We start from the raw sequence: 1,153,433 nt of genomic DNA on the forward strand, positions 1-1,153,433 counted from the left end.
TCCTCTCCTCATGACCATGACAGGCCAATGAATCTAATATGCAATGGGAAATTGGATATATAGTTAAAAGCACTGTTACAGATCCCATTTTATTTATTTAGTGCAAACTGACTATCTTCTCTTCTCAGGTTTCCAGATTCAAAGCCATATTGTTCAATCAGTGCCTCTTACCTAATGAGGCAATGAAATCTCCCATAACCACTAATTAAGCGTGACTGTCTTCATTTATTTCCAGCATCTATTATATCAGAGAAGTCATCAATATCTGTATTACAATGATAGTTGTTAGTGCATAGACTAGATTATGGTTCTAGATAAAATAGCTAAATAAGTAAGCTCTGTAATAATTAGAAATATTGCCAATTAACAAAAGATATGTTTTTATTGGTCTTTTACAAACTTATGATGTATTCAAAATTAATAATTTGTACTTAATTCGTTTTACAAAAGTATACTCGTAAAAAAAGTATACATGTAAAAGACATCTTTTTGTCATTCTGAATATAAATATCTACTAAAGCTTCTTTTTCAAAACTCTTGCTAAATTCAACTGAATAACAGTTCATCTGAAAAACAAAATTTCCATGATTGCAGGGAGATTTCAAATTAAGTTAGGCACCATATTTAAGACAATTTCATATTTAGTTTAGAAAAGTCTCTTAATTTTTTTATATGTTACAAGTCTGTCACTGATAATACGGTTAACTCTCTCTGTAACAAATACTATTATAACAAATTATTAAAAATCCTGACCAAGGCTCTAAATAGCATAAGTATTTTGATATAGTGAGAATTAACTATAATAGTAATTGTGTTAAGAATATATATTATTTATAAGCTCTGTATTACTTAAACCTTGGTATTTCTAAGCCTGGATCCCACTGATGAGACCTCAATAAAAGTATCGAAATCGGTATGGGTAGTGGCCCCTTGCCTTTAATGCATAGCATCATACATCTCCTCAAGAAGATGTGCTTTGCATTAAGGATAACTATTAAGAATAGTGATCAGAGCTTATTTCACCTTTACCACAAGTTGCCTAAGACTTGCACTACGTGTAGATCACCCAGACTTTCACTACCTGCAGGAGCAAACTTGACTTTCTTGTCTGTTTGCTTACTTGGAAAATGGATTAAAACCAGGTTTATATTTAAAATAGCTTGGTATCTTTAATGTATATTAACGTATATCTTTAACTTTCTACATTTCTACTTAATATTTACCCTTAATGCAAAGCACATCTCCTGGAGGAGATGTATGATGCTATGTATCAAAGGCAAGGGGCCACTACCCAGACCGGTTTCGACCTTTATTGAGGTCTCGTCAGTGGGAGCCAGGCTAAGAAATACTAAGTTTTAAGTAATACAGAGCTTATAAATATTTATAATTCACCAATTTTCTGGCAACAGATGGTCTGGCATCTCCTTTGGTCTGGACAAAATTAAAAGTGCACTTGAAATTCCTGGGACCACCTGACTAGTTCAATAGGATGCCACAGGCTGTTACTAATTAAGTAAGCCAACACAAGCGGATGTAAATATTAAACACATACTCAATTAATTAGTGTGAGTGTGAATGTAGTGAAGAGAAAATTCAAAGGTTTAAGAATTATCATGGAATTTCTATCAGCAAAAGTCTGTGCCAAAAATGGTCTGCAATTCATGAAGAAGCCATCTAGTATGTGGACAAATTTGCTAAACTTATAGCTGACAAGCACCTCATCCTGAACAGGTGTGTAATGCTGATGAAACTGCATTATATTGGCAATTCACACCATGATGGACCTTAACAGCAGAGGACAAAGAATGTCTCATGGAATTTTGACAATCTAAGGATAAAGTTACTGTCCTAGGGTGTTCAAACACAGCAGGCATACACAGATGTAAGCCGTTGGTGACAGGACCTTCAAAGCATTAAAATTTACACTAACATACCATGAAAATAAAAATGCCTGGATTAGCACAGAGCTTATGTTAGAATGGTTTGAAAAATCTGAAGCATGACATATCTGTAGGCCTAACAAAAGATTGCTGATATCTTCTCATTCTGGACAACTGTTTGACTTACTCCAGAGCTGAACTCCTGTGTAAGAAAAATGTTTATACAGTCTATTTACCACTAAATTGTACATTTTTTATCTAAGCAAAAATATTATGCTTTCTGAAGGCTAAGTATTGCTCACTTTCATGAATCATTTATTAGATGTAAATACTGGCAAGCCTGTAGAGATATTTATTATAGAATTAACATGAAAGAAGTGCTTTGGTTTCTTGCTAGAGACTGGAAGAAGGTATAGGATTCAAACTTAAAGAAATGCAGGCATAACTTGTGGCTCATCTTGGTGTTTGATAATTCTCCTAAGACAATGTTGGCAATGACTTTACAGGATTTAATGTATCACAAGACAGGAAAAAGCAGTTGCTCTTGAGTATGCATAGAAGTGTTATGGAACGTGCTTCCAAGTATATATAGCAAGCAAACTTAAAGAAGAAAATCTGGCTGAGTAAATGAACATTGATGAAGAAACAGAAATACGTGTTGTTCATCACTCTACCAGCTATACAGTATAATTATAGATATTGTTCTGAACCCTAAGAAAAATAATGAAATAATTACATTGTATCATTTATATTAATATATTTCATTTAAGTGTTTGGTCCATGTGTTTCAGAGCCATAGGAAAGGTATAATTAGTGGGTCAAATGTGTGCTGAAGAATTATCATTACATAACCTTGGTTGGTCTGGCAAAAGGCTGATCTGTGGAACTAAGGGTGCCAAAAATCGGTGGTGTACCTGTATGTATAAAGTAAAACCATTTGGATTTGATAGTTTGAGATGGATGTGATGTCATGAATCTCAGATAATATATCTGGTTTAGTATGCATGAAGGGGATGAGGAACTGGCAGCTTTGAGCATGCTGAAACATAGCTCTCGTTTTGTAGGCTGAGTAAAAGATGAGGGGGGGGATCAAATATTTGCTTTTAATGTTGATTATACTGTATCTCTCCATTACCCAATCTTCAAATAACCAAATTTTCAATTAGTTGACTGTTGAATAGGTTAGTTTGTTAACTGAGTCTAGGTATGGTACCATGTAACTACCATAATTTAACTGTCCCTTCAATTATCTGACCATGGTATCAATTTTCCACGGTAGTTAGATAATAGAGGAACTATTGTATTTACATAAATAAAGACAAATCTTCCTTTATTTTTAATAAGGTTTTATATTTTTCCACATGAAAAAAAATAGCAAAGAAAAGTAAAATACGAACTAATGTGCAAAATGACTTGACATAAAATCTTGCTATGTACTGCTTCATTTTTATCCTTTACTCAAGCATGAGTATGCAAAATAACATGCTGATTAACTATATATCTGTCCTCATATGTGTGGAGTCAGATAATGTCTCATGAAATTGCCCTAGTATCCCATAATGCACAGCACAATTCCATTTGGATGTGTATAGTGCAATGCATTATATATTGGGGAAACTCCGATGAATTAGCAATCCATCGTCTTAATCACTCAGCCACCTCGTCTCAAATTGTAACTGAAAAAATAAAATAATGTCCTAACAAGGTGCTCTCTAGGGCTGGATAACAATCAAGTTATTCTGGAGAACATCTGCTATATTTGATCTCAGAATGACTATCTCTCATTATCTTTGGCAAATAATGCAGTCATATTTGTTGATGTTTGGAGGGGGGGGGGGTTGATAGCCGATACTGATTCTAAAAATAGTCTCTTAGCCTATAGTAGTGACTTTTATACTTTTATATAGAACATATGTCTTTTCCCACTTAATCTTGTGTGAAAAAATATCAAGCGTATGGTCTGCAAATTCTGATTTGTTATATAGATCAATCACAGATGTAATTTTTGTGTCCTTCAAGGCGGATGCTAACTGATCTCAGTCTATCCAAAAATAAGCTAAACTGCAGGCATGAAAAACTTTATAAATTCGGGATTTACAGGAGTATGAAGATGATCCTTAGATGAATGAATGAAGTTAGCTAGCTGAATGAGTGGTTTAGCATGGAGATTATATGTGTTCACAAATATAATAAATGAATGTTTGTGTCAGCATTTACACTTGCATCCAATGCCCCAGTTTGTTCCACATTACTGTTTTATTCTGTCAAGGTGAGATTGAGATCATATTTTATTAATATCAACAGACCTCTATGGAGCCAAGAGACTCATCAAGCTGTGCATATCCAACTCACATGCACAGCTCTTCATCCTATCCTTCTCATCCATCCCTTAGGACTGGTTGAGTCCTCCCCCCGCTCCCCCCAACAAGGAACTTATGACAAATTAATGCAGCCAGCTCGTCATTCCTCTGCTGCATCCCCCTAAGGGAAATACAGTCATGGCAAGTATTCATGACTGTAGATCCATGTGTGCATTCACCATACCTCAACTTAAATGCATTTATGATCCTGCACTAACCACACTTGCAGGCAATGCATTCCAATCACACACCAATCTCCATGCAAAAAATCTACTCCTCGCCCACTTGCTCACACCTACCTTATACAGCTTCCAGGGATGGCCTCTCATTCTCCTCATTTCCTGATATTTTTTGAAAAATCTCATCCATGTTAATCTGGTAATTACCCCTTACCAACTTATATGTCTCGATCATGTCTCCCCTTTTCCTTCAATCTATTTGGCACTATAATTTGCATTCTCTCAATCTGTCCTCATATTCCACACTCCAGAGACCAGAAACCAACTTACTCAATTGTCTCTCTGCACCCTCTAAAACATCTCATTATCCTTTTGAAAGTCTGGTGACCAAAACAAAATCGAAACAGTCTTACTTCTACAGGTCAGTGTTCTTTCCATCATGCCCATAATTCACTGTGTCGTCCTCACAATTTTAGCAAAACGTCTATGAAATTTCAAGTTTCTATTCACCACAATCCCCAAATCCTTCATCTCCTCCAAAATATCACCACCAATCCTATACTCTACATCCCATCTTTGCTTCCCAAATTTTAAAACCTTACACTTTGTAACATTAAATTGACTCCACACACTCATCCATTCAGACGGTCTATTTAGGTCCTCTTGCAAAGCTACATCTGCTCTACATCTCATAATTCTTCAACTTTTCATCTTCTGCAAACAACTGTATATATCACCATTTAAGCCCTTCTCAATGTCATTTACATACAAATTAAACAACAACTGCCCCAAAACAGATCCCTGGGGCATGCCACTAGTGACTCTCCTCTTCCAGGATATCACTCCCCCAATACACAACCTGTTGATACCTATCAGACAGCCAATCTCCAATCCAAAACACTAATCTCTATCCAATCCCATCTGTTCCAATTTAACTACTAGTTTGTCATGTGGTAATCTATTGAAAGCCTTTGCAAAATCTAAATATACCACTGTATATATACATCCCCCCTTGTCCAATGTATTTGTCACCTTGTTATAATAAGTAAACAGAAGGCTAAAACACGATATCCCTTTAGCAAACCCATGCTGTCCATTAAAGAGAATTCTACTGCTATCTACTCAGTTCTGAATACTTGTCATCACTAGCTTCTCCAACACCTTGACCACAACTCCAGAAAAGCAGATTGGCCATTAATTTGAAGCCATAGTCTTATCACCTCCTTTATGAAGTGGAACAATTTTGCTGTCTTTCCATTCCTTTGGGACCGGGGGTAATCTAAGACTCATGTTGAAAATGTACATTAAAGGTGTTGTTAACTCCCTGGAACATGCCACCTTGACCCATGGCCTTGTTGACATCCAATTTACTCAATTCCTCATATTCCTCCCCCATTCCCTTTGCTCTCAAGTTCTGCATTATGTTACAATCACAAGGATGGAATACTTTAATGAACGGCTAATTTAACATTTCTACTATATCCTCCTCAGTTTATCATTCTATCATTATCACTGACCAGATCATCCTTACATAATTATTCTTCATTCTACTGGCCACATATCAAAAATACTTCCTAGGATTTCTTTTAGCATCATTTGCTAACTGCTGCTCAGACTGCACTTTTACTACCCTTACTGAGTGAGTCACCTTTCTTATTTGCTCTTTGAACTCCTCACATAACTGATTATCTCCACTCATCTTGTGCCACCTCCACAGATTGCATGCTTCACCTCTTCAGTCATTCATTTTACACCTACTTCATTTAATCTCCTGATCGTCAGAATACACTCAGTCATTGCCTCTGCCAGATAATTCCTGAGTAGAGACCAATATGTAGACCAGTAAACTTTTTTTCACATCACTTTCCTCAAAGATGTGCAACAGCATGGTGCATGATCAATGCAATGGATCAGTTTTGTAAAACTGCCACTGTATATCTATTTGCATTTATCTTACCAGGCACTACCAGTCAATTATAGGCAAAACTGCTCTAGATCATTACATCTCCATCACCAAACTTCACCATTGTGATGAATCACTTAGGCATATGGCATTCTCAAAACTACCATTCACATCAGCCCATCTAATTTGGATCCATAGATCATCTGTGATGTTCTTACCAATGTACTCTGTACTGTTGATTGGCATAACTGATTTTCAGCTTATGTAGCTGCCCCTCCAGAGATATCAAGATTGTGCATTTTGGTTTAAGGTTGGTAGTAGAATCTGAACTCATGCCAATTCTTCGAACACCTGGCTTATCATTCTATCTTTAAGAGTACACTTTGGTCCTTGGTGTTAACTTTCTTTGTCTTGGTGTTTTCAGGCTAAGAAAACACTCACACATTAACAGAGTGAAGGTACCCCATCATTTATTATACGTAAACAACATTGTTGGCTGATAATGTTGCTTACAGTTGATTTTGGGTGATGCAGTCTTTTTAACAATGTCACAAATGGATGGACCATTTGTAAAACAACTATGACACTTGTTTTAAAGTCCATAAGTTCTCATGTGCCATTTACAGTCAACTCCAAGAGTATATCTGTTGTCTTACATAGTAGCAGAGGAGACCTTTGATAATGACAGATGCATATTGTATGTTTCATTGTAAAACAGAAGGAGAGTGTCCCAATATTTATTTCAACATAGTGTATAAGTATGTGAAGGACATAGAAAGTAAATGTATCCATGTATTAAATACACAAGAACTGTTATGCTTTCTAATCCAAGAAATGGACACTCACACACATTCACATGGAGAGAAGAGGCAAAGAATAAGAAAAGTCTCATTGACTATGGATCCAAATTATTGTTGATAGTGATCTTTTCTCACTGGTGCAGGACACTACAGTGTATAGAGAATTTGAAATTGGAAGTGCTCACCATTTAGTCTTGAGCATGATAAAATTGAATTTCATATGGAAAAGAAGAACATGTAAGAAAGTTTTAAAGTGAATAAAAGTTGAGCAGCTCTGAGATGCAAACTGTAGACTAAAATACACAAACATCAAGAAAAAAATGAAAGTTTGAGAACAGGAACCAAACTTTGATGATTCAGTGGCAAGCCCTGAAGAAAACATTGATCGATTCAGCCAGAGAGGCATGTGGTGAGGTTGTCTGCAAGGATAGAAAAATCAGAATTCCATGGTGGACACAGGAAGTTAAAGAGGCAGTGAAGGAAAAGAAGAAAGCATATCAAAAGTTCCTGGCAAAACAAGTCACCTTGTGCTCTCAGAGAATACAGAGACAAATGTAAGAAAGCTAAACACCGTGTAAAACTAGCTAAACAAAAGTCGTGATAAGACTTTGGTAAGAACATAGAAAATAAATATCAAGAAGCTGGTAAGGTATTCTGTAAGATGATGAAAAAGCTCAGAAATGGAGGAAACAGTGCTATAAAAGGAAAATTAGATATGATAAAGGTGACATGAAAACTGGAGAAGAAAAGATATCCTTGATGTCTGGAGTAATTACTTTGAAAAATTGCTAAATGAAACAAGAAGTGATGACAGCACAGTGGTAAAAAAACACTCAACACACATGCAGTCAGGAATACATATCCATACTTGAAGGAAGAAAGCCATCAAAAGCATGAAATATAGAAAGGCAGTGGGAGTAGATGATATTCAACCAGAAATGCCCAAGTATAGAGGTATAAAAGTATTGCAGTGGCTGCACTGTATAGTTCAGAAAGCTGGGACAGAGGGATGAATTCCAGATGATTGGAATAGAGCTCTCATTGTATCCATATACTTCCTTACTGAGCATTCCTAGTAAGATTTATGCAAGTATACTTGAGAAATGGCTAAGAAAAATTGTGGAAGAGAAGCTTAGTGAAGAACAAGCCAGATTCAGGCCAAATAGAGGCTGTCAGGATCAGATTTTCACTTGATGATAAACAGTTGTGAAATTGTGGGAATATAACAAAGATCTGTATTTAAGTTTTGTTGATTGAAGTTTTGTCAAAATGCATATGACAAGAATGCCAAGAGAAAAGCTATTCAAAACGCTACAGTTATGTGATGTGAATGGGGCATTATATCAAGCAATACTTAGTCTTTATTTCAGTTGTAAGTCAGCAGTTAGAATTGAAGGAAGTACAGGAAGATGGTTTGATGTTAAATCTGGTGTAAGACAAGATTATCCCCTCTGTTATTCATTATCTATAATGGATCACATTATGAAGGTCAGTGGTAAAAAAAAAAAAAATCAGCTAACGCCTTTTTATTCCTGTATACGGGAGTAGGCGAGGCCATTTAGCCCTATCTAACTTTTGGAGACTGAGTGGACAGTTCAATCTCCACTGGTACCAATCAGAGATAGATGGCCCAAGGCTATCACTAATTAAGTGGTACACAGTGAAGAGAGACAGCTCAAATGTGCCACCATCTCGTGGTCCCTAACCCTAACACAATATATTTAATGTCTGAAATAATGTGGGTTCTACAGTCGATTTTCTTGAGTTTACGGGACAAAAAACCCGCTTGCCCATGCCAGAGATCGACTAACCCGGGAACCGGTCAAAAAAAGGCTTAGAAAAATTTTCTCTAGTCGCTGACTAGACTCGAAACCAAGTCTTCCTTCGTGCGGCCAAGCACCGTGGTGTGCAAATGCTACATCCACTGAGCTACACAGGCTCTGGTAAGTGGTATTAAACCTGATATCAAAATAGGAGATGTTAATCACAGCTCTTTACATTATGCAGATGATGTTTTACTTTTAAATAAATACAGTATGAGTCTGCAAGAACTCGCTGACTAAACTGAATAACTGTTGTAATAAATTTGGCATGAAAATCAGCAATAACAAGACAAAGACAATGAAAATAGGTAGAAACATTGAAAATATCAACTGCATCGTGACTGGAGAACCTATAGAACAAGTAAAACATTTCAGCTACTTAGGCATGATTTTTAGTACTGGTAAATTAAATATGGGAATAGACAGCAGAAACAACAAAGCCGGTATGGTAGGAAGTCAACTGAATAAATTTATATGGAATAAGAGAGAAATTAGTCAAAACACTAAATTATCTGTATAGATGACAGTGGATCTGAGATCTGGGTTAGAAATAAAACACCTGACCAAAGACTAGAGGCCACAGATATGAGAGTCCTGAGAAAGATTAGTAGCATGAACAGATGACATTAATGGCAATATCATATTAAAAATGAGGATATTAGGAAATAACTTGACATTGTTAGCATCCAGGAATGTGTTAGCAGAGCTAATCTCAGGTGGGTGGTGTGGTAAACAGAATCTGAGAGGAAAGATTAGCAAAACAAGTGTTCTCTGCCAGGTTGGCAGGAAAAAGACACAGGCGAAGACAAGACCAAGATATTGGTGAATTGAATTGGTAAAAAGTGCCTCAGAAGACAGAAATATAAGATCTGATAATATTGGAGTCTTAACAGATAACTGATTGATTTAGAGGAAAATTGTTGATAGGAAGTTAGTAATGATGTAAGTTTTTTATGTAGTACTATCATAATATCCTGGGGTGTACCCTTGAGGGTACATGTCAGGAATTTGATGATGATGAAATGGACACTAATCTGTTTACTTTACTCAGCAAGAAGAAATGTATATGTATGTATACATGCATTACATATGATTGTGAATAATTTCTTCATAACTGAGGACTCCATACGAATTCATGCTGAATCTGTCAGATGTTAATGAGTTATGTCATTACTTTTCTAGTTTTTTATTGAGTGATCAGCATACATACATACATATATATATATACCCATATGTATACTGATTTCTTATTAAAGATCTGTAAGAAATCTTAATTAAAAGTCTGTATCTCCAAAATACATACCTTTCTTAAGAATTCTTTTTGAGGTGTCTAGAAGGCTGTTCATTTATTTCCAGGTCATATGTGACATCTATTGTCTGAAAAAATAAATACTGTTAACATTATTATTTTATTTAATAATGCTAACATTGTATACATTATCAAAAGATTCAGAATTCTGAGAAGAGTATATCATAACTGAATAGAAGCATAAGGGATTTAATGAAGATGGTTTAGTTTCATAAAAAGGTGACAGGGTTTTTTCATCCCACAAGATAGATGAACTGTCCAGAGAATATACACAACTGTCAAACATAGTAGATTATGCAGATAGGATTGACTGCCCTGTCAGAGCATTAATTAGATTACTATGATGCCAAGTTACTTGGCTTGACAGGCCATTGGGCCTAGCATGGCAGGGGAAAGAGAAAATGAGATGACAAAATACTTTTGTACTGCATCTCATGAATTACTCATTCCACTTCAGGCTTACTGAAGTGGAATGAGTATATATACTGTATATAAATGTATATATAACAGATAACAAAAGACAATGCTAAAACAATTAAATAATGCAAATGCACAAATTCTTTAACAACTTTCATTAACCAACCATATAATCCTAAGTGAAATCCTAATTCTTTTTATTGTCCAGTGCATTAAGTAGCAGATAATTATAAAACAGAAATATATTACAAAACATCTAAAATATAAACTTGACACACACACACACTAATCCACGTACCTCTACAGGAACCAACCAAGTAAAAAATAGCATTAAAAGATGCTCAATGACTGCTAGTAGCATGAAAAAAGGACCTGCTATGGAGCCGCAGTGCTTGAACCTACACAACAAATTTAAGAAAATGCAAATAAAATGCAAATAAAACGAAATACATAAGTAAATAAAATAAAATAACAAAAATAAATATAATAATTTTCTATACATGTTAAGGTAGACAAAAGTTTATGGAATTTCAATGTTTTAATTTTAGCACTTCGTAAATTATAAGTGAAAACATTATTCAACAAATAAATTAATCCAAGCTTCTCCACGCAATTTACCTTTAAGATATCAGGTTCAGTACTTAGAGGTGAAAAATTTGACACCCATTTTCAACTTCGTCAATGCTGGCAAAGCTCGTTTTTTTTTTTTTTTCATCCTGTGTGTTGTTTGGACTGACACTGTCTCTTGAGATATATCCACTTCTAACTCACCAGCATTACTGCATACAGAACGCATGCATTCACTCTAGTTGAGAATAAAGGTTTAGACATGATGGTATGTTCTTTTGGATCCATCACAAGGCCACACCCTGAAAATGCTACTACCATACATACATACATACATCATTCCCAAACCAATCTATTTAATGGCATGCTACTTCAGTTGGAATGATTCACTGATTTTTGTGTATTCTGATTGTTGAAGCAGATCAACTTTTCATTGCAGTTAACCATCCATTTGATGAAGCATATGTTCCAAAGAATATGGATAATTTTACTTGATGCTGAGCTGTCTAGTGTCAATTTGTCTAGAACATTGTGACAGTTGTTGCTGTTGTTGATGAACTTGTAAAGCTGATGACAAGACATCAAATAATTTTACTTAAAAGTACTAAATCTGAGTAAAATTTTGTTGTGCTTGTGGTTGGATTGGCTTTACAGGTTAAGAAGTATCTTGGGATCAACTGAAAACAGGCAAAAAAAAAAAAAAAAAAAACGAAATCAACATCAGGAGTGATATAGCTAACTATAAAATTTTGAAACTGGTCAAATTTTGGAACTTCACAGCATCCTAGCATTGCAATATACCATGTTGAAACTCATAAGGTGAAAGTTCTTAAATTAGATGATTTTGGTCCCTCATTCTAAACAGTAAAAAAGAGCATTAATTGTATTATTATTCTGTTCACAAGAATAAGTTTACTTTGGTAATATAGATATAACTTTTTATGAGCAAGAGAATTAATATTAGTTGTGGGAACAAATGATTTAATTGGACATAAGGAGAATGTAAGGAAAGATATCGTGGGGGAGTGAAAGGTAACAGTATAGTAGAAAAGGTTGTCAGTGTGTTGACGAGGTATTACAATGATGAATTCAGACGGAGAGGATGAATCATGAATGGTCTGCTGGCAGAACTGTGTGAAGAGAAGGGAATGCAGTTTGTAGATGTGTGGCATGTATTTGAGGAAAGAATGGATTTATACAAAATTGATGGATTGCATTTGAATGGAGTAAGTGAAATGAAGAAACTGTTGCTAGAAGGAACACTCTCCTGAAGGATCGGGAGAGCAGAATGAATGAGACTGAAGCACTTTGTAATGGTAATAGTAGTAGTGTGTGAGAGATGAAGAGAATGGGAATGCAAGAGGAACAGAGAAATGGTGGAAGGGCAGTTGGGGGTGGAAAGGGAGACATGGCATAGGGAGGGTGGATGTTTGAAGTAATAGTGAATGTACATATGGATCAGTGCAGAAACAGAATGGAACAGGATGTGAGGTGTGTGTGTGGGAGGGGGATCACAACCAACAAGCGGCTCTTGTAGGACTGGTTATAGACCTAAAGGTAAACTGCTATGTTTATTTACAAATGTCAGGAACATCAGAAATAAGAGAGGCTAAATTCTTTCACTGATTGAGTTTATTTCCCCAAAAATTGGAATAAGTGAAACATGCTTGAATGAGGATGATATCCTGCTGAGAATAGAAATAGATGTGAGGATTGAAAGAACAAGAAAGAAGGGGAAGTGAGTGCTATTGATAATAGCATGGGAAATTATGTTCACATAAGGTAGATGAAAGAGGGAAGTAGTGGCAAAGGGCAAAGGTTTTGAGGCAGAGTGTGTGAGAGTGGTAATGAAGAAATGTATAAGCAACTTGTGTTAGTGAACAAGGGAAGGGTGATTATTATGGGTGATTTAGTTGTGGCAGTATAGATTGAAATGAAGAGATAGCATTGAGGAATAAGGAAAACGAATTTCTTGAGAGACAACTATCTTAGTCAGTATATAAAGGGGGGGGGCACACGAGGATTGAGAGCTTTTAGATCTGATCATTTCATTTCTTCAGAGGATATGATTGTGAATGCTTTGCACTTCCCTCTAGTTGGTGAGAGAGTGATGAAGTGAAGTGATTACCTGAGTTGTGGCTAGCCACATAAAGACTTCTATGAGGAAAGGATTGTGAAATTACAATACTGGTGATTATGAAAAGCTTAGGAGAAAGCTTAACCTGCTTAACACCTCATTCCACAACATGGAATGAGGTGTTAAGCAGGAGAGAGATAAATGCTTCATGTGAACTGACCAAAAGATATTTAACAACATCAGCGTGTGAATGTATTCTGAAAGTCAAAAGGCTGAATAAAGTATATGTCAAATGGATGAATGAGAGGAATAAGCATGAAATCTGGAAGAAAAAGAAGAAGAAGGCACAATGGAGGCAGCACAAGATGAATAAAGGTAATAATCAGCTGCATGGAGAGTATAAAGAGCAGGCTAGGAGAGTAACTCAGTTGGACAACAAAAGTGGACAACAAAAGTGCAGTACCTAAGGAGTGTTTTGATATGTGACAAGCAAAAAGAAGAACGATTATGGCAAGATGATGTTAATGGATGAAAGTGGTAGACTGGTAACTTCTGCAGAGGACATGCTGAGGTATTCATTGGACAGTTGATCAAGGTGATTCATCCTCAGTGTGAAATTAAAAACTCAAGTGTAGAGAATGAAATGAGAGAAGACTGAATGGTGAGCAAGCCAAAGGTATATGAGCAGTTAAGCATGCTAGATGTCAATAAGGCAACAGGACTTAATGACATATCACCACATGCCTTAAGGGAATGTTCCATGGAGTCAGCATCAGCCTTGGCCTACCTGTTTAATAAGTCTTACAACAGCACAATTTTACCTTCCTTCCACTCTTTTGGGAGTAAAAAGAAGGTAAAATCGTTCCACTTCACAAAGGTGGTGATAAGGCTACAAATTATAGGCCGATCTGTCTACAGGAAAACCTCACTTAATGCGATTAATTAATCCATTAATTACTGCGCTAAGCGAATTGTCGTCAAGCAAATACAATAAAAACAATAGGAATAATTATAATTCATCCATCAGTTAGCGTAAATTTGAAAAAAAATTATAAGCTATGTTAAGAAATAAAATCATCAGTTAATAAAAATCAATTGCTTAAATTTTTATTTGATGTCTAAACATTTGAATCATGCTCAACTTTTTCATCTTATCATGCAATTTGCGATAGCTTTACCAAGATTTCAGCGGACTTCGAAGCTTCATTCCATATCAGGATCAACATCAAACAAAATTTCCTTAGCATGCTCAATGTGATTGAAAACTAGCTCAAGTTCTTTTATAGTTAGCTTCTTAGTTCTAACATTCTCTTCTTTTTCACACTCCTCCTCATCATCTTATTCTTTATATGCATGCTGCTCTTCTACTTGAAGGAGATCATTCTTGCTGAACTGTTCTGAATGGGAAATCAAGCAAGTTTTTCAGCTTTTCTTCTAATGTAATTACTTTTCTTCTCTTTTTATTACTGCTGCTTTCTTTATCAGTCTTTCTCTTTTCCATATCAGGGGGCTAAATATAATAAAGCCTTATAGGCAGTGGTGAGCTATGAAATTTTAACAAAGGGCTCGCATCGTCCAGCAAAAAAAAAAAAAAAAAAAGGCCTAACTTAGCTCTTATAATACTTATATTGCGACTTTGTAGAGCTTCTGACAGATATGATAATTCCTGTAGGATATCAATCGTTAATGCTAGATCTTTTAAAAATGCCATAGAATAGATGATCTTATGTATGTCCTTGATTGAAGAATGTAAGGTAAAGATTGTGAAAGCCCATCTTAGTGCCAAAAGAACTTAGGAGTGATAAGTTATAGAAGAGTTAGTCCTAGGAAGGTACGAAAATCAGAAAAAGGTGGAGACCGGTGTAGAAGACCCAAGTCATAAAGGTACTGTAAAATCTTGTGTCAATTCAAATAATATGTAACTGTAATCATTGCTCAATTACTGAACAGTTGAAGGGATTAATGAGAATTATACTAGGACTTTAGTACATGTCAGACTAGAATAAGAATGAGCTTGTTACTATACATTAATAAGTATTCATGTGCCTAGAGATTTATGCATGTACATTGTATTTTATTTAAGAGAGTTTCAAAGGTCAAAAGTGTGTATTAACTCAGCGAAAGGATAAATTTAATCCATGTTGTCTTAGTAAGAAAATTAGAGTAACTGAATATATATGTCCTAGAAAATACAGAATTATAGCGTGATCAGATCAGTAAGGGGTTAAAAAAAAAGGTCAACTAGTTCTAGAATTATACATGTTTGTATGTATAGAATCTATTATGGCAATATGATCACAATTCTTATATAGGATCTTAACCTAATACTTGTGTTTAGCTAGTGTTAATTTGTATTATATATTCTTAGTATTGAATTGAGTTTTATTTGATAAAGAATGAATTGTACCATGTTTAAGAGTTCAATAAACTTTTGTTCCTTGAAAATACAGTTGTCTGAGATTGCCGCTCAATGCACCACTTGTAACAACATACGAACCTAATCACGTAGGGGCGGGATTTTGTTGAGTTACGAGATAAAGGTCATGACTGCACACTCAGACATATTTTGGTAATTGCTCCTTGTTTTTGAATTAAACTAAATGTCCTGAAAGGCGCAGTATAAAATAAATATTTAGGGATACTAAGAGGAGAAGAAGCTTGAATATTTGTATTTGGGTGATATCTCGTATATAGATAAGATTTGGATAAAGACAAGCAAATGGGGATGTGAGTTCAATGTTGCAAAATGTAAAGTTTTAAAATTTGGAAAACAAAGATGGGATGCAGAATTTATGCTTGGTGAGAATATATTGTTGGAAGTAGAGGAAATAAGAGATCTGGGGGTGATAGTGGATAAGGATCTAAAATTTAGGGGACACATCGCCAAAATTGTGAAGACAACACAAAGACTTCTGGGAATGATGCGGAGGACACCGACATGTAGAAGTAGGGAGATACTTGTTCCAATATATAAGGCTTTGATTAGGCCACACTTGGACTATTGTGCCCAGATTTGGTCACTGGGTTTTCAGAAGGATGAAGAGATGTTGGAAAGGGTCCAAAGGCGACTGACTAAGGTAGTTTCTGACCTCTGGAATGTTGAGTATGAGGAAAGATTGAAAAGATGTAATTTGCAGAGTCTCGTGGAGAGAAGGAAGAGGGGAGATATGATAGAGACCTACAAGTTGGTAAGGGGTTGTTATAGGATCAATGGTGGAGAAGTTCTACAGAGAATAGTGGGAGATCAGGGGAGAACCAGAGGTCATCCCTGGAAACTGTATAAGGAGGGTGTGAGTAAGGGAGTGAGAGGCAGGTTTTTTTCGTGCAGAGTTGTGAGTGATTGGAATGCCTTGCCTGAGAGCGTGGTGTCTGCAAGTAGTTTGAATGTGTTTAAGACACGGTATGATGAGATGTGTGTGTAAGATAAAAGGACCTCCTAGATGAGTCTTTGACTCCATGAGGTCTTGTTTAATAATAATAATAATAATAATAATAAGACAAGTATAGTTTCACATGTAAGGATAGTTGAAAGCCTAATAATCGTAAATTGGGACACAACAATATGAATTATAAGATTTTCATAACCTATTGAGAATACTTTGAACTTTTGGATGTTGATTTACATACCAATAAGTTTAGCCTGTTCTTCTAGTAGTTGTGCATTTATTGGTTATGTATTAATAAGTACAACATCATCAGCAAAGCTAAGATCAGTTATTTGCATGGTGTGGGCAGATGTTCTAATAGTAAAACCAAGATCTTCTGTATTGATGGTCCAGAAGATGTAGTTCAAGCATACCAAAAACAAATAAGGTACTAGTACAGCACCTTGCAGGACTCCTGTTGTCACCTGAAAGATTCAGATGTTTCTGTTTTAAAGATTACTGTAGCATTGTAATCTTTATAAGGTGCTGAGATTGCTTGTATGATTTTTGAGGGCAGACCATAGAAGCTGAATATTTTAAACATTGCTTCTCTATTAATTGAGTCAAAGGCTTTTTTTAAGTCTATAAAGGTTGAAATGAATGGTAGGTTTTAATAATGTGAACCTTGTATGATTCTTGTGATGCAATGTATCTGTTCCATTGTACATTGTTTTTTCAGAAATCCAGCTTGGTTTTTTTCTTAAAAGTGGTGTTAAGTGAGGTTCTGTTCTATCGAGTATCATCCTGTTGTAGATTTTAACTGTGGTTGATAGCAAAGTAATATCTCCATAGTTATCCATTCTATTAAGATTGTCCTTTCTGATATATGTACAGTTATTATATTATGTACAGGTATTATAATTACTTGTAATTATTTATAAGAATTGCTGAGGACATTCATTTTTTTAAATATACATAATTATAATAATAGTAAGTATATTTGTTATTTTGTTCACATCTTTTGAAGCTGATGTATGGCTTATGTGAAAATGAATAAGTATATAATTAAGCTACAAATAGATTTTTTTTTTTCCATGTGGCTACTTTAATATCAGACATTGTTATTATTGCATGTTGGGTATAGAGACCAGAAAGTTATCTTTAGGACAGCATATGAAGTTAGGTTCTTTATATTGTATGGAATCTTATTTAATAGGTCTGATACATAGAATTCATGGGTTGCTTTTCATATGCATCATTATGATTACTTGTAACATATATTATATGCTGAGGTTTGATTTGTTTTGTTTTGGAATTGCTATTGTTGTTCAGTAATATATAGTATACAAGGTGTGGCTATTAAATAACAAGACAAAGCGAATTGTGTACTCGTAGCAGTGGGATGTGCTTGCACCATGAATGACCTTTGAAGGTTCTAGAAGCAGTTGAGATAAGCATCGTTTGCTGTCACTCATAGTTAGTCTGTAGGCAGTTATAAAAGAAACATGTGTGAAGTTGCTTTGCCAGAAACAAATTTGCACTGAAATCATGGAACGGCTAACAGTAGAGCCAGACTTGCAGGAGAAGATCATCACATGTGATGAGACATGGATTTTCCAGTACAATCCAGAAACAAAGAGACAATCGATGCACTGGAAAACTCCCATGTCACCAAGAAAGAAAAAAGCAAGAATAAGCAAGTCAAAACTGAAGGCAATGCTGATCGTTTTTTTTATATCAATGGTGTGGTGGGTGAATGGGTACCAGAGGGTCGGACAGTTAACTAACATTATTACCTTGAGGTTCTGGCCAAGCTGAGAAAACGAGTGAGGAAGAAACCTGATCTGTGGAAGAAGAATGCTTGGATTCTCCATCAGGACAATGCTCTAGTCCACAGTTCACTGTCTATAAAGCAGTATCTGGCTGATAAGACGATGCCAGTATTGGACCATCCACCTTACTCACCAGACTTAGCTCCATGCGACTTTTACCTTTTTCCAAAGTTGAAATCCGCATTGAAGGGCACCCATTTTCAGTCAGTGGATGAAGTATAGGAGAAAACGACAGCACTACTGAAACAGATAACACCTGATGACTTGCAGCACTGCTTCCAACAATGAAAATTCGTATGCAACGGTGTATAGATAGAGGAGGGGAGTATGTTGGAGGAGGATAACAATTAAGTTGTACAATTGTAATAATAAACCACATTTTTGCAACCAGTCTCATTATTTAATAGCCACACCTCGTATGGTAATAATAATAATAATAATATGCATCTCCATTGTCCAATGTATTCATCACCTTGTTAGAGTACATAAGCAAGTCAGTAAAGCATTTTCTCTTGCTGTCAAGCATAGAGAATATTGCTGTTATCAACCCACTTGTGTATTTTAGCTCTCACTAACCTCTCCAATACTTTAACTACAACAACTCTAGATACGGGAAAATCTCGCTTTATGCAAATTTGATATGCACGATAATCAGTTAGCGCAGTTGAGTGAAATGATACTATTTCCCTTTAAGCGAGTGAGTAATCAGTTAACACAATTTTTTTATGTTATGTGAAAGTTTTTGTCGCCAATCTGCAGTGAGCAGTGGCACTTGTAGTGTAGCAGCCAGTGGGCAGCAGCAGTAGGTGCCGGCCACTGCCAGCAACATTTGGCAGTTGACTCAAAGCTACCATCGCAAGCACGTGCAAACTCTGTTCTCTTGCTCAATCACTTTTCCTTCATTTTGCTTTAATTTAGATACCTATAAGCAGTGGTGAGCTACAAGGGACTCGTGCAAGCCCTTTGTTAAATTTTTCTCAAATTTGCGAGCCCCTTGTTCTACTTGTTAAATAATCTTGTAGAACTAGAAAATACCACCATGGAATGTATACATGCTACTTTTTTCAGTATCTTCCATATGTTAGGAAAACAAATCAGGTGTTGCAATCAAACTTCTACAAAAATTTCCCAACGTTGTAATTTGGCATTGTGCTCATCTTTTACACTTAGCATTAAACGATTCAATAAAAAATATTAAAGAAATAAATCAATTTGAAATATTTATGGATAAATTATATGCATTTCATCATCAATCACCAAAAAATCAACGATAATTAAATACGATTGCAAAAGACCTTGGCATCGAAATTTTAAAGATCGGCTGTGTGTTTGGATCATGATGGGCAGCTTGCAGTTTATGAATGGCTCTTGCTTTATTGAGAAATTACCTGGTTTTATGCAAGCATTTTGCATTGAACGATAAATATAAGGGCTTTTTAAACCGACTTCTCAATTAAATGGGAAGGGCCACTACCCAGACTAGTTTTGACCTTTATTGAGGTCTCTTCAGTGGGAGCCAGGTTCAAGTGGAGATACCAAGGCAGAAGCATTAGCAAGGTCATCTCCTCCTATAGGAGCTGCCAAACGGTGTGCCACCTTTTTAAATTACTCTGGATTTAGAGAAAGATGTTCAAAGTTTATTTTTCACTTGGTCAGACTATAATAAATTTAGTTTAATCCTTTATCCAAGTGTGTGCAAACAAAGTTTGCGCCTGAAAGTATCTTTAGGACTGAAGTAAGGTGGTACAACACCGGACGACTCCTTGAAAAGGTGGAGCAAGCTACCAACACTTCTATCTCAGTATCTTCCATAATGCAAAAACACATCTCCTTGTGGATATGTATAATGTTATGCATTATATGGGAAAGGCCACTGCCCAGACTAGTTTCGACCTTTATTGAGGTCTCTTCAGTGGGACCCAGGCTCAAGTGGAGAGACCAAGGCGGAAGCATTAGCAAGGTCATCTTCTTTCTTTTAACTAAACGGCATCCCTCATTTCTTACAATAGGAACACGGAATCGAAATCCCGCACACTTTGTTTCCTTATTGTGTCGGACGGAGAAAACTCCTAACCCGTCACTCAGGAAAACCGAGCGAGACCTATACGAAGACTCGTGAAGAAAACCTTGAGGAAAAAAAGCCTCTTGGGGGGGGGTTCCTAACCCTTTTATATGATGACCCCTACTGGCACCTTCTTCAATTTCTTTTCTTCCCACCTTACCGGTCGATTTCACTGACCAATTAGAGTGGCATTTTTCTGCCAAAACATCATGCGGTCCGTGTGCACACAACTGACATGTGACGAAGTCTCAATTCGAGAATTATGACCATGAGGTTTGGTTTTTGTTTAAGCTAACCTCTATGTCATCTATACTAAATTAATCCCCTTTCCAAAATTTTATAAGAATTAACTCGAATCTTTAATCTCTTATTTCAAGTGTAAAAACTAGCCTCTCACATACAAAATCCTATGACTAATCTTCTTTACTTTACTTAACCTTATTTTATCATATCACAACTGTAATAAAATTCCCTTCTTTTTTTTATTTAGTTCAACAAACAATTTCAGCTATATTTTTCACTTGGATGCAAGCATATTTTTCTTTCTTTTAATTTTTTGTATTCGTTACTTTCAAAGGCTCTTAACGATATCTGCTTAGGAACAAGCTTGCTTACTTAGTTATCTATACAGGGTTTTTAATTCTTCTCCTATTACATCATGATAACTGAAATTTTCACATTCTTAAGTTATCAGGGTGTAACAATATCAACAATAGACCCTTAGAAAGAGTAATGGACTTTCAGTATCTTGGATTGTACATTAGCAATACAGAAAATGACATTAGAAAACATAAATGGCTGGCTCTAGTCTTCCATAACAAACTCGGCCCCATCTGGAAATCATCATTAATATCATTAAAGACAAAATTAAGACTATACCATGCAACCAGCAGATCCATCTTCTTGTATGGTTCTCAAACTTGGACAATAAGTACTAAAAAAAAACAACAGAACTAATTAACTCCTTCGGAACTACATGTCTCAGACTGACCCTTGGATATACTTAGATTTACTGTGCTAGAATTCTTAGAATACACTGGCTAAGTAAGTGGCTAACTTAGACAGCAACTCGGATATCCTGAGGTATCACCCTTTTTGGAATCCCTCATCCTGTACAAACCAGAAGATGGCAACTGCCGTAGAGGAAGACCATGCAAACAATTTTGGCAATAAATCTGTGAAACCATCAATACTGAACTGTAAAACTCCATCTGATATCTACGAATTAGCTCAAGATGGAGAGACCTGGAAGACCATAATTTGCAATCTTTAATTTTTTATGTAAATCTCTTATCCCTTTTCACATTGTATCATATTGTGAATAAACTATGATGATGATGATATCAAAACTCTGTACACATGAGATCAATAATTAATAATAGTATTAAGCATATAAACTAAAGTGTATCTACTATAAAACTATCAGTAGTTTTATAGTAGATACACTCATGTTGGAGGTTTAATGGAATATTATCAGCACTGAGAAAGGATTAAAACTAATTTTAATGCTTCCAATATTTCGTCTGTCACAGAGACATCTTCAGGGATTACAAAAAACTTTTTGTAACAACACACACAAATAAGGATAATGCCACGGTTGTTCTTAACGCCTCAGAATATAATCAAAAAATGAATATTATTCTCCGGGATCGCTCTACCTACATACCACTTGAACACGATCCCACAAAAACTAAGTTAAAAAATTAAAAAACCGGCTCCCTTTTCCCATAAACCTTTCCCCTTCCTCTAAAAAACAGTTTCTATTTTCAGCCCCCTTTTTCATCTTTTTCCCACCCACTCTTAAAAATAATATATGTATATATTATAAAAAATTAAAAAAATAAACAAAAACAGGTTTTTTTCAAATTAATTCTCCCACACTGCCTAAGTCCCCCCACTCCCCCTTTCAACACCATAACAGCAGAAGTATGCATACCGCAGAAAGAAGACAGGAAACAACATCCAAGAAAAGGTATGTGCGAATTTTCTTCTATTATGCTACATATATTTGTCTCTAAAATACATCTGCACTGCCCTAAGAATTCTTGAGTAAAAAGCCATTGACATTAAAACAGGGGGACTCCTAAACAAAAGCAGGCAAAATAGCTGTAAAATTAATAGTTTTTAAGAGGAGTAACGTAAAATTAATAGCTTTTAAGAGGAGTAACATAAAATTAATAGTTTTTAAGAGTAGTAACATAAAATTAATAGTTTTTAAGAGGAATAATATGGGAGTTTTCTCAGAAATAATACCTGAATAAATAATTTGTAATGTCAGGAGTCCTCCTGACATTACAAAAAACTCAAACCTTTCGATTCTCATCTCCCCCCCCCCCTGTATATACGGTTTACCTAAAATCCACAAACCTAATTCTCTAGACTTATAGTAAATACCACTAATGCTCCTTGCTACAAACTGTCAAAGCAGCTAGCTAACTCTCTGATCCCCTCCCCCACTGGTCTTACCACATCTTATGTAAAAAACTCTACCCATTTTAAAAACTTAATTGAAAATCTTACTTTAAATAATACAGACATATTGGTCAGCTTTAACATCATCTCATTGTTTACTAATATTCCCCTAATTGACACCTTAACACTCTTAAAAACGTTTTTCCTTCTGATATCTTAGAGCTCTTTTCCTTTGTCATCAATTCTGGTTTTTTTCTTGGAAGAACAAAATCTACAAACAGATAGAGGGAACTGCCATGGGTTCCCCCTCCCCCTTTACTAAGTTTTACATGGAAAATTTTGAAAAATGAGGCATAGACTCTTCCCCTCTAAAACCTTCTATCTGGATAAGATATGTAGATGTGTTCTCTATTTGGCCTAATGGCCTAGACATTAGATTCCTTCCTCAGTCATCTCAATAGTCTACATCCAAGAATCCAGTTTACGATGAAAAAGGAAAATAACAATAGTTTAACCTTCCTAGACACCTTAGTAACATGCCTTCCTAATGGTAACCTTTCTTTCTCTGTATATAGAAACCCTACTCATACAGGCGGATACATTCACAAACTCTCCCACCACCATCCCTCTCAGCAATATGGCATTATTAAAACTCTAACCAATAGAGCCCACAATCTTTGTTCCAGTGAAACTGCCCTTTCAACCGAACTCAAACACATACACAACACCTTCCTTTCCAATGGCTACAGAATTAAAAAAAGAATCAAGTCCTTCTCTATTCCCTGACCATCTCTTCAGAAGGACTTCAGAAATGCCATCACCATACCTTACATCCGTGGCACATCAGAAAAAATAGCCAGATCATTAAAAAAGTATAACCTCCATACACCTTTTAAGCCCCACCATAAACTTGCTATCCTTATCTGTTCCACCAAAGATCAGCTCCCTCCTCTCTCAGTGCCTGGAGTATATAGAGTACCTTGTTCCTGTAAACTGGCTTACTTTGGACAGACAGGCAGATCAGCAACTATCCAATTAGAAGAACACAAGTCATACATCTGCAATCATGATTATGGTCAATCTGGTTTTGCAGACCATGTTTTGGATACAACCCACAGGATCTCCTGAAAAAAACCACCATAGTAAATTCGAAAAAAGAAAGACTGTTCTTTGAATCTGCATCTGCACTCAGGAATCAACCTAATTTAAACAAATACAGTTGCATAAAACCTCCCAAAATTTGGGAAACATTAATTATCAGAGATCCCTATTCACATCCTAGGCCACCTGCAAACGCCCATAGAGGGTGCACCACCTAGATAGGACTTTAGTTTCACTCACTGTTTTATATTTTTTGTGTGTGTTGTTACAAAAAGCTTTTTGTAATCTCTGAAGATGTCTCTTCGACTGAGACGAAATATTGGAAGCATTGAAATTAGTTTTAATCCTTTCCATTAAACCTCCAACATGAATTCTTCACAACGCTTAAGCCTCAACACACGTAGTCTATGTACTCTAATGGCATCTAAAATATCTTCATAAAAGCCAAACATTAGTTTTGAAAGATGTGAACAAAGTGATAAGTGTGCTACTATTATTATTGTATACTATATGTGTATGTGTATATATATATTAGGATAACCAAGTTATTTTATAAACTTGGTTATTTTAACTCCTAATCCCAAGTATGCAAACAATTAAGTTTGCGCCTGAAACAAAGTTCAAGTCTGCATACTTGTTTGCATACTTGGGATTAGGAGTTAAAATAACCAAGTTTATAAAATAACTTGGTTATCCTAATATACAATATCCCCAAGTTAAAAAATTTATTGTATATATATATATATATATATATATATATATATGTATATATATATATATATATACATATATATATATATATACATATATCAATTTGTAGTATTAACTCGGTATTGGGATATGTTCATATTTATATTTACTGACTATAAACGAGACTAGAATAACAATTAAATTTATTCAAAACGCAACATATTTCATCGGATTGTCCGACTTCTTCAGGCGTGGGAACATAGAAAGCCAATAAACACTATAAGAAACATCGTATCACTATACAAACGACTATTATAAAATTCAATTAGTTTTGAACTGTAGCTACAGTCCATGTTGAAGTTCTATTGTTAAGCAGCTGCATGCGTCTGATTTCACGAGTGTGCCAATATCGGATAGCAGAGCTGAAAGAGTCCGGTAGATTATAGCTGAGGTTATTATTTATGTGATGAGGGTCCATAACAATTTCCTTAGACTCGACTATGCAGCGCTACACCTCGTCACAGCATATATGAAGGTTTGAGGTTGTTGTCCAGTTTATCTCATGTTGACGGCCTTCATCATTTTTGTTTACTGAAAACAGTACTGCTTCCCACAGTCACGTGATTTTATACACTCCTGGGAATTGTAGATGGTTGTGAGCTTGTTTGTATTTGCTTAAAATCGATCTTAGTTTAGGTAGAGAAACAGGTTTTTATGTTGAACTTTCGTAAAATTCTTCTTAGTTTCGTGGAGAGCGAGCTGATATATGATAAGGAGATATAACCTTTGGGATTTTCTTGTGTTTCTGAGTTGTTTTTATGGTGGCAGTATAGATGCTTATTAATAGTTTTTGACGAGTAGCCACTACTTGTGGAGGTTCTTTGTAGATGTTGTAGTTCATTTTTTAGCTCTTCATCATCTGACAGTACAGATCTGGCACAATGTGCTAGGGTTGAGATGATGCCCACTTTCTGTGCAGGATAGTGATGTGAGGACACATGCAGGTATCTATCTGTGTGTGTAGATTTTCTAAAGATTGAGATTTTAATAGAATCAGATGACTTAGTAAGTCTTACATCCAGGAAGGGAAGAGATCCATTTTGTTCAACCTCCATTGTTAATTTGATATCTTGGTGGAAGTTGTTTAAATGATTTAAAAAAGACTGAAGGTTATCAGTGCCATGTTCCCAGAATAAGAAATATGTCATCTACAAATCTCAGCCAAATTTTTGGTTTAAGAGTAGCTGAGGAGATTGCCTTTTGTTCGAAATCTTCAAAAAAGATGTTAGCTAATATAGGAAACAGGGGGCTTCCCATTGCCAATCCCTTATTTTGTTTGTAGATTTTCTTCTCATATTGAAAGTAGCCGGAGTGAATGCAATGTGAAAGAATGGAAAACATCTTTTTTGAAATCTTGTTCTTTAAACTATCGAGAACCTCTTGAGTTGGTACGTTTGTAAAGAGAGCCACCACGTCAAAGCTCACCATGATATCTGAAGGCTGGAGTTTGAAATTTTTTATTTTCGAGACGAAATCTGTTGAGTTTTTTATATATGAAGAAGAATTTCCTGTAAAACCTTTTAAAGAAGAAGCCAGAAACTTAGATAAGCTGTAGGTAGGCGAGTCAATACTATCTACAATTGGTCTCAGTGGGCAGTTTTCCTTGTGTATCTTTGGGAGACCATATAATCTTGGGATGAGTGGATGTAAAGAGCGAGTGGCAAGGCATATGTTTCGTAGAAGTTCTGTGGCTTTTTGTAAGAGGTTGTTTGTTTTGTTATGTATCTCCCTCGTTGAATCTCTCCAACGAGGGAGATACATTTCCAAGTATGTATCTGACTCTAATAATGCCAAGATTTTTTCATGGTAATCTGTTTTATTTAGCACTACAGTTGCGTTGCCCTTGTCAGCTTGTATGATTATGATATCTTTGTTATTCTTAAGACTTTTTATGGCTAGCCTTTCGCCAAGGGAGATGTTGTCAGATGGAGGTCTTGCATTATTTATCGCAATTTGCTTCCATGCGAAGTAAACTGGCGTCTGCGGCAGGAAGTAGTGATGCAGCTTTCTCCATTTTAGTTAAAAACATTTCCTTGGAAATAGTTTTAGGCGCAAGGACAAAATTGAGACCTTTTTTAAGAATTTGTTCTTCGTTATGATTTAGAACATATGACGATTGGTTTATCACTAATTTTTTAGTTCTTCCATGAAGATTATTAGGGGTTGGTTGTTCTTGTGTTGTCTTTACTGAATTAAACTTTCTGATAAGCTTATGTTTGTTTAAGTTTTAAGATGCTAATGCCCGACGTGTACTTATTTCTTGAACGTGATTCCATGACACGAAGTCTAAGGAGGTCGCTAAATGGTTTTCTAAGGATGATTTTTGAGAAAAGAGAATTCAGAGAAGCCATTACCAGTGAAAAAGCGTAATTTAGCTCTTCTCTTTTATATCTCCTTACCATATATCAGCTCGCTCTCCACGAAACTAAGAAGAATTTTACGAAAGTTCAACATAAAAACCTGTTTCTCTACTCATCCTAAACTAAGATCGATTTTAAGCAAATACAAACAAGCTCACAACCATCTACAATTCCCAGGAGTGTACAAAATCATATGTGACTGTGGGAAGCAATACTATGGCCAAACTGAAAAATCCATCCTCCTACATCTGGAAGAACACCAGAAGGGCATAGCCTACAAAAGAACTAGAGAAAGTGCTCTATCAAGCCATGTACTGTTTTCAGTAAACACAAATGATGAAGGCCGTCAACATGAGATAAACTAGACAACAACCTCAAACTTTCATATATGCTGTGACGAGGTGGAGCGTCGCATAGTCGAGTCTAAGGAAATTGTTATGGACCCTCATCACATAAATAATAACCTCAGCTATAATCTACCGGACTCTTTCAGCTCCGCTATCCGATATTGGCACACTCGTGAAATCAGACGCACGCAGCTGCTTAACAATAGAACTTCAACACGGACTGCAGCTACAGTTCAAAACTAATTGAGTTTTATAATAGTCGTTTGTATAGTGATACGATGTTTCTTATAGTGTTTATTGGCTTTCTATGTTCCCACTCCTGAAGAAGTCGGACAATCTGATGAAACATGTTGCGTTTTGAATAAATTTAATTGTTATTCTAGTCTCGGTTATAGTCAGTAAATATAAATATATATGTGTGTGTGTAATGTATTATAACATACAAGTACATATATATGTACTTGTATGTAAAAATACATATATTATTATTATTTTTAAAAAATATGAACATGTAAGTACCTGTATGCATATTTTTGTGCATGTATATATTATTATTATTATTACTACTATTTAAAGACACCTGCATGGACTTGGGGACTCATCAAAGGAGGCCACATACTACCTACACCAGCTGTCAATACTTCTGCTTGAATTGATTTTCACTACTTGCACACACAACATCCAATGGCAATCCATTTCAATCACACATCTCTCTAATTCATTTCATTTCGATCACACATCTAAGAGAAAAATCTAGCTCTCTTCCCCTTCTTGATGATTGACATTCATTCTCAACTTGCAAGGATGCTCTCTTGTCCTTTCTCTACCCTCCATCAAGTGAAAATTTCCATCTACTGATATCCTGTCTGACCCTTTCAGACATCTGTAAGTTTCAATCATATCAACTGTCTTTCTCTTGTTTGCTAATGTTTGCAGTTTGCAAATTCTCAGTCTTCTTCATAATTAGTATTGACAATCCTGTTATCATTTTTAACACTTTCCTTTGCACTCTCTCCACTGTATCAGAATCACTATGGAAATCAGGAGACCATATAGAAACAATAGTTCCAAGTGGGGTCTTATCAAGGTCTTGTAAGGAGTCAAAATGACTTTCTTATGATGTCAGGGTTTGTTTGAAGATTACACCTCAAACTTTGAAGATTACACTTCTCATCTAAAATTTATTTACAGAAAACTAAATATGAAGATATCTTAATTTCAGTAATTATATCACCACAGACTTCAAAAGGTTAAAAAAAGTTAAAACTACTAGCTTACTTGTGTAATCTTCTTCCAAGGCTTTCAACAGGATCACTGTTGACTAAGTTGTAAACTGTCTCTGTTCTGTAAGCAATATCTTCCCAATGGTACATAGCACACACTCTAGAATGAGCTTCATAAGGTGGAACTACCTTTCCAGCATTTCGATCTGATAATGCTTGTTCAACACCACCCAGCAAACCTAAATTTAATATTAAATTAAGAAAAAAAATCATTATTATTCTTATACATAACAACTTAAAAGAGACAACCACTGGTACTGGTATTATTTAAATACATCAAATTAAAAATGCATTAAGTGAAATAACTATCATCATCATCATCATCAACAACTTTCTTCAGTCCACTGCTGAACAAATGCCTTTCCATGCTTTTTCCATTTTGGACAATCTTGTGAATCTCTCCACCATAAATGTCTACAACATTTTGTTATCTTATCATCCCTTCTTACTACCTGTCTACTTGGTTTCTATAAACAAGTGTTTTTTTTGCCCATCTGTTGTCAGATATTCTCAGCACATGTCCTGCCTAGCATCATTTGTTGCCTTTTATTATTACTAATGCAATGTCCATTACCTTTGATTGGTTCCTTATCCAAATATTAATCTTTTTATCTAACTGGGATATTCCCAAAATGGCTCTTTCCAATGTTTTTTGTTGTTTTCAAATTCTCTAGGTGTTTTTTAGTCAAACTTTCACTTGTGGTTTCACTACCACAAGTCATTGTTGGGAGTACACTCTGGTCGTAAATTATTCTTTTTAGACAGTTTGGTAAATTGCTTTTAACTATACATCCATATATAGTTAAAAACTTCTGATCCTGCTGTTATTATTATTTATATGGGTACTCCATGGAGTCAAAAAACTCATCACAGGAGATCCACTTTACCCATTAACACAATACCTATCATACATCTCCTTAAGAACACTTTCTTGTTACGACAGAGATCAATAAAGACATCAATAACTTGAAAATGTAGCATTGTGTGTGTGTGTCTCATTAAAAGGAAGAATGTTTGATAACAATTAACTTTTACTGATCATTTCTTCACAACATCATCATGAGACCAATGACTGTTGGTGTCTGATGCAGTTTTCACTATTGATGTCTTTATTGATTTTATTAAACAAATTTTTTTATTTCTTTATTTTATGCATTAGATTCATTATCCAACCTTTCTGTCCTAAAGGATCCTACCTGGGGCTAAGCCGAAAAATAATATCATTTAATACTGAAGGTTTCTCCAGTATCAAGCAAGATCTCATTGCAAATATTTGCAGAGATAATGACTGCGATGTGCTCTGCCTGCAAGAAACTCACAGAGGAGAAGGTGCTGCAAGACCTTACATCCATGGCATGAAACTGATCAAAGAAATACCCCACGATAAATATGGCAGTGCAATATTTACGAAAGAGAACTTGATCCCATCGTCCATTGACTCAATGAACAACAGAAACATTGAGATTATTAGGATCACATTTAAAAATATCTCAATAACCTCAGTCTATAAACCACCAGAAGAAGCTTTTGGTGGTTTATAGACTGATGTTTATATGATTTTTCTCCTTCCCTGACATCCTCCTCAATAATAATGCATACATGACTAATGTTGTATTAGGTGACTTTAACAGTCATAGTGTTAACTGGGGTTACACAAAGTCCAACTAAGATAGAGAACTTGTTGAAAAATGGGCTGAAAACCTTTCTCTAAACCTGATACATAATCCAAAACTCCCTGCATCTTTCAACAGTGGCAGATGGAAGCGAGGCTATAACCCTGACCTCATATTTGTTAGCTGAAAAATATCCAACATCTGCGTTAAAAAGGTTTTAAATCCGATTCCACATACTCAACATAGACCTATGATGCTTCAATTCAACCCAGCAATTATGCCTAACACCGTCCCTTACAGACGACGATTAAATTTCCAAAAAAGGCAAGGAACTATATCAACAGAATTAGGAAGGATTTCACTAAGCCATATGAGTATCCGCAGGTAACAGCTAATCAAATTGCTCACCAGCTGCTGCTGAAAGGAAAATTCACTAAAAAACACACAAAAAATAAGATACTTAGAACCCCAAGTGAGGAAACAAAATATGATTAACTCAGATTTCACCATCACTGAACTGCCATAAATTTAATAGGTTTATGACTATAAACCTATTAAAACCTAGAAAATCTGCAGGCCTTGATGATGTCTGTAATGAACAGATTAAACATTTTGGAACCAGGACTAAAGAGTGGTTATTAAACCTATACAACACTTGCCTCAGAACCCTAAGGATACCAACTATCTGGAGGCATGCCAAAGTGGTGGCCTTTCTGAAACCAGGGAAACCCCCAACCGAAGCAAAAAATTACAGACCTATATCACTACTCAGCAACCTCTTTAAACTCTATGAACGATTAATTTTGAATAGGCTACAACCCCTAATCGAACCCCATCTTATTGCTGAGCAGGCTGGCTTTAGACCAGGCAAATCCTGCACATCACAAATTCTCAACCTCACTTAATATATAGAAAATGGTTATGAGCAAAAACTAGCCACAGGAGTAGTCTTTGTAGACCTAGCTGCAGCATATGATACCGTAAACCATCTCACACTCAGAAATAAAATATAAAGAATAACTAGAGACTATCGCCTTGCCCTCCTGATCCAATCACTCTTGGAAAATAGGCACTTTTACGTGGACCTTGAGGGTAGGAAGAGCCGCTGGCACCACCAAAAAAATGGCCTCCCCCAGGGAAGTGTGTTATCACCATTACTTTTCAACATCTACGTCAATGATCTCCCCATCTTTTCAGGAACTAGAAATTTTATCTATGCTGATGACCTTGCCATAGCTACTCAGTCAAAAAATTTCAAGTCCATTGAACCTACTCTATCACTTGCCTTAAATAGTCTAACCACATACTATATCAGCAATCAACTAAAACCAAACCGCTTGAAAACCCAGACTGGCCTTTTCCACCTTAACAATAAGGAAGCCAACAGGAAGCTACAGATTTCTTGGGAAGGCTCTAATATAGAACATTCCTGAAAACCAATCTACCTCAGTGTAACTCTCAATCGCATCCTCTCATATAAAGCCCACAGAAAAAACAAAGGCAAAAGTGAATGCAAGAAATAACATACTAAGAAAGCTCACTTCCTCCAAATGGGGTGCAGACTCTAGCACACTGAGATCTTCCACCTTGGCTCTTTGCTATTCTTCTGCTGAATATGCCTACCCAGTATGGTCCATGATCCTTCCATGCTGAAAAACTTGACCCAGCATTGAATGAAAGCTGCCGCTTAATTACAGGATGCCTGAAACCAACACCACTAAAAAGACCTGTATACTTTGGCTGGTATTGCACACCCTTCTATTCGAAGATCTGCATTCTCAGCTGATGAAAGAAGCAGACAAATGAATGATGAACGCCACCCACTGTTCGGCCAGACCTCAGTGCCCCAAAGACTAAGATCCCGACATAGCTTCCTGACAACTGTTGAACTACCTAAAAACCTCCCAGAGACAAGACTTCAACAATGGCTTGCACTATATCCTGAAAATAATACTGGTATTCCAACAGCCGAACATCTTCCACGTGGTGCCCACTTGGACTGGAATACTTGAAAAAGCCTAAACAGACTCCGGACGACAGGACGCTGCAAACAAAACCTCATCAAATGGGGCTACCTCACTGGCCCAGACAATTGTGTGTGTGGGACAACCAGTCCATGGAACACCTTCTTTCTTGTCCCTTTCTTCCATTGCCTTGTGCAAAAGAGGACCTTATATTCTGCATAGAAAGAGCAGTTGATTGTGCAAGATAATGGAGGAACATCTGATCATGTTTATTGTATATAAGTTATGTATAGTTTCCTTTTTTTCATATTTAATTATTATTCCCTGTATAATTCACCTACCAAATCTAAGCTAATCTCATTGTAATGTATCCTAATTTGTTGTAAATCATGTTGTACCGCTTACTTACTACTGTACTACTTGTGTTTGGATACAAAATAAATAAATAAATTAGATTATTTTTCCAATTAATTTTTTGTATAATTCTTCAGTTCATAGAACTTTCCTATAGTATTCTTTCAAATGTCATTTACCTTACAGTCATTAACCATGCATCACACAGAACCGCTTATGAATACACACAATTCCAGTATTCTCAACTTTGTTAAGAATACTGGAATTGTATCATAAACTTATTCACTATTTGGGTGCTCACAACCACCTCTAGCAAGCCATTCCACTCATTTACTACTCTCACATAAAAGACCTAGTCTGAACATCCTAACTAACCACATTCTTAGATAACTTCTAAGAGTGACTACTTGTTTTCACCCAACTCCTCATGTATTTAAAATTTTCTTCCATCTTATAGAATCCCTTTAATAACTTATAAGTTTCTATCATATCTCCTGTCTGTTCTCTGCCTGTCAGCTAAACTCTGCAGCCCCACTCCTTCAATCTATCCTAATAGGGAACATTCCACAGGCCTCTCACGACTTTAGTCACTCATCTCTGAATCTTCTCCACCCCCATCCTGATCCCAAGAAATGCAGGTGAGCAAATATACACACAGTAGTCAACATGTGGCCGAATCATAGCCTTATAACAAGGGATAATAACCTCCCTATCTTTACTTGTCAATGTGTTCTTTAGCATCCAAGTGATCTGAGTTATTTTGCCAACTCTTGCAATATGTCTTCTGAATTTCAATTCTCTATTCACCATCACCCCCAGATCCCTAGCTTCATCTATTTTCTGTAAACTAGTATCATCAATATGATACGAAATGTGTAATCTTTTCTTCCTAAAGTGCATTACCTTAACATTTTAAAACATTGAATTGACAGCCACTGTCCTCTGTCCACATTGCCAATTTATTTAAATCATTCTGTAAGATATTTACATCAACTTTTAGTCTTCCAAGTTCTACATCATTGGCAAACAACTGGATATCCCTCTTAAAATCTGCTATATCATTAATGTACAAATTAAAGCATAGCGATCCTAGTACAGAGCTCTGGGGCATATCCCCCAATCACCCTCATTTGCCTTGATTTCACTCCACCATCCTCTGATGTCTGTCTCTCTCAGCCAGCCTGATATCCATGCTACTAGCTTCATATCCATTCCCATTTGCTCCAACGTATGTAGTAGTTTTCCATGTGGTATTTTGTCAAATGCCTTTACAAAGTCCAGCAGTATCATGGTGTGGCCATTTCCTTTATCCAATTCTGCTGTCACCTTATTATAAAAAAATGTGAATAAATTATTGAGGCAGGACCTACCTTTTAAAAAGCCATGCTAATCCCTATAGAGTATCATATTCCTCTCCACCCATTCCTGAATTTACTTTTAACCAACTTTTCCAACACTTTAACCACCACTCCAGAGATACTAACTGGTTTGTTATTTATTACTTCTGTGTTGGAGCCACCTTTACATAATGGAACTATCTTACTTTCTTTCCACTCCCTTGGAATCTTGTCTGATCTGAGACTTAGATTAAACAGAGAAGTGAACAGAGAAGTGAACTGGCACTGCCAGTTCACTTTGTCAGAGGCACTGCCAGTTCACTTGCACATTCTCATAGCACACAAGCAGACACATGCTGTATTCACATTGATATTTTTCAATATACTGAGAACCACCAGTTCATCTATCTCAATGGTTACATCAGTCTCTGTCATCTCAGTAACTGCAAAGTCACCACATGAATGATATATATACTTGCAAAGTGATCACTCAGTAACTGAACTATTTCCTCTGCTTCGGTCACTTTCCTACCATTAGTACTGAGTAAAGTTACCTTTCCATAATCATTCTTTCTCTTACTTGCTACATAGTAAAAAAAAAAAAAAAAACTCTTTTATTACTTCGGCCTGCTTAGCTAATTTTCTCTCAAAATCTGATTTAGCTTTTCTTACCATACTAGTTACCCTTCTTGCTTGTGCTTTATATTGCTCATGGGCATGCTGATCACTTTGTTCTTTATGTTCCTTCAACAATGCTTTCTTTTTTTTGCAGCACCTGCTTTATATTGATACTCAATATAATGCACTTAATCCCTACTTAGTTTATCCTCTTGACCCTGGGTATGCACTCTGATACAGCTTTGCTTAAATAATCTGACCGCTTCCCATGAACTAATGACATCCATTCCATGCAGTTTCTTATGCCATGACACTGGTCCAAGTTACCTCCTAAGTTTGTCGTAATCGCAGCATGCTTTGTAGTTCTGCATAAATCGTTTCTTAACTGAAATTTCCAATTTCAGTTAAGAAACGATTGAGCTTAACGATTTCAGTTAAGAAACGTTGAGCAACCTTCCAGAATAAGAAAGTTGCTGCATGGTCATTTTCCCTGATCGGAGGTAGAGTTGCTACTGTAGTTATAGATAGATCTTCTGATGCCATTAACAGATTCAACACTCTCAAACCAACTACTGGTCCCCTCTATCATGTGCTATTCCAGATAATTATCCCTAAGTAACTATAAATTCCATTTCCATTTTGCCATGTGTACTTTCCCACTTCCAATCTACAAAGGGTTTCCAAAAAGTAAGGTAACACATTTTTTACTTAATCGTGAATGGGAATGAGAAAAACATGGTTGACAGATAAACCTGTTAATAGCCTTCAAAAAGGCCACCACTGCAGTCTTGCACTACTGTCGTCTTACAGCTAATTCTGGTTACAAGATGGCAGCTACCACGAGAGTGGTCCAAAACCAATATCCATGAAATTATTCGTTTTTGGCAAGCAAAAGGGGCTCCACCTAGTGACGTTCACTGTGAACTGGTTGCTGTTTATGGCAAAAAGGTGATGTCAAAGAGGCAGGCATGTTTCTGGTGCAATTAATTTAGAGTTATCCATGGTGACATCAGGCTGGCAGGCCTTCATTGAGCAAGACAGAAGACAACATTTTCACATTAAAAAAGACCAGTGAATGAAATTGCACAAGTGGTGTACCTTAAATAAGTCCACTGTCTACAAAATTGTTCCGTAATGTCCCTGGCTTTTGAAAGGTGTGCTCCCACTTGGTGCTCCAATATGTGAGTGGTTGCACTGCAATTGTTGAGAAACTGCCACAGACCACATTTCATGCCTTCAGACTTCAGCCATCTGTTTGGCTCCTCAAGAAACAACTTTCTGGAAGGCATTTCACTACAGATGAGGAATTTCATCAGGTGGTGTGATGTTGGTTACTGAGTATGGTCATGGACATTTCAGTACTGGTATTGATAAACTGATCTATCGCCAGGACGAGCACTGCAATAAATTTGGAAACTGCAGAAAAGTAACACATGTTCACTTATTTCTTGGCATATAGTTTCAACTTCCTGTTACTTTCCTCAAGGGGAAAAAGTATTACCTTGCTTTTCAGAAACCTCTCGTATATCCCCATAGTTGAAGCTTCCAATGATAATTGCTTGGCCTGCATCATTATGCTAATCTGCCGATGTATGTCATCAAATCTTGTTTTTAAACCCAAGGTCTATGGCAGCAACCAACAATACATTTTGCCCTATTGGCCTCTATCTTGCAACAAACAGCCTCAAATGAACCATTTTTCCTCATATCTTTAATCTTCCTTAACTTCTATTTTTTTCTGGTTGAAATTCTTCAGCTATCATTAATAATAGCCCTCCTCCTGTCCTATTTCTTCTATCTTCCCTGAAAATACAATATCCGTTACATTCTATCCCTGCAACTACATCATTTTCGGACAATCGGGTCTTACTGATGCCAATAACTTTTGGCCAAATTAAGCTGACCAATACCATAAACTCATCTCATTTATTTCTAATACTTTGGACATTCCTGTACATACCTTTCAACCTCCCCTTGGGCCTACAGTTACCTTACATAATATCATTACCTACTCATTCAGATTTGAAACCTGAGAAACTGTACCCAGCTCTTCACAATCATTCCTGCACTCATGCCCATCTATCCTTGAGGTGGTTTCCAGTCATTCCTGCACTCACACTCATTTTTTCCCATGGGTGGCTAGACACATGCTTGATTGCTTCCCTCATCTGTAGTTTCCCTGGTTTTGCACTTCCAAATTCTCACTGAACAACACTTTCTCCAAGTACCGAACTCCCAAACCATTCAAGTGCAGTCCATAAGACATACAGAGGTCCTTACTTCCATCAAAATCACTCCACACATCTATAACCTACACACCATTCCTCTTGCACATTCTTTTCAATTCTATTCTGTCATACCGAGGTAGCAGACTCACAGTTTTTCTTACTCTTCATTTTTGCTTCTTCCAATAACTCTTTCATATCCTTTCTCATTGCATATTTCTCACCTTTCAAATCATTTCTTCCTGCCATAACAATGAGGTTTTTTATCTGTTAAGATAAAAAAAAAACTCATTGTGTTGCCAGTATGTTGGGAAAGCACTTTGGCAAAGCATTTCATTAATTTGTAGGCAGGTAATCAATGCCATCCACTACTTGGCATAATGCCATATTTTGCTTATAGTGACTACCAGATTTCTGGTAGTCACTATATCTGAGGGAGGGAGGAAGGGCTGGAAGAGCAATTATTTATATTAACTGTAATTTCTACAATCCAGTAGGTGACATCTTTGAAGGAATCTGTCAAAGATTTTGATCTGCATGCTGATTGGATCATAGTTCAAAGGACAGTAGGTGGAACAATCCTTAAATAGAGAGATTAGTTTATGTGTATAATCAAGGTGGTTTAGAACTACAGTGGCACTACCTTCTCTAATTTTTTAACTATTATTCTTTTGTTGCTCTTCAGTTCTAGTTGACTATATTCAGTTTGATACTGTCTGCAACATGGGTAGGAAGGCTGCAGGATTCCTCACTCAATATGAATCATAATTTCATTTATTGGTATACAGTTCTAGGTGCAAGTATATAGTTATGGCCATGACTGAGAGCACTAATGGCTTCTGGTTTGAAGGCTATACAGGTTGACTGTGGTTTTCTTATTGTTGTGAAGGCATAAAAATAGTGCTTCTTAACAGATGGATAAATTTACTAATGGGTTGACTTTAATTTTTTGGAGTTCTTTGGCTGCTGAAGCACCAAAGATGTTGTGAGAGAATAGATGAAAGGTTCTCATTTAGTATACAAATAGCTTCATTGGTGTGTCAGTCAGTAGAGGGTGAATGATTCCTATTGTTTATGTAGAAAGTGAAGTAATTGTATAATCAGAGGGCTTTGAGTAAACTAAAATAAGTGAGGCTTTAATTTTACACAATTTGGAATGTTGTATTCCAACAGTGTTTTAAAAAGGCTACTTAGCTCAACAGTCAAGAGACCAGATCAATCTTCTTACACTGACATTTACCTCTAGCCTCTCCTGATACAAACACATCACTTCTATAGAATCCAGCAGGCTCCAAAAAACTTGGCATCCATTTTTTTTTCACTCCAAATCACTTTCCAATTGGTCAGATATGAATCCCAAATCTGCCCAAACTTAGAATACTTCTCTTTCATTTGGAACATTGCACCAAAACTGCTCTAAAAATCTCTCTAAATTCTTGAGGTTGTCCAAAAGAGGACAATTCTGCTGAACATCAATTTCTCTGAGACAGCTGATTTTTCTGCTGAATATCATGAATAAGAATGAAAATGATATTCAGCAGAAAATCAGATGAATAAGAATCCATTAACTCTTTCCCCATTTCTGATAAACTACAGCAACACAAGCTGCTCCGTATCCATTTACAGTTTCAAATTAACAAGAATGTAAATTTACCAGGCCAGCATTTACAAGAATGTGTAAATGCTGGCCTGGCTGGCTGAGTGATTAGTGCACCTGCTCTCCAACTAACAGGCTGTGGGTTCAAATCCCACAGTGGGCATGGATGTGTATGATTGTCTTTAGGTGGGAGATAAATTTCATTGCCTGATGTGAGACCACCATCCTGCTTATTGGAGGCATGAAGTGGCATGAAAAAGTTCAATGTTTGGTCTCTGGAGCAAGGTTTCCAGACTATGTAAAAAACAGATTTAAAAAATACAAATATATATATATATATAAAATTGATAAAAAATAGAAAAAAATTCCACCCATAGTACCAAACATTCTATAGGTTTGCAAATAACCTTTTGTAGGTGGAATCAACATAAATCAACCTACTAAACCTGTTACCCCCCCCATGCCACACACACACACTCATCTTTCATCCAGTCTATTTTTATTATCTGGAACAGCTTTCTACATGAAGTATTCCCCAAAGACTATAACTTCCAGAGCTTTAAAAAGAACTTCAACAGATTTCTTCCTTTTAACTCTTGCTGAAAGAATCAGTTTGCTACAAGTTCTGAAACCTCTCATTATGTGTGGGGGTGATATAAAAAGTAACAGAATTTGATTATACAGTAAAGTTATAAAAAACATATAAAAATATTAAAAAAAATAACAAAATGGTATCATCATCATCATCAAATTCCTGACATATATCTTCAAAGGGATGTACAGGATATGATAGTACTACATGTAAAACTTACATCACCACTAACTTCTTATCTACAATTTTCCTCCAAATCAATTCTGTCTTCTAAGGCACTTTTTACTGTATGAATCCACCTAAACGAGGGTGGTTTGAAAAGTTCTCGGCCTAACAATGAAAAAACGAATTTATAATTTCAAAAATATTTTTATTTTTCCACATAATCTCCCTTAAGACTAATACATTTATTCCAGCGATGCTCCAGCACCATTATTATCCCATTACTGTAGTGGTTCTCAGTAAGACCTGCAAAATACCCCTCTACAGCTGCAATCACCTCTTGATTCGAAGAAAAACGCTGATCAGCGAGGAAGAGACTGTTGGAACGCTGGCACTTCCTGGTTTTGAATCTGCCATCCTGATGTAAAGTTGTTCTTAATAAAATCAATTAATTGCTAGTTGATTACTAATCAAAATATAGGGAAATTTATGTTTATACTGCGCCACCCTATATTTAGAATAGTCTATGCAGAATAGTAAAATCAATCTTGAATTAATCTAGCAGTCTCATTAATCATATAGGCTGAATTTAATATTTTACACTTAAGGCTCCCGCAAGATCTGAACTTTTTATGAACGGTGCAATGAAAAAGAATCAGGCACACACAATATTGAAATCAATAAAACAAAACATTTAATACAAGGTTATATGACAAGTACATAAAATTATAACTCCCAAAATAAGATAATACAATTAACTTAGTTCTTCAGGTTAGAACATTCACATAGAATCAAACATCAGATTTTCAGACACTAAATTCATAGTTCTTCTAATAATAAAATTGTTCGTACATTTCAAAACTTCAGAATCTCTTAGTAAATAAATTTACTAGTATTACTTAGCTGCACTCTATAATTTAACACTTAGTCAGCAAGCACTTATAAATTTATTAATGACGGCAGCTATTACTTCAAGGAGAAATACTTCCAGGTCTCAAACTTGGCTAAACTCAGCAAAACGCCACTGTGAATGTTAGGATATTACAGATGGAGCTATCACCTAAATCTTCACACTGAAATAAAATATAGTAGGACTGTTCTTACTGGAATTAATCCTTAGCACATCAGACTCAATGCGAGCACATATCAAAACTATATTCACTTATTCAAAAGAATTCTTCATGGAGATAACTGAATTAATATTTATTACACTACTCAAATCTTGACGGACTTGCTATAAGGCAGAATAATTGTTCCATGTTTACTACTGCATAACAAATTGAGCTTTGAATAATTCTTTTTCTAAGCGATATAGGAATACACAGTAATTCTAGAACTTAGTGAAATTATTCTGGATTTCCTATTAATCTTCTGGTCTTTTGTTAATCTTATTAAGGCACTAAAATTCCTATTAGTGCCACCCTAACCTCACTCTCAGCCGTCTATAAGTTTTTCTCCTCGTCTCCGTAGTGTTCTGAATGCTCCTGCCCCTGAATGTCCTGGCCCTCGAGTCTCCTTGTTTACTTTCCTCTCCTGTTTATCTACCTTCCTCCTTTTTCGCCTAAACTTCTTCACTCCTCCAACTCATATTAATTCCTTACTCCCAATTACCGCAGCTCATGCCCTAAGCTCGCACGTTCTATTTTATTTCTGTCTCCATGGCAACGATCAAAACAAAAACGTAAACATAAGCATTATATAAGATTATACCTTTACACTCAGTAATGAAAAATAATAACGAAAAATATTACAGTTACTTAATTTTTCCTTCACTTTCATTTACAAATATAATAAATAAAACATATGTTACAGTTCCCATAAGGCACATAAAAGTCACATTCATAGAATATCTCATAATATTACTGAAGGAATATTATTATTATTATTATTATTATTATTAAACAAGACCTCATGGAGTCAAAGACTCATCTAGGAGGTCCTTTTATCTTACACACACATCTCATCATACCGTGTCTTAAACACATTCAAACTACTTGCAGACACCACGCTCTCAGGCAAGGCATTCCAATCACTCACAACTCTGCACGAAAAAAACCTGCCTCTCACTCCCTTACTCACACCCTCCTTATACAGTTTCCAGGGATGACCCCTGGTTCTCCCCTGATCTCCCACTATTCTCTGTAGAACTTCTCCACCATTGATCCTATAACAACCCCTTACCAACTTGTAGGTCTCTATCATATCTCCCCTCTTCCTTCTCTCCACGAGACTCTGCAAATTACATCTTTTCAATCTTTCCTCATACTCAACATTCCAGAGGTCAGAAACTACCTTAGTCAGTCGCCTTTGGACCCTTTCCAACATCTCTTCATCCTTCTGAAAACCCGGTGACCAAATCTGGGCACAATAGTCCAAGTGTGGCCTAATCAAAGCCTTATACATTGGAACAAGTATCTCCCTACTTCTACATGTCAGTGTCCTCCGCATCATTCCCAGAAGTCTTTGTGTTGTCTTCACAATTTTGGCGATGTGTCCCCTAAATTTTAGATCCTTATCCACTATCACCCCCAGATCTCTTATTTCCTCTACTTCCAACAATATATTCTCACCAAGCATAAATTCTGCATCCCATCTTTGTTTTCCAAATTTTAAAACTTTACATTTTGCAACATTGAACTCACATCCCCATTTGCTTGCCCAATCACTCAATTTATTCAAGTCTTCTTGCAAGGCCACAACATCTTCACTACTCTTTATGGTTCGCCCCAACTTTGCATCATCTGCAAACAACTGAATATCTCCATCCAAATCTTCACCAATATCATTAATATATAAGTTAAATAGTAATGGCCCTAAAACAGACCCCTGAGGCACTCCACTAGTGACTTTCCTTTTCCTGGATATTGCACCCCCATACACAACTTGTTGATACCTATCAGATAGCCAGTCTCCAATCCAATGCATTAATCTAATATCCAACCCCATCTGCTCTAGTTTGACTGTCAACTTATCATGAGGTACTCTATCAAAAGCCTTTGTGAAATCCAAGTATATTACTGTGTATCCTTCTCCTCTGTCCAAGGAAGCAGTCACTTTATTGTAATAAGTAAGTAGATCACTAAAACATGACCTCCCTTTAGCAAATCCATGCTGTCCATCAAAGATTATACCATTGTTGTCAACCCAACTCTGGATCCTAGTTCTCACAAGCTTCTCCAACAACTTAACCACAACACCTGACACACAGATAGGCCTATAGTTTGATGCTTGAGTTCGATCACCTCCTTTATGAAGTGGCACAATCTTGCCCTCCTTCCACTCTTTAGGAACTTGACCAAGTGCAAGACTCGTATTAAAAAAATATGTCAAGGCAGGTGTCAACTCTCTGGCACACTCCTTCAGAATACGTGGTGATATATTATCAAGTCCCACAGCCTTATTTACATCTAGTTTACTCAACTCCCCAAACACCTCTTGCTCACTTACAGTCAGTCTCTCCTCCCCATCATCAACTGCTCTTAATCTCTCCATGAAGTCACATTCACAAGATTGAAAGATCTTTATGAATTGCTCATTAAGTATCTCCACAACACATTCTGCAACAGCTGTCTTTATACCATTTCCTCCAATCAATGTCATCCTTCCATAATCATTCTTTCTTTTGCTGGCTACATATCGAAAGAACTCCCTAGGATTCTTTTTGGCTTCATTAGCTAACTGCTGTTCATACCTCTCTTTAGCTACTCTCACCAACCAAGTCACCCTCCTTGCCTGGTCTTCGTAGACCTCATGAAATTGGTTACTTCCACTTCTCTTATGCTGTCTCCACAATGCCTTTTTTTTCTGTATTGCATGCTTAATCTCTTTATTCATCCATCTCACACCTACCTTATTTAATCTTCTCACCCGTGGTATACATTTAGACATTGCATCTACTAAATAGTTTTTGAAAATCCCCCAAGCTGCATTGATCTCTTTTCCAGCTAACTCCTCATTCCATGCTACATCTGCAAGCTGTCTCCTGAGCTCTTCATAATCACCCCCCTTGTAGTTCCACATATACCCTTTTTTCACAGGGGTCCTTGCACTGCTGGCAACCACCCAGGTAATCACCTCATGGTCACTTTCACCAATTGGTGGATGATTTAGAAATAAAACAAATGGTATTTTCCACGGAGTCCTTTCATTAACATAACATATATTAAAATTATATAATTACATAATAACTGATAAAAATTCAAGGAAAATACATGAATAATAAATCTTATGCAAATGACTAACAAATAATACATAACAAGTCTTGCTTAGGATATGGTAGATTATGTTAAATGTGAATGAAGAATAAAACATACAAAACAATTTCATTCATAGTTTAACAAGACAGAAATCAGAGGGAGCCACATCTGGGGAATAGGGTGGATGTTCCAACAATTCATAGTTCAGATCCCTTAATTTTCCCATTGCCAAAATACCTTTGTGGGCAGGTGCATTGTACTGATTAAAGCTGATTTTTATTCTTCTGCAAACCAGGTCTTTTCTCATGAATTTTTTTGCCTAGTCTGGTTAAAAGATTGGAATAACATTCCCCAGTTATTGTTTTAATCTTTTCAAGACAATAAAGAAAATGCCTTTAGCATCTCAAAAACACTGACGCCATGACCTTTCGATGGAACCGACTTTGTCTTCTTTTGGCGCTGAACAACTGGCTTCTGTCCACTCTTTTGACTGCTGTTTGGATTCTGGTGTGTAATAGTGAATCCAAGTCAAATCCATAGTGATAAATTGATGCACAAAATCAGTTTTATTCTTGTTAAAATGCTCCAAGCACTGTTCAGAGATTTCATGCAAGTGCGTTTTTGATCTTATATGAGCAAGTGTGGCACCCATCTTATGCAAAGCTTTTTCATTTGCAATTCTTCGTGCAAAATATATCCTACATGTTCTTTTGAAATGCCTATAGTCATCAATTTCATGCACTCTGACTCGCCAGTTTTATTCATCCAATACCATATTGTGCACTTGATCAATGATTTGTAGTGTTGTTACACTTTTTGGACATCCTTCATGTGGATCATCTTCAAGGCTGGTACGGCCACATTTAAACTCGGCAGCCCATTTCTTAATTGTCTAAAATGAAGGAGAAGAGTGCCCATAAACTTTCATGAACTTTGAATGAATTTCTTTTGCCGTTAAACCTTCCTTTACAAAGAATTTTATGACCGCATGATACTCAATTTTATCCATTTCAAGGGATAGAGACAACACTTTTGCTTCGTACAAAAGTGTTTTATACAAAACAATTTTGTTTTGTATAAAACAAACTACTTGATAGAATGACTTGCAATTTCACATGGAAGCTTACAACTTAGAAAAAAAAATCTTCCCGATAGTGTTGCCATTTGTGGTCAAGGCCGACAACTTTTCACATCACCCTCGTATCTTGGTTTTCCTCTGGGTCTTTTTCCTACCAACCTGACAAAGAACACTTGTTTTGCTAATCTTTCCTCTCCCATTCTGTTTAAGTGACCATACCACCTGAGATTAGCAGAGTTAATCTTTAGGTGATAAAAAGATATAATAATAATAATCCACTAATCCCTTTTATTCCCTTATAGGGAGTAGGCAAGGCCATTTTAGCCATATCTAACTTCTGGAGACTGAGTGGGCAGTTCAATCTTCACCGGTAGCCAATCAGAGATAGCTTTATTGAAGACTATCACTAATTTTAGGTAGCATCCAGTGAAGAGACTGGCAAACAAATGCTGCCATCTCATAGTCTCTAATCCTAACATGATATGTTATTGTCTGAAACAGTGTGGGTTCTATAGTCATTTTTTTTGGTTTACATGAAGAAAAACCAGAGTTTCTGGGAGAAAAAAAGCCTGTTTTCCCCTACCAGAAATCAACTAACTCAAGAACCAGTCAAAAAAAAATGCTAAGAAAAAAAAAACGTTTGTCTACTCAATGACAAAAATCAAACCCAGGTCTTTCTTCAAGTGGCTTAGTGCTATGGAAGCAAACACCACTTCCACTATGTTACACAAGTCTTCTAAAATGATATAAAATAATAATATAAAAAAACAATAATAATAAAATTTCATTATAGCATAAAGTCAGAAAAAATAATTTATGCATGCAAAATAAATTAATCCATTATTTAGCTCTTCAGATATATTGCTTGGCTATTAAAGATTAAACCATACCTTTAACACTTGGCTCTGTCAACCATATAAGATCAGGAGGCAAAACTTCAGGCACCCCACCAACTCGAGTGCTTACAACTTGTAGTCTATATAAATTCCAAAATGCAATTATATTAAGAACTTTTTCTATACTGAAAAGTTTAAAATAGTTTATTATGAAAGCAGAAGTAAACAAAATACTAAAGTACTACTACTACTGACTGATTTTCCCTTTTGGTTGTTTCAGACAGTAAGTGACGTTATATGCATTGCCCACAAAGTATTCCTGGTGAGATTTTTACAGGGTAGCTCACCACTGCTCCCCCCCCCAATTTTATTCGGGCTTGGGACCGGCATATGGCTGGTCATATTCATGACTGTAATCCATGTGCGTTCAAGGGGCAGGTTTGCCTGTTTGCAGGAGGAAAAACCTCAGCTAAACTAACTGGCGAGAAAAAGTCTGCAGTCCATGCCCAAGACCGGCTAATTTGGCTATGTCTGAGAAAGATCCTTAAGCTCCTCACATCAGTGATGGGAATCGAACCCAGGACACTCCTTTCCCAGGCATATGGTTGCATAGCGCATGGACACTAGGCTAACCACGCTCAAGAATATGCAAAAAAAGGTGCAGATGATGAAAGAAGGTTCAAAGTTGAGTACCGTGTGTCCAGCTTTGAAAAAAGCTTTATTACAAAATAACATCATCTGCAAAATATTTAAAATGAAAAGATTACCATCTGTGTACCATACTGATGGAATTGTGCTCCAAGAACTTCATGAAGCCAGGGATTTGGGGGTGGTGTTGGTGGATAGAGAGCTGAAATTCAGAAGGCATATTACAAAAGTGGCTAAAACAGCTCATAGGATTACCTGGTCATTGAAGAAATATAGAGATAAGGTTATTATTTCACTTTATAAGACTTTGATAAGGCATCATCTGGATGACTGCACAGAGATCTGGTCACCTGGATTTCTTGATGTGGATGAGGCAGAGCAGATTCAGAAGACAGTAACTAAGATAGTGGCAGGACTGTGTGATGCATAAAATGAAGAGAGGTTGAACATTTGTGTACAGAAGCCAGATGATCAGCAGATAAGGCAGGATATGATAAAAACATATAAGTTGCTTAGGGGGAGGTTATTATTATTACTATTATACTGACACCTGCATGGAGTCCAAAGACTCACTGCAGGAGACCCAATCTATTATACCTCTCCTTGAACCCATTAAACAGACAAAGCACTCCCAATTGACTCTGACAACCCATTCCACTCATTCACAACTCTCCAAGCAAAAAATCTCGTCCTCACACCCGTGCTAACTACACTTTATTCAACTTCCAGGAATGATTCCTTGTTCTGGTCCCTCTAGCCAAGTGCTGAAACATTCCCCTGCATCTATCTTATAAAACTCTTTAAACAACTTAAATGCTTCTATCATATCCCCTCTTTTTCTTCTATCAACTAACTTCTGCGATCCCAAACCTTCAATCTATCCTCATAGGGAACATTCCACAGGTCGCTCATCATCTTGGCCACTTGCCTCTGAATCCTTTCCACAACTTCCCCATCCCAAAAAATCAGGATACCAGACTTGAGCACAATAATCCAGATGTGGGCATATCAAAGCCTTGTAAAGAGGAATAAACAACTTCCTTATCTCTACTTGTTAATGTGTTCTTCAATAGTCAAGTAATCTTATGGGCTACTTTAGCAATATTTCCTCTAAATATTAACTCTCTGTCTACTACCACCACCACCACTCCTAAATCTCTAGCTTCATCTATTTCCTGGAGTGCAGTGCCATCAATGTGATACACAACTTGCAATCTATTTATCCAAAAACGCATAACTTCACAGTTCTCCACATTAAACTGACATTCATTAACTTTTGCCCATACGGACAGCTTATTTAAATTATCCTGCAAGTTTTCCACATAACCTTGATTAACAATTACTCTACCTATTTTGCATCATCAGCAAACAACTGAATATCTAATTTCAGGTTATTTCCTAAATCATTTATGTACAAATTAAACAGCAATGGTCCCAGCACTGAACCATGCGGCACATAACTAGTCACTTGTTTTTGCCTCGATTCTGTCCCTCCACATACTACTTTTTGATATGTCCAGAGGCATCCAGATGTCCAGAGGCATCTGGACAGATGCCTCTTATGGCTGCCAGCTGTCCAGCTGCCATCCTCTTATCCACTTAACCACTGTCATATCCATCCCCATTTGTTCTAGTTTGCATAAAAGAGTTCCATGTGGTATTCTGTCAAATGCTTTTGCAAAATCCAGAAAAATCATCGTGTAGCCATTTCCTTTATCCAACTCAGCTGTTACTTTATTATAAAAAGTTAGTAAATTACTAAGGCATGTCCGACTCTTCACAAAGATATGTTGATCCTCATACAGTATCATATTTTTATCTATAGGATAAATATTTTTATTTATACGACTGCCATGCAGGAAATATTTCACTACATAAATGTGATGAAGACTAAAGATCATCCATGGAAACTGAGTAGGAATGTGGTTAGGAAGGGAGTGACGACTAGATTTTTTGCTTGAAAAGTGGTGAATGAGTGGAATAGATTGCCAGAGTCAGTTGGTTAATTTACTCTAAATCCAAAAAACTGACTTTTGTGTGTGTGGACAAACAAAATGGCACTGTTGTCACTTAGCCACTTCTGTGTCTTCTCCCAATTCCTTATTCTAAATACTGTAGTGTATTTCAGCATTCTATGCTGCACTGAGTAAAGAAAAAAAAAGTGTTTAAATTTTGTCATGTGCACACCATGTCACATGCTCCTTGTGAAAATGCAAAGTTGGTTTAACTATGGCTAGGGACTGTCTCGAAAGATGTAGATGGATTAAGGGCCTGGTTCCCTGAGAGTGATAGGAATTGAATGATGGGGATTTTAATGAGTTCTTAAGCATGCCTGTTAAGATGTATGATAAATTTGCAAACTGCTGTGAGATTGGAATGCAAAGACAGAGAAACTAGAGCTATTATGAAGGATGTAGATGGGAGCATGTGGATACCAATAAAGCAAACGAGTGTATAGGTGGATGGGAAAAGTTGGATTTAGTTCAAGAGGTAGAAAGTCAGAATTTTCCACAACTACCTCTACAAAGTGTAGAGGTAGTTGTGGGAAAAGGATACAGCTCAGTTTTATGTATACTAATACTTGAAATAGAAGTCATCAAAAACTAGAAATGTGGAAAGGCAGCTGGAGTAGATGAAACCGAACCAGAAATGCTCAACTATGGAGGTATTAAAGTTTTAAAGTGGCTGCACTGCATAATTCAGAAGGCCTGGTCAGAGGGTCGAATTCTAGATGATCGGAGCCGAGCTCTCATAGCTTCCATAAAATGACAAATAAAACTGAATGTGAGAATTATAGAAGTATTTCCCTGCTGAGTGTTCCTAGTAAGTATTATTATTATTATTATATGACACCTCGAGGGAGTCCAAAGACTCATCGAGGGAGGGCACCTACTCTACAGCTCTGTCTCCACCACCCAATTCACCAACTACACTGAACCGCAACCATCATCTACACCAACACCATCTACCACCCACCACAACCACTAGTGTTTTCACAGACAATCATAAACATCCATGCCCATGGAAGGATTCGAGCCCACAGCCTTCTGGCTGGAGAGTAGTGTTAGATCGTGAATGAGGCCTGCCTTTACTAGACAGACACTCATTCGTGATCTAACAATGAAAGGAGCTTTAAACCAGAGAAAATACCTGTACTGCTGGTCAAAATTGTATTGGAAAGAAATAAGGAGGGGGGGGGTAAAGTAAAGTGTATTATATAATTGTATATTGAGTGTAAAGTGTATCATGTAATTGTGGATTGAGTATCTAATTATTAAGTGTATATCTATTTACTTATTGAAAGGGAAAGATTGTGAAATATTTAATATGTGTAATTTTAATGAAGGAAAATAATGTGAATAAATCGAAATAAAGGAATGGTGTGTAAGCTATGGCAAACAAAGAAAACGTGATGACTAAGAGTGTAAAGGGCATGACCTTGACAAGCCCATATTGGAACCTTACATGCAAGGATTAGATAATTCTCTGAGAGGAGCTCTGTCATGAGTTTTGATGCGACCGTGAATGTAAGCTCCTTGGAAGAAAAAGGTAGATGATCGAAAGAAAGAGAAAAAGTGGGAGACAGAGAGTGAGGGACACGGTGTGGGAAAACAATGAAAGAAAAGGAAGTAGGAAGGAGGATGATCTCTGACTAGAAAGGGAAAGCTCGGGTCTAAGTGAAACCCAAACCGTGATGTTTCCCCTTGAAGGATCCAGAAATCCCAGACAAGCACATCAGATGTTCCCAGCTAACGGCAAAATTTCAGTGCGCGTGAATCCAAGAGACAGGAAGGAAAAAAATCTGCAGTGTGAACAAGGATCCAACAAGGATGCACACGTGACTCGCACGTGGTGATTCAGTGAAACAGTGAGCAGCCAGAAACGGTAAGGCAATTTTGTCCTGTCTAAAGTTAAGTGAGAGTGCTGAAGGAAAACACATTAAGCAGTGTCGCTAAAAAGAAAACTGAAACTAATTTATTTGTTAGAGTAACTTTAGGAACATTGGACTAGTAGTCCGAAGTTTAAAGGTAAAAGATAAAGATAAAAGGCATTGCCCAAGTGCATGCCTTTCTTAGAGAATGATGAATGTGTTAATTTGTGAGATTTTCATGTGATATTGTTTGAATGTGGTTTAATCTAATTAAGATAACAGAAGAATTGATTATTTCATATTTTATGTAATTTTATTAGTGTAAAATAAAACTTTATGTTTTGTCATTTGAAATCCTGGCATTGAATGTGTGTTTGAAACCGACATTTGCCAATCACTAAACTACGAACCATGATAAAGGGGAAAGAAAGATATAACCAAATAAGAAAGAGAAGGGGCCACGACTGCAACATTTTTGAGAGCCCCGAACATATCTAAGGTATAATAACTCTAACTGGTGCAGTATAAATATAAATTTGTTAGGATTTGTTACCCAGGGAAAACCTTACAATCCCTGACCACAGAGAAAGTAGTTATAAGACACATTAAGAATTGAGTAATATTAACACCCCAAAGTACGATCTAACAGTAGATATGCTAGCCTCTCGGCCAAGCACACCAGCAAAAATTATTATTATTATGTGACACCTCCAGGGAGTCCAAAGACTCATGAAAGGAGGGCACCTGCTCTACAGCTCTCTGTCTCCATCAACCACAACTAACCGCAACTACACCAACACCATCTGCTGCCCACCACCAGTCTCTTCACAGACAATCACAAACATCCTTGCCCATGGCAGGATTCGAACCTGCAGCCTTTGGCTGGAGAGCAGATACACTAACCACTCAGCCAACCAGGCCAGCATTATGCAAGTATACTTGAGAAATGGTTAACAAAAATTGTGGAAGGGAAGCTTAGTGAAGAACAAGCTGGAATCAGGCCAAACAGAGGTGGTCAGGATCAGATTTTCACTTTAAGACAAATAGTTGAGAAATCTTGGGAATATAACAAGAATTTCAATTTAAGTTTTATTGATCTATAAAAGGCATATGAAAAGGTGTCAGGAAGAAAGCTCTTCAAAACACTATCGATATATGGTGTAAATAGAACATTATATCAACCAATACGAGGGAAGGGGGGGATCTGAAAAATTCTGATAAACACCTAGAACAAAAATTAATTAATTTTTTGTCTTCTTATATATCCTAACAGAAAAAGAACAAATTATTACATGGGGATTAAAGAGTTTTAAGATATATTCTTTCTTGTGGTTATATCAGTTCCTTTAATATCATTTTTGTTCATGGCACTTATCAGAACTTTCCAGACCCCCCTCCTCCCATTCATAGTCTTTATTCAAGCTGTAAGTAAGCAGTTAAAATTGAAGGAGATATAGGAAGATGGTTTGACGTTAAATCAGGTGTGACAAGGATGCACAATTATCTCCACTGTTATTCATTATCTATGGATTACATTATGAAGGAAAGTGGTATTAAATCTTATATCAAAATTGGTGATGTTAATCTTAGCTCTTTAATGCAAATGATGTTATACTTCTGAATAAATCCAGTACAAGTCTGCAAGATTCCCTGACTAAATTGAATAACTGTTGTAATAAATTTGGTATGAAAATCAACAATAAAACAACAAAAATAATGAAAATAGGCAGAAACATTGAAAGCATCAACTGTATCCTGAATGATGAATCTAAAGAACAAGTAAAACATTCAAGCTATTTAGGCACAATTGTTAATGCAAATAGACAACATAATTGGTAAAGCTGGTAGAGTAGGAAGTCAGCTGAATAAATTTATATGGAAGAAAGAAATTAATCTAAATGCTAAATTAGATGTATACAAGACAGTGTTCAAATCAATTTTAACTTATGGATTTGAGAGCTCAGTTAGAAATAAAACACTTGATCAAAGACTGGAGATCTCTGATATGAGAGTTCTGAGAAAGATTACTGGAGAGAACAGATGGCATCATTGGCAGAATTACATTAAAATAAGGATATTAGGAAAAAACTTGCCATTGTTAGCATTCACGAATGTGTTAGTAGAGCTAATATCAAGTGGTATGGTCACTTAAGAATGGGGAGGAAAGATTAGCAAAGCAAGTGTTCTTTGCCAAGTGGCAGGAAAAAGACCCAGAGGAAGTCCAAGATGTAGGTGGAATGATATAGTAAAAAGTGCCTAAAATGACAGAAATAAAGATTTGATAATGTTGGAGTCTTGATAGATAACAGATTAATTTGAAGGAAAATTGTTGATCAGAAGTAAGTTAGTAGTGGTGTTACTTTTTTTCATGTAGTACTATCATAATTATCCTGTACACCCCCTAGAGGATACATCACGAATTTGATGATGATGATGATGAGAGAAACATTCAGAACAAGTAAGAGTTTTGGCATTAGTCTGCTCTTCCCTTGCTAATACCAAAAGTTATTGGTATTAGCAAGATGTACCTAATAGAAGATGATAGAGTAATTGGTATTGAATGTGAAGGCTATAATACTTTCAGGACAGATAAAGCAAACAAAATTGGGAGAGGGGTATTACTGATAATAGCAGACGATTTGTAGCCAAAAAGAATAACAGCTCAACAGGGTGATCAGTGAAATGGAAAGCAACATAACTGAGGCCACATGGTGTGAGACAGAAGATAACAGGACAAAATATATAGCTGGTTGCTGCTATAGGTCAGGGAAGTAAGAGAGATGATACAAATGATATGCATTCGGAAATAAACTTTCATAGACTGGAAGGAGGAAAGGTCACATGGGAGAAATTAAATGGAATTTATGTAGTTACTAAGAAATAATTACTTAAGACAGCATGTGATGGAAGGTACTAGGGGATTGAGAATGTTGGACATTGTGATTACATTAGATTATCAGCTATGGAACTGCAACACACTAACAAGCACAATAAAGACATCATCTCTTGATACAGCCCCATCTTGATTATTGTGCACAAATCTCATCACTTGGGTTCCTTGGAGATACAGAAGAGGTGGAAAGGATCCAGAGGTGGGTGACCAAGATGGTGGCAGTTCTATGAGATGTTCCTTATGAGTATAGATTGAAGATTTGTGGGTTACAGAAATTGGTGGATAGAAGAAAAAAGGGGTGATATGATAGAGACCCTCGGATATTAAGAAAGAGTTTAGTTAGCAAGGGTGTGAGGGCTAGTGTTTCACTTGAAGAGTGGTGAATGAGTGGAATGGGTTGCCAGTCAGTTGTGAGTGCTGTGTCAGTAAATGAATTCAAAGCAAATTATAACAACTATTGTGCAAATTGTTGTTCCATGTCTTCAGTCCAAATTGCCATTAATTTGTTCGATTAATATACCACTTTTCTAGGAAATGATCGTGGACTGCATTGGTTGCATATGCAAACTTTATGTTTTATGATAGTTCTAACAGCCAATTCATTTACTTTGTAAACTTATGCGACTTTCTATGAACTTATTACATTTTTTTATGCTGTTTAATAATATCTACTTCATTCTCCACAGTTATAATAATGTGCCGCTTCTTACAACTGTGAATACCTGTATTTATTCTAATCACTTTTATGTTTCTCAGATATATTTAGGGTTTATATTTTGTTTTCAATAAGTACATGGGGGTTACTAACAAGAAACAACTTGCATTTTCCTTGCATTCAAAGTAGAAACAAACAAAATGGCAATAAAGCTATGAGGTGTACATCAATTTACTAAAGTCATCTCTTATGTTCAAAGTGGCACTCGATACACTAGCTGGATGTTTATCATTTGATGCATTCTTCTCTTATACTATACATAATAAAATTATGCATCTAAAATATTTTGTTTTCATTAGGAAAGGAATTAAAGTTTGTGTGATTATTATAAAATAACAGTTTAGAATTTTTCACCTTATGGATAAGTTTTCAAGACAATATGAGTTGTAACTCATGCACACTTCATTGACTTAAATTTCTATTTAAAGAAATACTGTGTTTAATAGCATATTTATTTAATGTATAGTTTTAAAAGAAATCAACTTATTTTGGTATGCATCACTAGGTCTCTCTTATCTGCATGATTCAATCTACCAATTGGAAAGCAGCTGATTTTGCACACCTATCACTTTTTTTTTCTTTTCTTGTGTAACCGAGAAAATTTAAGCATTAGCTATTTATCACTTGTATCCTGTATATATGTTGGATTCTGAATACATAGAGATTTGAGTAATTAATATTTGCTTCAGAATCCAACATGATCTTCCATCACATAAGCCAAACTTGTAATTATTATTTAATGTAAATCACTTGTTTATAAATTAATATTCATATAACTACCTTTAAGTTTATTTGATATTTAATTATTTAATCAATGATATGTATTAATAGTGAAAAGACTCTGTATTAAAATATTATTAAGTTTATTTTATTTATTTCTATGTTAATATTGTAAGAATTTGTATCCAACATTTTAACTGCGTATTAATTGAAGTGTAAATATTCTTTATTTGTTCCTGTATGTAGAGGTATAACGTTTTGCAATACCTCAGTTTTGTTATATTTTGTTTTGGTTGTCATGGAGATGTATGTAAGATAGCTATCACGAGTTTAGAACAGTGCGTTACAGATTAGTATTGAAGGGCTGGAAAGGATTTTAGTTGAAGAGAGCATGAGAATAATTTCGGCAGGAAGAAGGGATATATAAGCTAAGAACGTGGAGAAAGCTATTCATTCGGGGAATCAGAGTACGATAACAGCGAGTCACTCAAGTAGCTAATTAAAGTTTACTAGTCGAGGAGCGAGTTAGCTAGTAAGTTGTAGAACAACAATAAAGCAACGGAAGATAGCAAAGTGACAACTGGATGACTAGCTATACTTTATTATTAGTTGGCATTTAAATTCAGGACCGACTTTTCAGGGACACACGGAAACTTGAAGCTTAGCACGGAGTAACTAAGAGAATAAGTAGAGGCAGCAAGGTTGAATTTAAACGATAGCTGTGTTAAGAGATATAGTGCCTAAAAGATTAATTAAATGCCGGAAGTATAGGCAATTGTGCGTAAAAACTTCAAGTTAAAGAATTACTGTGTTATCTTAGTTCAAGAGTTATTGGTAGAATACTAAATTAGTCAAGTGATGTCAAAGATAGTACAAGCCTTTTGATCTGAGCAAGAACGTTTTAACTATGTGAATTGCGACCATTAATTTATTCAGTTATTACTAAGAAGATTTGTTTTAATGAGTGTTGTTAATTGTTTTAAGTGTATGCAGTTATAAGAAATGTTCATATATAAGTAGATGAACAAGGAAGATTACTGGTAAGAATTATCCAACTATTGATATTCCTATGCGGGGATATGTGTGTGTTTCTTCCTAGAATATCCCTATATTAACAGTAACTATTGCAGAGATTAGCTGGAGTATGGATTTAAGAGTGTATACTTGTGAAGAAGTGTTACTGCCCTTTTATTGTATTTGGAACTTAAGTAACTATGAGATATTAATGTAATTGGTTACTAAGGAACTTACGACATTGAACTTTTTCAAATGGTTAATTGAATTTTGTGAAAGCTGTATTTCAGACAACAGATTAACCATTGCTTGAAATTATATGACTAAATTACCAGATGAGCTAAAATGTTTATAATAGCTTATTCAGTGATTTAAACTAAAGTGTATAAATTGTGAGCCTAAATTAAATATTTGTTTTGTTGATCTAAAGTTGTATTTTACCTGAATCTCTTTTACTGCATCGTTCATAAAATATTCGAACCAAAGTGGGTGAATTACATAAGTTAAATAAACTCGGCCTGTATACATAATAATAACATATTAAGGGGAAATAGTTGAGAGTTGGTTTTACTTCAATTCTTGGACTAATTTAGATATAGAGTGGCGCAGTCAATAAATACAAATTTTCTCTATATTTGGATTAGAAATCAACTAGCAACTTATTTTTTGTTTAAGAACATCGTAGTGACAAACATGTCGGATCCAAAGATGGGTTAAGACGAATTAGGATCCAACATCCTCCCTTGGGTATTGAGCAGAGGTGACCAATTACAAAGTTGAATGACTATCAAACTTTTCAGGTTGTTTTAGATTTTAATGGTACAGACCACACATTTTGTTTATTATGATTTCAGGTAATCAACATTAATTTCTGGATACACTTGGATAAAGGATGAAACCAAGAATATAACTTCTTTAATTTATAGTAAAACCAAGTAAAAAATTTAAAGCCAAACACGTGTTTTACTAAACTTTCTTCTCCCATTTTCATGGGAGATCTATCCTCTGGTTCCCTGTGAGGACAGATTGAAGATGTGTGGGTTGCAGAGTTTAACTGACCGATGAAGGAGAGGGGATATCAGAGAAACTTGTAAGTTGCTAAAGGGATTCCATAAGATTGACACAAAAGAAATTTTTCAATACATAGGGAATAGGAGGGGGGATCACACTTGGAAGTTATCTAAGAGTGTGTACACTAGGTTCTTTAGTTGGAGAGTGGTGAATGAGTGGAATGGATTGCCATAGGTGGTTGTGAGCACCCCAACAGTGAATAAGTTTAAGGAAATGTAGGATTAGGTATTGTTCTAATGGATAGTGGGTCTCCTGTGATGAGTCTTTTGACTCCATGGGGTGCCCGTATAAATAATAATAATTCTGTTTAAGTGACCACTACCTCAGATTAGCTCTGTTAACCCATTCTTGAATACTAACAATGTCAAGTTAATTCTTAAACTTCTTAATATCTTCATTTTTAATATGATTCTGCTACTGATGCCATCTGTTAACTCTATTAATTTTTCTCAGAATTCTCACATCCAGTCTTTCATCAAACATTTTATTTCTCACCCTCTTCTCAGATCCCAAACCAGTCAAGTTAAAACTAGTTTCAGTGCTGTCTTGTATACAGTGCTTTAACTGATTTCTCTCTTATCCTATATAAATTTAATTGGTTGACTCTCTACTATCAGCTTTGCTAATTCCGTTATCTTTTTCCATATTTAATATAATATAATATAAATTTTCAACAGTTTTCCATATTTAATTTGCCATCTTCAATAAAAATTGTACCTAAATAGCTGAAATATTTCATTTGTTCAATAGGTTTCCCATTTAGGATGCAACTGATGTCTTCAGTGTTCCTGACTATTTTCAGTCTTCTTTGTCTTTTTATTATTGGTTTTCATGCCAAATCTGTTACAGCAATTATTCAATTTAGCCAGGAAATTCTGCAGACATATACTGCATTTATTTAGAAATATAACATTATCTGCATAAAGTAAAGAGCTGAAATTAACATCTCCAATTTTGATATCAGACCTAATGCCACTTTCCTACATAATGTAATCCATATAGATGATGAATAACAGTGGAGATAATGAGCATCCTTGTCATATACCTGACTTAACATCAAACCATCTTCTTATATCTCATTCAATTCTAAATGCTGACTTACAGCTCAAATATATATTAAGTATTGCTTGATATAATGTCCCATTTACCCATATAACTGTAGCATTTTGAGCTGTTTTTCTCTTGGCAGCATATCACATGACTTTTCCAGATCTACAAAACTTAAATACAGATCTTTGTTATCTTCTCATGATTTCTCAACTATTTGTCTTAAAGTTAAAATCTGATCCTGACAACCTCTATTTGGCATGAACCCAGCTTGTTCTTCTCTAAGTTTCTTTGACAATTTTTCTTACTCTTTCTGAAGTATGCTTGTAAAACACTGATTAGGGCAATTCCTCTGTCATTTGCACATTCAGTTTTATTTTAATTTTTTGTAGACAGGCATTATGAGAGCCCAACTCTAATCATATGAAATTTGACCCTTTGACCAGGCTTTCTGAATTATGCAGTGCAAACACTGTGAAACTTTCATCATCATCATCATGTGTCATCTCCATCTAGGAGGTTGACTACAGGGTATAAGGATAATGTGGTGAGGACCTTATTTCTTCCACATTGTTGTAAGTATTCATGGCTCTGAGAGATGAAAAACCTGAGTTTCCAGGTGAAAAAAACCCTCTACCTCTGTATGAGACTGGCTAACTCACCTTTAGTTGAAAGAGACCAGATTTCTCATGGATGAGAATTGAACCCAGGTCTTTCTGACCAAAGCTTTGTCTATACTGACTGAGCTATGGAGGCGCTAAAATTTTTAAAAACTTTTATACTACCATATATTTTAGCATTTCTGGGCAAATATCATCTACTCCAGATGACTTTCCACATTTCAAGTTGTTGATTGCACTTTCTATTTCAAGTATTGATTTTTACTAATGACTGCACTCCACTTCAATATTTTTTGCCACATGAAAACGGTAGCAAATGATATGAGAGTTGCACTACATGAAGATTCAATTATTAGACGCATATGCAAAGATGCATGAGATTTGTTTTACTGAAGGTAGAATGAGCACGGTGACTGAAGCAATGGATATGAGGAGGAAATGAGCAAATGATTTGGTTGGGAACAACAAGAATGCAAAAAATGGATATTAGGAGGTTGTTGAAGAGAATGAAAAATAATGGTGGTGGTGGTGGTGGAAAAGATGTGTGTATGTGTGTGTGTGTATTTCCCAAGTATGACCATGAACTGACTCAGCAAAGTTCATGAAATAGTTTGCAAGTGGAGCTGTGTGCAAAGAGAAACGAATGTAGTTTGTGAATGGTATGATTTTGGGAAACAGATGGAACTGTATAAGAGAGAGAGATGGCCTACAATGGTTTTTTGTTTGCAAGTCAAGTGAAGAGATTGTTGTTGGAATGAAAAGGAATAACTGCATTGAGCAGAAGATCTAAAGCAGGAAGTACTGATGTGGAGAAGTAGGAAAGTTGAATGGAGATGTGAGTAGTATGAGTAAAGGAAATGAGACAGCAGGAAAGACAAACAGTGAAATAAGGGAGGGGAACATCAGAGCAGACAGGGAGACTGCAGCTGTGAATGCAGAAGTGAATCTGTGAGTAGGCCAAAAAAGGAATGGATGGGATTTACTTGGGGGGGACAGGAGTGAGTGAGTCTAGGGGAAGGTAGTAGGATGGTTTAATGATGGAATGGCCAGGGGGGGGTATAGAAGAGTCACACCAGATAAGTAGTGTCAGTGGGACATGTTATAGACCTAGAAATGAACTATTATGTTTGTTTATGACTGCTAGAGTATCCAAAATATAGGAACAAAATTGTTGCACCAATTGAGTTATTATTATTATTATTATTAAACAAGACCTCATTGAGTCAAAGACTCATCTAGGAGGTCCTTTTATCTTACACACACATCTCATCATACCGTGTCTTAAACACATTCAAACTACTTGCAGACACCACGCTCTCAGGCAAGGCATTCCAATCACTCACAACTCTGCACGAAAAAAACCTGCCTCTCACTCCCTTACTCACACCCTCCTTATACAGTTTCCAGGGATGACCCCTGGTTCTCCCCTGATCTCCCACTATTCTCTGTAGAACTTCTCCACCATTGATCCTATAACAACCCCTTACCAACTTGTAGGTCTCTATCATATCTCCCCTCTTCCTTCTCTCCACGAGACTCTGCAAATTAGGGGAAGTTCTTTCCTCATACTCAACATTCCAGAGGTCAGAAACTACCTTAGTCAGTCGCCTTTGGACCCTTTCCAACATCTCTTCATCCTTCTGAAAACCCGGTGACCAAATCTGGGCACAATAGTCCAAGTGTGGCCTAATCAAAGCCTTATACATTGGAACAAGTATCTCCCTACTTCTACATGTCAGTGTCCTCCGCATCATTCCCAGAAGTCTTTGTGTTGTCTTCACAATTTTGGCGATGTGTCCCCTAAATTTTAGATCCTTATCCACTATCACCCCCAGATCTCTTATTTCCTCTACTTCCAACAATATATTCTCACCAAGCATAAATTCTGCATCCCATCTTTGTTTTCCAAATTTTAAAACTTTACATTTTGCAACATTGAACTCACATCCCCATTTGCTTGCCCAATCACTCAATTTATTCAAGTCTTCTTGCAAGGCCACAACATCTTCACTACTCTTTATGGTTCGTCCCAACTTTGCATCATCTGCAAACAACTGAATATCTCCATCCAAATCTTCACCAATATCATTAATATATAAGTTAAATAGTAATGGCCCTAAAACAGACCCCTGAGGCACTCCACTAGTGACTTTCCTTTTCCTGGATATTGCACCCCCATACACAACTTGTTGATACCTATCAGATAGCCAGTCTCCAATCCAATGCACTAATCTAATATCCAACCCCATCTGCTCTAGTTTGACTGTCAACTTATCATGAGGTACTCTATCAAAAGCCTTTGCGAAATCCAAGTATATTACTGTGTATCCTTCTCCTCTGTCCAAGGAAGCAGTCACTTTATTGTAATAAGTAAGTAGATTACTAAAACATGACCTCCCTTTAGCAAATCCATGCTGTCCATCAAAGATTATACCATTGTTGTCAACCCAACTCTGGATCCTAGTTCTCACAAGCTTCTCCAACAACTTAACCACAACACCTGACACACAGATAGGCCTATAGTTTGATGCTTGAGTTCGATCACCTCCTTTATGAAGTGGCACAATCTTGCCCTCCTTCCACTCTTTAGGAACTTGACCAAGTGCAAGACTCGTATTAAAAAAATATGTCAAGGCAGGTGTCAACTCTCTGGCACACTCCTTCAGAATACGTGGTGATATATTATCAAGTCCCACAGCCTTATTTACATCTAGTTTACTCAACTCCCCAAACACCTCTTGCTCACTTACAGTCAGTCTCTCCTCCCCATCATCAACTGCTCTTAATCTCTCCATGAAGTCACATTCACAAGATTGAAAGATCTTTATGAATTGCTCATTAAGTATCTCCACAACACATTCTGCAACAGCTGTCTTTATACCATTTCCTCCAATCAATGTCATCCTTCCATAATCATTCTTTCTTTTGCTGGCTACATATCGAAAGAACTCTCTAGGATTCTTTTTGGCTTCATTAGCTAACTGCTGTTCATACCTCTCTTTAGCTACTCTCACCAACCAAGTCACCCTCCTTGCCTGGTCTTTGTAGACCTCATGAAATTGGTTACTTCCACTTCTCTTATGCTGTCTCCACAATGCCTTTTTTTTCTGTATTGCATGCTTAATCTCTTTATTCATCCATCTCACACCTACCTTATTCAACCTTCTCACCCGTGGTATACATTTAGACATTGCATCTACTAAATAGTTTTTGAAAATCCCCCAAGCTGCATTGATCTCTTTTCCAGCTAACTCCTCATTCCATGCTACATCTGCAAGCTGTCTCCTGAGCTCTTCATAATCACCCCCCTTGTAGTTCCACATATACCCTTTTTTCACAGGGGTCCTTGCACTGCTGGAAACCACCCAGGTAATCACCTCATGGTCACTTTCACCAATTGGTGGATGATTTGACACCTCATTTATAATTACATCCTCCGATGAGATGACCAAATCCAAGACCCTTAATCCTCGTGTGCCCTCTGTTACATACTGTCTGAGGTAGTTATCCCTCAAAAACTCAAGAAACTCATTTTCTTTACTTCCAGTCGCTATCTCTTCAATCCAGTCTATATCGCCATAATTAAAATCACCCATAATGATCACCCTTTTCTTATTTGCTTGGCTTATTTGACTATACATTTCACTATCACCACCATCCACATTACCAGGTCTATAACAACATCCCACCAAGTATTTGATTCTATTCACCTCTATCTCACACCATACTGCCTCAAAACCACTGGCCCTATTTCCCTCTTGCATCTCTACCTTGTATGGACATAACTCTTTCTCTATCATCAATAGCACTCCCCCTCCCTTTTTATCCCTTCTATCCTCACGAAACACATCATACCTTTCCATCTCTATTCCTGTCAGGATGTCGTCTTCATCTAACCATGTCTCACTTATTCCAACAATCTCTGGGTACACAGACACAATTAGTGCAACCATTTCATCCGCCTTGTTTCTTATGCTTCTAGCATTGGTATACAAACACAACAACTCATTTCTGGATCTACAGCTAGTTCCACTGATACCATTCACTCGATGTGCTCTCTCCATGCTGGACTGGGGCCATTTCTCTTTCTGCTTCTTCATTTTAGAACCCTTTGCAACAACATCTGTTTCCTCTTGATCCCTGGTCATCCCATTACTTTCCTGCCTACACATGCTTTCACCTCCTCTTGGAGCATCCACCTTTCTCACACTGTGTATCCCTGTCCACCCTGGGCCTCCTCGTTTCCCTGCTCCTCTTGCACACCCATTCTCTCATTTTCTATACTCATACCACTCACCTCTCCATTCATTTCCACTTCTTCAATCTCTCCTGTCTTACTCTCCTGCTCTTCCACATCACTCCCCTCTCGATCTGATTCATTTTCTCTATTCACTTCTCTACCTTCCAGTAGCAGTCTCTCCAAGCGACTCACACCATAACCACTCAAATGCAGTCCATCGCTCCCATACAGCTCACTTCGTCCCTCAAACTCATTCCACACATTAACAAACTGTACACCCATCTCCTCACACATTTCAGCCAGAATACCATTCATAATCCTTGCTCTCCGCCTCATTTCACCACAATCATACCTAGGTAACACACTGACCACCCTTCCTGTCACACTATTCTCTTTTATCTTTCCAAGCAGTCTCTTGACATTCATTTTGACATGCTCTTTGTTCTCTCTCAAATCATTTGTACCAATTAATACAATTAACTCTTTTGCTCGCTCCCGCCTCACATCCAATGCCTCAATCACTCTACTTATTTTACCGCCTGGAAAACATACTTGTGCATTTTATCCTCTAGCACACCTTTAATAATGGAGTCGCCATACAACGCCACTCGCTCATCTTTCGTTAACTCTTTCATGCCATCATGATTTATTTTAATAGTTTTGACCTGAATTCTCTTAATTTCATTCCGCATCCATTTCATTTCTTGCCTCATCCAATCTAATTCACTTTCCGAACCTCGCGACACATTCTCTCTATCATTAAATCTTTCTAACTTTCTAACTCTCGACCCCCTCTTCTCACATTTCCTCTCATTCATCCTTCTTTGTTTCCGTACTTTCGGTCCAACATACGTCCAACTTTCACTATCATTCTTCTCACTTTCACTCTCATTTATCTTTCTTTGTTTCCGTACTTTTGGACTAACATGCATCCAACTTTCGCTATCATTCTTCTCACTTTTACTGTCATTCATCTTTCTTTGTTTCAGTACTTTCGGTCCAACATGCGTCGAACTTTCGCCATCATTTATTCTTTCGATTTTTTTTACTTGCGATTTCTGCATTACGCAAGTTCTACTTTCATTCGTTCTCTCAATTTCGTTTCTTTCCACCTCACTTTCGTCCCTTTTAACATCCGTTACGGTTGTCAAATCGCTCTTTTTCTTTTTTCCTTATTTTTTAACATTTTTTCGCTTCTCTTGCTCACCATCCATTTCTTTCAAACGTGCAATCGCAACACAATCAGTACTAGCACTTTCTGTCATCAATTTCATATTCGCATTCATTAGTTCTTCGTTCAGGTCACACTTCGCACACACCCTTCTTCCATCCGCACTAAACATCCACAAATCATTTATGTAATCGAAGGAATACATATAACAGACCTCACACTTAACGAAACGACTGAAATCTACATTCAAATCATGGAATGACAATGCCGCCGCCATTTTTTTTTTTTTCTCTCTGCCGGTTACTAGGTCTAATAATAACGATTTCGTAATTTAGTTTAGACAAGAAAAAAAAACCCACACTAATAATACCGGTAGCGTACAACGTTTACAGCCACTCTTACTCAAACAATTACGCATATATACTTTATTATTCCTAGTAAAAACTTATCTGAATCAGGAGCTCTTCAAAACACGTCCGCAGTACTTGGCCCACTAGCGCCCCCTCAATTCAGTCATCAAAAAATTGTTGGAATAAGTGAGATGTGGTTGGATGAAGTTGAAAACCTAATAGGAATAGAGATGGAGGGATATGTTTTTTATGAAGATAGACAGAACAGAAAGGAAAGCAGAATGCTGTTTGACGATAGCAGAGGATTTATGCCTATCCAAGGTGGAGAGTCCTCAGGGACTCACACCTGATGAGTATGGGAATGGCAATACCAAGGAACCTGACGTTCATCATCATCATCATCATTGGCTCGACAGTCCACGTGGACTGTCGAGCTCATTTATTGCAGAGGAGGAATCTGTAGTTCCTCCACTGCAATAAATTTCTGCCTTCTTCAGAAACTTCTGCCAGTCTTCCTTATTCAATGCCAAACTCCTCCAATTTTTGACTCCTAAAACCTTAATATCTTGCATCACTCCATCTTCCCATCTTAATTTAGGTCTTCCAATTTTTCTTTTCCCTTCCGGTTTAGCATTAAACATCTTAACTATTCTATTACTATCCATGCGTATAATGTGTCCAGCCTAACTTAATCTATTTATTTTTATGTGCTTAATAATAAAGTCTGGCTCATTAAATAATCTGTATAGCTCATAGTTATATCTTTTCCTCCACACACACACACCATTCTCTTGTACTGCTCCAAAAATATATCTCAGAACTCTTCTTTCAAACAGATCTAGCAATCTTTCATCTGCCATTGATAAAGTTTTTGGAAGCATAAGTTAACACTCGTCTTACAGGTACTTTGTACATTGCTATCTTTGTTTTTCTTGAGATCAGATGTGACTTTAGGTGTTTCCTAAGAGTCCACAAAAGCATCTATTCGTGGAAAGAATACGTCTCTAAATCTCAGTACTGATATCATTTTTACAATTAAATTCTGACCCCAAGCATATAAAACCATGTATCACAAATCTTTCTAGTTACTGGCAATTACTTTGTTTTTTCTTGGTTAATCTGCAAATTCATCTTCTTTGCTGCCTTTTCTAAACTGATGAAAGTTTCTTCCATTATTTTTCATGCCCTTTCTATAATATCGATATTGTCTACATATGCCATAATTTGTACTGACTTGTAGAAATAGTTCCCCTTGTATTAATACCAAAATCTCTGAAAACGTTTTCAAGTGTTATGTTAAACAGTAAAAAAGCTAAGCCATCCCCTTGTCAAACACCATTTTATATATATATTGAATCAGACAATATGTTCTGAATTTTGATCTGACAACGAGTATTTCTCATTGTAGCTTTAACTAAAGCAATAAGCTTTCACAGAATCTGTAGTTCCTCCACTGCAATAAATAAGTTAGATCTATCTATGCTATCATATGCGGCTCAAAAGGTGGTGTGTTTCAATTCCAAATTCATTACATTTCTCAAGTAATTGGCATATATTAAAAATCTGATCATTTGTAGATATTCTTTGATAGAATCCACACTGATAATTGCCAGTAGCATTCTCTACATAGGGATTAAGTCTCTGAAATAGAATGTTAGAGAAAATTTTATAAGTTGTACATAGTAAATTAATTCCTCTATAGTTAGAACATAGTTACATCACTTTCTTATGGATAGGACATATGATGCTCAGATTCCATTCATCTGGAATTGTTTCATTAATTCAGATTTTGTTGAAAAGTTAACACATCTGCTTGAAGTATTTTGTATCAGGACTTCTTCTGCTTGTATCCTATCCATTCCTTGGGCTTATTGTTCTTAAGTTTTTTAATAGCTGCCTCCACTTCTACATTGGTTGGTACTGGTTACAACTGCTTCTAGATCTTGGCTCTGTTCCATATCATCTAATTAACCAAATATATTTATTATTATTATTATTATTATTATTATTATCCAGGCCTCCATGGAGTCAAAAGATTCCTTGTGGGAGGTCGTTTTTAGGAAATACAAAGTTTATCATACCACTCATTGAATCCATTGACCGTTCCCACTCCAACCACTCTCTCAGGCAATGCATCCCAAAGTTCAACCACCCTCCTTGCAAAGAAACCACTCCTCACCCTCTTGCACACAGCCTCCTTTTGTAACTTCCAGGGATTGTACCCTTGTCATTGCTCCTTCCCACCATTCCACAAAGCAAAAGAACTCCCCAGTGTCAACCCTATAACCACCTCTCAACAGTTTAAAAGTCTAGATCATATCACCTCTCCTCCTTCTTCTATCCACCAAACTCTGCAGTCCACATTCCCTCAGTCGATCCTCATAATTTATATTGTACAGTCCTGAAACCATCTTTGTTATCTGCCTCCGTACCCTTTCCACAGTCAATTTATCCCCTTCAAATCCTGGGGACCAAATCTGAGAACAATAGTCTAGGTATAGTCTGATCAGGGCCTTATACAACAGAATGATAACTCTTTTATCTCTGCAGGTCAGCGTCCTTCTCAGTATTGCAGCATTTGAATTCAATAGTTCATCGAAATGCTCTGCCCATCTTTCTAGTATCATTTCATTCCCACTAAAAATTACCCTCCATAATGTTGTTCTAGGCTGAAAATCTTTCCGACTACTATTTAACTTTTGATAGAAAAATGTGCTTTCATTCATACTTTTGAGATTTCCAATTCCTTAAGTTCATCCTCATAGAATTTCTTCTTTCTATTCTTATGCACTCTTTTTTCTTCTTTTTTAGCCAAATGATATTCTGCCACAGCTTTACGAGTGTGGTTCCTCTGCTGCATTTGTTTACATGCCTCATTTTTAATACAGTCATACGTTCACATTCTGCATCAAACCAATGGCTATACTTAACTCTACTGACTTTTCCTAATATTATGTCTGCTGTTGTCACTATGACATCCCTAAGAACATCCCAAGCTTCATTAACACTCTCACCAATGGTTAGACCAGATAGGTTTTCAATGATTCTCTCACCATATTTGGATTTAACTTCTAATTCCTTCTCAATCTTTCCTTATTAAACTTTTAGCATGGGACCCATATATCTTCCTTGCATTAGAGATTCTGCTTCTAATCTTTCATATAATCAAATAGTGATCAGAATCAATATTTGCTCCACTGTAGATTCTAACATCCATCAAATTGGATAGGTGTCTTGCATCTAGTAAAAGATGATCAATTTAGTTAAAGGTGTCTCCATCGGGAGACTTCCAGGTCATTTTATGAATATCTTTATGATTAAACATTGTATACTACCAATAATCACATTTCTTGAAGAAGTAAAGTTGATCAATCTAGTCCCATTATTGTTAGTCTCCAGAGATATCGTGAGGAATTTTGGCGCCTATGGCCAGGAAAGAAAATTGCACGATTGGCGTTTATGGCAATTTTGATGCCTATGGCCAGGAAAGAAAATTGCAGTGGTCTAAAAAAAAAAAAAAAACCTTTAAAAATCTCAATTTCTGCGCCTATGGCCAGGGCCACATTGTCCATAGCCTCACTATGCCTCTGTTAGTCTCATTATGTAAACTATATTTCCCAATGGTTGGCCTGTGTGTATCCTCTTTGCCTATCTTGGAATTCAAATCACCTATAATAATTTTTACATCCCTCTTTGGACATTCCCCATAGATCTTATTTAATTCATCATAAACAACTCTTTTTCGGCATAATTTTTTTTCTTCATTTGGAGCATGTATACAGATAAAACTGTGTAACTGTAGTTAAAAAAACTGTCCTTAAATTCGTAATCTACACATTCACCGAGTGCTGACTACACATACACATTCGTGTATGTGTAGTCACTGATCTGATCCACAGTCAGCTGAGTGCTGACTGTGGATCAGACCACAGACTTGTTTGAATTACAATAAATATGAAGCTAAAAAAGCCTCCTGTATCTTTGCTCCTAAGTTCATAACATTCACCATCCCCCTTACATAATCATTTCTCAGACAATCCTTTCTGGTCACACACCACATCCACCTAAGCATTCACATCTCCACTATCTCCATCCTGCTGATATTATTTTTCCTCAGGGCCACAGTTTCCATAGTACTAATAGATTTAGAACATTAATGTGAAATACAGATAAATTAAATAATAGTAACACCAAGACTGTTTCAGAATAATATAGCACAGTATATTGAAAAAAAAGAAGACCCCACAAATGGATCAAGATAAAAGAAGTAATACTGACTGCAGCAGAAAAATGTACTGCAAAAACAAAGAGTAAATTTAAAAAAATATGGATGACTGAAGAGATACTAGAACGAATAGATAAAAGAAGATCCTAAAAATAACCCAAATGGAGATGAAGAATATAAAAGTTATACAGACAAATAAAAAATAAATGTAGGGAAGAAAAACATATATGGATCAATAATAATTGCTTAGAAGTAGAGAAATTAGATAAAGAAAATAAAATTGTAGAGTTACATTCAAAAATAAAATTTATTAATAACCAAAAGAAAAGAACAAGCCAACAGTTAAAAGATAAGAATAAGAATGTTATTATAAATCCAGAAGACAAGATACAAAGATGAAAAGAATATCCAACAAAACTGTATAATGACCATAGGCCTGGTCATTATACAGTTCTGTTAAGTTCTGTTCTATTGTAGGTTTGCAATAAACAGTTCTGTTTATTGCAAACCTACAATCAATGTTCATTCAAAAAATCCAGGTATACTTAAAGACAGAGGCATAGCTAGGGAGGAGCAGAGGGGGCAGTCTACCCTGGATGACACTTTGATCCTTTTCGAACTTTTGCAGTTATTTCTAAAATACAGTCTTGAGAACTCATTTCCAATTATTGTAATACTAATGTGAATTTTCCTCAGAATTGCTGTAGGTGTTGCTAGATGTGAGAGGAGTTTTTCTAAATAAAATAGGTTAAGAGTTACCTACATTATTATGAAATAGACTTTGCCAATGTCATCGACGATTTTACAGGAAAGCAAGAAAAATAACATTTTAGAATGTTGAAATTAAAGTTTTATTTAAAAAATAAACATAGTGTTTTAATTTATTTCCCTATACATTGTTTTGACTTTTTGTAGTATTTTTGGTGTGTATTGAGAGGGGAGGCAAACTCAGGGACCGCCCCGGGCAGCAAAAGCTCTAGCTACACCACTGCTTAAAGAAGAAATAGTAAGTGCAATAAAATAATAATTAGAATTAGCAATATTAGATTTGCTGACGATTTGGTGTTCATAGCGAAATCAAAAATAGAGTTACAAAATATGGTTAAAATATTAATCAAAAAGAGTCAGAATTATGGCTTAATATTAAATACAGCAAAAAAAGTATATGGTAATAAGTAAAAAACAGCAACAAAACACAAATTTAAGAGTATCAACAGGATTGATTCAAAATGTAAAGGCTCATAATTATTTAGATGGAAAAAAAGAAGCACTGTGGAATAATAAATTACTAATGATCCTATGGAATAAATAAACAGACTAAAATAAGAATAATAAAATCCTATATATGGTCCACATTGAATTCTGGACGTGAGACATGGTCATATAGAAAATCCATAATCAGGAAATTGCAGGTCTTTGAGATGTGGTGCTATAGGAGAGCACTGAAGATTTCTTAGAACAAGAAAAAAAAACTAATGAAGAGGTATTGAAGTTAATGAGAACCAATAGAGAGCACTCGTGGAAGACCTTATAAAGAGAAAGTGCAAGATGACATATATTAAGAGGATCAGCAAGGAAAAACGTCTCTGGGAGTACTGGAGGGAAAATAAGAGGGAAAGATCTAGCAGACCAAGAACTTCTTGGGTTGCTGATGATGTAAAGAAACAAATGGGTAACAAGAGCTATTATGAGATCAAAAGATTGGCAGAGGATCAGGCACTCTGGCATAACATGATTGTAACCTCCAAATTGGAGAAGCTATTTAAGAAGAAGGTGGAGGTGGCAGTGGTTTTGACATGGCAGAGTATGCAGTAGAGGTATACAAGATAAAATATTTAGTTCAATGTTGCTATAGACCTGGAAAATTGGAGGGAGGGCAGTGAGAAGGAAATGTATAGGCAAATTAACCTAGTAAATTCAAAAAGGACAATCGTTGTGGTTTTAATTAATGGTAATATAGAATAGAATAATATAGATGGCATCTGGGAGCAAAGAGAATGAAAGTTTTTGAAAGACCCTAGGCAGTACATAACAGAGGGAATGTGAAGATCATGGTTAATAGTTTTAATCATCTTATCAGAGGATATCTTATGGTCACTTCATGAAGTGATCCCTGGGTGGTCACCAACCGTATGAAGACTTCTGTTAGAAACAATATCATTAATAGTATTACTAGTATTATCCCAAGCCCCCATGGAGTCAAAGAGTCATCTAGGAAGTCTTTTGTCATACACACAACTCATCATACCGAGCCTTAAACACACTCAAATTCTCTGCAGACACCACACGCTCAGGCAAAGTATTCCAATCATTCACAAATCTGCATCCAAAAAAAACCTGCTTCTCACTCCCCTGCTCAACTCCCCCCCCCCCTTTGTACAGCTTTCAGGGGATGTTCTCTACTGATATCTCACCATTTGGTGTAAAACCTCTCCAACATTGATCCTATAACAACCCCTTACTAACTTGTAGGTCTCTATCATATCACCCCCTCTCCCTTCTATCCATTAGACTCTGTAAATTGCATCTTCTCAAACTTTCCTCATATTCTACATTCCAGAGATCAGACACTACCTTTGTAAGTCACCTCTGGATCCTTTCCGACATCTCTTCATCCTTTTGAAAACCAGGTGACCAAATCTGTGCACAGAAGTCCATGTGTGGCCTAATCAAAGCCTTACACAATCGAACAAGAATCTCCTTACTTCTACAAGTCAGTGTCCTCCATATCATTCCCAGAATTCTTTGTGTTGTCCTCACAATTTTGGCAATATGTCTCCTAAATTTCAGATCCTTATCCACTATCATCCCAAGATCTCTTATTTCCTCCACCTCCAACAATATGTCCCCACCAAGCATAAATTCTACATCCCATCTTCGTTTCCCAAATTTTAAAACTGGATATTGCTCTCCAATATATGTGGAACTACAGCAGCCAATCACTATAATGAACCCCTAGGGACCAGAGACATTGTTTGTTATACTGCAAGGTTCACTATAGTGAATTATGTACTTATGATCCCATACTTCATTTTCATGAAACAAAAGAAATTGTGAGAAATAAAATCAGTCATTGGAAATAACACAATAGAAATTGCCAGAAATCATTTTGTTTGTTCATGAAACAAACAAAATTACAGGATTCAGAACAAAGGAAATTGCAAGAAACAGAACAAAAGAAATAGTGAAAAACATAACAAAGGAAACTGCAAGAAATAAGATAATGGAAATCACCAGAAATATAACAAAACAAATCATGAAAAATAAAAGAAATCACTAGAAACAGAACAAAGGAAATTGTGGAAAATGAAAAAAGGAAATGACAGGAAACCATATATTATCAACAAAACACAAAGGACTGGCAGGAAACATAAATTAAGCATGGCAAATGACAACATGAAAAAAGTACAAAATACAAAGAATCATGGCAGACAAAGAAAGCAACTAGAACAGCATGAAATTATAAAAATGCAAAGCCACAATTAATGAAATCTTCATAATAAATTAAATAGATTATGTTCAGTCTGTACCATTAAAATCAAAAATAACCCGAAAATCAGCAGTCAGTCAACCTCAATTACAAAGAAGAACAGAAGTGTTGAACATTAGTCATCCTGCGTTATTCAGCATGAGAGGGAAGGATTCACACCAAATGTCAGTTTCATCATTGGCTCACTATCCAACAGAAAGCTGACATTCACACATTTGGTGCACCCAGTGCTAATGATAAGTTGAGAAGGCAAGTGAGAATTATGAATTGTATGCTAGAAGAGCTGTGTGAGGAGAAGGGAGTTCATTTGGTGAATGTGTGGGATGAGTTTGAGGGACAGATATAAAAGAGATGGGCTACATTTGAATGGATTTGTGTGAGTCAGTTGGACAGACTGTTGCTGCGAGAGAATAACTGAAGTGAATGCAAGACCTGAGGAAGCAAGTGGTGTTTTGGAAAAGCAGGAGAGTAAGGTAGGCAAGTCTGTGAATGGAGAAGTAAGCGGTGTGAGTGAAGAGAATAAAAGAGAAGGAACACAGAGCAGACAAGGAAACGGGGGGGGGGGGCAGGGTGGACAGGGGACACTATGCAAAAAGTGTGGATAATGGCTTCAGGAGTAGATGTGCAAATGTGCAAAAAAGGATTAAGACAATCAAGGATGTGGGGGTGATATTTAGGTCTGGGGAGAGGTGTGATATCAGTGACAATAGACAGGAATAGATAGGGGAGAGTGTGTAGAGTCATGTCTGAGAAGTGGGGGGTTAGTGGGACTTGTTAGAAACAGAAATGAACCAGTCTGTATGTTTACAAATGCTAGAAGTATTCAAAACAAAGAGAATGCAATTATAGCATTGATAGAGTTTATTAGCCCAAAAATTGATGGTATAAGTGAGAAGTGAGACATCGTTGAAAGAGGATGACATTCTGACAGGAATAGAGATGGAGAGATATGTAGTCTTTTGTAAAAACAGACAAAGCAAAAAGGGAGGAGATGCAAGGAGCAAATACTGACAATGGTTTTGAAGCAGTATGGTGTGAAGTGGATAGGATGAAATATTTAGTAGGGTTCTGCTATACACCTGATAATGTGGAAGGCAGAGAGAAGGAAATGTTTAGACAAATTGGTATGGCTAATACCAATTTGTCTAAATTGGTATTAGCCATAATACCAATGCTGGAATGAAGAAACTGATGAGACCTCAATAAAGGTCAAAACCAGTCTGGGTAGTGACCCTTCCCATAATGCATAGCATTATACATGTCCGTAAGGATATGTACTTTGCATTATGGGATACTAAGGCAAGTTAGCCTCTACATATGAGTTGCCCAGTCCTGAAGTTACTTCAGGTGCAAACTTTGTTTGCTTACACTTGGATAAAGGATTAAACTAAAAATATAATTTCTTGGCATATTTAATTTATAGTATAACCAAGTGGAAAAACTTCCAACAATAACTTTGTAGTTATCTGATCCATAGAGAGCAGCACATAAGGACATTAGATGTCCGTTACAATTTAAATTGTTTCTACAATTACTTGGTTTAGTGCTGTGTGCCTCTCATAGTTTCAATGTGCTCTGATGATGCTGGATAGAAAACCAGCCAAATATTAGCAAGTTTAATAAATAAGTTTTTTCCTCTTCATGTTAGTTATACTGTTAAGTTTTTTATGGATAACGAACAAACTCTAAGCCTTTCTGTATGAATTGATAGTGCCTATCTTGAATTTTGGCAATGCTAAATTTATTCTAGTAGCTGACCTTTCACTGTTTGCTCTGGTTCCCTGATGAAAACAGCAGTGGCTTGTTTAACTGGACGATTCACCTGGCCAAGAATTTCATCACGTTGCACAATCATTTTGTTTTGGTTTATGCCAATGCAGGATATAATTTAGCCAGCTAAATCTCAAATTGCCAGCCCATTTCCATTTGTTTCATATTCAGGTAGATATCTACTAATGGAATGCACTATGAGAAGGGTTGAATATTATGTCAGAAGACTGGTCAGTTCTTCACATGACTTAAAAGGCTATGTGGAGGTCTTCTCCTGATTATCTAGCTTTGTGACTCTTAAGCAATCCCATAATATCATATTTATCAAACATATTAAAATATTCAATATTTACAGGTTCTTAAATTTTTATGCAGTTCTACTAATCAATACTAAAATACCTAAAAGTTACATTTAAAAGAAAATAGAGGGAGAGGACAACAGCCTTTGTTTTTTATGAGTATCTTTTCTAACCTATTTAAGCTTCTAATTATTTTATCAGGTTTTTTTTTTTTTTGATAACTGGAAGGATTATACTAATGTTTTTTTTTCCCCTCCAGAAATGAAAAATATATCTCCTGTGTCCTGCTTTCCAATTCAACTTCTGCAAATAATTAGAAATAACTATATTTACTCACCCACATGCTGCTGCTTCTACGATAGCCATACAGAATGCTTCTGTCAGTGATGCATTCAAAAATATGTCCCCTTGAACTAAAACCTATAAATAAAATATATACATTAATCGTATTTATGATTGATTGATGATTGTTTATTTGCTGAAGAATTCAGTCCATGCTTAAAAATAAACCAAGTGAAGAGAAGTATTAAAAATTGTTTACAACAGTAGCTTCCAAGTTGTAAAATTTTTAATTCAAAAAATTCAAATTTTTATTAAACCAACAAATTTTTTTTTTAATTTTTGGTTGGAGAGTGGATAATGCTGTCCACTCAATCAATCAGGCTGGCCAAAAAGAAGTAGGAGTCCACTACTGTACATGATTTCATTCAAATTTAATACTGTTCCTGTTTCACCTGAATAAAAAACCAAGGGGCATGACTTCTTTGAATAGTGAGACCCAGCATGAGCCCCACCCCAACCCAGAAAAAATATCTTTTGTAAACCTGTAGCCTAAACAATCCAGGATATTTGCACTAGAGACTAAACATGGAAAACGTTTTTCAAACATCACCTTATTAGAGTCATCTATTTAAGGTGACTCTAATAAGGTGATGTAAAGCATCTGTCACCAGAAGACATTCACAAATATTTATGCCACAGCCAACTGGTTGCAGACAAGAGATGCAATTCACTTGATTAATCAGGCATTTGGTAAAGACAAGTGGCATTAAGTTAAATTAAAAATGCCAAGAAATTATATTCTTGTTTAATCCTTTATCCAAGTGCAAAGTTTGCTCACAATAGACACCTAATACACATCTGAAAGGATGTGTGCTTTGCATTATGGGACTAAGGCAGTTAATATGAAGTCATTAGCCTCTATATATAGGTAGCTTAGTTGTACAGAAACTTTGTGCACAAGCCTTGTTTGCTTACACTTGGATAAAGAATTAAACAAGAATATAATTTCTGGGCATCTTTTAATTTAATTTATAACCACACCAGTTAAATAAATATTTTTTATCTATACTTTATGCAACATTTATTTTGTTGAATGAAATTTACCAAATTATATCCAATCAGTTGTAATTATTTCAATATAATAACTTATATAATTTAATATAATCAAGTGAACATAAAATTTCACAAATATAAGACGGTCTGGTTGGCTGAGTGGTTAGCATATCCACTCTCCAGCCAATAGGCTGTGGGTTCAAATCCCACCGTGGCCATGGATGTTTGTGATTGTGTATGAAAATAGTAGTGGTAGTAATGGTTGGCAGTAGATTAGCTGGCCTGGTTGGCCGAGTGGATAGTGTGTCTATTCTCCAGCCAAGCAGCTACAGGTTCGAATCCTGCCATGGGTATGGAAGTTTGTGATTGTCTGTGGAAAAACCAGTGGTGGTTGGCGGTAGGTAGCGTTGGTGTAGTTGCGGTCAGTTGGTGATTGAATGGTGGAGACGGAGTTGTAGAGCAGGTGCCCTCCCTCGATGAGTCCATGGACTCCCTGGAGGTGTCAAATAATAATAATAATAATTAATCCAATCTTGCAATAATTACAATATTTTGATATATTTTATTCAGATTTATTTGTTAATAAAAACAAAATATCATTTTTTTTAACAAATTTAATAATTTGAACACAGTCGTCTGTGAATTTAAAATACTTTGTATCTAAAAAAAAACATGTTTTTATATATGTTATGTAAATAATGTTACTGCCAATTGTCATGCCATTATGAATTAGGCAAAGTTTTGCTAACCAGCCTACCAGCCATGATGTGCATTTCTGTCATGTAAACCATGGATGAGAGTTGTATCATTAAAACTGAAATACCATTGAAAGTAACATGGATACAAAGTTTAAGGCTTTTGAAAAATTTCATCCACCATGCCCGGATTTGTGTGATTAAAGGTGCTGAACAAAGGATTACTGAATTACTAATTAGAAGAATGAAAATATAAAAATATATTAAATAGGTGAAGGATAACTTTGTGTGAAGGTATTGGTGATGTGTGTTTGTTTTTAAGTGTACCTCAAAAAGTGACTGTGGAATTTAACCAGGGGAAAAATCACAATGTTTCTCAGACTACAATCCAATGTACTCTCTTCTGTATCAGCCTCCCAAGTAAGGCATCCAGAGATCACTGGACCATTGAAGATTATAAAAAAGTTGCCTTTTCAAATGAGTCTCGTTTCATCCACCATGCCCGGATTTGTGTGATTAAAGGTGCTCAACAAAGGATTACTGAATTACTAATTAGAAGAATGAAAATATAAAAATATATTAAATAGGTGAAGGACCTCAAAAAGTGACTGTGGAATTTAACCAGGGGAAAAATCACAATGTTTCTCAGACTACAATCCAATGTACTCTCTTCTGTATCAGCCTCCCAAGTAGGGCATCCAGAGATCACTGGACCATTGAAGATTGTAAAAAAGTTGCCTTTTCAAATGAGTCTCATTTCCATCTATGCTGTGTGGATGATAGGCAGAGGGTTAGGTGAAAACTTGAGAAGAGAAGAATCATCCCTACCATAATCATAATGCAGCCACCTGTCCTGTTTCTGTGGACCATGAAGTCAGAGAGATTCTTCTCCTCATGACAAGAAAATTTACCAATACAACATCAATTGCTTCAGTATGGCAAACAATGATCAATTAATCCATCAAACCTGTTGAGACTGGAGCAAAGTAATACTTCACAACATTCCTTATATAGTTATATCATTCCTTATATCATTCCATAAGGAATGTGCTCTGGTGTAAGACCTTTGTTTTCTTTTGAAGAACTCTGTGTTTAGAGGAGATAGCATGTTCCACAAGGTCAGATGCTCACAAATCTCCTGGAAACCATACCATAAAGTACCTATCCAGCGTAACTGATCAGGTACACCTCTTTATAGGGACCGTCTTCCCAATTGGCACAATTTGCAAAAGATAATGCACCATGACATGTTGTCACTATCATTTGAGAGTGCTTCACCAAATGCAACAGTGATTTCCAGGTATTGCCATGGTCAAATGTACCAGATTTGAATCCCAAAGATATCTCTGGGATTACATGGATCGAGAGATCTGGCATTTGAATTCCATATTTAAATATTATGTCATGGCATACCTCTTGCACCATTCAAAGGTGTGATAGAGTTGAATACCATGTCATGTAGAAGCAGATGTGACAGCAAGAAGGAACATATAAACTATTAAGCCAGTGGTTATAATATTTGAACTGGACTGTGTATATTATTATTATTATTATTATTATTATTATTCAGGCCTCCAAGGAGTCAAAAGACTCATCGAGGGAGGTCCTTTCTAAGACAAAGTCTGTCAAGACTCATCGAGGGGAAGTCCCCCTCTGAGAAACACAAAGTTTATCATACCACTCCTTAAACCCACTGACCGTTCTCGCTCCCACCACTCCATCAGGCAATGCATTCCACGGCTCAACCACCCTCCACACAAAGAAACCACTCCTTACCCTCTTGCTCACAGTTTCCTTTCGTAACTTCCAGGGATGGCCTCTTGTCATCACTCCTTCCCGCTGATCAACCAAGCGAAAGAACTCCCCAGTGTCAACCCTGTAACCACCTCTCAACAGTTTAAAAGTCTCAATCATATCACCTCTCCTTCTTCTATCCACCAAACTCTGCAGTCCACATTCTCTCAGCCGATCCTCATAACTATCCTTGTACAGTCCTGAAACCATCTTTGTCATCCGTCTTTGTATCCTTTCCACGGTTAATTTATCCCCTTCAAATCCTGGGGACCAAATCTGAGAACAATAGTCCAAGTGTGGTCTGATCAGAGACTTATACAACGGAATGATAACCCTCTTATCTCTGCAGGTCAGTGTCCTTCTCATAATAGCAGCAATCCTCTGTGTTACCTTCACCACCTTTGCAATATGTCCCCTAAACTTCAGGTTTCTATCAATCATCAACCCCAGATCTCTTGTCTCCCCTACTTCCTCCAGTATAACTCCTCCCATAGAGTATGCAGCATCCCATCGATGTTTCCCAAACCTCAAGACCTTGCATTTTGCTGCATTAAACTGACACCCCCATTCATTTGCCCATCTATCTAGCTTATTTAAATCCTCTTGCAGGGCTACCACATCTGCACTATTACTAATAATCCTTCCAAGCTTCGCATCATCCGCAAACAACTGAATATCCCCCTGCAATCCACTGGCTATGTCATTGATATAAAGGTTAAACAATATAGGTCCTAGTACTGAGCCCTGTGGGACCCCACTTGTAACCCTCTGCCTCCTGGAAACTGCTCCACTAAAAGGCTTAGAAAAATTTCCTCTAGTCGCCGACTAGACTCGAAACCAAGACTTCCTTCATGCGGCCAAGCGCGGTGGTATGCAAACGGCACATCCACTGAGCTACACAGGCTCTTCATATTTTTTGTGATATTCATTTGGTGATATTCATATTTTTTCATGAAAAAAAAGTGAAGAGACTTATTATTGATATTAGATCTGAAAAACCTTATTCCAGGAGAAAAAATCAGGTGATTTTTTACTCAATAAGAAGACAATATTCCATAGCTTTATTAGAGTTAAAAATATATAGGGAAGTGGAATCACAAAAAGTTCTTTGGTTTTAAATATTCAAAAGCATAATTTTGCAAAAGTTCTCTTTCTTTCTTTCCATATAATAAGGATATTTTATCCACTTTTATTTCATGAATATGTTCATTAAGGATTCAGAGACTGCATTCCATTTATTAGAAAATAAATTAATATAGATCATCATCATCATCATGTGTATTCAAGGATTTAGGCCTAGCATGGCCTGTTCCACCATGCTAGGCCTAAATCTTTTTAATGATTCAACGATGACTTCTATGCCTTAGAAGTCATCGTTGAATCATTTAAGAGGACATCCTGGTTTTCTTTTTCCTAATGGCTTGTACTTTAAGGCTTGTTTTGGTAATTTTTCTGTTTTCATTCTTTGAATGTGTTCCATTCATTTATGTTTATATTTTTTAATTATTTCTATTACTGGTTCTTGGTTTAATTCTTTCATAATTTCTTTGTTTTTTTTGTGATCAAATAGGGTATACTTTGCAGTTTTTCTCATAAACTTCATTTCTGCTGTTATTTATCTTTGTTTGTCTTTTTGTTTTATTGTCCAGATTTCACTTCCATACTGGGAGAGTTAATGTATTGTATACTTTTAGTCTGGTTTTTTTCGAACTAGGTTTGGTTTAAATATAGAGTTAATTACACCTGTTATTTTTAGATATTTTGCAATTTTTACGTTTATATCTTTTTCATTTTCACATCTGATCATACATCCTAAGTAGTTAAATGAATTCACCTGTTCTAAGATCTTGTTATCTATTAATATTTCAGTTCTTGCTGGATCTTGTCCTTTAAAGGCCATAGTTTTTGATTTTTCTGTTGATATCATCATGCCAAAATCTTTGGCTATCTCATTTAGATCTAAAATAGCTTTCTGTAAGTTATCTTCAGAATTTGTAATTATTATTTTGTCGTCGGCAAAAAGGAGAATGTTTAAGTTCATTGCAGGAGAAAGTTTAATACCTTGATGTAAATTTTTTTTCCATTTTATTATTATTTCATTTAAGTAAATATTATTTACTTAAATGAAAGAGTTAAGAGTTAAGTAAAAGAGTTGCTGAGAGGGATACATCCCTGTAGGACCTCTTGGTTTATCTCTCTCGTATATGATAGCTCGTGATTTAATCTTATTTGTATTCGATTCTTTTCATATATACTGGTGATACTTTTTAAGATATTATTTGGTATTTGTCTTTCTTTTAATATGTTAAATAATATTTCTTTTAAGGTTACACGGTGATCAGCACTAATATTTGTAAATTTAGGGACACAAAAAAACACACGTGTTGAACAGATTATTTTGTTAATTACTAATAAAATAAAACTTGACTTTTCGACCCCTGTATCAAGGTCATCATCGAAAGAATACAAGTGTATAAGGAACCAAGCTGTATACCAGTAAACTAAATCTATGTAGTTAATTAATCTTTTTCCATAGCTTGACCTCCACTGATAAAAAAAAATTATAAATAAATAAAATATAATTAAAAAAAATAATAAATAAATAAATACCACTACAATAAACTGCTCAAGTCCTCATGTATTAATATTCTTCTGGATAGTTCTGATTGTTATAATATGATTTCTTTCAGTTGCTGTTGAAACACTTCACCAGGTTATCTTCTTGTAGTGGGATTTTTCTATGGCTAGTTTACGTTGTTATACAGGTTGTAGATGGGTCCTCCACATTCATGAAATGGTTAGGCCATCATTTTTGTTGAGATTTGAGTTGTGTTTGAGCATTTCACATGACTCTTTAAATTTTCTCTCAAACCAGGTTTTGGTGCAGTGTAGGGACTTGGTATTTTTCCAATCAATTCTGTGATATGGTTGGAGTGCGTGGTCAAAAAGGCCGGTTTTTACAAAATGGAGGTATTTAATGTGTCTTTTGTGTTCGTCTTGTCTGATTGTGATAGATCACCCTGTTTTCCCTATATATATGGTATGTTACATGTGCATTGTATTTTGTATACCCCTGGGTGGGCTAGGTGTGGAAGTGGATCTTTAGAAGAACTGAGTAGGTATCTTAATTTATTTGGGGGTTTAAAGGGTGGTTTTAATGTTGTATTTGCGTAGTGTTCTGTCTATTTTTTCAGAAATGCCTCTAACATAAGGAATGGCAGTAGCATTCCTGAAATCATTTTTGTTCTTACTGGTATCTTTATGGAAGATCTTGTGAATAGTTCTTTTACTGTATCCATTTTTTATAAATGTTTGGTTGATGATCTTGTATTCCTGGTTTAGAGCATGTTCATTACAACAAATAGTTAGAGCTCTGTGTTTAAGGGTGCTTATGACACCTAGTTTTTGTGTTGGGTGGTAGTAAGAATTTTTGTGTATGTATTGGCCTGTGTGTGTGTAGGTTTGCGGTAACCTGAGAAGGAGAGACAGCCAGAGGGAAGACGTGTGACAAGTGTGTCTAGGAAAGGAAGAGAGTTGTTTTTTTCCATTTCAATGGTGAATTGGATACGTTTGTGTTGTTTGTTTAGGTGGCTAAGGAATGTATTTAGAGCTTCGCAGCCGTGGGGCCAAATGGCGAAAATATCATCGATGTATCTGAGCCAAATTTTGGACTTTAGACATGCTGTCTCTAGAGCACATTGCTCAAAGTCTTCCATATAAAAGTTAGCTATTGGGGGGGGGGGGGAAGTGATGACCCCCTGTACCTTCTTTTTGAAGGTAAAAATTGTTTTGCCACACGAAATATCCGGAGCGGAATACGTGGGCAAAGAGGGCCGTGATGTCATGTGGAAATATGTTCTGTAGGAGCAAGATAGTGTCATTGATTGGGACATTGGTGAAAAGGGAAGTTATGTCAAAGCTGACTAATAAATCTTGGTCATTGGGTGTAATGTTTATAATTTTATTAATGAAATGTTGTGTATTTTTTATGTAGGAAGGGGACTGACCTACCAATTCCTTGAGTGTGGCCGCTAATTTTTTAGCTAAGTGATAATTTGGGCTGTCAATTCCTTCAACAATCGGATGTAGCGGTGTGCCTGGTATGTGTATTTTTGGCAGGCCATAAATTCTGGGTGCATGGGCATAATGAGGAATTAATTTTTTTGTTGTTTCTTTGGGCCATGTGTGGACGGATTTGATTAATTCAGTTGTTTTCTTTTTGTAACGTTTTGTGAGGTTGAAGTTTACCATTTGGTAGAGTGTTGTGGTCCGATATTAAATAGTTCATTTTTTCAATGTATGTTGTACAGTCTAAAAGAACAGTGGCATTGCCTTTATCTGCTTTCATGATTATAATGTCTTGGTTATTTTTTAAGGATTTAAGGGCTAGATTTTCGATTTTGTTTAAGTTGGTGCATAGTTTTTTGTCTGAATTTAGTATATACGATGTTTCCATTCGTATTTTATCAGCCAAAATGGTGGGGAGGGATCTTAAACCTCTCTCGATATGATACACGATATCAAGTTTGTTCACTGACCTTGGAGCAATGGCGTAGTTCAAACCTTTCTTTAGCAGCTAGAGTTCACCTTGGGTGAGATGGTGGTTTGATTGGTTGATAACCAAGCGGTGCTCTGATGGATAAAAAATGGATACAGTAAAAAAACTATTCACAAGATCCTCCACAAAGATACCAGTAAGAACAAAAAAGATTTCAGGAATGCTACTGCCATTCCTTATGTTAGAGGCATTTCTGAAAAAATAGACAAAACACTAAGCAAATACAATATTAAAACCACCTTTAAACCCACAAATAAGTTAAGACACCCACTCAGTTCTTCTAAAAATTCTCTTCCACACCTAGCCCACCCAGGGGTATACAAAATACAATGCACATGTAACATACTATACATAGGGAAAACAGGGCGAACTATCCCAATCAGACAAGACGAACACAAACGACACATTAAATACCTCCATTTTGGAAAAACCGGCCTTTCTGACCACGCACTCCAAACATATCACAGAATTGATTGGAAAAATACCAAGTCCCTACACTGCACCAAAACCTGGTTTGAGAGAAAATTTAAAGAGTCATGTGAAATGCTCAAACACAACTCAAATCTCAACAAAAATGATGGCCTAACCATGTCAAGAATGTGGAGGACCCATCTACAACCTGTATAACAACGTAAACTAGCCATAGAAAAATCCCACTACAAGAAGACAACCTGGTGAAGTGTTTCAACAGCAACTGAAAGAAATCATATTATATTATACTACATTATACTATTATATATTATACATTATATTATATTATATTATATACATTATACATTATATTATATTCATTATTTTCATTATATTTTATTCTTCATTATTTCATTATTCATTATATTATATACATTATATTATACGTTACACATTATATATTATACTACAATCAGAACTATCCAGAAGAATATTAATACATGAGGACTTTCGCAGTTTATTATAGTTGTATTTATTTTTATTTTTTTTTAATTATTTATTTTTTATTTATTTATTTATTTATTATTATTTTTTTTATCACTAGACGTCAGGCTAGGGAAAAGGATTAATTAACTACGTAGATTTAGTTTACTGGTATACTGGGCATGAGTATGTAGCTTGGTTCCTTATACACTTGTATTCTTCCGATGATGACCTCGATACAGGGGTTGAAACGTCAAGTTTTATTTTATTAGTAATTAATAAAATAATCTGTTAAACACATGAGTTTTTTTGTGTCCCTAAATTTATAAATATGAGTAGAAGTGAAGAAACAGTAGAAGAGAGGGAATGAGAGAGAGGTATGGGAATGCTAGCAGACGAGAGGATGGAAACAGTAGGAGAGACGGAATGAGAGAGAGATATGGAAGTGCTAGAAGACGAGAGAATGGAAACGGCAGGAGAGAGAGGGAATGAGAGAGATGTATGGGAGTGCTAGAAGAGGAGAGAATGGAAACAGTAGAAGAGAGAGGTATGGGAGTGCTAGAAGAGGAGAGAATGGAAACAGTAGAAGAGAGAGGTATGGGAATGAAAGAAGAGGAGAGAATGGAAACAATAGGAGCGAGGGAATGGTAAGAGGTATAATGTATGGCGACTCAATGATCCGTGGTGTTCAAGATAGGATGTGTGAGGAGTGTTTGCCAGGAGGAACAATAGAAAGGGTGGCTATGGCAATTAAGAGAGGTGAAAGGGTGGATGAGATGATTGTGATGGTAGGAACGAATGACTTGAGTGGTAATGTAAGTCGGGCAGCGAGAGATATGCGATTTTTGCTTGAGACTGTACGGAAGAAGACAGAGAGAGGAAAAATAGTGTGCATGTTGCCTAGGTATGATAATGATGAGCTGAGCAGAAGAGCGATGATACTGAATGGCATAATAGCGAGAATGTGTGACAAGAGAGGACTGGTATATGTGGATGCTTGGAGTGCGTTTGAGGAAAGAGAGGAATTGTATGCGAGAGACCGTTTACATTTGAATGAGGAAGGACGTAGGCATCTGGAGAGATTGCTGTTCTGAACGAGTCAGTGTGTCCCAGGGAGGATGATAGCAGGGGTGGTCTTTTGTGGGAATGGATACTTGGGAGAAGGGAGACAATGTCAGGTAACACTGAGCCCAGTGGAGTCTAGAAGGGATAATGCTGGGTATAGAAACAATGGCATTTATATGCTTTATACTAATGCCAGGAGTATCCGGAATAAGGGAGAGGAATTGGTGGCGCAGATAGCATCAGCCTGGCCAAAAATTATTGCGATCACTGAGACGTGGTTGACAGAAGGGGATATAACAATAGGAATAGAAGTCGCTGGGTATAGCATTTTTCGTCAGGATAGGAGGGGAAAGCGTGGTGGTGGGGTACTGCTTATGATAAGTGATGACCTATGTCCTCTAAGAGTGGAGAATTTAGAAGGAAGTGAGACAAATGATTTTGTGAGCGTATGGTGTGAGGTAGAGGTAGGCAAGACAGGATATTTAGTGGGGTGTTGCTACAGACCCAGGAGCACAGAGGATGGGGACCAGGAGATGTTTAGACAGCTAAGTTTGGCAAGTGCAAGAAGAATGATTGTTATGGGAGATTTTAACTTCAGTAGTATAAATTGGAGAGAGGAAGATGCATGTAGTAATAGGGGAATGGAATTTCTAGAATTCTTGAGGGACAAATGTCTTAGGCAACATGTAACAGAGGGAACAAGAGGTTCAAAAGTTTTGGATTTGGTTATAGCATCAGAAGAGTTGATAATAACTGAGTTGACGTCTCTCCCACCAGTTGGAGAGTGTGACCATATGGTGTTGACTTGGAAAATGAATAGACATGCAGGAGTATCAAAGAGACGGGAACTTATGTGGAATTATAAGGCAGGTGATTATAATAGTCTTAGACGTCAACTTCGGGAAGTTTCATGGAGGGAGGAATTGGAAGGCCGGGATATCACTAGTGCGTGGGAAATTGTGAAAGAATATTTGTTATCAGCAATGGTAAGTTGTATACCACGAGTGAAGAAGAGGACGCAATTTGGAGTAAAGTGGATGACAAACAATATTAAACAGGAATTGCATGCGAAAAAGAGGCTATGGAAGAGATATAAGGAGACAGGTGAAGAGATGCATGAGGAATATAAGACACAGGCCAGAAGAGTGACTAGTGTGGTAAGGAAAGCGAAACTGGAATATGAGAGGAGATTGGCCCTAAGATCCAAAGAAAATCCTAGGGAATTTTTTAGCTATGTGGCCAGTAGGAGGAGAAATGACTGTGGAAGAATGATATTGTGGGATAAAAATGGGAATAGAGTGACTGATGCAGAGGACATAGTGGAATTGTTCAATGAACACTTTATTAGAGTATTTCATCCTAGAGGAGTCAGTTTTAATGCTAGAGGAATAGGACTGGTTCATGGTCTGGAGGTACAGGAGGAGAGTGTGTTTCAGATACTGAGTACTCTGGATGTCAGTAAAGCTGTGGGACTGGATGGTATTTCACCACGAGTTTTGAGAGAATGTGCTAGGGAATTGACAGTGCCTTTAACGTGGCTTTTCAATGAAAGTCTGGCTTTGGCAAAGGTGCCCAGGGAATGGAAGGAAGGTAAGATAGTGCCATTGCACAAGTCTGTTACCACAGACTGGAAGTGTCTAATTATAGGCCAGTCTGTGTGTGTCATCAGTAGTTGTTAAGATCTTGGAGAAAGTAGTGAGGGACTGTATACAGCATTGGGCAGATGAGGGTAATGTTATCTGTGAGAATCAACATGGATTTGTGAAAGGATGCTCTTGTTTTAGCAATATGCTAGCCTTTTATAATAAAGTTACAAGAACATTAGATGAGGGAAAGGCATATACTGCAATTTTCTTAGACTTGGCTAAGGCATTTGACAGGGTGCCACATGATAAGCTGATATTTAAGTTGCAGCACATGGGTCTGGATGTCAGATTGGTCAACTGGATTCAGGATTGGCTGTCTGATAGGTATCAGAGAGTTGTGTATGGTGGAGCAGTTTCCAGGAGGCAGAGGGTTACAAGTGGGGTCCCACAGGGCTCAGTACTAGGACCTATATTGTTTAACCTTTATATCAATGACATAGCCAGTGGATTGCAGGGGGATATTCAGTTGTTTGCAGATGATGTGAAGCTGGGAAGGTTTTTGTTTGATTTAAAGAAGTTTAAATCAGCCAAAGCACTCTGTATTTATGCCTGGTTGGAAAAAGCCTTCTTACGAGAACAAATCCACGATGCATGTAAAAATCTAGCATCAACCCAAGCCAAAGTTCTAAAACTTAAATTAGAGCTATCCGACTACGTTATTCCAGAAATTTGGGAGATTTTAGACAAGATCACAGATGACTCGGCCAAGCACTCATTACTGAAAAACAAAGAAAAATTAGTAATGAAATTTCAAGCCCTACAACAACAGAAAAGCAGAAGACTATCAAGATGCCATAACGAAAGGAACAGCCAATCACAAACTGACATCATAAGGAGCAGCCAATCGCCCACAAACAAAGTTAGGAGCAACCAACCACCATCGGACTACTGCTTGGTTATCAACCAATCAAACCACCATTTCACCCAAGGTGAACTCTTGCTGCTAAAGAAAGGTTTGAACTATGCCATTGCTCCGAGGTCAGTGAACAAACTTGATATCGTGTATCATATCGAAAGAGAGAGAGAGAGAGAGAGGTTTAAGATCCCTCCCCACCATTTTGGCTGATAAAATACGAATGGAAACATCCTGTATGCTAAATTCAAACAAAAAACTGAGCACCAACTTAAACAATGAAAATCTAACCCTTAAAAAATAACCAAGACATTATAATCACGAAAGTAGATAAAGGCAATGCCACTCTCCTTTTAGACCGTACAACATACATTGAAAAAATGAACCGTTTAATATCAGACCACAATACCTACCAAATGGTAAACTACAACCTCACAAAACGTTACAAAAAGAAAACAACTGAATTAATCAAATCCGTCCACACATGGCCCAAAGAAACAACAAAAAAATTAATTCCTCATTATGCCCATGCACCCAGAATTTATGGCCTGCCAAAAATACACATACCAGGCACACCGCTACGTCCGATTGTTGAAGGAATTGACAGCCCAAATTATCACTTAGCTAAAAAATTAGCGGCCACACTCAAGGAATTGGTAGGTCAGTCCCCTTCCTACATAAAAAATACACAACATTTCATTAATAAAATTATAAACATTACACCCAATGACCAAGATTTATTAGTCAGCTTTGACATAACTTCCCTTTTCACCAATGTCCCAATCAATGACACTATCTTGCTCCTACAGAACATATTTCCACATGACATCACGGCCCTCTTTGCCCACGTATTCCGCTCCGGATATTTCGTGTGGCAAAACAATTTTTACCTTCAAAAAGAAGGTACAGGGGGTCATCACTTCCCCCCCCCCAATAGCTAACTTTTATATGGAAGACTTTGAGCAATGTGCTCTAGAGACAGCATGTCTAAAGTCCAAAATTTGGCTCAGATACATCGATGATATTTTCGCCATTTGGCCCCCACGGCTGCGAAGCTCTAAATACATTCCTTAGCCACCTAAACAAACAAAACAAACGTATCCAATTCACCATTGAAATGGAAAAAAACAACTCTCTTCCTTTCCTAGACACACTTGTCACACGTCTTCTCTCTGGCTGTCTCTCCTTCTCAGTTTACCGCAAACCTACACACACAGGCCAATACATACACAAAAATTCTTACTACCACCCAACACAAAAACTAGGTGTCATAAGCTCCCTTAAACACAGGGCTCTAACTATTTGTTCTAATGAACAGGCTCTAAACCAGGAATACAAGATCATCAACCAAACATTTATAAAAAATGGATACAGAAAAGAACTATTCACAAGATCCTCCTCAAAGATACCAGTAAGAACAAAAAAGATTTCAGGAATGCTACTGCCATTCCTTATGTTAGAGGCATTTCTGAAAAAATAGACAGAACACTACGCAAATACAACATTAAAACCACCTTTAAACCCCCAAATAAATTAAGACACCTACTCAGTTCTTCTAAAGATCCACTTCCACACCTAGCCCACCCAGGGGTATACAAAATACAATGCACACGTGTAACATACTATACATAGGGAAAACAGGGCGAACTATCCCAATCAGACAAGACGAACACAAACGACACATTAAATACCTCCATTTTGGAAAAACCGGCCTTTCTGACCACGCACTCCAAACATATCACAGAATTGATTGGAAAAATACCAAGTCCCTACACTGCACCAAAACCTGGTTTGAGAGAAAATTTAAAGAGTCATGTGAAATGCTCAAACACAACTCAAATCTCAACAAAAATGATGGCCTAACCATTTCAAGAATGTGGAGGACCCATCTACAACCTGTATAACAACCTAAACTAGCCATAGAAAAATCCCACTACAAAAGACAACCTGGTGAAGTGTTTCGACAGCAACTGAAAGAAATCATATTATAAAAATCAGAACTATCCAGAAGAATATTAATACATGAGGACTTTAGCAGTTTATTGTAGTTGTATTTATTTTTTTTTTTTTTAAATTATTTATTTTTTATTTATTATTTTTTTTTTTATCACTAGAGGTCAGGCTAGGGAAAAGGATTAATTAACTACGTAGATTTAGTTTACCGGTATACAGGGCATGAGCATGTAGCTTGGTTCCTTATACACTTGTATTCTTCCGATGGTGACCTCGATACAGGGGTTGAAACATCAAGTTTTATTTTATTAGTAATTAATAAAGTAATCTGTTCAACATATGTGTTTTTTTGTGTCACTAAATTTACAAATATGAATGTTAAATAATATGTTTCTTTTAACTTTGTCAAATGCTTTTTCAAAGTCAATAAATGCAATATGTGTTTCTAAATAGTATTCTCTTCTTTTCTCTATTATTAATTTTAGGCAAAAGGCTGGGTCTATACATGATCGTCCTTTTCTAAATCCATTCTGTACTTCTAAAATAAAGTTTTCGGAATATTTCATTAGTTTGCTATTTAAGATTCTGCTATATATTTTGTAACAGGAATTTAGTATACTGATACCTCTATAGTTTTTAGGGTCATCTCTATTACCTTTTTTAAAGATAGGAATCACAATTGCTTTTTTCCATTCTGTTGGGGGGATACCAGTTGAATAAATTTTATATAAAAATAATAAGAGTCTTTCTTTGAGTCTTGTTCCTGCGTATTTATATAGTTCTGAACCTAGCTTATCTTCTCCAGGTGATTTTCCGTTTCTTGTTTCTTTCAGGCTGATTTCTAAATCTTCTTTGTTTATTTCTTTTTCATTTTTGTTAATTGTTTGCCAGTTGTCTTTTCTAAAATATTTGTCTGTCCACAATTCTGTGTAGTAATTTAGAAATTCTTCTAATTTCAATTCAGTGTTTAATTTTATGTTTTCTTTGGTATCTCCCTTTAAGTGTTTCAAAATCTTATATACATTGGGTCTTATATTATATAAATCATGTTCTAAATTAGAAACAAATTTGTTCTATGATTCTCTATGTCTTTTTCTGACTTCTCTTTTAGCTATGGCTCTTATTCTTTTATATTCTATTTCATCTTCTAATCTTTTATTGGTTAACCATTTGTGATAGGCTACTTTTTTCTTTTTGATTATTTCTTTGATTGTATCATCCCAGATACAATCATCATCAGTTTTTTTCCTTTTATTGAATTTTTTGGTCTTTCCTAAGCTTTCATTTGCTGCTGCATTTAGTATCGTTTTTATGTTAAGCCATTCTATTTCTATTTCCTCATTTTGTTTTATTTTATCTAGATATTGGTTAATTCTTTGTTCATATAGCCATTGTACATTTTTGTCATTCAATAGTCTAGTTTTATAAACAAATGTTTCAAATTTTCTTTCTGTTCTTGTTACTTGTAGCCATTTAGGTGGTAATCTTAATTTTATTTTAACAAGGAAGTGGTCACTGCTTATTTCACATCTTCTGTGAACTCTACATCTAGTGAAAATTTTGATGTCTTTCCATTTAATATAAAATAAATTAATATTTTATAGTAATATATATAAATTAATATAGGTAATATTATATTAATATAGATAATAATTTTATTCAATAATGTAGAATTTTAGTCCATTTTTCATATATACTCAACATGAAATGACTGACACCTATGTGCATGCACACATAAAGAAAATTTACCAATGCAATAGCAATTGCTTCAGTATGGCAAATAATGATCAATTAATCCATTAGACCTGTTGAGATTGGAGCAAGATAATAATGCTTCGCAACATTCCTTGTATAGTCTTTCGTGCTCTTGTACAAGAACTTTGTTTTCTTTTGAAGAAAAATCTAGCTCTCAATCCTTTCTTAACCACACACACACACACACACACACACACACACAAACAACTTCCACAGATGCCCCCTTTCTTCTCCCCACTTTCCATATAATGAAAAATTTCACTGACCAATATCACCCTTCCAGAAGTTTATACGTCTCTATCATATCACTCCCTCTTTCTCCTGTTTACCACTATCAGTAGTCCACATTCTTAACAACTATCTTCATAATCTACATTCCATAATCCAATATTATTATTATGTGACACCTCCAAGGAGTCCCAAGATCCATCGAGGGAGGGCACCTAAATCTACAAATCTCTGTCTCTGCCACTAAATCCACCAACTACAGCAAACAGCATCATCTACACCAACGTTATCTACTGCCCACCACCACCACCACTAGTATTTTCACAGACAATGACAAACATCATTGCCCAAGGTGGGGTTCAAACCCACAGCCTTTTGACTGGAGAGCAAATATGCTAACCACTCGGCCAGCTAGGCTGCCATTGTCCCTTTCAAACCCAGGAGACCAAATCTGCACACAGTATTCCAGGTGTAGTCATATCAAGGCCTTGTAAAGAAGCAAAACGAGTTCCTAATCCTTATTCAATGTTTGTTTCAACATTGCAACCTATGAGTTGTATTTGCAATTTTTGCTATGTGACCTTTGAATTCCAAGATCCCTATCTTCATCAGTTTCTTATAGCATCATCCCACCAACATTAATACATTGTTGGAAATCTCAATGTAAATGACATTGTAAAAAAAGGGGCACTCCTAAACGAAAGTAGGATATATCAGCCATTAAAATAATATATGTATTTATATTTATTTTCCAATAAGTTAACATAACTAATTGGAAACTTACATTTCTAACATTATCAGGTTCTACATGTCCCAATAAAGTTACTCTCTCCTGCAACTGATGATGTTCTCTAACTTCTTCTAAAACAATTCTCTTGGGGCCATCCCCACCTGAAACGAGCATGACATCACATCATATTAGAGATTACAACAAAATTTCATTATGCATTATATATTGTTCTGGCATATTTACATTACTATTTTTAAATCTGCTCTTTGATCTGCAGGTCAGCACAATTTCAATTGCTTTGTGTAATTAATTCATTTTGAAAACATATTGATGCTGTGCAAAGGAGTGAATATGGTTTTGCTTCTGTTGCACTGCTAACTTTTTTAGGTCACAAAATTTGGTTTTTCTAATTATTCCTGGGTTATGTTGCTTATTTTTGTAAATGCTATTTAATGGAATGATTAATACATGGTACAACTTCAACTGCTCTCCTGTAACTGAGAAATCTAAGAAACCATGTGACCTATATGACTCACATCTGGTGACATGAATCACACAACAATATGCAAAGCACATGATGAAACACTATGCAAATAAAACGACTTATAGGAAAAAAAAGAGCAAAAAAACCTAAAAAAAAAAAGACACCAAAAATCACACAATTCATCATTATCATCATCATCATGCTTATCAAGGATTTAGGCCCAGAGTGGCCTGTTCCAGCCTTAGAAGTCATCGTGAATCTTTTAAGAGGACATCCTGGTTTTCTTTTTCTTAATGGCTTGTATGTATGTATTTTATGTATTAGGTATTATACAATACATAAAATAAAATGATAATAATAATAAAAACATTATTAAAAGAAAACATTTAAGAAAAATAAATACAGCATAATAAATCACACAAGGTGAACACCTTCATCTATGTAAACAACCTAATTTCTTGTGAATTTCATAAATTTCATTTTATACTGCAATTACTACAAATAGCTCGACAAAATGCAAATCAACATATAAAACATTTATTTCTATATATTAGTTTGACTGATTACTTCCAATCTTCTATGCCACAGAACTTAACACCGGTAGTGATAACAATGTTATTAAAAGTATTCCTTCACCTCTAAGTATACATTCGAATAAGAATGTATTCTAAGTATACATTCCTCTCAATAGTGAAAATATTAGCCACTGTTAATTAACTAGAAACCATCACATTTTCTTTCCAGTGTTCTATACAGAAACTAATACATGAGAAACTAATACATTCAACAACAAAAACATTGAGAGCATTTTCAGTGGAATAAAATTCATCATACAATTCCCCCTTATGCAAAACAAAAACACATCACCAAACATTCTGTAATGTGTTTTGGTAATGTGGATTGCAGCCTTCCAAAGTTAAAAATGAATGAAGTCAACATATCACCTCTTCAGAAACAGATACAGACACACCAATATAACCACTAGTATAAAGAACCAAACACTACTGCCTCTGTCACTGGAAACCCAAACTCACCTTAAAAAAATCAATAAAAATTAGAAAACCGTGATTGATAATAAAAAAAAGCAACTTTACAAAAATAAACACAATAAAACAAGTTATAACATTATTCCTTGAAAAACAAAATCATCCACATAAAATAGATAACCATTATATGAACACTACAAATGCTAAACATATACATGACAACAACCATATTAAAAAAAAACAACAGATATAAACCAACATATAAACCATTGGTACAGACAAAACAAAAGTCATGGCCTTCAAAGGTGCTAATCCAATAAGATACAAAGTAGTAATAAACAACAAAATAATAGAGCAAGTAAATACATTCAAATATTTAGGTTGCACAATGTCATATGAAAATGAAGCTGATATAGAACCAAAGATATCGAACTTTTTAAAAGTAACAGGTATTATAAATAAAATTTTAAACCCAATTATGTACAAAAACACACATGAAGAATTTACAATGCAGTAGCTAAACCAACCTTACTTTATGGCAGTGAGATATGGACAATAAAAAAAAGCAGATGAAAGAAAAATTGAACCATCCGAAATAAAATTTCTGCGCAGAACTGAAGGAGTCACAATAATGATCAAAACGAAAAGTAGCAAAATCAGGAAAAAACTTGGAATTACAACCTTCCTAAATGAAACAGATATTTGCTATAGAGAAAAATTGAAAGAACACATACTGAGAATGAATAGAAACAGAATACCTAAACAAATTCTAAATTACCACCCAAAAGGTACTCGATGCAGACCCTTAAAAAGATGGAATTGAGTCCGGAACAGGCCACTTGGCCTATAAGCCTGGAAAGGAAGAAGAAGAAGAAGATGAACCATTGCAAACACATAATCATAAGACAATAGTCATATTAACAGAAACAGATTTTAAAAAAATAAAAAACATCACTGTCACATAAAAAATTAAGAAAGTACAATTCTGAAGATAAACAACAAACACTTCGATAAAGGAGGTGATAGAACTCAAGCATCAAACTATAGGCCTATCTGTGTGTCAGATGTTGTAGTTAAGTTGTTGGAGAAGCTTGTGAGAACTAGGATCCAGAACTGGGTTGACAACAATGGTATTATCTTTGATGGACAGCATGGATTTGCTAAAGGGAGGTCATGTTTTAGTAATCTACTTACTTATTACAATAAGGTGATCGATTCCATCCATGGATTCAGTCACCTTTGGATGGAAATATTCAGCTGTTTGCAGATAATGCAAAGTTGGGATGGACAATGAAGAGTAGAGAAGATGTTGTGGTCTTACAAGAAGACTAGGATAAACTGAGTAACTGGGTACGGGAATGGGGATGTGAGTTCAATGTTGCAAAATGTAAGGTTTTAAAATTTGGAAAACAAAAATTATTATTATTATTATTATTTAGGCCTCCAAGGAGTCAAAAGACTAATCATGGGAGGTCCTTCCCAGAAAACACAAGTTTAATCAAGACTCATAGTGGGAGGTCCCTCCTAGGAAACACAAAGTCTATCATACCACTCCTTAACCTCATTGACCATTCTCGCTCTTACCACTCTATCAGGCAACGCATTCCACAGTTCAACCACCCTCCATGCAAAGAAACCACTCCTCACCCTCTTGCTCACAGTTTATTTCGTAACTTCCAGGGATGGGCCCCTTGTCATCACTCCTTCCTGCTGTTCCACTAAGCGAAAGAACTCCCAGTGTCAACCCTGTAACCACCTCTCAACAGTTTAAAAGTCTCAATCATATCACCTCTCTTTCTTCTATTCACCAAACCTCTGCAGTCCACATTCCCTCAGCCGATCCTCATAACTAACATTGTACAGTCCTGAAACTGTCTTTGTTATCTGCCACTGTACCCTTTCCATAGTTAATTTATCCCCTTCAAAATCCTGGGGACCAAATCTGAGAACAATAGTCTAAGTGTGGTCTGATCAGGGTCTTATACAACGAAATGATAACTGTTTTATTTCTGCAGATCAGCATTCTTCTTATTATTGTAGCAATCCTTTGTATTACCGTCACCACCTTTACAATATGTGCCTTGAATTTCAGGTTTCTATCAAACCCAGATCTCTTGTCTCCTCTACTTCCTCCAGTATATCTCCTCTAATAGATTATGCAGCGTCCCATTGATGTGTCCCAAACCTGAAGACCTTACATTTTGCTGCATTAAACCGACACCCCCATTCATTTGCCCATCCGTCTAGCTTATTCAAATCCTCTTGCATGACTACCACATCTGCACTATTACTAATAACCCATCCCAGCTTCACATCATCTGCAAACAACTGAACATCCCCCTGCAATCCACTGACAATGTCATTGATATAAAGGTTAAACAATATAGGTCCCAGAACTGAGCCCTGTGGGACCCCACTTGTAACCCTCTGCCTCCTTGAAACTGCCCCACCATACACAACTCTCTGATACCTATCATACAGCCAATCCTGAATCCAGTTAACCACCTGACATCCAAATCCATGTGCTGCAACATTAAATATCAGCTTATCATATGGTACCCTGTCAAATGACTTCACTAAATCCAAGAAATGGCAGTATATGCCTTTCCCTCATCTACTGCTCTTGTAACTTTATTATAAAAGGCTAGTATATTACTAAAACAAGAGCACCCCCTCACAAATCCATGTTGACTCTCACAGATAACATTACTCTCATCTGTGCAATGTTGTAAATACCATCCCTAACTAATTTTTCCAAGATCTTAACAACTACTGATGACACACAAACTGGCCTATAATTAGACACTTCCAATCTGCTACTACCCTTATGCAATGGCACTATCTTACCTTCCTTACATTCCCTGGGCATCTTTCATGTATCCAGACTTTCATTGAAAAGCCAGGTCAAAGGAGCTGTCAGTTCCTTAGGACATTCTCTCAAAACTCGTGGTGAAATACCATCCAGTCCCACAGCTTTACTGACATCCAGTGTACTCAGTATTTGGAACACGTTCTTCCCCTGCACCTCTAAACCTGCCCTATCTCTCTAGTATTAAAATTTACTCCTCCAGGATGAAATACATCAATAAAGTGTTCATTAAACAATTCCACTATGTCCTCTGCATCAGTCACTCTATTCCTATTTTTATCTCACAATGTCATTTTTCCACAATCATTTCTCCTCCTACTGGCCACATAGCTAAAAAATTCCCTAGGATTTTCTTTGGATCTTGGGCTAATCTCTTCTCATATTCCTGTTTCGCCTTCCTTACCATACTAGTCACTCTCCTGTGTCTTATATTCTTCATGCATCTGCTCTTCACCTGTCTCCTTATAACTCTTCCATAGCCTCTTTTTCACATGCAGCTCTTGTTTAACATTGTCTGTCATCCACTTTACACCAAATTGTGTCCTCTTCTTCACTTGTGGAATACAGCTTACTATTGCTGCTAACAAATATTCCTTCACAATTTCCCAAGCACTAATGATATCCCGGACTTCCAATTCCTCCCTCCATGAAACTTCCTAAAGTTGATGTTTAAGACTATTGTAATCACCTGACTTATAATTCCACATACATTCCCATCTCTTTGACACTCCTGCATGTCTATTCATCTTCCAAGTCAAAACCACATGGTCACTCTCTCCAACTGGTGGGAGAGATGTCATCTCACTTATTATCAGCTCTTCCGATGCTATGACCAAATCCAAAACTCTTGAACCTCTTGTTCCCTCTATTACATCTTGCCTAGGACATTTGTCCCTCAAGAATTCTAGAAATTCCATCCCCTTTTTACTACATGCATTTTCCTCTTCCCAGCTTATATTGCTGTAGTCAAAATCTCCCATAACAATCATTCTTCTTGCACTTGCCAAGCTCAACTGTCTAAACATCTCCTGGCCCCCACCCTCTGTGCTCCTTGGTTTGTAGCAACACCCTACTAAATATCCCGTCTTGCCTATCTCTACCTCACACCATATGCTTTCAAAATCATTAGTGTCACTGCCTTCCAAAGCCTCCACTCTTAGAGGACATAAATCATCACTTATCATAAGCAGTACTCCACCACCATGCTTTCCCTTTCGATCCTGCCAAAAACTGCTGGCTGTACCCTGCTACTTCTATTCCTGTTATTATATCCTCTTCTGTCAACCACGTCTCAGTGATTCCAATAATCTTTGGCCAGGCTGATGCTATCAGCACCAATTCCTCTCCTTTATTCCGGATACTCCTGGCATTAGTATAAAGCATAAAAATGCCACTATTTCTATACCCAGCATTATCTCCTCAAGACTTAATTGGGCTCAGCGCTACCTGATGTTGTCCCCTTCTCCCAAGTATCCTTTCCCACAAGAGGCCACCCCACCATCCACCTTGGGCATTCTAGTTTCCTGCATTGACACACACTGACTCCTTCAAAACAGCAATCTCTCCAGATGCCTATGTCCTTCCTCATTCAAATGCAAGTGGTCTCTTGCATGCAATTCCTCTCTGTTCTCAAACGCTGTCCAAGCATCCACATATTCCAATCCTCTCTTCTGACACATTCTAGCTATTATGTTATTCAATACGACTGCTCTTCTGCTCAGGTCGTCACAATCATACCTATTCAACATGCACACTATCTTTCTTCTATGCGTCTTCTTTCGTACTACCTCAAGCAAGAATCTCATATCTCTCGCTGTCCAATTTACATTATGTCTCACGTCATTTGTTCCTACCATCACAATCATCTCATTCACCCTTTCACCCCCTTTTAATTGCCATAGCCACACTTTCTATTGTTCCTCCAGGCAAACACTCCTCACGCATCCTATCTTGCACACCACGGATCATTGAGTCACCGTACATTACACCTCTTACCATTCCCTCTCTCCTACTGTTTCCATTCTCTTCTCTTCTATCATTCCCATAACTCTCTCTCTCTCATTCCCTCTCTTCTACTGTTCCCATCCCATTCTCTCCTCTTCTATTATTTCCATAACTCTCTCTCATTCTCTCTCTTCTACTGTTCCCATTCTCTCCTCCTCTATCATTCCCATACTTCTCTCTCTCATTTCCTCTCTTCTACTGTTCCCATTCTCTCCTCTTCTATCATTCCCATAACTCTCTCTCTCTCATTCCCTCTCTTCTACTGTTCCCATTCTCTCCTCTTCTATCATTCCCATACTTCTCTCTCTCATTTCCTCTCTTCTACTGTTCCCATTCTCTCCTCTTCTATCATTCTCATAACTCTCTCTCTCATTCCCTCTCTTCTACTGTTCCCATTCCCTCCTCTTCTATCCTTCCCATACCTCTCTCTCTCATTTCCTCTCTTCTACTGTTTCCATTCTCTCCTCTTCTATCATTCCCATACCTCTCTGTCATTCCCTGTCTTCTACTAAGTTTTAAAAGAGGTAAACCGCGAGTAGACATAACTATACATAATAAATAACGGAAAAACTCACGTAGAAATATTATTTAATAGTAAATATTAAATAATATTTACTATTAAATATTAAATAATATTAAATAATTAAATATTTACTATTAAATAATATTTCTACGTGAGTTTTTCCGTTATTTATTATGTATAGTCCTGTCTTCTACTGTTTCTATACTCTCCTCTTCTATCATTCCCCAAACTTTCTCTCACTCCTACTCTGATTTGCCTTGCATACATCTCTTCCATTCACCTAATCTCATCTTTCATACTTCTCATCTTGTTCACAAGATATTTCACCTCCCCTTTCAGCTCATCTATCCCTTTCTGCAAGTTAATCACTCTTACTCACCATTCTTTTGCCCAATCAAAACCATCTCCATAAACTTCACAGTCATTCAAGCCTTCCACACTCCCGACTCTTATTTTCTCATTCATACTTTGCTCATCATTCTCTCCCATCACACTACTTGTCTCCCAACATTCATTTCCCATCCCTGAAGCAACTAGGTCAGTTATCGATATATCCAATTCATTAATTTCCTTCCACTGTCTGCATTTTGCGCATATATGCACTCCCCTTCTCTCACCCACCACATATCCAACTCCCAGGAAGCATACATGCTGCAACCACTGCATGCCACAAAATCCTTTATTATATTACATATAATAGAGTTCTTAAATGGAATGCAGAATTTATGCTTGGTGAGGATATATTGTCGGAGGTGGAGGAAATAAGAGATCTGGGGGTGATAGTGGATAAGGATCTGAAATTTAGGGGACACATAGCCAAAATTGTGAAGACAACACAAAGGCTTCTGGGAATGATGTGGAGGACACTGACGTGTAGAAGTAGGGAGATTCTTGTTCCGTTGTATAAGGCTTTGATTAGGCCACACGGACTATTGTGCCCAGATTTGATCACCTAGTTTTCAGAAGGATGAAGAGATGTTGGAGAGGGTCCAGAGGCGACTGACTAAGGTAGTTTCTAATTTCTGGAATGTCGGGTATGAGGAAAGATTGAGAAGATGCAACTTGCAGAGTCTTTCAATCTATAAATATTCTGTAGATATGTTGTTGAGGGGTTGTTATAAGATCAATGCTGGAGAGGTTCTACAGAAAATAGTGGGAGATCAGGGGAGAACCAGAGGTCATCCCTGGAAGCTGAATAAGGAGGGTGTGAGAAGCAGGTATTTTTTCATGCAGAGTTGTGAATGATTGGAATGCCTTGCCTGAGAGTGTGGTGTCTCCAGAGAATTTGAGTGTGTTTAAAGCACGGTATGATGAGCTGTGTTTGATAAAAGGACCTCCTAGATGAGTCTTGGACTCCATGGGGGTCTTGGGTAATAATAATAATAATAAAGATAATTGAAACCAACCAACACCACCACTTCTGATGGTGTCAGGCAGATGATATGCTGCTTTTTCAGTTATTGGAGAACAATATCTTTTCTGAGCTAATACCTAATATGATTATAAAATTATCAGCTATAATGATTAGTATCAGATCAAAATAATAAACATGTACTAACACTAGCCATATCAATAATGTGCAGTCAACTTTTGAGCAGCTACCCAGCCAAAACACTTAATGCAGTGTGAGAAATAGTCATTCTATAAAAAGTGATTACGAAAAACTAATCCAAATTGGAAATTTACTGACACTTTCGGGGAAAATCTATATGTTGCAGAGAAATAATACAAATTCAAACAGCAAAACAAAGGGTATCACATATTCAAAGTAAACCGTTCATAGGATTTTTTACATTTAAAGTAAAATAAAAAAGAAAGTGATTTAAGTCATTTATGTGCTGGGCATATTGCACCTGCTTGATGGAATACAAATAAAAAACACTGCATAAAGGAGAGAATGATTATATATTTTACTGGGATGTTGGAAATAATAATTCAAAGTAATATGCAAGAATTAGTATTTCTTACCAATCAGAAAGCGCACATCAGGATGGTCTGCACAAATTATGGGAATAACTCCAGCCAACAAGTCAACTCCTTTACGATATACTAATCGACTAACCACAACTATTGTCACTGTAACATCAGATTTAAGTTTTAACTGTTAGAAATTCTTTATGATAGAAATAATTTTTTAAAAAATAATTGCATTTATTTTAAATAAAGCTAATAAAAGATAAGTAACAAATTTCACTATCTCAAAATCTGGGAGCTTTGTTAATGAGATATACTAACATAACGATTAACAATATAAACTATGGAAATTTCAAGCCTCGTGTTCAAATGTGTTTGCTATTAGCTTTCATGCATTGCTTTCTTGGGATTGTTAGAATAACTGTCCCCAGAAACTGAATAACTTCACATTAATCTGGTAACAACTGCTCACCAACTTATATGTCTCAATCATATCCCCTCTTCTTAATCTTCTTCTATTCACAAGGCTTTGTAAGTTGCATTCCATCAATCTCTCCTCGTATCTGACATTCCATAGACCTGACATTAGTTTAGTAAGCCTTCTCTGAACCCTCTCCAATACATCCAGTATATCCCCTTGAAAACCAGATGACAAAATCTGTACAAATTAGTCCATTTGTGGCTGGATCAAAGCCTTATACAAGGGAACCATAACCTTTTTGCTTCTGCATGTCAATGTCCTCGCCATAATCCACTGGTATGTTCTTACAATTTCAGCATTGTGACACCTCCCCCCCTAAATGGTGGACAGAGACATGAAATATCTCAGTCCACCATCACTCTCAGATTTCTAACCCCCTTCCACCTCCATAGTGTAGTTTACAGACATAATGATGGTTAAGTCCCTTTCCCTTTTATGATCAACATTGCTATGATAGACATCTTTCAAATCTCATAGCCTTCTTTTGTAATGACCGAAATAAGGCTTTCTCAAGGTATAGTGAATTTTATAGATGTATAGATATTTCTAGAAAGACTTATTATCTTCACCAAATGTCAGGAAATAGTAGTTTTTGGACTGGTTTAAGAAATGAGGTGATGATATGTGATTTCTCTCTTATTCCATATAAATTTATTCAGCTGACTTCCTACCATACCAGCTTTGTTGACTCTGTTGTTTATTTCCATATTTAATTTACCATTTTCACTAAAAATCGTGCCTAAGTAGCTGAAATGTTTTACTTGTTCTATAGGTTCTCCATTCACAATGCAGTTGATATTTTCAATGTTTCTGCCTATTTTCATTGTCTTTTTTTTTAATGCTGACCTTCATACCATATCTATTACAACAGTTATTCAATTTAGTCAGGGAATTTTGCAGACTTGTAGCAGATTTATTTAGAAGTATAACATCATCTGCATAAAGCACATAGCTGAGATTAACATCTCCAATTTTGATATCAGGTTTAATATCACTTTCCTTCATAACGCGATCCATATAGATAATGAATAACAGATGGGATAATGTACATCCTTGTCTGACACCAGATTTAACATTAAACCACCTTCCTGTATTTACTTCAATTCTAACTGTTGACTTGCAACTCAAATAAAGACTAAGTATTGCTTGATATCTTCCTCTCTTGGCACCTTGTCATATACCTTTTCCAGATCTACAAAACTTAAATATCAATTTCTCAACTATCTGTTGTAAAATGAAAATCTGATCCTGACAGCCTCTATTTTTGCTGAATCCAGCTTGTTCTTCACCAAGCTTCTCTTCCACAATCCTTCTCGACCATATCATATCAGCAACACTCAGTAATGAAATACCTCTGTAATTCTCACATTCAGTTTTATTTCCCTTTCTATATATGGGTACTATTAGAGCTCTACTGAAATCATCTGGAATTCATCCCTCTGTCCAGGCCTTCTGAACTATGCAGTGCAGCCACTATAAGACTTTCATACCTCCATACTTGAGCATTTCTGGTCGAATATCATCTACTCCTGCTGCCTTTCCACATTTCAGGTTTTTGATGGCTTTTTCTACTATCAATACATGTTATATGTATTCCTGACTGCATGCCTGGTCAGTATTTTTTACCACTATGCTGTCATCACTGCTTGTTTTATTTAGCAATTTTTCGAAGTGATTACTCCATACTTTAAGGATATCTTTTTCTCCTGTTTTCATGTCACCTTTTTCATTTCCAATTCCTTTTACAGCACTCTTTCTTCCATTTCTGAGCTTCTTCAACGACCTCCAGAATATCTTGCCACCTTCTTGATATTTATTTTCTATGTTCTCACCAAAGTCCTCCCATGACTTTTGTTTTACACAATGTTTAGCTTTCTTACATTTGTCTCTGTATTCTCTAAGAGCACAAGCTGACTTATCTGCCAGGAATTTTGATATGCACTCTTCTTTTCTTTCACTGCCTCTTTAACTTCCTGTGTCCACCATGGAGTTCTGATTTTTCTATCTTTGCAGACATCCTCACCACAAGCCTGGCTGAATCAATGTTGTTTTCAGAATTTGCCACTGAATCTCCAAGGTTTGGTTCCTGTTCTCAAACTCTCATTTTTTTCTTGAATAATGTTTGTGTATTTTAGTCTACAGTTCACAACTGAGAGCTGCTCAACTTTTATTCGCTTTAAAACTTTCTTACATGTTATTCTTTTCAATATGAAATTCAATTTTATCCTGCTCAGGACTAAATGGTGATCACTTCCAATTTCAAATCCTCTGTACACTCTGATGTCCTGCACCATGGAGAAAACATCACTATCAATGATAACATAGTGAATGAGACTTTTCTTATTCCTTGCCTCTTCTGTCCATGTGAATTTGTGCACATTTCATGTATTGTGTTAGTAATAACCAATCCATATCCTGAGCAGATATCCAACAGGTATTTGCCATTATTATTAAGTTTGTTCTTTTCTCCAAATTTTCCCAATATATTTTTGTATGTCTGACAATCATTTCCTACTCTGCTATTTAGATCCCCAAGAAGGACCAACTTTTCCTTTTTCATTGTGTCAGTTGGTTTCTCTAGAGCCTAAAAAAATTCCTCCACTTCTACCTTAGTAGAACCTTCTGTGGGACCATAAACACAAATAAGTCTCATTGTCCAGTTCCCCATTCTCATATTTTCCCAATTCAAGAAAATTAACCTCGTATTTAGTGTTGAATACTTATGGCTACTCCTTTTCCTTGATTGTCATTGCTTGAATATAACATTTCTTCATTAATTTCCTAATGTGTACCCTCCTGAAGTGTTCAGGTTATTATGACAGCACTACATGATTAAGTTTACATTATTATTAATTTCCTATCAACAATTTTCCTCCTGTTACTTGTCAGCACTCCAATACTGTCATATCTAACATTTTGCTTCTAAGGCACTTCTGTCTGAATCAATCCACCTAGACCTAAGTCTTCCTCTGGATCTCTTTCCTGTCATCTTGACATCAAACACCTGTTTTGCCAACCTTTCCTTACCCATTCTATTTAAGTGGCCATACTATCTTAGATTAGCTCTGCTGACACATTCTTGAATGCTAATATTGTAAGTTCTTTTCTAATATATTCATTTTTAATATGTTTCTGCTAGTGATGCAGAAACCATTGGTTCACTCCCATAATTCTTCTCAGAACCCTCATATCTGTGGTCTCTAGTTTTGATCAAATGCTTTATTTCTAACCCAACTCTCAGATCCATAACTTAAAATGGGTTTGAACACTGTCTTGTATACTGCTAGTTTGGTGTTTTGGCTAATTTCTCTCTTATTCCATATAAATTTATTCAGCTGACTACCCACTATTCCAACTTTGCTTATTCTGTTGTTTATTTTAACTTGCCAGCTTCACTAAAAACTGTGCCTAAATAGCTCAAATATTTTACTTGTTCTATATGATCTACATTCAGAATGCAGTAGAAGTTTTCTATATATTTTCATGCCGATTTTCATGCCAAATTTGTTACAGCTGTTATTCAAATTAGTTAGAGAATCCTGGAGACTTCCATTTGATGTCTTCAGGAGTACATCATCTGCATAAATCAAAGAACTAATCTGACAAGTCAAATTCTAACATCAAGCCTAACGCCATTTTCTTTCATAATGTAATCCATATAGATGATGAATAAGAGTGGAGATAATGTTCATCCTTGTCTTACCCTTGATTTTACATAAAACCATCTTCCTGTATTTCCTTCATTTCTAACTTCTGATTGATAACTTAAATATAGGCTATATATTGTTCTGTATAAAGTCATAAAGTGAAAATCTGAATTTGACAACCTCTATTTTACCTGAAACCAGCTTTTTCTTCTCCAAGTTTCTCTTCCATCATTTTTCTCAACCTCTTTTTAAGTATGTTTGCATAAATCTTACCTTTAACACTTAGCAGAGAAATTCCTCTATAATTCTCACATTTAGCTTTATTTTCTTTTTTATAGATGAGAACAATGAGAGCTCTATTCCAATCATCTGGAATTCAACCTTCTGACCAGGCTCTCTGAATTATGCAGTGTAGCTGCAAAACTTTTATAACTCCATACTTAAGCATTTCTGGTTGAATGCTTAAGTATATATTCTACTCCAACTGCCTTTCCACATTTCAAGTTTTTGATGGCTTTTTCTACCTCAAGTGTTGATATGTATTCCTTGTCGATATTCCTCTTTGCATTCTCTTGAAATTTTTCTAGTATGGTTCTGGTCTGTTAAACAAAAACTGCTTGTCAGTCTTTCAAAGTAATTACTCCAGACATCTAGGATTATCCTTATCTCCAGTTTTCATTTAAGCTTTATCATCGTTAATTCCTTTTACAGCACTCTTTCCTCCATTTCTGAGCTTTTTCATTAGCCTCCAGAATATTTTGCCATCTTTCTTATATTTATTTTCTATTTTCTTACCAAAGTCTTCCCATGACTTTTGTTTAGCTACTTTTACACATAGGTTAGCTCACATTTTTCTTTGTACTCTTTTAAGACATCTACTGACTTATTTGCTAGGAACTTTTGGTATGGTTTCTTCTTTTTTTCATCATTGCTTCTCTAAGTTCTCATGTCCACCATGGTATTCTAATTTTTCTATCCTTGCAGACAGCTTCACCACATACCTCCCTTGCTGAATTAATCAGTTTCTTTTTCAGAGTTTGCCACTAAGACTCCAAGGTTTGGTTTGTGTTTTCAATCTGTTTCATTTTTTCTTCAATAACATTTGTATGGTCAAGTCTACAGTTTATCTGTAAAAGCTGCTTAACTTTAATTCTTTTTAAAACTTTTTTACGTACTGCTTTTTTTTCACCTGAAGGTGAGGTTAATCTGTCTCATACAGAAGTGGAAGGGCTTTTCCTCCCAGAAACTCTAGTTTCTTTTCCCACAAAATAGGAACTGGCCTCCCACAATTAACATATATAATAAATACACTGCCCACATAGATTGGCCATAATTAAAAACACATCCATTGAGTCCAAAGAAGGCTAATCATGGAAGCAACACACTAATCACAATGCTTATCATTTTGGACTGAACTATTTGAGACTTTGACAGGGAAAGAAGTCTGGTTTTTTTTCTTCTTCCTTATCAGTCCCATATGACAGCTTTTAAAACCTATAGCAATTCAGTGCAATTTGTGAAAATAATTGAATTCATGTGTGTGTGTGTGTGTGTGTGTGTGTGTATACACACAGGCAACATATTAATTATAATATATTGCCTGTTTACAATTAAAAAAAAAACTCTGAAACTGAACTATGAAAAAGTAAAACTGCACAAGTTTTGCAATCAGAACTTGAACAAATGTGCACATTTAGAGAAAATAAAGCTGAAGAAACATAAAATTAGTTATAATTTAACTTTATTCTCATTTGTAACTAGGAGCATACTTAAGTTCATAATATTTGAAAAAATGTAAAATTCAAGAATATAAAATCAAAGTTGCTGTGTAAATAAATTTTTAAGTCAGAATTTTTGCCCATTTGTTTCAGAACAATATCAGAAATAAACACACATGCACATGCACACCACACATTTTATATTTTATTTTTATTTTTTTGCACAACCAAGTTAATTTGGTTAACTCTGATTACAATGAATCCATAAAGACCACAAGAATACTTTGCTAAAAAATATTATATTTTTGAAGTAAGAAAAACAGCTTTATTATATAGTTGCAGTCTATTAAAACAAGGATGACAAGTTCTTGATATCTGATGAAATAAAATAAGTGTAATTCTTGAACTGGAGAACTGCCATGATTTATGGCTATGTTACTATTATGAAATATTGCAAAAAACTTTATGACAAACTTTATTAAAAAATTAGTTTAAACAAATTTTTTAATAAAGTTCCAATAAAATAATTGGAACTCTAAATGATGCTACAAAAAACAATTTTATGAAGATAATTGAATTTATTTATTTATTATGAGAAATTCCAAAATTCTAAAATTATGAATTTAAAAATTCATAATTTGTGAATTGTAGCTTGGGGAAAAATTAATTATTAAATTATATCTTAAAATATCTTTTAAAATTTAATTAATTTATAACAGTTTAAATTTGATGTTGGATTTCTGCTCAGGACATGGACTGGTTATTACTAACACCATGTTCCAACATAAAAATGTGCACAAATTCACATGGAGAGAAGAGGCTAGGAATAAGAAAAGTCTCATTGACTATGTTATTGTTGATAGCGATGTTTTCTCCCTGGTGCAGGACACCAGAGTGTACAGAGGATTTGAAATTGGAAGTGATCACTATTTAGTCTTGAGCATGATAAAATTGAATTTCATATTGAAAAGAATAACATGTAAGAAAGTTTTAAAGCGAATAAAGGGACTAGGGGCGCTAGTGGGTCAAGCGCTACGAACGTCTTTTGAAGAGCTCCTGATTCAGATAAGTTTTACTAGGAATAATTAAGTATATATGCGTAATTGTTTAAGTAAGAGCGGCTGTAAACGTTGTACGCTACCGATATTATTAGTGTGGGTTTTTTCCTTGCTTAAACTAAATACGAAAACGTTAATATTAGACCTAGTAACCTGCAGAGAAAAAAAAAAAAAAAAAAAATGGCGGCGGCATTGTCATTCCATGATTTTAATTTGGATTTCAGTCGGTTCGTTAAGTGTGAGGTCTGTTATATGTATTCCTTCGACTACATAAATGATTTGTGGATGTTTAGTGCGGATGGAAGAAGGGTGTGTGCGAAATGTGACCTGAACGAGGAATTGATGAATGTGAATATGAAGTTGATGACAGAAAGTGCTAGTACCGATAGTGTCGTGAGTGCATGTTTGAAAGAGACGGATGGCGGGAAAGACAGGCGAAAAAATGTTAAAAAATCAGGAAAAAAGAAAAAGAGCGATTTGACAACCGTAACGGATGTTAAAAGGGACGAAAGTAAGGCAGAAAGAAACGAAATTGAGAGAACGAATGAAAGTAGAAATGGCGTGGTGCAGAAATCGCAAGTAAAAAAAATCGAAAGAATGAATGATAGCGAAAAATGAATGACTGATGGCGAAAGTTGGACGCACGTTGGAACGAAAGTACTGAACCAAAGAAAGATGAATGACAGTAAAAGTGAGAAGAATGATAGCGAAAGTTGGACGCATGTTAGTCCGAAAGTACGGAAACAAAGAAAGATATGTGAGAGTGAGAAGAATGATAGTGAAAGTTGGACGTATGCTGGACCGAAAGTACGGAAACAAAGAAGGATGAATGAGAGGGAAAGTGAGAAGAGGGGGTCGAGAGTTAGAAAGTTAGAAAGATTTAATGATAGAGTGAATGTGTCGCGAGGTTCAGAAGGTGAATTGGATTGGATGAAGCAAGAAATGAAATGGATGCGGAATGAAATTGAGAGAATTCAGGTCAAAACTATTAAAATAAATCATGATGGCATGAAAGAGATAACAAAAGATGAGCGAGTGGCGTTGTATGGCGACTCCATTATTAAAGGTGTGCTAGAGGATAAAATGCACAAGGTATGTTTTCCAGGCGGAAAAATGAGTAGAGTGATTGAGGCATTGAATATGAGGCGGGAACGAGCATAAGAGTTAATTGTATTAATTGGTACGAATGATTTGAGAGAGAACAAAGAGCATGTCAAAATGAATGTCAGGAGACTGCTTGGAAAGATAAAGGAGAATAGTGTGACAGGAAGGGTGGTCAGTGTGTTGCCTAGGTATGATTGTGGTGAAATGAGGCGGAGAGCAAGGATTATGAATGATATTCTGGCTGAAATGTGTGAGGAGATGGGAGTAGAGTTTGTTAATGTGTGGAATGAGTTTGAGGGACGAAGTGAGCTGTATGGGAGTGATGGACTGCATTTGAGTGGTTATGGTGTGAGTCGCTTGGAGAGACTGCTGCTGGAAGGTAGAGAAGTGAATAGAGAGAATGAATCAGATCGAGAGGGGAGTGATGTGGAAGAGCAGGAGAGTAAGACAGGAGAGATTGAAGGAGTGCAAATGAATGTGGAAGTGAGTGGTATGAGTATAGAAAATGAGAGAATGGGTGTGCAAGTGGAGCAGGGAAACGGCGAGGCTCAGGGTGGACAGGGATACACAGCGTGAGAAAGGTGGATGCTCCAAGAGGAGGTGAGAGAATGTGTAGGCAGGAAAGTAATGCGGATGATCAGGGATCAAAAGGAAACAGATGGAATTGCAAAGGGTTCTAAAATGAAGAAGCAGAAAGGGAAATGGCCCCAGTCCAGCATGGAGAGATCACATCGAGTGAGTGGTATCAGTGGAACTAGCTGTAGATCCAGAAATGAGTTGTTGTGTTTGTATACCAATGCTAGAAGTATAAGAAACAAGGCAGATGAAATGGTTGCACTAATTGCGTCTGTGCACCCAGAGATTGTCGGAATAAGTGAGACATGGTTAGATGAGGATGACATCCTGACAGGAATAGAGATGGAAAGGTATGATGTGTTTCGTGAGGATAGAAGGGGTAAAAAGGGAGGGGGAGTGCTATTGATGATAGAGAAAGAGTTATGTCCATACAAGGTAGAGATGCAAGAGGGAAATGGGGCCAGTGGTTTTGAGGCAGTATGGTGTGAGATAGAGGTGAATAGAATCAAATACTTGGTGGGATGTTGTTATAGACCTGGTAATGTGGATGGTGGTGATAGTGAAATGTATAGTCAAATAAGCCAAGCAAATAAGAAAAGGGTGATCATTATGGGTGATTTTAATTATGGCAATATAGACTGGAATGAAGAGATAGCAACTGGAAGTAAAGAAAATGAGTTTCTTGAGTTTTTGAGGGATAACTACCTCAGACAGTATGTAACAGAGGGCACAAGAGGATTAAGGGTTTGGATTTGGTCATCTCATCGGAGGATGTAATTATCAATGAGGTATCAAATCATCCACCAATTGGCGAAAGTGACCATGAGGTGATTACTTGGGTGGTTGCCAGCAGTGCAAGGACCCCTGTGAAAAAAGGGTATATGTGGAACTACAAGGGGGGTGATTATGAAGAGCTCAGGAGACAGCTTGCAGGTGTAGCATGGAATGAGGAGTTAGCTGGAAAAGAGATCAATGCAGCTTGGGGGATTTTCAAAAAATATTTAGTGGATGCAATGTCTAAATGTATACCACGGGTGAGAAGGTTAAATAAGTTAGGTGTGAGATGGATAAATAAAGAGATTAAGCATGCAATACAGAGAAAAAGGGCATTGTGGAGGCAGCATAAGAGAAGTGGAAGTAACCAATTTCATGAGTTCTACAAAGACCAGGCAAGGAGAGTGACTTGGTTGGTGAGAGTAGCTAAAGAGAGGTATGAACAGCAGTTATCTAATGAAGCTAAAAAGAATCCCAGGGAGTTCTTTCGATATGTAGCCAGAAAAGAAAGAATGATTATGGAAGGATGACATTGATTGGAGGAAATGGTATAAAGACAGCTGTTGCAGAATGTGTGGTGGAGATACTTAATGAACAGTTCATAAAGATCTTTCAATCTTGTGAATGTGACTTCATGGAGAGATTAAGAGCAGTTGATGATGGGGAGGAGAGACTGACTGTAAGTGAGGAAGAGGTGTTTGGGGAGTTGAGTAAACTAGATGTAAATAAGGCTGTGGGACTTGATAATATATCACCGCGTATTCTGAAGGAATGTGCCAGAGAGTTGACACCTGCCTTGACATATTTTTTTAATACGAGTCTTGCACTTGGTCAAATCCCTAAAGAGTGGAAGGAGGGCAAGATTGTGCCACTTCATAAAGGAGGTGATCAAACTCAAGCATCAAACTATAGGCCTATCTGTGTGTCAGGTGTTGTGGTTAAGTTGTTGGAGAAGCTTGTGAGAACTAGGATCCAGAGTTGGGTTGACAACAATGGTATAATCTTTGATGGACAGCATGGATTTGCTAAAGGGAGGTCGTGTTTTAGTAATCTACTTACTTATTACAATAAAGTGACTGCTTCCTTGGACAGAGGAGAAGGATACACAGTAATATATTTGGATTTTGCAAAAGCTTTTGATAGAGTACCTCATGATAAGTTGACAGTCAAACTAGAGCAGATGGGGTTGGATATTAGATTAGTGCATTGGATTGGAGACTGGCTATCTGATAGGTATCAACAAGTTGTGTATGGGGGTGCAATATCCAGGAAAAGGAAAGTCACTAGTGGAGTGCCTCAGGGATCTGTTTTAGGGCCATTACTATTTAACTTGTATATTAATGATATTGGCAAAGATTTGGATGGAGATATTCAGTTGTTTCCAGATGATGCAAAGTTGGGACGAATCATAAAGAGTAGTGAAGATGTTGTGGTCTTGCAAGAAGACTTGAATAAATTGAGTGATTGGGCAAGCAAATGGAGATGTGAGTTCAATGTTGCAAAATGTAAGGTTTTAAAATTTGGAAAACAAAGATGGGATGCAGAATTTATGCTTGGTAAGAATATATTGTTGGAAGTAGAGGAAATAAGAGATCTCGGAGTGATAGTGGATAAGGATCTAAAATTTAGGGGACACATCGCCAAAATTGTGAAGACAACACAAAGACTTCTGGGAATGATGAGGAGGACACTGACGTGTAGAAATAGGGAGATTCTTGTTCCATTGCATAAGGCTTTGATTAGGCCACACATGGACTATTGTGCCCAGATTTGGTCACCTGGTTTTCAGAAGGATGAAGAGATGTTGGAAAGGGTCCAAAGGCGACTGACTAAGGTAGTTTCTGACCTCTGGAATGTTGAGTATGAGGAAAGATTGAAAAGATGTAATTTGCAGAGTCTAGTGGAGAGAAGGAAGAAGGGAGATATGATAGAGACCTACAAGTTGGTAAGGGGTTGTTATAGGATCAATGGTGGAGAAGTTCTACAGAGAATAGTGGGAGATCAGGGGAGAACCAGAGGTCATTCCTGGAAACTGTATAAAGAGGGTGTGAGTAGGGGAGTGAGAGGCAGGTTTTTTTCGTGCAGAGTTGTGAATGATTGGAATGCCTTGCCTGAGAGTGTGGTGTCTGCAAGGAGTTTGAATGTGTTTAAGACCCGGTATGATGAGATGTGTGTGAGATAAAAGGACCTCCTAGATGAGTCTTTGACTCCATGAGGTCTTGTATAATAATAATAATAATAATAATAAAAGTTGAGCAGCTCTCAGATGTAAACTGTAGACTAAAATACAGAAATATTATTGAAAAGAAAATGAAAGAGTTTGAGAACAGGAATCAAACCTTGGAGATTCAGTGGCAAACTCTGAAGGAAACATTGATTGATTCTGCCAGAGAGGCATGTGGTGAGGTTGTGTGCAAAGATAAAAAAATCAGAACTCCCTGGTGGACACAGGAAGTTAAAGAGGCAGTGAAGGAAAAGAAGAAAGCATATCAAAAGTTCCTGGCAAATAAGTCAGCTTTTACTCTTACAGAATACAGAGACAAATGTAAGAAAGCTAAACAGTGTGTAAAACTAGCTAAACAAAAGTCATGGGAGGACTTTGGCAAGAATATAGAAAATAAATATCAAGAAGGTGGCAAAATATTCTGGAGGTTGTTGAAGAAGCTTAGGAATGGAGGAAAGAGTGCTGTAAAAGGAATTAGAGATGATAAAGGTGAAATGAAAACAGGAGAAAAAGATATCCTTGAAGTATGGAATAATTACTTTGAAAAACTGCTAAATGAAACAAGCAGTGATGACAGCACAGTGATAAAAAACACTGACCAGGCATGCAGTCAGGAATACATATCCATACTTGAAGTAGAAAAAGCCATCAAAGGCTTGAAATGTGGAAAGGCAGCAGGAGTAGATGATATTCGACCAGAAACGCTGAAGTATGGTGGTATAAGAGTCTTACAGTGGCTGCACTGCATAGTTCAGAAAGCCTGGACAGAGGGACGAATTCCCGATGATTGGAGTAGAGCTCTCATAGTAACCATATATAAAAAGGGAAATAAAACTGAATGTGAGAATTACAGAGGTATTTCCCTACTGAGTGTTCCTGGCAAGATCTATGCAAGTATACTTGAGAATCGGTTGAGAAGAATTGTGGAAGAAAAGCTAGGTGAAGAACAAGCTGGATTCAGGCCAAATAGAGGCTGTCAGGATCAAATCTTCACTTTACGACAAATAGTCGAGAAAGCATGGGAATATAACAAAGATCTGTATTTAAGTTTTGTCGATTTGGAAAAGGCATATGACAAGGTGCCAAGAGAGAAGCTATTCAATACGCTGCAGTTATATGGTGTCAATGGGGCATTATATCAAGCAATACTTAGTCTTTATTTGAGTTGTGAGTCAGCAGTTAGAATTGAAGGAAGTACAGGAAGATGGTTTAATGTTAAATCTGGTGTGAGACAAGGATGTACATTATCCCCTCTGTTATTCATTATCTATATGGATCACATTATGAAGGAATGTGGTATTAAACCTGATATCAAAATTGGAGATGTTAATGTCAGCTCTTTGCTTTATGCGGATGATGTTATACTTGTAAATAAATCCGCTACAAGTCTGCAAGATTCTCTGACTAAATTGAATAGCTGTTGTAATAGATATGGTATGAAGGTCAGCAATAAAAAGACAAAGACAATGAAAATAGGCAGAATCATTGAAAATGTCAACTGTGTTGTGAATGGAGACCCTGTGGAACAAGTAAAACATTTCAGCTACTTAGGCACAATTTTTACTGAAGATGGTAAACTAAATATAGAAATAGACAACAGAATCAGCAAAGCTGGTATCGTGGGAAGTCAATTGAATAAATTCATATGGAATAAGAAAGAAATTAGTCGGAACACTAAATTAGCTGTATACAAGACTGTGTTCAAACCAATTTTAACTTATGGATCTGAGAGCTGGGTCAGAAGTAAAACACTTGACCAAAAGACTAGAGACCGCAGATATGAGAGTCCTGAGAAAGATTAGAGGCGTAAACAGATGGCATCAATGGCAATATCATATTAAAAATGAGGATATTAGGAAAGAACTTGACATTGTCAGCATCCAGGAATGCGTTAGCAGAGCTAATCTCAGATGGCATGGTCACTTAAATAGAATGGGAGAGGAAAGATTAGCAAAACAAGTGTTCTCTGCCTGGTTGGCAGGAAAACGACCCAGAGGAAGACCAAGATATAGGTGGATTGATACAGTACAAAGTGCCTTAGACGATAGAAATATAAGATCTGATAATGTTGGAGTCTTGACAAGTAACAGACTGATTTGGAGGAAAATTGTAGATAGGAAGTTAGTAATGATGTAATTTTTTCATGTAGTACTGTCATATCCTGTACACCCCTTGAGGGTACATGGCAGGAATTTGATGATGATGATGTTCCAAAACAAAAATGTGCACAAATTCACATGGAGAGAAGAGACAAGGAATAAGAAAAGTCTCATTGACTATATTATTGTTGATAGTGATGTTTTCTCTTTGGTGCAGGACACCAGAGTGTACAGAGGATTTGAAATTGGAAGTGATCACCATTTAGTCTTAAGCAGGATAAAATTGAATTTCATATTGAAAAGAAGAACATGAAAGAAAGTTTTAAAAACGAATAAAAGTTGAGTAGCTCTCATATGTGAACTGTAGACTAAAATATACAAACATTATTCACGAAAAAATGAAAGAGTTCGAGAACAGGAATTAAACCTTGGAGATTCAGTGGCAAACTCTGAAGAAAACATTGATTGATTCTGCCAGAGAGGCATGTGGTGAGGTTGTCTGCAAGGATAGAAAAATCAGAACTCCCTGGTGGACACAGGAAGTTAAAGAGGCAGTGAAGGAAAAGAAGAAAGCATATCAAAAGTTCCCGGCAAATAAGTCAGCTTTTGCTCTTAGAAAATACAGAGACAAATGTAAGAAAGCTAAGCACTGTGTAAAACCAGCTAAACAAAAGTCATGGGAAAAATTTGGTAAGAACATAAAAAATAAATATCAAGGTGGCAAGATATTCTGGATGTTGTTGTTGAAGAAGCTCAGAAATGGTGGAAAGAGTGCTATAAAAGGAATTAGAGATGACAAAGGTAAAATGAAAACTGAAGAAAAAGATATCCTTGAAGTATGGAGTAATTAAAAATCAGAATTTTTAATTACTAATTAATTTTAATTACTATAAAAAACACTGACCAGGCATGAAATCAGGAATACATATCCATGCTTGAAGTAGAAAAAGCCATCAAAAGTCTGAAATGTGGAAAGGCAGCTGGAGTAGATGATATTAGACAAGAAATGCTCAAATATGGAGGTATAAAAGTATTACAGTGGCTACACTGCATAGTTCAGAGGGCCTGGACAGAAGGACGAATTACAGATGATTGGAGTAGAGATCTCATATTACCCATATATAAAGGAGTGTGAAAGAGAAGCTTGGTGAAGAACAAGCTGGATTCAGGCCAAATAGAGGCTGTCAGGATCAGATCTTCACTTTATGAGAAATAGTTGAGAAATCATGGGAATATAACAAAGTCTGTATTTAAGTTTTGTAGATCGAGAAAAAGCATATGACAAGGTGGCAAGAGAAAAGCTATTCAAAACGCTACAGTTGTATGGTGTCAGTGGATCATTATGTCAAGCAATACTTAGTCTTTATTTGAGTTGTAAGTAAGCAGTTAGAATTGAAGGAAGTACAGGGAGATGGTTTAATGTTAAATCTGGTGTCAGACTAGGATGTACATTATCACCTGTTATTCATTATCTATATGGATTACATTATGAAGGAAAGTGGTATTAAACCTGATATCAAAATTGGAGATGTTAATGTCAGCTCCTTGCTTTATGCAGATAATGTTATACTTCTAAATAAATCCGCTACAAGTCTGCAAGATTCCCTGACTAAATTGAATAACTGTTGTGATAGATATGGTATGAAAGTTTATTTTTCACTTGGTTAGAGTATAATAAATTTAGTTTAATCCTTTATCCAAGTGTGAGCAAACAAAGTTTGCACCTGAAAGTATCTTCAGGACTGGGGTAAGGTGGTACAACACCAGGCAACTTGTTGCAAAGGTGGAGCAAGCTACCAATACTCCTGTCTCAGGACCTCCTATAATGCAAAACACATCTCCTTGCAGATATGTCTAATGTTATGCATTAAGGGAAGGGCCACTACCCAGACTAGTTTCGACCTTTATTGAGGTCTCTTCAGTGGGAGCCAGGCCCAAGCTGAGATACCAGGCAGAAGCATTCGCAGGTCATCTATACCTATAGGAGTTGCCAAATGGTGTGCCACCCTTTTTTAATAAATTACTCTGGATTTAGCGAAAGATGTTGAAAGTTTATTTGTTGCCCTGGTGTTGTACCACCTTACCCCAGTCCTGAAGATACTTTCAGGTGCAAATTTTGTTTGCTCACACTTGGATAAAGGATTAAACTAAACTTATTATACTCTAACCAAGTGAAAAATAAACTTTCAACATCTTTCTCTAAATCCAGAGTAATTTTTAAAAAGGGTGGCACACCATTTGGCAACTCCTATAGGTAGAGATGACCTGCAAATGCTTCTGCCTGGTATCTCAGCTTGGGCCTGGCTCCCACTGAAGAGACCTCAATAAAGGTCGAAACTAGTCTGGGTAGTGGCCCTTCCCTTAATGCATAACATTAGACATATCCGCAAGGAGATGTGTTTTGCATTATAGGAGGTCCTGAGACAGGAGTATTGGTAGCTTGCTCCACCTTTGCAACGAGTTGTCCTGGTGTTGTACCACCTTACCCCAGTCCTGAAGATACTTTCAGGCGCAAACTTTGCTCACACTTGGATAAAGGATTAAACTAAACTTATTATGATATGGTATGAAGGTCAGCAATAACAAGACAAAAATAATGAAAATAGGCAGAAGTATTGAAAATATCAGCTGCATTGTGAATGGAGAACCTATAGAACTAGTAAAACATTTCAGCTACTTAGGTACAATTTTTAGTGAAGATGGTAAATTAAATACGAAAATAGACAGCAGAATCAACAACGCTGGTATGGTAGGAAGTCAACTGAATAAATTTATATGGAATAAGAGAGAAATTAGTCAAAACTAAATTAGCTGTATACAAGACAGTGTTCAAACCAATTTTAACTTATGGATCTGAGAGCTGGGTTAGAAATAAAACACTTGACCAAAAACTAGACCACAGATATGAGGGTCCTGAGAAAGATTACGGGCGTGAACAGATGTCATCAATGGTAACATATTAAAAACGAGGATATTAGAAAAGAACTTGACATTGTCAGCATCCAGGAATGAATTAGCAGAGCTAATCTCAGGATTGATACAGTAAAAAGTGCCTTAGAAGATAGATATATAAATATAAGATATGACAATGTTGTAGCTTTGACAGGTAACAGATTGATTTGGCAGAAAATTGTAGGTAGGAAGTTAGTGATGATGTAAATTTTTCATGTAGTACTATCATATCCTGTACACCCATTGAGGGTAAATGTCAGGAATTTGATGATGATGATTAAATTTGAAAGACAGCTATTAGCAAAACATAATATGCCTGAATGACAAGCATTACTCCACTATGGCAATATTTGCTTGCCACGGTCCCCAGAATTTCATTTCTTGAAACAAACAAACAACAGGGGAAGATGGGAGTTGGTATAGAAAATTCAAATAAGTCTAAATAAATATCAGTCTCTTTTTCAATTAATGTAACTATCTGAAAAATAGCTTTTCACATTTTTTTTTTTTTTAAATATAACCATAGAAAACTTTTAGTGATTACATTTTATTAACAATAATTCATTAACAAATGCTATCTTTGGTAAATTTTCTTCTACATTTGATGCCTTTTTATTTATTTATTTTTCTCATCCTATTTATGGTCTTAGGGAGGGAAAAATAAGTCATGTACTTCACGATATTTCCAATATAACATTACTTTAGAATGCTGTACTGTCATGTTTCTATATACGTACCTTTGGATGGATTCCTTTTGCTAGGGTTAGGAACAAAACTTGCAGTGTCAACTGCATTGGGAATTACGGATACTAGATCAGGTCTGACTCCAGCCCTTAAAACTGTATTTTCTTTTCTGAAATTAGACATTTTTTTCCCTATTAGAAGTTAATTATATCAACCACAACATCATTTTTTAGTATTTATCAATATGAAATTCATACTTAATTAATAAGAAGTGTTTATGAACTCTAGATATGATAGAAATCAATAGAAATCAAAACCTAACAAGAAAGAGCAATCCTGCAATTAATCATTAGAGGGATTACTTGCATTATCATGCAACCGGATTTATAATTAATTGATAAATCCCAGATAAATTTTAAATTAATTGACTGAAAATATTTTTTTGGAAAAATATTTTCAGTCAATTAATTTAAAACTAAAAACTTTTTTGTGGAAAAAAACAGTTTTAGTATATATAACTTTATTGCTAATTTCACCAGTTTAAACTACTTATCTCAGAATCTTTTTTTTTTTTTTCATCAATCCACATATGAAAGGTTGCAAAACATATAGCATATTAGGTTAAGGGGAAAGTAGGAATCTATTGATATGTTGCAGGTTGCAATCTTCAATGAGGAAGCCCATTTTAAAGAACAAAAATAAATGTTGTTGTCGAGTCCACTGAAGAGCTTCTAGATATGACCATGGGCCTGTAGAACTGCTTTGGCAATCTCTTGAACTCTGATGGAGTAGAGCTTTTCTGTAGGGTTATTGTCAATTTTCTGTAGAGCAGCAGCAATTGCTGGACAAGAGTAGATATGGGCAGTTGTTAGTTCAACCCCTGGACAGTTCTTGCATGTTTCATAACTTCTAGTACCATCCGGATGAATTTTCATGCCTTTAAAGTGTTCCATCCTTAGCATGGTGATGATTGTGGTTATTTCTTTATTTTCATTTATTTCACAGATTTCATTCTTCTTCTTGATAGTTTGTTTTACCAATCTTATTTTTGTGACAGAGTTTGCATCAGTTAGTGATGCCATGAAGAGCATCTGTTTTTATCAGAAACATACAAAAATAAATGAAAATAAAATAAGAGAAGTCAGACAGGAAATGGATACTGACTATCAGCTGTTAGCAATCATACAAGAAAGGTGTGTGTGTGTGTGAGAGAGAGAGAGAGAAAGAGAGAGAGAATCCCAATCATGAAAATCTGTAATCAAATATTTTCAAGCTCCTTTGGGCATCATCACAAATATCCATGACACAGTGGGATTAATCCACAGCCACTGGTTGGAGAGTAGGTACACCATATACGTGGACAATCAGGTTGGCAACTGGAGAAATGATGATGGCCAATTCAGTGTCGTCAATCAAATGCATTGTCCTCTTCTGGATAGTATCAAGCATTCCATGTTTGGTAGCATTTAGTATTTTTAGAGGCTTTAGGTGCACTACCTGAAATAAGCGAGCAGTATTATGAAACTAGGTGGATTTGGGATATATTTAGTGTTAGCACTGTACAGGTGAGAAGGTATGGAAGCAATAAATGCATGAATAGAAACTCAGCCCAAAAAATAAAAATCTGATTTTGTTTCAATATCAAAGAAATAAGGAAGTGTCATAAGATCTGTTTTCTGAGATAGGACTATATTTTGGTAATACCGAAGCATATGAGGTTATTCTTGGAAAACTCACACACAACCTAATCATTAAAGGTACCTGTGGCATGATTACAAAACAACAAAAATAACACTATTAACTCTGAACCTATTGGCAGAATTTTTAAGATGTTTCATCTTAATCCAACATATTTTCCTATCCAAAATTTCATATCTGTTACATCTACAAACGACAAACTGTCACCTCTATCTTCAGCTGGCATTTTCCAGATCTCTTGTGATGTAATCTGACATACTTTGGGCAGACAGGTCGTTCTGTGGAAAAAAGAATTAATGAACATCAGTACCACGATGAATACCTGAAACCTCAAAGTCTGGTCTGGCACAGCGCAGTTTTGATGCTAAACACAGTTTCCAGTGGGATAAAGTTTGACTTCTTCCGAGAAGCAGTTTTAAATATGAACATGTTTTCAAAAAAGTTGTGAAGCCCTTTTACACTGCCCTAACCTGAAATGGAATGATTTTCTCTTTCTCCCAAAAGTTTGAGAGATTCTCACCTTATGTAAATATCAAAAATGTTGCTTTTTGATATTAATGTCATTTTTCTAGCAAGTGGCAACTCTTTTTAATTGGTAAACCATTGTATCTTTGCTTTTATCATTGTATTTACCTTGTATTCCTAGTCTCTGAATTGCTTGTTGTTTCCACACACTGATGACATACTCATTTTCAATACGAATTATTTGTGCTTTTCATTAAAGTTATTTTCATTGTTTTATCTCACATAAGTGTTTTACTTATTATGTTTGTTTGATTTTTAAAGTATTATGTAAACTGAGTGAAAATTTCATAAATAAGATTTATGAAATTTTCATTATATATGATACAATAATCTAAATATATAAATGCATTTGCTCATATTTATAAATGTAGTTGCATGCTTAGTATTACTGCAACCATGTAGTTATGCTGTGGCAATAGAAGGGAGACTTAAATGTATTTTAGAGTCAACTTGCTAACATAGTATAGCAATCCTTAGGGAATTATATAGAAATGAAAATGCATGTACAGGATGATCAAAATTAAAGTATTTCTGTTTAAGGCCTTGTGGAACACCATCCAGTGATCCAAATGCCGCAAAACTTTGCAGGAATGCATTGTGCATCATGTGGAACCGATATGTGAGGAAAAAAAAAAGTAGTTACAAAATTACCCATCAGGGGCATTGTAAACAAATGCATGGAATTTGCACATCAAAAACTTCTCACAGGAAGATGCAGCACAGTGTGTTCACTAGCAAAACGCAACTAGCCAGGACAATGTTGCATAGATGATGCATTATGCTAACTTTTAGCACTGGCAAGTTATCAGGATGATCCTGATAAACCTTGTCTTTGAGAAATCCCCAGAGCCAGAAGTCACAGAGGGTCAAGATCAGGTGAAGAAGTGGCCATGCAGTGCGAAATGCACAGCTGACACTCTGGCTTCCTTGAAATGCTCTCAAAGAACATCCTGTATGGATCAACCGATGTGTAGAGGGACCCAGTCCTGCATGAAAATGACTGAATCCATGCACAGGTGCTGTTGTAGCTGTAGCACAACAGAATTGTTTATCATATCTCAATACCTCTTGCAGTAACTGAGCGAGAACCAGGATCTTATAAATGAAGCTGTAAGCTCGGACGAGGCAGTAACTTTGGATAAATGCAAAGGAATTTATTGGATTGCATGTGAGTTTAGTGTAGTCCATACCTGGCAATTGTAGATATTTACAGCTCCATTCAGATGAAAGTGAGCCTCCTCTCCCCACAAAATCATCCCTAGCCACACAGCATCTACACTCCACTCAAGCAGGGAATGTTAAAGTGAATGTCAGTCAACTTCCAAAGTCCTTCAAGTGCAACTCCCATGTCAGGGTTATCCTGAATTTTCTAGGTAGTTGTGTAAAGCCATGCCCTGCAGGAACCAATGCTGTTATTCATGATCTGATCCACAACAGCAATAATAGCAACTTCATTTGTTGTGAATTGATTGGTTTGTGACCTCTGCAGAATCTAAATCTTAACGATCCTGTTTCTTCAAATAATCATTTATCGCAGAGCACATGGAAATAGTGAACCTCGCTGACATTTGTTCAGGCGATGAAATGCGTGGTACACAGAAACAGCATTGCAATTGTTCAAGTAGTACAGCATCACAAGCAAAACACATTGGGGAAAGGTTACCATCACTATGGGCGATATTAACAACCAGAATGAAGGGAAAAATGCTGTGTCCATTTTTTAAAACCCTCCTAGCACCTTCGAGAAGTTTTTTTTTTTTGATATGCGAATTCACCATCCCTGATGGTGAATTTTTTTAACTACACCCCCTCAGATACTGCTTCCACATTGTGCACAATGTATTCCTGCAAAGTTTTGCAGCATTTGGATCACTGGATGGTGCTCCACAAGGCCTTAAACAGGAATAATTTTGATCAACCAGTATATTATTGCATGTTTGTTTATAATAGTGTTCTTATGCCTCTATTACAATGAGCAAGCACTGTAATAATGGCATCCATTTTGTCATAATAAAAACACTAGCAAGCAAGCAGGAAGAAGAAGAGTTGGAAAGGAGGAAAAAAACTAACAAGTTATGTTCTATGATCTCAGAAAAGTTTTTATATGTATCTTTATCTACTATCAAATGAAGAACCGAGAAGTTAATAACTGAAGGACAGTATAATCAAACCTTTATATATTAGTGAGAATGTTATGTGCTTAATGAGAAATGGTATATGTTCCATGGAGCAAGATAGAATCTGCAGTAAAGTTCTTTTTATTGAAAGTGCCTTTGGAGAAAAGTTCTGTTTTTATTGAAAGTGCATGATTATTCTTTATGCCTACTTCAGCAAAATGAAGTAAAAATATTATTATTATCCAGGCCTCCGTGGAGTCAAAAGACTCATTGTGGGAGGTCGTTTTTAGGAAACACAAAGTTTATCATACCACTCCTTGAACCCATTGACTGTTCCTGCTCTAAACACTCTTTCTCAGGCAATGCATTCCATGATTCAACCACCCTCCATGCAAAGAAACCACCCCTCACTCTCTTGCTCACAGCCTCCTTTCGTAACTTCCAGGGATGGCCCCTCCTTGTCATCACTCCTTCCCGCTGTTTGACCAAGTGAAAGAATTCCCCAATGTCTAACCTGTAACCGCTCTCAACAGTTTAAAAGTCTCGATCATATCATCTCTCCTCCTTCTATCCACCAATCTCTACAGTCCACATTCCCTCAGTTGATCCTCGTAACTTACATTATACAGTCCAAACCATCTTTGTTATCTGCCTCTGTACCCTTTCCAAAGTTAATTTATCCCCTTCAAATCCTGGGGACCAAACCTGAGAACAATAGTCTAATTGTGTCTGATCAGGGTCTTATACAATGGAATGATAACTCTTTTATCTCTGCAGGTCAGCATCCTTCTCAGTGTTGCAGCAATCCTCTGGGTTACCTTCACCACCTTTGCAATATGCTCCCTGAATTTCAGTTTTCTATCAGTCATCACCCCCAGATCTCTTGTCTCTTCCTACTTCCTACTTCCCAAACTTCAAGACTTTACATTTTGCTGCATTAAACAGCCATCCCCCCATCTATCTAGTTTATTCAAATCCTCCTGCAGGGCTGCCAATCTGCACTATTACTGACAATGTCATTGATATAAAGGTTGAACAATACAGGTCCCAGTACTGAGCCCTGTGGAACACCACTTGTAACCTTCTGCCTCCTTGATATTGCCCCACCGTACACAACTCTCTGATACCTATCAGACAGCCAATCCTGAATCCAGTTGACTAACTCGACATCTAAACCCATGTGCTGCAACTTAAATATCAGCTTATCATGTGGCACCCTGTCAAACACCTTTGCAAAATCTAAAAAAATGGCAGTATATGCCTTTCTTTTATCAACTGCTCTTGTCACTTTATTATAAAAGGCAATCATATTACTAAAGCAAGAGCGCCCCTTAACAAATCCATGTTGATTCTCACAAATAACATTACCCTCATCTGCCCAACGCTGTATATAGTCCCTCACTAATTTCTCCAAGACCTTAACAACTACTGATGACACACAAATTGGCCTATAATGTCAAGGATGGTTGCAGACACTTCCAGTCTGCTACCATCCTTGTGCAGCAGCAGCAGCAGCAGCAGCGCTATCTTACCTTCCTTCCATTCCCCGGGTACCTTTCCTACAGCCAGACTTTTATTGAAGAGCCAAGTCAACGGACCTGTCAGTTCTTTAGCACATTCTCTCAAAACCCGTGGTGAAATACCATCCAATCTCTGGATACCAATTTTACTGGAATCCAGAGTACTCAGGAACACACTCACCTCTAAACCCTGAACTTGTCCTATCCCTCTAGTATTAAAACCTTCTTCTCCAGGATGAAATACTCCAATACAGTGCTCATTGAACAACTCCACTATGTCCTCTGCATCAGTCACTCTATTCCTATTTTTATCCTGCAGTGTCATTCTTACACAATCATTTCTCCTCCTGCTGGCCACATAGCTAAAAAATTCCCTAGGATTTTCTTTGGATCTTAGTGCCAATCTCTTCTCATATTCCAGTTTCGCCTTCCTCACCATACTGGTCACTCTCCTGGCCTGAACCTTATATTCTTCGTGTCTTTGTCCTCCACCTCTTCTCTCCTTATATCTCATCCATAATCTCTTTTTCAACTGCAGTTGCTGTTTGATATTGTTTGTCATCCACTTTACACCAAATTGTGTCCACTTCTTCACTCGTGGAATACAGCTTACTATTGCTGCTAACAAATATCCTTTCACAATTTCCCAAACACTAATGATATCCTGGCCTTCCATGGAACTTCCCCTAGTTGATACCTAAGACTATTATAATCACCTGCCTTATAATTCCACATACGTTCCCTTTTCTTTGATACACCTACATGTCTATTCATCTTCCAAGTCAAAACCACATGGTCACTCTCTCCAACTGGTGGGAGAGATGTCATCTCACTTATTATCAGCTCTTCCGATGCTATGACCAAATCCAAAACTCTTGAACCTCTTGTTCCCTCTATTACATGTTGCATAAGACATTTGTCTCTCAAGAATTCTAGAAATTCCATCCCCTTATTACTACATGCAGTTTCCTCTTCCCAGCTTATATTGCTGTAGTCAAAATCTCCCATAACAATCATTCTTCTTGCACTCAACTGCCTAAACATCTCCTACTCCCCACCCTCTGTGCTCTCTGGTTTATAACAACACCCCACTAAATATCCTGTCTTGGCCACTTCTACCTCACACCATATGCTTTCAAAACCATTAGTGTCACTGCCTTCCAAAGCCTCCATTCTTGTAAGACATAAGTCATCACTTATCATAAGCAGTACTCCACCACCATGGGTTCCTTTCCTATCCTGCTGAAAAAATGCTGTACTCTGCCACTTCAATTCCTGTTATTATATCATCCTCCGTCAGCCAGGTTTCAGAGATCCCAATAATAGGAAGGCCAGGCTGACGCTATCAGCGCCATCAATTCATCTCCTTTATTTCGGATACTCCTGGCATTAGTATAGAGCATAAAAATGTCACTGCTTCTATACCTATCATTGTCCCCCTCTCGACCCCAATGGATTCAGTGTTACTTGAAGTCGTCCCCTTACCCCCAAGCACCCATTCCCACAAGAGGCCACCCCCCAGCTACCATCCACCCTGGGAATTCTAGTTTCCCTGCATTGACACACTGACTCGTTCAGAAAACAGCAGTCTCTCCAGATGCCTTCGTCCTTCCTCATTCAAATGCAAGTGTCTCTCGCATACAGTTCCCCTCTGTCCTCAAACGTCCTCCAAGCATCCACATATTCCAATCCTCTCTTCTCACACATTCTGGCTATTATGCTATTCAGTGTTACTGCTCTTCTGCTCAACTCATCACTATCATACCTGGGCAACACACACACACACACACAATCTTTCCTCTCTGTGTTTTCTTTTGCACAACCTCAAGCAAGAATCTCAGATCTATCGCCGCCTGATTTACATTGCCTCTCAAGTCAACAGTTTAAAAGTCTCGATCATATCACCTTTCCTTCTTCTATCTACCAACCTCTGCAGTCCACATTCCCTCAATCAATCCTTGTAACTGACATTGTACAGTCCTGAAACTATCTTTGTTATCTGCCTCTATACCCTTTCCACAGTTAATTTATCCCCTTCACATCCTGGGGACCAAACCTGAGAACATTAGTCTAAGTGTGGTCTGATCAGTGTCTTATACATGGAATGATAACTCTTTTAGGAAGCTTGCTTACCTGAAGGCATATGCAAGTACATTAATTAATCAAGTGAGTTTTTTTAACTTTTACTGTATTCTAAAGAATGCTGAATGCATGAGTTAAAATAATGGAATAAAGAAATAAATAAAGGAAGATAAAGACTGGATGTTCCCATACAGTCAAGAAAAACTAATGAACTTTTACCTGAATGCTATATAAACGCTTTTGTATGGTATTTAATATTTAATAAATTTAATTGCTCTCTCAGAATTGCATTTAACTATGAGAATCAGAGTGATTTTTTTTCTTTCAGCTCATATTAAGTCCAGAATGGCCATATATGAGGATTGGGGGAGGGGGAGTCTGGAAAGTTCTGATAAACACCTAGAACAAAAATTATATTAAAGCAACTGATATAAGCAGAAGAAAGAACACATCTTAAAACCCTTTAATCCCCATGTTTCATCAAATTGTAATAATTTGTTCTCTTTCTTTTAGAACATATAGGAAGGCATAAAATTAATTTTTTTTGTTCTAGAAGGTTATCAGAACTTACCAGACCCCTTCCTCGTAGTTGCTGTCTGTATTTTATCTGAATTTAAGAAGCAGACAGACAGGATATTTAGAAATTAATTTTTTTTTTAAATTGACATTCTACAGAAAATATGAATGTCGGATCTCCTTAGAGAGATAAAGAGTTACTTAATATACAGAATTGAATTTATTATACTATATTATATTATTATTATTACGTGACACCTCCAGGGAGGCCAAAGATTATTGAGGGAGGCCACCTACTCTACAATTCTGTCTCTCTACCACTCAATCCACCAGCTACAACACCAATGCCGTCTGCCCACCACCACCACCACCACTAGTATTTTCACAAACAATCACAAACATCCATGCTCACGGCAGGATCCGAACCTGCAGCTTTTTTGACTGGAGAGTAGATACGCTAACCACTCAGCCAATTTGTTTCCAGTATACTGAGCTTCATTCTTTGGAGAAAAAAAATAATATATATATATATATATATATATATATATATATTATATTATATTTGTTTCCAGTAAATAGTAAATAGTAAAATATTGAGTTTCATTCTTTGAAATACACATGCTGATCTTTGAAGTCAATATACCATCATGGGTACGAATCTGACACATTATAACCAAACACTAAATAAAAATAAATTTTTATATAAATACTGTTATCGTGCTCTCCATGAATGAATAAAACTAAAGGGTTGGATTACTAAATTACTTAAGAAATTGACAACGTATATAAGAATATAAATTAAATAACACTTTTATTTCCGAGATTTCAGCAATGTCATGTTGCCATCTTCCAAAGGAACTTACTAAAAAGGCACGTGCACGTAGGCACTACAACACAGTAACTGAGAATGAAGTGAGGAAGAATAGCTCCTTCACTTCATTCTCAGTCACTGTGTTGTAGTGACTACGTGCCTTCTGGCAACGTGACGTTGCCGAAACATTGGAAATATTTATTAAAGCGTTATTTAATTTATATTTAGTGATTTAGTGATTTAGTAATTCATAACCAACGTATAAGCTTGTCTATGAGAATTAAAGGTTGGATATAGAACAAGTAGGGGTATAACAATCGTCATCCCACTGAAGAATAGTAGGAAGATCAGCATTTAAGGCATTAATTACTGAAGATCTTGAAACTTGAAATAACTGTGTACTGCAATATTTGCCAAATTGGTGGGGGGGGGGGGATAATGTCATCAACAAAACTATGGACTGGATTTATGAGAGATAATTTATGTTCAGAAGGAAGATAGTAGGTGTAAGTACATGGCCATGGGGTATTCTAGTATTCTATGTATTATACTAGTCATCTAGTATAATACACAGTGGATAACCAGAGAGGAAGTGGGCAACTGCAATGTATAACAGAATATAAGACGGTAGTTTTGTGAGCAATGATCAAGTACCTTATAAAGTCAAGAATGATCAAAGTTTTCCAAAACCTTTTCATAGATAAGAGATACCAAGAAGAGAACTGAAATCCTTCCAGTATAGCTGGAAGGAGAAGTTGTCAAAAAAAATTAAAAAAAAAGTCAAGGATTGGTAGCATGGTGGATAGATGGACAATTTGTGTTAGGTTATTGTTAACCCCAATACTTCAATGACTAGTGAAAATGAAAAAAAGAAGCTACTTCGAGTTCTGAATAATGGAATCTCCAATAAAGATGAACCTATTTGTGCTGTAGAAAGTCAAGCTTCAAAGATAACTGAAGAGGTCAGAGTATTTATCCAAATTAGGAGAGTGAAAAGAAACCGATGAATGCTATAAAATGTGGTAAAGAAATTTTTGAGAAAACTAGAAAAGATTCCTTGGCATTGTATGACATGGGATACCAAATCTGACAAATTTATATAGGCTGCCTTTGTGAAGAATGAAGCAGTATAAAGTTCAGTTTGGACAGCTGAGACAAATGAGGTCACTAGTTGAAGTGTTGTTTGGTATGACCCAGATGGGTCTGAATGAGAGTAAAATAGTGGTGCACATTACTTACATTAGTAATAATACCACAGATGTTAATGAAGTGCATGGAGAAATTTTTTTTTTTCATGTATTATTGATGTTTCTGTGGTTTTTTGATTCATTTTTTGCTGATTTGATTTTTTATTTTTTGGAACTTCATTTTTCGGTTAGAATGTTGTTGTTCACTATGATTTTCTGGTATTATTTTTTGTAGCAGATTTTTTTTCTGACCAATAGAATGACTGTATTTCCTTATGTTGTCTTTCATGGTTAATGAAGAAGAAGAGTTAAATAAAGAGTTGAGGTAAACAGGAGAAGATGAAAGAGTAGTGAACCTGCTACTCATACAGAAGGAAAGGCATCTAATCCATAATACCTTGAGAATATCCCTGTTTCACCCCCACACCATGCTCAGATCTTCCGAGGCATGATCTACTAAGCGGAAGCAGGAATATTCCCCAGCTGCTTGAAAAAACCTTCTGATTTTCTGGCATCAGATTCAGTTCCATGCTATTTGGTGGTGTTGAGTTACTAAGAGGTAACAGGACATAAGACCTAATACATAAAGAAAAGAGGAAGGGACAAGAAAAAGGTAAGGAAAATTTTACCTAGATAATCAAAAAGAGACAAATAGGTCTCCCCCCCACCCCACAAAAAAAGGAATCATGTTAATTATATGAAGAGCCAAGGCTTCAATTCAGTGACGTGAAATTATTTAAGTTAAGGGATATTACGTCCCATATCGTTTCATAGCTGAATAAGAAACTCAAAGAGTTTCATGCCGAATATAGAAACTATATAAAGTTCGGCGAGTCCAAGCATAAGCAAATACCTGGATATATCTGGATAGTCCATATGGTAGTGCAACATGGGGCAACCCATAGTAAGGGTGGAGCAAGTTCCGTTCACTGTTCTTGGTCATGTCGCCGAATTGAAGCCTTGGCTCTTCATAGAATTAGTAATTTATTAGGACACCTTCTTGGCAATTTTTATAGTAGGGTATGTAAGTTCTGTTCGCTACAACTTGGTATTAACCAGGTCTACCTACTCAATGATGAGACCTCGATAAAGGTTGAAACCGGTCTGGGTAGTGACCTTCTCTCATAATGTAGAACAACATACAGCTCCTAGGAGCTGGGTTTCACATTATGAGTAAATACCAAGAACAGTGATCAGAGCTTCTCCACCCTTACTATGAGTTGCCCCATGTTGCACTACCATATGGACTATCCAGGTATTTGCTTATGCATGGACTCGCTGAACTTTATATAGTTTCTATATATTCAGCATGAAACTCTTTGAGTTTCTTATTTGGCTAAACAATATGGGATGTAATATCCCTTAACTTAAATAAAATGGAATCATGCTTATTTCCATAAAGTAGTGGTAGGAAGATAATGCAAACATTTTTTATTTATGAAAAGTTTACAATATTTGGCTTACAAACTAATAATATGAAAGAGTGTGTGACTTAAATCTTGTAAATATGCTTAATAAAAATATTGATGAACTTACCCTGTATGTGAAACACAGATGACATGATTGCAGATGGTTAATGACATCTGAAGGAACTTATTTGTAATAATTGCACTAGCATCAGCAAATCCAAAAAGAGAGTGATCAGTAAAGACAGTTTTGATGCCTAATGTTTTAGCATGAAACATAGCTTCATGTGCCAGTGCTGAAAATGCCTATTAAAAACGTAAGCAGTTTACAAAAACATTTATTAATACAATAAAAAATTTTATTTTCTTTACAAGATATTTTGATGTAACAATGAGTTGTTTACAAAGACACTACATAATGGCATTTACAGAAAAATTTGCATTTGGAATACAATCAAAAATATCATGCTTATAATTGTATTTATATTTTCAAAATGCTGAAAACAAAAAGATTTATATGCTGTTAAAATGTAACATTAATAGAGAAAACTTATAAAATAATTTTCTATTGTGATCAGTGAAACAAAAATGTAATTCCACATCATTACAGAATGCCTTCATGGTTCAGTAAGGATGATTCATCTACCTACTATTTTGGAGAGATCTCTATTCATATCCTTACTATAGCCGAAGCAGTAAATATTTTCTAGTTTTGCTGAAGCTTTTTTTTTACTATTAAAGATCATAGGAGATTAATGGCATGACAGAGATATTTACCTGAAATCTATTAAACTGAAAACATATTTAATAATTTAACTAATACAAATTTGCATATAACAATACTGTAAAAGATAGATTTTTTTTGTAAAGTAATTGGAATAATAATGAATTTCAAGTCGGGTCACTGCCCCATTCCTAATCTAGGATAGAAATGTGACCAGATAATGCATGTGCAACTATTTCAAAATAATCTGACTGATTTTTAATGCTTACATCTCTAAAGTTACTTCAAGAATAGTGCACAAACAAATAACAATTTTTAATTCAAGGTGTCACAAATCACAAGGATTTAGGATGTACACCTTCGCAAACATAACAAATATTCAACCTGCATGATTGGTTCAGGTCCTGACAGTACAAGTATCCCTTGCTTAATGCCATTTTGCTTAACATGGGATTTGATTAACGCGGCAAAATTAATTGCAGCAATCCCTTGATATACACGGCAAGAGTTTTGATTAACGCGCCTTTAACCCTGCAGAGCTCGCAGCTGATCTGACAGATACATGCAAAATGTTTAATATAAATATTCTTACACAATTCAGTGTATAGCTTGGAGGTAGTAGTAGTAGTAGCTGTGCATTCATATGTTATGAGTGATATTCCACACTTTTTTTGCTGTCAGTTTGGTTTAACACATGTTATGTAAAGGTTTGTGATATTTGACAGTAAATTGTATCTGAGAGATACCGCGACCTCCGATGTCAGTATAGTATGGGTTAGTTTTTTTTTTTTTTTTTAATTCTTTGTTCAATAATTTCTAGATTGTAACTGAAAATAAATAAACCATCATGTATTACTGAAATAGAGAGCCAAAGGCTTATTATCATACATGTCCTCTAGGAGATGTGCTTTACATTATGGAAAATACTAAGGAAAGTGATCTGGAGTTTACTTCACCTTTACTATGAATTGCCCATAAAGTTGCTTATGCTTGCATCCGCCGAAACTTTAAGTTTCTATATATCCAGCACGAAACTCTTGTAGTTTCTATATATCCGGCATGAAACTCTTGCAGTTTCTATATTCAGCTATGAAATAATGCTGGATTCAATATCCATTATATTTGCAATGTTTTTTCTTTATGTCTTATTGCATTTTTGCACATACTAGTAATGAATGTATCTCTCAGATATACCGCGACCTATGCTGAAATTTTTACCACTGCGAGCTCCGCAAGGTTACATTTACCACGCAAAAACATGCCAGCCTCGTGGCATGAGCACGATGACTTTATTCCTCCTACGCAGCCTCCTACGAATTATTAATACAGTAATCGATCATGGACAAATTGTAATTTTTACCATTGATTATTAGATTTGATTAACGCGATTTCGATATATGCGGTAACATCGAGGGATTAATTAATTAATCGAGGGATACCTGTACTAAATAATATTTCAATGAAATGAAATGTAAGTAGACATTTAAAGAAAAATTAATATAATAACCAACCATCGAGGGTATCTTCAGTATGAATTGAAAATTAAACAAGTCACAAGTGATGTAACTGAAGAATCAATAATGAGAACATATATTACACTTAACAAGAAATTATATTCTTGTTTTAACCTGATACCAAAACATAAATATAAATTTCAAGTAACTTCATGCAATTATTAATAGAATTAATAATTCTATTTTTATAATTCTGATTCTTCACAATTATTAATAGAAAAGAAAAGAGAATTTCAAAATGAAACACACGTGGCCTTTATTGATTATGAAAAAGACTTTGACAAAATTAGTAGACAAAAATTGTTTAAAATACTAACTGATTTAAATATACCAAACCAACTTTTAAAATCCATTTAAGAAATATATACAGGAAATAAAATAGCAGTTAAATTGGAACACATCTCAGAATGGAAAGATATATCAAGAGGAATACGACAAGGATGTATCCTCTCACCTCTGTAATAAATCCTATTATTAGGATTTATTACAGTTTAATCCTATAACCAAGTATAAGCAAACAAAGTTTGCACCTGAAGTATCTTCAGGATAATTCAGGATCAAGTATCTTGATCTTGAAGTGGTAAAGGTGGACCAAGCTATCATTACTACTTGTCTTAGTATCTCCCATAATGCAAAGAACATCTCCTTGCAGACATGTATAATGCTATGCATTAAGGGAAGGGCCACTACCCAGACTGGTTTTGACCTTTATTGAGGTCTCGTCAGTGGGAGCCAGACCCAGAGGTGATGATACTAAGGTGGAAATAATGGAGAAGTCATATTAACCTATACGAGTTGCCAAAAGGTGTCTCACCTTATTATTAAATTACTCTGAATCTAGAGAAAAATGCTGGAAGTTTTTTTTTCCACTTGGTTAGACTATAACAAATTTAGTTTAATCCTATATCCAAGTGTAAGCAAACAAAGTTTGCGCCTGAAGTATCTTCAGGACTGAGGCAACTCATGGTAAAGGTGGACCAAGTTCTCATCACTACTTGTCTTAGTATCTCCCATAATGCATGGAAGAAAACTTCCAACATCTTTCTCTCACCTCTGCTTTTCAATATACGAGGGTGGTCTGAAATGTTCTCAGCCTTGACCATAGACGGCAACACTATCGGCAAGATTTCTTTTTCTAAGTTGGTACATCTGTCATATGTGAAATTTCAAGTCATTCTATCAAGTAGTTTGTTTTATATAGCTGTCTAAAGCAAAAGTGTTGTCTGTATCCCTTGAAATGGATAAAATTGAGTATCGTGTGGTTATAAAATTCTTTGTAAAAGAAGATTTAACGCAAATGAAATTCATTCAAAGTTAATAAAAGTTTATGGGCACTCTTCTCCTTTGTTTTTCGACAATTAAGAAATGGGCTGCTGAGTTTAAATGTGGCCATAACAGCCTTGAAGATGATCCACGTGAAGGACATCCAAAAAGTTTAACAACACCAGAAATCATTGATCAAGTGCACGATATGGTATTGGATGACCGGTGAGTCAAAGTGGGTGAAATTGTTGAGACTATAAGCATTTCAAAAGAACGTGTAGAATATATTTTGCACGAAGAACTGCAAATGAAAAAGCTTTGCGAAGATGGGTGCCGCGCTTGCTTACAGCAGATCAAAAATGCGCTTGCATGAAAATCTCTGAACAGTGCTTGGAGCGTTTTAACAAGAATAAAACTGATTTTTTGCATCGATTTATTACTATGGATGAGACTTGGATTCACTATTACACATCAGAATCGAAACAGCAGTCAAAACAGTGGACAGAAGTCGGCTGTTTAGCACCAAAGAAGACTAAGTCGGTTCCATCAGCAGGAAAGGTCATGGCATCAATGTTTTCAGATGCTAAAGGCATTTTGTTTATTAATTATCTTGAAAAAGGTAAAACAATAACCAGGGAATATTATTCCGATCTTTTAACCAGACTAGACGAAAAAATTCGTGAGAAAAGACCCAGTTTGGAGAAGAAAAAAAATCATCTTTCATCAGGACAATGCACCTGCCCACAAAGGTGTTTTGGCAATGGGAAAATTAAGGGATCTGCCCTATGAATTGTTGGAACATCCACCCTATTCTCCAGATTTGGCTTCCTCTGACTTCTATTTCTTCCCAAAACTAAAAACTCTTCCTCGCTGGTCAGCGTTTTGCTTCGAATCAATGCAGCTGTAGAGAGAGGTATTTTGCCGATCTTACTGAGAACAACTACAGGAACGGGATAATGGTGCTGGAATAAATGTACTAGTCTTAAGGGAGATTATGTTGAAAAATAAAAATAATGTTGAAATTATAAATTTATTTTTTCATTGTTAGGCCGAGAACTTTTCAGACTACCCTCATATATCATCTTATACTTATTATTCAGTAAGGTCGCACTTGTTTTTATCTTCTTTGTTTCCTAAGTAACATTAGTCTCCTTGTTTAATCAAGCAATGTCCAAGTCGGCATGAAATTTCATTATCTTGTACCATTATATTTATTTCTGGTTTAAGCGAATAGAGAGTGCTTGGTCAGCTAAGTTCCAAATTGTCAGCACATCCTCATTTGTTTAGTGCCCAGTGGATACCTATTAATGTGGTATAACCACATAAAGATGAGGATTGGACGTTAGCCCAGTCAGTTCTCCACATTCCTTAAAGGTGATATTGAGATCTCCTCCCACATCTTTGAATCCACACAAGGGATCACTTAAGGTTTTGAACCTTAAGTGATCCCTTGTGTTATAGATGAAATGCAAAATATAAAAATTAAAAACAATTATATTGTAATCAGTCAGAATCTTGAAATCTTGCCTAGTTAGCTACGAGGTATATAGATAACTATGCAAGATTTTGAGAAATTGGAATTTATAATTTATACATATGCCTTGTTTTTATATAAAGATATGCTTTTTTTTATATAGCTTAGAACTGTAAAAAAAAAAAAAAAGTGATTATCTTATCTCAATACTTAAGAAAATGCTACTTACTGAATGTCCATGGACGATAGTAATCCTTTCTCGAAGCAAAATAAATCGTATTAAGGGAAATGTCGTAAAGAGAGTTGGCAGGGTGCACTGGTTATACACCACACATACAGGAATATAATATGCCTGAAAATATTAAATGTGTTAAAAAACAGTGCAGTTTTATTTATTCACAATTAGAACTCCAACAAATATACCCATCTGCTTGTCTCTCTAATAAGTGACAGTTTGCAACCATACGTGTAAACACATTTGCATAACACACCCACACAAGTAAAATCCACATTAACTGAGTAAAATCCATATTTACTCAGTTATGTTCTAATTCATCAAGTTATATATAACAGCACCCATCAAATAATATATATATATATATATATATATATACAGGGTGTTCGGGATAAATTTGACAGTTTCGTAAGGAAAAAGAAAATCTTCTTTGTGTCTATTAAATTTAATGAATTGACAAAAAAACATTACAGCCAGAGTTAATTACAATACTATCAACAAGATTTACTCAAAATAACCACCATTGGCATCGATCACAGCTTCAATTCTGCTTCGGAACCTCGAACAAGCTGATGCTACAGTCTCCCTGGGAAGGGCCGCAAAAACTGTTTTAATTTTATCCATTAACTGGGCTTTTGTATTACTGGAAGTGCGATTGGTGTCTTTTTCAACTGCGCCCCATACAAAATAATCCATGGGGTTAAGGTCTGGGGAGTTTGGAGGTCAAACATTTGGACTGGTGAAGTCGTAGAAATTTTCAGACAACCATTTTTGACTTTTCCCAGAGGTGTGGCAAGGGGACGAATCCTGCTGCCATACATACGGCCTACCATTGGCTACCCTTGTTATCCAGGGCTTGACTACAGTTAGCAACTCCACGAACAAAGCCCGAATTCCAATGCCAGGGTTCTTCAACACCTGTTCCTGCAGATTTGCGAGGAATTCTGCTGTACGAACGCAATCAGATCGTCTGCTAGGGATCTTTCTTCTTGCTACATCCTCGTAGTCACCATTGCAAGTCTCTAGTTCATGCCTGATTGTTTTTACTGTATTCAGGGAGCATTGGGCAGCAGTCGTAATATCCTTATTTTGATGGCGGGCACGAATCATCATGATACAAGTTATTCTCTTCCATGATTCAGGTGGGTTCCAGCTATCCATCCTTTCTGACATCTTGTATATGAATGAAGAAGGGTCCAAACTTTTAAATGAAGAGAAGTGTGTGTTAATACATGTAACTTACGGAAAAATATAATTAATTATAAATATGTCAAATTTATCCCGAACACCCTGTATATATACAGCAGTACCTAAAAACTGTATTCATCCTTTATATTACTATAATCATACAGGGAATTTAACTCTGTATACAATCATTCATCATTTGGGTTGTTCTAGACTGAATCTTCTAGCATTCAAACAATGCAACAGTGTTTTTGGAAGTTTTTTCACTTGGTTATGCTATAAATTAAAGATACCAAAAAAATTATATACTTGGTTTAATCCTTTATCCAAGTGTAAGCAAACAAAGTTTGTGCCTGGGGCAATTCGTGGTAAATGTGGTATGACTTCACATCACTTGCCTTAGTATCCCATAATGCAAAGCACATCTCCTTGCAGATGTGTATAATGCTATGCATTGTGGGAAGGGTAGGGTCACTACCCAGACTGATTTCGACCTTTATTGAGGTCACTTCTGTGGGAACCAGACCTTACTTCAACCTTACTATCACCTCTGGGTCTGGCTCTGACTGAAGAGACCTCAATAAAGGTCGAAACCGGTCTGGGTAGTGACCCTTCCCACAATGCACAGCATTATACATAACACACACAATAATTCAGCTAGTCAAATTATCCAATGGAGCCTTCTTAGCTCAGTCAGTAATGATGACTTCCTTTGAATGGAAAGACCTGGGTTAGAATCTCGCCTAGCATTTGTGTGTGTGTGTGTGTGTGTGTGTGTGTGTGTGTGTGTGTGTGTGTGTGTGTGTGTGTGTGTGTGTGTGTGTGTGTGTACAATGTGCATGTGTGAGTGCACATGCTTGAATGCAGCTTTACAACAACACACCACAGAAATATAGAGCATTATTTGGAATGCTCTAAAATTGAGCAAACTTTTAGATGAGGTTTCCACATGACAACATTAAAGATTCCCTTGTTAGACTAGTTTGTCTATACTGTAGAAGAAAAATTTAATTTTCAGGAGAAAAACCCTGAGACAACCAGTTGTAACTACAAACTACTTATATATTTGTGTTTGTATGAGACTTGAAAAAAAAAAGAAAAGAAAAAATTGAAAAAAAAAAAAAAACATCAGCAGTGATATGTGAATTATTTTTTAATTTATTACTGATCATGATCGTTTTCATGCTTTCAGTTCTAATATTTATAGTCTATCTTGAATCATTCTTTTATGGGAAAAGTCAATTTCTTTTGTGCCATTATAAACAAATGCTGATGGTGAAAAATGTTCAAATTCATCAAATTTTTTGATAAAAAAATATCATTAGGACTACATATGCAACTACATTAGTTTTCTGAATTCGTATTGTTTCCAAAACATTTGTGGACAGACAGATCAGTGATGTCATATGACAGCAGCAACCGAGAAAACAATCGCAAAACATCTATGTCACATTTAAATCAGTATAAAGAAATTATATATTTTGGGAAAATAAAGAAAAGCTACAATAATTTCTCAACTTTCCAATTGCCTGCACATTCAATCATTAGATGCAAAATAATTTAATTATTGCTATCCACAGCACATCTATTTTAGTTACATTGTCATGTTAGTTAATTACTTCATAGTAAGGCTAAGCCCTTTACAGATAAAATAATGCAACCTATCCTATTTTATTCTCTTATTGGTTGTCTTCCCTTACAATAAAATGAAGGATAACTGACAAAACAGGCGTTTTTAATGAAGACGTGCCCCAACAAGTGCAATTAGTAAGGTAAAAATAAAGTTAAAAAAAAAAAAATTTATTTCCCTTCATGTGTCATCTCCTATCTAGGAGGTTGGTTATCATAATGTGACTCATGGCTGACTACAGGCATAATATCTTTTCCACATATTGCTGTAATCTCTGTGTGTGTGTGTGTGTGTGTGTGAGAGAGAGAGAGAATGTATATAATACTGGAAGCACTTGATGATCTTAATCAACTTTTGGTTTATGGGCACGAAGTCAACTTGATGTTTATTGATATAATTGCAGTCCTCAAAGACACCTTGACCATCTACGAGAAGGTGACTGCTTCCCATATTCCTGTATTCATTGTTACAAAGAAGATGTAGGTAGTATAACATGCTAAAGTGTTTTCTTGTATAATTATTCCAAAAAAAGTCTACAGGATGATGGGGCCTAATATAACTGACATAGCATAATGCTTTATTATTTCTATGATGCCTGATTTTTTTTCCTAAGAGTGATTAGAAATAGCATTGTTTGGTATGACAATGGGATCAAAGGAGACCTCATCCATACCGAAGACTGTGGAGAGTTGATCTTTCTGTTTAAAAGCAGTGAATTTTTGAAATGATGAAATAAATAATCATGTCAGGAGAAAACAGGTTTATGAGAATTTTCACTTATTCTTCCATGAGTGAATAAAGAAATCATATCTAAGCTGTTCAAAATTATACTTGTGAGTATGCACTTTTAAAGTTTGCTTACTAGGATTTAGTATTTGGCAAAATGTTTAATAAGATATATGTTGGTCTGTTGATTTCATCCACAACCAAAAGCACAATGGAGTGCCTGGCTTATGTATTTTAGTGGATCCAGATATTCTTAGAATAACTAATGCTTGACTTCAGTCTGTTTTCTGATCTACTATCTAAAGAAACATTCCACTAATTCATCATCCTGAGTGTGATTTAATCCATCTAGACATATTCTGGTGACTTAGAATCAAAGATCTTTACTGATCTGAGAACTATTATGTCTTTCTCTCTCTAACTTTTCTAGTGTCTAATGCTCTGCCTTGATTAAATTCAGAGATATAAGCATGCTGTAGATGAATATGTACATTAGCTTCAATTCAAGGTAAAAAAAAGAAAAAGGAAATTTTAAAAAAATATAATATAGAATAAAGTGAGAAAGATGAGACTGGTTTATCACAATATACAACTAAAAAGAAACATAATAGCAAACACACAACACATTTCTAGCTCAGTCAAATCAAAAAGACAAAATATCACAGAGTAATCTGAAGAGAGCAAAGGATCTTTTTAGATGACACATGAGTTTCTCAAAATAGTAATAGTTTTTGAAATCCTGATGGCAAATTTTTTTGGAACAGTTGTCCACTTTGAGAAAGGCTGAAACCGATCTGGATAGTGACTCACACCATAATGCTAGACAGCATATATGCCTGAGAAGGAAGAGATCTGTGCATTGTGAGATATAAAACTGAAAGTGAACTGCTTTTCTTCTTTCCTTTATGTGTTAGGCTCAATAGCCTATAACAGCCAAGTGTTAAATTGTGAATGAAGCTATGTTATGTAATTTATTATTTTTCATTCACATTTAACATGGCTTATTAAATATTAATCATGGTTTATATAAAATTGTTTATTATTCCTTAATTAAGAATTACTAATTAAATATTTACTCAAAATCTGACCTGCTATTAACTTATAAAATAATAATATGTTTAGAATTTTGTGTAACTAAATATATGTGGTGTAACGTAAAGTGTTAATTTATATTTAACTGTATACGTAATCAAAAAGTTAAAGAAGTAGCTTAAATATTCTGTTGTTTTTATTTGTGAAATATTTAATGTTATGTAATCACTCATGAATAATAATAGACCATACATTACATTAGAGAAATGTTTACGTGCAGTCTGTTGTCATGGAGATGCACGCGTAAACAACCACGAGTGGAGTAGAGCGTGGCGTTCGAACGTAAGGTGGGAGTAAAGGTCATATAGAGAGGAAGATAGAGAAGAATTATTATTAAGGAGTGAGGAGAGAGTTTTGCGGAACCAAGATTATATAATCCTCAGGGCAGAGATTTATGAATATAGTGTTCGGAAGTGAACCTATAAGTAGTGAAACATAAAGTTTAATGTTATAAGCGAAAACTGCTGTTGTTATGAAGAAAGGTTGATGCCGTAATCAGATAAAAGGAAACTGGACAGTCAATGCGAAAATTCTGATTAGTTCTAGTTAATCTGGATTACGATTAAATTCTATGTTGCCCTAGGAAAAGGTTATATTGATTACTTGGAGAAAAGTGAACAGGAAAAGATATTAGTACCTAATCACTGTTGTTTGGAATAGTGAAGTGCGACTTGCAGTAATACAGTTTAAACTATGGAGAATATTTGTTATGTGTGTTCCACTAATGTTAATTAAGTTAATTCATAAGTGCTCTCTCAATAATTTGATGTATTGAAGAATTTGTCTGGTAAGAGTAGTTGTATAAGTTTCTCTATTCTAGCATTAACTGTAATATACCTCCGATGCTCAAGGTCCGGGAATATATTTGCTTGGAATATAGCTTACGTAGTTTATTGCCTGCTGTGAATATAAACATTGAGCTGAAAGATTTGTGAAGACTGAATAAAATGTGAAATTGTTATATTAACTTGAGATAAGAAGATTTGTGTTTTTGGGACTGTGAATAGTATATGAAAGTTAGAACATTGAATTAGCATCAGTGACCTAAGAAGAAGTGTTAAGTTAATTGTATAGTTCCATTTTAAAATAGAGTTCTTGTATTTGTTAACCATATCATATATTAAATGTTTTATTTTGTTGATCTAAATATTGTGTTTGCCTGAATTCCTTATTATTGCACCGTTCATAAATATTCGAATCTTGCGGGAATCCCAAGTAAAAATGATAATAGATGATTCGGCCTAATGAGATGACTGCTAACTTAATTTAGAACTGATCCTACTATTTATATAGACTAATCTAAGAATAGGGTGGCGCAGTATAAATATAAATTTCCCTACTTTTGGATCGGTGATCATTTCGTAATTAGTTGTATTATTCATAAAAGTGACTTGAAACTAGATAGATTTAGAACACGACAGAAAAGAGTCGTCACGACACAAGTAATGTGATTTCTTAGAAATGTAATTAATACTTTGATAGAGCTATTAACATATTTGTGACAGGCTGTGTCTTGCACATTGTGCACCAGGTAGGAAGCTCACCTAACCATATATCATGTCCCTTCCACATCAGATATGTATATTTTTACAAATTTTTCAATATATTTATATATAGCATCTCATTTTCAGGTTTTTGGTAGAATTTTATACAATTTGTAATTAGAGTAAAATGTCAAAACACAAAGAGATGTAACGAGCAATGATGTCATAAATAAACAGAATTCATGCAAACTGTGCATCAGTACATTCATGGCAGTGTCATGTCACTAAAATTGTTGAATGAGCAAATGCAACATTGCATAAATAGACACTGGTCATTAATAAAAAGCATTATATATGAGCAAATGCAGAATTGTATTAATGTGCATTGATCATAATTGAAATTTATGAGCAGACTCTCATAAAGTAAAGCATCATAATGTGAGGTATTACTGTATATGAATGTCCAGCAATATTTTGATTTTATGATTACATCATCCTACATTATCTAGAAAAATAACAAAAGAAACAAAAGGTAATGATTAAAATCAGTATCGACCCTACCAACAGCTCAAGCAATATCAAGGTTCCATTGCATATACTAGCATTATGAACCATGTGTTCACACATTTTTTCCATGTTTACAAAAATTAATCAAACAATTGCTTCTCTGAGAAAAAGGGAGGAAGATGAAAGTCCTTGGGAAGAAAAATTTACATTTATTTCTGATTATCAGTTCAGTGCACTGCAATGACTTTAGTCATTGACTGGTAACTGCGATGAATTCAAAATACAGCTGAACATACAATCAAACATTATGCAAACATGAAAAAAGTTGTTACTTTTATAAAAACATTCATATACTTTATTGATGATAGAGAAAGAGTTATGATAGATATAAAGAGTTATCAAATTGATGATAGAGAAAGAGTTATGTCCATACAAGGTAGAGATGCAAGAGGGAAATGGGGCCAGTGGTTTTGAGGCAGTATGGTGTGAGATAGAGGTGAATAGAATCAAATACTTGGTGGGATGTTGTTATAGACCTGGTAATGTGGATGGTGGTGATAGTGAAATGTATAGTCAAATAAGCCAAGCAAATAAGAAAAGGGTGATTATTATGGGTGATTTTAATTATGGCAATATTGACTGGAATGAAGAGATAGCAACTGGAAGTAAAGAAAATGAGTTTCTTGAGTTTTTGAGGGATAACTACCTCAGACAGTATGTAACAGAGGGCACAAGAGGATTAAGGGTCTTGGATTTGGTCATCTCATCGGAGGATGTAATTATCAATGAGGTATCAAATCATCCACCAATTGGCGAAAGTGACCATGAGGTGATTACTTGGGTGGTTGCCAGCAGTGCAAGGACCCCTGTGAAAAAAGGGTATATGTGGAACTACAAGGGGGGTGATTATGAAGAGCTCAGGAGACAGCTTGCAGGTGTAGCATGGAATGAGGAGTTAGCTGGAAAAGAGATCAATGCAGCTTGGGGGATTTTCAAAAAATATTTAGTGGATGCAATGTCTAAATGTATACCACGGGTGAGAAGGTTAAATAAGTTAGGTGTGAGATGGATGAATAAAGAGATTAAGCATGCAATACAGAGAAAAAGGGCATTGTGGAGGCAGCATAAGAGAAGTGGAAGTAACCAATTTCATGAGTTCTACAAAGACCAGGCAAGGAGAGTGACTTGGTTGGTGAGAGTAGCTAAAGAGAGGTATGAACAGCAGTTAGCTAATGAAGCTAAAAAGAATCCTAGGGAGTTCTTTCGATATGTAGCCAGCAAAAGAAAGAATGATTATGGAAGGATGACATTGATTGGAGGAAATGGTATAAAGACAGCTGTTGCAGAATGTGTGGTGGAGATACTTAATGAGCAGTTCATAAAGATCTTTCAATCTTGTGAATGTGACTTCATGGAGAGATTAAGAGCAGTTGATGATGGGGAGGAGAGACTGACTGTAAGTGAGCAAGAGGCGTTTGGGGAGTTGAGTAAACTAGATGTAAATAAGGCTGTGGGACTTGATAATATATCACCGCGTATTCTGAAGGAATGTGCCAGAGAGTTGACACCTGCCTTGACATATTTTTTTAATACGAGTCTTGCGCTTGGTCAAGCCCTAAAGAGTGGAAGGAGGGCAAGATTGTGCCACTTCATAAAGGAGGTGATCGAACTCAAGCATCAAACTATAGGCCTATCTGTGTGTCAGGTGTTGTGGTTAAGTTGTTGGAGAAGCTTGTGAGAACTAGGATCCAGAGTTGGGTTGACAACAATGGTATAATCTTTGATGGACAGCATGGATTTGCTAAAGGGAGGTCGTGTTTTAGTAATCTACTTACTTATTACAATAAAGTGACTGCTTCCTTGGACAGAGGAGAAGGATACACAGTAATATACTTGGATTTCGCAAAGGCTTTTGATAGAGTACCTCATGATAAGTTGACAGTCAAACTAGAGCAGATGGGGTTGGATATTAGATTAGTGCATTGGATTGGAGACTGGCTATCTGATAGGTATCAACAAGTTGTGTATGGGGGTGCAATATCCAGGAAAAGGAAAGTCACTAGTGGAGTGCCTCAGGGATCTGTTTTAGGGCCATTACTATTTAACTTGTATATTAATGATATTGGCGAAGATTTGGATGGAGATATTCAGTTGTTTGCAGATGATGCAAAGTTGGGGCGAACCATAAAGAGTAGTGAAGATGTTGTGGCCTTGCAAGAAGACTTGAATAAATTGAGTGATTGGGCAAGCAAATGGGGATGTGAGTTCATGTTGCAAAATGTAAGGTTTTAAAATTTGGAAAACAAAGATGGGATGCAGAATTTATGCTTGGTGAGAATATATTGTTGGAAGTAGAGGAAATAAGAGATCTGGGAGTGATAGTGGATAAGGATCTAAAATTTAGGGGACACATCGCCAAAATTGTGAAGACAACACAAAGACTTCTGGGAATGATGAGGAGGACACTGACGTGTAGAAGTAGGGAGATTCTTGTTCCATTGTATAAGGCTTTGATTAGGCCACACATGGACTATTGTGCCCAGATTTGGTCACCTGGTTTTCAGAAGGATGAAGAGATGTTGGAAAGGGTCCAAAGGCGACTGACTAAGGTAGTCTCTGACCTCTGGAATGTCGAGTATGAGGAAAGATTGAAAAGATGTAATTTGCAGAGTCTAGTGGAGAGAAGGAAGAGGGGAGATATGGTAGAGACCTACAAGTTGGTAAGGGATTGTTTTAGGATCAATGGTGGAGAAGTTCTACAAAGAATAGTGGGAGATCAGGGGAGAACCAGAGGTCATACCTGGAAACTGTATAAAGAGGGTGTGAGTGGGGGAGTGAGAGGCAGGTTTTTTTCGTGCAGAGTTGTGAATGATTGGAATGCCTTGCCTGAGAGTGTGGTGTCTGCAGGGAGTTTGAATGTGTTTAAGACCCGGTATGATGAGATGTGTGTGAGATAAAAGGACCTCCTAGATGAGTCTTTGACTCCATGAGGTCTTGTTTAATAATAATAATAATAATAATATTTTTTACCTTCATTTATGAAAGAAAATTCAAAATCCTACAATATGACATCTAACATGCGATGTTTGTAGCCAGTATAAATTGGAGGAATATGATGCTCCCAAGTCAGTGCAACTGTATCCAGGTGAAATGGCTGTGAGAAGGGAGATGATGAAGTTTGAGAGCCATTGTGATAGTGTACCATGTTGCAGGCCTATCTGTTCAGCAAACTGTTGACAAATTGGGCAATCCCAGTGATACCATATCAAGATGGAATCACAGGGAGTCAACTGCAAGTGCTACCCACAGTGGACACCCCACCACACTCCCTGCATGTGACAGTAATGCTATGAAGGATAATATGTAAAAACTGCCATTCGTCAGCCAATACATTGAATGCAGAGTTTCCAAGCATCAACTGGAACACAAATCTGCACAAAAACATTCAGAACTGAGGTTCACAACATGGGTTTCCATGGTAGGACCACAATATGCAAGCCCCACCAAGTGCTAAACCTGTTGCACAAACTGAATAAGAAATCGCAATAGGGGCATAGGATATTAGCACAGATGCTAAGCATTCAGCTGAACTGCCTGTTCTTTTGACCAAGTTATACAATTTGAGCCTCAGAACAGGGAAGATTCCACAAGAGTGGAAATAATGTATGATAATCTCATTGCAAAAGGATGGTGCAAAGACTAATTGACCAATCAATATCTCTGGAGTGGTGGTGGTGGTGAAGATTTAATAGTAACAGCTTGTATACAGAGGAATCTATACTTTGCAATGAACAGCATTTTATAATAATGTTACTGTTGAGTTACATAGGGGGACAAGTACACTATGATACTTTTAGACTTTGCTAAACCTTTTGACAGAATACAGCATGAAATTTACTATAGCACCACTATAGTAAATTCACTCCCTATAACAGATAATGGTTCTCCCAAATTTGCTGTAGGTAATAGTTAAGTGCAATAAACTAAGCTTTCTAGTTTACACAAATAACCTTAGCACAAGTCTTCATGACTCTTTAACTTGAATAAATGTCATCAAGTTTGGGATGAAAATTGGCATAAAAAGATAAAAAAAGGTTTAAATAGGTAGGACCATGAAAAATATCAAACATATATATACATACATACAAAATTTCAGCTATTTAGGTAAAATTTTTAGTGAAGGTAATAAATTAATTATGAACATAGATAATAGAGCAAAAGAGCTTACATGCATTATTATTATTTTTATGTGAATTGTACTTACCACTTACAAAAATGTGCTTAAGCAAATAATATATTAGCATATAATACATGCCTAAATGGGGTAATTTCTCAATTGGAATACTCCTCGAAGGAGTCCAACTTGGAGGAGTATCCATAATAATAATAATACTATTCAATCTCTGGCACAGGCAAGTGGGTTTTTCCTCCCAGAAACTCAGGTTTTTTTCATCCCGTAAACTCAAGAAAATTGACTGTAGTACCCACATTATTTCAGACAGTAACATATCTTGTTAGGGTTTATTATTATTATTATTATTATTCCTGATACCTCCAAGGAGTCCGAAGAATCATCGCGGGAGGACACCTACAACTGTCTCAACCACTACACCGAACCTCTACTACGAATCATCTCCATCAACGCCATCAACCGCCCACCTCCCCTACCACCACCACAACTAGTATTTTTTGTCTGTAAATTGTGTGTGTTCTTAAGGGCCAATTTGTCTGTATGTGGGATGAAAAACCCAAGTTTCCGGGGAGAAAAAACCCTGCTACCTCCGTATGAGATTTGCTAACTACCAAGAGATGGCAGCACTTGTTTGCCGCCTCTTCGCCAGTGGCTGCTATAATTAGTGATAGACATGGGCCAGCTATCTCTGATTGGCTACTGGTGAAGACTGAATCGCCCACTCAGTCTCCAAAAGCTAGATAGGGTATAAAGGGCCTCGCCTATTCTCTATAGGGAATAAAAGGCGTTAGCTTATTTATTTTTTTATTATAATAATAATAATAATAATAATAATAATAATAATAATGAATATATTAAAAAAGAACAGAAGGATTTATTCTAGCAGCTCAAGAACAGGCATTACAAACTAATGCAATGAAAACAAAAATTTTGAACATCAATAATAACAGCAAATGCAGATTATGCGATCAGAAAGATGAGACTGTAGAACATCTAATCAGTGCCTGAAGCAAGATAGCTCAAACTGATTATAAATACCACTCTGATCAAGTGGCCAAAATAATTCATTTTCATATATGCAAAATATATGGATTTCCCACTTCTAATAACTGGTGGCAGCATAAAATAGAGACAGTATTGGAAAACGAAACAGCAAAAATTCTGTGAGATTTTAGAATAAAAACTGATCGGCATTTGGAGCACAATAGACCTGACATCACAATTATCGAACATTGACAGGTTTGGATTATTGATATCGCAGTACCAGTGATAACAACATTAACAACAAAGAACTGGAAAAAATTACTAAATATAGAGATCTGGCAATCGAAGTTGGCCGGCTATGGCTTAAACACACCAAAGTCATCCCAATAGTTATAGGTGCACTTGGTGCAACTTGAGAGTCCAAATGTTTACAGCAATTAAACATCAATGAAGTGACCCCATATGATACAAAAAACAGCATTTCTTGGAACAGTTCATATTTTATGATGCTACCTGACTGACTATTCTTAGATTCCTGGGTAGAATCTGAATTGTTCTGTATCACCAGTCAAATTCTTGTTTAATTGATATCTTGTTTTGACTCTGTATCAATTATGTGAATACAATAATAATAATAATGTATACAGTGGATTCGAAGGCTGGTGCTATCCAATCAGCCAACCAGACAAACTGAATATATTTATATGCAGTAAGAGATAAATTAGCCAAACCTAGCTATACGTAACAGAGTGTCCAAACCAGTTTTAACTTATGGATCTAAAAGTTAGATTAGAAATATAGCAACAGACTGAAGACTAGACAACAAATAATAAACTTACCTTTAGTCCCAGAGTCATATAACGAACACCAGTTCTCTCACCATAAGCATGAGTTATAACAATGACTTTGTGTCCATGTCCCAACAAACATTGTGAGAGCTGATAAATATGACTTTCGACTCCTCCAGTATTGGGATAAAAGAAATCTGATACCATACTGCAAAATTGAATTTTAAAGAGTTAAATATCATTTAGTGGACTTCACAGGAATGCATAAAAGTTAGCAAAAAATAATAAAAAAATAAATAAAATACAAACATTTAAAATATATAAATAATATATAAATATAAAAATAATATATAATATATAAATATAAAAAATATAAATACAAATCTGAAAACAAACCCCAACTCAACATCACCAGAGTTAAAGATCGGTACTATCAACGTAAGAAGCCTGAATGGCAAAGAAATGGAGCTAGCTGAGGAATTAGATAAGTACCAGATCGACATAATAGGGGTGACTGAAACAAAAAAGACCAAAACTGGTGAGATCATTCTGAGCAATAAATACAAAATGTTATATTCAGGCAATGACAATCAAGGAAAAGAAGGAGTAGCCATAGTATTCAACACAAAATACGAAGCTAATCTTCTTGAATGGCAGTCAGTCTCAAGTAGAGTAATGTGGGCAAATATGAGAATGGGGAACTGGACAATGAGACTTATTTGTGCCTATAGTCCCACAGAAGGTTCTACTAAGGTAGAAGTGGAGGAGATTTTGAGGCTTTAGAAAAAGCAACAGACACAATGAAAAATGAAAAGTTGGTCTTTGTTGGGGACCTAAATAGCAGCGTAGGAAATGATTGTGAGACATACAAAAATATTTTGGGAAAATTTGGAGAAAAGAGCAAAGCTAATAATAATGGAAAATATCTGTTGGATTTCTGCTCAGGACATGGACTGGTTATTACTAACACCATGTTCCAACATAAAAATGTGCACAAATTCACATGGAGAGAAGAGGCTAGGAATAAGAAAAGTCTCATTGACTATGTCATTGTTGATAGTGATGTTTTCTCCCTGGTGCAGGACACCAGAGTGTACAGAGGATTTGAAATTGGAAGTGATCACTATTTAGTCTTGAGCAGGATAAAATTGAATTTAATATTGAAAAGAATAACATGTAAGAAAGTTTTAAAGCGAATAAAAGTTGAGCAGCTCTCAGATGTGAACTGTAGACTAAAATACACAAAGATTATTGAAGAAAAAATGAAAGAGTTTGAGAACAGGAATCAAACCTTGGAGATTTAGTGGCAAACTCTGAAGAAAACATTGATTGATTCTGCCAAAGAGGCATGTGGTGAGGTTGTGTGCAAGGGAAAAAAAATGAGAACTCCCTGGTGGACACAGGAAGTTAAAGAGGCAGTGAAGGAAAGAGAAGAAAGCATATCAAAAGTTCCTGTCAAATAAGTCAGCTTGTGCTCTTAGAGAATATAGAGACAAATGCAAGAATGCTAAACACTGTGTAAAACTAGCTAAACAAAAGTCATGTGAGGACTTTGGCAAGAATATAGAAAATAAATATCAAGAAGGTGGCAAAATATTCTGGAGGTTGTTGAAGAAGCTTAAGAATGGAGGAAAGAGTGCTGTAAAAGGAATTAGAAATGATAAAGGTGACATGAAAATGGGAGAAAAAGATATCCTTGAAGTATGGAGTAATTACTTTGAAAAACTGCTAAATGAAACAAGCAGTGATGACAGCACAGTGGTAAAAAACACTGACCAGGCATGCAGTCAGGAATACATATCCATACTTGAAGTAGAAAAAGCCATCAAAGGCTTGAAATGTGGAAAGGCAGCAGGAGTAGATGATATTCGACCAGAAATGCTGAAGTATGGTGGTATAAGAGTCTTACAGTGGCTGCACTGCATAGTTCAGAAAGCCTGGACAGAGGGACGAATTCCCGATGATTGGGGTAGAGCTCTCATAGTACCCATATATAAAAAGGGAAATAAAACTGCATGTGAGAATTACAGAGGTATTTCCCTACTGAGTGTTCCTGGCAAGATCTATGCAAGTATACTTGAGAAACGGTTGAGAAGAATTGTGGAAGAAAAGCTTGGTGAAGAACAAGCTGGATTCAGGCCAAATAGAGGCTGTCAGGATCAGATCTTCACTTTACGACAAATAGTCGAGAAAGCATGGGAATATAACAAAGATCTGTATTTAAGTTTTGTCGATTTGGAAAAGGCATATGACAAGGTGCCAAGAGAGAAGTTATTCAATACGCTGCAGTTATATGGTGTTATTATATCATTATGGGGGCATTATATCAAGCAATACTTAGTCTTTATTTGAGTTGTAAGTCAGCAGTTAGAATTGAAGGAAGTACAGGAAGATGGTTTAATGTTAAATCTAGTGTGAGACAAGGATGTACATTATCCCCTCTGTTATTCATTATCTATATGGATCACATTATGAAGGAAAGTGGTATTAAACATGATATCAAAATTGGATATGTTAATGTCAGCTCTTTGCTTTATGCAGACGATGTTATACTTCTAAATAAATCCGCTACAAGTCTGCAAGATTCTCTGACTAAATTGAATAGCTGTTGTAATAGATATGGTATGAAGGTCAGCAATAAAAAGACAAAGACAATGAAAATAGGCAGAATCATTGAAAATGTCAACTGTGTTGTGAATGGAGAACCTGTGGAACAAGTAAAACATTTCAGCAATTTAGGCACGATTTTTACTGAAGATGGTAAATTAAATATAGAAATAGACAACAGAATCAGCAAAGCTGGTATGGTGGGAAGTCAATTGAATAAATTCATATGGAATAAGAGAGAAATTAGTCGGAACACTAAATTAGCTGTATACAAGACAGTGTTCAAACCAGTTTTAACTTATGGATCTGAGAGCTGGGTCAGAAGTAAAACACTTGACCAAAGACTAGAGACCACAGATATGAGAGTCCTGAGAAAGATTATAGGCATGAACAGATGGCATCAATGGCAATATCATATTAAAAATGAGGATATTAGGAAAGAGCTTGACATTGTCAGCATCCAGGAATGTGTTAGCCGAGCTAATCTCAGGTGGTATGGTCACTTAAACAAAATGGGCGAGAAAAGATTAGCAAAACAAGTGTTCTCTGCCAGGTTGGCAGCAAAACGACCCAGAGGAAGACCAAGATATAGGTGGATTGATACGGTACAAAGTGCTTTAGATGATAGAAATATAAGATCTGATAATGTTGGAGTCTTGACAAGTAACAGACTGATTTGGAGGAAAATTGTAGATAGGAAATTAATAATAATGTAATTTTTTTCATGTAGTACTATCATATCCTGTACACCCCTTGAGGGTACATGGCAGGAATTTGATGATGATGATGATGATGACATTTAAAAAAAAAAAATCTTTAAACTAAAAATTTTTGTAATTATTAGAACTTAATTTTTAAATTAAGGGGATATAAAATCCACATTGTTTTAAAACCGAATAAGAAACTCAAAGATTGGAATCAGAGAGTTTCATGCCAAATATAGTAAACTATATTCGGCATGAAAGTATCGGCGATCACTAGCGTGAGCTAATGCAAGTGACCCTAGTACGTAGTACAATATCGGACAACTCGCTGCAAAGGTGGGGAAAGTTCAGATCGCTATTGTTAGGTATTTTCCATAATGTAAAAACACATTTCCTAGGAAATGTATGCTGTTATTACATTATGGAAGGAGGTCACTACCCAGACCGGTTTCAGCCTTTTTTGAGGCTTCATCAGTGAGTAGCTAGACCATAATACCAAAGTGTATAGCGAAAAGAACTTATATACTCTGCTAAACGAGTTTCCGAAGAGGTGCAACCATTAAGTTACTTAAATATAAAGAGCTAATAAGCTTCATTTCGGCGATATAAACAATATTTTAAATTAAGGGGATATAAAATCCACATTGTTTTAAAACCGAATAAGAAACTCAAAGATTGGAATCAGAGAGTTTCATGCCGAATATAGTAAACTATAAAGTATTGCCGATCACTAGCATGAGCTAGTTTTTACATTATGGAAAATACCTAAGAATAGCGATCTGAACTTTCCCCACCTTTGCAACGAGTTGTCCGATATTGTAATACGTACTAGGGTCACTTTCATTAGCTCACGCTAGTGATTGCCGATACTTTATAGTTTACTATATTCGGCATGAAACTCTCTGATTCCAATCTTTGAGTTTCTTATTCGGTTTTAAAACAATGTGGATTTTATATCCCCTTAATTTAAAATATTGTTTATATCGCTGAAATGAAGCTTATTAGCTCTTTATATTTAAGTATTAGAACTTAGTTTTTAAATTAAAATTCAAATACAAAAAAATCTTCTCAAGGTAACTAAAATACACTGTAAATGGGCTAAACCTCAGAAATCTAAAACACTGATAGAACTAATGTTGTGGTCACCACAATGTGGGAAAATGATGTACTTTGATGAGGTCCAGTAGATATGCAGCGAATCCTCCTTCATACTTGTGTGACTGTTAGTAGTACTGGATATATCCCCCAGCCAACAGGAATTAACTATTAACAAATGAATTAACATATACAAGGATTGAGGTGTGGCAAACTATACTCCTCAGATGAACAGTGCAACTACTTTAGGACTAAGCACTACTGGAGGCAGATGAGTTTCATCACCGGGTGAAATACCATCATTTTGGTTACTGGATGTTCGAAGTGGTCAGAAATCATGCTTGGACCAAATAGCAGAGATGGTGGATAGTGTACTGGACTGAACCTAAATAATAATACTTTATGATGATTCCAATAAGGCTAGTGAATAGTCTTGCTGCCCCCTATTCTGCCAGCTGTGAGATGAAGGAAGTTGAATAACAGTATATTATTATTATTATGATTCGTGACACCTCCAAGGAGTCCGAAGACTCATTGCGGGAGGACACCTACTGTACAACTCTCTGTCTCCACTACTACACAGAACCTCTACTACCAATCACCTGCATCAACGCCATCTACTGCCCACAACCACCACCACAGCTAGTATTTTTTTGTCTGTAAATTGCGTGTGTTCTGAAGGGCCGATTTGTCTGTATGCGGGATGAAAAACCCAAGTTTACGGGAGAAAAAACCCTGCTACCTCTGTATGAGATCGGCTAACTCACCTTCAATTGAAAAAGTCCATATAAAGATTCCTCCTGCCACTGTTGCGACGAGAATCGAACTTAGGACTTTTCCAATCGAAGGCCGCAACGTACCGTCATTCTTCCAATTGTGCTATGGAGGCGTATATGGGAGGCAGTGGTGAGACCACAATGTGCAGAGGAGCTGAGCAAGATTCCCACACATAGGGCTAATAAAGAATCTATTACCGTATATTGCATGTCTTTATCAACCACAACTCAAACTCATACACAACAACCATAAGAGTTAAGCAACCAGAAACAACATATGGATAAAAGCAAACCTCCCAAAACCTTAAAGATTCACTTTACAAATACATATGGTCTTAGTTTCTTATTTTCTGTGATGTTCATTTCCATCTCCAGTTTGCAAAACTATACCTACTTTTCCTAACAGGAACTTAAATTTTGGTTTCTTCAAGCACATCTCATATCAGTTTTCCATATTATACACTTTAAAAAAAAAAAAAAAAAAAAAAATGTTTGTCTTGGCATCCATGAGTCTTCAACTTAGAATGTTCTTTTTTGATTTTGTTTGTCTAAAAAATCTCTTTTCCCCAATCTATCAAATTCATTTGCTGTCTCCATTTCTCTTTCTTTCTCGACTTTTTTTATGTTGATTTTTTTCAGTCCAACTTTTTTTTTTGTACAAAGGTGCATATCAAACATACGTTGTAAGGTATCCCAAGGTGCTGTCAGTCTGTAGAGGGGGGGGAAGAATAGATCTGACTAAAATCAAGTCTAAAAGAAACAACACGGTCACATTCAACAAGAAAATTTTAATAATTGTTGCTAAATATAGTGATTATTTGTCTCTTGGTTGTACTTATACTGACTCTGTTGATAACAAAAATCCACAATGTATTGTCAAATAACACAGTCAGTCAGCCAGAGAATTCAAGAAATGGCACAAAATATGAAACAACTAATTATCAGAGTACATAATGGTCAATATGGATCTCTACAATTGGACAAAAGTGTAGATATTGCAAACTGCATCATTTGTACAACTGCATAATTTAAGATAAAATTAGTCAACTTCAATCCCCTCAACAGGGGATTCTTCCATAAGGGGTCTACCATATTTTCAAATTAAAATAGGGATCCTTTGCTTTCAAAAGGTTGAGAACCACTGTTCTAGATTTCTTCTTAACTGGCAACCCTACTAAGTGCATACTGTGGATCTTCTTTATGATTTGGGCAGTTCAGATCACAATTTAATACTGATTTCTTCTACCAAGGGGTAACACTCACACAGCCACTCTCACAATTATAAAACTGCCAAGTAGGATATCTTTGCGACTTCTATTAGTTTTCAGTCTTCTGATCCAAAACAGTATTAGTCTGATAGTTTGTTGTAAACAATGGCAAAATCTGGTACTCTACAGTTAGGAGAACTATTCTATTAATAAAAATCTCAGGATGAGAGATAGATGTAGAAAGTTCACTGAAAGAATTCATACTTATATGGAAACATTCATTTCTCGTTTCACTTTAAATTCTCATCCCTTATCTAAACCCTAGCTCTCAAAGAAATGTCCAGGAAAGGAAGATTGTATAAGAAAATAACCAAGCATACTGCAATTGACTTTCAACAAAATACCATTTTACTAGTTCCACTGAATAAAGGAGAATCCAAGACTGCTGTTGCAAATTACCGAACCGATCAGCATATCAGGAGTCGTTGTCAAGGTCTTGGAAAAAGTAGTCAAGAGAAAAATACAGGAATGGATTGATGAAAATGAGATACTGTATGGGGGACAGCATGGTTTTGTGAAGGGTAGACCTTGCCTCAGTAACTTGCTCAAGTTTTATAACACAGTGACGGCTGAACTGGATAGCGGGTAATGGGTTTACAGTGATACTGCTGGACCTGGCTAAGGCCTTTGACAGGATACCGCATGGAATTCTAATCCATAAACTGCAACATATGGGGATGGATATAGGGTTGGTGAGATGGATAGGTGGGTGGTTGATGGAGAGATATCAGAGAGTAGTTTATTCACGAGTAGAGTCCAAAAGATGGCCTGTGACTAGTTGCGTGCCGCAAGATTCTATTCTTGGACCACTACTATTTAATTTGTTCATTAACGATAAGGAAAAGATCTGAGAGTTCATTTGTTTGCTGATGATGCAAAGTTGGGTAGGAGACACTAGTGAATGCAGATGATGTCAACATTTTGCAGGATGATTTGGATAGATTGAAGGCCTGGGCTAAGGAGAATGGATGTCAATTTAATGTGGCAAAATGTAAGGTTATGCATTTTGGGGTGAAAAGATTAGCAGCAGTATACCTTGGTAGAACTGTACTCCAGGAGATTGATGAGGCCAGGGATTTGGGAGTGATGGTGGATAGGGAGTTGAAGTTTAAGGGGCACATTGCAAAAGTGGCTAAATCAGCTCATCAAATCACTTGGTTGCTGAAGGATACACTGATGAGCAGAGACAAGCAAGTTATTGTTCCTCTGTATCGAGCCGAGCCTTGATAAGACCCCATCTCGACTACTATGTCCAGATTTGGTCACCTGGATTTCTTCTAGATGGGGAGGAGATGGAGAGGATCCAGAGGCGAGTGAACTAGATGATAACAAGTCTATGGAATGAACTGTATGAGAACAGGTTGAAGATTTGTGGGTTGCAGAAATTGGTTGATAGGTGGAAAAGGGGGGATATGATTGAGACATTCAAATTAATGAAGGATTTCTACAAGACTAATTCAGAGGATATTTTTGAGAACAGGACTGGTGGTGGGAGAATAGGGGCCATCCATGGAAGCTGGGCAAGAGTGTGGTTAGTAAGGGAGTTAGAGCTGGGTTTTTTACTTTTAGAGTGGTAAATGAGTGGAATAAGCTGCCAGAGTCTGTTGTGGGTACTGTGACTGTGAATGAGTTCAAAGCAAAGTATGATAGATACTGTGTAAATGTCAAATAGTTGTGATGGACATGATGTTCTCAGGGCCTCCCTCGATGAGTCTAAGGACTCTTTGGAGTTGCCCATGGTAATAATAATAATAACCACTTTCACTGTTGTTTATTCTTTCTTTTTTTTTTTTATCGAATTACCTCCACAAAACGTTTAGACCCATTCATATATTTAATACTGAGGATAGGCTAAAGGTTAAATAATTCATCATCATCTATTTCTGATATGTACCCTCAAGGAGTGTGTTCAGGCTACTATGACAGCACTGCATGATTAAGTTTACATTATTATTAATCTCATTTCAACAATTTTCCTCCAAATTAGTCTATTACTTGTCAGTGCTGAAATACTGTTGTATTTAACCTTCTTTCTGTTGTATCTAACATTCATTCTTTTAAGGCACTTCTGACTTATCAATCTACCTAGACCTTGGTCTTCCTCTGGATATTTTCCTGCCATCTTGGCATCAAACACTTGTTTTGCTTTGGATCCTCTATTTGAAACACCAAAGATGAATAGGTTAAATATTTCACATTCAGTATTAATTATATCTGCATAAATCATTTCACAGTTTTTCCTTATTTAGTTAAAGTATACTTAAGTGTTTATCACTGAAAGCAAAAAGAGTATTATTTATCATAAACTTCGAATAAATAAAGAAAGAAAATCCTACTACCTGTTTTGATATCTTCTTGGAATAAGAAAAGATTTGTAAAATTTTGTGAGACTGAGAAAAAACATAACAAGATAGAGAGAACTGAAATGTTTTGGTTGCAAAGTATACATAATTGCCAACAAACGTGTGAACTACATTTGAATGTAAAGTAGAACAAATGGGGATGGATATGACACTGGTTAAGTGGATAAGAGGGTGGCTGCTGGACAGATATCAAAAGGTGGTATATGGAAGGGCAGAATTAAGATGAAAACAGGTGACTAGTGGTGTACCGTAACATTTAGTGCTGGGACCACTGTTGCTTAATTTGTACATAAATGATATAGGAAATATGGATAAAGGAGAGTTTGCAGGACAATTTAAATAGACAGTCAGTATAGACAAAAATTAATGGGTGTCAGTTTAATGTTGAGAAATGTAAAGTTATGCATTTTGGGATAAATAGATTACAAGCCATGTATTACATTGATGGCACTGTACTTCAGGAAATAGATGAAGCTAGATATTTAGGGGTAGTGGTAGACAGCGAGTTAAAGTTTAGAGGACATATTTTACTAAGGTAGCCCATAAGATTTGAAGAACACATTAACAAGTAGAGATAAGGAAGTTGTTATTCCTCTTTACAAGGCCTTGATACGCCCACATCTGAATTACTGTGTTCAAGTCTGGTACCCTAGGTTTCTCGGGGATTATGAAGCGGTGGAGAGGATTCAGAGGTGAGTGGCCTATGGAATGTTCCCTATCAGGATAGATTGAAGATGTGTGGATTGCAGAAGTTGGCAGATAGGAGAAAAAGAGGGAATATGATAGAAACATTTAAGTTGCTTAAAGGGCTTTATAGGATAGATGCAGTGGAATGTTTCAGCACTTGGCTAGAGGGACCAGAACAAGGGGGGGGGGTCATCCCTGGAAGTTGAATAATGGTGCGGTTAGTAGAGGCGTGAGGATAGATTTTTTGCTTGGAGAGTTGTGAATGAGTGGAATGGGTTGTCAGAGTCAGTTGTGAGTGCTTTTTTCTGTTAATGGGTTCAAGGAGAGGTCCCAATCAAATCAAATTGGGTCACAATCAAAATCAATGAGTTTTCAGACTACATGGAGGTGCCTGTATAATAATAATAACTACTATAGAAAGATTGGTGACTTGGATTTGAAACATGAGACAACACTAGAAAAGTATAGAATAAATATTAAAATAATAATATCAATAATATAGTATATTTGCCATCAGAAAAGACTAAAAGAATATGACTTGCACTGCTTGGTAAACAGAAGAGAAGGTGATATGATTAATCATAAATTGGTTACAAGAGTTTACAACTGATATTGCAGAGCTTGTTCACAGAGCAGGAGGAGGAAGGGAAACACAGAGCTATTATTCTTAGAAGTTGAATACATGTGAGATCAAAACAACTGGAAGTGAAGGGAATGTTTGTGATTTACATGAAGTAGCAAAAATTCATCACAAGAGTGAACCTCTTTTGATGAGTTTTGTAACACGTGGAAGTATTATTATGATTAATTATGAGAAGCATGGATCCAAACTGGATTTAAAGAATTTATTTATTTTCCAATCTAGTCCAATCAATAGGCTCTAAGTTTGGCAAAGTGGGGGGGGGGGAGAACACAGGGAAACAAGCCATTATTCTTAGAAGTTGTATAATGAGTTGAACAGTAGATTTAGTGAAATTCATTACGTAATGAAAGATTTTCATTTCTGTGAGAATACTCTGCTTTCTCGAGGCCTGAAGTGACTTAAAAAAGGTTCATGTTTGGTCTCTAGAGCAAGGTTACCAGATTAGCTAACCAATAAGTCCATGTCCATTAAAAATGTGGTACAAGATTCTAGCCTTTCATGAGTGGAATTAACAGATTAAAAAATAAAACTAGCTTTAACCACTCAGTCACAGTGGGAGGGCCTATGTCTTAAATCCTACTCACCACACAAAAAAATGCACTTCCCAAGATTCCCCCCACCCACTGCATTTTTTTAATATCCCAATGAGTGAACAGGAGTTCCATAAAATGATTAGTGGTGCCATATCATGGTTGGAGATTTCTTCAGGGGTGTAGTCCTAAAAGAAATAGTGCCAGGGGAAACAAAAATCCAGAGCACGAAGTGCGGCATTATTATTATTATTATTACGGCAGCCATATGGTAGAGAGATTGCTTTTTTTCTGAAACGAAAATGACAAGAGCGGAAAGCACTGCTATATTTTGACCCGAAAGCTGAAAATGCATTATAAGTCTCATTATTATAATTCTTATAATTTATTATAATGAATTTAAAAAATCTGATAGTTTTAAAAAAGTACCAGGGCGTCACCCTGGCATGCCCTGCCCTGACTACACCCCTGGATTTCTTTTGTATGAAAATAATTCACAGAAGGAAAAAATAAATAAAAACAATAAGAAACGCAACAATAATTCTAATTTTTTTTTAAGCAATGACAACATAAACTCAATTATTAATTATAAAAACTTTAATTAATAACCCCTATATTTCATCAATGTTACATTGCTGTAACATTGATCTTCAGGGATCACAAAACAATGATATGTGCATGAAGGCACTCACACCAAGCAAATGAGGATGAAGAAAGGCAACTGAAGTCAGTCCTAGAGTCCTAAAAGGTGTCCCTCTAGCAGTATAAATTGGGTTGTCTGGGTGGTTGGGCTGACAATCTTAGAATGTATGCTCCCCAAATTTGGGACAGTCTCATGCACCCAAATTTGATGAAGTTTGGAAAGTGTTTCAGAGCTGAGGCTGATTCAAGGAATAATTTTTTTGTACTTGTACTTGCTGCAGTATAATAAAGTGGCCTTCTTCCAACGTATTTTGTGGTGGGTATCCAATGAATGGTCAGCAAGTCCTGAGTGGCTGTGTTGGTGGAACCAGATGTAGTCCTTGTGTTCAGATATCCTGGTATTGGCTATCCTGTCTGTTTGGCTGCAGACAGGATAGTAGGACAGTTTGCAACTACAACTTCCTCTAGACCTGTCTGGTATACTCCAGGCAGGTCTAGGGGAAGTGGCTGGTCTTTGGTGGAACAGATAAGCGATGCTAATTTCATATGTGGTTTGTAACTAGTTGTAAGGTCATATTTTTTTAGGATTTTTGTTAATTTTTTGGATGTACCTTGGATATATGAAATGGAGATAGATTTAGAGTGATCTCTGCTATGAATGGGGGGAGGGGGGGTTGTGGTTAACTGGTTTTAATATTTCTTGGATTTTTTGGGGGTTGTCCTTAACACCTTCTTAGCCATTGGCTAAGAAGGTGTTAGGATATGGTTAAGTTCAGTAGTTAGATTTTGCCATGTTATATAGGGTTTTTATAATCCCATATTGTTGAGGGTGGTGTGACTGCTGATGAATGTATCTACTTGTATGTGTACGTTTTCTGTAAACAGAGAAAGCCAGAGATCCACCAGGCTAGCATGTAATCAGAGTGTCTAGGAAAGGGAGGAGACTGTTGTTGTTTTCTTTTTCCAAGGTAAACTAGATCCTGGAGTGTTGATTGTTTAAGTGTGTTGAGAAATTGTGGAGCGTATCCAGACCATGCAGCAAAATGGCAAACACATCATCCACATAGCATAGCCAAAGAGTGGGTTTATGTGGGGCAGGGTTGAAGGCTTTTTCTTCAAAGGTCACCATAAAGAAGTTGGCCAGGGTGGAGAGAGTGGAAAATCAATGGCTGTCCCCCTCTATCTGTTTGTAGAATTTTCCTTGCCAAACAAAATAGCCTAAGTTGATGGTGAACTGAAATATGGCTGAGATATCAGGAGGAAATTTGGCTTGGATGAGGTCTAAGGTATCTTTGAGTGGGATGTTGGTGAATAAGGAAGAGACATCAAAGCTGACCATTATGTCAGTGTGTTGGAATGAGAGGTTTTCTATACTGGCTTTAAAGTGGACTGAGTTTTTTATGTGTGAAGGTGTGTTGCCGATATATTGTGTGAGCATTGTGTTTACATTGTCATTTCCTAAAAAAAATTAGAAGTGTGTCTAACTAATGTATAAGCTCATCCACAACAATAATTGTATGGAAAATGCAATTAATTTTTGTTACTAAATGGCCCTTTATATGATGTATATTCTTCTGTTTTCTTAACATGTTCATTCATGCTGGGCCAAGCTTCCCAAGTGTCTTGCATCCAGTAGTAGCTCACTTGACCATAACATGGTAAAGTGAGCCAAACCAGAAAGAACAGGCAGATTTTCATACATTCATCAATATATATGGCATTATTAATTTCGATTTTTTTCAGTAGAATTTCTTCTAGGTTTCTCTAGAAAGTACATGTAATTATTTTCTCTGTTCTTGACAGATGTCCAACTACAATTGCAAGACAACTGCGTCCCGCCCTATAGGTGAATACAACAATCCGATTTGTACAGCACCTGTCAGGCACATGTTAAAGTTAAAAACATTTAATTTAGAAGTTTTTATTAAATAAAAAGGTATTTGATTTTGTCCAGTCTGAAGCTACTCACTTGTTGACAAAATCTACTATGTGTGAGCATATCTGTCAAGCGCTGGCTAACTTCCAGGAATACCTTGTGTTCTCACTTCTGTAGCTCAAAAAGATTAGTTATTATTATTATCATTATTATATTCATCCTTTCTTTTAATGTTACATGGCAATCAACATTCATTTTGATAAAATTATGAAGACTACTACCATGTAAAGAATAATTACTTAATTTCCTGACATTTCAGCCTTCAAGATAATCATCTGAAGTATACACAGATAAGCTACATTACAATTCAAACAGCATGGCTAAGTGACACTAAGATCAACTGTTATTCTACTGGCTGACTTCTAATGAACAAAAATAAATAAATAAATAAAAAACTACATCAAAGCTATATCCTATTTTTTGCATGGCCAGAGAACAAATTCATAGTATATTTTAATATAGTAATAATGGTGGGCATATTAAGTAAGCCTGTGAAATTCTAATCAACCACCCTAATCTCAACAATGATGGTCTAAAAATCCCAAGAATATGGATGGCACCATTTTACCCACATAATCTTTTGTTCTAAGAGGTTATTATAAATTATGCTTAGGACCATAGTACTCCAGGATCTTAGCTTTAATATAACAAACCCTCCTCCTTCTCCTCCGTCTAGGACGAGTTGAGTCCCCTCCTAATGAGGGGGGGGGGGTACTAGCATATTAATGCAGCGGGTTCGTCACTCCTCTGCTGCATCCCCTAAGGGTGATATTCATGACTGTATCCCTGTGTGTTCATGGGGCCGGTTTGCCCCCGTGAACACACAGGGTTTTTCATCCTGCTTGCAGGATGAAAAACCCTGCTGTCCACGCCCAAGACCGGCTAACTTGGCTATGGCTGAGGAAGATCCTTAAGCATATAACAAACACTTATGTTAAATTATTGATCAGGCCACCACTACTGCTATATTAAAAGATAATATGAATTTGTTCTCTGCCCATGTAAAAAATAGAATATAGAATGACTACTAGAGGTCAGGCCAGTAGAATAATGGTTGATCAAATCAGTGTCAATTTTGCAAATTGTTTGAATTGTAATGTAACTTGTTGTCAGTGTATACTTCAGATGATGACATTAATATAATGGTTGAAAAGTTAGGGAAATTAAAGTTATTATTCTTAACACAATAGTAGTTTCCATAATTTTATCAAAATGAATTATTATCTTCACACCTCCATGAAGTCAAAGACTTATAGTGAGAGGTCTCCCTCTGTTATACACACAGATCATCACACCATGCCTTAAATACATTCACATTCTCTGCAGACACCACACTTTCAGGCAATGCACTCCAATCATGCAAAAAATTTGCTTCTCACTCCTCTGCTCACACCCTTCCCATACAGCCTCGAGAGATGATCTCCTGTTCTCTCCCCCCATTCTGTGAAAAGCCTCTTCAACATTAATCTGATAAGAACAATTTATCAATTTATACATCTTCATCGTATCCCTCCCCTCTCCTCCTCCGATCCACTAGACCCTGCACATTGCATCTTCTCAACCTTTCTAACACACAACATTCCAGATACCAGAAACTACTTTATCACCTCTGAGCCCTTTTCAATATCTCTTCATCCCCCCCCCTTGAAAACCAGGTGACCAAATCTGTTCATAGTAGTCCATATGTTGCCTAATAAGGCCCAATACAATGGAACCATGATCTCCTCACTTCAACAAGTCAGTGTCCTCTTCATCACTGACAGAATTAATTGTGCAAAAAACTGTCCTCACAATTCTAGCAATGTGTCCTCTAAATTTTATGTGTCCCTTAAATAATCCTTATCCAAAATCACCCTAAGATCTCTTATTTCCTCCACCTCCTCCAATATGTCCTCACCAACTGTGTACTCAACATCCTATCTTTGTTTACCAAATTCTAAAACCTTACAACTTGCAACACTAAGCCAGCAATCAAAACCACATTCATTCAGTCAATCTATTCCAGCTCTCTTGTAAAGCCACAACATCTGCTCTATTCCTCATGGTTCTTTCTAACCTTGCAACATCTGCAAACAACCAAATATCCCAATTCAAACCTTCTTCAACATCATTAACATACAGGTTAATCAATAATGGTCCAAAAGCAGATCCCCGAGGCACACCACTAGTGACTTTCCTCTTCCAGGATATTGCTCCATCCATTCTGTTTAACTGCCAACTTATCATGTTGCAATCTATCAAAATCTCCTGCAAAATCCAAGTATACTACCATGTATCTATCTCCCTTGTCCAATGCACTTCTCACTTTATTATAATCAGTAAGCAGATTACTAAAACATGGCCTTTCTTTAGCAAATCCATGATGTCCATCAAAAAGAATGTCACTATTGTCAGCCCAATTCTGGATCTTGGTTCCCACTAACCTCTCCAACACTTTAACCACAACACCTAACACAAAGATTGGCCTATAATTTAAAACACGAGTTCTGTCTCTTCCTTTATGAAGTGGCTTACTGTTTAAATTATGGCAAAAAAACTCAGGGTATGAGGTTAATGTATTCTCGTGTGTAATCTATATATGTTTTCTGGGTAGTATGCATGTTCTGTGCCCCTCACTTGTGAGGATTTGAGATTGAATCCTATCAAGAATGTAGAGAAGATTTTGTAGGCAGGCTTTATATACCTGAAAATGCAATCTCTCCTTTCTCTTCCTCCAACAAAACTGATAAATCAGCCAATGGAATCATGGAAAGATAGACATAATACACCACCCTATATCTAGTCTATGTTAATCTAGACAACTCTACATTAACTCTTGTTCATGATCCCTGCCCTCTCCCACTTCTTTATTCTCTGAATAATCTCCTTATATGATATGATATGATATGATATGATAAATGTATCTCACTAACATATATGTATTAAATATATTACATTTTTTTCTTTTTATGTGCTAAGCTCTGCAAATCGCATTCTCTCATCTAATCCTCCTCCTTACAGGTTAATATTTCAGAGTCCTCATAATTGCTTCAGTGAGTCATTTCTGTTGCAATATTTCCTAATCTCCTCCATCAAAGTGAACAAATGTATGCACATTAATCCAGATGTGGTCACATCAAAGTCATATATAAAAAGTAAAATATGGAGGCAAAATATTCTTACCAAATTCTGTGTTTTTTGTTAGCCATATCCCCACAGCTTTCATCTGTATTAGAATAAACATAAAAAAAATTTTTTTATTTATATATATATATATATATATATATATATATATATAAATAAATATATATATATATCCTATTCAAATATGACTGTTACTATTCTACTTCTTTTTATTAAGCTGGAAAGTCCATGTTTTTTACCTTGTTATTTTTATGTCTTATGTTTTTTCTTTCTCACCTGAAGAAGTCAGAGCACTGATGAAACTAGTCGTGATTTATTAAAGGTTTTTGTTATACTTTCTCGGGTTCTAGTCAGTTAAATTAATTTTATAAATGTATACATCCCGAGTAAATCCTAATTTCAATAATGTGTGTGTGTGTGTGTGTGTGTGTGTGTGTGTGTGTGTGTGTGTGTGTGTGTGTGTGTGTGTGTGTGTGTGTGTGTGTGTGTGCATTGCATTATGGGATACTAAAGCAATTGATGTGAAGTCATTAACTTCAATATACAAGTAGCCCGGAACTGTCATGAAGTGACTTCATGCAAACTTTGTTTGCTTACTTTATTTGGATAAAAGATTATCTTTTAAAGATTTACTTTATTTGGATAAAAGATTAAACCAAGAATTAACTTCTTGGCATCTTTAATTTATAGATGTACCAGAAATCTTAAGGATTTTTCGATATAAGTTTTCATAACATTCTAGGTTTTGTTAGTTGAAGAAATGAAATTAATTTCTGAAAATTAATCTGTAAAAATCATATTTCAAATTTCAATTTATTAATCAAATGTGAACAGAAATTTCATTTACTTTTGAGCTTTTAATTGAAAGCATAAAACAAATTTTAAAAAATAAACTTTTCAGTACAAAATAAACTCCTTTTATAATTTATTATACTTTATTTATTCTATTTACTTATATATTTATTATTTAATATTAATTTACTATTCATATATTAAATATAAAATAAATTTCAAGTAATTTTTAAGAGAACTGATTTTATTGCTATTTATTTTACATTTATTCTTAAATTAAACTAAATATTTCTCATTACATTATATTTCATTAGAAATGTAGCCTAGAACAAAATGAACAAACTGAATATTTCCCTTCAAATCATTTCCTATATTATTTAAATACAAATTAAACAGTAAATTGTCCAAGCATAGAGCCTTGTGGCATACCACTAGTCACCTGCTTTTCCAAGTATGTATGTATTTAGCTTATGATTGTAGATCCATGTGTGTTCATGGGCCGGTTTGCCTGTTCTGTGGGATGAAAAACCCAAGTTTCCAGGTGAAAAAACCCTCTACCTCCGTATGAGACAGCTAACTCACCTTTAGTCAAAAGAGACCAGATAAAGGTTCCCCACGTCATGGACAGGAATCAAACCCAGGTCTTTCTGACAAGGGCTTTGTCTATACCAACTGAGTTACGAAGGCTCACACCACAGTAATAAACTTTAATGAAAGTACAGATATTTCATACTGAAAATAACAGTATGTTATTTTCAGTATGAAATATCTGTACTTTCATTAAAGTTCATTACTGTGGTTATTGTGTAATTTTGTTATTTATAGTTATGACACAGGTACCTTTAAAGATTAGACTTAATCATACTGTTTTGTATAATATTCCATTTATACCATATAATTGTAATATCCTGAAAAGCTTTCTCTTAGTATCATATTATTGTGGAGAGAGAGAGAGAGAATGAACGAGAGACAATTGATTTGTCAGGAGTGCAATATATTGTTGGACCATTAAGCAAAGAATGCAAAACTGACTGAAAAGATAGAAGATGGTGTACATGAAAGAAATGGAAATGAAACAAAAGCTACAGAAACTGAGCGAGTGAAAGAATGCAAAGATGTAGAAGTGAAAGTTAGTGATAAAGGAGCAAAAGAAAGTATGACTGAGGAAATGGAAGTAAGGTGCAGCAGAATAAGAGATAGCAAGATTGCAGGAGTGATAGAGAGTGAAATTGTCAGAATGCAAGATTTAATGAAACAGTTATTGAAATTATTGAAATGAAATGAGGAATATTAGACACCTCCAGAGAGTCCAAAGACTCATCGAGGGAGGGTACCTGTTCTTCAACTCTGTCTCCGCCACTCAATCCACCAACTGACTACAACTACACCAATACCATCTACCGCCGACCATCACCACCACTAATATTTCCACAGACAATCACACACATCCACGCCCATGGCGGGATTTGAACCCGCAGCCTTTTGGCTGGAGAGCGGATAAGCTAACCACTCGGCCAGCCAGAAAAGAAAAAAAAGAGCAAAAAAGGTGACAAGTGATTACAGGATAGCAGTATATGGAAACTCCATAATTAGAGGACTAGTTACTGAGAGAGTCCATAAGGTCTGCTGTCCAGGTGGATGAATGAATAGGATATTTAAGGTATTGGACATGAGGAAGAAATGAGCAAGAGAGTTAGTCTTGATTGTAGGGATGAAGGATGTGAGGACAAATATCAGGAGACTATTCAGAAGAGTGAAAGATAACAGTGTGGTAGGAAAAGTTTCAGTGTGTTGCTGAGGTATGACGATGATGAGTTGCAACAGAGAGCCAAAATCATGAATGGTATGCTAGTGGAGCTGTGTGAGGAAAAGGAAGTACAGTTTTGGGATGTATAGCATGCGTTTGAGGGAAGAATGAAATTATACGGGCGTGATGGATTACATTTAAATGGGTTTGTGGTGAGTGTACCAGAAAAAGTGTTGCTGGAAGGAAGTACAGTGTGTGATGCGGGCAAGAGATCAGAAGGAAGAGATGAGGGGAAAAATCAGTAGAGTGGTATTGAAGAGACAGAAGTGCTTGGCAGTGGAAACAGTAGTAGTGTGAGAGATGAAGAACGGGAATGTAAAAGGAATAGGGTAAATGGGGGGGGGAGCTCGGGTGGACAGGGAGACATGGCATAGGGAGAGTGGATGTTGAAAGTAGCAGCGCATGTGTGTATGAAGATGGAGTATATTGCGATGTGGATGGGGAAGTTGAGACTGAGAAGATATATGTGGTAAGTGGTGATAAAGGTGATTGAGAAGGTGTGTTGGGGAAATCACAACCAACACATGGCTTGGATAGCACTGGATTGAATGAATTGTTAAAAATGCCAGAAGTATCAGAAATAAGGGGGATGAAATGGTTTCAGTGATTGAGTTTATTCCCCCCAAAATCATTGGAATAAGTGGAACATGGTTGAATGAAGATGATATCGTAACGGGAATAGAAATGGAAGGATACAATATTTTCTACAAGGATAAAAAGGGTAAGGGAGGAGGAGTGCTGCTGATGATAGCAGTGGAACTGAGTCCACATAAGGTAGACATGAAAGGGGAGAAACAGTGGCGATGGTTATGAGGCAGTGTGGTGTAACGTGAAGGTTGAGAGGAAGACATATTTATTTTGATGTTGCTATAGGCCTGGGAATGTGGAGAGTGGTGATGAAGAAATGTATAAACAACTTGGATTAGTGAACAAAGGAAAGGTAATTATTATGGGTTTTTAATTATGGCGGTACAGACTGGAATGAAGAGATAGCATTTGGGAATAAAGAAAATTAATTTCTCGAGTTCTTGAGAGATAACTATATCAGGCAGCATGTAAAGGAGGGCACATGAGGATCAAGAGTTCTAGATCTGATCATTTCATCAGAGGATGTAATTGTGAGTGGGGTTTTACATTTTCCTCCAGTTGGTGAAAGTGATCATGAAGTGATCGCCTGTGTTGTGGCTAGTCATATGCAGACTTTTGTGAGGAAAGGATATATGCGAAATTATAAGGCTGGTGATTATGACAAGCACTTAGGAGATAGCTTGGAGCTATAAGATGAAATGAGGAGTCGGGTGGTAAAGAAATAAATGCTGCTTGGGAACTGACATAGAAATACATAACAACATCAATGTGTGAATATATTCTGAAGGCCAAAAGGCTAAATAAAGTAGGTGTAAAATGGATGAATGTGGAGCTTAAGCATGAAATCTGGAAACAGAAAGTACTTTGGAGGAAGTATAAGATGAATAATGGTAATAATCATTCACATGAACAGTATAAAGAACAAGCCAGGAGAGTGACTCAGTTAGTAAGGAAAACAAAAGTAAAGTATAAGCAGAAATTGGCAAATCAGGCAAAGAAAAAACCCTACAGAGTTTTTTAGATAGTGGCAAGTAGAAGGAAGAATTATCATGGTAAGATGAAGTTAATGGATAAAAGTGGTAGACTGGTAACTGCAGCAGAAGGCATTGATGAGGTATTCAGTGACCAATTTATAAAGGTGTTTCATCCTGATCAGGGAGGAATCATGAGGAACTTAAGTGTAGAGGACATAGGAGGATGGCTTAATTGTGAGTGAGCAGGAGGTATTTGAGGAAATAAATAAACTTGATGTCAATAAGGTGATAGAATTTGATGACATATCACTATGCATTTTAAGGGAATGTTTCACTGAATTGGCATGACTGTTTAATAAAAGTCTTGCAACAGCACAGGTTCCAAGGGAGTGGAAGGAGGGTAAAACTGTTCCACTGCATAAAGATGGTGATAAGACTGTAGCTTCAAATTATAGGCTGGTCTGTATATCTGGAGTTGTGGTGAAGGTACTTGTGAGATTGGTGAGAAGTAGGATACAGAAATGGATTGATAACAGCAGTATTCTCTGTGGTTATTATGTTTCACTAACTTACTTATATGCATCTCCCCTGTCCAAGGTGACAAATACTTTGGACAGGAGAGATGTATATACAGTGGTGTATTTAGATTCTGCAAAGACTTTTGATAGACTGCCACATGATAAGCTCTTAAATAAACTGAAACAGATGGGATTGGATAATAGACTTCTGAGTTGGATCAGCGACTGGTTGTCAGATGGGTTTAACTAGTGATATGTAGCTGTTTGCAGATGATGTAAAACTGGGAGGAGCAATGCAGAGTCAAGCAGATGTTATGGCCTTACAAGAGGATTTGAATAGATTGCATGAATGGGCAAGTAAGTGGAACTATCAGTTCAATGTTGCAAAGTATATGGTTTTGAGATTTGGTAAGCAACTAGGGCATAGATGGCGAACCTATCGCATGCATGCCAGAGGTGGCACGTCCCAGAATTTTTCTGGCACGTCAACAATTTACAGGTAATATCCTTTTATATGCTTATAAATTATTCAACTTTATTTTTTTTTAAATTATTACAATATGTACAAGTCAAATTTTATTTTACATGAGAGAGCAGCTATGAAGACGTGGATACGATTGGTGCAGTATTAACAAAAAATCACGCTACCCAAAGACAAAGGCAACCGACAAGTGTTGAGTTGAAATGCTAATTCTCTTCAACCGAATTCAATAACATCTGAAACTGTCATAACAACATTCAACTATTGGAAGTTTATTTTGCACTTGGTTAAGACTATAATAAATTTAGTTTAATCCTTTATCCAAGTGTAAGCAAACAAAGTTTGCACCTGAAAATATCTTCAGGACTGAGGTAAGGTGATGCAATACCAGGCAACTCCGAGCAAAGGTGGACCAAGCTCTCATCACTCCTTGTCTCAGTATCTCCCATAATGCAAAGCACATCTCCTTGCAGACATGTATACAGAGTAATTCAATAATAAGGTGGTACACCTGTTGGCAACTTGTATAGGTAAATATGACCTCTCCTATTGCTTCTGCCTTAGTATATTCATATATGCAGTATACATATCATGTCAAAGTTGCATTTGGTATAAACGAATGCTTTCAATGTTTCAATTTTTTCTCACAGGTCCACATATTGTTCACTAATGAAAATACTCATTCAGTGGGGACATTAGATCCAGGGAGACATAAGCAAAATTCAATGATTTTTAAAATGTTTTTAAAAGTGTATCTGCAAAATATTTAAAAATTCAACCCATCTACATCGGCAGGACTCGTCATTTTGTCGCCATTCTTCGATCTTTTAACTGGTGACATAACTTTTAATAGATGAAACGTCATCAAATAGTTCGCTGTCATTTATATTTAAGTTCCAGTGACTGGAAATGAACAAAACACTTTCCTCGATCTTTGTCCGCATAGGGATTTCTTGTAGTAGGACTCATTCAAATACTTCCATTTCCATGAAACAGCTGTTCCAGTTACAGTGGTACCTCAACTTATGAACCGCTCAACATACAAACTTTTCGAGATACGAACTTTTTTCATTTCCCATTTTGACCTCTACATACGAACCTAGACTCAAGATACAAACCGTGATGCTCTTCTTTTCAAATGAACTAAAGCCTGTTTTACATATACTTTTTATGCACGTTTAACTGCGCGTGCGCTGAACTGTCTCTAGTGTAATGATTGTCGTTACTACGTCATATTTATCTGAAATACGACAAACGCTGAACGTATTTGCTTTTTTGTGTATCTATTTCGGTATTTGTGTAAACAATACACTTCGTGAAGATTTTTTATGTTTGTATTTATGATGTGTACTGTATGTATTTGTTTTTATAAGTGACGCATTTTATTGTAGCTTCACGTTTATTTTCTGAATAATCTACCAGATAAGCGTAATTTCACTGATCAGCATATTATTTTCAACATAGGGCCAAAGAAAACTAAGAAAGAAGAGAAGAAGAAAATCACAATAGAAATTAAGAAAGAGATTGTGGAAAAATATGAGAAAGGAGTCAGACAAGGTGATCTATGCAAGCAGTATGACGTGTCCAAATCCTCCATAGCTACAATTGTGAAGAAAGCAGATTTTTATAAGGAACTGGATGTGGGCAAAGGAGTATCTATCGTGTCATCTCAAAGAAATAAAGTTATGGAAGAAATGGAAACTTTACTACTCGTTTGGATTAATGACATGCAACTGAAAGGAGATAGTGTATCTAAACATGATCTGTTTACAAGCTCAAACTATTTACAAAGATCTTTCGCAGAACTTGTCATCCATTAGCAGTAGCAAAGACATCGGTGAAGAGTTTAAAGCTAGCAAAGGATAGTTTGAGAAATTCAAGAATAAAACCGGTATCCATAGTGTTGTTAGATATGGAGGAGGTGCTAGTGTTGACAAATAAGCCACTGAAAGGTTCATGAAGGAATTTCAGAAACTGATGGAGTCAGAAGGTTACAGATCAGAACAAGTTTTCAACTGCGATGAAACTGGGCTTTTCTGGAAGAAAATGCCTAAGAGAAAGTTCATCACTAAGGAGGAAATGGCATTGCCAGGATACAAGCCAATGAAAGACAGACTAACTTTGCTTTTTTGTGCCAATGCCAGTGGCAACCTGAAGATAAAACCTCTGTTGGTTTACCACTTTCTGAAAAGCCTAGAGTTTTCAAAAAGCAGAAAGTTAACAGGCACAAACTCAGCGTTATGTGGAGAGGTAACAGCAGAGCCTGGGTAACCAGGCAATTCTCTGAGTGGATGATGGAGGTCTTTGCTCCCACAATGAAACGGTATCTACAAGAAAAGGTTCTGCTGAGAAAGTTCTTCTTATAATGGACAATGCTCCAGCACATCCACCACAGTTGGAAGAAGATTTGGATGAAGAGTTTAATTTCATCAATACCACGCCACTCCTACAACCAATGGATCAATATATTATTTCCAGGGGCGAATGCTGGTCTTGAAATTCATGCTTGCTCGTTATCATTCAGGGAGTGAGAGGTGTGATTGAAATCTGATTAGTGGAATAATGAATTACTGACCATTTAAAATTATATATTTAGAAATTGATGTACATTTAATCATACAAATACATTTATTTTACGAATGATATTCTATCTTTTCAATTTAGCTACTTGAATATAAATTCTACCCTACGGTTCTTCTTTATGAACTGGTCAATAACATCGTAATAAAAAGTTGGTTGTAACTTAATTTTCCCAATCAACACACACACACACACACACACACTTGCAAAGGCTGGTTGAAGCTCACTGGCTAGAGCTACTTTGACTGCGTATGGCCTGTTTAAGCAACAGAGTCAGACGACGTGAAATGGCTATGTGCACGCATGAAATCACAGTGCTGCTGTGAGGACCTGGAAGCTCCAACAACCAAGCAAGCCAAGGTAGCTTTGACTAGACGAGCAAGCATTGACCTTCGATACATAATGCAAAGCTCAATTATTGCCACGCAAGCTTAAGACGTCTTCTGTCTACAAAAATAAAAGCCGAAATGAATGCTTATAAATGCATGCATTTATTAACAAATAAATATTACTTCTTTCTCAATTAATGAGCTTGCGCAGCAAGCATAACAAGCATGGAGAATTCACCCCTGGTTATTTCCAACTTCAAAAAGCTTTATACCAAGCTCTTTTCCAAAGATGTTGTGAAGTTATCACCGACACAGAATTAACCCTCAAGGCTGGAAGAATCATTCCAATATTCTTCATTGTTTGCATCTTATTAGTCAGGCATGAGAAGATGTTTTTGTGAGAACTCTAAAATCAGCCTGGAAAAAAAATTGACATTTTAGATAGAGTTGTCTCCCTGGGCAAGACCATACATTTGGAAGTTAATGAAGCAGACATCGAGCTGACCACTGAAGAGCTACAGGAGTTAAGAAGAGAGCAGGAAAAAGAAAGGGATGAGGAGGAAAAGCAAATGTTTTCAGAGGACAAAGAAGACAGCAACAAAAAGGGAGCAGTTCCAATAAGTGATGTGAAAAAAATCTTACAGCACTAGGGCAAATTGCAAGAATTGGTTATTAACAAGTGGCATCCAAATCAAGGTTTCTAGAGCCACCAATATCTTCAATGACAATGTTATTAATCACTTTTACAGGGTGTTAAGGAAACGACATTCAGTCAACGTTGGATAGGTTTTTTAAACCTCCCTCACCTAAGAGACAAAAAGAAGCAACTAATGACAACAAATTGAAAATTCCTGAACCAAAAAACCAGCCACAAGAAAAGGGATTTTTTTTTACAGTTTAATGGAAGATGATTTTCATACTAATCATGTAAAACCAAAGATTTCATAAATAAAAATTAATATGGTATACAAAATGCACATTTATAAGTGTAAAAATTCTCCTTCTCACTCCTCCATTTCTTGGCATTTTCTTCATTTAGTTGAGAATAGTTTTTTGGGGGGATTTTTTTTTTAATTTTTGAATCTGGGAATGGATTAATTGATTTCCCATAAGATATAATGGAAAATTGGGTTTCGAGATACAAATCGCGAGCAGGAATGAATTCAGTTCCTAAGTCGAGGTACCACTGTATTTAAATAATCAATACAGGTTTGGTAAAATTTATGAATTGCATCTTTAAATAAGTTGGCATCAATATTCAATTTACTATTTCAATTCATAAAATAAAGGACAAAATGGCCATTTTAGAAAAAAAATAAATCTAAAGGACAGAGCAGTGAAATAAAGGACTGTCCTCTTAAATAAAGGATGTATAGTCACTCTAATATATGGCATGTTTCGATTCATGGTAGAATTTTATTTGAAGTTAGCCTTTGTGATCTGTCATAATGACATCAAGAATTTCAAATGCAATAAAACAAACACTTATTTCATGTAATTGAAAAATTGGACAATAGTTTTTAGTTATATATTGTGTTTCAGTGCAACATATGGTTTTGCTCGAGTCTATACAGCATAGTTTCTATAGGAGAAATATATTACACAGACTGCAAAAGCCTCTGTACTTTATTCAGGGATACAAAAAATTCTACTTGTTTTTCTTGCATCTGCAGTATAATGGCTGTTGGGGAGGGCGTGTTGTTACCGCGGGGAGCGAGTTACTATCGCCTCAATATGAACACGTTTAAACATTTTTTGTGTGCAAGATATATGCAAAACTTTTTAATGTATTTTTTCGTAAAGTAAAATCAGGGGTGCAAGTTTAGGGCAAGTTATATTCAAGTAAATACAGTAAGCATTTCACCGACAAGTTGACATCCTTCTGCTGCTTCCCCTGCTCAGATGACTTGTATGGTGAGTTACAATGCATAAATATTTTTCTCACTACCGTTTTTTTTTCTTCTTCAAACCAACATCATTAAAATCAGTTTAATAATACAATAATCGATTTTACACTGAATAATATTATAAATTTATATATAAATAAATATTATAAATTAAATAAAATATTATTTATAAAATTATAAATAATTATTTATAAAATATTATATAATATTATAAATTAATTAATTAATTAATTTTCTATTAATTTTTCCCCCTACTAAAAACTGCCTGGCATGTCAGCAACTTGATTTGTAAATTTTTGGCACGTGCACATAAAAAGGTTCGCCACCACTGAACTAGGGAATGCAAAGTATATACTTGGTGGGGAAACTTTAAAGGAAGTAGAGGAGATGAGAGATCTAGGAGTGATGGTGGACAAGGAACTGAAATTCAAGGGCCACATTGCACAAGTTGTAAAGACATCACATCAGATAATGGCAATGATCGGAGGACCCTTACATGCAGAAATAGAGAGGTTATGATGCCATTATATAAGGCCTTGATTAGGCCTCATATGGATTATTGTGCACAGATATGGTCACCAGTTTTTCATGCTGACGAGGAAATGTTGGAAAGGGTCCAGAGAAGATTTACAAAGGTGATCATCAGTGGTCTTTGGAATGTGCAGTACGAGGACAGGTTGAGAGAATGTAAGTTGCGCAGCCTCATGAATAGGAGTAAGAGGAGGGATATGATTGAGATATATAATCCAGTCAGTAGTTGTTATCAGGTTGACATGGAGGAGATTTTTCATAGAATGGGAAAGGGGGGGGGGGCAGAACAAGAGGCCATTGCTGGAAACTGTATAAAGAAGGTGTGAGCAGAGGAGTGAGGAATAGGTTCTTTGCATGGAGAGTGGTTGGTGAGTGGAATGCATGGCCTGAGTGTGTTGTGAATGTAGACACATTGAATCAGTTTAAAGCATGGTTGGATGAGCATTGTGTGCATACTCCACTGAGGTCAGATGTTAATATTATTATTATATTCTCTTTGCAGGACTGACAAATACTTATCCTTGTTGTGTTCCTATGACTATCTATTGAAAAGTAAAAATCTGATCCAACAACTCCTATGTCCTGAACCCAGTCAACAATAAATTATTTCTCTACAATTCTCACGTTCAGTTTCATGTCCCTTTTTCTATTCTAATCATCTGGTTGACAATACTGCACGTAATCACAGTAAAACTTTTATGCTGCTATATTTGGGTATTTCTGGTTGAATGCCATATCTTTCAGCTACTGCTACCTTTCCATGTTTCTGGTTTCTAATTATATTTTTGCAACTGCCTCAAGTACTGAATATTGATACACACTCCTAATTACATTCCTCTTGAATACAGTACTATTCTGTGGTAGAAAAAATTCAAGAAGAATGCAATCAGGAGTGTGTGTATCAATTCTCATATTCTATATGTAAAATATACCTAGAAACCATAAAAAAGGGGGAGGAGTATGAGATGTTTATCCAATACATGTGCTACCTACATTTTAAAACCTTCTACAAACTGCTCTATCACATCCCCTTAAAGGAATCATTACTTCCATTAGCATGCCATGCAGATGTAACATTCCATGTTATTGACAGACAGATCACAGAATATCCATAAGACTGGACAGCACTGAAGATACATCAGATGCCTATATAACAAGTAACCTAGCATTAGTACATTCTATAGAAAATTTCATCATAGAATCAGTTGAAAAAAGCATGCTATTAAAAAAGGTCAAAGTTTAAGCTGAAGAAATCTTTTAGAAGTTAAAGTTTTGACTTCTTAAAGTGGCTTAAGTTATTATAAATGTTTCTAATTTTAACAATAATGTTTACATCCTTAGAATTTAATATATCTGTTGTAATTAATGTAGGAATTGACTGCTCAGTTATTTGATTATTACCTAACACCTTTACACTTCTAGGAATTTAAACCAATACTGTTTTTTTCTAGGATTAACAAATGTACCATGAAACTTTCTGTGTATGTCAAGAAGTTTCGGATCTCAATTCGAATCGAAAATGTTCAAAAAGTATGATGGGTGGTAGCAAGTTTTTTCCAATTGGGTGTAAATATATGGGTTGCTTAAGGGTCAAAGCCAAATACTTGGAGACCTCCACATCACCTTTCAGGAATGTGGAGAACCAAATGGGGCTTCTGACCTAATGTCCAATCCTTATCTTCACATGATGCACCCCATTAATAGGTATTTACCGGGTACTGAACAAATGAGGATGGGCCAAACTGTACTATTTAGTGGCTTAAACCACAAATGCATATGATGGTACAACATGATAAGATTTCATGTCAGCTGGGGTGTCACCCAGTTAAACAAGGGCCTCCCCCCAACTGTTTTCATCAGGGAAACCAGGGTGAACAGTGAAAAGTCAGTGACTGGAACAAACTCCAACTCGACATCTAAAAGAAGAAGAAGAATAAACCCAACACCAAAAGAACTGAAGATAGGAACCATCAATATAAGAAGTATTAATGGAAAGGAAACTGAACATGCAAAAGAAATGGAAACGTAACCACGTGGACATAATTGGCATTACTGACACAAAAACAGGTGAGATATTACTAAATAATAAATACAGGATGCTATTTTCAGGCAATAATGATCAAGGAAAGGAAGGAGTAGTGATAGCATTCAATGAAATGGAAGGCACTTTAAGTAGAGTTATGTGGACAAACTTCAAAAATCGGGAAATGGACAACAAAATTTATTTGTGCCTAAGGACTCAACAGAAAGTTCTTCTAAGGAAGAAGTGGAGTAATTTTTTTTTTTTTGAGTCATTAGAACAGGCAGCTAACATAAAGAAAATGATAAAAGTGATACTTGTTGGAGACCTGCACAGCAGAGTAGAAAATGAATTTTACCAGGCATATTAGGAATATTTTGAGATAATTTGGAGAAAAGTGCAAAGCTAATAATAATGGTAAGTATTTACTGAACTTCTGATCAGGATTTTTCAACATAAAGATGAGCACAAGCTCACATGGAGAGAAGACAAAAGAAATAAGAAAAGCCTCATTGACAAGAGTGTACAGAGGATTTGAAATTGGAAGAATTATAAGTGACCACTATTTAGTACTAAGCAGGATAAAAATGGATATCACATTGAAAAGAACAATGTGGAAGAAAGTTTTAAAAAGAATTAAAGTTGAGCAGCCTTTACAGGTAAATTGTAGATTCAACTATGCAAACAATATTGAAGAAAATTTGCAGCAATTTGAAAACAAGAACCAAACCTTGGGATCTGAGTGGCAAACTCTAACGAAAACACTGATTGATTCAGCTGCAGAGGTATGCAGTGATGCTGTCTGTAAGGATAGAAAAATAAGAACACTATAATGGACACAAGAAGGTAAAGAAGCAGCCTGGAAAAGAAGAAGAAAGCAAACAAAAAGTTCCTAGCAAATAAGTCAGCAGAAGCCCTAAAATAATACAGAGAAAAATGTAAGTGAGCTAAGCTATGTGCAAGTAGCTAAACAAAAGTCATGGGAGAATTTGTATGGAAAATGAAGTGTGGGGTATGGAAAATAAATATCAGGAAGGTGGCAAAATGTTCTGACGGCTATTGAAGAAGCTTAGAAATGCAGCAAAGATTACTGTAAATGGAATGAAAGATGATAAAGGTGACATAAAAACTGAAGATAACGGTTACTAGATGTCTGGAGTAATTACTTTGAAAGACTGATAAACGAACCAAGAAGTGACAGAACTGTACTAGAAAATTTTCAAGAGAAATGCAAAGAGGAGTACATATCAATACTAGAGGTAGAAAAAGGGGTCAAAAACTTGAAATATGGAAAGGCAGCTGGAGTAGATGATGTACGACCAAAAATGCTTCAGTATGGAAGTATAAAAGTTTTGCAGTGGCTTCACTGCATAATTCAGATGGCCTAGACAGAAGGTCGAATTCCCAATGATTGGAGTAAAGTACTCATAGTACCCATCCATAAAAAAAGAAAATAAAGCTGAATGTGAGAATTTGAGAGGAATTTCTCCATTAAGTGTTAAGGATAAGATTTATGTGCAAGCATACTTGAAAAGAGGTTGAGAAATATTGTGGAAGAGAAACTTGGAGAACAAGAAGTTGGGTCCAGGACAAATACAGGTTGTCAAGATCAGATGTTGTTGAGATGCTGAATAATATGACAAGGATCTGTACTTAATTTTTGTAGATCTGTAAAAGGTATATGACAAGGTGCCCAGAGAAAAGCTTTTCAAAACACTACAATTATACAGGATGTATGGAACATTATATAGAGCAATATGTAGTCTATATTTAAGTTGTCAGTCAGCAGTTAGATTTGAAGGAAATACAGTTAGATGGTTTGATGTAAAATCAGGGGTAAGACAGGGATGCACATTATCTTCGCTCTTAATCATCATCTATACGGATTACGTTATCAAAGAAAGCGGCATTAGGCATGATATTAGAATTGGAGATGTCAAACTTAGTTCTTTGATTTATGCAGATGATGTACTCCTAAAGACATCAAATGCAAGTTTCTCCAGGATTCTCTAACTAATTTGAATAATAGCTATAACAAATTTGGCATGAAAATCAGCAATAAAAAGACCAAAACTATGAAAAGAGGCAGGTACATAGAAAATCTCAGCTGTATTCCAAATGGAGATCATACAGAACAAGTAAAATATTTCAGCTATTTAGTTTTTAGTGAACATAGCAGGTTAAATCTGGAATTAGACAACAGAATAAGCAAAGCTGATATGGTGGATAGCCAGCTGAATAAATTTATGTTGAATAAATTTAAACATGATGTTCATATTAAAAATGAAGACATTAGAAAGCAACTTGACATTATTAGCATTCAAGACTGTGTCAGCAGAACTAATCTAAGGTAGTATGACCACTCACTTAAATTGAATGGGTGAGGAAAGGTTAGCAAAACAGGTGTTTGATGCCAAGATGGCAGGAAAGAGACCCAGAGGAAGACCAAGGTCTGGGTGGATTGATTCAGTCAGAAGTGCCTTAGAAGCACAAAATGTTAGATATGACAATATCAGAGTGTCACAATAGATTGATTTGGAGGAAAACTGTTGACAGGAGATTAATAATAATGTAAACTCAATCATGCAATGCTGTCTTAGTAACCTGTAAATATCAGGAAACTGATGATGATGAAGATGATGTGTAAATATATTATTATTATCAGGGCCACCCCTAGGAATTTTGCTTCCCTGTGCAGTAGCATATTTTGCCACCCCTTCTCCCTTATTTTTCATATAATTTATGCCAACTTTGCCACCCCCAAAAAACTGGCCGCCCTATGTGAATGCACGTCATCCACCGTCGGTAGAACTGGCCCTGATTATTATGGATATTTCCATGGTGTTTAAAGACTCACTGTAGGAGACCAATGTTGACCATGATTCACACAATATCTGTCTGATGCTTCCTTAACCTCATTCAATGTAAAAGCACTCACAGCAAACTCTGTCAGCTAATTACACTTATTCACTACTTTCTAAGCAAAAAATGCAATTTTCATGCAATTGCTAACCACACTCTTACATCATTTCTGAGGGGATTATCCCTGGTTTCTCTCTCTCTCTCTCTCTCTCTCCCCTTGTGATATATTGAAAAATTTCTTCTCTATCACTCCTATAAAATCCTTTTAGTAATTTCATCATCATCATTAAATTCTTGATATATGGTTGGTCAATTGGTAGCACCTCTGCTACTAATGGCTTAGTTAAGCAAGTTTGAGTGCGGTTAGTAGTTGGAAGGGGTCCAATCGTTCGATGCTGTTGGCACACTCTCCCTCGATAAGTCTTTGGACTCCCTGGAGGTATCAAATAATAATAGTAATAATATGCCTTCAGTAGATGTACAGGATATTATAATAGTACTACATGATAAAGTTACATCATTACCAACCTCCAATCAACAATTTTCTTCCAAATTAATCTGTTATCTGTCAAGACTCCAACATTATCAGATCTTTCTGTCTTTTAAGGCACTTTTTTCTGTATCAATCCACCTACATCTTGGTCTTTTTTCCTGCTAACCTAGCAAAGAACACTTGTTTTGCTAATCATTCCTCTCATTCTATTCAAGTGATCATGCCATCTGAGATTAGCTCTGCAAACACCTGGATGCTAACAATGGCAAGTTCTTTCCTAATTTTTAATATGATACTGCTATCGATGCTATCTGTTCACTCCACAATCTTTTTCAGAACTCTCATATCTGTGGTCACAAGTCTTTGGTCAAATGCTTTATTTCTAACCCAGCTTTCAAATTAATAAGTTAAAATTGGTTTAACACTGTCTTGTACACAGCTAATTTAGTGTTATGACTAATTTTTCTCTTATTCCATATAAATTTATCAACTAACTTTCTACCATACAGCTTTACTAATTCTGTTGTGTATTTCCATATTTAATTTGCCATCTTCACTAAACATTGTGCCTCAAATATGCCAGCCTGGCTGGCTGAGTGGTTAGCATATCTGCTCTCCAGCCAAAAGGCTGTGGGTTCGAATCCCACCATGGGCATGGATGTTTGTGATTGTCTTTGGAAATACTAGTGGTGGTCAGTGGTAGATGGCATTGGTGTAGTTGTGGATTGAGTTATGGAGACAGTTGTAGAGCAGGTACTCTCCCTCGATGAGTCTTTGGCCTCCATGGAGGTGTCAAATAATAATAATAATAATAATAATAACGAATAGTGTAATAGCCAGAATGGAGGGCAATGGCACTAATGGTTTTGAAATCATATGGTGTGAGGTAGAAGTGGGTAGTATAGGATATTTAGTGAGATGTTGCTATAAGCCAGCTGGAGAGAGAGAGAGAGGAAACCATGTGGTTTTCACTTGGAAGATGAACAAACATGTAGGAGTATCAAAGAGGAAGGAACATAAATGGAATTATAAGGCAGGTGATTATAACAGTCTTAGATATCATCAGCTTGGGGCAGTTTCATGGATGGAGGAATTGGAAGGACAGGACATCATTAGTGCTTGAGAACTTGTGAAGGAATATTGATTAGCAGTATACCACAAGTGAAGCAGAGAACACAATTTAGTGTGAAGTTGATGACAAACAATATCAAATGGGAACTGCAGGTAAAAATGAGATTAAGGAAGAGATATAAGGGGAGAGAGAGAGAGAGCAGATGTATGAAGAATATAAGACTCAAGCCAGGAGAGAGTGGCTAGTACGGTAAGGAAGGCAAAACTAGAATATGAGAAGAGATTAGCCCTGAGATCCAAAGAAAATCCTAAGGAATTATTTTGTGTTGTGGCCAGTAGGAGGAAAAATGATTGTAGAAGAATGACATTGTTGGATAAAAACTGGAACAACTATGATGCAAAGGACATAGTGGTGTTGTTCAATGAACATTTTATTTAGTATTTCATCCTGGAGAAGTAGGTTTTAATATTAGAGAGATAGGACACATTTGAGGTTTAGAAGTGCAAAAAGAGTGTTTCAAACATTGAGTGCTCTGGATGTCAATAAAGCAATGGGACTGAATGGGATTTTGAGAGAATGTGCTAAAGAACTGACCTGGCTTTTCAATCCAAGTCTGGCCATGGAAAAGGTGTGCAAGGAGCGTAAGATAGTGCCATTGCATAAGGATGGTTGCAGACTTGAAGTGTCAAACTATAGACCAGTTTACGTTAAAGATAATAAATAAATAAATCAGCCAACAACTCTTATTCCCTAATAAGGAGTAGGCGAGGCCTTTATACCCTATCTAGCTTTTGGAGATTGAGCGGGCAATTCAATCTCCACCAGTAGCCAATCAGAGATAGCTGGCCCATGTCAATCCCTAATTATAGGCGGCTACTGATGAAGAGACCATCAAACAAGTGCTGCCATCTTTTGGTGCCTAACCCTAACAGGATATGTTATTGTCTGAAATAACATGGGTATTACGGTCTATTTTCTTGAGTTTACGGGACAAAAAACCAGAGTTTCTGGAAGGAAAAACCCACTTGCTAATGCCAAACATTGACTAACTCAGGAACCAATCAAAGATAGGCTTAGAAAAAGTTCCTCTAGTCGCCAACTATACTTCAACCTAGGTCTAACTTCGAGTGGCCAAGCACAGAGGATGCAAACGCCACTTCCACTGAGCTACAAAGGCCTTTACGTTAAAGATACCAAGCAATTTTATAAACTTTGTTTTAATCCTTTATCCCAAGCAAGCAAACAAGCAATTAAGTCAAGTTTGCACCGTAAGTAATTTCGGGTCTGAGGCAACTCATGATAAAGGTGGAGTAAGCTCTGATCACTTTCCTTAGTATCTCCCATAATGCAAAGCACATCTCCTTGCAGACAAGTATGATGCTATGCATTAAGGGTCACCACCCAGACTGGTTTCGACCTTTATTGAGCATTGGGAGCCAGACCCTGAGATGCCAAGGTTGAAGTAATGCAAAACTTATAAATTTTACCTATACAAGTTGCCACAAGGTGCTTTGACCTTATTAACTTGGGTATATTGACCTTGGGTATACTACATGTTAAAGTTACTAAGCAATTTTATAAACTTGGTTTTAATCTTTTTTCCTAAGTAAGCAAACAAGCAGATAAGTCAAGTTTCGGCCTGAAATATTTTCAGGTCTGAGGCAACGCGTGGTAAAGGTGGAGTAAGCTCTGATCACTTATCGAAACCAGTCTGGGTTAGTGGCCCTTCCCTTAATGCATAGCATCATACATGTCTGCAAGAATGGCAATGCTGTATCCAGGGTCATCACCAGATTAGATCACACCCTGAAGCAAACCATTAAACATTACCCCTGATGGATTATAAGACAAAAATATAAGATCTCCAATTGCTATTTTGTTTTTATTACAAGAGTAACATAAATGCAAAACGATTACATAATAATATTAATTGTTTGCTCTACAGGGATATCGCACAATAAAACTGTTTATAAGCTCTTCTAAATTTAAATTATAAGCTATGTCCGCCTTTCAATATAGTTGCTAGACCAACCAATCTTTCTTGGGTCATTGCTGTTTACAAATAATTTTTAATCAGTTTAAGCTTGGAAAAACTTCTTTCTGCTCTTGACACGCAACAGGAATTGGTAGCGTTGCAATGGCGCCTACCACAATATGGCTGAAAGAGCACCTTTATTAAGTCTTGCTGTGAGGCTGGCTGCCTCTATGCTACACCCTATCAACGGTACTGGCTGTAGCCCATTAAGTTTTAACTGAGGTGCAGCTGTTGCTGTCACCCAGGTCCTGGGGGGGGGGGGGGGTAATGAATGGCAATGCTGTAGCCCATGAGGTTAACTGAGCTACAGCTGTTGCTGTTACCCCTCAGATGACATATGAGCAAATGAGCGGCTCTGCTCAGTGGCAGGGTAAGCCTGCCATGGAGTAGAGCCAACGTTGAGAGTTCTTCTCAGTGGCATGGTGAGCCTGTTACTGAGGGGGGACAATGCTGAGTTTTTGGAGTTTGACCTGTATTCAACATTCAATAAAGGTCGAAACCAGTCTGGGTAGTGGCCCTTCCCTTAATGCGTAGCATCATACATGTCCACAAGGAAATGCGCTTTGCATTATGGGAGATACTAAAGAAAGTGTTCAGAGCTTACTCCAACTTTACCACGGGTTGCCTCAGAGACCTGAAAATACTTCAGGCACAAACTTGACTTACCTGCTTGTTTGCTTACTTGGGAAAAAAGATTAAAACCAAGTTTATAAAATTGCTTGGTATCTTTAATGTATAGTATACCCAAGATAAAAAAAATTTCTACATATAGACCAGTTTGTATTTATTTCATCAATAGTTGTTAAGATTTTGGAGAAATTAGTGAGGGATCATTTACAGCATGGGCAGACGAGGGTAATGTTATCTGTGAGAGTCAGCATGGATTTGTTAAGGGGGGGGGTGCTCTTGTTTTAGTAATATGATTGCCTTTTATAATACTTGTCACTTTATTAAGTGACAAGAGCAGCTGATGGGGAAAAGGCATATTCTGCCATTTTTTTTATTTTTATTTTGATAGAGTACCACATAATAAGCTGATAATCAAGTTGCAGTACATGGGTTTAGATGACATGTTTCTGAACAGGATTTGGGATTGGCTATCTGACAGATATCAGAGAGTTGTATATGGGGGAGGGGGGGGTATCAAGGAAGCAGATATAGAAACAGGGATATATTCAGTTGTTTGCAGATGATGTGAAGCAGGGAACGGTGATTATTAATTGTGCAGATGTACACTGTTAGTGCCAGGTTATTTTGAGCCCTAGGCAAAGTTTACAAGTGCACCCCTTATTTCATAAACTAAATTGTTTCTAATTGACATTAAACAAAATAAAATTGTCTTTCAGGTTAAATTAATAGGTAAATTAATAGGGCTTTTTTTTATTTATTTTTAATTAATTTGAAAATTGTCTGTTATAATTCATTTACAAACAAAAAGTTATAAAATAAAGAAATTTAATATTTTAAAATGTTAACATTTTAAAATATTTATCTTAACTGAATTTTAAACAGCAGTAAGTTCAAATCATTTAGGTAAGGAACAAAAAAGAACCAAGAGTTAAATAGTAAAATAGTGTGATGTGTGAGGCATAAGGAAAAAGAATCGATACCTAAATCATATATCATTATTTAATTTTGATATTTTAGTAAAGTATGAATAAAGCACAGCTTGAAGTTTTGCGCCCCTTCATGGCTTGAACCCTAGGTGTTTGCCTAGTTTGCCTAAATGGTAACACCGGCTCTGCAGATGTGGTAGCCCTAAAAGAGGATTTGAATAAACTGGACAGATGGGCAAATGAATGGAAGTATCAGTTTAACTTAGCTAAATGTAAAGTCTTGAAGGTTGGGATACGTTGATGGCAGGTTACATACTGAGTTGGAGGAACTGTACTGGAGAAAGTGGGAAAGGCAAAGGACTGTACAATGTTAGTTATGACGATAGGCTGAGGGAATGTGGACTACAGAGTTGGGTAGTTCGAACAAGGAGAGGTGACCATGTTGCCACCACTGTTGGTGAGAGTGATCGTATTGACCTGGGAGGTGGCTAAATGTGTAAAATTTTCAGTTAAGATGAGGCAGATGTATTAGGAGATTGTTTGGATCGGTGCCATGGCACATCAAACTGCAAGGGCTGGAGTTGGTAGTGCATGGGAAGTGGTAAAGGAGTATTTGAGAGAGGTAATGGCAGACTGCATACCTAGTCAGAAGAGTCGAGTGGGAGTTAAATGGATGAATATCATCATTAAGCAGGAGCTGCAAAAAAAGAAACAACTGTGGAGGGAATTTAAGGAGAAAAGTGACCTGCAGGGACAGGCCAGAAGGGTAACTAGTGGGGTAAGAAAGGCAAAAGCAGATTATAAAAGGAAGTTAGCACAGACTAAAGAGAATCCCAGACAGTTCTTTCGATATGCTGCAAGTAAAAGAAAGAATATATATGGAAGAATGATTTCAAAATGCTGATGGTAGGGAGATAACTGAATCAGTCAAAATAGTTGAATTACTGAGTGAACACTTTGCAAGAGTATATCGTTCAGGTGGTAATACTGCAGGAACGAGAGAGAGAGAACCCAAAGGCTTATATGGAAACTGAGGTAAATGAAACGGAGGTGCATAGCATATTATAGGACCTTAATGAGAATACAGTTGTGGGATGGATGGTATAACAGCTTGAGTTTTATGTGGAGCAGCAAGGGAATTGTCAGTGCCCATGACCATATTGTTTAATCTAAGTCTCAGCTCTAGATTGGTACCTGGGAGGAAGAGGGGGGGGGGTGAACAGTTTCATTGCATAAAGGAGGCTCCAAGACTGATGTTAGCAAATTACCGACTGATCAGCATATCAGGAGTTGTCGTCAGGGTATTGGAGAAGTTGGTCAAGAGCAAAATACTGGAATGGATAAATGGAAATGGGATACCATAAAGGGGAAGGGGGTAGAACGGCTTTGTGAAGGGTAGGTCATGCCTCAGTAACTTTCCCACATTTTATAATTCAATGATAATAATCATTTAAATTACATGCTTTATAATACAGTGACATCTGAGTTGGATAAGGGTAATGGGTTTCTAGTGATACTGCTGGACTTTGCAAAGGCCTTTGACAGGATACCACATGGAATTCTAATCAGTATACTGCAGCACATGGGGATTAATATAGGATTGGTGAGATGGATAGAAGGGTGGTTGATGGAGAGATATCAGAGAATAGTTTATTCAAGAGTAGAGTCCAAAAGAAGGCATGTGACTAGTGGCGTGTTGCTGGGTTCTGTTCTTGGACCGCTACTGTTTAATTTGTTCATTAATAATATAGGAAAGGATCCGAGAGGAACTGTTCAGTTATTTTGCTGATGATGCAAAGTTGGGTAGAGTAATAGTTAATACAGATAATGTCAAAATTTTGCAGGATGATTTGGATAGATTGGACAAAGGAGAATGGATGTCAGTTAAATGTGGCAAAGTGTAAGGTTATGCATTTAGGGGTGAAAAGATTACCAGCTGTATACCACATTGGTGAACTGTATTCCAGGAAACTGACAAAGTCTTTATTCAAGCCTTTATTCTCCATTTCTTCTTTAGTAGAACTGTCTATGGGACTCTAGGCACAAATAAGTTTGTGTCCAGTTCCCCATTCTGATATTTGCCCACATCACTCTACTTGATATTGCCTGCCATTCAAGATTAACCTCATATTTAAATTACAGATTGAGGTCTCATCGGTGACATGGGAAATATATGATTCCTGCATGAGTTTTCAACCTTGGTACTCTTTTGGGTCAGGCTTCCACTAATGAGAACTCGTCAAAACTGGTATGGGTAGTGATCCTTCCCACAATGCATAGCATTATACATGTATGCAAAGGGAAACGCTGATTTCCTGATTATGTAACTATAAATAAATTACCTACCTATAGTGTGGATGTGCAATAAGTTTGAGACCATCCACCATTCTAACTGGAGGCCTAAAATAACTCGAAAAAATTAGATGTTTGGTATCTACTGCAATGTTTCCTGTTTATGTAAAAATAAATAAAAATAAAATAAAACCGTTAGCCCATCTACGGTACTGATGTGCAATAAGTTTACAATATTTTTACAATATATGGGTGAGAAGCACATGGCGAAAAAAGCGGATTGCGAAGTTAATGGATTTCAGGAAACGATACATATTACCTACTACTAGTCTCATTTTCAGTTAGTTTGAGGGTAACTGGTGTTAGATGGGTATCAATCTCGGAGACGGGCTTCTCTCCGATACCTGAGAATTGGGGATATGCGCGACACTCGGATCATCCCAAGAAATTTTGACCGTGTTACATATATTTCAAAGTCGATAAATTTGCTTTAATCCTTTTCTTGAAAGACTAAGTTACTCCTCTGAATGTTTCATAAACTAGGATTCAAGTACATCGGAAAAAAAAAAAAAACAGAGTGGAATTTCTTGTAGTATATGTATTTATTCCCCTCCACACATACATTCTCCTACTTATAAGAGAGCAGTAAATAACTATAAAAATTAACCAACTCTCTCCCAAAACGCGAAATGCTAACAGTGATAATTAACTTAACTTACCAGTATTTAATGACAAATGATTTCGTTACCTGGTGATAAAAAAAAAAAAAAAAGTTATTCGATATTAAAAGATAATTTTGCTCTTGAAGATATTATATATATATATATATATATATATATATATATATATATATATATATATATATATATATATATATATATATATATATATATATATATATATATATATATATATAATTTATATATATATATATATATATATATATATATATAATTTATATATATATATATATAATTTATATATACATATATATATATATATATATATATATATATATATATATATATATATATATATATATAAATTACGAACGGTAAAATTCCAGAAAAATTTGATACTGAATAATATTTACTATTTATTGATTTATCACTTATTAATCATACATTAAACTATTTAAATATATGCATATACTGTGATACCTGCTCCTTTTGGTTGATTTTTTTTTTAAAGAAATTTACTAAGTTACAATAGTAATGGATAGTATTTATTTATTTATTTATTTATTTTGTATAAGGAAATTAACCAATAAATGGAGCTACAAACCTTTTATGATGTTCTCCAACTATTGTGAACACGACACATATATTAAAGATATCTTCTAACTATTTTTATTTCCTAAAAGGAGGCTGCTCTGGTAACGCTCCTCCAGCCTAACTAACGTTTTTGAAGATAAATGGCAGCCAGTTTGCTTCATTCAAACCTTCACAGACAGTGCGCTCAAGCTGTCAATAAATTCAGGCTTTCAGGAGAAAGAGAGAATTTACCGCAATCTCGTGGATGTAATGCTTAGCGGAAATCACTGACTGTAAAGGTGAGTTATATAAAACACACTAGTATATTTTCCGTGTTGGCGTTTCAGTTAGGAAAATCTACTCCACCATATCTGATATCCACTAACTCCAAAACCCGACGAAGAAAGCTCAGAAAATGTCCTCTAATGAGGAACTAGGTTGTGCTGTGGATACAAGCGAGATTTTTGCCATGCCACATAGGCGCTACGACACATACAAGTAATGTCGAACAAGTAATATAACCCAAAGCTTAATCTCATCACGCAAACGCTTTTTAGAAATCAGTCTAAATTTTATTTTTAATTTTTAAAAAAATATTAATAACAAATGAAATTGATAGAATGATGATGGATGGAAGTATAACGTTTAGTTTATAATTTAATAGGGATAATAATAGCTTGCACTAATTAAAATTAACTCTTGAAAGGTGACTCTGTAACCTTGTGGAAATGCTTCTGGTTTCATTATGCTAAACCTTTAGGGGGGGAAAGACCATTAAAGTTTCGATTCTAGTTGCTTAGTAAAAAAAAAAAAATTTTAGATCTTTTTTTCCAGCCATTCCCCAAATTAGTAGCTGCTTGGAGCAAGCTGTTGTTCTTGTTCTTGCTTTAGAAATATGGCCAAAGTACTGACGCTGTGAGAAAAATGCATTACATCTTAAATTTTGCGTGGTGTTCTCCTGACTGGTTTGCCTATATTTGCAGGATCAAAATCCTGAGTTTCCAGGAAGAAAACCCATTCTCCTCCACATGAAACTGGCTAACTTGCCTTCATGTGAAAAGACATTCTTCAAGTCCTGGATGACATTTAACCTGTTGGTGCAGAGAAATAGGATTTTTCTTCTGAAAGCAGTAGTTTTTAAATCTCAACTCATAAGTTACACTATGTGGGATTTCCTTGGGGGACATAAATGTCCACAACTAAAATTGGTTTCCCTTTTCCGGTTACAATGATAAAGCAGCAGCAAGGTTACAGGGATATTTGCTATTAACAACGATCGAACAGAGATAATCTATCTTCTTACCAAAACAACAGACAACAGTACCATCCTGACAACACCTTTGACCTCCTGCTATCAAGCTTCCATTTCAAATACACGGTGGATACTGATTCTCCTCTTAGTAAATCAGACCACAGTCTGATCCAAGTTTCCTGCACTTTAACACAACCTATACTAGCCTTCTCAGACTACTCTCCTTTGCCATTATGCCAAATAAGACAGCCTCCTTGAATTCTACTCCTACTTCTTTCCAGTTGTCTGACAACTACATCAGTCCTCCTGATCCGAACACTGCTTAGAAAGAAAAAACAGAAATAGTTATAACGGGAATAAAAGCATTCGGCCTTGTCAAAAATCTACACTGGTTTGGTTCTCCTACAAGTGTTCTAAGGCAATCCAAAAAAATTTTCAGCATATCATTAATAGCTTGAAACTAAAACTTCACCATAACACTCATCAAACGTTACATCTCGAAACAACTGCAACAAACAACCAATAAGTCTGAATAGGGTTTTAAAAGGGGCCAAACACAATAGACTTGCTTCTTGCTCTAATGGCAGATGAGCCTTCTAGTCTCTAGCCAAGGCGATGGAGTACAGCTACTTCACACCCACACTTACACCGCATTCACATCCAAATGGTACTGTTGCAACATCGCCACATCATATGTAAAGACAAAGCTAATCTAGTGGCATTAATTTTCTATTCAAGTTCCTGTATTGATTATCATGGCACAGAACCCATCCCTCTACTAAAATACTGACTTTATGCTGCCTCTAATTTTCTACCAGAAAGAAATCAGAAGAATCTTGAATAACTCGGATACGAAGATGGCATCTGGTACCAATGTTTTCTTTTCGATGGGCTAAAAACTTGTGCATCAGGATTGACACCTATCCGATATCGCTTTTTCAATCTTTTCTACATGATTGGTATACAGCATGAAAACAAGCCTACATTCAGTACCTTTCAAAGAAAGGTGATAAGAGTCGACCAGTAAACTACAGTCCAATGGCTCTCACTTCTGGTTTTTCAAAAACTACGGAGAAGTTAGCAGCAACCAACTTCTACACCTGGAGGCCTATCACCTAATTGATGACCAACAAAACGGATTTGGCCGCTCCGGATTCTGGAAAAGTTCGAAGAAAATCATGTAATCAATCTTAATATTTCTAAGAAATTTGATCTGTTCTGGCTTATGAGTAAGCTTAGCAAATTGCTTATAACCTTTTGGATATGGATTTCCAGCTTCTTCTTATGGTGCTGAATACATGTCATGATAAATAGTTTCCTCGCCTAAGATTTCCTCACCAATGCGAGAGTACCCCGGGATCTGTACTTTTAACCACCTTCTTCTTCCAGTTCATAAATGAATTGGATGAAGTGAATCAAATGCTATCCATAGCTATTCTAATGAAAGTAGCTGCCGCTCTTCTCGTTTGAAAAACTTCATAGTGCCCAATCATTAAAAATCTCAAGATCCTCTATAACAAATGCTTTAAATCAGTTAAAAATGATCTGGTGAACTTCAACGCTATAACACAAAGCCGGTATACCTTCCTGTAGGAAACATCTCGTATAACTTCCCCTTATTTTCTATAACACTTAGATATCAAAATGTGATCAAATATCTTCTCTTGGACTGATCTGCACTTCTGGCCTTTTTAGGAACGAACACAGAGTCATTTCTGCCGCTGCCAAAAAAAAAAACAAAAAAAAACACGATGTATCTCTTCACATAAGGCACTACTTTTCACTTAGACTACTTACACTACCATTAACACTGTATAAATTCCAAGTTTGTTCAAACAATGAATACAGCTCGCTTCGAGTGGAAAAACCAAAAGCCTCACATTAGCATTCATTCATGCTATTCACAAGAGGGCTACCAGATAAATTGATGACTAATTCTCTCAAAGAGACGTTCAGTTTGTGCTTTGTATCTTTCGAAGATCTTAATTAGCCACAATTGTTCCTCTATTTAACATGAGCAGCTGCTCGTCAGCTTCCATTCACCATTCACTTTTCAACTCATCCAACCAACTAGCCTCATATTTCATTCCATCTGCGTCTGATTTCTGGAAGAGTGTTCCTCACTCTGTCTTTTCCAGCAACCACAACCTTCAACTATTCAAGAAACATATCAGCTATTTCTTCCTTTTTTTTTTTTTAATTCCCCTCTTACCTACACTCGGTAATACACAATGATACCCACTACAGTTTAGAATCAGCAAGAACTCTCTGTAGTATTCTGGCTAGTCGTGATAATAGCTTCAGAATGATCGGTAGCTATTAACACGGTTATGCGTATAAACTGATATCTAAAAGCTAGCGCTAAAAAGAGGTTCTGACAACCCTCTTTAGGAAATAAAGTTCGTCCTAGAATTTATTTAATACAGAAATGAAAAAATGTTTCCCATATTTAAGAATAGGTCATACCATGGCATGATATATAAATTGCATATTTACCATTATATTACCACCATCATTTATTATTATTATTGCCAATTTCTTTCTAGAAACATGTCTATTCCGCCGTGCTGCATGACACAGAACAGTGAGTTCCATGTTCTCCACATGTCAATGTCTTTTGCATTTTTTTAAATTCAGAAATGCAATTTATGCTTTTTATTTCTCATTTCCCTTCTTCTTCTTCATCTTCTGGGATCCATATCAAAGTTACCCTTTGAATTTTCGCTCTATCTATTCTGACTACTAGTCAGTCCATTGCCTTCGCGTCTTTTTATTTCACGGACAATATTTTTTTCGCTTTGTCCGTATATAAAACGAATCGTTTGTTATACGCTGTCGACAATAGATTTCAATCATTCTGTTTGAAAACTAATTTGGCTCAGAGGCATAGAAACAGACAAACAAATCCTCTCTTCCTGTTTCTTAGTCAATTCTCATTCCTCTGAACAGTATAATAGCAAAATGCAAAATCATCACATAGCTATTCTCATCTTTATTTTAGTTTTTTTTTTTTTTTTTTTTTAGGACAGTTTAATTATTTCCATGTACTATTCAATTTTCTGAAAGCATTTTTTTTTTTTTTTTTTTTGGCTTTAGTTGTATTATATCCTGGAAGAATCAGCTTTCACTATCAACATTGATCTCCGAGCAAGTAAAATTCGTTACTTCGTCTACTGTGAAATAAATAAATAAAATAAACAACGATGAATAAATAAAAAACAGTGATCTCGGAACTTACTTTGAATGAAGTCATTCTGGGAAGAGATTACAGCAGACATGTCCCACCTAACAGGTCACCATTATGTCTGAAATATTATAGTATTGAGATTTTGGTATAATCTAATAGGTATTGGGACTTTAGGAAAGTCTCAAAAATTATTCTTTTACAAGAATCGGGTCAGTTGTGTTTGTTCGTGAAGGTCTAACACTGTGCAAGCAAACGTAGTTTCCGTGTTACTGTACAGACATTTCTTTATTGCAATGTACGTTATTAAATTTTTAAGTCGTAACTTAAATTTTCACTTAAGTTATGAGAATTTAAAGAAGTTCTTATTTTATTTGTATATAAGTCCACCTTTTCAGCTGTCTTATTTGCTTGGATATCAGTGTGTTTTGATATCGGAACTATATAATTTGAATAACCTAGACAGTACAATTTGTTATGGTCGATTCCATTTTATTCCTTTCTTTACCTTATACTTGTAATATTTTTCATAATCCAATCAATGACTATGTTAAAATGTAGTCTAGTTGTTATGAAACCCTGTCATTTTTTTTTTCAAAATATAATATTATATCAGAAGCCTAGTAATCCTGTGGAAATTCCGTTTAGATCCCTATCATAGAATCAATACAATTTGTATCCATCAGCCGCGTAAAGAAAGATCATCCTAAATTCGTTCTGCATACGGACGACGGTTATTTTCCTAAAACTCTCTTCGACAAGTTCCCGTGTTAGTCGATCTCTGGTAAGGAAAAGCTGGATTTTTTTCTCCTGGAAACTCAGGCATTAATTCAAGAAAATCTATCGTAAAACCCACACTATTTGCGTTAGCGACCATAAGATGGAGGCACTTGCGTGCTTCTCGTCAACATGTGTCGTTCAGAATTAATGAGAGGTAATTGGGTATCAGTGGAGATTGAACTGCCCACTCAGTCTCCAAAAGTTATATAGCGCTAAATGGCCTCGCCTACTCCCTATATAAGGGAATAAAAAGGTGTTAGCTGATTTTTTTTTTTTTTTGTATTCAAGTTCACAGTTGAATTGCCTTTTCAGCCTTAAGCCATCCTAAAAAAGAATATCAGCTCCTTAAAAAAACAGCTGTGTAATTTAAAGAAGAATAAAGATATTATAACACTTATGTCCAAAATTTCAATTTCACTTTCTGATAACTCTTCTTACTCTCTATTAGATTACGACTCTACTTGGACAGGTCACGTAGAAACGAATACGTTTTACGTAACAGGACTACATGGCCCAAGGATCTTAAGAAAAAAATCGATATCAATGCATCCCTTAACTCCACGTTTATATGGATCGCCAAAAGTACACAAGATTAATGTTCCTCTTTGACTAGGTTGACCATATTTCCTTGAGACAAAAACGGGACATTGGGATTGCAAAAATGGGACGGGGTTATGTAATATTCTGTATTCGTGAAAAAGTAGAACGGTAAAAAAAAGTTTTATTACATAAACATATTCAGCTTACCATTATTCTTTACAAACATTTAGGTAGACATAGAGGGGGATGTGTTTCACCACGATCGTACCATGAATATTTCTCCAATGAAGTGATCTTACGCTGCAAATTTCGGTCTTTCAACACATTATCATAAAACTTTTTACACTCCATGACACAATTTGTCTTACAACTAACATAGCCCTCATTGTCTCAACACTTAATCCAGATTTCTCCTTTTACTACATACTGTTTAGAACAGAAAATATTCTCTCAACAGGTGCTATACTTCCTGGAAGACAAAGAATATACTCTACAATATTACAAGTCTTGAAAATCTAGGCGTTTTTCGCTCATTTCATAAAAAATCTGTACCCATCTATCAGATACAAGAATGTTTTCTTTATTCCAGGTGACCAATTGCCTCACAATTATAGATTTTATGAGGGTCACTAATCGAATACAATTTCCAAAAAGCATAACGATTGGAAAAGTTTGGTGTATTTTTTTAATGCATCTAAACTGACTGTAATGCTTTTGTTTTATTCAAATTCTCTATTTCTTCGCCCAATATGTATGGTGATAAAACGTTGGTAATTATTGCTTCTGATTTGGTAAATGCTGAAGAAAATGTTTGTTCATAAATTTTATTTATCAATGCCGACAAGCAGTCATTTGCGCGAAAACTTTGGCCGCACAGAATGATAACCAACAAAAGCTTCACTTGCTGCAATTTTATCGCTTTCACTATCACCCTCATGTCTCACCATAAACGAGCTGATGTTTTTAAATGAAGCCAAAGTCTTTTCAGCATCCTTTTGTATCTGGCTATGTAGATGTTGGTTAGTGTGACTTCTGCCTCCATGAGCAACTGAAAAATGGACATTACAGTTTGACATGCCACTTTTGTTCCATCAAGATACAGCTTGTCCAGTTTCATAAATTTGGATTCTTTCAGGAGATCGTCATTAAAACTGCAGTTTCACCTCTTTGACATTGCAAGGATGGACGTCAAGCTCTAAAAATAAGACTTAAAACTTTTAAAAATATGAAATTTAAATCACCAGCATTGAATAAAAAAATCCACCGGTTAGCATACAGGCAAAACAAACACTAACGCTACAGCAGAACAGACGACGGGGTCTGAGACGCGCAACTGTTGCCGACATGTATTTTTTATGTTCTCTGAATGAATCACTGCATTTAGTATCTAACATTGCGACTGCATGGTTATACAAATTACTGGTATCCATGATATTGATATACGATTATAGGTTATTACGAATAATTTATGATTGACCAATATTAAATGATTTTATTGTTTTAATTAAAAACGGGACAAAATTGACATTTTTATTAAAACGATGGGACAGCCGGGAAATATGAAAAAACGGTACTGTCCCCTTCAAAACGGTACATATGGTAAGCCTATCTTTGACCTATCGTAGATGGTATTAGTTCACCGACTTATTTATTATCAAAGCATCATGCTAATCTTCTTAAGGAATACATTAGACACACGGACACCTATACCAAAAATATACAACACTTTGTAGAGTAATTAGGAGAAATTTCTATCTCACAAACACGCATTCTAGCTGGTCTGGATATTGTATCGTTATTTACGAATGTTCCTGTCGGCGAAAGTATGGTACTTATGTATAATCTGTTCCCTCAAGACATCTCTCAACTCTATAAACATTGTCTCAACTCAAATTTTTGTCCGATGTAATGGAAAAATCTACACTCAAATTTCGGGGCTTGCAATGGGAAACTCTCTATCCCCTGCCTGCAGTCTTTTTCGAACTTTTCTATGAATAAGTCTGCAGGCAGGGGATATGTTATCCACATATTCTAAACAGTTGATTTGGTGGAGATATGTAGATGACATCTTCATCATATGGAAACAAGGTGTAGAGGATTTATATGATTTTCTGGCATCTATCAATTCCTTCCACCATAAAATCAAATTAGAACTTGAAAATAAAGGAAAATTACCTTTTCTAGATGATTTGATTACGAAACAAGCAGACGGGACATTTTTCTTATTGTGTATCGTAAGCCGCACAGGTCGTTATCTACATGTCTCCTAGTTGCACCATAATTTCAAAAAATTGGTCATTGTACATATGCTGAAAAAGCGGGCAATTTCTATTATAAGAGATGAAGAAACATTAACAGAAGAACTACATTCTATCGAGTATTGATCAACAATGGATACCCTAAAAAATAGCAAAAAAGATTACTGGTCTCTAATCCCTCTCTACGAGAGATCCATGACGTTAATCGCACAACTTCAATTTCCATACATTTTGTGGGCGAACTTTCCAAAATGTTGTTAATCTCCTGAAATCTCATGACATTAGAATAGCCTTCAAATCCATCATGACAGTACGAAATGTGTTACACTCACCCAAGAATCACAACTCTTTCAACAAACATCCTGGAGTTTACAATGTTCCATGTTCTTGTGTCCCTAATTACATTGGGTAAACTTCGAGAAGTTTAGAAATGAGAGAAAAGGAACATATCGGAGAAGTCAATAACAACAGAGAGAAGAGTTCAGGCTTGGCATTCCATTTCTCCCATACCCACCACAGCATTGAATGAGATAAGAGCTCTATGCCATATATTATTATTATTATTATTATTATTATTATTATTATTATTATTATTATTATTATTATTATTATTATTATTATCACATTATTATTATCATGGAGTCAAAAGGCTCATTGCGGGAGACCCGACATTGACATACCAACCGTTATTCACACGATACCTGTTATACTTCCCCTTAAACTCATTCACAGATGAAGCATTCACAACCACCTCTGGCAACGCATTCCACCCATATACAACCCTCCAAGCAAAAAATCTAGTCCTCACACCCTTGTTAACCACACTCTTACACAATCTCCAGGGATGATCCCTCATTCTCTCCCATCCTTCACTGCTCTTAAAAAGGTTATCAGTATCAATCCCATAAAATCCTTTTAATAATTTACATGCCTCTATCATATCTCCTCTCATATGTCTATCAACTAGTTTTTGAAGCCCACAGACTTTCAATCTATCCTCTTAGGAGACATCCCACGGGCCTGCAACAATTTTTGTAACCTGCCTCTGAATCCTCTCCACCATTTCCACATGACCAAGAAATCGAGGTGACCAGATCTGTTCACAATAGTCCAAATGGGGTCTTATTAATGCTTTATAAAGTGGGACAATCACTTCTTTATCTCTGCTTGTCAGTGTGTTCCTTAATGACCATGTAATCTGATGTGAAGTTATATAGAAGACTACAACTCCCACAATATCAAAGAGGCTAAAGTGGAAATCCACTCACAAGGTACTCCAAACAGAAACCAATGACTGATTCTGCGTGACATTTGGAAATCACTCATTAAATCTCTAAATACAACAGAGTTTAATTTCTGTGCTAACTATTGGATCCACCTACTAAACAATGAATGCCTATGTGCAGCATCCACACTCCACACGTTTCTGTTGTATTTGTGTAACGGTTCCCACACATTCGGTTTTTTTAATGATGTATTGATTCATAATTAACGTGTTGCATATTCATATTTTTATGTCCATCAAAACCCAGGTGAAGCTACTAGGTTATGTGGCGAAACTAGTAGGTGGCTAGTGGTGTTAAATCTTAACGACAAATAAATCCAGTGTTTAGTTATTTTAATTTATGAACTATTATTATTCCATAGTCCAGGCCTGTGTAGCTCAGTGGAAGTGGCGCTTGCGTCCTCTGTGCTTGATCGCTCGAAGTCAGACTTAAGTTCAAGTCTAGTTGTCGACTGAAGGAACTTTTTTCTAACCCTTTCTTCGACCGATTCCCGAGTTAGTCGATCTCTGGCACGGGCAAGCGGGTTTTTTTATCCCGTAAACTCAAGAAAATCGACCGTGGTACCCACATTATTTCAGACAGTAACAAATCTTATTAGGGTTAGGTACTAAGAGATGGCAGCACTTGTTTGCCGGACTCTTCAGCGGTGGCTGCTATAATTAGTGATAGACATGGGCCAGCTATCACTGATTGGCTACTGGTGGAGATTGAACTGCCCACTCAGTCTCCAAAAGCTAGATAGGGTATAAAGGACTCGCCTACCCCTATAAGGGAATAAAAGACGTTAGCTGATTTTTTTTTTATTATTCCATAAAGATTTATGGAATCTTTATGGAATTTCCTTCATAAATTCCCTTTAAATAACTTAACACTGGTGTAGAAAATGGCGATGCGTTCTTGAGCAAACACAATGGTTATCTGATTAAATGGATAGTTCTATCATTTGATATAGATGTCGCTACTATATAAACTCAATGGTTATCTGATTAAATGCATAGTTCTATCATTTGATATAGATGTCGCTACTATATATAGAGACGTATTTGAGTGAGTTATGTGCTTGCGCGTGCGTTCTTAAATGTTTTGATATGTACTGTGAAGGTTAAAGAAGGACGTTTGTTAGCTTCATAGAAGTATTATTCGCGACTCTCGTTGGTCGTGTTTATTCTAAGTTAAAATGAGCGTTTGTTTAATAGTGATCGATGGATGGGGAATTTCTAGTGTTGACAATGGCTTCGATGCAATTCGACGTGCCAAAACACCAGTTATGGATCACCTTTCGCAAATATCCGATCAGTATATCACGTTGGATGCCTCCGGTCTCTCTGTAGGGTTACCTGATGGCCTTATGGGCAATAGCGAAGTTGGTCATATGAATATTGGAGCAGGTCGAGTGATGTATCAGGATATTGTACGTATTAATCTAGATGTCCAAAGTAAGGCAGTTTATCATAACGAATATTTTGTTGAAGCTTGTAAACACGCAAAGGCTAACTCCGGTCGATTGCATTTCCTGGGCTTGGTTAGTGATGGTGGAGTTCATTCACACATCAATCATTTATTTGCCTTAATAGAAGGTGCGAAACTTCAGGGAGTGCCCAAAGTATTTATTCATTTCTTTTCAGATGGACGAGACACAAGTCCAACTAGTGGAGTGAGGTATGTACAACAAGTATTGGACAAATTGAAAGAATTGCAGTGTGGCTCAATTGCTACTATAACAGGTCGATATTATGCAATGGATAGAGACAAGAGATATGAACGAATAAAAATTGCATATGAAGGTATGGTGAAAGGGAATGGCACAAAAGTTTCTGCAGATGATGTCGTTGATTTCATTCAGCAGAAGTACGATGCCTCAGAAGATCAGAGGGAAACAGATGAATTTTTAAAGCCTATTATTATAGATGAGACTGGTCTTATAGAAGATAATGATGTCCTAATTTTTATTGATTTTCGTTCTGATCGAATGAGGCAGATTGTTGAAGCATTTGGTCTCCAGCAGCACTTTGAAACTGACAAAATACCCAAAAATTTGAAGATTTATACAATGACACAATATAAGAAGGAATTTCCTTTTAGTATTTTGTATCCTCCAACTGTTCCAAGAAATGTTTTATCTGAATGGATCTCTTCCAAAAGCCTTCCCCAGTTTCACTGTGCTGAAACAGAAAAGTATGCACATGTAACCTTTTTCTTCAATGGTGGAAGAGAAATGGCATTTCCATTAGAAGAAAGATTAATGGTACCATCACCAAAAGTAGCTACATATGATTTGAAACCTGAGATGAGTTGCCATGAGGTTGCAGTAGAAATGGTCAAAGCTATTGAAACTGGCAAGTATCCATTTGTTATGTGCAACTTTGCACCTCCAGATATGGTTGGTCATACTGGAGTAGCAGAAGCGACAGTTAAAGGTGTGGAAGCAACAGACTCAGCTATTGGAATGATTGCAGAAGTTTGTGAGAAATGTGGATATACCTTACTAGTGACTGCTGATCATGGCAATGCAGAAAAGATGGTTGATGAAAAAGGTGGGCCCCATACTGCTCATACTACTAATAGAGTGCCTTTTTGCATGGTAGGCTTTAGAAAATTTAAGGATATTACTCATAATGCAGCACTTTGTGATGTTGCGCCAACAGTATTAGATCTTATGGGATTTGATATTCCACCAGAAATGACTGGCCAGTCTCTGCTTGCTCCTCCATGAGCACCAGTTGTGAACATCTGGTGCTAATAGAAGAGAAAAATCACTTTGAATTAATTGCCACTCCATCTTGTGATGTAAAATGGTTTCTTGTAGTTTGAAAATGGGTTTCACATATGTGAAATGAAAAGTTTTTCTATAGTGAGTCATTCTATGGGAAAGCAGTTGCTTTATGTTACTTCAGATGCTATTCCAAAAGATCTAGGCTACATATTTCCACAACCCAGACCAAAAGAAATCATTCCATTTGATTTAAAACTTGAATAGAACATTGTTGAAAGCTTGTAATGTGTTTTTGAGAAAGCATCAGTTTTTTTCTGTTATTGTGTACTGAATTTACTTATCTTTATTATTATTTTTTCTAGCAAGTCATTTTATGGAAAGAAGTTGTTTTTATTTCAGGTGCTATTTCCAGCAGATTTACTATTTTTACAGCCCAGACCAAAAGAAATCATTCCACTTGATTCAAATCATAAACAGAACATTGTTGAAAGCTTGTAATGTTATTTTGGAGACATCACTTGTTGTTCACTGAGCTTAGTTGTCTTTATTTTATTTAAAAATATTCACGAATTATGTTTTGTTGCCATGTTTCTAATGAAAATTGCAATTGGATAGTCTTATACACATCCCCCCCCCCTCCCCACCAAGTATAAATGCTACAACTCTATCAATTCTTGAAAGTTGGAATACCAAATTTAACCCTGTAAGTTAGAATACTTTTCTTCATGGTCATAATTAGTTCACCTAGAGTTTTTAACAAAGTAATTATGAGATCATGCATAACATTTTTTGCATAGTAGTTTCCATTTTTACACAGTAAAATTTAGTAGGAAGCTTACATTCAACTGCATTAATGTGATTTATCACTTTAATTTATTCCATAAAGTAATGTGAACATATAATGCATTACTTAACTAATGAATTATGCAAAAAAGTTTACACTGTAGTATTTTTCAGTTATATTGGGCTGTCACTGTTTAAATGAGTCTTTTGTAGCTGTTTTAGAAAATGTATTTTTTTTTAACTGTTTAGTAGTTTTTGTTTATATACATCTGATTGATTTGTTTTGGTAGTAATTTAATTATTTTATAAATTATTATTGTCATATTTTTATAATTGTTTTTTGACTTGCCATGATAGTCACAAAATGGGGCTGTTTTCATTGTATTTACTTGTAAAATTAATATATTTTCTTACATCTTGTATATTCAAGATATTAATTAGGTGAACAGAGTAATAGTTAAACAACGTGGAATTTACTTTCCACTCAGTATGAAAGGATGAAACACATCTTTTGGAGTCACTTAGTAAAACATATTACTTGCTAATTTGTAAATTCTTTTTTTTTTTTTTTTTTTTTAAGTTATTAAATGTAGTTAATACTGGTGAAATAGCTATATATTCACACAAACAAATTTGTTTTGATACATTATAATTTGAGTTATTTAATATGAGAATGATTTGCATCATTTGTAACAATTTATTGTAATTAAAATTTTTTTTTTTTGCATTAGCCAGTGGAAAAGTTTGTTTTCTAAAACTTTGGAATACATCATTAACTTGGCATTCATTTAGAAGAGTATTCCATTTTAGTTTAAAAAATTATTTGTAAGAGTGTTGCAAAAAAGAAAAAAATGGCATGTTATACTTAAAAAAAAAATTTTTTTTTTTCTTAAAAATTTCATTGTTTTTTTTTTTTGCTCTGTTTTTAACTGATACACAAAGCTTTAACTGTAACGATATTCTTTTCTGTTGTGTTTTGCTCATCCATAATAAAACCAATTTTTAAGGGAATAGAAGGAAATTATAGGTTTGTGTAGTCCAATTAAATTACATCAAAGAAATTATAATATCAAATTAAATTAAGCTGTTTCTTTATGAATGAGAGAGAGAGAGAGAGAGAAAACGATGTTTGCCATTTGAGGAATTATTTTCTTAGATAACCTAAATAATCTTTTGCTTCTATGCCTGAAATTTTATATGCATTTTCATATTCATGTAAAATGGCATTATATATTTTTTTGTTAATATCATGGATACTGGTGAGGCTTCCATTAATTCGTAAAACATACAAGACTTTGAATTAATAGTGTTAACTTATTTAACTCCATTTTAGGGTGGTGGGTATAATAAAAGTAACCTACTCCCTTTTGTTGGTGGAAGTACCATAAAATGTGTGTGTTCCTCTCGCGATGAGTCTTTGGACTCCTTGGAGGTGTCATGAATAATAATAATACTATGTGCATTTTGTTGCCTAGAGCAGAATCAGAAGTTACACATGCAGATGAAAAATTTGCATCTATCATGCAATGGTTCTACATTGAAACATATTTCATGTAAACCATGTACAGCATTATAATCAAATTTTAATTTTGATACATAAGTGCTCTTTCCTTTTAAAATGTATTCAGACCAAAGCCTATATTCCATTATCACCTAAATGCCAAACACTTAAGACAGTCTTAAATATTACTATGCATTATGATTGAAATCATATGCTGCTGCCTTCCACCTGCATATGCACAATTGTAGTATTGTTGAACTATAAAATGAAGCGACCATCATAGATAGAACTTGCATTAAGTAGCTGAAAGAAGTAAATTATTTCCATTCGAATTTCTTGTTCCAATTTTTTGTGTTGTTTTTGGAATAATGATCCTAGCATTAGTTTTGGTGCATTCGATATACAGCTTTGTCAGTAAAAGCAAATATAGCTTATAAATTTGTTTCGCTCTATCCCTCCCCTCCCAATTTATAAGTTTATACAGCTCCAACCATTGACCATTCAAACTTATCACAGTATGCTGATACAATAAAGAGTTCATAGTCATAGTTGTTCATATGTCATTTCAGTGTTGATAGTGTATTAATAAGTTTTACCAGATTAAAAAAAAATAATGAACTTTTTATCAACCTAGAATGGAACACAGATATTTAAGATATCTTAAATTCTTAAAATATGTTCCTTTGGGAGAGGGGGGAGGAGGCAGTGCAGGATAGTATGAGTAGTATTATACAAACAGCTTATATTATCACTAACTTTGTGTTGACAGTTTTCCCTCCAAAATAAGCATATCTGTTAAGGCTCCAATATTTCCTTCTAAGATGTTCTTACTGTATCATTCCACCTGGGTCTTTTTCCTGCCTTTCTGGCAAAGAACACTTGTTTCGCTAACCTTTCTATTATGTTTATTAGATTAGCTCTCCTTATATTCCTGTGCTAACGTTTGTCAAGGTCAGTGGCACACCCAGGGAGGGAGCCAAGGGGTCCTGGTCCCCCCAAAAGAAAAAGGAAAAAACACTAGAAAAATTTCCAAAAATCTTTTTCTAATTAAAATTCATTTTTTTAAAATTTATGTTGTGTCTTCTATTTCTAAACTACTTATGAATTAGCGGCCACATAAGGTGGGAATACCCTATAGCTCTTGGGAATCCAGGCCACTGTGAACGCAAGGCAAACAAAGTAGTGCTCTTGCAGACCGAGCGCTACTTCGTTTGCCCGAGCCAGGCCACAGGAGATCACGGGTATCGTAGTGGCGATTGCTGCAGATGCTCAGTCACAGGTTGTATGCAATGTATGCAGTCTCAAATTGTCTACTCAACTGGGCCCCCACCAAGTTTAAATCCTGAGTGCACTACTGGTCAAGTTCTTAGTATCTTCATTTATGAAATGATTATGCCATGTATTCACTCTTTTGACCCCCCCCCCCATTTGAACTTTCATATTTGTGGTCTCCATCCTTTGTTCAAGTGTTTTATTTCTAACCCATCTCTCAGATTCATAAATTAAAATTGGGTTGAACACTGTATACAGTGTTGGATCCTACTTCTCAATCTATACTTTGGTTCCGATATTTAATTATTACGATGTTCTTAACTAGTTGATAGGTTGCAAGTTGATTTCTAATTCAATTATAGAGAAAATTTATATTTAAAGACTGCGCCACTCTATATCTGAATTAGTTCAAGAATTGAAGAAAAACCAACTTTCAACTACCTCTCCTTTATAATTGTTATTATATATACTGGCCGAGTATATTTAACTTATTTATCTCTCCCGCTTTGTTTCGAATATTTTATGAATGGTGCACTAAAAGAGATTCAGGCAAAACACAACTTTAGATTAACAAAACAAACATTTAATTTAGAATCACAATTTACACTTAAGTTCAAATCACTAAGCAAGATATTATAAACATTTTAGCTCTCACAAAATTCAATTAACTACTTGGTAAAGCTCAAAGTCACAAAGTTCCTCAGTAACTGATTGCACAAATATCTCACAGTTTCTTAAGTTTCAAATACAATAAAAATTCAGTAACACCTCTTCACAAGCATACACTTTTAAATCTACACTTCAGCTAATCTCAACAATAGTTACTGTTAATATAAGGATATTCTAGGATGAAACTCGCACATATCTCCGTATAGGAATATTAATAGTTGGAATATTCTTACCGATAATCTTCCTTCATCTACTTATATGCAAACACTTTTTGTAACTTTAAACACTTTAAACAATAAAAGGCACTCATTAAGACAAATCTTCTTAGAAATAACTGAATTAATTAACGGTTACAATACATATAATCAGACGTTCTTGCATGAAGTACTACTGATCACTCATGAATTAAGGTAACACACAATTCCTTAACTTGAAATTTTATATGCACAGTTGTCCATTCCTCCGGCATTCAATTAATCCTTTAGGCACTATAATTCTAAACACAGCTATCGTTTAACTTCAACTTTACAGCCTCTAGTTACTCTGTGCTATGCTTCAAGTTTCTGTGTGCCCTTGAAAGGTCGGCCCAGAAATCAAATCTCAACTATAGTATCGCTAGTCATTCAGTAGTCACTCAACTGTCTTCCGTAGCTATAATTGTTATTCTACAACTTATTAGCTAACTGCTTCTCGACTACTGGACTTTAATTAGCTACTTGAGTGACTCGCTGACTCACTATTATCGCATTCTGATTCCCTGAATCAATCTCCTTTTAGATTCCTTCTCCGAATGCTGAATTAGAATATCCTCCGATTCCAACCCAATGCCTTTTTTTTTTTTTTTTTTTTAGCGTTCCTCCTTTTATATCCATTCTTCCCGCCTAAATTGTTCTCGTGCTCTCTTTAACTAAAATTCTTTTCAGTCAACTTTCAGCTTTCTCCCTCATGCACTGTTCCAAACTCGTGCTCGCTCTCTTACATACGTCTCCATGACAACAAAACAAAATATAATAAAATTGAGCTATTGCATAACGTTAAACTTCTACAAACAGGAATAAAATAAGAATATTTACATTTCAATTAATACGCAGTTAAAATGTTGAATACAAATTCTTATATTAATATAGCAATAAATAAAATAAATCAATAATATTTAAATACAGAGTTGTATTACTATTAATATATATATCCTTGATTAAATAATTAAATACTAAATAAAGTTAAAGGTAGTTATATGAATATTAATTTATAAATAAGTGATTTACATTAATTATTAATTACAAGTCTAGCCTTTGTGATGGAAGAGCATGTTGGATTCTGAAGCAAATAATTACTTAAATCTCTATATATTCAGAATCCAACAACAGCTACTTTAGTGTTTTGACTGATTTCTCTTATTTCATATAAATGTATCAAGTTGACTCCCAATCATACCAGCTCTGCTAATTTTGTTGGTTAAATAGCAAATCCAATTTTATTGGATTTGCTATTTTCACTTAGAATTATGCGTAAATACTGAAATTCTATAAGTTTTTCATTCAAAATCACTGTTCTAGCCTATTTTTATAGTGTCTTTTTATTGCATATTTTCATACAAAATTTATTATATCATTTATTTAGTTTAGTTAGGAAATACTGCAGACTTCTATTAGATATATTTAGCAGTACATCATCAACATGAAGAGCTGAGTTTGAATATTTCCAATTTTGATATTATGCCTAATGCCAACTCTTTCATAATTGGAATTTCGTGTGGTGGCCAAATTTTCTTTATTTAGTTAGCGACGTCCACGCGATAACGCGTGATCGGCCGTTTGATGAGAACTCGCATCACGTGATTGGCAATGAACGTGTTAAATGATGAATGACTGGAGATAATGTGTACCCTTGTTTCACATCTGATTTAACATCTTTCCATACCTCATTCCATTCTAACTGCTTTTAATTAAAATACAGATTATGTATTGCTCAAAACTGATGCCCAGTTTACACCATATGATTGCAGTATTTTGAACAGCTTTTCTCTTGGCATCTTGTCATGTTAGAGATCTACAAAACTTAAATACTGATTCTCCATGATTTTTCAACATTTTGGTCATAAAATTAAAATTTGATTCCAACCTCTATTTGTCCTGAACTCCAATTGTTTCCTCTCCAGGTTTCCCTTCCACAATTTTTCTGAGTCTCTTCTCAGGTATGCTTGCATAAATCTTACCTAAACACTCAAGAAATTCTTATGTTATTTTTCACATTCAGTTTTATTTCCTTAGATGGATGTTATGAGAGCTCTACTGCAATCATCTGGAATTTGATCCTCTGACCAGTCCTTCTGAATTTTGCAGTGTGGGAACTGTAAAACTATTTCCATATCTGACATTTCTGATCAGATAACTACTGCCTTTCCACAATTTGAGGTGTTTGCCTTTTTTTTTTTTTATTAACCTCTATCTATTATTGATATGATATATACTCCTGATTACATGTCAATTGAATGTTTTCTGTCATTCCATCACACTATTTCATTTAGCACTCTTTAATCGTAATTATTTTAGACACCTAGAATGTCTATCTTCAGTTTTCATGTCATTATCATCTACAATTCCTTTTACAGTACTCGTTATTCCATATTTTTAGAAAGTCTTTCTCTGTGACATTTGTTTAGTTACTTTTATGCATACCTTTTGCTTTCTTTTACATTTTTCTTTGTTTTCTCAGAGCACATGCTGACTTCATTTAGATAAAAATTAATTGCAGATCTTCAGTTTTTGCTGATGATGCAAAGCTGGGGAGGAGAATTATAAGTAGCCCTGCTGATGTTAATTCTATTCAGAAAGATTTCAATAGACTTTTGACTTGGACAAAGGAGTGGAGTTGTAGTTTTAATATTAATAAGTGCAAGGTGCTGAAATTTTGGAGTGCAGAAATATAAGGCTGTGTACTATATTGATGGTTGGCAGTAGACTGAAGTTTAGAGGGCATATTGCAAGTGTTGCAAAGACTGCACATTGTAATGCTGCTATTATAAGAAGTACACTAACATATAGGGATAAGGAAGTGGTTGTGTTACTGTATAAAGCACTGTTCAGGCCACACTTGGACTATTGTATCGAGATTTAATCACCTGGATTTCATTGTGATGTGAAAACATTGGAGAGGATCCAGAAACAATATCACGCTTGGAATGTTGGCTATGAAGAGAGAGAGAAGTTGAAGGAATGTGGATTGCAGAGTTTGGTGAATAGGAAGAAAAGAGGTGATATGATAGAGATGTTTTAAGTTAGTGAGGGGATTTTGTCAAATTAATCATGGGCAAGGGGGGGAAGTATAAAAAGAGTAGAATGCGAGACTGGAAAAACCAGAGTCTCTGTTATGTAAGGGTGTGAGGAGTAGATTTTTTCATGGAGAATTGTAAGTGAATAGATTGCATTACCGGAATATGTTGTTAATGCAGGGATGGTTAAGAATTTTAAGATTTGGTACAATAAATTTGTTGTCAGTTGAATGAACTCCCATGATGTGTCTGCCTACTCCATGGATAATTGCTGGGAACTTTTGAGTTCTGCTTTTTCTGTCCGTGTAAACAACTTCACCACATGCTTCTCTAGCTGAATTTTCATTCAGCTTCCCTAGCACAGTGCAAAAGCTAAATTTTTATTCAGTTTGCATTAAGTCTTCATGATTTGATTATTGTCTTTCGAATTTTTTTTTTTAGTAATATTTGTGTATTTGTCTACATACAGGTCACCTCTGAAAGCCTGCTCAACTTTGATTCTTTATAAAACTTTCATACACATTTTTCTTTTTGTATGATACTCAATTTTATCCTGCTCAAAACATAGTGAATGGTTTTTATTTTTTATTATTATTTTTTATGACACTCCTATCACAAAAGTGTAGACCTATAACACATTAATCTTGTTGAACTAATTTTGGATTATCTAGACAATGTTTGTAATGACAAATTATGGTCTGTTTTAAATCAGTTTAGGCTTCAAATAAACTTGATAATGGTAGTTTTCTCACAATTGGCAATATCAATCATCTACAATAAGATAAGATATTCATATAGTGATTATTCATTAGGAACCTCAAGATCCTCCATAATTAATGCCTAAATTCTGATCTCACTATACTTCAATGGGTTGAAGATAATCTTGAGAACTTCAATGCTATGAAAACACAATCCTGTATAGTTTCCTTCAAGAATGATTTCATGTTACTTCTTACTTTTGATAACACTCAGATATCAACACACTATCAGGTTTGTCTTCTTGGGCTGACCTGCACATATGGCTTTTCTAGCACAATCATCTCAACTCCACACTCCAGGCAAGGCATTTCAATCATTCATGACTTTCCATGCAAAAAAAAAAAAAAAAACTGTTCACACCTTCCTTATACAGCATCCAGGGATGACCTTTTATTCTTCTCTAATCTCCCACCATTTTACAAAAAAAAAAAATCTTCAACATTAATCCTATAGCAACCCCTTACCAACTCTGTCATATTATCCCCTCTTCCTCCCATCCACTAGACTGTAAATTGCATATTCTCAACCTTTCTTCATATTCAACATTCCAGAGATCAGAAACTACCTTAGTCAATCACCTCTGGACCCTTTCCAACATCTCTTTGGCTTTTGAAAACCAGGTGACCAAATCTGTGCACAGTAATCCATATGTGACCTAATCAAGGCCTTATATATAATGCAACCAGAATTTCCCTACTTCTACAAGTTCCCATCCTCTGCATCATCCCCCAGAATTCGTTGTGTTGTTCCTACAGTTTTGGCAATGTGTACTCTAAATCTTAGATCCTCATCCACCATCACCTTAAGATTTCTTATGTCCTCCAACAAAATATATCCTCACCAAGCATAAATTTTATGTTCCAAATATAATTACAGTCAATGCTTGCTATAGCAAACTTGTAACAAACTAGTAGATAGTTTGTCAATTTCATTTAGCATACATAGTGCCTATTATTATTGTTCCGAGTAACTCCAAGGAGTCGACAGACTCATCGAGGGAGGCCCTAACATCATGTCTGGAACAACTATTCAACATTCACACAGTATCTATCATATCTTGCCTTGAACTCATTCATGGTCGTAGCGCCCACAACAGACTCTGGAAGCTTATTCCACTCATTCACCACTCTCCAAGTAAAAAACCTAGCTCTAACACCCTTGTCAACCACGCTCTTGCCCAGCTTCCATGCATGGTCCCTAGTCCTCCCACCACCAGTCATATCTTCTGGATCAATCTTATAAAAACCCTTCAGTAATTTGAATGTCTCAATCATATCACCCCTCTTTCGCCTATCGTCCAATTTCTGCAACCCACAAATCCTCAACCTATTCTCATAAGGTTCATTCCACAGTCCTGCTATCATCTTGGTCACTCGTCTCTGGACCCTCTCTACTTCCTCCCCATCATGAAGAAACCCTGGTGCCCATAACTGTGCACAGAAGTCCAGATGGGATCTTATCAAGGCTCGATACAGAGGAACAACTTGTTTGTCTCTGCATGTTAAAGTATTTTTCATAAGCCAAGTGATTTGGTGAGCTGTGTTAGTCACTTTTGCAATGTGCCCCCTAAACTTCAACTCCCTATCCACCAGCACTCCCAAATCCCTGGCCTCATCAATCTCCTGGAGTATGGTTCCACCAATGCGATATACTGCTGCTGTTCTTTTCACCCCAAAGTGCATAACCTTACACTTTGCCACATTAAACTGACATCCATTTTTCCTATCCCAGTCCTCCAAACTATCCAAATCATCCTGTAAAATTTTGACATCCTGTGCACTCACAATTGCTCTACCCAACTTTGCATCATCAGCAAACAAGTGAACACTTCCTCTCAAATCTTTTCCAATATCATTGATGAACAAATTGAAAAGCAGTGGTCCAAGAACAGAGCCCTGCGGCACTCCACTAGTCACAAGACGTCTTTTTGACTCCACTCCTGAATAAACCACTCTCTGGTATCTCTCCTTCAACCACCCTCCTATCCATCTTACCATTCCTATATCTATCCCCATCTGCTCCAGTTTACTGATTAGGGTTCTATGTGGTATCCTGTCAAAGGCCTTGGCAAGGTCCAGTAGTATCACTGTAAACCCATTACCCCTATCCAGTTCAGCCATCACTGTGTTATAAAACATGAGCAAGTTACTGAGGCATGATCTACCCTTCACAAAACCATGTTGTCCCCCATACAATATCCCATTTTCATCTATCCAATCCTGTATTCTTTTCTTGACTAATTTCTCTAAGACCTTGACAATGATTCCTGATATGCTAATCGGTCGGTAATTTACAACAGCAGTCTTGGAACCACCTTTATGCAGTGGAACTATTTTCCCCTCCTTCCACCCACTCGGGACTAACCCGGACCCGAGACTCAAATTAAACAAAATGGTCAAGGGTACTGACAATTCTTTAGCTGCTTCTCGTACTACATGAGCTGGTATACCATCCAATCCCACAGATGTATTGACATTGAGGTTATGCAATAGTCTACTCACCTCCACTTCATTCACCACAATTCCCGTATAATCTACTGGTTTATTCGTTTCTGCAATGTCACCACCTGGATGATATATTCTTGCAAAGTGCTCACTCAGCTATCTCAACTGATTCAGTTACCTCCCTACCATCGGCATTCTTTAAAATCATTCTGCCATGTACATTTTTCCTTTTTACTTGCTACATATCTAAAAAACTGTTTAGGATTCTCTTTAGCCTGCATGGCCAATGTTCTTTCGTAATCCTTTTTTTGCTTTTCTTACCACACTCGTCACCCTTCTGGCCTGCGCTTTATACCGTTCATGTGCCTGCCGGTCACCTTTCTCCTTAAATTCCCTCCATAGTTGTTTCTTTTTTTGCAGCTCAAGCTTAATGGTGTTATTCATCCATTTAACTCCTACTTGATTTATTATTCGGACTCTGGGTATACAATCAGCCATTGCTTCATGCAAGCACTTCCTAACTACCTCCCATGCACTATCAACTTCTAGTCCTTGCAGTTGTACATGCCATGGCACTGTGCCAATCAAACTCCTAAGCTTGTCATACTTTCCCGCCCGATAATTCCACATGTACCCTGTCTTAATTGAAAATTCTACACCTTTAGCCACCTCCCAAGTCAAGACCCTATGATCACTCTCACCAATTGGTGGCAATGTGGTCATATTTGTTACAGCCAAATCCTCAGATGTAATTACTAGGTCAAGCACTCTCTGACCCCTAGTATTTTCCATTACATGCTGTCGCAGATAGTTATCCCTTAATAACCGCATAAAATCCAATTCCTTCCTCCCGTGTGTCCTCTCCTCACTCCAATCAATGCGACCATAGTTGAAATCTCCCATAATAATCACCCTCCTTCCACTCATTTCTTCCATTTGCTTGTGCATACTGTCACCACCATCTTTTCCATCACCTGGTCTATAGCAGCACCCAATTGTATATTTAGTTCTGCTAGCCACAATTTCACACCAAATGGCCTCAAATGTGCTCTTTTCTCTATCCTGCAATTCAACTTCTATTCTCTATCCTGCAATTAAACTTCTATTCTCCTTGGCTGTAGCTCATCAGCTATCATCAACAATACTCCTCCCCCCATTTTATTCTCTGTCATTCCTGAACACACTATACCCATCACATTCAATTCCACTAGCTATATCATCTACAGTCAGCCATGTTTCACTAATACCAATAACCTGTGGTCTGGAAGTGCCAACCATGGCCAAAAACTCTTCCTTCTTGTTCCTAATACTCCTAGTATTAGTGTACATGAATTTAAGACCCCCATTAGCCCCAACCCTACCTCGATGCCTTATATTAACTATCCCACTCTGGTTTGTTGTCCTTATTTGCTCTAGCATATTATATTCATTCTTACATTCAACTGCCTCCCTAAGGACTGTATATCTACCCCCCCCCCCCCTTAACAAATCTAGTTTCCCTGAATTTGCACATCCACTACATTCAGCAACACTCTCAAGTCTTCTTACACCATAACCATTCAAATGCAGGCCATCCATCTTATATAGATCCTTTCGCCCATCAAACTCACTCCACACGTCCACAAATTCCACACCACTCGTCATACATAACCCACGCAGAAAGTCATTCACAATTATGGCCCTCCTTTTAAACATTTCACTGTCATACTGTGGCAAAAGACTAATCATTCTAACTCTCTCACTCTTTTCTTTTGCTACCTCAAACAATTCATTCAGGTCTTCTATCATTTCCATTTTGTCTCCTTTCAAATCATTCGTACCTGAATTACTATGTATTACTAGAACTTTTTATTCATTTGTTATAGCAGTGTTTATAGTGAGAGCCAACTGGACATAATATGAAGTTTTCAGTTTTTATCTTTATATATTTATGGACTATGTACATTTTCCCCCATATTTATAACTACAGTTGTATGGCTTTCTTTATCATTTGTATTATCCACTCTTATATAGGCTGTGGTTCTGAATTCCATTACAAATGTGGATGTTTTATGAATGTCTATGTGGCAGATGAATTTCTTGCATGGTTTGAGACCAATACCCTTAGAAGCTTTAAGTGGTTTGAAAAATTCAATGTTTGGTCTTGAAAACAAAATTTCTGAGCTATCTAATCCTTAGTGTCAACCTGTTGCATTAATGTACGATAGGTTTATGATCTTTTGTGAGTGTATCATGAGCTCATGGTTGCACTACATTTAAGTACTTTCCAAATTTACATTTTCATTATGTGAACTTATATGTCACAGGCAATAGACCTTTCTGATTTAGAAATGTTATGGTCTAAAATGTGGAATTAACTGAATTTCATATTTATTTGAATATATGCTGTTGTACTAGTATTTGGAGAGTAATTCCTAAGAGTAATTGATTATCCCAAAACTGATAACTGCTTTTGCATCACTTGTAATATTACACAAACCACACCTAGTTTAGCTGAAATGTGTGATGTAAGAACAAATATTTATTGATATAGATTATATATATATATATATATATATATATATATATATACTATGTGATGTATTTTCATACACAGAAATTTTCAGGTAAATATTTTTCTGTGATACAATGTTATATAATATTCAGATAATGTTATTAAACTATGTACTAGAAAACTGAAAAATAAATATAAAGATTGCACATTTTCTCCTGTCAGTTATTTAGTGTAAAGTAGTAGCTCAATCTGTAAATGTTATACCTAAAATGTAATGCATGTGCTCTCTGGCTTGAATTGATGTTACTAGGATTAAGTATATTTTCTAAAACTTGGATCTGGATCTCTAAATATGGTATTGGAGAAGGATTTGAAAACTACATCAGAATATGAGGAATAAACTGTAAAGTCCATATCAGGGATTATGTATTTCCATTCGCATAGACTTGTTTGAATTGCATGCATGTAGTGTACACTTTGAGGACCTGCAGTCATTTTTTTTTTCTCCACAAAATAAAAAATCATCATTCATTGAGGTATAAACATAACTCTGGACAAAGTACTATTTTTTGAGAGGTGGAATGCTAGTTACTTATTTAAAGAATATAAGCAACATCTGATAAACTATTTTTTGCTGCAATTTGCTAATGTATTTTTTTGTACAAATGAAATAGGGCATTGGTCAACATTGTTTATCTAGTTTATTAAACATTCGACTGTGAGTGAGCTATAAGAATGCTACATAGATATAACAAACAAAATAACATGGGAATGCAAATGTAGATTATGATAAAGTAATATAAATTCATGCATACCTAAACCGTATTGTAAGACTTAAAATTCTAGCGAGCTTTAAAATCGTGTGGAATTTTAGGCAAATTTCAGGATAAGGAGAAGTATTTTATAATATCAGTTCCACTGAAAGATGGAACCTATAATACATCAACACCATAGCTAAAGATCTCATAAAATTTGGAATTCATTTGCCAAAATTTTAATCACATTAGTATAAAATGTTGGTAAAATAAAATATACAGGAACATTGAAAACAACTGCATTCTGAAAGGGAAACCAGTAGAACAAGTAAAACACTTAGCTATTTTAGGAACAATTTTTAGTGACAGTGGCAAGTTAAATATGGAAATAGAAACCAGAAGCAAACCCCCGTGTGTGTGAGGGGGGGGTGCAACAGAATAAATTTGTGTGATCTACCGTACACAAATTTATTCATTCAAATTGCTAGAAATCAGATACAAGATAGTATATGCAAGACAAGCTTCAAATCAATTTTAACTTGTGAATGTTAATTCTTTACAGAAATATTAGAACCTTTACATTAGACTCCTTAACTTGTACAAATGAGTGTGGATTGCAGTTTTAATATTATTAATTCCATGTGGATTGAGTGGAGATCTAGATCTTCAAATATTTGCAACTGATGAAAAGTTATGTAAAATTAATTTATGTTCAAATCTACAGGAAGATTTGAACCTTTCCATTAGGCCCTTAGCTTGAACAAATGAGTGGAGGTTGAGTTTTAATTTAATATTATTAAGAGCGACGGACTCATTGAAGGAGGTCACATACCACATGCATCGACTATATACTTATTCTTGAATTCATTCACACTGCTTGCACACACATCCAATGGCAATCCATTCCAATCACCACCACATTATGAGAGAAAAATCTATCCCTCACCCACCTCAGTAGCATTCATTCTCAGCTTCCAATGATGAAGGGCCGCGCCGTGCGGATGTGCAGAATTGTACCCCGCACAAGGGCGTTTGAAGATGAAAAATAAAAAATCAGCTAACGCCTTTTTTTTTTTTTTTTTTTTTTTTTTTTTTTTTTTTTTTTTTTTTTTTTTTTTTATTCCCGTATACGGGAGTAGGCGAGGCCATTTAGCCCTATCTAACTTTTGGAGACTGAGTGGGCAATAAAAAATATATTGATATATTTTAATAAAAAATATTATTCTTGAATTATATCGTACTATATAAATTACACAATTACAAATTATTGTTCATGCAATAAAAATGAAATTTAAAATCAAATTCTTATGACTTCTTAATAATCTAACAATATTTTAACTTTATACATCACCAGTTTTATTATAATTTGTTTGAAGTGAAACGTTATCAATATTACCACAGATTATATTTCATAGAGTAAGCATCGACTCAGCGAAAATTATATAAATATTCTCGATTGTTTATAATTTTTGTGGAAATTATTCATTCTTACGCTGTTCTTTGCCCTTTGTGGATGTGTGACTGTGACTGAAACAGTGACATTGTTCTGCGAAATTGGAAGGTAAGAAACTATAACATAAAATAAAAGTAATTTTTGTTTATATATATATATTCTGTTGTATTTGTATAATAACGAAATAAACATTTTTGAAAATTTTTATTAAAAATTTCTTAATGAAGTTTATTGATTACAATGTTCTACTATTGTTAAATAAAATTTATTTTTATGTATGCGTATAAACTGTTTTGTACTTTTAACAACGTAAAATTTTTCGTGGAAATTTATTTTATGGGTGCGCTGAAAAGGTTTTGCACAAGAGCGCCTCCTACCCACTGCGCGGAACTGCAATGGTGCCCTCTTGTCCTTTCCCCATCCTCCATAAATTGAAAAATTCCATCAACTGAAATCCTGTATGACTCTTTCAGAAGTTCGTAAGTCTCAATCATATCACCCCTCTTTTTCCTGTTTGCTAGTGTCTGCAGTCTACAAATTCTCAATTTCTCTTCATAATCAGTATTCCACAATCCTGATATCATTTTTAACACTCCCTTTGCACTCTCTCTCCATTCTATCAGAGTCACAATGGAAAGCAGGAGACCAGACATACGCACAATAGTTCAAGTGAGGTCTTATCAAGACCTCGTAAAGAGGCAAAATGACATCCTTATCTTTACATGGGAACGTTCGTTTCAGTATTGCAATTATCTTTTGAGTTGTATTTGCAATCTTTGCTATGTGGCCCCTGAACTTCAACTTCCTATCTACTAACACTCCAACATCTCTAGCCTCATGAATTTCTTCAAGCATAATGTCACCAATATATAATACGACATGGATATCTAATCATGCTGAAGTGAATGACAACATTTATTGATATCCACTTTCCCATGCCCACAATTCCAGCCTATTCAAATCATTCTGCAAGTATTGCATATCAGCAGCATTCCTACCTGTCTTTGCATCATCAACAGCAAATAACTATGTCACTTGTCAGATCCTTCCCAATCTCATTAATGTATAGATTGAATAACAGTGGACCAAGCACTGATCCTTGTGGTACACCACTGGTTATCTTCCCCATATATATATATATATTTATTTATAAAAATAAATTTAACTGACTAGAACCCGAGAAAGTATAACAAAAACCTTTTAATACATCACAACTAGTTTCATCGGTGCTCCGACTTCTTCAGGTGAGAAATAAAAACATAAGATATAAAATAACACGGTAAAAAATGAACTTTACAGCTTAATAAAAAGCAGAATAGTAACAGTCATATTTGAATAGGTGACCGCGTGCTACCGTTGGCATGAGTAGAATGTGTGCGACACCTAATTTTTGAGCGCCAGTACTGGATTACTACGCTATGGGAATCAGGCAAATTGTAGCTAAGATTATTGTTTAAATGTGAAGGGTCCAGAACTATTTCTTTTGATTCGATAATTCTTCTTTCGAATTCATCCTTGCAAATATATAAATTAGTAGTGCGTTCCCAATCAACTTGATGTGGCTGTTCTTCAAGGTTAAAGTTTGCCGAGAAAAGGACATGACTGGAAAGGGCGCTCGCTCGTGCTCTACTGTAGGAGATGTCACGTCTATGTTCCTCAAGACGAAGTGAAACAGATTTGTCTGTCTGGCCAAAATAAGGTCGACCACAGTTGCACACAACTTTATAAACACCAGGAAAATGCAGATGGTTGTGTTTTGGTTTTGGTCGACTCAGAAAAGAACGAAGTTTTGGCAGCGTAGTATAGTCGGTCTTTATGTTGAATTTTTTCAGAATCTTAGCTAGTTTTGGGGTAAGAGTGCTGATAAAAAGTAACTGTATATGAGTGAAAGGGTTGGAGTCATCTTCTTGTCGAGGATGTTGGCGTGGTCTCAAACGTTTAGTGATGTTACGAGACGAATATCCATTATTTAAGAAGGTGTTTTTCAGGAAGTTAAGCTCTGTTTGAAGGTCTTCTGTGGAATTGAGACATCTTGCTCGATGGGCGAGGGTGGAGATGATGCCCAGTTTCTGAGGTGGGAAGTGATGAGAAGAACCATGTAAATATCTATCAGTGTGGGTAGTTTTTCGAAAAATTGAAAATTTAAGACAGTCAGGAAATCTACTGATCTTTAGATCCAAGAAGGGGAGAACGCCGTTAATCTCTAGTTCAGATGTGAATTTAATGTTTTGATGTTGGTTATTTAAATGGTTTAGGAAGTTTTGCAGTTCCTCTAAACTATGTCCCCAAATAAGGAAGACGTCATCAATGTAACGTAACCACAGTTTAGGTTTCAAAGTAGCTGAGGAAATAGCTTTCTCTTCAAAATCTTCTAGAAAAAAGTTAGCTAAGACTGGAGATAGAGGGCTGCCCATAGCTAAACCGTTAGTTTGTTTGTATATTTTATCTTCGTAGCAGAAATAGCCGGAATTGATGCAGTGAGTTAGAAAAGCGAACACTTTTTTAGAAACCTTGTCCTTAAGAAGACTCAGAACTTCATCTGTAGGAACATTCGTAAACAGAGATACGATGTCAAAACTCACCATTCTGTCCGAGTCTAAAAGATTCAAATTTTTCATTTTTGAGATGAAATCTTCAGAGTTTTTGATGAAGGAAGAAGAATTGCCAACTAAATGTTTTAAAGAAGCTGCAAGATATTTAGACAGATTGTACGTAGGTGAGTCAATCCCTTCCACAATAGGTCTTAAAGGGGTGTCAACCTTATGGATCTTAGGCAAGCCGTACAACCGAGGAATGAGGGGATGGAGAGAGCGGAGAGATAGTCTTGTATGTCTAGGAAGTTCAGAAGTTGATTTCAGAAGATTGTTTGTACGGTTATGAAGTTCTCTTGTGGGATCACTTTCTAGCATAGAATACGTATTAGAACTTAACAAGTTGTTCATCTTACAACAATAGTCAGCTTTGTCTAAGATTACAGTTGCATTCCCTTTATCAGCAGGTAAGATAATAATGTCATTGTTGTTACGAAGTTGGTGTATTGCTTTCCTTTCTGTCGGCGATAGATTATCTGTAGGACGACGACTGTTGTTAATGGTAAAGATGGCATCGATCCTACGTAGATTCGCAGTTTGTTTTGGTAATTGTCCAGCTGCCTTCTCAACTTTCGTAAGAAAGAGTTCTTTAGGAATGAAGGTCGGAGAAGGAACGAAGTTAAGGCCCTTTGAGAGCACACTAAGTTCTGCAGGAGAAAGTGTGTGAGAGGATTTGTTAATCACAACATTTTTTAAATTTTGTGAGCTGATATTGGATTGGCGAGTTTGTTCCTGTTTGAGTTGGTTGAATTTTCTGATAAGAATTAATTTGTTGGAGAGTTGCGATCTAGAAGCACGGAGAGAGCTCGTGTTTTTAATATCAATCCAGAACCTGTTATCTAAAGATGAATTTAAGTTATTTTCTAAAGAATCTCTTTTGCGGAACAAAGAAGCTAATGTGTGGACTTGGTATCTGCGATTCTTTCATATAATAAATCAAGTTTAGCCTTGTGATAGATATTATGAGCACGTTTAGTGCGAATCGATTCTTTGAAATCTAAAAACTTTGGGATGACAGAGTGAAATTTGCATCTTTTCATAAAAACTAACCTATTAATCAAATTAATCAAATCCTCTCACACACTTTCTCCTGCAGAACTTAGTGTGCTCTCAAAGGGCCTTAATTTCGTTCCTTCTCCGACCTTCATTCCTAAAGAACTCTTTCTTGCGAAAGTTGAGAAGGCAGCTGGACAATTACCAAAACAAACTGCGAATCTACTTAGGATCGATGCCATCTTTACCATTAACAACAGTCGTCGTCCTATAGATAATCTATCGCCGACAGAAAGGAAAGCAATACACCAACTTCGTAACAACAATGACTTTATTATCTTACCTGCTGATAAAGGGAATGCAACTGTAATCTTAGACAAAGCTGACTACCGTTGTAAGATGAACAACTTGTTAAGTTCTAATACGTATTCTATGCTAGAAAGTGATCCCACAAGAGAACTTCATAACCGTACAAACAATCTTCTGAAATCAACTTCTGAACTTCCTAGACATACAAGACTATCTCTCCGCTCTCTCCATCCCCTCATTCCTCGGTTGAACGGCTTGACTAAGATCCATAAGGTTGACACCCCTATAAGACCTATTGTGGAAGGGATTGACTAACCTACGTACAATCTGTCTAAATATCTTGCAGCTTCTTTAAAACATTTAGATGGCAATTCTTCTTCCTTCATCAAAAACTCTGAAGATTTCATCTCAAACATAAAAAATTTGAATCTTTTAGACTCGGACAGAATGGTGAGTTTTGACATCGTATCTCTGTTTACGAATGTTCCTACAGATGAAGTTCTGAGTCTTCTTAAGGACAAGGTTTCTAAAAAAGTGTTTGCTCTTCTAACTCACTGCATCAATTCCGGCTATTTCTGCTACGAAGATAAAATATACAAACAAACTAGCGGTTTAGCTATGGGCAGCCCTCTATCTCCAGTCTTAGCTAACTTTTTTCTAGAAGATTTTGAAGAGAAAGCTATTTCCTCAGCTACTTTGAAACCTAAACTGTGGTTACGTTACATTGATGACGTCTTCCTTATTTGGGGACATAGTTTAGAGGAACTGCAAAACTTCCTAAACCATTTAAATAACCAACATCAAAACATTAAATTCACATCTGAACTAGAGATTAACGGCGTTCTCCCCTTCTTGGATCTAAAGATCAGTAGATTTCCTGACTGTCTTAAATTTTCAATTTTTCGAAAAACCACCCACACTGATAGATATTTACATGGTTCTTCTCATCACTTCCCACCTCAGAAACTAGGCATCATCTCCACCCTCTCCCATCGAGCAAGATGTCTCATTTCCACAGAAGAAGACCTTCAAACAGAGCTTAACTTCCTGAAAAACACCTTCTTAAATAATGGATATTCGTCTCGTAACATCACTAAACGTTTGAGACCACGCCAACATCCTCGACAAGAAGATGACTCCAACCCTTTCACTCATATAGTTACCTTTTATCAGCACTCTTACCCCAAAACTAGCTAAGATTCTGAAAAAATTCAACATAAAGACCGACTATACTACGCTGCCAAAACTTCGTTCTTTTCTGAGTCGACCAAAACCAAAACACAACCATCTGCATTTTCCTGGTGTTTATAAAGTTGTGTGCAACTGTGGTCGACCTTATTTTGGCCAGACAGACAAATCTGTTTCACTTCGTCTTGAGGAACATAGACGTGACATCTCCTACAGTAGAGCACGAGCGAGCGCCCTTTCCAGTCATGTCCTTTTCTCGGCAAACTTTAACCTTGAAGAACAGCCACATCAAGTTGATTGGGAACGCACTACTAATTTATATATTTGCAAGGATGAATTCGAAAGAAGAATTATCGAATCAAAAGAAATAGTTCTGGACCCTTCACATTTAAACAATAATCTTAGCTACAATTTGCCTGATTCCCATAGCGCAGTAATCCAGTACTGGCGCTCAAAAATTAGGTGTCGCACACATTCTACTCATGCCAACGGTAGCACGCGGTCACCTATTCAAATATGACTGTTACTATTCTGCTTTTTATTAAGCTGTAAAGTTCATTTTTTACCGTGTTATTTTATATCTTATGTTTTTATTTCTCACCTGAAGAAGTCGGAGCACCGATGAAACTAGTTGTGATGTATTAAAGGTTTTTGTTATACTTTCTCGGGTTCTAGTCAGTTAAATTTATTTTTATAAATGTATACATCCCGAGTAAATCCTAATTTCAACAATATATATATATATATATATATATATTCCACTTTTTGATATTTGTTAGTCAGCCATCCTCTTATATTCTATAATCCAAATCCATATTCTCCAATTTATGCAACAGTCTGCTATGCTGTATTCTGTCAAAAGCCTTAGCAAAATCCAGACGTATCATGGTGTATCCATTCCCCTTGTCTAGTTCAATGGTAACATTGTTATAGAATGTGAGCAAGTTACTAAAACATGACCCCCCCCCCCCCCTTAACCAAACCCATGTTGCTCGTTGCAAAGTAGAGATTCACCGCCAACCAGTGGTGAGATATGGAAATTTTAACAAAGGGCTCGCATCGGCGAGCAAAAAAAAAAAAAAAAAAAAAAAAAAAAAAAAAAAAAAAAAAAAGCTAACTTAGCCCTTATGCTTATATTGCGACTCTCTAGAGCTTCTGATAGATATGATAATTTAATTCCTGTAGGATATCAATCATTAATGATGGATCTTTTAAAAATTCCAAATTGAGATGGCAGTTTAAAAAGCCCTTATATATATTTATCGTTCAATGCTAAATGCTTGCGAGAGCCAGTGTAGCTCAGTGCAGATGCGATAAAGTTTATGGCAGAAAAGCAGGCCCAGATATAATTACAAAGCGTCTACTAAATAACTACTTAAAACAAATCATTACTGACACTATACGCAGAAAAAGATTACAAGAAACCAATGACGCAGAACAGGTCTCATAACAGAAGGTGTGGATGAACAAATACTTATTCAAGAAATAAAAGACCCACCGTAAAACAACAAATCAAGCCCATCCCCTATATACGCATACATACAAGAGATAATGATGTAGCAATAACCCAATTAATGATATACAGCCAAAAATATATGAAAGAAACTATATGTATAGAACATGTATAATAGGTAAAATAATTATATCTATAGAATATGAATGATCATATGTAGAGAATTTGTATTATATGTAAAGTAGTAATAGGTATGTATGTGTATGTAAATGTGTTTATATGTATATAAATATGGTATATGGAAATAGAATTCAGTTGTCAGATTAATTCACAATGTAAAATCCGAACCTGTATATCTTAAAACAAACCTTACATAGGCTTGTTTTTTGTTAAGTGTCTCCTAACAAGAGATACTAAGGTAAATCGAATCCCATGTGTAAGTGGAAATATACAACAAAAATATATGAATATCATATAATAGAAGGAAATATGATTTATGAAAATAGATATGTGACTGTTAACTTAAATTCATAATATAGAATTGAATGGATACAAAAGATATGTTATATTAAAAGGAAAAAAAAATATTACTCAGCTCATGTTTAAAAGGACTTTAGGAAGAAGCAGACACTGAGCAGATTATGATGTTAAAAAATCCGGAAGAATAAATTGTAAAAATATACATATTGCTAAGATATGAAAAAATGTAAATCAAAATGCCCAATAGAATAAGCATTCTATGTACATGTGTATATATATTGTAAATAGTTGTACATATATTTATTTTGAATGTACTTAGATGCTTTGGTGTAAATAAAATATAGTGGAAGTGGATGTGGCGTTTGCACACCACAGCCCTTGACCACACAAAGAAAGACTTTTTCGAATCTAGTCGGCGACTAGAAGAAATTCTGAAAATTATTCTAAGCAGTTAGTCGATTGCTGGCACGGGCAAGCGAGTTTTTTCTCCCGGAAACTCGGGATTATCGTCTCGTTAACTCAAGAAGATCGACCGAAGAACCAACATTATTTCAGACATTAAATATATTGTGTTAGGGTTAGGGACCGCGAGATGACAGTACTTGTTAAGCCGTCTTTCTTCACTGCGTGCCACTTAATTAGTGATAGCTTTGAGCCAGCTATCTCTGATTAGGTACCAGTGGAGATTGAACTGCCCACTCAGTCTCCAAAAGTTAGATAGGGGTGAAACGGCCTCGCCTACTCCCTATATGGCAGTAAAAAAGGCGTGAGCTGATTTTTAAATTTTTTTTTTTTTTTTTGCTAAATGCTTGCATAAGGCTTCCAAACACACGGCCGATCTTTAAAATTTCGATACGAAGGTCTTTTGAAATCGTATTTAATTCTCGATGATTTTTTGGTGATTGATGATAAAAAGCATATGATTTATCCATAAATATTTCAGTGATTTATTTCTTTAATGTTTTTATCGAATCGTCTAATTGTAGACAACGAGCAACGCAACGACAAATCACAACTTTGGGAAATTTTTGTAGAAGTTTGATTATGACACCTGATTTGTCTCCAAACATTACACTAGCTCCATCAGAACAAAATGCAATGAGATGATTTTATAAATAGTTATCAGAAAATCCATATGAATTTAAAGTAGCAATTATAATAGTGTGTATACATTCCGTGGTGGTATTTTCTAGTTCTACAAGATTATTAAACAAGAAGAACAAGGGGCTCGCAAATTTGAGAAAAAATTAACAAAGGGCTTGTGTGAGCCCTTTATAGATCATCACTGCCATGAACTCATTTCTGAAGCCCTAAAATTTTTTTTCCAAAATCTTCACCACCACATTTGAGATACTAATTGGGTGATAGTTGGATACATCGGTCCTTGCGTAATGGAATTGCCATACATTCCTTCCATTCCTGTGGAACTCCCCTGTTCTGATTAATAAATGCAATGTGCTATACTTTGTGATACAGAGATATAAGGCTTTGTACTGTATTGGGGGAGCTGTACTTCAGGAATTGGATGAGATTCGAGATCATGGAGTGATAGTAGATAGTGGGCTGAAGTTCTGAGGACACAGTGCAAGAGTTGCTAAGATTGTACATCGTATCGCTGCTACGATAAGAAGTACATTAACGTGAAAGATAAAGAGGTAGTCGTGCCTCTATATATAAGATATTGGTCAGACCACATATGGACTATTGTGTTCACATTTAGTCGCCTGGTTTTCATTGCGATATGGCACTAGAGAGGGGGTCCAAAACAAATGACCAAAATGATATCTGTTGCAAGTTTATTTTTCACTTGGTTAGAATATAATAAAATTAGTTTAATCCTTTATCCAAGTGTGAGCAAACAAAGTTTGCACCTGAAAGTATCTTCAGGACTGGAGTAAGGTGGTACAACACCAGGGCAACTCGTTGCAATGGTGGAGCAAGCTACCAACACTCCTATCTCAGTATCTCCTATAATACAAAACACACTGTTGGTAGCTTGCTCCACCTTTGCAACGAGTTGCCCTGGTGTTGTACCACCTTACTCCAGTCCTGAAGATACTTTCAGGCGCAAACAAACTTTGTTTGCTCACACTTGGATAAAGGATTAAACTAATTTTATTATAAAATGATATCTGGACTGTTAGTTTTGAAGAATGTTTGAGGGAATGTGGATTACTGAGTTTGGTGGATAGGAGGTAAAGCGGAGATATGATAGAGACCTTCAAGTTATTTAAGGGATTCTATCAGATTAATACAGGAGTTATAAAATGACTGGATGTTATCGTAGGAAAAATAAGAGGCAATCTCATGGAACTTGTATAAAGATGTGGTGAAGAAGGGTGTGATGAGTAGATTTTTTGAATGGAGAGTTGGTGAGTGAAATGCATTGCTGGAGTGCATTGTGGATGCAGGTAGTGTAAACATCTTCAAAGCTTATTATGATAGACATGTTGCTGGTTGATTCCACCTCCCATGATGAGTGTTGACTCCATGGATGTTACAAAAGATGACAATTTCAAAATATGAGAAATTATAGGATCACAACAGTTAGTAATATAAGCATTTCATGATTTTATTAGAAATCCCATTTGGCCCTAGTTCTTCCCTTTTCTAAAGTTTTGTTGTGATTTTGTATGCCTCAACGGGAGATAAAGTACACACCTATGCAAGTATGTATTTTACTAATGAAGTCAGGAACTGCAGGAGTGTAGTTTGGACTAAACTGCTTTTCTAGGTTGTCAGCAGAACACTTCCACTTTGTCTTGGTTATGGTAAACCATGACCACATTCACTATGAATTACTGAGAAGGATTTATGGTCTGTTCATAGAGTGGAGCTTTGCTCGTTTTCAAGGGCTTCCATTCCTATGTGCTTCAGTACTAAAGTTTCGTTTCCCTTTTGTTGATTTCGATAGTTTTTAGTGCATGGAGAACTTCCTGCATAGCCCTGTTGTACTTCTTTTGGTCTTTTGACGGATTAGGTTTTTAATCTCGTCCATAAGTCGGTTGGAGTTTGTGCTTGGCACATTTGTGGTAACAGCTGTTAATACAGTTATCTGGTTTTCCAAATTCGAAATTGAATCATCGATTTATTTTATTCGAGTCAGTGTTGGAACTAACAATAGATTCACGTAAGCAGTCGGTACGTTTGCCCAGTTGACAGTTTAACTGGGATCTTTTTGTTCTTTGAGCTCAGTTAGAGCAATAAAGGGGTGTGGGAAGGACAGAGGTCATCCAGTGCAATTATTTGGAATTGGTGCGTGATATTTTGTAGTATCACTATTTGGAAAATATTAAGAATTTCTGTTACGTTGTAGTATATGGGTTCTGAAGGTTCTAGAATCATGGCGTTCACGTCTGCTGTAAAAGGGTTAGGTTCTACCGTTGTATCTTGTATTGCTTGCTCGCTCTTATCTGCTGCAAGGTGCTTAGTGACAAGTTCTCCTGATAGCAGCATTTGGTTTGTATCTAGAATTTCAGTTGAGTCTGCCTACATGAACTTTTTTTAGGCTACAGTGTATATTTTCAGGGGAGCCTGCATTTGTGGTCTGGACCTTTACTTCCATTAGTTCCATGTTGGTAACAGAATTTACGGTTTAATTGTCATCTATATTATGATTGACCAAGATGGCAGTGTTCCCTTTGGGGAGTAGGCAAGCTAAAAATAAATAAATATAAACCATCTAACGCCTTTTATTCTTCAGTAGGATGTAGGTGAGGTTGTTTTAGACCTATCTAACATTTGGAGACTGAAGGAGAAGTTCGGTCTCCACCGGTAGCCACTTGGAAATAGCTGTTCCAAGACTATGACTAATCCTAACACTATATACTTGAATTCATTAGCACTACCTGCACTCACCATCTACAAATTCAAGCCATTCCAATCACACACAGCTCTATGAGAAAAAATCGAGCTCTGATTTCCTTTCTTGAATACAATCATTCTCAACTTGTAGTTCTTTGGGTTCTAAACTTTTCCAAGGGAATGAATACCTATCAGTTACTAGATTTATGCTATTTCTGTTTTCCTTTTGTTTATGTTTTTACAATCAGTAACTGTATTTGCTCTTCTTAACTAAGAATTCACGATTGCATCACAAACTCCAAGGTAGCGATCCCCAGTGGGGAAGCCAAAACTTTGAGCAAGCATTCGGGCAGTTCAGAAGTCAACGAATTCTTGCAGAAGAAATGGCTCAACTGGGTGTTCTTGAGTTTGAGAAGCTAACAGCCACCGATAACAGAGTCCAAGATTGTATATTTACAGGCCAGCTCCAATTTGACCCGCTCCATGACGTCAGCAGGAAGAAATGACACAAGGAACCAACATCTATCGAAAGTACAAGGAAGCAATCCCCAAGGAAGCAGAAATAAAGGACAATAAGGAAAGAGTTCCTCTGGTTAACTTGCAAGTTAAGGAACAAAGAAACCAGTTCTCAAAAGCCGTAAAATAATTTTTCTAAAAGCCAGGAATATGATAGAAGACACATATAGCTCCATGGAAGTGGCGCTTGGTCTCTCGAAGTTAGAGTTCAGTTCAAGTCGAGTCGCCGACTGGAGGAACTTTTCTAAGCCTTTCTTCGACCGGTTCCCAAGTTAGTCAATCTCTGGCACGAGCAAGCAGGTTTTTCCTCCCGGAAACCCGGGTTTTTCATCCCGTAAACTCAAGAAAATCGACCGGAGTACCCACATTATTTCAGACATTAACATATCTTGTTACAGTTAGGTACCAAGAGATGGCAGCACTTGTTTGCCAGCCTCTTCATCGGTGGCTGCTATAATTAGTGATAGACATGGGCCTACCCCTTATAAGGGAATAAAAGGCGTTAGCTGATTTATTTATTATTATTTTTATTTTATATTTTAGGAATATGGACGAGGGGGTTCAGATACAACCAGAGATGGTAGCCCACTTCCAAGTAATGACTAAATTTCTACTCTTCGCTTTACGACGATCCGCTCATACAACGCTTTTCAATTATGATTATGACCATCCATCCATCCATATGTTCACTGGGCATTCCAGGCATCCACAGATGTCGTATGGTCACTCCGATGCCCGGTGATGTGACAAACACCAGGCCTCACCATGTACTTCTGTTGTGCTTTTCTGCAGGCTTCAACTCTCTAAAGTTCGGTCACACCATAATTATAAACAATGCTCGTTTATACGACACTGCATTCAGGGGCGCACCCAGAGGGGGGTGGGGGGCCAGGGGACCTGGATCCCCCAAAGAAAAAGGAAAAAACACTAGAAAATTTTCCAAAAATCTTTTCCTAATTAAAATTCATTTTTTTTATTTATGTTGTGTCGTGTCTTCCATTTCTATATACTACTTATCAATTAGCGATCATTGCAGTTGCTCAGTCATAGGTCGTATGTGATGCGTAGTGTGCATTCTCAATTCGTCTACTCATCTCCCCCCCCCCAAGTTTAAATCCTGAGTGCGCTACTGACTGCATTTATTCATATAACGGTTTTAGCAACATTACTCTGTGAATCAACCGATCTGCAATTTTCGTGAACTGTTTGTTTATAACGTTGATCGCTTCTTTGTGTATGAAGTGAGTATAAATTGTTTCTAACCATTCTTTCTATAGTAAAGCATGAAAAAAGTGACTGTGATAGCAAGGAGTGAAATAGCGAGCTCATGTGGCATTTTCTCAGGAAAAACATGAGCCAGAGTGACTGGAGCGGTTGATACATGAGAAGGGAGAATAAAAGAAAAAAAGGAAAAGGAAAAATATAAAAGTGAGAGAAACTGGAGATAAGGAGAATGTATTGTAAGGAGATTGGAATAAGAGGTACACGAGAAAGTAACAAAAGCATGTTTCCCAAGTGCAAAGTTCAACGATCTCAGGGAAGCTGTTAGTTGGTAAAGGGATATGAAAGAATTATTTTGGTTTGCATGAACCATTTGAAAGGTGAGACATACAATAAGAGAAGATATGAAAGACAAGCTGACAGAAGTAAAAAATAAGGGTGAGAAAGAAAAAAAAGATAAGGATAAAAAAAGGATAAATCGCTCTACGATCTACCTAGACTGTCAAGGTGTGTGGGTAACCAAATTCATTTTACTTGATAGGAGGAAAAGAGAGAACATGATAGAAACTTACACTAGAAACTCGTATTTCAAGTTATTAAATGGATTCTATAAGTTTGACACGAAGGAAATTTTTCAATATATTACTAATAGAGAGAGAGAGAGAGAGAGAGAGAGAGAGAGATAACTGGAAATGAAACCTGGAAGTTGTGTAAGAGTGTGATTAGTAAGATTGAGAACTAGTTTTCTGCTTGAAGGGTGAGGAGAGCTAGAATTAGTTGTGAGTGCCTTCACAGTGAATGAGTTTAAGGAGAGGAATGATAAGCATTGTGTGTATGAAGGTTAGTGAGAGTCCCATGATGAGTCTTTTGACTCCATGGAGACACCAGAAAAATATTTGTTGTTGTATTGCGTCCATTGAAGAGCTTCTAAATATGACCGTGGAACTGTAGAACTGCTTCTGCAGGTCTGTTGAAATCCATCAAAGTTCAACAGAACTTTGATGGAGTAAAGCTTTTCTGTAGGGTTATTGCCAATTTTCCATGGTAAACTTAATACGAGGGTGTAAAGAATTGATTTTGGCTAAAAAGGAAGGTAAGAAATCTCTGTTGTGAGGCCACACTGAAAAAATGTCATCTATATATCTAACCCAAAAGGGTGGTTGATGGTATATAGATGAAAAAATGAATGTCTTCTAGATGTTCCAAATAAAAGTTGGCTAGGGCAGGTGAAAGTGGACTTCCCATGGCCGTTCCTTCCACTTGGTTGTAGAATTTGTTTTGACACAAGAAATATCCAGAGTGCATCACGAAATCGAATAATTTTATGATATCTCGTGGAAAGATGTCAGCCAGTAAATGTAAGATCTCTTTGAGAGGTACATTGGTAAATAGAGATTCTACATCGAAGCTCACCATAAGATCAGTAGTTGTAATGAGATACTTTTTAATTTGTTTTAAACAAATTAAAAGTAACATATCTTGTTAGGGTTAATTTACCAAGAGATGGCAGCATTTGTTTGCCATCCTCTTCATCGGTGGCTGCTATAATTAGTGATAGATATGGGCCAGCTATCTCTGGTTGGCTCCCGGTCGAGATTGACCTGCTCACTCAGCCTCCAAAAGCTTCATACCCTATCTTCAATAGGGTTTAAAGGCCTCACCTACTCCAAATAAGGAAATAAAAGGCATTAGCTGATTTTTTTAAAATTGATAGAGACATGGAAAAACTAAGAGACGAGAAAAAATACGAGGACGTTTATCGAGAATTTATCCGCTTGGGTGACGTGCTTAGTAGTAGGTGGCCAGGAAAAGTAAAACTATACATGACACGTTTCTCCCCACAATTGTCACAGACGACAGTCTGAAAAACGTGACGGCATTGGACATCTGACAGCGAAGCTCGGGGAAGATGTCCAATTTCCGTTACTAGAGAATCACCCAAAACAGTAGAAATGGATTATTAGACATATGAAGAGCCAAAGGCATCAATTCGGCGACACATAACTTGTTTAAGTTAAGGGATATATATATCCCATATATTAGGACACCTCTCGGCAATACACATAGAAGGGTGGTAAGTTCTGTTCGCTACAAACTTGATATTAACTAGGTCTACCTACTCACTGATGAGACCTCAATAAAGGTTGAAACCGGTCTGGGTAGTGACCTTCTCTCATAATGTAGAACAGTAATACAGCTCCTAGGAGCTAAGTTCACGTTATGGGTAAATATCAAGAATAGTGATCGGAGCTTGCTCCACCTTAGACATGAGTTGCCTCAGCTTGCACTACCTTAAGGGTCAGTTGCTGCAGTATCCAGGTATTTGCTTACGCTTGGAATCGCCGAACTTTATATAGTTTCTACTATATTCGGCATGAAACTCTTTGAGTTTCTTATTCGGCAAAGAAACGATATGGGATATATATCCCTTAACTTAAACAAGTAGAAATGGAGACTGATATTAATACAAATTCAAAAGAAAGAATACCCACAGTCATCCTAAGGGATAAAAACCATTGGACATCAGTTGTTACTTCACTCTGAACTCTAGAAATACCATTTACGAAAGCCACTAATACAGAAGGTATTCGCATCCAGCCAAAAACTTCTACCGATTACAGACAACTAACAAAATTTCTGGATAATAGAAACCTACCCTATCACACATTTATACTTAACAGTGAAAGGAACCTTAAATTTTTGCTCAGAGGGGTAACAGAGTCCGTTACAACAGAAAGTACAAGCAGATCTCCAAAACAAAGGCTTCAGACCTACAAAAGTCAGCCGTATGCATAGAGCTGATAAAACCCCATATTTTCTAATATTGGTAGAGATCAGCAAAGACCAGAAACACATATATGATCTTCAAACTATTTGTGATTTAGTCATAAATACTGAATCGCTAAAACATAAACCAACGACGATGCAATGTCATCGCTGTCAAAAGTAAGGCCACTCACAATGCTGCTGCAAAGCAGATTACAGATGTGTTAAATGCAGTGGCAAACATGCAACAAATGAATTTCAAAAACCCTGCACACAACCAGTAAAGTGTGCAAATTGCAGATGCCCACACCCCCGCATCTTAATGGATAAGTCTAATAGAAAACCGAAATCATTACAGATTGTCAGCTGGAACGCAAACGGAATATCCAACAAGATACGGGAACTACAGGAGTTTGCAGCAGAAACCTTATAAATGAATCACACCTTCGTCCAAGTGACAAGGTTAGAATTAACAATTATAGAACTTACCACACAGACAGATCCTATGCAAGAGAGGGCACCGCCATCTTCGTCAAAAGAAACATGAAGCATAATACAATACCCGAACCATAAACAGAACACATGGAAACCACAGGAATAGAAATACATATGGAAAATACAAGCAGTATCAGGATATTCGCAGCCTACAATCCCCCAAATAGATTCAGATCTGGATGAAATACTAAACGCAGGTAGAACAGTAATCGTAGCTGGCGACCATAATGCCAAACATTCCACATGGAATAGCAGAAACTGAAATATCAACGGTAGACTACAGAATTCTTATACCACTACAAGAAACATGACAGTAATAGGACCCACAGAAGCCACACACTACGGAGCAACCTGCCGTCCAGATGTATTTGATATAGCAATACTAAAAAACATTGCTCACAGCTATCAAATACAAGCAGTTAACGACTTAAGTTCTGATCACAACCCCATCATCACAGAACAATGGATCCTGCAGATAAGCAGACAGTTAACAGAGCAACAAACCAGGTTCAGTATGCTCTAAAGGACCACTGAAACCAACTTTGGAATAACAAAATACATCACCTAAACACAGAGGATCAGTCATTGTGGAGAATGATCAGATCACTTCGTTCGAAGCGTTACACACTTCCTCCAATCCAAGGTGAATATAGAGTCGCCTACAATGATGAGGAAAAAGCAGAAGCATTTGCAGACAGCTTAGAAAGACAATGCAGCCCCAAATATATCAATATAGATATAAACTTCATAAGAAAAATCCACACACAAGTGCGTAAAATTACTCAAAACGCCTCATTCCAATCCAACAACAAATCCATGTCACCAACAGAAATATATGAGATCACAAGAAAACTAAAAAACAAAAAGGCTCCAGGTTCGGATAGAATAACGAACAAGGCGCTCAAGCTACTCCCCCGTCAAGGGGTTATGCATCTGGTAGGCATCACTAATGCCATCCTTCGGCTAAATAATTTTCCAGAGCGATGGAAGCTTGCAGATGTCTTCCTAATTCCAAAAGCTGGAAAAAATACACAATTTCATCAGAATTATAGACCGATCAGCCTATTATGTGTAGGCAAGATAGCCGAACGCGCTATACTCACATAGATTCAAGAAGCAACAGATATCAATCATGTCATACAAAACGAGCAATTCGGCTTTAGGAAATATCACTCTACAACCCTTCAAATTACAGTCATTAAATACATCACACAAGCGTTCGAACGGCACCAACATTTTGGTGCAGTCTTCCTGGACATAACACAAGCATTTGATAGAATATGGCATTATGGTCTAATTTTTAAACTACACAAAGACTACCAGTTCTACTTATCAAATCATATCTGAATAACAGAGAATTTAAAATAAAATTCAATGAAATCAGATCCACAGAGAGGAGAGTCACGGCTGGAGTCCCTCAAGAAGACCTACATGACAGTATCAAGACCTATATGACAGGCATTGCAGAAAAATTCTTCACAATCAGAGATAATCATCCAAATCAACTAATTCGACTGGCAGAGGACTACAAACCCTCAGATCGTTTCAAATATAAAAAAAACCGAAATCCGCCATCGCAAGAGAAAGCTAATACGGCTTACAATGCTCACAATGAGTGGGTAAATTACCTATAACTATCCCCTCATACACAAGCTAAAATCAGATGAAGAGTCAAGGACTCGGTCCATCTCCCAAAGAAGTTCCAAGTTTCAAATGTACAATGAAGAACTGCTAAATCACAAACATCACAAACACGTAACTATGATAAATATAATTTTTTTTTTAAATTTTAGAACACGTGTCATGTCTTAACATAACTTAATATACATTTTCACTGCTAAAATGTAAATCTACTGTTTAAAACGAAACTTTTCTTGCTTTCATATTCGCAAAATCACAAATAAGGCCAGTGTAGTCTAATTTCTGACCAATTTCATGTTCAATTGAAATCATGGCAAGACCTTCCAATGAAGTTTCGCCTATTATAGAACGTAAATAAGCTGTAGTTTTGAAAGACTACGCTCGCCGCTTGACAGCGTCTGCAGTTAAAGTATTGTTGAAGATTACTTCAGGATCTCCTGCATTCCCTGGGCTCATCACAATGTAAAACACGAAAAGACACACTCATCACATCAATGTTAACACTGCAAACTTGTCGGATTCTCGTTTACAAATAAGAAACAACGGAAATCGCACATGGAAGACAGAATAACAAACATTGTCACGTCGTTCAAAATTTCAAATTAATTCAATCATTCTGAAATTTTATATATAATCTAATCTTGCAATTCTATATTCAATATGTTACTGCACTTTCATTAAGCAAATTTGATACATATGCATGTATTTAACCTCAGGTCAAGGTCAACTCACGGCCAACAATGGAATCGGAAATAAATGCAATATAGAATGCGTTCTGATATTGACAATGACAGTGCGATATTCAACGCAACATAATACTACATTATTTTAAATTATTATGATTTTTAAAAAAATATGCAGTATAATGAAGTTTTATTATGTAAAAATTTAACTAACGATCCTGAAGTCTGATTTCAACAGAGAGGAATGAATGACTTATTTTTCGTATAGTTTAGGCCAGTTTTGTCGCCCCGTGCAAATGCAAGTGTTACAACATCGGTAGAGCCGGCATTGTCTATAAGTAGTCTAGCCGTGAAGATACATGCAACTTCATACTCTTGTTTGCTGAGTGCTGAATTTTGTTTTCCATTGGTTTAGGTCTCACTGACGAGATATGAAACGTCTGAAGTGATCCTTCCTATAATGCAGACCAATATATCACTGCTTAGAAAGAGGTCAACAGACACCATAGTGTAAGGAATAAGCAGCCATGGTGCCAACCTTAATAAGATCTAGGACCTCCTTTCACTGCAACGATTGCACCACTCCTATGGGGCATACTTTCCACAAGCGTACAATAACGATCAATGGGATTTTTGGACCATTATCCCTGTAGGCATGTAATGATGTTCTGAACTGCTGTGAGGCAGATGTCCCTTGACCGCACTTGCCAATCCAGTTCTTCCCACAGATGTTATAGGGTGGAGATCAGGGCTCTGTGGAGACCAGTTAAGTGTAGTGACATTCATGTCCACAAACCAAGCAGTTGCAGCAGCCTTATGACATGGTCAGGACCGGCCTTCTCTATAAAGGAGCTTGGGTGCAAGAAACCTTTTGGGGCCCTAAAATATTTTTCAAAGGTAAAAATTATAGGATTCGAAATAAACGTATTGTAAAACCTCTTACCTGCAAATGATTTTGGCACAGGAAAACAAAACAAAACAACAACAAAAAAAACACACATCCGAAATATAATACGTTTCCGCAAATGTGTACCGACTGTGCCCACCAGATCGTCGGGCCCGGGTGCCTTGCACCCACACCCCCGAGATGGCCGGTTCTGGACAATGCAATGTTTCCTATTTTCTCTTTCAGCAAGACAATGTACCATGTCCAGTTTGAACTCCCAGAGGTATCTGAAAGTTCGTGGCACCACAGAGATCCGAGGCCAAACCAGGAAAAACATGACCATACCATCACATTGCCATCTCCGAATTTCATAGTTGGGGTTACATATTCTGGTAAGAGGCATTCACCAGGCATCTGCCACTCCCATCCATCTCCTTGGTAGAGGCTTCCACATCTCACTGTACATGCTCTTTTCACCACTGAAGACAACACTGCATGTTGTTTTTGGCTAATATAGGACTTGCATATTGCAGTCCTATCATGGAAACCCATGTGAGCCTCGATTCTGAATGTTTTTATGCAAATTCGTGTTCCAATCAATGCTCAGAACTCCGCAATCAACGTGTCGGCCGACAAATGGCGGTATATATTTACATATTATCTTTCGTAGCACCCTAAGGTCTCATTCGGTGAGTTGTCTTCATCTCAGCATGGCTTCAGATTGTTGACCTAAGATGGCCCAAACAGTGTGCTGAACAGATAAGCCTGCAATGACATCCTATCATGCCTCTTTCAAACTCCGTCAGTTCCCTTCTCGCAGCCATTCACCCAAACTCAGTTGCACTGACTTGAGAGCATCATATTCCTGCCTTTTATACCACAAACACAGGACTCGTTACATGGCACGATGCACCCTGCCTATGTCTGTTGACGTCTTTCCAAGCTGCAAGATATATGGTGATCAAAATTAGAGTATCCCTATTTAAAGCCCTGTGGAGCACAACACTGTAAAACTTTGCAGGAATACGTTGTGCATCATGTGGAAGCGATTTCTGAGAAAAAAGTAGTTACAAAATTCACATAAGTGCCACTGTACGATGTACCGAATATAGTAAATATTCGGTACATCATACAGTGAATATAGTAAGTTAGTAAATATATAGAAAATAGTAAATTTTCTGTGTAAGGAGAAAAGCAACACAAGTAAATTACATTTTTATTCCCAGGCTGTACTACTGTTTAATGTGCTGCCCTTCCCAATATATAGAAAATAGTAAATTTTCTGTGTAAGGAGAAAAGCAACACAAGTAAATTACATTTTTATTCCCAGGCTGTACTACTGTTTAATGTGCTGCCCTTCCCAATATGCCCCAAACTGCAACTTTCCAACTGATCCTGATAAGCTCTGTCTGAAAATTCCAAAGCAAGAAGTGGCAAGGGTAAGATTAGGTGAATGAGGTGGTCATGCAGTGTGAAACACATGGCTGATCACCCTGGCTTCTGTGAAATGTGAAACCTCCTGTACAGATTGACTGATGTGTGGTGGGTTTCCTTCCTGCATTAAAACAACTGAATCCATGCACAGGCATTGTTGTAGCTGTGGCACGGCAAAATTGTTCAGCATATCACAATATCTCTCGGCAAGAACTGAGCAGGTCACGGAAATCCACATCAGACAGTAACTTTGGGTGAATGCAAAGGAATTTCTTGGATTGCATAGCCCATACATAGCAATTGTGGGTATTCACAGCTCCTTTCAGGTGTGAGTCTCATCTCCCAACAAAATCATCCATGGCCACACAGCATCCGCACTCCACTCAAGCAAGGAATGTGAATATCAGTCGACATCCAAAGTCCTGCAGGTGAAACTCATATCAGGGTTGCCTTAAATGGGTAGAAATGCAGAATCTTCAGTAGAATTTTCGTTGTGTAAGGCTATATCCACATCTTGATACAGCATGTGCACTGTAGGAATCAATGCTGTTATTCATGGCCTGCTCTCCAATGGCAGTTGCAACTTCATTCACTTGTGAACTGATTGGTTTGTGACCTCTGCCAGGTGTAATTCCCAATAATCTCATTTCTTCAAAACGACTAATCATTTTACTATTTGACACCTCCAGGGAGTCCAAAGACTCAACGAGGGAGAGTGTGCCAACAGCATCGAACGATTGTCCCCTTCCAACTACTAACCACGCTCAAACTTACTTAACTGAGCCATTAGAAGCAGAGGCTCTACCAATCGATCAACCTTTGCCTTGGAGTACATAGATAGTGGCCTCTGTTGACATTTGTTCAGGTGACAAAATTGTGTGTGCAGCAACAGTATTGCAATTGTTTATGTAGTACAGCTTTATGAGGAAAGTCTGTTGGGACAAGGTTAGTGCCATCACTGTGGATAGTATTAATGAACAGAATGAAGGGAAAAATCCATGTTGACCTTTTAAATCCCTCCTGGCACCTGCCAAGTTGCATATATAAATTCCATGCATTTGTTCTTTACACCTCTTAGTGGTAAATTTTGGAACTATTTTTCTCAGATATCGTTTCTACATAACGTGCAATGCATTCCTGCATTTGGATGATCACTGGATGGTACTCTACAATGCCTTGAACAGGGATACTTTAATTTTGATCGCTCTGTACATAAGACATGACCTCTCAACATGTATAATGTATACATCATATTGAGAGGTCACACTACTCCATTGTTAATCTGCACCTGTGTAACATCAAACTTAGTTTCATGAATTTTTGGTCTTAAAAGTAGACTGACTACAGGTGGCTTAGGATAAACCTTTGACTTTTTACACTATTAGACATTGTCCTTATCAGAAGTTTCTTTAAACTTGTGAATATGGCTATTAAATTCACTGTGTGTGTGTATATATATATACACACACTAGGGGACTCCACTCCCTATCCCCCCCCTCCCCCGAGTTCCAGGCTGGTAAGACAAAAAACGTTTCAAATTTCAGCTTATCTTTACACACACACACACACACACACACACACACACACAGCATTCTTGTTGGTTCCTAATTTACGAGATTTTTTCCTTCATAAGATAAGTCAGGCTTGATCGTTTTTCCTCAACATCCTTAACGTGTTCTTTCATACAAATTTCTGTTAAAAATTCTGTCCCACAATATAATACACAGACCTGAACATTTTATAAACACCCATCTTCTTGAGAAACAGATGAGGTTGTTTTGGCTACCTAAACATGGAGTTTTTTTCACAGATTGTGAAGACAGTTTTATTACACTAGCTGTTTTATCTGTCACATTCTTGACAGTTAAGTTGTTTCGTGCATATATATGTGGTGAATAGTTTTCAGACTGCAGTCATTCATTACAAACACTTCTCTGAGATAATCTATTTACATTCTACTTCTTATGAAAAGTAAGTAAATATTTACCAGCGTTGAATTTTTTCTTTCACCTGTATAGCTTAAACCCTAAAATGGATTTTGGAGTTTAAGCTATTCAGGATGTTGTTGAACCTATATAACTACAGTACTATGTTTCATTCTGCTGTTGTTACTGTATGTTTTCAAATCGAAAACAGTAACTTTATTTCTGACGAAGAATACCATAGTGCATAGGAAAGTAGTTTGAATGAATAAGCAATATTTACTTCAGTAGTTATATTATGGTTATACTAGAATACAATGGATAACAGAAATAATGGAAGCTTGATGTCAGTAGTATGTACTCACAGTAATTCACTGATTTCTATCATATGCAAATTTGAAAACGTCATATATCAAGCAAGAAAGATTCTTAAACAGACTATATTTCCTGAAACTGTGTAGAGGTAATATTATACTCAAGTTCCTAAGAATGAGAATCTAATACCAGATTGAAATTATCTGAAATAGATAAAAGTTTGTATTCTTATGTTTCACAACTGGCTGCTGCTGAACTAGTCAATACTTTGGGACTTGGAGGACAGACTGACTTCAGCCAAAGCACGTAGAATTGTGGATGAAAACCTATTCAACTTGAAAAAGGAATTTATCAATTTAATGAATGAGAAAATGAACTACCAAGCAAGCCTACCCACTGATGAAGTTACTGTCAACCTATCTTCACATACACTCTCAAAACCATACTGAATATAGAAAAGGTCTACAAAGAATGTAGTTAAACACACTAAACATATAAAGGACAGCAATATTAGTTAATTCCCAACTACCCAAGAAATATCTCTAAAGCAGAAGTCGAGACTCAATGACAATTGTAACAATGATAGTTTAGTATTGAAGGCTGACAAAGGCAATGCAACTAATTCTAGATTTAAAAGACGTTTACAAGATGATCCTACTTGGAGCTCATAATAAAACAAATAATTTGATCCAGCACCTTTGCCAATAGTCTAAAAAATATTAAATATTAAAAAAAAAAAAAATACAACATCTCATTCTCTCTCTCTGACTTATGGCATACCTAAAATCCATAAAGATGGCAGAAAGAAGTTGGACATATATTAAAAAATGTATTTTGAATACTGCAGATGAAACTCTGGGATACGAAAATAAACAAAAGGAAAGATTGGTTTGATGACGAATGTGTTCAGGCACTAATAAAAAAGAAATAAAGCATATAAGAATTTATCGCAAGACCAACTAGGATTAAAAATTGAAAAGAGAGGCAGATAAAATCTGTCAAAGGAAGAAAAAACTAGCCCTTAATGAAATGATATGGACAACAGAAAGGATGAATAAGAGTAATCTTGGACAAGCATATAACGTGCACGTAGGTTTCTGTGGTTAAGCAGTTCCGTGGGAAGTTTTCAGCATTGAGATCACATTATAAGATGTCATAAGACTTGCATCATCAGGGGTAGTGATCACTATCCCTGAGGATGCAAATCTTATGATGCATGAAACTTGTCAGGTTTTAATTGCTTATTTTTAATAAACTCCTTATTTATATTACAATGTGGTCTCAATACCGAAAACTTCCCACAGATGCATATAACATACTTGAGCAAATTAGAGGATTTAAGCCTGGACTAGATATGCAGAAATGGACAAGAAAACATGTTAACAAAGAAGAAATAAAAAACAGAATATTTCCATGAATTATTGAATAGGAACATTACGTCTGCAACTCAAAACTATATACCAGCTACTACTAAAGAACTATCAAGGCAAGAACTTAGTGATATAGTGCATTCATTCAGGAACAACAAATCCCCAGGAACAGAAAAAATTCCTCCAGAGTTACTGAAAGCAGGAGAAAAGAAATCAGAATACAAAATATATTAATTTATTTTGACCATACACAATAGAACAAACAGCAAATGCCAAAAGAATGGAGAGTCTGATCTACACAATACATAAAAAGAACACCAAAACAGTTTGTGGAAATTACAGATGAATTTTTCTGTTATGTACAACCAGGGGCGGCTCGTGCATAGGCACTGCGGAACTGTAGCACCCCCAATTTTTCTCAATATATAAATCTGTTTATTAATTTATTTATATTTGCTTGTAATATTTAATTTTATCATCAACAATCCTATACAATTCTCTTATATTGTATAAAAAATAATAAAAATCCATCTTGTAGCACGAAAGACGCTAGCAGCACTGTGTTCACCACAGTGTCATATTGCTACGCGTGCAAGCACATGCACGTCATAGTGAGATGCGAGCTATTAGCATAATGCAACACTGTCCGTCGCACAGCTGTTGTTGATGTGCAGTTTGCGCCAGTAGTAGAGTGCTCGTAGTGCTTATCGTGTTTACTCCGTCTCTTAAATTATTTGGACATTACAATTAAAGACATAACATTTGTTATAGTTTTTATTTTAGAACATTACTGAGGTTATGATAATGGATTTTATTTTTAAGTAATTTTGAATTATACCAAACTGTATAATTTTATCAAAAATAAACAATATTTTTTCATGTTTAATTTTTTTTAAAATTTTTACCATAATTTTGGTATTTTATCCAAACACGTATACACTGTACTTGCAGTGTGTTTCGAAAGTTGCAGCACCCCCACGATTTCAAACCACGAGCCACCACTGCATACAACATATAGTATTTACTTCTATTTTGAAAAACAGATTAAACCTACTTACAGAGAAATAACTAGTGTCTACCAAGCAGGTTTCAGGTCAGGAATATCTATAACAGATCAGATACATATAGTTAACCAATCATTAGAGAAATTTTGGGAATTTGATATAAATATTCAGAATTTTGTTGATTTTCAACAAAAATTATATGAGATCATGATACACTTCAGAATACCTGATAAGTTAGTCAGACTTCAGGTTAAGATACTAAATGATTAAACAGGTCTTTTTCAAATAACTCAAGGATTAAAACAAGGAGATAGTCTAACGCCAATATTTTTTAACTTAGCTCTGGAATACATTATCTGTCCATTGCCAGCAGATACTCAAGACGCTTTAATAAACAAATCAGTGCAGACTGCAGTATACGTAGATGGTATTAAGATCATGTCAAGAACCAAACAGAAAGCAGAAGAAACATATGAGATGGGACTAAAAATCAACAGAAAACTAAAATAATGATTAATACCAGGCAGAATCAGTTAACTGATACCAGTGTGAAAACTAGGAATGTTGAAGTAGAAAAAGTGGAATAATTCAAATATTAAAGAGTAATGATCACAAGCCAACCAAATGAGACTGTAGAATCAGATAAAAAGTAGTAATGAGGCTTTTTACTCTCTCTCTCTCTCTGTGTATTCAGCTCAAAGTTATTCATTAGATATTTTTCAGTTGAAAATACTGTATATCTAATTGTTACCTATGGATAAGAAACCTGGATATTTACAGCAAGGATAGAAAATCTGATTTCAGATTTTGAAAGGAAAACCCTCAGAAAAATATTTGGCCCATTGAATTATAATGTCTTTGCAGGATCAGATGCAACCATGAGTTATACCAGAATCTATAACATCTAGTATAAACAAGTTTAAAAAGTTGTAGTGAACATGACATGTCTTTTGTATGGAAAATTACAATATTTTAAAGAAGAAATAAACTATAAAATTCTTGGTAAAAGTCCAAGAGGAAAACCAAGAATAAGATGAATACCATTAGTCAAGATAATATCATATTGCAATGTCCATAATGAAGAAGTAAGGTCTCAGACATACAGGGTTGGAAGCAATTTTCCAACAATTTTCTTTGGGCTGTACAACCCAAAGCTCAATTTGGGTTGTACAGCCATTGGAAGAAAAGATATAGATGGTATTTCAATATGATCAATTGTGGATGTAAGACATTCTCCAACATACAACCTTGCCAAATACTTAATGTCTAACCAATCATATCAGTAAAACAACTTCATCAGCAAGATAATGGATACCACTATGGTTCCTACAGATATAGTATTGAGTTTAGACATAATGAGTCTTTTTTATTATAGTGCTCAGAAAATAAATGATATTGATATTAGAAGAAGAAACAGTGTTTCTCAAAGTTTGATCTGCAGATCCCTGGGGTCCCAGAGACTCCTTAGGGGGGGGGGGGTCTGTGAGTCAAAACTCTTGATACATTATTTGCCCTTTTTCACTATCATTCTCTCATGAGTGTATAGTGGAGTTTTCTTCATATATTTTGACCAAAATGACATACTGAAACAGGTCGATTAAAGAAACAGATGTTAGAACCCAGCAATCTTCCATTAAGACAAATATTAAAGAGCTTTAGAAATGTAAAACAATGCCATTCTTCTATTTTTTTCCGTTTTTGTTGTTATTTGGAAACTAAAGTTATTTTTCACAAAAAAACATGTTATTTATGTAAACATGTAATGAGTTAATTATTATTTTTAAATGGATTAATAAATAAATATTTTAAAAAAAATATTGGTTTTAATTTCTAATGTGGTAAATACTGACAGATATAACCCATATAAATAAGCTTTTTTTTTTGGCTGGCGGTGGTGGGGGGGTTTCCTTAATAATTTTTAAAGAGCATAAAGAGATTCTGAGACCAAAAAGTTTAAGAACTACTGGTCTAGACAACTTTCAAATTTGCAGACGATACTAAGAAAGTCTAGACTCAGGCTTGTCAATTTCACCTCTCCTAGTTATTAGGCATATGGAATCTTTTAGTATATGGAAACGACCTTGTTCTGCTTAATATGGAAAAATACCACACTAAGGCAGAAATGTGGCTACATTATATTGAGATTTTATTCATCAGGCTAGGATCAACAAACATTTAACAGTTTAACTTCCTTAAATCCTAAAATCCATTTTACACCAAACACTGATGAAAACAGAATACTTCTTTTCTTTGCTCATCTCAGTCACTAACTGTATGGTTTTTTTCATACAACGTAAGTAAATCAGCCATAAGAACACGTGCAAAACTGTTGTTGGTGGTGGTGGACAGCAGATGGCATTGTGTTGCTGGTTTAGAGGTTAGATAGCAGAGATGGCGAGATGTATGTAGTGGAGTAGAGTGCCCTCCCATGATGAGTCCTTGGAGGTACCATATAATAATAATAATTATCAGAAAGAAGTGCTTGTAAAGAATAACTACCATCTGAAAACTATTAATGACATCCTGCAGAAAGTATCAAAATGCTACTGCAAACATGCAAGTAAACACAGACTGCAAAAAAGTGCAGTCATTTTCTATATATTCAGAAAATCACAGATAAAACAGCTAACGTACTAAAACAGTACAACCTCATAGATGACTTTGCATCCATGAAAAAAAACTTCACGAAGCTTAGGTCACTCAAACTACCTCATCTGCCTCTCAATAAAGCCAAATGTATGAAATATTTTGTACATATGATATACAATTATATTGACTGCAGAGAGAAATTTGTATGAAAGAATATTAAGAAAGTAAATTCCATAAAATTTTTAAAATGAATATTAAGAAAAAAAAATAAAAAAGACACTACAAAGGAAATCATCAAGTAATCTGGGAAATAACAAGAATGCCATATATTGCTTAAAAAGTATATTCACACTTAAAGAACTTCTGAAATGATATGTGTAACAAACATTCAGGCATTATTCTAAGCCAACTACATAAAGGACCTAAAATTTGCAGAACTAGGTTATGACAGCATTACAAGAGATAGGACATACTGACAATGAAGCACATGTGGGATGTCACAACACTATGTGCACTATCAGGTTAACAATTATTATTATTATTATTATTATATGGCACTTCAGGGATTCCAAAGACTCACCGAGGGAGGGCACCTACTCTACAGCCCATTCTAACTGCAACTACACCAACGGCATATACCGCCCACCATCACCACTAGTATTTCTGCAGACAATCACAAACATCCATGCCCACAGCCTTTTGGCTGGAGAGCAGATACGCTAACCACTCAGCTTAACAATGATTCCATTAAAATTAATTTGTGTATTAAAATTTGTCCTATTACTATTATATACTTTCAAATTGAAAAGTAACTTTATTCCTGATGAAGTATACCATAAAGAGTGTAAAATTAGTGAATGAATAAATAATTTTTACTATAATAGTTATACCATTGTCATACTGAAATTATTACCTTACTGCTAACTTCTTTTATGTTTTAACTTTGTGAATTTTTTTAATGAATAGTAATGTGAGTGATCTAAGGAATTTTATCTATTTTTATTACCTTTTATATAGAATTTTGTATTTTTATTTATTTACTTACTTTGTATAATCCAGAAAGCCTACTGTGGAGATCAAACACCAAATTTTTCAAGGCACTTCAGGCCTCCAATAAGCAAAATGGTGGTCTCACACAAAGTGATGAAATCCATCTCCCACCCAAAAGCAATCAAATGCCAAAGGTAGAATTCAAACCTGCAGTCTGTTGGCTGGAGAGAAAATATACTAACCATTTGGTTAACGAGGTCAGCATATTAATAATGAATGTATACTATTTTTGTCTAGTAACTCTGTCCTTTATTTTCTACAGAATGAGTCTTGTCAACCTCATTAATAATTTTGAAGAATGCAACCTGAGGTTAGCAAGAGGTTTACAGCATATTATGAAACCAGCTATATAAATAAAACTGTATTTTGTATCTGTTCAAGTTTTCTGGTTTATATCTCATAACAAAATCAACATTCTGAAAACTTTTATTTTTCTCTACTCATTTATACATTTTTATGAGCAAATTAAAGTAGAGAAATCAATTCCTATAATAAATTACAAAAGTGTCTCTTTCACACTAACAGCTAAAATTGTATAAAGAATAGTAAATAAAAGATACCTTCATGAATATCTGTACAAATATGTTTTACTGGTCACAGGTTACACTTATGTTTATAAAGTTGTTTCCAAACAAAGAAAAAAAAAGTGACTTATACAATTTAATTCAGCCTCATTTCAAATTTTAACATTTTTTAAACTTAATTAGATCAGATGATAGTCAAATGCATTTATAAACAATTATTGGTCAGAGAGAAGCAAAAAAAAAAAAAAAAAAAAAAAAAAAAAAAAAAAAAAAAAATTCATTTTTAAATTACAGTATAACATCATTTGTGATAAGTTAAGAGAACATCTCCTTAAAAGCAATGATTAAAGTTAACATTGCATTACAACTTAACTGGACATAACACAACTTTTTCCATTACAAACAGACAATAGATCAATATATAACAAGTATTCTGTACAAATATCAGCATTAGTATTATTTACACAATGTGAAGTTTCACCCCCCCCCTTTTTTTTTTTTTACTAAAGTATCACAATTCATCAATTAAAGGAGTTGCATCTGCAGGAGTGGATTCAATCATTGGGCTAGGAGATGCCCTTATGCTAGACATTGGAGTTCTTGGAGTCATTCCTCCTGGAGTTCGAGATACAACTAATGTTTCCTGTTGTCGTTTCTTTGCCCACTGTTCAGCCATACGCTTCCAATCTGCAGCTGATGGATTGGCATTTCTGAAAGCATTAATCCATCACAACAGTAAATATCAGGATTCTTTATGTATTATGTTATCAATAATTTTCACATTTTAAAAATTATAAATTAAATTTGAATTTAAAACCATAATGATTAAACTACAAGTTCACCAGCACAACACCCCTTTTTTTTTTTTTTTTTTTACTATTGATCTAAAAGATGTGTCACAAGCCATCATCATGGCCTGTAACAGCCAAGTAATCTCCTTCATATTAATCTAATAAAGTCTAGGATAGAGCAATAGATCTCATCTACATAATCTGCTATACCTGTCAACTGCATGTGTTTAGTGGAATAATGTTTATATATCAATAGCAGCTTGAAGTGGAATTCCTACATCACCTCTTAAGAAATATTGTCAACAGAAGCTATTATGTTAAAAGATCTGTCAGTTCTAGATGCCTATACTACTTGTGGATAAATTTCTTTCTTCAGTATGACATCACTTACTGGAGTGGAGATTATTATGGGAAACACAGGTATACTCAGTAAAGACATATGAAATGTCTTTACATTGAGTACATCTGTGTTTCATACGTCCTGTAATAGTGATAACAGTGAGCATCACTAGGTCACAACACTGTTGTACAAAAAAGCAATACTCACTTCCTATGCAGCATCTTATTGAACTGGAGAATTACCATATTTTTTTGTGTATAACACATCCCCATTTATAAGAGAAACCCTACTTTTTCGAACCTAAAATTAAGAAATCAATATTTTAAACATTTCCACTGTCTAATCATAAACTTAGTGGGAGGAGGTCCAAACTGTCTCTCTGAAGCTTTATTTCCATGTTCTTTTGCATAATTGATGACTTTTAACTTGAATTTTGAAGAATATGACAATTGTTTTTTTATTTTCGGACATTTTTATAGGCTAGTGCTCAAAATATTGTTAATGCATTAACTTACCCTGCCAACAAATTGCAGACATATGAATGCTTTCAGAGTTCTGATTGGTTTATTCAGAATCAGCTGTTAATGATGTCAATCGACAAAGTTAACAAAGGCTAGTGATTGGTGGAAGCCAGTTTGCGGAGACAAGGTATCGACAGTTTTGCCATGGCAACTGCGGATCTCTCACCCCCCCCCCATGTATAAGACGACCCCCAATTTTCGGTCTAAAAATTTTAGGGAAAAACATCGGCTTATACATAGAAAAATACGGTATATACCATCCTTGATATCTTACCATGACAAAAACTTTACACCTATACTGCTGTTCACTTTATGTCAGCAAAAACATTAAAAAAAATTCCAACATATATTGTTATCTAACATGGATCATGATCTGCACTTGATCTTTCTGATAGTACAAAAAGCAAAACCAGAGAGATATTCCACAAATCTTTTCAACATTATATCTATCAATAGCTATAAGAAATTACCTAGCAACATTAAATATGTATCTTCAGATCATATACAGACATACCCCGACTTACGCGAATCGGAGTTACGCAGTTTCTTGTATGTACGTATTCCCATCCCGTTTCACCAGTAGTTGTATCTTTCTGGCGCCGGCCGCATTCGCCATTGTCACACATGCTGCAAACAAGCACTGACGTGTTTCACACGGTCTCTATTCATACACGAATTTTAATCTACAAACCTTGTGACTGTTTAATGTTATGTTCTCGATAAAAATTTTATCACATAAAAAAATAATAATGTCGTCCAAAAGAATCAAGTCTGATTCTTCTACAGCTAGCAAGAAAAGGTAAAAAAAAATTAACTTTGGAAACAAAACAACATTATTAAGGATTTTGAAGGCGGAATGAAAATTTGTGAGCTAGCAAAGAAGTTCGATCTACAGGAATCCACAGTAAGAACAATCATGAAAGATAAAGAAAGAATTCTCTCTGCTGTCAAATGCCCAATCATTGAATTCAAGCATAATTCGTAAACGTCATGGGATTATTGGTGAGATGGAAACAATGCTTAAATTATGGTGTGATAATCAAGTGAGAGTAAAAAATTGTTCAGTTGATCAAACGACAATATGTAGCCAAGCCAAGCTGATTTTTGAGAGGCTAAAAGTAGAAGCTTGGGAAGCGGCCAAAGAAGAAAATTCTGTGGCCAGTAATGGTTGGTTCAATTGATTTTAAAATTGTTGTAACTGGCACAGCATCACGGAGATACGACAAGCGCTGATAAAGAGGCTTCGTCTGCTTTTCCTGAGACACTTAAGGCTATCATCGAGGAAGGTAGCTATAGCAGTCAAACCATATTTAATGCAGACGAGACCGGCTTGTTCTCGAAAAAGATGCCTAAGAGAACTTTCATCGCACGTGAAGAAAAAACGTTTCCTGGCTTCCAAAGACTGGTTGACAGTAATGCTTGGTGGAAATGCAGCTGGTGATTGCAAGTTAAAACCTCTCTTAATTTATCGCTCTGAAAAATAAATCTAAAGCTGGCTTGCCAGTGATTTGGAAGTCAAATTCTAAAGTTTGGGTGACAGCTTCTATTTTTGAAGACTGGTTTGGTCACCACTTCATACCTGAAGTTGAACGTTATTGCCAGTTTAAAAAAATTCATTTAAAGTTATGTTCATTATTGATAATGCACCTGGTCACCCTCCTGCAACTTTAATTGATTTTGATCCATGTGTAAAAGTTTCTTGCCTCCAAATACAACCAGCTTGCTTCAACCAATGGACTAAGGAGTTATCAAAACATTCAAAGCGTACTACACACAGCGTTCGTTTGCAAGTCTGAATGAAGCTATGAGGCAAAATGAGCACCTGTCTGTTAAAGAATTTTGGAAACAGTTTAATGTTTTAGATGCTGTAAGGATTATTGGAGATTCTTGGGGTGAATCCCAAAAAACCTTGAATGGTGTCTGAAAAAAACTTTGTCTATCCTTTTTTAAATGCGAAACGGAAATGTTGCAAGAAACTGATCAAGTTGCTGAGGCAATAGAAGAAGTTGTCAACCTTGCCAGGCAATTAGATTTAGAAGTCGACAGTGAAGACGTCAGTGAGCTGTTAGACTCACATAACAAGGAGCTTACAATCAACGAACTCATAGAAATGCATGAGCAAAGCGCTACTGATGAGACTGAAACCTCAGATCCAGTTCAACCAGAAAAGCACATGACAATTGCAAAATTAACAAAGGTCTCAGCTTAATTAAGAAAGGTTTACAGATTTTGGAGGACACAGATTCTAACGAGGAACGAATTGTAGCCACAAGGCAAGGAATAAAAAAATCATTGGCATGCTATGAAGAAATTTTGCGTGACAAGAAAAAGACCTCATGCCGTCAGACGAATCTATTAGATTTTATGAAACCATCGACATAGAAATAACTTTCTTTTTTTTATGTATGAAAAACTACAATTATGTTTATATTTCTTAAAAAAAAAAAAAAAGTGTTTTTGTAAACCTTTGGTCCCAATTAACTAATATTTTGTATGTTTGTATATATAAATTACATGCAAAATTATACCCCGAGTTACGCGAATTCGACTTACGTGCTTTTTGTTGGTCTCACCTACCGCGTAACTTCAGAGTATGACTGTATATTCAAAAAAAGACTGAAGAATTGTGTTATGAAATTAAATAACATTTATTTATACTTCAAATGTGCAATATAAATCAGCAGATAGATAAACAATTATCTATTAGAAATAATTTATGCAAATGAAATGTTTTAACACAAATGAATAATAATCATACTGTCTACATATAAATACATGTGTAACCAGAAGTTACACATGTATTTATATTTATTCTTTTAACAGTTGTAATTGGGTGATATATATATATATATATATATATCACCCAAGTATTTTCTTGTGCTACTGTAGTACACCTCATGTTGTCTTATCTCTTAAAATTACCTTCATTCTTCTATGTATGATGGAAAATTAAGAAGGCAAGACAATTTTGTAACAGCTTTCTGTTCTCCTTTACCATGCATAAATGAGCTGCTCACAATGGTGATGTTACCAACTATAAGATATATGCCAGCTACAAACATTAAAGACTTTCAAAGCTCTGATGCACACCATCGTGACTAGTCATATCAATAATATGAACAACTTGTGTTTTGTGTACTAAAAATTTCAGCTCAGTATGATGACAGCTATGTGACAAAAAAGTTTAACAAGAATCACTAGGTCACGATACTGTTGGTGTTTTAAATTACTAATTATCACAGCTAAACATTTTTGGCTGTTGCATTACAATATAGATAAGAATACTTATCCTACAAAAGTAACACTCTTTTAAATGGTTAGATACAGTACTTACATGATATAGCAAATTGTCATCAGAACAGACCTACTCAGTATAATAAACTGCTGAAAATTCTCACCCAAAGCCTAACAGCATTTGTGTTGGGCTTTGGTTTAGAGAATGGCATTCTAAAAAGAAATTCTCTATAGCATACCTTTCACTCTGATCAGCTATTCCTTTGGTCACCACAGTGACTGGTGACTATTTTATTAGTTTTCTTAGTTCACGTACTAAAAACTGCTAGTTTTCCATCAACAATCAAGTAATTATTTTGTAGACATGACCAATTTGGAGGAGTTGGGGAATGTGCAAGCTAGATATAACATGAGTTACTGTACCCAGTTTTAAACAAAAAAAAGAACCTCTCCTTTCTCTTAATGTGTAAGCAAAACAGTACAGCAAAAATATCATATCACACTAGGCTCAACTATGCCTTTTATGTAAGATAAAAAGCTGAAGTTTTCAGGAGGAAAACCCCTGTCACATGTATAAGAGAATGGCTTCTGTATCTTGAGTTTCAAATAAAGCTCCCTGAGGCCCCACAGACAGGACTCAAATCCAATCTTTATGACCAAAGGTTGGAGATCCTCTTCTGAATTATAGAAGCACTCAAAACTGAATCTAGTCAATAAATTTTAGAATCAAAACCTGTTTGGCAAGGATGACATTAATACCAACATTTAGAGAATGGAGCCATCACGCTATAATAGATATTATGTATTGTGAAATGTTATTAAAATGTCACTGATGTTGCCAAAGGTAGAAGTAATGTTCATAACATCAGACAAGGGAAAAATCAGGTGTTGCAGCCAGACTGATAACTGGATACAGACGAGTGCATTCTATAATTCACAACCATCTGAATACCAAAGCAACTGAACAGAAAATCACAAAATACCGGTAACCCTCATATAATGCGGTACTTATACAACGCAGTTTTGATATAACACGGTCTACAAATTGTAGTAACCCTTTATCTTTTCATATATTTTCACTGTGTGACTTAAAATCAAATTTTATCTTCATTATTGTGTCTGCCCGTATTGCTCATTAGCAAATTTATATTAGGAGAAATACCCTTTAGCATGCATGTACATATTTTCTTCGTGTCAATTGGTTACCGTATAAAGTGTTTACTGTTGAAAATTGTCTTCGTTTTTTGCCAGGAAAGTGAATTAAAAATCATAAGTGTCTTAATCTCAAGCTGAGCACTTTATTTTCTGGTGAGTTACATACATAATTAATATGTAATGCTTTTTTATGTAAAAAAATAATTTTTATAGTAATGGCCACTAAAACTGCAATGAAAGGGGAAAAAAAAACATTGAAAAGAAAATTCATCGCTCTCAAAAAAAAAAAAAAATTAAAATCTTGGATTGGTTGAAAAATGAAAAAAAAAACAGTTGTTGCAAGGCCTTTGAATTTAAATGAATCAACAATTCAACAATCAAACAAAATGAACATAATATCTGAGAAAGTGTTACTGCTGAGTCAATGGTAAGTGCAAATAAGTGATGCGACATTCTAATGGAAAAAAATGGAGAAATCTCTAATGATTTGGATAAAAGATTGCACTCAAAAGAAAATTCCTTTGGATGGAAATCTCATTAAACAAAAAGCTCTCCAAGTTTATAAACATTTAAAAGAACTTGATCAAGATTCTTCAGAAGATGGCTCTCAGCATGGAATTTTGTGACAGTAAGGGTTGGTTCGAAAACTTTAAAAAGCCTTTTTCTTTGCATAATCTTAAAATCCAGGGAGATTCAGCATCAGCAGATGTAGAAGCTGCCCAAAAATACCCAAGAGAACTTTTAAAAATCATTGAAGAAGGTGGTTATAGTGCAGACCAGGTGCTCAATGCGGATGACTCTAGGTTATATTGGAAAAAAAATGCCAAAACGCACCTATATTTTGAAAAATGAAAGATCAGCTCGTGGAAAGAGATTACATGGCAAAAACAATGTTTAGTAACCGATCCTCAAATCCTTGTGCTGTGAAAGGGCTCGACAAGTCCACCCCTACCTGTTTATTGGCAGGCAAAAAACATGGGTTACAGCTAGAATGGTTGAAAATTGGTTTTTCAAGTGTTTTGTACCCGATAGAAAGTTACACAAAGAAAAAAATTATCGACTTCAAAATTCTACTAATTTTAGATAACATACCAGGCCACCCAACAAATTTAATCCGAATATTAAAATAACTTTCTTCTGCCTAATACTACTTCATTTATTCAACCGCTCAACCAAGGAATAATATCAACATTTAAGTCATATTACATTTGTCGAACATTCCAATTAATTTTGAAAAAATTGAATCTTATCCAAACATGACACTGCCTCAAGCGTGGAAAGAGATTTCAATGTTGAATTGTGTGAAAATTATTTCTCTGTCCATTAAGGAATTACAACTCTCTACACTGAATACTTGCTGGAAAAAAATATGGCCTTTCACTCATAAATAAAAAACATCTACGAAATGTTAATTTGAAGACAGTGATGATGATTAAAATATGCACTTTATTTTATTTTGCTTGAAACATTTATGCATTATGAGCAATGAAGTTTATGTATGATTTGTCATTTTTATAATTTCATACTATGTATTTGTTTCATAGTTTATATGTTTACTTAACTTACATGAATTACCCGAATTAAATAAAAATATATTTTTGTTGGATGTCGTTGTTTATATAATTAAAAAAAAAAAAAAAAAACTGAACATAACTACTTTTTTCTATGTGATCTGAGTTTCACATAATGCAATTTATATAATGCAGCATTTCTATGGAACCTAATATCCGTGTCATACAAGATTACCTGTATTTGGAAATTGTATCTATCATGGCTTTCTAGACCAGCGCTTCCCAATCTGTGGGCTGTGATCCCCCCTGCCCCCCAGCCTTTAGTTTTGTTGAGGGGGGTGTAATAATGAAAACAAATTAAAAATGTTTTAAGACTAAGTGTTGCATGTCAAATGTGTATGTAAGATGCTAATAATGTAATATTTGCATTTGATTTTTGCAATATTCGCTGTGTATGTTTTGTAATTGAATATAAATATAATAAATATTATAATAGTATGTATGTATTACAATTTTTTTTTCGATGGGTGGGCATGAAATATTTACATTTTTCCAAGGGGGGGGGGGGAGACTGAGGGCCTTTATATCCATAAGTTTGGGAAGCACTGTTCTAGACAATATATTCACAAGGAATGAAATAAAATATATCTTGATAAACATTGAAGTAAACCTTTTGTAGCAATCCCAACACTTTCCTCTATTTTGTAAAAGATTCAAGTTCAGTTTCCAGTAGTAAACTGACAAAAATCATCTGTGCCCTCTTTCTCCCTCAATTCTCATCATAATCAAATTCCTGACATGTACCCTCAAGGAGTATACAGGACCTTAACAAGGACCAACTTTTTCCTTTTTCATTGTGTTAGCTGCTTCCTCTAAAGTCTCAAAAAATTCCTCCACTTCTACCTTCGTAGAACCTTCTGTGGGACCATAGGCACAAATGAATCTCATTGTCCAGTTCCCCATTCGAATATTTCCCCACATCAATCTACTTAATATTGCCCGCCATTCAAGAAGATTAGTCTTGTATTTAGTGTTGAATACTATAGGTACTCCTTCTTTTCCTGGAATATACCATTTTGTATTTATTGCTCAGAAAGATCTTAACCAGTTTTTGTCTTTCAGTCACCTTTATCATGTCAATTTGGTACTTATACAATTTCTCAGCTAGCTCCATTTCTTTGCCGTTCAGGCTTCTTATGTTGAGAGAACCAATCATGAACCCTGAAGATGTTGAGTTGGGGTGTGTTTCAGGATTTGTTGCAGTAGCTGACTGCAAAAACAATGGGGCCTTGTTTAACTGAGTGATGATCCATCCGGCATGAAATTCTGTCATGTTGTACCATCATTTTATATTGCAGTTTAAGCCAAAGCGACTAAGAAGTCAGATAAATCCGAAATTGCCAGTCCATCCTCATTCAATCAGTATTCAGGTAGATACCTAACAGGGTGTACCACGAGAAGGTGAGGATTGGACATTAGGTCAGAAGCCCTGATCGGTTCTCTGCATTCCCTTTAAAGACTATGTGGAGGTCTCCTCTCAATTATACAGCTTTGATCCTTAAGCACCCCTATTAAAATTATTAATAGTAATAATTTTAGATGACACTAATTTAATCTTTGCCAGTATGTTTCTTCTTTTTTTTCTTATTATTATTAAGTGAGACTTCCAGAGAGTCAGGGACTCATCATGGGAGGGTACATACTATCTGCACCAGCTGTCATACATATTCTTGAATTCATTCATACTACTTGCACACAACATCCACTTGCAATCGATTCTAATCATTCACCACTATATGAGAGAAAAATCTAGCTTCCACCCTCTTCTTGACAACCTTCATTCTCAACTTCCAAGGATGCCTTTTCATTTGCTTTCCCCATCCTCTATAAAATGAAAAATTCCATGTATTGGTATCCTGTATAACCCTTTCAGAAGTTTGTAAATATGAATCACATCACCCCTCTTTCTCCTCTTTGCTAGTGTCTGCAGGCTACAAATTCTCAATGTCTTCATAATCAGTACTCCACAATCTTGATATCATTTTTAACACTTTCTCCATTATAATAAGAATCAGCATGGAAACCAGGAGACCATACTGGTTTCCATGCTGATTCTTATTACAATACTTCACTTGGACTGTATAAGTCCAAGTGAAGTCTTATTAAGGCCTCATAAAGAGACAAAATAGCTTCTTTTTCAGTGCCAAGGTTCATTTCAGCATTGCAATTATCTTCTGAGTTGAATTTGCAATCTTTGCTATATGGCTTTTGAACTTCAACTTCCTGTCTACTAAAACTTCAAGATCCTTGGCCTGATCAATTTCCTTCTAGTATAATCCCACCAATATAATATGGCACTGGATATTCAATCTGCATGACTTTACATTTACTAACATTGAACTGAGAGTCATTTTTAAATGCCCACAATTCCAGCTCCATTCTTGATTACCCTGCCTATTTTTGCATCATCAGCAAACAACACTGTGTCACATGTCAAATACTTCCTAATGTCATTAATGTATAGAGTGAGCAACAATGGATCAAGAACTGATCCTTGTGATACACCACTGGTTACCTAAAATCTTGCAGACCCAGATCCTTCATATACCACTTTTCTGATATGTCAGTCAGCCTTCTTATTCACACCAATATTTTATAATCCAATCCTATATCCTTCAATTTATAGAACAGTCCTCCATGATGTATTCTGTCAAATGCCTTAGCAAAGTCCAAAAGTATGACAGTATATCCATTCCCCTTGTCTAACTCAACTGTACCATTATTACAGAATGTGAGCAAGTTGTTCAAACATCACTTACCTTTAGTAAACCCATGCTGTTCATTGCTGATGAACAGCATGGGTTTAATGTTGGTGATGTAAACCTCCCAAATTTGGGAGGCTTACATCAGCAGACCTTCAGCCCAACAGCCAAGAACACCTACATAGCCTGCTAAGGGGACACCATCAAGACTTTTAGGATAACAATAGCTTCATCACTTCATTCTCAGTTGTAGTGCTTACGTGCACGTGTCTTTTTTGCAAGTTCCTTTTGAAGATGGCAACGTGATGTTGCCAAAATATTGGAAATATTTATTGAAGTGTAATTTAATTTATATTCTTATCTACATTGTCAACCTCAGGGGCTCACTTTAGTGAGTATGGGTGTGGCAAACCCGAGGTACCTGATGCTGGACCATGCCTTACTTCATGTAATATACATCTGTTATATTATCTGTAGACTGGTCCCTCCTCTTCCTCCCTTGCTTCTTTCTTTCTTCTCTTCTTGCTCCTTCCCCCAAATGCTATTAGAGTATTCGAGGGGAATCTTTCCTATCTTTCTATGTCATTTCGTCTTGTGCTAACAGGACATTATCAAACACTGTAACACGATCAGGCCATCAAAAAAAATGTTCATACCGCATCGTCCGTCGTGCGGGTTACCAAGGGACACGTTTGGGTTTTAGGCAGAGGGACCCATTCGAAAAACTCTCCTCAGCACTCTGCTAGAGGAAACTTCATCAATGGGCCTGATACCCGTTTGGGGAGGTGTTTAGGGACAGTGCAAAGAAATGGTTCTGCAAAAGGACGGAAATGGCAACGACAACGGCACCAGACTATGGCTTTAGGCAACTGGAACATCTTCTCTCTCTGACAGGGAAGGAGTTGGAACTGGTTGAGGAAGCCAAGTGCTACTGGCTAGACTTAGTCGGGCTTTCTTCAACCAAGAGGAGAGGCTCTGGAACTGTCGACCTGGATAAGGGGTGGAAGCTCTACCACTGGTGTGAGCCTGACAATGTCTGCTCAGGCGAGTGTGGGGATACTCACAAGCCCCCAGCTGCCAGACTGTGTTGCTGAGTGGATCCCATTGGGGGAACAGGTATGTGTGTTAAGGCTTCAGATGAAAAACTATGATTTGGCTGTGGTGCAAGTCTATGCACCTAATCTGGAGTCAGAATACTCTGTCTTCCTAGAGGAAGTGGATGCTGTTTTTGACAGGGTGGCAGACATGGAATCAGTCCTGCTAATGGGTAACTTCAATGCACATGTTGGAACAGATGACCAGACATGGAGGGGTGTGGTAGGGAGGAACGGTGCCCCTGACCTTAACGCGAATGGGTTGAAATTATTGGACTTCTGCTGTATTAACAGCTGGTCCATAATGAATACCTTCTTCCAGCACCGAGAAGTCCATAAATATATCTGGTACAGGGATACACTAGAACAAAGGTCTCTGATTGACTTCTTTATAGTCTCAGCAGACTTATTTTCCTCAGTGTTGGATGTTCGTGTGAGAAGAGGAGCAGAACTGTCAACTGACCACCACCTTGTGTGCACTCTATGGCTTCAGAAACCAGATGCTACCATCAACGCTGGTAGGCCTGAGCAGCTATACCGCGTGAAATGGGAGACATTGGAAAATGAGGCTGAGGAAGAATTTTGCAGATGACATTTCCTCCAGGTTCAAAGAGATTCCCAAGCATACTGCAGATGTTGAGGAGGAATGGAAGCTGTTCAGAACAGCTGTCACTGCCTCTGCACTCTCATGGTGTGGCAATGAGCAGTGAGAAAAGGACACCTTGGTGGAACCAAGAAGTCCGAAAAACTGTCCGGGCAAAAAAGGAGTCCTACCTAACATGGCTTAGAGTCAGGTCACCTGAGATGCGTTTGCGGTATACTGAGGCACGAAAATCTGCTGCTAAGGCAGTAAAGACAGCAAAGCAGAAGGCTTGGGAATCCTTTGGAGAAAGATTAGACTCATCCTATGCAAATGCAAACAAAGTATTCTGGCAGACCATCTGCCGCCTTCGAGGGAGGAAATCGTGCACAGCAAGGGCAATTAAAGCCTCTGATGGTGCACTTTTAACAACCGAAAAGGATATCCTCCACAGATGGAGGGAATACTTTGAGAGCCTTCTTAACTTGGGTGGCCCAGCAGTTGTGGATGGACATCCAAGAGGTGCAGATCGGGGCAATGACTAGTCTCACAGCAGAAGAGGTCCATTTAAGCAATAAAATCGCTAAAATCGGGCAAGGCTGCTGGTAATGATGAAATTCGGCCCAAAATGCTAAAAGTCTTAAATCGAGACGTTGTTCTCTGGCTGATTCGAGTGTGTCAGGCTGCTTGGATATCTGGGAGAGCACCAAAGCAATGGCAGACAGGCATAATAATACTAGTCTTTAAGAAGGGTGACCAAAAGGATTGCAGTAACTATCGTGGCATCTCTCCGCTCAGCCTGCCTGAGAAAGTGTATGCTTGGAAAGGCGGTGCAGGAGCATAGTTGAGTCAAAGTTCCAGGAAGAACAATGTGGCTTTCATCCTGGTAGAAGCACAACTGACCAAATCTTCACTTTAAGGCAAGTCTTTGAGAAATCTTGGGAATATGCCAAGAATGTCTACACATGTTTTGTGGACTTGGAGAAGGCATATGACCGGGTTCCTTGGGATAAGCTTTGGCAAGCAGTACAGGAGTATGGAGTGGATGGTCAACTATTAGCTGCCATCAAGTCCCTGTATGAATGCCCTGAGTTTTGTGTCAGGGTAAACAGCAAAGTCTGAACCTTTTATAGTCTCTGTTGGCCTCTGCCAAGGGTGTGTTCTGTCACCCCTCCTTTTCATAATATTTATGGACTGGATTGATAGGCACAGCCAAGGCAGTGAGTGTGTCAGAATTGGAAAATGTAGCATTGGACGTCTGCTTTTTGCAGATGACCTCCAGCAGACCCCGGATAGGTTTGTAGCTGTTTGTGCAGATGCCGGAATGAAGATCAGTGTGGCCAAAATTGAAACATTTGTGGTCTCAAGACAACCATCCCAGTGCACTCTAAATGTAAGTGGAGTCCCAATGAGGCAGGTGGAGAAGTTTAAATACCTTGGGTCCATATTCACGAATGATGGAAAATGGGACGTAGAGCTAGATACTCGAATTGGCTTAGCAAGCTCAATATTGCGGGAGCTTGGCCGTTCGGTAGTATTGAAGCGGGGGTTAAGCCAGAAGGCAAAGCTGGCTGTCTTCAATACAGTTTATGTCCCCATCCTCACCTATGGTCACGAGAGTTGGGTAATGACCCGAAAGAATGCAGACACGAATCCAAGCGGCTGAAATGAGGTTCCTTCGAGGGGTTGCGGGGCTGACAAAACTCAAACAGAGTCAGAAGCTCTGCAATTCAGGAAACCCTCAATACTCAACCGCTGCTTCTCCGTGTTGAGAGATCACAGTTATGTTGGTACGGGCACCTGGTCAGAATGCCTCGAGAGGCTCCCTCATTGCCAAGCCAGAGGGTGGAAGGCCAAGGACTCGCCGGATAGATTATATCCGAATGGGTGGACACGTTTGGGAATCCCACCAGAACACCTGAGCTTGGTGACAGAGGATCATGACCATTGGAAGTTCCTCTTGCAGCTGTTGCCCTCACAACCCAATTAGGAAGAGTGGGCCTTGAAGATGTATGTATCTACATTGTCAATTCCTTAAATGAGTTAGTAATGCATAACCAATGCATAAGCTTGTCTACGAGAATATGGTTAATATAATGACTGCACTCATTAACAAAATGAAGACAGTTGGTTAAAATATGACTGATGGTTAGCCCAGCGCAACAGAACTCACACACATCACCTTCAATAGGAAGCAGTGTGTAAAATGACTATGACTTATGCACAGCTGAACAAGAAAAACTTCCTCATTGCATTCCTTGCACTCATCAACAAAATGAAGACAGTTGGTTAAAATATGACTGATGGTTACATCAATACAAAACACATGCATGTCATCACCCTTCAATAGGAAGCAGTGTGTAAAATGACTATGACTTATGCATAGCTGAACAAGAAAAACTTCCTCTTTGCATTCCTTGTGTAGAGTGCCACAATTTAATTTCAGGCATGCTTTGATAGAGTATTATTAGTCTCTCTGTTCAATGATGACTGTCACTGGGATAAAAGCTTGTGCTTGATGATCTACTAGTAATCAGTGTATGGAACAGGCAGATGGTGGAAGCTCAAGAAATGAGCTGACCTAGCTCAGTATTTGCAGCCTCATTTCCTTTATCCCAGTGTGGCTTGGAATCCAACAGAAGCATACATACAAGTGTAGCTCCATAAATGAGAAAGGGCATGTTGGATTTGAGAGAGAGCAGTGGATTTCTGTAGTTGTAGTCTCATCCCTTATAAGGAACTCTGTATATAGTATACTATTGATAGTGGTACAATCTTATGTAGTTTAATCAAGTTCTGTAGCATAGAACTTGCATTAAACAACTTTACTCAGCAGTAAAGTTGTTACATTCTAGTGGGATCCAAAAGGATATCGTGAGAAGACAACAGAAGATTCCACTAATCCTCTGATTTTGAACAAGCACAAAATTAGAGTATTTGATTCTATAAGCTTGAAAGAGCTGCTGGTAGACAACAGAAAGTTGGAAAATTTGTATGGTCTGCAGAAAGAAAAGCTACAGGGTGGAAATGTATTTAGTAGTGTATGTGCTGTGTTGTCTATTCCAATGAGCATCTGTCTGCAAAAAAAAAAAAAAAAAAAAAAGGACTGTATGGCAATCTGACAGGCGTTGCATAGATTCTCCCACAGTGAGCAAAAATAATTGGCCACAAGAGATGTCCTGGCAGGGAATTTATTTTTAGCATATAATAGACAGCTGTTGCCATCAAAGTGACAAAGGTGTTTCATTTGGCCCAATGAACAGACTGGGAAGTTCGAAATGCTTCAGTTGCTATTCTTAGCTTAATGGTGAATAGAGTCTAGCTTCACATGGTACTCTTTGTGTGGCAAGAGCATACATCTGGGAGTCAATGAAGTTTGGATCTAATCAGTGCTCTGCACAAATGAACCAAAGAACACCTGTCAACACTCCAAGAGGTGGAAAACAGGGTGTGAAGGATGTTCATCGCTTTGCTCACTTATCTCGCAACTGATGTCTATGAGGGAGGAAAGCGAGTTGTCAAATATGAGTTCAGAGAACTTGGCTTCTAGTGCAACTGGGATTAAAGTTTGTCTTAGTATAAGTTCAGGGTCAGGATGATCACATTTGCAGCAAAAGCACACAAATTTTCTGCTATGAAAATCTAAGCCCATTTGCAAGTGATCATTTTTGAAATATGTTTAATGGTTTGATGCAGCTATCTTACTATGATCCTCATATTACATGAATGACAGAAGATGGTGAAGCCACCCATAGAGGGCATCACTTATAGATGGAAGAAGTTGTTCGGTTACTGAAGTAACTTTGCAAGTGATCTTTGATTGCAAAAACAATGACACTAGAAACTAAACCTTGTGGGACCCCCCCCCCCTTGGGTAAATGGTTGTGTGAGAGTTGTTCCTACGTGTATGGGAGTGAACATTTCCTGTGATACCGTTTTACATATCCAACCATGTACTGCATCATGGATATCACAATGGAGCAAGCTGACTAGCCCACCATCTTTACTTTAACAGAATTCGATTCTGTGACAGCTCATTTATCAGTGATGCAGTGAACCACTTGATAGAGAGTGTATTATGTAAGCTGCAACAACTGTGATTCCTAAAACATCTAGTTGGTTTCCACATTTCCCTAAGCCACATTTGAGTGATGATTGCACGGTGGCCAGGGAAGCTCAGAACTTTCCTGGCCATTGTGCAATCAGTGAAAGATACTCATTGAGTATCTTTCACTGATAACCCACAACAACAAACCTCATTGCTTTCAAGCATGCTCAAGCCTGAACAAGACACATCTGTTGTCAAAGCAAGAAGGAATCTCGGATCCAATATATATCTTCTATGACAAGAGTGTATTGCAAAAATTAGATTTAGAAAAATATTTTAAAATCTTTTCTAAATTTAAAAAGTTAAAAATATTAAAGGCAGATATACCATCCACCAGACTTTATTCTTGAACATAATGGATACACAGTTGCCAACCCGACAGCAATTGTCAGCACACTCGGGAAGCAGTATCTACTTAACTCCACTGAGTTCCTTACCCATAAAGACAATATAGGGAGAGAAAATAAAAATCAGTTTTCTTAGCATGATACTGAAGAATACAATAGGCTATTCACAAAAGAAGAAATGAAAGCTGCTTTGCTTAAATATCTCGCGACTGCTATGATTTTGGTCTGAGAAGGAAATTTTCCTCCTTTTATCAAAAATTTTTTATTCATCTGAATCTTCCAAGTCGGAGTAGGAACAACTCTCACACAACCATTTACCCAGGGGGGGGGTCCCACAAGGTTTAGTTTCTAGTGTCATTGTTTTTGCAATCAAAGATCACTTGCAAAGTTACCTCAGTAACCGAACAACTTCTTCCATCTATAAGTGATGCCCTCTATGGGTGGCTTCACCATCTTCTGTCATTCATGTAATATGAGGATCATAGTAAGATAGCTGCATCAAACCATTAAACATATTTCAAAAATGATCACTTGCAAATGGGCTTAGATTTTCATAGCAGAAAATATGTATGCTTTTGCTGCAAATGTGATCATCCTGACCCTGAACTTATACTAAGACAAACTTTAATCCCAGTTGCACTAGAAGCCAAGTTCTCTGAACTCATATTTGACAACTCGCTTTCCTCCCTCATAGACATCAGTTGCGAGATAAGTGAGCAAAGCGATGAACATCCTTCACACCCTGTTTTCCACCTCTTGGAGTGTTGACAGGTGTTCTTTGGTTCATTTGTGCAGAGCACTGATTAGATCCAAACTTCATTGACTCCCAGATGTATGCTCTTGCCACACAAAGAGTACCATGTGAAGCTAGACTCTATTCACCATTAAGCTAAGAATAGCAACTGAAGCATTTCGAACTTCCCAGTCTGTTCATTGGGCCAAATGAAACACCTTTGTCACTTTGATGGCAACAGCTGTCTATTATATGCTAAAAATAAATTCCCTGCCAGGACATCTCTTGTGGCCAATTATTTTTGCTCACTGTGGGAGAATCTATGCAACACCTGTCAGATTGCCATACAGTCCTTTTTTTTTTTTTTTTGCAGACAGATGCTCATTGGAATAGACAACACAGCACATACACTACTAAATACATTTCCACCGTGTAGCTTTTCTTTCTGCAGACCATACAAATTTTCCAACTTTCTGTTGTCTACCAGCAGCTCTTTCAAGCTTATAGAATAAAATACTCTAATTTTGTGCTTGTTCAAAATCAGAGGCCTAGTGGAATCTTCTGTTGTCTTCTCACGATATCCTTTTGGATCCCACTAGAATGTAACAACTTTACTGCTGAGTAAAGTTGTTTAATGCAAGTTCTATGCTACAGAACTTGATTAAACTACATAAGATTGTACCACTATCAATAGTATACTATATACAGAGTTCCTTATAAGGGATGAGACTACAACTACAGAAATCCACTGCTCTCTCTCAAATCCAACATGCCCTTTCTCATTTATGGAGCTACACTTGTATGTATGCTTCTGTTGGATTCCAAGCCACACTGGGATAAAGGAAATGAGGCTGCAAATACTGAGCTAGGTCAGCTCATTTCTTGAGCTTCCACCATCTGCCTGTTCCATACACTGATTACTAGTAGATCATCAAGCACAAGCTTTTATCCCAGTGACAGTCATCATTGAACAGAGAGACTAATAATACTCTATCAAAGCATGCCTGAAATTAAATTGTGGCACTCTACACAAGGAATGCAAAGAGGAAGTTTTTCTTGTTCAGCTGTGCATAAGTCATAGTCATTTTACACACTGCTTCCTATTGAAGGGTGATGACATGCATGTGTTTTGTATTGATATAACCATCAGTCATATTTTAACCAACTGTCTTCATTTTGTTGATGAGTGCAAGGAATGCAATGAGGAAGTTTTTCTTGTTCAGCTGTGCATAAGTCATAGTCATTTTACACACTGCTTCCTATTGAAGGGTGATGTGTGTGAGTTCTGTTGCGCTGGGCTAACCATCAGTCATATTTTAACCAACTGTCTTCATTTTGTTAATGAGTGCAGTCATTATATTAACCATATTCTCGTAGACAAGCTTATGCATTGGTTATGCATTACTAACTCATTTAAGGAATTGACAATGTAGATACATACATCTTCAAGGCCCACTCTTCCTAATTGGGTTGTGAGGGCAACAGCTGCAAGAGGAACTTCCAATGGTCATGATCCTCTGTCACCAAGCTCAGGTGTTCTGGTGGGATTCCCAAACGTGTCCACCCATTCGGATATAATCTATCCGGCGAGTCCTTGGCCTTCCACCCTCTGGCTTGGCAATGAGGGAGCCTCTCGAGGCATTCTGACCGGGTGCCCGTACCAACATAACTGTGATCTCTCAACACGGAGAAGCAGCGGTTGAGTATTGAGGGTTTCCTGAATTGCAGAGCTTCTGACTCTGTTTGAGTTTTGTCAGCCCCGCAACCCCTCGAAGGAACCTCATTTCAGCCGCTTGGATTCGTGTCTGCATTCTTTCGGGTCATTACCCAACTCTCGTGACCATAGGTGAGGATGGGGACATAAACTGTATTGAAGACAGCCAGCTTTGCCTTCTGGCTTAACTCCCGCTTCAATACTACCGAACGGCCAAGCTCCCGCAATATTGAGCTTGCTAAGCCAATTCGAGTATCTAGCTCTACGTCCCATTTTCCATCATTCGTGAATATGGACCCAAGGTATTTAAACTTCTCCACCTGCCTCATTGGGACTCCACTTACATTTAGAGTGCACTGGGATGGTTGTCTTGAGACCACAAATGTTTCAATTTTGGCCACACTGATCTTCATTCCGGCATCTGCACAAACAGCTACAAACCTATCCGGGGTCTGCTGGAGGTCATCTGTGGAAGAGCTAAGCAGAACTGGGTCATCTGCAAAAAGCAGACGTCCTAGGAAAAAAGGAATTATATGGGCAAACTTCGAAATGGGGACATGGACAATGAAACTCATTTGTGACTATGGTCCCCCACAGAAGGTTCTTCTAAGGAAGAAGTGGATGAATTTTTTGAGTCATTAGAACAGGCAGCTGACATAAAGAAAAGGAAAAAATGGGCCTTGCTGAAGATCTGAACAGTAGTGGGAAATGAATCCTGGAAGACATATAGGAACATTTTGGGAAAATTCGGAGAAAAGGGCCAAGCTAATAATAATGGTAAATACTTACTGGACTTTGGATCATGACACAGACTAGTCATTATTAACACCAGGTTTCAACATAAAGATGTGCACAGTTCACATGGAGAGAAGACACAAGAAATAAGAAAAGTCTCATTGACTATGTCAATGTTGATAGTGATATCATAAGGCTGGTTCAGGATACAAGAGCATACTGAGGATTTGAAATTAAACGTGACCATTACTTAGTACTAAGCAGGATAAAAATGGATATCAGATTGAAAAAAACAGTATATAAAGTTTTAAAAAGAATTAAAGTTGAGCAACTTTTACAAGCAGATTGTAGACTTGACTATACAAACATTATTGGAAAAAAAAAAATTAAGCAAATTGAAAACAATTTGTTTCCCTCCACTCTTATTCATCATTTATATGTATTATATGATGGAAGAAAGTGGTATCAGACCTGATATTAGGATTGGAGATGTGAAACTTAGCTCTCTGATTTATGTAGATGATGTCATACTCCTAAACAAATATAGTGCAAGTCTCAAGGATTCACTAACTAAATTGAATAACAGTTGCAACAAATTTGGCATGAAAATCAGCAATAAAAAGAAGAAAACTATGAAAATAAGCAGTAGCATAGAAAACTTCAACATGAATTCTTGATCCTATAGAACAGTGTTTCTCAACCTTCAGATATCCGTGTGTGCCCATTCTTAAATTTATTATTACCAAGTACCCCTTATTATCATCATCATCAAATTCCTGTACACCCTCAAGGGGTGTACAGGATATGATAGTACTACATAAAAAATTTACATCATTACTAACTTCCTATCTACAATTTTCCTCCAAATCAGTCTGTTACTTGTCAAGACTCCAACATTATCACACCTTATATTTCTATCGTCTAAGGCACTTTGTACCGTATCAATCCACCAATATCTTGGTCTTCCTCTGGGTCGTTTTCCTGCCAACCTGGCAGAGAACACTTATTTTGCTAATCTTTCCTCACCTATTCTGTTTAAGAATGGGCGAGGAAATCTCATACCACCTGAGATTAGCTCTGCTAACGCATTCCTGGATGCCGACAATGTCAAGTTCTTTCCTAATATCCTCGTTTGTAATATGATATTGCCATTGATGCCTGGTCTTTGGTCAAGTGTTTTACTTCTGACCCAGCTCTCAGATCCATAAGTTAAAACTGTCTTGTACACAGCTAATTTAGCATTCCGACTAATTTCTCTCTTATTCCATATGAATTTATTCAATTGACTTCCTACCATACCAGCTATGTTGATTCTGTTGTCTATTTCCATATATAATTTACCATCTTCACTAAAAATTGTGCCTAAGTAGCTGAAATGTTTTGCTTGTTCCACAGGTTCTCCATTCACAATGCAGTTGATATTTTCAATGTTTCTGCCTATTTTCATTGTCTTTGTCTTTTTATTGCTGACCTTCATGCCATATCTATAACAACAGTTATTCAATTTAGTCAGGGAATCTTCAAACTTGTAGCGGATTTATTTAGAAGTATAACATCGTCCACAAAGAGCTGACATTAACATTTCCAATTTTGATATCATGTTTAATACCACTTTCCTTCATAATGTGATCCATATAGATAATGAATAACAGAGGGGATAATGGACATCCTTGTCTCACACCAGATTTAATATTAAACCATCTTCCTGCACTTTCTTCAATTCTGACTGCTGATTTACAACTCAAATAAAGAATAAGTATTGCTTGATATAATGCCCCATTGACACCATATAACAGTAGTGTTTTGAATAGCTTCTATCTTGGCACCTTGTCATATGCCTTTTCCAGATCGACAAAACTTAAATACAGATCTTTGTTATATTCCCATGCTTTTTTAACTAATTGTAAAGTGAAGATCTGATCCTGACAGCCTCTATTTGACCTGAAACCAGCTTGTTCTTCACCAAGCTTTTCTTCCACAATTTTTCTCAACCGTTTCTCAAGTTAATGGCATAAATCTTGCCCGGAACACTCAGTAGGGAAATACCTCTGTAATTCTCACATTCAGTTTTATTTCCCTTTTTATATATGGGTACTATTACAACTCTAATCCAATCATCAGGAATTTGTCCCTCTGTCCAGGCCTTCTGAACTATGCAGTGCAGCCACTGTAAGACTTTTATACCACCGTACTTCAGCATTTCTAGTCGAGTATCATCTACTCTTGCTGCCCTTCCACAATTCCAGCCTTTGATGGCTTTTTCTAAAGTATGGATATGTATTCCTGACTGTATGCGTGGTGAGTGTTTTTTTATCACTGCTTGTTTCATTCAACAATTTTTCAAAGTAATTACTCCATACTTCAAGGATATCTTTTTCTCCTGTTTTCATGTCACTTTATCATCTCTAACTCCTTTTACAGCACTCTTTCCTCCATTTCTAAGCTTCTTCAACAACCACCAATATCTTACCACCTTCTTGATATTTATTTTTTATGTTCTTGTCAAAGTCCTCCCATGACTTCTTGTTTTAGTTTTACACAGTGTTTAGCTTTCTTACATTTGTCTCTGTATTCTCTAGCTGCCAGGAACTTTTGATATGCTTTCTTCTTTTCCTTCACTGCCTCTTTAACTTCCTGTTTCCACCATGGAGTTCTGATTTTTCTATCCTTTCTGACAATCTCACCACATACCTCTCTGGCTGAATCAATCAGGGTTTTCTTCAAGGTTTGGTTCTTGTTCTCAAACTCTTTCATTTTTTTCCCAATAATCTTTGTGTATTTTAGTCTACACTTCACATCCAATCACTAGCCTTTGTTAATTCTATCGATTGATGTCATTAACAGCTGATTCTGAATAAACCAATCAGAACTCTGAAAGCATTCATACGCCTGCAAGTCGTTGGCGGGGAAAGTTAATGCATTACCAATATTTTGAGCTTTAGCCCATAAAAATGTCTGGGAAAAAAAAAAAGATTGTCATATTCTTCAAAATTCAAGTTAACAGTCATCAATTTCAAAAAAGAACATGGAAATAAAGCTTCAGAGAGACAGTTTGGAACTCCTACCACTGAACATATTAGGCAGTAAAGATGTTTAAAATATTGATCTTAATTTTGGGTTCGAAAAAGTAGGGTTAGTCTTATACATGAAAAAAACGGCAATTCTTTTTTTCTTAATAATGATTCCATGCACTAATAATGCATAGCTGAAAATTGCCATGAACCCCCCCCCCAAAGATCTTTCATGTACCCCAGGGTGCACGTACCACACTTTGAGAAACACTGCTATAGAACAAATAAAATATTTCAGCTATTTAGGCATAGATTTTAGTGAAGATGGCAGGTTAAATCTGGAAATAGACAACAGAATAAGCAAAGCTGGCATGAAATATCCAGCTTTGCTTATTCAGCTGAATAGATTTATATGAAATAAGAGAGAAATTAGCCAAAACATCAAACTCGCAGCATACAAGATGGTGTTCAACCCAGTTTTAAGTTATTATCTGAGAGCTGGGTTAGCACTTGATAAAGCACTTGATCAGAGACTGGGGACCACAGATATGAGGACAAGGAGAAGAATTAAGGGAGTGAACTGATGGCATCAATGGTAGAAACATTAAAATGAAGATATTAGAAAGGAACTTTCATTATTAGCATTTCAAGAATATGTTAACAGAGCTAATCAAGTTGGTATGGCCACTTAAATAGAATGAGTGAAGAAAGGTTAGTAAAACAGGTGTTTGATGCCAAGAATGCTGAAAAAAGATCCAGAGAAAGACTGAGGTGGATTGATTCAGTCAAAAGTGCCTTAGAAGAATGAAATGTTAGATGCAACAGTATTTGAGTGCTGACAAATAATACACTAATTTGGAGGAAAATTGTTCAAATGAGATTAATAATATTGTAAACTTAATAATGCAGTGCTGTCGTAGTAACCTGAATGCCCCTTTGTGGTACACGTATCAGGAAACTGATGATGATGCTAATGATAATAACTGGTTGGCATATTTAAACTATAATAAACATCATCTGTATATATTGGCAGCTTAGTACTAGAATGAACATCATACCACACAGTTGCAAGTCAAACAAAGTGCAGAAGTTATTGCAGTACTAAATACAGTGTAAACATGTTAATGGTTTTTATTTTAACAACAGGATGCTTGTCATAAGTACAAGTGGTAGTAAGTCAAAAACTGAGTGTATAGAAAAAATTCCAATTCTAAAAAAGAATTCAGAAATCACTATTAGTTTTGATACTGCTTCTCTCTCTCTTTTTCTTTCTTTCTTTCTTTTCTTTTTTTACTAACATATCACTGAAAGAAACTCTGAATCTCATCAAGCCCCACTTTCCTGCTGATATTTTAGATTAAAATTCACTGTTTATGCTGGTTATTATGGAGGGATGCTGCTATTTATTTGTTTTGAGATGTGCTTATCCCCTCTCTTTTCCTATGAACCAGTTTCTAAACTAAATACCCAGAAATCAAAATCATTAATGTACATGCATGCACAAACACACAGTGTGGCTATGTATTGTTTAAGTGTTTGTTATTTGGTCTTGTGGCCTAGCACAGATATATTTTTGATGTATTTAAACAGCTAACATCTGATAATACATTTTATGACAATAAAAGAATCAAATAACAATTTGCTCTTCTTACACATCTCACCCATAGTCAGCAAATTTATTTCCATATATCTAGGATGCCTGAAAAGTAGTACCCTAGATACACGGGAGGGAAGATCTGCTGGCATATCTTGGAATACACAAATCTGCAAATTAGCCTATTTTAGACAAATTGGGTGAATCATTAATATCCAAGAATATTAGAAAATACACATGCTAACAACTAGTATGGCATGTCAAAATAGAAGACCATGCTTGCTTTGGACACTTATTCTTACAAAATCAAATAGAAGTACAATCCTATACACAACATGAAAGATTATTTTTCAGAGTGGCAGCAATATAGAAGCTCTTTTCGATTTTTTTTTTTTTTTTTTTTTTTTTGTAATGCTATGTCTTTAGTGAATACTATGGATAGAATAGAAAAAAAAAGTCAACTTGAAACATCAGCCAGTAATGATGCAGTAAGTAATACAATCCTACATCTGTACTTCAAATACCTTATTTCAGATGATACTTACTTTCCTATTGGTTGTCTGGAAGGGGTTTGTGGAGGCTGAGCCCAATTTGTCTGAGGGGTTTGAGGATACCTTGGAGTTGTTACAGAATGAGCAGGTGTAGCAACGGCATGATATGATGGTGTTACCATAGGTGTAGCAATAGGCTGGGAAGGTGTGTAAGGCTGAAAAAAATAATAACAAAATAAAAAAAAAAGCAAAAATTAGTTTAAAAATAAAAAGTTAAATTCACTTATTTTTGTATCAAAGCACAAACCTACTTAACTGTTATGTTTTTGTATATGGCTTAATAATAAAAGTCATATACAAATTTGTACAATTCAAATGCTATCAACATGTAATTTTCATAATTTGTATGTTTTTAAGCATTCAAATTAAGTATGCATTTAAAGAATTATTTCTTCTTTGTAACAAATTAAGAAGTTACAAGGATATAATTTTTATATGTCCAAAACTTTCTGATAGTGTTGCAATAAAAACATCAAAAAGAATTCAAAATTTAACAATGATATCCCTGAATCTTTTACTTTTAAGAGAAGATTCAGAGGGATATTATTATTTTGAGAATACTAAAAAGCTACAGAGGTCACTTTAAGTTCCAAAGATTTAGCTGAAGCTAGATAACTGGAATGATACCTTTAATGATTACTAGGTATTCATATGGATGCTAAATAAATGAAGATGAGCTGACAATGCACACTAAATTGCACTTGACATTGGCCCAGACTATATATAGACTTTTTTACTGTCCTTCCTGGTTCTAACTTGTGACCAGGAGGAATAGTGAAAAAAAGCCAGTTAATGGAAAAATATATACTATGTTGAAAAATAATGTTTTTGTAATAATGAAGTATGAAAGATTAGCTCTTGAGTCTTATTTATTCAGATAATCAGGAAGAAGAGCATAGCTATAGTAATCATCAATAAATATGAAGATAAAATTTTTGCAAATGGGAATCAATTTTAAGTAAAGTGATGAGGGAAAACAGGATATTGAAAAACTTATTTGTGCCTATGGTCTCAAAAAAAGGTTCTAGGGAAGAATTAAAAAATTTTTGAGTCATTTAGAGAATGCAACTAAAGAAATGGAAAATAATTCTTATTAGACACTTAAACAATACAGCAGCAGGAAATGAAGTCCAAAAAAGAAATGGTTTAGACAAACTCAGAGAAAAGAGCATGGTTAATAATAATGACAAGTTATCTCTTAGGCTTTTGCAATTTGAATTCATGTCAAAGGTGTAATAGAATTAGCCACACAAAAACAATAAAAAACTACTATTTATTAAACCTAGCATCTTTGGCATTCCTTGTGGAATTCTCTTGTTCAGGAAAAAAAAAACAAGTACATTAATGATGTCAAAATCAGAACCAACTACAGCATTTAAACAATGGTAATAAAATTGGCAGATGCTCAGTTTTTAAGGGAAAGATGTGGTAGACATAAAAATACAGAGATACCTTGCTTGAACAGGGAAAGTCTACATTTCTTCTTGATGTTTCAAGTATCGCTGCAGTTATATCTGTCACATGATGGATACATGACAGAGTTACCTAATCTTGTAATTCCATTTTTCTTGATTGCTCAAGATGTCCCTGGGAGGTAGGATGTTTTTATCATTTTGTATTCATAACTATATTGTGATAGGGTTACTGTGAGGAGTTCTAGTGAAACAAACTGAAATCAAGAATTAAAAAAAAAAAACCCGTGGAACACTGAGAGAGTGGGTTGTTGCTGTTAGAAGTTGTTTAGAATATCAAAATGTGAGGGGGTGATCAGAAATATGACAAATCATAATATCTAATAGCCACCTGTGAGAGCCAACTGATACGATCACCTCTTACTCTAGCAAATACATAAGAACTATTGAAATAGTTTGCTATGCTACTATAGTTAATCACATACTCATTGAGGGCATACACCAGCAATATGATGAGAATTACTGATATACTAATGCCACAAATTAACAATGTTATGAATTTATCACTTTCATATACAGTCATACCCCGAAGTTACGCGGTAGGTGGGACCTACAAAAAGCATGTAAGTCGAATTCACGTAACTCGGAGTATAATTTTGCATGTAATTTATATATACAAACATACAAAATATTAGGTTTACAAAAACACCTATTTTTTTAAAGAAATATAATTGTAATTGTAGTTTTTCGTACATAAAAAAAAGAAAGTTATTTCTATGTCGATCGTTTCATAAAATCTAATGGATTCGTCTGACAGCATAATGTCTTTTTCTTGTCACGCAAAATTTCTTCATAGCAAGCCAATGATTTTTTTATTCCTTGCCTTGTGGCTACAATTAGTTCCCTGTTAGAATCTATGTCCTCCAAAATCTGTAAACCTTTCTTTTATGATTGTTCTTACTGTGGATTTGTGTAGACCGAACTTCTCTGCAAGCTCACAACTTTTCATTCTGCCTTCAAAATCCTTAATAATGTTGAGTTTTGTTTCCAAAGTCGATGTTTTTCTTTTCTTGCTAGCTATATCACAGAATCGGACTTGCTTCTTCTGGACGACATTATTATATTTTATGTGATAAAATTTGTATCAAGAACATAACATTAAACAATCGCAAGGTTTGTAGACTATAAAAATCGTGTATGAATGGAGAACGTGCGAAACACATCAGTGCTTGTTCACAGCATGTGCAACACTGGCAAATGTGGCCGGCGCTGGAAACATACAACTAGTGGTGAAGCGGAATGGGAATATGTACATATAAGAAACCACGTAACTCTGGATTTGCGTAAGTCGGGGTATGACTGTACTAATATTAGTATGCCAGCAGCTGAAAGTTATATATTTTATTTTTCTCTGTTGAGTGCTTATGCTATGTTCAATCACAACATCATGACTATTAGAAATCTAATAAACTTATATTATAATATACTTTTTTTTATTAGTTTTAGGAACCTATTAATTAAACTGAATAACTACTATAATAAATGATAAGAAAATCAGCAATAAAAAATTATGAAAACAGGAAGGAATGTATTTTTATTATTAAAGACATAGCATAGTCCATATGCAAAATTTCTGGATATGCCACTAGTTGTGATATTAGCTGGCAGCTAAACTTTAGTCAAAATCAAAGATGTTTAAATATACTACTAGATACTAAAGATCATTCTCGTTTGCATTACAGCATCTAGAAATACACAGATTGGTTACTGTATAATATTTCTTTATGTCTAAACCTTTATTTATAATAATGTTTATATTATTATATCAAAATTTATCTCTACCAGGTTAGTAATGAAACAAAAGTAATTTGCATTTTGTATACAAAATGTTAGTTGTGTGTGTGTTTCTTTCAGCAAATGCATTTATGTGTATAAAATTCTTGGTCAATTGAGTGAATGACAGGAATGAACTGTTTTTCATGTGACACTTTCTGCTTATAGGATACTTATTATCATCATTATTCTTAAAAAAAAAAAAAAAAAAGTAAACAAACCTGATAGCCATAAGTACCACTGTAACTGGCACCAAAACTGGGTGCTGAAGCTTGAAAAGAAGGAGTTTGGTGACCAGCTACTTGAGAAAGAGCATTGAAAACATGATTGGGCATATTTGCTGCTGCACGTTGAACAGCTTGGGGATCAACATCTACAAAGAAAAATTGAATCTTTATATGTAAAATATTCAAAAACAATAAACTGAAAAATGACTTCCACTGCTTACATTATACATATATACTCAATTTTTTTAAAACACTTTCTAAGTATTTGATTTCCATGACATCTGTGGTAGGAGGGCAAGATATTTAACCTGGTATGCATACCACACAGAACTAATTGATAGATCTGGGTGCATTTCGTGAACAACCATTATTTACTTTGTCAGGTAAATATAGTAAATAAATAAACCTTTAAAGGGGTGCTTAAGAGGCAAAGCTGTATAATTGAGAGGAGACCTCCACATAGCCTTTAAAGGATTGCAGAGAGCTGACCAGTGCTTCTGACCTGATGTCCAATCCTTACCTGCTTGTGGTGCGCCCTATTAGGCATCTACCTAATAGTTCAACATCGGTATTATCAACATAAGAAGCCTGAATGGCAAAGAAATGGAGGAATTGGATAAGTACCAGATCGACATAATATAGGTGACCAAAACTAAAAAGACAAAACTGGTGAGATCTTTCTGAGTAATAAATACAAAATGCTATTACATGTATTATTTCTAGGATAATTCCCATGTTACTCCTCTAAGAAAATATTATTTCTGTGACTATTAAGCCTATTTTGGTTTAGGAGTGCTCCTAAACAAAAATAGACTAAAAAAACATAAAAATAACAAAATGTTATATTCAGGTAATAACAATCAGGGACAAGAAGGAGTAGCTATATAAATACTAAATATGAGGCTAATCTTCTTGACTGGCAGGCAATATCAAGTAGAGTGATGTGGGCAAATATTAAAATGGGGAACTGGACAATGAGACTTATTTGTGCTTATGGCCCCACAGAAGGTTCTACTAAGGCAGAAGTGGTGGAATTTTTTGAGGCTTTAGAGAAAGCAACTGACACAATGAAAAAGGAAAAGTTGGTCCTTGTTGAGGATCTAAATAGCATAGCAGGAAATGATTATCAGATAAACAGAAATATTTTGGGAAAATTTGGAGAAAAAGCAAAGCTAATAATAATGGCATATACCTGTTGGATTTCTGCTCAGGACATGGATTGATAGTTGCTAACACAATGTTTCAACATAAAAATGTGCACAAATTCACATGGAGAGAAGAGGCAAAGAATAAGAAAAGTCTCATTGACTATGTTATTGTTGATAGTGATGTTTTCTCCCTGGTGCAGGACACCAGAGTGTACAGAGGATTTGAAATTGGAAGTGATCACTATTTAGTCTTGAGCAGGATAAAATTGAATTTCATATTGAAAAGAATAACTTGTAAGAAAGTTTTAAAGTGAATAAAAGCTGAGCAGCTCTCAGATGTGAACTGTAGACTAAAATACACAAACATTATTCAAGAAAAAAAATGAGTGCTTGAAAACAGGAACCAAACCTTGGAGATTCAATGGCAAATTCTGAAGAAAACATTGATTTAGGCAGGGAGGCTTGTGTTAAGGATGTCTGCAGAGATAGAAAAATCAGAATTTCACAGTGGACACAGGAAGTTAAAGAGGCAGTGAAGGAAATGAAGAAAGCATATCAAAAGTTCCTGGCAAATAAGTCGGCTTGTGTTCTTAGAAAATACAGAGACAAATGTAAGAAAGCTAAACACTGTGTAAAACTAAACAAAAGTCATGGGAAGACTTTGATAAGAACATAGAAAATAAATATGAAGAAGGTGGCAAAATATTCCAGAGGATGTTGAAAAAGCTCAGAAATGGAAGAAAAATTGCTATAAAAGGAATTAGAGATGATAAAGGTGACATGAAAAGTGGAGAAAAAGATATTCTTGATGTATGGAGTAATTACTTTGAAAAATTCCTAAACGAAATAAGCAGTGATAGCACAGTGGTAAAAAAACTGAACATGCATGCAATCAGGACTACATATCCATACTTGAAGTAGAAAAAGCCATCAAAAACCTGAAATGTGGCAAGCCAGCTGGAGGTATAAAAGTCAGTGGCTGCACTGCATAATTCAGAAGGACTGGACAGAAGGATGAATTCCAGATGATTGAAGTAGAGCTCTCATAGTACCCATATATAAAAAAGGGAAATAAATCAATGCAAGAATTACAGAGGTATTTCCCTACTGAGTTGTCCTGGCAAGTATACTTAAGAAACAGATGAGAAGGATTGTGGAAGAGAGGTTTGGTCAAGAACAAGCTGGATTCAGGCCAAATAGAGGCAGTCAGAATCAAATTTTCACATTATGACAAATAGTTGAGAAATCATGGAAATATATCAGAGATCTGTAATTAAGATCTGGAAAAGGCAAGTGACAAGGTGCCAAGAGAAAAGCTATTGAAAACACTAGTTATATACTGTGAATTGTTAATTTAATGTTAAATCGGATAATGTTGGTGACAAAGAAAAATGTACATTATCTCCTGTGTTATTCATTATCTATATAGATCACATTATGAAGGAAAGCGATATTAATCCTGATATCAAATTTGGAAATGTAAGTCTCAGCTCTTTACTTTATGTGGATGATGTTATACTTCTAAATAAAATCTGGCACAATTTTACAAGATTCCCTGACTAGATTGAATAACTGTTGTAATAGATTTGGTATGAAGGTCAGCAATAACAAGACAAGACAAAGAAAGTAGGCAGAAATATTGAAAATATCAACTGCAGTGTGAATGGAGAACCCATAGAACAAGTAAAACATTTCAGCTACTTAGGCACAATTTTTAGTGAAGATTGTAAATTAAATATGGAAATAGACAACAGAATCAATAAGCTGGTATGGTAGAAAGTCAACTGAATAAATATATATGGAATAATAAAAGAGAATTCACCCAAAACATTAAATTAGCTGTATACAAGACAGTGTTCAAACCAATTTTAACTTATGGATCTGAGAGATGGGTTAGAAATAAAACACTTGACCAAAGACTAGAGACCACAGATAGGAATCCTGAAAAAGATTAGGAATATGAACAGATGGCATCAATGGCAATATTATATTAAAAAAAATGAGGATATTAGGAAAGGACTTGACATTGTCAGTATTCAGGAATGTGTTAGCAGAGCTAATCTCAGGCAGTATGGTCACTTAAACAGAATGGGAGAGGAAAGATTAGCAAAGCAAATGTTCTCTGCCAGGTTGGCAGGAAAAAGATCCAGAGGAAGACCAAGATATAGGTAGATCGATACAGTAAAAAGTGCATTAGAAGACAGAAAGATAAGATCGGATAATGTTGGAGCCTTGACAGGTAGCATATTGATTTGGAGGAAAATTGCACATAGGAAGTTAGTAATGATATAAGTTTTTCATGTAGTACTATCATATCCTGTACAACCCTTGAGGGTATGTCTAGCTCAGTGGAAGTGGCGCTTGTGTCCTCTGAGCTTGGCCGCTTGAAGTTAGACTTAGGTTCTAGTCTAGTCGCTGACTGGAGGAACTTTTTCTAAGTCTATCTTCGACTGGTTCCCGAGTTAGTCGATCTCTGGCACAGGCGAGCGGGTTTTTCCTCCCGGAAACTCAAGAAAATCGACCGTAGTACCCACATTATTTCAGACAGTGACATATCTTGTTAGGGTTAGGTACCAAGAGATGGCAGCACTTGTTTGCCAGCCTCTTCATCGGTGGCTGCTATAATTAGTGATAGACATGGGCCAGCTATCTCTGATTGGCTACCGGTGGAGATTGAACTGCCCATTCAGTCTCCAAAAGCTAGATAGGGTATAAAGGCCTCGCCTACTCCCTATTAGGGAATAAAAAGCGTTAGTTGTGAGTTGAGTTGATGAAACCAGTTAAACTACAAGCAGGAAAGCGATAACCTTATTTAAATGTTTGAAAGTGAAATGTTGCATCTTGATTGTTGGTGACATGGTGTGCACCACAAAGGTCTGCATGTATCAGATTTTTACAAGTCTAGACTTCTCTGGAGTAGAGCCCATTTAGATTATTTCAATCATTACCACATTACTTGGTGTGTGGACTCTGTTGTGTGTGATGTTAATCCTGATTCATGTTTTCTTTTTTTCTTTACATCATTAAAATGTTTTGACATGCATATCTTATCTGAGTCACCTGTCTGCACTAGACAACATATTTTACAAGTAATCTTGTAAACTGTAAGTGGTAGGTGGAGATATTTTGGAGGTCTAAGGAGACTTGAAATCTTGTTTAGCAGAAGGAAGGCAATGGAAAATAATAAATACTTACATTTGGTCAATAATGACAAAGATATGAAACATGCTTTGTCAGTAAGGAATTGTGTTCTATCTACTAAACAAGATTTCAAGTCTGTTAGACCTCCTAAACCACTCCACCCACTATTTAATAAACCTGGAATTTACACGATTACTTCTGCTTGTGGAATGTGTTACTTACGTATAGAATAGACAGGCAAGTTAAGCGAGATATATGGCAGAACATTTTAAGGACAGAGAAAAAAAGGAAACATAAATCAGGATTAGCAGCCCACACAACAGAATCCAAACACCAAGTAATGTAGTAATGAACTGAAATGATCTACATTGACTATAATTTATACTCCAGGGCTTTTAAAGAGTAGTCTGAAATATTAAAAAATCACATCAATGCAACAAAAAACAAGGAATGATCTTATGTGCTCCTCTGTTCCTATTAAGTTCATTAATTCACTTTGGCATGAATTCTACCAACATAGAACACATTTTTCTTATTTCTGCATCTCAAAACCATACTTTTATAATGGTTTGTATTAAGTTATTCTTTGTATCACAATTTTTCCAAGTCTCTTTTTTCACTATGACCCACAAATTCTACTGGGTAAATGTCAGGAGAGTTCCCTGGCCACTGAAGCAATTGGATGTCATGATTTTTGAGAAACTCATTCACCTTTTAAACTGTGTCATGCAGTGAAATCCTATTGGAAGATGAGTTCTTTGTCTTTCTAGATCTGTGGGACCACTCATTCCTCCAATATTTTTATGCATTGGCCACTTTTCATCATACTGTCAACAGGCACAAGCGATCCTGGACTATCACATGTAAAGCAACCTCAGAACATCTTTTTATCTGGGTGATTAAAAACATGTTGAAGGTGGGTAGGAAGACTTCTCAGCCACTGATTTGCTCTCCTTGGACAAAGAAATGATTCTCATCTGAGAATATGACCTATCATTTCTCAACAGTCCAATATTTGTACACTTTTACCATTGGAGCCTCTTTTTCTGCATAGTCTTTTTTAACAGTTGATTCTTTTTCAATCTGCAGCAGTTCTCCTTGTAATCAACAATGTTCCATGGGCTATCATGTCAGAAACATTAATCCCACTAGTTGCCAAGTCTCTATTTAAGTGTACAGAAGACAAAGTTAGGTTCGTTTTGCTTTTCCTAACTAGAAAATGATCTTGAGTAAGTGTAGTTTTCTTTTTTTTGCCCAAATTATCCTTTTCTGTCAGAAGAAAAGGTACCTGTAGAATCGTATTCATCATCATCAAATTCCTACCATGTACCCTCAAGGGTTATACAGGATATGATAGTACTACATGAAAAATTTACATCATTGACTAACTAACTTCCTATCTACAATTTTCCTCCAAATCAGTCTGTTACCTGTCAAGACTGCAACATTATCAGATCTTATATTTCATTCTTCTAAGACACTTTTTACCATATCAATCCACCTATATCTTGGTCTCCCTCTAGGTCTTTTTCCTGCCAACCAGGTAGAGAACACTAATTTTGCTTTCCCAGCCCATTCTGTTTAAGTGACCACCTAAGATTAGCTCTGCTAAAGCACTCCTGGATGCTGACCATGTCAAGTTCTTTCCTAATATCCTCGTTTTTAATATGATATTGCCATTCATGCCATCTGTTCATGCTCCTATGTTTCTCAGGACTCTCATATCTGCAGTTTCTAGTCTTTGGTAAAGTGTTTTACTTCTGACCAAGCTCTCAGATCCACCAGTTAAAACTGGTTTGAACACTGTCTTGTATACAGCTAATTTAGTGTTTTGACTAATTTCTTTCTTATTCCATATGCATGTATTCAGTTGACTTCCTCAATACCAGATTTGTTGATTCTGTTGTCTACTTCCATATTTAATTTACCATCTTCAGTAAAAATCGTGCCTAAGTAGCTGAAATGTTTTACTTGTTCTATAGGTTCTCCATTCACAATGCAGTTGATATTTTGAATGCTTCTGCCTATTTTCATTGTTTTTGTCTTGTTATTGCTGACCTTCATACCAATCTATTACAACAGTTATTCAATTTAGTCAGGGAATCTTGCAGACTTGTAGTGGATTTATTTAGAAGTATAACATCGTCCATATAAAGCAAAGAGCTGACATTAACATCTCCAATTTTGATATCATGTTTAATACCAATTTCCTTCATAATGTGATCCATATAGATCATGAATAACAGAGGAGATAATGTAGATCTTTTATCTGACACCAGATTTAACGTCAAACCATCTTCCTGTAGTTTCTTCAATTCTAACTGCTGACTTACAACTCAAATAAAGACTAAATAAGTATTGCTTGATATAATGCCCGATTGACACCATATAACTGTAGCATTTCGAATAGCATCTCTCTTGGCACCTTTTCATATGCCTTTTCCAGATCAACAAAACTTAAATACAGATCTTTGTTATATTCCCATGATTTCTCGACTATTTGTCATAAAGTGAAGATCTGATCCTGACAGCCTCTATTTGGCCTGAATCCAGCTTGTTCTTCACCAAAAACAAGGTGAACAATCCTTCTCAAGCTTTTCTCAAGTATACTTGCATAAATCTTACCAGGAATACTCAGTAGAGAAATATCTCTGTAATTCTCAAATTCAGTTTTATCTCCCTTTTTATATATTGGTACTTTGAGAGCTCTACTCCAATCATCCAAAATATAAAATGATGGTACAACATGATAGAATCGTATTGACGTACCCAGACCAACACCACACTCATTGGCAATTGTCTTTAAGTCATGGATGTGTTGAGAAAGAGTACATATTGTTGAACACTTTCTTGGAGATGTATCCATTTTATAGCTACAAAAAATGAATAAAACACTACAAATGTTAACTTGTTTACACTATTAAAAATGCACAACACTATTAATAACCATTGTAGAAACAGTTAAAACACGCAGCACTCAACCAATATAGCTAACTAAAATCAAAACTGAAAATAGTAAACCGAAACTAAAACTACTGTGCACTGAAACAAAACCAACCCAAAATCACAAACTTGATCAAATTTCGGCTTGTTTGGATTAATTTGTTTGCTACTGTAACTCAGGGAGATATCTAACTAGTGACATATTTGCCTGACTGGTGATCTTGCACATATTTTTTCAAGTCCTGTTTTAACATTCATATAAAAAATTTATTTTGCATACCCATCCCTCTGAGCCTATACAACAATCTTGCATGTGGAATTCTGTCAAATACCTTGGCATCATCCGGGGGAATCTATTATAGAACATGAAGCGATTGATAAAAGCAAGATCTACCTTTAACAAGCCTATGCTCTCTCTCTCTCTCTATATATATAGATCCCAGTGCTGTCCATCCACCTTTGGATCCAATTCCTAATCACTTCTCCAAAACCTTGATCATCAGATTCTAACTGGTCTAAAATTTGCTCCACTGGCTCTAACTCCATCCTTTTATACTAGATTTGTCCAAGTGTTGCTTAGCAATTATACATTAGTTGAGACTCAAACAAGAGGTTCAGAGACATTGCTAACTCTCTTGCATATTTCTCTTTCAGCATCCTTGCTGATATTTCCTCCAACCTGACTGCTCTATTTGAATCAAGCTGTTGTAACATCTGTAATACTTCTACTCCCTCTAATTTTTTCATACCCTATCACTTCAGCATCCAGGGAGATAATGAATCTACCCAGAATGCATACCTTACTAAAGTGAACATAATTCAGTTATATCCTGTGGATCAGTCAATTCCTACCACTTGTATTCACTAAAGGTTCTTCCTTTTTTAATTGCTATATTGCAATAAAATTCTCTTGGATTTCTTTGGTATTTTCAGTTAACTTCTTTTCATAACTAATTTGACCTTCCTCATCGTGAACATTACTTTCCTGGCCTGGTCTCTTTACTGCTCTGAGCATCATCACTCTTTTCACAATATCAGATCCATAATCTTTCTTTGTGTTTTGTAATACAGCTTTAAAGTATTATTCATCCATTAATTTCTATGCAATCTATTCTCCTAATTATGAGATACAGCCAGATCTTGCTTCCTTCAATTATCCTTTGACTTTCTTTATCCTTTAAGAAGGTGCATATGTAGTAGTCAAAAGACTACTATATAAGCACTTTCTTAGAGCTCTCATATGCATTTGTTTTACAGATCAAGATCTTCATGATCACTCTCACTAAATGGAGGTTATGCCAGATGTTATTACCAGATATAGTGTTCTTGTACTATGAGCTCCTTCCATTACAATGTTGCCTAGGGCAGTTATTCCTGGGTTCAAGAAATTCTGCTTTTCCCTTCCTTCAGTCGATATCTTTTTTGTTGTTGCTCACACTTGCAAAAAGTTATTTGCAAACTTACAGTACATTTTGTACCATAGGTGGGCTAAGGATATTTCTCCCACTATGATCAATTTTTAATTTTTTTTTGTATTTTTACTTTATTTTTACATAGTCTGAAAACCTTGCTCCAGAGACCAAACATGAAAATTTTTCAAGCCACTTCAGGCCTCCTTTAAGCAGGGTGATGGCGATGAAATTCATTTCCCACTCAAAGACAATCACAAACATCCATGCCCAAGGTGGGATTTGAACCTACAGGCTGTTGGTTGGAGAGCTTGAACTAACCATTCCAGTCTTCTATAGCTGAAATTGACCATAACGATAGTTCTGTTTGTATCTACAGGTCACAGTCCTCTTCAGGATCTGTAGCAGCAACACTGTGTATTTTGTCTTGTTAATTTTTATACAACACCAGTCCTAAGTCTACTGCTTGTTTTACTCATGTTCCACTACTACTGGAGATTTCTACATAGGTTGGATATAAGGCCTATGCAAATCATCAGCAAAACTCCCTCACTACTTATCTGTCATTCTTGAATGCATGAAATCTGTCACAATTCTATTCCTGTAATGATCTCCTTTGTTAGGCAGGCATCACTAAAGCCAAAATTTCTGGTCTCACTACCTCTCCTGTCCTGTCAGGTGTTTTCTCTCTCCAGGAGATTGACTACAATGCGTCTCCACCATGTCCTATTCTGCACCTCTTTGCCACATTCCTCATATGAGAGAGAGAATGAGTAATGTGAATTATCAGGGAAGCTAGGTCCAGTCTTCTATATTTTTCATCCACTCCAGTCTTTGTCTACCTCTACCAATGCTATTAACTCTTTATATTTCTTCCTGATGTTTCAACATTAGGAATAAAGGCAAAGTAAGGAACAAAGGTAAACAAGATCAAGCAAATTAATGTACAGTCATGCAAGTCAATCACTGGAGATGTGTTTAGGTAACTCATCAAACATGTCAAAGTTCAAACATGTAGCTAGAGTTGATTCCTCAATCAAATCCTGCATTCTATTTCCACAGTATAACTTTCATTTCTCAAAATGATTATCCTTGGCAATCTCTCTTTCTCTGTCATTACCCTAAGAATTTCTACCACTCAATTTAATGCACACATCCATGTTTTCATGCAACCAGACATATCTAGCTTCCCTGATAATTCACATTACTCATTTGCTGAACAACAATTTCTCAAAACACCTGACACCAAAACCACTCAAGTGCATTCCATCTTATAAATATAAACCTTTTGACCATTAGTCTACTCATACATCACCATATTATACACTATTTCTCCTACACAATCTACTTATTAATTTGCAATCACTCCTCCTCAGCTCATCAAGTCATACCAAAACAGCAAATACAATCTTTACTCTTGCACCCCACTTAGCTCCTTCGTATCTTCTCTCATATAGTACACTTCTATTTTCAAATCATTCATTCTAACCAGCATAATCATATGATCCACACATCTTACTTACATATTGCTTCAGTCATGTTAGGAATCTTTACACCTGGGAAACAAACTTTCATTGCTAACATATCTAGTATGTACCTAACCATAGAATCACCATATATCACTATATATATCTTTTTACATCTGTTTTGGTTTTCTTACACCTTCATTTACTTTTTCTTTGCATGTTTCATTTCCTTTGGTATCTTTCCTGCTGTTTGCTGAGCACTTTTTTAACAATGGCAAAGGCCTTGTCAAAGTCTAGAAATTTCTAACATCATGACACATTCTTAAATTTTTATTTTCTTCATATCACCTTTCTCATGCTGCCACAGCTTTCATACCACAATCACCAACTTGTACTCTAACGCCTCCTTTGGACAGAAGGGAGGCCATTCTGTGGGAAAAAAAGGATTAGTGAACATCAGTACTACGTTGACTACTTTAAAATTCAAAAGTTAGGTCTTGCACAACATGGCGGTGAGATAATACAGTATCCATTGGAGAGAGGCTTGCCTTCTTCATAGACGTAGTTTTAAATATGAATATCTTTTCGAACAAAGCTTTGAAGCCTTTAAGCTAGCCTAATTTCAATAAGATGATGCTTTCTCTCCTGAAAGGTTGGAAGGGCATCATCCTGTGTAAATATGAGAAATGATTTATTAAATATTTGATATGATTCTTCTAGCATGTAGATTTACTCTTATTAATTAACCAACTGTAACTCCCCGCATTCTGTTTCTTTGAATTATTAGTGTGTTCCACACTAATGAATGTACTTTTAGATTTGAATTTACAATACAAACAAGAAATATTTGTGCTACTTTCATTCAACTTATTTAACATGTTTCACTCACTAGCTTACTGCTGGTCCCATTAAACTACTCATTATCCTTCATGGGGAAGAATTTATTAAATTAACAGTCAAAATTAAGAAAATTATCAGTTTTATAAGGTAAAGTTTCTTCTGGGTCAGATTTAATGAGGTTATTAAACTGCCAGGAGCTCATGAGATTTATATTTGCAGAAGCTATTTCTTGATATAGAACCAACTTTGAGTGAAAAAAAAAAAAAAAAATTGCATCTAATATACAATCTGTTGTCGTATTCAATGGATAACAGAGTCCTCTACTCAGGAATACTGCAAGAGAATGCAGAGTTCTGATCCCATACATTTCTGACACTTCTGAATCAACAGGCAGAATCCTTTTCTAAAAATTTCTCTAATTTAAAAGTTTTTAATCTCATTATATGATCTGTAAACAACTGAGGCAGAACATCAAAAATGACTATAATATACATAGAATGACGAAATTGGCAGAAGCAGCTAAGCTCCATAGTAGCCTAAAAAAAGTAGAAAAAAGAAATAAGTCTAAAGCAACCACTACCATCAGCCTTCATAGACAATCAAGGAAACAGACATACAAACACAGGTGAGATAGAAAAAAATAATAAAATCATTTTATGAGAACCTTTACTCATCTAAACAGGTAGTCACAGTGCCAGTACCAGATGAAAATTTGGAAATACCATCTATCCTAAATGAAGAAGTAAAAATGGCTATCCACCATATCAAAAATGACTGATCACTAGAAATTCATCATCATCATCATCAAATTCCTGCCATGTACCGTCAAGGGGGTGTACAGGATATGACAGTACTACATGAAAAATTTACATCATTACTAACTTCCTATCTAGAATTTTCCTCCAAATCAGTCTGTTACTTGTCAAGACTCCAACATTATCAGATCTTATATTTCTATTGTCTAAGGCACTTTGCACCGTATCAATCCACCTATATCTTGGTCTTCCTCTGGGTCATTTTCCTGCCAAACTGGCAGAGAACACTTGTTTTGCTAATCTTTCCTCTCCCATTCTATTTAAGTGACCATACCACCTGAGATTAGCTCTGCTAACGCATTGATGGATGCTGACAATGTCAAGTTCTTTCCTAATATCCTCATTTTTATTATGATATTGCCATTGATGCCATCTGTTCACGCCTCTAATCTTTCTCAGGATTCTCATATCTGCGGTCTCTAGTCTTTGGTCAAGTGTTTTACTTCTGACCCAGCTCTCAGATCCATAAGTTAAAACTGGTTTGAACACTGTCTTGTATACAGCTAATTTAGTGTTCCGACTAATTTCTCTCTTATTCCATATGAATTTATTCAATTGACTTCCCACCATACCAGCTTTGCTGATTCTGTTGTCTATTTCTATATTTAATTTACTATCTTCAGTAAAAATCGTGCCTAAGTAGCTGAAATGTTTTACTTGTTCCACAGGTTCTCCATTCACAACACAGTTGACATTTTCAATGATTCTGCCTATTTTCATTGTCTTTGTCTTTTTATTGCTGACCTTCATACCATATCTATTACAACAGCTATTCAATTTAGTCAGAGAATCTTGCAGACTTGTAGCGGATTTATTTAGAAGAATAACATCATCCGCATAAAGCAAAGAGCTGACATTAACATCTCCAATTTTGATATCAGGTTTAATACCACTTTCCTTCATAATGTGATCCATATAGATAATGAATAACAGAGGGGATAATGTACATCCTTGTCTCACACCAGATTTAACATTAAACCATCTTCCTGTACTTCCTTCAATTCTAACTGCTGACTTACAACTCAAATAAAGACTAAGTATTGCTTGATATAATGCCCCATTGACACCATATAACTGCAGCGTATTGAATAGCTTCTCTCTTGGCACCTTGTCATATGCCTTTTCCAAATCGACAAAACTTAAATACAGATCTTTGTTATATTCCCATGCTTTCTCGACTATTTGTCGTAAAGTGAAGATCTGATCCTGACAGCCTCTATTTGGCCTGAATCCAGCTTGTTCTTCACCAAGCTTTTCTTCCATAATTCTTCTCAACCGTTTCTCAAGTATATTTGCATAGATCTTGCCAGGAACACTCAGTAGGGAAATACCTCTGTGATTCTCACATGCAGTTTTATTTCCCTTTTTATATATGGGTACTATGAGAGCTCTACTCCAATCATCGGGAATTCGTCCCTCTGTCCAGGCCTTCTGAACTATGCAGTGGAGCCACTGTAAGACCACTGACGGCATAAAATCCGATGAATTAAAAATGGGTGGACAAGTACTCTTTAAAGCTCTAACAGAAAGATTTACTTGATATATAAAATTAAGGAAAGCATCTGCTGAATGGAAAACATCAAAGACCATAATTCTGCATAAAAAAGGTAATAAAGAAGACAACAGTAATTACAGACCCATCTGTCTATTATCTCTCTCTCTCTCTCTCTCTCTCTCTCACACACACACACACACAAAATATTCACCAGAGTCATCCTAAACAGAATACAAACCTCCATAAACGAAAATAGCTGTAAAGAACAGGCCGGTTTCAAAAAAGCTTTTCGACAATAGATCACATTCAAACTATTACTCAGCTAACAGAAAGATGCAGAGAATACCAGATTCCACTTTGTTTTCTTTTTATAGATTTTAAAAAGTCATTTGACACTGTTCTGTTGAACATAATGCAGTATTCCAAGCTTTAATAGAACAAGGAGTAGAAATAGCATATATCCAGCTCATAAGATATCTACAAAGAAGGCACAACAAATATCATTCTTTTCAATCACCCGATTAAAATTAACTTAAGAAGAGGAGTACATACATCAGGGCAATGGCTTATCACATAACCTCTTCACATCTACACTGGACAGAATCATTCGAAAAACTGACATGAAAGGTGGAATAAACATTGATGGTGAAATGTTAAATATCCTATTATTTGCTGACGATGTGGTATTAATATCTCACTCCCCCAAACTATTAGAATCAATGCTGAATGACATAAACCAAAACTGCCAAAAAACTGGATTGGAAATACATCCAGACAAAATAAGATGGATGAAAAACGAATACTGTAAAGATTATACAATCACTCTAGAATCCCACACCATTGAAAAAGTTGAAGATTACATCTACCTTGAACAGTCCATAAAAATGAATAACGACATATCAAATGAAATAGCAAGGAGAAAAAAGAGCTGCTTGGATAGCCTTCAACAAAAAATCGACAATCACCAACCAAAACATAGATATAGAAATAAGAGCCCACCTTTTCAATAGTTACATCCTACCAGCATTAACTTATGGCAGTGAAACACAACTTTAAAAGAAGAACAAAGCTTAATAACGACTCAACGTGCAATAGAAAGAATAATGTGCAATATAAATAAAATAGACCACGTAAGACACACAGAAATCTGAAAGAAGTCTGGACTCAAAGATGTAATAAAAGCAATCTACAATAGCAAAAGTAGATGGGCAGGACATCTCACCAGAATGAGAGACAACAGATGGACAGTCAGAGTAACAAACTGGTATCCAAGAGATACCAAAAGGAAACCTGGAAGACTAGCCTTTTGGTCTACTTTGGAAGAAAATGGAGAAGAAAGGTCCAAGACAGGAATAGCTGGGCTTTTTACAACCCGCAGTCATAGAGAAATCCTGACTGAAATCACAGGTCCATCAAGGTAATCTCATTACAAAAGAAAACTTTTGTCTCTAGCTGGTTTTTACATTCCTTGTGAGCATAATCTAACACAGTATAGACAGAAAGGCTTCTGTGGAAAAAAAAAAAAAAAGATCAGCAAACATCAATACTACACTGAATATCTTAGACATCAAAAGTTGGGTCTCAGGTCTCACAACATGATACTGAGACCACAGTATCCTTTAAAACAAGGTTTGCCTTCTCCATAATATGAATATCCTTTCAAAGAAAGATTGAAACCCTGTTACACTGACCTAATTCCAATCAGAATGATTGTCCCCTTTCACTCTTCCCAGAAAGTTTGGGATATTTTCATATTAATAAATATCAGTAATTATTTAAAATATATTTCATATGATCATTCTAGAACATTATTTGCTGTTATTGCTTAAACCAATTACTTGTTTGTTTTACTCTTGATTACTGTCACAGGTTTCATTAAAATTGAGTGCCAAGTGTATGGAATGGACTACTGTTAGATATTGTGCATGTATCTTCGTGACTGTGTTCCCTTGGGCTCCCTAGAAAAGCACACATAATAATAGTAATAAAACTTGAATTTCGTTTCTTGCAAAGTAATAGCAGCTTATTTATAAGTGAAGAATGGATACTCACTGGTTAAACTGATGCTAGGAGTCGTTGCAATATAGGAAGATTGTCCAACTGGTGTAGGAGCAGATGCATTTACAGGGGTGGTACTTGAAGCTGAATCTCTAAAATGCTCCTTAAACCAGCGAATCATAGAATTTACTGTTGTAAAGGATTTATATCTTAAATGAAATCCATTGTGATCTACAGTGATGTATTCGTGAAATGCCTATATAATTGTTAAGGCAGGGGAAGAGAGATGAAAATCAGTATTTTAAGTAATTTAAGACAATAAACATTAACTTATGAAATATTAATCTTTCAAGAGAAATTCAACAATCATAAAATTATTATGGATTTATGCAGACAATTGATATTGACAAAAAAGCAATTCTATTTCAAGTGCTTTTTATCATTGTAAATATTAAGAGTTCTATATACTGTTAAAAAAAAAAAAATCAGGAAATTCATAATATAAAAATGTAGTGACTTTACTGTTCTTTGAAATATGCAATAAGTACTAAATTATGGCTGCACATTTTACATGACAACCATTTCAGAAACACCTCAACAATGCAAAGTTAATAAAGATCAGTTATGAGTAAATTTCCAGCCTCATCAACTACTGTGAAGAAGTGGACTTTGTTAAGGTTAGTAATTTTAACTGAATTTTTGAATCCCTACACATAATCAACCTTGTCCCAATATAAACCTAGATATGCATAATTATATCAAATTTATAGCTTTATGAGAACTAAAAAAAAATAAATAAATAAAATAAATAAAAAATAATAATATTCATCGTCAAGTGGCATAGTGCTAGTAATTCACTTCAACCTCTGTCTCACAGGTGTAGTGTTTCAGCACTACGTCACTTCTACAGGTACTTACTTCCATGGGCATTGGTGCAGTGAATTGGCAACCATCATTACCCCACTTAATGATGCACCTGTTAATACAAGAGCAGTAGCTGTCCAACATACCTTTACTCTGCAACTGCAAACACACCAAACCTGCTTCTATTCTTCCTCCTTTATTTTATTAAGTTTGCCTCTGGAACAGACTTCCTCATGAAGTATTCCCAAATTACAACCTGCAACTCTTAAATAAATATATATATATATATATATATATATATATATATATATATATATATATATATATATAAACTGTCTGCACCCCCACACATTGATGGCACTGATGTATTTATAGGTCCCTTGGCCTGTCGTGTATGGATTAGTATAAAAGGAAATTAGCTTGAAACCACTATAAAAAATATATATTATCATCATCATCATCAAATTCCTGCAATGTACCCTCAAGGGGTGTACAGGATATGATAGTACTACATTAAAAAACTTACATCATTATTAATTTCCTATCTACAATTTTCCTCCACATCAGTCTGTTACTTGTCAATACTCCAACATTATCAGATCATATATTTCTATCGTCTAAGGCACTTTGTACCATATCAATCCACGTATATCTTGGTCTTCCTCTGGATCGTTTTGCTGCCAACCTGGCAGAGAACACTTGTTTTGCTAATCTTTCCTCCCCCATTCTGTTTAAGTGACCATACCACCTGAGATTAGCTCTGCTAATGCATTCCTGGATGCTGACATGTCAAGTTCTTTCCTAATATCCTCGTTTTTAATATGATATTGCCATTGATGCCATCTGTTCATGCCTATAATCTTTCTCAGGACTCTCACATCTGTGGTCTCTAGTCTTTGATCAAGTGTTTTACTTCTGACCCAGCTCTCAGATCTATAAGTTAAAACTGGTTTGAACACTGTCTTGTATACAGCTAATTTAGTGTTCCGACTAATTTCTCTCTTATTCCATATGAATTTATTCAACTGACTTCCCACCATACCAGCTTTGCTGATTCTGTTGTCTATTTCTACATTTAATTTACCATCTTCAGTAAAAATCGTGCCTAAATAGCTGAAATGTTTTACTTGTTCCACAGGTTCTCCATTCACAACACAGTAGACATTTTCAATGATTCTGCCTATTTTCATTGTCTTTGTCTTTTTATTGCTGACCTTCATACCATATCTATTACAACAGCTATTCAATTTAGTCAGAGAATCTTGCAGACTTGTAGCACATTTATTTAGAAGTATAACATCATCCGCATAAAGCAAAGAGCTGACATTAGCATCTCCAATTTTGATATCATGTTTAATACCACTTTCCTTCATAATGTGATCCATATAGATAATGAATAACAGAGGGGATAATGTACATCCTTGTCTCACACCAGATTTAACATTAAACCATCTTCCTGTACTTCCTTCAATTCTAACTGCTGAGACTAAGTATTGCTTGATATAATGTCCCATTGACACCATATAACTGCAGCGTATTGAATAGCTTCTCTCTTGGCACCTTGTGCCTTTTCCAGATCGACAAAACTTAAATACAGATCTTTGTTATATTCCCATGCTTTCTCGACTATTTGTCGTAAAGTGAAGATCTGATCCTGACAGCCTCTATTTGGCCTGAATCCAGCTTGTTCTTCATCAAGCTTTTCTTCCACAATTCTTCTCAACCGTTTCTCAAGTATACTTGCATAGATCTTGCCAGGAACACTCAGTAGGGAAATACCTCTGTAATTCTCACATGCAGTTTTATTTCCCTTTTTATATATGGGTACTATGAGAGCTCTACTCCAATCATCTGGAATTCGTCCCTCTGTCCAGAGCTTTCTGACCTATGCAGTGCAGCCACTGTAAGACTTTTATACCACCATACTTCAGCATTTCTGGTCGAATATCATCTACTCCTGCTGCCTTTCCACATTTCAAGCCTTTGATGGCTTTTTCTACTTCAAGTATGGATATGTATTCCTGACTGCATGCCTGGTCAGTGTTTTTTTACCACTGTGCTGTCATCACTGCTTGTTTCATTTAGCAGTTTTTCAAAGTAATTACTCCATACTTCAAGGATATCTTTTTCTCCCATTTTTCATGTCACCTTTATCATCTCTAATTCCTTTTACAGCACTCTTTCCTCCATTCCTAAGCTTCTTCAACAACCTCCAGAATATTTTGCCACCTTCTTGATATTTATTTTCTATATTCTTGCCAAAGTCCTCCCATGACTTTTGTTTAGCTAGTTTTACACAGTGTTTAGCATTCTTGCATTTGTCTCTATATTCTCTAAGAGCACAAGATGACTTATTTGACAGGAACTTTTGATATGCTTTCTTCTTTTCCTTCACTGCCTCTTTAACTTCCTGTGTCCACCAGGGAGTTCTGATTTTTTTATCCTTACAACCTCACCACATGCCTCTCTAGCAGAATCAATCAATGTTTTCTTCAGAGTTTGCCACTGAATCTCCAAGGTTTGATTCCTGTTCTCAAACTCTTTCATTTTTTCTTCAATAATCTTTGTGTATTTTAGTCTACAGTTCACATCTGAGAGCTGCTCAACTTTTATTCGCTTTAAAACTTTCTTACATGTTATTCTTTTCAATGTGAAATTCAATTTTATCCTGCTCAAGACTAAATAGTGATCATTTCCAATTTCAAATCCTCTGTACACTCTGGTGTCCTGCACCAGGGAGAAAACATTACTATCAACAATAACACAGTCAATGAGACTTTTCTTATTCCTAGCCTCTTCTATCCATGTGAATTTGTGCACATTTTTATGTTGGAACATGGTGTTAGTAATAACCAGTCCATGTCCTGAGCAGAAATCCAACAGATATTTGCCATTATTATTAGCTTTGTGCTTTTCTCCAAATTTTCCCAAAATATTTTTGTACGTCTCACAATCATTTCCTACTCTACTATTTAGATCCCCAACAAGGACCAACTTTTCATTTTTTTTTTTGTGTCAGTTGCTTTTTCTAAAGCCTCAAAAAATTCCTCCACTTCTACCTTAGTAGAACCTTCTGTGGGACCATAGGCACAAATAAGTCTCATTGTCCAGTTCCCCATTCTCATATTTGCCCACATTACTCTACTTGAGACTGACTGCCATTCAAGAAGATTAGCCTCATATTTTGTGTTGAATACTATGGCTACTCCTTCTTTTCCTTGACTGTCATTGCCTGAATATAACATTTTGTATTTATTGCTCAGAATGATCTCACCAGTTTTGGTCTTTTTTGTTTCAGTCACCCCTATTATGTCGATCTGATACTTATCTAATTCCTCAGCTAGCTCCATTTCTTTGCCATTCAGGCTTCTTACGTTGATAGTACCGATCTTTAACTGTGGTGATGTTGAGTTGGGGTTATTAAATATTAGGATATTCTAAACTTTCTTTGCTTCCCTTCAGAACTCTTTTAAAAAAGAGTGCTGAATGAATGTGATGTATTTAAAGTTAAATGTATTTTATTTTGCACAGAAATAAATAAAGCAAGTATAGTGACAAAAGCAATCACCAATATGAAGATGCAGTTTTGAATACATTACCTTGAAATTGTCAATCATTCCTAACAATTCTTATCTAACTAAATGTGGTATAAAGAGAGGTTGAGGGCTGATAGATTATATAAAGCTTATATTGCATTTGTTAGGGAACCAGGAATAACTCCCAAAGAGAACTGGATGAAAGAACATTATTAATGCTTAACATATTAGAGAAAAATAGAGAAGCTAGCAGAGAAACCAAACCTGGTTTGTGATAGTTACTGTGATATAACTGATGTCACAGAGAAAAGAAGACCAAAAAAAAAGGTGATCTTTCTAATAATTGTTGTGATGATTAATCTTAAATAAATCTGTTACAAATATTCACAAATCTTTAACCAAATTATATAACTGCTGCAGCAAAGTTGGTATGAAATGAAAAATAAAAAAATAAAATAAAATAAAAAAATAGGAAGATAGGCAGGCTAACAGAAAAATTAATATTCTCAATAGTAGTAAACCTATAAAACAGGTTCACTATTGTAGCAATGCTTATTTAGCTTTAGTCATGATGGCAAACTAAATATGAAAGTAAATAAGAGAATAAAAATACTCGTATAGTGGGGAGCCAAATACATTTACTGAGAGAGAGAGAGTAAATTATACTTGAAATTATATTCTTGTTTAATTCTTTATCCAAGTGCAAGCAAACAAAGTTTGCATGTGAACTTGATGAGTAGGCTCCTTGTACATAGATGCTATTGGCTTCGTATCAACTGTCTTAGTATCCCATAGTGCAAAGCATGTCCCTTTGAATGTGTGTATTGATATGCATTATGGCAAGAGATCACTATCCAGACAGGTTTCACAAACTTTCATTGAGGTCTTGTCAGTGGGAGCCAGGCAGAGGAAGATACCAAGGTTGAATTAATGCAAATATCATATATTTTCCACATTAAAAAAAAAGAAAAAAAGTATCACATTATTAAATGTCTTGGGGTTAGTGACCTTACTATAATGCATAGCAATACACACTTCTGAAATCGAATACACTTTACATTATGGGATACTGGAGAACTGATGTGAAGTCAACAGCCTCTATATACAAATAGTTTAGTTGTGAAAATACTTAACGAGTAAACTCTCATGGTTTACATGCGAGTTAAGGATTAAACAAGAATATAATTTACTCTGTGACAAGTGTAGAAAAACTTTCTACAGAAGAAGAATCTATCAAAACACTAAGCTATGCAATATAAGATTGTGTTCAGACAAAACAAGTAATCAAAAACTAGAGATCACACATATCAGAGTGCTACAAATTATGAAAAATCCTTCTCACCAGGCACAAAAAGAGATCCACTCCCTTTTAAGGGGAAATTAGATAATTGAGCAAACACATCTGTGATAATTACCACTAAAAGGGTGGGACAGCATAATTGTTTTTAATCATGGAGATAAGAACATAGTACACTGGTAATGGTGATATGTCATATCTTTTAAAGAAGTTATCACAAACAGAAGTGTTGTTTGTCATTCTTTCTAAAGAAAAACCTTCTATGTTTTCTTAAAGTTAAAAATATTTTGTCTGGAATGTTATATATACATTCATTTATTTTTGTTAAATAATAAACATTGTATTTTGTTCAGTCTACAGCTCACCATATGCAAGTGGACAACTTTTCAGAGAGTGAGGCGGCATTAAAAATTTCAATGAAACCTGCAGGCCACTAAGCTATACTGCAGTATTTAGAATTGTAAGATGCTTTCCAGATTCACAAGGAACGCTGTGCATTTGATAATTTACATAAAATCCTATAAAAATAAACAAACTCAGCTTTAAGAGCGTAGGTAGGAGTTGGGTTCATGATAAGTAAATACAATCAATACTTGAAAAAAGATAATTTAATGAAGAAAACATTCATTTTTTTTACAATGTCAATGGACAACTTGGCAAAGTTTTTCCTTGACAGCTTGTCGATGTTGGTTGCCAACATTGATGCCAATGTTGGAAGTTGCTATGTGCAGAGTATTCTCGAGATATTGGTCCGTAATCAGAGTTTTGTCTTGGACTTCACATGCTTCATTCTGGAGAACTGCTCGCATAAGTATGTGCTTCCTAACAAAGCACACATCTTCAAAGCATGCCGTCGAAGATTAGGAAATGCATCCTCAGAAATGTAGTCTCTGTAAAATGTAAGCAAGGGCACATTGAATAATTTTTCTCTCAAAGAAAAGTTATTTTGGAGTTCAAGCAGCTCCACCATTTGTAGTGAGCCTGGCATTTCAGCAGCATTGACACTGAATGGCATTGAAAATAAATCTAAAAAAGACCATTGGTTACAAAAATCAGTAAATCTCTCTTCGAACTCACTTCGCAACATGGCTCATTTTGAAGCATATTCATCAAGAGATGAACAGTTGGACTCGGTGAGAAGCTGAAAATGAGTTATCTTTTTTTGTGAGTTGTGCCTCCCAAAGTTTGAGCACGGCCACAAAAGCTTTGATGTGATCAAAAATGGAGTGTGCACCAGTTGATCTTTGGATTGTAGCCGCATATTTAGGTCATTCATGTGCAACTAGATGTCGGTCACAAAGGAAAAGTCTGTCATCCACTTCGGATCGTTAAATTCCACAATCGGATTCCCATTGGTTTGCATGAACTGCTGTATTTCGCTCCTTAAGTCAAAGACTCTTTTACCCAACGCACGTCACTATAATAAACCACATCGCTGTGATCTGCTTCGCACTCTTGGATCAAAAACTCTTGGAACTGATGATGATTCAATCCTCTTGTCCTAATAATGTTGACGACAGTCAAAATAACTTTCATGACATTCTCAAATCCAATAGTTTTTGCGCACAAATTCTCCTGGTGGATTAAACAGTGGTAATGGACGAAAAATTTTCCTTCTAGTTTCGGTTCTTTCCATGGCAGCACAACAAACCCTTCCTTTTTTCTCACCATAGCAGGGGCACCATCAGTTACCACACCCTCGAGGTTGGTTAAGCTGAGGTTGAAACACTGGAGTGTTTTCTTGGCGGCTTCAAGAATATCAGTGTCTTTCGTAGTTCACTTCATAAGTACGAGCGCTAGCGTTCTTCTGTCACATTGAATTGTTGATCACTGCCACAGACAAAGATAGCCAGTTGTGCTGTATCCTTCACATCTCTGTGCTCTCATCTAAAGCAAGTGAATATGACGTAAATTTAGACGAACATTTTTTTAAAGTTCCTTCAATGTCATTGGCAAGTTCTTCGACACGTCGTGCTACAGTTACCCCAGACAAACTTGGTTTTTTAAACACTTCCTTATTATCTGGGCAAAGAATATCCCCAGCAGCAATGAGACACTCTTTCACAAACTCACCGTCCAAGAAGACTTTTGATTTTTTTTACCAATTTTTTCAGCTATTACATAACTTATTTTGACGCAAGCTTCGCTCTCTTCCCTCTGCCATTTAAACATATTTTAAATCAATTTGCTGGTCAAAAACTCTTGGAATTGATGGCAGTCACAATAACTTTCATGACATTCTCAAATCCAACAGTTTTGATACTGACTCACGACAAATTAAACACATTGGCTTATCTTAAAAAACGAGACTTTTTTGTGGTTATGAGACCATAGGTTCTTTAATTAATATATATATTAGTATAATCCTGCCTACTAATTTTGCTAGTGACTGTCTAGCTTTGTCAAGGCTCAAACGGTATATACAAAAAAATATGAGAGAATACAGAAACATTGCTAACTGTTAGGCAGTTAAGTTTGAATGTATGCATGAATGTGTTGAGAAGCTTCAGTCAGTATCATGGATACGTGTTGTATGCACACGCGTTACATGATTTTTCGCGTATTGCAGTTCCATTAAACTGAGTGAGTTGATTAAGTTTTTCCATATATCTTTCAGTATTGCGCCCTGATTTCCGTTGAGGTTGTTATCCGTTCTTAATACCACTGCCGCTTCCTTGAAAATTCTGTAACTGTAATCATCATCTAAATACGGCATAGAGCTATTTTCCCAGTCAATTGCATGGTTGGAAGTAGAAAAGTGATGTGCTAAGCCTGAGGAGACTGTGCTGTTGTGCTTGACATCCCCAACATGCTCTTTCTGTCTGATTTCCAGGCTTCTTGAAGTTTGCTCAATATATGAACGACTGCACGTACATGGAATTCTATAAACATCTGGATATTTGAAAAATGGTACACTGTCTTTAGGAGATCTTAATAATTGTCTGATGGTAGTAGTTGGCTTAAATACCACTCTGATGTTGTGAGATTTTAACATTCTCGCTAATCTTGAAGAGACTGAATCAACATAAGGGATGACTACCATTGAAGCGTACTGGGTAACTGTTCCTTGTTGTTGGAGGTTGTCTTTATAAAGGAATTTGTTCATGATGTTTGTAGGAAAACCATTCTGCGATAGTGTTATAGCAATTTGAGAAAGTTTATTTCAGACGAAGAAGAGGTACAGACAGAACTACGAGCTAGAATATCTTTTTTAAAAAAGTGCAGACGTGATAATCTTATTCCAACCTTTGCAAAACTGAAAGAAACCATCAAATCTCCAGGCGCCCATAAAATCTATCAAAAAGCAAGTCATTCCTTACTACTCAATCAGTTACGAGTGTCCAAGCATGAACTAGCAACAAACAACTTATATATTACAGAACTAGAAACAGATTTGTCAAATACGTTAAATCAAGAATTGCTACAATTAATTATAACTGTCTGAAAGAATTCGGGAAAAAAAGCTTTTGATAAAAGCAATAGTGCTCTACATATTAAATACCTTAATCTATTAAATCGATCAAAAAAGATCACTAACAAATTACCAACGGAAAAATGGGTAGTCAATTTATCTAACCGTCAACTAACAAAAGATGAATTAAATGTTCTAGCAAGAGGCCATAAATTTGTGATTTCACCAAAGTGTTTCTCATATTTAGACTTTATACATAATATAGAAAGAAACATCAAGCATCTCTCCAGTATTGAAGCCAACAAACTTCGTTTCGAAGTAGCTAAAGTGATCTACAATGCCAAACCTTCAGAATTAAATATCCCACCGTCGGAATTGAAAGCTATTATTTCCTTAAAACGTAACAAAAATTTAATCATTACTAGAGCTGATAAAGGAAATACCACTGTGGTTCTTGATACCAATTCATATGACCGAAAAATTAATTTACTTCTTCAAGATCGTAATACTTACTCCAAATTGGATTTTGATTCTACAAATCGTCAACTCAGAAAATTAAATACGCTACTTAATGAAACTTCCTCCTTAGATGAAGAAACAATCAAAAAACTTAAAGACATACCATGCAAGACCTCCTAGAATTTATGGCTTACCTAAGCTACACAAAACTAATGTTCCACTTAGACCTGTCGTAGACTGTATCGGCTGTCCAACGTACAAGTTATCAAGATTCTCCGCCCTCACATAGGCCACTCAGTCTCTTCAATCAAAAATTCTACTGAGTTTCACACAAAAATTAAAGACATTCAACTATCAAAAACTGACTTGTTAATCAGCTTCGACATTGTCTCCCTCTTCACTAACATTCCCCATAAAGAAACAATAGAATTACTAACTCAAAAATTTCCGTCTGATATAGTTGAATTGTTCAAGTTTGTTATTGCATCAGGTTACTTCACCTGGAAAGGTCAAATTTACAAGCAAGAGGAAGGAACAGCAATGGGATCTCCTTTATCACTAAACCTAGCAAATTTGCTTCTAGAACACCTTAAGGAAAAAATATTCACTTTTGAACCCAAACCAAAAATTTGGCTAAGATATGTCGATGACGTATTTGCAGTATGGAATCATCCCGAACCTGAATTACAACTGTTTCTAGATAAAATTAACCTTCTTCATCATCGCATCAACTTTACGTTAGAAAAAGAATCTCCACAGGGTATCTCTTTTTTGGATTTACACATCAAAAGAAAAGAAGATGGTTCCATCGCCACTTCCGTCTTTCGCAAGCCTACATTCTCAGGTCGCTACATTCACAATTCTTCTGCTCATCATCCATCTCAGAAATCTGGCATTATTAAATCATTAGTTTCCAGAGCACACAAATTCTGCTCCTCTGAAGAATCTTTAAACCAGGAATTAGAAGTTATCAAAAATACAGCCATCCTAAATGGATATAATCCCAAAACAACTCAAAAATCATCAATCACTTCTGCATACATCAAACCAGACAGGAAGAAGTGCATAGGATTCCCATACCTTACGTTAAAGGCATCTCAGAACGTCTTTCTAAAATTATGAAGAAATACAATTTTGCCACTACTTACAAACCTATCAACCAAATTTACAACTTATTACCTTCTCCTAAGGACAAATTCTCACCCTTGATGTTACCTGGTGTTTATGAGATTCCATGCTCATGCAAATTATCTTACTTTGGACAGACAGGTAGGTATGTTCAGAAACGCATCTCGGAACATCAAGACCACATTCGTCTTCTTAAACCACAGAAATCTGGTCTCTCTCAACACGGAATTGAAAATCCAAACCATAGGATCCATTGGGAAAAGGCTAAACTTTTACATAGATCTTTATTTAAACATGAATGTTTATACAAAGAAAGTTCTGAAGCCCCACTACACAGGCCAAACCTAAACCGCAACAACATTCTTACTATTCCTAAAGTATGGGAAATTATCATACAAAACTGTGTTAAATAATTAACGTTTTTTTTTTTTTTTTTTTGTACTACTTTAGCACGTTATGCATGTTTTCATGAGATTCTATTGTAATCATGCGTCCTAACTGTATGTTATTCCTAATTTTTGTTTAAATACTGTACTGATGATGTCCTAAGATACTTAGGATGATATTTACAATTAAATAATTTTGACTGTGGTTTATACGTGTGTTTCTTCTAATTAAAGAACCTATGGTCTCATAACCACAAAAAATCTTGTTTTTTAAGTATTTTATGACCAAATATGTATAATTTAAATACATTGGCTTATCGATCGGCACAAAAAAGTACAAATTGGTCCACTTTTCATTAAAAACCCGACAAGAATCACTTGATTTACGCTTTCTGCTCGTAGATGCCATAGTGATGGAAGGTGAACCCAAAAAATTATCCAAAATGGCCGTATAACAGTTATTATCCACTGAATATGCCTCACTAATGAAAAAAGTCTGGCAATATAAAACCACAATAGGCTATGGCAGACATGACGAACCTGCGTGTCTGCCATAGCCCGTGTGATATTCATATGCTTATACATGAATATCACACAGTTCACGACTGACTGACTGTGGATGATATCCTCTTGTATTTATATGAAAATAACGAAGTATCGAGAACCTTCGAGATGTATCTGGAAGGCACTAGACAGCGCACTCGAACGAACTACTGCTTCAGCCATTTACCTGCGACGTTAGTACTTAAGTACTGCTTAGTGCCGGTAGCTGACTGAAGAAGCATGTCTATTTAATATTTATTTTTATAGGATTTTATGTAAAGTATCAAATGCACAGCGTTCCTTGTGAATCCGGAAAGCATCTTACAATTCTAAATACCGCAGTATAGCTTAGTGGTCCATGGGCTTCATTGAAGTTATTTTTTATTTAATCACGTTTTAATGTTAAGTAGTTATTTTTTCAAAATGGTTGGTGGGCCACGGCAAAGAGCTCCGCGGGCCATAGGTTGAAGCCCTCCTGATATACAGTATAGCGATATCATGTTAGACACATGTACGGTGTTCCAATAAGCGTTTTCTCTTATGTTCATTAGCATATTAATGTACTGATATATTAGTATATTTTGTATATAAATATTTGTATTGAATAAATACATTCAATTGGATAAAGTAAGCATTTTTTTTTAAAACCCTAATAACACTTTACTGGTATGATGATCATATGAATTACAATATACAAAAACCAAAGACCCAGTATGAACATAACAAACAATTTTAGTGATTGCCTTCTACTGGAAGACATTGTTCATAAATTACAGTAAAGAAAATAACTGCTGTGATTTTCTATGCTTACATTATATTAAAATCACTGTAATATATAAGAAGCTGCAGTAAGTTTAAAGTTTCTGGTTATCTGATGTGGTGAGTATAGCACAAAATAAATATTTTGAAAAGAAATTTTGGGGGTCATTTTATATGTCCAGTTGCCTTATATGCTAGCATATATGGTATTTCTGTTTGTGGTCCCAACGAACACACCCATAATGAAATGGTCAAAGAATTCTAAACTTACGGAAATGTTTAGGGAAAACTAGAAAATTGCAAGGTTAATAATAATGATAAATATCTGTTGATTTAAAAACAAACAAACAAACATAAAAATCAGCAGAGTTCCGAGTTGGTTTTAGTTATTCACCTTTGTATTTTCTACAAAGTTTGCTTATCACCTAAATATGGCCAGATCAATAACTTACAGAGGGGAACTATCACCTCCTTATCTCTACTTGTTAGTCTTCCCCATTACAGCAGCAATTTTCTGGATAAACTTTGCTTTTACATTGTTTTCTGAACTTCAGCTCTCTATTCACCAAAATCCTCAGATCTTTTACTTCCTGGAGCAAAGTTCTACTAATGCAATACATCCCATTCCATCTTCTCTGGCAAAAAGTTCATCATTTTACTTAGGAGTACTGAACACATTCCAGTTCACTTACCCACTCTTCAAATCCTCTTGTAACAATGTCACATCAGCACTTCCTGACATTACACTCCTCAGTTTAGCGTCATCAGCTAATAAGTGATTAAGGAACCAGAAACAACTCAAAGAGAACTGAATGCAAAAATACTATTCATGTATAACATATTATAGCAGAATGAGGTGAAACTAGCAAAGGAACCAAACCAAATGGTTTGTGGTGGTAGTTTCTGTGATATAACTGACTAATCAAGAAAAGAAGACCAAAAACATGATCTTTTTAAATAATAATTATAGGAATTTATCTTAAATAAATTTGTTTAGTCTTCAAGAAACTTTAAGTTATACAACTGTTGCAACAAAGTTGATTGAAATCACAAATAAAAAGACAAATGAGATAGTAGGTAAAGAGAAAAATCACCATTCTCAGTAGAGAACCTATAAAAGAGGTTCACTATAGTGGGATAGTGGGATGCTGATTTAACTGTAGCTGTGCCTTTTAGTGATGATGGCAAACTAAATACCTTAAACAATTTCACTGACATATATGTTAAACAACAGTGTCTCTACAACAGAACCTCATAATAACTGCTTATTACCTTTTTTTTTTTAAAGACATTACAACTCCATATCTCTATCTATTATCAGTCAATGAACTCTGTAAGGCTACTACCTATCCCATCCTCAATTTCTACAATAGTTTTTCATGCAGTATTCTAATTTCTAATTCTATTCTAATTCAAATGGCATTGGAAAATATAGAAAAATTAATGTATAAGAATCTCTGTGCTATATACTCGTCACCCTATTATAAAATGTAACTATGCTATGAAAGCAAGACCTTCCTCTCAATTCTTGAACAAGCCAACTCTGCTCTCTGGAAAGATTTCATCCTCATACCCAAGTTTGTATTCTGTTTTTAATATCTTTATTGCCAATAGTTTGCCACCATTAATTTGGACTCTCCTTTATACAGTGACACTATTTTCCCCTCCTACTTTTCAGGAGCTGTTCCTGTTGCCAGACTTGGTGAACAACAAAGGTAAGGAGACTATCAACTCCTTTGCACATTTCCTTAATAAGCAAGGAAATATCACAGCCAGTATAACAGTCTTATTAACAAACTTATGTAAAATTCCAAACACTTAATATTCCAGACCTACCAAATACTTTCTTCTTTCTTCTTAATGTTATTCCACACTAGTGTCAACCTCCCAGCAGAAAAGACACTGACAAAATGCTCAGTGAATTTTTTGCTTTAACTTCAGCAGATATGACGTGCGCCACTGCTAGCAACTAAAGTCACTATACCCTTTCCTCAGTTAATCACATAACTTGTAGAATTTTCTAGGATTTTGCTTTGTTGCCTCAGCCAATCTCATTTCATATGCCAAATTCCACTTCCTTACTATATCCATCACATTACTATCCTGTGCTGTTGATTCTAATTAATTACACACATTTCTTTCATTCAGTGATACTTGCACCTCTCCTGTTAGCTGCCATGTCAAAAGCACATAATTACTCTTGCTGACTGATGACTTCTATTATCTCTATGTGATATTATTAAATTCAACAGTTTTGTCTTCCTGTGCTGCTTTTGCCACATATTGGGCAAGGTTGTCATTCCAAAAGCAGCTCAAGGTATTCATTCTCCATACTCGTATGCTATTCTCACTTTCAATTAATGCTTCTGTAGTTAAAGTTACCATTATTATTGTGTGCCTAATACTTACCAGTATAATTTCTACCTGAACATTTCAGAAACACCTCCCTCTAAATTTCCCGGCCCAAAAATTATCTAAAATTCCTACTCACTTAACCTCATACCATACGGTATCAAAGAACTACCTCCTTGAAGTTATATATGGAGGGAACACAACTATGCTAAGATCAACAATGCTCCCCCTTTTATCTCTTCTCTTCTAGAAAATTGCTATATCCATTATACTCTATATATCTATAACAGCTTAGTCCCATTATCCCTTCTTTCACCAATTCCTCACCTTATCATGTCCTCTCATTAAAGCCTGCGGCTCTATCTCTCACCACCGTTCATTTCCCACCTATTCTAGTAGCTTATACTCACAGCCCCACTGTCTGACTTTTGTTTAATCTATACACACACACACACACACACACTTTTCTCATCTCAACAGCAAATGTAGACTATTTCCAGCCGAGAGCCCACCTCTACCTTTAAATTTATCTCACACATCCATTTACTCAAGGCTTCTCTTCCTACACATGATAATTATCACAGCGTCCATAATCGAATGCTGTCCTTCTCAGTTCCTTGCTATGATATCTCAGCAACACTCTCAAATCATGCTTCCTTATTCATACTTCAAATCTTATTCATACAAATACTGTGCAAATCATTCATTCCAACTAGCACAATCGATTCTGCTGCACTTACTCACCTCTCCAAGGTCTAAGTTACTAATCTATCTGTCCCTCTAAAACACATCTTCAATACCTGTTGAAGATCTAACCTTTAAAGGTACCTGTGGCATAACTATAAATAATAAATTACATGATAACCACAGTAATTAACTTTAACGAAATAAAAGTACATATATTTCATACTGAAACTAACAGTACATCATCAGTGCAGACAACAAGCAAATCAAAGGCACAGAATACAAAGTACATACAGAAGTCGATGGTTTACCAATTAAAAACTGCTGCCGCGTGTTAGAAATTAATCTTTCTTCTTTCACTACGCATTATTCCCGCTTCTTATGCAGGGTCTGCATGTTACTTAGATGCGACTTCTTGTTAGTACCACTCCCAACCGACATGTCACCTAGTCTGCCGCTGGGGGATATATTTATGACTGTAGCAACGTATGTTCACAGGGCCAGTTTGCCTGCTTTGTGGAATGAAAAACGCCAGATAAACTGGCAAAAAAAAAAACCCTACTGCCCGTGCCCAAGACCGGCTAACTTGGCTATGGCTGAGGAAGATCCTCAAGTTCCTCACGTCTTCGACGGGAATCGAACCTGGGACACTCCTTCTCCAGGCATATGGCTGCGAAGTGCAAAGCCACTAGGCTAACTGCACGGACCACATGTTAGAAATTAATATTAATAATTATTATAAATATTATTAAAAACAATTTTTTTGATAGTTACATAAAATAAGAATCTCCCAAACTTTTGGGAGAGACAACTGCTCCTCAGATTTGACCGATGTAAAAGGGCCTCGCAACTTTCTTTGAAAAGCATTCATATTTGAACTTGCATCTATGAAGAAGACGAACTTTATCCCAACTGTTGAAGATGTGTTTGAATATTCTTCACAGCATGGAGTCCTTACTGAGCACTACTTTCCAATATTCTGCTGGCATTATTCATCTTCAACACCTCTTTTGCTGGCCCACTCCTACTTTCAATAGCCCATCTCACTCTGCACTCACCTTAACTGATTTCTTAACCACATCACTTTTCCTTCATCTTTGCATCTTTCATACCAACTTCATTATAGTACACCCACACTTTAGAGAGCTGTCGTTGGCTCGGTGCCAAGAAGAGTCAATTCATGTTGAAGGGGAGAAAGAAATAACGAGATGTATGAATTGGTCACCAACACGCGAAATCACGTGCTTTATACATAAAATTTTCCAACTGTTATACAAGCAAAATAGTTACCACTTTAAAAATTACAATGATCATAAAAGAGAAGTTAATTTTCCGACATGTAATAATAAACAACTCATCCCACAATAAGGTTTGATTACCCTATTATCAGAATGGATTCTCCATGCACAGAAGTGTCGAAGGGTCTCGTATCTGTGGGTGTACTATACCACTCATCATTTGTCTCTCTATCATTCCACTTTCTTTCCCTATTTCCTTTTTCTCACTTCTTAACTCTACTATATTATTCACCATTACCATACTGCATTTGTTCTCCATGTTCATTCCACTTTTGTCACTTACAAAGGTGGAAATGAATTAACATCATTTGTGCTATTTTCAACGACTTCTTTCACAAGAAGATTATTCATTCCATTGCTTTTTTTTTGTAACTTTTTTTTTTTAGCATAAGCACACATTAACTTTCTTACCTATGAGAAGAGCACTTTTTCTTGTTATATTTTCAATCAGTGCAACTGTTCTCTATCTTTATTCTCTATCAATGATAGATCACATTTAATTGACTAATGTCAAAATTCAATACTTGAGAGATAAAGCAGTTGCCATCTTGATTCACATGCCAATCTATATGTGTCATTCTATCCTTGAATATTGACAAAAATTGAAACCAACATAAGCTACAAGCACACAATTCCTACAAAAACTCTCATATATAAACATTTCAAACCTTACAGATAATTAACTAAAATCTTCTTAGAACAACAAACTTCAGGAACATACTCCTAAGCACTTTTCATGGCTTCCTGAAAATGTACCTTAACTGTTACATTCCCCCCCCCCCTAATCTGGTCTGTTATAAATGAAAATAGAAGGGGAATTTCATTTCACAGTACAAGAGTTAATAATTTTAAGATTTGCAGATGACAGTCATTACTGAAGAACTAGAAAGAACAGTGCTGAAGTGAAGAAAGAGATAAACAATTGATAAAAAAAAAAAAAAAAAAGTGATGAAATTTGGAAAGAAGAGGTTAGGAGTGTCACATGCCTAGGAAACAACACTACATGTGTGAACATAAAAAATGAGATAAGATCTCAGGATAACAAGTAAGCAACCTAGGCAAAGGGTAATATATGGAAAAGTAAAGCAGCGAGTCTTGACCCACTAAGATGAGCATACTGGAAACTCCATATTCATGAGAACTCTATGAATGTAAGACACAGGTTACAGTCAATGGCATTTGAAAGAACATGCTATAGAAAGGTTCTATGAATTGGAATAATGCAAAAATTATGAATGAAGAACTCTCTCTATTTACAGAAAAGTAAATTAGAAAGAGAATCTAATGCAGAAAATAATTAGAAGGAAACTTTATCTGCAGTATGGATGACAGCAGGAAGATCAAAATCTTGATATTCAGTAGAATGAACAGCATAACAAAAGAGGGAAAAGATGAGAGAGTGGGTAGATGATGTAAAGGAATGGTATGGAAAGAGTATGCAAGAGTTGAACCACCTGGCAATGGACAGAAGGGAATGGCAGAAAATGGTGAAAAATGCAGTGGACACCAATAGGCACCTGGTGTAACTGTGAACAGCCATACATTATTCAAAGAGAACTGCTAGTTGTATCAAACAAGAGTAAGCTAATTTTGCACATGGGTTATCTTGAATGTTAAGCTTGTGCATGCCATTAATACTTATTAAGTCACAAATTGATGTTAAACACATTAAATCCATTGTTATTTATAATCTGTATAATTAAAAAAATAATAATAAAAAAATCCATTTCACCTCTTCAGGACTCTTTAACCAAACTGAATAATTACTTTAAGAACTGTGGTATAAAAGTCAAAAAAAAAAAAAAAAAAAAAAAAAAAAAAAAAAAAAAAATCAATCTACAAAAATGCACAAGGGTAAACATTTACTTAGGCAGAATTTTTAGTGAAGAGAACACTTAACCATGGAAAGCATATGAAGTCAAGAGAAGAAAGAGACCAAGTTAATGGGCATCTGATTTAAATGGATTTCAACAAATCCATTCATGGTCTTCCATATAAGAACCTCTACTGATTAAAATATGCCAAAAATTATCAAATGATCACAGAATGAGATGGGTAGGAAACTGGCTGACAGATAAAAGAAAGCAGCGTTTAAGGATGAGTCTTCAAAGAGTCAAGTTGGAATGGGATATCTCAAGAGTTGGTGTCAGGACTAGGCAGAAACTTACATGACTGCATATCACATAGCTACCACATTTTATACAAATTTGTCAAAATAATAAATGGCATGCAAGTTTTTTTTTTTTTTAATAGACTTTCTATTGAAAACTAGCACTGGTCAGCTGCCTTAATGGTACGGACAATCTGTATGTTATCTTATTTCAAGTCATAACAAAAAATTATTATGCACTACAAATCAGCTAATTTCTGCACCTAGTGAAGTATACATCGAGCAATATTTCAATATTTATGATTATATCAACCTATATTACCTACAGAAACAATAAGAGAAAAAGACATTCATTATTTTTTATTAGAAATATTGAAGTTGCACTGCATATATTAGTATTTTTTCCATCATCATCATCAAATTCCTGATACATACAGTATGATTTCACTTTGTGATCACAGATAATTGTTTGGCATATTTTAATCAGTAGAGGTTCTTATATGGAAGACCATCAAGACATACTCGATCTTGCCAATAAACTGTACTGATTGTCTATTTTAGCAATGTTGTATATGCAGCATCATTGTGTGTTTATGTATAAATGAATGTGTAAAAAAAATAAGAACAATAAATAAAAAAATTAGAAAAAGAATGCTAGATTTTTAGGTAGTGAACTTTGAGTTATGTTAGGCAAGTCTCAGAGTGAGGAGACCTTCACATAGCCTTAAAAGAAATGTGGAGAACGGACCAGGGCTTCTGACCTAATCTCCAATCTTATCTTCCCGTGGTGCACCCTGTTAGGTATCTACCTGGATAATGAACGGACAAGGATGGGCTGGCAATTTGGGATTTAGCCAAAATTGTATTCTTATTGACTTAAACCAAAATTTCAAATGATGGTACGACACGACAGAATTTCATGCAGCTTGGGGTGTTGCCCGGTTAAACAAGGCCCCTGTTGTTTTTGCCAGGGAACCAGGGCATACAGCGAAAAGTCAGGAACTGGAACAAATCTCAAAACACACCCCAACTCAACATCACCAGAGTTAAAGATCGGTACTATCAATATAAGAAGCCTGAATGGCAAAGAAATGGAGCTAGCTGAGGAATTAGATAAGTACTAGATCGACATAATAGGGGTGAACGAAACAAAAAAGACAAAAAAACTGGTGAGATCTTGCTGAGCAATAAATACAAAATGTTATATTCAGGCAATGACAATCAAGGAAAAGAAGGAGTAGCCATAGTATTCAACACTAAATACGAGGCTAATCTTTTTTGAATGGCAGGTAGTCTCAAGAAGAGTGATGTGGGCAAATATCAGAATGGCGGAACTGGACAATGAGACTTATTCATGCCTATGGTCCCACAGAAGGTTCTACTAAGGTAGAAGTAGAGGAATTTTTTCAGGCTTTAGAGAAAGCAACTGACACAATGAAAAAGGAAAAGTTGGTTCTTGTTGGGGATCTAAATAGCAGAGTAGGAAATGACTGTCAGACATACAAAAATATTTCTGGAAAATTTGCAGAAAAGAGCAAAGCTAATAATAATGGCAAATATCTGTTGGATTTCTGCTCAGGACATGGACTGGTTATTACTAACACCATGTTCCAACATAAAAATGTGCACAAATTCACATGGAGAGAAGAGGCTAGGAATAAGAAAAGTCTCATTGACTATGTTATTGTTGATAGTCATGTTTTCTCCCTGGTGCAGGACACCAGAGTGTACAGAGGATTTGAAATTGGAAGTGATCACTATTTAGTCTTGAGCAGGATAAAATTGAATTTCACATTGAAAAGAATAACATGTAAGAAAGTTTTAAAGCAAATAAAAGTTGAGCAGCTCTCAGATGTGAACTGTAGACTAAAATACACAAAGATTATTGAAGAAAAAATGAAAGAGTTTGAGAACAGGAACCAAACCTTCGAGATGCAGTGGCAAGCCTTGAATAAAACCCTGATTGATTCAGCCAGAGAGGCATGTAGTGAGGTTGTCTGCAAGGATAGAAAAATCAGAACTCCATGGTGGACACAGGAAGTAAAAGAGACAGTGAAAGACAAGAAGAAAGCATATCAAAAGTTCCTGGCAAATAAGTCAGCTTGTGCTCTTAGAGAATACAGAGACAAATGTAAGAAAGCTAAACACAGTGTAAATCTGGCTAGACAAAAGTCATGGGAGGACTTTGGTAAGAACATAAAAAATATATATCAAGTTGGCAAGATATTCTGGATGTTGTTGTTGTTGAAGAAGCTCAGAAATGGTGGAAAGAGTGCTATAAAAGGAATTAGAGATGATAAAGGTGACGTGAAAACAGGAGAGAAAGATATCATTGAAGTATCGAGTAATTATTTTGAAAAATTGCTAAATGAAACAAGCAGTGATGGCAGTACAGCAGCAAAAACACTAACCAGGCATGCAATCAGGAATACATATCAATACTTGAAGTAGAAAAAGCCATCAAAAGCCTGAAATGTGGAAAGGCAACAGGAGTAGATGATATTCGACCAAAAATGCTCAAGTATGGAGGTATAAAAGTCTTACAGTGGCTGCACTGCATAGCTCAGAAGACCTGGACAGAGGGGCGAATTCCAGATGATTGGAGTAGAGCTCTCATAGTACCCATACATAAAAAAGGAAAATAAAACTGAATGTGTGAATTACAGAGGTATTTCATTATTGAGTGTTTCTTGTAAGATATATGCAAGTATACTTGAGAAATTGTTGAGAAGGATTGTGGAAGAGAAGCTTGGTGAAGAACAAGCTGGATTCAGCACAAATGTCAGGATCAGATTTTCACTTTACGACAGATAGTTGAGAAATCATGGCAATATAACAAAGATCTGTATTTAAGTTTTGTAGATCTAGAAAAGGCATGTGACAAGGCACCAAGAGAAAAGCTATTCAAAACACTATAGTTATATGGTGTCACATTATATCAAGCAATACTTAGTCTTTATTTAAGTTGTAAGTCAGCAGTTAGAAATGAAGGAAGTACAGCAAGATGGTTCAATGTTAAATCTGGTGTGAGACAAGGATGTACATTATCCCCTCTGCTATTCATTATCTACATAGATCACATTATAAAGGAAAGTAGTATTAAACCTGATATCAAAGCTGGAGATGTTAATCTCAGCTCTTTGCTTTATGCAGCTGATGTTATGCTTCTAAATGAATCCGCTACAAGATTACTTAACTAAATCGAGTAATTGTTGTCATAGACAACATGTTGTTGTCTATGACAACAACATGTTGTCATAGACAATATGAAGTAATTGTTGTCATAGACAATATGAAGATCAGCATTAAAAAGACAAAGACAATGAAAATAGGCAGAAACATTGAAAATATCAACTGCATTGTGGATGGAGAACCTATAGAACAAGTAAAACATTTCAGCCTCTTAAGCACGATTTTTAGTGAAGATGGTAAATTATATATGGAAATAGACAACAGAATCCACAAAGCTGGTATGATAGGATGTGAACTGAATAAATTTATATGGAATAAGAGAGAAATTAGCCAAAACACTTAATTAGCTGTATACAAGACAGTGTTCGACCCAATTTTAACTAATGGATCTGATAGCTGGTCAGAAGTAAAATACTTGACCAAAGACTAGAGACCACAGATATGAGAGTCCTGAGAAAGATTATGGGCATGAACAGATGGCATCAATGGCAATATCATATTAAAAACAAGGATATTAGGAAAGAACTAGACATTGTCAGCATCCAGGAATGTGTTAGCAGAGCTAATCTCAGGTGATATGGTCACTTAAACAGAATGGGAGAGGAAAAATTAGCAAAAGAAGTGTTCTCTGCCAGGTTGGTAGGAAAAAGACCCAGAGGAACACCAAGATATAGGTGGATTGATACAGTAAAAAGTGCCTTAGAAGACAGAAATATAAGCTCTGATAATGTTGGTGTCTTGACAGGTAACAGACTGATTTGGAGAAAACTGTAGATAGGAAGTTAGTAATGATGTAAAATTTTCATGTAGTACTATAAAAATATGACAGTAAATACACCCCTTGAGGGTATATATCAGAAATTTGATGATGAAGTCTCACAGTGAAGCAGAGCTGACTTTCCATCAGGTGCAGTGGTTTTTTCTTCTTACAAACATAAAACTAGTCACGAACATTGTAGTTACATACTGTCCAGGTATAAATGTGAACGTGTATAATTGCAAAGCCCATGCTGTTTGCCACCCGAAGCTGATATGGTGATAAGACGGCTGAATAAATTTATATGAAAAGCAGTCAAAACATAGAGTTAGTATTATATCAATGCTTTACTCTCGAAACTCAATAATATTTAGTGAAAATTATGAATACTTTCAGATTTACTGCAAGATTTTTATTATTTATAAAAGGATCAAAGAACTTTTTTTATATCATTCTCACATATGAGAGACTTCAAAACAATAAGCACATTTCTGTTGAGAGAGAGAGAGAGAGTGTGTGTGTGTGTGTGTGTGTGTACATGACCAATTAAAAATGAAGAAATAAAAAGCTTACCTTATTGCGAGGAAGATATGACAGTAAAAACTTTCCAGGATATTCTTTGAGTGCAGAAATAAAATATGGAATTTTTGAAGGTGCCTTTTTTTTTTCTTCAAATAATATTCGTTCCATTGCATCACGCCTACCACCTTCTGCTTCAACAAAGTATTTAAAGTTGATTAAATCACGAGCAAAGCTAGCCATCGGCTGGATGAGACGAGCAATTATTTCATCCAGATCTTCAAATTCCTAAATAAAGTATCATAAAGCATTTTTGAAAATTATGGAGACAACTACCGTGTTTGAAGTATCATAAAGTTGAATTAGTTGTAACATATCAACATTTAAAATAAAACTCTTTTCCATCAGTAAGTTATTGTTAATTTTTAAATCACAGTGCTTTCACTAACTAAAAATATAACCAGCATTTGAATATTGATTTTTAAGTCTTTTGGAGTGAGGGTATAGTAGATGATCATCATGTGAAACTAAACCCTAAAAGGTATTACTATCTGAAACAATGCAAGTTCCACAGTCAAGTTTCCTGAGACGTGGATTAAAACTTGGAGTTTCTAAGAAGAAAAAAAAAAAAACTATATGCCTATGCCAGAGATTAACTAACTTAGGAACTAGGTAAGGATGGTAAGAAAAAAAAACTTGGTAAACCTGTAATGGTCTTTCTGCTGACATTATGCCTGTAGTACACTTCCTAACAATGTCTCTAGGTGTACTGCAGAGACAATTTCGTTTTGCCCAACTCTACCATTAAAATGGACCAAAAGAAACCAAAACTGAAATGACTCTAAATTTGAAGATATTCTAAATATCAAATTTTATTAGTCTATTAAGATAGAGAGGAATAAATTAGCATTTCAAAATGTTTCACCAATCCTTTAATAACTTTCACAATCAATCCTGAGCCCAAGAAAATTACAGTATGGTTAAGCCTAACATTCACCACATTAGCAGGCTCTTATAATTGTTTGCATACAATATGGTTTGAAACCATTCAGAGTTGAATTTTCAATTGCTTATATTTTCATCATTTATGTACAAACTACCAATGTCTGTGACAAATTTCCAGTATTCAAAACAGTTATACTGAATAGCAGTACTTTTATGAAAGAACAACTTATTTTTGACTTATGCACCATAAACAAACAAATTTTGTCTAACTTTGCCACAATGAATGGTTTAATTGAAAGCAAAAAAATCAAATTAAAATGACAACAAATGTTAATAAAAATGCTTTAGCTAGCAATGAATTTTGTTGACTAGTGTGAGATTATTTCCCAGATTGCTGGAGGCCTAAAGTGGCTTTGGAAAAAAAAAAATAAATAAAAATAAATTTAGATCAGGGCTTTCTGATTATCTAATTATTCACCTATCCCCCAAAAAGTATTAATATAAACTTTTATATTCAACTCTATCAAGATAACATATCAGTGCAAATTGGTTCAGTCAAATTTCACCAATAAAAATGATTTATTAACTCGACATAGGCATGCATCTAGTCAAAGTATGGCCTCAATAATGTCAGCCACATGTGTGCAGTGATAGAGTCTGACACTTCGCTAACACTAGGTGAGGGGCTGCTGTAGATTTAATCAAATGCATGGTCACTGATCCCTTCTTGACCTAACTTATTCTAACTTATATACTACCTTATAACTAACTTAAACCATTTCTTATTTCTAATACTATGTCTAATTAATTTCTAATATCAATGTCTAATTTCTAATACTATGATAATAATAATATCTAATTCTATTACCAAACAGACTAGTATGATCCCAGACTAGTCTGTTTGGGATCTTCTTTGCAATGTATTACTGTTAGAGTCTATTATTATGGCCATTCGTACTATCAAATCCACACCAATTTAATCCGAGTCCACCACGTTATAGAGCAAAGAGTCAGAAAGTAAATCTCCACAACTGCATGCATAGAGGCATGGTGAGAGCCTTTATAAGCATTCTCAAGATGTCATCAATATTATTATTATTAAACAAAACCTCATGGAGTCAAAGACTCATCTAGGAGGTCCTTTTATCTCACACACATCTCATCATACCGGGTCTTAAACACATTCAAACTCCTTGCAGACACCACACTCTCAGGCAAGGCATTCCAATCATTCACAACTCTGCACGAAAAAAACCTGCCTCTCACTCCCCTACTCACACCCTCTTTATACAGTTTCCAGGGATGACCTCTGGTTCTCCCCTGATCTCCCACTATTCTCTGTAGAACTTCTCCACCATTGATCCTATAACAACCCCTTACCAACTTGTAGGTCTCTATCATATCTCCCCTCTTCCTTCTCTCCACTAGACTCTGCAAATTACATCTTTTCAATCTTTCCTCATACTCGACATTCCAGAGGTCAGAAACTACCTTAGTCAGTCGCCTTTGGACCCTTTCCAACATCTCTTCATCCTTCTGAAAACCAGGTGACCAAATCTGGGCACAATAGTCCATGTGTGGCCTAATCAAAGCCTTATACAATGGAACAAGAATCTCCCTACTTCTACACGTCAGTGTCCTCCTCATCATTCCCAGAAGTCTTTGTGTTGTCTTCACAATTTTGGCGATGTGTCCCCTAAATTTTAGATCCTTATCCACTATCACCGCCAGATCTCTTATTTCCTCTACTTCCAACAATATATTCTCACCAAGCATAAATTCTGCATCCCATCTTTGTTTTCCAAATTTTAAAACCTTACATTTTGCAACATTGAACTCACATCCCCATTTGCTTGCCCAATCACTCAATTTATTCAAGTCTTCTTGCAAGGCCACAACATCTTCACTACTCTTTATGGTTCGCCCCAACTTTGCATCATCTGCAAACAACTGAATATCTCTATCCAAATCTTCGCCAATATCATTAATATACAAGTTAAATAGTAATGGCCCTAAAACAGATCCCTGAGGCACTCCACTAGTGACTTTCCTTTTCCTGGATATTGCACCCCCATATACAACTTGTTGATACCTATCAGATAGCCAGTCTCCAATCCAATGCACTAATCTAATATCCAACCCCATTTGCTCTAGTTTGACTGTCAACTTATCATGAGGTACTCAATCAAAAGCTTTTGCGAAATCCAAGTATATTACTGTGTATCCTTCTCCTCTGTCCAAGGAAGCAGTCACTTTATTGTAATAAGTAAGTAGATTACTAAAACACGACCTCCCTTTAGCAAATCCATGCTGTCCATCAAAGATTATACCATTGTTGTCAACCCAACTCTGGATCCTAGTTCTCGCAAGCTTCTCCAACAACTTAACCACAACACCTGACACACAGATAGGCCTATAGTTTGATGCTTGAGTTCGATCACCTCCTTTATGAAGTGGCACAATCTTGCCCTCCTTCCACTCTTTAGGGACTTGACCAAGTGCAAGACTCGTATTAAAAAAATATGTCAAGGCAGGTGTCAACTCTTTGGCACATTCCTTCAGAATACGCGGTGATATATTATCAAGTCCCACAGCCTTATTTACATCTAGTTTACTCAACTCCCCAAACACCTCTTGCTCACTTACAGTCAGTCTCTCCTCCCCATCATCAACTGCTCTTAATCTCTCCATGAAGTCACATTCACAAGATTGAAAGATCTTTATGAACTGCTCATTAAGTATCTCCACCACACATTCTGCAACAGCTGTCTTTATACCATTTCCTCTAATCAATGTCATCCTTCCATAATTATTCTTTCTTTTGCTGGCTACATATCGAAAGAACTCCCTAGGATTCTTTTTAGCTTCATTAGCTAACTGCCTAATGAGGTATGAATTAGTTCATACCTCTCTTTAGCTACTCTAATCAACCATCATCCTCCTTGCCTGGTCTTTGTAGACCTCATGAAATTGGTTACTTCCACTTCTCTTATGCTGCCTCCACAATGCCCTTTTTCTCTGTATTGCATGCTTAATCTCTTTATTCATCCATCTCACACCTACCTTATTTAACCTTCTAACCCGTGGTATACATTCAGACATTGCATCCACTAAATATTTTTTGAAAATCCCCCAAGCTGCATTGATCTCTTTTCCAGCTAACTCCTCATTCCATGCTACACCTGCAAGCTGTCTCCTGAGCTCTTCATAATCACCCCCCTTGTAGTTCCACATATACCCTTTTTTTCACAGGGGTCCTTGCACTGCTGGCAACCACCCAAGTAATCACCTCATGGTCACTTTCACCAATTGGTGGATGATTTGATACCTCATTAATAATTACATCCTCCAATGAGATGACCAAATCCAAGACCCTTAATCCTCTTGTGCCCTCTGTTACATACTGTCTGAGGTAGTTATCCCTCAAAAACTCAAGAAACTCATTTTCTTTACTTCCAGTTGCTATCTCTTCATTCCAGTCTATATTGCCATAATTAAAATCACCCATAATGATCACCCTTTTCTTATTTGCTTGGCTTATTGGACTATACATTTCACTATCACCACCATCCACATTACCAGGTCTATAACAACATCCCACCAAGTATTTGATTCTATTCACCTCTATCTCACACCATACTGCCTGAAAACCACTGGCCCCATTTCCCTCTTGCATCTCTACCTTGTATGGACATAACTCTTTCTCTATCATCAATAGTGGTCTTAGTTGCATGTGATGGACACACCAGTATGTCAAGGTGAGCGACTATCTCCACATTTCTAAGAGAAGCACTCTGCATTCTCTCTATGGGATCCTTTATAAAAAGAGGCATGCTGGACCTGCACTTCTGATAGGAGTTTTAAACACATGCTATCTTATTTGACCGTCAGTACCAGAGCTCCATCCAATGTCTCTTGCATGTTTGGCACAATGAGAATCATGTTCACTCCTGCCATTGACCCACAATTTTTACTGTTATTCTTTCATTTAAACATTCACAACAATGGGCAGGGATCACATGGTGGCAACAGCTCTTAATGGCCGTTGTAATGCTCTGTTTTTTTAGCCAGCCAGATTCCCCTGGTTTGTGCCAATTCTGAGTCAGTTGAAATGGTCATGCCAAATGGGCTTATCTGGAACACCACACAGCAGGGGCACTCCACAAGAATGCCTCAATGCTGGTTCAGGTCAACCATTCCATCACTGGACAGTTTTGCCCGGTCCTGGTGTAGTGCCATACCTGCTTCAGATTCCAACATGGCCTATCTAGTCCCTCTCCCAAGGTTACAGATAAATTTTGCCGATTTCCTTTACCTACATTAATCTATCAACTAGCAGCCATTCATCTTGGAGACTCCATTCCAATATGACCAGCTTAATACTGCTCTGGAAGTAGAAACAATTTGCATATTTGTGGAATTTCTTATTACAGTAGATTCCATTTATTTACCACCAAGTGAGTTAAATGAGATTGAACTTGATAATCTTATATTGCAACTGCCTCAGTCAATACTTCTCATGGGTGACTTCAATGGACATAACACACTGTGGGAATAGCACCAAAACAAAGGATGAGGCTGTATCAATGACTGGATGCTCAACAATCATGATCTATGCATTCTTAATAGTAATAAAAACTAAAAATACAGGCATATGTCTACCTGCCTGTATTCTGCATCAGATCTTATAATCTGCTTCCCTACCATTATTACCATTTTTTCACTGCTTATTTGGGATGTTGAAGAGAACATCTATGGAAGTGATTATTTTCTTGTTATTTTCACTATGTCTGCATAGGAGCCATGTTTTTCTACACAGATGCTCATGTGGAAAATGAACCAGACTAACTGACTGGAATACTTTCCCTATCTTGCAAAATTTAATGCTGAAGGAGTCAGTCAACAGCTGCTGCAATTCCAAAAACATCATCCCAATTCTCATTCCACCAAAAGCCATGGTGGAATCTAGAGGGTCAAGCAGCCAAAAAAAGATCTAGACAGGGCATGGGATATATTTTGTAGATAGTCCACCACACCAAACTTAATAGCATCTAAATGTGCTTGGGTGAAAGCACATTTTGTGAGAAAACAGAGTCAAAAACAACCTTGGATCCAATTTACATAATTGATTAATCAAACAACCAGTGCAAAAAATTGCATAGGAAAAAAAAAAAAAGGAAAGGTGATACAGAACACACTGTTGTCTACCTTGAACCAGAATGTATGTATCGTTGCTGATGCAGATGCACAAGAAAATTCTGCTAGAATCTCAGCAACAGCTTCATGTCGTCCTGAACTTTTAATATTGAAAGAGCAACAAGCAACAAGAGAAAAAGCAAGCAAAGTTTCCTAACAGTGTGCTAGATCTGTACAATCAGTCACTAAGGAGGAACTAAAAAAAAGAGCTTTTCTACTGTCATGCCAGTGCAGTAGGTCTTCATGACATCCATTATGAAATGATAAAACATCCTCAATGGATCTCTTACCATACAAAGAATACTTTTAGTGGAAGACTTTCCAGATTCTTGGCGTAAGTCAATTGTCACTGCCATCCCAAAACCAGGAAAGGATCTAAATAAAGTGAACAACTACTGACATATTGCTCTGACCAGCTGTCTATGTAAGATATTGGAGAAAATGGTTAATGCCAACCTTCTCTGGCATTTAGAATACAATGATCTTTTTCTCCAACACACAGTATGCCTTTTGCAGACATCGTTCAATGTTGAACTATTTGGTTCATTTAGAAACATGTATTAGAAATGCATTTCTGAAATGAGAACGTCTGTTTCAATGTTCTTTGACATGAAAGAAAAAACTTATGACACAACCTGGAGATAATGACATTAAAAGACCTCTATAATGTACATCTCAGAGGATAAATTTATGTATTTATTAAAAACTTTCTGTCTAGTTGAGTCTTCCAAGTCTGAGTGGGAAGTACACTGTCCCAGCCATATCATCATGAAGATATTGGTGTTCCCCAATGCTCAGTCTTAAGTGTAACACTCTTTGCTGTCAAAGTTAATTCAATCACTGACTGAATGTCATTCCTGAATAACTGAAAGACAACTTCAACAATCAACTCACTATAACTTCATCAGCTCTTAGCAATGGATCAGGCTTTCAGCAGAAAAAAAAAAGTGACTGTGTACACTTCTGCCGAAAACTCAACTCACTCTTCGTCCAGATCTTAAGTTAAGAATTGGACAAAGTTTTAATCCATTAGAATCAGAAGCCAATTTCTTGGGACTCATCTTTGACAGAAAGCTCACTTTTTTGCACACATTTGTCACCTTAGGGAAAAATGCAAGAGCAGTGAATCTCCTTCACACTAATCTGCTAGTGAATTGATGCAAACTGATCTTCACCTTTATCATCACTTTTGATTATGGATCCTATTATCAGGGAAAGATAGTTACTGGTGCTTTTTGCACATCACCCATTCAAAGTCTTTATGTTGAAGCAAATGAACTTGATCTGTCAATCATATGGAAACATTTGTCTCTTAACTATGTCCTAAAAATAAAGTCTCTTCCAGAGCACTGCACATCAGCTAGTATCTTTTCTCTGCTTTGGGAGGCTCAATATCACACACACACATCAGACTGCTGTATATCCTTCTGGTATCCATGCTAAAGAGACTGCAAACTATTGGCATGAATGTTGGTAACATTACCTATACTGAACATACCATCTGGTATGTTCAGGAACATACTGGTGCATTCCTTGATCGCAGGTCTGCACTCAATCATGAAACCTCTCCCCGTGACAACAAAAGAAACCTGACACTCCATTGCCTGTCTACATGCAGTTATTTAATGCACAATAGAGTAGAACATTGGTTTCCGTCCTACTGACAGTTCAAAATCTGAGACCTCTGTTGTGCTGCTCCATTTCCTGACCTCATCATATCTGATCAGATTCCACTTCATTGCATTAATTATACAGCAGAGTTTAGTTGCTTGCAATTCAGCTTGTACATACAAAAGAAAACCACTACCAAAAGAGTATAATTTATACAGACTCACCAAGTTCTTTACAGGCCATCTCCTCTCTTGTATATAATCATCCAGCACTTTGCTGAGTTCTACTGCTGATGTACAAATTGAAGATCTTTAATTTTGAAATTCAGTTGTGCTGCATTCAGATCAACTCATATATTTTCTAGGCACTGTCTTTCAATCTTGTATACAGACTAAAGACTGTTTATAATATCAAAGTTAATAATCCAACGGCAGTCATCATGGCAGGAAGCACGGATGAATAAATTGTAAGATTAAGCCTGATATTCTTTGAATAAATTGTAAGATTAAGCCCGATATTCTGTTTCTTTGTTGACAGTCAAGTCAACAGAGAAACAGAAGAAAGGAAGTTGTTTTTGCTAGGCTTCGCATAGATTACAGTCATCTTACGCGTTTGTATTTACTGAGGACTGATGATCCTCACATGCGAACAGTGCAACATGCGTCTCACCATCTGTCATGTTCTGGTGGAGTGCCAGTGCTCCACTTGAGAAATGAATACATTTTTTACTAAAGAATTTTTTATTAATTAATTTATACAAAAGCATTTCATTATAAATTCTATTTATAAGCAGATACCGCTTTGCTTTACTAAAATTTACTGTTTTTACACAATATTCCATTTACTAGATAGTGTACTTATGTGGAGGGGCTTAAGGGTCAAAGCTGTATGACAGAGGAGACCTCCACATAGCCTTTAAAGGAATGCGGAGAACTGACCAGGGCTTCTGACCTAATGTCCAATATGTCCAATCCTCACCTTTCCATGGTGCACCCTGTTGGGCATCTACCTGGATACTGAATAAACAAGGATGGGCTGGCAATTTGGGATTCAGCTGACCAAATTGTATTCTTATTCGCTTAAACCAAAATTTCAAACAATGGTACAACATGACAGAATTTCATGCAGCTTGGGGTGTCGCCCGGTTAAACAAGACCCCTGTCGTTTTTGCCAGGGAACCAGGACAAACAGCGAAAAGTCAGGTGCTGGAACAAATCTGAAAACACACCCCAACTTAAGATCACCAGAGTTAAAGATCAGTACTATCAACATCAGATGCTTAAATGGCAAAGAAATGGAACAAGCTGAGGAATTAGATAAGTACCAGATTGACATAACAGGGGTGAATGAAAAAAAAGACCAAAACTGGTGAGATCTTTCCGAGCAATAAATACAAAATGTTATATTCAGGCAATGACAATCAAGGACAAGAAGGAGTAGCCATAGTATTCAACACTAAATAAGAGGCTAATGTGCTTGAATGGCAGGCAGTCTCAAGTAGAGTGATGTGAGCAAATATCAGAATGGAGAACTGGACAATGAGACTTATTTGTACCTATGGTCCCACAGAAGGTTCTACTAAGATGGAAGTGATAACTAGTAATTAAGGAATTGACAGCATACATTAGAAATATAAATTAAATAAACTTTAATATATACTTGTCAATATTTCGACAAATGTCACGTTGCCATCTTCTTGGGAACTTAATACAAAGACAAGTGCACGCAAGTACTATACTGTCAATTCCTTAATTATTAGTTATCATGTTTAACCAGCGTATAAGACTCTCTACAAGAATTAAGATAGAAGTGGAGGAATTTTTTGAGGCTCTAGAGAAACCAACTGACACAATGAAAAAGGAAAAGTTGGTCCTTCTTGGGGATCTAAATAGCAGAGTAGGAAATGATTGTTAGATATACAAAAATATTTTGGGAAAATTTGGAGAAAAGAGCAAAGCTAATAATAATGGCAAATACCTGTTGAATTTCTGCTCAGGACATTGACTGGTTATTACTAACACCATGTTCCAACATAAAATGTGGAACATGGTGTTACAACACAAATTCACATGGAGAGAAGAGGCTAGGAATAAGAAAAGTCTCATTGACTGTTATTGTTGATAGTGATGTTTTCTCCCTGGTGCAGGACACCAGAGTGTACAGAGGATTTGAAATTGGAAGTGATCACCATTTACTCTTGAGCAGGATAAAATTGAATTTCATATTGAAAAGAATAACATGTAAGAAAGTTTTAAAGCGAATAAAAGTTGAGCAGCTCTAAGATGTTAACTGTAGACTAAATTATGCAAAGATTATTGAAAAAAAAATGAGTTTCAGAACAAGAACCAAGCCTTGGAGATTCAGTGGCAAAGGTTGAAGAAAACACTGATTGATTCAGTGAGAGAGAGGCATGTGGTGAAGTTGTCTGCAAGGATAGAAAAATCAAAACTCCATGGGGGACACAGGAAGTTAAAGATGCAATGAAAGAAAAGAGGAAAGCATATCAAAAGTTCCTGGCAAATAAGTCAGCTTGTGCTCTTAGAGAATAGAGAGACACATGTAAGAAAGCTAAACACCATGTAAAACTAGCTAAACAAAAGTCATGGGGGAAATTTGGCAAGAACATAGAAAATAAATATCAAGCAGGTAGCAAAATATTGTGGAGGTTGTTGAAGAAGTTAGAAATGGAGGAAAGAGTGCTGTAAAAGGAGTTAGAGATGATAAAGGTGACATGAAAATGGGAGAAAAAGATATCATTGAAGTATGGAGTAATTACTTTTGAAAAAATTGCTAAATGAAACAAGCAGTGATAGCACAGTGGTAAAAAAAAAACACTCAACAGTCAGGAATACATATCCATACTTGAAGTATAAAAAGCAATCAAGAAAAGGCAGCTAGAGTAGATGATATTCGGCCAGTAATGCCGAAGTATGGTGGTATAAAAGTCTTACAGTGGTTGTACTGCATAGTTCAGAAGGTCTGGACAGAGGGACGAATTCCAGATGATTGGAGTAGAGCTCTCATAGTACCTATATATAAAAAGGGAAATAAAACTGAATGTGAGAATTACAGAGGTATTTCCCTACTGAGTGCTCCTGGTAAGATTTATGCAAGTATACTTAAGAGACGGCTGAGAAGGATTGTGGAAGAGAAGCTTGGTGAAGAACAAGCTGGATTCAGGCCAAATAGAGGCTGTCAGGATCAGATCTTCACTTTACAACAAATAGTTGAGAAATCTTGGGAATATAACAAAGATCTGTATTTAAGTTTTGTAGATGTAGAAAAGGCATGTGACAAGGTGCCAAGAGAGAGAGAGAAGCTATTCAATACGCTATAGTTATGTGTGTCAATTGGGCATTATATCAAGCATTACAGGTATCCCTTGCTTAACACAGGATTTGATTAATGTGGCGAAATTAATTTTGGTAATCACTTGATATATGCAGCAAGAGTTTTGATTAACGCGCCTTAACCCTGCGGAACTAGCAGCTGATCTGGCAGATACATGCAAAATGTTTAATATAAATATTCTTACACAATTCCGTGTATAGTTTGGAGTAGCCGTGCATTCATGTGTTACGTGTCAGTTTGGTTTAACACATTATGTAAAAGTTTGTGATATTTGACAATAAATTCTATCTGAGCGATACCGCCAACTCTAATGTCAGTATAGTATGGTTTAGTTTTTCTTTTTCTTTATTCTTTGTTCAATAATTTCTAGATTGTAACAAAATAAATAAACCATCATGTATTACTAAAATAGAGAGCCAAAGGCTTATCATACTTGTCCTCTAGGAGATGTGCTTTACATTATGGAAAATACCAAGGAAAGTGATCTGGAGCTAACTTCACCTTTACTACGAGTTGCCCATAAGGTTGCTTGTGCTTGCATCTGCTGAAACTTTTTGTTTCTATATATTTGGCATGAAACTCTTGTAGTTTCTATATTCAGCTATGAAATAATGTTGGATTCAATATCCACTTAATTTGTACCATCATGTATTATATTTGCAGTGTTTTTTCGTTATGTTTTATTGCATTTTAGCATATACTAGTAATGAATGTATCTCTCAGATATACTGCGACATACACTGCAATTTTTAAAGCAGCGAGTTCCACAGGGTTATATTTACCACGCAAAAACATGCAAGCCTCGTGGCGTGAGCATAATGATGTCATTCCTCCTACGTAGCCTCCTACGAATTATTAATACAGTAATCGATCATGGATGAATTGTAATTTTTACTATTGATTATTAGATTTGATTAACGCAATTTTGATATACACGGTAACATCGAGGGATTAATTAACCACATTAATTGTGGGATACCTGTACTTAGTTTTTATTTGAGTTATAAGTCAAAGATAGAATTGAAGGAAGTAAGGAAGATGGTTTAATGTTAAATCTGGTGTGAGACAAGGATGTACATTATCTCCTCTGTTAGTCATTATCTATATGGATCACATTATGAAGGAAAGTGGTATTAAACATGATATCAAAATTGGAGATGGTTAATGTCAGCTCTTTGCTTTATGCGGACGATGTTATACTTCTAAATAAATCCGCTATAAGTCTGCAAGATTCCCTGACTAAATTGAATAACTGTTGTAATAGATATGGCATGAAGGTCAGCAATAAAAAGACAATGAAAATAGGCAGAATCATTGAAAATGTCAATTGCGTCGGCATGAGGATGCCAGGTTGGCAGGAAAATGACCCAGAGGAAGACCAAGATATAGGTGGATTGATACGGTACAAAGTGCCTTAGACGATAGAAATATAAGATCTGATAATGTTGGAGTCTTGACAAGTAACAGACTGATTTGGAGGAAATTGTAGATAGGAAGTTCGTAATGATGTAAATTTTTCATGTAGTACTATCATATCCTGTACACCCCTTGAGGGTACATGGCAGGAATTTGATGATGATGATGTACTTATGTGGAGTTCTTCACAGAACAAATCATGAGAGTGAGTGGTTGGAGAAATGCCTGGTTGATGGTATGACTCAGATGCAAAAGAAAGGAGAGAGAAAAAGCAGAGCATAAAAGAGTCAAAGTGTGAAAATAAGAATTAGATTTTGTATGGAGATTCAATATGAGGAGTCTTGATTGAGAAGAGTGTGATGAAATTGTATTTTCCTGGAGCTAAGATAAAGGATATCAGTTCAGTTATGCTGTGAGGATGCAGCGAGTTAAGGTGAAAGGGATGTTTATTTTGGCTGGTATAAATGATTTAGCAGATGACAAGTGTGGTATGCAAGAAGACAGGAAAGAGTTGCTAGTGTATGTGAAAAAGAGTGAAAAGTAAAATTTGTGAATCTGTTGCCACGATATAACAGACTAGCTGAGATGGAACTATGATCATGAATGAGTCAGTGTGCAGTTTGTGCAGGAGGAATGGTGTGGAGTTTGTGGACTTGTGGAGTGATTTTGATGGAAGGATGGCGTGCATGTAAATGAATTTGGTGTCAGGAGTCTTGAGAAAGTGTTGTTCAGTGACAGATTGGAACAAAATTAGGGAAACTAGAATGTTTAGGTGAACATGGGTTCAGGCAATCTAGAAGTCAGTAAGCGGGAGAGTGATCACATAATGCAAAATGTAGCACCTCAGGTTAACTTTAGTGGGCTAAGTAACACAAGGTGTAAGGGAGTATGTGGGATGAAGGGGGTATTATAGTTTATGTGTACTAATACAAGTAGTATTCAAAATAAGGTTGAGGAGTTTTTGGCACTGGTTAGCACAACTTGGCCAAAAGTTATACGGCCATTAGTGAGATGTCACTGACTGAGGGTGATATGGTCATAGGAATAAAATGCAAGGATGGATACAATGTCTTCAGAGGGGAGAAGGAAGAGGACAGGGATAGGGTTTTGCTAACAACAGCAAAGGAATTAAAGCCAAAAAAGAGTAGAAATACATCCTGCTATAATCCACGGGGGGGGGGGGGTATAAGGAAAAATGTAGACAACATGAAGTCACAAATTATCATGTACAGGTTAAGTAATTATTCTGAGGATTCCAACTATGGGGAGTATAGATTGGGAGACGGAATGGTCACTGGCAAGGGAGGAAATGGAATTCATACAGCTAGTGAGGGATAATTACCTGATACACCATGTAATGGAGGAGGATGAAGGCACGAGGTTCAAGAGTGCTAGATCTGATCACAGCACCATAGAACTTAACACTTACAAAGCAGGTGATTATGACAAGTTGAGGAGAGGAGAGATGTTGGCGGTGCATGGGAGGTGGTCAAGGGGTATTTAAAGGAAGTAGTATCTGAATGTATAGCTAAAGTCAGAAGGATAAATCAGATAGGAGTTAGATGGATGGATGAATAGCTTTATTAAGCAGTAATTGAACACAAAGAAAAGGTTGTGAAGAGATTATAAAGAAAAAGGCAAACAGCATGTCCATGAGCAGTATAAGATGCAGGCAAGAAGGGTGACCAGTACGATAAGGAAGGCTAAAGCTAATTATGACAAAAAGCTAGCTGATGAGGCCAAAAGAAATCCTAAAGAGTTATTTTGCTATGTGGCAAGTAAAAGGAGGAATGACTATTGAAGGATGACCTTACAAAGTGCTGATGGTGAGGAGGTAATAGAAGCAAACCAAATAGTTGAATTACTGAGTGAGCATTTTGTAGGAGTGTATCATCTAGGTCAGCGGTGTTCAACCTTTTTTACTATCCAAGCTACTTTTCTATAAAAAGTTATTCGTTTTGAGGCCAAAAGAAATCCTAAAGTGTTATTTTCTATGTGGCAAGTAAAAAGAGGAATGACTATTGAAGGATGACCTTAAAAAGTGCTGATGGTGAGGAGGTAATAGAAGCAACCAAATAGTTGAATTACTGAGTGAGCAATTTGTAGGAGTGTATCGTCTAGGTCAGTGATGTTCAACTTTTTTTACTACGCAAGCTACTTTTCTATAAAAAGTTATTCGGCGATCTACTCTCTTATACAGATCACATTCCCTCAACCTGATATCTGATTATGCACAAATAAACAACTAAAAACTTTGTGTATTTAAAAATTTATTTATCACTTTTAATTATTTTAATACAACAAAAAAAAAAATATATATATCATCATCATCATCAAATTCCTGCCATGTACCCTCAAGGGGGGTGTACAGGATATGACAGTACTACATGAAAAAATTACATCATTAATAACTTCCTATCTACAATTTTCCTCCAAATCAGTCTGTTACTTGTCAAAACTCCAACATTATCAGATATTATATTTCTATCATCTAAAGCACTTTGTACCGTATCAATCCACCTATATCTTGGTCTTCCTCTCGGTCGTTTTCCTGCCAACCTGGCAAAGAACACTTGTTTTGCTAATCTTTCCTCTCCCATTCTATTTAAGTGACCATACCATCTGAGATTAGCTCTGCGAACGCATTCCTGGATGCTGCCAATGTCAAGTTCTTTCCTAATAATCTCATTTTTAATATGATATTGCCATTGATGCCATCTGTTCATGCCTCTAATCTTTTTCAGGACTCTCATATCTGCAGTCTCTAGTCTTTGGTCAAGTGTTTTACTTCTGACCCAGCTCTCAGATCCATAAGTTAAAACTGGTTTGAACACTGTCTTGTATACAGCTAATTTAGTGTTCCGACTAATTTCTCTCTTATTCCATATGAATTTATTCAATTGACTTCCCACCATACCAGCTTTGCTGATTCTGTTGTCTATTTCTATATTTAATTTACCATCTTCAGTAAAAATCGTGCCTAAATAGCTGAAATGTTTTACTTGTTCCACAGGTTCTCCATTCACAACACAGTTGACATTTTCAATGATTCTGCCTATTTTCATTGCCTTTGTCTTTTTATTGCTGAACTTCATACCATATCTATTACAACAGTTATTCAATTTAGTCAGAGAATCTTGCAGACTTGTAGCGGATTTATTTAGAAGTATAACATCATCCGCATAAAGCAAAGAGCTGACATTAACATCTCCAATTTTGATATCAGGTTTAATACCACTTTCCTTCATAATGTGATCCATATAGATAATGAATAACAGAGGGGATAATGTACATCCTTATCTCACACCAGATTTAACATTAAACCATCTTCTTGTACTTCCTTCAATTCTAACTGCTGACTTACAACTCAAATAAAGACTAAGTATTGCTAATAATGCTCCAGTGACACCATATAACTGTAACGTATTGAAAAGCTTCTCTCTTGGCACCTTGTCATATGCCTTTTCCAAATCGACAAAACTTAAATACAGATCTTTGTTATATTCCCATGCTTTCTCGACTATTTATCGTAAAGTGAAGATCTGATCCTGACAGCCTCTATTTGGCCTGAATCCAGCTTGTTCTTCACCAAGCTTTTCTTCCACAATTCTTCTCAACCGTTTCTCAAGTATACTTGCATAGATCTTGCCAGGAACACTCAGTAGGGAAATACCTCTGTAATTCTCACATTCAGTTTTATTTCCCTTTTTATATATGGGTACTATGAGAGCTCTACTCCAATCATCGGGAATTCGTCCCTCTGTCCAGGCTTTCTGAACTATGCAGTGCAGCCACTGTAACACTTTTATACCACCATACTTCAGCATTTCTGGTCGAATATCATCTACTCCTGCTGCCTTTCCACATTTCAAGCCTTTGATGGCTTTTTCTACTTCAAGTATGGATATGTATTCCTGACTGCATGCCTGGTCAGTGTTTTTTATCACTGTGCTGTCATCACTGCTTGTTTCATTTAGCAGTTTTTCAAAGTAATTACTCCATACTTCAAGGATATCTTTTTCTCCCGCTTTCATGTCACCTTTATCATCTCTAACTCCTTTTACAGCACTCTTTCCTCCATTCCTAAGCTTCTTCAACAACCTCCAGAATATTTTGCCACCTTCTTGATATTTATTTTCTATATTCTTGCCAAAGTCCTCCCGTGACTTTTGTTTAGCTAGTTTTACACACTGTTTAGCTTTCTTACATTTGTCTCTGTATTCTGTAAGAGTAAAAGCTGACTTATTTGCCAGGAATTTTGATAAGCTTTCTTCTTTTCCTTCACTGCCTCTTTAACTTCCTGTGTCCACCAGGGAGTTCTGATTTTTTTTATCCTTGCACACAACCTCACCACATGCCTCTCTGGCAGAATCAATCAATGTTTTCTTCAGAGTTTGCCACTGAATCTCCAAGGTTTGATTCCTGTTCTCAAACTCTTTCATTTTCTTTTCAATAATCTTTCTGTATTTTAGTCTACAGTTCATATCTGAGAGCTGCTCAACTTTTATTCGCTTTAAAACTTTCTTACATGTTATTCTTTTCAATATGAAATTCAATTTTATCCTGCTCAAGACTAAATAGTGATCACTTCCAATTTCAAATCCTCTGTACACTCTGGTGTCCTGCACCAGGGAGAAAACATCACTATCAACAATAACATAGTCAATGAGACTTTTCTTATTCCTAGCCTCTTCTCTCCATGTGAATTTGTACACATTTTTATGTTGGAACATGGTGTTAGTAATAACCAGTCCATGTCCTGAGCAGAAAGCCAACAGATATTTGCCATTATTATTAGCTTTGCTCTTTTCTCCAAATTTTCCCAAAATATTTTTATATGTCTCACAATCATTTCCTACTCTGCTATTTAGATCCCCAACAAGAACCAACTTTTCCTTTTTCATTGTGTCAGTTGCTTTTTCTAAAGCGTCAAAAAATTCCTCCACTTCTACCTTATTAGAACCTTCTGTGGGACCATAGGCACAAATAAGTCTCATTGTCCAGTTCCCCATTCTCATATTTGCCCACATTACTCTACTTGAGACTGACTGCCATTCAAGAAGATTAGCCTCGTATTTTGTGTTGAATACTATGGCTACTCCTTCTTTTCCTTGATTGTCATTGCCTGAATATAACATTTTGTATTTATTGCTCAGAAAGATCTCACCAGTTTTGGTCTTTTTTGTTTCAGTCACCCCTATTATGTCGATCTGGTACTTATCTAATTCCTCAGCTAGCTCCATTTCTTTGCCATTCAGGCTTCTTACATTGATAGTACCGATCTTTAACTCTGGTGATGTTGAGTTGGGGTTTGTTTTCAGATTTGTTCCAGTAGCTGACTTTTCGCTGTTCGCCCTGGTTCCCTGGCGAAAACAACGGGGGCCTTGTTTAACCAGGCAACGCCCCAGCCGGCATGAAATTTTGTCATGTTGTACCATCATTTTTTATTTTGGTTTAACCAATAAGAATACAATTTGGTCGGCTAAATCCCAAATTGCCAGCCCATCCTCGTTCGTTCAGTATCAAAGTAAATACCCAACAGGGTGCACCACGAGAAGGTGATGATTGGACATTAGGTCAGAAGCCCTGGTCGGTTCTCCGCATTCCTTTAAAGGCTATGTGGAGGTCTCCTCTCAGTCATACAGCTTTGACCCTTAAGCACCCCAAAATATATATATATATATATATATAGGAATAAAATATTTATTTCTCTATTTTGTAAAACCAAAGTTAGAAAAAAAAACAACAGATTGATTACAAACTCACAAGTTACAGGAAATGCTAGTTGATTAAAAAAAAAAAGTTAATGTGAAATTTGGCATTGTTTGGACCTCGCAATATTTTCATAGTCAAGAGGTATGAAGAAGTGACCAATCGCAGACAATCATCCAAATGATCATTTGTAATTTGGTTTCTTAATTGATTTTTTATGATGGTCATATTTGAAAAATCAGATTCTGACAAGTATGTCGATTCAATTTTTTGTGCAATTTCAGTTAATATTGGGAATTTTTCATGTGCATACTTCCAAATGACTTCATTGTTTACTGATTTTAAATGTAACCTATTCTGAATGTTTATTATCTCAAGTATTACTTCAGCTTGGTTTATATCAAAGAGCCCACTAATTTTATTTAAAATTTCTGTGATGTTCGAGTTTTCTTGAAATGGATTATTGATAAAAGATACAATCATTTCAATTTTACTAAAATCTTTAAATCTTGAATTTATTTCTTCCTCAACTAATTCTATTTCACGAATAATTTCTTTTAAATCATAGCGAAGCATTTCTTGATTTTTAGTAATAATATTTTTGGTTGACAGATCAAGTGTTGATCAATGTAATGATGTTCAAGTTTTCTTGAAATGAATTACTGATAAAAGATGCGATCATTTCAATTTTATTAAAATCTTTAAATCTTGAATTTATTTCTTCCTCAACTAATTCTATTTCACGAATAAATTTTTAAATCATAGCAAAGCATTTCTTGATTTTTAGTAATAATATTTTTGGTTGACAGATCAAGATGTCTAAAAACTACCGTTTTTAGACATCTTAATCAAAAAAAATTGATGGCAGTATAGATTTATCGGTGTACAGAAAACCGACCAATACAGGTCGCTACCTTCATTTCAGGTCCTCTCACCACATCTCACATTAACTCAGCATTGTACACATGTTAAAGAAGAGAGTGATTCGCATCACAACAGACAACGAGATCCTTCAAGATGAGTTAACATTAATTTCCAACAATCTGTACTTGATCGGCTATCCAAGAAGACTAGTCAATAAAGTCCTTTTCTCTGAACCACTACAAAAAGAACAAGAAGATATTCAATATATAAAAACTATCGCAATTTCGTTTGTAAGTGGCATCTCCTACAAGCTCGCCAGCCTCCTCAAACAACATAAAATAAGAGTAACATTTAAACTAATAGAATCTATTCGTAAACTACTAAGATCTCCAAAAGACAACCACCCTTTCTATAAATATAATGGAGTTTATAATATTCCATGCTTGTGTGGCTCTAGTTACATCGGACAGACTTCGAGAAGCCTTGAAATCAGGCAAAAAGAGCACATTGGCTATGTCAAAAACAACAGACAGGACATTTCTGGCCTATCGTCTCATTTCTCTACAACTAACCATGTCATCGAGTAGGACAAAAGTTGTTTCACTTACTTAGAGGAAGATTACCATTCAAGAATTTTCAAAGAAGCAGCCACAGTCGCCCATTCTACTGTCAACCTTAACAGAAATCAAGGCCTAATACTCCCAGAGATATGGAAAACCCTAATCAAATCTTTAAAAACAAAAGAAATGAACTTCAGTACAAACAACAGAAAGTTCCTTAGCAACACCTAGCTAATCTTGTACACGTGATACATGTTTCACGCACGTTCGATACTATTTTATTTGTAATTAGTCTAGTCAGTTTTTTACAGTTATTCTTGTCAGTTTTATAGTTACACATAATTATGAGATTGTTTCAGCCTATATGTAAGTGCCCTGAAGACGCCAACAGTTAAAGTTTGGCAAAACTAGTTGGTTAAGTTAATAAAATTGATCGACACTTGATCTGTCAACCAAAAATATTATTACTAATTCTCAGGATCAAGAAAATAACCTTCATTATTTCTTGATTTTGTTCAAAAAATTTTAATAAATATGGGAGATGTCTAAATTCGCAGTCATTTATATTTTTCTTTAATAAAAGCAAGTATTGTTGGAAAGTTTTTATTGAACTTAACATGTCAATTAAATTTTTATCTCTACCTGGTAACTCTAAATTTAAATTGCTTAATTTCATACAGAAATCTACTAAAAATGATAAGTGTAACAACCATCTTTTATCACTCAATTGTGGATAAATATCTCCTTTTTGATCAAGAAAATTTTTTATATCATTAATTAATACAAGAAATCTTTCTAAAAATTGACTTCTGCTGAGCCAGCGAACATTATTGTACAACAGAAGTTCCCTATCATCATCTGCCTGTAATCTGAATAACTGCCATTGCAGGACTTTGCCTGGAACAGAATTTACAATTTTAAATGTAATATCCAAAACAACTTTTGCATTTAATCTTTTACTACACAGTACTTGTTGGTGAATAATACAGTGGTACATTAAAAAATCTGGATATTTGTCATCGTTTTTACATAATGAAATGAAGCCTGATTTATTACCTATCATTGCAGGAGCACCATCAGTAGTAATAGACACAAGTTTAAAAAGCAGAAGTTTGTGTTGTTTCACAAATTCATCAAATGCCAAAAAAATGCTTCTCTCCTAGTCCTTCCCAATAATGGTATAATTTTCAAAAGTTCTTCTTTACTTGAATAATCTTGAAATACCATGCGAATAAATACCATTAACTGAGCAATATCAGTGAAGTCGTTTGATTCATCAAATTGTAATGAAAACGCAACACACTGGTGAATGTCTGACATTAACTTGGCCTGGAAACTTTTCTCTGGCAATTGGAACTCTTCCTTTCGGCAATTTGAAACCTTGTCTGCAGCCTAGAAGTAGTCTCTCTCTAGCGATGTCTTGAATTGAGAAGCTCCTTTCTGGAAGTGGGAAACTCCTCTCTCAAGCAACGTGGATCCGGGCAGTCTCTCAGTTCAACCCGTCGATCGCGATCGACGGATTGAACACCCCTGATCTAGGTAGTGACATTGACTGATAGGAGAATAGAGGTTGAAGAAATGGAGGTGCTTAAAATATTGCAGGACCTCAATACGAACACAGCCATGGGATTAGATGGCATATCAGCCTGTGTATTACGAGAATGTGCAAGGGAATTATCAGCTCCTCTGAACAAGCTGTTTAATTTCAGTACTGCAAAGATGCCAATGATAAAGAGGACAAAATAGTCTCACTGCATAAGGGAGGCTCCAAAAAAAGAAGGAACAAATTATAGGAGTGGTAGTTAAGGTATTGTAGAGATTGGTGAAAGACAGAATTCAGGACTTGGTGGATAGGAATAGGACACTCTATAAGGGACAACATGGTTTTGTGAAGGGCAGGCCTTGCCTTAGTAATCTGCTTACTTTTTATAATCAAATGATAATGGAGTTAGATAAGGGAAATGGCTACTCAGTGATATTGCTAGACTTTGCAAAAGCATTTGACAAGATTCCACGTATAACTCTATTGCATATATTGGAGCAAATGGGTAAGGAAAATAAGAATCTGGTGATTTGGATTTAGAAGGTGGCTGATGGACAGATATCATAGAGTGGTTTATAAAGGTGTTGAGTTCATAAGAAGAAGGCAAGTGATCCTCTGTTGTTTAATTTGTATATCAATGATACAGATGCTAAACTGGGAAGAGCAATGGTAAATGAGGGTGATGCAGAGATCCTGCAGGAAGACTAGCAGTATGGACAAAGATAAAGGGCTGTCAGTTTAATTGGGGCCAAATGTAAGATGCACTCTGGAAAGAGATCAGAAGCTGTGTACTATACTGATGGAATTGAACTACAGACAACCGATCAAGCCAGGGACTTGGGTGTGATTGTAGACAAAGAGTTGAAATTTAGAGGAAATATTGTGAAGGTAACCAAAAGAGCACATCAGATTACGTGGTTGTTGAAGAACATACTAACAAGCAGTGATAGAGAGGTTATATTGTTTCTCTATATAAGGCTTTAATAGGGCCACATCTGTACTACTGCCCTCCCACACACGGATCTTGACTTCCAGATTCTGTGAGGATGAAGAAGTTATGGAGAGGATACAGAGGTGAGTGACAAAGATTGTGGCAGGTCTGTGGATTGCTCCCTATGAGAATAGATTGACAGTCAGTTTGTAGGCTTCAAAAATTAGCTGATAACCAAAAAAGGGAAGATCCGATAGAAGCATTTAAGTTATTAAAGGGATTTTGTATGATTGATGCCAAAGACTTTTTTTTTTTTTTAGTATATGGAAAGAAGGAAGAGAACGAGGGATCACCAGTGCAAGTTGTGTAAGTGTGGTAAGGGTGTGAGCAGTAGAATTTTTGCTTGGAGGGTAGTGAATGAGTTGCCAGAGATGGTTGTAGGGGGCTTCATCAGTGAATGAGTTTAAGGAGAAGTATGATAGGTATTGTGTAAATAATGGATCTCCCACGATGAGTCTTCTGACTTCATGGAGATACCAGTATAATAATAATATTTTTATCAATTTATTACTGCTTATTATTACCTTGCGTACAGCTGTAGCCTTAGGTCTGGTGCAGTATGATCCTTGTACCAATAAACTCCTAATCAACCAACCAACTTACACAATTACTGGAAACGCCAACTTTTTTTCGACTCTCTCTACTGGAAAGTAGAGTTCATATCTGCATTTAGCAGGTAAGCTAGAATCGGATGGCTATGTTACACATCAAGATGTGTAACATAGCTGTCCAAAGATATATACTGCATATCTTTAAAAGGTGCAGTATGTAAGGTCCATGACCACCACTTGAGAAACAAGCAGCACCAGTTAAAAATCACAAACATACAGAACTAACTTGCATCTGAGTAGTATGCTTCAAGAAAGTGACAATATTTCACACTGTATTAGATGGGCTCAACATCACGAACCAGAAATAAAATATCAAAAGCACATCAGCTAAGAGTTATTTCCGAAAAAAGTTAACATATTTTTTTTCTTGAGGGTGTTTAATAATAGGCTGATGAAATTATACACCAAGACATAAGTGAACATGCACTACTTATCCACAGTCTTCCAATTTATTGGGAGATTTTGCAGAGAATTGATGCACTTAAACTAATGATAGATCAGTTTATCAACACCAGTACTGAAAAAATCCATGCCCACACCCAGTAATCAACACCACAATGCCTGATGAACTTTCTCATCTGTAGAGAAATGACTTCCGGAAGGGTATTTCTTGAGGGAGGGGGGGGGGGACAAATAAATGGAAGTCTGATGGCACTAAGTCTGAGCCAGGTGGTGGTGGTGGTGGGGGAGGGGGATGTGACAAAGTTTCCCAATCATTACAGTGCAACCACTCACGAGTGAGGTGTGTGCAGGTATGGAGTAGCATTGTTATGCAGGAAAATCATGCCACCTGTCAGGAGTCCTGGTCATTTGCATCAAACGTCGACTTTCATTTGTCCAATATTGCACAGTAAACCTCTACATTGATTGTTCCTCCCTTTGGCTAGATGTCCACCAACAGAATACATTGCTGATCCCAGGGGGGGGGACAGTTTTGAAATTTTTTGCACACAGGAGATTGTGGATGTTTCCAGATCGCAGAGTTTTGTTTTCTATCCAGAACAAAGTGACGAACCCACGTTTCGTCTCCTGTGACTAGGTGAGTGAGAAAATCCTCACCTTTGTCACTGTATTGCAACAGATTCTCCAGATGCATCCCTATGCATGTTGCCTTGCCCCTGTGATAACTGTCAGGGCATCCAGCAAGAGTACACCGTTCAAAAGCCAAGACATTATGAACAATTTTGTAAATAGTGGACTTACTCAGTTCATCACTTGTGCAATTTCACTTAAGGGCATCAAGGATGATGCCCTTAATCCATGAAAAGTTGTCTACTGTCTTACTCGATGAAGGCACATCTGCCTGATGGTCAATCTTCAATATCACCATGACTTGTTTTAAATTCATTGCACCAAAAAAATGGATCTGGTTCTTTGCCATACATCAACCAGTTCACAGCGAATGTCACTTGGTGAAGCCCCTTTAGCTTACAAAAAAATGAATAACTTCACAGACACCTGTTTTAGAACACACTCACATAGCAGCTACGATGTTGTAACTGGAATTTGCTGTGAGGCGACAGCAGTGCAAGCGTGCAATGGCAGTCTTTTTGAACATTATTAATTTTTAACATAATTTATGTGTCAATTGTGTTTTCTCATTCCCCTTGGCCATTATTAAGAAAAAAAATGTGTTACCTTATTTTTTGGTAATTCCTTGTATATGATGTGAATGGTACAATCACAGGTCTACAAAATTAAACCCTGGCAAGAACTAAGTAATACGAAGGGACAGTGATTATTATTGTTTATGTGATGAAGTTAGTGTATTGCACAGGTATGACAGTAATGAGTAGAAAAGGAGTGAATTTCCACATTCAGATTTCTGTAACTATTGTTGATGATTCATGTTGAAGTTCCTGGAATAAAAACTATGTGAAAGTGGAATGAAAATAATTTACTAACTAAATTAAATATTTACATGCTGATGTTTTGTCAGCTACTAATATTATCAAAAGCACTTTATGCATAAGCTCAGTGAAGAGTGGGAATGAAATGAGTCAGGTATGATGGGAGATAGTTTTTTCTCCCATCCCAGACAGTAGGGTTTTTTCCGCCAGTTTATCTGGTGTTTTTCATCCCGCAAGCAGGCAAACCGGCCCCTTGAACACACACAGGGATACAGCCAAGAATACCTTGAGGCATAGGAGTGACCATTCTATCCTCGTATTTCGGTTACGAAATCCAAGCATGCTTGGAAGGTTGTGGGCCTTAAAGGCCTGTTAAAGCCATTGAGATAGATAGATAGATGATGGGAGATAGTTGCGTTCTTCACATCAATCTTCTGTCATTAATTGGACATTTTGCATAAATTGGAAAATATGGGATTAGATTATAAAATATTGGCACGAATAAGGGATGGCTGACTGACAGATATCAAAAAGTGGTATGTGGAGAGATTTGAGTTTGCAAGATTTAAAGTGCCACAGTGATGGATTTTACAGGAAGAGTTGTTTGCTGATGATGCAAAGATCATCATCATACATATCAAGGATTTAGGCCTACATTGGCCTGTTCTGGCCTTAGAAGTCATCGTTGAATCGTTTAAGAGGACATCCTAATGGCTTGTACTTTAAGGCTTGTTTTGGTAATCTTTCTGTGATGGGCAGCGTAATAAAGAATGCAGCTGATATACAGTACTTGCAGAATGATTTGAACAAGCTGCAATTGTGGGCATGTGAAAATGACTACAGTTCAATGTTAGTAAATGTAAAGTCATGCACTCTGGTGTAATGAGATATCCAAGGTTGTATTATATTGGTGGGATTATGAGAGAAGAAATTGAAGTTCAAGGATCATATAGCAAATGACTTCCTTATCTTTACATGTCAAGGTTCAACTCAGAGGATAATTACAATGCTGAAATGAACCTTGACATGTAAAGATAAGGAAGTCGTTTTGACTCTTTACAAGGTTTTGGTAAAACCTCACTTGGAGAATGGTGCACTGGTCTGGTCTCCTGGTTTCTGTGGTGATTCCAATACAGTGGAGAGAGTGCAAAGGAGAATGTTAAAGATGATATCAGGATTGTGAAATATTGATTATGAAGACAGATTGAGAATTTGTGGACTGCAGACACTAGCAAACAGGCAAAAGAGAGATGATATTATTGATACTTACAGACATCTGAAAGGATCGTATAGGATATCATACATGGAATTTTTAATTTTATGGTGGGTGAGGAAAGGACATCCTCGGAAGTTGAGAATGAATGCCATAAAGAAGGGATGAGAGCTAGATTTTTCTCTTATAGAGTGGTGTGTGACTGGAATTTTTAACTAAACAAAGCATTTAACAAAACCAAAGCTGTTAAAGATTCTAGCATACACCTTGCTGGAACTTTCATATCTTTACTGGGAACTTTTTCATAAAAGAGCTGTATTTCAATATTCAGATTTCAGTAGCTAATGGATTCCTTGTGTGTTCACAGTCTATCGTAAGTCCAGATATACACATACAATGGCTGATACACTGAATTCAGTCCCTATCAAGCCCAAAGTATTATTGTAATTATTAGGTGATACCTCAAAGGAGTCTAAGGACTCATCACAGAGACATTCCACACAGCTCACAGTATTCACTACTTAAATCTCTATCTATGCACACACAATCTCCCACTATTTGCTGATTTGTCTGTATGCAGGATGAAATTGAGTTTCTGGGAGAAAAACTCTGCTACCTCCATATGAGATTAGCTAATTTACTTTCAGTGTATCTGAGATACATAGACAATGTCTTTGCCATTTGGTTGCATGGCCCACAGGTTCTTTCTAGCTTTTTGCAGTCCCTTATTAATATCCACCCTCCACAAATTACTTTTACTGTTGAGGGAAAAGAAGGGTCACTAGTCTTCTTTTCCCTCAACAGTATACCTTAGAAGGCAGTCGGATGAATCTACACACACCTACAAGCAAATACTTACATGCCATTTCACATCACTATCTTGCTCAAAAACTTGGAATTTTCAAAACTTTAGTCTTGAGGGCAGAGCAAATTTCATCCTCAGGACCTGTACTGCAACTGGAACAACATGCTCTACTTACATCGTTTCAACAAAAGCTACAAACCCTTGCTAAACTCCTTAAAAAGAACAATCCCCCCCCTCCAACCATACTATAGGAAAACCTCGCTTAACGCGAATTCGATATGCGTGATTGAGCAAAATGATACTATTTTTGCTTTAAGCGAGTAATTAGTCAGTTAACGTGATTATTTTATGCTATGCAAAATTTTACATTACACAAAATGTTTTGTCGCCAACCTGCACGAAGCGGTAGCACTTTTCAATGTAGCAGCCAGCGGGCAGTGGCCAGCAACACTCGGCAGTTGACTCAAAAGCTATCAGCGCAAGTGCAAACTCTGTTTTCTTGCTCAATCACTTTTCCTTCATTCTGCTTTAATTTAGATAACTATAAGGCTTTATTATATTCAACCCCTGATATGGAAAGACTGATAAACAGCACTAATAAAAAGAAGAGAAAAGTAATTACGTTAGAGGAAAAGCTGAAAAACTTGCTCAATTCCCATTCAGAACAGTTAAGCGAGAATGATCTCCTTCAACTAGAAGAACAGCGTGCATATGAAGAAGATAATGAGTGTGAACAAGAAGAGAATGTTATGACTAAGAAGCTAACTGCAAAAGAACCTGAACTAGTTTTCAATCACATTGAGCATGCTAAGGAAATTTTGTTTGATGCTGATCCTGATATGGAACAAAGCTTCTAAGTCTGCTGAAATCTTGATAAAGTGATCGCCAGCTATCACAAATTGCATGACAAGATGAAAAAGTCAAACACTATTCAAACATCTTTACTTGATTTTTTTGTAAAATAAGTAACTTATTCAAATGTTTAGACATTAAATAAAAATTTAAGCAATTGATTTTTATTAACTTTGATGATTTTATCCTCTAATATAGCTTATATTCCCCTCCCCCAAAATTTCGGCTAACTAATGGATGAATTATAATTATTTTTATTGTTTATTGTATTCGCTTAGTGAGCATTACTTAATGGATTAATTAAACGTGTTAAGCGAGTTTTCCTGTATATATAAACACAATATCCTACTCTACAATAAAGGCACAACAGACAGAATTTACTTGGATATCCTTGTTAATTTCCTTTAAAAGAACAACCTCCCCCCCCCCCCCGCCAAAAAAAGACTATACAACAGATTATTCCTAACCTACATTAAAGGTACAAGAGATAGACTGAGCTCACCCCTCAAACAACAGAAAATTAGAACAGTTTATAAACATCTGGTCAAAGCATCTCCTTCCTGAAACAAATCAAAAGACAGCCAGGATCCTCTCACTCCTTCACAGATGTCTGAAATATCCCCTGTCAATGTGGGATCCAGTATTTCAGACAGACAAGCGTCTGTCTGAAATACTGGAGATTTGATTTCGTTTATTTTAAAATAAACATTAATTTAAAAAATTCAATTAGTTTGCATTTTATCTGTCAGCTGGCAAAATTAACTCTGGTTCTGGAATTAAATGCAGTCAAGTGTGTGTGTGTGTTTTCTCACATATTTTAGCAATTTGTCAACTCTTATGGATAAATTTTTACTAAATTCACAAATGTCCCACTCAAAGAATCCTTAGAGCTAATCCAAGCTAAATTTCCTCCTGATATCACAGCCCTATTTCAGTTCAAATGAACTCAGGCTATTTTGTTTGGCAAGGAAAATTGTACAAACAAAGAGGGGACAGCCACGGGTTCTCCACTCTCCCCGAACTTGGCCAACTTTTATATGTAGACTTTTGAAGAGAAAGCCTTAAACTCTGCCATACAAAAACCAACCATATGGTGGCTTTGCTATGTTGATGTGTTCGCTATTTGGCCACATGGCTCTGATGCACTCCTCTCCTTCCTAACACACTTAAACAACCAACATTCCAGAATCAACCACAAGTATCCTAGTATACATTGTAATTTCCTTAAGCTATTTAGTAAAAATGTATAACCAACGTCTAAGCCTTTCCATGAGACTTATGGATAAAGAAGAGGTGACATTTTCTCAACTGGATGTTCACCTTTTGAATGAATAACGAGAAAATATGGAATATATGCATATCTCTCTCTCTCTCTTTTTGTGTGCGTGTGTGTGTGTGACTTGAGGTGTAAATGGTTTCTGTACTGTGTTGAGTTTCTTGAGGGCCTCGAAAAACTTGAGGATAGGATGAAAGACATTCCCAAAAGATGGAAGAATTCAGTGCCAGAGCTCTATCTATGACAGAGCTACATATGGACACACAATCTAGGAAGCGATGACTGTGCTCAGAAAATGTCAGGGCTACTGGATGCCATACAGGCACCACAGCAAGCCTTGGAACCTGCACCCAAACCTTGTGGAAAGGAGACTTAGTGCAACCCTTGTGAAGTCCACCGGACAACTCATTCAGGAAGTCTGGTTGGTGCAGGCAGTGCCATTTCAACTACCTTTTTCGAATGCCCATGGATCAATACTGCATAAGAAACAGGTTGGCAGGGGCAGCAGATCCCAATGATAGTAGTCTGGAAAAAGGACAGTAAAAAGACAAACATGAAAAATGAAAAGGGGTAGTACCATCACTGGAATTTCCCCTTCACTACAAACAGGTGCCCAACATTTCGGAGACGATGTATATACTTTTATACATCCATATCTGTAATCCTGACAACTCTATTTGACCTGAACTCAATTTGTTCTCCAAGTTCCTCTTCCATAATTTTTTCTTTGCTGCTTCTCAAATATGCTTACATAAATCATACAGGGAATAACTGAGTCAGGAGATTTCTTTCTCAGTAATTCTCAGCTTCAGTTTTATTTTCCTTTTTACAGAAGAGAGCTGTAATCCAATTATGTGAAATTTAACCTCTGAACTATGCAGTGCAGCCATAATAATACTTTTATACATCCATATCTGAGAATTTCTGGTTAAACATTGTATTTAGCTGGTTTTCACATTTCAGATTCCTGACAGCTTTCTATTTCCGATATTGAAATTGTAGAAGTTTAAAAAAAAAAAAAACACGATTATTTTATTAGTAATTATGCTAAAAATGTTTCCCTGTTGTGACAGTTTTGTAAGAGCACATGTAAATAAAGAAAATGACATGGCTATTGGTTAGGTTACACATATCTCCATGGAGATGTCTATAATAATAGACCTCCACATGGTGAATGATGGTGAGCATGGACATGGTGAATCCACATGGACATGGTGGATTCACCATGTCCATGCTCACCATCATTCACACAATGGCAATTATACTTTCACAATAATTACACAATGGCAATTCCTTAAACTAATAAAGCACTCTAAGTGCTTTATTAGTTTAAGGAGTGAGTGGAAGCCCAATCCATGCATGCATGCATTCACCACTCTCTAAGCAAACCTGCTTATCAAGTTCTTACATAATTTCCAGGGGCAACTTTTTTCTTCCATTCTGTTATGTATTTACAAATTTCTTCAACCTCTTTAGCAACTTATATGTTTTCTATAATAAACCCTCTTTTTCACCTATCAACTAAAATTTAACACACAAGAGCCTTCAGTATATCATCATCATTATCTTCACAGACCATTCACCATTTTAGTCACATGCCTCTGAATCACTTTGATATGATAACTTCCTTATCCCTGCATGACAGTGAGTTTCTTAACATCCAAGTGATTCTTTTAGCTATTTCTCACTATGAACATTAACTCTCTCTATACTATCTTTTCCAAATCCATATTCTCAAGAACAGTACCATGTATATAATACCAAGGTTGCAAGTTTTTCATACCAGAGCCAAACCTTACTCATTACCAGATTAACCAGGCAGCCATTATCCTTTACTCAAACTGCCAATCTAAGATCCTGCAGGATCTCTACATCACCTATTATTAACTATTGCCCTTTTTTAAATGATTTTTTTTTTAAAATTTGGCATCTTAAGAAAAATAAATAAATAAAATAAAATCCACTATATTTGCTAACATCTTTTATTTCCCACTGTCAACTGGCAAGAACATTTGGCCCTTACTAACTTTTAAAAATGGAAGCAGTCAATCACAGATAGCTAGCCCAAGACTATCAATGATTTCAACTGGCATTTGGAGAAGAGGAAATGGCAGCCAACTACCATCAACTCATAGTCCCTAATACATCATCATCAAATTCTTGACATGTACCCTTGAGGTTGTACAGGATATTATGATAGTACTAGATGAAAAAATTACATCATTACTAACTTCCTATTGAAAACTGGATAAATGGGAGGAAACCTCTATATAACATTTTAAGGATTGTAGAGAAGTGGAGATGTCTAACCTAATCTCCATTCCTCACCTTCTCTTGGTGCACTCTATTAGTATCTACCTAGAAACTGAACAAATGAGGATGGACTGGACTAGCAATTTGGGATTTATGACTAAATTGCATTCTTACTGGTTTAAATCATAATATAAAATACTGTATATTATTGTCTGAAACAATCCAAGTTCTATGGTTGATTTTCTTGAGTTGCATGAATAAAAATCCAAGTTGCCAGTAGAAAAAACCCACTTGTCTGAATGAGATTGACTAATAGAAGAATAAGTCAAAGAAAGGCTTAGAAAAAGTTCCTCTACTCAGCAATTATAATCAAACTTAAAATTATTTTTTAAGGTGGCTAAGTGCTGTGAATGCAAATGCCATTTCCAAAGGGTTACATGACCCTTCAAATATCAAAATCAATATAAAAAAATAATAAACTCTCACTTTCATGGGTGAGAGTCAAAAACATATTTTCTCTCATATCATTCCCAATCTCATTAATATACTGTACATAAACAATGGCAGTCCAACTGTAGAGCAATCTGGTATACTGCTGGTCAACTGCTTTCTCCTGTATTCTACTGTGAAACATACTACTCTTTAATTTCAGTCCATCAGCTCTGCCATTATGCATGTCACCAGTTTCATTCCATCTCCATTTTCTCTAATATCTGAGACTGCATGTAACTGCTGCTGCAAAATCATGCTTAGCCATTTTTCCTTATCAAACATGAATGCCACTTTACAGTAGTGAGAGTGAGTAAATGACTAAAGTGCTAAATAAATTACTAACAACTACCCCCCTGACACAAATCCTGCCTCCCCACAACAATAACACACACACACACACACACACACACACACACACACACACACACACACACACACACACACACACACATTCACCCATTCTTCAATTCGGTCTTTAACCAAATTTTACAAAACCCTAACCACCACTTGAGATAGAACAGTTCTATAATTTGCTATATCTGGGGACTCTCATGTTATGGAACTATCTTTCCCTCTGTCCATTCTATTGGGAATCTGTCAGTGCTGAAACTGAAACAACCTAATTATGGCATTCACGTTGCACTCTCAAACACACGAGCTAATTAATACATTCAATCTCATGGCTGTATATATAATGAGTTTCCTTAATATCCTAAATACACATGCATGCATGCACGCGCTTGTGCACACACACGAGTGGTCTCAAGACATGACAGTGTCACATATGGACAAGTTAGAGAGAGAAAAAAGAAATCTGTCAAGGTGTTTCTTGAAGAATTGGAGGTTTTATTGAATGGGGAAGTGGATCAGAAATGGGCTTCTTGTGTGTTTGGAGCTGAACCATATATGGAGGTTGATTAGCACTGCTATGTACAGATATGGGAGGCCGTTGCCAGTTGGAGGTTTTAGAAGAAAGCAGAATACAGACAGGTCTGATGGAACAGAGTCAATGGAAATACCAGATAACTGGAGGGAATAAGTAAGGGGGCATCTATTAAATGAATAGCTCTCTTCCATACAATCAAGCATACTGAGGAAGTTTTAGGTGCACTATCCCAAATCTGATAGGATTCTAAGGTTGGACAGATTTGGGATTTATGAAATGTAGGAGTTGAGCTGAAGAGAAGTAATGCTCAGAGTGAAAAAGAATACCAAGCTTTTTGGAGGCTGAAGAGAATGTGATGTATTTTTGCCAGAACAGGCTACACATGAAAGTCAACCCAATATGAGAAAACTGATCTTGGTGAATATTATCAAAATGAATGCTAGCATTGCCGACCTGTTGGCTGAGTGATTAGTTTATCTGCTCTCCAGCCAAAAGGCTGCAGGTTCAAATCTCGCTGTGGGCATGGATATTTGTGATTGTCTGTGAAAGTGGTGGTGGGCGATAGATAGCGGTGGTGTAGTTGCAGTTCATTGTAGTTCATGGATTGAGCGAGTGGTGGAGAGAGAGTTGTAGAGTATGTCTTCCCCCAATGAGTCTTTGGACTCCCTGGAGGTGTCACAATAACAATAATAATAATAAAATCGGCTAAATTATCTTCACTGCACTTGAGAAAATAGTCAGAAGATTAGAGTTTAAGGCATCGGCCACAGAAAATCTTGATGCTGAGTCATCTGAACACTTCATGGTTTTGTAAATGACAAAGAGGAATGGAGTGTACTGTCATCAGCTAAGCTATTAATGAAAAAATATCACTGATCTACAGAAGAAAGACTCTAGGTGAAAGCAGAGAGCCTTGCCATGCAATGAAAATTGCATGATGCAAAAGAAACCACCTTTATTTTCGTATCGGTACCTGCATTATGTAGACATATATCCTTGCAAACTGATACTTAGTAATGTCAATTATTTCTTCTGCTTCTGTCAACTCTCTGCAATCAGCATTCATTCAAGTTCCATAATCCTTTTTCATTTTATTCATAGCAAAATAACTCTTTAGGATTTCTTTGGCTTGTTCAGCTACATTTCCTCCAAAGTGATTTATATTCCTGATTCTGCATATGCAATGTGATATGATTTCCTTAAATACCTATTTGCTATTTCCTACATGCAACATCCTTTCAATAGTGTTTCTTATATCATGGCACTGCTCCATACTACTTTTTGAGTTTGTCCCAATAACCCATTGTCTAGTTCCACATAAACCACTTCTTTCTGAAAATTCAATATGCTTAATCACCTCAGCAGAGGTCATGATGTCAAAGATTATATCATCTCTCTTCCTGACCAGAAGAAAAGTAGTTACTCTGATTATGAACAAATTCTCTGTTAGATTCAACAACTCTTTAGGATTTCTTTGGCTTGTTCAGCTACATTTCCTCCAAAGTGATTTATATTCCTGATTCTGCATATGCAATGTGATATGATTTCCTTAAATACCTATTTGCTATTTCCTACATGCAACATCCTTTCAATAGTGTTTCTTATATCATGGCACTGCTCCATACTACTTTTTGAGTTTGTCCCAATAACCCATTGTCTAGTTCCACATAAACCACTTCTTTCTGAAAATTCAATATGCTTAATCACCTCAGCAGAGGTCATGATGTCAAAGATTATATCATCTCTCTTCCTGACCAGAAGAAAAGTAGTTACTCTGATTATGAACAAATTCTCTGTTAGATTCAACAACTCTTTAGGATTTCTTTGGCTTGTTCAGCTACATTTCCTCCAAAGTGATTTATATTCCTGATTCTGCATATGCAATGTGATATGATTTCCTTAAATACCTATTTGCTATTTCCTACATGCAACATCCTTTCAATAGTGTTTCTTATATCATGGCACTGCTCCATACTACTTTTTGAGTTTGTCCCAATAACCCATTGTCTAGTTCCACATAAACCACTTCTTTCTGAAAATTCAATATGCTTAATCACCTCAGCAGAGGTCATGATGTCAAAGATTATATCATCTCTCTTCCTGACCAGAAGAAAAGTAGTTACTCTGATTATGAACAAATTCTCTGTTAGATTCAACAACTCTTTAGGATTTCTTTGGCTTGTTCAGCTACATTTCCTCCAAAGTGATTTATATTCCTGATTCTGCATATGCAATGTGATATGATTTCCTTAAATACCTATTTGCTATTTCCTACATGCAACATCCTTTCAATAGTGTTTCTTATATCATGGCACTGCTCCATACTACTTTTTGAGTTTGTCCCAATAACCCATTGTCTAGTTCCACATAAACCACTTCTTTCTGAAAATTCAATATGCTTAATCACCTCAGCAGAGGTCATGATGTCAAAGATTATATCATCTCTCTTCCTGACCAGAAGAAAAGTAGTTACTCTGATTATGAACAAATTCTCTGTTAGATTCAACAATCAAATTTGAGATCTGAGAAACTGGATTCAGCATTCTTTGATGTTTCTCATTAAGGATGACAGCATGAAGATGCACTTGCATCATCCTTAATAGCTTTAGTTTTCCTGATTTTGTACTTCCTTTCTCTTGCTGAACAAAGCTGTTCAAGACACTTAACTCTGAATCTATTCAAGAGCAATCCATCAGTTCTATGTGCCCCCCCCCCCCATATTATGTACTGATTCATCTGCAATCATGCTTTTTTCGATTTACTGCTATCATCCTCACACTTGTAAATTAATAGTCTTATAAATTTTACTCTCTCACTCTTCTTTGTCACTTTCAGTATCCTTTCACACCTTCTCAAATTCCATCTGCCATTCTTTAAATCACATGTAACATTCAAACTTATTCTTTCACTTTACCTTTTTAAATTAAATAAGCATACCAGAATCATGGATTTGCCATACAATAGTTTCCTTACATTTCCTCTTGTTTGTACTTTTCATATACAGGTAGTCCTCGTATAACAGTCTACAAATTGTAGTAACCCTTGTCGAATGCGGTTTCGATATAAGATGGTCTACAAACTGTATTAACCCTTTATCTTTTCATATATTTTTCAACGCATGACTTAAAAATCAAATTTTATCTTCATTAAATTTGCGCCTGCCATTATTGTGCATGAAGTTATAAGTAGTGAATTTATATTAGGGGAAATAACCTTTAACACACATGTGAGTCAATTGTTTACCGTACAAAGTATTTATTGTTGAAAATTGTCTTCGTTTTCTGCCAGGAAAGAGCATTAAAAATCATAAGTGTGTTAATCTCAAGCCGAGCACTTTATTTTTTGATGAGTTATATACAACATGTAATGTTTTTTTATGTAAAAAAATTTTTTTATAATAATTAGAGTGCTTTTGCGATATATGAGTTTGTTAATAGGGATAAACCCACCCACTGTAAACTGCCAAGGTAACAATTGAACAAGACTGAAGATACATTCGGTTGCGGTCAACACATGAGACACAACCTTCGCGAACTTCTTCATAAGTGCTTCAATCTCTTCAACAGTGAATTAATTGATGGGGAAATAGATTCAAATGAGGAGGAAGTGGTACATTTAATAGATGACGTCAAACTAAATGGTGGGGAAAGTTCTGCCGAAGATTCTGATTGTGATGAATCCGTTAAAGAATTCAGTTTAAAGAAATTAGCAGAAGGATTAAACTTGGCAAGAAAGTTATTTTATGGATAATGACCTCTCAATGGAGTGCTCCGGAAAATTCACAAGACAATTGGATATTTGTTTAGCTCCATATTATGAACTTAATAAAAAATTGCAGCATAATGGTAAGCAAGGTCTTATTACTGATTCTTGATAACTAAACCAGCCGAGTATGCAATGAGAATTATACTAACGATGTCCGAGAGATTTCAAGTGATGACGACGTCCGGCCAATCCTAAATAAAGAACACACTCACGAAATGTCTGTTTTGAAGATAGTGATGACGATTAAAATATACAGTTTATTTTATTTTGCCTAAAACGTTGTATTATGTGCAATGAAGTTTACATATAATTTATAATTTTTTATAATTTTATAGTATGTATTTGTTTCATAGTTTATATGTTTTCTTAACTTACACAAATTACCTGAATTAAATAGAAATATATTTTTGTTGGATATGCCATTGTTTATATAATCTTTAAAAAAAAAAAAAAAAAAAACGATTTCGGAACCTAGCCTTACTTTTTCTATGTGATCCAAGTCTCGCATAACACAATTTATATAATGCGCCATTTTTTTGGAATCTAACATCCGTGTTATACAAGGATTACCTGTACTTCCTTCTCTGTTACCACCCTTTACTTACTTTTATTTGCTGTACAATTTGCCAAATGGAGATTGCATCATATTTCGTAAAACTTCCAATGCATTCTTACTTATTAACCACAAACCTCTCACTTTTGAAAACAAATATATTGCAGAAACACTGCACAACACAAAATTCCTCATATTAAATTTCCTGAATAAGACTAATTGCAATCCCATGAATTCAATAATGGCATGAAATTTTTCAGCTCATTAATAATTATGGCAGTGTTATCGTTGGATTTCCTACTTGTTCTTGTGACACAGCTGTTGAAACAGTTACTATGGTTCTTTCACACAGTCTTTTGACACTTGATCTCAAAACTAAAGCTTAGTTTTCTTTTAAGCATGTGTAGTGCCAAGGTCATCTACCATGGAAGCATTACAGGACTATAATAGGCAATGCTGTGCACTCTTAATTTTCATCATAATTAGTCATACTGAGAAATCAACCCATTTAAAATTTACTCATTGCTTAACACTGGACCGAAGGATTAGTGTACTCTTTTTATTGTGAAATAATGCATAAGATGAATAACATCCAGCACTTTTTTTTTTTTTTTGTTGTTATACAATAGGTGCCAGTACATTCTTTGCCAGCAGGAAAAAGTTGAAAATTAAAACGAATACCACATCTCTATGTCGTGTGTCACTGTTAATAAAGGTTCTGATACTGCCCCCCCCCCCCAAAGTAACTGATCACTTTAGATCGGTATATTCAAAGTGCACAAACTATTACATCATTTAAAAATTATTGCTCAAAGTAATTTTTCATCATCATCATCATCATCAAATTCCTGTCATGTACCCTCAAGGGGTGTACAGGATATGACAGTACTACATGAAAAAAATTACATCATTACTAACTTCCTATCTAGAATTTTCGTCCAAATCAGTCTGTTACTTGTCAAGACTCCAACATTATCAGATCTTATATTTCTATCGTCTAAGGCACTTTGTACCGTAGCAATCCACCTATATCTTGGTCTTCCTCTGGGTCGTTTTCCTGCCAACCTGGCAGAGAACACTTGTTTTGCTAATCTTTCCTCTCCCATTCTATTTAAGTGACCATACCATCTGAGATTAGCTCTGCTAACGCATTCCTGGATGCTGACAATGTCAAGTTCTTTCCTAATATCCTCATTTTTAATATGATATTGCCATTGATGCCATCTGTTCACGCCTATAATCTTTCTCAGGACTCTCATATCTGTGGTCTCTAGTCTTTGGTCAAGTGTTTTACTTCTGACCCAGCTCTCAGATCCATAAGTTAAAATTGGTTTGAACACAGTCTTGTATACAGCTAATTTAGTGTTCCGACTAATTTCTTTCTTATTCCATATGAATTTATTCAATTGACTTCCCACGATACCAGCTTTGCTGATTCTGTTGTCTATTTCTATATTTAGTTTACCATCTTCAGTAAAAATTGTGCCTAAGTAGCTGAAATGTTTTACTTGTTCCACAGGTTCTCCATTCACAACACAGTTGACATTTTCAATGATTCTGCCTATTTTCATTGTCTTTATCTTTTTATTGCTGACCTTCATACCATATCTATTACAACAGCTATTCAATTTAGTCAGAGAATCTTCCAGACTTGTAGCGGATTTATTTAGAAGTATAACATCATCCGCATAAAGCAAAGAGCTGACATTAACATCTCCAATTTTGATATCAGGTTTAATACCACATTCCTTCATAATGTGATCCATATAGATAATGAATAACAGAGGGGATAATGTACATCCTTGTCTCACACCAGTTTTAACATTAAACCATCTTCCTGTACTTCCTTCAATTCTAACTGCTGACTTGCAACTCAAATAAAGACTAAGTATTGCTTGATATAATGCCCCATTGACACCATATAACTGCAGCGTATTGAATAGCTTCTCTCTTGGCACCTTGTCATATGCCTTTTCCAAATCGACAAAACTTAAATACAGATCTTTGTTATATTCCCATGCTTTCTCGACTATTTGTCGTAAAGTGAAGATCTGATCCTGACAGCCTCTATTTGGCCTGAATCCAGCTTGTTCTTCACCAAGCTTTTCTTCCACAATTTTTCTCAACCGTTTCTCAAGTATACTTGCATAGATCTTGCCAGGAACACTCAGTAGGGAAATACCTCTGTAATTCTCACATTCAGTTTTATTTCCCTTTTTATATATGGGTACTATGAGAGCTCTACTCCAATCATCGGGAATTCGTCCCTCTGTCCAGGCTTTCTGAACTATGCAGTGCAGCCACTGTAAGACTCTTATACCACCATACTTCAGCATTTCTGGTCGAATATCATCTACTCCTGCTGCCTTTCCACATTTCAAGCCTTTGATGGCTTTTTCTACTTCAAGTATGGATATGTATTCCTGACTGCATGCCTGGTCAGTGTTTTTTACCACTGTGCTGTCATCACTGCTTGTTTCATTTAGCAGTTTTTCAAAGTAATTACTCCATACTTCAAGGATATCTTTTCTCCTGTTTTCATTTCACCTTTATCATCTCTAATTCCTTTTACAGCACTCTTTCCTCCATTCCTAAGCTTCTTCAACAACCTCCAGAATATTTTGCCACCTTCTTGATATTTATTTTCTATATTCTTGCCAAAGTCCTCCCATGACTTTTGTTTAGCTAGTTTTACACACTGTTTAGCTTTCTTACATTTGTCTCTGTATTCTGTAAGAGTAAAAGCTGACTTATTTGCCAGGAACTTTTGATATGCTTTCTTCTTTTCCTTCACTGCCTCTTTGACTTCCTGTGTCCACCAGGGAGTTCTAATTTTTTTATCCTTGCACACAACCTCACCACATGCCTCTCTGGCAGAATCAATCAATGTTTCCTTCAGAGTTTGCCACTGAATCTCCAAGGTTTGATTCCTGTTCTCAAACTCTTTCATTTTCTTTTCAATAATATTTCTGTATTTTAGTCTACAGTTCACATCTGAGAGCTGCTCAACTTTTATTCGCTTTAAAACTTTCTTACATGTTATTCTTTTCAATATGAAATTCAATTTTATCCTGCTCAAGACTAAATAGTGATCACTTCCAATTTCAAATCCTCTGTACACTCTGGTGTCCTGCACCAGGGAGAAAACATCACTATCAACAATAACATAGTCAATGAGACTTTTCTTATTCCTAGCCTCTTCTCTCCATGTGAATTTGTGCACATTTTTATGTTGGAACATGGTGTTAGTAATAACCAGTCCATGTCCAGAGCAGAAATCCAACAGATATTTGCCATTATTATTAGCTTTGCTCTTTTCTCCAAATTTTCCCAAAATATTTTTGTACGTCTCACAATCATTTCCTACTCTACTATTTAGATCCCCAACAAGGACCAACTTTTCCTTTTTCATTGTGTCAGTTGCTTTTTCTAAAGCCTCAAAAAATTCCTCCACTTCTACCTTAGTAGAACCTTCTGTGGGACCATAGGCACAAATAAGTCTCATTGTCCAGTTCCCCATTCTCATATTTGCCCACATTACTCTACTTGAGACTGACTGCCATTCAAGAAGATTAGCCTCGTATTTTGTGTTGAATACTATGGCTACTCCTTCTTTTCCTTGATTGTCATTGCCTGAATATAACATTTTGTATTTATTGCTCAGAAAGATCTCACCAGTTTGGTCTTTTTTGTTTCAGTCACCCCTATTATGTCGATCTGGTACTTATCTAATTCCTCAGCTAGCTCCATTTCTTTGCCATTCAGGCTTCTTACGTTGATAGTACCGATCTTTAACTCTGGTGATGTTGAGTTGGGGTTTGTTTTCAGATTTGTTCCAGTAGCTGACTTTTCGCTGTTCGCCCTGGTTCCCTGGCGAAAACAACGGGGGCCTTGTTTAACCGGGCGACGCCCCAGCCAGCAGGAAATTTTGTCATGTTGTACCATCATTTTTTATTTTGGTTTAACCAATAAGAATACAATTTGGTCGGCTAAATCCCAAATTGCCAGCCCATCCTCGTTCGTTCAGTATCAAAGTAGATACCCAACAGGGTGCACCACGAGAAGGTGAGGATTGGACATTAGGTCAGAAGCCCTGGTCGGTTCTCCGCATTCCTTTAAAGGCTATGTGGAGGTCTCCTCTCAGTTATACAGCTTTGACCCTTAAGCACCCCTACATAAATGACTTTATGTATGTTCACTGATAATTTCGAACAAAATAACTTATAAACCTATTTAAGTTTCTGTCTGTATGAGATACCAGAAAAATTGACACACAGACTATTTTGTGTTGCTTAGCAGATACATGCTCTTTCACAATGTTTCTTATTCATAAATATAAAGTGTTAGACTTCTGTACAATACTTTTTTTTTTTTTAATGTTGAGTCCATACACGAGAGGTTGGTAGATCAACTTATATTACATTTGCACCGTGTATGGGTTCGAATTAGTGTTTATTTGAATAAACAGTAAAAAACAGGCTTAACCTTAAATGAAACTTGCATTTTTCATACCTCAGTTTTAATCCAGAGTGACTGACCCAAACTAAATGCATTTTCCTTTCCCTCCTCTCTGACATCTATATGCTGATTAATAGCATCATGAACTTTCCACGTTACTGTCAGATGATCTGCTCCCTAAAGAGATAGCAACATTTATTATTTGAGAATTTGGCAAACAAATCTAAAATAATAAATAAATAAAATCAATAAATAACAACAAAAAAAAGTATATCCAATTCTTTAGATTCCTTCAAAATTAGTGAAATTCTATGCCTGAAAGACACATCTGTTAGTCTTTTGTTAAAATTCTATTGTTAACTGTCCACAACTGTAAAAGTATAAATCTTGTAATAGTCTGTGTCAAACTTTTCTCTCCTGACCTTTATCACAGAAATGTTTGTGAAGAAGGAAACTTTTAAATAATTAACTTCCTCACTGTTTTTTATAATCTAAAAGTTCTTATCTCCAGGCTTTCAAGAACCTAAAAAAATGCTGAGATTCTTTTTTACCATTTTATTATCAAAGCACCGTGTGTGTGTGTGAAAATTTAGTATAAAAAAGGTATATAAATTAATGAATTGCTACACACTTTTCCATACTTTACAAAAGAAAAATAATAAAAATTATGAGGCCAAAATTCTTTTTCTAATACTTATTAAAAAAAAAACTGGAGTGACAAAAAATATAAACATTAAACTCCAAGAAAAAAGTACAAAAATATTTGCATATGTAGACCAATCATATCCTTTAGTGTGAGCTGCATATAGGCATAAGTGAAATAAATTTAATAAAAATGGTAACAGAAGGTATACAGTAACACCAAGTAGAATTAAAATTTACACTTCAGACAATGAATATTTCAAAATCAAAGTTGACCATCACATTCCTGATATGTACCCTCAGGGGTGTATTTCAATCCACCTACATCTTGGTCTTCCTCTGGGTCTTTTTCCTGCCAACCTGGCAAAGAACACTTGTTTAGCTAATCTTTCTTCTTCCATTCTGTTTAAGTGGCCATATCACTTGAGATTAGCTCTGCTAATACATTGCTGAATGCTAACAATAGCAAGTTCTTTCCCAATATGCTCATTTTTAATAATCCTGACATTGATGTCATCTGCTCAGTCCCCAAATCTTTCTCAGGGCAACTTATATTTGATCAACCTGATCTCATACCTGTGGTCTCCAGTCCATCTGATCAAGAGCTTTATTTCTAATCCAGCTCTAAGATTCATAAGTTAAAGGTTGGAAGACTGTCTTGTATACAACTAGTTTAGTGTTTTGACTAATCTATCTCTTTCTCATTCCATATAAATTTATTCAGTTGACTTCTTATCACACCAACCTTGCTAATTTTGCCGTCTATTTCCAAATTTAATTTTCCATCTTCACTAAAAATTGTGTCTAAACAGCTGAAATGTTTTACTTGTTCTATAGGTTCTCCATTCAGGATGCAATTGATGTTTTCAATGTTTCTGCCTATTTTCAATGTTTTTTTTTTGTTGCTGATTTTGATACCAAATTTATTGCAACAGTTATTCAATTTGGTCAAGGAAAACTGCAGACTTGTCCTGGATTTATTTAGGAGTATAACATCATCCATATAAAACAAAGAGCTGAGATTAACATTTCCAATTTTGATATCAGGATTAATATCACTTTCCTTCATAATGTGATCTATATAGATGATGAATAACAGTGGAGATAATGTATACCCTTGTCGCACACCTGACTTAACATCAAACCATCTTCCTGTATCCCCTTCAAATCTTAATTCAAATATTATTGCTTGATATGTCCCATTTACACCATATAACTGGAGCATTTTGAACAGCTTTTCCTCTTAGCACCTTGTCATACACAGTGTGCTGGTTAAGTAATGAGATTGATATGTTACATTATTCACAGGACAGCTTTGTGAATAAAAGTAACAAATGTGTTTATAAGAACTTTACTCACCTTTGCAACGAGTTGCCTGGTATTGTACTACGTACGTACTAGGACTACTTGCATTAGCTCATGCTAGTATTCACCGATATTTTTATAGTTTACTATATTCGGCATGAAACTCTTTGATTCCAATCTCTGAGTTTCTTATTCGGTTTTAAAACAATGTGGGATTTAATATCCCCTTAATTGAAATGTGTTTATAGTTTTGACCACTAGAGTGTATTATAATCAGAGGTGCAACTTTTGAGTTGGGTGAAGCAGCAGTTTTGTGTGGCAACCATTGAAGTAAGAGTGTGTGTGTGTGAGTAGAGTATCAGAAATTGCATCATGGAGCAAAGAGCTGTGATAAAATTTTACTGAAAATTAGGAAAACTGCCACAGAAGAGTATCAAGAACCTAAAAAAAAAGTTTATGGTGATGACTGTCTGAGCCATGCATAGGTGTTCTGGAATTTAAAGAGGGGAAGGGAGTCAATGAAGGATGAACCATGCTGTAAGAGGCCAGTTTCAACACTGCTGGAATTATCCACCACAAATTTGTTCCTGAGGGCACCACAGTGAATGGTCAATATTATTTAGGAGTAATGTATGTCTGTATGCCCACATGTGACATGTCAGGAAAGAATTGTTCCACAACAAGCGCACTGACTGTGAAACGGTTTCTGTCTTCAAGGTTAATCTGTGTGATCGAAGCCCCCCCCGATTTGGTCCCTGCAGACTTTTTCCTTTTCCCAAAGATGAAGTGTGCCTTGAAAGAGGAGCATTTCAGCAAACATTGAAGAGATTCAATGCAGGTGTGACCCAAAGACCATAGGAGGGTCCTGATCAGGATTCCACTGAGCCTTCGAACAACTGTATGACAGATGTAAACGTTTTTGTGGAGTTGGAGGAGATTCTGTGTATTTGACAATCCCAAATATAGTTCTTTGTTTTGATATAATAATTGTTGTTTCTTAATAGGCACACTCATCTCATCTTCCTTTTACCCTGCGGTGTCGAGGGTTTATTAATCATCGGATCTCAAACCGTTCACAGGATAAGGTGGTCAGCCCTACGACCCGATGTATCCCATGTCTGTACTGTTGAGTTCTCAAGGCCGGTTTGCCTGCCTTGCGGGATGAAAAACTCCAGGATAAACTGGGGGAATAACCCCATAGGCACACTGTGTATGCCTTTTCCAGATCTACAAAACAGATCCTCGTTATATTCCCATGATTTCTCAACTATCTGTCTTAAAGCGAAAATCTGATCCTGACAACCCCTGTTACACATGAACCCAGCTTCTCCTCCAGAATTCTTCTTAGCAGTTTCTCAAGAACATTTGTATAAATCTTACCAGGAACACCCAGCAGAGAAATCCCTCTGCAATTCTCATATTCAGCTTTATTTCCTTTTTTGCATGAATACTATGAGTACTTTACTCGAATCACCTGGAATTTGACCCTCTGACCAGGCCTTATGAATTATGCAGTGTAGTCACTGCGAAACTTTTATACTTCTATATTTTAGCATTTCTGGTCAAATATCATCTACTCAAGCTGCCTTTCCACATTTCAGGTTTGTGATAGCTTTTTCTACTTCAAGTACAGATATATATTCCAGATGACATTCCTGTGTTTTCTAACACTATGCTGTCACTGCTTGTATCATTTAGCAATCTTTCAAAGTAATTACTCCATGCATCGAGAATATCTTTACCTCCAGTTTTCATATACCTGTTATCATCTCTAATTCCTTTTAAAGCACTCTTTCCTCCATTTTTGAGCTTTTTCAATATCCTTTAGAATATTTTACCACCTTCCTGATATTATTTTCAATGTTCTTACCAAAGTCTTACCATGAAATAAGGAAAAAGTTTTATTTAGCTAATTTTACACAATGCTTTGCTTTCTTACATTTTGCTCTGTTTCTCTAAGAGCACAAGTTAACTTACTTGCCACGAACTTTCAATATGCTTTCTTCTTTTCCTTGACTGCCTCTTTAATTTCCTGAGTCCCCTATGGAATTCTGATTTTTCTATCCTTGCAGATTACCTCGCCACATGTCTCTCTGGCTGAATCAATCAATGTTTTCTTCAGGATATGTCACTGAATCTCCAAGGTTTGGTTCTCGTTTGCAAACTCTTTTATTTTTTTCTTGAATGATTTTTGTGTATTTCAGTCTACAGTTCATTCTGAAAGCTCCTCAACTTTGATTCATATTAAAACTTCTTTATATATCTTTTTTTTTTTTTTTCCAATATGAAATTCAATTTTCTCCTGCTCTTGACTAAATAACGATCACTTTCTATTTCAAATCCTCTGTATACCCGTGTTCGTTAAGTAGTGGGAAAACACTACTATCAACTACAACATAGTCAGTGAGCTTTTCTTATTCCTTGCATCTTCTCTCCATGTGAATTTGTGCACATTTTTATGTTGTAACATGGTGTTAGCAAAAACTAGTCCATGTCCTGAGCAGAAATCTAGTAGATACTTATTATTATTATTATTATTAGCATTGCTCTTTTCTCTGAATTTTTCCAAAACATCTTATACGTCTAGTAATCATTTCCTACTCTGCTGTTTATATCTCCAACAAGGGCCAACTTTTTCTTTTTTGTGGTGCATGTGTCAGCTACCTTCTCTAATGAATGGAATTCCAAGCCAAATTAAATAATGGAATTCAGTCCAAATTAAAAGAATTAGCTTAGAACTTAGCTTCATTAATAATTTCTGTATCTACTTTGCCACTTTCTAGAATCTTTTTCAGGATTCTACAAATCTTTACACAAACACAGCAATGACTGTTTAAACATTGACCATTCAATGATAGAATAGTTTATTTTTGGAATATTTTGCTTTTTTGACCATAGATCAATAAAACAGTACCTTGTGGTTTTCTATTTTTCAGGTCATCAATCCAAATCTCCATATGTTACTAATGATCAAGTAAACTAATTTTAGAGAAAATTAAACTAATATCATTCTTTGCATAACAGGATTTTACAAGGACTTCCTTGTATCTTTCATCAATCTTTCTTGCTTTCCTATTTAACCTTTCTTCTTTTTCATATACTCCACAAATGGTTTTTCTAATATCCAGACATATACTATCTAATCATAATCAGTGAGAATGCATGGTAAGATGTTACAACACGAGTATTGTAAATAGCTAGTGGAGAGCACATATAGAGCATAGCAGTTCACTCATAGTGGGCTAAGGGCATTCATTGATGATATGAGAAAGATTCTCATTAATCTGATTCCTTTTAATAATTACTGCAGTTAACAAGTGTTTAAGTTTCAATGATGTAAAGAGGTGGGTACAAACATGTTTCAGTTTGTAATAAGAAAAAATGATTTTTCTTATTACAAACTGAAATGTTTCCATCAGTGACTACTAGGAACAGTGATTAAACTTAACATCCTCACTGACTGTTTACAGTGAAACTAAAAATAATGCTGATATCAGTGAGATATATTATTAAATTAAACATAACAACCTTTGTGTACAGATTTCTATTCCAAATTAATAATTTAATCTGGCAGTGAAATTTTTCACTGACAAATTATGTAAAGGTATTTAAATGAATTTATAAATCTTTAAACATCACCTATATCAATATGACTAAGATGTACCTATGCCATACCTCCTCATGATTTATTCATTATGCATGAGAAAAAGGAATATAAGAAAAATAATTGTTTCAATAAATTATGAAAAGCATTTGTCAAAAAATACTAATGAAATTACTTTCATCAGATTGCTAATTGTTGAAATTATTATTAAATTAATTTAAAGATGCCAAGAAATAATATTCTTGTTTAATCCTCTATCCAAGTACAAGCAAACAAAGTTTGCATGTGAAGTATTTTAATGACTAGGCTGGCTCCCACTGATGACATCAATAAAGGTCAAAACCAGTTTGGGTAGTGGCTCTTCCCCCATAATGCATTGCATTATACACATATTCAAAAGGATGTGTGCTTTGCATTATGGAATACTAAGGAATTTAATGAGAAGTCATCAGTCCTCTATATACAAGTAACCTAGTCGTGAAAATTCCTCATGCACAAACTTTGCCACTTGAATAAAGGATTAAACAAGAATATTATTTCTTGGCATCTTTAATTCATTACATTGCTGCACTTCTTTTTTCATATCTTGTCTTTTGCACATAATGCTTTTCTGTGAATTGTCTTTCAAAGAATATTTTGGGAACCTGCATTTAGAACTTACATGCTTATATGCATATCACCAAATCATAATCAATACACATTATAGTAAGATATTTTATGATTTCAAGAAATTTTATATACAATCAACCTCTTGCTAATATAATAGCATTATAATGATCTCATCTATCATAGAACTACTACAAAGTCTTATAGCATCAAACCATTACTATGGTAAAGAAAATGAACCATAGCAATCTTTTTATTACAACAGCTACCATATTTTTTTGATCCCTCCACAGTCATTATACAGTGAGAGTTGAATTTACTACTTGCCAACATAGAAAAGTTCTATTTAGTAATAAAACTGAACTGCTAAGTCCATTATCAGTAAAAAAAAAAAAAAAACTCCTGGGAGCAGTTTGTTTTATTGGATGGGGTAAATAAAACCTTTTCATCTGAAAGAATGTTGTGCATGGAATAAATGTGAAATAGCAATATACTCCCCCACCTCTTAAAAAAAACTTTATTCGCAATTAATATTAAAATTTAAGTAACACTGACTTACAGAATCAGGAATAGTGTTTTGTTTGTGCAACCAAAGTAATTCTTTCCAGAATGGATAGAAACTAATGATTTTGTTTCCATTTTAAAAATAAGCATATCATATTTTGTATTGCAATCTTAAAAAAACTTAATTCTAGTTAGATAGGGTGTTAGTGTCCACAGCCTGCATATGTCAGTTAGTGTGTGGAAAGCAAAACCTGGGTTTCTTGGATGGAAAACCCTGCTATCTCCGTAAGAGAATGGGTATCCAAACTACACTTGAAAATTCCATATGAATATTTCTCAAATCCCAGATGGTATTAGAAACTAGATCTTTCGAATAAAAGAGTGTTATTAGATGTTTTAAAGGAATAAGTGGTAGATATACTCCATATTTAATAACAGCTGAGATATGTACAGAAAAATAGAATTTATTAACTCCAATATATTTCATCCTATGCTACAAGGATATCATCAAAGAGAGAAGACTGGTTGACAGCATTCTCAGCCGAATAAACAGGAGAATACTCTATTAGAGTTCAAAGAGAAACAATTGTTAGCATTTGTAATTCAAATACAATGTTACATACAAAAAAAAAAAAAAACTGTTGATACTTAAATATAAAGATCCAATAGGCTTCATTTCGGCGATATAAACATTATTCAAATTAAGGGAATATTAAATCCCACATTCTTTTAAACCGAATAAGAAACTCAAAGATTGGAATCAGAGTTTCATGCAGAATATAGTAAACTATAAAAGTATCGGCGGTTACTAGCGTGAGCTAATGCAAGTAGTCCTAGTATGTAGTAAATCTCAGGCAACTCGTTGCAAAGGTGGGGAAAGTTCTGAGCACTAATCTTGGTATTTTCCATAATGTAAAAACACATTTCCTAGGAAATGTATGCTGTTATTACATTATGGTGGGAGGTCACTACCCAGACCAGTTTCAGCCTTTTTTGAGGCTGAAATATAAGCATATGAAATATGAAATGAAATATGAGGCAGATATAGTATATGAAATGAAATATGAGGCAGATATAGTATATGAAATGAAATATAAGGCAGAGTATATAAGTTCTTTTCGCTATACCCTTTGGTATCTATTTGGTCTAGCTACTCACTGATGAAGCCTCAAAAAAGGCTGAAACCGGTCTGAGTAGTGACCTCCCACCATAATGTAATAACAGCATACATTTCCTAGGAAATGTGTTTTTACATTATGGAAAATACCAAGATTAGCGATCAGAACTTTCCCCACCTTTGCAACAAGTTGCCTGAGATTGTACTACATACTAGGACTACTTGCATCAGCTCACGGTAGTAACCGCTGATACTTTTATAGTTTACTATATTCGACATGAAACTCTCTGATTCCAATCTTTGAGTTTCTTATTCGGTTTTAAAACAATGTGGGATTTAATATCCCCTTAATTTAAATAACTGTTGATAATTTTAATTACAAAAGCTATTTGTTTTCCTTTGAATTCTAGTAGTGTAGTCTCCTGTTTATTCAGCTATGACCGAGAAATAAACAAGAAAGTATGTGGTATGTCTTGTGACCCATGTTTTGAATGTTGCCAATAGATCTTTTCTTCACTCCCTGATGATGTCCTTGCAACATGCTGAAATATAGTGGAGTTAATAAATCCTATTTCACTATACACTTGTCAGTCATTATTAAAAATAGAGTATGCAAGGGGGGGGGGTATTGTCACCAGCGAATGCACTAAGACAATGGTTTTCAAACTTTTTAAAGAGAACTCCCCCCCACACTTTTCATAAAATAGTGACACTTATAGTTTTCTTAATATGATTTTCTAGTAAAACTAAGATGTTCTTACAGTTTTTTGATAGTACACAATTATGCTTCAAACCTAACTTGGTATCTTAATGACAATAAAAAAAATTTCATAAAAATAAACACTAATAGTGACAATTGGTTGCATCCCCCCCCCCAGAAAGGGCCTTGCACCCCTGAATAGCTGAATACCTGTTTGAAAACTGTACTACGGCGATACCATCTATTATGAAAAGATTTGAAAATTGAGACATGAGCAGAAACATTAGAATAACAATAAATAAATATGGATGCCAATTATGTTAATTTAGTTTTGTAGAATTTTTGTTTCATGTCCATTTTCAATACTGCAGGAAGAGATAAACATAAAAATAAACAATTAAATTAAAAGCATGTGATATTAAATGTGCTATCAACTACAGGAGTATAACCCCATCTACATTATTAGATTTCAAGGAATAAAATAAAAATAAAATTTCAAATGTAAATAATTTTAATTGCAATTTTTATGAAAGAATATTACCTAGGATAATTTCCCAAAGTTCAGAAAGTTTAAGACAATCGTTTTTGTTGAGGTTAGGATTGTGAATGTGTGCTTTGTAGCTTTCTTTATATAATCTTTCCAAAAGAAAATAACTTTTGTGTAGAACTTTAGTATTATTCCATTGAATTCTATGCTTAGTAGAGAAGGTGTGGCTAGTTAAACTAGATTTATTGGGCTCTTCAAGTAAAATACCGTATAAGACGACTCTCGAATACCACAGAAAACCCCCTCGAAATCATGGGTCGTCTTATACGCCGAGTATAAAAAAGGGAAGCTTAATTTCTTGGATGAACATTTAGGTAGTTACATCATTATATAAGAAAATAGGCAGTGTTTATAAACAAATCAGATTAATTTTTTTGTTACATAAATTTATTTAAAATATTACAATAGATGTAAGTCTTAAAAAACAGATAATAATTATTAATATCAATTTTCATGTTAATTTTCTTCATCATCTGTTGAAAACAGTTCTTCAGATTCATTGTTTAAATCAGGGGTCAGCAACCTTTTCAGATTCGCAGGCCACATTCAACTTTATTTTTAACATCCGCAAGCGCAGCAGGATTGGTTTTCATGTTCATTCTCGTAATGACGTCTAATATTATATTCCTTCATAACAGCAACACTATTATGACAAATAAGGCAAAGGGGCTCACCCCCATTTTCAATAAAGTAATTGAATTTTTCAATAATTAAATCTGCTGTTCCATTTATCATTAAACCTTCTCCTTCATCTACAATTGCACGTTTTCTTGAACCCATTTTTTGAAATTATTTTTAACATACATCCTCTGAAAATAATAGTTGATTGAATTATATTAAAAGTCAGACCAGAGGTACACGACTGCAAAAGTGTACCAAAATCTCGGTTGTCATCGGATGAAGTCGCCTTTGTTATCCCCACTCATGATGTCTCAGACTGTTGACTCGTGGCAAGTTGCACGGCGATATCACGAAGTATAGGTATAAAATTATTTTTAATTTATTATTTAAATAATTCGACATGTGGGCCACATACCATGTAAATATGGTCAACCCTTTATGAGCCACCAAAAATTCACGTTTAAGCTGCATATGGCCAGCGGGCTGCCAGTTGCCGACCCCTGGTTTAAATGATCGTCATATGGATCCCAGTTCGAATCTGGTGAATTTATTTCATTTTCATCATCATCATCAGTGTCCCACAACAGATCATCTTCCGTACCTTCCATAAGATTAGAGATACCACACTTTTTAAAGTGTGGTATCTCTAATCTTATGAATTAGATTTTATTACAATGATTTTATTACGGTCTCTACTTTTACTTTATTCCATGCTTCGATCACAAAATTGCACAACATATCAAGTGATGCAGTGTGCATAGATCCACCGTTTGTAAATGATTTTTTACCAATCAACATCTAATTATTCCACTCTTCTTGCATGTGATCTTTAAATGGTTTGTTCAAGCAGACATCTAGTGGTTGCAATATAGAAGTTAAACCACCTGGTATAACAGCAATTTTGGCTATTTTTTTCTAGAAGACTTTTAGTATTCTCAGTTAAATGACTACGAAACATATCCCATACTAATAAACTGCGTTTCTTCATTATACTGCCTGGTCACATGTTCCACACATTATTTATCCATAATTTCACACCATTTTCATCCATCCATCCTTTTTTGTGAAAATGCACAAAAACACCTGAAGGAAATTTTATCTTAGGTTTAGTTTTATGTTTGAAGATAATCATTGGTTTTAACTTGGTTCCATCAGCCAAACATGACAACACAACTGTAAACTTTGTTTTTTCATTACCTGTACTTTGAACAAGCACACTCTTACCACCTTTAGACTCCACTGTTTTATTGCTTATCATATCAAAGCTCATAGGAGCATCCATATTTCCAATATTTGACAATAGAAATTTATGTTTTTGTCTCAACTGAATAATAAATTTATGGAAACTGGTAAGTTTGTGGTCAAGATCTGCTGGTAGTTTTTGAGCAATTTTCGTTTTTTGTCGTATTACCAGATTTGTCTGTTCATAAAACGATTACACCATTCTGAAGTAGCTTGAAATTCTATACTTCATCCAGAGATTCAATCTTGACCATTTTACTGCATATGCTCTGATCATATTTCTTGTAACAAGATAACCATTCTGCACCGTGATTTTCCAGTTGCAGCCACCAGGTGATCCCAGTTCTCATTGCACATTTTTTCTTTGGCAATTTTTTAAAAATATCTTCTTTCTTCCTCCATTCGCTTACCATCTTCTCAGTTATGTCAAACTTTCTTGCAGCAGCACAGTTATTAGTTTGCTTTGCCATTTCAATTACCCTTATTTTAAATCGAGCTTCATACTTTCTTCGTTTTGTCGCTTTTTCCATGAGTTTCAATGATAACAATTTTAATAATCATAAAACTTAAAAATAAAATGCAAAATTGATAATTAATTAAAATTGGGGCTAATCACTTTTAATTAGAGCAATTTGCATAAATACTAAATCTATGCTATGCAAATAAATAAAAATTGATATGCATAGATATAAAAATAATGGATATAACAACAATACCTAACGTTGCATTAATACAAGAAAGAAGAAATTGGGTGTCGTCTTATACAACCGACATAATCTTAACACCTAAAAATAGCATGAAATTTAGGCCTCGTCTTATATGCCAGTTGTCCTATACTTCAACATATATGGCATATTCTCGATGTTCCTGAAGACAAATTTGAGCAGAACAACCAGTTTGTTCATAATAACACAAGATGTTTACAAGGGATTCTGTAAACAGAGAAAAAGGATACAGTAAAACTCCGAAGTTACGTGGTAGGTGGGACTAACAAAAAGCGCGTAAGTCGAATTCGCTTAACTCGGGGTATAATTTTGCATGCAATTTATATATACAAACATACAATTGGGACCGAAGGTTTACAAAAACACCTATATTTTTTAAGAAATATAATCATAATTGTAGTTTTTCGTACATAAAAAAAAAAAAGAAAGTTATTTCGATGTTGATGGTTTCATAAAATCTAATAGATTCGTCTAACAGCATAATGTCTTTTTCTTATCACGCAAAGTTTGTTCATAGCAAGCAAGCTAATGATTTTTTAATTCCTTACCTTGTGGCTACAATTCGTTCCTCATTAGACTCTATGTCCTCCAAAATCTGTAAACCTTTCTTTTATGGTTGTTCTTACTGTGGATTCCAGGAGATCGAACTTCTTTGCTAGCTCACAAATTTTCATTCCGCCTTCAAAATCCTTAATAATGTTGAGTTTTGTTTCCAAAGTCAATGTTTTTCTTTTCTTGCTAGCTGTAGAAGAATCAGACTTGCTTCTTTTGGATGACATTATTATTTTTTATGTGATAAAATTTTTTATCAAGAACATAACATTAAACAATCGCAAGGTTGGTAGACTAAAAATCGTGTATGAATGGAGACCACGAAAACATGTCAGTGCTTGTTCACAATATGTGTAACACTGGTGAATGTGGCCGGCACCCGAAAGATAAGACCAGTGGTGAGGCGTGAAGTGGGATGGGAATACGTACATATAAGAAACCGTGTAACTCCAGATTCGCATAAGTCGGGGTATGACTGTATTTGTCTTTTGGAGAGATGAGGAAGGTATTTAGTTTTTGAGCTGGACAGAAAGAGACTTATAGATCAATCTGGCGAAGAAGTCTTGCAATTTGTTCTGATAGTCCTTTAATATATGGAATAGAAATTCTAGAAACTCCTTCTAAAGGAGGATTAAGATGATGGCCATGATTGTTAATTATTATATTGATTGTTTTTACATTATAACCACTGGAGATGAAGGTAGCTTTCATAACAGACAGTTCAATGTTTAAAAGAAAATAAGTTGAACAAATTTTATGACTTTTTATGTTTATCTCTTCCTACTGTAATGAAAATGGTTATGAAACATACCCAAAAATTCTACAAAACTAAATAATAAGTTTACCATTATAAAAATCAAAGGAAAAATCTGAGGATAAAAACAAACAATTCACAAGAAAACTGTAGTGCTTATAAATATTTTCAAATTATTTTCAAAGTGACAACAAACATATTAATAATTTGCATGCTTAACTCTGTAATGATGTTCAAGTCCCTCTCTTAAAAATGCTTGAAGACAGGAAACGTTAACTCTCAGAAAGAGTACTATAATCTGAAAAACTTACTTTGCTGCTTGGCCTGATTACAACCTCTCCCTGATCCATATTCTCCAGTAATTTTTCTGCTTCTTTGAAGCCAATATTATGAAAAGAAGGATGTACTATTACTCTCTTGATATAAGCTAAAAAAAAAAAAAAAAACGTGTAAAATGTATTTCTTTTACCAATCATGCACTGTGCTACTATACAATATATACAACTGAATGTACACTATATTTTATAAAAGCATTTACATATCATTAGTTGCCAATCAACATGTATTTGCTCAGAAAATTAAAACTGGCTAACTTTCAACATGGATGCCTCTGTAGCTCAGTCGGTATAGATGAGCCCTTTGGCAGAACACACCTGGGTTTGAATCCTGTCTACGATGTAAGGAACCTTTATCAGGTCATTTCTCCTGGAAACTCAGGTTTTTTGTTCCTCATAACAGGCAAACCAGTCCTGTGAATAAAATACTTATCCCTAGAGGGACCCAGCAGAGGAATGGCCAATTGCCTGCATTAAATTGCTTAATCTGCTAATCGGGGGACATAACCTGCCTTGGATGGATGAAGCTTTCAACTTGAACAAGAATTAAAATCCATTTAGGAACATTCCCACCAATTTATGATAGTACATATACTGGTTGGTGTTTTCTCCAATCATTTCTAAAGCTGGGGATATCTGAACTATACTGAAGTTAGGACTATGTCAAAAATGCTGTTATTTTGAAATTTTGTTTAGTACAAAATTGCTTCAGTTCTGTGCATTATTCTACTAGTATATGAAAGGATCAGCTCAAAATATCAATTTAAGAAAAGCGCTACAATTAATAAACCATCTGACAAAGTTTATTGGGATGATATACACAGATAACATTCCTCACATATTTTCAAATCCAAATAAGCAAGTAGACCAACTCATCAATTCATAGAACCTCCTTAATATAACTGTTATGAAATCAAATTATGCTGGAATATACACCATTTTGTGGTAGTTGGCATTATGTGAGGCTTGTACCATTAAAATTGTGTTGCGGAATATACACAATTATAATTGTGTATATTCCACATATAGCAGAATATACACAACTTCCTATGGATTATATAAGTGTTTATGGAAATGTGAAGGCCAATTCTATGAATTCTGAGCTGCTAATGTGAGCATTTGAAGAGAAAAATATCATGACAATATTATTATTTTGTAAGTGTTCACCAGCTAAATCGATAAATTTCTTTGGTCTAATGCATTATTTTTTGCCATTATCATCAATCACTCATCTTTTCAAAACAACACTAAACTGACAGAGACAGTCCAATCATTCTGCAAGAGCACATACTGATATCTGACTGAAATATCAGCTAACCCAAAAGCAACCCCACCCAAAATCACTTTTCAGAGTATCATACATTTCTATATATTAATTTATTGATGCTGAATGTTAAATAACTTAAAGAACACTGGAAAAATAATGAAACAAAAATCCTGAACTAAATTTTGTTTGAAAACCATAGCATACTGCAGTTCTATGTTTTATAATTGGTTACATATAAAATAAATTATTCATTTATCTTTTATGTAAAGGAAATGTAGAGTAGCAGAAATGTAAATGCTGGGTCAGTTGAATAGTACCCTACAGAATGTCTGGAGAAGAGGCAGAGAAAGACTTTTCTTTATTGTAAAGAGTGTAGTAATAAAACTGACCTCTTCTGTTAAGAATAAATAATTTTTAAGGGTTTTTGGTATGTAAATGAATGTATATATGTACACACAGTCGTACAATAATTAATTGAAAAAAACAACTATTTTACAGCCTGTGAGCAATGGAGACCAGTTCCTTTCATCCTTCTCAAATAAAATTATATAAATGTTGACTAATAAAATTATTTTCATTAAAAAATTTTTTAATGAAAATAACTAAAAAACATTTTTTGAAAACCTGCTGCTCAAAAACAATATAATTAGCACAAACAAAACTAATTGCATTTTAATAATTATAAATTTGAAAATAAAAAAAAATTTTGGTAACTTGTAAAACAAACATGATCCCATCTATAACACCATTAGATCAGTGAATAGTGCTGCACCTTCAATGAGGAAGGGAGAGAGAGAGAGAGATCAAGGATATTCCTATAAATTTTATATAAATGAGGTTTTTCAGTCATTTTCATAGTTGTGTGGTGCTCGGCTTATTTTTGGAGAGAGAAATCCAAGCGATTTACCTGCTGTCGAGATGTTGGTAAGCGATAAAGAAAAAATTTTTAGATGCTTGATTTGGATGGAATGGATTCTTGGCATATTTCATAACATAGAGAGTGAGTCATGTTATTCTTAAAGAATCAATATCTGCTGGTTTGTTATTACATTTTACTACCTATGCATATGGATCAATCTGAGAATCAATTCCTAAACACACCTTGAAACAATCTAGCCAAGGTCATATGAAGACAAACAAACAAACAAAAAAGCAATAGCATCAAGGTTGTGTGCATCACCAGCAATTTCCGTCAGATTTATTTTGCATTGTTTATTAAGATTTATTAAGCTCTTTTTATTCTTCAGATTACATCAGAAGGGAGAATGAAAAAAAAAGTACTGAAAGATAATTCAATGATGAGAGGTGTACTTAATGAGAAAGTGATGTTTCCCAGGTGCAAAAATCAAGGATGTTAGTGAAGCTGTTAGTTTGCAGACATGAGAAAATGAAATAATTGTATAAAAATTTGATGAAGCTTAATGATGCCAGAAAGCTTTACATCAGTTTTTATAGAAATCAAGCCCTGTAAGGCTGTTATAAAAATAACCTGTATATCTGTATATAGTTAAAACAGTTTGTTAACGTAAATAATCCCATAGGGACTGTCTGTACTTACTGCCCTAAAAAAGAAAATTCTAAAACGTATTACACAAAGGCAATACCTTGCCACCAGAAAACTTTGTATGTTAGCTCCTTATAAGGATATATGAAAGTTGTTTGTGAATTCCAATTGTAAACACTCAAGATCAAAATCAGACGGACCGACAAACTTCAGACATACTTCTGCTGCCCGAACAAATAGGATTAAAGGAGTGTAGTAGAAGATCAAAGAAAGGGTCAGTGTCAAGGAAAGAACAAGGGATCGTACCAAAATATTCGGGGTCCCATATCTTCGTGCAGGGATCCGAAAGAAGGTTAATAAAAGGCGTTGGCTGGGAGATCGCGTATTGGTTATCCATAGGTCGTCATTGGTACTACAGCGGTTGTCCGTTGGATGAAAGCCATCGAGGACGCGACTTCAGGAGAAGTCATACCCATGGTATGAAAGAAAGATGACAGGAGCTGGTCCACCAGGCAAAGCATTGATCTGATGACAAACCTTCGCCGGGAACCAGCGGGAAAGAATTGCTCCGTTAATTTTAACGCACACGCAAGTACTCCTCAAGTCGAAAATCTTCATCTGAGTGCTGGGAGGACAGCATCACAGAAGCCGTCAGTAAATCTATCGGCGGTGTAAGAAGGGAGAGAAAACCTGATACGGGAGGAAAAGGTCAGGACTCCAATCTGAAGCCAGGGAATAAGAACACAGAATGGGTAGCAGCCCTAAAGTGAGTTAAATTTTTTTCTTCAATTTTGTGAATTATAGGAGAATTTTAATAGTGGACTGCTAAGATTAAACTGCTGAATTTGAGCAAAGTTAATGGTTGAATTTAAAATGTTTAATAAGTAATAGAAGATTATGTCAGAGAGTAACAGTTTGTTAATGGTGCATTTTTGCCTAGAGTATTATCTTAGTATCAGAAGGATCGAACTTTTATGTGTAATGATATTCTTATGTGTAGAACAGTTAAGGAGTAAAAGTTTGTTAATAGTTTAAGTTGCTTAGGATAGAGACTTGATATTGGAAAGGAGTGGATATTTATGTGACATGATTATCATGAATTGAAAGGGCATCTTAACATAATTGTGCTATTTAGAGTTAAACTAAGCAAATTTTTTCTTTCATGGAATAATAGTGTAAATTGTTTTATGGTAAATAAATGTGTTGTTTAAATGTTAATAGAGTGTCACCTGATATTTAATTTTTCGATGCACTATTCCAAAAAAAAATATTAGAGCCTATTAGCGGGAACTCAGGAGAAAGGATAGTAAAGAATAGATAGTAGACCAAGACTGCAGGTATTAATTAATCAGGGGTAATTTGAATATAATGGGAAGACTACTGGATGCACTTACCACTTCTTATTACTAGAAAACGGATGTCACTGGCACAGCTTATCAAATAAATTTTCTGGTGTTCGAGGAATAAGAAGGCAAGTGCGGAAGGCAGTTAGAATAAGTAGAAAAGGAGATATACAAAAGTTTACAATAGCGCATGTAAGAGATAGATAAAATAAGAGGTAAATATAAAGATAATAGTGTAATAATATAAAAGACAGAGACCCCCCCCGTTAGCAGGCATAAATGATTTGAAAGGTGAGAAGGCATGAAATAGTTATTGATAGAAATGAAAAAGAAGAGTGAGTCTGCTGCCTCTGTCTTGGTATGACAGGAATGAAATGAGAAGGGCAATGAATGTGAATGAGTCAATGAGAAGATAGTGCAGGAGGAATGGTGTGCAATTTATAGATGTATTGAGTGAATTTGATAGACAAAAGGACTTGTATATGCCTGATTGACTGTACTCTTTAATGATTTTGAGGTTAGATGTTTGGAGAGTGCTGTTGTTCAGCGAGGAATCCAAATTTAAACTCAGGGAAACTAGAAGTATCAGGGAAGGGGGGAGGGGAGAGACAGTCAAGTATAGGTTCAGCTACCCCTGAGACAAATTTCCATTTGTCTCAGGGGTAGCTGCACAAGTTTGAAATTCAAATAGGTTGGTAATGACATTACACAAATGCCAGAAGTAACAGAAATCAAGGGAAGGAGTTTTTGCCATTGGTTAGCTTGACTTGGCCAAAATTTTAGTGAGATCTGGCTGACAGAAAATATAGTTATGAGGATAGAATATGTAAAGGATGTTGTATTTTTAGGGAGGGTAGGGGGAATAGGACAGGATACTGCTGATGATAGCAGAAGAAGTACAACCAAAAAAAAAAAAAATAGCAGTTCAAGATTTTAGGTCTAGGGAGATGGTACATTTGAGGCTATCTGGCGTGAGATAGAAGTCAACAGGATAAAATATACTGTTGGATGCTGCTATACGCCACTGGGTCCACCGGAAGATGTGGATGCATGGATGGGAATATTAGCACGAGTGCAGGTCAAGCAATTAATGAGAATTAACAATCTGAGATTTGCAGATGACATTGTTATTATGGAAGAAGAAGAAGAAAGAGAACTACAAAAAAACATTAAAACTATTAAATGAGGAAGGAAAGAGATTTGGACTTGTTATGAACTTGGAAAAAACAAAGACAATGGTATTTGGTGAGAAGAACATGAAACAAAAGTTACAAGTGGATGAATTGATAGAGAAAATGTAGAACAGTTCACATACTTGGGAAGTAAAATGACATATGATTTAGACTGTAAAAAAGAAATAAAGATCAGGATTGCAAAGGGAAGAGCAAATCTGAAGGCCATGGATAACATGGCCTTCAGATTTGGAAAAGTAAAGTGATCAGCCTGCAAACAAAACTAAGAGTGCTGGAAACATGCATCTTTGGCGGTGTACTGTATGGATCTGAAACGTGGGTAATAAATAAAGAATCAAGAAAACGAATTTTGGCATTTGAAAGAACTTGTTACAGGAAGATTCTAAGAATAGGATGGGTACAGAAAATCACAAATGAAGAGCTCTATCGGAAGACACAACCAAAGGAGAATCTAATGCAGAAGATTATAAAACGGAAGATGCAATTATTTGGACACATCTGCAGAATGAGTGAGGACTGGAAGATAAAGGCATTCATGTTTGGTATTATGGATGGTGTAAACAGAAGGGGTAGACCATACAGAGAATGGATAGACGACATAAAGGACTGGTGTGGAATGGATGTACAGAAACTGCAACACTGTGCATGGACAAAGAAAGGTGGAAGAAGATAGTGTAGGAGGCAGTGATCATCACGAACCACTGACATGGTTCATGATGATCACGGTTCTATACTAGAACTGCTACTCTTTAATTTGTATGTTAATGATATGGAGAAAGATTTAAGGGTGGGGGATATGCAGCGGTTTTCTGATGATGGAAAACTGGGAACAGATGATAAAGGCAATGTAGATATCCTGTAGGATAATTTAAATAAATTGGCACTGTGGGTGAAGGATAATGATTTCAATGTAATGTTGCAAAATGTAAGGTTATGCACTTTGGGTTGAAAAGGTTACATACTGTGTATCACACTGATAGTTACTAGATTGCAGGATAACAGTGACAGAGATTTAAAGTTCAGAGGATACATCACAAAAGTTGGGAAAATAGCTCAAAGGATTATTCCTCTTTATAAGGCTATGATTTGGCCACATCTTGACTACTGCACACAGATTTGATCACCCAGGTTTCTTGGTAATCAGGAGACAGTGGAGAGGATTCAGAGATGAGTGACCAAGCTGGTGACAGGTCAGTGAATGAAGATAAGTTGAATGCGAAAAAGAGAGAACATGATAGAAACTTATACATTATTAAAGGGATTCTATAAGATTGACACAAACAAAATTTTTCAATACATGGCTAATAGCAAGAGATATAACTAGAGGTCACTGCTGGAAGTTGTGCAAGAGTGTCATTAATAGGATGTGCAGACTATATTTTTTTGCGTGGAGAGTGAATGAGTGGAATGGATTGCCAGAATTAGTCATGAGTACCCAGACAGTGAATGTGTTTAAGAAGAGATATCATAGGTATTATGAGAACAAAGGTTAGTTTAAGTTAGCCACAATAAGTCTTTTGACTCGATAGAGATACCTATACACATCTTCTGTCCAAAAAAGAAACCGAACTTTTCAAAAAAAGAAGAAACTAGTGCCACCACCACCACCTGTTGTATCTTTTTGTTATCAAAAGCAGCAACCTTCTTAGTGTTGTGTCAACTGTTTATGACATTTGTTTCATTAGAAGCCAATTTTAGTGACAGTGTTTTGATAAACGGTTGGAAAATGAGTTTCAAACAAGAGAGCTGCGATTGACTTTTGTGTTAAAGTTGGTAAAAGTCTTACCAAAACGCATCAAATGCTTCAAAAAGCATACGGTGATGAATGCTTATCCCATACTCAAGTTTACGAGTGTTTTAAGGTATTTCAAAGTGGTTGTGAGATGCTTGAGGACGACGAAAAGCCAGGAATTCCAAAAACTGGACTGAGCAAAGTTAACATCCAAAAAGTGCACGATTTCATCAAAGAAAACCCGAAATTGTCCATGAGATTAAGTGAAGATGAATTGGGGATTCCAAAATCAACTATGCACAACATTTTGACTGAGAGTTTTGGCCTTCATAAATTGACATTCGATTTGTTCCTGAAAACGTATCGAATTGAACACTGCAAGGACCTCATCAAAACTGCTCGTAAGGACTCAAAAATCCTTGAAACGATCGTTAATGGTGACAAAATGTGGTGCTTTGAGTATGAGCCCAAAACAAAGAGGCAGAGTGCTGAGTGGAGACCACCAGAAGAGGGGCATATGAAAAAAAGTCGCTTGGAAAAGTCAAAAGTAAAGACAATGCCGATTTGTTTCTACGATTCCAAGGGCATTATCTACAAAGAATTTGTTCTGCCTGGCCAAACAGTCATGGAAGTTTTGAAGCGATTGATAGTGAGAATTCGTTACGTACAGCATGAATTTCAAATGCAGGCAGCTGGTCACTTTTGAATGATAATGCACCATCTCATCATTCGAACATTGTGAGACAGTTTTTGAGCAAAAACGAAGTTTGTGTGTTGGATCACTCACCGTATTCACCTGATTAAGCACCCTGTGACTTCTTTCTCCCCCCCCAACTTCATTTGCCAATGAAAGTAAAGCGATATGACACCACTGAAAACGTTCACGTGGCAGTAACCACGACCCTCAACAGTATCCCAAAAACCGATATAAAAAACTCATTTAACGAATTAATTGACTGTGCCAAACACTGTATCGAAGCTGAGGGACAGTATATTGATTGAAATAAATGATTTGAATAATTATAATTGGCCCGTGTTTTATTTTCTATCAAAAGTTCAGTTTCTTTTTGGACAGAGGGTGTAATGCTAATAATGATAATATGACCTTGGAAAGAAAGTGGAATAGCTCATCAAAAATCTTTCATTGTTACTTTAAGGCAGAGATGGCGTAAAGTAACAATGGAAGATTTTTTGGGTGCCCAAAAATATTCTATGCCACTGACAATCATTTCAGGGTCACATTCTCTCAGACTTTGGCAATGTTATCTATAGCATCTCTGTTATAACTCTTTCAGAATTATTTTAATCTCAGCTCACCTTCTATGTTTAAAGATGAATATAGAACTTCATCTTAAAGTTTGTGATGATGTGGTGATCCACTGGATCAGCATGTCAGTACATTGAATCAATGAAGTAGTGTTTTGGGGAAAGGCAAAAATATCATGTTTATAAATATGGGGGAATACTCAAAGATCTAAGCTATGAGTTTATGCATTATAGACAAACAAGAAAGCCTTCTTTGTTAAGGAAGACGTAGCTATAATATGCACCACTAAACACAAGGCTAATCTTTTTGAAGGGAAAGCAATATCAAATAGAGTGATGTGGGGAAAACCAAAATGGGAAATTAGGCAACAAGACATGTAACCTATGGTCAGTAGTTTCCTCGCTTCGACCTCATTTGCTGTTTCTAGTGCCTGCATGCACATGTCTTAATCTTATGTTCCCATGAAGATGGCAATGTGATGTTGCAGAAATATAGGAAATATATATTAAAGTTTATTTTAATTTATATTCCAGTATATGTTATGAATTCCTTAAGTATTTAGTAACAAATAAGACTGTGGACATTCATCTCCAAGTGTGAGACTATGATCTTGCTTATTTGAGAACTGAAGTGGCTTGAAGTTCCATGCTTGATCTCTAAGAGCAGGGTTGGTAGATTATGTAACCTTCAGCCCACCCACAGTACAAAGATGACTAATGTACTGTAGGCTTACATTTCATGGGGTGAGATTTAACACACACAAAATAATAACTTGTGGCAAAGTTGCTGCTTCAGCTACAAAAAAATATGTTAAGTTCATTTAAAAACAAAGCAGCATGACTTAATTACACTTACGGTGTTTAGAATATACAACACTATATTTCTGAGTATGATCATGTATAGTACACCAAGCTAAAAATGTTTTCTCAAAGCAAAATCAAATGCTAATCTAAACTTTCAAGGATGCAACATGCACCTCATGAATGAATATCTTATCTATAATCAGCAAAAATGAAAGTGTTGGCCTTCTGCTTCATCACTCTCCAATTCTCAGCATAAAATTCAAAATGTTTGCTAAATGAATGTGGTATTCATTTAGCAAACATTTTAATTTTTAATTTGATTATTAATTAATTTACTTCAACTCAGAATGCACCGAAGGATTGGTGATATCGCTTATGCTTCCTAGAACAAAAATGAATCTTACTCTGTCTATTTTGCTTTTTCCTTTGGTCTTCTTCAATCTTTTTATCTTTATCTTCTTCATCATAATCATAATATACGTCCTTGGGAAGCCTGAAAAAAATAGTATAATAATGTAAAAGCTTGAAATATAAGATTATTAGAAGTATGGCCACTGATTTCAATGGGCTTTCTGTAAACAATTGTATTTTAGCTGTAAAATTCATGATAATGTATGTAAAATTACTTTACATACATTACAGTGTCATTAATTGAGAATATGAGTGCTAAGTATGCCAGTCTGTATGCTTTTGTAAGCAGTTTTTATAACAATCAGTTTGCTCTTGCTCATTTGCTCTATTAATTCACTTCCTCAGATAAGTATCTCTTTAGTGACAATACCTACTTTGCACGCCATCATCAAATTCCTGACACGTACCCTCAAGAGATGTACAGGAAATGATAGTACTACATCATTACTAACTTCCTATCTACAATTTTCCTCCAAATCAGTCTGTTACTTGTCAAGACTCCAACATTATCAGACCTTATATTTCTATCGTCTAAGGCACTTTGTACCGTATCAATCCACCTATATCTTGGTCTTCCTCTGGGTCGTTTTCCTGCCAACCTGGCATAGAACACTTGTTTTGTTAATCTTTCCTCGCCCATTCTGTTTAAGTGACCATACCTCCTGAGATTAGCTCTGCTAATGCATTACTGGATGCAAAATGTCAAGTTCTTTCCTAATATCCTCGTTTTTAATATGATATTGCCATTGATGCCATCTGTTCATGCCTCTAATCTTTCTCAAGACTCTCATATCTGCGGTCTCTAGTCTTTGGTCAAGTGTTTTACTTCTGACCCAGCTCTCAGATCCATAAGTTAAAACTGGTTTGAACACTGTCTTGTATACAGCTAATTTAGTGTTCCGACTAATTTCTCTTTTATTCCATATGAATTTATTCAATTGACTTCCTACCATACCAGCTTTGTTGATTCTGTTGTCTATTTCCATATTTAATTTACCATCTTCACTAAAAATCGTACCTAAGTAGCTGAACTGTTTTACTTGTTCTATAGGTTCTCCATCCACAATGCAGTTGATATTTTCAATGTTTCTGCCTATTTTCACTGTCTTTGTCTTTTTAATGCTGACCTTCATTCTATATCTATTACAACAGTTATTCAATTTAGTCAGAGAATCTTGCAAACTTGTAGCGGATTTATTTAGAAGTATAATATCGTCCACATAAAGCAAAGAGCTGACATTAACATCTGCAATTCTGATATCATGTTTAATACCACTTTCCCTCAGAATGTGATTCATATAGATTTAACATTAAACTATCTTCCTGTACTTCCTTCAATTCTAACTGCTGACTTACAACTGAAATAAAGACTAAGTATTGCTTGATATAATGTCCCATTGACACCATATAACTGTAGCGTAATGAATAGCTTCTCTCTTGGCACCTTGTCATATGCTTTTTCCAGATCGACAAAACTTAAATACAGATCTTTGTTATATTCCCATGCTTTCTCAACTATTTGTTGTAAAGTGAAGATCTGATCCTAACAGCCTCTATTTGGCCCGAATCCAGCTTGTTCTTCACCAAGCTTTTCTTTCACAATTCTTCTCAAACGTTTCTCAAGTATACTTGCAAGTATCTCTTCAGTGACATATATATTAATACCTACTTTGCACACTTAAACTTTAAAATAACTACAGATAAATATACAACTTTCAAAACAAGAATCAAAGCTGAGAAACTTCAAGATGAACTGTAGATGCAAATACATAAGTATTGCTCAAGAAAAAATAAAACAGTTTGAAAACAAGAATCAAAGCTTTGAGAGTCAGTGGCAGACCAGAAGAAAATGTCTGATTCAGGCAGAGAGGCATTTGGTGAAGTTGTCTGCAAGGATAGAAAAATCAGAATTCCACAGTGACCTTAGGATATTAAAGAGCTAGTCAAGAAAAAGAAGAAATCATATTGAAAGTTCCTGGCAATTAAGTCAGTGTATGATATTAGAGAATACAGACAAAAGTTTAATAATGCAAAGCAGTAAAACTAGCTAAACAAAAAGTCATAGGAAGACTTTGGTAGGAACATGGAAAATAAATATCAGGAATGCGGCAAAATATTCTGGAGGCTATTGAAAAAAGCTTAGAAAGGAAGGAAAGAGTGCTGTAAAAGGAATTAAAGGTGATACGCAAACTGAAGATAAGGATATCTTAGATGTCTGGAGTAATTACTTTGAAAGATTGTTCAATGAAGCAAGCAGCGACTGCATGTGGGTTAGAAAAAAAACACTTGAGCTAAGACCGAAAATGATAGATATAAGAGTCCTGAGAAAGATCAGCAGAGTGAACCTATGGCATCAATGGCAGAGTCACATTAAAAAAAATGAGGATATTAGGAACTTGACATTGTTAGCATTCAGGAATGTGTGAGCAGAATTAATCTTAGGTTTTATCATCACATAAACAGAATGGGAGAGCAAAGATTAGCAAAACACTGTTTTCTGCCTAGATGGCAGTAAAAAGACCGAGAGGAAAATCTAGGATTGATACAGTAAGAAATGATTTAGAAGACTGAAATATATCTGACAATATTAAGTTTCTTACAGATAACAGATTAAGAAAATTGTTGATAGAAAGTTGGTAATGATGTAACTTTTTCATTTAGTACTATCATAATATTCTGTAATATCCCTGTGGGTACATATGACCAAAAGACACTGCAATCTGTATAAGAGATGACGTTTTATAAATCCGGCCATTTAAAAGTCAATTTTAATTGATTTTTTGTAGCTACTATGGGATTTGATGTAAGCTTAGATCGACACTTTTGGAATGGAGTTTGGATGGGAGCTGAAAGTATCCAAATTCTTATTCATTCCAATAAGAATTATTTCTGTAACTCAACCAGAGAAAGTGTCTGCTGACCATGGAAAAGAAGAATAGAAGTCAGAATGTATCTTCTTGGCGGGACAATTTTTAAAGTCATTTCCTAAATTACCTACAGGGGAACTGATTGTTCTAGTACAGTGGCTTTACTTCCTCAATTCTTTAACTAAATGTGTGTGTCAAGAAATTTTTTTTAAAACTTTCATTTTCTGTTTTATCATGGGATTAGAAATTAAATGTTAGTTTTAACGGTATTGATTACAACACATAATGATATGAAAATAATTGATATTTATTAACTTATCAGCTGATATTTTGCTGGTATTATATCCAACACCTTCAGAGCACAAGAACAGTTTGTCACAGTATACGAAACAACAAACAACAATTTGGTATAACAGTGGAACTAGTTTAAAAAAAAAACATTGTAACATACATCACAAGGAACTAAAGTCCCATTTGGTGTCATCTATGTTGGAAAAAGAGAGAAAACAAGTATTACTTGGATCTTAAAATGACTAAGTTTTAAAAGAGGTATACCGTGAGTAGACATATCGATACAAAATTAATAACGGAAAAACTCGCGTACAAAGATTATGTTGGATTCTGATTATGTAGAGATTAGAGTAATTATTATTTGGTTCAGAATCCAACATGATCTTCTATCATATAGGCTAGACTTGTAAATATTATTTAATGTAAATCATTTATTTATAATTTAATATTCATATAACTACCTTTAATTTTATCTAATATTTAATTATTTATTCAAAGATATATATATTAATGATGAAAAGACTGTTTTAAATATTATTAAGCTATTTTATTTATTATTATGTTAATATTATAAGAACTTGTATTTGATAATTTAACTGCGCATTATTTGAAATGTAAATATTCTCTATTTATTCCTGTTTGTGAAAGTTTAACGTTATGTAATAGCTCAATTTTATTTATGTTTTGTTTGTTCTCATGGAGACGCATGTAAGTAAGCGAGCGCGAGAATTGGAACAGAACGTGAAGAGGAGGTTTATTGAAAATGCTGAAAGTTTACTGGAAAGTTAAAGAGATCTCGAGAAGAATTTAGGCGGGAAAAATGGATATAAAAAGGAGGAACGCTGGAAAAAAAAAGCATTAGGAGATTAGAGCATTAGAGATTTATTAGAGAGAGAGAAGGATTGGCATTAAGTTGGAATCGGGCATTCAGCATGTCACTCAAGCAACTAAATAAAGTCTACAAGTTGAGAAGCAGTTAGCTAATAAGTTTCTGAATAACAAATAAAGCAACGGAAGATAGCTGAGTGACTACTGAATGACTAGCGATATTTTAGTTGAGATTTATTTTCAGGGCCGACCTTTCAAGGACACACTGAAACGTGAAGCATAGTAAGAAGTAACTAAAGAATAAATAGAGGCAACAGGGTTGCGTTTAATAATAGCGGTGTTTAGAATTATAGTGCCTAAAGAATTATTTGAATGCCGGAGGAATGAACATCTGTACATATTAAACCCCAAGTTAAAGAATTATTGTGTATTGCCCTAATTCAAGAGTAATCAGTAGTGCTTCATACAAGAACATCTGATTATATGTATTGTGCCCGTAAATTAATTCAGTTAATGCTAGAAGATTTATTTTAATGAGTGCTGTTTATTGTTAAAAGTGTTTGTGTGTATGTTGATGAAGGAAGAAGATTAACGGTAAGATTATTCCAACTTTAATATTTCTGTTCAGAGAAGTGTGTGAATTTCATCTTAGAATTCCCTGATGTTAACAGTAACTATCGCGGAGAATTAAAAGAAGCGTAAAATTAAAAGTGTCTGTTTATGAAGAGGTATTACTGCAATTTTTATTGTATTTGGAACTTAAGGAACTATGAAAAGACTGTGATATAGAGATAACAGATTTATCTTATCAGAGTTTGATTGTACTTATCGGAGAAGCTGAAGTGATTGCAATATCTTTACTGATTTGAAGTTAAGTGTAAAATTTATGATTTTAAAATTAAATGGTTCCTTTTGTTAATGAAAAGTTGTATTTTGCCTGAATCTCTTTTACTGCACCATTCATAAAATATTCGAACCAAAGCGGGAAAATTAAGTAAGTTAAATATACTCGGCCAGTATATATAATAACATCATATAAAAGAGGATAGTTGTGAGTTGATTTTTCTTCAATTCTTGAACTAATTCAGATATAGTGGCGCAGTCTATAAATATAAATTTTCTCTATATTGAATTAGAAATCAACTAGCAACTTATAATTTTGTTTAAGAACATCATAGTGACTAACATGTCGGATCCAAAGTATAAATTAAGAAGTAGGATCCAACAAAATTATAAGTTGCTAGTTGATTTCTAATTCAATATAGAAAAATTGCTAGTTCTTCTTTGTCCTGACAAACAACAATTATTTAAAAATATTACTTTGTCAGCCAACACGGTAGCGGAACGTATTAACAAAATCACTAGCGATTTACGATGTCAGTTAAAAGAAAAAAGTTGTGCTATATCTGACATCACAGATATAGCACAACTTGCCGTTTTCGTACGAGGTGTTACTGATGAAATTGAAGTAATTGAGGAATTATTGGAAATAATTCCTATGAAAGGAAACACTGGTGAACAGGATATTTTTTCTGCAATAAAAACTGTAACAGATAAATATAAATTAAGTTGGGATAAAATGGTTGGATTTGCAAGTGATGGTGCAGCTGCTATGGTTGGTAAAAAAAAAATGGAGTAGCGGTAAAATTAAGAAAAATTTCAGAATAAATTTTGCACTATACATTGCATTATTCATCAAGAAGCACTTTGTGCCAAAAGTTTGCAGATGGATAATGTTATGGAAACAGTAAACTTTATTCGTGGACGAACTCCGAATCATCGAGAATTTGTTGCATTACTTGAAGAAATTGAAAGTGAGTATGGAAAAATGATTTATTATAACAACGTGAGGAGTGGTTAAGTCAAGGAGCTGTATTAAAACAGTTTTTTGATTTAATAAATCAAATCAAAATTTTCATGACAAAAAATAAAACCATTAACGAGCTACATAATGATCTAAATCTGGATAACAGATTTAGCATTTCTTGTTGACTTAACCGGCCATTTAAATATTCTCAATAAAGAGCTGCAAGGAAAGAATAAACTTATCACTAACATGTATGCTTGTATTAAAGCTTTTAAAGTTAAATTGCAATTATGGGAAACACAACTGGAATCAAAAAATTTCGTACATTTCCTACATCTTAAATCCTGCCTTATTATTTCAAAAAAAATCTCAAGAATATGCAAGAAAAATAGCATTATTACGACAAGAATTTGAAGAAAGATTTAAAGATTTTAATGATTTGGAGTCCGATTTTACATTATTTTCATTACCATTAAAAACGAACGTGAATAACGCACCAGAAAATCTACAAATGGAGCTAATTAATTTACTAGTTACATTTATATCACACTAATTAATTAGTGTGATATAAATCTTATTCAAAGATTTGAAGATATAGATTTGATTAACTTTTATTCGTACTTGTCAAAAGATAAATACCCTCAGTTACGAATTTTTGCAATAAGAATAATCGCTTTGTTTGGGAGTACATTTATATGTGAACAGTCTTTTTTGCAGTTGGAAATTAATAAGTCTAAGAAAAGAACCCGATTGACCAATGAGCATCTACAATCCGTGATGAAGATAGTTTCTAGTAATTTTTCTCCAAGGCTACAAACTTTATCAGAATCGAAAACACCATCAAGTGTCAAGTTGCAGTAAGAAATAAAGAAGTTTATAATTATTTACATACAAACATATGTATTTTTTCTGTATGTGTCGAAGAAAAATTTAATAAATAAAAGAAAGAGAATAGGTTGTCATTATTTATTCTCAAGTTATAAAGGTTATAAAAGGGTTTCATAATTATAAAGGTTATAAAAGGGTTTCGTAATTATAAAGGTTATAAAGAGGTGGTATCCATACATTAGGGGTAAGTATGGTTCAATATATATATATATATTCACTCTCATTTTGTTAAAAAAAAAAAATTCTGGCCCGTCAGCTGCTTTCACATTGTGCATTTGGCCCACATGCAATTTGAGTTTGAGACCTGCCATATTTATTTTTGTTTTTTACATCTTTAACTAAAATAGTGTTTTCCACTGAATAAATTTTGAGGATCAATGTCAGACTTAATGACTGTTCTAGTTTTCTACTGATAAACAAAATTACATGTACTGCTGGATTTACTTTACAAAACAATAAAGAGATAATCATTATGACAAGACAGTTTAAAATATAGCAAGTATAACTATTTAATATAGACTTCTCCTTTTCCATATGAATAATTAATATAACATAAAATTTATTTGTAGACAAATTAGATAAAGATGTTCATATACTAAGATGAAAAGCCAAACGGCTATTTTTTTCTGGCGAGGTTGATAAGTTAAGGGGGATAAAAATCCCTTATAAGGGATTTTTATCCCCCTTAACTTATGTTCATATACTAGTCAAGAAATGAAAAAATATCAAGATTACATGGCAATTTAGTGGACAAATGGGCAATATGCATTAATCATTGCTTAGGACAAATATTTCAGCATCTCTCAATTAGAGGAATGGGGAAAAAAAGGACACCAGATGGAGTTATAAACATTAATGCCATTAAAAAGATGACTTGATTATTTGAATAGGTAGACTGCAGAATATCACACTTGAAGAAATTAGAATAAGTTTCAGAATTTGGAGAGTGGCAGAGACAGCAAATAAATGTTATAGAATGGGGTAAGAAAATGTTGTCAATAAAGGCCAAAAAAAAACCAAAAAAAAAAAAAAACATGCAATTCTAAATTTGGCATTCTCTGGTATGGAATATTAGCTCACTGGAATGTAGCACCACCTTTCTAGCTGAAGGATTGATTTCGATTTACTTTTAAAGAACAATAAAAGAGCAAATTATACTTGCCAAGAAATTATATTCTTGTTTAATCCTTTACTCAAGTGTAAGCAAACAAAGTTTGCATGCGAAGTATCCTTGTGACTAGGCTACTTGTATATAGAGGTTGTTGACTTCACATCAACTGTGTCAGTATCAATAGATGTTCAAAAGGAAGTGTTTTGCATTATGGAATACTGAGGCAAATGATGTGAAGTCAATGGCCCCTATATACAAGTAGACTAGTTGTGAAGATACTTCAAATACAAAATTTGTTTGCTTACACTTGGATTAAACAAGAATAATATTTCTTGGTAAGTATAATTCACTTTGTAACAAAGTGAAAAAACATTTCGACAGTAAACTATTTCAAATGCCAGCAAATATCACTTAATGTTTCATATTTTTTTAAAATAAGCCTATTCAGATAAATTACATTTATCTTGAATTTCTCATATGATCAGTGGATGGAAACAACAGAATGCTGCACTAATGGTGCTGAAACCAAATGGCTCAATTGGTTTCAATAAATTCAAAAACAAACCTTTTCCATTTTCTTCTCACAACCTACAGCATTTCACACAATTTGTTTTTAAGTAGTTAAAAGCTGATCTGGCAAAAATACTTTGAGAGTTAATTGTTAGTTGATTATGTGCACAAAGTACAATTAGTGCTGATGATGAATTAGTCATTTTAATAAATTTTAAAATTAGTGAAGAAATTTTTTTTTTTTTGAAAGGCTTACCTCCATTCATTATTTTTATCTGCTAAGTCCGAGCTTCGACAAGTTAGATCAACAGCAAATCTCTCAATATCAATTTTGGTTATTCGAGAATTCACTGTCATCCCATGCTAAAATTAAAACAGTTATATTATAAGGAAGTATCAAGTAATGTCTATGCTTCAAAAATACAAACTTTATCACAAGAATATCTTATCAATTCATACCATCTTTTTTGCAGTATATTATAAGTAAGAGCATGATCCAAGACATTTTTGGAATTCATGTTTTTGTGCACCTCATAATACATAATCAAACTAGTTTTCATTTCAGCTCACAAAAATAAGCTTTTTAATTTGGCATATCAAAACCATATTAAAACACTCTGCTTATAAATTTTATGTCAGTCCTGCATACTGCAATACTCTTTAACTTGGAAAACTATAATAAAAAAAAACAATGAAATAAAATTATGCATCATCCAAGCACAAATACAAATAGATATGGAAATAATAATAAAGCTTATCTTAGCCAGGGCTTCAGAGACAAAATGCCATAAGGAACCAAATGCTGATTCCTCATGGAATTTTTTATTTTTTAATTCAATTAAGGCTTGCATTAATGTCATCCATATATTTATAACATGCTTTAATTGCTATGAAATGTTACCGTGAGATGTTTCATTTTGGCTAAACAATGCACAATAGTTCTTCTATACTGGCATCACTTAATAATCATAGCAGTTAAACCCAGAGTCCTTTCTGGACTATGTACAATATGGTTCACAGTCTATTTATTGTCATCTATAACCAGATACCTTTTTTTATTGTTGTTTTCCATATTTTAATAATCTGATCAATATATATATATATATATATATATATATATATACACACACACACACAATAAAATACAATAATATATATATAATAAAATGGGGGAGGAGTGTTATTGATTATAGCTGATGAGCTCCAGCCAAGGAGAACAGAAGTGGAACTGTAGGATAGAGAAAAGAGCACATTTGAGGCCATTTGATGTGAGATTGAGGTTAGCAGAACAAAATACACAGTTGGGTGCTGATACAGACCAAGTGATGGAATAGATGGTGGAGACAGTATACATAAGCAAACAGAAGAAATGAGTGGAAGGAAGGTAATTATTATGGGAGATTTCAACTATGGTAACATTGATTGGAAGGAGGAGAGGACACATTGGAGAAAGGAATTGGATTTTATGCAGTTATTAAGGGATAACTATCTGTGACAGCATGTAATGGAAAATACTAGGGGTCAGAGAGTGCTTGACCTAGTAACTGCATCTGAGAATTTGGCTGTAAAGAATATGACCACATTGCCACCAATTGGTGAGAGTGATCATAGGGTCTTGACTTGGGAGGTGGCTAAAGGTGTGGAATTTACAATTAAGACAGTGTACATATGGAATTATAGGGCTGGTAAGTATGACAAGCTTAGGAGTTTGATTGGTTCAATGCCATGGCATGTAAAACTGCAAGGGCTGGATGTTGATAGTGCATGGGAGGCAGTTAAGAAGTGTTTGCAGGAGGCAATGGCTGACTGTATACCTAGAGTCCAAATAATAAATCAAGTAGGGGTTAAATGGATGAATAACACCCTTAAGCTTGAGCTGCAAAAAAAGAAAAAACTGTAGAGGGAATTTAAGGAGAAAGTTGACGCAGGCACATGAACGGTATAAAGCACAGGCCAGAAGGGTAACGAGTGTGGTAAGAAAAGCAAAAGCGGATTATGAAAGAACATTAGCCATGCAGGCTAAAGAGAATCCCAAACAGTTTTTTCGATATGTTGCACGTAAAACAAAAAATGTATATGGCAGAATGATTTTAAGAATGCTGATGGTAAGGAGATGACCGAATCCAGTGGCACACCCAGAGGGGGGCCAAGGGGCCCGGGCACCCCCCAAAGAAAAGGAAAAAACAATAGAAAAATTTCCAAAATCTTTTCCTAATTAAAATTCATTTTTTTTATTTATGTTGTGTGCTACTTATGAATTAGTGATCACTGCAGATGCTCAGTTATAGGTCGTATGCAATGTGTGGTGTGTATTCGCAAAACGTCTACTCAACTCCCCCCCCCCCCCCAACCCCAAAGGTTAAATCCTTAAAATATACTTTATATGCGTTGTTAATTCTGTAAACTAATTACCAGTTATATATACAGTCAACTTAGAATAGGAGTCATTTCTGGTGCAAAAATTTTCATGACAATCTCCAGTTGTCCTGAAAATTTATGCATGTATTGGAAGCAAAGTGTGAAGCCAGGAGATTGGCTTTTTCTGTGGGTGATGATGGGGATGGGAATTGTGTTGGGCAGAAGTTATGGCCAATTGCTTTGGCGAGAGACCAAAAGGATCAGCTAACGTTTGGAGAGGGTGCTAGTTTCCTGCTTTTTGCTCTTTCAAACTCTGTTTTGGAAGCATTAATTTTTTTTTTTTTTTTTTTTTGCATCTATTTCGGGTTGAGTATAAGCTCTAAAGAAGGATGGAGTACTTGATTTGAGCCAGTTGTGGTATGTTTGGTTTTTCGTTTGTATAGCCTTGGCACATCTTTTGGAGAATCACGGTTTAGTTAGGGAATGGCAGTTCAGAGTAGTGTTCATCCATCTATTTTAAGTCATTCATTACCATATTGCTATTTCTGCAGGTCTTTGCTTATCGTTTTATAAGTACTTGTTTGATCAGTTAGTCATCTGCCTTCCAAACATGGCCCAAACCATTCAATTCTCTCACTTCTTAAAAAATGATAGAATGTTAGACCTTTGAAACAGGTTTTGTAGCATCATTCATATAATCCAATATTTTGATTATAAGATGGTTCAAAAATATAAGTTTTCTATTATTGTCCTTTCTTGTTGATCATTTTTCACAGTCATAGGTTAACAATGGGCATAGATAACTCTTTGGATTTGCTTGATAATATTCTGGATTTTAGGAGTTGTAAGAATGCAAAATATTCACCATTGGCCCTCTCATATCTCGTCCCTTATCTCTTGATGCATATTACTGTAACTGTTAATGTTGACTCCTAGTATCCACTTGTCCAAATTCAACTTTCAAAACAATGAACCATGCATGTCAATCAACATCTGGTACAGCACCATGTAAATGTACTTCAATTATTAGAATGGCAAATTTTCTTCCTAATGTGGTTAGGTAAATGGTAGAATACTGTATTTAGTCTTTTCTAGTTTATGACATGATCCATAGATTTACTTGTATAATTAAATTAGAGCATGTATAACATCCTGACAAGTGTCTCTAAGGGTAGCAACGTCATCAGCATAAGCTGATAAAATGTTTGAAATACAATTCTACATTGTTCCTTAGGTGTTTAATGACTTCTTTTGATGCAAGGTTGAATGAGGTCAGGGAGAGAAAGCACTCACTTGGAGTCCAGATACAGATTCATGTCATATATTTACATACTTTTCTGGTAGTCTAAAAAAAAAAGTCTCCATACATCCCACAGTATGGTCTGATGTAGAGACTGTTATATGCTTATGGTCCACATAAACCACACACACACACACACACACACATTTTATATCAAACTCATATTGTTTTCTAACAATTATTGGAGCATGAAAATAGCATCAATGGGTGACTTTCCCTTGCAGAAGCCCTGCTGACAGTATCTAGTAACTTGACACATACACATTAATTCTTTTCTAGATCAGCATAAACAATAGTTTGTGGCAAGTGTCCAAGAGAGGGAGAGGATACCTCTATATTTACTGGTAATTATGAGATCTCCTTTTTTAAAAATAAAAGATGATATGGTTGTAAATTTCAATCCAGTGAGACATCTTTTTACTACATTAGTTTGATAAGTTTAAAATTTCAGTTGTCAAGGATACTCTTAATTTTTAGAAGTTCTGCTGCAATTTCCTTACTGCCTTTTTATTTTTTAATTACATTTCTGACCTCAGCCACAGATAGTTACTCAATCATTGGTTCTTTAACATTTCCTTCTATACCCTATACTCAGGTGTAAGGTTTTGATCTAGTGGTAATGCTTCATTTAGTTGTTTCCCCAGATACTGTCTTAATTCCTCAACAATTCCTTTTTCTTGGGCAGTATTTGAGTTTTGTAATTTATATCCTCTTATGTATCCCACTACATCATAAGAACCTCCCTTCAGTTATCTGTATTATTTTCAATTTCGTCAATTAACCCCTCCCTCCCCTACACACACACACACCACCAGGTCTTTTCTCCTGATACAATATTTTACTAGTTAAATTTTTGCAGCACCTACAGTTCTCAGTATTCCTGGTGATGTGTCCTGTAGCATTTTAACCTTATCGCTTCTTTATACAGGGTGGCCCATAAGTGCATGCCATAGAAAAGGTCCATCTTTGTGAAGCAACTGCACATTCATAAAGACAGGCCCTTTCTATGGAATGTTCCATGACTTATGGGAAACCCCGTATAAAGCCTCTTCATATACATTACTGAACCATTGGTTTTTCTTTCTGCTGATAGTGAACTGAAGTTTCTTCTGCACAACAAGAAATAATATTTTTGATCTAGGTCCGTTTGTTTATGTTTCTCTCAGTTATAAGAGGAAATGAATATTGTATTTCCAGCTTTATCTTTTCTGCACATGACCTTTGTATGTTCATATCACATATTTTGATATTATAACAATTATATATCTTTCCTGTTAACATTTCTCCATCTGATAGAAAGTCTTAGATTGCAACATGCTATTACTACACTTACTGGCCACTGAATTAGAAACCTTTATGCAGATGTACATAAACGGCATTCACTATGTGTTCTAGCAACCATTTAAGAATGCTGCTGGTCAATAATCATCAATAGTGTTGATCACAATGGGAAAAACAAAGATCTTTTGGAATTTAATAAAGGGACCACAATTATGTCTAAGAGGCATAATTGTGGTCGTAAGACAGTCTGTCAGGAATGAAATCACTGTTGTCTCCTTTGTCCAATAGTTGGCAGCCTAGACAGCCTACCTACAAACTGGCCAAATATTTATCCAATTCACTTCCTCACCCCCCAAACACAAAGGCAACTCTCTCCTTATTTTATTAAAAATTTCCTGCACTTTAAAACATTAATAAAAAATTTAACCTCGACAGAATCGGACATCATTGTCAGCCTTGACATAACTTCAATTCACTAATGTACCTTGGGCAGATACCTTGACTCATTAAGCCATATTTCCTTTCTGACATAACTGAAAATTCACTATTTATTCAGGTTTTTTTTCTTATGGAAAGGAAAATATACAAACAGCTGGATGGGACTGCTATGGCCCCCCCCCCCCAACTAACATCTACATGAACATTTTGAAAACTAAGCACTCAACACAGCTAAACTTAAACTAATGGTCTGGCTGCACTATGCTAATCATGTGTTTGCTATTTGGCCTCATGGCCCAGACACACTGGGCACATTTTTAGTGCATCTAAGCAGCGAGCATCCTAAAATAAACCTCATGATAGAAGAAGAAAGTTACAATTGTCCCCCTTTTCTAGATACACTGGTGACAACTTCCTAATGGCTCATCATCCTTTCACATTTAAAGAAAGCCACACATACGTGAATGTATTTATATAAGCAATCACACCACCATTCATCCCAACAGTACATTTTTAAGTCCTATTTGTTCAAGCAACACAGTTCTTGAAACTAAGTTCAGGGGCCTTTTAGCCAATTGTTACAACTCATATAAAATAGATAAAAAACTTATTGCACTCCTCTCCCATACTTCTTACAATCAACACATGGGATTACAGCAAAACTATTCCCATCACATATATTAAGGGTACATTAGATAATATAAGTTAATATAAATAAGTTCTCTGCAAATATGATTCTCCATACCACTTTCAAACCGCTCATTCAGCTGGCTTCATCCATTCTCCTAGAGATCAACTTCATCCTCTTACAATTCCTGGAGTGTATAAAGTTCCTTGCTCCTGCAGTTTAGCCTACTTTGTATAGATAGATCAGTTAACATCTGCCTTGAATTTTGTTTCTAATGATTTAGTGATTGCCACAGTTATAATTTCTCTGAAGATGCTGGGTAGAAAACCAGTTAAATATTAATCAGTTCAATAAATTATTTTGTCTCGGCATTGTTTATATTGTGAAGTACTATTACGAATCTCGAGTTAGTTTTGATCTCAAAATGGAAGTGAACCACTTGATTCTAACTCATAGGTAAATTTTATGTTGAGACAGAATTTCATTTCCTTGGCCACCTGTTAAGGTGGCCAAGGAAATGAAAAAATGAAGGCTGCCCATGGTTCCAGATTAAGATGCCATCGACGTGCATTTTAGGTTTGGAATGGTGTGTGTGTGTGTGTGTGTGTGTGTGTGAACTGCTAATAGCAGAAAGGTAATTTCTGCTATTAGCAGTTCATACATGATAATTTTTGCCAACTTTACAGGAACAACCAAAAACTGTATATCAGTTGATTTGTTGGAAATTTTTCATTTTTGAACTACTTCAGTCATTTACTAGAGTCCTAATAACTTTATAATTGATTACAAAACAAAATCTATGGTCTGTTCAAATTTAATCAGAAGTAATAGATCTCAATTAAGCCAATTTTTTTTCCAAAAATGACTTTGAGATCTGCAGCTAGCAATTCGTATATGATCCTAATGGTTCACTCCCCCCACCCACCAGAACTACCACGCAGAAAGCATGGCACAGACATTATAAGACCTCTGAATGTTGAAGGAAGTATGCTGTACCATGCTGTGATTCAGGATTGTTTCCAGCAGATCTGCAAGTGTTCAGGGTGGGGGAATTTAAATGCCTCATCTTTTGACCCACATAATTCTAGAGATTTCTATATCAGTGTTTCTCAACTTGTGGTCTGCAATGATGGGACAGGTGGTCTGCAGGCAGACTTAAATTAATTAAATAAATATATATATTTTAATTATCCAAACAAAACAAATTAAAATTGAATAAGTAAAAATTATTGAAATCAAATGGAGACTTAAAAAACAAACAACAACAAATAGCATCAGAATGTTCAAAGGCGGAAGCAATAAAACTATATTGTTGTTCACTTCACCCCTCTTTTATTATTCATCATTCTGCCACTACAAATTTAGCAGCAGAATGAAGAATAATAAGACGGAAGCAACATAGTTTTATTGCTTCCGTCTTCCCTTGCTGTTTTGTCAGATTTGAAGTGAACATGTGTCATCCACATTTCAACCAATTGTATGTTGTTTATTGATTTTTATTATTGAAGGTTTCCCTCCTTCAACCAAGGCTCAGTATATATATCTTCAGAAGTGCTAAGTGATACTTGGACAAAGTGTGTCCTGAGTTAACCCCAGTATTTATATTTTTTTCGGAAATGTTTTTTAATAATAGAAAAGTGGCTTAGAAAGAGGACTTTGAAAAGAAGAGCAAATGAAACAGGTGATGCTAACCTTAATTGTGATACAAGTGTTGTAACGGTGAGTAAATCTGATACTATTGAAGTAGAAGAAACAAGCAGTTCAAAGAAAACTACAATAGGAAATATAACAGTTTATATTTGGAATTAGGATTTACTTGGTGTGGAGATGACAGTGAACAGAAACCTCAGTGTGTTTTTGTGTTATCGAATGTGTTGTCAAACAAGTGCATGAAACTGCAAAACTCCGACGACATTTAGAAACTAAACATTGTGATGTGAAAAATAAGCCAATTGAATTTTTTCAGCGACGCTTAGGGACATTAATTCATGGGAAAGATATAGTTTCAGCCATGGGTTCCATTAATAGGAAGGCAATGGAAGCATCCTATCTCTTAAGTTTGCACACAGCGAAAACAGGGAAACCCCATTCTATCGGGAAAAATTTGCTACTTCTAGCTATAAAAGATGTGATCAAAACTGTTTGGAAACAAGTTACTAAAAGATGTTGATTTGATTCCTCTTTCAAATGCCACTGTTGGTCGCAGAATTAATGATATTGCAGGTGACATAGAATCTCAGTTAATCAAAAGAGTTAAGAAGAGCTCTTATTATGCGTGACAAATAGATGAGACTACTGATGTTACAAATGATGCGCAGTTAATATGTTACATAAGATATGCACATGATAACAACATTCACGATGATATTCTCTTTTGCAGAACTTTGCCATCCCGAACAACAGGAGAAGAAATATTTCATACTCTCAATAATTACATAATACACAAAGAGATCCAGCGGGAAAAATGTATAGGCTTCTGTTTGGATGGAGCTCACACCCTTACAGACAGGCATAGTGGGGTTGTTTCTATGGTCATATATAATAAATTTAGTTTAATCCTTTATCCAAGTGTGAGCAAACAAAGTTTGCACCTGAAAGTATCTTCAGGACTGGGGTAAGGTGGTACAACACCAGGGCGACTCGTTGCAAAGGTGGAGCAAGTACCAACACTCCTGCCTCAATATCTCCTATAATGCAAAACACATCTCCTTGCGGATATGTCTAATGTTATGCATTAAGGGAAGGGCCACTATCCAGACTAGTTTTGACCTTTATTGAGGTCTCTTCAGTGGGAGCCAGGCCCAAGCTGAGATACCAGGCAGAAGCATTCGTAGGGCATCTCTACCTATAGGAGTTGCCAAATGGTGTTCCACCCTTTTTTAATAAATTACTCTGGATTTAGAGAAAGATGTTGAAAGTTTATTTTTCACTTGTTTAGAGTATATATAATAAATTTAGTTTAATCCTTTATCCAAGTGTGAGCAAACAAAGTTTGCACCTGAAGGTATCTTCAGGACTGGGGTAAGGTGGTACAACACCAGGGCAACTCGTTGCAAAGGTGGAGCAAGCTACCAACTTTATTGAGGAAGAGACCTCAATAAAGGTCGAAACTAGTCTGGGTAGTGGCCCTTCCCTTAATGCATAACATTAGACATATCCGCAAGGAGATGTGTTTTGCATTATAGGAGATATTGAGGCAGGAGTGTTGGTAGCTTGCTCCACCTTTGCAACGAGTCGCCCTGGTGTTGTACCTCCTTACCCCAGTCCTGAAGATACTTTCAGGTGCAAACTTTGTTTGCTCACACTTGGATAAAGGATTAAACTAAAAATGTATTATATATACTCTAACCAAGTGAAAAATAAACTTTCAAAATCAGTTTCTATGGTCAAGGAAATAGCTCCAGATATGAATAAGGTACATTGTTTCATAAATAGGAAGTGTTAGCCTTCAAAGGAATGCCACCAGAATTTAGAACTGTGCTAGACAACACTGTAAAGCTAGTTAATTTTATTAAAGTTCAACCGTTAAATAACAGGTTATTTTCAGTACTCTGCGATGAAATGGGCAGTGAATATATATATATATACAACTTTTGCTTTATTCTGAAATTTGCTGGCTTTCCGGGGGGGGGGGGGGGGGGGGCAAAGTACTAACAAGGTTATTTCAATTAAGGCACGAAGTTTTATTATTTGTAAATGAACGTAATTCTGATTTTGCATCACTCCTTGTTGACGAAGCATGGTTATCAACACTATGCTTCTTTCAGCATTTTAAATTAAATGAACTAAATTTCTCCCTTCAGGGAAATTCTTTAACTGTTCTTGATGCCTACGACAAAATAAAGGTATTTGAGAAAAAAACTAGTTTTATGGATTAATTATGTAAAAGACAGGCAGTTTGCACCTTTTCCAACATTGGAATCTTTTTTAGTGGAAAATGATATTTTTGTTGATTCCGAGTTACTGGAAAGGGTTTGTGACCACCTCAAAAATCTGAAACGGAATTTCGAAACATATTTTCCAAATAACATTTATAAGAAATTTCTGTGGGTCGCGATCCATTTGACTTGCAGTCAAGAGAACGACTTTTCATTATCTAAAAAGGAACAGTTCATTTAATTGAGCTTTCACGTGACAGTGGACTTAAAATGCAATTCTATGATCTTGGATTGGCTCGATTTTGGATCTCGCCTTCGGTAAGAAGTGAATTTCCCGAATTATCTGAAGAAGCACTGAAAAATCGTCATTCAGTTTTCTACAACCTATCTTTGTGAGAAAGGATTTTCATCGCTCCTTCAAATAAAAACAAAATACTGAAATCGTCTTAGTGTGTGTGTGTGTGCCGATCTTTGACTGAAGTTGACCAATATTGAGCCAAATATCCAGCAACTCCGCAAGGGCCGAGAAGCTCGACCATTTTATTAAAAGTAAGTAGTAACAAATTATATCATATTATTTATTTGTTTAATAAAAATTAAAACTTTGTTCAATGATGATACATTTTTAATCGTTTACTTCCAATTTAATTATGTTTCCATATGTATTCAAAACACTCTTTTAGATTTATTATGTTATAAATGGCACAATTTTTCAGAAATGTTGATAATTCCTGCATAGGTTTTTTAAAAAAAATTTCAAAAAGTCAAAACGATGTATTGGGAAATAAATTAAAAACACTATATTTATTTTATAGATTTTAATTCCAACATTCTAAAATGTTATTTTTCTTGTTTTTCTGTTCGCGAAATCATCAAAGTCTATTTCATCACTCAGTTGCTGTTTTATAGACAGTATGGCAAGATTTCTAAAACGTCAAAAAAGTGCTACCTGAGGCAGATCCCCCCCCCCCCCCCCCAGCTACGCCTCCATAAGTTAGTGGTCCGTAGAATTGTTTTAGGCATTTTACTGGTCCTTGGGCTTAGAAACACTGTTCTATATAATTCAAATTCACAGATATGATAACATAGTTCCTGTCATGTTTGATGAATAGCACTCAAATGATTTTATGGGAGTTTTTTCACCGTGGCTATGCTACTAATTATATATTGGGTTTTATCCTTTATCCAAGTGTTAGTAAACAAAGTTTGCACCTGAAGTACTTTCAGGACTGAGGAAACTCGTGGTAAAGGTGGTATAAGTTCACACTTGCCTTAGTATCTCCTATAATGCAAAGCACATCTCCTTGCAGACATGTATAATGCTATGCATTAAGGGAAATGCCACTACCCAGACTGGTTTTGACCTTTATTGAGGTCTCATCGATGGGAGCCAGACCCAGAGGTGGTGATACTAAGGTGGAAGTAATGGAGAAGTCATATTTACCTATACAAGTTGCCAAAGGGTGTCACACCCTATTATTAAAATTCTCTGGATTAAAGATAAGTTTATGGAAGTTTATTAACTTGGCCATGCTACTAATTATATATTGGGTTTTATCCTTTATCCAAGTGTTAGCAAACAAAATTTGCACCTGAAGTATTTTCAGGACCACGGCATCTCGTGGTAAAGATAGTACAAGTTCTCATCACTTGCCTTAGTATTTCCCATGATGCCAAGCTAATCTCCTTGTAGACATGTATAATACTATGCATTAAGGAAGTACTTCAGGTGAAAACTTTGTTTGCTAACACTTGGATAAAGGATAAATCGCAATATATAATTAGTAGCACTCAAATGACATTGATAATGTGCAATAGTGCATTACCTGATGTAAGACATCTGTGAAAACAATTACCATAAAGGGGTATACCTGATTAAGACAGGCACTTTGCAGCATAGTACAATCTGTTTGTATCAGGGCTACAAGAGATTCCAGAGAAAATATCCTCATGCCATAGCACTGCACCTCCTGTCAGTTTCTGGCTGGACTATATCACTGATTCCTCTTCCCATGTTTTTGCCTGACCCTCCACCTACTACTGCTCAAAAAAGGAAAGTTTTTTCCAGTCTTCCAGAGCCTAATGAAATCTCTAGGATGCAAACTCTGATGTAGTTGTTCATGATTAGATGTAAGCATGAGTACCTTGAGCACTCATGTTGGAGGTATACATGGAGAAGAATACATTGGATTATGGTCCAGGAAACACTGCCATTTGCCTCCATGGTTCTATTTCAAGGTCAGTTGTTCAATGGTTTTCATCTATGGGTTTACACAAGGTGGGGTAATGTGCATTAACCATGAACAATGAGGCGTGGATGCCCATCATAAGCCTGGCTCGTTCTGCTCAGCACCTTTCCACTCTTAAAACACCCTAAATGCAACACTATGCAAACAGCCTACAATATTGGCAGTTTCCTGGATATGGCCAACCTTTAAAAGTACCATACAATCATACCTTTTTCAAAGTTCTTCAGATCACATCTCTTATCCATGCCGATCAGCAACTTCAAATGAACCATCCTCCTCACTCCGGTAACACGTATCCCGCTTTCATTATGATGTGATATGCATCCTGTGGAGTGGAATAACTGATTATGAATTAACTGGAAGCGAAGGAGCAAAATATTTTGACCGGACTGTGTATCTACAGGTGTGTGTGTGTCCACTGATCTCCAGCTTCCTAAATTTCACACATTACACTAATATAATGTACATTTATGTCCCCCTCCCCTTCAAAATGGTGCCACTATTACTGAAGCCCAACAATGTTTTCCAAATTAAAGAATTCAGTGTATTAAGATGTTAGCAGACTTCTCCAAAAATTACAAGAGGACAGAAAATTTTCTGGCATCTATATTTCAACTGAATGTGCAGTGAACAATGTGTGTGTTGGCACATATACGAGGATGGTCTGAAAACTTCTCGGCCTAACAATGAAAAAAAGAATTTATAATTTCAAAATTATTTTTATTTTTCAATATAATCTCCCTTAAGACTAATACATTTATTCCAGCAATGCTCCAGCACCATTATCCCATCCCTGTAGTGGTTCTCAGTAACATCTGAAAAATACCCCTCTACAGTTGCAATCACCTCTTGATACGAAGAAAAATGCTGAACCAGCAAGGAACAGTTTTAGTTTTGGGAAGAGATAGAAGTCAGAGGAGCCAAATCTGGGGAATAGGATGAATGTTCCAACAATTCATAGTGCAGATCCCTTAATTTTCCCATTGCCAAAACACCTTTGTGGGCAGGTGCATTGTCCTGATGAAAGATGAATTTTTTCATCTAGTCTGGTTAAAAGATCGGAATAATATTCCTAGGTTATTGTTTTACCCTTTTCAAGATAATTAATAAAAAAATGCCTTTAGCATCCGAAAACACTGATGCCTTTCCTGCTGAACAACTAGCTTCTGTTCACTGTTTTGACTGCTGTTTGGATTCTGGTGTATAATGGTGAATCCAAGTCTCATCCATAGCAATAAACTGACACACAAAATCAGTTTTATTTTTTTTAAACGCTCCAAGCACTGTTCAGAGATTTTCATTTTCATGAGAGGGCATTTTTGATCTGCTGTTAGCAAGCGCGGCACCCATCTTGTGCAAAGCTCTTTCGTTTACAATTCTTCATGAAATGAAATGAACTTTTGAAATGCCTATAGTCTCAGCAATTTCATGCACTCTGACTCGCCAGTCATCCAATATGTTGTTACACATTTTGGACATCCTTCACATGGATCATCTGTAAGACCCATTTAAACTTGGCAGTGCATTTCTTAATTGTCGAAAATGAAGGAGAAGAGTGCCCATAAACTTTTAAGAACTTCAAATGAATTTCTTTTGCCATTAAGCCTTCTTTTACAAAGAATTTTATAACCATACAATACTGAATTTTATCCATTTCAAGGTATACAGACACCACTTTTGCTTCAGATAGCTGTATAAAACAAACTACTTGATAGAATGACTTGCAATTTCACATGGATGCTTATGACAGGTGTACTAACTTAGAAAAATGAAAAATATTGCCGATGGTGTTGCCATCTATGGTCGAGAACGTTTCAGACCACCCTTGTATATATAGAGCATAAAATATATATTAATATACTAATGTTTCCACAGAAAGTTTTAGCAAGGCATCAATACACATGCACATATTAGCAGAGTAATAATAATAATAATAACAAGAAAAATGCAATATAAATATAGCTTAAAGTTCACATCTGTTTGCAACACAGAGAAACCTGTGCTTATTATTAAAATGTTATAAAATATCTGCCATATAACGTATAATGAAAAAAATGTTGCTTCAGTTAATATACATTTTCCTTACTTTAACTCTCTCCTCAGGATTTGTAACATGTTTGTCACTAATCATTTTGGTCGGAATAAATCCAGATACACCATTGTCTAATCTTACTCTGACACCCATTGCCTGACCAGGACAACTTCCAGCATCAAAATGATTCCATACCTGAAGATGAAAACAAACATACAAATACTGTTGTATAGATAACAAGATTGTAGTATTAATGTCAACTTAGAAATTTTAAACAGATATTAACTATGCATGAAATAATACTGGCACATGTTAACTGAAAATACTTTACAACATACAACAAAAATACAAGTGGTCTAGTAAATGATGACAATGTTACATGAGATATTAGCACACATTTTATTATTACACATACAAAAATTAAAATAAAAAAATAATCCTAATTTTTCTGTTATTTTCAACTAATATAAAAGGATGACTCCAGAAAGGCAAGGAATCATCAAGGGAGGCCACATATATCCAACACTAGCTGTCATACCTTCTCTTAAACCCATTCACACTAGACACAACTGGCAAATTGTTCCACTCATTAACATAAAAAAATATAGCTCTCACCCCTTTTTAATTACACACAAATTTAACTCCCACAGATGTCCCCTTATCCTCTCTCCACCATCCATATAATGAGTAAATTTTATCAACTGACATCCTATAATGTCAACTCACAAGTTTATAGACCTCTATCACATCACTCACTCTTTCTCCTGTCTATCAGTGTTGATAGTCAACATAATCTTCATCAATTCTTGTAATCCACATTTCATAATCCTGATATCATTGTGGTAAATATTCTTTGCAGCTTCTTTATCCCTTTGGAACCCAAGACACAAAATTTACAGACAGCAGTCCAGATGAAATCATATGAAAACCTTGTAAACAGAAAAAAAATAACTTCCATATCCTTGCATGTCAATTTGCACTTCAACATTGCAATTATCCTCTGAGTTGTAATTGGAATATTTTTGTTGTGATTCTTGAACTTTGACTTTCTATCTACCATAACTCCAAAAACTCTAGCCTCAGCGGTTAATCCAAGCATAATCCTACGAATGCAATATGCAGTTAGATATCTCACCATGCCAAAGTGCATAACTTTATACTTACTAACAGTGAATTACAACCACCATTATCCTTTGCCCACACTTCCAGCCAATTCAAATCATCTTGTAAATGCTGAATATCAGTAGCATCTCTGATTTCCCTGCCTATCTTTCAATCATTGGCAAACAACTGAACATCTGTCAGGTCCTTCCTGATATCATTTAATGTATAGAATGAACAACAATGGTCCAAGGACTGCCTGAAATCTGACAGATTCACATCCACCATATACCATTTTCTGATACCTGTCCATCCGTTGCCCACTTATTATCCAAGCCAATAATTTATATTTCAATCACATATTCTCCAGTTTCTGCAAAAATCTTTCACGTGATATTCTATCAAATGCCTTAGCAAAGTCCAACAGTATCATAGGGTATATCTATTCCTTTTATCCAATTCAGCTGTAACATTATTATAAATATGAGCAAATTGCTCAGATATGACCTTCCCTTAGTAAACCAATGCCATTCCTTACTTGTTTGTCCACCCATTTCTGTACGTGAATTCTTACTAACTAATCTAAAATTTTCCCAATCATTCCAGAGACACTGATAGGTCAATAGTCAGACACATCAGTCTTTGAATCACCCTCGTGCAATGGGATTATCATAGTCTTTCCACTACTGCGAATCTTTCCTGAGCTAAGAATAAAATTATACAAACACATAAAGGGCATAGCCAATTTGGCCAAACATTCCTTTAATATGCGTGCTGATATCCTATTTGTCCCTACTGCCAAATTCTTATTCAGGTTATGCAACAGTGGTTGAACTCATTTTTATGCAGTCTAATGTGGTGATTGCATTTCGCACTATCTTACATACACCAGGTTGATATAGATCTCGTTGAAGTGGGCACACGCATTATCTGAACTAATACATCTGCTTCTGATACAAGGGTATCTTCTGCATTCATTCATTTTTTTAATTGCAGGATAACAATAAAATGTGCTTAGGGGCTGCCTTAGTCTTTGAAGCTAATTTCTTTTCATACCCCAACTTAGCTTTCTGTACAACACTCATAAATCTTCTGGCCTACTATTTATATATTTCCTAATTCTTATCACTCTTATTCCCACAATATTCCTTCCATTTCACTATCATACTATTATTTCTTTGAACTTCAGGGACCCATTCAGATACCATATCATCTAAGCATCTTTTCAAAGCATCTGTGTACTGATGATATCCTTTCCATTCAGTAACTGATATCATGGAACCAACAATACTATTCTCCTGAGTTTGTCATAATTTCAGGCTTTGTAGTTCAGCATGTAATCTGCCCTAATTGGGACATTCATATGGTTGGCTACTAGGTCAGTATAGCATGATCACTGTCACCAACTGGTGACAAAATAATTACAACCTTAACTGAGATATCCTCAAGTTGCTTCTATTACATGATGCTTGAGAAAGTTGCTTGCAACAGCTCAATAAATTCTTATTCGCTTTTATCATAATTATTGTCTACTACCCAATCCATATTCAGATAATTTAAGTCACACATAGCAATTATTCATTTACTATCCATCAAGGTAAATTGGTAACACATTTCATTGTCAAATGCATCATATGAATCACATGTTCAAATGCATTTCATTTGAAGGTACTATTTAGCATTTGGCTTAGCTTTAACATTCGTGCCAGATGCAAAGTGAATATTCACATTTACAAGTGAATTCAATAGTTGATAATTATGATTTTTATGATGAAAAGTTTACGTACACCCATAAGCATCAAGAGCAAAAGAAGGAGAGCATAAGGAGGAAAGATGTAATAATTCTATGAGAAGAGGAGCATTTGACGAGTGTGTGATGAAAACACGTTTTTGTTGGTGCAAATTTAATTTACATTAAAAAAGTAAAGAGTCGATTGTTTTGGCAAGCAGAAAGGAATGAAAAGTGATGGCAAGCATGATATAGGAGACTGGAGAAGTACAAAAGAAGAGAGGCAAAAATTTTAAGTTTGCTGCCATGGTATGATACGACTGAAATGAAAATGTGGGTTATGATAGCAAATGAATCAATGTTTAGGAGGAATGATGAATGAAATAGTTACAGGAACAGAATGTAAAGGGAGGGTGTAGTATTTTTAGGGAGGTTAGAGGAGAACAAGATGGTAGGAGGAGTTCTGCTAATCATAGCAGAAGAAGCCAAAAAGAGCAGGAAATCATCATGAAGACAGTGATATAGAAGGCAGTGCATTTGTAGCTATATGGTGAGAGGTAGAGAACAGGATAAAATATATAGGGTGGTTACCTATAGACCAGGGAGTGTAAAGTGGACTTCAACTATGGAGAAATAAATAGGAAGAAGGAAAGATGACAGGGAGAGAAAGAAATGAAATTCTTTCTCTTCATGTGCAAAATAATTACCAGAGATAGTATGTAATGGAGATGGCTAGAAACCTAGGTTCCTTCTAAGTTATGCATATGTGCACCAATCAAAAAAGAGAGCACACAACTGGTAACTGTGTACACAAAATTTATGCTTTCAGACTTTTTTTTTTTTAGTTACAGCCAGTAATCTTTGAATACACTATAAAACAAATTAGGTGTACAAGTATGATTTATCACTTATTTTATTTAGTACTTTCTCCAAATGTCTCCACTCCAATATTACTCTAACTCGTTCCAACTTAATATTAAAATTAATTGCCTGCCTGGTTGGCAAGTGGTTAGCGTATCTGCTCTGCAGCCAAAAGGCTGCAGGTTTGAATCCTGCCGTGGGCATGGATGTTTGTGATTGTGGCTGAAAATACTAGTGGTAGTGGTGGTGGGCAGTATATTGCATTGGTGTAGTTGGTGGATTGAGTGGTGGGGACAGAGTTGTAAAGTAGATACCCCTCCCTCAATGAGTCTTTTGACTTCCCAGAGGTGTTAAATAATAATAATATATTCTTAGTTACTTTTAGTCTACACTGTGTGGATAAACTGGAACTGTGAGGAGGCCTTAAAATAATTTTAAGATTTCAGGGAACTCCACCATAAAAATTCACTTGAACTCATGCAAATGGCGATGGACTTTTGTAGCTACACAGATTTAAGCCAATTAATTTAGTGCATGTAATTATATCAGGTTATAGCCAGAAGAAAAAGGACAACAGTACTATGAGAAATATTACATTATTATATACACAGTCTGGAAACTTGTACACAAAATGTTATTCATGCACACACATGGGCAGGCAAAAATTACAGAGGACATTGTTAGTAACCATGGGATCCATTATGTCTCTAACCGGAGAGTGATCATGCAGTCTTGACCTGGGAGGTTGCCATAAATGAGAGTCATTATAACATATTTAGGAGGCAACCTGAGCAGCACCATGGCATAAGAATTTGCAAGGAAAGATGGTAGCAGTGCCTAGGATGTTTGTAGGGAATAGTATCAAACTGCATATCCAGGACAGTGGATAAATCAGGTAGGGGATTGAATGAATGAATAGTTCCATTAAGCAGGAGCAGCAAAACATATTGTGAAGGGAATATAAAGAGAAGGGTGATCAAGCAGGCTCATGAGCAGTATAAAGCACAGGCAAAAAATTAACAGCAGGGTAAAGATGGCATAATCAAATAAGAAATTAGTCGAGCAAGACAAAGTCAAGTAAGGATATGCACTTTGGGATGAAAAGAGAACAAGTTCTGTATACTAACAAAAATGGACTGTAGGAAATTTCATCAAGTTGGGATTTTTAGAGTGATGATGGATAGCAAGTTGAAGTTCAGAGAGCATATAACAAAAATGGAAAAAATAGCTCACAGGATCACTTACAGTGATAAGAACACAAAGGCTTTGATACAGCCACATCTGGACTAGTGTGCACAGATCTGGTTATATCTGTTTATTGGAACTGAAGTGTGGAAAGGATTCATATGTGAGTGAGTGAGCAAGATGCTAACAGGTCTGATGAATGGTCACTACTACAAGGGGAGATTGAAGATTTGTGAGTTACAAATATTAGCTGAAAGGCAGAAAAAGAGGGGGTAATGAGAGAAAGAAACATAAGGTACTAAAATGGTTCCTACAGAACTGATGCAAATGAAATTTATCTATACATGACAGGAATGAGAAATCAAGGGAAGATATGTGAGTTACAACAAATAAAGATTTATGAGTTAGAAAGTTGTTTATGAAAGTGATTAGCAAGGGCATGAAAATTAGTATTTCTACTTGGAGAGTGGTGAATGAGAGGAGTGGGACGTTTCATGATGAATCTTTAGACTCTCTGGGGATACCTGTATAATAATAATAAAGGATACTGAATTTGGTCCGGTTTGAGGCTATTTTGTGTGTGTTTTAGGAAATGCCTGTTAAATTAGCGATTTTTTTTTCTGATTAACTGAGTTTTCATAAATTAATTGGTGTATTTTAGTATATTATTAAGTCTAGTAACATAATTATAGATATACTGTTAAATTTAGGTTGTTTTTAAAATGGCTCCACAAGTTAATCAAGCTGCTGGAGATGGAAACCTTGATACAGTTGAATAGAAACATTGCAACACTGCTGTAAGTGAGGATAACTTAGTGCTCAAAATATCCCAATTACAACAAATTATCAGACAATCAACAAGAGAATTAGGAAAAAGTTGAGAAACAATTAAAGAAACTCAGATAGGACCAAAAAAAAAAAACTGCACAAGAAGATCCAGGTAAGATAACAATGAATGATTATACTAATAATAAGTCAGAACATAAGGAAAAAAAGTAACATGGTATAGTAAATCTATCATGAAGTCGAGACTAACAGGATGGAATATATAGTGGGATGTTGCTATAAACTTGGTGGTTCAGCTGCTGCAGATGATGAAATGAATCTCCAAATTACCATGATGAGTAATAAGCGAGCAATTGTCATGGTCATCATCATCATGCACATTAAGGATTTAGGCCTAGTGTGGCCTGTTCCGACCTTAGAAGTCATCGTTGAATCTTTTAAGAGGACATCCTGGTTTTCTTTTTTCTAATGGCTTGTACTTTAAGGCTTGTTTTGGTAATCTTTCTATTTTCATTCTTTGAATGTGTTCCATCCATTTATGTTTATATTTTTTAATTTTTTCTATTACTGATTCTTGGTTTCTTTTGTGATCAAATAGAGCAGGCCTGCACAACTTGATTGTCTTTGAGGGCCAAATCCAACTGGACCACCTGACCAAGGGCCAGACCACTTCGGACCTTGAATCTTAGACTAGTCTATTGCAGCTAAACTTAAGTAAATTTGTTAGTAGGTCAACAGTAAATACTAATTAATATGCATATTTAAATTTTTTAGAGAGTTACAATTAAAATTATAATCAAAATTATTTACAAACAGATATAGCTACAAAATTTCTAAATAAAAATAACTTAAACATAAACACAAAGTTTACTAATAATTTCCCTGAAAATATCACGCTTATTCTCAGTGAAATATTCTTAGTGTATGTCTACTCAGGGTTAAATGCTTGATGTTCCGAATCTATTTTACGCTTTTTACTTAAGCTCATTGTGTCGAGATTGACAATATTAATTACAAAAAACTAATGATGAAAAACTCACAATAATGCAGGTCATGATAACAGTTATGTAATGTATTGCTCCAGCTACAACCAACTACTACACTGCCAAAGCCAGTCAAGGCATGGCCAACTTTTGTAATACAATTCGTTTTCGTTCTTAGACATCAAGTCGTTATCACGAAGATGTAACTTTGAATTTCCCTGCAGTGACACCAGCGCTAACAAAACCCCCAAATGATTGTAATAATTTGCTATTAAATACGACAGTGGGAATAACTCCAAATGCAATTTATTGTCAAGTTGAAAGAAAAATGATTGTGACATTAATCGCATGAACATAAACATGCAGAGTCTTAGTAAAAATTTAATTCCAATAGTCTAATTTCATATTCCCCAGTATGATTAATTAATTTCAATCAGGCAGATGAGCCAAAATAAATATCATTATGGGACATATGTGTGCAGGCCTAAAATAGAATATACTTTGCAGTTTTCCTCATAAATTTCATTTCTGCTGTTATTAATCTTTGTCTTTTTGTTTTATTGTCCAGATTTCACTTCCATACAATAAGACTGGTAGGGCTAATGTATTGTATACTTTTAGTCTGGTTTGTTTTTGAACTAGGTTTGGTTTAAATATAGAGTTAATTACACTTGTTATTTTTAAATATTTTGCAATTTTTATATCTTTTATATTTATATCTTTTTCATATGTGATCATACATCCTAGGTAGTTAAATGAATTCACCTGTTTTAAGATCTTGTTATCTTAGTTCTTGCTGGATCTTGTCCTTTAAAGGCCATAGTTTTTGATTTTTCTGTTGATATTATCATACCATAATCTTTGGCTATTTCATTTAGATCTAAAATTGTAATGTGAGCAATTGTAATGTGATAAATTATCCAACCACTGATTGGGCAAAAAAGAAATCTCATGATAAGAATGAAGGAGAATTTATTTAGCTGTTGTGAGACAACTTTCTCAAAAAAAACAGCATGTGAAAGAAGGAACTTTGGTCAGAGTGTTAGATTTGATCATGGCACCAGAAGAGGATCTCAGTTAAGAATGTGAATGGTTTGCCATCAGTTGGTGAAAGTGATCATGCTGTACTGTCCTGGGAGGTAACTAACTATATCAATGTTTCAATTAGGTGGTTATATGCTAAACTACAAAGCTGGAAACTATGACAAACTGAAAGATTACTATCATTAGTCCACTGGCATCAGTTATGAATGGGAAATATATCAGCAATTCATGGGAAGATTTGAAAAAGATGCTTAAACGAAGCAGTATCTGAATGTGTCCATAGAATTCTAGAAACAAATAGGATTGGAGTAAAACGGATGTTGAAACTTAATAAGAAAGAGATTCATAAAAAGAAGTTGTCATGGAAGGAATATCATAAGAATAAGAGAAGAATGATAGGGGTTATGAAATATATAATGTGCAGGTATAAAATTCGATGCAGCAGAAGTTCCTTTAATTTATCATTGATTTTTACAGAGGTTGTTCATACGGTAAATAACTCTAGACTACTCATTGCTGAAAATTTTTGTAAACCCACAGCAGGAATTCATCGCATCAAATCATCGCAGCAGGAATTTCTGTGATGATTGTGTTTGATGGTTTCGAAATAGTCTAGATCTTCAGTGATCATTGATCCTAGGTAATTGAACTGCTTTACTTGTTCTATATTACTGTTTCCTATTTTCATTTACCAGATACCCATGTGGGTATCTGGTAAATGAAAATGAAAAAATGTAAATGAAAAGGAAAATGAAAATGCTTGTAAATTGTATGATAAAATAGTCGTTAAGATTGTGCACTTTATTTAATTCTTGGAGCGAAATTGTAGAGATGACCTATTTTTGAAGTGTTTATGCTCCAAGCAAAAGGAATTACAGAGGATTATGTATGTGAAAGTGATGGCTGCTGACGCCAGAACATTCGCAGGATATTCGGGGGGTCTCCGACCCTGAAACAAGGAACTCTTGCTGGCCTGCAATGGTCATGACGACTGACATTAGCATGCACGTGGGACATTCGGGGGTCTCCAACCCTAAAACAGGGACCTGAAAAAAAAAGAGTATATAGGGGACCTTAGTAGGAAGGCTCTCCCTCTCACATTCTTTTTGCAACAGTTTGCAGACCTGTCTAGAGTTTGTCAGAACGCACTCGTGGTTACAGGAAGTGATGGAGGAGCAGCAGATGTAATGAAACAGGACAAAAAAAAAAGACAGAAGGACAAGAAAGTGTCTTGCTTTGGATTAAAAGGATTGTGGTGCTTGTTGGTGAAATTGGAAAGTATGATAGATTTATATTTATTTAGAACATCTCTAGAAACGAAATTAGCTAAATAAATAGTTAGTGATAATAAATGATACCAGATTACATGCCATGAGAATACAAGAAACCTCACTTAACATGATTAATTAATCTATCAATTAATGCATGCTAAGTGAATACAACAAACAATAGGAATAATTATAATTCATCCATCAGTTAGCATAAATTTGAAAAAAAAAAAAAAAAAATACAGTATAAGCTATATTAGAGGCTAAAATCATCAAAGTTAAAAATCGTTTGCTTAAATTTTTATTTAATGTCTAAACATTTGATTAAGCTACTTTTCTACAAAAAAAAAATAATAAAGATGTTTGAATAATGCTAAGCTTTCTCATTTTGTCATGCAATTTGCGATAGCTAGCGACTGCTTTATCAAGATTTCAGCACATTTTGAAGCTTCACTCTATATCATGATCAGTATCAAACAAAATTTCCTTAGCATGCTCAATGTGATTGAAAACTAGCTCAAGTTCTATTGCAGTTAGCTTCTTAGTCGTAACATTCTCTTCTTGTTCGAACTCTTATCTTCACATGCACACTGTTCTTATTTTGCACACAATAAACTAACATAGGCTTGAGTTTAAAGTTGTCTTCAGCATTGGCTCCTAATAAAAGCATAAGACAATCTTTAGATACGTTATATCCTAGTTGAGATGTTTCCGTTTTACCTAGGAGAGCTTTTATCAGTATACGCTTCCAAAAGAGACCAGTTTCATCACCATCCTGAATTATTCATTGCAATTCTTCAGGAAACTTGGCCACAGAATCTTTATTAGCACTAGCAGATTGCCCAGTTATTCTTATGTTATGCAGTTCAGCTCGATTTTAAAATGGTCAATATCCTAAACTCGCAGTAAAGCTTTCACATTCCTCTTGAAATCTGGTCTCTTTCATGAGGTAAAAATATTGAGAGCTTTTGTCTGAATATTCCTTGTACTAAGAGGCATTCTTTTTTGGTTACAATCATCAATCTAGAGTGATAGAAGACATTCCATCTCGATAATTAAATGGCTTCTATTTTGGGTGATCTGCATGCTTAAAGAAGCAGTAGCAACTTTTCCTTGTTCTTTGTATTCTTTGTTCTTATTTAATATAGTCCAAACTGTAGACTAGTTGTGTCCCAAGTCTAGAACAATCATTGTATTACTAGCGCCACTTTCATGTCTCTTAATGACTTCCAGTTTTACCTCTAACTGTCACTCTCTTTATCAGTCTTTCTCTTTTCCATACTGGGGGGGGGGGGGGTTGAATATAAAGCCTTATAAGTATCCAAATTAAAGCAAAATGAAGGAAAAGATTGAGCAAGAGAACAGAGTTTGCACATGCCATTGCGATGAGAGCGTTGAGTCAACTGCCGAGTGTTGCTGGCACTGCCCTGCAACACTGACAAGTACCGCTGCAGCTCAGCAACAAAAAATTTTGCGTAATGTAAAATTTCGTACAATGCAAAAAAATCATGTTAACTGATTAATCACTCGCTTATCTGCAAAAGCACAATATTAACACTTGGTCATTCTCTCTCTTCCATATCACGCAAAACACAGAAAACACATGACCCAATCCTCTACATCTATTTATCCCCAATATGGACAGTGCTATGGAATGAAATGAAGTTATTTTCCGTAACAATTCCACTACTTTTAACCTGGCATCTTGCATTATCCCTACCTTCTTCCTTTCTTCACTTCATTCTCCATTTAGTCATTGTTCTCCTTTCTTTCAGAAATCCTTTGATAATTAATATAGACTCCATCAAGCTTCCCAGATCCCAATTTCATCAGGGAGCACCATGATCTTTGTAATCCAAGGAAAGAAAAAAAAAATTACAATTTTCTACCTGTTTAGCAGAAACTGGCTGTTTCGGTAGATGCTGCGCATGCTATAGCAGATTTAGCAGAAATAGGAAGAATGATATACATCAATTCAGTGGAGCAGATTTAGCAGAAATAGGAAGAATGATATACATCAATTCAGTGGAACAGCACTCATGAAAGAATCTAGAAAAGGCACAATGCAGAAACCAACTAATGTACAAGACAGTGGCTGGGGAGGTTGAGAAATGGGGAAAATCAATTATCTGAACTGTTTTCTTTTGAATGGCATCAGGAATTTTTAAAGGGACTGTGGCTTTTTGATACACCACCCCAAACATGAAAGCAACATTCTAAGTGGATCTTCAATTAGGGAAAAGTAACATCATCATAATCACATTCCTGATATATACCCTCAAGGGTGTACAGGATATGATAATACTATTATACATGAAAAATTACATCATTACCAACTTCCTAACTACAATTTCCCTCCAAATCAGTCTGTTACCTGTCAAGACTCCAACATTATCAGATCTTATATTTCTTTCTTCTAAGGCACTTTGTACCGTATCAATCCACCTATATCTTGGTATTCCTCTGGGTCTTTTTCCTGCCAACCCAGCATAGAACACTTGTTTTGCTAATCTTTCCTCGCTTATTCTGTTTAAGTGACTATACCACCTAAGATTAGCTCTGCTAACACACTCCTGGATGCTGACAATGTCAAGTTCTTTCCTAATATCCTCATTTTTAATATGATATTGCCATTCATGCCACCTGTTCATTCTCATAATCTTTCTCAGGACTCTCATATCTGCAGTCTCTAGTCTTTGGTAAAGTGTTTTACTTCTGACTCAGCTCTCAGATCCATAAGTTAAAACTGGTTTGAACACTGTTTTGTATACAGCTAATTTAGTGTTGCGACTAATTTCTCTCTTATTCCATATGAATTTATTCAATTGACTTCCCACCATACCAGCTTTGCTGATTCTGTTGTCTATTTCCATATTTAATTTACTATTTTCACTAAAAATTGTGCCTAAGTAGCTGAAATGTTTTACTTGTTCTATAGGTTCTCCAATCACAATGCAGTTGATATTTTCAATGTTTCTGCCTATTTTCATTGTCTTTGTCTTTTGAATGCTGACCTTCATACCATATCTATTACAACAGTTATTCACTTTGGTCAGGAAATCTTGCAGATTTGTAGCGGATTTATTTAGAAGTATAACAACATGTGCATAAAGCAAATAGCTGACATTAACATGTCCAATTTTGATATCATGTTCAATACCACTTTCCTTCATAATGTGATCCATATAGATAACGAATAACAGAAGGGATAATGTACATCCTTGTCTGACACCAAATTTAACATTAAACCACCTTCATGTATTTCCTTCAATTTTAACTGCTAACTTACAACTCAAATAAAGCCTAAGTATTGCTTGATATAATGCCCCATTGACACCATATAACTGTAGCATTTCGAACAGCATCTCTCTTGGCACATTGACATATGCCTTTTCCAGATCTACAAAACTTAAAAAATACAGATCTTTGTTATATTCGCATGATTTCTCAACTATGTGTCATAAAGTGAAAATCTAATCCCGACAGTCTCTACTTGGCCTGCAACCAGCTTGTTCTTCTCCAAACTTCTCTTCCACAATCCTTATCAACCGTTTCTCAAGTATACTTGCATAGATCTTGCCAGGAACACTCAGTAGAGAAATACCTCTGTGATTCTCACATTCAGTTTTATTTCCCTTTTTTATATATGGGTACTATGAGAGCTCTACTCCAATCATCTGGAATTTGTCCCTCTGTCCAGGCCTTCTGAACTATGCAATGCAGACATTGTAAGACTTTTATACCTCCATACTTGAGCATTTCTGGTCGAATATCATCTACTCCTGCTGCCTTTCCACATTTCAGGCTTTTGATGGCTTTTTCTACTTCAATATTGATATGTATTCCTGATTGCATGCCTGGTGAGTGTTTTTTACTGCTGTACTGCCAACACTGCTTGTTTCATTTAGGAAATTTTCAAAGTAATTACTCCATACTTCAAGGATATCTTTTTCTCCTGTTTTCATGTCACCTTTGTCACCTCTAATTCCATTTACAGCACTCTTTCCTCCATTTCTGAGCTTTTTCAACAACCTTCAGAATATCTTGTCACCTTCATCATATTTATTTTCTATGTTCTTACCAAAGTCCTCCAATGAATTTTGTTTAGCTAGTTTAACACAGTGTTTAGCTTTCTTACATTTGTCTCTGTACACTCTAAGAGCACAAGCTACCTTATTTGCCAGGAACTTTAGATATGCTTTCTTTTTTTTCTTTCACTGCCTCTTTAACTTCCTGTGTCCACCATGGAGTTCTGATTTTTCTATCCTTGCAGACAACCTCAACACATGCCTCTCTGGCTGAATCAGTCAATGATTTCTTCAGAGCTTGCCATTGAATCTGCAAGGTTAATTCCTGTTCTTGAACTCTTTCATTTTTTCTTGAATAATGTTTGCATATTTTAGTCCAGATATTTTAGATGTACATTTCACATCTGAGAGCTGCTCAACTTTTATTCACTTTAAAACTTATTTGTCAGGAACGTTTGATATGCCTTCTTCTTTTCCTTCACTGCTTCTTAACTTCCTGTGTCCACCATGGAGTTCTGATTTTTCTATCCTTACAGACAACCTCACCACATGCCTCTCTCTCTCTCTCTCACTGAACCAATCAGTGTTTTCTTCAGGGATTGCCACTGAATTTCCGAGGTTTGGTTGCTGTTCTCAAAATCTTTCATTTTTTCTTCAATCATGTTTGTGCATTTTAGTCTACAGCAGTGGTCTCTAAACTTTTTTGATCGCGTACCCCAAATTAATTGAGCCTTGTATCATCATATAATAATTAAAAACGCTAGGTATTTTTACACATTATTTTTATTATTAACAGCTTACAAACATATTTATTACAATATTTAATGTGAACAATAGCCTTGCATTTCTTTCATAATTTCTTGAAATTCTGGTTTGATAGCTTCTGATACTGCGATATGAAGGTCTGGTTCCAAGTTTAATTTATTTCGATATTTGGTTTTAATACCTGTCATTGCAGAAAATGATACCTCACATAAATAAGTAGAACCAAAAGGGAATAGTGCATCATTTGCTGTGTTTAGTAAATTGCTATACTCGGACTTCAGTCCCATCCACCAATTGTAAAGAGATTTCTGTTGAAATTCGTTTTTCAAAGTTGTGTTGTATCTAATGTCAATTAATTGCTCTTGAAAAATAATCGGAAGGTGGTCAAGTTTTACATTTTCTGCAAATGGATATAAAATCCATTGAAATTCTTCACCAGGAAGATCTGTGAATAAGTTACAAAAACATGTCTCAAAACTTTTTAAATGTGCAGATATTATATTTTTTGTTTGTTTTACATTTACATTATTTTCTGCAACGAAATCGGAGATGGAAACATTTCTAAACATTCCTTTTCAAATTTCTCTCTCCACAGCACCATTTTCTTTCGAAATGCAGTTATTTTCTCATTCATTGTTAAAATGTTACTTTTTCCTTGAAGAGACAAATTAAGCATTTTTACTTTTTCAAAAATATCAGCTAGGTAGCATAGTATTAATAACTACTCATCATCATTGAAAAGATCTGCAAATTTCTTATCTTTATCCAGTAGGAAAATGCGTAACTCATCTTTTAGTTCTACAACTCTCTCTTAAGCACTTTTCCTCGAGTAACCAACGAACCTCATTGTGGTATAGAAGATTTTCACGGATACTGCCCATCTCTTGACATAGTACTATAAATATTTTACTATTCAAAGGCCTCGTTTTTATAAAATTAACTATATTGATAACATTCTGCAGTGTTTTATGTATATCAGGCTGCATTTTTTTTTGCCGTAATAGCTTGCCTGTGGATAATACAATGAATGAATTTGACATGTGATGCTATTTCGGTTACTTTTCCTTTGAATCCTTTCTTTGTACCAATTAAAGCAGCTGCTCCATCACTAGTTATGCTTAAACAGTTTTTTCACAAAATATTGTTTTTAACAAAGAAGTTATTTACTGTTGAGAAGATATCTTCCCCTGTACATCTTTCCTGAAGTGAATCACAAAAAAGTAGTTCTTTGTGTAATTCATTATTAAAATAATATCTAGTAAATACCAATAACTGAGACATGTCGGGAACATCTGTGCTTCCATCAAGCTGTATAGCAAATTTTCCACATTGAGTCATTTGTTTTAACAGTTGCTTCTTTAAATTATCTGCAATGATTTCTATACGCCTACCAATAGTATTTGCTGATAAGGGAATACATTTTAGTTTATCTGCATATTCTTTTCCCTGGATTATTTCTACCATTTTTATGGCGGTTGGGAATATAAGTGTTTCTCCAATGGTATGTGGCTTTTGGTCTTTTGCAATTAAGAATGTAAACTCAAGAGATGCCTCCAAATATTTATTGTTAATTTTAGTGAATTTTTTTTAAGTTGTTGGATTGAGAATTACATGTCTTCAAACATTGTTTAAAGAATTGCAAAGATTTGTGTTCATGTTCAGGATGTTTAGTTTTTAAGTGTCTTACTAATAATGATGGTTTCATACTTCCATTACATAGCATCTCATGATACAATACACATGTAGGACGAGGTTCACTGTTGACTATCGTCGATGTAAATCCCCATTTCAAGTAGTCTTCTTGATAATTTCGAACTTTCTTGGGCAAGGTTTTGTTAAGTTTCAGATTAATGTTTTCATCACTTACTTTGACTGATAATGAACTTGTTTGAATAGAAGAATCAATCCTATCTTTTCCGTCTGACGTAGAAGTACTATCATAATTATCTTCAATTCGCGGTTTCTTTGGAGCAATTTTTTTTAATCATTTATCCATTTTGTGAGGGTTAATTTGTAAAATTTAAATATAATTCATTTACTATTGATAATATCAAACACTTTAAAAAAATGTAAGCAATTTTGATAATATCAATTCACTATTTCTAGTGTAAACATAAAAGTAAGCACAAAAAGGCGGCGCTGGAATTGCACAGAAACAATATATACTAAAAAATCGTTAAACTTACTATTAATAGTCAAATAATTAATACAACTGTGGTGTCATCTGTAGATAGCAGGATAACTAAGCAATTTTCCTTCTCTAGTTGAGATTGTCAACACCAGGATGCTCTACAAACAATGGCAATGATAAGAAGTAAGAGAGGTTTACTCCCTAGTTTTAAAAAACATGACAGCTTTGCCACAGATGATTATGTGTGCACAGTCGCCCAATGTGCGCTACTTGCAAATTTAAGTTTACAGGATCTTTATAACATCTGTCTATATTAGATATATGTTTAATTGATGAAAGAAAGTAATATTCTTTATCTTTAATTAATTACTTAATTTTTTTCCTATCAATATAAAACTTTTTTTTGATGTACCTATACGTATCGACTCGCATACCCCCTGGGGTATGCGTACCGCACTTTGGAGACCACTGGTCTACAATTCGCATCTGAGAACTGCTCAACTTTTATTCGCTTTAAAACTTTCTTACATGTTCTTCTTTTCAATATGAAATTCAATTTTATTCTGCTCAAAATTAATTTGAAATCCTCTGTACACTCTAGTGTCCTGCACCAGAGAGAAAACATCACTATCAACAATAACAGTCAATGAGACTTTTCTTATTATTTGCCTTTTTTCTCCATGTGAATTTGTGCACATTTTTATGTTGGAACATGGTGTTAGTAATAACCAGTCCATGTCCTGAGCAGAAAACCAACAGATATTTGCCATTATTATTAGCTTTGCTCTTTTCTCCAAATTTTCCCAAAATATTTTTGTATGTCTCACAATCATTTCCTACTCTGCTATTTAGATCCCCAACAAGGACCAACTTTTCCTTTTTCATTGTGTCAGTTGCTTTTTCTAAAGCGTCAAAAAATTCCTCCACTTCTACCTTATTAGAACCTTCTGTGGGACCATAGGCACAAATAAGTCTCATTGTCCAGTTCCCCATTCTCATATTTGCCCACATTTCTCTACTTGAGACTACCTGCCATTCAAGAAGATTAGTCTTGTATTTAGTGTTGAATACTATGGCTACTCCTTTTCCTTGATTGTCATTGCCCGAATATAACATTTTGTATCTCGAAAAGATCTCACCAATTTTTGTCTTTTTTGTTTTGGTCACCCCTATTACGTTGATCTAGTACTTATCTAATTCCTCAGCTAGCTCCATTTCTTTGCCATTCCGGCTTCTTATGTTTATAGTACCAATCTTTAACTCTGGTGATGTTGAGTTGGGTTGTTTTCAGATTTTTTCCAGTAGCTGACTTTTTGCTGTTCGCCCTGGTTCCCTGGCAAAAACAACAAGGGCCTTGTTTAACCGGGTGATGTTTCAGCTGGCATGAAAGTTTGTCATGTTGTACCATCATTTGTATTTTGGTTTAAGCCAATAAGAATACAATTTGGTCTGCTAAATCCCAAATTGCCAGCTCATTCTTGTTCACTCAGTAGGGTGCACCACGAGAGGGTGAGGACTGGACATTAGGTCAGAAGCCCTGATCAGTTCTCCACATTCCTTTAAAGGCTATGTAGAGGTCTCCTCTTAGTTATATAGCTTTGACCCTTAAGCACCCCGAAAAAAGTAACATCTTGGATGAAAAAAGCAATGTGGTGTCTGTGTCAGGAAAGGATAGGGGTATTAGATGTTATACAAGAAGAAAAATCTGGTCTTGACTGCAGAGCTGAATGTTACTGATAATACGTGAAGAAATATTTTATTTATTTATTTTTTTCGGGGGTGGGGTGGGGGGGGTAGCCAAAAATCTGTATTTTGGAAGTATTGAAGATAACTAAGTTGCCATCATCCTATTGAAAGATGATATGGAGAATATTTAGGGTACTATTCATGTATTCATGTCTTACATATTAAGGCATTCTGTAATAACACGAAGTGAGACAAAGTTCTTGTTTGCACTCTCTGAGAGTGCTTTTTTATATGTATGATTTGTTTGCAAGTGATAAGCAGCAACACTTTTCTCATAGTAAGGACTGAATATATTCAATCCTTTAGGTATAGATTTATGCAAATCCAAAAAATAAGTTAAACCTGCAGAACATTAGCACTGCTGATTAGCTACATTTCAGAGCAGTAGTTTCATAACAAGCAATGAAATTTATCTACGACCTGACATTTACAAACACACATGCCCATAGTTAGATTTGAACCTCTAGTGCACTGGTTCGAGGACAGTGATACTATTAACTTTGTCAACTAGGCTAAAAGTGGTGAACTGAGATTAAAAATCAGGCTTTTCATTTATTATTGTGGCACATTTTATAAAATTAATCAGACTCAATCAGGTAAAATTTTGAGGTGCAATGATTTGAGAGTATTATGAGATATGTAACAGATTATTAATTCTGTTTAGCAAATGTATCTAAATTTTCTATGAAAAATTCAATCTTGAATTCAATTGGCATCAGGAGCATTGGAAATTTATTTATTGGGATGAGACCTGATGCAGAGTCAGGGAAACTAGATCATCAATCTAGTTTGGGAAAAACATGCGAAAGTTCAGATATAGTATGCAAACATATAAAGATATCAATGGGTTCGAAATATACACTTTGGGTTCAGACCTTTTGAATATGTGTCTTGGGAGAGGGGGGGGGGGGGGTTCTACAATAAGGACAAATGGATTGCATATCTAATTATAAGAATAGGCCAGGTGGTAATTTGTTATGTCTATACACAAATGCCAGGAACTTCAGAAACAAAGGGTTGAGTCCATTGCTTTGTTGAATACGATGTAGCCTAAGATTGTTGGTTAGTGAAACCTGACTATCAGAATTAAATATGATAACTGGGATCGAGTGTAATGGGTATACTGTTTTTAGGAATAACAGGAGAGGAGGTGGTGTACTACTAATGATATCACATGACTTAGGTCTAGTTAGAGTAGAAACACAAGAAAACAATGATGGGAACAATGTCCCATATAGCAGTGAGTTTGAGACTATCTGGTGTAAAGTGGAGGCTAACAGAATGAAATATATGGTCGGGTGTTGATACAGAGCTGGCAGTTCAGTTGCAGGGGATGAAGAAATGCACCACCAATTTAGCCTTATGGGTACTAAACGAGTAATCATTACGGGTGACTTTAATTATTTAAACATGATTGGGGAGAAGAGAAATCTCATGATAAGAATGAAGAGGAATTTCTGAATTGTTGTGAGACAACTTTCTCAAGCAGCATGTGAAAGAAGGAACTTGTGGACAAAGAGTGTTAGATTTATTCATAGCATCAGAAGGGATCTCTGTTAAGAATATGACTATTTTACCACCAGTTGGTGACAGTGATGATGCTGTGTTTTCTTAGGATATAACTAATCATATTGATGTTCCCATCAGAACAGGTTACATGCTGAACTACAAAGCTAGAAATTATTATCAACTTAGGAGAATACTATCTTTCATCTCATGGCATCAGTTACTGAATGGCAAAAATATTAGCAGTGCATGGGAATAATTGAAAAAGTGCTTAAATGAGGCAGTATACGAATGTATCCCCAGTGTTTGAAGAATTAATAGTTGGGAGTGAAATGGATGTGCAACCTTATTAAGCAAGAGATCCACAAGAAGAAGATAATGTGGAAAGAATATCGTGAGAATAAGAGAGGAGTTATGAAATATATAAAGTGCAGGCCAGAAAAGTAAGGAGAGGAGTGTTGTGTAGAAAGCTAAATTGGAGTATGAAAAGAAATTGGCTATGCAAGTTAAAGACAATTGAAACTAATTTTATCATTGTGCTGCAAGCAAAAGAAAGAATGAATGTGGAAGAATAACTTTATTGAATGCGGGTGGTACTGTAGTGTTAGAAGCTAATGAGATTGTTCAATTAAACAGCACCCACTTTCCTAAGATATATCAACCAGGTGTATGTAACAAGGTGCACATTGGATGAAGTGTTAAGAGGTGCATGAAAATGAGGTTAAAGAGCTGTTGCATAACCTGGATAAGAATTTGTCAATAGGGACAGATGGAATATCAGCACATTTGCTAAACGAATGTTCAACTGAAATGGCTAGGCGTTTCACATGTTTGTATAACTTGAGTCTCAGTACAGGAATGATACCACAGGAGTGTATGATAGTTCCATTGTATAAGGGTGGTGTAAAAACAGATACGTCTAACGACTGACCTATCAGTATCTCTGGTGTGGTAGTGAAGATTTTAGAGAAGTTGGTAAGAACTCACAAACAGAAATGGGTAGACAAACAAAACTCTGCAAGGAGCAACATGGGTTTACCAAAGGAAGATTATATTTGAGCAATTTGCCCATATTTATAATGTTATGGCCAAGTTGGATAAAGGGAATGGATACAATATGATAATGTTGGATTTTGTTCAGGAATTTCATAGGATACCCTACAAAAAGCTGCTGCATAAACTGGAGAATACAGGATTGGAATATAAACTCTTGACTCAGATCAGTGGATAGTTGACAGACAGACATCAAAAAGTGGTTTACAGTGGATGTGGATCTGCCAGATTTATGGTGACCAGTGCTGTACTTCACCTCAGGGTTCAGTCCTTGGGTCACTGTCATTCAACCTATACATTAATGACATTAGGAAGGATCTAACAGGAGATGTGCAATTGTTTGCCGATGATGTGAAGATAGGCAGGGCAATAAGGGATGTTATTGATATACATAATTTACAAAATGATTTGAATAGCTGGAAATTCGGGGGAAATGAAAATGGCTGTCAGTTTAATGTTAGTAAGCGTAAAGTAATGCACTTTGGCAAGATGAGATTTCCAGCAGCATATTATATTAGCACGGTTATGCTACAAGAAACTGATGATGCAAGGGATTTTGGCATAATGGTGGAGCAGAATTTGAAGTTCAAAGGTCACATACAAAAGTCACAACTACAACTCAGAGGATAACTGCGATGTTGAAGCGAATCTTGACATGTAAGGATAAGGAAGTCAGTTTGCCTCTTTATAAGGTCTTGATAAGATCATGCTGGTTTATTGTGCACAAATTTGGTCTTCCAGGTTCCATGGGAATAAAGAAGCGATGGAAAAGGTGCAAAGAAGAGTTACAAAGATTATATCCAGATTATGGGATTTAGATTATGAGGACAGATTGCGAGTATGTGGATTACAGACTCTGGTTAACAGGAGAAAGAGAGGCGATATGACAGAAGTATATATAAACTCTTGAATGAGTGTTATAGGATATCATTTGATGAAATTTTTCATTATATGGCAGGTGGGGAGAGAACATGGCAGCCTCCATGGAAATTAAGTTTGTTCGCAGTCAAGAAATGGATAAGAGCTAGGTTCTTTTCCTCTTAAAGAGAAGTGAGTGCATCTAGTATGAATGAATTTAAGGGAAGGTATGACAGCTGGTTTGAGTGATTTATGGCTTCTCTCGATGAGCCTTTGACTCCCTGGGGGTCTCAGATGATAACATGATATCATACCCAAATCGAAAATTGGCCACAGGACCCTATGCCTAACTCTTTAGCTATTCTGGCATCTGCTCTACCATCAATCCAGTGCTCATCTCTTCTCCCATGGGACAATGCTCAAACAGCGACTCTCAAACAAGAGTAGTTTGGCATTATAACACTGCCAAGTAGGATGGTCCCCATAACTTCTATTCATCATTCCATAGATTTTTTATTCCCTCCCCCCTCAACTCAAACATCTGCACTGAAATAATCCTTATTAGGATGAAAGCATATTTATCACAAGTCCAAAGAGCCAGAAGAAAACTATCAATGCTTCCAAAACAGAGCTTGAAAGAGAAAAAAACAGGAAACTGGCATCATGTCCAAATAGCATTCAAGCCTTTTGGTTTCTTGCCAAAGCAATTAATCCTAACTTTTGCCCAACACTATTCTCACAATGATCACACCCAGGTGACTGTATCGCATCATCATCTACAGAAAAAGCCAATCTCCTGGCTTCAAAGTTTGCCTCCAATGCACACATAACTGACCACGGTACCCCACCAACCATTCCAGAAGCCCAAAACTCAATATCGCCTCTGTTCTTTCACCAGAAAGAAATCCAAAGAATATTGTTCAAATTAGATACTAAAGTTTCCTGGCCCTGGTGGCATTTCTCCAACTGTCCTGAAGTTTTGTGCGCCAGAATTGACTCCTGTCTTATGTCACCTGTTTATGCTTTCTTCTTCAACTTGTATCTGGAAACTGGCATTAAACCTTTCCTGGCATAAGCACATCACAACCGTTGCCTCTCCAGCTTCCAAGAAACTCTCTTTAGGATTATTCTTTCACTCAAGGAGTTACATCACCTTTGAACAGCTGTTAACTTTATACAAATTACACATCTACCCAGCTACTGAATACTGCTCTCATATTTGGGGTGGGACCCTTAAGAGCTTCCTTAAAATACCTGATTGAATACAGAAGAGGGCAATCAGATTGATTAACAATGCATCTCTATCCAAATCATTCCATCCATGTTCACATAGGCATTTAGTTTCCGAAATATGTGCGTTCTATAAATATTTCCATGGCAAATGTTCATATAAAATAGTATCAATAATTCCTCCACTCTGTACTAAATCCATTGAAACATGTGTAATTGCAACAAACATCTCTTCACAATACAACTCGAAGCCCATAAAACCAGTTTCTTTTCTTTCTCCTTCATCCCTGATACTGCTGTACTGTGAAAGTCTCTCTTTTATTTTTTCTCAGGGAATACAATATACAGGACTTCAAATCAAATGTAAAAAGGTTTCTCCTTTCCCAATCTGCTATCCATACATGGTATTGACATAATATAAGTTGATCAACCAACCATTCATGTATGGGCTCAACATAAAAAGAAGAATATTAAACCATTTGTTTTTAGCCTGCATAAGAAATCAATCTCATCTGACTGAATATAAGGTATTAAATGATCCTTTTAGAGATTTAAATTTATCTGTTTAGATAAATTAAAATCTTATCTGAACTACTTAGATCTTGGATCTTCAAGAGTGGAGCGAATTAATAAGTTCCATTCTTGTGTTACTGAAGGAATTAAAATTTAATTTTAGAAATAAAAACACAATTCTAGTTTCATATTTTGAGACAACGAATTAAATTTTTTTACTGTAGTGATGCAGATGGACTTCTTAGAGAAATGAATAAAGTTCCTAAGTCCAAAAAAATAGGTACTTGTTTGAGAATGCTTCTAAAACAAACTTAGAAGCAGTTTTGTTGCAGAATAGTAATGACTATCTATATCTGCTATACATGCAGTAAGCACAAAGGAGACTTGAAAATATGTCCAAGTTAATAGCAGTAATCATGCATGAGGATTACTATTGGAATATATGTGATTTAAAAATAATTGCATTAGTGATGGGTACACAAAAGAGGATACAAAATAACTGTTTTTTTGTGATTAGAGAGGCCAGCAGGATGGCAGACCATTTGTCAAGAAATATGGCCTTTCTGCTCCCAAAATGAAAAGAACACAAAACACAAGCCCCCCCCCCCCCCACACACACACAGATCTTAAAAAAATATTTCCATCACTACATATTAAAGTGGATCTCAGGAAAAAATCTGTTTAAAACATTATACAAAAACGGACCTGCATTCCAACTTAACTACACCATTTGAAAATCAATATTTCTCATTAAAATAGAACTAGGGGAATTGTTCAGTTATTGAAGAGCTTTTGGGCAACAATATAACAAAAAGTATAAAGAATTCCAATTAATTTAATTCATTATCATAAGATGGGGTTCAGGATGTCACTAAAGATAACACTTCCTAGTGAGCAATCTGAATGGTTCCACTACGACAGGGGTGTTCAACACGTCGATCGCAGAGCAATTTTTGGTCGATCTCTTGTGTATTTCTCCTTACTTACAAATTTAATTAAAACTGAAAACATAATATTTTCTTTATCATTATTTTGTATTATTATTAATTCGCTTAATGTATATTGCTATTGTTTATTTATTTTTCGTTAAAATTGTCAAATCAGTAATTTTCTTATTATAAGTCGGGGTAAATAAATTAATTTGGATCAGTGGGAGTCAAACATCAAGCCGAGTGAATACGATTATAAGAAAAGTGTAAAAACTCGATTGTAGCTTAAATATTCCAAAGCACATTACATCAATTTTTTACTTAGGTTAAGTCCCATGTGAATATTGTAAAAAAATAAACTTTGTTTGGCTCAGTATAGTTTGTATTAGATGTTTTTGTAAATAACTCTTTTGAAGCTAACTGAATATACTGCTTTAATAAGAATATGTTAGAGTGTTAAAAACAAAGGCAATATTTTTGTCGCTGAAGCTGTACATGTGGGCATTAGAAAGATTGTTATTGAAACTTGTATGTATGAGAAAGGCTTGCAGGCTCTAAGTGTAAACATCTCTGAAGTCAGTCAGAAAGAGTTCAAACAACTTTCCGATGGCAGGCAACTTACAATCAAAAGAAAGCGGAGGAGAACAAAAGGCGTGCCGAACTTGAAATTTAAGATGAAAGACTCATACCGATTCTTTGGGGGGTTGCCAAACTTCATGGGAGGTCTCAGAGGAGGCCTAATAAAAAGGGACTGAAGCAAGCAGAAAGGGTCCCGGTTCCAGAATTGCAGTCAGAGAGGAGGCTGCCGGGTCCAGAGTTGCAGTCAGAGAGACTGCCCGAATCCACATTGCTTGAGAGGATTTTCCCACTTCCAGAAAGGAGCTTCTCGGTTTGAGACATCACTAGAGAGAGACTATTTCTAGGCCGCATATAAGGTTTCAAATTGCCGAAAGGAAGAGTTCCAATTGCCAGAGAAAAGTTTCCAGGCAAGGTTAATGTCAGACATTCACCAGTGTGTTGCGTTTTCATTACAAGTTTCATTACATGACAATTTTAAATTTCATTGCTCAGTTAATGGTATTTATTCGCATGGTATTTCAAGATTATTCAAGTAAAGAAGAACTTTTGAAAATTATATCATTATTGGGAAGGACTAGAGGAGAAGACATTTTTGATGGTGCTCCTGCAATGATAGGTAATAAATCAGGCTTCATTTCATTACGTAAAAACGATGACAAATATCCAGATTTTTTAACATACCACTGTATTATTCACAACAAGTACTGTGTAGTAAAAGATTAAACACAAAAGATGTTTTGGATATTACCTTTAAAACTGAAAATTCTGTTCGAGGAAAAGCCATGCAACGGCAGCTTTTTTAAATTACAGGCAGATGATGATAGGGAACTTCTGTTGTACAATAATGTTCGCTGGCTCAGCAAAAGTCAATTTTTAGAAAGATTTCTTGTATTAATTAACTATATAAAAATTTTTCTTAATGAAAAAGGAGATATTTATCCACAATTGAGTGATAAAAGATGGTTGTTACATTTATCATTTTTAGTAGATTTCTATACGAAATCAAGCAGTTTAAATTTAGAGTTACAAGGTAGAGATAAAAATTTAATTGACATTTTAAGTTCAATAAAAAGTTTCCAACAATACTTACTTTTATTAAAGAAAATATAAATGACTGCGAATTTAGACGTCTCCCATATTTATTAAAATTTTTTGAACAAAATCAAGAAATGCTTCGCTATGATTTAAAAGAATTTATTTGTGAAATAGAATTAGTTGAGGAAGAAATAAATTCAAGATTTAAAGATTTTAATAAAACTGAAATGATTGTATCTTTTATCAATAATCCATTTCAAGAAAACTTGAACATCACAGAAATTTCTAATAAAATTAGTGGGCTGTTTGATATAAACCAAGCTGAAGAAGAACTTGAGATAATAAACATTCAGAATAGTTTACATTTAAAATCAATAAACAATGAAGTCATTTGGAAGTATGCACATGAAAAATTCCCAATATTAACTGATGTTGCGCGAAAAATTCAGTTGTGTTTCGGATCGACATACATGTCAGAACCCGCTTTTTCAAATATGACCGTCATAAAAAATCAATTAAGAAACCAAATTACAAATGATCATTTGGATGATTGTCTGCGATTGGCCACTTCTTCATACCAACTTGACTATGAAAATATTGTGAGGTCCAAACAATGCCAAATTTCACATTAACTTTTTTTTTTTTTAATCAATCAGCATTTCCTGTAACTTGTGAGTTTGTAATCAATCTGTTGTTTTTTCTAACTTTGGTTTTCCAAAATAGAGAAATAAATATTTTATTCCAATATATATATATATATATATATATATTTTTTTTTTGTTGTATTAAAATAATTAAAAAAGTGATAAATAAATTTTTAAATACACAAAGTTTTTAGTTGTGTATTTTTTTAGTTGTTTATTTGTGCGTAATCAGATATCAGGTTGAGGGAATGTGATCTATATAAGAGAGTAGATCACCAAATAACTTTTTATAGAAAAGTAGCTCACGTAGTAAAAAAGGTTGAACACCACTGCACTAGGACATTGTGGTAACAATCAAAAGGAAAATCAAATGCCAGTGTGATGAAGAACTAATGCTGGTTTCTTCAGAAAGATGGAAAGCTACTTATAATAGGAAACAATAATTCAAAAGTTGTGTTTAACCATGTTTTATTTATTTATTTATTTTCATACTTATTTTAAAAAGTAAAATGTCTCATGGAGGTAGCAAGATTTTCCCTCCAAAAAACTTAGATTTTTCATTCTGCAAACAGGCAAATCAGTCCTGTGAACCCATATCTACAGACATTAAATACTTATCCTTATAAGGATGTAGCAGAGGAATGGCAAGCCAGCTGCATTAAATTGCCTAAAACCTCTAAATGAATGGATGGAAAATATGTAAGTATACTTGAATTCTAGCTGTTTATATTTATTCTACAAAATACAATTTTTTTATTGACAATTTTCCCTCCTACTAAAAATATTTAGTTAATATGTTTAAGATTATTTTTTTTTAAAAAAGAACTCCGATTTGCTAGAAAACAAGTTCCATTTTTAAATTTCACAATTTTAAATATTAGAATACACTCATAACAAAATCCATGTTGCTAAAAGATGTTAAGGTGTAATCATATTTGTTGGACGGTTATCCACTTGGTTATACTATAAATTAAAGATACCAAAAAATTATATACTTGGTTTAATCCTTTTTCTCTTTTTTTTCTATTATGGGTAGTGACCCATCCCATAATGCATAGCATTATATATGTCCGTAAGGATATGTGCTTTGCATCATGGGATGCTAAGACTAAGGCATGTGATCTGAAGTCATTAGCTTCTATATACGAGTTGCCCTGGTCCTGAAAATACTTCAAGTGCAAACTTTATTTGCTTACACTGGGATAAAGGATTAAACCAATCCTTTATCCAAGTGTAAGTATCTTTATAAATTAAATGCAAGTATGCTATATATGATTATGCTATATTATTATAGCATAATCATATTAAACCAAATGTTTCTGCAAAACATAGCTTTCGCTATTATATTGATTAATATTAAAAGTATATAGATCCTGGATCTGTCTGAAAGTCAAAGGATTTACATAAACTGACCTCACTCAATTCAGGAAAATCATTCTTCATACAAAATGGACATTGCCATAAACCTGATTCATCATTCCTGATTGGATTTGCTTGATCCAGTTGTTCACCCTGGGGCTTTTTCCTTGCAATTCCAATGACACGGGCCAAAACCAGTTTACCTGCAAGAAACGATGTTTTCTTCAGAGATTACCATCAATAAAAAAAAAAAAAAAACAACTAACAACAACAATTATTTTTGGAAAAATAAATGAGATAAATTCAATTTTGCTGGACAAGACAGCTCACTCTCAATATAAGCAAATAGTATTATAACAAACTGAAAAGAATACAATTTGGTCGAAAAGCTATGACCGAGGTCCACAGGGACAATGCTAAGAAAATTCACTATAGAAAACTATCCCCCCTATAACAAACTATTCCTGTGGTGACCACAAGTTTTCTACAGTCATCTTCTCGCAAGTGAGAAGATGACTGTTGAAAACTAAACTAGGTTCTAATCAAAAGCAGTTTTGAGCATAGGAAATAAAGTTATTTAACATTTATTTAGCATGACACTACATAGATTATAGTATATTTTAACAAATAAAATATTTGTATAAGAGCTAAATAAGTAGTTTACATGAATAACTTGAATTAGGATATAAAAATGGATTTGGAATGGAAGAATAAATGAATGATGAGGGGTGCTTAAGGGTCAAAGCTGTATAACTGTGAGGAGACCTCCACATAGCCTTTAAAGGAATGCAGAAAACCGACCAGGGATTCTGACCTAATGTTCGATCATCACCTTCTCGTGGTGCACCCTGTTGGGCATCTACTTGGATACTGAACGAACGAGGATGGGCTGGCAATTTGGGATTTAGCAGACCAAATTGTATTCTTATAGGTTAAACCAGAATAACCAGAAAAATGATGGTACAACATGACAAAATTTCATGCGGGCTGGGGCGTCGCCCGGTTAAACAAGACCCCATTGTTTTCGCCAGGAAACCAGGGCGAACAGCGAAAAGTCAGCTACTGGAACAAATCTGAAAACAAACCCCCAACTCAACATCACCAGACTTATAGATCGTTACTATCAATGTAAGAAGCCTAAATGGCAAAGAAATGGAGCTAGCTGAGGAATTAGATAAGTACCAGATCGACATAATAGGGGTGACTGAAACAAAAAAGACAAAAACTGGTGAGATCATTCTGAGCAATAAATACAAAATGTTATATTCAGGCAATGACAATCAAGGAAAAGAAGGAGTAACCATAATATTCAACACAAAACACGAGGCTAATCTTCTTGAATGGCTGTCAGTCTCAAGTAGAGTAATGTGGGCAAATATGAGAATGGGGAACTGGACAATGAGACTTATTTGTGCCTATGGTCACACAGAAGGTTCTACTAAGGTAGAAGTGAAGGAATTTTTTGACGCTTTAGAAAAATCAACTGACACAATGAAAAAGGAAAAGTTGGTCCTTGTTGGGGATCTAACTAGTAGAGTAGCAAATGATTGTGAGACATACAAAAATATTTTGGGAAAATTTGGAGAAAAGAGCAAAGCTAATAATAATGGCAAATATCTATTGGATTTCTGCTCAGGACATGGACTGGTTATTACTAACACCATGTTCCAACATAAAAATGTGCACAAATGCACATGGAGAGAAAAGGCTAGGAATAAGAAAAGTCTCATTGACTATTGTTATTGTTGATAGTGATGTTTTCTCCCTGGTGCAGGACACCAGAGTGTACAGAGGGTTTGAAATTGGAAGTGATCACTATTTAGTCTTGAGCAGGATAAAATTGAATTTCATATTGAAAAGAATAACATGTAAGAAAGTTTTAAAGCGAATAAAAATTGAGCAGCTCTCCGATGTGAACTGTAGAAGAAAATACAGAAAGATTATTGAAAAGAAAATGAAAGCGTTTGAGAACAGGAATCAAACCTTGGAGATTCAGTGGCAAACTCTGAAGAAAACATTGATTGATTCTGCCAGAAAGGCATGTGGTGAGGTTGTGTGCAAGGATAAAAAAATCAGAACTCCCTGGTGGACACAAGAAGTTAAAGAGGCAGTGAAGGAAAAGAAGAAAGCATATCAAAAGTTCCTGGCAAATAAGTCAGCTTTTACTCTTACAGAATACAGAGACAGATGTAAGAAAGCTAAATAGTGTGTAAAACTAGCTAAACAAAAGTCATGGGAGGACTTGGGCAAGAATATAGAAAATAAACATGAAGAAGGTGGCAAAATATTCTGGAAGTTGTTGAAGAAACTTAGGAATGGAGGAAAGAATGCTGTAAAAGGAGTTAGAGATGATAAAGGTGACATGAAAACAGGAGAAAAAGATATCCTTGAAGTATGGAGTAATTACTTTGAAAAACTGCTAAATGAAACAAGCAGTGATGACAGCAAGTGATAAAAAACACTGACCAGGCATGCATGCATGCAGTCAGAAATACATATCCATACTTGAAGTAGAAAAAGTCATCAAAGGCTTGAAATGTGGAAAGGCAGCAGGAGTAGATGATATTCGACCAGAAATGCTGAAGTATGATGGTATAAAAGTCTTACAGTGGCTGCACTGCACAGTTCAGAAAGCCTGGACAGAGGGACGAATTCCCGATGATTGGAGTAGAGCTCTCATAATACCCATATATAAAAAGGGAAATAAAACTGAATGTGAGAATTACAGAGGTATTTCCCTACTGAATGTTCCTGGTAAGATCTATGCAAGTATACTTGAGAAACGGTTGAGAAGAATTGTGGAAGAAAAGCTTGGTGAAGAACAAGCTGGATTCAGGCCAAATAGAGGCTGTCAGGATCAGATCTTCACTTTACGACAAATAGTCGAGAAAGCATGAGAATATAACAAAGATCTGTATTTAAGCTTTGTCGATTTGGAAAAGGCATATGACAAGGTGCCAAGAGAGACGCTATTCAATACGCTGTAGTTATATGGTGTCAATGGGGCATTATATCGAGCTAGACATAGTCTTTATTTGAGTTGTAAGTCAGCAGTTAGAATTGAAGGAAGTACAGGAAGATGGTTTAATGTTAAATCTGGTGTGAGACAAGGATGTACATTATCCCCTCTGTTATTCATTATCTATATGGATCACATTACGAAGGAAAGTGGTATTAATCCTGATATCAAAATTGGAGATGTTAATGTCAGCTCTTTGCTTTATGCAGATGATGTTATACTTCTAAATAAATCCTCTACAAGTCTGCAAGATTCTCTGACTAAATTGAATAGCTGTTGTAATAGATATGGTATGAAGGTCAGCAATAAAAAAACAAAGACAATGAAAATAGGCAGAATCATTTAAAATGTTATCTGTGTTGTGAATGGAGAACCTGTGGAACAAGTAAAACATTTCAGCTACTTAGGCACGATTTTTACTGAAGATGGTAAATTAAATATAGAAATAGACAACAGAATCAGCAAAGCTGGTATGGTGGGAAGTCAATTGAATAAATTCATATGGAATAAGAGAGAGATTAGTTGGAACACTAAATTAGCTGTATACAAGACAGTGTTCAAACCAGTTTTAACTTATGGATCTGAGAGCTGGGTCAGAAGTAAAACACTTGACCAAAGACTACAGACCACAGATATGAGTCCTGAGAAAGATTAGAGGCATGAACAGATGGCATCAATGGCAATATCATATTAAAAATGAGGATATTCGCAAAGAACTTGACATTGTCAGCATCCAGGAATGCATTAACAGAGCTAATCTCAGGTGGTATGGTCACTTAAATAGAATGGGAGAGGAAAGATTAGCAAAACAAATGTTCTCTGCCAGGTTGGCAGGAAAACGACCCAGAGGAAGACCAAGATATAGGTGGATTGATACAGTACAAAGAGGCTTAGACGATAGAAATATAAGATCTGATAATGTTGGAGTCTTGAGAAGTAACAGACTGATTTGGAGGAAAATTGTAGATAGGAAGTTAGTAATGATGTAATTTTTTCATTTAGTACTGTCATATCCTGTACACCCCTTGAGGGTACATGGCAGGAATTTGATGATGATGATGATGAATGGTGAGAATAGAAGTAGAAGAAGAAGAAAACAGAGGATGCCTCAGAAGCAAAACATGAGAAGAGAAATCGTAAGATAAGTCTAAGAAAGAATAATGATTATGAAAGGATAATTATAAATTATATATTTAGTTTAATCCTTTATCCAAGTGTAAGCAAACAAAGTTTGCATCTGAAGTATCTTCAGGAATGGGGGTAACTCGTGGCAAAGGGGGGGGGGGGGGCTAAGTTCTCATCACTTTCCTTAGAGTCCCATAATGCAAAGCAAATCTCCTTGCGGACATGTATAATGCTATGCATTATGGGAGCTGCAATGCATTATAATGAGAACTTAGTCCCCCTTTGTCACAAGTTGCCCCAGTCCTGAGGATACTGGTGCAAACTTTGTTTGCTTACACTTGGATAAAGGATTAAACTAAATATATAATTTATAGTCTAACCAAGTGGAAAAAAACTTCCAACATCTTTCTCTAATCCAGAGTAATTTAACGATAAGGTGTGAAATCTTTTGGCAACTGGCAGATGAAGATATGAGTTCTGAATTGCTTCAACCTTGGTATCACCTCTGGGTCTGGCTCCCACTGAAGAGACCTCAATAAAGGTCAAAACTGGTCTGGGTAGTGACCCTTTCCATAATGCATAGCATTATACATGTTCGCAAGATGTGCTTTGCATTATGTGATACTAAGGAAAGTGATGAAAACTTAGTCCACCTTTGCCACGAGTTGCCCTAGTCATGAAGATACTTTGGGAGCAAACTTTGTTTGCTTACACTTGGATAAAGGATTAAACTAAATATATAATTTATAGTCTAACCAAGCAGAAAAAATAACTATGGAATGGTAAGAAGGCAACTACGGAAGAAATAGTTGTCTCCGAATACCTATTCTGTCAAAGTATATCATAGAGTTGAATAGATATGACCCTTGATGTTGAAAGAGAGAAAGGGTGATGGGGATGCACAAAATGTTAGAGACACAACAATATTGGTGTGCTGACAAGTAATAGACCAATTTGGAGAAAAATTGTTGGTCGGAGATTACTAATAACGTAAACTTAATCATGTAGTGTTGTCACAGCAGCCTGAACATCCCTTGACTGAAATTGTTATTAGGAAATTGTTGATGATAGATAAAGCATGTTTCAATTTCAGTCCACTGAAACTTTCTGTAAACTTGTTATGCAATACCTTTAAACTAAACATACAAACTTATTGTTTTAATACTGACCATAATTGTAATGTGTACAAACATCTTACATTCTTTGTTTCGCTAGCAAACTGTCTAGCTCTTTCAAGGTGTTGATGGAAAAGCATAAAAAAAATAGTAAATGCAAATTGAAAGGAACATAAAAACATTGTAAACAATCTAGTAGCTGAGGTTAACGTTCGCATGACAGAGACTGAAAGGACTTATTGTTCTTATTCATTACCACGCATGCGTGTTTGTTGTAAACGCGTAATGTGATTACTGGCTAGCTGTAGTTCAGATGGATTTAGAGAGAGGATCAAGTTTTTCCACGAACTGTTCAGAATAGTACCCTGATTTCTGTTGAGGTTTCTGCAGGTTATTAACACTATTGTGGCTTCCTTGAATAAACGATGTCTGTAGTCGTCATCTAAATATGGCATGGAGCTGTTTTGCCACTCTATCGTGTGGTTAGACATACAGAAATGATGTGCTAAGTCGGAAGAAATACTTCTGTTCTGGAAGCCACAATAGTGTTAATAACCGGTGGAAACCTCAACAGAAATCAGGGTCTATTCTAAACAGTTCGTGGAAAAACCTGATCCTCTCTCTAAATCCATCTGAACTACAGCTAGCAAGTAATCACATTACGCATTTACAACAAACATGCATGCGTGAAAATGAATAAGAACAATAAGTCCTTTCAGTCTCTGTCACGCGAATATGTAACCTTAGCTACTACATTGTTTACAACGTTTTTATGTTCCTTTCAATTTGCATTTACTAGTTTTTTATGCTTTTCTGTCAACGCCTTGAAAAAGCTAGACAGTTTGCTAGCGAAACTGGTAGGCAAAGAATGTAAGATGTTTGTACGCATTACAATATGGTCAGTATTAAAACAATAAGTTTGTATGTTTAATTATCAAACGACCAAATATGTTTAATTTAAACCTTTAAACAATATTTATTGGAAAACAAAGCAAAGTTTTTCTATTATGTTAATATTTCCTGGTAATGTATAAACATTGTAATTTGTATAATAAATTTAGTTTAATCCTTTATCCAAGTGTGAGCAAACAAAGTTTGCACCTGAAAGTATCTTCAGGACTAGGGTAAGGTGATACAACACCAGGGCAACTCGTTGCAAACAGAACGTTGAGACAGGAGAGTTGATAGCTTGCTACACCTTTGCAAAGAGTTGCCCTGGTGTTGTATCACCTTACCCTAGTCCTGAAGATACTTTCAGGCGCAAACTTTGTTTGCTCACACTTGGATAAAGGATTAAACTAAATTTATTATAGTCTAACCAAGTGAAAAATAAACTTTCAACATCTTTCTCTAAATCCAGAGTAATTTATTAAAAAAGGGTGGCACACCATTTGGCAACTCCTATGGGTAGAGATGACCTGCGAATGCTTCTGCCTGGTATCTCAGCTTGGGCCTGGCTCCCACTGAAGAGACCTCAATAAAGGTCGAAACTAGTCTGGGTAGTGGCCCTTCCCTTAATGCATAACATTAGACATATCCGCAAGGAGATGGGTTTTGCATTAAAGGAGATACTGAGACAGGAGTGTTGGTAGCTTGCTACACCTTTGCAACGAGTTGCCCTGGTGTTGTATCACCTTACCCTAGTCCTGAAGATACTTTCAGGCGCAAACTTTGTTTGCTCACACTTGGATAAAGGATTAAACTAAATTTATTATACTTTAACCAAGTGAAAAATAAACTTTCAACATTGTAATTTGTGGAATACATAAGTATGATGAAAATAAAAATTTCACATAAAAATTGGGAGCATAAATCTGAAAAGAAAGAAATTGCTTAACCTATTCATGACAGGATGTATATCATGTTGTCTATTATAAATTGACAGACACAGCTTGGTGTGAATGTTTTAAATTATGTAATGTAATATTCTTCAGGTATTTCCAGTCACAACATTTATACAAAAAATAAAGTCAAAGAAGGTCAAGGAATTTGCATCAAAAGATTTCTGAATATTTTTTATTGCAAACTGGATTAAAAAAAAAAAAGAAAGAAGAAGAGCTTTTTGGGCCATCTATATTTATTACTAATAACAAATGCCACACCGTGAAGAAAACAGCATTTATTTAATTCCATTATTCATCCATTTTACAAGGACGTTGTCAGACAGAGAAGATCAGTTGGTAATATTCGAGTCATACTATATTTAAATTTGATTGACTGTTCTTTGAAACTTAACGAAATTCACAACACTGTCTGAATCTTAAGTGCTTTGAATTGCATGCATGTCATGAAGTTTTGGGAAATAATCTCACTAAATGTAGTTACCAAAATTAAGTGTAGTTATCAAATTGGATTTAGAGATCTCCCTGTCTAAATCCAATTTAACAATTGGATTTAGACAGGGAGATGCCATCCCATCTAAATTATTTACAGCAGCTCTAGAAGAAAATTTCATCTGGAATGAAAAAACAGACGAATTATAGTAAATGGGAAAGAATTAAATAACTTACAATTTGTTGATGACAATGTTCTTTTAGGAAGCTGCAGAACTTCATCAAATGATCAAAGAACTGTATGCAGAAAGTAAGAAGAAAGGATTAAATAAAAAGAAAGATAAAACAAAAATATCATCCTTATCATCATGAAATTCCTGACATTAACCCTCAAGGGGAGTACAGGATATGATAGTACTACATGAAAAATGTACATCATTACTAACATCCTATCTACAATTTTTCTCCAAATCAATCTGTTACATGTCAAGACGCCAACAGTCAGATCTTATATTTCTATCCTCTAAGGAACTTTTTACTGCATCAATCCACCTACATCTTGGTCTTCCTATGGGTCTTTTTCCTGCCAACCTAACAAAGAACATTGTTTTGCTAATCTTTCCTCTCCCATTCTATTTAAGTCACCATACCACCTGAGATAAGCTTTGTTAATGCATTCCTGGATGCTGACAATGACAAGTTCTTTCCTAATATCCTGTTTTTAATATGATATTGCTATTGATACTATCTGTTCATGTCACTAATCTTTCTCAGGACTCTCACATCTGCAGTTTCTATGCTTTGGTCAAGTGTTTTACTTCACCCAGCTTTCAGATCCATAAATTAAAATTGGTTTGAACACTGTCTTGTATACAGCTAATTTAGTGTTTTGACTAATTTCTCTTATTCCATATAAATTTATTCACTTGACTTCCTACCATACCAGAATTTCATGATTCTGTGGTATACTTCCATGTTTAATTTACCATCTTCACTAAAAATCGTGAAGTTGAAAAAACCTTTGAGGGCTTTTTCTGCTTCAAGTATGGATATGTATTCCTGGCTGCATCCCTACTGAGTGTTTTTTTTACCACTGTGCTATCACTGCTTATTTCATTTAGCAATTTTTTGAAGTAATTTCTCCATACTTCAAGGATATCTTTGTCTCCTATTTTCATGTCACCTTTATCATCTCTAACTCCTTTTACGGGGTGCTTAAGGGTCAAAGCTGTATAACTGAGAGGGGACCTCCACATAGCCTTTAAAGGAATGCGAAGAACCGACCAGGGCTTCTGACCTAATACTCACCTTCTCGTGGTGCACACTGTTGGGTATCTACTTGGATACTGAACGAACGAGGATGGGCTGGAAATTTGGGATTTAGCCGACCAAATTGTATTCTTATTGGTTAAACCACAATAAAAAATGATGGTACAACATTACAAAATTTCATGCCGGCTGGGGAGTCACCTGGTTAAACAAGGCCCCCCCCCCGTTGTTTTCCCCAGGGAACCAGGGTGAACAGCGAAAAGTCAGCTACTGGAACAAATCTGAAAACAAACCCCAACTCAACATCACCAGACTTAAAGATCGGTACTATCAATTTAAGAAGCCTGAATGGCAAAGAAATGGAGCTAGCTGAGGAATTAGATAAGTACCAGATCGACATAAAAGGGGTGACTGAAACAAAAAAGACAAAAACTGGTGAGATCTTTCTGAGCAATAAATACAAAATGTTATATTCAGGCAATGACAATCAAGGAAAAGAAGGAGTAGTCATAGTATTCAACACAAAATACGAGGCTAATCTTCTTGAATGGCAGTCAGTCTCAAGTAGAGAAATGTGGGCAAATATGAGAATGGGGAACTGGACAATGAGACTTATTTGTGCCTATGGTCCCACAGAAGGTTCTAATAAGGTAGAAGTGGAGGAATTTTTTGACGCTTTAGAAAAAGCAACTGACACAATGAAAAAGGAAAAGTTGGTCCTTGTTGGGGATCTAAATAGCAGAGTAGGAAATGATTGTGAGACATACAAAAATATTTTGGGAAAATTTGGAGAAAAGAGCAAAGCTAATAATAATGGCAAATATCTGTTGGTTTTCTGCTCAGGACATGGACTGGTTATTACTAACACCATGTTCCAACATAAAAATGTGCACAAATTCACATGGAGAGAAGAGGCTAGGAATAACAAAAGTCTCATTGACTATGTTATTGTTGATAGTGATGTTTTCTCCCTGGTGCAGGACACCAGAGTGTACAGAGGATTTGAAATTGGAAGTGATCACTATTTAGTCTTGAGCAGGATAAAATTGAATTTCCTATTGAAAAGAATAACATGTAAGAAAGTTTTAAAGTGAATAAAAGTTGAGCAGCTCTCAGATATGAACTGTAGACTAAAATACACAAAGATTATTGAAGAAAAAATGAAAGAGTTCGAGAACAGCAACCAAACCTTGGAGATGCAGTGGCAAGCCTTGAAGAAAACACTGATTGATTCAGCCACAGAGGCATGTGGTGAGGTTGTCTGCAAGGATAAAAAAATCAGAACTCCCTGGTGGACACAGGAAGTTAAAGAGGCAGTGAAGGAAAAGAAGAAAGCATATCAAAAGTTCCTGTCAAATAAGTCAGCTTGTGCTCTTAGAGAATATAGAGACAAATGCAAGAATGCTCAACAGTGTGTAAAACTAGCTAAACAAAAGTCATGGGAGGACTTTGGCAAGAATATAGAAAATAAATATCAAGAAGATGGTAAGATATTCTGGAGGTTGTTGAAGAAGCTTAAAAATGGAGGAAAGAGTGCAGTAAAAGGAGTTAGAGATGATAAAGGTGACATGAAAACAGGAGAAAAAGATATCCTTGAAGTATGGAGTAATTACTTTGAAAAAACTGCTAAATGAAACAAGCAGTGATGACAGCACAGTGGTTAAAAAACACTGACCAGGCGTGCAGGCAGGAATACATATCCATACTTGAAGTAGAAAAAGCCATCAAAGGCTTGAAATGTGGAAAGGCAGCTGGAGTAGATGATATTCGACCAGAAATGCTGAAGTATGGTGGTATAAGAGTGTTACAGTGGCTGCACTGCATAGTTCAGAAAGCCTGGACAGAGGGACGAATTCCCGATGATTGGAGTAGAGCTCTCATAGTACCCATATATAAAAAGGGAAATAAAACTGAATGTGAGAATTACAGAGGTATTTCCCTACTGAGTGTTCCTGGCAAGATCTATGCAAGTATACTTGAGAAACGTTTGAGAAGAATTGTGGAAGAAAAGCTTGGTGAAGAACAAGATGGATTCAGGCCAAATAGAGACTGTCAGAATCAGATCTTCACTTTACGACAAATAATTGAGAAAGCATGGGAATGTAACAGAGATCTGTATTTAAGTTTTGTCGATTTGGAAAAGGCATATGACAAGGTGCCAAGAGAGAAGCTATTCAATACGCTGCAGTTATATGGTGTCAACGGGGCAATATATCGAGCTAGACTTAGTCTTTATTTGAGCTGTAAGTCAGCAGTTAGAATTGAAGGAAGTACAGGAAGATGGTTTAATGTTAAATCTGGTGTGAGACAAGGATGTACATTATCCCCTCTGTTATTCATTATCTATATGGATCACATTATGAAGGAAAGTGGTATTAAACATGATATCAAAATTGGAGATGTTAATGTCAGCTCTTTGCTTTATGCGGATGATGTTATACTTCTAAATAAATCCGCTACAAGTCTGCAAGATTCTCTGACTAAATTGAATAACTGTTGTAAAAGATATGGTATGAAGGTCAGCAATAAAAAGACAAAGACAATGAAAACAGGCAGAATCATTGAAAATGTCAACTGTGTTGTGAATGGAGAACCTGTGGAACAAGTAAAACATTTCAGCTACTTAGGCATGATTTTTACTGAAGATGGTAAATTAAATATAGAAATAGACAACAGAATCAGCTTTGCTGATTCTGTTGTCTATTTCTCTATTTCTATTGTGGTGGGAAGTCAATTGAATAAATTCATATGGAATAAGAGAGAAATTAGTTGGAACACTAAATTAGCTGTATATAAGACAGTGTTCAAACCAGTTTTAACTTATGGATCTGAGAGCTGGGTCAGAAGTAAAACACTTGACCAAAGACTAGAGACCGCAGATATGAGAGTCCTGAGAAAGATAATAGGCGTGAACAGATGGCATCAATGGCAATAACATATTAAAAACGAGGATATTAGGAAAGAACTTGACATTGTCACCATTCAGGAATGTGTTAGCAGAGCTAATCTCAGGTGGTATGGTCACTTAAACAGAATCTGCGAGGAAAGATTAGCAAAACAAGTGTTCTCTGCTAGGTTGGCAGCAAAATGACCCAGAGGAAAACCAAGATATAGGTGAATTGATACGGTACAAAGTGCCTTAGACGATAGAAATATAAGATCTGATAATGTTGGAGTCTTGACAAATAATAAACTGATTTGGAGGAAAATTGTAGATAGGAAGTTAACAATGATGTAGTTTTTTTCATGTAGTACTATCATATCCTGTACACCCCTTGAGGGTACATGGCTGGAATTTGATGATGATGAACTCCTTTTACAACACTCTTTCCTCCATTTCTGAGCTTTTTCAACAACTTCCAGAATATCTTGCCACCTCTTGATATTTATTTTCCATGTTCTTACTAAAATTTTCCCATGACTTTTGTTTAGCTACTTTTACACAGTGTTTATCTTTCTTACACTTGTCTCTGTATTCTCTAAGAGCACAAGGTGACTTATTTGCCAAGAACCCTGGATATGCTTTCTTCTTTTTCTTCACTGCCTCTTTAACTTCCTGTGTCCACAGGAAGTTAAAGAGGAGTTCTGATTTTTCCATCTCCGCCATGGAGTTCTGATTTTTCTATTCTTGTAGACAACCTTACCACATGCCTCCCTGTCTGAATCAATCAGGGTTTTTTCCAAGGCTTGCCACTGAATCTCCAAGGTTTGGTTCCTGTTCTCAAACTCTTTTATTTTTTCTTGAATAATGTTTATATATTTTAATTTATAGTTCACATCTGAGAGCTACTCAACTTTTATTCGCCTTTAAAACTTTTTTAAAATGTTTCTTAATGTTTTTCTTTTCAATATGAAATTCAATTTTATCCAGCTCTAGATTAAATGGTGGTGATCACTTCTAATTTGAAATCCTCTGCACACTCTAGTGTCCTGCATCAGAGATCAAACCAGACACACCCATAAAACAATGTAATCTTTGCAGATCGAATAACAGTTCACTAGTCATTCTTAAGATGAACATGTCTGAATGGCCTGCAAACTGAAAGAATAATATTTATCAATAATCAAAACAGTGAGTTTATATAACATACCAATATAAAATGTCTGTGGTGTTTCTTTGGTAAGCATGTTGAATGTTTCTTCAGCATTAGGTACTCTATATGGTGTACGAAGATCTTTATATCTGTGATTCAGCTCTGCTCTGATGTCATACAATGTGATACTTTTGTTGCCAAATCCCTGTCGTTCCAACTCATCTGCAAATGCATCTAGATCCAAATCCTACAGAATTAAACACAATCACAATAATAATGAAATAAGGAAGGGTTAAATATAATCAATACTAAGAATAAGAATATGATCAATCTTTCATTTCTATAAAATTCCACAAACTTCTATTGCATTTATATGGGAAAGTGCCTACATTTGACTCTTTAAGCATTAACAAGCTACTACTACTACCACTGAAGGAAAGCAGCAGAATAAAATGACTAATATGAAATAAGATACACTGCATCATCATTTTCACATTTCCTTATTTAAAGACATTAGAATAACTGACCACTCTTATTAAAAGAATTCTTAAGTTCCAAATTTGACCTAATATAAATTATTTCATGCAAAATAATTACTGATTAACAATTTTTATTAGCAAAGGAACTGAACACACACACACACACAATTTGAAATTTCAGTTAATAGAACCAGAGAAATTTAAAAATAGCAAAAATTATACTGCGTTCTTTTCCTCATCAGAAAGAGGTTGTTCAGCTGCATTTGACCAAATTTGGAATATAATAGTTCCATACATTGCTCAAGGCCCTGAAAATTCCAGCAAAAATAAACCAACTTGTATGGAGGAGGAGGAGGAGGAGGAGGGGGGGGGGTTATGAGGAGAATGTATGAAGTAAATTTCCCAGAAAAAATTTGTAATACAGATGATTAGTACATCCTAAGAATTTCATCTTGGCCAGAAGGTTGCAGTCAACCTTTTGTTCATAAATCAATTTCATCTTTAAGGTGTACACATGATACTCTGATAGTACTATACAGTTAAGTTCATTTTATGCCTTCCTATAAATAATTTGAACAGGAATTGTTAGCATCCAGGAATATGTTAACAGAGTTAATATCGGCAATACGATTACTTAAATAGAATGGGAGAGGAAAGATTAGCAAAAGTGTTTTTTCCAGGTTGGCAGGAAAAAGACCCAAAGGAAGACCAAGATATAGGTGAATTGATACAGTAAAAAGTGCCTTAGAAGATAGAAATATAAGATCTGATAGAGTCTTGGCAGGTAACAGATTGATTTGGAGGAAAATTGTAGATAGGAAGTTAGTAATGATGTAAGTTTTTCTTGTAGTACTATCATATCCTGTACACCCCCCTCAGGAATTTGAGGTGGTAATTCCAGATGAGAGGAATAGATCTCTCATAGTACCCATTAATAAAAGTTACATTATAAGTTACAGAGGAATTTCACTGCTGAGTATACTATGATTTATGCAAGAATACTAGGGAAGTAGCTAAAAAAATTGTGGAAGAAAAACTTTATGAAGATTACATCATAAAATATTAATACTAGAATCACTTATGCTTAATATTTTTATTTGTAAAATTTTTGGCTAAGTTTCATAGCCATTGTCAATACAATTATAGGAAAACTCATACTGCATTGCATACTGCAGAGGAAAACTCATACTGCTTCACATGTTTCACTTTTCACAAGAACAACAATTTAATTGAAGCATGTGATATTATGTGCACTATAGGCTGCAGGAGAATAGCTCCATCTGCATTAATAGATATTCAAAATAAATTACAATAAATTCATTTAATTAATTATTTTTAAATATAAGAAAAATTTAAATTAAAATTAAAAATTTTTGGCTGTTTCATAGCCACTATCAATACAATTATAGGAAAACTCTAAAAAGAAGAACAATTTAACAAAAGCACATGATATTACTTGCACTATACGTGCAAGATGACTCCAAAACTATCTGTTCATGGTTCTCCTTTCCCATGTCACTCCTGCAAATCTGATGATCATCAGTTCAATGTGATTTAGGTCAGTGTCATGGTTGTTCTTCCTCTTGTGGAATCCAATCCAGTAATTATTTTGTCCATCATTAATCTTGTCTTCGAGCAATATGCCCAGCCAACTACCACTTCACATATTTTACTTTTCCTATGATGTCAGAGACTTTGGATTAATTTCTTATCCACATATTCCTTTTGTGATTCCTTTAAAAATGTGGTGAAATATGCTAAGTGGAACATTAGAAGCATAGCACATAAAGAAGAATTAGATAAAATTTTAAATGACAAAAATATAGAAATTGCAATTCTTACAGAAACTTAAAGGAACAAAAGAAACAGCTAATGACAATATTGTATATAGTGGAGTGGACAAACAAATACAAGCAAAAGCTGGTGCAATGATTTGGATCCATAAATCAATTAAAGCAAAAATAATTCATTATGTATACTGGAATGAAAGAATATTAGAAGTGCCATTAAAATTAAATAAAAAAAAAATGTAACAGTTGTTGGAGTGTGCCCCTGAAGAAGGAAAAGAAGAAGAAAATGATTACTTTTACAAAGAGTTACAAGGAATATATGAAAAATTAAATAAAACAGACCATATAATCATGCTATAGCCAGAGATCTTAATGCCAGAATAGGAATGAAAGTAATTAACAATAATATACAAAAATTTGGAGAACCAACAGTAAACAAAAATGGAAAAATTTCAAAATAATGAATACATTTTACAAACATAAAAATATACATAAATATACATGGTGTGCAAGAGAATAAAAATCAATAATACACTACTTTATAGCAAATGAAAAAGCAGCAAACCTCTTCCTAGATGTTAAAGTTAGAAGAGGGCTAGAAATTGACACAGATCACTATTTAATAAAGGCAAAACTAAGGTTTTCACCAAACTGGTTACAAAAAATACAAAAAAATTAAACAAACCAGAGAAACAAAATCTAATTACAAAGTATAAGAAATTTATACCAACAGAGGGCTAATAACTAGTTAGAAAAAATACAAGAAAATGAAGACATTGTGAAAGAATGGAATAATATAAAAGAAATTATTGCATCAGCAGCATATGAAAGTCTAGGAACACACAAAAAATATCATATAAATAAAAAATTACATATATGGGAAAATAAATAGAAACAATAATTGAAAATAAAAAGCTGAGTTTTGAAAGATGGTTAAGTAGCAAAAAAACAAGAAGATGAAATTGAATATTAAAAAGATGAGCAATAGTCAAAAGAGAAACCAGGGAAAAATTTGTATATCTAGAAAATGACATATATAAAATAAGACCCAATGCATATAAAATATTAAAACACATGAATGCAGATATAAAAGAAACTGCAAATATAAATTGTGAAATTGACGTAAAAGAATTCTTGGATTACTTTAGAGATCTTTGGATGGATAATACTGGCATAAAAAAAAAAATTACACCACAAACTTACAAAATACTTTAAATGATATAAATAATAACAATGAAAGAATTAAAGGACAACCTAAATAAAATAAAAAATGGTAAATCAGCAAAAGATAGAATAAACTCTGAACTGTATAAATTTGCTGGAAAAAAATTTCATCTAAGAGTATTAAAATTTTTAAATAAAATATATACAAATGGACAAATACCAATAGAATAGAATACAATATAGTAATACCGATATTTAAAAAAAAGGTGATAAAACAAAACCTGCTAATTACAGAGGTATTAGTTTATTGAATACATGCTACAAAATATATAGTAGAATACTTAATGATCAATCCAAATAACCAATCCAAAACAACACAGATTCAATACGTCCAGTTCCAATTCCTTATATTTCCAGGATTTCAGAACCACTTTCAAGAATTCTGAAGAAATATGATTTAACAGCCACTTATATACCTATTAACAAAATATCCACCTATTTCCCCTCTTCTAAAGATAAACGTTCAACTATGTCTCTACCTAGTGTGTATCAAATTCCTTGTAACTGCAATCTGTCCTACTTTGGACAAACAGGATGCTCTACAGAAAAAAGAATTCAGGAACACCAATCATACATTCAGCACGACAAATCTGATAAGTCTGGACTGGCTCAGCATGGAATAGAGACAAGCCACAACATCCTCTGGTCCAAGACTCGCCTCCTACACAGATGTTGCTATAAATTTGAACGTTTATTTAAAGAAAGTGCCGAGGGTTTACTTCAATGCCCCAACTTGAATCAAAATGACTGTATATCTTTATCAAAAATATCATCATCATCATCAAATTCCTGCCATGTACCCTCAAGGGGTTTACAGGATATGATAGTACCACATGAAAAATTTACATCATTACTAACTTCCTATCTACAATTTTCCTCCAAATCGGTCTGTTACTTGTCAAGACTCCAACATTATCAGATCTTATATTTCTATCGTCTAAGGTACTTTGTACCATATCAATTCCCCTATATCTTGGTCTTCCTCTGGGTTGTTTTCCTGCCAACCTGGCAGAGAACACTTGTTTTGCTAATCTTTCCTCGCCCATTCTGTTTAAGTGACCATACCACCTGAGATTAGCTCTGCTAACGCATTCCTGGATGCTGACAACATCAAGTTATCAAAAATATGGGAAAGTTTAATCAGGATAACACATTAATATATAATTTTTTTTTTAAATTTAGATTTTAATTCTTACATTAGTATATTATTTATAAATTAAGATTATTATATGAATTTGTGAATTAATATTTTTAATTTAATCATTACTCTGATAAAAAATGTTTTCCTCTCTTTAGTACTTAGCGATATAACATCATGCGCCTCGTTCTACTTTTGAATTATCAATTGTTGGTATTCCACCTTGTTAAAAAACTGTTCCTATGTAGCCACTGAAGATAGTCTGTTATTTTCAGATTGAAATATTTGGCAAATTAATATATAATATTCTTGTGTAAACATGTCTACATATTATAATCTTAATGTCACAAGTTTTTCTAAAGAATCAAATCCTTAAACTATATGTATTATATCATCAATGTATGACTGTTTCCCATTCCAAGGGAAAAAAAAACAGCATGCCTGCAAGTAGTCCAGAATTCTATATGATCTATTGACACTGCATTACCATGAATTGTGCAACAATGATTTTTTGGAGGAGACCTTTTTAATCAAACTGTAAGCAGTGATTTCTATACAAACATGGGTTTGAGAAAATTGTAGGTCACTTGACATTTTGATGAAATACCCCCTTTTCTGGGATTTTCAGCCTGCTTTTTTTTTTTACTGAATTTGTGTTTATAATTATACCAAGGGGGAGGAGGGGAGACTATTTCAGTCTAGATAGACATGAGTAAAGTATGAAAATGTTTACGTCCTTCAAAGATGATAACCATCTCTTGAGATTTTGATTTAACTAAAATTTACTACATCCTGCTTTTCCAAAGCTATAGTATAGACAAGGGTTGTCTTAAGGAATAGATTTTATGCTTCTTTCTCAACCTATATTTCTGTTTTGTTGGTTACAGACATGCAGATGAAGTATGAGTTTCACATGCTTACTGCTTGAAGAGAGTGAATCTGAATATATACTCAGAATCTTTGGGATTGATGCAATCTCATGTATTTTAATGCAACTGTTTTTATTGATTATCCACATTGTTTTCACAATGTGGATAAGCAATAAAAACACAGTTTCCCCTTGACAAAAACCACTTGCACATCATTCTAATATGTATGCCAGTCCAAGGGGGCCATTAATACAGACAAGCAACTAATGCATACAAGTCATTAACAACTGTGCCATTACAACAGCCAACAATCAACCCGCACATACTGGGGAGGGATAGTTAGTTATTTATGATTTTTATAGCTCAAAGATCATATTATGCAAGGATGCAGGTTACAGCAGTACATATGGTAAATGGTTAGTAGGAAAATTACAAACATCTATGCCCCTGGAGGGATTCGAACCTGCAGCCTCTTGGCTGGAGAGCAGATACGATAACCACTCAGCCAAATACTGTCTTTCAGGAAGGGAAGAGAAATTAATAAAGATGAGGTAAAAAAAATAAATGTAGAATTATTTAAGTATGATGTTATGAATTTATGTGTTTATAATTATACAAGGGGGGAGGAGGAGGAACTATTTTAATTTGGCTATTTCATGATTACTATTATTACAAATCTTCAGGCACTCTTTCACACCAAGAATATAAAAAAGCTCTGTTTTTTTTTTTTTTTACTCCTTTTTAGTATGTGCAAGAGTGTGTATGTGTAATATATAAATGCATTAAGACAACATACTTTTAACTTTTCTGGATTTTCCAAAATTTCTTCAAGAGCACCAGCTGGATTGATATCTTCTGAAGTGTCATCATATTCTAAAGCATCCACTGCCATTTTTCGTGCCCATTCATAAGCTTCAGGATGAACGCGAGATCCATCAAGCACTTCAACATAAGCATCTGTGCTAAAATAAAAATTGAACACAATCTTTACAATTATGAAACAAGACAGAATAACAGACAACCAAACAAACCAAATAATAATTTTCATGGAATGAAATTCAAATTGTTGAAATTTTATCACAATGTGGATAAGTTCAGAGCAATGACAAACAGTTTCCCTTACCAAATAAAAGTAACATACACCAATCATTTTTTTCTTCATATGTATATCTCAGATTATTACAGAGTATCTATTTATTTTAATTCAAGGGAAATTATTCAATATAACAAAATGCCACATAACACAATTTCTATTCAGCAACACATTTCAGTATTTTGCAGTTTTGTTTTGTGAGGGTTTTTTAATACTAGGGGTTCTAGACTACAATTTTTCTGTTCCTGGAGGGTTCCACACATTCCTCAGTACTTCTTTTAAAATGTGATTCATGTACATGCTCAAAATATTTCATTTGTCCACTATACAATTTCATTTATAAAATTTATCTTAAATACATTTAAGATAATTTTTAAAGGGAAGGCCTGTGTAGCTCAGTAGAAGTGGCGTTTGTACTCTACAGATCTTGATCACACAACGAAAGGCATTCGAACCTAGTCGCCGACTAGAGGAACTTTTTCTAAGCCTTTTCTCAACCGGTTCCAGAGTTAGTCGATCTCTGGCATGAGCTAGTGGGTTTTTCTTCCTAGAAACTCGGTTTTTTTTGTCCCGTAAACTCAAGAAAATCGGCTGTCGACCCCCACACTATTTTCAGACATTAAATATACTGTGATAGGGTTAGGGACCACCAGATGGCAGCACTTACTAGCTGCCTTCTTCACTGTGTGCCGATTAATTAGTGATAGCCTTCGGCCAGATATCTCTGATTGGCTACCAGTGGAGATTGAACTGCCCACTCAGTCTCCAAAAGTTAGATAAGGCTTAAAAACGGTCTCGCCTACTCCCTATATGGGAACAAAAAGGTGTTAGCTGATTTTTTTTTAAATTTAACTTAATTAATACATTTACAATAAACCCAGTGTTCAGTTATTTTAATTACATTAGCTTTGTGGTCGAAAATAACATACTTATCATTTTGAATATCAATTGATGAACATTTTCTGGGTATATGATCTAATCCTTAATTAAACATTTTTGCATCATCTGAATGAAAATCAATTCTGAAATATCTTTTATTTCCAATACTGGTTCACTCATCCAAACTAAAACTGTTACCTGATTCTGTTAATTCTTTAATTTTTAATATGTTTTTCTTTTTTACATTAATAGAATGTTCAAAGTTAACTTTAAGATATTTGACAATTCTTTGAAACTAATTCATGTATAAAAGAACTATTGACAACTGTTCGAATTAAGATTACATCTGCTGCCAATCTACACACAATCTCAGTTAATTTTCTTGTTTTACAAAAAATTTAAAATTGACTGATCAACCTTAATTCTTTTTGAGCTATTTGAAGGTTCCACACATTCCTCAGTACTTCTTTTAAAATGTGATTCATGTACATGCTCAAAATATTTCATTTGTCCACTAGTAGACAAGATTAGGTGCTGAAAGTATAACTTATTTTAATGGGATTACAACACCAAACATTAAATTTTTTTTCTTTTTTTTAAATGATAAAAAAGTTTATTAACTGGCTTATATTTTGCTGAATTTCAAACTAGCATCTTCAGAGCACACTACATGTTACAGTTAACATGCAACAACGAGAAGATGAAGCAATTCAAATTGTGACAGACAAAGATCCAAATGTCCTAATTTTGTCAACCTGCACTGCACTGTTTCCTCAAAGTGAAAATATTAAAATTATAGCATTAAGATGACTTAAAATAATTTTTATCACACCAACAAATTATTAAATGTGATTTAAAAAAAAAAATCACACATTACAGCATGAAAATCCACTGATTGCTGTCACCTGGTTAGCAAAATGTATAGCATACCTGCTTTCCAACTAACAAGTTGTGGGTTTGAATCCAACCATGGACAAACAAGTTTGTGATCATCTTACTAATTCTATGTGGAAAGGCTGCTGCGACCTTCCCACATTTAGCAGAAACTCCCAAAATTCTATGAGATACTTGAGTGACTATAGGGCATGAAATCAGATATATCAAAATGTGATAAACAGTATAAGAGGTTTGAGAATCAATGTAATTCTGTGAATGAACCAACACGAAGCAGTAAGGTGTTATAAAAATGTGTATTACATGTCTGTTTCATCGCACTTGGTTTATAGTCATGTGATTGTATTATATTTAAAAGAAACAAAAACTATCATATAAAATAACATATATATACTGCCGTAGTGAAATAGTTTCATTAATTCATAATAAAATTTTAATCATTGTCTATAATGTATGATACAATATTCATTTTACTATATGAATTGTTTTTCTCATGACAGAAACCCTATATGACACACTTTCTTTCTTTTCATGCTATTTCATTCAATAAAAATCGATTGAACTTGAAACTTGTAATTAAATTAAATTACAGAGGGTAAATTATTATTGATGTTTTGCAATTAAAGTTATACCAAGAAGTTAGAGAATAGTTATTCATACCTTCAACTTACAGAATAAGCACTGTAAAAAGATTACATATCTGCAGAGATTTATGATCATATCAGTTCCTGGGAGCCTCCATAACTCAGTTGGTACAGACAAGTTGGAAAGACCCAGGTTTGAACCCTGTAAATGGTGAGTTAGTTGTCTTATACAGAGGAGGGTCTTTCTCCTGGAAACTTGGGGATTTTATCGTCATTCAAAACAGGCATACAGGCACCACGAACACAGCAGAAGAATGGCAAGCAGGCTGCATTAATTGCCTAAAACCTCTAATTAGAGAACTTAGCATGTCTTGGACAGACGAGAATTGGATCGACGGCACCACTTCTTGATATAGCATTAATTATTATTTATTTTTTTATTATTATTGTTCCGGGCAACTCCAAGGAGTCGACAGACTCATCGAGGGAGGCCCTAACATCATGTCAAGAACAACTATTCGACATTGACACAGTATCTATCATACCTTGCCTTGAACTCATTCACGGTCGTAGCACCCACAACAGACTCTGGAAGCTTATTCCACTCATTCACCACTATCCAAGTAAAAAACCTAGCTCTAACACCCTTGTCAACCACGCTCTTGCCCAGCTTCCATGCATGGACCCTAGTCCTCCCACCACAAGTCATATTTTCAAAAATATCTTCTGGATCAATCTTATAGAAACCCTTCAGTAATTTGAATGTCTCAATCATATCACCCCTCCGCCTATCGTCCAATCTCTGCAACCCACAAATCTTCAACCTATTCTCATAAGGTTCATTCCACAGACCTGCTATCATCTTGGTCACTCGTCTCTGGATCCTCTCCACTTCCTCCCCATCATGAAGAAACCCTGGTGCCCATAACTGGGCAGAGTAGTCCAGATGGGGTCTTATCGAGGCTCGATACAGAGGAACAATAACTTGTTTATCTCTGCATGTTAAAGTATTTTTCAGAAGAAGACAAGTGATTTGATGAGCTGATTTAGTCACTTTTGCTATGTGCCCCCTAAACTTCAATTCCCTATCCACCAACACTCCCAAATCCCTGGCCTCATCAATCTCCTGGAGTACGGTTCTACCAATGCGATATACTGCTGCTATTCTTAATACCCCAAAGTACATAACCTTACACTTCATCATCATCATCAAATTCCTGCCATGTACCCTCAAGGGGTGTACAGGATATGATAGTACTACATGAAAAATTTACATCATTATTAACTTCCTATCTACAATTTTACTCCAAATCAGTCTGTTACTTGTCAAGACTCCAACATTAACAGATCTTATATTTCTATCGTCTAAGGCACTTTGTACCGTATCAATCCACCTATATCTTGGTCTTCCTCTGGGTCGTTTTGCTGCCAACCTGGTAGTGAGCACTTGTTTTGCTAATCTTTCCTCGCCCATTCTGTTTAAGTGACCATACCACCTGAGATTAGCTCTGCTAACGCATTCCTGGATGCTGACATGTCAAGTTCTTTCCTAATATCCTCGTTTTTAATATGATATTGCCATTGATGCCATCTGTTCACGCCTATAATCTTTCTCAGGACTCTCATATCTGTGGTCTCTAGTCTTTGGTCAAGTGTTTTACTTCTGACCCAGCTCTCAGATCCATAAGTTAAAACTGGTTTGAACACTGTCTTGTATACAGCTAATTTAGTGTATACAAGATTCAGTTGACTTCCCACCATACCAGCTTTGCTGATTCTGTTGTCTATTTCTATATTTAATTTACTATCTTCAGTAAAAATCGTGCCTAAATAGCTGAAATGTTTTACTTGTTCCACAGGTTCCCCATCCACAACACAGTTGACATTTTCAATGATTCTGCCTGTTACACTTAATCTTATAACTTTACACTTTGCCACATTAAATTGACATCCATTTTTCCTAGCCCAGTCTTCCAAACTATCCAAATCATGCTGTAAAATTTTGACATCCTGTGCACTCACAATTGCTCTACCCAACTTTGCATCATCAGCAAACAAGTGAACACTTCCTCTCAAATCCTTTCCTATATCATTGATGAACAAACTGAAAAGCAGTGGTCCAGGTATTTCATGATTTAATTTTTTTTTAAATTTTTTAATGTTTAAAATGATCATGGTTTTCTCATGGTTGTTTGTTATGTTTCTGTCACAATGATTTCTGAGAAAAAAACTCTTATGTTTGTAGTTTCATATTATCTAGAGACTACAGATGCCTATAAAATTTGAGCATCTATTAGCAGCAACATGAAGATGTCCCTGGTTCGAGGATACACAGTGGTTGGTTGGCAAATTTAGTGTTCCTGTACATTCGATGATTTTTGTCTGTTTTTATTGTGTTTTCCCCTTAGAAAATTAGCGTTTTGTAGTATACTACTGTAGATATTTATTTAGTATAAGTTTAAAATGGCATCAAAAAAAGGGCAAAAAATGTAATGCTAAAAAATGCACTGCAGGTGAGAACAAGAAGGTTAGCGCTATTCACGAGGTTATTGTACACATGGAGATGGAGGAGGTTAATGAAAATGAATTAACCACCAAAATAGTGAAGTTGAAGCAGATCATCAGAGAAACGATGAGGAATTGCAAAAAGTTGAGAGAAGTTTAAATGAGCATAGGGCGAAAAAGAAAAATGAACAGGAAATATGAAACAACAAAGCAAGGAAATAGGTAAGTCAGGAAATAATGGAAATCAGGTAAGTGACGTTGTTAGTAAAAAGAAGGAAGTTATTTGGTATGGTGACTCTATAATAAAACATGCTACAGATGAGTTGGAAGGGGACCAATCGCTCGATGCTGTTGGCACACTCTCCCTCGATGAGTCTTTGGACTCCCTGGAGGTTTCAAATAATAATAATAATAATAATAATATCGAGTTTCCTGGAACAAAAATTAAAAATATCATGCAAGCAATTCAAAAACAGAAAAGAAAAGTAAATGAAATCGTAGTTTTAGTAGGTACAAATGACTTAACTGGCGATAAATTCAGTATGAGAGAGGACATGAAAGGATTATTAGAAGAAGCGAGAGTAAAGAGTAAGAAATTGAAAATCATGAGTATTTTACCTCACTATGATAAAAATGAATTAAGAAGAAGGGCTATGAATTCAAATGATTTGAAGCATAGGGTGTGAAGGAATGGATGCAAGTTTCTGGATGTGTGGAATGAGTTTGAGGGAAGACTGAATTTGCATAAGAGGGACGGCCTACACCTGAATGCATTTGGTATTAGGAGTCTAGGAAAAACTAATAACTGGTATGAGACCTAAAACAGAGAGTCAGGGAAACTAAATTATAAAGGGAGGAATGGTGTGAATGCGAGTGCAAGAGCGACAATGTTATATAACCGTGTTAATGATGCAAATGGGCTTTGTCATGGAAATGTTGACGAGGAGAGAACGATTTCGGGTTTGTGTTCATCCAGTTCAGGCCCATCAAATAGATGTCTACATGTGTAAGGCATTAGAGGATAGAGATCTGCAAAGTTGTCCAACTGTATCAGGCAGACTGCAGACAAGACAATACAAAAGAACAAACAGGTAGATTATTATGTCTGTATGCGAATGCTAAGAGTATCAGAAACAAAGGGACAGAGTTTCTTGCCTTAGTCAATATGTTGCGACCTCAGTTTACGTTTCAGTTAAAGATGTAACTATTCTGCCTCCGGTTGGTGACAGTGATCATGCGGTACTCACTTGGGAAGTGACTAAGTTTGTGAGACCTGGCTATCAGAATCAGACCTATTAACTGGTGTCAAGTGCCAAGGGTACAGTATTTTTAGGAAGGATAGAGAGGAGGGTGTGTGTGCTGCTAATGATATCAGATGACTTAATACTACTCCTAATAGTATTTTGTGTGGCAATGAGTTTGAAGTGACAGAAGGAACTCAAGAGCAAAGAGTGTTAGATTTTATTCTAGTGTCAGAGGGCATTTCAGTTTCAAGATGTAACTATTCTGCCTCCAGTTGGTGACAGTGATCATACGGTACTCACTTGGGAAGTGACTAAGTTTATGAATGTTCCATTCAGAAAAGGTTACATGCTGAACTACAAAGGATTTTAGAATAAAATTTCTTCTATACCGATTTTACTTGGGAAATAAAATTCATTTAATATACTGGTAATTTGATTAATATTTAACTCAATTTTTCTGTAATAAACCTAAAAAAAAAATGTTAGAATAAATTGTAATAAGAAATTGTACAGACAAAGAATAACACAAATGGGATTAAAAATGTAAGATATGAGGCTATCGCAACTTGCGAAGGCCAACGATGTAAGGGGGATCCCAACTTGACTCAGCAACCACCAGGTGGCTGAGAAGACCCCTCCAAGAAAATCTGGGAGATTGAATCTGTAAGAGTTCCAAGGTTGGGTGAGCAGAATAAAAGGGGAAAGAATCAAGGGAAAAGAGGCTTTTTCGGAAGCTAGGCTTACTGTTCCGGTTTTCTGTTCCTGCTCTCGCTGAGAGGAGTTTCCAGATGTATCCTGCCATTCCAAGGACTGGGATCCACGTCCCACCAGCCGATGATAGAGGTTTCGTAATAGCAGTGATGGCATATTCTAGAGTTCCAACAGCTAAATTCCTTGGCGATCTCTGGTGTGAAGTATCATCGATATTGTAAAAAGTGCCCATTTGTGAAATTCACCGGAAAGTAGAAGGTGTCAACGATTTCTAGGATCCTGTGTAATGAACTGGATGACAAAGTAGCAAGTAAGACTTTTGTTTAGGACTTTCCTAGATGTGAAATTTATAGCAAGGATTGCTGAATTTTTTTTGCTTGTTAGCTTAAAGAACAGTAGTAAAGATGGAAAGCCTGTTTTTGTAAAATTTATTGTGAAGTAGTTTGCAGAGTTATAAGGAATTAGATATTGTTATGTATTGAAGAAGGAATAGTATGTGAAAATTTTAGTTAAGCCTAATAATAATTATAGTCTGAGTTAAATTAATGTAAAGTGTGTAAGTCTGCTCTCATGTTTGAATTATGTGCGAGTGTATTTATTACATTAGTCATTAAGCTTAAGAGAGAATTGTTCAATTAACCAAGTGGAGAACCAGACATGAGAATTTTATATTATTTCCATGTCATTTTAGTTAGTGAATTTGAGTTGGATTAATTTAGTATGCGTAGTGCTACCTTTATGTATCTTGATTTAGCATGAATAAATTGTTTTGTTTGTCAAATAACTTGCCTGATTCTGCCTGACCAATGCACTTCTCATAAAAAGACAGAACCTGTGTGACCTTAAGAGTAAAGTAGCCACGACTGACGAATAGTAGATTTAAACGTTGCTTGGCTTGAATATTAGAGATATGTCTGTGTTGTGCTGGGCATTTTTTTTGCATGTATAGGAAAAATATACAATTCCTCAGTCACAATTACAAATAAATATACAAGTCATAATTACAAATAAATTTTTAGAGATTAGTGCAAGAAAAAGCCAGCCATTTAGACAAATAATTGGCTCCAGCCAGAGGCAATTCCCAAATTCTAAAATACATACATGTGAAGTAGCATGGTCACGACCTTGAGAGTGGGGAGGGGGGTTAAATTGATAGACGAAAGGAATATATATAATAGTCTACTTCAAGCGCAACGACGAGATTACGACTGTTAAGTTTTATAAGTTAAGTCAAGTTAAAGAAACAATATTGTAGAGATTACGAATAAAAGTATACAATAAAGTAAATTAAAGAATAAATAAAAATCTAATATTTTAACAGGAAATGACCAACTGATGAGTATATGGAGTTCAGTGGTCACTGGAATGGGATCGGTTACTGGATGGAAAGAATATCGACAGTGTATGGGAAGTATTTAAAGAACACTTAAATGATGTGATATCAGAATGTGTGTGCCGAGAGTTCGAAGAATAAATAGAGTAGGAGTCAAATGGATATGTAATCTTATTAAGCAAGATATTCTTAAGAAAAGGACGATGTGGAAGGAATACAGTTTGCAAAAGGATGACATCCGTTATGAACTTCATAAACAGCAGGCTAGAATAGTCACAACCGTTGTACGGATAGCAAAATCTGAGTATGAAAAGAAACCGACTCTGCGTGCTAAAAACAACCCACAAGAATTCTGTTGATATACTGCAAGTAAAAGAAAGAATGAATATGAAAGAATAAATTGTTTAAATCCAGATTGCCTGAGGTTACAGATGCAGAAGAGATTGTTCAGTAAATGAGTGCCCATTTTGTTAAAAGCTATCAACCTGGTGAACACAATATTGAGTTCACTGTTATCTCTTCACTAGATGAAGAAAAGCAGGTGTATGAGGCCCAAGGTATTAGAGCTGTTGCACAAATTGAATAAGAATTCAGCAATTGGAACTGATGGAATATCAGCATGGCTAAAACAGTGTTCAGCTGAACTGGCCATTCCCTTGACCAGGAAGTTTAATATGAGTCACAGAACAGGGAAGATTCTGCAGGAATAGAAGGAATGTATGGTAATTCCATTGTACAAGGGTGGTGCAAAGACCAACGTATCCAACTATCGACCAATTAGCATCTCAAGAGTGGTGGTGAAGATTTTGGAAAAATTGGCTAAGGCCTGCATTCAGAAATGGGTTTACTAAGGGAAGATCATGTTTTAGCAACTTGCTCACATTCTATAACAATGTTACCTTGAACTTGAAAGGGGAATGGATACACCATGATACTTTTGGATTTTGCTAAGACTTTTGACAGAATACAGCATGGTAGACTGTTGCATAAATTGAAGAATATGGATTTGGATTATAGAATATTAGCATGGATAAGAGGATGACTGACTGACAGATATCAAAAAGTGGTATACGGGGGGATCTGAGTCTGCAAGGTTGAAGTAGCTATATAGGCTACTCTCTAGGCACTTCTTCCTTTAATGCTATGGTCTTTGCGGACGATCTTATTCTTGTAGCCTCTACTAAGAGAGGCTTGCAGGAACTCCTTAACCGGGCAGTTGACTTCTTCTCTATTCGAGGCCTTTCTATTAATGTAGAGAAGGTCCTGCTCTTAAGCTCTTGTCCCCCCTCTGGTCGTGACAAGAAGCTTAAGGTTGAGACTATAGAGTTTTCCCTGCACAGGAGGCCGTGTGCAGGGAAAACTTTTCATGCTTTGACCATCCTAGAAGAGTGGAGATACCTCGGTATCATGTTCACCCCAAAGGAAAGGTCTTCTGTTCCTTCTATCCAAGAAGCTGGGATCGCTTCTTTGAGGAAAGCTCCTCTCAAGCCCCCCCCCCCCCCCCCCAGCAAAGACTGTTTCTCCTTTCCTACTATCTCCTATCTTGCTTTTACCATAAGTTAATGCTTGGTAGGACATATATCTCGGTACTGTCCCGAATGGACAGGGCTATTTGTTCAGTCGTGAGATCATGGCTCTGACTTACACTCCTACTGCATATTTCCATGCGAGGGTGAATGATGGTGGGCTTGGGGTTCCATCACTTAGATGGCTGATCCCACGCCTGCGGCTGTCAAGAATCGTGCAGTTAGAACTATCTTTTTCCCCCATCTGCAGAGAGGCTATCTATAGTGCATTAATACAAGAAGACTTTAGGCGGGCTAAAGGCTGGTCCCATTATCAAGGTACTTCAATCAAGTCAGCACCTGCAGAACACAAGAGATGCGCATCTCTCTTGCACTGTTCTGTAGATGGTGCTCCTTTAAGAGTCATATCTGGTGCCTCCCCAGCATGACTGGGTAAGGAATGGCACCAGACTCCTCCCTGGGTTTGAGTATATATTGACCTTATCAGGACGAGGATCAATGCCCACACAGCTCGATGGGGTAGTGACAACTCCAAATGTAGGGCTGGTTGCCACTACAGTGAGACATTGTCTCATATAGCCCAGTGTTGCTTTTGCACACATGGAGTCTGCGCGAGGAGGCATGATGCAGTGGTCTCCATTCTGAACAACCGCTTTAAGAACAAAGGTTGGGAAACTGCAGTGGAACCACATTATAGGACCATGGTGTATAGAGTGCAGGTATGCGTAAGCCAGACTTAGTGATTAAAAGAGATGGTGACGTTTGGGTAGTTGATGCCCACGTAGTGGGAAAAGGGTACCCACTAGCCATAATAATAAAGTAAATTATTATAAAAATAACCAAGATCTAGTTAGTAAGATATGGGAGGAGCATGGGGCAATTCCGAGGTTTACCAGTGCCACCATCTCTTTACATGGTGTATAGAGTGCAGATAGTTATAAGGACTTAAAACAGCTTGGGCTTACGCAGAAGGATATAAAAGTTTTTTCCTTGAGGGCCCTACAGGGCACAGTGGTGGCATGGCATTGACACCAGAGAATGACTACAATCATAACTAGAACAGGCATAGGGTAAAACACTCGTAAAGGCTTAGGCTTATATCAAGTCTGGATGAAATGTCTGGACATGATGTAAGAGTAGCACTGCCCATAACCAGTACAAAGATTAAAAAAAAAAAAATTTAAAAAAAATTGGTGTACCACAAGGATTAGTGCTTGGCTCATCGTTATTCAATCTGTACATTAATGATATTGGGAAGGATTTGACAAGTGACATACACTATTTGCTGATGATGCAAAGATAAGTAGGGTAATCAGGAATGCTGCTGATATGTAGTACTTGCAGAATGATTTTGAATAGGCTGGAATTGTGGGCATGGGAAAATGGGTGTCAGTTCAATGTAAGTAAATGTAGTCATTCACTTCAGCATGATTAAATATCCAATGTTGTATTATATTGGTGGGATTAGGTTAGAAGAAATAAGGATATTATTTTGCCTCTTTACAATGCCTTGATAAGACCTCACTTGGACTACTGTGCGCAGGTCTGGTCTCCTGGTTTCCATTGTGATTCTGATATACTGGAGAGAGTACAAAGGAGAGTGCTAAAAATGATATCAGGATTGTGGAATACTGATTATGAAGACAAATTGAGAATTTGTAGACTGCAGACACTAGGAAACCAGAGAAGGAGGGGTGATATGATTAAGACTTACAAATGTCTGAAAGGGTTTCAATTGATGGAAAATTTTCAATTTATGGGAGGGAGGGGTGGGGAAAAGATGAGAGGACATCCTTGGAAGCTGAGAATGAAGGCCATCAAGAAAAGTGGAGGGTTAGATTTTTCATCAGAGGGTGGTGCATGATTGGAATGGATTGCCTTTGGATGTTGTGAGTGCAAGAAGTGTGAATGAATTCAAGAATAAGTATGATAAATGGTGTGTGTGTGTAGTACTGACTCCCTCGATGAGTCTCTGACGCTCTGGAGGTCAATCCTAATAATAATAATGTCCTCAAAATGTTTTGTGGTGGAAGACTGTCAAGGTTACAATAATGACAACTCCATAGCTTAAAGATTTCATGATTCAGGGAGGTGAACAGAGGATAATGGCAAATGTATATTCCACGAGAAATATTTTCTAGTGTCAATTTTGTCCTGACAATCTAATACATGGATTACTCAATATGACTGATGTAGATATATTAATTGCCCAAGTTTTCATTACAATGCTAGTCACTTCCATAGTAAAATGACCAGTATATTGTGTTTAGTGAAGTGCTTGAAGGAATAGACATTGAATATAAAACTAAACCATTAGAAGTACTGTTCATCATCATCATCATCATCAAATTCCTGCCATGTACCCTCAAGGGGTGTACAGGATATGACAGTACTACATGAAAAAATTACATCACTACTAACTTCCTATCTACAATTTCCCTCCAAATCAGTCTGTTACTTGTCAAGACTCCAACATTATCAGATCTTATATTTCTATCGTCTAAGGCACTTTGTACCGTATCAATCCACCTATATCTTGGTCTTCCTCTGGGTCGTTTTCCTGCCAACCTGGCAGAGAACACTTGTTTTGCTAATCTTTCCTCTCCCATTCTATTTAAGTGACCATACCATCTGAGATTAGCTCTGCTAACACATTCCTGGATGCTGACAATGTCAAGTTCTTTCCTAATATCCTCATTTTTAATATGATATTGCCATTGATGCCATCTGTTCACGCCTCGAATCTTTCTCAGGACTCTCATATCTGCGGTCTCTAGTCTTTGGTCAAGTGTTTTACTTCTGACCCAGCTCTCAGATCCATAAGTTAAAATTGGTTTGAACACAGTCTTGTATATGTATACAGCTAATTTAGTGTTCCGACTAATTTCTTTCTTATTCCATATGAATTCATTCAGTTGACTTCCCACGATACCAGCTTTGCTGATTCTGTTGTCTATTTCTATATTTAGTTTACCATCTTCAGTAAAAATTGTGCCTAAGTAGCTGAAATGTTTTACTTGTTCCACAGGTTCTCCATTCACAACACAGTTTGACATTTTCAATGATTCTGCCTATTTTCATTGTCTTTGTCTTTTTATTGCTGACCTTCATACCATATCTATTACAACAGCTATTCAATTTAGTCAAAGACTCTTGCAGACTTGTAGCGGATTTATTTAGAAGTATAACATCATCCGCATAAAGCAAAGAGCTGACATTAACATCTCCAATTTTGATATCAGGTTTAATACCACATTCCTTCATAATGTGATCCATATAGATAATGAATAACAGAGGGGATAATGTACATCCTTGTCTCACACCAGATTTAACATTAAACCATCTTCCTGTACTTCCTTCAATTCTAACTGCTGACTCACAACTCAAATAAAGACTAAGTATTGCTTGATATAATGCCCCATTGACACCATATAACTGCAGCGTATTGAATAGCTTCTCTCTTGGCACCTTGTCATATGCCTTTTCCAAATCGACAAAACTTAAATACAGATCTTTGTTATATTCCCATGCTTTCTCGACTATTTGTCGTAAAGTGAAGATCTGATCCTGACAGCCTCTATTTGGCCTGAATCCAGCTTGTTCTTCACCAAGCTTGTCTTCCACAATTCTTCTCAACCGTTTCTCAAGTATACTTGCATAGATCTTGCCAGGAACACTCAGTAGGGAAATACCTCTGTAATTCTCACATTCAGTTTTATTTCCCTTTTTATATATGGGTACTATGAGAGCTCTACTCCAATCATCGGGAATTCGTCCCTCTGTCCAGGCTTTCTGAACTATGCAGTGCAGCCACTGTAAGACTCTTATACCACCATACTTCAGCATTTCTGGTCGAATATCATCTACTCCTGCTTAATAAAAAAAGTCGCCAAAATAAAAAAAAAAAAAGTACTGTTGATTGAAAATCAAATATTAGGAAGTTACAATTCCATTTGAAGTCCCCATCCCCACCATGAAATCTTTGACAGGGATATAAATGCATATGTTGTGTGCGTGTGTACACATTAACATGTATGTTTTCCATCTTCTTATTTAACTTAGAATCTAGTTTTACTATTTCTATCAATGAAAATACTGAAATCACTACCACTGTTTTTGTCACTGGTTGTTTAATTTAACCATCTTTCAAAGTTATATATATATATATATATATATATATATATATATCCTATCTTCTCTTTCATGTTAAGCTCAATGGCTTGCAGCAGCCAATTCATTTTAGAAACTAAGCTATTGCATATCATACAGTGGTTAATCCTATCTACATTTTAAATTAAGCAGAATATCCTAGAGCCTCCATAGCTCAGCCAGTATAGACGAAGCCCTTTGGTCGGAAAGACCCGAGTTCGATTCCCGTCATTGACACAAGGAACCTTTATCTGGTCTCTTTCAACCAAAGGTGAGTTAGCTGGTCTCATACGGAGGTAGGGTTTTTTTTCACCCAGAAACTTTGGTTTTTCATCCCCCAGAGCAGGCAAACTGGCCCAATGAACACATGGATTACAGTCATGAATATATCCCAGCCATATGCTGGTCCTCAGCCCGGATAAAATAGAAGGGTTGGGGGAAAGCAATGGCAAACTATCCCGTAAAAATCTCACCAGGAATACTTTTGGGCAATGCCTACAAAGTCACATATGGTCTGAAACAACTGAATGGGAAAATCAGTATTGGTATCAGTTCATCTATACATTCTTTATATAATATAATCCATCAATAATTCCTCTGATGTTGTTATGATATCGAAGATCCAATTAGTGAGTTCAAGTGTATGCTGCTTCAGATAACTATGAAATTCTTCCAAAATTTACAACATGCCATATTATCATCTATTCATTTTCAAAATCAAAGTCCTACCATATTAAAATTTTCCCATTAATGATAATTTTCATTTTCTGTCTATTATCACCGATTCTTCCATAGTCACACCATCAAATATATAGCTTCCATGCTTATAAAGTAAAACACTTTCTCACCCCCCTCCAACCCACCAACTAGAAATTTAACCTATCAGTCTCATAGTTCTAAATCTCTGCTGATAAGCAATACTCACCACTCATTTTTCCATTCATTCTTTTTTGAATACTACAATTATCACTATGAAGTTTGACATTAAAAATCATTGTGAAGCAACAATTAAGAAATTCCATAGAGTGGAAATTTCTCTACTAGGTCACAGTTTAAATTAATTACATTGTAAACTTCATGTATTATGTCAGAACGTGATCCCACTGAAATAAACTGAACTCACCTTTACATTAATCCTTCCCCTTTTCTATATGAACATTTGCTATGTTTTAAAAACAGTACCGATTTTAAGGCTTCTCAAACTCACAGATTCATTAGTATTTTTTGATAGGCATTACATTTGTCAACACATGTTTTCAACTGAAATGTAATTTAAACTAAGAAAAGAATTCAGTTCTGAAGTTCAAAACTGAATTCACCGTAAGAAATACATATATGGTGGCATTTTGGCTAAAGAACCTGATTAAAAGAATAACTTGTCCACTTTTCAATGATTCTAGTGATGCGATTATATCTGAAATGTTGTAATAAAAGTATTAAAGTATGCTTTTAACACCTTTATGGTACATAATAATGGCATTTATTATGAATATAGTCATGTGAGTACATATACCTGCTTCCATCACACAATTCAAAAATACAATGATACAGAAAATAAACACAACTTCGCTATTACAATGCAGCAGGTTCTTATTCAGTTATTAAACTAAATTGCAGATTTGGTTTTTGAAGTGAGTGGCATGCCTGTTCGTCAACCAAAATTTGTGGTTTCAAATCTTGCTTCTCAACAAAAGAGCCTATACATTTGGTCTCTAGATATAGCAGGGTTTCCATGATTATGTAAAAAAATAAATAAATAGAAATGCAAAAATATATATGTATATATAAAAATAATAATAAAAAAAACTCTAGTCCATTGGTACTAATGTTTTACAAATTTTATTGGGCAAATGCTTTAATACAGAAGACAACATCTTCAGTAAATGCAAAGGAGTGGCATCTTGATTAGACATGGAGGACTGACTCATTTAAATATAATGCAATTTTAAATCTGTATGCCACAAAATTAAGAGAGAACTAAATTTTCAGCTCTTCAATGCATTCTTTGCCCACAACCTAAATTGAAGTTTAACAGCTCACTTTTACCAAGCATATAAACAATTCAGATAAAGTGTATGAAATGACTGTTGCCTGTTTATCAAGTGTATTCATAAAAGAGATGGAGCACATACACAAGTTAGCTGCTCTGGGAATACAATTATTAGTTTTAGTTCATGCTCATATCAAAATAAACAAACAAGGAAAATATATCTTGGCTAACTATACTTAAAGAAACATAACTTACCTATCACCTAGAGAACTAGTATCAATTTTGATGAAACCTGCACAGTTAATAAAAACCTTTGGTCCCATGTGACACACAGTAACTAACTGAGTTCTACTTTCTAATCTGTGATGTGTCTGTTTCAGCGTCTAAGAAAGAAATTTCATAAAATATAACCTAAGAATGCTGAAATTAACAGCAGAATTACTTAAAATTTACAGTAATATTAATGTATTATATTTCAAAAAGCAGTCATTAAGACATTAGGATAGAATAACTGAATCTGCAAGGTGATAAACAACTAAATCTCGTACCATTAAAGTTTACTGCTATTTCAATAATGACTTTAGGAAGATACTACTGTTTTGTATACAAAACTGTTATTAGTGATAATAATTTTTTACAATGGAATTTCAACTTTACAAAAAAAGCTGAATGTAAAATTAAAAAATTCTTGTACCCATAAATCTTAAAGAAGGTCTCAAATACTAAATTTCACTAAAAACAAACCAAATCAATAGCAATAAGTTTTTATGCATTATTCAACATTACCATGATTCACTTCTTTAAGGATGTAGACTATAATGGCTGCTCCAGCCTTACAGATGCTATTAACAAGTCTCTTTTGGATGACCTGGTCTTTTTTCCTGAATTTGTTTTTTTTTTTTATATTGAAGTACAGGAATACCCTGATTTATGTGAATCCGGAGTTACATGGTTTCTTATATGTAATTACAGTGGTATCTCGCTAATCTGAACTAATAAAAACCGTACTTGTTTGGATTAGCGAGTTTTCCTCCGAGAGACAACAATAACAGCCTTTAAGACAAAAATAATCAGATTCTAATGGCACATCAATTTAATTCTGTAAATAAATTAACTGATAGAAAAAGGCTACTGTACTGTAATGTAAAACAAAAAAAAAATACAGTACACAAGTTTATTTTAGGAAATAATTTAATTTGTTATGTACCTGTATTTTAAGGATTCTGATTTAATAAAATTGCATAGTTCAGTACATAACTTAATTTGCGTAAAAAATATCACTTTCTTGTACACAACACAAAAAAAGTTTCACAAAATAACACAGAAAAAAAAGTTTTTTTATTTCTTTGTAAAAAACTCACTGATTTTCTTTTGCTTCTTGGAAGTTGAACTTTTTTCGAATGCTTCTTCTCGAAGCTGCATTAGCAATGAAATTTTGTGGAATAGCGTATCATTCTGCTTAGCCCATTCTATACACATATTAAAACTGTCAACTGCCTCTTCATGTTTTACTTTTTTTTCTTTGAGTTCTTTATTGTCATCATCATGATCTTCTAATTCATTCTGCAACATTATATTTATAATTTCAGCATCCGATTTGATTTCGAATTCACTTTCGGTTCTATCTGTAATCCATTCCATAAACAGCTGTTTATGAAATTTCAACATCTGGATTTATATTTTTAACCAAATTATGCACGTTTTGAATTTCCTCTTTTTGTATATATTTGTGATTCATACTGACAATACAGTACGTACTGTGCAGTATAAAAAAAGCAAACGTGAACAGAATAAATCAAAATAGGCCTCCATTATAACCGTACAATCGACAGTATGGAAAAAAAAAATTCTCTGTAATAATAATAAAATAAATAATAATTATTAAATAAAAATAATAGTACACAAAATAATAATACATAATAAATAAAACTTTTTTTTCTTTCAAACCGCAGTTCGGATTACTGGAGGGTTCGGACTAACGAGATACCACTGTATTCCCATCCCGCTTCATGCTTCACTACTAGTCGTATCTTTCCGGCACCAGTTGCATTCGCCACTGTTGCACATGCTGCGAACAAGCACTGACATGTTTCGTGCAGTCTCCATTCATACACGATTTTTATAGTCTACAAACCTTGCGATTGTTTAATGTTATGTTCTTAATAAAAATTTTATCACATAAAAAAAATAATAATGTCGTCCAAAAGAAGCAAGTCCGATTCTTCTACAGCTAGAAAGAAAAGAAAAACATTGACTTTGGAAATAAACTCAACATTATTAAGGATTTTGAAGGCGGAATGAAAATTTGTGAGCTAGCAAAGAAGTTCGATCTACAGGAATCCACAGTAAGACCAATCATAAAAGAGAAAGAAAGAATTCTTGCTGCTGTGAAAAATACCTAATCACTGAATTCAAGCATAATTCGTAAACGTCATGGGATTATTGGTGAGATGAAACAATGCTTAAATTATGGTGTGATAATCAAGTGAGAGTAAAAAATTGTCCAGTTGATCAAATGACAATATGTAGCCAAGCCAAGCTGATTTTTGAGAGGCTAAAAGTAGAAGCTGGAGAAGCGGCCAAAGAAGAAAATTTCGTGGCCAGTAATGGTTGGTTCAACCAATTTAAAAATCACTGTAACTGGCACAGCATCGTGGAGAGTGGAGAAGCGGCAAGCGCTGATAAAGAGGCTACATCTTCTTTTCCTGAGACACTTCAAGCTATCATCGAGGAAGGTAGCTATAGCAGTCAAACCATATTTAATGTAGACGAGACCGGCTTGTTCTGGAAAAATATGCCTAAGAGAACTTTCATCGCATGTGAAGAAAAAACGTTTCCTGGCTTTAAGGCTTCCAAAGACCGGTTGACAGTAATACTTGGTGGAAATGCAGATGGTGATTGCAAGTTAAAACCTCTCTTAATTTATCGCTCCGAAAATCCAACAGCTCTGAAAAAAAAAATCTAAAGCTGGCTTGCCAGTGATTTGGAAGTCAAATTCTAAAGTTTGGGTGACAACTTTTATTTTTGAAGACTGGTTTGGTCACCATTTCATACTTAAGTTGAATATTATTGCCAGTTTAAAAAAATTCTGCTTAAAGTTATGCTCATTATTGATAATGCACCTGGTCACCCCCCTGCAACTTTAATTGATTTTGACCCATGTGTAAAAGTCATTTTCTTGACTCCAAACACAACCAGCTTACTTCAACCAATGGACCAAGGAGTTATCAAAACATTCAAAGCATACTACACATGGCGTTCATTTGCAAGTCTGAATGAAGCTATGAGGCAAAATGAGCAACTGTCTGTTAAAGAGTTTTGGAAACAGTTTAATGTTTTAGATGCCGTAAGGATTGTCGGAGATTCTTGGGGTGAAATTTCCCAAAAAACCTTGAATGGTGTCTGGAAAAAACTTTGTCCATCCTTTTTTAAATGCGAAACGGAAATGTTGCCAGAAACTGATCAAGTTGCTAAGGCAATAGAAGAAGTTGTCAACCTTGCAAGGCAATTAGATTTAGAAATTGATAGTGAAGATGTCAGCGAGCTGTTTGACTCGCATAATAAGGAGCTTACAATCGACGAGCTCATAGAAATGCATGAGCAAAGCACTACTGAAGAGACTGAAACCTCAGATCCAGTTCAACCAGAAAAGCACATGACAATTGCAAAATTAACAAAGGTCTCAGCTTAATTAAGAAAGGTTTACAGATTTTGGAACATAGATTCTAACGAGGAACGAATTGTAGCCACAAGGCAAGGAATAAAAAAAAAAATCATTGGCTTGCTATGAAGAAATTTTGTGTGACAAGAAAAAAACATTATGCCATCAGACGAGTCTATTAGATTTTATGAACCCATCGACATTGAAATAACTTTTTTTTTTATGTACGAAAAACTAAAATCATGATTATATTTCTTAAAAAATATAGGTGTTTTTGTAAATCTTTGGTCCCAATTAACTAATATTTTGTATGTTTGTATTATAAATTACATGCAAAATTATAAATTATTATAATTTATATCTCAAAATTATACCCCGAGTTACATGAATTCGACTCACGCACTTTTAAAGGTAGGCTCTATTTGGACTTTAACATGCTCCATCAAATAGCAGTTACATTTATTTCTCTATTGCTAGATCTGGTTTACATTTTTTTTTCATTATCTTCATTCTTACAATCAAATAGGATATATATATATATATATATATATATATTGACCCTTGAACAACATGGGAGTTAGGGGTGCAGACCCCCCACCACCACCAGTCAAGTGTGGTGACGTACATGTCAAAAAACCAAACAGAGCAGCACAGTGACAGTTATGACATAGTGCATTGTCTTGCTGAAAGAGACAATGGTCATTTCTGTAGAAACACCACAAAGTAGGAAACATTGCATTCTCCAGAATGTTCAGATACTTCTCGGAGTATGTGAACATTCTGAACAATGGATGTTCATGGCATCACAAACAGGGATCCAAGGCCAAACCAAGAAAAACAGGACTATACCATCACATTGCCACCTCCAAATTTCATAGTTGGAGTTATGCACTCTAGTAAGAGACTTTCACCAGGTATCTGCTCCATGCATTCAACAAACCATGCTGCACATATTGCTCACTAGTATGTGTAGCATGGTTTGTTGCTTCATAACTCCATAATCCCGAAACTCTGCATTCAGCATGTCAGCCGACGAATGCCAGTTTTAACATATTATCCTTCATAACACCATATGGTCACTTTTGGTGAGTGTGGTGGTTGTCCACTGCAGGTAGCAGATGCAGTTGACTCCCTGTGCTTCCATCTCAATATGGTATCATTGACTGTTGACCTGGGATGGCTCAATTTGTCACAACAATTTGCAACAGATAGGCATGTTGTAAAATCTTGTATAGACAGAAATTTAAATTAAATTCTTTCTATACTGATTTTGCTTAGGAATTTAAATTAGACTGATTTACTTGTAATTTTTTGTAAATATCTGACTGTTGAATTACTGTACAACAACAACAAAGAACAAAGAAAAACATGTACAAAAGAATTGTAATAAGAGAATGTTTAAGACAAAGAAATATTCAAGACGGATTAAAATAAGACCTAAGGCTATCACTATTACGAAGGTCAAGACTGTATGAGGTTTCCCGCCTTAACACAGCGACGAAAAAAGGTGGTGGGTGCAGACCCATGTGAATACCCAAGGGAATGAAAGGGTAGCAAAATCCAAGGTCAATGGAGCAGCTTTAAAAAAAAAAAAAAAAAAAAAAAAAAAAAAAAAAAAAAAAAAAAAAAAAAAAAGGGGGGGGAGAGCAGGTCACGTTTTTGTCAGAGAAGGTCAGTCGTCATAGCGGGAATTCGTCAGGGAAACATTTGTTGCAGGTAGCCAGAGGACCAATAGAGAGGAGAGGCTGTTATTGATGGTCGTCGCTGGATAAGCAGGCTTTTGCCCAGTTTTTTTGTTCCGGCTCCCGGTTCGTGTATGTCTCGCTGATTCTAGGTCAAGGGACTCGTTCCAGTCAACAGATACCCGAAGAAATTAGATGGGTCAATTAAGCAGTGAAAGAAGAAGTTCCGGACTTCCAGCAGCCAGTATAAGTGCCCCATTGATGTTTAAAAAAAATGCCCGTGTGTGAAAAGAAACATTGGAATGAAATAGATGGTAACGATCTCAAGGATCCACCGACGTGGACCTAGATGATTTAATACCAAGCAAGGTCTTCTATATATATTCTATATTCTGATTAACTAAAGGCAAGAATTGCTTTAGCATATTTATTTGTTAGTATTACTAAGGACTGAAGGCTATTAGCTAAACATTGAGAATTTACCTGCATACTTGTGAGATAAGATAGCATTTATTGTTACCTATTGTTTAAACTTGCCTGTTCTATAGCATAGTAGGTCATTTCTAATATATGAATTAAGTGTAGGAGCAATTATTACCTTAGTCTGTGTACGTAGTGAGAATTTGTTGAACTAAGTTGAATAGTTAAAGATCCAAGCTAATGTTAATGAGAAGATAGAGTCAGAATTATTTTTGTGTGCTTAGTATTAACCTTTACTGTAACTTGATTTGTATGAATAAACTGTTTTCTTTGTCAAATAATTTGCCTGATTCCTGCATACCAATGCACTGCTCATAAAGATTGAACCTATATGATCTAAGGGGATAGTTTGCCACAACTGTAGAATAGAGTTTTACGTTGCTTGATAGAGTGTTGAGATTTAGGAGTATTTCCATGCTAAGAGAAGTGTTTTTTTTTATAGAAAGATATTTAAACCTTATCTGCGATTTCTGATGGCGCAGGAGAAATAAAAAATAAATTTTCAGAAATCAATATTGAAGAAATATATGATATGACACACAGCACAAATATATTAATGGTATTTATACCTTAAGAAAAGCGCCTCCTTTCCTTGGTCCTAATCCACAAATAAATTGAATCAGATGAGCAGTGTGAGGATGTGTAATAGCTTTGTTAAAATCCACACCTACTTCATTGGTCCTATTGACAAACTCCAAATATAATGCATTAAGAAGCTCCTCTTTATTAATTTGATCCTAAAAAGTGAGGAGGAAATTGAATGCAATAAAGAAATCATATTTAGTTTATTACAAAATTCATAATAAAATATTATCAGATAATGCAGTAATCATATGCTACAATATATTTTTTGAAAAGCTATAATGAAAAAAACTTGATTTTTTTATTTTTTTAAAAAAATTTAAATTAAGTTTCATATATAAATTTTGGACATTGAATCAGGGAACTGACAATGAAACTTGTGCATATGGTCCCAGAAAGTTCTATTAAGGAAAAGGTGGAGTAATTTTTCAAGTCACTACAGAAGAAAGCTATACATAAAAGAAAAATGAAATGCTGATGCTAATTGGAGAACTAAACAGCAGGATAGGAAATGAATCCCAGGTGTACAGAAATGTTTAGCGAAAATTTGGAGAAAGGGGGAACCTCACATTAATGGTAAGTGCTTGCTGGATTTCTGTTCAGGACATCGAGAGTGGTGCTAGTAATCACTAGTACCATATTTCATATTTCAACATAAAGATGTGAACAAATTCACATGGAGAGAAGATATAAGAAAAAAAAAAAAAAGAAATCTTACTGACCATATTCTCATTGATAGTGAAATCTTCAGAGGTTCAGGATAAATGAGCGGAGATGCGAAACTGGACGTCACTTAGTTTTACGTGGATTAAAAATTACCGTATTTTCCCGTGTATAAGATGAACCCTACTTTTTTGAAACCAAAATTAAAAAATCAATATTTTAAACATAAAACAGAACACATTTGATATTTTTTTTAAATATAAAGTATATTTGTTAATTGGGTAATATTTTTAAGATAAATACTAAGAAATTATGCATCACTCTCAGTTCCAGGCATATCATTTTCTTCATTTTTTTTTTTTTTTTTTTTTTATTATTTTCGGACTTTTATATGGGCTAGTGCTCAAAATATTGTTAATGCATTAACTTTATCCCGTCAACGAGTTGCAGACGCATGAATGCTTTCAGAGTTCTAATTGGTTTATTCAGAATCAGCCGTTAATGAAGTCAATCGATAGAGTTAACAAAAGCCAGTGATTGGCGGAAGCCTATTCACAAAGAATAGCACTGACAGCTTTGCTACAGCAACTCTGGGTCTCTCAACCGGTTACCCCCCCCCCAACGTGTATAAAAAGACCCCCAAATTTTGGTCTAAAAATTTTTGAGAAAAAGTATCGTCTTATACATGGAAAAATACGGTAATATCATACTAAAAAAATGTATGTATAAAAATATTAAAAAAAGAACTAAAGTCATGCAGCTTTTACAGGTGAACTGCAGACCAACATATTAAAGAAAAAAAAATGAAAGAGTTTACAATTAAAAACCAAACTTTAGAGTCTCGGTGGAAAACTGAAGAAAATAATGGCTGATTCAGCTAGAGAGACATGTGGTGGGAATTATCTGCAAGGATATGAAAATAGAATTTTCATACCCTTGCAGAAAAATATTGAAAAAAAAAAGAAAAAAAGAATTCCATGGCAGACTCTAAAGAATCAATCCTGAAAAAAGAAGGAAGCATACTGAAAGTTTGCAGAAAGTAAGTCAGCAAATATCCTGAAAGAATATAGAGAAAAATGTAAGAGAACTAAGATATATGCAAAAGGCATGGGAAGATATTAAAAATATAGAAGATAATAAAAACACACTTATGGGGAAAAAAAAAGCAAAGATTACTGATTAAAGAGAGGTAAAAGTGACATGAAAAGCAAAGCTAAAGATGTTCTTGATATCTGGAGTAATTATTCTGAAAGACCATTAAATGACTTAGAATAGAAGTGGAACAGTAAGAATTTTAAAATGTAAAACCAGAAACAAACAAAATTCTATAAAGTAATGTATGGATAAAAAAAAAAGTAATGTATGGACTCTAAACAACAAGGATCTTATTAGAATAAAAACTACTACATAAATGAAATTCCAAGACTAGATCATAAGATTAGATTACATCAGAAATGAAGAAATATTAGAAAAGTTGAATATACACTGGTGTCCAAAAGCTAAGGATAAACTACATTCTTACCTGTATATGAAAAATTTTCATGACTACAGCCAAATGTGGACATAAATTTATTGCAAGCATATAAATTATATTACACAAAAAATGTGTTATAAATTTTGTACAAATTAAATTGCAAAACGTTTTTAGCAAAGGTTACAAATTTCCTAAGGATGTAGTTGGAATCGATGTACAGTGTTTACAGAAAAGTATGTGGAGAGACATTTCAATATGGAATATATCCACCAAAACTGCGATGCAGCTCTCACAACATAGTACCATGCTTAGCACCAAGTGATTCAGGAAGTATTGAAGCAAACTGGCCCGCTCCTCTTTCAGAGCAAGGATAAGGGCTTGTTTGTTTTCTGGAGGGGAATTTCAAGCAGCAATGCATCTCCCTATTGCGTTTTAAATGTGTTCTATGGAGTTGAGATCTGAGATCTGGGGAGCATGCTGGGCACTCAATTCAATTAATATCTTTGGCCTCCAGAAGTATCATTGTAGCATTGTCATCCATAAAAATGGATTCTTTGCCTACAGCACCACAGGAACAATCGAACAGGAGGTTGAAGTACTTCATTGCAATATCGTTCATAGTCCCTTTTACCAATTGTAACTCATTGGTGCCTTGTCCAATTTTTATGGATACAACACCACTGAAAACGTGCTCTACAATGAGCTGTGGATAAAAGGACACAGACAAAAGACCTTGGGATAAGCCTACTTGTTGCAGACATCTTGTCACAGTTTGTAAAGATATCTGCATACTTGTGCTTGAATAGAGCTGGCATGTGCAGCAATGCAATTATATTTTGCTGTTATAACCGAAAATCTGTCTTCATGCTCCATGGTAGAGTAAGGGCAACATCTCAGCAAAAGTCTGGAACACATTCCATTGGTTTTAAATGCTGCCAGGAGCCTGGATATAGCACTATGTGAGATTCCAAGCTCTCTGGCAATATCAGTAATTCTGCGGCCTTCTTCCCTGCGTGAAATTGTTTAGATGATGTCTTAGAGACATTACAAGACATCCAAGTTTGTAACTCTATCCCTTCACAAGTTATAACCGAAAATCTGTCTTCATGCTCCATGGTAGAGTAAGGGCAAACATCTTAGCAAATGTCTGGAACACATTCCATTGGTTTTAAATGCTGCCAGGAGCCTGGATACAGCACTATGTGAGATTCCAAGCTCTCTGGCAATATCAGTAATTCTGCGGCCTTCTTCCCTGCGTGAAATTGTTTAGATGATGTCTTTGAGACATTACAAGACATCCAAGTTTGTAACTCTATTCCTTCACCAAAAGGGCTTCCTTTAAACACAATTTGCTTAGCGCAGCATTTTGACTTTTATCCTGTTAAATGGTATCACGTGACCCCCTTTGCCAGAATTCAAAAATTTGAATGCGTACCTGCTTTCTACCTGAAATCATCACAAGCTAATTCACCTGAATTTGCAGATGTAATCTTCATAAATACTGTTCATCCTTATGTTTCTTACATCAGCGTATATATTCTAAATGACAAAACAGATGAATACAGAAAAATATGGAAAGACCATGCACTAAACAAATGAGAGAAGAAACATCTTTTACCATCCCATCTTTTTACATTAACATTAATTTTACACAACCATCCTAGAAGAAAGCCAGACTGTGGAGGATTGAAGAGATGATGGAAAGATCAATAGACATACTACTTATTCCTGAATGAAGAAGATTGCTGAATTTCATAGTAAATTTGTTGAAGTATATTGAATTTATTTAGGTGTATGATATTATCTGCATAAAGTAAAGAATTGAGGTAAATATATCAGATAGGAAAATTATGCAAAATTTGTTAGTCACAGGATCAATGATGCAAATTTGTAGGGTGAACAAAATTCACTCTACAGTTTTTTAAGTTTTAGGTGATTGTTTAGTTGATGCAGGATACTGCAAAAGGCAATCAATTTTATTATATTTTAGCAAATTACTATAAACACATCTTAATTTTAATCTATGAATGTAGCCTTGAAATATCTTACAATATATTAAAATTGTAAAATTTCTTTCAGGCAGTTATTTTTCCACAATGCTTGAACTCAGATCTAACAATAAGTGCTAGACGATGCCTGTCAGTGGGAATGCTTATTAAATCAACTCTCTCTTATCAAATTATATTTTAGCAAATTACTATAAACACATCTTAATTTTAATCTATGAATGTAGCCTTGAAATATCTTACAATATATTAAAATTGTAAAATTTCTTTCAGGCAGTTATTTTTCCACAATGCTTGAACTCAGATCTAACAATAAGTGCTAGACGATGCCTGTCAGTGGGAATGCTTATTAAATCAACTCTCTCTTATCAAATTATATTTTAGCAAATTACCATAAACACATCTTATTTTTAATCTATGAATGTAGCCTTGAAATATCTTACAATATATTAAAATTGTAAAATTTCTTTCAGGCAGTTATTCTTCCACAATGCATGAACTCGGATCTAACAATAAGTGTTAGACGATGCCTGTCAGTGGGAATGCTTATTAAATCAACTCTCTCCTATCCAACTATTTTAATTGAACAGTGCATTTATACTTTTATGAGAGAAAACTGTTTTCTCTCATATAAAATGATAAGATATCACCATGTCTTACACCACTGATGTTTACAACAAAACTACAAAATCTTACTACTATCACTCCATCATCTTGACAAATTTGGTCACTTTATTTGAAGTTTTTAAGTTTTAGGTGATTGTTTAGTTGATGCAGGAAAAGATCTCTTAAAATTACGTCACCTTTTCACATGACAAGTAAATTAATAAGTATTAACTGAGAGACATGCTTAGATAATGATAATAATGCAGGCCATACATAATTTAATGACCAGGTTTATTGCTAGAAGATGATCCCTAAATTTTGTAAGAACCCTTCAGCTGGATAATTAATCAAATTCATTCTGATAAAATATATGGTAAGAAAAAGCAACTAAAAGAGATTAGATCTCATAAATCAGCTATTAAGTATGATATGAACAATAACAAACTAACAAAACAGTTCCTTAAAGACTGTGAAGCAAAATTTGAATTTTTGCCTAGCTAGGATTCTTCTTCTTCTGCAGCTTTTCCCACTTAAGTAGGATCGCTGTTTGTGGTGAGTCTCCTCCACAACCTCCTGTCTTGGGCTGTAGACACATCCAAGTTCTTCATCCTCAAATACTCCTCCATCATCTCCCTCCTCCCCTGCACATCCATTTGCATGACCTTTCTTCCCACATACTCTTCCTCCCTCCTCATTACATGACCAAACCATTTCAATGTTGCCTGCTGTATCTTTGCTCCTAAGTTTGTAACTTTCACCGTTCCCATTATATAGTCATTTCTCAGACGATCCTTTCTGGTCACACTGCCATTCCACTTAAGCATTCTCATCTCCGCTAACTCCATCCTGTTGATGCTATTTTAACTCAGGGCCACAGTTTCCATAGCATACGTCATAGCTGGTCTCACTACTGTCCTGGAGATTTTGCCTTTTAGATTGATCAGCACTCTCTTATCGCATAGTACTACAGCCATCTCTCTCCAGTTCCTCCATTCTGCTCTTGTATCCTGCATCCCACTTCCTTCTCAGCCTCACCATCCTCTTTCATTGTTGAACCTAAATATCTAAAGTCACTGACCTTCCTGATGACATTTCCTTCCAGACCTGTTTCCTGGGTGCCATCCACTTTGCAACACATATACTCTGTCACACTTCTGCTCGGTCTCACACCTCTCTTCCAGTACTTTCCAGTTTAGCTGCTGCCACTTCTCTTGATTCTGCATACAATATGATGTCATCTGCATACAACATAGTCCAAGGCACGTCTTCTCTCACCTTCTCTGTCACCACCTCCATCACAATATTAAACAGGAACAGACTTAATGCTGACCCTTGATGCAAGCCAACTGTCACTGGAAAACTTTCTGTCTCTCCCAGGCAGGTTCAAACTCCTGTCTTCACATTTCTGTACATCTCCTGCACCAACCTGACATATTTTTCAGGTACCTTCTTCTCCCTCAGACACCTCCAGACTTCTTGCCTTGGCACTCTATCATACGCTTTTTCCAGATCAATAAATACCAGATGTAGCTCCCGTTGCTTCTCTCGAAACTTTCCCATCATCTGTCACCAATCAACCAGGCATTCCCTCCATTCCTCAGGTATATTTTCCTGTTGACAAACTTTTATTAACAGGTCCAACAGCAGGTCAATTCCCTCTTCCCCCAGTGCCTTCCATGTCTCCACTGGGATCCTGTCAGGGGCCCACTGATTTTCCATTCTTTATCCTCTTTATGGCTTCCTTCACTTCCACTGTACTAATGTTCTGCACCATCCCCTCATAAGGCTCCCCATCTTCTCTGTAAGTCCTTGCATTTTCTTCATTCAAAGCCCTTCAAAGTATATTCTCCATCTGTTTCTTATATCCACATCCCTCCTTAATACCCTTCCTCCAGAGTCTTTGATCTGCCTCACATGTACAATGTCCTTTGATGCCTTATTTCTACATTTTGCCAATTGATATATCTTTTTCTGTCCTTTGTTCTAATTGATCATAAAGGTCTTGATAAGCCATGGCCTTCGTCCGTGCAACAGCTCTCTTGGCTTCTCACTTTTTCTCTCTATACTCCTCTCTGCCCTCTTCCACTCGACTCGTCCCACTTCTGCTTTGCCTTCCTCTTAGCTGTCACTGCTTCTTGTACATTATTATTCCACCACCAACCCTCCTTCTGCTCTCTAAACTTTCTGGATGTTTCACCAAACACCTCAATTGTACAGCTTAGAATTACTTTTGAATTATGTCTCCACCAGTCTTGTACACTTTCTAGTCCATCCGAAATCCTCTCTAACACCTTCTCCCTAAAACGGTTCCTCACACTCTTCTTTTAAGCGAAACCACTTAATTTTCTTCCTCCCATGGCTTGCAAAAGTTCTTATCTTCGACTTTATTTTAAAGTCTGCACACAGCAGCCGGTGTTGCTGTGTCACTTGATCTGTTGGGATCACCTTACAATTTGTTACTACTTCACGATGTTTTCTTCTAGTCAAAATGTAGTCAATCTGTGAACTATTATTGCCACTTCTATATGTTATCAAATGCTCTTCCGTCTTACAGAAAAAAGGAGTTCACAATTGTCAGATCAAATGCTACTGCAAAGTCCAAAATCCTCTCTCCCTCCTGGTTCATCATTTCCACTCCATGGCCACCATGCACCCTTTCACAGTCCCTATTCTGTCTCCCTATGTGTTTGTTCAAGTCTCCTCCAACAATCACCATCTCGTTTTCTTCAAGTTGCCCCATTTCTTCATCTAGCACGTTCCGGAATTCATTTTTCTCTTCTGCTGTATGCAGCCAACTTGTGGGGCATATACACATAAGACAACCAGTTGCTCTTCTCCAAGACCCAGCTTCATTTGCATGATCCTGTCGTTCCTCCTACCCACTTCCAGTACTTTGCCCTTCCTTCTGCCACACACCACAATTCCAACACCATTTCTTCCCTCCTTATTCGCTCCAGAGTAGAACAATTTATACCTGTCTCCTAGTTCCTTTGCCTTTTCCCCTTTCCACCTTGTCTCCTGCACGCATCAAATGTCCAACTTCCTCATCATGTCTGCCACCTGTCTTCCCCTTCCAGTCATTCTTCCAACATTCAATGTTCCCACTCGCAGGGCTCGCTTTAACCGTACCCGCCCTTATCCACTTTTCGCAGCTGTAGGGCGATGTGGCTGCGCGTCGCTTAAGGGGTATGCCCTAGTCCTTGTATCACTTTCTTTTCGATTCATTTCATCATAGCCAGAGCTGGCAGTGAAGTTTTATGACCGGATGCCTTTCCTGACATCAACCCTCGCCATTTATCCGGGCTTGGGACCGGCACCTATTGGGGCTAGCTCCCCCCCCCCCTTCGGTGGATGCAAGACAGGAAAGATTCACCCCTAGACCTCGAATACTCTAATAGCATTGGGGGTAAGGAGCAAGAAGAGAAGAAAAATGGGGAGAGGACCAGTCTACAGATAATATAACAGATGTATATTACATGAAGTAAAGCATGGTCCAGCATCAGGTACCTCAGGTTGTCATACCCGTACTCACTAAAGTGAGCCCATGAGGATTGCTAATAGTAATCCACAAAACATTTAGATATTTGTAATAAAAAAAAATAAAAAGGTGGGAGGGAGGATAACAGAAACAAATTATGCATAACAAGCTCCTCTTGGACAATTCTGACTGATCCAGTTATGGAACATTCAGACAGATTAAGAACATTTTCATAGGTGAAGACATAAACTTGCAAACTAGCTCAAGCATTTTGTCTTCTGAATGATGAGGAAACATTGTTTCAGTTAGAAGAGGAGATGCTGTTTGAGGAGGGCAAGATACATCTAATTACAAGATGAAAAAAAAAAAAAAAAAAAGAAAGAAAGAAAGTGGAGGTAGCATGATATATCCTTTGGTGGTAAACAGATATATGTTAATCCACGTGTTGAAAAGATTATTTTACTGATTATTAATAAAATAATAACGATGTTTCGACCCCTGTATTGAGGTCATCATCAGAAAGATGCATGTGTAGAAGAACCAAGCTACATGCTGTTGCACTCTATACAGGTAAATTAAATCTACTTTGTTAATTAATCTTTTTCTTAGCCTGCCCTCTAGTGATAAGAAAAAAAAAATTATCAATAAAAACTACAATAAACTCTGCTAAAGTCCTCATGTACTCAGATTCTTCTGGAATTATAGAGATCATATTGTTATATTATGATTATCTTCTGGATTTGTACAGTACAGGTTGCTATTGAATGTTCAGGAAAAAAAAAAAAAAAACACTTCACCAAGTCTTCTTGTATTGAGATTTTTCTTTGTGATTGCTATGAAGGTTGCAGAGGGGTCCTCCACATTCTTGGAGTGGTTAGACCATCATTTTTATTCAGATTCGTATCATGTTTGACATTTCACATGAGTCCTTGAATTTCCGCTTGAACCAGGTTTTGGTGCGAAGTAGGGACTTGGTACCTTTCCAATCAATTCTGTGGTATGTTTGGAGTGCATGGTCAGAAAGGCCGTTTTTTTCCAAAATGGTGGTATTTTATGTGAACGTTTGTGTTCCTCCTTCCTGATTGGGATGGTTCGACCTGTTTCCCCCTATGTATGGTACATGTGCATTGTATTTTGTAAACCCCTTGGTGGGCTAGGTGTGGCAGAGGATCCTTGGAAGAACAGAGCAGGTGTCTTAATTTTGTCGGGGGTTTAAAGGTGGTTTTGATGTTGTATTTGTGTAGTGTTCTGTCTATTTTTTCGGAAATGCCTCTAACATATGGTATGGCAATAGCATTCTTGAAATCTTTTTTGTTATTAGTGGTATCTTTGTGGAAAATCTTGTGAATGATTTTTATACTGTATCCATTTTTTATAACTGTTTGGTTGATGATCTTGTATTTCTGGTCTAGAGCTTGTTCATTTGAACAAATAGTTCGAGCTCTGTGTTTAAAGGTGCTTATGACCCCTAGTTTTTGTGTTGGGTGGTGATAAGAAGTTTTGTGTATGTACTGGCCTGTGTGTGTAGGTTTGTGGTAAACTGGGAAGGGGAGACAGCCCGAAGGAAGACGTGATGAGTGTGTGTGTGTCTAGGAATGGAAGAGAGTTGTTTTTTTTTCTATTTCAATGGTGAATTGGATGCGTTTGTGTTGTTTGTTCAGGTGGCTAAGGAATGTATTTAGTGCTTTGCAGCCATGGGGCCATGACGAAAATATCGTCGATGTATCTGAGCCACATTTTGGGCTTTAGGCACGGCAACTCTAGAGCTCATTGCTCAAAGTCTTCCACATAAAAGTTCGCTATTGGGGGAAGAAAGTGGTGAGCGCATGGCTGTATCTTCTTTTTGAAGGTAAAAATTGTTTTGCCACACGAAATATCCGGAGCGGAGTACGTGGGCAAAGAGGGCCATGATGTCTTGTGGAAATATGTTCTGTAAGAGCAAGATAGTATCATTGATTGGGACATTGGTGAAAATGGAAGTTATGTCAAAGCTGACTAATAGATCTTAGTCATTGGGTGTAATCTTTTTTAATTTTGTTTATGAAATGTGTATTTTTTATGTAGGAAGGAGACTGACCTACCAATTCCTTGTGGCTGCTAATTTTTTGGCTAAGAGATACTTTGGGCTGTCAATTCCTTCAACAATCGGACGTAATGGTGTGTCTGGTTTGTGTATTTTTGGCCTTAAATTCTGGGTGTGCAGGCATAATGAGATATTAATTTTTTAATTGTTTCTTCCGGCCACGTGTTAACTGATTTAAGTAGTTCAGTTGTTTTCTTTTTGTTGCGTTGCGTGGGGTTGCAATTTACCATTGGTAGGTGTTGTGGTCCGATACCAAATGGTACATTTTTTCTATATAGGTTGTCCGATTTAAAATAACAGTGGCATTCCCTTTATCTGCTTTTGTGATAATAATGTCACGGTTATTTTTTAGGGATTTGAGGGCCAGTTTTTCCGCTTTGTTTAGGTTGCTGCTTAATTTTTTGGTTGAAATTAGTAAAAAGGCAGTTTCCATCTGTATTTTGCAGCTAAATTAGTGGGAAGGGATCTTAAACCTCTCTTGATAGGATAAATTATATCTAGTTTATTTACTGACCTCGGCGCAATGTCGTAATTTAAACCTTTCTCCAGTAGTGAGGGTTCCCTTGGGTGAGATTGTAATCCGAATGGTTGATAACCAGACAGTGGTTATCAACGATGGTGGTTGGTTGCTCCTAACTGCGTTTGTGGGTGATTGGAAGCTCCTTTCGTTATGGCGTCGTAATTGTCTTGTGCTTTCATGTTTTAATGCTTGAAACTTCGTTCTTTGTGTTTGAGTAATAGGTGCTTGGCCGAGTCGTCTGTGATCTTGCCCAAAGTATCCCAAATTTTTGGATTAACATAACTGGATAGCTCAAATTTTAGTTGTAACACTTTGGCTTAGGTAGATGCTAAGTTTTAAGTTTTGTGTCCCTAAATTCATAAATATGAATGCTAATCACCGTGTAACCTTAAAATAAAGAGATATATGTTAAGGTACAGCTTTTACATCAATACATCTTTTTGATCGTCCTGTTGAGTGGAAATTTACCTGTGAGCATTATACGCAAAGTAATAAAAAATTGATTAGGACTAATCCAGGATATTCTTGAAAGAGATGAGCTGTGACAAATCTGCTGGCTTTTAGCACACTTTTCTTATACTCATGAGCCAAAACATTATGACCACCTACCTAGTGGTACGTTGGGTTTCCTTTGGTCAAGACTCTACTATATTAGACCATTGAAGGTGTTCTAGTCAGAATAACATCCTGGAGGTCAGTAACTGAGCAAGATACTGGCATCGACTGACTGGCAGATGTTGCATTCCACATGATCCCACAAATGTTTGATGGGATTCAAAATCAGGTGGCCAGGAAAGCGCACACATGGAATGCATGGATTTCGAACCATGTTTGCTCAACATAAGCCTTGCAAAACAAGCAAGACACTTTCATGTAGGAAAAGTCCAGATCTACCAGACCACATCATCACCACATAGGACAAGACTTAGTCTGAAACAATATCAGGGTAAGAATTAGCAGTCAACGGCATGTTAATTGGAAATTGAGAGGCCTCAGTACGTCCATGAGAAGAATGTTGCTTCAGCCAATCATGCAGTCTAGTTGGCAGGAAATATGTAAGGGGGTCATAATGTTTTATCCATGCTGAAATTTTTGGAACAAAAAATTATGTAGACGATAGAATGTAGATAAATAATTTGCTAGTTAAAATTAATTATTTATAACTGACATTTTCATTATAGCATTATCAAAGGGATTCTTTCTTTTAAGGTTACACGGTGATCAGCATTCATATTTATAAATTTAGGGACATAAAAACACGTGTTGAAAAGATTATTTTATTAATTATTAATAAAATACTATTTGATGTTTCAACCCCTGTATCGAGGTCATCATCAGAAAGATACATGATATAGACCTGTATACCGATGAACTAAATCTACGTAGTTAATTAATCCTTTTTCCTAGCCTGACCTCTAGAGAAAAAAAAATTAAATAAAAAAAATACAACTACAATAAACTGCTCAAGTCCTCATGTATTAATATTCTTCTGGATTTGTGCAGTTCTGATTGTTATAATATGATTTCCTTCAGTTGCTGTTGAATGTCACAAACACTTCACCAGGTTGTCTTCTTGTGGTGGGATTTTTCTTCAGCTTGTTTAGGTTGTTATACAGGTTGTAGATGGGCCCTCCACATTCTTGGAATGGTTAGGCCATCATTTTTGTTGAGATTTGGGTTATGTTTGAGCATTTCACATGACTCTTTAAATTTCCTCTCAAACCAGGTTTTGGTGCGGTGTAGGGACTTGGTATTTTTCCAATCAATTCTGTGGTATGTTTGGAGTGCATGGTCAGAAAGGCCGGTTTTACCAAAATGGAGGTATTTAATGTGTCATTTGTGTTCGTCTTGTCTAATTGGGATAGTTAGCCCTGTTTCCCCTATGTATGGTACATGTGCATTGCATTTTGTATACCTCTAGGTGGGCTAGGTGTGGAAGAGGATCTTTAGAAGAACTGAGTAGGTGTCTTAACTTATTTGGAGGTTTAAAGGTGGTTTTAATGTTGTATTTGTGTAGTGTTCTACTTTGTCAGAAATGCCTCTAACATAAGGAATGGCAATAGCATTCCTGAAATCTTTTTTGTTCTTACTAGTATCTTTGTGGAGAATCTTGTGAATAGTTTTTTTACTGTATCCATTTTTTATAAATGTTTGGTTGATGACCTTGTATTCCTGGTCTAGAGCTTGTTCATTAGAACAAATAGTTTGGGCTCGAGCTCTGTGTTTAAGGGTGCTTATGACACCTAGTTAGTTAAGACACCTACTCAGTTCTTCTAAAGATCCTCTTCCACACCTAGCCCACCTAGAGGTATACAAAATACAATGCACATGTAACATACCATACATAGGGGAAACAGGGCGAACTATCCCAATTAGACAAAACACAAATGACACATTAATACCTCCATTTTGGAAAAACCGGCCTTTCTGACCACGCACTCCAAACATACCACAGAATTGATTGGAAAAATACCAAGTCCCTACACCGCACCAAAACCTGGTTTGAGAGGAAATTTAAAGAGTCATGTGAAATAGTCAAACATAACCCAAATCTCAACAAAAATGATGGCCTAACCATTCCAAGAATGTGGAGGGCCCATCTACAACCTAAACAACCCGAAGAAAAATCCCACCACAAGAAGACAACCTGGTGAAGTGTTTGTGACATTCAACAGCAACTGAAGGAAATCATATTATAACAATCAGAACTGTACAAATTCAGAAGAATATTAATACATGAGGACTTGAGCAGTTTATTGTAGTTGTATTTTTTATTTATTTTTTTTTTCTCTAGAGGTCACGCTAGGAAAAAGGATTAATTAACGTAGATTTAGTTCATCGGTATACAGGTCTATATCATGTAGCTTGTTCCTTATTCACATGTATCCTCCTGATGATGACCTTGATACAGGGGTTGAAACGTCAAATAGTATTTTATTAATAATTAATAACATAATCTTTTCAACACGTGTGTTTTTGTGTCTCTAATAAATTTATAAATATGAATTATCAAAGGGAATTTAACACTACATACTCAGGGAAGACACAAGCCAAAATTATCTGATTAAACAGAACAGTGACAAGCATGGAGGGTAACAGTGGTGCACTTTGAGGTGATTCCTGTTGTTAATGCTGATGGATAGAAAGTGCAGTGTACCAAGTTCTGTAGAACTTGTGCTACTTCCAGAAACAGTCTCTCTGATTTTAATTGGGATTTGTGAAGTAGCCTGCCTTTCTTCCATCTTAAGAAGTGGTCGTTCTCTAAAGCATTTTGGGTAGTCTGCTTTTTGGTTCTTTTTTTCCTGACCAAAAAAGTTCATCCTGTCTGTCTGAAATATTGAGTTCCACACAGGCAGAGAATGATGCTGTAGACACCTGAGAAGGAGAGAGAGTTTAGACAACCCTTGGTATGTGTTAGGCAGGTAGATATTTTGTTTAGAGGTTTGTATATTGTTCTGATTCTGTGTTGTTTCAGGAGGGAGCTCCATTTATATGGTATGCCTTTGATGTAGTTTCTAGAATAGAAACTATATGAATATAGTTTCTGTTCTAGATATTCAGTTGTTGGCTGATGATGCTATTAATCCTTAATGTATGAGCCATTTGTATTTTTCCTTTTAGAAACTGTTCTAGAAATTTCGACATGAATAACGGCAACAGCCATGGAAATTTAAACAGAGAAATACAATGTCATAATATTTGGCTCATGAGGATGTGTGTTTATATGTATATGAATTAGGAGTTACCCAAAATATTAGCCTTAAAAATTTAGTATATGGAGAAGCAAAATCCAGGAGCAGGCAGGTGACTAGTGGAGTGCCACAGGACTCTGCACTTGGACCACTGATGTTTAATTTGTACAATAAATGATATAGGAAATAATTTGAAGGCAGATATTCAGTTGTTTGCTGACATTAGGAATTGATAGCATCATCAGCAAACAACTGAATACAAGCCTTCAAATTATTTCCTATATCATTTATGTACAAATTAAACAGCAGTGGTCCAAGTGCAGAGCCCTGTGGCACTCCACTGGTCACCTGCCTTCTCCTGGATTTTGCTCCTCCATATACTAATTTTTTGGTAGCTGTCCATCAGCCACCCTTTTATCCATATCACCAGTTTCATAAACATCCCAATTTATTGCAGTTTACGTAACAGAGTTCCATGTGGTATTCTGTCAAATGCCTTTGCAAAAATCCAGTATAGCCATTCTCTTTATCCAACTCAGCTTTCTGTGTATTATAAAAAGTAGATTACTAAGGCCTTTCACAAAGCCATGCTGCCTCTCATATAGTATCATATTATCCACCCATTCCTGAATTCTCTTTTTTGACCAACTTTTCCAGTACTTTTACTATTCCTGTATACTGATTGGTATATAATTTGCTACCACAGATTCAGATCCCTGTTTATCAAAGGAATTCCACTCTTGGGACTTTGCCAGGGCTGAGGCTTAAAATAACCAGCCCAGTCAAAGGCATTGCAGTTCCTTTGCACATTCTTAAAAGCAAACTGATATCCTATCCAATCCCATTGTATTGTGAGATTGGATGGGATTCACATATTGCAATATTCTAAATATCTCTAATTCCTCAACTCTTGTTACCTCTGTCATAAAGGCTGCTGGATCGAATCCCGCGGCATGGATGTCTGTGACTGTCTGTGGAAATACCAGTGGTGGTGGTCAGCAGTAGATGGCATTGGTGTACCTGTGGTCCGTTGGTGGAGACAGAGTTGTAGAGCAGGTGCTCTCCATCAATGAGTCTATGGACTCCCTGGAGGTAGCAAATAATAATAATATCTTCACTTGGATAATATATGCTTGCAAAATGGTCACTCAGTATCTCAACAATTTTGTGTGCTTTTGTTACCTCTCTACCATCTGAACTCATTAAAATTATCTTTCCAGACATTCTTTGTCTTCTTCCTACTTGCTATATAACAAAAAACTCTTTGGGATGGATTCCCTTTGGAAAGCTCAGCTACCACCTCTCATAATATGGTTTTGCCTTCCTTACCATGCTGGTCACCTTTCTCCATATCCTCCACAACATCTACCTCCTACCTGATTTATTCTCCTGACCTTGGACACAAATTATTAATAAATAATTGAAGTATAACTAATAAATTATTATTATTATTCTCCAGCCTGGATAAGCAACTGGTTAGTGTACCTGTTCTCCAAGGCTGCGGTTTGAATCATGTCACAGACATAGATGTTAGCAAATGTCATTAGGTGCAACATGAATTTCATTGCCTAGTGTGAAACTGCCCTGGTCACTGAATACTTGACAAAGTTTCATGTTTGGTCTCTTGAGCATAGTTTTAGGATAATGCAAAACTGATAATAAATAATAGAAAAAATTTATTTCTGCACACAGCAATAATGTACTGTATGTTCACGACCTCTCATGGGTGGGAGTTACAAAAAAAAAGTCATTTTATTTAGATCATTCTGCAAGCTCGCTATAATCACTTTTATTGAATGAGAGGAATATGTTAACAAGTATCATATTCCTCTCTATCCATTTTTCAATTCTAGTCCCTAAATTTTCTCAAGAGGTGCTTAAGGGTCAAAGCTGTATAAATGAGAGGAGACCTCCACATAGACTTTAAAGGAATGCAGAGAATCGACCAGGGCTTCTGACCTAATGTCCAATCCTCGCCTTCTCGTGGTGCATCCTGTTGAGTATCTACCTGGATACTGAACAAACGAGGATGGGCTGGCAATTTGGGATTCAGCTGACCAAATTGTATTCTTATTGGCTTAAACCAATATAGAAAATGATGGTACAACATGACAAAATTTCATGCCGGCTGGGGAATCGCCCAGTTAAACAAGCCCCCCCCCCCGTTGTTTTCGCCAGGGAACTAGGGCGAACAATGAAAAGTCAGCTACTGGAACAAATCTGAAAGCACACGCCCAACTCAACATCACCAGAGTTAAAAATCAGTACTATCAACATAAGAAGCCTGAATAGCAAAGAAATGGAGCTAGCTGAAGAATTAGATAAGTACCAGATCAAATAATAGGGGTGACTGAAACAAAAAAGACAAAAACTGGAGAGATCTTTCTGAACAATAAATACAAAATGTTATATTCAAAAAATGACAATCAAGGAAAAGAAGGAGTAGCCATAGTATTCAACACAAAATATGAGGCTAATCTTCTTGAATGGCAGGCAGTCACAAGTAGAGTAATGTGGGGAAATATGAGAATGGGGAATTGGACAATGAGAACTTATTTGTGCCTATGGTCCCACAGAAGGTTCTACTATGGTAGAGGTGGAGGAATTTTTTGAGGTTTTAGCGAAAGCAACTGACACAATGAACAAGGAACAGTTAGTCCTTGTTGGGGGATCTAAATAGCAGAGTAGGAAATGACTGTCAGACATACAAAAATATTTTGGGAAAATTTGGAGAAAAGAGCAAAGCCAATAATAATGACAAATACCTGTTGGATTTCTGCTTAGGACATGGACTGGTTATTACTAACACCATGTTCCAACATAAAAACGTGCACAAATTCACATGGAGAGAAGAGGCAAGGAATAAGAAAAGTCTCATTGACTATGTTATTGTTGATAGCAATGTTTTCTCCCTGGTAAGGACACCAGAGTGTACAGAGGGTTTGAAATTAGAAGTGATCACTATTTAGTCTTGAGCAGGATAAAAGTGAATTTCACACTGAAAAGAATAACATGTAAGAAAGTTTTAAAGCGAATAAAAGTCGAGCTGCTCTCAGATGTGAACTGTAGACTAAAATACACAAAGATTATTGAAGAAAAAATGAAAGAGTTTGAGAACAGGAACCAAATCTTGGAGATTCATTGGCAAGCCTTGAAGAAATCCCTGATTGATTCCGCCATAGAGGCATGTGGTGAGGTTGTCTGCAAGCATAGAAAAATCAGAACTCCATGGTGGACACAGGAAGTCCCAAATATTCGGAAGTTTAATACAACCATATTTATTAAGATTTGGTTGGTTACTGAGATGGGAAACACTCATCACCAGAGGTCCCACCTTACATTCCAGGCCACCTACTACCGCCCTTAGAGGGCGCTCCACCTAGAAAGGACTTTAGTGTCACCCACGTGGTTGGGCTTAGTATTGTAAGTTTTTGTGTGCATGTTACATTAGACAATGAAAATAGGTAGAATTGTTGAAAATGTCAATTGTGTTGTGAACGGGGAACCTGTGGAACAAGTAAAACATTTCAGCTACTTAGGCACGATTTTTACTGAAGATGATAAATTAAATATGGAAATAGACAACAGAATCTTAATAAATATGGTTGTATTAAACTTCCGAAGATTTGGGAAACACTCATCACCAGAGGTCCCACCTTACATTCCAGGCCACCTACTACGGCCCTTAGAGGGCGCTCCACCTAGATAGGACTTTAGTGTCACCCACGTGGCTGGGATTAGTATTGTAAGTTTTTGTGTGCATGTTACATTAATTGTTTTTGTAATCCCCGTAGATGTCCTAGTGACTAGGACGAAATATAGGAAGTATTAAATTCTATTTTAATTCTTTTTGAGTGTTGTAAAAAATCCATTAAACCTCCAACATAATGTCCTCACAGCACTTAAGCCTCCACACAAGAACTGCATAGTTCAGAAAGCCTGGACAGAGGGACGAATTCCTGATGATTGGAATAGACCTCTAATAGTACCCATATATCTTCTTATTGTACTATCTTCTATCGAAGGTGAGCGACCATTACCCATATATAAAAAGGGAAATAAAACTGAATGTGAGAATTACAGAGGTATTTCCCTACTGAGTGTTCCTGGCAAGATCTATGCAAGCATACTTGAGAAACAGTTGAGAAGAAATGTGGAAGAAAAGCTTGGTGAAGAACAAGCTGGATTCAGGCCAAATAGAGGCAAATGAGATCTTGACTTTACGACAAACAGTTGAGAAAGCATGGGAATATAACAAAGATCTGTATTTAAGTTTTGTTGATCTGGAAAAGGCATATGACAAGGTGCCAAGAGAGAAGCTATTCAATACACTACAGTTATATGGTGTCAATGGGGCGTTATATCAATCAATACTTAGTCTTTATTTGAGTTGTAAGTCAGCAGTTAGATTTGAAGGAAGTACAGGAAGATGGTTTAATGTTAAATCTGGTGTGAGACAAGGATGTACATTATAACCTCTGTTATTCATTATCTATATGGATCACATTACGAGGGAAAGTGGTATTAAACATGATATCAGAATTGGAGATGTTTATGTCAGCTCTTTGCTTTACGCAGACCATGTTATACTTCTAAATAAATCCGCTACAAGTTTGCAAGAGTCCATGACTAAATTGAATAACTGTTGTAATAGATATGGTATGAAGGTCAGCATTAAAAAGACAAAGACAATGAAAATAGGTAGAATTGTTGAAAATGTCAAATTGTGTTGTGAACGGGGAACCTGTGGAACAAGTAAAACATTTCAGCTACTTAGGCACGATTTTTACTGAAGATGGTAAATTAAATATGGAAATAGACAACAGAATCAACAAAGCTGGTATGGTAGGAAGAATCAATTGAATAAATTCATATGGAATAAGAGAGAAATTAGTCAGAACACTAAATTAGCTGTATACAAGACAGTGTTCGAACCAATTTTAACTTATGGATATGAGAACTGGGTCAGAAGTAAAACACTTGACCAAAGACTAGAGACCGCAGATATGAGAGTCCTGAGAAAGATTAGAGGCGTGAACAGATGGCATCAATGGCAATATAATTTAAAAAACGGGGATATTAGGAAAGAACTTGACATTGTCGGCATCCAGGAATGCATTAGCAGAGCTAATCTCAGGCGGTATGGTCACTTAAACAGAATGGGCAAGGAAAGATTCGCAAAACAAGTGTTCTCTGCCAGGTTGGCAGGAAAACGACCCAGAGGAAGACCAAGACATAGGTGGATTGATATGGTACAAAGTGCCTTAGACGATAGAAATATAAGATCTGATAATGTTGGAGTCTTGACAAGTAATAAACTGATTTGGAGGAAAATTGTAGATAGGAAGTTAATAATGTGTAAATTTTTCATTTAGTACTATCATATCCTATACACCGCTTGAGGGGTACATGTCAGGAATTTGATGATGATGATGAAGTTTTCTCAATATTTTGATCTCTAGACTACAGTTGAACTTGGTTATAACGAGTACTACAGGACCAACAAAATTTTCTCATTATCATACTCACTATATCAGTGATGAATTAAACTACCTCTTTTTTTTTTTTTTTTTTTAAATTCTTAGTAACTAAATAGAAAAACAAATGTATTAGAGAGAAAAATAATATACGAGGGTGGTCTATAAAGTTCTCTGCCTAAATGAAAAAAACAAATTTATAATTTCAAAATTATTTTTATTTTTCAATATAATCTCCCTTAAGACTAATACATTTATTCCAGCGATGCTCCTGTCCCTGCAGTGGTTCTCAGTAAGATCTGCAAAATACCCCTCTAAGCTCCAATCATCTCTTGATTCGAAGAAAAATGCTGACCAGTGAGGAAGATTTTTAGTTTTCGGAAGAGATAGAAGTCAGAGGGAGCCAAATCTGGGGAAAAGGGTGGATGTTCCAACAATTCGTAGTGCAGGTCCCTTAATTTTCCCATTGCCGAAACACCTTTGTGGGCAGGTGCATTGTCCTGATGAAAGATGATTTTTTTCTTCTGCAAACTGAGTCTTTTCTCATGAATGTTTTCGTCTAGTCTGGTTAAAAGATTGGAATAACATTCCCTGGTTATTGTTTTTACCCTTTTCAAGATAATTAACAAACAAAATACCTTTAGCATCCCAAAACACTGATGCCATGACCTTTCCTGCTGATGGAATCAACTTTGTCTTCTTTGGAACTTAACAACCAGTTTCCATCCGCTGTTTTTGAATTTTGTGTGTGTATTGGTGAATCCAAGTCTCATCCATAGTAATAAATGCACAAAATCAGTTTTATCTTGTTTAAAACGCTCCAAGCACTGTTCAGAGATTTTCATGTGAGCATATTTTTGACCTGTGGTAAGCAAGCTCGGCACCCATCTTGTGCAAAGCTTTTTCACTTGCAATTCTTCATGCAAAATATATCCAACACATTCCTTTGAAATGCCTATAGTCTCAGCAATTTCACACACTTTGACTCGCCAGTCATCCAATTCCATATCGTGCACTTGATAAATTATTTCTGATGTGGTTACAATTTTTGGAAGTCCTTCACGTGGATCATCTTCAAGGCTGGCACAGCCACGTTTAAACTCAGCAGCCCATTTCTTAATTGTCAAAAACGAAGTAGAAGAGTGCCCATAAACCTTTATGATTTTCTTTTGGCATTAAATCTTCTTTTACAAAGAATTTTATAACCGCACAATACTCAATTTTATCCATTTCAAGGGACAACCTTTTGCTTCAGACAGCTCTATAAAACAAACTGCTTGAGAGAATGACTTGCAATTTCACATAGATGCTTATGACAGATGTACCAACTTAGAAAAAAAAAAAATCTTGCTGATAGTGTTGCCATCTGTAGTCTAGGACGAGAACTTTTCAGACCAACCTCGTATATATTTTTATATATTGATCAAATACATGAGAGATGGAAAGACATATAAGCACGTCAGTGTCATGTTTGGGGTGCAGTTGAGGACTGAGATAGAAGTTTATATATTCCTTTTGAAGAGCTGCAGGCTCTTCAAAAGGAATATCAAGTGAATCTGTAAGAGAGAGAGAGAGAGAGTGTTCATCTATGACTCTAATTGTCTTGCCTCTGAATAGCATCAAGGATTTTAAGAAAAGTTTTAGATGCACCACCCCAAACATGTGAGCAGTAGTCGTATTTGCAGATTTGGGGTTTATATATAGTTAAGAGTTGATTGAGTGCAAAATAGCCTCTTGAATAAAACAGAATGCCTCATTTTTTGGATGCTGAGGAGGCAATTGGTGTGATGTGTTTATGCCAGGAGGGGGAGAGAGAGAGAGAGAGTGTAGATGTAATGTTAGTGTAAGCAGAGAGATCTGATCTTGTTTGTTGATTTTGTGCATTACCGAGGGTCAAGGTAGGATGAGCTGAGATCTCTTTTGTGAGAGAAAATGCAAGACTGTGCTTTGATGGCATTGAACATGACAATGTTGTCCAAGCCCCACTGAAGGATAGCATGGAGATCAATTTTTAAGGCATTGGTTGTAGAGGATCTTGTAGCCTGGAATGTCAGTGTACTGCATGGTTTGTCAAATGAGTAGCATGAATCTAGAGAACTACTGTCTGCAAAGCTGCAGATGGGATTAGTGGTCATTTATGAACAGGAGAAAGAGAGAAGATAATAGGACAGAGACCTGAGGCACTCCAGCATTGATGATGAAGCTTAAACAGAAGGAGCCATGATTCGCAGTGAATGACCAGACAGAAAGCTGACTACTCAGAGGATGGTAGGGAGACCAAAGGATGGTAATTTTTGAAGCAGGCCATGATGGCACACAAGGTCAAAAGCTTTGGAAATCTCAAGGACAACAGCATGAGTTTCTCTGAACATTTCCATAGCATGTATCCAGTGGTGACCTAAGCTATGAGGTCAGCTGTATATCTTGACGGGTCTCTATGTAGTGGAGGAGTTGGTTATTGATGGCCTTTTTCACTGAGGTGATGGCAATTGGTTGATGACGGTAGACTTTTACTGCCCCTTTTTTCCCCCCTTTTTTTTTGGAACAGGATATGAGATTGCTTCAATGCATTAGGATTAAGTATCACATATGTATAATGGATTGCAGAGACAATGCAGGAAGGGCATTTGTTATCAGGACCAGAAGACTTTTTTAGTATTCAAATTAGTTATTTAGTAGATTTTTAATTTCTTTTTGTTTCAAAACTACAGTAGGCATATGGTGCTTGAATTCCAGCATGGCAGGCATGATTTCCCATAGTAGTTTAAGCAGGAGTTGAAGTAAAAGAGATGCCAGGAGGTCAGCTTTATCTCTGGGTGAAGTAATAGATGCTACCAGGATGAGAGAGAGGGGTGGAAGTGCAGGAGAGAAGAAGTTGCATGCAACTTCTTCTTAGCAAGGACCAGAAGTCACAACTTCCATTTAGACAGGAGGCAAGTTTTTGCTGTTGGTGTTTGTGAAATCAGATTTGGATCTGCTGATGATTGATTTGCATATGTTGAATGCTTTGGTATAGGCAGAATACAAAGTTAGAGTTCTTGGTTCGAGCCACATAAGTTAAATTTGTTTTCTTCGATACACTTTTGTTGAAATAGGGCTTGGAAAATGGATGAGGATTATGGGTTGAATAGGTGGATGAAGGTCTTCATGCTAGTGAGAATAATTTCTGTAACTGCTTTGTAGTTACAGAAATTATAAAACCTGCTGTAGTTACAGAAATTATTCTGTAACTACAGCAGGTTTTAAGGTCCAATGAATGGAAACAAGTCACACTAAGGAAAGGAGGAATAAAAATTTTGGAGGTAATCTCAACTCATTCCTTTATAGTGCCAGAGGATGCGATGTCTGGAGTGGTTGGAGTAGGAGCATTCGGTGAAAGGGAGACCAATACAAGATTGTGGTCTGAGTTGCCAAGAGGAGAGGTGACCGCAATGGTGTATCTGGATGGAGAACTTGTCAAAAAAGAGAACCAGAGTATTTGGAAAGAGTGAAGCAGGTTAGGAATTCGAGTAGGTAGATGTACAATTTCTGTTAGGTCATTACTTATAGCAAAGACTTCTGCTTCTGACCCAGCTTGGTCAGTGGTGTTGGAATAGGAGAGCCAGTTGGAAGCATGGACATTGGATTGCAGATGGTCATGTTTCAAGGTAAGTAATGTGAAGAGGTCTGAGCCATTATCAGTGTTTGGAGACTGCTAAATGCAGCAAATGAATGACATTAAATGGGTCAAGGAAGCCTTGAGCCAGAGAAGGTCAAAAACAGGGTTCTAAATTAGCCATTCCCTGGCGGGGCGTGTAGGATTTCACAAAGGCACAGGTGTCACCCTTATCACGAAAAGAATCATGAAGTGTGTAGTTTGGGTATTGGAGGTGGACAGTAGTAGATGTAAGGTGAACGGCATTTATGAAGAGATTCTGGCGTGATTTGTATGTTGTGTCTGTTGGTCATGCAATGCATTTGATGGAATTAGTTTATAAGGGATATTCATTTTTGTAGCAGTGTTACTGTCATTGTTTGTAGGAGTCTTCATAAGTATAATTGTGATTAGATGGAAGGATAAAGTGAGGGGAATGAGAGAAGATACTCTTAGACATAACTTCCATACAGAGAGAAACCAGTCTCCATACCTGAAGTGGCCTCAACAGTGCCTGCCCATATACCACTGCTCAGACTTCCTCTCCAAGCACAACCTGGCAGAGGGATTATGTATCAGTTGATCAGAAAGCCTCCTGAAGTTTGAGTCCATGCATTAACTAGCGGCTGGCCTGCGATACCACTGTATTAACTGACGTACCACAAGTGGAGGAGGTTATGGGTCTCTTAATATGTTTGTCATGGCCTTGATGGGTATCACGTGCACTGCACAGAGAGGGGGGGGGGGGGGGTAGAAACCAGAATCCCTGTTGTGGAAACCAAACATTATATTTGCCACTTCAGATCTCCAATAAGCCCAGTGGTGGTATTTTATGGGTGATTTAAAAACCGACATAACATAACCATTACGTCAAAAAAAATTAGCAAACTTTTCTGCCTGATTCTCAATAGACAATCAGATCCTTCAAGATCTAATTGTCTATTGAGAATCCAGCATTGGTTCATTTGTAGCGAACCAATGCTTCGTCAACGTATGTAATCTCACATTTCTTAACTTTTTTTTTTTTTGGTCATGTGGTTTTCCAATGCCAAATGTAAATATCTTTATTCTTTCACAATTTTGATACTGTTGAAGAGGCAAAGAAATCTTACTTCAGCATTTTTTACACCATGTTCTAAATCCTGAATAATTTTGACTTTTGTGCAAACTGAGAGGCACTTTCTTTTAGTTGACATGTTTCAGGTGGAAAGGTTTGTTTTTACATTCATGGCAGTGTTTGGGTAAAGTGAGGGGGGGAAGAGTTGCAGGCAGAGAGGGAATGGTCCTCAAGGATCAGATCAGGTTATAAATGAGCCCGTAATCCAATAAAGTGGTCATAAAAGTCTCTCCTTTCATTTTTGTCTATTCCAAGAACTACCCAAGCAATTAAAAATGTTTGCATAGTTACCAAAATTTCTCTGGCATATCCGTGAAGTACACTTGTTATAAAAGTGAGCAACTTTATGCAAATATGCATAAATTAAAAATTATGACTTTTTGCTCATTACAGCCATGATTTCATTATTTCCATGATTAACAAAGTTCGATTATATTCTGATCCCTTTCTATTCCATTGGGAATGTGCCCACACTAAGACTTGAATAGCGTGGTAAGATGTAATATCATTTATCTTACACCTTCTCGTGATAGAAATTGATATTCCATAATATTTTCAGCACCTCAAGTTCACCTACCTCTATTCTCATATCAGTCTTTTCCACACAGTTACAATATTATCTCCAGCTGGACGATATACCTTCACAAAGTGATCATTCAGTAATTCAACTATTTCTTCTGTTTGAATGTAATTTTCCAAATGCTTTCCACTCAACTATTGTGTGTCTTTTAATTTCATCCATGATATTTTGTTATCCTAAGTATATGTATGATCTACCTGTTTAATTTCCTCATTATTGATTTTTATTATTTCTGGTTGGATATAGCTATTGACATAACTTGGGTCTTCTTTAGTTTTATCTTTAGACCAGCTGTTTTGCTAGCAATTTGGAGTTCGTGGATATGCGTCTGTAATTCATGTGTAGTTGAAGTAAAGATAACTATGTCACCTGCAAAGCATAAATGGCTTTAATATCTTCCATTTATCTTCATGACTTTCCCTTCCCAATCAAGAAGTTTGAATATTTCTTCTAGGCACACTGTGAATAATTTTGGAGATATTGTGTCACCCTGTCTTATACTTCTACAGTAGAGATGTTTCCATTGAAACGAATTGCTGCTGTGGAATTGGTGTATGCTGATTTGATGGTCCTAATGTTATGGCTCCTCCACTTGTTGGTTTCGTAATGTTTCATAAGTATTGCAAGAGTTTTTACTGAATCAAAGGCTTTCCTCGTAATCAATAAAACGAAGACATAATGGTAACTGATATTCATTACACTGTTCAATAATCTGCTGTACAACTTGAATATGGGCTATTGTACTAAAGCCACTTAGAAAGTCTGCCTGTTCTTTTGGGTGGTGCTAGGTCATACAAAGCCTGAGCTAAGACTTTTGTAAACATTTTGTAAACACTTTGTAAACCATTGATAGTAAGCTGATGGTGTCAGTAGTTCGTCAAGTCTTCTGCCTCACCTTTTTTATGTAGCAGAATTAGCATAGCCTTCTTCCATGTTCTTGGTACGTCATTTTTCTTCAGACATAAAGTAAATAGTTTGGTTAAGAGTTTGTCGATCATTTCTCTACCTGCTTTTAGCAATTCAGCTATAACTCAAATGTCACTTGCAGCTCTTCCATTTTGCAGGCTTTGGATGCTCCATATAACTTCTTCTGGTAGAATCAGCTATTTCGTAGTTTCTTCTTTTTTCTTCTTCATTTAATTCATCATTCTGATATAATACTGAGCAAAATTCTTCAATTCGTTTTGCTATAGCATATCTATCTCTGGTTATGATGTCATCTTGTAGTTTGACTGCAGCCATCTGTTTATTGCTGTTTGGCTTTTTTGAGAGTACAGTTGTTTTCAATTGTTTGTTGTATGAATTTACAATTGATTTTTCATATTTCTTCTGTGATACGTTTTCTGATCGTTTCATTTTTCTTCGTTTCTTCATATGCTGTTTTGTTTCTGTTTTGTTGTATCAGTTATTTCAAGTGAGCATTGTAAAAGGTTTTGGGTAATAATGTCATTACTTTCTGATGGATCAGCATTGTCATCTATAATAAGATGTTTAAATCTGTTGTTTAGTTCATATTGGAATATATCTTTTTTTTTTAATGTTGAGTTTGTGTACATCTATGTTTTGCTTTGATCTTCAAAACATTTTTCTTTTTTTTGTTGGCAGTTTATTTGGATTTTACATATGATAGTCACTTCCAATGTTGAAAGTGTTCATAACAGAGCAGTCTTGACAGATGAATCTCTCTCTCTCTCTCTCTCTCTCTCACACACACACACACACACACACACACACACACACACACACACACACACACACACACACACACACACACACACACACACACACAGCCTGAAATTGGTCTGAACTGTTTTTATATTTTCGATATCATTAAGACAGTTCACAAATGCTAATTATACAAATAAAATTCTACTGAAAAATTTGCAACTAACATGATGCCATATAAGCTGTGTGAGAATGTACTGCCCAAAGTAGAAGTGACATACATAGGCTGAAAGGAGTTCCTGTGAACAGTGTTGGCATGTGCAGATACTACCTGACATCAACATATTAAACTGTTAACAGCTACAAATACTAATCAACATGACTGGCAGCACAGCACTTAATAGCAACTCTGGTTACATAACTTACAATGCGCTAGTGCTCAGATAGGTTTAAGACTGGGTAAAACAAAGAAATTTATTAACATTGACATTTAAAATAGGTGCAATACATTGAAGGTTTCTAAGAAAAATATGTAATGAAGAACAAATTGCAAGAACTTAAGATTAATTTAATTAATAAACCCAATCATTAATTCAAGTACTGGATGAATTCTGAGGTTGATTTAGCTGCTGATATCAAAATTGAGATGCAAGTGGTAGCAATTATAATAATAATGATTAATGACAGAATACATTTACGTAAAAGAGGTTTTTTTTTTTTTTTTGTAGTTTTTGGCTGTTTCATAGCCATTTTCAATACAGAAAGATAAAAAAAAAAATGATTAAATTGAAAGTGTGTGATATTATATGCACTAGGAGAATAACTATTTGCATTGACAGATATCAGGAAATAAATAAAAATGATCAATAAAATATTTTTAAATTTGAAAAATTAATTACAATTTATAAAACACATGAATGGTGAATATTAGTTGTATAGCTTCCCAAAATTGAGAAAGTTTAAAGTAATCATATTTCTCAAGGCTGGGATTGTGAATATGTGCTTTGCAGTTTTCATTGTACAGTCTTTCCAGAAAAAAATAGCTTTTGTGCAGAACTTTGGTATTACTTCACTGAATTCTGTATATAATACCTTATCTCTCCAAAAGATGACTTTGGAGAGATAAGGAAGATATTTAGTTTACGAACTGGATGGAAAGAGACTTGTAGGTCAATCTGGCAAAGTACTCTTATAATTCTTTATGAAAGTTCTTTCACTCATGGAAGACAAATCTGCGAAACTTCTTGGAGGATTAAGATTATGGCCGTAATTATCGATCCTTTTATATAATTTTTGTATTATAACCATTAGAAATGTAGCTCTTTATTGTGGTTATCTTCCTGTATTGAAAATAGCTATGAAACATAGCAAAAAAAAAAAAAAAAATGTGACTTCTATCACTAATTAGTATTATAGCAATTTAGCTCTTGAAACAGCAGCAGTTGCTGCTTCAACCACAACAAAAATACCACTTTCTTTGTTGATCATATAAAAAAACGAAGTGAGAAAAAAAATTACAGATAAATTACCTGAAGAGGATGGTATTTGAGACAGATTATTTCTTCATCTGGGGTACACAGCTGGGAAAATTCTACAAGAGGATCTTGTAACCTACGAGCTAATGATATAGCCTGACGTAAAAGTGGAGGATAGTCTCTAAAATCAGTCTAGAGGAAATATTTAATGAAAGATTAATATCTTAAATAGGATCAATAACATGAATCAGAAATTAATGTGGCTAAAATAAGTAAATTTTGAATTCTCAAGAATTTTGGCATCAAGATTACATAAATTGCATAAATGCACACTGAATGTCCGAGTGGTACCTTAAAATGTCCTAGAAATCCCACATAAATTCTGGTTAAGCAGCAATGATGACAGGCAAAATATATTCTACATCTAGAAGTAAGATGTATTTTAAAATGATTGGATGGTTTAATCATATGTATTCTGTCTATAGATAGATATAAAGACCAGGATAATGTAAAGTTAAGGTATACCAATATGCTAAGTTGCAGAAACATATTATGCAAATTAAACTAGCCAAGAAATTACATTCTTGTTTTATCCTTTATTCAAGTGTAAGAAAATGAACTTTGTGCATGAAGCACATTCACAACTAGGTTACTTGTATATAGAGGCTAATGACTTTACATTAATTGCCTTTGTACCACATATGCAAAGCGCACACACACACACACACACACACACCCTTTCAGGTGTGTATAATATGTGCACTGTGGGAAAGGTCACTACCTAGAATGTTTCAACCTTCATTGAGGTCACATCAGTAGGAGCCAGACTTAGAAGACATATGGTGGTTGAATTAATGCAGAAAATCATATATATTTCCTATATACCAGTAGTAAAAAGGTGTATTACTTATTATTAAAATTTTCTGGATAAGAGATTAAGTGAAGAAAGTTTCTTTCACTTGGTTGCAAATTAAATTAGACTTGCTAAGAAATTATATTCTTTCGGGCATTACTAATCTGAAAATAGATTATTTTCAGAATATAAGAAATTATATTCTGAAAATAATCTATGAACTAAAGATTTACAAACATCCATGCCTCAGTGGATATCAAACCTACTGCCTGCAGTTTAAAAAGTATACCCATATTACCCACTCAGCCAACCAAACTGGCTTCAGTTTTTGGAATTGAAGTTTTGCTAATATTTGGATAAGAGCTGGAATAACAATCATGTAAAGTTTAGTAAATTATTATTATTATTAAGAGATACCTCCAGAGAGTCAGGGGAGCCATATTATTTGCAGCAGTTGTCATACCTGTTATTGAATTCATTCATGCCACTTGCACACACAACATCCAACGGCAATCCATTCCAATCACGCACTAGTCAGAGAAAAAAATCTAACCCTAATCCCATCTTGATAGCATTCATTCTCAACTTCTATGGATGCTCTGACATCCTTTCCCCCAACCTCCATAAAGTGAAAAATTCCATCTACTCAAATTCTGTAGAACCCTTTCAGAAGTTTGTGAGTCTCAATCATATCACTCCTCTTTTGCCTGCTGCCTACAAATTCTCAATCTATCTTCATAATCTGTATTCCACAATTCTGATATCATTTTTGACATTTTCTCCTTTGCACACTTTCTCTTTCTCTCTCCACTGTATCAGAATCACCACGGAAAATAAGAGACTAGACCTGTGCACAGTAGTCCAAGTGAGGTCTTATCAAGGCCTTCTAAAGAAATAAAAATGACTTCCTTATATGTCAAGGTTTGTTTCAGCATTGCCATTATTCTCTGAGTTGTATTTACAATTTTTGCATTATGACCCTTGAACTTCAAGTTTCTGTCTACTAAAACTCCAAGATCCCTAGCCTGATCAGTTTCTTTTAGCATAATCCCATCAATATAATACGACACTGGATATCTAATCACACCATAGTGCATGACCTTACATTTATTACCATTGAACTGATAGCCATCTTCACATGTTCACAATTCCAGTCTATTCAAAATCATTCTGCAAGTACTGCATATCAGCAGCACTACTGATCGCTTTGCATCATCAGCCTATCCCTCCAGTATTAAAATCTACTCCTCCAGGATGAAATACTCCAATAAAGTGTTCATTGAACAATTCCACTATGTCCTCTGCATCAGTCACTCTATTTCCATTTTTATCCGACAATGTCATTCTTCCACAATCATTTCTCCTCCTAGTGGCCACATAGCTAAAAAAATTGCTTAGGATTTTCTTTGGATCTTAGGGCCAATCTCTTCTCATATTCCAGTTTTGCCTTCTTGGAAAGCCATCCTGTTGAGTTTTAGCATGTGACACCTTCGTGTGTGCAATTAGAAAATTTGAAAGTGTAACCACTTTCTACTTAAAATTGTCAGTTATACAAATTGTAACAAGATGATTCGCCTGAATTTGCAGTTGTAATCTTCATAAATAGTGAAGGTTTTGGATTGTGTGCGAGCTATATTTCACATGTCAAATCCTTCCTAATGCCAGTAATGTACAGATTGCATAACAATGGACCAAGGTCTCATCCTTGAGGCACACCATTGGTTCCCTTGAATCTTGCAGATTCACCCCCCCCCATATACCACTTTTTGATATCTGTCAGTCAGCCATCCTCTTATCCATGCCAACAGTTTATAATCCAATCCCATATTCTCCAAATTATGCAACAGTCTTCCATGGTGTATTCTGTTAAAAGTCTTACCAAATCCAAAAGTATCATGATTTATCCATTCCCCTTGTCTAACTCAGTGGTAACATTATCATATTATAGAAAGTGAGCAAGTTGCTAAAACATGACCTCCCCTTAGTAAACCCATGTTGTTCATTGCAAAGTAGAGATTCTCTGTCAACCTATTTCAGAATGTGAGTGTTAACTAACCTTCCCAAAATCTTCACCACCACTCCTGATATACTGATTAGTCGATAGTTGGATACATCAGTCTTTTGCACTACCCTTGTACAATGGGTGGCGCAAAGCCTTAGCAAACATTCTTTCCACTCCTGTGGAATCTTTCCTGTTCTGAAACTTAAATTATACAGTTTGATCAAGGAAATAGCCAGTTCAGCTGAACAGCTTTTAGCATCTGTGCTCATATCCCATCACTTCATATTGCAGTATTCTTATTCAGTTTGTGCAACAACTCTAGTACTTCCTTATCATCCACATGAGTTATCTCATATGATGAAGATGTAGTGGTGAGTTCAATGTTACATAGACCAGTTGATAGCCTTTAGCAAAATGGATGCTTATTAGTTGAACAATCACCCGTATACCATTTGCATTCAATAGAGTTATTCTTTCTTTTACTTGCAGCAGAATGACAGAATTCTTTTGGGTTGTTGGCAAAAATTGCATAAAATAATGGTAAACATAAACTAATATTAAAGCATTCTGAACTGGCAGCATGTCATAGGACATATGGCAAGAAGGTTAAGTGTCATTAACTAAATTAATGTACTTGAGCATATAGTCTTTTTAAAAAAAAAAACTAAAAATTCAACTAAATTGTTATTATTCCCATACTAAGATTTCACAGTGATTTTATACTTGTTGCAGCAATATGCAATATATTACATCACAGCAGAAAACTGGTATGAAATTTTCCATTAATTAATGTACTTCAAAAGCAGATGTAGTCATAGTAGGCAGCAGCAATCAAAATCAAAATTTTAGTTCTAATTACCATCTTGCATGAATTTTTGTATGGTAATAGCTGCTAGACCAAGCACATAATATAGTAGATTTTTACTCACTTCAGATCAGCAGCAAAGTATTGTTGTGAATTTTCATGGAAAATTTACTGTGAAGGTAGAGAAGGTGTAATTAAAATATAATACCATAATTATAATATGCATTCTTTAGGAAAAACTGGAAATCTCAAAAAAGAGAAATCCATCATCATCAAATTCCTGATATGTACCCTCAAGGGGTGTACAGGATATGACAGTAATCCTGTAAATTTTTCATGTAACAATAACTTCCTATCTAAATTTTCCTTCAAATAAATCTGTTACTTGTCAAGACTCCAACATTACCAGCTCTTATATTTATATCTTCTAAGGCACTTTTTCCCCTGTATCAATCCACCTATATCTTCTCTTACTATGGGTCTTTTTCCTGCCAACCGGGCAGAGAACACTCGTTTTGCTAACCTTTCCTCTCCCATTCTGTTGATGACAATACCACCACAGATTAGCTATGTTAACCCACCTGGATGCTGACAATGTCAAGTTCTTTCCTAATTTCCTCGTTTTAAATATGATATTGCCATTGATGCCATCTGTTAATGACACCAATCTTTCTCAGGACTCTCATATCTGCAGTCACTAGTCTTTGGTCAAGTGTTTTACTTTTGACCTGGCTCTCAGATCCATAAGTTAAAACTGGTTTGAACACTGTCTTGTATACTGCTAATTTAGTGTTGCGACTAATCTCTCTCTTATTCCATATAAATTTATTCAGTTGACTACCTATCATACCGGCTTTGTTGATTCTGTTGTCTATTTCCATATTTAAATTACCATCTTCACTAAATATTGTGCCCAAGTAGCTGAAATTTTTTACTTGTTCTATAGGTTCTCCATTCACAATGCAGTAGATATTTTCAATGCTTCTGCCTATTTTCATTTTGTTATTGCTGACCTTCATACCATATCTATTACAACAGTTATTCAATTTAGTCAGGAAATCTTGCAGACTAGTAGTGGATTTATTTAGAAGTATAACATCATCTGCATAAAGCAAAGAGCTGACATTAACATCTCCAATTTTGATATCAGGTTTAATACCGCTATCCTTCATAATGTGATAAATATAGATAATGAATAACAGCGTGAATAATGTACATTCTTGTCTGACACCAAATTTAACATTAAACCATCTTCCTGTACTTACTTCAATTCAAACTGCTGACTTGCAACTCAAATAAAGCCTAACTATTGCTTGATATAATGCCCCATTGACACCACATAACTGTAGCGTTTTGAATAGCTTCTCTCTTGGCACTTTCACATATGCCTTTTCCAGATCTACAAAACTTAAATACAGAAAAACTTAAATGTTTGTTATGTTCCCATGATTCCTCAACTATTTGTTGTAAAGTGAAAATCTAATCCTGACAGTCTCTATTTGGCCTGAATTCTTCATCTTCACCAAGTTTTTCTTCCATTATCCTTCTCAACCATTTCTCAAGTATACTTGTGTAAATCTTGCCAGGAACAGTCAGTTGAGAAATACCTCTATAATTCTCACATTCAGTTTTATTTCCTTTTTTATATATGGGTACTATGAGAGCTCTACTCCAATCATCTGGAATTCATCCCTCTGTCCAGGCCTTCTGAACTATGCAGTGAAGCCATTGTAAGGCTTTTATACCATCATACTTGAGCATTTCTGGTCGAATATCATCTACTCCTGCTGCCTTTCCACATTTCAGGCTTTTGATGGCTTTTTCTACTTCAAGTATGGATATGTATTCCTGACTGCATCTCTGTTGAGTGTTTTTTTTAACCACTGTGCTATCACTGCTTGTTTCATTTAGCCATTTTTTGAAGTATTGTATTTGCCGGATATAAGACGCAACCCTTTTTTTGCACATATTTTTTAGGAAAAAAACGTTATCACTGAATATAATGAATTTACAGTATTTAAAATATAAAGTAATAAGTAGCAGTTATTATTTTCTCAGTTGGGAATCGCCCAAAATGCATCTCTGCAGTCCTGTTTCCATGTTCTTTAGCATAAGCAATCACACGTAGTTTGTATGCAATATTGTAGCAATGCCGATGTTTTTCAGCCATAATTCGTCAAGAAATTTAGAGAAAATTTCTCTAAATTTATTGGAACAGAGAAAATTTCCAGAAATGAAAGTAATAAACAACTGAGTATCGGCATATAGGACGCACTCTGTTTTTCAGACCTATTTTCAAAGAAAAAAAAGTGTCTTATACGCTGGCAAATACGGTAATTACTCCATACTTCAAGTATATCTTTTTTCTCCTGTTTTCATGTCACCTTTATCATCTCTAACTCCTTTTACAGTATTCTTTCCCCCATTTCTGAGCTTCTTCAACAACCTCCAGAATATCTTCCTACCTTCTTGATATTTATTTTTCTATGTTCTTACCAAAGTCTTCCCATGACTTTTGTTTAGCTAATTTTACACAGTGTTTAGCTTTCTTACATTTGCCTCTGTATTCTCTAAGAGCACAAGCTGACTTAGTTGCCAGGAACTTTTTGATATGCCTTCTTCTGTTCCTTCACTGCCTCTTTAACTTCCTGTGTCCACCATAGAGTTCTGATTTTTCTATCCTTGCAGACAACCTTACCACATGCCTCTCTGGCTGAATCAATGAATGTTTTCTTCAGAGCTTGCCATTGAATCTCCAAGGTTTGATTCCTGTTCTTGAACTCTTTCATTTTTTCTTGAATAATGTTTGCATATTTTAGTCCAGATATTTTAGATGTACACTTCACATCTGAGAGCTGCTCAACTTTTATTCACTTTAAAACTTATTTGCCAGGAACTTTTGATATGGTTTCTTCTTTTCCTTCACTGCCTCTTAACTTCCTGTGTCCACAATGGAGTTCTGATTTTTCTATCCTTGCAGACAACTTCACCACATGCCTCTTTGGCTGAAAGGGAAATTCAGTAACTGAAAAAGCCAGGAGAATAGGCAAAAATATTAAGTCTCCAACCAATTTGGAAAGTGATTGGAGACTCCATATTTCAGATGTGTATAATATACATGATTACATGATATTTTCAGCATATACAACCAAATTATAATCCTTTATGATGTTATTATTATCCTTATATTCTATTACTAGTACAGGAAGCTTCCCTTCGCAATGAGGTAATGATTTCAGGAAAGAGTTGCTACCATCAATGCATGATCGAGAAGACTATCACAATTTTAGAACAGTTTCACAAATATCAGTACAGTAATGTGTGAAATGAAATATCACCCAATGCCAGGCTATAAACACTTGGCATATACAGAAAGTATCCAACAAATATTTTAACGACCTATAACTGAATTATGCGAAGAAATTAATGTATTAACATCAGTATTACTAAGGTTTTTTTCTCTTACTACAACAATATGACTAGTTTAAGATCCAGATATGAAGTATATTTTAATCACTAATTTAAGTTCATGTGTGTTCAGTAACAGTTTTAGATTCTCCTCAGGCAAATTAATGCATAGTGTGAAATGGTATATTTTTAGAGTAATATATCAACAAAAGATCATTAATTTTCTAATATGTATCCTAAAGGGATGATACATGCCACTGTGACACTACTAAATTAACATTATTATTACTCTCCTATCGACAACTTTTTCCCAAATTATTCTATTACCTGTCTGCATCCCAATACTGTCATATCCAATATTTCAATCTTCTAGGGCACTTCTGATTGTCTAATTCTGTTTAAGTGACATACCACCTTAGATTAGCTCTGTTAGCATATGCTAACAATGCCAAGTTCTTTTCTAATATCTTCATTTTTAACATGATTCTGCAACTAATGCCATTTATTTACTTTCCCCATTTTCCTCAGAACTCTCATATCTGTGGTCTCACATCTTTGATCTAGTGCTTTATTTCTAATCCAAGTCTCAGAATCATAACTTAAATATCATCTTGTATGCAGCAACTTTAATGTTGTGGCCAATTTCTCTCTGATTCCATATAAATTTATTCAACTGGATCCCCCCACCTTACCAGTTTCACTTATTTTGTTGTCTATTGCCAAATTTAACTGCCATCTTTACTAAAAAAAAAAAAAACTGTGCCTGTATAGCTGATTATTTTATTTCTTCTATAGATTTTTCACTGAACAAGCAGTTGAAGTTCCTGCCCATTTTCATAGTTTTAGTCTTTTTTATTGCTGATTTTCATGTCAATTAGAGAATCCTAAAGACTTGGGCTGGATTTGTTCAGGAGTACATCATCTGCATAAAGCAAAGAGCTACGTTTAATTACTCCAATTCTAATATCAGGTCTGATATCACTTTCATTCATAATGAAGATAGTGTGCACCCTTGTCTTCAACCTGATTTTACATCAAAGCACCTTCATACTATTTCCTTCAATTCAGGTGGCAGCTGACTTTCAAACTTAAATATAGATGTATTGCTCAGTATAATTTGTAGTGTTTTGAAAAACTTTTCTCTGGACACCATGTCATAAGCTTTTTCCATTTCTACAAAACTTAAGTACTGATTCCTCTTATATTCTCATGATTCTCAACTATCTGTTGTAAAGTGAAAATTTAATTTTGACACCCTCTATGTGGCCTGAACTTAAGTTTTTCTTCTCCAAGTATTTTTCCTAGAACTCTTTTTTTAGCCTCAAGTATGCTTGCATAAATCTCACTATAGAAACTTTGACCTTCTGAAAAAGCATTCGAAATTATGCATTCTGTCCAACAGAAAACTTTCATAACCTCAATATTTGAGCATTTCTGGTTAAATATTATCTACTCCAATTGCCTTTCCATATTTTGGGCTTTTGATGGCTTATTTATTGCCTGTCTGCATTGCTATTGAATATTTTCACTGCTTGTTTCATTATCAGTCTTTCAAATTACTTCAGACAACGAGAATATCTGTATCATCAGTTGTCATGTCTGTTTATCATCTGTGATTCCTTTTAGAGTACTCCTTTCTGAATTTCTAAGTTTATCATTAGCCCCCAGAACATTTTGTAACTTTCCTGATATTCATCTTCCATATTCTTATTGCAGTTTTCCCATAACTTTTGTTTAGCTACTTTAACACGTAGCTTTGCTCTCTTAAAATTTTCTCCATATTATTTTACGGAATCTGCTGATTTATTTGCTAATAACTTCCAATATGATTTCTTCTTTTTTAGGACTGTTTCTTTAACTTTTTGTGTCAACATAATGTTTTTATTTTTCTTTCATTGCAGATGATCTCAACCAGATGCCTTCCTAGCTAAATCAATCAATGCTTTTGTAAATACTTGCCAGTGAGACTCCAAGTTTTGGTTCTTGTTTTCAAATTGTTATATTTTCTTAAATAATGTTTGCATAGCCGAGTTTACAGTTTACCTGTAAAAGCTGATGCTCAACTTGAGTTTTTTTTCGTACATATAGCGCATTTAAATGTGATATTAATTTTTATCCTACTTAAAATTAAGTGATGGTAACTGTAAAATTCCTTTTTTTTGCATAGACTTTTACAGAGGTCACTACTTGTAAACAAGGCAAATATTTTCTGTATTAACATTGTAAGCTTCATGAAAACCCACGTAGCAAACTCTGAGAAATTTAACATGCAAGTTTGTGCTGAAACTGTAAATATCAAACAAATGTTTAAGTTGTATGATTCAAGAACAAAGCCATAGAAATCGGCAGGGATGGTATTGATGTAGTTCAGTTTTAAAAGAAACAATATAGGAATTGTATATACAAAATAAATGCTTTTAATTGTGCTCAGTGTCAGCCAGTTGCAAGTTTCAAGGACAGTGTCATAAAAGTCAGTTAGGATCTTAAGCAGTTCCACTTTTTTGTAAACAAGATTATGTGTGTGTTCAGTGAGAGTCAGAAGTGAACAGTAACGTTGAAGGTCAAGACCGTTTTGTGCGGGAATATTCGGGGGCCTCGACCCTTAACCCAGGGACCTGAGGAGCCGTATATAGGAGGTCCTCTAAGTTACAACAAGAGGTAGAGAACTCCGGATCCAGTCCTTTTGCAGTGCGTCGAGTTGGTTGGTCTGTTTGAAGTCGGGAGAATGTAGCCGTGGGTACTGTGAAGCCTTTGAAGGAGCAAGAGAGACGGACCAGCATACCTTGCAAGTGAGAGAGCCTGCAATATGCATCGGACGTCTTCAGCTGACCCAGAAATGTTGGCAAAAGTGTGCTTTGAGCCCCCAGAAGTCATCTACGTGAGACGAAAGTAAAGACAGGATCCCTGTATGGAAGTCAAAGCCTGAAATGGATAGGCAACCAACGGAACCTGCGAAGGAACTAGGAACTGGAACAGAGTTGTGTGTTAACGAAGATACATGAGCACATTTTGTTGTGCTTATCCAAGATATGGAAAATTGACTGAAAGTACATGAGACATTTTGTTTTTTTTGTCTAAACATAGTTCATTGTTCTGGACTGAGAAGCAAAACTAAAGACCAATTGTACAAAAAAAATAGAATAACAGATATTCTGCAATAGAATTTATAGAGCATGATAATCTTAGTATTGAAGGGCTGACAGTTTTCTTTATGTGTTGCAACATTGCATGACTCAGTGTATATACTAATGTTGATATGTTACAATTATTGGCTTAGAATAGAGCTAAAGGAACCCTTTTATTAGTGTATGATCTTGTATATTTGCCTTTTAATTTGAAATAAACATGCTTGTTTTGTTAAAGAAACGTACCACCTGATCTTTATGCAATGCACTGTTTCCAAAAACATTATGAACCTGTGAATGTAAATATTAAATATTAGCCATGACTGATAAATAAACTTTTTGGATAATCTCAGAGTAAACTCTACAGGAAGTTTTGAATATATTAATACCACAAAGAGAACCCTGGTGGCACAGTTGTTAACTCTAAATAAATTTTCCACAGTTCTTCTGGTAACAGAAATAGCTAACCCATAGAAAAGAGTAAGAAAAAATAAACACACACATAAGGGGAATATTACAGTCACTTCCAATTTCAAATTTTCTGTATACTCTTATATCCTGAATCAGCATGGAGATATAATACTAGTGACAAAAACATATTCAATGAAGCTTTTTTTTTTATTTTTTGAGTCTCCTCTCCATGCAAGTTTGTGCTCATCTTTATGTTGGAACACAGTGTTAGTAATGACTAATCTGTATCCAGAGCAGAAATTCAGCAGGTACCAATATTATTTATTAGCCTTGCCCTTTTCTCCAAATTGTCCAAAAGCATTTCTATATACATGGTGAGATTCATTTTTAACTCTGCTGTTTAGATTTTCATTTTTTTTCCTTTTATGTCAACTGCCGGCTCTAATGCCTCAAAAAATTCTCCACTTCTTTCTTAGGAGAACCTTCTGCAGGACCATAGGCTTAAGTAAGTTTCATTCCATTTCCTCATTTCCATTTTCCCAATTGTCCAAAATCATTTCTATATGCATGGTGAGTTTCATTTTCAACTCTGCTGTTTAGATTTTCATTTTTTTTTTCTTTTATGTCAGCTGCCAGCTCTAATGGCTCAAAAAAATTCTCCACTTCTTCCTTAGGAGAATCTTCTGCAGGACCATAGGCTGAAGTAAGTTTCGTTCCATTTCCATTTTCCCAATTGTCCAAAATCATTTCTATATGCATGGTGAGTTTAATTTTCAACTCTGCTGTTTAGATCTTCATTTCTTTTTTTTTCTTTCTGCCAGCTCTAATGGCTCAAAAAAATTCTCCACTTCTTCCTTAGGAGAACCTTCTGCAGGACTGGCTCAAGTAAGTTTCATTCCATTTCCCCATTCTTGGAGTAGAGGGGTCCTGTCTCTACTCCCATTCTGAAATTTGCCTACATGACTGTTGAAATTGCATTTCAATCAAGAAGTTTGACATTGAATGCTATCACTCTATGATCATTATTGTTGGAATATAACATTGTATATTTATTATTTAGTAGGAGCTTACCTGTTTTAGTCTTGTTTGTTTCAGTAACACCAATTTTGTCCATGTAGTACTTTTCCCATTTCTTTTGCAAGTTTGATTTCCCTTTCATTGTTGCTCCTTATGCTGATGGTACCTAACTTCAGTTCTTCTGACATTCAGTTTGTTCCAGTAGCTGAATCTTCACTGTTACCCTGTTCTCTGACAAAACAACGAGGGGGAGGGGGCATTGTTTAACAAGGTGATGCCCCAGTTGGAATGAAATCTCATCATGTTGTACCATCATTTTTATTTCTGGTTTTAAGCTAAGAGAAAGTACAATTTGGTCAGTTAAATCTCAAACTGCCAGTCCATAATCATTCATTTAGTACCCACTAAATATCTACTAAAGAGATACACCATGTGAAGGTGAGGATTGAACATTAGGTCAAAAGTTTCAGCCAGTTCTCTGCATTCCTTGAAGGAGATGTGGAGGTTCTCCTCCTTTATATAGATCTTACTGATCCTTAAGTGATCCCAAAAAGATAATAATAAAAAAAAAAAATAAAAAAAATTACTGCACAATTAAGCTCTCACTCTCTTTTTAAAAGTGACTGCCCACCAAAGAAAGACTGTAAACCTATAGTACATTACACCATGGATGGGCTAAACATTAACTTTTTTTTATTTTAAATTTAATGTACTTTATCATATTTTCATGTATTATTTTTTTTTTTTAGCCTTGCTCTAGAGATCAAATATGAAACTTTTTCAAAGTCGCTTCAGACCTTCAAATCAAGCCTTGGACTCCTGGATTTTTTGCTTTCAACCCTGGTATTTCTAATTTCTAAAAACTAAAATCGAAATCGTTATTTCGATTTTAGTTTTCCTTTTGATCTTTTACCAAGATTTTACTATTGATTGTCTTCTTAAGAAAACTAATTTTCCTCATGAAAAGCACACTACAACTTTTTGAAACTGATTATACTAGATATTGTGGGTTCTTTATAAAGATGATATAACTGATAGTTGTATCTAATCCTCCAGAGGCCATTATTCATTGGACCAAATATTTTCCCAACTGATCTAATAAGTGGGTCAGTGGTGATGAAATTTTTCCCACCTAAAGACAAACATCCATGCCCATAGTGGGATTCAAACTCACAGCCTGGTGATTGGAGAGTAGGTATGTTATCCACTAAATCAACAGGCCAGCTTGTCACATACTTCAAAAACACTTCTCAGAATAATACAATACAGATCACCTAAGTGAAGATCCATCTGAACATTCAGAGAAAAAAGTTGAACAAGGGAAGCAATAATGCCCTAAAACACATTATTGAAAAAAAAAAAAAGAAAAAAAAGAAAAGAAAAAAAGTGTAAAGGGATGTTAAGCATTGCTAGTTCAGTGGAACAGCACCAAGTCTTTTCAGATTTGAAGAAAACCCTTGAGAGTTTATTTGGAAAAGATGTTTAAAAGTAAGAACTTGCATTAAATGGGGGGATGGGAAGCATATATATGCAATATGTACATAGAACAAACAGTTAAATTTGGAAAAGATAAAAATTCTGAACTAGGTAAAACAAAGAGTAGAATAGACATGCATAACATTGCAGTTTGCTAGTTCTGGAACTGTAAAATGTTTTGGAGGTTATAGACAGAATTAATAATAATAATAATAATATATATATGAACTGCTCCTACTACAAACAGGTTGCCAAACTTAAAGCATACCAGTGTCATGTGTAAGAAGAAAGGACATACTGATTTTTTTTTGCAGAACTGGGGGCAGTAGTTGTTGAGGACTATTTCACAAGAAAGGTTTGTTCTGCAAACTACAGGCAAATGGAAAGAAGCAAGTGGAGAAGCAAATTCCATATGTTTGAATATGAACTGTAAAGGGATGTTAAACAGCTGCTCTGCTCATGTTTTAACAGTCTTGGTGGAAAGTGGAGAAATGGTAGATGCTAGTTCAGTGGAGCAGTACCCAAGGAAGTGCAGAAAAGACATCAGGCTGAAACAGACTACACCTGTGTGGCACTAGTTGAAGTGAGTCAGTGAGAAGGAGACAGAGAAAACTGTTCAGCCAGCCTGTCTTCCTCTGCATACCACCAAGAATTTTTAAGGAGATCTGAAGTTGTAAACAGTGGCATTTTTGAGAAGTAGAATCCATAACCAGTGGTTGATGATTAACTAGTGGATTTCCAGTTAATGAGGAAGTTGACTTTCTTCGTTATTTTAGAGAGGAATGGTGAAGACAGTGGGTCAGTAGTTTTGACAGCAGACTATCTTCTTTTTTTTAGAATGAGTTGAATACAGGCTTGATTTCATGCTGTTGGGATATAGGAGGTATTAGTTCTGAGTGCAACTTCTGAGTTGCACCTGACTTAACTGGTTTTATATTTTTTGAGAGAGAGAGAGAGATTGTTTATAACTGCAATGATACCTATTTTTGTTTATGTTCATTTTAGCGATTAGTTAGGTGAAAAGAAGCAGGTAGGTGCAGAAGAAAGAAATAGCCTCTTGAACATGTCACACAGAGAGTATCCAATCTTCATACCATTTGAATTATGGTACTAGAAAGGAATTATGGAAACAAACCAGATGGAGAAAGTGACCAAAAAGAAAGTACTCAGATAATAAGAGGAGAATATTAAAATAGAAGAAAATGAATAGGACATCTCCTGAAATGATTTTTGGCAACAACAAATCATTTACAAGAAATTAGTTGAGCGATGGATATGAGACAACAGCATGTGCAGTCAAAGCAGACATTTATGGAGTAAATAATTAGGATATCAAAAGACTACAACTACACTGAAATGAAGAGAATAGCAAATGGCAGCAAATGTTTTTTTTTTTTTTCCCATGACTACAAAGACAAGGAGAAATCCTTTACTTACTGCTACTATTATCAAATATTTCCATTGAGACATTTAAGAGTTAATTAACATAGGACCAAAGGTTAGATTAGTAGCCAGATTATGAACTAGATGTAGAATCTTGAATTACTTATGATTAGCAAAATTTATATAGGTATTAAAGATGAACATAACTAGCATTTGCAGCTGGTGGTTGTGTTTTGAAGCAATAATGCCAATTAAATTATTAATTTTAGTTCTTTTGTGTGTTAGCAGACAATACAAAATTTTTTTTATATATATATATAATGGGTGTCCCAAAATTCACGCAAGAAGTAATTGTGATAGAAAACACAGGTTTTTAATTAAAAATTGTAATTTCTTATTGATTCATAACGTATACAGTATAGGGTTATGCATGGAATAGCATATAGGGTAAATTGCCTCCACGGCTTTGCTGGCACATACGCACTCTTTTGTCGAAATTTTCCATGACCGTTTTGCATAAATGTGGCAGAATTTCGTTGATACAGCACTCAATTTCCTCCTTCAAGGCATGGGTGGTCGTGGGCTTATTGGCATAAACCTTAGACTTTAAAAAATCCCAAAGAAAAAAGTCCGACGGCGTTAAGTCACATGATCTGGGCGGCCAATTCTGATCACCAAAACGGAAAATTACACGACCAGGAAATGACTCATGCAGTAACTGAATTGTTTCTCGGGCTGTATGGCATGTGGCACCATCTTGTTGAAACCACATGTCGTCCACATCAATATCTTGCAATTTAGGCACAAAAAACTGGATTATAATGTTGCGATAGTGAGCACCATTAACTGTTATTGCCTTACCAGCCGCATTTTCGAAGAAGAATGGACCGATGATGCCTCCAGCCCAAAATCCGCACCAAACATTGACACGTTGTGGATGCATTTGTTTCTCAACAATCACTCGTGGATTTTCTGAACCCCAAATGCGACAATTTTGTCGATTAACGAAGCCATCAAGATGAAAATAAGCCTCGTCGCTGAAGATGATTTTGTTTGAAAAATAAGCATCCACTTGTTGTTGTTCCATAATCCATTCAACGAACTCTCTTCGCTGTGTGTGGTCAGTAGGCTTCAGTTCTTGAGTCAATTGAACTTTGTAAGCATAAAGATGCAAATCTTTCGTGAGAATAGGCTGTAGAGAGCTTCTCGAAATGCCCAATTCAAGACCACGGTGCCGAATTGATGTTCCTGGACTCTCAGCAACATTCTCACGAACTGCTTCGATGTTTTCTGTTGAACAACTTGTTGAAGGACAGCCAGAGTGTATAAGATCACTAATTGATCCAGTTTCCTTGAATTTTTTAATTAATCTTTTCACAGTTGATGAAGTTAAATCACTATTCCGACCATATTTTGTACGAAAATTGCAAACTGTAGCTGCCAAACCTTTATTATTTTTAAAATATTGCTCAACAATGAAAATGCGTTGTTTTTCTTGTAGCGCTCCATTTTTAATAACCCTGAATTGTCTGCTGTCACACTGTCTTTTTTTTCTCATTGGCAACAGTTTACTGCACAAATGGCGCTAAATTTAGGACACCCTTTATTTATATATATATATATATATATATATATATATATAAATTTAATCTACTTGTTATTTTGGATTTAATTATTAGCAATTTTAATTCATTTTTAATCTGTTTCAAAATGAGCAACCAAAAGTTTCTAAGTAATTTTCTGTTTAATCATCCATCTCTTTCTTTCTCATCCTGACTGATGCGAGAAAGAAAGAGATACATGATTCATAAGAAAAATGACATAGAAATTTACAGTTCTTTGAATTTCAAAGGACTGATCAACAAACATGAAACAAAAAAAAATCATGCACTGCTTTCATAAAGGAAACATTCTGTTGTTGATGTCCATCTGAGCTTTTAAGAACTTCTCAGCATGGCAATACCTATCCCAAAAATACTGTATTTTCAAAATTTTATAAGAGCCCTTTCAATTTTGAATTTCAATGCAATCAAACTTCTAATTCTGCACAAATTCACATGGAGAGAAGAGGCTAGGAATAAGAAAAGTCTCATTGACTGTGTTATTGTTGATAGTAATGTGTTTCTCCCTGGTGCAGGGCACCAGAGTGTACAGAGGATTTGAAATTGGAAGTGATCACTATTTAGTCTTGAGCAGGATAAAATTGAATTTCATATTGAAAAGAATAACATGTAAGAAAGTTTTAAAGCGAATAAAAGTTGAGCAGCTCTCAGATATGAACTGTAGACTAAAATACACAAAGATTATTGAAGAAAAAATGAAAGAGTTCGAGAACAGCAACCAAACCTTGGAGATGCAGTGGCAAGCCTTGAAGAAAACACTGATTGATTCAGCCACAGAGGCATGTGGTGAGGTTGTCTGCAAGGATAAAAAAATGAGAACTCCATGGTGGACACAGGAAGTTAAAGAGGCAGTGAAGGAAAAGAAGAAAGCATATCAAAAGTTCCTGTCAAATAAGTCACCTTGTGCTCTTAGAGAATATAGAGACAAATGCAAGTATGCTAAACACTGTGTAAAACTAGCTAAACAAAAGTCATGGGAGGCCTTTGGCAAGAATATAGAAAATAAATATCAAGGTGGCGGCAAAATATTCTGGAGGTTGTTGAAGAAGCTTAAGAATGGAGGAAAGAGTGCTGTAAAAGAAATTAGAGATGATAAAGGTGACATGAAAACGGGAGAAAAAGATATCCTTGAGGTATGGAGTAATTACTTTGAAAAACTGCTAAATGAAACAAGCAGTGATGACAGCACAGTGGTAAAAAACACTGACCAGGCATGCAGTCAGGAATACATATCCATACTAGAAGTAGAAAAAGCCATCAAAGGCTTGAAATGTGGAAAGGCAGCAGGAGTAGATGATATTCGACCAGAAATGCTGAAGTATCCAGGCTTTCTGCACTGCATAGTTCAGAAAGCTTGGACAGAGGGACGAATTCCCGATGACTGGAGCAGAGCTCTCATAGTACCCATATATAAAAAGGGAAATAAAACTGCATGTGAGAATTACAGAGGTATTTCCCTACTGAGTGTTCCTGGCAAGATCTATGCAAGTATACTTGAGAAACAGTTGAGAAGAATTGTGGAAGAAAAGCTTGGTGAAGAACAAGCTGGATTCAGGCCAAATAGAGGCTGTCAGGATCAGATCTTCACTTTACGACAAATAGTCGAGAAAGCATGAGAATATAACAAAGATCTGTATTTAAGTTTTGTCGATCTGGAAAAGGCATTTGACAAGGTGCCAAGAGAGAAGCTATTCAATACGCTGCAGTTATACGGTATCAATGGGGCATTATATCAAGCAATGCTTAGTCTTTATTTGAGTTGTAAGTCAGCAGTTAGAATTGAAGGAAGTACAGGAAGATGGTTTAATGTTAAATCTGGTGTGAGACAAGGATGTACATTATCCTGTCTGTAATTCATTATCTATATGGATCACATTATGAAGGAAAGTGGTATTAAACATGATATCAAAATTGGAGATGTTAATGTCAGCTCTTTGCTTTATGCAGATGATGTTATACTTCTAAATAAATCCGCTACAAGTCTGCAAGATTCTCTGACTAAATTTAATAGCTGTTGTAATAGATATGGTATGAAGGTCAGCAATAAAAAGACAAAGACAATGAAAATAGGCAGAATCATTGAAAATGTCAACTGTGTTGTGAATGGAGAACCTGTGGAACAAGTAAAACATTTCAGCTACTTAGGCACAATTTTTACTGAAGATGGTAAACTAAATATAGAAATAGACAATAGAATCAGCAAAGCTGGTATCGTGGGAAGTGAATTGAATAAATTCATATGGAATAAGAGAGAAATTAGTCAGAACACTAAATTAGCTGTATACAAGACAGTGTTCAAACCAGTTTTAACTTATGGATCTGAGAGCTGGGTCAGAAGTAAAACACTTGACCAAAGACTAGAGACCACAGATATGAGAGTCCTGAGAAAGATTATAGGCGTGAACAGATGGCATCAATGGCAATATCATATTAAAAATGAGGATATTAAGAAAGAACTTGACATTGTCAGCATCCAGGAATGCGTCAGCAGAGCTAATCTCAGGTGGTATGGTCACTTAAACAGAATGGGCGAGGAAAGATTAGCAAAACAAGTGTTCTCTGCCAGGTTGGCAGCAAAACTACCCAGAGGAAGACCAAGATGTAGGTGGATTGATACAGTACAAAGTGCTTTAGACGATAGAAGTATAAGATCTGATAATGTTGGAGTCTTGACAAGTAACAGACTGATTTGGAGGAAAATTGTAGATAGGAAATTAATAATGATGTAGTTTTTTTCATGTAGTACTATCATATCCTGTACACCCCTTGAGGGTACATGGCAGGAATTTGATGATGAACTCTGGATGCATTACTGATATAATCAAATCAACAGTTGAAAAGAACAAATAGGTATAGAAATGATATGTTTAGAAAAAAAATAATAAATCAGTGATGAAAGTGAATATCAATCATATTTCATTTTACAGAATATCATCATCATCAAATTCCTGCCGTGTACCCTCAAGGGGTGTACAGGATATGATAGTACTACATGAAAAAATTACATGTTTACTAATTTCCTATCCACAATTTTCCTCAAAATCAGTCTGTTACTTGTCAAGACTCCACCATTATCAGATCTTATATTTCTATCATCTAAGGCACTTGGTACCGTATCAATCCACCTATATCTTGGTCTTCCTCTGGGTTGTGTTTCTGCCAACCTGGCAGAGAACACTTGTTTTGCTAATCTTTCCTCTCCCATTCTATTTAAGTGACCATACCACCTGAGATTAGCTCTGCTAACGCATTCCTGGATGCTGACAATGTCAAGTTCTTTCTTAATATCCTCATTTTTAATATGATATTGCCATTGATGCCATCTGTTCACGCCTCTAATCTTTCTCAGGACTCTCATATCTGCGGTCTCTAGTCTTTGGTCAAGTGTTTTACTTCTGACCCAGCTCTCAGATCCATAAGTTAAAACTGGTTTGAACACTGTCTTGTATATAGCTAATTTAGTGTTCCGACTAATTACTCTCTTATTCCATATGAATTTATTCAATTGACTTCCCACCATACCAGCTTTGCTGATTCTGTTGTCTATTTCTATATTTAATTTACCATCTTCAGTAAAAATCGTGCCTAAGTAGCTGAAATGTTTTACTTGTTCCACAGGTTCTCCATTCACAACACAGTTGACATTTTCAATGATTCTGCCTATTTTCATTGTCTTTGTCTTTTTATTGCTGACCTTCATACCATATCTATTACAACAGCTATTCAATTTAGTCAGAGAATCTTTCAGACTTGTAGCGGATTTATTTAGAAGTATAACATCATCTGCATAAAGTAAAGAGCTGACATTAACATCTCCAATTTTGATATCATATTTAATACCACTTTCCTTCATAATGTGATCCATATAGATAATGAATAACAGATGGGATAATGTACATCCTTGTCTCACACCAGATTTAACATTAAACCATCTTTCTGTACTTCCTTCAATTCTAACTGCTGACTTACAACTCAAATAAAGACTAACTATTGCTTGATATAGTGCCCTATTGATACCATATAACTGCAGCGTATTGAATAGCTTCTCTCTTGACACCTTGTTATATGCCTTTTCCAAATCGACAAAACTTAAATACAGATCTTTGTTATATTCCCATGCTTTCTCGACTATTTGTCATAAAGTGAAGATCTGATCCTGACAGCCTCTATTTGGCCTGAATCCAGCTTGTTCTTCACCAAGCTTTTCTTCCACAATTCTTCTCAACCGTTTCTCAAGTATACTTGCATAGATGTTGCCAGGAACACTCAGTAGGGAAATACCTCTGTAATTCTCACATTCAGTTTTATTTCCCTTTTTATACATGGGTACTATGAAAGCTCTACTCCAATCATTGGGAATTCGTCCCTCTGTCCAGGCTTTCTGAACCATGTAGTGCAGCCACTGTAAGACTTTTATAACACCACATTTCAGCATTTCTGGTCAAATATCATCTACTCCTGCTGCCTTTCCACATTTCAAGCCTTTGATGGCTTTTTCTACTTCAAGTATGGATATGTATTCTTGACTACATGCCTAGTCAGTGTTTTTTTATCAATGTGCTGTCATCACTGCTTGTTTCATTTAGCAGTTTTTGAAAGTAATTACTTCATACTTCAAGGATATCTTTTTCTCCTGTTTTCATGCCACATTTATCATCTCTAACTCCTTTTACAGCACTCTTTCCTCCATTCCTAAGCTTCTTCAACAACCTCCAGAATATTTTGCCACCTTCTTGATATTTATTTTCTGTATTCTCGCCAAAGTCCTCCCATGACTTTTGTTTAGCTAGTTTTACACACTGTTTAGCTTTCTTACATTTGTCTCTGTATTCTGTAAGAGTAAAAGCTGACTTATTTGCCAGGAACTTTTGATATACTTTCTTCTTTTCCTTCACTGCCTCTTTAACTTCCTGTGTCCACCAGGGAGTTCTGATTTTTTTATCCTTGCACACAACCTCACCACATGCCTCTCTGGCAGAATCATTCAATGTTTTCTTCAGAGTTTGCCACTGAATCTCCAAGGTTTGATTCCTGTTCTCAAACGCTTTCATTTTCTTTTCAATAATCTTTCTGTATTTTAGTCTACAGTTCACATCGGAGAGCTGCTCAACTTTTATTCGCTTTAAAACTTTCTTACATGTTATTCTTTTCAATATGAAATTCAATTTTATCCTGCTCAAGACTAAATAGTGATCACTTCCAATTTCAAGCCCTCTGTACACTCTGGTGTCCTGCACACCAGGGAGAAAACATCACTATCAACAATAACATAGTCAATGAGACTTTTCTTATTCCTTGCCTCTTCTCTCCATGTGAATTTGTGCACATTTTTATGTTGGAACATGGTGTTAGTAATAACCAGTCCATGTCCTGAGCAGAACTTTAACAGGTATTTGCATTATTATTAGCTTTGATCTTTTCTCCAAATTTTCCTGAAATATTTTTGTATGTCTGACAGTCATTTCCTACTCTGCTATTTAGATCCCCAACAAGGACCAACTTTTCCTTTTTCATTGTGTCAGTTGCTTTTTCTAAAGCGTCAAAAAATTCCTCCACTTCTACCTTAGTAGAACCTTCTGTGGGACCATAGGCACAAATAAGTCTCATTGTCCAGTTCCCCATTCTCATATCTGCCCACATTACTCTACTTGTGTGTGACTGCCATTCAAGAAGATTAGCCTCGTATTTTGTGTTGAATACTATGGCTACTCCTTTTCCTTGATTGTCATTGCCTGAATATAACATTTTGTATTTATTGCTCAGAAAGATCTCGCCAGTTTTTGTCTTTTTTGTTTCAGTCACCCCTATTATGTCGATCTGGTACTTATCTAATTCCTCAGCTAGCTCCGTTTCTTTGCCATTCAGGATTCTTACGTTGATAGTACCGATCTTTAACTCTGGTGATGTTGAGTTGGGGTTGTTTTCAGATTTGTTTCAGTAGCTGACTTTTCGCTGTTCACCCTGGTTCCCTGGCGAAAACAACGGGGGTCTTGTTTAACCGGACGACGCACCAGCCGGCATGAAATTTTGTCATGTTGTACCATCATTTTTTATTTTGATTTAACCAATAAAAATACAATTTGGTCGGCTAAATCCCAAATTGCCAGTCCATCCTCGTTCGTTCAGTATCAAAGTAGATACCCAACAGGGTGCACCACGAGAAGGTGAGGATTGGACATTAGGTCAGAAGCCCTGGTCGGTTCTCCTCTCAGTTATACAGCTTTGACCCTTAAGCACCCCTTTACAGAATATGTGATCGGAAAATAAATTTATAATGAGAAAATCTCAAAATCATATCACTCTGCTTGTACATCCTTACGAACTGTACTAGATATGACAGTGTACATTTAAGATTTCATGACTAGTTTCTAATGAGCAACCTTCTTCTAAATCACTCTTATATTATGGTCTACTAAAGCACTTTTAACTAGAGTCTTCTGTAGTCTTTCTTTGGGTATTCTTCTTGTCATTTTCTTCAAATACTAATTTTATTAATCTTTAGTTTCCTATTCTGTTTATATGTCAACTTGCATGACCAAGTGGTAATGGTCCCCCCAGAAACCAACAGAGTGTGGATCTGAATAAATTGTAGCCATGGAAACAGATTGAAAACAAGAACTAAACCTTGGAGTCTTGGTGACAAACTCTAAAGAAGATATTATTATAGTCTGCAAGGATAGAAAAATAAAAACAAATAAGTTAGCAGATGCCCTAAAAGAATACTGAGAGAAATGCAAGAGAGCTAAACCATGTATAAAAGTAGCTAAATAAAACTCATGGGAACACTTTGGTAAGAGTACTGAAACTAAATATCAGGAAAGTGGCAAAATGTTCTGGATGCTTTTGAGGAAGCTTAGAAATGAAATGCTAAAAAAAGAATCAAAGATGATAAATGTGACATGAAAACTGAAGATAAGAATATCCTAAATGTCTGGCGCAACTACTTTGAAAGATTATTAAAGAAATCAAGCAGTGACACAACCGCACTAAAAATTTTCAAGAGGAATGCCTATCAATACTTGAGGTAAATGCTGAGAGGCAGTTTGAGTAGATGATAACTGACCAGAAATGCTTAGGTATAGAGGTTATAAAAGTTTTGCAGTGGCTACACTGCATAATTCAGAAGGCCTGGCCAGGAGATCGAATTCCAGACTGGAGTAGAGCTCTCATAGTCTTGTCAGATGTCATCTCCTTCCAGGAGGTTGATTACCATGAGCTTTCACCATGTACGGTTTTGTACTTATTCTTCATAGGACAAAAAGGTCCAGTCCTTAATATTTCCCATCCAATCTGTTCTTTGTCTTCCATTTCTTTTTCCTTGTATCATTTCTCCTAGAAGTGTTTTTTGCAGGGATTCAAGCCTTAGTATGTGACCAAGGTAGGTGGTTTTCCTTTTCTTAATGGTTTTCAACAGATTCCTATCTTCTCCAATCACCTCTAATATTTCTAAATTAGTTTTTTTGGCAGTCCATGGGACTCTAAGAATTCTTCTGAGGATCCACATCTCAAAGGGCTTTTAGTCTATTTTCACAATATTTTGATATTGTCCAGGTTTCTGCTCCATATAGCAGTGTTGACCATACGTAGCATTTGAATAGCCTAATTCTTGTTTTTGTGTGAATTTCCCTTGAGGTCAGAATGTTTTTCATGCTAATGAAGATCTAGCAATTTCTATTCTTCTTAATATTTCCTTATCACACTTTCCATTCTCTGTAATTAGTTGACCCAAATATATATAACTCTCTACTTGATCTAAAGTATTTTCTCTGATCTTAATATTTATATCAGGTATTTTCGTATTTTCTCTTGTTACCTGCATGGTTTTGGTTTTTTTAAAGTTGAAATTAACCATATTTTTCACTTAGCTTCAGCATCTCTTCTAGTAGGTTTTGAAGATTTTTTTTTTTTATTTTCAGCTAGCAGTACTGTATCATCTGCATATCTTAAGTTGTTTATATTCCTGCCTCCTATGCCGACTCCTTTAAATTCTTCTACTTGCTGGAAGATATTTTCAGTATAGAGGTTAAACAATATAAGAGAAAGAACACAGCCTTGTCTGACACCTTTCTTTACTGGGAATTCCTCCTAGATTTCTCCTGATATTTTTATTGAGGCAGTTTGCCCCCAATATAGATTTATCAGCAATCTGGTATCTTTATCATCTACTCCTAAATTTCTGATGCATTTGATTAGTTGTTCATGTTGTATATTGTCAAAGGCCTTTGTATACTCAATAACACATAAGTAGACTTCTTTCTGCTTCTCCAGATATCTTTCTATAATAGTTCTAATGTTGAAGAGTCCTCCTCTAGTTCTTTTATTTTCCTGGAAACCAGATTATGTTTCATTAATTTCCATTTTGATTTTATGTTTATTTCTTTCTAGGATGAATAGCATAACTTTTGCTATCTGACTATTGTTCTGTTTTCTTCATATTTGATTGTCTTTGATTTTTTAGGTATTGGTAGGAAGATTGAGTGCTTAAAAATCTTTTGGCAGGTGTCCAGTTTCGTATATTTTGTTACATATGTCAGTCGGTGATCTTATAGCCTTATCATCTATTTAGATATTCTGCCATAATTCCATCCATTCCTGGAGCTTTTCCTAGTTTCAGTTTCCTAATGGCATTTGTTACTTCCCAGGTAAGAATAGTAGGCCCCTCCAAATCTTCTTGCATTGGCTTATCTATTCTATCATGATTGTAGAGTTCCTTTGAATACTCTACTCATCTATCCCTAATTTTGTCTTTCTCCATTAGGATGTTTCCACTGGTATCTTCAATGCAATGAGAGCCTACCCTTTTTCAAGATTTGTTAGTTAGCTCCCTAACTTTTTCATGAAGTTTTCTGGTTTTGTGCTTTTTGTCCAGAAGTTAAATTTCCTTGCATTTGTTATTGAGCCATAGTTCTTTTGCAATCCTACATTTTTTACTGATATCCTTGTTTAAGTTCTTTGTATTCAGGACAATTTTTGTGTTTCATTCTTTCCTCCATCATTTTCAGTATCTTGTCATTCATCCAGGGTTTACTCATTTTCTTCTCAAATTTGGGAATTTTTTTTTGTTTTACTGCCTTTTTTATGCCCTCTTTAAATTTCTGCCATCTATCCTCAATCTCATCTTTAGGGTAAGGATACTTGGTGGAATAAGGAACATTAACAGCAGTGGATTGTGCCAGTTCCTTTAAAAATTTATCTTGTATTTCTTGATTTTTAAGGGAGCTAAGAGATCATATTTTTTATGTTTAGAGGTTTAATTGTTTTCATAGTATCATAGCTCTCATAGTATTCATGTATAAAAAGGGAATTAAAGTTCAATGTGAGAATTACAGAGGAATTTCTCTATGAAGTGTTCCAGGTAAGATTTATGCAAGTATTCTTGAAAAGAGGTTGAGAAAGATTGTGAGAGAGAAACTTAGATAAGAACAAGCTGGGTTCAGGCCAAACAGAGATTGTCAAGATCAGATTTTCACTTTAAGACAAATAGTTGAGAATTCATGAGAATATGATGATAATCTGTACTTAATTTTAGTAGTTTTGGAAAATGCAATGGCAAGGTAACTACAGAAAATCTTTACAAACACTACAAGTACATAGGATGAATGGAACATTATACAGAGCAATACATAGTCTATATTTAAGTTGTCAGTCAGAGTATAATTGAAGGCAATACAAGGAGATGGCTTGATGAAAAATCAGGAGTAAGACAAGGATGCACATTATGAAAGAAAATGGCAATAGGCCTTATATTAGAATTGGAGATGTTAAACTTCAAACAACATCACTGGAAAATGCCATTCCAGTAGATGCACACTATAATGAAATGAAGTACTATAATGGACTGTAGAAAAGTCTTGGCCTTAGTCTCATAAAAACAATGCCATTTTAAGCTCACTATTGCAAATAGTAAAAGCTGAAATGAACAGAGTTTCCTAGTAAATGATGTCACAATTGCGAGACAAAGAAAATAGCAGGAAATAAAACAAATCAAAATCACAGGAAAGGAAAGGACAAGAACTATACTTATAAAACACACAAAATGAAAACATGGAAAAGTATAAATGCAAACAATAACAGGAGACATAAGAACGAAACAGAAGAGTATGAATAACAATCAAAGTAAAAATAAAAATCAAGAATTAACATCTAAATCATGCATGAAGTAAGTTTGAATTGCTAAAATTTAATATAAAAAAAAGAAGCTACATCAGGTTATAGTTATTAAGCTGATGGTGACATCTCATGTTTGATATGATATTAATTCTCATTAACTACTATAGTTAACAAATATAGCATGGTGTCAACAAAATGCCTACCATTAATGAGACCCAAATGATGCCTATGAAAAGCATTACTTGAACTATTAATTTTCACTCACACCCACCCACCCAATAAAAGAGACAGTTTTGTCTTTTTGTCCTCAAAATTTAAATAAAAACAGTCGTTCTTCATAAAATGACACAAAGATATGGAAGTCTATTAAGTGCTTAATCTTTAAAGATGCCTGTGGCTTAACTATAAACAACAAATTACACAAATACCATAGTAACTTGAATGAAAGCAGGTATTTCATACTGAAAATAACAGTACATCATCAGTGTGCAGAAATAAGCAAATCAAAGAATAGGGATACAAGGCACAAAAAACAATCAGTTTACCAATTAAAATTGGTTGCTGTAAGTTTGGTAAACCAATTGTTGTATCTACCTTGTATTCCTATTCTTTGATTTGTTTTAAATTAAATTAAAGGTACCAAGAAATTATATACTTGGTTTAATCCTTTATCGAAGTGTAAGCAAATGATAATGTCATGATGTACTGTTGTTTTAATGATGATGGCACTGATGATGTACTGTTATTGTCAGTATGAAATATCTGTACTTTCATTAAAGTTAATTACTGTAGTTATTGCGTAATTTGTTGTTTATTAGATGCTTGCTAAGTTTAATGCTGAGACTTTTTTTTAATAATAAAAAAATTGCTTGTGACATATTTTAGGATAAACAGATTGTCAATCCTTTAAATTAAATGCCAAAAGCTTTAGATATTTTATTTAAAAAAGTGCAAATATTATTGACTGAGTAAATCTCATCACGTAACATTAGTTGGCAGTATTAATAACTGTTTTGGTTTGGTGATATGATTAATAATAATCATTAAGACACTGATTTTTAAATAATTGCATATCCAACCAAGTACATACAGAAAAAAAAAACTGTATAAATCCAATGGGGGGGGGGGGTTTATAATAACTTACTTCTCCTTTCCTTGAATTCATATACACAGCAGCTAGTTCATTGTCAACTAATTCAACTCCAACTGCTGGCATTTGTTCAGTTTCCACTAAGTCATTCACTACAGATTTCACATCTTCAATAATCATCAAAGCTTCCCTGACAAGGAGAAAAATTTACAGCCATTTATAAAAATCCAACAGTTAAGATATGCATAATACATTTTATGTGTTATCTGTAGAATTTATTATTATTTTTTTTTATACATATTTAACAAAATTATTTTCAATAGCGTGAAATTAATTTCGGCAACATTTTCATAAAAATTAAAAAACTTCAATAAAACTGTTTTGTCCACTGATTTGAAGAAGAACAGATTGCAAATATTTCTTTCTAGTAATAAATTTATTGCCAGGATTGATTTCACATTATAATCTGAACAGATGTAATTTATTTTTTTTCATGCATATGAAATTCATGTTTATATCTCGTGTGAACAAAAAAAATAAAAATAAAATAAAAACATAAATTCAAATGTTAACATATTAAAAAAAATATTTCATAAGTGAAATTCCAAGCAAAACAGTTCACTTTAAGTCAAGTGGTCTCCAAGGTTTCAATTCTGTTAATTGGTTAATGGTATGATGAGATTAATGGCAGAGTAGGGTAATTGCAAGATAAAAGACAGAAAGGCACTCATGTTTTCATTACTGAAAATTTGCAAAACAGTTCATTTGTGTGACCTAATTGTACAGGTTACAGGTTTAAAGCATTCTTTTAACCTCTTCATTTAGATGAAATTAAGGAATTTTTAGGCTTGGAAATATGTCTTAAGTTTTTTTTTTTTTTTTTTGAGAAAAAGCAAGACTGTTTTTCTGGAATGAAATCAACTTGGTTGTCCCCCCCCCCCCACTAGAGATGAAATAAAGACATATGAAGTTACGACACAACTTTAAAAGATCACAAAGTTTTGAGTATTTGTAACACATTTTTTTTTTTATTTTATGCAGAGGAGCACTTCATTAATTGAGGTATCCATATAAAAAACTAAGGAAAAGAGATGTATTCCTAACTGCTCTTGATTTTGACCTGTTTCACTAGTAAAGGGAGCCAGTGTCATTCTAAAGTAGTAATGATTGATATGTAGAAAGTTTTTTCACTTGGTTATAAATTAAATTTACTAAGAACTTATATTCTTGTTTAACCCTTTAAGACTAGGCACTTGTGCATATAGGCTAATGACTACTAAGAAATTAATGTGAAATTTGGATAAAGGGTGAAACAAGAATATAATTTCTTGGAAAGTTTAATTAAATGATTGCTATGTGATTAACAAACATAAGATGGATGTAAGTAAGAGGCATGTCCGGAATACTTTCTGAGGTCCAAGAATTTAAAAAACTGAAAGAGAAGAAAAAAAGTTTTATTATACGATAAAATACCTACATATATTATTAGATATATGAAGAGCCAAAAGGCTTCAATTACTTTATTTTTCCATAGTTGCCATTGACTTTCAGGCATTTTTCGCATCATAGCAAAACTTCTTCATACCTGCATCAAAAAGTTTGCTGCCAGTTAGTTCAACCACTGAGTTACGCTGTTCCTCAGTTCCTCATCTTGTTCCAAAGTGCTGAGATGGAAGGTCAAAAAAAAGTTCCCACCCAAACTTCTGAATTTGTTAGAGTTTTCAAGCTGCAGTGTGAACTTGCATGTTATCATGGAAAAGCATGATCCTTGATGACAGCATTCCTCATCTTTTGTTCTGAATTGCTTGTCTGAATTTCTTCAGCATTTCACAATGCAAATCAGCATTAATTGTGGTTCCTTGCTGAAGAAAACAGACAAGCAAGATCCCTTTTCAGTCCTGGAAGACAGTGGCAATAATTTTTGTTTGACCAACAGTGCCTGTTTAAATTTTTTTTTGCTGTCAGAGATGATGAATGGTGTCACTATATTGATTGCTGTTTTGACTCAATGTTTGTGTACAAAATCCACATTTTGTCAGCAATCACAATATAAAAAAAAAGTTAATTTCCTTCATTTTTTTTGTAAAGCTCTTACAATTTTTTTTAGCTGATTCCACTCACTGCTGTTTATGCACAATTGTCAGCATTCTTAGGACCCATCCGACACACAATTTCTTATATCCTAGCTTTTCTGTCATAATTTCCTGAGTGAGTGAAATTTCTGGGAATTCAAAAGAAAGTTCCATAATTGTGAAAAACGATTCTATTGAATTTTCATGTTCACTCTTTCCACAAAAATCATGTCAGACACTCGGCTGGCCACTGCACTTTTCACCATGAACAAACGACACCAATGCCTAACCTTACTGTCACTTATTATGTTGGGCCCACAGTTGTTGAATTTCTTCAGCACTATTGTTTTCTGCCAACAAAAACCATATTGCACCATGAACTTCGCAACTGCTGTATTTTTTTTTTTTTTTAATCATAGCACTCATTATAAATTATTTGTAGAAGACAACAAATGATGCAATGAAAGTAAAATGGTCAACAACTAGCTAATGAGTCACTCTATGCTACTACGCATGTGCAACCCCCCCCCCCTCCATCCCATATCTTATTTGGTGGTAAATGCTGAATGGACCTTACTTTCTAGATAAGCCTCATATAATCCCCATCTGTCATACCTCTGTAGTGTGGGAGTGGGTGAAGTGTTAAAAAAATCAAAGAGCTATGCTCAAGAAGATCAAGTAGTTTCTTTTCATGCTGCTTCAAGTACTGCCAATGAGAAAGTTAATGTCTCACAATGAGTAATAAAACTCATCTACCACTTACATTTAAACAAGCATTCATGTCACATTGGTATCTGAGCCATAGCCTGTTGGCAATAAAGCACAGATTCTAGCAGCTATCAAAACCTACCTTTAGCTTAAGCATTTTTTGCTGTCATGTGGGGGGGGGGCAGCATTCATATAGAAGATAGTGCTAGTTTTAAAAGATACATGTGTTTGAAAGCTGACATCACAAGATTAACTTAGCAGAATCATATTCCTTTCTGCCCCCCCCCCCCTCTTTAAATGCAAATCCCATCCAAAAAAAGTTGTTTGCTTATACCAGATTAGTATCAGTATTGTGGCATTGACTATGGGATAGATAATCTGAAACACTGCTCTAGAGATCAAAAATATTTCAGGCTACTTCAGGTTCCTCCAAGGATAGTGATTGCATGCTTAGTGATGAAATCCATCTTGCACCTAAAGACATTCACAAAACATCCATGTCCCTGGTGAGATTCAAATTCCACAGTCTGCTGGTTTTGTGAGTGGATATGCCTACCCCCCCACTCAGTCAACAAGGCCAGAAATATCCATCTAACTATTAAAAATTTAAAAGTGATAAGCTTATTAATGTACTTCATTCATAAGAAATGACTGATAAAACATTATGTTATCAATAAATCTATACCTTGATTCAGCACCAACTGTTATAACATGTGGTTTTTTATTGGCAATGAGACGTTTCAGAGCTTGAAGATCAGCTTCCTATAGTTATAAAAAAACAAATAACAAAGTATGTTAATAATTAATATAAGGTGAATATTTTCAAATAACACAAAAGTCTTCATTTAAATTAAGGGGATATTAAATCCCACATTGTTTCAAAACCGAATAAGAAACTCAAAGATCGGAATCAAAGAGTTCCATGCCGAATATAGTAAACTATAAAAGTATCGGCGAATATTAGCGTAAACCAAAGCATGTAGTACAAACAAGGGCAACTTGTAGCAAAGGTGGGTAAAGCTCTGATCACTATTCTTAGTATTTCCCCTAATGTAAAACACATCTCCTAGGAGATGTATGCTGTTATACATTACAGTGGGAGGTCACTACCCAGACCAGTTTCGACCTTTATTGAGGTCTCATCAGTGAGTAGGTAGACCAACAAATTAATACTAAGGGTATAGCGAAAAGAACTTATATACTTTGCTATACGAGTTGTCAAAAAGGTGCGCCCATTAAATTACTTAAATATAAAGAGCAAGTAGGCTTCACTTCGGTGATGTAACATTATTCAAATTAAGGGGGTATTAAATCCCACATTGTTTCAAAACCGAATAAGAAACTCAAAGCGTTTCATGCCGAATATAGTAAACTATAAAAGTATCGGTTGCATAAGGGTCAAAGCTGTATAACTGAGGAGACCTCCACATAGCCTTTAAAGGAATGCGGAGAACCGACCAGGGCTTCTGACCTAATACTCACCTTCTCGTGGTACACCCTGTTGGGTATCTACCTGGATACTGAAAGAACGAGGATGGGCTGGCAATTTGGGATTTAGCTGACCAAACTGTATTCTTATTGGCTTAAACCAATATAGAAAATGATGGTACAACATGCCAAAAATTCATGCTGGCTGGGGCATCGCCCGGTTAAACAAGGCCCCCATTGTTTTCGCCAGGGAACCAGGGCGAACAGCGAAAAGTCAGCTACTGGAACAAATCTGAAAACAAACCCCAACTCAACATCGCCAGAGTTAAAGATTGGTACTATCAACGTAAGAATCCTGAATGGCACAGAAATGGAGCTAGCTGAGGAATTAGATAAGTACCAGATCGACATAATAGGGGTGACTGAAACAAAAAAGACAAAAACTGGTGAGATCTTTCTGAGCAATAAATACAAAATGTTATATTCAGGAAATGACAATCAAGGAAAAGAACGAGTAGCTATAGTATTCAACACTAAATACGAGGCTAATCTTCTTGAATGACAGTCAGTCTCAAGACGATTGATGTGGGCAAATAACAGAATGGGGAACTGGACAATGAGACTTATTTATGCCTATGGTCCCCCAGAAGGTTCTACTAAGGTAGAAGTGGAGGAATTTTTTGACGCTTTAGAAAAAGCAACTGACGCAATGAAAAAGGAAAAGTTGGTCCTTGTTGAGGATCTAAATAGCAGAGTAGGAAATGACTGTCAGACATACAAAAATATTTCAGGAAAATTTGGAGAAAAGATCAAAGCTAATAATAATGCAAATACCTGTTAAAGTTCTGCTCAGGACATGGACTGGTTATTACTAACACCATGTTCCAACATAAAAATGTGCACAAATTCACATGGAGAGAAGAGGCAAGAAATAAGAAACGTCTCATTGACTATGTTATTGTTGATAGTGATGTTTTCTCCCTGGTAAGGACACCAGAGTGTACAGAGGGTTTGAAATTGGAAGTGATCACTATTTAGTCTTGAGCAGAATAAAAGTGAATTTCACACTGAAAAGAATAACATGTAAGAAAGTTTTAAAGCGAATAAAAGTCGAGCTGCTCTCAGATGTGAACTGTAGACTAAAATACACAAAGATTATTGAAGAAAAAATGAAAGAGTTTGAGAACAGGAACCAAACCTTGGAGATTCAGTGGCAAGCCTTGAAGAAAACACTGATTGATTCAGCCATAGAGGCATGTGGTGAGGTTGTCTGCAAGGATAGAAAAATCAGAACTCCATGGTAGACACAGGAAGTTAAAGAGGCAGTGAAGGAAAAGAAGAAAGCATATCAAAAGTTCCTGGCAAATAAGTTAGCTTGTGCTCTCAGAGAATATAGAGACAAATGTAAGAAAGCTCAACACTGTGTAAAACTAGCTAAACAAGTCATGGGTGGACTTTGGCAACAACATAGAAAATAAATATCAAGAAGGTGGTAAGATATTCTGGAGGTTGTTGAAGAAGGTTAGAAATGGAGGAAAGAGTGTTGTAAAAGGAGTTACAGATGATAAAGGTGACATGAAAATGGGAGACAAAGATATCCTTGAAGTATGGAGTAATTACTTAGAAAAATTGCTAAATGAAACAAGCAGTGATAGCACAGTGGTAAAAAACACTCAACAGGCATATATATCCATACTTGAAGTAGAAAAAGCCATCAAAGGCTTGAAATGGGGAAAGGCAGCAGGAGTAGATGATATTTGACCAGAAATGCTGGAGTATGGTGGTATAAAAGTCTTACAGTGGCTGCACTGCATAGTTCAGAAAGCCTGGACAGAGGGACGAATTCCTGATGATTGGAGTAGAGCTCTAATAGCACCCATATATAAAAAGGGAAATAAAACTGAATGTGAGAATTACAGAGGTATTTCCCTACTGAGTGTTCCTGGCAAGATTTGTGCCATTATACTTGAGAAACGGTTGAGAAGAATTGTGGAAGAAAAGCTTGGTGAAGAACAAGCTGAATTCAGGCCACATAGAGGCTGCCAGGATCAGATCTTTACTTTACGACAAATAGTTGAGAAAGCATGGGAATATAACAAAGATCTGTATTTAAGTTTTGTCGATCTGGAAAAGGAATATGACAAGGCGCCAAGATAGATGCAATTCAAAACACTCTGTTATATGGTGTCAATGGGGCATTATATCAAACAATACTTATTCATTATTTGAGTTGTAAATCAGCAGTCAGAATTGAAGAAAGTACAGGAAGATGGTTTAATGTTAAATCTGGTGTGAGACAAGGATGTACATTATCCCCTCTGTTATTCATTATCTATATGGATCACATTATGAAGTAAAGTGGTATTAAACATGATATCAGAATTGGAGATGTTAATGTCAGCTCTCTGTTTTATAAGGACAATGTCATACTTCTAAATAAATCCGCTACAAATTTGAAGATTCCCTGACTAAATTGAATAACTGTTGTTATAAATATGGTATGTAGGTCAGCAATAAAAAGACAAAGACAATGAAAATAGGCAGAAACACTGAAAATATCAACTACATTGTGAATGGAGAATCTATAGAACAAGTAAAATATTTCAGCTACTTAGGCACGATTTTTAGTGAAGATGGTAAATTATATATGGAAATAGACAACAGAATCAGCAAAGCTAGTATGGTAGGAAATCAATTGAAAAATTGATATAGATAAGAGAGAAATTAGTTGCAACACTAAATTAGCTGTATACAAGACAGTGTTCAAACCAGTTTTAACTTATGGATCTGAGAGCTGGGTCAGAAGTAAAACACTTTACCAAAGACTAGAGACCGAAGATATGAGAGTCTTGAGAAAGATTAGAGGCATGAACAGATGGCATCAATGGCAATATCATATTAAAAACGAGGATATTAGGAAAGAACTTGACATTGTTAGCATCCAGGAATGCGTTAGCAGAGCTAATCTCAGGAGGTATGGTCACTTAAACAGAATGGGCGAGGAAAGATTACCAAAACAAGTGTTCTCTGCCATGTTGGCAGCAAAACGACCCATAGGAAGACCAAGATATAGGTGGATTGATACGGTACAAAGTTCCTTAGACGATAGAAATATAAGATCTGATAATGTTAGAGTCTTGACAAGTAACAGACTGATTTGGAGGAAAATTATAGATAGGAAGTTAGTAATGATGTAAATTTTTCATGTAGTACTACCATATCCTGTACATCCCTTGAATGTACATGCCAGGAATTTGATGATGACGATGATAAAAGTAGCGGCGAATACTAGCATAAGCCAAAGCACATAGTACAAACTAGGGCAACCTCCCTTAATTTAAATAATGTTACATCGCCGAAGTGAAGCCTATTGGCTCTTTATATTTAAGTTAAACAAAAGTTTAACTTAAATATAGTTATTCTTTATTCTTTGTTTGAGAGAATAAAATTTTGAAATAGCCAAAAGAATTTTGAAAGCCGAAAGAAATTTTGAAAGAATGCAAGAGGCCTGAAGTTGGAACTTAACAGGGCACTACCGCCAAGTTGTGGCTTATGCTAAGGACAAAGGACACGTGAGAAAAAGATTGTTGTAGATTGGCATATCTTTTGATACATTTTCCCTTTATTATTTGAAATTCTTTATGTGCAAATTTATCTGAAATATCAGAGAGAATACTAAACTTTTCAGTATTCTCTCTGATATTTCAGATAAATTTGCACATAAAGAATTTCAAATAATAAAGGGAAAATGTATCAAAAGATATGCCAATCTACAACAATCTTTTTCTCGCGTGTCCTTTGTCCTTAGCATAAGCCACAACTTGGCGGTAGTGCCCTGTTTAGTTCCAACTTCAGGCCTCTTGCTGTGTGTAAAACACTACATTCACATTGAGGCAACAATGTTATGATGCCTCAAAATATTGTCAAAATAAGGATCAATGTGGTTAAAATCCTTACATAAGCTTCATTGCCTAAAAGAAATCTCTCTCTCTCTCTCTCTCTCTCTCTCCAAAATCAACTATATGCTCTCTATAAATTAACAAAGACAAAAATATAATAATTACAGAACCAATAAAGATAATGTTAATTTGGTTCTCAATGCTAGTGAATACATGTGTCCCAGAATTAGCTATCTATTTCTATGAAATCAGACAAATCTATTAAAAACTTACACAATTTCATGTTTATTACCTAATAAGATACAAAAACAGATAGATTTATAAATCATAAGTCAAATCTTTGAGAACTTTCAACATGTGCTCCGTCTGTATCCCTGCAAATTTCAAATCTATCCTTAGCATTGCAAAACACATTTTGAAGCATTTGAGGAATTGTGTCCTGCACTGCCAACTGAATGCGTTCTTTAAGTTGGCAGTGCAGGACACAATATGCATATTTATCTTAAACATGCAGGTTTAAGACATGGATGCACACTGTCTCCACTGTCATGCTTCATCTATCTGGATGACATTATGAAGGAAAGTAGCGTTGAACCTGATCCACTAACACTCTGCAGAATTCTTGTAAATTAAATAACTGCCGTAATAAATTTAGCATGACTATCATAATAAAAAAACAGAAATATGGAAAATTCATCTGCATTCCGAATGGCGATAAATCTTTGTTTTTATGAAGCCTCATGCAAAGAAATCCAGGGGCGTCAAAGCTGGAGAACATGGAGGCCAAAGTTGAGGTCCTCCACTTCCAATTCACCAATTCGAAAAGTGTCTGTTGAGGTATTCTCTCTGAGAATACCTCAACTGATTTAGTATTTAATTAAAAAAAACAAAACAGAAGTAACTGGAGAAAAATACACAAACCTAGGATAATTTGGCACTGGAAGGGAAATCTGAAGGGAGGAAACTGATAACTCAACTATAAGAAGAGGAAATAGATCTAAAGATGAAATATAAGTGGGTCTCTATATCACACTTCAACAAATATGCTAAATGTCAAGAGCAACATATTTTTTCAATCCACTTCATGAATTGTATCCATAGATAGGTGAAGTTGGCTAGATCTGCTTTGAAAAAGGAAGAACTCATACTAGTTGCTAATTAATTCATGGGTCTCCAAAGCAGTTGGTGACTTTCTCCATTATTATCAAGAAGACTTGTGTGTTGAGGGCAAAAAGATTATACTTTTTCCATGTTTAATTTATCATTTTTAATAGATACTGTTCCTATCTCGATGAACTATTTTAATTGTTTGGTTCTCCATTCGGAATGCAGATGAATTTTCCATATTTCTGTTTTTTTATTATGATAGTCATGTTAAATTTATTATGGCAGTTATTTAATTTACAAGAATTCTGCAGAGTGTTAGTGGATCAGGTTCAACGCTACTTTCCTTCATAATGTTATCCAGATAGATGAAGCATGACAGTGGAGACAGTGTGCATCCATGTCTTAAACCTGCATGTTTAAGACAAATATGCATGTTTTACATAAACCATCTTCCTGGAGCTCCTTCAGTAGTAATTATTGACTTACATAAGCACAATGAAGCGTTCTCCATCATGTTCCATTTACAGCATAGAATTTAAGCATTTTGAGCACTTTGTTAATGACTTTTACCTATCTACAGAACTTCAGTTCTGTAGATAGGTAATCATGGAAATATCACAATTCTTGTGATATTTCCATGATTTTGCAACTATTTGTCTTAAAGTGAACATCTGATCCTGACAACCCCTATTTGGCCTGAACAAGCTGTTCTTTTCCAACTTTCTCTTCGAATTTTCATTAGTCTTTTCGAGCATGCCTTGTATAAATCTTACACAGAAACCTTAGCAAGGAAAGTCTTCTGTAATTCTCACATTGTTTAATTTCCATTTTTTATAGATGAGTACTATGAAATCTACTCTAATAATCCAGAATCTTTTTTCAGAACCTCGAGTTCTGAAAAAAAGTACAAAACTTGTACAGAAAAGTACAGAAAAAAAAAAAAAGTTAGCACAGAGTAAGGCCTCTATGCTTTCTTTGAATAAACGTTCAAATTTATAGCGGGATCTATGTAAGAGGCGAGTTTTTGACCAAAGGATGTTGTGGTTAGTTTCTATCCCGTGCTGAGCCAATCCAGATTTTTTGGGTTTGTTGTGATGAATGGAGGATTGATGTTCTTGGATTCTTTTTTCTAGAGAGCATCCAGTTTGTCCAAAATAGGAGAGATCACAGTTGCAGGGAATTTGATAAACTCCAGGAAGAGACATAATTGAGCGTTTGTCTTTAGAAGAAGGAAAATGGGAAGATAATTTGTTAATCGGTGAATAAGTAGCTGTTAACTCAACTGAACGTTTATTCAAAGAAAGCATAGAGGCCTTACTCCATCGTCCTAATCTGAATCGGAATGACTGTATATCTGTATCAAAAATCTGGGAAAGTCTAATCAGGATAAGTCATTAATTTATATTAATTTTATGTTATTTAAAATTATTGAAATTATTAATATTTTTAATTCAATCATGTCTCTGATTAAAAATATTTCTCTTTAATACTTAGTGATATAACATCACGCGACCTGTTCTATTTATAAATGATCTATTGTTAGTATTCTACCTTGTATTTTAAAACTGTTCTTGTATTGCCACTGAAGATGATCTGCAATTTTCAGACCGAAATATTTGGCTAATTAAATATCTTTCTTGTGTGTACGTGCTTATATTATACAGCCTTCATAATTGTTATTTTGTTTTATATACTATGGCATTATGGGTAGAGATCACAAAACTACACTTTGGGCCCCCGTAAACTACATTGTGAGGACTAAAAAAAAAAGTGCTAAAAAAAGTGAAAGTTTTACTAATAATATTGGTATTTAAACAATAAATTAAAAATGTCATCTAAATATAGATCTGATTTAATGACTTTCTCAGCTAAAAAAAAAAAAGAAAAGAAAAGCAGAATATCACATGAAGGTAAAAAATGGAAGCGATTTGATGCATCAAATCAGGTAAGTTTCATTCTGATGTGTGAAAAGCAATAAAATTATTACCTTAAACATTTTCAACAACAGTAACCAATTCAGATAAGATAAAGCTTTCACACACAGGAGGGAACTAAGGGGAAAACATGAACAAATTATTATTGCTATGGATTAACAATATAAATCAAAACATTCCTGTAACTCAAGCAGTGGTCATGGACAAGACCAAGTCTTGTTTAATGAAATAAATGAAGCTGATGGAAAAGTCAGCTGGGGAAGCCATTCATACTGAAGGAACCAATTTCATTTAAATACATTAAACTTTTACTTCAATTTACAAATGATTCATTTTATGAACAGTGGGCTGGGAACATGATCCCTTCTTAAATGAGGCTTTCTGTACTCCCAAATGCATTCCTTTTGAATATTAACACCATTCTATTACTTCTTGTTTCATTTAACATCAAAGCAATTCACTCCAGATACCTAGAATATTTTCATGTCAATTTTATCATCAAATGAAAGAAATACAGAAAGAGTAACATAAAAATAGTACTCTTTCTTTTATTTAAGCTTTTCATTTTCCCACATCAATAATATTTATCTTCCACCTTCTTAAAGTCTTTCCATGACTTTTGTTTAACTACTTATACACACCATTTTCTTTTCCATTTTTTTCTGATTTTTTTTTCTTTTCCAAAACTGTCTCTAACTTCCAAAGTTCACTATAAGTTTCAGTAAGGAAATACCATGAGTAGACATATTACTAGCTATTATAATAACAGAATTAACTCATGTAAATCATTCTTTATTCGTAGAATTTTCATCTGAGTATCACAGGCATCATCAGTACAGGTACAAGGCTAATTAAACAATAACTGTTATATTCACAAAGTGCCACCTAAGTAGCTATGGTTAAATTTCCTAAATTTATTTAATTATTAAATATATACATGTGTGTATACAATTATATGTTAAGAAAGATTTGCTGCTTTATAAAGTACTATCTCCCACAAGGGGGAAAGACGTAGACCATCAGATCTGTATAGGTTAGGGGAGCGAAGTAATGTTTCTTTGCATAATCGTTCCATTAGGAACCGACTTTTGTGAATGACTTTTGTCTTGTTCCACTTAACTGTATGTCTGGTGTTGATGGCATGTTCTGCAATTCCAGACTGTTCGGGTTCAAGGTACCAGATATATTACTGGTGTTCTTCTAACCGGACCTGAGCAGATCTTCCTGTTTGTCCGAAATATGATAACCCACACAAGCAGGGAATCTGGTAGACACCTGGATAGCTGAGATGTAGGAGCTTGTCCTTTGGAGACATTAGGAATGTGGAGATTTTTTTAATGGGTCGAATCACATCACCATCCCAGTCAAAAGACAGGTACTATAAAAACACTAGTTCATAGAGCCCACTCCTTTTGTTCTTCAGAAGAACTTTTACAAAAAGAATTACAGTATATTAATTCCTCCTTCATATCCAATGACTATAAGTCCTTCATAAAAAGAGCTTTAAGTGGTCGTGCTCCAGCATCCTCTTCAAATACAGAAGAACCTACATGTATACCTATCCCCTATGTACAAGGGATTAGTGAACGCATAGCTAAGGTGCTAAAACCACTAAATATCTGTGTGGCTTTTTGACCCGTCAGAAAAATCTCTACATTCCTAATGTCTCCAAAGGACAAGCTCCCACATCTCAGCTATCCAGGTGTCTACCAGATTCCCTGCTCGTGTGGGCTATCATATTTTGGACAAACAGGAAGATCTGCTCAGGTTCATTAGAAGAACACCAGTCATATATCCAGTACCTTGAACCCGAACAGTCTGGAATTGCAGAACATGCCATCAACACCAGACATAGAGTTCAATGGAACAAGACAAAAGTCAAGTCATTCACAAAAGTCAGTTCCTAATAGAATGGCTATACAAAGAAACATTACTTCACTCCCCTAACCTAAACAGATCCAATGGTCTACGTCTTTCCCCCTGTGGAAGATAGTACTTTATAAAGCAGCAAATCTTTCCTAACATATAATTGTATAAATATAACCCTCGTATAACGTGGATGTTAGGTTCCATAGAAATGCCGCGTTATACAAGACATAGATCACATAGAAAAAGTAAGGTTAGGTTCCGAAATCGTTTTTTTTTTTTAATTATATAAACAACAATGACATATCCAACAAAAACAATATTTTTATTTAATTCAGATTCATGTAAGTTAAGAAAACAAACTATAACAAATACGTAGCATAAAATTATAAAAATTACAAATTGTACATAAATTTCATTGCACATAATGCATAAATGTTTTAGACACAATAAAATAAAGCGCATATTTTAATCGTCATCCTGTCCTCAGAAATAACATTTCATAGATGTTCTTTAAGTGGCCGGAGGTCATCACCACTTGAAATCTCTTGGACATCATTTGTATAATTCTCATTGCATACTTCGGCTGGTTTAGTCATCAAGAAGTCAGTAATAAGACTTTGCTTTCCACTATGTTGCAATTTTTTATTAAGTTCATAATATGGCGCTAAACAAATATCCAATTGTCTCGTGAATTTTCCCGAGCATTCCATTGAGGGATCATTATCCGTAAAATAACTTCCTAACTTTCTTGCCAAGTCCAATCCTTCTGCTAATTTCTTTAAACTGAATTCTTTAAAGGATTCATTACAATCAGAATCTTCGGCAGAACTTTCCCCACCATCTATTAATTGTACCAGTTCCTCCTCATTTAAATCTGTTTCTCCATCAATTAATTCACTAATTTCATTTTCAACCATATCGCAAAAGCCCTTCCCACCAAAAATGTGTGCGACGTTTATTATACGACGTGGCTCGGCATCCACTGGGGGTACGAAATTTTGTTCCATTACGGCTTCAGGCCATATTTTTTTCCAGCCAGCATTCAGCATAGAGGGTTGTAATTCCTTAATGGACAGAGAAACAATTTTTACACAATTCAATATTGAAAACTCTTTCCACGCTTGAGGCAGTGTCATGTTTGGATTAGATTCCATTTTTTCCAAAATTAATTGAAATATTCACTGAATATAATATGACTTAAATGTTGATATTACTCCTTGGTCAAGTGGTTGAATAAGTGAAGTAGTATTAGGCGGAAAAAAAGTTATTTTAATATTCGGATGGCTTAAATCTATTGGGTGGCCTGGTGCGTTACCTAAAATTAGTAGAATTTTGAAGTCCATATTCTTTTTTCTTTGTGTAACTTTCTACATCGGGGTACAAAACACCTGAAAAACCAATTTTCAAACATGCTAGCTGTAACCTAACCCATGCCTTTTTGTTGGCCCGCCAATAAACAGGTAGGATGGACTACTCGAGCCCTTTCATCGCACGAGGATTTGCAGATCGGTTAATAAAAATTGGTTTTGTCAGGTAATCACTTGATGCATTACTACAAAACAGTAGAGTAATTCTATCTTTGGAAACTTTGAATCCAGGAGCTGATCTTTCATTTTTTGAAATATAGGTGCATTTTCGCATTTTTTTCCAATATAATTCAGATTCATCTGCATTGAACACCTTGTCTGCACTGTAACCACCTTCTTTAATGATTTTTAAAAGTTCTGCTGGGTATTTACGGGCAGCTTCAACATCTGCTGATGCTGAATCTCCCTGGATTTTAAGATTATACAAAGAAAACCACTTTTTAAAGTTTTCAAACCAACCCTTACTGGCAGAAAATCCATGCTGAGAGATTTCTTCTGAAGAATCTTGATCAAGTTCTTTTAAATGTTTATAAACTTTGAGAGCTTTTTGTTTAATAAGGTGTCCATCCAAAGGAATTTTCTTTTGAGTGCAATCTTCTATCCAAATCATTAGAGATTTCTACATTTTTTCTATTAGAACATCGCGAACATGAGCAATGTGCTTTGCACTTAGTGTTGACCCAGCAATAACACTTTCTCGGATTTTATGTTCATTTTGTTGATTCATTTAAATTCAGAGTCCTTGCAACAACTCCTGGTTTTTCTCCAATTTTCAACCGATCCAAGATTTTAATTTTTTCTTCGAGAGAAATGAATTTCCTCTTCAATGTTTTTCAATGGTTTTCCCCCTTTCGTTGCAGTTTTAGTGGCCGTTACAATAAAAATAAACTTTTACATTAAAAAAAAAAGCATTACAAATCTATGTAACTCACCAGAAAATAAACTGCTCAGCTTGAGAATAACACACTTATGATTTTAAATGCGCTTTCCTGGCAGAAACGAAGACAATTTTCAACAATAAACACTTTATACAGTAAATCCTAGATGGCGAACATATGGCACTCGTACCAGAGGTGGCACGTCTGAGAATTTTGCTGGCACGTCAACGATTTACAGGTGATATCCTTTTATATTCTTATAAATTATTCAAGTTCTTTTTTAATTGTTACAATACGCACAAGCTGAATTTTGTTTTACACAAGACAGCAGCTATAAAGACGTTTTGGTGTGGTATTAACAAAAGATTGCGTGCCCGATTTACAGGTGATATCCTTTTATACGCTTTTATAAATTATTCAAGTTTTTTTTTTAATTGTTACAATACGTACAAGTTGAATTTTGTTTTACACAAGACAGCAGCTATAAAGACGTTTTGGTGCGGTATTAACAAAAGATCGCACAACCCAAAGACAAAAGCAACCGACAAGTGTTGGGTCGAAAAGCTAATTCTCTTCAATCAAATTCCATAACATCTGAAACTGTCATAAAAACATTCACTATTAGTTTTAACACATTCACAACAGGATGTCATTTATCGTTCCGATGGAACTTCTCAAAACTGACTGGCTCAACTAACACAAACGTTTCAACCCTTGGTTGAATTTTATGACTTCTTATTTGCGTTTGAGGTGGCAGGCAAACAAATGACATCGAGAATTTCAAATGCAATAAAAAAACACTTATTTCATAACTGAAAAATTGGACAATAGTTTTTAGTTAGATACTGTGTTTCGGTGCAACATATGGTTTTGCTTAAGTCTATACAGCTTAGTTTCTGTGAGAGAGGACATGTAATTTATTAGTTTGTGCAGTTTTTATTCCATCTGTCTCTAATTGCACTATTTGTTGAGAATGACACAGACTACAAAAGCCTTCTGTACAGTACCTTATTCAGTGATACAATAAAACTAAATTCGATACTTATACTATTGCACGATACGGGCAGACACAAATTTAACGAAGATAAAATTTGATTTTTAAGTCCCGCGGTGAAAAATATGAAAAAAAAAAAAAAATAAATAAAGGGTCACTAGAAATTGTAGAACGCATTATATCGAAACCGCATTATACGAGGGTTACCTGTATATATTTAATTATATAATTGGATAATTAATAATTAAATAACTAAATAATTTAAAATAATAATAATTAAATAAATTTAGGAAATATAACCTTAGCTACTTAGGTGGCACTTTGTGAATATAACAGTTATTGTTTAATTAGACTTGTACTGATGATGCCTGTGATACTCAGGTGAAAATTCTATGAATAAAAAACAATTTACGTGAGTTAATTCCGTTATTATAATAGTTAGTAACTTCACCGTGTACCTCTCCCTGGTTGAATGAGTCTATGTTTCCTTCTGAGTTAACAAAGGAGTTTCAAAGTTTAGGTCTTGATTTCAAATGACTTCATTTTGTCTAAAAGAATTGAATTTACATTTAAAATGTAAATTCGATTTCAGGGTTCTTTTGGTTCTGATGACTTAAAATGTATTATGTGTGAGCACTTTTTCAAGCAATTAAATTCTGTGGTGAGGTATCTGTGGAAAATGCCCAAGTTTTATATTGAGCTACCTTGGCTGCTGTCAATTCACAATTTTACTATGGTTGGAAGCAAGGTGAAAACCAACTTGAGTACCTACTATAGTTGTGGCAGGTTGTATTATACACTTTGTAACATGAGTCACTGCTTCAAATGCATAGTTTAAGCCACTGAATTCTCCTATGGATGAGAATTAATTTCAGCCAGTCTAATCCATTTTCCCAATATGATATGCATGATAGAGTATGCAATTAATCAAGAGGTAGAAAAATGATTGCTGCCATATTATTTCCTGCTTCCCACTTAAACAGTATGAAAATGAATGATACAATAATTGAACAAGGGATACCTTGTTCAATTATTGTGGGAATCACAAAATCACTAGTGGGGAATGTTTAAGAAAGCATATGAAATGTGTTACTTCCTAAGAGGGAGAGGTTATTGTGGTGGAGTATGTGTTCAAACAACCCTTCCTTAATATTAGTATATGCACTATCATAGTGTTATGGCCATTTAAACCCACAAAGAGAATGAGGGATTGTAATTGCAAAATAAGATCATCAGTGCTGTCCTGGATAATGTTAGCACAAGGTAGTAAACACTGTAACAAGAGGTCGTGCTGAGAAACAGATGGTAACTATCTCTATGATGGTATTGAAGGGGATTTGTTATTTTGGTACATAGTTGGAGAGAATGATCTAAAAACTAAATAGGCAACAGAAAATTTAGGCCTCCAATAAGTAAGTTAGGTGTTTTAATAAGCAATGAAATCATCCACCATCACCTAGGGGATCTAACTAGTATTTTTTCCAATTAGGGAAAATGTTTTTGAGAATAGGCAACAGAAAATTTAGGCCTCCAATAAGTAAGTTAGGTGTTTTAATAAGCAATGAAAGTCATCCACCATCACCTAGGGGATCTAACTAGTATTTTTTCCAATTAGGGAAAATGTTTTTGGGAAGCAATTAAAGTTGAGATAACTAGGTTTTTATCATTTATGATTTCCAGCTGCAAATACTGCAGAGCGTAAATAATATATTTGGAAATAAGCACTGTAGGTTTGTATAAAGGAAGAGACAGAAAGAAATTCAGTGAGAATACGGAGCTTTTATTTTAGAATTAAAGAACAATAGCTTCTTCAGTCATAATAAAACAATTAAGATTTGCAAGAAAAATCAAAAAATACACAAGCAGAAGAATACTAAAAATGCAGTAAGGCAGTAGAGGCAACGAACCGCTTGACTCCCCTCCCCTTCTCTAGAAGATCCTAAGTTACTATAAATTCCCCACCAGGCTGTAGACCACTATCAGAATGCAAATCATGTGCAACATAAAAAAAAAGTGGTTACAATTTCCTCCAGGATAGTGCAGAAGGTGTAACAACAAAAAAGCTTTCCTTAACACATTTACCAAAAATTGTTCATTTAAAAAAGATAACAAAAATTTTTTTAAATATTTATGACTTTTTTGATAAATATTTTCAAATTTCTTCTCAGTCCAAGCAGTTTATTTTGGAAATCAAGCCTCCTATAGTGTTATGCGATAACAGATGCTGGCTCCATGAGCAATCATTCCCATGCATATTTAGGCAGAGGAACAAAAGTGTATAACGATGAACTGTGAAATGTAATTTTTACATCAAGGCATGATTTACTGCTTAGCTGACTACTGCAAAATTACATTCTACTAAGGATGAAAATAAATATAAGTCAGCCTGATCTATTTTCCATTGTGACCTGTGATGAAGCACATGTGAAAGAATGGTGTCACTGGATAATGATCCATCTCATAGGATTTTTTCTATTCCCTACTTAAACAATGGAATGGAGAATAAATTCTTAAATCAATACCATGAATGATCGTAATTCTTGTAGATAAACTTATACGTTGGTTACACATGACTTTATATTTTTTAGAAAATGACAACATACTAAAATATTAATTAAAAAACTTTATAAACTATAATACCTTATTACAGCTCTTGGCCGACACCAAGGAGGCTATTCCTGCGTTAGAGGAAGAGCTTAATACCACTGAACGACGACCTTTCGACAATCCTCTCCGACCTCTCGAGTGCTTCAGCAGAGAAAGAATTTAATAAAATACGATGTCTGCACATTAAAAAATTTGAAAGTCTAAAAAAGAACTCTGCCTCCGAACCTCAACTACTGCTCAACATGGTAATAAACTCGTCTTCCCTTATCCTGAAGCACTCAACCACAACTTCACCTTAACACTGAAAATACCTTCTGAAGAAATAATGATACAGGTATGTAAAAATAATCATAATTTAAAATTCTGAATATTTTTACGTATTGTTTATGTTAGTATGTTTATTAGTTTTAGTTTCATAACATGCATTGTTGGCACTTGTGATGTGCCCGTTATTGAAATTATTTTGTCAAAGTGATATGTAAAACAGTTAAAAAATTTGATGTATTACTGGATTTGATATCTGCATTACTTTAAAAAATTTTATAGTATTATAAAATATCAAGTGTTGTGTTTTATGAAGACATTCTCTTGTCGCTAACGGAGACAACATGGTACAACATGCACGCCACTTTCATGGAGCGTGCATGCTCGCTGAGAAGTTTGATGTGTGATTGATAGCTGACAAGGAAAGCGTTCAGTATCACAGTAACGGGAATAAACAAGATAGCGTTCGGAAGGAAAATTAGAACACAGGCCAGCAGACATTTAGATTCAGAGGAAATTAGGTTTTTTTATGTGAGAGTTGGAGGAAAATTGATAGTATATTAAGAAAAAGGAATTGCGGAACTATGAAGTTTTAATGTGGAATAAGTATTGGCAAATAAAAGGGAAATATTGCTATAGACGTTTTAAAAGGAATATTGGAGGAAATGCTAATATTGGAAGATTAGTAGTAGATTCCAAAAAGGGAATCATAGAACTGTAAGTTTTTTTAAAGTGAAAGATAAGACTTTCTTTTTTTAAAGATAAGACTGTCAATAAGCATTAGTGAATAAAAGAAGAAATTGCTATTTACGTTCTAAAGGAATGTTTGAGAAAACTCTGATTAGGAAGTTTCATCTGTATTAAGGATGCCGAATCTAACTGTTATTTCTACTAAAAAGAAGACAGAATTAAGTCAGGAAGAATTAATGTGCACCACATGAGTGATGAGAAAGGATCATATGAATATGAAGAATAAAGTCATATATCTTTGGAAAAGGGCCTTGACAGAGAGAGAGAAACTGACTATGAACATTTTGTCATTGTGCAAAGAAAGTGTTTAGTCTAGTCTTAAGTGTAAGTTTATTTTTAAAAAGGCCTTGGATCCAATTAATTCTATAGTTAGTTGTAGTTATGTAAAGTTTGTTTGAAGTGTATATATATTGTTTTTGTTTTATTAAATGTGTTTATTTTGTATTTTGGTCTTGAGTCAGTGATTTATTTGGATTCTGAAAGCAATAGTAAAAAAGAGGTCACTGCACCAATCGGAGTGAACCCTTGTGCAATAATATAGGGACACTCGGAAAATATAAAAATAATTGTTAGAAACAGAGATTAATTAAAATAAATAAAAATCCTATATATTAACAATGGCGCAGAAAGGTAGGATTAATATTATGAAAATATCCTGTATATAAACATACATCTTTCAATTAACAGGTAGAACATGGTATCCACAACCTTCCCAACAATATCAGACTGGATGTAACCAGTGTTCTTCCCAAAGCTAAACCACCAAAAACCAACCTATCTAAAGAAGAATTAAAAGCTCTACAAGAAATGAAAAACAACAGCAAAATAATAATCACCAAAGTGGATAAGGGAAATGCCACTGTGGTTCTCAGCCAAACTGACTACAATGGGTAAGCTTACCTCTTTATTTTTAGATCAGTCTATCTACCTCCCAAATCAGAACACTCCAAAGGCTCCTTAAAAATGTTACTTTTGGCTTGTGCAAATGACTAGCAGACTATACAGTGTTCTCCCCAGAAATTTTTACCAGTCAGGTGGAATGAAATTAGCCGGGTGTACAAAAATTTTGAATGAGTTAAGAATGACACTTTTTCATAACAAATTAAAATAGTAATTTTATTAGAAATTACTTCAAACAAGGATAATATTTTATATAGTAATTATAACAAACAAGACTAGGATTTTTCTTATTTTCCCATTAAGTAATGAAAAACCTTGTAATGCCCACATCTTAAAAATCTATACATTAATTCTTCTCAGAAGCCCAGTTGTCAACAGCTTTTTCGTAATTAAAATCTGTTGGTTCTGGTCCCTCCAGTGAAATCAGCATCAGATTATTTAGAGTGTTCTGACTGATGTGATTCCTCATATAGGTTTTTAGCCTTTTTAATGCAGAGCAACCCCTTTCACATTCAGCTGTGCTCACAGGTATGGCCAGTCCAACAGCAGCTAGTTTTGCTAAATTTGGAAAAGACTCTTTGAGCTCAGATGTTGTTGCTAATTTCAGCAGTATTTGTCTTGGATCTAGATTTTTGTATGACTGTCCATTGATCATTTTTGATGCAACTGCCCATTCTAGTTTAGTACGTTCATAGTTTAAAACTGCAGGACTTCTATTTCTAGAATAATAATCAAAAAGAATATCAGAAGCCTCACGTTGATCATGACTTTCTGCATTGAAAAATCTTGAAAAGCAGGAAATGACTGGCATATCTGGAAATCTTGCTTCTAAGTGTTTAATAACTGTGCCTATGTATTTATCATATATTATAGTCTCAAACGTAATAACAATAGAATCTAAATAATCAATGTGAAGGTCTGACCATTCACCTGAAAGATGTTGATAAAGATTTTGAAAATGACTGCCAGGAGTGTCTTTCAATTCCATGGTGGATAGTTTTCTGGCATCTGAGACTGGCTCTATTTCAGTTAAATCAACATCTTGTCTCTGCCATGATCTAGACAAGTTAGATAAATGCTGTAACACATCTGAGAGCATTATTAGTGAAGCTACAAAATTGTATGTTCTGATATATTTACTTAAACCTACAGCTGTGATATCATTTCGTCTGGTGGCCTCTCTTTCCAACGCAGCTATAACACTCACCATGCATTCTCCTAGAGACTGTATTGCAGAATCATGAGACAGCCATCTAGTGTTACTAGCCATTTTAAGTTTAATCTGAGGACTGTTCAGTATATTTTGGATTTGGGTTAAACCAGCCATCCTGACTGAGGAATTTTGGAAGAAGAAAAACAATTGCCTTAAGATATCATTAAACATGACTAAATAAGCACTTCATTGTCAACCAAGCTTTCTTTTCGAAGTCTTGTGCATGGCTCAGTTACCCAGGTCACTTCCTTGTTTGTGGGTCATCCCTTTCTGCATTTCATACAAGTGGAACACATCATTCCATTATCTTTCACCACTAACCAATGGAATTTTTTAAACCACTCACTGTTAATACCCAATAAGTGGTGTTTAGATGCACGTTTTACATTTGAAAGAGACTCTGCAGAAATTGCCGATTCTGTTGTTGGTTTGGTGTCTTCACTACTACGCTTACTGGTTTCATCTTTCATTCAAGTTTTGTGGTTTTCATTCAAGTCAGAAAACCACAAGAGTGTGGTTTTCTGACTCGACTTTACTCATTAGGGGGTAATTTAATAAATACAAAATATCATTGTTATTAAATTAATCAGAACAAATCACAGAATTGTGCACTGACAGTAATATCCGAGACACATAACACGTGTTATGTCACAATTTTACTATTTATGAGTATTAATTACTAGGAATGGGAATTGGTATCACTCGAGACTGACATAGTCCTCGAGAGTTTCGAGAATTCCCTGAGATCACAACTATATTTGAAGTGCAGTCCTATTTTCTTTTACAAAATAAATATTAAATACTTGACTCATGATCTCTGGACAAAAACTATTATTAAGAAAAATAAATGTAGATTTTTAACATCGATTTTTGCCTTCGATTTGAATCCGCTCAATTTTCACAATTTATTTCTTTCAAACATCAAAATTATGTCTCTTTCATAAAAGATCTTCTTTGCAACCGATACTGTTGTATTTGAGATCCCGATTTTTGTCTTCTTCTGCGTACAGATTGGTATGCATCAAAGTGAATATTCAAAGCTCTCGAGATTGGTTTGCAATGCAAGAAATTGAGCTGGGCTCACGAGTATCGAGACTCTCCAGTTCGATTTCGCATCACTATTAATTAAAAAATGTCTTTATTTTTCCATTCTTGCTCATTATTTAGCCATGTCAATTCACAACATTAATTAGCCGGGTGGTCAGTAAAACCAGCCAGACGGTTTGCCCATTCAAAAGGTCCTGGGGAGAACATAGCTAAAACCTTTCAACTCTAGACCCCCCCCCCCCACCGAATATATGCACTACCAAAAATCCATAAGCAGAATGTGCCATTACGTCCCATTGTGGATAGCATTGATTCCCCCACATACAAATTAGCCAAACATTTAGCCAAAGTGTTCACACATTATACTGGCAACACACCATCACACATTAAAAACTCTGCCCACTTTAAAGCCAGTAGAGAAAACCTCTTGCTCCAACACACTGACATAATGGTCAGTTTTGATGTCTCCTCCATATTCACAAATGTCCCACTCAAAGATACCTTAGATCTCATCCAAACCAAATTTCCTCCAGATATCTCAACCCTATTTCAGTTCACCATGAACTCAGGCTGTTTCGTTTGGCAAGGAAAAGTCTACAAACAGACAGAGGGAGACAGCCATGGGTTCTCCACTCTCTAAACTCCTGGCCAACTTCTTTATGGAGACCTTTGAAGAAAAAGCCTTAAACTCAGCCCCAAAAAAACCTGTTTGGCTATGCTATGTGGATTATGTGTTCCCTATTTCACCACATGGCTTAGATACACTGCACAACGTCTTAACACACTTAAACAATCAACATTCCAGAATCCAGTTCACCTTGGAGAAGGAAAACAACATTCTCTCTTTCCTAGACACTCTGATTACATGCCAGCCTGATGGATCCCTGGCTTTCTCTGTTTACAGGAAACCAACCCATACAGATAGATACATTCACCAGCAATTATACCCACTCCCCTGACAACAATACGGGATTATAAAAACCCTATATAACAGGGCTAAATTAATCTATTCAGATAACAATGCCCTAACTACTGAATTTAACCATATCCTTAACACCTTCTTAGACGATGGCTACAACCCCCAAAAAAATTCAAAAAATATTAAAACGAGTTACCCCCCCTTCATAACTGGAATTACACTAAATCTATCACCATTTCTTATATCTAGAGCATGTCTGAAAAGCTAACAAAAATCCTTAAAAAATATGATCTAGCTACCTGTTACAAACCATATAAGAAATTGGCATTCCTTATCTGCTCTACCAAAGATCAGCCACTTCCCCTAGACCTACCTGGAGTCTACCAGGTCCCTTGCAGTTGTAAATTGTCCTACTACGGCCAAACAGGCAGGACAGCTAACATGAGGATATTCGAACACAAAGACTACATCTGGTTTCACCAATGCAGCCACTCAGGACTTGCTGACCATGCACTAGATACCCACCACAGAAAGAAAGCCACTTTACTACACTGCAGCAAGTATAAGTATGAAAGATTATTCTTGGAATCCACCTCAGCTCTAAAAAAACTTCCCAAACCTCAACATATTTGGGTGCATGAAACTGCCCAAAATTTGGGAAGCTTCCATCCTAAGAACACCAGCCCAATAGCCAAGATAACCCACATTTAGCCCACTGGGGGGGGGGGGGGGGCACCTTTAGGACTCTAAGACTAACTTCAGTTACCTTCTTCAGCCTCATTTGCTTGATGTTAGTACCTGTGTGCACATATCATAGTTTTATGTTCCCAGAAGATGGCAATGTAACATTGCCGAAATATAGGAAGGTATTGAATTAAAGTTTACTGTGGTGTGTGGCAGAATGAAGGGTGAAGTACTGGACGTAGGTAGAAGGAATGACAGGATCATGCGAATGAAACTGGGTCTTGGAGAAGAGCGGGTGGTCGTATTATGTGTATATGCCCCGCAAGTTGGTTGTACAGCAGAGGAAAAAGATAAGTTCTGGAACATGTTAGATGAAGAAATGAGGGAATTGGAAGAAAATGAGATGGTGATTGTCAGAGGAGACTTGAACGGACATATAGGAAGACAGAATAGAGACTGTGAAAGGGTGCATGGTGGCCACGGAGTGGGAATGATGAACCAGGAAGGAGAGAGGGTTGTGGACTTTGCAGTAGCGTTTGATCTGGCAATTGTGAACTCGTTTTTCTACAAGAGGGAAGAACATTTGATAACATTTAGGAGTGGTAACAACAGCTCACAAATTGACTACATTTTGACTAGAAGAAAACAGCTTAAGGTTGTGACAAATTGTAAAGTAATTCCAACAGATCGAGTAGCACAACAACACTGACTGCTGTGCGCAGACTTTAAAATAAGATCGAAGATAAGAACTTCTGGATGCCGTGGGATGAAGACAATTAAGTGGTTTCGCTTAAAAGAGGAGAGTGTGAGGAATCGTTTTAGGGAGAGGGTGTTAGAGAGGATTTCGGATGGACTGGAAAGTGTACAGGATTGGTGGAAACATAATTCAAAAGTAATCCTGAGCTGTGCAATCGAGATGCTTGGTGAGACATCTGGAAAGTTTAGAGAGCAGAAGGAGGGTTGGTGGTGGAATAATGATGTACAAGTGGCAGTGACAGCTAAGAGGAAGGCAAGGCAGAAGTGGGATGAGTCAAGAGTTGAAGAGGACAGAGAGGTGTACAAAGAGAGAAAGCAAGAAGCCAAAAGAGTTGTAGCACAGGCGAAGGCCATGGCATATCAAGATCTGTATGATCAATTAGAAACAAAGGAAGGACAGAGAAAAATTTACCAACTAGCGAAATGTAGAAATAAAGCAGCAAAGGACATCTTACATGTGAGGCAGATCAAAGTTGCTGAAGGAAGAGTATTATGGAGGGATGTGGACATAAGAAACAGATGGAAAATATACTTTGAGGGACTTTTGAATGAGGAAAATGCAAGGGCTCTCAGAGGAGATGGGCAGCCTTCTGAGGGGATGGTGCAGAACATCAGTAGAGTGGAAGTGACGGAGGCCATGAAGAGGATGAGGAATGGAAAATCGGTGGGCCCCCGACAGAATTCCAGTGGAGGCATGGAAGGCACTGGGGAAAGAGGGAATTGACCTGCTGTGGGACCTGTTCATGAAAGTTTGCCAACAGGAAAATATACCCGAGGAATGGAGGGAGAGTACTCTTGTCCCCATCTACAAGGGTAAAGGGGATGCACAAGACTGTAAAAATTACAGAGGAATAAAGTTGATGTCCCACACAATGAAGATCCTAGAAAGGGTTCTTGATGGTAGATTGAGGAAGGAGGTGGAGATTGCAAAGGAACAATTTGGATTCATGCCTGGTAGATCAACAACAGATGCTATCTTTGGGTTACGGCAGATGATGGAAAAATATCGAGAGAAACAAAGGGAGCTACATCTGGTATTTATTGATCTGGAGAAAGCATACAATAGAGTGCCAAGGCAAGAAGTCTGGAGGTGTCTGTGGGAGAAGAAGGTGCCAGAGAAATGTCAGGTTGGTGCGGGAAATGTACAGAAATATGAAGACAAGTGTTCGGACCTGTTTGGGACAGACAGAAAGTTTTCAAGTAACAGTTGGCTTGCATCAAGGGTCAGCATTAAGTCCGTTTCTGTTTAATATTGTGATGGAGGTGGTAACAGAGGAGGCGAGAGAAGATGCGCCTTGGACAATGTTGTATGCAGATGACATCTTGTTGTGTGTAGATTCAAGAGAAGAAGTGGGAACTAAACTGGAAAGATGGAGAAAAGTACTGGAAGAGAGAGGTGTGAGACTGAGCAGAAGTAAGACAGAGTATATGTGTTGCGCAGTTGACGGCAGCCAGGAGACAGATCTGGAGCTGGAAGGAAATGTCATCAGGAAGGTGAGAGACTAGATACTTAGGTTCAACAGTGGAAGAAGATGGAGGAGCTGAGAAGGAAGTGGGATGCAGGATACAAGCAGGTTGGAGGAACTGGAGGGAGATGGCTGGAGTGTTATGCGATAAGAGGGTGCCGATCAATCTGAAAGGCAAAATTTATAGGACAGTAGTGAGGCCAGCTATGACATATGCTATAGAAACTGTAGCCCTGAGGAAAAATAACATCAGCAGGATGGAAGTAGCAGAGATGAGAATGCTTAGGTGGATGTGCGGTGTGACCAGAAAGGATCGTCTGAGAAATGACTATGTCAGGGGAACAGTGAAAGTTACGAACTTAGGAGCAAAAATACAGGAGGCAAGGTTGAGATGGTTTGGTCATGTGATGAGGAGGGAGGACGAATATGTGGGAAGAAGGGTCATGCAGATGGATGTGCAAGGAAGGTGGAAGCGTGGGCAGCCAAAGAAGAGATGGAGGGAGCTGGTAGAAGAGGACTTGAAAATGAAGAACTTGGATGTGGTGACAGCCCAAGACAGGAAGGTGTGGAGGAGACTCATTACAAACAGTGACCCCACATAAGTGGGAGAAGCTGCAGAAGAAGAAGAAGAAGAATTGATTAAAGTTTATTAATTAATATTTTAGCATACGTTGTCATTTCCTGAAAAATTTAAAGTCATGTTAAATCAATACCATTAAATGTTCAAAGCAGACAGAAAGTATTATTTACTGTAGTTAAGGTTAAGAAGGAAAGGGGGATTGTTCAGGATTTGCTCAACAACTCTCACTATGATGTTAATGTGTGTGCACACTATGTTCCAGAATTCTGTGACAATAATACTTCCAATTAGAATAATGGGGAATGGTAAATACAAAACGAGATCAATGCAATCTTGGTAGATATCTGCACCAAGTGGTAAAGAAATGCAGAAACCATAATAAGAGCTCCTGCTGAGAGGTAGATGGCTAATACTAGGTTTGAGTTGGTGGTCTTTTGGAATGGGATATAGAGACGCCTGTGTGAGCAGGTCCATTTGCTATCATTCCTTTATAGAAAATAATGGCATACCATAAATGTATGATTCTCACTAAGTTTCAAATAAGTTTCCTGCAGGGACAAGTACAACTTATGCTTCTGAAAGAGGACCCTTAATATCGCTGATGTTTTGGGGGAATTCACAACAATTCCATTGTAGAAATTGTTCTGGATTAATTAAGTTTAATTGATAACTTCTGATTTTCATACTGAAGGGTCTAGCTTAAACAGTCTTGGATTTTTATTAATTATTTTTTTTGGGGGGAAGAAATATCCTCCCTCAGGAAGAACATCTAAGACATTGACGAATTGTACTATGCTGAGGATACGAGGAATTTCAATAATTTTGGATTATCTATAAATACTTAGATATCTATTTTTTATATAAATTTTTTACCTGTTTACAGAAGTAAATTTACTTGCCAGATAGGAAGTTAGTAATAATGTAAATTTTTCATGTAGTACTAACCTATCCTGTACACTCCTTGAGGGTACATGGCAGGAAGATGATGATGACAAATTCTATCCTTTACTCAAGTGTAGGCAAACAACACATGTGAAGTATTTTCATGAGGATACCTGTATATAAAGGATGAAGACTTTGTATCATTTGCCTCAGTATCCCATAATGCAAAGCATACTGCCAGTATGTCTGCACACTCTTTCTTTGGATGCCATCCTGCTATTGTTATTATTATTTTTCATCTAAATTTTCAAAGTTTCTACATATATTCGGCTGTGAAATAAGGTTGGATCTTTAATATCCCTATTTATATATATATTTTTTTATTTTTCTAAAGGAATTCTTTTTCAGTGTAGACTAAATTATAGATAACCAGGAGAAAACCAATGTGAAAAAGTGGGACAGTCGTGTGAGCTATAGTCTCCTTTACATAATTTTTTTTTACTATCTTCTTGGTAAGAGAGTTTTTCACTAGTTGTGGAAACTTCCTCTTTGCCTTCTGATGCAAAATATTCTGCTCTATTCTCATCTTTTGAGCTCTTATTTTCATGCTTTTGCCTTTAACCAGGGCAGGAGTAAGCTGGATATTTGCTTACAGTTCTTATATTTAGCTGCTGTGCACTTGCATTCTTTGGTTTTGCTTTCTTTAGTGACACATCTGTTGCAGATGGTAGAGGTATGACAAGAAAGATGAGCATGGTTGTATTTATGGCACTTGAATAATTATGAATGATTTAGGATATAGAATCTTATAGGGCAGGTGAGATAGCCCACTTTCACAGGAGTCTTTTTTTAGATGGGGTGGGGTGTAGTCAAAGAATACTATTTTTGACTGATACAAGATTACTGTGTAAGAGGATACTTCTTATGAATTTTGGATCTTTTCATTCAGAGAAAATCTCCTTATCTGAAATGCTGAGGACATCCAATTCTGATATTACACCTCTAAGAAAATAGTTTTATATTTTATTGGGGACTAACTGTAATCAGTATTCTAAATGAGTCTTTGAAGTTGCTAGTGAACATTCTTTTCACTGATTTTTTTTTTTTTGGGGGGGGGGGGGGGAACTAGCCAATCCTTCCAAACTTTTCTAGATAAAAAAAGAGTGATATATTCCCAACAGGATGTTCAGCTGTTGAGTATATCAGAAGAAAAGTTGGAACACGTGTATAAATGTCAGTAGTTTTCAATTTCTTCGTGTTTTTGTTGGTTGATTCATCAATAATTTCTGCATAGCTGAACTTTGAGAAAGCCCTTGGTAAATTTGAAAAGGGATCAATAATCAGTTCACTCTATGCAGTTCAACACATGGACATCTGAACTAGTGGTCTTACACATCAGTGGTGTCACCCTAAATATTCTTCCCAAGAATTGGGGGGGGGGGGGGGGGGTTTAAGGTTGGAATACAAAACAAATGTGGTGGAGAGTAAGAGTGATACCAAAAGAGGTGGTCCCATTTCTCAGGTTATGTAGATGAATAGTCATAATAATGAAAATCACCAAAGGTCAAATTCAGCCTGAAGATGGAAGCCTCCCTCCATCCACACAATAGGATGTCCTTCTCCAGTAACTAACAGAGCTATACATCCATTGTCAACTGTAACATAGGAAGTGGCCATGAGGTTTGAGAGTTATATCTAGATCAAAAATATGTTCAAAGATATGTTTGCACAATATGATAAACAATATCCAAAGCAGCTATTAACAAATATTATATTCCTAAATAAAAGTTTCAAAAATTACCTTCAAAGTTCTGTCTCTTTCTCGCCATGAATTTTTCCTCTTCAACAAATGAGGTAAACGAAGAAATTCAGTTACTTCACCATTTCCATCTACTAAAGCAGCAAAAGCTGGTGTATCCCTGTAGAGAGAAAAAATACATTAAACTACAAGGACACAGTTTATATAAATTGATTAGCATAAAATGAAAGATGTTCTTGATTTCATATGTGCAGAAAATACACAGCCACATCAAGTATGAAAATGATTTGGAAGAATAAGGTGCATGTATTTAGGCTTAGGTTCTGGTTTATATTCATGATACCATTTAACAGAATAACTACAGCTGAAATAGTAAGAGGAAGAAATGAAATTTCTCCCACTTACTGTTTGAAATGTAATGAAAGTCTGCCCAATGGCACCCTTACTTTTGCAGTTTACAGAAAACCCTCACACAGGTAGATACATACATATATTTCTTTCAAAAATCCTTGTCCAGAATAAGGTGCATGTATTTAGACTTAGATGCTGGTTTATATTCATGATACCATTTAATAGAATAACTACAGCTGAAATAGTAAGGTGGAAGAAATGAAATTTCTTCCACTTACTGTTTGAAATGAAATGAAAGTCTGCCCAATGGCACCTTTTCTTTTGCAGTTTACAGAAAACCCTCACACAGGTAAATATATACATATATTTTTTTCAAAAATCCTTGTCCACAAAGCCTCTAACTTCTGTTCCACCCAAGTTTTCCTTACAGTTGAACTCGTCTTTATTTGCCAAACCTTCAAGTTCAAAAAGATATACAAATTATCTGTCCCTTCCACCTCATATCCCTCACAACAAGGAGAGTAGTAATGCTATTAGTATTTCTTATGTCTGGCACTTCAGAAAAAAATAACCAGAACTTTAAAGATATATAATCTTTGTGCTGCTTTCAAGTCTCATTTGAAGCTAGTTTCCCTTCTTCACTCTCCCAATGATCCACTTCTTCCCTCCTCTCTGTTCCAAGTGTTTACAAAGCTCCTTGTTTTTGCAACTTATCATATTATGGTCAGATCGGGAGATTTGCTAACATCTGCCTAGATGAAAACAAAAAATAGATCACTGCAACAACTATGGTCAGTGAGGTCTAGATGACCATGCACTGGATACCTTGCACAGAATTAGATGGAAGAAAACTATCATGCTCCATCAATACAAAGCTGAAAGGTTTTTCAGAATGAGTAGCAGATTTTTTAAAAAAAAACAGCCTAATAAATATAGTTAAGTTTCCCAAGATTTGGGAAACTTTAAGCCTCCACCCAATAACATTAGAAGAAATGAATATAGGAATCATCAACATATGGATTGTCAATGGAAAGGAAATTAAACATGCAGAAAGAGAAATGGCAAAGTATCACATAGACATAATTAGTGTTTACTGAGACAAAGTTTATACGTTGGTTTCACATAGCTTTTAATTTTTCAGGAAATAACAATGTATACTAGAATATTAATTATAAAAAATTTTAATTAATACTTTCCTATATTTCAGCAATGTTATATTACCATCATCAGGGATCAAAAAAACAATATGTGCACACAGGCACTAACAATCTTAAAATGTATGCTTCCCAAATTTGGGCAGTTTCATGCACCTAAATTTGTTGAGGTCTGGACAGAGCTGAGGTAGATTTGAGGAATAGTCTTTCATACTTGTATTTGTTGTGGTGTAATAGAGTGGTCTTCTTCCATCATATCCGAACCATGATCAGCAAGTCCAAAGTGGCTGTATTGGTAGAATTGGATATAGTCCTCGTGTTCAGATATCCTGTTATTGGCTGTCCTGCCTGTTTGGTCATAGCTGCACAGTTTGCAACTGCAAGGAACCTGGTATAATCCTGGTAGGTCTAGGGGATGTGGCTGGTCTTTGGTGGAGCAGATAAGAGATGCCAATTTCCTAGGGGCCTGTAATTGGTTGTAGGGTCATCTTTCTTAAGGTTTTTGTTAATTTTTTGGATGTGCCCCAGATGGAGGGGGGGGAGGGGAGTTGTGGTTACACTATTTTTTGGGTTTGGGGGTTGTAGCCATTGGCCATATATCAAGGACAGGAAAGAATAATGACAGCATTCAACACCAAACATGAATATAAACTTTTTGATTGGCTAGTTATGTGGACAAACTTCAAAATGAGGAAATGGTCAATGAAATTTATTTGTTCTTATGGTCCTGCAGAAGGTTCCCCTAGGGGAGAAAAGAATTTTTCGAGTCATCAGAGAAGGAAGCTGACAAAAGGAAACAAATTCCAGGCATAAAGAAATGTTTGGGAAAATTTTAAAAAAATGAGCAAGGCTAACAATAATAATACTGATGATTTTATGTTCAGGATATGCACTAGTTCACATGGAAAGAAAAATCACAAGAAATACAAGCTTCACTGACTGTGATTATTGATAGTGATATCTTCATGATGGTTCAGGATATAAGAGTATAGAGAGGATTTTGTGTGTGTGTGTGTGTGTGTGTGTGTGTGTGTACACAAAAGAGACAAGCTACATTAAAATACACATAGTATTCGAAAGTATCATTAATTTAATTTGGTCAATCATTAACATTGCTGGAAATGAAATAAGGAATTATTGCTTAGCAACCTGCAGTTAAGGGTTTTCTGGGAAACCTGGAACAAAAATTATGTGGGTTGAATGTGTGCCACCCATATTCTTGGGCTTTTTATACTACCATTACTGTTTAGATTAAGGTGGTTGATCAAAATTTCACAAGCTTCCTTAAATTTGTATTGGTACCATGTTTTGATAGTGATATCTTCATGTTCCTGCAACGTCAGGAACATGTTCATTTCCAATCAGTTTGGTCTAGAGCATAGGTGGCCAACAGCAGGCCCCAATGTGATTTTGTGCAGCCTGCAGCAGGATAAAAACTATTAAATTATATGTATTATCAATTTAGCTATTAGTTTCGACCGCAGATTTTCTGATTGATATACTAGTTATATTCATTATCTCTGATGATGGAAACAATTTATATTCTCGACATGGAATCAAAATTGTTTTAAAAAGATTACTCAATTTATAAAATCTGCTGCTTCTCTGTGTGAGTTGCAGTAGTGGGAGTGGTAGATTTCTATGCATTCCAGAGTAACGAATCACTGACAGTCACTTGCTCTGCTTTGGTTACAGTGATCAGTTTCAGAGACTCAGTTTCACTGTTAACAGTGTTATTGTTGCAGTTTGTGTCCCCTGGTCATTTACTTCAGCCTTTGTGTACTATGAGTAAGAAACTCAAAATCTGTGAAGAAAACAGATCATTTCAGGAGAAATGGGAAAATGAATTTCTGTTTATAAACAATAACGACAACAAACCACAGTGCCTTGTGTGTTTGCAAGTATTGTCTGTGTACAAGGAATATAACCTCAAATGCCAGTACATACAGCACCATGCTGCTAAATACCAAGAATACTTTGGACAAGTATGTACTAAAATTGTACATAATTTGAGGAGAAAGGTTACTGCTCAGAAATCTATTTTTACTAAACCAACATCAATACAAAAAAGCTCACTCTTGGCATCGTTTGTTGTAAGTGCAGAGATAGCAAAAGTAAAAAAATCATTATCTGATGATGAATTTGTAAAACACTGTTCTGTGAAAATGGCACGTGCATTTGGGGAAGATAAAATTGCCAGTGAGTTTGAAAGTGTCCCACTATCAAAACAAACTGTAACAAAAAGAGTCGAGGAAATAGGTCCTCACATATTAAATAAATTAAAAAGTGTTATTACAGATTCAGCTTACTTCTCATTGGCTCTGGATGAATCAACTGACATAACAAATACAGCTCAACTTCTAATTTTAATATGAAAGTTGTGGATTAAAAAAAAAAAGAGGGGAGGGGATGCAGTAATATTAATGACAGTATAACATGAAAAACGAGACAATAGAAGGTAACTTGATATTGTTAGCATTCAAAAATGTCTATGTATAACTAACCTAAATAGAATGGGAGAGAAAGGTTTAAGAAAACAGTTGTTTGATGCCAGATTATCAACATCTATGTGAATTATTGCACTTAGAAGTAAGTTTGAAATCTGAAGTTCTGACAAATAACTATTTTGAAGAAAAACTGTTGACAGGAAGTTAGTTTTAATGTAAATTTAATCATGATTTTCAAATAACAGATAAGAACTAATATTTGCTATTGTCATTAAATAACTGGCCAACATTTTAGCCACTGCTTTTGTATGCTTACCAACTATCTACATATGCAATTCCTAAAACTCTAATGCCATCCCTTGTGTCATAATCTTCATCTTCCTCCATAGTCTGATCTATCTGATATGGTGCAACTTTTAGCCAATTGTACAATTTGCGGCAACAAGCCTAAAATATTATAAAAAAAATAAGTTTCCTTAAAGGAAGAATAAACAAAGATATAAAAACTACATTACAATTATTTTAACAAAAATTAATATATATCCATATAATTAGTTAAAAACAGTAACCGAAATATGAACAGGAATTATTTATATTACACTTAACAAAAATTATATTCTTGTTTTAATCCAAAACTAAGCATGAGCATGAATAACTTTGACTAGTCTACTTATATAAGTGTTGACTTCATATCAATTCCCTTAGTATCCCATAAAGTAAAAATAGGGACGGGTTTTACCTAGACTCAAGAAAACAATTAAGGTTGAATTAATGCAGAAGTCATATATTTTCCATAATGTACAAAAGGGGTGTATCACATTATTATTATTTTCCTGACCATGGAGTCATAAGACTCATCACAGGGGGTCAACACTAGTGAACAGAAAATTTATCATACCACTTCTTAAAATCATCCACAATCTGCATGTTCGCCACCCTCTCGAGCAATGCATTTCATGTTCCTACCACTCACCATGTAATAAAATTTGCTTCTTACTCTTTTACTCACTGCCTCCTTTTTCAACTCTTCCAAGAATGGCCTCTTGTCCATGTTCCTTTCCCTCATTTTGCCATATGAAAAATCTCTTCAGTATTAATATGATAATAATCCTTCAACAGCTTAAATGTCTCGATCATATCCCCCCCCCTTTGCCTTTATTCACCAAATTCTGCAGTCTGCATGCAATCAGTCTATCCCCATAATCAATGTTTTACAGTTTTGACATCGTTTTTGTTATCCATCTCTGCATCCTCTCCAAGGATACGTCATCCCCCTTCAAATCACGGTGATAATTTCTGAGCACAGAAATCCAGATGTGGTCTGATCAAAGCTTTATACAATGGGACCAGCACACTTTTATATTTAGTGGTCAATGTTCTCCTTAACATTGCTGCAATTCTTTGAGATGTCTTCACAACCTTTGCAATGCGTCCTCAGAACTTTAAATCTCTAGCCCTAAGATCTCTGCTTTCTCCACTTCCAGTAGAGCTCCACCAAGCGAGTATGAAGCATCCCTTCTGTGGATCCCAAATTTTTAAACCTTATATCGAGTTCCATTAAACTGATATTCCCATTCATTTACCCACCTTTCCAGCTTATTCAAATCCTCTTGAAGAGCCAAAACACAGCACTATTACTAATAACCCTCCCAAGCTTCACATGATCGGCAAACAACAGAACATTTTCCTGTAGTCCTGTGACAATATCGTTGAGAAAGACTGAACAGCAATGGTCACAGGACAACCATGTGGAACTCCACGTAACCTTGCTACCTCTGATACAGCTCCCCAATATACATCTCTCTGATATCTATTAGAAAACAATCACCAACAATTTTTAAGTTGCCAAATCCATATCATGCAACTTAAAAATCAACTTGTCATGTGGCACCTTGTCAAATGCCTTGGAAAAATCCAAAGAAAATTGACAGCATATGCCTTACCTTCATCTACTGCTCTTCTAACTCTATTGTAAAAGGGATTAAAAAGTATGTAAAAAATATATAAAAGAGATATAAAAAAAAACAAACAGATTACTAAAACAAGAGTGTCCTTTAACAAATTTATGCTGGCCTGCATAAATAATGTTGCTCTCATCTGCATAATTCTGTACATGAGTTATTACCAATTTTTCCAAAATGTTAACTATAGAAGAAACACAAACAGGCCTATAGTTTGATACCTCCATCCTACCACCACCCTTATGCAATAGTATTATCTTCTCCTTCCACTCTCTAGGAACCTACCCCACTGGAAGACTTTCATTAAACAGGCAAGTTAATGACACAGTCAGTTCCATAGTACATTGTTTAAAAAAAAAAAAAAAAAAGTGACAAAATTCCATCTAGTCCTCCTGCCTTATCAGTATTCAGAATATGTAACCTTCATTCACTTCTAACACTTCGCACTCATTATCCTTCTAGGAATAAAGCCTTCAGTACCAGCATAGAACATTCTAATAAAGTGATCATTAAATAGCTCAACTATGTCATCTACTTTGAACACCCAATTTCCAACATCATCCTGCAAGATAATACACCCACTATCATTTTTCCTCCTGCTCACCACACAGTAAAAAAAATTCCTTGGATTGCAGTCCCAGACTCTCATATTCTAATTTTTCTCTCCTTACAATACTAGTCACTTTCCTAGCCTGAGCCTTATATTCCTCATGCAACTGTTCTCCACCTCTTTCTAATTTATATGCCTTCCATAACCTCTTCTACAATTCTCCTTTTATTCCTTTGTCATCCATCTGACTCCAAATTGCTTTATCTTCTTCACTATACAATCTGTCACTGCTGTCAAATTTTTTCTTAAGTATCTCCCATGCACTAATGATCCCTCTTCCTTCAAATTCTTTCATCCACTGCACTGCTGCAAGCTAGTTTCTAAGTCGATGATAATCACCAGCCTAATAATTCCACATAACCTTCTTCTGTTTTGATACCTTCTCATGCATATTCATCCGCCAAGTCAGGATTGCATGTTCACTGTCATCAATGGGGAGCAATCAGATCCTCTGATGCTATGACCAAATCCAGAACTCTCCATTCTCAAGTCCCCCCCCCCCCCCCCACACACACGCTACCATTTTCATTATCATCATCATGCATATCAAGGATTTAGGACTAGCATGGCCTGTTCCGGCCTTAGAAGTCATCGTTGAATCGTTTAAGAGGACGACCTGGTTTCTTTTTCCAAATGGCTTGTACTTTAAGATTACTTGTTTTGGTAATTTTTCTGTTTTCATTCTTTGAACGTGTTCCATCCATTTATGTTTATATTTTTTAATTTTTTCTATTATTGGTTCTTGGTTTAATTCTTTCATAATTTCTTCGTTTCTTTTGTTGTAATCAAATAGGGTATACTTTGCAGTTTTTCTCATAAACTTAATTTCTGCTGTTGTTAATCTTTGTTTGACTTTTTGCTTTATTGTCCAGATTTCGCTTCCATACGTTAAGACTGGTAGGGCTAATGTATTGTATACTTTTTGTCTGGTTTGTTTTTGAACTAGGTTTGGTTTAAATATGGAGTTAATTACACCTTTCAAATATTTTGCAATTTTTACGTTTATATCTTTTTCATTTTCATATGTCATCTTGAATTCACCTGTTCTAAGAACTTGTCATCTATTACTATTTTTGTTCTTGATGGATCTTGTCCTTTAAAGGCCATAGTTTTTGATTTTTCTGTTGATATTATCATACCATAATCTTTGGATATCTCATTTAGATCTAAAATAGCTTTCTGTAGTTTATCGTCAGAATTTGTAATTATTATTTGGTCATCGGCAAAGAGGAGAGTGTTTAAGTTTACTGTAGAAGAAAGTTTAATTCCTTGATGTAAATTTTTATTCCATTTTATTATTATTTCATTTAAGTAGATATTAAAAAGAGTTGCTGAGAGGGGACATCCCTGTCAGACCCCTTGGTTTATCTCTCTCGTATATGATAGCTCGTGATTTAATCTTATCTGTATTTGATTATTTTCATATATACTTGTGATAGCGTTTAGGATATTATTTGGTATTTGTCTTTCTTTTAATACTAAAATATTATAAAAAATAAGTCAATAAATGCAATATGTGTTTCTAAATTGTATTCTCTTCTTTTCTCTATTATTAATTTTAGGCAAAAGGCCAGGTCTATAAATGATCGTCCTTTTCTAAATCCATTCTGTATTTCTAAAATAAAGTTTTCGGAATATTTCATTAGTTTGTTATTTAAGATTCTGCTATATATTTTGTAACAGGAATTTAGTATACTGATACCTCTATAGTTTTTAGGGTCATCTCTACCTTTTTTAAAGATAGGAATCACAATTGCTTTTTTCCATTCTATTGGGGGGATACCAGTTGAATAAATTTTATTTAAAAATAACAAGAGTCTTTCTTTGAATCTAGTTCCTGCATATTTATATAGTTCTGAACCAAGTTTATCTTCTCCAGGTGATTTTCCGTTTCTTGTTTCTTTCAGGCTGATTTCTAATTCTTCTTTAGTTTCATTTTCATTAATTGTTTGCCTATTGTCTTTTTTAAAATATTTGTCTGTCCACAATTCTGTGTAGTAATTTAGAAATTCTTCTAATTTCAATTCAGTGTTTAATTTTATATTTTCTTTGGTATCTGCATTTAAGTGTTTCAAAATTTTATATACATTGGGTCTTATTTTATATAAATCATGTTCTAAATTAGAAACAAATTTGTTCCATGATTCTCTATGTCTTTTTCTGACTTCTCTTTTAGCTATAGCTCTTATTCTTTTATATTCTATTCCATCTTCTAATCTTTTACTGCTTAACCATTTGTGATACGCTTCTTTTTTCTTTTTGATTATTTATTTCATTGTATCATCCCAGATCTTCGGTTTTTCCCTTTTATTGAATTTTTTGGTCTTTCCTAAGCTTTCATTTGCTGCTGTATTTAGTATCATTTTTATATTAAGCCATTCTATTTCTATTTCTTCATTTTGTTTATTGTACATTTGTGTCATTCAACAGTCTAGTTTTATAAACAAATGTGTCAATTTTTCTTTCTGTTCTTGTTACTTAGCCATTTAGGTGGTAATCTTAATTTTATTTTAACAAGGAAGTGGTCACTGCTTATTTCATATCCTCTCTGAACTCTAACATCTAGTGAAAATTTTGATGTTTTTTCATTTAGTAATCTAATATTGATTTCCATCCTCTCTGCCCAAGTATATTTATGTATGTCTTCATGTTTATAGAAGGAATTCATTATTTTTAGGTTATTATAAACTACAAAGTCAATCAATTTTTTACCATTCCTGTTTAGAGTATGTTCTCCACGTATTCCTATATTATTATTAATTTTTGTGTTTCCAATTCTTGCATTTAAGTCTCCTGCTAAAATTATGTAATAATTTTTATTTGTTTTATTATATATGTTTTGTAGCTGATTATAAAAATCAATATTATCTTGTTCTTTTTCCTCTTCTGGGGCATATAAACCAATTATTGTTAAATAGCATCTATCTATTTTTATTCTAGCTTCTATTATTCTTTCATTCTATTTATAATGTTTTAACTGTTTTGAAAGGGAGTTATGAATCCAAATCATGACTCCTGCTTGTGCTCTTTGGTCTCTGTCAACTCCACTGTATATAACATTAAAATTTTCAGTTCTCATGGTTCCTTTTAATTTCTTTTTTTGTTTCAGCAGTTACTGCTATTTTAAAATTTCTTTCATTTAATAATTGGTCTAATTCTATTTCTTTATATGCTATTCCTCTTACATTCCAGTTTGCTGTGTGTATTATATTTTGTCATTTCCATTCCAGGGTCGTTTCCTATAGATTCAATACGATTATCTTTTTTTGTCAGCTTACTAGTAGAATTATGTTCTCCATGTCAGGGGACTAGCCTGACGATGGAATAGTTCAGTGGTAGGGCTTTTTATACTATACCCTCAAGGCTTCTGAACTAGCCTTCTTCCAAATTTAAACCCATAGGAGGAATAGGGTATATTGAAGGGGGGGGGAGTAGATTATAGAGGAATTATAGTAAGATTTATAGCGAGGGCATAGTTTGTAAGGCCAGAAATGAAAAAACCCACTACCATGTTGCCTAAGACAATTGTCCTTCAAGATATTCAAAAATTCAGTTTCCTTATTACCGCATGCTGTCTCCTCTACCCAGTTTATATCACTATAGTTGAAGTCCCCCATAACGATCTCTCACTTTGCACTGCTCATCACCATCTATATTCCCTGGTCTGTAGAAACATCCCACTAAATATCTTGTCCTATAAACATCCATCTCACAGCATACACTCTCAAAGCCTTTAGTGTTATTTCCACTAAAATTCTGAACCTTGTGGGTATACAACACGAGTAACCCTCCACCACCATATTTACCTTCCCTGTCTGCCAAAGTATACTATACCCTTTGATTTCTATCCCTGTTAGAATATCTTCCTCGGATAATCAAGCTTCAATGATACCAGCAACCTTTGGAGAGACTGAGTCAATCAATGCCACAAGCTCATTCCCTTAATGCTCCTCAACTTTGCATAATCATTCAGGGGCAACACATTCACTATCTTTCCTCAGACACATTTCTCCTGCACTATGTCTAACATCAACCTCAAATCTGCACAATTTGAGTGCTATATGATTCTCACTACCTCTCATTAATCCCAACCATTACTATCATCTCCACACTTTCTTTCCCTCCTCTTCACTGCCATTGCAACACCATATCGTTTCACCAGGCAAGCACTCTTCTGGCATTCTGTATCCCCTCCATACATGAAACTCCAAATAGTTTCATCTTCCTCACACTGGCATCCCTGACTCCTACTGCTTGCAATCTCACTCTCCTTCTCGACTTCCTCCCTCACACCTCTCTATCCCTTGCTTCCACACTTTCTCACCTTTCTGCAATTTCCTCTCTTCTACTGTCTCTCCAATGTCTGATATCAGGTTTAATGCCACTTTCTTTCATATTGCAATCCATTTTATATCAAAGCGCCTTGCCATACTTCCTTCAATTCTAACTACTGACTTACAAATTAAATACATTATATTTTGTCTTGTATAATAATGTTCAATTTACACAACAAAACAACAGTTTTCTCTGATTCTGCAACTTGCAGAAGTGTATTAATATTTGTTATTTTTTTATGTCAGTTTTTGTAGAAAGAATAGTGAGAAGAATCATAGTAGGTTCATTTCAAATTTATGTACTTTAAGCATTCCCTGAGCAAATGAGAATACGAAATACTTGAAATTTTCAAATCTTCAAAGGAAGAACGAAATATTAGTTTATCTCAAGACAGTTACGTGTGTAGAGGCTTAAGTGCTGTGAGGACATCATGTTGGAGGCTTAATGGATTTTTTACAACACTCAAAAAGAATTAAAATATAATTTAATACTTCCTATATTTCGTCCTAGTCACTGGGACATCTACGGGGATTACAAAAACAATTAATGTAACAAATACACAAATAACAAACAATACTAAGCCCAACCACGTGGGTGACACTAAAGTCCTATCTAGGTAGAGCGCCCTCTAAGGGCAGTAGTAGGCGGCCTGGAATGTAAGGTGGGAACTCTGGTGATGAGTGTTCATCACCAGAGTTCCCACCTTACATTCCAGGCCGCCTACTACTGCCCTTAGAGGGCGCTCTACCTAGATAGGACTTTAGTGTCACCCACGTGGTTGGGCTTAGTATTGTTTGTTATTTGTGTATTTGTTACATTAATTGTTTTTGTAATCCCCGTAGATGTCCCAGTGACTAGGACGAAATATAGGAAGTATTAAATTATATTTTAATTCTTTTTGAGTGTTGTAAAAAATCCATATGGGATCAAGACATAATTGTGCAACATTTTCCACAAGGAAGAAATTTACGTATAATTTTGCTTCTCCGTGATGTGATTAGAATGCAAGTACAAAGAATAATATGGGAATGTTTTGATAAAGTTTTAAACAACAGTCATATTCAATTATGCATGGTGTCCATAGTGAATATACATAGAAAGTTCATTCTATTTGGGGGGGGGGGGACAAAAAAGGCATTTCTAAAACTAACAAAAATCCTAAAAAAATATGACTTAGAACTAACCACATAAGACATTGGCATCTCTTATCCGATCTACCAAAGATCAGCCACTTCCCCAAGACCTACCCTGGAGTATACCAGTTCCCTTGCAGTTGCAAATTGTCCTACTACAGCCAAACAGGCAGGACAGCTAATATCAGGATATCCGAACACAAAGATTACATCCAGTTTCACCAATACAGCCACTTAGGACTTGATGACCATGCATTGGATACCCACTACAGAATATGCTGCAAGAAAGCCACTTCACTGCACTGCAGCAAGTACAAGTATGAAAGATTATTCTTTGAATCAGCTCTGAAAAACTTCCCAAACCTCAACAAATTTGGGTGCATGAGACTGTCCCAAATTTGGGACAGTCTCATCATCAGCCCCCAACAGCCAAGATCACCCAATTTAGCCCACTAGAGGGCACCTTTAGGACTCTAGCACTACTTCAGTTGCCTTTCTTCAGCCTCATTTGCTTAGTGTGAGTGCCTGCATGCATATATCATTGTTTTGTGATTGCAGAAGATGGGAATGTAACATTCCCAAAATATAAATAGTTATTAATTAATTATATATATATATATATATATATATATATATACAGGGTTTCCTCGAGTTACGTCGGAGATCCATTCCTACGGACCGACGTAAGGCGATTTTCAATGCAAGTCGGAATTACCATAGCCTAAGTTACTTACCTAACCTAAAACACCCTAAAGTCATACGTATATATCAAGAAACAGAACTAGGCCATAGGAAAATGAAAGGGAGAACATAATTACTGTATAGTACAGTATAGAACAAGAAGCCTTTCCATCTCAATCACGAGCATACTGTGTTTTTTTGTAATCACAGTCTATTTCATGGGCAGCAATCCTTTCACGTGTTCAAGGATGCGAACTTTATCCTTGATAATAGTCCCGACTGTGGTACGACTTAAGTTCAACGTGCAGCCGATATTCATTGGCATTTCTCCCTTTTTTGCCCTTTTAATAATGTCTAATTTCACTTCTAATGTAATGGTTTTCCTTTTCTTCGACACACTGCCATCGGAACAGTCTGCCTTATGTTTGGGAGCCATATTGAAGGGTAAAAAGTCACAAAAAAAAACACAAAGTGAGAGAGCAGATGTAAACAAAGCACGCGGTACCCAAAGAGTGTATGCTGGGAACCAAGCAACGCCACCTCTCCCAAACAAATGCAGTGTAATACCGTATTCTTCCGCTGCGCTCACAAACAATTTCGCCCGCGACGTTTGAATTTTACATCGCGCTGCTTCAAGTAGAAATTTATTTTTTAAATTATTTATGGGATTGCCACCGTAAAGTCGAAACGACACATGTCGAGGACCCTCTGTGTATATATAGATATATATAATATTCATCCAAGCTTGATTGGCTTCCTCAGTCTTAAGTAAAACGCTGGATATATTCCACTAATTTGAGCCCTACCCAAGGGCCTATGAGTTGTGGAAATACTTTCTGAAAATGAATGCTGTGCCTAACAAAGCAGCCAATTGCAGCTGCCCGATTTTTAATCACTCTAACTTGAGTGCTTCTAGATGTTTTTTCAATATTTTAGGGATGCGCCTAAAGAACCTATTATTATGGGAACAACTTTCGTTTTCTTTTGCCAGATTCGTTCAACTTCGACTTGCAACTTGCGATACTTTGTAATTTTTTCAGTTTCTTTGTCATCTATCCAACTATCTCCTGGTATTGATATTTCAATAAACTGAACACCCTTGTTTTCACTTTTTTCAATCACTGTTATATCAAGTGTATTACATTCCAAGCTTTTGTCACTGGATTTTGAAATCCCAGAGTATTTTGGCTTTTTTATTCTCAATCACTTTCTGGTGAACTTTATGCTTCCAATAGTCTTTAGATACTTTAAACCCGTACTTTTTACATAAATGCCAGCGTATTATCTTAGCTACGTTATCATGCCTTTTATGGGTACTCGATTTGTGCAATTTTGCTGCACCAACTTATAATGTAGTCTACCGTTTCTTCTTTGCACAATCTACATTTACTGTCTTCTTGATATTTTTTATTTTTGCCTTCATAACATTGGTTTTAATGGCATGTTCTTGTGCCCCAAAAATTACCATTTCTGTTTCTTTCTTTAGTGCTCCATTTCTGTACTATTGCAAGGTCAAGTTGCTGTTAGCACTGTCCTCTGTGCTGTGAAGGTATTTTCCATGCAATGCCCTATTTTTCCATCACTCACTTTTACTTGGTTGGTTCTGTATTTCAATTTTGTCTCCATGGGTTTAAATAAACCCTTTTTCCTTAACCCAATTAGAAATTTTTCAGTTGTTTGTGCAGATAAATCTTTGATTTCATTTTCTTCTTCAATAACTTGCTTTACTTGTAATAATCCTCTGCCTCCTTTTTTGTGTGATAGATAGAGCCTATGAATGTCACTATGAGGATTGAGGGCATGGTGCATTGTCATTAATTTTTGAGTTTTTCGGTCTAAATCCTCCACCTTTAGCTGGGTCCATTCAACAATGCCTGCTGAATATCAAATTTCCAGCATTAAACATTGACTTAAAGAGTTTCCTTAGTCACCTTATGTATTCTGCTCTAGTTTTTTCTTTGATCTTATTATGTAGAATTTCTAATGCTTCTAAAATTCCCAAATATTTATAGCTATCGTCGAATTTTATTGCCTTAATATTTTCACCATTGAGTAGCTCTATTTCGTTCAAATCTTCAAACTTTCCTCTTGTTATTCCAGTAATTGTGCATTTGTCTGAGCCAAAATCCGTTGATATATCTTGACATTGCTTAATATGTGCACAATATTAAGCAATGATCCGAGTTCATTCTCTGATTTTGCATACAACTTCAGATTGTCCATGTATAAAAGTTGAGATATCTTTGCACTTTTTTGTGCAGTTTGATAACCATGAGCAGTTTTATTTAAAATTCTAGTTAAGGGGATCAACGACAAGATAAACAATAGAGGAGATATGAGTCTTCTTGAAAGATACCCCTTTTTATGTTTACCTCTCCAATTTCTTCTCTATTCAAAACCAAAGTTGTTTTCCAATTTTTCATACTGGATTGCAAAACTTTTTGTACATTTTCACTAATCCCAAATAGTTCTGTGCATTTTAAAATCCAACTATGAAGCACTGAATCAAATGCTTTTTTATAATCTATCCAAGCCATATAAAGATTGGTTTTTCTACGTTTGCTTTTCAGATTCATTTTATCAATCAGCAATTGGTCTTTTGTGCCTCTTGAATTTTTGCTGCTACTTTTTTATTCAATTGGAAAAAGAGAATTTGCTTTCAGATAGCTGTATATTTTGGCAGCTAGTATGCCTGTGAGTAGTTGTTGGCAAGCAGGTTATTGATCGGAAGTTTTCTGGCTTTGGGTCTTTTTCTTTATCCTTTATGATCAAAAACGTTTCCCATGTTGTGAGCCACTTTTCTTTGCTTTGTCCTTCTAAAACATCATTAAATTAGTTAGCAAGTCTTTCGCGTAAGCCTGTCAGATATTTCAACCAGTAACCATGTAATTCATCCTTCCCGGGTGTTGACCAATTTTTTATCCTTTTAGCTTTCTTTTGAACCATACCAGTTGTTATTTTCAGCTGGTTCATTTTTCGTTCTTGAGATTCGTTCATAATTTGTTCAATCCACTTTGCTTTGTTATTGTGCCTCTTAGGGTTGTCCCATAGGTTTTGCCAAAATTTAAGTGTATTTTCTTTGTCTGTGGTATTTATATTTATATTTTCTTTAAGATTATCATTCCTGCGAAACATCAAATTTTGCTTGTACTGTTCAATGTGTGCACTGTATCTTCTTATTTCAGATGCAACCACAACTATTTTTTGTGTTTTTCAGCTTCTTTTCCTTAAGGTTTTTCAAATTGCTCACTTCTGCTCTGAGTTTAAGAATTTTATTCTCCAGTCGATACTTCCATTTTGGTTCCTGAGCCTTACTGCTTTTTGGTTCACTAATCTTATAGCCTAATTCAGATGTTACAACGTAGGCTATTGAATACATAAGTTGATTTGTTTGTCATAGTTCCTGTAGGGATAGCCCTTGCAGCTTTATTGGCTTCTTGTAGGAGTTCCTTCAGTTTTTGTTGAGGTACTTGTCTCAATACTGGAATATATATATATAATCAAATCCTGATATGTCACCTCAAAAGATGCATAAGATACGATGACAGTACATACTGTCACATATTTTAGTCCTCTATGCCACTTCTAATTCACCAAGATTTTTTTTCCCATTCTTTGATCCTTTTTTGCTGATATCCTTGCATCAAACACCTGTTTTGTTAATTTTTCCTCTCCCATTCTATTTAAACAATCATATAACCTCACATTAGCTATACTCACACATTCTTGAATGTTAACAAAGTCCCTTTGTAATATTATCTTAATTTTTAATATCAGTCTGCCATTGAATGCCATCTGTTTGCTCCTCTGATTTTTCTCAGAACTTTTTGAGAAAAATGTAACTTCCATAGTCTTTGATTATCAATTTTATTTCTAACCAAACTCTCACATTCAAAAATTAAAATTGCTTTGAGTGCACTGTATATGGATAGTTTAATGCATGGGCCATTTTTTTTCTTATTCGATATAAATTTATACAATTGTCTCTCCATCATACCATCTTTCCTTATTCTAATGTCTATTTCCATATTTAATTTGCCATCTTCACTACAGATTATAAGTAATAGATTGAAATATTTTGCTTATTTCATCTGCTGTCCCCTGAGAATGCAGTGGAGAGCCTATGTAATAAGGTATTCCTGCCTATTTTCAAAGTTTTGTTTTTTGTATTGCTGATTTTCATGAATGAATCTGTTATAGAAGTTATTCAATTCAGTTAAAGAATCCTGAAGAGGAATAACAGACCAAACTATTTTACAAATGAACAAACTTACAACTTAAATACAGTACTGTACTGTACTGTACTGAACAATGCCCCCCCCCCCCCCATATAACTGTAGCTTTTTAAACAGCTTTTGTAATGGCATGTTACTATATATGCTTTTTCCTGATCTCACCATCATCAAATTCCTGACATGTACCCTCAAGGGGTGTACAGGATATGATAGTACTACATGAAAAATTTACATCATTACTAACTTCCTATCTACAATTTTCCACCAAATCAATCTGTTACTTATCAAGACTCCAACATTGTCAGATCTTATATTTCTATCTTCTAAGCAGTGTTGCCAATTTAGCTCTTTTGGAGCTAGATCTAGCTTTTTTTTCTTCTTTCCTAGCTCCAAAAATTTCAATCTAGCACCTAGCTCCAAATCTAGCTCCTTAGAACTAGTTTCAGCTCTTTTTAGTTGTTTTTATAACTTATTGTTAAAGATATTGTTTTAAAAGTTTTCCAGATGCTAAGGAAAACTTGATAAGGAATTGTATTGTACATTTGGTGCAAGCATCGTATACGTTTCAAATGCATGATGACGCCAGTCAGTCATGCGGCCCAACAGTCTGCCATTTTGTCGCCTTAAAGTTGATAGTACCTCTACAAGTCAGTCTTTGCACAGTGTTCTGGTTGGTAGTTACGATAGCGAGTGGGAAGTTTTTAAAGACTGATCATAATTCATTGCAGTAAAGAGTTGAATCCTTCTTCAAAAATGAGCAAAGAGAAATATAAAGCTTACAAGCAAATATTTAGGAGGGAGTGGTTGCAAATGGAATGTTTAGTAAATGGTTGTGTGAAGTTCCTGGTGACGCTACAAAAGGCCACTGTAAGTTATGCAGATGAGATATAGCTGCTAAAATATTATCAGCTTGTAAAGCATAGCGAAACTAAGAAACATCTTGCTGCAGTTCCATATAAGGCTGTTCCTATTACAAATAAGCTTTTAAACATTAAAACATTCATCATTAAACAGTTGCAATCATCTAGTAGATCTTTGCAAAAATATCATCCCAGTCAAATTATGCCAAAGATACAAATGCACCGAACTAAGTGCTCTGCACTTGTAAAGAATATTCTAAATGAGAAGAGGATCTAATTGTGGACATAGGAGATGAAAATTTCAGCTTGCTAATAGACGAATCGAATGATATCATAGTGAATAAGATTTTAGGAATGGCCATCATTTATTATAGCAAGAAATTCAACACAATTATGCATACATTTCTGAGCATAGTGGTTCAAGAAAAGTGTGACGGTGGTTGTACTGAAAAAAGAGCTCTTGACTGAGAAACTGGACATTAAAAATCTCATTGCAATTGGTACAGACAACACCAGTGTTATGGTTGGTGCCAATAATGGCATTTATGAACAACTGAAGGCATATATTCCCTCCTTAATTTTAATTAGATGTGTATGCCATTCATTACAACTGGCAATGTCTCACACTTGTGCAGAATCTCTCCCAAGAAAATTCTAATTTTCTTGGGAGAGATTCTGCACAAGGTGCTGAAACATATAAGTGGTTTTCACATTCTTCTTCAAGACAAGGCATACAAAGAGCTCTATCAAACTATCAACAAAAATGATGCACCTCTAAAAATTGTTAGCAATTGTGCAACACGATGGCTCTCCACTGAACCTGCAGTAGACAGAATTCTCAGCCAGTGGTCAGAATTAAAACTCACTTCGAAGTTGTCAGTGTGACTGAGAAATGTTACAAAGTTCAAATTTTGTGGGAGATGTACAAAGATGAAAGGAATCTGTTGTACCTCTTATTTTTGCATGCTGTTCTAGTTCAAGTTCAGCAAGTTAACAAAGTTTTCAAATCTAACAGTGCGGATAAGATGAGATTATTTGAAGACCTTTCTCGTTTGATTCGCTTTATTGCTATTTGATGTTAGTGCTATCATCATCCACAGTCGACCCTCTAGAGTCAGATTGATGACTATTTGGATCCCAATCCAAATCTTGGTTACAGGTTTGAAAGAAAAATTTCAGAGTTGATGATACAAAAGAAAATAATGTAAAATGATGAGCAAAATCTTAGAAGTAGAGCAAAACAGTTTCTTCTTGGTCTCTTTAAACAGCTTAAGCAAAGGTTGCCTGAAAACTTGAATATTTTAAGAATGATGTCTTCTTTTTCGGTTGACAATACCCTAAAACATTTCAGTCATATAAAAGAACCTGCTACTCCCATCTTATAAATAATGCTGAAAACAGAAAAAGATGTTGCCTGCTGAATACCAGTACAATATTATCCATTTAAATAGAATGGATATAGAAAACACTGAGCTATTCTGGACTGAAGTACGAGAATATAAAGATGAATCTGGAATGAATCCATTTAAAGAAATTGCTGAGTGTGCAATAAATTAGTTAATACTGCCAAATTCTAAAGCGGAAATTGAACGAATTTTTAGCTCATTAAAGGTAGTTGAAACTAAATTAAGAAACAAAATGGAATTGCTAATGCTGTCAGCTATTTTGTCAATCAAGTATGCATCAAGCGTAACAACAAGTGCTGTACAGACTATCATTTACCAGCATCTACACTGAGTAATACTGGAACAATGGCCACATATAATAAAGCTGAAAATCTAAGTGAAAATGTGGGTGAATTAAGTGCAGAAGACCACATGGAAGATGTATTTAGTCACTTATATGCAAGTATCTTCAACTTGAATAAAGTAACTTAAAAGTATCAGCTACTACTTTTAAAATTTCAGCTTCAAATTTTTATTTTTAACTCCTTTTTTAGCTCTTTCTAGCTCATTCTTTTTTTTTTTAAGATTTAGCTGGTTTTAGTCATTTTTCATTTGGCAACACTACTTCTAAGGCACTTTTTACTGTATCAATCCACCTATATCTTGGTCTTCCTCTGGGTCTTTTTTCCTGCCAACCTAGCAGAGAACACTTGTTTTGCTAATCTTTCCTCTCCCATTCTGCTTAAGTGACCATACCACCTGAGATTAGTTCTGCTAACAATGTCAAGTTCTTTCCTAATATTCTCGTTTTAAATATGATATTGCCATTGATGCCATCTATTCATGCCCCCTAATCATTCTCAGGATTCTCATATCTGCGGTCTTTGGTCAACTGTTTTACTTCTAACCAGCTCTCAGATCCATAAGTTAAAACTGGTTTGAACACTGTCTTGTATACTGCTAATTTAATGTTTTGACTAATTTCTCTCTTATTCCATATAAATTTATTCAGTTGACTTCCTACCATACTAGCTTTGTTGTGTTGATTCTGTTGTCTATTTCCATACTTAATTTACTATCTTCACTAAAAATCGTGCCTAAGGAGCTGAAATGTTTTGCTTATTCTATAGGTTCTCCCTTCGCAATGCAGTTTTCATGCTTCTGCCTATTTTCATTGCCTTTGTCTTGTTATTGCTGACCTTCATACGATATCTATTACAACAGTTATTCAATATTGTCAGGAAATCTTGCAGACTTGTAGCAGATTTATTTAGAAGTAAAATTTTCTTGAGGTATAAATCTCAAATACATATCATGTTATATTTCTATGATTTCTCAACTCACGAAACTTAAAGTGAAAACATGATCATGACATCCCTTATGCGGCTAAAACTCAGCACATTCTTCAAGTTACTCTTAGTTTCTCTATTTTTCTTATTCCCCCCCCCCCTCATGCATGCCAGTAAGTAGGGAAATCTCTCCAATTCTCACATTTTATTTTATTATTATTATTTTTTTTTTTTTTTTTTACAGACTGGTACAATGATACAGACTAGTCCGAGTAATCTCTACACCAGTGATGAGAAACCCATGGCCCACATGCGGCCCTCCAACAACTAACCTGCAGCCCACCAAATGTTCCACTTCATTTAGATGAAGTGTAAAAATTTTAGCAAAATGCACAATGTGTTATCAATATGAAGCATGTATTAAGAGGTCACGTGAAAAATGTTTACTCGTGATGATAGTTCCCACAATTTGCATTTTCAGTCATGGACGAGCAGTCATACTTTAATGATATATTAAAGTAGTTGCATTATTCTTGAATAAACTTATTGAAACAAGTTCTTTCAAAACCTAAGCAAATTATAAATTTATAATGGTAATATAATTTTTTCTTTTAAAAAAATTGTGTCTTTACAATTTTTTTTTCTTTTTCTTTTTTTTTACAAACAGAATCCTGTGTTTAATCAATGAGTTCAAAATCTAGATAAGGCAAAGTTGAGGATGAAAATTGTCAATTTAACGAAAGATGGACACGAAATTATTTTTTTACTTGCATAAAAGACAATGCTGTTTGCTTGATATGTTCTGAAAAGATATCTGTTCTCAAGGAATATAACATCAAGAGGCATTATAAAACTAAACATTCTTCAAAATTTGAGAATTTCCATGAGCAGTTGTGCAAAGACAAAGTGAATCAACTGCAAAAGAAACTTAAACAATGGCAAAATGTATTTAGAGCTGCTTCATTAACCACATATACTGCAGTTCGTGTAAGCTACATTGTTAGTCAAATTTTGGCAAAAAGAATGAAATCATTCTCTGATGGAGAAATAGTAAAAGAATGCTTACTAGCAGCAGCAAATGTCGCTTTCCCTGATAAAAAAAATATATAATTTTGAAAATCAGCTTGTTGTGATTTACAATCGCAAGAAGGATTGACGATCTTATGTGAAATGTTGAAATTTTGCAGGGACATATTTCTAAGTTAGAATGGATTTCTTTGGCTTTGGATGAAAGTTGATATTAGTGATAGGCACAACTTGCTGTCTTTTTTGAGAGGAACAGGTTCTAGTTTTAACATCACTGAAGAATTTGCATCTTTAATTCCACTAAAAGGAATTACTAACGTAAAAAATATATAAAGGGAACTGAAAACTGTTCTTAATCAATTAAATATCCCAAAATAGAAAAGATCGTTGATATAACAACAGATGGAGCTCGAGCCATGTCTAGTATAAATGTTGGTCTGTAGAGATTATTATCCAGAGACATAAAAAGATTACCAGGACTCGAAATAATTATTTCTCACCGCATTTTGCACCAAGAAAATTTGAGTGCAAAAGTTTTGAAAATGTCTCCAATGTTGTTCCACCAATCATTAAAACTGTAAATTTTATTAGATCTCAAGGACTGAATCATCTAGAATGTAAGAGAGACATGGAAAGTGAATATGACGATATCCTTTTTTAACACTGAGGTTCAATGGTTAAGTTGGGACACAATGCTTAAGCATGATTACGATTTGAAGAGCGAAATTCAGTTATTCTTGGAGATGAAAGACAACCTGTTTCCAGAATTTAATGACAAGGACTGGATTTGTGACTTTGCATTTTGCACTGACATTACTCAACATTGGAATGAATTAAATGTAAATCTTCAAGGCCAGAACAAATTTATTAATGAAATGTTCATTAAAATAAAAGCCTTTGAAAATAAACTAAAAATATGGAATTACCAACTGGAATCTAATAATATGGCTCATTTTCCAATTTTGAGAAAACAAAATCCACGTGAAAAGAAAAAAATATGCAAAGGAAATACAGACTACAAGAAGAATTTAGTTCAAGGTCCAAAATCGTATGCGAAAATGAAACTAATTTTGATATTTTCTCATCACCCTTTAATATAGACACTGAAAGGGTTCCCAAAGAATTTCAAATGGAAATAATTGATTTGCAAAGCAACACTGAGCTAAGAAATAAGTTTCAAAATGTTAGTCTTATTGAAACTATATAAGAGTTACTTTCCAACTGATAAATGTCCATTGCTGGCTACCTATTCCGGGCAAATAATGAATTTATATTTGGTAGTATACTTATCTGTGTGAACAGTTCTTTTCCAAAATGAAAATTGTAAAAAATGTTCGTCAAAATTGCCTTGATGATGAAAGACTAAAAATTGTATTAGAGCTGCAATTTCAAACATACCTCCCAATATTGAAAAGCTTGTTGATGAGAAACAGAGCCAAATATCTCATTAATTAAATTTCAGCAGCTATGTAATTTCTTTTGATTAAAAAATTATGGACGTATACCTGTGTATATATTAAAAGTATTATTAATAAACAGTAAATCAAATTAAAAAAAACTTTTCATTGTAAATTGATGTTGAAAATAACAAATTCCACCACATAAATGAAAACTTTTTGATTAATATATTAAAGTATTTAATATTGTGTTCGTTGCGGCCAGTATGGAATATTAGGTTTTCAATTGTTGCCAAATGAAGATTAAAGGTTGCTCATCACTGTCTACACGAATCATCTGGAATTCAAAATTCTAACCAGCATTCTGTATTATGCAATGTAGCCACTGTAAAACTTTTAGGCCTTCATATTTCCAGTCATCACCTAATCAAGAGCATTTTAGGCTTTTGGTGTCTTTTTTCTGTACTGGTTAACATAAATTAAGGAACAAAGAGAAAAATCACAACTGAAAATCTGCATTATGAATTTTTAAGCAATTTGGTGAAAAGCAGTATGATATGAGATGTGAAAGAAATACCCACAAAAAAATGTAAATAAATAGTTTATTTACAACTATAAATTGTAAATAAACAGCTGACAGTGCAGTTCATTTGTATGCAATAACCAGATTCAGAATCACTTTTTACATAATGAGCTTTCATGTTTTCATGCCCCCCCCCCCCCCTCCTCCTCTCCCTGAGTTGTCACAATTTTTTTCTTTCTATCTTAATTTAAGGGAAGAATGTATCTGATATATTGCTATATACTCCTGATTTTAGTCATCCTGAATATTTTCTACTAGTGTTCATGTGTTTATTCATTTAATAACCTTCAGACTAAGTACTCCAGACAACCAGAACACTTTACATAATTTTCTTATCAGTTTTCCCAAGAATTTTATTTTGGTACTTTAACATTTAGCTTGTTTTCTTACATTTTTAAGAAGTTATATGCATGCTGACTTAATTACTCATCAGGTATTTTTTGCAAACAGCATCACAAGTGCTGATAACTTCCTATTCAATTTCACTGCATACTCATATTCTGAATCAGAGTGAAGATAAACAGCAATCAATAAGACGTTTCTTATTTCTTGTGTCTTCTTCTATCAGAGTGAAGATAAACAGCAATCAATAAGACGTTTCTTATTTCTTGTGTCTTCTTCTATGTGAATTTGTGCATGTCTTTGTTCTAACATGTCATTTCCTGAATAGAAATCCAATAGGCTTTAACATAATTCATTATTATTAGCTTTGCACTTTTCTTCAAAATTTCCCAAAAACATTTGTCTAATACTTACTTCTTACTATTCTATTTATATCTTCAATAAAGTAAAGACCATCTTTTCCTTGTTATTTATGTTATGTTTTTTTTTTTTTTTAATGATTATAGAAATTCCTGCATTTCTTTACTGCAGCCACTGTTGGACCATATGGACAAATAAGATGAACTATTCAATTTTCTATTTAAAAATTTTCTGACATTATTTTACCTGAAATTGCTTGCTGTTCTATACAGAATTAAATTAGTAATGTGTGGTGTCACAACGGTATGAAAAATGTTACTTGCAATCACAATGTGATCCATGTAACGAATAGCAGTAGAGATAATGTGCACCCTTGTTTTACACCTAATTTAACATCAAACTACCTTCCTGAATCTCCTTCAATTCTAACTGCTGTTCTTCTGAATGAAATATAGACCTAGTTCTCGATATAATGTCCCAATTACATCATATAATTGTAGCATTTTAACCAGCTTTTCTTTTGACACCTTGTCATATTATCATGATTTCTCAAATACAGCAGAATCCACTTATTGTGATCGCAGATAACATTATCAATCGGCTATTATTATCAAAATCAGTCGGTCCGAAAACACACCATTTAAAATGAATTAAAAATAATCTGTGTCTTATAATCAAAGTTTCGGTTATTATTATCAAAATCCTCAAAGGTTTAGCCTTTTGTGTCTCAGAATTCTAAGAAATATCAGATAATCAGGAGAAAATTTGACATTTGTCAAAATCTGACTTTTTTTTTAATCTTCCTTTAATCTTATTCTTCCAGGCAAATGCAGGTGGGGTATAAATAGTCTAATTGTGACTAAGATTATTTTTATCTTCTCTATCAGTAAGTGAATTTGACTTTAAGTGCTCGTTAAAACAGCCCTTAGCATTATGACAGAAGCAAGTAAAACATGTAAAGATTTATCTTTTTGAGAAAAGCAAAAAATTTTGAGTGCTATGATAAGTTGCTCAAAATGAGTCAGCGTAGTTCAACTGTACCTTTAAAAATTTCACCACTCTTGTGCAAGTTCTTAAAAAGCAGATCAAACATTGAAACTTCAGCTCTTACTAATGTAAACATAGATCGGAAGAGAGCCTGATCTGGTAAAAATACTCGGGTTTAATCAGCATTAAAAATTTGGTTTAGTAATGTTCGTGAAAAGAATGCTTCGATTAATGGGCCTTCGATGCGTCAAAAAGCAGAAGAACCTTTCAAAAACAATGGGCAAAGAAAATTTCACTGCAACTAATGGATGGTTTAACAGGTGGAAAAAGTGAGAGAATATTGTGTACAAGCATATTCAATGTGAAAAAAAGTGCTGATTTTTTTATCAGCTGATGTGTGGATTAAGACTGAGTGGCCAAAATTATTGCTGAATAATATTCTCCCGGGGATATTTACAATGCAGACGAAACAGGACTCTATTTTAGTGCAATGCCTGAGCATGCTTATTTGTTTAAAAATGAAAGTACTACAAGTATTTAAATCTTCAAGAGTGAGTGACAGTTCTTGTTGTGCTAATATGAAAGGTGAGAAACAAGAGCTCCTAGTGATTGGAAAAAGTAAAAATCCTCGGTGTTTTAAAGTTGTCAAAAGTTTGCCTGTTGACTACTGTCCTAGTGCAAATGCTTGGATGACTAATGACATTTTCGGCAATTGGTTAGTTAAGTGGGATCTTAAATTAAAGCGAAAAATTGTCATGTTAGTACACAACTGCACTGCACACACAAACAATTTATCGTTAAAGAACATCAAAGTAATTTTCTTGCCTTCAAACACTACATCGTTAATTCAGCCATGTGACCAAGGATCATACAAGATTTTAAAGCTTATTATCACAGGGAAGTTTGTGTGAGAATTAGAGCTGAACTTGATTATATAAAAGACCAATCTGATGAAAGTGCAATTGCAAAAAAGATTTCCCTTCTTGATGCATTGCATTTGGTAGCAATGTCGTGGAAGCAAGTCTCAGAGAAGACTATTGAAAACTGCTTCCAAAAACAGGTGGATTTTTTAAGACAAACTCTGAAACTCCTTCTTCCGAAGAACTTGAATTTCTTGCAAATGAAATTTTTGATAAAACCCCCAGACAGTATGTCAAAAGAAGAATTTGAAAACTGGTTGGATATACAACGTTGAAGTGATGGCTACAATGTCAGTGATGGAAATATGTCAAGATGCTTCCGATGAGAACTTTAAACTAATAGAAGAATGTGAACCTAATACAAGTATAGAAGAAGAAGAACAAATTTTAGAAGCTCCTCCAACCAATGCCTAGATGCAAGAAGCTCTACAAATACTTTATTATGGTGTGTAACATAGAGTGACAAACTTCGAAAGGCATTATGAGTATGAACAATTTATTCATGAACTACTATATTCAAAGACATGACAGACAGCACTAGGTAATTTTTTAAAATAAATTATATGTTGTTAATTATTAAAACATTGTTTCTAACAATAGGTTAAATTAAATCATGTTCATAACAATAAATTGAAATAAATGATGCAATTTTTTATATCCTTTGCTTAATGTTATCAGGTGGTTATAGTTATCAAAAAGTGACTGTCACAAAGCGATCACAATAAGCACAGTCTACTGTATTTGTCTTATAGTGAAATTCTAATCTTGGCAACCTCTATCTGGTGTGAATCTAGATTATTTTTCTCCAAGTTTCTCTTTCCACAATTTTTCTGGGCCTTTTAACAATTATGCTTGCAGAAATCTTACTAGGAAAACTTGGTGGGAAAATTCCTCTATAATTCTCATATTCCATTTTAATTCTCTTTTTATAGATGTGTACTATGATAGCTCTACTCCAATCATCTGTAATTTGACCCCATGACTAAACTTTCTGAATTATGCAGTACAAAACTTAACCATTGCAAAACTTTAATACCTCCATATTTGAGCCTTTCTGGTTGAGTATCATCTATATCAGCTGCTTTTCCACATTTCAGGTTTTTGACCCTGAACTAGTAAATAAGGAACTAGCAATTAAGATAATTTCTAAAAACATTCCTTTCCTGGGAAACATAGGATTCATTTTTATGCACTGTGAAATAAACTAAAGGATTTATATGACAACATGACATTGAATGCCGGCTGGGGCGTTGCTCAGTTAGACAAGCCCCCCCCCCCCCCCCCCCCCCCCCCCCCCGTTATTTTCACAGGGAACCAAGGCAAACAGCAAAAAAGCCAGCTACTGGATCAAATCTTGACACACATCCCCAACTCAACATCACCAGAGTTCAAGTTTGGTACTATCAACATAAGAAGCCTGAATGGAAAAGAAATGGAGCTATCTGAGGAATTGGATAAGTACCATGTCGACAAAATAGGGGTTGCTGAAACAAAAAAGGCGAAAACTGGTGAGATCTTTCTGAGCAATAAATACAATATGCTATATTCAGACAATGACAATCAACGAAAAGAAAGAGTAGACACAGTATTCAACACTAAATACAAGACTAATCTTCTTGAATGCAAGCAATATCAAGTAGAGTGATTCAGACAAATAAAATGGCAAAATGGACAACAAGACTTATTTGTACCTATGGTCCCACAGAAGGTTCTACTAAAGTAGAAGTGGAGGAATTTCTTGAGACTTTAGAGAAAGCAACTGACACAATGAAAAAAAGGAAAAGTTGGTCCTTGTTGGGGATCTAAATAGCAGAGTAGGAAATGATTGTCAGACATACAAAAATATTATGGGAAAATTTGGAGAAAAGAGCAAAGCTAATAATAATGGCAAATACCTGTTGGATTTCTGTTCAGGACACGGGCTGGTTATTACTAACACAATGCTCCAACATAAAAATGTGCACAAATTCACATGGAGAGAATAGGCAAGGAACAAGAAAAGTCTCATTGACTATGTTATTGTTGATAGATTTTCTTCCTGGTGCAGGACACCAGAATGTACAGAGGATTTGAAATTGGAAATGATCACCATTTAATCTTCAGCAGGATAAAACTGAATTTCACATCGAAAAGAAGAGCATGCAAGAAAGTTTTAAAGCGAATAAAAGTCGAGCAGCTCTCAGATATAAACTGTAGACTAAAATACACAAATATTATTCAAGAAAAAATGAAAGATTTTGAGAACAGCAACAAAACCTTGGAGATTCGGTGGCAAGTCCTGAAGAAAACACTGATTGATTCAGCCAGAGAGGCATGTGGTGAGGTTGTCTGTAAGGATAGAAAAATCAGAACTCTATGATGGACACTGGAAGTTAAAGAGGCATTGAAGGAAAAGAAGAAAGCACAGCAAAAATTCCTGGCAAATAAGTGAGCTTGTGCTCTTAGAGAATATAGAGAAAAATGTAAGAAAGCTGAACTCTGTGTAAAACTAGCTAAACAAAAAAGTCATGGGAGGACTTTGGTAAGAATAGAGAAAATAAATAACAAGAAGGCAGCAAGATATTCTGGAGGTTGTTGAAGAAGCTCAGAAATGGAGGAAAGAGTGCTGTAAAAGTAATTAGAGATGATAAAGGTGACATGAAAACAGGAGAAAAAGACATCCTTGAAGTATAGAGTAATTACTTCGAAAAATTGCTAAATGAAACAAGCAGTAATGACAGCACAGTGGTAAAAAGCACTGACCAGGCATGCAGTCAAGAATACATATCCATACTTGAAGTAGAAAAGCCATCACGAGCCTGAAATGCGTAAACGCAGCAGGAATAGATGATATTCGACCAGAAACTCAAGTATGGAGGTATAAACATTTTGCACTGGCTGCACTGCATAGTTCAGAAGGCCTGGACAGAGTGACGAATTCAAGATGATTGGAGTAGAGCTCTCATAGTATCCATATATAAAAAGGGGAATAGAACTGAATGTGAGAATTATGCAAGTATACTTGAGAAACGATTAAGAAGGATTGTGGAAGAGAAGCTTGGTAAAGAACAAGCTGGATTCAGGCCAAATAGACGCTGTCAGGATCAGATTTTCACTTTACGGCAGAGAATTGAGAAATCATGGGAATATAACAAAGATCTGAATTTAAGTTTTGTAGATCAGGAAAAGTCATATGACAATGTGCCAAGAGAGGATCTATTCAAAATGCTACAGTTATATGGTGTCAATAGTTCATTATATCAAGCAATACTTAGTCTTTATTTGAGTTGTAAGTCAGCAGTTAGAACTGAAGTACAGCAAGGTGGTTTAATGTTAAATCTGGTGTGAGATAAGGATGTACATTATTCGCTCTGTTATTCATTATCTATATGGATCACATTGTGAAGGAAAGTGATATTAAACCTGATATAAAAATTGGAGATGTTAATATCAGCTCTTTGCTTTATGCAGATGATGTTATACTTCTAAACAAATCCACTACAAGTCTGCAAGATTCCTTGACTAAATTGAATAACTGTTGTAATAGATATGGTATGAAGGTCAGCAATAACAAGACAAAGACAATGAAAATAGGCAGAAGCACTGAAAATGTCAACTGTGTTGTGAATGGAGAACCTGTGGAACAAGTAAAACATTTCAGCTACTTAGGGACGATATTTAGTGAAGATGGTAAATTAAATATGGAAACAGATAACAGAATCAACAAAGCTAGTATGGTAGGAAGTCAACTGAATAAATTGATATTGAATAAGAGAGAAATTAGCCAAAACACTAAATTAGCTGTATACAAGACAGTGTTCAAACCAATTTTAACTTATGGATCTGAGAACTAGGGCCAGAATTAAAACACTTGACTAAAGACTAGAGACCACAGATATGTGAGTCCTGAGAAAGATTAGGGGCATGAACAGATGGCATCAAAGGCAATATCATATTAAAAACGAGGATATTAGGAAAGAACTTGACATTGTCAGCATCCAGGAATGCATTAGCAGAGCTAATCTCAGGTGGTATGGTCACTTAAAACAGAATGGGAGAGGAAAGATTAGCAAAACAAGTGTTCTCTGCCAGGTTGGCAGGAAAAAGATCTAGAGGAAGACAAAGATATAGGTGGATTGATACAGCAAAAAGTTTCTTAGAAGACAGAAATATAAGATCTGATAATATTGGAGTCTTGACGGGTAACAGACTGATTTGGAGGAAAATTATAGATAGGAAGTTAGTAATGATATAAATTTTTCATGTAGTACTATCACATCCTGTACACCCCTTGAGGGTGTATATCAGGAATTTGATGATGATGATGAAATAATGATAAATAATAAAATGAATAAAATAAAATTAAACACTTAATAAAATTTTTCTGAACCATATAATAGAGGAAGAGTGGCCATTATTTTTTAAAATTTTACTCGAATTTACTTTTTATAATTCTAGAAAACTCTGGGGAGCAGATTACATGCACAAACTTTATGGAAACATTCATATAATTCAGACTTGTTTAAAAGCTAATTATTTTTTTCCCACTAAAATTGGAATTAACTAACATCTACTGTTTATTTGTGTTAATCGTTTCTCAGAAATGATTTCTGCAAAGTAAAAATGGATATTTTGAATGTGGTGAGCATGTTGATTTATGGCAGCCACTTTTTTTGTTTCACCATATCACTTGCCAAGAAATGACACTGATACCTAAGCTCAAATTGCCTGTGGTAATGGAATGATTTTTAATGGGCCTTTTACAGGTTATGACTTGGTTAGTCTTTACATGGTGATGGCAGAAAGAATGTGTTTTGTGGATGAACACTTTCCATGAATACATGCACACCAAAAAAAACTGTGATGTACGGCTGTTCTGATAAGATGAGAGTGATTGGCAAGGAATTTTTATCATCATCATAGCAGCAGCCATTTTCTGTCCATGAAGACCTCCATTCCATCCTACGTTGAGCTATTCTATGCTACTGAATCCCAGCCATCTTTGTAATCTCATCTTCCTGCCATCTATTTGATCTATTCAGATATTAGCTTTGTCTATTTTTGAGTGTTATTTCTTGTAATATGACCAGGCAAATGCCATTTGGATTTTTAATAGCTATTACAATGTCTCTCACCCTGGTCTGAGTGTATTTCACTTTGTATCTTGGTCAATTTTTTTAGTCTAAGTCCATGTCTCACTTCCATGTCTTTGTTTATATTTAACCCTTTCTTTTTTACTTTCTGCATTCAATTCACTGTTCATTTGATGCAGCTCTTCTGCAGTTTCTTAAAAGAACAATGTCATCAGCAAATCATAGATAATTTAGTTCTTTCTCATTTACTAAAATTGCTTTCTTTTTCCATTCCAGATTTTTGATTTATAGGAAATATGAATTTTATAAGAAATTTCATATTTGTTCTCGATCGTATACATGCATTTGAACTTTAATATATATGAGTAAGTATATCAATATAAGGTTTTTAAAATCCTTGAATTGGATTCTTATCTTAAATAAATGAATTACATGAATTTAACTAAGAATGTAATATTTTATTTTATACTAAAGAAGCAAAAAGATAAAATTTATTATGTACATTACCTTACATAATCTTACCTTAATAATACCATCTTTTGTTTCTTGCAAAAGGTGAGTCCTTAGTTCTTTCTCAAAATGAGGATATAGCATGTTGTTTAGAGCAAGTTCTAAGGCCTTCTGACGCTGATCATTCCACTCTTGTACATTCATGCTATATTCATCCTGAAATAATAAAAGAGAAAAATACAGTAGGTGGAACTGTTAATAAGTATCATAAGACTACAAATAGGTGAGGTATAACAAATCTTGGGACAAAATCAGTGGCTTGGTTGGCCAAGTGGATAGTGTGTTCATTCTCGTTGGAGACTGAACGTCATGAGTCCAAAGTTCCATATTTGGACTCCAACTTTGATCTACAATTGAAAATCTAAAATTTTCAATTGTATGCTGATGATGCAGAAATATGCAAGGCGATCAGGGATGCTATTGATATACAGCACTTACAGAATGGAGGGAATAGGTTGGAACTGTAAGCAAATGATAATGATTATCAATTCGATGTTAGTAAGGATAAAATTACACAATTTGGCATGGTGAGATATCCAACGGCATATTAGATTGGTGGATTATGCTCGGAAAAACTGTTGAAACTAGGGATCTTAAGTTATGGTGGGTAGGAATTTGGAGTTCAAAGGTCACATAGCAGAAGTTACAAATATAATTCAGAGGACAATTATAATACTGAAATGAATACTGCCAAGTAAGGAAGTTTTTTTGCCTGTTTACAAGGCCTTGATCTCATACATGGACTACTGTGCACAGATTTACTGTCTGGGGGGGGGGGGGGTTCTGATAGAATAAAGGGGCTGTGGAAGGCCGCAAAGAAGAGTTACAAAGATGATATGGGATTATTACATGGACAGACTCAGAGTATGTGGACTGCATACATTGGTAGACAAGTGATATGATAGAAGCCTATAAAGTTCTGAAAGGGTGTTATAGATAGTGGTTTGATAGAAATTTTCATTATATGGAAGGTGGGGAAGTTGACAAAGCACTCATGGAAGTTTATAAGTAGTTAAGAAAAAGGTAAGAGCTAAATTTTGCTCTAATAGAGAAGTGAGTGCATCTAGTGTGAATGAGTTTAAGATAAGGTACAACAGCTAGTGTGGGTGATTAATGGCCTACCTCAATGAGTATACGACTTCCTGGAGGTCTCTGATAACCATAATAAGATATCTAATTAATAACATAAAAGATCAGGCTCTTAGCATTAACCATAGTTAATACTATTACCTAAGCACCTCTCCTGTGATTAAGGAAAGTTTCCATGCAGTCTTGTTCTGGATGGATTGCTAAACATGTGGAATTCTCAGTCTAATAAAGGTTTATGTTGAACTACAAAGCTGCTAATTATGACAGGCTTAGAAGGTAGATTGGAGCAGTGCTGAAGAAGCTACAAGGAAAGAATGTCAATAGCAAATGAATAGTGGTCAGGAATTGTGTGAGGGAAGTAGTATTAGACTGCATACTCATGGTCATGAAGATAAACCAAGTTGACATTAAGTGAATGAATAGCAATATAAAGAAGAGAAGATGCAAAAAAGAAAATATTATGCATGGAATATAGAGAAACAGGTGGTGAGCATACACATGAGCAGAACAGTACAATGTGCAAACAAGAAGGGAGTTTAGTATGGTAAGACCTGCTTAATCTTCAGATGATTACTTAGATGCTAAATCAGATAATGAAAGAAAATTAGCTAAGCAGGCAAAGTAAATCCAAAAGTATTTTTGCTATGTTGCAAGTAAGAAGAAGAATGATTATGAAAGGATAACCTTAATTCAATGCCAATGGTAGGAAGGTGACAGGAGCAGAAGAAATATTTAAGTTACTAAGTGATCATTTTGTAAGTGTGCACCTTCTATTAGATTTGCAGCTGTCACTTTTGCAGGTTAAGTCACCCCTATTATGTCCATCTGGTACTTACAAATTCCCCAGCTAGCTCCATTTTTTTGCCATTCGGGTTCTTATGTTGATAGTGCCGATCTTGAACTCTGGTGATGTTGAGTTGGGGTGGGTTTTAGGATTTGTTCTAGTAGCTGGCTTTTTGCTGTTTGCCCTGTTTCCCTGGCTAAAACAATAGGGACCTAAATCCCAAATTGCCAGCCCATCCTCGTTCATTCAGTATCCCTACCGGGATACTGAATGAACTGGATATTAGGTCAGAAGCCCTGGTTGGTTCTCTGCATTCCTTTAAAGACTATGTGGAGGTCTCCTCTCAGTTATACAGCTCAACATTTACTATATACAGTTTTAATTAAAAACATTCACTTTATATGTACATAATTTGTAACTGCTTATTCTCCCACTCAATTCAATTCTAAACATATTTCTTTGTATTGAAAAATATGAATGTCTTAAAAAAAAATTGAAATACTCTTTTCTTTGCAGAGCTTCTATTTGCTGAAGATTAAAAAAATTTTTAAGTAATTGTATTATATTTAAAACATCTTCAGTTTGCTTATTTATGTTTTAAGACATTTAAGATTTTTGTTTTATATGGTAATATAAAAACTTGAAGCATATTTCAGAATTTCTTTAAATATTAATTCAATAAACTAAAGAATCAAATTTATTCTGGAAGTAGAAAAACAACATTTGTCTTCCTTATCTGGATGTTCTCATTCTACTTCAACCAAATGGTCCTTAACAGTTCTCAGTATACAGAAAACCAACTCATACTGGTTAATACATTAATTCGAAGTTTCATCATCACCCTTGTCAGAAATAAGGAGTAATCAAATCCTTAGTTGACAGAGCTCATAAAATTTTTCTGCAGATTCTCTTCTAAACAAAGAACTGTCTATTATCAGAACTACCTTTATTGCTAATGGTTATAAGGAAAAAACTATCAAAAAAAAAATAAAATAATCAACAATTATGGCCATCTTCCTAACCCTCCCTCCTCAAGAAGAAATCACCAAAATTTGTGTTCCATATGTTAAGGGAGTTTCAGTAACAATGGCAAGATTACTTCGACAGATTAATGTACAAGTCCCTTTCCATCCAGTTCACAAACTTAATACATTCCTTATCACACCAAAAGACAAATATCCTCCTCCTCCTGTATCTTATTCTGGAGTCTACAGAATCCCCTGCTTTTGTGGCTTATGGAAAAACTGGTCAATCTGCACAAATTCGTCTTGAAGAACATCAAGAATACATTTCTCTTAAAGAACCAACAAATCCGGCTTAGCAAGCGATGCTTTATCCACAAAACACAGGATTCAGTGGAACAAACCAAAATGTCACACAACAATTACTTTCTTCTGGAAAGACTCTACAAAGAAAGCTGTGAAGCACACATTCACAACCCAAACCTGAACAAAATGCCTAAAATTTTCTCAATTTTGGGAAGTTATATTAACTAATCACCATTCATGTTCCTTAATTGTAATTAAATTTTGCTTATATTTAAAAATAATTAACTAAATTAATTTATTGTAATTTATTTTGAATATATATTAATGCAGATGGAGCTATTCTCCTGCAGCCTATAGTGCACATAATATCATGTGCTTTCAATTAAATGGTTGTTCTTTTTAGTTTTCCTATAACTGTATTGACAATGGGTATGAAATTTAGATGAAAAATTTTACAAATTAAAATCTTAAATGTAAATGAATCTGGTATTAATATTTTATCATGAATTCTGCTTATGTCTCGATTTTAAGACAAATATATTTTCCCATTACTAAAATTACAACATAAAAGCATCTACAAATGTTTAAGCACTCATTTCAGAGTTTGCATTGTCTCGTTGTCAGAAATATAAAAGTTTAATCTGAAATTTCTCATTACTTGTATAAACAACATAAAAAAATAATGACTTAATGGGCAATCTATTAACACGTTCGCTGCCAACTACGAGTATACTCGTAGTGGGTAATCCTGCTTCACAAGCCAGCTACGAGTATACTCGTAGGACGCTTACCGCCTGGAACGAGATTATTGTAGTGACCTTGAAGAAGTGAAAATGCTTGGCTTGTGGGGCTAGCTTCAAAACTGTGTATTCTCATAGACCGTATATGCTCTGTACAAGCCAACTACAAGTATACTCGTAGGTCGTTTACCTCCAGTAACGAGATTATCGTACTGACCTTGAAGAAGTAAAACAGCTCGGCGTAGGGGAACAGACCATGCCAAAGTAGCGTGGCAGCGAACGTGTTAATAATACTGATGACTTATCCAAACAAGGTAGAGAAGACTTGTCTAGCAGTGAATTTAGAATTAATACCCTATCCACACCACCACCGAATAACTTGCATTCATGAAGATTACCTGGTACAATGTTTACTAAGCTGCATACAGTATAAACATACAAGGACATCTACATAAACATGGCAGATTGTATAATGTGATTGTCTTGGGCAGGAAGGGGAAAAAAACAACAAATAGTGCAATATATTTAAAGCCAAATTGGTAGTCAACGAAAAAAATGTTTTCCATAGGAATAAGGATCTTGCAAATGAACTGAGCAGTGACAATCTCTTCAACTTCAAAGCAAAGGATGCTGCTGCTGGATTTTAATTTTTACTGCCAACATGATTTTGTGGCATAAATAATAATAATAAGCTGAGAATTTTTTTTTTTAAAATTAGAAATACACATAATGGTACATGATGATATACTGAAAATTTCAAAAGTAAATGGAACTGTTCAGTGTATTTAAAAATACGAGCATAATTACAATGAAATTTTACATTAATGCATTTTTAGCATAGGAGCAGTTGCCACTAGAAGCCTCTACAAAATTCAGAATGAAATGTTGAACCTACTGAACTGGTGCCAGATAAGATCTGGATGCAATGTGCACTATTGTAGAGATATCTAAACTTAGTAGTTCTTCTGTTGTCCCAAATGGTTCTATTGATTCATAAATAACTGACCTATACTTAAATTAAATAAGTAAATGTGATAATTACACGTTATTGAGCAAAACTGTAGATGTTGGTGAGATTGTAAGAATCTCCCTATAATAACATATTCATTAAGAGGTTTTAAATTAATGAACTGAATGAGTAAAATAGCATTATGTTTTTGTATAAATGATATAAATGAAAAAAACTTACCCTGTAAAAGAGCAATTTGATTTCATCTAGATAGAGCTGAAGACCTGAACTGCGACTATCGTGTCTATCCATTGTTATCTTTATATTTAATAAGCCTTCTTCTTCTGCCTAAACCAAAGCAATTTTTTATTTAATGAAGTTTAAATGAACTTAAAAAAATATGAAACATTGTTATTTAGATGAAATGACCCTATGAATAAGACCCATTACAGAGTGGGATCCCAAGGAGGGCCAGTAAATTCTCTAAGTTCAGTGAATTCTATTCTAAAACTCAGCTTTTTATTTTTTTATTTTATTTTATTTTTTTTTGGGGGGGGTAGACAAATTAAGTTCACAAATCTGATTCTAAAGTCAGTTATGACAATATGGATAATCCATTCCACAGTTTTATATCTATCAAATGCATGTATTAATGGGCAGATATGATATTTCTGTAGGGAAGGGAGGGTCTTAAAAATACATCAAAATTCCTTTTCAAGGAAAGGAAATCTTTATCAGGCTTTGAAAATTGTTCTCAAAATCTTTTCATTATTGAAATAATTTTTTACTAGATACAGCAATTCCATATTCTCTCAAAACATCAAATTACTGCTCTTCTCTGTCAATTTCTTAAAAACTCTTCATTTTTATTCATAACGAATATGCAGGAAGGTTACTGGGCACCATTAAAAATTATACTGTTTAAGGGCTTCTGCATAAATTATATTTGTTAATAAGTTTTCTTACAAACAATATGCTTCATCTGTATTGCTGAAAAGCTATATGCGATTTCCTGAAATTAACCTCAAAAATAAAGATAATATATTGATATGAGAAAAGAAATTCTATTAATTATTGCTCATAAGGAAAATTAAGTTTTCTTCATGAGAAATATCACAAGATGATAAATGATGAGCTGGATGCTAACTTTCCAGCATGCTCTTTCACACTGTAGAATTCTGAGGATAGATAATCAGATAAGAAAGGACAAAAAAATAAATAAATAAAGTATTAGAGTACACATAAAGAAGTCTGTTTTTTCTCAAAATCTTTATATTTACAGGTTATATTTATACTATAACCTGTCACAAATTGTGAAATTCGTTGAAGGAAGAAAGAGAATCCACAGTCTAGGAAATCGATGAAAGATATGCAATGGGATTTTTTCCCAAAAGATTTAACTTGAATTGAAGATGCTAAGAAATCATATTTTTGATTTAATCCTTATCAAGTGTAAGCAAACAAAGTTTGCACGTGAAGTATCTTCACAACTAGGCTACTTGTATATAGAGACCTTCACATATATTGCCTTAATATTGGTCAGTGAAACATGGCTGACGGAAGAAGATATAGTTAGTGGGATAGAATGTGTAGGTTATAGTGTGTTTAGGAGGGACAGAGAGAATAAAATGGGGGGAGGGGTATTATTGATGATAGCTGATGAACTGCAGCCAAGGAGAATTGAAGTTGTATCGCAGGATAGTGAAAGGAGCTCATTTGAGGCTATTTGGTGTGAGATTGAGACTGGCAGAATAAAATATACAGTTGGGTGCTGCTACAGACCAGGTGATGAAATAGATGGTGGAGATAGTATGCATAGGGAAATTGATGAAATGAGTGGAAGGAGGGTAATTATTATGGGGGATTTCAACTATGGTAACATTGATTGGAAGGAGGAGAGGACACATGTGAGGAAGGAAAAGGATTTTATTCAATTATTAAGGGATAACTATCTGAGACAGCATGTAATTGAAAATACTAGGGGTGTGAGAGTGCTTGACCTGGTAATAGCATCTGAGAATTTGACTGTAATGAATATGACCATGTTGCCACCTATTGGTGAGAGTGATCATAAGGTCTTGACCTGGGAGGCGGCTAAAGGTGTGGAAATTTCGATTAAGACAGGGTATATGTGGAATTACCGTGCTGGCAAGTATGACAAACTTAGCAGATTGTTTGGATCAGTACCATGGCATGTACAACTGCAAGGACTAGACGTCGATAAAGCATGGGAAGTGATCAAGGAGCATTTACAGGAGGTAATGGCTGATTGTATACCTAGGGTACGAATAGTAAAACAAGTAGGGGTTAAATGGATGAATAACACCATTAGCTTGAGCTGCAAAAAAAGAAACAACTGTGGAGGGAAATTAAAGAAAGGGGTGACCTGCAGGCACACGAACGGTATAAAGTGCAGGCCAGAAAGGTAACGAGTGTGGTAAAAAAAGCAAAAGCGGATTATGAAAGGAAACTAGCTTTGCAAGCAAAGGAGAATCCAAAACAGTTCTTTCAATATGCTGCAAGTAAGAAAAAAACTGTACACGGTAAAATGATTTTAAGGAATGACGATGGTAAGGAGGTCACTCAATCAGTCGATATAGTGGAGTTACTGAGCGCGCACTTTGCAAAAGCATATCATCCAGGTGGTGACATTGAAAAAATGAAGGAACCATTAGTTTATATGGGAATAGTGATGAATGAAGTGGAGGTGACTAGTCTATTACAGAACCTTAATGTGAACACATCTGTGGGATTGGATGGTATACCGGCACAGGTCTTGCGTGAAGCGGCTAAAGAATTATCAGTGCCCTTGACCATGTTGTTTAATCTGAGTCTCAGGTCTGGCTTAGTCCCGAAGGTGTATAAAGAGGGGAAAATAGTTTCACTGCATAAAGGAGGATCCAAGACTACGGTTGCAAATTACCGACCGATCAGCATATCAGGAGTCGTTGTCAAGGTCTTAGAGAAAGTAGTCAAGGGAAAAATACAGTAATGGATTGATGAAAACGAGATACTGTAAACAGGGGACAGCATGGCTTTGTGAAGGGTAGATCATGCTTCAGTAACTTGCTCAAGTTTTATAACAAAGTGACGGCTGAACTGGATAAGGGAAATGGGTTTACAGTGATACTGCTGGACCTGGCGAAGGCATTTGACAGGATACCACATGGAATACTAATCCATAAACTACAACATATGGGAATGGATATAGGGTTGGTTGATGGAGAGATATCAAAGAATAGTTTATTCAGGAGTAGAGTCCAAAAGACTTGATAAGACCTGTGACTAGTGGTGTGCCGCAGGGTTCTGTTCTTGGACCACTGCTGTTTAATCTGTTCATTAACGATATAGGGAAGGATCTAAGTGGAACAATTCATTTGTTCACTGATGATGCAAAGTTGGGTAGGGCAATAGTGAATGCAGAAGATGTCAAAGTCTTGCAGGATGACTTAGATAGATTGGAGTCCTGGGCTAAGGAGAATGGATGTCAATTTAATGTGACAAAATGTAAGGTTATGCATTTTGGGGTGAAAAGATTAGCAGCAGTATACCACATTGGTGGAACTGTACTCCAAGAGATTGATGAGGCCAGGGACTTGGGAGTATTGATGGATAGGGAGATGAAGTTTAGGGGGCACACTGCAAAAGTAGCTAAATCAGCTCATCAACTCACTTGGTTGTTGAAAAATACCTTGACGAGCAGAGACAAGCAAGTTATTGTACCTCTGTACCGAGCCTTGATAAGACCTCATCTCGACTACTGTGCCCAGATTTGGTCACCTCGGTTCCTTCTTGATGGGGAGGAGGTGGAGAGGATCCAGAGGCAAGTGACTAAGATAACAGGTCTATGGAATGAACCATATGAGAACAGGTTGAAGATTTGTGGGTTGCAGAAACTAGTTGATAGGTGGAGGAGGGGAGATATGATTGAGACATTCAAATTGCTAAAGGGATTCTATAGGATTAATTCAGAGGATATTTTTGAGATCAGAACTGGTGGTGGGAGAACTAGGGGACACCTGTGGAAGCTGGGCAAGAGTGTGGTTAGCAGGGGTGTTAGAGCTGGGTTCTTTACTTTTAGAGTGGTAAATGAGTAGAATAAGCTGCCAGAGTCTGTTGTGGGTGCTATGACGGTGAAAGAGTTCAAGACAAGGTATGATAGATACTGTGAGAATGTAATCGCATAGCTGGGTGGACATGATGTTTAGGGCCTCCCTTGATGAGTCTAAGGACTCCTGGAGTCGCCCGAAATAATAATAATAATATCCCATAATGCAAAGCACATCCATTTGGGTGTGTATAATGCTATGCATTATAGGAAGGGCCACTATCGAGTTGGTTTCAACCTTTATTGAGGTCTCATCAGTGGGAGTCAGATCCAGAATCTTTATATCTCCTCTGGGTCTGGCTTCCACTGATGGAAACTTTCCTCCTGGGGAGGAGAGAGGTTTTGCTCAGTGGCTAGTCTCTGCCTGTCACAAAATCTCTGAGCGATCCTAAAGGATCACTCAGAGATTTTGTACAGATATCCTTTTACTTAAACATACTTTAATAAAGGTTGAAACTGGTCTGGGCCATGGCCATTCCTGTAAAGCACAGCATTTTACACACCCAAATGGATCTGTGCTTTGCATTATGGGATACCAAAGCAACTGATGTGAAGTCATTAGCCTCTATTTACAAGTAGCCCATTCGTGAAGATCAAGTGCAAACTTTGTTTGCTTACACTTGGATAAAGGATGAAACCAAGAATATAATTTCTTGGCATCTTTCATTTATAATATAACCAAATGGAAAAACTTCCTACAATAAAAACCAATAACGAAAAATTGCTGAAAAGATGAATTACATAAATCCAAAATTTATGTATTTTGGATATAGTATAACAAAGTGAAAAAACTTTCAACAAGATTTAACACTGAAGTTCCCATTGTAATATTTTACAGGAGCTTTATGCACAATACGTGATGGAATTATGACTGAAGCAAATAGACTATAGAAGGCCAATGTATTAGTTGTCAATTGCATGTGTTCTACTGGCTAGTTTGTCTCTTTTCCAGAAGAGGAAAAAAGCCTTGTCACTTCTAAATGAGATCCAAAAAATCAGAAAAATAATGCTATGTAATTTATGAATAACTTAGTCAATCCTCTGAAAGTCATTTTTACCCCACATTTTTCTTTGAAGTAATAATTTCATTAATTAAATATCATTAATGGGAAAGGCATAGAATAATAAATTCTTCATTTCAGATGGCTAACACAAACATCGAATTCTAGTGGAAAGGCTTAGACGTTGGTTATGTATTATTACTAAATAGTTTAGGGAAATAACAACGTAGGCTAGATTATAATTTAGATTACTCTAAATCCATCACCATACCCTATATCAGAGGTACCACAGAAAAAATTACAAAAATCCTAAAAAAACACGGCTTAACTTCTTGTTACAGACCATATAAGAAATTGGCATCCTTTATGCCCCCCCCCCCCCCCCCCCCGACCTACCTGGTATATACCAGGTCCCTTGCAGCCGTAAGCTGTCCTAATTTGACCAAACAGGTAGGACAGCCAATATCAGAATTACAGAACACAAGGACTACATCTGGTTCCACCAATACATCCACTCTGGTCTTGCAGACCATGCTCTGGATATCCGCCATAAGATACGGTGGAAGAAAGCCATGATCATTCACCTTAGTAAATACAAGTATGAAAGGCTTTTCATGGAATCAGCCTCAGCACTAAGAAACAATCCAAACTTCAACAAATTTGGCTGCATGAGACTGCCTCAAATTTGGGAAACCTACATCAGAAGACCTCAGTCCAATCGCCCAAGAATACCAACATTGCCTGCTAGGGGGCACCAGTAGGACTTTAGGAGAAAGAATAGCTTCCTGCTTCGTCCTCATTTACTCTTTGCTGTGCCTGCGTGCATGTGTCTTGCTCACAAGTTCCTGTTGAAAATGGCAACGTGACGTTGCCGAAATATTGGATTTGTATTAAAAAGTTATTTTAATGTATATCCTAGTCTACGTTGTTATTTCCCTAAACTATTTAGTAATAATGCATAACCAACGTCTAAGCCTTTCCACAAGAATTACGCGTTGCTCAGGGAACAAATCGCTACTACTCGCCGTTTCCTGAGCGATGCTAACTTAGCTATCCAGGCACTCGAAGATGACCTTTCAAGCACCATAAGCCACAAAATGTGGTCTAGTTTGCACGACATCTCGTGCACTGCAGTGGAGAAAGAATTTAAAAAAGTACGAGATCGACACATCAAAAAATTTGAAAATTTAATAAAGAAGAACGCGATCTCGAAACTGCAACTTCCTACTGAAACGGTAGTCGACCTTTCGTCGTCTATTGTGAAACCTGAAGCACTCGACGCCTTCTCACGTGGCCACAACTTCACCATTGCGCCCAGAAGAATACCTGCAGAGGATATTATGATACAAGTTGAACACAGGATACGACACCTTCCTAACCACGTCGCCAATGATATCAGACTGGATGTGGCTTGTGTTCTGACCAAAGCAAAACCACCTAAAGCCAACATGCCCATTAAAGAAATTAAATCTCTACTGGAATTAAAGAAAAACAAGGAAATAATAATCACCAAAGCTGATAAAGGTAATGCCACAGTATTGCTTAACCAAAAGGATTATACAGGTAAGCTGAAAGCTCTATTGTTAGATCGGGCTACTTACCTCCCTATCGAGTACAATCCCAGCAACTCACAAATTAGAAAACTTCACAGGCTCCTTAAGAAGGTCACTTCTTGGCCTGTGGAAGTCACTAACAAATTAAAACCATTTAACTCCGCACCCCCCCCCCCGTATTTATGGACTCCCAAAAATACATAAGGAAAATGTGCCATTACGTCCCATAGTGGATGGCATTGATTCTCCCACATACAAACTAGCTAAACATTTGGCCAAAGCTCTCACACACACTATACTGGCAATACACCTTCATACATAAAAAACTCTGCCCACTTCAAAGCCAGCATAGAAAACCTTACACTCAAACACACTGACGTAATGGTCAGCTTTGATGTCCCCTCATTCACAAATGTCCCACTCAAAGAATCCTTAGAGCTAATCCAAGCTAAATTTCCTCCCGATATCACAGCCTTATTTCAGTTCACAATGAACTCAGGCTATTTTGTTTGGCAAGGAAAATTCTACAAACAGAGGGGACAGCCATGGGTTCTCCGCTCTCCCCATCCTTGGCCAACTTTTATATGGAGACTTTTGAAGAGAAAGCCTTAAACTCTGCCCCACAAAAACCAACCATTTGGCTTCGATATGTAGATGATGTGTTCACTATTTGGCCACATGGCTCCGATGCACTCCTCTCCTTCCTAACACACTTAAACAACGAACACCCCAGAATCAAATTCACCTTAGAAGAAGAAAAAAACAACTGCCTTTCTTTCTTAGACACACTAGTCACCCGCCAGCCTGACGGAACCTTGGTTTTCTCAGTCTATAGAAAATCCACCCATACAGGCAGATATATTCACCAACAATCCCACCACCCTTCCTCACAACAATATGGTGTCATTAAGACACTACACAACAGGGCTAAACTTATCTGTTCAAATGACAATGCCCTAACCACAGAACTAAACCACATTCTCGACACTTTCTCAGCTAATGGCTACCCTCCCAAAACAATCCAAAAAATATTGAAACCAATAAACCACAACCCCCTCCCCCCTCACAACAAGGATTACTCTAAATCCATCACCATACCCTATATCAGAGGCAACTCGGAAAAAATTACAAAAATCCTAAAAAACACTGCTTAACTTCTTGCTACAGACCATATAAGAAATTGCATCCCTTATCCGTTCCACTAAAGACCTACCCGGTGTATACCAGGTCCCTTGCAGCTATAAGCTGTCCTACTTTGGCCAAACAGGCAGGACAGCCAATATCAGAATTACAGAACACAAGGACTACATCTGGTTCCACCAATACAGCCACTCTGGTCTTGCAGACCATGCTCTGGATACCCGCCATAGACTACGGTGGAAGAAAGAGAAAACCACGATCATTCACCATAGTAAATACAAGTACGAAAGGCTTTTCATGGAATCAGCCTCAGCCCTAAGAAACAATCCAAACCTCAACAAATTTGGCTGCATGAGACTGCCTCAAATTTGGGAAACCTACATCAGAAAACCTCAGTCAAATCGCCCAAGAATACCAACATTGCCCACTAGGGGGAACCAGTAGGACTTTAGGAGAAAGAATAGCTTCATGCTTCGTTCTCATTTACTGTTTGCTGTGCCTGCGTGCACGTGCCTTGCTCACAAGTTCCTGTTGAAAATGGCAACGTGATGTTACCGAAATATTGGATTTGTATTAAAAAGTTAATACAAATGTATATAATAATCAATATCCTAGTCTACGTTGTTATTTCCCTAAACTGTTTAGTAACAAACATCTAATGTGGAACAATCACTTGCTATGAGCGTGTACTAGCTTCATCATAAGAAAATAACTTTTGCAAAAGTATTCTTGTATAATAATTTTGTTATTAACTACTCAGAATCATGAAAGATAAACTACCCAGAGGTATTTTTGGAAGAGGTGTTCTAAAAAAGTTTATTTATTGTTATGTGTAACTAATTGTATTTCGTACTCATCTATCCCACAACATAGAAGAAAGAATATATTCCATTCTGATAAGGAGAAATATAATACTGATGACAATCTACAGTAATCCCTCCCCCCATCCACAGTTTCGCTTTCCATGTTTTTAGTTATCCGCGGTCAACCCCAGTCAGAAAATATTAAATGGAAAATTGCATAAACAATTAATGTTTTAAATTTGCGTGCTGTTCTGAGTAGCTTGATGAAATCTTGTGCTGCCACGCCCATGATGCGAATCATCCCTTTGTGCAGTGAACCCCCTATACACTACCCACCTGATAGTCACTTAGTAGCTGTCCTGGTCATCAGATCGACCGCCACGGTATCTCAGTGTGCTGTGTTGCATTAACCCTTACAGTGTTTTACTACTTAATGGCCCAAAGCATAAGACTGCTGGCAATTCAGATAAGCCAAAGGAGTTGTAAAGTGTTGTAAGCCCGAGGAGTCATAAAGTGCTTCTTTTAACTGATAAGGTAAAAGTTCTTGACTTAATAAGAAAAGGAAAAAAAATTTTATGGTGAGGTTGCAAGATCTACAGTAAGAATGATCTTCTATCCATGAAATTGTGAAGAAAGATAAAGAAATTTGTGATAGTTTTGCTGTCACAGCTCAAACTGCAAAAGTTATGGCCACATTACATAATAAGTACTTAGTTAAAATGGAAAAGTCATTAAATTTGTGGATGAAAGATCATCATCATTTATTCACAACATGACATAGTGTGAAAAGGGAAAAAAGATTGACATCAAAAATTAAAGATTGCAAATGATGGTCTTCCGAGTCTCTCTCTATCTTGAACTAACTGGTATATGTCAGATGGAGTTTTACAGTTCACTCTATTAATGGTTTCACAGATGAGGAAGACCGTGCAAACAATTTTGCACGGTCTTCCTCTACGACAATTGCCTACTTCTGGTTTGTACAGGATGAGGGATTCCAAAAAGGGTGAGACTTCAGGCAGCCTGAGTTGATATCCAAGCCGTCTGAGTTTTAATTTTTTTGACTAAACTGACAAGTGGTTCTTGCTTAGCCAGATTTAGTACAGTAGAGTTAGTGACAAGGTCCATCCAAGTGTATCCAAGTATCAGTCTGAGACATGTAGTTCTGAAGGAGTTAATTACATCTGTAGTTTTTTTTTGTTACTTGTTGTCCAGGTTTGAGAACAATACAAGAAGATGGATCTACTGGTTGCATGGTATATACAGGAATACCTCGATTATCACGGTTATTGTTGCCACGAAAAATACAGCAATAATCGAATCCAGGATAATCGTGATAAATAATGCGTGTAAAATGGATGATCATTGCCAAGGATTTTTCAAATCTATTAATTAAATTTTATATATGAAGCAAAAAAGAAATGTGTTAATCGTGTTAAGAAAAAAAATGAAGGTTCATTTAGAAAACCAAGATTATTCTTTAATCTTTATTTATATATGAGGAGTACATACAATTATTCTTTCTTGGATAAAAATTTGTGTAGAGTTGTCTGGTGGAATTTTTTCTTTCTCTTTTCTTCGTATAAAACTCGGTAGTAATGATGGAATTTTCAATTTCCTGACGAACTTTCATTGATCGCTCGAGATTAGGATCGGCGTTCAAGATTTTTTCTTTAAAATTTTCGGCAATTCTAAACATTTCGCCCATTTCTTTGAAAGTAAATTCCTTCGGTGGCACGTCAACTTGTTCATCATTATCATTAATTTGAGCCTCGTAAGCACATTCTCTCTCTCTCTCTCTCTCGAGGTTAATTAGATCTTCAACATCCAGCTCCTTATCATGTGATTAAAGCAGGTTCTGAACATCACCTTTTTCAATTTCTTTTAGTTCTAGATCGAAGCCAAGCTTAGTTAAGTTATTGATAACACAGGTTACTTCATTTTCAAATCCTTTAAAATCATTTGCACAATGAGGAATAATCTTTTGCCATGCCGCTCTCAGATTGCTAGACGTTACTTCACTCCATGCTTCCTTGACATTCTCAATGCAATTTTTTATACTGAATGGCTTCCAGAATTCTGTCAAAGTCATAGCTTCATCTCCTGTAGTCTTTTCTAAAGTAGTCTTTTCTTTGCTTGTGAAAAAGTTCTTCGTAGGTAATATGCCTTAAAGGATGAGTTACACCTTGATCCATTGGCTGGATGATGGAAGTGGTATAAAAAAAAAAAAAAAAATCAGCTAACGCCTTTTTATTCCCATATACGGGAGTAGGTGAGGCCATTTAGCCCTATCTAACTTTTTGGAGATGGAGTGGGCAGTTCAATCTCCACTGGTACCAATCAGAGATAGATGGCCCAAGGCTATCACTAATTAAGCGGTACACAGTGAAGAGAGACGGCTCAAATGTGCCGCCATCTCGTGGTCCCTAACCCTAGCACAATGTATTTAATGTCTGAAATAATGTGGGTTCTACGGTCGATTTTCTTGACTTTATGGGACGAAAAACCCGCTTGCCCGTGCCAGAGATCGACTAAATCGGGAACCAGTCAAAAAAGGCTTAGAAAAATTTCCTCTAGTCGACGACTAGATTCGAAACAAAGTCTCCCTTCGTGCGGCCAAGCGCCATGGTGTGCAAATGCCACATCCACTGAGCTACACAGGCTCTGGAAGTCGTATTAGGTGGTAAATAAATAACTTTTACATTTTCGCACAAATCATTCAGTGCTGTTGGATGACTAGGTGCATTATCTAATATCAACAAGATTTTAAAATCAAGATTTAATGACTTGCAGTACTTTTCAGCTTCAGGAGACAAAAACAGTTTTTAAACCAACCCTCAAAAACAGTTTTTGTCATCCAAGCTTTTCTATTGAATCTCCAATGAACAGGGAGAAAATTTTTATCTAAACTTCTAAGCGGGTGAGGATTTTAAGAACGATAAATAAAGAGAGGCTTCATCTTGTAATCTCCAGAAGCATTGCCACATAGTAAAAGTGTTACACGCTCCTTTGAAATCTTGTAGCCAGGCCATTTTTCATTTTTTGCTAAAAATGTTTTAGTGGGCATTTTTTTTTGCATAAGAAGCCTGTTTCGTCAGCATTAAAAATCTGATCATCGGTATAATTTTCTTCTTCAATGATCTGTTGCAATTCACCAGGAAAACTAGCTGCTGCGTTTTCATTGGCACTTGCATTTTCACCTTGTACACGAACACTATGAATGCTCGATCGCTTTTTGAACCGATCAAACCACCCTGAACTTGCAGAGAAAGTTTCTTCCACTACTGACGCCGAATCATTTTCACTTTCTAATTGTTTTCTTTTTAAAGTTTCAAACAAATTCAATGCTTTTGTTTTTACAGTCATTTGACTAAGAGGAATTCTCTTTTGGTTACAATCTTCTATCCACACTGACAATAGCATTTCCATTTCAATCATAAGATGGCTTCTGTTTGTTGTAGTTTGGGACCCAGACGAGGTCGATGCACTTCGTCCTAGTTGCTTATAGTTTGCAGCGTGGTCTAAAATATGGCAAACAGTTGATTCATTTAGACTGTACTCTCTTGCAATTTTGGCTTTGGTTATACCTGATTCATACTTACTTATCATATGCAACTTGTCTTCTAAGCTGATCACTCTTCATTTCTTCTTGACAGCTGTAGACTTGATATTATCCTCGTTTCTTTTAGCATTCATTGTAGGGGTAAATAAGAAGAAAAATAAATATCCACATGTACTTCAGGCAAAGGTAGACAGTTACTGGTGAGCAGGTGCCGTCAGATAAAATGAAGCACTACAAGAGAACGATACCTGGAGAGTGGCAACCTGAACTGGTTGCATATGCAATGGGCTACATCTTGCAGCCGCGATAATTCGAATTTGGAATGCAATAATTGGAATTTTGGTATCAAATTATAAACCACGATAAATCGAGAATTGCGATAATCAAGGTATTCCTGTAGTCTTAATTTTGTCTTTAATGATATTAATGATTTTCAGATGGGGCTGAGTTTGTTATGGAAGACTAGAGTCAGCCGTTTATGTTGCCTAATGTCATTTTCTGTATTGCTGATGCATGATTCAAGACATTGAAAGTCCTTTACTCTTTTTAAGGGTCTTTTGTTGATGAAGTATAAGGTTTCATAACCTATTGCGAACACTTTGGACTTTTGGATGTTGATATGCAGACCAATAAGTTTAGCCTGTGCCTCTAGTAGACTAAGATGTTTTTGTGCATTTGTTGGTCCTGTATCAATAAGTACAATCCTTGTCAGCAAAGCTAAGATCAGTTATTTGCATGGTGTGGGTGGATGTTCTAACAGTAAAACCAAGATCTTCTGTGTTGATGGTACAGAAGATGTAGTCCAAGCATACCAAGAACAAATAAGGTGCTAGTACATGACCGTGCAGGACTTCTCTTGTCACAGAAGTTTCTGTTTTAGAGATTACTGTAGCATTGTTTGCTTGTATGATTTTTGAGGGTAGACCATAGAAGCTGAGTATTTTAAACATTGCTTCTCTATTAATGGAGTCAAAGACTTTTTTGAAGTGTAACTTATAAAGGTTAAAATGAGTGGTAGGTTTTCATGTGAATCATCTATGATCCTTCTGATGCAATGTATCTGTTCTACTATACATTGTTTTTCAGAAATCCAGCTTGTTTTTTTCTTAAAAGTGGTGTTAAGTAAGGTTCTATTCTATTGAATATCACCATATTATAGATTTTAACTGTGGTTTAAAGGAAAAGTTGGTCCTTGTTGGGGATCTAAATAGCAGAGTAGGAAATGATTGTGAGACATACAAAAATATTTTGGGAAAATTTGGAGAAAAGAGCAAAGCTAATAATAATGGCAAATATCTGTTGGATTTCTGCTCAGGACATGGACTGGTTATTACTAACACCATGTTCCAACATAAAAATGTGCACAAATTCACATGGAGAGAAGAGGCTAGGAATAAGAAAAGTCTCATTGACTATGTTATTGTTGATAGTGATGTTTTCTCCTTGGTGCAGGACACCAGAGTGTACAGAGGATTTGAAATTGGAAGTGATCACTATTTAGTCTTGAGCAGGATAAAATTGAATTTCATATTGAAAAGAATAACATGTAAGAAAGTTTTAAAGCGAATAAAAGTTGAGCAGCTCTCAGATGTGAACTGTAGACTAAAATACAGAAATATTATTGAAAAGAAAATGAAAGAGTTTGAGAACAGGAATCAAACCTTGGAGATTCATTGGCAAACTCTGAAGGAAATATTGATTGATTCTGCCAGAGAGGCATGTGGTGAGGTTGTGTGCAAGGATAAAAAAATCAGAACTCCCTGGTGGACACAGGAAGTTAAAGAGGCAGTGAAGGAAAAGAAGAAAGCATATCAAAAGTTCCTGGCAAATAAGTCAGCTTTTACTCTTACAGAATACAGAGACAAATGTAAGAAAGCTAAACAGTGTGTAAAACTAGCTAAACAAAAGTCATGGGAGGACTTTGGCAAGAATATAGAAAATAAATATCAAGAAGGTGTCAAAATATTCTGGAGGTTGTTAAAGAAGCTTAGGAATGGAGGAAAGAGTGCTGTAAAAGGAATTAGAGATGATAAAATAAAAAGGTGAAATGAAAACAGGAGAAAAAGATATCCTTGAAGTATGGAGTAATTACTTTGAAAAACTGCTAAATGAAACAAGCAGTGATGACAGCACAGTGATAAAAAACACTGACCAGGCATGCAGTCAGGAATACATATCCATACTTGAAGTAGAAAAAGCCATCAAAGGCTTGAAATGTGGAAAGGCAGCAGGAGTAGATGATATTCGACCAGAAATGCTGAAGTATGGTGGTATAAGAGTCTTACAGTGGCTGCACTGCATAGTTCAGAAAGCCTGGACAGAGGGACGAATTCCCGATGATTGGAGTAGAGCTCTCATAGTACCCATATATAAAAAGGGAAATAAAACTGAATGTAAGAATTACAGAGGTATTTCCCTACTGAGTGTTCCTGGCAAGATCTATGCAAGTATACTTGAGAAACGGTTGAGAAGAATTGTGGAAGAAAAGCTTGGTGAAGAACAAACTGGATTCAGGCCAAATAGAGGCTGTCAGGATCAGATCTTCACTTTACGACAAATAGTCGAGAAAGCATGGGAATATAACAAAGATCTGTATTTAAGTTTTGTCGATTTGGAAAAGGCATATGACAAGGTGCCAAGAGAGAAGCTATTCAATACGCTGCAGTTATATGGTGTCAATGGGGCATTATATCAAGCAATACTTAGTCTTTATTTGAGTTGTGAGTCAGCAGTTAGAATTGAAGGAAGTACAGGAAGATGGTTTAATGTTAAATCTGGTGTGAGACAAGGATGTACATTATCCCCTCTGTTATTCATTATCTATATGGATCACATTATGAAGGAAAGTGGTATTAAACATGATATCAAAATTGGAGATGTTAATGTCAGCTCTTTGCTTTATGCGGATGATGTTATACTTCTAAATAAATCCGCTACAAGTCTGCAAGATTCTCTGACTAAATTGAATAGCTGTTGTAATAGATATGGTATGAAGGTCAGCAATAAAAAGACAATGAAAATAGGCAGAATCATTGAAAATGTCAACTGTGTTGTGAATGGAGAACCTGTGGAACAAGTAAAACATTTCAGCTACTTAGGCACAATTTTTACTGAAGATGGTAAACTAAATATAGAAATAGACAACAGAATCAGCAAAGCTGGTATCGTGGGAAGTGAATTGAATAAATTCATATGGAATAAGAGAGAAATTAGTCAGAACACTAAATTAGCTGTATACAAGACAGTGTTCAAACCAGTTTTAACTTATGGATCTGAGAGCTGGGTCAGAAGTAAAACACTTGACCAAAGACTAGAGACCACAGATATGAGAGTCCTGAGAAAGATTAGAGGCGTGAACAGATGGCATCAATGGCAATATCATATTAAAAATGAGGATATTAGGAAAGAACTTGACATTGTCAGCATCCAGGAATGCGTTAGCAGAGCTAATTTCAGATGGTATGGTCACTTAAATAGAATGGGAGAGGAAAGATTAGCAAAACAAGTGTTCTCTGCCAGGTTGGCAGGAAAACGACCCAGAGGAAGACCAAGATATAGGTGGAGTCTTGACAAGTAACAGACTGATTTGGAGGAAAATTGTAGATAGGAAGTTAGTAATGATGTAATTTTTTCATGTAGTACTGTCATATCCTGTACACCCCTTGAGGGTACATGGCAGGAATTTGATGATGATGATTGATGATGAACTGTGGTTTATAGCAAAATAATATCTCTGTGGTTATCCATTCTATTAAGATTGCCCTTTTTGAGTATAGGGACAATAAGGCCTTGTTTCCATTGTTGAGGTATTATTCCAGTGTTTAAACTTGATTCGTGAAGGTAAGGAAATTGGAATATGTGTTATACCCAGCATTTTGAAAGATTCTACTCTGATTCCCTGGAGAAAATCCTTGCAGATTTTCCTGCTTTTGTTTGTGAAGTCTTCACAATTTATTGGTAGAGTAGTGGTTAGATGCAGGTCTGCTATCTGGCTTGAATGCTGGGGATTATCAACATTCAGTAATTCTTGAAAGTAGTTTCTCCATTCTTTCATCAAGTTTGAATTTACTGAAAGCTGTCTACCATTTTCATCATGTGTGACAATAATTTCACTTCTTTTTGTAATAACAGATATGGTTTATCATTTGAAAAGTGTTTCTAGTATCTCTAATTTTATTATAATGTTCACATTCCTCGCAGTATTTATTTATTTGATTCTCTTTGTCTCTGATCATTAGTTCATTGATCTTGTTATTTAAAATGTCTAGTTTATCTTTTTCCCCCGTGTGGTAACCGGGGTTAAAGAATAGTCCCAATGTAGCCCATGCATGTCGTAAGAGGCGACTAAAATGGGTATCCAGTGTCTGGGAGTATAGCTGGGCCACCCTGCCTCCAGGGGACAAACATTTCCAGGCTTGGTCCTCTAGGTTGGGGTTTTGGCAATGGGCTAACAACCCATTCCTGTAAAAAAAAATCTCTTGTTAAGAAAGCTAAACAATTGCTTTGCAAGCTAAAATTCATAAAGAGTTGTAAAGCTAGAAGAAGTTCATCTTTTATTATTATTACCATGGACAACTCCAACGAGCCCTTACACTCATCGAGGGAGGCCCTAAACATCATGTCAAGAACAACTATTCAACATCCACACAGTATCTATCATACTTTGTCCTGAATTCATTTACAGTCATGGCACCAACAACAGACTCTGGCAACTTATTCTACTCATTCACCACTCTCCAAGTAAAAAACCTAGTTCTAACACCCTTGCTAACCACACTCTTGCCAAGTTTCCATGGATGGCCTCTAGTCCTCCCACCACCACCACTCTTGTTCTGAAAAACATCCTCTGAATTAATCTTATTAATTCAGAGGATGAAAACCCCTTCAGTAATTTGAATGTCTTAATCATATCACCCCTTTTCTGCCTATCAACCAATTACTGCAACCCACAAATCTTCAACCTGTTCTCATAAGGTTCATTCCATAGACCTGCTATCATCTTGGTCACTCCCCTCTGGATCCTCTCCACCTCCTCCCCATCAATAAGAAACCCTGGCACCCAGGTCTGGGCACAGTAGTCAAGATGGGGTCTTATCATGGTTCGATACAGAGGAATAATAACTCGCTTGTCTCAGCTCGTCAAAGTATTCTTCAGTAACCAAGTGATTTGATGAGCTGATTTACCCACTTTTGCAATGTGCTCCCTAAACTTCAACTCCCTATCCACCAATACTCCCAAATCCCTGGCCTCACCAATCTCCTGGAGTGTTCTTCACCAATGTGGTATACTGCTGCTAATCTTTTCACCCCAAAATGCATAACCTTACACTTTGCCACATTAAATTGACACCCATTCTCCTTAGTACAGTCCTGAAATCTATCTAAAATCCTGCTAAATTTTCACATCATGTGCATTCACCATTGTTCTACCCAACTTTGCATCATCAGCAAACAAATGAACAGTTCCTCTCAGATTAAAATAAAATAAATTTCCTATATCATTAATGAACAAATTGAATAGTAGTGGTCCAAGAACAGAACCCTGCGGCACACCACTAGTCACAGGTTGTCTTTTGGATTCTACCCCCGAATAAACTACTCTCTGATCTCTCTCCATCAACAGTCAAAGGCCTTAGCAAGGTCCAACAGTATCATTGTATACTCATTACCCTTAACCAGTTCAGCCGTCACTTGTTATAAAACGTAAGCAAGTTAGTGAGCATGATCTACCCTTCACAAAACCATGCTGTCCCCCATACAGTATCCCATTTTCATCTATCCATTCCTGTATTTTCCTCTTGACTACTTTCTCCAAGACCTTGATAATGACTCCTGATTTGCTGATTGGTCGGTAATTTGCAACAGCAGTCTTGGAAGCTCCTTTATCCAGTGGAATTATTTTCCCCTCTTTCCATCCCCTCGGGACTAACCCAGACCCAAGACTCATATTAAACAAAATGGTCAAGGGCCCTGACAATTCTTTAGCCGCTTCACTTATGACAAGAGCTGGTATACCATCCAATCCCACAGATGTATTCACATTAAGGTTTTGTAATATGCTATTCACCTCAATACCCGTATAAGCTATTGGTTCCTTTTCTTGCAATATCACCACCTGGATGATATACTCTTGCAAAGTGCTCGCTCAGTAATTCCACTATATCAACTGATTCAGTTACCTCCCTACCATTGGCATTCCTTAAAATCATTCTGCCATATACATTTTTTCTTTTACTTGCAGCATATCGAAAAAACTGTTTGGGATTCTCTTTAGCTTGCGTGGTTTATTTCCTTTCATAATCCACTTTTGCTTTTCTTACCACACTCGTATCCATTCTGGTCTGTGCTTTATACTGTTCATGGGCCTGCAGGTCACCTTTCTCCTTAAATTCCCTCCACAGTTGTTCCTTTTTTTGCAGCTCAAGTTTAATGGTGTTATTCATCCATTTAATCCCTACTTGATTTACTATTCGGACTCTAGGTATACAGTCAGCCATTACCTCCTTAAAAACTTTCCTTTACTGCTTCCCATGCACTATCAACCTCCAGCCCTTGCAGTTTTATATGCCATGGCACTGAATCAAGCAATCTTCTAAGCTTGTCATACTTACCAGCCCGGTAATTCCACATGTACCCTTTCTTAATTGAAAATTCCACACATTCAGCCAACTCCCAGGTCAAGACCTTATGATCACTCTCACCAATTGGTGGCAACGTGGTCATATTCAGCAATTACTAGGTCAAGCACTCTTGAACCCCTAGTATATTCCATTACATTCTGTCTTAGGTAGTTATTCCTTAACTGCATAAAATCCAATTCCTTCCTCCCAATCAATGTTACCATAGTTAAAATCCCCCCATAATAATTACCCTCTTTCCACTCATTGTGTCTATTTGTCTATGCATACTATCTCCACCATCTATTCCATCACCTGGTCTATAGCAGCACCCAACTGCATATTTTGTTCTGCTAGTCTCAATCTCACACCAAATAGCCTCAAATGTGCTCTCTTCACTATCCTGCAGTTCAACTTCAGTTCTCATTGGCAGTTCATCTGCTATCATCAATAACACTCCTCCTCCCATTCTTTTCTCTCTGTCCCTCTTAAACACACTATACCCTTCACATTCTATCCCACTAGCTATATCATCTTCTGTCAGCCATGTCTCACTAATGCCAATAACCTGTGGCCAGGAAGAGCCAATCAAGGCCAAAAATTCTTCCTTCTTGTTCCTAATACCCCTGACACTAGTATACATGAAGTGCAGAAGCCTGTTAGTCCCACTCCTATCTTGATGCCTTATACTAACTATCCCATTCTGATTTATTGTCCTTTGTACTAGCTCAGGCATATTATACACATTCTTACACTTAACTGCCTCCCTCATGTCTGCATATCCACTCCCCCCCCACCCCTAACAGTTCGAGTTAGGGATGTGTGTGTTGGGGGGGGGGGGGGGGTATGATTCTGTACAACCACTTTCACTTCATTCAGCAACACTTTTTCCAGTCTCTGCACACCAAATCCATTCAGATACAAACCATCCATCTTGTATAAGTCCTTTCACCCATCAAACTCACTCCACACCACTCCTCCTGCATAATCTGCGCATAAAGTCATTTGCAATTATGGCCCTTCTTCTCAACTCTTCTCTGTCATACCGCAGCAACAGATTCACTATCTTAACTCTCTCACTCTTTTCTTTTGCTACCTCTAGTAATTCCTTCAGGTCCTCTCTCTCAGCAAATTTATCACCTTTTAAATCATTTGTTCCTGCCACTACTATCATTTCTTTCACCCTCTGCTTTTGCGCTCTAATTGCCTCATTTACATCCTTAATTTTCGCACCCAGTAAGTACGATTTTATCAAACTCTCATCTATTACGCCTTACACCTCTTACTAGTGAATCACTGTACAACACTCGCTCCTTCATTTTCCTTTCACTCCTGATCATGCTCTCATTTTTCTTATCACACATTCACTTCTTTCCGTTAGCTGATGCACTTGGTAAACAATTTTGTAATCGTTCTAGCTGCCACTTCGCCCTATGTATCACTCCATGCAACCATGCGATCTCCCTCATTGCAACTAATGATCTCCCACATCTTTATTTATTTCAGTTTCAGGAGTAATCCATTTTTTCCCCGAGTCTTTTTCATTGCTTCAATGATACTATTATACTTTTCATTAACTGGATCTTTAAGAATGTTTTCCATATTGTCTTCTAATGTGCTGCAATTTCTGAGTTATTTAGTTTGCCCCTGTTGCATTGTTTCTTTCTAGGCTTGTTATTTTTAGAGGATTTTAGTGAAAGTTTAATGTGGGCACTGATTATTCTGTGGTCAGAGTTTAGTTCAACAGTATTATGTGCTTGACAGTTCTTGATTGATTTGATCCACTTTCCATCGATTAGGATGTGGTCTATTTGAGAATGACATCCATTTGGATGTTCCCAGGTCCATAGCCTTCTTTTTGGATGTGGAAATTTGGTTTGGGTGATTACCATGTTATGGCTATTGCTTCAGAAAGGTCTTCACGTAATAAGTGTCTTTATCTCTTCTAGTGAAGCATATTCTGTAGAAGCATATGTGAATATTATTGTCAGCTTTAGGTTGGTGGTTATGGTTATGAGAAGAATTCTTTCGGAGACTTTTTCATCTGATGTTATTTTTTCTGCTAGTTCCTTCTTGAGTATTATTCCAATTCCTCCAATTCCAACATTGTTTGCCGAGTTATAAATAAATTTCTATTTTTTGTCAGCTGATGAAGTTTCATTCACTTCATAATTGTCAGTTTTCCATCTATGTTCTTGTATACATATGCCTATGTTGACTTTTTCTGCTCCTCTAAGTAGGTGAAAAAATTTTCCAATTTTCTTGAGTGTCCGTAAGTTATATGTTGAGAAGATGAGATTAGATTTCCATAATTTAATTTGATCACACTTTCTTATACCTTTATTCAACCAAGAACTTCCTGGAAGGCTTTGATCCTTGGTCTTCATAGTAACTATCAAGAGTTGAGGCACAGGTCTGTGTGGAAATAACTGATATTTTCACATTTCCTTTTGTAATCATTTAATATTCATATATTGGGTGATTGGTCCTAATATGTTTTACCAGTCACATTAGCCTGCTGGTAATTTACCCAGTGTTTCCCGAGAGGCACCACGAGGCCGCGGGACTTGAATTTTACCCCCCCACACACTTCCCAGATGGAAGATATGAACAGAAAACATGTTCAATTGATGGCAACATGTTGCGCCAGAAAGCACTGAGCAATGCGAAGACTTGAGCAAAGGAACCCCCTGAAATGAGTGGCACACCAAGCCATTTATTGCAAGTAATGGATGGTTATACAGATTCAGGAATAGGTTTGGACTGAAAAATTAATGGAGAGGCTGAGTCTGCTGATGAAGAAGCTGCTGCCACATTTCTGGCAGAGTTCAAGAAGTAGACTAAAGAGAAATGATACCATCCAAAACAAGTCTTCAAACTGCCATGAAACTGGGCTATTCTGGAAAGAAGATGCCCAATAGAATTTACATTCATAAAAATGCAAAGGAGGCACCAGGGCATAAAACATGGAAGGACCGATTAACTTTGGTACTATGTGGCGATGCTGCAGGGCACATAATAAAGTCAGGTGTAGTGTACAGAGCGAAGAACTCAGCACTCTCAATAACAATCTGCCCGTGTTCTGGTAACATAATTAGAAAACATGGATGACAGCCATCTTGTTTATAGAATGGTTCCACCAATGCTTCATCTCAGAAGTGAAAAAATATTTGGAAGATGAAGAGTTGGAATTTAAAGTCTTATTAATAATAGACAGTGCACATCGCCATCCTGAATTTGTTTGCTATGCAAATGAAAATGTTGAAATTATATTTTTACCCCCAAATACAACCTCATTGCTTCAGCCCCTTGACCAGGGTATTATTCGGTTTATCAAGGTCACATGCATACACCTTGTATTTAATCGCATTCAATCAGCAGCTGATGCAGATTTTAATCTGAACATAATACAGTGCATGAAATCGCTTACTACTGCTGAATCAATAACATTCATCAAAGCTGCAACGGATGAATTAACCAGAAACTGTAAATGCCAGCTGAAAGAACTAATGGGGTGAAGTCATGAATGATTTTAAAGGCTTTCCAGGGATCGAATCAATAGAGAAATTAAGAAAATCACTCACACAGCAAGAAAAATTGGTGGAGAAGGATTTGTCAACATGCTCGATAAGTGAAAGAACATATTGAAGGCCATCAAGGATGGGTAACAAACAAGGAATTTGAAGAACTTGTTGAGTCATCTACAGAGGAAGATGAAGAAGAAAAAAACTAAAGCAGAACCATTACCGAAATGTTTTGACTTGCACAGACATTAAAGGACAAAATCATGAAATACGACCCCAGATGGAATGCAGCATTAAAGGTTCCCGCATGATCACCAAAGGATTACAACCTCTGCAGCAACACTTTGATGAGCTAAAAAGAAAGAAACAACTTCTGTTTACAATGTTCTTCCAAAAGGTTTCAGCAAAAAAACTTTCGTCTACCTTTGACATCCACCCATCGACATCATCTGCCTTTGACATCCACCTATCGACAATGTCATGGCTGGTTTTCCTCCTTCTGACGTCAATAGTAGCCTAATGCTATGTCACAATGACTAATTCATTCATCTCATCACTTAGGCATTGTATCATCTCACATCATCACAACAAAAAGAGTGAGTAGAATACAATACGATACCATATTCTGTTTTATTAGTGTAGTTATTGTTGTTAATCTCTTACTGTGATTAATTTATAAATTAAACTCTATCATAGGTATGTATGTATTGGAAAAGGCCTAGCATATATTAGGGTTTGGTACTACTATCCACAATTTATTCATTACTTTTGCATAATGCACAGCATTATACATATCCATTAGGATATGTGCTTTACATTATGGGATACTTATGGCTAGATGGGCAAAGCAAGAATGCTTTTCATATTCTCTGTTATCTGAAGAGGACAGTGAACAATAAGGTGTTATTGAGCTATATATAAATAAAGCTCTGATTATGGCAGGAGGGTAACAGCAATAGCCAAGCCTCAGTTAGAACTTCATTAGCTAAGGCATTGCCATCCATTATCCTCCAAGGATACCCAATTTAGTCGCCTCATACGACATGCATGAGCTACACTGGGACTATTCTTATCCCGGCCACCACACAGGAAATTATGGAATACTAAGGCAGGTAATGTAGGAGTTATATTTTCATATATGAGTAGTAAAAAGGTGTCCCACCTTATTATTGAAATACTCTAGATTAGAGATAGTTGTTGGAAGTTTTTCCACTTGATTATACTATAAATTAAAGATGCCAAGAAATTTCTTGGCATCTTTAATTTATAGTATAACGAAGTGGAAAAACTTCCAACAAGTCTGAAAGCATTTGGTCGGTACCATAGTCACCCCCCTTATTTGTGGGGGGGGGGGGGAGCGACTTTATCCAAGTTTAAGCAAACTTTGTTTGCTTACACTTGGATAAAGGATTAAACCAAGAATAAAATTTCTTAGCATCTTTAATTTATAGCTTTCAGACTTGTTATTTCAAAAAATAAAATATTTCCAAAAAATAATAATAAATTCATTAATTTAAATAAATAAATAAAATTTAAATCATTAATACTCTGGGTGTCTGCATACTATAATGTCCACATTATCTTTATGTATTTTGTTTTCATACACTTCACAAAAATTTCAGTCGAATATGCTTGATCGTGATTATCTGAGTCACACAGAACTATTTTTCACTATTTCAAATAAGTGAAATAATACTGCCATTTAACAATAAGTACATACTTGGCAGTAAAGCACTGAACCCACAAGATACCTAATACATGCAACATTGTGTTGGCAATACTAGCTGCTTATCAACATGGCAGAGAAAAGGTATTAAACAGAACACGCACCCAATGTGTTTTTCTTTTCTTTTTTTGACCATATCAAACTGTAAAAAGAAATGTAAGGAACATTCTATAGTCTGTTGTACGTGATACCCAGTCAATAGGCTACACTCAGAGTGTATATATATATATATATATATATATATACAGGGTGTTCGGGATAAATTTGACATATTTATAATTAATTATATTTTTCCGTAAGTTACATGTATTAACACACACTTCTCTTCATTTAAAAGTTTGGACCCTTCTTCATTCATATACAAGATGTCAGAAAGGATGGATAGCTGGAACCCACCTGAATCATGGAAGAGAATAACTTGTATCATGATGATTCGTGCCCGCCATCAAAATAAGGATATTACGACTGCTGCCCAATGCTCCCTGAATACAGTAAAAAACAATCAGGCATGAACTAGAGACTTGCAATGGTGACTACGAGGATGTAGCAAGAAGAAAGATCCCTAGCAGACGATCTGATTGCGTTCGTACAGCAGAATTCCTCGCAAATCTGCAGGAACAGGTGTTGAAGAACCCTGGCATTGGAATTCGGGCTTTGTTCGTGGAGTTGCTAACTGTAGTCAAGCCCTGGATAACAAGGGTAGCCAATGGTAGGCCGTATGTATGGCAGCAGGATTCGGCCCCTTGCCACACCTCTGGGAAAAGTCAAAAATGGTTGTCTGAAAATTTCTACGACTTCACCAGTCCAAATGTTTGGCCTCCAAACTCCCCAGACCTTAACCCCATGGATTATTTTGTATGGGGCGCAGTTGAAAAAGACACCAATCGCACTTCCAGTAATACAAAAGCCCAGTTAATGGATAAAATTAAAACAGTTTTTGCGGCCCTTCCCAGGGAGACTGTAGCATCAGCTTGTTCGAGGTTCCGAAGCAGAATTGAAGCTGTGATCGATGCTAATGGTGGTTATTTTGAGTAAATCTTGTTGATAGTATTGTAATTAACTCTGCCTGTAATGTTTTTTTGTCAATTCATTAAATTTAATAGATACAAAGAAGATTTTCTTTTTCCTTACGAAACTGTCAAATTTATCCCGAACACCCTGTATATATATATGAGTAGAAGTGCCTTTTTGAACATTTGGATAATTTTTATTATTAAAAATGAATTTTAGGAATTCAATTTGTTTTCAGTTGATGAACTGTTTACTTAATTATTGGAGGCACAAAAAAAAAAAAAACAATAAAAAAGCATCTAAAAGGTTCAGATTTCAAATTAAAACTGTATCACTGAACAAGCTCAAAAAGAGGTGAACATGTTTTGAATGCTGGGGTTTTTTCGTATAAGCTTATAACTTTTAAGTTGTTTTTAAATTAAGATGCACTATTTAAGTTTTTTTTGTTTTGCTTTCTTAACAGGTTTCCAAAAAATCCATTTTTCATTTAAATTTTTGTTGAAATTTTCATTTTTAACTTAATTTACAGTTATGTTTATTTTAACATATATAGTTTCTTGAAAAAGAAATGTTATGAACATATTTCTTACATATTCATTATTAAAATACTTTCTTTATATTATTACATTAATAGTTTAGGGGAAACAGAAAAAACAAATTAAAAGAAAATTAACAGGGAAAAAAAAAAAAACACTCCAATGTTTGCCATTTGTGAAATTGCTTATTGAAATATTTTTTTGTCCCAATTAATCACGATTAAGTGGATAAGTGCTAACCTTCACTTCTTCAGCAAGAACTGACAGTTAGATCAATGCCCAGTGTGGATTCCGCCACTCAAACTCTAAGGTGGTAGACAAATCACATGCATGTATTCCATTTACAAGGATCATGTTCATGAAGTGAGTCAAAGTGGCTTGGTAACTCTGACTAATAAGGATAAAACTTTTAGATTCTGCAAATAATAACTGATTTAATTACTTCTGGTAGATAGAGCATGGGAAGTGGTCCAGGAGCATTTACAGGAGGTTATGGCTGATTGTATACCCAGGGTCCGAATAGTAAAACAAGTAGGGGTTAAATGGATGAATAACACCATTAAGCTTGAGCTGCAAAAAAAGAAACAACTGTGGGGGGAATTTAAAGAGAAAGGTGACCTGCAGGCACACAAATGGTATAAAGCGCAGGCCAGAAGGGTAACGAGTGTGGTAAAAAAAGCAAAAGTGGATTATGAAAGGAAACTAGCTATGCAAGTTAAAGAGAATCCCAAACAGTTCTTTCAATATGCTGCAGGCAAAAAAAAAAAAAAAAAAAAACTGTACACGGCAGAATGATTTTTAAGGAATGCCGATGGTAAGGAGGTCACAGAATCAGTCGATATAGTGGAATTACTGAGAAAGCACTTTGCAAGAGTATATCATCCAGGTGGGTGACATTGAAAAAATGAAGGAACCATTAGTTTATAATGGGAATTGTGATGAATGAAGTGAAGGTGAATAGTCCATTACAGAACCTTAATGTGAATACATCTGTGGGATTGGAATACATGTGTGGGATAGTATACCGGCACGGGTCTTACGTGAAGCGGCTAAAGAATTATCAGTGCCCTTGGCCATGTTGTTTAATCTGAGTCTCGGGTCTGGTTTAGTCCCGAAGGTGTGGAAAGAGGGGAAAATAGTTCCACTGCATAAAGGAGGATCCAAGTCTACTGTTGCAAATTACAGACCAATCAGCATATCAGGAGTTGTTGTCAAGGTCTAGGAGAAAGTAGTCAAGGGAAAAATACAGGAATGGATTGATGAAAATTAGATACTGTAAGGGGGACGGCATGACTTCGTGAAGGGTAGATCATTACTCAGTAACTTGCTCAAGTTTTATAACACAGTGACGGTGAACTGGATAAGGGTAATGGGTTTACAGTGATACTGCTGGACCTGGCTAAGGCATTTGACAGGATACCACATGGAATTCTAATCCGTAAACTGCAACATATGGGAATGGATATAGGGTTGGTGAGATGGGGTTGGGTGGTTGATGGAGAGATATCAGAGAGTAGAGTCCAAAAGACGGCCTGTGACTAGTGGTGTGCCGCAGGGTTCTGTTCTTGGACCACTGCCATTTAATTTGTTCATTAATGATATAGGGAAGAATCTAAGAGGAACAGTTCATTTGTTCACTGATGATGCAAAGTTGGGTAGGGCAATAGTGAATGCAGAAGATGTCAAAATCTTGCAGGACGATTTGGATAGATTGGAGTTCTGGGCTAAGGAGAATAGATGTCAATTTAATGTGACAAAACGTAAGGTTATGCAATTTGGGGTGAAAAGATTAGCAGCAGTATACCACATTGGTGGAACTGTACTCCAGGAGATTGATGAGGCCAGGGGTTCATCAATCTCCTGGAGATGAGTCTCTAATATGATAGATACTGTGAGAATGTCGTATAGTTGTGTTTTGATATGATATTTAGGGCCTCCATCGATGAGTCTACGGACTTCCTGGAGTCGCCCGTAATAATAATGATTATTTCTATACATGAACATTAATATATTTCTAAATAACTACAGAAGAGATCTAAGTGTTGGTGGATATGGAGATGAAGTTTAGGGGAACATATTGCAAAAGTGGCTAAATCAGCTCTTCAACGCACTTGGTTGTTGAAAAATACTTTGACGAGCAGAGACAAGCAAGTTATTGTTCCTCTGTACCGAGCCTTGATAAGACCTCATCTCGACTTCTGTGCCCAGATTTGGTCATCTTGGTTTCTTCTTGATGGGGAGGTGGAGAGGATCCAGAGGCGAGTGACCAAGATGATAGCAGGTCTATGGAATGAACCTCATGAGAACAAGTTGAAGATTTGTGGGTTGCAGAAATTGGTTGATATGCGGAAAAGGGGAGATATGATTGAGACATTCAAATTGCTAAAATGTTTCTATAGGATTAATTCAGAGGATATTTTTGAGGTCAGGACTGGTGGTGGGAGAACTAGGGGACATCTATGGAAGCTGGGCAAGAGTGTGGTTAGCAAGAATGTTAGAGCTGGGTTCTTTACTTATAGATTGATAAATGAGTGGAATAAGCTGCTAGAGTCTGTTGTGGGTACTATGACAGTGAGTGAGTCCAAGGCAAGGTATGATAGATACTGTGAGAATGCTGTATAGTTGTGTGGACATGATGTTTAGGGCCTCCCTCAATGAGTCTAAGGACTCCCTGGAGTCGCCCGTAATAATAATAATAATGATAATGATTATTTCTATACATGAACATTAATATATTTCTAAATAACTACAAAAGAGATCTAAGAGAATCATAATTATTTCACTTCCTTGAAATCTCAATGGAGTTCATCTAAAAATCATTTTGAGGGCTGAAATTTAAATTATAACTAAAATTTTGGTTCTGAAAATTTTCTATTATCTGTATTCATGAAAAATATAATAAAAATTTTTAATTCTGATAATAAAAAATGCTTAAAACAAATTACTTACAGAAACAAGTTTCAGAAACTGATCACCACGTAGAGTTTTCACAGGCTTATTTTTAAGATACTTCAATGAATAGCATGGATGATTTTCATCAATTTCCTAGCATATAAATTTAACAAATTTTTATGTGCTGAATCATTACATTTATTTATAATAAGAAAAGTCAATATAACAAGAATAATGATCTGCATAAATTTTTTTTTTTAATACTGATTTTGTATTAAAACTGTTGGTGGGGAAAAAAAAAACAGCACTGATCTTCAAGAATCCCTTCACTATGCCTGGTATGAAATATGCCATTCAACTGCATAAAAATTAATAGAAGGCCATGTGTAGAGTCTACGCCATTACATTTAGCTGTAGCAGCATTGACATTGGAAGAAAAGGTGTTTATTGTTCTGCATTATTTTCATTCATACAGAGTTAGAAGAGCAAATGGTTCAAAAAACATTCCATTTCATGAACAAGTATTCCAACAGGATGGAGCAACCTGTCATACATCACGTGATTCTAGAGCTTACTTATTAAAACACTTCCCACAGGAGACTAATTTTGAGTTTCACAGAATTCCCATATCCTTTGCATTCTCCTGATTGCACATCGCTTGATGCTTTCATTTGGGGTATGTTGAAAGAATGGGTATTCTACCATGACCCACCTTCTAACCCTGATGAACTAAGGGATAAAATTACATATGCCCAGCAGATGTCCCAACCCTTGTTCTCCAAGATGAGAGAGAACCTTCAAATATGCTACAAAACCTGTCTTGAAAGACAAGATGCCTATTTCAAGCATCTTGAAATTAAATTAAATGCACATAATCTACTGTCATTAATGCTTTATTCAACCAAGATTTCATTGAGAGTTGTGGATGCACATATCAGGTATAAACATATATTTCTTATTAACAAACCTGCTTATGCCATAATATATATTGTTAGTTATTCAGTACTTTTTTTTGTGCCACACTGTGCAACACTATAATTCCAAAACTGTAGCTTTGGAATTATGGTATTGTATATGAGATTATCAGTTGAGAGATCAAAATCCCTTCAATGAGGACACTAGTTCGAACATTAGGATTTACCACTTTGAATCCATTTGGTGAGCCTAGAGTATGCTTAAGTGCATGAGTATACCATATCCTCGTATTTATGAAAATGCTTTGTTGACCAAAGCAAAACATCAGTAATAGTGTAATAAAGTTATTTAATTATTACCCCAAAATATGTTCTTCCTTGAATCAAAAACATGAGTGCAAATCTACTTTTAAGCATCTTAAAACTTGTATAGTATTACTAATGCATGAATCTTAAAGAATAATTCATGGAGTTTAAATTATTAACTAGCAAAAATGTAAACTTATGCTATTGGTTATTAATGAAGATTTAGACCATCTAATCAATGACATACTGAATTCCTATTTGGGACAGAAATATGAAACAGTCTGGTGCATTATCAGCATGCAGTCTGCACAGCTGGTGATGACAGTATAGCATCATACTGAAGGAGGTGATATTATGAATCAGTCACTTAAAGATAAACAAAAGTAAAGTAATCTTAATGGGGTATTTTAATATGGCAGATACTGGGTGGAAAAACTAAAGAGCTGATAATACAACCAGTAATAAATTTCTGAAGGAAATTCATGATAGTTATGTAAGGAAACATAAGAACAGACTAAAGAAATAAGTAATAAATTACACGGTATAAAGATTCATATTTTTGCATCAGTTTGCAGGAATGTCTTTCATAAGAATGGATTAAAGATTACAGGGAATAAGAATAGGATCTTGGATTTGATGACAACATCAGAGGAATTAGAGGACATATTAATTACTTCGAACTAATCTGTGATCATTTGATCTTGGAAGGGGGAACAAAGACTAAGGAGAAGGAAATAATTAGAAAGCATCTAATAAATTTCTATAAATAAGAGTATTAACTGGGAAAGATTATTTAATGGAAGAATCATTAATGCAAAATATATGGGGCTAAGGGACATCTTGCATAATTTAATCTTTAAGTTTATCCTTGCAAAATAAACCTGAGTCAGCTGGATGATTGATGGAAAGAGTATCAATCTAATAAATCAGTTACTAAGTAGCATTAACTAAACTGTAATTAAACATTGTGAAACAAAATTTGAATTGCAACTGGCCAAGAATCTAAGATTAATATGATAAGCTTTTATAGATATGTTAAAAAAAAAGAAAAAAAGATGAAGATAACAGAAATGAATTATGTATATGTATTGAATTCATGCTGGCCTGGTTAGCCAAGTAGTTAGTGTTTCTGCTCCCCAGCCAAGAGGGTATGTGTTCGAATCCAGCCATTAGATGTTAGTGATTGCCTACTAACTCTATGTGGAAACGAAATCAGTGATCCTACTACTTCTAGCAAACGGCTTCACTCCCAAAATTCTAAGAGGTATGGGAGTGACCATATGGCACCAGTGATACCAAACGTGAATATCTAACTAGTGAATTCATTTGGAACAATTTTGAAAGATAAAAGTTGAAATCCGTTGTAAGATAAAATACTGCTTGAAGAAAAAGATTTACCTAATAAGATAATGCAGAAAGAAGAGACAGCTGATATCATAAATCACCTGCAAATGAAAAGGTTGAAGGTAAGGGTTTCTCTTGGTAATACAGAGATGTATGTTATGGTTAAATAATCTACTTCTGATCATTATCAATGAACTGTTGAGATTAGGAATAGTCCTCCTGAATGGAAGTCTACAAAGGTTATTCCAATTCAGAGCATGGTTCAAATAAACTGGAAAATTATAGGCCAGTCAGTCTTCTTAATTTTTTAAACGAAGAAGGAAAAATTAATTAGGAATCATATCCCGAATACTGTTGACAGGAATCACTTAACAAGCACAGTACAGCATGGAAAACTAGATCACGACAAATCTGCTTACTTTTTATAATGAAATCACAAAGGAGAAGCAAAGGTAGTGATTACAAAGTGATTTATTTGGATTTTAGAAAAGTGTTTGATAGCATTCCACAGAGAGACTATTGGTCAAAATGTACTAAATAGGTATTGAAGATCATTTAGTGAGACGGGTAAGAAACTGGTTCATTGATTGATGACTGGAAGTAGCGTTCACTAGATAATCATCAAAAAGCTAGGTTGTTAGCGTTGTTTAATATATTCATAAATCATTTTAGGTTCAAAGATTAAAATTTTTCTCTTTGTTGATGATATAAGGTTGGGAAAAGTAGTCAACTGTTTGGATAACCTAAGTTCTTTACAGGATGACTGTAAAATATTAAAACAGTGGAGAAGTAATGTTAAAAATTTAATGTGAATAAATGCAGGCACATCAGCTTAGTAAGAAAACAATATAAGTTGAAAGAACAAGCTTTCAAAAAAGCAAATGAATACAAGGATTTGAGTATGTGGGATGACAGGGAATTTATGAGAGTGGTCTGAAAAGTTCTCAGCCTAACAATGAAAAAATAAATTTATAATTTCAAAATTATTTTTATTTTTCAACGTAATCTCCCTTAAGACTAATACATTTATTCCAGTGATGCTCCAGTGCCATTATCCCTGTCCCTGTAGTGGTTCGCAGTAAGATCTGCAAAATACTCCTCAACAGCTGAATCCCCTCTCGATTCGAAGAAAAATGCTGACCAGCGAAGAAGAGTTTCAGTTTTGGGAAGAAACAGAAGTCAGAGGTGGCCAAATCCCAAATTCTGTCTGTCTGAAGCAAAAGTGTTGTCTATATCCCTTGAAATAGATAAAATTGAGTATCATGCAGTTATAAAATTTTTAGTAAAAGAAGGTTTAACACCAAAAGAAATTCGAGGTTCATAAAAGTTGTTTATTTCTTAATGGTATATATTAGAACACAGAAAAATAAGTAAATAATTAATTTATTAACTTATTGCTGATATTTCGCTTGTGATATAACCAGCATCTTCAGAGCACAAAACACAGTTTGTCATGATACGTGAGACTATAACAACATGGTGTAATCAACGGACTAGTTATACAAAATTGTAGCAGCAACACAAAGACTAGAGTCCTGATTTTGGCACCCTCTATCTGAAAGAAGAAAAAAAAAAAAAAAAATTGCAGCTATCACATAAGACTAGAGTCCTAAATAGAGAAAAAACCAGTACTAGTTTTTTCTTAAGATGACTGTCTCCCAGATTTTAGGAAAATTTATACAGCCATATTTGTTGAGATTTGGAGTGTGTTCAGGGCTTCTGCTGCCTCTAAGAACAATCTCTCTGACTTGTAAGAGCTTCTGTGCAGTACTTTTGTGTTCTTCCAGTTGATCCTGTGTGCAGGGGTATCCAGAGCATGGTCTGCTAGGATATTATTTCTCTCAAAAATAATATCCCGCATAAGGAAATCATTGCTTAAAAGGGCTACAGAATAATAGCCAGATTATCATAACAAAAGCAGACAAAGAGAATGCAACCGTGGTGATGGACACAACAGAATATGAAAACAAAATGCACACACTGTTACAAGATCAGTCAACATACAAAATTATAGATCGCAATCCCACCAACACACAAAAGAATAAGGCATGCAAATTATTGAAAAAAGTCACTTCCTGGCCCAAAAACACAGTAAACAAACTCAAGCCCTTCCATGTTAAAACACCTAGGATTTATGGAGCACCAAAAATTCACAAACAAGGTACACCCTTATGCCCAATTGTGGACAGTATAAATAGTCCCACATACAAACTGGTTAGACATTTAGCTAAGCTACTAGCCACTCTCACAAACAATTCTCCCTCCTATGTCAAAAATTCAGCCCACCTAAAAAGAATCTTATGACACCATACCCTAAAAAGTTCACTTAACAGTAAGCTTTGATATCACCTCACTATTCACAAATGTACCACTAATAGAACCCCTCAATCTACTGAAGTCACACTTCCTCCCTGATATATTTGAACTATTCAAATTCATAATACATGCAGGATATTTCACATTGAAAGGAAAAATATACAACCAAATAGATGGGACAGCCATGGGCAATCCCCCCAGTCAACTTTTACATAGAACACCTGGAAAAACTAGCAATCAATACAGCCGCTCTCAAACTAACACTTTGGCTACGCTATGTTGACAATTTGCTTGCTATTTGGCCACATGGCCTAGAGACATTGGAAACATTCTTAGCGCATTTAAATAGCCAACATCCAAAAATCCATTTTACAATGGAACTGGAAGCAAATAACTATCTGACCTTCCTGGATACACTTATCACACATCTTCCAGATGGTTCCTTATCATTTTCAGTTTTTAGAAAACCCACACATACAGGAAGATATTTACACAAACAATCACACTTCTCAACAATATGGCATTTTAAAAACGCTAACACACAGAGCGAGAGCAATCTGTTCCAATGACAATGCTCTTGCTACTGAACTGGCTCACTTATGCCATATCTTCTTGGCCAATGGCTATAATCCCCATAAGATAAACAAAATACTAAATGCCTCTAAGAAACCACTCCCACTATCCACCACAGAGAACTACAACAAAACAGTCACCATCCCATACATTAAAGGCACATCTGAAAAGATTGCAAGAATTCTTAATAAACATGAACTACGCAGCACATTCAGACTGTGTGGCAAATTAGTAACCCGTTCACCCAAGGATAGCATTCCTCCTCTAGCACATCCAGGAGTCTACGAAGTACCCTGCTCATGTAATCAAGCCTACTACGGTCAAACAGGAAGAACTGTGAACATCCGCATCAGCGAACACAAAAGATACGTCCAGCATTATCACTATGGCAAGTCGGGCCTAGCAGACCATTCTCTGGATACCCCTGCACACAAGATCAACTGGAAGAACACAAAAGTACTGCACAGAAGCTCTTACAAGTCGGATAGATTATTCTTAGAGGCAACAGAAGCCCTGAACACACTCCAAATCTCAACAAATATGGCTGTATAAATTTTCCTGAAATCTAGGAGACAGTCATCTTAAGAAAAAACTAGTACCGGTTTTTTGTCTATTTAGGACTCTAGTCTTATGTGATAGCTGCAATTTTTTTTTTTTTTTTTTCTTTCAGATAGAGGGTGCCAAAATCAGGACTCTAGTCTTTGTGTTGCTGCTACAATTTTGTATAACTAGTCCGTTGATTACACCATGTTGTTATAGTCTCGCGTATTGTGACAAACTGTGTTTTGTGCTCTGAAGATGCTGGTTATATCACCAGCGAAATATCAGCAATAAGTTAATAAATTAATTATTTACTTATTTTTCTGTGTTCTAATATATACCGCTAAGAAATAAACAACATGTACGACGAACACATAAGTCTGTCCACTCGTTTGAGGTTTATACAAGTTTATGGGAACTCTTCTCCTTTGTTTTCGACAATTAAGAAATGGGCTGCCGAGTTTAAACATGGCCATACCAGCCTTGAAGATGATCCACTTGAAGGACGTCCAAAAAGTGTAACAACACCAGAAATCATTGATCAAGTGCACAATATGGTATTGGATGACTGGCGAGTTAAAGTGCATGAAAGTGCTGAGACTATAGGCATTTGAAAAGAAACTGTGATCTCCCTTAAGACATACATTTATTCCAGCAATGCTCCAGCACCATTATCCCGTCCCTATAGTGATTCTCAGTAAGATCTGCAAAATACCCCTCTACAGCTGCAATCATTCGAAGAAAAATGCTGACCAGCGAGGAAGAGTTTTAGTTTTGAGAAGAGATAGAAATTAGGAGTCAAATCTGGGGAATAGGGTGGATGTTCCAACAATTCATAGTGCAGATCCATCAATTTTCCCATTGCCAAAACACCTTTGTGGGCAGGTGCATTGTCCTGATGAAAGATGATTTTCTCTTCTGCAAAGTGGTCTTTTCTCATGAATTTTTCGTCTAGTCTGGTTAAAAGATTGGAATAACATTTCGCGGTTATTGTTTTACCCTCTTCAAGATAATTAATGTTTTGACTGCTGTTTGGATTCTGGTGTGTATCTTAAAGTATGTTAAATCTTAAAATAAATAAAAAAAAAATTTTTTTTTTTTTTAAATTGAAGACTTCTATCAAGATGTATCACAACTTTATCATAAAGGGAAAAAATGTTTAAATTGTCATGGGAGGCTTTAAATGATGTTTCATATCCAAGAGTCGATAAAAGCCCAGTGGGAAAATTTGGATATGGCACGCGAGATGATAACAGAGCAAGTCATAAAATTTGTGGAGAAGACAACCCCCCTATATAATAATTTAAAAAAAAAAATTAAGTTAATAGAAAGTGGATGTGGAAAGTCCAAATGAAAGAATTAGTGAAATGACTATCATCAGGTAACAGAAAAAACATATTTCAAGACTGTTCTATTATCAGCAACTACAACATTCTATGCAATTACTATATGGCATTGGTGTTCAACCTTTTTTACTACACGAGCTATAAAAAGTTATTCGGCAATCTACTCTCTTATATAGATCACATTCCCCCAACCTGATATCTGATTATGCATAAATAAACAACTAAAAACTTTATTTGTGTATTTAAAAATTTAATTTATATATTGGAATAAAATATTTATTTCTCTATTTTGGAAAACCAAAGTTAGAAAAAACAACAGACTGATTACAAACTTACAGGTTACAGGAAATGCTGGCTGATTAAAAAAAAAAGTTAATGTGAAATTTGGCATTCTTTGGACCTCGCAATATTTTCATAGTCAAGTCGATATGAAGAAGTGGCCAATTGCAGACAATCATCCAAATGATCATTTGTAATTTGGTGTTTCTTAATTGATTTTTTATGACGGTCATATTTGAAAAAGCAGATTCTGACAAGTATGTCGATCCGAAACATGACAGAATTTTTCACACAACATCAGTTAATATTGCGAATTTTTCATGTGCATACTTCCAAATGACTTCATTGTTTATTGATTTTAAATGTAAACTATTCTGAATGTTTATTATCTGAAGTTCTACTTCAGCTTGGTTTATATCAAACAGCCCACTAATTTTATTTGATTTTTCTGTGATGTTCAAGTTTTCTTGAAATGGATTATCGATAAAAGATGCAATCATTTCAGTTTTATTAAAATCTTTAAATCTTGAATTTATTTCTTCCTCAACTAATTCTATTTCACGAATAAATTCTTTTAAATCACAGTGAAGCATTTCTTGATTTTGTTTAAAAAATTTTAATAAATAAGGGAGATGTCTAAATTCGGAGTCATTTATATTTTTCTTTAATAAAAGTAAGTATTGTTGGAAAGTTTTTATTGAACTTAACATGTCAATTAAATTTTTATCTCTACCTTGTAACTCTAAATTTAAATTGCTTAATTTTGTACAGAAATCTACTAAAAATGATAAGTGTAACAACCATCTTTATAACTCAGTTGTAAATAATATCTCCTTATTCATCAAGAAAAATTTTTATATTGTTAATTAATACAAGAAATCTTTCTAAAAATTGACTTCTGCTGAGCCAGCGAACATTATTGTACAACAGAAGTTCCCTATCATCATCTGCCTGTAATTTGAATAACCGCCGTTGCAGAGCTTTTCCTCGAACAGAATTTACAATTTTAAATGTAATATCCAAAACATCTTTTGTGTTTAATCTTTTACTACACAGTACTTGTTGGTGAATAATACAGTGGTACGTCAAAAATCTGGATATTTGTCATCGATTTTACATAATGAAATGAAGCCTGATTTATTACCTATCATTGCAGGAGCACCATCAGTAGTAATAGACACAAGTTTAAAAAAGCGGAAGTTTGTGTTGTTTCACAAATTCATCAAATGCCGAAAAAATGTCTTCTCCCCTACTCCTAACCAATAATGGTATAATTTTCAAAAGTTCTTCTTTACTTGAATAATCTTGAAATACCATGCAAATAAATACCATTAACTGAGCAATATCAGTGAAGTCGTTTGATTCATCAAATTGTAATGAAAATGCAACACACTGGTGAATGTCTGACATTAACCTTGCCTGGAAACTTTTCTCTGGCAATTGGAACTCTTCCTTTTGGGAAGTTAAAACCTTGTCTGCGGCCTAGAAGTAGCCTGTCTCTAGCGACATCTCGAACCGAGAAGCTCCTTCATCAAGAAAATTTTTTATATTGTTAATTAATACAAGAAATCTTTCTAAAAATTGACTTCTGCTGAGCCAGCAAACATTATTGTACAACAGACGTTCCCTATCATCATCTGCCTGTAATTTGAATAACCGCCGTTGCAGAGCTTTTCCTCGAACAGAATTTACAATTTTAAATGTAATTTCCATTTAGCGGGAACTCCACTCTCAAGCAACATGGATCCGGGCAGTCTCTCTGACGGCGACTCTGGACCGGGTGGCCTCCTCTGACAGCAATTCTGGAGCAGGGATACCTTCTGCTTGCTTCAGTCCCTTTTTATTACGCCTCCTCTGAGACCTCGCATGAAGTTTGGCAACCCCCAAAGAATCAGTAGATTCTTTCATCTTAAGTTTCAAGTTTGGCACGCCTTTTATTCTCCTCCGCTTTCTTTTCATTGTAAGTTGCCAGCCATTGAAAAGTTGTTTGAACTCTTTCTCACTGACTTTGGAGATGTTTACACTTAGAGCCTGCAAGCGTTTCTCATACATACAAGTTTCAATAACAATCTTTCTAATGCTACCATGTACAGCTTTGGCGACAAAAACATTGCCTTTGTTTTTAGCACTCCAACATATTCTTATTAAAGCAGTATATACAGTTAGCTTCAAAAGAGTTATTTACAAAAACATCTAATACAAACTATACCGAGACAAACAAAGTTTAATTTTTTACAATATTCACATGGGACTTAACCTAAGTAAAAAACCGATGTAATGTTAGATTATTAGTGCTGCAGTATCCAGGTATTTGCTTACGCTTGGAATCGCCGAACTTTATATAGTTTCTACTATATTCGGCACAAAACTCTTCGAGTTTCTTATTCGGCTAAGAAACTATATGGGATGTAATATCCCTTAACTTAAACAAGTTATATGTCGCCGAATTGAAGCCTTTGGCTCTTCACATATCTAATAATTTATTAGAGCACCTCACGGCAATACTCGTAGAAGGGGTACAAGTTCTGTTCGCTACAAACTTGATATTAACTAGGTCTGGCTACTCACTGATGAGACCTCAATAAAGGTCGAAACCGGTCTGGGTAGTGACCTTCTCTCATAATGTGAACAAAAATACAGTTCCTAGGAGCTGAGTTCACATTATGGGCAAATATCAAGAATAGTGATCGGAGCTTGCTCCACTTCTACCACGAGTTGCCCCAGCTTGCACTACCCTTGGGGATCAGTGCTGCAGTATCCAGGTATTTGCTTACGCTTGGAATCGCGAACTTTATATAGTTTCTACTATATTCGGCATGAAACTCTTTGAGTTTCTTATTCGGCTAAGAAACTATATGGGATGTAATATCCCTTAACTTAAACAAATCGATGTAATGTGCTTTGGAATATTTAATATTTAAGCTACAATTGAGTTTTTACACTTTGCTTATAATCGTATTCATTAGGCTCGCTGTTTGACTTCCACTGATCCAAATTAATTCATTTACCCAGACTTATAAGAAAATTACTGATTTGACAATTTTAACGAAAATTAAATAAACAATGGCAATACACTTAAAGTGAATTAAAAATAATACAAAATAACGATAAAGAAAATATTATGTTTTCAGTTTTAATTAAATTTTTAAGTGAGGAGGAATACACAAGAGATCGACCAAAAATTGCTCCGCGATCGATGGGTTGAACACCCCTGCTATATGTTATGTAAAATTCAAATTAACTGCCAAAAAGAAAGAAGAAAATGTTTCATGAATCAAAACGAAACAAATTTACACAAAGTGTTCATTTAAAGAAATATATATTTCAACATGAATTAAACGAGATAAAAATCTTAATATAGATGATAATACTGATCTATTACAAAGTAATGCAAGTAATTATCCAGAACCGTTTGCAATGCTTACTTGAAATATGTGTTGTTTCAAGCCAAACAATGTCTGAAGAAAACGACAGCTTATGAAGAAACAAAGAGAAATGAAACAAACTTGAAGTATACTGATTAAAAAATAAATATAATGAGCTTCTGCCAAAACAATGAGAAAATGTATGAGTAAGAAAGATGAAAATTCAACTGGAAACTCATACAACAAATGAAGACAACCAACCATAGCCTTAAAGAGCAACTGATGAACAGCACTAAAGAAATAGCTGCAGTCAAACTATAAGATGGAAACATAACCAGAGATAGATATGATACTGCAAAAAGAATTAAAGCATTTTACTCAATATTATATCATGATTACAAGGTAAATAACTAAAAAGACAACTATGAAAGAGCTGAAATTTAGGTCTGTTATTGTCGGAGACCTGTTGAGACAACATTCATTACAGTCCATCTTTCCATTTTTATTCTGTTTAAATGTGCATGTTACTTTTTTTTTTTTTTTCTTGGAGTTGTAATTTTCCATTATTTAATGCATGTGAATTTCTATATCAGCTGATGCTAGAACATGAATATCAATTATTTCTGAGCACCTAATATTTCTGTAATTATAATAAAGTCCACTGTGGATAAGTTTCCTTAGGTATTTTTCCATATTTCTTTACATTAACAGAATTTTTAACACAGTGTCCATATAAAACTATAATAATTCAATACCAGTTTTATTTTGCACTGGCTCATTAAATCTTTGTTCAGTGATCACAATTTTACATCTTGGAGACAGGTTGTTAACCTAGTCTCTTGACACCTTCCATCCCCGTTGTTAGTTTATAACGGAAAGGGTGGGGGGTGTCAAGAGACTAATTCATCTACATTTCTGGTCCACTGTTATAAATTTCTTCTAGATCCATCAATATTTCAGTGGATAACACTGTCACCAAATGACTATTGCAGTGTAAAAATTACCTGTTCTTAACCATGATTCCTCACTGTCACTTACATATCATATTAATATGAAAAACATTAACCAAAGAGATAAATGCTACCTTACTTTTTCTTAAGTATTATTAATATAATATTTAAGTCAGAATATGGTCCATGTTTATCACTTAAGTGTGCTAACTTTTGATTCAGCAGCTAATATGGGTAATAAATCAAAAAGAATGTGTAGTGGAAGTACTTCAGAACAAAATCAAATTGAAATAAACTAAAGACATATTGAAATAGTTCATACAAATATCTTGGACACAAATTATTACAAGCAACCATAAATTTCATAAGGAAATTTCAGCTAGAATAACAGCAGGATGGAAAGTTTTTAACCATTATAGAGAGATGTTTAAAAGCAATTTACCAAACTGCTTAAAAAGAAAGATCTACAATTAGCATGCACTCCCAACAATGACCTATGGTAGTGAAACCTGGAATCTGACTAAAAAACAAAGATAAAAAGAATAATACTTGGACAAGAAACCAAACAAAGGTAATGGAATTGCCTTAATAATAAAAGGCAGTAAATAGTGTTGGGCAGAACTCGCCTATTCCCATATAGGGAGTAGGCGAGTGGCATGCAATGAAGAGATGGCTCAACAAGTGCCAACATCTCATGGTCCCTAACACAATATATTTTTAATGTCTGAAATAGTGTGGGTTCTAAGGTCAATTTTCTTGAATTTACGGGATGAAAAACCTGAGTTTCCAGGGGGAAAAACCCGCTTGCCCATGCCAGAGATCGATTAAATTTGGGAAACCAGTCTAAAAAAGGCTTAGAAGAATTTCCTCTAGTCGCTGACTAGATTTGAAACCAAGTCTTCCTTCGTGCGGTCAAATGCCGTGGTGTGCAAATACCACACCCACTGTGCTACACAGGCTAAACATGACATCTCCAAATATAATCTCATTTTTATAATGACCTCTTATGTTTTGGTAGCACTTTTCTATGTCCCCAATTACTAAGAAAGGTAATACAAAATATATTAATGACATATATAAAAATTTAATATAAATACATACCTTGATGCCTTTCTTTGTGGTTATGACTGATATTTTTGCTCTTTCAAAGTATATCTGTCTTATACATCTCCTAACTAGAGGATCTCTAGATACCTGTGTATCTAGATATACAGTCTCTCTAATATAATCTCATTTTTATAATGACCTCTTATGTTTTGGTAGCACTTTTCTATGTCCCCAATTACTAAGAAAGGTAATACAAAATATATTAATGACATATATAAAAATTTAATATAAATACATACCTTGACGCCTTTCTTTGTGGTTATGACTGATATTTTTGCTCTTTCAAAGTATATCTGTCTTATACATCTCCTAACTAGAGGATCTCTAGATACCTGTGTTGCCACCATAAATCTGGCACCTCTTAATGCTTCCTCTGGAGTACCGAATCGTCTAAAAAATAGTTAATACAACAAAAACAAATGTAGACTAGACTGTTCTCAATTATGGTTAAAGCAACTAAGACTATTAGGGCCAGTATATCATGTTCATTTAAGTCATGTAAATCTTTGCCTGTTTTGTAGGATGATAAAGCAGAATTTCTGCAAACCCTAACTCCCAATGAGGCCAGATAATTTGCTTTTATTGAATATCCCTCATAAAAGTCCTTCACATTCCCAAACAGGATGTCAATCCAGGTCTTTCCAACCAAGTGGCACTGTCAATATAGACTGAGTTTGGAAGAGACTAAATGCATAGTAAAATGTCATTTTAATTAAGTATAAGTATATATACAAACAACCAGACGAACCTGTGTAAAATCATCTGAACATTAACTCAAAGCAAGGCTAAGATCTAGATGGAATGATGCAGTTAGTAGTAGCTTACAAAAACCAAAATATAATATCTGATATCAGAGCCAAATAACAGATTAATTTGAAAAACAATTGTTGCATAGAAGTTAGTAATAAGGTAAACTTGATTATATAGTATCATCACAGTATCTTGATATGCATACTTCATGTAATGAATAGGATCATCACTTGAAATGTACCCTACTTCCACAAACCAGCTGAATATTGTTTGCTATATGCTTCCAAGTTTATTTATTTTGAAATAATTTTAATTTTGATATTTTTCTACCTTTATTCAAAAGGAACAGATGTAAATATTCAAAATCTAACAATCACTTATGTAATATCATTTCTTGCAAAAGTTTTGACCATCTTTCAGACATATTTAGTTCAAATTAAAACTATAACGATTATGGTTATTACAATCAAATGCATAACAAGGTAAATAATTGCCAAAAAGAAAAATGTGCACACTGCAAAGCCAAAAGAGAGTTAGAGTCCAAAGAAATAAATTAAGTAATTTTGATATATATATATGAGGTCAGTTAAGCATCAAAGTTAAATAGCTGGGAGGAGACCTATATATGGGCCTAAGGAAGGTGGATAACTGACCTAAGAAAATATAACATTTTTAAACACACTTCGTAATGAAAAATATAAGATACTTCAATTGATTATAAAAGGGAAGATAAATGGAAGAAGAGGACAAGGAAGACGAAGAAAATCTTGGCTGGCAGATATCAGACAGTGGACTGGTATGAACTCTGAGAGACTGCTCAGAATAGCTGAGAATCGCTCAAAATTTGGCAAGGTGGTCGCCGATCTCCTATAGGAGATGGCACTCAAAGAAGAAGAAACACACAAAGATAACTTTACTGATTAACAGGCAATTTCAAGGAATAACATAGCAGATTTCAAACTGCGGGAACCGAACAATCAAATATCTTTAGTGCCTATGTGACATAGAAGATTCTAGAAAAGAAGATGTGAAGTAAATTTTTTGAATCATTAGAAAGTGCAGCTGACATAAACAAGAGCTGGTCATTGGAGATTTAAACAGCAATGTACAAAATGAATCTCAGGCATATACATGACTGAACAACACAAAATTCTGAAAAAAGTTGGGGGAAAAAAGAGTAAGGCTAATAATAACATTAAATGCCTGCTGGATTTCTGTTCAGGAGATGGATTAATCACAAACACAATATTTCAACATAAAACCTTCACTATTGCAAGCTAAATTTCCTGGCAAATGATATCACGATCAGGAGAAAAAGGAAATAACAGTAAATATAAGAAAATAAATGTATGGGAAATAAAACAAAAGAAATCAGGGAGAAATAAGACAAAAGAAAATTGTCAGAAACAAACAAAAAAAAAGTAATAAATAGGAAACAGTAGAAAGGAAAGGTCGAAAATCATACACTGAGAATAGAATACAAAGGATGAGAGGGAACCATACATAAATCCCATAAAATGATAACATTCAAAATTTAAACATTAATTTTGAAAGGTTTTAACCTTTCAAAATTAATGTTTAAATTTTGAAAGGTTAAATTAGCTTGTATTAATGTTGGTTATCGACATTAATACAAGCTAATATAATACCAACTCTGATTCCTTTTATAGCACTCGCTCCCTCCCTATTTCTAAGCTTTTCAAATAGTCTCCACAATATTTTGCTACCTTCCTTATATTTATTTTCTATATTTTAACCATGACTATTGTTTAGACAGTGCTTTGCTTTCTTACATTTTTTTTCCTGAAATCTTCATAATAAATTACTGTAAATGTGCAGACTGTAAAAACTTGGGTTTTAACAAATAAAACTGAAAATTTTAAACTCAAAATTTTTAATTAGAAATTTAGACTTTTTATTATTTTTTTTTTTACATTATAAATAAACTGTCTTTCACACAAAATGAGCTGCTATCCAAACAAATTTCATAATTTTTAACTCTGAATTAAAGAAACTCTCTATATTGTGCAATTTTTATTTACAGTTCTAAGAGAAAAGTATCAATTTATGCCAGCTGTACTGCATTAGTCATGCCTGCCCAATCAGGCTGACTAATGCAGACTAATAATCATTTCTGTTCCATTCCTCTTTGTAATCAGAGGTAACTAAGTTGACTAACTACTGATATTTTCAGGATATTTTTGATTTCAAATACAGACTGCACATATTTAGTTTATTACAAAGATTTCAGGTAAGTGACTAATTTAAGCTAATATAAAATTTCAAAATTTAAACATTAATTCTTGATTTTCACTTTTATAATTTCATGTGTTCCTTTTAGTTCCTTTTTCATGTTTTATGTATGTTCCTGCAAATCTTTAGTGTTCTGTCATCAATGTACCATTTCCTCTGTTCTATCTCCTGTGATTTCTTTTGTTTTACTTCTCATAATATCCCCTCCCCTCAATTTTCTCTGTTATGTTTTGGTGTTTCTTTTGTGTTATTTCCATAATTCATTTTGTTTCATAGGAATGGTGGGGGGGAGGGGGGAGGAGATTAGTGTTTTGATTTTAAATTCACTATAACGAACATTATGTTATAATGAATGATATCTCTGGTTTCTAGGAATTTGATGTAGTGATCATCTGCTATACAAGTGTACACTATACAGTCAAAAATATTAAGAAGTCTGCTCATCCCAACTCTCACTCCAATGTGAAATGCATTAATATGAAGTTGGTTGACCCTCTGATGCTATAATAGCCTTCTATCTTCTGGGTATACTTTCTATTAGGTATATCATTGATGCAGTAATTCCTATCCATTCTTTCAGAAAAGCATAGTGAGGTCCAATGCTGATTGTCAGGTGATCTGGCCTGGTTCACAATAGGCATTCTAATTCATCCCAATAGTGTTTAACAGATCAGGACTCCTTACAGACCAGTCAAGTTCTTAAACACTTATCTCATTAATCCATTTCTGCAAAGACCTGACTTTGTGATCGGGATATTGTTGTGTTGATACAAGAACAAGCCTTCATTGAACTCTTGCCATAAAATCAGAAGTGTAGAATTGTCTACAATGTCATTATAGGCTGTCATGTAATTTATGTACCCACATTACAAAATTCACGTCAATATGACTATATATTGACGTGAATTTTAGTTGCATTTTTATGTAATGATGCAATGTTCAGTATAGTTGCATTTTTATTGATGTACGAAAGGTTTTAAGCGTGCACAGTGCATCAGCACTCATCTTAATTGGTTCAATGCAATTAAACTTTGAATACTTTAACTTATCAATTAATATAATTTTAAATATAGAAAGCATAAAGGTCAAATGAACAATATCTATGCTTCATGGTGAGGTTAGATTATCATTGGCAAATACTAGAGTGAGACATGGATAATTTGAATTCTGATACTTTTTTTTTTTTTTAAATACAGCTATATAATATGCACAGAACACTTAGGAAATTATTATTTTTCTGGACTGGACTAAAAAAAGCTGAAATAACTCATTTTTCTTATTTCCACACAAGATCCAACCTCCCTCAACTATAATCATACAATCTGCAAAAGCTCTGGCAGAAAACAGACATTCAGTAGACTGTCAACCTTCTGGGTGATTTAACACCACTGGAATACTAAGAATCAGACCATCTGTATGTCTGATCCAAGGTGTATGCATTTGTGACTGCACACCCGGGCTATTAACGTGAATGTGATGCAATGTTTAAGCATCGAAAAGTGTCATCTTCATGAAGCATTAGCATATTAGGAATCACGCAAAGTCAGGAAATCCTTTAATTAGGAGATCCTTTAATGAGAATAAATGCAAAAATATATTGGTGATATTGTTATTTCGTGCATGTGCACTGCACACCCTGAATATTTTCCCGATATACATATAAAGACAAAAACATCCTTACTTGCAAACATATTCCCTTGCTGCATCAAGTGGTTCAACAGGATACTGGTCTACTTCATGCCGCTGATAATTATCCCGTAAATTTTCTCCAAACTCTTCTGGTGTAAGACCAAACTTTTTTGCTAAACCACCTATGAAAATTCAAAAGCATGTTAGATTGAATTAAGAATTTTATTTCAAATCATAATTTAAAAAAAAAAAAAAAAAAATTGTAATGCATAAAATACAAATATTCAAGATTAACAAGTCTATTCTCACAGGGAAATAAAAAATAAATAAATAAAAGGGGGCAAATTTTAATATTTGACCATGACAAGCTTTGATTTATTATGCAGCAACACGGCTACATTATTTGCTTGCAATAACTACCATACAATCAACTTCAAACCAACAGGTTGTTTCAATTGCAAAGTAATGTTTAAAGTGATTCTGTTTGAGTTTACCTAAAGCAGCACACACAGCAACAGAACTATTACTATTCAGTAAGGAATAATATTTATTTATTCAAATCAACTTGATAGTGATGCTGAAGACAAAAGATGGGTAGCAATATGAGATTCAGTTGACCAAACTATTCTGTGTTGGCTTAAACCAAAAGATAACAATGGTCAACAGTATGAAATGTCATGTCAGTTCTGATGTTGCACAGCTAAAGAAAGACAGAGTTGTTTTCATCAGGAGAACCAGATGCTGTCCTTCAATGCTGCCCTTCTAAACAACAGATTATCTATATCCAAAATTTGGGATATAGTTATCAATAACGGCAATGTAAAATGTAAAATAACTGACATTATATTTAGGCGGTAATAGTACGGATGATAATACTGACTAATTTTGCCACATGTCAGTTTTTTTTTTTTTAATAGTTACACACACACACACACACCTATTTTGAATTCTAATAGTATTTTATTTACCAGACTTCCTCATGAATGCATATGAAAAACACACCAGCCTACATGTGCCTACATTACTGCTGCTTGAAATTCCCATTTTTAATTGTTACACTGATGATGGTTGAAAATACTTATACTGAAATATTTGTATAATATAGTATGGTTAATTAAAATATCTTTCCACTGTGTTTACATATATTTTGTTTCTTTATAGATTTCACAGTTACTTCTCTATCAAATATTTCATGATATTTGAGCAAAGTTGCTAAAAAAAGTGTTTTTAATTAGTATATAGGTGGCTTTTTGTAGCAATTGTACTGCATTTTTTTTTCAGTCTGGATAAAAGTGTCCTTCAGTGGTGTCGTTGTGTTCTGCTACTTGTTTCTTGTACAGCTTCTAAAGGTGGCATCCATAAAGAAACATATGTCAGCAGCATGGAAGGCTTCTGTATGAAAGTCTGACTCTGATTTTGGATTTTTCGCAGTGGATGTGTTGCGAAACACTGCCAAAAAATGTGACAGATTTGTGGACTGTTTGGGTAAATGAGAAGAAGGAAAGAATTAACATATGTGAAAAGTATCTGGACAGATTAGAGCAATTAGAAATGGGAACAAACATCGGGACCATAGTGATTTCGGGAATCTGTTGTAGCATAGCAGTTTGTGGTTGAAGTAGACCATGAGTTCTTTGTTAGCTTGGTTGAAGCATGAAAGTCAAATGAAACATATGGAAGACGATATTAGCATCAAAAGGAGAGATTGGTTGATGATAAGGAGAAGAAGCAAGTTAATAATATGAAGAAAAAGTCAAAGCATACTTGCATATCACTGTATGGGGGGACTCGATCATTTGAGGTGTGATTACTAAGAAAGTGCACAAAACATGCTTTCCTGTTGGAACAATGAAGCAAATAACCCAATGTGTTGTAGAAAAGGAAATACCTGTCATCAAAATTAGTGGTAGTCGTGGGCACAAATGACTTAGTTGGGAGAGGGAAAAATGTTGACAGAAACTTGAGGAAGTTGTTGCAGCAGGTAAAGAAGAATAGTGTTGTTGGGAAAGTCATAGGCATGTTGCCTAGATATGACAACTGTGAATTGAGAAGGAGAACGGAGATAATGAATAGTAAGATGGCTGAGTTGTGTGAGGCAAAGGAGGTTCAATTTGTAAATCTGTGGAGAGAATTTGAAATGGTATAAAGTTCATGGATTATATTTGAATGGATTTGGTGTTGGGCATTTAGAAAGGCTATTGTTTTCTGAGAAGGCACAGAGTCAAGAAGTTGATGTAGTAAATGATCAGAGTCTATCTGTGAAGTAGGATAGCACAAATCAAGAGATTGTAAGGCAGGAGGAAGATGGATATGAAGTTGAAGATGTAATTGCAGCAGAACAAGATGACGGAATGCATAAAGGTGAGAATGAGACAGGTAGGAATGGAAATCAGAGTCGGAATCAGGGAAACAGGAGTGGTCAGACCGAAGAGAGAGGTGAGCAGCTAGAATAGAGAATGTTGGTGCTAGCAGAATGGCCTCAAACACACAGTGATTCTTATGTTTATATGCAAATATAAGGAGCATTCGAAAGAGCAGAGTTTGTTGAATTGATTGAGACGGTATGCCCAAAAATAACTGGAATAAGCAAAACTTGTTTGTCTGAGGAGGATGTGATTTCGGGAATAGAACAAGAAGGATATATAATTTTCCGGAAGGATAGAAATGTGAAAAGAGGAAGGCAAGTGCTGTTAATGATTGCAGAGGAATTGTGTCCACGGAGTGCGAAAGTTGATAGTGTATGCACAGATTTTGAATCTGTGTTGAAATAAATAGGTTAGTATATCTAATAGGATGCTGTTATAGGCCAGGGAATTTGGAATGCTGGCTATGGAGAGAGGTTGAAGAAATGTCAATTGCAGAGTTGGGTGGATAGGAGGAAGAGAGGTGATATGATAGAGACATTTAAGTTAGTGAGAGGATTTTATCAGATTAATCCAGAGGGGATTATAAAAAAGAGTAGATGATGAGAGGGGAAGAACCAGAGGTCATTTCTGGATATTGTGTCAACGTGTGGTGAGGAGGGGTGTGAGGAGCAGAATTTTTACATGGAGAATTGTCAGTGAATGGAATGCATTACTAGAACGTGTTGTTAATTCAAGGAGCGTTAAGGATTTTAAGATTCTATATGATAAATATGTTGTCAGTTGAATGAACTTCCCATGATGATAATAATAATAACAATAACATTTATCTTGTCATCTTTAAAAGACTCATTGTTTAACTACATTTACATACCACATATTGACTTTCTTAAATCTTTCTGATCTATTAGTAAAGACTTATGACTTATTTTCATGTGTGTGTGTATAAGCAAAGGGTAAAATAATCCAGAATCTCTGCTTTGCAGCTTTAATACAGAACATTTTTAAGCCACTTCAGGGTCAGCAATTAACTATTTTTAGTCTATCACATGACTCCATCACATGCTTTTCTAACTAATTTTAATGATGATCTCTGCAGATTTTCGAAGTGATCTTATAGTTTTGTTCTCATTTCCAAAACTCTTTCATCTTTTTTTCCCCAATAATATTTGTATATATGAGTCTGCAGATCACATCTAAAAGCTGCTGAACTGTGATTCATTTCTAAAAACTTTATTTGACATTTTTCTTTTCACTAAGAAATTCTTTTTTTTTTTTAATGCTAAATATCCTATTTTGAATTCTCTATGCAATTCTGTACCAGTCTGAAGACATCATTATCAATAATAATGTAATTAATAGGACTTGTCTTTTTTCATTTATATTATCTTCATATGAATTTATGCACATATTTATATGAACATCACAGGAACAGATAGTAATGCAGAGAACAGAAATTTAATAATAAGAAATCCGATACTTATCAACTCTCAAAAATGAGAAAATGGGTGACAGACTTCAAATCTGAATCCCCCCTCCCCCCAGCTAGATTAATTTTCCAGATATGTTTGTCAATGACTAAACAATTAAGCACTGATCTTTTAAAGTAACAATAGGCTATGTTAACTTTTGTAATAATTGCAACGTAAGTCCATCAGTCCTCCCGACAGATACAAAGAACAATCATAAACACAAGTAAGTAAGCCTCTTAATTATGGAGTAAATTTGAGAGGCTTATTTACTTGTAAGCCTCTCAAATTCACTGAAATTTGGAGTTAGATGCTTGGAGAAAGTGTCATTTGGTGAGAGTTTGTACAAAAAGTGCAAAACCAGGGAAACAAGAGATATGGGGGGGGGACAATTAAGCATGTCTAGCCACCCCCTGAGGAAAATGAGTGTGAGTGCAGAATTAGCTACCCCTGGGATAGATAAGTACGAGTGTAGGAATGATTGTAAAGAGCTGGATGCAGTTTCCCAGGTTTTGAATATGAATGGGCAGGTAACGACATCATGTAAGGCTAACTGTGGACACAAGTGGATGTTGAAATGCATGCACACAAATCCCTGAAGTATCAGAAATAAATAAAGGAGAGGAGTTTTTCACATTGGTCAGCTCGACTTGGCCAAAAATTATTGGCATCAATGAGACCTGATTGCCAGAGAATGATGTAGTTACATGGATAGAATGTAATGGATATTGTATTTTCAGAGAAGATAGAGGAAATAGGCCAGGAGGAGGGATATTGTTAATGATAGCTGAAGCACTTCAACCAGCAAGAAGAAGATGTGGACGCAACGTATCAGCAGATTAGCACAATGAGTGCAGGCCATTATCAATCATGGTAATTATCATGGTAGATTTCAACTATGTGATATAGATTCGAAGGAGAAAATGGCACATGGCAAAATGGAAAGGAATTTATACAGTTACTAAGGGATAATTATTTGAAACAGCATGTGACAGAAGGGACTAGGAGTTTGAGAGTTTTGGATCTGGTAACATCATCAGAAGATCTATCTATAACTACAGCAGCAACTCTACCTCCAAATGAGGAAAGACCATACAGTCTTGTCCTCGGAAGTTGCTCATCATGTGGAAATTGCGGTCAAGAAAGGGGTTTATGCAGAACTCCAAAGCTGGCAATTATGACAAGCTTAGGAGGCAACTTGGATGTCATGGCATAAGAAACTACGAGCCTGTGTAGCTCAGTGGATGTGGTGTTTGCCGTACTAAGAAAGACTTCTTGGTTTCGAATCTGGTCGGCAACTCGAAGAAATTTTTTAAAGCCTTTTTTCGACAGGTTCCCAAGTCAGTCAATCTCTGGCATGGGCAAATGGTTTTTTATCCCCAAAACTCAAGTTTTTTTCGTCCCGTAAACTCAAGAAAATTGACCGTAGAACCCACATTATTTCAGACATTAAATACGAGTGTTAGGGACGAAATGCATGAGATGGCAGCACTTGTTGAGCAGTCTCTCTTCACTGCATGCCGCTTAATTAGTGATAGCCTTGGGACAGCTCTCTCTGATTAGGTACCAGTAGAGATTGAACTGTCCACTCAGTCTCCAAAAGTTAGATAGGGCTAGGGCTAAATGGCCTCGCCTACTCCCTATATACAGGAATAAAAAGGCATTAGCTGTTTTTTTTTTTTTTTTTTGATGAAATGAATGTTATTAGTACATGGGAAGTGGTCAAGGGTTGTTTGAGCAATCAGAGTGCATACCCAGGGGCAGGAGGATAAACTGAGTAGGGATTAAGTAGATGATTAGCAATATATAAAGCAAGAGCTTAAAAAAAAAGCACTATGGAAGGAATAATAAAGCACAAGCAACAAGGGTAACTAGTATGGTAAGGAAGACTAACTCCAATTTTGAGAGAAAGTTAGCTAAGCAGACCAAAATAAATCCAAAAGAGTTTTATCACTATATCAAGTAAGAGAAAGAATGATTATGAAAAATAACTTTACTCAGTGCTGATGTAAATTCTGTCACCTTCCTTAAATTAGGAAGGTGACAGAAGCAGAAAAAAATAGTTGTCACTAAGTGATCAGTAATTACTTACTAAGAAATTTTCGAACGTAAAATCCCCCCCCCGTAAAATTTCTCAGTAATTACTTACTAAGAAATTTTCGAACGTAAAATCCCCCCCCCCCGCATGGGGAGTGGGGGGAAAACAAGTTGTTTTCCCCCACTTTCAAATACACTCCCCATGTATTTGAAATTTCTGTCACCAAGCAGTTGAAAACTGCTGGTGACAGAAATTTCAACACCTGGCCCATTTGGCAGTGCAAATTGAGGCATAGTTCACATTATGGGTAAATACCAAGAATAGTGATCAGAGCTTGCTCCACCTTTACTATGAGTTGCCTCAATCTGCACTGCAAAATGGGTCAGGTGTTGCACTATCCAGGTATTTGCTTACGCTTGGAATCGCCGAACTTTATAGTTTCTATATTCGGCATGAAACTTTTTGAGTTTCTTATTCGGCTAAGAAACAATATGGGATGTAATGTCCCTTAACTTAAATTAATTAATTAAATGAACTGGTAGACAGTTGAATTACTATAGCAAACCAAGCTATAGCGAATTAACAATAACAAATATACTATTCCAAAACCAAATATAGTTTCACATGGTATCAATTCTGTTCTATTTTCACTATAATAAACTAATTCAATCCCTGCAAGTTGGCTATAGCAAGTGCTGAATCACCTGCATTCATTAAAAACTCATTCCATATGTACTCACCACATCCACCCATACATCCTATTCAAAAAAATTTGATGTTACATATTTTATAAGAAAGGCATTAATTTTTTAACATAAAAGATGCACAATTTGCTGCAGGAAATAATTTTTGCAATAATTCTTTCTGTAATAAAAAAGATAACTTTAAATTGTCTAGTATTATACTAAAAGCATTCAATTTATATGGTAATTATCACAAAATATAACTTTTCCAAGTGAATTTAAATATCAAAAAACAAGATTTTGCTTCTTGTTTTGAGAGAGAATACCACGGAAAAACTGAGTGTGAAGAATCAGAAATAAAAGTACTTACTCAGACCAGCATCTTTACAAACTATATATGCATCTCTACGTTTTGCTAACTTTATTCTTGTAGCCTCCGCTTCTGCTTCGGCCTCTTCATCATCTTTCTCAGCATTCCCTAGCTCGGCCTCTTTTTTCTTTTTCTGCATAATAGCTTCATTCATAACAGGCACATCACGAGAATAATAAAGAATAAAATTAAGAAACATATCTCTCATTTCTTCTGGAGTCTGAACTTCTTTCACCCTGAAATGCATACATTAAAAACAATAAATAAATAATAAGAAAAAAGTTACTAAACCACAAAGTATGCAAAAGCAATAAACAAATTTTAAAGCAAAATTCACTAGCAGTAAATGATAAGCAGAAGAAAGTGAAACAGCAAAAATTATAAATTAGTAATGGTAGAAGTTTGCTATTATGATATTTTTGCATATTATAATTAAGCTCATATGTTTGTCAAAATGTGTTCTATGTAACCAATTAACAGGATTTTGCATACAGGATATATGCAAAAATTTGGCATATAATGCTGCTTCTCTATAAAGCCAAATAACAAAGTTTAAGCATGAGACAACTCTCTGTCTCTGAATGAAAACAACCTCAATTCAATGAAACTGAAGAGGTAAAGACAATGGAAGATATTAATGAAATACTGTGTCACTTAAATAGTGTTAACATAAAGCAAAAAAAGTGGCATGCAATAAACAAATTACATGATAACTACAGTAATTAAATTTAATGAAATGGAAGTACTGAATTTCATACTGAAAATAACAGTACACTATCATCAGTGTGTAGAAACAAGCAAATCAAAGAAACAGGAATACATACAACAATCGGTTTACCAATTAAAAAAAAAAAGGTCAATCTTCAATACATGCCAGGGGTTTCCAATCCCTTATATTTCTGGTATCTCTGAACCTATTGGTAGAATTTTGGAGAAGTATCACCTTATTTCCGCATATTTTCCTATCAACAAAATTTGTTGGAAGTTTATTTTGCACTTGGTTAGAATATAATAAATTTAGTTTAATCCTTTATCCAAGTGTAAGCAAACAAAGTTTGCGCCTGAAAATAACTTCAGGACTGAGGTAAGATGGTACATCCTTTGGCAACTCGTAGCAAAGGTGGAAAAGCTCTCATCACTCCTTGTCTCAGTATCTCCCATAATGCAAAGCACATCTCCTTGTGGACATGCATACTGCTATGCATTAAGGGAAGCAAGGGATGTACCACCTTACCTCAGTCCTGACAATATTTTCAGGCACAAACTTTGTTTGCTTACACTTGGATAAAGAATTAAACTAAATTTATTATAGTCTAACCAAGTGAAAAATAAACTTCCAACATCTTTCTCTAAATCCAGAGTAATTTAATAATAAGGTGGTACACCGGTTGTTAACTCGTATACGTAAATATGACCTCTCTATTTTGCTTTTGGCTTAGTATTGCCACTCTGGGTCTGCCTCTGACTGACGAGACCTCATTAAAGGTCGAAATCAGTGGGAATCTTGGTAGTGGCCCTTCCCTTAATGCAGTAGTTCTTAACCAGTGTTCCCTGGAACACTTGTGTTCTGCGAACTAGTTACCAGTGTCACTTCGGTGAAAGATGTCACATAACACAGTTCTGAGTGCAATTGGCTACTCTGATCCTAACAACTGAAGACTGCTATGAGCGTTGATTTTTAAACCAACAAAACATCGTTTATAGGTTATGTGTTTGCAGGATGTATTATATCTACGCACCGTTTTTTGCACAGAGAATCCCTAGTTTGAAAAACATTACCAGCAATATTAAAAACCTGTACTAGACCAAGTTGTAAATATGGTAAATTTTTCACCTGCTTTGTTTTCATTCAACTAGGCCAGTGGTTCTTAACCGGTGTTCCGGGGAACACCGGTTAAGAACACCAAGTCAAGACCTTTAAAAGAAAGCCTTTCTTTAAAAAAAACTTTGCACGTCTATGGAAGCCACGTACGAATCCTTGCTTTTGCACACTGAAATAAGATGGATAACCATCTTATTTCAGTGTGGATTACCTCTGGATAAGATGGATAACCATCTTATCCAGAGGTAATCCACATAATATGGATAACTGTATAGATAAGATGGTGTTACATCCTGAATGAAGCACTTTATTAAAGAAACACTTCATTCAGGATTTAACAAGTCCAAAAAATCAGCTGAGAGAAAAAACTTGTACTCGAGCAGAAGAAATAAAGTACTAACTGTAAACAGAAACAGAATTACCTTCTTTTAATAGAATTGTAAGACCGTGTAAAGAATTTTGTGTATAAATTAGTATTATATGAATGCATCATGTATACAATGAATGGGTAAATTACATGTAAACAATAGTCCAAAGGTCACAGGCGGGCCTGAGGCATTGGCAGTATCGGAAAGCAACGCACGTTCATTTCCTGGAAGACGCTGCTATGATCTCGCAATGTGCCGAAGTTGCCGCGGACGAAGAACGTAGCGGGCAGGAAAAGATCGCAGAAAGTAGTAAGAGGGCGCTATCGCAGCTAGTAAGAGGGGGAAAGGAAAGGAGAATAAAAAGGGTTTGCACCCCTTTCTCAGGGCTTTTTCCGCCTGCTTTGCTGGATGATGATTTGACTTCTCTCGTGGACCGGTGGTTCCTGATGGTGTTCCTTGGCGATAGTTCAATATCGGAGGGTGCGCCTTTCCCTTCGATGTCGGAATTTCTGCCGGTAAAAAAAGCGTGAGATATCAGCATATCTGTCTTCGCTCCTTCGCTGAAAGTTCCGACGGAATAATATCACAGATGTATACCAGAACCGGCAGTAGAAATGAGGATGGTCCGAAACAGATTGAGAATAGATGAGGGAAAAAACGCCAGGTGCAGAGCACAGCTTAATCTAATGACCATAGTGACCCACCACATGGACGCAGGCTTATGGAAGTATTGACAAGGTAATTCAAACAAAGGACAGTTCAGACAGACCTGGAGATTCTGCCCCAAGAAATGGTAAAGTACAGATTTTGTTGCATAATTACCCAGTTGGAAAAAAGGAAAGATCATTGTAGTGTATTAATCGAGTATGGACAGTATTTAAGATCTTTAAGTGATTATTTAGCAGTGGCTAATGTTCATAAGACAAATTGTTTGGAATGATTATAAAAGATTGTGACTCGTTTAATATGCAAGACAAACATAGTAGGTAGAATATAGATTAGAAGTGTATAATGTGTATATTATGTGTGTTTAATCTTTAACTTAAGAGAAGGATTTATTGTTCATGTATTAGAGTATTAATCAGTTTGAAAAGGTTTGATTTAGCATGTCATTGAACTAATTGAAAGTGAGATTGGTCTTAAGTGTATATTATGTCTTTGGATTCCAATAAATATGTTTTTTCTTTTATACCTGAGATTTGCCTGTGATATGAACCAAAACTACCGCTCATTAATCTGAACCATAGTGGGGGGGGGGGGGGGAATTGAAAGAAAGGTATAACATGTTGTTATAGAGGTTACGACTGCAAACCAGAATTTACTTAGCCATAGTAGAGCATTTGATTTATGAGTATAAGCACTAAATTTATTCTCCTATGGGCACCAAAGGTCTGGAAAAGTCTCCCTGAATAAGAGTCCCCTCTATTCTAAGATACTGGCATTAAAAAATAAATTTGTCAATATCTGAAGAGGAGAAGGCCCCAGACAGAAATTAGAGGATTCGTTTCTTATAGCAAGGAATAACCTTTAACAGTCAGGGTAAGTACGTGAGTAAAATTAGGAATCAGCCAGAGATATAGAATTTGCCTTCCTTATAGAATGAACATGTAAGAAGTGATACAGATGTTAGAGTCAAGGAAATTTTGTAAGTCTTGTAGTTAAAGAAGAGAGGTTAAATACATAAGGTAAATAAAATATATTAAGGAAGAGCAAATATAACAATGGATAACCATCTTATCCAGAGGTAAAGTGCTATTCTGAATTTTAGAACTTAAGAATGAATTATTGGCCTTTTTTCATAATGAAGGTAATTTTGATGCTTTAATAAAATGTCTTGAGATGCTTTTGTAAAATGTCTTCAAAATGATATTTGGTGTGCTAAAATGGCATATTTAGCCAATATTTTTATTTTCTTAAATAGCATTAATACAAGCATCCAAGGGAAAATTTAAATATTTTGACATCCATAGTCAGTTTTTCAGAAAAAAAGTATCGCTTTGAAAAACCACATATCAGGAAAAAGGAAAAAAAAAAAAAAAACAGTAGATATATTTCCTTCGCTCCATAATAAAAATGTCGAGGGAATTATTTCCATTATAACAGAATATTTAACGATACTCGAAGAAAAGATTTTAAGTTGTTTTTCTTCCTTAAATACACACAATTATGACTGGATAAGAAATCCATTTGGCACAGTTAATACATCGAGTGGTGAATTTTCGTTACAAGAAGAATTAGTTACCTTCTCAACGAATTGTACTCTAAAAATGAAATTCTCTGAAATAGTTCTTGAGGAATTTTGGATTTTTGTCCAAGCTGAATATCCAGATCTCTCCACAAGGGCACTGAAAATTTTGGTACAATTTTCAACGTCATATTTACGTGAGCTTGGTTTCTCAATATTAACCAAGATAAAAACTGAAAAGCATGAAAGACTTCCTAATATAGACAAAGAGATTACGGTAGCTATATTACATATTAGACCTGATAATGCTGAAATCTGCAAAAGACGACAACCTCAAGTATCACATTAAATAAGTTCCATTTTTATAAAAGGCAACTCCATGCATATTTTAATTGTTAGTTTTATGACCCTGAAGCTTTTGGTGTTCCTTGCATTTTTCTTATAATCAAATGTGTTCCGTGACTTCGAAAAAGTTAAGAACCACTGCCTTAATGCATAGCAGTATACATGTTCGCAAGGAGATGTGCTTTGCATTATGGAAGATACTGACACAAGGAGTGATGAGAACTTGATCCACCTTTGCTACGAGTTTCCAAGGGATGTACCACCTTACCTCAGCCCTGAAGATATTTTCAGGTGCAAACTTTGTTTGCTTACACTTGGATAAAGGATTAAACTAAATTTATTATAGTCTAACCAAGTGCAAAATAAACTTCCAACATCTTTCTCTAAATCCAGAGTAATTTAATAATAAGGTGGTACACCGGTTGTTAACTCATATAGGTAAATATGACCTCTCTATTGCTTCTGGCTTAGTATCACCACTCTGGGTCTGCCTCCCACTGACGAGACCTCCATAAAGGTCGAAAATGGGTAGTGGTCTTTTCCTTAATGCATAGCAGTACACATGTCCGCAAGGTGATGTGCTTTGCATTATGGGAGATACTGAGACAAGGAGTGATGAGAGCTTGTTCCACCTTTGCTACGAGTTGCCAAGGGATGTACCATCTTACCTCAGTCCTGACGATATTTTCAGGTGCAAACTTTGTTTGCTTACACTTGGATAAAGGATTAAACTAAATTTATTACAACAAAATTTCTCATCTATTGCCATCTACAAAAGACAAACTGTCACCTCTATCATTAGCTGGCATTTACCAGATACCTTGTGAATGTAATCTGACATACTTTGGGCATATAGGCCATTCTGTGGAAAAAAGAATTAATGAACATCAGTATTACATTGAATAATTATGAAACCTCAAACGTCTGGTCTGGTACAACATAGTATTGACACCAAACACAGTATCCAGTGGGATGAAGCTTGTCTTCTCCACAATTTTTAATATTTTAATAAGCAGTTTTAAATATAAATGCCTTTTCAAAGAAAGTTGTGAAGCCCTTTTACATCAGCCAAATCTGAATCGGAGCGATTGTCTCTCTCTCTCTCCCAAAAGTTTGAAAGGTTCTAATTTTATGTAACAATTAAAAATAGTTTTAATAATATTTATTAATTTATATTAATTTCTAGCACACAGCATCAGTACAATCGGTTTACCACCGTTTTTAAACGATGGTAAACCGATTGTACTGATGATGTACTGTTATTTTCAGTACAACATATCTGTACTTTCATTTCATTAAAGTTAATTACTGTGGTTATCGTGTAATTTCTTGTTTATAGTCATGCCACAGGTACCTTTAAAGATTAAACAAGATGTAATATGTTATTTTAGGAAAATAGTAATTAGAGAAGGCAGGAGAGCGCACGCACACAGAGAAGGGGGGGGGGGGATTTGACACTGCACACAAAGATTTTTGAATGGCGGGCAATTCATTTTCAAGTGAGCAAATTTCAAAATGGAAAACCTGGACAATGACTTATTTCTGTCTATTCTACTGAAGGTATGGGTAGGAGAGAATGAAAGGATTTCCCCTACACCAGTTATTAGAGAGGAGAGCCTATTTCATATAAAATATTTCAGCTATTTAGGCACAGTTTTTAGAGAAAATGGCAGGTTAAATCTGGAAATAGACAACAGAATAAGCAAAGCTCGTATGGTGGGTAGCTAGCTGAATAAATTGATATGGAATAAGAGAGAAATTAGCCAAAATACCATGTTATGGATGTGAGAGTTTGGCTAGAAATAAAGCACTTGATCAAAGACTAGAGACCATAGATATGAGGGTTCTAAGAAAAATTAGGGAGGTGAATCGATGGCATCAATGATAGAATCATATTAAAATGAAGATATTAGAAAGGAACCTAACATTGTTAGCATTCAAGAATGTGTCAGCAGAACTAATCTAAGGTGGCATGCCACTTAAATAGAATGGGTGAAGAAAGTTTAGCAAAACAGATGTTTGATGCCAAGATGACAGGAAAGAGACAAAGGTCAAGATAGATTGATTCAATCAGAAGCACCTTAGAAGCAGCAAATGTTAGATATGACAATATTGGAGTGCTCACAAGTAATACATTGATTTGGAGAAAAATTGTTGATAGGAGATTAATAATAATATAAACTTAATCATGCAATGCTGTCATTGTAACCTGAACGCCCCTTGAGAGTACATGTCAGGAAACTGATGATGATGATGATAGATATATAGGGTAATAAAAACACGAAAATCTAAAATAGTGATAACTCGCATGCAATTTTTTTTCATGATGTAACTTACTTTGTGCTAGTAACTCCAGGTGAACATGAAAAATGCCAAAAATGTCAAGTGATACACACAATTTGTCCTTTGTGAATACGTATCGTGCTGTTTTCCTGAGTTTGTGTACTTTTCTTGATAAAAGCATTTAATACGGCCAAACATAAGTAAGTGCCTTGATTATAGAAATCCAAGTAGTAGATGAGAAGGAAAGCTTTGAGATTAAGAAGAAGCTCATCTCATCTCATATTCCTTTTTCCCTCTTTTACCTTGCGGTGTCAAGGGTTTATTAATCATCGGACCTCAAACCATTCACAGGATAAGGTGGTCAAGCCCTACACCACAGTGTATCCTATGTCAGTAGTGTTGAGTTCTCAAGGCCAGTTTGCCTGCTTTACGGGATGAAAAATCCTACTGTCCACATCCAAGACTGGCTAACTTGGCTACAGCTGAGGAAGATCCTTCAGCTCCTCATGTCACCGACGGAATCGAATCTAGGACACTCCTTCCCAAGGCATATGGTTGCGAAGCACACAGCCACTAGGCTAACCGCACTGACAAAGTTATTTTCTGGCACCAGGAATCAAACCCGGGCCTCCTCGGATCCTAACCACTAGACCACGGCAGAATACATTAAGAAGCTTGAAATAGTAAAATATTAGAAACTAGAGGACATGTGGTATCACCACAGCAACAGGCTTAAAGGATTCATGATTGCATACCATCAGAAGCTTGGAAAGATAAATAAAAAACTCAGATTGGATCTTTAATATTCCCTATTTTTGTATAATAAAACTTGTTTGGCAAGAACAACCGCATGTGCTGCAAAGTTGATCACAACCAGGCCTATATCATTTAATACATCCCCCCACCCCCCCCCCCCCCCACCCCCCCCCCCCCCCACCCCCCCCCCCCCCCACCCCCCCCCCCCCCCACCCCCCCCCCCCCCCACCCCCCCCCCCCCCCACCCCCCCCCCCCCCCACCCCCCCCCCCCCCCACCCCCCCCCCCCCCCACCCCCCCCCCCCCCCACCCCCCCCCCCCCCCACCCCCCCCCCCCCCCACCCCCCCCCCCCCCCACCCCCCCCCCCCCCCACCCCCCCCCCCCCCCACCCCCCCCCCCCCCCACCCCCCCCCCCCCCCACCCCCCCCCCCCCCCACCCCCCCCCCCCCCCACCCCCCCCCCCCCCCACCCCCCCCCCCCCCCACCCCCCCCCCCCCCCACCCCCCCCCCCCCCCACCCCCCCCCCCCCCCACCCCCCCCCCCCCCCACCCCCCCCCCCCCCCACCCCCCCCCCCCCCCACCCCCCCCCCCCCCCACCCCCCCCCCCCCCCACCCCCCCCCCCCCCCACCCCCCCCCCCCATGGGGAATTGGACAATGAGACTTATTTGTGCCTATAGTCCCACAGAAGGTTCTACTAAGGTAGAAGTGGAGAAATTTTTTGATGCTTTAGAAAAAGCAACTGACACAATGAAAAATGAAAAGTTGGTCCTTGTTTGGGATCTAAATAGCATAGTAGGAAATGATTGTCAGACATACAAAAATATTTTGGGAAAATTTGGAGAAAAGAGCCAAGCTAATAATAATGGCAAATACTTGTTGGATTTCTGCTCAGGACATGGATTGGTTATTACTAACACCATGTTCCAAACATAAAAATTTGCACAAATTCACATGGAGAGAAGAGGCAAGTAAGAAAGTCTCATTAACTATGTTACTGTTGATAATGATGTTTTCTCCCTGGTGCAGGACACCAGAGTGTACAGAGGATTTGAAATTGGAAGTGATTACTATTTAGTCTTGAGCAGGATAAAATTGAATTTCATATTGAAAAGAATAACATGTAAGAAAGTTTTAAAGCGAATAAAAGTTGAGCAGCTCTCAGCTGTAAACTGTAGAATAAAATACACAAAGATTATTGAAGAAAAAATGAAAGAGTTGAGAACAGGAACCAAACCTTGGAGATTCAGTGGCAAGCCTTGAAGAAAACCCTGATTAATTCAGCCAGAAAATAATGTGGTGAGTTTTTTGCAAGGATAGAAAAATCAGAACTCCATGGTGGACACGGGAAGTTAAAGAGGCATGAAGGAAAAGAAGAAAGCACATCAAAAGTTCCTGGCAAATAAGTCAGCTTTTGCTCTTAGAGAATACAAAGACAGATGTAAGAAAGCGAAACACTGTGTAAAACTAGCCAAACAAAAGTCATGGGAGGACTTTGGCAACAACATAGAAAATAAATATCAAGAAGGTGGTAAGATATTCTGGAGGTTGTTGAAGAAGCTTAGAAATGGAGGAAAGAGTGCTATAAAAGGAGTTGCAGATGATAAAGGTGACATAAAAACAGGAGAAAAAGATATCCTTGAAGTATGGAGTAATTACTTCGAAAAATTGCTACATGTAACAAGCAGTGAAAGCACAGTGGTAATAAAAAGCACTCAACAGGCATACAGTCAGGAATACATATCCATACTTGAAGTAGAAAAAGCCATCAAAGGCTTGAAATGTGCAAAGGCAGCAGGAGTAGATTATATTCGACCAGAAATGTTGAAGTATGGTGGTATAAAAGACTTACAGTGGCTGCACTGCATAGTTCAGAAAGCCTGGACAGAGGGACGAATTCCCGATGATTGGAGTAGAGCTCTAATAGTACCCATATATAAAAATGGATATAAAACTGAATGTGAGAATTACAGAGGTATTTCCCTACTAAGTGTTCCTGGCAAGATCTATGCAAGTATACTTGAGAAACGAGAAATGATTGAGAAGAATTGTAGAAGAAAAGCCGGGTGAAGAACAAGCTGGATTCAGGCCAAATAGAGGCTGTTAGGATCAGATCTTCACTTTACAACAAACAGTTGAGAAAGCATGGGAATATAACAAAGATCTGTATTTAAGTTTTGTCAATCTGGAAAAGGCATAAGACAAGGTACCAAGTGAGAAGCTATTCAATATGCTACAATTATATGGTGTCAATGGGGCATTATATCAAGCAAAACGTAGTCTGTATTTGAGTTGTAAGTCAGCAGTTAGTCAGCAGTTAGAATTGAAGAAAGCACAGGAAGATGGTTTAATGTTAAATCTGGTGTGAGACAAGGATGTACATTATCCCTTCTGTTATTCATTATCTATATGGATCAGATTACGAGGGAAAGTGGTATTAAACATGATATCAGATTTGGAGATGTCATTGCTTTATGCAGACGATGTTATACTTCTAAATAAATCCGCTACAAGCTTGCAAGATTCCCTAACTAAATTGAATAACTGTTGTAATAGATATGGTATGAAGGTCAGCATTAAAAAGACAAAGACAATGAAAATAGGTAGAACTGTTGCAAATGTCACCTGTGTTGTGAATGGGGAACCTGTGGAACAAGTAAAACATTTCAGCTACTTAGGCACGATTTTTACTGAAGATGGTAAATTAAATATGGAAATAGACAACAGAATCAACAAAGCTGGTATGGTAGGAAGTCAACTGAATAAATTGATATGGAATAAGAGAGAAATTAGTCAGAACACTAAATTAGCTGTATACAAGACAGTGTTCAAACCAGTTTAAACTTATGGATCTGAGAGTTGGGTCAGAAGTAAAACACTTGATCAAAGACTAGAGACCGCAGATATGAGAGTCCTGAGAAAGATTACAGGCATGAACAGATGGCATCAATGGCAGTATCATATTAAAAACGAGGATATTAGGATAGAACTTGACATTGTCGGCATCCAGGAATGCGTTAGCCGAGCTAATCTCAGGTGGTATGGTCATTCAAACAGAATGGACGAAGAAAGATTAGCAAAACAAGTGTTCTTTGCCAGGTTTGCAGGAAAACGACCCAGAGGAAGGTATAGGTGGATTGATACGGTACAAATTGCCTTAGACGATAGAAATATAAGATCTCATAATGTTGGATTTTTGACAAGTAACAGACTGATTTGGGGAAAATTGTAGATAGGAAGTTGGTAATGATGTAAATTTTTCATGTAGTACTATCATATCCTGTACATCCTTTGAGTGTACATGTCAGGAATTTGATGATGATGATGATGATTCTACTTTTAGAAATTAATGATGATAACATAAAAACTTTCAACATGTAAGTTTCTTACATCACGCCACTCATTGGGTGGTTCTAAAAAATTATGTCCTGATAAAGTGGATATACAAAAATATGCTGAAAGGTGCAACAAAATGTGCTTTTCTTCATTTTCAAATGGCTGTCTAAGCTGATCTGATGGGATGAATAAAGATGGGACCAATTTTACTTTATAGCCACCACAAAAGTGTCTCTCATAAAATTTCAAATTTTTACTTGGTCTTCCAAACTTTTTTGGACTTTTAATTTAATTAAAAACAGTTAATTTTGGACAAAATTGTTTTTTTTTTTTTTTTTTTTTTTTTTTTTTTTTTTTTTTTTGCAAACTTTAAGGTATTTCTTTAAGAGAAAAAAAGTCTTTAATCAAGGTGAATTTTGGGCATATATATATATATATCCCAATACATGTATATATAAACATACAAAAAAATGACACTTCTGGATTCAACCAAGGTATGCAGTACAATATGGGGAAAAGAGCACTCAAAACATCTACAGCAGGTGCATACCATCTTCAAAAAAATTTGTTTGAAAATGCAAATAAGATATCAAAATAATATCAACCATGAGCATTACAATGGTAGTAAATCAGCAACTGAAAAATCTGGAAATAAGCTGTGATTAATTTTAAAATTCTTTGAAACTGAAAATCTTATGAATCCACAAAATAAAAATGGTCGTAATTAATGGAATGCTGAGAAGGAGGGATGAGGATAGGTTGACAAAATTAGTTACTTTCATCAAAAAGTATGCAGCTTTAGCTCCTTGATGATTTAACTTGGAATGACAGATTACAAGAATAAGTAAAGCTGAAGATGGTATGGTGGGAAGGCAGTTAAATAAATTTATATGGAATAAAATTAGAAATTAGCAATAATAAAAAAAAAAAGTTAACACGTTCGCTGCCAACTACGAGTATACTCGTAGTGGGTAATCCTGCTTCACAAGCCAGCTACGAGTATACTCGTAGGACGCTTACCGCCGGGAACGAGATTATTGTAGTGACCTTGAAGAAATGAAAATGCTTGGCTTGTGGGGCTAGCTTCAAAACTGTGTATTCTCATAGACCGTATATGCTCTGTACAAGCCAACTACGAGTATACTCGTAGGTCGTTTACCTCCGGTAACGTGATTATCGTACTGACCTTGAAGAAGTAAAACAGCTCGGCGTAGGGGAACAGACCATGCCAAAGTAGCGTGGCAGCGAACGTGTTAAACTAGCAGTCGACAATGCAGTGTTTAAAATGATTTCAATTTATGGATCTGAGAGATTAATTTGAAATAGTTGGTCAGAAATAGAATCCACAGATATGAGAGTCTGGCATTAACGCCAAATTCATGTTAAATATGGAAATATTATAATGTCATTGTAATTGTTAACATTTGAGCATGCATGTGAGCAGAATTAAACAGAATAGAAGATCAAATGTTAGCAACACGGGCATTTGTTGTGAGGATAGCAGCAACTGCCTAGAACCTTCAGATGTTCTAGGACACTGCATACTTAACTGCAAACTGAATGAAACTAATAGTATTACATGACAATGTAAACAATCTTGCAGTACTATCATGGATCCTCAACACTCCCTGAGGGTACATATCAGAAATTTAACCTTTAGTTAATAAATTTATATGAACTAAATAGAAAAATACACAAACTAGCCAGTTTGTGTATTTTTTTCAACAACCTGATAATGATGTTTATATAAAGCATTAAGCCTAACACTTTAAGAAGATTAGAAAAAGTGTAGGAAAAAAAAACAGGCAAAACACACCTGCTTATTGACTAACTTCAATGTGTTATTATAGATTTTGTACATCACTAATAGAAAGATTTAAACATATGGCAATTCATAACTACCTACCATTTCTGCTATTTTAATTGTAGTACAAAAATAATTTGGTGCTTTATCACTTCTTGACTACCTTTAGCAAAATGAATATGTTCATGGGATAATCCCAATACTACTTCTCAAATTACTCACCATTATTTCACTTTCTGACATATTTATATTCCAATTAGAATATATATAGATTTTTTTAACAGCTATAAAAATATTTAAAGAAATCCATACCTTTTCATCCCATCTATAGACTGTCCACAGATCATTAATGTTCAAATCAGGCTCTACATATTCTTTTCTATAAAATGCTATAAATGGAACCTGAAATAATGAAAATGAATATATATAGATATTAAAAATTACTTCATGTATCAGTCTAAATAAATAAAAAATAATTCAATTTAAGTAACATATATTAGAGACTGACTCACAACAAAGGCAACTGAAATAGAAAAGATATTTTGTCACTGAGGGTAGCTTAAAGAGGAGAACAGAAAATGCTACATGAAATTATGAAGTACAGAATTAATAAAATGTCAAATTCTGTTTACCTTCTAAAATATTCGTAATAACGTGCTGACATTCTGTGAAAAAGAACTGCTAGAAGGAAGTCTCACTGTTCCAATTTCTCAGGCCACAAAACGTGCAAGTGAGATTGCCGTCCTATTGGAGTTGACTGTTAAAAGAATTCGCACAGAATTAAAAGGTGAAGATAAACTAAATTTAAATCTCCTAGAAATCCAGACCTGTGCAGCTCAGTGGATGTGGTGTTTGCACATCATGGTGATCGGCCACACGAAGGAAGCCTTGGTTTCAAATCTAGTCGGCGACTACAGGAAATTTTTCTAAGCGTCCTGGAAACTCAAGAAAATCGACCGTAGAACCCATGCTATTTCAGGCATTAAATATATTGTGTTAGGGAACACAAGATGACAGCACCTGTTGAGCCATCTCTTCACTGCGTGCCGCTTAATTAGCGATAGCCTTGGGCCAGCTATCTCTGATTGGGTACTAGTGGAGACTGAACTGCCCATTTAGTCTCCAAAAGTTAGATAGTGCTAAAACGGCCTCGCCTATTCCCTATACGGGAATAAAAAGGTGTTAGCTGATTTTTTTTTTTATTTTATTTATGAACTTTATTTATAAGTTGACTTCAAGTGTTCAAGTAGCAGCAAGTCGTGAAGGCACTTCATTCACGAACTGTTTTTGTTTGGGTCAAGAATTAAAACAAGAATATACTTGTTTATTATAATTTACTTTGGAACCAAGTGAAAAAATCTTCTTACATACAGCCATTATAAAAGTTTTTCACATCCTACGTGGGATTCAAATCCACTTCTTTCCGATCAAAGGACATCATCGATATTGAGAGAGCTATGAAGGTTGTACTTTGAAAATATCAAATGTAGAAAACTTGCATCCTGGCCAAACAATATCTAAGTCTTCTGGTCCCAAAGGCTAGATATTGAGTTCAACTTCTGCCCTTCCATGCTTCCACCTCTCTTGTATAAAGATGTTGGTGCTATGCCAACATCATCCAAAGATAAGGCATGTCTTTTCTTTTCCACCAACTCCTGTACAGATGACCAAGATAAATCTTTGCTCACTATACAAGATCAGCTTACTACATGCCTATGCTGAATACTTAACAGCTTAAATATTACAAGTTTCGTGATTCAGATGCTACTCCCCAAATTGAGTTCAAAATATCTAATCCAAAATTAACACCCATCCTATATTATTTCACAATCTTTTACACTCACAAGGCAGCATGGAGTTGAGCACATATATATAAATAGCCTGTCCCAAAAGAGAAATTGAGAGATAAGACAAACATCAGTTATCATCAGGCAGCTTTCATTCCATTGCCCTCAATCGCAATCTTCTTACAAGCATCTTGGATCTTCAATAAAGGGGAGTATGCAGGAATGTCATAAGCATATCCACACACTCCATTTCTCTTTTTCATTTAACAAACCTTGTAGTGTTAAAATGATTCATTCCTCAAAATCTTTCATAACCAATATCTTAAACACTGATCTCCTTACACGTGAAGCTGGCAACCTAGTGAACTTCACTGCTACAAAAATATCATCTTAACTGCTCATAAGAAAAGATCACACTTAACTTTCCTCTTACCTCTTATAATACTCAGATCTCTAATCAAAATCAGATTTCTTTTCTTGGCGTGATTCACACTTGTAGTTTTTCCTAACACAACTATATATCCATAGCTTTCTCACCCTCCAAAAAATTTGGTATCCTCTTCCATTCAGGACTATTTGTCTGTGCATATCTAATGCTAAATAAATTCTCAATTTATCTTACTGCAGAATAATGTTCTCTTGTTTGGGATGGTGAATCAAAAACTTCCCTAAAAATACCTGATAGTATCTGGAAAAGAGTTAAAAACACTTAACAGATAATTTCTCTCCTTCTCAGACTCACCTCAATAACTTTCTCATAAACATTAATTTTCCACCTTATAGAATTTCTGCATATGTATTTTCATGGACACTGCTCCATTGGACTAGTTACTCATTCCTCTACTTCAGACATGTAAAACATGGATTGCTGGTCAACATCCATATACAGTTCAACTTCAAATTTCCTGGGCCAACTTCTCATCCATTTCTTTCATTCCATCTATTGCTCCATCCAAGTTCTTTGGAATAGCATTACTAGTTTTATCCCAAAGGACTAAAACCTCCAATGGTTCAAGACACATCAACCAATTTAGAGAAACTAATTTACTTATTTGAAAGAGGATGTTCTATTATATAGTCAACGCGATTAATTCGTACCGCGTTATATGAAAACCGTGTTATAAGAAACTCAGATTTAACGTGCAAACCAGGTTAATTCGGGTCCCGCGTTATATGGAAACCGCGCTATAAGAAACTCAGAATTAGTACGAATCAGATTGATTCGTACCACGTTATATGGGAACCACCCTTTAAATGATTTAAAATTTGAATTTTGTCCTCAAGAGATATAAGCTTTCTTTTTAACTGTTTTCTTGTTTCTTTTGTGTCTGACATTATGCAAACCTGGGGTTAACAATTATTTTATTATTATTATATTACAACAAATAAAAAATATTACCTACAGTATTGTGTAATGTTGTCCAATTACGATAACACAAATTAAGCGAGCAAAAGGCACTTTATTGAACACTAATCGTGATATGTACGTCTGCACGGATTTACAGACAGTTTCCTACTAAGTTGCACTTAAAATTGATGACAAAGTGGGTGGTTGCAACAGCGAAAGTTCGGCAGCACTATTGGATAAAAAAATTCACGCAAAAAAATTCACGCAACAGCCAATCATACGGTCTATTTTAAGCATTAAAACAGAGCACTGTGAACAATCTCACATCATTTCTTCGCTTATAGGGGAATTCTCTGATAACTGAAATTGGAAAATGGTGATGTACCTTCACCAAAAAGAAGGGAATTCCCCGTTAATTTCAACTGTAAAAATTTAACACATAGATAAATTCATGCTATACAGAATCTTCTTAAACCAATTAAGTTGATGGAATGTTGTTGAACGGAAACCGTGTTATAGGAGGGCTGTCGCAATTTTGACTCTGCGTTATATGGAAACCGTGTTATAAGAGTACTGCGTTATAGGAGGGTTGACTGTATATAAAAGTTAAAAAGGACTGGTGGGGAAAATATATATAAGACAGTCCTTAAAATAAGAATGAAATTTGAAAATTATGCAGTCATGGCAAACTATTCAAATATTGTCTGCGCGGTTAGCCTAGTGGCTGTTCGCTTTGCAACCATATGACTGGGGAAGGAGTGTCCCAGGTTCGATTCCCGTCGAAGACGTGAGGAATCTGAAGATCTTCCTCAGCCATAGCCAAGTTAGTCGATCTTGGACGCGGGCAGTAGGGTTTTTCCGCCAGTTTATCTGGCATTTTTCATCCCGCAAGCAGGCAAACCTGCCCCGTGAACACACACGGATCTACAGCCATAAATACTTAACCCCCCCCCCATGACAATAGGGACAGGGGAGAAAAAGGGAGGAAACTCCATATGAATAAATAAATTCCAATATTTACATAAAAATACATCCTTTAATGCGCCCAGTAGTGCCAGATTAGATGTAAAGCAGGATCTGATAATCTTGGAGATCTGACAAATAACAGATTAATTTAGAAGAAAGCTGTTGATAAGAAGGTAATAATAATAATAATAACTTAAAAAGGTGGTATTATCCTAGTATTCTATATACTCTGAGAGGAGGGCAAATATCAGGACCTTGAAGTTCCTTTAATACTTTTTTATTAACAAAAAGGAGTAGGCAGTATACATGCTTTTAGTCCAAACTTTTAGAAATTGGTAGGAAGCCAGTTATTTTTTTCTTCATTACTTATTCATCACTGGTGGGTGAGTTCACTTCTGCCAGATATGCATAACCTTATGGATGACGATGATAGAGACTATCACCATCATCCATAATCAGTTAGTGAGTGAAATGATACTATTTCCTGGTTTAAGCAAGTGATTAATCAGTTAACGTGATTTTTTTTATGTTATGCGAAATTTTTTGTCGCCACTCTGCAGTGAGCGGTAGCACTTTTCAATGTGGTGCAGTGGGTGGTGGCTGGTGATACTCGGCAGTTGACTCAAAGCTGTCATCGCAAGCGCACGTGCAAGTTCTCTTGCTCAATTGCTTTTCCTTCATTTTGTTTTAATTTAGATACCTATATATAAAGCTTTATTATATTCAACTCCTGATATGGAAAAGAGAAAGACTGATAAAGAAAGCTGCAGTAATAAAGGAGCCGTGTGGCAGTGCTTACCTCACTGTGCAAATGATTTCATTGGTTTTAAAAACCCAGCTGATAACATTATTAAATAATCAGCACAATTGGAAAAGAACTTGGATAATAAAGATGTGAGAAACATGCTTGATTCCCATTCAGGACAGTTAAGCAAGAATGATCTCCTTCAGCTAGAAGAACAGAATGCATGTGAAGAAGATAAGGAGAGTGTGAACAAGAAGAGAATGTTATGACTAAGAAGCTAACTGCAAAAGAACTTGAGCTAGTTTTCGGTCATACTGAGCATGCTAAGGAAATTTTGTTCGATGATGATCCTAATATGGAAGGGAGTCTCTGAAAGCTTCGAAGAAATTCTCTGAAATCTCTGAAGACTTCGAAGTCTGCTGAAATCTTGATAAAGTGATCACCTGCTATCGCAAATTGCATGACAAGATGAAAAAGTCGAGCACTATTCAAACATCTTTACTTAATTTTTTTTGTAAAAAAAGTAGTTCAATCAAATGTTTAGACATTAAATAAAAATTTAAGCAACTGATTTTTATTAACTTTGATGATTTATCCTCTAATATAGATTACACATAATTTTGTTTTTCAAATTTACACTAATTGATGAATTAATTATAATTATTCCTATTGTTTATTGTATTTGCTTAACACGATTTCGCTTAGCACACTTTAATTGATGGATTAATTAATCACTTTAAGCAAGGTTTTCCTTTATTATTTGAAGTGTGAAGTTTTCTGTGGTTGATTATTTTTGTTTTGTGCAGTGTTATAATCTTAGTTTTTTCTAGAATGAGAAAAAAGCCTAAATTTAGAGGATTTAGAGAATGAATAACAAAATTAAAACACAATGAGGGAAATGTGATCAAGATATACAAAACAGTGAGTAAAATATCATCATTATAGAGAATGTAATGGCTCATCATGCTATACAGGTGAAAGAAGCAAATACTTTTATTTCCAATATTTCCTTTCCGGGGGTGCTTAAGGGTCAAAGCTGTATAACTGAGAGGAGACCTCCACATAGCCTTTAAAGGAATGCAGAGAACCGACCAGGGCTTCTGACCTAATGTCCAATCCTCACCTTCTCGTGGTGCACCCTGTTGGGTATCTACTTTGATACTGAACGAACGAGGATGGGCTGGCAATTTGGGATTTAGCCGACCAAATTGTATTCTTATTGGTTAAACCAAAATAAAAAATGATGGTACAACATGACAAAATTTCATGCCGGCTGGGGTGTCGCCCGGTTAAACAAGGCCCCCGTTGTTTTCGCCAGGGAACAAGGGCGAACAGCGAAAAGTCAGCTACTGGAACAAATCTGAAAACAAACCCCAACTCAACATCACCAGAGTTAAAGATCGGTACTATCAACGTAAGAAGCCTGAATGGCAAAGAAATGGAGCTAGCTGAGGAATTAGATAAGTACCAGATCGACATAATAGGGGTGACTGAAACAAAAAAGACCAAAACTGGTGAGATCTTTCTGAGCAATAAATACAAAATGTTATATTCAGGCAATAACAATCAAGGAAAAGAAGGAGTAGCCATAGTATTCAACACAAAATACGAGGCTAATCTTCTTGAATGGCAGTCAGTCTCAAGTAGAGTAATGTGGGCAAATATGAGAATAGGGAACTGGACAATGAGACTTATTTGTGCCTATGGTCCCACAGAAGGTTCTACTAAGGTAGAAGTGGAGAAATTTTTTGAGGCTTTAGAAAAAGCAACTGACACAATGAAAAAGGAAAAGTTGGTCCTTGTTGGGGATCTAAATAGTAGAGTAGGAAATGATTGTGAGACATACAAAAATATTTTGGGAAAATTTGGAGAAAAGAGCCAAGCTAATAATAATGGCAAATACTTGTTGGATTTCTGCTCAGGACATGGACTGGTTATTACTAACACCATGTTCCAACATAAAAATGTGCACAAATTCACATGGAGAGAAGAGGCTAGGAATAAGAAAAGTCTCATTGACTATGTTATTGTTGATAGTGATGTTTTCTCCCTGGTGCAGGACACCAGAGTGTACAGAGGATTTGAAATTGGAAGCGATCACTATTTAGTCTTGAGCAGGATAAAATTGAATTTCATATTGAAAAGAATAACATGTAAGAAAGTTTTAAAGCGAATAAAAGTTGAGCAGCTCTCAGATGTAAACTGTAGACTAAAATACAGAAATATTATTGAAAAGAAAATGAAAGAGTTTGAGAACAGGAATCAAACCTTGGAGATTCAGTGGCAAACTCTGAAGGAAACATTGATTGATTCTGCCAGAGAGGCATGTGGTGAGGTTGTGTGCAAAGATAAAAAAAATCAGAACTCCCTGGTGGACACAGGAAGTTAAAGAGGCAGTGAAGGAAAAGAAGAAAGCATATCAAAAGTTCCTGGCAAATAAGTCAGCTTTTACTCTTACAGAATACAGAGACAAATGTAAGAAAGCTAAACAGTGTGTAAAACTAGCTAAACAAAAGTCATGGGAGGACTTTGGCAAGAATATAGAAAATAAATATCAAGAAGGTGGCAAAATATTCTGGAGGTTGTTGAAGAAGCTTAGGAATGGAGGAAAGAGTGCTGTAAAAGATATTAGAGATGATAAAGGTGAAATGAAAACAGGAGAAAAAGATATCCTTGAAGTATGGAGTAATTACTTTGAAAAACTGCTAAATGAAACAAGCAGTGATGACAGCACAGTGATAAAAAACACTGACCAGGCATGCAGTCAGGAATACATATCCATACTTGAAGTAGAAAAAGCCATCAAAGGCATGAAATGTGGAAAGGCAGCAGGAGTAGATGATATTCCACCAGAAATGCTGAAGTATGGTGGTATAAGAGTCTTACAGTGGCTGCACTGCATAGTTCAGAAAGCCTGGACAGAGGGACGAATTCCCGATGATTGGAGTAGAGCTCTCATAGTACCCATATATAAAAAGGGAAATAAAACTGAATGTGAGAATTACAGAGGTATTTCCCTACTGAGTGTTCCTGGCAAGATCTATGCAAGTATACTTGAGAAACGGTTGAGAAGAATTGTGGAAGAAAAGCTTGGTGAAGAACAAGCTGGATTCAGGCCAAATAGAGGCTGTCAGGATCAGATCTTCACTTTACGACAAATAGACGAGAAAGCATGGGAATATAACAAAGATCTGTATTTAAGTTTTGTCGATTTGGAAAAGGCATATGACAAGGTGCCAAGAGAGAAGCTATTCAATACGCTGCAGTTATATGGTGTCAGTGGGGCATTATATCAAGCAATACTTAGTCTTTATTTGAGTTGTGAGTCAGCAGTTAGAACTGAAGGAAGTACAGGAAGATGGTTTAATGTTAAATCTGGTGTGAGACAAGGATGTACATTATCCCCTCTGTTATTCATTATCTACAGGGTGTTCGGGATAAATTTGACAGTTTCGTAAGGAAAAAGAAAATCTTCTTTGTATCTATTAAATTTAATGAATTGACAAAAAAACATTACAGGCAGAGTTAATTACAATACTATCAACAAGATTTACTTAAAATAACCACCATTAGCATCGATCACAGCTTCAATTCTGCTTCGGAACCTCGAACAAGCTGATGCTACAGTCTCCCTGGGAAGGGCCGCAAAAACTGTTTTAATTTTATCCATTAACTGGGCTTTTGTATTACTGGAAGTGCGATTGGTGTCTTTTTCAACTGCGCCCCATACAAAATAATCCATGGGGTTAAGGTCTGGGGAGTTTGGAGGCCAAACATTTGGACTGGTGAAGTCGTAGAAATTTTCAGACAACCATTTTTGACTTTTCCCAGAGGTGTGGCAAGGGGCCGAATCCTGCTGCCATACATACGGCCTACCATTGGCTACCCTTGTTATCCAGGGCTTGACTACAGTTAGCAACTCCACAAACAAAGCCCGAATTCCAATGCCAGGGTTCTTCAACACCTGTTCCTGCAGATTTGCGAGGAATTCTGCTGTACGAACGCAATCAGATCGTCTGCTAGGGATCTTTCTTCTTGCTACATCCTCGTAGTCACCATTGCAAGTCTCTAGTTCATGCCTGATTGTTTTTACTGTATTCAGGGAGCATTGGGCAGCAGTCGTAATATCCTTATTTTGATGGCGGGCACGAATCATCATGATACAAGTTATTCTCTTCCATGATTCAGGTGGGTTCCAGCTATCCATCCTTTCTGACATCTTGTATATGAATGAAGAAGGGTCCAAACTTTTAAATGAAGAGAAGTGTGTGTTAATACATGTAACTTACGGAAAAATATAATTAATTATAAATATGTCAAATTTATCCCGAACACCCTGTATATGGATCACATTATGAAGGAATGTGGTATTAAACCTGATATCAAAATTGGAGATGTTAATGTCAGCTCTTTGCTTTATGCGGATGATGTTATACTTCTAAATAAATCTGCTACAAGTCTGCAAGATTCTCTGACTAAATTGAATAGCTGTTGTAATAGATATTGTATGAAGGTCAGCAATAAAAAGACAAAGACAATGAAAATAAGCAGAATCATTGAAAATGTCAACTGTGTTGTGAATGGAGAACCTGTGGAACAAGTAAAACATTTCAGCTACTTAGGCACAATTTTTACTGAAGATGGTAAACTAAATATAGAAATAGACAACAGAATCAGCAAAGCTGGTATCGTGGGAAGTCAATTGAATAAATTCATATGGAATAAGAAAGAAATTAGTCGGAACACTAAATTAGCTGTATACAAGACTGTGTTCAAACCAATTTTAACTTATGGATCTGAGAGCTGGGTCAGAAGTAAAACACTTGACCAAAGACTAGAGACCGCAGATATGAGAGTCCTGAGAAAGATTAGAGGCGTGAACAGATGGCATCAATGGCAATATCATATTAAAAATGAGGATATTAGGAAAGAACTTGACATTGTCAGCATCCAGGAATGCGTTAGCAGAGCTAATCTCAGATGGTATGGTCACTTAAATAGAATGGGAGAGGAAAGATTAGCAAAACAAGTGTTCTCTGCCAGATTGGCAGGAAAACGACCCAGAGGAAGACCAAGATATAGGTGGATTGATACGGTACAAAGTGCCTTAGACGATAGAAATATAAGATCTGATAATGTTGGAGTCTTGACAAGTAACAGACTGATTTGGAGGAAAATTGTAGATAGGAAGTTAGTAATGATGTAATTTTTTCATGTAGTATTGTCATATCCTGTACACCCCTTGAGGGTACATGGCAGGAATTTGATGATGATGATGATGATATTTCCTTTCCAGCTACTTGGGCATTCTTGAAGTAAAAGCAATCACAAAAGCAAATAAAATGCAGAAATGAAATAAGATAGTGAAACATTTGTGCTAGTGTCCTAATATTCTGACTGCCCTCTGAGTGTATGCAATTAAAGATTTTTTGCAGTTTTTTGTCCAGTCTTACTACAAGAAGAGTGTTAACACAATGTTTGCAAATCTGCTTTTTCCATGCTTATCCATAAATGTGTATTTTTGGAATATTTCTTTAGATGAAAATTTAACAGACTGACCATAACAGGTAAGCATGCATTGGTAGTACAAACTGTATACTCCAAGTACTGATAGTAGATGGATTTCATCTTCAGGAAAGCAGATAAAGGAGACTAGTTTGAATTACTTCAAGTGCAAACACTGACTATTCTTTTGGAGTTCCTTGTTAGTCTGTATATTATTAGGAACAGGAGTCAATAACTTTTAATTTTTATTTTGGTAGGATTGTAACCACTGCAAGTATTGTTTTGTAATTTTCACAGTTATCCAACTAAACTATAGATTTATGAATAGGTACAGAAAAAAGTACATGACAGACTGTGTTAGACACCTTTCATGCAGATCCTCCATTACGAAAACAGGGCACTAAAAAGAAGAATAAAAAGCGAGTTCACTCGGGTTTGAACCCCCCTGTTTTTTCTGTTCCTGTTTTCTCGTGTGGACAAGCAGAGCACTGACCGATTGACGGCGCCGGAAGTAATCTCCTTCCCGGTTGCTAGCTGAAGGAGTTGGGCATGCTATACGTGAGCTGACGGCAGACACCAACTAAGGTCATCGGTAAAATTTTACCGATGCGAAACAGCGGAATAAGTTCCTCAAAAAGGACGGCCGAGATGACGATATCGATCCAGTAGGTGAGCATATATACGGCAAAGTGCAAGGAATGTCGATTTGCGTCGATCAGCGCAATCTCCACGTGGACGCGACTTGATAAAGCAGAAAGACATCTGACAACAAAGGACGGACGAAAAGAAGCGTGATATCCTCTCAGGACACTGAGAGGTACAGTAAATTCCTTATTCTTGTAACGATTAGTATTGGGGCAAAGAGAGAACAGATTTCTGATTTGAGAAGAAAGAGAACTTTTAAGTGACTTTTGTGCTCAGTAACGTGTTAATCTAATTATATTGGACTAGTAGTCTGAAAGCCTGAGAGTATGCAACACTTAGTTGAATGTGAATTGACCTTTGTTAGCAAGTTTTGCTTAGAATTCTGAATTACTATTTCATGATAAATATGTGCTTACTTAATCTATAGGTGTAAAATTAGAGTGTTTAGTAATTAATGTGTTCCTTATAGCTCAGCTAATGAATTAGAATTCTGATATGACATACCTTGATATGTATAATTTTTGATAATTAATAAACATGTTTTTTCTATGTAAGTCTGAGTTTTGTCTGAGCATGAGATTGAAATTACCGCTCATTAAAGTTCGAACCTGTGAATAAGGGGAAATAAAAGAAAGTTTAGGCCATGACTACAATGTTGAAGTTTCTATAGGCACTTAATTGTTTAATAAGATTAGGTAATACTTAAACTCTGGGAAAGTTTCTTTGTACAAGAATTCTTCTGTACTAGGACTCTGGCTGGCACAGCTAAAATAAATAAATTTTGTCAGAGTTCCGAATAGAGAAGCAGCCCCAGAGAGATAAGTTAGAGATTTCAGGCTTGGTTGGTAAGACAAGGATTTAAGATAGAAAATAAAGAAACACGAACTATAACAATGGGAATGTCTTGATAAATTCAAGAAATAATGGAAGACATCAAGCAGATTCCATCTTTCTTCTTACTCCCTGCCCATACTCAACACTGATGGGCTATAAATTTTATTATTATTATATCCCTCCAGGACCCATCACATACTCCTGTGCACTCCACACAACCACTATCTGTTTTTCTTAATCCTCTATTTACACACAATGGCAATACCACATTCTGCACACTATGCTTTGTACCACCCATAAATTGATTTTTGTCCATGAATTGTGTTCTATGGTTGATCTTCTTGTATGCGACTACAATGATGGATGTAATTTAAGTAGTATAAAAGACAATCAACGTTGGATATAATAAGAGAACAAATGCATTGCTGTGCTGAAGTAGTCACCTAAGCAATATTATAAAAGAAAGAGAAGAACAGTATATCTAACAAGTAGCTATAAACCATGGTTGGCATTTCAAAGTCTCTCTCTCTCTTTCACACACACACACACACACACACACACACAGTTTAATTTCTGTAGATCATTATACAGAAAGCCTTTGTGAGAGGCATTGCAATCACAACAAAGATATAATTTTGTATCATTATGTCCAGTTTAAGTTGTTTAAATAAAACAAAACATGAAATTGGATGAATTTTAAATGTGATATATTCATTCACTAAAACTTGTTCAATTAGCATCACTCCAATCTGTTATGAACACTGACAAAATTACTCAGATAAACATAGTTTTCCTTTAGGCTAATTCTGTTTTTTTTAAGCTCTAAAAAACAAAAATATAAAAAGATGTAATCAATCACTGTTTTTTTTTTAAATCAGTAATAATTTGTTTTTATAATAGTCACAAAACTGTTATAAAAACAGGTCACTGGTTTAAAAAAAATTAATTGGATATTTATTTGAAATAAAAATATAAACATCATACTCACCTCAAAATGTTGATTCCTCATAAATTTTAAAGCCTCTCTTATCTTACCAACTGCAGTAGGGCCTTTCCGCCCTGCAAGTGGTTGATGACCTTCTTCAACCTGATCCAAAATATCCTGAACTGATAATGTAGGAGTACTAAATGCTTGTTTGTAAATCCACTCAGCTTCTTCTTCTATTTCTTCATCATCAGCCTGAGTCACAGGTATAACTCTAAGCTGCAAAGGAATTCATTTATAACATGTAATTACTTATACCTTACAATTTTAAATTACTCCATCAGGTTGTAAGGAATGGCATGTAATGTAAAAAGTGATAACATTTTGGAGAAAACTTCCTTATCAATCATCCCTTAAATGTTTTAAGCTCAATCATACTATTACTGCTAACTAATTAGCTTTACACAAGTTGATTAATCTTGACAGTATATATATTAGAACACAGACTGATAAGTAAATAATTAATTTATTAACTTATTGCTGATATTTCGCTGGTATTCAAACCAGCATCTTCAGAGCACAAAAAACAGTTTGTCAGTGTGTATGAGACAACAACAATCTGGTGTAACGGTGGGACTAGTTAGAACAATTGTAGCTACAACACAAAGACTAAAGTCCTAATTAGGCGCCCTCTATGTTAAAAAAAATGCGAGAGATAACAGGTATTAGTTATGTCTTAAGATGACTGTCTCCCAAATCTTAGGCAAATTTATATAGCCATACTTGTTGAGGTTTGGAGTATGTTTCAAGGCTTCTGTTGATTCTAAGAACAATCTCTCTGACTTGTAAAAGCTTCTGTGCAGTACTTTAATTTACTTCCAGTTGATCCTGTGTGTAGGGATATCCAAAGCATGGTCTGCTAGACATGACTTCCCATAGTGATAGTGCCGGATGTATTTTCTATGTTCACAGAGGCGGACGTCCAGGGTTCTTCCTGTTTGACCGTAGTAAGCTTGATCACATGAACAGGGTACCTTGTAGACTCCTGGATGTGATAAGGAAGAGATTCTGTCCTTGGATGAATGGATGAGAGTAGCCAATTTGACATATGGTCTAAATACAGTACATAGTTGATGTTCATCAAGCACTCTAGATATCTTTTCCGACGTGCCTTTAATGTTATGGGATGGTGACTGTTTTGCTGTAGTTCTCCGTGGTGGACAGCAGATGGGTGTGTGTGTAGGATTCTGGGAAGCAGTTAGTATTTTGTCTATCTTATGGGGGTTACAGCCATTTGCTAAGAAGATGTGGTGTAAGTGAGTGAGTTCAGCAGTAAGAGCATCGTCAATGGAACAAATTGCTCTTGCTCTGTGGGTTGGTGTTTTTAGGATACCATACTGTTGGGATGAGTGATGATGTGATTGTTTGTGTAAATATATTCCTGTTTGTATGGGTTTTTCTATAAACTGAGAATGACAAGGAACCATCTGGAAGACATGTGATTCATGTATCCAGGAAGGGCAGACAGTTATTTGCTTCCAGTTCCATTGTAAAATGGATTTTCGGGCGTTGGCTATTTAAATGCGCTAAGAATGTATCCAATGTGCCTGAGCCATGTGGCCAAATAGCAAGCACATTGTCAAACATAGCGTAGTCAAAGTGTTGGTTTGAGAGTGGCTATATTGATAGCTAGCTTTTCCAGGTGTTCTATGTAGAACGTGGCTAAGGGGAAGCCCACAGCAGTCCCATCTGTCTGTATATTTTCCCTCTCCATGTAAAATATCCTGCATGTTTTTGATCTATTGTGAATTTAAATAGATCAAATATATCAGGGGGAAAGTGTGACTTTAACAGATCAAGGGTTTCAATTAGCGGTACATTTGTGAATAGTGTGGTGATATCAAAAGTCACCATTATGTCTGAACTTTTTAAGGTATGGTTTTCTAAAATACTTTTTAGGAGGGTAGAATTTCTGACAAAGGAGGGAGAATTGTTTGTGAGAATGACCAGTTGCTTAGCTAAATGTCTAGCCAGTTTGTATGTGGGACTATTTATACTATCCACAATAGGGCATAAAGGTACCTTGTTTGTGAATTTTTGGTGCTCCATATATCCTGGGTGTTTTAACGTAGAAGGGATTGAGTTTGTTAACTGTTTCTTTAGACCAGGAAGTGCATTTTTTCAATAATTTGCACATCTTATTCTTTTGTGAGTTGGTGGGAACTCGATCTATAATTTTGTATGTTGACTGATTTTGTAGAAGTGTGTGCATTTTGTTTTCATATTCTGTTGTATCCATCACCATGGGTACATAGCTCTTTTAAAGCAATGATTTCCTTATGCGGGATATTATTTTTGGGAGGTTTAGAATGGATTAGAATGTTGGCCACATTCTAATTAGCTGTTGCTGGAGGCAGGTCATGTATTCTCCGTTCAATGGACGCCATTATTTTAGCTTTTGGAACTTCCTTGGGAGCAATGGCAAAATTGTGCCCTTGACTTAATGCACTAATGTCTTTGGTTAAGGTTAACAATGATAAATTCACAAAGATGTGATCTTGTTATAATTGCAGTTGTTGTGTAGCACTGCATTGTTGGAGACTTTCAAATTTTCTCTGGTGCTGGTTTTTGACTTTGGTGAATTCTTTTTTAGCTGTTGCGTCGGAGATGCTATCTAGGATTTCCCACAGTTCCGTGTTTAAAATATTAAATAGTTGGTCAAGGGTGCTTAAGAGTCAAAGCTGTACAACTGAGAGGAGACCTCTACATAGCCTTTAAAGGAATGCAGAGAACCGACCAGGGCCCTCTGACCTAATGTCCAATCCTCACCTTCTCATGGTGCACCCTGTTGGGTATCTACCTGGGTACTGAACGAACAAGGATGGGCTGGCAATTTGGGATTTAGCTGACCAAATTGTATTCTTATTGGCTTAAACCAATATACAAAATGATGGTACAACATGACAAAATTTTATGCCGGCTGGGGCATCGCCCGGTTAAACAAGGCCCCCGTTGTTTTCGCCAGGGAACCAGGGCGAACAGCGAAAAGTCAGCTACTGGAACAAATCTGAAAACACACCCCAACTCAACATCACCAGAGTTAAAGATCGGTACTATCAACATAAGAAGCCTGAATGGCAACACCAAACGAGCTTGGTTACCAAAATTTAAAAAATAAAAAAATAAACAAAAGTATATTAACAGATCCTTCCTTCCTGATTTACACTTACACGTGGATCCATACTTTAATGTAGGTGTTCAAAACCAAATCCAATGGTACAGGGTGATTAATATTTATTCTTGAAGTGCTCTATGTCTATATATAACATGTTGTAAAACTCGATGTAGCTTGGAAATACCCAAGCGCTTTACGTCGATTTTTACAGAGGTCAAGTCTCATGAGATTGTTACAAAAATAACCTTGTATATCTCTATGTATTTTATGCTAAATATTAATGTAATAACCCTATAGGAATTGACTGTACTTACTGCTTTAACAAAAATTCTAGAATGTCAAAAACAAAGGCAATGCTTTGCCACCGGAACTTTGTATAATAGCTCTACATAAGGAAGAAAGTTGTTTACGATTCAAGTGTATGAGAAAGTTGTTTGCGAGCTCTGCTTATAAACACCTTCTAGGTCAGTGTCGCAGAGATTGGCAAGTTTTAGACAAATTTCCGCTGCCTGACAAGATAGGATTAAAGGAGTGCACGGAGAAGAAAGAACGGATCGATCTTAACAAAAGATCAAGGAATCGTGCCAAATTCTTCGGGGGTTACAACTCTTCGTTAAAGGTTCCAGAGAACGTGAAATAAAAAGGGATTGAGCCAAACATCGGGAGTTATCGGAGTCGGCAGTTAGTGGCAGAAATACCGGGAATAGGATCCAGAGGACAGGACGTTACGGCGAGGCCAAGCCAGAGGATAAGCCAGATGGGAATGTTGAGAGAAATGCCAATGTAAATACCCGAGCCAAGTGTCGGTCGGATGTCTTTTTGCCACGGGAGGACAACCAAAGCCAAAAACTGCAGAGCGATCTTCAAGCCCATATGCTGAAACCTCTTGCCTTGAGCTTTTCAAGTAGCAGAAAATTGCAGTCCAAAGCCCGCCAGTATCCTGACGAAATGCCCCCTGAAGCAAGACTCTCCAGGCGTAAGTCTAAGGCCCAAGATGAAAGGAAAAGCATAGGGACTTTAGTGCAGGACCTTTGGAGGAGTGTGCGACACAGAGTCTCTGTAAGTTTGTTCCATCTTTTGTGGTACATTCCTTTTGTAATCTAGGAGAAACTTTATAGATGGACTGATAAGAAATAGTAATAAGAAGTGTCTATAAGAGAGTCCTCTGATTGGTTATTAATTGGCATAAGATTTGTGAAATGACTTAGCATAGCTAGCTAACCTCTTTGTGAGTAAATATAGAGTTTCAATAATCTGATTTAATAATCGGAGAAGTAACTGAGTAATTATTGTAGTTATTTAGTATTGAAAAGGGAAAGTTTGTTTCTTTATGCTAAAAGTCTAACGGACAGGCAGAGAGAGTAACCTCCCTATTGTTTAATTAATGTACTTTGTTATTAATGTAAATAAATGTGTTTTATTTATATAGAGTACTGTCTGATCTTTTAATTTACAATGCACTGTTCCTAAATAAACTCGGACTTGTGAGCAGGAAACAACCTAAGGCATTAAAAGTGTAGTTTAAGTATTTCAGAACCACGACTCTTTTATGTAAACTTCATTGAAGGAATTTATGCTGGTAAGAGAGAAAGAGAGAGAGAGAGATCTACTGGACGTATTACTGAGTCTTATGCCAATATAGAAATACTGGTGGCGCAGTCTTAACAAAAAAATGTTCATAGGCATACGACTAGTAAATACGAAAGATGGATAAACATAGTATGCAACAGAATAAGTAAGAAAGGTTAGGAAAGCAAACGTGCACTGCTAATTAGAATAAAGATATTACAATGGTGCATTAGATTTCATTCGTTACATTGTGTTTCTCTGATGAGTTTGCATGTTTTGAGGGGGGGGGGGAATAACAAGTTTCTGGGAGAGAAAACCCTCCAACTCCATGTGAGATTGTCGAACTCATCATTTGACTGAAAAACCCCAACAAATTGGCCCTAATATATTGCAATATTTATTTAAATTAATATTGCGCCACAACCTGGTGAAGGCTGCTCACATCATAAATGGGATTAGAACCTAGGTTTTTCTTACCAGGGCTAATCTACAACAACTGAGTGGAGACTCTATATCAAAAGATAATATAACAAAAGTAAAACCTGAAATGTCTTCTTCTTCTTATGTATTCTGCAATTGAGCAGGTTCTTCTTTTAGTAGAAAAAACTTTCTTTCCACTTTCTTCTGTTCTGAGCATTCAGCATGTCATCTAGCATTGTTTTCCTCACTCTTCCTCTAGGTCTTTTTCCCTTCTATTTTTCTTTCAATGGCATTTCTGCTTATTCCACTTCCTCTCAGGATATGTCAATCCAATTTCCCCTTCTTCTTTCTATCCTTTTTAACAGATTCCTTTCTTCCTCTACTCTTTTCATTATTATTTTTTTTTATCTGTCCATTTTTTTTCATCCTTCTCCAAATCCACATCTTGAAGCTTTCCAAAATTTTAATTTCTTTTTTCCTCAATGTCCAGGTTTTTTTTTATTATTATTATTACATAGCACTTCCAGGGAGTCCAAGGACTTATCAAGGGAGGGCACCCACTCCACAACTCTCCATCACCACCACTCAACTACATTCATCATCTACACCAACGCCATCTACTACCGACCACCACCACTACTACTAGTACTGTTCACAAACATCCATACCCACAGCAGGATTCGAACTCGTAGCCTTTTGCCTGGAGGGCAGATACACTAACCACTCAGCCAACCAGGCTGGCTGCATAAAAGATAACACTCCACACATAACATTTTATTAGTCTTTCCTTTAAATTTCTATCCATTTAACTTCTGAATAAATTCCATTTTCTATTAAAGGCATCTATTCCCATCACAATAATTCTTGCTCTTGTGTCACTTGTACATCTTCTATCACTGCTGATCACACTTCCTAGGTATTTAAATGTCCTTACCTGATTCAATTTTACTCCATTTATTCTTACATCCATAGTTGTATCTTTCCTTGTTATTTTCATTACTTCTGTTCACCAGATGTTGTAATCCTTCCTCAGTGTTTGATAATAATGCCTTTTCATCTGCATATCGCATATGAAATATAATTTGCTAATTTTTTTATAAAAATAAATCTTATATTTAATAAATTTATTAACAAAATTAAATACAGTCGAAACTCTTTTTATGCGGTAGATACGTTCCACAGAAAACACTGTTAAACTGTGAATGAAACTATGTTGTGTATTTTGTTTTTTTTTATTCACATTTAACATTGCTTATTATATGTTAATCATGACTTGTATAAAAGTTATTTATTACTCCTTATTTAAGAATTATTATTTAAGTATTTATTCTGAACTTAATCAGCTATTAATTTATTAAACAATAATATGTGTATTATTATTTTTTATTAAAATTTATTATAATTTATATATATATTATAACGTGAATATTATTATAGTTATCTGTATACGAAATGAAAGAGTTGATTAAGTAGCTCTAATATTCTATTTATTGTGTTTTTATTAACTCAATGTAGTGGTATAGCCTTATGTAACATTAACGAAAATGTTTACGTTTATTTGTTGTCATGGAAACGCATGAAGTAAACGAGCGCGAGTGGAACAGAGCGTGAGCTGGGAGAAGGATAATAAAAAAAAAGGAAAAAAAAGGGTAACGGGAGAGTTGAGACGGAATTTTGAAGTGAAAGGAAGCAAGGGTATAAACTACAGAAGTGGAAGTAAATGAAAGGTTCTCAAGGGCAGAAGTTAAAAGGGATAATATTTATATGCGAGCAAAGATGAAGTGAATCTTATAGTTAGCTGCAGGTGAAGTCAGCAGTAATAATAAAAAGAAATTAATGCCGTAATCGGATGATATAAAATGCTGGACGTTCAGTGAAGAATTCCGAATAAACCCAGTCGGTCTAGAATTGCGACTTATTTCTAATTTGCCCTAAGGAGAACTGCACAGTGTTTAATTGGTTAATGAGTGATAACAAGGATAATTCAAGTGCCCTACAGTTAATGTCTAGAGATCTGAAGTGCGATTAATAGTGTTTTAGTTATAACTGTGGATAAGTCTTATAGATGTGTTCTTAAGCGAAATAAATATATTTTGAAGGTATATTCACAACGTATTTGATGTACTAGGAACTAATTCTGGTAAGGACTATCATATAGAATTATTTCAATGCATGAAGAATTGAGTGTTAATTACGCTACGTTTAACCTAACTTTAACTGTGAAAATTCTTCGAAATTGAGAATTGAAGATAAGAATTGCTTGAGAGATATTTACAGCTATTAGTGCCAGCGATATTTTTTGTGCTTATAGCATGGCTGAGAAATATGTGGAAACTGATTAGATGGGAAGTTCTGTTATGTTTAATTAAGTGTAGGAACTTCGTGACTCAGAAACTGAGAAAGTGCATGTGAAAGTTTGGAAGATTGAACTAATGTGATTGAATTGACCTAATGTTTAACTTGATTCTAATGTTTAAAATTAGAAGTAAAATTTATGTATGTGTTATATAGCTTATATTAAATGTTTCATTTTGTTAATCTAATTATTGTGTTTGCCTGAATTCCTTTTTATTGCACCGTTCACAAAAATTCGAATCTTGCGGGAATCCCAAGTAGAAAACAAATACTTCGGCCAGAATGAATGAGGAGACTGCTAACTAACTTTGAATTGATCCTGCTATTTTATATAGACTTATCTAAGGATAGAGTGGCACAGTATAATAGAAATTTCTCTACCCTTGGATTGGTGATCAGTTTACAATTAGTTGAATTTTATTTTATGAAAGTGACTTAAACAAGATGGCGGATTCGAACATAAAGAGAACAACGTCACGACAACACCATATAAAAAATCGCAAAAAAAAGACTTAACTTACGTTGAAAAATTAGGGATACGTTCCATAATTTTCTAAAACCGCAATAAAACTGAAGCAATGAATTAAAATAAACCTAAAATCGCATAAAACAGTTTATAAAAATTCAGGAAAATAAGAATGCCTAAGTTTGTTTTAAAGCTTTATTCATTTAATTTTATTGAAAAGTAAAAATTTTTTTTACATTTTTTCATCAGAATTATCGTCACTATTAGACAATATTTGCCACTTTATTTGACAATGTTTGCGAACTGGTGTGAAATCACTTTCATCACCAGAAGAGATAGTCAGCGAATCAGATCTGTATGGTAAAGGCAATGGTTCTTCACAAACAGAATTAGCTTCACCCTTGTTCTGTGCTGATTTTTTTCTTCTGACAATGTAATCAGTGATTAAACTTTTGTGATGATGATGATTTTACTAATTTTTTATACAGCTCGCAATATCCAGACATACAGTTCTTCAGCTTACATTGGAATTTAAAGGCTCGTTAAGAATTTGTGTCATTAACAAGAAAATGATTTTCCAATTTATTGCACAGTTCAAGACCTTCTCGAATTATATTTGCAGTGAGTGGCACAGGTTTTTCTTCTGCTTCACTATCATTTTCTGGATCTTCGACGATATCTAAAGTTAATCGATATCCAATAATATCATCGTCACTTAAGGCATTATCCACAAGCAAATCGTCCACATTATGCTGGCTAGATGTATCAAAACCTACTCCACCAATTTTATGTGCCAAAGTAATGATTTCAGCTGATAATGTAGATGTTTAAATGGTTGCACTGTTTGCAACACATGCAGGCCAAGCTGCTTTCCAGCAGGCATTTAAAGTGTGTGGTCTTATTTCAGAGATAGCAGATGCAACGCGATTTAAACAGTGCAAAATAGATTTTTTGCTCCAAACATCAGTTACTGTTAATGATTCATTTTCTAGTTTATCCAATATAAATTGAAAACTGTGCTTAACGTAATATTTTTTGAAAGTAGCAATTATGCCTTGATATAATGGCTGAATAATGTTGTTGTATTGGGTGGAATAACACTACCTGACATTTGGATGTTCTAAATATGGATGACTTGGTGCATTGTCAACAATTATAAAACTTTAAAATCGAGAGCTTTTTGCTTCATATATGTTTCCACTGCTTGTATAAAAGCAATTATTGAACCATTCAGTAAATACAGCAGTTGTTTCCCAGGCCTTTGTATTAGTCATCCAAAGTACTGGCAGCTGTTTTAGATCTTTGCCTTTTAGAGCATTATTTTCTTGGGGAAAGTCCACAGACTTCCCCCAAGAAAATAATAGTCAATTCAAGATCCCTGCAATTGTCTTTTGGTTGAAATAGTTGCACCTGGCTCTTGGCAAAGGCAATCATCTTGCCAGAAATGTCAGCAAGAGCTGCTGTGGTTTTTACATCCATCCTACAAGTTTGGAAGAAAGGACAGTAAAAGGCTGTCTGTAATTTTTGTAACCTCTTGAACACAAGTATTTCTGGGTCATTCAATTCACGATCAGTTTTATTTCCTTTTTTATAAGTACCATGAAAGTGCTGTTCCAATCTTCTGGAATTCAACCCTCTGAATTAAGGAATTGTGGAATTCGGCCTTCTGAATTATGCAATGTAGCCATTGTAAAACTTTCCGGTCTTTCTTAAAAAAAAATGGTAAAAATGGTTTCAACAAGTCCTTTATTGCCAAAGCAGTTAAAAAGGTGTTGCATTTTTAGGTTCCCAGTCTCTGTCTCAGTAAAAAAATCTTCAGATTCCTAGATTCCTCTTCCATTATAAGAATAGCTGAAAGTATTGCTAAAGTTCTAAATCCTCTCAACATCTTGAACCACATTCTTTTCTCCTAAAGCTTCTGTCCAATTTTGACTGATCAGGTAGATCCACTGTCCATCATGAAGAGCATAAATTTCAAGTTCATCACCATAAACCTGATCAATCTGGTTTAACATGCCAATCCTAATAAGGAAGAAAATTAAGCTCTTACACAAGAGTAGATTCCTTATGGAACATTTATATAAAGAGAACTGCAACACCTTTTTACATTGTCCAAATTCATCTATATGGATCACATTATGAAGGAAAGTAGTATTAAACCTGATATCAAATTTGGAGATGTTAATGTCAGCTCTTTGCTTTATGCGGATGATGTTATACTTCTAAATAAATCCGCTACAAGTCTGCAAGATTTTCTGACTAAATTGAATAGCTGTTGTAATAGATATGGTATGAAGGTCAGCAATAAAAAGACAAAGACAATGAAAATAGGCAGAATCATTGAAAATGTCAACTGTGTTGTGAATGGAGAACCTGTGGAGCAAGTAAAACATTTCAGTTACTTAGGCATGATTTTTACTGAAGATGGTAAATTAAATATGGAAATAGACAACAGAATCAACAAAGCTGGTATGGTGGGAAGTCAATTGAATAAATTCATATGGAATAAGAGAGAAATTAGTCAGAACACTAACTAGTTTGAACACTGTATAACAAGACAGTGTTCAAACCAGTTTTAACTTATGGATCTGAGAGCTGGGTCAGAAGTAAAACACTTGACCAAAGACTAGAGACTGCAGATATGAGAGTCCTGAGAAAGATTAGAGGCATGAACAGATGGCATCAATGGCAGTATCATATTAAAAATGAGGATATTAGGAAAGAACTTGACATTGTCAGCATCCAGGAATGCGTTAGCAGAGCTAATCTCAGGTGGTATGGTCACTTAAATAGAATGGGAGAGGAAAGATTAGCAAAACAAGTGTTCTCTGCCAGGTTGGCAGGAAAATGACCCAGAGGAAGACCAAGATATAGGTGGATTGATACGGTACAAAGTGCCTTAGACGATAGAAATATAAGATCTGATAATGTTGGAGTCTTGATAAGTAACAGAGTGATTTGGAGGAAAATTGTAGATAGGAAGTTAGTAATGATGTAAATTTTTCATGTAGTACTGTCATATCCTGTACACCCCTTGAGGGTACATGGCAGGAATTTGATGATGATGAAATTTAAACAGATCTAATGGTCTTTAGTTATCTCCTCTATGGGAAATACTATTATATCAATCTTCTATCAGTTATAATAATAACAACTGATACTGGGAGTGGCAATACCTTATCTGTCAATCCATTTCTGCATGTAAGTTCTTACTAGCTTCTCTAAAATCTTCACTATCAGTTTTTGCACCACCTAAAGGAATGTTCAGCTTAACATGTTATACAAACATGCCAAGAGCATGTTTGTATAATAACTTGTTAAGCTGAACATTCCTTTAGCATACATGTTGATATCCCATCTGTTCCTACTACCAAATTCTCATCCAGGGTAGGCAATAATCAGCACCTTTATCTCTTCATCAAATGTAGTAGTAATTGTAATATTGTAGATATGTTACATACACCAGATTAAGTGAAGTGAGCACTCATTAAACATACAACTACATATTCTTTTGGCAAAAAGGTACCATCTGTATTCAATAAGTTATTCTGCCAGATTCTTTTTTTTTTTCTCTTTTACTTGCAGCATAAAAATAAATTCTTTTGGGTTGCCTGCACAACCAATTTCTTTTCATACTCTAACAGCTTTCTATACAATACTATTTCCTTTTTGGTCTCCACTTTATATATTTGACTCCTCTTACTCTTAATCTTACGATATTAATTTCACATCATCCTTTTTTTATGGATCTCTTACTTAATACAACTGCACATCCATTTCATCCCCACCATATTTGTTCTTCGAAATCTAAGGATACATTCAGATACAGCATCATGTAAACATCATTTCAAAGCTTCCCACATAATACATGAAGAGTTAGATAGGAAGTTTACTCACCGTTTCTTATGCTTTGATGCTGCTTTTAAAATGCCTCTGTATTTTAAAAGCATATCAGGTAACCAAAAAAGTTTGTGCAGTTTTTCATAATAATAATTAAACAACTGAAAATTTTCATAAAATGTTTTATTCATTAAAATAAGCACCTTCACAATCTACAACTCTTTCCCAACAAGATACAAGTTTCTAAATTCCACTTTTAGAAAACGTTTTGTCTTTAGAAGTAATAAACCTGACAACCTCTGCTTCAATCTCTGTTTTAGTGGAACTGTCTATTTCACATGTAATTGTCTAATACCAAAAAAAGATGATAATTGCATGGAGAAATGTCAAGAGAATATGGAGAATGAGGGAGCCCATCCTAAAGCACAAATTTACTCACGGGTAAATAAGTAAATGAGGTTTTAATAGCACTTTCTTGTGATTAACTAGTCCTGTTTCTGAAATATTGCATCCTGCACACGCTCGAGTTGCATCGAGTAGATCTAGGCCATAATTGTATGGCCTGCAGCGAGAAACTCGTAGTGGACAATACCGGCTCTAGTCCACTACACACACAAGGTATTAACTGTGGGATGAAGCAGTGCCTTTGAAGTGTGCAGTACTGGATCATTTGATAACAACTAATGATAAGTTCGCTTCCTGTTAGGGTACAAGACCCATTTTTCACCACAAGTGAGCAAGTAATCCAAAAACAGCTCAATTTTATGACATGAAAAAAGTGATGAACAAATTGATAGTGAAGTTTGTCATCATCTGATAATGCATGTGGGACCCATTTGCTTCCATGATTTTCCCAGTTGATGCAAGTGTAAACGAATTGTTTTGCCACTCACATTAAACATTAAATATTGACATGTTAATATAGAATTATTTTCAACAGCAGCATGTAATTCTTCCTGAATGTGGTGCATCTTCAAGTGATTCATCATCAGAAACAAATTTTTTAAACCATTTCTGCACATTCTACTACTGCTTCTTTTCCAAATGCCACACATCTTATGGAATGCTTCTGAAGCCTTTTATCTGAGTTTAAATTCATAAAGCAAACAAGGCCAAATTACACCAGGTTCAACTGACATTTTAAAAATGTTCAAAGTCACAGAAAAGGAGTACACACCAAGATAAAGCACACTGATTGACCGATGTGTATCTGTGCTTTATGACACACATAAAAAAATTGTGCTCTGCAAACAACAACAAAATAAAACAAGTCATTGCAGTGAACTCTACCAAAAACCACACGAACGTTTTTGGTTACCTGACAATTGTATTCCACTACCATTGTACTGAAGATGTCTTCAATACTAAGGTAATAATTTGGCATCAATAAAATAGTTTACATACACCTATCCATCAGCCTTCCCATTTTTCTTCTCTTTCTAATTTTATATATAGAGAGAGAAGAAAACTAGTAGCACACAAGATAGTGTTCAGAACATTTTTATTTTATGGATCTCAAATTTTGGCTAAAAAGAAAACAGTTGACCAAGGAACTTGGCCACAGATGTGAGAGTTCTGAAAAAAAATTACAGGAGTGAATGGGGAACATTTATGGCAGAAATATAAAAAAATGAAGATAATAGATTATAATATTAATAATCTATTTATTAATAAATAGATTATTAATATTATAATCTATTTATTAATAATAGAGATATTTGTTAATAATAGAGAGTGTGAGAGCAGAGCTAAGCTCAGGTAGTATGGTTATTTAAACAGAATGCAAGAGGAAACTTTGGCAAAACAGGTGTTTTCTGTCAGGAGAAAGACTAGGGGGAAGGCCAAGATCTAGTTGGTTTAATGCAGTAAGAAGGGTCTTAAGAGAGAGAAGGACAATATTTGAGCCCTGACAGATATGCTAATTTAGAGAAAAAATTATCAATGAGTAATAATGCTAACTTGCAAGCAGTACTAGGATAAATATCCTGTATACTATACTTCTTAAGAGCATATCAGGAATTTGAGTAATCTTCATACCAAATTTGTTATTTAATTATTTATTTCCTCAAGGGCTCACTTTAGTGAGTACAGCAGCAAACCTGAGATATCTAATGCCGGACCATGCCTTACTTCATATAATATACATCAGCACTTTTCATTCTTCTTTTTTTATCCTTGTTCCTTTCCCCAATGATACCATAGTATTCAAGAGTTAAGGGGTGAATCTTCATTTTAGTATACTTTCACATTAAGCAGTGGGAGTGGGCTTCCTTTTCCAGGTTTTCATTTACCTAGCAAGCTGAATGTATCAGAGGAATAGCAGGCCAGCTATATTAAACTCAACTGCCTCAGTGGGAGTGAGCTTTCTTTTCCAGGTTTTCATTTACCTAGCAAGCTGAATGTATCAGAGGAATAGCAGGCCAGCTATATTAAACTCAACTGCCTCAGTGGGAGTGAGCTTTCTTTTCTAGGTTTTCATTTACCTAGCAAGCTGAATGTATCAGAGGAATAGCAGGCCAGCTATATTAAACTCAACTGCCTCAGTGGGAGTGGGCTTCCTTTTCCAGGTTTTCATTTACCTAGCAAGCTGAATGTATCAAAGGAATAGCAGGCCAGCTATATTAAACTCAACTGCCTCAAACCCATATGGATTCTATTGCCAAGTGCAGAAGATGCTATTGCATATGGAGGAGCTGATGCACTGAATCTTACACTACAGAGATATGGTAAAAAAACTGGTTGTGTAAACACTAAAGATTCAAACGTTTCATAAGGGAGAAAAAGCTAGAAAGATTTAAATGGACTGTTGTGGATCTTTCTGAAACACTCTGGAGTGGACAAGGCCATATAAATTTAAAACAGTCAACATTATATTATACAGGTGGTAACGATTTGGCAACAAAGGAGTAGCTGTCATGGTCCATAGATCACTTTTGCACAGTGTTACAGAAGTTAAACTACAAGGAAAAAGAAAAGAAAACTCTTTTAAGAAATAAATAAATAATATAAATATATGCTAGGGATTGTTCACACTCAGAAGAAGAAGACTACATTTCTATCAAGAACTACAAGAGGAAATTAACAGATGACATAAAACACATCTGCTGATAATTATGATGATTTTAATGTCAAAGTTGGAATAGATGCAAGAAATGAAAGAGGGGAGCATTTACTTGACATCTGTAGGTGAAATAATATCATAGTAGCAAAAACCATGTTTTATCAAGACCTGCCCACAAATCAGTGTTTCTCAACTGCCAGACCATGGTCCAGTACTGAGCCCTGGCATCAATTATACTGGGCTGCGTGAGGGTCTCCTGGAATTTGTCATTTCATTTTTTATGAATAAATATTTTATAGTGTAAATATTTGAGGAGAATAATAATCGTGAATGTATTGAAAAGCTCAGACTCAGAACACCTAAATAACATCCAAGCCATGTATTTTTAAACATGGAAGCATTCATGAATAATCATAATTTTCAGACACTGAAATCTTTCAATATTCAGGAAAGGGAATACAGTTGTTTATGAAAATTGCCTGCAAGCTAATTACAATGGGCATCATATCCTCTGATCTCAAAAATGAAAAAAATAACATTTGTGTTGCAAACATCAGGGACCAATCAGCAAGGAAGTATAAAGAAAATTTTTCCAGTGAAAGTGAAGATCAAGGCAGTCTATATCTGGTTCTCAAATCTAGTAATACTGTTTCTTCGCAAGTTTGCATTACAGTGTGTAAATACTTGTTTTGAAACCAGAGTGCCGTGATTTTTTAAAAGTAATAGGCCTACAGATTTAATTTTTTTTAAATTCAAAACATTAATTAGTGCCGGAACTAGTGTTTAGAATTGAAAGATTCATACATTTTTATTTATTAAATTACATACTTTGCATATATAAATATTTGGCATGCATATGTGATAATGTAAAATTCGATGCGGTGAAAATCTGTATGAATATTTTCCGACATCGACTTTTACTGAGGTCACAAATCATGTGGAAAGAACAAGATTGTAAATTATTGCCTTTAAATTTTAAAGGAGAAGTGCTTATTGTAAACTTGTAAAACTAGTTAACAAAAAGAATGGTAGAGAAATTATTCGTAAATTATTAAAAAAAATATTGTAAAGGTTAAAATTGTGAAGTATATTGGTTTGATGTAACAGAATGCTAGAAGTAATTCTTTAAGTTAAGGGGATTAGACAGGATTATGTTGGCGACTTAAAAGTAAACAAAAATATTGAAAGTCGTTCAGATGTAGATTGTTGCTGCCAACTCTGAAGGTCAAAACATCAGTGATGTCATTTATTTACAGAAGAATTGGGGACCTCCAACACTAAAAACAAGGAGCTTCTGAATCATATAAAAGAGGCTGTTCAAGGTCTGTTAGGCTGGCTGTTCGGAAGTTTAGGTTGGAGGCTGTTCTAGGAGTTTGTTCATCTTGAGAAAGAGAAAGCACAGGAGAAGAAGGTCATTCTAAGGAGATGTATTTCCAATAGCGGGACGTGCCACGTGCGACCAGATATATAAATTATCCAAACCAGCTATCATACCTTCACTTAAATTTATTCACACTAGAAGAACTCACTCCTAAAAGTAAACTATTCCACTTATTTACTACTCTGTGAAAGGAAAAAGCTAGCTCTTACCCCTTTCTTGACTGTGAACAAACTTAACTTCCATGGATGCTCCCATCCATGCTGCTACACTAACTCCCCATTTATGGGGAGCTTAATGTAGAAGTTTCAACTCTCTACCTGTGTCATTCAGTTGGAGGCACTCATCTGACAAACACATGACACATTAAGTGGCTGTAATGTTAAAAATTGAGTTCTGCACAGTAAAAAAAAGTTTTTCACCAAAGAAGGGCTTTCTCCAAGTGCTATCAAACAGCGATTGGACGGTGTTTATGGGGAAGCTTCTCCTTCATATTCCACCATGAAGGAATGGGCTAAACAGTTTTGCCTAGGAAGAAAGAGCATCGAAGATGATCCTTGTGATGGTCGGCTGTGGAAGTGATGACTGAGGAAAATGTCTCTATTGTTGAGGAGGAACTGCTCAATGACAGACAGCTGAAGCTTAGAGAAATCTCAGCAAGGTTGGGGATTTCTATAACAACCAACTTTCACATCATTCACAAGAAGCTTCACATCACGAAGGTCAGTGCAAGGTGGGCGCCCCAACTTCTTTTTTCAATTCAGAAGGAGCATCGTGTGATCTGTTTTCACAAGTTTTTAGAGAGAGATATTGTGATACTCTTTTCAAAAGCGAATTCACAAAGTGGTGCAAACCAGGCAAAGCATTGTCAAGAAAAGCCAAAATCACTCAGTCCACCATGATCATGGCAACAATCTTTTGGGACTGCCAGGGCATTCTCTTCATTGACTTCAAGGAAATGAATACCACCGTGAATGCAGAATATTATGCTTCACTCTGGCACAACTGTGCGATGCCATAAAGGAGAATAGATGAGGATGCCGAGTCATGGTGTTTGCCTGCTGCACGACAATGCCCCAGTCCATAGCGCTATTGCTGTGAAGGACTGCATGCTGAAAGCTTCCAGGAGATTGAACACCAACCTTACAGCCCCAATCTAGAACCTAGTGACTACTAACTCTTCTTGAAACTGAAGACCTTCAAGGAAGAAAATTTGCAGAACACAATGAGGTTAAAGATACAGTTTTAGGCCATTTTGCAGACAAAACTACAGACTATTTTTTCAAGGGCATAGAAATATTAATTCAAAGATGTGAAAAGTGTGCTAAAGTAAAGGGAGATTATGTTGAAAAGTGACACAGTTGTTTTCTTTCTATCACCTGTAAAAGTTAGTCAGGCCACAAGCTTATGGAACTACTCTTGCACATACCCTTCCCCATTCACTATAAAAGATTCTAAAATTAATGTAACTGGAAATATTGAAGAAACAGAACACATCTGGTACAATTACGTCTCTAATATATCTCTAAGGAAGATAGCTTTCACCCATATATATATATATCTACCAGTGAGGAAAGACATAGCACTGATAATTCTAGAGGAAGACATAATCCTTTCACTTTAACAAAATGAAATCATTTGGAATTGACAAAATGCTCAGAGCTTTATAGCAATGGTGAACCTGGTCTAATTAAACAATTAACTAAACTTTTCAACAATATTATTTTCAGTGAAATAATCCCAAACGACGGAAAATAAGCAAACTTCTGCCTATACATGAAAAAGATGATGTTCAAAAATGTAATAATTATAGACTGATCACTCTCCTCTGATATTCCTACAAACTCTTTGTAAAAAACAATACAGAACCATCTAAATAACATTTATTAACAGTCAATAGAGAAAGAACATGCTGGCTTCAGGAAAAATAAATCAACAATTGACCATATATTTACCCTTCATAGCTGGGCTGAAATCGTATGGTACAAAGGGAGAGACCTCTATTGTTGTTTTGTAGACTATAAACAAGCATTCGATTCTGTCAATAGAGAAAAACTTATTCAAATGTTAACTGAGAAAAAACAGACTTTGAAACATTAAGATTTACTACTATCAGAATACAAGTACGATAATTCAACATAAAAATATCACAAAAAAAAAAAAAACAACTAAAAATCAAATGTGGAGTTATGCTGGGATGACCACCCTCCCCATGCTTTAATATTTTAATCTAAGAACTCACTAAAGAAGTACTGTCCTCAACTAAAAGAATAAGTCAACAGTAAAGTAATCAGACCCATCAAATATGAAAACAATATAGTAATATAAACCAGGGCTCAACAAATATGCTCACCCATGATGAGTAGCTGCAGCAGAATGGACAAAACCGAATCTTTTATTTAACTTTAAGAAAACAGAGAAGAATATCGTAATATAAAGGATCATTCTAGTAACAAAATTTAATGCAACAAATTATATTTTCAAAAAAACATTGTTGTTTTTACTGTTCTTCCTATTCTTATTATTTATTGACTTTTTCTTCTTGGAATCTCACACAAAAATGTTCTCCAAATAATGCCATAAATCACTATGGAACTCTTATTGACTTATTTCTAAATCACTTAAGGAATTGAACAATGTAGATCCCAATATAAATTAAATTACACTTTAATATTTCCGATATTTCGGCAACGTCACGTTGCCATTTTCAAAAGGAACTTACAAAAAGGCACGTGCATGCAGGCACTATAACACAGTAACTGAGAATGAAGAGATGAAGCTATTGTTCTCCTAGATGTCCTGATGGTGCCCTCTAGCAGGCTAAGTAGGTGTTCTTGGTCATTGGGCTGAAGGTCTGCTGATGTAAGCCTCCCAAATTTGGGACGGTCTCATACAAACAAATTTGCTAAGATTTGGAGAGTTTCTTAGGGCTGAGGCTGATTCCATAAATAGTCTTTCGAATTTGTATTTGCTACGGTGTATTACTACTGTAGCTTTCTTCCACCGTATTCTACTCCCCCCCCCCCCCCCCCAAAAAAATTAAAACCTACAAACCACAGCCCCCCCCCACACACACACAACAAAGATTACTCTAAATCCATCACCATTCCCTACATCCGAGGCACCTCGGAAAAAATTACCAAAATTTTAAAAAAACATGACCTCACCTCCTGTTACAGACCTTACAGAAAATTAGCATCCCTTATCCGTTCCACCAAAGACCAAGCACTTCCCCTAGACCTACCTAGTGTATACCAGGTCCTTTGCAGCTGTAAACTGTCTTACTTTGGCCAAACAGGCAGGACAGCGAATATCAGAATTCTGAACACAAGGACTACATCCGGTTTCACAAGTACAGACATTCTGGTCTTGCAGACCATGCTTTGGATACACACCACAGAATACGGTGGAAGAAAGCTACAGTAACACACTGTAGCAAATACAAATTCGAAAGACTATTTATGGAATCAGCCTCAGCCCTTAGAAACTCTCCAAACCTCAACAAATTTGGTTGTATGCGACTGCCCCAAATTTGGGAGGCATACATCAGCAGACCTTCAGCCCAACGGCCAAGAACACCTACTTAGCCCGCTAGAGGGTACCATCAGGACTTCTTGGAGAACAATAGCTTCATCTCTTCATTCTCAGTTACTGTGTTGTAGTGCCTGCATACACGTGCCTTTTTTGTAAGTTCCTTTTGAAAATGGCAACGTGACTTTACCGAAATATCGGAAATATTCATTAAAGTATAATTTAATTTATATTCGGATCTACGTTGTTCAATTCCTTAAGCGATTTAGAAATGCATAATGAACGTATAAGCCTGTTCACGAGAATCTTATCGACTTATTGTGAAACATCATTAAAAAAAAGGGAGGTAAGTACTTTTTTCTTTTGAGTAGGATTTTGCAGAAGTTGTTGAACCCTGATTATGGCTAATAATGTACACAATCTTCAACAGCAGCTTGCAAAACTACAAAATTATCATTAATTTACACAAAACAAAGATAATGAAAATAGAAAATATCTGGAAGATATACAGTTTTAATGGTTTTAACTAGGGACATACTTGACTTTAAACTTAAATGACATCAGTAACATTGCCAGTCATTTTCTTGGATGAAATTCCCCCCCTTCCAAAGGGGGAAAAATGATCTATCCTGAGCTTTTTTATTTTAAGATAGTTGGAAATGAGTGTAGGTCACTCGGTTCCAACTATCTCTTTAATCTCATCCTCCTATTATCTCTTCCTGTTGCTCTTTCTATATATGGGATACCAGATATCTGTGAGTGCAACATGACATACCCGTTGCCATTTGGATCTTTTAATGACCATTACAATATCTACCACTCTAGACTGGGCTCTGACCCAAGTACTGAGCTTCCTATTCTTAAACAGCACAGCTACAATAAAACACAGAATCTCCACAGCATGGACAGTGATGAATTAAGCTTAATAAAATTAAAAAAAAAAAAAAAAAAAAATCCTATAATTCTAGAAAGATAAATTTTATGAAAATATAATAATATCAATAGCTCTCTATGAGACAAAAACCTGGCCTTTAAAAAAGAAGCAGAGGAGATTGCTGGTTTTTGAAAAATGAAATGCTTCACAAAAATTGGTTATTGGACAGAACATAAGACAATGCACAAGATTTGTTGCAAGATTTGAATATCCCCAATTTAATGTCTAACACTGTAAAAAAGCATCAACTCCACTGGTTGGCCACATCGTGCAAATGGAACTGCACAGACTTCTTTGCTGAGTTTGAGGGTACTATGGAAGGTACAAGACAGTGGGGAAGAAGATTGACATGGCATGAAACCCTTAGAATTGCATTGTACTTTCAAAGCTGTTGGCATATGAAAGAGCTTGCTCTGGATAGAGAAAGGTGGATAGCTCTTATTCATAAGGGATAAGGAGCTTCTATACTCAACCCACTTGAGTACAGAAGAGACAAAAAAGAAGAAAGTAGACTGACAGCTTGTAATCTATTTATTGAGGAATATATAGAATGCATTATGAAAGAAATAGATTTCATCTATTTCTTTCATAATGAATTCCAAAAGGATAACTACCACTGGAGATGGTGCAGCCTTGTCTTATATCTGATTTTGCATCAAATCATCTTCCTGTATCTCCTTCAATTCTGACTGCTAACTTAATATAAAATAGGCTATATATTACTCTGTATGATGTCCCATTTACACTACACACTGTACATTTTCAACAGCTTTCATCTTGGAACCTTAAAAATTCTTTTTCTTCTTGTATTTAAAGCCAGTCATATTTTAACTAGTGTAATACTTAAGCTACTCTAATGATTGTACTCTCATAAGCTCTATAACTTTTGAAACTTTATAGTTTCAATATATTTAGCAGGATGGTAAAAAATTGATATTTAACATCTCAATTAAGCTATATTCAGATTTACATACATAATGCATGGAAATTATTGTTATGAGTACATTCAGATTTATGTTTCTCATGTAGGTGGTGGGTTTTCATCAGCCAGTAAATCACCACCACATTGCTTAGTGGACATCTCAAATGCTTGTTTGATCTCCAGAATAGTGCCAAAGGATTTTTTGTTATATGCCCATGATTTCTCAACTGTCTGATAGTAAAAATCTGATCCTGACAATTCCTACTTGTTCTCCAAGTTTTTCTACCACATTTTTTCTTAGTCTCTTCCCAACCATGCTTGCATAAAACTTGCTTAGAACACTTCAGCTAGGAAATTTCTCTGTAATTCTCACATTTTCTTTTCTTTTAATTTCATTTTCTACATGTAGGTACTATGAGAAGCTTACTCCATTCATTTAGAATTAGACCTTCTTAGCAGGGCCATTTGCATTATTCACCGTAGCTAGCCACTATAAAACTTTTATATCTCCATTTTGGGCATTTCTGGGTAAATATTATGATATGATGATATATTTCCAAATTTCCAGCTGCTTTCCAAATACCAGGACTCTGATAGCTTTTTCTATCTCAAGTAGGGTTTCAAATTCCAAACATTTTTTTTTTTAATCTACAAGAAACGGGAATGAGAAATTGCAGTTCTCAAGAATTCTAGAAAATTTTATTTTATTGATTTAATATTCACAATTTCTCTTAATAAGACTTCCTGTGTAGGAAGGTTTCAGTATTGAGACCACATTATAATATAAATAAGAGTTTAATAAAAATAAGCAATTAAAACCAGACACTTTTATTAAACTCCTTATTTATATTATAATGTAGTCTCAATACTGAAAACTTCCCACAGAAACTTATGTATACATAAGACTTTTTGTTGCCATGGCATGAACACAAAGCTAGAGAGGTTTACAAACTTATAAGAAATGTCAACAGGAAGTGGTAAACGAGATCAGTAGCAGTCAAAGATGAAACTGGTAAAGTATTGATGGACAAGACAGAAATCATACACAGATGGACAAGATATTGCAGTGAACAATATAAAAATCAACTAAATGATACTGCAACAGAAGTAATCAAAGAACTAAAAGCAATCTCTCCACCAGCAGAGATCTTTGAAAATGACATCTTGGAAAAGGAGGTGAATAAGGCTATAAAACATCTCAAGAATAACAAGAGTCCTGGAAATGGCAACATGATAGGCGAGATGCTAAAATATGGGGGAGAATCAGTTGCAAAAGAAATACATAAGCTATGTAATGAAATATGGAGATCAGGGTATGCCCCCCGAAGAGTGGAAAAAATCAGTCTTGGTTGTTCTTCATAAGAAAGGCAGTGCTTTAGAATGCACCAATTACAGAACTATTGCATTAATGAGTCACCGTGGCAAAGTGCTAATGAAAATACTAACAGAGCGCCTGAAGGGGCATATGGAGGCACATCTTCCGGATGAGCAAGTCGGATTTCAACAAGATCAAAGTACAGTGCAACAAACATTTGCACTAAGACTAATAGCAGAGAAAGCTCGAAGAAAGAACAAAAAGATATATTGCTGTTTCATGGACTTCCAAAAAGCATTTGATAATATTGACCAAAATATAACATGGGCTGTCTTGGAGTCCTATGGTGTGGACAATAAATTGATCCACCTGCTGAAAGATATAAACAGCCAAGCACAAACTAGTGCTTGGCTGTTTATATCTTTTTTGTTTGCCAAGGTTTATACCTTGGCAAACAAGGGGACCCAATATCACCAATCATCTTCATCACACACCTGGGAAGGACACTAGATAAGATTAAAGAAGAAGGTGGAGGCATTTCAATAAATGGCATAAGAATAAACTACCTCTGCTTTGCAGATGACATCGTCGTGATTGAAGAAGATGCAGCAAGGCTGAAACAGACATTGCAAACACTATACACAGAATAAAATAAATTTAGTTTAATCCTTTATCCAAGTGTGAGCAAACAAAGTTTGCACCTGAAAGTATCTTCAGGACCGGAGTAAGGTGGTACAATACCAGGCAACTCGTTGCAAAGGTGGAGGAAGCTAACATCACTCCTACCTCTGTATCTCCCATAATGCAAAACACATCTCCTTGCGGATACGTATAATGTTATGCATTAAGGGAAGGGCCACTACCGAGACTAGTTTTGACCTTTATTGAGGTATCTTCAGTGGGAGCCAGGCCCAAGCTGAGATACCAGGCAGAAGCCTTAGCAAGGTCATCTCTACCTATAGCAGTTGCCAAACGGTGTGCCACCTTTTTATTAAATTACTCTGGATTTGGAGAAAGCTGTTGAAAGTTTATTTTTCACTTGGTTAGACTATAATAAATTTAGTTTAATCCTTTATCCAAGTGTGAGCAAACAAAGTTTGCGACTGAAAGTATCTTCAAGACTGGGGTAAGGTGGTACAACATTGGGCAACTCGTTGCAAAGGTGGAGGAAACTAACATCACTCCTATCTCAGTATCTCCCATAATGCAAAACACATCTCTTGCGGATATGTATAATCAGGACATCACTGTGACACCACAATGATGTCCTGATAATTTTTACTTCTCACTAAGAGCAAAATTCCACGATTGTGAACATATTATGTACCTGCATAATATGAAATTCTCAAATTTACAACTATGGAAGGAAATAAAATACTAAAGTAATGAATTTATATGAATATGTTAAAAGTATGATGTTTTGTGAAGAATCTGCTTGTAAAAGATAAAAAAAAATAAAATAAATAAAATCCTTTTTTTTTTGTTGTTTGTTTGTTTCATGTGCTCAGCATACTTGAATTAATTCATGATAGATATACCTTTCCTGAAATTCTCAAATTTACCACTATGGAAGGAAATAACATACTAAAGTAATGAATTTATATGAATATGTTAAAAGTTTGATGTTTTGTGAAGAATCTGCTTGTAAAAGATTAAAAAAAAAAATCTTTTTTTTTGTTGTTTGTTTGTTTTATGTGCTCAGCATACTTCAATTAATACATGATAGATATACCTTTCCTGACCTAATAAATAATGTAAGATTGTGTTAACAATTTGTTTACATCTGGGCAACTGTGAAGTTCAATTCTTAATGCCACAAGTATATATCTTTAGTATTATTCACACAGACATGAACATAATTCTTCATTTTTCAATAACTGTCATTAACTAGAGTACAAGAATTTTATTTTTGTGTTTTTTGTTATGTTTTCTGTTATTTTCCTGTCTTTTATCATGGTTCTTAATTTTTTTATTTTTTTTTTAATATTGAAAATGTATCATATGTGCTGGTTCATTAAATGCACTAACCAATTTAATGGACCTCTCACAATACATAGTTACTTATTCTGAGTACTGCATTTATGATATCTATTTTGAGGAGGTACAGCAGATATATATGTATGAAACTTTTGGAATAATTCTTCGTCTTCACAAACTAACACATACTAAAATATTGTGTGTGCGCGCATGCATGCATGCATACAAGCATGCATTATTACATTCAATAATATAACTCCTTTATCATGAACTTAATACACGTCATCCTGTGCATTTTAATTTGAGTAAACAAAATTCTATTACTAGTGAATTTTTAATGTAAATGAGAGAACTTAAAAAAAAAAAAAATTCTGAATGAAAAAAAAATTTCAATCAATAAAGAAACTCAAATTAGTTCACAATCCAATATGAAATAAAGAGTACAAGGATTGTGTTTTTCATAATACTTGTACTTTATATACTTATACAAGGATTTCATAATCCTTGTGCATTAATTCTTGCAGGAAAAAATCTGCAAGAATAAAAAAAAAAAAAAAAAAAAAAAAAAAAAAAAAAAAAAAAACTGATGAAGATTGCAATTGCAAATACATATTAAAATCATATAAATTACCTACTTGAAATCTTTCTGGAATATCTGTTGCTCTAATTTCATTATCCAAGTCTGTAAAATGACCTCGTTCAAGTTCACTTGGTTCAAATACCTATTATATAAAGAGATGAAATATTTAACAACACTACATCAGATATTTTATATAAAACTAATTCAAATTTTAGGTATTAAATTCTTGTAACTTTCCAAAATAAAATGTGCACAAATTCATATAGAGAGAAGATGAGAGAAATAAGAAATCTTATTGACTATGTTATTGTTCACAGCGATGCCACAGGATTCTATAAGACAACTTGACTGAGTTTTGAATATTATTAACATATGCCATTTTCCTCAAAATTAATTTATTTAACAGGAATCCAATATTGTCAAATCTTAAATTTCAATTTTCTAGGACACTGTTAACTGCATCAATCCACCCAGATCCTCCCCTGGATCTTTTTCCACACATTATGGAATCAAACAACTGTTCTAACTTTTCTTCTCCCATTATGTTTAAGTGACAATACCACATTAGATTAACTCTGTTTTCACACATTCAGGAATATTAACAATGGCAAGTTCCCTCCTAATATTTTCATTTTTAATATGACGCTGCCATCTGTTCACTCTTCTATCTAATAAGTTAAAACTGGTTTGAACACTGCCCTGTATACTATACTGCTAGTATACAGTATATAGTTAAGTGTTTGGACTAATGTCTCTTATTCAATATAAATTTATTTGACTGGTTTATTTGATCTAGACATATGAAATGTTGTACTTGTTCTATAAGTTCGCCATTCGGGATATAGTTGATATTTTCTGTGTTTTCCAGTCTATTTTCATGGTTCTTGTCTTTTTATTGCTTACTTTCATGAAAAAATTTGTTCAAGCAGCTGTTCAATCTAGTTAAAGAATCCTGCAAACTTGCATTGCAATACAGAAATGCTGACAGTAATAAGAGAGATTTTAATTTAAAAATGGGTAGTGTTATGGGGACATGGAAAGAGTAATGGGAAAATTTGGGAATCATGAAAGAAACAATAGAAGCAATAGAGTCCATGAATTTTGCAAGACAGCAAGATTAGTAGTTACCAGCACTGACTTGATGAGGATGAAGAGATGCATGAATGAGCTGTTGTTTAAGAAACATCCATGAAACAAAATTAAAATTTTCTTATTTTTATTAATTTTTTAAATTTCTATTGTGGTTTCATTTAATTTTCTGGTAATACTGATTTTGCTTAGCATACTTGGTTATCTTGTAGCTAGGGTTTATACAAAAACCGACTTTTGGAAAAACCAGTTTTCAAATTCCATTATTTCCAAAAAACGATTAAATCAGTTTTCGAATTTTTACAAAAAATATATATATAATTAAAACAGTAAAAAATATTTATACTTATTTTAAAATTTTTCAGTTTATTTAATATTCATGGAACTACAAAAATATAACAAAATAAAATATGCTCCACACAAAACCAAATTAAAACAAAACTATAATAACTAAAAGCCATACAAAATATAAATTTTTATTTCATTTAGTATTTTCTTCAGGAAATATGATTTCAAAAAACACAAAATGTCCACTGAACAATTACTTAATCTTGTTCTTATTCTAGACTCAAAATAGAAATACCTAAAATAAAATAAATAAAACTTAAAATAGAAAACTCTCTCACTGGCTACTGAACTTGGTTTTGTTTTCAGGGGGCATCAGATAATAAATCTAAATTCTTTGTTCTTTTATTGGTTGCCTCAAATAGTGAAAATTCGGCCTTCAGTGTTTTCAGATTTGATATTATTTCTTCAGGATCCTCAACAAACCTATGAAATGATTTTTCCGTGGCTTCTTTTAGAATATTGCCCTGATTAATTTCTCCATCTCTGATATATTCATCATCGAAATCTGTTTACATACAAGAATTTGAATATATTCTAGACAATATTTCACATAACTTAATGATATCGAGTTTTGAAGCTAATGGAAATACACCAAATTTCTTTGTTGAAATGTTTTGTGGATTTTGCAAATATAGTAAAAGGCTACCAATCCAATTTGTACTTCTAAAGCATTTAATAATTTGGAAACTAATTTCAATCTTTAAATATTTTAGTTCATTTAACAGAAATTCCAATATGCCTTCACTTGTTAATAAATTGCCACCTTGTCACCCTAAGGCCTCAGCTACTACACGTACTGGTCCCTACACTTTAAGAAGCGCCATGATTTTATTATATTGAGTTTCATTCCACATATGAGAAGCATCAATATCATTCAAAGCTAAAATAGCACATTCTTTTAATGTATAAATCTTTCAATCATAGCCTCTAAACTATTCCATCTTGTTTGGCAATCAAGAATTAGACTCAATACGTTTCCTTTTTCTTGTTTTACATAATTTTGAAGGATGCTATCTCTTACGGGAGATTTTTTAAAAAATTTGCATATTTTTTTAATTTGGGAAATTGATTGTTTGTAATTGTCAGACAACATAGGGAATCCACAGTAGTTATCTAGATCGAGAATTTAAAAAATCCTCACCATAGTCATCATAAGTGTTGACTCTATGTCAATTTCCGATTCCTCCCTTGTAACATATACATCGGTTTCAAGTCAAAATGCTAACATTTTTAATTAAATAATTAATTTTCCATATTAATTCTAGTATCTTAAACCGGTTTGTAAAATCGAATTTCACAAATTTATCCGAAAAACAGGTTTTAAAACCGACAAACCCTACTTGTAGCTATTCATAATAATTTTTACCAAAACTTCTACTGTTTTTACTAAAAATTTCAGTTCTTTTCTAGAAATTGCTGTTTCCACTGACTGATTTTCCCTTTAAGTCCTCTCGTGACTGTAGGTAACTTTGTAGCTTTGCTCACAAAGTACTCCTGATGAGATTTTTACATGCAGTTCATCATTACTTTCTCCAATCCCCGAATTTATCCAGGCTCGGAACTGGCATGTGGCTGGAACGTATTCATGATTGTAATGATTGTAATCCATGTGTGTTCATGGCGCCAGTTTGCCTGTTTTGAGGGATGAAACACCAGTTTCCAGGTGAAAAATCCCCCTACTCCGTATGAGACCGGGTAACTCACCGTTAGTCGAAAAAGACCAGATAAGAGTTTCTCACGTCATGGACTGGAATTGAACCCAGGTCTTTCCGACCAAAGGGCTTCGTCTATACTGACTGAGCCATGGAGGCTCCACTGTTTCCACTAATAACCAGAAGAGTTATTTCAAAGGAAATCTAAAAACTGAAATATGCATAAATCAAGCAGCCATAATGAACTATGAGGGTGGTCTCAAAAGTTCTCGGCTTAACAATGGAAAAATGAATTTATAATTTCAAAACTACTTTTATTTTTCACCATAATCTCCTTAAGACTAATACATTTATTCCAGCAATGCTCCAGTGCCATTATCCCATCCCTGTAGTGGCTCTCAGTAAAATCTGCAAATTACCCCTCTACAGCCACAATCACCTCTTGATTCGAAGAAAAATGCTGACCAGCGAGGAACAGTTTTAGTTTTGGGAAGAGATAGAAGTCAGAGGCAGCCAAATCTGGAGAATAAAGTGTGTTCCAACAATTCATGGGCAAATCACTTAATTTTCACATTGCCAAACCGGGTCTTTTCTCACGAATTTTTTTGTCGTCTGGTTAAAAGATCGGTATAATAATATTCCTTGATTATTGTTTTAACCTTTTCAAGATAATTAATAAACAAAATGCCTTGAGCATCCCACTGATGCCAAGACCTTGTCTTCTTTGGTGTGCTGAACAATGGCTTCTGTCCACTGTTTTGACTGCTGTTTGGATTCTGGTGTGTAATGATGAATCCAAGTCTCATCCATAGTAAAAAATCGATGCACAAAATCAGTTTTATTCTTGTTAAAAATAAAACTGATTTTGTGCATCGATTTTTGATCTGCGAGTGCGTTTTTGATCTGCTGTGAGCAAGCATGGCACCAATCTTGCTCAAAGCTCTTTCATTTGCAATTCTTCTTCATGCAAAATGTATCCCACAAGTTCTATTGAAAGGCCTATAGTCTCAGCGATTTCATGCACTTTGACTCACCGGTCATCCAATACCATATCATGCACTTGATCAATGATTACTGGTGTTGTTACACTTTTTGGATGTCCTTCACGTGGATCAAGGCTGGTACTACCATGTTTAAACTCGGCAGCTCATTTCTTAATTGTCAAAAATGAAGGAGAAGAGTGCCTACAAACTTTTATGAACTTCCAATGAATTTCTTTTGCCGTTAAACCTTCTTATACAAAGAATATTATATCCATACGATACTCAATTTTATCCATTTCAAGGGATACAGACAACATTTTGCTGTATAAAACAAACTACTTGATAGAATGACTTGCAATTTCACGTGGATGCTTATGACAGATGTACCAACTTAGAAAAAATAATCTTGCTGATAGTATTACCATCTGTGGTCGAGACCGAGAAGTTTTCAGACCACCCTCGTATGGTAAAGTCCCAACATAAAACCAATGTTAGTTTAAGCCAACCATTAGAAACGGTACCAGCTGAAACCTTTGCTATAGCAAACTGAATCCAAATGACATTTCACCCAAACATATTATTATTTTTACTTTCAATATGCATTGAAAAGTATCACTTATGCATGTTACTCGCATGGAAAAATACATGCCCCACACTACTCTAAACTGCCGTCCTCTAACTAAACTCTAATTCTCCAAAAGATGTGCCAAGGTTGTACAATAAAAAAAGCAAGCATACCATAACTGGCTTATATCAAGGCCTCCAAATAGCTGCAAGAAAATTATGAATGCTTCCAAAACACAGTTTGAAGGAGCAAAAAAGCATGAACCTTGAAGGCTGTCCAAATGGCAACCAAGCCTTTTGGTCTCTTGCCAAAAGCAATTATCATAACTTTTGGCCAACACTATTTCCACCCCCTTTCATACCCAGATTACTATTGGATCATCATCCACAGAAAAAGCCAATCTCCTGTCTTCATACTTTGTCTCCAATACACATGTAACTGACAATGATAAATGCTCCCTCCCCCAACCATTCCAGATTCCCAGTATACAATGCCCCTATATCCTTTTGCCAGAAAGAGATCAGAAAAAGACTTCCAAATTAGATACAAAAAAGTCTCTCTGATTGACGACTGGAGGAACTGTCTTCAGGACAATTCCTCCAATTGTCCTGAAGGTTTGTGCACCAGAACTGACACCTATCCTATGTCACCTGTATATACTCTGTTACTCCACTAGTATCTATCCCACAGTCTGGAAATTGGCCTATATTCAACCCATCCGAAGAAGGGCAACAAATCACTGTCGTCAACCAAATACCCTATCTCACTCACTTCAGGCATATCTAAGCTAATGGAGAGAACCATCAATTCCCAACTCCTACTACCTCGAAGGCACCCAGCTAATCAATGACCACCAGTTGCTGCCAATTAACAGGAGATCTACTCACATATATCATCCATCTCTGAACAAATACCATGGAGAAATCTGGTGAATCTCAAGTGGTTGCACTTGATAGCTCCAGAGCGTTTGACGATGTATGGCACAAAGGCTTACTAAACAAACTCCCATCATTTGGTCTGTCTCAGGACTTCTGCAGTTGGATTGCCAGCTTTCTGTCTAGACACACACTATGTGCGATAGTGGATGGTTCCTTGTCCTTTCATCATTCAACTAATGCCAGGGCTCCACAATGTTCTGTCCTTCTGCCAACCCTCTTCCTACTATATCAATGACCTACTTCAATTGACTTCCAACCCAACACACAGTTTTGCAGATGAAAAGGAAGAGTGTAATGTGCTGTCATTTAATAAACCTTACTCTACACAATTCACCTCAACCTACAGAACATTAACCCCTACTCTCCTCAATTCTGATCTCCAAGCCATCCTCCAATGGGATTAGATAACCTTGTCAATTTCAATGTCAATAAAACCCAGTTCTGTCTTATTTCTCACAAAAAATAACCATTTTCTCCTGGTATCATTTTTGACAACACTCAAATTGCTAGACAAGATAAGATTTCTCTTGTTGGAATTGCCCAAACATCATGCCTCTCCTGGCACAAACACATAACAACCATTGCATCCTCAGCTTCTAAAAAAACTAGGATTTCTCGTTCGCTCAAGATGTTACTTCACCTCTGAACAGCTGTTATAGAAATCACAAATTTGCCCAGCTACCGAATACTGTTCTCACATTTGGATGGGAGCCCCTAACAGCTCACTCAAAATGATTGACTCGATACAGAGGAGGGCAATTAGATTGATTAATAACTCATCTCTTACCAACTAATTCCTCCCACTTTCACACAGGAATTTGGTTTCTGCATTATGTGTATTCTATAAATATTTCCATGGCAAATGTTCATCTGAAATAGCATCAATAATTGACCAGCTCAGTACTAAATCTGTTGGAACACATGCAGCTGCCGTCCAACATTCCTTCACGGTACACCCTTGAAACCCACAGAACAAGTTTCTTTTCCTCTTCCTTCATCCCTGCTACTGCTGTATTGTGAAACAGACTTTCCCCTGATGTGTGTGTCCCAAGGAATACAATATCCAGGCTTTTAAAGTAAACAAGTTTCCCCTTTCCCAACCAACGACTCATACACAGTACTAATGTACTATAGGTTGATTAACCAATCTCTCGTGTATGGGCTCAACATAAAAAATTAGGAGACAAAGGAAATAGCTGTAAATATAACAAAAAAAAAAAACTATGGAAAATGTAACAAAAGAAAATTGCACAAAACAGAACAAAGGAAATGTCAAAAAATTGCACACTGAGGAGAGAACACAAAGAATTGGCATGAATCGTACATAAACTGCCCAAAATGACAACCTGAAAAAGTATAAAAGCAAACAATAATAGAAAAAAGAAAAGAACTAGTAGAGCATGAAATTATAAAAATCAGGTAAAAAAAATATGTCTGTCTGTCTGTCTCTGTGTGTGTGTGTGTGCGCGCACGCGCACCCATGCGTATCAGATGAAGCATTATTTTCTGAGAGTGAACTTTTTGCTTCAAACTGGAATGATTACCACAGCTAACAGAAAAATTTTGCATAACACCGGATTAAATCCTCAAAGACAGTTATCCTAGAACCTAAACATCATCTGTTTCATTCAGTAGGATAGAAATATATTTATAAAAAATATATCATTCCACTCTGAAATAATTGTCTGAGGATCATAAAGAACAGACTGCAATTGTTTAATTTATTAGGAAGATTTCAAGTAAGTGTCATTGATTTAAGCTAATAAAATGACATTACAATCAGGATACAAAGGAAATGACAGGAAATATAACAAAAAAAAATCACAAGAAACATGACAAAAGAAAATTGCAGAAATAAAAGAAAATCATAGAAAATAAAATATTTCAGTTAAGTGACATTATGCTAAATGTAACCTTTCAAGGTATAAAAGCTTTCACATTTTTATAATTTAATGCTCTTCTAGTTCTTTCCTTTGTCTCCCATGACTGTTTGCATTTGTACTTTTTCATTTTGCATGCTTTACTCAGCTAAAAATGATAAAGCCTTAGGCCCGGATAGAATATCAGCAGAAATGGTAAAGTTATTAGAAGGTGACAACATTAATATATTAGTAAAGCTATTTAATAAGATCTACGATACAGGCATAATCCCTAAAGACTGGTTACATTCGAACTTCATCATGCTAACTAAAAAAGCAAATGCGAAAACTTGTAATGACTATAGAATGATCAGCCTAATCCAGTGGTGATCAACCCGTTGATCGAAGAGCGATTTTTTGTCGATCTCTTGTTTATTCCTCCTTACTTACAAATTTAATTAAAACGGAAACTCATTATTTTGTATTATTTTTTAATTCTCTAAGTGTATTGCTATTGTTTATTTATTTTTTGTTAAAATTGTCAAATCAGCAATTTTCTTATAAGTTCGGGTAAATGAATTAATTTGGATCAGTGGAAGTCAATACGATTGACTTCCACTGATCCAAAGTATAGCCTAGTGAATACGATTATAAGCAAAGCACATCGTATGCGTTTCGTTTATAATCGTGTTTACTCATAACTACATCACACACTTCCCACTGTTATGAATTTCAGTTGAGTTTCAGTTGCTCTAAATTTATCGTTGGATTTACCATTATTTTATTCGCTAATTGATAAGTTATAAACAATTTTTATTTTAATAAAATATTTACAGATATATATTACTGTATATAAAATATTACAGAGGTAATATTCCTGGCAAGATCTAGGCAAGTATACTTGAGAAATGGTTGAGAAGAATTGTGGAAGAAAAGGCTTAGTGAAGAACAAGCTGGATTTAGGCCAGGATAGAGGCTGTCAGGATCAGATCTTCACTTTTTTCTCAATTATTTTGACAAATAGTTGAGAAAGCATGGGAATATAACAAAGATCTATATTTAAGTTCTGTTGATCTGGAAAAGGCATATGACAAGGTGCCAAGAGAGAAGCTATTCATTACGCTACAGTTATAAGGTGTCAATGGGGCATTATATCAAACAATACTTAAGTCTTTATTTGAGTTGTAAGTCAGCAGTTAGAATTGAAGGAAGTGCAGGAAGATGGTTTAATGTTAAATCCGTGTCAGACAAGGATGTACATTATCCCCTCTGTTATCCATTATCTATATGGATCACAATATGAAGGAAAGTGGTATTAAACATGATATCAAAATCGGAGATGTTAATGTCAGTTCTTTGCTTTATGCAGACGATGTTATACTTCGAAATAAATTCACTACAAATCTGCAAGATTCCCTGACTAAATTGAATAACTATTGTAATAGATTATGGTATGAAAGTCAGCAATAAAAAGACAAAGATAATAAAAATAGGCAGAATTGCTGAAAATGTCAACTGCGTTGTAAATGGAGAACCTGTGGAACAAGTAAAACATTTCAGCTACTTAGGCACGATTTTTAGTGAAGACAGTAAATTAAATATGGAAATAGACAACAGAATCAACAAAGCCGGTATGGTAGGAAGTCAATTGAATAAATTCATATGGAATAAGAGAGAAATTAGTCGGAACACTAAATTAGCTGTATACAAGACAGTGTTGCAACCGGTTTTAACTTATGGATCTGAGAGCTGGGTCAGAAGTAAAACACTTGACCACAGACTAGAGACCGCAGATATGACAGTCCTGAGAAAGATTAGAGACGTGAACAGATGGCATCAATGGCAATATCATATTAAAAACGAGGATATTAGGAAAGAACTTGACATTGTCAGCATCCAGGAATGCGTTAGCAGAGCTAATCTCAGGTGGTACAGTCACTTAAATAGAATGGGCGAGGAAAGATTAGCAAAACAAGTGTTCCTGTCAGGTTGGCAGGAAAATTGACCCAGAGGAAGACCAAGATATAGGTGGATTGATACTCTACAAAGTGCCTTAGACGATAGAAATATAAGATCTGATAATGTTGGAGACTGTTTAAATCATACATGTTTTTTGGTCATAAAATGTTACAAAATATAAGACTTGTTATTAAACTGACCACAGATTTTTAATTCGTATGTATGTTCGTACAATATTGCCTAACGGTTTCGCTAGTAACTGACTAGCTTTTTCAAGGCTTGCACATTACAAAAAAATGATAAATGCAAAAAAGGTTTAAGAATACAAAAAACGTCAGTACCTGTTAGGTAGTTAAGGTAACACTTTGTGTGACATTTTTACTCAGTATCATGAACACACGTTACACACAAACGTGTAATATGATTATTCGCGTACTGTAGTTCTGTTGAACTGAGGGAATTAATTAGATTTTTCCAAATGGCACCTTGATTTCTGTTTAGGTTGCAGCCTGTACGTAGCACTACTGCTGCTTCTTTAAATAATCGATGTCTGTAATCTTTGTCTATGCAGGGCATAGAGCTGTTATACCAGACTATAGTGTGGTTTGAAGTTGAAAAGTGATGTGCTAACCCGGAGGTGATCGTTCTGTTGGGATTTGCATCGCCAACATGTTCTTTCTGTCTTATTTCCAGGATTCTCGAAGTTTGTCCAATGTAGGAAAGACCGCAAGTGCATGGAATATTATATATACCTGGATATTTATAAAATGGAACACTATCTTTAGGAGATCTTAGAACCTGTCTGATGCTAGTAGTTGGTTTAAATACAACCCTAATGTTATAGGCCTTTAACAATCTTGCAATTTTGGTTGAAATTGAACCCATAAAGGGGATGACTGCTGTTGAAATTTGCTGGGAGACTGTTCTTTCTTGTTGGTTATCTTTGTATAGAAATTTGTTGATGTTTTGAGGATAACCATTTTGCAATAGTGTTATAGCGATTTGGGACAGTTCTGTTTGAACTTCTTCATTGTCGGAGATAAAGTTTCTAGCTCGATTTCTCAACATTTGGATGATGCTCTGTTTAGGTGACCTATGATGTTTTGAAGAGTAATGCAGATATCGTCCAGTGTCCGTAGGTTTTTTGTAAATGGACAGTTTGAAATTGTTAAAAGACAAGGTAACAGCTACACTTCTGTCCAAGAAGTGTAGCTGTTCATTGTTTTCTACTTCTAGAGTAAATTTGATTTTATTGTTGAGCACGTTGATTCTATTGACAAAGATATGTAGGTTTTCCATGTTGTCTTTCCATATCATGAAGATCTATCTACATATCTCCACCTTACTGAAGGTTTAGGAGTAATGCTGGTGAAGATTTCATTTTCAAATTTCTCCATGAAAAGGTCTGCACACGACAGAGGGCTGCCCATGGCTAGGTCTTCTAATTGTTTGTATACCTTGTTGTTAACTTTGAAGAAATTTGATTGTAGGCAATGCTTGAACATCTCTGTAATATCAGCAGGAAAGAGATATTTGATTATGTTCATGACTTCTTCTACTGGTACATTCGTGAACAAGGATACTACGTCTAGACTGGCCATTATGTCTGTTTGTGTTATCTTCACGTTTTTGAGTTTGTCAAAGTGTTGAGAATTTTTTATGTAGGATTCTGTTTGTCTAATTTTTCCCTTAAGTAAGTTCGCTAGGTGCTTAGCCAGTAGGTAAGTGGGGGAGCCTGCCATCCACAATTGGACGAAGTGGCACTTCTTCCTTATGCACTTTAGGCGCCCCATACAGTCTAGGAGTAGTGGGATGTGAGGATTTAAGCTTTCTTTTTAGTTCTTCAAGCCAAGTATTCATGTTACGGATCAGGAAGTTTGTCTCATTATGGTAGGATCTCTGCTGAGGATTTTGTACGTGGAATTGTCTGATAGTAAGTTGTTCATCTTCTTGAAATAGTCTTTTGAGTTTAGGATGTTGGTGGCATTCCCCCTGTCTGCTTTAGTTATTATTATTTCTTTGTTCTTCTTCAAGTTCTGAATAGCTTTCCTATCATGTGAAGTGGTATTCAGTTTTGGTTGTTTTGCTGTTGATCGTGCTTTGAAATCTAATATCGTTGGCTACAACTTGTGGTAGTGGGTAGAGACTTTTTTCAGTTCCACACATAAAGTCCATTTTAGGAATGTAATTTGGAGTATTGAAAAGTTAAAACCTTTCTTTAGTATATCTGATTCGTGTTTCAAAAGGCAGTGATTCGACATGTTGAAAATCAGTTTGTTATCTGGGAGGCCTTTGAATGTCTGGTATTTTTTCTTGTAAAGTTCTTCAAATTAAAAAGGTGTATGGATTTCTCTATCATCCCTAAATTCCTTATCATCAAAGGACATATTCAGTCCATACAAGCCAAAAGAATTTACCCAAGGACTTCATTGGCACTACTCAGAGAAAGAATCCAACACATCAGGTACGAATTGAATATAAGTGATGTTAATTACCCCAACTATTTTGATGACATTTCTAATAGTCTAAATTACACGACCTGGAATAATATAGACCACATGATAGAACAGAGCTACGAAAAAACTTTCCAGTTAAATAAAGCCAAACAAATTGGAAGTATCCAGAGCATGGTCTGCAAGACCAGAATGGCTGTACTTGTGAAAACGGATGTAGTCCTTGTGTTCCAAAATTCTGATATTCACTGTCCTGCCTGTTTGGCCAAAGAAAGACAGTTTACAGCTGCAAGGGACCTGGTATACACCAGGTAGGTCTAGGGGAAGTAGTTAGTCTTTAGTGGAGCGGATAAGGGATGCCAATTTTCTGTATGGGCTGTAGCAGAAGGTCAAGTCATGTTTTTTTAAGATTTTGGTAATTTTTTCCAAGGTGCCTCGGATTTAGGGGAATGGTGATGGATTTAGAGTAATCCTTGATGTGGAGGGGGGGGGTTTGTAGGTTTCAATATTTTTTGGATTTTTTTGCAGGGGTAGCCCCCCAAAAAATATTGGACGAATATCAGAATTTCGGAACACAAGGACTATATCCGTTTTCACAAGTACAGCCATTCTGGTCTTGCAGACCATGCTCTGGATACACGCCACAGAATACAGTGGAAGAAAGCTACAGTAATACACCGTAGCAAATACAAATTCGAAAGACTATTTATGGAATCAGCCTCAGCCCTAAGAAACTCTTCAAACCTCAACAAATTTGGTTGTATGAGACTGTCCCAAATTTGGGAGGCTTACATCAGCAGACCTTCAGCCTAACGGCCAAGAACACCTACTTAGCCCGCTAGGGGGCACCATCCGGGCTTTTAGGAGAACAATAGCTTCATCACTTCATTCTCAGTTACTGTGTTGTACTGCCTACGTGCATGTGCCTTTTTGTAAGTTCCTTTTGAAGATGGTACGTGACATTACCGAAATATCGGAAATATTTATTAAAGTGTAATTTAATTTATATTTGTATCTACATGGTCAATTTCTTAACTTTATCTCTCATGATTTTTGCTGTTCTATTTTTAGGAATTTTCTTTGTTACATTTTTCATTATTTCTTTTGTTCTGATTCTGATGATTCCATTTATTCTCTAAATTTTGTTCTCGTTCCTTTGTTTGCTATAGCAAACCCTGTGTTATAAATGTACTGTACCCTAGTAAGTTGATATATATAGCAATCATGTGACTGACTATGAGGTTTTCTTATACACACTTTATAATTACTGCAATTAAGAGAAATACTGAGTAACATATCAAACTATGTTATAGGAGGGCTATAATTGCAATGTTGTGCACACATGTATATTTCACAGAAAATGCTAATAAGGATTTATTTTTATGTTCTTATTTTTTCAGTTATTACACATATCTCCTAGCCTGTTCTTGTGATTTTTGCTGAGGAGAAGGGAAGGTCTTTCTGTGAGAAATTTAAATAACTCACCATTGTATAAGAACAAAAAATAATCATCCTCAGCACTCCCACGATATGCATGCATATTATTCCATACATTAGTTTTGGGAAGGTAGGACTAAAACCTTGTTATATTTTTAATTTTGTCTTTTCCAAAGCCTTATAAGGTTGAAATGTTAGTTCAGCACACAAGTTAATAATATTCACTCACCAGCCTGGTTCATAATGGCAAGTAATACATATTATTATATAGGTGTTGTTTTGGCCACTTTCTAGGACACAAAACCTAAGTTACTAAGAGAAAGAAATTATTACATCTGTATGACTAACTCCTACAGAAGCCAAGTCCTTTTATACTGATACAGTAATACCCTGCCTTACAATGCTTCATTTCACAATGATCCACTCATGTGACACTTTTCATTTATGACTAATGCCATTTATCTGACACCATGCTTGCTCATATGATGGTTTAAGTGACATGACATGATATTTAACTCACCAATGCATTTTTGTGGAATGTTTGTTTCCAACATAGATTGCTTCTGTGTTTTGGTGTTTCACTGTAAACTATAAACTATTCATAGCTGATAAAATTCAAAGTAAGGATGCTATAGCTTCCAGTGAAAAAGAAGAAGCCTTGTAAACCTATTACATTACATACTGAGATTAAAATGATTAAATTTAATGATAATGGTGTATGGAACACTGAAATAGGCAGCAATTCTTAGTGAAGCGAAAAGTTCCATAATAGTTAATACTATAGTTATCTGTAAACATGACACTCTTATTGCTGAAATGGAAAAACGTTTAGTGGTGTAGATCGATGACCAAACTGGTTGGTACCCTTAAGCCAAGCTATACAAGAATTAGTTTTCTGTTTGCAAAAATTATTCACATTTTTTTGTTTGTGTATATCATGTAAATGCTTTATTTAAGTCATTTATGCTTACATATGATTGCTTATAAAATGTTATTTAAACCATTACATACATCTACTAGTGAAAAAAAAACAAATAAATAAAAGGCAGCAATTCACAATACAACAAAATTCATCACACAATAGTGGTCTGGAACCTAATGTATTGTATGACTGGGGGTATGACTGTATATTCTGTTTAACAGATGATTCCTCCCCACACACCCATAAAGAATACATAATATTAAACAGAAGTAGGGGATATTTTCAGTCACAAGCTGCTGATTAAGAAACAGCACACAAAAATCATAACTCAAGTCTTATTTTAAAAATTTGGTCTCTGCCAACAAGACAAGATTAAACTTACTTTATATTTCTTCATAATAAAGAAAGAAACACAGAAATAGAAAAGTTAAAAGTGTAAAATAACCACTTATTACACTTGTTTCATTACTTTCTTGAGAAAAGAATCACAAAAATATTAATTACTTACATCAAAAATACTTTTTTTTGTTGGCCTTTTGCGTGTGCTCTTTTTTGGTCTTGGCCGTGCTTCGCCTTCTTCATCTTCCTCTTCATACTGCACAAATTAAAACAGCTATAATTTATACATTTAGAAATTACAAATCAACAGTTTCAATGGAACATGTGTACGAGATATAATAAAATAACTTTCACGGCTTACACATGTAAGTTCAAATCCGATTGTCTTTTCCTTGAAACATATGATATGCTAAGAAATTGTCTGAACCTGAACTAATCAGATTGTATCCCAATATCCAAGTTTTGGGAAGTGATCCAGTTAATTGATAAGTTTCTTTTTTATTATTAATAATTATTTTAAATAATTTTTATCTATGAAACTTACAATTGTACTTTGAACTATAATAGTGTAATATCATATACTTCAGCTGTGACCGAGACATTAGCTAATATACGCATAATTTAACTCATTATTTTGATTCATCTTTTAAATCTGATAACGGCCTCTCTCCCTGATGATATTAACGTAATGTTGGAAAAAATATATTGGAGTTTTTGAATAAATTCTATATAATTTTTTTACATTGTGAAAGTTATTTTAAAAATTACTAATCAAATTTTAAAAAATGTTAATATATGAGCACAGTTCATCATCATCATCAAATTCCTACCATGTACTCTCAAGGGTGAACAGGATAAGACAGTACTACATGAAAAATTCACATCATTACTAACTTCCTATCTACAATTTTACTCTAAATCAGTCTGTTACCTGTCAAGACTCCAACATTATCAGATCTTATATTTCTATCGTCTAAGGCAATTTGTACCGTATCAATCCACCTATATCTCGGTCTTCCTCTGGGTCGTTTTCCTGCCAACCTGACAGAGAACATTTGTTTTGCTAATTTTCCCTCTCCCATTCTGCTTAAGTGACAATACCACCTGAGATTAGCTCTGCTAACACATTGCTGGATGCTAACAATGTCAAGTTCTTTCCTAATTTCCTCGTTTTTAATATGATATTGCCATTGATGCCATCAATGGCAATATCATATTTCTCAGGACTCCTATCTGTGGTCTCTAGTCTTTGGTCAAGTGTTTTACTCCCGACTCAGCTCTCACATCCATAAGTTAAAATTGTTTTGAACATTGTCTTGTATACAGCTAATTTAGTGTTTTGATTAATTTCTCTCTTATTCCATATAATAAATTTATTCAATTGACTGCCAGCAAAGATTGGTCAATTGGTAGGGCCTCTGCTACTAATGGCTAGTAAAAGGTTAAGCAAGTTTGATTGCGGTTAGTAGTTGGAAGGAGATCAATTGTTCGATGCTGTTGGCACACTCTCTCTCGATGAGTCTTTGGACTCCCTGGAGGTGTCACAAAATAATAATAATAATAATTCCTACCATACCAGCTTTGTTGATTCTGTTGTCTATTTCCATATTTAATTTACCATCTTCACTAAAAAGCATGCTTAAGTAGCTGAAATGTTTACTTGTTCTACAGGTTCTCCATTCACAATGCAGTTGATATTCCACTGCTTCTGCCTATTTTCATAGTCTTTGTTTTGTTATTGCTGACCTTCATAATATATCTATTACAACAGTTATTCAATTTAGTCAAGGGAATCTTGCAGACATCTAGTGGACTTATTTAAAGTATAACATCGTCCGCATAAAGCAAAAGAGCTGAGATTAAATCTCAAATTTTCATATCGGGTTTAATACTACTTTCCTTCATAATGTGATCCACATTATGAATAACAGAGGGGATAATATACATTCCTTTCTGACACCAGATTTAACATTAAACCATTTTCCAGTACTTTCTTCAATTCTAACTGCTGACTTACAACTCACATAAAGACTAAGTACTGCTTGATATAATGCTCCATTGACACCATATAACTGGCCTGAATCCAATTTGCTCTTCACCAACCTTTTCTTCAACAATCCTTCTCAACCATTTCTTAAGTATACTTGAGTAGTTCTTACCAGGAACACTTAGTTGAAAAATACCCCTGTAATGCTCACATTCAGCTTTATTTCCCTTTTTATATATGGATACTAAGAGAGCTCTACTCCAATCATCCAAAATTGGTCCCTCTGTCCAGGTCTTCTGAACTATGGCGTGCAGCCACTGTAAGACTTTTATACCTCTCTATTTAAGCATTTCTGGTCAAATATCACCTACTCCAGCTGCCTTTCCACATTTCAGGCTTTTGGTGTTTTTTTTCTACTTTAAGTATGCATAAGTATTACTGATTGCATGCCTAATCAGTGTTTTTTACCACTGTGCTGTCACAGATTGTTCCATTTAGCAATTTTTTGAAGTAGTCATCTCCAATTCATTTTACAGCACTCTTTCCTCCATTTCTGAGCTTCTTCAACAACCTCCAGAATATCTTGAATGTCTGTGTTCTAACCAAAGTCTTCACATGACTTTTGTTTAGCTAATTTTACACAGTGTTTAGCTTTCTTACATTTGCCTCTGTATTCTCTAAGAGCACAAGCTGACTTATTTGCCACGAACATTTCATATGCTTTCTTCTTTTCTTTCACTTCTCTTTAACTTCCTGTGTCCATCATGGAGTTCTGATTTTTCTATCCTTGCAGACAACCTCACCACATGCTCTCTGGCTGAATCAATCAGTGCTTTCTTCAGGACTTGCCACTGAACTACAAGGTTCGGTTCTGTTCTCAAACTCTTTCATTTTTTCTTCAATAATCTTTGTGTATTTTAGTCTACAGTTCACATATAAGAGTGGTTAAACTTTCTTACATTTTCTTCTTTTCAATATGAAATTCAATTTTATCCTGCTCAAGACTAAATGGTGATCACTTACAATTTCAAATCCTTTGTACATTTTAGTGCCCTGCATTAGTGAGAAAACATCACTATCGACAATAACATAGTTAATGAGACTTTCTTATTCCTTGCCTCTTCTCTCCATGTGAATTTGTGCACATTTTTATGTTAGAATATTGTGTTAGTAATAACCAGTCCATGTCCTGAGCAGAAATCCAACAGGTATTTGCCATTATTATTAGCTTTGCTCTTTTCTCCAAATTTTCCTAAATTACTTTCGTATGTCTGACAATCATTTCCTACTCTGCTATTTAGATCCCTAACAATGACCAACTTTTCCTTTCTCATTATTTCAGACACTTTCTGTAAAGCCTCAAAAAATTCCTCCACTTCTACCTTAGTAGAACCTTCTGTGGGATCATAGGCACAAATAATTCTCATTGTCCAGTTCCTCATTCTGATATTTGCCCACATCACTCTACTTGGGCCTGCCTGCCATTCAAGAAGATTACCCTCGCATTTAGTGTTGAATACTATAGCTACTCCTTCTTTTCCTTGATTGTCATTGACTGAATATAACATTTTGCATTTATCGATTAGGAAGATCTCACCAGTTTTTGTCTCCTTTTTTTGTTTGTCAGTGCTATTTTGTCGATCTGGTAGTTATCCAATTCCTCAGCTAGCTCCATTTCTTTGCCATTCAGGCTTCTTATGTTGACAGTACTGATCTTGAACTCTGGTGATGGTGAGTTGGAGTGTGTGTGTTTTAGGATTTGTTCCAGATGCCGACTTTTCGCTGTTTGCCCTGGTGAAAACAATGGGGACCCTTGTTTAACCAGGTGACAACTCACCTGGCAATGTCAAAGCTGAAATTCTGTCATGTTGTACCATCATTTTATATGTGGTTTAAGCCAATAAGAATATAATTTGGTCGACTAAATCCCAAATTGCCAGCCTATTCTCATTCGTTTAGTATCCAGGTAGATGCCTAACATGGTGCACCACAAGAAGGTGAGGATTGGACATTAAATCTGAAGCCCTTTGTTGGTTATCCACATTCCTTTAAAGGCTATGTATAGGTCAAAGCACTCAGTCATAGAGCTTTGACTCTTAAGCACCCCATAAGCAAAATTTATAATGCAAAATACAATACAAAAATTAAGAAATACTGATTTCTTTTCATTTATTTTAGTTTACTTTATTTTAAATAATTCCAAATATAGTAATTTAACCAATAGTACACTAGTACCGTGTATGGCTGGCAAGAGTTTAAGTGTTTCAGCTGCCAAGAAACTTAAATAGAAACTGTATTTGCATTTTTTAACTCATACATGTAGAGTGTTTGAATTTTTTATTATGTTCTCAAGTATGTTTATCTTTCTAAGTAAACTGAGGAAAGAAGCTGTAGTACAAAAAATATAGAAGCTTGTTTATTATAATAAATCTATGACAAAAACCTCACAATATAGTTTAATTATTGTCCTTGTAGTTTCAGTTGACAAGAAACTTGTTTGAAAATGTGCATCGTATGTTTTCAAAATTACAAAGGGATACTTTTAGAAGAACAAAAACAAAGGAAATAAAGGGGAAAAAATTTCTTCAATGATGTGAAACTATCAATATGAGTGGTGGCTAGTCACTGCACACTTAATATGTGATTTTTAACAAATTTAGAAGAGAGAGAGAGAAGGCAAAACATCGCCTCTGATGAACAGTGAACCACTGAGACCAGAAGACTTTAGTATCCAATTTGTTTAGCATTTTTCTGATGTTTTACCAAAAAACCACAGGAGGAGGCATATTGTGGTCAGTTACTGGTATTGTATGAGGCAATTTACTTTGGTCGTTTATGCAGGAGTTGAAGAAAAACAATGCTGTTAGAAGATCAGTTTTATCTTTAGGTGCTATAACAGTGGTGCCGTGTGTGTGAGAGAGAGAGAGAGAGAAATGGGGTACAGTTGAGCAAAAGTTGTGTTTGATGGCCTTTGCAAGTAACCAGAGAAGCATAGTTTCCATTTGAATGAGAGATGAATTTTCTTCTCTCATTCAAGTGACCTTTTATGAAAAAAGTCAGATATGGATTTGGTGATGGTCAATTTTGCATTCACTATGTGCTTCAGTATAGGCCAAGAATGAAGCTGAGATTCTTGTTGAAAGCTTACTGTTTCTCAGTTTACTGCAGTAAACTGAGATTTTTTTCTTCAACTGTTTTAGTACATCTTCTGCTGAAACAGGACTTGGAAAGTGGATAAGAATTTTGGGCAGAAAGAGGGTAATGGTGAAATGCAAGTGCAGATAATTTCAGTGGCTCACTCAAAACAAGTTTGGACCAGAAGTATGAAAGCAATCATAAGACCATGGAAAGGAGTAGAAGTTCTGGAGGTCATCCTAATTGGTAATATCACAGTGCCAAAGGACAAGAGGATGGCAGTGGCTGCAGAGAGGGTGTTCTGTGTAGAAGGAAACTTGCACAAGATTATGATCTAGTTATCAAGAGAAGAGGTGATCTCGTCTGAAGAAGAATTGGTTAAAAAAATCAAGGATATTGAAAGAGCGGACAGAGCTATTCAGGGATTTGGTTAGACACATGATTTGTGCTAGTTTACTGCTTTAAAAAAAAAAAAAATTAATTAAATTTAACCTATCGCATGGTCCAACTTGGTCAGTAGTGTTTGAAAAAGAGAACATGTTGGAGCTAAGGTCAACTAGGAAGAATTCACTATTTGGATAGCTCGAATGCAAAAAGCCAAGTTACATGGATATTAAGGTGATGAGGTCAGAGTGGTTTCAGAATTTGAAGAGTAGTAAATATAGCAGATCAATGTTGCTGAATGGGGACAAGGAAACTTTGAGTCAGGGATTCTAAATTAGATATTTTTTTGGCAGATGCTGGATCTCACACAGTAAAAGTTGGCACTCTTGTGGCAAAAAGAATCATGAAGTATATATGTTCTCAAAACAATAATGAATAGTTTATTTTATTTACTAGAATTCAAAGACAGGATGACAAGAAGTATATTACGGTCAGTTTCCATTAATGTGGTCGGAAGATGTCAGGTAATTTTTGGAATCATAACACCCAAATGTAAAGGCACATAAGTAATGATTTCAAAAATAACATCACTATATTGCCAACAGAATGTAGATTGATATCAGTTTCTAGACTTATGATTTCTAATGATTTTATGTGTAACAGTGCAGTAATAATTGAACATTCATTTGGGATTTGTACAGATATTGATAATTTTTTGAGATACAAAATGATGCATGCTGAGGTTTCTTTTTCAAGTCTAGTAATTTGTATGTTTAATGACAAAGTCAGCAGGAATTTTCTATGCAGTGTTTTTTTTTTTTTTTTGGTAGTACCTTTTTCTCTTGAAAAGTCAGTTTATTATACAATGGTTTCTGTTGGATAGTGAGATGATAAGTATCACAGATTTGTTTCTGCCACAAGCATTGTTGCATATTATAGAATTAGAGTCAATTTAACTGAACAAACGGATTTTATATATATTACATTATGATGATGTTATCTTTCCAATAAAGTTATAACTAAGGAAACAGTTAATCATAACTGTAAAAAAAAAAAAAATATATATATATATACAGGGTGTTCGGGATAAATTTGACATATTTATAATTAATTATATTTTTCCGTAAGTTACATGTATTAACACACACTTCTCTTCATTTAAAAGTTTGGACCCTTCTTCATTCATATACAAGATGTCAGAAAGGATGGATAGCTGGAACCCACCTGAATCATGGAAGAGAATAACTTGTATCATGATGATTCGTGCCCGCCATCAAAATAAGGATATTACGACTGCTGCCCAATGCTCCCTGAATACAGTAAAATCAATCAGGCATGAACTAGAGACTTGCAATGGTGACTACGAGGATGTAGCAAGAAGAAAGATCCCTAGCAGACGATCTGATTGCGTTCGTACAGCAGAATTCCTCGCAAATCTGCAGGAACAGGTGTTGAAGAACCCTGGCATTGGAATTCGGGCTTTGTTCGTGGAGTTGCTAACTGTAGTCAAGCCCTGGATAACAAGGGTAGGCAATGGTAGGCCGTATGTATGGCAGCAGGATTCGGCCCCTTGCCACACCTCTGGGAAAAGTCAAAAATGGTTGTCTGAAAATTTCTACGACTTCACCAGTCCAAATGTTTGGCCTCCAAACTCCCCAGACCTTAACCCCATGGATTATTTTGTATGGGGCGCAGTTGAAAAAGACACCAATCGCACTTCCAGTAATACAAAAGCCCAGTTAATGGATAAAATTAAAACAGTTTTTGCGGCCCTTCCCAGGGAGACTGTAGCATCAGCTTGTTCGAGGTTCCGAAGCAGAATTGAAGCTGTGATCGATGCTAATGGTGGTTATTTTGAGTAAATCTTGTTGATAGTATTGTAATTAACTCTGCCTGTAATGTTTTTTTGTCAATTCATTAAATTTAATAGATACAAAGAAGATTTTCTTTTTCCTTACGAAACTGTCAAATTTATCCCGAACACCCTGTATATATATATATACACGCATATTTAGCACCAATTGTGTGGTAAAGTGTTGCCAACAAGAAAAAAAAGACAGTGTGACAGCAGAAAGTTCAGGGTTATTAAAAATGGGGCGCTACACGAAAGAACAACGCATTTTCATTGTTGAGCAATATTTTAAAAATAATGAAGGTTTGTCAGCTACAGTTCGCAATTTTTGTACAAAATGTGGTCGGAATAGTGATTTAACTTCATCACCTGTGAAAATATTAATTAAAAAATTCAAGGAAACTGGATCAATTAGTGATCTTATACACTCTGGCTGTCCTTCAACAAGTCGTTCAACAGAAAACATCGAAGCAGTTCGTGAGAGTGTTGCTGAGAGTCCAGAAATATCAATTCGGCACCGTGGTCTTGAATTGGGCATTTCGAGAAGCTCTCTACAGCGTATTCTCATGAAAGATTTGCATCTTTATGCTTACAAAGTTCAATTGACTCAAGAACTGAAGCCTACTGACCACACACAGCGAAGAGAGTTCGTTGAATGGATAATGGAACAACAACAACTGGATGCTTATTTTTCGAACAAAATCATCTTCAGCGATGAGGCTCATTTTCATCTTGATGGCTTCGTTAATCGACAAAATTGTCGCATTTGGGGTTCAGAAAATCCACGAGTGATTGTTGAGAAACAAATGCATCCACAAAGTGTCACTGTTTGGTGTGGATTTTGGGCTGGAGGCATCATCGGTCCATTCTTCTTCAAAAATGCGGCTGGTAAGGCAGTAACAGTTAATGGTGCTCGCTATTGTGACATGATAATCCAGTTTTTTGTGCCTAAATTGCAAGATATGGATGTGGACGACATGTGGTTTTCAACGAGACGGTGCCACATGCCATACAGCCCGAGAAACAATTCAATTACTGCATGAGTCATTTCCTGGTCATGTAATTTCCCGTTTTGGTGATCAGAATTGGCCGCCCAGATCATGTGACTTAACGCCGTTGGACTTTTTTCTTTAGGGTTTTTTGAAGTCTAAGGTTTATGCCAACAAGCCCATGGCCACCCATGCCTTGAAGGAGGAAATTGAGCGCTGTATCACAGAAATTCAGTCACATTTATGCAAAACAGTCATGGAAAATTTTGACAAAAGAGTGCGTATGTGCCAGCAAAGCCATGGAGGCCATTTACCCGCTATGCTATATCATGCATAATCCTATACTGTATACTTTATGAATCAATAAGAAATTACAATTTTTAATTAAAAACCTGTGTTTTCTATCAAAATTACTTCCTGCGTGAATTTTGGGACACCCTGTACACACGCACACACACACACACACAGTCGGGTCTCTCTTTATGCGGTAGACAAGTTCCACAGAAAATTGCATATAAAAAATCGCACAAAAAAGACCTAACTTACTTTGCAAAATTAGGGATATGTTCCATAATTTTCTAAAACCCCATAAAACTGAAGCAATGAATTAAAATAAACCTAAAATAGCATGAAAAAAGTTTATAAAATTTCAGGAAAATAAGAATGCCTAAGTTTGTTTTAAAGCTTTATTCATTTAATTTTATTGAAAAGTAACAATTTTTTTTACATTTTGTCATTAGTATCGTTGCTAAGTCTATTGCTATTAGACAAGATTCAGCAATGTTTGGGAACTGGTGCAAAATCACTTTCATTACCTTTATTTCATTACAGATCTGATGCGATAGTCAGTGCATCAGATCTGTATGGTAAACAATGATTCTTCACAAACAGAATTAGCTCCGCCCTCCTTCTGTGCTGATTTTTTTCCTTCGGACAATGTAATCAGTGATTAAACTTTGCAATGATGATTTTACTAATTTTTTATACAGTTCGCGATATCCAGAAATACAGTTCTTCAGCTTACGTTGGAATTTAAAGGCTTGTTCAGAATTTGTGTCATTAACAAGAAAATGACTTTCCAATTTATTGCACAGTTCAAGACCTCCTCAAATTATATTTGCAGTGAGTGGCACAGGTTTTTCTTCCGCTTGACTATCGTTTTCTCGATATCCAATAATATCATCGTCACTTAAGGCATTATCCACAAGCAATTCGTCCACATCATGCTGGCTAAATGTATCAAAACCTTCTCCACCAATTCCATGTGCCAAAGTAACGATTTCAGCTGATAATGTAGATGTTTGAATGGTTGCACTGTTTGCAACACATCCAGGCCAAGCCACTTTCTAGCAGGTATTTAAAGTGTGTGGTCTTATTTCAGCAATAGCAGATACAACAATGATTTAAACAGTGCAAAATAGATTTTTTTTTTCAAACATCAGTTACTGTTAATAATTAATTTTTTAGTTTATCCAATATAAATTGAAAACTGTGCTTAACGTAATATTTTTTGAAAGTAGCAATTATGCCTTGATCTAATGGCTGAATAATGCTTGTTGTATTGGGTGGAAAAACACTACCTGCACATTTGGATGTTCTAAATGCAGATGACTTGGTGCATTGTCAACAATTAATAAAACTTTAAAATCAAGAGCTTTTTGCTTCATATATGTTTCCACTTCTGGTACAAAGCAATTATTGAATCATTCAGTAAATACAGCAGTTGTTGCCCAGTACTTTGTATTAGCCATCCAATGTACTGCAGCTGTTTTAGATCTTTGCCTTTTAGAGCACATGGTCTTAGAGATTGATTTACTAGGAGGGGTTTCAACATTCGATCCCCTGATGCATTGCTACAAAGTAACTATGTTACTCGATCTTTGCTTGCTTTAAATCCGCCGTTTTTCTCAGACTTTGCAATGTAAGTTCAACTAGCCATTTTCTTCGAAAACAATCCTGTTTTGTCAGCATTAAACACTTGATCGGGACAATATCCATCATCTTCAATAATTTTGGCTAACTTCTCTTGAAAATTTTTGGCTGCTTCTTCATCTGCTGCGGCAACCTCGCCTGTAATCTTCACATTATGAAGTGATTTCCTTTTTAAAAACCCAGTTATCCATCCTTCACTAGCCAAAAATTCTTTATCAGCCTGGGAACCGGAAGTAGATGGCTCCAATTGCTTCGTCTGTTCATAAAACCGAAGAGCTTTTTATTTAATTAAATAACCACATATAGAATTCTCCTTTGAGTTAATTCTTCAATCCAAATTACTAACACTCGTTCCATTTTTCCTAATAAAGCATCTCTTGAGTACGATGATAGTTTGGCACCAGAAATGATAGATTTTCTTATTGCAATTTCATTCTTCTTAATTGCTCTTGTAGTAGATTTGCCTAAATCAAAATGTTTACCAATCACCGTAGATCCCTCTCCTTTTCCTAAGTGATCGAAAATTGCAATTTTCATTTCTGATGAAATTGCTTTTATTTGGTATTTTTTTTCTCCATTGGGCCAAATTAAGTCTTTAAAATAAAAATTAGCAAAATTTAGACTTAAGATAATGAAAAGACAAACATCTACTCACATATAAAATTAAACTTCACAGACACTCACTGCTTACACGTTACTCACGTTACGCCAGAATGTGCTGCAACACATTGTTCATTATGTACAATGGGAAAATCCTGACTTTGCATGAAATATGCACCGCATAACTTCAAAACTGCATAAAAAGTGACCTGAGCGTGCGTGCGTGCGTGTGTGTGTGTGTGTGTGTGTGTGTGTGTGTGTGTGTGTGTGTGTGTGTGTGTGTATATTTTAAAAGAATTATGATTAACTTTTTCCTTAAAACATTATGGAAATATAACACCACATAGCTCATTCTATTTCAAATAAATCCATTGTTTGCGTTCTACCTGTATCAACTGTTTTTCCCACTGAAGATGGTCTGAAAGTTCATCATCATCATCATCAAATTCCTGCCATGTACCCTCAAGGGGTGTACAGGATATGACAGTACTACATGAAAAAATTACATCATCACTAACTTCCTATCTACAATTTTCCTCCAAATCAGTCTGTTACTTGTCAAAACTCCAACATTATCAGATCTTATATTTCTATCGTCTAAGGCACTTTGTACCGTATCAATCCACCTATATCTTGGTCTTCCTCTGGGTCGTTTTCCTGCCAACCTGGCAGAGAACACTTGTTTTGCTAATCTTTCCTCTCCCATTCTATTTAAGTGACCATACCATCTGAGATTAGTGCTAACGCATTCCTGGATGCTGACAATGTCAAGTTCTTTCCTAATATCCTCATTTTTAATATGATATTGCCATTGATGCCATCTGTTCACGCCTCTAATCTTTCTCAGGACTCTCATATCTGCGGTCTCTAGTCTTTGGTCAAGTGTTTTTCTTCTGACCCAGCTCTCAGATCCATAAGTTAAAATTGGTTTGAACACAGTCTTGTATACAGCTAATTTAGTGTTCCGACTAATTTCTTTCTTATTCCATATGAATTTATTCAATTGACTTCCCACAATACCAGCTTTGCTGATTCTGTTGTCTATTTCTATATTTAGTTTACCATCTTCAGTAAAAATTGTGCCTAAGTAGCTGAAATGTTTTACTTGTTCCACCGGTTCTCCATTCACAACACAGTTGACATTTTCAATGATTCTGCCTATTTTCATTGTCTTTGTCTTTTTATTGCTGACCTTCATACCATATCTATTACAACAGCTATTCAATTTAGTCAGAGAATCTTGCAGACTTGTAGCCGATTTATTTAGAAGTATAACATCATCCGCATAAAGCAAAGAGCTGACATTAACATCTCCAATTTTGATATCAGGTTTAATACCACATTCCTTCATAATGTGATCCATATAGATAATGAATAACAGAGGGGATAATGTACATCCTTGTCTCACACCAGATTTAATATTAAACCATCTTCCTGTACTTCCTTCAATTCTAACTGCTGACTCACAACTCAAATAAAGACTAAGTATTGCTTGATATAATGCCCCATTGACACCATATAACTGCAGCGTATTGAATAGCTTCTCTCTTGGCACCTTGTCATATGCCTTTTCCAAATCGACAAAACTTAAATACAGATCTTTGTTATATTCCCATGCTTTCTCGACTATTTGTCGTAAAGTGAAGATCTGATTCTGACAGCCTCTATTTGGCCTGAATCCAGCTTGTTCTTCACCAAGCTTTTCTTCCACAATTCTTCTCAACCGTTTCTCAAGTATACTTGCATAGATCTTGCCAGGAACACTCAGTAGGGAAATACCTCTGTAATTCTCACATTCAGTTTTATTTCCCTTTTTATATATGGGTATTATGAGAGCTCTACTCCAATCATCGGGAATTCGTCCCTCTGTCCAGGCTTTCTGAACTATGCAGTGCAGCCACTGTAAGACTCTTATACCACCATACTTCAGCATTTCTGGTCGAATATCATCTACTCCTGCTGCCTTTCCACATTTCAAGCCTTTGATGGCTTTTTCTACTTCAAGTATGGATATGTATTCCTGACTGCATGCCTGGTCAGTGTTTTTTATCACTGTGCTGTCATCACTACTTGTTTCATTTAGCAGTTTTTCAAAGTAATTACTCCATACTTCAAGGATATCTTATTCTCCTGTTTTCATTTCACCTTTATCATCTCTAATTCCTTTTACAGCACTCTTTCCTCCATTCCTAAGCTTCTTCAACAACCTCCAGAATATTTTGCCACCTTCTTGATATTTATTTTCTATATTCTTGCCAAAGTCCTCCCATGACTTTTGTTTAGCTAGCTTTACACACTGTTTAGCTTTCTTACATTTGTCTCTGTATTCTGTAAGAGTAAAAGCTGACTTATTTGCCAGGAACTTTTGATATGCTTTCTTCTTTTCCTTCACTGCCTCTTTAACTTCCTGTGTCCACCAGGGAGTTCTGATTTTTTTATCCTTGCACACAACCTCACCACATGCCTCTCTGGCAGAATCAATCAATGTTTCCTTCAGAGTTTGCCACTGAATCTCCAGGGCTTGATTCCTGTTCTCAAACTCTTTCATTTTCTTTTCAATAATATTTCTGTATTTTAGTCTACAGTTCACATCTGAGAGCTGCTCAACTTTTATTCGCTTTAAAACTTTCTTACATGTTATTCTTTTCAATATGAAATTCAATTTTATCCTGCTCAAGACTAAATAGTGATCACTTCCAATTTCAAATCCTCTGTACGCTCTGGTGTCCTGCACCAGGGAGAAAACATCACTATCAACAATAACATAGTCAATGAGACTTTTCTTATTCCTAGCCTCTTCTCTCCATGTGAATTTGTGCACATTTTTATGTTGGAACCTGGTGTTAGTAATAACCAGTCCATGTCCTGAGCAGAAATCCAACAGATATTTGCCATTATTATTAGCTTTGCTCTTTTCTCCAAATTTTCCCAAAATATTTTTGTATGTCTCACAATCATTTCCTACTCTACTATTTAGATCCCCAACAAGGACCAACTTTTCCTTTTTCATTGTGTTAGTTGCTTTTTCTAAAGCCTCAAAAAATTCCTCCACTTCTACCTTAGTAGAACCTTCTGTGGGACCATAGGCACAAATAAGTCTCATTGTCCAGTTCCCCATTCTCATATTTGCCCACATTACTCTACTTGAGACTGACTGCCATTCAAGAAGATTAGCCTCGTATTTTGTGTTGAATACTATGGCTACTCCTTCTTTTCCTTGATTGTCATTGCCTGAATATAACATTTTGTATTTATTGCTCAGTAAGATCTCACCAGTTTTGGTCTTTTTTGTTTCAGTCACCCCTATTATGTCGATCTGGTACTTATCTAATTCCTCAGCTAGCTCCATTTCTTTGCCATTCAGGCTTCTTACATTGAGAGTACCGATCTTTAACTCTGGTGATGTTGAGTTGGGGTTTGTTTTCAGATTTGTTCCAGTAGCTGACTTTTCGCTGTTCGCCCTGGTTCCCTGGCGAAAACAACGGGGGCCTTGTTTAACCGGGCGACGCCCCAGCCGGCATGAAATTTTGTCATGTTGTACCATCATTTTTTATTTTGGTTTAACCAATAAGAATACAATTTGGTCGGCTAAATCCCAAATTGCCAGCCCATCCTCGTTCGTTCAGTATCAAAGTAGATACCCAACAGGGTGCACCACGAGAAGGTGAGGATTGGACATTAGGTCAGAAGCCCTGGTCGGTTCTCCGCATTCCTCTAAAGGCTATGTGGAGGTCTCCTCTCAGTTATACAGCTTTGACCCTTAAGCACGGTCTGAAAGTTTCAGATTGAAATATATGGCCTTATAATCAAATAAATATTACCTTTATCTTGTGTTTTCATGTAAATAATTCATAAAGCTCAACAATGGCATCTGTACAGACACTTCATGTTCTTGACATGTACTTCCACATATACTAATTTTTCTATCAAAAGTTTTCTTTGAAATCAGTAGGCTATTTGTTAAGTTTCATATGACATGCTTTGAGACATTTCTGTCTTCTAAATGCAAATCCATATATACATTTAAATCTTTAAGTTTATTTTTTCCTGACAGTTTTGTTTCAAATATCAATTTTGCCAATCTTTTATCTCTTATTCTGATAAATGGACAATAATGTCATGTTATTTTCTAATATGTCATCTTTATTACCGTCCCTTCCAGTGATACGATCTTATCCCACCCCTAATTTTTCTAACAAGTCTCTCATCTGATTATCAGTCAATTCTGTTATTTCTAACTGAACTCTCAAACTGTTTCTATACACTCATTTTGAATAAGATGTTTCTTAAATTACATTATGATATCTAATGTGCTTGCATAGTGTTTATCATGAAAAATATTTATATACACTTACATGAAACTTATCACAAAAAAAAAAATAAATAAATAAATTTACCTACCCTATTATGGTTAAATAATAGTAGAATAATAATCCAGTAACTTTTTTATCACTTAGTGCTGTTCAGAGAAAAATGTAACTATTCCCCTTATTCAACTATGTCAGCAAAGAAATTATATTTCACATATTCATTTCATTCATGCACATATCAGATTAGTTCACAAAAGAAAAATAAGACTACCTCTTCTTCTTCCATTTCTTCTTCAAAATCATCTCGGTATTGTTCAAACTCATCATAATCAAAATCAACTCCAAAGATGTCCTGGGCCTCTTGAAGAGCACTAAAAATAAATTGCAAATTTATTATTATTATTATTATTATTATTATTATTTCGCGCAACTCCAAGCAGTCGACAGACTCATCGAGGGAGGCCCTAACATCTTGTCAAGAACAACTATTCAACATTCACACAGTATCTATCATACCTCGCCTTGAACTCATTCATGGTCACAGCACCCGCAACAGACTCTGGCAGCTTATTCCACTCATTCACCACTCTCCAAATAATAAACCTAGCTCTAACACACCCTGCTAACCACATTCTTGCCCAGCTTCCAGGTATGGCCCCTAGTCCTATTCTCAAAAACATTTTCTTGATTAATCCTATAGAAGCCCTTCAGTAATTTGAATTTCTCAATCATACCACCCCTTTTCCGCCTATCAACTAATTTTTACAACCTACAAATCTTCAACCTGTTCTCATAAGGTTCATTCCACAGACCTACTCCCATCTTGGTCACTCATCTCTGGATCCTCTCCACCTCCTCCCCATCAAGAAGAAACCCTGGCGCCCATATCTGGGCACAGCTAGATGGGGTCTTATCAAGACTCGATATAGTCTTGATAAGACCCTATTCTGCTTGATAATACTTTATCAAGCAGAGACAAACAATAACTGTTTGTCTCTGCTTGTTAAAGTATTTTTCAGAAACCGAGTGATTCGATGAGCTGTTTTGGCCACTTTTGCAATGTGCCCCCTAAACTTCAACTCCCTATCCACCAACACTCCCAAATCCCTGGCCTCATCAATCTCCTGGAGTACGGTCCCACCGTGATATACTGCTGCTAATCTTTTCACTCCAAAATGCATAACCTTACACTTTGCTACATTAAATTGACATCCATTTTCCCTAGTCCAGTCCTAAACTATCCACATCATCATGCAAAATTTTGACATCCTGTGCACTCACAATTGATCTACCCAACTTTGCATCATCAGCAAACAAGTGAACACTTCCTCTCAGATCCTTTCCTATATCGTTAATAAACAAATTAAAAAGTAGTGGTCCAAGAACAGAACCCTGCGGCACACCACTCGACACAAGCCATCTTTTGGACTCCACTCCTGAATAAACCACTCTCTGGTATCTCTCCATCAACTACCCTCCTATTCATCTCACCATCCCCATCTGCTCCAGTTTACTGATTAGCATTCCATGTGGTATTCTGTCAAAGGCCTTGGAAAGGTCCAGTAGAATCACTGTAAGCCAATTACCCTTATCCAGTTCAGTCGTCACTGTGTTATAAAACGTGAGCAAGTTACTGAGGCATGATCTACCCTTTACAAAACCATGTTGCCCCCCATACAGTATCCCATTTTCATCTATCCAATTCTGTATTCTTCTCTTGCCTAATTTCTCTAAGACCTTGACAACGATTCCTGATATGCTAATCGGTCGATAATTTACAACAGCAGTCTTGGAACCTCCTTTATGCGGTGGAACTATTTTCCCCTCTTTCCACACCCTCGGGACTAACCCAGACTTGTGACTCAAATTAAACAAAATGGTCAAGGGTACTGACAATTCTTTAGCCGCTTCACATACGACACGAGCTGGTATACCATCCAATCCCACAGATGTATTGACATTGAACTTTTGCAATAGACTACTCTACTCACCTCCACTTCATTCACCACAATTCCCATATAATCTATTGGTTCATTCATTTCTGCAATGTCACAACCTGGAAGATATATTCTTGCAAAGTGCTCGCTCAGTAATTCAACTATATCAACTGATTCGGTTACCTCCCTACCATCGACATTCTTTAAAATCATTCTGCCATATACATTTTTTCTTTTACTTGCAACATATTGATAAAACTGTTTAGAATTCTCTTTAGCCTGCATGGCTAATGTTCTTTCATAATCCATTTTTGCTTTTCTTACCACACTCATTACCCTTCTGGCCTGCGCTTTATACTGTTCATGTGCCTGCCGGTCACCTTTCTCCTTAAATTCCCTCCATAGTTGTTTCTTTTTTTGCAGCTCAAACTTAATGGTGTTATTCATCCATTTAACCCCTACTTGATTTATTATTCGGACTCTAGGTATACAGTCAGCGATTGCTTCATGCAAACATTTCTTGACCGCCTCCCATGCACTATCAACTTCTAGCCCCTGCAGTTGCACATGCCATGGCATTGACCTAATCAATCTCCTAAGCTTGTCATATTTACCAGCCCGATAATTCCACATGTACCCTGTCTTAATTGTAAATTCCACACCGTTAGCCACCTCCCAAGTCAAGACCCTATGATCACTCTCACCAATTGGTGGCAACGTGGTCATATTCGTTACAGCAAAATTCTCAGATGCAATTACCAGGTCAAGCACTCTCTGACCCCTAGTATTTTCCATTACATGCTGTAGCAGATAGTTATCCCTTAATAACCGCATAAAATCCAATTCCTTCCTCCCATGTGTCCTCTCCTCCTTCCAATCAATGTTACCATAGTTGAAATCTCCCATAATAATTACCCTCCTTCCACTCATTTGTTCTATTTGCTTATGCATACTATCTCCACCATCTATTTCATCACCTGGTCTATAGCAGCACCCAACTGTATGTTTAGTTCTGCTAGTTTCAATCTCACACCAAATAGCCTCAAATGTGCTCTTTTCTCTATCCTGCAGTTCCACTTCTATTCTTCTTGGCTGTAGCTCATCAGCTATCATCAGTAACACTCCCCCCCCCCCCCCATTCAATCCCACTAGCTGTGTCATCTTCTGTCAGCCATGTTTCACTAATGCCAATAATCTGTGGTCTGGAAGTGCCAACCAAGGCCAAAAATTCTTCTTTCTTGTTCCTAATTTTAATTAATAAACATTATGCAATTATACATGTTGGCATTTTCAAAAGCAGATGGTAATTTATACACACACACAAATAAATAAGTAAAAAATTAATTTCCAATATTTGTGCAAAGTCAAACTGGCATTATCAGGAGAACAACACACTAGCATACACATCTTATCCACATTATATAAGCAGGCATAGTGTGGTTAGGCATTTTTGGCAGATGGTTGATTATATCTTCCAAATTTATGAGAGTTTTATGCATTCATCATTTTTGAGTGCAAGGGCTGATTTATGAAAGAGTATCATGTTTGTATGCTTCTATAAAGTAAGATAGTTTTTATCCCAATGAATCATATAAGGTGAATCCAAGGCATAGCAAGACCTGATATTGATGGAACTGAATGTAATCATCATGCTCTAAATAACGGGTGGAAGAATGAATCATTACAAAACCTTTTTTGAAATTAATTATTAATCTATAAAGGTACCTTTTGCAGAACTATAAACAACAAATCACAATAACCACAGTAACTTTAATAAATGTTTTAACAAACATATATAATAAAATAAATAAAAATGATTACATAATTTTAGCAGGAGACTTAAATGCAAGAATTGGAAACACGAAAATTAATAATAATATAGGAATACATGGAGAACACACTCTAAACAAAAATGGTAAAAAATTAATTGACTTTGTAGTTTATAATAACCTAAAAATAATGAATTCCTTCTATAAACAAAAAGATAAACATACATAAATATATTTGGGCAGCAAGAGGATGGAAATCAATATTAGATTACTTCATATTAAATGAAAAGACATCAAAATTTTCACTAGATGTTAGAGTTCACAGAGGATATGAAATAAGCAGTGACCACTTCCTTGTTAAAATAAAATTAAGATTACCACCTAAATGGCTACAAGTAACAAGAACAGAAAGAAAAATTGAAACATTTGTTTATAAAACTAGACTATTGAATGACACAAATGTACAATGGCAACATGAACAAAGAATTAACCAGTATCTAGATAAAATAAAACAAAATGAAGAAATAGAAATAGAATGGCTTAATATAAAAACGATACTAAATGCAGAAGCAAATGAAAGCTTAGGAAAGACCAAAAAATTCAATAAAAGAAAAAAACTGAAGATCTGGGATGATACAATCAAAGAAATAATCAAAAAGAAAAAAGAAGCCCACAAATAGTTAAGCAGTAAAAGATTAGAAGATGAAATAGAATATAAAAGAATAAGAGCCATAGCTAAAAGAGAAGTCAGAAAAAGACAGAGAATCATGGAATAAATTTGTTTCTAATTTAGAACATGATTTATATAAAATAAGACCCAATGTATATAAGATTTTGAAACACCTAAATGCAGATACCAAAGAAAACATAAAATTAAACACTGAATTGAAATTAGAAGAATTTCTAAATTACTACACAGAACTGTGGACAGACAAATATTTTAAAAAAGACAACTGGCAAACAATTAACGAAAATGAAAAGGAAATAACTGAAGAAGAATTAGAAATCAGCCTGAAAGAAACAAGAAACGGAAAATCACCTGGAGAAGATAAGCTAGGTTCAGAACTATATAAATACGCAGGAACAAGATTCAAAGGAAGACTCTTATTATTTTTAAATAAAATTTACTCAACTGGTATCCCCCCAATAGAATGGAAAAAAGCAATTGTGATTCCTATCTTTAAGAAAGGCAATAGAGATGACCCTAAAAACTATAGAGGTATCAGTATACTAAATTCGTGTTACAAAATATACAGCAGAATCTTAAATAACAAACTAATGAAATATTCCGAAAACTTTATTCTAGAGGTACAAAATGGATTTAGAAAAGGACGATCATGTATAGACCCAGCCTTCTGCCTAAAATTAATAATAGAGAAAAGAAGAGAATATAATTTAGAAACACATGTTGCATTTATTGACTTTGAAAAAGCATTTGACAAAGTTAAAAGAAACATATTATTTAACATATTAAAAGAAAGAAATACCAAATAATATCCTAAAAGCTATCACAAGTATATATGAAAATAATCAAATACAAATAAGATTAAATCATGAGCTATCATATACAAGAGAGATAAACCAAGGGGTCCGACAGGGATGTCCCCTCTCAGCAACTCTTTTTAATATCTACTTAAATGAAATAATAATAAAATGGAGTAAAAATTTACATCAAGGAATTAAACTTTCACCTACAGTTAACTTAAACACTCTCCTCTTTGCAGACGACCAAATAATAATTACAAATTCTGAAGATAACTTACAGAAAGCTATTTTAAATCTAAATGAGATATCCAAAGATTATGGTATGATAATATCAACGGAAAAATCAAAAACTATGGCCTTTAAAGGACAAGATCCAGCAAGAACTAAAATAGTATTAGATAACAAGATCTTAGAACAGGTGAATTCATTTAACTACCTAGGATGTATGATCACTTATGAAAATGAAAAAGACATAAACATAAAAATTGCAAAATATTTAAAAATAACAGGAGTAATTAACTCTATATTTAAACCAAACCTAGTTCAAAAACAAACCACGCTAAAAGAATACAATACATTAGCCCTAACGGTCTTAATGTATGGAAGCGAAATCTGGACAATAAAACAAAAAGACAAACAAAGATTAACAACAGCAGAAATGAAGTTTATGAGAAAAACTGCAAAGTATACCCTATTTGATCACAAAAGAAACGAAGATATTATGAAAGAATTAAACCAAGAACCAGTAATTGAAAAAATTAAAAAATATAAACATAGATGGATGGAACACGTTTAAAGAATGAAAACAGAAAGATTACCAAAACAAGCCTTAAAGTACAAGCCATTAGGAAAAAGAAAACCAGGACGTCCTCTTAAACGATGACTTCTAAGGCCGGAACAGGCCATACTAGGCCTAAATCCTTGATACGTATGATAATGACTTTAATAAATGAAAGTACAGATATTTCATACTGTAAATAATAATACATATCAGTGTGTAGAAACAAGCAAATCAAAGAAACGGGAATACAAGATACATACAACAATCATTTTTACCAATTAAAAATGGTTACTGGAATAACATCTTACAAGCCAAAACACCCAGGGGCTGATATTGGATCAGACCATAACCCCGTGGTCATTGAAGCAGCAATAAAATTAAACAAAATAATGAAATCTCTAAACATAGAAAAATATGATCTTGACTCACTTAAAAATCAAGAACTACAAGATAAATTTTTAAAAGAACTGGCACAATCCACTGCTGTTAATGTTCCTGATTCCACCAAGTATCCTTACCCTAAAGATGACATTGAGGATAGATGGCAGAAAAACGGCAGTAAAACAAACAATTCCCAAATTTGAGAAGAAAATGAGTAAACCTTGGATGAATGGTAAGATACTGAAAATGATGAAGGAAAGAAGGAAACACATCGAAAAAAAATTGGAAAAAAGAAACACAGAAATTAATATATTAATAAATAATATTAAAACAATTCTATGTTGTTGGAAATTTCATCAAAGAACTTGCGACAATTAATATCACTTTTATTAAGTTCGTATCTCGTGTGTTGGATCCTTTCTCTAACAAGCGACAATGAAGTGCGTAGATACATGTTTTTTAGCTGATATAGAGTTGATATGACCTCTGACTATAAGGAACTTAGGAATGATGGAGAATTCCCTGCAACGTTTAAGGAACGTTAAGTGGTTCAAAAGTTTGGCCTATCTGCATTTTTCTCTTTCCATGCACCGAACTTTGTGTTTCATTAAACTATTTAAATTATACATTTTTGGTCGTTTTATGATAGAAATACAATTTTATTAATACAGACCAGTTTACAATAAAAACATTTATTCAAACCTACCAGTTTCGCCAGCAAACTGTCTGGCTTTTTCAAGGCATTACGAAGATATGAAAGTTAGTAAATGCAAATTAAAAGGAACATAAAAAACGTTGTAAACCAAACTAGTATCTATGGTTACACGTTTCGCGTGACAGAGATGACTTATTGTTCTTATTCATTATCACGCATGCGTGTTTGTTGTACGGTTATTAGTACTATTGTGGCTTCCTTAAATACACGATGCCTGTAGTCGTCATCGAGATATGGCATGGAGCTGTTTTGCCAATCTATTGTGTGGTTAGATGTGCAGAAATGATGTGCTAAGCCGGAAGAGATGCTTCTGTTGTGGTTTCATCACCAACATGTTATTTTTGTCTAATTTCTAAACTTCGTGAAGTTTGTCCGATGTAGGCAAGACCACAGGAGCAGGGAATGTAATATACTCCTGGATATTTGTAGAACGGAACTTTATCTTTTGGAGATCCTAAAACTTGTCTGATGTTGGTGGTTGGTTTGAAGACCACTCTGATGTTGTGGGCTCTTAGTATTCTTGCTATTTGATAAGAAATTGACTTGATGAAAGGGATCACTACAGTAGAAATGTGCTGGCGGTGGGATTCTTCTTGTCTGGGGTTGTCATTGTATAGATATTTTTTGATGATGTTTTGAGGATATCCATTTTGTGATAATGTGTTGGCTATTAGTGTGAGTTCATTCTGTGTATCCTCCTCTTCTGATAGAAACTTTTTGGCTCTATGTTTCAACATGTGGATAATACTCAGTTTGTGTGTCTTGTGATGGTTCAAAGTATAATGAAGATATCTTCCAGTATCTGTGGGGTTTCTGTAAATGGATAATTTGACACTGTTAGGATGTTTTTTAATTTTTTATTTATTTATTTTTTTTTTTGAGCCTGTGTAGCTCAGTAGACGTGGCATTTGCACACCACGGCGCTTAGCCGCACGAAGGAAGACTTGGTTTCGAGTCTAGTCAGCGACCAGAAGAAATTTTTCTAAGCCTTTTTTCGATCGGTTCCCGAGTTAGTCGATCTCTGGCACGGGCAAGCAGGTTTTTCCTCCCGGAAACTCGGGTTTTTCGTCCTGTAAACTCAAGAAAATCGACCGTAGAACCCACATTATTTTCAGACATTAAATATATTGTGTTAGGGTTAGGGACTACGAGAATGCGGCACATTTGAGCCGTCTCTCTTCACTGCGTACCGCTTAATTAGTGATAGCCTTGGGCCATCTGTCTCTGATTGGGTACCAGTGGAGATTGAACTGCCCACTCAGTCTCCAAAAGTTAGATAGGGCTAAATGGCCTCGCCTACTCCCGTTTACGGGAATAAAAAGGCGTTAGCTGGAAAACAAAAAAAAACAAACAAAAAAAAAGGTTGTTTTTTTATCAAGATATCTAAAAAATGCAGTTGGTTGTTGTTTTCTACTTCCAGAGTGAATTTTATCTTGCTATGTATTGAGTTGATTTTATCCACAAACGATTTTAGGTTGTCTAAGCTGTCTTGCCATATGATGAATATATCATCCACATATCTCCACCATGTAGATGGTCTCGGAGAGATTGTGGAGAGAATTTCTTTTTCGAGTTTTTCCATGAAAAGGTCTGCACAAGATGGTGATAGTGGGCTTCCCATTGTTGGTATATGGTGTTGTTAACCTTGAAGAAATTAGATTGAAGGCAGTGTCTAAACATCTGTGTGATGTCTAGAGGAAAGAGGTCTTGGATGATGTTTATTACCTTTTCTACTGGAACATTGGTGAAAAGGGATACAACATCTAGACTGGCTAGCATGTCTGTTGGTGCAGTCTTAATGGCTTGGAGTTTATTTACGAAATGTTGACTATTCTTGATATAGGATTCTGTTGATCTTATTTTATTATTTAATAAGGTTGCAAGATGCTTTGCCAAAAAAGTAGGTTGGTGATGATCTTCCATCAACTATTGGAAGGAGAGGTATATCCTGTTTATGTATTTTAGGTGTCCCGTATAGTCTTGGAGTGATAGGATGTGAGGATTTTAGTGTTCTCTTCACTTCTTCTGGTCAATTGTTACAATTTCTGATTAGTTGGTTTGTTTCATTATGATTTTTTATTGTGGGGTCTCTGTCTAGGATTTTATAAGTTGAGGTGTCTGATAGTAATACGTTTAACCTATCATAATAATCTTTAGAGTTGAGGATAACTGTAGAATTTCCTTTATCAGCTTTTGTAATAATGATGTCTTTATTTTTCTTCAAATTGAGAATTGCCTTTCTATCATAAGGAGAGATGTTGAGAACAGGTTGTTTGGCTTTGGCTAGGATTATTGTACTTTTGAATCTAATAGTGTCGGCTACATTTTTTGGTAGTGGATATAGGCCTTTTTCAATTCCACACATGAAATCCATTTTAAGGAATGTGTTTGGGAGTAATCGTGAAATTAAAACCTTTTTTGAGAATATAGATTCATTTTTTGTGAGGCTATGATTTGATACTCTGAAAATCACTTTGTCATCCGGGAGGTTGTTCTGTGTCCGATATTTTTTCTTGTAAAGTTCTTTGAATTTCCTAATTTGTTTGTCCTTATAAAGTTTGAAAGTTTTCTCGTAACTGCGTTGTATCATTTGATCTAATTGATTCCATAGGTTGTATTCTATGTTGTTGGAAATTTCATCAAAGAACTTGCGGCAATTAATATCACTTTTATTAAGTTCGTATCTCATGTGTTGGATCTTTTCTCTAACAAGCGCCAATGAAGTGCGTAGATAAATTTTTTTTGCTGATATAGAGTTGATATGACCTTTGACTATAAGGAACTTTGAAATGATGGAGAATTCCCTGCAACGTTTAAGGAACGGTAAGTGGTTCAAAATCATAATGAAACAAACCAACTAATCAGAAAGTGTAACAATTGACCAGAAGAAGTGAAGAGAACACTAAAATCCTCACATCCTATCACTCCAAGACTATATGGGACACCTAAAATACATAAACAGGATATACCTCTCCGTCCAATAGTTGATGGAAGAACATCACCAACCTACTTTTTGGCAAAGCATCTAGCAAACTTATTAAATAATAAAATAAGATCAACAGAATCCTATATCAAGAATAGTCAACATTTTGTAAATAAACTCCAAGCCATTAAGACTGCACCAACAGACATGCTAGCCAGTCTAGATGTTGTATCCCTTTTCACCAATGTTCCAGTAGAAAAGGTAATAAACATCATCCAAGACCTCTTTCCTCTAGACATCACACAGATGTTTAGACTCTGCCTTCAATCTAATTTCTTCAAGGTTAACAACACCATATACCAACAATGGGAAGCCCACTATCACCATCTTGTGCAGACCTTTTCATGGAAAAACTTGAAAAAGAAATTCTCTCCACAATCTCTCCGAGACCATCTACATGGTGGAGATATGTTGATGATATATTCATCATATGGCAAGACAGCTTAGACAACCTAAATCCGTTTGTGAATAAAATCAACTCAATACATAGCAAGATAAATCAATACATATCTTGATAAATAGATATCTTGATAAAAAAACAACCTAACAGTGTCAAATTATCCATTTACAGAAAGCCCACAGATACTGGAAGATATCTTCACTATACTTCAATCCATCACAAGACACACAAACTGAGTATTATCCACATGTTGAAACATAGAGCCAAAAAGTTTCTATCAGAAGAGGAGGATACACAGAATGAACTCACACTAATAGCCAACACATTATCACAAAATGGATATCCTCAAAACATCATCAAAAAATATCTATACAATGACAACCCCAGACAAGAAGAATCCCACCGCCAGCACATTTCTACTGTAGTGATACCTTTCATCAAGTCAATTTCTTATCAAATAGCAAGAATACTAAGAGCCCACAACATCAGAGTGGTCTTCAAACCAACCACCAACATCAGACAAGTTTTAGGATCTCCAAAAGATAAAGTTCCGTTCTACAAATATCCAGGAGTATATTACATTCCCTGCTCCTGTGGTCTTGCCTACATCGGACAAACCTCACGAAGTTCAGAAATTAGACAAAAAGAACATGTTGATGATGTAAACCACAACAGAAGCATCTCTTCCAGCTTAGCACATCATTTCTGCACGTCTAACCACGCGATAGATTGGCAAAACAGCTCCATGCCATATCTCGATGACGACTACAGGCATCTATGTATTTAAGGAAGCCACAATAGTACTAATAACCGGCGGAAACCTCAACAGAAATCAGGGTGTAATTCTAAACAGTTCGTTGAAAAACTTGATCCTCTCTCTCAATTAATCTGAACTACAGCTAGCCAGTAATCACATTACAAGTCTACAACAAACACGCATGCGTGATAATGAATAAGAACAATAAGTCATCTCTGTCACGCGAAACGTGTAACCATAGATACTAGTTTGGTTTACAACGTTTTTTTATGTTCCTTTTAATTTGCATTTACTAACTTTCATATCTCCGTAATGCCTTGAAAAAGCCAGACAGTTTGCTGGCGAAACTGGTAGGTTTGAATAAATGTTTTTATTGTAAACTGGTCTGTATTAATAAAATTGTATTTCTATTATAAAACGACCAAAAATGTATAATTTAAATAGTTTAATGAAACACAAAGTTCGGTGCATGGAAAGAGAAAAATGCAGAAAGGACACTTTTGAACCACTTAACGTTCCTTAAACATTGCAGAGAATTCTCCATCATTCCTAAGTTCCTTATGGTGAGAGGTCATATCAACTCTATATCAGCTAAAAAAATTTATCTACGCACTTCATTGGCGCTTGTTAGAGAAAGGATCCAACACACGAGATATGAACTTAATAAAAGTGAATATTAATTGCCGCAAGTTCTTTGATGAAATTTCCAACAACGTAGAATACACCATATGGAATCAATTAGATCAAATGATACAATGCAGTTATGAAAAAACTTTCAAATATTAAAACAATTTTTGATGTTTACATAAAATGAGAATCTCGCAAACGTTTTTTTGAGGGAGGGAGGGGGGGGGACAATTGTTCCGATTCAGGTTTTTCCAATGAAAAGGGCTTTGCTACTTTCTTTGAAAAGGCATTCATATTTAAAACGGCTTCTATGGAGAAAACGAGATTTATCCCACCGGATACTGTGTTTATTTAGTGTCAATACTATGTTGTGCCAGACCAGACTTTTGAGATTTCATATATTCAATATAATACTGATGTTCATTGTTTTTCACAGAACGGCTGTCTACCTTAAGTATGTCAAATTATATTCACAAGGTATCTGGTAATCACCAGCTAATGATAGAGGTGACAGTTTGTCTTTTATAGATGGTAAGAGATGAGAAATTTTGTTTACAGGGAGTCAGGTGATACTTTTTCAGAATTCTAACAATATGTTCAGAGATACTAGAAATATAAGGGATTGGAACCCTGCAGTCTATTGAAGAATCCTTAGCTGTTGGAACATAGGAGTCAATTATCTGTTGGATTTGATAAGGGTTGTAACCATTAAATTCCTTTAGGGGTGACTGAAACAAAAAAGACAAAAACTGGTGAGATCTTTCTGAGCAATAAATACAAAATGTTATATTCAGGCAATAACAATCAAGGAAAAGAAGGAGTAGCCATAGTATTCAACACTAAATACGAGGCTAATCTTCTTGAATGGCAGGCAGTCTCAGAGTGATGTGGGCAAATATGAGAATGGGGAACCGGACAATGAGACTTATTTGTGCTTATGGTCCCACAGAAGGTTCTACTAAGGTAGAAGTGGAGGAATTTTTTAATGCTTTAGAGAAAGCAACTGACACAATGAAAAAGGAAAAATTGGCCCTTGTTGGGGATCTAAATAGCAGAGTAGGAAATGATTGTGAGACATACAAAAATATTTTGGGGAAAATTTGGAGAAAAGAGCAAAGCTAATAATAATGGCAAATACCTGTTGGATTTCTGCTCAGGACATGCACATTTTTATGTTCCAACATAAAAATGTGCACAAATTCACATGGAGAGAAGAGGCAAGGAATAAGAAAAGTCTCATTGACTTTATTATTGTTGATAGTGATGTTTTCTCCCTGGTGCAGGACGCCAGAGTGTACAGAGGATTTGCAATTGGAAGTGATCACTATTTAGTCTTGAGCAGGATAAAATTGAATTTCATATTGAAAAGAATAACATGTAAGAAAGTTTTAAAGCGAACGAAAGTTGAGCAGCTCTCAGGTGTGAACTGTAGACTAAAATACACAAAGATTATTGAAGAAAAAATGAAAGAGTGTGAGAACAGAAACCAAACCTTGGAGATTCAGTGGCAAGCCTTGAAGAAAACATTGATTGATTCAGCCAGTAAGGCAAGTGGTCAGGTTGTCTGCGAGGATAGAAAAATATGAACTCCATGGTGGACCCAGGAAGTTAAAGAAGAAAGCATATCTAAAGTTCCTGGCAAATAAGTCAGCTTGTGCTCTTAGAGAATACAGAGACAAATGTAATAAAGCTAAATACTGTGTAAAACTAGCTAAACAAAAGTCATGGGAGGACTTTGGCAAGAACACAGAAAATAAATATCAAGAAGGTGGTAAGATATTCTGGAAGTTGTTGAAGAAGCTTAGGAATGGATGAAAGAGTGCTGTAAAAGGAGTTAGAGAAGATAAAGGTGACATGAAAACGGAAGGAAAAAGATATCCTTGAAGTATGGAATAATTACTTTGAAAAACTGCTAAATGAAACAAGCAGTGATGACAGCACAGTGGTAAAAAACACCGACCTTGGATGCAGTTAGGAATACATATCCATACTTGAAGTAGAAAAAGCCATCAAAGGCTTGAAATGTGGAAAGGCAGCAGGAGTAGATGATATTCGACCAGAAATGCTAAAGTAACGTGGTATAAAAGTCTTACAGTGGCTGCACCGCATAGTTCAAAATGCCTGGACAGAGGGACGAATTCCCGATGATTGGAGTAGAGCTCTCATAATACCCATATATAAAAAGGGAAATAAAACTGAATGTGAGAATTACAGAGGTGTTTCCCTACTAAGATTAGAGGTGTGAACAGATGGCATCAATGGCAATATCATATTAAAAACAAGGATATTAGGAAAGAACTTGATATTGTCAGTATCCAGGAATGCGTTAGCAGATAATCTCAGGTACTATGGTCACTTAAACAGAATGGGTGAGGAAAGATTAGCAAAACCAGTGTTCTCTGGCAGGTTGGCAGGAAAACGACCCAGAGGAATACCAAGATATAGGTGGATTGATACTGTACAAAGTGCCTTAGATGATAGAAATATAAGGTCTGATAATATTGGAGTCCTGATAAGCAACAGACTGATTTGGAGGAAAATTGTAGATAGGAAGTTAGTAATGATGTAAATTTTTCATAAAATACTATCATATCCTGTACACCCCTTGAGGGTGCATGGCAGGAATTTGATGATGATTTTATTTATACTGAAAATAATTACTTAAAAATGTATATGAAAATAATTAGTTAAAAATAAAATATACGCGGTAATCAAAATTAAAGTATCCCTGTATAAGGCCTCGTGAAGTGCCACCAAAATAATGATCCAAATGCTGTGAAACTAAGGAATATATTACGCATCATGCAGAAGCGATATCCGAGTGGAAAAAAGTATATCCACAATTCACCACCAGGGTGCTGTATAATGTACTGAATGTATATTGTAGTAATTTTTCTGTGTGTCTAAAAAGGAGAAAAGTGACACAAACATAAATAAAACTTTTTATTCACTTATATAATGCATTCTTGGCTGTACTGTTCATTGTGCTGTCCTTCCTGTAATGCCACAAACTCCATCCTTTGCACAGTGTATTCAATGGCAGAATGTAGCTAGAACATGATTTGCACATGCTGAGTAATGCTGTCTTTCAGCACTGACAAGATATTGATATGATCCTGATAAACCCAGTCTTTGAGAAATTCCTGGAGCCCGAATTCAAATCAGGTGAATGAGGCAACCATGCAGTGGGAAATGCATGGCTGATCATTCTGGCTTCCGTGAAATGTTCTTAAAGAACCTCCTGTACAGATCAAATGATATGTGGAGGGGCCTCATCCAGCATGCACATCCATGCACAAACACTGCTGTAGCTGTGGCACAACAACATTGTTTATCATATCATATCATGATACCTCTCAGCAGTAACTGAGCAGGTCACAGGATCCAACTGGCAAATGTCGTCAAGGAAGAATGGTCCAGTGATAAACGAATCTGTAAATCCTCACCAGATAGTAACTATGAGTGAATGTAAAGGAATTTGTTGGATTGCATGCAGATTTTGTGTAGCCCATACCTGGAAATTGTGGACATTCACAGCTCGGATCAGGTAAAAGTAGGCCTGATCTCCACACAAAATCATCTAGAGCCATGTAGCATCCAACTCCACTTGAGCAAAGAATGTTAAAGCAAATGTCAGTCAACTTTCAAAGTCCTGTGGGTGCAACTCGTGTGTTAATATAGCACATGCACTGCAGGAACCAACACTGTTATTCATAGCCTGCTCCACAATGGCAGTAGCAACTTCATTCACTGATTGGTTTGTGCCCTTTGTCAGGTCTAACTCTCAATGATCCCATTTCTTCAAAATGACTAATCATTTATCTCAGAGGATATGGAGATAGTGGGCCACATTGACATCTGGTTCATGAGTGCAGCAACAGCATTGCAATTGTTTAGCTAGCACAGCTTCATAAGCAAAGCACATTGGGGCTAAGTTAGTGTCATCATTGTGGGCAGTATTAACAACCAGAATGAAGAAAAAACTCACATCCATCTTTTTAAACCCTCCTGGCAATTGCTGAGTTGCATGATATGCAAATTCAATGCATTTGGTGTTTACAATGCCCCTGATGGTGAATTTTTGGAACTACTTTTTTTTTTCTTCTCTCAGATATTGCTTCAGCATGACACACAATATATTGTGCAAAGTTTCACAGCATTTGGATCACTAGATTGCACATCACAAGGCCTGAAACAGGGATACTTTAATCACCCTGTATATAAGTGATTACACAACTTATTTAATATAAAACTGAGGAGAACAATTTTGCACACTTTTGAAACAGTGAGGCAGTCATTATGATTCAGGTTAGATCTATGAAGTAGGGCTTCAGCACTTTCTTTGACAATTGACATTAATGTCTTTAGGGGTGAAGCAAGATGCTTTGCATATTCCCTGCTGTTACAGCTATAGTGAGGGTAGAATTTTATGAGCAGTTTGCTCACCCAGGATGGACATGGAGATTATGCATCGCTACAGGAAGTTAAAATGGCTTTTGGTCTTTTATATTTTAATATATGCATTGCCTCGTATACTACAGCTTGCTGCTGAACTAGGTCATTGGGGTGTATGGATGTCTTTAGGAAGAACTTTGTAGCTAAAGATTGTAGGAAAGAGAAGATCTAAGGAATATTTGTATCTCGATGAAGTTGATTTCTGACGAACCATGGGACATTCAGAATCATTCGCAAGCACTTGTTTTGTACACGTTGCAGTTTGATAATATTTGTAGTGAAGGTATGGCTCCAGGCTGGAGAAGCATAAGTGACAATGGGACAAATCATCAGCTGGTATAAAAGCAATTTGATTCTGATGTTTAGCTTGCTGTTCCTGTTAATTAGAGGGTAGATCTAGGTGATGGCTTTAGATGCCTTTGCACATGTAGCTTTGATGTGTTGGTTAAAAGTTAATTTTTAACCAATACAGAGGACTACACCAAGGTATTTTGTTTCTGTCTCCCAGGGAATTTTGGTATTGAATAGTAAGAAGTCTCCTGTAGGAAATATTGACCTTTTTGTGAAGAGAATGGCTGGGCTTTTTGGGGGATTTTACTTGCGGTCTCCATTTGGAAAACCATCTCTCTAACTTTAGAAGGTTTTCTTGAAGCTTTCTAATAATGAAGTGTGGTCGGAGAGATCTGGCTAATAATGCTGTATCATCTGCATATAGGTCATGATGGATGACATCGGGTTGTGCAGGGTATCTGACATGTATATAGAGAACAACAATGGAGCCAGTAGGAATCCCTGCAGTACTCTGGCCAAAATACGGTGCTGAGACGAGGTAATACCATTGATCTTGACTTGCATGGTTTTGTTCTGTAGATATGATCTAACTAAATGTACCATTTTCAGTGAAATACCAGCTGAGATAAGTTTATCTAGCAATCCAAAGCCATATTTTGTCAAATGCTTTGGATAGATCAAGAAAAACAGCTCCCGTGTATTGACGCCAGTTGTAGTTGGTGGTAATGTCATGAGAGTCATGAGAGGATGACTTTCTCTGCAATCTTACCCAAGTTGGAGATGAGGCTGATAGGACGATAACTGTAGGGCAGGTGCGGGTTCTTGCCTGGCTTATGAATTGGGATTACATCAGCCTGTTTCCAAGTGGAAGGAAAATAGTGAAATCTTAAGATTGCATTTATTATTATGGTCAGGTGCACTACAGCTTTTTGGGGCAGCAGCTTGATCACCCTATTTGTGATGCCATCTGGCCCAGGAGCTTTTTTGTTCTTTAAATTTTTAATATCATATATTTCAGCAGGTGATGTGGGTGCAATATGGTCAGCACTGGTATCAGGAAGTTTTAATGAGTGTTGTCTGACCTGTCTGTGGATTTTATACAAGTGATCGGAATCTAAGTTTTCATGTGAAGGTTTGCACTGCTCTTCTAAATTTTTTGCTATGGCTTCTGCCTTGTCTACATCTGTGTGAATAAGGCCCTGGTCAGAAGATATAGAAGGAAGGGATCTGTCTTTCTGATATTTCTCGGTAGTCCCCAGATAGAGTGATCGGTAAGTGAGATAGAGGCTAACTTTTCTTCCCATACTTGGTCTCTGCAAGCTTTGAGTGCATCTCTCACTGCTCCATTTAGTCTATTAAGAACTGTTTTGTCTTGTGGTGCATGAGTGTTGCAAAATCTTTTCCTAGCTCTGTTTTTTTCTCCGATCAAGTTCTTTGGGCTAACGACTAGGCTTGCGGACAGATTTGTAGGAAGTGGCTACCGTCATAACGGAGTTAATTTGTTGGGTGAGACTTGTAACTGCAGATGCTACATCTTCTTTTGTACATATCTGAGGAACAGGTCCAATATAATCCCTGAATACTTTTGACAATCTTTCCCACAATATACATGAGTGAGAGGGAAGAGACAGGTATTCTTGTTTTCCCAGCTGTAATAGAATTGGGTTGTGATCTAACTATATCCAGGATGTCAGCAGTGCCAAACGTACTAAGATGAGTTGGTTTGGTGGGGCGTGCCACAACAGCATAGTTTGATCCTATGTAGTTGGAAAGGATGCAGCCATTCCTGTTGGTGGTTCTACAATTCCAGGCAGGGTGCTTGGAGTTTAAATCCCTGACAATAATGATGGACTCTCTAACACCTAAGATGGCATTTAGATCACAGTGCAGTAGAGTTTTTAAGGGCGGGTTGTAAGCTGAGTAGATTTTCAGTCTGCAGCCGAGCTAGTGAATACTTCCATGCCTGTGATCTCCAGGTTAGTAGTTGGAGGGTTGTTTACAGAATGGTGTTTGATATAATTTTTAATGAATATGGCAGTGCCGCTGCCACTGTAATTTAACCTGTTATTTCTATATATGAGATTACCCCTTATTTTAGGGTTGTCTGAGGGTCTTAGATGTGTCTCGCTAACTAGTATAACATCTGGTTGATATCTATAGGTGAAATCTTGGAGCTCCAGAATTTAGTTCCTGAGGCCATTTGCATTCCATGCAACGATCTGAAGAGAGGCTGTAAAAAGTTTGTTTCTATTTATTTATGAGTGTAGTGAGGATGGCCTGTGTTTCGCATAGCAATCTTTTAGTGGAGATTGCTGAAGGGTTTGACAGGCTGAAGTCTCATAGCATGTTTGCTAGAGAAGCCGTAATAACAGCTGCCAGGTTTGTAGGTGCTGTTGGCTGATTCTGTTCTGGTGTTCACATGATTGTATGGGCCACATCAGAATAACTTCTTGTTTGCCTTTGGGTTCCTCTATCTTTGAATGCCTCCTTCAAAGATAGAGTGTTCTATCTATCCACTTCTATTGACTGTGGCCACAGAGCCTCTGGCCGTAGGGTAGGGGCCTCTGATGTTCTTGGACTAGAGCAGGAGGACTGTTTAGCTGTCTCCATCCATTTGTTCTTTGGGTGCTGAATACATCCCTTATAATTGGCAGGATGAGGGCCACCACAGTTGGCACACTTAGCCGAGGTGGTTTTTGGCTTTGTGCAGATATTGGTTGGGTGTATATCTCCACATTTCAGACATTTAAACTCAGCTTTACATAGTTTCTGGGCATGGTCAAACTTTTGCACCTGTGGCACTGCCCGGAAGATGCCCTTTTCCGGAGTGGTCCTGGTGTGACGATGAGCCCGCAGATTATTTTTAAGTTGCAGATATTTTTGTAGATGTTATGGATCTCTACAAAGACTAACAGCATGAGAGTCTTGTCGGATCTGTACATTCTGCTGACCTTAACAGGAGGCAGATCCTGCAAGTTAAGATCAGCAGCTATTTCTACGGCATCAATGTCTACAAAGATGCCATGGAGAACCACTTTTAAATTTTTTTTCGAACCGAGAGAGACGGTATGATACTGAAAACCTCTGTCGTCCATTTCTTTAGTCAACCTTCTGTAATCTGTCACTGTTGTAGATTCTATCTTTATACCCTCATCCACGTTTTTTGCCTTTATATAGCCAATGCGCAAACCGGACATTGTAGATCTTAGAGCTGCCCATCTGTGTTTTTTTCTCAATATGATCGGAGGTACCTGTTCTTTCAAAGAAGCAGCGGAATCCGAAATTTGACTGTCATGTTCCATTTCGTTGTCTTTGAGTAGTTCTACTGTTGTTCTGCACTTCTTGTGTGCGCAAATCTCTTCACAATGTGAGGTAGTGGAGATCACCGATTCCAACTGATCCTTCAATTTCTTGGCATCAAACATCTGTGACACTTGCAGGGGGAAAAATATCATAAAGTTTCACCTTTCCCAGTAGCTCGCCAAGTATAATAAATTCATGATATACTTCCTCAAAAATCGTCTTGTTTAACTGTTTTTCCATGTCTAATTTTGTGAAGTGTCTGAAGCTGAGAAAAAAAAAAAAAAAATTATATAAATATCATCATCATCAAATTCCTGCCATGTACCCTCAAGTGTTGTACAGGATATGATAGTATTGCATGAAAAAAATTACATCATCACTAACTTCCTATCTACAATTTTTCTATAAATCAATCTGTTAACTATCAAGACTCCAACATTATCAGAACTTATATTTCTGTCTTCTAAGACATTTTTTACTGTATTAATCCACCTATATCTTCGTCTACCTCTGGATCTTTTTCCTGCCAAGCTGCCAGATAACACTTTTTTTGCTAATCTTTCCTCTCCAATTGTTTAAGTGACCATACCACCTGAGATTAGCTCTGATAACACATTCCTGGATGCTGACAATGTCAAGTTCTTTCCTAATATCATCGTTTTTAATATGATATTGCCATTGATGCCATCTGTTCACGTCTCTAATATTTCTCAGGACTCTCATATCTGTGGTCTCTAGTCTTTGGTCAAGTGTATGACCCAACTCTCAGATCCATAAGATAAAACTGGTTTGAACACTGTTTTGTATACAGCTAATTTAGTGTCCCGACTAATTTCCCTCTCATTCCATATGAATTTATTCAATTGACTTCCTACCATACCGGCTTTGTTGATTCTGTTGTCTATTTCTATATTTAATTTACCATCTTCACTAAAAATCGTGACTAAGTAGCTGAAATGTGTTACTTGTTCCACAGGTTCTCCATTCACAACACAGTTGACATTTTCAATGATTCTGCCTATTTTCATTGTCTTTGACTTTTTATTGCTGACCTTCATAATATATCTATTACAACAGTTATTTAATTTAGTCAGAGAATCTTGCAGACTTGTAACAGATTTATTTCGAAGCATAACATCGTCTGCATAAAGCAAAGAACTGACATTAACATCTCCAATTTTGATATCATGTTTAATACCACTTTCCTTCATAATGTGATCCATATAGATAATGAATAACAGAGGGGATAATGTACATCGTTGTCTCACACTAGATTTAACATTAAACAATCTTCCTGTGTTTCCTTCAATACTAACTGCTGACTTACAACTCAAATAAAGACTAAGTATTGCTAATAATGCTCCAGTGACACCATATAACTGTAGCGTATTGAAAAGCTTCTCTCTTGGCACCTTGTCATATGCCTTTTCCAAATCAACAAAACTTAAATCCAGATCTTTGTTATATTCCATGCTTTCTCAACTATTTGTCGTAAAGTGAAGATATGATCCTGACAGCTTCTATTTGGCCTGAATCCAGCTTGTTCTTCACCAAGCTTTTCTTCCACAATTATTCTCAACTGTTTCTCAAGTATACTTGCATAGATCTTGCCAGAAACACTCAGTAAGGAAATATCTCTATAATTCCACATTCGGTTTTATTTCCCTTTTTATATATGGGTACTATGAGAGCTCTACTCCAATCATTGGGAATTCATTCCTCTGTTCAGGCTTTCTGCACTATGCAGTGCAGCCACTGCAAGACTTTTATACCACCACCATACTTCAGCATTTCTGGTCGAATATCATCTACTCCTGCTGCCTTTCCACATTTCAAGCCTCTGATGGCTTTTTCTACTTCAAGTATGGATATGTATTCCTGACTGCATGCCTGGTCAGTGTTTTTTACCACTGTGCTAAATAAATACTGCTTGTTTCATTTAGCAGTTTTTCAAAGCAATTACTCTTTCAAGGATATCTTTTTCTCCCGTTTTCATGTCACCTTTATCATCTCTAACTCTTTTTACAGCACTCTTTCCTCCATTCCTAAGCTTCTTCAACAACCTCCAGAATATTTTGATATTTATTTCCTATATTCTTGCAAAAGTCCCCCAATGACTTTTGTTTAGATAGGTTTACGCAGTGTTTAGCATTCTTGCATTTGTCTCTGTATTCTCTAAGAGCACAAGCTGACTTATTTGCCAGGAACTTTTGATATGCTTTCTTCTTTTCCTTCACTGCCTGTTTAACTTCCTGTGTCCACCATGGAGTTCTAATTTTTCTATCCTTGCAGACAACTTCACCACATGCCTCTCTAGCTGAATCAACCAGGGCTTTCTTCAAGGCTTGCCACTGAATCTCCAAGGTTTTGATTCCTGTTCTCAAACTCTTTCATTTTTTCTTCAACAATCTTTGTGTATTTTAGTCTACAGTTCACATCTGAGAGCTGCTCAACTTTTATTCACTTTAAAACTTTCTTTAATTCTTACATTATTCTTTTCAATATGAAATTCAATTTTATTCTGCTCAACACTAAATAGTGATCACTTCTAATTTCAAATCCTCTGTACACTCTGGTGTCCTGCACCAGGGAGAAAACATCACTATCAACAATAACATAGTCAATGAGACTTTTCTTATTCCTTGCCTCTTCTCTCCATGTGAATTTGTGCACATTTTTATGTTGGAACATGGTATTAGTAATAACCAGTCCATGTCTTGAGCAGAAATGCAACAGATATTCCATTATTATTATCTTTGCTCTTTTCTCCAAATTTTCACAAAATATTTTTGTATGTCTCACAATCATTTCCTACTCTGCTATTTAGATCCACAACAAGGATCAACTTTTCCTTTTCATTGTGTCAGTTGCTTTTTCTAAAGCCGCAAAAAAATTCCTCCACTTCTACCTTAGTAGAACCTTCTGTGGGACCATAGGCACAAATAAGTCTCATTGTCCAGTTCCCCATTCTTGTATTTGCCCATATTACTCTACTTGAGACTGACTGTCATTCAAGAAGATTAGCCTCGTATTTTGTGTTCAATACTATGGTTACCCCTTCTTTTCCTTGATTGTCATTGCCTGAATATAACATTTTGTATTTAGCGCTCAGAAAGATCTCACCAGTTTTTGTCTTTTTTTGTTTCAGTCACCCCCTATCATGTCGATCTAGTACTTATCTAATTCCTCAAGCTCCATTTCTTTGCCATTCAGGCTTCTTATGTTGATAGTACCAATCTTTAACTCAGGTGATGTTGAGATGGGGGGTGTGTACTCAGATTTGTTCCAGTAGCTGACTTTTCGCTGTTCGCCCTGGTTCCCTGGCGAAAACAACGGGGGTCTTGTTTAACCGGGCGACGCCCCAGCCGGCATGAAATTTTGTCATGTTGTACCATCATTTTTTATTTTGGTTTAACCAATAAGAATACAATTTGGTCGGCTAAATACCAAATTATCAGCCCATTCTCGTTCGTTCAGTATCCAGGTAGATACCCAACAGGGTGCACTACGAGAAGGTGAGGATTGGACATTAGGTCAGAAGCCCTGGTCGGTTCTCTGCATTCCTTTAAAGGCTAAGTGGAGGTCTCCTCTCAGTTATACAGCTTTGACCTTTAAGCACCCCTTATATAAATGTTCATGTTTATATATGGATCTATCTAGCAGCTTGGTATTTTCCCATCAGATCCTGTGGTTAGTGTTTTCAATTCCATATTGTGCTGGGTCAGCATCACTGGACATGGTCTTGATGCTCAGAGATATATGTTTATTTACAGATCTTCCTGTCGGTCCATAGTAAGACAAGTTGCACAGGCGTGGCACTTGGTACACACCGGGTAGCATCAATGATGAGAGCTGTCTTTTGGAGAAGGTAGCAGGTTATGAATTTGATTGATGAGTTTATAGGTAGCAATGAGTTGATATTTTCCCATTATTTTTGCCACACGTTTAGAGATGCCTTTAATATATGGTATAGGAGTCCTGTGGGCTTCTTGTGTGGATTGCTAAATAAGAGAGTGATTACTTATTTTTTGGGGATTATTCTTGGATTATATCCATTTAGTAAGTCAGTTTCTTTGACAATTTTCAGTTCTTGTTTTAGAGATTCTTCAGAAGAACAAGTCTTGTGTGTGCTCTTGATACTAGGGATTTTATGATGTCATATTTTAAAACTTGCGCTTGCCGAGGGAGTCACCACTTCTAGTTTCCCGGGAGCAAAAATTAATCTGGTGTCGAGGCTAGCAGGTGAAAAGAAGTACTGTCAGAGAGCTCCTGAAAGATTTGTGACTTTTGTTGATTTATTAAGTGTTTTCTTAGTAATTGTGTATTTTTAGTATATTATTGTAGTTTCATTAGTGTAGTTATTGTACTAAAGGTCCGCGCGGTTAGCCTAGTGGCTTTGCGCTTCGCAACCATATGCCTGGAGAAGGAGTGTCCTAGGTTCGATTCCCGTCAAAGACGTGAGGAGCTGAAGGATCTTCCTCAGCCATAGCCAAGTTAGCCGGTCTTGGGCGCGGGCAGTAAGGTTTTTTTCCGCCAGTTTATCTGGTGTTTTTCATCCTGCAAGCAGGCAAGCCAGCCCCATGAACACACAGGGATACAGCCAAGAATACCTTGAGGCATAGGAATGACCATTCTATCCTCGTATTTCGGTTACGAAATCCAAGCATGCTTGGAAGGTTGTGGGCCTTAAAGGCCTGTTAAAGCCATTGGGATAGACAGATTGTACTAAAGTGTTTTATAACATAATTTCAGAGATATTGTTAGTTTTTACTACTCTTGAAAATGGCACCAAAAACCCGTCACAACAAAGCAAATGAGGAAGAAAGTAAGAAACTACTTTTGTTCCTAAAGTCCTAATGGTGCCCTCTTGCGGGCTAATTTGGTAGTCTTGGCAGTTGGGCTGAAGTTCTCATAATGAAAGTCTCCCATATTTGGGGCAGTTTCATGCACCCAAATTTAACTAAAGTAAACGTTGCTACTGAGGAGAACATTTGTCCTGAACAAACACACTGCTGCAGTGATGATAATAATTTATCTGAGGATATGCTGACATTAAAAATAGCTCAGTTAAAAGAAATTATTAAATCGACCAGGGAATTGGAAAAGGTGGAAAAACGTTTGTTTAAACTTAAACAGGATAAGACAAAGGATAAGAACAACAACAGGCAGGAAAATACTGAACTTGATAATCAAAACATTAATAACAACAAGGTAAGTCAGTTAATATCTAAGAAAAAGGAGGTAATATGGTATGGTGACTCAATTTTAAAACTTGCGAAAGCGAAAGTTAAAAATATGACAAAAGTAATTGAAAACAAAAAAGAAATGTAAAAGAAATAGTAGTGCTGGTAGGTACAAATAATTTAAGTGGTGACAAACACAGTATGAGAGAAGATATGAAAGGTCTGTTGGGAGAAGCGAGAAAGAAATGTGAAAGAGTAAAAATTGTAGGATTACTACCTAGATATGATAGTACTGAGTTAAGAAGGAGGGCAATGATAGCAAATGATTTCAAGCACAGGCTATGTAGAAGATATGGATATGAGTTTTTAGACATGTGGGGTGTGTTTGATGGCAGAAAAGATTTGTATAAGAATGATTGCCTGCACTTGAATTCATTTGGCATCAGAAGCCTGGAGAAATTACTTCTTGTTATGAGACTTAATGCAGAGAGTCAGGGAAAGTAAATCATCAAGAGAGGAATGGGGAAAATGTGTGTGAAAGTTCAGCTAGGTATACATATGTGATAAAGATATAAATGCCTTTGAACATGGTTATTAGATATTAGAACATGATATTAGACCAGAAATGCTCAAGTATGAAGATATAAAAGTTTTACTGTGGCTACATTGCATAGTTCAGAGGGCCTGGAAGAATTCCAGATGATTGAAGTAGAACTCTCATAGTACCCATAAATAAAAAGGGATATAAAACTGATTGTGAGAATTACAGAGATATTTCTCTACTGAGTGTTCCTGGTAAGATTTATGCCAGTATACTTGAGAAACGGTTGAGAAGGATTGTGGAAGAGAAGCTTGGTGAGGAACAAGCTGGATTTAGGCCAAATAGAGGCTGTGAGGATCAGATATTCACTTTACGACAAATAGTTGAAAAGTCATGGGAATATAACAAAGATCTGTATTTAAGTTTTGTAGATCTGGAAAAAGCATATGACAAGGTGCCAATAGAGAGAGAGAGAGAGAAGACATTCAAAATGCTACAATTGTATGGTGTAACTGGATCATTATATCAAGCAATACTTATTTGATTTGTATCAAGCAAGTCTTTATTTGAGTTGTAAGTCAGCAGTTAGAATTGAAGGAAGTACAGGGAGATGGTTTAATGTTAAATCTGGTGTGAGACAAGGATGTACATTATCCCCTCTGTTATTCATTATCTATATGGATTACATTATGAAGGAAAGTGGTATTAAATCTGATATCAAAATTGGAGATGTTAACGTCAGCTCCTTGCTTTATGCAGATGATGTTATACTTCTAAATAAATCTGCTACAAGTCTGCAAGATTCCCTGACTAACTTGAATAACTGTTGTAATGGATATGGTATGAAGGTCAACAATAACAAGACAAAGATAATGAAAATAGGCAGAAGCACTGAGAATGGAGAACCTATAGAACAAGTAAAACATTTCAGCTACTTAGGCATGATTTTTAGTGAAGATGGTAAAATATATATAGAAATAGATAACAGATTCAACAAAGCTGGTAAGTTGGGAAGTCAACACTAAATTAGCTCAATACAAGACAGTGTCTCTCAGGGGACCCTGTAACCCCTAGAGAGTGTGTCCCCAGATAGGGAAGCCCACCATGTGTGTGTGTATGCGCGTGCATATGTACACACACACACCCCACCATATATATATATATGGTGGGGTGGTCCGATTATACTGAATAAGGACTCGTGGACCAACAGGGCCATAAGGGGCAATCATCTTGATTGTAAGGGAAGCAGCACTCCCATGGACCCCTAGCTGGATCTATCCTCTCCTTCTACTTTGAGGAAGATCCACTTACTTTAATCTTTCCTATAAGGCCTTATCAGCCAACTCTTCTTATTTTATGACCCTTATGCTATTAGAGTACTCGAGGGCCATGGGGTCTTTTCATTTCTGGCATTACAACTATTCCCTCTCTATAAACTTTCTATATTTCTTCTATAATCTACTCTTTCCCTTTCAATATACCCTATTCCTCCTATGAGATTAAATTCGGAAGAAGGCTAGTTCAGAAGCCTTAACGTAGCAGCCCTACCAGTGAACTATTCCATCGTCAGGCTAGTCCCCTGACATGGAGAACATAATCCTACTTGTAAGCTGACAGAAAAAGATAATCGGATTGAATCTATGGGAAACGACCCTGGAATGGAAAAGGTAAAACGAAAATGGAAATGACAAAATATAATGCACATAGCAGACTGGAACGTAAGAGGAATAGCATATAAAGAAATAGAATTAAACCAGTTATTAAATGAAAGAAATTTTAAAATAGCAGTAATCACTAATTATTGTTCAATAGCCTCTATCTATTTTTATTCTAGCTTCTATTATTCTTTCATTCCATAATTTATAATGTTTTAACTGTTTTAAAAGGAACTATGAGAACTGAAAATTTTAATATGATATACAGTGGAGTTGACAGAGACCAAAGAGCACAAGCAGGAGTCATGATTTGGACTCATAACTCCCTTTCAAAACAGTTAAAACATTATAAATTATGGAATGAAAGAATAATAGAAGCTAGAATAAAAACGATAGAGGCTATTTAACAATAATTGGTTTATATGCCATTGAAGAAGGAAGAGAACATGATAATATTGATTTTTATAATCAGCTACAACACATATATAATAAAATAAATAAAAATGATTACATAATTTTAGCAGGAGACTTAAATGCAAGAATTGGAAACACGAAAATTAATAATAATATAGGAATACATGGAGAACACACTCTAAACAGAAATGGTAAAAAATTGATTGACTTTGTAGTTTATAATAACCTAAAAATAATGAATTCCTTCTATAAACATAAAGACATACATAAATATACTTGGGCAGCAAGAGGATGGAAATCAATATTAGATTACTTCATATTAAATGAAAAGACATTAAAATTTTCACTAGATCTTAGAGTTCACAGAGAATATGAAATAAGCAGTGACCACTTCCTCGTTAAAATAAAATTAAGATTACCACCTAAATGGCTACAAGTAACAAGAACAGAAAGAAAAATTGAAACATTTGTTTATATAACTAGACTATTGAATGACACAAATGTACAATGGCTATATGAACAAAGAATTAACCAATATCTAGATAAAATAAAACAAAATGAAGAAATAGAAATAGAATGGCTTAATATAAAAACGATACTAAATGCAGAAGCAAATGAAAGCTTAGGAAAGACCAAAAAATTCAATAAAAGGAAAAAACTGAAGATCTGGGATGATACAATCAAAGAAATAATCAAAAAGAAAAAAGAAGCCTATCACAAATGGTTAAGCAGTAAAAGATTAGAAGATGAAATAGAATATAAAAGAATAAGAGCCACAGCTAAAAGAGAAGTCAGAAAAAGACAGAGAATCATGGAATAAATTTGTTTCTAATTTAGAACATGATTTATATAAAATAAGACCCAATGTATATAAGACTTTGAAACACCTAAATGCAGATACCAAAGAAAACATAATATTAAACACTGAATTGAAATTAGAAGAATTTCTAAATTACTACACAGAACTGTGGACAGACAAATCTTTTAAAAAAGACAACTGGCAAACAATTAACGAAAATGAAAAGGAAATAACTGAAGAAGAATTAGAAATCAGCCTGAGGGTGCTTAAGGGTCAAAGCTGTATAACTGAGAGGAGACTTCCACATAGCCTTTAACGGAATGTGGAGAACCGACCAGGGCTTCTGACCTAATGTCCAATCCTCACCTTCTCGTGGTGCACCCTGTTGGGTATCTACTTGGATACTGAACGAACGAGGATTGGCTGGCAATTTGGGATTTAGCTGACCAAATTGTATTCTTATTGGTTAAACCAAAATAAAAAATGATGGTACAACATGACAGAATTTCATGCCGGCTGGGGCGTCGCCCGGTTAAACAAGGCCCCCGTTGTTTTCGCCAGGGAACCAGGGTGAACAGCGAAAAGTCAGCTACTGGAACAAATCTGAAAACAAACCCCAACTAAACATCACCAGAGTTAAAGATCGGTACTATCAACGTAAGAAGCCTGAATGGCAAAGAAATGGAGCTAGCTGAGGAATTAGATAAGTACCAGATTGACATAATAGGGGTGACCTCTATTATGTCAATCTGGTACTTATGTCAATCTGAAACAAAAAAGACCAAAATTGGTGAGATTTTTCTGAGCAATAAATACAAAATGTTATATTCAGGCAATGACAATCAAGGAAAAGAAGGAGTAGCCATAGTATTCAACACAAAATACGAGGCTAATCTTCTTGAATGGCAGTCAGTCTCAAGTAAAGTAATGTGGGCAAATATGAGAATGGGGAATTGGACAATGAGACTTATTTGTGCCTATGGTCCCACAGAAGGTTCTACTAAGGTAGAAGTGGAGGAGTTTTTTGAGGCTTTAGAAAAAGCAACAGACACAATGAAAAATGAAAAGTTGGTCCTTATTGGGGATCTAAATAGCAGAGTAGGAAATGATTGTGAGACATACAAAAATATTTTGTGAAAATTTGGAGAAAAGAGCAAAGCTAATAATAATGGCAAATATCTGTTGGATTTCTGCTCAGGACATGGACTGGTTATTACTAACACCATGTTCCAACATAAAAATGTGCACAAATTCACATGGAGAGAAGAGGCAAGGAATAAGAAAAGTCTCATTGACTATGTTATTGTTGATAGTGATGTTTTCTCTCTGGTGCAGGACACCACCAGAGTGTACAGAGGATTTGAAATTGGAAGTGATCACTATTTAGTCTTGAGCAGGATAAAATTGAATTTCATATTGAAAAGAATAACATGTAAGAAAGTTTTAAAGCGAATAAAAGTTGAGCAGCTCTCAGATGTGAACTGTAGACTAAAATACACAAAGATTATTGAAGAAAAAATGAAAGAGTTTGAGAACAGGAATCAAACCTTGGAGATTCAGTGGCAAACTCTGAAGAAAACATTGATTGATTCTGCCAGAGAGGCATGTGGTGAGGTTGTCTGTAAGGATAAAAAAATCAGAACTCCCTGGTGGACACAGGAAGTTAAAGAGGCAGTGAAGGAAAAGAGGAAAGCATATCAAAAGTTCCTGTCAAATAAGTCAGCTTGTGCTCTTAGAGAATATAGAGACAAATGTAAGAATGCTAAACACTGTGTAAAACTAGCTAAACAAAAGTCATGGGAGGACTTTGGCAAGAATATAGAAAATAAATATCAAGAAGGTGGCAAAATATTCTGGAGGTTGTTGAAGAAGCTTAAGAATGGAGGAAAGAGTGCTGTAAAAGGAATTAGAGATGATATAGGTGACCTGATTACTGGAGGAAAAGATATCATTGAAGTATGGAGTAATTACTTTGAAAAACTGCTAAATGAAACAAGCAGTGATGACAGCACAGTGGTAAAAAACACTGACCAGGCATGCAGTCAGGAATACATATCCACACTTGAAGTAGAAAAAGCCATCAAAGGCTTGAAATGTGGAAAGGCAGCAGGAGTAGATGATATTCGACCAGAAATGCTTAAGTATGGTGGTATAAGAGTGTTACAGTGGCTGCACTGCATAGTTCAGAAAGCCTGGACAGAGGGACGATTTCCCGATGATTGGAGTAGAGCTCTCATAATACCCATATATAAAAAGGGAAATAAAACTGAATGTGAGAATTACAGAGGTATTTCCCTACTGAGTGTTCCTGGCAAGATCTATGCAAGTATACTTGAGAAACGGTTGAGAAGAATTGTGGAAGAAAAGCTTGGTGAAGAACAAGCTGGATTCAGGCCAAATAGAGGCTGTCAGGATCAGATCTTCACTTTACGACAAATAGTCGAGAAAGCATGGGAATATAACAAAGATCTGTATTTAAGTTTTGTCGATTTGGAAAAGGCATATGACAAGGTGCCAAGAGAGAAGCTATTCAATACGCTGCAGTTATATGGTGTCAATGGGGCATTATATCAAGCAATACTTAGTCTTTATTTAAGTTGTAAGTCAGCAGTTAGAATTGAAGGAAGTACAGGAAGATGGTTTAATGTTAGATCTGGTGTGAGACAGGGATGTACATTATCCCCTCTGTTATTCATTATCTATATGGATCACATTATGAAGGAAAGTGGTATTAAACCTGATATCAAAATTGGAGATGTTAATGTCAGCTCTTTGCTTTATGCGGATGATGTTATACTTCTAAATAAATCCGCTACAACTCTGCAAGATTCTCTGACTAAATTGAATAGCTGTTGTAGGTGGATTGATACAGTACAAAGTGCTTTAGACGATAGAAATATAAGATCTGATAATGTTGGAGTCTTGACAAGTAAAAGACTGATTTGGAGGAAAATTGTAGATAGGAAATTAATAATGATGTAATTTTTTTCATGTAGTACTATCATATCCTGTACACAGCTTGAGGGTACATGGCAGGAATTTGATGATGATGAGAAACAAGAAAAGGAAAATCACCTGGAGAAGATAAGCTAGGTTCAGAACTATATAAATACGCAGGAACAAGATTCAAAGGAAGACTCTTATTATTTTTAAATAAAATTTACTCAACTGGTATCCCACTAATAGAATGGAAAAAAGCAATTGTGATTTCTATCTTTAAGAAAGGTAATAGAGATGACCCTAAAAACTATAGAGGTATCAGTATACTAAATTCCTTTTACAAAATATATAGTAGAATCTTAAATAACAAACTAATGAAATATTCCAAAAACTTTATTCTAGAAGTACAGAATGGATTTAGAAAAGGACGATCATGTATAGACCCAGCCTTTTGCCTAAAATTAATAATAGAGAAAAGAAGAGAATATAATTTAGAAACACATATTGCATTTATTGACTTTGAAAAAGAATTTGACAAAGTTAAAAGAAACATATTATTTAACATATTAAAAGAAAGACAAATACCAAATAATATCCTAAAAGCTATCACAAGTATATATGAAAATAATCAAATACAAATAAGATTAAATCACGAGCTATCACATACAAGAGAGATAAACCAAGGGGTCTGACAGGAATGTCCCCTCTCAGCAACTCTTTTTAATATCTACTTAAATAAAATAATAATAAAATGGAGTAAAAATTTACATCAAGGAATTAAACTTTCACCTACAGTTAACTTAAACACTCTCCTCTTTGCAGACAACCAAATAATAATTACAAATTCTGAAGATAACTTACAGAAAACTATTTTAATTCTAAATGAGATATCCAAAGATTATGGTATGATAATATCAACAGAAAAATCAAAAACTATGGCCTTTAAAGGGAGAACTAAAATAGTAATAGATAACAAGATCTTAGAACAGGTGAATTCATTTAACTACGTAGGATGTATGATCACTTATGAAAATGAAAAAAGATATAAACGTAAAAATTGCAAAATATTTAAAAATAACAGGTGTAATTAACTCTATATTTAAATCAAACCTAGTTCAAAAACAAACCACGATAAAAGTATACAATACATTAGCCCTACTAGTCTTAATGTATGGAAGCGAAATCTGGACAATAAAACAAAAAGACAAACAAAGATTAACAACAGCAGAAATGAAGTTTATGAGAAAAACTGCAAAGTATACCCTGTTTGATCACAAAAGAAACGAAGATATTATGAAAGAATTAAACCAAGAACCAGTAATAGAAAAAATTAAAAAATATAAACATAAATGGATGGAACACGTTCAAAGAATGAAAACAGAAAGATTACCAAAACAAGCCTTTAAAGTACAAGCCATTAGGAAAAAGAAAACCAGGACGTCCTCTTAAACGATGACTTCTAAGGCAATGCTAGGCCTAAATCCTTGATACGTATGATGATGATGACAAGACAGTGTTCAAACCAATTTTAACTTATGGATCTGAGAGCTGGGGGCAGAAGTAAAACACTTGACCAAAGACTGGAGACCGCAGATATGAGAGTTCTGAGAAAGATTAGGTGCGTGAACAGATGGCATCAATGGCAATATCATATTAAAAATAAGGATATTAGGAAAGAACTTGACATTGTCAGCATCAAGGAATGCATTAGCAGAGCTAATCTAAGGTGGTATGATCACTTAAACAGAATGGAAAGATTAAAGATTAGCCAAACAAGTTTTCTCTGCCCGGTTGGCAGGAAAAAGACCCAGAGGAAGACCAAGATATAGGTGGATGGATACGGTAAAAAGTGCCTTAGAAGATAAATATATAAATATAAGATCTGACAATGTTGTAGCTTTGACAGGTAACAGATTGATTTGGCAGAAAATTTAGATATGAAGTTAGTAATGATGTAAATTTTTCATGTAGTAGTATCATATCCTGTACACCCCTTGAGGGTAAATGTCAGGAATTTGATGATGATGATGAATATGGTTATGCATGTGGCAAAAGAGTGGAAAAATATGCTTTGAGTTCGGAACTTTTAAATATGTCTGGGGAGGGAAAAGAGAAAATTCTAGAAAACAAGACCAAATACATTGCATATCATAGGCTAGGTTGTTTATTATGTGTATACACAAATGCTAGGAGCATTAGAAACAAAGGGGTTGAGTTTGTTGCTTTATTGAATATGATGTGGCCTAAGATTGTTGGCATTAGTGAAACCTGGCTATCAGAATCAGATATGGTAAGTGGGATCGAGTGTAACGGATATACTATTTTTAGGAATGACAGAAGAGATAGGAGAGGAGGAGGAGTGCTACTAATGATATCAGATGACTTAAGTCCAGTTAGGGTAGAAATACAAGAAAACAATGATGGTAACAATGTCCCATGTAGTGATGAGTTTGAGTTTATTTGGTGTGAAGTGGAGGTTAACAGAATGAAATATATGGTGTTGCTACAGACCTGGCAGCTCAGTTGTAGGGGAAGAAGAAATGCATGACCAATTTAGTCTTATAGGTACCAAGCAAATGATCATTATGGGCAACTTTAATTTTCCAAACATTGATTCGGTAGAAGAGAAATCTCATGATCAGAAAGAACAGGAATTTACTGAATTGTTGCGAGATAACTTTCTCAAGCAGCATGTGAAAGAAGGAACTCGAGGTCAAAGAGTGTTGGATTTGCTCATAGCATCAGAAAGGATCTCTGTCAAGAATATGACTATTTTACCACCAATTGGTGACAATGATCATGCTGTTCTTTCTTGGGAAGTATCTACTTGTGAAGCTCCGATTAAATCAGGCTACATGCTGAATTATAAAGCTGGAAATTATGGTCAACTTAGAAGAACAATATCTTTGGTCCCATGGTATCAGTTACTGAATGGAAGAAATGTCAGCAATGCATGGGAATGTTTGAAAAAGTACTTGAATGAGGCGGTATCTGAATGCATCCCTAGTGTTCGAAGAATAAATAGGTTGGGAGTGAAATGGATGTGCAGCCTTATTAAGCAAGAGATCCACAAGATGATGATGCGGAAAGAATATCGTGAGAATAAGAGGAGTTATGAGATATATAAAGCTGAGGCCAGAAAAATAACAAGTATTGTGAGAAAAGCTAAAACGGAGTATGAAAAGAAATTGGCCACGCAAGCTAAAGGCAATCCAAAAGAATTTTATCGTTATGTCACAAGCAAAAGAAAGAATGAATGTGGAAGAATAACTTTATTGAATGCAGATGGTACACAGGTGTCGGAAGCTAAGGAGATTGTTCAGTTAATGAGTGCTCACTTTGCTAAGATATATCAACCAGGTGTATGTAGCATGGCGCTACTGCAATTTTGGATGAAGAGTTAGAGGTTCATGAAAATGAGGTTGAAGAGCTCTTGCATAATCTGGATAAGAATTTGTCAATAGGGACAGATGGAATATCTGCTCATTTGTTAAAGGAATGTTTAGCTGAATTGGCCAGGCCTTTCACACATTTGTATAACTTGAGTCTCAGCTCCGGAATGATACCACAGGAATGGAAGGAATGTATATGATAGTTCCACTGCACAAGGGTGGTGCAAAAACGGATGTGACTACCAACCTATTAGTATCTCTGGTGTGGTAGTGAAGATTTTAGAGAAGTTGGTAAGAATTCGCATACAGAAATAGATAGACTAGAAATATATAGAATAAATAGATATCTATACTCTGCAGGAAACAGCATGGGTTTACTAAAGGAAGGTCATGTTTTAGCAATTTGCTCATATTTTATAACAATGTTACAGCCGAGTTGGATAAAGGGAATGGATACACTATGATAATGTTGGATTTTTCTAAGGTATTTGATAGGATACCACACGATAGGCTGTTGTGTAAACTGGATAATATGGGATTGGAACATCATCTATTGATTTGGATCAGGGGATGGTTGACAGACAGATATCAAAAAGTGGTATACAGTGGGTGTGAATCTGCCAGATTTAAGGTAACCAGTGGTGTACCTCAGGGTCCAGTCCTTGGGCCATTATTGTTCAATCTACACATTAATGACATCAAGCAGGGTCTATCATCAGATTTGCAATTGTTTGCTGATGATGCAAAGATAGGCAGGGCAATCAGGGATGCTACTGATATTCAGCAATTACAAAATGATCTGAATAGACTGCAAATCTGGGCAAAAGAAAATGGCTGTCAGTTTAATGTTAGTAAGTGTAAAGTTATGCACTTTGGCGTGATTAGAGTTCCAACAGCATATTATATTAGCGGGGGTTATGCTACAGGAAACTGAAGAGGCAAGGGATCTTGGTGTATTGGTAGATAAGAATTTAGAGTTCAAAGGTCACATAGCAAAAGTTGCAAATACAACTCAGAGGATAATTGCTATGTTGAAGCAAACCTTGACATGTAAGGATAAGGAAGTAATTTTCCCTCTTTATAAGGCTTTGATAAGACCACAGTCAGATTACTGTGAGCAGATTTGGTCTCCCGGGTTCCAATGGGATAAAGAAGCTGTGGAAAGGGTGCAAAGAAGAGTTACAAAGATTATATCCGGATTGTGGGATTTAGATTATGAGGACAGATTGTGAGTACCTGGATTGCAGACTCTGGTTAACAGGAGAAAGAGGGGTGATATGATAGAGGTCTATAAACTTTTGAATCGGTGTTATAGCATTTCAACTGATGAAATTTTTCGTTATATGGAAAGTGGGGAGAGAACACGGGGGCATCCATGGAAGTTAAATTTATTTGCAGGCAAGAAAGGGATAAGGGCTAGATTTTTCTCCCAGAGAGCAGTGAGTGGAATAATTTGCCTTTACAGGTAGTGGGTGCATCTAGTGTGAATGAATTCAAGGGTAGGTATGATAGATGGGTTGGGTAATTTACAGCCTCCCTTGATGAGTCCTTGACTCCCTGGAGGTCTCAGATAATAATAATAATAATATTTTTTGAGATGGATGGTGGACTGATGTGTGGATATAATGACCTGAAAAAGTTGGTTTTTGGTAGGCAGAAATGGAAATGGATCCATCTTGCTTATGCTGTGTGTACAGGCTTCTGTTTTTCATCCTTTTTGAGTGCTGTATACAATCCATTAAGCCTCCAACATGATGTTGCTTATGCTGGATGTGCACATCTGGAAAGACAATGCCTTTCGATGATTATTTTTCTAGTGTGAACTTAATACAAGGATATAGGTTGTTGATTTTGATGGTTAGGCCGATGTGTGGATATAATGACCTGAAAAAGTTGGTTTTTGGTAGGCAGAAATGGAAATGGATCCATCTTGTTTATGCTGGATGTTCACATCTAGAAAGGCAATGCCTTTTGATGATTATTCTTCTTGCATGAACTTAATACAAGGATGTAGGTTGTTGATTTTTTGTAAAAATTAGTGGAGTTATGGTTTTGATCAACACCAAACTGCAAAGTTGTCATAAATGTACTGCAGCCGAATTGTTGGTTTTGGGTCAAGAGAAAATTCTTTCTTACAGGTGTTCAAGATAAAAGTTGGCTAGGCCAGGTGATGAGGGTGAGCCCATTGCAGTTCCTTTCTTCTGTTTATATATTTTATCTTTCCATGTGAAGTAACCAGATGTCACTGTATATTTGAATAAGTCCACTATGTCTCATGGAAAATTTAGAGCTAGAAATTCTGTGTTGGTAAGCTTTGAGAGACAATCTCAAAGCTTACCAACATATGGAATCTGCTAGTTTAATGTCTTTTATTCTTGTAAAAAATTTTATGGATTTTTTTTTTTTTTTTTTTTAATCAAGCAAGCTGGCAAATGAGGGAATGGAGGTTAGACAGAAATATCTTGATATTTTTTACATAAAACTGTCAACAGAATCCACAATAATTCTAAGTGGACAGTTACTTTTATGTAATTTTGATAAGCCATATATTCTGGTAAGGGGGGTGGGTGGGTCTTACATGGTATGTTCTGAGTCTTTTGATGGTTTCTTGATCTACTGACATTATTGTAACCAATTACTTGAGTTTTTTTAAGTTGACTTTTGGTATGATCAGTATTAAGCTGGGAGTATGTATTGTGATCACAAAGAAGTTATTGTTATTCTATAGTTAACATATGCAATGTTGATATAGGATTTAATGCTACTTTCCTTCATAATCGAATCCATATAGATGAACAACAGGGGAGATAGTGTGCACTCATGTCTTGCATCTGATTTTTCATGAAACCATCTTCCTATAACACTCCTTCAAGTACTAACTGCCAACTTACTTAAAATTTAAATACAGACTGTGTTTACTGCATGGTACAATGTCCTATTTACGATATATGTGTTTTCAACAGCTTTTCTCTTGGAACCTTATCATATGTTTTTTTCCTAGATCTAAACTTAAATACAGATCTTTGTTATATTTCCATGTTTAATCAATTGTTTGTCTGTCTTTTGTCCCGAACTTGGCTTGTTCTTCTCCAAATTTCTCTTTAACATTTTTTAGTCTCTTTTCAAGCATGTTTGCAGAAATCTTTCATGGAACATTTAGTAGAGAAATTCCACTGTAATTACTACAGTCAGTTTTATTTCTGTTTTTTTTAAAGGTGGGCACAGCACTATGAGAACTCTACTCCAATCATTTAGATTTTACTTTCTGACAATGCCTTCTGAATTATAGTGCAACCACTGTAAAAACCTTCATACATCCACACTTGAACATTTCTAATTGAATATCATATACTCCAGGATTCCCCTATTTCAAGTTTTCAATGGCTTTTTCTACCTCAAGTATTAATATGTATTCGTGATGCATTCCTCTTGAATATTTTCTACCACTGTTCTGTCACTTCATATATTTCATTGAACAGTCATTGGAAGCAATTACTCAAACCATCCAGGATATCTTATCTTCAGTTTTTCATTTTGCCTTTATCATCTGATTCCTTTTATATCAATCTATCTTTCATTTCCAAGCTTTTGAAAATTCTCCAGAACATTTTTTATCTTCCTGATATTTATCTTCTGTGATTTTACTAGTCTTCCCATGACTTTTGTTTACTTTTACTCAATACTATTTTTCCTCACATTTTTCTCTGTACACTCTCAGATCACATAATGATTTAACTGCTGCAAACTTTCAATGATTCTTCTTTTCCATGAGTGCTTCTTTAACTTCTCAAGAACACTATGGAGTTCTGATTTTTCTATCACTGTAGACACTTCCCCCATATGACTTGCTAGTTGAATCGATAAATCTTTTCTTCAGTCTGTCACTGAGTCTCCAACATTTGATTGTTTTTTAACTCATTCATTTTTCCTCAATATTTGTATACCTACAGTTCACTTCTAAAAGCTGCTTAATGTTGATCCCTTTAAAAACTTTCTTACATTTTTCTTTTCAATATGATATTCAATTTTATTCTGCTCAAAACTAAATAACTACTTCCTATTTCAAATCTTCTGTATACTCTCGTGTCCTGAACTTGTAATAATGTAAACTGTTTCTTGTACTACTAATGTCTTTCAAATTAGATTTGCCAGGACTCCAACATTATCAGAGGAAGACTACCAGTTTGATTGATGTGGTTAGAAGAGATGTAAAAGACCAATCAACCTGGATCTTGGTCTTCCTATTGATTTTTTTCCCCTGCTATTTTGGTATCACACACCTGCTTGTAATCTTCATTATATCTTCTTTCCATGTAAATTTGTACACATCTTTTTCACACAGAACACGGTGTTTGTGATGACTAAACAGAAATCCAGCAGGTATTTAACATCATTACCTTTGTGCATTTCTTCAAATTTTTCTCAATACATTTCTGTATGTCTGGTATTAATTTTGACCTCTGCTGTTTAGATCACCAACAAGGACCAGCTTTTTCTTTTAAATTAACTACCTTCTCTAATGAATTGGAAAAATCTTCTTTAGTAGTGCCTTCTGATGGGTTGCAGGCACTAAATGTCTCATTGTTCAATTTCCAATTTTGATGTTAGCATGCATCACTGTACTTGATATTTAAATTTAAGAAGATTCAAGATTATATTTGTATTTGGTGTCAATGGTCTATAGCTACTCCTTCCTTCCTTTCCCTTATCATTATTGCCTGAATATACCATATTGTAGTTATTATTTAGAAGAATTTGTCAATAAGGTGGTACTTTTAACTCTTCTGTCAGTTCTATTTTTCCACCGACTTCAAACATTTAGTGTGCCTATCTTCATTTCAGTCACCACTGCTGAGTTTTAAATTTAAATAATTTAAATAAGTTAAAATTAAAAATATTACATAATTTTTGAGACATTAAAAAATGCAATTATGAAAATATGAAGAAAAATCTTCCAACTGGGGAGATAACAAAAATGGTTTATTTCAAAATATTAATATTATAAACCAATTTCATATCAACAACTGTAAAAGAAGATAAAAAATAAAAATAAAATTAACTCACGCATCTGTATATCTCACATGTCGCTTTTTTTTCCCTTTAGCAATAGGCTGCCCATCATCACCTACTATAAAATCATCTTCTTCTATAAAGAAAATGAAATTGTTGAAAAACATTCATTTTTTTTTATGGGTTGCTTTCAAATTTGCATATTATTTTCTTGTCATATAAGATCTGTAAGGGTTAAGAAAAGCAAAATGACCATATTAAACAAACTATTCTGATGTTATATATAATTTTTTTATATTATGAATTATATTTACACATGCCTTTTCTATGAATTCGTGTGGTAGAGAAACCTTGGTTTGGTAGAGAAGCTTGCATTTCCTATGATGCCTGAGAATGATGCTGTCAGGTCTTGTATGCTGGTAGTGCGACCCAGGCAGCAAGGTTGAGTAGAATCCCAAGACTAAGCAAGAATACAAAAGACCTCAAAATCAGATCAGACAGCACATACTCTACATTTCAATGACCAGAATAGTAGAAGGCTTTTGCAGAATGGAAATTCCTAATTGTTTTGGTTTCCACTGGAATTAGATCTCTGAGTCAAGTACTATATACACTATCTACCAATAATTGTCTGAACATCTCTGTTATTTGAAGTTATGGAACATTACAGGTTTGTTAATAACATATAAGTCGGTGTACAGATAGTAGGAAGCAGTATTTTAATGTACCAGTTGAATACAGGTGGTATTGGAAACACGACATGAACTCAGTGACTTCGAGAGAGGTGTCATCATGGGCTGTCACATTGGTGGTATGTCCATATATGATGCCGCTCAACTGGGGCATCTAAAATCAACAGTTGGCAGTGTGATCAACAAACGGAGATGTTCTGGCATCACTAGTGTAGGAAAACACCCAGGGCAGCTGCTGAAAATGATTGCCAGGGACAGGAGGGTGTTAAAACGGGTGGCACACAAAAAACTGGCTACAATCGGCACAGACCTTCTGTGAGTTCCAGAGAACCAGAAACACTATGGTAAGCACTAATACTGTATGAAAAGAAGTCCATTTACTGGGTTTCCATGGAAGAGCAGCAGCTCACAAGCCAACCATTACAACAACAAACAAGGCAGCTCTTGTCTGGCCTAGTGCAAAGAGAGTGTGAACTGGACAATTGACCAGTAGAAAACAGTACTCTGGAGCGATGAATCAAGGTTCGCCTGTTTCAAGTCTAATGGCAGGGTGTGAAGGCAGCCAGGTGAATGCTTGTTACCACAGTGTGTTGTATCCACAGTCAGTGGATACAACACACTGTGGTACATTCAGCACAGGGTGCATTCAGCTGGTTTGGAGTGGGACCACTGGTTGTCCATGGTTCCATGAAAGCAGCTCAGTACCTTGATATTCTGAATAATCATGTGCTGCCTACACCGTTGTAGGCAGCACCTACAACAGGGTTTTTGTTTTGTTTTTCCAAAAGTTTTTATTGAATAAACCAGTGTTACTATCAAGATGGCAATTCCCCATGCCACAAAGCTGCAGCTGTTATGGAACGGTATGAAGAGATGGGTGTTAAATGACTACCCTGGCATGTGCAGAGTCCTAACCTTAACTCCATCGAATACCTATGGGATGAATTAGAGCAGCAGTTGATGTTCAGAGCACATCTGTGATCTGTCACTGAACTCAGTGGTGCTTTGATGAAGGGATGGAGACAAATTCCACCATGCCATGCATTCGTACAAAGCCTCCCTCAAAGGGTGCAGGAAGTAATTAAAGCCAAAGATGAACTTACCTGATAGTAGGGGTTCACCTGCTTGTGTCAACTGTAAATTGCTAAAATGTCTGGACAATAATTAGTAGATAGTGTATCTGTTGTAGTGTACCAATGTTTTCACATTAAATATGTCACACAAAAATTTTCCAAACAGGAACTAACATCATCCCTGAACAATATCTACTCACTTCCAGTGAAAATTCCAAGTCATGAATCGGCATGTAGATGTGGATGTTTGATTCAACGAGGATTTTGAGGATTGAGGCAGCCAAGCATTTCAATTCCCCATGTAGCTGCATTCTTGAACAAACCTTTTTCAGGATTTCACTCTACTATTCATATGCAGAGAAGAACACAAAAGGTGTTCTAAAAATAGTCTGCCTCTAACTCCTGACTATATAATCAAGGTTCTTGAGGCAGATGGTCCAGAACATTGAGACTTTTATGGATAATCATACTGCTGATCACTCTGAGAGAGAGAATGGTTTTGTCCATAGTGAACTTAAGATACTTAACATTAATACAGCTTCCTTCCCAAAGCTTACTGTCCTGGAGATGGATAGGTAAGAGAGCATGGAGGACAGTATGTTTTCTTTTGGAAAGGGAAAACAAAAGAAAAATAATTCATGGATTGGTTTTGCTATCATCAGAAGTGAACTAACAAATTTTTGTGAGGTACCAAGTGGAATCAATGGACATAATTAACTTTAAGCAGACCAAGAATCAGCAGGCTACAGTTATCAGCACCTATACCCCAATCCTGAATGCTGATAACTGAAGAGTTGAGCATGACTAAACACACTTTGGCAGAGAATTAATGGGAAGGAAGCATTGGAAAATCAAACTCAAATAGAAATCTCCTATTGATGTAGTGGGCTGAACATAATTTAGTCATTACAATGCACTTTTTTTGGTGAAAATAGCAAATTCAAGATAGTGGAAACAAATGCTAAGTGACTGGTACTTCACCGATATCACTTCAGTGCTTGTAATGATGTCCTTCTCACATAAGACATAACTAGTGCTGAGGATTAGTGAAATAGTCACTATCTTATTTATTCTGCTATGGTCAAGACTGTAACCAAAGGTGAAGGGGAAGTTTGAGATGCAAACCACACAGTTGAAGATGACCAAACAGCTTTTCCAACACCAAATTACATGCCATTGCAAGTAACATTTGTTACTTGGAAAGAAATTAATGGCTCCAGACTAAAAAAACAGCAACACTGATGGAAATTCAGCTGATTAATAAATAACAGTAAAACTTTCCATGCAACACCACTGTCACTGTGATGTAGATAATGTCTATTCACCTGTAATTTCGTCTTACATGTTAGGTCCTATGGCCTATCACAACTAAGTAACCTGGCTTTGCAGAAACTAATTAATGTGATGATAGGATAGTCTAATCTGTGTTTTCGTATGTCTATAAATTGTGTGCATTCTCTCTCTCTCTCTCGCCATGTATAATGAAAAATCCACCTCTGTATGAGAATCTAACATGTGCTTGAAAAGTCCTTATAAAGGTTCTTTAAATCCTAATGAAATATTAACCCAGATCTTTCCAACCAAAGGGCATTACTGACTAAGCTACAGAGGTTCATTTAACTTTAAGTTTGAATGCACGTTACATTAAATGTTGTTGCCAATATCAACATAAGCAATAATTATTTAGAATCAAAGACCAAGTATATTGTTAAATGGTCATTGCAGAAAAGTTTCTAGGAGGGAAAATGGTGCTACCTCCACAGCCAATCTCATATAGAAATACTCCCCCCCCATCCTGCACCTCAAACAGAATACAAGCAATGACAAACAAAACAGTAGAATATGTAGATAAGATTAGTTGCCTTAACACAGTTAATCAGATTTAATGACCACAAAAGGCTATTATACCTAAGATATTAAGGGGAAGATGCGAAACCATGTTTATTAATATGAAATATCACATTGCATTAAAATTATGTTATATAATTTTAGCTTTGGTAATTGTAAATAAAGAGAAATGCTCAAAACTGGGAACACTGCTGTATTTCAATTCAAATGATATTTAATTAATCAATGAAAACAGACAATGTGGATGCCCTTTCTCCATGAACCTTTTACTATTAATACATTAAATATATTGAGTTTTTGCTGAGAGCTTCTGTAGATCAATCAGCATCAAAGATGCCCTCTCAAAGATGGTTTGAAAGAACTGTTTTAAATCTGTTTACAATGGATTTTCAAAAGAAAGTCAGTTAGCCAGTCACATATGAAGGTGGAAAGGATTCTTCCTCCTGGAAAGTAAGGTTTTTCATTTCACAACACAAACAGGCCAGAGAATATACATGCATGACAGACAGAGTAGACTGAAATAGATAGGGCTAAGTGTCCTCTCATGACCACAATAAGGTTTATATAAAGTGAAGTAGTTGGCCATGACAGGCTACTGAGTAACATACAAAGGAGAGGGTTAGTTACCACCAAGATAAAATTTTAAATCTCTGATCAATATATATTTGAAATTTATTCAGCATTTGAACTTTTTAAAATTTACACTTTCAAAACATACCAGATTCTAATTCTGATTCTTCCAGGCTTTTAAAATGATCTTCTTCTTCTGGAGGTTTTGTGACTTCAGGTTCAACTTCCTAAACATAAAAATAAATAAAGATTTTTTAAAAATACATTATGTTTGTTTTTTTGTTTTTTTTTGCAATTCTATAAATCATTGCAGCTTTAAAAAAAAATATTTTAATAAGCATTAACTTTTTTAATTAACAAAAAAAAAATATTTTTTTTTAGTGCTAAATACACAATTGGTAAATTATAGGGAACCTACTGTAATTCACGGGAATGAACAAGTGTAATTTGAAGGAATTTATCCAAATAAGAAAATTCAAAAGAGCTACTGTGCATCATGAGCAGCAAAACTTAAAACTATAAACCTGAAGAAGAGCAAGTTTATGACAGGTCCTCATGCTTTATGAAATGGAATTATTAATTTCCTAACCTAACCATGAAAACCTGGTGACCAAATCTGTGCATAATAATCCATGAGGCCTTATAAAATGACATCAAAACTGCTTTATTTCTGCATGTCAGTGTCCTCTGCATCATTGCTATTATCTGATGTGATGTCTTCACAACTTGTGCAATGTGGCCCCTGAATTTCAGGTCCTTGTTCGCCACCACTCCTAGAACTCCCATCTCCTCAACCTCCTTTAAAGTTTCTGAACCAAGTATATACTTTACATCCCACCATTGCTTACAAATTTCAAAACCTTACGCTTTATAACACTGAACTGATAGTCTCCACTTATCTGCCCATTCATGCAATCTATTCAACTCTTCCTGTAAGGTCATAATAACATTTACTCAACACTGCACACTCTCCACCACAATTTTGCATCAGTTGCAAACAGCTGCATATCATCAGTTAAACACATCCTAATATCATTAATATACAAACTGAACAACAATGGTCCCAAACCTAACCTCTGCAGCATACTACTATGGGATACTGCACCCCCATATATAATTTTCTGATACCTATCTGACAGCTAGTGACCGATCCAACTCAGAAGTCTGTTGGAATTATTATAATTCTTGACCACAGAGATTAATGAATAACTAACTCTTATTTAGAAGTATTGGTCAAGTGTTAATAAACTATTTAATAACCAACTAGTTTCACCGGCTATTGCTTTTGGCATCTTCAGGGTACAAATAAGGTAGGCAAAGTAAATTACAAGCTAGATGTTAATTGACAATTCTAATTCAATAACAAAATTGAACTGAGCATGAAACAATACACGTGTTGCAGATACATGATTTACTTGTTGAGAAACATTTTGTAGTTGGCGCTGAAGTTCATTTCATGTGTGTTTAGTGATCTGATTAAGGTCTTCCATATATCAGGTAGGATTAAACCTTGATTCCTGTTGAGGTTTTTTGTGGAACAGGCGACTGTAGCTGCCTCTTTGAAGATTCTGGAACGGTAGTTTTCTTCTATATAAGGCATATAACTTTTATTCCATTCAATAATGTGGTTGGTTGTAGAGAAGTGGGAAGAAAGGCCAGATATATCTTGTCTGTTATTTCTGGAGAGTTAGATGTTATGTTATGTTGTTATTTTATTGTATGTTATTTCAGGAGAGTGGAAACAGTAGTTTCCACTCTCCTGATCTTTCACTTCATCTCTTACTTCTGATCTCTTGCTTGCATCACATACACTGCACTTCCATGTAGCAACACTTCCTCCACATCACTCACTTCAAAGCCATTCCAATTCAATCCATCATGCTGTATAATTCCATTCTTCCCTTAAATACGTGTCATACATCCACAAACTGCACTCCCTTCTCATCACACAGCTCTGCCTAGCATGCCATTCATAATTCTAGCTCTCCATCTCAATTCATCACTGTGATACCTCGGCAACACATGACAACCTTTCCCTCTATACTGTTCTCGTTCACTCTCCTCAATAACTTCCTGATATTTGTCCTTACATTCTCTTTATATCCACTTAAATCATTTGTTCCCACAACCACCACTAATTCTAATTCTTGTTTCCTCCTCATGTCCAAAGCATGAATTATTTTGCTCATTCTCCCTCCTGTATAGCAGATCTTATGGACTCTCTCACTGACTAATCCTCTAACAATGGAATCTCTACACTGCTATTTTTGAATCACTAATCACCTATTTTACTCTTTTTTTCTTTCATTCTATTCTTTTGCAAACTTTCGTTTCCACTAAATGAGTAATATCACACTGCATATTCTTCATTTCATTTTTCATTTTGAATAACCGTTTCATCAAATCTTGCATTCTGACAATTTCATTCTGTCACTCTCATAGTTTTGCTACCTGTGGTTCTGATACCCCTTACTTCTCTTTCCTCATTTATACTTCCTTTTACTCCCTTATCACTTACTTTTGCTTCTACATTCATGAGTGCTTTCACTCCCTCAGTCTTGCTAACTTTCATTCCTTCAGTTTGTTTTACATATGTTAACTTATAGTCTAACAAAATATCACCAGTCCAACAAATCCATACTTTCTCTAGTCTCCTGCTCAGTCTCTCCAAAAACACATTTCTCACATATTGCCATGGACACATATTACACTCATGCCAAAGAACCATTTTTGAAAAATCTACATCATTACCAGCACTTGATTTTCAGGACGAATGCCTAGTTGCACCAGTCGACACCTGCATAGTTAACCTCAGAGTACAACCATCATGTTCCATTCAAAGAAGGCAAGATTCAAATTTTCAATTAATAAAGTTAGTAACAATTTCCCTAAGGCCAAACATAATGCAGACACACTAAGTTATCAGAAATAAAAAGTAGTATACTAAAATTCAAGTAATATTGCCAATTATTATGCAAAATAGCACTTATCTATTCCAGAGCTCTTTACTATCACTGCACGTTACACCTCTCTAATGAGAGAGTAATGACTATTTATAACTTATTCATCAAAGCTTGCATTCTGACAATTTCACTCTGCCACTCTCGTAGTTTTGCTACCTTAATGCATATTCATAACTTACAAAAAAAAAAAAAAAAAAAAAAAAAAAAAAACAGTGAAATACATCAGTTTTAAAATGAGATACAGTCATACCCCAACTTACGCGAATCTGGAGTTACGCGGTTTCTTATATGTACGTATTCCCATCCCACTTCATGCCTCACCACTAGGCGTATCTTTCAGGCACCGGCTGCATTCGCCAGTGTCGCACATGCTGTGAACAAGTACTGAAGTGTTTCGTGCGATCTCAATTCATAGACGATTTTTATAGTCTACAACCTTGCAATTGTTAATGCTATGTTTTTGATAAAAATTTTATCACGTAAAAATAATAATGTCATCCAAAAAGAAGCAAGTCCGATTCTTGCTACAGCTAGCAAGAAAATAAAAACATTGACTTTGGAAACAAAACTCAACATTATTAAGGATTTTGAAGGCTGAATGAAAATTTGTGAGCTAGCAAAGAAATTCGATCTACAGGAATCCACAGTAAGAACAATCATAAAAGAAGGGTTTACAGATTTTGGAGGACACAGATTCTAACGAGGAACGAATTGTAGCCACAAGGCAAGGAATAAAAAAATCATTAGCTTGCTATGAAGAAATTTTGCATGACAAGAAAAAGACATTATGCCATCAGACGAATCTATTAGATTTTATGAAACCATCGACATCGAAGTAACTTCCTTTTTTCTATGTACGAAAAACTACAATTATGATTATATTTCTTAAAAAATATAGGTGTTTTTGTAAACCTTTGGTCCCAATTGTTTGTATATATAAATTACATGCAAAATTATACCCAGAGTTACGCGAATTCGACTTACACACTTTTTGTTGGTCCCACCTGCCGCGTAACTTTTGGGTTTTACTGTACTCATAAACATAAGCCTCATTATTTATTCAATTATGTTAACATATAACTGTTATGCAGATATACACTGCTTGGAAAGAGGTCAACAGAGATCCCCCCCCGTGGGCAAGATACATTATGCCATGTAACAAGTCATGTATTTGTAGCTGGTATAATTTGGAAGAATATGATGCTCCCAAGTCAGTGCAACTGTGTCCGGGTGAAATGGCTGCGAGAAGGGAACTGACAGAGTTTGAAATGCCATGTTGCAGGCTTATCTGTTTGGCAAATTGTTGACATCCTAGGTCAACCACCAGTCATACCATACCATACTGAGATGGAAGTGCAGGAAGTCAACTGCAAGTGCTACCTGCAGCGGACGGCCAACCCACACTCACTGAACATGCCTGTAGGGTGTTACAAAGGATGATATATAAAAACTGCCATTCATCGTCCAACATGTTGAATGCAGAGTATCAGGCATCGATTGGAACACAAATCTACTCAAAAACATTCAGAACTGAGGCTCGCAACATGTGTTTCCATAATAATGTGGGGCTTGCATATTATGCAAGTCCCACATTACCTGAATCAACATGCAGTGCTGTCTTCAGTGGTGCAAACAGCAAGTGCAGTGGGATGTGGAAGCTTGGAAAACTGTGTTATGGAGCAACAAATCACCCTATTTTCTTACAAAATATTATCCCCCCCCCCACCACACACACACAAGAGACTGCAAATCTCACAGCAAATAATGCCATGTGTGAGCAAGCAGGTAAGAAGAAAAATGGAATCTAGTTTACTAATATTAAGTAGCTGAAGCTGTAAACAAATATACAAATATTATTGGAAACAAATCAAAGACTCAGTGGCAAATGATAGGAGAAAAAAAAATGATGTGGTGAAATTGTCTGCAATAACAGTAGAATCAGAACTCCATGGTGATCTAAGGAAGTTAAATACATGGCTCTGGAAAAGAAAATATCAAAAGATCCTAGCAAGTAGGAAGCATGTGCCATGAGATAATACAGTAAAAAAACTCTAACAAAGTAACATGTAAAAATAGCAAAACAAAGGTCATGATCATGAGAAGACTGGTAAGAATGCAGAACATAAATGAGAATGATGGAAAAATGTTCTGAAGGTTATTCAAATATATTAGAACCAAAGCAAAAGTTACATAAATAAAAGTAATCAGAGATAAGAAAATTGAACACAAAGATATTCTGAATTTCAGAAAGATTAATAGAATGAGTGACACAACAATGGCAGGAAATATTCAGAAGGAATTTTCTGAACCTGTAGTTCATGTAGCTGCTTAAGTTTAACTATAAAAATGAATAAGCAAGCTTTTATCACTATAAATTGCCCAATAATAATGAACTTGGGGGGAGGGGATCTACAACTGCTTTAAATTAAGTTACTGAAAAAAGGCATTATTCTGTTATTTAATAAGAATAATCATGAAATGATCAGTAGTGTTGATTCTTCTTCAATGGAATCATTTGAAGTAAATTAAATTGCAGTCATGTCCTTTAAGATTAAGATCAACTGTTTGAAGAACGTCATCAAAAATGTGAGATTTAAAATTATGTTAAAACCATAGAATAAAATATTAAAAATTAAAAGTAACAAGAAAACACAAGTCCAAATGTATTAAAATCAATGAGATGAGATAGTGAATGAAGTCAGAATATAGAAACAATAATAAATAAATAAAACTAATGTAGAAATTATATAAAACCCCAGCTGAAACAAGAAATAAAAAATGGGACTAATATAGAGAAATCATGAAACTAAAATTAAAGTGTTAATTGGAGTAAAATCAAGATTTATTTAAAAACAAAGAAAACCTAAAGAGGGGAGAAAAAATACTGAAGTTACTTTACAGAATGAGACACCATTTTAGGTACGGCTGTCTTCAGAAATGTGGAAAGAGTCTGGTGATATACCTTATATAGGCTACATGATTCAGAGTTCTGCATGCATTTTACACAGCGGAGTTGCCAAACCACCGAGATGATTACAGGGACAATGTAAGTTAACTGTATGATAATATGTTTATATTCCTTTTGATTCAGATTTTCTTAGTCTAGTTTCATTTTAAAGAATACCTACTTTCCCAATTTGTGGTTATGTTTGATAGAATAGGCAGCTTTTCTGTGGTTGTAGATTTGAGAATTTTTAGTTTGGTTTCTTTAGTTTTTGTTTTTCTTGGAGAGTGTCAGGAGTGGGGGCTAGGCAATTATGATGTGTTCATATAACGGTGAACTTAAAGATCTGATGCTTGACCCAATATAAACAGAGCCACAGTTTGGTTGACAAGGAAAACAATAAACCACATTGTAACACTGGAGAAGCTAGCAATCTCTTTTATTTTTCTGCAAATTTTAGAAGGTTTGATACTCTCTTTTAATAGTTTAATAAAAAAATTTTAAAAATTGATTTCACAACAAATTCCTGACAAGTACCTTCAGCGGTGCATATAGAGGATGTGATAGTGTTATGTGAAAAAGTGTTATATCATTATATACTTCATATCAACAATTTTCCTGCAAATTAATCTGTTATCTATCAAAATTCCAATATTATCAGCCCTTATATTTCTGTTTCCAGGCACTTCTTATTGTATCAACCCACCTAGAACTTGGCCTTCCTCTCGATCTTTTTCCTATCATCCTGGCAAAGAACACTTGTTTTGCTAAATCTATCACCCTCCCCCATCTCCAATTCTGATTAAGTGAGCATACAATGGAAAGTTCTTTTCTAATATCCTCATTTTTAATACGATATTGCCATTAATGCCATGTGTTCACTCCACTAATCTTTCTAATATCTGTGGTCTCCAGTCTTTGATTTTGTTTTTATTTCAAGTGTGTTTTATTTCTAACCCAGCTCTCAGATCTATAAGTCAAAATTGGTTTGAATACTGTCTTGAATACAGTTGATTTAGTATTCTGACTAATTTCTGTGTTATTCCATATAAATTTATTCAGTTGACTTCTTACCATACCATACAGCTTTGCTAATTCTGCCATATATTTCCATATGTAATTTGACATCTTCACTAAAAATCATGCCTAAATAACTGAAATATTTTACATGTTCTATACATTCTCCATTCAGGATGCAGTTGACATTTCCAATGTGTCTATCTATTTTCAATGTTGATCTTTTGATTGTTGATTTCATGCCAAATTTATTACAGCAGTTATTCAGTTTAGTCAAGAAATTCTTACAATTTGTATTGGATTTATTTAGAAAAATGACATCAACCTGCATAAAGTAAAGGGCTGAGGTTAACATCTCTAATTCTGATATGAGGTTATACATGAATGAATAACAGTAAAGATAATGCACACCCTAGTCGCACACCTGATTTAACATCAAACCATCTTTCTGTACCTCCTTCAACTCTAATTGCTGATTTACAATTCAAATATAGGCTGTATTTATTGATATCTCATTTACACTACATGACACTGTAGTGTTTTGAACAGTTTTTTTCCTAGGCACCTTCTCATGTGCCTTTTTCAAATCTACAAAACTTAAATACGAATCCTTGTGATATTCCAATGATTTCTCAACTATTTTTTTAAAAGTGAAGACCTAATCCTGACAACCTCTATTTGGCCTGAATCCAGCATGCTCTTCTCCAAGCTTCCCTTTACAAGTTTTCTTAGCCTTTTCTCTTGCATAAATCTTACCAGAACATTCAGTAGGGAAATTTCACTGTAATTCTCATATTCAGTATTATTTCCCTTTATATAGAAGGGCACTCTGAGAGCTCAACTGCACTTATCAGAAATTCAATCCTTTACTAGGCCTTCTGAATTATGCAGTGGAGCCACTGTAAAACTTTTATATCTCCATTTTTGAGCATTTCTGGTTGAATATAATGTTTCCTTACTTAAGGTTTTTAATGGCTTTTTTTTTTTTTACTTCAAATATTGATATGTATTCCTGATTGCATTCATACCGAGTGTTTTCTACCATTATGCTGTCACATCCTGTGTTTTCATTTAGCAACCTTTCAAATTACTCCATACGTGGATGGTCTGAAAAGTTCTCGGCCTAACAATGAAAAAATACGAATTTACATTTTCAATTTTTTTTTTTTTCAACATAATCTCTCTTAAGAATAATACATTTATTCCAGCAATGCTCCAGTGCCATTATCCCATCTCTGTAGTGGTTCTCAGTAAGATCTGCAAAATACCCCTCTACAGCTGCAATCACCTCTTGATTCGAAGAAAAACGCTGACCAGCGAGGAACAGTTTTAATTTTGGAAAGAGATAGAGGTGTCAGAGGAGTTTCCCAAATCTGGGGAAAATGGTAGATGTTCCAACAGTTCATAGTGCAGATCCTTTAATTTTCCCATTGCCAAAACACATTTGTGGGCAGGTGCATTGTCTTGATGAAAGATGATTTTTTCTTCTGCAAACCGGATCTTTTCTCAGGAATTTTTTCGTCTAGTTTGGTTAAAAGATCGGAATAATATTCCCCGATTATTGTTTTACCCTTTTCAAGATAATTAATAAACAAAATGCCTTGAGCATCCCAAAAACACCGATGCCATGACCTTGTCTTCTTTGGCACTGAACAATGGCTTCTGTCCACTGTTGTGACTGCTGTTTGGATTCTGGTGTGTAATGATGAATCCAAGTCTCATCCATAGTAAAAAATCAATGCACAAAATCAGTTTTATTCTTGTTAAAATGCTCCAAGCACTGTTCAGAGATTTTCATGCGAGTGCATTTTTGATCTGCTGTGAGCAAGCGTGGCACCCATCTTGCGCAAAGCTTTTTAATTTGCAATTCTTCATGGAAAATGTATCCTACACGTTCTTTTGAAATGCCCACAGACTCAGCAATTTCACGCACTTTGACTCACCGGTCATCCAATACCATATTGTGCACTGATCAATGACTTCTGTTGTTGTTACACTTTTTGGACGTCCTTCACATGGATCATCTTCAAGGCTGATACGGCTGCATTTAAACTCAGCAACCCATTTCTTAATTGTCAAAAATGAAGAAGAAGAGTGCTCATTTTCATGTCGATGTTTATGACAGATGTACCAACTTAGAAAAAAAAAATCTTGCCAATAGTGTTGCCATTTATGGTTGAGGACGAGAACTTTTCAGACCCCCCACGTACATAAAAAAATTTTTCTTCAGTTTTCATGCCAAGTTTATCATATCTTTTGCCACCTTTCTAATATTAATTTTCTATGATCTTACCAAAGTTCTCCCATAACTTCTGTTCAGCTAGTTTTAAACAGAGTTTCACTCACTTAAATTTTACTCCAATTTACACTTTAATTCTGGTCTCATGATATTCTATATGCTATACCCATATTTTATTTCTTGTCTATATTTTTTATATATTATTTCTAGATTGGTTTTATTTATTTAGGATTATATTATAGCTGGGAATATTTTGCCACCAAATGGGACACTCCTAAACAAATGCAATTTATTTAGAAGTGTCCCTTATTTAAAATAAGGGACACTCCTAAACAAAAACAGGCTATAATAGCCGTAATAATAATAATTTTTCCATAATTGGTGTCGAGGCTAGCTGGTGAACGGATGTGCTATCGGAGAGCTCCTGAGAGATTTGTGTTTTTTGTTGATTTATTGGTGTTTTGGATTCAATTTAATGGACTTAAGTGTGTAATTTTGGTATATTATTGGAGCTTTATTAGCGTGGTTAGTGTACTAAAGTGTTTTATAACATAATCTATGTCAGGAAGTCGCCGCTAGATGAATTCGTAATGTGCAGTGTTCGTGCAAGCTGCAGATAAGATAAGTATCATTTTCAGTTATCGATACAAATTACTTAATATTGTGTAGTTTTGTTTTGTTTGCCTTGCGTATTTTAGTGCGTCTATTTTTGGTGTGTTATAACGTATAATTTGACAAAACACGTTGCAAATAAGAATGGCACCTGTGCGAAGGAAAATGGCGGCCAGTAATGAAGGTTCGCCATCGTTATCAAAGAACGGTAGCATAAAAGAAATGAGTCAGTGTACTAGCTGTGAAATGTACGCTTTGAGGAGTGCGGTCGGAGTGTGGTTAGATGATAATAAAGGATTGAATGTATGTAGAAAATGTAGGGAGAATGAGGAATTGAAGTGTATTTCGGATCGTGAGTGTGATATTTTTGTCAACCTTCAGAATGAAGGAAATAGGGATATGACAAGAAACGGCAAGGTTGTACATGAAAATTGTGAGAGTGTGAATGTAGAAAGTGTGAATGATAGTATAAATGGTTTCTCAGAGAACAAAAAAGATGAGATAGATGCACTGAGTGAGATCGCGTTGTTGAATAGTGCGATAGAAAGAGCAAAACAGCAGCTAGAGTGCATGAACAAAAGTAGACTGAAGAATGAAGCAACCAATAATAAAAGGTATGACAGGAAAAATAGACGTATGAATGTGAACATGAACAAAATGAAGGATAGAGTGCTGTATGGAGACTCGTTAGTACGAGGTGTGTTAGTAGAGGATTTGACAAAATCGTACCAACCTGGTACGACCATAAAGGACGTACCAGGTTGGTACTATTAGAGAGCAAAAGGAAAGGGTGAAATGATTGTTGTGGCAGGTACGAATGATTTGAAAAGAGATAAAATGGAAATGATAGAAGACCTGAATGAATTGTTTGAGGTAGCAAAAGAAAAGAGTGAGAGAGTTAGAATGATTAGTCTTTTGCCACGGTATGACAGTGAAATGTTTAAAAGGAGGGCTATAATTGCGAATGACTTTATGCGTGGGTTATGTATGACAAGTGGTGTGGAATTTGTGGATGTGTGGAGTGAGTTTGATGGGCGAAAGGATCTATATAAGATGGATGGCTTGCATTTGAATGGTTACGGTGTAAGAAGACTTGAGAAAGTGTTGCTGAATGTAGTGGATGTGCAAATTCAGGGAAACTAGATTTGTGGGGGGGGGGGGGGAGTAGAGATACAGTCCTTATGGAGGCAGTTGAATGTAAGAATGAATATAATATGCCAGAGCAAATAAGGACAACAAATCTGAGTGGGATAGTTAATATAAGGCATCAAGGTAGGGTTGGGGCTAATGGGGGTCTTAAATTCATGTACACTAATACTAGGAGTATTAGGAACAAGAAGGAAGAGTTTTTGGCCATGGTTGGCACTTCCAGACCACAGGTTATAGGTATTAGTGAAACATGGCTGACTGTAGATGATATAACTAGTGGGATTGAATGTGATGGGTATAGTGTGTTCAGGAATGACAGAGAGAATAAAATGGGGGTAGGAGTATTGTTGATGATAGCTGATGAGCTCCAGCCAAGGAGAATAGAAGTTGAATTGCAGGATAGAGAAAAGAGCACATTTGAGGCCATTTGGTGTGAGATTGTGGCTAGCAGAACTAAATATACAATTGGGTGCTGCTATAGACCAGGTGATGGAAAAGATGGTGGTGACAGTATGCACAAGCAAATAGAAGAAATGGGTGGAAGGAGGGTGATTATTATGGGAGATTTCAACTATGGTCGCATTGATTGGAGTGAGGAGAGGACACACGGGAGGAAAGAACTGGATTTTATGCGGTTATTAAGGGATAACTATCTGCGACAGCAAGTAATGGAAAATACTAGGGGTCAGAGAGTGCTTGACCTAGTAATTACATCTGAGGATTTGGCTGTAACAAATATGACCACATTGCCACCAATCGGTGAGAGTGATCATAGGGTCTTAACTTGGGAGGTGGCTAAAGGTGTAGAATTTTCAATTAAGACAGGGTACATGTGGAATTATCGGGCTGGAAAGTATGACAAGCTTAGGAGTTTGATTGGTTCAGTGCCATGGCATGTACAACTGCAAGGACTAGAAGTTGATAGTGCATGGGAGGTAGTTAAGAAGTGCTTGCATGAAGCAATGGCTGACTGTATACCTAGAGTCTGAATAATAAATCAAGTAGGGGTTAAATGGATGAATAACACCATTAAGCTTGAGTTGCAAAAAAAGAAACAACTATGGAGGGAATTTAAGGAGAAGGGTGACCGGCAGGCACATGAACGGTATAAAGCGCAGGCCAGAAGGGTGACGAGTGTGGTAAGAAAAGCAAAAAAGGATTACGAAAGAACATTGGCCATGCAGGCTAAAGAGAATCCTAAACAGTTTTTTAGATATGTAGCAAGTAAAAGGAAAAATGTACATGGCAGATTGATTTTAAAGAATGCCGATGGTAGGGAGGTAACTGAATCAGTTGAGATAGTTGAGTTACTGAGTGAGCACTTTGCAAAAGTATATCATCCAGGTGGTGACATTGCAGAAACGAATAAACCAGTAGATTATACGGGAATTGTGGTTAATGAAGTGGAGGTGAGTAGACTATTGCATAACCTCAATGTCAATACATCTGTGGGATTGGATGGTATACCAGCTCGTGTTGTACGAGAAGCAGCTAAAGAATTGTCAGTACCCTTGACCATTTTGTTTAATTTGAGTCTCGGGTCTGGGTTAGTCCCGAGCGGGTGGAAAGAGGGGAAAATAGTTCCACTGCATAAAGGTGGTTCCAAGACTGCTGTTGTAAATTACCGACCGATTAGCATATCAGGAATCATTGTCAAGGTCTTAGAGAAATTAGTCAAGAAAAGAATACAGGATTGGATAGATGAAAATAGGATATTGTATTGGGGACAACATGGTTTTGTGAAGGGTAGATCATGCCTCAGTAACTTGCTCACGTTTTATAATACAGTGACGGCTGAACTGGATAGGGGTAATGGGTTTACAGTGATACTACTGGACCTTGCCAAGGCCTTTGATAGGATACCACTTGGAACCCTAATCAGTAAACTGGAGCAGATGGGTATAGATATAGGGTTGGTGAGATGGATAAGAGGGTGGTTGAAGGAGAGATATCAAAGAGTGGTTTATTCAGGAGTGGAGTCTAAAAGACGTCTTGTGACTAGTGGAGTACCACAGGGCTCTGTTCTTGGACCACTGCTTTTCAATTTGTTCATCAATGATATTGGAAAGGATCTGAGAGGAAGTGTTCACTTGTTTGCTGATGATGCAAAGTTAGGTAGAGCAATTGTGAGTGCACAAGATGTCAAAATTTTACAGGATGATTTGGATAGTTTGGAGGACTGGGCTAGGAAAAATGGATGTCAATTTAATGTGGCAAAGTGTAAGGTTATGCACTTTGGGGTGAAAAGAATAGCAGCAGTATATCGCATTGGTGGAATCATACTCCAGGAGATTGATGAGGCCAGGGATTTGGGAGTGTTGGTGGATAGGGAGTTGAAGTTTAGGGGGCACATTGCAAAAGTAACTAAAACAGCTCACCAAATCACTTGGCTTCTGAAAAATACTTTAACATGCAGAGACGAACAAGTTGTTGTTCCTCTGTATCGAGCCTTGATAAGACCCCATCTGGACTTCTGTGCCCAGCTATGGGCACCAGGGTTTCTTCGTGATGGGGAGGAAGTGGAGAGGGTCCAGAGACGAGTGACCAAGATGATAGCAGGTCTGTGGAATGAACCTTATGAGAATAGGTTGAAGATTTGTGGGTTGCAGAAATTGGACGATAGGCGAAGGAGGGGTGATATGATTGAGACATTCAAATTACTGAAGGGTTTTTATAAGATTGATCCAGAAGATATTTTTGAAAATATGACTGGTGGTGGGAGGACTAGGGGCCATGCATGGAAGCTGGGCAAGAGCGTGGTTGACAAGGGTGTTAGAGCTAGGTTCTTTACTTGGAGAGTGGTAAATGAGTGGAATAAGCTTCCAGAGTCTGTTGTGGGTGCTACGACCATGAATGAGTTCAAAGCAAGGTATGATAGATACTGTGTGAATGTTGAATAGTTGTTCTTGACATGATGTTAGGGCCTCCCTCGATGAGTCTGTCGACTCCTTGGAGTTTCCCAGAACAATAATAATAATAATAATAATAATTTTAAATTTCACATTTTAATTACTTTCTTCAAATAATCTAAAGGAAATGACTACAAAGAAATTTATTTCAAATGATACCATTGATTCAGAAGAGTTAATACTACAAAAGTTGGCTGAAAATATCATTATATCATTATTCTCATTAAAAAATAAATAATGCCTTCCTTTCGCAGCTTAATTTAAAGCAATTGTAGCCAAAAATGGTTGATTATTGAAGGGAGTTATATAATAAAATATTATTGCTTATTTATATTTATATTCAAAAGCAATTCAACGCAGGGTTCATATCAGAAAATGCAATTTAGAAACTTGAAAGGTAGCTAAGTAGATGATATCTGACCAGAAATTCTTAAAAATGGAACTATGAAAGTTTTAAATGTCTTCAATGTCTCCACCTTGTCATGGTGTGTGTATTGGGGGGCGGCTTGCACATTCCAATCATCTTGTGAAGCTATATCGGCAGTAGCATTGCTACCAGCATGGCCTCCCAAGCTGGAGAGGTCACAGGTGGGGGATCAAAACAAAGCGAGTCACCCTGGTCCTCCAAATTGGGGGTTGAGCACAGAACCAGACAACCCCATCTTGTAAAAAAATCAACTCATCACGAAACATGTACCAAATACTCTTCACTGGACGGACTTAAATGGATATCCACCCAGGCCTTGGATTAATGGTTTATGAATAGGTTTATGGAATGTGAGAACCTTGTACATTGGAGTTGGAGCATTTCAAGAAATCATACATGAATTAAATAGATATAAAGTGGATACAGTAGCAATACAAAAAACATGATGGACAAGAGAAGGAAATTTGAAGAAAGAGAACCTTTTGCTACTTTATAGTGGAAACAACTCTGATAAACATGAATTTGAAACAAGTTTCATCATTAGGAAAAAAATTTTGGTCATCACTGATCGAATCTGAAGCTTTTAATGAAAGAATAAGCAAGCTAAGAATACAAGCAAAATGCTTCAAGATAATCTTTATTAATGAATACACCTACAGAAGCTGCAGAAGAGGCAATAAAAGATGAATTCTATGAAAAACTGGAATTAATCCCAGAAAAAATTCCCTGGCAGGATATAATCATTTTATTAGGTGATTTCAATGCAAAAATTGGAAAAGAAATTTATAAAAAAATTATTGGAAACCAAAGCCGTCATTGAAGAGAGAAATATCAGTGGAGAAAAAAAAAAAATTCCAGTCCAGGGGAATTTTTTTCTTTCTCCACTGATATGTGGTAGAATATACACAAACAAACATGGAAATCTCCCGATGGTCATACATTCAATCAAATAGACCATATCATAATCAGTAAAACACATAGGAATTGCATTCAGAATATCTGGAGCTTCAGAGGAGCTGAGTGTGATAGTGACCATTTTCTAATTGGTGCTATAATAAGATTAAAATAAACAATAAATATTTTTCAGCACATGCAAAAATCAACTGAGATACAATATTAACAAAGAAAAGAAAATATAAGTGTGAATTAAACAGAAATTGAAAATTATACAATTGCAGGAGAATGAAAATACTGAAGACATCTGAAATCATATCAAGGATTGCATAAAAAGATAAGAAGCACTTGGCTTAATAATCAGCTGATTTCATGCCCCTTTGATATACAAAGAGACCAGCAAGGAGGCAAATAAAATAATGAGACAACAGAAAAAAAAATTTTTTTGTGAACAGATTGAAGAAATCCAGAAATACTTTACAGTAAATAATCCCAGAAATTTTTTCCATGAAGCTAAAAATCAAAAAACAAGCCGACATATGAAAACAACAGTAATCAACAATAGCAATGGACAAATACTAGCCAATAGAAATGAAATAGCAAACAGGTGGAGAGAGTACTTGAACAAACTCCTAAATCATGATAAACCTATTGTGTCTTTCAAACAGAATACATATCATACTTGTCACTCAGAAATAATTAAAACTTCAGTAGCTTAAGTAGAGGAAAGTATAAAGCTGCTCAAAAAACAACAAGGCACAAGGTACTAATGGAATAGTAGCCAAACTCATCAAATATGGGTGTATAGAATTAACCACTCATACGCATAAGCTGGTAAATTTAATATGAGAAAAAGAAGAGATACCTGCAGAATGGAAAGAATCGTTAATCATTTCAGTATATAAAAAGGGAAACAAAAATGAACGTGAAAATTACAGGGGAATATCGCTATTGTCAGCAGGCTACAAAATTTTATCTAATATTATATTAACAAGAATCTTACTTTATGCTGAAGAAAATACTGGTGAATATCAAGCAGGATTCCAAAGAAACAGATGGAGTCAACAGTTGACCAAATGTTTACACTCAGATACCAAAAAAAAAAAAAAAGAGAATACAATCTGCAGGTACAAATTTTTTTGTAGACTTTATAAAAGCATATGATAGCATTCATAGAGGACTTTGAGAAATATTAAATAAACTAGGAATACCTCACAAGATAATATGTTTAATCAAAATTTCCACCACTGTTAGCCAAAGCATGGTATTAGCTAATGGAATTAGATCTGAACCTTTTGATATTAAGACAGGATTGAAGCAAGGTGATGCCGTTTCGCCCATCCATTTTTGATTTAGCATTAGAAAAATGCATTTGAGAAATTGTAAAAGATAACATAAACAGAACTGTAATATTAGGATATGTGCATTGTTGGAAAAAATGCTGAAGACATTAGAACAACATTTAGAAAACTTAAAATTGCTGAGGAAAAACTAGAATTACAAATCAACCAGGATAAAACTGAATATTTAAGTGCATGCAGAAATCACAATTAAAGGGGAAATGACCATTTTACCAGATAAGATGAAATTTAAAAGTGCTACCTCCTTCAAATATCTTGGAACATTGATTACTCGAGATAATAAAATTAGTATGGAAATAAAAGCTAAAATATGTGCCTTAAAACATCTTATCATTCACTACATCATTTATTATATTCCAAAATTCCATCAAGCAGAGTAAAAAAAATATACATGATAATCGTTAAACCTATTTTTTCATTATGGAGGAGAAACCTGGAAAACAATAGACCAAGATGCAAAAGAGTTGCACCATGGTCTGTTATGTTCAAAAGCATTGAAAATAAAATCCTCAGAAAAGTCTCTGGATAAGAGACAACATAACCAAGAACAATATGCACTATAGATCCCTACTTCTAGTTGATAACATTTGAGCAAGTAAATTGAGATGGCTTGAACATGTGGAAAGAATGGCTAAACAAGCATTCAAACATGCAGCTAAGAACCTTTGAGGTTCAACTAGCTAAAGAAAGAGAGAATTTAGAATTCAGAAAGTCACAATATACTCTTCTTGAATTGTATTAAAAATGGGTTTTTTTTTCTCTCTCTCTCTCTCTCTCTCTCTAATTCACAGCAATTATTTAAACTTCTCAATTTTAAGTTCAAGTTCATCATCATCAACAAATTCCCTCAAGGGAATGTACAGAATATGATACTACTACATGAAAAATTTACATCATTACTAACTTCCTATCTACAATTTTTCTCCAAATCAATCTGTTAACTATCAAGACTCCAACATTATCAGATCTTATATTTCTGTCTTCTAAGGCACTTTTTACCGTATCAATCCACCTATATCTTGGTCTACCTCTGGATCTTTTTCCTGCCAAGCTGGCAGATAACACTTTTTTTGCTAATCTTTCCTCTCCAATTGTTTACGTGACCATACCACCTGAGATTAGCTCTGCTAACACATTCCTGGATGTTGAATAATGTAAGTTCTTTCCTAATATCCTCGTTTTTTATATGATATTGCCATTGATGCCATCTGTTCATGCTCCTAATCTTTCTCAGGACTCCCATATCCACGGTCTCTTAGTCTTTGGTCAAGTGTTTTGCTTCTGACCCAGCTCTCAGATCTATAAGTTAAAATTGGTTTGAACACCTGTCTTGTATATAGCTAATTTAGTGTTTTGACTAATTTCTCTGTTATTCCATATAAATTTATTCAGTTGACTTCCTACCATACCAGCTTTGTTGATTCTGTTGTCTATTTCCATATTTAATTTACCATTTTCACTAAAAATCATGCCTAAGTAGCTCAAATGTTTCACTTGTTCTATAGGTTCTCCATTCCCAATTCAGTTCATATATTCAATGCTTCTGCTTATTTTCATTGTCTTTGTCTTGTTATTGCTGACCTTCCCTTCATACCATATCTATTATAACACTTATTCATTTTAGTCAGGGAATCTTGCAGAAGCATATTTATTTAAAAGTATAACATCGTCTGCATAAAGCAAAGCACTGACATTAACATCTGCAATTTTGATATCAGGTATAATACCACTTTCCTCCATAATGTGATCCATATAGATAATGAATAACAGAGGGGATAATGTACATCCTTGTCTGACTCCAGATTTAACATTAAACCACCTTCCTGTACTTCCTTCAATTCTAACTGCTGACTTACAACTCAAATAAAGACTAAGTGTTGCTTGATATAATGCCCCATTGACACCATATAACTGTAGCGTATTAAATAGCTTCTCTCTTGGCACCTTTTCATATGCCTTTTCCAGATCTACAAAACTTAAATACAGATCTTTGTTATATTCCCATGACTTTTCAACTATTTGTCATAAAGTGAATAACTGATCCTGACAGCCTCTATTTGGCCTGAATCCAGCTTGTTCTTCACCAAGTTTCTCTTCACACAATACTTCTCAATCTTTTCTCAAGTATATTTGCATATATCTTACCAGGAACACTCAGTAGAAAAAACCTCTGTAATTCTCACATTCAGTTTTATTTTCTTTTTGTATATGGGTACTATGAGAGCTCTACCCCAGGATTTCTAAACTGTGAGTGCAGGCACTGTAAGAACTTTTATACCTCTATACTTGAGCATTTCTGGTGTAATATCATCTACTCCTGCTGCAATTCCACATGTCAGGCTTTTGGTGGGTTTTTTTCCTACTTCAAGTATGCATAAGTATTACTGATTGCATGCACAGTAAGCATTTTTTACCACTGTGCTGTCACAGATTGTTTCATTTAGCAATTTTTTGAAGTAATTACTCCATACTTCAAGGATATCTTTTCCTCCAGCAATCAGGTCACTTTATCATCTCTAATTCCTTTTATAGCACTCTTTCCTGCGTTTCTGAGCTTCTTCAACAACCTCCAGAATATCTTGCCATCTTCTTGATACATATTTTCTATGTATCAAGAAGTCTTCCCATGACTTTTGTTTAGCTATTTTTACACAGTGTTTAGCTTTCTTACATTTGTCTCTGTATTCTCTAAGAGTATGAGCTGACTTATTTGCCAGGAATTTTTGATATGCTTTCTTCTTTTCCTTCACTGCCTCTTTAACTTCCTGTGTCCACCATGGAGTTCTGATTTTTCTATCCTTGCAGACAATCTCACCACATGCCTTTTGGCTAAATCAATCAATGTTTTCTTCAGGACTTCCCACTGAACTCCAAGGTTTGGTTCCCGTTCTCAAACTCTTTTATTTTTTCTTGAATAATGTTTGTGTGTATTTTAGTCTACAACTCACATCTGAGAGATGCTGAACTTTTATTCGCTTTAAAACTTTCTTACATGTTCTTCTTTTCAATATGAAATTCAATTTTATCCTGCTAAATCACTTCCGATTTCAAATCCTCTGTACATTCTAGTGTCCTGCACCAGGGAGAAAACATCACTATCGACAATAACATAGTTAATGAGACTTTTCCTATTCCTTGCCTCTTTTCTCCATGGGAATTTGTGCACATTTTTATGTTGGAACATTGTGTTAGTTATAACCAATCCTGAGTAGAAATCCAACAGGTATTTGCCATTATTATTAGCTTTGCTCTTTTCTCCAAATTTTCCCAAAATATTTTTGTATGTCTGACAATCATTTTGTATTCTGCTATTCCATATTCTGAGTTAGCCTCAAAAAAATTCCTCCACTTCTACCTTAGTAGAAACCTTCTGTGGGACCATAGGCACAAATAAATCTCATTGTCTGGTTCCTCTTTCTGATATTTGTCCACATCACTCTATTTGAAATTGCCTGCCTGCCATCCAAGAAGATAAGTCTCTGTTAGCCTCATATCACTGTTAAATTCCATCGAGCTACATGTTGAGTAGAGGATATCTGTGACATTGTCTTGTTAACTTCACAGAAATTATGCCAATCATAAACTACATGTTTTCTTTTACGTGAGTTCAATGAATCAAACAAATACAAAATATCATGGTATTTCCCATTTTAAGATACAGTGCATGTTTTTGGTGAATAATTGTGACCATTTTAATGCTAAAAACAAGAAGTGTTTTGGCAGTAGCATCTGAGTAGCTGTGGACAATCTGCAGTTAGCATCAATTGTTTTATGTAGGGGAAGGATCATACAATTTTACATATATGCTAGTTCAAGAAAATATTGCAACTAATAAAATACTAATTTTGGGGATCTTTTCAGCCAACTATCCTGACTTCAGGGAAATGAGAGAGACTGCATATAAATATTGTCTAATTAAAAATGTATTAATTCAAAGCTGAAAATTTTGGTCTCTGAGCTTTGCATTAACTAGAATCTAGTGTATTGTACAAGGTCTTTCCTAATATCTATATCACCTTCCAGCACATGTGTTGGAAGGTGATATAGACAGAATGGCATTCTTGCAACTTGTCTTTGGTAGCATAGGTTAGAAAAAAAGAAAGGAAGTTTTGGGGATTGGTCAGTAACTATATTACCAAACTAGTTATTAAAAGTTCAAAGACATTAACCAAAAATAATTGATAGAGTCTAGAATTTATTTTTCACTTTATGTAAATTGTTGGGTATTTAAACATGACCTCAAAAGAGTCATATTTTGTATTTTATTTTTGGATTTTAAGGTTCTGCTCACCTAACAGTGCAGTTTCAAATTATTACAGTTTTCACTAATAATTAATAGCTCATATATACAGAGTGTATATTTTCTGGCACAAATGTATGATCATTACAGGTTTCTACCTAGTCTCTGAGGAGAACAAAAAAGTCGAACTGCTTCGAAAAGCAGGCTGGCTGGCTGGGCAATTTTTTCTTTAAATTCTTGTAAGCTGGACTTAATTAGAAAGAAATTAGTGATAAAGATATACATACTACCCCTTATTTCCTAAATCTGTTGATACTATAAAGCAAATAATGCCCATTATGTGCATCTAATTATTATTTTTTCTCCCTTGTTTATAGACTAGTCTGAAACATTCACCATCACTAATGACCTTACAACTTATTCAGATGCCAACCAGAATACCTGATAACCCAAGCCACTCTCCAAATACCCTAGACCTCTTTCTGATCAATGACCCTTCCAAATACACAATGAAAGTAGAGGACCTGCTAGGCAATTCTGACCACAACCTAGTGCTATCTCCTCCTTCATACAACAATGCTTATACAGTCACTCCCATACAAGAATAGTTTGGCATTATAACAGTGCTAAGTGGGACAGCTGCCTTCGCAACTTCTATGCCTCATTCCCATAGTTAGACTATTCTTCTGACCTTCCAACCCAAACACATGCACTGAACTCAGAACCAAAGTAATCTTAACTGGCATGGAATCATACATTCCCTACAGTACTCTGACCTGCCATTCCCTAACTAACCCTGGTTTTCCAAAAGATGTGCCAAGGCAGTACAAATAAAAAAAACCAAACATACCATCACTGGCTCAGATTAAGATTTCCATTCTCCTTTAGAGCTTATACCCAAGCCTGAAATAAAAAAAAAAAAAAAAAAATCAATGCTTCCAAAACAGAGTTCAAAAGAACAAAAAGCAGGAAATTAGCAGCCTGTCCAAATGGCAGCAAAGCCTTTTGGTCACTTGCCAAAGCAATCAGCTGTAACTTCTGCCCAACATTATTCCCACCTCCAGGGTTTCTGAAACTTTTTCTAAGACGAAACACTTCACAAATCCTGAAATTTTCATGGAACACCTTCGTTATTTTGTAATGTATTAATTAATAATTAATTGGTAATTTAGCTAACTTTTATTATTAATTAATAACTGATAATTATTAATTAATAATTAATTAAACATCAATTAAATTTTAGTTTAATTGATGTTTTAATTAATTTAATTGATTTAATTAAAGTGCCAATAAACCATCATTAAATTAATTTGTGCTAATTTTCATTGACATATCCTATTCTGATCACTAAATATATTTATAATATTATAAGTACTTATGAGTGAATGCAGACTTTTTCTCCTGTGTGCTGGTAGTTTCCCCTCCTTTTGTACATCCTGGAGATCTTTGTAGACTTGAGGTGGATTAACTATTAACTATCTGTTCAGTCATAAATACCTTCAATAAGAGATTTCTTAATACCAAAATTAAACAACGTGCCTTGTCGCTTATTCATATTAGAATTTAAATCTGTATTCCTATTACTTTTAAAAAAATCATGGCACTCCGGTTTCAGAACAAGCACTTACACACACTGCAATACGAACTTGCGAAGAAAGTATTCAGTATTACTAGATCTGAGAACCAGATATAGACTACATTGATCTTCAATTTCAGTGGAAAAATTTTCTTTATACTTCCTTGCTGATTGGTCATTGACATTTGCAACACAGATGTTATTTCGTTCAGTTTTGAGAACACGCTGCCCACTGTTGTAATCGACTTGCAGGCTATTTTTTATGATCAGTCATAAACGGTGGTATTCTCTTTCCCAATTGTTGAAAGATCTCCATGTGTGACGATAATTCATGAATATTTCCATGTTTAAAAATATGCGGCTTGGTCACTGACATTTGCTACACAGATGTCATTTCCTTCAGTTTTGAGAACAGAGGATATGCCACCATTGTTATAATCCGCTTGCAGGCAATTTTTATGACCAGTCATAAACAGCGGTATTCCCTTTCCCAAATGTTGAAATGTTTCGATGTGTGAAAATTAATGATACACAGATGTTATTAGGGGTTCTGGGTCTGAGCTTTGACATTTCACGAGTATTATTCTCCTCAGAATATTTCTACTATAAAATATTTATTCATGAAAAATGCTTAGAAAACTAAAATGACAAATTCCAAAACTTCTCGCAGAACACAGTTTGAGAAACCCTACTCACCTCTATCGTATCCAAAGTCTAAAGTAATGGAAAAAATCATCACTTCCCAACTCCTACACTACCTTGAAGCTACTTGTCTAATAAACGACCGCCAGTATGGATTCTGTCACTGCCAATCAACAGGAGATCTGCTCACATATGTCACCCATCTCTGATCAAATGCCATGGAGAAGTTTGCTGAATCTCAAGCAGTTGGACTTGATATTTCCAAGGCATTTGACCGAGTCTGGCACAAGGGCTTACTAAACAAGCTACCATCGTTTGGTCTATCCCAAGACCTCTGTAATTGGATTGCCAGTTTTCTGTCTGGACGCTCACTGTGGGTGTGGTGGTGGATGGCTCCTTATCCTCTCACCATTCAACTAATGCAGGGGTTCCTCAAGGTTCTGTCCTCTCAACAACCCTCTTCCTACTACATATCAATGACTTACTTCAGCTTACCTCCAACCCAATACACAGTTTTGCAGATAACAGCACATTGCACTCCTCCCTTTCTTTTGATAAACCTTACTCCACACAACTCACCTCAACCTACAGATCAGCAACCACCACTGCCCTTAATTCAGAGCTCCAAGCCATCCTCCAATAGCGTTCAGATAACCTAGTCAATTTCAATGTAAATAAAACCCAGTACTGTCTCATTTCTCATAAAAAAAAAAAAAGAACCAGTTTCTCCCAATATTATTTTTAACAATACCCAAATTTCCAGACAATCTGAGATTTCTCTTCTTGGAATTACCCTGACATCAAGCCTCTCCTGGCACAAACACATAACAACCATTGCATCCTCAGCCTCTAAAAAACTAGGATTTCTCTTTCACTCAAGACATCACTTCACCCCCCTGAACAGCTATTAACCTTATACAAATCACAAATCTGCCAAACCATCGAATACTGCACCCACATAAGGGGTGTCCCCCAAAAACTCCCTCAAATTGTTCGACTCCATACAGAGGAGAGCAATCAGACTTATTAATGACCCATCTCTTACCAACTCACTCCCCCCACTTTCACACAGACAATTGGTTTTGCACCACTGTGTCTTCTACAAATATTTCCATGAAAAATGTTCATCCGAAATAGCACCAATAATTCCCCCACTTAGTACTAAGCTCATTGGAACATGTGCAGCTACTGCTCAACATTCCTACACAGTGCACCTTGAAACCTACAGAACAAGTTTCTTCTCCTCCTTTGTCCCTGCAACCGCTATACTATGGAACAGTCTTCCCCTTAATGTGTTCCCTATGGAATACAATCTACAGTCTTTCGAATCTAATGTGAACAAGTACCTTCTTTCCCAACCCATACACAGTACTAATGTACTAAAAGTCTATATGACCCGAATGGTCATGATATACCAGATGATTTTAGACCAAAAGATCCTATTTTAAAGCATATATCTAAACTAAATTTTTGCTGAAAATTAACTTATAATTTAACTAAAAACTAGCATAAAAATGAGTTAATGAAGTTCAATAATATCTTTACCTCATCAGATCCTTCAAAAAGTTCATTAGCTATAGCCTCTCTATCGTCAACAGGCTGCCTGTTCGTGCTATCTCTTGTTTCTTCAGCATCACTTTCTTCATCATCCTCGATACGTCTGAGACGCCTAAATTTTTTTTTCTAATAAAAATCCCAAAATACAAAGAAACTTCATAAGGCATGAGTAAAGTAATTAAGATAAACTGAACAAATTTCTATATTTAATTAGATATAAGACTATTATTATCTCAATAAATACTCCCAGATAATTAAAAAATTAAACAAATACCTGTACCAATAGTGTGATGCCTATGCAAAGTTGTCAGCATGCAATTGAGTAGCTATTAAGAGTAACTGAACAGAGCCATATTAAAGTCAGCTTGATACATGGGATTCCAAGCTCATTGTGTGCAAGTAATATGATAGCAGGTGCTTCTGGCACACATGTAATTCAAAAAATGGAACAGATGATTTGGATCATACTTGCACCTTAAACTGCTTATATTTTCTAATATACATAACATAGAATAACACCTCTAGTTAATTATCATACAGACTTAGGAGAAAATATTGCCATCAGTTAGTTCTCTGAATCACTGGTTAATAAGATGGCTACATAGAACATGTTTTATAACAAAAATGTTTACATGTCTACATATTTATTTTACATAATGTGTAGTGCAAATGCAGCACAACTCTTGAAGACATTCAAACTACAGGAAAGCTTCAAGTAGATCAGTAATAATGAGGTTGGTTAAGAAGTGAGAAAATAGAAGTGTTGTGATCAACAACAAGAAAAAAAATGTCAGGAGAAAGAGAAGATCAGTTCTGAATGTGATCATCAGCACGAACAATCTCAAACATGTTAATGAAGTGGCTATACAAAGCAAATCTGCAAAATATTTATTGCAAACACCATCAGCTAATAGGATCATAACAAAGGATCTAGAAATGTTTTATATAAAATCAAATCCCTTCCCCATAAGAATCCCATGCAAAAGATAAAACTTCAGCACCCACTTCAAACATCCAAAGCATCAACAAAAAGTATTAATGACATACACTAACAGCTAAACCTGATGTTATTCCTTAATTAACTTCAATCTGCCATTCTCTACAATTACAGTTCACCTTTCTGCATGACTCCTTCTGTAAGAAAGGTAGAATACATGATTTCCTTATCTCAGATTTATCTAGCCTATATCTGATCTACTAATTCCGATGACAATACTGACCTCTTTGATTAGGAAATCAACCTTCAGAGATAAAGTCTAATAACTCAAACAATGACACCATTTTCTCTCTTGGAGACTCCTAATTCAAAAACTTCACAGATCAAGCTGGAAAAAAGGACTAATTATTTTGTGTTAATAATGAAATAACCCATCAACTGAAATAGTGGATAATCTTTAACATTCTCAAACATTCTAACCTCAAAGCATCTATTCTTCATTCTTCTTCCAAATACACTACAGATGTTAGCTCTTCTCTTGGCAACTACTAATATAATACTGTCCACATTTCATTTTCTATGGCTGACCCCTCTCAGCCATACTCATGTCCTACAGCCATACAATGGTGCCAACTGGAATGATCGCTGGGATTACTAAGCCTAAATTTTTTCCATGATCTGATTATTGTTTTGTTTCTCATGATCTAAACATAAATTTAACTCCATATGTGAAATAATCCATGCTGAAATGAGGACCTTCATTTCCTGCACCACAAAACTCATCAATATCATCTAAGCCCTGGCTACACAACATACACCAAAGAGGTCCAAGATAAAAAATAAAAAAATTTAAAAAAAATGCAACATACCTAAAACAACTCAAGTCAACCCTCCCCTCCATTTCATTTAGCCTACACTACAGCCCACAACACTTGGGTTAAGGGAGGGACAACATATCTATCAAAAACAGGTTTGTAAGGGGGAAAAAATTCAGTCAAGCTCTTTTAATGTGTATTCATGTGGTTGCCCATGGTTATAAACTTATGGTACATTGGTATTGTTGCAGTAAGGATCTTAAGGTGAGCTTAAAGGTCAAAGCGGTATAACTGAGAGGAGCCCTCCACATAGCCTTTAAAGGAATGCAGAGAACTAACCAGGACTTCTGCTCTAATGCCCGATCCTCACCTTCTCATGGTGCACCCTGTTAGGTATCTACCTGGATACTGAATGAATGAGAACGGATTGGCAATCTGGGAATCAGACAAACCACAAGTAAAAAACGATGGTACAACATGACAGAATTCACGATAAATCATTTAACTGGGGCGTTGCCCATTTAAATGATTTATTGTTTTTGCCAGAAAACCTGGACGAACAGCAAAAAGTCAGCTGGAACAAATCTTGACACACACCCCAACTCAACATCACCAGAGTTCAAGATTGGTACTATCAACATAAGAAGCCTGAATGGCAAAGAAATGGAAATGGCTGATGATTTAGATAAGTACCAGATCGACATAATAGAGGTGACTGAAACTTTTTGTTCCAGTCACCTCTATTATGTGTTTTTTAGACAAAATCTGGTGAGATTTTTCTGAGCAATAAATAAAAAATGTTATATTCAGATAATTAAAATCAGCAAAAAGAAGGAGTAGCTAGAGTATTCAACACTAAATATAAAGCAAATATTCTTGAATGGCAGGCAATATCAAGTAGAGTGATGTCAGCAAATATCAGAATGGAAAACTGGACAATGAGACTTATTTGTGCTTATGGTAACACAGAAAGTTCTACTAAGGTAGAAGTGGAGGAATTTTTTGAGGCTCTAGAGAAGCAACTGACACAATGAAAAAAGAAAAGTTGTTCCTTGTTGGGGATCTAAATAGCAGAGTAGAAAATGACTGTCAGACATAAAAAAATATTTTAGGAAAATTTGGAGAAAAGACCAAAGCTAATAATAATGGCAAATACCTCTTGAATTTCTGATCAGAACATGGACTGGTTATTACTAACACCATATTCCAACATAAAAATGTGCACAAATTCACATGAAGAGATGAGGCAAGGAATAAGAAAAGTCTCATTCACTATATTATTGTTCATAGTGACGTTTTCTCACTGGTTCAGGACACTAGTTTAAAGAGGATTTGATATTGGAACTGATCACCATTTAGTCTAGAGCAGGATAAAATTGAAAAGAACATGTAAGAAATTTTTAAAGTGAATAAAGTTGACCCACTCTCAGATATGAACTATACAGTAAAATACACAAACGTTATTCAAGAAAAAATGAAAGAGTTTGAGAACAGGAACTAAAGCTTGGAGATTCATTGGCAAACCCTGAAGAAAACATTGCTTCAGCCAGAGAGGACAGTGGTGATGTCTGCCAGGAAAGAAAAATCAAAACTCCATGCTGGACACAGGAAGTTAAAGAGGCAGTGAAGGAAAAGAAGAAAGCATATTGAAAGTTTCTCGCGAATATGTCAGTTTCTGATCTTAGAGAATACAAAGACAAATGTAAGAAAGCTAAACATTGTGTAAAGCTAGCTAAACAAAAGTCATGGAAAAACTTAGACAAGAACATAGAAAATAAATATCAGGAAGGTATTCTGGTAAGATATTCTGGAGCTGTTGAAAAAGCTCAAAATGGTAGAAAGAGTGCTGTAAAAGGAATCAGAGATAATAAAGGTGACATCAAAATTGGAGAAAAGATATCATTGATATATGGAATAATTATTTCAAAAAATTGCTAAATGAAACAAGCAGTGACAGCACAGTGGTATAAACAGTGGAATGAAATTCCTGATTTCATGACTCAACAGGTATGCAATCAGGAATATATATCCATACTTGAAGTAGAAAAAGCCAGCAAAAAAAAAAGCCTGAAATACAGAAAGGCAGCAGGACCAGACAATTTTTGACCACAAGTATCATCATCATCATCATCATCATCATCAAATTCCTGACATGTACCCTCAAGGGGTGTACAGGATATGACAGTACTACATGAAAAAATTACATCATTACTAACTTCCTATCTACAATTTTCCTCCAAATCAGTCTGTTACTTGTCAAAACCCCAACATTATCAGATCTTATATTTCTATCGTCTAAGGCACTTTGTACCGTATCAATCCACCTATATCTTGGTCTTCCTCTGGGTCGTTTTCCTGCCAACCTGGCAGAGAACACTTGTTTTGCTAATCTTTCCTCTCCCATTCTATTTAAGTGACCATACCATCTGAGATTAGCTCTGCTAATGCATTCCTGGATGCTGACAATGTCAAGTTCTTTCCTAATATCCTCATTTTTAATATGATATTGCCATTGATGCCATCTGTTCATGCCTCTAATCTTTCTCAGGACTCTCATATCTGTGGTCTCTAGTCTTTGGTCAAGTGTTTTACTTCTGACCCAGCTCTCAGATCCATAAGTTAAAATTGGTTTGAACACAGTCTTGTATACAGCTAATTTAGTGTTCCGACTAATTTCTTTCTTATTCCATATGAATTTATTCAATTGACTTCCCACGATACCAGCTTTGCTGATTCTGTTGTCTATTTCTATATTTAGTTTACCATCTTCAGTAAAAATTGTGCCTAAGTAGCTGAAATGTTTTACTTGTTCCACAGGTTCTCCATTCACAACACAGTTGACATTTTCAATGATTCTGCCTATTTTCATTGTCTTTGTCTTTTTATTGCTGACCTTCATACCATATCTATTACAACAGCTATTCAATTTAGTCAGAGAATCTTGCAGACTTGTAGCCAATTTATTTAGAAGTATAACATCATCCGCATAAAGCAAAGAGCTGACATTAACATCTCCAATTTTGATATCAGGTTTAATACCACATTCCTTCATAATGTGATCCATATAGATAATGAATAACAGAGGGGATAATGTACATCCTTGTCTCACACCAGATTTAACATTAAACCATCTTCCTGTACTTCCTTCAATTCTAACTGCTGACTCACAACTCAAATAAAGACTAAGTATTGCTTGATATAATGCCCCATTGACACCATATAACTGAAGTGTATTGAATAGCTTCTCTCTTGGCACCTTGTCATACGCCTTTTCCAAATCGACAAAACTTAAATACAGATCTTTGTTATATTCCCATGCTTTCTCGACTATTTGTCGTAAAGTGAAGATCTGATCCTGACAGCCTCTATTTGGCCTGAATCCAGCTTGTTCTTCACCAAGCTTTTCTTCCACAATTCTTCTCAACCGTTTCTCAAGTATACTTGCATAGATCTTGCCAGGAACACTCAGTAGGGAAATACCTCTGTAATTCTCACATTCAGTTTTATTTCCCTTTTTATATATGGGTACTATGAGAGCTCTACTCCAATCATGGGGAATTTGTCCCTCTGTCCAGGCTTTCTGAACTATGCAGTGCAGCCACTGTAAGACTCTTATACCACCATACTTCAGCATTTCTGGTCGAATATCATCTACTCCAGCTGCCTTTCCACATTTCAAGCCTTTGATGGCTTTTTCTACTTCAAGTATGGATATGTATTCCTGACTGCATGCCTGGTCAGTGTTTTTTACCACTGTGCTGTCATCACTGCTTGTTTCATTTAGCAGTTTTTCAAAGTAATTACTCCATACTTCAAGGATATCTTTTTCTCCTGTTTTCATTTCACCTTTATCATCTCTAATTCCTTTTACAGCACTCTTTCCTCCATTCCTAAGCTTCTTCAACAACCTCCAGAATATTTTGCCACCTTCTTGATATTTATTTTCTATATTCTTGCCAAAGTCCTCCCATGACTTTTGTTTAGCTAGCTTTACACACTGTTTAGCTTTCTTACATTTGTCTCTGTATTCTGTAAGAGTAAAAGCTGACTTATTTGCCAGGAACTTTTGATATGCTTTCTTCTTTTCCTTCACTGCCTCTTTAACTTCCTGTGTCCACCAGGGAGTTCTGATTTTTTTATCCTTGCACACAACCTCACCACATGCCTCTCTGGCAGAATCAATCAATGTTTCCTTCAGAGTTTGCCACTGAATCTCCAAGGTTTGATTCCTGTTCTCAAACTCTTTCATTTTCTTTTCAATAATATTTCTGTATTTTAGTCTACAGTTCACATCTGAGAGCTGCTCAACTTTTATTCGCTTTAAAACTTTCTTACATGTTATTCTTTTCAATATGAAATTCAATTTTATCCTGCTCAAGACTAAATAGTGATCACTTCCAATTTCAAATCCTCTGTACACTCTGGTGTCCTGCACCAGCGAGAAAACATCACTATCAACAATAACATAGTCAATGAGACTTTTCTTATTCCTAGCCTCTTCTCTCCATGTGAATTTGTGCACATTTTTATGTTGGAACATGGTGTTAGTAATAACCAGTCCATGTCCTGAGCAGAAATCCAACAGATATTTGCCATTATTATTAGCTTTGCTCTTTTCTCCAAATTTTCCCAAAATATTTTTGTATGTCTCACAATCATTTCCTACTCTGCTATTTAGATCCACAACAAGGACCAATTTTTCATTTTTCATTGTGTCAGTTGCTTTTTCTAAAGCCTCAAAAAATTCCTCCACTTCTACCTTAGTAGAACCTTCTGTGGGACCATAGGCACAAATAAGTCTAATTGTCCAGTTCCCCATTCTCATATTTGTCCACATTACTCTACTTGAGACTGACTGCCATTCAAGAAGATTAGCCTCGTATTTTGTGTTGAATACTATGGCTACTCCTTCTTTTCCTTGATTGTCATTGCCTGAATATAACATTTTGTATTTATTGCTCAGAAAGATCTCACCAGTTTTTGTCTTTTTTGTTTCAGTCACCCCTATTATGTCGATCTGGTACTTATCTAATTCCTCAGCTAGCTCCATTTCTTTGCCATTCAGGCTTCTTACGTTGATAGTACCGATCTTTAACTCTGGTGATGTTGAGTTGGGGTTTGTTTTCAGATTTGTTCCACAAGTATGGAGGTATAAAATCTTGCAGTGGCTGCAGTGCATAGTTCAGAAGGCCTGGACAGAGGGACAAATTCCAAATGATTGGAGTACAGCTCTCATAGTACCCATATATATAAAATGGGAAATAAGGTATTTCTCTACTAAGTGTTCCTGGTAAGATATATGCATGTATACTTGAGAAAAGGTTGAGAAGGATTGTGGAAGAGAAGCCTGGTGAAGAACAAGCTGGATTCAGGCCAAATACAGGCTTTCAGGATCAGATCTTCACTTTACAACAAATAGTTGAGAAATCATGGAAATATAATAAAGATCTGTATTTAAGTTTTGTAGATCTCATCATCATCAAATTCCTGCCATGTACCCTCAAGGGGTGTACAGGATATGACAGTACTACATGAAAAAATTACATCATTACTAACTTCCTATCTACAATTTTCCTCCAAATCAGTCTGTTACTTGTCAAGACTCCAACATTATCAGATCTTATATTTCTATCGTCTAAGGCACTTTGTACCGTATCAATCCACCTATATCTTGGTCTTCCTCTGGGTCGTTTTCCTGCCAACCTGGCAGAGAACACTTATTTTGCTAATCGTTCCTCTCCCATTCTATTTAAGTGACCATACCATCTGAGATTAGCTCTGCTAACGCATTCCTGGATGCTGACAATGTCAAGTTCTTTCCTAATATCCTCATTTTTAATATGATATTGCCATTGATGCCATCTGTTCACGCCTCTAATCTTTCTCAGGACTCTCATATCTGCGGTCTCTAGTCTTTGGTCAAGTGTTTTACTTCTGACCCAGCTCTCAGATCCATAAGTTAAAATTGGTTTGAACACAGTCTTGTATACAGCTAATTTAGTGCTCCGACTAATTTCTTTCTTATTCCATATGAATTTATTCAATTGACTTCCCACGATACCAGCTTTGCTGATTCTGTTGTCTATTTCTATATTTAGTTTACCATCTTCAGTAAAAATTGTGCCTAAATAGCTGAAGTTTTGTAGATCTGGAAAAGGTATATGAAAAGGTGCCAAGAGAGAAGCTATTCGAAATGCTACAGTTTTATGGTGTCAATGGGGCATTATATCAAGCAATACTTAAGTCTTTATTTGAGTTGTAAGTCAGCAGTTAGAATTGAAGGAAGTGCAGGAAGGTGGTTTAATGTTAAATCTGGAGTCAGGCAAAGGATGTACATTATCCCCCTCTGAAGGAAAGTGGTATTAAACATGATATCAAAATTGGAGATGTTAATGTCAACTCCTTGCTTTATGCAGATGATGTCATACTTCTAAATAAATCTGCTACAAGTCTGCAAGATACCCTGACTAATTTGTAATAGATATGGTGTGAAGATCAGCATTAAAAAGACAAAGACAATGAAAATAGGCAGAAACATTGAAAATATCAACTGCATTGTGAATGGATAACCTATAGAACAAGTAAAACATTTCAGCTACTTAGGCACAAAATAAAACAAATTCATTGTTAATTTTCTTAGTGAAGATGGTAAATTAAATATCGAAATAGACAGAATCAACAAAACTGGTATGGTAGAAAGTCAACTGTAAAAATTTATATGGAATAAGAGAGAAATTAGCTGTATACAAGACAGTATTCAAGCCAATTTTAACTTAAAATTTTCTTAGATGTTCTTCTTTTCAATATGAAATTCAATTTTATCCTGCTCAAGACTAAATAATGATCACTTCCAATTTCAAATTCTCTTTAAACTCAAGTGTCCTGGACCAGTGAGAAAACATCAATATCAACAATAACAGTTAAATGGGACTTTTCTTATTCCTTACCTCTTCCCTCCATGTGAATTTGTGTACATTTTTATGTTGGAACATTGTGTTAGTAATAACCAGTCCATGTCCTGAGCAGAAATCCAACAGGTGTTTGTCATTTCATTATTAGCTTTGCTCTTTTCTCCAAATTTTCCCAAAATATTTTTGTATGTCTCACAATCATTTCCTACTCTGCTATTTAGATCCCCCACAAGGAACAATTTTTCCTCTCTCAATGTGTCAGTTGCTTTCTCTAAAGCATCAAAAAATTCCTTCACTTCTACCTTAGTAGAACCTTCTGTGGGACCATAGGTACAAATGAGTCTCATTGTCCAATTCTCCATTTTGATATTTACCCCCATCACTCTACATGCTATTTCCTGCCATTCAAGATTAGCCTCGTATTTAGTGTTGAATACTATAGCTACTCCTTCTTTTCCCATATAATATTTTGTATTTATTGCTCTGAAAGATATCGCCAATTTTTGTCTTTTTTGTTTCAGTCCCTATTATGTCAATCTGGTATTTATCCAATTCCTCAACTAGCTCCATTTCTTTGCCACTCAGGTTTCTTATATTGACAGTATCAATCTTGAACTTTGGTGATGTTGAGTTGGGATGTGTGTAAAGATTTGTTCCTGTAGCTGATTTTTTGCTGTTCACCTGGTGAAGAACAAGCTGGATTCAATCCAAATAGAGGCTTTCAGGATCAGATCTTCACTTTACGACAAATAGTTGAGAAATCATGGAAATATAATAAAGATTTGTATTTAAGTTTGTAGAAAAGGCATATGAAAAGGTGCCAAGTGAGAGAGAAGCTATTCGAAATGCTACAGTTTTATGGTGTCAATGGGGCTATTGATACCATAAAACCCTGTTGTTTTTTTGACAAAAAAACAACAGGGGGGGGGCCTTGTTTAACCAGGCAACACCCCAGCCAACATGAAATTTTGTATGTTGTACCATCATTTTATATTTGGTTTAAGCCAATAAGAATACAATTTGGTCTGCTAAATCCCAAATTTCCAGCCCATTCTCATTTGTTCAGTATCCATATAGATACCTAACAGGGTGCACGACGAGAAAGTGAGGATCAGACATTAGGTCAGAAGCCCTGGTCTGTCTCCAGCATTTCTTTAAAGGCTTTGTGGAGGTCTCCTCTCAGTTATATAGCTTTGACCCTACGGCAAATATGACTTCACATTATTTCACCTCTCGATACCTTCTACAGATATGATTCTAAATGATGTGACTCAGTAAATGAATCCAATCTGGGTAAAGACCCTTCCCAATAATAAATGGTGGTATACCTGTCCAAAATGGGGAAGGGGGGGGGTTCAGGGGCATTGAGGCAAAATGATGTAAAGGAATGCTTGGGTACTGGACCAAAACAAGAATATAATTTCTAATCAAGTATAATTTCCTTTAGAATGTGAAGGCAGCTAGTGTAATGGTGTTTCTCTATGAACTGTCTCTGCAATGTCTGACAGTGACAACAGGAGCAGCATTATATGATACAATTTACTGGTTCCCAATTTGATATTTTTTTAAGTTATATCTATAAAAATTGCCTTTCCCTACTCTTATATGGTTATGCAATGCAGTTTCATCATCAGCATGTCTTTAAACTTGATTTTTGTTCACATAATTCAAGGCTTTTGTGTAGCCTATAAATATTACATGTATTTGTTTAATGAATTCATTGTTCTTTTTCAGTTAGTAATTTCAAAACAACCATCCAGAAAGGATCTACCCTTACAGAATACATTTTTTTTCCTTCACTTATCTTATCACTGTAATGCCTAGATTTATATATATATATATATATATATATAATTTTTCATATATCATGTAATCATTACTGAGGAGATTTATTCCTCAATCATTTCTGTAGCTGTTATAGTTGCCTCCCCCTCACGCTTTTTTTTTTTTTTTTTACAGACTGGAATAACTTTGCATCGTGGTTTAAGCCAATAAGAATACAATGTGGTTGGCTAAATCCTAAATTGTTACACCATCCTCATTCATTCACTATCTAGACAGATACCTAATGGGGTATCTGTCTAGGTTATATGGAGATCTCCTCCCAGTTATGCAAGTAAAAAGTGAAGCAAAACACTGTGTAAAACTAGCTAAATAAAAATCATGGGAAGACTTTGGGGGCATTTTGCTACCTTGCTGATATTTATGCCACCATCCTAGCAATAAATACCCATTTTGCTAGCATTTCGTCTTTAAGTAACCATTCTAGATTATCTCTGCTCACATTCCTAAATGCTAATGATATCCTTCTAATATACTCAATATTTAATATGATTCTACCAATGATTGCATTTGTTCACCCTTGAACTCCAATAACTGTGGTTGCAAGTCTTCCACCAAGCGTTTTATTTCAAACTTAGCTTTCAGATAAGTTAAAATTGGTTTGAATTCTGTCTTGAATACAGCTAGTTCAGTGTTTTGTCCCATTTCTCTCTTAACTTATCCACTTGACTGGCTGCCATACAAGCTTTGCTAATTCTGTTGTCTATTTCTATATTTAGTTTACTATCTTCACTAAAAACTGTGCCTAAATAGCTGAAATGTTTCACTTGTTCCATAGGTTCTCCATTCAAGATGCAGTTGAAGTTGTCAATGTTCCTGCCTGTTTTCACGATCTTAGCCTTTTTATTCCTGATTAAATTTATTATGGCAGTTATTCAATTTAGTTTGGGAATCCTGCACACTTGTCCTGGATTTATTTAAAAGTACAACATCATTTGCATAAAGTAAAGAGCTGAGATTAACATTTCTAATTTTGATAACAGGTTTAATGCCACTTTCCTTCATAAGGTGATCCATACAGATGACGAACAGCAGCAGACTTAACGTGCACCCTTGATTCAATAATGAAACATCCTGTGCCTCCTTCAATTCTAACTGCTGACTTACAACTTAAATATTGATTATGTGTTGCTCAATATAATGTCGAATTTACATCATATAACTGTAGCGTGTTTCAATAAGGAAATACCGTGAGTAGGCATATTTAAATAAAATATGCCAGAATAAACTCATAAAATATCATTTCATTAGTATAATTTTCACTTAAGTATAAAAGGCATCTTCAGTACATGTAAAAAGCTAATCGAACAATAACTGACAATTCCAAAATGTGCCACCTAAGTAGCTAATGTAAGATAACTATAAAAAAGGTCATAAAATTTCCTTACTTATTTTAAACACACACACACACACACACACACACACACACACACACACACACACACACACACACAGTTGAATAAAATAAAGTTAGAAAGATTTTCTGATTTAAAAATTACTCTCTCTCACAAAGGGGATAGATGTAGACCATTGGATCTTTTTAAGTTAGGAGAGTGAAGTCAGGTTTCATATCTCTTATAAAGCCATTCCCCATGAGGAATCGACTTTTGTGAAGGATTCGTCTTGTTCCAATGAACTCTATGTCTGGTGTTGACAGCATGCTCCACAAGTCCAGACTGTTCAAGGGTCAAGGTATTGAATATGACTTGTGTTCTTCTAGCCGAATAAAAGCAGATCTTTCTGTTTGTCCAAAATAAGATAACTCACAAGAGCAAGGAATCTGGTAGACACCTGGATAATTGAGATGTGAAAAGCAATAAATTTATTGAATGGTTTTAAAATTTTTGCTGTGTGTTCACTAATGCCCTGCACATAAGGGATAGGAATTATTTCTTCTTTATTTGAGGAGGTAGAGATATCGAACTGTTCAGAGCTCTTTTGATGAAAGACTTCTTATAACCATTAGATAAAAAATTGGAAATAATATCTTGTAATTCTTTCTGTATAATGTAAATCAACATTTTATTTTATTTTTTTTTTAACAATTTAGGAAATTTAATGACTTTTTTTTTAGTTATCTTATATTAGCTACTTAGGTGGCACCTTTTGGAATTGTCAGTTATTGAAGATGCTTCTGATACTAAGGTGAATTATAATAATAAATAATATTTTACATGAGTTTATTCTGCTATTATAATTTATTTAAATATAACTGTAGCATTTTGAACAGCTTTTCCCTTGGCATATTTTCATATGCATTTTCCTGATTTACAAAACTTAAATACGATCCTGACAACCTCTATTTGGCCTAAACCCAGCTTGTTCTCCAACTTTTCTTCCATAATATCTGTTAGTCTCTTCTTATGTTTGTATAAATCTCACTTGGAATAATACTCCATAAGGAAATTCTTCTGCAATTTTCACATTGTTTTATTTCCATTTTTAAATACTGAGTACTAAGAGACCTCTATGCCAACAACCTAGAATTCAGACTCCTGACCAAGCTTTCTGAATTATGTAGTGCAGCCACTATAAAACATTTATACCTCCATATTTCAGCATTTGTGGTTGAATATCATCTACTCCAGCTGCCTTTCCACATTTCAGTTTTTTGATGGCTTTTCTATCTTAAGCATTGTTATACTCCTGAATTCATTTCTCTTGAATGTTTCTCCCATTGTGCACTCACTGCTTTTTGCATTCAACATTCTTTCAAAATAATTTCTGTTCATGTACCCTTTATCATCTTATTACAATTTCCTCCATTTCTAAACTTTTCCTAAAACCTTCCTGATATTTATTTTCTATATTCTTAGCAAAGTCTTTCCATGACTTTTGTTCAGCTAGTTTTGCATACTGCTTTGCTTTCTTACATTTTTCTCCATATTCTCTAAGAGCATAGGTTGACTCAATTGCTAGGAACTTTCAATCCTACTCGTTTTTCTTTTTTTCTTGACTTTTTCCTTTGACCTTCTGAGTCCATCATGGAGATCTGATTTTTTTTTATCTCTGAAGACAACCTTATAACATGCATCTCTGGCTAAATTGATCAATTTTTCTGCCATAATCTGCCATGAATCTCAAAGGTTTGGTTCTTGTTTCCACTATTTTATTTATTTATTTTGAATAATATTCGTGTATTTGAGTATAAAGTGACTCTGAAAGCTGCTTGACTTTGATTCTTTGTAAAATTTTCTTACATAGTTTTCTTTTCAGTATGATATTCAATTTTATCCTGCTCAAAACTAAATGGTGATCACTTTCTATTTCAAATCCTCTATATACTCTTGTGTGCTGAACGAATGTGAAAGTTTCGCTATCAACAATAGCAGAGTGAATGAGACTTTGTTTCTTATGTCTAATCTCTGTGAATTTGTTCATATCTTTATGGTGGAGCAGGGTGTTAGTAATAATTATTCCATGTTCTGAACAGAAATTCCAGTAGGTACTTACCATTATTATTAGCTTCTCTTTCTCAGGTATGACCAGACTGCTGACACAAAGCTGGCTAAGGCTATCAGCTGGTTTGGTCCAACAAGAACCAAACCAACTGATTGCCTTAGCCAGCTTTGTGTCAGCAGTCTTCTCTAATGCCTCAACTTCTTCCTTAGCAGTTCTTCACCTGATTTTGTCTTCTCTATTGATTTGATACATCTCAATCTTTTTTTGCTAGCCCCACTTATTTTTCACTGATGCATCTTATGTTGATGGTGCCAATCTTGAATTCAGATGATGATGAGTTAGAATTTGTTCCAGTAGCTTACTGTTCATCCTGGTTTCCTGACGAAAACACTTCTGCCAGATCTACAGGAACTCGAGTAACAGCTGCTCAACATCTCCTTAGAGTCGAACTGCACACTTGCTACTTCTAGTGATCTTTCATTCCTTCCACCTCAATCCTGTGGAACAGCTTCCTCCATGAAGCATTTCCAAAAGATTACAATCTCCAACAATTCAAGAAGAATATCAACAGAATATCCCACTCCTGACCCTACCCGCACACAGCATTTGTTTGCTACAGGCTCTTCTCCCTTTCATGGGAGAAACAAAAAAAGGGAGCCTGCTTTGTTATTGGATCACCATGTGCATAATTATCTACACAATTTTTTAAAATATCAGGTCTTTCTAGAAAGCTTTTTCTTCATTATCTCAAAACATGAGAATTGCAAAACCTATAAGAACAATGTTGCATGTAGGGGGTAATCGGGGGGGGGGGGTTTCTTGAACACTTGGACATCATTTTGCTGATTGGTCATTTCTTGGCAATACATCTTAGGGAAAAATATATGGGGAAGACTGTTTCATAGAGCACAGATCAATGTAATAAACAGAGTAGGATGAGAAGTTAGTTCAATGAAGCTGAAGTATGCATGAGTGTTGACCAACTGCTGTTCATGTTTTCATATTTAGAGGAAAGTGAAGCAATGATTATTATTGGTGACACAGTGCCAGTTCAGCAGAATGATATTCATAAAAATAACTAGTAAACATAGAATATAGAAAGAGAAATAACAATCCACAACACAACAGTATGGAGTCTGGAAGAGAGGAAACATCTATTAAATAGAAACTCTCTCTCTTCTGGTTTTCCATGTCAGATACTCATCATTAGCCTTTCAGGGATTTAGGCCCAGCAGCATTTTCCAGTGTCACTCCATCTCTTCCTTGGTCATACCTGACTTATATGTTCTCCAACTGGGTGGAATTAGAGTAATTTTTTTTTACATAGTCTTGAACTGTCCTTTCTTTCTTTCTTTCCAAATGTTCAATCTACTTCTTTCAGTATCTGTATACTTTGTCCAATACTGAGTCTATTTTTAGTTCTTTATGTATTTCTGTGATTTTTTTTTTTTTTTTTTTTGTCCCAGAGAGTATGACCTGCTGTCCTTCACAGGAATTTAATTTCTTTGGTTTCTATTCTTTTTTCTTCTGCAATCTTTATGGTCCATAATTCACTTATGTCACACTATTTCTATACATTTTTCATGCTTAGGAAAAGTTTGACAAGCAAAATGGAGGAAAATAATAGTTTTTGGTTGGATAAATTAAATCATTTCACTTTTTTACAATGGAAAGCTTTTTTCAAAAAAATTAACTAATTTAATATAATTCACAGGAAGAGGTATGCTGTAAATTAAAATAATTTAATTATACTTTAATGGCATATGCATAAAAAGTCCAAAAATATGTTGTAAATTAAAATAAACTATATATGGAATACCATAGTATAAAATTACTCGTACCCTATGTACTTTTCTACCAAGATTTTCTTCAAGTAACTCATAATCTTCATCTTCTAAATTATCATCAAAATTATCTAAGAAAAGTAATCATTATGTGAGTGTTACTTCAATACTGTTATATTATATATAACAAAATACATTAAACAGATATTTTAGTTTCTGTTAGAACAACTTTTATAAGAAATCTCACTTTTTTAAAACAACAGGATGATCTAAAAAATACAAAAACCTCTAAGACTATCTGGCAAGCATACTTTTTTTTTTGAAACCAACAAAAGAAAAAAAAAGTATGCTACTGGAAAATAACAAACTCTAATTATATTTTACTTGGAAGCAAATGAAGCCTTTCTTACATTGTAGAACTTATTTTATTTTTTGCTTTACAAAATTCATAAAAGTACTACAGAACTCCCCCACTACAAATTTTTACGAGCTGCCACTGAAAGTGGGTGAGATCAACTCAAAATTGCAGAACATACAACAGTATAGAACTCAACTTTTAAACCTAAAACAAAAATAACAAATAAATATCACTGGACTGAAGTAACTCTTCCTACCAAACAAACTCAGTATAAAGAAGCACTATTAAACAAACTAACGGAAGGCCTAATGCCTGAAGAACCATCCCAGAGCTTCACTCATATTGTACATACAATCCATCCATGAAGTATCAGCAAAAACTCTGGTCACCTTCCTCATCTTCTCAAATGAAATGGATAACAAAAACCACTGAAAAACTGATAAAGAAACCCAATGACATTAAGCAGCAATACAGAAATCACAAGATGCATAATCTATATATTCAACTAAAAAGAAAAATTATCAAGCATATGTGGTCTTTCAAAATGAGAAGAAAAACCATATCTAGGCTATCAAAAATTAGAACTATATGAAAATACCCATAAAATTAGAATAATGTACCAGGAAGCTAGTTCCTTATGCACCAAGGAAAAGAAGCCCAAAAAACTAAGAATAAAAGCTAAAAATAGCAAGTATCTGAAGACAAAAATGAAAATTCTTAGTGTGAAAGAACCACTTCAAAAAACTATTGAAGAGCTCATCAGTGAACCTCACTACAGGTGCTTTGCCAAAAATAATAATCCAAACAAAACTTCTCATTATGTGTAACAGTTTTATAATGCAAGAATTTGAAACTGCTCTAAAAACCAAAAGAATGAGAAATCATCTAGACTAGATGGTATAACAGCAGAGGCAGGGTGTATTTCTAGCTTGCCTCCACATGGTGCACCCTGGGTAATGAGCTAAATGAGCTAGAGCAATTGCTGGCAGCCAGAATTTTCTTAATGATCTCCTGGCTATAGACATGAAATCACAAGCTATACAATCACCAAGCAGTTATTTTCAGGACCACAAGAAAAGAAAGCTGGGTGTGAATTTCCGGAATTTCTGCCATGCACTAAATAAATAAATAAACAGCAGAGGATATTAAATATGGAGGAAAAGAACTTTGGAAACAACTTAACATCTTCCCTCAGGCTACCTTTTCTTCAGTCTACCTACATACAAATACGTGCCAATACATACATAAAAATTCATACCACCATCCAACACAAAAACTAGGGTGTCATCAGCATAGAGCCCTAACAATTTGCTCCAATGAGCAGTGCTGAACAAAAAAAATTAAATTATTACCCAAACGTTTATAAAAAATGGCTACAATAATAAAAATAAAAAAAAAAGTGCACAAGATCCTCCACAAAAATACCATTAAAAGCAAAAAGGATTACAAGAATGCCATAGCCATACCACACATTAGGGGTGTATCGGAAAAAATAGATAGAACACTACATAAATACAACATTAAGGCAACCCTTCAAACCTCCTACAAAATTAAGAAATTTACTAAGCTCATCCAAACATCCTATTCCATACCTTGCCTACCCAGGGGTTTACAAAATTCAGTGCACCTGCAACTTACGCTACATAGGGAAAACAGGGTACACCATCCCAATAATTAAAGACAAACATAAATGCCACATTAAATTCCTCCACTACGGTAAAACAAGCCTGTCAGACCATGCACTCAAACATGTCACAGAATCAACTGGAAAGGCACCAAGTCCCGACACGGGTTTGAAAGAAAGTTCAAAGAAGCTTGTGTGATGCTGAAACATCATCCAAATAGATAGAATCTAAACAAGAATGATGGGTTAATAATTTCAAGAATCTGGAGGACCCATCTTCAACCCATATCCAGAACCCCAAACAGAAGAAAAAAACCTTAATATGTGAGGACTGTAGAAATAGTTTAATGTAGTTCAACTATATTTTTTTTCCAATCATCTGTATATTATTATACTGATATGAATAATAAAGTTTATTTTATTTTGTGAAGTAATTTTTAAGTTTGTGTACATTTTATTTAGTAATATTTTTATTTTATTGTTATTAATTTTTTTCTACCAACACAGGTCAGGCTAGGGTAAAGTAAATAATTAACAAAGCATTTAGATTTATCTTACTTTTGTATAGTATCCTGTAGCTTGTGTCCTGATGTTGACCTCAACACAGAGGTCGAAAAGTAGCGTATTATTTTCTTAATTATAAGTAATTACTCCAACGCGTGTGTTTTTATCTCCATAAGTTCTTTACTACAAATGCTAACCACCATGTAAACTTAAACAAAACAAAACCACTTGGATAATTTATATAAAATTGCAGCACTGATTGGCAGTCAAATAGCAGTAAAATTTAAGTCCTAAAGAACAGAATAGAAGGAAATATGTAAAAAAGGCTTAGGCATTATTCATTATTCAATAATAATGCTTAACGGTATAATCAACACCAAGAGTAAAAAATTTTCATTAAATTCACTAATATTTCAGTGGTTTTCTAACCAGCTTCATCAGAACACAATGCTAACTGAGACAGGCACTCAACACTAAAGTAATTGTAGAAACAATTTAAATTGTAAACTAAAACCTATCGTCCGTACATCAGAAAAAATAGCCAATGTTCTCCTAAAGATTGACTACATCCACTTGATCATCCAGGAGTGTATAAAGTTCCTTATGCCTGCAGATTAGCCTACTTTGAATAGACTGGTAGATCAGTTAACATCTGATTTGAAGAATATAAAAATTACATCCAAGGTCATCCGTATGGCAAATCGGATTGGAAGACTATGCTCTGGAAACTTGTTCACAATAGAATCAGATGGAGAAAAACATCAACATTACGTAGAAGTCAATACAGGTCTGAGAGGCTATTCTTAGAATCAGCATAAGTTATGAAGTACTCTTCCAACCTCAATAAGTATGGTTGCATCAATTTGCCAAACATTTGAAAGACTATCGTTTTAAGACCAAATACAGTGGTATCTCGCTAATCCGAACCTCTTTAGTCCGAACTGCGGTTTGAAACAAAAAAAGTTTTATTTAATATGTATTATTATTTTGCGTACTGTTATTTTTTTTAATAATTATTATTTTAACTATTATTATTTATTTTATTATTATTACAATACAGTATTTTTTCATACTGTCGATTGTACGGTTACACTGTAGGCCTATTTTGATTTATTGTGTGTTCATGTTTGCTTGGGAAGTCGTCGAACTTGAAGCAATTCAAGCGTCATGGAAAAAGCTGTGCCCTTCGAGAATTTACCAAGATAACTTCAGTGATACACCAAAAGAGGAAATTCAAAACGTGCATAATTTGGTAAAAAATATAAATCCAGATGTTGAAATTTCACAAACAGATGTTACGGAATGGATTACAGGTAGAACCGAAAGTCGAAATCAAATCAGATGCTGAAATTATAAATATGACGATGCAGAATGAATTAGAAGACGATGATGATGATAAAGAACTCAAAGAAAAAAAAGTAAAACACGAAGAGGCAGTTGACAGTTTTAATATGTGTATAGAATGGGCTAAGCAGAATGATACGCCATTCCATAAAATTTTATTGCTAATGCAGCTCCGAGAAGCATTCGAAAAAAGTTCAGCTTCCAAGAAGCAAAAGAAAATCAGTGACTTTTTTACAAAGAAATAAAAAAACTATTTTGTGAATTTTTTTTGTGTTGTGTACAAGAAAGTAATATTTTTTACACAAATCAAGTCATGTACAGAACTATGCAATTTTATTAAAACAGAATCCTCAACAATACAGGTACATACAAACTAAATTTTTTACCAAAATAAACTTAAGTTTTACATTACAGCACAGTAGCTTTTTTTTTCTATCAGTTACTTCATTCATTTACAGAATTAAATTGATGTACCATTAGAATCTGATTATTTTTGTCTTAAACCCTAGTTATTGTTGTCTCTTGGGGAAAATTCGCTAATCCGAACGAGCACGGTTTTTATTAGTTCGGATTAGCGAGATACCCCCTGTACCATATTTACTCGAATATAATTCTCACCGAGAGATAAACCAAGGGGTCCAACAGGGATGTCCCCTCTCAGCAACTCTTCTTAATATCTACTTAAATGAAATAATAATAAAATGGAGTAAAAATTTACATCAAGGAATTAAACTTTCACCTACAGTTAACTTAAACACTCTCCTCTTTGCAGATGACCAAATAATAATTACAAATTCTGAAGATAACTAACAGAAAGCTATTTTAAATCTAAATGAGATATCCAAAGATTATGGTATGATAATATCAACGGAAAAATCAAAAACTATGGCCTTTAAAGGACAAGATCCAGTAAGAACTAAAATAGTAATAGATAACAAGATCTTAGAACAAGTGAATTCATTTAACTACCTAGGATGTATGATCACTTATGAAAATGAAAAAGACATAAACGTAAAAATTGCAAAATATTTAAAAATAACAGGTGTAATTAACTCTATATTTAAACCAAACCTAGTTCAAAAACAAACCACACTAAAAGTATACAATACATTAGCCCTACCGGTCTTAATGTATGGAAGCGAAATCTGGACAATAAAACAAAAAGACAAACAAAGATTAACAACAGCAGAAATGAAGTTTATGAGAAAAACTGCAAAGTATACCCTATTTGATCACAAAAGAAACGAAGATATTATGAAAGAATTAAACCAAGAACCTTAATGTCTTAATGTATGGAAGCGAAATCTGGACAATAAAACAAAAAGACAAACAAAGATTAACAACAGCAGAAATGAAGTTTATGAGAAAAACTGCAAAGTATACCCTATTTGATCACAAAAGAAACAAAGATATTATGAAAGAATTAAACCAAGAACCAGTAATAGAAAAAATTTAAAAATATAAACATAAATGGATGGAACACGTTCAAAGAATGAAAACAGAAAGATTACCAAAACAAGCCTTAAAGTACAAGCCATTAGGAAAAAGAAAACCAGGACGTCCTCTTAAACGATGACTTCTAAGGCCGGAACAGGCCATGCTAGGCCTAAATCCTTGATAAGTATGATGATGATGATGATGATAATTCTCACTTTTTTCCTCAAAAATTAAAACTAAAAAATCGTGGTGCGAGATATATGCAGGAATTTTCGGAAACTAAAATTTTCAGGATAAAACTAAAAATGGGTATGACTTACTAATCTCCCATTCGCTATTGCTACTTCTGGCCTCGAGAGCAGTTTCCTTGTATGCGTTGTCAAAGTCATCTATCCAAATAGCATCATCTTCTCTCCCATCCAGGGCATTAGAGATGTCAGTTTTTAAAAATCTCTTGGCAATTATTTCTGATGAAATCATTTTCCAAGCTCTCAAAATCTAGTTGCACAACAGTTCTAATGATAGTCTCTTAATCTTCCCTGCTAGAGTCAGGTTGTAGCTGCCGGCTGCCATCCACTCCATGTAGAATTTTTGTACATAGCCCTTGAATGGTTTGCTGATCAATACATCCAAGGGCTGTAGACAAGGTGTAAGACCACCAGGAATAATGGCCGCATCGGTCCTTATATACAAAAGCTGTTTTATTATTGGCTTCTGGCTGTTTGTCCCAAACTGTTCTAATCCAATCTCTAAGCCAATGTAGTATTCATCCATCCTTTTTTCTTCGACTCTTACATGAATTCCAGGAGGAAGTTTCCCCTTTGGCATTGTTTTCCTTTGAATATTATGTAAGGAGGCAACTTTCTTTCATCTACAGTACTTGCAAGCATGATTGTGCATTGTTGTTTTTCACTTCCAGTTGTGAGTATTGTCACATATTTTTCACCATTTCCTGTTATTGTTGTTTGGTGTGGCATGTTGAAAATCAGGGTTGTTTGATCAGCATTGGCTATTTGTGATAACATATAGTTATTGATCTTCCTAAATTGAATTACATAACAATGAAAATCCATCAATTTATCCTCGAAATCTTTCGCCGTTCTTTGGCAAATGAATGTGCTTCGACAAAGGGAAAGACTTTTCCTCTTCATAAATCTTGTGATCCAACAATGGATCACTTTCAGATCTGTGCAACTGATGCTTCATTTTGTAGCTAACTCATGCATTTTGAAATATAATATTCCATGTGAAATACAGCAACCATTTTTATGAAACCTAACATGTATTCAAGTAACTCTTCCTCCAATTCAGGAAACTTTCCACTTTTAGGTCCTCAGAATGCTTTTCTTGACTTATTCGTGTTTTCTAATGAAAGTTTCTGTTTACGCCAATATCGCACATTAAAGTCAGTCACTGTAAACTCATAGCCTGCTGCCCAATTCCCATTTTTTTCTGCAAAATCGATAACTTTGAGTTTAAAACCAGCACTCTAACTTGAACATTTCTCCATATTTCAAGCAAAAATTGCTAGTAATTTACAAGACTTGAGATATGTAATGAACAATCCTTCACAAATGACTAGTGAGAAGTGAAAACAGAGTGCAAAACAGACAGCAATGATAGGCCAGTAGAGATAGAGCAGCTATGAAGACGTGCATATGATTGGTGTGGTATTAACAAAAGATTGTGCAACTCAATGACAAACGCAAGCCAGCAATTATTAAGTTGAAATGCTGATTCTCTTCAAACAAATTCCATATCTGAAACTGCCATAACAACATTCACATTTCTTTGATGTTTTCATTTGTTTTAACATGTTCACGTCAGGGTAGTGTTTTGCCTGTTTATCATTCTGATGGGACTTCTCGTTACTATTTCTGTATTGTTTGGTGTCGCACAGGCAAGCTCCACTCACACAAAGTTTCAATCCTTCGGTTGAATTTCATTGCTTCTTGTTTGCATGCCGCTTCTGTATCAAGCTGGTGGGTAGATGCTCTCTCTCTCACACACACACACATTAAAAGGCATGTTAGTTTCAATTCACGGTAAAATTTCAGGCCTCTCATATCTGTGGTCTCTAGTCTTTGGTCAAGTGTTTTATTTCTACCTCAGCTATCAGATCCATAATTTAGTGTTTTTGGCTAATTTCTCTCTCTTATTCCATATAAATTTATTCAATTGACTTCCTACCATACCAACTTTGTTCATTCTGTTGTCTATTTCCATATTTAATTTATGATCATTTCCATATTTAATTTATGATCGTCACTAAAAATTGTGCCTAGGTAGCTGAATTGTTTTACTTGCTCTACAGGTTCTCCATACATAGTGCAGCTGATGTTTTCAATGTTTCTGCCTATTTTTATTGTCTTTGTCCTGTTATTGCTGACTTGCATACCAAATTTATTAGAACAGTTATTCAATTTAGTCAGAGAATCTTGCAGACTTGGACTGGATTTATTTAAAAGTACAACATCATCTGCATAAAGTGAAGAGATGAGATTAACATCTCCAATTTTGATATCAGGTTTAATGCCACTTTCCTTAATAATGTGATCGATATAGATAATTAATAACAGAGGGGATAATGTACATCCTTGTCTGATACCAGATTTAACATGAAAACACTTTCAATTCTAACTGCAGACTTAAAACTGAAATGAATACTAAATATTGCTTGATACAATGCCCAATCAACTCCATATAACCATATCAATGTGAATAGCTTTTCTCTTTGCACCTTATCATATGCCTTTTGCAGGTCTACAAAATTTAAATACAGATCTTGGTTATATTCCCACAATATAACAAATATTGTCATATTGTGGGAATGAATAAGCTGGATTCATTTGGCATGAATCCAGTTTATTCTTCATCAAGCTTCCCTTCCACAATCCTTTTTCAAGTATGCTTGCATAAATCTTACCAGGCACACACAGTACAGAAATACCTCTGTAATTCTCACATTAAGTTTTATTTCCCTTTTTTTGTACAGGAAAAACCCGGTTAATGCAAATTCGATATGCGCCGATAATTAGTTAGTGCGACTGAGTGAAATAATGCCATTTCCCGCTTTAAGCGAGTGATTAATCAGTCAACACGATTTTTTTTTACGTAATGCGAAATTTTTTGTTACCAATCTGCGGTGAGCGTAAAAGCTGGAAGTCATTAAGAGACATGATAGTAGCGCTAGTAATACAAGGGTTGCGCGAAATCTGGGATATAGCGATATGCCAGATTTCGCGTCTTATTTAATATAGTTTGGACTATATTAAATAAGAGCAAAAAAACAAGGAAAAGTTGCTACTGCTTCTTTAAACATGTAAATCACCCAAAATAGAAGTGATTTACTGATCGAGATGGAGTGTCTTCTATCACTCTGGATTGAGGATTATAATAAAAAAAAATACCTCTTGGTACAGGGAATATTCAGGCAAAAGCTCTCTATATTTTTACCTCATTGAAAGAGACCAAATTTCAAAAGGAATGTGGAAGCTTTACTGTGAGTTTAGGATAGTTTGACCATTTCAAAAATCGAACTGGAAACTGCACAATATAAGAATAACTAGGGAATCTGCTAGTGCTGATAAAGATTCTGTGGCCAAGTTTTGTGAAGAATAACAAGGGGGATACAAAGGATAATTCGGGAGGGTGATTATGACGATCATCAAATATTCAACATTGATGAAATTGGTCTCTTTTGGAAGTGTACGCCAAGAAAAACTTTCCAAGCTAAAACTGAAGTATCTCAACCAGAATACAAAGTATCTAAAGATCGTCTTATGCTCTTATTTGGAGGCAATGCAGAAGGTGAATTTAAATTCACGCCTATCTTAGTTTATAGTGCGCAAAATTCAAGATCTAATATTTTGAAGAAATCGTTACAATTGGAAAAGAACTTGGATTTAATACACTGGATAATAAAGATGTGAGAAACTTGTTTAATTCCCATTCAGAACAGTAAAGTGAGCATGATCTTCAACTAAAAGAACAGCGTGCATATGAAGAAGAAGAAGAAGATAAGGCGTGCGAACAAGAAGGAAATGTTACGACTAAGAAGCTAAATGAAAAAGACCTTGAGCTAGACTTCAATCACATTGAGCATGCTAAGGAAATTTTGTTTGATGCTGATCCTGATATACAATGAAGCTCCAAAGTCCAATGAAATCTTGATAAAGCGTTCGCCAGCTATCTCAAATTGCATGAAAAAGTCGAGCACAATTCAATACATACATACATCTTCAAGGCCCACTCTTCCTAATTGGGTTGTGGGGGCAACAGCTGCAAGAGGAACTTCCAATGGTCACAACCCTCTGCCACCAAGCTCAGGTGTTCTGGTGGGATTCCCAAACGTGTCCACCCAAGGTTTTGGATATAATCTATCCAGCGAGTCCTTGGCCTTCCACGTGGCCACCAACCCTCTGGCTTGGCAAAGAGGGCCTGCTCTTGTGGCATTCTGACCAGGTGCCCGTACCAATGTAACTGTGATCTCTCAACACGGAGAACAGCGGTTGAGTATTGAGGGTTTCCCGAATTGCAGAGCTTCTGACTCTGTCGAGTTTTGTCAGCCTCGCAACCCCTCGAAGGAACCTCATTTCAGCCGCTTGGATTCGTGTCCGCATTCTTTCGGTCATTACCCAACTCTCGTGACCATAGGTGAGGATGGGGACATAGACTGTATTGAAGACAGCCAGCTTTGCCTTCTGGCTTAACTCCCGCAATATTGAGCTTGCTAAGCCAATTCGAGTATCTAGCTCTACGTCCCATTTTCCATCATTCGTGAATATGGATCCAAGGTATTTAAACTTCTCCACCTGCCTAATTGGGACTCCACTTACATTTAGAGTGCACTGGGATGGTTGTCTTGAGACCACAAATGTTTCAGTTTTGGCCACACTGATCTTCATTCCGGCATCTGCACAAACAGCTACAAACCTATCCAGGGTCCGTTGGAGGTCATCTGTGGAAGAGCTAAGCAGAACTAGGTCATCTGCAAAAAGCAGACGTCCAATGCCTACATTTTCCAATTCTGACACGCTCACTGCCTCGGCTATGCCTATCAATCCAGTCCATAAATATTATGAAAAGGAGGGGTGACAGAACACAGCCTTGGCGGAGGCCAATGGAGACTGTGAAAGGTTCAGACTTTGTGCTGTTTACCCTGACACAAAACTCTGGGCATTCATACATTGATTGATGGCAGCTAATAGTTGACCATCCACTCTATACGCCTGTACTACTTGCCAAAGCTTATCCTGAGGAACCTGGTCATATGCCTTCTCCAAGTCCACAAAATATGTGTAGACATTCCTGGCATATTCCCAAGATTTCTCAAAGACTTGCCTTAAAGTGAAGATTTGGTCAGTTGTGCTTCTACCAGGACAAAAGCCACATTGTTCTTCCTGGAACTTTGACTCAACTATGTTCCTGCACCGTCTTTCCAAGCACTTAGCATACACTTTCCCAAGCAGGCTGAGCATAGAGAGAGATGCCACGATAGTTACTGCAATCCTTCTGGTCTCCCTTCTTAAAGACTGGTATTATTATGCCTGTCAGCAATTGCTTTGGTTGTAAATAAAACAATTCAATCTTTACTTAATTTTTTTGTAAAAAAAAATAGCTCAATCAAATGTTTAAACATTAAATAAAAATTTAAGCAATTGATTTTTATTAATTAAGAAAGAACTTGACATTGTCAGCATCCAGGAATGCATTAGCAGAGCTAATCTCAGGTGGTATGGTCACTTAAATAGAATGGGAGAGGAAAGATTGGCAAAACAAGTGTTCTCTGCCAGGTTGGTAGGAAAACGACCCAGAGGAAGACCAAGATATAGGTGGATTGATACGGTACAAAGTGCCTTAGACGATAGAAATATAAGATCTGATAATGTTGGAGTCTTGACAAGTAACAGATTGATTTGGAGGAAAATTGTAGATAGGAAGTTAGTAATGATGTAATTTTTTCATGTAGTACTGTCATATCCTGTACACCCCTTGAGGGTACATGGCAGGAATTTGATGATGATTTTTATTAACTCTCATGACTTAATCCTCTAATATAGTTTATACTGTAATTTTTTTTTTCCCAATTTATGCTAACCGATGGATGAATTAATGTTATTCCTATTGTTTATTGCATTTGCTAAACACGATTTCGCTTAGTGTAATTGCATTAAGCGAGGTTTACCTGTATATGGATACTATGAGAGCTCTACTCCAATCGTCTGGAAGTCGTCCCTCTGTCCAGGCCTTCTGAACTATGTAGTGCAGCCACTGCAAGATTTTTATTCTTCCATACTTGAGGTTGCAAATCATCTAGTCCTGCTGACTTTCCAGATTTCAGGCATTTTCTACTTCAAGTACAGATATGTATTCCTGATTGCATGCCTGTTGAGTGTTTTTTACCGCTGTGCTGTTCACTATTTGTTTCATTTAGCAATTTTTTGAAATAATTACTCCATACATCTAGGATATCTTTTTCTCCAGTTTTTATGTCTCCTTTATCTCTAATTCCTTCTACAACACTCTTTCCACCATTTCTGAGCTTTTCAACAGCCTCCAGAATATCTTGCCAGAATACCTTCCTAATATTCATATTTTATGTTCTTGCCAAAATTTTTCCACGACTTTTGTTTAGCTAGCTTTATACAGTGTTTAGTTTTTTTTTTTTTACATTTGTCTCTGTATTCTCTAAGAGCACAAGCTGACGTATTCACCAGGAACTTTTGATATGCTTTCTTCTTTTTCCTTCACTGCCTCTTTAACTTCTTGTGTCCACCATGGAGGTCTGATTTTTCTATCCTGGCAGACAGCATCACCACATGCCTCTCTGGCTCAATGTTTTCTTCAGGGTTTGTCACTGAATCTCCAAGGTTTTGTTCCTTTTCTCAAACTCTTTTATTTTTTCTTGAATAATGTTTATGTATTTTAGTCTACAGTTCATATCTGAGAGCTGCTCAACTTTTATTCACTTTAAAACTTTCTTACATGTTCTTCTTTTCAATATGAAATTTAATTTTATCCTGCTTGAGAATAAATCACTTCCAATTTCAAATCCTCTTTGAACTCTAGTGTCCTGGAACAGTGAGAAAATGCTCATCCACTATGAGCAATAACATAGTGAATGAGACTTTTCTTATTCCTTGACTCTTCTCTCCATGTGAATTTATGCACATTTTTATGTTGGAACATTGTGTTAGTAATAACCAGTCCTTGTCCTGAACAGAAATCCAACAGGTTTATGTCATTATTATTAGCTTTGCTCTTTTCTCCAAATTTTCCCAAAATATTTTTGTATGTATTTCTGACAATCATTTCCTACTCTGCTATTTAGATCTCTAACAGGGACCAACTTTTCCTTTTTCATTGTGAAAAGAAAGCACAAAACTCTTCAAATTCCATAAAAGTCAAATATCTGGTACTCCAATCTAATCACTACAAATACCAAAATTCTTTTGTACAAAACCACCTGTCAAGCTATATTTACATATGAAGGTTGTCCAGACATGGAACATCACTACTCAAGCAAGCAGTTAATAGTATTGTTCATAGACAACATGCTTTTGAACAATACTGGATATACATAGCAAGATCACATTCCTAATATTGTCATTCTTGAAGAAAGCCAGTAAAGACCTCTAATGCAAACAATTAAAAAAAAAAGTCAATTGAGATGGTCGAGACACCAGCTTAGATATCCACCTTCACCTATGTTTAGTGATCTTGCTCTATACATGCCAAGTAATGGACACAGAGGAAAAGGAAGACCAAGAAAACAGCAAGTTTTGGCAATACATAAGTAAACTTCTTTTTTGTAGATGAGACTTATGAACTATCACCATTTGACATTTACCATTCAGCACAAAACAGAGCAACTTGGTTCCATCATCAAATAGACTATACTTCCATGAGTTTCAGATATGAATATTTCTGTGTATGTTTTGCCATTCATAAATGAATAAATGATGATGAGGATGGCAGGTAATTTATAGTAAGAATTAAAGAATGTATTACTTTGTTTTATCATCATAACATCTTCATCAAATTGCCGACCTGTACCCTCAAGGGGTGTACAGGATATGACAGTACTACATGAAAAACTCACATCACCACTAACTTCTTATCTACAATTTTCCTCCAAATCAATCTGTTACCTGTAAAGACTCCAACATTATCAGATCTTATATTTCTGTCTTCTGAGGCATCTTTCACTCTACCAATTGACCTATATCTTGGTCTCTTTCCCATCAACCTGGCAGAGAACACTTGTTTTGCTAACCTTTCCTCTCCCATTCTGTTTAAGTGACCATACTACCTGAGATTAGCAGAGTTAATCTCAGGTGGTATGGTCACTTACAAAATGATGTATAAAATGATGGTATAGCATGACAGAATTTCATCATAGCATTTAAATTGTTAAAACATCATCAACAATATCTATATAAATTATACCAATACCTTGGGCAAGTATTTTTTTTTTGTGTGTGTGGCTAGTAGATTTAAGTTATATTTCTGGAGCTCTGCTTGAGACCCAGATGCAGTTTTGTCAAGAACTTATCATTTTTCAATAGTAAACTTCACTTGCATTCAGCAGTATAAAATAATTAAGTTCTTTCCATCTGCTGCAGAAAAATCCATAAACATGACTTGGATATTTATGGATTAAGATTGTGTGCAAAACTCTGGATAGTCTACTGGATTAAATACCAGTGATACTCTGCTTCAAAGATGAAAAACCTTCACTTTGCAGATGCATTGCAATACTGAAATCACTAATCTCAACAAAACTGCTTTCATCTGTAGAAACTAGAGTTTGAAAATTAATTATATATAATGAAAAATCAATTAGAAAGTAACATCTCCAGCTATCACAAGAAATAATGGGACATGAATTGGGGGGGGGGGGCATCTGGATTCACTCAATCTAGACAGCTAAAAAATGATAAAAAAAAAAGCCCTCGTCTTTCGTAACAGCCTAAAAAAAATATAACATTTCAACAGATAGTAAACTATATCAAACTACCTGACAGGCTATTTTCCTCTGTGAAATATAGATCTGGAGGAACAACTAAACTGTAAGAGCAATGAGAATAATAACAACTTTAATATCAGATACCAAAGAAGTGTCCTTGTATATATATGGCATGAACATGAACAAATGAAGCGATTCCAAATGAAAGCAGCATTGATGGGCAACCATAACGATCTTAATAGATCATTCAGTCATCACTTAAGACATCTGCTTGCTGATTATTTTAAAGATCTGCTGTTATATAAGATACATATAGAGCAGTATGGTAAGGAATCCCAAGCCAGAATGTATTGTAATATCAAACTGAAATGACACCTTTTCATGTGTGTGAGTGTATAAGTCTACTAATGCATTTTATCTCCCCTAAAGGAGTAGGCAAGGCCATTTATCCATTTATGGATGGAGATTGCTTTCCTTCTAAAGGAAAGCAATCTCCATCCTTAGACATCACGGACAGTTGCCCAAGGGCATCAATGATTTTAAGGCATGCAGGAAGAAGAGTGACAACTGCTGCCATCTCACGGTCCCAAACACTATAAAATATTATCTGAATTATTGAAAGTTCTATGATTAATTTTTTTGAATTGTAGGATTAAAAACCTTAACTGCCTGTGCCAGAGATTGAATAACTCAAGTCAAAGAAAGGCTTTAGAAAAAGTTCATCTAGTTTGCAATAAGAATAGAATTTATGAAGTTTTTCCTCATGTGACATAGTCCTATGAATGTCATTTCACAGGTCGTATATATGCTGTATTATGCTATATTTTCCTCCTTACAAACACATGTTGAATATAAACTGATAATTCACAATTTTTAATACCACTCCAAATAATTTACTACCTAAAACAGAGAGAAGAAATGGTCTTAAATTCAAATGAATTAATGTATGCACTTTCAATTTGATCAACTAAACAGTATTACACATCTACAGGGTGTTCGGGATAAATTTGACATATTTATAATTAATTATATTTTTCCGTAAGTTACATGTATTAACACACACTTCTCTTCATTTAAAAGTTTGGACCCTTCTTCATTCATATACAAGATGTCAGAAAGGATGGATAGCTGGAACCCACCTGAATCATGGAAGAGAATAACTTGTATCATGATGATTCGTGCCCGCCATCAAAATAAGGATATTACGACTGCTGCCCAATGCTCCCTGAATACAGTAAAAACAATCAGGCATGAACTAGAGACTTGCAATGGTGACTACGAGGATGTAGCAAGAAGAAAGATCCCTAGCAGACGATCTGATTGCGTTCGTACAGCAGAATTCCTCGCAAATCTGCAGGAACAGGTGTTGAAGAACCCTGGCATTGGAATTCGGGCTTTGTTCGTGGAGTTGCTAACTGTAGTCAAGCCCTGGATAACAAGGGTAGCCAATGGTAGGCCGTATGTATGGCAGCAGGATTCGGCCCCTTGCCACACCTCTGGGAAAAGTCAAAAATGGTTGTCTGAAAATTTCTACGACTTCACCAGTCCAAATGTTTGGCCTCCAAACTCCCCAGACCTTAACCCCATGATTATTTTGTATGGGGCGCAGTTGAAAAAGACACCAATCGCACTTCCAGTAATACAAAAGCCCAGTTAATGGATAAAATTAAAACAGTTTTTGTGGCCCTTCCCAGGGAGACTGTAGCATCAGCTTGTTCGAGGTTCCGAAGCAGAATTGAAGCTGTGATCGATGCTAATGGTGGTTATTTTGAGTAAATCTTGTTGATAGTATTGTAATTAACTCTGCCTGTAATGTTTTTTTGTCAATTCATTAAATTTAATAGATACAAAGATTTTCTTTTTCCTTACGAAACTGTCAAATTTATCCCGAACACCCTGTACATGCACTATATTTTATTTTAAAAAATTGTAATACATGGATACAATATTCAATTCAAAAAGTGAACACTAATTTACCATGTCGTCTCTTTTTTCTTTTTCCAGACATGTCATCATCATCATCAGACTCATCTTTTTCTCCACCATCTCCATCATCTTCTTCCTCTTCTTCATCATCATCATTAATCAGGTCTTTCATTTCTTCTCGTAACGTCTCTTCATCTAATGAATCATATTTGAAAATTAGATTTGATTTTATTAAAAGTAGGTTTATGTACATGCACTTAACTAGAAAAAAAATGTTATAAACATCTTTTAAAAAAGTGGAATTTTACATAATGATGTTGTAAGATCGTTTAAACTTTAATTGTTCATATTTTTAAAACCAAATTAGAGCCTATTTAAGCCATATTTAAACAGTAACATTCTACCATGTAGTACACAAACAGTATATCATGTTCTCTGTAAAAAAAACTTTAGTTGTTCATATTTTTAAAACCAAATTAGAGCCTATTTAAGCCATATTTAAACAGTAACATTCTACCATGTAGTACACAAACAGTATATCATGTTCTCTTTAAAAAAAACTTTAGTTGTTCATATTTTTAAAACCAAATTAGAGCCCATTTAAACCATATTTAAACAGTAACATTCTACCATGTAGTACACAAACAATATATCATGTTCTTTGTAAAAAAATTTACTAAGCAATACCCTTGATATAGTATTTTTATATGAACACATGCGATCAGTATGTTGCACTATTAACTGATGTGTCCTCTCCTTCTCATTTATTATTAATGAAAGAAAATAAACATTTTCCTTCTAAAATCTTTAGCACTAATCATTGTAATGTTTTAAACAATTAGACTTCTACTAACCACAATATAAAAAAGAAAGCTACAATGGAATGAAAAACTTACTTTTCTGACCAAATAAATCAATAGTTAATTTTTTTTTTCAGATAGCGTTTATTATTTCCTTATTCATATTTTTTAAACAAACAGCAAATCCTATTTCAAATATAATAAAGAATATATATCAAATATTAGAATTAACTGTTAAGGGTAATCAAGAGTTTTTGAAATATCTTTATATTACATTTTCATTGGGTGTGAGAATAATTTACATACAAAAAAGTTATAATTATTTAAAAAGATTTTCTTTGTGAGCAAAATGATACATTTATGTTTAATACTAAAGTGATTAATTTCTCTTATTTTTAGAATGAAAAAAACAAATAATCTGAGGGCTTTATGATTTCAAACTCAAACACACTGCATCTGACTGGTTCAAAAAGTTCAATGTTGGTGGTATCACTCTATGATTAATCTCATTCAAGATAATTTTCAATCAATCCTAAAACACTACATCAAGTATTAATGCTATCCAGACTTTTCCCTGTTGCTCTTTCTTTCTTTTTTTTTCCTTTTTGACATGTGGTCATGTCATATGTTCCTCCAAATGCCCTAATCATATTTTATCCTGTGAAAATACACTATATCAGTCATCACATTAAAGTCACCTCTTCATCCCATCTCTTCAAGACATTAATATATTCATAAACATGTACAGATTGCTGGGAGAGCTGGTACCTGAAGAGAAATGTGCAATTTAATCACTAGCAAGAGCAACTGAAATTGTCAAAATGTCCTGAATCACACCATAACAAGCTCATTCATGACAATGTAAAAATTTGCTCACCAATTCCTGTGGTAAACTTTTCATCAAGTGAATTGCTAATCATCATGAAAACTGATTATATTGTAAAAATAAATGCACACCAATAAATAAACTGAGTTGAAGAAGTATTTGCGATGATCATAATAAGAATTCAGTTCAAGAACAAGGTCAAGTTGTGCATGTGTGATGGTGGAATTTTGAGAGTGGAGGTTTCAGAAGAGTTTTGCTAATTTTTTGGGTTTAATAGTACAAGATTAGCTAGCTTTGCTCATACTGCAACAAAAACAGGTAAATCAGGAGCTTACATATGCCTAAAAACTATACATAAAAGTTGAAATTTAATACAATAAAACATAAATTAATACTAATTAACACAAACATAAAAACAGTGTAGAAAAAAACAAATGTAAAAGAAGAGTATAAAACAAATGAAAAAATGTAAAAATTATTAAAATTCATAAAATGCACATAAATCCAATTTAAAAAAAAAAAAATATATATATATATATATATATATATTTGCAATAACAAACTAAAAATATATATACTTTATATAAGGTGGTAAAAATTAATTGTCTGTGAAAACTTAATAAAATAATGACTGCACTCTCATCGGCGAAATGAGAGTAGTCGATTAAGTTTCACAGAAAATCAATCTATTTAAAATGAATTAAAAACAATTCACTGTGGAAAATTCATCACGGAGATTATTCTTTGCAGAGAAAATTTAAATAATATTGTAATGACACACACATATGAAAAACTAATGTAAAACAATACATATTTTAGAAAATATAGTTTCTTTCTATATTATTTATTTAATTAGATTTTTATTTCATTTTTTTATAATACTTTTATTCTGTATAAAGTGAAATTAAATATTAATTTAATAAGCCGAAAGGCTATATAAATATAGCCTTTCAGCTTATTACTAATTTAATAAGCCTTTCGACTTATTAAATTAGTAATTAACAATAAATATAGGAGTACACCACTTCGGCAATTCGATAGTAGAGGTATGCAAGTTCATGTTCACTTAAAACCTTGATATTCCAGGTCTACCTACTCACTGATGAGACCTCAAAAAAGGTTGAAACTGGTCTGAGTAGTGACCTCTTCTCATAATGTAAAACAATATATATACATCTCTTAGGAGCTGGGTTTTACATTATGAGAGAATATTAAAGTTAGTGACGGAGCTTGCTCCACCTTTACATGGAGTTGCCCTCGTGTTGTACTACCCAAGTAATCATTTACACTTGGGCTCGTCGATAGTTTTTTCGGCATGAAACTCAATGGATTTCGATCCAGGTTTCATATCCAGCTATAAAAACATAAAGGGATTAACTATCCCCCTTTCTATTGAAATTAAATATTTTGTATTTTACTGATCAGCTGCTTCCCTAATTTCTGTTTATTTCTTAAAATGTTAATATTTTTTCTTCATATTTAGATGCTACAAACTCTATAGATGAGATATTCATATTTTACGAAAATGTGATAGTGGTTAGGGAGTAAGAGCACCAAATTTAAGAATGTTTATTTACTTTTTGTAACCTTTCACTATTATTCTATGCACTTAGACACTTATCCAGATAGAGAAAGTAGCGCTACTTAAAGTACAATACATATTTTAAAAAAAACTGCCGTGTAATATCTAAACTAGCAGAAAATATATACATAACAATTCAGTGGTGAACTCAGGATTTAATCTTGGGGTGGGTGTGTGGGGGGGGGGATTTGAGAATACACTACACATTGCATATGACCTATGACTGAGCATCTGCAGTGATTGCCAATACATGATACCCGTGATCTCCTCTGGTCCAGCTCGGGCAAATGAAGTAGCGCTCAGTCCGCACGAGCACTACTTCATTCACCTTGCGTTCACAGCAGTCATGATTCCTGAGAGCTATAGGGTATTCCCACCTTATGTGACCTGCTAATTCATAAGTAGTATAGAAATAGAAGACATGACAGAAGACTTCATAAATGCCATTTCCTAAATAAAAAATGAATTTTAATTAGGAAAAGATTTTTGGAAAATTTTCTAGTGTTTTTTTCCTTGTTCTTTTTTTTTTGGGGGGGGGGGGGGGAGTGCCTTGCCCTTCCTAATTAAATAAATTAAAAAATAAATCTAATTAAATAAATAATACAGAAAGAAACTATATTTTCTAAAATATGTCTTGTTTTGCATTTGTGTTTTATACATGTGTATCATTACAATATTATTTCAATTTTCTCATGACTTGCAAAGAATATCCTCCACAATGAATTTTTCCTGTGATGAATTGTGTGGATATGGTCAATTAAAATATGAGTCATGAATAGTCCAGAGTCGCAAAATTCACACATAGACATGTCGCTCGTCAGAAGGAAGGAGTGGATGAGATGACAATTCTCTATATGGAGCCGTGCAAGAACGACAATTCTAGTGGTAGCTATCTTCCAAGATAGCTACCACTAGAATAGTAGCCAATTTTGTCTGATAATCTGTGTGTGGTACAGGCAGATAATGGATATTCAAGAAACGAGCTAACCTTACTGCAGCCTCATTTTCCTTAATCACAACATGGCTTGGAATCCAAGAGATGTGTACATCAAAGTGTAGCTTCCATACCCAAAGGAGGTGTTGAATTTTGGAGAGCACTGAATGGTGCTGTAGCTCTAGACTTCGTATTGCCTGAATTGAACTTTGCAAGTCTCTAATTTGCACCTTTGATAGTGGTGAGATCTATATTTTAGTGCAAGCTTTATAATACAGCTCTGCTATAAAGTTTTTACATTCTAGTAAGATTTGTGTAGACATAGGATTATCTGGAAATGTGCAGAAAATTGCGCTAGGTATTTTGTGCCCATCTACAGAAATTGCATCTGTGTAGATGGGTGCAAAATCAGAGCATTCAGTTTTATGAGGTTCAAAGAGCTGCTGGCAGAGAACAGTAGGGGAGGAAAATTGCAGTGGCCTGCTGAAAGAAAAGATGCATGTTGGCATGTTATGACTACCATGGAAGTGAGTTTGGGGCATTGAGCTGTGTTGTCCACTGCTATTTCTAGAGCTTGTAGGAGAGTTTTATGGCAGTCTATTGAGCATTGTAAAGATTCTCCCATTGTAGCAGGAAGATAGTTCGATACATGGAGTGCTCTGGCAGGAATTTTATTTTACTTACATATAACATAACTGCCCACTCAGTCTCCAAAAGTTAGATAGGGCTAAATGGCCTTGCCTATTCCCGTATATGGGAATAAAAAGGCGTTAACTGATTTTTTTTTTTTTTTTTTTTTTTATAACATAGGTAGCTTTTGGTGCCAAAGTGACAAAGGTGGTTAATTTGCCTTGATGTACAGATTAGATGTGCGAAATGCTCCAGTGGCAATTCTGAGGCTAGATGTGAGTAGGGTCTAACCATCACAGTGTACTCTCCTTAGCAAGAGCATAGACTTGAGATCTGTAGTCAAGTTTAGATCTTATCAATGTCTTGTATAAATGAAGCAAAGAAAATCTGTCAGCATTACAGCATGTAGAACATTCATTGCGTTATGGCACTTGTCTCGTAAATGACGTATCTGATGGAGGAAACTGAGTTTACTGTCAAATATCAGTTCCAATAACTTGGCTTCCAGTGCAACTGTGATTAGTGATTGTCTTAGTTGGAGTTCTGGGTCAGGATGAAAACTACATCTGCAGCAAAAGTGCAAGCAAATTTCTGCTGTGAAAATCTAAAACCATTTACAAGCACCCATATTGAGAGATGGTCAATGGCTTGCTGAAGCCGTCTTTCTATGACCCTCGTATGACCCTCAGAACAGAGGATGGTAAAGTCATCCACATATAGGGCATTACTTACTGTTGGAGGAAGTTGTTCTGTTATCGAGTTGACCTTGATTACAAAAAGTGTAACTCTTAACAAACTTGTGGGACTACCTCTTCTTGTTATAGGGTTGGGAGAGGATGGTTCCCATGTGGACTTAGAAGATTTGGTTAGATAAAAAATTTTTGATAAATAGAGGGAGATTCCCTATAAGACCAAAATTATGTCTTTCAGTATTAAATCTACAAGCAGTGTCATGTGTTTTTTCCACATTAAAGAAAACCGATACTAGATACTCGGATTTTAGGCATTCAATACCAATACTAGATACTCAGATTTTCGGCTGGAGGCATCCAGCCAAACAAAATGAACAAGAGTAGAATATTTTCAGAAGTTGATTGTGTTCTGGAAAAGAGATTGTTTCTCTCAAGAAATCATAAAAGATGAAAATGAACCATTTTTTCCAGAATCTTGCACAAGCAGCTGGTCAGAGCAATTGGATGGTAGCTTTTTGGGAATTATGGATCCCTTCCCTGGCTTAGGAAAGGTAATTATAATTGCCTTTTGCAAGGTATCCAAATATATGCTCTCACAGAAAATTCTGTTGTAAAGGTTCTCAATCCATAGCCAATGTTGACACATGCTGTACCATCTCGTATGGGCTATTATCTGGTCCAACAGTAGCTGTACAACATTTAAGAAAAGCAGCTTTCGTTTCTTCTTTGGTCTCTTGTTCTTCTGTGCCTTTCAAAGAAAAATGGATTTGTTGTTTTTCTGCCTTGCTTTTTTGGGCACGGAACTTGCAGGGATAAGATGTTGCTGATGTTTTTTTGCAAGTCTCCCAGAGTGTATCAGCAATCGGCGTTGTATAAACAACTGCACAACCATTGTGCTCGAGGATAGAGAACCAGTAGGTATATCTGCCTTTGTTGGTGGATCTTGATATAGAAGAAGCAAATTGGATCCCAAATTTCTTTTGGCTCTGACACCTGATGTGTCTTGCTTGGGCTTGAACTCATTTAAAAGCAATTACATTTGTTGTTGTGGGGGTATCTGCTGAAAATACCCTATGAAATCTTCTGGGCTTCTTGGATGCTGTACAATCATCATTCCACCATGGCTTACGAAAACATGGGAACCAACTAAATGTTTCAGGAATTGCAGTTGTAGCTGCTGCTATAATACGCTGTTACATGCTTCACTGATAGGAGATGAACTGACTGTTGCAAAATAAAAAACTGCTAATGAAGAAAAGGAGGACCAGTTAGCATGCTCAATTTTTCACCTTGATATCTATGATGTAGTAAATGGTTGCCATTGTAGAAGAGTGGATGTCACAGGAAAGTGAGTGTTTCCAAATGGATTGTCATCAGTTTCCCACTTAAACAGTAGGAAAAGGGAAGGTGAGCAGAGCGTAAGTCAATAGCAGTGAATGTTCAGGTAGGCATATGAAAGGTGTTACTTCCTGTGTTTAAGAGGAAGAGATTGTTGTTGAGCATATGATCAACAACTTTTCCTGTGATCTTTGTTCAGGCACAACCCCACACACAGTGTTATGTCAATTAAACCCCCATTAAAAGTAAAGGGAATGGTAAATGCAATATGACATCAAGGTAATCTTGAGAAAAATCAGCAGGAAGAGGGAGGTCGATGTAACATACTCTTATTTCCGAATGAGAGTCAGATAGAAACTGCTTCTATACTAGTGTTAATTTGGATTTGTTGGAAGGTGATGTGGTTACCCACAGAGACCTGTCCAAGGAATTGCCATCCCACAAGGATGGCAACTCTTCTGTGGGCAGGTCTATCTGCTATTCTCTCCTTATAAATAATGGGAACATTACAGAGAGTCGGATCATCACTCAGTTTCAGGTATGTTTCCAGAAAGAAGAAGCATATTGGTTTATACTTCTGTAAGAGAGCTTCGATGTCTATGTTTTGTTGGAATCCACAATTACATTGTAGGAATGTTTTATTATTTCTTTTTTGGTGGTATCTTCTAGCTTCCTATGATGAGTGGTTTTGTTTTCATTAGTCTTGGATTTTTTTTTTCTTTTTTGAGAATTGTGTTTGGCCAGTATTCATCATTTCTTCTTTTTCTGGAAAAATATCCAAGACTTTGTCAAATTCCACTTCCTCTAGAGCAAGGTTTCCCAAACTTTTTTTTCTGTGGCCTGGTTATTTTAATACTATGGCCAATAGGTAAAATAAAATAGATTTGAATGTTCATAGTTTTCATTTATTATTATTATAATAAAGAAGCATTTACTCTTACAAAAATATAAAGAAATTAAACTAAACCCAAGTAATTTATTAATGAGAAGTGTGGTGCTATTGTTTGTTAACTAGAAACTTCAGGTTTGGAGGAAAAGATAACTTTATTCTGAAATCCAGTTCGACTTCCAATCGGTTTCTATATTTATTTTTCAGAAAAACCAGTGTTGAAAAGCCTGTTTTACACTTATAGTGTTGTGACAAAAGGCATTAGAAATTTTATCGCTTTTTCTGCTAAAACTGGGTACTCTTGATGGCAAGACAGCCAAAAATCCATCAGTGGTATCGTGTTGAAGATATCTTTAAGTGCCATATCACACGACAGTTCAATTATAGATTCAATATCTGAATCCGGCAATTCTGTCTCAGATTCTGCGTTCACTGTAAAAGAGTTCCTTACCCATGCTTTGTTGCTGTTGATTGGGGGGAAATATTCCTTCAGACTTACCTGCAAGTCCTAGCATATGTCCCTTGACAAGAGCTGAAATCTCATCTGGCATGGAACTCATATTATACTCTTTTTGATTTTTTTGTTGCAGCTACCACCTTTTCTTGCACTTTAAATACAGTTACATTGCTACCTTGTAATGTCAGATTTAAATTATTCAAAAAATCAAAAATGTCACAAAGGTAGACAACCTTGATTAACCAACTGACATCATGAAAACTATCTTTGAATTCAAATATTACATCCCTAGCCATTGGGGTGATGTTGGTCTAAGAACTTCATCCTTCATTTCAGTAAGTCTTCTTAAAACATTCCCTCTTGACAGCCATCGCACCTCGCAGTGTAAAAGATGTTCATGTTCCCTCCCCATTTCTTTGCACAATGCAGTGAATATTCTTGAATTCAATAGATGAGATTTTATAAAGTTTATAAATTGTACACTCTTGCATAGTTGCATTTAAAAGCAATGGCATGGCATTCTTTTGAAGGCCAATGCTTCTCTGTGAATGCTACAATGCACCCATACACAGTCTGGTGTATTGATCTACGGCTTTGATCTTCGAAAAAAGTCTAGTACATGTGCCTGCCATTGTGTGGGTTCCATCGCTACTCAGTCCCACACATTTCTTCCATTCAATGCCCTTTTCATTGATGTAATTTGCAATCAAATTAAAATCTTTGGCTGTTGTTCTTGTTGTCAGAGGTTTACAAAAAAAAAATTCTGTGCGAGTTGTATTGTCACAATCGTATCTCACAAAATACATTAAATTGGCATTGTCCGATATGTCTGTACTTTCATCGAATTGCAAGGAAAAAAAATGAACTCTTTCAAGTGACCTACAACAGTTTCTTAGATATTATCTGCCATCTCCATGATTCTACGCTTCACTGTGTTATTTGATAGCATCAGCATATTTACTACTATCCAGTTTTTTATCATATATTTGAGATGCTAACATTTTCATTGCTGGAACTATTAATTTCTTGGCAACTGTGTAAGGATAAAAACCAGTTTCAGCAATTAATTTTGATATTTCATAAGAAGCCATTACAAGGTTTTCAGACCGAGTTCCCTGAGAAAAATTCGAAGACATAGTCTTCTTAGTAACTATCAGTTCTCTCTTTTTATTTATAAAGAAATCTATTGGCTTATTACTGTAGTTCAGATGTTTCAATTTCAAATGTCGCTTCAACTTTGAAGGTTTCATGGACTCGTTCGAAAGTGCTGCACAACAAATAACACAATGGTTTGTCATCAGCACCCTTGATGAAACCGAATTGTATGTGATCCTCAGAATACTGTTGGGTCCAGTACATCTTTTTTGTAAGAGTAGTAGACAACACATCATGCAGCTGTTTGTTAGTGCTGTTCTCAGAACTCGTGCCCGGCTGCATGTCACTCAATTGTTCAATGGTGCTAATCAAGAGTTTGTAACCGGCACTTTGTATGTTGGTTGTTTTATTACCCAGCATTAAATGGGTAATGGCAAGCGAGATGAAGAAAGAATGAAATAAATTATTTAGAAACAATTATAATAATTATGGTTGTTCAGCCAAACCCACCAGGAAAGGTACACATAATCAGCAAATACAAAAAATTACGCTCTCTCTCAATACTTAACTCAAACTGAACAAGCAGAGCGATTACATGGCAGGCGAGTAAAACAAATGCCAGACCGCCAAACGATTTAGCTAGTGGCATGGTTGCCGCCCCACCATTAGTTAAGCTACTTTACCACAAACAAAAAGACTGTGAAATGGCGACGCGGATGGAGCGCGTTTTTCATCTCTATTAAATTATTTATTCATTAGTCCCGATTAAACACTATTTACTTGTATTTTAGAGTTTTGTGAAAAAAAAACCAAAAATGAAACACTTAGGTTTTCGAGGTTTTTTAGACAACCCAGCATTTAGCTTTCGTGACCAAGTGCCGGATCGTGACCCACCATTTATGAAACGCTGCTCTAGGGCATTCAGTATGTTGATTGTTTTATCTTTCTGGGGGGGGGGGAACCAGTATCCATGCTATTTATTGATGGGCCATCTAATAAAGGTTATGGAGTCATATCTTTGATCCTCTGTGGTGCACATTCCAATAGTTTTTTTTTTTTAATAAGAGAATTTTCATGTAGGGAGACCCTTTCTGAGTTATCTTCAGGAGTGAGGCCATAACGATTTCTCTCTTTCATCTGCTCAGAGGAGATAGCAAACAAATCACAGAGGAGATAGCGAACAAATCATATCTTTCAGGGATGGGATGTTGTATTTGTGAGAAGGCAGGATTGACATCTTTGTCAATGTCCTGACAAACTTTCTTTATAGTTCCTTCTTAGTATAAGAGGGTTTAACAGATGTTGTTGCTACTGTTGTAGTATACTGTCTTTTTGCTTTCTGTTGCTTTTCTCTTATAGTGTTTATTTTCGTGTTCTTTACTGTCATATCGAGCACAAATAGCAGACATGACAGGCAGTTTGAGAATGACCATATTTCTGGTGTTTAAAGTACCATAAAAAGTTTGGGATGTAGAGCCTACTGGACAGTTGAGATATCCTACTTTGAGAGATGTTGTGTTTTTTTGATTTGTTAAAGGTAAGGTTAACGTTTCTAGTGGGAAACTGATGATCATCCCTATGTATATTCTTCTTGTGGTTATCACTCCTTGGTCCTTGAATTGGAGCATATCTCTTCATCAGGAAGATCCCATTCAAATATTATGCTTCTACAGGGGTAATTATCTGTCCCTTCTTAGTATAGTATAGTCAAGGGTGTTGACCCTTGCAAGCAAATCCACTACCTGATTGATCCTGGCTGGGCCATTCAGGACTAAAGCAGAAGGAGAGGCCAAAGTAATGCAATACTACGACTAACCCCCCCCTTCCTTTTTGGATGTCCATAAGTTGCAGTAAGGCGTGTTTACTCAGGCGAAGTAGAGCAAAGAATATGGAAAGAAAAGCATAGACAAAAACGAAATGGACCAGTACCATCAATGGGAGCTCCCTCTACCATGAACAGGCATATCATATGAAGGGGTTTAAGAAGGGTATACTACGTACTAATCTGTATTGTCAACAATTAAAGTATTCATAGCTGTTTTCTGGTACTTCCTAGTACTGGTCTATTGAAAGTAGGCAATCCTCAATCAAGATAATGCAAGACCATGAACATATGCACACTTCTGAAGCAAGAAAAATCAAGGAACTGGAGATAGAGCAAACTGCCCAGACCCAGCTCATTCTGATTATCACAAACAATGGTTTGTGATAATGCTTCTAAATCTGAGATAGTCACAATGGAATGTTAAGAGTTTTTAAAAACTGCAAGTGGAAAGATTAATCAATGATCTAATAGCACCTAACTACAAGAATGGACACTGCAACACAACCTTTTACAATTACATGGAATCCTTTGGATGATAGACCTTGAAAGGATAGCACCAAAAACATAAGAAGTGGATCCTTAACATCCAACCATTATTAGTAACAGGAATAAACAGAGTCCAATGTCAATGTGAGTTGATTATTAATCAACAGCAAAATTTGCATTTGTTCAGGAGTTAGCTACTATGTAGCTCAAAGAGGAAGATTAGTATGTCTGGGTGAAAAACTAAGTTATAATTTGGTTTTTAATTACTGATGATAATTCAGTATGCAGTGTTCATGTGACTTTCATAAGCTTTTTACATGTTATCATAGTGCAAATGAAGAAAATTTAATTTTTGGTGTGTTAATTATTAGATCCTGTCATCGATTGTGCCAACTGTAGAAATGGCTCCAATTGGTATCAGATTTCTATACTGAAATCCAAGTACACAAGATCTATTATGATACAATAAAATTCTCAATTTTATGCACCATCTAGTGCTCCTCATTTAAAGCCTTATAGAAAAGTTACATAAATATTCTTTCTTCATTCTTCAAGATTCACAACTTTTTTCCTCTTCCGAAACCAAGGATTTCCAAGAAAAATGATCAAATAAAAAAATAAAAATCACTAACACCTTTTGTTCCCTTATGGGGAGCAGGTGAGGCTAATTTAGCTCTAACTTTTGGAGACTGAGTGGACAGTTCAATCTCTACCAGTAGCCAGAGATAGACAGATGGTCCAAGGCTATTACTAATTTTAATCATCATCCAGTGAAGAAATTGGCAGGAAAGTGCTGCCATCTCATGGTCCTTAACCCTAACAATGTTATTTTTATTTATTTTTTTTATAAAATAACATATTTAAAATATGTTTTAAGTAAAATATCCAATTTAAAAGATGTGAAATAAAATATTTCAGACAATAACAATATGTTATTGTCTGAAATAGTGTGGGGTTCTACAGTCAATTTTCTTGACTTTATGGGACAAAATTTGGAAAAAATGTTAATGTAAATCTTAATTTCTTTAAATTATTAAAGAAAAAATTTCACCATAAACAATATACCAAGGTTGCTCGTCAAAAGTTGTCTGACCAAAAACAAGAGTTAATTCTTCATAAAAAAAAAGGAACAATAGCATTTTGCATCTTTTATCTTGAAAGCCTTTTTAATTACTGCATCAATAGCAATATAAACTAAAGCTTTTTTTAAACATTATGTGGGAAACTTTCACAAAGAAGCCCTCCCCAAAAAAAGGATAAAAAATTTTCTTGCAGTATATATATATATATATATATTATAATCCACTTTGGCATTTTCCCTTCAAAATAAAATATAACAAATAAACCAGTAATAATTTTTATCTTTTATTTACTTACATGTTTTTGAGCACAACAACCAAAATCACACCTGTGAGCTGTTTAGTTAACCTCACACACAAATATTTCATTACAGAGAATTCTACACTGTAAATTGCATTTGTACATCATTTAATGCATGCAAAAAGAAAGTTCGCAAAGTCATGCATATAAGTTACATTATTACCATTTGGTCCTATGAGATCCATAGACAACCAGTAAGAGCATCAGTTAGGCAGCATTTAAATAAAAAGCATCCATAAATTAAGACATTTCAGTCCAGTAATCATTTAAATGCAGTTCATACAAAGGTCAGAAGACTTTATAGAATTATTTTTAATTATAGATTTTTATTTGTCTCTTTTTTGTTTTTCACTTTTAAACGCATAAGTGTTAAATACAGAACAGATATTATGCATTTAGAAAGGACCCAATATTACTGAAATAACAAAACTTTTGTTTGATTTTTAAAATTAACACTCATTTTTCTTACTGAATAATTTATGCAATACTTATTACTTAATTGAAAATCGGAAGTATTATAATAACATGAATGCTGTTTTCCACAATGTGATTCTATTTGAATGGATTTATATAACATTATGACTAACAAAATGCATTTAAGAACACACTCTGAACAAAAAGATATCCAACACATATTCAAAGTCATCAAACAACACTCAGACATACTAGTTTATCAAAGGAAGAACATCAATCCATAAGATTACAATCAATAAGACTGCAGGCAAAACCTTGACAATTTGCTACAGGTAACAATTTGCATTATTTTATTAAATTGATTATCCTAGTTTAATGACACAATGTCGCAATCACTGTATGACATCACTTACAAAGACCAATGTCCAAATCCTACTGCAGATAGTCTTATTTGAAGATAAAAAATTCCTCCTAAGTAAACTAGTCTCTAATAAGGAAGCAGCAGCTGCACTGTTTTTTCCGACAAGTCCAATTCTCCTTTCATTCATAGAGGCAAAGTGAAATGCATGTGAAAAACCTAATTAAGTGAAGTCTTGAAAAAAATAGATACTATCATCATCATCAAATTCCTGACATGTACCCTCAAGGGGTGTACAGGATATGATAGTACTACATGAAAAAAATTACACCATCACTAACTTCCCATCTACAATTTTCCCCAAATCAGTCTGTTACTTGTCAAGACTCCAACATTATCAGATCTTATATTTCTATCGTCTAAGGCACTTTGTACCGTATCAATCCACCTATATCTTGGTCTTCCTCTGGGTCGTTTTGCTGCCAACCTGGCAGAGAACACTTGTTTTGCTAATCTTTCTTCGCCCATTCTGTTTAAGTGACCATACCACCTGAGATTAGCTCTTCTAACACATTCCTGTATGGTGACAATGTCAAGTTCTTTCCTAATATCCTCATTTTTAATATGATATTGCCATTGATGCCATCTGTTCACACACATAATCTTTTTCAGGACTCTCATATCTGAGGTCTCTAGTCTTTGGTCAAGTGTTTTACTTCTGACCCAGCTCTCAGATCCATAAGTTAAAACTGGTTTGAACACTACAGCTAATTTAGTGTTCCGACTAATTTCCCTCTTATTCCATATGAATTTATCCAATTGACTACCCACAATACTAGCTTTGTTGATTCTGTTGTCTATTTCTATATTTAATTGTGAAGATCTGATCCTGACAGCCTTTATTTGGCCTGAATCCAGCTTGTTCTACATCCAGCTTTTCTTCCACAATTCTTTTCAATCGTTTCTCAAGATCATGCCAGGAACACTCAGTAGGGAAATACCTCCGTAATTCTCACATTCAGTTTTATTTCCCTTTTTATATATGGGTACTATGAGAGCTCTACTCCAATCATCGGGAATTCGTCCCTCTGTCCAGGCTTTCTGCACTATGCAGTGCAGCCACTGCAAGACTTTTATACCACCATACTTCAGCATTTCTGGTCGAATATCATCAACTCCTGCTGCCTTTCCACATTTCAAGCCTCTGATGACTTTTTCTACTTCAAGTATGGATATGTATTCCTGACTGCGTGCCTTGTCAGTGTTTTTTACCACTGTGCTGTCATTACTGCTAGTTTCATTTAGCAATTTTTTTGAAGTAATTACTCCATACTTCAAGGATATCTTTTCCTCCAGTAATCAGGTCAACTTTATAATCTCTAATTCCTTTTACAGCACTCTTTCCTCCATTTCTGAGCTTCTTCAACAACCTCCAGAATATCTTGTCATCTTCTTGATATTTATTTTCTATATTCTTGCCAAAGTCCTCCCATGACTTTTGTTTTGCATTCTCTAAGAGCACAAGTTGACTTATTTGCCAGGAACTTTTGAACCTTCACTGCCTCTATAACTTCCTGTGTCCACCATGGAGTTCTAATGTTGCTATCCTTGCAGACAACTTCACCACATGCCTCTCTAGCTGAATCAATCAGGGCTTTCTTCAAGGCTTGCCACTGAATCACCAAGGTTTGATTCCTATTCTCAAACTCTTTCATTTTTGATTCAATAATCTTTGTGTATTTTAGTCTACAGTTCAAATCTGAGAGCTGCTCAACTTTTATTCGCTTTAAAACTTTCTTATATGTTATTCTTTTCAATAGGAAATTCAATTTTATCCTGCTCAAGAGTAAATAGCGATCACTTCCAATTTCAAATCCTCTGTAGATTCTGGTGTCCTGCACCAGGGAGAAAACATCACTATCAACAATAACATAGTCAATGAGACTTTTCTTATTCCTTGCCTCTTCTCTCCATGTGAATTTGTGCACATTTTTATGTTGGAACATGGTATTAGTAATAACCAGTCCATATCCTGAGCAGAAATCCAATAAATATTTGCCATTATTATTAGTTTTGCTCTTTTCTCCAAATTTTCCCAAAATATTTTTGAATGTCTCACAATCATTTCCTACTCTGCTATTTAGATCCCCAACAAGGACCAACTCTTCCTTTTTCTAAAGCCTCAAAAAATTCCTCCACTTCTACCTGTGGTCCCACAGTAGGTTCTACTAAGGTAGAAGTGAAGGAATTTTTTGAGGCTTTAGAAAAAGGAAAAGTTGGTCCTTGTTGGGGATCTAAATAGCAGAACAAATAAGTCTCATTGTCCAGTTCCCCATTCTCATATTTGCCCACATTACTCTACTTGAGACTGACTGCCATTCAAGATTAGCCTCGTATTTTGTGTTGAATACTATGGCTACTCCTTCTTTTCCTTGATTGTCATTGCCTGAATATAGCATTTTGTATTTATTGCTCAGAAAGAACTCACCAGTTTTTGCCTTTTTTGTTTCAGTCACCCCTATTATGTCGATCTGGTACTTATCTAATTTCTCAGCTAGCTCCATTTCTTTGCCATTCAGGCTTCTTATGTTGATAGTACCGATCTTTAACTCTGGTGATGTTGAGTTGGGGTGTGTTATCAGATTTGTTCCAGTAGCTGACTTTTCGCTGTTCGCCCTGGTTCCCTGGCGAAAACAACGGGGGCCTTGTTTAACCGGGCGACGGCCCAGCCGGCATGAAATTTTGTCATGTTGTACCATCATTTTTTATTTTGGTTTAACCAATAAGAATACAATTTGGTCAGCTAAATCCCAAATTGCCAGCCCATCCTCGTTCGTTCAGTATCCAAGTAGATACCCAACAAGGTGCACCACGAGAAGGTAAGGATTGGACATTAGGTCAGAAGCCCTGGTCGATTCTCTGCATTCCTTTAAAAGCTATGTGGAGGTCTCCTCTCAGTTATACAGCTTTGACCCTTAAGCACCCCAAAAAATGCAAACACAGTCATTTTAAATGTTTGCCAAACAAGAACTACGCGTCGCACGTCAGCAAAAATTTTGCCAGGGGTTATGAAAAAGATGATATGTGCCGACACTGGTACGAATGAATGAATTATGTCGCCGTCTATTGGAAATTTACCAAACTTTTCAAACAACCCTCATAATCACCATGAAGAGCAGTAATGTTGGCATGCATGCATGCACGAAAAGAACATTAATTCTCTGTCCAATTAGGAAGCTGATTTATCCATACCAATCAGTTTTCTCCTTCTCATAGGCTAACTAACTCCAGCTAGTTGATCACTTGTCACCTTCCCTCTTCATAACTCAATTATAAGTGACTAATTATAAAATTACCACCTGCTGAAGTTTTCAAGTTATTTTTGAATGGTAGTATACATCATTCATTTTAAAAATTTTATGGAATTTACAACCGTGTTAAAAAAGCTTTTTTATTATCCCGACATTTCGATCTTCACATCAAGATCATCATCTGGAGCATACATAAGTATACAGAACAAGCTGAGTTACATCATTAACTGTAAGCTAGAGAAACAATGATTTGATCACAGTTATTGTACTGGCGTGACCTCTGGTGAATAAAAAAAAATAAATAAAACTTTTTTTTACATCAAGCTAAATTCTATTTTTACAATGAAATAAACATTCTTTTTGATGGTTTTCTTGGAAATTTTTCGATCTTCACATCAAGATGATGATCTTGATGTGAAGATCGAAACGTCGGGATAATAAAAAAGTTTTTTTAACACGGTTGTAAATTCCATAAAATTTTTAAAATGAATGCTGATCACCATGTAACCCTAAAAGAAAGGAGTAGTATACATCACATATATTTAGTTCATTATGAAGATGTCAGATAAGTGACATCATTTCAAAATTTAAATGTTAATTCTGAATTTTCATATTCTTCTGGTTCTCTTCTTTCAAATGGCTCCCATTAATGTTTGCATTTGTACTTTTCATGTTCTCATTTTTGTGTATATGTGTTTATGTATGATTCGTGAAAATTCTTTGTGTTGTGTGGTCAAAGTTTGATTTCATGCAAATCCTCTGTGCTCTGTCATCAAACATCTAATTTCCCACCATTTCCTTTGTTCTGTTTTTCCCATTTTGTTTACTGACCTCAACTACAATTTTCTCCATTATTAAAAAGAGTGCTTAAGGGGTCAAAGATGGATAACTAGGAGACCTCTGTGTGGCATTTTAATAAATGAAGAGAACCAACCAGGGCTTTTCACCTAATGTCCAGTGGTTTTAATGTGCACCCTTGCTCACATTTGATTTAATATCAAACCATCTTCCTATATCTTATTCACATATAATTGCTGATCACAGATTATGATATAACACTATATAATTGTGATTTTTGAAAAGCTTTTCATTCTCTACCTTGTCACATACCTTTGCAAGATCCTTGTTATATTCCATGATTTCTCATGTCCTAAAGAGAAAATCTCTATTTGGCCTAAACCCAGCTTGTTCTCCAACAAGTTTCCTTTCCAAGTTTTTCTTAACCTCGTCTCAAGTATACTTGCATAAATCTTACTTGGAATAATACTCTATAAGAAAATTGCTTTGTAATTCTCACATTCAGTTTTATTTCTCTTCTTATAAGCAGATACTATGAGAGCCTATTCCAGTCTTTGGAAGGGAATGCTCCTACCAGGTGTGATCCTGAAATTGTGGATGAGGGAAGTTTTAAAGGAATTACTTTGAATAAAGAACGTGAAACTGTGGACCAATGGAATCAATAGATATTTCACCTATTTCACAAAAAAAAGGCTTCTACAAGTCTACCATTCCTTCTTTGAGAAGTGACTTCACTCCAAAAGCTAATATGATTGTATATAATAAACTGCTATAATAAACTTACCATTACAAACTACAAAGTCCTGCTGATGTCTATCAGATAGCCAATCTCCAATCCAATGTACTAGTCCAAAATCTAACTCCATCTGCTCAAAGTTTTGATTATCAATTTACCATGCAGTAATCTATCAAAAGTCTTTGCAAAATCCAAGTATACAACTGTGTATCCATCTCCTGCTTGAGTGCTGTCACCTCCCTTATGAAGCAGTACAATCTTGCATTCCTTCCACTCCTTTGGAACTTGACCCATGTCCAATGAAGCTGTTACCTTATTGTAATAAGAAGTAGATTACTAAAATATGACCCCTCCCTTCAGCAAATCCATGGTGTCCATCAAAGTTAATACAGTTGTTGTCAACCCAATTCTGGATCCTGGTTCTCACCAGCCTCTCCGACATTTTAACCAAAACACATAACACACAGATGGGATTGTATTTTGAGTGCTGTCACCTCCCTTATGAAGCAGTACAATCTTGCATTCCTTCCACTCCTTTGGAACTTGACCCAATGTAAGACTCATATTAAACAAATATGTCAAGGCAGATATCAACTCCCTGGCACATTCCTTCAAAATATGTGGTGATATAAAATCCCACAGCCTTATTAACATCAAGTTTACTCAATTCCCCATATATCACTTGCTCACTCGCAATCAGTCTCTCTCTCTCATCCACTTGTCTCAAACTCTCCATGATATCGCATTTACAAGGATGAAAAACCTTTATGAACTGCTCATTAAATATCTCAACTATATCCTCCACAGCAATTGTCCATGTGCCATTTTCTCCAATCAATGTCATCCTATCACCTTCCCCCTCCTTTTTTTTTTTTTTTCATGGTTACATATCAAAAGAAATCCCTAAGGTTTTTCTTTGGCTGCATTAGTTAATTACTGCCTCATGCTGCAGTTATGCTACCCTTACCAACCAAGTCAACCTCCCTGCCTGTTCGTTGTTCTCCTCATGGAATTGATTATTACCACTCCCTATTATGTTGCCTCCATAATGCCTTCTTCGTATTGCAAGCTTAATTGATTCATTCATCAATTTCACACTTACCTTATTTAACCTTCTGATCCTTGGATACATTTAGACATTGCTTCTACTCGATATTTCTTGAATATCACCCAAGCAGCACTAACCTCCTTTCCACCCAACTCCTTAGTCCATGCTACAGCTTCAAGCTGTCTCTCTCCTGAGCTTCTCATAATCACCAGCCTTGTAGTTCCACATTTACCCTTTCCTCACAGGAGTCTGTATGTGGATCACAACCACCTAGGTAATCACTGCATGGTCACTCTCACCAACTGGAGGGAGATTTGACACCTCATTTATAATGACATCCTCTGATGAGATGATCAAATCCAAGACCTCCCAATCCTCCCATGCCCTTTCTTGCATAGTATCTGAGGTAGTTTTCCCTCAAAAACTTAAACGTTTTCTTTACTTCCTATTGCTATTTCATCAACTCAATCTATATTGCCATAATTAAAATCACCCATAACAATCATTCTTTTAATATTTGCTTATACTTTCATGGCCACCATCCTCCACATTACCAGGCTGATAGCAACATCCAACGAAGTATTTCATTCTAAATACCTTCCGTAGTGCAACTAAAAGCACGACGGTGCGTTTCGCCCTTCAAGTGGAAAAGGCCTAAGTTCGAGTCTCATCATGACGGGAGGAATCTTTATAAGAACTTTTTCAATTGAAGGTGAGTTAGCTGATCTCATATGGAGGTAGCAGGGTTTTTCTTCCCGGAAACTCGGGTTTTTCATCAAGCATACAGACAAATCAGCCCTTCTGAACATACGCAATTTATAGACAAAAAATACTAGCTGTGGTAGTGGGCAGTAGATGGCGCTGATGTAGATGATTGGTAGTAGTGGTGGAGAAGGAGAGTTGTACTATAGGTGTCCTCCCGCGATGAGTCTTCAGACTCCTTGGAGGTGTCACGAATAATAATAATACCTCTATCTCACACCATACTACCTCAAAACAATGGCCACTATTTTTCCCCTTGAATCTCTGTCTTGTATGGACAAACATATTTTCCTATCATCAATAGTACTCTACTTCCATTTTAACCGTTTGTATCTTCACAAAATACATCATATCTTTCTCTATTCCTGTCAGGATGTCATCTAATTCCAACCACTTATTCCAACAGTTTTTTGGCAAAAGAATTCACTCAATGCAACTATTTCATTTAAACTTGTTTCTGATACTTCTATCATTTGTATACAAACGTAATGACTTATTCCTGGATATATAACAAGTTTCACTAATACTACTTATTAGATATGACTTCTCCATACCTTTCTTGAGCCATTTCTTGTTCTTCATATTCATCCCAGAACATTCTTCAAATCCAGATGTTCTCCCCACACCCAAGGCCATTCCATTCCCTTCTTGTCTACACACACATTCACTTCCTCTTTGAACTTTTTCACGCTATGTTCCCCTGTCCACCCCCAAGTCTTCCCATTTCCCTGTTTGTCTTGCAAACTTGTTCACTCATACTACCAACTTCTACATTCATACACACCACTTTAATCCATCCTTCCTTACTCTCCTGCTCTTTCACATCGCTTCTTACTTGCTCAGACTCGTTACTTTTACTTCCAGCAGCAACCTCTCCAAATGACACATATATAAATACACTATCTACCAATAATTGTCTGGAAACTTTAGCAATTTACAATTGATACCAGTAGACAAACCCTAATATTGGGTATGCCCACCTTTGGCTTTCATCACCTTCTGCACCCTTTGAGGGAGGCTTTCCACCAATGTGCAACAGACATCAGGTGGAATCTGTCTCCATTCCCCAATCAAAGCAACAGATCAAGTACCTGCTGCTCTGGACCTCAATCGCCGCTCCAATTTGTCCCATATGTGTTCGATGGGGTTAAGGTCAGGATTATGTATACGTTGTTTAACACCCATCTCTTCATACCATTCCATAACAGCTTCAGTTTAATGGAATGGGGCATTGTCATCTTGATAGTAACACAGGTCCATTCCATAAAATCTCCACAGTAGGCAGCATCTGATTATCCAAAATATCAAGGTACTGAGTCCTTCATTGAATCACGGACAACAAGTGGTCCCACTCTAAACCAGCTGAATGCACCCCACACCATTACTCTTCCACTACCTAACTTTACTATGGGTACAACACACTGTGGTAACCAGCATTCACCAGACTGCCTCCACCATTGAATCACGGACAACAAGTGGTCCCACTCTAAACCAGCTGAATGCACCCCACACCATTACTCTTCCACTACCTAACTTTACTATGGGTACAACACACTGTGGTAACCAGCATTCACCAGACTGCCTCCACACCCACACCCTGCCATCAGACCTGAAACAGGTGAACCTTGATTCATTGCTCCAGAGTACCGTTTTCCACTGGTCAATTGTCCAGTTCACACACTCTTTGCACCTGGCCAGACAGGCTAACTTGTTCATTGTTGTTGTTATGTTCGGCTTGTGAACCACTGCTCTTCCGTTAAAACCCAGTAAATGGAGTTATTTTTGTAAAGTATTAGTGCTCACCATGCTACATTCAATTAGCAACTTATCTCTTTGATACATCCCGAAGCATGCTCTGGAACTCATCACGGATAGTCTGTGCCGATTGTAGCTGGTTTTGGCACGCTACCATTTTTAACACCGTCACTGTCGGTCATTTTAGGCAGCTGCCCCGAGTGCTTTCCTACACTAGTGATACCAGAACATCTCCACTTGTTGATCGCATCACCAACCATTGATTTTCAATGCTCCAGTTGAGCAGTAATGGCACATATGGACATGCCACCAATATGACAGCACACAATGACACCTCTCTCAAAGTCAATGAGTTCATGTTGTGTTGCCATACCACCTGTATTCAACTAGTACAATGAAATACTGCTTCCTACTAACTGTACACCAGTTTTTATGTTATTAACAAACCTGGAATGTTCGATAACTTCAAATAACAGGGCTGGACAATTATTGGTAGATAGTGCACACACACACACTTATACATGTGTTATATATATAAATGTGTGTATATACGCACATTTCTAGGTGGCAGATGTTCACATTATTTTGTTCAATCCCTTGGGGTTGGACAAAAAATAATAATTATGATCAAATTCCTGACATATCCTCAGGAAAACGTTACATTGTTAGGAACTTCCTATCAATGATTTTCCCCCATCCAGTGCGCACGCACGCGCGCGCGCACACACACACACACACACACGCACGCACGCACACACACACACTTATATATGTGTTATATATATAAATGTGTGTATATATGCACATTTCTAGGTGGTAGATATTCACATTATTTTGTTCAATCCCTTTGAATTGGACCAAAAAATAATAATCATGATCAAATTCCTGACATATACCCTCAGGAAAACGTTACATCGTTAGGAACTTCCTATCAATGATTTTCCTCCAGATTAGTCTATTATCTGGAGGAAAATCATTGATAGGAAGTTCCTAGTAATAGGAAGTTATCTCCACTGGCAAAGAACACTTGTTTAACTAATCTTTCCTCTCCCATTCTGTTTTAAGTGGCCTAACCATACCACCTGAAATTAGCACATTTCTGAATGCTAACAATGTTTTATCCTCCTACATTGGCGAAACATGTAGGAGGATAAAAATAAAGCTACTTGATAAAGATTTTATAAAAAAGTGTAATTGTCTTTTAATGTCAAGTTCTTTCCTAATATCCTCACTTTTAAAATGATACTGTCATTGACACTATTTTCAGTTGCATAATCTTTCTCAGGACTCCAAGTCTTTGATTAAATGTTTTATTTCTAACCCAGCTCTCAGATCCATAACTTAAAATTGGTTTGAATACTATCTTATATACAGCTAAGTTAGTGATATGACAATTCTTTCTATCATTCCATATAAATTTATTTGGTTGACGTAATTTGCCATCTTCACTAAAAAGTGTGCCTAAATAGGCAAAATATTTTACTTGTTCTACAGGTTCTCCATTCAGTATGTTTATATATAAGTCTGCATACGCAGTTGATATTTAAAATTTTCCTTCCTATTTCATTATCTTTTTAATGCTGATTTTCATACCAAAATTATTACAATAGTTATTCAATTTGGTCAGGGAATCCTGCAAATTTGTCCTGGAGTTATTTAAAAGTAGAACATCATCTGCATAAAGTAAAGAACTGAGATTAACATCTCTGATTTTGCTATCAGGTTTAATAACAGTTTCCTTCATAATGTGATCCATATATATAATGAATAACAGAGGGGATAATGTATATGTTTGACACCAGATTTAATATTAAATCATCTTCCTGTACTTTCAACTGCTAACTTACAACTCAAATAAAGACTAAGTATTGCTTGATATAATGTCTCATTGACACCATACAACTGGAGCGTTTTGAACAGCTTTCCTGTTGGCACCTTGTCATATGCCTTTTCCAAATCTACAAAACTTAAATAGAGATCCTTGTTATATTCCCATGATTTCTCAACTATTTGTCTTAAAGTGAAAATCTGATCTTGACATCAACTGTTTGTCCTAAACCAAGCTTGTTCCTCTCCAAGCTTCTCTTCCACAATTTTTCTTAGCTGTTTCTCAAGGATACTTGCATAAATCTTACCAGGAACACTCAGTACAGCAATTCCTCTATATCTCTCACATTCAATATAAATCCCTTTTTTAACAGATGGGTACTATGAATGCTCAACTCCAATCATCTGCAACTTGATCCTCTGACCAGGCTTTCTGAATTATGCAGTGTAGCCACTATAAAATTTTTTATACTTCCATATTTTAGTATTTCTGATCAAATATCATCTACTCTAGCTGCCCTTCCACATTTCAGGTTTGTGATAGCTTTTATACTTCAAGTACAAATATATATTCCAGATGGCATTCCTGTTGAGTGATTTTTCCACCATGATGTCACTGGTTGTTTCATTTAGCAATCTTTCAAAATCATTACTCTCTACATCAAGAATATCTTTATTCTCAGTTTTCGTGTCTTCTTTGTCATCTAATTCCTTTTACAGTACTCAGTCCTCCATTTCTGAGCTTTTTCAATAGCCTCCAGAATATTTCATCACCTTCTGGATATTTATTTTCTATGTTCTTACCAAAATGTTCCCTCTCTGTATTCGCTAAGAGCACACGTTTTCAGCTTGTGCTCTTAGAGAATACTTTCAATAGGCTTTCTTCTTTTTCCTGATTGTCTCTTTAACTTCCTGACCAAAATAATGTTAACAGGTCTTTGATGCCATCTTGGCATTAAATTCCTGTTTTGCTAATCCTCACACATTCTATTTAAGTAGCCATACAACAATAAATTAGTTCTGATAACATATTCATTATCATGCCTACCAAGGATTTAGATCTAGAGTGCCCTGTTCCGGCCTCAGAAGTCATCGTTGAATCGCTTAAGAGGACATGCTGGTTTTCTTTTTCCTAATCGTTTGTAATTTAAGGCTTGTTTTGGTAATCTTTCTGTTTTCATTCTTTCAACGTGTTCCATCCATTTATTAATTTTTTCTATCACTGATTCCTGGTTTAATTCTTTCATAATTTCTTTGTTTCTTTTGTGATCAAATAGAGTATAGTTTGCAGTTTTTCTCATAAACTTCATTTCAGCTGTTATTAATCTTTGTTTGTCTTTTTGTTTTATTGTCCAGATTTCACTTCTATACAACAGGACTGGCAGGGTAATGTATTGCATACTTTTAGTCTGGTTTTTTTTTGTACTAGGTTTGGTTTAAATATAGAGTTAATTACACCTGTTATTTTTAAATATTTTGCAATTTTTAAGTTTATATCTTTTTCATTTTCATATGTAATCATATGACATATTCTTCAATGCTAATAATGTCAAGTTGCTTTCTAATATATTCATTTTTAAAATGATTCTGCCACTGATGCCATCTGTTCACTCACATAATCTTTCTCAGAACTCTCATATCTGTAGCATCTAAGCTTTGATCAAGTGCTTTATTTCTAACTCAATTCTCAGATCCATAACTTAAAACTGGTTTGAACACTGCCTTGCATACTGTTAGTTTGATGTTTTGGCTGATATCTCTCTTATTTCATATAAATTTATTCAGCTGGCTACCCACCATACCAGCTTTGCTTATTCTGTTGTCTATTTCCAGATTTAACCTATCACTTTTCACTAATAACTGTGATTAAATAGCTAAAACAGTTTACTTATACATAAAGGATCTCCATTCAGAATGCAGCTGAAGTTTTCTATACTCTTGCCTATTTTCATAGTTTTGGTCTTTTTATTGCTGATTTTTATGCCAAATTTGTTACAGCTGTTCTTCAATTTACTTAGAGAATCTCAGAGATGTACTAGATGTGTTTAGGAGTACAAAATCATCTGCAAAAAGCTAAGTTTGACATCTCCAATTCTAATATGAGTCCTAATGCCACTTTCATAATATAATTCATATAGATGATGAACAAGAGTGAAGATGATGTGCATCTTTGTCTTACCCTGATTTTACATCAAACCACCTTCCTATATTTCCTTCAATTCTAACTGCTGAATGATATCTAAAATATAGATATGTATTACAATACATCTCTGCACATCTCTCTCTGGTCACTGTGTTGTATACCTTTTCCCAATCTACACAACTTAAGTACAGATCTTTATCATATTCCCATGATTTCTCAACTATTTGTCTTAAAGTGAAAATGTGATCTTGACAATCTCTATTTGGCCTGAACCCTGCTTGTTCTTCTCTAAGTTTTTCTTCCACAATCTTTCTAAACTTCTTTTCAAGTAAGTTTGCATAAATCTTACCTGAGACACTTATTAGAGAAATTCTTCTGTAATTCTCACATTCAGTTTAATTCCCTTCTTTTTAGACTTAGAATCCCCACTTTTCGATCTGCTCTGGCTTAGATTTCCTTACCTCACTTTACAGCCTTCATTTGCTGCCTTAACTGCTCTCCTAACCTTGACAATTCTGATGCTCTTTTTGATTACCACTAAAAAACTGATATCTTACAAATTAATTACCCAAACTGTGAGATTGTCCTCCTTGGAGACTTTAACATCCATAACATAAACTGGCTCTCCTACTGCAACTTCACAGATCAAGCTGGTAGGGAAGCCATTGGTCATGACCTAACTCAAACAGTCAATCTACCAACTAGAATACCAGACAATCCTCATCATTCTACCATTCTTGACTTTTTCTTAACCAACTCTCCCTCCAAATATACTGTAGATATCTGCTTTCCCCTTGGCAACTCTGACCACAATCATATTCAAGCCTCCATCTCTACAGTACATCTCTGCACAACTCTTGAGCACAACCAGTATTCCACCAGTCGTGCTCAAGACTTGTGCTTCAGAATTGACAACCATCCTGTATCATCTATATAAACTTTCATATTCTACTGGCATCTACCCATGGGTGTCAAGTCAGTCATCTAACTATCATCCCATTGATCTCACCTCAGTATTTCAAAAGTGATGTAGAAAGTTATCAACAACCAGTTTCTTCATTACTTGGAGATTCATCAGTTAATTAGCAATCACCAATATGGATTGCACCATTCTCGTTCTACAGCCAACCTCCTAACTAATCTCACCTATCTTCGGACTCTGGCCATCGAAAAATTTGGAGTAACTCATGTTATCATCTTGATATTTCTAAGGTATTTAATCATGTTTGGCACAGGCCTCCTGAACAAACACTGCCATCTTATGGCCTCCCTTCTATGCTCAGTGCTTCAGAAGGATATCGGATGGCTTCCTCTAATCAGATTTCCCCATCAATGCTAGAGTGTCTCAGGGTTCCATGCTTTGTAACCCCACACTCTTCCTCCTTTACATCAATGACCTCCTTTCTCTGACTTCAAATCTATTCACAGCTTCACCGCTGACAGAACTCTTCATTACTCTTCATCATTCAATATGATTAGATGCCTCAAGATCTTTCATAATCAGTGACTTGAGTAATGAACCTTTTCAACATCCTGAAATGGAGTGAAGACAACTTAGTAAATTTCAATGCCAAAAAAACTCAAGCCTGTCTAATTATCCTCTAGAAAAATCCTACCTCATCCCTCTCATTTTTGATAATGTTCCAGTTTCCTTTCAAGATCAACTTTCTCTTTTTGGGTTGAATGTCACATCCTGTTAATCATGGCACAATCATATTACTCACATAGTCTCTAAAAAGCTAGATGTTCTTTTCCGTTCGAAACATTACTTCTCTTCCTCTCAACTCCTAACCCTCTATAAGTCTCAACTACTGTCCCCACATTTGGGATGGAGCACACAAGACCCATCTAAGAATTCTTGATGATATTCAAAAGAGGGCAATCCACTTAATAGACAACCGTTCCATCACAGACTCCCTTCAGTCACTTTATTATAGGCATTTATTTCAGGCCCTGTGCCCTTTCTATAGGCACTTTCATTGACATTGCTCCTCTGAATTGGCTGCTACCATTCCTCCACTTTCTTCTAATCATAGAACTAGAGCAGCCACTGGCCAACACCCATACACTGTCCAGCTTTGAACACACTGAACTAACTTCTCATCAGTTTCCTTCATTCTATCCACCTCTATTCTTTGGAACGATCTCCCCCATACTGTTTTTCTCACTTGCCCACGCATGGCACTGTAGGGTTATAGGTCTTGTGACCTTTCATGAGTGCGGTCAACATAAAAATTATATATATATATATATATATATATATTAGGATAACCAAGTTATTTTAACTCCTAATCCCAAGTATGCAAACAATTAAGTTTGCACCTGAAACAAAGTTCAAGTCTAAAGATGGTACAACACCAGGGCAACTCATTATAAAGGTGGGTTAAGCTCTGATCACTATTCTTAGTATTTTCCCATAATGTAAAGCACATCTCACTAGAAGATGTATACTGCAATGCATTATGGGTGGGATCACTAACCAGACCGGTTTCAACCTTTTTTGAGGTCTCCTCAGTGATAGTAATACGGAGCCTTATCAACTTTACCTATAGAAGTTGCAACAAGGTGTTTTTATTTTTAATAAAAAATCTCTGGAGGAGATATAGATGTAATATATTTTTTAACTTGGGGATATTACATCTATATCTCCTCCAGAGATTTTTTATTAAAAATAAAAACACCTTGTTGCAACTTCTATAGATAAAGTTGATAAGGCTCTGTATTACTATAACCTTGGTATTTAGGGTCTAGCTACTCACTGAGGAGACCTCAAAAAAGGTTGAAACCGGTCTGGGTAGTGACCCCACCCATAATGCATTGCAGTATACATCTTCTAGTGAGATGTGCTTTACATTATGGGAAAATACTAAGAATAGTGATCAGAGCTTTACCCACCTTTACAATGAGTTGCCCTGGTGTTGTACCATCTTTAGACTTGAACTTTGTTTCAGGCGCAAACTTAATTGTTTGCATACTTGGGATTAGGAGTTAAAATAACCAAGTTTATAAAATAACTTGGTTATCCTAATATACAATATCCCCAAGTTAAAAAATATATTACACACACACACACACACACACACACACACACACACACACACACACACACACACACACACACACACACACACACAGGGTGTTTCAAAAAGAGTGAACCAATTTCAAATAATTATATTTAATAATGAAAATGTGGTACAGTTAATTACCAAGTATGAAGTAAGGCCTAAAGTTTCACTCGCTAGCGGCTATTTGGGCACCAGTAGTGGCATCTAGTCGTCATGTCAAACTCTGGGCCAAGGCCATTCACATGGTATAAGTCGCATTCATTTGTGGTTGCAGAGATATACAATTTTCAAATCGGGACATTCTTTTTGAAACACCCTGTATACATCGTCATACATATATGTATGACGATTCATTGACTTGGTTGAAATACATATTGTAAAATGAGTTGAATGACTTAAACCGATAGTTATGTAAAAAATGGGGGTTTAATAGTAAAACACGACTAGTTTCGGATTATAACAGCCTTCATCAAATGACATTATAAAAGAAAAGAAAAAACACTAAACACTGAAGGTTAAAAAAAAAACTATGAACAACATAGAGAGTCTCTATACATAATTAGCATGAAAACGTTGTAGTTGTATTTAAAGCTGTTCTTTCGTTTGTTGCATTGTTGGGAGAGTGCATGCTTGCAGCATCACATGAATGCCAGTACATGATTACAGCTGAATAACTATCTGGGAGGTTGTAGCTCAAGTTATTATTTAGATGTTCAGGGTTGAGTATGATTTCCCTGGATTCTATGATTTCTCTCTCCAATTCATCATGGCAAAAAGATGTTAGTAGATCTGTCCCAGTGGACTGTATGACTTGGGTTTTCATCATCAGGATCCGCCGAGAAAAGGATATCGCTTGATAAGGCACTGGCTCGCTGTCTCTTGTAAGCAATGTCCCTCATATTCAAAATAAGGAATATCACAATCACACCATATTTTGTACACACCAGGATATTTAAGATGATTATGACATGGTTTTGGGTGGCTTATTAAGAAGCTGATTTTTGGAAGTGGAGTGAACAAAGTTCTGATATTGTACTTTTTTAGAACCTTGGCTAATTTTTGTTAAACTGAACTTATGTAAGGAATAGATATATTGCCTTTAAATGTATTTATTTCTTCTGTGTGATGACTAGGAGGATTAAGAAGGAATTTTTCAATAATTCTTTCAGAATATCCATTAAGTACGAAAGCAGTTTTGAGACAGTCGATTTCTTTTTGAAGTTCATTTGGATCATCAAGAAGAGAATGAGCTCTATGTCCCAAGGTAGAAATTATTCCAAGTTTTTGGGGAGGGAAGTGATGGGACTGACTATGAAGATATCTGTTGGTATGTGTAGGCTTTCTATACATCGAAATTTTAAGTTTACCAGAAGAGCGGGTCAGTTTTACATCTAGAAAAGGCAGGGAATTATCAGTTTCAAGCTCTGCTGTGAACTTTATACTTGGATGTCAACTACTGAGATGTTCCAGGAAATCCATTAGGGAATCATGTACATGGGTCCAAATGAGGAAAATGTCATCCACATAACGTTTCCAAACTTTAGGTGTTAAAGCAAAGGAAGAGATAGCCTTGGCTTCAAAATCCTCCAAGTAAATATTTGCAAGAACAGAGGATAAAGGATTACCCATCGCCAGACCATCATTTTGCTTGTATATAGTATCTTGGAATCTAAAGTAACTGGACTTCATGCAATGGGTGAGTAAGGCCAACATTTTTTTGGATAACTTGTCTTTGAGTAATGTTATGACTTCGTCTGTTGGGATATTAATGAACAAGGAAATTATGTAGAAGTTAGCCATGATTTCATCTTCATTAACTGTCACATCCTTAATGTATGAAACAAAGTCTGCTGTGTTATTGATAAAAGATGAGGACTTGCCTGAAAAACATTTGAGGTATTTTGCAAGATGTTTAGAAAGTTTGTACATTGGAGAATCAATACCTTCCACAATGGGACATAGTGGGATGTTTTCCTTATGGATTTTTGGAACTCCATGTATGCGCGGAATAAGAGGATTGAGAGAGCATAGAGACATGCAAACGTTTCAAGACAGTTCAGTGGTAGTTTTTAATAAGTTGTTGGTACGATTTTGAAGTTCTCGAGTTCGATCTCTCTCTCTCTCAAGTACTGAGTAGGAATCACTTTGTAGTAATCCAAGCATCTTATTTTGGTAATCTTCAGAGTTGAGGATAACTGTTGCATTTATATCTCTGTTATTTTTTAAACTCTTAATTGTTTTGCATTTTGTCAAAGTAATATTATCTGCGGGTGGTTTTGCATTATTGATAATAAAGATGGATTCAATATGCAGAAGTTCTGTATCTTGTGAAGGGAGGAATGAGTAGCTTTTTCTATTTTGGTAAGGAGTGATTCTTTTGGGATAAATTTTTGGGGAAAAAAAAATATATATATATATATATATATATTTTTTTTTTTTCCCACACTATAAAGAATTTTTCTTCTCAAACAAAAATTTAGGTATGGAAATGCTCCAAGAGAATCAGTGTTTTACAATGGCATTTTAATATAGTGGCATAATTCAGATCAGAGTTTGAGCAGTTTTGTCAAACATGTTATAGATTCAAGTTATTCATTATTACTTGTAATATTTAATCTTGTAATTAAAACAATTATACAAATTAAATGTTATTTAATTTGCATAATTATTTGGAATAGCACTGCCACTTTAAAAATGACATAGTTTAAGCCAAAATTAAAATGACTCAAAAAGTTTAGTAAAGCTCAACTAGGTTTACTTTCCTAGTCTGTTGAACAAATTTTAATAAATTTTAGAACCTGGTAGATTTGCTAAAATTTTTGAGTTAATTTAATAAAATGGAAAATTTAATAAGCAGATGGATATATGAAGCAGGCCCGAGAAATGCATAATACAAGGTTGCATAATATTCATATAAAAATGAATTGTGTAAAGTGCCATTACCAATATTTTCAAGAGCCACAACAAAAGATCGTAGTGATGGTCACACTTTAGTACAACCATGGCACTAAGTTCAATATCCAAAATGAAAAGGAATTCGTGTAACTCAAAGAATAAGAAGAAGAAAGGTAGTTATGGATTACAGCTCACAGCTTTAAAAGAACTCAGGGAACTGTTGCAATTAGTTGAAGCAGGCTCGACTAAACAACATAATAAACATTTAGTGAAGAAGAGTTAGAACAAATTTAAAACATGATTATTCCAGCAATTTGAAAGTAAATGATCATCAGCAATGTGCTACAAAAGCAGTAAATAACTTTAAGAAAGAATTAAATAACTGTCACAGGTAAAGGGTAAATTATTTAAAAATTAATTTCTGCGCAATGATTATATGCAATTTAGTATATTGATAAACATGTTGATATTTTATCATGGTATATGTAAAAAAATATATATAATTTAAAAAAAATTACATATGCACATATAATATAAAAAAAACAATGGTTAATATTAAAAATAAATAAAAAAGACGTGAGAAAATAGAGGAAAGGAAGAAGGTAAGTTATGAAGTTATGAGCATGAATATATCGCCTGTCACTGAAACCATCTATGGGATGGTTTCTCTCTGGGTGTTGCATTTTCTTCCATCCACATAAAGCTGCAGTCAAATTTCTTCAGTAGTAGTAGTAGTGTTAAAAATAAATTACCAAATCACTGAAATAACTTCTTTTTTTTTTTTTTGAACTTTTACTACCATTCTTGACGTCACTTAAAATATATTAAGTATAATAAAATTACATTATCAAAATCGACTTAAAGTACAAACTTATAGCTGGAATATATAACATCATAATCAGTTAATTCCTTACATACTTAAGAGTATATTTTAAAAAAATATACTCGCTTCAAAAAAATAAAATAAATAAATCTTTCCTATTTCTGTAATATAATTAGATATGAAAGGTTAATATATTTTTTTAAAAAAAATTAATTAAAAATTCTAACCTTCTTCCTCCTCCTCTTCCTCTTCATCATCTGTACGTTTCTTTTTATTTCTTCCAATGATTTCTTCATCTGACTCTTCAGCTTCACTGTCTAAGAAGTCTGCCATTCTAGAACCTTCAAATATTAAACAAAAATCACTTAAGAATAGAAATTGGTGAACACATTCATATATTTTTAAGATATCACACATCGTAATATGTATGTAAGTCTTTAAAATTCTTAGGATGCTGCATTTAGCAATATAGCAATTCAAAATGATAAAATGGATAAAAATTAACAAATACCTTAATGTGTATCTATTTATGTATGTCTCTAAAATTCCTGTAATGTTGCAGAAAGCTGAAACTTAGCATATTTAGAAAAAATCTCTGAAAAATTTCCAAGCAAATTTTTTCAACATAATCTCATCTGAGATAATTTTAAGCATAAACATAAACCTAATATCTGGTGAGAAATAAATTCAAAACTCGATTATTTGCAAAAAACAATCAGCCATAAAGCTCACAAAATAACCTCATAGATGCTAAAGAGAAACAGATACAATATTACACATTGTGTGTGTGTGTGTGTCTGTAATCTAAATGTTTGCTATCTACACTATATATATAAATTAATAAGCCTTTTTATGTAACGTTTTTTGTCAAGTTATTTGAAACTCAGGGCTACCCTGAGTGTCGAGCCTTCAAAATTCGAGTCATCAGAATTCAGGGAGAACTGGCCTACCAGTCCTGAACTCGGGGGGGATTGGACACCGTAGGCACCAGGGGACAAAGCCGCACCACCCTTTAAAGACTCTACACTCAGGGGCTACTCTGAGTTTCGAGTCTTTGAAATTCGAGTCATCAGAATTCAAGGAGAACTGGCCTACCAGTCCGGAATGGGGGGGTAGAATGCCAGGGGGCAGAGCTACCTAGTATATATACACACACACACATACATCAAGAGCTCCCCAAATAATATCAAAATCTGTCCATAAAGCCAAGCTTAAATACTAGCATAAAATTCACAAGCATTTCTTATGTCAATAAACCATATTTTTTAACAGATTAATTACAGGCGATCTTTAGCTATCCTCTCTACTTCAGCCGCCTGGGACTGAAGTAGAGAGGATAGCTAAAGACAAAAGCTAAGAATGTATAAAAATGATGTTATGGAGACTGATTTCACATAAGTGGTTATATTTTTATAAACAATAAAACTTTCAATTAAGGTTGCTCATGCTAAATTTCAAAAAATCAAATTACCAAAGTATGTCTGAGTGGATCAATAAATGCTAAATGTTATTTAATACAGTCAACTGCTGCTATAACAAACTTGTATGGACTGCAGAAAAGTTTGTTACAATAAATTCCTTACAGCATTGTAAGAAATTGTAACTTTCTTACAATGCTGAAAGTCATACAACAACAACGTATGACTTTCAGACATTTTTATAGTCAATGATTCTGTTATGGGGGTTTTCTACAGTAAGAATCAACTGTAAGTTATTTATTAGTCATTAGCTAAGACTTATTAATTAAAAATTGGTGCACAATGATTATATGCAATTTAGTATCAAAAAACATGTTATTTTATCATTATATATGTGGCATACCATGATAATATATTATTTTATTTCAAAATATTTGGTAGCCATTTGTCTCTGTATAATAAAATGACTTTGCTTGAGATGAATGATAAATATGCTTCCAAGTTTATGTTACAATAATGAATTCCACTTGTGCCTATAAGGTGAGTAGTTAACGTTTCTGCTGTCATACAAAATACATTAACAATAAATGACATACTTTATATTTTTTTTAAACTGATCCTGAAGTAAATTACATTACTCGTTAACACACACAAAACTAACTGAAGCATGTGGACAAAAGACTAGAGTCATAACTAGGTGGGGTGCCCTCTATGGACACTTGTCAGCAGCCCAGGATGTAAACTGGGATCTCAAAGTATTAGTGTTTCCCATATTTTGGGAAGTTTTATGCAACCATATTTATTTAATTTAGGCTGATTTTAAGAGCAGCAGCAGATTCTAAAAAACAGTCTTTCTGTTCTAAAGTTACTGAGATGGAGCATGATGGTCTGCAAGACCAAATTGACTATAGTCATGACTGCAGATGTATTTTTTATGTTCTTCCATTCAGATATTAGCAGATCTTCCTGTCCATAGTAAGCCAACTTGCAGGAACAAGGAACTCTACATACAACTGGAAATGAGAAAGGAGGGAATTTGTCTTTAGTGGAGCAGATGAGGTTAGATACCTTCATAGCTAGTTTTAAGTGGGACTTGAAAGTCGTGCAAAGACTGTATTTCTTTAAGATTCAGGATATTTTTTTCTGATGTGCCTCAGACATAGAGAGATGGTGATAGCATTACTAAAATCTTTCTGAAGAGAAGGTTTGTGGATTGGAGGAAGAATTGATTATTTTTTTTTGATATTGTGAGAACTATAGGCATTGGATAGAAAAGTGTGGTGTATATGATTTAATTCTGATGCAAGGGAGGTCTCATTGGAACAGGTTATAAGCTCTATGGCAGGGGTTCCCAACTGGGGGGGGGGGGGAGATATTTCAGTCTAACCTTGAGTTCTCAAGGTTTGCCTGGGATGAAAAACCCCAGATAAACTGGGTAGAAAAACCCTGCAGTCCACGCCCAAGACCGGCTAACTTGTCTATGTCTAAGAAAGATCCTAAGCTCCTCATGTCAGTGGCAGGAATCGAACCCAGGACACTCTTTCCCATGCTTATGGTTGCGAAGCACATAGCCACTCAGCTAACCGTGCAGACTATTAGCTCCCTTTTCCATTGTAAATTGGATTCTAGGGTGAAGGCTATTGAGGTGACAGAAAAGTAGCTAATATGTCTGAGCCATGAGACCAAATAGAAAAGACATCATCTATATATCTCAACCAGATAGAAGGTTTGAGAGGGGCTGAGTCAAGAGCTTGTTTTTCAAAATCTTCCATAAAAAATTGGCAGGGGAGGTGGGGGGGTGGATAGACCCCATAGACTATCATCATCAAATTCCTGACATGTACCCTCAAGGGGTGTACAGGATATGATAGTACTACATGAAAAATTTACATCATTACTAACTTCCTATCTACAATTTTCCTTCAAATCAGTCTGTTATTTGTCAAGACTCCAACATTACCAGATCTTATATTTCTATCGTCTAAGGCACTTTGTACCGTATCAATCCACCTATATATTGGTCTTCCTCTGGGTCGTTTTCCTGCTAACTTGGCAGAGAACACTTGTTTTGCTAATCTTTCCTCGCCCATTCTGTTTAAGTGACCATAGCACCTGAGATTAGCTCTGCTAATGCATTCCTGGATGCTGACAATGTCAAGTTCTTTCCTAATATCCTCATTTTTATCCCCATAGACTTCTTCTTCTGCTGCAGCTTCTCCCACTTAAGTGGGGTCACTATTGATGAGTCTCCTCCACATCCTCCTGTCTTGGGCTGTCACCACATCCAAGTTCTTCATCCTCAAGTCCTCTTCTACCAGCTCCCTCCATCTCTTCTTTGGCCACCCACGCTTCCTCCTTCCTTCCACATCCATCTGTATGACCCCTTCTTCCCACATATTCGTCCTCCCTCCTCATCACATGACCAAACCATCTCAACCTTGCCTCCTGTATCTTTGCTCCTAAGTTCGTAACTGTTCCCCTCACATAGTTATTTCTCAGACGATCCTTTCTGATCACACCGCACATCCACCTAAGCATTCTCATCTCTGCTACTTCCATCCTGCTGATGTTATTTTTCCTCAAGGCCACAGTTTCCGTAGCATATGTCATAGCTAGCCTCACTACTGTCCTATAGATTTTGCCTTTCAGATTGATCGGCATCCTCTTATCGCATAGTACTCCAGCCATCTCTCTGCAGTTCCTCCAACCCGCTTGTATCCTGCATCCCACTTCCTTCTCAGTCCCCTCCATCTTCTTCCACTGTTGAACCTAAGTATCTAAAGTCCCTCACCTTCCTGATAACATTTCCTTCTAGCTCCAGATCTGTCTCCTGGCCGCTGCCCACTGTGCAACACATATACTCTGTCTTACTTCTGCTCAGTCTCATACCTCTCTCTTCCAGTACTTTTCTCCATCTTTCCAGTTTAGTTCCTGCTTCTTCTCTTGAATCTGCACACAGGAAGATGTCATCTGCATACAACATTGTCCAAGGCGCATCTTCTCTCACCTCCTCCGTCACCACCTCCATCACAATATTAAACAGACTTAATGCTGACCCTTGATGCAAGCCAACTGTTACTTGAAAACCATAGGCTATCCCCATAGACTATCTGTTAATGAATTTTGTTCTTCTAAGAGAAATAACCAGAATGGATAGTAAAGGAAAGAGGTCAATAATATCAAAGGGAAACTTTTCTTTTAAAAGCAATAAGGTGTCATTTAAGAGATTGTTAGTGAACAATGAGGTGATGTCAAAACTTGCTAGGATATTAGTATCATTAACAATTATATTTTCAATGAAGCTTTTAAAATGGGAAGAATCTTTTATTTATGATGTGGCGTGACCAGTAAAGGGGGGGGGGGGAAAGAGATTTCACTAACTACTTAGATAATTTATAGCAGGAAGAATCAGTGGTATCAACTGTGGGTCATGGGGAAGGGGGAATGGCAACTGAAGGTTGTTTTTTTTTTTTTTTGTGATATCAGGATGACAAGAACCTTTTTTGAGTAGACTTTTTAATTTCTTAATTTGCAATTTTTTGAAATCATAATCTGATAATCTATTCTAATAATCCAAAATATAAATACACTTGGTCATCAACTTACGACCGACGTCCGTTCTGGCTGACAGGTCGTAAGTCGATCTGGTCATATGTTGGCCATATATTTATTAACAGTATTCTTTAACCTTTCTAATCTTTTTATCATCTTTATAATTTATTTTTATAATCTTTTAAATTTATAATTATGTATATTGTACATAATGTGAAAAATAATACTGTACATACTGTACTGTAAACACAAAAATACAATCTAAAATTAATGTAAAAATTAATACAAATGAAATTTACAAAATCAATTTTTAATCTTTGCTTGTGCTGGGTTGTGGATCGTCAGGAAGAATGAGATGTTCTCTTTATGAGGAACATGCTGAGCTTTGTTTGAATAGTTTGTTTCTTTTTTTCTTTATATATCTCACGATAACAACACACAGCACCTTGAATGATACGTTCAACATTAGGGTCCATTGCTTCGAAACTGGCGAGAGCTTTATTCAGTTGTGAAAAAGAATCTGATAAACTCTTTGCAGTGAATTTCTTTTCTGGCTCCTCTTATTCTTTCTCTTCTTCCTCTCTCACATTTTCTTCTGACACTCTCTGTGCTTCCAATTCAATCAACTCTCTTCGTCCGAAAGTTCTTTTATTTCACAATCTAGCAACTCCTCTACGTCTTCTATTTCACATTCTAATTTAAGATTTTTTGCAAGTTTAACTACTTTTTCTGTAATCACTTCCAGTTCCTCTCCTTTTTCAAATCCTTCAAATGTATTCGCATAACATTTTAGACACTTTTTCCAAATTCCTGACATACAATTCTTTGTTACACATTTGTTATACAAATATTTAACGTAGAATTCACTACGTTAAATATTTGTTCATTCAAAGAATTCATAAATATTTGTTCTGGTAGATGCGGTCGAAATATTCTTGATACACTGAAGAATGTTGTACTGCTTCCAAAAGTCTCGCAAAGATAAATCAAATCAGCATCAGAATCTATCGCTTCGATGGCTTATGCAAATGTCGTTCTGAGGTAGTGAGCCTTGAATGCTGAAATAGCACCCTGATCCATGGATTGAATGAGAGTAGTTGTGTTAGGTGGCATAAAAACCACTCTAACATCATGTTGAAGATCGTCCAAATGAGGAGGGTGGCCAGGGGCATTGTCCATAATCAATAAAATCTTGGAAGGAATACCTCTCTCCGCACAATATTCACAAGCCTGGGGAATAAAGCAGTTCATGAACTAGTCTTCGAACAGTGCTTGAGTCATCCAAGCTTAGGGGTTGAACGGTAGTAAACAGGCAGTGTGTGCTTGTTGATGTGCTTAAATGCACAAGGATTTTCTGAACGATAAATAAGAAAATTCAGCTTAAAACCCGCGGCATTCCCACCAAGCAACAAAGTCAACTGATACTTATAAGCTTTGAATCCTGGCATCCTTTTTGCTTCTTGGTGTATGTACGTACGATTAGGCATGCATTTCCATTGCAAGCCGGTTTCATCTACGTTAAATATTTATTCTGGTAGATAACCTTCTGCTTTGATTAAAGAGTCAAAACTATCAACAAATTTTTGGGCTTCATCTTCATCTGCACTTCCTGTGAAACGTACGTTATGCAAAGCAAATTTTTTTTTTTTTTTAAATCGCTTAAACCATCCAGTACTAGCCTGAAAATCTTCTGCATAATCATCTCCGGCGCATGATTTTAAACTCTGAAACAGACTTCTAGCCTTCACTTGCACTGTGCAAAGGCTCATGGGTGAATTTTTCTGTATTAAATCTTCCATCCACATAAACAATTTCTCCATTTCATGGATGGGTCCCTGTCGTTGTTTGGTTAAAATTGTAGACTTCATAGGTGCGGAACCTTTCACAGCTTCCCCAAATTCTTTCTTTGTCCTTAAGTATCGTCGATATCGTGGAATGTGATAACTTCAAGCCACGTGCTATCGTATTCACTTTCTTTCCGCCTTCATACTTCTGGATAACTTTAATTTTACACTCTAAATCAACAGTTTTCCTTAACTTCTTAGCTGGCGTATCTCTAGATGAAGTCATTTTCCTTTTACTAGACATTTTATGGGTAGTATTTCAGTAGGATTTTAATTAACACACCACACACAACAGATGCTTGAAAGCGACTGAGTGTATGTGAGAGATAGTTATCGTACGATAACTATCGTATCCCATAGTTATCGTACACGCAGCTGCCTGATTTATTATTCATTTATTCATTAATTATTATTTTTTTTTTTTTTGGTGGTTGCAAGTGCGGACGGTCGTAAGTCAATGACCAGGTGTAATCCAAACAGTTAGTGAAATATCTTTTCAAATTACTTGTCATACCACATCATACATAATAGGCCTGGACATGGTGCTATGCCCACTTATTACATCTGTGGAGAATTTCAGTCACCCTTTTGCATGTGTGATGCTGTGCAGACTGTGCATTATATCACTGATGACTGCTCCACACACTCCTTCACTGGAGGCCTCAGGAATTTGCACTTACTGTTAGTGCATATACAGTTTTGCTAATTAATTTCTTGTATTTTTCTCCATATGCTAAATAAATAAATTGAACTTTACACATGGGACAAATACAGAAACATCAAACCAAAATGATTTGCATTTTAGGAGTGGCTGTTAAGATTTTGAAGAGGCAGGTAAGGTTAAGAATAGCCAGTTTTTTTTTTTTTTTGTGTATGTGTGTGTGTGAGAGAGAGAGAAAGGTTCATAAAAGGCTGTAAATCTATAGTACATTAGTATGAATACCACAAGTGAATTAAGGTTAGGTGATCAAAAAATCCTGCTCCAGACTTTTTTAAAAAAAAAAACAGTTCAGACTTCTAATAAAAAAAGTAGTAACCACACAAATAATGAAATTTCACCTACTCTCTAAATACATTCACAAACATCCATCTCTGGTGAAATTCAAACCCACACTTGCTGAATGGGGAAGAGATACACTATCACTGAGCCAACAAAACTGGAAGTTAGCAGACTTCTACATGGTGTTGAGAAAGAGATATTTCCTTTAGCAATTTAATTTCATTTTATAAATAATGATGCAAATCTGCAACATAAGAGTGAGAGAAAGTTGCTCCTTTGGAATTACATAACCAAAACTATAAAGCAAGCATATTATGCCTGTTTACTGAATGCTATCTTCTGGCTGGCTGCTTGTTTTGTGGAATAAGAAACCCTTTCACCTCTGTGCAAGACTGGCTAACTCATATTCAGTTGAAAAGTCAAAGATTCTTCGTGTCCTAGCCAACTGGTAACATTATTACTAAATAAGTTACAGAGGCATGCTTTAGTTAAATGAACAATGATAGCTTCATAGAGTGATCTAACAGATTACCAGGACTCAAAAATTAGTTTCCCATTCATAAGTGGTACAACATTACCACTAGATGACCATCTGTTGAAAAGTGACATTAGTAATGTGTAATATGACATTGCACTCAGCGCTAGGGTTTCTAAATTTCCAACATTTATTAATCTTTGGGGGTCAGGGACAAGAAACTGCAGTTCCCAAGAATTTCTAGAATTTTACATTAATGATTTAATACCCACAATCTCTTAAATAAGAATTTCTGTGTTTAATCTAGCCATAAGACACTATAATAATGAACTTCGCAGTTTAGTATATAAGAAAAAAAGTAAAATTTAATCAGTATTAAGCATTCAAAAATAAGACTCAATGATTGTAAAGAAACAAAAATATGTATATACAGCAGATCTGGTTAATTGGGCTGTCAGTTAGTGGGAAAAGCTGTTTATTTGGGACAAATTTTAAAGAACAAAAACAAATTGAGAAAATTTGCCAGTTTCTTCATTTATTTAGAACAGAGACTGCAGCACTCAAGATTATCCCTGTGAAATAATTGCTTGTAAATAGTCAGTGAAATATCATACTGTGCCAAACTATAGCCTGTAAATGACTCATCAACTTTGTTCCCTGGTTTTAGATGATGCATATGAATGACATCACTCCTCTCACCAACTCAGGTCTGGAAGGATGCCAAACGATGACATCTGGAAACATGCAGCGTATTACCTTCTAATGGGTGAACAGTTTCTGACTAGTATCAGTTTTATGCACTTCTCATCTTTCAAGCTGAGCCAATGACTAATCAAAAAATTGTAGATTTTTCACTGCTCTATTTTGGGATAATTTTGTTTTTAATTTTATAAAATTTTAAAGCCTTGCCAAAATGTCACAAAGATTTGTCACTAGCCAAAAAAAATTGCCTTGCTAGACCAAATCAAATGCCATTCACCCAATACTAGTCATTGTCATCTGGAGAAGATAACTAGAATACAGAAATCTAAGATTGCATGCTTGATACAACAAGATAAACTGCTAGAAGAATGGACATACATAGAAAATAGGGAACATCCCAAAAACAGAAGCATGAAGGTAAGGATCATGACAATGTAGATGCCCAAAATCAGTAGTAGTCCATCATAACTGAACAAGGAGTGTGCATCAGTAGTCCAATGTTAAAAAAAGTCAGAGGAGTTAGCTAAGAAGTTGGGTCATGATAATTTTAAAGCAGCAGATGGTTGGTTGTCTAGATGGAAATGCATGATTTAGGCATGATATTATTAAATTCAAGAAAGCACACTGTGAAAAAGACAGTGATGGTGTTGTAGGTGCAGAAGAATGGGAATCCAAGAAATTATTCTGATTACTTCAGAAATTTTGTGCAGATGATATCTACAATGCTGATGAAACAGCCCTGTTTTATCATGCCATGCCAGATGGCTTTGTTATAATAGCGTAAAATTCTCAGGCTCTAAGAAAGCAATAGATCACATAATTGTGTTATGCCATTCAAAAATGTCAAGAACCGATAAATAGAAGCTGATGGGTATTGGGAAAAGTGCTAAATCTCAATGCTTTAAGAAACTATGATGGATAGTTTACGTATCAAGTAATATGCTAATAACAATGTATGGATGACTTTCAAAATTTACGAAATGGTTAATAAGGTTGGATGTGGAATTAAACTGGAAATGAAGAAAAGTTCTTCTGATTCTTGACAACTGTGTGGCACATCCTTACTGTTTTGAGTGTTTAACAGACATCCAGCAGGAATTTCTGCCTGCCAACACTAAATCCTTGGTACAAGCAATGGATATGGGAATTATAAAAAATATGAACATTTTGTCTGCACAAAGTTGGTGAACTACATTCCGGATGTGATTGAAGAAAATATACATCATCAAATTCCTCACATTTACCTCAAGGGGTGTACAGGATATGATAGTACTACAAAAATTTACATCATTACTAACTTCCTATCTACAATTTTCCTCCAAATCAATCTGTTAACTGTCAAGGTTCCAACATTGTCGAATCTTATATTTCTATCTTCTAAGGCACTTTTTTACCATATCAATCCACCTATATCGTGACCGTATCTGAGATTAGCTCTGATAACATATTCCTTGATGCAAACAATGTCAAGTTCTTTCCTGATATCCTCGTTTTTAATATGATATTGCCATTGATATCATCTGTTCATGCCCCCTAATCTTTCTCGGGATTCTCATATCTGTAGTCTCTAGTCTTTGGTCAAGTGTTTTACTTCTAACCAAGCTCTCAGATCCATAAGTTAAAATTGGTTTGAAAACTGTCTTGTATACAGCTAATTTAGTATTTTGACTAATTTCTCCCTTATTCCATATAAATTTATTCAGCTGACTTCCTACCATACCAGCTTTGTTGATTCTGTTGTCTATTTCTATATTTAATTTACCATCTTCACTAAAAATTGTGCCTAAGTACCTAAAATGTTTTACTTATTCTACAGGTTCTCCATTCAAAATACAGTTGATAATTTCAATGTTTCTGCATATTTTCGCTGTCTTTGTATTGTTATTGCTGATTTTCATATAATTTCTATTATAGAAATTATATGAAAATCAGCTGATTCGTTTAATCAGGGAATCTGCAGACTTCTAGCGGATTTATTTAGAAGTATAACATTATCCACATAAAGCAAACAGCTGGCATTAACATCTCCAATTTTGATATAAGGTTTAATACCACTTTCCTTCATAATGTGATCCATATAGATAATAAATAACAGAGGGGATAATGTACACCCTTGTCTGACACCAGATTTAACATTAAACCATCTTCCTGTACTTCTTTCAATTCCAACTGCTGACTTACAACTCAAATAAAGACTAAGTATTGCTTGATATAATGTCCCATTGTCACCATATAACTGTAGCATTTTGAATAGCTTCTCTCTCTCTTGGCACCTTGTCATATGCTTTTTCAAGATCTACAAAACTTAAATACAGATCTTTGTTATATTCCCATGTTTTCTCAACTATTTGTCATAAAGTGAAGATCTGATCCTTACAGCCTCTATATGGCCTGAATCCAGCTTGTTCTTCACCAAGCTTCTCTGCCACAATCCTTCTCAACCATTTCTCGAGTATATTAGAATAAATCTTACCAGGAACACTTAGTAGAGAAATACCTCTGTAATTCTCACATTCAGTTTTATTTCCCTTTTTATATATGGTTACTATGAGAGCTCTACTCCAATCATCTGGAATTTGTCCCTCTGAACTATGCAGTGCAGTCACTGTAAGACTTTTATACCTTCATGCTTGAACATTTCTGGTCGAAAATCATCTACCCCTGCTGCCTTTTCACATTTCTGGCCTTTGATGGCTTTTTTCCACTTCAAGTATGGATATGTATTCCTGATTACATGCCTGTTGAGTGTTTTTTTATCACTGTACTGTCATCACTGCTAGTTTCATTTAGCAATTTTTTTGAAGTAATTACTCCATACTTCAAGGATATCTTTTCCTCCAGTAATCAGGTCACCTTTATAATCTCTAATTCCTTTTACAGCACTCTTTCCGCCATTTCTGAGCTTCTTCAACAACCTCCAGAATATCTTGTCATCTTCTTGATATTTATTTCCTATGTTCTTACCAAAGCCTTCCCATGACTTTTTGTTCAGCTAGTTTTACAGTGTTTAGCTTTCTTACATTTGTCTCTGTATTCTCCAAGAGCACAAGCTGACTCAGTTGATAGGAACTGATATGCTTTCTTCTTTTCCTTCACTGCCTCTTTAACTTTCTGTGTCTGATTTTTCTATCCTTGCAGATAACTTCACCACATACCTCTCTGATTGAATCAATCAATGTTTTCTTCAGAGCTTGCGACTGAATCTCCAAGGTTTGATTCCTGTTCTCAAACTCTTTCATTCTTTCTTAAATAATGTTTGTATATTTTAGTCCAGATATTTTAGATGTACAGTTCACATCTGAGAGCTGCTCAACTTTTATTCGCTTTAAAACTTTCTTACATGTTCTTTTTTTCAATATGAAATTCAATTTCATCCTGCTCAAGGCTAAATAATGATCACTTCCAATTTCAAATCCTCTGTACACTCTGGTGTCCTGCACCATGAAGAAAACATCACTATCAACAATAACATAGTCATTGAGACTTTTCTTATTCCTTACGTCTTCTCTCCATATGTATTTGTGCACATTTTTATGTAGGAACATGGTGTTAGTGATAACTAGTCCATGTCCTGAGCAGAAATCCAACAAGTATTTGCCATTATTATTAGCTTTGCTCTTTTCTCCAAATTTTCCCAAAATATTTTTGCATGTCTGACAATCATTTCATACTCTGTCAGCACGGTTAGCCTAGTGGCTATGCGCTTCGCAACCATATGCCTGGGGAAGGAGTGTCCTAGGTTTGAATCCCGTCAACGACGCAAGGAGCTTAAGGATCTTCCTCAGCCATAGCCAAGTTAGCCAGTCTTGGGCATGGACAGCAGGGTTTTTCCCACCAGTTTATCTGGGGGGTTTCATCCCACAAGCAGGCAAACCGGTCCAGTGAACACACATGGATTACAGTCATGAATACTGACCCAGCCATAGGTCTGATTCGTCAGCTATGCCGGTTCCGGAGCCCGGATAAAATTTGGGGGGACTGAGATGGTGCTGTACCTCCCCGTAAAGGGGACTTACGGCTGTCTATCATCATACGATTATTATTATTATTTCCTACTCTGCTTAGCTCCCCAACAAAGACCAACTTTTCATTTTTCATTGAGTCAGTTGCTTTCTCTAAAGCCTCAAAAAATTCCTTGACTTCTACCTTAGCAGAACCTTCTGTGGGACCATAGGCACAAATAAGTCTCATTGTCCAGCTCCCCATTCCGATATTTGGCCACCTCACTCTACTTGAAATTGCCTATCATTCATGAATATTAGACTCGTATTTAGTGTTGAATACAATGACTACTCCTTTTCCTTGATTGTCATTGTCTGAATATAACATTTTGTATTTATTGTTCAGAAAGATCTCACCAGTTTTTGTCTTTTTTGTTTCAGTCACCCCTATTATGTCGATCTGGTACTTATCCAAATATTGAGTTGGGGTGTGTTTTATGATTTGTTCCAGTAGCTGACTTTTCACTGTTTGCCACGATTCCCTGGCAAAAACAACACGGGCCTTGTTTAACTGACCGACACCCCAGCTGGCATGAAATTCTGTCATGCTGTTCCATGATTTAATATTGTGGTTTAAGCCAATAAGAATACAATTTGTTGGCTAAATCCCAAACTGCCAGCCTGTCCTCATTCATTCAGTATCCAGGTAGATACCTAACAAGGTGCATCACGAGAAGGTGAGGATTGGACATTAGGTGAGAAGCCCTAGTCGGTTCTTTGCATTTTCCTTTAAAGGCTATGTGGAGGATTCCTCTGTTATACAACTTTGACTCTTAAGCACCCCAAAAAAATATACTGATATTATGTTTCACAGAGAAGGGAGTGAGATCAAAAGCTAACCTTCTCCAGGCATTACAGTGGCCAATAGTTGTGAGAAGTATGCATTAAGACAATTTCAGAGCTCTTTTTGTCATCACTGTGGTTTAAAACATTCAGATTTAGAGATGCCTGAAACAACCATTTCAGAAGTGCAAAAAAGTTAGGAACTATGAAGAATTTGAGGGTATGGACAATAATGTTGAATGTTACAATGAAAACAAAGATTGTGAGGATGAAACATTGAAAGCATTCTATCAATGTCTATCAAGAGGAGGAACTAGAAGGTGAAGATAGTGATGAAGATGATGCATCTGAATAAGTCACTACATAGGATGCCAGAAAATGCACTGATCGGTTTACAATGATATTTCATGCACAGAGGCAGTACACTGTTCTGCACTATATGTCTGTGCTGATTTTATACACTCAAAGTCAATCAAAAGAACACAGCAGAGTACATAGAATAAATTTTTCTTGCTGTAAGTATGTGAAATTACATTTGTTCCAATAAGGTGCACTATGTGCATATCTGTTATAAATTACGTTATATGAATTAAAATGTTTAAATATCAAATATTTTCTAATGTGTTGCATGTTTTAACAGAATTAAGTTGATTATTGTTAAGGACAACAGGTCATTGTCAACAAGGGAAATTTATAAATATGTACATATTCTGCTATTATAATTTAAAAAATTTGAATAAATGATCTATTGCTCAGTGAAATGTTCATTTGTCTTTTTATATCTTTTTAACTATTAACATGAAAGTTTGCATCACTGGGACAGCCACTTTGCGATAATGTTCTAATCCCAATATATCCCAAACTGGAATCTACTGTTTGCTTGTGTGTGTGGCACAAGCAAGTAAAAGATTCTGGTTATTTGGGATAAATCAAGACTATTTGGTCAGCTAAATCCCAAACTGCCAGTCCATCTTTATTCATTCAGCATCCAGGTGACCTAAGAGGGTGCACCACGAGAAGGTGAGGATTGGGCATTAGGTCAGAAGCTCCAGTCAATTCTCCACATTCCTTAAAAGGATAGCTAGAAATCTTCTCCTTATACAGCTCTGACCATTTTTAAACTAAAAAAATTTTTTAGTGTACACTTGTCATCTTTTTTCATAAATATATATTGATGCCATAAGAGAGAGAGAGAGAGGATGAATTTTTTTGGTAACTGCAGCATCATTAAAAGACATTTTCTTGAATAAAATCCCTCTTTATGATAGTATTAATAGAAATTCCATCTACTGCTGCAAGATTAGAAACTAATTCATCTACTTCTAGCATGTGCTGTTCGACAAATTGAAATATTGTACTTTTTTTTTTTAAGTGGACATCATTTGTGTATCCTCATCACTGCTTATCTTTCTTTACATGGCATGAATATGTTCCAAATGATGATGAAGTCCACTTGTTGATGATGCTTTATTATGCAGTGCTTTGGAACACAATTGAAAAATCTGATCGTTGTCATCTTTTTAAAATACTGCCAACATTCCTCATATATTTTACTCACTGATAGGAATAACTACAATAAAGTAAGTTAAGTCAGTTTTTATTCAAAAATAATTATTAATAATTAGTTTACTAACCACAATTTCACATGGATTTGAATAGACATACATGAAGGATTGGGATTAAGATGAACTTGGATGAGATCAGATGAGATTTTTTTAATAACTGAACAAAACTGTTTAAATAAAAAAACTGAGATTTTTTTTCAATTATTAAAAAAAAATTTTGAGTTTCTGATTAGAAATTTCTAATATTTCTGATAATTGGGAATGAATTCTTAAGAATAAACCCTAAAATCAGCCATGATAAAATATCACATTACAAATAATAGTGGTAATACACAATCGTTAAATGACACACACACTGTTGTGTGTGTGTGTGTGTGTGTGTGTGTGTGTGTGTGTGTGTCATTTAGTGGCAATCTGTTGCTCTAATATATATACAATGCCTGTCATGTAATTAGATCTCTATTTTCTCTGCTGTATTTCCTTTCATCAGATATAGTTCTCTGCATTACTGCTCATTCTCTGTGGTAACTTTTTGTGTGAGAAGGTAGTGAAAGTTACAAGTGAAGAAAGTGAAGTTACAACTATGAGCTAATATATCAATTATACACTGTTAATACTATTTCATTCATTAATAAAGAACATGGTTTTTCATTTTGGTATTAAAAAAAAAAATGCAATATATCACTATTCAGTTGGAAAGTTAAATATGGGCTATGAAGATCAAACTTACCAAAAACTGCTTTAGTACTTTGTTGCTAGTACTACTAATAAACGTTTGCAAATGTCTTACTGCAGTATTCTTTCAGCAATATTTCAAGCAGTTGTTCCGTAAAGAGCACTATAAAAGCTATTTCTTAAAGTTGCTTTTAAAAAATTTAATGTACAAGTTATCCTCGATACCCAATAAAAAAGTGGGTTCTTCAAACCTATAAAATACCAAATTTTAAATCAGCAAAGAATAATTAGCAAAAAGGATTTGGAAAGATATACACATCAATTATTTTATAATATGAAGTACTTTACTTGATAATATACATACTAAAATACTGATGTGATGTGTTCTCATCACTGTCATAATCCGTTATGTGCTATCCACACAGATTAGATTTTGCAAGCGTAAGTAACTGGAGACTGGACAAAGTAAAATATTTTTTATTTAATACAATAACTTTCTAAACAATTTTTCATAACTTTAAGAAAACACATAAGGATATGTGTAATATAAGGGGCCATTCTAGTAATAAAAATCAATGTAACAAATTATATTTTCAAAAAAAAAAAAAGTGTTGTTTTTACTGTTTTTCCCATTCTTATTATTTATGACTTCTTCTTGGAATGGCTTTCACACAATGGAAATATTCTCCAAACAATGATACAGCATCTTAATCACTTGAAACTCCTGTTGACTTATTAGGACTATTATTAAAAATGAGAGTGGGGGGTCTTGTGCAAGAACATTTTTTCCCCCTAAAAAGTAGGATTTCGGATAATTTGTCGAGCCCTACTCACAATTCTTGTATTGTGTTTTCAGTTTCTTGTCCATTACCACCAGGCATTCTCATATTTTCCACCCCCTTTACCACAGAACATCACAAACTTTGAATATAGAATGCTAAATGTCAAAATTACTACTGAAAAATTATATTTACAAAATAAAAAATTATACATTTATGATTTCTACTGTAAGTACATGTTAATAACACAAATCTCATCAATTAATATATATTCCACGTTCCATACATAATTTTCTCCTATATTCAGCAAGCATAGCATGACTTACTTGATGATGGTAATGGATATATGTCATCTCTTTTGTGAAGGATATATGGAAAACAATTTCCTTTTAGGGAGCAAGTCAGCATCTAAAGATATTATACACATTTGGTGATGAAGTTTTTAAATTTTCTACAATCATAGATCAAATCCTTGACAGGTGATATGCAGGCCATAAAAGGAAACAAAGTTATTATGGCAGATAGTCATAAAAGGGTGTATTTTGTAATATCATTCTTCTACAGTGACACAACTCGTTATCACAATTAAAGATAGAGCTATTGTTGCATTAAAAAACAACTGAGTGACCTCCATGGTCATTTGACAGATATTTTATGTCTCATTAAACCTCTTTAGTGTGAAGTTTGAAGAGAAATACTAGTGTTTAATTGCTAGGATAAACACTAGTATTGCTCTTCAAAGATAAACACTATGGGAATCATTAAATAATAATAAATTTTAATAAAATTTCTTAATTTTAATCCAAAATTGTCTCTTTTGCTACACTATATAGATAACATACCTGTTATTTGGAAAAAGTGAGAGTTACGATTCTGCATAGTACTGATAATATACAGTACACTTTAGGATTAAATTTGAAAAAAATTAATTGTCTGGAATAATATGGAATAATCCTGGGTATTTATAATATATTATATATTGGGTATATTATATATAATTGCCATAACATTATACAACAATATAATTACTGGATATTTTCATTACACATGAAACTCATGATTAATTACCTATTCCTGTCTACCATAAACCTATGTTTACAGGCAACTACACGTCGATCTGCAAGCACATCATCCTTCTCAAATATAAAGAATTACTAAATCTTTGGTATCTAAAGCCAATAAAATATGCTCCTCTGAAGAATCTCTTATACAAGGAATAGAAACTAATCTAACAAATTTGTTTTTTAAATGGATCTCTAAATGAAGAATGATACCCATAGAATTTATATTTCTTATATTAAAGGCATCAAAATGTATAGCAAAGATGCTTAGGAAATTCCAACTTGCTGAAATCTTCAAACCAACCACTCAAATCAGCCAACTACTATCATATCCTGAAGACAAAGCTTCTAATTTAATTTTTTGCTAGTTCCAGTTCTTATAACTTATCTTATGTTGGTCATATAGACAGATCATTTAAAAAAAATTTTGGAACATCAAAACCATATACAACTTATTAAGCCTCAAAAACTGGTTTTGATAAAACTGGAACTGGCTCAACATGGAATTAATGACACTAGCAATGGAATTCTTGGGAATAATACCAAACTACATAGCACAAACATTCATCTAAAGAAAATGCTGAAGGCCTATTAAATATTAGGGGGGTGTAGCTAGTGTTGCAAGTGAACGTAGCAGTAGATTTGAGCTGTGTTAAAAAAAAAGTGTTTTTAATTAGTGTATAGTGTGACTTTTTATCACAAATTGTGCTGCATTTTTTCAGTTTGGATACAAGTGTCCTTCGGTGGTGGTGGTGGTGGTGAAATTTTTTGTTGTTTATATCGTGTTTTGCCACTTGTTTGTTTATACTGCTTCAGCTTCTGAAGATGGCATCCATAAAGAAACATATGTCAGTGGCACGGAAGGCTTCTGTACAAAAGTCTGGCTCAGCCTTGGATTTTTCGCAGTGGATGTATTGTGAAAACTACTTATGTATGCACTGAAAAATGTGAACGATTTGTGGATTGTTTGGGTAAACGAGAAAAGGAATGCATTAATGCATGTGAAAAGTGTCTTCATAGATTAGAGCGATTAGAAATGGGAGCGAACGTCGGGAATGCAGTCGAAGAGCTTAGGCAGGAGTTAGTGAAAATGAAAAGTGAAATGATACATCTGGAAGAGGATATTAAACATCTAAAGGAGAGATTGGCTGATGATAATGAGAAGGAGGAAGTCAATAGTATGAAGAAAGAGTCAAACGATAGTCGTATATCATCAGTGTATGGGGGGGGGGAACTCGATCATTAGAGGTGTAATTACTAATAAAGTGCACAAAACATTCTTTCTTGGTGGAACAAACAAAGCAAATAACTGATGCGATGCAGAAAAGGAAATACTAGTCATCAAAATTAGTAGTAGTCATAGGCACAAATGACTTAGTTCAGGAGAAAAAAATTTTGATAGAAACTTGAGGAAGTTGTTGCAACTGATAAAGAATAGCGTTGTTAGGAAAGTCATGGGGAGTGAGGCAAGTCCACATCCACGTCGTGCTCCCTGGGACCTTCCGTAGGGTACACTCCCTACAAGGATGCTAACGGACCTCTGTGAAGAAAAACGGACAAATCAGTGGAAGAGGATTTGTATCCCAACAGTGAAATGTGCGGAAGAATCTTCAGAGGAGCAGACCTCTATAAACAACCCGGGCTCAGCTGGCTCCGGCTGTCAGTACCCAGTTAGGGCCCCTACCTAGGGTTACAAGGAAAAATAAAGGATTCAATCCTCTGGCAAAGGGAAGCAGCTTTGTCAGTACTGACACAAGGTTGAAGTCTCATGATGACGGTAAAGCTTGTGATTAGAAAATTGCAGATGGCAATACAGTTTATTGTGTACGTCTGTAATACTGCAGAGCAGAAAGCAAATGGAGAAACTACTGCTCTATTCTCTCTCCAGACTAACCACCATGGCGAGCAAATCTACACAAATGGCCCCGAGTTACCGGCGTCCCTTAAATGGGACAGGGGTGTGAAGAATCCCCGGGCTCAACATGGTGCGCTCAGTAAAACTAGGAACCTGGAATGTCAGAACCTTGTATGAAGCAGGTAAGCTAAGAAATGCTATCCAAGAAATGAAAAGACTTGAAATTGGAATTTTAGGAATGAGTGAAGTTAGGTGGCCAGGATCAGGCAAAACTCAAGTCAATGACATGACAATGTATCACTCTGGAAGTTGTGAAAACAACCATCAAAACGAAGTTGGAATAATAATAAACAAAGAGATCAATAAGTCACTGTTGAGCTTTATCCCTTACTCAGATAGGATGATGTTATTAAAACTGAAAGGACAACCACTAGATGTTAATCTTATACAAGTCTATGCCCCTACTGTTGACAAGAGTGATACTGAGATTGAAGAATTTTATGATCAATTAAAAGAACTAATGAAAAATACAAAAAAGCATGATATTAACATAGTCATGGGTGATTTCAATGCTAAAGTTGGGAAAGGTAGAAGTGGAGATGTAGTTGGCGAACATGGACTGGGCACAAGAAATGAGAGAGGTGACCGTCTTTTTCAATTCTGCCAGGAAGAGGAGCTAATAATCACAAACACATGGTTTAAGCTACCACCTCGAAGATTGTATACTTGGCGATCACCACAGGATAATAATGGGAATGTAGTCAGAAACCAAATTGATTACTTACTAATTAATCAATGATTTCGAAGTTCTATAAAGAGTACAAAAACCTATCCTAGTGCAGATATTGCTTCTGATCATAACCTACTGGTGGCAGAGTTACAACTTAGACTGAAAGCTATGCTTAAGAAACATCAACAAAAAAGGTTTGATTTGAGAAAATTAAAAAACACAGAGATAAGAAGCAAATTGAGTCAAGATCTGAATCAAGCGCTAGCACTTATCAAGAATGATGACATCATGAGGGTTGATGAATCGTGGGACAAATTGAAATCTGTCTTCATAGAGAAATGTACCAATACCTAATGTCCTAATAGAGCAGTAAAATAGAAAGATTGGATGACTGATGAAATTCTCTCATGGATCAAAGCAGATCATATAAAAATCATAATCCAACAAAATATACAGAGGTTCAGAAAATTATTAAACACAAGATCAAAAAAGCAAAAGAAATCTGGATGAATGAAAAATGTAAAGAAATAGAAATTCTACAGGAAAAACATGACAATTTTAATCTACACAAAAAGATGAAAGAGACCTCAGGTATATATATATAAGAAAAAACAATTCTGTATCCTTCGAAACAAAAAGGGAGAAATTATATCCAAAAAGGATGACAAAATACAAGAATGGGTGAAATATATAGAAGAACTCTTTACTGATGACAGACAGAACCCAGAAAATACTTATGAACATATGGAAGGTCAATGCATTCTAAAATCAGAAGTAGAATGTGCATTGAACTCAGCTAAAAATGGTAAAGCCCTAGGACCAGATAGAATACCGGCAGAAATAGTAAAGTTATTATAAGGTGACAACATTAACATATTAGTAAAGCTATTTAATAAGATCTACAATACAGGTATAATCCCTCAAGACTGGTTACAGTCGACCTTCATCATGCTACCTAAAAAAGTAAATGCGAAAACTTGTAATGACTATAGAATGATCAGCCTAATGAGTCACGTTCTCAATATGTTTCTGAAAATAATTCAAAAAAGAATATACAGAAAATGTGAAGACACCATCAGTGATACCCAATTCGGCTTTAGAAACGGCTTGGGAACAAGAGAGGCTCTTTTCTGTTCTCAGATCTTATTTCAAAAATGTATTGACCAAAACAAGGTAATATTCATTTGCTTCATCAACTTCGAGAAAGCATTTGACAAAGTCCAACATGCTAAAATGATTGTACTATTAAAAAGAATTGGATTAGATGGTAAAGACATCGGGATCATTGAAAACTTATATTGGAACCAAAAGGCATCTGTTCAAGTTGATGACATTATTACAGACTCCATTAACATCAAACAAGGAGTAAGGCAAGGATGTGTGCTGTCATCTCTTCTTTTTAACATTTACTCAGAAGCCATATTTCAAAAAGTCTTGGAAGGAAGAAAGGAAGGGATTAGTGTAAATGGTGAAATCATCAGTAACATCCGATATGCCGATGATACAGCTCTTCTGGCTGACAATATTCAGATCTTCAAAATCTTTTGGAGCTAATAAATGCAGAGAATGAAAAAATGGGATTAAAAATAAATATCACCAAAACTAAATTCATGGTCATAAGTAAGAAACCAATTCTTAATTTAGCACTTTCTTTAAATAGGAAACAAACAGAAAGAGTGGCAAAGTTTAAATATCTCAGATGCTGGTTAAATGAAGATTGCAATCCAGAAATGGAAATAAAAGTTAGAATTGAAATGGCAAGAAAAAATTTTCTCTTGATGAAATCAACACTGTGTAACCGCAGTTTAAACTTAGAGCTTAGAGTACGCATGGTTAAATGCTATGTATGGTCTGTACTGCTGTACAGTGCAGAAACTTGGACCTTGAAGACAACATCAATAAAAAGACTTGAAGCCTTTGAGATGTGGTTATACAGACGAATGTTAAAAATCCCATGGACAGCAAAAACGTCCAATCAGGAAGTATTGAAACAAATGGGGAAATCACGTGAACTTTTAGATACCATAAAAAGAAGGAAACTGCATATCTTGGTCACCTACTTCGTAATGAAAAATATAAGATACTTCAATTGATTATAAAAGGGAAGATAAATGGAAGAAGAGGACAAGGAAGATGAAGAAAATCTTGGCTGGCAGATATCAGACAGTGGACTGGTATGAACTCTGAGAGACTGCTCAGAATAGCTGAGAATCGCTCAAAATTTGCCAAGGTGGTCGCTGACCTCCGATAGGAGATGGCACTCAAAGAAGAAGAAGGAAAGTCATAGGCATGTTGCCCACATATGACAACAGTGAATTGAGAAGGAAGAGCCTCTGTAGCTCAGTCAGTATAGACGAAGTCCTCTGGTTGGAAAGACCTGGGACGTGATGTGAGGAACCTTTATTTGGACTCTTTCAACCAAAGGTGGGTTAGCCAGTCATATAGGAAGGTATGGGTTTTTCTCCACCCGGAAACTCAGGTTTTTCGTCCTCCCCAGAACAGGCAAACACCAGCCCGTGAACACACACATCTACAGACATAGGACTGGGAGGCATAAGGCTAACAACCTTATCCTCAATATGGTAGTGGTTAAATGTAGAAAAATCCTCGATGCCGCAGGGTAAGGGGGGGGAGGAATAAGAAGAATTGAGAAGGAGAGCAGAGATAATGAATAGTGAGTGAGATAGCTGAGTTGTGTGAGGTAAAGGGGGTTCAATTTGTAAATTTGTGGAGTGAATTTGAAGGGAAGTTGGAATGGTATAAAGCTGATGGATTACATTTGAATGATTTTGGTGTTGGACATTTAGAAAGTCTATTGTTTTCTGAGAAGGCACAGAGTCAAGAAGTTAATGTAGCAAATGATCAGTCTACCTGTGAAGCGGGATAGCACAAATCAACAGATTGTATGGCAAGAGGAAGATGAATATGATTGAAGCAGCACAAGATGATGGAATGCATAAAGATAAGGATGAGACAGGTAATAATTGAAATCAGTCAGGATCAGGGAAACGGTAGTCAGACTGAAGAAAAAGGTGTGGTGTAGCAGCTAGAATAGCGAATGTTGGTGCTGGTAGAATGGCCAAACACACAGGGATTGTTATGTTTATACACAGTACGGAGTATTCGAAACAAGAGAGCTGAGTTTGCTGCATTTGTGGAAGTTGATACTGCATGCACAGATTTTGAATCTGTGTGGTGTGAAGTTGAAATAAACAGGATAGTATATCTGATAGGATGCTGTTATAGGCCAGGGAATGAAAATACTGATTGTGCAATTTTTAGGCAAATTAATTGGGCATAAAAGAAGGTGATCCTGATGGGAGACTTTAATTACAGGAATATAGAGTGGAAGGAGGAAAAGTCATATGGGAACAAGGAGAGCGAGTCTGTGGAGTTTCTGAGAAATAAGTATCTTAAGACAAGAATGTTTGTGATTGTCTGGGAAAATAGTGGTGGTGGTCGGCAGTAGATGGCGTTGGTGTAGATGATGAAGGTAGTTGCGGCTAATGGAGTGGTGGAGACGAGAGTTGTAGAGTAGGTGCCCTCCCTCGATGAGTCTTTGGACTCCCAGGAAGTGTTATGTAATAATAATAATTAAGCAGCATGCAATTGAAACAACTAGAGGCTTTAATGTTTTGGATTTGTGATAACTTCACAAGATGTAGTTGTTAATGAAGTGTTGGCACTGCCACCAGTTGGTGAGAGTGATCATGAGGTATTTGTTTGGGAAGTGATGAAACAAGAAAAGGTTACTCCCAAAAATGGATACATGTGGAAGTATAAAGCAGGTGATTATAGGAAGCTCTGTAGTCAGTTAGCATCAGTACATTGGGTAGATGAGCTGAGTGGAAAAGATGTTGACAATGCATGAAAATTCACAAGTCAATATCTGACAAAAGCAATGTATGACTGTATACCAAAGGTTAAGCGAGTAAACAGAGTGAAATGGATGAACACTGAAATCAAGCAAGCTGTGCTGGAAAAGAAAATGGTATGGAGGAGGAGATATAAGACAGTTGGTGGTGATCGTATCCATGAAGAGTATAAAGTGCAGGCCAGAAAGGTGACGAGCATGGTACAGAAAGAAAAGGTGCAGTATGAGAGGAGATTGGCTGGTCGGGTCAAGATTAACTCAAGGGAATTTTTCCACTACATGGCAAGCAAGAAAAAGAATAATTATGACAGATTAACATTGGTAGATAGTAATGGCAGCAGACTAACAGCTGCAAAGGATATAGTGGAATTACTGAACGAGCACTTTATCAGCATGTCATACTGGTGTAAATGATGCCGTGCAATATATAGAAGTGACACAAGTATTAGGAGAATTAGAAGTGAAAGAAACAGAGGTTCAGTTGTATCAGATGTTGGTTGGGTTAGATGTGAATAAGGCTGTGGAATGGACGGCATATCACTATCAGCCCGTATTCTTAAGGAATTTTTACCACCCTTGACCTGGTTGTTTAATGAAAGTCATGCAGTGGGTAGGGAGTAGAAATAAGGTAAAACAGCACCACTCCACAAGCATTATTCTAAGACAGAAGTCTCCAACTATAGACCAGTCTGCATACTGCGGTTGATCAAGGTGTTAGAGAGATTGGTAAGGAATAGAATACAGAATTGGGTTGATGGACATAGCATTCTTTATGATGGCCAGCATGGATTTGTAAAGTGTAGGTCCAATTTTAGTAATTTACTTGCATTTTCTTAGACTTTAAGTTAGTGTAAAAGTTGCAGAGGATGGGAACAGATAGTATATTAGATCAAAAATCGACTCTCTGAATGATATCAGCAGATTGTGCATGATGGAGCATTGTCTCAAAAAAGGAGGGTAACTAGTGGCATGCCCCAGAGTTCTGTTCTTGGGCCCCCTAATGTTTAACTTGTTTGTAAGCGATATATCATGTGAACTGACTGGGGATCTTCAGTTGTTTGCTGATGACGCAAAGTTGGGAAGAATTATAAGTAGCACTGCTGATGTTAATTCCCTTCAGGAAGATTTGAATACCTTTTACTTGGACAAAAGAGTGAGGTTGTAGTTTTAATATCAATAAGCACAAGGTGTTGGATTTTGGAGTACAGAAATAAAAGGCTATGTACTATAATCGATGGTACCATACTACAGGAAGTGGATCAGATGAGATTAGAGATTGGGAGTGATGGTTGACAGTAGACTAGAGGGCATATTGCTAGTGTTGAAAAGGCTGCACATTGTAATGCTGATATGATAAGAAGTACTCTAACATTTAGGGATAAGGAAGTGGTTGTGCCACTGTATAAGGCACTGGTCAAGCCGCTCTTGGAGTATCGTGTTTAAATCTGGTCACCTGGTTTCAATGTGATGTGGAGACATTGGAGATGGTCCAGAGGGTGACTAAGACAATGTGGGGGCTTTGGAATGGAGAGAGAGAGAGAGATTGAAGAAATGTGGATTGCAGTTTGGTGGATAGGAGGAAGAGAGGTGATATGATAGAGACATTTAAGTTAGTGAGAGGATTTTATCATATTAATCCAGATTATAAAAAGAGTAGAAAAAGAATAAAAAGGAAAACAGTTATCCATAACTGTATGAAATATATGTTTTTTGTTGTTGTTGAACATAAATATCAACTGTTTTGATTAATAAAGCTATTTAGTGTGATATGTGTGTGTCTCAAGTGAACCTAGAGTTTTTATCTTCTTCCTTTTCAGCCATTTTCCATCCACTGCTGAATGAAGTCCTTCTTCATTATCTTCCAATTTTCACAGTCTTTTGTGAAAATTGGAATCATCCATCTCTTTCCAGCCAGTTTTTCCACTTCATCTGCCCATCTTGTTTCTGGGGGTCCTTGTCTTCTCTTTCCTGTTGGTATCCATTCCGTTACTTTTCTGGTCCATCTATTGTCCATTCCTGAAGCCAGATGTCCTGTCTATCTGGATGCTTTTATAATTTCTATTGCATCCAAGACTTTTGTCTGTGACCTGATCCATTCCTTCCTTTTCTTATCCATTAGTGTTATTCCTAAGATGATTCTCTCCATTCTCATTCTTTCCATCACCAGTATTTGTTTTTCCATTTATTTAGTTAGGGCCCAGGTTTCTGAGAAATATCTGAATACTGGTAATATGCTTAGTAATAATTCTGTAGTATTGATAATAATTCTTTTGTCTAATTTTGATGTTAAAATGGTCCAAACAAAATCTTGTTCCAAACAAAATTTCAACAGTGATCCTAAATGCCAAATTTTATTACATTCCATCAAGAAAAAGGAAGAAGATTATCATGTTTAATTATCAACATCAGAACTCAGCAAATACACACACTCTATAGCACATGGCAAGTAGATTTTGCAGCTGCTGAAAACAACAAAGCAGAATATTCTTTATTCAATAAAATATAACTTCCTACACAAAACCTTTTTAACCTTAATTAAACAGGGAAAAATATGTATCATATAAAGGACTATTCTGGTAACAAAAATTAATGGAAAATGTAATTTATTACATAAGATCAATGTTTTTGCTGTTCTTATTACTTACTGACATTTCCTTTTTCCAATAATTCTCATGCAAAGGAAATCTCCTGCAACCATGATACAGCACTACTAATCACTTTATGGAACTCCTATTGAATTATTCAGACAAAGCAGGGACTGGGGGTACAATTTTTGCATGACAGGTAAGACTTTGTATAATTTGTCCAACCCTAATCATGAAATTCCTGATAGTATCCTTAAGGGATATATACCTAACCCTCGATTTACATGGGACAATTGTTCTGCAAAAATACCATGTAAATGAAAATCATGTAAATGAAGACTAATATTTGTATAGAAAATGAGGTTATAGCTTCTGTGCTGCTCAATTAAATATTAAAGTATTGTTTAAAATAACTTGAACACTTTATTTTTATGTATAGATACACAAAAAAAATTTAAGGATAATAAATGAGGCATAATAACTTAAATATAAAGAGCTAACAGGCTTCATTTCGGCGATATAAACATTATTTAAATTAAGGGGATATTAGATCCCACATTGTTTTAAAACCGAATAAGAAACTCAAAGATTGGAATCGGAGAGTTTCATGCCAAATATAGTATAAAAAAACTATAAAGTATTGGCGAATACTAGCATGAGCTAAATGCAAGTAGTCCTAGAACGTAGTACAAACACAGGCATTCACCGATACTTTTATAGTTTTTATACTATATTCGGCATGAAACTCTCTGATTCCAACCTTTGAGTTTCTTATTCAGTTTTAAAACAATGTGGGATCTAATATACCCTTAATTTAAATAATGAGGCATAATAATAATAAAAGATGAAGTGCAAAACCCTTCAAAATGTAACATTCCATGCCGTGCCAATTTCACTTGCCTCCTGCTGCAAAATTTGCTTTAAACATTTGTAATATACTATATGTCATATAATACTGCACTTATAAGACTAAAAATATCATTACAGTATTATTAACAAAAGCTAGTACAAAATACACTATAAAAAAAAATATACACACTACTTTTATGTAAACCATTTATAATTAAAGACATAGTTATAGCAAAACATACATATAGCAATGTTTGAACAACTCTCTCCTTATATGATTTATCTCAGCCACATCACCAAGAAGGTGCTCCCAAGGCTCCAATCACTTTATGTGACCTTTCTGCCATTAAAGTAGATTCAATCATTGAACAACTTTCTCCAACAGAAGGCAATGCTCTATATGTTAATGACCTCACAATCTTCTGTCATTCTTGTAACATGAGCATCAGCAAACGACTCAAGTCTTTGGGTCAAAATTATTAAAGGCTCAGAAGAAAATCAAGTTATGACCTATGATACCTTACAGTGTTTGGTGCTACCAATCATCAAGATATGTGAATAATTACTGGAGCATTTTGCACATCATCATCTATTCTAAATCTTTATATAAAAGCAAATAAACCTGCTTTTGCTTCAACAGAAACATCATCACTTAACTATGTCCTGATATTAAACTCTGTCTTAACATTCTATATGAACTAGTATTTTTTCTCACCTTGGGAAGTTCAGTATTACAAACATCACATTGCCAGTCACACATTTAGTATGCATGTGCAGGAGATTATGCAAACTATTGACATGAATGCTGACCACATTATCTGCACTGAAAATAATAGTATTCCTCCATAGTAGGTTTCCACTCCATCATTTTGCCTTTTTCTTTAGCAGCTAAAGAAGTTATCTACTGCATCATCTACCAGCAAATTTTTAACAGAAACATGATAGAACGCTAAAATTTCTTACCCGTTTATGCTGAGAGTTCGAGATCTGACTCTTCTGCTAGTTATGTTGCTGTTGTTTTTTTTTAACTACCTAGTCTCCAATCAGATTCCAACTTGAATGTGGTGACAAGTGCTGAGCTGCATGCTATCCAGATGGCATGTGTGCACGTTTTTTTTATTGATCCCATACATGAGAGAAAGGAAAACCTATAGCTCATTAGTGCCGTGTGCAGAGGATTGGGTGAAGACCAAGAAGAAATTGACATTTTTCTTGAAGAGTTGGAAGGTGCAGTTGTTGAGAATACTTCGTAACATAATTTTAGGTAATCATTCGAACAATGTATTATCTCATTATAAACAAAGAATAAAATTAATTAAAAATATAGCAAAATATATATAATACATACACATTTAGCATTCAGTCATGCTAACTGCTGAGATATCCTTATGGTTCTATAGCGATTTCTGACACACCCTTTTTGACTTGTGATGGAATTGTTGGAATGGAATCCCATCATGACTGCATTCAGGAAAACCTCACTTAACGCGATTAATTAATCCATCAATTAATGCACGCTAAGCGAAATTGCATTAAGCAAATACAATAAACAATAGGAATAATTATAATTCATCCATCAGTTAGTGTAAGCTTAGAAAAAAATTACAGTATAAGCTATGTTAGAGAATAAAATCATCAAAGTGAATAAAAATCAATTGCTTAAATTTTTATTTAATGTCTAAACATTTGATTGAGCTACTTTTTTTGCAAAAAAAATTAAGTAAAGATGTTTGAATCGTGCTCAACTTTTTTATCTTGTGATGCAATTTACGACAGCTGGCGATCACTTTATCAAGATTTGGGTGGACTTCGAAGCTTCATTCCATATCAAGATCAGCATCAAACAAAACTTCCTTGAATGAAAACTAGCTCAAGTTCTTTTGCAGTTAGCTTCTTAGTCATAACATTCTCTTCTTGTTTGCACTCCTTATCTTCTTCTTATGCACGCTGTTCTCCTAGTTGAAAATCATTCTCACTTAACTGTTCTGAATGGGAATCAAGCAAGTTTCTCACATCTTCATTATCCACATTATTCAGTTCATTAAATCCAAGTTCTTTTCCGATTGTGCTGATTTCTTCAATAATGTTAGATCTCGGATTTCGCGCACGATAAACTAACATAGGCTTGAGTTTAAAGTCACCTTCTGCATTACCTCCTAATAAATGTATTATGATGATCTTTAGATAGATGATCTTTAGATACTTTGTAAGATGATCTTTAGATACTTTGTATCCTGGTTGAGATGTTTCAGCTTTAGCTAGGAAAGTTTATGTTGGCATACCTTCCAAAAGAGACCACTTTTATCAATGTTGAATATTTGCTGATCATCATAATCACCCTCCTGAATTATCCTTTGCAATTCTTCAAGAAAATTGGTCACAGAATCTTTATCAGCACTAGCAGATTCACCAATTATTCTTACGTTATGCAGTCCAGCTCGATTTTTAAAACTGTCAAAACCATTATAAACTCACAGTAAAGCTTTCACATTCCATTCCTCTTGAAATCTGGTCTATTTCAATGAGATAAAAATATTGAGAGCTTTTGCCTGAATACTTTCTGTACTCAGAGATATTATTTTTCGGTTATAATCAGGGGCAGTTCGTGCATAGGCACTGAGGAACTGCAGCACTCCCAATTTTTCTATATATATAAATATATTTATTAATTTATTTATATTTGCTTGTAATATTTAATTTTATCATCAACAATCCTACACAATTCTCTTATTTTGTATAAAAATTAATTAAAATCCACCTTGTAGCACTTAGCAGGGCGAAGGACGCTAGCAGCATTGTGTTTACCACAGTGTCATATTGCTACGAGTGCAAGCATAGCATATGCATGTCATAGTGAGATGCAAGTTATTAGCGTAATATGGCACTGTCCATTGCGCAGTTCCACTGTTGTTCATATGCAGTTTGCACCAGTAGTAAAGTGTTCGTAGTGCTTATCATGTTTACTCTGTCTCTTTAAATATTTGGACATTACAATTAAAGGATTTAATTGTAATGTCCAAAAATTGTAAATCCATTCCTTTAATTGTAATTAAAGGAATGGATTCACAGGGTTAGCCTAGTGGCTTTGCACTTCGCAACCATATGCCTGGGGAAGGAGTGTTCCAGGTTCGATTCCCATCGAAGACGTGAGGAACTTGAGGATCTTCCTCAGGCATAGCCAAGTTAGCCAGTCTTGGGCGCGGGCAGTAGGGTTTTTTCCCACCAGTTTATCTGGCGTTTTTCATCCCACAAGCAGGCAAACTGGACCCGTGAACATACACTACTACAGTCAAAAATATATCCCCCCCCCCATCCCCAGCGGCAGGTCGGTTGGGAGTGGTAGTACTGACAAGAAGTCACATCTAAGTAACATGCGAACCCTGCATAGGAAGCAGGAATAACGCGTAGTGAAAGAAGAAGAATTTTATTTTTTGAATTATAATTATACTTTTATCGATAAAATTATAGTATAATTTTATCAATAATAAACAATATTTTTCATGAAACAAAACAATAATATATTTCATTTTTAAGTAATTCTGAATTATACCAAACTATAATTTAATCAATAATAAACAATATTTTTTCATGTTTAATTTTTTTTTAAAATTTTTACCATAATTTTGATATTTTATCCAAACACGTATACACTGTACTTACAGTGTGTATGTATATTTGAAAGTTGAAGTATCCCCCCTCCCATGATTTCAAGCCATGACCCACCACTGGTTATAATCCTCAAACCAGAGTGACAGAATATGCTCCATCTCAGTCATTAAATAGCTTCTATTTCGGGTAATCTGCATGATTAAAGATACAGTAGCAACTTTTCCTTGTTACTTGTATTCTTTGCTTTTATTTTATATAGTCCAAACTGTAAACGCGCTGTATCCCAGGTCTCGCACAATCATTGTATTACTAGCACCACTTTCATGTCTCTTAATTACTCCCAGCTTTTCCGCTCGCTGCAGATTGGTGACAAAAAATTTTACGTAACATAAAATTTTGCATAACATAAAAAAATTGCTTAACGTGGGAAATAGTATCATTTCACTCAATCGCGCTCATTATCACACATATCGAATTTGCGTTAAATGAGGTTTTCCTATATATATATATGTGTGGTCATGATGGGTTAGATAGATAGATACACATACACAAAGATATGATAGCAAAAGATCATACTTCATAGTCAAACGTGCTAGCTAACAATCATACTTTGTAGTTAAACATGCTTGCAAATGTTTCCCCCCCCCTTAATTTTGTAAACAAAAGCACTTATATAAAGAATGTATATTCTGTTTTCCAAAAAATGTGCTAGGAATCTCAGAAATCTTCTGGTAAATGTATATTCATTTTTTAATAACAAAGAGCATAGCCAATTCAAATAAGAATTCACATCTATATCATTCCTTCTTACATGTTTTTTCTACAATTCCTTGTCTTTTTTTCAATTCACTCTGATCATATATATCAATGCTAACCAATGCACATAATACTTGGTACTAGTCAAAAAAAGAAATTAAGGGTTTGCAATCATTCAACTTCAGCAAAAAAAAAAAAGTAACAAAGTGATCTTTGTAAGTACAGTAAGTTGAATGAGGTAACTAAGACCTAGTTCCATCCCTCATCTAGGATGCCTGATGTTTCCATTTTTTGATGTAGAACTTCCCTGATTAGTTGTGTCCAAGTATGTGAATGATGTGTATCTGATGTCAGAACAAGCTTAAGCTCACCTTTAATCTTAAACATCTAATTATTCTAAACTGACCTTCAGAAACAAGGTGAAGGCAACTCATGATGAATGCAACTCATTTTCAGAATTTCATCATGATGAGAATCACAAAAGAACAGTTTCAATATAAAGGGGAAAAACAGCAGCATTAGCCAACTTTTATATATGGAGCTAATCTGGAAAAGCTTTCCCAATTTCAGAATTTTCTGTCAATAAGCTCAACTGAACAGTATGATCTCCTGTTGGTTTTCAGTTTTGAATGTAGACCCATTACTAATGGGTCTACATTCAATTTACGTTGCTACAGTATGCAATTTTACTGCATACTGTAGTAAAATTTACCAATGCAGAGGTTCACTGCTTTCTCACTTATTTTCAATAAATATCTAAAAGCCAATCCTGATTTTTATATATATATCTAAAAGCCAATCCTGATTTATATATATATATATATATATATATATATATATATATATATATATATATATATATATATATATTTTACATATGCACAGTGTCACTCTGTCTATATCAGCCAATATTTGTCTTTTTGCATCTTATATATAATTGCTAATGATTCGATATAATTTTTTATACAAAATTGAAGGGTTTGTTGAAATCTGAGCTGAAGCAACTAAGACTATATGAGGTAAATTAATTATATCTACTACTGTGTTCACTTGAATATAACTCGGCCTCACGTATATCTCGCACCCCTGATCTTATTTTATGAAAAATTAATTAAAAAGTTCTGCTATAAAAAAGTTTAAAATTTTAAGAAATAGATAGTGAATAATGTTATGCCATTTCTAGATATTTTGGAATTCAGTTGAAAAGAATCAGCATATCAACTCAAAAATCGTCAGCTTGACTTTGTAGTCATGCGATCTTTTGTTAATACCGCACCAATCATATGCAAGTCTTCATAGCTGCCTATCTCTACTGGCCTACCAATGCTGTCCGTTTTGCACTCAGCTTTCACTTCTCATTAGTCATTCGCTAATTTGAATCTTTAGCGATAATGCTAATTGTCGCAAAAGATTCAATATCGCTTGATGAAGGTGAGTGGCCAATCACATAAATAACATTGATACTTAAAATTTAAATGCATTCATTTTATAAATAATGTGTGTAATCATAAATTATAATGAATACTGAGGATTTAATTATAAGTGTCAATTTAGTTGTTTTTTTTTTTCCTGAAAAACTTTAGTTTCTGAAAATCCCTGCATATATCTTGCACAATTATTTTTTAACTTTAATTTTGGGGAAAAAAGTGCAAGTTATATTTGAGTAAATACAGTAACTCCTTCAGAATGAAAAATCCTATCACATCTGTATGACACCAGCAACTCCTTCAGTTGAAAAAAACCTTTTAAAGATTTTTCATCTTAGAGAAGAGTAATTAAGATCAACATCCTTCCAACATTGCTGGTCTGGTTGGCCAAGTGGTTAGCATATTCACTCTTCCACCAACAGGCTGTGGATTCAAATCTCATCATGAGTATGGTTGTTGTGACTGTCCTTAGATGAGAGGTGAATTTCATTGCCTGGTGTGAGAACATCACTCTGTTTATTGAAGTGGCTTGAAAAAATCCCATATTTTGTTTCTAGAGAAGAGTTTTCAAACTTTGTAAAAATAATTCTTTAAAAAATAAAATATTTTTTATTTATAAAATATATATATATTATACAGAGTGTCCACAAATAATTACCCTGATTTCAACTGGCTATAATATTTTAACAATGAAACTAACTGAATAACTTTTGTTGCAGGTAAACTTGGGCACTCAAAGTTTCCTTCATTCATACTGTGTATCTTCAGTATACTAAAGATACCAGTATGAATGAAGATTCAAGCAGGGTCTATCATCAGATTTGCAAATGTTTTCTGATGATGCAAAGACAGGCAGGGCAATCAGGGATGCTACTGATATTCAGCAATTACAAAATGATTTTAATAGACTGGAAATCTGGGCAAACGAAAATGGCTGTCAGTTTAATGTTAGTAAGTGTAAAGTTATGCACTTTGGCATGAAAGAGTTCCAGCAGTATATTATATTAGCAGAGTTATGCTACAAGAAACTGAAGAGGCAAGGGATCTTGGTGTATTGGTGGATAAGAATTTAAAGTTCAAAGGTCACATAGCAAAAGTTGCAAATACCACTCAGAGGTTAATTGCTATGTTGTGAGTTCTTGACTCCCTGGAGGGCTCAGATAATAATAATAATAATAATAATACTGCTTTTGCCACCAGGAGTGCTGTTGCTGATTTTCTTTAAAAATGGCTTCAGTATAAAAAAAAGCCCAATATGTTCTGTGGCTAGCAGAAACAAAATCTCCAGTTACAGTGCAGCAAATGTTTAGGGCATAGTATGGAAAGAACCCACCTGATGTCAAGCTCATTAAGTCATGGAAGACAAAGTTTTTAAAAACAGGTTCAGTTCATAAGGGTACAAGCAGTGGCAGACCATTGGTTTCCGAGGAGACAGTTGAGGCAGTTCAAGCTGCCTTCACCCAGTCACTGCAGAAGTCAATCAGAAGAGCTTCAATAGAACTTCAAATGCCAAGTGGTATGCAAACGTTTGAAATTGTTTGCGTACAAAATCCGAATTGTCCAGGAGATAAAGCCACATGATCGTCCAAGGCATGAAGAATTTGCTAACCTCATTTTGAACTGCATCGATGAGGATAATGATTTTTTTGCAGCGCGTTTGTTTCGCTGATGAGGCAACATTTCACGTGAGTGGAGTAGTCAATAAGAGAACACATCCGAGCTGGTCCAAAACACAATGTGTGGCGTGGACTAATGCATGATCGAGCGATTGGCCTTTTCAAAGGATTCGCACAACAAATGTTGGAGAATGTGTGGCGTGCTATTGATTACTGCTTGGATATTTTACGTGTTACTGGGGGTGCACATGTTGAAGTTGTTCACTTTTTTTTCTATATGTTATGCATCGAAGCCTAACTTTGTGTTCCATTTCAAGTACACCCTGTATATAATAAATAAATATATATATATATATATATATATATATATAATTCATAAAAATAGAAAAAAAAATCCTTAGCCCATCCACAGTACCAACATACTATAGGTTTACAATAAACCTTTCATGGATTAGAGTTAAAATAAAAAAGGATAAATGTTGCAATTTCCTCATCCCCACTAGTGCACTACAGAAGCTCTTGCAAAAAAATCTGATTTCCTAAAATTTTAACCATTATATTTAAAAATATGTGTAAAATGTAACTGTATGTAGGATATGGTTAGTTATCATTTTTTGTTAAGATTTTGATCTACAACATAAGTTAGTCTTTTTAATTTTATATTTTTGCAAAAAACTCAATTCTTATGAAAGATCACTATAGCAGCTGAAAAACAAGTGACGTTTAACTCGATACAAAATATATCCAAAATTTGAGTGTTTTTCTTTATGCAAAATACACCCATGAAAAGTACTAAATTAATTGTACACTAGTACTGGTACTAATATCACAGGTAGGTTAAATAACATGCATGGAAACTCCATACTCTAGAGACCAAACATGGAGTTTTTTTTATCCGCAGCAAGCACAGTTGCTATTCTTTCTTTAGGTGATAAAATTCATTTACCACCTAAATGATATTCACATTCATCCATGTGGGATTTGAACCAGTCTTCCAACTGGAGAGTTGATGCACTAGCTAACCACTTGACAAACAGGCCGGCAGAAAACAGCATCTCATTACATAATGGGGAATATCAAAATCCAAACTAAACAGAAAATAATTATAGGCAGACCCCCCTCTCTCTCTCTCTCTCTCTCTCTCACACAGTAGAATAAAAACCCAACTACATGTTGGTTGGAGAGCAAATACACTATCTACTGAATTAACAAAGGCAGTTTGGTAGAATCTGCTTCACGTTTTGTCAAGAGAATAAGTTACTTTACTCTTTTCTTTTCAATTATCTTCTTATAGAAAAAAACCACACGGCATAAATGTATACTTGAAATATTGTACGTCTATCATATACTGATAGGTGTACACTGTACATCTATCAGTATATGATAAACTATACTGATAGATGTACAGTAAGCAAGGTGATACTTTTACAACACAAAATGAAAATAATCTACCACTTAATGATGTTCACAAATCTCGATATTCAAGGTTGTCTGCAGAATAGTATGCTCTCCATTTTGCTAGCCTGGTTGGCTGAGTGGTAAGCATATCAACTTTCCAATAGGCTGTGGATTCAAATCCAGTCATTAAGTGGTAGATGAATTTCATCACTTAATGTGAATTCACCCTGCTTATTGGAGGCCTAAAGTCACTTGAAAAAGTACCATTTCTGATCTCTAGTGCAGGGTCCAAGTAAAAAATGAATTTTAAAAAAGTCAGATAAAAACTTAAGCCAATAAAACAAATACTGCATGTAATCTTTATATTGCTCTTAAATATGCTTGTTATTCTAATATGTATATTAGAATAACAAGCATATTCAGACAACAATTGATGAACGGCAATAAACAGATGGTGGCAGTCTAACTTCAAGATGGGAACATAACCAGAAATAGAAGATAGATATTATTATTATTATTTATTATTATTACATGACACCTCCAGGGAGTACAGACTCATCAAAGGAGGGCACCTACTCCACAACTCTTCGTCTCCACCAACTACTTTCCATCATCTACACCAATGCCATCTACTGCCGACCACCACTACTAGTATTTTCACAGACAGTCACAAACATCCATGCTCAAGGTGGGATTCGAACCCACACCCTTTGGGCTGGAGAGCAGATACATAAACCACTCAGCCAACCAGGGGGCATGCTATAGCAAAAAGAATTGAAGAATTTTACTTGATGTTATATCAGAATGATGAAATAAATGAAGACAACTATGAAATAACTGAAGTGCCAGAAATTCTACCAGAAATTATGTGGGCATCCAAAATGAAAAAGATGGAAGTGAAGTTAAGCTTCAAAAAGAAGGTGGGAGAAATGATCTACAGAAAATATTGGCTCGCAGGCTTTGTGCAACTCTACATTTTGCACAACCAAAAGAACAAGCAAGCTTTGAAAGTGGCTTTAGCAAAATGGATGACATCCAACTTGTACAACAGATTACTGAATACAATCTACCATTATGTCTTGGTTTTATTGATTATGAGGAAGTCTTTGATCCAGTAAAAACTTGTGCACTACTTAAAGAATTATGAAACCAACAAGTGAATAAGCCATCCATCAGAACCATCGAATCAGAATGCAACAATTCATTTCAATGGAAACATCTCTACTATGGAAATACAGGAAGTATAAAAGAAGTTGTCACAATATCTCCAAAAGTATTCACAGCATACCTAGATGAAATATTCAAACTTCTTGATTGGGAAGAAAAAAGGTCTGAAGATAAACAAAAGATATTTAAGTTATTTACACACACTATCCAAGAACTCCAAACTGCTAGCAAAACAGCAGGCTAAAAGATAAATCTAGAGAAGACCTGAGTTATGTTCAATAGCTATGTACAGCTAGAAATAATGAAAATCAATAATGATGAAACTGAACACATGGATCATTACATATACTTCGGACAATAAATATCATCATGGAAGAAATTAAAGGACCTACAATGCTTGGAGGTGGAAAGCATTTTGAAAATTACAATCAATAATCAAAAGTTAATTACTATTATGCCTGAAATGATAAGTTTCTAACCCATGTATTCTTCCTATGTTGACATATGGCTGTGAAATGGGGACACTAAATGTAAATTAAATTCAAAAATGAAGAACAACAAAATTTAGTATGGAAAGAGGTATACTTGGTGTCACAAAAGGAATAAGTAGATAAGAAAAACCAAAGTCTGTAACATAAAGATGAGTGAAACATCTCAAGTGAAAATGGGTTGGGCATATTGCTATATGACAACACGAACGATAGACAAAAGGAAAAGTGCTAGACTGGATTTCAGAGGAGTTAAATCAACCATGAGGTCGACCAAAATGATGCGGGATCAATGATATCAGATTTGCAGGAAGTAACATGGGTAAGAAAAGCCAATGACAGATAGTTTTTGAAGTCATCTCGGAAACGCTTTCATCAAGCAAGGGCTGATGATACAGTATATTCTAGATTGACAAAGGATGATGACATATATTCACACTTTATATGAAATCATGTACAATTACCGAAATAAAACGTACTTTATCTCAGATTAAGCCATAGATAATTATTTAATTTTGTATGTATTATTCCTTGAGACACACGCTTCTAAATCCTATATACTTTGAACAGTGACAGAGGGTAACATTGTTACCAGTTATTTTCTAATAGAATGTTGAATATACCAAACGTCTACTGTCGTTTGATGACTTCAACATATTCGTCCACTTATAAAATATGGATCGACAACAATCCATACGATTATATTGGGAATGTCACTATATTTCGAATACACAAGGTAAAGTGCACATAAATTTAAGACAGACAAGAAGCGAACACAAAAAAAACTTAATACGATAATTAGTTAGTAAAGGCAACTAACTGATGACTATTTACTATATACTTACAACTGCTGTAGCTAATAAAACTAAATCACAATAAGAATTCAGATAACAGAAAGGAAAACTTCATAATACGAAAACACACATGCACATACACATAAAAAAACATCGACGTCCATTATACTCTCTAACGTAAACAGTCAGAAGTTCAAGGGGTGAGAAGTTAAAAACCAAACATTTCCCTATGATGTCGAAACAAATCCCTTAAAATCCCTTGGCCATAAAAAGTTTCTTGTAAGTATACATACAGTCCAACGTTTGGTCGAATTTTTTTTTTTTTTTTTTTTTTTTTAAACTGGCTCTCTAGAAATGAAAATACTGTATTATCGTAATCTGTATTATTGGGTTCTAGGAATAAAACACCCCAATGACAATATGCTCATATTCAGTACAAATATTTATCCAGTAGTGACGAAGAAAATCAGGGATTCTTAATTAGGTAATCAAGATAATCCAAATATATATACCCCCCTTACGCTTTTTATTCTCATATAGGGAGTTCGTTAGCGAACTCCCTATATGAGAATGGTGAAGCCGTTCAGCAATAGAAATAATAATAATATCCATAATAATTATAATAATCTGGTGAGCCTCGCAGACTACAAACCTAACAAGATTGGTTTTCACACCATTTTTCTTTCTTTTCTTTTCGTTTTTTTTTTTTTTTTTTTTTTTTTTTTTTTTTTTTTGGATAAGGAGGCTAGCCTTATTACTATTACCGTTACTATTCTTACATGACACATCCAAGCGAGCCAAGGACTCGTCGTAAGAGGTCATTCTCCCACCATTAATACCATTGATTTCTCTCACGTACACAACATTAAGCGCCAACGTATACTTGCTTCGGCAGTACATATACTAAAATTTGAACGATACAGAGAAGATTAGCATAGCCCCTGCACAAGGATGATACGCAAAATCGTGACGCCTTCCACATTTTTAGGAAGTTTATATCACCTTCAAAATCACCTAGAAAGGAAGAAAGTAGTTTTGAAAAAGTAGATGACCAAGATTAATATTAAAAAATTATGAAAAAAACTATCATAACCATTCAGCCATGCATTTCACCAAATAGTCTTCACTGTTTTATCTTGGATTGATAATGCCTGTTACCTTCTATGTGTGCATTTAGCTTATTGTCATGATTTAAGTAGATCACTTCTGAAAGGTCTGTGTGTGTGTGTGTGTGTGTGTGTGTGTGTGTGTGTGTGTGTGTGTGTGTGTGTGTGTGTGTGTGTGTGTGTGTGTGTGTGTGTGTGTGTGTGTGTGTGTGTGTGTGTGTGTGTGTGTGTGTGTGTGTGTGTGTGTGCGTGCGTGCTGTAAACATTATGTTGCTTTAAATTGTATTACATTCATAAACAGGGAAAAAATGGGATTTACTAGGGAGACAGGTGATAGAGTCAGCTCTAAATAGTACTAAGGTCATTAATCGCTGTGAATTTAGGATTAATTGTTTGCAGAATGTTAACAGTATCAGTATACAGAGTGGGCTAATTAGCACACAGGGAGATTATGGGAGGAAGGGAGTATTGCAGTTTATGTATACGAATGCTCGAAGTATTCGGAATCAGTGTGAATAATTTTTGTCATTACGAAGTACAACATGGCCAAAAATTACAGGAATTAGAGAAATTTGGTTAACCAAGAATGATATAGTTATTGGGGTTGAATGTAAGGGGTACAGTATTTTCAGGCAGGACAGAGATGACAGAATGGGGGGAGGGGTTTTATTAATGATAGACGAAATATTAAAGCCAAAAAAGATAGAAGTACCTCACTGTGACAGGTATGTAGAGGGCAGTTCATTAGAGGCTGTTTGGTGTGAGATTGAGATTAACAAGGCGAAATATTTAATTGGTTCTTACTATAATCCAAGGGGAATAAGGGAGAATGTAGATAGCACGTATTGGCAAATTAGCACGATGAGTGAATGTCAAGTGTTTATTATGGGGGATTTTAACTTTGGGGACATAGGTTGGGGGAAGGAATGGTCACAAGGAACAAAGGAAATAGAGTTTATACCGTTGTTAAGAGATAATTACCTGAGACAGCATATGATGGAAGGGACAAGAGATTCTAGAGTGCTAGATCTGGTCATAACATCAGAGAACATATCAATAAGTAATTTAGTTACAATGTCTCCACTTGGGGAAAGCGATCATGTGGTCTTCACCTGGGAGATTCAAAGACGTGCTGAATATTCTATTAAGAATGTTCATATTGCTGTCCACCCAGTCCTGAATTCTAATTTTAACCAATTTCTCCAAAATCTTAACAACCACTCCAGATATATTGATTGGTCTATAATTTGCAATCTCAGTCTTGGAGCATCCGGTGACATTGCAGAAACGAATGTACCAGTAGATTATACGAGAATTGTGGTGAATGAAGTGGAGGTGAGTAGTCTATTGCATAACCTCAATGTCAATACATCTGTGGGATTGGATGGTATACCAGCTCGTGTTGTACGAGAAGCAGCTAAAGAATTGTCAGTACCCTTGACCATTTTGTTTAATTTGAGTCTCGGGTCTGGGTTAGTCCCGAGGGGGTGGAAAGAGGGGAAAATAGTTCCACTGCATAAAGGTGGTTCCAAGACTGCTGTTGTAAATTGCCGACCGATTAGCATATCAGGAATCATTATCAAGGTCTTAGAGAATTTAGTCAAGAAAAGAATACAGGATTGGATAGATGAAAATGGGATATTGTATGGGGGACAACATGGTTTTGTGAAGGGTAGATCATGCCTCAGTAACTTGCTCACGTTTTATAACACAGTAACGGCTGAACTGGATAGGGGTAATGGGTTAACAGTAATACTACAGTACCTTGCCGAGGCTTTTGATAGGATACCACATAGAACCCTAATCAGTAAACTGGAGCAGATGGGGATAGATATAGGGTTGGTAAGATGGAGAGGAGGGTAGTTGAAGGAGAGATACCAGTGAGTGGTTTATTCAGGAGTGGAGTCTAAAAGACGGCTTGTGACTAGTGGAGTGCCACAGGGCTCTGTTCTTGGACCACTGCTTTTCAATTTGTTCATCAATGATATAGGGAAGGATTTGAGAGGAAGTGTTCATTGTTTGCTGATGATATAAAGTTGGGTAGGGCAATTATAAGTGCACAGGATGTCAAACTTTTATAGTCATGATTTGAATAGTTTGGAGGACTGGGCTAGGAAAAATGGATGTCAATTTAATGTGCCAAAGTGTAAGGTTATGTACTTTGGGGTTAAAAGAATAGCAGCAGTATATCGCATTGGTGGAACCGTACTCCAGGAGATTGATGAGGACAGGGATTTGGGAGTGTTGGTGGATAATGAATTGAAGTTTAGGGGTACATTGCAAAATTGATTAAAAACAGCTCACCAAATCACTTGGCTTCTGAAAACTATTTTAACATGCAGGGACAAACAAGTTGTTGTTCCTCTGTATCGAGCCTTGATAAGACCCCATCTGGACTTCTGTGCACAGTTATGGGCACCAGGGTTATTTCGTGATGGGGAGGAAGTGGAAAGGATCCAGAGACGAGTGACCAAGATGATAGCAGGTCTGTGGAATGAACCTTGTGAGAATAGGTTGAAGATTTGTGGGTTGCAGAAATTGGTCGATAGGCGAAGGAGGGGTGATATGATTGAGACATTCAAATTACTGAAGGGTCTCTATAAGATTGATCCAGAAGATATTTTTGAAAATATGACTGGTGGTGGGAGGACTAGGGGCCATGAATGGAAGCTGGGCAAGAGCGTGGTTGACAAGGGTGTTAGAGCTAGGTTTTTTATTTGGAGAGTAGTGAATGAGTGGAATAAGCTTCCAGAGTCTGTTGTGGGTGCTACGACCGTGAATGAGTTCAAGGCAAGGTATGATAGATACTGTGTGAATGTCGAATAGTTGTTCTTGACATGATGTTAGGGCCTCCCTCGATGAGTCTGTCGACTACTTGGAGTTGCCCGGAACAATAATAATAAGAAGAAGAATGGATATATGTGGAATTACAAGGCTGGTGATTATGGCAAGCTGAGAAGTTAGCTTTCAGCTGTACTATGGAAAAAGAAATTCAAGGGGGAGAGATGTTGATGGTGCGTGGTAGATTCTCAAGGAATATTTGAAGAAAGCTCTATCAGACTGTATTCCCAGAGACAGGAGCAGAAATCAAGTAGGAATAAAATGGGTGAATAATACTATTAAACAGGAGTTGCATATAAAGTAAAGGTTGTGGAAGATGTATAAAGAAAATGGTGATGAGCGTTCCAATGAGCGTACAGGCAAAGAGAGTAACTTGTATGGTAAGTAAAGCCAAAGCTAATTATAAGAGGAAGCTAGCTGATGAATCCAAAAAACACCTAAAGAGTTCTTTCGCAATGTAGCTAGTAAAAGGAAGAATATCCATGGAAAGATTACTTTAAAAAGTGTTGATGGTAGGGAAATTACTGAAGCTAATCAAATAGTTGAGTTGCTTAGTGATCATTTCGCAAACGTGTACCATCTTCGTAGTGATAGTGCAGTGTCAAATTTGCCATTGACTGATAAGAGTTTAGAGATAGACGAAATTGAGGTGCTTAGTATATGAAAGAACCTTAATGCTAACACTGCCATTGGGTTAGATGGCATATCGGCCCATGCGTTACGAGAATGTGCAAGAGAATTAGCACCTCCTCTAACCAGGCTGTTTAGTTTAAGCCTCAGTTCTGGTAAAGTACCAGTAGAGTGCAAAGAGGGAGAAATAATAATAATTCCACTGCACAAGGGACGCTCCAAGACTGAGATTGCAAATTATAGACCAATCAATATATCTGTAGTGGTGGTTAAGATTTTGGAGAAATTGGTTAAAATTAGAATTCAGGACTGGGTGGACAGCAATATGATACTTTATAAGGGGCAACATGGTTTTTTGAAGGGTAGGTCTTCCCTAAGTAATTTGCTTACTTTCTATAATAAAGTAACAGTGGAGTTGGGTAAAGGAAATCCTTACTCAGTGATACTGCTCGACTTTGCAAAGGCTTTTGACAGGATTCCACATGGAACTTTGTTACATAAATTAGAGCAAATGGGTATGGATCCGAAGATGGTGATTTGGATTAAACGATGGCTGGTGGACAGATAACAAAGAGTGGTTTACGGAGGAGCTGAGTCCAGGAAAAGGCAAGTGACTAGTGGTGTACCGCAGGGCTCAGTTCTTGGTCCTCAATTGTTTAATTTGTACATCAATGGTTTGGAAATACCTTGAATGGAAATATCCACTTATTTGTTGATGATGCAAAATTGGGAAGAGCGATAATCAATTCAAATGATGTGAATATTTTACAAGATGACTTAAATAGGTTGAAGGTATGGACTGAGGTAAATGGCTATCAGTTCAACGTGGCTAAGTGTAAGGTTCGGGAGGATGACATCACTTCGGGAGGATGACATCACATGCTGTTTACTATATTAACGGAACTGAACTGCAGGAAGTTGATGAGACAAGAGACTTGGGAGTTATTTTGGACAGAGAACTTAAATTTAAAGGCATATTGCAAAAATTGCCAAAACATCACATCAATTTACATGGTTGTTGAGGAACACACTAACAAGCAGTGATAGGGAAGTTATTGTTCCACTCTATAAGGCATTAATAAGACCGCATTTGGACTATTGTGCAAGATCTGGTGGCCAGGATTTCTTGGTGATGCGGAAGTAGTGGAGAGGATTCAGAGGCGGGTTTACAAAGATTGTTGCAGGTCTGTGGGATGTTCCCTATGAGGATAGATTGATGATCTGTGGGCTCCAAAATCTGGCTGATAGTCGTAGAAGAGGAGATATGATAGAGGTATTTAAATTGTTAAAGGGATTTTACAGGATTGATACTGATGATATTTTTAAGACCAGTGCAGGATGTGAGAGAACGAGGGTTCATCCCGGGGTAAGAGTGTGGTTAACAAGGGTGTTAGGACTAGATTTTTTACTTGGAGGGTTGTGAATAGGTGGAATGCTTTGCCAGAGGTGGTTGTGAATGCTTCAACTGTGAATGAATTTAAGGAGAGGTATGACAGGTATTGTGTAGATTATGGTTAGTATGTCAATGTCGGGTCTCCCGCGATGAGTTTTTTGACTCCATGGAGACACCGTTAAAATAATAATAATAATAATAATAATAATAATAATAATAATAATAATAATAATAATAATAATAATAATAATAATAATAATAATAATAATAATAATTCCTCTGCAGCAGATATATTTGCTCAGCTTATTAAAACAAAAATTGACTACATGTCTTTCCCTCTTAAATATTTCTCTAAAAAAATGTCTGAAAAGAATATCAGTATATATACTTATTGCTCTCTGAATGGGAGATATAAACATTTACTATTGTGGATATCAAAAAGCATGATTAATGAACTATTTTGATTGGAGCTTATTCTGTGTTTAAATTAGCACATATGTAAAATGAGTAAAAATTGTTCCACCATATGCTGTCATTTTTATCCACCTAATTTCTTTTGATAAAGTATCCTGGCATTTGTTATGAACCCCCATCCTCAGTTTGGTTGATAGTAAAGGGGATATAAAGTCACTGAAATTGTCATTTATTATTTATTATTATGTGACACCTCCAGGGAGTCCAAAGCCTAATCGACGGAAAGTGTGCTGACAGCATCGAATGAATACTCCTTCCAACTACTAACGGCGCTCAAACTTGCTTAACTTTTTGCGAGCCATCAGTAGCAGAGGCTCTACCAATCGACCAACCTTTGCTGGCTATTCATAATTCCATACTTCAATATTTGCATGTATTAAAATTATATTAATAGCGAGAGGTATGTATATATACATATATAAATATGAAATTTTGGTACTGAGTAATAAAATGCAGTTAATCTTAAAACAAAATTAAGCGCAATTGGAAGTGTATATGTATATACGTATGTATATACATATTTATATATTAGATTCTGTTTTATATGAAAGAAATTATAGGTATAGAATATGTATAATAGGTAAAATAATTATATGTATAGAATATGTATTATATGTAAAGTAGTAATAAGTATATATGTATGTGTGTGTGTGTGTGTGTGTGTGTGTGTGTGTGTGTGTGTGTGTGTGTGTGTGTGTGTGTGTGTGTGTGTGTGTGTGTGTGTGTGTGTGTGTGTGTAAATATGGTATATGGAAATAGAAGTTCAGATGTCAGATTAGTTCACAATGTGAAATCCAAACTTGTATATGTTAAAACAAACCTTACATAGTTTTAAAGAAAAGTGTCTTCTAACAAGAGATAATAACATAGATCGAATCCCATATGTAATTGGAAATATACCGCCAAAATATATGAATTTCATTATAATAGAAGGAAATATGATATCTATAATAAGGATCTATATTTAGAAATGAAAATAGAAATTTGACTGGTAACTTAAATTAATAATATAGAATTGAATGGATAGAAAAGTGGATAGAATGGATAAAATGGATAGAAAATACTAGTTATGTTACACTAAAAATACTGCTCTGCTCATGTAAAAAGGACTTTAGGAAGAAGTAGACACTGAGCATATTATGATGTTAAAAATAAGGAAAAATAAATTGTAAAAAATATACATATTGTTAAGATATCAAGAAATGTAAATCAAAATGCCAAATACAATAAGCACTCTATGTACAAATGTATATATATATTGTAAATAGTTGTATATATATTTAGTTTGAGTGAACATAGTTGCTTGGTGTAAATAAAATATAACAAGACAGGGGTAAAAAATGGAAGAAGGAGCATACGTTGCTCTCTTCATTTGGAAATTCCCGAGTTCGATTCCTCTAATCGTGATTAGAGGAATTTTTATATATGGGCTTTTTTTCAGTTGAAGGTAGGTTAGCAGACCTCATACGTGGTAGCAAGTTTTTTTTTCTCCTGGAAACTCGAGATTTTTATTGAGAACATACGTAATTTACAGACAAAAAATACTAGTGTTGGCAGAAAAAAAAATCGTGGTAGAGGCAGAAAGTTGTAGAAGTAGGTGCCCTCCTCGATGAGTCTTTTTGGTAATAATAATAATAATTATTATTATTACTAACAACTCACTTCCGCTACTTAATCCTCTAATTATCCAAAAACACGCCATCTACCACCAATAGTACTTTTTGTCTATAATTTGCGTGTGTTTGCTGAGCCGATTTGCTTGTATGAGGAATGAAAAACCAGAGTTTAGGAAATAAAAAAGTTTACAGCGTCCTTATTCGATCGACTAACTCACCTATAGTTAGTTGAGCTCATAAAGACGCTATAAACTTTTTTTATTTCCTAAACTCGGGTTTTTCATTCCTCATATTCCATATAAAATTCCGTTTGTCACGACGAGAAACTCTGGTTGGTCTCCAACCAGAGTGCCTAGCCCCGATGAAATTCGGATGTTGCAAAGTGATGATATTGTCCTGGTTTGCCGTCAGACCTCTGTGTCGCCATGAAAATTGAGCTTTAACAGACATCTGAACATTATGCCAATGCATTTCTAAGTAAACGACCACTCTCTCTTTCAGAAGATAAACCACCATGTCACAAGGCTGCTAATGTTGTAACTGCATGTTAGGTGGACATGAACGTCACCACACTTGACTGGTCTCCTGTAGCATCACCTGTAACATCGGGTGAGGTCAAGGAGACGTCCGATCAACAAAAATCCAATACCTTATTGACATGCCTTCAGGAAGAATTGTCCAAAATTCCTATTGATCGCTATCATATGCTTCTGGAAAGAATGCTACATAAGATTGCTATAGTCGTTTGCAACTAAAGCAGGTCCCACATCTTATTATGTTGGGTGCCATGTTTTTTTTCTCGCACTATGGTGTCCATCGGGTTCTTTATAAACAGTGTGTGTGTATGTGTGTGTGTGTGTGTGTGTGTGTGGGAGTTGAGTGTATTCCCATAGCTGGTTTGCCGACATTTTCATTATGAATGAAAAACCAGAATTTTCATATTACAAAACCGTGGATTTTCTTCGCAGTAAACGAGCTAACGTATCTTCAGATAATAAAAATCCTGTTATAGGTTCCTCCAGTCCCAGATTGGACTCGAAGAACGTATTTCACTTTCCACCCAAAGTATCTCGTCGAAATCCAATGAGCTACGCACCAATTTCTTGTGATCCCACACATCGAATTTCATTAAATCTGAAGCGCGACAAGCCAGGGAGGAACTCTTTCAAATCGTTAGTCGAAATATATCATTCCTCGAGCAGTTTTGATTGTACCAGTGATTTAGCGTCAATTACTGCACACTGGTCATAAACATCAATAAAAAATCGACTTTAGTAAGCACTTAAGATTACATAGCTATAAAATCAGAAACTGTTCAAAATTTATATTTAAGATTGTCGATATTTCCCTTTGTTTTGCAATAATCCGGTAAGTTTGTAAGGCGGCCCCACAACATTCCAGGACTTCATTACATAGCTATAGGAAAAATAGTCTAAAATTCCCATTGATCGCAATCGTATGATTGTGGAAATTATGCCTGTTGATTGTTGCAATCACCACAGCGAATTAAGGTCATCTTATTAAAGTCTCCCTAGGGGAAGAAAGTCACTGCCAAAAGGTTTCGAAAAAGTAAGGCTTAAAGACGTCTTATATCCACTTTGTTTCTTGAAAACGTTTCATTGAATTTATGTATTTATATCATAAAAAATATAACTACTGTAGCACCCTTTATTTCCCAAATGGATTACCCAAAGTTCCTTCAGCCCGATCTTACTATTCAGCGGCCAGTGTACATCCTTCAGGAATTTTCTTATAGTGACCCTGATTCTCAAAAAGTTAATTATGAGAAAAATAGCATTGCCATTTAACTGACATAAAGTACTGTATAATAACTAGTTTTCCAAGTTTTTGCAGGCTGCTTAAAGGTCAAACCTGCGGTAACGGGTTTAGGTGGCTTACTTATCAGCTGATACATAATCTTGCTTCCATCTGCACTACCAGATCATAGCTGATGGGACACTAAAAACAGTAGTATGCGAGGGGGAAGATAACTATAGATACCATTTCATGAATCTCACACACATATACAGAGAGAGAAAAAGCGAGAGAGAGAGGGAGAGAATCGCTGGGAATAGGAAATTGATTTCATGATTAACTCTAGCCCTACGAGGTCAAGTTCAGTATTGTGTAAATAACTGTGCATTTTCTCTGGGTAACGAATTTTTCACTAAAAAATACAGTATTTTAGAAGGAAAAAACTTTAGTATCATAATAAATATGTCATTTACTGTGTGTGTGTGTGTGTGTGTGTGTGTGTGTGTGTGTGTGTGTGTGTGTGTGTGTGTGTGTGTGTGTGTGTGTGTGTGTGTGTGTGTGTGTGTGTGTGTGTGTGTGTGTGTGTGTGTGTGTGTGTGTGTGTGTGTGTGTGTGTGTGTGTGTGTGTGTGTGTGTGTGTGTGTGTGTGTGTGTGTGTGTCGTGTGTGTGTGTGTGTTGTGCAACTAATGTCTGTCGTTTGGAATTGTTCAGCACATTTTGATTTCTTCTTGTATGGGTATCGTGTGGTTTTCATCTGCTAATGACTTTTATTCCCTCATTGGGAGTAGGAGAGGCATTTAAGTCCAATCTAGGTTTTTCAGATTGATGGGGAAGTTCAATTTCTATAAGTAGCCATCAGAGATAACTGACTCAAGACTATCCCATCTGCTAAGTGGCATCTAATATAGAGGACGCAGACAAGTGCCGCCACCTAGCGGTCCATAACACTGACACAATATATCATCGCCTGAAACAATGTGGCTTCTACGGTCGATTTTCTTGAGTACATGGGACAAAAAAAACCTAATCTCGTTAACAATCTATAGCACAAGTAAGCTTGGCTTGCTTGTTCTACAGATTGACTAACTTGGGATCGGGTTAAAAAAAAGATTATAATAAGTCCTGTCTAGTCGCTGACCAGAATAACTTCATCAGGCACTCTAAAGCAATAGCTAGCAATTTTTGGGCAGCCTATCACTTTAAATGTAAATGCAACTTCTACTATGTGAGTTTTAATTATTATTATTATTATTATTATTATTATTATTATTATTATTATTATTATTATTATTATTATTATTATTATTATTATTATTAACCTCCAGGCAAACAAAAAGAATCAATGCAGATGGTACCATGCTCTCACAGGCACACAGCTCATCATTCCATGGCTTAAATGCATTCACTGCCTCCACACGCACACACTTTCAGCACACGCACACTAATTATACACCTTCAAGGATGTCCTTGTTGTTCTCCCTTTCTCTGCAACCATTCTGTGAAAAATCTCTTTTATTTTAATCTGATAATACCCACTTACCAAATTATAGGTTTCCACCATATCTCTCCCTCCTCTTCCTATCTGTGAGACCCCTGCAAACTGCATTCCTACAATCCGGTTTCATACTCAACATTCTAGAGACATCTTGGCATGACATGACATGACATGACATGACATGACATGACATGACCAAGTGACCAATCTGTTCCCAGTAATTCTTGTGCGCTCTGATCAATGAAATAATTATCTATTTCCTTCAACACATCAGTATCCTCCACTTCATTGCCAAAACCCAGTGAGACGACCTCGCGGTTTGAGCAACGTGTCCGCGAAATTTTAGGTGATTGTCCTAAATTATTCCTAGTGCCTTAATCTCCCCTCCTCCTCTAAGACATTCTTACCAACTTTAAAAATTTCATTCAATCCTTGCTACCAAATAAAAGCTTACCCTCTACAACATCGAACTGGAGTTGACAATTCAGCCTATCTGTTCAAGTCATATTGCTAGACTACAATTTCGTTCTCATTCTCAGAGTTAATCTCAACGTTTCATCATATGTAAACAACTGTATATATATATATATCTCCATTTAGTCATTCCCCCAATATCATTTATAAATATATTAAGCAGCAACGGTCCTAAAAGTAACCATTTTGGCACACTACTAATGACTTTCCTCTTCTAGGATATCGCTCTCCCCAACCCACAGCTTTCTAATACCAATCAGATAGCCAGTCATAATCTAATATGCTATTAATCTTATCCATTGCAATTTACTTAGCAGCTTCTCATGTGGTAATTAATGAAAGGTTTTTGCAAAATATAAATATACCACTGTGCATGCAAAACTTTTACTCATTGCATATGTCACCTTGTTATAATAAGCAAGCAGATTACGTAAACACTGTGTTCCTTTAAGAAACCAATAGTGTACATCAAAGAGAATGCTATTATTGGCAAGCCGATTCTGAATCTTGGACCTAAATAACCTCTCTAACTGCAGCTTCAGACTCAGATTAGCATATAATTTGAAACTTTATCCTATCTCTTATGAATTGCAACAATTTTGGTCTCTTTGATTTCGTACTTGCCCAAATATAATACCGATGTTAAAAATACATAGATACATACATACATCTTCAAGACCCACCTTTCCTAATTGGATTGTGGGGGCTACAGCTGCAAGAGGAACTTCCAATGGTCACAACCCTCTGCCACCAAGCTCAGGTGTTCTGGTGGGATTCCCAAACGTGTTCACCCAAGGTTTTGGATATAATCTATCCAGCGAGTCCTTGGCCTTCCATGTGGCCTCACACCTCCCACCTCTGGCTTGGCAAAGAGGGCCTACTGAGGGAGCCTCTCTTGTGGCATCCTGACCAGGTGCCCCTACCAATGTAACTGTGATCTCTCAACACGGAGAAGCAGCAGTTGAGTATTGAAGGTTTCCCGAATTGCAGAGCTTCTGACGCTGTCGAGTCTTGTCAGCCCCGCAACCCCTCGAAGTAACCTCATTTCAGCCGCTTGGATTCGTGTCCGCATTCTTTCGGTCATTACCCAACTCTCATGACCATAGGTGAGGATGGGGACATAGACTGTATTGAAGACAGCCAGCTTTGCCTTCTGGCTTAACTCCTGCTACAATACTACCGAACAGCCAAGCTCCCGCAATATTGAGCTTGCTAAGCCAATTCGTATCTAGTTCTACGTCCAATTTTCCATCATTCGTGAATATGGACCCAAGGTATTTAAACTTCTCCACCTGCCTCATTGAGACTCCACTTACATGTAGAGTTCACTGGGATGGTTGTCTTGAAACCACAAATGTTTCAGTTTTGACCACACTGATCTTCATTCCGGCATCTGCACAAACAGATACAATCCTATTCAGGGTCTGCTGGAGTTCATCTGTGGAAGAGCTAAGCAGAACCAGGTCATCTGCAAAAAGCAGACGTCCAATGCTACATCTTCCAATTCTGACACACTCACTGCCTCGGCTGTGACTATCAATTCAGTCCATCAATATTATGAAAAGGAGGGGTGACAGAACACACACTTGGCAGAGGCCAATGGAGACTGTGAAAGGTTTAGACTTTGTGCTGTTTACCCTGACACAAAACTCTGGGCATTCATACATTGATTGATGGCAGTTAATAGTTGACCATCCACTCTATACGCCTGTACTACTTGCCAAAGCTTATCCTGAGGAACCTGGTCATATTCCTTATCCAAGTCCATAAAATATGTGTAGACATTCTTGGCATATTCCCAAGATTTCTCTAAGACTTACCTTAAAGTGAAGAATTGGTCGGTTGTGCTTCTACCAGGATGAAAGCCACATTGTTCTTCCTGAAACTTTGACTCAACTATGCTCCTGCACCGTCTTTCCATGCACTTAGCATACACTTTCCCAGGCAGGCTGAGCAGTGGGAGAGAGATGCAATGATAGTTACTGCAATCCTTCTGGTCTCCCTTCTTGAAGACTGGTGTTATTATGCCTGTCTGCCATTGCTTTGGTGTTAAAAATAAGTTGAAATTGTTCTTAACAGCCTGGAACTTCCTCATGTCACCTGATGTGACATGAGAAAGTGGTGGCATCAAGTTTACTGAATTCCTGATATATCTTTTGCTCACTTGCATCAGTGGCTCCTCCATTCCCGCAGTATGGAAGTTGCATGATGCTACATTCACTAGGTAAAATACCATTATTAATGGATTATGTGACATCTGTATAATATCATCTTCAGTGGTTAACCATTTGTACTTACCAATATCATCCTCCCAAATTCGTTCTTTCCTCTAATGGCCATGTATACTGCACTTTTGCTATCTTACCAAAGTTGACTTTGGTAAGATAGCAACTTTCCTGTCTGCTCTTTGTTCTCCTCATGCAACTGTATATTACCACTTATGATGTTCGGCTTCCATAATGTATTCTACCAAATTGCATGCCTCACATCTTTATTCCTTTCTGGCCTATCTTATTTATACTCCTATTATTCTTAGAAAACATTCATACAGCTCTTGAGCAGTGTGAAAACGCCATTGGTACCCCTTTCTATCAAATTCTTCCTTCTTAGTATAAGTATAACTGTAAATCAGCTACTCGATTTTTCATAATTACCAGCATTATAGTTCCACAAATGAACCATGTTTCTGAGTGTAGAATTTTCAACCAGTTTTTTTTTTTCCTAAAGAAACATGCCCTACTTAGAACTTGTAAAACTCAACAAACCCGGTACCTAGCTGAAAAGATAGACGTTAAAAAAACTTGCTTCCTGAAGTGAGTAGAAGTGAACTTACAAGCAATGTTATCTATTTAATTCCTTTGTTTTATCTTCATTATTACAGCCATGCAACTCTTCATCTTAATCTAATAATCTGTTTACAACAGATGCAATTTTATCTCCTAATCTCATTACATTTTCGGATAATCTAGCAAATTTATAAGGCATCACAGAAATCCTTTCTCCACAGCTATTAAAATTACCGTGTTACATAGAAATTAAAATGTTTAAAGAGTCATCATAATAACAACAATTTGTTGTTATGATGATATATCTAGTGCAGTCTCTAGACGACACCCATTTTCAGACTATTTTCATACATTAAAAAAATATTGTGTTAGGATTAGGGGCCATGAGATGGCAGCACTTTCTAGCCGTCTTCTTCACTGTGTACGGATTAATTGGTGATAGCCTTGAGCCACCTATCTCTGATTGGCTACTAGTGGAGATTGAACTGTCCACTAAGTCTCCAAAAGTTAGATAAGCCTAAAACGGACCAGCTACTCCCTAAGAGGGAACAAAAAGGAGTCAGCTGATTTTTTTTGATCGCTGATTACCATCACCATGCCTTACACCTTATCCCAAATGGTCATTTGAGTGAAATTCTGTAATTTCTAATGTAGAATTTATTCAGTTATGGGGTTAAAAACGCATGTGTTCGGGAGAAAAATTCATATTTTTAAAAATTTACTTATGTAATTCATACTCGTTCCAAAGATCCATTAACTGGAATATTAAATACTGTACATTCTACAGAGCAGCTACTCACATAAAACTCTGTTCTACTTCTTTATATTACAGATGATTTCTTTCCATAAGTTTGCATAACCAATATTAGAAACTCTGATCTTGATATATTTCAGTGTGGTGATGATAACCATGTGAATTTGAACAATAATAAAACACGATACTCTATAATTTCTTGCAAGAAAAATTTTAATGTACTTAATTTTCATAATACCCAGATCTCTAAACACGATTAAACTTCTCTTCTTAGAATGGTCTATTTTTCCTGGCTTTCAAATTTTTCTAAGATAAATACTCCTCAGTCATAGCTTCTTTAACCACAGATATACTTCTACTAGTACAGTGCTTCTACAACTACTACACGCTGGAGACAAATACCTAATACCATATACACGAGCTATCAATTGATACTAATAGGCGAACCATAATATTGAATATGTCTACCTTTTAATTGGATCATCTCCTGCACCACCATTTGAGGGATGCTTTCCACCAAGTGGACATCAGATGGAATTTGTCTCCATTTTTCCATCAAGCACTGAGTTCAGCGAAAGGTCTAGGACGTGCTGCTCTCGACATCATTCGCCGCTCACATTCGTCGCACAGGTGTTCGATGGGGATGAGATCATTACCTCCCATCTCTTCATACCATTCCATAAGAACTTCAGCTTTATGGTATGGAGCATGTAACATTGATAATAACAAGGGTTCTTACCATGAAAACTCCAGAGTGCAGGCAGCACCTGATTATCCAGAATATCAAGGTACTGAGCTCCTGCATGGAACCATGGAGAACAACCAGTGGTCCCACTCCAAACCAACTGAATATACCCCACACCATTACTCCTCCATAACCAAACTTTACTGTGGGTACAATACATTGTTGTAAGAAGCGTTCATCGGGTTGCTTCCTCACCATACCCTGCCATCAGATTGGAAATATGTTAAACTTCATTCATCACTCAAGAGTACCGTTTTCCATCAATTGTTCAGTTCTCAGTTCATATGCTCTTTACACCAGGCGAGACAAACCACGTTGTTTGTTGTTGAAATGTTCGGCTTGTTTGCCTCTGCTCTTCCATAGAAACCCAGTAAATGGACTTCTTTTCATACAGTATTAGAGCTTATCATGGTGTTTTTGGCGCTCTGGAACTCATCAGGGATGGTCCGTGATGATTGTAGCCGATATATTGGAGAGAGTACAAAGTAGTGTTAAAAATGATATCAATTGTGGAATACTGATTATGACGACAGATTGAAAATTTGTAGACTTCAGACGCTAGCAAACAGGAGAAAGAGAGGGTGATATGATTGAGGCTTACAAACTTCTGAAAGAGTCATATGCAGGATTGCAATTGATGGAATTTTTCAATTTATGGAAGGTGGTGAAAGGACAAGAGAGCATCCTTGGAAGCAGAGAATGGAGGCTACTAAGAAGGGGGTGAGGGCTAGATTTTTCTCTCATTGGGTGGTGTGTGATTGGAATGGATTGCCATTGGATGTTGTGAGTGCAAGCAGTGTGAATAAATTCCAGAATAAATATGATAGCTGGTGTGTGTAGTACTTGGCTTCCCTCGATGAGTCTCTTACTCCCTGGAGGTGTGTCTTAATAATAATAATAATTCCGGTGAATCGGCTTCGAGAAGGGTACTGACGGAGTTTGAAAGAGACGTTGTGATAAGATGCCTAGTTGCAGGCCTATCCCTACTATAAATGTTAACAAAAGCATGCCATCAGGTCAACAGTCAGTCATACCACACTGAGATGGAAAGGCAAGAATTGTAATTACTGCCAGCAGTGGACAAGCAATAACGTTCACCGAAAGTGACATAGGTGCTATGAAGGATATTGAAAATTCGCCATTCGTCGGCCAATAATCTGAATGCAGAGTTTTGGGCATCAACTGGAACAAGAATCTCTACAGAAACATTTAGCACCGAGGCTCACATCACAGGTTTCATTGGAGGGGGGGGGGTATTGCGGGTCTATCACGTACCACTGTACACGATCATGCAGCTTCGTCTTCATTAGTGCAACAAGTGTGTACAGTGGTACGCGGAAACACGGAAAGCTGTGTTATGGAGCGACAAATCACAATACATCCAAACATATCGACTGGTGTCGGGTGGTAGATGCCGGTGAACGTCCCTTACCAGAGTGCTTAACCCCAAGTAGGAAATTTGGAGGTGACGGTGTGATGGTATAGTCCTGTGTTTCTTGGTTTGGTCTCTTACCTCTATTTGTGGTGCCACGAATATCAAACTCCTACAGGTATCTGATCATTTTGGACAACGAAATTTTTCCCACTTTGTGCAGCTTCAACATAACTGATCATTGTCTCTATCAGTAATACAATGCACCATGACATAAGGTTTCTGCTGTAACTACATGGTTTGTGAATATGAAAATTATCACACTTGATTGGCCTCCAAAAGTCCTACTGAAGATCTTTGGAATTAATTGGAGCGGGTGATGTCAATGAGACGTCTACCCAGTGGCGGCTACATACACACTGTAGTTACAGTGTATAACACATGTATGGATAAAATATCAAAATTATGGTAAAAATTAAAATAAAATAAAAAATTAAACATGAAAAAATATTGTTTATTATCCATAAAAATATACAGTTCGGTATAATTCAAAATTACTTAAAAAAATTTTTTTTTCTTGATTTGTTTCATGAAAAAATATTGTTTATTATCGATAAAATTATTCAGTTTAGTATAATTCAAAATTACTTAAAAATAAAACCCATTATCATAACCCCAATAATGTTCTAAAATAGAAACATATAACAAATTTTATGGGGGCGTGTGTAGTTCAATGGATGTGGCGTTTGCATACCACAGCTCTTGACTGAACAAAGGAAGACCTCTTGGTTCGAATCTAGTCGGTGACTAGAAGAAATTTTTCTAAGACTTTTTTCGACCGATTCCCGAGTTAGTCGATATCTTCACGGGCAAGCGTTCCTGTAAACTCAAGAAAATCGTTAGTAGAACCGACATTATATCAGACATTAAAAATACGAGTGTCAGGGTTCGGAACCAGGAGATAGCTGTACTTGTTGAGCCGTCTCTCTTCACTGTGTGCCACTTAATTAGTGATAGCCTCGGGCAAGCTATCTCTGATTGGGTACCAGTGGAGATTGAACTGTCTACTCTGTCTCCAAAAGTTAGATAGGACTAAAACAGCCTTGCCTACTCCCTATGTATGGGAATAAAAAGGTGTTAGCTGATTTTTTTTCTGACAAATGTTATGTCTTTAATTGTAATGTCCAAATATTTAAAAAGACGGAGTAAACACGATAAGCACTACGAACACTCTACTACTGGCGCAAACTGCATACAAACAAAACAGTGGAATTGCACAACAGACAGTGCTGCATTACGCTAATAGCGCGCATCTCACTATGACGTGCATATGCTTGCGCGTGAAGCAAATACTAGCAATATAACACTGTGGTAAAAACAGTACTGCTAGCGTGCTTCACCCTCATAAGTGCTACAAGATGGATTTTTATTAGTTTTTTATACAAAATATGCGATTTTTGATGATAAAATGAAATATTACAAGCAAATATAAATAAATTATTAAATATATTTATACATTGAGAAAAATTGGGAGTGCTGCAGTTCCGCAGTGCTTATTCACGAGCCGCCCCTGCGTCTATCCCCCACACATCCTATGTCCGTTGAGCTCTTTTAATCAGTGTATATTATGTCTGAAATAGTGTGGGTTCTGGATCGCTTTTATTTCAGGACGTTAAAAAAGAAAATCACAGAAACGTTTCACAGAGTAAATCCTCTATTGGCCTGTATCAAATATCGACCTATGGAAATGGAATCAAGAGATGGCTAGATAAACTTTATTAAGTCATTCAGTTCGAATCGTATCTAAAACGATTCGAACTGGCCTGCAGTTCGTGCAGTCCAGCCCGTGAAATGCAAACGGCATTTCCATAGAGCTTCACAGGCTCCTACAAAAATTAAATTTAATTAGTTAATTCTAATAATATTTGTCACGCAATCTAGTATATCTTGATAGAATTTAGCAAATTTTTAGCAAGAGCGCTGTGACTTTAATTGCAACTATTAACCCTATTGTGATTATTACGTGACACCTCTAAGCAGTTCTAGGATTTATCCTTTATATTTAATTCTCCAGTTGCATAATACAACACTATTAGCTACTGCCCATTTCCAACATGCTGCTGTTTTATCTTTAAATTGTATGTGTTCTCATGGCCTATTTGTGTATACGCGGTATAAAAAACATGAATTTTCAGGAGAGAAAAGATCTGCTATCTTCGTATGAGATCAGGTAGCTCACGTTCAATTGAAAAAAGTCAATATAAAGGTTTCCCTCGTCATGACGAGTATTGATCTCAGATCTTTTCCAGTCGAAGATCGTTGGTCTTTCCATTCCTCTACGAAAGACCTTGAAACTATGAAAAACCATGGCAAAATAAAGATCGCTGACATACACTTGATGATAGTCGATTTCAGATGTAGATAAAACATAAATTTTATACGAATAGTTTCTGGCTATATAGATGTTGGTTGATGTCGCTTCTACCTCCATGAGCAACGGAAAAATGGACATTACAATGTTGGCTTACCACTTTTTTTCTTCCATCAATACGCAGCTTGCGTAGTTTAATAAATTTAAATTCTTTCTGGAGATCGTTATTAAAACTGCAGTTTTTGCCTCTTTGACACTGCAAGGATAGGCTTAAAGCATTAAAAAATAAAACTTAAAACTTTAAAAAATATGAAATTAAAACCACCAGTATTGAATAACAAAGCCACTGGTCAGCATAGAGACAAAACAAAAACTAACTTTACAGCAGAACAGATGCAGCGTCTGAGACGCGCAAGTGTTGCCAACATGTATTTTCTCTGAATAAATCACTGCAGTTATCGATATTTGGTATCGAACAATGCAGCTTCATGGTAATACAACTTAGTGGTATCCATGATATCGATATATACAATTATAGGTTATGAATAATAATTTATGATTGACCAATACTAAAGTACATTTATAGGTTTTATTAAAAACGGGACAAAATTAGCATTTAAATGTGGCAAAGTGTAAGGTTTTGCATTTTGGGGTGAAAAGATTAGCAGCAGTATATCACATTGGTGGAACCGTACTCCAGGAGATTGACGAGGCTAGGGATTTGGGAGTGTTGGTGGATAAGGAGTTGAAGTTTAGTGGGCACATTACAAAAGTGACTAAATCAGCTCATCAAATCACTTCGTTACTGAAGAATACTTTGACGAGCAGAGACAACAAGTTGTTGTTCCTCTGCATCGAGCCTTGATAAGACCCCGTCTTGACTACTGTGGCCAGATGTTGGCGCCAGGGCTTCTTCTTGATGGGGTTCAAGGTGGAGAGGATCCAGAGGCAAGGGACCAAGATGATAGCAGGTCCATGGAATGAACCTTATGAGAACATGTTGAAGATTTGTGGGTTGCAGAAATTGGTTGATAGGCAGAAAAGCGCTGATATGATTGAGACATTCAAATTACTGAAGGGTTTCTATAAGATTAATTCAGAGGATATTTTTCAGAACATGACTGGTGGTGGGAGGACTAGGGGCCTTGGTAACCACACTCATACCCAAACTGGGTAGGAGTGTGGTTACCAAGGGTGTCAGAACTAGGTTTTTTTATTTGGAGAGTGGTGAATGAGTGGAATACACTGCCAGAGTCTGTTGTGGGTGTCATGACTGTAAATAAATGAGTTCAAGGTGAAGTATGATAGATACTGTGTGAATGTTGAATAGTTGTTCTTGACGTGATGTTTCGGGCCTCCTTCGATGAGACTAAGGACTCCTTGGAGTTCCTCATAATAATAATAATAATTTTTATTAAAACGATGGGACCGCCAGGAAATATGAAAAAACGGGTCGAGGAACTGGGAGAACCCAGTTCCTCGACCATCCTTTTGGACTGGTTGATCCCTTCCAATGAAGGATTAAATATGTACTTTATGACTGTAGATGGTGTGTGTTCAATTTCGTCTACATAAGCAATGATCTACCAAAAAACCGTTACTTATATATAATATAGTTGCTTTTAATAGCTAATAAACGACAAAAGAAAATTAGAATGAATGATAGTCTCATAGGACAGAGGAATAAAAATAACACTAGATAGTTAGCTGATTGAACCTCTGTATATATGTATATATACTAGGGGGGATCCTTCTCTCTGTCTCCTACGGCTCCCCCTCCCAGTTCCGGGCTGATAAGCAGGTTATTTTTGGATCAAAAGCTTGGAGCTTTCTCCACCTTTGCCGCGAGTCGGCTTTTTTCTTGTACTACTTCCGATTCGCCCTCATTTTGCACTACTTGCTAAGACTTGAAAACAGTCATTTTTGTTCAATATTAGCTTTGTCTTATATAATTTAAAATAGCTATAAAAATATTGCAACGGTTATTATTTTTCTATTAAAAAATATATTATATAAAAATAGTGCAAGGTTTAATATTTATCTATTTAAAAAAATATATTATTTTCCTTAAATTTTTTATATAAAAATAATTACACTACTCACACCAATATATGTTAAAAATATATGTCATATTATATCATCATCATCATCATCACGAACCATGGGCTCACTGCCTGTTGATGCCTGATGCCTGTTTCACTATCTTCTTCCACCATTCTTTGTCCATTGCACAGTGTTGCAGTTTTTGTACAGCAATTCCACACCAGTCTTTTATATCGTCTATCCATTCTCTGTATGGTCTACCTCTTCTGTTTAAACCATCCAAAATACCAAACATAAATGTCTTTATCTTCCGGTACTCACTCATTCTACAGATGTGTCCAAATAATTGCAGCTTCCGTTTTATAATCTTCTGCATTAGATTCTGTTTTGGTTGTATCTTCTGATAGAGCTCTTCATTGGTGATTTTCTGTACCCATCCTATTCTTAGAATCTTCCTTTAACAAGTTCTTACAAATGCCAAAATTATTTTTCTTGATTCCTTATTTATTGCCCACGTTTCAGATCCATACAGTACACCGCTGAAGATGCATATTTCCAATACTCTTAGTTTTGTTTGCAGACTGATCACTTTACTTTTCCAGATGTTATCAGATTTGTTCTTCAGATTTGCCTTCAGATTTGTTCTTCCCTTTGCAATCCTGATCTTTACTTCTTTTTTACAGTTCAAGTCATGTTTCAGTTTACTTCCCAAATATGTGTATTATTCTACATTTTCTATATCAGTTCCATCCACTTGTATCTTTTGTTTCATGTTCTTCTCACCAAATACCATTGTCTTTGTATTTTCAAAGTTCATAACAAGTCCAAATCTCTTCTCTTCCTCATTTAACAGTTTCAGTGTTTTTTGTAGTTCTCTTTCATCTTCTTCAATAATAACAATGTCATCTGCAAATCTCAGATTGTTAATTCTCATTCCGTGTACAGATATTCCTTTGGCATCTTCTTTCATTTTATCCATTGCTCTTTCTAAATGTGCGATGAAAATGCTTGGTGATATTGGGTCTCCCTGTCTAGTACCTCTGCTTGTTTTAAACCATTTCCCCAAATCATCACCTATTCTAACTGCTGCAACTCTCATAAACATCTTTTAATATAGCTATTAGCTTTTATCAATTCCATAGGATTCCAGAACTGCTAATGTCACTTTCTGGTCAATACTGTCAAATGCTTTCTGAAAATCAACAAAGGAAGTATATATGTTTTTGTTGTTTCTCCTAGATTTCTCTGCTATTAACCTCATCGTCAAAATCTGTTGAATTGTAGTTCTATCCTTCCTAAATCCTGCTTGCTTGCCTGCAAGGTATCTTTCTGTCAATTTGATCATCATCGCTTTACCAAGGTGAGTTATCAAGGCAATTGTTCTATAATCTTTACATTCTACCTTATTTCTTTTCTTGAATAATGTTACTAATATTGATTTCACCCACTCCTCTGGCATTTTTCCTTCTTTCCATACCATATTACATAGTTGGTGCGTTTCTGTAACCATACTTTCACCACCATATTTAATCATTTCTCCAGTAATATTATCGTTGCCAGGACTCTGGTTGTGTTTTAGCCATCCTATTGCTTTTCTACCTCTCCTCTTAAAATGTCCATATCATGCTCATTACTTGGGTGATATCTGCTTCAATTCTTCAGTCAGTTTCCCAACGCTATCTGAATCTAGTTTTTTTTCATATTATATGTCATATTATATGCCAGACAAAAAACCTGACATGAAAACAAAATACCTGGGTGTAATGCTCGACAAAAAGCTAACTTTCAACCAACACATCAAGTCTATGTGCGCAAAGGCATATAAATACATCGCTCAGATCTATCCGCTAATAAATAGAAATAGCAAGCTAAGTAACAGAATCAAATTGCAGCTACCAGATCACGATTCGTCCTATCATCACCTACCCTTCTCCATCTTTGAGCCTATTACTAGCTTTATAAAAATACGAGTACAGAACAAGTGCTTGCGAATCATTCTGAATGCCCCATGGTTTGTTAGAAACAATCAACTTCATAGAGATAAAAATATTCCTTATATTTTCTCCTTCCTGCAATCTTTAGCAACTAAGTTCTTCCTAAAGACACCCCAATGATCTAGCACAGAAAGCTGTAGCATACGAGACTACAGATATGTTCAAATATAAAAGACCAAAAGTCATTCTAACTTCCTGCAGGGATGCATAAGCTCCATGCCCATTCCGAGCGAGGAAACTGCTCATAAATTCTACCCTGATTGTAACAGCAACAGATAGCAGGGAATATGAAAAGCATCTTGCTTCACACCTAAAGACATAAATGTCAATTGTCAATTGTGACATGAAAACGTTTCAAATTTCGGCTTATCTTTTTATATATATAGAGTGTGTATATATATATATATATATATATATATATATATATATATATATATATATATATATATATATATATATATATATATATATATATATATATATATATATATATATAATTCTTAAAATTATGATTACGAAAACTAGAATGTACAGGATGTGGGGGTTAAAGACCTGCTGCAGTTGTTTACAGTTATTAGTTATCTACTTGCATTCAGATTTAAGTTTAGAAAATGGACAAAAATTAAAATCCTATTTGTAAGATTAAATCTTGTGCAGCCCAATTTATTTTTTGTCATTAATAATTCCAGGTCGAGCGAAAAGCACTTTGATATGTATTATCAAAAAAAAATATATTAAAAAAAATAAAAATAAAATCAGCTAATGCTTTATATTCCCTTATAGAGAGTGCGTTATAACACTATCTAGCTTTTTCGAGACTGAGTGGGAAGTTCAGTCGCCACCGGTAGCCAACGAGGGATAGCTAGCCCTTGACTATGACTAATTATAGGCCACCGTTGATGAGACGAGCAAACAAGTGCTACCATCTCTTGGTACCTGACCCTAACAAGATTGGTTAATGTCTGAAATACTGTGGGGTCTACGATCGATTTTCTTGAGTTTATGGGACAAAAAATCCGATTTTCTGGGAGAAAAAACCAACGTGCCCATGCCTGAGATCGATTAAGTCGGGAGCCGGTCGAAAAAAGGCTTAGAAAAGTTCTTCTTATTGGTAACTAGACTTGAATTTAAGTCTAATTTCAGGCGGCCTACAGCAGAAGGTTGAAGAGCCACTTTCACCGAGCTATGCAGGCCTAGGATACGTATTATTATTCATACAAATTAAGCCACCATACACCATGTAATAGCATTTCTTAGAATTTCATAAATACTGCCACTGCTGCTGCAGTTGAAGGATCACTGAAAAGCGTTCCATTTGATTCTTTCAAAGAATATGAAATGGTAGTATACTTTACTATTAAATCTTATGTTGTTATTGAATGAAAATAATTATGATAACAGTGCCTTGTGATCTGTATATTATGCTGGTGTCCAGACAATGTAGACTAGGGGGAGTAGAACAAAACAGTTTTGCAAAATGTATGTGCATTATGGTATGCGCCACTGCTTTGTCAAATGCATTCATCACCTTGCATTTGATCTCTCTTTAAGAAACTGTTTTTAACTTGAAACTGCTACTGTTTAATTCTAATAGTCACACTGAAGACATGTACGTTCAAATCACCAAAATCGGATAAGTAATATTCAAATTTTCAGTGTTGGAAGTTCACAAAATATCACATTTGGTTTGTAAAATGATTTTGCTATCAGAAACTTCGGTCTCTTCGTGTAGATAACTCATATTCCCAGATTCTTCGTTAAATGTTTCTTTGAATTCAGAACTCAATATGATAACAAGATCACAGACAATTTGCTTGAAAGGGCACAATCACAAACTTAATATATTATCTGCTTTTAATAAATTACTTGCTAATGAAATTTTGGTGGATGTAACATTATCGTGTGAATGAATGATCCTTAAGGCTCATAAAATAGTTCTATTTGCAAGTAGCATTCTTCTGTACAGCTTATTTTTAGAGAACCCAAGTAGTCATCCTGTTGTGACATTAAATGATATGAATTTCAACGAGTTAAGTTTAAAGGTCCAATATATGTACCATGGAGAAATTAATATTTCATGGGATATGCTTCCATCATTGTTAAAATCTGCAGTGTTACTAAAAATGAAAGATCTTTTGGAAGTTGCTAATAAGTACTATGATTCTATGGAAAGCACACAGCAAAGAGATTTAGGTAATAATCGTCAGGAAGTAGGGAAACCGGTCATTCTTTACCTGGTTGCTGAAGGCCAACTGTCAGGTGAATGTGTACATACAAGTGTATTGTCTCATTCAGTTTTTGATGCTACAGTTAATTCTCACCTGCAGTGAGAATTAACTGTAGTGATGACAGTCCTTCATCAATTCAGGTGAATGTGTGCATAACAGTGTATCATTCAGTTTCTGATGCTACAGTTAATTCTCACCTGCCAGTCACAAACTTCAGTAGTGATGACAGTCCTTTCATCAATTCAGGTGAATGTGTGCATAACAGTGTATTGTCTCATCCAGTTTCTGATGGTACAGTTAAATCTCACCTACCAGTCACAATCTTGAGTAGCGGTGACAGTCCTTTCATCAATTCAGGTGAATGTGTGCATAACAGTGTATTGTCTCATTCAGTTTCTGATGCTGCAGTTAATTCTCACCTGCCAGTCACAATCTTGGGTAGTGATGACACCAATCTTTATTTTCTAGTTTTGTTATAACAGTGATTTGAGTCAACCATTTCTTCTGTGGTTGCTGGGGATGTCAATCCAGATTACTTAATATCTTTCTCATCTTGTGTTTCTATGGTATCACCTCTTGAATCTGATGTCATGGTAGAAACGAAAGATTACGCAGTCCATTTCACATCTTCTAATATATCAAGTGTTTTGCCTGTATTATTTGACTTATATAATCACCAAAGTTTTAGTGCAATATCTGATGATACATCTGGTTTGTCTAATGTCCCAAGTTTAAGTGATCATCAAGACTTTGCAGTTAGGTACCATCAGTCTCATCAGGAACATACATGTTTTATACAGCCATATCCCAATGTGTCTGATAGAAGCATGTCGAGTAGACTGTGTTGTTCAAGTTCTCCTGAAACAAAGGAACGGACATTTTTAAATGACTGTAATATATTTTATAATTTTGATCGGACCAAATTGTATAGTCTATCTTTCAGAATTCCAATATGTTCTAATGCTTTTTGTGGAATAGAAAATATGGAGGGAGGGATTAAGAATGACAAGGTATGAGAATGACAGAAGTGAATGTGTGCATGGAATAAATAGTGTAGAAATAGATACACAGAGATTGCTGAGTCATATACTAAAGAATGTGAGAGAAGATCAGGGACAAAAACAAGCATCAGTGGGAGTAAACGATGTCAAGTTAAAAAGGAGCAAAACGGATGTTGTGCTGCATGGGGATTCTATAATTAAGGGTGTGAAGGATGGAAGAGTAATTAAAGTATGTTATCCAGGGTCAAAGATTAAGGATATTACTGGGGCTGTGAAATTGCAGAAAGATAAAGTGAGTGAGATTATTGCAGTTTTAGGGAGGAATGATCTAGGTAGCGAAAGATTTTCTATAAGACAGGATTTGAATGACTTAATGATAGCAATGAATGCAAAGAGTGAGAATTAAAAGATTATGAGTGAATTACCACGACTTGATAGTCATGAATTGAACAGAAGAGCAATTATATTAAATGGAATGGTGTCAAGATTGTGTAAAAGGTTTTGCAAAGAAATGAAACTGAATATTAATTTTATGAATGTCTGGGATGAGTTTGATAAAAGAAAGGAGTATTTTATCAGAGATGGTTTGCGTTTAAATGGATTAGGAACCTGGCATTTAGAACATTTATTGATAAAGGATAGAGTAAAGGGTCAAAAACAGAGAAATGGGATTTGCTAGGGAGGCAGGTGTTAGAGTCAGCTTTAATTAGTACTAATGTCATTAATCGCTGTGAATTTGGAATTAATGGTTCGCAGAATATTTACAGTATACAGAGTGGGCTAATTCGCACACAGGGAGATTATGGGAGGACGGGAGTATTGCAGATTATGTATACTAATGCTCGAAGTATTCGGAATAAGTGTGAAAAATTTTTGTCATTACTTAGTACAACATGGCCAAAAATTATAGGAATTCGCAAAACGTCTAAGTTATTGGGATTGCATGTAAAGGGTACAGTATTTTCAGGTGGGACAGAGATGACAGAATAGGGGAAGGGATTTTATTAATGATAGATGAAGCATTAAAGCCAAAAAAGATAGAAGTGCCTCACTGTGACAGGTATGTAGAGGTCAGTTCATTCGAGGCTGTTCGGTGTGAGATAGAGATTAACAAGGCGAAATATGTAATTGGTTGTTGTTATAATCCAAGGGGAAGAAGGGAGAATGTAGATAGCATGTATTGGCAAATTAGCACGATGAGTGAAGATCAAGTAATTATTATGGGGGGATTTTAACTTTGGGGACATAGATTGGGGGAAGGAATGGTCACAAGGAACAAAGGAAATGGAGTTAATACAGTTGTTAAGAGATAATTACCTGACACAGTATGTAATTGAAGGGACGAGAGATTCTAGAGTGTTATATCTGGTCATAACATCAGAGAACATATCAATAAATAATTTAGTTACGATATTTCCACTTGGGGAAAGCGATCATGTGGTCTTGACCTCGGAGATTGTAAGATTTGCTGAATATTCTATTAAGAATGGGTATATGTGAAATTACAAGGCTGATGATTATGACAAGCTGAGAAGTCAGCTTTCAGCTGTACTATGGCATGAGAATTTCAAGGGGAGAGAGAGGGAGATGTTGATGGTGCATGGGAGATTGTCAAGGAGTATTTGAAGAAAGCTATATCAGACTGTATTCCCAGAGTGAGAAGGAGAAATCAAGTAGGAATAGAATGGATGAATAATACTATTAAACAAGAGTTGCAGATAAAGAACAGGATGTGGATGATGTATAAAGAAAATGGTGATGAGCGTTCCAATGAGCAATACAAGGTACAGGCAAAGAGAGTAACCTGTATGATAAGGAAAGCCAAAGCAAATTATGAGAAGAAGCTAGCTGATGAATTCAAAAGAAACCCTAAAGAGTTCTTTCGCTATGTGGCTAGTAAAAGGAAGAATATCCATGGAAAGATTACTTTAAAAAGTGTTGATGGTAGGGAAATTACAGAAGCTAATCAAATAGTTGAGTTGCTCAGTGATCATTTAGCAAAACTGTACCATCTTGGTAGTGATAGTGCAGTGTCAAATGTGCCATTGACTGATGAGAGTTTAGAGATAGACGAAATTGAGGTGCTTTAACATTGCCATTGGGTTAGATGGCATATCGGCCCATGCGTTACGAGAATGTGCAAGGGAATTAACACCTCCTCTAACCAGGCAATTTAATTTAAGCCTCAGTTCTGATAAAGTTACCAATAGTGTGCAAAGAGGGAGAAATAATTCCACCGCACAAGGGACGCTCCAAGACTGAGATTGCAAATTACAGACCAATCAATATATCTGGATTGGTGGTTAAGATTTTGGAGAAATTTGTAAAAAGAATTCAGGACTGGGTGGACAGTAATATAATACTATATAAGGGGCAACATGGTTTTGTGAAGGGTAGGTCTTGCCTAAGTAATTTGCTTACTTTCTATAATAAAGTAACAGTCGATTTGGATAAAGGAAATCGTTACTCAGTAATACTCCTTGACTTTGCAAAGGCTTTTGACAGGATTCCACATGGAACTCTGTTACATAAATTAGAGCAAATGGGTGTGGATCCGAAGATGGTGATTTGGATTAAAGGATGGCTGGTGGACAGATATCAAAGATTGGATAACGGAGGCGCTGAGTCCAGGAAAAGGCAAGTGACTAGTGGTGTACCTCACGGCTCAGTTCTTGGTCCTCAATTGTTTAATTTGCACATCAGTGGTTTGGAAATAACTTGAATTGAAATATCGCTCTTCCCAATTTTTCGTCATCAGCAAACAATTGGGAAGAGCGATAATCAATTCAAATGATGTGAATATTTTACAGGATGACTTAAATAGGCTGACGGAATGGACTGAGGTAAATGGCTGTCAGTTTAACGTGGCTAAGTGTAAGGTGGATGGCATCACCATCACTTCGGGAGGATGACATCACATGCTGTTTACTATATTAACGGAACTGAACTGCAGGAAGTTGATGAGACAAGAGACTTGGGAGTTATTTTGGACAGAGAACTTAAATTTAAAGGCATATTGCAAAAATTGCCAAAACATCACATCACATTACATGGTTGTTGAGGAACACACTAACAAGCAGTGATAGGGAAGTTATTATTCCACTCTATAAGGCATTAATAAGGCCGCATTTGGACTATTGTGCAAGATCTGGTGGCCAGGATTTCTTGGTGATGCAGAAGTAGTGGAGAGGATTCACAGGCGGGTTACAAAGATTGTTGCAGATCTGTGGGATGTTCCCTGTGAGGATAGATTGATGATCTGTGGGCTCCAAAAACTAGCTGATAGTCGTAGAAGAAAAGATATGATAGAGGTATTTAAATTGTTAAAGGGATTTTACAGGATTGATATTGATGATATTTTTAAGACCAGTGCAGAATGTGAGAGAACAAGGGTCCATCCCTGGAGATTGTGTAAGAGTGTGGTTAACAAGGGTGTTAGGACTAGTTTTTTACTTGGAGGGTTGTGAATGGGTGGAATTCTTTGCCAGAGGTGGTTGTGAATGCTTCAACTGTGAATGAATTTAAGGAGAGGTATGACAGGTATTGTGTAGATTATGGTTAGTATGTCAATGTTGGGTCTCCTGCGATGAGTCTTTTGACTCCATGGAGACACCTTTAAATTAATAATAATGAAAAAACAAATGTTGACAACACAAAGAATACTGCTATCGTCCACATCCATATATTGACTTTTCCCAACCTCCTGACCAATTTAAATACCATCCCTGATATACAGATTAGCCTATAATTTGTTGTCCGGAGTCTTATTACTACTTTTGTGAAGTGGAACAATAACACCTTCTTCCACTCCTTTAAGGCTTGTGCTGTTTCAATACTCTTGTTAAACAGGTGTGCCAAGATTGATTCTAACTCCTTGAACATTCCCCTGAGAAAGACACGGTGTGTCCATTAAGTTCTACTGCCTTGCTGAACACCATATGATACCAAACGTATTTAACCGTTAGTGTCTTTTTAGATCACTAATCTTTTCCCACTATATTTGCATTTGAGCTCCCATGGATTTCACTCACTGAATACTTCATTTATATCTTATGCAGAGGTATTTCTGCAAAAGATTTAATGGAGGTATATTTTCTTCCTCTATTAACATGAATAGCATAATTATCATTTTTCCTTCTGTATATCCCATATCGAAAATGTACTGATAATGAATATGATTGATTATTGCCTTATGAGTCACCTGTATTGTCAGAGGCTTTATTTATCTGAAGTCTCTGAAGCATTCCTCTGATTTATTTGTCCATGCTCTCACAATGGCACTGCCCAGTTGTTGCAGATTTGATGGTGCCAGGTTGGTGCTGCGAACTGCTCATTCTACCTTATCACCAGAGATGTTCAGTTGGGTTGAGGAGAATGAGCTGGCCACTCAAGTAAAGGAAATTCGCTCCGTCATCTTCCTTGTATCACTTCAACATGTTATTCGCTTTCTTGCATGGCTCATTATCTTGCTGGAAGTATCCACTTGACAATGCATAAAGATATAGTCATCAAAGGATGAATATGATAAGCGACGATGTTAAGATATTATGTGGAAATTTTGCGGTGTTCAGCTAGAATTAGTAGACTTAACGAATGGAAAGAAAGAATTACACATGGCATTACATATCCCCCCCTAGCCTGAGCTGTTGCAACTTGGTAGAAGTGGCCATGGGCTCATGTTGATGTTGCCATATTCTGGTTTTAGTACTACCATCAGCATTATACTACTATTACTACTATTATTACGGGCAACTCCAGGGAGTCATTAGACTCATCGAGGGAGGCCCCAAATCATATTCATCGCAACTATTTGACATTCATACAGTATCTATCATACCTCGCCTTAAACTCATTCACTGTCACAGCATCCACCACAGACTCAGGGAGCGCATTCCACTCATTCACTACTCTAAAAGTAAAGAACCCAGCTCTAACACCTTTACTGACCACACTTTTGCCCAGTTTCCATGGATATCCCCTAGTCCTCCCACAACCAGCCCTGTTCTCAAAAATATCTTCTGAATTAATTTTATAGAAACCCTTCAGTAATTTGAATGTCTCAATCATATCTCCCCTCCTCCGCCTATCAACCAATTTTTGCAACCCACAAATCCTCAACCTGTTCTCATACGGTTCATTCCACAGACCTGCTATCATCTTGGTCACTCGCCTCTGGATCCTCTCCACCTCCTCCCCATCAAGAAGAAACCTAGGTGACCAAATCTAAGCACAGTAGTCTAGATGGGGTCTTATCAAGGCTCGAAACAGAGGAACAATAACTTGCTTGTCTCTGCTTGTCAACGTATTCTTCAGCAACCAAGTGATTTGATGAGCTGTTTTGGTCACTTTTGCAATGTGTCCCCTAAATTTCAATTCCTTATCTACCAACACTCCTAAATCTCGTGCCTCATCAATTTCCTGGAGCAGGGTTCCACCAATGCAGTAAACTGCCGCCAATCTTTTCACCCCAAAATGCATAACCTTACATTTTGCCACATTAAACTGACATCCATTCTCCTTAGCCCAGACCTCCAATCTATCCAAATCATCCTGCAAAATTTTGACGTCATCTGCATTCACTATTGCCCTACCCAACTTCGCATCATCCGCAAACAAATGAACTGTTCCTCTCAGATCATTTCCTATATCATTTATGAACAAATTAAACAGCAGTGGTCCAAGAACAGATCCTTGTGGCACACCACTAGTCACAGGCCGTCTTGTGGACTCTACTCCCTAGTAAACCACTCTCTAATATCTCTCCTTCAACCACCCTCCTATCCATCTCACCAACCCCATGTCCATTCCCATATGCTGCAATTTACTGATTAGAATTCCATGTGGAATCCTGTCAAAGGCCTTGGCAAGGTCCAGTAGAATCACCGTAAACCCATTACCCTTATCCAGTTCAGCCGTCACTGTGTTATAATACGTGAGCAAGTTACTGAGGCATAACCTACCCTTCACAAAACCATGCTGTCCCTGATACAGTATCCCATTTTCTTCTATCCAATCTTGTATTTTCCTCTTGACTATTTTCTCTAAGACCTTGACAATGATTCCTGATATGCTAATCGGTCGGTAATTTACAACAGCAGTCTTGGAACCACCTTTATGCAGTGGAACTATTTTCCCCTCTTTCCACCCGCTCGGGACTAACCCAGACCGGAGACTCAAATTAAACAAAATGGTCAAGGGTACTGACAATTCTTTAGCTGCTTCTCGTACAACACGAGCTGGTATACCATCCAATCCCACAGATGTATTGACATTGAGGTTATGCAATAGACTACTCACCTCCACTTCATTCACCACAATTCCCGTATAATCTACTGGTGTATTCGTTTCTGCAATGTCACCACCTGGATGATATACTTTTGCAAAGTGCTCACTCAGTAACTCAACTATCTCAACTGATTCAGGTACCTCCCTACCATCGGCATTCTTTAAAATCAATCTGCCATGTACATTTTTCCTTTTACTTGCTACATATCTAAAAAACTGTTTAGGATTCTCTTTAGCCTGCATGGCCAATGTTCTTTCGTAATCCTTTTTTGCTTTTCTTACCACACTCGTCACCCTTCTGGCCTGCGCTTTATATCGTTCATGTGCCTGCCGGTCACCCTTCTCCTTAAATTCCCTCCATAGTTGTTTCTTTTTTTGCAACTCAAGCTTAATGGTGTTATTCATCCATTTAACCCCTACTTGATTTATTATTCGGACTCTAGGTATACAGTCAGCCATTGCTTCATGCAAGCACTTCTTAACTACCTCCCATACACTATCAACTTCTAGTCCTTGCAGTTGTACATGCCATGGCACTGAACCAATCAAACTCCTAAGCTTGTCATACTTTCCAGCCCGATAATTCCACATGTACCCTGTCTTAATTGAAAATTCTACACCTTTAGCCACCTCCCAAGTTAAAACCCTATGATCACTCTCACCGATTGGTGGCAATGTGGTCATATTTGTTACAGCCAAATCCTCAGATGTAATTACTAAGTCAAGCACTCTCTGACCCCTAGTATTTTCCATTACATGCTGTCGCAGATAGTTATCCCTTAATAACCGCATAAAATCCAGTTCCTTCCTCCCGTGTGTCCTCTCCTCACTCCAATCAATGCGACCATAGTTGAAATCTCCCATAATAATCACCCTCCTTCCACCCATTTCTTCTATTTCCTTGTGCATACTGTCACCACCATCTTTTCCATCACCTGGTCTATAGCAGCACCCAATTGTATATTTAGTTCTGCTAGCCACAATCTCACACCAAATGGCCTCAAATGTGCTCTTTTCTCTATCCTGCAATTCAACTTCTATTCTCCTTGGCTGGAGCTCATCAGCTATCATCAACAATACTCCTCCCCCCATTTTATTCTCTCTGTCATTCCTGAACACACTATACCCATCACATTCAATCCCACTAGTTATATCATCTACAGTCAGCCATGTTTCACTAATACCTATAACCTGTGGTCTGGAAGTGCCAACCATGGCCAAAAACTCTTCCTTCTTGTTCCTAATACTCCTAGTATTAGTGTACATGAATTTAAGACCCCCATTAGCCCCAACCCTACCTTGATGCCTTATATTAACTATCCCACTCAGATTTGTTGTCCTTATTTGCTCTGGCATATTATATTCATTCTTACATTCAACTGCCTCCATAAGGACTGTATCTCTACTCCCCCCCCCTAACAAATCTAGTTTCCCTGAATTTGCACATCCACTACATTCAGCAACACTTTCTCAAGTCTTCTTACACCGTAACCATTCAAATGCAAGCCATCCATCTTATATAGATCCTTTCACCCATCAAACTCACTCCACACATCCACAAATTCCACACCACTCGTCATACATAACCCACGCATAAAGTCATTTGCTATTATAGCCCTCCTTTTAAACATTTCACTGTCATACCGTGGCAAAAGATTAATCATTCTAACTCTCTCACTCTTTTCTTTTGCTACCTCAAACAATTCATTCAGGTCTTCTATCATTTCCATTTTATCTCCTTTCAAATCATTCGTACCTGCCACAACAATCATTTCTTTCACCCTTTCCTTTTGCTCTCTAATAGACGCAGTTACGTCCTTTATGGTCGCACCATGTTGGTACGATTTTGTCAAATCCTCTACTAACACACCTCGTACTAACGAGTCTCCATACAGCACTCTATCCTTCATTTTGTTCATGTTCACATTCATACGTCTATTTTTTCCTGTCATACCTTTTATTATTGGTTGGTTCATTCAGTCTACTTTTGTTCATGCACTCTAGCTGTTGTTTTGCTCTTTCTATCGCACTATTCAACAACGCGATCTCACTCAATGGTGAGTATACAAACCGTGGCTCGATAGATCAGGCGACAATTTTTCAGTGGTATGTTGTTCAGTGTCATTGTTGATCACTTGATCTCAAGATGTAACTTCAACTTATTGGCTCACAGCATTGGGACTCGGATAGTCTTCCTACCTGAACCCCCCCCCCCTCCATCAATGACAGCATGAGAAGAACTTTGCGGTTTTTGATAATGTTCTGACCCCCAGTTTTGTACTGAGCTGTGATTTCACTGTTTGTGTTTCACAATCCCTGCCATTCTTCTCTGACCCCATGGATAAATGAGCTGTTTCTGTCCATAAGACTACCGATGTCTGTTACACCACTCTGAAAATAAACAAAACCTAGTTTTGCGAGGAAAGTCAAAAGGAGTGAATGTGTGTTCACTTGCACCAGCACGTCTGGCATCAACAATCATACCATGCTTCAAGTTTCTTATGTCATGCCTTTTACTCATTCTCATGCATCAAAAAAAGACCACATCTTCATGAATGATCTGTGTGTGTGTGTGTGTGTGTGTGTGTGTGTGTGTGTGTGTGTGTGTGTGTGTGTGTGTGTGTGTGTGTGTGTGTGTGTGTGTGTGTGTGTGTGTGTGTGTCAAAAAATCAGCCATATTCCTGTGTAGGGAATAGGCGAGGCCGTTTTAGCCCTATCTATTTTTGGAGACTTAATGGGCAGTTAAATCTTCACTGGTAGCCAATCAGAGATAGGTAAGTCCCGCCATCTCGTGGTACCTAACCCTAATACAATATTTCTAATGTCTGAAAATAATTTAGGTCTATGGTCGATTTTCTTCAGTTTATGGGTCGAAAAACCCGAGTTTCCGGGAGAAAAAAACCCACTTGCCCGTGCTAGAGTTCAATTAACTCAGGACCTGCTAAAAAAAGGCTTAGAAAAAGTTCCTCTAGTAGGCGACTAGATTCGAACTCGTGACGTTCCTTTTTCGGACTGTTAAGTGCTGAGTGTAAACACCACTTCCATTGAGCTCACAGGCTTTTATGGGTTACTCCAAGGAGTCCTTAGACTCATCAAAGGAGGCCCTAAACATCATCTCAAGAACCATCAAACATTTGCAGTATCTCTCACACTTTGCTTCGAAGATGACACTGGCCAAGCCCGAGCGGAGTGAAACGTACCCAAACCGAATGCAGACAGCAAATAGGTAATCATCGGGGCTTCCCCAACAGTGTATCGGAATCGTCGAACATCTGTAAATGTGGCGATCTTAGCAACTTTGATCGTGGACTTATTACCGGCGCAAGATAGATGGGTCATTCTATGCCCAGTTGTGTCTGGAGATGTCCTTAAACGCTGTGAGCTACCGAATGTGTCATTTGTCGTGGCTGGCTGATCACCTACACACTTTCATGGTCTTAGCGTGTTAGAGACGGTGGTTAAAGATAAAAAAAATTCAGAACTGGGTGTATAGGAATGGGGTTTATATACCGGAAGCATAGCTTTGTGAAGGATAGGTCAGGCTTTAGTAATCTACGCACTTTCTATAATAAGGTGACTAGCAAGTTGGATAAAGATAATGGCTACACTGTCATACTGTTGAATTTAATAAATGCTTTTGATAGTATACCATAGGGAATCCTGATATATAAGTTACATCAAATAGATACGGATATGCTATTGGTATTAAGGATAAGAGAGTGATTGACAGATTTCAGAGAGTAGTTTATGTAGGTGCACAATCATGTAGAAAAGCTGTTGCTACTGGCATGCCACAGGAATCTGTACATGGACCACTACTGTTTAATTCATTTATTAATGATATAGGAAATAATCTGAGAAGAAATATTTTGTTGTTTGCAGATTATTCAAAATTAGACAGAGGAACAGTCAACAAAAATTATATTGATATTTTACAGGATGACTTAAATGTACCAGTATGGGCAATGGGGAACGAATGACAATTTAATGTGGCAAAATAAGGCTATGTACTTTGGAGTGAAAAGATTACCAGTCTTGTACAATATTTATAGGACGGTACTTGAAGAATTGATGAAGCCAGGGATTTGAGGTATTTTTGGTGGATAAGATGTTGAAATTCAGCAAGCATGCAGAAGTGTATAATTGCTCATTGGATTATCTGATTTATTCCTGTTTAATAGGCTTTGTGAAGGCCTTTGTGAAGGCCTCTGGATATTATTGTACATAAATTTGGTGACGTGGTTTTCTTGGAGATGTGGACAAGGTGGAACAGATTCAGATGCAAGTGACTAAGATGGTGGCAGGACTGTATAATGCTCCATATGTGCAGAAATAGACGTTTTGTGGGTTACAGAGATTGGTTGATCGGTGGTTAAGGGGATATAGATATATAAGTTGCTTAGGGGATTTATAGGGAATGAGGTGGATGAAATATTTCAGTACATGAATAATGTGAGGAAAAGTTGAAGACATTCATTTAATTTGAGTAAAAGTGTCGTAAGGAAAGGAGTGAGAAGAAGATTTTTGTTTGAATAGTGGCGAATGTGTGAAAAGTTTGCCAGAATCTTTAGTGCTTTGTCGGTAGTAGAAGTGTAGCCACTATTGACCAGTTCAAGATAAGATAAGGAATCGTGACGTGAGTGGTTGTTCAGATGATGACGTCATTGTGTGTGACGTCATGAGTTGGGATTGTTTGAAATTTTTCTGGGGTACATATGTGTGACTGACGTCACGTTGTTAGTTTGGTTCGCTTATGGAAGTGACGCTATTGTTTTGAATGGAAAAGAAAGAAATATTAGTGGATAAGGATTCGTGACAATATTGGTGGGACACTATGAACAAAATAGGGGTAGGGTGAATGGGAAAGCAACGTCAGTGTCGTGCAATGTGTGCGTTATGAGATGTCGATAAGTAAATGGTTTGCGCATGGCATTATGGGTGATCGATAGTGATAAGATAAAGATGGAATGTTTGGAATTTCGCTTGGGGCCACCCCCCCTTTCTGTGAGGGGCATCACATAGTGTGTTTGGTTCGCAATAAGCATTGTAGGTGATTTCAGAGATACGAAATCGTGACGTTATGTGTTTGGAAATTTCTGGGGAATCTATGCCTCTGTGATATCACGTGGTGTTTTGGTTTGCCTATGGAATTGTGGGTGATGTTTTTGTGATAAGATATCTTAGAATTTTCCCAGGGCGACAAACATCTGTCATTGTCATCAAGTTTTGTCATTGGATGTCTATAGAAGGCAGTACTAATTTTCCAATACAGTTTGGGGTATTTCAGGGACATCGCGTGGTGTGTTTGTTTCACGTTCATTGTGGGTGATTTTCGAGATAAGAAATCGTGACGTTATGTATTTGGAAATTTCCGTGGAACATATGTCTCTGTGACATATGTTCCCCATCTCAATTTCCATAGGCAAACCAAAACACCATTATGTGGTGTTTGTGTTTTGGTTTGCCTATGGAATTGTGGGTGATGTTTTTGAGATAAGATATCTTAAAATTTACCCAAGTTGACAAACATCCATTATTGTAGTCAAGTTTTGTCTTTGGATATCTATAGATGGCAGTATAGTTCGCCCACCATTTCTAGATCTCTTCTTGGCTTGATGCCAAGAATAGTCGATTCATGCTGAAGGGGAGAAAGAAATGAAGGATGTATGAATTGGTCGCCAACATGCGAAATCATGTGCTTTCTTGTCTGTCGCTGTACTAGTACTAGCTTGATTTTTGTCGTTCTCATTTTGCATTATTTTTTTATTATTAATTTGTATGATGGATCCAGTACAGTTAACAAGTTCTATTGTTACACGTCTCAGTAGTTCTTGCAAAAGAATATTCAATAATGTGCTGACATTCTGCGAAAAAGAATCGTCAGAAGGCCGTCTTCTTGTTCCCCTTTCTCAAGTCATAAAACGTGCAAGTGCAATTGCGGGCGTATCGGGGTCGACTGTTAAAAGAATTCGTAGGGAATCAAAAGGTGAAGGTAAGCTAAAATTTAAATCTCCTAAAAAAAAACCACCAGAGAAAGAAAACCATCGAAACCGTAGCTTTGAATGATTTTTATGTCGACGTTATAAGAAGAGCTATTCACGAATTTTATGTGGTCGAGAAAAGAGTGCCAACTGTTCCGAAATTGATTCCTGTGCTTAAAGAAAAAATTAATTTTCCTTGGAAAAGAGAAACTTTAAGGAAAATACTTCATGAAATCGGATTTTGTTTTAAAAAGTCCCAGAATAAAAGGAAACTTATCATGGAGCGAAGTGACACTGTTTTATGTAGAACACAGTATTTGCATGTATTAACACTCTACGTACATTTTTCCAACTGTTATACAAGCAAAATAGTTACACTTTAAAAACAGCAATGTTCGTAAAAGAAAAGCTAAATTTTCCGACATGTAATAATAAACAAACTCAGTTTGTTTATTATTACATCCCATCAGACAGACTGATTACCCTATTATCGGAATGGATTCTCCTTTTTCTGACATGCACAGAAGTGTCGAGGGACCTCAAATCGGTGGGCGAACTATAGTAATTTTCTAATACAGTTTGTTGTATTTCTTTCCTGTTAAAAGACTATGGAAATTCATCGATTAGAGTAGAGTCTAGATGGGTGCAGCGTTTAAAGTTTTCTGAATAATTTAATTATATTCTGGTGTCCCTCAAACACACCTTTTTTCTCTCATATACAAAACTCATCCGAATATTTTGATTCGTCTACATTAAGATCTTAAACTTCATTACTTTTGCTAGTTAAAGTTATCTTTTTTTACAAAATGTTTTGACTATTGGTATTATTAGTTTACAGTCAAGAGAAAAAGCAAACAGCATTTAAAAATTAATTAAAATTAACGGAGCTTGAATGGATTACAACAACTTTTGCATGTAGTCTAGAAATTCTGATGATAATCTAAATTATTTACAGTCTTTCCAGAATGACTCTTCTAAATGCGAATATTCCAAAAAATATATTCCAAAATAGTTGAATTTTAAGTTAAGAGGATGATAAATCAATTATTTTAAAGCCGGATACGCGTTTCATGCCAAAGAACTATCAGTGAGTCCAAGCGTAATCAATACCTGGCTGGTACACCACTAGGGCAACTCGGAGCAAAGGTGGAGCAAGCTCCATCACTATCCTTAATATTTTCTTATAATGTTAAACGTAGCTCCTAGGAAATGTATTACTGTTTTACATTATGAGGAGAGGTCACTACCCAGACCGGTTTCAACCTGTATGTGGTCTCATCAGTGAGTAGGTAGAAGGTTTAAGTGAACCGAACTTACATACTTTACTATACGAATTGCCAGAACGGTGTACCCATATATTACTATTACTATGATGAAGAGCCAAGAGGCTATTTTTCCGGTGGCATAAATTAAGTTAAGGGGATAATAAATCCCTCATTATTTTAAAGCCGGATACGAAACTCGAAATGAAAATCTATTGAAATCTAATCTAAGAGTTCCATGCCGAAGAACTGTCGTCCAGTCCAAGTGTAAGCCATCACCTGGGAGGTGGGGGTACACTGGTCTGGCAATTCGTTAGTAGAGGTATATATGAAAGTTCGGTTCACCTAAACCTTGGTATTATCCAGGTCTACCTACTCACTGATGAGACCTCAATAAAGGTCGAAACCGGTCTCGGTAGAGTGATTTCTCCTCATAATGTAAAACAGTAATACATCTTTAGGAGCTGCGTTTTTCATTATGAGAAAATATTAAGGATAGTGATGAAGCTTGCTCCACCTTTGCTCCCAGTTTCCCCAGTGTTGTACCATCCAGGTGTTGACTTATGCTTTGACTTGCCAATAATTCTTCAGCATGAAACTCTTGGATTAGATTTTGATCTCCAAGTTTCATATCTGGCCTTAAAATAATGAGGGATTTATTATCCCCTTAATGGAATATATGCCACTGGAAAAATAGTCTCTTGTCTCTTCATCGTAGTTGAATTTTATATACACAGCACAACACACACTCAAACATGAGTTGGAAGAACAATATTTCTGTAAATAACCAAAAAATCTAGTTGAGTACATCCTTTAGATACCCATCTATTTGGTACTCTTTACTAATTTCTTCCCACAGTGCTCAGGTTTTCCCAGGCCATCTGTCCCCAATGACATCATGGTATTGAGGCTACGTGCGACTTTCGGTTTTTGGAATTCTGGTAGATTTGTTATTAGGACTTGTAATTTTTATTTTCTATATTTTACTTCAAAAATCAGTTAACTACATTTTTCTAGCCAGAATAACTGAGCAAGAAATAAATAATTGTATGTGTGAATTTTTTTTCCTTTCCTCACACTACTTATTTTTCATTAGTCTTTCTTGAAGATTACTGATTAATTTCCAGTGTTCGTTTTCGGTCCTCTTTCAGGTTTCCATGATGATTAAGTGATTTTAGCATTTACGTGAGTTGAACTATTGTTTTTACAGTAGAGGCAACAATTTTCCATTAACTGAACATATCTTTTCCTGACTCTAATTCGCCAGTGACCGACTAAGTCGCATCTCTAGAATTATAGAGATGCGATTTTTTTTACAATAATTAAACAGAATTGCATTAAGGTATAATGTTATGAATGTACTAACTACTTTTAATGAATTACTGTTTACTGAAACTTTTGTAGATGTGACTTTAGTATGTGACGGTAAGAGACTTAAAGCACACAAAATAGTGTTGTCTGCCTGCAGTTCTTTCTTTTATGGCATATTTCTTGAAACCTCTTATAGACATCGAGTTGTTATTCTCAAAGATATAAAATACACGGATTTAAAAATGAAAATAGATTTTATGTACAAGGGTGAAGTGATCATTTTGCAGGATCAACTTGCTACGCTGCTTAGTGCTGCTAAAACTCTGAATGTTGAGATCTGTACAGAAGTTGTACAGCGGGAAACTTCCAGTATTGATATTCAGGAGAAGAGTGAACATGACTTAAGTAACCAGGCCTTGTTACTTGCTAAGGTACAACCGAAAAAATGCAGCACAGAATTGCTACCGGTAATTAAGAAGAAAAGAGAAAGACCTCGGAGTAGATATTTTCATGGTTCTAACAGTAAAGGCATGAAGGCAAATGTCTCATCAAAAGTAAATGAATTAGACACGCCAGAAGATACCAATAGGTCAATAAAGTCGTTCACAAGTGAAGGAAGGTTAGAACTGTCAGGAACTGATTATCCATTAAATGAGATTTCTGTTTCTAATTCATATATATATATCCTAGTCCAACTCAGAACCCATTTCCATCTGTACAGAGTTCAGTATTGGTAAAAGAATCACAACAAAGTGAAGATACATTAATAGAAATTGAGGGATCACAGGCGCTGACAACATCTTTTGACAGTTTGTTCCAAGATTCATTGTCAATCCCAGTAATGAATACGATGCCTATTCTTAATATAAAAAAAAAATCAACTAACGCTTTTTTATTCCCTAATAGGGAGTAGGCGAGGCCTTTGTACCCTATCTAGCTTTTGGAGACTGAGTGGGCAGTTCAATCTCCACCGGTAGCCAATCAGAGATAGATGGCCCATATCTATCACTAATTATAGCAGCCGCCGATGAAGAGGCTGCTATAATTAGTTAGGGTTAGCTGCCATCTCTTGGTTAGGGTTAGGGTTACATATGTTAGGGTTAGCTGCCATCTCTTGGTTAGGTACCAAGAGATGGCAGCTAACCCTAACAAGATTTGTGACTGTCTGAAATAATGTGGGTACTACGGTCGATTTTCTTGAGTTTACGGGACGAAAAACCCGAGTTTCCGGGAGGAAAAATCCGCTTGCCTGTGCCAGAGATCGACTAACTCGGGAACCGGTCGAAGATAGGCTTAGAAAAAGTTCCTCCAGTGAGCGACTAGACTAGAACCTAGGTCTAACTTCAAGCGGCCAAGCGCAGAGGACGCAAGCGCCACTTCCACTGAGCTACACAGGCCCTATTCTTAATACTGTTGAGTTAATTGAAACTTACTCAAATAACATAGAATCAGGGATAAGTACAGATAGCTAAATATTAGTTCCTTGTTCTGTAACACCTGAATCATCTACTTCTTTTCAAGTTGCACAAAGTGTGATAAAAGATATCGAACTTGGTGTCTCACTCTTATTACCTGGAGCTGCAGTTTCACCTTGTGCCAGTTCTTCACATCAAGACAGTATATCCATGATGATGATAATGTCTTGGGATACATCCAGGCCTACTGCTGTTATGCCAAACATTCTTTAAATACATGATCAGCAGCTTCCATTACAGGATCAGAATGTTGCTCAAGAGAAGGAAAATTGGTCAGTTAATTATCAATTAGATATCCTCGTCAGAACATCAGTGTGAGGAGTGCTGTAGATGCTACGCGACCAAAAATATCCAAAGACATCATATGAAACTACATAAAAATGTCAGACAGGAATATATATTAGATGCGGACATGAAAGCGCAGTTGATGATGATGATGAGGCAAGAGATGAACTGCATGCGAAATGAGATGAAAAGAATTAGAGACATACATAAAAGAGTGAAAAAGAGCAGAAGGAAAGATGGCCACGCGAAAGATGTATCGAATGATTCGAGAGTGACTCTCTATGGAGATTCCATTATTAGAGGTGTGGTGAATGAGAACATGCAAAAGGTTTGTTTTCCTGGTGGAAGAATGGAGAGAGTGATTGAAGTGTTGGACATGAAGCGTTGGACACAAGAGTTGGTGGCTGTAGTAGGAACAAATGATTTGGATGGGAACAAGGAAAATGCAAGATTGGATATAAGGAGATTATTAAGGAGAGTAAAAGATAAGAGTTTGGTACGAAAGGTGGTTGGTGTGTTGCCAAGGTATGATAGTGATGAATTTAGGAGGCGAGCAAAAATTATGAATGATAGGTTAGCGCAGTTATATGCGGAGAATGGAGTGCATTTTCTGAATGTGTTGGAGGAATTTGAGGGATGGATGGAATTGTATAAGGAAGATGGGCCGCATTTAAATGGTTTTGGTGTGAGTCTGCTGGAGAGATTGTTACTGGCAGGAGAGGTAATGACTGTAATAAATATATCTGAGGTGGTGCGAAGTGATATGAAAGAGCAAAAAAGTAGGGTAGGGAGAGGTATTTGTTCACTTGCAAATGGGGAGGTGAATATTATGAATGAAGTAGATGAGAGAGTGGAGGTACAACACGAACATGGAAACGAAGGGAGTCAGGGTGGATGATGAGAAACTTTATGAAACATGCGGATGCTGAATTCAGAGGTAAATGTGTAAGCTGGCAAACACAGATTGGGATGGGTTGGAAGAGTTTAGGTGTGAGGAAAGTTGTAGAATTGGTGGTAATATAGAGGAAGTGACTGGGGAAGGTATTGAAGAGTCACATCGTACGAGTAACGTTCTTAGGACTTGTATAAGCAGTAATGATTTCTTATGTTTATTCACTAATGCTAGAAGTATTCGAAATAAGGGGAACGAAATTGTTGCTTTGCTTGAGTCTGTTCGTCCCAAAATTGTTGGTATAAGTGAGACGTGGTTAGATGACATCCTAACAGGAATAGAGATGACCGGATGTGATATTTTTCGTGAAGATAGACACGGAAGAAAGGGAGGAGGAGTACTGTTAATGGCAGCAGAGTTGTGCCCATCTAAGGCTCTAAGGTGGATTTGCAAGATGCAATAGTGGTCACTGTTTTGAGGCATTATGGTGTGAGGTAGAATTGAACAGGATGAAATATTTAGTTGGCTGTTGCTATAGACTTGATAATATGGAGGGTAATGAGAAGGAAATGTATGGACAAATTGGCCTAGCTAGCAAGAAACGAGTTATCATTATGGGCGACTTTAATTATGGTAATATAGACTAGAAGCAAGAGACTTCATCCCGGGATAAAGAAAATGAATTTTTGGAGTTTTTGAAAGATAATTACCTTAGACAGCACGTAGCGGAGGATACACGAGGATCAAGAGTATTGGATTTGATCATCTCATCAGATGATGTTATTATAAATGAGGTGTCAAATCTTCCACCAGTTGGTGAGAGTGATCACGTGCAGGGCGACCAGTCATTCGAGGACGTCTGTTAGAAAGGGATATGTGTGGAATTATAAGACTGGTAATTACGAAAAGCTCAGGAAACAGCTTGCGATAATAAATTGGAAAGAGGAACTAAATGGAAAGGATATCAATGCTGCTTGGGCCATACTCAAGAACTATTTGGTGGAGGCAATATCAGTGTGTATTCCAATGGTTAAGAGGGTAAATGGAGTGGGTGTAAAATGGATGAATCAAGAGATAAGGTATACAATCTGGAAGAAGATGGTATTATGGAAGAAACACAAAATGAGGGTTTATAACAACCAGTTGCATGAGAAGTACAAAGAGCATGCGAGGAAGGTGACTAGCTTGATAAAGGTAGCAAAAATGCAGTATGAGCAGCAGTTAGCGGCAAAAAAAAAAAAAAAATCCTAAAGAGTTTTTGCGATATGTTGCCAGTAGAATAAAGAATGATTATTTTAGTATGGGATTGATTGGTGGAAACGGAGGAATGATAACTGATGCAGAGGATATAGTTGAGATATTTAGTGAGCAAGTTCTAAAGGTATTTCATTCTTGTGAATGTGGCACCATGCAGAACTTGAAAGCAGTGGGAAAGGAGGAGGAGGAACTGTTAGTAAGTGAACAGGAGGTATATGAGGAATTAAATAGATTTGATGTACATAAGGCTGTGGGACTTGATGCTATTTCACCACGTGTATTGAGGGAAAGTGCCAGAGAGTTAACAACAGCTTTTGTATATGTTTTCAACTTTAGTCGCTCACTGGGTCAAGTTCCAAAAGAGTGGAAAGAAGGTAAAATTATTCCAATTGATAAGGGAGGTGATAAGAGTAAGGCTTTGAATTATAGACCAGTCTGTGTGTCAGGAGTTGTGGTCAAGGTATTAGAGAAGTTAGTTAGGAATAAGACTCAGAATTAGGCTGACTACAGAAAAATACTTTTTAGCGGCCTGCATAGATTTACTAAAGGAAGATCATACTTTAGCAACCTGATTACTTTTTATAATAAAGTGACAAATGCTTTGGATAAGGGTGTTGCATATACAGTGGTATATTTAGATTTTGCAAAGGCATTTGATAAATTGCCACATGAAAAGCTGGTAATTAAATTGGAACGGATGGGGTCAAAGCTTAACAGTAGATTGGTTCGCTGTATTGGAGATTGGCTGCCTGATAGGTATAAGCGAGTTGTCTATCGAGGAGCGATATCCCAGAAGAGGAAAATTTCTGTTTTGGGTCCATTGCTGTTTAATTTGTATGTAAATGATATTTGGAGAGGTCTGCATGGTGATGTGCAGTTGTTTGCAGATGATGCAAAGTTGGGGAGAGCTATCAGGAGTAGTGTGGATGCTATAGCTTTGCAGGAGGACTTGTATGCACTGGCTGAATGGGTAAATGAGTGGGGATGTTAATTCAATGTTTCAAAGTGCAAGGTTTTGAAATTTGGGAAGCACAGATGGGATGTAAAGTACACAATCGGTGAAAATATGAAGAAGTAGAGGAGATGAGAGATCTGGGAGTGATTGTAGACAAAGACCTAAAATTTCGGGGACATGTTACTAAAATTGTGAAGACAACACAGCGGATAATGGGAATGATGAGGAGGACATTGACTTGTAGAAGTAAGGATGTTATGGTTCCTTTGTATAAGGCTTTGATCAGGCCACATATGGATTACTGTGCACAGATCTGGTTGCCTGGTTTTCAAAAAGATGAAATTGCGTTGAAAAAAGTTCAGAGGCGATTGACTAAGGTGGTTTCTCGTCTCTGGAATGTAGAGTATGAAGACAGATTGACAAAATGCAATTTGCAGAAATTGGTGGATAGAAGGAGGGGGGAGATATGAGACATATAAGCTCTTAAGAGGTTGTTACTAGATTGATGTCAGGGAGGTTTTGCACAGAATGGGCGAGGATAGCAGGAGAAAAAGAGGTCATTCCTGGAAGCTGTATAAGGAGGGTGTGAGCAGGGGAGTGAGGATCAGGTTTTTTGCATGGAGAGTGGTGAGTGATTGGAATGCTTTGCCCGAGAGTGTGGTGAGTGCAGAGACAGTGAATATATTTAAGGCACAGTATGATAAACTGCGTGTATAACAGTGGACCTATCACGATAAGTCTTTGAGTCCATGGAGATTTTTATAACAATAATAATAATTCCACACTCCTGGATCCTAAAATCACTAGAAATATTGGAATTAGCAAAAACATACGTTTGTATCTGGCTGCTGCTATGAAATCATGGAAAACAACTTTAATAGTCAATTATGAACGATTCGGAGATATTAACATTAAATGTGGAATTTTCCAAGGTGATTCCTTATCACGATTGCTCTTCAACATTTCTTTGATACCTTTGTCTATGATTTTGAAGAAATCAAATCTTGAATATGAAATTCCTAAATATGATATTAAAATTTCCAATCTGTTTTATATGGACGACTTGAAATTATATGGAAAATCGAGCCAGCAAATAGACTCTTTACTGAATAATTCAGTCAGGACATCAAAATGGAATTTGGTTTAGATAAATGCGCAATTTTATCTATTAAACGAGGAAAAATTAATGACACTAGCAATTTTAATTTTGATCAAGAGAAATAAATAAAGCAATTTCAACTGACGAACATTATAAATATCTAGGAATAATAGAAACCAGTAATATTCTCTACTCGAAAGTTAAACAATAGGCAGCAGCAAAATACAGCAAAAGAGTTAGAAATATTTATTCTGAAAACAAAGATAAATCGATTGAACATAATTAGAGCAATGGTTTCTTGTGCTACGAGTATACCAGTGATCCGATACCCAGCTGGCATAATAGATTGGACAAAAGAAGACCTGGACAAATCGGACTGCAAAACTAGAAAATTAATAACTATTCATCATGCATTACATCCATGAAGTGATGTTAACCGTTTGTATCTACCAAGGAGAATAGGTGGATGGCGGTCTACTGCAAGTGAGACAGACTCTGGAAGGAGAAGAAATTAGCTTAAAAAGTTACTTCGAGAATAGTTCTGAGCTAGTTCTTTAATCAATTACACAACAGGGACTTCTAAAAGCAATAGGAAACAAATCCGATTACAAAAATGAAACAGCAATATGTGCGCTGGAAAATAAGCCCTTATATTGCCAGTTTCTTCGAGATACTGGAGATGTCTAGCAGTTCAAGAACAAATATTACAAACTAATGTAAAAAAAAATCAGCTAACGCCTTTTTATTCCCGTATATAGGGAGTAGGCGAAGCCGTTTTAGCCCTATCTAACATTTGGAGACTGAGTGGGCAGTTCAATCTCCACTGGTACCCAATCAGAGTTAGCTAGCCCAAGGCTATCACTAATTAACAGGCACGTGGTGAAGAGAGACATCTCAACAAGTGCCGCCATCTCCTGGTCCCTAATCCTAACACTCATATTTAATGTCTGAAATAATGTGGGTTCTACGGTCGATTTTTTGAGTTTACGGGATGAAAAACCTGAGTTTCCAGGAGGAAATACCCGCTTGCCCGTGCCAGAGATCGACTAACTCGGGAACCGGTCGATAAAAGTCTTAGAAAAATTTCTTCTATACTAATTTACAGACAAAAATTACTAGTTGTGGTGGTGTTGGAGGTAGGCGGTAGATGGCGTTGATGGAGATGATTCGTAGTAGCGGTTAAGTGTAGAGACAGTTGTAGATGTCCTCCCGTGATGAGTCTTCGGACTCCTTGGAGGTATCAGGAATAATAATAATAATAATAATAATAATAATAATAATTAGTCGCTATACTAATGTAATGAAAGCAAAAAATTTAAACATCAATAATAACAGCAAATGCAGATTATGCGATCAGATAGATGAGACCAGAATATCTATTCACTGCTGCAGCAAGATAGCGAACTGACTATAAATACCGCCATGATGAAGTGGTCAAAATGATTCATTTTCATGTATGCAAAATATATTTCTTTCCTACTTCTGATAACTGATGGCAGCATAAAATAGAGACAGTATTGGAAAACTAAACAGCAAAAATTCTCTGGGACTTGAGAACTGATCGTCATTTGGAACACAATAGACCTGATATCACAATTATCGAAGATCGACAAGTGTGGATTATTGATATCGCAGTGCCCAGTGATAACAACAACGAAGAACTGGAGACAATTAGTAAATACCCGACAGACTTTTCTTAGATTCTTGAGTAGAATCTGAATTACCAGTCAAATTGTTGTTTAAATGATATTTGTTTTGACTGTGTATCAATTATGTGAATAAAGTAATAATAATAGATTACAGGAAACTAATGAAGCTAATGATCTGGAAGTGATGATGGACAGAGATTTCAAATTTATCGGACATATTGCAAGATTTGGTTACCTCCATTTCTAGGGGACCAGGAGGTAGTGAAATGTCAGGTCTATGGAATGTTCAATATGAGGATAGATTGTAGGTGTGTGAGCTTCAGAGTTTACCTTAAAGTCGGAAGAAAGGGGATATTATATAAACTTATAAGTTACTAAAGGGCTTCTATAAGACTGACACAAAGAAACTTTTCAAATGGGGAGTAGGGTGAAAACAAAATAAGAGACACACTTGGAAGTTGCCTACGAGTGTGGTTAGTACGGGTATGTGGATTAGGTTCTTTATCTGGAGTGATGAATGAGTGGAATGAATTGCCAGAGGTGTTTGTGTTGTGAGTCATAAGTGTGAATAAGCCTAACGTGATGCATGATAGGTATTGTGTTAATGGAAAATGTGGGTCTCCTGCGATGAGTCTTTTGACCCCATGAGTACCCATATAAATAATAAAATATGTGGAGTGCTAACTGGCCGATATCAAAAACTGGTATATGGGATATGTGAGTCTGCAAAAGTTAATTTAAGCAGTACTGTACCACAAAGATCAGTCCCCGGTCTGTTGTTATTCAGTATGTATTAAATGACATTCGAAAATATTTGATAGGAGATATACAACTATTTGCTGTTGATGCCAAGATAGGCAGGTACTCAAGAATGCAGCTGATATTCAATACTTACAGGATGGAATTATGGGAATGTGTAAATGACTGTCAAGAAATATAACGTCGTTGTTAATAAATGTAATGCTGTGCAGTTTGTTCTGATTAGATAACCAATGTCAGATTATATTGCTGGGATTACGCTAGAGGGAATTGATTAGGCTTGGGATCTTGGAATTTTAATAGATAGGAAATTAAAGTTTAGGGTCATATAGCATAGGCAAATGCAACTCAGTTTATAATTGCAATGCTGAAACTAACCTTGACATGTAAAAAATAAGGAAGTCTCTCTGCTGACGAAGCCTTTATAAGACTTCACTACGTCTATTGTTGGCAGGTTTGGTCACCTAATTTTCGGCGACATTCCTATTCAGTTCAATTAGTATAAAGGGGAGTGCTTAAAATGATATCAGCATTTTGGAATACAGATTATGAAGGCAGATTGAGAATTTGTGTACTGCATACTCTAGCAAGCAAGAGAAATAACGCTGACATGACTGAAATTTACAAACTACTGAAAGGACTTCAGACTACAGACTATCAGTAGATCGCCTTCATATAATGAATTTTTCATTTTACAAAGCCTGATTAATTAAATAAATAAAATCTTCATAACCCGTATCATTCATTGAAATTAGTTTTAATGGACGATGAGAGATAGTTTATCTATTGTTGATATACCTGCTGTCGATGGTAATAAAAAACTGGATATGAATGAAAATACCTTCAGCAAACTACTTCTCCTTATCAAGTTACACTATTAAGATGGATATACCTTTATTTGTATCTCATGTGTAATGAACACGATTTACATTAGATATTTTCTAATTCAATAAAGGAACGCACTGTCCACAATGAATGGCATTGTGGCGAATGTAGATCAGACGTTTTTATTAGTGAGTTGCGTTCAGTTCTTGTATTCTTATTTCTCCCACGCAGATTGTGAAACTCATTTAGTGGCAGGAGAGTCTGAATATACATTGGATTTACAATATTTGTTATCTTTCACTTATCTGAATTAAATATTCCCCGATAGTGTGAAGATATGTTGTTAGGAATGAAATTAGTCCTAAAACGTCTAGGCTACAATCAGAGGATTGTAGCCTAGACGTTTTATTTTACAAGCTCCTGTATTCTTGTTTCTCCCAGATAGACAGAAGTGGCTAAGTTCCATTAATGAAATTTATGATATTTGTTACTTTCAATAATAAGACAGTGGTGGTCTAGGTTATGAAAGACAACTGAGCCATATATAAAACTGTGTATAGCTGAGCTGATCTCACTTGGATGGGAAAATGTTTTGAACCTTTGGATAACAGAAACAAATTGTCGCCATCTGGAAGTAGTAATTTGTTTCTAGATAGCGACAATTTGTTTCTGTTATCCAACAACAAATTGTCGCCACCTGGAAGTAGTAATTGTAACTAGGCGTAGTCTGCTATTCGTTTGGGGTAATTCGTTCGAGTGTTGTACAATATATTAACTAATTCTGCATTATGTAAATAGAACTATATTTAGATGAAATATACTTGATGAGTTCATTAATTTTTGGCGTTTTAGAATAATGATTTTTTTAATTTTTGGTAAAGAGATTACAAGATGTTTAAATTTGAGACCGAAGTTTATTTTCGATTTCAAGTATAAAGAACATAGGCAAAACATGGGCAGTGTACGAAAAATATATGATTATACGCTCTTTGAAAACGGTTGCAGCCATTATATCTATAAATTTCATCGTTACTTCTCTTCTGAAAAACACAGAAATCTATACAGTGTCCTTGGTGTGCATCCGAATGCGAGTCAGGATGATATTAAAAGCGCATATTATACACTGTCCTTGAAGTTTCATCCAGATAAAAATAAAGGATGCTCAGCTGCTGCAGAAAAATTTCGTGAGATTACTGAGGCTTATAATGTATTAGGAAATATCCATTCAAGAAAGGACTATGACAAAACTGTTTTCACTAGTGATCCATTTTCAATGTCTAGTGATAGATTTAAAGCTTACACAGAGAGAGATCCTAAAAAATCAACACGCCGTAAGCCCATACATAATTTTGATTATTATAAATATACCAGACGAACCAACGAAGACTGGACAGAACGAGAAATGCCTGAATTTCAACGTCAGATGTTTGATCCCGGATACAGGAAACAGCGTGCGTTGAGACACATTTATGTATTACTTCTGGTTTTGTTACTTATGATGACTTTTACATATTCAATAGGATCACATGATCGGCCATTGCGACCAGTTCGCCGGGATGCTAAATCCGAATAAATCTATTTATATCAAATATTGAAGTTTTAGTACATTATTTTTAATTTCTGATATATGCTCTTTCTATCTCATTCACACACACACACACACACACACAAAAGCTAAAACCAAGCTGCATCAAAATAATATGTAGTATTTGTAAGCTGGAGCTGTTTTTTAAATTTCTTTTGTGCACATGGGGAAAAAAAAAACTATTCATGGATGATATGCAGATAGATACATTTAGGGTTTATTATTTTAATTTTTAGATTAAAAATGATGCTCATAGTTTAATACAGTTGAAAGTATTTGTTTGAAATTTGTATGAAATATACAGTAAGTTTGTATTTTATTATTGTTATTATTATTATTATTATTATGTGACACCTCCAAGGAGTCCAAAGATTCATTGAGGGAAAGTTGCTAACAGCTTATTATTCCCCCCCCCCCCCCACTGTCTTATTAAGCTAAACACTGTAAAACATACATGGATATTATTCTTATTATTATAATACAGGCACCTCCATGGAGTTCGAAGACCCATCGCAGGAGACCCAATCTATCATTCCCCCCCCCCCCCCCGTCCTTGAACCCATTAATAGACAAGGCACTCACAACTGATTCTAGCAACCTGTTCAAATCATTCACAACTCCCCACAAAGCAAAAACTCCTCACACCCTTACTAACTACACCTTTATTCAACTTCCAGGGATGACCCCCCCCCCCCCTTGTTCTGGTCCCTCTAGCCAAGTGCTGAAACATTTCCCCTGCATCTATCCTGTAAAATCCTTTAAGCAACTTAAATGTTTCTATCATATACCCTATTTTTCTCCTATCAACTAACTTCTGCAATCCACACACACCTTCAATCTCTCCTCATTGGGCACATTCCACAGGCCACTCACCATCTTGGTAATTCGCCTCTGAATCCTCTCCACTGCTTCCATGTTCTCAAGAAACCCAGGGGACCAGACTTAAGCACAGTAATCCAGATGTGGGAGTATCAAGGCTTTATAAAGAGGAATTACAACTTCCTTATCTCTATTTGTTAGTGTCCTCTTCAGTAGCCAAGTGATTTTATGGGCTACCTTAGCAATATGTCCTCTAAATTTCTGTCTACCACCACCCCTAAAAATCTCTAGCTTCATCTATTTCTCCAAGTACAGTGCGATCAATATGATGCATGTCTTGTAATCTATTTTTCCCAAAATGCATTACTTTACATTTCTCCACATTAAACTGATGCCCATATTGTTCCCTTACTGACAGCCTACTTAAATCGTCCTGCAAGCCCTCCCCATCATCTTGATTAACTATTACTCTACCTAATTTTGCATCATCAGCAAACAACTAAATTTTTATATGCGGTATTTAAATATATATACAAATAAACTGGAATATTGCTTCTTATCTAGCATTGCATTACTTAGCCCAAGTGATGGTGTGGGATGAAGATTGGCTGCCTACAAATTTCCAAGAAAGGGCTAAAAGAGTGCCTTACTCATTTTACTTTGAAAAGGCATGGAATATTATTTATTATTGCAAGTTTAAGAATATAAAATATTAGAGGTAATATTTTTAGAAATTCAAAACCCATATCTGAAGTTTTATTGTATTATTTGCTTTTCATCTCCCAATCTAACTGGATAATTGAGAGAGATTGTGTTTGTCACAATTTTCAAGTGGTGGAAAACTGGAATGATGAATCATTAATTGGAGTGCAGACAGAATGAATAATTCCACCTTATAGGAAAAACAGTAGTCCAGAGATTTATACAATATTTGAAAGTTATGGTAATTTTGTGTGTTGGAATGATCTTGTAATTTGTGCATTTGTGTTGGAATGATCTTGTAATTTGTGCATTTGTGTTGGAATGATCTTGTAATTTGTGTTGGGATGATTCATTTGTCATTTAAATAAAGGTATTTTTTCCAAGAGTCATCTGCTATGCCACTCCAGTCCTGTCAAACTGAGTTGATTATTTGTGGGATGAATAAATCTGTGTTCTTAGTTAATGGGAAATTGATGAAAGAATATGTTTCAAACACAGTGCTTTCAGGTTTGGCATATTTCTATCAATACACTTCTCTTTAATGTTGGAGTCATAACTTATAACACGGTAGCATTGTGTGGGCAATGCTAAATGCAATAAATTAGGGAGGAAGGAGTTTTTTTTTTTTTTTGTATACACACTAAAGATCACAAGATTTAGAGCACCCTCAGTGCTGTGCGTATGGATAAGAAGAAAGAAGGACTTTATTAATGTTTCTTGAACAGCTGAAGGTTGTAGAGTTTGAGAAAGACAGAGTAAGGGAGACCGTCCCAAAGGACAGAAGTAGATGGAATGAAAGCGATGGGGATGAGAAGTTTGATTTGGTAAGTTTGGAGATGGATAGGGAATGGATGTTAGCTAATGGCTGCTCTTGTTATTACATCTATAAAGAAAGAGAAGTGGCGATAGTGTCCATTCTGCAGACCACTGCTCTCAAAAGTATGTATAGAAGAGACATAGGAAAAGAGAAAGTTTGTGAGACAATGATTGAAGTGTATTTGCAAGAGAAGGGTCACTGATTAATCAGACAATCAAGCAGTCATAGAGAGGTTTGGGTGCTGCACCACCCCAAATGTGTGAGCAGTGTTTTTTGATTGGCCTGTATGACTTTTAACTCTTTATAAATCCTAAAACTGTCCAACCATAAAACACTGCTCACACATTTGGGGTGTGCACCACCCAAAGAGTCTAGGGTAGAAAAGTACACCAAGATTCTTGGAGGCTCAAATGTGTTTGTACCATGAAAGACTGGAGATATAAGTCAGCCCAAGAAGAACAGTCTGACCATGTTTGGGGATCCAGGTGTTATCAAAAGTAAGAGAAAATTATTTGATTATTCTTGTGAAAATTAAAAATCATTCATAACCAGTGATGCATTAAAATCTGATTTCCCTGCTATTCTTTAGTGGGACAAATTAAGAAGATTGGAATGCACTCTTATCAGCAAAATTAAAGTTGAGTGAAAGCAGCTCAGATATGTATAAAAGGAAGAGAGTGAGTGAATGAACACAGCCTGGAGTAAGAATGGCAGAATTTGTATTGCTGGTCATCAATTAGCTGGTAGGCTTCTTGGTAGTGAAGCAGTTGGATGGTGATGTCCTCCATGGTTTTGAAAGCTGTGAAGTAAGGTAGTAAATAGGATGATAGATTGTTGGTTGACTTTTATCATTCCCCCCCCCCTCTTTTTTTTTTTTTTGGAATTGGCTGAAAGTATACATTTTTTCATGTATGAAAACTGATCGGAGGGAATGTGGCAAACTGCCCAGTATATGAAGGTCAACCAGATTTGGGATTCATAAAGTGTCAGAAGCCATGCTGGTGAGAAGCTGTGTTTTCAAATGAAAGAAGAAGATACCAAGTCTTATGGAGGCTGAGGGCATGTGTGTCTCTGCCAGGATGGGCTAAATATGAAAGTGAACTCAATAAGAGAAAACCGATTGCGGATGGAGATTGGAATGTTATTGAAGATCTTTCTTCTGGGAAATAAGACAGAATTGTGTTTTGGTAACATGTCAGCCCAATAAGAGAAAACCAGGCTTGACTGGAGATTGGAATATTATCTTAATGTTTGATATTTTCAGGATATCTGCTCACATTTAGTGTAGTTACAATTACAATATTTTCATACTTTTTAATGCCTTGTGTCCAAAGGTGGGGCAAGGCAAGCTAAGAGATCTGCTGTAGTGGAAGAATCCACTACAGCAGATCTCTGTATGTGAGAGTGGAAGAATCCACGTTGGTGATCACTAATTAATTTGTGGGCCTCCTGGTAGTGAAGAAACTGGCAGCCAATGATCCTGTCCATTATATTCAAGAGTAATAGGGGATCTCACCTACCCATCTCTCACTTATGTATAAAGAACTGCCTTCATAATGCTGGAAAGATGCCAGATGAGTAAGTATGATTACCTGTGTTTGGAGCTGAATTGAGGATTTCTGTGATGTCTTTCTGGCAAAAAGCCAGATGAGGCATGCAGTGAGTTGCACATAAAAAAGTCCCTCCCCCAAGAGCAGAACACAGATGCCAAGTGGACAGTCCCATCTGTGTGTGTGTGTGTGGAGGGGGAGATGTGTGTTTATAAATCTTTATTAATGCCTTTCCCCATCGAGAGTAGGTGAACTGTTTTAGTCCTGTATAAATTTGGAGCTTGAGGGGAGGTCACACTTCACCATAGCCAATCAGAGATAGCTAGCTTAAGAATATCTAATTTTAAATAGCCTCCAGTGAAGAGAGGCAGACAAGTGCCACCATCTCATAGCTCCTAATCTTAATGCAATATAGAATTGTCTGAAATAACTTGGATTTTCCAGTTGATTTTCTTGAATTTATGAGACAAAATAGCCCAAATTTCTGGGAGAAAAAATCTGCTTGCCATTGCCAACTAGGGAACCAGTTGGAGAAAGGCACAGGAAAAATTTTCTCTAGTTGTGACTAGAATCGAACTTAGAATGAGCTTTCCCTCATGTAGCTGGCATATATATATATATATATATAAAGTTGCTGTTCGGATTGGCCAAATGGTTAGCATATCTGCTCTCCAACCAACAGGTTGTAGGTTTCAATCCCACCATGGGCATGGATGTTTTGTGATTGTCTTTAGGTGGGAGATAAACTTTCTTGCATGGTGTGATAACACCTTCTCACTTATTGGAGGCCTGAAAAATTCCATGTTTAGTCTCTAGAGTAGGATTTCTGGACCATGTAAAAAAACAAAAATACAAAAAATATATAAAATTAATAAATATTGAAAAAAAAATCCTTGGCCTACCCACAGTATGAATGCACTATAGGTTTCCAAAAACAACCTTTCTTGGATGGGAGCTATATAAATAAAAATGCTGGAAACTATGTTGAAATATGTTGATGCCTCTGTAGCCCAAATGGAAGAATAACAGTACATTGCACCTTTCAGTTGGAAAAAGCCAGAGTACAATTCTCATCATGATGACAAGAATCTTTATATGGATTTTTTCAATTGAAAGTAAGTTAGTCGATCTCATATGGAGGTAGTAGGGTTTTTTTCCCCCTCCTGAAAACTTGGGATTTTCATTCCATGTACTGGAATGAAAACATCAGAACACATGGAGTTTGCAGACAAAAAAAAATACTGTTGGTGGTGATGGACAATAAATGGCATTGGCAGGTAGTTGTGCATAGTGGGAGAATTGAGTAGTAGGGGAGACAGAGATGTTTTTAGTGGAGTGGAGTGCCCTCCCATGATGAGTCCTCAGACTCCTTGGAAGTGTCACATAATAATATGTATTAAGACAGCACTATATTTCAAAGCAACCTGGACTGTATGTGCCTTGACAGCATGTGAACCATCCTGTGCTTCAAAGTGACTACCACCAGCCCATGAATCATTATGGACATACTATTTTGGCTTACACTCAGTGTTTATCCTTCCAGATATTACAGTTAATGGTGTGAGTCCATGGGAGAAGAAACAGCTCTGGATGTCTTGAACTTCATTGTTAGGATGGTGCACTTGAACACCATCCTGAATATTATTATTATTACAGGAGACCTCCAGGGAGTCAAGGACTCAGTGAGGAAGGATACATATCTCACTCACCACATACCTTCTCTTGAATTCATTCACATCCCCCCCCTAAAAAAAACAAAAGGCAAGCTATTCCAGTTGCATACCACTCTGTGATGTAGAGCTATGATAGAGGCCTACAAGCTTACTCCTTTTTTTTAGTGTCTGCAAATTCTCAGTCCCCCAATAATCTATATCTTATCTTACAGTCCTGAATCATCTTTAACACCCCTTTGCATCCTCTACAGCACTGTAATTATCCTCTCAGTTGTATTTGCTATTATGAACCTGAAATTACCAAATGTCCTACTTTAGAAGGATTTGTCCTCTGTCCTCCCACCTTTGAACAAAAACAGTAAATATCCTAATTTTACAGTTTTGAATTTTAACCTTCAGTTTCATATAAAGTGCAACACAGTGTCTTTTGAATGAAATGGCTGTTGTGGGCATGTGCAAATAGTCTTCCAATGGAATGACTGCATTTTTGGTCAGTATCAATAATTTAAATGAACAATCAGTAAATGAGAAATGGTTTGGGTATTTTCAAGCAGTAGACAATCTGGAACAACATTCAGAATTTTTTAAAATTTGGCATTACATGTTTGCAATTTTATGAAGAAATCTTAAATAATAAGCAATTGCTTAAGAGAGTTAGTACATTGGAAAATATGGTTTTATAAAAAAAAAAATTTCAAACAGCAGCTCTCATTAATATGTTCACAATTCAGTTTGTTATTATTATTATTTAGGCCTCCATGGAGTCAAAAGACTCATCATGTGAGGTCCTTCCTAGGAAACACAAAGTCTGTCATACCACTCATTGACCATTCTTGCTCTCACCACTCTATCAGACAATGCATTCCATGGTTCAACCACCCTCTTGTTCACAGCTTCCTTTCATAACTTCCAGGGATGGGCTCCCTTGTCATTGCTCCCCCCAGTGTCAACAGTTTAAAAGTCTCAATCATATCTATTTTGGCTTCTATTATGCAATACTACAATCAGACTACTGCAGTACGCTTTGATAAAGTTTTGAGTATTTACAAGGGTGTGCTGAAAAGATGTGATAATCATCATAAACGAATTGAGGTAGGACCTAAGCATTGTAACATGTTACAACGCTGCTGCATCATTTGCAATCCTCTGAGGAAAGTCTTTCCCTTGTTGCACAAACCAGTTCTCAGCTGCAGATATGACCATCTGTGGTAAATTTTGTTCCTTTCAAGTGTTTCTTTAAATTTGGGAATAGGAAATCGTCAGATGGGGCTAGGTCTGGCAAATAGGATGGGTGAGGCAGACATTGAAAACCCAAGTTGTATATTGTCTGTTGGGTTTCATGAGCGTGTTAGCAGGTGTGTTGTCCTGCAAAAGCAACATGCCTCTGCTCAGTTTCCCATGCTGTTTTTCCTTTTGAAGGAGGTACTCCTTCAGAGCTGTTGAATAAACTGCTGCTGTAACAGTTTTCACTTTTCTTGAGTACTTAGTAAGGATTACACTATTCATATCCCAAAAGACAATTGCAAGAACCTTCCCTGCTGTCTTTTGGGTTCAAAACTTCTTTGGCTGTGGAGAACCTTTGTATCTTCCCTCCATTGTTGTTTGATCTCTGGATCATAGTGATGAAGCCGGGTTTCATCAAGTTTCAATATGAGCCAAAAAATTTACACCTGATTTCTCAAAACGACCCAAGATCCCTTGAAATGACAGCATATGTTCTCTCTTTTGGCTGGCATTCAAACATAATTTGTGCATCATGAAAAACATGTCTTACAGTTGGTCATTTTATCATTTTGTTAAAAGTAACCTTAAATGCAATTTAAGGTCATAGGTGGTATTATATATATTAATATAATATTAACAGATCTCCATGGAGTTAGAGGACTCATTGCAGATCTCACTCAACGAACAACATATTATATTGAACCTAAAATTCATTTAGTACATAAAGGTTGCTGCATATTCTAAAAATTTTAGAACATTGATGAAATAAGTGCTTATTTAATATTTTGACTACATACTCTGCAGCAGTTACTATTCTATCATCATCATCATTACCATTGTGTTATTCTGTAATGATTCTTCCACTAGCTTACTATGTAATAGAGGATGCATCTGTGTTGCACAGCTGCAATAATTTGCCTTTTGGAAAGATCTGGATTTCAATTACATCTAGAATGCAAGGAAACAGCTTTTCAACTGAAAGCAAGTTGGTAGTCTTGCAGAGATGGCAGGGCCACCTCTGCAAAAACACTTCTCCTAGAAGTGTTTTTCATCCCATAAAACAGTCAAATCAACGAGAGAACACATAGTTACCAGATATAATACTGGCTCCATAGTCATGTAAAAATAATCATATTAAAAATTCTGAATATTTTTACGTATTAATTATGCTTGTTAGTTTTTGTTTTCATACACGCAGTGTCTGCACTTGTGATGTGCTCGTTATGAAAATGTTATATTAGAAGTAACATGTAAAGAAGTAAAAATATTGAAGTACTTACTAAACTGATTATTTGTGTTACTTATAAGAAAGTTTGTTGTATTTTAAAATGTTGAATTTTGTGTTTTGTGAAAGACTTTCTCTTAGCGCTAATGGATACAGCGAGTCAGCCAATTTATTGCAGTGCGTAGTTTCTGACTTTTGTGAAGTGCGCATGCTCCCGGAGAGAACTTGATGTGTGATTGACAGCTGACAAGGAAAGCGTTGCGTATCCAAGTTACAGTTGTAAACAAGAGAGCGTTCGGAAGTTTTTTAGAACACTGGCCGAGATATATTCAAGTTGGGAGGAACTTGATTTTTTTGTGTGCGGCAGTCAAAGGAAGTTTTATAATATATTCCGAAAAGGGAATAGTGAAAATAAATAGGTTTCAAGCAGGAATAAGTAAAGAATAAAAAGGAAATCTTGAAACTATAAGTTTTTATAAATTGGCCGGTAAACGGTAAATATTCAAGTTAGAAGGAACTTGAGATTCTTTTGTGTGTGGCAGTCGGAAGACATTTTATAGTGTATTCCGAAAAAGGAATAGTGGAAATAATAGGTTTCAAGGAGGAATAAGTAATGAATAAAAGGAAATCTTGAAACTAAGTTTTTTTAAAGTGGAAAAAGTTAGGACTGTCATTTAGTATTGTGAATGAAAGAAGAACTTGTTGCTTACATTCTAAAGTGAATGTTTTTCTCAGAGGAAATATTGATAAGGAAGTTCTATAAGTATTAAGGATGCCTGAAAGTGAATGTTTAGAAAATATATTGATTAAGAAGATTTATAGGTATTAAGGATGCCTGATCTGATGAGTATTGCTACTAAAAGGAAACAAGATTTAGTCAAGAAGACTTTTATGTGTGTTACATTGATTGATGAAAAGGATCCTGAAAATGAAGTACAGAGCCATACAACTTCTGGAAAAGAGCCTTAACAGAAAGAGAAAAAGACTATGAACATTTTTTTTGTGATTGTGAAAGAAAAAGTGTTTAGTCTTAAGAGTAAGTTTATATTTTTAAATAAGGCCTTGGATCCATATAATCTGTAGTTATAGTTATGTATTATTGCTAGAAGTGTATATATATATTGTTTTAGTTTTATTAAATGTGTTTATTTTGTACTTGGTATTGAGTCAATGATTAGTTGGATTCTGAAAGAGTGAGTTAAAGTCATTGCACCAATTGGAGTGAACTCTTTGTGCAAATATAATAACATATAGGGACACTCGGAGTCAAAATAAAAATAATTGTTAGCAAAAGAAATTTATATAATATTTCACCTCATAAGTATATAGTATAATTATTAACAAAGGCATAGCCGGTAGATTAAATAGTTAATAATATATATATTAAAAAAAAAAGAGGGAATATAATATAAAATAGTATAAAAAAAATAACAGTCTTATTTGCTTCAGCTGTAATTCCAACCAAATCATACATAGCAAAAGAATTTTCTTTGATTTCCTTTATCCTCACATGCTAGTCACATTACATTTTTCTTTTCATATCAATGTGTCACTTTTCCAGTCAGCATCATACACTGATGAATGTGGTCCTTGTCTGCTATTCTGTATCTTTTCCAAAACTTCTTTATCTCATATTGTTTGACTAATTTCATTGCTCATCCATTTCGTTCCTTGTTTTACTTGTGGTATACCAGCTGTATCATGTGTTTTAACCAACTCCCATGCTCTATCAGCCTGTTTTCTTCAAAGTGTAAGTTGACCTTTCCATAGTCCTATATGTATCTCTTTTTGGCTGAAGCCTTTTCCAGCTTGACTGCCTTTCAAGTCATTATCTCATGATCACGCTAACCAATAGATGGCAGTGTTGATACTTCATTCCCAACTGCTGCTTTGTGAGACAGTTATCAAAATCAACATACTCAAGGGTAATGTTATTTACATCATTTGCAGCCTAAGGTGGATATCTGTCATAAATCCTAAAAATTCATGTTTTGCTTCTAAACGCTCTGTTCTCTTTGAAATCCATATTTCAATAATTAAAATTCACTCTCTTTTTAGTTATTCATCTTTGTCTAAATTTTGTAGTTATTGTCTTCTACATTCACAGGCTTATAACAACATCCTATTAGATATACTGTTCTATTTATTTCAACTTCACACTAAATACAGTTTTTGTTACCCAGTGTGAGACAACCACTTTACTTATTGAAGACTTTAAAAAATATCACAGTTAGTCTCTAGATCAGGGGTTACCAAACTTCTTTGACCGTCGATCCCTTCAAGCATTTCTAGACTTTTTATCGTCACCCCCCCCCCTCTATTTTACTATTACGTAATTATAATAGGACCATCAAAAAAAGATGCTTATGTGAGTTTTTAGATTGTTTATTTTATAGTTACAATGTTTATTGTATGTATAATATAGTATATATTATTATATTGGCTTAACGTCCAAGGGATACGTTTTTGTTTTCGACGCCCTTCTTAACATTATATATTTGATAGGAGGGATAAATAATATATAAACTATAAAATTTAATTTAGATAACAAAATAACAATAATACAATCTTCCTTATATATATGAAAATAAGACTTTTATTAACTTTGTATATACAATTTATTAACATAAATACGTCATTTTGGCCTACTTGATTGGCCTCCATAACTATTTTCATGACCTTGCTCCATCTTACAGGTCCTATCCATGTCACTGTTCCCACAATTCACTCTTAATTGCATTGTCATTCAGGATGGAGGTAACTCAAGTTAGCTGAATTAAATATTACCCATCTTATATTTTTCTATCGACCCCTTACAATGTTATATCGACCACTGCTCTAGATCAAAAGAACTGGAATATATACTAGTGTCATGAAGGGGGGCCCTTAGCCCCTTCATGGCACTAGTATATATGCAGTAAGTTTGGGACAGGATTTACATAAAGAAGAAAAGAAAAAAAAATGCACGAAGTATAATTTTTCACCTTCACTCTGAGAAGTCATAATTCTTGTTCTATATCATTAACACTTTGAGTCCTAGACCTTCTGTAAGTATATATGCATATTGATAGGACTCAAAATCAATATACTCAAAGGTTATGTTATTTCCATCATATGCTGCCTAAGGTGGGTATTTTCTCACTGATGATTCTATATCCCCTCCATTTCTATTCCTTTTTGTATATCACACTCAGTTAACCATGATTAGATATGCTAATAATCCTCAGGCTATGTGACTTAATCAGTGCCAAAAACTCACAGTACCCATACAAATTATGGCTGTCATTACTTCGTCGTGCCATCTCACTAGTCCATGACCTTGCTAATCTTTCCTTCCCATAATCACCCCTCTATACTTCCACAGATATGACCAATCCCAATGTTAGATACCATCCCACCTACACCATCTCCTCTTAACTCTGGATTTTTATAATGCTAATCCCACCTATGAAAGGTGGTAAACTTATAGCACATGAGATTTAGTATCATGGGTTGGGTAAAGGGTAGATAATCCAGAAGCCCTGCTCCAGAGACCAAACATGAAATTTTTTTCAAACCATTTCTTTAATAAGCAAGGTGGTGGTATAACATCAGGCAATGAAATTCATCTACCACTTAAAGACTTTCGCAAACATCCATGCCCACAGTGCAAATGAATAGTTGTATTGGTGATTATTCAGTGGTGCTTCATTGTATAAACTACACTAGAGGAACAAAATGCATGTATTATTTATTAAGTTGCTAATATTTCCTTAGGAAGTAGAAAACTTACATTGGAAGGTAGTTACATAGCAATCACATCATCATCCATCCCAACAGTACTGCATCCTCAAAACATAGAGCTACATGCCTGCAACTTAGCCTGTTTCCAACAGACTAATAGATCTGCCTTGAAGAACATAAAAACTACAGTCACTATCATCATTATGGCAAATCAGAACTGGCAGATCATGGTTGGGATACTTGGAATTAAAAAAAAATATTCTTCCTGTCTATCCATAATAGGCCAACTTGCAGGAACAAGGAATACACCTGGAACTGAGATGGAAGAGAGTTTATCTTTAGTGGAGCAGATAAGGGTTACAAGTGGTGCAAAAATCATATTTCTTTAAGATTCTGGATATTTTTTCTGATGTGCCTCAGACACAGATGGTGATAGCATTACTAAAATCTTTCTGAAGATAAGGTTGTGGATTGGAGGAAGGATTAATTATTTTTTTGATATTTGGGAACTGTAGCCATTGGATAGAAAAGCATGGTGTATGTGATTTAATTCTGATGCAAGGAAGGTTTCATTGGAACAAAGGTCATAAACTCTATGGGGAATTTCAGTGGAGATGGATTATGTGTTAGGCATGGATTTTACTGTATGCTTTACAAATAAAAAAATTTTCTTAATAGTTTATCATTACATTAAAAATTTTTTAATTAATAGGCATAGTTACTGAATTCATTAGACAGATTAAATAAATAGCTTTAACCCATAAATTTAAGATATTAAGATGCTTGAAAGGAAATCTATAAAAATTTTTAGGTTGTAACTTATAAATTTTATTTAAATACATATTTATCTGTGAAACTGAATATGATTTTCAGAGTTTTGAGATTTTTTAATGGTATGATTTTTGCATCCAGGAACTGCACAAATATTCACCAGTTTTAGAGTTAACAAACATTTGTTACAAACCAAAATATATTCGACATATTCAGAAAATCTGATGTGTAACAATGCTGAATAAGCCCCACCTATCAAACGCAATTACATCTTTTCAACTGTCTCTATTAGTTGCAAACTGATAACAGCGAAGTTGGCATAGCAACAGTGACATGCCTAAGTGGTAAGAGTAACATTAAGATTATCATCGCTCTGCTTTTACTTGCAGTATTCTGAGATGTGTATAGTAGTATTCGCATGTACAATTTTTTTTACTTGTACATTATTTTTGCCCAAAATGAATGTTAAAAAAAAGAAGATACGATGATTCACATATTCAACATGGAGATTCATATCTATCATCATCAATGAGGAAGAAAGACCTCAATGTGTTATTTGTAGAAAGATGTCAAAAAATTCTCTTCAGACATTGCTTCCATTTGTGTTGACATATCTTTGTGAGTCAAACTTTTCAACTTTGTTGCAGATGAAAATGAAACAACGAAGTAGGTTGGAAGTTGAAAATGACCTGCGTTGTGCCCTTTCAAGCACTCTTCCTCCACTGGTGAAGGAAAAACAATCACATGTTTCTCATTGATCTTTGTCTGAATAAAATAAATTACAATATCCTGGCATTCTTTTGAACTTTTTGTTTATTGAAGTGTACTTTAGTTTAGTCCATTAATTATTATGAAAACTGCTTTTATTCAAGTTTTAAAATCTAGAAGTAGGTTGGAAGTTGAAAATGACCTGCGTTGTGCCCTTTCAAGCACTCTTCCTCCACTGGTGAAGGAAAAACAATCACATGTTTCTCATTGATCTTTGTCTGAATAAAATAAATTACAATATCCTGGCATTCTTTTGAACTTTTTGTTTATTGAAGTGTACTTTAGTTTAGTCCATTAATTATTATGAAAACTGCTTTTATTCAAGTTTTAAAATCCATTAACTAATCAAAATTTTCTATCTACTAAGTTTGTAAAACTCCACTATAAAAATAATCCCAGTGGATGTATTATGTACTAATATAGAAATTTAATAAAAGAGTTTCAATATTGTGTCCATATTATTTGAACACACCTTTTACTCAGATAATTTTGGAAAGGGTGAATAATATTCAGACATATGGTAAAAGGGGATGCATGGAGCAAAAAAGGTTGAGAACCACTGCTCTATTGGTTAGTGTTTTTATGCCACCATATTGTTGAGAGGTGGGGGAGGGTGATGGGAAAGTTTGCAAATTTATACCTCTGTGAGCAGGGTTCTTATATACTGTAAAGCAGTGCTTCCCAAACTTATGGATGCCAAACTTATGAATTTTTCCTTTGGAAAAATTAAAATATTTCACGGCCCCCATTGAAAAAAAAAATCGTAATATAGACATATATTATTATAATATTTATTGTATTTATATTCAATACAATTTATATTCAAGATTTTGTGTTTTATAATTTGAAAAAAAAAAAAAAAAAACTTGAATATATACAATTTATATTCAAGTTTTTTTGCTACTTCTTATCAATACCTTTGAAATGAAACTTATATGAATAAACATATATTTACTAATATTCATTAATTGCTAAAATATGCAAGAAGCTAAATTTGTGAACCAACACCAATGTGTGATTTTTTCCATTAAAATATAAAAAAGAAATAATAAAAATTAAATATGCTTCTTTTAAGATTAAAAAAAATCTACTTAGTCTTAAAACATTTTAAATTTGTTTTCATTATTTCACGGCCCCCCTCAACAAAACATATGGCCCACAGTTTGGGAAGGGTTGCTGTAAAGGACAGGCTACTATTAGGTAGGTGGATGATACAAATTTTTAGATATTGAGGACTGACATAATTCAGAATTGTTTCTCTTTTACCAAAAATATTATAGGTCAGCTTTTCTCTGATGCCTTGAAGCATTAAAAACTAAAGTGATCAGTAAGGAAATTTTTTTTTAGCAATACATAATGATTTATATCAAAACATGAGATCCATTTAAAATGTTATGATCATTTATCACCAGAATATTGTTCAGATAATTGTAAACTTCACAGCTTTGTTATTTTCATTATGGCTGTACTTCGTGAATAAAACTACAAATTCAGTTTAAATCTTTATTACTGAAAACTTTAACATGAGAGGCACTGTTACAGAAAGGCATTCACTGCATTGGTTCATGACCAATAGCAATACATCACAGTTTGTATAAACTTTATTTCCATTCAAAATGTTTATTAAGTAGTAATAATATATAAAAATATTTAAAGAATTTTTATCATTAGGTATTACAATTTTGATTAACTGTAGTTCATATAATTTATAGGAATCTTTATTAAAATACAGAAACTACAAATTTTCACTTAGCATAATTCTAATCACTTTATCTCTCTGCTTCTTAGAGGAAGTATAAATTTTTATTTCTAGGAGGAATAAAAATGTAACATTTTATTTTTGTAAAATTTACAAGAATGGATTCTAACGTGGTGAATGTTTCCTAATTTTTATTTTATAAACCACAAAATTACAACAATGGAAAGTTTAAAAAAAAAAAAGATTTTTCTTTATGCATGGATTTTGCAAATTAGGGAAGGAGAATTCTAAAATTTCATTTTTTTTAATGTCGTTAAAAATAGCACCTATTTCCTTTGTGTCATCAAGGAACCGTACCAAAGTGTCTTCCCCCCCCCCCCCAACATGAATCAATAAACCAATAAATCACTTAATTATTTGGAACATAATTTTAGCAAATATGAATAACTAATAGAATCAATGCTCAAAGAAATGAAAAATCTATAATTATCCTTTGTTGCATACACAAGGGACCCTTGTTAATGTGACCTTGGCAGTGCTGCGTAAATTTGTTATATAGCATAGCACAAATGCACAACATAAATGAAAAATCAGTTGAGCCAGAATGTGGTGCTGTCTTGTATGGGAAAGTGACCTCAGAATGAAACAACATGTGACAGTTGTTAGATCACAATATATAAATCAAGCAATGTTGTGACCTTGTCACACAACCACAAAGATTACAAGTTGATACTTTTTTTAATCATGAAATAAAGTAATTTTTTTTTTAAAAAACAATTATGAAAGCATGACATTAAAAAGCAGAAGCTGTTATGTCATTAATGAATATTCAGTTTCTCACATTAAGGTAGTTCAACTCCAAAACATTTAATGTGGTAAATCCTCCCTCCTTTTTTTTTAATCATCTAAATGAATTAAAATTATTTATCTGTTATGTCCTACCCTGGTGAACAAATTCTATGACATATAATAAATTTAGTTTAATCCTTTATCCAAGTGTGAGCAAACAAAGTTTGTGCCTGAAAGTATCTTCAGGACTGAGGTAAGGTAGTACAACACCGGGCAACTCTTTGCAAAGGTGGAGCAAGCTAACATCACTCTTATCTCATTATCTCCTGTAATGCAAAACACATCTCCTTGTGGATATGTATAATGTTATGTATTAAAGGGAAGGGCCACTATCCAGAATAGTTTCAACCTTTATTGAGGTCTCTTCAGTGGGAGCCAGGCCCAAGTGGAGATACTAGGCAGAAGCATTAGCAAGGTCACCTCTACCTATAGGAGTTGCTAAATGGTGTGCCACCTTTTTATTATATTACACTGGATTTAGAGAAAGATGGTGAAAGTTTATTTTTCACTTGGTTAGACTATAATAAATTTAGTTTAATCCTTTATCCAAGTGTGAGCAAACAAAGTTTGCGCCTGAAAGCATCTTCAGGACTGGAGTAAGGTAGTACAACACCGGGCAACTCGTTGCAAAGGTGGAGCAATGTCATGTAATTATATATAATATACAACAAATTGTCATGGACACAATCTACTGTGTTAAACTCCTATCTTCCCCAATTTACAATCACTGTAATATTTTGATATATATACAGTTGACCCTTGAACAACACAGGCGTTAGGGGTGCTGACCATAATGCTTTGTTAGAAAATCTGCATATAACTTTTGACTCCAAAAACTTAACTACTAATAGCCCATTACTGACTGGAAGCCTAAGATAACATAAACAGTCTATTAACACATATTTTGTATGGTAATGTATGTATTATATACTGTATTCTTACAATAAAGTAAGCTAGAGAAAAGAAAATGTTGTTAAAGAAAATCATAAGGAAGTGAAAATACATTTACAGTACTGTACTGTACTGTATTTATCTATACCACGAGTTTATGTAGTCTGTTTACAAGATGAATAATTGTATGTCTGTCAGTACCTACCTACATCAATAGTGTCTTAGCATATTTACTCAAATATAACTTGATCTCCCCCCCCCCCCCCCCAGAATTAAAGTTTAAAAATCATGGTGCGAGATATATGCAGAGATTTTCAGAAACTAAAGTTTTTCAGGAAAAAACTAAATCGATGTTTATAATTAAATCCTCAGTATTCATTATAATTGCTCACACTGTTTATGAAATGAATGCATGTAAATTTTAATTATCAATGTTATTTATGTGATTGGCCGCTCACCTTTATCACGCAATATATTTGAATCTTTAGCGACAATGCTTCTGTAATTAAATAAACACAAACGGTCATATACCAAAATTGTGTCATCTTCACTCCCATGAGTACAGCATTAGAGATGGCAGGTTTTAAAAAACTCTTGCCAATTATTTCTGGCAAAATCATCCACTCCGTATAGAACCTAAACCTCACCTCATTCACTTCTCCACTCCCATGCAAATCAAGATCAAGTAGAAGTCAATGCTTCCATCTCTATGCATATGATTGGTTTGGTATTAACACAAGATCACGTGACTCAATGATCAATGCAAGCCGAAATGCTGATTCTCTTCAACTGAATTCCAAAATATCTGAAACTGCTATAACAACATTCATTATATATTTCTTAAAGTTTTAAACTTGTGAGATATATGCGAAACTTTTTAATTTCTTTTTTCATAAAGTAAAATTAGGGTTGCAAGATGCGAGTTACATTCAAGTAAATATGGTATATGATAAAAAACACTGTAGATGTTATACATATTGCTAACATTAGACATCAAAAATGAAAAGATAATGTGAAAAAGAAATTATTCATATTTATTAACGGGTATAATGATTCATGCATTGATAACGAAAAGCAGCAATATGATTGCTTTATGGCCTAGGGCAATTGATATGATTGCTTGCTTCGCAGTAGCCTAGTCTATATACCAATGAAATTTATCATTATAAAATTTTTGTTATGCTGATTAACTAACAGCTAATTTTATGCAGTTATGATTTAATACTGCATCTTTACATTTTCTCGACTGTGAATGGTGCCATGTACGATCTGTAAGTATTTGTGTGCATATAAGTGTTGATGAATTTTAACTGTTTATCTGTGTATATTTTATGGTAGTATATGATATATGTAGATACTAGTCTACTTTAGATATGCATTCATGACACACCTAATGTTTTCTTACTTTTTTCAAAAAACCATGTATAAGCAGACTAGTGCAATTCAAACCCACGTTTTTCAAGGGTCAACTGTATGTGAGCACGTGTATGTATGTATGTATATATATATGTAATTTATTATTTTTTTTTTTCATATTAATTTTGTGCAGTTTTTGGCAAATATATACCAAATTAAAAAGAAAAAGGTTTGAATTAATTCAAAATTATAAGGAAAAGAAGATATTTAAATAGCAATAAGAAAAAAAAGTATTGCTGTTCCTGTTTCATTTGCAAATATTCTTAAATGTTATTATCAGTGTAGTATATGCATAAATATTTATCAAAAAATAATTAGATGAAAGTCTTTCATTACATCCTGAAAGGAAAAATATAGCTCAGAATTTTACTATGATGATATTAAATATTTTTTTAAAAAAATGGTGACCGATTTGATTCTTCTGATTTTCAGACGTGAAAGTTCTTATATCACAACAGAAAAGTTTCAACATTTAATCTTACTGACACACACAATCCCATCTATTACAAAATAAGATGCAGTATTACTAGTAAACAAATATTATGAAAATATGCATGACTATAATATTTTAACTATACTATAAAGCTAAGACATGCCTTTTGAATGATAAATTTTCAAATGTTATAAAAAAAAAAGAGACAGCTTAATACAAAAATAAAATGCAATACAGAATGTTACATCTCATTAAAAGGATTAAAACATTTCATACTCTTCTTAGAAGACCATATTGTTATAATTACAATTTTTCTTTTATTTCATTCCCAACTATATACAATTTGATTATAAGCACTACTTTTTTTTTTTTTTTGCAGTGGAAGACATTTAAAAAAATTAAAATTTGCATAATATTCAAATTAGCAATCTATATGCAGTGTTTTATAGAGCTATAAATCATACTTGCTGCTGTATTAATATCACAGAGAAGATTATGATTTTACAAAATTACACATCTTAATCTTAAGGAAAAAAGTAAACTTTCATGTTATTTACAAGTGAATAGCAAATTTAAATTATATTATAATAAATGAGTTAAATATTTCATGTTTGATACATTCAAAAAACAATATATATACATCAAATGAATATTTATACAGGATATGAAAATAAATTTTCATTAAATTTAATTTCAGAGACTAATTTATTATAATATTATTCAAATTTACTATGCATCTTCATTACTGCACTGCTGCATAGAAACATGTATGACTCAGATTATGTCATGATGAGACACAATAATACATTATAATTTATTCAGAATAAATTGCCCATACAAGGCATTGTTATAGGTCTTGTCACTTTTAGTGTGCATTGGATCAATAATAATAACAAAAAAAAATATTATTTTTATTTTTTTTACGTAAATTTTTACTAATGTAAGCAGTTCTCCTATGTTTTTTTTTTTGAAATCTAAATTTCAAAGTGAAAATGTGCTGTTCCAAAGTGCTTAGTTACTCATAGCATATGGATAGCAAATACTGTGACTCCTTTTAGTCTAATACTAACAGTCGACTAGTCAAGAGTAATCATAATAATATTCAAAAAGGTTAAAGTTTCCAATACTTACAAATACACAAACTTAATATATGGTAGCACACACACACACATATACACACACACACACACACACACACACACACACACACACACACACACACACACACACACACACACATTATATATGGCAAAATATTATCATTCAATAATGTTGGAAGTTTTTTTTTCCCTTATCATTGAATAAGTTTCCTCTACCTCAAACTAATGCATAATTATGCCATACAAAACATAATCAATACCAATCATCATTTGATTTTATTGAAAAAAAAAAAAAAATGAAAAATACTATCTGGTAATTACCAACTAATTTTATGTAGCACAAATCTGTCCTAACCAGATTAAAACAAGTACAAAAAAAGCTAAGATATTCTTTACAGTATTCGAAATGTCATAAATCACAGTTTTATAATAATAAAGCTGATTTTTTACATAGTTCGGGATGTTCCAGTCAGGAAGCTGTAATCCACAATATTTCAGCTACATCTCAGTAGCTATAGTTATTCTCGCAAACATTCCAAATTATGTAAGTGGAATTGTTTTTCTAATGCAATCTATGACCAAAATTCATATAATAAATCACAGTGACTACTGATATCAGACTTCAGAAAATCTGGGTGCTAAAAACAAGTCATAATGAATTATATGTAAGTAGTTTTTTTTTTCCCCAACTCCCAGGGTACATTAAAACTCTTGAACAAACAGTTTTTGTCTTTCATATTTCTTACAATGTGGTAATTTTCTTCATAAGAATAACTAACTTAAAAAATAAAACTATATTCGCTTCAGCATATAAGGTGGACACGAGTTTAAATACCTCTTTCTATTTTTCTTTGTTTCTGATCAGGTATATTGGAAAATGAACAGTCTTGTTTATTATTGAATGAAGTAAACCCTAAGGAATTCACATTAAATATGTATACTGAAGCAGTTACTATGTATGTCAAAATTTGAGCCAAGTATTGAGGAAGCAGAGGACTAATTGAAATTTAATGTGCTCACTTGACTGACATTTTCATTAGTGCAGGGGTTCCCAAAGTACAGTTGTTGCTCAATGGTACACATTCAGTCGATAGAAAATATACAAAAACAAGAAGATGTACAAAAGTAAGATAATGCAACAGGAATCAAAGTTCAAGCTATTCATTTATTTTTAATGGCATTTATATGACATCAATGTCTACATCTAAAAATCTTTTGACGTAAGTGCCACCTTTGAAACAATTTTCTTAGAATTGCTGTCATGTTATTATACAAACATAAACAAAACACTGCAACCTGATCAACTTTGACGATGTCTTGTATTAACTCCCCTGCATCTAAAAATCTTTTGACGTAAGTGCCACCTTTGAAACAATTTTCTTAGAATTGCTGTCATGTTATTATACAAACATAAACAAAACACTGCAACCTGATCAACTTTGACGATGTCTTGTATTAACTCCCCAAGAGTTGCTGGAGCTCAAGACTCAACAGGTCTTGAGCTTTCATATTATTTTGAGTTATTACCAGTTTAGTTATTTTTCCTTTTAATAAATAAGTATTTTTCTTTTGTTTGTTCATTTTGCTTTTGTATTTACATCTGCAATCCAAGAGCCTTACTCAATGGCTAGAATTGCTAACTTATTGGTAGCAAAGGTTCTCAGTTTGAGTCTGGAGTAAAGTATGGATATCATGAATATTTATAATATCAGCACTTCATAATCATTTCGTATTTCATCCATTATTTCATATTGATACTGTTATTTTGGTCCAGATAAATATGGTGAGAAAATGGTGTTGCACCGACCTTGCAACTACTGTCTCTATACCCATAAACCTTCAAGGTGTCAAATGATCATGGTAAAAAAATTAACATCCTCAGGTTAAAAACCATTAGTAGTACAAGAACTTAGATCAGTAAAGTAGAATGGTATGCAGTTGTAAGAGTTTGGGAACTCCCTTGCATTAGTGGTTTTGTTGTTACTACAATTATGGTATTGCTCAAATTTCAGAGGGGAATTGACATTCTTGTCAGTTGAAACATGTCAACCATGTAACTACCAAACTGCAGCCAATCTTCTGCTTCTTTAGTACCTAATTTATATTACCTAAATAAATGTGATCTCATTTATTTAAATCAAATGAACAATGAGCTGAAATTCTTAGGGGAACATAACATAAGAAATAACTATATTCCCAATTTAGTCAAAGTTGGATGATGTAACCTGTAGAGGTGCCGGCAGAGAAAGCCCCCCCCCCCCACCAATTTCAGTCAGATTAACCATTTCACAGGAGACCTTTAATAACAGTGCAAACATCTGCTGAGGAGGAGAAGAAAATGTCACTTTTTTGTCTTTTTGTTATTTTCGAAGTGCCCTTTTTTTGTTCATTAATTGGATTTGATGCTTCAAATTTTGCTATGTCCTGTTGAACCCATGAAGAATAAAAGTAGTGAACTGATAACATTAAACTTAGAACTGGAGTTAACAGTAGGCTCAATTATGGCCCTAATGATTCTTATCATAAAGTAGTTAGTGATTCACTGCAAAACTTGGCTTTAAAAAAAATAAAATAAAGTAAGCCAATCAAGTTATGAAACTGATTTCAAATGAACTATCCTTTGAAGTAGTAAGAGAAACTAGAAAGCAATCAAATTTAACAAGATACAACAATATTAATTTCTTTGTAGAGCAAAATGTTTCTAAAAATGGAGACTATTTATAATAATTTATATTACAAATTCTTTAAACAGAGTTTTCTTCATCACCTGTGACCTTTATTTCTCTAGAAAAGACAGCAGAAAATCCAACATATGGTAAAGCTTTGTTAACCTTAACTTACAATATAATATTGAATTAAACACAAATATGAGTGTGGTGATTAAAACCCAAATCACCATGCTGTATCTTGTAGTATTATTTTTCATATAGCATTTCAAATGTAATAATAAGAGTTCAATCGGCATAGATGAAGCCCTTTGGTCAGAAAGACCTGGGTTTGATTCCCGTCAATGATGTGAGGAACCTTTATCTAGTCTCTTTCGACTAAAGGTGAGTTGGCCGGTCTCATATGGAAGTAGAGGGTTTTTTGTCCCTCAGAACAGGCAAACCAGCCCATGAACACACACACACACACACACACACTGCTACAGCAACAAAAATACCCCCCCCCAGCAGTAGGCTGGGTGGAGGTTATACTAACAAAGTCGCATTTAATGTAACACACGGACCCTGAATTGGAAGCAGGATAAACATGCAGAGGAAGAAGATTTCAACTGTAATAATCTTTTTCCTGGTCAGGTTAAAATTAAGAATGGAGCTTTCTAACAGTGATCACACACCTACATATATATACTGTAATTATTGAAACAAAAGTGGGAAAAACTCAATATATTCTGAACTATAATAGCAATATTGGAAGTCTGATAATTAAGGGCAGTGACACACTAAAGAATACAAAAGTTTGTATAGCTGTAATTTGTTATGTGAAATAGATATTCCACATAACAAATTACAGGTATCCCTCATTTAGCATGACTCAATTTCTGTTTTTACATGATACTATGTTTTTAGTGGCAGGATTTTTCTCCTCTGGAATAGCTTTTGTTTTTTCATCCCATAAGCATGAAAAACCAACCCGAGGCCAAAGTAAACAGCCATTGAACAATAAAGATTATAACAAGCCTCCATGTGCTTTGACATAGTTAATAGTCTAAGGAATCAGAGACCTGGATCTAAGAATTATTTGAAGTAATTGGGCCTGATATTTCTCTTTACCATATGTTGGAGACATAACCATATTGGAATCTTGAAAAGGAAGAATAAGTGAAATAGAACTGACCTGAGGGATGCACGCTGAGCACCATCCACATAAAAACTCCCTTACTTTGCATGGTTGCTTTATGGCATTCACGTGTTATAGCATCAGTTACACTTAACATATCTTTTCTTCTATTACTTTTAATACTACATTCAGTTGCTGTATTTACAGGAACTGAATTTTATATCCATTACAACCCCCCATCAATACTGAGTTGTTTAAGGGAACACAATTAATGGAACATCAACAGAAAAAGAAATAGAAGTAACAAAAGAATTAGAGAGTACACGTCAGCATAATGGGTTTTATGAAACGAAGAAGACAAATGCAGGTGCAATTCCTCTAAATAACATCTAAACTAATAATGATCAGTGAATGAAAGAAGATGTAACACAAATATTATCAACCCAAAAAAGTAGGGTTTGTCTTACTTGAATGATAGGCAGTTTCAAGTATAGTGATGTGGGCAAATCAAAATGGGGAATTGGACAATGAGTCTTATCTGTACCTGTGGTCCACAGAAGACTCTACTAAGGAAGAAGTAGTAGAGAAATCTTTATTATTTATTTATTTATATTTATATATTATTACAAAATTTCATTTTGTAATAATGAAAAAGGAAAAGTTGGTCCTTACTGAGATCTGAACTGCAAAGCAGAAATTAATACCAGACATATAATATATAAATGTTTTGGAAAAATTTGGAGAAAAGGGAAAATATATTATTATTATTTGTGACACCTCAACCAATATAATAATGGTAAGTACCATATTTTTCTATGTATAAGACGATACTTTTTTCTAAAAAAACTTTTAGACCAAAAATTGGGGGTATCTTATACATGGGGGGGAGGGTAACTGGTTGAGAGACCCGCGGTTGCCGTGGCAAAACTGCCGGTTCCTTGTCTCCACGAACAGGCTTCTGCCAATCACTAGCCTTTGTTAATTCTGTCAACTGACTTCATTAACGACTAATTCTGAATAAACCAGATTCTGCAACTCGTTGGTGGGGTAAGTTAATGCATTAACAATATTTTGAGCACTAGCCCATAAAAATGTCCGAAAATAAAAAAAAAATAATTGTCATATTCTTCAAAATCAAGTTAAAAATCATCAACTACACAAAAGAACATTAATATATTAATTAATAACATTAACATTAAATAATAAAAACAATATCATATAAGTGGAACTAATATCAAAATGTTACTAGGGTTTCATTTTCTACAATCCGTTCTTTTTATTGCTGATTGATAACTACTGGTTAATACTTTTTTTTTTTTTTTTTTGTGTGTGTGTGTCTGTGAGGGTGTTTGGAGTTCTGCCATCCTATTCTTCTGTTATTCTATTTGGTATACCAAAAACCAACACCCAGGGGTAAACCAATCCACAAGGAAGGGATCTTTAGAGGAGCTGAGTAAACCTTGAGACCTGAGTAAGTTCGTTGATGATTTGAATATAGCTTCAATATTATATTTTTACAGTATTTTGTCTACTTTCTCAGATATTCCCCTAGTGTAAAGAATGGCCATGGCCTTATTGTAATCTTTTTATTTATAAAACACACAGCCCTCTTTACTGACATTTTGTAAACATTATGCTTCCATCTTAAAAATTATAGAAAGATAAATTATGAATGAACTACAATCTCTACTCCACCAATTAACTCTCAATGGATATTACTATTATTGCACGGGCACCCCCCATGGAGTACTACGATTCATCATGGGGAGAACCAAACCATCAATACAATATCTATTGTACCATTCCTTGAAGCCATCAACAGACAAAGCACTTGCAACCGACTCAGGCAACCCATTCCATTCATTCGCCACTCTTCAAGCAAAAAATCTAGTCCTCACATCCTTGCTAACCACTCTTACTCAACTTCCAGGAACATACAAGTTCTGAAATATTTTCTTTGCATTAATCCTATGAAATCCTTTACATAACTTACATGTTTCTATCACATCACCCCCTCTTTTGACCCATCAACTAACTTTTTCAACCTAAAAAACCCTCAATCTATTCTCACAGGAAGCATTCCATAGCCCATTCACCTCTGAATCCTCTCAACCACTTCCTCATCCCCAAGAAACCCAGGTGACCAGACCTGAGCACAGTAATCCAGATACGATCATATCAAGGCTTTATAAAGAGGAATGATAACTCTCATATTGCTGCTTGTTAGTCTGTTGGTCAATGACCAAGTAAATCTTGTGAGCTACCTTGGCTACTAGCAATGCAGTCCACCAGCATTGCATAAGTCTTTCCATCCATCAAACTCAAGGTCCACAAACTCTATACTCTTCCTTCTGCACAACTTGCATATTTATTCATTAGCTATCATTGCCCTCCTTCTCAGTTCACCTCTGTCATAGTGTGGTAACAGAATTATAAACTTCACCTTCTTGCTATTCTTTTTCACTTCTTCCAATAACCCCCTTCACATTCTCCCTCATATAATACTTCTCACCTCTCAGGTCATTGGTTCCAGCCAAAACAATCAATGCTTTCACCTTCCCTTTAATTTTCACACCACAGAAACAAGATTTGTTTCTGTGGTGTGTTATCATAAGAAACTTGCCAAAAATTACTTTTATCTCCACTCCGCAACAAAATCCTAATATGCACTACAGAGTAGCTTATAAGCCTATTCTCATTATACAGTCTTCTCATATATCTCTCTCTCCTAAAAACAATGACCCTTTATAGAAAGGATTTTATAAATCCCTTCTCCAGGGATTTATAGAATTCCTTGCTTATGTGGGCATATATCTTTCATATACAGGTCAGACTTTTAGAAATATTGAGACTAGGAAAAAAAAATCTTCAAGATGTTGCTCAGAGCAGAGAAGACAGCTGTGGTCTAGCTTTTCATTTTTTTCCACATACACGATGCATCAATTGGAATAAGGGCTTCTATGCCCCATGCTTCGAATGCAATTTCACCTCTCACCACATAAAAGAATCAAATATGATTTTTTTTTTTTTTCATAGCACCCTCAATAAGTGTGCCATTTGGAAATCTTTAATTAGATCCCTTTGGATGCCAGATTTCAACTTTTCTGCAAACAATACTGATAGCAGATGGCTTGTGCCACCTTCAACATTCTCCATGTGTTTCCATGATTCATACTGTAATGTTTCTCATATAGCTTTGCAGGTTAATATTTCAGTTCACAATTGCTAACCTCACATTTATATTTTGTGTTTACCCTGACAAAGCATTTCACTACCAAAGACATGTGGAAAAATGAATACATTTTTCCACATGTCTTTGGTAGTGAAACTAGTTGGTTAATTTATACATTGTACTACTATGACCAATACAATAACCCAGTTATTTTCTGTAAAGTTTTAACTATTTTAAGACTTGATTAAAATGGTTAAGATGTCAACTACTGAGGAGGGATGTCAGGATTAATAAAGAGAGAAAAAAATCAATAAAATTATCTTTTTTTTTTATTTTTTAATCATTCAACTGCTTATTTGAAATGACAGGTAAATAAAGGTGATGCCTCATCCTAGACTTAGTCTTTTTTTCCCCTGAGATACCAACAACATATACACTGGCCCTAACTATAGCAAACAAGTGAAAATTATAATGTGTGAAACAAGAGAAGTAATTAATCACACTGGAAAGAAAAAAACAGTTATATAAAAAATACTTCTATAATCCTTCTATAACCCTCATATAATACTTCTCACCTCTCAGGTCATTGGTTCCAGCCAAAACAATCAATGCTTTCACCTTCCCTTTAATTTTCACACCACAGAAACAAGATTTGTTTCTGTGGTGTGTTATCATAAGAAACTTGCCAAAAATTACTTTTATCTCCACTCCGCAACAAAATCCTAATATGCACTACAGAGTAGCTTATAAGCCTATTCTCATTATACAGTCTTCTCATATATCTCTCTCTCCTAAAAACAATGACCCTTTATAGAAAGGATTTTATAAATCCCTTCTCCAGGGATTTATAGAATTCCTTGCTTATGTGGGCATATATCTTTCATATACAGGTCAGACTTTTAGAAATATTGAGACTAGGAAAAAAAAATCTTCAAGATGTTGCTCAGAGCAGAGAAGACAGCTGTGGTCTAGCTTTTCATTTTTTTCCACATACACGATGCATCAATTGGAATAAGGGCTTCTATGCCCCATGCTTCGAATGCAATTTCACCTCTCACCACATAAAAGAATCAAATATGATTTTTTTTTTTTTCATAGCACCCTCAATAAGTGTGCCATTTGGAAATCTTTAATTAGATCCCTTTGGATGCCAGATTTCAACTTTTCTGCAAACAATACTGATAGCAGATGGCTTGTGCCACCTTCAACATTCTCCATGTGTTTCCATGATTCATACTGTAATGTTTCTCATATAGCTTTGCAGGTTAATATTTCAGTTCACAATTGCTAACCTCACATTTATATTTTGTGTTTACCCTGACAAAGCATTTCACTACCAAAGACATGTGGAAAAATGAATACATTTTTCCACATGTCTTTGGTAGTGAAACTAGTTGGTTAATTTATACATTGTACTACTATGACCAATACAATAACCCAGTTATTTTCTGTAAAGTTTTAACTATTTTAAGACTTGATTAAAATGGTTAAGATGTCAACTACTGAGGAGGGATGTCAGGATTAATAAAGAGAGAAAAAAATCAATAAAATTATCTTTTTTTTTTTATTTTTTAATCATTCAACTGCTTATTTGAAATGACAGGTAAATAAAGGTGATGCCTCATCCTAGACTTAGTCTTTTTTTCCCCTGAGATACCAACAACATATACACTGGCCCTAACTATAGCAAACAAGTGAAAATTATAATGTGTGAAACAAGAGAAGTAATTAATCACACTGGAAAGAAAAAAACAGTTATATAAAAAATGCCATTATTAAAAGTTTTAAATGAATACATTTTTCCACACATAATCCATGTGATAAAATTTACAATAAATGAAGATAGCAACATTCAATAAATTTTTATGTCTCAAATGTAAATCTAGTTATAAACAAAATTATCATCAAATGAAATCATCTCTGTAGCAGTTGCTCCTCCAGTATATGTTGCTTTCATTAGTTATTTATATTCCCACAGTACTTAATGATATTCATATTCAAGAATTTTATGCTAACTTTTTTTAAAAAATTATCACAGAACACGAGACACTAAACTGAGTTAATTGTTTCATAAGTACTTATTGTGCCTTCTGTTCTGTGAAAATTGTTCTTATGTTCTGAGAGTACTTTGATTCAGTGAAGTAGGGATTAATAAATTTTCATATTTAGTTGGTTTTTGTATGTGCATCAATACTATAAACAGTTTACATGAATAACGGCTAACATCTCAGCCTTTCTATATATTTCAAGTACTCGATGATAAGTGTGACAGTTATCTGAAAATGTTCAGATTTGTGATAACTGTATTAATGAAGGTATTTTTTTGTTGAAGCTCTTAAATTCATTTAAATTCTTTGATTTTTTCACAAAATTTCATACTGAAAAATTATATCATCGTTACGTGTTTCAGATAAAAGACTCAATTATTAAATGTATGTTTATACTTATATTTACATCTATATTTTAGGAATCAAGGTGTTTTTCATATTTGCTGCTTACAAAAAAAAGCCATGACAATTAAAAATAAGAAGATTCTGAAGGTGCCAAGTTGATTTTTATCCAACAATTTTGTTTTTGATATATTAACCTCATGATATGTCTGTATCACACAAGCTTTGAGGAAAAAAAATGTAATTATCAGAGTCACTGTACACATAATATGTTGTTTAGACCATTATAACACAAACTTTCTTAAAGTAATTATATAATGATAATATTATATATCAGATATGTTTTATTCCATTTTAATATCATCACAAACTTTTAAATTAATTAAATCAAAAATTTAAATTATCTGTACTGAGGAATTTGTAACACAGGTGTATTAACTGGGTATGGAGGATAAACAGGATAAGTTGGCTGAAGTGGTGGTGGATATGTAGGCTGAAATGGTGGCTGAGGTGCTGGTCTGCTAGGAGCTATAGGATTGGAAGTTACTGGCTGTAGAACAGACATTTGAGGGCAAGGCATATTTTGTGTACTAGGAACAGGAGGAGCTGGAGGCTTCTGATAAGAAGGCCTGATAGGCAGTGGTGGTCTTTCAGGTATAGGACGACGATTAGCTTGTGACATCTGCCTCAACAAATCTGCCATTTTCTCTGCCTTAATTCGCCTGGCATGGGCAAGCTGTCTCTTTTGAAGAAATTCATCCAAAAATGTTTCTACTGAAATTTTTCCATTAATAAGATTTTCTGCAAATAACTGAAAAATGAATATGACTTAATGCAAAACTTCACTGAAACAAATTAACATCTATATAATATTATATATAGTCAAATAAATATGTAGCCAAACATTTTAACAGATATTTTGATAATTTTCATTTCTAAATATTATTATATAATGTATAAAGGTCTGAAAATGACTATTCTTAGAAACTTGAGATATTTTTTATATCTGACACTATCAAGATGTAGCATTTCCAGCCCCAACCCCAACATGCAGTATATTCAAAACATATCTTTTTTCACAAGAGAGAAAACAAATGCAGTCTACAAATATTCAAATCCAGAAAATATGGGTTTGCATCCCATTTTGGTCCAAAGGTCAAACAAGTATAATTCACATCTGATACTATTTTTGCCTTACCTATTTGTTTAAGTTTTGTGCTTAACATATCATCCTTTGAACTTGCTTGCTTAATTTTAGCATACTGTACTATAAAATAGCACTTACATATTCTACACCATATAGGAATATGAAGTAGTATCTTTAGAAAGAAATTTTTAGATGTCATTAACATATAACTTTTTTTTGGAATATTATACTTTTGTTTGAGACTGAAAAATGAGAAAACTAATTTTTCAGTCTCATAACTAACATATTTTAGTAACATCTAGTGGTACTAGATGAGGTCTCGATTTCCTCCTTATCATACAATATGATAAGAAATACTGTGAATGAATCTGTGCACTAACTACAAGAAGAAATTATTCTAAGAATTTCTGATAATTCTGTTGTTAACAGAGATGATCCTTCAATTAGTGCACAGATTTCAATAAGTGATAAGTCCCTGATTTCCTGGAGGTCTCTAGCAATAATAATTTATTTTTTTTAAGTAACTTGCAGGCTAGAGTGGACCCTGCTGAATGCCATACTTTTAAGCAAACAAATGGTATTTCCAATTACTTAACAGCCACATTAGTATACAAGTGCATAAAGAATCTTACCAGTGTACCAGCTTTGATGTGTATACATGTCCCTAATTACATGGATGCGAAGTGTCCAATGAAATCAATATAATCTTTGGATATTATCGAAATAATACGGATACGAAGCACACACACACACACACACACACACACACACACATATATATATATATATATATATATATATATATATATATATATATATATATCTATGTGGCCATTTGGGTGGTTAAAAGAAACAAATTCTCTCTCTCTCTCTCTCTCTCATGTACACACACACACACACACACACACAAAAAAAAATAAAACATTTTGCATACTCATATGGGAGCTCTCCAAGTTATCACATGGAAATTCATCTCTCCCTTTGCTTAGTTATAGAGTTATAGCCATAAAAAAGCATAATAGTATCAGCATGTGATAAAAAATGGCAGGCAATTCTAACTCCAACAATATATCACCACCAAGAGTAAATTATACATCCCATCTTGTGTTTTCTAAATTTTAAAGCCTTACATTTTGCAACATTAAATGGCATCCCCAGTTCCCTGCCCATTCACTCAGTCTATTTGAGTCTTCTTGTAGAGGCCACAACATCTGCTCTACTTCTCATAGTTCATCCCACTTTGCATCATCTGCAAACAACTGTATATATCCCTATTCAAAACTTCTCCAATATCATTAACATGCAGATTAAATAGCAATGGCCTTAAAACATGGCCCTGAGACACACCACTAGTGACTTTCCTCTTCTGCAATATCACTTCCTTATACACAACTCGTTGATATTCATCAGAAAGCCAGCCTACCATCTCCAATCGAATGCACTAGTTTAATATCCAAACCTTTCCATTCTAGTTTGACTATCAATTTATCATGCAGAAATCTATCAAAAACCTTTAAGTCTAAATATACTACTGTGTATCCATCTTCCATGTCAATGCTACTCTCACCTTATTGTAATAAGTAAGTAGATTACTAAAACATGATCTCCCTTTAGCAATTCTGTGTTGTCTATGAAAGATAATACCATTGTTGTCAACCCAATCCTGGATGCTGATTTTTCATCTGGCTTTCCCAACACCAAACACACAGATTGGCATATAATTTTATGCATGAATTTTGTCACCTCCTTTATGAAGCAGTACAATTTTGCATTCCCTCAAAATATGCAGTGATATATCAAGTCTGCTTAATTTCCCATAAACCTCTTCCTCACTAACAGTTAGTCTCTCCTCCTCATCATCATCATCTACTGCTCTCAAACTCTCCATGATGTCACATTCACAAGGATAAAATATCGTTATGAACTGCTCATTAAATATCTTATCTATATCCTCCACAGCAGTTGTCCTTATACCATTTTCTCCAATCAATGTCATCCTACCATTTTTTTAAATTTAAATTTAAATTTTTTTTTTTTTTTTGCTGCTACATATTTTAAGGTTTTTTTTTTTTTTTTTGCTTTATTAGTTAAGTGCTGCTCACACTGAACTTTTGCTACCCTTACCTTCTGAGTCACCCTTCTTGCCTGTTCTTTGTACTCCTCACGGAACTGAGTATTACCACTAATATTATGTTGCCTCCATAATACCTTTCTTTCTTTGTACTGCAATATTTAATCTCTTCATTCATCCATTTCACACCTACCTTATTTAACCTTCTGACCCTTGGAATATATTTAGATATTGCTTCTACTAAACAGTTCTTTATAGCACCCAACTCCTTATTCCATGCTATAGCTACGAGCTGCCTCCTGAGTTTCTCATAATTACCAGCATTGAGTTCCACATATATCCTTTCCTCACAGAAATCGTCATGTGGCTGGCAATCACTCAAGTAATCACTTCATTGTTACTCACACTAATTGGGGGGGGGGGATTTGACACCTCATTTATAATGACATCCTCTGATAAGATGATCAAATGCAAGACCCACAATCCTTGCATGCCCTCTGTTACATACTGCCAGAGGTAGTTGTCCCTCAAAACTGAAGAAACTAATTTTCTTTATTTCCAATTACTATCTTGTCATTCCAATCTATATTGCCATAATTAAAATCACCCATAATGATCACTCTTTTCTCATACATTTCCTAGTCGCTACCCTCCACATTACCAGGTCTATAGCAACACTCAATGAAGTATTTCATTCTATTCATATCTAATGCCTCAATTACTCTATTCATTTAACCTCCTGGAAAACAAACCTCATGCATCTTCTTGTTTACCACCTGTGGTAATTGAATCACTATACAATGCCACTCACAGGTCTTTCATTACCTTTTTCACACTGACATCATTTGTTTTTGTCTTCTTCTTCACTCTTCCATACGTATCTACCATTCTCTTCATTTTGGTGTGTATCTGCCTCATCTTAACCCACTTAGCTTTCAAATCTTGCATCCTCCTTTTTTTTTTGCTATCATTCACTCTCACTATTTTATTGCCACTCACTCACACTCACACACACACTTGTTTGCCATCAATCCAGCTCTCCATCTTACCTTAATTTCACTCTGTTTTTTAACGTTATTATTGCCCATATTAATTTCACTCTGTTTTTCAACATCATAATTGCTCGCTTTATTGTCAATTGACATTTTTCCCCTCGCTATCACTTCCACATGCTCTCTGAACATTCGCACAATTTTCAACTGTTGTGTCAGTTATGATTCCATGTTCCCTAGTCATATTTAAACTCATATTTATGCAACACTCATGGTCCATCAGAATATCATTTCCTACATACCCACACTTGTTCTTTTCTCTTATTCAGCCTCTTTACATAAATATCCACATCTTCTCATGTATGCATGCATACATACTAAATTCATGGCACCATGCCATTTTTGAGAAATCCATGCTGTTTACTTTATTTGTCTTTTTTGCAGACCTACATAATGATTGCCTTTCACAGCCATCTTGTATCAGTGTGCTAACAAAAACAACGAATTTAAGATAATATTGCCTAAGAAATTTATCCAAAAACTGCATTCCACACTCAAATATCTCACAATAATACTTAATCTACTTATTTAAGTTAAGGGATATTACATCCCATATTGTTTCTTAGCCGAATATAGAAACTATATAAAATTCGGCGATTCCAAGCGTAAGCAAAGCACACATTAATATATATAAAATTTACTTATCTTGCTGCAGCCCACATGATGACTGATGTTTAACTCACACCATCTAGCCACTCTATAGATAGCAAAAAATATTCATTGCCCAGTCCTGAAGTTACTTCAGACACAAACTTTGTTTGCTTACACTTGGATAAAGGATTAAACCAAGAATTTTCATTGTTCATTAGTAACCTAAAGTTCTTTCTTTCTTCACCTAACTTCAGCAATATCCCTTCTAGTTTTTCTTTATCTTCTTCAATAACAACTATGTCATCTGCAAATCATAAATTATTTATTTTTGTAAACTGAATTGAACTGAAATTCCCCTTATATTATCCTTTACGACATTCACTGTTCTTTCCAGCAAGATAAAGCTGCTCAGGATATTGAGTCTCCTTGGCTTATGCCTCTTGTTGTCCAGAACCATCTTCCTATTTCTCCACAAGTTCTCATAGAGGCATCTGCATCTTGTTGACGTTCTGTAATAGACATATCAGGTTCCTGTACACTCCATAAGTTTCGAGTACAGCCCATGCTACTTTCTGATCTATATTGTTGAATGCTTTCAGAAAATCATCAAAACAGGTATAAACATTTTTATTTTCATGCAGAGCATTCTCTACAATTAATCTCAACATTAACATTCAGTGCACAGTACTTCCCTTTCTTTTAAATCCTGTTTGCTCATCTTCCAGATTTTCTTCCATTAGTTTTTTTATTCTTTTTGTCAATATCATCAAAAATTTATGATGATATTAACAGAAAGTTAATATTCCAAATGACTCATTAGAGTAACTGTTCTGTAGTTTCTGCAGTCCACTTTGCTTTTTTTTATTTTTTATGAATGGTATTAAAATTGATCTGGTCCATTCTTGTTTCCCTTGTTCCCATGAAATGTTACACAAATGATGTGGTTTATCTATGATCACCTCACCACATGTTTCAGCAAACTTCTTGGTGATTTCATCATTCCTGAGGCTTTTATGGTTCTTCATATGTTTTACTGCTTTTACAACCTCATCCCTCAATAAATTTGTTTCTTCTTCAATGCTTGTTGGTGATATTTCCCTCTATTCGTCAGTTAATCTCTTTTGCACCATTTTGTCCATCTATCTCTCTTCTATTTATTCTGTGTTCATCAAGATTTCACCCTTTTCATCTTTTATGGTTCAAGTGCTTTGGGCAGTGAACCATAAAAATTCTTGCTGATGTTTCTGATCACTTGAAAACTTCTCTTTTCTGTATTCACCACACTGTTCTCTTATCCATTTTGATTTGTCTTTTCTAATTGCCTTCTTCACTTCACTGTATTTTACTGTATACTGTTCTTCCATAATAAATAGAGAAATAATAAATGCAAAATGTCATATTCAGTCATATTCCCTGGTGATCAAGGAAAGGGAGGAGTAACGATAGGAATTCAAGATAAACCTCTTGATTGACAGGCCATTCCAAGAAAAGTTAAGTGGGTCAATTTCAAAATTGACAAATGAACAATGAAACTTATTTGTGCCTATGGTCCAACAGAAGGTTCTGTTAAGGAAGAAGCGGAGGAATTTTGTGAGTCATTCGAGAAAGCAAATAAAAAAGCTGGTCCTAATTGAAGATCTAAACAACACGATAGGAAATAAATTCCAAGCATATAAAAACATTTTGGGAAAATGACAAAAGTAATAATAATGGTAAGTGTTTGATGAATTTTTGTTTAAGACACAGACTAGCAATCATTAACAATACCATGTTTCAACATAACATCTTTAGATGTTATGTTGAAACATGGTAAATTTGTGCACAAATTTATATGGAGAGAGAGAGAGGACACAAGAAAAAAGGAGTCTCATTGATAATGATATCTTCATACTGGTACATGATATAAAAGTATACAAGTGACTTGAAATTGGAAAGAGATCACCACTTAGTTTGAAGCATGACAAAAATGAATATCATACCACAAAGAAAAATATGTTTAAAAGTTTTTAAAAAAATTAAAGTTGGACAGCTTTTATAGGGGAACTATAGACACATTTATAAAAATATTATTTAAGAAAATAATGAAAGAGTTTGAAAAAAAAACTTTGCAGATCCATTAACAAACTCTGAAAACAGCAACCGATTCATACAGTGGTGAAGTCTATAAATTAAAGATACCAAGAAATTATATACTTAGTTTACTCCTTTATCAAGTGTAAGCAAACAAAGTTTGCACCTGAAGTATTTTCAGGACTGGGGCAACTTGTGGTAAAGGTGTTATGACTTCACACCACTTGCCTTAGTATCCCATAATGCTATGCATTATGGGATAAAGGATAGTGACCCTTCCCATAATACTATGCATTATGGGAAGGGTCACTACCAACTGGTTTTGACCTTTATTGAGGTCTCATCAGTGGGAGCCAGACACAGAGGTGATGTAAAATCTCTGGGGGGAAAATTTAACTTTGCTAAATTTTCGCAATCCATTTTCCAGTTTTTTTAATAATTAGAAATTTTGAAAATATAATGTACTAAATAGAATCTTGTTATTATGCTGTAAAAATGCATGTTCACCTGTATGTAAAGCTGTAAGTAGGGATTATTATTATTATTTTATTATTATTTGTCACCTTCAGGGAGTCCAAAGACTCATCGAGGGAGGACATCTACTCTACAACTCTGCTTCCACCACTCACAATCCACCAATTGACCGCAACTACACCAACGCCATCTACCGCCACCACTATTTTTTCCACAGACAATCACAAACCTCCATGCCCATGGTGGGATTCGAACCCGCAGCCTCTTGACTGGAGAGTGGACACGCTAACCACTCAGCCAGCCAGGCTGGCAGATTATGCCAGATTAGCGATAATGAAATATCAACCAAAGGTCACAAAGTCAAGCGATGTTGACGGAATGGGCAGCAATGACTCATTACACTAAAGGCTAATCCCAAAAAGACATAATAGAGAACAAAGAGCGAAATATTGTATAAAAAGAGATTGTGGCTCTTAGCTTTTTCCTTCTTGTCACTGATGGCTTTTTATCTTTCTTGTCGCAGAGGCTCTTTTCCAGTCATGGGCTTTCTTCTCGTCGAGCGCTGTTGGATCTTCCTCTCTAGATTGCAGCAGGCCATTTCTCTTGTCGATAGCTCTCATGTCTTAGTCTTCAGATAGTCGGTAACCCGTGTCGTCCAGTCCATAAGTTTCCGATGTAGTGAGAGTAGATACGTGCAAGCCTTGCGGTAACTACTGCAGATACCCTATTGAAATTTCTGATGGAGGAAAGTTCTACAAGAGATCACCTGCGATGTCCAAGCAGCAAGAGAGTTAACCAGAAAGAAGATGCTAATCCTATCCTGTAGAAGTAGGCTGTAATTTGTTTGGGCTCTTTGTTCATGGTAAAAATGTAAGTACGCACAGCTTTTATAATTATTAAGAAAGTATATCTCGGAATTGTGAATGTGCTTACAAGAAATTGTTTGTAAACAGGCGGTAACTAAGTCACTAGTTTTGTGGGAAAATTATTTCTTAACTTGACTGTTCAGATAAAGAATGTGTACTCTAGTTATAACACAGGGAACAGTGCTATTAAGAAACTGTAAGTAGCTAGCCAATTATTAAGTCACAGTCTTTAAGGGAAGGATTTTGTTAACTTGTTTATGCAGTGAGCGAGTATGCGCATGGTTTATGTTTAACGAGTTAAGGGTTTATTTTTTTGTTTCTCTCGTTCTCTGGAGATGACCCCTGAGTTTTTTTTCTTTTTTTTCCAATATTTCCCCTCTCTGGGATTTTCTGACTTCCTATTCTTTATTTTACTTAACTGACTTTTGTTCAATACAGTGTTTAACTTATGTCCCTTTCTCTCATCATCAGATTTTGATTGACACACACATTGTGTGAATCAAAATTGTGTACATTGTGAGTTTTTGTCATATAAATTGCATTCCCTGCTTGGAAAAAGGTTGAGTGAAAAAATTTCACAATATCTCATGTGTATTGTACCTCTTATCTAGTTTAAAATAAATGTTTTGTAACTACCTGGCCTGTTCTTTAGCTAATGCACTATCTCCAAAAAAAAAAAAAATAAATAAAATAAAATAAAATAGCAAACCTGTGGGCACATTAAAGTACGAATAGTCACAACTTGCAAGTAGAAAATTTGGGAATAGTTAGTGATTAATTCCTGTTTTTCCTCACCCTAACTTTCAAAACCATATTTATTCAATTAGATTGCAACAGTCAAAAATAAAATAAATTTTCTAATTGATTTGTACGAGAGTGGGGAACTGCATACATTAAATAAACTTATAACACAAAGCTTGTTTAATATCAAGGGGGGGGGGAAGCAGAAATTGGTCACAATAGGATTAACTTTGAGAAGTTTATGCTAAAGCAGATGATAGTCTTAACTTAGTGAAGTTGAACTTAGTGAAGTTGAAGTTGAAAGTAAATAAGTTAAGACAAGATGAATAAAATAATAATTAAATTAAATTTTACAATGCCGCAGCCGGCATTTAATTAACGTGATTTTACAATGGCGCAGTTGGCAGGATAATCCATATAATTAATAAAGTATAGTGGATAGAGATAGTTAGCCAAAAAAACAGGTAATTTGCAATTTTTAAAAGAAATGAGTACTGACACAGACACTGATTGTGACCTTACTAACACTGACATAATGATGGATAACAAGTTCTTTAGGACTGTAAATCCTTACCTTGTTATTCCACCGTTCTCTGGAGATGATAACGATGACATTAATTCTTATTTATTTTTGTAGACGAGTTAAGAAGGATTAGGGAGATGGTCGGAAAAGCAAAGATTTTTAAAATTCTTCTCCCATACTTAGGGACACTTTAGAATATTCAAAGTTTAAGGATAAAGGTAATCATCATATAACGCGGTATTTATACAATGCAGTTTCGATATAACACGCTCTACAAATTGTAGTAACCCTTGTTCAACTCGGTTCCGATATAACACAGTCTACAAATTGTAGTAACCCTTTATCTTTTCATATATTTTTCACCATGCGACTTAAAAATCAAATTTTATCTTCGTTAAATTTGCATCTGCCGATATCGCACATGTAGTTATAAGAAGTGCATTTATATTTGGGAAATATCCTGAAAATTGTCTTCATTTTCTGCCAGGAAAGCGCATTAAAAATCATAAGCGTGTTAATCTCGAGCTGAGCATTTTATTTTCTGGTGAGTTACATACAATATGTAATGCTTTTTTATGTAAAAAAGTTATTTTTATAGTAATGGCCACTTAGAGGGCTTTCGCGATATGTTTGAAAACGAAATTAGTGCATTAATTGATGGGGGAAATAGATTTAAATTAGGAGGAACTGGTACAATTAATAGATGACCTTGAACCAAATGACGGAGAAAGTTCTGCCAAAGATTCTAAAATGCCGCGATGAATCCGTTAAAGAAATTTACAGAAAGATTGGACTTGTCAAGAAAGTTAGGAAGTTATTTTACGGATAATGATCCCTCAATGGCACACTACGGAAAATTCACGAGGCAGTTGGATATTATGTAGCTCCATATTATGAACTTAAAAAAAAAAAAAAATTGCAGCATAGCGGTAAGCATGATCTCATTACTGACTTCTTGATAACTAAATCAGCCGAAATATGCAACGAGAATTATACAAGTGATGTCCAAGAGATTTCAAGTGATCACGATGTCTGGCCACTCGTAAATAAAGAACATCTACGAAGTGTTATTTTTGAAGACAGTGATGACGATCATCATCATCAAATTCCTGCCATGTACCCTCAAGGGGTGTACAGGATATGACAGTACTACATGAAAAAATTACATCATTACTAATTTCCTATCTTCAATTTTCCTCCAAATCAGTCTGTTACTTGTCAAGACTCCAACATTATCAGATCTTATATTTCTATCGTCTAAGGCACTTTGTACCGTATCAATCCACCTATATCTTGGTCTTCCTCTGGGTCGTTTTCCTGCCAACCTGGCAGAGAACACTTGTTTTGCTAATCTTTCCTCTCCCATTCTATTTAAGTGACCATACCATCTGAGATTAGCTCTGCTAACGCATTCCTGGATGCTGACAATGTCAAGTTCTTTCCTAATATCCTCATTTTTAATATGATATTGCCATTGATGCCATCTGTTCACGCCTCTAATCTTTCTCAGGACTCTCATATCTGCGGTTTCTAGTCTTTGGTCAAGTGTTTTACTTCTGACCCAGCTCTCAGATCCATAAGTTAAAATTGGTTTGAACACAGTCTTGTATACAGCTAATTTAGTGTTCCGACTAATTTCTTTCTTATTCCATATGAATTTATTCAGTTGACTTCCCACGATACTAGCTTTGCTGATTCTGTTGTCTATTTCTATATTTAGTTTACCATCTTCAGTAAAAATTGTGCCTAAGTAGCTGAAATGTTTTACTTGTTCCACAGGTTCTCCATTCACAACACAGTTGACATTTTCAATGATTCTGCCTATTTTCATTGTCTTTGTCTTTTTATTGCTGACCTTCATACCATATCTATTACAACAGCTATTCAATTTAGTCAGAGAATCTTGCAGACTTGTAGCGGATTTATTTAGAAGTATAACATCATCTGCATAAAGCAAAGAGCTGACATTAACATCTCCAATTTTGATATCAGGTTTAATACCACATTCCTTCATAATGTGATCCATATAGATAATGAATAACAGAGGGGATAATGTACATCCTTGTCTCACACCAGATTTAACATTAAACCATCTTCCTGTACTTCCTTCAATTCTAACTGCTGACTCACAACTCAAATAAAGACTAAGTATTGCTTGATATAATGCCCCATTGACACCATATAACTGCAGCGTATTGAATAGCTTCTCTCTTGGCACCTTGTCATATGCCTTTTCCAAATCGACAAAACTTAAATACAGATCTTTGTTATATTCCCATGCTTTCTCGACTATTTGTCGTAAAGTGAAGATCTGATCCTGACAGCCTCTATTTGGCCTGAATCCAGCTTGTTCTTCACCAAGCTTTTCTTCCACAATTCTTCTCAACCGTTTCTCAAGTATACTTGCATAGATCTTGCCAGGAACACTCAGTAAGGAAATACCTCTGTAATTCTCACATTCAGTTTTATTTCCCTTTTTATATATGGGTACTATGAGAGCTCTACTCCAATCATCGGGAATTCGTCCCTCTGGCCAGGCTTTCTGAACTATGCAGTGCAGCCACTGTAAGACTCTTATACCACCATACTTCAGCATTTCTGGTCGAATATCATCTACTCCTGCTGCCTCTCCACATTTCAAGCCTTTGATGGCTTTTTCTACTTCAAGTATGGATATGTATTCCTGACTGCATGCCTGGTCAGTGTTTTTTATCACTGTGCTGTCATCACTGCTTGTTTCATTTAGCAGTTTTTCAAAGTAATTACTCCATACTTCAAGGATATCTTTTTCTCCTGTTTTCATTTCACCTTTATCATCTCTAATTCCTTTTACAGCACTCTTTCCTCCATTCCTAAGCTTCTTCAACAACCTCCAGAATATTTTGCCACCTTCTTGATATTTATTTTCTATATTCTTGCCAAAGTCCTCCCATGACTTTTGTTTAGCTAGTTTTACACACTGTTTAGCTTTCTTACTTTTGTCTCTGTATTCTGTAAGAGTAAAAGCTGACTTATTTGACAGGAACTTTTGATATGCTTTCTTCTTTTCCTTCACTGCCTCTTTAACTTCCTGTGTCCACCAGGGAGTTCTGATTTTTTTATCTTTGCACACAACCTCACCACATGCCTCTCTGGCAGAATCAATCAATGTTTCCTTCAGAGTTTGCCACTGAATCTCCAAGGTTTGATTCCTGTTCTCAAACTCTTTTATTTTATTTTCAATAATATTTCTGTATTTTAGTCTACAGTTTAAATCTGAGAGCTGCTCAACTTTTATTCGCTTTAAAACTTTCTTACATGTTATTCTTTTCAATATGAAATTCAATTTTATCCTGCTCAAGACTAAATAATGATCACTTCCAATTTCAAATCCTCTGTACACTCTGGTGTCCTGCACCAGGGAGAAAACATCACTATCAACAATAACATAGTCAATGAGACTTTTCTTATTCCTAGCCTCTTCTCTCCATGTGAATTTGTGCACATTTTTATGTTGGAACATGGTGTTAGTAATAACCAGTCCATGTCCTGAGCAGAAATCCAACAGATATTTGCCATTATTATTAGCTTTGCTCTTTTCTCCAAATTTTCCCAAAATATTTTTGTATGTCTCACAATCATTTCCTACTCTACTATTTAGATCCCCAACAAGGACCAACTTTTCCTTTTTCATTGTGTCAGTTGCTTTTTCTAAAGCCTCAAAAAATTCTCCCACTTCTACCTTAGTAGAACCTTCTGTGGGACCATAGGCACAAATAAGTCTCATTGTCCAGTTCCCCATTCTCATATTTGCCCACATTACTCTACTTGAGACTGACTGCCATTCAAGAAGATTAGCCTCGTATTTTGTGTTGAATACTATGGCTACTCCTTCTTTTCCTTGATTGTTATTGCCTGAATATAACATTTTGTATTTATTGCTCAGAAAGATCTCACCAGTTTTGGTCTTTTTTGTTTCAGTCACCCCTATTATGTTGATCTGGTACTTATCTAATTCCTCAGCTAGCTCCATTTCTTTGCCATTCAGGCTTCTTACGTTGATAGTGCCGATCTTTAACTCTGGTGATGTTGAGTTGGGGTTTGTTTTCAGATTTGTTCCAGTAGCTGACTTTTCGCTGTTCGCCCTGGTTCCCTGGCGAAAACAACGGGGGCCTTGTTTAACCGGGCGACGCCCCAGCCGGCATGAAATTTTGTCATGTTGTACCATCATTTTTTATTTTGGTTTAACCAATAAGAATACAATTTGGTCGGCTAAATCCCAAATTGCCAGCCCATCCTCGTTCGTTCAGTATCAAAGTAGATACCCAACAGGGTGCACCACAAGAAGGTAAGGAGTGGACATTAGGTCAGAAGCCCTGGTCGGTTCTCCGCATTCCTTTAAAGGCTATGTGGAGGTCTCCTCTCAGTTATACAGCTTTGACCCTTAAGCACCCCAGTGATGACGATTAAATACTTTATTTTAATTTGCCTAAAACATTTATGCATTATGTGTAATGAAGTTTACGTACAATTTGTATTTTTATAAGCTTATACTACGTATTTGTTTCATAGGTTATATGTTTACTTAAATTACACGAATTACCAGAATTAAATAAAGTTTTTTGTTGGATATGTCATTGTTGTTTATATACTTAAAAAAAAAAGATTTCGGAACATAACCCTACCTTTTTCTGTGATCTAAGTCTCGCATAACGTGATTTTTATAACGCGGCATTGGAACCTAACATCCACATTATACGAGAGTTACCTGTACTTTGATATCCCAATATTCCAAGATGAGGAACGTAAGCCCTAATCTTTGGAAACTACAAAATTGCATGCAAGGAAACAAAGGAAGTGTAACAGACTTTTACATATTCCACCCTTTCCTTGAAAAAAATAAACTTAAGGGTTTATTTTTTTGTTTCCCTCGTTCTCTGGAGATGACCCCGAGTTTTTTCTTTCTTTTTTTTTCCCAATATTTCCTCTCTCTCTGGGATTTTCTGACTTCCTATTCTTTATTTTACTTAACCGACTTTTGCTCACTACAGCGTTTGACTTGTGTCCCTTTCTCTCATCATCAGATTTTGATTGACACACACACAACAAGAAGACGCATACTTAGCGACATCACTTTTCGTTCCTTTCCAGGTGTACTTTCCACTAATTTGATGCCACGTTCAATCAAACACCCTTATGTCTGCCTGAATCATGGAACTTATAAATAATCCATGGTATCATGAGTTTCAGAACCAGAACCTTTTCTTCCCATTTTCCTAAGACTTTCTACTTAGACAAGAGAAGTCCGTCTTCATCTAGGTGAAGTGTTTTGAGGAATAAGCAGTTCTCAGGAATTTGATCACCTCTCTTAATTGTGTCGTACACACTCCTCCACTCAGGATCCCTTTTCAGGATACAATACACACACAAAAAAAAAAAAAATTACTGAGAAGTTATCTCACTCAGTAATTTTTTTTGTGTATACACTTTCTTTGTTTCCTTGCATGCAATTTGTAGTTTCCAAAGATTAGGGCTGCCCCCCCCCCTATTAAACAAGCTTTGTGTTATAAGTTTGTTTAGTGTATGCAGTTCCCCACTCTCATACAAATCAATTAGAAAATTTATTTTATTTTCGACTGCACAATCTAATTGAATAAATATGGTTCGAAAGTTAATTACTAACTATTCCCAAATTTTCTACTTGCAAGTTGTGACTATTTGTACTTTAATGTGCCCACAGGTTTACTATTTTTTTTTTTTGGAGATAGTGCATTAGCTAAAGAACAGGCCAGGTAGTTATAAAACATTTATTTTAAACTAGACAAGAGGTACAATACACATGAGATATTGTATAATTATTTCACTCAACCTTTTTCCAAGCAGGGAATGCAATTTATATGAGAAAACTCACAATGCACACAATTACTGGGTTAACTTGTTAGATAGTTTCCATACTCGCTCACTGCATAAACAAGTTAACAAAATCCTTCCCTTAAAGAGTGTGACTTAATTGGCTAGCTACTTACAATTTCTTAATAGCACTGTTCCCTATATTATAACTACGTACACATTCATTATCTGAACAATCAAGTTAAGAAATAATCTTCCCACAAAACTAGTGACATTTGTTACCGCCAGTTTACAAACAATTTCTTGTAAGCACATTCACAATTCCAAGATACACTTTCTTAACAATTACAAAAACTGTGCCTACTTACTTACATTTTTGCCATGAACAAAGAGTCCAAACAAATTACAGCTTACTTCACCAGGATCCTAGCATCTTTTTTCTGGTTAACTATCTCGCTGGCTTGGACATGTTTTCTGAACTTTAACTCCCTATCCACCATTACCTCTAGGTTGTTAGCCTCATCAATCTCCTGCAATTCAGGACCATCAGTGTGATACATGGTAAATAACCTTTTCAACCTAAAGTACGTGAACTTTACATTTTCAACATTAAATTAATAATTGTTATACTTTGCCCATAATGCCAATTTATTTAAATCATCCTGCAGGATATCTACATCACCTTTATCAGTTATTGCCTTCCTCAGTTCTACATCATCAGCAAACAATTGAATACTCCTCCCATATCTTTCCTTATGTTATTAATATATAAATTTTAAAAAAACAGGAAACAAGAAGTAATGGAAAACCAAAGTCCTGGTCAGAAAGTTAAGAGATTCTGTAGGAACACAGTTCCTACAAAATAAAACTGAATGTGAGAATTACATAGGAATTTGGTTACTAAGTGGTCCAGGTACAATTCATGCAAGCATACTTGATAAGAGGCTATGAAAAACTGTGGAAGAGAAACTTGAAGAATAAGCTGGGTTCATGTCAAATGGGGATTGTAAAGATTAGACTTTCACTTTACAACAAGCAGTTAAGAAATTATGGGAATATAACATGGATCTGGCTACAGCATACAACAAGGTTCCAGAAAAAAGTTTTACAAAATTCTGGGAGAATTAGTTGGGATAAAAAAATCATACAGAGCCATGTCTGATGCCACTGATGGTCCTGCAATTCAGGACCATCAGTGTGATACATGGTAAATAACCTTTTCGACCTAAAGTACGTGAACTTTACATTTTCAACATTAAATTAATAATTGTTATACTTTGCCCATAATGCCAATTTATTTAAATCATCCTGCAGGATATCTACATCACCTTTATCAGTTATTGCCTTCCTCAGTTCTACATCATCAGCAAACAATTGAATACTCCTCCCATATCTTTCCTTATGTTATTAATATATAAATTTTAAAAAAACAGGAAACAAGAAGTAATGGAAAACCAAAGTCCTGGTCAGAAAGTTAAGAGATTCTGTAGGAACACAGTTCCTACAAAATAAAACTGAATGTGAGAATTACATAGGAATTTGGTTACTAAGTGGTCCAGGTACAATTCATGCAAGCATACTTGATAAGAGGCTATGAAAAACTGTGGAAGAGAAACTTGAAGAATAAGCTGGGTTCATGTCAAATGGGGATTGTAAAGATTAGACTTTCACTTTACAACAAGCAGTTAAGAAATTATGGGAATATAACATGGATCTGGCTACAGCATACAACAAGGTTCCAGAAAAAAGTTTTACAAAATTCTGGGAGAATTAGTTGGGATAAAAAAATCATACAGAGCCATGTCTGATGCCACTGATGGTCCTGCAATTCAGGACCATCAGTGTGATACATGGTAAATAACCTTTTCGACCTAAAGTACGTGAACTTTACATTTTCAACATTAAATTAATAATTGTTATACTTTGCCCATAATGCCAATTTATTTAAATCATCCTGCAGGATATCTACATCACCTTTATCAGTTATTGCCTTCCTCAGTTCTACATCATCAGCAAACAATTGAATACTCCTCCCATATCTTTCCTTATGTTATTAATATATAAATTTTAAAAAAACAGGAAACAAGAAGTAATGGAAAACCAAAGTCCTGGTCAGAAAGTTAAGAGATTCTGTAGGAACACAGTTCCTACAAAATAAAACTGAATGTGAGAATTACATAGGAATTTGGTTACTAAGTGGTCCAGGTACAATTCATGCAAGCATACTTGATAAGAGGCTATGAAAAACTGTGGAAGAGAAACTTGAAGAATAAGCTGGGTTCATGTCAAATGGGGATTGTAAAGATTAGACTTTCACTTTACAACAAGCAGTTAAGAAATTATGGGAATATAACATGGATCTGGCTACAGCATACAACAAGGTTCCAGAAAAAAGTTTTACAAAATTCTGGGAGAATTAGTTGGGATAAAAACATCATACAGAGCCATGTGAGTTCTAAGTCGGCAGTTAGAAGTGAAGTAAGTACAGGAAGATGGTTTGAAAATTATGTGTGAGACAGAGGTGCACACTTATCTGCACTCTTATTAATCATCTATATCAATCACATTATGAAAGAAAAGAACGTTAAACCTGACTATTAGAATCAGAGATATTAAACGTAGCTCTCTCTGATTTGCTCATAAGCAAATCCAGTATATAGGTACAAGCTAGCAGGATTCTTTATCTGAAATGAATAGCAGCTGTAACAAATTTAGCATAAAAATCGGTAATAAAAAGATCTTTATTTTCAATGGAAAATGTATAGAACAAATAAAAGTTTGAGTTATTTATGCACAATTTTTAGTGAAGATGGTAAATTAAATATGGAAATAGACAACAGAATTATCAAAGCTGGTATGGAGGGGAGTCAATTGAATAAATGATGTGGAATAAAAGACAAATTAGCCAAAACACTCAACTAGCAATATACAAAAAAGTGTTCAAAACCAAATTTAACTTATGGATCTGAAAGTTGGATTAAAAATAACATAGTTGATCAAAGACCAGAGACCATAGATATGAGAGTTCTAACAAAAATTAGGAGAGTGAACAGATGACATCAATGGCAGAATCAAATTAAAAATGAACATCTAGGAGGAAACAGGATATTGTTAGCACTCAAGAATGTGTGAGCAGAGCTAACCTAAGGTGATATGTATGGTCATAAACAGAATGGGAGAGGAACAGTTAGCAAAACAAATGTTTGATTCCAAGATGATAGGAAAAAAAGATGAAGACCAAGATTTAGGTAAACTGATAGTCAGAAGTGCCCTAGAAGACAGAAATATAAGATATGACAGTACTGGAATGTTGACCAGTGACACTAATTTGGAAGAAAATTGTTAATAGGAAATTAGTAATACTATTAACTTAATTATGTAGTACCATTACAGTATTCTGTACATCCATTGAGCTTGTACAGGGCAAGTTTACTGAAAAAGTAATGGAATTAATATATTTTACTCATACTGCAATACTTATTTAAGCCAACAACATATCTAGGGAATTTTACTAGCAATATACTTCTACTTAATATTTAGTAAAAATTTGATTACTGATTTGAATCTTTAATGAAAATGCAAATTCCTTCTTACTTCAGTCTCCTCCTCTGCTTCAGCAGAAGCAGTCTGAAGTAAAGCTAATAGTGTATCCAGAGAATCAGTCTGGGTCTGAAATGAACCTGCAAATGGTATTTTTTAAATATAATGCAAATATTTATTAGCATGACTGTCACAGGTCTCTAAAATACAATATAAATACTTAGGTTTTATTTTATAAGAAATAACAAAGTATCAAAAAATCAGGAAACAAAGTTAATTAATTAATAAAACTGAAATCATTTTTTAGCTGCTGGCTATATTTTAACAAATTCTGCATTCAATCAATTTATTCAGACTTGAAACTTCTTTTGTATCAGCTTTAATTTAAACTGGATACAGAAAGGCCATTTAGTGTTAGATGTTAAAGCTGATATAACTGAATTTTCAATTCCATCACCCTCCCCTTTTTTTTTCTTCTAATTTCTAAAATTTCAATGTAATTTTACTCAAGACAGAATAAATTTAAAAAATATTGGGAATCATTCTAGTTCAAATCATTGCACAAAGTAAAGTTGGACAGGAAAAGTTTAATAGTGTAGCACGTTTGACAATAAAAGTGCAGAAGGAAATAAATTTATTAAGTTTCAAATGATCATAGTTAGTATGGTTATTTTTAGGACCATATATATATATATATATATATGGTGAAGGGAGGTGTGGCCATTGGATAAAAGGGTTTTGTTGGAAGTTTTTCTTCCACTTGGTTAGACTATAAATTATATATTTAGTTTAATCCTTTATCCAAGTGTAAGCAAACAAAGTTTGCACCTGAAGTATCTTCAGGACTGGGGTAACTCGTGGTAAAGGTGGATAAAGCTCCACATCACTTGTCTTAGTATCCCACAATGCAACCTTTACCACGAGTTGCCCCAGTCCTGAAGATACTTCAGGTGCAAACTTTGTTTGCTTACACTTGGATAAAGAATTAAACTAAATATATAATTTATAGTCTAACCAAGTGGAAAAAACTTCCAACATCCTTCTCTAATCCAGAGTAATTTAATAATAAGGTGTGACACCTTTTGGCAACTTGTATAGGTAGATATGACTTCTGCATTGCTTCAACCTTGGTATCACCTCTGGATCTGGCTCCCACTGAAGAGACTTCAATAAAGGTCGAAACTGGTCTGGGTAGTGACTCTTCCCATAATGCATAGCATTATACATATCCGCAAAGAGATGTGCTTTGCATTATGGGATACTAAGGCAAGTGATGTGGAGCTTTATCCACCTTTACCACGAGTTGCCCCAGTCCTGAAGATACTTCAGGTGCAAACTTTGTTTGCTTACAATTGGATAAAGGATTAAACTAAATATATAATTTATCATAAAAGGGTTTTTGTATGTGGTTATGTTCAGTAGTGAGTGCAGTGTTATCAGAACAAATCAATTTTGCCCTGTGAATCTGGGTTTTTATAATGCCATACTGTTGGGAAGGAAGGAGAGAGAGGCGAAGTTGACTTTTGGATGTATTTACCTGTGTGTGAGGATGGGTTTTCTATATATCTCAAAGGCCAAGGATGCTCATGGTCATACTGTAACAAGGTATCTGGTAACTGGTAATGGCAAACTGTTGTTATTTTCTATTTCCATAGTGCACTGGATCCATGGCTGTTCAAATCAGAAAGAAAAGTGTTCAGATGATGTGGCCAAATACATGGTCTACATAGTATAGCTAAATATAAGATTTGTGGGACATATACTTTAAGGCATTTTTTTTTGTTTTAAATGTCTCCAGAAATAAGTTCTTTCACAACCAATGTTATAAACACCAATTTCCTTGGACAGCAGCTCAAGAAGAGCTATTTTTCAGTGGATAAATTTTTAAGTTCAATATCGTCAAAGCATAGTATAGGCTTCCTGCTAGCAAGACCTCTTCTTACTGAAAATAGTCAGGATCTCAGTGTAAAATTATGTTTCTCTTCTTGGATTGACTTATGTGTTTAGCCTTTCCTGCCACATCACAACTACTCACTTGTACAGATCTCTTTCTCTCTCTCAAGATTTTCTGTTCTTACACATTTGAATGCATCACCGGAAAACTTCAATAAAAATTCTCGCTGCTATGTAGAAAAGAGTAGTTAATTGATGACTCCCCTCTCTTACAGGATCACTTCAACCACTATGTTACAGTCACAGGGATATTCTAATGAACCAGCTTCATTACTTCTCTAATTTCATACAAACCCTTTAAAACACAAACAGCTGCTGGTCAATATTCATTCATAATTCAACTTCAACCTATTGAATATTTCCTCTTCTTTTATTCCATCATACAGAGTGGCCTCCTTCACATTTATTTATTTTGTAAGAGCACCCCCCCTTTCATCACCCCATCCCTTAGGATGGGTTGAGCTCTCCTAATAAGGGATTAAGTATGTGTATTTTATGACTTGTAGATCCATGTGTATGTTCACAGGCTGGTTTGCCTGTTCTGGGGGACAAAAAACCCAAGTTTCCGGATGAAAACTCTCTCCCCCCTACCTCCGGATGAATATTTCATATGGAGGGAGAGGATTTAGTCAAAAGAGACCAGATAAAGGTTCCTCACATCTTGGATGGGAATCAAACCCAATTTTTTCTAACCGAAGGGTTTTGTCTATACCAACTGCAATACGGAGGCTCTTTCCTTCACATAGTGTTTACTTATTAAGTTCAACCTCCAGCTACTCAAGAAATGCATCAACACATTCTTTTTCAATTCTTATCCATTTACTAAACATGACATTAGCGATATATAGATTTCATAATTTCTTGTTGGGTGCATGGGAATATTAAAAAAAAAAAAATTTAAATAACATATCTAACATCATTCAGAATGAACCAACAAACTGTAAGGCAAGGTTGCTGTTATAATGAAAATGAAACTCAGTCCTCCAAAGTCAAGACTAAAAAGATTATTATTATTATTAATAGTGACCTCAATCATGTTACTATCAATTATTTCTGAGGCAAGTCACTTGTTAATTGTGTACAATATACCATGATCAATATATATACACATTTACTAATCATTTATTAGTAGGAGAATAATGCACTCTCTTTTGACTAACATATGTTTTTTACTTTAAAAACTAATGTGAGATAAGATATACAGGAACTGTTTATTATGGTTACTCAGTAAGAAATCATGAGAAATGAAATTTAGAACCAATTATTATGTTAATACTAGCTAGCACGTGTACAGAATAATAGAATTAAAGTCTGTTACACTTTCTTTGTTTTCTTGTGCACAATTCTGTAATTTCCAAAGATTGGGGCTTACGTTCTCACCTTGGAATATTGTGATATCAAAGTATCTTTAAATTTAGAGTATTCCAAAGTGTCCCTAAGTATGGGAGAAGAATTTAAAAAAAATCTTTGCTTTTCCAACCAGTTTGTTTCTAAGAAGAATCAGTAACTGGAAGTCCGACCATCTCCCTATCTTTCTTAACTCTTCTACAAAACTAAAATAAGAATAAACGTCATCATTATCGTCTCCAGAGAATGATGGAATAACAAGGTGAGGATTTACAGTCCTAAAGAACTCGTTGTCATCCATCATTATGTCAGAGCTAGTAAGGTCACAATCAGTATTGTCAGTACGCATTTCTTTTACAAATTGCTAACTACCTGTTCTTTTTGCTAAAACTATCTCTATTCACAATACTTGATATTAATTATATGGATTTTATCCTGCCAACTGTGCCATTGTAAAATTTAATCTAATTATTTATTTTATTTATCTTGTCTTAACTTATTTACTTTACTTTACTTGGCATATACTTCGTTCAACTTCACTAAGTTAAGACTATCATCTGCTTTAGCAGATGGAAATGGATATGACACTGGTTAAGCGGAGAAGAGGGTGGATGTTGAACAGATATCAAAAAGTGGTATATGTAGGGGCAGAATCAAGGTGAAAACAGGTGACTAGTGGTGTGCCACAAGGCTCAGTGTAGGGACCATTGTTGTTTAATTTGTACATAAATGATATAGGAAATAACTTGAAAGGAGATATTCAGTTGTTTGCTGATGATGCAAAATTAGGTAGAGTAATACTAGTTAATCAAGACAATGTGGAGAGTTGCAGGACAATTTATATAAGCTGTCAGTATGGGCAAAAGTTAATGGGTGTCAGTTTAATGTCGAGAAATGTAAAGTTATACACATTGGGATAAATAGATTACAAGCTGTGTATCAAATTGATGGCAACGTATCCCAGGAAATAGATGAAGCTAGAGATTTAGGGGTGGTAGTAGACAGAGAAATTTAGAAGACATATCGCTAAGGTTGCCCATAAGATTACTTGGCTATTGAAGACCCCATTAATAAGTAGAGATAAGGAAGTTGTTATTCCTCTTTATAAGGTCTTGATATGCCCACATCTGGATTACTGTGCTCAAGTAAGGATCCCTGGTTTCTTGGGGATGAGGAATCGGTGAAGAAGATTCAGAGGTGAGTAACCAAGATGGTGAGTGGCCTGTGGAATGTTCCCTATGAGGATAGATTGAAGGTGTGTGGATTTCAGCAGTTGGTAGATAGGAGAAAAAAAGAGGGGATATGATTGAAACATTTAAGTTGCTTAAATGTATTTTATACATAGATGCAGGGGAAATGTTTCAGCACTTGGCTAGAGGGACCAGAACAAGGGGCCATCCCTGGAAACTGAATAAAGGTATGGCCAGCAGGGGTGTGAGGACTAGATTGTTTGCTTGGAGAATTGTGAATGAGTGGAATGAGTTACCAGAATTAGTTGTGAGTGCTCTGTCTGTTAATGGGTTTAAGGAGAAGTATGATATTGTATAATAATTTCTTCTATATTAAACAGACATCATCATCAGGGAGATAACAGTAGATTGGTGGTTAACATACAAAACAGACATGGGTCATGTAGCAGGTGTTTACTCATGTCTCAGTCACAGATGAATAAATAGGGGAACTAGAGTTCAATGAAAGCAATAGTTAGTTTTGTAATTCAAATACACTGCTACATAACTCATTCAACATCACAAAAAAGAATAGTTAATTGTGATTACTTCCCAAAACTTTGAGACAGGCATGTAATAAAAAATGGGTTTCAAAAGTTACTTCCCAAAACTTTGAGACAGACATGTAATCAGAAATGGGTTTCAAAATTTCCACTGAACATATGATCAAGTTCAAATCAATTTGGCAGAATTATGGTTTGATTCCAAAGAACTGTGTCTAGCATTATCAGATTACAGGAATTTCATGTGGTCCTGATATTTCTAGATTCTAATCTCAGCAGAACAACCATCTGACTAAAATAACAAAGTTGACACGAAGAGAGTACTTGATAAATACCAGGAAGAGAGAGTATATCCTCAGCATATGGTAGCAAATAAGACAGTTTCCAAAATATATCGGTTTCCATAAATTAAGGAACAAAGAGAAAAATCATGATAACTAAAAAAAACTGTGATGAATTTTTACGCAATTCAGTGAAAAGCAGTATAATATGAGATGTGAAAGAAATGCCCACAAAAATTGTAAAGTTTCATTCTGTAACAAATGGGTACATGAAGCCAAAAACAAAAGGTCAAAATGCTTCAATAAGGAATATGGTCCCCCCCCCCTCACAGCAATACAGTGCTCATAATGACATTTCATTTCTATAATGGTGTACCTGGTTTTCCCTTTCAGTAGTTTCCGACCATAGGTGACTTTAGGCATTGCGCAAAGTGTTCCTGGTAAGATTTTTTACAGGATAGTTCACCATTGCTCCCCCCCCCCCATTTTATCTGGGCTTGGGACCAGCATATGGCTGGGATGTATTCATGACCATATTCCATGTGTGTGTTCACGGGACCAATTTGCCTGTTCTGGGGGATGAAAAACCCGAGTTTCTGGGTGAAAAAAAATCTCCCTACCTCCATATGAGACCAGCTAAACTCACCTTCAGTCGAAAGAGATCAGATAAAGGTTCCTCACATCACTGATGAGAATTGAACCCAGGTCTTTCCAACCAAAGGGCTTCCGTCTATACTGACCAAGCTATAGAGGCTCTTATAATGGCTTTATAAATATAAATGCTTTTATATTCTTTAAAATTGATTGCATTTTTATGTATACAGGTAACCCTCGTATAATGTGGATGTTGGGTTCCACAAAAATGGCGCATTATATAAATCACGTTATGCGACTTAGATCACACAGAAAAAGTAGGGCTAGGTTCCGAAATATTTTTTTTTTTTTTTTTAAGATTATATAAACAATGACATATCCAACAAAAATATATTTTTATTTAATTCAGTTTACATGAATTAAGTTTTCTTAATTCATGTAAATTAAGAAAACATATAAACTATAAAACAAAATCCATAGTATAAAATTATAAAAAATTATAAATTGTACGTCAACTTCATTGCACATAATGTTTTAGGCAAAATAAAATAAAGTGCATATTTTAATCGCCATCACTTTCTTCAAAACTAACTTTTTGTAGATGTTCTTTATTTACGAGTGGCTGGACGTCATCATCACTTGAAATCTCTTGGATATCATTAGTATAATTCTCATTGCATACTTCGGCTGGTTTAGTTATCAAGAAGTCAGTAATAAGACCTTGCTTACCACTATGCTGCAATTTTTTATTAAGTTCATAATACGGAGCTAAACAAATATCCAATTGTCTCGTGAATTTTTCGGAGCGCTCCATTGAGAGATCATTATAAAATAACTTTCTTGCCAAGTTCAATCCTTCTGCTAATTTCTTTTTGTTTCTCAACGTGGGGCGTATGCCCCACAGGGGGGCAATTAGAAAATGTACATATACATATTTATGTTATACTTTTTCAGAACGTGACTGACTATCATGCTGGGGGGGGGGGGGGGCATCAACATCTTTGAGACGTTGAGGTGGGGGCATGATCCAAAAAAAAGTTGAGAAACACTGCTTTAAACTGAATTCTTTAACGGATTCATCACAATCCGAATCTTTGGCTGAACTTTCCCCACCATTTGGTTCGAGGTCATCTATTAGTTGTACCAGTTCCTCCTCATTTAAATTTATTTCCCCATCAATTAATTCACTATTGAAGAGATTGGAGCACTTATGAAGAAGTTCGTGAAGGTTGAGTCTCATGTGCTGATCGAAACCGAATGTATCTTCAATCTTGTTCAATTGTTACCTTGGCAGTTTACAGTGGATGGGTTTATCCCTATTAACAAATGCGCATATCGCAAAAGCGCTCTAAGTGGCCATTACTATAAAAATAATTTTTTTCACATAAAAAAAGCATTACATATTGTATGTAACTCGCCAAAAAATAAAGTCCTCAGCATGAGATTAACACTTATGATTTTTAATGCGCTTTCCTGGCAGAAAACGAAGACAATTTTCAACAATAAATACTTTGTATGGTAAACAATTGATGTACATGCATGTGAAAGTTTATTTTGGCCCTTAAAATAAATTTGCTACTTATAACTACATAAGTGATACGGGCAGATACAAATTTAATGAAGATAAAATTTGATTTTTAAGTCGCGCGTTGAAAAATATATGAAAAGATAAAGGACTACTAGAGTTTATATACTGTTTTATATTGAAACTGCGTTCAACAAGGGTTATTACAATTTGTAGATTGCATTATATAAGTACCGCATTATACGAGGGTTACCTGTACTTTATTCGAGATGTATTCAATATTATTTCTCATCTTATCTTCTTTAACAGTCGTACTCCAAGTTGTAACTGTTGCTTGAGCTAGTCTTTTCATCTTTAATCCTTCAGTCTACAATTTTATTCACCCCACCCTCTCAAGGTCATAACTATGCTACTTTCACATGTGTGTAGTTTAGATTTAGAAATTGCCTCTGGCTGGAGCCAATTCCTTTGTCTAACTAGCTGGCTTTCTCTAACACTGATCTTACAAATCTGAAATGAATTACAAAGATTAATACTGCACATATCAAAATATCTGGCTCTAATTCACTCACTAAATAACATGGAAACAATGTAAATCACATGTCTGGTTCTCCACTCGATTAAACTAGCATTTCTCGCTTAAGCTTAATGACAAAGAAAACAAATATGCTCACACAGAAATCAGACACATGGATAGACTTATTCAAACTTTAAATTAATTTAACTCAGGTTATAAACAGTATTAGACTTAACTAAAACTTTTACATGCAATTCCCCTTTCATTATATAACATTAGCTAATTCCTGAGAACTCTGCAAACAACCAGTTCACAATTACTTAGAAGTACGGCATTTCGACTTCACTACTGTTCTTTATGCTAACAAACTAAAGGATCGCAATCGTTGCCTTAAATCTCTCAATATAGGAAAGTTGTACATAAAATGTTACTTGCTACCTTGTCAGCCAGTTCAGTATACAAGATCCTAGAGATTGCGAACACGTTCTTCTACTTTCAGGTTAAAATCACACACGGGCACAATTTCACGACATCGATGATACAGCACACTCAGAGATCGTCAAGGAACTTAGTGGTGGGATTTTTGGAATAGACCGTCACTGCTGCTACGAACCTCCTATCATCGTCGAACTCCTGCTGGTGGGACGTGAATCCACGTCCTTGGAACGGCAGGACACACAGGAAACTCCTCATAGCGAGAGCCAGGAACAGAGAGCCCTTTGGCCCCTCGATTCTTCCCTTTTATTCTACTTTGACGGCTTTGGAACTTCTTTAGATCGAGTTCCCCAGATGCTATACCAGGGGTACCTCCCCCCCCCCCAATGAAATCGCTGAGTCATGGCAGGAAAACTCCGTAACTCGCTGACCTTCACGCCTTATGATAGCCTCAGGTCTACATTTTAATCCTGTCTGGACTATCTCTTTGTTTGTACAATTTTGGCGGTCAAATAACTTAGCAAATTCTAATATTTTTACAGATTACATATTGGTTGTTAAATAATTTAGTGAATTCATTCTAATAATTTTCTCTAGATTACATATTACACTCATGAAAAATTTGTTAATTTAACTACAAGTATTTTGCATTAACTTTCTTTCTCAAGTAAAATCAGTATATAAGAATTTTATACAAAATTCTTTCTATACAAGATTTTAGTGTCCAGCAGCTAAGTTGGTAATACTAACCATTGCTCCTGAAAAGCTCTCCTTAGTCCCTCAAGGTTTTGGGGAGTGAGGTTAAGGGCAGCATGCCCCTATCCCCACACTACACAGGAGAAAACATCTGAAATGGGGGCCAGGCTCCATGTCGACTGTACACAAGAACAGGGAGAGGTCAGAATTGTTCACAGACAAGTCCTGATTTGCTCTACAAAGCGATATATCAGGTGTGCTCTGATCTGGAGAGAACCAGGAACATGTTATCATCCCTCTAATCTTAAAAGGGACACTTATGATGATGATTTGTGATAATTTGGGTAAACATGTCATTGGGTGGATGCGCCAACCTGTATGTGCTTCCTAGGGGCACCATGAATACAACCAACTTATAGGGACCAGGTCCTGTGTTCCTATCCAATGTTCATTCATATGTGAGTGCAGTAAGGAAGACTGTGTATCCTTGAAAATGATAATGTGTGTCCTTATATACAGGGTGTTCGGGATAAATTTGACAGTTTCGTAAGGAAAAAGAAAATCTTCTTTGTATCTATTAAATTTAATGAATTGACAAAAAAACATTACAGGCAGAGTTAATTACAATACTATCAACAAGATTTACTCAAAATAACCACCATTAGCATCGATCACAGCTTCAATTCTGCTTCGGAACCTCGAACAAGCTGATGCTACAGTCTCCCTGGGAAGGGCCGCAAAAACTGTTTTAATTTTATCCATTAACTGGGCTTTTGTATTACTGGAAGTGCGATTGGTGTCTTTTTCAACTGCGCCCCATATAAAATAATCCATGGGGTTAAGGTCTGGGGAGTTTGGAGGCCAAACATTTGGACTGGTGAAGTCGTAGAAATTTTCAGACAACCATTTTTGACTTTTCCCAGAGGTGTGGCAAGGGGCCGAATCCTGCTGCCATACATACGGCCTACCATTGCCTACCCTTGTTATCCAGGGCTTGACTACAGTTAGCAACTCCACGAACAAAGCCCGAATTCCAATGCCAGGGTTCTTCAACACCTGTTCCTGCAGATTTGCGAGGAATTCTGCTGTACGAACGCAATCAGATCGTCTGCTAGGGATCTTTCTTCTTGCTACATCCTCGTAGTCACCATTGCAAGTCTCTAGTTCATGCCTGATTGTTTTTACTGTATTCAGGGAGCATTGGGCAGCAGTCGTAATATCCTTATTTTGATGGCGGGCACGAATCATCATGATACAAGTTATTCTCTTCCATGATTCAGGTGGGTTCCAGCTATCCATCCTTTCTGACATCTTGTATGTGAATGAAGAAGGGTCCAAACTTTTAAATGAAGAGAAGTGTGTGTTAATACATGTAACTTACGGAAAAATATAATTAATTATAAATATGTCAAATTTATCCCGAACACCCTGTAGTGAAGCTTGTGGACCAATATCTTCAAGAAGAGATTATCGTATGTATGGACTGGTCAGCCAGGTCCCCTGACTTTCATCCTATTCAGCATGTCTGGAATGCTTTAGGTAGACATGCTGAAAGTCAGAGGACCTGGCTGGCCCCCATTTCAGATGTTTTCTCCTGTGTCTGCTTTCACACAGTGAAAGCAGATACCAATGTTCCTGTAGCCCATGTGTGATCAAATCACTGATTCGGGGTAGCACTCCTGTTTCAAAACGCAGATAATCAGAGATATCTGTCATCCACTACAGTTGAAACCCATGATCCTCCTTCATTATATCTCTGGGATGCTGTTTATGACTGTTGAAATTAGTTCCACACAGATATTCCATAAAATAGTAAGTCAAAGCTGGTGAAGCTGTTGCCTCAATTTGCTTATACAACTTATTTTGTCAAATAAATGGCCAACATTTATGGTAGAATTAAATTAGTTAACAATATCCTCGAGAATATCACACTGTAAGAACTGAAAAATTTCATGAAGTGGTTTGTTGGTGAATAGGAATACTACAGCAAAGAAAATAATGATTTTTTTTCATTATCCAACAAACCTAGATCTGTACTGCACTAGGTACATTCTTGCGATACATTCACTACTGATAAATTGTGGATTCATTATGCTTGCCTCCACATATCCATGGTCTTCTCAAAGTGCAAAATAAAAGGCCAACCATTACTTTCTGTTGAGTGTAATAATTATCCAAAGTACTGTCTTGCTAAACATGTTTCTAGTCTTCTTAGAAACCTCATGGGTCACTCCAGTTCTTACATTAAAAGCAGCACCAACTTTAAAGATATAATTAAAGATCTATGTCTGTTCGATAATGTACCCAAATCAATTTAAACTTGATCATCAGTTATTTGAAACTTGTGAAACTTTAGCACATCATCTAAATCTCAACTGTTTCTGATTGCATGTCTATCTAAAAATTTGGGAAGTAATCACTTTTTTTTGGCCTGTAATAATGAATGAGTTATGTAACCCTATTTGAATTTCAAAAAACTAACCACTGTTTCCTTTAAACTCTAATAGCATTTTTCTGCTTACTCAACTGCGATATGGACATGAGTAAGTAAACACATGCCATGACTCATGTTTGTTTTGAATGCAGATCTTCTCTTCTCTCCATTATAACAAGAAAGATATATATATATATATATATATATACACACACACACACACACTATATTTTCTACACATTAATCATTATTATTATTATTACGAGAGACCTTTAAGGAGTCAGATGCTCATTGAGGGAGGCCACATATTATCCACACCAGCTGGTGTGGATTGTACATTCACACTATCTTCATTCAGACTCTAAAGGCAATTCATTCCAATCATGCACCACCCTATGAGAGAAAAATCTAATTCTCATCCCATTCTTCACTGCATTCATTTTCAATTTCCATAGATGCCCTCTTGTCCTGTCTCCATCCTGCATAATATGAAAAATTCCAGCTATTTGTATCCTATATGACCCTTTCGAAAGTTTGTAGGCCTCGAACATTAACTACATGTCTACTAAGTATGTTCCTTTGCAATGTTAATGAATTTTAATGATTTGTGAAGATATACTGTCAAGACACTTCTTATGCAGATTCCCGTAAAGCTCCAGGTAAATTACTGATAAGTACCATGAATGGTAGGAAGGTACAGAGAGAAAAAAAAGTTATTAAGATTAGATCTGAAGACATGAGAGTTAGACTTTTTAGCGAATATAAGAAGAATGTGTCTGAAAATTTGAACCTGAACTGCTAATAAATGGTAGCTGATTACTGTATTTGTAAACAAGATTAGGAAAAAAAGTGTGTATTTGTGTCTGTGTGTGGAATGGAAAGAGAATTACTGACACTAATTTTGATAAATATTAATGATGGAAATATTTACAAAAATGCATTTAACAGAAACTAAATGTCTGAGGAGAGAATTAGAAAGAGATGTCATTAATCAAACTGATTATTCTCCTCTATATAGAATAAAGAATTTTTAGTTATTTTCCTGAGATACGAGAACAACAATCCAAGATTAGATGGATTTGCGATTTGTATTTATAGTAGTTGAGAAGTAATGTCTGCAGCAAAAGAGAAAGCCAAGTTTCTTGGATGCTGGGTGATATAATTATACAAGGTAGAATTGAAGTAGAGGTTATGTTATCCCAAACAGAGAAATCTATTTTAGATGATGATGATTTATGGTTTTTTTAATGGTGCATGGACCACAAAGGTCATACTGCACCATATCAAAAGTTATAGCAGTACACAAGCTAAAACTATCACAAACATCGATGCCTGCAGCAGGATTTGAACCCACTGGTTGGAGAGTGCCACTCAGCAAACCAAGCTGGCTACTGCCTAGAGATAGGAGTGTTAACAAACCGCTATCTAGGCAAGTTCCTTCTCTATCAAGAGTTAGCAAGTAATGAAGTCTTTCTTCCCCCACTCCCCCTCCAACTCAAAAAATAACACACAAAAATGTTTACCAGCAGTGAAGCTAACAAAATCATTTAATCCATCGAAGAATGGTTTGGAAATCAGTAATAAGGAATAAGGGAGGCAGAATTAAATATTCCAGAAGTTTTGATAAGTAGCACAATGCAAGATTTATAAAATAAAAAGTTGCATGCCAAGGGAAACTGTTATCAACATATTACAGATTGGATTTGCAATCAACTGAAGAAAGCTACTGATGTAGAGCAAAAAAAGTAAATGAAGAAATATACACCTAATTCTCTTTTTATGCAGCTTTTTTTTTACATAATTTCGAAATAACACAGTTCAGAAAACAAAAGCAATTCTATTTTTACATTGTATATTTTGATTTCACATGGTTCAAATGGTGCATATTTTTAAAATTTCTGTTTGAATTCAGTTCTGTTAAAAAGAGTATTTCCATTATACAGCAATCCCTCGATTAATGAGACTAATGCAATCTTTAAAACAGGCACATTAATCGAAAATGCACTAATTGAATATAATAACCTATGGGAAAAAAGTATAATTCATTCCTCAAATTTCTTTTTTGATCCTTTGTAATTTTTTTTTACAAAAGGATTAGGGTATGTCTCAAGGCCTAGTTAAAGGAAAACCATGAAGCTGAAAGATAATACAACATATTCAGAATATAAATTTATAATTCTACTTCTTAACAATGAATTGAGCTAACGTAGTTTAACAGGCATTCTGTTTCTTTTTTCATATACAACTGGTGGTATGGCCCTATTTTCTGTTCTACTACTGCAAATTTTACTGCTTCTCTCTTCATCAAGGTCAGCCTCTAAGCATTGCTGCTTAAAAACTTCGAATGTACGAAAAATATTTTCAAATTGTTTCTGTGAAATCTCTTTGGGCTTGACAGTGATTAAATATTCTTCAGGATCTTCCCTCTGTGCATCTAAATTTAGCAGGTTCAAAGTCACTCAATTTCTCAGAATGAGATTTAATCAACTTAGATTCATTTGAAAAGCCTCTAAAAATTATCTGCACAATGTGGAAGAATGTGCTTCCAAACAGCTCACATATTACTAGCAGTAATTTCACTTGACTTGGTGACTTTATAACCAGGCTGAAATTTCTCTGATTTGGCCATTCACTTGCAAAAAAAAGGCAAGTTTTATCAACATTAAATATTTGTTGGTCACAAATAGCCCCCTTCTTCCACAATTTTCTTCAAATCTCTGGATAATTTGTGGCCACCTCCTTAATCTGTACTTGCAGCTTCACCTGTGATCAGGGCATTATATAGGCTATTTCTGTTTTTGAAACGCCTCAAACCACCCAGCACTAGCGTGGAATTCTTCTTTTCCATCATTGATAGTCCTTCCTTTCAAAGTTGCAAAGAGACTCAAAGCTTTTGATTTAATAAGGTCAGTGCTTAACAGGATCCGTTTTTGGTTACAATCTTTGATCCATGTAGAAAGAAGTCTCTCTTCAATCATTACAATACTTTGATTTCGAGAGGCCTGCATGCATGATGAACTTGAAGCAGCCTTACCTTTCTCTTTGCATTCAGCAACTTTGCTTAAAATTGCTCTTATAGTTGATTCACCCATTTTTGTCTTCTTGTCCTGTCTTTGATATGGACTTGCCTTGTTCATTTTTCTTTATTATTTCAAGTTTTTCTTCCAATGAGATTACTTTTAGAATCATTTTCCCACTTCCACTTTTTTGCTCACTAATTCTTTTACTCCTGATGAAAGGTTGGGAAAATACTTTAAAATAAAAAAAAAATAAGGAAAACACAATTACAAAGGAGGCACGAGATGTGATCAGCAAAATGCCATGAAATTAGCAGACCACATAAATTTTGGGGTAAATTTGGAATACAGCGTACATGGAAATAGCATTAGTGTGCCATTAAAAAATAACATTGTAAAATTACTAGTAACTAGTAACTTAATGGTTGCACCTGTTTGGAAAACTCGTTCACAGAGTATATAAGTTCTTTTCGCTATACACTTTGGTATTAGGTCTAGCTACTCACTGATGAAGCCTCAAAAAAGGCTGAAACCGGTCTGGGTAGTGACCTCACTCCATAATGTAATAACAGCATACATTTCCTAGAAAATGTGTTTTTACATTATGGAAAATACCTAAGAATAACGATCTGAACTTTCCCCACCTTTGCAACGAGTCGTCCGGTATTGTACTACGTACTAGGGTCACTTGCATTAGCTCACGCTAAGTGTTCGCCGATACTTTATAGTTTACTATATTTGGCAAGAAACTCTCTGATTCCAATCTTTGAGTTTCTTATTCGGTTTTAAAACTATGTGGGATTTAACATCCCCTTAATTTAAGTAACCTTGTAAAATGTTTTAAATCAGTAACTAAATTATTTCATCCTGGTGAGTGATTTTTTAAAAAATAGTTAGCCATAAAATATGTATAGATAGAAAAATTTTAAAATCTGTAAAATCTATTTTTAAGATGTATATAGGTGCACTAATCGAATTTGAGTATAGAAAAGAAATGATGCACTAATTGGAGGCACATTAATCGAGGGATTACTGTAATTATCATTTCCTAGTATGGCACATGTACTTAAACTTGAATTTTGGGGAACCTCTTGATGTTTTAAATATCAGGGATTACTCTATGCTACAGAATATAGACAAATGCCAAGTAGAACTTATATAGCAAAATCACAAAAAAAGTGTTGGTGTCTTTAAAGCAGCTAAGGATCGTGTAATCTATTATTTTGCAGCAATGCTTCAAGATATCATTTATTAAAACCATTACTCATTAATTGATCCCTAAGACCACGGGCAATGAAAGGAGTGGATTTTAACATGTTACCAGTGCACTGGAAGGCAAATAAAAAAGGTTAGGTTACAAAAGAAATTTTTAATGAATGATTCCATCAATGTTTTGTTCCAGAAGTTAAATGCCATTTGATGGGAAAAAAATCTGGACTTTAAAGTTTTATTGATTACAGACAATGTGCCTGTCCATCCTGTTTTAGACTAACACCCGAATGTGGAATTTTGTTTTCTGCCACCTAATACAATCACTAGACCAGGGTGTGATCACTACCTTCAAAACTTACCACATAAAAAGGACATTCCGATACACTTTGGATAAACTAGATAAGGATAATTTACTGACAGTTATTGATATGAGGAAGAAATTTTCCATTCTGGATTGCATCAAACTTGCTAAGTTGGCATTATCAGAATTGAAACCATCAACTTTAAATGCATGCTGGAAAGCTACTTGGCCAGAATGTGTGAGAAAGAAAAATCCTGTATCTTTGCATATAACTGCATGTGCTAATACCATCAGATTAGCACATGCAGTTGGTGGAGAAGGATTTCATGATTTTTTGTCCACAGATATTGATATTGATGGTTGACAAGGCTGTTAGTGATGACAAAATCATAGAAGCTGTCCTTGAGAATCTCGATGAAAAAGAAAAAAGTGACGATGATGAAGACATTCTACTCATTGCAGGATTAATTAAGAAGGGCTTCAAATGTTTAGTAAATTTGCAAAGTCATTACACATGATCCAAATACTGAATGAGCTGAACAGTTTAAACATGAACTGAAGTCATGTATGGTGCAATATGAAGAATTATACAAAGATCTAGTCAAAACAGGATTTCAACGATTATTACAGAATTCGTAGTAAAAAAGAAAAATCAACCTTCAGAATTATTGGAAATTATTGATAATTTGGTTCCTTTTACTGAAGAAAACGTTTCATCATTGCGGTATGAACAGGATGGCCAAAGTGTTTCAAGTGATGGAGTGATTTAATTCCAGTCTCACACAAAAGAATGCACAAAGTCAGACTACTGTCAGAAAGTGACAGCAAATAAAATTTAACTAATAACCATATGTGCAGATTTATTTGGACCTTTTTGAATTTCTGTTTTATTAGTGACACACTATTTCTTTAAGAGATGCACATACATATATGTGTGTTGTTTGAAAATAACTTATTGTTTGTATTGGGTTTTAACATCTGGAACCCCTTGTACAATTTTCCTCAATCTGTTACCTGTCAAGACTCCAACATTGTCAAGTCTTATATTTCTATCTTCTAAGGCACTTTTTCCACTATCAATCCCCCTATATCTTGGTCTTCCTCTGGATCTTTTTCCTGCCGAAATGGCAGAGAACACTTGTTTTGCTAGTCTTTCCTCTCCCATTCTGACCATACTGCCTGAGATTAGCTCTGCTAATCTGGAACCATTCTTCTATTTTTTTCATATGCACTGTATTCTTTTTTTACATGGTTTTCATTTACACAATTATTTTTGGAACCAGTCTACTGTGTAAATGGAGAATTGGGTATGTGTATGTATATATATATATATATATATATATTCAAGATACAAAGTAATTTTATATAAACTTGATTTTTAATCCTATTTTCCAAGTGAGCAAACAGACAAGTAAGTCAAGTGTGTGTCTGCACGTAGTGCGAGTCTGAGGCAACGCATGGTAGTGCCACTCTAGGCAACTCGTGGTAAAGGTGAATTAAGCTCTGATCACTTTCCTTAGTATTTTTCCCTTAATGTAAAGCACATCCCCTTGCGGAGATATATGATGCTATGCATTGAAGGCAATGGTTACCACCCATACCGGTTTCGACCTTTATTGAGGTCTCGTCAGTGGGAGCCAGACCAGACAATGCTAAGGTTGAAGTAATGCAGAGCTTATATGAATTTTACCTAAACAAGTTGCCACAAGGTGCTTTGACCTTATTAAATAAAATCTCAGGATGAGAGATAGATGTAGAAAGTTTTTTAACTTGGGTATATTATATATTCAAGATACCAAGTAATTTTATATAAACTTGGTTTTTAATCCTATTTTCCAAGTGAGCAAACAGATAAGTAAGTCAAGTTTGCACCTGCACGTAGTGCAAGTCTGAGGCAACTCATGGTAGTGCCACTCTAGGCAACTCGTGGTAAAGGTGAATTAAGCTCTGATCACTTTCCTTAGTATTTTTCTCTTAATGTAAAGCACATCCCCTTGCAGAGATGTATGATGCTATGCATTAAAGGCAATGGTCACTACTCATACCGGTTTTTTATTGACGAGACCTCAATAAAGGTCGAAACCGGTATGGGTAGTGACCATTGCCTTTAATGTATAGCATCATACATCTCCGCAAGGGGATGTGCTTTATGTTAAGAGAAAAATACTAAGGAAAGTGATCAGATCCTAATCCACCTTTACCACAAGTTGCCTCAGACATGGACTACGTGCAAACTTAATTTACTTGTCTGTTTGCTCACTTGGAAAATAGGATTAAAAACCAAGTTTATATAAAATTACTTGGTATCTTGAATACATAATATATCCAAGTTAAAAAAATTTCTACATATATATATATATAAAATTAAAAGAATGAAGAAATGGAGCCTCGAGGCTTACACCTCCTGCATTTCAGGATAAAACTCCATCTATAGAGAAAGAAAGGGAACTGAACTGTAAGTCTTTCCAAAAATTAAAGGCAGGTGGGAGATTACTTAAACGACTATTTTTGCTAAACCTCAAATGCTTCAGAGATCTCATGGGCAACCACTTAAGTATTTCAAGATTTCTTCATAGAAAATCTAAACATAAAGAATTTTCCTAAAACTTGGGTTAAAGTTACCTGAAGAAAAACTTTTTCATATCTAGAGATATGGGCATTATCAAACCCCTATCTTCAGACAGAATTTCTTTTCTGCATGTAAAGATCACAAGTATGAAGAAAAGATTTTTTTTTTAAAAAATAAACCCATACTAGCAATTGTTTTATTTACCAAGTGAATGTTATTTCCAAACAGCATAGAAGATGCCTATTAATGGATTAAAGTTAATGGATTAGTGGGATGTGTGGTTTTCCTGGTTGATCACAACTTTTATTTGTAAATAATTTTTTTTTTTTTTTAATCTTAGTCTGTAAATTTTCAGATACAGTTTAAAATATGCTATATTAAAAATCCCATTAATTTAAGTGTTTACATAATTTATTTAATTTCAATATAATATGCATAATATTTTGCCAGATGCTGTATATTTCAACATGCCAATGCATAATGGTAGATGAAATCAGTTAATGTGTCACTGCAGACAGAGAAATCCTCTCCTGATTTTCATCCAACTTAATTGTCCACTGAAAAAATATGGTTGTCTATATTATATCAACTACTCCACAATTTGGTACTTAGGGATTGCATATGAAGGTTCATCTCTCATGATAATATACGCCATATCAATAAGGGATGGAAGTAAGGAATAGTAGTGGGCTGCTGAGTTATGTTTTGTTTAAGTGGGCTAGAACCTAAAAATTTTGAGAAACACTGGACTAGAGCAATGTTTCTAGCTTTTCTTAACATTCTAATGGTTGATGGTGTTACATGTTGTCCAAGATAATTTTGGGATCAAGTCGTCTTGATTTCTCATACTGCCTTGGAAGACAATTCTCCAGACTTCTGCTACTATCCATAGGAATATTTTTCTAAATGAAAATTTGCATTTGCTTTTGACAGGCAGCACTCCTGTGTTTATGAAATACAAATGGTGCTGCTGTTGTCATCACTGATTTAAAAATAGCCACTTGCAGGAAAAAGAAACAAGTTCACTTTAGTTCATCATGATGGTAAGATGTTTATAGATGATTCTTTTCAGCATGGTGAAGAAATCAAAGTGATGTGGACATTTTTGGTGATGATTCAAGTGATGAACAAGAAGAAGAAACTCATTTCGGAGTGACAGCGACTTCGAGCAAAATTGTGAAAGCAAAGTTTTGCTTTCACAATTTTTCTTAGCCTTTTCTCATGCATGCTTTGAACTGTGAATGTAGTTTTATGTTCCTTTTCACCGATGGTACTACAACTTTAGTTCAATATCTGGAATTTGATCCCTTGTCCAGACCATCTGAATTATGCAGTGTAGTCATGTAAAAATTTTATTTCTCCATATTTGAGCATTTCTGGTCAAAATCATCTAATCTAGCTGCCTTTCCACATTTCAGGTTTTTGATGTTGTTCTCCTAGTACTGTTACTGGTTGTTTATTTTAGCAATCGTTCAAAGTAATTACTCCAGCCATCTAAAGTATCTTCAGTTTTAATGTCACCTTTATCATCTCTGATTCCTTTTACAGTACGTTTTCCTCCATCTCTAATATTTTTCCATGGCCTCCAGGATATTTTACTGCATTCCTGATATTTATTTCTATATTATTGCCAAATTCTTCTAATGAACTTTTGTTTAACCAGTTTTCACCATAAAACTTTCTTCTATTTTTCTCTGTATTCTCTCAGAGCATAAGCTGATTTGGACTACTTCAAGATATGGGCTAGTAATAACTAGTCCATATCCTGAACAGAAATCCAACAGGTACTTAATATTATTATTAGTTTTGCTCTTTTCTCCAAAATTTCCCAAAACATTTCTATATGTCTGGTAATCATTTCCATCTGTTTAGAAATCAGATCTAAACAGATCTCCAACAAAAACCAACTTTTCTTTTTTCTTTGTCAGCTGCCTTCCCTAATTCCTCCATTTTTTCCTTAGTAGAACCTCCTATGGGATCACAGTCTCCATTCCGATATTTGCCCACATCACTCTACTTGGTATTGCCTGCCATTCAAGATGATTATCTTGTATTTAGTGTTGAATATCATAGCCTCTCTTTCTTTTCCTCGATGGTTACTGCCAATATAACACTTTGTATTTGTTGCTTAGAAAAATCTCACCTGTTTTTTTCTTTGTTATTTCAGTAACACTTATTAATTATGTAATTCTTCTGCCCATTCCATTTTTTCCCCCATTGATGTTTCTTGTCAATCTTGAGAACTCTGCTGATGCTGAGCTGGGATTTCCTTCAGTAGCTGACTTTTCACTGTTCACCTTACTTCTCTGATGAAAACAACGAAAGTGGGTTTGTTTAATGGGGGTGACACCCTAGCCAACATGAAATTCTGTCATGCTGGACCATCACATTATATTAGTTCAAGCCAATAAGAATACAATTTGGTCAGCTAAATCCTAAACTTCTAGTCCATCCTTATTCATTCATTATCCCCAGGTAGATACCTGCTAATGAGGTATGCTGTAGAATCCAAGGACAGGGCATCAGGTCAGAATCCCTAGTCATCTCTCTGTTTTAAAAGGCCATGTGAATATCTCTTCCCAGTTATCTAACTTAAGCACCCTAAGAAAATTTTTTCCAGTGCTTAATTTTAATGGAATCTGTGACATAGTAATCAAATGAGAAAACACTTTGGACACACTAAATAACTAATATTAAATATTATTATTAGTTATTCTATACTGAAACTAACAGTATAATCATCATCACTGTAAGTACAGAATGCAAGACAAATATAATAATCCATTAACCACTGCAAGTACTACACACCAGAAGGATAATATCCAATATATAATGAATCATTTTTATATTTACACTGGATGAAAATCTCTCAAACTTTTGAGAGATAGAGGCTATCATTCTGATTCAAATCAGGTGGATGTAACAGGGCTCCAGATCTTTCTTTGAAGAGATTCATATTTAAAACTGCTTCCATGGTAAGCCTCATTCCAAAGGAATGAAACTAATCTTGAATTCAATGTTGTGCAGGATCAAACTTTTGAGGTTTAAAGTATTCGACGTATGAATGTAGTATTGATGCTCATAAATTCATTTTTCCACAGGACAGCCTAATTTGTGAATTAAAATGAATACATTAAAATTAGTTAATTAGAATTAAGAAATGTGTGCACACAAATTCATAGTAAGAGAAGACACAAGAGATAGCAAAACCTTATTAACTATGTTACTGTTGACACTGATATTTTCACATTTCAGGATACAAGAGTATATAGGAGATTTGAAATAGGAAGTGATCATTTAGTTTCTAAGGAGGTTAAAAATGAATATCGTGCTTAAAAGCAAAATGTGTAAGGTTTTATAAAATTCATCAGCTGTAAGCGGTAAATTGTGGGCTTGACTACATAAATATAAACAGTATTCAAGAAAATAGAAGCATTTTAAAACAAGAACAAAAGATTTGATTCTCAATGTCAACCTTAGAAGAACACATTGATTAATTCAGTCAGGGAGGCACACAGTGAAGTTCTATGAAAGAAGAGATAGATTCAAACTTCATGGTAGCCTCAGAGAGTTAAAGAAGCAGTTCTGGGGTGGGGGGAAATCATTGTGAAAGCACAGCAGTACATTCTTACTAAAGTAATTAAATAAAAGTCATAGAAAGACTTTGGTAAGAATATAGAAAATAAATATCAGGAAGTAAAAATATTCTGGCAGCTATTGAAAATGCTTAGAAATAGAGGAAGAAGTACAGAATAAAAGAAATCTGTTTAACAAGCAGTGACAGAATAGTGGCAGAAAATATTCAAGAGAAATGCAATCAGGAGTACTCATCACTCTAGCTACAAAAGCCATCAGAAAGCTGACTTCCAGATGACTAAAGTAGGTCTATCTACTATCCATACAATATATACCCATCTATACAATAAACACACACACACATAAAATAAAAATAAATAAATAAATAAATACAGGGAGTATGTGAAGCCATTTAGTCCTAACTAACTATATGAAAAGTGTTGGAAGCTAATCTCCACTATCTAACACTATTTATATTATTGTCTGAAACAGTGCAAGTTCCACAGTTGATTTTTCTTGAGTTGCAAGGTCTGGGTTCACAGGAAAATAAAGTGAATATGAGAATTATACACTAGAAGAATATTTCTACTGAATGCTTTAGGTAAGATTTATGCAAGCATACTTGAGAAGAAGCTAACACAAAATATGGAAGAGAAACTTGGAGAAGTAAAAGCAGAGTATACTGCACAAATAAGAGCTATCAAGAGATCATATTTTCCCTTTAAGACAGTGTTCAGAAATCATGGGGAATATAGCAAGGAACTATTCCTTGCTATATTCCCCATGAATAGCTAAATAAATCCTGAAATTCAGCAATAAAGACAAAAACTGGGAAAACAGACAGTGCCATGGAAAATACCTGCTTCCTCAATGGAGAATGTACAAGATGAGCAATTATTAGTAAAGAAGGCAAATTACATGGAGGACAAGAAAATAAGCAAACCTAGTGTAGTGGGGAGGATCAATCAACCTGATAAATATATAAAGAATAAGGGCAAAATTAGCCAAAACATTAAACTAGTAACATACAAGACCATGTTCAAATCAATTTTAACTTATGGATTTAAAGTTAAGTTAGAAACAAAACAGCTGTTCAAAGATGAAGTAGATATGAGTTGAAAAATTGGAAAGTAACAGATGGCAAAATCATATTAAAATGAAGATATTAGGAAGAAACTTGATATTGTTGGCATTCAAGAATGTGTGAGCATAGCTAATCTTGAGGTGTATGATCATGAACATAATGGGAGAAGAAAAGTTAGCAAAACAGGTGTTTGATGCCAGGATGACAGAAAAAATATCAAGATGAAGACTAAGCTCTAGATAGACTAAAGCAGTTAAAAGTGAATTAGGAAACAAAATATAAAATTGACAATACTGGAGTCCTGACAAATGAGACTAATCTGTCGGAAAATTATTGACAGGAAGTTAGTAATAAGAATATAAACTTAATCACATTGTACTATCACAGTATACTTTATACTTTCTTGAAGATATATATATATATATATATATATATATATATATATATAAAAAAAAAAAAAAATCAGCTAACGCCTTTTTATTCCCGTATATGGGGAGTAGGCGAGGCCATTTAGCCCTATCTAACTTTTGGAGACTGAGTGGGCAGTTCAATCTCCACTGGTACCAATCAGAGATAGATGGCCCAAGGCTATCACTAATTAAGCAGTACACAGTGAAGAGAGACGGCTCAAATGTGGCGCCATCTCGTGGTCCCTAACCCTAACACAATATATTTAATGTCTGAAATAATGTGGGTTCTACGGTCGATTTTCTTGAGTTTCCGGGACGAAAAACCCACTTGCCTGTGCCAGAGATCGACTAACTCGGGAACCGGTTGAAAAAAGGCTTAGAAAAATTTCCTCTAGTCGCTGACTAGACTCGAAACCAAGTCTTCTTTCGTATATATATATATATATGTGTGTGTGTGTGTGTTAAAGATACCAAGCTATATATCAGGAATTTGATGCTGAAAAGTTAGTTATTTTTGATTTTTATGGTGCAAAGACAAAGGTCATACTGTGCTAGGACACAGGTTTACAGCAGTACATATGGTAAAAGGTTAAATCACAAGCATCCATGCCCCTGGTGGGATTCGAACCAGCAGTCTCTTGGCTGGAGAGCTGATATGCTAACCACTTGGTCAACCAGGTCGGCGATGTTAAAAAATTCAGCTCCTTGATGTAATTTTAGCTGATGACGAGTAACAAGACACATAAGTTATCAATTCACATTATGTTTAATTTATCTGTAAAACATTTATTTAGTAATAACTTAAAAAAGTTTATTACAGATAAAAAAAATCTGATATTAGAAAATAAGTTTTTTTTACCAAGCACAATTGTTTATTACTTATTCTTTGATATATGATTTTCTATATAACAATGCAAGAAGACAACTATCTACAAACTAGATAATCCATACATCCAAGAAAAATATTGTGACAATACTGACATTTTAATTCAAACCAAATTTTTAATTTGGTTTGAATTAAAACATTTAAATATTATATGTAACAGGTCATCAAAAGACTGCCTACCTAGCTTTAATTTATTTTCTTCTAATTCCTGTTTGAGTCTTCTAGCCTGTTCATACAAATTTTGCACTTGCTGTTTTGCAGTTTCAAGGGAAGGCTGCTGAGACAAATTGAATTCTGCTAAACTTTTATTAGTGACTAGTAACATTTCTCGCTCTGCTTCGAGATTTTTTATCTAATAAAATGAAAATGGAACTGGTTACTGCAAACTTCAGCATACAATTAATTAAAAAAAAAAAAAAACTGAAAGTATAAAATGCTTCCAAAAACTGTTTACTTGATTGGGATCATATCAGAATAAGTATCACAATACTTATTCCACTACTGCATCTCAATATATGTCATAAAAAATATTCTGTGCCTGACTAAGGAGACAGAAAGGACCATCATCTTCTGATATACAACTTTGAACGAAAAATAGAAGGTAAATAATGACAGATGAACAATTTTTATTATTGTGCAAATGTAGCGTAACACTTGAAGTTTCAATACAGATAGTTAAAGTTTGATATGACTGCCTCCAGTAATTCTGCAGATGTCCCATCTGTAATCAATTTCCTGTACGGCAGAGAATATCTGGCTTAACTTCAGCAATGGTGGCAGTAATTCTGGAATGCAGCTCATCCAAATTGGCTAGTAGTGGTGGTACAAACACTCAATCTTTTGCAAAGCCCCACAAGAAAAATCTAATGGTGTAAGGTCAGGGGAAGGTGACGACGACTACAGGTGTCCCTCTACCAATCCATCTGCACGAAAATGGGTGTCATGGTACAACCTTTTGTCTGTCAGGTTATGAGGAGGTGCTCTATCTTGCTGGAAATCATCTAATTGGGGTGTTAGGTATTGGTAGCAGACACACACACACACACACACACTACCAGTAACTCAACTGGTGGTGGTAGTGGTGTATGATCACAACTGCAGAATTTGGGGAAGCGAATATCCACATGCACTATGATGTCATGTGGATTTTCGCTTCTCAAAATTCTGCAGTTGTGAGTGTTTACTTGCCCACTTAAGTGAAAAGTGCACTCATCACTGAAAATGACTGTCTCAAAAAAGTCCTCATTTTGTTCTATCCTACTGATTATTTCCGTACAGAAATCCTGGCATATCTTCTTATTGTCTTTCTTCGTAAAATTGTATAAGGGTAAATTTGTAGCGCCTTAAATGTCGACAATGTCATAAAACAAACCACACAGCCACACGTGGAATTCTAATTTGACAAAATCCCATCTGGTTGATTTCCAGGGCCTCTATGGAAACTATCCCGAACCTTTCACAACAGCATTGGTAGCACAAGCCTTCCTGTTGACCTTGGATGACGCACAGACCAGCGTGTTTCTATAAAATTCTTGTGCCATGTGTAGATCATGTGCTTACTAAGAGGTTCTTTGCTGTATTGCATGCAGATTTTCCCCTGAACTTGTGTTGCAGATCTCGTTTTCTCAAACCAAAACATACAATGTGCTTGCTTTGCACCATCGAGAGTCACCATTTTCAAATGGTGTGACATATCACGCCATCTAGTGTTGTCATTTGGTAATAAAGTTGCATGACCAAAAATTGATGTGTTTCACTACATTATGACACTCATTCAGCTTTTGTACATCATCTGAGTTAGTCTCTCTTCTCCTGCAAAGTTGTATACACCCTTTTGATGTGATGTGTTACATCACATAAAAAAAAACATAAAAAACAAAGAAAAAAAAATATATATAATATTTTTTGGGCACCAGTGATAATAATTAATTAAATTATACATCAAGTATTGGAAATGGATTTGTAAGAGCTGTTTGTGTGTGTGTGGGGGGGGGGGGGGGGGTCCTTAAAAAAGTTCTTACATAAAGGACTGAAAAATCCTTTATGTAAGAATGCTATTTGAAAACTAGAATTCATATGGTATCATATCATATTTATACTTGTCAGATGAAAAACCTAATTTATGTATGATTTCAAAGTACTATAACCATTTCTCTGGACATTTATCTGGATACTTAAATGCATCAAAATGATTAAAAAAATTAGCATTGCCATATCCCTAAGCCACCTTGCAATATGAAGTTACAGCACTGAGATAGCTTATGGTAATGTGATATTCATATGCTTCATAAAGATGACTGGCATAAAAAAAAAAAATCACGTTTCATAAAAATATGGCATATGGTAGCAAGATATTTTATACAAAGTTTAAAGAAAATCAGTTTACTGATTCATAAGTTATCAGAAAAGAGAAAGGAATATATAGCAGACTGATGGATTTGCCAAGAATCTGCTCTATCATCCATCCTACTAAGGGGTTGGGGAGCAGAGCAAGCAGTGTGTATATATGTATGTGTGACCACACATACACATTTAACCTTAGTGTAAAATCAAAAGCAATTTTAAATATAACATGTAATTTTTTCTGGTTAGATATCACTAGGATTTCTGTCCTGGGAATTGCCAGGACAGAATCCCCAGGAAATTTTCTAATCTTTCTTGTCTCAATTCCCGTAAACACAACACGAGACCTTTCATAAATGTAAATTAATATATAAAACAGAAAATAGTCTAATTTATTATAATTTTTAATTTTAGTAAAATGAGTAATGAATCATATAGATTATAGATGATAATTAACGAAACTAAGCAATGACTGGAATAAATATAACATTATTTGTTATTTTAAACATTGATTTGTATTTCCTTTAAATAAAATGCAATAATATCCTTATATGACTATAAATCAAGTGCAGCAATAGCCACATAAAATTAATTTTTGGTACATTTAAAAGGTTCATGTCTGTCAATTTGCAGAATTACTCCTCTTATCAGGTAGTTTATTAGTTTAAAAGAAAAAAAATTGCTACCAGTAGGTAGCCAACAGACTTTCATGCTGTAATGTATGGTGAAGTTACTATTTTTCAATTTGGATCACATTTAATAATGTGTTGGTGATGATGAACAGCCTATTTATCTACCCATTGCAGGATGAAGATCTCTCCCATTGCAGGAGATTTTGGGTTTACTACTCCCATGGTGATCCAGTCCATATTAGGTGAATGAATGTATGGTGAAAGATAATCACAAACATCCGTGCCTACGTGGGATTTGAACCCGCAGCCTCTTGACTGGAGAGCAGATACGCTAACCACTCGGCCAACCAAGACCAGGGTGTTTGTAATATTAAATTATTATTTGATAATTTTAATTTTTCTTAATTTTTATCATTTTAATAAGTAAACATGAAGGATATTATGGATTCATCCATATTTTATACTCAAATATAGAAAGAAACGTTAAACAGTTTTGAAATTTATACAAGAACTTATGAGAATAATCTTTGGCATAGTTACCTTGGTTTGTACTAATTAAAAGAGACAAGCTCTGTCTAAGTGCCTGTATGTTTTCCTTTTATCATTTCTTAATTAGGTTTTACTGGCCTGAACTGTTCATTCTCATCAGAGAAGAGAGTGAGCGAGCAAAAATCCTCTCAACACTGTAGCAGTCTTATGTCAGAAAGTTAAATTCATCATAAGTCACATCACTAGTCAGTCATATTGAGAGTTTATTTTTCACTTGGTTAGACTATAATAAGTTTAGTTTAATCCTTTATCCAAGTGTGAGCAAACAAAGTTTGCACTTGAAAGTATCTTCAGGACTGAGCTAAGGTGGTGCAACACCAAGGCAACTCATGACAAAGGTGGAGAAAGCTATTTAGTTTAATCCTTTATCCAAGTGTGAGCAAAACAAAGTCTTCAGGACTGAGCTAAGGTGGTGCACCACCAAGGCAATAGCTTTCTCCACCTTTACCACGAGTTGCTTTGGTGTTGCACCACCTTAGCTCAGTCCTGAAGATATTTTCAGGTGCAAACTTTGTTTGCTCACACTTGGATAAAGGATTAAACTAATACTAGTCATATTCTAAGATTTTATTTTACTGTACTTTAGGTCTATTTTACATTCCACTTTTAAACTGCATGGATGTCATTACAAAATTCCACATTTTGCAGATACAGAAACATCTGGAAGTCAAGCAACATAAGAGACCCCCCCACCTCAAAAATTAATGTCTCTTATGCTAAATTTAAGGGAGTAACATGTAATTTTCTTCTTTTTTATGGGTCATCAAAAAGCAAAGGTAAGTATGTTTGTTTGCAATGTACAGTGAAAAGAATATTTAGTGAAGTTCAGCCCCCCCATACACATACACAAAAAAAAACGTGAGTATTATTCTGAGGATGGACAGATTTGGGATTTATGCTATTTTACACCCAACTGGAGGTTGGATGTAAAATAGTATACTAAATGAAAGAGGATGCCAAGTTTTCTAGATGCTGACAAAGCCACTGATGTGATGTGTTTATATCTTGAACAGACTACAGGTAGGTCCAAGCAGAGAGAACTGATCCTGTCTGGTCATTTATGTATTACTGAGGGTAAGGGTAGATGAGCTGATATCTCTTTTGTGAGAGAAAAGGCAGGACTGCAGTTTTGTGGGATCGAAGATGAACAGATTGTCCTCGCCCATTGAAGGATGGTACATAGATCAATGTTTAAAGCATTAGTGTAAATGATCTTGATACTTGAGATGTCAGCGCACTGCATGGTTTGTCAAATGAGTAGGACAAATGAAGAGTACTATCATCTACAAAGCTAAGGATAGGATTAGCAGTGACTGACAATAGACATTTATGTACATGAGTAAGAGGTTATGTGATAGGACTCTCCTATCCATATTCATTGATGGTGAAGCTCAAAGAGAGGACGCCAACCACCATGACATAGTGAACCCAATTATGGAAGGGGGCAGATAGACCAAAGGATGGTAATTTGCTTAGCAGGTCTCAATGCTAAACTTGGTGAAAAGCTGTGGAAATGTTAAGAACGCAGCATAAATTTCTCCAAACCTTTCCACAGTACATATCCAGTGGTGGGTGATGTAACTTAAGAGGTCAACTGTGCAATTTGAATGCTGGAATCCATACTGATGATAGCTGATTAATTGGTGGGTTTCTAGGTAGTAGAGAAGTTGGCTATTGATGATTTTCTTCATTATTTTAGAGAGGATAGAGGCAATGGCAACTGGTTGATAGTTTGACAGCAGACTTCTGTCTTTCTTTTTTTGGGATAGTCTGGATATGTTTATTGCTTACTGGAGGCATGAAGTGGCCTGAAAAACTTCCATCTTTGATCTCTAGAGCAGGGTTCCTGGATTATGTGTAAAAATAAATTTTAAAAAATATATAAAATTGATAAAAATGAGAAGAAAAAAAAATCCTTAGCCCATCCACAGTACAAACATGCTGTGGATGGGCTAAGGTTTACTAATAACCTTTCATGGATGGGAACCACATAAAAAAACTGATTGCTTCCAGGCATTGGGATAAGTATGACTTATGTATTGTAGATTGTAAGAGACGATACAAGATAGGCATTAGCTCTGAAGTACAATGTTTGAAGAAAATTGGAAAAATTCCATCAAGACCAGAAAACTTTATGGTGTTCAAGTTAGTAATTTTCTGATGTCCTTCTATCGAAAAACTAAAGGAAGCATATGCTGCTCAGATTCTGTTATGATAGAAGATGATTTCCCTAGGTCATCTAACCAGGAGTTTAAGGAAACGTTATGTTAGGATCAGCTTTATCCTTGGGTGAAGTAACCATGGTGCCACCACAATGAGAGGTGGGGGGGTGCAAGTGAAGTTGAACAGAAGTTCATCTTCACTTGCAAGTTTCTAGCAAGGGGCCAGAAGGTATATCTTCTATGTTAAGGCTGAAGTGCTAGAAGAAACTTATGTTAGAGGCTTATTGGAGTGAAACAGCACTGAAAAATTGTCAAAATAGTACAATATGAGACTTGTAACACAAACAAAAAGGCAACATAAAACTAAGCACATGGATAAAAGACTAGAGTCCTAACTAGGTGGGATGCCCTCTATGGGCAGCCTAGGATGTAAACTGGAATCTCAAAGTATATGTTTTCCATATTTTGGGAGATTGAATGCAACCATATTTACTTAAATTAGGGCAGATTTCTGAGAGCAGCTGCAGATTAAATATAGTCTTTCTCTTCTAAATTTACTGCAAAGGAGCATGGTGGTCCTTTTCCAATTGATTCTATGAACTGTATCTAAAGCATGATCCACAAGGGCAAAATGACCAAAGTCATGACTGCAGATGTATTTTTTGTGTTCTTCCATAGAGAAGAATACAAAAAATATATCTGGCTGATTTTCCTGTCTGTCCACAGTAGGCTAACTTGCAGGAACAGGACACTTTTATATACTCCAGGTGTGCGTGCGCGTGCACACACATGCACAGAAGGGGGGGGCAGAAGCTGATCTTTTGCAGAATGTAATTAGCTTTTGGTAGAGCTTGAAAGCTGTGCAGAGATTGTGTTTCTGGCTATTTTTCCTGAAGTGCCTTGGACATAGGAGATGATGACAGCATTACTAAAATCTTTCTAAAATATCTGAAGAGAAGGTCAGGGAATAGGTAAAGGATTAATTATTTTTTTGATACTGTGGGAACTGTGACCATTAAATAAGTGTGGTGTATATGATTAAGTCCTGATGTGAGAGGAATCATTGGAACAAAGGCTATAGGCTCTATTGGTTAGTGTTTAATGATACCATACTGTTGAGAGGGAGGGAGAGAGGTGATGGGAAAGTTTGTGGTATCTGCCTGTGTGGGTGGGCATGCCATGAAGGTGTCCAGAAAGGCTAAACTATTATTAGTTTATTTTTTCATGATAAACTGGATTCTAGGATGAAGACTATTGAGGTGAGAGGAGGAGAGAGTCTAATGTGTCTGGTCCATGAGGTCAAATGGGGAACACATCATCCACATATTTTAATCAGATAAAAGGTTTGAGAGCGACTGAGTCAAGAGCTTATTTTTTAAAATATTTCATAAAAAAATTGGCAAGGGAGGTGAGAGGGAAGAATCCATAGAGGTATCCTCTATCTGTTTATAAATTTTGTGTTTCCAAGAGAGATATCTGGAATGGATAGCAAAGGAAAAGAGATCAGTAATATCAGGAGGGAAAATTTTTTTTATAAGTGATAAGGTGTCATTACAAGGGAATACTTGTAAACAGTGAGGTGATATCAAAGCTAACAAAAATATCTATTATTTAATGTTAAATTCTCAACAGAAGTTTTAAAATGGACAGAGTTTTTTATATTTATTATATAGGAAGTGGAATGAACAGTGGGGAGGGGAGGTAAGAGGGCTTGCTAACTGTTTTGGTAATTTATAACATAGGAAATCTCTGATTTCAGGAGGCCAGGAAAAAACTCTTTATGAACAGACTTTTCTCAATTTTTAATCTGAAATTTGGTGGGATCATAATCTAAAGGTCTGTAAGTGGAGTAGTCTCTGAGAATGATGTCCATTTTTCTATTGTATTCACTGGTATTAAGAATAATGGTAGTATTCCTCTTATCAGCTCTGGTGATGACTATATTGCTATCTTTACACAGTTTCTTGAGGGCACTGAGTTGGCAAGATGACAGATTTCTTTCAGGAGACAAAGGTTGAGAAAGAATGCTACAACATCAAGCCTAATGTTATTAGCTATTTCTGGAGCTAAGTTACAGATACAACATTTGATGCTGAACATTAGGAACTAGTGCCGGTACTTGCTTCAGATCAATGACAAAATTATGGTTGAGATTAAGGGGGACTGATGGCTCCATTGCCAAGTCTTTTTTCAAAAGGCTTAGTGGTGGACTTTAGAAGAATTCAATATTTTTTTTTAATCCTTTCTCAGTGCTGTTTCACTTCATTAAGCCCTTAACGTGAAAAAGCATAGTCTACATTTGGACAGGAGGCAAGTTTTCTGCTGTTAGCCGTTATGAAATCAGATTTAGATATGCTGATAACTATTTTGAATTTCTTGCATGCCTTGGTGTAAGAAGAGTATGAAGTTGGGGCAGAAACCTGCAGTAAGCTGAGTTTTCTTTGAGTGCTTTCATACACTTCTTTGTGGGAAGGTCTTTTCCCCTATGCTGTCCTTACAAATGACTGCTACATTTTGTAATGGTTGATCATCAATGGACTTCAATTATATTTCCTGCAGGCAAAAGCAGACTGGTTTATACTTCTGTATGAGAGTCTTGATGATATCAATGTTTTGACAGAATCCATGATGGTTCCATTGTAGAAATGTTTCCATTATTTATTTTGGTGGTATCATCTGGTTTTTGTTATTGAGAGGTTTTGTTTACATTTACCTTGGATTTTTCTTTTCTTTTTTCTTTTTTGGAGAATTGTGGACAGCCAGTGTCCATAATTTTTTCTTCACCAGGAAAGATATCCAAGACATCATCAAACTAGACTCCCTCTTATATACCTAGGACACTAGGTATATTAATTGCATTATCTTCTTGTGGGGGAACAAAGATATCCATGCCATCTATTAACAGGTGTGGAGGCATGTCATTGATCCTCAGTGGTGTATGTTCCATTATTTTTTTAATTACTGGATTCTTATGTAGTGGGACCATTTCTGGCATGTCCTCAGGCCTGAGTCTATATCAATTTTTCTCTTTTATGCACTCTAAAGGGACAGCAATGAAATCATACCATTAAAGGATGATGTTGCTGTGAAAAGGTGAGCCTCAACATATGTGTTAAGGTCCCTACTAACACTTTATTGTTGTACATTTGTAGTATACTGACTCCTCATCTCCTGATAAGGAATGTCCTGCTCAGTTTTTATTTTTTAGATTTCCTTTTCATCCTTTCACCTTTGGCATGCTCAAAAGTATGCTAGGTGATCTTCCTCACAGTGTGAGTATTTCAGTGTTTTGCTCTTATAGTGCCTCATGATCTTTACTGCTACATCGAGTACATATGGTAGAGGCAGAAAAGGCAGTTTAAGAATGACCATATGTTTGACATTTAAATCAGTGCAAAGGGTTTGGGATTTAGAGCTTAACTAAGCAGTCTAGATAATCTGCTTTCACAGATGTTGGTGATTTAGGTGTGTTGAAAGTAAGGATGTTATTCCTGGTGGAAACCAGGTGAACATTCCTGGTTCACCTGGGAATTGCCAGAGTGGGACCTCCTCTATGTAACAGACAAAGAGATCTACTCCAAAAATGAATGACAGCGAGGAGGTCCTGCTCCAATATTATGCCTCCAGAAAAGTTTAAAGTTGTGTGTGTGCATGGCGAGGGAGATGACAGTTATTATTATTCTCCAAACAGATGGTGCACAAAGTACTTTAACATATTGTATTTTATTGTAATTGCTATTGTTACTTTAATAAGGATATCACTTGAACAGAGTTTCTTGAATCATTTTGGAGATCCAGCTGGATGAAGAAGGGTGATTTTGATTTTTCTGTTTGATGTTGCAATAGTTCCTTTAACTGCAACTTGTTAAAGGCCCATGATAAACAAGAGGAAGAAAAAATTACTCATTCTCAAGGAGGAAGTTGGTTCAGTGACAGAGCTCCCAACCCATTATAGAGCCACACACGAATGCACACTCTTGTAGTAAGCAATGAATGCTCTAGGAAGTGGACTGCCAGGGCTATCCCAGACACCATGATAGAACCACAGTAAGCCTTGGGCCCTGTTCCCAGAGACCATAGGGAATGAAAGTTACTACAATGTCAATGACTCTTGCAACCACACTAGGATTGACCCTACCAGGCCATCCAGTATCCCTCTTTCTGAATGTCCATGGGTTGCATGCATGGCAACAAGGCATTAGATTCTAGTGATGGTGGTCTAGAAGATGAAAAAAAAAAAAAAAACTATGTACAGTCAAGAATACAGAAGAAAAGCATAGTACAAGAATATGAATGAAAAGGGCCAACATTATCACTGGGAGGATCCCTCCATCATGTACAGGTGCATCACATAGAGGGGTCAGCTTGAGCAAGTCTATTTAATAATCACAATGACTTTTATTTGTTCGTTTTGTTTTAACAATAATCTATCCAGAAAAAGTTAGAAACCTAAATATTAGTATCACAGATGAGATAAGGATGTTATATAATTTGGAAACACTGTACTATAGAAACCAAACATGGCACTAATGGTACTACAGTGATTTTTCAATTATCTCACCCTCAAATAAATGAGCCTTCCATTAACCAACCGTTAAATGAGTTAGTGTGTCAACTAACTTTTGGTACAGCACCATGTAACTGTATCTTCACTTAACTAACTCCTTCAGTTATTCAACAGCATAACATTGCCTGCTGTGGTTTGATATGATATGAGGTGATGTGAGGGATTCTGTATTTCAAGTGATTCAAAACTAATACAGAATGTGATGTTCTTGCCAAAGTGATTAAATCACCTGTCACCTAAATGTTTTCAGCATAAAAGAACTATTATCCATTAAATTCCATGATTAAGAATAAGAATATATGATTTCTTAAATATTAAACGTGTGTGTTTGTGTACACACACACACACGCTGCTTGGAAAGAAATCAACAGACACCATAGTGTGAAGAACAAACAGCCATGGCATCCACCTTAATAAGATGCAGGACCTTCTTTCACTGTGATGACTGCAGCAATCCTATGGGCATACTTATCACAAGTCCTCCATTCTTGAATATGAAGAAAGTTTGAAGAATTGGAATCCTGTATGATGAATTTTATTAGAATCCTTCTAATGTGACACACACACACACACATTATATATTGAAATAGATTAAATGACTATAAGCCGAGAGATAAAAAATCGAAACGTATTTTAATTAAGTAAACTAGTTTCATCTTCTTAAAAGACTTCTTTGGGTGCATAACATGAGGGAACTACCAACAAACACTGTGAGAGAAAAAAAATCTATACACCCAACTATGAAGAGATACACAGAATAGCTTCAAAGATTAATACGTTAATGCTTAATGTATAGACTTTTTCTCTCACAATGTTTGTTGGTAGTTCCCTTATGTTATGCACCTGAAGAAGTCTTCTAAGAAAACAAAACTAATTGTACAGTTCACTTAATTAAAATAGTGTTTCTATTTTTAATCTCTCGTCTTATAGCCATTTAATCTATTTCAAAAAATATGTCTCGCAGCTGAGTAAATCAGTTATATCACACACACTGCTTGGAAAGAAGCTAATAGACACCATAGTATGAAGAACACAGACCTTAATAAGATGTAGGACCTCTTTTCACTGTGATGACTGTAGGCATACTTTCCACAAATGTATGATAGCAATTAATGGGATTTTGGGACCATTCTTCCCGTAGACATGTAATGAGGTCCTGGACCGTTGTGGAGCAGACGTCCCTTGACCTAACCCCATGCTCCAGTTCATTTCATAGATGTTCAAATAAGTTGAGATCAGGGCTCTGTGGAGTCCAGTCAAGTATGGTAACATTGATGTCTACAAACAACACAGTTTTAGCAGCAGCCTTATGACATGGTGCATTGTCTTAATGAAAGAGACAATGGTCAGTTCCATAGAAACACCACAAATTAGGAAGAAATGCATGGTCCAGAATATTCAGCTACCTCTTGGAGTTCAATATTCGTGGCACCACAAACAGAGGTCAAACCAGGAACATAGCTTGGTTTGATCACACAGCCACATCCGAATTTCATAGTTGGAGTTATGCACTCTGGTAAGAGATGTTCACCGGGCATCTGTCACACCCCCACCTGTCCATCTGCTCGGTAGAGAGTGTAGCATGATTCATCGTTCCACAACACACTTTTCCAAGCTTCCACATTCCACTGTACATGCTCTTTGCACCACTGAAGATGATGCTGCACGCTGGTTTGAGCAATGTGAGAGTTGCAATGTGATCTTCATGCTCCAGTTGATGCCAGGAACTCCACATTCAATGTATTGGCCGACAAATGGCATTTTTTGCGTATTATTCTTCATTGCACCCTACAGTCATATTCAGTGAGTGTGGTGGGTCATCCACTGCAAGTGCAACCCACCACACTCACCAAACCTGACTGTAGGGTGCTATGAAGAATAATATGTAAAAACCACCATTCAACTTGGGATGGCCCAATTTGTAAACAATTTGCCAAACAGATATGCCTGCTACATAGCATCCTATCACAATGCTTCTTTCAAACTCTGTACGTTCCCTTCTTGCAGCCATTTCACCCACACACAGTTGCACTAACTTATGAACATCATAAGTTAGTGCCAATTGTAGCCAATTTATACTGGCTACAAACACGACTCATTACATAGCACAATACACCTTGACCATGGGGGGGGGGGGGGCTGTTGACTTCTTTTCAAGCTCTGTCTCTCTCTCTCTGTGAGAGAGAGAGAGAGAGAGAGAGAGAGCATCTTATTATAATTTTTAAACAGCATTCTGAAGAATTAAGAACAAGCAACTCTACAACAAAAAAATGCCACTCACCTGCTGTAGATCATTAATCATATCATCTACTCGTGCATTATCATTTAAAAGCTCCTTCAGTCCATCTGCAGAAAGATGTTCCAGCAATCCCACAATAGCCTCACAATCCAAGTTTGTCTGAGTCATCCTAGTTAAGACAACATCTTAAATTCATTAAACTGACTTAAACTAACAGGAGATAAAAGTAACAAGTTCCACAAACAGTTTGCATACTGTAAGTTACTGTAAGGAATGAGAGTCAAATGTTGGGATCACAGGTGGTAACAAGCTCATTTTGACAACAAACATGCCATATATTATTTAGATCAAAGAACTAACAAGAATTCTTAAAATCAAAGGTGAAACTATTAGGAAAATCCTAGATCAAATATGGAACTTAAGCTTAATGGACAAGTTGGTAAGGAGGTTCAAGTTTGTGCAACTAAGAATAATATAAGCTAGACGATTTGAATGAGCTGTATAGCATGCTATGTGGAGAGGGAGAGTATCGGATCCACATTCCGTTTTAAGAACACTTCACAAAATGAATATGCACCTATTACATTTGTTTTGCCTGTATGCAAGTTATTCTAGGACTTTGGCTAGACAGAAATCATTGAAATTTATTTTATTGAAATAAAATAAGATGTATTTCATGAAGATAGAAATAGTAAAAAGGGAGGTGGAATCCTATTGATGATAGAAAAAGAATTATGTGTATAAAATGTAGAGAGCAAGGGGGAAATAGTGATAGTAATTCTGAGGCAGTATGGTGTGAGATAGAGATAAATAGAATGAAATATTAAGTTGGATGTTATTATAGGTCTGGTAATGAGGAGGATAGTGACCATGAAATGTATAGGCAAATTAGCTTATCATTATGGGTTAGTTTAATTAAGGTAATATAGATTGGGATGATGAAATAGCAACCATAAGTAAAGAAAATGAGCTTCTCAAGTTTTTGAGAGATAACTACCTCAGGCAGTATATAACAGAGAGTATGCAAGGATCGAGTGTTTTGCATTTGATCATCTCATCAGAGGATGTTATTATAAATGAGGTGTAAAATCTCCCTCCAGTTAGTGAGAGTAACAATGAAGTGATTACTTCTATGACTACCAGCCACACGATGACTTCTGTGAGGAAACGATATATGTGGAACTACAAGGCTGGTGATTATGAGAAGCTCTGGAGGAAGCCTGAAGCTAAAGCACGGAATAAGGAGAACACAGAATCAGGCGGAAAGAAGAACTAATGTTGCTTGGGTGCTATTAAAAAACTATCTAGTAGAAGCAATGCCTAAATCATTCCAAGGGTCAGAAAGTTAAATAAGGTAGGTGTGAAATGGATGAATGAAGAGATTAAATACACAATACAGATAAAGAAGGCATTATAGAGGCAACATAAGGGATGTGTTTTAGGACTATTAATGTTTAACCTGTATATTAATGATACTGGAGAAGATATGAATGTGGATATTCAGTTGTTTGCAGATGATACAAAGTTGGGATGAACTTTGTATGTATGAGTAGAGCAGATGTTGTGGCCTTACAAGAAGACCTGAATATACTGAGTGAATGGGCATGGAGATACCAGTTCAATGTTGCAAAATGGAAGGTTTTAAAATTTGGAAAACAAAGGTGGGATGTAGAATTTATGCTTGGTGCGAATATATTGTGGGCGGTGGAGGAAATAAATAAGAGATTTTGGGGATAATACTGAATAAGGATCTAAAATTAAGAGGACACTGACTTGTAGAAGTAAGAAGATTCTGGTTCCATTGTATAAGGACTTGATTAGGTCACATATGGACTGCTGTACACAGATTTGGTCAACTGGTTTTCAAAAGGATGAAGAGATGTTGCAAAAGGGCCCAAAGCCCATTTTGACTACGACAGTTTCTGATCTCTGGAATGTTGAAATTGAAGAAAGGTTGAGAAGATGCAATTTACAGAGTTTAGTGGATAAGAGGAGGAGGGGGGGGGGTGATATGAAAAAGATGTACAACTTAGTAAGGGGTTGGTGAAAAATGATGAATCTTTGACTCCATGGGGTCTTAGAATAATAATAATAATAATAATAGGGATTCCAAGTTTTAGAAATTTTGTAAGAATTCTAAAAATTTGGAATCCAACTATGTTTATCTTATTTCCCAAAAATCAGGGAATAAGATAAACAAGGTTCATCACTCCCATACTCACGAGAGATCACTCTCGTGAGTATGGGAGTGGTAAATGTGAGGTGCTGAATATTGGTTGCTTCATTCAATAGAGCCTCCGTAGCTCAGTTGGTACAGACTAAGTTCTTTGGTAAGACCTGGGTTCGATTCCCCTAATCGAACTCAGGTCTTTTGACGGTGAGGACCATATAAAGGTCGTCACCGTTTATGACATGAGGACCTTTAATCTGGTCTCTTTCGACTAAAGGTGAGTTAGCAGGTATCATATGGAAGTAGAGGGTTTTTTCACCCAGAAACTCGGGTTTTTATCTCCCTCAGAACAGGCAAACTGGCCTGTTAACACACACGGATTTACAGTCATAAATATATATACTTAATTCCTCATTAGGAGGGCTTAATCAGTCTTAAGGGACAGATGAGGAACCCCATACGAATAAATAAAATTCATTCAACATACTTTGATACACTGCCCGGAATTCCTACCCTTCTTTCATTCTCATCTCTCCTCACACTCCTGGTGTGAGGAGAGATGAGAATGAGAATGAGGGGACCTCCCAGTGATGGAACTGGCATTTTTCATTGTTGCTCTTTTCCTTTGCTTTTCTTCCAGTATTTTTCACTCTACTTCTCCTAAGTCTTTTACGCTACCAGTCTTCCAGACCACCATCACTGGGATCCAGTCCTGCTGCCACATGTGCCATGTAGTATGACCTGTGGACATTTGGAAAAGGAGATCCTGGCAATCATGCACTACTTTGACAAGACAGGCAGTACTGGATGGTTCAGCCAGGATCAAAGGTATTGCAGTAAGTCTCCAACCCCCAAGATCCAGGATCCAAGGCTTGTTGTGGTGGAGACATAGTGTCTGGGGTAGTAGTCCTGGAGTCAATAAGAAGGCATCCATGTGTGGCTCCTTGGTGGGTGGGGAGCTCTGGTGCTAAACAACAACAAAAAAAACTCTTGAGCATGAATTTCTCATCCTGAGATATTTCAGGGGGCCCTAATATAGTCCCAACCAAGTACTGATACTGTAGATACATCATTTGATAACAGAACATGATACCAGTGTTTCTAATTATCCATGCAACAGGTGAAATGCCAATAGGGAAAATGTCAATCTTCTTTATTCAAAAGGATCTAGGAAGACTCACAGCATCTCCCAAAACAGTCAAACAAATTTCTGGTGATATCCTTGTGGAAACATCTAGTCAGCAACATTCAGAAAAATTACTAAAGGGAACAACAAGTGGAATACCAATTACAGTGATACCTCAGAAGACATTAAACTCAACTAGAGGAGTGATATCAGAATGGGATCTCCTTGATGAAGAGATATGTTCAGAGCTTAAAGATTGGGAAGTGAGAGGGATGAAGAGCATCCATATGAAGAGATGATCATCTGGTTCTGACCAGGAATGTCATCCTTACTTTTTGATACACACTCCAACATCTGTCTAAGCAGAGTATCTGAATTGTCCTATTAGGCTGTACATCTCTTATCCACTGAGATGCTTAATTATTTTATTAACATCTTGCCTCCATGGAGTCAGACTCATTATAGGAGATACACACTATCACACACACAAAGCTCATCCAAATGTGCCTTAAACTAATTCAAAGTATCTACAAGCACAACACACTCAGGCAATGCATTCCACTCACCAACATTCTCCATGCAAAGAACCTGCTCCTCACTCCTCTGCTCACACCCTCCTTATGCAGTTTCTAGGGATGGCCTCTTTTTCTACCTCCTCTCTCATTCTATGAAATATTTTTTCCATATCAATCCCTGACCAACTTATATGTCTCAATCATATCCCCCCCCCTTCCTATTCACAAAGCTTTGCAATTTAGATTTTTTCAATTCTGTCTTCATACTCCACATTCCAAAGATTGCTAGCAGACCACCTTTTGTAAATCTTCTCTGAACCCTTTCTCACCATGAAAACACGGTGACCAAATCTGTGTAGAATAATCCACATGAGGCCTTATACAATATAATCATAACCTATTTCTGCACATCATGGTCCTCCACATCAATTCTCCATGCCGTTATCTGATGTGATGACTTCACAACTTGTGCAATGTACACTGGCCATCTATATTTCCATAAATCCAGAGTTAAACATAAGCCTGACAAAGGCAAGCCCTCAACATCTTGGACATTGGACAAGTCTACAAAGTCAAAAGACTAAAGAATATTTCTACAGTGGAACTGCTGCGAGTTTTGCCAAAACATTGATAATATTAAAGTCCTTCTGCAGAAACACAACCCCCCCCCTGTGTCTGCTGGCAGGAAACATATTTAAAACCCAGTGAGGATCCAACTTTAAGGCATTTTACTGTTGTTTATAAGGACAGAACTGGAGATGGTCTTGCTCCTGATGGAGTAGCTATTATAGTTTGCAATCATAATCCTTTCTAACATGTCCAGCTTAATACTGCTCTGGAAGCAGTAGCAATTTGCCTATCTGTAGGATTTCTTATTACAGTAATTCCATTTATTTACCATGGAGCTGTGAGTTAAATAAAATTGAACTTGTGAATCTTATATTGCAACTGCCTCAGCCCATACTTCTCATGGGTGACTTGAATAGATAACACTCTGTGAGGAAGTATCAACACAAATGGATGAGGTTGTATCACTGAGCAAATGCTCAACAATCATGACACCCTCCTTTCTTAATAAGAGTCAGCACCTTCTTCCATTTGCCTACCTACTCATATCCTTCAATAGATCTTACAATCTGCTCCCTTGCCATTTCTGCACTGCTCATTTGAGATGTTGACGAGAACATCTATTGAAGCAATCATTTTCCTGTTACTTCCACATGTCCCCCACAGGAACCACAATCTCCTACACAGATGCCCGTGTTGAAAATGGACAATGATGACCGATTTCATGCTGAAGCAGTCGGTCAAACATTTATCAATCAAGCAGTGAAGTATGTTATAGATTGTATTGTTCAGGCAGCAGCTGCTGTAATTCCAAATGCATCATCTCAATTCCACTCAATCCAAAGCTTTGGTGGAATCCAGAATGCCAAGCAACCAAAAGAGATCACAAAAGAGCATGGAGTATATTGTGCATTAACCGTGCCACATCAAATCTAATAGCTTTTAAATATGCTCAAGTGAAAGCAAGTTATGTGAGACACCAGAATCAAAAACAATCTTCAATCCAATTTACATCATTGATTAATCAAACCACCAGTGTAAAAATTGTATAGGATAAAATCCAGAAAATGAAAGGTATAAAAACACACCATTTGTCTACCTTGCAGCATAATGGATGTGCTGTTGCTGATCCTAAAGCTATCGCTGACACTTTGGAAGAAAATATTGCTAGAATCTCAGCAACAGCTTTATATCCTGCTGAATTTTTAATATTGAATGAGCTACAGTTAAATTTTTCTATCAACTGTTTCTTTTTACTGTCTCACCCCACAGTAGGTCCTGATGACATCCATTATGAGATGATAAAACATCTTTCATCATCTTCCATAGATGTTCTTCTCTAACTATACAATAGAATAACTTCAGAGGAAAAGTTTCCAGATTCTTGGCATAAATTAATTGCCACTGCTATCCAAAAACCAGGAAGGGATCTAACACAAGCAAACAATTACTGACTTATTGCTCTGACCAGATGTCTATGTAAGAGATGTTGGAGAAAATGATTAATGCCAGACCTCTGGTTTTTAGAATACAATGTTCTCTCTCCAACACACACACACACACACACACACACACACACACACACACACACACACACACACACACACACACACACACACACACACACACAGTGGCTTTTGTAGACATCATTCAATGTTGGACTATTTAGTCAGTTTAGAAACACATATTAGAAATGTATTCCTGAAATGGGAATATCTGGTTTCAGTGTTCTTTGATATGGAAAAAGCCTCTGTAGCCAAGGTCTGAGAGGGCACCTTCCTGTATTTATTAAAATATGTCTAGTCGAGTCTTCAAGTCCAAGTGGGAAGTACATTATCTTGGCTATATCATCAAGAACAGGGTGTTCTCTAAGGTTGTCTTAAGTGTGGCATTCCTTGCTGTCAAAGTTAATTCAATCACTGAACAGCTTCCTCCCACTATAGACAATGCTCTATATGTTGATGATTTCGTTATCTACTGGCACTCTTGTAATATGAGAGATAACATGATGAGAGGCAATCAAGAGATGACTTCAACAACCAACTGATGGTGTCTCTTCATGACTTCCCAGTAATGGGTTCAGGTTTTCAACTAAGGAAGTCTGACACTCCATCATCTGTGGATTCATTTATTTAATGTGTACGGAGTAGAACACTGATTTTCTTTCCCTCCAGGGAAGGAAGTTGTTCTTGCTAGGCTCTGCACAGGTCACAGTCATCTTACATTCGTTTTTACTGAGGGCCGATGACCCATATATGTGAGAACAATGCAACACACGTTGCACCATTTGTCATGTTCTGCTGGCATGTCAGCACTTCACTTGAGAAACCTTTTAACTTTTTAAAAATAATTAATTTATAGAGGCGCATTTGTTTATATATGTATATATTCTATTTATATGTGGATAATGATTTACTTTACTTAATTTTTTAAACTTTGTTCGTTTTGTACATAACATAATATTTACTAATTTATCTGTTTATTACGGTTTTTAATTACATCGAGTATTGTGGTCCTTGAGCCAACAAACCCCTAATCAAATCCCCCCCCCCCCCACACACACACCTCTTTTGCTCCCAACACTACTAGAGTACTCGAGAGCTAAGGGTGATCTTTCCTTTTTTTGCAGTGGAAGTCTTTTTTTTTTTTTACCAAAGGGACTGCCCTATCCTTATTGGGCTCTGCAAGCAGAGGAGTGGTAAGCTGGCTGCAGTATTTTGCCTATAACTACTATGAAGAAAATTGAAAACTATCATAGGATGCATTAAATGTTATTGTATTCAGGACAGCTGATGCACATTGCCCAAGAGACCACTTAAGGGAGATAAGTGGTCAGCAAAAAAAACATTATAAATATATCAAAAATTAATGTCAGAACATTATTTAAAACCAAAAAAATTAAATTGTTAGAAGATGAGTTAAGTATTTAATTAATTTAAGTAAAATATAATAGTATGCAACATTCCCATGTCAATGCTGCCCTTTTAATCATCTAGCTATAACCTGTAAAATTGAGGGAATATTCCGGGTAGTTAACAGCTTTCATGAGGGTGGTCTGAAAAGTTCTCGGCCTCGACCATATATGGCAACATTATGGGGAATATTTTTTTTTCTAAGTTGGTACATCTGTCATAACCATGTGAAATTGCAAGTCATTCTATCAAGTAGTTTGTTTTATACAGCTGCCTGAAGCAAAAGTGTTGTCTGTATCCCTTGAAATGGATAAAATTGAGTATCGTGTGGTTATAAAATTCTTTCGAAAAGAAGGTTTAACGGCAAAAGAAATTCATTTGAAGTTCATAAAAGTTTATGGGCTCTCTTCTCCTTCGTTTTCGACAATTAAGAAATGGGCTGCTGAGTTTAAACGTGGCTGTACCAGCCTTCAAGATGATCCACGTGAAGGATGTCCAAAAAAGTGTAACACCACCAGAAATCATTACCAAGTGCACGATATGGTATTGGATGACCGATAAGTCAAAGTGCGAGAAATTGCTGAGACTATAGGCATTTCAGAAGAATGCAAGATGTATGCCACACTTGCTTACAGCAGATCAAAAACGCACTCGAATGAAGATCTCTGAACAGTGCTTGGAGCATTTTTACAAGAATTAAACTGATTTTGTGCATCGATTTATTACTATGGATAAGACTTGGATTCACCATTACACACCAGAATCCAAATAGCAGTCAAAACAGTGGACAGAAGCCAGTTGTTCAGCGACAAAGAAGACAAAATTGGTTACATCAGCAGGAAAGGTCATGGCATTGGTGTTTTGGGATGCTAAAGGCATGTTGTATATTAATTGTCTTCAAAAGGATAAAACAATAACTGGGGAATGTTATTCCGATCTTTTAACCAGACTAGATGAAAACATTCGTGAGAAAAGACTTGGTTTGCAGAAGAAAAAAATCATCTTTCATCAGGACAATGCACCTGCCCACAAAGGTGTTTTGGCAATGGGAAAATTAAGGGATCTGCGCTATGAATTGTTGGGACATCCACCCTATTCCCCAGATTTGGCTTCCTACAGAGAACCGCTACAAGGACGGGATAATGGCGCTGGAATAAATGTATTAGGCTTAAGAGAGATTATGTTGAAAAATAAAAAAAATTTTGAAATTATAAATTCTTTTTTCATTGTTAGGCCAAGAACTTTTCAGACCACCCTCGTACATATCTTTTTAACATGAGTCTTGAGCTGGGTCAAGTTCCAAAGGAGTGGAAAGAGGGCAAAACTGTTCCACTTCATAAGGAAGGTGATAAGATTAGGGCTTTGAATTATAAGCCAATCTGTGTCTGGAGTTGTGTTAAAGTGTTAGAGAGGTTGGTCCTACAATTCTGACAACAGAAAAATACTTTTTGGTGGCCAGCATGGGTTTGTTAAAGGAAGATCGTTTTTTAGAAATCTTCTTACCTATTATAATAAAGTGTCAAATGCATTGGATAAGGATGATGCATAGTAATTTTGCAAAGATCTTTGATAAATTGCCACATGACAAGCTGGTAATTAAACTGGAGTGGATGGGGCTAAAGAGCAGCTTAGTTCACTGGACTGGAGATTGACTGTCTGATAGGTATCAGCGAGTTGTTTATGGAGGATCAATATCCCAGAAGAGGAAAATTACTAGTGGTGCACCCCAGGGTCTGTTTTGGGCATGTAAATGATACTGGGAGAGATCTAAATGGTGATATGCAGTTGTTTGCAATGATGCAAAGTTGGGGAGTTATCAGGAGTAGAGCAGATGCTGTGGCTTTGCAAGAGAACTTGAATATACTGGTTGAATGGGTAAATGAGTGGGGATATAAATTCAATGTTGTGCAGTTATCATCATCATCATCATGCATATCAAGGATTTAGGCCTAGCATGGCCTGTTCCAGCCTTAGAAGTCATCGTTGAATCGTTTAAGAGGACATCCTGGTTTTATTTTTCCTAACGGCTTGTACTTTAAGGCTTGTTTTGGTAATCTTTCTGTTTTCATTCTTTGAACGTGTTCCATCCATTTATGTTTATATTTTTTAATTTTTTCTATTACTGGTTCTTGGTTTAATTCTTTCATAATTTCTTCATTTCTTTTGTGATCAAATAGGGTATACTTTTCAGTTTTTCTCATAAACTTCATTTCTGCTGTTGTTAATCTTTGTTTGTCTTTTTGTTTTATTGTCCAGATTTCACTTCCATACATTAAGACTGGTAGGGCTAGTGTATTGTATACTTTTAGTCTGGTTTGTTTTTGAACTAGGTTTGGTTTAAATATAGAGTTAATTATACACCTGTTATTTTAAAATATTTTGCAATTTTTACGTTTATATCTTTTTCATTTTCATATGTGATCGTACATCCTAGGTAGTTAAATGAATTCACCTGTTCTAAGATCTTATTATCTATTACTATTTTAGTTCTTGCTGGATCTTGTCCTTTAAAGGCCATAGTTTTTGATTTTTCTGTTGATATTATCATACCATAATCTTTGGGTATCTCATTTATATCTAAAATAGCTTTCTGTAGTTTATCTTCAGAATTTGTAATTATTATTTGGTCGCCGGCAAAAAGGAGAGCATTTATGTTTAATGTAGGAGAAAGTTTAATTCCTTGATGTAAATTTTTATTCCATTTTATTATTATTTCATTTAAGTAGATATTAAAAAGAGTTGCTGAGAGGAGACATCCCTGTTGGACCCCTTGGTTTATCTCTCTCATATATGATAGCTCGTGATTTAATCTTATTTGTATTTGATTATTTTCATATATACTTGTGATAGCCTTTAGGATATTATTTGGTATTTGTCTTTCTTTTAATATGTTAAATAATATGTTTCTTTTAACTTTGTCAAATGCTTTTTCAAAATCAATAAATGCAATATGTGTTTCTAAGTTGTATTCTCTTCTTTTCTCTATTATTAATTTTAGGCAAAAGGCCGGGTCAATACATGATCATCCTTTTCTAAATCCATTCTGTACTTCTAAAATAAAGTTTTCGGAACCACTGGTTGAATGGGTAAATGAGTGGGGATTTAAATTCAATGTTGTGCAGTTGTAAGGTTTTGAAATTTGGAAAGTAGAGATGGGATGTAGAGTACACAATCGATGGAAATATCTTGGAAGAGATGGAGGGGGATGAGAGATCTGGGAGTGATTGTGAACAAGGACCTAAAATTTTGGGGACGTATTGCTAAAATTGTGAAGACAGCACAGCGAATAATGGGAATGATGCAGAAGGCACTGCTTTGTAGAAGTAAGGATGTTATGGTTCCCTCGATCAGGATGTGGCCTGATCAGGCCACATATGAAATACTGGGTGGAGATTTGGTCACTTGGGTTTCAAAAAAGATGAAGATGTATTGGAAAAGGTCCAGAGATGATCGATTAAGGTGGTTTCTGGTCTATGATACGTTGAGTATGATGACAGATTGAGAAAATGCAATTTGCAGAAATTGGTGGATAGGAGGGGATATGATTGAGACATATAAGCTGTTAAGAGCTTATTACCAGATTAATGTTGGGGAGCTTTTGCACAGAATGGGTGAAGATAGGGAGAGAACAAGAGGTCATCTCTAGAAACTATATAAGGAGAGTGTGAGAGGGGGTGAGGAGCAGGTTTTTTGCAAGGAGAGTGGTGAGTGATTGATTGGAATGCACTGACTGAGAGTGTGGTGAGCGTGGAGACAGTGAACATATTTAAGGTGTGGTATGATAAACTGTGTGTGTGTGTAACAGTGGGACCCCTCCCCCAGAATGATGAGTCTTTTGATTCCATGGAGGTTTCTATAATAATAATAATAATAATAATAATAATAGAATTGTAAGCACTAAATTAATTCGCTTAAATCTGCATAGCTACAAAAATCCATCACCATTTGCATGAGTTTGTTGGGTGGACATTACTTTGTTCGAAAAGAGAATTAATTTTGAATAGTGAGATATAACAAGCCATGTGTATTAAGTTTTTAAATCAGGGATAAGTGAACTAATCTTATACTACAATTTTTTTTTATAAAATGGCAAGAATTGAGCACATACAAACTGATATTAAATAGCAAGTGCAAAAAAAAAAAAAAAAAAAAAAAAAAGTCCACCCATAAACAAATATACCTCTGGAACTTGCTGATGTCAGTGTCAGTTTGCCTACACGGCATAGGCCAAAAGTAAATAATTAGAGTGCATTAAGCTGGAATGGGTTATAGTAATACTGGAGTGAAGAAATTGGAGAAATTACTAAATAAAATAAGTGACAAGTATGGTTTATCATATAATTCGATTTTATAGTACATTCAAAAATTATTGACTGTAAATTAGAAATTCTTAAAGCAAAAATTTGGTGAATGCGCACTCCCTTTTTTGACCATATACACAGCTTAAAGGGAGCACATGTGGGTGGTTCTGTTTTTTTAAAGCAGTGATATATTGATTTCACTGACTGACTGATGAAAGTCTAGTTGGTGATTTTTGGTACCTGTAAATCTATGGCTTTTTGGTATTGGTCTTATTGCTTTTCTTTTCAAAGGGGTGACATGATACGTTGGTTTCATTGACTTTAAAAGGTTAGGTGAGCTTTTGAGGAGTACAAGCCAGAGGTATCTGGTAGCATATTGTTGGTTCTTGGTAGCAATGTTTGTCATTATTTCCTATTGCCAGGACTTCACAAATTATGCAAAATCCTACTCACTACAAGTACTCACTGAAGACCTCCCCGTTTTTTAATGTTATGTTCCAATAAATCAATGGAGGTTCCACGAAGTAATTATGATACTGTATCACTGTTTGCAGAAAATTTCCTTTGTGTGAGAACCATTCCAAGAAGGAAAAGTCAGTAAATAATAAGAATAGGAAGAAAAGGATAACATTGCTTGTTTGAAAAATATAAATTTGTTACATTAATTTTTCTTACTAGAATGGCCCTTTATATTATGCATATTCTTCTGTTTTCTTAAAGATTAAAAAAAAAAAATTTGTTTCGGAAGTTATTTTTTATCAAATAAAAAAATATTGTTTTGTTAGATCTGCAGATACCATCTGGCAAAATCTACTTGTTCTTGCCATAGGACAGGCAAGTTGGCAAGTGTATTTGATGAGCTCTTGTTCATTACATATGTGTTTGTGTTATTGTGATATGTTTAGTATTTTATATCTGCATAGTATATTTTTTAGTACAATTTTTTTGTATTGTAACTTCCCCTAATAAATTATGATAAATACAAGTTTAAAAATTGTATCTTTATCCCTTTTGATATTTGCATAAGATTGTTATGTTGCATTCTGTAATTATTATTATTTTTTTTGTGCAATTGCCAGTATTGTTATTACTATTGATGGAGATGGAATTGGTGGCATTTCTTCACTTATCAGTGTTTGTTTTGCTTTTTCTGTTAATGTTTGTGCTGGGCTTCCTCTTGATGGCACTGCTGGAATTTCTTCACTTGGAGGTTTTCCCTTTTCTTTGGATGTTTCTGTTATGTTTATGCTATGGATTCTTTTGACATTTTACTTGTCTTGGCACAAAACAAATATCACTAAGTGTTTGCTTGTTAGTTGCCTTCATAAGTGGGCATTGTTGGATTCTGAATGAGGAGAACTGGAAATTATTGATACTTCATTCAGAGTCCAACATAATCAGCCATTATTAGTCTGATTAGCCAAATTTGCTAATCAGACTAATAATCTCTTATTAATAGTATGCTATTCATATGATTTCTTTCAAGTTATATTTATTAATATTTATTTGTTCATTTATTGTTTTGAGATGAAGTGTAGTTGTGAAAACTGTGTATTAAATTTCACTTATCATTATGAAATTAATATTACTGATACAGAGATAAAAATTGTGAATTATGCAATCTTTTTATGTTATTAATAAAATGTAATGCATCCAAGTAATTCTTCAAAATAAGACTTGATTGGTTGTTGTTGTGAGAAATTATGTTATTTTTAGTCAGCGCGTGCCTTATCGTGAGTTACTGTACAGTATGCAAAAAGCCAGTTCGGTATCAACAAAAACCAGATTTTGGCAGGAAGGGAGACTAGGATGTCATGAGTAGTACATAAAAAGAAGGACATGAGAAAAAGAAAGGAAAAAAAAATAACCTATGGCTGAACGGAGTAGGAAAGACTTCGAACCGCTCTGTATTTTGACTTATCTTTCTTCGAGCTCTTATTCTTTTATAAATTCCTATTGCCTCGCTGAAGAATAGCATTGGAAGAAAGAATGATAAGAATGAGCAAGAATTATTGAAAGTTAGACAATTATGAGCAAGAAGGATAAATTCTCCCGAGTTAACTAATCAGTTACTGTAACCCAGGATTCTATAATATTTGTGTGTTCTCAAAGTGATGTAGTTCATATTTCTGAAATTAACAGTTCAAGATTGAATGTGTGATACAGCGAAACATTTCCTCATAAATGTAATATATGAAGTATCTCTGGATTAACAGTTCAAGATTGAATGTGTGATATAAAGAAGCCTGTTATGAGAGAACGCAATGTAAATTTGAGACTGAATTTTCTGAGAACTATTGAGTTAGATTGATAAACTTAAAGGTTGCAGAATGAATGTCTGATGACTTGTGCTTTGTGATTATTCTGAATAGTTAAACTGAATCAATATTTGAAGTACATTGAACGATAGCTTTGTTTAGAGTGAAATTGTATTTGGAATCTTAGATAATAAGAAGTGTAGAATTTATATGCATAAATCCCAATCATAAATGATATACTTAGCTGAGTAAATTACTAATGTCTTAACGAGCTTAAAGAACTTATTCATTCTTAAATTGTATTATCCCTATTAGAAATTCTTGTTTTAATGTAAATTTTTGTGTTAAAGCATTAAATAAATTTTTTTGAGTTGAATCTTGTGTTTGCCTGATTTCTTTCATTGCACTGCTCGTTAAAATAGTTCGAATCTTAGCGGGAACCCCATATATATATATATATAGAAGGAGAATTTCGGCCTGAATTAAGTTGATAACAATGTGCTAGCTGATGGTTGATTTCACAACGTTGCTTATGCAAATTAGAACATAGAGTGACACAGTTAAAATAAATTTTCTCTGTGTTTGAATGTGGAGTCAGTCAACAGCTAGAATACACATTGGAGTAGAACGTAAGATCCAACAGCATGGTGTGATGAGGTATTTGTTCTTGTATAGGTGATTTGTTTTATTATATTGCATTTGTTATTGTTGGCATTATTTTTTAGCTTTTTTTGAAGGTTGACAATGTTCCCTCATCTCCACACAGTGCAGTGTCACAAGATTTTGTTGATTTGTGAGTTAGTTATGGGAGAGCAAAAAAAAGCTATTACATACTTGTATTAACATGAAGTGTGAGAAACTTTGCAAAATATGCCAAAAGCAAAACGTCTAGTTGAGAAGGTTTTTATAATTACTTATTCTCGAGTTGGATTAAATTATTTATTTTTACTTGCTGTTCTGAACTATTAATTCCTTCCATACTACTTAAAGTAAAATAAACAGTTATTTACGCCAGTTTAATGATAGAATAAATCCACGAAGGCTAACGTGAGAAATTTTGTACAATATGTGAACTTTTTTTTTTCCATATGCTAACCCACGAATTGGATTAAATTATTATTTATTTATTTTTATCATAGATATATAATATGCTTGTTTATTTTTTGGTTGTAACATCTCCTGATCTGACAAAATACATACAACAACAAAACAAACTACTTTTTAAACGTCAGTAATTCCAATGATGTGTGTATAAAAAAATTAAAAAAAAAGAAGAAGCAGGTCCTACCTTTATAACTTTTTGTCCGCTATGTACAAGTTTTCTAGTTCGTTAGTAACTGGAATTTCCTCGATGACTAAGAACCTATAACTATACTGATGAATCTTTTAAACATAACTGTCAATGGTAAATGAAAATATTACACTGTTATTGGCAATCACCCCCGACTTAATGACATAGTAAAACTTAAAAAAAAAAAAAAAACATATACGCGAACAGAACTCAATGTTATCAATTAAATGTAATCACTATTAGTGCAGATAAAGAAATGTGTTCTGTGTAGTGCAAAGGTGGCGACCTCTTCCGAGAAATTGCTTCTTACATAAAACTTTCGTTTGGAACAGAAGAGGTCGCCATCTTCGCCAACCGGCATTCATGACAGAAAATCAATGAGAAAAGGGAATTGTGTACTGGAAGTGTTTCATAATGACGGTGGTACAAATTTGCGATTTATTTGGTGATTAACTTGAAATTAAGCACGAGAATTTATACAGAGTGCAATCGCCTTCATATATAGGATTTCAAAATGACCAAAGACAGATTAGCTGCGTTGAAAGCGGTAAGTGGCGTTTAATTTGACGTACACTGTCGTGCGAAGCCTGTTTCGCGGGATGCTAAACAGATTGACACTGTGAAAGCTAAGCTCTGGCTTAGAGTAGGTCGAAGAAAACTGTCGTGCTATGGGCGGCTCCGTTATCTAGGTTTTAGTAATGTTTAGCTGGTTCGCTAAAACTGTGAAATTTATATGGTTCATTCTCAGTTTCGTTTCGTTAGGGGCGGAAAAAGAAACAGTGTTCTTTTGGCTCTACAGTTTGCGTAGTTACATTTACAAATAAATTTCTGAACAATGCTAAATTATTTTTTTCAGACTCCGCAATCAAGAGGAAGATAGAGCCTGCATCCCCTCCAAGTAGTTTTATATCAGCAATAGCTGTTTTAAAGGGGCGGGGATGATTTGTCAGTTTTTCAGGTTAACCGATCTCGATTTGCAGTTCAGCTGTAGGTGGAGAGCGTGGAAATATGCACTATAAAATGCCACTGTTAAATTACGTTCCCGAATGTAATATACTTTTTTGAGGCTTAATTTGATTAGATGCTTTTTGATCACTCGATTTTGATTCCAGCTGACCGTTGAAGTAACTTCATTGATTAATAGTGCTTTAAATATTAATTACAAAGTTTTAAATTTAAATGCTATAAGATTACATGGACATGCGAAATAGTTTAAATAAGCACATGATGGTTATTTTTCTAAGAGTACCAAATCAAGTGTATGGAACATGCGATCACATTTAGTTTTGTTCATTGGTTATAAACAAAAACGTAACAAATGTAACTCTTAAGCCCACAATCACAGGCAACAATTCCAATGGTTTCTTTCTGAATATGCACTAAAATATAGAGATGTCGAAAATCCGCTAGCGAAATAAAAAAAGCTCAACTCTTCAGAATCTAAATCAATAAATCGCAGCACATTTCGTTATGCCTTTTCTTATGTGATTTTCATATACTGAAGATCTTAAAAATAACTCCAGAGCAATAATTTTAAAACTTCAATATATCGTTCTTAGTTTAACAATATGCTGTAAGATGTATGTGAATTATGATTCAAAGACACCCACTGATTTCATCTTGAATCCTTTTTATTGCTAATCCTATGCATTTAGATTTGAATATTCTGAATTGTAGTCCATGGTAAATCGTTGACGATTTGTGAAATCCATATATGATTAATCATGGATCACTCATAATTAACTTTTTGGAGATTACAACATGTCCAGATAATAAATTGAACTCAATTATATATATATATTTTCATATATATCATTAACATCATAAAAAAATAAAACAGTTACAAATTTAACAAGTCAGTCCCCAGTGAGTACAAGAACAATCCTAAATATGACAGCAAAATTAGTGTTGAAGTTTTTATATTTTATATAAAAGTAGAAATTCAAATGACATTATCATGGGATCAATGCAGATTTGCATGCAATAGCCAAATAGCTTACATTTCTTGAGTAGTCCATATAAAATAGTATTGTTGATATTTCCATCAGTGTTTCCCAACTTTTTTTTTTTTGGATCATGCCTTACCTCAGATTTTGATGCCCCCTGTAGCATAATAGTCAACCAAGTTCTGAAAAAGTATAATATAAATAGGTACTTCAAATAAAAAAGGAACATAGGTAAAACTGTTTTTAATTTGACTTTCTTCAATGAATATAAATTTTATATTGCACTTTGTATATTATAAAACATAAATCGAACTCAGTAAAATCAAATCCAAGTTAATGGATTTTATTTCCATTAACTTGGATTTAATTCCCAGATGAGTCTTTGACTCCATGAGGTCTTGGAGTAATAATAATAATATATGATCCTTGAGCTTGATGTCTGCTGCAAAGAGTTTTTGAGGTACTGATTTAGTCAATTTCAATCTTAAATCTGCATGTTTTATGATATCCAGATTTCTTTTTTTCAGTAACAAGTCATTTACAGCACTAAAGCCACATTCAACTAAATATGACAACATGAAGGGCAACAATAATTTTCATGCAAAACTAGTTGAATTTGGGTATTTCATTTCTGTCTCATCACAAAGCCATACCACTATACCTTTTATGTTGAATAAAGTTCTAATAACTCATCATTTTGCATTTCTTCAAGTTAAATTGGTACTGTTTACTTTTCAGAAGTGACAGATGCTATGATCTAACCTTAACCCACTTACGCTACCAAGTATTTATGTTGATCGCTGTACTAGTGTTGCCAGCTTTTTTTTTTTTCGGGAAGTCAGGATTGCAACATCGATAATTTATTGCCGAGAATGGTGGTATTTTTGAGTATATCAGTGATGAGGTGACGAATGCAACATCATTTTCTAATTTCCCCCCAAAATATTCAAATTGCTCCCTGTGGGGGTTAAGCCTCCCATTGGGAAATACTTTATTAGATTAATGTTTAAACAAAGAATCATGCAGGTTGCTGTGCAGTAATGACCAAAGAACCAATGATTCTAGAAAACATTTGGTTCTTGATAGTTGAATTAGGCCAATCTTTACTTATTATTGGATAATTGTTTCGTTTGAAGCAAGCATGAATTCTTGGTGATGGCTGTAGGAGCTTGGAGTTTCAATGGTAAACAGTGAAGGAGTGACTACCCATGGAAAGATTTGTCATAAGCATATCTAGGAATGGAAGTGTTTTGACTTTCAATTATGATTGTCACTTGTCTTCCCCGGGGCCATCTGTCCTCTGTTTATTGTAAGCCTTACATATACACAAACTCTTATTACCACCCAACACTAAAACAGGTGTCATTAACACACACAAAAAAAAAGAGCTATAAAGATCTGGTCCAATGAGCAAGCAGTAAAACTATAGCCATTCCATACTCTAGATTATCAGAAAATTAATAGAATACCACACACAAATACAACCTTCATGCCATCTTTAAAACCCTTGTAGACTTAACTCCATCAAGGGTCCTCTTCCTTGATGAGGAAGGGGATCCTTGGACAAAACTGGATGCACAATTCCTTTATAAAAAAAAAAATCACAAATGACATATTAAATATAATTAACTATGGTAAATCTGGCATTTTTGATTATGTTCTGGATATTCTACATAACATTGACTGGAAAAGCACCTGTTCCTTACATTACACCAAAACCTGGTACGAGTGCAAATTTAAAGAAGCCTGCAAAATTCTAATCAATCACCTTAATCTCAACAATAATAATCTGTGCTCAACAAACACTTGCCCATGGTATTTTGTCAGCTGGCTGCAGACTAGATAGAACTTTTTTTTTATTTAATAAAAAATAACTTTAGAAACAAAATATTTTTAACTTTAAAAACCTATATACAGTATTACTGACAAGCTTTTATGGAACTTTTTGAAACCTGTCATTAAAAAAAAAAAAATTGTGGTCTTGGGCAGGTATATTTTATGTGGGGCAAGTTGGATTTTGCATAATTTGTTGAGATTTGGTCATAATAATTAGGACTATGGTACTGTAGGATCTTAGTCATAATTTTTGAATAACAAACCACATCCCTTATTTTAAATATTGACTAGGCTACCACTATTGTTGTAACATTCTTCTTCTTCTAGTTTTGCAACTCTATGAGTTTTAGCTTGCAAAACAATTTTTAGCCATTCTTTTCTTTTCTATGCAATATTCTTCCAATTCTTAACTTTTAAAAGTTGTAAGATCCAAAATTCATTAACCTTTTCGTTTGCATGTGTCATTTTCTTGAAGTCAGTCCAGCTTTCAATTGTTTAGCTTTCTTAACAAGAGATTTTTTACAGGAATGGGTTGTTAGCCCATTGCCAAATCCCCAACCTGGAGGACCAGGCCTCCAAATTTTTGTCCCCTGGAGGCAGGGTGGCCCAGCTATACCCACAAGTACTGGGTACCCATTTAGTCGCCTCGCATGACATGCATGGGCTACATTGGGACTATTCTTTAACTCCGGTCACCAGCATAGTAATTGTTGATCTGACATGTTATATGAATTGTAACTTATTCTTTAACTCCGGGTGCGAGAGGGAATTGTAACATTAATGTTTTATTATTTTTTTTTATTATTATGTGACACCTCCAGGAATCCAAATACTCATCGAGGGAGGGCACCCACTCTACAACTCCCCACCAACTACACCAATGCCATCTACCACTCGCCAACATTTCCACAGACAATCGCAAACATCCATGCCTATGGCAGGATTCGAACCCGCAGCCTTTTGGCTAGAGAGCAGATACACTAACCACTTGGTCAACCAGCCTGGCATTTAAATTAACCTTTTAATTAAAGATTAATTTAAATTTGATTTCTGACTATGTAAAACAGGATGTAGCTTTGATGTTTTTATTCACTAGGGATCAGACCAGCATAGTAATTGTTGATCTGACATGTTATATGAATTGTAACTTATTTCTCTCTTTGTGTGTATGTTCCAAAGTGATGACTTTAATATGATCAAAATGTTGAGAAATATATTACTCTTAAAACATGGTAGTACTCTATAATTTTAGTAAAATTTGGAGTAGGGGGAAGTAAAAATTGAGTTTCTGAGAATCCTGATTAGTTCTGGCAGAGTTGTGCAACCCATATTTTTGATAATTTATGCAATCATTTTTACTAAGGCAATGTTGTTGTTGTACTAAGACTTGTTTCTTTAAGTGTTGTCTTTCCTGTGTGTTTTGTTTTACAAGGTATTATTATTATGGACTTCTATGGAGTCATAAGACTCATCGTGGGAGGTCCATCTTAAACAATACAAAGTCCATCATACTATGCCATTTGCTTCTGCATTTTCATCACTTTATCAGGCAATGGGTTCCATGGCCCCAACCATCCTTCATGCCAAAAAGCCGCTTCTCATCCTCTTACTCACCACCTCCGTTTTCAACTTTCAGGGATGGCCTCTTCTTCTACTATCTGAAAAATCGCCCCTATGTCAATCCTGTAAATACCTCTGTTGAGTTTAAATGTCTCAATCAAGTCATCCCTTTGTCTTTTATCTTTTCCAAGTCTTGTGGTTGGCATGTAGTGTAATAATCTCTACTTATTATAAGGCAGGACTAATCTGATTCTTTTGCCATGTGTTTAGTTGCTGTGTAGCCTATTTGGCTATAATAGTCTAGATTGCAAGTACATCTGATGTTGTAAACTGCTCCTTTCCTGACACACCTCATGCTATAGCTTCTGCAGCTGCCAAATAACTGTGTACTTTTTTCCTATAAAGCAGCTGATACTGTATAAATCTCAAATATGGAATACTGCTCATAGTGGCACCCAAAGATTCACTTGCATTGCTTGATGTTATTCAGAGGAGGACAATCAGATTGTTTCTCTATCCCTCAGAGAATCACTCTAGTCCATCTCGCACAGACATACAGTTTCTTCCTTGTGCTTTTTTTTCTTCAGGTACTTTCATGGTCACTGCTCAGCTGAACTATTAAGGTTGCTCTCATCTGATCTGTCTTGACACTTCTTCAGCTGGGTTTGCCAACTTTCCAGTCACATTACATGTAATCAATTTTAATCCTCCAATTTTGCAATTAAGGGTAATGTACCACAGGGTTATTTTTTGTTGTTGTTGCTGCCTGCTTCTCTCCTATAGATTTAAAATCTTCTCCATTTGACTATCAAGTCAAACCACAGTTTTGTTGATGACAGTACTTTGAACTCCTTTCTCATTTGACAGACTTGCACTACACTGATCATTAAATTTCTAGATTATCTGTTTGACACCCAAAATTCTGGCTGCATTAAAAAAAGGGGGGGGACTATGTGGGGAGGTAATTGGAAGGAGACATCCACATAACCTTTTAAGGAATACGTGAAGAACTGACTGGGGCTTCTGACCTAACATCCATTCTTCACCTTCATGTGGTACGTAGCCCATTAGTAGGTATCTACTTGGATACTGAACAAATGAGGATGTGCTGGCAATTTGGAATTTAGCTAATCAAATTGTATTATTAATAAAAATAGAATGGTCCTACAATTTGATGTAATTTCATGCTTGGAGAATCACCCAGTTAAACAAGGCCCACATGAAAAGAAGTGTACAAGAAAGTTTTAAAATGAATCAAAGTTGAGTTTTCAGAGGTGAACTGTACACAAATAGGCAAATACTATTGAAGAAAAAATGAAAGAACTTGAAAACAAGAACTAAACCTTGGAGATTCATTGGCAAATCAGTCGTTTCTTCAGGGAAGAAAACATTAATTTTGTCAGAGGCATATTGTGAGGTTGTCTGCAAGGATAGAAATCAGAACTTCATGGTGGTGGACTCTGAAAGTTAAAGCAGTCAAGAAAAAAGAATACTTATCAAAAGTTCATGGCAATTAAATCAACATGTCCTCCGACAGGAGAGAGAGAAAAATATAAGAAAGTGAAGCAATGTGTAAAAAGCAGCTAAACAAAAGTCATCAAAGACTTTAGTAAGAACATAAAAAATAAATGTCAGAAATCATTATTCTCTTGACCACAATGAGTCTTGTAACTCCATGGAGTTACAAGACTTTTCACTTTCACTGCCCTCAGAGGCAATATATTCTCTGCTCCTACCACTCTCCATGCAAAAAACTTACTTCTTACCCTTTTACTCACTACATTTTGCAATGTTCACGAATCGCCATTGTCCTTTGTTCTTTCCCCTTGTTCTGCCATATGAAAAATCTCTTCGGAGGTGAGCCAATAATAACCTTGCAACAGTTTAAATGTCTCAATCCCCACTCCCCATCTTCTATCCACAAAACTTATTCTGTGTGCATGCCAGTCTGATATTTTTGTTATCTATCTCTGTACCCTCTCCAAGGTGTGGTCAGTGTTCTCCTCAGTATTGCAATAATTCTCTGAAATGTCTTCTCAACTTTTGCAATATGTCCTCTAAACTTCAAATTTCTATTATACAGTCATCCTAAGATTCCTTCCTTCCTTCCTCCACATCTTCAGTATAACTTCACCTCTCAAAAATTTCCAAACCTTACATTTATTTGCATTAACCAGACATCTTTGTTCATTTTCTCACCTTTCCAATTTATGCAAATCCTCTTGAAGTGCCAAAATTTCAGTACTGTTACTAATAATTCTCCCAAATTTCACATCATCTGCAAACAATTGAATGTATTCCTGTAGTTCCATAACACTATCGTTGACATAAAGACAACAATAATGGTCCCAGTACTGAATACTGGAACTTCACTTACAACCTTCCTACTCCCTGATTCTGCTCTCCCATATACAACTCTCTCTCTCTCTGATCAGAAAGCCAGTTACCAATCCAATCCAGTAACCTGATAACCAAACTGAGATGTTGCAACTTAAAAACCAATTTGTCACATGTAGCACTCTGTCAAATGCCTTTGCAAAATAAAAAAAAAATGACAGCATATGCTTTACCATCACTTATTGCTCTTGTTACTCTGTTGTAAAAGGTAACCAGATTACTAAAATAAGAGCACCCCTTAAAAAATTCATAACTGGCCAGCATAAATATTGCCTTCATCTGCCTAATTCTGTATACAAGTTCAAAATCTTATCAACTACAGAAGAAATACAAATTGGTCTATAGTTTGACACCACTTCTATTCTATCACCACCTTTATACATTGGCACTATCTTACTCTCCTTCCACTGTCCAGGAACTTGTCCCATTGTAAAACTTACTTTAAACATCTAAGTTAATGGCATAGTCAGTTCCATGGCACATTCCCTTAAAACATCTAAATTCCATCTAGTCTCCCCTGCCTTACTGACATTTAGGGTGCTTAGTATTTGGAATACATCCTCTTCATTCGCTTCTAACACTTCACTCCTTATCCCTGTAGGAATAGGAAGCCTACTGTACCAGGATGGAACATTCTGATAAAGTGATCATTAATGAATTGAAAAAGCTTAGATATGGAGGAAAGAGTGGAATCAATGATAAAGGTGACATGAAAAGTAAAGATATTCTATAATCTGTATAAGTTACACATAGATACAGTTGAAAAATTATTTAATTTTTCACCTGTGTCTGCATGTAACTTGCATGGATTGGTGAATAATGCACATTTATCTTTCAGTAAACTTTATTTTGAATATTCGTATAGATATTCTGAATGTATGGAGTAAATATTTTTGAAAGATTGCTAAATGACACAAGTGCTAGAATCACAGAATTAATTATTCCAGAGCAATGCAATCATGAGTGCATATCAGTACAGGTAGAAAAAGTCTACCTGTACTGATTTAATTATTGTGTCATTTGTGTGTGTCATTTAGCAATCTTTTGAAAGATTGCTAAATGACACAAGTGCTAGAATCACAGAATTAATTATTCCAGAGCAATGCAATCATGAGTGCATATCAGTACAGGTAGAAAAAGTCATCAAAAATTGAATGTGGGAAAGAGGCAGAGTAGATGATATTCAACCAGAAATGCACAGATGAAGAGGTAAAAATCTTTTTACAGTGACTACATTTCATAATACAAAAGGCCTGGTTAGAAGGTTGAATTTCAAGTGATTGGAGTAATGCTCTCATAGTACCCCATCTATAAAAAGAGAAATAAAACAATGTGAAAATTATCTGACTTTCATACTGAGTGTTCCTGGTAAGATTTATACAGGCATGCTTGAATGAAAGCTAAGAATAATTTTCGAAGGGAATCTTGGAGAAGATCAAGCTTGGTTCATGCCAAATAGAGGTGTTCATTATCAGATTTTTACTTTAAGACAATTGTGGATTACTTAAGGGGTCTAAGTCAGATTACTGAGGAGATTTCCACATTGCCTTTAAGGAATGCAAAGAACTGATTGGAGCTTCTAACCTGATGTCCATTCATTGCCTTCACGTGGTCTGCCCTGGTAGTAGGTATCCACCGGGTATGGAACAAATAAGAATGGGCTGGCAATTTGAGAATTAGCTGACCAAATTGTATTCTCTGTTGACTTAAACCAGAAATAAACATAAGATTTTATGCCAGCTGGGGCATTGTCTGGTTAAACAATCTCTCACCCTCTGTTCTTCTCATTTTGGGAACCAGGGTGACGAACAGTGTGAAAAGTCAGCTACTGAAAACTGAACATCAGAAGAATTGAATATTATTATTACGGGCAACTCCAAGGAGTCGATAGACTCATCAAGGGAGGCCCTAACATCATGTCAAGAACAACTATTCGACATTCACACAGTATCTATCATACCTCGCCTTGAACTCATTCACAGTCATGGCACCCACAACAGACTCTGGCAGCTTATTCCACTCATTCACCACTCTCCAAGTAAAAAACCTAGTTCTAACACCCTTGCTAACTACACTCTTGTCCAGCTTCCATGTATGCCCTCCCCTAGTTTTCCCACCACCAGTCCTATTCTCAAAAATATCTTCTGAATTAATCTTATAGAAAGCCTTCAGTAATTTGAATGTCTTAATCATATCACCCCCCTTTTCTGCCTATCAACCAATTTCTGCAACCTACAAATCTTCCTGTTTTCATAAGGTTCATTCCATAGACCTGTTATCATCTTGGTCACTCGTCTCTGGATCCTCTCCACCTCCCTCCCCATCAAGAAGAAACCCTGGTGCCCATATCTGGGCACAGTAGTCTAGATGGGGTCTTATCAAGGCACGATATAGAGGAACAATAACCTGTTTGTCTCTGCTTGTTAAAATATTTTTCAGCAACCAAGTGATTTGATGAGCTGATTTAGCCACTTTTGCGATGTGCCTCCCCTAAACTTCAACTCCATATCCACCAACACACCCAAATCCCTGGCCTCGTCAATCTCCTGGAATATGGTTCCACCAGTGTGATATACTGCTGCTAATCTTTTCACCCCGAAATGCATAACCTTACAATTTGCCACATTAAATTGACATCCATTCTCCTTAGCCCAGTCCTCCAAACTATCCAAATCATCCTGCAAAATTTTGACGTCCTGTGCACTCACTATTGCTCTACCCAACTTTGCATCATCAGCAAACAAATGAACACTTCCTCTCAGATCCTTTCCTATATCGTTATTGAACAAATTGAACAGTAGTGGTCCAAGAACAGAACCCTGCGGCACACCACTGGTCACATGCCATCAATTGTACTCTACTCCTGAATAAACCACTCTCTGATATCTCTCCATCAACCACCTTCTTATCCATCTCACCAGCCCTATATCCCCCATATGCTGCAGTTTACTGATTAGAGTTCCATGTGGTATCCTATCAAAGGCCTTAGCAAGATCCAGTAGAATCACTGTAAACCCATTATCCTTATCCTGTTCAGCCGTCACTGTGTTATAAAATGTGAGCAAGTTACTGAGGCATGATCTACCCTTCACAAAACCATGCTGTCCCCCATACAGTATCCCATTTTCATCTATCCCATCCTGTATTTTCCTCTTGACTATTTTCTCCAAGACCTTGACAACAATTCCTTATATGCTGATCGGTCGGTAATTTACAACAGCAGTCTTGGAACCTCCTTTATGCAGTGGAACTATTTTCCCCTCTTTCCACCCCCTCAGGACTAACCCAGACCCGAGACTCAAACAAAATGGTCAAGGGTAATGACAATTCTTTAGCTGCTTCGCATATGACACGAGCTTGTATACCATCCAATCCCACAGATGTATTAACATTGAGGTTTTGTAATAGACTATTCACCTCCACTTCATTCACCACAATTCCCGTATAAGCTATTGGTACATTCATTCCTGCAATGTCACCACCTGGATGATATACTCTTGCATAGTGCTCGCTCAGTAATTCTACTATATCAACTGATTCGGTTACCTCCCTACCATCGGCATTCTTTAAAATCATTCTGCCATATACATTTTTTCTTTTACTTGCAATATATCGAAAAAACTGTTTGGGATTCTTTTTAGCCTGCATGGCTAATGTTCTTTCATAATCCATTTTTGCTTTTCTTACCACGCTCGTTATCCTTCTGGCCTGCGCTTTATACCATTCATGTGCCTACCGGTCACCTTTCTCCTTAAATTCCCTCCACAGTTGTTTCTTTTTTTGCAGCTCAAGCTTAATGGTGTTATTCATCCATTTAACCCCGACTTGATTTATTATTCAGACTCTAGGTATACAGTCAGCCATTGCCTCCTGCAAACACATCTTAATTGCCTGCCATGCACTATCAACATCTAGTCCTTGCAGTTTTACATGCCATGGCATTGAACCAATCAAACTCCTAAGCTTGTCATACTTACCAGCCCTACAATTCCACATGTATGCTGCCTTAATTGTAAATTTCACACCTTTAGCCACCTCCCAATTCAAGATCCTATGATCAACGTGGTCATATTCTTTACAGCCAAATTCTCAGATGCAATTACTAGGTCAAGCACTCTCTGACCCCTAGTATTTTCCATTACATGCTGTCGCAGATAGTTATCCCTTGATAACCCCATCAAATCCAATTCCTCCTTCCATTCATTTCTTCTATTTGTTATGCATACTATCTCCACCATCTATTCCATCACCTAGTCTATAACAGCACCCCACTGTATATTTTGTTCTGCTAGTCTCAATCTCAAACCAAATAGCCTCAAATGTGCTCTTTTCTCTATCCTGCAGTTCCACTTCTATTCTCCTTGGCTGCAGCTCATCAGCTGTCATCCATAACACTCCTCCCCCATTTTATTCTCCCTGTCACTCCTGAGCACACCATACCCCTCACATTCACTCCCACTAGCTATATCATCTTCTGTCAGCCATGTTTCACTAATGCCAATAACCTGTGGTCTGGAAGTGCCAACCAAGGCCAAAATTTCTTCCTTCTTGTTCCTAATACTTCTGGCATTAGTATACATGAATTACAGAAGCCCATTTCTCCCATCCCTATTTTGATGCCTTATACTAACTATTCCATTCTGATTTGTTGTCCTTTGTACTTGCTCGGGCATATTACACATATTCATACACTCAACTGTCTCCCTAAAGTTTGCATATCTACTCTTCCCCCCCCCCTTAACTCTAGTTTCCCTGATTCTGCACATCCTTCCACTTCATTCAGCAACACCTTTTCAAGTCTCCATACACTAAATCCATTCAAATGTAAACTATCCATCTTATATAAATCCTTTCGTCCATCGAACTCGCTCCACAAATTCCACACCACTCCTCCTGGCACCATTAGCATGAGTATCATTGGAAAGGAAATCAAACTTGCAGAAGAACTAGAAAAGTTCCATATGAACATAATTGATATTATTGAAACAAAGAAGTCTAAAACAGGTGAGATTCTACAGAATAATAAATATAGGATATTATATTCATGCAATAATGATCATGAAAAGAAGGATAGCATTCAACACCAAACATGAAGATATAGTCTCACTTGAAGGCAGTTTCAAGTGGAGCTATGTAGGCAAACTTTAATTTTTTAGAAAAAATGGCAAATTAAATATGGGAATAGAAAATTAACTGAATAAATTTATATGAAATAATAGAGAAATTAATTAAAATACTAAACTAGCTGTATACAAGACGGTATTCAAACCAATTTGGACATATGGATCTGAGAGCTGGGTTAGTAATAAAACACTTGATCAAAGATTGGAGATCATAGATACAAGAATTTTGAGAATGATCAGGGAACACATGGCAACAGTGGCAGTTTAATATTAAAATCGAGGATATTAATGAACTTGACATTGGCTCTGCTAAATGCTAACAGTCTCAGATAGTATAGTCACTTAAACAGAATGAGAAAGGAAAGGTTAGCAAAACAAGTGTTTTGCTTCCTTTTCCAGAATGACAGGAAAAAGACCTGGAGGAAGACTGTCTAGATGGATTAATACAGTGAGATGTACCTTAAGACAGAAATATGGGTCTGATATTATTAGGGTCTTGACAGTTTAATTTGGAGAAAAATTGTTGATGCAAATTTAGGAATAATCTTTTTTTCATATATCACTATCGTAATATCCTGTACGCCAGTAAGGCTATATATATATATCAGGAATTTGTGATGAACTTCAAAATGGGGAACTGAACAGTGAAACTTATTTGTGTCTCTGCTCTTACAAAAGGTTTTCCTGTGAAAGAAGTCAGATTTTTTGAGTCATAGAACAGGAATCTGAGAAAGAAACTGTAAAAGCTGGTCTTTGTTAGATCTAAATAGAAGAATAGGGAATGAATCTTTCTAGATGTATAGAAAAAATAGTTTTAATGGAAGTTATGTACTAATCATATTAAAAAAAAAAAAAAAAAACTCATTGCTTACACATGTAACAAAAATTATATAGAATTTTATTCAAAAACTCCAATATATTTCAATCAATGTTACGTGGACATCGTCAAGGAGAGAGAGAGAGACTGTTAACTACATTTGAAACATGAATTACAATTAGTCATAAATTATGCATATATTAGCTTATGTCTGTCGCAGCTAAAGTATATGATATTACACTAGTATAGTTCAAAGGAACAGTTGCAGAAAGTTGCATATTATTATTATTACCGTATTTACTCGAATATAACTCACAATTTTTTCCCCAAATCTAAAGTTAAAAAATTGTTGTGCAAGATATACTCGGGGATTTTCAGAAACTAAAGTTTTTCAGGAAAAAACTAAATTGACGTTTAGAATTAAAACTTCAGTATTCATTCTTATTTATAATTGCTCACATTATTTATAAAATGAATTCATTTAAATTTCAATTATCAGTGTTATTTATGTGATATATTTGAATCTCTATCGACAATACTTCTGTAATTAAATTAAACAGTTTCATTGCTTGTCCTTTTATCATTTCGGAATTATTAGATCATGATTTTAAAAAAAAACTGAAAATGGGTATGATATGACTTACGAAGAATTTCCTATTAATTATCACTACTTCTAGTCTCGAGAGCGGGACTAGAAGTAGCGATACTTCTTCCATCTTGTGTGCATTGTTAAGGTCATCATCTACCTAAATAGTCATCTCCGCTCACATTCAGGGCATTAGAAATGCTGGGTTTTAAAAAACTCTTGGCAATTATTTCTGGCAAAATCATGTCCCAAGCTCTCAAAATCTAGTTGCACAACAGTTCTAATAATGGTCTCTTAATCTCCCTTTCTGGAATCAAGTCCTAGCTGCTGCCTGCCATCTACTCAGTATTGTAGAATTTTGATACGTAATCCTTGAATGGTTTGTTAACCAATATAGACAAGGTGTAAGACCACCAGGAATAATGACCACATTGGTCTTCATATCAGAAAATTGTTTTATTATTTCAGGTCCTAAGTCTCTGTGGAAAATATCCCACACGAGGAGAGCTGGGCGTTGAAATAAGGCACCTTACCATTTGCCCCAAACTGTTCTAACCCAATTTTGAACCATCGTAGTGTCCATCTACCCTTTTTTGAACTTTTACATAAATTCTAGAGGGAAATTTCCCCTTCAGCATTGTTTTACTTTTGAATATTGTGTAAGGAAGCAACTTTCTTCCATCTGCAGTAATTGCAAGCATGATTGTACATTGCTGTCATGTGTGAGGCAAACTTTTTAATTTCTTTTTTCATAAAATAAAATCAAGGGTATTAGATATATGCAAGGGCAAGTTATATTCAAGTAAATACGGTATATATACAGACATCTTCATTGAGTATTTAGACTCATCGTGGGAAGTCTATTTAAAATAATAATAATAATAATAAAAAAATTAACAGTTGTCAATACCTGCACAGTTCCTGTCATATTTTGCCTTAAAATCATTCACTGATAAAGCACAACTGACTGGCAATTTATTCCATGGGGTTGTTATAAGATCAATGGTGGAGAAGTTCTACAGAGAATAGTGGGAGATCAGGGGAGAACCAGAGGTCATCCCTGGAAACTGTATAAAGAGGAGTGTGAGTAGGGGAGTGAGAGGCAGGTTTTTTTCGTGCAGAGTTGTGAATGATTGGAATGCCTTGCCTGCATTCCAATCATTCCTCTTTGACTCCATAAGGTCTTGTTTAATAATAATAATAATAATAATAATTATAATAATAATTTACCACTCTCCAAGCATCCAAGCAAAAAACTAGTCCTCACTCCCTTGCTAAGCACACACTCTTACTCAATTTACATGGATGTCCTCTAGTTTTCCTCACATTATTCATGTAGTGAAATATTTCACCCACATTAATCCTGTAAACTTCCCTAAGTAACTTATGTCTCTATCATATCTCCCCCTTATCTGCTGATCAACCCACAAATCTTCAATCTCTCTTCATAAGGAGCATTGTACAGTCCTGCTACCATTTTAGTTGCTCACATCTGAATCCTTTCCATCTCATCCACATCTCCAAGAAATCCAGGTGACCAAATTTATGCACAATAATCCAGATGAGGCCTTATAAAGAGGAATAATAACTATCTCTGGATGTCATGATGTTCCTGAGTATCCTATGTGCTGTTTTAGTGACTTTGCAATATGCTCTCTAAATTTCAACTCTCTCTCTCTCTGTTTCTGGAGTAGGGTCCCATTAATATGATACAAAGCTGGTTATTTTTTCACTCCAAAATGCATAACCTTACACTTTGCCATGTTAAATTGGCATTCGTTCTCCATTGCCCATACTGCCAGTCTATTTAAATCATCCTGTAAAATATCAACATCATTTTTAACCATTTTTCTTTCTAATTTTGCGTCATCTGCAAACAACTGAATATTGCTGGCAAAGGTTGGTCGATTGGTAGAGCCTCTACTACTAATGCTCAGTTAAGTTTGAGCGCAGTTAGTAGTTAGAAGGGGGCCAATCGTTCGATGCTGTTGGCACACGCCCCTTCGATGAGTCTTTGGACTCCCTGGAAGTGTCAAATAATAATAATAATTTCCCCTCAGATTATTTCCTATATCATTAATGAACAAATTAAACACTAGTGTTCCAAGTACAGAGCTCTGTGGCATGCCACTAGTCACAGGCCTGCAAGACTGTGCACGTGCTTTAACTGCTGTCTCTCTCTCAATCAACACCATCTTCACATCCTACCCATTTGATGTAACTTATGTATCAGGATTCCATGTGGTGTTCTATCAAATGTCTTTTCCAAAGTCCAACAGTAGGACTTTGTAGAACCATTACTTTTATCCAACCTGGCTGTCACTTTATTATAGAAAGTAAGTTCTCAAACATGATCTATCCTTCACAAAGCCATGCTATCCTCCCATAACAATATTCCATTCCTATCCACCTAGTCCTGAATTTTGTCTTTAATCAACTTCACGAATACTTTGACCATCACTCGTGAATTACTAATTGGTCTATAATTAACTACTTCTGTCTTGGAACCACCTTTATGCAAAATAATTATTGAAAAAAAAAAACTTACAAACAATTAACAGTGATCAAGTTTTAAAACTTGGATAATGGCCTGCAGTCTGATTGGTTTGGGTTCAGATGATTTGTAGCATTTCACATGTTTCAAGTAAAAGATGATCAAATTTGAACTTACTGGAATGATGTTTTGTCCAGTTCCAAAGAATTCTGTGCTTAGTGTCAATAGTGTGAGAAGCAAGGCCAGACTTGGCAGATTCCAAAAATGTAATATAGTCCTGATGTTCTTCAATTCTAATTAAGGTAGATTAAAAAATAAAATTATTTTATTTATTAAATTTAAAAGTAAATTTATTAAAAGGTAAATTAAAAAAAGATCTAGAGAGAGCCAAGGTCTAGGTAGATTGATTCAGTCAGAAGTGACCTTCAAGACTGAAATATGACAGTATCAGAATGTCGGCAAGTGATAGACTTATTTGGAGGAAAACTGTTAATAACAGATTAGTAATAGTATAAACTTAATCATGTAGTGTTGTCATGGCATCCTATACACCAAGTGAGGGAAGAAGGTACAGGAGTATGATTGGATGTTAAATCAGGTGTGAGACAAGATTCACATTATATCCATTGTCACTTATCATCTATATGGATCATATTCTTAAAAGAAACTGGCATTAAATCTGAATATCTGCGATATTAATTTTAGCCCTTTACTCTATGCAGATGATGATATACTTCTAAAGAAATCCATTACTGCAGGAGTTAACATTAACTAGATTGTGAATACCCCCAGCACTAAGCGCTAGGAAAATAACTAGGAGTATTGAGAAACAAGTAAAACATTTCAGCTGTTTATTTAGGAACAATTTGTGATGAAGATGATACATGATATGATAGGGAGTGAACTGGATAAATTTATATTGAATAAGAGAGAAATTAGTCAAATACAAAAGTTTTTATATACAAGACTGTTCAAACCAGTTGTAACTTATGGATCATAAAGCCAGATTAGAAATAAAACACTTAATCAGGAAGTGGAGAGTACAGATATGAAAGTTATGAGAAAAATTAGTGGAATGAATAGATGACATCATTGGCAGAACTTTATTAAACACTAAGATATCAGGAAGGTGCTTGACATTCTCATTCAGGAATGGAATGGAGCTAATCTCAGGAGTGATATCTATTCATTGCCATGATGGCAGGAAAATGATCCAAAGGAATCCCAAGATATAGATTGATTGATGCAGTAAGAAGCGCAGCCTTATAAGATCCAAATGTAATATCTGACATTGTTAAGATCCAGATGGATAACAGATTAATTTGGAGTTAGATTGGCCATGGGATGTAACCTTTTCATGTAGTACTATCATAACATCCTTTACACCCCTCTGAGTATATATATATTAGAAATTTCATATTTAAAAAAAAAAATAGTGTCAAAAACTTGTAAATGGATTTTTTTGTAGTATTACCATGTAGAAGCCATGGAGGCATGACTTCCAAAGCCTCATTTTTGAATCTCCCTTAAAAGACTATACAAAAAAAAAAAAATCTCCTTTTTACCTCCTTATACTCAGATGATCTTTGTACAGTTTACAATAATGACCTCATTCTGTCATATCCTGTTGCTCTGTGCAATAAGTATAGAAGGCAGGTGACTAGTAGTGTACCTCAGGGCTCAGTACTTAATCCTCCTCGGTTGTTTAATTTGTACATTAATGATATTGGAAATAATTTGACACGAAATATTCACGTTTTTGCTGATGGTGCAAAATTGGGAAGAGTGATAGTCAGCGAAGATGTTGTGGATATTTTAAATATGCTGGCAGTATGGGCAGTGGTAAATTGCTGTCATTTTAACACGGCTAAGTGTAAGGTGATGCACTTTGGGAGGATGAGATCACATGTTGTGTACTCGATTAATGGAATTGAACTGCAAGAAGTTGATGAGGCAAGAGACTTGGTGGTTATTGCTTACAGAGAACTGAAGTTTAGTAGGCATATTGCAAAGGTTGCCAAAACAGCACGTCAAATTACATGGTTGTTGAAGAACATACTGACAATATGGATAGGGAAAGTATTGTTCCACTTTCTAAGGCATTAATAAGGCCACATCTGGACTATTATGCACAGATCTGGTCACCTGGATGCCTTGGCAAAGAGGATCCAGAAATGAGTGACAAAGATTGTTGCAGGTCTGTGAAATGTGTCCTGTGAGGATAGATTGAGGTCTGTGGGCTCCAAAAACTAGCTGATAGGCCTAATAAGAGGAGATATAAGAAGCATATAAGTTGTTAAAGGGGTTTTATAGGATTGATACTGATGACTATTTTTTTTCTGTACAATGCAGAAAGGGAGAGAACGAGAGGTCATCCTTGCAAATTGTGTTAGTGTGGTTAACAAGGCTGTTAGGACTAGATTAATTGTGGAATGCATTTCCAGAGGTGGTTGTGAGTGCTTCATCTATGAATGAGTTTAAGAAGTATGATAGGTATTGTGCGAGTAATGGTTAGTGTGTCAATCTAGGGTCTCTCATGATGAATCTTCTGACTCCATGGAGACACTGTTATAATAATAAAAATAATAATAATTGTCCTGTAATTATCTGATAGACTCCTCTCACCAACATGCACTGGTATTTTATCCCTCTTGCTATATATAAAGCTCTATAGATTATATTTCCTTAATCTGTCCTCATCCTCATGTGATCTGAGATATTCTTGGTTATTGCCTCTGCATTCTCTGTTTCCTTATCACCCATATAATCAGATCACCAGATTTGTGCACAGAAATCCAGTATGACCTCATTAGTTCCTTATACAGTGGAACTCTCACTTCCTTATCTGTACTTGTCAGAATTCTTTGCATTATAGTAGAGACATCACAAAAGCTGAAGAGGTGACAGGTTTTGTGATTTTTCCCCTGAATTTCAGTTCCTGTCCCCATTCCCAGTTTCCTTGCCTCTATAACAACATTGAAGTGATATCTCCCCCCATTCTTTATCCCAAAGTACCAGCCTATTCAAATCCTCTTGCACCAGCATCACATCAGAACTTCCTGACATTGCTGTTTGTATTTAGTTTCATCAGCAAACAATTGAATGTATCTTTCCACATCCCTGAATCATTGATGTTCAAATGAAACAAAAGTGGTCCCAAAACAGAACCCTCTGGTATTTCACTTGTCACCTTACTTTCTCAGGACACTGCATCTCCATACACAACTCACTGGCTCCTATCAGTCAACCAATCCTGTATCTACCCTACTAACTGACTATTCATCCACATTCTGGTCAGTTTCAACAATAGTTTGTCATTACTATTATTATTAAACAAGACCTCATGGAGTCAAAGACTCATCTAGGAGGTCCTTTTATCTCACACACATCTCATCATACCGGGTCTTAAACACATTCAAACTCCTTGCAGACACCACACTCTCAGGCAAGGCATTCCAATCATTCACAACTCTGCACGAAAAAAAACCTGCCTCTCACTCCCCTACTCACACCCTCTTTATACAGTTTCCAGGGATGACCTCTGGTTCTCCCCTGATCTCCCACTATTCGCTGTAGAACTTCTCCACCATTGATCCTATAACAACCCCTTACCAACTTGTAGGTCTCTATCATATCTCCCCTCTTCCTTCTCTCCACTAGACTCTGCAAATTACATCTTTTCAATCTTTCCTCATACTCGACATTCCAGAGGTCAGAAACTACCTTAGTCAGTCGCCTTTGGACCCTTTCCAACATCTCTTCATCCTTCTGAAAACCAGGCGACCAAATCTGGGCACAATAGTCCATGTGTGGCCTAATCAAAGCTTTATACAATGGAACAAGAATCTCCCTACTTCTACACGTCATTGTCGTCCTCATCATTCCCAGAAGTCTTTGTGTTGTCTTCACAATTTTGACGATGTGTCCCCTAAATTTTAGATCCTTATCCACTATCACTCCCAGATCTCTTATTTCCTCTACTTCCAACAATATATTCTCACCAAGCATGAATTCTGCATCCCATCTTTGTTTTCCAAATTTTAAAACCTTACATTTTGCAACATTGAACTCACATCCCCATTTGCTTGCCCAATCACTCAATTTATTCAAGTCTTCTTGCAAGGCCACAACATCTTCACTGTCATGTGGTACTCTGCCAAATGCTTTAGAAAAATCCTCGAACTGTATGTCATAGTATTATAAAATGTAACTACTGTATTTATAAATGTATGAGATGATATACTATTAAATCCAACACTTGTGACTCATGTGTTGCTTTGACTACATTCTGTATAAGGTAGCTGTTACTAAGTAGCACAAGGAATTGTCTCCTCATGGACATGCTATTTCCTCCTTTGTCAGTGCTTCCATAGTTAGTCATCCGTCATCACCTTCCTCTCTTGCCGGTCTCATCTCCCTCTACATTTCCTTGCCTATAGCAACACCTCACTGAATATCTAAAATTCATGCTCACCTCAATCTCAAACCAAATGACTTCAGTGCCATTATCACTACTGCTTTCTTCAGGATCCACATGGAGGGGGACGCAACTCTTCTAAGATCATCTGTAATATCCCACTTTGTCTTATCTTTTCTGTCTCTTTTTAAAAAATTCTATATCCATCATTCTGTTCCAGTAAGTTTATCATACTCTGTTAACCATTGTCTCACTGACTGTGGTGTGTGTGTGTGTGTGTGTGTGTGTGTGTGTGTGTGTTTGCACGTGCTGATTCTATCAAGGCCACAAACTCTTCACCCTTATTCCTAATATTCTTTCATTAGTAAATAAGCATAATAACTCGCTTCTGTTTCCTCATAATTCCTCACCATATCATTTGAGTCCATTGACTTTGTTGTTCATATTGAGGCCATACGTGCATCATCCTTATCTTGTATTCCCATGTCATTTACTACATGCTGATCCTGGTAGCTTGCACTCATTCTTCCAACCTCTGCTTTTCGTTTCTCCTGACTGGCCACACACCCTTTGTCTCCTCAACAATCTATCCAGCTTCATACTACTACTCTCAAATGCAGACTATCTACAGCAAACAGTTCTTTCTCATTTTAAAATTTATCCTATACATCTGCATACTCAAGCCTCTCTTCCTGCACATTATAGCTCTCATGCCATTCATAATCATTGCTGTTCTCCTCAGTTCCTTACTATCATCATACCTTGGCAGCATGCTCACTGTTTTCTTTATCACACTCTTCTGCTTCACTGTCTCTAGCGACACTTGCAAATTCCACATCACCTCATTCCTTGCAAATCATTTGTTTCTGGAAGTGCAGTAAACTCTTTTGCACTTCATCTCCTCTCCACAGCCTCAGTCACTTTTCCATTACTCCTCTCAAATATGATTTTGACACCTCTATTTTTCATATCTTTTACCAGTCCCCATACAGCACCATTTTGCTTTTCACCTTCTATCAGGTCGTCCCAAAAGTAATGTTGTTTTTTAGCATACAAAGTTTTGAAAGGAATGTGGTGTCTGCAAAGAGTTTGAATGTGTTTAAAACACTGTATGATGAGCTGTGCGTGTGTGATAAAAGGACCTCCCAGATGAGTCTTTGATTCCATGAGGTCTTGGGGTGGTAATAATATAAAAGATCATTTGCTAATTTGATCAAGTATATGTTCTCCATTTGAATCAGTAATGCTCTTCCAACATTGTGAAAGCTTCATAATGCCAATTCCATAGTATTCAGGAGGTTTAGAGGAAAAGCAGTTGCATAGGCTCAATTTCAGTGCCTCTGATGTTACTTACTTTAATCCTCTTCACTCCACCCCCTTGGGAGCATAGGTCTTCCACCACCATTTTCCACTGGACTCTGTTTTTTGCTTCTGCTTTTATTTGGTTCCAGTTTTTATCAGTATTTGTTATTTCTTTCAGTATTGTTCTTTTCCATGTTTCTCATGGCCTTCCCCATGTTCTTTTACTCTGTGGGTTCCAATCTAGAGCCTGTTTTACTATTATTTTATTTTATCTTCTTTCCTCAATGCCCCAACCCTCCATTTCCTTTCGCCTATTTGTTGCAATATGGGTTTCTGGTTTGTCTCTGCCATCGTTCTTTGTTTGATATTTGTTTTGGCCAATATATTCCCAGTATCATTCTTAAACACTTGTTTAGGAATACCTGGACATTAACTATATTTTTGTTTCTGATACATATATTAGCATTGCCTTTACATTTGAGTTAAATATTCTCATTTTAGTTTTTATAGACATGTTTTTCCAAATATTTCTAAGTTGGTTGAAAGTTGAATAAGCTGTTTCATTCTATTTATATCTTCGGTATTTCCTCCTTTTACTGATACTATTGAACCAAGGTATATAAACTGTTCTACTTCTTAAATCGGGTGTTTCCTCTATTGTTATTTGTTTATTTTGCTTTGCATTTATTTTCATCAACATTGTTTTATTTTTTATTTATCCTAAGACCAACTTTTTTGGCTGTTTCTACAATTGTTTTTGTTCTATATGATGGTGTTTCTGTGAAAGTAAGCAGATATCTGTAAAATCTAGGTTGTGGAGTTGGTTTTGAAGTAACCATTGCAATCCTGTATTTCCATGAGATACTTTTCTCATCACCCAGTCTATGAAAATTAAAAACATAGTAGGGGAGAGTATACAATCTTGCCTTACTCCTGTCTTTGTTTTAAATGGTTCTGAGAGGGAATCTCCCTGTATTACTTTAATTTCAAAATCTTCATACATTTCTTTAATTATTCTTATTTTTTCTGGGAGTTCATAATGTCTAAGTAGTTTCCATAGGGATGATCTGTTTATACTGTCGAAAGCTCATTCAAAATCAATAAAATTTAAACATAAGCTTGCCTGCCATTTCACTGATTGTTCTATGATAATTTGTAAAGTAACAATGATCAGAACATGCAGGATTTAGAGTCATAATCTATTGGCTCTAAATCCTGCCTGTTCTTCTGATCTTAGTGGTTTTTCTATTTCTCTTTTGATTTTTTCTAATATTATCCTTTCTAGTATTTTACTTATAACACTCAGCAATGCCATACTTCTTCAATTTTTGCATTCAGATAGGTTCCCTTTTTTGAGTAATTTAACCAGTAATCCAGTATTCCATTCCTTAGGCCACTCTTCTTTTTGCCACATCTCATTTAGTAAGGTATATAATATCTCTGCTATAAGTTTTGGATTTGCTTATAGTATATCACCTGGTATATTGTCTGATCCCAGTGCTTTACCTGTTTTGATTTGAATTATTGCTTTTGTAATTTCTATTTTTGTTATTTTATTCAAATTTATATCCAATGATGCATTTTGTTCATTTCATTCTGTTCTGGTCACCATCAGTCATTTCTTGAAATTTCTCCAGGAAGAATTCCACCCATCTATTTATCTTTTCTTTTTCATTTAATAATAGTTTTCTTTCTTTATTGTATATGGGAAAACTATCCATTTGTTTCCTTTTCCACTTAATTTCTTTGTACAACTGCATATATAAACGATGGTGTCATTTATATATGCAGCATCCTCTGCCTCTTGTGCTAGATTTTCTATGTATTTTCTTTTGTTTCTTGCACTTATTTTTATTTTGTTAATGCTCTATATCTTTCTGTTTGTTCTTATTCAGCATGTTTGCCAGTCTGTAAGAGTATCTCTTTTATTCCCCCCCCCCCTATTTTTACTTTGGTGTTTTGTGATATCCATTCTTTGTATTAGTTCAAAATCCCAATATTTTTTCTGATGTGCTTATTAGTATGTCTTTAATATTTGTCCATTTTTCCCTCTATCTTATCTCCTCCTCTTTTTTCGAGTTTATCCCATTTATCCTGTAGGGTTGCAAATTTATTTCTAATCTCTTTATTTTTGAGTTTTTCAGTTCTAAACCTCTTCCTATTGTTCATTGTTTATTTTTAAATATTTTTACTTTTATGGTAGCTGTTAAGAGAAAGTGATCTGAATATGCCTTGGCTCCTCTTTTAACTCTCACATCCAGGAGTGATTTCCTCCAATTCCTTGTTATAATTACATGGTCTATTTGGTTCTTTGTCTTCCTATCTCGTGCTATCCATGTGCACTTATATTTTTTTATGTTGGAAGAGACTCCCTACTATTATAAGCTGATTGAACATACAAACGTCTATAAGTAACTCTTCATTTTCATTTATTTTTCCTTCTGCATACTTTCCCATAACAGTTTCTTTATTTGTATTATCATTTCTGACCTTAGCATTAAAGTCTCCAAATATAAGTTGCTGACTTGGTTGACTGAGTGGTTAGCTTATCCACTCAACAGCCAGAAGGCTGCGAGTTCGAATCCTGCAATGAGCATGGATGTTTGTGATCGTCTGTGGAAATACTAGTGGTGGTGGATGGTAAATGGCATTAGTGTAGTTTCCACCAACTACAGCTAACTTTTCCCAGTTAGCTATAGTTGATGGATTGAGTGGTGAAGACAGAGCTGTAGAGTAGGTACCCTCCCTCGATGAGTCTTTGGACTCCCTGGAGGTGTCACGTAATAATAATATCTTTTCTATTTGTTGTTTCTGTACTTCTCTGCAGCATGTTATAGAAATTATCCTTTCCTGGATCGTGTCATTTATTATTATTATTATTACCACCCCAAGACCTCATGGAGTCAAAGACTCATCTGGAATTTCCTTTTATCACACACACAGCTCATCATACCGTGTTTTAAACACATTCAAACTCTTTGCAGACACCACATTCTCAGGCAAGACATTCCAATCATTCGCAACTCTGCACGAAAAAAACCTGCCTCTCACTCCCTTACTCACACCCTCTTTATACAGTTTCCAGGGATGACCTCTGGTTCTCCCCTGATCTCCCACTATTCTCTGTAAAACTTCTCCAGCATTGATCCTATAACAACCCCTTACCAACTTGTAGGTCTCTATCATATCTCCCCTTTTCCTCCTGTTCACAAGACTCTGCAAATTACATCTTCTCAATCTTTCCTCATACTCAACATTCCAGAGGTTAGAAACTACTTTAGTCAGTCGCCTCTGGACCCTTTCCAACATCTCTTCATCCTTCTGAAAACCTGGTGACCAAATCTGGGCACAGTAGTCCATGTGTGGCCTAATCAAAGCCTTATACAATGGAACAAGAATCTCCCTACTTCTACACGTCAGTGTCCTCTGCATCATTCCCAGAAGCCTTTGTGTTGTCTTCACAATTTTGGCGATGTGGCCCCTAAATTTTAGATCCTTATCCACTATCACTCCCAAGATCTCTTATTTCCTCTACCTCCAACAATATATTCTCACCAAGCATAAATTCTGCATCCCATCTTTGTTTTCCAAATTTTAAAACCTTACATTTTGCAACATTGAATTCACATCCCCATTTCCGTGCCCAATCACTCAATCTATTCAAATCTTCCTGTAGGGCCACAACATCTTCACTATACTTCATGGTTCATCCCAACTTTGCATCATCTGCAAACAACTGAATATCTCCATCCAAATCTTCACCTATATCATTAATATACAAGTTAAACAGCAATGGACCTAAAACAGACCCCTGAGGCACTGCACTAGTGACTTTCCTTTTCCTGGATATTGCTCCCCCATACACAACTTGTTGATACCTATCAGATAGCCAGTCTCCAATCCAATCCCATCTGCTCTAGTTTGACTGTCAACCTATCATGAGGTACTCTATCAAAAGCCTTTGGAAATCCAAGTATATTACTGTGTATCCTTTTCCTCTGTCCAAGGAAGCAGTCACTTTATTGTAATAAGTAAGTAGATTACTAAAACATGACCTCCCTTTAGCAAATCCATGCTGTCCATCAAAGATAATACCATTGTTATCAACCCAACTCTGGATCCAAGTTCTCACAAGCTTCTCCAACAACTTAACCACACACAGATAGGCCTATAGTTTGATGCTTGAGTTCGATCACCTCTTATGAAGTGGCACAATCTTCCACTCCTTAGGAACTTGACTGAGTGCAAGACTCATATTAAAAAAATATGTCAAGGCGGATGTCAACTCCCTGGCACATTCTTTCAGAATATGTGGTGATGTATTATCAAGTCCCACAGCCTTATTAATATCTAGTTTACTCAACTCCCCATTAACACCTCTTGCTCACCTACAGTCAGTCTCTCCTCCCCATCATCAACTGCTCTCAATCCCTCCATGAAGTTACATTGACAAGACTGAAAGATCTTTATGAACTGCTCATTAAGTATCTGCACCACACATTCTGCATCAGCTGTCTTTATACCATTTTCTCCAATCAATGTCATCCTTCCATAATTATTTCTTTTTCTGGCTACATATCGAAAGAACTCCTTAGGATTCTTTTTGGCTTCATTAGCCAACTGCTGTTCATACCTCTCTTTAGCAACCCTCACCAAACAAGTCACCCTCCTTGCTTGGTCTTTGTAGACCTCATGGAATTGGTTATTTTCACTTCTCTTATGCTGCATCCACAATACCCTTTTTCTCTGTATTGCATGCTTAATCGCTTTATTCATCCATCTCACACCCACCTTATTTACCTTTTCACCCTTGGAATACATTTAGACATTGCATCTACTAGATAGTTTTTGACAATTCCCCAAGCTGCACCGATCTCTTTTCTAGCTAACTCCTTATTCCATGCTACACCTGCAAGCTGTCTCCTGAGCTCTTCATAATCACCCCCCCCCTCCCCCGTGTAGTTCCACATATACCCTTTTCTTACAGAGGTCCTTGCACTGCTGGCAACAACCCAGGTAATCACCTCATGGTCACTCTCACCAATTGGTGGATGATTTGACACCTCATTTACAATTACATCCTCTGATGAGATGACCAAATCCAAGACCCCAATCCTCGTGTGCCCTCTGTTACATACTGTCTGAGGTAGTTATCCCTCAAAAACTCAAGAAACTCATTTTCTTTACTTCCAGTTGCTATCTCATCATTCCAGTCTATATTGCCATAATTAAAATCACCCATAATGATCACCCTTTTCTTATTTACTTGGCTAATTTGATTGTACATTTCATTATCACCACTATCCACATTACCTGGTCTATAACAACATCCCACCAAGTATTTGATTCCATTCACCTCTATCTCACACCACACTGCCTCAAAACCACTGGCACTATTTCCCTCTTGCATCTCCACTTTATATGGACATAACTCTTTCCTCTATCATCAATAGCACTCCCATTTGTTGGTGCATATATAGCAGCTATTGTAATGTTCTGCTGCCAGCTTTAAATGTAGCATTTAGTATTCTTTCCAATATTGGGTTTCACTCCATTAGTACAGCATGAGCTTTCTTTGTCATTTCCAGATCACTTGCCCATTCTTTCATAACTTTACCATTTATTCTCTGCTTTAAGGAGAATAAATGAAGGGAAGGAGTGATGACAAGAGGCCATCCCTGGAAGTTATGAAAGGAAACTGTGAGCAAGAGGGTGAGGAGTGGTTTCTTTGCATGGAGGGTGGTTGAACCATGGAATGCATTGCCTGATGGAGTGGGGAGAGCGAGAACGGTCAATGAGTTCAAGGAGTGGTATGATGGACTTTGTGTTTCTTAGGGGGGTGGACCGCCCCTCGATGAATCTTGATAGACTTTGTGTTTCTTAGGAAGGACCTCCCACAATGAGTCTTTTGACTCCATGGAGGCCTGAATAATAATAATAATAAAGGAGAATAAAATCATCTTGAATAAAGAGCTAACATCTCCAATTTTGATATATGACTTAATGCCACTTTTCTTCATAATGTGATAAAGAAATATGTCAGACTGCAGTGGAGGTAGTATATCTTTGTCTTGCATCTGATTTTCCATTAAAACATCCTATTGTGAGTTTTATCTGCTGACATAAATTACAGGCTTTATATTGCTCTGTATATGTCCACATACATTCTGTGATTGTAGTGTTTTGAACAACTCTTTTCTTAGTACTTTTTTCATTTGTTTTTGCCACATCTACAAACTCGATTTATTTGACTGCCTTAAATTGAAAATCAGAACCTCATAACCAGTATTTGGCTGCTTCTTCCCCAAGATTCTCTGCCACAATTTTTCATAGCCGCTTTTCAAGGATGTTTACATATGCTGCCTGCTTGGAAAGAAGTCAACTGACACCACAGTGCGAAGAACAAACAGCCATGGTGCCCACTTTAATAAGATGTAGAATCTCTTTCCACTGTGATAACTGCAGCAATCCTGTGGGGCACACTTTCCAGAAGCATATAGTAGCAATCAATGGGAATTTTGGACAATTTTTCCTGTAGGCATATAATGATGCCTGGGACTGTTGTGGTGGAAGACATCCCTTGACCTCATTCAACACTAAAGGTTCATTCCACAGATGTTCAGTATGGTTGAGATCAGGGCTCTGTGGAGGCCAATTAAGTATGTTTGCTGTTCATGTCCACAAACCACACAGCTACAGCATCAGCCTTATGGCATGGTGCAGTGGCTTGCTAATAGAGACAGTGGTCAGTTCTGTGAAATGCCACAAGGTAGGAAGCATTACATTGTCCAGAATGTTCAGATACTGATCGGAGTTCCATGTTTGTGGCACCATAAATAGAGGTCGGAGTCTAAACCAGTAAAAATGGAACCATACCATCATACTTCCACCTCTAAATTTCATAGTTGGGGTTATGCACTGTAGTAGATGTTCACCAGGCATTCACCACACCCAGACTAGTCCATCTGCTTAGTATAGGGTGCAGCATGATTCCTCACTCCGTAACACAGCTTTCCAAGCTTCCATGTCCCACTATACATGTTCTTTGCACCACCGAAGGTGACGCTGCATGTTAATTTGGGTAATGTGAGGCATGCATATTGCAGTTCTTCCATAAGTGTTGTGAACCTTGGTTCTGAATGCTTTTGTGCAGATTTATGTTCTACTCAATGTCAGAACTCTGCATTCAATGTGTTGGCCAACAAATGGCAGTTTTTACATGTTTTGGTCATGTTCAATGAGTGTTGTGGGTTGTCCACTGTGGGTAGCACTTGCAGTTGACTTTCTGCTCTTTTATCTCAGCATGGTATCACTGATTGTTGACCTGGGATGACCCAGTTTAGTTTGGGTAATGTGAGACATGCATATTGCAGTTCTTCCATAAGTGTTGTGAACCTTGGTTCTGAATGCTTTTGTGCAGATTCGTGTTCTACTCAATGTCAGAACTGCATTCAATGTGTTGGCCAACAAATGGCAGTTTTTACATGTTTTGTAGCATCCTATGGTCACGTTCAATGAGTGTTGTGGGTTGTCCACTGTGGGTAGCACTTGCAGTTGACTTTCTGCTCTTTTATCTCAGTATGGTATCACTGATTGTTGACCTGGGATGACCCAGTTTGTCAACAATTTGCCAAACAGATATGCCTGCTATATGGTATCCTATCACAATGTCTCCTTCAAACTCTGTCAGTTCCCTTCTTGCAGTCATTTTACCTGGACACAGTTGCACTGACGTGAGAGCATCATATTCCTCCAATTTCTACAGCTACAAACATGTGACTCATTGCATGGCACGATGCATCTTGCCCATGGAGTTGTCCATTTGCTCCTTTCCAAACAGCGTATATCTATATGAAAAACACTTGGTATGGAAATTCCTCTGTAATCTTCACATTTATTTTTATGTATGAGGGCTCTACTCCAATCATCTGAAATTTAACCTTCTAATCAGGCTTTTTGAATTAAGAAGTAGTGCTATTGTACAGCTTTTAAACCTAGTATGTCAGCTTTTCTACAGTTCGGGTTTCTGTTATAGTTATTTCTTATCTGTGTATTCCTAACTATATTTGTCTAGAACATTTTCTACTACTTTTCTGTTACCTATCTCATTTAGTAATTTTCCAAAGTAATTACTCCAGACTATCCATCAGTTTTTATGTCACCTTTTATCATCAGTTTTTCTCTGTATTTTAGTCATAGCGACTTATGAGCTTAGAACTTTTAAATATATATATGTGTGTGTGTATTTTTTTTCTTTTCCAGGATATCTTGTAACTTCTTGAGTCCACCATGAAGTTCTGATTTTTCTGTCCTTGTAAACAAAATCACCATATGCTTCCCTGACAGAATCTTTTTTCAGAATTTGCATGTATGGTAAGTCAATTTTCAAGAGGGGAAAATCCCTCTTACCAGTTTATGAAACCATCTAACTCAAGTTGAACAACCTTTATAAAGGTTCATTTCTTCTTAGACGTGATTAGAGCCCAGGTCTTTCTAACCAAGGGGTAGGGATCACCTGTATCTGAGTTACATGTTTGAATGTACAGTTCCTTTGAGGTTGCTTTTTTGAAAACTTTCATAGATATATTTTTCATTGTGATACATATTTTTAATCTACTTAAGACTAAGTGATGATCACTTCCTATTTCAAATCCTTCTATATTCTTATATCCTGAAGATATCACAGTCAACAGCATCATAATATCAATTCTTGTATGTTTTCTTTATGTGAATTTATGCACTTCTCTATGTTTGAGCATGGTGTTAGTAATGCCTAGTCCATGTCCTCAACTGAAATTCACTGTTTACTTATAGATTTGTTTATTTCTCCTGATTTTCTCAAACATTTCTATATATCTGGTATTTATTTCAGATATATTATATATAGGGACTCTGCAGTTTTGACCTTCAACAAGACAGCTTTTCTTTTTTTCTTCAGCTCTCTGCTGACACAAAAAATTCCTTTATTTCCTTTCCAGAGCTTATGTGGTATCATAAGAATAAATGTATTTTGACTCTGTTTTTCCATTTGGAAATTTGTCCACATCAAACTAGAAACTTTTTACTGTTAAAGAAGTTTATTTACCTATTTAGGCTTGAGCATTGGATAAAGTACCCCCATTTTTTGATCACTATTGCCTGAATATATCACCTTATAGCTATTATTTAGAAATATCATATCTGTTTCATCCTTCCTCATCTTAAGAACACCAATTTTGTCAATATGGTATTTTAGACCTCCTCTAAAATTTATTATTATTATTATTCCATTGAAATTATTTCATGATGCTTCTAATTTTGGTTGCTTATCTTTATTTCTGTTCAATTTAAGGTTGTATCCATAACTGATGTTAAACTGTTCACCTTGATTACCTAATAAAATAATGAAAGCTAATAAAAACAGGGAGAGGGGGAGCTTGTTTAATCAGGCAGCTACCTAAATCAGTAAAGTATTCTTTGCTCATTGTCCTTAACAAAAAACAAAAGTGTGTTGCACTACTATCATATTTGTGTGTAGTTTTAGAATATATTATTATTATTATTAGCAGCAGATACGCTAACTACTCGGCCAACCAGGCCAGTTTCATATAGAATATTTGGCAGGCTGAAACTGACCTCATCATTTGTCCATGTCTATATGTAGTAATAAGTTGCACACAGGGAAGTAAGGCTTTCACTTTGGGGATTTGGGTCAGAAATTACCGGTTTATTAATTGTGAAGTCTGCTGTAAGTAAGTAGTATTTTGCTTTATGTTTTTTAATACTGTACCAACTCATTTATATCTGGCCTTCTTCTGGGTATTTTTCTACTGTTTTTTGCTTCAATTTTTTTTTTTTTTTAATCTTTCATCTTCGTTAGTCTGCTTACACTCAAGTTGAATTCATTTATAATATCTCCATTATCTTAATATGATTTTACTATTCACCCATCCCCCCTTCATTTCTCTGATTTTGCTGAAAACTTATATTTTATATACAAATCAGTGGTCTTCAGTCTGTTTTGTTTGATTCATCGTTTAACTTGGTTTGAACATTGTCTTAATTTGCTACTAGTTTGCTGTTTTGTCAGATTTCTCTCTTTGTTATACATTTTATTATCATCATCTGAGACCTCTAAGAATTCAAGGACTCATTGAAGGAGGCTATACATCACCCATAATTAATTGCCATACCCTCTCCTAAACTCATTTACACTAGATGGCATCACCATTTCAAAAGATAAACTGTTCCACTCACAACTGTGTGAGAGAAAAATCTAGTGCTTACCCCTGTTTGTTTTCTTCCCGCCTTCTATATAATGAAAATTTTCATCGGATGGATATGCTATAACCCTTCAGAAGTTTATAGACCTCTATGATATCACCACTTTTAAAGGTTTTTTATATTTTTTTATATTTCATATATGAGGGTGGTCTGAAAAGTTCTCAGCCTCAACCATAGATGGCAACACTATTGGCAAGATTTATTTTTTTTCTTTTCTAAGTTGGTACATCTGTCATAAGCATCCATGTGAAATTGCAAATCATTCTATCAAGTAGTTTGTTTTATACAGCTGTCTGAAGCAAAAGTGTTGTCTGTGTCCCTTGAAATGGATAAAATTGAGTATCGTGCAGTTATAAAATTCTTTGTAAAAGAAGATTTAACACTAAAAGAAATTCATTCGAAGTTCATAAAAGTTTATGGGCACTCTTCTCCTTCGTTTTCGACATTTAAGAAACGAGTGGCGAGTTTAAATGTGGCCGTACCAGCCTCAAAGATGATCCACGTGAAGGACATCCAAAAAGTGTAACACACCGGAAATCATTGATCAAGTGCACAATATGCTATTGAATGACTGGCGAGTCAAAGTGCATGAAATTGTTGAGACTATAGGCATTTCAAAAGAATGTGTAGGATATATTTTGCATGAAGAATTGCAAATGAAAAAGCTTTGCGCAAGATGGGTGCCACGCTTGCTCATAGCAGATCAAAAACGCACTTGCATGAAAATCTCTGAACAGTGCTTGGAACGTTTTAACAAGAATAAAACTGATTTTCTGCATCGATTTATTACTATGGATGAGACTTGAATTCACCATTACACACAGAATCCAAACAGCAGTTAAAACAGTGGACAGAAGCCGGTTTTTCAGCACCAAAGTTGGTTCCATCAGCAGGAAAGGTCATAGCATCGGTGTTTTGGATGCTAAAGGCATTTTGTTTGTTAATTATCGTGAAAAGGGTTAAACAATAACCGGGGAATATTATTTCGATCTCTTAACCAGACTAGACAAAAAAATTCATAAGAAAAGACCTGGTTTGCAGAAGAAAAAAAATCATCTTTCATCAGGACAAGGCACCCACCCACAAAGGTGTTTTGGCAATGGGAAAATTAAGGGATCTGCACTATGAATTGTTGGAACATCCACCCTATTCCCCAGATTTGACTCCCTCTGACTTCTGTCTCTTCCCAAAACTAAAACTTTTCTTCGCTGGTCAGCGTTTTTCTTCGAATCAAGAGGTGATTGCAGCTGTAGAGGGGTATTTTGCAGATCTTACTGAGAACCACTGTAGGGATGGGATAATGGTGCTGGAACATCGCTGGAATAAATGTATTAGTCTTAAGGGAGATTATGTTGAAAAAAAAAATTGAAATTATAAATTTGTTTTTTTTTTCATTGTTAGGCCAAGAACTTTTCAGACTACCCTCTTATTATAAGGAAGATTGGCATTACTAGTCTTGCTTAATGTATTATCAATTTTAGTATCTTATTTGCCATTTTCACTATTTTTGTTCCCACACCCACACACACAAAACTGCAAACCCTGTAGCACAACAGTGCAGTGTACAAGCAAGTGTTAAAGAAAGAATCTCTTGATATGCTTTTTGAAAAATGGAGATTGTAATCCTTTAAATAAAATGGTGTGGTGAAAATTGTCACAAAGAACGAAGGTAAAGAGAATGAAAGGTGGGGAAGAGAAGTTGGTTTAGTATGTTTGAAGCTGAACAGTGAAAACAGATGTGGAACAGCAGTTGCTGATATGCTTACAGGCTCAAAGAAAAGTTGAGGAATGGTGGGAAACCAGGTTCAATGAGACACCTGTCAAAATAACTATAAAAAAGCTTAAAAGAAGGAAATTTCCTACAGAAACAGAATGTCTGAAAAGTGACTGCATCGGGATGAGGAGGAGGCACCATCCAGAAATTTGAGAACAGTATTTAAGGTACACTAGATTTAGAATTTACTCACTGGTAACAATGTGGGAGGTACAGTTGCTAAAAGGAGGAGGCTATGAATATATGGAGGAAAGTCTAGAAATTTAATTCAGCCAGGAAGAAAGATCTAAGTGTTGTCAAAGGTAGAGGGATATTAAATGTGATCTTTCTTATATGGAATAAGACTGGATGTATTTTGGTAGCTGTGAAGTTGATGTTTTCTCTCTCTCTCTTTCCCCCTACTGAAATATAGCAGAGATCGATGTTTGAAGCATTTGGATATCTGAGCCTGAGCACTACAGGATTTATCAAATGAAAAAAAAAAAGAAAAGAAAAAATAACTGTATTATGAGCAGAATTCTGGCTACCAGAATTAATAACAGAATTGATTATAGGCTTGCTTCCATAATTTAGAATAGATGCCATATAAATATGAAAGATTGTGGAGATAATATAGGACATGTGCTAGTTGCTAATTTAAGAAAGCCCAGAGAAGTCATGCAGTGTGGGTCATGCATACAGGAGCTGAAGGAGAATAATGATGATGTAAGTTAGCCTTGTCTTTGGGTGATGTTACAGTAGTACCATTCAGAGGTGTGTGTGTGGGGGGGGGGGTTGGAAACTTGGAAAGGTAGAAATTTTGCTCATTAGCCTTGGCAAAGGATCAGAAGGCTCAGCTGCTTATGCCTTTGGTTTTTTGCACCTGTTGCAGGTAGACAAAAGATGGGTTTTGGTTTCAAGCCTCAGGTGATATGCTAAATTTTTTTCTTTGACTGCTATGGAAGATTTGTTGGAAAAACCAAGAAAATGATTATTCCTCTTGTTAGGCTACAATAAGTATTTGGATCACTCATTGATTACTTTGAAGAAAGTAGTGTTAAGAAACACATAGGTCATTCTACTTGGCATCACTGTAGTGCTGAAAGGCATGAGATTGAGAGTAGTTGAGTGGGTAGATGGTAACAGAAACCTGAATGAGGTTATTAAGCTGCCAGTGGAACTAACATCATTCTACTTGGCATCACTGTAGTGCCCAAAGGCATGAGATTGAGAGTAGTTGAGTGGGTAGGTGGTAACAGAAACTCTAAATGAGGTTATTGAGTTGCCAATGGAACTAACATCCATATATTTGAAAGAACAGGCTAAGAAAAGATGTTATGAAGATAGAGGATTATTTAGTGTTGTGATAGTCAGATGGAAAAATAACATATAGGATCTACATAGATGTCTGTAAATTTGTGATGCGCCTTATGTATAGTAAAATTAAGAATGTCAAAGCAATTACTTTGCTTTTTTTTTGTTACTTTTTTCTATTGTTTTCTGAGGAAAACTTTTTTCTGTAGGTTTGAAATTATTTGTGATGACTTGCTTGTTCGAATGCTGTGAAACAGTTGATGGATAGGGTCATGCATTAGGGTGAAAGACTTGGTCATGCTCAGAACACTCATTCTCCTGTCTGTTGAAAGGCCTCAATAGTTTCCTTGCATACCACTATATTGGATGTCTCTTAAGTAAAATCTGGCAGAGTGGCTTGTTGCAAGATATATTACCATCACATTTGGTTGCCCCATTTGCTGTCTAATGACCAGCCTGCAGAACCACTTTACTGCTTCATTGAGAGAGAGAGAGAGCTTTAGGCTGATTACAGTGTATTTCACATGCCTGTAGTCACCCATATTACATCTAAGAAGCAGGATTCCTGGAAACTGTGCTTTGAGGACCGAACATAATAGCCACTTCAGGCCTCCAACGTTGTGGTAGTGTTTTACCAGGCAATCATGTTACCATTCATCTAGTTGACATGTCCCTCAACTAGGGATGTTTTTTGGTAGCAGTACTTGAGGTTTCCAGAGCCTCATTTGCAGTAGCAAGTGTCATTAGAAAGGCAGGATTGGCTTAGCTGAGAGGATATATGTTGTGCATTACCAGCCTGTTAGCTGCCTTGAAATGTGTTTTATTTTGAAACATTCTCCTTCTACAGTTTTTACAGTATCATTGTATATTATTAATGTGAAAATAATTACTGTTGTTAAGAAGGTAGTAGTAGTTGAAAGAGGAGAGGTTGATGAGCTTAATGATATCGCAAAATCTAGATGAAAAAAGAGCTGCAGATTTCAATTGGTTCTTAGCAAATTTTAATAGGATATGGAAAGGAATTGTCAGTACTGTCCAACATCTTTGTCTGAAAGATAATGTTAAGACGGTTTTGTTAAGACCCTCAGAAATAAAACATCCCTTGTCTACCCAATGCTGTATATGATCTCTCAATAATTTCTCCAGAATCTCAACAAATACAGAAATACAAACTGATCTATAGTTTGATGCTTCCATTGTACCACCACTCTTATGCATTGGCACTGTCTTACCCTCCTCCTACTCCTTGGACATTTTTCCATAGCCAGGTCCTCATTGAAAAGCCAAGTCAGTGGAGCTTCAGTTCCTTAACATATTCTCTTAAAACACATTGGAATAATAATAATAAGAAGAATCACATAACTTCCAATTTTTATATAATTTAATTTTTTTCCTATTGTGCGGTTATCCTCATCAAGGTTAATTAGTTGTCTAATTGTGGTTTACAATAGTTCATTGTTTTTAACTTTTTGAATGTGTATACTCCTAATGAAGATCATGATATAAAAATTAAAATGTAGCTAATTTTCACATGTTCATTTTTTAATTTTAAAGTTCAGATTTAAAATTAAATTTTTTAATTTTAAAGATCAGAATGATAGTTGATCCCATAATTCTGCTTTAATGAATGATTCAGAACTGTTAAATCCATATAAAGTGAATCTGGTCTCATACAACTGACATAGTATGGTTTCCTTTCCCAGAAACCTCTGATTTTAACCCCCCCCCCCCACATACACAAAACAGACTGACTTAGAATACACAACATATTTAAGGCTGATACCCTTGCTCCACACTTAGTAACTTTAATCTTTCTAATCATTTTCATTCAAGTTTCATTTTAAAGAAAATAGATTTCAATTAATATATAATTAAACAAATAATTATAAACTGACATTGAAAAACTTGTGCACGCGCGCACACACACACACACACACACACACACACACACACACACACACACACACACACACACACACACACACACACACACACACACACACACACACACACAGGTAATCTAATGTTATCTTTCCAGAAATAATCATTTCAGATATAAGGGACAAAAGCTGAAATTACACATACTATTCCTTCTTGAGGAATGCTGTTTGGAAAGATTAAAACTGCATTTTATAAAAATTTAGCATTTCATATATTTGTCAAAAGTTGTTGAAAGTTTAAAGTAAGAAACTTGGATAAAGGATTAAACTAAATTTATTATAGTCTGACCAAGTGAAAAATAAACTTTCAACATCTTTCTCTAAATCCAGAGTAATTTAATAAAAAGGTGGCACACTGTTTGACAGTTCCTATAGGAGGAGATGACCTTGCTAATGCTTCTGCCTTGGCGTCTCCACTTGGGCCTGGCTCCCACTGAAGAGACCTCAATAAAGGTCAAAACTAGTCTAGGTAGTGGCCCTTCCCTTAAAGCATAACATTATACATATCCGCTAGGAGATGTGTTTTGCATTATGGGAGATACTGAGATAGGAGTGTTGGTAGCTTGCTCCACCTTTGCAAGGAGTTGCCCAGTGTTGTACCACTTTACCCCAGTCCTGAAGATACTTTCAGGCGCAAACTTTGTTTGCACACACTTGGATAAAGGATTAAACTAAATTTATTATTATTTGTCAAAAGCTATTTAAAATTAATTTAGAATTGTTTAGGGTATGTATTTTATATATATTAATATTTAATTACCTTTTTTTTAGAGTTTAATGAATGTATTGTAAAAATGAACAAATGTAATGTGAAGGAAATCATTTTTAAATTACTCTTCTTGTTCATCCCAACATTAGATTTGAAAAGTGGGCTGTTCAATATATATATATATATATATATAGAGAGAGAGAGAGAGAGAGGAATTTTTTTGTTAAATTTTATATATTGGAAGAGAGAGAGAGAGAGAGAGAGGAAGTGTGTAGGTGTTATATAATGTTGATGTAACATTAATGATTTTAGTTCTTTTAAATATTTACAAAGAATATGTAGATAAGCAGCTTTAATTTTAAGAAGATTCAACATTTTATTCTTGTATTTAGAACATTATTGAAACAAAAAAAAGTGTATACAGTACTTTGTATTCACTCCCCCGTCCCCAATCTCAGACATCTTCAACCAGAAGTAATTAAGATGTGTGATTGTTACTCCATGCTTCCTACTTATTCTTAAGTTGAACAGTGAGTAGGAATAATTTATGAATTTAATACAGTCATTCCATAATGACTGTCCTTGAAATGGGAAATAATAATTGTGTTCCTTATCATGAAAACACAAATAACTCATCGGAATCCTCTACAGAAAAGTGAATATAAAATTTCTTATAGGCTATGCTGATGTTATTAACTAATCGTTATTGGTTATGTCTCTAGTATTGTCAACTCTTACTTTTCAATCTTCTGAGCCAGCTTGGATGGCTGAGTGGTTAGTGGTTAGCATACCACTAATCACTCAACAGGCTGTAGGTACAAATCCCACTGGGTATGGATGTTTGCGATTGTCTTTAGGTGTGAGATTTCATTGTCCTGTGTGAGGCTACTGTCCTGTTTATTGGAGGCCTGAAGTGACCTGAAAAATATCCATATTTGGTCTCTAGAGTAGGGTTTCCAGACTGTGTGAAAAAATAACTTTAAAAAAATACAAATATATATATATAAAATTGATAAAAATAGAGAAAAATATCCACAGTACAAAATTTATTATAAATTTACAAATAACCTTTTGTGGGTGGGAGCAACATAAAAAAAAAACTATTAAATGCATCAATTCACTTAAATTTGGTCATTCTCTGGAACTTTTTTTTATCTGTCAACCTTTTCCCAGAATTGTTGCTTGCTGTACATTAGCTCTTCAAATACATTCTTGAATGTCAATGGTATCAGGACACCTTTCCAGTATCTTCAATTTTAATGTGATTTTTTGCTGGTGATGCTATTTGTTTACTCCTCCTTTTAAATCATCTTCCAAATGCATAAATTGGAACACTTCATATATGGTTAGTTTTGTGTTTTGACTAAATTCTCTTTTTATTCCATATAAATTTATTCAGCTGAGTTCCTGTTGTACCTGCTTTTCTTATTCTGTTAGTTATGTTTCTAGTATCTTCAATTTTAATGTGATTTATTATTATTATTATGTAATACCACCATAAATTGGAACACTTCATATATGGCTAATTTGGTATTTTGACTAAATTCTCTTTTTATTCCATATAAATTTATTCAACTGACTTCCTGTTATATCCACTTTTCTTATTCTGTTAGTTAATGAAGATGGCATATTTATTATTATTATTATTATTATTATGGGTATCTCCATGGAGTCAGTAGACTCATCGTGGGAGACCCAAACTATCAAAAAATATCTATCATATCTCTTCTTGAATTCATTTACAGATGAAGAACTCATGACTGAGTCAGGCAATGCATTCCACTCATTCACCACCCTCCAGGCAAAAAATCTCGTTCTCACACCCCTGTTAACCACACTTTTCCTTAATTTCCAGGAATGACCTCTTGTTCTTCCATCACTATCACACAGCTGAAACATTTCCCCTGCATCAATCTTATAAAAACCTTTTAGTAATTTAAATGTTTCTATCATATCCCCTCTTCTCTGCCTATCAACCAACCTCTGCAATCCACAAGCTCTCAATCTATCAATGTTGGGAGCAATTTTTACATCATTCACCAACTTAGTCACTTTCCTTTGAACCCTCTCCACAGCCTCCTCATCTCCAAGGAATCCAGGTGACCTGAGAACGGTAATCCAAATGTGGAAGTATCAATGCTTTATAAAGGGGAATAATAACCTCTTTATCTCTGGATGTCAGTGTGTTCCTCAACAACCAAGTAATCTTATGTGCAATCTTGGACACCTTAGCAATGTGTCTCCTGAACTTCATCTCCCTATCTATCAACACCCCTAAGTCCTTAGCCTCATCAATATCTTGGAGTACTGTTCCATCAATGTAGTACACAGCTGGTAATCTTTTAATCCCAAAATGCATAACTTTACACTTTTCCACATTGAACTGACATCCATTTCCTTTTGCCCATTTTACCAGCTTATTTAAATCATCCTGCAAACTCTCAGCTTGATTTTTTATTGCGCTACCCAACTTTGCATCATCAGAAAACAACTGAATGTCTCCCTTTAAGCCATTTCCTATATCATTTATGTACAAATTAAACAACAATGGCCCAAGCACAGAGTCCTGAGGCACACCACTCATCACTTGCCTCATCCTAGACTCTGCTCCTTTATACACCACCTTTTGGTATCTCTGCCTGAGCCATTCTCCTATCCATATCACCAGTTTAGTATCGATCCCCATCTGCTCCAATTTGCACAACAGTATTCCATGGGGTATCCTGTCAAAAGCCTTAGCAAAATCCAGAAGTATCACTGTGTAGCCATTTCCTTTGTCCAACTCAGATGTCATTCTATTATAAAAAGCTAATAAATTGCTAAGGCAGGATCGACCTTTAACAAAAACCATGTTGGCCCCTATAGAGTATTATATCCTGATCCACCCATTCTTGAATTTTGTCTTTAACCAACTTTTCCAATACTTTTATCACCACTCCTGTGATGGTGATTGGTCTGTAATTAACTACTGCAGTTTTAGAGCCACCTTTATGCAAAGGAACTACTTTGCCTTCCTTCCACTCCCTAGGGACCATACCAGAGTTCAAACTTAAGTTAAATAACCAAGTAAGAGGTGTTGACAATTCCTTTGCACATTCGCACAACACCCGAGCTGATATTCCACCTAAACCTACAGCAGTGTTTGCATTTAAATTTTGCAATATACTAAGTACCTCTGATTGCTTAACTTTAATTCTCACATTGGTTATTGCTATAGATACAGAGATATCTCACTTGGGTGATAGACTTTTGAAAAGTGATCAATCAGTAACTCTACTATTACATCTGAATTTGTCACCTCAATACCATCAGCACCCACTAAAGTTATCCTTCCAAAGTCATTCTTCCTTTTACTTGCTACATAGCAGAAGAACACTTTGGGATTACCCTTGATCTCCTTGGCTAGGGTCTTCTCATAATCTGATTTAGCTTTTCTTACTATGCTGGTAACCTTCCTAGCTACTGCTCATGGGTGTACTGATCACCTTTCTCCTTGTAAATTCTCCATAACATTTTCTTTTTTTGCAGATCAAGCTTGATGCTACTCATCCATCTAACGTCTACCTTGTTTGTCTTCTTGACCATGGGAACACAATCTGATATTGCCTTCCTCAGATACCCACTGATTTTATCCCATGCACTGCTAACATCTTTCCCCTGCAATATGTTCTGCCATGGGACGGCTGCAAGCTCACTCCAAAGCTTGTTATAATTGTCTAACTTGTAGTTCCGTATATACCTCTTAAGAGAGAAATCCACAAATTTTGTATGATACAAAATACCAGCCGTCTTCATTTAATCAGCCATCTTTGTTAATATTATTTAAATAGCTGAAATATTTGTTCTGTAGATTCTTCACTGAGAATGCAGTTAATATTCCATGTTTCTGCTAATCTTCATATTTTATTGCTTATTTTCATGCTCAATTCGTTACTCAGTTATTCAGTTCAGTGCTAAAAACCTGTAGTGGATTTATTTAAAGTATAACACCATCTTCATATAAAACAAAGAACTGAAATTAATATCTCATATTTTGATATGAGATTTAATGGCACTTTCCTTTATTATTCAGTTCATATGTTAGCCAAGTGGATAGCATTTCCACTTGTCCACCAAAAGATTGTGGGTTTTCAAATCTCGCTGTAGATATTGATGTCAGTGAGTCATCTTAGGTGACAGATTAAGTTCATCACTTCACAAGACCACTATCCTACTTACTGGAGGGCCTATAATGGATTGATATTTGATCTTTAGAGTAGGGTGTCCATATTGTGCATCTCTTAGCTCACCCATGGTATACTAATGCACAATAGCTTGTAGATATAAACAATAGGTTTATAGGTGGGATTTGCATAAAACCAAAAATTATGTCTTGCCATTACTTTATCCAGAAATGCGACATTGTTTGAACTTTGGCAAACTAGCAATATTTGTTCAGATGACACTGTTAAAACAGGAATTCAGTCTTAAAAAATTCTTCTCTAAAAAGTGGACATTCTGGGATCATTAAGATTGTCTTCTATAATATCAAAAATATTTATAATGATGGTTACATATAGTATATGTTAAATTCTTATGAAAGGCCAATTTCTGTTTTGTTCTACAGTGTTGTGTTTCGTCTATGAAAAAGTTACTTTGTTCCACTAACTCTTTGGGGGTACTTTCTTACGTACTTAATCCTCTTCACTCCACCTGAGAGCATAAGTCTTCCACCACCATTTTCCACCAGACTCTGCTTTTATTTGGTTCCAGTTTTTATTAATATTTGTTATTTCTTTCAGTATTGTTCTTTTCCGTGTTTCTCTTGGCCTTCCTCATCTTCTTTTACCCTATGGGTAAAAGAAGATGAGGAAGTTCCAATCTAGAGCCTGTTTTACTATTATTTTATCTTCTTTTTTCAACACATGCCCCAACCATCTCCATTTCCTTTCGCGTATCTGTTGCAACATGGGTTTCTGGTTTGTTCTCTGCCATAGTTCTTCGTTTGATATTTGTTTTGGCCAATATATTCTGAGTATCATTCTTAAACACTTGTTTAGGAAGACTTGGACATTGTCAACTATCTTTTTGTTTAACATCCACGTTTCTGATCCATACATTAGTATTGCCTTTACATTTGAGTTAAATATTCTTATTTTAGTTTTTATAGACAAATTCTTGTTTTTCCAGATATTAAAGTCTCCAATTATAAGTTGCATATCTTTTTTATTTGTCATTTCTATACTTCTCTGTAGCATGTTATAAAAATTATCCTTTTCTTACTGGATTGCATCATTTGTTCGAGCATATATAGCAGTTATTGCTATATATGCTCGACTTTAAATCTAGCGTTTAGTATTCTTTCGGATATTGGATTCCACTCATTAGTGCACCATGAGCTTTCTTTGTCATCATTAGGACAATACCTTTGTGCGGTCATTCGTATTTTGGTTCCCAGAGTAGATTAAGTAGTGACCAGAGTTTAATTTGATTTTTCCAGTTCCTATCCATCTTGCTTCGCTTAATTCCATTATTTCTAATTTGTATTTTTTCTAGAACTCTCAAGACTTGGTATGTCTTCCCAGTTTTGAACATGGTTCTAACATTTCAACATCCCAATCTAAGCTTGTCTTTTGGTAAGGTGTCTGTCAATTTCTTCCACACCTCTGCTTCCCCAGAAGGGCTTTCACAGAGGTGCCTTATGTTTGTGGCAGTTCGTGTTCTATTTTCTTCATCCGGTATCACATTTTGGAAGGTTTCAGTTTGCATAGCAAAAATTTTTTTCTGAGACTGGGTTGCTAGACCTGCGCTCAATCCTCCCCATTTATCCAGGCTTGGGACCGGTATGCCAAGTTTTCAGTAAACATGGCTGGGTTTGGTGGGGGGGGGGGGTACTTTCTATTTGGCCATAAATAGGATCCTATCATAGAAAATATCTGAATAGTTTGTGATCACCTGAAGGAGCAAAATAGCAAATCAGATTAGTAAACATTTTTACCATCTCTAGTAGACTAACTACAGAATCCTCCAGTAAAAAGTGAATTTAAAGAATTAGAAGTAATCACTTAAATAACTCATTTTGAAATAATGGCACAATCTTTTAAAAATGACAATGCCATTTTTAAAAGCATTTTGATAATGCATCAGCATGCGCTCACACACAGGAAACTGTCATTGCCAGGTATCATAAGCTTAACATTTTCATTGTATGCATGCTGTTGATTATGTCCAAAATACTCTATTGGTACTACTTGTATTTTTCATCTTGCAAAACAGGCAAGCCAGCTAGAATGAATGCATTAACAGACTGTCCTCATGGCTTCATCGCTTCATCCAGAATTCAAAACAGCAACCGCTGTACTAGTTTCTTGATAATGTCTTATGAAAAAATAAAATAAAAATAAAGCCTAGCAGCTTTCAGAGGTGAACTGTAGTCTCAAATATACAAATATTTTTAGAGTTAAAAAATGGGCTTTGAAACAAATTAAACTAGATCCACTGGCAAATCTAAAGAAAGCATTAATCAAATCAGTCAGGGAAATTTCACCAATTAATGGTGAAAGTTAATGAGTCCTGGAAAAGAAATCATATCAAAATTACCTAGTAAGTCAGTCAGCAAATGACCTCAGAAAGTGCAGAAAAAAAAATAGGCTAAACTTTCTACCAGAGTAGTTAACAAAATCATGAAAGCCTGATGAGAATACAGAAGATGAGAAGTTGGCAGGAAAGTTCTGGAAACTATTGCAAAAGCTTATTAAATTAAGCCGTTGCAAAAGCTTAGAAATAGAGAAAAGAGTACTGTAAAAGGAATCAGATGATAAAGGTGGCATAAAAACTAAAGATATTCTAATTATCTGAATTAATTCGAGAGATTGTTAAATGAAAAATGTAAGAAAGCAATGCAGTGTGTAAAAGTAGACAGACTGTTAAATGAAACAAAAAAGAATGACAGAACAATGGTGGAAAATATTTGTGAAGAATACATAAAGGAGTACAGAGGTAGAAAAAGTATCTGAAATTATATGAGGAAAAGGTACTAGAGTTGTTGCATGACTGAATAAGAATTTGGCAATAGGGACTGATACGATATCACAGATGCTAAAAAAAGTGTTCAGCTGAAATGGCCAACTTTGATCAGGCTGTATAATTTGAGTCTCAAAATAGGAAAGATTCCACAGCAGTGGAAAGAATGTATGATAATCTCATTGCATAAAAATGGTGCAAAGAGTGATATATCCAACACTCCAACCTATCAGTATCTCTGGAGTGGTGGTGGTGGTGAAGATTTTGGAAAAGTTGGTTAGGGCTCACATACAGAAATGGGTTGACAGATAATCTATACTTGGTGATGAACCACATCGATTTACTATGGGGAAGTCATATTTGAGCAACTTGCTCATATTTTATAATAATGGCACTGTTGAGTTAGACAAGGGGAAATGGATACGCCGATACCTTTAGACTTTATTATTATTATTATTATTATAGTGACACCTCCAAGGAGTCCAAAGACTCATCAAGGGAGATCACCCATTCTACATCTCTCTGTCTCCACCACTCAATCCACTAACTACAGCAAACCTTATCATCTATACCAACACCATCTACTGCCCACCACTAGTATTTTCATAGACAATCTGAAACATCCATGCCCATGTTTGGATTCGAACTTGCAGCCTTTTGGCTGGAGAGCAGATATGCTAACCACTTGGCCAACCAGGCCAATTTTGCTAATGCTTTTGACAGAATACAGCATGGAAAGACTTGCATAAATTGGAGAATATAGGATCGGATTATAAAATATTAATGTACATTAGAGGGCGGCTTACTGATATATCAAAAAGTAATATATGGAGGTGTATTAGTCTGCAAGTTTTAAGGTACCCAGTGGTGTACTTCAAGAATTGATCCTTGGTCTGTCGCTATTTATTCTTTACATTAAAGACATTAGGAAGGATTTGACAGGAGATAGTTATTTGCAGATGATGATGATGCAAAGATAGGCAGAGCAATCAAGAATGCCACTGATATGCAGTACTTACAGAATGATGTGAATAGCCTGGAAATGTGGACATGTAAAATTTACTGTCTGTTCATTGCTAGTAAATGTAAAATCATGCACTTTGGTGTTATTAGATATCCAATGTTGTATTATATTGATGGAATTATACTATAAGAAACTGATCAGACTAGGGATCAGACTGTTCGGCCACAGATGAGAGAATCCTCAACACTTCTGTGCATGGCAGAAGAATGTGAATCCATTATAATAAATAGGGTAAGCAATCCATTTCATGGGATGAGTGTTTATTATTACATGTAGGAAAATTAGCTTTTCTTTTATGAACATTCTAGTTTTTAAAGTGGTAACTATTTTGCTTGTATAACAGTTGGAAAATTTTATGTATAAAGCACGTGATTTCATGTTTTGGTGATGAATTCTTACATCCCTTATTCTTTTCTCCTCTTCAACATGAATTGACTCTTCTTGGCACTCTGCCAGCTATGGTTCTCTCAACTGTGGGCAGACTATAGGAAGTTGAAGCAGAGATTGTGAATACAACTCAAAGGATTATAATGCTGAAACAAACCTTGACATGTAGAGATAAGGAAGTCATTTTGCCTCTTTACAAGGCCTTGATAAGACCTCACTTGCAGTATTGTGCAGAGTTCTGGTGTCTTGGTTTCCGTGGCGATTCTGATACAGTGGGGGGAAAGAGAGCAAAGGAGAGTGTTAAAAATGATTGTGGAATACAGATTGAGAACTTGTGGACTACACATGCTAGAAAATAGGAGAAAGAAATGTGATATGATTGAGACAAACTTCTTAAAGGATCATACAGGATTTCAATAAATGGAATTTTTCATTTTCTGGAGGGTTAGGAAAGAACGAGAGCATCCTTGGAAGTTGATAATGAATGTCGTTAAAAAGAGAGAGCTAGATTTTTCTCTCAGAGCAATACATGACTGGAATGGATTGCCATTGGATATGATGAGTACAGGTGGGTGTGAATGAATTCAAGAACAGATATGATAGCTAGTGGTGTAGTGTTCTGGGTATAATAATGTGGAAAGGCAGCTGAAGTAGATATTTGATCTCAAATGTTCAAATATGGAGGTATGAAAGTTTTACAATGGGTGCTGTGCATTATTCAGAAGGCCTGATCAGGCAATCAAATTTCACATGATTTGCATATAGTTATTGCAGTGCTCATCTATATTAAAAAAAAAAAAAAAAAAGAAAGAAAACCTGAATGTGAGAAGTATAGATTACAAAGAAATTTCTCTGAGTGTTCTGGGTAAGATTTATGCAAGCATACTTGAGAAGAGACTAAGAAAAAGTGTGACAGGAAAATTTTGTTATAATTCTAGCATTTCTTCCCAGAAGTGTTCTCAATATTAGATTTTTACTTTATGACAAAGTCACAATATTGTGAATATGACAAAATCTGTATTTAAGTTTTGTTGATCTGAGATAGGCATATAATAAAGCATATCTAAATTAGAGATATTAAAACTCAGTCCTTTACATTATGCGGATATTATTCTCCTAAATAAATTCAATACAAATCTTCAAGTCTCCTTAATTAACTTTTTAATAGTACTTATTCAATAAACTGAATAAGTGCTGTAATAAATTTGATCTGAAAATCAGCAATAAAAAGACAAACTGAAAAGAGGCAGGACTGTGGAAGATGTCAATTGCATTCTTATTGGAGAAAGAATGTAAAAGACAAAATATTTCAGTTATTTATGCACACACAGTTTTTAGAAAAGATGTCAAATTTTTAAGTAGATAACAGAATAAGCAAAACTTGTTTGCTGAGGAACAGTTTGAATAAACTTATTATAGAATACAAGAAAATAATAAAATCTGAGAGTTGAGTTAATTTCTCTCCTATTCCACATAATGAAAGATTAGATCATAGATATGAAACTGCTTAGAAAAATTAGAGGAATAAACAGATGGCATATTGAAAAACCCATGTAAAGAGTTTCTCATTATGATGAGTCAGGATGAAAATTGAACTTTCTCCAATTTAACTGTTTGGAGATCTGACATGTAACTAACAGATTAATTTGTTAGAAAACTGCCTATAAGACACAGTAATGATGTAAATTTAATCATGTTGTACTATCATGGTATCCTGTACACCCATTGGGGGTGCATATTTGATGATCAAGAGAAAAATATTGCATGTTGCCAATAAAAGCAAAAGAAAAATCAGTGTAATACAAGGTTATCTGTAAATCCTATTTGCAGTTTATTGAGTGGGTAGTATTGTGCTCTCCTATCTTAAGACTGGATTTGAATACTACTTCCTACTGTGGCTTTTTTTTTTTTTTTTCCCTGAGGATGCTTTCAGATAGCAAATTTTAGTTTGTCCATATGGTTTTTAAGGCATGGATTGGCTTAGAAAAGTTCCATGTTTTTTATAACAGTTTTGAGAATGAATAACTATATGCCCACCCAATGTACTAATATGTGCTATGAGTTCTCATAGAAACCAATAGCGTCAATTGCTGTCAGTTTTGAAACCCCTTATGTGAATAAATAAAAATAAAATTTTCCATAAGCTTGTGACAAAAAACTAGATATAAGAGTGGTATTATTTGACTGTTTTGCATCAGTTTTGTTTTTAAAAAGTATACCTATAGCAACTAGTTTTGCATTATCTACAGTTAAATATATAATAGAGAGTTTATTTTTCACTTGGTTAGACTATAAGTTTAGTTTAATCCTTTATCCAAGTGTGAGCAAACAAAGTTTGCACCTGAAAGTATCTTCAGGACTGGGGTAAGGTAGTGCAACAACAGGCAACTCGTTGCAAAGGTGGAGAAAGGTTGTTGCACTACCTTACCCCCAGTCCTGAAGATACTTTCAGGTGCAAACTTTGTTTGCTCACACTTGGATAAAGGATTAAACTAAACTTATTATAGTCTAACCAAGTGAAAAATAAACTCTCAACATCTTTCTCTGAATCCGGAGTAATTTAATAAGGTTGCACACCCTTTGGCAACTCCTATAGATTAGGATGACCTCTCATTACTTCTGTCTTTGTATCTCCACTACTGGGCCTGGCTCCCACTGACGACACCTCAGTAAAGGTCGAAACCGGTATGTGTAGTGGCCCTTGCCTTAATACATAGCATTACACATATCCGCAAGGAGATGTGCTTTGCATTATGGGAGATACTGAGATAGGAGTGATGAGAGCTTTCTCCACCTTTGCAACGAGTTGCCTGGTGTTGCACTACCTTACCCCAATCCTGAAGATACTTTCAGGCGCAAACTTTGTTTGCTCACACTTGGATAAAGGATTAAACTAAACTTATTATAAATATATAATAATGATTTGAAACCTAAAAATTGTGTTAAATCATATTAGTATATGTTGTTAATAGAAGCAATATTTAGCATTGTATTTGTTTACAAATTCCTTCGTAGTGCATTTGTTGAGGATATTATGACATTTATCATTATCATACAAGTAAATCTTCTACAAGGAATTTTTATCTGAAGGTGTGTTAACCATACACACCTTTGAAGTGAGAGTTTTTCATCTTGCAAAAACAATCAACTCAGACAAAGAAAACACAGTTAAGAAATGTAACCAATTGGCCTTGTTGCTTTAGCTTTAGTTATGACCTATGTATAAGTGTGTACAGTGATTCATCAGGTCAATTTTATTTTGTCAGTGTATGTTTATTTGAAACAAACTAGTGATTAATAAATTGAAATGACACCACCACCAACAGTACTTTTCTAAAAGAATTTTGTTTAGCTTGTTATGATTCATTGAAAGGAATTTCTGTAATTGAAAATATGGTGATTTTTATTTTTTTGTGTATGGGTAAATTTAGGCTCAAGGTGACGACGATGTTGCAGTCAATGTTGATGATACTCATGGGAGTGGCTTTATGGAGGAATTTTTTCAGGAGGTAACTTATTAAAAATTCTTTCCTTTGTTTAAAAAACTTTATAATATGCATTAAGGAAAATAGTAATTTTTTGAAAAGTAGAAATATTGTTGAAATACTAAGACAAAACTGAATATGCACTAAGAGTATTTACTCAGAAATGCAGTAATATTTTTTCTGTATTTTTCTGATAGAACAATGAATTTTGGATTATATAGGATATTAACTGCTTGCCTATAAATTGTATTGCATTTATTGTATCAGCCCTCCATTGCAATTCCTTTGCTTATCTTAAATTTAGCATTATTTATTATTATTACATGACACCTCCAGGGAGTCCAAAGACTCATCGAGGGGAGGGCACCTACTCTACAACTTTCCGTCTCTACTACTCAGTTCACCACCAACAACAAACAACAACTATGATCACTATCTACTGCCCACCACTTAGTATTTTTACAGACAATCACATACATCCATGCCCATGGCAGAATTCAAACCTGCAGCCTTTTGGCTGAAGAATGGAAAATCAGCAATTTAGCACTATTATTTAGCTGAATTTCAGACCAGCACCTTCAGAGCACAAACAACTTTTGCTCTTAATCAAAAATGCATAGATATTAACAGTCATATAGTAATGGGAATAATTTAACATTGTAATGTACATAAGAAAAAAGCTCATTTTTGTTCTCATGGTAGTGTGTTTAATACTGCTAAAAACTTTAGGTGCAGATTTACCAATCTTAGCATTGGCTACATTTTAAGGTGTTCCTCTTTCTATTACAGCATTCTGTTTAATGCCTTAAATTCATTGTCTTTGCACTCACTATACCATCACATTTCCTGTTTAGCATGAAAAAAAACAAAACAAACTTCATTTCTGTTTTTTTGCTCACATTTCCAGAAATGGTTTCATTCCAGATCTCTTTCACTATGTCAGTCACCTCATCAGCACCAATTTAGTAAGGTCTTTTCATCTTATCATTTTGCTTGTTTCACTGTTACCTATTAAATTCTTTAAATCCCTGGGTATTTTTGAGAGATTTATATTCCTCCCATTTTGCTTGTTAAAAATTCAGTTGACCCAACCTTTGCAGTGTATCTCTTAAACTCCAGCACTAACTTTTCTGGAAGTATATTTTCCCCATCTCTGCATTCAGAGATGGAAGACAGCATACACTTAGCAGTATTAAACATTACAGGTAAATAAGGATTGTATCTGTTTAAGATACCAATCCTTATTTACCCATAATCTATTTCCCAATAATCATAATCATAACCCAAGTCTATTTAAATCTCTTGCATTCAGATGGCATTCAGTTGTTTGAAGACTGTAACTTAATATAAGCAACCAAATATTTTCCCTCAAACTATTCAGTGTTGAAAACACTGAATATTGGATTGGAGTAGAGCTCTCATAGTACCCATATATAAAAAGGGAAATAAACTGAATGTGAGAATTACAGAGGTATTTTCTTACTGAGTGTTCCTGGTAAGATTTATGCAAGTATTCTTGAGAAACGGTTCAGCAGAATTCTGGAAGAAAAGCTTGGTGAAGAACAAGCTGGATTCAGGCCAAATAGTGGCTGTCAGGATCAGATCTTAACTTTAACAGAGATAGTTGAGAAATCATGGGAATATAACAAAGATCTGGAAAAGGCATATGACAAGGCGCCACGAGAGAAGCTATTCAATATGCTATCATATTCAATACGCTATCATTAAAAGAGATGCCATGTGATAATCGGGCATTATATCAAGCAATACTTAGTCTTTATTTGAGTTGTAAGTCAGCAGTTAGAATTGAAGGAAGTACAGGAAGATGGTTTAATGTTAAACCTGGTGTGAGACAAGGATGTACATTATTCCCTCTGTTATCCATTATCTATTTGGATCACATTATGAAGGAAAGTGGTATTAAACATGATATCAAAATTGGCAATGTTAATGTCAGCTCTTTGCTTTATGCAGACGGTGTTATACTTCTAAATAAATGCGCTACAAGTCTGCAAGATTCCCTGACTAAATTGAATAACTGTTGTAATAGATATGGTATGAAGGCCAGCAATAAAAAGACAAAGACAATGAAAATAGGCAGAATCGTTGAAAATGTCAACTGCGTTGTGAACGGAGAACCTGTGAAACAAGTAAAACATTTCAGCTACTTAGGCATGATTTTTAGTGAAGATGGTAAATTAAATATGGAAATAGACAACAGAATCAACAAAGCTGGTATGGTATGAAGTGAATTGAATAAATTCATATGGAGTAAGAGAGAAATTAGTCGGAACACTAAATTAGCTGTATACAAGACTGTGTTCAAACCAGTTTTAACATATGGATCTGAGAGCTTGGTCAGAAGTAAAACACTTGACCAAAGACTAGAGACCGCAGATATGAGAGACATGAACAGATGTCATCAATGGCAATATCATATTAAAAATGAGGATATTAGGAAAGAACTTGACATTGTCAGCATCCAGGAATGCATTAGCAGAGCTAATCTCAGGTGGTATGGTCACTTAAACAGAATAGGCAAGGAAAGATTAGCAAAACAAGTGTTATGTCAGGTTGGCAGGAAAACAACCCAGAGGAAGACCAAGATATAGGTGGATTGATACGGTACAAAGTGCCTTAGATGATAGAAATATAAGATCTGATAATGTTGGAGTCTTGACAAGTAACAGACTGATTTGATTTGATGTGATACTATATCCTGTACACTCCTTGAGGGTACATGGCAGGAATTTGATGATGGTGAACTATTCAGTGTTTTATATATAATATATAACTGGTCATATAGATCATTAGGCCATATATAAAAATGGATTCTAGGAAAATTCGGCATAAACATTTTTACCATAAGACATTTTGCATTAATTTTTGTAAATAATCAATGGATGATAAAGGGTATTATAAAATCATTAAAATGGCAAATCTTTATTAAGGTGAATGTCAGTGATACATAACATACTGAAATCATTTAAAAATTATGCAAATTAAAAGAGATGCCACGTAAATAATTAACTTTTTGCTGTGGATCATCAATTCAACAAATCCATCAGCGACATCGTTCATTGGAAGAAATACTAATGCTGTGAAGCATTTAATTTTCATGTTGAATTCGCCATCTGTTTGATAGCGTAACTTCAAGCCAATGGCAACAATTTTATATAAAGATTTTGTGCCATATGAAATAAACAACCTGTTATAGTTATTGATGTAAATGTGTTAGAAAAAAGCATTCGATAGTTGCTTTTTCGAAGTCAGCCATTAATGTTTTGGGATCTAATGATAAACATAAGCCCTTTAAGGCACTGAATAATCTGCTGCTGTAAGTTAATTCTGATTTGCCAGGAAGCAAAGCAAAAAGACTTGAAATGCTAATACTTTCTATTACTATATGTAGCCTGATAATATATATTTGGGCTGCATTTAGAAGTACTGTCGCATGCCCAATCCTTATTATTTTCAAGGTCATCTAATCCAGCTTGTGTAACAAACACTAAAATTCCCTCTTCATCGTCTTCACCATTATCGTGTAATGTAATAAAAATTGCTCACCATTTTCTAGATTTATACTCATCTGGAATTATATATTCACTTCTTTTAATTGGGATAGAGGTGCTTGGCCTTTCTTTTGCCTCCATCTAATATTACGACATAAATTTGCTAAAGATGACATCAGAGATGAAGTGTTGTTATCTAAATTTGATGAAATATCGGCATTTAAAGACTGAGCAGAGATTTCTACTAGTAGCTGATGATTTTAAGTTTGCCATTGCTTGATGAAGTTTGGATTTTCAGGATTGAGACGGGTGACAATGCTCACCGAATGTTTTACATAATGGAGTTAGCACATAGAAATATTTATCAAAAGAAGCAGACTGTCAGTTAGAAAGCTTAATTTAAAATAAATTACCTTCCTCTAACTAGTTAGTTGATAAAGTTACCAAATTGTTAGTTTAAATTTTTACCGGCAAAAACGTCTTATGGCGATGATTACAGCGAATTTTCCGGCCATGATAAAAATGACCTAAGATTTCATACACAAGATGTTGAAGGGCCTATGAGCACATTAGTGCAGTGACTAGGGTGCAGGTGAGGATTCAGATGCTTGTTTACTTTTTTTGAAGAGTTCAGGTTGTTAATTGTTTTGATTTCTTGCAGTAGGCTCTTCCAGAGGATGGAGGTAGATAGAATAAAAGTAGGTTCAGTGTGTTTTTTCAGTTACACAGTAAAGGGATACGTGACAGATGCTGCTCTTGTATTAACAAGTGCAACAGAAAGTGGAGGAATGATAGTTGCCATTTCAGCCGAGCAATGATCATTAATGTACCTGTAGAAGATACAGAGCCAAAACATTGCACCTATGAGACAGAGGTTGAAGTGAATCTCTAAGAGTGGGTCTGCCAGTTCTAGTTTGAAGGACACTGGTTTACGCACTCCAAGGTAGTAGTGGTCTATAGTCTTAAATGTTACTAGGTATCTGTATCCTGTGCTCCCGTTTCCATAAATTAAGGAACAAAGAGAAAAATCATAACTCAAAAAAATTTTTATGCAGTTTGGAGAAAAGCAGTATGATATGAGATGTGAAAGAAACATCCATATAAATTGTATATGGAATGTTGTTATCCTCACAGAAATGCAGTACTCAAAATGATGTTTCATGAACAGTAATATGCTTAGATATTCTTTATTGCTGCTTTCCTTTGTAATGTGACTCATGTAAATGAATAGCAGTAGAGATACTGTGCATCTTTATCTTACACCTTATTTTACATCCTGCTCTTTATAATCGTGTCCAGGAGCTCAATTGGTAATAACAACCAGTGTGCCTGCAAAACTCTCCCAAGTTCAAGGTTTTGTAGAGAGAGAGAGTTGAGAGTAGTAACACATCTGCCTAGAGTATCCCAGACATGCTCATTAGGATTAAGATTGGGAGACCTGGCTGGCCATTCCATATGTACAATAGTCTCTTTTTGAAGATATTTTTCACAAGCCTTACTCAATGGGGATTAGCATTATCATATCCCGTATCACACCCATATACAGACAGTCATAGAGGTTCATGATGTTATCTCAGTCACTGTATTCATAGTATTGTAACTCATAGTAAAGAGGGATTGTAACATGTTCCTGGTTCTCTCTAGATCAGAGCATGTATAGTATCACTTTACAGGGTAAATTGGGACTCATCTTTAAACAATACCAACCTCCATTGGTTTGGGTCCAGTTGATGTGTCTGGCCCATTTCAAATGTTCTCTCCTGTGACATGGGGATTGTGGCACACTGACTACTAGATACAGACCACCTTTGTTAGTCCTTCACAGTGGAAGCAGATACCAATGTTCCTTTAGCCAAAGCAAGGTCAGATCATAGCTGATATGCCGTAGCACTTCTGTTTTGGCAAGCAGATAATCATGGATATCGATCACCTATTGCTGTTGTAGCTCATGGCCTTCCTTCTCTGTATCTTCAAGATGCTTTTTGTGACTGTTGGAATTAGTTCCACAGTCTATGAACTGTGAAATGACTCACCTGCAGCCATCTGGCTATCTCTGCCTGACTTTGGCTGTCTCTAGTCTTACAATGGCTGGTACCTGAATTATTAATTAAATGATGTCTTGTTCTCACTTCAGAAACAAATGAAAAACCACTCAAATGGTCACTTTTATGATGTGGCTTTTTTACATGTACCACTAACAGCGCCACTCATTTGTATACAATAACCAGACTCAGCGTCACTTTTTTGTGTAATATACTTGACTTTCATATGTTTTTTTTCCCTTTATCCTCTTCTTCCGAGTTTTTTTTTGTTAATTTAAGGAAATCAGTATATATATGGGAATTTATTAATTGAATAATTAACGATTACGCTATTCGGCAGTAAGGAATGATGACGGATTCAGCAGCAGTCGCAAGTGGCATATCGCCAAGTTCTCCGCCATTTAAGAACTCAATTATTAGCAATATCATAAGGGACTTTGTGGCATGCAGTACTTGCGGCATGTATGCGTCTCAGGAATTAGATATGTGGCTTGTGAAAGAGAGCGGAGAGCGTATGTGCACAAAATGCAGGCAGTTGGAGGAAATAAGTGCATTAGAAATATCGATATCCGACTTTGTTGCTCCAGGAACGGGGAATGAATGTAGGAAGACAAGTAGTGTGATAGGAGAGAATGAAAAAAAAGATATATATGAATGAGAAAATAATAGTTGATAGTGTGGAAGGTGTGAGTGACTGTGAAAGTTTAGGAGATGGTTTTGTTTGGGAAAGTGAATTTAGATTAAGAGTGACTGACCTGCAGAGGGAGATAGATGAGTTGAAAGTGGAGGTTTAATGTCTTGTGAGTGAGAGCAGAAGTATGAAAGATAAGATTAGGAGAATGGAAGAGATAAATGCAAGGAGAATCAGAGTCGGAGAGAGAGAATTTAGGGAATATGAGTGAGAGGTATGGGGATGCTAGAAGAGGAGAGAATGGAAACAGTAGAAGAGAGGGAATGAGAGAGAGGTATGGGAATGCTAGCAGACGAGAGGATGGAAACAGTAGGAGAGACGGAAGGAGAGAGAGATATGGAAGTGCTAGAAGAGGAGAGAATGGAAACAGTAGGAGAGATGGAATGTGAGAGAGAGAGGGATGGGAATGCTAGAAGAGAGAATAGCAGTAGATGAGAGGGAATGAGAGAGACCTATGGGAATGAAAGAAGAGGAGAGAATGGAAACAATAGGAGAGAGGGAATGGTAAGAGGTATAATGTATGGCGACTCAATGATCCGTGGTGTTCAAGATAGGATGCGTGAGGAGTGCTCGCCAGGAGGAACAATAGAAAGGGTGGCTATGGCAATTAAGAGAGGTGAAAGGGTGGACGAGATGATTGTGATGGTAGGAACGAATGACTTGAGTGGTAATGTAAGTCGGGCAGCGAGAGATATGAGGTTTTTGCTTGAGACTGTATGGAAGAAGACAGAGAGAGGAAAAATAGTGTGTGTGTTGCCTAGGTATGATAATGATGAGCTGAGCAGAAGAGCGGTGATATTGAATGGCATAATAGCAAGAATGTGTGACAAGAGAGGACTGGTATATGTGGATGCTTGGAGTGCGTTTGAGGAAAGAAAGGAATTGTATGTGAGAGACCGATTACATTTGAATGAAGAAGGACGTAGGCATCTGGAGAGATTGCTGTTCTGAACGAATCAGTGTGTCCCAGGGAGGATGATAGCAGGGATGGCCTCTTGTGGGAATGGATACTTGGGAGAAGGGAGACGATGTCGGGTAACACTGAGCCCAGTGGAGTCTAGAAGGGATAATGCTGGGTATAGAAACAGTGGCATTTATATGCTTTATACTATGCCAGGAGTATCTGGAATAAGGGATAGGAATTGGTGGCGCAGATAGCATCAGCCTGGCCAAAAATTATTGGGATCACTGAGACATGGTTGACAGAAGGGGATATAATAACAGGAATAGAAGTCGCTGGGTATAGCATTTTTCATCAGGATAGAAGGGGAAAGCGTGGTGGTGGGGTACTGCCTATGATAAGTGATGACCTATGTCCTCTAAGAGTGGAGGCTTTGGAAGGAAGTGAGACAAATGATTTTGAGAGCATATGGTGTGAGGTAGAGGTAGGCAAGACAGGATATTTAGTGGGGTGTTGCTACAGACCCAGGAGCATGGAGGATGGGGACCAGGAGATGTTAAGACAGCTAAGTTTGGCAAGTGCAAGAAGAATGATTGTTATGGGAGATTTTAACTACAGTAGTATAAATTGGAGAGAGGAAGATGCATGTAGCAATAGTGGAATGGAATCTTGTCCCATTTTTGGGACAAATTCTTGAGGGACAAATTTCTTAGGCAACATGTAACAGAGGGAACAAGAGGTTCAAGAGTTTTAGATTTGGTTATAGCATCAGAAGAGTTGATAATAACTGAGATGACATCTCTCCCACCAGTTGGAGAGAGTGACCATATGGTTTTGACTTGGAAAATGAATAGACATGCAGGAGTATCAAAGAGACGGGAACTTATGTAGAATTATAATGCAGGTGATTATAATAGTCTTAGACGTCAACTTCAGGAAGTTTCATGGAGGGAGGAATTGGAAGGCCGGGATATCGTTAGTCCGTGGGAAATTGTGAAAGAATATTTGTTAGCAGCAATGGTAAGTTGTATACCACGAGTGAAGAAGAGGACACAATTTGGAGTAAAGTGGATGACAAACAATATTAAACAGGAATTGCATGCGAAAAGCGGCTATGGAAGAGATATAAGGAAACAGGTGAAGAGAAGATGCATGAAGAATATAAGACACAGGCCAGAAGAGTGACTAGTGTGGTAAAGAAAGCGAAACTGGAATATGAGAGGAGATTGGCCCTAAGATCCAAAGAAAATCCTAGGGAATTTTTTAGCTATGTGGCCAGTAGGAGGAGAAATGACTGTGGAAGAATGATATTGTGGGATAAAAATGGGAATAGAGTGACTGATGCAGAGGACATAGTGGAATTGTTCAATGACCACTTTATTGGAGTATTTCATCCTGGAGGAGTCAGTTTTAATGCTAGAGGGATAGGGCTGGTTCGAGGTTTAGAGGTACAGGAGGAGAGTGTGTTTCAGATACTGAGTACTCTGGATGTCAGTAAAGCTTTGGGACTGGATGGTATTTCACCACGAGTTTTGAGAGAATGTGCTAGGGAACTGACAGTGCCTTTAACCTGGCTTTTCAATGAAAGTCTGGCTTCGGCAAAGGTGCCCAGGGAATGGAAGGAAGGTAAGATAGTGCCATTGCATAAGGGTGGTAACAGACTGGAAGTGTCTAATTATAGACCAGTCTGTGTGTCATCAGTAGTTGTTAAGATCTTGGAGAAAGTAGTGAGGGACCGTATACAGCACTGGGCAGATGAGGGTAATGTTATCTGTGAGAGTCAACATGGATTTGTGAAAGGGCGCTCTTGTTTTAGCAATATGCTAGCCTTTTATAATAAAGTTACAAGAACGTTAGATGAGGGAAAGGCATATACTGCAATTTTCTTAGACTTAGCAAAGGCATTTGACTGGGTGCCACATGATAAGCTGATATTTAAGTTGCAACTCATGGGTCTGGATGTCAGATTGGTCAACTGGATTCAGGATTGGCTGTCTGATAGGTATCAGAGAGTTGTGTATGGTGGAGCAGTTTCAAGGAGACAGAAGGTTACAAGTGGGGTCCCACAGGGCTCAGTACTAGGACCTATATTGTTTAACCTTTATATCAATGACATTGCAAGGGGATATTCAGTTGTTTGCGGATGATGCGAAGCTGGGAAGGATTATTAGTAATAGTGCAGATGTGGTAGCCCTGCAAGAGGATTTGAATAAGCTGGAGGAAGTTGGGGAGACAAGAGATCTGGGGTTGATGATTGATAGAAACCTGAAGTTTAGGGGACATATTGCAAAGGTGGTGAAGGTAACACAGAGGATTGCTGCAATTATGAGAAGGACACTGACCTGCAGAGATAAGAGGGTTATCATTCCGTTGTATAAGTCTCTGATCAGACCACACTTGGATTATTGTTCTCAGATTTGGTCCCCAGGATTTGAAGGGGATAAATTAACTGTGGAAAAGATACAAAGACGGATGACAAAGATGGTCTCAGGACTGTAAAGGATAGTTATGAGAATCGGCTGAGGGAATGTGGACTGCAGAGTTTGGCAGATAGAAGAAGGAGAGGTGATATGATTGAGACTTTTAAACTGTTGAGAGGTGGTTACAGGGTTGACACTGGGAAGTTCTTTCACTTGGTTGAACAGTGAGAAGGAGTGATAACAAGAGGCCATCCCTGGAAGTTACGAAAGGAAACTGTGAGCAAGAGGGTGAGGAGTGGTTTCTTTGCATGGAGGGTGGTTGAGCCGTGGAATGCATTGCCTGATAGAGTGGTGAGGGCGAGAACGGTCAATGAGTTTAAGGAGTGGTATGATAGACTTTGTGTTTCTTAGGGGGAACCTCCCCTCGATGAGTCTTGACAGACTTTATGTTCTTAGGAAGGACCTCCCACGAAGAGTCTTTTGACTCCATGGAGGCCTGAATAATAATAATAATAATAATGATACTGTTTAGTGGCTAGAGTCCTGGAGTCGAGGTTGCTGTTAGATCTGAAGTTCTTATTCATTCTGTTTTGTGGCATGGTTCATCTAGCATACAATTACATAAATTTAAGAACTCGTGTTTTTCTCTTCAACAATTCCAATATGAAAGTTGAAAATATAATATATCAAATTCAATAATTGTGGGAAATCAGGCCTTTATAATTATGATATATTCTACAAACGCTATTGGAAAAGCCTCTTTCACCAAATTGGGTACAAAAACAAATATAAACAAGCATTTGAGATGCTAAACAACTACCCTAATTTCAACTTTAATGATGAGCTTAAAATCTTGAAGGTGGAAAGCTCGCATAATATCTGTTTTTAAGAGGTAATCGAGATCACAAATAAATAGAATGAGGCTAGTTTTCAGCAGTCTAGACTCCAGGATTTGTGACACCAAATAGTATAATATTCCTGTCTGTTGGATATAGATACTTAATAAGAATTAGACTAAGTCCATTACTATCATAGAATGATTCCAGCATTAAACTAGAACTGTTGAATAATAGGACTCAAATATTCTATAACCATCCAGAGAAAACAGCTCTAAATAATTAAACTTCAGTCAGTAGCTACAGATGTAGTTATATATATTACTTGTTTATTTTTCCACTCACCAGAGGTCATGCTGGAGTCATGTGGTTGGCCAAGTTATTAATACTATTTTGTATAATGGTATGAACTATAATATAGATAGCATATTCCAAGATGATGATCATAATATGAAGATTAAAATGCTGAGTAATTAGTTTATTTTAAATTACAGTAGCTACTGTAACACAGTAGTCATCCATTTTGGCACAATGAATGTGATGAATAAGTGAATACATATGATAGCCAGTCTTTTATTTAGACTACTAATCTGTTATTCATCCTCATTTTACTTAATTAAACAACTTTTTGCATTTGTCATATTTGCATAGACATTAGTCAAATTTGTCAAATGTCTATGCACAATCCAGAAATATCACAGAATAGAGTATCCTGTCTGTTGTGACTGACTATTATAAAATGCAACTAAATTCAGGGGCTATTTTTTACAAACCAGCATGCATACTGCAGTAAATCACACTCATTAAAAAAACAGTTTGTGCCCAGCTGTCCTTTTAACTCTACACCACTGTATGTGTGCACATTGTTTGTGCTTTTATCTTTACTGTTGTTTTATATTGTGACGTGCTTCTTTGTATAGTTTGTCTGCATCATCATAGTTCTACATGATGGTCTTTCAGATATCCTAGTTTTAAATCTCCAATTTTTAGATTGGAATGTGTATGTATATCAGTGGTGGTCCAATGGTCCTCTGAAGAGTTATCAGGACATATGACAACGGTTTGCCAGTTAGTATTTTCTGACACTTGTTTACTATATTCAGTCGATTTTTATCTTTGTGTTGTTTATCACGTAGGTATTCTTCATTTCTCTTTTCAAAGATCTTGTCTCTCCACATGATCACATAAATTGTAGACACCATGGATTCTTTTGATTTTCAGTGACTGATAAAGATTGGTACTTTGCAGTTTGTTCCTGTTACTTCAATGTTTTGTTTTTTTAGAATTATTAGAAAATAATTCTCCCTCAAATGGAGACTATAGTAAGACACTCTGAACTAGGATTTTGAAACATTGAATGGAAATCTTAATCTGAGTAAGTACATCTCTTCAAACAACTTTCTTAATACATCATCATATTTTTAGCTCCCCTTCCACTTCAAAGAAACTTTCTGATCAAGACATTATTTCTCACCTGTACAACAGCAAACATTATATAAATTCCCAATCTTGTGAATTGGACTGTTTTTAATTTGGGATATCTACCATAAACCTTTGAAAATGCTTGATACTATACAGAAGGCAGTTCGATTAATAGCTCTCTGATACTTGAATTTCTCTCTCTCTCTCTCTCTCTCTCTCTCTCTCTCTCTCTCACACACACACACAAACACCACAGAAGTTTCTTCTGTGGTGTGTGTGTGTGTGAGAGAGAGAATGTGAATGTTTCCACTTCTGTGAATGTTTTTATAGACTGAAGTGGATGTCCCATTCTTCCACTTCTAAGACTAAAAACAAACTACTAGTCTATATCCATTTGTTATCTGGAATTAAACTTACTGAATCAGCTTCTCTCTTTTATTTCATCTACAACTGTTCTTTAGAACAGCCTCACCCATGCCATTTTCTCCAAGGACTACAACCTCAAGCTGTTCAAGAAACATGCCATGAAAACAGTTCCATGGCACTGATATGTTATAGGCTTTGCAGCATCATGTGCAGGTTTGTTATTAAAATGTGTGTACAGTTGACTTGCATAGAAAACCCTTCTATAACAAAAAAAGAAACAATTAAGCATGGAAGTTAATAAGATATCAATGAGTAATAATAATCTTAAGTAGAACATAAAAAGAATGTAATGTGATATGGTGATTGACTTATTAAATTTGTGCTCAATGATACAGTTGCCACTTCAGGTTTTCTGGGTGCAAAAATTAAAGATATGACAAATGCAATCGAGAAATGAGTAAAAAAAATTGGTTGTTCTCATAGGAACAAATGACTTAAATAGTAATAAGAGTATGAGAGAGAGAGAGAATACGAAAGGATAACAGGAAGAAGTGAGAAAGAAGAGTGAAGATTGTTAGTCTGTTGCCAAGATATAATACTGAGTTAAGAAAGGAGGTTTGATAGCAATTAAACATGCCATGAAAACAGTTCCTAAACTGTTTTCATGGCATGTTTCTTGAACAGCTTGAGGTTGTAGTCCTTGGAGAAAATGGCATGGGTAAGGCTGTTCCAAAGAACAGTTGTAGGAAGTGTAGAAGACATGAGTGTGCTTGAATAGTAGAAAGGACCCTTTTATAAAAGGGATGTCCTGCACCAGGATGGATTTGACATCGTGATCCTTGAGAAATTTATTCAAGAGAGACCTAATGCAGATTGCCAGCCCAGTTGGCTGAGTGTTTAGTGCATCTGCTCTTTAACCAATAGGTTGTGAGTTCAGATCTCAGCATAGTCATGGGTGTTTGTCTTTCGGTCAGAGATTAATTCATCTTCTAGTGTGAAACTACCACCCCTGCTTATTGGAGGTCTGAAGGGGGGGCTTGAAAAAGTTCTGTGCTTGGTCTCTATAGCAGAGTTTCTGGACTATGTAAAAAATAAAAGTACAAAAAATTATAAAATTAATAAAAATAAAAAAAATTCTTAGTCCACTCATCATAAATATACATTAGTATTATAGGCTTAACATCCTTTCATGAGTAGGAATCACATTTAAAAAAAAAAGTTGGGAAAACCAGATTATCACTTGAGGAATAGTGAGAAGTTAAGGTATGCAAATGTAATAATGAATGTTAGCAAGCATCATGAATCTGAAGAGAGTGGATCTTGTATGCACTGGATTTGGTTGTGTTGTGTATTTGTGTGCATGCATGCATGGGAATTGGAAAGAGAAGGCATCTTAACTGGAAGCAGAGTGCAGATGTAAGTATATAGAAAGCCTAGGAGGTAACTTATGTCTGTACACAAATGCCAAGAGCATCAGGAATAAAGAGGGTTAATTTTTGTTGCCTTAATATGTTGTGGCCAAAATTGTTGACATTAGTAAAACCTGGTTCTCAGTTAGATGTAGTAACTAGAATTGAGTGTAAAGATATATTTTCAGAAAGGATAGAAGCATTGAGTGAGGGGGGGGGGGGATACTACTAATGGTATCAGGTAATTTGAGTCCAATTAGGGAAAGCAATTATAGTAATGTTCCATGCAACAGTGAGTTTGAGGCTGTGTGGTGTGAAGTGGTCACTGACAAGGTGAAATATACAGTACGTGTTTTATACAGTAGTAATTATCAAAATATTGATTAGATAGCAGAGAAAAACTTATAAGAATTGAAGAAAATTTATTGAACTCTTGTGAGACAGCTTTATCAAGCAGATCAGAAGGGATCTCAGTGAAGGAGGCATTTGTTAATAGTAATCATGCTGTACTTATGGGAAGTAGTTAAGTATATGGATGTACCAAGTAGGAAACGATACACTCTGAACTGCAAAGCTGGAAATTATCATTCCCATGGTATCAGTTACTGAATGGGAAGAATATTGCATGCTTGTAAAGCAGTCAAACTATGCTAAGTGTACTTATGGGAAGTAGTTAAGTATATGGATGTACCAAGTAGGAAACGATACACTCTGAACTGCAAAGCTGGAAATTATCATTCCCATGGTATCAGTTACTGAATGGGAAGAATATTGCAGTGCTTGTAAAGCAGTCAAACTATGCTAAGTGATGCAGTATCTGTGTCCTAAGAGTTTGAAGAACAAATAAGGTAAAAGTAAAATGGATGTTCAGCCTTATTAAGCAAGATAATTCCATAAAAGATTATGCGGAAAGAATATCATGACAGTACGTATGAGAAGAGTTATGAAATATGTGTGTGTAGACCAGAAAAGTTTAGTATTGTATGGAAAACAGTATATGCATATAGGTAACTCCAAAAAATTTTATACTGCAAGTAAAAGAAGAAATGAAAGAATAACTTCTACTGCATTCATTGGAATGCAGTGAAAGTTTTTCTTCTGCTTTCATTGTATATATATCTGAAGTAGATGTGCTTGTTCAAATAATGAGCAAATCACTAAGATATATCAATGTAACGTATGCAACATGTAATATAGTGCTATCATTACATTGGATGAAGAGATAGAGGTGCATGAGAAGGAAGTTCCAGAACTGTTGCATAACCTGGATAAGAATCTGGCAATAGGTCCAGATGGAATATCAGCATGTATGCTAAAGAAATGTTCAGTTGAATTGGTTAGACATTTGACAAGTTTATATAATTTGAGTCTCAGCTCAGGAATTTCACAGAAATGTAAAGATTGTACAAATCCCGCTTTACAAGGGTGGTGCAAAAAAAAAAAAAGTATATCGAACTACTAATCTATCAGCATTTCTGAAATGTTGGTGAAGATTTTAGAGAATTTGGTAAGACCTTGCATACAGAAATGAGTTGACAGACAAGCTATATTTTGCAAAGAACAGCAAGCACAAGGTACATCATTTCTGATTAATATGATGTTACTCAGAAAATATATATTACTGTATGAAGATTATTTATTTATTTATTATATTGTATATTACTCAGAAAGTATATTACTTTATTATTATTATTCAAGTTATATTATATTACTCAAGTTACATGAAGGGAATGGATATAATTAGACTTTGCTAAGGCATTTGACAGGGTAATACATGAAATGCTGCTGCATAAATGAGAGGATATAAGATTGTAGTATAAACTGTTGATTTAGATAAGAGAATGGTTGACAGACCGATATCATTGGTATATGGGGGTAATGAATCTATCCACTAGATTTAATTTAGTGTTTCCAGCATTCATTCCTTGGGCCATTCTCTTTCAATCTATAATATTGAGAAGGACCTGACAGTTCACTGACGATGCTATTGATATGCAGCACTTATAGAATGGCTTTAGCAGACTGGAACTGCAGGCAAATGATAATGGTTATTCATTCAGTGTTAGTAAGTATAAAGTTATTCAAATAACATGTGCTTTGGTGTAATGAGATTTCCATTGACATATTAATAGTGGTTTATGCTTGGAGATGAGGATCATACCCAGTCAAGTATGATCCTCATCCATAATACCTGGGAGTGAACCTGGATAGAAGTCTGACCTATAAAAATCATGTTTGTAAAGTACAACAAAAAAAAAAAAAAAGAAAAAAAAGAAATAACATAATTTCAAGACTAAGTGGAACTAGCTGGGGTTGCAAAGTACTGCACACCAGTCTGAGAAAGAAGTGCTCACACAAGCATTGATTCCCAACTGAACATAACCATATGCAGAATTGGTGGGAACCTGAAATCCACTCCTCTGCCATCCAGTGCTTTCTAACATAGCCTCACCAAATATACGAAGAAGGCAGGCTTCACTAAAAGAACTGGAGAAAATCACAAATAGCTTCTTATTACCCCTCCACTCAACTATTATAAATCCTCCCCCGAGAACCTTTGGCTGAAGTCATGGTACCCATTTTGGGACATAACTAGAGCCTTTTCTCATCCAGCACCTTTTCACACGAGAGCTAACAAATGGCTCTTGTGTGAAAGATCCCTGCAGCCACCACACAAATTCATCCTTAAGAAGGCTATGGACAATTATCAACAGAATTAGTGTGAATCAGGACAGATGCCACTACCTTCTGCAGAAATGGAGTATGACAAATAGTCCTTACTGTGACTGCACCCCATTTTATAGACCAGCATTTCCCAAATTTTTTCTATGACGGAACACTTCAAAAATTCCTGAAATTTTAACGGAATACCTTGGATAGAGTCGCAGCATTTAAAACCATTCCAGGCTCATATTAATATTAATTTTGATAAATTTTCACAGAACACTTATTCACTTTCCGCAGAACACAGTTTGTGGAACTCTGCTATAGACTATCAAACATATCATCAGTGACTGCCCCTTCGTTGTTTCCATGGTAATCTGCAGGAAGTAAATGAAGTGTTAAAGGAGGATCTAGAGTGGCTTTCAATATCGAGCATTGAACTATAGGTGAACTCTGCCATGAGAATACATACATGCATACGTGGAGAAACTGATGACACTAAGGATCTTGGAGTGGTGAAAAAGAATAATTTTTATTCATTTTTAGCTTGAATCTTAAGATTGCAAATACAACTCAGAGGATAATTGTGATGCTTGAACATCAACGTGTAAGGATAAGGAGGTCATTTTTGTCTCTTGACAAGGCCTTGATTGACTACACACCTGGATTAATGGATGTAGATTTAGTCTCCTGAGTTCTGAGGAGATGAAGAAACTGGAGAGGTGCAGAGACATAGATTATGAGAATTGATTGAGAGTATGCAGTCTGCAGACCCTGGCAAGCAGGAAAAGTGAGATTCTGAATGACATTTTTTCTGTTATATGGAGAATGGGGAGAGGACAAGAGGGCATCCATGGAAGTTACACTTATGTGTGGTTAAGAAAACTATATTTTTCTCTCATAGAGCAGTGAGTGAGTGGAACAGCTTGTCTGTTGAAGTGGTGAATACGTTTTGCAAGAAGGTATGGCAGCTGGTGTGGGTAATGTGTGGCTTCCCTTGATGAATCCTTGAATCCATGGAGGTCTTTGTTGATAATACATCTAAAAAAATGTCAATTTATAAGTATATAACTGTCGATCAACCGTCAACTTTTTAATTTTCTTATGCTGTGATTAATACAAGTTTTTGTTAATTATAGAGATTGGTTTTAATTAGTCATTAGGGTATAGTTTTGTTTTCCAAAATCTATTACATGCATTTGACATCTTTTTCATAAGATGATATGATCTGTCATCTGTACTTTGATATATTGCTTTTCCCAATTTTGCAGTATGTATTAATAAGAGTATTGTCAGGTCATTCATGTAACTTTGACGTTTTTAATTCATGATTGAAATAGTTACAAAGAGTGATTTATGTACCAAAATGTTTTCTAAATTCACTTGTCCACTTTTATGTGGTATGCAATAAAGACCTTAAATATTGAAAAGACTAAATGGATTTTAATTTATCTTTATTATAAGACATCATTTTAATAAATATAAATCATATGAAAATTAGCAATTATTTATTAATTCACAGTAAATAAAAAAAAAATTAACTTAATTTCCTTTAAATTGTCATGGGTTAATATTTTTGTCCCACATTTACATATCTGTCTGCATGATCCCTCTTTTCTTTTTAGAGATGCTCCTTGTAACAAACACACTGTTTTGCAACACACTAGCTACTTAGACCTGTAAATTTTAGACTTTAATAGACTTTCTTTGTAAATGTTGAAGATTTATATAGCTACTGGAACAAGGATATCAGATGACTTTGTGCTGTTTCCCTGGTTCGCTGACGAAAACAACACAGGCTTTGTTTAACTGTGTAATGCCCCAACTGGCATTAAATTCTGTCATTTACCATCATTTTGCATTGTGGTTTAAGCCAAGAATACAATTTGGTCAGCTAAATCCCAAATTGCCAGCCCATCCTCATTTGTTCAGTGTCCAGTAGATACCTAACAGAATGCACCATGAGATGGTGAGAATTGGACTTAGCTCTTTACTTTATGCAGATGATGTTATACATCTGAATAAATCCAATGCAAGTCTGTTAGATTTCCTGACTAAATTGAATAACTGTCGTAATAAATTTGGTATGAAAATCAACAATACAAAGACAGGAAAATAGGCAGAAACATTGAAAACAACTGTATCCTGAATGGTGAACCTATAGAATAAGTAAAACATTCCAGCTATTTAGGCACAATTTTTAGTGAAGATAGACAACAGAATTAGTAAAGCTGGTATGGTAGAAGTCAGCTGAATAAATTTATATGGATTAAGAAAGAAATTAGTCGAAACACTAAATTAGCTGTATACAAAAAGATGGTGTTCAAACCGATTTTAACTTATGGATCTGAGAAATAAAACACTTCTCAAAGACTGGAGACTTCTGATATGCGAGTTCTGAGAAAGATTAGTGGAGTGACCAGATGACATCAGTGGCAGTATCACATTAAAAATGAGGGTATTGGAAAAGAACTTGGTATTGTCAGCATTCAGGAATGTGTTAGTAGAGCTAATCTCAGGGTATGGTCACTTAAACTGAATGGGAGAGGAGATTAGCAAAACAAGTGTTCTTTGCAGGTGGTAGGAAAAAGTCCCAGAGGAAGACCAAGATGCAGATGGATTAATACAGTAAAAAGTGCCTTAAAAGACAGAAATAAGGATCTGATAATGTTAAAGTCTTGACGGATAACAGATTAATTTGGAAGAGAATTGTTAATCCGAAGTTAGTAATGGGCTAACTCTTTCATGTAGTACTATCATAATTATCCTGTACACCCCCCCCCTGAGGGTACATATCAGGAATTTGATGATATCCTGTTTGAATAACATTTTAAATGTGGGTAAGCTTAGGTCTTGATAGTTGCTCATCTGTAGTTTTTTATTTAATCCACTCAAGGAATAAAATAAGAATAAGAAATACATTTGCTACCATTATCATAGTTTGGACATCCCATCAAACAGGATTAGTTAAAATAAATCCCAAAGTGCTACAAGGAAGTAATTACAATTCAGACAGTTTTTGGAGTCAGCAACAGTATGGTAGTATTAATTTGCTAGAAATGTGTCAGATAGGTATTTAAAGATTACATCAATTAATGAACTTTATCCTTGGATTTGTTTTTCTTTAATTGTAATCTATTAATTGTAAGATTCCTGTTACTCATTCTTTCCTTTTTATGTAATATATTTGCTCCTGATGTAATTCTTCTTGTTGCCCAAGTTTCACTAAAACTTTCAGGTTTTTTCTGGATTTCAAGTATCAGTCCTTTTCATCTCTTCCGAGAAACATGTAGAAAAACAAAGATTTCATTTTTTTTTTAGTCTCTCAAAATCTTGTTCACTTTTTTTTGCTTTTCCCTGAAGATTTCATTGTTAATTTTGTATTGGAAATGAGAGGATTTTGGCCTGAATTACAATACCTGTATTTGGATAAGTTTTGTACTGGTAATGGAGTTTTAATATCTTGCATTTTATAATAAAATAGCATTTAATTTCTTGCTTCTCTCCTTCCATTATCCCCTGAGCTAGTCCAGATATAGAGCCTTCCTCTTGAGTAATTTGAATGTGGCACCTAATGTAATGTATTTGGAAATAGTACTATCACTCTCTTGGCAATGTGCTGCCCCTGCATGCATCCCAATTTTGTACAAGGAACAGACAAATCCAACTGAAATTTATTAACTTTTGTGAATGCCATCCACAAAAGGTTGTAAACCTATCATACATCTAGTACTGTGAATTCAAAGCAACTATCACTTAAATGTATGAATTAAGTATATTTTAGCAACAAAAATATATTTAATTTATATATCATTCCAGTAGTCTACTGTTCAGATTGCCTTGTTTCTTTTGACTTTGTTTTTGGTATCCTTTGTCCACTCTCAGTTCTTTTTATATTCCTTAAGGAAGATGCACTTTCCTGCTATCATATGAAGTGCTTTCCTAATTGGCTCTTTCATGTATATCGCTCACATAAAACAGTGCTCCTTTTTCTGTTATCTTTATGTTCAACTGAGCTCATTTGTATCCATATTTTGGATATTATTATATAATATTATGACACCTTCAAGGAGTCAAAGGACTCATCGTTAGAGGGCACTCTACTCTTCTCCTCCACATATCTCTGCTACTTAATTTTCCAGCTACACACACAATGCCATCTACCACCCACCACTCCAAATAACTTTTTTAAGCTCTCTTTTTAAACATATTTTAATCTACATCTTTCCCAAAAGCAGTTCTTAAAAGGGCATGTTTCTTCTTCATATAACAGCAATTTCATAGTTTTGAAAGTTATTACTTTTAGTTTCATAAAAACCCAAGTTATTACTGTCCATTTTGCATTATTCTTTCACTCTTTCTTTTATCTGTTTCATAATCCCCTTGCTCTTTCCCTTTGTACCATGACTTCTAGCTATTTAAATTATTCTGTACATGTTCCTGCCTTATCTTTTCCTTAATATTCACTACTTCCTCATCACCACTGCCTTGGTTGTACCTCACTTTATTTTTAATCTTTCTACTTGCAGATTTTCTTGCCACGCCACAAATCTTTGTAGAACTTTTGATTCTGATAACTAAATAATTTGTATACAATGTGTTCTTTAAATTTCTTAAATGCCTTAACTTATTCAATGTGTCTGCATTCACCACACTCTCAGACAAAGCATTCCACTCAGTAGCCACTCTCCATGTAAAGAACCTTCTCCTTACTCCTTTGCTCCCACCCTCCTCATGCCGTTTCCATGGATGGCCTTTTGTTCTACCTGCCCCCCTCTCCTCCAATCTTTGAAAAATTTTAATCATGTCAACCTGATAACTCCCTGACCAACTTATGTCTCGATCATATTCCCTCCCTCTTGTCCTCACATTCCAAGTTACCACCTTCATGAATCTTCTATGGATCATTTCCAACATATCCTTATTACCATGCACAATAAATCATATTGGGCCTGATCATGGTCTTATACAATGGAAACTGAAATGGTGCTGGTTTATGCTTGTAATACAATTTATTGGAATAATTACAGCACAAAAAGAAATGATTAAACAACAAGTTTAATCATTTCAGTATTTTGTCTATCACAAAGACCTTCTCAGGAATACAATGTTAAAATTGTAATAACACACAAAAAACAATAAGTGGAAGAAATAAAATTAGATTATATAAAGACTAAAGTCTTATGAGGGAGCACCCTTTATGCTTGCTATTAGCTAGCCTTATTTGTTGGGTGGGGGAGGCCTAAGAATTACTTTCCCAAATCTTGGCAAGTTTAACACAACCATATTTATTAAGATTAAGCTGGTTTCTTTAGAATCTGCTATTGATTCTAAAATGTCTTTAAATTTGTATTTACTGTGATAAAGTGTGATAGTTTTTCCATCTGATTCTGTGCAAAGTATCCAAAGCATGGCCATCTAGACTTGAATTGACTATAGCTGTGGTGGCAGATGTATTTTTTGTGTTTATCTAGGCAGATGTTAGTAGATATCCCAGTTTGACATAAGTTGCAAGAACAAGGAACCTTGTAAACACCTGGAACAGAGAGGAGATGTGGATCCTTAAGGAGAGAGAAGGGAAAACAGTTTCAACAAAACTCGAAAGCAGTGCAGAGATTATTTTCGTTAAAGTTCTGGCTATTTTTTCTGATGTGCCCTGAATATAGGGAATAGTAATGGCATCACTGAACAGAGGTTGGAGCTTTTGTTGACAAGGGTTTGATGGCACCATATTTTTGAGAATAAGGGGAATGATGAATGATGGAAAAGTTTGTGTGTGTGTGCGTATCTACCCGTGTGGGTGGATCTTCTGTAAACTGCAAAAGAAGGGGTGATATTGGGCAGTTATTTTGTTTTTGAATAGTGAACTGGATTCTAGGGTGCTGACTGTTGAGGTGGAAAGAGTCTAATGTATTTGAGCCATGTCACTAAATAGAAAACACGTTATCAATATACACTGCTCGAAACGGTTAAGGGATATTTTAGTTTCTGATGTACCCTGAATATAGGGAATAGTAATGGCATCACTGAACAGAGGTTGGAGCTTCTGTTGACAAGGGTTTGATGGCGCCATATTTTTAAGAAGGGGAAGAATGATGAATGATGGAAAAGTTTGTGTGTGTGTGTGTGTGTGTCTACCCATGTGGATTGATCTTCTGTAAACTGTAAAAGAAGGGGTGATATTGGGCAGTTATTTTGTTTTTCAATAGTGAACTGGATTCTAGGGTGCTGACTGTTGAGGTGGAAAGAGTCTAATGTGTTTGAGCCATGTCACTAAATAGAAAACACGTTATCAATATACACTGCTCGAAACGGTTAAGGGATATTTTAGTTTCTGATATGCCATGAATATAGGGAATAGTAATGGCATCACTGAACAGAGGTTGAAGCTTCTGTTGACAAGGGTTTGATTGCACCATATTTTTGAGAATGGAAAAGTTTGTGTGTGTGTGTATCTACCCGTGTGGGTGGATCTTCTGTAAACTGCAAAAGAAGGGGTGATATTGGGCAGTTATTTTGTTTTTCAATAGTGAACTGGATTCTATGGTGCTGACTGTTGAGGTGGAAAGAGTCTAATGTGTTTGAGCCATGTCACTAAATAGAAAACACGTTATCAATATACACTGCTCGAAACGGTTAAGGGATATTTTAGTTTCTGATGTGCCCTGAATATAGGGAATAGTAATGGCATCACTGAACAGAGGTTGGAGCTTCTGTTGACAAGGGTTTGATGGCGCCATATTTTTGAGAATAAGGGGAATGATGAATGATGGAAAAGTTTGTGTGTGTGTGTGTGTGTATCTACCCGTGTGGGTGGATCTTCTGTAAACTGCAAAAGAAGGGGTGATATTGGGCAGTTATTTTGTTTTTCAATAGTGAACTGGATTCTAGGGTGCTGACTGTTGAGGTGGAAAGAGTCTAATGTGTTTGAGCCATGTCACTAAATAGAAAACACGCTATCAATATACACTGCTCGAAACGGTTAAGGGATATTTTAGTTTCTGTCGGATAATTATAAATTTCTGCAAATAATTATAACTATTCGGTACTTTATACATGAATAAATATTTCTTACTTATGGATAGGGTGTAATTGATGAGATATTGTTTAAATAATCGATATTTATTGCAAATTTAACAAATTATACATTTTAGCATGATATAATTTTAACAAGAATAGCCAAAAACGCTTTTGTTAATTTTTAATAGAGCATATGGTCTTCATTAACAGCCAAAACAGCAGTACATCTTGATTGCATGGACCGGATAAGATGATCAAACAGTTCTTGTGGGATATTTCCCCACTCTTCTGTGAGAGCAATTTCGAGTTCTTGAAGCGATCGTGGTTGCACCAGACGAGCAGAAATGTGCCTACCTAAAGCATCCCAGGCGTGTTCGATTGGATTATAATCCAGTGAACAGGCAGGCCAGTTCATTCGTTCAATACCTTCTTCCTCAAACCGCTCTTGTATCAAATTTACACGGTGTGGACAAGCGTTATCATCCATTAAAATGTATTCTTGGCCATTTGCAACAGCATGTGGATGAACTATAGGTTCCAAAATCTCGTCGCGATTGGGCTGTTAATGAACCATTTCTGATAAAATAGAGATCATTACCATCAAACTCCCACCTTGATGTTGGGGTCTTTCACGGACAAACTGTGGATTATTTCTTGTTCCACTTTCATGCCATATCAAGATACGTCAGTTATCTGGTTGCAGACCGAACCTGGACTCGTCACTAAAAAGTGCACGAGCCAAATCATCATTTGTCCAATTGCGGTGTTCCTGTGCCCAAATTCTTTGGGTGCTTTTGTGATTTGCAGTAAGTGGAATGAAAACCATTGGTCTTCGAACATATAAACCTATGGCATGAAGATGATTTCGAACATTTCCCATCTCCAGAAAGCATTTCCAAAGTTGTGAAATTACGCTTTGAGATACATGACATGCTTGAGCAACAACTTGCTTCATTTGTCCAGCTTCTAATTGACCAATGGCTCTCCAAGCCATGGATTCCAAGATATCATGTTCCTCTGCCATTTTTAACAAAATAATGGGTGGTAGGTGACACAAGTTTGCAATTGAAGTGATAATTATGCACTGTGGAAGTGAGTGCAACAAGCCACGCTTATCCTCCCCTCCCAAACATGCTAATATGGCTAAGACATGTTTTGACAAGTCTTTACATGCAGTTGCATGTTCTACACTGTTGTATATTAAGAATATTTTAAAATAAATGTTTTGCATTTGTAAATTATTTTTATAACTTTTTAATTTACAAGAAAACTGAAATATCCCCTAATGACAGTATCAAGAGCATGTTTTTCAAAATGCTCCATATAGAAATTGGCCAGAGGTGGGAGAATATATTTATATGAGTTGCTCTTCCAAGAAAAGTAACCAGTATGGATAGCAAAATTAAAGAGATCAATAATGTTGGGGAGAAAACATTTTTTTCAATAAATTTAGTGTCAGAAAGGGGAATATTTGTGAATATGGAGGTGACATCAAAGCTCCCATGATATCATTGTTGTTTAAAACTAAATTTTAAAAAATTTAGTTTTAAACTAAATATAAAAAAAAGTTTTTTTTTATATATATATAAGAAGTGTGCCAGTAAGTGGAATTAAAGATTTAGCTAACTGTTTGGCTAATTTAATTTATTTCTGTACATCAAAGTCCTCTGCATCATTATCTGATGTGATGATTTCACATCTTGCGCAATGTGAACCCTGAACTTCAGGTCCTTGTACACAACTCTCAAATCTCTCATCTTTTCTACCTCCTTCAAAGTTTCTCAACTGAGTATATACTTAGCATATCCTATTGTTACTTACCAAATTTCAGAACCTTACATTTTTGCAACATTGAACTGATTGTTCCATTCACTTGGCCACTTACACGGTCTGTTCAAATCCTCTTTGTAAACCAAAAAACCACTCTGATTCCTCATCACTCTCCTCAGTTTTGCATCATCTGCAAATATTTATATATCTCCAGTTAAACCAATCTCAATATCATTCATATACAAATTGAACAACAATGACCCCAAAACAGACTTCTATGGCACCCCCCACTGAATTTCGTTTCTTTCTCAGGATACTGCATCCTCACATACAGCTTGCTGATAAAGACAGCCATCTTCGTTCATTAACGTCATCTTACTATAATCATTCTTCCTTCTACTTGCCACATTTTAGAAAAACTCTGTAGGGTTTTTCTTGCTGGATTTGCTTATTTCTTCTCATACTGCACTTCTGCTGCTTTTACCAACTGAGTTATCTTCTGAACTTGCTTTTTATATCATGCAATTGATATAAAAGATTGATTAATCCCTTTATTCATCCATTTAACCTTCAGAATACATTCATGCAATGTTGTTGTTAAACATCTCTTGGTCATTTCCCAAGCAGCACTCTTTTCTACTTAAATTCTCATTCCAACTCCTAAGCTTCTCATAACCATTGGCCTCATAGTTCTACATATATCCTTTACTCATAGAAGTATTTATATGGCTTGCCACCACCTAGATGATCACCTCATGGCTGTTCTCACCATTATGCTGTGAAACTACATAATTCAGAAATAATTATACAATAAATGTGGAATATGAAGTTTTTTTGAGCATTTCTGGTGAAATATCTACTCTCCAGCCTTTACACATTTCAAGTTTGTTGATCGTTCTTTTTTACCTCGAGTATTGTTATGTACTCCTGATTCTATTCCTCTTGAATATTTTCTACCATTTTTCGTCACTTTTTGCTTCAAGTTTTCATAGCGTTTTTCATCTCTGAATCCTTTTACGGTACTTGTTCCTCTATCTTGGCATTTTCAGTAGCCTCTAAAATGTTTTGCCACTTTCATTCAATTCCTGGAAATACTTCAGTAAGAACATAAAAGACAAGCATTCTTACCACCATGTTCACAGGAATTGTTTATCTAGTTTTACACTTAGCTTCCTTACATTTTCTCTATATTCTATCAGAGCATGTGCTGATTTCCTTTCTAGGAACTTTCAGTAGGCATTCTTGTCTAGGATCGTTTTTAACTTCTTGAATTCATAACGAAATTTTTATTATTATTATTATTATTCGTGACACCTCCAAGGAGTCTGAAGACTCATCGCGGGAGGACACCTGCAACTGTCTCAACTACTATACCGAACCTCTACTACGAATCAACACCATCTACCACCCACCTCCACAACTAGTATTTTTTGTCTGTAAATTGCGTGTGTTCTGAAGGTTTTTATATTTTTATCCTTGCAAACAACTTCACAAAATAGTTTTCTCGCAAATAAATTATCACTTTCTATTTCAAATTCCCTATATTATACTCCTGTGCCCTAAACCAGCATGAAGAAGACATCACTATCAACAGTAACATAGTGAATGAGAGTAGTTTATTCAACAGTGGAATCCACTAGAAGGCCTGTGACTAGCACAGGGCTCTGTTCATGGGCCACTACTATTTAACTTGTTCATTAATGATATAGGAAAGGATCTCAGATGAGCTATTCAGTTGTTTGCCGATGATGATGATGCAAAATTGGGTAAAGCAATAGCTAATATAAATCATGTTAAAATTTTGCTGGAGCATTTGGATAGACTGGCTGTCTGAGCAAAGGAGAATGGATAGCAGTTTAATGTGGCAAAGTGCAAGATTATGCATTTTGGGTGAAAAGATTACCAAGTGTTATACCACATTGATGGAACTGTACTAAAAAAAATTGACACAAACCAGAGATTTGGGAGAATTAGTGGATAAGGAATTAAAAGTTTAGAGGGCACATAGCAAAAGTGACTAAAGCAGCTCGTCGGATCACTTGGTTACTGAAGAATACTTTAACGAGCAGGTTATTGTTCCTCTTTATTGAGCCCTGATAAGACCCCATCTTGACCTTTGAGTGCAGATTTGGTCACCTGGGTTTCTTGGCAGAGGAAGAGGTGGAGAGGATACAGAAGCGAGTGACCAAGATGGTATCTGGTCTATGAAATGAACCTTATAAGGACAGGTTGAAGATTTGTGGGTTAAAGAAATAGGTCGAAAGGTGAAAAAGGGATGATATGATTGAGACATACAAATTACTGAAGGGTTTTTACAAGATCAATACAGAAGAAATTTTTCAGAACAGGTCTTATGGTGGGAGAACTAGGGCCATCCCTGGAAACTGAGCAAGAGTGTAATTAGAGGGTGTTAGAACTAGATTTTTGGCATGTAGAGTGGTGAAATGAGTGGAATAGGTTGCCAGAGTCTTGTGGATGCCAACTGTGAATGACTTCAAAGCAATGTATGATAGATGCTGCGCAAATGTGGGATGGTGTTTGGCATGATATTTCGGGCCTTTCTCGATGAGCCTAAGGACTCCATCGAGTAGCCCATAATAATAATAATAATATTAGCAGCACCTTCTAATGCTGATCAATTCGTTATCCTTCAACAGATGTCCCATTTTCCCTAGTTGAGGTAACTTTTATCATTCAGTAATTCATCTACTTTGCCTATGAGCATTTTTTATTTTACTGGCCACATAACAGTTAAATTTCATGAGTTTCCTTTGTCCTGCCTTTTAATCATTCTTCTGGCATGCATTCTGTACTTTTTGTTCATCTGTTCATTACTGGTATTCTTACTTTCTCGATAATTTTGCTGTTTCATGTAGTTGTTACATTAATAATGCTGTACAACCATTTGATTTTGCACAGTTTTCCTTTTAAGTGTAGGGGATGCATCCCTAACTTTGTCCTCTTCAGCTGTTATTGATGCTCATTCATTAGTGCTTTTCCTTCTAGTTCCTTCATTCTTCAAAACTGCTCTATATTTTACCTTGTGATTCCAGGTTTTGTCCACTTCCATATACTTAGCCACCTGCCAGGTTAGGACAGTAGGATCATTCTCTCTTGCTTGATGTAGTATGATGCTGCTTATCTCATCCTGTATATTCCTAAAACGATCTCTTTAAGTTTCTGTAAATTGGCTTTCTTTATTCCAATTGCTATTTCTGTTTGATCCACTCTATTTGTATAATTAACATTTTTTTTAATAACCACTTGTATCATTTAACAGATCTCATCTACTTTGTACATCTTGCTCTTTCTCCATATTAACAGCCCTCCCCCTCAACATTTTACAAAATATTTTGTTCTATTCACCTTCGTGAGCCTCCATAGCTCAGTCAGTATAGACGAAGCCCTTTGGTCGGAAAGACCTGGGTTCGATTCCCGTCAGTGACGTGAGGAGCTTTATGTGGTTTCTTTCGACTAAAAGCGAGTTAGCCGGTCCCGTATGGAGGTGGGGGGGGGGTTGTCCTGCAGAACAGGCAAACCGGCCCCGTGAATACACGCTTATACAGACATAGGACACCTCCAGGAATAAGGAGTAACCAACCTATTCTGTAGGATTTCGGTTCCGAATACCGACACTGTAGGTCTACGTATGAGCATAAATTTGGATAGGATAGGCTTCACTTCCACCCAATACAACTATTTTTGCATCTAAGGAAAAATATTGTTATGCATGCCCTCAAACTATAAGGATACATTAATTTCATATCTTTGTTGTTGGCTTGTTTTCTTCTAAACAGATTAATATGCATTCATATATTTATTAATGATAAACTTCTTAAAAATATTTTTGCTGTATTTTTTGTGTAATTAATGTGCACCTTTCTTTTGTGCCTAAGTAAGTTCCTTGCTTATTCAACCTATCGAGCTGAATAAGCAAGTATCCAAATGTCATATCTCACCTATGTAGCTTCAAACATTGTTCCCCCTCAGCTGTACCAGTTGTGGGGCGATTTAAGTCTTCTAAAATCATGACGCCAGCATTCTATCCACGTGAATGCATCATTGTTATTTATTCCAACAGTTTTAGGACAAATTTCACTGAGAAAATTGCTACTTTTCTTCGCTAATAATATAATATATATTCGTTAGTTTTACCAATAAAAAGGTAATGGTAAACAGGGAAAAAACTTGCACCGTGCAATCTTGAATCTAGAACTTGGTTTAATAATTCAGATGGCTCTACATGAACCAACACATAATGACAAAAATATAAATGTCGTACTAGCAAACTTTTGAAATTATGCAGAATTGATTTTTAATTGCCAATATGTTATCGCGAGACATGTCTGTAGCAGATTTACTTTATTTGAAGAGTATCGTGTAGTACTACATTTTTTTAATAATTCAAGTATATCGAAAGCTATACTTTATTTATGACATGTCGACCTATTTTTAAATGTTTTCCAGAATGTATAAGCATGACGTTTTAAAAGGCACTTATGTCATATGTATGTGAACACAGTTTATTACCAGTGTGTATAGATAAATATTTCGACATAAAAGCAAATCGGTAGAATAACAGCAAATGGATTTCACGAGCTAGAAAAGCAGCTTGCCCGAGTGGTATATTATAGTTGATACCTAATAAAATAAAAAAACCTGTTGTATAGTTGTATACAATTAAGGATGTTCTTTCACGGATTTTTGGAAATGCAAGTAATTACAATTCAAGCCTGAACTATGTAGCTCAAGCTTGAATTGTAATTGAGCTATAAACTCTCGAATTAAAAAAAAAATCTTTGACTTAAGACGGAGTCGACATTGGCACAAAATCTTCAGGTCGAATGCCCATCTGTTATATGGATGCTGTTTTAAGTTGAGCAATTATTCATAGAGTGCAGAAACTCTATTACATCGCCCATACTTGAATAGGAATAGCCGTTTTTTATCATACCACAAAATTCTTATTCTCAATTCTCCTTTTTCCTCAATGTGTGTTGTCAACATTACAACTCTTTAGCACGTGACTCGTTCATCGCTTGTGAAAATCCGTTATTAATATTTTACTTGTTTCAGGTGTCAGTTTACACTGAAGGTGATCCGCAAATTTCATATCGAAATGTTTGTTTATATAAACCCCGTATCCACGAATTTCACATATTGCGTAAGCATCTGTTATATTTGTTTTGTCCTTACACAGGTTATTTCGCAGTGTGTCTGAACAGATTTTATTGGAATTTAGTAGTTTGGAATCCTTATAAATTTGTCGAGATATTCCAAATTTTGTTCATTTGGACCATTTACAGGGATAGCACAAAGGAGGAACAACGTGCCGAAATTATGAATTGCAATAACTCTGCTCTACGTATTTAATAAAATTTTGAATCTAGAATACCGAAGATAGCCAAGGTATGTTTCAGTAGGACCAATTTTGGTAAAATTATTCTAAATGACGTTAGTAATTTTGCAGAGGCCGGATTAAAATTTAATGAAGTTTAGTATATCTTTTTATTTATTTTTATTTAATTTTTTTAAAATTATATAAACAATTTTTAATATTTCTTAATCTATGGAGCTATTTTCTCATAAACGCTCGATAACATTTTGACATACTCGGATTTTTTTTTACAAAAGTACTATCACCGCCACTCTAATAATTATTTAAATAATGTAAAATTTAATGCAGGCATTATGATGGTTCTCACGAAAATATTGGACAATTTGAAACTTCATCTGTGAACAATTTTCAATTGTATCAACTGTCGGCGCAGTAGCTCTAAGCCATGTGCCTGTAGCGAGTTTGTTGATTACTTTTTACAAGAATCATTAGGGCAAAAATTCAACCTGTTTTAATGTCGATTCTTAGTTGAATATTGTCGATCCGCTACTTTCGGCGCATCATTTAGTTCCAACTGTACTAAAGTATACTAAGAACGGGGGTGATTGAAGGAGGTACGTTCTACGCAGGCACTTCTGCAACTGTCCGCATCGTTCAACCAGTTTCAATCAGATTTGGAATACAGGTAACCCTCGCATAACGAGGATGTTAGGTTTCACAGAAATGACACGTTATATAAATCGCTTTATGCGAGACTCAGATCACATAGAAAAAGTAGTTATATTCCGGAATCTTTTTTTTTTTTTTTAATTATATAAACAACAATGACATCCAACAAAAAAATATTTTTATTTAATTCAGGTAATTCATGTGAGTTAAGAAAACATATAAACTATGAAACAAAATACATAGTATAAAAAATGTACGTAAACTTCATTGTCCATAACTCATAAATATTTTAGGCAAAATAAAATAAAGTGCATCATTTAATCGTCATCACTATCTTCAACGAACATTTCGGAGATGTTCTTTATTTACGAGTGGCTGGACGTCCTCATCACTTGAAATCTCTTGAACAAGAAGTTAGTAATAAGACCTTGCTTACCACTATGCTGCAATTTTTTATTAAGTTCATAATATGGATCTAAACAAATATCCAATTGTCTCGTGAATTTTCCGGAGCTCTCCGTAAAATAACTTCCTTACCTTCTTGCCAAGTCCATTCCCTCTGCTAACTTCTGTAAAAACCGAATTCTTTAACGGATTCATCACAATCAGAATCTTCGGCAGAACTTTCCCCGCCGTTTGGTTCGACGTCATGTATTAATTGTATCAGTTCCTCCTCATTTAAATATATTTCCCCATCAATTAATTCACTAATTTCGTTTTCAATCATATCGCAAAAGCCCTCTAAGTGGCCATTACTATAAAAATAAAATTTTTACATAAAAAAGCATTACATATTGTATGTAACTCACCAGGAAATAAAGTGCTCAGCTTGAGATTAACACACTTATGGTTTTTAATGCGCTTTCCTGGCAGAAAACGAAGACAGCTTTCAACAATGAACATTTTATACGGTAAACAATTGACGTTCATGCGTGCTCAAGGATATTCCCCTAATATAAATTCGCTACTTATAACTACATGTGCGATACGGGAAGATGCAAATTTAACGAAGATAAAATTTGATTTTTAAGTCGCGCGGTGAAAAATATATGAAAAGATAAAGGATTATTACAGACCGTATATCGAAACTACGTTGAACAATGGTTACTACAATTTGTAGACCGCGTTGTATAAGTACCGCGTTATACGAGGGTTGCCTGTATAGTTATTTCTTACATTGCTAAAGGTGTACTGAAAAAAAATCCTAATAGAACTAAAATGGTGTGTGTGGGGGGGGGGGAAGCGTATTTCTCTGTACATCCCTATAGGCTGCATCATTCAGCCGTTATCAAAAACATTTGAAATCTAATTACTACTTTTGTTGGTTAAGATATTCTTGACAATTTTTCATAGTCGGAATCAAATTGGAAGATGGAACTGTCTAAGAGGGAAAAGAAAATACCAGGAAAAACCAAGTCGCATCACTCAACTGATTTTCATAATTTATTCATCGATTTTTGTACCTACTTCACCTAAAACACACACTGGGTGGGCCATATGTCTCGAGAGGTCTCAAAAGTTATAAGAAATGGGCTCGAGACTCTTGATCCACCCAATATGCAATATCATATAAAAGGGAGTGGGTTCGAGCTAAGTGCTGTGGAAGTGAGCTGCAGTTGTGAAGTGGCTACCAAGCTGAGATTATTTTACTTGAGAAAAAAAAAAAAAACCTTCTTAACAATCAGTAACCATGGCAGCAATCACACTGATTTTTTTTCCGTTATAATTCCTTTTTTTTTTTATTGACAAAACAGTTTGAAATAATTCCTCCTTTCCCTGATTGAATTTAATGAAACGATATTTCGGATTGCTATTAACATTTCTCATTTACAGTTGTCTGAATCTGAAGTTCATGTTGCACCTATTCTAAGCATCTGTTGCTTATGAATAATTAGTAAAATTTAGTGGTATCATGGCGCACCCCTAAAGCAATCTTTCCCTCAAACAGATATAAGGAAATATGCATATATCTTTATATAAAGACAAATGATTAAGAGATGAATTTGTCTTGATTTTGCTTTGCTAAATCTTCATGAGCAAGGTTAATCTATACTAAGGTTCTGATGAATTGCAATCTTTTTTAACGGAGAAAATTAGGCAAAGCATTGTCTGCAGTTATGTACTCTGGACATATAAGTTGTCTAATTTGCCGCTTCAAATTCTCGGATGGAAACCAGAAGTGAAGACATTTGACAAATTTGAATAGAGATCCTAGATACCAATTTTTTTACTACCCATGATCCAGCTGCTGCGGATTAATTACTATCATTGAAAATTATTCTGCCAATAAAAACAATCTGTTTCACGCCAAAATTGATCACATGAACATCTCATGTCCATCCAAAAGTTCATTAAATGTCATTCAGCCACAGCTTTATTATAATATTTCGTTACTCTAAATAGATTTACAGAAATTCGGAATTTGGGAAAAATTCTCAAGCTCTCCAAATTTCTCTTTTACGGAATTATTTACAGGGGCACGAGGTTGAAACTTTACCCCTACAAATGACGCGTACGGATGGGAAGACAATGAATTAAACTAGAATTATGCATATCGCCTTGCTATTTCCCGAAACTGTGTGTGCTTAGTGATTTTAAATAATTTGATTAATCTGTGATTCAAATTACCGGATATGCATATTTCTTTTAAAGTATACTTTTTTTTTTCCTGCAGTTATTTTGCTTATATTTAGTAGCAAATACATGGTGTGCTTAACTGTGTAAATGAAACGCCATTGGTCACGATTCTTAATGGCTGTTGTGAGGTGGACTGCCATCTCCTGCTGGTATCTGATGTATTGCATGCTGACACCACACGCTGGTAGTAGTCATTGCTGCTTGCTTTTATTGTTGTGGGACTTCATGGCGACAGAACACGGAAAATCAGCTTCAGGATCTGTATAGATCTAGATTGTGTTCATGCGCAGCTTGTGAAAGCTACATAACGATTGAAAAATGGGGAGGGGGGGTATATAAAACAGTACAAATAGAGTATCTATCACATTGTTCTTGAGTGCCAAACGTGTACGTGTTAAAATGACATGCATTACACCTGTACTGAGTTTCGTATCACAGTCGAAGAATAGCTATTAACTGTCTAGTGCAGGGGAACTAATGTGGCGCCATTCTTCCTACAGTTAGTCTCCTGTTTGTCGGACACTAAGCATAGATTGTATTTGTTCGGTTATGTACCTGCTTCTAGCCCAAAGAAGACAGTTCTTATCTTTCGAATGCATGTTATTACAATTATACATTGACATCTTCTTAAAAATTTAAATAAAAAGTTAATTTGACAGTTCGGGGAAAAGGGGAAAAAACTTAGGATATTGCTGATGTGATACTGCTATTTAGGGACTCGGAAATGTCAGTTATTATTAAGTTCTCCAGATGTGATTTATCCATTTAAAAATATCATGGAAGAATCACAAAAAAAAAAAAAAAAAAACAGAACATTTTGGTTATATAAAAGTAATTTGTTAGGATGCCTATGTTTAAAAAGAAAGCTATTTAATATGTGCATTATTCCAGTATTTGTTTACATCGTCGATTAAAAAATAGGAAGACAGATTGCTCGTGGCCCAGAGAGTTTTAGTGAGAGAAGAATACTTCACATAAGTCATTAGGGATAGAATCAAAAATAATATACTCCACTCATCTCTTTCGAGTTGAGTGCAGTGGAAGATATTGCGAGGTATTGTAAAACACGTAAATAAAGATAACATTATTAGATTATCAGATGAAAGGTGGTCGAAGTACTGAGTGGACACCAAGAGAGAAGAAAAGGTTCCCAGATAACAGATTGGAGGGATGATCTTTGATAATGCCTATCATTTGGCATTAAATGATAGGCATTATCAAAGAACAAAAAGCTGAAAATTATTGGGGAAGTTCATATCCAGCAGTGGATACAGACTGAAGATGAAGAAATTTTAATAATGATCATGTATGAATGTGTGAAAACTTGTAGACAAGTTTTGATTTCGTTCGTCGGATAACATTTGATATCCGACGAACATTGGTCGGACATATCCGTTGGATAACACCTTCCCCTTTACCACCTTGTTTATGAAGGCCTGTGAAATGACATGAAATCTTGGGCTCCAGAACAGAATACTCGATTTATGTAATCCTTGACCCACTTGTTGTATTAATATATTACAGATTAATTCTTTCGTTAATAGATGGGGATGTACATTAAACAATTAGTTTCGTAAGTAGGTCAAAGGTTGAGGTAGAAGGAGAAATTAATCTGCGATGTGCAAATGACAAAGTACTCAGTGTGGTACCTGTCGCGTGGTATTTTTAAACCGTATATCATTCACATTGGTCTGACGGAAGTTTTCTCCCTTTTGTCTTGACCTTTATTTTTGGTGTCTGCATCTCTTAAGAGTATACATAATATTGTATTTCCTACCTATTATGTAGGAAACATTCCTGTATTTAATGTTTCTCACCTAAATATCATCAATTCTTTTGGACATTCTCAGACTAACTTGCAGACGTATAGTCTGATCGATTATTTACTCATTGCGGAGAGGATACGTCGAAAGGAAGAAGACGACGTAGAGAATGGGTTTAATTTTATTTGGGGCGGGTTGGAAGGCCAGTCCTGCAATTAAACCGGAGAACCTTAGTATTTGACGTTGTTTCTCAGTAGATTGCCCATTTTGAAGCGATGAGAACAACTATTTCAGAGGATTCTGCAGACGTGCTTGCCGTTTTGCTTCAATGAAGTTGATACCAACTACTGTAGGTTTTATGTCGACGGAATTGTATGAGACTCATTTGGTCCATGTAATTCGGCTTTTGTATAATTGAGTAAATGCTGATGTAGCACGTTTCATATGATTAGCAGTAGGTTCTGAACAATCACCTATTTAAGAACGTGTTGTTTCAGTAAAAATAGTTTGACTTTCGAAAAAGAAAGGAAATTCGAAACTATTAACCGATTCCGAGTTACTGGTCGTCTTAAACAGTCATATGGGTATTTTCATGGCTCAGATGCGCAAGTCGACTTCAGGAACGCGTTCACTTTACAGAGGCAACCTTATCATGGATGTTACTTTTAAATCTCGAAACAACTCAGTCGACTTTTTGAAAATGATTGAAAATCGTAAAATATTCCTGTCAAGGACTTAAACAGTAGTTTCTCCTTAGCACTTTAAAATACCAAGGTTTGATGATAGGAAAACCACCACTGGATACTTCTTTGAATAATGTATTTTGTTACATAACAAATTAGTAAATTTACATAAACAAATTAAGTTAAATATCGACACCTATCGTAATTTATCATAGTTGTCAATTATGATTGTCGATGTTTCTTTTTTTTTTTTTTTCTCACGAAAATCAATATCGACAGTCGAAAATTATCGTGACCATCTTAGAGTTGTATTTAAACAATTATAAGAGCATATCAGCGTAGTATCTGTAGATGCGTACATTTACAATTAATTTTAGATTGTTAATCTCCTAAATTAAAGACTGCGTGATGAAAGTTTTTTCCTTACATTATGTTCTGAGTGTCTTGTATTGACAAAATGATTTAAAATGATCAGTAATAATTCATTCCCTCGTCTTGCTGGATTTGAATGAAATGTAATGTATAGAATCGCTATTAAAGTTTGGCGAAATTTACGAAACTTGTGTAAAACAGTTTACTACTCTACATTCTCAGATTGGCTCTATTTCTGAGGTAGGTAAAACTTTTTTTGAGAAGGGCCAGATAGTAAATATTTTGCTCTTCGAGTGCCAAGAGGTAAAATCTAAAATATCATGCACTTATATATGATAGGAAACAAAATTTGCACAATATCTTATTAACATAATACAAATATAATTGTGTACAAACAGATTTGAGAAATTAGAAGTATGGATTTTTTTTTCCACATCTTTAAAATTGTCTTTTCCGAGCTGTCGAACTTGAATATGAAAAAATATGTGCCAAGTTACGCAGGGAACTCAAAACACTTAAATTAGCATTGGTGGTAGCGCGCGTGGCAACGAGTGTGCAGTAGACCGTTATTTGCCGCGACTACACGTGGCGTGAAAGCGGCCATGAACAATACGCAAACGAATACATGATTGCATCACATTAGCACTACCCTATGGATGTTGAAACAGCAGCTCCATGATTCTGTCATGAAATTAATTTAAAAACCATCTTTAGGTCGTCGTAGGCAAACTATGGTCCTCGGACCGTAGTTTGCCTACTCATGCTCTAGATGCTGAAATGATAAAGGATTGTATTCGCAATACGAGACTTATGATAGCCTCATAGCTACTACTTTTTTTTTTTTTTAATTTTAAAATTCCAAATTTTATTTATAGAGCTGAATTATGAATAAATAAGTAGCACCATTTTGAAACAAAATTGATTTAGGAATAAACATTTTTACATGAGTTCAAGTGTCGAGCAAAGGTAAAGTGTTTTTTTTTTTTAAGCCGGCGTAGTTGGCCGAGTGGTTAGTGCATCCGCTCTCCAGCCAAGAGGCTGCGGGTTCGATTCCCGCGTAGGCATGGATGTTTGTGATTGTCTTCCACCTTCATACATTCATTCACCCAAGTATAGATACACTCTCCCAATATGGGCTGGGTCACCATGGGAGTAGTAGACCCAAAACCTCCCTCAATAGGAGAGGCCATCACCCTGCAGTGGGTAGAAAAATAGGCTATCCATCATCAAAGGAATTTTTAATGGCTATTCAGATAGCATAGCAAATTTCGTATGCTATCTGTATAGCCATTTGTATGTTGCAGATTTTTTGTCAAATATGAAAATTTATCTTTCATAGCAAAACTTTATTTTTCGGATTTGATTAAAATATTTATATAGAGAGATCTGTTTCTTATTCGTAATTCTCAGTGTTTAAAATTTATTGGCCAGTGTTTATTGCATTCTGCATGAATGAACACCTATGCCTACTTGTCTTATGTTGGTTATACAAAAACTTATTTTACCATCACAATTTAAACGTTTATTTATTTTTCTGGAATTTTCTAATAATACTCTCTTCAACAGGTTTTTAAACGATCTTTTTTAGAAATTTATTTTTCACGTGGCCCCAAAAGCGGCTAGTAGGAATTTTTGTTAGATTTTATTTAAATCCGTATGTAAGGTGTATTATAAAAATTTGTTACCTTATATTTACTTCAAAGTGTCGGGAAAAAAAAGAAAAAAAAAGCCAGATTAGCAAACGTCTGCTATATTCACTTTAAGCACAGAAACTTAATAAGAACTAAATTAGAAAACATATGCTAAAATGATTTAAGAAATTAAATATAAGGATGATCTTTCCTCGATCTGTGACATAAATTGTCAGAGATCGCAGTCTAAAAAAAAAAAAGTCATCCACCAAACGGTTTTCTTTGAGAATTTTTTAGCAAATATTTAAGATATTCGCTAAAATATAGCTGTAATAGAAGAATAAACCGTTTGTTCTCGGTCCGGGATACCTAGGAGAGAAAACTTTTTGAACTTCTAAAAATTGTATATTTCATTTATAGTTTAACATTTACATTTCTGAAAAAGTGAAGTTGCAACTAAATATTACTCTATGCAACTAAATTTTATAAGACTGAGCTACTTCCATATATTTTCGATAAATTCGAGCGGCAGCAATTGATTGCTTGTAATGTTACTTCTCTATCGTAGACACTCCTTTACACTGTTATGACAGAGTTATTCCTTTACACGCAAGATGTCTACAAACCCCGAGTGTTTCGTCTATGTACTCGGTCGCACACACACGCACGCGTGTTTTTGATCCGTAAATGGGAAAATTTAGGCAAGAAACTGAGGTTATGAAAACAGATAATTTATGGTCTGTGGACATATTGCAAAACAAATTAATTGGATGTTAAAAACATACAAGTAGGGACAGGGAGGTTATTATTTATTATTGGTCGCCTTGTTTTTTCGTACATGAGGAAATGGTGAATTGGAATGCTTCGTATATGGACAGATCGAAGATTTGCTGGTTACAATTGGTTTATAGACGGATAGGTGATACGACATACTTGATCTGCTAAAGAGGTTCTATATAATTAATGCAGGTGAAAATTTTCAGTGCATGGCAGGAAGAGAAAGAACGAAGAGATCACAATTTGAAGTTGAGTGAAAGTGTGATTAGCAGGGATGTAAAGGCTACATATTTTTTGCTTGTGGGTGTGATGAATGAATAGAATGGTAAATGCCTTGTTGGTGAATGAGTTCAGGGAGAGGTTTATTGTTATTTTATATGGAGTCAAGACTCATCGCGGCAGACCCACTTTATTCATTAACACAATACCTGTCATACATCTCCTTAAATCTACTCACTGTTCGGGTGCTCACAACCACCTCCTGCAATCCATTCTACTCATTTACCACTCTCCAAGTAAAGAACTTAGTTCCCACACCTTTACTAACCAAACTCTTAGACAACTTTCAAGTGTGACCCCCCCCCTACTCCCTGTGTATTGAAATATTTCTTTTGCGTCAATCTTATAGACTCTCTTTAGTAACTTATAAGTTTCTATCATATCCCCCTCTCTCCTCCGCCTGTAAGCTAAACTCTGCAACCCACACACCTTCAATCTGCCCTCATAGGGAACATTCTACAGTCTTGTCACGAGCTTGTTCTTCACTCGTCTCTGAATCCTGTCCACCATCTCCTGGTCCCCCATAAGCGCAAGTGACCAAATCTGCGTAGTGATCAATATGTTGCCGAATAATAACCATATAAAGAAGAAGAATAACCTCCCTATCTTTATTACTTGTTGGTGTGTTCTTATCCAAGTAATCCTCTGAGCTACTTTGCCAACTGTATCCTCTGAGTTTCAAATCTATCCACTGTCAGATCCATAGCCTCATCAATTTCCTCGAATCCAGTACCATCAATATGATACGAAATATGTAATCCTTTCATCCAAAAATGCATTATTTTCGAATATTAAATTGACAACCATTGTCTTTTGCCCACACTGCCAATTTATTTAAATCATCTTGCAGGATATTTATATCACCTTTATCAACTATTGCCCTCCTCAGTTTTGCATAATCAGCAAACAGTTGAATATCCTTCCTCAAATCTTCCTCTCAGTTATTAATGTACAGATTAAAGAGTAGTTACAGAGCTCTGGAGCACTCCAATAGTTCACCCTCCTTCGCCTTGATTCTACTCCACTCATCCATCATCCTTTGATGCCTATCAGTAACCCCCCCCCCATCCATGCCACCAACCTCATACCCATTCCCATTTGCTCCAACTTACGTAATAATTTATCATGCGTTATTCTGTCAAATGCCTTTTGCAAAATCCAATATCATAGTATAGCCATTTCCTTTATCCAATTCCGCTGTCAATTTATAAAATGTGAATAAATTAGCAAGGCCGGACCTCCCGTTTGTGGTGGGTAGTATGTGAATAATAGCTATTAGATCTGCAGCGACGTCCTCCAGAGACATCCAGCTGCATCGTGCTCTATGGGAATGGTTTGTCATGGCGTTAGCTCGTCATTTCGAGGCTGGCACACTTAATTCGTGGGAGCATTCAGATATATCTGCATGGAGAGTATAAAGTCATCCATTCACGTACAATATTAATTGCACATGAACATTGCTTAGCTAATATTGTACAAGTTGGTACAGCATGACGATTACTCTATATGGAATTCTAACGCTAATACTCCAAATGCATTTTTCCGAAATAGATGTTTAAGCTGTAAGTTTTGGTGTTAAAACGCCTTCACCCATCACTTTATATATATATATATTATCGTTCATATTTACTCGGTAGATAATGTTATTGAAAAAGAAAGGGTTTTTTTCTGATATTCTTTGATGAGCAAATTTAATTTACATGAACATTGTGAATTCAAATTTAATATATATATATATATATATATATATATATATATATATATATATATATTTGTTTTTTTGTTTTAGGCAACGTGCATGTAGTCTTGAGATTTATTACAAGAGTTAGAAATAAGTTAACTGCAGATGTTTAGCTACACTGGTAGCTAAACATCTGAAGATCTAAAACTTACAACTGCAGTTAGCATCTCAAACTCTTGCAGTAGAAGTGCTGGCCATGATAAACAAACTGAAGCGATATTGCCAAATATTAATACTAAATGATGCGATAAATCCATATATTTCCTCAATCATAGTATTTTCTCTGTGTATATCAGTTATAATTGCGCAAACCCGAAATTTGTCCCCCCCCCCCCTTCTAACGTCACTGAGTTCAGATTATTTGCATCAGGACGAGGATGATTATGTACATTTATGATACCATAATATTCACTTGTGGAATATTCTATAGATGCTCGCGATTGGGGGGTGGGAGGGAAGTCATGACTGCTATTTTTTTTTTTTTGTGTGTGTGTGCACTTGACAGCGGAGTTTTGAGGAAAGCTTTTGTCCTTTAACTGTTTGATCGATTTAGATATACGATTTGTATTTACAATCATATCTCCGAAATATCGGCCTGTTTTTTTTGTGTTTCATATATAACGGGGCTCCATTTTGCATGAAGCCCCGTTATATGGAATTGTCTGATTAACATCGTTTTATCTTGGGCACCGAAATTTTTCAAAGACCGGAAAATGGATAAATGGTACTTTGCTAAATACTGTTTTGGAAGGTAGTGTTTTAAAGTCGCTTCCAAAACAGTATAACAAATTTATAACTGACACCGGAGAAGGCGGAAAAATCATTAAAGAGCCAACATATAAATATTTCTTATTAGAAGGGATATAATTGATCTTTGAAAGAGCTTATCTTTCAAGGACTGTTTCTTAAACCATTGACGTAGAGAATGCAGTATAGATTGGTCTAAGAAAATTTAACTCGCATCCCTCTACTGAGAAAACTTCTATTTCTTTCAGAATGGAACACGTGAAAACTTACATGAAATCAAAAAATTTCATATTTATAAATGTTTTTTTTTTTTTTATATATATATATATAATACTTATGTTTTTCCCCGGCTTCACTCGAGTAACCAGAGCCCATACTCATGCGCACTCTATTTAAACATATGTGGCTCGAAGGTTTAAAAAACACCGCTTTAGGTTTTGGGTCATGCACAGAAGATAAAGCAAAGGCACGCACTTCACACATTTGCTTATCTCAAATTTTTAGCATGAACGAAAGAAACAATATTTTAATGCAGTTTTCAGAAAAGTTTGGAGGCGGGATGAATGCATTGAGAAATGCATAAGGAATAAATCTTTTACTAGATTTTCTTATTAGACGTTTGATAAAATTTTTTTAGTTGAATTCTTGTTTACAGTTACTGTGGGCCAGAATTTTATCCTGTCTAGAGGAATTTATTGTTTTATAGGTTAATCCTATCTAAGAAAGTTAAAAACTTGTAGTACAATAATATTTGAGATAAAGATTAGATAAACAAGAAAAAAAATTGATCCGTAGCCACACTTTCTCTTCAAACCTTCCAGTGAGGAGGGTGGTAGTCTCATACCGAACAATAAAAAATCATTTCCACCTAAAATTTAGCATCCCAGTTAACATTTTGTCTAATGGGTTCAGTTTTGGTTTTTTCGCGAAGGACCATTTGTAGTAGAAAAATCGAGCGTAACAATATAATGTCTAGAATACAGTATATAAGTTCAAAACGTGTCGATGTGTTATGAACTCTCAGTCTTACTACTCGTAAGCTGTTTACACGAATACCACCACCACTCGATAGTTCTTTGAATGACAGAAGTTTTCACAAATATTGTGATAGTTATCTCCAGGGTATTGCTGCCCCAAATTTAAGAAAATATGTAAAAAAAGAAAAAGTTATTATTGAGATACGGTTTTGTTGCCCTCCAAACTTACTGCTCCTAGCATTGCCTTATTTAGTAGGGCCTGATTATTGCAGGAAATATCGACAATCGAAAAATTAAATCTTTAACAGTTTCTGATTTTATAGGTAAACGATGTTAGGAGTTTATTAAATTCGATTTCGTGTCGATGTGTATGGCAACTGCCACACAGTAGCAGTTGTAAACCACTAATAGATTCAAGAAGACTGCTTGATGAACGATTTATTTCGACTAACGATTTGAATCAGTTTCCTCCCTGGCTTGGCGTTTTCAGATTTAATGAAATTCGTTCTTTCGGATCACAAAAAAAAAAAATTATCCGTGACTCAGTCGATTCCGATAAGATCCTTTGATTCGAAAGGCCGAATCCAATCTAGGACTCGAAGAACCAATATCAGGATTTTTTACTTGAAGATAAGTTAGTCGGTCTACTACGAAAAAGATACTGGGTTTTAATCTCCAGAAATTCGGGTTTTTCATTTATAATGAAATCCTAGGCAAACCAGCCAGGAGAATACTCAATTCACATATCAAAAATAAATAAAATAAAAAATATGCACACACACACACACACACACACACATATATATATATATATATGCACGCACACACACATTACTTGGAAAGAAGTCAACCGACATCATAGTGTGAGAAACAAACAGCCATGGTCTCCACTTTAATAAGTTGTAGGACCTCCTTTCGCTGCGATGACTGCAGCAATCCTACGGGGCATAATTTCCAGAAGCGTACGATAGCGATCAATGTAAATATTGGACAATTCTTCCTGTATGCATGTAATGAGGTCCTGGACTGTTGTGGGGCGAACGTCCCTTGACTTCACTCGCCACTCCAGTTCATCCCAGACATGTTCAATAGGGTTGACATCAGAGCTCTGTGGAGACCAGTCAAGTTTGGTGACACGTTCATGTTCACAAACCACGCAGTTTCAGTAGCAGCTTATGACACGGTATATGGGCTTGCTGAAAGAGAGACTGGTGAGTTCCGTAGAAACGCCACAAGATAGGAAGCAGATACCTCTCAGAGTTTCAGTGCTCTTGGCACCACAAACAAAGGTCCAAGGCCAAACCGAGAAAAACAGAACCATACCATCGCACCTCCAAATTTAGTTGAGATTATCCACTCTGGTAGATGTTCACCGGACATCTGTCACACTCGTCCATCTGCTCGGTACAGGGTGTGTCATGATTCTTCACTGCATAACATAATACAGCTTTCCATCTTTGCACCACTGAAGACGACGCTGCATGTTGGATCGGATGATGCTGAGCTTGCATAATACGGCCCTACCATGAAACCCATGTTGTGCGCCTCGGTTCTGAATGTTTTTGTGCAGTCGTGTTCCAGTCGATGCCCAGAACTCCGCATTGAGCGTGTCCGCCGAAGAATGATCGATTATCCTTCCGGTCACGTTCGGTGAGTGTGGTGGGTCGTCAACTGCGGGTAACACTTACAGTTGACTCCCTTCGCTTCCATTTCAGTATGTATCACTGATTGTTGACCTGGGATGACCTAATTTGTCGATAGGCCTGCAGCATGGCATCCTATCACAACGCCGATTTCAAACTCCGTCAGTTCCCTTCTCGCAGCCATTTCACCCGAACACAGTTGCTCTGACTTGGGAGCATATGAAACAGGAGGCAAACATTACAAATACGTGGCTCATTTACATGGCACAATGCATCCTGTCCATTGGAGTGTCTGTTGACTTCTTTCCAAGCAGTATATATTTAGGCATAAGGCCAACCACCTTATCCTAAAATTACGGTTACGAAAGCCAATCTGGACAGATCGTGGGCCTGTAAGTAGATCATATTATTATTGACATTTTGTCGAATCGTTTCCGTTATCCATCATTCTAATGGCAATAGGTAAAACAAAAATTTCTACAGTGTATACTTATATGCCAGAAAATAAAATAGTGTCTCCATGCAGTTGTGATTATGAATAGCGACATTATACAAGAATGCTGTTACGAAACACACACATTTTATAATGGTCTAAACATGTCTTTACTTGTTTGGAATGTGATGAATATCTACTTCTATGGTATACGGTGATTCTACGGACAATATTAGACTGATGTTAATTCTGGAACATAGATTTGGAAAAGCATCAATTCCCGAAAGTTATTACCGTATATACTCTGGATTCTTCTGGTGATTTTCTTGCGACAGATCAAAGGAGGCAAGCATTGAATCTACTGCTGCTTACTCCGCCATGTTGTACCCGAAGAGATGTTGAGTATAGCAGCTTGCAGAGTAACCATTGCATACCATACTTTATAAAGTTTCCTATTATTTCACTAATATGAAAGATAGTGCCGTTATTAAAAAAAAAAAAAACTTCCAAAAAATATCAAAAATACAACATCCCGCCCCTGTTCAGATTTTATCATCATCATCTGGGCGCGTAAGACCAACATCAATGATATGCACCCCTACTTACATAATCCAAATCCGATCTGTTATTCATCATTTGGATGCTTGCCATCCATATGAATATAGCTCGCCTGAATTCCACAGTACAGATAATGCCATCTGTAAAAAGAGTGGAACACGAGCTTTTGTCAGGTCTGATATTCATGCCAAAATGAAGTTGCTGTCAATTTTTAATCCTGAATAGGTTAACAGTATTCACGTTTACTAACTCCGTACAGTTACAATTTAGATTACTTTTATAATTCTAGTTATGTAGGAATATACGGATGAAAAAATTGGTTTTGCTGACAGGTGTATTTCTAGTTTAAAAATGATAGATTTTGCTTTGTCAGCATTGAGAATAAAGTTTATTCACATGAAACCAGTTTGTCACTGTTTTCAGATCTGTGTTGACCATGTTTTGCATTTCCACTTACATTTTGCACTCACAGAATATGCAGTGAGTATCAGTGCCTTATACTATTTTCTACCACTATAAATAAAATTTTCAGCACTTCGAAACATTAACAGACTCCTTTCTTCCTGCTTAATACAGGATAGTCGTGTTAAGCTAGAAACTTCCATCTAGGATTCGAACAACATTGTATGGAAGTAACAGTATTTTACTCTCTGACTCGGGTTTTTCATCGCGCAAGACAGGCAAACTGGCTCGAAGAATACGCAATTAATCGACATGTTACATTTGCCTCATAGCTGTAGAATAACCAGCTGTTCAGTTGCGTAACATTCAAGAAAGTTGAATTAAAATCAAAAGAACGAAGGGAAAATCGAGCCGTTGCTCCTCAGTTTTGCGTTCTGCTCAGTGAACTGACGCCATCTATTTGGCATGAATGTATTGATCAGAAATTAACAAGTACCCAAAACTCGTATATCGCGAATGTTATGAAAGTCGTTAGTTGAATTCACGTAATTTAGGTAAGTGTCCAGATTCCAGACGAAAAGGTTAAATTTTAATATTCATCTCTAATTATAGCTGCCGTCTTCAATATTTATTGCCTTAGAGAAATTCGAAACTCATTTACTGTGAGAGTTCTCTCTTATTCTACTTATCCCACTTACGACATATAGCTCCAGTTATTTTCCATACACTGCAGGATTATCTAACACTTCAATATTATGCAACAGAATGGGATTCTGACTTGTGTATACTTGTACGAGTAGCCGACAAATTTGAAACATTTACACGTTATGATTTGCCTTTGAGTTGGCAGTGATTTTGTGTTTAGTGTCTGTGCATTTCTTTCACCTTGTCCGTGATACACGTATTTGTCTCGAAGAATATCAAGATAAGACAGGTTAGTGGTACGATTTAAGAAGTCAAGTACAGATCGACAAAAAATTTAAAAAAATATTTGCAAATGAGGATGCAGTAATTTAGGTTATGCCTAAAATATGTGCAGATGAGTGGGAGATAGGTGTCTCAGTATCATTGTATAAACGGATATCCAAGAATGTGGAAGTTCTGTAATCAGAACATTCGGAGATTACGGAAGAAAGAAGAAATGATTTGTGCTTGAATACTGATAATGCTAGTTTTTCCTCCTGCAAACTGCCAGAGCACATAGAAGTTTACAATATCCGTCGTTTTGTGAGAACAAGAGAAACTACATAAACAGCAGGTTTCTGATTATTCGGCGTTATTCTGAGATGAATGAGGGGAAGGGAAAAAAAGGGTAATTAAGTTGAATTTGTAACGTTATTATACATCATATATTTCATTAGAATTTTAAAAGTTTTGAAAGGGTGATTTTGATCTGTTACTATCCTTTCTATCACGGTTGCCCTGATGGCTAAATTTCGTGATTTCATACCAGATTACAGATCCATTAAATTGCATATCTTGGTTTAGACATCTCAGCTAAGAAACTTTCATGCGTGTATGTTTCATTTCATCTGGACAGAGATAATTTGTATCTCGCACAATTGGAAGCATACTGTGCGAAAATAATAATAGCATTAATATTTAGAAGAATAATAACGATAGCACATTTTTGTTGACCTATTGAAAATTTGTAATACACTTCCATATTGACCATTTAGGAAGGGAAGGTGATTAGCATTGTCCAGTATAAGACTATCATGCTTACTGTGGAAACCTGATGTCGCTTAATTAAAAGTATTATGTTCGGTCTCTAGGGTCTCAGCCGTCTGTTCGCTGATCCATAGCGCAAACGCGAGGACTCGCGACATTTAACCTTCGGATGGAATGAACAGCACTCGAAAATTCTTTGAGTTTTTCAGCCGAAGGAAAGTCTCGTAGAAAGTATCGGTTTTTAATCCTGGAAAGTTCGGTTTCATCCTACAAAACAGGTAAACCGATCCGAGAACATAAAAAAAAATTAACCAGATCTTAAAGCACAAACCTCAGAGGCTTGCTCTTCGGTCATAATTCCAACCAAACTGAAACCGAGGAACCGTTATCAGGGCTTTTCAATTAAAGATGAATTTAGCCTGTGTCATATGGAGATGAAGCATTTCTTCTTCTTCCCGGAAACTCGGTTTTTCATCCCTAAAATAATCAAACCTACCCCGTAATATATCTATAGATATTAGAGTACTAGTGAAATGACTTGAAAAAATAGAATCATGCTTAAGTCAGCAGCACTGGTTGTTCATTTTACAACAATCATTACAGCCCATATTCAATCTAAAACAGAAATTACAGCAAGTCGATTTTGGGCTGTAATGATTCCTGTAAAAAAGAGCAACCAATGATGACTGATTCCATTTTTTTAGTCATTCCACTAGCCTTTCATTATTGCCTTCTTAATATACCATTTTTATTCGATAGTATTCAAAAGGACACGCCTTGCCACATTTGACGGTACTTAAATGTAGTTGATGAAAGATAATAGCAAGAAACGCCTATCTAAAAGTATCTAAAAAATACGCCTAAAAAGCTCTTATAAAAAATATGAGAGCTTTTTTTAGGAGATTGTGGGCTAACAGTGAAAATACTATTATAGAGTTTCAGGGTGAAACTCAGTATTTCCTCTCCCCCCCCTCCCTTTTTTTTTTGCCGTTTTTCTGTCCGTAATTTGTTGCAGAATTATAATTTTTGAAAGAGCAACTAATAAATTCAACCGTCCTGGAATAAAAGAAACAAACAAAATATGTATAAACGATTTCCATGCTTAACAGAAATTCAGATATAAATCGCACTGTTTAAGGAATTCACATATTGTGTTTCGTAAACCAGCATCGATTATTGCCAAATATTCTGCAACGATCGCATAATAGCAGTGTTATCATAAGCACAACTTGATATTTAATCATACTGATTTAATATAGAAGACCTAGGCAGAGAATAAAAATATAGATGCCGAAAGATGCTTTCAGCCTGTATCGTGAAAGAAAAATAATTATGTTCTTTGGGTTGGGGATTGAAATTGATATGTTTCTCAAAACTTGCCAAATAACATATCAGATATAAGAAAAGAAAATGCTTCTTCAGCATTTCATTTGCACTTTGATGTTTACCGGAATATTTATAATCACACACACACAGAGAGAGAGAGAGAGAAGCAACCCCCATACGATACTTCTGCAACACCATTTTGTTCTAACACGGATAGAATTTCTGCAATCCCTCCACAGCACTTATATATACAGTATAGCACGATTTCATTGTAACATAGTATTTTTGAGCTTTTGTGTAGGCAAAAATCCTGCTATTATGTCGGATGTAATTTTTCAACATTTGCATTCTATTTTGTGAATCCCCAGTAAATCCCCGTGTTAGGTCCTTTGCTTAACTGAGTTAAAAAATGTTACTTCGAAGCATGCAGTTCATGAAAGTTTGGTGAATTTTTGGTTTTTATCTGATCGTTTATAAATGTTTTCGGTTATGTATTACTAAACTTTGTCCGCGCGTTAGCCTAGTGGCTTTGCGCTTCGCAACCATATGAAGGAAGGAGTGTCCTAGGCTCGATTCCCGTCGACGACGTGAGGAGCTTAAGGATCTTCCTCAGCCAGAGCCAAGTTAGCCGGTCTTGGGCGTTGACAACAGGGTTTTTTCCGTCAGTTTTATATGGGGTTTTTCATCCCGCAAGCAGGCAAACCGGACCCGTGAACACACAGGCTACAGTCATAAAAATGCGGCAAAGAAGGCAATGGGGAACCACCTTGCGTCATTATCTCCCTAGTAATCAGCTGCAACCCTCTCTAAGAGAGGAAGCCACAGGATCAGATCAGATTATTAAACTTTATTATTACGAACTGTATTGGAATTAAATTCCAGCCCTAAATTATACCCAATGAAAGAGAGAGAACGGTTTGAGGTCCGATGGTTAATAAACCCTCGACACCGCAAGGTAAAAGAGGGGAAAAGGAAGATAAGAAAGAGAGAAAAAAAATCTGAAAAACCTTTTCTCTAGAATCAAATTTTGGATCGTCTTAAAAATAAGGGAAAGGTATCATACCGTGCAAAAATATTTTGGTTTAAATGAGCAACAATCCAGACAGTTAAAATGAAATGAAAATTAGAACTTCTGTTGCTGCAGTATCTTCCATTTTATCAAATATCACAGCTCGACCCGTGCGCCAATAATGGAGAAAATGGAAAAATCACTCAATATTTGGATTGAGAAAAAAATGGTTCTAAAAATAAAATGGTGCATTTTGTTATTGTTAGCTTTTGGAATGTAACCCCTCCCCCTTTTTTTTTTTTTTTTTTTTGTACTGGTTCTTAGTCCCATATAACATGGTTTCGCGCAACACGAGATTTTACAGAAACCGAATTACCGTGTTATACAAGGATAATATATATTCAGGGTGTGCGGTGCACACCCTCGGAATAGCAACATCACCGATATTTTGCATTTATCCCTGTTTAAACATCCCCTAATTGTTTCCTGGCATCGCGTGATTCTTAAAATTAAACAATGAAGAAGACACTTTTCGACGCGTAAACATTGCATCACATTCGCGTTAATAGTCTGCGGTCACAAATACGTACACCTTTGGACAGACGTACAGATGGCGCAGCGGGTGTCAAATTATTAGCCTTACAGTGGTTTTAAGCCACTCAGAAGGCGAGGCAGGGTGTGGACTGAGATAATAGCACCCAGAAATCTTAGGTTATGGTTGGTTATTGTGCCAGACAATCCAATTGAACATTGCCATTTGTTGCGGTTTTTGTTTTCTGAGTTTCATCGGTTTTGCGTGCAAGAAATGTGAACTGATGTGTTTAGGACACCGACATAGATAATATCGGTGTCCTAATTTTCTATAAATAATTTATAACGTTCTATAAATTTTTAATTTTCTATAAATAATTTATAACTTTCTTGCCTATATTTACAATGGGGAACAGTGTTGACAATTTACTGGTGTCTCGTTTTCTGCCAGAGCTTTTGCGGATTGTAACCCTCGTCCTCCTCTTCCAGATGTACTGAGCAAGCACAAAGATGCAAAAAAAAAAGTAGTATACGAGACACTTCTCTATTTCACAATAAATTAAAGTATTCAAAGTTATCCTACAATTGCATTGGACCAATTAAGACGAGCACTGATGCGCTATTCACTCTTAAAACTTTCATACATCGATAAAAATGCAACCATACGGTCAAATTGACTTGAATTTTGTAGCGCGGGCTGCATAAGCCTCACGACAGCGCACCCGACCGAAATGGACACGTGACGCACTGATGTATATTGTATATAATATACCCCATTCGTGTGCTGTCTCCTATCTAGGAGTTTGACTACCGTGATGTCTCATATTTTACTACGGGCGTAACGACATGTGAAAGTCCTATCTCTTCCACACACAAATATCCATGGCTGTAAATCCGTGTTTTCATGGGGACGATTTGCCTGTTCTGAGAGACGAAAAATCAGAGTTTCCGGGTGAAAAAAACCCTTGATATTGCATCATGTTGAGAGTTCACTGTCTACGGCATAGCACAGACTACTGCACATGCACATCAGTGTATATGCACTACGCATTTTCATGGGAGAAAAAAAAAAGGTGCTATTCCTCAACTTTTGCCAGGTAATGCTTCCCATCTGCGGCAGATTTTCTTTTTATCTATATGCAGAACTTTATATTATCGAAGAGCTTTGTCTTAAGATCCTAAAAAAAATAAAAATAAAAATAATAAAATAACTCAACGTACTCTAATATTTTTCAATCCATATTCCACAGTTTTTTTTTGTGGGGGGAGGGGGGGATACAAAAATGGAATCCAGGGCCGATATCGCAAACTTTCACGATTCAACCGTTCCTGGTCGAATCGAGTGGCTTCCACATGGTATGTCGCGATATTTTGCTTAACTTGATGTATGAGGGGGGGGGGAACACTTCTGTTAATAGTTTTTATCAAAGTACAAACTATAATATATATATATATATATATATTAATCACGTTTGATTTCTCACTCGAACCAGTATTACTCTGGTGCTTTTGGATTGATGCCTCCTCAGTGGTATAGGTGAGCAAGAAGTTAAGTTGGATTATAAACTGGCTGCGCTAAGCGATATTAGAAAGTGACTTCATTTCCCCCCACCACATGAAGTTACGAATATTATTGAAGTGAGGATGAATATTGCAAATATATGACTACAGGTTGTGAGATGACACTTCGTCTTCAATTTCACTTCAAAACGTTCATAGGCCAAATATTAGGTATTTATGGAAAATCAAGGAAATAAATTATTACGAGTTCTTAGCCGGTGAATTAATAGTTTTAAAAAAAGTTTTAAATTTCAAAATATAAACAATCAACTCAGGGAGAAGACATGTGAGAAAGAGAATTGGGAAGTGCATTTTCAGAGGTTAACTTTCACAAATAAAAAGTCTATATCAAAATGTTGAACGGCGCGACTGCCTCTGAAAGTTGCAACATTCATTTGCTCTTCGAATATATGGATCCAAAATTCCATCTGTTCATAAATTTGAATAATAAGCTTGACGTATAAATTGTATATGTAATCAGTGTGACAGTTGATTTGACGTCAATGAATGATATCATATCCGTCTCACCATTTTTGTACGCGTGTAAAACCAGTTGATATAAAAAGTATTTGTTTTTAATATTGTAATGTAAAAAAAAATTGACTTGGGCTGTTTATCAAGTTTTTATTGAGAAACAGAGGTTTAGTTGAATTATTGCATAACAAATATCAAAGCAGCTGTTTGCTCTCAGCCATGTCTGCTAAAAGTAAGATATGATGTAAAGGTGCGCATCGTGAATTTCATTTTGTGTAATTTAATTTCATATTTATATAGTTCAAGATTAAATCAGAACTGAATTTTGTTAATATTTTTGTGGTGATCAATAGAATTAAAATTCAGTCTTTTCATCATAGGCAAGGTTAACAGATGCATACTTCGTGGCAGTTGTCTGAAAATGTTGGTCTGTGTAGAATAAATATAATTGATTCAGTTTACTTTTCATTCAAACGTTTATAGATAAAAGTAAGCGTAATATGGTATCTCACGGTGAAGAAAAATTAGGTTGTATTATTGGGTTATCAGAATGTCCAAGGTTAAATGTAGAGTCAGGAGAAAACAGGTCGAGGTATTATCCTGTTATTCCGTGTTTGTGCTATCGAAGTTTCACTGTATGTGTTGTCATAGGATAATAACAACACACACAGTGACTCACTGCGTGCGTCACTGTCACATTGAAAATTAGTTAGGTCCTCATGTAAAATTATGGTTAATGTCATATTTTAAAAAAAAAAATCTTAGTTTTTTTCTTAGTGTGAAATATCAAGCTTTATCAAAAATCGGTTCGTCTCTTCTCGAGTTAGTTAATGCAGATTGGTAGACATGACGAATTCGGATACGTGCTATTTACTAACCAACACGCTTCAAATAATTGTCTATAATAGATATTTTAGGATTACAGACGAAGCAGATGAGTTATGAAGTCAGTTTAATATGTTATGTCTTCTGTTACCTGCGTGTGTGTTCGTCCAATGGTTTGACTTTTTTGTGGTATGAAAAACCCGTTTTCTGTGAAGAAAAACCCTTCCTTTTCAGTACGAGAGTGGCTAACTTACATGTAATGAAAAATCTTTTATTATTATTTAACACCTCCAAAAGGTTATCAAGGTTCTTGATAACCTTTTGGTTATATCTAGACCGAATGCGAACCCAGATCTCTCCGCCAAAGGCCATTGTCGATACTGAGCTGGAGTCTCCGGTTACAACACGAATGTAATTAGTTCCATCATTTCATTCTTCTGTTCAGTATTGTTTTATGGATTCAATATTGTTCCGTACTACTTTTTCAATATTATATTACACCCTACTATCATTTACTGCTGATCCTGTAATTTTTTTTTTTCTTTTAAAATTAGCAAATTATCCAGAGGATTGTACTCTGAACATTGTTACAGTATGAAATCATAAGAAAATTTGGAGTAAGTTATAATATCCGTTTTCAGCGATTGTTACTCCGACATGTTATAGTATTGTACAATAATAGTTATTATACAGATCTTAAAAATTGTGATCGTGGATTTTAAAACTTTGCGCATTAGTAACTCAGGAACATTGATACCCATCATTCCAAGAAGGTAAATTAAATTGTAATGCACGCGGCAACGAAAAGAGAATAATTTGAGAGAGGGATAAGAATGGATAATCAAATTAACTGAACAGCAGGAGTTACCAGGACAGCAACTATATACCGGTAATATAAATTTCTGTTCGGTCTTGTTATTGTATTTAATTACTTTTCTTTATGCAAAACTGTATTAAAGAGCCAGGTATTTATGTGAATGATGTCTCTTAATTTTAAAAGGATGTACGCACGATGAATTTCACGCATCAAAAGTTTTTTTTTTTTTTTTTAGTCTCTCTTTCTATGCACATCTTATTTAACATCCCAGTTACAAATGCTTTCAATCACTGTATAAAAAAATTGCATACACGAACATTAATTAATTTTATATGCTTGTTGATTATGCAATTTAACATGTATTATTATTTACTGACATGATCCACATGCTATATGCGAGTTGCGTTTTTTCTTAGATATGAACTTAAATATGAAAATGTTAAAAAATGTTAATTTTCTTGACCATAACAGTTAGAAAAAGACTTCTAATGGGACTATATTGGTCACGTACATATAATAAACAACTATGCTTTACCAACTAGTTTCACCAACTAAGGCTGTTGGCATCTTCAGGGTACATAACTGATGTAAGGCACTAAAAAGTAAAAAACTGTTACAAACTATAATCACCGATTCAAATTATATTATAGACAAGAGAACATAGCGCGTACAAAACATGCATTGAGCGTGCATGATCTCGCTTGTTATTTAGGAACATTCTATGGTTGGCACTGTAATTCAGTTCTGGTGAGTTAAGAGATCTAATAGGGGTCTTCCAGATCACGGGCAAGAATAGCCCTTGGTTCCTGTTCAGGTTTTGTGTACAGCGGGCAACTGCTGTGGCTTCTTGAATAAATCGGGAGCGGAAGTATATAAGGAATTGTGCTTCTATCCCACTCTATGACATGGTTCGTTCTTGAGAAGTGAAAAGCTAACCCCGATTTTTTTTCTCTGTTATCTTGAATCGGTGATTATAGTTTGTAACAGTTTTTTACTTTTTAGTGCCTTACATCAGTTATGTACCCTGGTGATGCCAACAGCCTTAGTTGGTGAAACTAGTTGGTAAAGCATAGTTGTTTATTATATGTATTTGATCAATATAGTCCCATTAGAAGTGTTTTTTTTAAAAAAAATGCCACAGTTCAAAGAAAAGAAGAAAATAAAAGTGAAAGAGTTCCTCAAACATCACGACATCCAATTGCTTCAGTGGCCAGGTACTCTCCTGACATTAACCCAATAGAAAATATTTGGAGCATAGTGAAAAAGAGACTTAGAAGATTAAATTGTGATACAAAGGATAACTTAATGTAATCCATTAAAAAAAAGTATGGTTTCGAGATGCAGATATAAAAAAAAAATGCTCTACGTTGATAGAATCCATGCCTAAGCGAATTAATGAACTTATTAGGAACAGAGGAGCACATATAAATTATTAGGTAAAGTTGGAGTTTAATTTTTGTACTTATTTTCTTGCGAAATTAAAATTTTTCTTTAAAATGAGTATTCGGATTAATTTGTTCGCTACTGTAATATATTGCGTTGCATAAAGAATGTAGATGCATCATGGAGTAACATAAAAAAGCTTTTTTTTTTTTTTTTTTTTTTTTGTAGCTTCATCTGCGTAAGGGTTTCATGTAAACCTATCGTAAA

General features: G+C 35.6%; 6 protein-coding genes and 1 non-coding gene across 12 annotated transcripts in view; 4 read left to right on the top strand and 3 right to left on the bottom strand.

Moving 5' to 3' along the window:
* Window positions 1-364: 364 nt before the first annotated feature.
* On the bottom strand, window positions 365-187,412 carry PIG-A (phosphatidylinositol glycan anchor biosynthesis class A). 6 transcript variants are annotated; one of them, XM_090400369.1, is made up of 15 exons: window positions 187,302-187,412; window positions 174,681-174,833; window positions 163,220-163,262; window positions 146,858-147,014; window positions 134,213-134,335; window positions 129,139-129,314; window positions 117,200-117,315; window positions 99,884-99,991; window positions 91,104-91,210; window positions 73,881-73,963; window positions 45,454-45,539; window positions 28,823-29,006; window positions 10,970-11,069; window positions 10,249-10,322; window positions 365-566 (listed from the first exon to the last, which is right to left on the bottom strand). In XM_090400369.1, exons 3-14 carry the CDS (start codon window positions 163,243-163,245, stop codon window positions 10,254-10,256), a joined length of 1,335 nt encoding a protein of 444 aa, XP_090256495.1. In that variant the 5' UTR covers window positions 163,246-163,262; window positions 174,681-174,833; window positions 187,302-187,412; the 3' UTR covers window positions 365-566; window positions 10,249-10,253. The 6 variants fall into 6 exon arrangements, with proteins under 6 accessions (XP_090256495.1, XP_090256493.1, XP_090256494.1 ...); XM_090400367.1 differs by lacking the exon at window positions 187,302-187,412 and adding an exon at window positions 186,737-186,802; XM_090400368.1 differs by lacking the exon at window positions 187,302-187,412 and adding an exon at window positions 186,337-186,489.
* Window positions 187,413-197,666: 10,254 nt separating this feature from the next.
* On the top strand, window positions 197,667-200,790 carry LOC150101740 (2,3-bisphosphoglycerate-independent phosphoglycerate mutase-like). The gene has a single exon (XM_090400416.1). The coding sequence runs from the start codon at window positions 197,748-197,750 to the stop codon at window positions 199,281-199,283; it is 1,536 nt and encodes a 511-aa protein (XP_090256542.1). The 5' UTR covers window positions 197,667-197,747; the 3' UTR covers window positions 199,284-200,790.
* Window positions 200,791-243,804: 43,014 nt separating this feature from the next.
* Spt6 (transcription elongation factor Spt6) lies at window positions 243,805-894,866 on the bottom strand. Its single transcript, XM_090401053.1, has 41 exons — window positions 894,755-894,866; window positions 871,771-871,966; window positions 855,928-856,041; window positions 822,883-823,026; window positions 806,725-806,798; window positions 790,965-791,102; window positions 766,595-766,673; window positions 762,318-762,399; window positions 722,717-722,816; window positions 707,426-707,512; window positions 692,768-692,854; window positions 667,253-667,468; window positions 654,641-654,836; window positions 653,593-653,607; window positions 646,707-646,716; window positions 641,538-641,773; window positions 634,667-634,796; window positions 630,222-630,372; window positions 617,000-617,095; window positions 588,710-588,817; window positions 583,652-583,795; window positions 556,270-556,400; window positions 552,044-552,161; window positions 525,384-525,460; window positions 521,973-522,108; window positions 494,671-494,808; window positions 466,134-466,301; window positions 459,997-460,124; window positions 443,630-443,795; window positions 437,391-437,580; window positions 424,553-424,701; window positions 397,220-397,360; window positions 383,258-383,364; window positions 374,693-374,781; window positions 365,156-365,271; window positions 351,980-352,102; window positions 310,777-311,010; window positions 287,481-287,682; window positions 272,166-272,317; window positions 268,694-268,854; window positions 243,805-244,628 (listed from the first exon to the last, which is right to left on the bottom strand). Exons 3-41 carry the CDS (start codon window positions 856,031-856,033, stop codon window positions 244,430-244,432), a joined length of 5,124 nt encoding a protein of 1,707 aa, XP_090257179.1. The 5' UTR covers window positions 856,034-856,041; window positions 871,771-871,966; window positions 894,755-894,866; the 3' UTR covers window positions 243,805-244,429.
* A 716-nt stretch (window positions 894,867-895,582) lies between these two features.
* LOC150101742 (U6 spliceosomal RNA) lies at window positions 895,583-895,689 on the top strand. The gene has a single exon (XR_016549101.1). It is a non-coding gene; the product is annotated as a U6 spliceosomal RNA (small nuclear RNA).
* A 50,872-nt stretch (window positions 895,690-946,561) lies between these two features.
* Window positions 946,562-947,777, top strand: LOC150101743 (uncharacterized). Its single transcript, XM_090400700.1, has one exon. The coding sequence runs from the start codon at window positions 946,674-946,676 to the stop codon at window positions 947,388-947,390; it is 717 nt and encodes a 238-aa protein (XP_090256826.1). The 5' UTR covers window positions 946,562-946,673; the 3' UTR covers window positions 947,391-947,777.
* A 28,954-nt stretch (window positions 947,778-976,731) lies between these two features.
* On the bottom strand, window positions 976,732-1,047,655 carry LOC150101744 (vacuolar protein sorting-associated protein 37C-like). The gene is made up of 5 exons (XM_090400889.1): window positions 1,047,510-1,047,655; window positions 1,032,415-1,032,541; window positions 1,020,061-1,020,232; window positions 995,366-995,451; window positions 976,732-977,218 (listed from the first exon to the last, which is right to left on the bottom strand). Exons 2-5 carry the CDS (start codon window positions 1,032,538-1,032,540, stop codon window positions 976,808-976,810), a joined length of 795 nt encoding a protein of 264 aa, XP_090257015.1. The 5' UTR covers window position 1,032,541; window positions 1,047,510-1,047,655; the 3' UTR covers window positions 976,732-976,807.
* Window positions 1,047,656-1,047,872: 217 nt separating this feature from the next.
* The window catches only part of LOC150101745 (syntaxin-1A-like), a 374,196-nt gene continuing 268,635 nt past the window's right edge, over window positions 1,047,873-1,153,433 (top strand). The window contains exons 1-2 of the mRNA XM_090401045.1: window positions 1,047,873-1,048,059; window positions 1,097,814-1,097,891. Of these exons, the coding sequence (XP_090257171.1) occupies window positions 1,048,027-1,048,059; window positions 1,097,814-1,097,891 (111 nt within the window). The 5' untranslated portion in view covers window positions 1,047,873-1,048,026. The remainder of the gene's footprint in view (window positions 1,048,060-1,097,813; window positions 1,097,892-1,153,433) is intronic.

This window comes from Typopeltis vanoorti, chromosome 11, assembly GCF_054136105.1.
Source record: "Typopeltis vanoorti isolate ZY-2024b chromosome 11, IOZ_Tvanoo_1.0, whole genome shotgun sequence".
Taxonomy (NCBI): Eukaryota; Metazoa; Arthropoda; class Arachnida; order Uropygi; family Thelyphonidae; genus Typopeltis; species Typopeltis vanoorti.

Excerpts from the sequence above, each read along its gene's own strand:
- Spt6 (XM_090401053.1), bottom strand. The coding sequence starts at position 856,033 with ATGGCAGACTTCTTAGACAGTGAAGCTGAAGAGTCAGATGAAGAAATC. Across the intron at positions 823,027-855,927 it reads GGAAGAGGAGGAGGAAGAAG|ATGAAGAGACGTTACGAGAA; the intron begins GTTAGAATTTTT and ends ATGATTCATTAG. Across the intron at positions 525,461-552,043 it reads AAAGAGACAGAACTTTGAAG|GAAGCTGATCTTCAAGCTCT; the intron begins GTAATTTTTGAA and ends TTATAACTATAG.
- LOC150101743 (XM_090400700.1), top strand. The coding sequence starts at position 946,674 with ATGATTTTTTTAATTTTTGGTAAAGAGATTACAAGATGTTTAAATTTG.
- LOC150101740 (XM_090400416.1), top strand. The coding sequence starts at position 197,748 with ATGAGCGTTTGTTTAATAGTGATCGATGGATGGGGAATTTCTAGTGTT.
- LOC150101744 (XM_090400889.1), bottom strand. The coding sequence starts at position 1,032,540 with ATGACTCAGACAAACTTGGATTGTGAGGCTATTGTGGGATTGCTGGAA. Across the intron at positions 995,452-1,020,060 it reads AGAAAATAAATTAAAGCTAG|GTTCATTTCAGACCCAGACT; the intron begins GTAGGCAGTCTT and ends TACCATTTGCAG. Across the intron at positions 977,219-995,365 it reads AAGCAGAGGAGGAGACTGAA|TTATTTGCAGAAAATCTTAT; the intron begins GTAAGAAGGAAT and ends TTCATTTTTCAG.
- PIG-A (XM_090400366.1), bottom strand. Across the intron at positions 147,015-163,219 it reads AACAAAAAACACAGAATTTG|TATGGTATCAGATTTCTTTT; the intron begins GTAAGAATATTT and ends TCAATTTTGCAG. Across the intron at positions 99,992-117,199 it reads CAAAAGGAATCCATCCAAAG|TGACAATAGTTGTGGTTAGT; the intron begins GTACGTATATAG and ends CTGATGTTACAG.